At 41.4% G+C, this 1,097,138-nt stretch overlaps 10 protein-coding genes across 44 annotated transcripts; 7 read left to right on the top strand and 3 right to left on the bottom strand.

Annotated features, from left to right (window-relative positions):
- Positions 1-195,460: 195,460 nt before the first annotated feature.
- gorab (golgin, rab6-interacting) lies at positions 195,461-228,843 on the top strand. Of its 3 annotated transcripts, none has more exons than XM_078407566.1 (6): positions 195,461-195,639; positions 196,366-196,561; positions 219,858-220,224; positions 221,058-221,159; positions 221,782-221,922; positions 224,641-228,843. In XM_078407566.1, the coding sequence occupies exons 3-6, from the start codon at positions 220,025-220,027 to the stop codon at positions 225,026-225,028; spliced, it is 831 nt and encodes a 276-aa protein (XP_078263692.1). In that variant the 5' UTR covers positions 195,461-195,639; positions 196,366-196,561; positions 219,858-220,024; the 3' UTR covers positions 225,029-228,843. The 3 variants fall into 3 exon arrangements, with proteins under 3 accessions (XP_078263692.1, XP_078263691.1, XP_078263693.1); XM_078407567.1 differs by lacking the exon at positions 195,461-195,639 and adding an exon at positions 195,882-195,982; XM_078407565.1 differs by lacking the exon at positions 196,366-196,561.
- A 20,996-nt stretch (positions 228,844-249,839) lies between these two features.
- Positions 249,840-280,511, top strand: LOC144598133 (paired mesoderm homeobox protein 1-like). 2 transcript variants are annotated; one of them, XM_078408024.1, is made up of 5 exons: positions 249,840-249,887; positions 250,216-251,176; positions 255,460-255,635; positions 263,819-263,994; positions 279,740-280,511. In XM_078408024.1, exons 2-5 carry the CDS (start codon positions 250,927-250,929, stop codon positions 279,876-279,878), a joined length of 741 nt encoding a protein of 246 aa, XP_078264150.1. In that variant the 5' UTR covers positions 249,840-249,887; positions 250,216-250,926; the 3' UTR covers positions 279,879-280,511. The 2 variants fall into 2 exon arrangements, with proteins under 2 accessions (XP_078264150.1, XP_078264151.1); XM_078408025.1 differs by having other exon boundaries at positions 263,819-264,008; positions 279,740-279,839.
- An 85,517-nt stretch (positions 280,512-366,028) lies between these two features.
- Positions 366,029-733,125, top strand: pde4dip (phosphodiesterase 4D interacting protein). Of its 15 annotated transcripts, XM_078407559.1 has the most exons (50): positions 366,029-366,308; positions 394,203-394,252; positions 400,879-400,946; positions 521,636-521,746; positions 538,764-538,840; positions 567,596-567,719; positions 568,772-568,938; positions 570,411-570,570; positions 578,345-578,398; positions 603,225-603,362; positions 603,975-604,094; positions 605,203-605,295; positions 607,320-607,553; positions 608,203-608,361; positions 610,110-610,223; positions 611,640-611,777; positions 613,048-613,227; positions 614,249-614,440; positions 617,315-617,503; positions 618,256-618,361; positions 619,734-619,861; positions 622,289-622,405; positions 623,034-623,171; positions 624,047-624,159; positions 625,162-625,301; positions 628,063-628,113; positions 638,576-638,676; positions 640,148-640,359; positions 649,052-649,478; positions 653,365-653,551; positions 656,079-656,195; positions 660,911-661,448; positions 665,875-666,110; positions 666,761-666,812; positions 685,919-686,172; positions 691,276-691,410; positions 693,840-694,016; positions 701,887-702,132; positions 705,549-705,680; positions 706,922-707,044; positions 708,655-708,844; positions 713,135-713,256; positions 714,565-714,783; positions 715,256-715,372; positions 716,918-717,144; positions 717,975-718,118; positions 719,236-719,374; positions 723,171-723,217; positions 724,874-724,925; positions 727,025-733,125. In XM_078407559.1, exons 1-50 carry the CDS (start codon positions 366,178-366,180, stop codon positions 727,186-727,188), a joined length of 7,650 nt encoding a protein of 2,549 aa, XP_078263685.1. In that variant the 5' UTR covers positions 366,029-366,177; the 3' UTR covers positions 727,189-733,125. The 15 variants fall into 15 exon arrangements, with proteins under 15 accessions (XP_078263685.1, XP_078263688.1, XP_078263674.1 ...); XM_078407562.1 differs by lacking the exons at positions 366,029-366,308; positions 394,203-394,252; positions 400,879-400,946 and having other exon boundaries at positions 521,606-521,746; XM_078407546.1 differs by lacking the exons at positions 366,029-366,308; positions 394,203-394,252; positions 400,879-400,946; ... (4 more) ...; positions 570,411-570,570; positions 578,345-578,398 and adding exons at positions 596,920-597,505; positions 597,749-597,826; positions 597,913-599,111.
- Positions 729,348-757,593, bottom strand: LOC144597857 (5'-AMP-activated protein kinase subunit beta-2-like). Its single transcript, XM_078407564.1, has 8 exons — positions 757,465-757,593; positions 747,150-747,383; positions 745,860-746,026; positions 742,714-742,807; positions 742,010-742,124; positions 734,278-734,411; positions 733,386-733,454; positions 729,348-731,832 (listed from the first exon to the last, which is right to left on the bottom strand). The coding sequence occupies exons 2-8, from the start codon at positions 747,315-747,317 to the stop codon at positions 731,755-731,757; spliced, it is 825 nt and encodes a 274-aa protein (XP_078263690.1). The 5' UTR covers positions 747,318-747,383; positions 757,465-757,593; the 3' UTR covers positions 729,348-731,754.
- A 4,420-nt stretch (positions 757,594-762,013) lies between these two features.
- Positions 762,014-794,019, top strand: scyl3 (SCY1-like, kinase-like 3). 2 transcript variants are annotated; one of them, XM_078407545.1, is made up of 13 exons: positions 762,014-762,299; positions 765,740-765,925; positions 771,318-771,431; positions 771,586-771,642; positions 772,652-772,754; positions 775,772-775,877; positions 778,169-778,246; positions 780,427-780,566; positions 781,734-781,918; positions 785,583-785,751; positions 786,168-786,350; positions 787,675-788,429; positions 790,618-794,019. In XM_078407545.1, the coding sequence occupies exons 1-13, from the start codon at positions 762,135-762,137 to the stop codon at positions 790,669-790,671; spliced, it is 2,295 nt and encodes a 764-aa protein (XP_078263671.1). In that variant the 5' UTR covers positions 762,014-762,134; the 3' UTR covers positions 790,672-794,019. The 2 variants fall into 2 exon arrangements, with proteins under 2 accessions (XP_078263671.1, XP_078263670.1); XM_078407544.1 differs by having other exon boundaries at positions 775,766-775,877.
- Positions 794,020-795,907: 1,888 nt separating this feature from the next.
- firrm (fignl1 interacting regulator of recombination and mitosis) lies at positions 795,908-836,976 on the bottom strand. The gene is made up of 24 exons (XM_078408023.1): positions 836,546-836,976; positions 835,144-835,184; positions 833,630-833,718; positions 832,015-832,119; positions 830,438-830,578; positions 827,892-828,057; positions 827,700-827,784; positions 826,213-826,351; positions 824,436-824,525; positions 818,960-819,024; positions 818,063-818,211; positions 817,390-817,519; positions 813,799-813,985; positions 812,655-812,737; positions 812,351-812,402; positions 808,962-809,051; positions 805,742-805,927; positions 804,147-804,269; positions 803,007-803,102; positions 801,691-801,804; positions 800,890-800,994; positions 798,941-799,021; positions 797,070-797,192; positions 795,908-796,508 (listed from the first exon to the last, which is right to left on the bottom strand). Exons 1-24 carry the CDS (start codon positions 836,632-836,634, stop codon positions 796,308-796,310), a joined length of 2,730 nt encoding a protein of 909 aa, XP_078264149.1. The 5' UTR covers positions 836,635-836,976; the 3' UTR covers positions 795,908-796,307.
- A 4,232-nt stretch (positions 836,977-841,208) lies between these two features.
- Positions 841,209-869,963, top strand: usp1 (ubiquitin specific peptidase 1). 3 transcript variants are annotated; one of them, XM_078407540.1, is made up of 10 exons: positions 841,209-841,246; positions 842,162-842,268; positions 849,553-849,724; positions 853,763-853,892; positions 855,257-855,361; positions 856,256-856,425; positions 859,362-860,095; positions 862,915-863,073; positions 866,546-866,747; positions 867,545-869,962. In XM_078407540.1, exons 3-10 carry the CDS (start codon positions 849,561-849,563, stop codon positions 868,293-868,295), a joined length of 2,415 nt encoding a protein of 804 aa, XP_078263666.1. In that variant the 5' UTR covers positions 841,209-841,246; positions 842,162-842,268; positions 849,553-849,560; the 3' UTR covers positions 868,296-869,962. The 3 variants fall into 3 exon arrangements, with proteins under 3 accessions (XP_078263666.1, XP_078263668.1, XP_078263669.1); XM_078407542.1 differs by lacking the exon at positions 841,209-841,246 and adding an exon at positions 841,253-841,299; XM_078407543.1 differs by lacking the exons at positions 841,209-841,246; positions 842,162-842,268; positions 849,553-849,724 and having other exon boundaries at positions 853,812-853,892; positions 855,286-855,361; positions 867,545-869,963.
- dock7 (dedicator of cytokinesis 7) lies at positions 869,655-1,003,536 on the bottom strand. Of its 12 annotated transcripts, none has more exons than XM_078407527.1 (51): positions 1,003,388-1,003,536; positions 999,959-1,000,061; positions 988,095-988,270; positions 986,255-986,323; positions 986,032-986,161; positions 985,287-985,499; positions 978,133-978,218; positions 976,235-976,301; positions 974,067-974,216; positions 972,515-972,595; positions 972,063-972,228; positions 970,089-970,231; positions 969,855-969,948; positions 966,950-967,112; positions 948,335-948,452; positions 946,847-946,917; positions 943,302-943,440; positions 941,244-941,345; positions 940,222-940,308; positions 938,247-938,478; positions 936,558-936,722; positions 934,553-934,728; positions 929,649-929,738; positions 924,373-924,459; positions 923,403-923,498; positions 922,657-922,797; positions 922,048-922,161; positions 921,213-921,383; positions 920,010-920,149; positions 917,874-918,043; positions 913,139-913,293; positions 912,165-912,347; positions 911,635-911,770; positions 907,661-907,757; positions 906,455-906,472; positions 900,468-900,564; positions 897,135-897,269; positions 895,947-896,099; positions 895,669-895,827; positions 894,336-894,436; positions 891,348-891,540; positions 889,323-889,466; positions 887,065-887,196; positions 886,798-886,812; positions 876,218-876,343; positions 874,650-874,739; positions 874,045-874,281; positions 873,226-873,369; positions 872,628-872,734; positions 871,495-871,662; positions 869,655-870,978 (listed from the first exon to the last, which is right to left on the bottom strand). In XM_078407527.1, the coding sequence occupies exons 1-51, from the start codon at positions 1,003,423-1,003,425 to the stop codon at positions 870,936-870,938; spliced, it is 6,411 nt and encodes a 2,136-aa protein (XP_078263653.1). In that variant the 5' UTR covers positions 1,003,426-1,003,536; the 3' UTR covers positions 869,655-870,935. The 12 variants fall into 12 exon arrangements, with proteins under 12 accessions (XP_078263653.1, XP_078263655.1, XP_078263654.1 ...); XM_078407529.1 differs by having other exon boundaries at positions 929,658-929,738; XM_078407528.1 differs by lacking the exon at positions 886,798-886,812 and having other exon boundaries at positions 876,218-876,352.
- On the top strand, positions 954,361-956,574 carry angptl3 (angiopoietin-like 3). Its single transcript, XM_078407526.1, has 2 exons — positions 954,361-954,880; positions 956,399-956,574. The coding sequence occupies exons 1-2, from the start codon at positions 954,404-954,406 to the stop codon at positions 956,510-956,512; spliced, it is 591 nt and encodes a 196-aa protein (XP_078263652.1). The 5' UTR covers positions 954,361-954,403; the 3' UTR covers positions 956,513-956,574.
- Positions 1,003,537-1,003,867: 331 nt separating the features above from the next.
- Positions 1,003,868-1,072,662, top strand: atg4c (autophagy related 4C, cysteine peptidase). 4 transcript variants are annotated; one of them, XM_078408020.1, is made up of 11 exons: positions 1,003,868-1,003,885; positions 1,020,042-1,020,151; positions 1,028,005-1,028,088; positions 1,040,597-1,040,830; positions 1,041,136-1,041,484; positions 1,050,199-1,050,269; positions 1,053,520-1,053,665; positions 1,059,792-1,059,870; positions 1,064,982-1,065,058; positions 1,068,721-1,068,840; positions 1,072,331-1,072,662. In XM_078408020.1, exons 2-11 carry the CDS (start codon positions 1,020,076-1,020,078, stop codon positions 1,072,508-1,072,510), a joined length of 1,416 nt encoding a protein of 471 aa, XP_078264146.1. In that variant the 5' UTR covers positions 1,003,868-1,003,885; positions 1,020,042-1,020,075; the 3' UTR covers positions 1,072,511-1,072,662. The 4 variants fall into 4 exon arrangements, with proteins under 4 accessions (XP_078264146.1, XP_078264147.1, XP_078264145.1 ...); XM_078408021.1 differs by lacking the exon at positions 1,003,868-1,003,885 and adding an exon at positions 1,010,870-1,010,987; XM_078408019.1 differs by lacking the exon at positions 1,003,868-1,003,885 and adding an exon at positions 1,011,016-1,011,064.
- Positions 1,072,663-1,097,138: the final 24,476 nt, after the last annotated feature.

Genomic DNA, 1,097,138 nt, shown 5'->3' with positions numbered 1-1,097,138 from the left:
CTTTTGCAGCACACCAGTTGTGGTCAAATCAGGTAACCATGCTTTCAGTTCATTGTCCATGTTGTTCAGACCATCATAGGAACAGTGGTAAGGTCATCGGAACATTGAACAGTTTGTGCAATTAAACCTTTTAAATCATTTCCAGGAAGTCAGTAACAGATTAGGTCTGCAGAAACATTAGTCGTTCAGTTTAGCTAGATATTTTGTATTGATCTGAATCAGAATGAATGATTCACCAAACAGTCCTATCTACACCCCCCCCCCCCCCCCCCCCGTGTCCCCCATTGTTCTTGGCAGTCCCCCCTCACTGGGTCCCCCCTTTGTTCATGTCCCCCCTCCCTCGCTAGGTCTCCCCTTTGTTCACATCATCCTCTCCTCCCTTGCCGGTTCCCCCCCTGCTCTCTGATGGTCCTCCCTATTCTCCGACGGCCCCCCTCGCTCTGTAATGGGCCCCCTCGCTCACCAACAGCCCCCTCGCTCCCCAACGGCCCTCCTCGCTCTCCGACGGCCCCCCTTGCTCTTTGACAGCCCTCCCCGCTCTTCGACGGCCTAACTCCCTCTCCAACAGTCCCCCCCGCTCTTCGACGACCCGCATCACCAACAGATCCTGTCGACATCCGTGGTGGATGAGCCCGGCAGAAGAGAAAATAGAAAAAAAATAAGCACTAAACATAAACTGAAACTGTCAGACTTTAAACATAAACTTGACCAAGTTGGGCCCAAACCGCTCCTGCATTGGTACAGCACCCTCTCCCCCTCCCCTCCCTTAGAGGAGGTGCACATGAACCTATGTCTCACCTGGAAGGGCAGCTAGAGTCATTGGATGGATGTGAGGGAGGAAGTATAGGGACAGGTGTTACTTCAAATGTGCCCTCACCAATGTCATGTATAACTATTACATAACATCCCAATTTCAATATTTGATACTCTAATGTAGACCAATGTGCCAAAAGCCTTCTGGAACACCCTATCCACCTGTGACACCACTTTCAAAGAATTATGTATCTGCACTCCTAGATCCCTCTGCTCTACTACATTCACCAGAGTCCTACTAATCACTGTGAAAGTCCTGCCCTGGCCTTATCTGTATTAAACTCCATTAACCATTCCTCAGCCCACCTGCCCAAATGATCAAGATCCTGCTGCAATCTTTCAGAACCTCTTTGCTTTCTACGATGTCACCCACCCATAATATGAAATGAATATATGAAATTATATTTAAACCATCAGGTACGGTTGTGTCTAGGATAAATAGACAGTGGGACCTGATGCAGTCTTATCTCGTGGCTTGCTTCCTTCTCTTGGGACGTTCAGTGCATGACTTGATCCCACTGGATTTCCTTAATGATAAACTCTATTGACTTTCGAAGTGCAATAACAGTTCCATCCAAACAAAGACTGATCACCAAAATAGTTCAGGTCCTTCCACAGGAAGATTAATTTAATTACTCCACCTGTCACATGCCTGGATGAGCAGTTAATGGAAAGCAAGCTCCAAGAATGAACTGAGCATTATTATTATAACTGAGCATCAGTATTATGCAAAAGTCCTGCCTATTATGGAGTTATTCATGGGTTTACTGAATGAATTGTCTGTCAAGATTCATTAAATCATGAGCCAAACTTTGACCCTAAAATGACTTTAGGGGCACATCCAACAAGCTGCACATGTTCTGCTCTGAGCTGTTGTATCAATGTAAAGAAGGAAGAACCAGTTGTTTTTTACAACCCTCTCTAGGACAATGAAATTACAGATGTTCAGACAATTCATAATTCTTGAGAGACATAGAGGTGGGAGGAAAAATTGTGCTTGCCGATCGCAAATAAAATGCCCAATGTCGCAACTTCTGTTCTGGTAATGCTTCAAAACTCAGCAAAAAAAACAATTTATGAAAGGGGGTAGTCTTTTCACTAAGTTTCCAAAGTGTTTTACTAAGGAAAGGCAACTGGAAGAAACTTTCCTTACAATCATCATCATTCTCCCTCATTCCCAAAATAAATCGATAAGCAACAATGCGACACGTCCTGGGGTTATCTAAAAATAATTCTCAACTGTTCAAAAAATGAACCATCAATCATAGCGGTATTATAGGAAAAAACTGCAGCAATCTGACCAAAAGCTACATCAGATTTCATAAAGACGGGATGAAGAGCTCCAGCTGAGAAAGTCTTCTGTTAATTCAGCATGTGGCTTGGAGGGAGCTTCTTAAATTTCAACAGCTGCGTAAATGCTGAATCTCAGAGTCTCTTGTGTCATTTAAGTAGACAACTTTGATTTCAGATGTAATCAGCAAAATCCAACCACTGATAACATTACCATTCAATGTTGCAGAGCAAACTTTAATTTGATACTACAAAATATGTCTGATTACCCCAAATGCATTATACATGATGTGAAAATACCATGTGAACGTTTTCGTTCTTATTCCTTTCCCTGTATCCAGCTGACAGTAAGAAAGTGTAGGAAGGAACTTCTTTCCAGTGATGCTGCCTGTCCCGCTGAGTTACTCAAGCAGTAAGAAAGTGTAAACTGGTGTTCACTGGCTCATGATAATTGATCAGTTTCTATTATGAACTTCTTATGATGATCATTTATCCACCTCAATAGTTCAAAACCCACCCTAAATCCAATCGACTTCATGGCATCGACTTCAAATCGTTTCAACACACTGCTTCTGGTTCACATATAATTTTAAAAAATATATACTGCTTCTGGCTCACATATGGTTAATTTATAAAGCACAGTTGGTGTTCTGTTCTTGAAGATGCATATAGAACGAAAAAGGACAAGGTGAAAAACCCACAACTAGAAATTGGGGAAGAAGCAGGCAAAGTTAAAAGAATAGTGTGTCAATATTCTCACTTATTTAGTAATGTCAATACCCAAAGTTAGAATCTTGGTCAACAATTATTCCTTTTACTGAGACTGTGCTGCATTGTCAGAGGTTCCATCCCTTGGCTGATCCCTAAACTGCTTTCCTACTTGTCAATTGCAATTGCAGAAGTAGAAATTAAAGATGCCAAGAGCATTAGGTTCTTCCAGTGCCCGACAACATTCATCCCTCATCCAATTTCAACAGGAACAAATGAACTGATTATATATCATATAGCTGTTTATTAGATCCTGCTGTGCAAAGTAGCTGCAGATCTGGAATCACATTATTAAGAAAGTTTTAATGATTTCTAAAAACAAACATCTCCAAAACAACTCAATGCTGATTCAGAGTAAAATTATAACTATAATTCAAATTTCTTTTAACCACTGTACCAGAAACAATTTGGGATTTTATTGCAATTTATAATATGTGGAGTTCTGCTTAATCGTCATGCATTTAGTGAGATCTTGTAAATTACTCCTCAAGTTCAATCAGTGGGGAGGGGTGGATATGAGAATTACTCCTTAAAACAAGTTATGCTGAAATGCAGTTTTTGACTAAAACTATCAAGAGAATAATTTTCCCACTGTACATTTTGGAGTAAATGGGTGAATAAATGTTGATTTTGCTCTTGTTGTAGTGTGTTTTTGTATCTATATATAAATAGTTACTTCTACACACATTGTGTGTGAGAGAGAGAGAAAAAAAGAGAGAGAGGGAGGTTTGTGTAAAATGATTGATTCTTTAAGGCTTTGCGTCAACCCTTTGAGTATTCCATCATATCATGAGTAGTGTGATGGTTGCAACAGTTTTTTATAGGATGCATTTGCAGACATATATGCTGACATATATTTTCTGAGTTTCTCGTGTCTCATGTATAAGACAGTGCATTCTGCAATGGACTTTGTTGAGCATATATACATTGCACCAGCAACTAAGACAGCAAAGAATCCCAGCCATTAAAAGCATATATTGTTGAGGACATTGATGACTCCCATAAAATGGCATTGATAGGATGAATCTGTGAAGCTCTTGATTAATAACAGCACGACTGAGAGGCGGCCTTCAACAAGAGCGAAAAAGATTTTGCAAGCAAAATTGACTGGACAAAAAGACCAAATCTAACAGTTGTCAAAATGGTAGATAATGCACAAAGACAGGCCAATCACAGACTGCATCAGAAAATTTAGGAGTCATCATGAGGCACAGGAAGCCTGCAAGTTATACATTAAAAGAGGAGAAATATGTCTCCAATGAATAATATTACCACAACAGCTGGTGAGAATGAAAGTATTTGGAATGATGCCACACACAGATACAAGATGATGATCTGCTTGTTGAAATCAGCCCGGATACTTGTGTGATGTTGGCACACTTGTACTCAGTAAGACACTAACATCCATTTACACGAGTAGTAGAGAGGTCACAAAATCAATATAACCCAGACACCATCAACGATGTGGAAAGTTCAAGATCTGGAACCTGTAACCAAAGATCTAGAGAAATAATTAACAACTATATAGTTACTCTAAAGATTTGTCATGGTGGTATTGCAACTTCAGAGCATTTCTGAATCATGTGATGAGGTGAATGGATTGAGGTGAAGAGGGTAGTGTGAATTGTGAGGAAGATGCAAAAAAGCTGCAGGGTGACTTGGACAGGTTGTGTGAGTGGGCGGATACATGGCAGATGCAGTTTAATGTAGATAAGTGTGAGGTTATTCACTTTGGAAGTAAGAATAGAAAGGCAGATTATTATCTGAATGGTGTCAAGTTAGGAAGAGGGGATGTTCAACGAGATCTGGGTGTCCTAGTGCATCAGTCACTGAAAGGAAGCATGTGTTAGGTTCTGAGGCACACAGGAACTGGACTCAAACGCACGACTCACACACAAGAGTCAATTTGGAGAAAAAAAAGGCGTTCTTTAATTTCCAAATTAAAGAACACTGCGATACAAACAAAAACCCTAAACTTACTTAGCTACAAAAACATTAGTTACAAAAATACTTACTAGCTATACTACGCTTGACAAGAACTTGGCAACAAGGCGGGTAAGTCGTGGATCAATGACCGAGAGCACATGAATCACAAGACGAACTGGCACAGGACAAAGGGAGGCGTGGACTATATATACCTGAGGTAAGGGCCCACAGGTGGAAACAATCAAGGCGGGGCTGACAATTACAATGGCAGGAAGTCAAGGGACCTGAAATGAGATAAGAGGTAAGTTTCACCTTAAAACAGGAAGTGAGCACGAGACTTGACAAACCGCACTAAGGACAAGACGTGGACATGACAATCTAAACACAGAACATGACACAAGACTAACAGATATGACGGGACATTACAGCATGCAGGTACAGCAGGCAGTGAAGAAAGCCAATGGAATGTTGGCCTTCATAACAAGAGGAGTTGAGTATAGGAGCAAAGAGGTCCTTCTACAGTTGTACCGGGCCCTGGTGAGACCGCACCTGGAGTACTGTGTGCAGTTTTGGTCTCCAAATTTGAGGAAGGATATTCTTGCTATGGAGGGCGTGCAGCGTAGGTTCACTAGGTTAATTCCCGGAATGGCGGGACTGTCGTATGTTGAAAGGCTGGAGCAATTAGGCTTGTATACACTGGAATTTAGAAGGATGAGGGGGGATCTTATTGAAACATATAAGATAATTAGGGGATTGGACACATTAGAGGCAGGAAACATGTTCCCAATGTTGGGGGAGTCCAGAACAAGGGGCCACAGTTTAAGAATAAGGGGTAGGCCATTTAGAACGGAGATGAGGAAGAACTTTTTCAGTCAGAGAGTGGTGAAGGTGTGGAATTCTCTGCCTCAGAAGGCAGTGGAGGCCAGTTCGTTGGATGCTTTCAAGAGAGAGCTGGATAGAGCTCTTAAGGATAGCGGAGTGAGGGGGTATGGGGAGAAGGCAGGAACGGGGTACTGATTGAGAGTGATCAGCCATGATCGCATTGAATGGCGGTGCTGGCTCGAAGGGCTGAATGTTCTACTCCTGCACCTATTGTCTATTGTCTATTGAAAGGTGTTTCAAATGCTGATTTGTACTGCAGATAAGACACAAAAAGCTGGAGAAACTAAGCTGGTCAGACAGCATCTCTGGAATGAATGAATGAATGAATAAGTTTATTGGCCAAGTATGTGCATATACAAGGAATGTGCCTTGGTGCTCCGCTCACAAATGACAACACAAACATACAGTTAACAATTAAGAATAAAGCATAAACACATCAAAACAATAAGGATTCAACATTATGGTCTAAACATGTGAGTGAAAATAAACCAGAGCAAAAAGGAGACTACAGACTTTGGTCATTGAGTAGAACTACTACTCGTGGAAAAAAGCTGTTTTTATGTCTGGCTGTGGCTGCTTTGACAGTCCAGAGTCACCTTCCAGAAGGAAGTGCTTCAAAGATTTTGTGGCCAGGGTGAGAGGGGTCAGAGATGATCTTGCCCGCTCGCTTCCTGGCCCTTGCAGTGTACAGTTCGTCAATGGGGGGGAAGGTTGCAGCCAACAACCTTCTCAGCTGATCGAACGATCCGTTGCAGCCTCCGGATGTCGTCTTGGTGGCTGAGCCAAACTAGACCACGATGGAGAAGGTGAGGACGACTCATTGATAGTAGTATAGAATTGGACGATCATTGCCTGTGGCAGATTGTGTTTCCTCAGTTGCCGCAGGAAGTACATCCTCTATTGGGCCTCTTTGACTGTGGAGTCGATGGTGGCCCCCCATTTAAGGTCCCTGGAGATGATGGTTCCAAGGAACTTAAATGACTTCACAGATGTGACTGTGGTGTTGTTGATGGTGAGTGGGGGCAGGGGAGGGGAAGGTCTAGAATTAGTTACACTGTCTTAAGAGCATTGAGCTCCAGGTTGTTGCGATGGCACCAGGACGCCAGCTGTGTCACTTCCCATCTGTAGCCAGATTCCTCCCCATCATGGATCAGTCCAATCAGGGTAGTGTCATCCGCAAACTTGAGGAGCTTGACAGAGGAGTCTGTGGAGGTGCAGTCGTTGGTGTAGAGAAAGTAAAGGAGAGGGGAGAGAATGCAGTCTTGCGGTGCTCCTATGCTGAGGGTCCGCGGGTCCGAGATGTGCTTTCCCAGCCTCACATGCTGCTTTCTGTCTGTCAGGAAGTTGATGATCCAATGACAGAGGGGTTCAGGGAGAGTTTGGAGTATTGTAGCTCTGGCACAATGGTGTTAAATGCAGAGCTAAAGTCCACAGACAGAATCTTGGCATAGGTCCCCTTTCAGTCTAGGTGCTGGAGAATGAAGTGCAGGCCTAGGTTGACTGCATCATCCACCGATCTATTGGCCCTGTATGCAAACTGCAGAGGGTCCAGCAGAGGGTTTGTGATGTTTTTCAGCTGGGCCAGCACGTCTTTCAAAGGTCTTCATGACTACAGAGGTCAGTGTGACAGGCCTGTAGTCATTAAGACCAGTGATCCTTGTCTTTTTGGTTACAGGGACAATAGTGGAGACCTGCAGGCAGGGACAGTGCAGGTTTGCAGGGACTGGTTGAAAATGCCTGTGTCGATTGGCACCAGTTGTTCGGCAGAGAGCTCACCACTCTCTGTGTGAAGAAATGCTTTGTCATCTCGGTCCTAAAAGACTTCCCCCTTATCCTTAAGCTGTGACCCCTGGTTCTGGACTTCCCCAACATCGGGAACAATCTTCCCGCATCTAGCCTCTCCAACCCCTTAAGAATTTTATATGTTTCTATAAGATCCCCCCTCAGTCTTCTAAATTTCAGCGAGTATAAGCCTAGTCTATCCAGTCTTTCTTCATATGAAAGTCCTGCCATCCCAGGGATCAATCTGGTGAACCTTCTCTGTACTCCCTCTAAGGCTAGAATGTCTTTCCTCAGATTAGGAGACCAAAACTGTACACAATACTCCAGATGCGGTCTCACCAAGGCTCTGTACAACTGCAGCAGAACCTCCCTGCTCCTATACTCAAATCCTCTTGCTATGAATGCTAACATACCATTCGCTTTCTTCACTGCCTGCTGCACCTGCAAGCTTGCTTTCAATGACTGGTGCACCATGACACCCAGGTCACGTTGCATCACCCCTTTTCCTAATTGGCTGCCATTCAGGTAATACTCTGCTTTCCTGTTCTTGCCACCAAAGTGGATAACCTCACATTTATCCACATTATATTGCATCTGCCATGCATTTGCCCACTTGCCTTAGCTATCCAAGTCACTCTGCAGCCTCCTAGCATCCTCCTCGCATTTAACACTGCCACCCAGCTTCGTGTCATCCGCAAACTTAGAGATGTTGCATTCAATTCCCTCGTCCAAATCATTAATATATATTGTAAATAACTGGGGTCCCAGCACTGAGGCTTGCGGTACCCCACTAGTCACTGCCTGCCATTCCGAAAAGGACCCGTTTATTCCTACACTTTGCTTCCTGTCCGCCAACCAATTCTCTATCCACCTCAACATTGAACCCCCAATACCGTGTGCTTTAGGTTTGTACACCAATCTCCTATGTGGGACCTTGTCGAAGGCCTTCTGAAAGTCCAGATATATCACATCAACTGGTTCTCCCTTATCCACTCTACTAGTTACATCCTCGAAAAATTCTATAAGATTCGTCAGACATGATTTGCCTTTCATAAATCCATGCTGACTTTGTCCGATGATTTCACCACTTTCCAAATGTGATGCTATCACATCTTTAATAACTGACTCTAGCATTTTCCCCACTACCGATGTTAGGCTAACTGGTCTATAATTCCCTGTTTTCTCTCTTCCCTCCCTTTTTAAAAAGTGGGGTTACATTAGCTACCCTCCAATCCTCAGGAACTACTCCAGAATCTAAAGAGTTTTGAAAAATTATCACTAATGCATCCACTATTTCTGGGGCTACTTCCTTAAGCACTCTGGGATGCAGCCTATCTGGCCCTGGGGATTTATCGGCCTTTAATCCATTTAATTTACCTAACACCACTTCCCGACTAACCTGGATTACCCTTAGTTCCTCCATCTCATTAGACCCCCGGTCCCCTGCTATTTCCGGCAGATTGTTTATGTCTTCCTTAGTGAAGACAGAACCAAAGTAGTTGGTCAATTGGTCTGCCATCTCCTTGTTCCCTATGATCAATTCACCTGTTTCCGACTGCAAGGGACCTACATTTGTCTTAACTACTCTTTTTCACTTCACATACCTATAAAAGCTTTTGCAGTCAGTTTTTATGTTCCCTGCCAGTTTTCTCTCATAATCTATTTTCCCTTTCCTAATTAAGCCCCTTGTCCTCCTCTGCTGGACTCTGAATTTCTCCCAGTCCTCTGGCAGGCTGCTTTTTCTGGCTAATTTATATGCTTCATCTTTTGTTTTGATTGGGGCGGGGGGGGAGGGGATCCCAGGGTTATGTTTCTGTTTCTCGAACCTGCAGTAAAACTCATTCAGGTCGTTAGTCAGCTGACGATTGTCCAAGGTTTTCCTCTTGTAGCTGGTGATTTCTTGCAAGCCCTTCCAAACTGAAGAGGAGTCATTAGCTGAGAACTTGCTCCTCAGCTTCTCAGAGTACCTTTCCTTGGCAGCTCTGATTCCTCTTTTCAGCTTGTACTTGGCCTGTCTGTAGAGGTCAGTATCCCCGCTCCTGTAGGCCACTTCTTTTGACTGGCAGAGCTGCCTGAGTTCTGCTGTGAACCAGGGCTTGTTGTTGAACCAGATCCGGGTCTTCGTGGGAATGCAACTGTCCTTGCAAAAGCTGACATAGGATATCACAGTGTCTTTGCACTCATCGAGGCTTGTGGTTGCTTCCCTGAACACATTCCAATCAGTGCAGTCAAAGCAGGACTGTAGCTTTTCAAAGCCATCGCTTGTCCACCTTTTCGTTGTTCTGACCACAGGTTTAGCAGATTTTAGTTTCTGCCTGTAGGTCAGAATAAGGTAAACTAAACAATGATCGGCGAGACCCAGAGCTGCCCGAGGAACAGAGTGATATGCGTTCTTGATTGAAGTGTAGCAGTGATCAAGTGTCCTCTCCCCTCTGGTGGGGCAGGTAACATGAAGTCTGTACTTTGGGAGCTCACGACTGAGGTTGGCCTTGTTAAAGTCCCCCTGGAGAAAAGGAATAGGTGATATTTTGGGACAAAACACTTTTTGATCATCGTTGCTGGCTTTGATTTGTACTTTTGCCTTTCTTGGTTCTTTGTCCTATGTACCTTTTCAAATCTCTCATTTCCCTCTCCCCTGATGACTCTCCATCTGAAGAAGGGTCTCGACCCAAAACATCACTGATTCCTTTTCTCCAGAGATGTTGCCTGACCCGCTGAGTTACTCCAGCTTTTTGTGTCTATCTTCAGAGGAAAGCATTATGTTCGGGATGAAACTGATAACATTAAGAATGATCATATCAAAAGGGTTTAAAATAAGGAAACCACAATAGAATATGATGACTTTGCACAAATATCTGGAGTGCAAAAGGTCAGATAATACTTTTAACAAATAAATTTGAAGTACCTTCAAAAACAAGATAAACTAGCCAGATGTGGTATTGGATTGCCAGATGTCCTGTCTTGTTTATTCCACAAATAACAAGCTTCATTGTCAGCCACAGCTGCATATGTTTTCATTCTGTCACTTAAGATATTCTTAATTAGTTATGAAGTAAATGATAAAAGTTGGGCATTCCATAATGAATGTTGACAGAAAATTTGTCAATCTGTGATGCAGATTTTCAACTTTGATCACCGTAAAGCAGCAATCATAAACAAAGTAACTGTTCACTAAATCACTTCTGATGGGAGCACCATCAAACATCATCCTGGAGTAGACATTGTTCTGAGAAAAGCTTACAATTTTATCATCACACATGGAGACCTAAAGAAGTTATTCAAATGAACCATATTTTTGTCAAATTTTGTTCAGTCAAAAAGTTACAAAATAATTATAATGGCCTGGTTAAAAGAAGATAATGGAGCTTCCAATTACATGAAAGCTAATAAAGCTGATGCTGAAATTGTGAAACAAAAAACCATGTTAGAGCCATATGGCAGATCAGGTACCATTTGTCGAAAGAGAAACAGAGCTATTGCTTCACCTCTGATGGAAGGGTGAGGGTGCTTTGATCTGAAACATTTACTCTGTTTCTCTTTCCACATAATGCTTCCTGACCTGCTGAGCGTTTCCAGCGTTTTTTAAATTTGTGATGTGTCATGGTTTACTGAAAAATATGTAGATATCTTTATTATCCTAAAGAAATAACTGTAACTTCTGTTACCATCTGCAAATATTAACTCTACTGCTTGTAGACCTATTCCCTTTTGTAGACGTAACAGCTCAAGCCCTTTCCCATGTCTATTTTTAGAAAGGGACATTCCTTAAAATCTGGATGTTTCTTATTTCCTGCACCGGGCAATATCACCTTACTTTTCTCCACACATTCCATAGCTGTACAGCAAAAAACAAAACTCAAGAAACCATACCTTGTGAAAAAAAATCACTTACAAATAATGCATGTTTGCCATGTACATCCTCTTTTGGGATTTAATGTTTCTGTTTATTTAACATTCAGGTTTTGTTGCTGATGTTCTCCTAGCTTTGTACCAAATGGTTCAAAACTATGAAAGGTTGAAAGGTCTGTCTCTACATATTTCCTGTCTGGATCCAACTGCTGGATATTCACTGCAAATTTCATTACTTATCATTGTAACCACATCACCTCCTGCCTTTATCGCTGCTTTCAATTTGAATGAAGTCAACAGTTAGGAGACAGAAAAAAACAAACAGGTAAAATGATTAAGTGTCAGCATACCGGTAAATCAGGTGCAATGATGTGTCTACAGAAGGCTTTAACACCACAAAATGTTAGAAGAGGGAGGTGCACGAGTCCATCCTGATACAATTGAGTCAAAGCCAAACATCAGAGCATAGTCATGCAGCATGGAAACAGGCCCTTGGGTCAGACTCCTCCAAGCTTACCAAGATGCCCAATTTGCCTGCATTTGGCCCTGAATGACAATCATCTGGATAAATAAACAGCATCTGGTTGATAATTTCAGTGATCCTGCAGTGAAGTAAAGCATGTCAATAGAGCATCAAACACATAGTCCAATAAGATGCATTTCCTGTGAGATGAAAAAAAATATTTAGGAAGCATTGGCGTTCATTGCTTCATATCGGCCAATAACATGAAGATTGGCCCTCAGCCCAGCCCATTGATGCATTCATAAAGAACGTTCACCAACGCCTCTCCTTCCGCCGAAGTTTGAGGAGATTCAGCATGTCATCAAATACTCTATCAAACATCTCCAGGGGTATAATGAAGAGCTTACTGACTCATTGCATTTCAGCTTGGTTCAGTCATTTGAAACCAAAAGAATGAAGGGAACTGCAGAACATGGTGGAGATTATCTGGAGTATTGATTTCCTCACCATCAAAGGGATCTGAAAGATGATCCTTGCTACCCAAGATTTCTTATCAGAGAAAATTGCAGCTCAAAGTCAATAACATGGATACATTTGATGAAGGATTACATTGCAATGTGCATTATTTGAGGAGGTCTGTGTCAACTGTGTTTATTATATAATGCATCATCTCTTTGTGATTGGATGACACCGAACACACTCACCGTGATTCACAGAATTACATAAAGTTCCACTGTGAAACAAGGCTATTCAATCCAGTGGTAGAAAAAATCCAAATAATCCTATCCCACTGCCCTCTCTCCATGATTCTGCAAATATTTTATTTCTAGTACTTACCCAGTGAATTGAAGGATGTTTCTTTTTCTGTGAGACAGGATATTCTATCCAACTGTTATGCTTGATACAAAATCTAAATTAAGAGAATATTGCGACTGCAGAGAGTAAATCGTTAAATAAGATAAAGCATTTGAATATTACAGATCCTCCCCAGGTTACAGCAGGGTTCCATTTGTGAGAACTCTTCGTGGCACAAACAGTTCTTAAATCCAGAATAGCAGCTGCAAATTGAGTTCCCACACAACCGAAGATAACTGCAGCCACCAGAAACTCCATCCTGTCGCTCTCCCATACACTGGGTTGTATGTGTGAGCTGTACATTTGTTTGTAAGCTGAGGAAGACCTTTATTCCATTTGCACAGTGCCAGGCTGCAGTATCACATTGTATTTTATTGAAGAGTTTGGAATAGTATTATAAGGTTCAATTTACAAACCAACATCTAGATAAGTACCCTGGTTTCTGCTGTTCTCAACATAGTTCCTTGAAAAAGCTTTGTACCTTCTTGAAAGCCGAAGAAAAAGTATTGAAGACACTTGAAGACAAGTATTGAAGAAACAATTTTCTGCCACCGCCCTCTGCTTCCTGCCATCACACCAATTCTGTATATCCCTAGATCTCATGTGATTTAACCTTACAAAGCAGCCTACCATGTGGAACATTATCAAAGACCTTAATGAAGTCCATATAAACAATGTCTACAGCCCTGTCCTTATAAACCTTCTTTGTTACTTCTTCAAAAAACTCAAATGGAATTCATGTGACATGATCATCCCATGCACTAAAACCATGTTGACTATCCCTAATTAACGCCTGTCTTTTTAAATGCATGTGTCTGTAATCCCTCAGGATCTTCTCCTGTAATTTTCCTACCATACATGTTAGGTTTACTAGTCTATGGTTCCCAGGTTTATCTTTGCAGCCCTTCTTAAAGGCACAGCATTGGCCACCATCCAGTCTTCTGGCACCTCACCAATGTCTATCCTTGATTCATTTATCTCAGCCAGGACTTCTGAAATGTCTTCTCTGGCTTCCCAGTGTCCTTGGATATACTTGATCAGGCCTCAAAGATTTATCTATCCCTTAAATATACTTAGTTATTAACTGCACCACTTATCTCCCCACCTATTTGCCAAACAACCTCTCTTTATTGAATTCACCTATCACTTGCCAGCTTTTGGCCCACCCCTTTCAACCAACTGCCTCCCTTGACTCCATTTTCTTCAGTCCAGACCTGAAACGTCATCTATCCATTCTTATCTATGCAGCCTGACCAGTTGAATTCCTCCAGCGGTTTGTTTTTTGCTTGGATTCCATTGCTTTAGATGAAAATAAAATAAAATCTGAGGTTTTAAGATCTTATCATGTTACATGTTATTAAGACCATTGAAATGAGGGATGCCTGATTACAGTGCTTCAGGGGCAAAAGTCACCACTCGAATATTTGTACATCATTTTTTCAGTAAACCTCTAGTTATGCAGCTGCTAAATAACTTAATTTTGCTGAGGGTATAAAAATATTATCCCTTATCCTAATAAATGTTCGAGATCTAACAGCTCTGCATTTCCTTTGCCTGATTCCTGGCAACATAAAATAGATATCAACATTTGGATCACAAGATTGTTGGGTTTCTTCCCAACTTCCACTTCTCTTACAGAAGTAAACTGCCCCTGCTGAGTTTCTCCACCGGTTTGTCTTTTGCTCACAGATTCCAGCAACTGCAGATCCTTGTGTTTCCCTGATTTCACTTCCTTTATTGAACAATCTTGGGCAGATTTTGAAACAAATCAGCATCCTTAAAATTGGCATCAAGTCCCCCTACACACTAGGAATGCAGGAATTTCATGTTGTAGAATCCAAACAACAAACAGGCCAACCTAAATGGTAACAATCCAAATGTTTATTTTCATAAAAGTCTTTGCAAGTTTGCAAGAGTTCATTAATTTACACATGTTATCCCATTACTCAGAGCTTAAGCTATATCCTTCAACTGAAAATGTATTTTCTTCATTATGTTGACAATTCTTTTTAAATATTATTCAAGCAATGGAACACTTTCACACTTCAGAACCGAATCATTTTTAACAGCTTAAATATGCACATGATCAAACTCTGACATCCATCCATACCAATAAGTCCAAACAACAGTGCTGCATAGAAAATACAAACAGAACAAAATAACAAGAATTTACACTGTGATGCATACTTTCATGACACACAATTGTGTTATTTTCTATGATGCGTCCATTAATAAGCACAAGTTGAAATGTAATCCTTCTCAACACAGTCAACATTCGCAGGCATAACATTTGTGGAATTCGCTTAAAAAGAACAGAACAAAAGATGTAAAATGCAATTGAAAAAGAGGGACGCTTTCAATAAACTTACTTCAGCTAAAATGTCCAACATGGTGGTTTCAATTAACTACATATGATTATAATCTTAAATGACCAGCAGTGATTGGGCTCTATTTAGTGATTGTTGACAAATATTCAATCTTACTGAGGGAGATGAGTCAAATTACCACATGATGTCAACTCTGAAATTAAAGGAAGAAAAAAATATGAATTTACTTTAACGACAAGATCATATAAAACTAGATTTCAAGTTTAAAAAAACTGAACTGAACTCATTCCAGTCCTTTCAATCTATCTTTGTGCATTCTCTTTCAATTTTGACTCCCACTTTCTCTTTGTAACTCTATATCACTGCTAATTCATCTTTAAAATGTTACATCAATCGTGCCATATTGCTTGCCAAAAATAATTTATCTTGCATACTGTAAAGTTACCAACACAGAATGGGTTGACCACTGCCACATCAGTTGCAATCCTGCAAATACCTCCTATGCAGACATAAATGTGATGGATTATTTTGCTGTATTTGTCTATAAAGGTCATAGTTATTCCCAGATGGATAGATCATTAATCAAAATCCCTACACTTCAGACAATGTTATCTCTGGCTCACCATTCTTGGAATAAGACAATAACTGGTTATCTCACCCTGGGTGCACTGAGAGAAATAAGGGCTACCAAATCCCTCATCTTCATTTAAAAAGGTGGAGACATGAAGGGAGGCCAGCACAAAAGGCTAAAAATCATTTGGAAACTCCACAAACAAATTTTATGGCAGAAAACCAGTGATGTTGGTCTCTCGTCTAGTTTGCCACCAACTTAATAAAAGATCCAGTTTTACATTAAAGACGTGTCAACAATGGTGGGACATTTTGGATTACCAACTGAGTTTCCTCAGAAGTTTTTCTCACCACATCTGTGGCAGAAATATTGAATAAATTATGAAACTTGGTACATGATCTTCCACCAAAGATAAATCAGTCAAACTATCAGTCTACAGTCTATCCTGTTCAACATGGGAATAGCCAGTATTTGTAAAGACAGTGCCTCTAACTGGCTTTAATGCCTTTAACAAGGTTAGATTTTCCAGGCCATGGAACTATTCCTGACTTTGTGGATCATGTGTGTGAGAATCTAGGAAATATGATTCATGATCTCACTTATGGTTAGGCCAAAACCTCTCCACATATGAATTTTTGAATGGATATTATGCCAATGTCTTAAGCAAGTTAACTGATGAAGGGAATAGATTTAGATATCAGTTGGCTTGGTGTCTTCACATCTTTCCTAAATTGTAATGTCAGGAACTGAATACAATATTTCATTTATGACCAATCTGCCAGGATTTTACAAAATATTATATTTAGAATATAAATCCAGAAATTTAAATGATTAAATCAATAAAATCAGACATATTTAAAGCTCATACAGCTGGTGAATATTCATTGCATCATATCACTCCGAGGTGTTGAACTTCAAAGTACTATTATCTCCAAAGTGATTTGAATGAGAAAAAAAAGTGAGATTAGGTCAAACCATCGCTAACTATAGATTGGCCTTAAGAATCCTTAAATGGGGAGAGTGAGCTAGAGGGTTGTTAGAGGAAGCAATACCAGAATTAAGGGCCTTGGCAGCTGATAGAATGGTTAGCAAAGATGATATGATTACATGCAGCACTCTTGATGAATCTATTTTGAGGATGATTAGTTGGATGTGGATTAGGAAAAGCAATGCTTAACAAAGGCATTAAAGAAGGTTTCAGCAGCAAATTAGACGAGGCCAGAGCAGAATAAACTAATATTGTAAAGGGGGAAAGGTGGAAAAGGTCTCAGTGATTTCATGGATATGTGTTCCAAACTCATTAAGGAGCCAAATATGACAATGCCTAGGGCATCATAATATTAAGCTAAATTGTCCGACCTGCAAACCACTAAATGCTGGGAGGAACTGTAGATGCTGGTTTAAACCAAAGCAAGACACAAAAAGCTGGAGTAACTCAAGCAGCATCTCTGGAGAGGAATGGGTGACGTTTCGGGTCGAGACCCTTCTTCACACTAGTCAGGGGAAAGGGAAACGAGAAATATAGATGGTGATGTAGAGAGATAAAGAACAATGAATGAAAGATATGCAAAAAAGTAATGATGATAAAGGAATCAGGCCTCTGTTAGCTGCTTGTTGGGTGAAAACGAGAAGCTGGTGCGACTTGGATGGGGGAGGGATGGATGTGTCCTCTGTCCTAATCAAAATATTATCAAGTTATGCCCAGTCCTCCTTTCCCTTATACTCAATACCCTGGATAATGAAAGCAACAATCCCGTATGCCTTCTTCCTAATCCTCTCTACCTTCGCTATCACCATATCTTCCTACGTGACAAAGTTAACATTAGCCTGTATAACTTTACCTTTTTATTTTCTTTCTCATCAAGATATAGTCCAGTACCTGTTATCTTTTTAGTTAATGGCATAGAAATAAGTGTGTGTTGGTGAACGAGACAACGTTGAAAATGCGTGGTCCAATAGATAAAATATTGGCCTTTTGGGTCACAAAACTAATCTCAACTTTGAAGAATTGATTCAGTTTGTCTCGAGGTAATATTCTCACCTTAGGGTAGCATCTGTCACCAAATTTGCTGGGCATTGATTGTTGATTACTTCACGAGAAATCATCAGGATTGGGACAGATTAGATCCTGCTTTGGAGTTTTTTTTTAGAGGTACAGCAGGGAATTTACCAATTGCACAGTTTAGTTTAGTTTAGAGATACAGCGCGGAAACAGGCCCTTCGGCCCAGCGATCTCCGCACATTAACGCTACCCTACACACACTAGGGACAATTTTTACACATACACCAAGCCAATTAACCTACAAACGTGTACGTCTTTTGAGTGTGGGAGGAAACCAAAGATCTCGGAAAAACCCACACAGGTCACTGAGAGAACATACAAACTTCGAACAGACAGCACCCATAGTCGGGTTCGAACCCGGGTTTCCGGCGCTGCAAGCACTGTAAGGCAGCAACTCTGCCGCTGCGCCACCATGCCGAGTTGAATGTGCATGGAAATCGCATTTACACCTAACTAAATGAAGGTATTATAGAACAACACTGTCATATCCAATATCCTCATTTATCAATATCCTTAATATCCTCACATTCAGCAGCTTGTGGCCCACACATTACATGGATGTCTTGGGCTTGATATAAGTGCCCAATATTTCACTGTCATATGCTGCGTTTTTTTCCCCCAAATTGTGAACAAAATACAAGGGGAGCCAAATTAATGAGATGCAAGCATTGCCAATGACATGGATACTGAGTTCCATGCACTGTACAGTGAAGTCAACAAGGGTTCATCATGCATCATAACACTGTGGCCAAAACTGCAAGGAAAAGAGTTTATTAGTGCCAAGTCAAGGGATTCAGCCTGTTAGTTCGAGGACACCTCTGCTCATCCAGAATGTTAGACAAGCAGTCTGAGACATTAGTCATGGATTGGTTAAGAGATGCCTTGTTCATGGAAGTGCAAGATGTTAGCTGGACTATACCTCCTCCTACCCCTGCCTCTTGCAAGAACACCCTCTCATTCTCTCAATATCTTTACTCCACCGCATCTGCTCCCAAGATGAGGCTTTCCATTCTAGGACATCCGAGATGCCCTCTTTCTTTCGCAACCATGGTTTCTCCCTGGCTGTTGTAGATGGATCACTCACCCGTGTCTCCTCCATTTCCCGCAGTGCTGGTCTCGCTCCTTCTCCACTCAGATAGAATAAGGGTAGAGTTCCCCTGGTCCTTACCTTTCACTCCAACAGCCTATGTATCCAACACATAATTCTCTAACATTTCAGCCACCTTCAACATGATCCCACCATCAGTCACATCTTCCCATAACCACCTCTTTCTGCTTTTTGTATAGACCACTCTCCCACAACTACTTGGTTCACTCATCTCTTCCCATCCAAAACACCCACTCGCCAGGTACTTCCCCCTGCAATTGCAGCAGATGTTCGTGCAGCTCCTCCTCATATCCATCCAGGGACCCTGACAGCTCTTCCACGTGAGATAGGTTCACATGCACCTCTTCCAACCTCAGCTACTGTATTCAGTGCTCCCAATGTGGCCTCCTTTGCATCAGCAAGATCAAGTGTAGAGTAGGCGACCATTTCGCTGAACACTTGCATTTAGTCCAACAAGGCCTTCTGGGATCTCCTGTTTCTAACTATTTTAACTCCTTTTCACATTCCCATACTGACCTTTCTGTCCTGATCCTTCTCCATTGCCAGAGTGAGGCTGCACACAAACTGAAGGAACAGCACGTTATATGGGTAGCTTACAACCCAATAGTATGAACATTTAATTCTCCAGTTTTAGGTATACGTGCCCTTTCCTTCCCCACTCTCGTTCCTGTGCCCCTCTCAGGTGTGCACCCATTTCTCCCACCCTTCTTTCCCCTTCCCCCTGTACCCCTCCACATATATCTCTTCCTCTGGCTTCACTTTTCAATCCTCTCCTTATCTTACATCCTTTTGTCTCCTTTTCATCCCCAGCTTTTGTTCTCCCATTTGACAAATAAAACTTTCTGATCTGTATACTCCTGTCACTTGTCACTTCTCCCTTCCCTATTACAATCAGTATGAAGAAGGAACCCATCCCAAACCATCACTTATTCATGTCCTCCAGAGATGCTGCCTGATTTGCTGAGTTACTCCAGCACTTTGTGTGTTTTTTTTCACAATTAAAGTTTCTTGAGGAACACAAGCAAAGTCACTGCAGTTGATTTTCTGACCATAATTGGATAAATTCTAACAGAATAAGGTGATTGTGGTCTTCAAAATGAAGTAGGGCAAATAACTGAATAAAGAACAGAGAAAATGCTTGAAATTAATTAGCACATATTTGGTTCAATATTAAATACTAACGAATAATTAAGATTCAAAGTTTAGTGGATAGACACAAAGCTAATGTTGATATAAATAGAAGTCAAGTCCAAATTAACTTGGCATATTTGATTTTAAGCAGGACACTCCTTCCCATGTATTGGGTCTTCCATTCCTCAGTTAATCAGGACTGGATAATATTCCAATATATTAGAAGAATTAATTGAATGAATGGTAAATCAGGGGCCATGTGAACATTTTGCTTGGTTTCAACCTGGAGGACAGTTAAAATTGACTTTAATACATCCAGCTACTAAAGCAATATTGAGAGTTGGGACATGGGCCTAAGGTTGAGACATGAGCCTAATATCCACAATGTTGCTGGTGTTGCTCTTATTTTGGTGTTGTATAGTGCAAACAATTCATTTTCTGTTTGTTTACAAATGAATATATTCCCTTTGAAAATTTAGAAGCTACAAAGAGGAAGCTGAATGTTCACCTTGTTTGGTAACAACATTATCTTTTGACTTGGTCTCTTGCTCTGCATGTCAAATGATGAAAAGTATACTGATGAATAATGAGCTGTCTCTTGTGAGTTATCTTCTTTTCCTCTTGGGGGAGCAGTAATACACTGTTAGGATTATTCGAGTATTTTAAAACAAACCTTTCATTTTCCGTTCAACTATTTTTATTAATTCTTAATTAAAATATTGTGCATTAACCTAGTATTGTATTTCAGATTATTAAGAGCATAAAAGCACACAAGGAAGTCATATTGTTACCACACAGAGTGCAGATGTAACTCTAAATGCAGAGCTGCCATCTAATTATTGAAAGGGTATTTTTACTTTTGGCAACAAAATGAGGCAAGAAACAAAATTTTTGTTTTGAACAGTAATAAAAGCTAAATGTTAATTGAAGGAATTTGAGATGAAATCTCTGTATAGTTCTGGTAACCATGGTACAGGAGAGGATGGCAAGGACGACATAAAAATGTGAGCATGACTTGAACCTTGTAGCTGTGGGGAAAGATCAGAAAGCTCGCATTGTGTTCGTCAGAACATAAGAGCACAGGGAAGATGTAACTGAAGGTAGACACAAAATCCTGAAGTAACTCAGCGTGACAGGCAGAATCTCTGGAGAGAAGGAATGAGATGCTGCCTGTCCCGCTGCGTTACTCCAGCATTTTGTGTCTACCTTCGATTTAAACCAGCATCTGCAGTTCTTTCCTACACAAAGATGTAACTGAGGTGTGTAAAAGGTTTAATCACAGTATATAGGAAGGACCTATTTCCCTTAGAAGAAGGGTTAAAAACCAGAAGGGATACATTTAACCTAATTTTAGATAAATTAGAGGGGAGATGAAGAAAACATTATTCACTCAGAGAATAGTACGGATTTAGGATTCACTAAATTAAAGGACGCAAAGTGATCTTATAGAGGTATATAAATCATGAGGGGAATACATAGGGCGACTGCACAGACTACGGGCATCAAGAACCAGAGGTCATATGTTTAAGGTGCAAGGGAAAAGATTTAATAGGAACGTGAGGGGAAATGTTTTCACACAGAGGGTGGTGGATATATGGAACAAGCTGCCACGGGAGGTAGTTGAGGTACAAACTGTACTATTTAAAAGACACCTGGCCAAGTACATGTATAGGAATTATTTAGAGGAGTATCCAAACATGGACAGGTGGGATTAATGTAGATGGGGCATCTTGGTTGGCGTGGGCAGGTTAGGTTGAAGGGCCTGTTTCCATGCTGTATGTCTATGGTGATGGAGGCAGAAATCATCATCACCATTAACAAGATTTATAGATTTATAAGATTTATAGATTTATAAATGTAGGGTGTAGACCTAATGCTGGAGGTTGGGATTATGTTTGAAAGATGGGTTTCTGACATGCCTCTTGATATATCAGGTACTGGAGTCTTGCGGGGGATTTGCAAAGCAGCAGTGGGTGCTGTCTGTGTGGAGCTTGCATGTTCTTGCTCTGAGGAGGCGCTGTGAACTGTTTGCGTGCTACTGTATGTTTTCATTTTTTGTTTTCTATTGGAACCTAATTCAAATGTACAGCACTTTGGTCAACGTGGGTTGTTTTTAAATGTGCTATACAAATAAAATTGACTTGACTTGACTTGACTTGATCATGAGGATTCCTTCCACATGTCAGAGACGTGCTGGTCGATTAATTGGCCATCATAAATTATCCTTTAGTCTTGGCAAGCTGTTAAAGAATGAAAGGGAAATTGATGGGCGTGTGAGAAAGAGCAAGTTGTGGTGCTAGAGGAAATGAGGAGAGGGAATGAGTTTTTAGAGATTGTTTGGTAATTATCAATGTGGACCCTATGAGCCACGGTCTCATTCTGTGTGGTTACAAGCAAAAACTCACAGTATACCTCGTCTACTGCATCTGCTGTTCCAGGTGTTGACTCCTGTATATCGACGAGACCAAGCGCAGACTCGGCGATCGTTTAGCTGAACACCTCCGCTCAATACGCCTTAACCTATCTGATCTCCCGGTTGCTCAGCACTTAAACTCCCCCTCCTATTCCCAATCTGACCTTTCTGTCCTGGGATTCCTGCATTGTCAGGAGTGAGGCCCAGTGCAAATTGGAGGAACAGCACCTCATATATTGCTTTGTACCGCCCACTCCCCTGACATCAGTCTGAAGAAGGGTCTCGACCCAAAACGTCACCCATTCCTTCTCTCCAGAGATGCTGCCTGGCCCGCTGAGTTACTCCAACAGTTTGTGTCTACCTCACAAATCCAATTGTTTCTCTAAACCACTTATGTGGTAATACTAAACAAACAACCCCGATCAGGGTAAAATGTTTAGCCAGGACTGCATGGCAAGGTCCACCCTTTAATTTTGTCCTACCATTCCTTTTAGCTAATGTCCTCTAAACCAGGCAGCATTTCCTCTTCTGAACTCTCTCCAAAGCCCCCACGTTCTCCTTGTATTGGGGCAACCAGAACTGCACACCTTCTCCTCTCCAACCTCTTCAACAAACGAAATGATCACATCAGGCCCGGGGGATTTATCTACCTTAATACTCTTAAGAGACTCAGTTCACCTCCCATTTGATTTCAAAATGCCCTTGCATATTAGTATACCGCATATTAGTCTCACTGTCCTCCATGTCTTTCCCCTTGGTGAATACCAATGCAAAATACTTGTTTAATATCTCACCTACATCCTCTAACTCCAAGCATAAATTCCTTCCTTTATCATTGAGTGGCCTTATCCTCGCCCTAGTTACACTTGCGTTTTTAATGTAGGTATAAAAATCCTTGGTCTTTTCTTTAATCTAACTTGCCAATGACATTGGCCCTCTCAATTCCCTTCTTGAATTCTGACCTGCTTTCTTTATATTCTTCAAAGCCTCAAACTGATTTCATCTTCCTAAACTTTTCTTTTTTCTTTTTAACCAAATTTACAACCTCTCTTATCATCCAAGGTTCCTTTGTCTTGCCATCCAGGAGTCAAGGGAGTCAAGAGTCTAGAGTCAAGTCGTCAAGTGTGTTTAATTGTCATTTGTACTGAAATAGAACAATGAAATTCTTACTTGCAGCAGCACAACAGGTTTGTAAACACAGTGCTCAATAGATAACATAGTAAAGAAACAAAAGAAAAGATCAATAAATTTAAAAAACAATATAGCGCAAAACCAAAACAAAGTCCGAAGTCTCTAGTGTAACCAAGACAGTTCGTTGTTCAAAGTTTACTGGAGTTTGTAGTGTTCAATAGCCTTATGATTGTTGGGAAGAAGCTGTTCCTGAACCTGGAGGTCACAGTTTTCAGACTCCTATACCTTCGTCCCAACAGCAGGAGTGGAATGAGAGCATGGCCTGGGTGATATGGGTCCTTGATGATACTGGCTCCTTTTTTGAGGCAGCAACTCCTATACCTCTTTTCAATGGTGGGGAGGTCAATGTCCATCAGACAGTGTCCACCACTTTTTGTCATCTCCTACATTGCTGGGAGTTCAAGTTGTTGATCCAGGCCGCGATGCAACCTTTACTCTCTGCTGCACACCTGTAGAAGTTCAAGAGAGTATTCATCAACAATCTTTTCAATCTTCTAAGGAAGTAGAGGCATTGATTGGTTTTCTTTATGACTGCATCAATGTGCTGGGTCCAGGACAGATCTTCAGAGATAGGCATACCCAAGAACAAAGTTGTTGACTTTCTCCACCATCGACCAAGATGGAGTTGCAACTGTGTCGGGCTACACACTCATGGGTATATTGTCCCTCTTGCTCACTGGAACATGCCGTTCTGAACTCAGATTAGCTGGTCTTTAAATGACTCCTAATTATCAGATGTGAACTTTCCCAATTCACTCTGGATAACTCTTGTCTAATAATGTTGTAATTTGTCCTCCCCCAATTTAGTACTCTCCCCTAAGATCAGATTTATCTGTATTCAAAACGACCTTAAAACACCAGGAGTTGTGATCACTGTCCCCAAAATGTTCCACTGTAGTCATTCTATCTTTATTTACTCAAACAAACTTACTAATAGTTGAAACACCTGTATTAAAACTCTTGTTAACCTTTTCTGCTGGCAGATGTTGGTACAAATTTACTTCTGCCGCTACAATTTTCCATGCATGTCAGGGATTGAGTTTTGAAAAGGCAACCTGGAATGGAGTCAATGGAAAATCTCAGGTTTCTTTGAGGCTGATGCACCAGTGTTCTCTAATCCACAAGTGGATACATGTAGTGATTCTGCCCAGTCCAAGTCATCAATAGATCCACTCAATTCCTATCATTCTATTTGGTCAATAAAATAGTGACGAACAGTTGTATATTGTTATAATAATTTCTTCCGTGATTAGTACTTCTCCTGAGGATAGGGTTGTGTTGGAAAATGTTCTGTTTCAATGCAGCATTTGTGTTATGTTTGGTGTGTTTCCCATGCGAGAGTTCCACATCAATTATAGACATGTTGAACTTGTTAATTCATCATAAGGATTGTGTTTTGGCAGAACTGGTCACATAACAAATGTATGGGTGATGTCACTTTAAATGTACCAAACAACATCTGAAAAATGGCTGAACATACTCCTACGGTTTGCAATTGTGAAAATATTTCTTTCACGGATAGTCCACAGAGACTAAAAAGCTTCAGGCATTTCCTGCAGGTTAGAGCCAAGACAGTTAATATGGTTCTTGCCAGAGTCAAATCATTGGTGGTTATGCGATTTTTTTGCTTTGTTTTCCTGAAAGTCATGAGGCCAGATTGTGAAACTGCTGCTGAAATGGACAGAAATGTGCATATTTTTCCCAATGGCACATTGAAGAGGAAGGTTGGAAACGTACCCATCTCATCGTGCATCAATCTTTTTACGAACACCAAACCACTCAGCAAGTGAATGGATAGTTCTGCTGAATGTTAGTTCTTCTTCCTGCTGCGTGGGAGGTTTGGTGAAATTATTAATTCACCATCGGCTTGACATCACAATTGTTTAAGCTGGATCTAAGGTATTGATGATCCACAATACCTCCATTGACTCTCCCTTGTATCCAGTCCAGCAATCATTGTTATAATTGCCAGTACCTAATTTTGATTTTAACAGCTGAATTTCATGATGATTAAATGAAGTCTTCCTAATACATGCATGGATGGAAATTGCAATATTATGGCGAGTCCGAAACTTGTTGGTTGTAAGAGGAGTTTATTGCAGCCGCAATATTCGGATACAGAGTTAAACAACAAGGTAAAGGACAACCAATACAAACTTACTGTCTTCCTTGAAGACTTCGCCGAACTGACTCAATCGGGCGCCAAACGCGCACATGACATCGCTGGCCAATCAGCGATGTCGCTCTCTGGACCAATCCCTATGGTCACGTTCCCACGTGACCTCGCTGGCCAATCCGAGGGTTCGACGACCTGGACCATTCTCTATGGTCGCTACATGACCCCCCCCAGAACCCGAGGTGCGGAACCTAGCAGGGAGCCGGATTTCGCAACCATAACGAGTACGGAGAGGGACAGCCTGAACCACAGGAGCCGGAGGTTCCGGACTTGGCGGAACAGCCGGAACGAGAGGTTCTGGAGGAACTACCGGAACGGGGGGTCCTGGAGGGACTGCCGGAACGGGGGGTCCTGGAGGAACTGTCGGAACGGGGGGTCCCGTACTGAGCGGAACTAACGGAGGTCGGCCTCTCCTAGGGGTTTGACCGACCAGGACTGGTTGATCCGGGTCCAAATGGGCAGGTTTGAGCCGGGACACCGAGACGAGCTCACTCTTGCCGCACATGTCTAAGGTGAAGGTAGCCGTTCCCTTACGTAAAACCCGGAACGGCCCTTGATAGACCCTCTGCAACGGGGCGCGATGGGCATCTTGATGCTTCGTAACAAGAGGAGTTGAGTATAGGAGCAAAGAGGTCCTTCTACAGTTGTACCGGGCCCTGGTGAGACCGCACCTGGAGTACTGTGTGCAGTTTTGGTCTCCAAATTTGAGGAAGGATATTCTTGCTATGGAGGGCGTGCAGCGTAGGTTCACTAGGTTAATTCCCGGAATGGCGGGACTGTCGTATGTTGAAAGGCTGGAGCGATTGGGCTTGTATACACTGGAATTTAGAAGGATGAGGGGGGATCTTATTGAAACATATAAGATAATTAGGGGATTGGACACATTAGAGGCAGATAACATGTTCCCAATGTTAGGGGAGTCCAGAACAAGGGGCCACAGTTTGAGAATAAGGGGTAGGCCATTTAGAACGGAGATGAGGAAGAACTTTTTCAGTCAGAGGGTGGTGAAGGTGTGGAATTCTCTGCCTCAGAAGGCAGTGGAGGCCAGTTCGTTGGATGCTTTCAAGAGAGAGCTGGATAGAGCTCTTGAGGATAGCGGAGTGAGGGGGTATGGGGAGAAGGCAGGAAAGGGGTACTGATTGAGTGATCAGCCATGATCGCATTGAATGGCGGTGCTGGCTCGAAGGGCTGAATGGCCTACTCCTGCACCTATTGTCTATTGTCTATTGTCTATTGTCTATTGAAAAACAAACTCACAGTCCTTCAGGGAAGACGGTTCATGTACCATGGGACACCCATGACGTGAAGTCGGAACTGGAGCCAGGGAGCCCACCCGTTCCCGGAGAGATGCTAACACTGATGGGACTGTAGGCAGCAGGTCTGAAGGGTCCGGAAACAGATCTCCGGGTACTCGAAGTGTCGAGCCATATACTAGCTCTGCGGACGACGCACCGAGATCTGGCTTAGGAGCAGTCCGGATGCCCAAAAGAACCCAAGGGAGTTGGTCTACCCAGTCCAAGCCTTCAAGCCTTGCACTGAGGGACGCCTTAAGTTGGCGGTGGAACCTTTCTACGAGTCCATTTGCTTGGGGGTGATATGCAGTCGTGGGTTGTAACTTGGACCGGTACAGTTCTGCCAGCGCGGCCCAGAGGGACGAAGTGAACTGTGGCCCTCTGTCAGTGGTAATAACTGCCGGGACCCCGAAACGAGCTACCCAATGAAGGGCCAAAGTCCTAGCACAAGACGCTGACGAAATATCAAACAATGGGAAAGCCTCTGGCCACCGGGTGAACCGATCCACCACTGTGAGGAGGTGGGTGTAGCCCCGGGAGGAAGGCAAAGGCCCGACCAAATCCACGTGGATGTGGAAAAAACGAACAGCCGGGACCTCGAAATCCTGTACGGGGGGCTGGACGTGGCGCTGGACTTTAGCGGTCTGACAGGGCACGCAGGAACGTGCCCACCCCGCTACCTGTTTCCGCAGGCCATGCCAGACAAACCTCGCTGCTACCAAGGCAGAGGTGGAGCGGATGGACGGGTGCGCCAGCCCATGAATGGCATCGAAAACCCGGCGCTGAAGGGAGGGCGGTACTACCGGCCTGGGACGGGGAAGAGAAACATCGCACCAGACTTTCGTGCCCTCCGACCCACAAGCTACCTGGGCCAACTTCAATCCCGAAGTGGTGGACCGGTAAGCCGAAACGGTATCCGCTAGGAGCTGTGCCTCCGCAAGCTCCTTGGGATCCACTTCGCAGTCCACCGCCGAAATAGGGGGAAAAGCAGGTCTAGACAGGGCGTCAGCAACGGCATTAAGCTTACCCGCGACATGACGGACATCGGTGGTAAATTCGGAGATAGCGGTCAGGTGCCGCTGCTGGCGGGCCGACCATGGGTCAGACAATTTCAAAAAAGCAAATGTTAATGGCTTGTGGTCCGTAAATGCCACAAATGGGCGGCCCTCGAGGAAGTACCTGAAATGACGAACAGCTAAATAGAGAGCCAGAAGCTCTCGGTCAAATGCGCTATACTTCAGCTCGGCCGAATTTAGTTGCCGGCTGAAAAACGCTAAAGGCTGCCAACGGCCACCGACCTGCTGCTCCAGAACCCCGCCCACCGCCACGTCAGAGGCGTCAACCGTCAGGGCCATGGGGGCGGAGGGGCTCGGATGGACCAACATGGTGGCGTCTGCCAAAGCTGCCTTAGCTGCTGTAAAAGCCGACTCAGCGGTCGGGGACCACAACAACTCTACCGGATTCCCTGCAAGGCATTGGAAGAGTGGGCGCATGACTCGCGCAGCTGCCGGAACGAACCTATGGTAGAAATTAACCATGCCTACGAACTCCTGTAGCCCTTTTACTGTGGTGGGCCTAGGAAATGCCCGGATAGCCTCCACCTTTTCGGGCAAAGGGGAGGCGCCGGCAGGGGTAATTCTGTGCCCTAGAAAATCAAGAGCAGGAAGGCCGAATTGACATTTGGAGGGTTGGATTATGAGCCCGTGGTCTTGGAGCCGCTGGAACACGGTCCGCAAATGGGCCTGGTGTTCCTGCACGGAGGGGCTGGCTACCAGGATGTCGTCTAAATAAATAAACAAAAACGGTAAACCCCGGCCCACGCGGTCCATCAGTCGCTGGAAAGCCTGTGCCGCGTTCTTTAAACCGAAAGGCATACGCAACCATTCAAACAACCCGAACGGAGTAATTGTTGCAGTTTTCTGTATGTCCTCCGGTCGCACCGGAATCTGATGGTATCCTCGCACCAAATCGATTTTGGAAAACACCACCGCTCCTTCCAGCCCAGATGAAAAATCCTGTAGGTGCGGTATGGGGTAGCGATCAGCCGTGGTGACAGCATTGAGACGCCGATAATCGCCACATGGTCTCCACCCCCCAGATGCTTTGGAGACCATGTGTAACGGCGAGGCCCACGGGCTGTCAGACTGACGGACAATTCCCATTTCCTTCATTTTCCTGAACTCCGCCCTTGCCACCACCAGTTTGTCTGGCGGTAGTCTCCTGGCCCGAGCGAAAATGGGAGGGCCTTCGGTGCGGATGTGATGGACCACACCGTGCTTAGCCGAAGGCGTGTCAAAACGTTGGACGAGCAGCTCCGGAAACTCTGCCAGAATCGCAGCATACGAGTCGGGGGCCGCGACGACGGCCTGGACAGTAGGGCTGGGCGAGGAGGCGATTGTCGGAGCGACGTGCTCATCTTCGGCGGAGGGTCGGAGGTCGTTACCGTGGACATCAGGAACCAGTGAAAAAGCCCAGAGAAAATCTGCGCCCAGGATCGCTTGTTTGACGTCGGCTATGATGAATGGCCATTCGTACGTGCGGAGGCCTAACACAAGGGACATCTTCCGTGTACCGAAAGTGCGAATTGGGCTGCCATTAACCGCGATGAGGGTGGGACCTGTCTTACCCGATCTGGTTTCGAGGTCGGTCGGCGGCACTATGCTGACGATGGCTCCCGTGTCTACCAAAAATTCTGTGTCCGTGAATCGATCATGGACATAGAGGCGCCGGTTCTGGCCAATCGTAACTGCCCCTATGTACGATCGGCCGAGGCATTTCCCGCGAAGGTACAAGGCAAACGACAGTTGCGGGATTCGTTACCCCATCGTAGGTGATAATAGCACCAGCCGCGCTTGTGCGGATCTTTTTGGCGGGCTTTCTGAGAATTGGCGGGAGACATGGCGCCATCTTGCCGTCGCTGTGGCGTGGTCACTGATGTCGAGACTTTGTTGATCGAACCACTCGCCTTGTTTTTTGCCGCTATGAGCGCGTCCGCTTTCGCTGCATATGCTTCGGGGTCCTTAAAAGAACAATCCGTGAGCAGCAGTCGGACATCCTCGGGAAGTTTCTCGCGGAATGCCTGCTCGAACATAGGGCAATCCGTATGCTCACCGGCTAGCATCATCATTTTGGCCATGAGGACGGAAGGCAGTTGGTCTCCAAGATCCGGTAGGTGCAGAAGTTTTGCCGCACCACCATGCTTATTAAACCCGAAGGTTCGCAGTAATACTTTCTTCATGGCCTCGTACTTGTTTTCCGCAGGTGGATTCACGATGAACCGCATCACGCGCTTGGTTGTGTCCGGCGATAGAGCGCTGACGAGGTAGAAGTACTTCGTGGATTCGTCCGACACCTTCTTTATATGAAATTGAGCCTCGGCGTGGATAAACCAAGCTTGCGGTGCGTGCGTCCAAAACAACGGTAGATGAACGCCTGCCGCGCTTGACTCCGGTGTGCCCTGCTCGGTCATTGTCAACGAGGCGTCGGGTTCCTGCTCAGTCGGTGATCGTCCAGATCACGTCGGGGTCACCAATATGGCGAGTCCGAAACTTGTTGGTTGTAAGAGGAGTTTATTGCAGCCGCAATATTCGGATACAGAGTTAAACAACAAGGTAAAGGACAACCAATACAAACTTACTGTCTTCCTTGAAGACTTCGCCGAACTGACTCAATCGGGCGCCAAACGCGCACATGACATCGCTGGCCAATCAGCGATGTCGCTCTCTGGACCAATCCCTATGGTCGCGTTCCCACGTGACCTCGCTGGCCAATCCGAGGGTTCGACGACCTGGACCATTCTCTATGGTCGCTACAATATGACTTTTAAATGGCATTAAAGCAGTGCTGTAGGTCACCCAAATGCTGTCAGTGAACATCACAGATCTTCAAACCCAGGTTTGCAGATCAGCATAGTGAGTTTCCCTGTATAATGTTGCACTGAAGCTGGTTTCATTGAAGATTAATTACATGTTCTCCCAGCTGCCAGCAGTTAGCTCAGCAGGTCTCAAGCCCTCAAGAGAGTGATCGTGTCCCTGACCACCAAGAGCAAAGTAGTCAAGGTACACTTGTGAGATTGTGGTTGAGTTTGCATGTGGTCCCGTCCCGTGTGGGCAAAGAATGCAATTTGAATGTAAGCCCTCACTGAGAGTGCATGGCTAGAAAAACCTGATTGTTCTGTGTGTAAATATGAACCGTGTGTTTAAGACAAGTGATGTCGAAAATCTCACACCAGAATACTTCTATGTGCTATTCCATTGTTGACATAATCTGAGGAAGTCCAATACCAGAAAAAAAGGTGCTCGTGCAAACAAAAGTCTAATTGAAAAGTCAAAAGTCAAAACTCCTGACAAGGGCTAAGACGCTGAGAAATGTGTACAATATTCTGAAAACCCTGTGGAGGTAATTCGCAACTGCACAGCATTAGTTTTTCCTGGAGTTACGCAAACAGATTTCAAAGCCGCAACTCACTGCTTTAAGTTATTATTAAATCTTCTCAAATACTGGCTGGATCACAAATATTAAAATCATTTTAAGTGTGTGGCTGATGGCCTGATATTCAAAGTTCTGCTTTCAGATGTCACATATTGGCCCCAAATACAGCATCACTCGACACACAAACACCCTGCCAAGGTATTTTAAAACCTGCAATTTTATTTCTGTTTCTTCACTCAACTTGTAAAATGCAAATGGGTTTATTTTTACACAAGAATGCACACAGAAAGTGAGAAGCCAATTTGACACATAGTGTTTTTATAGCATGTATAACATTTGTAGACTGTTCCTGTTTCGGGGTTTCTAAACAAAACACTATGCCACTTGTAACAATACTGATAGTTGTATGAAATGTGATTGGCATTTTAATAAAAGATTTAATGGAGGCAATGTTGATTTCATGTGAAGGTGTATTAAATCTACAGCTGGCAGCCACTTCTGCCAATTTTCATACAAAGTTGTTTATGGAGGTCATTGTTTCAAAGTTTAAAAATCTTCCCTGCAGCTTACCTTGTTTAATCATATACCCATTTGTAGACAGACTCTTATAACACTTAAGAGTGAGAAGGTCAAGCAGATTGCCTTGACAGTCTCAGGCAGAGTAATTTGCCATATTATCTGCTGGATTAACCTCCATATTCCTCACAACATTTTTATTTTCTCATCTGTGATCACTTTCAGCAAACAAGCAATAATTGAGGCAATTTCAAATGTGTTCATTTATTTGTCATCCAATGTATCGACGCAACATAATGCAGACGGCCACATTGTGCCCACAATGGATAGTCAATGATTATTTTGGGCCCAATGAATATTTCTGGCATTAAGATTTAAATGTGTTTCTTAAATCTATTTTGATTTGAGAGAAACATTGAAGCACATGAACAGCATGTGAGATTTGTGTTTGTGGCAACATTAAAAGTGCCACATGGAGACGGAACAATAGCTAAATCATAGATAAAAAATGCATGCCCTGCAGCTTCTATTTTAACATATCTGTGGAGGGTAACGAGGACCAAAAAAATACTGTGGGAACCTTCCTCTCTCTGCTGGCTTTCATAATCCTTCAAGATGGTAAAATAGAGCCATGATGTCTCACTCACATAGTCTAAATTCTGATTCATTACCCACAAAAACAACATATTACCCTGTTATTAGCAGTTTTCCAGATGAGTCATGGATTTTTGGCAATGTTGGTTCCAGTTATAAAATGGAAGTTTCCAGTATTGGTGGATGTGAAGTGGATGTTCTATGAAAATTAATATAGAGAACAACTGAACCATAGGAAAGGTTCAATGGCAGGTATTTCCTGTCTTTTGAACTATGCATTCAAAAATCAATTTTCTCTGCAGGACTGAATATATAGCAAGGATTTAGGACAAAAGGGAATTGTTTGTTTTCCTATTTTTATGCCAACATGATTGGAGGGAAAGCAAATTTCCCTTCCACAGTTTGGAGCAAAGTGAGCCCATAAGATTTAAAACGTAGACTTTCTAATAGCTTTCCCCAAAGCTGCCAACTTTCCCCTTTGCTATTATCATGTCGGTAAAAGAAATATCTTTACTGTCACTAAACACATTGAATTGTTTCCATGGTCTGTGGTTTTAATTAATTGAATGGAAGTATGTAGACAGTGAAAGTTATAGTCATTTAATCAACTTACTGAGTAATTTAAAAACATTGGAGCTACATGAGCTGTAATAGGAAAATTGAAAGAACTCAGAAACTGACATATTTTAAACCTATTTTAAGTTTGGACGTTCTTTGTTTCTGGGCCAAATGTTATTCCCCAGAGATCAGGGAAGCAAAGATACAGAACAAGAATCCTGAACGTTTTCTAAAGCTGATTCCATTTATTTTGATTTTAAATCATCATCCTTGTTTTTAAAACCTTCCATGACCTCACCCTTCCCCACCTTTGGAGCCTCCTCCAGATCTACAGCCTTTTCCTCTCCAGCTCTGGTCCTCACATATCTCTGATTTCCTTCACTCCACCAGTGTGGGCTGTGGCTCCAGCAGCCTTGCTCAGAGTACTGAAAACACATCTCCTGCCCCCACCCCTGCCATAAGCTCTTTGTGCCCCTACCTCCCCTTCCTCCTCATAAAATACCTCGTAAGATACCTTGTCAACCAAGTTTTTAATGAACATTCCAAATTCCTTCATATTCAATACCATTTCTAACCTCCCATTCCTCTCCAAACTCTTTGAATGTACTGTAACCTTACAAATTTGAGGCATTCGTCCATTTATAAAATTCTGCTTAAATCCCTGGAATCAGGCTTCATTCTCCACCATAGTACTTAAGCTAACAGTTCAGAACACATTTCTGTTTCCTCATTAATTCAACGTATTTCGATTTTTGTAATGTTGCCCAACTCAGCCCATACCTCAACTCATCTGCTGCTGAAACTCTTATCATCTGTGTTTTTTTTTACCACAAGACAAATCTATTCAAACTGGAGGCCACTTTGGGTATAAAATTGAAATCCAGCTCAAAGTGATGCTGGCTAATCTTAACATAACCCAAGGACTATGGTGTTTTCTGCATCTAAACCTGACCCAACTCAGAAGCGTTCACAAAATAAGAAAGATGAGTAATACTGCACATACTTTGCATTTGAGAGGACACTTGCATTAACAGTAAGTAAATCACACCCCTACATGTTTAAAATAGTAAGTCAAACATACATGGTCCAATCCAATCACAACCCAATTGTTTCAATCGACCTGACCTGACCCTGACAAATGATAGTCCCATCACATTTGGCTGGCTTTCCTCACTTTACCCTCAGAAAATCTGAAGTCATCCAGAAGTTTGTTTCTGCCTTCGAACATACTTTCATTCACCAATCCTCCATTTGATGACTTGTAATGGGTTCTGATTAAGCAATGCCTCAGTTTTAAAATTCTCACCCTTTTTTACATATCCCTCTGTGCCCTTGCCGCTCAATACTTTTGAAAACTCCTCCATCACCTACAACAATTAGCGGTATCTATGCTTCTCCAGTTTTGGTCCCTTGGTCATTATCAAATCCAATCACTCCACCATTGCTCGGAGCGTATTCAGCTGCCAGGGCCTTAAACTGGGAATTTCCCCTCCTGAATTCTCCGTCTTTGTATAATTCTTTCCTTTTTTAATATTTAATATTCCTGAATTCTGACACTTTGATCATTTGCCCCAATTTCTCCTTTGGTGGTTCAGTCACGTTTTGTATGAAAACACTGATGTGAAGTGCCTTGGGACATTTTGCAAAATTAAAGGCAACTTCAAAATACAAGTTCCTGATTTATTCACTGATTTCACCTTTACTGGAACCACAGCTCTCCACATGGGTTTTATAATATGGAAGCACAAATTTGATTCCTTGTTAATCCAGGTGTGAATTTTTGTATGCCTCCTACTGTTCAAATCTACCTCTAGCAAGAATATATTTTTTCCAATGGTTTTATTAACTTACTTTTCCACTTTTAGTGATGGGTGGATCTGTAAACCCTAATCTCTCAGGTTTACTTCACCATTCAGCCATTTTTACCAATGTGTCTTTGCACTCCTTCTATTAAAATATACAACCTCACACTAAGCTAAATTAAATTGTATTTATCATCACACATCCTTTCTCTATATTTATTCATGTTGTCCTGTGCCTTATGGTCTGCATTACATTACTTTACTTTAGATGCAGAATGGAAACAGGCCCTCCAGCCCACTGTCCGCACCGACCAGCGGTCAACTCTGTACACTAGCAGTATCCTACACAGTAGGGACGATTTACAATTTACAAAAGTCAATTAACCTCCAAATCTGCACACCTTTGGACTGTGGGAGGAAGCCAGAACATTCGGAGAAAACCCGTGTTGTCACGGGAAGGACGTACAAACTCCGTACTGAAAGCACTTTGACATCAGGATCGAACCTGAACCCTAGAACTTATGAATGGACATTGTAAGCTGGAGGACCTGTTCCTGTGCTGTACTGTTCTATGTTCTATACGTTCCATGACAGACACCTGGAATCCCAGATGCAGAGCAAGAACAACTGCACCATCATCACTAAAACTAGGAGTTGAAACAGCAACACCAGAGCACCAACAGCCACGACGGAAGTTGTTGCTGCAGCACCAGCTGCAACAGCAGGAAGAGCAGCATCATCAAGAGCATGGCACCGGAGGCAGAAGTGTCACTAATAGTCCAAGCATTACAGGCACCAACAATGGCATCACTACACGCAACACCACCAGCATCAGACACAAGGCAAGCATCAATACCACCAGCAGTACTGTCAGAAGCAGCAGCAGCACCAGAAGCCTCCCTAGTGGCACAACCTGCAACAAAACCACAAGAACCAGCTTGTGGAGCGCCAGCACCTGCAGCTATTTTGAGACTGCAATTGAATAACAGGAAGAAAAGAGCAAAGTGATGCACCTTATAGGGTGCACTCCCAGTGACACTGTTTGAACTGATTCTTGCTTCATTGACATCCAAACAGCAGTGCTCGAATCACCAATTTCCAAAATCTTAACTCGATCAGCTACAAAAATATACTTGTTTCAAGAGCAGGACTCTGAGTCTATTTTAAACAACCTGTTCCACCTTTATTTTGCTTTATTAGGCCTTACATGCAGTAGTGTTACACCATTGAACATATACAGGATGTATTTTGGTCAAAAAGAACAAATTTTATTCATTTTGATGCTTCTTATTGAAAGTTGCACTTTCTTAAATTCTGGCTGTTTGAGACTGAGGCCAAAAATCTTGTGCTCGATAATCATGGGACCATTTTTTGCCAAACCAATTAATTTGTGGAACTCAAGTCATTTATTCTTCTTGAGCAAAGTGAGTTGTTACTGTAGCCAAGACGATACCAGGTTTTGCTCCAAAATGAATTCAATAGCCACTTTTAAGTCAACCACATTACCGTTTTGTTTTGAAGTACTTTTTCACCGCACATTGCCTCATTCCACTGATTAAAGCCAAGAGAATGATTGATGTGCAGCCACTCACAGCAACCTCAAAGTCAGCATCTGCAGTCTCTTGTGTATCAAAGTCATTTTCTTCATTTAGAAGCAATAAGAAACTGTATTTCTTTCATTTCTTGTATTTGCTATTTAAATGCCTTTTGAATCTTTCAGTCCTCAACATGTCATGGGAGAGAAATTCGTTCCCAGTTGGATGTGACAAACGTGCAATAAGGTGGCAGCTGTGTGTTGTGCTCCACTTCAAATGCTTGCTTCTAGTGGTTCATTGAACAAAATTGGCACCAGTAGAATTGTGCCTCTTGTTACAAAAATAGTTTGGTTATGATTTGGCCATAAGACACATCAGCCAAGCCTGTGTACTGAATCCTTAAGCTTTGCTAAAGGGCAACACTTGAATTTATGGTCATGTGTGGAGTTACAGGTATAATGAAAAATCGTGCTTGCATTACAGGCACATACGATCAAACAACACACAAAACAAATCACACATAAATCATACATAAATTACACACACAACTTCTAAAAGAAAAAAGACTGTCCAAACACAAGACATTGGTGCAAAAACATAATTAAGAGAGAGAAAAAAGCAAATTAAATGAGAAATAGGAGAAAGTTATTGAATATTATTCATCCCCTAAGGAAATTTTCTGGATGCAAAATTATATCTACAAGGCAACTCAGGACATATTTGCAGATGTAGTGATCTGTCTGAATCTTCCACAGAGCTTTCACTGAGACTGGTGAGCGGAGATGGAACTGAGTATTGCAAGCTTTACAGCCACTTATTTGGTTGGAGCTGGTAAAGGCCCAAACATTTAAAATTTAATATTTATACACTTCCCCCTCGCCACCTGTCTCCTGAAAGACTTATTTACTCAGATCCACTCCCCTAAACCTCCCCATATTGAAATCCAAAAAACATTTGCATCTGAACAAAAACAGCCTTTCAAGTAACGTGTTTAACTCTGGGAAGTATTCTTCTAAGGTTCAATGGATTGAGAAGACCACTGTGGGATCTGCAGATTTTTCCACAGAGAGGGCAGAAGATGCTTCACATGAGGTTTGGGAGCTGGTGTGCTCTTTCCACTATTTATGCTGGGCCTCTATGTGCTCACAATGCTTCGATTCAAAGTTCTCAATGTCTTCCAGAACGTACTTTCCCCACTTTGAAAGGCCATGAGCTATAGGTTGCTGGGGATGTTACTTTTCTTAAGTAAGCTATGGGAATATGCTTGAGTTTTTTCCTCTGTCCATCTGTTAAAATCATCCCATTAACAGAATGTCTGTTTCAGAAATCTAGTGTTGGGCATGTGAATTGGCTTGACTGATGAAGCCAATTGAGTGCAATTAAAGCCTTGATGTTGGGAATGTTGGCAGGGTGACTTTATTGACTTTGAATCACTTATCTTCCAATGTATTACATGGATTTTCTGCAGACTGCTTTGGTGATATTTCTCCAGTGCCTTAAGATGCCTACACAGATCATTCATGTCTCAGCAGAGTACAGGAGGGGAATGGACAGCATACCAAAGGTTTTGTGTTGGGTTTGAGCTTTTGATATTGGTATTGGTTTCTTATCGTCACAATTAGAAAATTAGAAAGAAATTTGCATTAGGCGAGAAAGAGTATTGGGTAGACTGATGGGACTGAAGGCTGATAAATTCCCACGGCCTAATGGTCTGCATCCCAGGGTACTCAAGGAGGTGGCTCTAGAAATCGTGGATGCATTGGTGATCATTTTCCAATGTTTAATAGATTCAGGATCAGTTCCTGTGGATTGGTGGGTAGGTAATGTTATCCTACTTTTCAGGAAAGGACCGAGAGAGAAAACAGGGAATTATAGACCAGTTAGCCTGACATCGGTGGTGGGGAATATGCTGGAGGCAATTATTAAAGAGGATATAACGGTGCATTTGGATAGCAGTAAAAGGATTGGTCCAAGTCAGCATGGATTTATGATGGGGAAATCCTGCTTGACTAATGTTCTGGAATTTTTTGAGGATGTGGCAAGTAAAATGGATGAAGGAGAGCCAGTGGATGTGGTGTATCTAGACTTTCAGAAAGCCTTTGATAAAGTGCGACACGGAAGGTTGATGCGCAAAATTAGAGCACATAGTATTGGGGATAGGGTGTTGACTTTTATATATATTCTTTTATTCGTCCCACACCGGGGAAATTTACAGTGTTACAGCAACAAAGTGGATAGCAAGAGAGCAAGAGATCATTCATTATAAATAAAAGATACATAAATTGTTGAATCGTCTTCAGAATGGCAGTCAGTGGCGAGTGGAGTGCCGCAAGGCTCGGTGCTGGGGCCTCAACTATTTACAATATATACGTTAATGATTAGGATGATGGAAGTAGAAGTAACACTAGCAAGTTTGCAGATGACACAGAGCTGGGTTGCAGTGTGAACTGCGAAGAGGATGTTAGGAGGTTGCAGGGTGACTTGAACAGGTTGAGTGAGTGGGCAGATGCATGGCAGATGCAGTATAATGTAGATAAATGTGAGGTTATCCACTTTGGCGGCAAAAACAAGGAGGCATTATTATCTCAATGGTGTCAGATTAGGTAAAGGGGAAATGCAGCAAGACCTGGGTGTCCTTGTACACCAGTCACTGAAAGTAAGCGTGCAGGTACAGTAGGCAGTGAAGAAAGCTAATGGCATGTTGGTCTTCATAATGAGAGGATTTGAGTAAAGGAGCAAAGAAGTCCTTCTGCAGATGTATAGGGCCCTGGTAAGACCACATCTGGAGTATTGTGTGTAGTTTTGGTCTCCTAATTTGAGGAAGGATGTCCTTGCTATTGAGGCAGTGCAGCGTAGGTTCACGAGGTTAATCACTGGGATGGTGGGACTGTCATATGAGGAAAGATTGGAAAGACTGGGGTTGTATTCACTGGAGTTTAGAAGGATGAGAGGGGATCTTATAGAGACATATAAAATTATAAGAGGACTGGACAAGCTAGATGCAGGAAAAATGTTCCAACTGGTGGGGGAGGCCAGAACCAGAGGCCACAGTCTAAGAATAAAGGGGAGGCCATTTAAAACTGAGGTGAGGAGAAACTTTTTCACCCAGAGAGCTGTGAATTTGTGGAATTCTCTGCCACAGAGGGCAGTGGCGGGCAATTCACTGGATGAATTTAAAAGAGAGTTAGATAGAGCTCTCAGGGCTAGTGGAACCAAGGGATATGGGGAGAAGGCTGGCACCGGTTACTGATTGTGGATGATCAGCCATGATCACAATGAATGGCGCTGATAGCTCGAAGGGCCAAATGGCCTTCTCCTACACCTATTTTCTGTCTATGTCTGTGTCATAAACATGGCAGGTGTTGGTGTGTTTTCTTGGTTGCGGGCAGGTGGGGAAAGCGTAGATGAGCCATCTTGGTCAGCATGGACAAGTTGGGCTGAAGGGATTGTTTCCATGCTGTATAACTCTATGACTCTGCTATCAAATATGGAGGGAACACTTTGAAGAATACTTGATGTGAATGCTATAGTTCATCCCACAGCGCTATGATCTGGTTCAGCCATGCCACCATCCACGACAGGCAAAAAGTTGTAAAAGACATATGCCGAGTGGACTGGTCTTCAGAAGAGACGGAAGCAGAATCAGTCATTGTACATGTCCTTCAATTGCATTACTAAAGTCTTCATCAAATGAAAGGATACTTTCAGGTCCAGACACTTAAACATCTGTTGGCTGCAATGATAAATATTTAGGCCAAAAAAAGCACCTAATGACTTTAAAGATGCTACTTCTTTTTCAGTCAGATGCTCAGTTTGAAGTTATTTTATCTTCTATTTCATTTCTGTTGTCAATACCTCAGACCCTACTTCAAGCAGAAAGGCTTTTAGAGGTTCATTTTATATTGTCATGCTTCAGTGCTCACACAGCAGCATGCTCTGGGCTCTCTATAGATCTTGCAGCTGGTTGCAGAGAGTTCAGCAATGTATTCCAGACTTCCAGGCCTGCGTTCTACAGTTGGGTATTTGAGGTTAAATTTTCATTACTTGCTGGGCTGATCAGCCAGACATACTTCACATCTGGCCCCAGCCATTGCTGGTGCATCCAGCACACCATTCATTTCTTGCTTACTGACTAATGTGGAACGCTAAACTTAGGTATGTTTTGTGTTTTTTTTAATTCACAGCCTAGTTGTAATTAGTTATCAGTAGTTTCTTACATTTTAAAATAGATTATCATTTACGTTTTTTGGTCATTGGATGGAGTGAGCAGAGTTCCTACAGAGGTCCATCAAGAAAGGACCCACTATGTTGTGTGCATGAAACAGGCCCATGAAATTTAGGGCAGCAAGAAAGCTAGCACACGCAGTAACTGCAGGATGCTGTCAGATATCAGATCGATCTCTCCCATTACTTTAGCTTACTTACTTTTCGTTAGAACTTCGGTACTTCAGTAAGTCTGTTGAGGAAGATCGAACACAACAACCTCCTGAAAATCACACAACCTTTCATTCATTAACATGGTTACCATTCATGACCACTTTGCCACAGAGCGCCTTTTAATGTTCCATCTAATGAACAATCAATCAATTAGTGCAGCTCAATAACGCAGAGGTAAAGTTGCTGCCTTAAGGCACCAGAGACCTGAGTTTTATCCTGACTATGGATGCTGCCAGTTTGTACATTCTCCCTGCGATCGCATGGGTTTTCTCCGGGTGCTCTGGTTTCCTACCACACTCCAAACACATACAGGTTTATAGGTTAACTGGCTTTGGTAAAATTGTAAATTGTCCCTATTGTGTAGTATAGTGTGTGTACGGGGTGATCGCTGGTCAGTGTGGATTCAGTGGGCCGAAAGGGTCTGCATTTGTACACGCTGTATTTACAAAGTCTGATGTTTAAAGTCTAATCAATCAACTCAAATTGTCCCTCACTTTTGATGCTTCACAATATATTTACATGTTGCTTGTCCATGTAGTTACATCTACACTGCTCCTTTTAAACAAAATATTCTCAGTGGATGGCTTAGGCGACAATGTCTATTTCCCTCACATTTCCTCCTTATCCTGAGAAGTTGGTGAATGACCAACATAATGATTTGGCCAGAAATTCTAGAGGGAGGTAAGAGTACACCACAATGTAGTGGATAAGGGTAACAAGTAGGGCATATGATGGAAACTGTTGAGTTTTGAAAGTCAATGCAGCAACTTCATGATCACTTTTACTAGTTTAATTTCAATCATGTCTTCTGCATAATTCATCTAGGCCTTTGATTACAGGCCATTAGCCAAACCATGAATGCAACCTACAGTTCATTTACTTCCAACAACATGGATTGCTGACATCTGCTTCTCTTCTTCCAGAGAAGGTTAAACATAACCACAAAGAACAAAACTCGGAGGAGAAGTGTTGAGTAATTAGTTGCCCTTCAGCTGCTTTGAGGAAACTAAAATAATGCTGCCTCGCATTGATGTTATTGAATCTTAGGGAGATACGCCGAATCATAGCCCCTCACGTCCCTGCCACACAAAAGTGGACTTCAGGCTAATCCTATTTCTACACTTTTGGCCCACAGCCCTGCAGTTATGGCGCAGGTTCTCGACCAATATTTTTTACATGCTGTTTCCAACATGCACGTTATTTATGCAGAAAAATATATAATTGGATGTATAAAGTAGATAGTTGTCCTCCTCAAAGTCATCGTGTCATGGTGCTTTTGAGGGCTTATCTTTCGTCACTATTTTGTTCAATGACAGACACTGGTTTGGTTGATTTCCGAAAGGGCTCTGTTCTCAGTAGGCTTCAAGGAAATAAACTTTCTAAATCCAGCCTCAATCTTCTTGTAAAACAAACACCTCCGGCTCAGAGTTGCAGACAACCACAACTTGCTGAGAGTAACTATTTGTTCTCAACTTCCTACTAAGTTTTCACCAATTAATTTAAATCTAAGTTCCCTCATTACTAACCACTCTATAAAGAGAAGTAACCTTTACCATTTACACTGTCTGGGCTTTTCATAACTTTATGCATCACTGTTAAATTTTCCATCAGCCGTCCTTGTTCCAAAGAAATCACACCAGTGTCTTCTCATAACTACTATTCTCCAGCCATGATAATGTCCCTTTAGATCAGCTCTGCATCTTTCCTGTAGGTGGTAGCCTATAGTTGTACTCAGTTCTCCATTTTAGTTTAGATATACAACATGGAAACACGCCCTTTGGCTGATGTTTCCTTTAAGATTGGTGATATGTGCTTTGTAGGTCAGAGATCGATCAAGAGTCACACTGAGATAGACTGGACTGTCACAGTGCTCCAATCTGACTCCATTACATATGATCTTCAACCTTCGATTTGCATACTTGTTTTTCAAGTGGAAGGCGCAGACTTGGGTTTTAGATGGATTTGGCTCTCAGGTGATTCTCTTTGTAGGATGAGGACAGGTTGACTAAAGCCTCACAGAGTAGCTTCTGCCTCAAGGAAGTCATCACTTTGGGTTGTAATACACAGGTCATCTGCATAAATGAAACTCCCGGTTTTGGGATGGATAGGCTGGTCGTTAACATAGATATTGAACAAGGTGGGTGCCAGGATACTTCCTTGAGAGAGGCCATTTTTCTGCCCTTGCCAGTGACTTTTCTTTCCTGACAGCTCGACAAAGAAGCGTCTGTTTTCGACCAGAGTCTTTACCAGGTTGGTTAGATGCAAGTTGTGTGTCAAATTAAGTACTTTGTGTCGCAGTCGCTGTTGGTTTACTGTATCATAGGCGGCTGAAAGATCAACAAAAACAGCGCCTGTGATAACACCTTTCTGAAAGCCATCCTCTCTCTATGTGTTGGGTGAGATTGAGAAGCTGACCGGTGGCCGGAACCCTGCCTGCTCCTTTATTAGGGATGGCTCGATCACCTGGCTGAGGCCAGTCAAGATGAGTCGCTCAAACAGCTTGTAGGTGTGTCAAAGAAGTGATATTGGCCTGTAGCTCTTTGTTGCTGAAGGATCTTTGCCTGGCTTCAGCAATGCTATGACACGTGCGTGACGGATGTGACATCTCCCCACTGTTTGGCAGTTGGTCCAAGGTGCTTGATCTGTTCATTCATGATGTTATCCAGACTTGCAGCTTTACCTATTTTGGCTGTGCAGATAGCAGCATCTAGTTCTTTCATTGTGAAAGGCTGACACGGTTGTGGGTTATCAGAGTTACCTTCATAGCACTGCTGGGGTTTCTGCTTTGTCACTGGTGAGTCAGTTTTTCCATTGAGTAGGAGTTGGTGTGCTACTTGATTAGCAGTAGGCCGGTCAGTATGGAGTGACTTGGTCTTTTTTGGGTCCTTGCCAATCTGATTGAGAGAGGCCCAAGCCTTCTTGCTGCTGTGTGTTATATCCACTGATTCAATCAGATCCTGCCAGGACTTGCACCGATCAAATGCGATAGCTGCAGTGAGCTTCCCCGGTGGCCATAGTATCAGCAGAAAAGGGGTCGGCTTCATACCTTTCCTTCTATAAGGCATATATGGCAGCAGAATCTGGGGAAAGGCCAGGTACTGTCATGAATTCATGCTGCCATGTATTCTTAAAAACATTAATTGTTTAATGCAAAATATACAACGGATTTCTGTTCTGCATTTCTATTGCTGAAACTTGGTGCCACCCTCTTCTTCTCAACTTCATTGTGTCTTACTCATTGTTTACAGATTAATCATGACAGGAGGAGTTGGCTGCGCCTAACGGCTGCAGCTCTCTGGCAGTCTGTTTGTCTTTTTTTTTTTTTTTTGTGTCGGTGTTGGTTGTTTCTGTTTTTGGCTGTGTATGTGTGGTGGGGGGGGGGTGGGGTGTGGGGGTGGGGGGTGGGGCGGGGGAAACCTTTCTTTTATTAGGTCTCTTCCCCGGGGCGCAGCTCGCTCGTGGGACCTTCCATCGCCCGGCGCGGCTCGGCTGCGGGACTTAACATCGCCGGCGCGGCTCAGCCGCGGGACGTTTCAGTGCCCGGCGCGGCTCGGCCGCGGGACGTTTCAGTGCCCGGCACGGCTCAGCCGCGGGACGTTTCAGTGCCCGGCGCGGCTTGGCCGCTGGACTTAACATCGCCAGAGCGGCTCGGCCGCGGGACGTTTCAGTGCCCGGTGCGGCTCGGCCGCTGGACTTAACATCGCCCGGTGCGGCCGCGGGATGTTTTGGTGCCCGGTGCGGCTCGGCCGCTGGACTTAACATCGCCCGGTGCGGCCGCGGGACGTTTCGGTGCCCGGTGCGGCTCAGCCGCTGGACTTAACATCGCCCGGTGCGGCCGCGGGACGTTTCGGTGCCCGGGGCGGCTCGGCCGCGGGGCCTTCCATCCTCTTGCGGGGGCTGTGCGTGTCGGTTGCCTCGGTAGGGGTCGAGCTGCCTGTCCGTGGGTGCGGGGGGAAGAGAGGGGAAGTTTTGTTGCCTCCATCACAGTGAGGGGGTGTTTGGAGTCACTGTGATGGATGTTTGTGTTGGGGTCGTGTGTCCTGTGTTCTTTTCTTTTTTGCTGTGTCTTGTGACTGCTGAAATTTCGTTCGGTATTTATACCGAATGACAATAAAGTTTTGTTATACTGTTATACTGTTATACTGTTATGACATGGTGAATGCATTCCTGTGGTCATTGGTCATACTTGCACCATACAACATGGGGTTTGTCATTAATTCTAGCTCCATTGTACCAACTACCACATTGTATTGTCAAAAACTCAATGCTAATTACTTTTTTATTTGATGGGATTTTATTTGATTTGATTATGTTGAGAGGAAATTGAAATACGAAAAGACTTAATATGCCTCACCTACATTTGAGGAGGTATTTTTGCAAAATCAAAGATATGCATTCACTGATACTGTGAAGTTTTATTTGCTAACTCTACCAGTAATTAGATATCACAAGGATAAACAAAGAAATTTCTGTCTTCCATATTGATTCCATTTTTAGTAGTGAGCTTTATGCTTGAAAATGGACAATTATTTCTTCATCATGTGAAGTTATTTTAGCATCTCAAAAATGTCAGGACTACCCCAGTGTATTGCGTTTTTAATCAGACTGGGTATTTTAGTCATTAATTTAATTTGTTTAAAACTTACCTGAAGCCCGATGTGGCTTGCCATATTTTTAAAGGTAAGAAAGTAATTCAGCACATTTTGAACCAGCCTTCATCAAGTAACAGTTTGGAGGCTGTCCTTGTAGTAAATATTAACGGGAGCAGCTTCCACATTCCTCAATCATTGACACCCACTGATACAGTGCATTCAGAAGGTATCACAAAATGCTGGAGTAACTCAGTGGGTCAGGCAGCATCTAGGAGAGAGGGAATGGGTGACGTTTCAGGTCGAGACCCTACCTCAGTCTGAGTTATTTTCCTACACACAGTGCATTCAGAAAGTATTTAGACCCCTTTTTCCACATTTTGCTGTTACAGCCTTATTTTAAAATAGATTAAATTCAATTTTTTTTATCATAAATCTGCGCACAATACCCCATAAAAACAAAGCGAAGACAGGGGTTGAGAAATTTTTGCAAAGTAATTAAAAAGAAATCACTGAAATATCACATTTACATAAGTATTCAGATCCTTTACTCAGTACTTTGTTGAGGTATCTTTGGCAGCGATTGCAGCCTCAAGTCTTCTTGGGTATGATGCTACAAGCTTGGCACACCTGTATTTGGGTAATTTCTCCCATTCTTCTCTGCAGATCCTCTCAAGCTCTTTCAGGTTGGATGGGGAGGGTCGATGCACAGCTATTTTCAGGTCCCTCTAGAGATGTTCAATCGGGTTCAAGTCCGGGCTCTGGCTGGGCCACAAGGACATTCACAGACTTGTCACGAAGCCACTCCTGCATTGTCTTGGCTGTGTGCTTAGAGTCATTGTCCTGTTGTCCTGTCCGCCCCAGTCTGAGGTCCAGCACGCTCTGAAGCAAATTTTCATCAAGGATCTCTCTGTACTTTCCCTTGATCCTGACTAGTCTCCCAGTTCCTGCCACTGAAAAGCATCCCCACAGCATGATGCTGCCACCACCATGCTTCACCATAGGTATGGTATTGGCCAGGTGATGAATGGTGCCGCTTGGCATTCAGGCCTAAGAGTTGCTTCCATCTGGCACTCTACCATAAAGGCCTGATTGCTGGAGTGCTGCAGATATAGTTGTCCTTCTGGAAGGTTCTACCATCTTCACAGAGGAATGCTGGAGCTCTGTCAGAGTGAACATCGTGATCTTGGTCACCTCCCTGACCAAGGCCCTTCTCCTTCGATTGCTCAGTTTGGCTGGGTGGCCAGCTCTATGAAAAGTCCTGGTGGTTCCAAAGTTCTTCCATTTAAGAATGACGGAGGCCACTGAACTCTCCGGGACCTGCAATGCTGTCAAAATTGTTTTATACCCTTCCCCAGATCCATGTCTCGATACAATCCTGTCTCGGAGGTCTACGGACAATTCCTTCGTCTTCATGGCTTGGTTTTTGCTCTGACATGCGCTATCAACTGTGGGACCTTATATGGACAGGTGCGTGCCTTTCCAAATCATGTCCAATCAATTTAATTTACCACTGGTGGACTCCAATAAAGTTGTAGAAACATCTCAATGATAATCAATGGAAACAGTATGCATATAAGCTCAATTTTGAGTGCCATAGCAAAGGGTCTGAATACTTATGTAAATGTGATATTTCAGATTTTTTTTAATTACTTTGCAAAAAATAGTAGACACCTGTTTTCACCTTTTTATTATGGGGCATTGTGTGTAGATTGATGATTAAAAAATGAATTTAATCCATTTCAAAATAAGGCTGTAACGTAGCAAAATGTGGAAAAAGTAAAAGGGTCTGAATACTTTCTGAATGCACTGTAGCTCAGGTTCAATCCCTTCGCTCATCTTTGCCAAGGCATGAACAGATACATTACAGTGTTGGAAATAGAAGAAATAAAAATCATTGTGCAGGGGTCCCCAATATTAATCCCCAGTGAACAAGCGAGGAAGTGCAAATTTACAAAAGAGAAGCTGAATATAATATAAAAATAGCAGATTGATACTTTAATTAACATTATACCTAACTTTCTTTTCAATTGCAGTGCATCTAAATAAAAATTGAGCAGCAGTGACAAACCCAATGGTGTCTGCTTTATTTACAAGATTAAAAGAGTTAATGTGCACCATTCACCCTGGAAGCAGACCTGGCTGGTATCTAGGCTTACAAGTATTACTTACATGGAGGGATGTGAGAGTTTAGAATCAAACCAAAGGACCGAAAACTAAAAGGAGAGAGCAGCTAATCAATCATTCTGGAAATATGGTTGAAATAATTACATTAATAAGTGAAGCAATCTTTTTATAATTACTTAAACACATTTTCAGACCCATTTGGGTCTTTATTTTAACAGGGTATAAAAATATAAACGTTGGCATGAGACTAACAGGGCACGTCACAGAAACCAGCAACATCTGCAGATTATTTCACACATGAAGGAAGAACATTGGCATTTCCGTGTTACTTGATCTTCTTCACTTTTGAAATTACACATGCAGATTTCCCTGGGTTTTGTGACATTCTATCCTTTTGTGTCTGGGCATTCCGTCTATAGACAACCCATTATGTTCTATTATTGTGTGATTGAAAAAACAAAGCATACTTTAGGCTGAATTCTAAGCAATCTATTTTTGGTATGTGAACCACAAATCCTTAACTTACTAATGTAATGATTTCACCCTGCACCTTTGAAGCATTACTTTGAGAGTGATATGTCCTGCAACAATGAAATTATCATGAATGTGAGTAACTGGACCACAGTTGTAATTTAGTGAGAAAATTGAGGCTATAATCAATAGTAACACATGCAATAACCGTCCAAATAATGGGATGTAGGAATGGCAGAGTCTATTTGCACCAATGTTAAGGATGCATTTTGAAAGTTCAAATACTTTGTAGCATCCACATTCTTTTCACTTCTAGTTTTATTATTTCCTTAAATGAAGATACCATTTCTTGCTGGAATACAATTCCCAGAGGACTAGTTTTGTATGCAACTCAGCTGTGTCACTATCCTTCATGTGTGATAACTGCGATAAGTACAAATATTAATTTTAAAGCTAATTAAAGATTGGTTATTATCACAAGTGGTTTGGAATACCAAGGAGAAGAAGCTGCTTCACCTTGAGAAATAAAGAACAGAAAATGCAGGAAATACAGCAAATCAAGCAGCATCTGCAGAGATTAAAGCAAAACAGAATATCTTCCTTCTCTGTTCAGATCCCCAAACATTTTTTCCTTTTGAAACAGATATTTTCTTGTAATTTTTTCAATATGGTATCTTTGTACTCTACTTGCACTTCTTTCAATATGGTATTCATTCAATGCTCATAATATGGGATCCTTTACAATGGTGAGACTAAACACAGATTAGACACGTGTTTTATGGAATCATTCTGTATAGTTTCAAGTGGGACTCTGGTCAGTTGAAAAGTCTCGGACTCACTTCCGCTTCGCTCTCTTGTGCTGTTCCAATGAAGTCTGATGAACATAATCTTGCCTTATTACAAGACACATAACTGGACTCTGGACCCAATGTTTTCATATAATTCATATTTAAGGAATTTTATTCAAATTTGCAACATTGCTTCCATAATCCTTTAGCAACTTCAGAAAATTGTTCTGCATTTTAATCTCCTGGGCCAAGATCACAAATTTTCAGCCAAGTAAAGTATATCAGTTAGTAGAGAATCATTCACATCTGAACAGCACTAAATTGTATCAGATCATCTAACTTTACAGTTGTAAATTTTGCATATATTTATCTCTTGATTTACAAATATTTTCTCCATTATATATGACTCTTTAAAATGTGCAATCTCGACTTATGAAACTTTATACAGTAACAAATAATTCTTAATGTTATAAGACAGAGGCAGATTGAACTAATATTGGCAACAAACAGTTATTGAAATCCTCGGCAAAGCTGTGCCAACAAAGAATAATATCCATGAGTATAACATCAGTGCTGAAATAGACGGCTGTTTACATAGAAGATTAACATAGCACTGATGGAACAAACTGTAGCATATCGATATAATTGATTATTGCCACATTTGGCTGTTGGAAATAGACCTCTCTTAGTTGTGGCAGAACATTACCACTTTATCAATGACAGATATGTTATAATGAAGAGAATAGAAAAACAGTTAAACGTTTGCTTAGAAGATCAGAAATAATAGCATGTATCTCTGAGTTTGATAATAATTCAGGAGAAAAGACATATTGATATGCAAAGACTCAAAACACCATAAAGGGTAATGGGTCCTCTGAAAGTAGCCATATATTTAAAGCCAACCTCTGTTGATTTGAACATATCAAGACCCAAACAAATGCACATAATATTCACCATATCAGGTGGACAGCAAGTGCAAATAAAGTGCTAGCAAAATATTTTTCAAAGGACCTAAAGAATAATCAGTGAGGATGATGACCTTTCTCCTAAACAAGCGCTTAATTCACGGTGTTCTTTATAAGATGATTTCCGCACATGTCTTCATCTTGAGGGAAGAGAACTCTCCACCAGCTTTCAAAGCAGTCAAAGATTATAGGTAGCTTTACATTGCACATCCGAGGGGATGCCTTGAATGACTACAAACATAAGGATATAGGATGATACACTGTTTAAAGAGGTGGTAGATGGGAAGACAGCCAGGAGTGCTCTGAAACATTTTGAATCTATTTATGACAAAGGCAGTGAATAAGAATGCGTGTCAGATGATGGAGTTGATAGTTTGATATTTATGGTGAAGGTCTAACTGTGGAGCAGTGATTGAGGAGTAAAGTGAATGAGTTTAAAACTCCACCTTGCCAAATTGTGAAATTGGACCCAATAAATCTGACTAATATTGAAAATTGAGAATGAAAGCTTCTAGATGGTCAGAAAAACTGAAATCTAGTTTAACATTAATTTGCAGGAAAGAAGCCTGACCACACTGGTCTGCAGTCCTCCACTATACTGCAAACTCATTGCCCTCTGAAGGAAATAACCCAGTTATAAAGAATAAAAATAACATTCATGGAAAGGCAATGTTTACAAGTCAGGACCCTTCTTCAGTCTTAAGTAGGGTCCTGACTTGAACCGTCACCTATCTATGTTCTTCAGAGATGCTGCCTGGCTCGCTGAGTTCCTCCAGCAGTTTGTGTTCTATGCAAGATTCTAACATTTGCAGATCCTTGTGCCTTCGTAAAAAATAAGCAACATGACTAATGTACTGCATGAGCCCATCTCAGGTTGGAGTCATATCTCACACCAAAGGAAAATGGCTCTAGTTGTTGGAAGTCAATCAACTCAGCCACAGGATATCACAGCAGCAGTTACTTAAGACAATGTCCAACGCTCAAACATCTGTTATCATTAATTTTTGTTTTAACATAGGATTAGAACTGGGGATGCTTGCCAATGACAGCGCGCTCAATTCTATTAGTAACTCCTCAGTCAAAGAATGAACGAATGAATGAATGAATAAGTTTATTGGCCAAGTATGTAGATACAAGGAATGTGCCTTGGTGCTCAGCTCACAAATGACGACACAAACATACAGTTAATAATTAAGAATAAAGCATAAACACATCAAAACAATAAGGATACACGGTCTAAACATGTGGGTGAGTTGAGCTTATAGGACTTGGTATTACAATCCCTACTGTAATCGGCACCTTCTTAATCTCTTGAGTGGGGGTAGGGGTAAAGACTTCATTGGGGTCATCAGGTGGGCACCCTCCTTCCTTGGTGTTTCGTTGATAGGCCCACGACACCTCCAGAGGGCTTAACAGTGATACCTGGTGTCCCAGGTGTGCCCCCCTCCATTTTTACCCCTGTTGCTGGTCATTTTGCAGCCCAGTTGGAGTCTTTCCTCTTCAGCCACAGCCAGTTGTTGCTTCGCTCGGCAGCCTCTGACAGCGACTTGACGGCTTGCCGGAAGGCCTGTCCTCGGACTCCCATCCCTTCAGGAGTCTGGTTGTTGACATGGCTACAAACCCTCCAGAACCAACCTCTACAGGGAGCACCTGGGCACGCCAGCCGCGTTGTTTTGCCTCGGCTGCTAAGTCTTAATACTTCAGGCATTTTCGTTCATGCGCTTCATCAACTGCAGCCTCCCAAGGCACAGTTAACTCCACGATGTACAGGGACTTCTGTGAGGTTGACCACAAGATCAGGCCCGGCCTGAGATTAGTTGTGATGATCTCTGGTGGAAATATGAGCTTCTGATCTAGATCAGCCTGCATTTTCCAGTCCCGGGCAGTGTCCAGGAAGGTCGGTTCCTTTCTTGCAAATGGCTTCTCTGGAAGTTGTCCTGCTCTTACAAAATGGGTGGTTTTCAAGAAACCAGCCGTTGGGGGAGGGAGGGCATTGGTGGTAGTTTTCCTACCTTCCAAGGTAATCGCCAGTTGTTGCAGGACCTGATTGTGCCTCCATGTGTAGCGGCCTTGTGAAAGACTGGTTTTGCAACCAGTGAGGATGTGCCTTAATGTTGCTGGGGTTTGGCAGAGAGAACATGATAGATCTTCTCTAAGCCACTGGTTCAGGTTCTTGGGTGTGGGAAGAACATCGTAGGTGGCTCTGATGATGAAGCTAACACGGCTTCCTTCCATCTCCCACAGATCCTTCCAGTTAAGCCTATGATGCTCTAGGTTTTCCCAGGTAGTCCACTGGCCCTGTTTGGACTGTGAGACTGCCTTTGCGCATCTCTCTGCCTCCTCTTGCTGATGGATCTCAGCAACTACCAGCTTTCTTCTCTGGATGGATGTTGCCTTGTGCCATGTGGGTCGACTTGTCCCGAGTCCAATCCCACCTCTTCCCTGCTGCACCTGTCCGACAATGTCTCTGTGGCTAAGAGCAGATTTTGCTTGCTGTACAGCCTCCGATGGGGTCCACTTCGTCCATGTGGGTGAAGATAAACCAGAGCAAAAAAGAGACTACAGACTTTGGTTATTGAGTAGAACTATCACTCGTGGGAAAAAAGCTGTTTTTATGTCTGGCTGTGGCTGCTTTGACAGTCCGGAGTCACCTTCCAGAGGGAAATGCTTTGAAGACTTTGTGGCCCGGGTGAGAGGGGTCAAAGATGATCTTGCCCGCTCGCTTCCTGGCCCTTGCAGTGTACAGTTCGTCAATGGGGGGAAGGTTGCAGCCAACAACCTTCACAGCTGTGCGACCGATCCGTTGCAGCCTCCGGATGTCGTGCTTGGTGGTTGAGCCAAACCAGACCATGATGGAGAAGGTGAGGACGGACTCATTGATAGTAGTATAGAATTGGACCATCATTGCCTGTGGCAGGTTGTGTTTCTTCAGTTGCCGCAGGAAGTACATCATCTGTTGGGCCTTTTTGACTGTGGGGTCGATGGTGGCCCCCCATTTAAGGTCCCTGGAGATGATGGTTCCAAGGAACTTAAACGACTCCACAGATGTAACTATGGTGTGGTTGATGGTGAGTGAGGGGAGGGGGATCTCTTTGAAAGTCTACAATTAGTTCCACTGTCTTGAGAGCATTGAGCTCCAGGTTGTTGCGATGGCACCAGGACGCCAGCTGTGTCACTTCCCATCTGTAGGCAGATTCCTCCCCATCCTGGATCAGTCCAATCAGGGTAGTGTCATCCGCAAACTTGAGGAGCTTGACAGAGGAGTCTGTGGAGGTCCAGTCATTGGTGTAGAGAGAGTAAAGGAGAGGGGAGAGTAAGCAGCCTTGTGGTGCTCCTATGCAGAGGGTCTGCGGGTCCGAGATGTCCATACTTGCACATAACAAGATTTAGACAATATTTAGCCTTGGAATGATGTGGAATTTAACATTCATGTCACCACAACAGTGTCAGACAATTGCCATCCCAATAATTAAGAACCCAATCATGTGTGTTTTACATTTAAAGGCAATGGTGCTATGAAATCCCCCACCACAACCAGGGGGGCACCATTAATTGTAAGCATGACTTACCCTAGAAAGACAGTGACTACAAGAATCAAAGGCTAGGCATAGGCTGGGCAAAGAACTGGCAGCTTGATATCCCAATGTACAGGTACTGCTGGCGAGTAGAGGTTGGGATAAAAGTGGAAGGAGAGTTGCTTTACTGATTAAGGAGAACCTCACAGCAATCATCCGAGATGACATTATTGATGGTTCATCCAGTTCCAAGAAGTTATGGGTAGAGCTGAGAAATAAAAAGGGCTGGATTACCTTGTTGGGAGAATACTATAGGCCCCCAAATAATCAATAGGATTTAGAACAACAAATGCGGCAGGAGATTGCAGGCAGCTGCAAAACTAACTGGATTGTCATAGTTGGGTATTTTAACTTTCCCAATGTCATCTGAGACTGCCATAATGCCAAGGGCTTAGATGGGGTGGAATTTGTCAAATGTGTTCAGGAAAGTTTCCTTAGCCATAATGTAGAATGTCCTACAAGGGAAAGAGCACCTACTGTACCTACTGTTAGTGAATTGGGAAGGGCAAGTGACTGAAGTATCGGTGAGCAAGACTTTTGGGACTAATGACAACAGTTCTATTAGCTTCACAATAGTTATGGATGAGGACAGGGCTGGTTCACAAGTTAAAGTTCTGAATTAGAGCAAGGCTAACTTAGGCAGGAAATTCCAAAAGTTGATTGGTGTAGGTTGTTATCAGGCAATGGGATCTCCGGAAAGTGGGATATTTTCAAAAGTGCGATGGTGAGAGTTCAAAGCATGCATGTTCCTGTGAGAGTGATGGGCAAGGTCATGGACTAGATATTTGCAGCTGAGATCAAGTGTAACCCTGGAGAAATTTAGGATATTGCTACTTAAGACAGAAATCAGGATGGCAAAAAGAAGGGGCAAGAAATAGCTCTGGCAGATAGGATTAAGGAGAATTCAAAAATATTTGAGTGGACCATTCAGGGAAAGAAGGTAACTAGAGGGAGAATAGGGCCCCTCAGAAACCAAAATGGTCATCTATGTGAAGAACCGCAAGAGATGAGCAAGGTCTTCCATGAGTTTTTCTCCTCTGTTTTTTCTGTGGACTTTAGCAATTCAAGAATCATCGAGAAAGGGCAATGAACAAGGTGTAAGCAATATTGGTCTTGCCATCAATATCCAGATCTTGGAGAATGACCAAATAAATAAAATCTAGTTAATCACATTCTGATGTAATTAATATCAAAGAACCACATCAATCAATCAATGTTTCGGATTATTTCACCAATATCTCTAAGTGTGTCCTATCCCACTTATAGGATTGACCTCGATCAAGTGGGAACATAGATTCCAAAAGTTCAAGACTTATGAGATATTTTTACAACTGTATCAAATTATAGATGTGCCTCTGCATCTGGAACCTCAAGTCTTGGCACACTACTTTTCCACTCCCATCAAATTACCCTCAGGTTAAGAGATGACCTTGGGTCAATGTCAATTGCAGAACAATACACCAGCAGCACATTAAAATGAGGCACCCGCCTGTCACATATCCACCTACTACTTTCAAAACTGTTATCTTTGTGCATTGTGGATTCAGTTTTCTAATGAAAAAAATCACAAAAATTATATATTAGGACAGATGTAATGGATGAGTTTTACGGATTTTTAAAAAATCGAGGTGTTATTTATGAAAATATACATTCATTGAAGCATCACAATTAAAATAAACATTTTCCATTTTGTCAGATTTCTTCTTGGTCATTTGAAGATTAATTGTATTATTACCGAATATTTACAACCACAATCTTGGATCCTTCACTGCTCAAAAGGTTGATCTGGGGATGAACTTTTATACATTTCCCAATTTTCGAATGCAATTACATTCTTGTGGTTCAATGGGAATTGTTTAGTCTGCAGATAATGCTGTTCTTCATTTTAAACCATGTGACTGGTTATTAACTTGCCACAAAAGTGACTTCCTGTGCCTTTGGTTGAAAACAATGTTCTTAAGAACTCATTCACTTTTAATTAACAAAATTAAACTTAAAGACCACAATGCCATACCACAATCTTATTCAAATGAGGCTCACAAAGTAGAAAAGCAGATAATACATTTGTTTACCCACATAATGGGAGGTTTGGATGTGACCCAAGACAGCAAGGGGATGGAATGGGATCCTGAATGAAGATGAGCGATACCTTGCTGGTAGGAAAAGCAAACAGGGACATGACCTTACCCCTCTGCCCCATGATAGATTCCTAGAATTTGAACCTTACCTGACAGAAACTGGCAAGACAAGAGTTAAAGAGGACCAGGTGACATAAACACCTTGAAACTAAGACTACTACTTTGGCTTCATCAACTTAGCAACCAGCTTGAAATCCACACTTAACCAGGAGGGTTCGAGACAAGGAAGTATTGAGGTCAGTCACTGAGGGTGTGCAATGTCTTAATCTACAGCTGTTTGTGATCACAGCAGCAAAGATTTTCTTTGTTCCATGCAACAATAGAATATGTGGCAAATTTATGAGAATCTGAATCCCTGCTTCCTGTGGGATGTGGGAAGCCATGAGTCAGTGCTGCCTGCTCTACAGGAGTACAGACTGCTGCCTTAGTTGTAGTTGCAAGCTGCTGCCTTAGTTGTAGTTGTGGAGCACTTCCAGATGCTGGCAACTAGGCTATGAGTTCTTGTATTGCTAGATCTGCCATTGCACGAATAGTCTGATAATCAGTAGGCCAAAGTAACAAGCTTCATGACAATTACAATGCTTCAACCTAAAACCACTGTGAGGTCTTCACCTATCCTTTTTCTCCAGCAGTAGAACAGTGCTGGTGTATCTTGAATGCTATGACTGATCAAATGATTGAATAAATGAACTTGTCTGGGGAAACCCTTAGATATAAACCTCTGCAGAGCATAACTTAATACAAAAGCAGTTCAGGTTTTAGCCTCCAGTGTGCAACAGAAATCAAAGATACATTCATGTTAAAAAAATATTTTCCTCTCTAGCTACCAGGTGTGACAAAAATTAGGTAGAAGTTGCCATTTTTATACTGTCACCTACAGATTGTTAGAAATTTATCCTCACAACAGTGGTCTTCTACTGCAAACTGGCCTTTAGAAATTGGTGGAAGAATAGATTATCGTCGTGTACACCTGGGTGCAATAAAATTCCTAGTTGCTAACAAGATTTTACATTTTGTAGGTGTGAGCTTCCATCTCTCCTTCCCCATATATTTTCAAGAGACAGATAACCTCTTCACATTAAGGAACGAGGGTGGCATTGCAGGAGTTGGCACTGCCAGTCCTGCCATATATTATCAAGGCATGTGCCGTGGTCAAACACAAATTTTAGCAATCACATAAAATTGAACATCACCTACTTTGATGTTGATTGATTCACTTTGCTTATCATAATTTTTGTGTTTTCATTTGTACAGAAAGGTCCATTAGCATTACTGAATAGTTTCAACAGCCTGTAGTTTATCTTTGGAACAACTGCTTCATCTGTCCCCAAATTAAACAAAAATTTTGTGGTAACTGTCCTTCACCATGACAAAAAATACCTGACCAGCTTACAGCAACATTAAAATGTAGAACATGACTTTAAATACCTTTCACCTTTTGGGATCCCTTGGTGTGCCTTCTTGGCAACAAACAAAGAATGCTTTTCATGGGATTTGGGCACACAAATAAATGAAAGATAATAGGCAGAACCCCTCCAGTTTGTCCAATACACCTATGTCTTCTGGTACATCACACCATCAAGGAAAACAAAAACCTTGAGAGTGGGGGCATCCAAACAATTTATCGCAGACCTCAAAATGGATTTATGAAAGGGAAATCATGCTTGACTAATGTTCTGGAATTTTTTGAGGATGTGACAAGTAAAATGGATGAAGGGGAGCCAGTGGATGTAGTGTAACTAGACTTTCAGAAAGCCTTTGATAAGGTCCCACACGGGAGATTGGTGAGCAAAATTAGAGCACATGGTATTAGGGGTAGGGTGTTGACATGGATAGACAATTGGTTGGCAAACAGGAAGCAAAGAGTAGGAGTAAACGGGTCCTTTTCAGAATGGCAGGCAGTGGCGAGTGGAGTGCCACAAGGCTCGGTGTTGGGGCCGCAACTGTTTACCATATATATTAATGATTTGGATGAGGGAATTAGAAGCAACACTAGCAAATTTGCAGATGACACAAAGCTGGGTGGCAGTGTGAACTGCGAAGAGGATGTTAGGAGGTTGCAGGGTGATCTGGACAGGTTGAATGAGTGGGCAGATGTGTGGCAAATGCAGTATAATATAGATAAATGTGAGGTTATCCACTTTGGTGGCAAAAACAAAGTGGCAGATTATTATCTCAATGGTGTCAGGTTAGGTAAGGTGGAAGTGCAGTGAGACCTGGGTATCCTTGAGCACCAGTCATTGAAAGTTGGCGTGCAGGTACAGCAGACAGTGAAGAAAGCTAATGGCATGTTGGCCTTAATAACGAGTGGATTTGAGTATAGGAGTAAAGAGGTTCTTCTGCAGTTGTATAGGGCCCTGGTAAGACCACATCTGGAGTATTGTGTGCAGTTTTGGTCTCCTAATTTGAGGAAGGACATCCTTGTAATTGAGGCAGTGCAGCGTAGGTTTACAAGATTGATCCCTGGGATGGCGAGACTGTCATATGAGGAAATATTGAAAAGATTAGGCTTGTATTCACTGGAGTTTAGAAGGATGAGAGGGGATCTTATAGAGACATATAAAATTATAAAAAAGGACTGGACAAGCTAGATGCAGGAAAAATGTTCCCAATGTTGGGCGAGTCCAGAACCAGGGGCCACAGTCTTAGAATAAAGGGGAGGCCATTTAAAACTGAGGTGAGAAGGAACTTTTTCACCCAGAGAATTTGTGGAATTCTCTGTCACAGAGGGCAGCGGAGACCAATTCACTGGATGGTTTTAAGAGAGAGTTAGATAGTCTAGGGGCTAGTGGAATCAAGGGAAATGGGGAGAAGGCAGGCACGGGTTATTGATTGTGGATGACCAGCCATGATCACAATGAATGGCGGTGTTGGCTCAAAGAGCTGAATGGCCTCCCCCTGCACCTATTTTCTATGTTTCTATGTTTCTAAAATTACTCATCCACAGAACACCAGATTGAATGGATTGTGAAACCAATAGATTGTGAAGCCAATATTATCAATCCAATAAAACTGTGTGGCTAATAGTGGTATGGTCATGTAAGTCAAATCCATTGTTATCATATCATCTCTGAGTCTGTGCCAGTTTTCATCTTCTATACGGCTCGGTGGAGCAGTGGAAGAGTTGCTGCCTTACAGTGCTTTCAGCGCCAGAGATGTGCATTCAATCCCGACTATGGGTGCTGTCTGTACGGAGTTTGTACGTTCTCCCAGTGACTGCCTGGGTTTTCTCAGAGATCTCAGGTTTCCTCCCCCATTCCAAAGACAAACATGTTTGTAGGTTAATTGGCTTGGTGTAAAATTGTCCCTAATGTGTGTATAGTGTCAATGTCCGGGGATCGCTGGACGGTGCAGACTTGGTGGGCTGAAGGGCCTGTTTCCGCGCTGTATCTCTAAACTAAACTAAACTAAATATCTGAAGAAGGGTCTCAACCCGCAACATCATCCATTCCTTCTCTCCAGAGATGCTGCCTGACCCGCTGAGTTACTCCAGCATTTTGTGTTTACCTAAACTAAACATCAGATGATTCCCAGTGTGAAGAAATCTGAGTAACTATTTGAGCACTCATGAAAGCCCAGCAAGGAACAGCTTCCACAGCCAGTCTAGTCAGAGAAGCATAGAACATTGTTGCCATCCCATCTTCAACCAATTTTGGTTTTCAGTATAGCATTACATTGGTAGTTTGCCATTCACTTGTCTGGATGTTTTCACCAACTCTACAATCTGCTGCACATTGCATGTATTTCATGTGTTAAGCTGCATTATCACACAACGTACTGTGGGTCCTGTTCAAATACGCACAGCCTACAGTAATACTGCAGCTGGATTCATTCTGAATCAAAGTCAAACTTTCACATAGTAAGGTTTTCCTTTGTTCTGGTGCCATTCAGATGGATTTTTAATGCAGCATTTGACTGAATGTAAAGGAGTCCCAGTATCAAAACTGTAGAATGCACAAGGGGAAAATGAACCTCTCATGGTTCTGCCTTCTGGAGAAGGAGCAATGTGGAAATGAGCCATGCAGACGGGGAAGATTGCAGCCCTTGGGGAAGGGGAAATAGGAAAGCCAAGGATCCCCCTCCTGTTTGCTATTACGGCTCATGTGGCCTGCGTCGCCACTCATTTCAAGCGCCTGCCAACGCTCGCAGTTTGATTGCACCCCTGAAAAACGAGCCTTGAGGAGTCAATTGAGCACGGTACTGGATGGTGAATCACATCACAGCAGGAGTCAGCATTGAGGAGGGAGAGCAAATAATTATGCAAAAAAAGTAAATGAAAAGGATTTTTTTAAACTCATATTGACTCCGTATATATGTAAATGTAAAAAAGGTGTTATATTGGACAGATATTAATTTGACAGATATGTAAGGTTTTTATGACTGCTGTGATATACTATCAGTAATCAAGGGTTAAAGTGTTTTTCAAAGTCACATGGTGTCAGAGAGCTGGCTCATGGTACAAACATGAGCCCCCCAACAGCCAAGGAAGAACATCTTGCTTACAGATGTGTCGGGACCGCAAATACTTCAAAGTGCCTCGGTCAAACCAGGAGAGAATTCCGGTGCCAATAGTAAATGTCCTGAACATGCTGAGTGGAAAATGTTAAGCTTTCAAAGATGGGTGTTCACACATACGCACACACACACGCGCACACACACGCGCACATGCACACGCACACACACACACAAACACACGCGCACACACACACACACCCCAAAAGGACACACTACATAAACATACCTGGATTCCAGTGCATATGCATGCAAACTCACAGAAGCACGAACACATACATGTACACACTTGCACATTGATGCATACAGTTGTATATAGATAGATAGAGAAAATCACGTCCATAGAAGTCATTTTAAAGAAATATATCTTAATCAAAAGATGCCATTTAGCAGTTGGTGAATTTTATATAGATATTTTATCCTGAAGTGGCACTATTTTCAACCTTTGTCAATCAGAAATATATTACTCCCAAATTTGACTTTGTATTGTGTTCTTATGTGATGACATGCCTCAAACAAATAGCAAATAGAAATGTACAATATACTAGCAAATTCACAAAGTATTCCACTTCTGAAATTTGGATTCATTGTCCAAGGATACATTTTTATCCATTCGATATAATCACATAAAGATGAGTGGTATTGCACTGGTCAATTTTCAATGCCATTGCTTCCAAGGCCAAAATAATGTGGTTCATTTATTATTTTTTAAAGTGTATGCCATAAATATGTAAATTAATCACCAGCATTCAGTCATACTGTTATAAAACCTCTACCTTATTAATTTGGAAAATGCAGTCTTCCTTCAACAAGCAAAGAGGGAAATTAAGGAAAGATGAATTATATGAACTATGGATGGATGAAGAACCCAATTCACTGAGGTACCAACTGCCATTGTGTTTATATCAATGGTGTCAATTTTACTTTAATCTGGCTGGTGAAAGTTGTGTGGGCGATGGGTTAAAACAAAGCAGAGGGGAAGACAAAGCACATTAAAGGGGAAGTCAACTGGTCCTTTATCATCTTCAATTATACTTTACATCCCATTTATAATGCTCATCACTTCCAGCCTAACCCATCTCAAGAAAACTCAAAACAGCACACTTCAAACTTTTGCAACTATTGGACATAGAATATTTTGCTGTGAAAAGATCAAATTCACATTTCTAATATTGAAGTCTGGCAAACATGTGATGAAATTTACCCGGTGGGGAAGCTCAGAGGAGTCTGAGTTGGCCTAACTCATAAGGTCTGGAACCCAATTGTGCCTTAAATCTGTCACACATTGGAATCCATTACTGCTGAGTATGGGGAATGCCTTCCTCACAGTATGCTAAAATATTATCTGGTCCACACATTGTTAAAAAAATCACACCAAGGAGCATAGCTCACTGACTGAATCACAAATTAAGCCAATTATTTTGGGATGGATTTCATTTAAATAAGTAAGAGTGGTATTGTTACTCATTTTCCTGACTAAAAATGCCAGCCAAATTGGATTTAATACCTCCCACTGTCTTACTCACAATACATGGTTACAGATGTCCCATCACTTTTTCTGTAAATATACATCTGATGTGAATCTTTCAACAGTGGGAATTTATTAAAAGTCAGGATGGAATCAGAGAATTTTGTAGCAAAGTATAATGGAGTTATGTTATATTACAAAATATTACAGTTGTGACAATCATCCTGTAGGGCCTCCTGAGAGCTTTAAGTTTATTCTGCGCATAGCTGTGTTTTATAGGTTCCAAGTTCAGTCCTAGCTCCGTGCTACGTTCGCTGACTTTAAGTAAGACTTTCTAGAGTTACCTAAAACACCTTGAATTAGAGCGGAGGTGAATCAGCCAGCTGGATACTTTTGAATGCTTTTAGCACTGCTTGCCACAAGTGTTTATTTGTAGACATTCCTGGATTGAAATGAGCCCCTATGGAAATACTTGCCTTTCATTGGTGAGTGCAGCTTTGGCCTCAGCAGCACCTGAAGCAACCTGAACAGGATAGCCATGACTGTTATCACCACCAAAAAGCAGGGAGGGGTCTTTGAAACAGACATTAATCCCACATCATTATATATGTAAAAGGCTAAACACCAAATTTAGGTGACGTTTTGAGTCAAGGCCCTTCTTCAGGCAGGACATCTCTTGAGAACTGTACAAGGGTCCTGACCTGAAACATCACCTATCCATGTTCTCCAGAGTTGTGTAGGAACAGCAGATGCTGGTTTACACCAAAGATAGACACAAAATGCTGTAGTAACTCAGCGGGTCAGGCAGCATCTAGTGGCCAGAGATCCTGGGAGGAACTGAAGGAAATTCACATTAGGCAGGAAATTGTGTTGGGTAGACTGATAGGACTGAAGGCTGTTAAATCCCCAGGGCCTGATAGTCTGCATCCCAGGGTACTTAAGGAGGTGGCTCTAGAAATCGTGGACGCATTGGTGATCATTTTCCAGTGGATTGGCGGGTAGCTAATGTTATCCCACTTTTTAAGAAAGGAGGGAGAGAGAAAACGGGAAATTATAGACCATGTAGTCTGACATCGGTGGTGGGGAAGATGCTGGAGTCAATTATAAAAGACGAAATTGCAGACCATTTCGATAGTAATAACAGAATCGTTCCGAGTCAGCATGGATTTACGAAGGGGAAATCATGCTTGACTAATCTTCTGGAATTTTTTGAGGATGTAACTAGGAAAATTGACAGGGGAGAGCCGGTGGATGTGGTGTACCTCGACTTTCAGAAAGCCTTCGACAAGGTCCCACATAGGAGATTAGTGGGCAAAATTAGAGCACATGGTATTGGGAGTAGGGTGCTGACATGGATAGAAAATTGGTTGACAGACAGAAAGCAAAGAGTGGGGATAAATGGGTCCCTTTCAGAATGGCAGGCAGTGACTAGTGAGGTACTGCAATGCTCAGTGCTGGGACCGCAGCAATTTACAATATACATTAATGACTTGGATGAAGGGATTAAAAGTAACATTAGCATATTTGCAGATGACACAAAGCTGGGTGGCAGTGTGAACTGTGAGGAAGATGCTATGAAGTTGCAGGGTGACCTGGACAGGTTGTGTGAGTAGGCGGATGCATGGCAGAAGCAGTTTAATGTGGATAAATGTGAAGTTATGCAATTTGGTGGGAAGAACAGGAAGGCAGATTATTATCTGAATGGTGTCAAGTTAGGAAAAGGGGAAGTAGAACGAGATCTGGGTTTACTAGTGCATCAGTCACTGAAAGGAAGCATGCAGGTACAGCAGGCAGTGAAGAAAGCCAATGTAATGTTGGCCTTCATAACAATGGGAGTTGAGTATAGGAGCAAAGAGGTCCTTCTGCAGTTGTACAGGGCCCTGGAGTATTGTGTGCAGTTTTGGTCTCCAAACCTGAGGAAGGACATTCATGCTATTGAAGGAGTGCAGCGTAGGTTCACAGGGTTAATTCCCAGAATGGCGGGACTGTCGTATGTTGATAGACTGGAGCGACTGGGCTTGTATACTCTGGAATTTAGAAGGATGAGAGGGGATCTTATTGAAACATATAAGATCATTAAGGGATTGGACACGCTAGAGGCAGGAAACATGTTCCCGATGTTGGGGGAGTCCCGAACCAGGGGCCACAGTTTAAGAATATGGGGTAGGCCATTCAGAACAGAGATGAGGAGGAACTTTTTCACTCAGAGAATTGTGAAGCTGAGGAATTCTCTGCCTTAGAAGGCAGTGGAGGCCAATTCTCTGGATGCTTTCAAGAGAGAGTTAGATAGAGCTCTTAATGATAGCAGAGTCAGGGGGTATGGGGAGAGAGCAGGAACAGGGTACTGATTATGCATGATCAACTATGAACATGGTGAAAAGCGGTGCTGGCTCGAAGGGCTGAATGGCCTACTCCTGCACCTATTGTCATTTTGGGTCAAGACCCTTCTCCAGAGATGCTGACTGACCTGTTGAGTTACTCCAGCATGTTGTGTCCTATTGTGTAAACCAGCACCTGCAGTTCTTTCTTTCTACTTAAAAGAATTTAATCGATCTTCAAGGTCGATCTTGTACCTTTGAGATACAGTGGCAATGGTTCCTAAATTGGATCATATTTTGATCCATAATACATCCAAAAGGAATTGTTTACTTATCATCTTATTCATAAAGAATTTAGCTTTCAATATTTTCCTGAAGTCATTCTTTGATAATTAATAATTAGAATTATATTGGTGTGTTTTCTGTTTATACTACAAGTACAACTGATTGCATGCTTAACCATGAGACTGAATTCTGTGGATTCAAGTCACTCTCCAGTGATATGATAATATTCGAAAGTTGGTTTCTAATGCTACACTGCTAAAGATGCCATTTCTCAAAGGACATGTTGGACCACACTCCCTTCTGTTTTCTCGAGTGGATGTGAGGGATTTCATAATACTAACTAAAAATAGGGATTTTCCCCAGTTTGCTGGCCAGTACTCCATTTTCTCAGCACCTCTCTCTTCCCTGAGCAAAGCATTTATGGAATTTTTACTTTTAATTTTGTCCACTTAATTACAACTATTATTATCTTCGATATGGTGTGCATAGTCTGTTTTCAAGGTAGTATCGGTGGTAGCATCAGTTATTCTGTCTTTCTAATGTTCATGTTCAACAAGCATGAAAAAGTCTGGATGTCCTGAACACTGATGCAATGATACATGCATGGACTCGGTAGAAAGTCTCACCGACAATGCATTTGAAAATGTTGTTCACAAAGGAATTCATGATACCCTTGCCAAGGAGGTGATGTCAATGTGGATCAAACCTGCGATATCACTTTGTAGTGGGAATAATTATTTTTCTCTGACTTTCTCCACTTCTTTCTGGTTTTTGTTAGTGCTTGAGTCACGTTTTCTTTGGCAACCTTTTCTTCTCCTCAGGCATTTTTGTATTTGCATTCCGATTTTAAAATACTACAGTATTTGGTATTCCTTGGCAATATCTCATCAAAGTACCAACCCTGTTTGTACAATCACCCTGATGTCTTATATTGTTCCTTTAAAGTCTAGCTGTACCGTAAAATTTGTATCACAGACATAACTTTGGATTCATATCAACATATTGTGATGAATGATTTAGGTGTTAAATCATTTCATGCTGATGGAATCATAAGTAAAAATTCACTCTGTTATAGAACTGAAACATAGGAGCAGAGTTCATTGCACATATGGTGCAAAATTGGACCTTTGGTGCATATAATGGAGGACAAAACTTTTACCTCTCAAAATCACACAGCACAGAAGGAGGCTTGTTCTGGCCCTTTGTAGATTATATAACCTTTGAAAATTTCCTGTTCAAGTAAATATCCATTTCACTTTTGAAGCTAAATCTCCTTTCTCTGTTGTACATTCCAGATCATTCCTGCGTAAAAATACCTCCCCCTGTTCTTTGGTGCTTTTGCCAATTATCATAAATCTGTCTTTTGTTTAGCAACCAGCCGTAGTGGAAATAATTTCTCATTTTTTATTCAATCAAAATCCTTCATAATCCTGAACACCTATATTAACTCTCCCTTGAAAATCTCCTTACAAGAAGAAGATTAATGCCTTTTTTCTCCAGTCTTTATTTTAAATGATGTTTCTCATCCTTACTCAAACCTTCTAAACTGTGAAATGTAGATCTGGATACAATTGTCCAGCAGGGATATAATTAGTAATTTACAAAGATATAGCAAAACTTTCTCATTCTTTATGAAGCAGAGTGCACATACTGCCAATCCAAAACAAATTAAAGAAATATATAATAATAATAATAATAATAATACATTTAATTTATATAGCGCTTTTCAGGAAACTCAAAGACGCTTTACAGAGCAAACAAGACATAAGAACAAACAAACAAACAAAAGATTTATCCAGACGGAGAAGCGGCGAACAAACAGCGCCAGCGTCCTCTCACGTCAAGGTCCGGCGTAAATGGTTGACAATAAACAATAAACAGTAAATGGTTGACAGTAAACAATAAAGAACACAAGACACACAATTACAATTTAACACAGACAACCATCAGTGATTGCTCCAGGCACACCCTCACTGTGATGGAAGGCAAAGAAAAGTCATCTCCTCCTCATTTTTCTCCCGCGGTCAGGCAGTCAAACTGCTGACTCGAGGCGATCAAGGCTCCCGACTTTTGAAACCCCCGCCGGGCGATGGAAGGCCCCAGGGCCGAGCCGAGCAGGCCGATGAAGGTCCTAAGCCCCCGCCAGGCGATGAAAAGTGCCGCGGCCGAGCCACGCAGGGCAATGAAGGTCCTGCGAGCGGGTCGATCGAGCCTCGCGATTCGGGGCGGTCGAAGCTGCTACGGCTGGAGCTCCCGAAAGCCAGTCGCCAGCCAGGGACCTGCAAACTCCCGATGTTGGGGCCGAAGCCTCCGAGATGGTAAGTCCAGGCCCTGCGACCGGAGTCTTCAATGTCGATCCCAGCTGGAGGCCGCCAACTCCACAGTGTTAGGCCGTAGCGCGAACGGAGATGCAACATGGAAAAAGGTCGCATCTCCGTTGAGGAGGAGATTTAGAAAAAAGGTTTCCCCCACCCCCCCACCACCCCCCACATATACACAGCTAAAAATAGGTCAATACATACATTTAAACGGTAACAAAAGACAAAGACAGAAAAAAGGCAGAGAGACTGCTGGTGAGTCGCAGCCGCAAGGCGCAGCCACATGATCTATGAAACAAGGAACAAACCACAGCACACACAAAGGAGTAAGCCACAGTTAGAAACATAGAAACATAGAAAATAGATGCAGGAGGAGGCCATTCGGCCCTTTGATCCAGCACCACCATTCATTGTGATCATGGCTGATCATCCACAATCAGTAACCTGTGCCCAACTTCTCCCCATATCCCTTGATTCCACTAGCCCCCAGAGCTTTATCTAACTCTCTCATAAATTCATCCAGTGATTTGGCCTCCACTGCCCTCTGTGGCAGAGAATTCCACAAATTCACTGCCTCAATAGCAAGGATGTCCTTCCTAAAATTAGGAGACCACAAATATACACAATACTCCAGATGTGGTCTTACCAGGGCCCTATACAACTGCAGAAGAACCTCTTTACTCCTACACTCAAATCCTCTCATTATGAAGGCCAACATGCCATTAGCTTTCTTCACTGCCTGCTGTACCTGCACGCCAACTTTCAGTGACTGGTGTACAAGGACACCCAGGTCTCGCTGCACTTCCCCCTTACCTAACCTGACAAAATTGGGATAATAATCTGCCTCCTTGTTTTTGCCGCCAAAGTGGTTAACCTCCCATTTATCTACATTATACTCCATCTTCCATGTATCTCCCCACTCACTCAACCAGTCCAGGTCACCCTGCAACCTCCTAACATCCTCTTCGCAGTTCACACTGCCACCCAGCTTTGTGTCATCTGCAAACTTGCTAGTGTTACTTCTAATTCCTTCATCCAAATCATTCATATATATGGTAAATAGTTGCGGCCCCAATGCCGAGCCTTGCGGCACTCCACTCGCCACTGCCTGCCATTCTGAAAAGGACCCGTTTACTCCTACTCTTTGCTTCCTGTCTGCCAACCAATTCCAGATAGACTACATCCACTGGCTCCCCTTCATCCATTTTACTTGTCACATCCTCAGAAAATTCCAAAAGATTAGTCAAGCATGATTTCCTTTTCAAAAATTCATGCTGACCTCGACTTATCCATTTACTGCTATCCAAATGCACCGTTATTACCTCTTTAATAATTGACTTCAGCATCTTCCCCACCACTGATGTCAGGCTAACTGGTCTGTAATTCCCCGCTTTCTCTCTCCCTCCTTTCTTGAACAGTGGGATAACATTACCTTTCCTCCATTCCACAGGAACTGATCCTGAATCTATTGAACATTGGAAAAAAATCACCAATGCGTCCACTATTTCTAGAGCCACCTCCCTGAGGACCCTGGGACGTAGACCATCAGGCCCTGGGAATTTATCAACCTTCAGTCCCATCAGTCTACCCAATACTATTTCTCGCCTAATGCAAATTTCTTTCAGTTCCTCTATCCTCCTAGATGCTCTGTCCTCTTGTACATCTGGGACTAATTTTCCTAACTAACCTAAAGGCATCATCTACATAATTTTAAATAATTTTGTAATGATCATTTTTCTAAATTGCAAATTAAATGCAAGTGTAATAAAAATTCAAAATGCAAGAAATACTCAGTGGGTCAGATAACATCTGCGGAGAGGGAAACAAACCTAATATTTCAGGTCAATGACATTTTAACAGATACATTTTAAAATAAATGAAATACTGCAGTTACAAACAAGATCACCTGCAGTGCTTCGAAGGTATCACAAAATGCTGGAGTAACTCAGCAGGTCAGGCAGCATCTAGGAGAGAATGGGTGACTTTTCGGGTCGAGACCCTTCTTCAGACTGAAGAAGGGTCTCAACCCGAAACGTCACCCATTCCCTCTCTCCTAGATGCTGCCTGACCTGCTGAGTTACTCCAGCATTTTGTGATACCTTCGATTTGTACCAGCATCTGCAGTTATTTTCATACACAACCTGCAGTGCTTGATTATCTTTGACCAGATAAAATCTTAAAACCAATAGAGTAACATCTTAAAACCAACAAAACCAACATCAAAATCAGCAGAATAACAGCAACTTTCAGAGAGAATAATCATCACAACGTGCCAACTAACAATTTTCTTCTTTCTCAAATTCCATTGTCAGTGCCCTATTTTTTTAATTCTTGTTTTGCTTCAGGTTTACTAGCCAGTCAATACATGATGTGCTAGTCCTTCCTATTTTCCATTTTCTTTCTTTCAACTTCCTCCTATACTGCTTATCCTGAAAATTTAATATCCCTTGAGCTTCTCTTGTTCTTTCACAGCAACTGTGGGAGTGGGGAGGGCACAAGGAAATGCTGGAAAAGACAGTGGATTCCCTACATTAATGTTTAGATTTATTATAGTCACGTGTATCGACGCAGAGTGAAAAGCTTTGAATTACATGCTATCCATATTACAATTAAGTCAAACTCAAGTATAATAGGTAGAAAATAATTTAAAAAGAGTAGAGCGTTTGTATTGGAGTGGACTCCAATATGAAGAAGGGTCTCAAGCCGAAACGTCACCCATTCCTTCTATCCAGAGATGCTACCTGTCCCGCTGAGTTACTCCAACATTTTGTGTCAAGAGCGTTTGTATTGATGAGACCAGCACGCAAAGAGTTGCCATGCTCTGGCGCCATAAGAAATGTTCACGGGAATTCATCTGACAAAATTTCAGCGGTCCTTTAGACAAAATTCAATTTAAAACAAGCTTCAAATACAGAAATGAAATTCATTGATCATTCCATCTGTGTATCAAAAAATACAGTATATAATTTGGCAAATTAAGTCAGTAAATTATAGTTTAAATTCTCTGGAATTCCAATCACATTAATTCCTGTGTAGTGTTTTTTTTCAATTGGATTCTGAGCCAAACATTTAACATCCTGAATCTTAAGACAAGTGTTTCATTGTTCACCTTAATAACGAATGAATATTGATTAATTTTCCATGACCTTTATATGTGGAAACCTAAGATCAAGGACAATATCCATGACTAAAAAGAAATGCATGATTTGAACCAAAACTTTGGAGGGAGAAATGGCACAGGGAAAGAGAAAGAAAGAAAAGGAGAGTATAATAGGTAAGAAAACAATTCTTCCAGCGAAACAAATAAACTTCACATGTTGACAAGTCAAATGGAATCCAGCAATAAAGATTCTCTCTGATGAAGATGAACACAAAATGCTGGAGTAACTCAGTGGGACAGGCAGCACCTCTGGAGAGAAGGAACGGGTGATATTTCAGGTTGAGACTCTTCTTCAGCCTTTGCTCTGGGGATGCTGCCTGTCCCACTGAGTTACTCCATTTTGTGTCTATCTTCAGTGTAAGCCAGCATCTGTAGTTTCTTCCTGCACATTCTCTCTATGATGTTTGGGTCTTGTCACATTTATCAGGTTTTGGCACGATAATGACCATTCTCATTTGAGGTATGTTAGAACCTAACCCAAGTAACTCAATATAAAAGTAGCATCATTCTCTTTCTCACAATGAAGCAACAGCTCTCATGTTAGGGCTGGGTTTCTGTCTCATCTCAATTTTGCTACCTTGCCAATGGATCATTCCTTTCTAGCCCTAAACTAGTTTGTGATTTTTTTCATTTCTCTTCGGCTGTTGATTGCACTAATTTTCTTTTCTCCACCCATGGTAACTTTATTCGAGTGAAAGTGAAATGAAACTGGGTAGGACAAGAATTAGGTATCACAAAATGCTGGAGTAACTCAGCGGGTCAGGCAGCATCTCTGGAGAGAAGGAATGGGTGACGTTTCGGGCCGAAACCCTTCTTCAGACTGAATTAGGACAAGAATTAAGTGTGTTTCAGTTAAACATATTCAATGCGAGAAAAATGTGGCTCATTCACTGTAAGCATCTTACTAAGTGTTAACTATGGCCAAAATTTAAATTATTTTTAGTTTCAGAGATACAGCATGGAAACAGGCTCTTCAGTCCACCGAGTCCACGGCAACCACCCATTCATACTAATTCAATGTTATCTCATTTTTCGCATCCACTCCCTGCACATTAGGGACAATTTACAGAGGCCAATTAACCTACAAATCCGCAAGTCCTTGGGATGTGGGAGAAAACCGGAACACCCAGAGGAAAGCCACATGGTTACAGGGAGAATGTGCAAACTCCACATGGGCAGCACCTGAGGTGTGGAGTGAACCCGGATCTCTGGTGCTGTAAAGCAGCAACTCTACCAGCTCCTTTTTAAAAAAGCACCATTGTAACAATTACAAGCAGGAAGCCTTTGTCACTGTGGGAAAGGCCCTTGAAACAGTAACTCTGGCTCTCTCTTCACAGATGCTGCTTGACTTAGGATTTCTAGCATTTTCTGTTTTTAATGTTTGGTTCTTGTTGCACAGAACAATCTTCAAACATTAAATATTAGCTAATATAAACACAAAATATATTCCATTCATAATACTAACAGGTTAATTAACAATTGTGACATGGTGCATGACCCAGCTAAATCTGTAGAGCAGATTCATAAAATAATGTGCCGATAGAATAGCAGGATAGCAGTTAGCAAAACCAATTCCACCTAATGGACCGCACCACATTCCTGTGACTATATTGTAAAATGTTTAAAAACATTTCCTTCTAAATAAAAAAAAATTTCAGACAAAATATTTTACATTTAAAGCAGAAAGTTGAGAAAGCGTACCTCTTAACAAATCTCCGTCTTAATCCAATGATAGAATAGACCTGTTTAAAACAGTGCAGGTAGAAATTACTGCTGGTGATATTATCACACTAATTCTTACCACATGTATCAAATTTCTTTCTCCCAACTTAATGGAAGCGCTAATCCATTTATTGTAACCTGGTTAATGGCTTCGTTAAAGTTGTGGAGAGGGAATTTAAGACAAGTGTTTTCAATGTTCATAACCGACATGAATTTCTACTCTTTAATTAAGCAACTGTAATTCAATTTGAATTCTAGACATTTTTATTTTTAAATTATTTACATTTTAAATTGGTGGAATTTATTATGGTATATTTCAGTGTAAATTCACAGCAGACCACATTTTCGATCTTGTCCTTGTCCAAAAATATCTCATAGTGCTGTCGGTCCTCTCAGGCACAATCATACCATATGTGAGCAATCACAAAAATTGCCGCACAATATTACCCTGAAGCTAAGTGGCAAAATGCATCGCATACCCATACTAGATGAAAATCCACCTCCATTATGCAGATTGATTGGCGCAGTGCTTTCAAATACAATTCTTTGAGCTCAAGGATCAAGATTTGATGTCGGCCCAGACTGCTGGATTTTCAGGTGCTCTAATAGTTGCCTTTAATTCCAGCTGAGACAGCTTGCTTTATGCTACACTCTGCTTGGTCTTTTTGTTAGTGCCAGCCTCTGTGGGTCAGCTAGGTTTTGTGCTGTGGACTGTGAACCAAGGCCACAGAAGTGTTCAAGTGGCAGCACCATAACTTTTAGGTTGAGCTTGTTGCCAAATATTTTATGTGGGTGTAAAATGCATTGGGTGTAAAAGCTAATGGATGGCGAATTATGGAACTGCATTCAAATGTAATAGAGTTATATAGTCATAGAGTGATATAGCATGGAAACAGGCCCTTTGGCCCAACTTGCCCACACCAGCCAACATGTCCCAGCTACACTCGTCCCACCTACCCCCTTTTGGCCCATATCACTCCAAACCTGTCTAACTGTCTCTGAAACATTGTGATAGTCCCTGCCTCAACTACCTCCTTTGGCAGCTTGTTCCATACACCCACCACCCTTTGTGTGAAAACGTTTTGCCTCAAATTCCTATTAAATCTTTTCTCCTTCACCATAAACCTATACTTCAGTGTCTGTTGGTTTTGAGGATTTGATTTTGGAATATTTTCTGGCAGCACGTAATTTAAAAAAATGTGCCATGGTAATTAAGAGTTGATGATTGAAAAGAAAATAATATCATACTGGTCTCAAAGGAAGAATTCCTCTTGGGTAAGATCTTAGGGAAGATCGCAGCAATTTTTAAGATGCTATTTTATCTGAATTTTGAATTTCTCACTACCCATGCAAGGTATTCAAACAAAAGATCCTTCCTTTGACCCAATTCAAAGTCCTCATCTATAAATTAGAAAATAAAGACCATACTCAAACATTTAGAAACAAGTAAACTATAATGCCATTTGAATGAATTTATGATTTTATTGGTTCACAGTTTGCTGAACATGACCTACCATCTGCTCTCATGCCCTCCATGGTTCAACATTTATCTGTTTACATCCGTGAGAGTGAACTTGCTTGCTGATAGTGTTCTCGATTTGATATGCCAAAGCCTTGAGTAATGTCACATAAGTGGGCTGGAATAAAATCCACCAACAAAACAGATGAGATATTTTTGATACATTTCTCATTCTTTTTAGTTAAATGACTTCAGAAACTAGTAATGAATAAAAAATCAAAAGATATTTTAATTAGCAAAAAAGAAATCACCCAAAACGTTTCTGTAATTAAAAACTATTGCAAACACAAAATTCCAACATATCTTATTCTTATCTTTCTTCCGCACAGCTAAAAAATATATGTTAAAATTAGTGGTCTTTCAGATTCTACACCAAATCTAATCTGGTGCAGGATTTATGAACTGAATCCCCAGCAAGATGGCTGGGGAATATCAGTAAGATTGTGCTTTCTCATTGCATTGCAATGCAGAGTCTAACTGTGGCACGCTGTGACAACTTCAACATCTGGAGCCTGTCAGCTAAATCAAGACTTTCATGTTTGGATGCACATGTGTCAAAGCCTCAATTTATTGGGGTAAGTGCAAGATTAGGTTAATTAACATTAAAAACTAAATCTACTGTCCAATTGTCACAATACTTCACATATTTCAGTGGTCAACAAAAATATAAAAGTTAGAATTAGATGTTATTTTTTGAAAGGTGCTTTTAACATCAGACCTTTCTTTACCAAAAGCAGACAATTGCTTGGCGTACTTAGAATTTTGAGCAATTGAATTTCATTAATACACAAAATTAAGTAGTTCCATATTACTCATTAAAATATAAATTGCATAATAAAAATAACCATGAGGACTGGAAATTTGCTACATTATTTTTCAATTTATTCTTATGCCTGCATTTTACTAAAATTATGAAATGATGGCATAAGCCCTTTGATGAGGAAACCTATGGTGGTTTATTTGTTTTTATTTGGCTACTTGGTTAACAAGGCTTATTCTGTGGTATGTCTGTTTTTCACAGGGCACTTAAGTAGGATTCGTTATTAGTTTGCCTATTTTTAACAAATTCCTCAATTAAGGTTTTCATTTATATTTAGCTGCAGAATAATATTGTATCCACAGAAATAATGTATGGAGGACAAATGTGTCACAGATTTAAGCTGATAATGTCCCCACTGCTAGGAAGAGGACACCATCTCATCCATTATGTTGAAGCTTGGCCTTTGGTACACGATCCAGATTTAAATCATATTTTTCTACTTTCCTTTTAGAAATTTGCAGCTCCAAATTACTTATGAGCAACTTTGATGGTTTTGCTTCAGGGTTCTTTTCAAATTGGGAACTGAAAGTTCAGTGACATTTCAGTAGAGCTATAGAGGGAAGAACTCTGAATAAAAAATAATTAAAAATGCTGGAGGAACTCAAGAGGCTAGGCAGCATCTGTGGAAGGAAATAGATAGACAGTGTTTTGTGTCAAGATCTTTCTTTAGATTGACGATGAAGGCTCCATCAGTCTGAAAAAGAGTCAGAACCATAAATGTCATCTGTCCATTTCCCTCCACAAATGTCTGGTCTTTTGAGTTCCTTCACCTCTTTCACAAAAAGGTTCTAAGGGGAGTTAGAGGCGCCCATGGCTGACAAGGGAAGTCAAGGACAGTATAAAAATAAAAGAGAAGACGAAAAACTTAGCAAAGATGAGCAGGAAGCCAGAGGATCGGGAAACTTTTAAAGAACAACAGAAAGTAACTAAAAAGGCAATATACGGTGAGAAAAGATGAAGTACGAAGGTAAGCTAGCCAGGAATATAAAGGAGGATAGTAAAAGCTTCTTCAGGTATGTGAAGAGGAAAACATTAGTTAAGACCAATGTGGGTCCTTTGAAGACAGAAACGGGTGAAGTTATTATGGGGAACAAGGAAATGGCACATGAGTTGAACAGATACTTCGGTTCTGTCTTCACTGAGAAAGACACAAACAATCTCCCGGAAGTACTAGGCGGCAGAGGATCTAGGGTGACGGAGGAACTGAAGGAAATCACATTAGTCAGGAAATGGAGTTCAGTGGACTGATGGGACTGAAGGCTGATAAATCCCCAGGGCCGAATAGTCTGCATCCCAGGGTACTCAAGGAGGTGGCTGTAAAAATCGTGGATGTATTGGTGATCATTTTTCAATGTTCTATAGATTCTGGATCAGTTCCTGTGGATTGGAGGGTAGCTAATGTTATCCCACTTTTTAAGAAAGGAGGGAGGGAAAAAACAGGGAATTATAGACCAGTTAGTCTGACATCGTGGTAGGGAAGATGCTGGAGTCAATTATTAAAGATGTAATAGCGGCACATTTGAATAGCAGTAACAGGATCGGTCCAAGTCAGCATGGATTATGAAGGCGAAATACTGCTTGACTAATCTTCTGGAATTGTTTGAGGATGTAACAAGTAAAATGGATGAAGGAGAGCCAGTGGATGCAGTGTGTATGGACTTTCAGAAAGCCTTTTCAGAAAGTCCCACACAGGAGATTAGTGGGCAAAATTAGAGCACATGAAATTGGGGGTAGGGTATTGACATAGATAGAAAATTGGTTGGCAGACAGGAAACAAAAAGTAGGAATTAACGGGTCTCTTTCAGAATGGAGGCAGTGACTAGTGAGGTGTCGCAAGGCTCGGTGCTGGGACCGCAGCTATTTGCAATATATATTAATGATTTAGATGAAGGAATTAAAAGTAACATTAGCAAATTTGCAGATGACACAAAGCTGGGTGGCAGGGTGAACTGTGAAGAGGATGCTATGAGGATGCAGGGTGACTTGGTTAGGTTGTGTGAGTGGGCAGATGCATGGCAGATGCAGTATAATGTGGATAAATGTGAGGTTATCTACTTTGGTGGCAAGAACAAAAAGGCAGATTATTATCTGAATGGTGCCGGATTAGGAAAAGGTGAAGTGCAAGGAGACCTGGGTGTCCTTGTACATCAGTCACTGAAAGTAAGCATGCTGGTACAGAAGGCAGTGAAGAAAGCTAATGGCATGTTGGCCTTCATAACAAGAGGATTTGAGTACAGGAGCAAAGAGGTCCTTCTGCAGTTGTACAGGTCCCTGGTGAGACCACACCTGGAGTATTGCGTGCAGTTTTGGTCTCCTAATTTGAGGAAGGACATTCTTGCTGTTGAGGGAGTGCAGCGTAGGTTCACAAGGTTACTTCCCGGAATGGTGGAATTGTCGTATAATGAAAGAATGGAACGACTGGGCTTGTATTCACTGGAATTTAAAAGGATGAGAGGGGATCTTATAGGAACATATAAAATTATTAAGGGATTGGACAGGCTAGATGCAGGAAACATGTTCCCGATGTTGGAGGAGTCCAGTACCAGGGGCCACAGTTTAAGAATAAGGGGTAGGCCATGTCGAACAGATGAGGAAAAACTTTTTCACCCGGAGAGTTATGAATTTGTGGAATTCTCTGCCTCAGAAGGCAGTGGATGCCAATTCACTAGATGCATTCAAAAGAGAGTTAGATAGAGCTCTTTGGGCTAGTGGAATCAAGGGATATGGGGAGGAGGCAGGAACTGATTGTGGATGATCAGCCATGATCACATTGAATGGCGGTGCCGGCTTGAAGGACCGAATGGCCTAATCCTGCACCTATTTTCTATGTTTCTATATTTGTATTTTGCTCAAGTTCCAGCAGTCTCTGCAGTCCCTCGTGATTCCAACTCCAGTTTGAAGCAACCCAAAATCAGCAAGTCTATTTACCTTTTTGGCAGTAAATCCAAGAACAAGTGAAAAACTTCCTGCATAGCCTTTTCAAAAAGGGTTGCAAAGTTCAACAATTAAGTGAAAATTGACAAATAAAATAGTTGCCAATGACCAATAATTGTGAGCTTCTTTGAAGATTTCCAGATTCGAGCAACCAATAAATCAAACACTATTCAGATGCAGCTAATAATAATAATAATATATTCCTTTATTTGTCCCACACCGGGGAAATTTGCAGTGTTACAGCAGCACAGTGGATAGCAAGAGATCATTCATTATAAATAAAAATAAAGACAAAGATAAATTGTCATCAATTTGCTGTGTATTCCTTAACTGTTACTGTTGACTCGTCTGCTGGGAGCAGCGCTGGTTGTGAAGTCTCACAGCAGCGGGAAGGAAGGACCTCCGATATCTCTCCTTCACACACTTGGGGTGAAGGAGTCTGTCACTGAAGGAGCTACTAAGTGCAGTGACAGTGTCCTGCATGGGGTGGCTGTCGTTGTCCAGCAGCGATGTTAACTTTGCCATCATCCTCCTCTCTCCCACCGCCTGTACTGAGTTGAGGGGGCAACCCAGGACAGATCTGGCCTTCCTGATCAGCTTGTCGAGTCTCTTCCCTTCCGCCGCTGAGATGCTGCTACTCCAGCAAACCACTCCATAGAAAATGGCTGATACAACCACAGTGTTGTAGAAGGTCCTTAGGAGTGCCCCCTGCACTCCAAAGGACATGAGTCTCCTCAGCAGATAAAGTCTGCTCTGGCCCTTTTTGTACAGTGCATTGATGTTTTCAGTCCAGTTAAGTTTATTGTTGAGGTAAACACCCAGGTACTTATAAGAGTCCACCCCCCCCGAAGTCCATTCCCTGGATGTTCACTGGTGTTGGGGGGACATGGCTACGCCGGTGGAAATCCACCACCATCTCCCTGGTTTTCCCAGCGTTGATCCAGAGGCGGTTCCACTGGCACCAGTCCACAAACTCCTTGACTAGTTCTCTGTATGCCGTCATCGTCGCCCGTGATGGGGCCGACGATGGCAGAGTCGTCAGAGAACTTTTGTAGATAGCAGTTTGCAGAGCTGTGCCTGAAGTCCGCAGTGTACAGGGTGAACAAGAATGGAGACCACCATGTGCTGCAGACCACCATGTCCGAGACATAGTACTTTGTCCTCACATACTGTGGTCGGTTGGTGAGGTAATCCAGAATCCAGGATGTGAGGTGGTGATCCACTCCTGTGCGCTACAGCTTGCTCCCCAGAAGCCCCAGCTGGTTGGTGTTGAATGCACTGGAGAAATCAAAAAACATGATTCTCATAGTGCTATCCGACTTCTCCAGGTGCAAAAGAGCTCTGTGCCGTAGGTAGATGATGGCGTCCTCCACCCCGATGCGAGTCTGGTAGGTGAACTGCAGTGGATCCATTGATGGTCTCACCAGTGGGCGGAGATGGGCGAGGACCAGACGCTCCAGTGTCTTCATCAAGTGTGATGTCAGTGCCACCGGCCTGTAGCTGTTGAGTTCCTTCGGTTGCGGCGTCTTTGGCACTACTTTTGTCATTCTGGAGTTTTGTTTGATTCTTACAAGCTTCTAGGCAATGGAGAATGCTCTGCTGGTTTGTCTTCTTATATCTAGTTCAAAGTAGTTCAAAGTTTTAAAAAAATCACTCGTGCTCTCTTAAGGTTAACCAAGCACCAGGGAGATGGTGGTGGATTTCCACAAGAAGTAACCCTATCTGTATAACTAGTGATGCCATCCTCATGGTCCATGCATTTCTAGTTTGATTCCTCTCTATTGACTAATAACTAGCTCATGAATCAAAGCAAAGGAAACCACCAGTAATAGCTGTCGGTGGTTCTAACTTACACATGAGCCACTGCAGGTAACCATGTTGAAGATTCATGTAACATTGCGCACCATAGTTTTATTGTTTGCTGAATCTCGTGATAAAGAGCTGTTGGTGCTACTAATTATATTCCCATATTTTTGTTTTTATTTTTCACCAAGCTCTTGTGTTTAATGCTCAGACAAAATTAATTGTAAATCCCTCCAAAGAACTAACGCATGTTGTTCCTTATTTTAGCACTGCAGTCAGTAAGCACCCTCTTAATATAATTACAAACAGAAGCAAGTAGTTGTCTCCCTTCATAAGAGAAGGATCATAGAGCTATTATATAATCATAATCATACTTTATTAGCCAAGTATGTTTTGCAACATACGAGGAATTTGTTTTGCCATACAATCACACCAATTAAAAGCAAGAGAACACGCAAAATACATTTTAACATAAACATCCACTACAGTGACTCCTCCACATTCCTCACTGTGATGCAAGGCGAAACAAAGTTCAATCTCTTCCCTTCTTTGTTCTCCCGCGGCCGAGGGCCTCGAGCCTTCCGTTGAAGGGATGATCTTGACTCCCATAGCCGGTGGCGTTTGGGCCCCTCGCATCGGGGCGATCAAGCTCCTGCATGGGGGAGGGGGGGATCTCAGCTCCCCCGTGCTGGGCGATCGGACCCCGGGTCCGGGCTACTCAAACCTCCTGTGACTTTCGAGCTTCACGACATCGGTCTCCACCCGAAACTGTGAGCTCCTCGATGGTGAAGCCTCAGGCCGCAGTTGGAGCATCGATCCCAACCAAGCAAGGGATCGCACGCTCTGATGGTAAGTCCATGGCCCCGCGGTAGGGTTCAAAGTCAGTCCTGAGCAAAGCCTCCAGCTCCATGATGTTAGGCTGCAGAGCAACCAGAGATACAATCCGGAAAACAATCCCATCTCCGGCAAAGTAAGAGATTGAAAAACAGTTTCCCCCGATCCCCTCACCCGTCCCCCACATAAAACAAATTAGAGAACATTAACGCAAACTTTTAAAACACACTAAAAATAACAAAAAGGAAGAAAAAACAGACAGGCTGTTGGCGAGGCTGCCATATTTTGCTTTCTCCATCAACGAGCACTCCCTTCAACCAACAATCTTATTGTCCTCTATATTTTAAACAAGTATATGAAATACTATGAAAACTAATTGTGAGAAATTAGTCCAAATGAAACCTAGCTATGGATCAAGTAACGTATTCATTCTTGAAATATGTCTGAAATATTAGTAAACAAACTGTGCAAAATTAACAGGGCTATAAAGTGCAAATTGGCAGGCATTTAATGCTAATATTAAAAATGCAAATTATTGGCATGCTTAAGTCTAGAAATTCCAGATACAGTTAATGCAAAATATCTCAATTTTGAGAGTTTTGTCTCAGCGGTCAGCAACAGATGTCTAGATGTTTGGTGCAGTAAAGAATATTCAATCAACACTGTGCAATTATCCACTACTAAGAGGTAATGGATTCGCAGTGACATGGTCTCTCCATGTCAACTGCAGAGGTGATTCCTGGCCAAATGTCAAACAGGACATGTTAGATTACCAGTATCACAAAAGGAAGGCTTCACATCTCTCCTGTCCAAAGGGACTTTAGCAAATATGAGCTCCCTTTTCTTTGTGTTCTTGTGTGTGTTGCTATGATTCTGTAGGAGCATGGTGGAAAGGGAATGCACAAACTAATTTTATATGTAAAAATATGCTACTTAACAATAAAATTGAAAATAAGGAATAACATTGAGATTTTGGATTGAATAAAAAAACTAAGGGAATCCAATCAGATGGGAAGAATGAACCACGACTACAAGTCACTTAAAGATCTAACTCAGTTACAGTTCAGACATAGCTATAAGTTAATTCAATACGTACCCAATTTTCCATTGAAAACAGATGCCAAACACAGCATTTAACTTAATGAGAGATGAAATATAAGCTTCCATTAAATGTATCAAGCTTAAATGGGTCACAGGTGTTCTTGTAAGCAATAGCTAATAGCCTAAAGCTAAATTACCTGTTATGAAAGTTAGGCACCATGTTTTGTAGGTGCAATTTCTGCTAGTTAACAAGTATACTTGCATTATTATTTTGTAAAATTGTGAGATATGCACCTTCGAGCATGCCTGAATGAACTGAATTTACCAGCAGATCTTTGTCTGTTCATTTTTTGTGCGAATGTGCTTTTGGAGTTCAGCATTCAGGCAGAACAAATAAATGAAGATATCTATGTCCTGCCCAGCTGTGGCATGGCACTTTAGGAATGATGTGAAGGCTTTATATAGCGTGCCGAAGACATTTATCTATGTGATTCCAGGGAGAAGAAACTTCAGTTACATTGAGTATGGAGAAGCTGGGTTTATTCGCATTGGAACAGAAATCATTAGGATATCTGATAAAGGTACTTAAAGCCATAAAGGGCATAAACTGGACAGGTATGGAGAAATCGTTCCCATTGATAGAGGAATCAAGAACGAAAAACAACAATGAAGATCATCGAGACCCTTCTCAACCCGAAACGTCACCCATTCCTTCTAACCTGAGATGTTGCCTGTCCCGCTGAGTTACTCCAGCATTTTGTGTCCATCTTCAGTGTAATCCAGCATCTGCAGTTCCTTCCTACACAATGAAGATAATTGGTAAAAGAGCAAAACAGATGCAAGGATGTGGTTAAACAGTGATTGCTTAGAGTCTGGAATTCACTAACAGGGATGGTAACAGTGGCAGATTCAATTGCAACTTTCAAAAGGGAGTAACTGAAAGGAAAGGATTTGCTAGAATATGGGAGTGGACAGATGGCTGGGGCTATCTGGAATGCTCGTACAAGGAGACGATGAAGAATTAATGGGCCAACTAGTCCGTTTCTGTGATTCATATTTTAATGGGAACATAGGAAGAGAAATGTGTAATTCACTAGGACAATGTGTTGGAGCAGATTCACTGCCAGTTCTCCTCGCCCCTTGAAATTTAGTATAATTGAGTTACAATTGGAACAGAATGCAACAAGGTAAAAGTATCTGAATCTAACTCTAAGAATAATTAAATAGTCCTTAACAAAGACAATGAAGAATTCATGTGGATACATTGTTTTTTGGACCAAAGTGTTGTAGAGTTTCAGTCAAACAGAATGGAAACCGGCCCCTCAGTCCATAATATCATGGTGTCCATCAAACATCTTTTTATACTAATCTCATACCAGTCCAATATTATTCGCCCACATTTCCATCAGATTATACTGCTGACATAAGGATGGTGGGTACATGGAATGTGTTGCCAGAGGAAGTAGTTGACATTTAAAAGACATCTGGATAGGTACATGGACAAGAGAGGTTCCAGGGGATATGGGCCAAACCCAGGTGAATGGGACTCTTAGATGGGACATCTTGGTTGTTATGGACCCGCCTGTGGGGCCAAAGAGCTTGTTTTCAAGTCATATGCCTCTATGACTAGGGCAAGGCAATTACAGTGGACAATCAAACTCACCAATCTGCATGTCTTTGGGATGTAGGCTGATACTTGAGCACCCAGAGAAATCCACGTCTTCAAAGGAGAAAGTGTAAACTCCACACTGACAGAACCAAAGGTCAGGCAGTGCAGTTTTCAGGCAACACCACTTCCATCTGTGTCACTGTGAGGCAAGAAGAGACTAGCAAACAGAATGAGAGAGAATATTAGTTATTTTACAAGCCAAGGTGCTCGGAATGGATCTACTGTAAATGGGAAAATAAATATGAGGTTTGGTCATCATTCTACACTAATGAAATCTACAGTCATTTGAAATGTCATGCCAGAAACAAAGGCTCAAAAAATTCTTCCCTATTGGCTAAATGGAAGTTAGTGTATGAAGTAGAACATTTCAAAAAATGTGATTTTGTGAAATGTGAATCCATCAACTATGCAACAAATGACGAATTAATTACAATGCAGTGGCACTTTTTTAATAAAAAATATTATTTTATTCATTTTTTGTGATGTGATTATTACTAGCCAGCATTTATTGAATATCCCTAATTACTCTTGAGCAGGAGGTGATGTGCTGACTTCTTGAACTGGTAAAATCCTTCTGATGAAGCTACGTCCACAATGTTGCTGGGCAGGGAATCCACAATCTAACTCAAGTGATGATGAAGGGATGCCAATATATTTGAAAGTCACGTTATTGTGCAATTTGTGTAGAAACATGCAGCTGATGGAATGTTTCTGTCCTTATTTATGAGGTGCTGTCAAAACAGCTTTGGTGAGTAACTGTGACATGTGGGTGTAACACACTGCAGTCAGGAGCAAATAGATGTTTAGAATGGGCTGAAAATAGACACAAAATGCTGGAGTAATTCAGTGGCTCAGGCAGCATCTCTGGTGAAACTGTTATAGAGAACAGAAGGTGACGTTGGAAATATCCACAGATAAGGCACTGTAAATGGACAGAGAACAACTGAGGTAAATTTGGCCTCCAAATTCCTGGCATTCTCTGGATTTCCAAATATTGTCTCTACCCTGGATAACTCTGGATGTAGGTCTCAACTGCTGTCTCTTTTCTATTTTCTATGTGCTTAAAGTAAAAAAAACTTTGATCAAGTGATAGCTGTTAACTCACCACTATTTTGCCTACGACTCGACTACTGTTTCTATGGTCCACCTAGCCATGTTCCCAGGTTAGAGAGAATAACAATGCAGACCTACAGGGAAATAAATAGGGAGGGAATCGGACTGGTTGGGTTGTTCTGCTGGGTGCCAGCTTGGACCTGGTGGGCCAAATGACCTCCTGTAACTAAGTAAGAATATTGTGCTTCAGGGTAAAACTACATTTCTCCATTGATTCGTGATGTTATGGTGATCTTCACTACTATGTTCGTACTGCCTTGAACTGACTCTATATATCTGTTGGATCTTCAGTTCTGTGGAAACACCTCCCACACTATGTCCTTCAATTATATATTTTGCAAGTTGCTTTGGGGACCTCACTTGCTCACCACAATGGTCTTCTCAATGCTTCAAGCAACCTCTACTCTAGAAGCAAAAATATTTTCTCACCATAAAATTCTGAATTTGTCTGGACATCTTCATACCGTCTCTTCTCTATTCCCAACTTCTAGGATATATGTATTCAATTTTTTTCCATGTATGTAAACAAACTATCATATTGTAAATCATTCTGTTTGAAAAGGGAATTATCATTGGACATAACAGTGATCTACAAAGGTAAATAATCATAGGGATGCCTCTGGTTGAACAATGGCTTGGCATTACCCTTGGTATGGCTTTAGACAAAAAGCACACTGCTATGATCAACTTAGTACCAAACCTCCAGTCAACATCTGGTCTGAGACTGTGGGAATGAAAGAAGGATGTGAGAATATAGTATATCTGCAGTATCACTAATGGCATGCAGATGTGTATGAGGGTGGTGCTGTCAGGGGAAACCCTTCACTGGATTTTCATAAAATCATTGCAAAGTTCATTTTTTGCATCTGCTGCATGCTTTGATATTGTTGTAAATAAATACTAAAGATTAGAAGCATGCCACCAGATTCTGAATTTTCCATTAATGCTGCATTGAAATGCTTTACTAATAATAGTGCTAAATAGTAATATATTAGAAACATATGGTGAAACAGCAACACGAAAATCACGTGTCATTTCTTCAGGAATTTTAATATAAATCAGAGTGTATGAAATCTCATTCAATAGTGTAAGGTCACAGGTTAATATAATAAGTCTTCAATAATCACTCCTTAAATCTAAAAGCAAATAGTTAAACCATATTGTAAGCTCAACCTTTTTGCCTTTAAAAGAGTTACCCTCAAGCAATATTTCGGTTGAGCAAAAGTAAAAAAGAACTTTGAAATATACAATGCTGAATGAGCTTGTTTGCAAAAATATCACCACAAAGTAGTTCCACAAACATAAAATGACGGGGAGGGCTTGATGCTGGACATTATTTATCTCTAGTTACTTTTCTACAGTGAAGCTGGATGACGTGGATTACCAGTCAACAGAAATAATAACTTGATTTAAAATATAGGTACTTGTAAGGTTAGCTATAAGGTTTCAAGTGTTTATTAAAAGAAAAACTTTTTTTTGAAAGGTGGTGGTATAAGGTAGTGTCACATCAACAGGTAATAAATAACTCTTTGTGGTGAGTAGGGAGAGTAACAAGGATGAAAATACAGCAAAATAATATATCAATACCTTTATCAGATGAATAAAGGTTTAAAATATTTTTGAAATAAGTATTCTCTTTGTCCATACCTAAACCTACAAACCCTCAGTTACTCAATAGCTCTTGGGCTGCACGTCTGCCTCTTTGCTAAAGCATTCCTGGATTAATTAGCAGGAATAAATAAGACAGATGATGGACATCCAGAATATGTCACCAGCTGCCCTGTGTCACTCATTCTGAGTTTCCTCATTAGTTGTGTAATGATTATGCTCTAAGTGTGTGAGAAAGAGCAACTACTGATATACCTTCCTCGCTGCAGCCAATTTCACTTTGTCCCACAGAATATGGTTTGTACGACTATTTTCTTGTTGGTATGCTCCATCGAAAGGCAAACTAAACCAAGAGAAAACATTAAATTCTACATTACTACAAAAATTCCAGGCTAAATTGCAGTAGGAGTTGAATTAGCTGATCTCAAACAGTACCGACAGTGGGGAATTGTAAATGGCCTCAGAGACCAAGAGTAAGGGGATTTCTCACTGCAGATCACAAGTCGGTTGATCACTGCTAAAATAGCAGTTATTCTGTTCTCCTGTGAGAATAGTGCTTGATTTCACCTTCCTCCATTCTTGAATAAGCTATTAACAATCTACTTACTTCTTAAATAACGTACATGAGGAATAGCCACTGGTGAGTTACTGGAAATCCCAGTGAAAATGCCTCCCACCCAGCAGCAATTTTGGCCTTTTGCACTGATCCGGCGTAAATCCATTTTGCTTGCTTTAATTTTCTAGCCTAAACTCTAAATTTCCATAAAGCATTGGTCAGAAGGTAAAGTGGTAATTATATTTCTCCCTAATGTTCTGCTGCACAGCAGTGGTAATTTTAGCAGACTATCCCTGCAGTACATACAGAAGAACCTTTGTTTCATCGAGACCCACACACGCTTAAAAATGACCTGTTAATACCTTTGCTTTTTCTTCTATTGAACAGTAGATGCACCACTAAATTGCCATTAAGGTCTTTATGATTGGCACAGGATCCCAATTAACATATAATCAGGCTTCCCAGCCAAGCAAAAACAGCAGGTTTAAACCTACTCTAGACAAGGGGCGACCTAGGTAATCTGCTCAGAGATTATTCAGGCCACTTTATGGTCTGCTGCTTAAAACAGCATCACAAACACCCCAAGATACACCGATCAGCCAAAACATTATGCCCACTGATAGGTGAAGTGAATGACATTGATTATTTTGTTACAATGGTACCTGTCAAGGGGTGGGATATATTAGGCAGCAAGTGAACAGTCAGTTCTTGAAGTTGATGTGTTGGATGCAGGAGAAATGGGCAGGAGTAAAGACCTGAGCGACTTTGATGAGGGCCAAATTGTTATGGCCAGACGACTGGGTCAGAGCATCTCTGAAATGGCAAGGCTTGTGGGGTGCTCCCGGTCAGCAGTGGTGAGTACCTACCAACAGTGGTCCGAGCAGGGACAAACCACAAACCAGCGACAGGGTGTTGGGTGTCCAAGGCTCATCGATGCGTGAGGGCAGTGATGGCACCAGGATGCACTGTAGGAAGATGACAAGCCAGTGGAGGGAGTGTGATGCTCTGGGCCATGTTCTGCTGGGAAACCCTGGGTCTGGCCATTCATGTGGATGTCAATTTGACATGTGTCACCTACCTAAACATCGTTGCAGACCAGGTACACCCCTTCATGGCAATAGTATTCCCTGATGGCAGTGGCCTCCTTCAGCAGGATAATGCGCCCTGCCACACTGCACACATTGTTCGGGAATGGTTTGAGGAACATGTTGAAGTGTTCACAGTGTTGCCCTGGCCTCCAAATTCTCCAGATCTCAATCCAATTGAGCATCTGTGGGATGTGCTGGATCGACAAGTCCGATCCACGGCGGCTCCACCTCGCAACTTACAGGACTTGAAGGATCTGCTGCAAATGTTTTGGTGCCAGATACCGCTGGACACCTTCAGGGGTCTTGTAGAGTCCATGCCTGAGCGGGTCTGCGCTGTTTTGGCAGCACACGGAGGACCAACAGCATATTAGGCAGGTGGTCATAATGTTTTGGCTGATCGGTGTATATATCTTACAATTTTCAATCCCTTTCTTGAACACATGTCTGATGTTTCATATCAGCAAATTCTGAACACGCAGCCATCATGAAATTTTCTCACACCTTGCATTTTAATGGCTTGATGTTGGTTATGACAGGGGGGGAAATGGAAAGAAAAAAGTATGCTCTTAAATAGGGACATAAAGAATGTGGTGACAAAATGAGGGCAAAGAAGAATACCAGTTTTGAACTGGAAATTTTGGAGCTGGAGGCTTTCCCCTCTGTGAACGAGTGGAAAATTGGAATTTATCTAGTTCTAAATAGAGTGCAGTTCCATGACCGGGGAACGTTGTGAAGGACAGACAGATATGAAAGGAGTCACATGTGATGAGGTGAAAAAATTGAAGTTCAAATCATATTTGTAATGCAGAAGTGGCAGTTTAGATTTTAGGTTTAAATCCACTCATTTGCTCATTTTCAAATGTTCTGAAATCAAAAAATATGAAGTATAAGAAGATATTAAATTAATTAAAGCACCTCATTTGAAATGTAAGGATTTCAGCAGATTTCGCAGATACTTTTCCACATAAACATACCATGTTTTGGCCATTAATACTTTAAATAGCTAATGTGTCTAATGGAGGTCTGCAGAGATTGAGTGAGAAAGATTTAGTGCTTGCTCATTAAAATCGTTAATAGTCAGCTACTGCTAAATTTTCAAATCGCATTGTTTTTTATTCATTCCAACAATGTGGGTGTCACAAAGTAAGCATTTAATGCTCATTAATAGTTTGCTTGAGAAGGCAGTAGCAATGAAAGTATTCCGACAATGCTAAATGGCAGTGATTTCAGGTATTTTAACCTACTGATGATGAAGGACAGCAAAGGACTCTTGGGTCACCGTCATGTTTGGTTTGGAGTGGAGCTCGCAGCTGGTAGGATCCATGTGCACCTGCTGCCCATGTCGTTCAAGTCACATCTTGTGAAGGGCTGTCAAAGAATACTTGGCAAACTACAGCTATGCTTTTCATTGATGGCGCACATTGCAGCTACAATGTGCGCATTTTGTCTTTTCATCTCTGGCCTTTGTTCAACCATTTGGCAATGGTGGGGTAGTGAATAGTTTAGCTTAAAGGATGCCGATCATGCTAGCTATTTTATGACAACCACATCAGACTTTCAGGTCTGGGTTTGCTGTAGAATGAACCAAGATACCTTGAGGAAGTAAGCTAAACTGACATGGAGATCACCACAGCCAAAAGGAACTGTTTTAAGGGCATTCAAGATAAGAATTTAAAGCCTATGAAGCAATACATTAGATACAAGGAGCTGCAGATATAGGTTTACAAAAAAATACAAAATTCTGGAGTAACTTCCCAGCGGTATGAACATTGACTTCTCTAACTTTAGGTAGTTCCTCTGTCCCTCTCTTCCCCTCCCCCTTCCCAGTTCTCCCACTGTCTTCCTGTCTCCACCTATATCCTTTCTTTGTCCTGCCCCCCCCTGACATCAGTCTGAAGAAGGGTCTCGACCCGAAACGTCACCCATTCCTTCTCTCCAGAGATGCTGCCTGACCCGCTGAGTTACACTAGCATTTTGTGATACCTTCAATGGATAGGCATCATCCTTGGAGAACAAGGCACGGCGATGTTTTGGGTCGAGGCCCTTCTTCAGATTGATTGTGGTGGGGAGGGAGAAATATGGAAGAGAGGTGTGTGCAGGACAAAGCCTGGCAAGTGATTGATAGATGCAGGTGAGGAGAGTTTTGGATTGCCAAATGGTTGAACAAAGGCCAGAGATGAAAAGACAAAATGTGATAGATGAGGAGAAAGAATAGAAGAGATGTGAAACATGAGGCCAGAGAGGGGAAAGGAGAAGAGAGGGAGGAAAAAATGGGTGTGGGGTGGGTGGGTGTTTGTAGGTAAGTTACCTAAAATTGAGAATTTGATTTTCATACCATTGAGTTATAATCCACCTAAGAGGACTATACAGTAGGTGCTGTTCTTTCAGTTTGTGTGTGGCCTCACTCTGGCAATGGAGGAGGCCAAAGAGAAAAAGGTCAGTATAAGAATGGGAAGGGGTGTTAAAATGGTTAGCAACTGGGAGAGCCGCAGGCCTTGGCGGACTGAACGCAAGTGTTGAGGGAAATGGGGACGCATGGTCTACACCTTATATCACCAATGAAAATGAGGCCACATTATGAGCATAAAATACAGTAGAAGGTGCATTTTAACCACTATCTCACCTGTAAAAACTGCTGAGGTCCCTGGATGGAAGCGAGCGAGAAGGGATAGGGACATCCCCTGAGGTTTCAGGGCAAAGTACCTGGGGATGGGGTGGTTTAGGTGGGAAGGGATGAATGAACCAAGGAGCTGCGGAGGGAGCAATCTTTGCAGAGGGGGGGGGGGAAGGGATGGAAATGGGAAGATGCAATTGGTGGTGAGATCACGTTGAAAGTGGCAGAAAATTTAGTGGATGATTTGTTGGATGCGGAGGCTGGTGGGATGAAAGGTGAGGATCAGGGGAACTCTATGCTTGTTCCGCTTGGGAGGAGGGGGAGTGAGAGCAGAACTACACGACATAGAGGAGACATGGGTGAGGGATCCTTATCACAACAAGGGGGAAACCACCTTTACGAAAGAAAGAGGACATCTCAGATGACCTAGAATGAAAAGCCTCATCTTGAGAGCAAATGTGGCAGAGACTGAGAAATTGAGATTAGGAGATGGTGTTTTTGGAAGAAGCAGGGTGGGAGAAGACATAGTCCAGATTACAATGGGAGTTGGTGGATTTATGGTGGTCGGCAGTCAATAGTTTGTCCCTGTGATGGAGACAAAGAGATCAAGAAAGGGGAGAGAGGAGTCAGCGATTATCCAAGTAAATTTGAGGGCAGGGTGGATGTTAGCGGTAAAGTTAATGAAATCAACACGTTTAACTAGATTTAACTAGGCAAGACGTTATTTAGGTTGCAAAAAGGGCAGCTCAGTAATTTTGGAGTGAAAATTTCTGTTCTTTTTTATGTTCCAAATAACCCCTCCAAGTATAGCAACCCAAATCAATTACATTTTTAATATCGACAGAGGTTTAGATATGAAAAAAAAGGAAAGGCAAGAAAAATAGCATGGAGACATTCTGGAGGATTTTGGCAACAGAAGGTTCATTAGATAAGAATGTGAGAAGTGGAACAGCACTGGCATCATTCAAGATGACTACAGCTGGATTGTATCTTACTTCTTGACTGAGGTGCCGAGCATGTGTGTCAATTGTGGGATTAGCACCAATTTTGTTTCCTTGTTGCTCTCACTTCGTGAGCAAATACAAAAATATTGTCAAAGACTTTGCAAAGCTCATGATATCAGTCTCAGAAGTCTGTTAAGGCTTTAGATAAATTCAAATTATACTCTATAAAATAGGGGATTTCTTTCTAAAACAAAGTTGCTTTGTGTTAAGTATTTACAAGACTGACAGTTAAATCTTACATCTGACTGCAATCAGTCAGCAGCATACTGCTGACAAGTAATTAAAAGTTGTTAAAATGTTCACTTCACTGGTGGGGCACTCTCAAATCAACACCATGCATTGCTAAACTGCTTATAGGAGTTCTTCCGAAGTATAAGATTAAAGTCAGCTACTATAACAGAAGGAGCTAATTTGTTTGAATATGAAAAGTTGGATTATTTAGCAAAAACCAAGCTCCTTGTTTTCTCATATGATCTCAATGGAGGCCACTTGAGAAAGGAACTCACCCATCTGATTATTAGAAGAAGGGAAGAATAACAATAGGGGAAAGAAAACAAAGTTCAAGTCAGCTTGAGTTTATTGTCATATGCACAAGCATGGAAAAGTACAGGTCCAAAGAAAAATCCTGCTTGCACCAGCATTACTAGCACAGAGACGGACAAACCGACACACAAAAACTATATATAAATTATATATAAATTACACATAACATTTCTGTGGGTCTATCAACAAAACCAAGGAAGGAGGGTGTTCACCTGATGACCCCAATTAAGTCTTTACCGCTACCCCCACTCAAGATATTAAGAAGGTGCCAATTATAGTAGGGATTGTAATATCAAGTCCTATAATCTCAACTAAAGGAAAGGAGACTGCAAACAAACAAGACATTAAGACAGAAACATGATTAGGAAAATAAAGTATGTGGTAATGCATGAGGTGGACCATGGTGCCATGTTGTTGAGGTAGGATTAGGGTTGTGCAGGATGGTTCAAGAATCTGATAGTTGCAGAAAAGTAGCTGTTCATGAATGTGCTGGTGTGGAACTTCAGGCCTCTGTCCCTTCTGCCAGAGGGTAACATTGAGAAGAGGCCATGGCCGGGATCCTTGATGATAGACACCGCCTTCTTGAGGCAGTGGCTCATGAAGATGCTTTTGATTGGGGGAGAGGTGCCTGAGATGGTCCAAGCTGAGCCCACCGCTCCCAGCAGCTTCTTGCTTGTAGACTGGAAAAAGGAAAAATAAGTGTTGGAAGCAAACAAGAAACACAATGATACTAGTAGAAACAAGAAACTGCAGATGCCGGTCTACAAAAAAAAGACACAAAGTGTTGGAATAAATCAGAGGACCAGGCAGCATCCCTGGAGAACATGGATCGGTGACATTTTCAGTTGGGACTCTTCCTCAAGGGAGGGGGATGAGAAGCTGGAAGAGAGAATGGGCAGGACAAAGCTTGGCAAGTTATAGGTTAATAGGTGAACAGAGGCGAAGGGGGTGGGGGTGGGGGGGGGGGGGAGGGGAGGCAGATAGTTGGGCAAAGGCCAGAGATGAAAAAAAAGAAGTGAAACAGATTAACTGCATTATGCCATGTTCAAGAAGGATACACAAGCATTGAGGAACGTAGAGGGAGGAAGCTATTTTGATGAATTTTTGAAGGAACTACACAATGGGGGTAACAAAATAATTGCTGGCCAGGTGAACAAGTTAACTTGAACAGCACGGTTACAATTTTTTCAGAACTGATGGAGCAGAAACAAAATTGGATGGTGTGGCTCGATGTCAAAACCATTGAAAAAATAAATGGTATCAAGTCCTGGTAATTTGGACAATAGCAAGCTACAGAACAATCTAATAATAATAATAATAATAATATTCATTTATTGTCGTTGCAACGAGTACAACGAAATTAAAAATAGCCAATCCTGACGGTGCGTAAAAACATATATGCAATAAATGCAAAACAAATAAATACAAATATATTAAATACAAAAGTTTTAACAGTGTGACCTAGTGCAGAAAGTAGTGTTCAGTTCTCGTATGGCCCTGGGGTAAAAACTGTTCTTAAGTCTGTTTGTCCGGGATTTGATCGACCTGAAACGTCGACCAGAGGGCAGAAGAACAAACCGGTGGCCGGGGTGGGATGGATCTTTTATTATTTTGCCTGCTCTACTGAGGCAGCGTAGGCTGAACAGGTGCTCCAGGGAGGGCAGTGAGCAGCCGATGATCTTCTGGGCCGTCGTGATGACCCTCTGAAGGGCCTTCCTGTCCTTTTCTGAGCAGCTGGCATACCATGTGGTTATACAGTATGCCAGCACACTCTCGATGGAGCAGCGATAGAAGGACATCATGAGCTTCTCCTGCAGGTTGGTCTTCCTGAGGATCCTCAGGAAGTGGAGTCTCTGCTGTGCCTTCTTCACTGTGGTGATGGTGTTGGTAGACCAGGTAAGATCCTCTGCGATGTGCGTACCCAGGAACCTGAAAGCGGGTACCCTTTCCACACAGACCCCATTGATGTAGAGTGGGTCGTGTTCTGCACTGGTTTTCCTGTAGTCTATTATAAGTTCCTTTGTTTTGGAGGAGTTCAGGACAAGATTGTTCACTGAACACCATGCTGCCAGCCTTTGGATTTCATCCATGTAGGCTGTCTCATCTCCTCCTGAGATGAGTCCAACCACAGTCGTGTCATCCGCGAACTTGATGATGGTGTTGGTGGGATGGGTGGGGTCGCAGTCGTGAGTGTAGAGGGAGTAAAGGATGGGGCTCAACACACAGTCCTGTGGTGAGCTGGTGCTCAGTGTAATGGTGGAGGAGAGGTGAGGGCCTATTTTGACGGTCTGGGGGCGGTTGGTCAGGAAGTCCTTGATCCATTGGCAGATGGTTTGGGAAAATCCAAGGTCAGAAAGTTTGGTGACCAGTCTGCTCGGGATGACCGTGTTAAAGGCAGAGCTGAAGTCTAGGAAGAGCATCCTCACATAGCTCCCCTGGTGTTCAAGGTGGGTCAGTGCAGTGTGAAGAGCAGTGGCGATGGCATCCCCTGTAGATCTATTTGCTCTGTAGGCAAACTGGTATGGGTCGAAGGTGGGTGGGAGGCTGGCTTTGATGTGCTGCAGGACCAGCCTCTCGAAGCACTTTGTGATGACCGGTGTGAGTGCTACCGGACGGTAGTCGTTAAGGCCGCTGATGACAGACTTTTTCGGCAGTGGGATGATTGTGGCGGACTTCAGGCAGGGAGGGATGGTGGATTTTAAAAGGGACAGGTTGAAGATTTTTGTGAAGACCTCAGAAAGCAGATGGCGGCGCGCACGGACGCAGCGGCTCACAGCTCTCCCTTTCGGTGCGTTTTATGTGTGTTATCTGTGTTATGTCTGTTAGTCAATTTTAGTCATGCAAACCAGGCAAATCAGGCAAATCCTACCTACAACCGAAAGGATCTTCTGATCATAGGATTCCAGTGCAATCGGGACCTTGTGCGCGAATTTCCACACCCGCGAAATATACCGGAAGAGATAGCCAGGACACCGGGCGCTCCGTGGATAGTTGTCGGCGCGAACAGGCGTCGCAGGCGGAGGAGAAACAGGAAGCAAAAGCGAGGATGCCGGTCCGGTATACTTGCCAAGCTAAAGAGACAGCCACACAAACCACCGCTACCCAGCATGTTTCTCACCAACGCCAGATCCATCATCAACAAAATGGACGAACTAAAACTACAGATATCAGCAAACAAACTCGTGGATGATTGTTGCATTCTCTTAGTAACAGAGACATGGCTTCATCCACTTATCCCAGATGGAGCCATTGAGCTAGCCGGGCGTACAGCGTTTCGTTGGGACAGAAACATCGACTCCGGTAAGAGCAAGGGGGGGGGGGTTATGCATTTACGTGCACAACAACTGGTGCACTAACATCCAAATCATAGATAGCCACTGTTCTCCTGATCTGGAGTCCCTAACAGTTAAATGCAGGCCTTTTTACCTTCCTCGCGAATTTACAGGGGTTATAGTAACAGCAGTCTACATCCCACCGAATGCTAACGCTAGCACAGCTTTAGGCTACCTGCTCGGTGCAATAAACTCACAACAGAGCACATATCCAGAAGCAGCCCACATCATAGCCGGGGACTTCAATCATGCAGACCTAAAGTCAGTTCTCCCGAAACTTGAACAACACATAAGATGTGCTACCAGGGGGAAAAACACACTAGACAAGGTCTATTTAAATATTAAGAAGGGTTTCAGGTCAGCACCACTACCACACCTGGGGCAGTCAGATCACCTGTCCATATTCCTAACTCCAGCATACACCCCACTCAGGAGGAAAGCTCCAGTCACCATAAAGACTGTTAAGACATGGCCTGAAGGAGCTTCCTCGCAGCTGCAGGATTGCTTCGAAAGGACCAACTGGGATATTTTTGAGGATCAGGACTTGGAGGAGTACACATCAACTGTACTTTGCTACATCCAAAACTGTGTTGACAATGTCACCGTCGACAAACGCATCCGGTTGTATCCCAATCAGAAACCCTGGATGACAAAGGATGTCAGGTCTCTCCTCAAGGACCGTAACACCGCCTTCAGGTCTAGTGATAGAGCTCTATACAGTGCTGCTAGAACCAACCTGAAGAGAGGCATCAAGGATGCCAAAGCATCCTACAAGAGGAAGATTGAGGACCACTTTACCAACAATGACCCACGGCGGGTATGGCAAGGCATCCAGCACATCACCAACTACAAGACCAGCAACCGCACGACTGCCGACGGCGACGCCTCGCTGGCAGAGGAACTTAACTGTTTCTTTGCTCGTTTCGAGGTGAAAGCTACAGTGGCAGACATAACACCCTCTCCAGCACCTGACAGCAACACCTTCACTGTGCAGGAGTATGATGTTAAGCGCGTGCTCAGAGCAGTGAATCCCAGGAAAGCTGCAGGCCCCGATGGTGTGACGGGCAGAGTGCTGAGGGAATGTGCAGACCAATTATCTGAGGTCTTCACAAAAATCTTCAACCTGTCCCTTTTAAAATCCACCATCCCTCCCTGCCTGAAATCCGCCACAATCATCCCACTGCCGAAAAAATCTGTCATCAGCGGCCTTAACGACTACCGTCCGGTAGCACTCACACCGGTCATCACAAAGTGCTTCGAGAGACTGGTCCTGCAGCGCATCAAAGCCAGCCTCCCACCCACCTTCGACCCACACCAGTTTGCCTACAGAGCAAATAGGTCTACAGGGGATGCCATCGACACTGCCCTTCACACTGCACTGACCCACCTTGAACACCAGGGGAGTTATGTGAGGATGCTCTTCCTCGACTTCAGCTCTGTCTTTAACACGGTCATCCCGAGCAGACTGGTCACCAAACTTTCCGACCTTGGATTTTCCCAAACCATCTGCCAATGGATCAAGGACTTCCTGACCAACCGCCCCCAGACCGTCAAAATAGGCCCTCACCTCTCCTCCACCATTACACTGAGCACCGCCTCACCACAGGGCTGTGTGTTGAGCCCCATCCTTTACTCCCTCTACACTCACGACTGCGCCCCCACCCATCCCACCAACACCATCATCAAGTTCGCGGATGACACGACTGTGGTTGGACTCATCTCAGGAGGAGATGAGACAGCCTATAGGGATGAAATCCAAAGGCTGGCAGCATGGTATTCAGTGAACAATCTGGTCCTGAACTCCTCCAAAACAAAGGAACTTAGAATTGACTTTAGAAAAACCAGTGTAGAATACGACCAAATCTACATCAATGGGGTCTGTGTGGAAAGGGTACCCGCTTTCAGGTTCCTGGGTACGCACATCGCAGAGGATCTTACCTGGTCTACCAACACCATCACCACAGTAAAGAAGGCACAGCAGAGACTCCACTTCCTGAGGATCCTCAGGAAAACCAACCTGCAGGAGAAGCTCATGTTGTCCTTCTATCGCTGCTCCATCGAGAGTGTGCTGGCATACTGTATAACCACATGGTATGCCAGCTGCTCAGAAAAGGACAGGAAGGCCCTTCAGAGGGTCATCACGACGGCCCAGAAGATCATTGGCTGCTCACTGCCCTCCCTGGAGCACCTGTTCAGCCTACGCTGCCTCAGTAGAGCAGGCAAAATAATAAAAGATCCATCCCACCCCGGCCACCGTCTGTTTGTTCATCTGCCCTCTGGTCGACGTTTCAGGTCGATCAAATCCCGAACAAACAGACTTAAGAACAGTTTTTACCCCAGGGCCATACGAGAACTGAACACTACCTTTGCACTAGGCAACACCGTTAAAAAATCTTGTACTTAATATAATTGTATTTATGTATTTATTTGTTTTTGCATTTATTGCATATATGTTTGTACGCACCGTCAGGATTGGCTATTTTTTAATTTCGTTGTACTCGTTGCAATGACAATAAATGAATATTATTATTATTATTATTATAATTGGTCTGCACATTCCCTCAGCACTCTTCCCGTCACACCATCGGGGCCTGCAGCTTTCCTGGGATTCACTGCTCTGAGCACGCGCTTAACATCATACTCCTGCACAGTGAAGGTGTTGCTGTCAGGTGCTGGAGAGGGTGTTATGTCTGCCACTGCAGCTTTCACCTCGAAACGAGCAAAGAAACAATTAAGTTCCTCTGCCAGCGAGGCGTCGCCGTCGGCAGTCGTGCGGTTGCTGGTCTTGTAGTTGGTGATGTGCTGGATGCCTTGCCATACCCGCCATGGGTCATTGTTGGTAAAGTGGTCCTCAATCTTCCTCTTGTAGGACGCTTTGGCATCCTTGATGCCTCTCTTCAGGTTGGCTCTAGCAGCACTGTATAGAGCTCTATCACTAGACCTGAAGGCGCTGTTACGGTCCTTGAGGAGAGACCTGACATCCTTTGTCATCCAGGGCTTCTGATTGGGATACAACCGGATGCGTTTGTCGACGGTGACATTGTCAACACAGTTTTGAATGTAGCAGAGTACAGTTGATGTATACTCCTCCAAGTCCTGATCCTCAAAAATATCCCAGTTGGTCCTTTCGAAGCAATCCTGCAGCTGCGAGGAAGCTCCTTCAGGCCATGTCTTAACAGTCTTTATGGTGACTGGAGCTTTCCTCCTGAGTGGGGTGTATGCAGGAGTTAAGAATATGGACAGGTGATCTGACTGCCCCAGGTGTGGTAGTGGTGCTGACCGGAAACCCTTCTTAATATTTGAATAAACCTTGTCTAGTGTGTTTTTACCCCTGGTAGCACATCTTATGTGTTGTTCAAATTTCGGGAGAACTGACTTGATTGAAGTCCCCGGCTATGATGTGGGCTGCTTCTGGATATGTGCTCTGTTGAGTTTATTGCACCAAGCAGGTAGCCGAAAGCTGTGCTAGCGTTAGCATTCGGTGGGATGTAGACTGCTGTTACTATAACCACTGTAAATTCACGAGGAAGGTAAAAAGGCCTGCATTTAACTGTCAGGAACTCCAGATCAGGAGAACAGTGGCTAACCATAATTTTGGTGTTAGTGCACCAGTTGTTGTGCACGTAAATGCATAACCCCCCCCCCCCCCCCCTTGCTCTTACCGGAGTCGATGTTTCTGTCCCAGCGAAACGCTGTACGCCCGGCTAGCTCAATGGCTCCGTCTGGGATAAGTGGATGAAGCCATGTCTCTGTTACTAAGAGAATACAACAGTCCTCAACGAGTTTGTTTGCTGATATCTGTAGTTTTAATTCGTCCATTTTGTTGATGATGGATCTGGCGTTGGTGAGAAACATGCTTGGTAGCGGTGTTTTGTGTGGCTGTCTCTTTAGCTTGGCAAGTATACCGGACCGGCATCCACGCTTTTGCTTCCTGTCTCTCCTCCGCCTGCGACGCCTGTTCACGCCGACAACTATCCACGGAGAGCCCGGTATCCTGGCTATCTCCTCCGGTATATTTCGTGGGTGTAGCAATTCGCTCGTAAGGTCCCGATTGCACTGGAATCCTATGATCAGAAGATCCTTGCGGTTGTAAGTAGGATTTGCCTGATTTGCATGACTAAAATTGACTAACAGACATAACACAGATAACACACATAAAAAGCACCGAAAGGGAGAGCTGTGAGCTGCTGCGTCTGTGCGCGCCGCCATCTTATCCTGTATCTGTATCACAATCTGCTCTTGTGAGACAACTCCATTATAAAAATAATGAAACTGCAGAGGCTAAGCACAAATTTAAAATAGTTACATTATGAGGGCATACACTACTTAAAAACTCTTACATATCCAAACAGGCTAGAAAATTTAAAAAGTACAATTGAGTTATTATAAGTTGATTCCTCCAAGTGAAGGTATTTATTCACAAAATGCTGGAGTAACTCAGCAGGTCAGGCAGCATCTCAACACTCGATTCCTCGCTGAAGTTCTCCAAGTGAAAATCTGAATCATATCTTCTCTATTCAAGATATTCCAGGCATGATTAATAGTTTCACCGTAAGTGAGATGGAAGTTTTAAACATATTAATGGGGCTATGAACAAAACAGATCTAAAGGATAGAGGTGATTACCTCAAAGAGATTAGTGAGTCATAAAAATTTGTTATCAGAATCCCATTTGGTACCAATGAAACAGACAAATGTTCTTTCTAAATTCAAGCAAGGGAAAATTTTTACCTGGAGCTGCCAAAATTTTACTTGACAATATAATTAGTCTCATGGAACTCAAATTTCACTGTACAATGTGAACTGACACTGTTCACTGTCACATGTGACAATAAATTGATCTTGAAATCTTGGAATTGTTGAAGCTCACATTGCTACTTATAGCCGTTTGAATAACACCCTTATTGAATTCAAAAATCACCACCCAAAAAATTGAGATGAGGAATAGAATTTGCTCTTACAAAATTTACATGACAAAAGTAAATAAATAAACACAATCTTTATTTTTTCAACTTGCATTTCTTGACACATGTCCAGATGACGCAGTTTCGCAATACAGAACATTGTAATGCAGGTGGCTTTCTCGGGATGCAATCCCCCTGTAACATGGTGTCGCCGATATTGGTTCTTTGAAAGAGATTTGCAATCTTGTCCCATTCTCCATAAAATAATTAGCAGTATCACAAATTGTCTTCGTTGAGGAAACAAAGCCTCAGTCCTGCACCTAAGATGGTGCTATCTTGTGGCAACAAGTCTTACTTTCATTCTGTATCGAATAATGGAACTACATTTTTATCAAGTAAAAGTTTTAACTGTCATATCGGAATCAAGTTAATATAGTTTAGAAGTAGAAAAACTGTTTGAGTCAATGTCCTTAACTTCAATGAAGAAGTGACAACCAAATGGATGATAACAGACCCTAACACATTTGTGACAAAGTTCTCAATAAATGGGTGCTAATTAACCTCAATACATTAAAGGTTCAGAGTAAATCTTAAATAGATAATTAATTAGTTAAAAGGTAGAAAGATAGAGACGTCATGTCGGATTGGGGTACTTTTTGGAAAAAAAGCAATTCAAAAATAGAAATTACTTTCTTCCATGAATGCCTTAGTAAGGTTATGTTGTAGCATTAAACTCCTGCTTCCAAATAATCATAGCACATTAGATCCATCTGACATTTCTGTAGAAATGGCGTGACTAAATCTATACTATATGATGAAAATACCCATCAGACAATTGCTGGAATATTATTGCCATAAATGTAAACAAATGTAAAAATCCTTAACATCAGCTGAGCCTTATATTACTGTCACTGACAAATTACAATAATATTCAGGTTAAGGCTCTAAACCTAATGCCAAATTAATGGCTTATACAGGAATCTGTAGTTATGAACAACATTAGACCTAACTTAGTCACGATCTTTTCTCTGCCACCTCATCACCCATTTCCTCTGTCACCCAGCTGTAGCCATTGACTATAGAGTTTCACAACCTTTTCATCATGTTTACCTAACGAGCTGGACAATGTGCCAAAAGGCTACTTGAGTTTGTGGAACTGGAACTGGGCTCAATATTAAGAACAATACAACATAGAGTCTATGACTCTGACTAACAAGATTTATTTGGAGAAATGGGCTGTCATTTCACAATAATATAGCACATTGTCAAAATTATCCCACTGTTCAGAAAAAGGGAGAAGAAAATGTGGAGGGATAATAAACTTTAGGCTAATTCTTTACAAGCTATCAGCACCGAAAAAGCTGACATCTCTAACGCATCAGGTACTTCAAGTTCCAATAAAAAGGAAAGCAGAGAAAAGAACAGTAATGAGCTTTAAATGTAAATAAATAACTTCAGTTTTTGTCAGCTCCCTTCTTAGTGCAAATGCTGACAAGGAAAGAGATACTTTATTCGCTGTCATCAAAATGCCACAGGTATACAGGAAAAACATAGTCGTTAAGTGCAAATGTGAAAGCTATCCAGGCCCCTAAGTTTGAAGGTAATCAGGTTCTTAATTACTGTTAGACATCCATTTAAAACAAACAGACTAAATGGCAACCTAATTCTCGTTGTTTTATATCCTATCAGCCTATTAATGGAACATATCGATGTCATACAATACATAAAGTATTAAGATGTGGATAGATGTTATTTATTTTCTTTGGTAACTACCCAATTCTCTCTATGTCAAATATAGCACCTCAATACATACTTATGATGCCCAAATCATTTGATCATAAATAAATCCATTCAGAGTATGTGCTGATTCTGGCAATATAACTTCGAAGTCAGTCATGAATTCGCTGTGGAAAAAAATAATTTATTTCTATAATCCCTCAACACCACCAAAAGTAACCCTGTCTTTCACCTCATTTGCTGTAGGTAATGATGTTATTTCATGAAAATTGACTTTCTTTTTTGCTTACAAAGTACTCAGTGCTCAGAAGTAATTCACTAGATCTAAAAAATGGAATACATGGAGGGCCTGTGAAGTTGCTGCTATAATGCAAAGTCCACCTTGCTATATATAAAAAGAATGAAATATTTACATTCGAAATAAATGTGACTACTGATGCAATATAAAAAACTGCCTGAGATCACAACAGCTAAAATATTTCAAAGGTAGACACAAAATGCTGGTTAAAAACTCAGCGGGTCAGGCAGCATCTCAGGAGAGAAGGAATGGGTAATGTTTTGGGTCGAGACCCTTCAGACTGATGTCAGGGGAGGGGGTGGGACAAAGATAGGATTAAGTCGAAGACAGGGAGACTAGTAGGAGAACAGGGAAGGGGGAGGGGATAGAGAGGGGAAGCAGCGACTACCTGAAGTGGGAGACGTCCATGTTCATACCGCTGAGGTGTAAACTGCCCAAGAGAAATATGTGGTGCTGTTTCTCCAATTTGCGCTGGCCCTCACTCTGACAATGGAGGAGGCCCAGGACAAAAAGGTCAGATTGGGAATGGGAGGGAGGAGGCCCAGGACAGAAAGGTCAGATTGGGAATGGGAGGGAGGAGGCCCAGGACAGAAAGGTCAGAAATATTTCCTCTGATTTGCATTTGGTACACTTGCAAAACTTAAACATAATTACTTTTCCATTAATAAAATGTCCATCAAACCTATTTCAGTTGCCTGCACACTTCTAAAATTCTTCTTCATTTTTCATCTGTTGCCACAAATCTTTTTCAACATGATCCCACCACCTTCAACAATGATCCCACCCCCAGTCACTTTCTCCCGCCCCATCTTTTGGCTTCTGTACATTGTCCTAGTGATCAGGATAGAAGTAGTGTATGGGTGATCATTGGTTGGCATGGACTCGATGGCCGAAATGACTGTTTCCATGCTGTATCTCTAAGTTAAACTAATTGCAGATAAATGTGAGGTTATTCACTTTGGCGGCAACAATAAGGAGGCAGATTATTATCTCAATGGTGCCAGATTAGGTAAAGGGGAAGTGCAACGAGGCCTTGGTGTCCTTGTACACCAGTCACTGAAAGTAAGTGTGCAAGTACACTAGGCAGTGAAGAAAGCTAATGGCATGTTGGCCTTCATAATGAGAGGATTTGAGTACAGGAGCAAAGAGGTCTTCCTGCAGTTGTATAGGGCCCTGGTGAGACCACATCTGGAGTATTGTGTGCAGTTTTGGTCTCCTAATTTGAGGAAGGAGGTCCTTGCTATTGAGGCAGTGCAGTGTAGGTTCACAAGGTTAATCCCTGGGATGGAGGAACTGTCATATGAGGAAAGATTGGAAAGACTAGGCTTGTATTCACTGGAGTTTAGAAGGATGAGAGGGGATCTTATAGAGACATATAAAATTATAAAAGGACTAGACAAGCTCGATGCAGGAAAAATGTTCCCAATGTTGGGGAAGTCCAGAACCTGGGGACACAGTCTAAGAATAAAGGGGAGGCCATTTAAAACTGAGGTGAGAAGTAACTTTTTCACCCAGAGAGTTGTGAATTTGTGGAATTCTCTGTCACAGAGGGCAGTGGAAGCCAAATCACCGGATGAATTTAAGAGAGAGTTAGATAGAGCTCTAGGGGCTAGTGGAATCAAGGGATATGGGGAGAAGGCAGGCATAGGTTATTGATTGTGGACGATCAGCCATGATCACAATGAATGGCGGTGCTGGCTCGAAGGGCCGAATGGCCACCTCCTGCACCTATTTTCTATGTTCTATGTTCTAAGTGATCTGCAGGAAGGGCTAATATCTTCAAAGATCCACACCACCCTGGCCACGCTCTCATCTCACTGCTACCATCAGGAAGAAGGTACAGGAGTCTGAGAAGTGTAAATCCAGGTATAAGAATATCTTCCTCACAGCAACCATCGGGCTCTTAAGCCACACTGCAGGATTTTACCTCTGTATCGATTTCTGTGGTCTTTATTTTGATTGCCCTATGTACTCTGGTTTTTCGCTATTACGGTCTGGTTACTGATTATTAATTTATTGCATTATTGATTATTGTATATTTATTAGTGTTTTATTGTGTTAATAGGCTGCAGCAAGTAAGAATTTAATTGCTCTGTTCCTGGTACATGTGCCAATTGAAGACTCTTGGCTTGATTTCATTCTTGACACTCTTGACTCTTGACTTTGGAACAAACTGGCATTCTCTTTCCATATAAGATGGCAACGTATCTCTCCCTCAGAAATGCAGAAAATGATTCATCTGTATTAAAACTTCAATTCTCTCGACTCAAGCTTTCTGACTCAGAAATGAAAGTGCTAATGCTGAGCCGAAGCTTAGGTACAGAAATGCTGTTGAGTCCTGATATTTCTCAAAATAGCCGGGGTTGGGACCTCTATGCTATGTAGTTGTGATCTACTCATTCTCAGATCATGCTACCATTCAAAGGCATAGAGGACCAGCAACATTGACCCTCTGCCTCTTCGCCTAGTGAATACAGGTGGACATGGAATGGGAACCGAAAGGATGGGCAATGGCCAAGATTCAATAATTCTCTTTGGGCTTCAAATGTGTCTATTTATTCACTGATGTGAAGAGGGTACAGAGGGTGAAAATTTTGCGAGTTTAGTTTAGTTTAGTTAAGAGATACAGCGCGGAAAAAAACTGCAGATGCTGGTTTAAATCGAAGGTAGATACAAAATGCTGGAGTAACTCAGGGGGTCAGGCAGCACCTCAGGAGAGCAGGAATGGGTGACGTTACGGGTCGAGACCCTGAAGAAGGGTCTCAACTGGAAATGTTACCCATTCCTTCTCTCCTGAGATGCTGCCTGACCCGCTGAGTTACTCCAGCATTTTGTGTCTACCGAGGGAAGGGTAAGGTTGGCTTATGCAAAACAGCACTCAGAAATAAAGTATTTTAGTTTTTTTTAAATCTTCAGTCTGAAGAAGGGTCTCGACCTGAAACGTCGCCCATTCCTTCTCTCCAGAGATGCTGCCTGTCCCGCTGAGCTACTCCACCATTTTGTGTCTACCTTCAATTTTAACCAGCATCTGTAGATTTTTTCCTACAGTGTCCTGGCCCACAGCACCCCACGGGCCTAATATGAGACAATTTATAGTTAATTTGAACAAAATTATTTATTCATATCATGTTATTAATGGCGTCAGTAATGATTACGTACCATGCCGCATGCAGCTCCCCCGACATGTCAACAACAGGGTTGCCAGATCGTGAGATGCCGATTTCACCAGACGGTTTGCAAGCATTTAGTGCGGGGCCCTCGAAAATGCAGGGCCCGTAGCATATGCTACTTTTGCTACTAGGTTAATCCGGCACCGCCAACCAGCGATTTTGTGATGTGAACCCTACGCTGCCCATATTTTTCATCAACTTGATCAAATTAGCCAATCAACTTTCAGTTTGTCATTTTTATAATTTATACCTTAACAATATTGTCCATTTGGTTTAAAAAGTCCTTTCCCAACAAAGATATGCCAACTCGAAATTTATTACTCAAAAGGAAAAAACCAACCAGGAAAATATGTTTTATTGAAACAGTGGTGAGTTTGATTTAACTGACTGGGAAGAAGCAATAGTTACTCTGGCAACCACCCTAAATCCATATGCGGGAAAGCACACTGGGAGGATATCTCCAGTTGTGTCAACCTACATATACCAACCATGACAGATGAAAAGTATACAAGTTTCAATGGAGCCACTGGAGAAAGCAATGTTGAATTTATCAGAGAAGCTGCTGTTAAATTATTTAGTTTGCTAAGAAGAGGGCCATAAAAATAATTGATATATATTTCCCACAACCCAAAAAGCACATTTTTTCTATCCATGTGGTTTATTGGTTTGACAATAGAAAATAGGTGCAGGAGTAGGCCTTTCGGCCCTTCGAGCCAGCACCACCATTCAATGTGATAGAAACATAGAAACATAGAAAATAGGTGCAGGAGTAGGCCATTCGGCCCTTCGAGCCTGCACCGCCATTCAATATGATCATGGCTGATCATCCAGCTCAGTAGCCTGTACCTGCCTTCTCTCCATACCCCCTGATCCCTTTAGCAAAAAGGGCCACATCTAACTCCCTCTTAAATATAGCCAATGAACTGGCCTCAACTACCTTCTGTGGCCGAGAATTCCACAGACTCACCACTCTCTGTGTGAAGAAATGTTTTCTCATCTCGGTCCTAAAAGACCTCCCCCTTATCCTTAAGCTGCGACCCCTGGTTCTGGACTCCCCCAACATCGGGAACAATCTTCCCGCATCTAGCCTCTCCAACCCCTTAAGAATTTTATATGTTTCTATAAGATCCCCCCTCAGTCTTCTAAATTCCAGCGAGTACAAGCCCAGTCTATCCAGTCTTTCCTCATATGTAAGTCCCGCCATCCCAGGGATTAATCTGGTGAACGTCTTTCCTCAGGTTAGGAGACCAAAACTGCACACAATACTCCAGGTGCGGTCTCACCAAGGCCCTGTACAACTGCAGCAGAACCTCCCTGTTCCTAAATGATCATGGCTGATCATTCTCAATCAGTACCCCGTTCCTGTCTTCTCCCCATACACCCTGACTCAGCTATCCTTAAGAGCTCTATCTAGCTCTCTCTTGAATGCATTTAGAGAATTGGCCTTCACTGCCTTCTGAGGCAGAGAATTCCACAGATTTACAACTCTCTGACTGAAAAAGTACAGTAGGCAAGAAGTGCTTTCCATCTTAATGAGTGGCATTAACCTGCTTTATGTAGATGGCAGCAGCGGCGGACAGAGGAGAGGATTGACGCCATTGAGCGGGTTATGGGCTCGTCACTTGCATCCTCGGATGCACTCTGCAGGTTCTATGGTTGTCTGGGGGAGGCACCCCATGCACAGAGAGTTGAATTTGGAATTAACAATTGATTGCTAAACTTTCCCTGTCGGTTCTGTGTGTGGTGGGCCAAACACTGTACTCACAGTCCTTTTTAAAGACAAAGCAACTAAATTTTGAACCTGTAATTTTCAACAAACCATCCAGTGACCTGATTGCTTCCATTTCTGATAACATGATATTCAGAGGTCAGAGAATATAACGACAATGTTCCAATTGCTACTGTATTTAGCTGAACAATCACTGATCAAGGCAATAGGTGAGATGAATAGCTTTGGAGGAATAGTTTTTCTTTCAAATAAAGTTCATCTGAACTTCATCAAAACATTCTGTTGTCTGAAGTAGAACTTTTTCCCACTGGCTGAAAGAAGTTGAGAAGGGGGGAAGGGGTGGGAAGACACGTGATGCCAAGAGGCATAAACCCAGAGGCTCAGAACAAATCTATGCACAGAAAGATTCTACAACAGATACAGGGAGTAAACATTTCACTCGGAGATTGCAATACTTTATTTGTGTTTCCTTCCCTTCTCTATTATTTGTATCTCTTTATTTGTGTAAAGAGTATTCTAATTTTTTACACAAAAGAATACAAAGGGAAGATTTTCAACTGAAACATGTTTTTACCTAAAATGGTGGTTCAGCAGTTGAAAATTAAAAGGAAAATTGCCTCCTCTTCCCATTAAAACTTAAAGTGCAATTCGTAGATGCACTTGTAAATATTTACCTGAAAATGACACAGGCTGCTTAAATATCCAAATTGATATGCTTTGCAAGCTGTTATCTCCCCATTTCTAAGATTTCAAGTACAAGAATGCAAAATTACCCCCAGAATAGTAATCATTCCAATTGGAAACTAGATTTTATTTCCCACAAATGAGGGCTGTAAGTATAACAATGGAATGGTCGGTGCTAAATAGACTCTTCCAAAAATGAGGGGCAACTCTCATTTGTATTGAATTGTCTATTATGGTAGCTACTGTGGTTCTTTAGTTTTTCATTGCCCAAGTGAGGAACAGTGCGACTGGCTCCTAACTCGGTGAGGGAATTTTCATAGAGAAGACCAAAAAATTGTGTTTCTGATGCTATTATAACACATTCCTTCAAGTAACTTTAATAACTAAAATAATTACATTTTCCATGATAATAATTGGCATAAATCAGGCTTTCCATGCAAAACACAATGTTCTATATGTTCTTCCACATTTTTGTACTGTCTCATTAGCACCAAACAGCATTCATATATTTACTGTCCACAGTAGGGCGGCACAGTAGCGCAGCGGTAGAGTTGCTGCTTTACAGCGAATGCAGTGCCGGAGACTCAGGTTCGATCCTGACTACGGGTGCTGCACTGTAAGGAGTTTGTACGTTCTCCCCGTGACCTGCGTGGGTTTTCTCCGAGATCTTCGGTTTCCTCCCACACTCCAAAGACGTACAGGTATGTAGGTTAATTGGCTGGGTAAATGTAAAAATTGTCCCTAGTGGGTGTAGGATAGTGTTAATGTACGGGGATCGCTGGGCGGCACGGACTTGGTGGGCCGAATAGGCCTGTTTCCGGCTGTAGATATATGATATGATGATGATATGATATGTAGACATCACAGATTGTGAACATGACAATGAGAATTAAAATATAATTTCCAATTATACTAATAAGTATTTTGAGGATGATTTTGCCAATCCATCCCCAATGGAAATAACTGCTGAGAAACTGCAGTCATTATTAGCAACAAATACCAATAAACACACATGTTAAATTGTATAGCATAGGGCTTCTAGTTCTCCTTCTTCTGATCTATAAAGTTCCAACATGCACATATTACCTTTCTTCTTTCGTACGTCAACTGCAACAATCAAAAGTGGCAATTGGTGCTTCAGAGTACCGTAGTTGACGCTTTGCTGCAAATTTTGCCAGTTCCGTAGAACTACCCTGGGTGGATGACGAGGACGTAAAGCAGCTCCCACCTCATGCACATATTACCATAATGCAGCAATTAAAAAATGACACTCCTGCATGAATTCATTTACATCTATCATACAACCTTCACTGAGATTATAGGCATGTATTCATTCCATTGAGGAGTTATTTTTAGATGTCAGCGACCTTCTTTAAAGCCTAATAAGCTTTAATATGTATCCAAAGCAAAAAGTTAAGGAATGAACAAAAATAAAGTTGTTATCTGATGTGAAGGCAAGGGAGATTAAAGGCAAAAGAGGTGATGCTGCAAAGCAACAGTAATGTTAGTATGAAAATAAAAGAAGTGGAAATGGATCCAGAAGCAATATAAATAGAATCAATAGAATGAAATTGCTAAGCTTAATGTTGAATGAAGGTTGAAAACTGCCTCGTCTAAAGAAGATGTGCTGTTCCTAAAGCTTGCGTTTAACTTTTTGGAAGGAGATTGAGGATAGAGATGAGAAATGGAGTGAGACAAAAAGTTAACATGATGAATGACTGGAACTCAAGGTCTATATTTTGAAGTGAATTAAGGTGCTTTACCGAGTGCCACAACTTATTCTCCCCATAGCAAAGGAGAGCACACCATGAGCAAAATTGCAAAACGCTAATTTGAAATAAATAAAAGGATATTACTGTTTCACATAGAAAGGTTATTTGGAAGAATAAATTAAAAGGATAACTTCCTTTTCAACCTCCTGTTGAAAAGGGAGCTGCCCTGGGGAGGATAGTGTTGGTTCAAGAACAGTTTCTTCCCCACTATTGTCAGACTTACACAGAACTAGCCATGCCTCTAGCCAACTTCTTCCAGTAAATTTATGAGACTGGCCTTTTCTCGACAATATGGAAAATTGATCTGGTGTGTTTCACCCACAAAAAGCAAAACAGATCTAATCAGATTAACAACCACACTGTCAGACTCTTCTCAACCATTTGCAAATTGATGGAATATTCTATCAACAGCAATATCAAGTGGAATTTGCCAACTGAGATCATATGTCCATTCTGTGTTTTGCAAGGTCCATTCTGTGTTTTGCAAGGATCACTTGCCTCCAGAACTCATCACAGCATTGTTCCAAACATGAACCAAGGAGCGAAATTCAAGCTGAGAGATTTAAGTGACATAAAGGCAAAATTGATTCAGTGTAGGCTCAAGAAGCATTAGTAAAACTTTTCATGAAAAGGCAACTTCTTAGAAAGTGAAGAATGCAACATCCATAGAGAAGATTGAAGACAACATTCAGGTGTGAATGAATAAATAGCAAATAGCATTAATATCACACAAATGCAATCTCAAACACAGAAATGTTGAACTGCCTGCTCCTATTATTCACTGGCATTACCTTTATCAGGATCCTAATATCAAAACTTTGGGGGGTCATCATTAATCAGAAACTCAATAGAACCAGCTACATATATGCCATGGCTACATTAGCAGGTCAGAATCCTTCAGCATGTAATTCACCTCCTGACGCCTCTTCATCTCTTCTGACTCACAAGCCGGTAGAATGATAATTTACTCATGCCCAGCCTGGATGAGTACATTCCAACAACACCCAAGTATCTCGTCACAATCAAGCGAAAGTATTTCTGCATGATTACTCTAAAGACGCGTGGGTGTACCAACTTCAAAATATATTGAAGTTACTGACCTAGGCTTTTCTAAAATCATTTCCCAATCTTTGAATCTCTACTGCCAAGAAGAGCAAGGGCAGCATGCATTTGGGAACAAACTCTCCTTCAAATCACACAGCATCATGGCTTCTTCAGAGCCACTGGGAATAAATCCTAGGATCCTCACGCAATGGTATTGTACCTTTACAATATGGAATTGTAACAGTTTAAGATAGTCCACCTAACAATGAACAATAGGTAGTATGTGCTTGGCTTCATTATCCAGAAAATTAACAAAATTATAAAGTGACCACTGTTATCAGGAACATGTTAGGTCACTAAACGTGCGTTTCTTCGTGGAACCTCTATTATATACTGAAATCTAGCATACTGAGAGCCACTACAAATCCCGACCACAATGGGGCATGGGGCTTTCTCCAATTTTCTGTTTGACCAGGACCCTATAAATATTAATCTGCTGGGATCGTCACTGGGATTAGTGAGCACACGAGGGAAGAGGACCTAAGTGAGCATAAGGAGCAGTGACCAAGCTATGAATAAAGCGTGAGCTTCCAGAGCAGTGTATACTCAAACCAAGGAAGAAGGTCTTCACAGGGACCAATGAGATGGTTTACAGAAAGTAAGATTTGGCAATAAGAGATAGCTTGATTATATAGTAAGGGATATTTAGGTTTAAGAACCCCCAGGAGGTTGACCACTATACAATAGAGTTCCAGATACAGTTTGAGGGTAAACATCAGAGGACGAAAACAACTATTTTCAACTTAAATAAAGGTGAAAAATGAAAAGATTTAAAGGGGACCACAAAGGCACACAGAGAATGGAGGGTATACAGATTCAGATTGGCTTATTGTTGTGTGCACCAGAGTACAATGAAATTCCTTGCTCACGTGAAACTCACACATAAACAGTACATGTACAAAACAATAAATGCTGTGACAAGTGGAAAATAGCAGAATGATGCAAGATTGGAGTGCAAAATCTGAGTAGTGGAACTGTACCTTGGTACACAGGACAATAATAAGCTAAACTAAAACTAGAAATATTGGAATAACCAAATAAAGTTAAGAATAAGAATGTGTGGCTGCACCTCTGGGAATGGGTGTGAAAGAGGCGATTGGTTCAGGAGTCGCATAGCAATGGGAAAGAGGCTGTACTTAAGTCTAGATATCTGGGTTTTCTAGCTCCTGTACCTTCCCCCAGAAGGCAGAAAAAAGAAACGGGAATGGCCAGGGTGACAGGCATCCTTGATGATGCTTCCATTCTTTCTGATGCATATGAAAGCAGCTACCAGCAGAAGTGGTATATATGAGTTCACTTACAACATCTATAAGACACTAAATCACTGGGCATAGCCCAGACCATCATAGCAACCAGCCTCCCTACCATTGACTCCATCTACACTCCACATGGCCTCAGAAAGGTCAACAGCATAATCAAGGACCCCAGTCACTCCCTCTTCTCCCCTCTCCCATCGGGCAAGAAATACAGAAATTTGTAAAACAAACACCTCCAGATTCAGGGACAGTTTCTTCCCAGCTGTTATCAGGCAACTGAACGGTCCTCTTATCAACTCAAGTGCAGTCCTGGTGCCCACCTATCTTATTGGAGACTTTTGAACTATCTTTAACTGGACTTCAGTGTTATATCTTACACTAAATGTTGTACTCTTTATCCTCTTCTGTGCACAGTAGGCAGCTTGATTGTTTTCATGTATAGCATTTTCTTTGACTGGATTGCAAGCAAACAAAAGCTTTTCACTGTACCTTGGTACACTTACCAATAATAAACAAAACATTTGGGCAGGTACATGGACAGGAAAGGTGTAGAGGAATATAGGGCAAATGCAGACAAATGAGGTTAGCTCAAAAAGACACTTTATCCATATGGACAAGTTGGGCTGAAGGGCCTGTTTCTGTGGCGTATAAGTGGTATGGTCGGAATTATTCAAGGTGGACTGGGAAAATAAGCTAAGAGATAGGTCAGTAGAAGAACAGTGGCAGATATTTTTTTTTAAACTGGTCTATAATGCTCAGAGAGTTTATTCAAATAAAAAAAAGGGAATTCCATGAGAAAGAACACAATCCATGGTTAACAAAGGTAGCAAAGGATAATGTTAAATGAAAAATACGGTCTACAAAATGACAAAGGTTAGAGGTAGCCTAGAGGACTGGCTGGTTTTTTTAGGATTCAGCCACCGCAGAAAAATAAAAAGCTCCTGAGAAGGGAGAAAATTAATTTTGAGCTTGCATGTAGTTTAAAAACAAACAGTAAAAGTTATTATGAATATATAAATGGGAAGAGGGTTGGCGAGGTAAATGTAGGGCCTCTAAGGAACAAGGCTGCTGTAGAAATAAAAACAAACAGTCTCATTTGCCTGCATTGGCCCGTACACCTCAATGGACTGCATGCAAGATTTTTGAGGAAATGGCTACAGAGATAGTGGAACCCTTGGTTGTAATTTTTCATCACTTGCTAAACTCCAGGAGGGTACTGGGAGATTGGAAAACAGCCAATAATGCTCCCTTGTTCAAAAAGGGAGATAAGCAGAAGAGGCCAGTTAGTTCAACAGAAATGATTGGCAAGATGCTAGAGTCAATAATCAGAGGAAATAGCTAGTTATTCAGGAAAGCTGAATATTATTAAACCTTGACAGCATGGCTTTGTGGAGGTAAGTCATGTGGGGGTGATTTACTTGAATTTCTTGAGGATGTAACAGGGACTTAATCAACAGGAACCCGTAGTTGCGGCATATTTAGATTTCCTAAAGAAGTTTGACAAGGGGGCACAAAGGAGGCTGGTGCATAAGTTAAAAGCCCAAGGAATTGGGAATGGATTGAAAACAGGCTGCCTCATATAAAACTGAGAGATGGAATAAATGGGTCCTCATTAGGCTGGAGGATTGTAACATGCAGAGTACCCCCATGAATGGTTCTTGGCCTTCAATTGTTTACCATTTACATTAATGGTTGCTTTGTTTCCCCATATTTTGTGCTTGTAAAAGTCTGCAAGCATGACCTGAGACCCAGGTCACCTTAAATCCTAGGCCATTTTCTCACTCTTCTCCTGGACTGTTCCAATGAAACATAGAAACATAGAATAGATAGATATGTGCAGGAGTCGGCCATTCGGCCCTTTGAGCCAGCACCGCTCTTCAATATGATCATGGCTGATCATCTAAAAAGCGTTCCCGCCTTTTCCCCATATCCCTTGATTCCTTTAGCCCTAAGCGTTAAATCCAACTCTCTCTTGAAAACATCCAATGAATTGGCCTCCACTGCCTTCTGTGGCAGATAATTCTACAGATACACAACTCTCTGGTTGAAGAAATGTGTCCTCATTTCAGTACTAAATGGCCTACCCCTTATTCTTAAACTGTGACCCCTGGTTCTGGACTCCCCCAACAGCGGGAACATTTTTCCTGCATCTAGTCTGTCCAATCCTTAAGAATGTTTCTATAAGATCCCCTAAGATCCCCTCTAATCCCCTCCCAATGAACCTCAAAATAAGCTCAAGAGACATCATTCACCTTTCAAATAGCAAAATAACCAAAGGCAATATGGGGTAAACTTTTTTTTCCCAAACAAATGGTTAGCATCTGGAAAGCATTGCCTTAAAAACTGGCATCAAATTCAATCATGGCTTTCAAAATAGAACTCGATCTGCACTTGAAAGGAAAGAATTGCAGGGCTACAAGGAATGGGCGGTGGAATGGGACCAGCTGCATTGTTCTTGCAGAGAGTTGATATAAAGTGTTGAGTCTTCTGAACTGCTTTGATTCCAGGCACATTATGGCCTTACAGACCCAACAATTTCAGATAGCTCTTTGATTATTTGCTTTTACACCTCTTCTCAGCTTATCCTTTGTTTCCCACAACCACCTCATTTAACCTGCATCATCACACATTTCGGTTTTAAGCCTTAACTGTCTTCTATTCTGTGAAAAGCCTTTTCTCCTGTTCTTTCCCATTTTCTTTCTCTTCATCTGTAACTTTTAACTGTTCTGATAAAGACTAATGGCTTGAAATGCTATCCGTTCCTCCTTTCATGGATCCTGCCTTAACTGCTGGGTATTTCCAGTATTTTATTTTTACTTCAGATTTCTTGCAACCGAAGTACAATGCTTTTGTGTTCAAGCTGTCACTGGATAAGCAGATGTGGTTCTCCATCAAAAGTTGCAAAGCTTTTGTGGGAGTCATTTGTAAGTACAGGCTTCTGACAAGTCAAAGTTATAGCTGTTTCTTGTTGTGGTATTCTTGATAAAAAAACATTTTCCAATTACTAAGTCATTCACCTCGTCCAAAGACAAATATTGCATCATTTTGTTTGAGATATCACTGTTGTCAACAATCCAATTGTAATTGCGAACAAAAAATGGAAATAATTTGTTGAGTCCAAGGCAGCTGCTGTTGCATATTAGAGAGTAGGTTCTTCTTAAAAATGTGTGTTAAGGATTCCTAGGGATTAGTATGATCTTAAGTGTGTAAGTACAGTCAAACACAGGCAAATGTTTTTCAAGTTCAGAGACAAATACTGCCCCACATGTTATAAAAGTGTCATGCACAAATAACATGGACTTTCATCTTGGATGTGAACAGCTGACCAATGGTCACTGTTGCAGCCCATGGGTCGGTAGTTACCTGCCTACCTCCCAGTTAACTACCTTCCTGTGCTAGGAATCTCTAACACACATTTTTAAGCTTTGTCTATGTTTGGCTGCATAACTAAACATTGAAACAGAAAAACAAATGAAAGCCCATGCAGTTTTCTATCCACACCAATTGCATTCATCTGTTAATTTAAACACACAAATACAGTTACTCAAAACAATGAATATAAATTTCAATTGAACAATTCAATTCAATATATCACAAATTAACATAGAAAATGCGGAGAGGGAATTGAATAATCTAAAATTGTCAAATAGTACAAAATAACTTTAATTTTATACATTGTACATATAATGCAACATAGGGCTCCAGAGCATTATTCTAAGTCAGTCTTCTTTTGAGGTTTCGACTCAGCATTTGACTCATGGTCAGTCAGTCTTGTTGTGCATGAAAAGTGGTGAGCACCTGTCCCACAAATCACATTAAAGGCACAAGTGTTATTTAAATTAGTTAATAGTCTTCTTAAGCTTTTGAAGCAAGATCCACTGAGGAGGTAGCCTTCGATCACAGTCTGCATCAGTGGAATCCAAAGAAAATCAGAAGATTAATCAAGATTCTGCAAGCATCGGCTGTAACCTTTACTAAGTAGGCCATTCCTTAACATGGGACCTCAGTTGAGAAAGCGTCAATACCTAAGGTAACACTTCCATTGTATTGAACATCTTGGTCAGAAGGTGCTGCAGTTCCAGATTTCTCTGCTTCTTGATAGGTATCCTCAGAAACAAACAAATTACAGTACCTCAATTAGAGAAGATTGGGAATATCTTCAATCTAACCTCAATCAGATGATTAATCTGAGGGTTCCTGAGGTCATTATATGGGCTAGATAATGTGCATTTCATTCATTCTTAATTTGCCTCATGTTTTAACCTTTGCTTTGATTTTTTCTCACTCATTTTTGGAGCATGGGGCTTTAATATCTAGTCCAATTCTCCTTGATTACTTGGAAGTGAACCATTTTCCTGAATAGCTGCTATTATAGAGTCATAAAATTACACAGCTTGGAAACAGGCATTTCCTTTTCCTGAAAAAGGGTCTCAATCTGAACGTCACCCATTCCTTCTCTCTAGAGATGCTGCCTGTCCCGCTGAGTTACTCCAGCCTTTTATATCTATCTTCGGTTTAAATCAACATCTGCAGTTCCTTCCTACACAGCCCGATGGCCCAACTCATCTATGCTGACCCAGATACTCATACTCGTCCCATTTGTCGACAGGAAAATTTCACATAGATTCCAGAATTGACACCACAACCATCGCCAACAGTCTGTCTGTCCTTTCTTCTTTTTGTTGTTTTTAGTATGTGTTAAAAGTATGCTTTAGTGTTCCTTGGTTTGTTTTATGTGGGGGGGTGGGGGGGAGGTAGTTGGGGGAAATTTGTTTTCAATCTCTGACCTCGACGGACATGCGATTTTTTTCCGTATTGTATCTCCGTCCCCACTGCGGCCTAACATCATGAAGTTGGCGACCTTTTCTGCAGACCCGGTGCTCCAAGCCGTGGGAGTCTGCGGGACTTTAACATCATAGAGCTTGCGATCCCTTTGCTGGGGATCGAAGCTCCAACCGCGGGGCCTGTGGACTTTAACATCGTGAAGCGATGTTAACGGTCTCTGGTAAGAAGAGGCCAACTCGGGAGCTCCATGCCACGGAGAGAGTTTCAACCGCCCCAATGCAGGAGTTTCGATCACCCGACGGGTGCTTCGATCGTCGGCTGCGGGGGCTTTGATCGCTCCAACTGCGGATGGTTTGACTGCTCCGACCGCGGGAGAACAAAGAGGAAGAAGACTGAACTTTATTGCCTGCCATCACAGTGAGGAATGTAGAATCCACTGTGATGGATGTTTATGTTAACTTTTATGTGGTTGTGTGTCTTGTTGCTTTTCACTTAGTATGGCTGTATGGTATCTCAAATTTCACTGTACCTTAATTAAACTGACCTTGAACAGATCCACAGAAAGAAAATCAGCAGATAACAAGGATTGAGTATATGAACATCATCAGCTGCCACACTCCTAATTACACAGTACTGAAATAAAGCATAGCAAAAATTAAAATAAATGTTTAAAAAATCTGATCTATTAAAATTAATAACGATAGAAATTGAATTGTTACAAACTTATGGATGTTTGGATCTATGGATAGTATATATCTGCAGTCTTGGATTGTAGCTTTATTAGGTTGCCAGATAATTTTTAGGTGTTCCTTGTCCTGTTTCTGTCGTCCTCACTTAACCAGAGTTGGAAGTCTCCATACATTGTGATGTATTCATTTGGGAAGTTAATGTCAAAAGGTATGATTTTGTGAATATGGTTATCTCAGATTAGTGTTTGACTAATCTGTGGGACAGTTCTGCTAGTTTAAACACCGGATATATCCATATATTATTGACCTGTTATACTTTTGGCACGTCTAAACCTGCTGCCAAGGTAAATGTCAATGTTTGTTATTGGCCCAGACTCTGTGGGAAGTGGCAAGCTATCCACATTCATCACAGTGCTTTAAAAAGTTGTACTAACCAGAGGGAACTTTCTGAAAGAGCAAACTTGATCCTCAGTGGCAAGCCCTTGCCTGGGGGCAGTACCTTTAAGACATGGGGGAGCCAGAACAAGCCACAAGACTGCCAAAAACAGCACTAGCTGCTGACCGAGCCACTTTCATTCAGCAAGTCTGAACAGGATGGTTGTTCCAACTGATTGTCCACCTGAGCTATGATTTCAAATAACTATACTCCCATGCAGGAATCCAAGAGGAATTTAATATCACATTACAGTGGTGAAAAGCTGTGAACAGCTGAAAACAACTTTTGGGAAGCTCCGTTACAATCGGTTACATGGGAAATGCAGGTCATTACAAAAGTAACAGTTGATAGTTCCTGCAAATCTGGCCGTTGATGTTTTGATGTAGCAGCACTATTGAATAGTCAATTTCAGAGGGCAATTAACAGTCAACCATATTGGTTTCAGTCTCGGTTTATACAAAGTCCAGATTGGATAAAGCCAAAAGATTTCATTCCTTAAAGGGAAATAGTGAAATTCATGAGTTTATTTCAATCCAAAAGTTTCAAAGTCATCATTACTGATGCTAATCTGTAATTTTAAGTTATTTCATTTAGTGAATTAAAATTCCCCAGCTATTGATTCAGATTTGAACCCTTCTTCCAGCCCCTTGTTCAGACCCCTGCAATGGGTACTCACATGAAACTCATTAACTGGCTTCCTGCAATTCCCTGTGCTGACTGATGCCTGTAACTGTAAACTTCGATGGCACAATTTCCTGTGAGGTGCAATGTGAACCATGCCCTCTTGTTGCAACTGTAAAAACTGAAAAAGGATTTTAAAATGTCATCAGTTGTAAAAAAATTAATGTGCGGATATCAAGAACCCGTTCAGATGTGAAGAAATTAATGTGGGGATATCAAGAATTAGAAGTGAAGGACATTGCAAGCCAGGAGCTTGGGAACACATTCAAACACATCCTTCTCATCCCTGTTGCTCCATATTCAGAGCCTTCAGGGACATCTTACAGAAGTCATATTTCAGTTTCTCTCAGCTACTCCCAACAGTAACTACATTCCCTACTTTATTTCTATCAACTGATAGAAAGGTGATAAATGTTGTAAAAAATGCTATGCCTAACTGTCTTCCTAGTTACAGTAATTCCGTGAGCATGCTGATACCTTATTGTCGCAACATGCTCGCCATTGAATGCATATTGCTTGCCACACTTAATGGGTCAAAGGACAAACTCATTACCATATCAAAAAAACATAACGGCTTATAAATTCACAAGCATTTAGAAAGCAGATGAATAGTTATCAAATTGTAGTGTGGTTCCACTTGGTGTGATGCTGTCCAAACTTAAACTGAAATGATCTTTTGATACACTGAATGGAAGCACATTTTAAAATTAAGCTAGTTATGTAATTATGTAAATAGTTACCTTAGCAATCTTACCAAATCAACAATTTACTTCCTAATGTGGTTCCATGTTGACTCTGACTCCCACCTCCGAACAGGTTACATATCTCTGCATATTGATCCTCAAAATCAGCCCCTCTATTTTACAGTATTTCATTTATTCAATTGCATGAGTTATTGTAACTTCAATGATTCAATATAGCTACTTCCCTCCAAAGAGGTAAAAGGCCAAGCAGCAACCTTTTAGAGTTCCTATGCTCTAAATCTCACTGCAAACACTTTGAAACTTTTCCGTAGCGTAAGGTGATAACCATGATAATGATGATAACCAGGAGACTGAAATGGTGCAAGGTCAGATCTCTGTAAGTCAGACTCAAACCATGCCATATTCTGGTAACAAGTGCTCTGTATCTAAATTGCAAAAATACACTCAAAGTATCTGTGTTAATATTGCATTTTACAATGCTGGGTTAAATTTCTCTCAAAAAATGAACAAACATTTAAAGAGGCGTTGAATGACTACATTATTATGTAGCTAAAATGGGACAAATCTGTAACAGTTAATTAGGGTACATGAAGCACAAAATATGTCATTAAGGCCACGATAATATAATCAACCAGATATTCACAGTATTTTTTAGAAATACTATCTGTGTTTAATTGTTTTCCTGAGATGTTGTAAAGAATTCATGAGGCTACAATCCTATGAATTGAATGTCTGTTTATGAGAATTGGAATTAAGGGCAGAATGACTATTTCTTCTTACTTTGGAGCGAGAGATAGGAAATAAACAAATCACAGAGTTCAGAACCTCTAAAAAGAAATGTATGCTGAAAACACACAACACACACAGCCCATCTATCAGCATATGAAGGAAAAAGAAAACAGAATGATAGCAAATAATATCATCACAGTGATGGCACTTGTTATCTGGGCTCTAAGATGATTGAGTTCAAGTGCTGGGGAAGGAGGTTTGAGCTGGTGATCATGAAGAAATCTCAATACAGTTCAACATCAAAATGGATGCTTCCCTTTTACTCTTTGTGCTATAGGTCGGAGTTTTGGAAAGAAGCTTTGGCAAGTTGCCGTAATGAAGGCTTTAGGATATCATGTTTTGTACTTGCAGTGCACTTGAAGTAGTGATTAGTTTGTCAATATGAATGATCACTTGGCTGACTGGTTTAGAGTTCCCTTAAGTTGTCATAGCTCTAATTATTAACTAAATGAAGAATATTCCTCAGTGGTGCAGACAAAATGTAGAAGTAAAGTACGGCAGGTGCTGGTTTACACGAAAGATAGACACAAAGTGCTGGAGTAATTCAGCGGGTCAGACAGCATCTCTGGTGAAAGGGATGGATGATGTTTAGGGTCAGGACCCTTGTACTCTTATGCCTTGAAAAAGTAGATGAGATGATTCAGGTAAACCACAATGTACCTATCCTGCTCTAGTAATTATTTCTTTCTGGTCCACTGAGCTTTTGATTAATGGAGATCTGCAGGATGATAACAGAAATAACATCACATCAAAAGGAAGCAAATGGATAATCGCTTACTGGAGATGGTTATTGCCGGCATTTTTCTGATACATTTATTGTTAGTCAACTATTAAACTAATCTTGGATATTCTCTGGTTCTTGATACCTGTGGCCACCATGTCAGGAACTACAAATGGAGGTGAATACCGTGCAACCATAGTATACAACTCAATTTCTCACCTCATGGTGAAACGTAGGTCACTGATGAATGAACAGATTCATCCCTTCAATTGCAAGCTACATATAACAGACACGCTAATGGTTTTATAGGGATATGAATAAATAACATGGTACTATGTTATCTAGATATTCGTGTGCCAAGGTTACTTGAATGCTTGGCATGGGTAGTGGCTGGTTCCAGTGTGCAATTGTTAATACATTAAGTCACTGTTTCTGTGTTAAATATAATTAGCCAGGGCAATGCTGAATGGATGGTAGATAGTTTCTATAATGGTGAAAACTAAAGGAAGGAGCCCATGTAGGATAATTTGCTACTTTTGGTTCAAAATGTTGATAAGAATTTCAAGCTCAGTTCTTCCATACAGTATGTTAGGCCCTGTTGCGGGTATGGATAATCATGGAGCCTTCTTTTCCCCTTAGTTGCTTGATTGTTGCCACAATTTTCTGAATATGAAATAGCAATAGTAATTTAGGAGAGTATAAATATATTGAAAAATGGATATTGAAGAAGCAAAATTACAATCCATTTTCTCAACCTGATAATAGGTTCCACTCCGGTGCCTCTGGAAAAATGGTTCTTTCTTTCCCAAAGGAACAGACTTTTAAATTGTTGAATTCACACAGGAAGTGTCACCAAAGAGCTGATTGAAATGTGCTCCATTATATGTAACTCCCACTTTATAACAGAAGGTTCAATTCAATGATATGAAAAGCTTGACTTTGTTCCAAACTATTTCCTCACGAGCTCATGTGTGCTTTGTAATTTGCAAGTTTTATTTGATCACAACGGTAAGAGGATTTTCCATCCATGTATTTACAATAACGGCTGCAATGCAAGTCACACCGTTTCATGGTTCAGGTTGATAGATTGGTTCTCCTAACTATACTCAGCTCCAATTATATCTCCATTTAATTTATTTTCTGTACAGAATATAACAACATTAAAGGTCAAAGTAAAGGTTGCACTATTTACAGGTCAGTTGGGGGCATGATTCTCTGTGAATTTGGAAGATAAAGAAGTTTATAAAATCATGTTGATAGTTTCAAACATAAACTGATGTCAGAAAACGTGTTGGATGAAAACTGAACACTATTTTCTCTACTTTATTATCATTCCACCAAACATACCAAAGTCCTGTTTCTCTTCAGGATTGCAAAGGCCCTCAAGAATAGGTTGAGAGAGCACAATGGCGCTATAATATTATCCATGCTGCAAGTTGCCTCAGAGAAAAACAGGAAATAAAAATAACAAAATCAAGATTTATTTTGTCAATGAATCTTTACAACATTAGACGCATTTGTTACAGGTATGTCAGGAAACTAAATAATCATTTGATTTTGACAATGCAACTGATTTACTAATGAATGTTTAGTAGAAAACTTTGTCATCCTGTGATTCGGTGAACTTTTGGCCATCAGTATCCCAATATTACATTCTTTTCATTACGGTCAATTATGTTGTTTAAATATTATCCCATAGAGCCCCCAAGTTTTCATAAATTTTTGTGACTTTTTGAGAGTGCCACAATATGATACAACAGCTTGGATTTTGAAATATCAGCAATTACCTGCATAACCAATAGGATTTCACTGAATAACTGGAAATAACTTCAGAATTTCTTTGCGAACTCCCTAAGTTGGAGTTAACTGTTGCATTTTAAAGTGCAATTGTAGCGACCATAGGGAGTGGTCCTGGGATGTCGAACCCTCAGATTGGCCAGCAAGGTCACGTGTGGGTGCGACCATAGGGATTGGTCCAGGGAGTGAGACCGCTGATTGGACAGCGTGGTCACATGCGGTTTTGGCGCCCAAAAGAGTCAGTTGGGAGACTTCTTCGAAGTAAACAGTTAGAATTAATGGTTGTCTCTAATCTCGTTAAGTAAACTTTGTGATCGAATATTGCTGTCGCAATAAACTTCTTCAACAAAGAACGAGCCTCCAGACTCGCCATATTGGTGACCCCGACGTGATCCAGCCGATCACCTACCATGAGTGAACAAGACGCCTCGTTTTTGGCTCCTACGCCCGGCACACCGGAGCTAAGCGCGGTCAGCGTTCACCTTCCGTCGTTTTGGGCACATCAACCACAATCTTGGTTCGTCCATACCGAAGCCCAGTTCCACTTAAGAAACATCTCAGCGGACGCGACAAAGTACTACTACCTCGTCAGCACTCTACCGCCGGAGACGACCGCGCGGGTGATGCGGTTCATCGTCAACCCTCCCGCAGAAGACAAGTACGAGGCAATGAAGGCGCTGTTGTTACGAACCTTCGGATTCAGTAGGCATGACCGAGCTAAGAAGCTTATGCACCTATCGGATCTCGGAGATCGGCTGCCGTCCGTTCTCATGGCTGAAATGTTAGCGCTAGCAGGTGAACACACGGATTGCCTCATGTTCGAGCAGGCATTCCGAGAGAAGCTTCCCGAAGATGTCAAACTCATGCTCACGGATTGTTCTTTTAAGGACCCCGTGGCATATGCAGAAAAAGCTGAAGCGCTCATGGCGTCCAAATCAAAAAAAAGTGATTCGATCAACAAGGTCTCGGCATCAGCGGCCGCGCCACAGCGGCACCAAGATGGCGCCGCGTCTCCCGCCATTTCTCCAAAAGCCCGCCAAAAGGATCCGCACAAGCGCGGCTGGTGCTATTACCATCTACGATGGGGTGGAGAATCCTGCAACTGCCGCTCACCTTGTACCTTCTCGGGAAAGGCCTCGGCCGATCGAACATAGAGGCGGTTGCGATTGGCCAGAACCGACGCCTCTAAGTCCGAGATCGATTCACGGACACGGAATTTTTGGTTGACACGGGAGCCATAGTCAGTATCGTACCGCCGACCGACCTCGCATCCAGATCGTGTAAGACAGGTCCTACCCTCATCGCGGTTAACGGCAGCCCCATCCGCACGTATGGTACGCGGACAATGTCCCTGGCTTTCGGCATCTGCACATACGAATGGGCATTCATTATCGCGGACGTCAGCCAGGCGATCCTAGACGCAGATTTCCTCTGGGCCTTTTCACTAATCCCCGATGTCCACGGTAACGACCTTCGACCCTCCACCAGCAGCGATGAGCCCGCCGCTCCGCCGGCCGCCACCCCGCCCAGCCCAACTGTCCAGGCCATCGTCGCGGCCCCAGACCCGTATGCTGAGGTCCTGGCGGAGTTTCCAGAGCTGCTCATCCAACGGTTCGACGCCCCTTCGGCCAGGCACGGCGTGGTCCACCACACCCGCACCGAGGGCCCCCCCATTTTCGCTCGGGCCAGGAGGTTACCGCCCGACAAGCTGGAGGTGGCACGGGCAGAATTCAGGAAAATGGAAGAAATGGGCATTGTCCGTCAGTCCGACAGCCCGTGGGCCTTGCCGTTGCATATGGTCTCCAAAGCATCTGGGGGGTGGAGACCATGCGGCGATTACCGGCGCCTCAATGCCGTCACCACGGCCGACCGCTACCCCATACCGCACCTCCGGGACTTCTCGTCTAGGCTGGAAGGTGCCGTGGTGTTCTCCAAGATCGATTTGGTGCGGGGCTACCACCAGATCCCTGTGCGTCCGGAGGACATTCCAAAGACTGCCACGATCACTCCGTTCGGGTTGTTCGAATGGTTGCGCATACCTTTCGGTTTAAAGAACGCGGCACAGGCTTTCCAGCGACTCATGGACCGTGTTGGTCGAGATTTGCCTTTTGTTTTCATTTATTTAGATGATATCCTGTTCGCCAGCACCTCGGAGCAGGAACACCTGGCCCACTTGCGGACTGTATTCCAGCGGCTCCAAGACCACGGTCTCATCATCCAACCCTCCAAGTGTCAATTTGGCCTTCCTTCTCTCGATTTCTTAGGGCAGAGAATCACCCATGCCGGCGCCACCCCTTTGCCCGAGAAGGTGGAGGCTATCCGTGCATTCCCGCGGCCCACCACAGTGGTCTGCAAGAGTTTGTGGGCATGGTGAACTTCTACCATAGGTTCGTCCCGGCAGCAGCACGGGTCATGCGCCCGCTCTTCCAGTGCCTCGCGGGTAGAGTTGGTATGGTCCCCGGCCGCGGAGTCGGCCTTTACAGCAGCTAAGGCGGCTTTGGCAGACGCCACCATGCTTGTCCACCCGAGCCCCTTCGCCCCCACGGCCCTGACGGTTGATGCGCCAGACGTGGCGGTGGGAGGGGTTTTGGAACAGCAGGTCGGTGGCCTTTGGCAGCCCTTGGCGTTTTTCAGCCGGCAACTGAGTTCGGCTGAGCTGAAATATAGCGCCTTTGACCGAGAGCTTCTAGCTCTCTACTTAGCTGTCCGTCACTTTAGGTATTTCCTAGAAGGCCGCCCGTTTGTGGCCTTTACGGACCATAAGCCGTTAACCTTTGCTTTTTCCAAATTGTCCGACCCATGGTCGGCCCGCCAGCAGCGGCACCTGACTGCCATTTAGATGATATCCTGGTCGCCAGCACCTCGGTCATGTCGCGGGTAAGCTTAATGCCGTTGCTGACGCCCTGTCTCGGCCTGCTGTTTCCCCTATTTCAGCGGTAGACTGCGAGGTGGATCCCCAGGAGCTTGCGGAGGCACAGCTCCTGGCGGACACCGCCTCGGCATACCAGTCCGCCACTTCAGGATTGAAGTTGGCTCAGGTGGCCTGCGGGCCGGCGGGCACAAAAGTCTTGTGTGATGTTTCCCTTACCCGTCCCAGGCCAGTGGTGCCGCCCTCCCTTCAGCGCCGGGTGTTTGATGCTATTCACGTGCTGGCGCACCCGTCCATCCGCTCCACCTCTGCCTTAGTAGCCGCTCGGTTTGTGTGGCATGGCCTGCGAAAGCAGGTAGCTGCTTGGGCCCGTTCCTACGTTCCCTGCCAGACCACTAAAGTTCAACGCCATGTCCAGCCCCCGGTACAAGAGTTTGCGGTCCCAGCGGTCCGTTTTTTCCATATTCATGTGGATTTAGTCAGACCTTTACCTTCCTCCCGGGGCTACACCTATCTGCTCACGGTGGTGGATCGGTTCACCCGGTGGCCAGAGGCTTTCCCATTGTCAGATACCTCCGCTGCCTCTTGTGCCAGGGCCCTGGCCCTCCATTGGGTGGCCCGCTTCGGGGTTCCGTCCGTTATTACCACCGACAGAGGGCCACAGTTCACCTCTACCCTCTGGGCCACGCTAGCAGAGGTGTACGGCTCCCGGTTGCAACACACCACGGCGTACCACCCTCAGGCTAATGGGCTCGTGGAGAGGTTCCACCGACAACTCAAGGCGGCCCTCAGTGCGAGGCTGGAGGGCCCGGACTGGGTAGACCAACTTCCCTGGGTCCTTTTGGGCATCCGGACCGCTCCTAAGCAGGATCTCGGTGCTTCGTCCGCGGAACTTGTATATGGCTCGCCACTTCGCGTGCCCGGAGATTTGCTGCCGGAGTCCTCTGGTCAGCTGCCTTCAGTTCCGTCGGTTTTAGCATCACTCCGGACACGCGTGGGTTCCCTGGTTCTGGTTCCTACTTCGCGTCATGGGTGTCTCATGGTGCATGAACCGCCTGCCTTGAAGGACTGTGAGTTTGTATTTCTGCGTAGGGATGCCCATCGTTCCCCATTGCAGAGGGTCTATGAAGGGCCATTCCGGGTTTTGCGTAAAGGGACGGTCACCTTCACCTTAGACGTGGGCGGCAGGAGTGAGCTCGTCTCGGTGTCCAGGCTTAAACTTGGCGGTGGGTAATCTGTTTTACAGTATATCATTGATCCAGGATGGAACTAATATATCATCTGAAGAAAAATAGATTAATGAAGGCAAGCCAGCACAGATTTGTTAAATGTATATAATGTTAAACAGTATGGTCGAAAATTTTGATGAGGTAATAGAGTATGTGGCTTTTGATAAACTGTTATCAGCAAAGTTGAAATGCATAGCATAAAAGAGCCCTTGAAAGTGTGGATACAAAGTTGTCTAATTGATAAATGACAGAGAGTTGTGGACAACAGTTGTTTTTCGGACTGGATGAAGATGAATAGTGATATTCCCCTGGGATTATTGTTGAAGTCATTGCTTTCTTTGATCACTGTTAATTACCTAGACTTGGGGGGAACAAACCACAATTTCTGAATTTGTGGATGTCACAAAGCTTGGCTGTATTGAGAACTGCACAGACGAGAATGATAAATAGCAGGAAGATGCAAGTTACAGACTGATTGACTGGACAGATGTGTGGCAGATGAAGTTTAATCTTGAGAAATGTGAGATGATATATTTTGATCGGAAGAATTAAGAGATACAATCTAGAACAAATGAGTAAAACGGGAAGTGCCGGAGTGACTCAGATCTGACAGCATCAGTGAAAGGAATGTATTGGCAATGTGCGGGTTGGGACCCTTCTGCAGTCTGAAGGAGGCCCCCAATCGGAACCTGCTGAGTTATTCCAGCATTTTGTGTTTTATTCAAGATTCCAGCATCCGCAGTTCCTTGTGTCACATGAAATAAAATATTCTTGAAAAGATGCAGGAGCTTAGAAACCTGGAGGTGTGAATGTACAGGTCATTGAAAGTAAATACACAAGTCTGAGCTTTATTAACAGAGGCATGGAGTATAAATCTAGGGAAATAATGAGAGTCATAGAGTCTTACAGCGTGGAAACAGGCCCTTCGGTGAAACTTGCCCATACCGTCCGACATGTCCTACCTACACTAGTCCCACCTGCCTGTATTTGGCCCATCTATATACTAAAACTCTCGTTTGTTTGCTTGTTCCTGAACTACAGCCAAAACAGTACACGATAGCGCAACAATTTTAGCCCCACCTTACTCATCATCGTCCCGTCGTCCTAAGGAAGAATTTTCATTGAAATCGCTGTTATATTTTTTAAGTTATTCACATTTTAAAGTTTAAAAAACCGCACTTGCGCAGTTGGGGCACCGTTGATCTGGTACTAACATAAGATGGGCGCCGCATCCGCACGTGCACAGAACAAATGTGTCCTCGCCTGCGCAGTTGGGGCCCGTTGAGCAGGGCTCGGCCGCTTGTCTCTTGGGGGCGGGAGAGCCAGACCTGGTGCCAGGGGAAGCAGCTGGAGCCTGGGCCTGGGCCTGGACGTGACTGGGTAACCGCGAGCCTGAGGTGGGCCAAGAGGAAAGGCGGCGGCAGCAGCAGCGGCAGTGAGGCCGGGCCTTGGTGGAGGTGGAGGCCGAGGCCTGGGCCTGGCGCTGGGCCTGGCGCTGAGCCTGGCCTCGTCTCCCCCGTCCCTCCTCTCCCCAGCCAGCTCAGCGCCTTCCCCATGTTGCCCAGAGTCCAGCGGCACAGCAACAGTGGGAGAGCTGCCGCCGTCTACCACTGAACATCCTCACACCGGGACGGGATAGGACTCTTCCTCCCTCCCCCCCCCACTCCACCAATGGCAACCGCCTGGGCCGGGAGGCGGGATGGAGGAGGGGAAGGGGTGGGGGGAGGAGGAAATGGAGGGAGGGGAGATGGAGGGGGGAGGATGGGGGTGGAGGGAGGGGGCGGAGAGGGGAGGAGGGAGTGGGGGAGGAGATGATGCTGCACCAATGCAGGAGAGGCAACCCTAGGGGGGGAGAGGGGGAGGGGGAAGAGGGAGATGGGGGAAGGTAGAGAGAGAGGGGGGGAGGGGGGAGGGAGGGGAAGAGGGGGGGAGGGGTCGAGGGAGAGGGAGGGGTGGGAGGGAGGGGGAGAGGGGAGTGGGGGAGGAGAGGGTGCTGCACCAGTGCAGCAGTGGTTTGGGCCCAACGGGTCCACTTGGTCTAGTATATTCCTCTAAACCTGTCCTATCCATGTACCTGTCTAAATATCTCATAAACATTGCTGAACCTTAATAAAATATTGATTCTGCCTCAGGTGGAATATTGCGCTTAAATCTATGTTGGCTCATTGTAGGATGGATGCAGAGCCATCAGTGAAGTTCCTGAGGAATTTACAAGAATGGTTCCAGGGATGAAGAAATACATTTACAAGGGTCGATGAGAGACGCTAGGACTATTTGCTTTGGAGATGGCTGAAGGGAGATCTAACAGAAGTAATGAGGGTCTGAACTGAGTGGATAGTGGGAGGCTGATCTTATTAATGGAGAAGCCAAGGACTTGAGGTTACAAATATAAGATAAAGGTCAAGAAAATTAACAATGACATGTGGATGAGCATTTGGTTACAATCTGGAATATATTATCTGCAGATATGGTGGATGAAAGTTCCATGGTGATCTTCAAAAGTGATTTGGATAAATATATACTGAGGAAAAAATTACAAGTCTTTGAAGAAGGGATTGAGATATGAAACTAATGTGTTGCTCTGGGACAGAGCTGCGGCAAACATTTTGGACTGAATATCCTTCTGTATTGTATGTATTCTGCGATTCTATAAATCCGTTGTTCTTTTTTTGTCCCATAATAGTAATAAGTAATCATGGATGCACCAAAAAACTTGACTTGTAAAGTCAAGACAACGGATCAGTAATGATAGGATTCTAAGTTTAATGTATCTGTTGGTCTCTAATTTGCATAGAATTTTATCAGAAAACAAAAATCTCGGTCCTTGTACTATGTGCAATATGTGTTTACCTCTAAGAATTAAAAAATGCAAGCAATAGATGTGGAAGCTGTGTGGATAAGCTGGGGGAAAATTCACAGCTGTGCGCTATATGCTTGGCTTAGGTAAAGAAGTTCGTGAGAGCTAATGATACTGTCAAAGTCTCAAAGAGAGCAGAGAACACAGCAACACTTGAAGAAGAGAGCATGGCGAGGAGAAGTGACTTTTTCCATTGAAATAAGTGCAGTGTTGGTAGTGTATTTGAGATGCACTGAAACCATTGTAGATATCCAAATACAGCCCATCTCAAGAGAAGTGTATGCCTTGCGACATCAGACAAGAATAATCTAGAGAGGAAAGTCAGATGTTGGCAATGCACACAATGGGGAATGCACCTGTGGGGCTGTGGGGCTTTGTGAAATTGCATGAGAATTCATAGAAAATGATTTGGAGCAGACAGTAATCTTGCCGTTTCTGAATAATGAACCGTTAAGAAGAATACAGATCATGGGAAAGGTTTGGTATCGATGAGACTTCTGTTTTTCATGAAGCTAACAAATGCAGTGAAAAGAAAAGGTCTGTGGTACAAAGGAAATGCAGTAAGAATAATGAGGTAAAATAGCATGTGGGTACATGAAGGCAAGAAAATGAAAACCACTCAGAAATTTTTTAATGATAAATTATTATTGTTACAATAATGTATATTGCCATATTGCAAATTGGATATAATTAAATTGAATAATTATGGAACAACATTTGTATTATGAGAGCCAAAGGTTGTAGTGCAATTTCAATCGACAACTAAAGAAACACTTAAAAGTCACTTTTGAACTTGACAAGTAGAAAATAATCTGTCTTGGGTAAAAAATGGTCTAGGGAAAAAGAACCATTTTTATATAACCTATTTGCAGTAATCAGACATCAATTACTCTTTAAAAAATACTGTGTATTTGCCTGTGTATCTGCCAATTCACTGCCTGTGACCACTGAAACTGACAATCGCTTCTATTGACACTTATCCAATGTCACTCCAATAAACAATGTTAACGCATAGCCTTCAGTATTTCTGGCTTGCACAAAATAATGTACAACTATTGTATTAAAAAGACCTTTACTTTTCAAATTGCTGCGAGGAAAAAATTATTTTGCGAGTCTTAAATTCTTTCAGATAGGGTTTGTGATACTTGGGAATATTTTGGGATTTATAATTGATGTACAAAAATGCCTGCAAAACTACTTTTGTGGCCATGTTTAGTTAATCGACCTTTCTGTCCTGGACCCCCAACTCTTTTGTGTCGGTGAGACCAAGTGTAGACAAGCAACTGTTTTGAGCTCAGACCTACTGGATCTCCTGGTTGCTAACCATTTTAATTCCCCTTTCCATTTCCACACTGACCTTTCTGTCATGGGCCTCCTCCATTGCCAGAGTGAGGCCACATGCAAATTGGAGGATAGCACCTCATATTCCGCATGGGTAGCTTACAACTCAATGGTATGAACACTGAATATTTGAATTCTCCAATTTTAGGTACCAACCTACAAACACCCCACCCACTAATTTTACCTCTCTCATCCTTTTTTCCCTCCTTCCCTTCCCTGTGCCCCCCCTCAATGTGTACCCATTTCTCCCTTTCCCCTTCCCATCCTCTCCCCGCCTCCTACTCACCTTCATAGAAAATAGGTGCAGGAGGAGGCCATTTGGCCCTTTCAGCCAGCTCGTGTGTCATATTTGACACATCTTCCATCTTTATCTCCTTATCACAGACTTTGAATCTTTTCATCTCTGGCCTTTGTCCAACCATCTGCCAATCAAACCACCCCTCCACCCCCCCTCCCCCCGACATCCCTCCTTATCTGCATCCATCTATGCTTTGTGTAGGAAGGAACTACAGATGCTGGTTTACACCGAAGAAAGACACAAAATGCTGGTGTAACTCAGCAGGACACGCAGAATTTTTGGATAGAAGGAATGCTCGGGTCGAGACCCTTCTTCAGACTGAAGAAATGTCTGAAGAAGGGTCTCGACCCAAAACGTCACCCATTCCTTCTATCCAGAGATGCTGCCTGTCCCACTGAGTTACTTCAGCATTTTGTGTCCATCTATGCCTTGCCAAGCTTTGTCCTGTCCCCACCTCTCTCCAGGTTTCTCCCCCCACCCCGTCCCCTCCTCCAACTACAATCAGTCTGAAGAAGGTCCCTAATCCAAAATCCACGTTCTCCAGAGATGCTGGCTGAGTAATTCCAGCACTTGTGCCATTTCTTTAGTTAAAAGAACTAATTTGTGCAAGATGTAAGATCTACTTTATGGGAAGAGTATTGCAGAAATCATTTAACATTTTATTGGCTTGAGGAGTACATACTGTTGAATCATTAAATCCAGTGCACATTGTTGTGTTGTAGTTGAGCCTAGTTAGGTTATGTTTAGCTAATTTTTTAATTGCTAATAACCGCTAACTTGAAAATTTTCATATTGTATAGAACAAGTTTTTTAAAATTACGCAACTAATGTCATGAGTTTATAATTTATTTAGGGGAAACAATATTGATCATATTTCATGTATAGCATGTAACTATATATGCCACCTGGTATGATGCTTAATACATTGTTACATCAATGACTGCAGTACGATTTGGGTGTTTTTCACCATTAATGTTGGAAGTTTTATTCTCCTTACTTTCTTTGTAAGCATCAAACAAAAGAAATTACAAATGCTACAGTCCCAATAATTTTTGTCGAACTTATCCAATAAAATATACAAATTATTCTAAATATCTCAATGCACTGGGACATTTTAAACATCCCCTTCATGTCTGTGCTTGAAATTAAAGGTGCATCACATTAGTGTGTTTACAGTGCCACAAGGAGAATCATGAAATATGCAGACAAATCACTGCAGGAAGTAACTTTGAAGATAATTCAAATAATTAGTGCTCATGTCAAATTAATCAAAAATAATTGTAATAAAATCCCTTCGGAGAATATTTATTTCCTCTGCTCATTTCAGACATCATATTGTTAGCTATTGCATATGTTGCCAGCTTTAAGTATTTTTTTCCAGCCAAGGAACAGTAATGAAATTGACTCCATATTGCTACTTTTTGATTTTAAGGCTTAATCCCATGGCAGTCCTCAACTAGGTAAAATAAATATATATCTTGATTTGAAATGACAACATCATGCTCTCATCTCATCTTTCCCAGCCCATTCAGTTGGAAAGAAGAAGATGCCATATCAGAAGTTTAGAGAAAGTCTGTTTTATTAACATTAGCCTGCAGAATATTCATACAACTTGGCCTGCCTACAGCGCCAATGCTGATTTGTCTACCTCTGCCCCAAAGAGCTTCATAGAATCTTATCTTCAGAGATGTTGTGTAGAGTGGGGCATTGTTCTGTGAAATCTTAAACATTGGTTGCCCAAGCACGTTACAAATGCGCACCACTTTTACTGGCATCTGGAATTCATGTACAAAACTGTCTAAAAAAGCTACAAGATTTATGTCCCAATGAAGAATTCAGCAGTTTAGCTGAGAATAATTGGATCACATATGGGAACAAGATGGACAGATTCACTTTTTATATTTAGCAATCATTGTTTGTTCCAGTAGATTAAAGAATATAAAAAACAAGATCCAAAAGGGTTGGGATAGTTCTGGCAGACAAGTCCTGAAAAATGATGTGCCATTTTTTTTTAATGTACCAGACAACTTGACTTCAGCAAACCATTCCATCAGATATTTCAAAGGCCCTTGGGGTTATACCATACCTGCATGGATTGGGTTTGAATTTCCCTTTGTCTTTTTCTACCACTATACTATTTGCATTTTCCCAAAGGGGGTAAATACGTTAATGCTCTACAGAATTCCAAATTATATCCCTTGATCTGTTGCTTTAGATTTTCATTCGTGATGTAACTGAATCCATGATTCTGCACTCATCACTGTGATAACGTCTCTCAAAGCACGAAACAAAGAAAAATGAGTTGCACAGATAGGAAAGCTGAAAAAGTCAATGCACATTTTAAGTAAACTAGGTTAGCATGTCGTAAGTAACTCTTTGATAGAAATGATTTCTACTATCAAATTAAAAATATGATAAAATAGAAAAAGATGACTGCTCTGCACTCAAAAAGTGATGCATTTCTATGACTATTATGATATCATATGGAGACATTGAAAAGTTTAAACAACTGTTTATATATTTGTGAATGGTAAACTTGGAGCAGTATAACATAGGGAAATCTTCAAAGGAGTTTAAAAAAAATTTGGCCAAGTTATTCAACTGCACAACACTGCTTTTTCAGCTTCATACAAACGAAAATTAATTATTGTCAGTGTGAAACTTGATAATGTCTATTTCTGGTACATTCCCTATGCAACACTCCTTTTCAAGCATTGAAGCTATTGGTAAGGGATGGTGGTTTATGTTGGTTCTTTTCCTTTTTTAAGATCTTGGGGGATTGCGGAATTTTGGGTTAGTGGGGAAATGCTTGGAACTTGAAGTGAAGAGAATGGAGCAAGGTTGGGTCGAGGACCCAGGCCTCAAGGAGTCACATCAACATTAGGTGGGTTAAGTGGGTGCTGATGTGGTGATTGTGTGTTGGTGGCGCGAGCCACAGAGTGTTGCATGTGTCTAGTGCCCTGGTATAAATCCAGATGCCGCTGGCAAGCATTTTTGTGAAAAAGGGAACCGAGTGCGTAAGCCTCCCCCTGCCAGTACATAACCTCTGCATCATCAAGACTCTCGCAGTGCCTCCTCGTGGCAACAGGGTAACTGGGGCCACCTTCAGTCCCAGGCTAAAATGCGTGGGGATCTCGGAGGAACTCTGGCCCACAGGGATGTGACGTGCAGGCCCACCTCACGTCCATCAACCAGGTCCCAATTATAGGCTAAATAGCACCCCGCAGCCTTGTGGGTAAGGCTCAGGAGAGCCAATGGCACTGGAGCTGGAGTCCCGAAAGATGGTCGCCTGATCCCTCGTGCGTCCGCCTTCCGGCAACTCCTGCAACCGAGTAGGCCCCAGACGTAGCAGCCACGCCGTTCTCTGGAATGAGCCTACCAGGTCAAGAGGTGAATACAGATGCTGGGCAAGTTTGTATTCCCATTTACCTGCCCAGGCTCAGCGGCCAAATCAAATGGAGAGGACACTTCATCCTTGCTGGGCACAGAGAGATGAAACCACAGATGAAAAATCCCCCTCTCCAAGCAGGACAATGCCAAGCCGCACCATCATCTCTTGCAGATGGACTGATGCCACTATGCAATATAGATGTGGTGATCAAGGGTAGTTGAGTGATATATTAAATTTAAGAATACTTGACAGTAACCCCCAACCCAGCATTATCATATGAAGATCTAGTTGTACCCAGTCAACCCATCCATATTCAACATAACTCCACCTTTGTTCAACCTTTTGGGTCTACGTTCACTTGCTTTCTCTTATCTATTTGATTATGCCCAGGAAATCTCCAAACAATGCCTTATTTTCTTCTACCTACTGCCAGTTATCATGTCTTTGCTTCCAGAATACTGCCTGGGCAAGCTAGGGTCAAAGGATTGCACTGATTTTAAGACAGGAACCATGTTGAGAAATGGAAATGCTGACAAATTGAAAATCTAAACTGATTACTGCAAACTTCTCACAAATCTATTTGTTAACATCCTTCTTACCAATTTTTCTCCAAAATCCTAGTAGACCACCTCTTCTAAATCTCTGCTTGCCCACTCAATTCAGGCCATCCAACTCCTTGTCCCTCAATTTATCAAACACTGAATTCCCATTGTCAGGGATAAATCTTTTCATGGTCTCATCCCTTCCTATAACGTGATTCAGCCTTGCAGATTCTTCAGACAATGTATCTCCACTTATAGAAAGGTGTAGGAAAATAACTGCAGATGCCAGTTCAAATCGAAGGTAGACACAAAATGCTGGAGTAACTCAGCGGGTCAGGCAGCATCTCAAGAGAGAAGGAATGGGTGACGTTTCGGGTCGAGACCCGTCTGAAGAAGGGTCTCGACCAGAAACGTCACCCATTCCTTCTTTTCTGAGATGCTGCCTGACCTGCTGAGTTACTCCAGCATTTTGTGTCTACCTCCAGTTATTGAAATGTCGCATTCCTACAAAACCGTTGTAACATTATTTTCCTTAATGCAAACATTTTTTCTCAACACATCGCATGTTATATGTGGACATATATTCGTATGGGATGATTTTCTCTCAAAGGTTAGGTCCCCCATGGAGCATAGCCTAAAGGCAAGGAAATTCTGATTGTATAGGAGACAGAAGGGAAATGTTGCTTTAATTAACTGGAAATGGATGTTGATAAACTAGTGTTGTACAAAATATCAATGGAAGAGATTATTTTGATCATTTCCAAAGCAAACCTCTTAAGTTGGTAGAGAGGTATAGAAGGTGTATGCTGTGCTTGCCTATATCAGTCGAGGAATTGAATATACAGTAAGAGAAGGAAGTTATGTTACAGCTTTATAGGACTTTGGTTAGGTGGCATTTGGAGTATTGTGTGCAGTTCTGGTCGCTCCATTACAGACTGGATATGGAAGCTTTGGAGAAGATGCAGTAGAGTTTACCAGAATGCTGCCTGGATCAGAGAGTATTAGCTAAAAGGAGAGGTTGGACCAAACAGGAATTGCTTTCTGGGAAGTGTTGGAGGTTGAGGGGAGAACTTAGCTTAATTCAATTTAGAGATACAGCATGGAAACAGGCCCTTCAGCCCATCGAGTCCATGCCGACCAGCGATCACCCGAAGGAAGTACATAAAATTATGAGAGTCATAGATAAAGGTGCACAGTCGGAACCTTTGCCACAGGTGGAAATGCCAAAGTCAAGAGCGAATGGCTTTAAGGTCAGGGCGGAAAGTTTAAAGGAGATGTTTTTTACTCAGGGAGCGGCAGCTGCCTGGAATGCATTTTCATGGGAGGTGGTGGAAGTAGATAAAATAGTGCCATTTAAGAGGTGTTATATTGATTTGCAAGGGATGGAGGAACGGGGATCAAATGCAGGCAGATGAGATTAGTTTAACTTGGCATCATGTTCAGCACAGACGTTGCAGGCTGAAGAGCCTGTTCCCTTGTGGTATTATTCCATGTGTTGCATACATTAAAATGACCTCCCACTGTGAACTGGCAGCTTACAATCATTGTCGTTAGGAAACTAATTCAGTTCTCCATATGCATTTTGTATTTATTTTTTCTCATATAAATTCTGTATGAGGGATTTATTATTCATATCTCAAAAGTTTTGGTAGCGATTTGCAAATTCTGTAATGGCACATTTCTGTTAACCAAACTGCCATAACAATACCCCACTTTCAGTTCTATCAGCGCCATATGAGATTCGTGTCCTGAAATTCCTTTTGTAACTATCTCTGCCTCTCCAACTCCCTCCGCTATTTGAAGACCCTTCTGATACTGTGTCTCTGTCGTCAAGCCTTCAGCCACCATTCGCATTATGCCTTGCTTCTACTCATTGAACATTCTCTCAATTACACCTCTGTGAAACAACTGAACGTTATTTTAAGTGGAAAATGGTCTATAAACTAAAATATTGCTGACTTCTAGGCAAAATTTCCTCTTGACAAATAAAGACAGTGTTTGAAATTTACTATTTCATAATGGTATCAGAAATAGTAAATTAATTCAAGATTCAATTGAATAATCTTATGGAGTGTAAAGCTTTATGGTTAGATAGATGAGACAAGAAAGGTCAAAATGGCCTTCATTCATTCTCTTATCACTACCTTGTGATGAGAGAAGTAATCTAGCTTATCCTTAATAATTTATTTCTTTTCCTGATGACAGATTGCATATGGGGTGTTGCATTTTATTTCTGGCTGATTTATTTCACATACCATCTTTCATCTTTAACATTGCAATGACCTACCTGTATGAACTTTCCTCAGCTTAGGAAAACTAGCTGCGGATAAATACTAAATGTCAGCCAAACAATTAATTGAAGCTAATTGAAATGTCACCTAAATTTAAAGACAACGTATCATTTCTTCATAGCTAATCCTTGCAGCACTGTAAACATTAAAATCTAATTATCAATACCACATGCCTAGAAATTAATGACGATAACGGAAGAAGATATGTTTGTCTGAAATGTCTCTGAAAATTATCTGAAGACAGTAAGTGAACCAATGCCCCAATAAAACTGTGGACAAAAGTACAAGGTGACGATAAGGCCACACTATATAGTTATGGTTGCCTTGTTGTACAAAAAATGTTGTTAAACTAGAAAGGGTGCAAAAAAGGTTTATGAGGATATTACCAGGTCTGAAGGGTTTGACCTATAAGGAAACTTTTTTTCCCTCAAGTTTAGGAAGCTGAGGGGTGACCTTAATAGGGTTTAGATAATCAGGACATAAGGTGAATATTCAGTCTTTTCCCTGGGGAGGTAAGTCTAAAACCAGATGCCGTAGGTTTAAAGAGAGAAAAGATTTAATATGAACTTTTTCACAGAGAGTGGTAGGTATAATGAACAAGCTGCCAGAGGAGGTAGCTGAGGCAGGTACTATAACCACATTTAAAAGACAGTTGCACAGGTACATGGATAGGAACGGTTTAGAATAATATGGACTAGGCACAGGTAATTGGAACGAGCTTGTTTAAGTATCTTGGTCGGCATGGACAAGTTGGGCTGAAGGGCCTATTACAATGCTCTTTGTTTAAAAAAAGTCACAAGTATATGTTAAATATGCATTCTCAAAAATTAACAGTGACAATGTCTCACTATAACAATAAAATATCTATTATCACAAGCCTGCACGGTTACCAATGCCTGGCCATCAACACCCAGTTCTCATTCATGTGTTGTATCTTCAGAATATCATTAGAAAATATACTATCTGGTTCAACATGATTCTCAGTTCTATTTCTTCCACTATCCACAAAGAACAATATCTAGAACTGGATGGTCAATAATTAACAGCAAATAAATATGGTAATGTTAAAATCATGTTCTCTTAAACTGCATTGTAAACTCCATTCCAATTTTACAAACTCCATTCCTTTCCCTAGCAAATGTTAGAAACAAATCCAAATATTTATCAAGCTTAGGTTCATTTTAATTTGAGTACAACTTTTCAATCACGTATCAATGCCACTGTTCAGACTCACTATTTTCACCTTTACTCAATTCCACCTCTACCTCATTTGAATAATTTAAAGTTTATATTATTTAAGGACAATCAGCTAATGCAGATTCACAAGATAAGGTGAGGGATGACCCAAACTTGAATGTAGAATCTCACATGGACAGCTGGGAGCTAGAAGAGTCAGTCTACAAGGATGATACCAGCCTTAAAATTATGCTGATAAAAATCAGGTTTTTAAAGTTAAGACTTGTGCTTATCACTTTTGATTTCCTGAGTGGGCCCTTTTAATCGAGTTCATTCTTCTCCACTTCAAGATCATAAATTCAACTAAACTACTTTAATGGCACAGTATCATCACTGTCTGATTTATGTTATTCTTGCATTCTTTCTACATGTAATGTCTCAAAATAAAACAGCCATTAGCTATGGCCTTCAGGAGAGCTACTAGATCAGTGACCCCAGCCTTTTTTTTAATAGTTCATCGTTGAATGGTATTACCAGAACTCCACTTTTGCTTTATAACTATTTGCATAGACCAGGACAATCTTTTGTATGTGTACTTACACATTCCGCTCATTTCTGTTGACTTACTTATTTTTGTAGTCAAGTTGTCATAGTTACAGAATTACAGTGGAAAGATGATCATATTTATAAGACTTTGGTTAGGCTGCATTTGGACTAGTGCATACAGTTCTGGTCATGGCATTACAGGAAGGATGTGGAGGCTTTAGAAAGAGTGCAGAAGTGGTTTACCAGAATGATGCCTGGATTACAGGGTGCTAACTATAAAGAGAGATTAGACAGGCTTGGAATGTTTTTTTCTGGAACGTCGGAGGTTGAGGGGACGATTACTGCGCTTACTATTCTATTTGCTATATTTAAATTTGGAGATGATAATGGGAGGATCAATTTTATACATTCCAAGTCAAAGGTTTGGTGAATGGAGCAATTTTAATGTACCTTTTGTCTCAGAAACTCCCTCATACCATAACTGGCTATGTAGTGTTGCAGTTACTCATCCCTAATAGATGGACCATATGCATCCGGTGACAGACTTTGATAAATTGTTTTTGTGCTGGTTGGCCTTCAGAAATTCAATATTTAACATCTCGAGTCACTGATTCAGAAAGTCCACACAATCTGTCTTACTCTGCTAACTGAAATTCCATCTGAACCCTATCAGGTGAAGACAGTGACCAGCGCAGGATTACAACTCCCATTAGCAGCGCTGCAGATGCAGACATTTCTTTCATCATTTGCCCCATTAACCTACATCACAAGCTGCAGAAAAGACAGGTATAGACAATAGACAATAAGTGCAGGAGGAGGCCATTCGGCCCTTCGAGCCAGCACCGCCATTCAATGTGATCATGACTGATCATTCCTGCCTTCTCCCCATACCACCTGACTCCGCGGCCCTTAAGAGCTCTATCTAGCTCTCTCTTGAATGCATTCAGAGAATTGGCCTCCACTAACTTCTGAGGCAGAGAATTCCACAGATTCACAACTCTCTGACTGAAAAAGTTTATCCTCATATCAGTTCTAAATGGCCTACCCGTTATTCTTAAACTGTGGCCCCTTGTTCTGGACTCCCCCAACATTGGGAACATTTTTCCTGCCTCTAACGTGTCCAACCCCTTAATAATCTTATGCGTTTCGGTATAAGATTACCTTCACAGGTATGAAGAATCTGTTGTTGAAAGTTTGGCATGGATGACCTGCAGACTGTTTACTAATCACCAGGATGTTGGGAGGCAGGTTGCTATGCAGTGCATGCAGAATTCAAACCAAGTATTGAACTGATATTAGTTTGCAAGAACTTCTGCCTTCGCCTGGTCCTCAGTGATCAGACAGTTGTTCACTTTAAGCATCTGGATACCAGTGTTGTCTGTCCGTCTAGATTTCACATATCTCCAAAAATCCTTGGGTTGCTCTCCCTCAAGAATGGAAGAAACATGTTATCTATGAGTACGCCTAATAGTACGAAGGTATCAACACCTTCGCTCAGTCCGCCTTAACCCACCCGATCTCCCGGTGGTTGAGCACTTCAACTCCACCTCCCACTCCCAGTCTGACCTTTCTGTCATGGGCCTCCTCCAGTGCCATAGTGAGGCCCACCGGAAATTGGAGGAACAGCACCTCATATTTCGCTTAGGCAGCTCGCAGCCCAGCGGTATGAACATTGACTTCTCCAACTTTAGTTAGTTCCTCTGTCCCTCTCTTCCCCTCCCCTTCCCAGTTCTCCCGCTATCTTCCTGTCTGAATAGTCCTGCCCCCTGACATCAGTCTGAAGAAGGATCTCGACCCGAAATGTCACCCATTCCTTCTCTCCTGAGATGCTGCCTGACCTGCTGAGTTACTCCAGCATTTTGTGATACCTTCGATTTGTATCAGCATCTGCAGTTATTTTCCTATACTCCTAATAGCACGATCGACTTGCTTTCGTACTCTAGTAAAATTCTTCAAGGCTACAATCAAAGAAATCCTCCCTCTGCCACATGCTAGAGTGCACAGAAATGAGATAAGATGATAAAACTGATTAATATGTGATTGAAGAGTTAGTTAAAGGGGGAGGGCTTCAGGTTTCTAGATCATTGGGATCTCTTTTAGAGCAGGAGCAATCTGTACAAAGTGAATTAGTTGCATCTGAACCGGAAGAGGTCTAATATCCTTGTAGGTAAGTTTGCCAATGCTACTCAGAAGAGAAACTAATAAGGTGGGGGGGGGAGTGCAGTGCAAAGAGCATATAGGATGGGATGCACAAGAAGTATGATAGAGTGTATGAGGCTCCTGCAGTTACTTTAATGCAAGAAGCCAAGCAGTTAAGACGACTAAGGTGAGAGCATGGCTCAGCACATGAGATTATGATATTGTTACAATCACAAATAAGTGGTTGAGGGAAGGGCGGGACTGACAGCTCAATGTTCCAGTGTACAGATTGGCCAGGTGTGACAGAAGGAGATGCAGAAAGGGAGGAGTGTTATACAACTTATCACGGGGAGTAATGCGGCAGTACTCAGGAATGATATCCTGGAGGGAGAGACCAATGAGGCTACATGGAAAGAACCTAGGAATAAGAAATGGGCAATCACTATCGCCTCCAATAAGCCATAGGTATTGGAAGAACATATAAGTAAGCAGATGACAGAAAGCTGTAAAAACAATAAGACTGTAGCAATACGAGACGTAAACTTTTCCAATACAGTAAATCCTCATTGTTATGGACCATAGAGGAGGGAATGGTGTCCATTTATGCCGATTGTCTGCTATAACCGTATGCAGTTGAAACAAAGAACTGCAGATGGTGATACACAAAAGGACACAAAGTGCTGGAGTAACTCTCTGGGTCAGGCAGCATCTCTGGAGAGCATGGATAGGTGACATTAGCACTTTTCATCAGACGCAGTTATTTCAGCACTTTGTGTCGTTTCACCTTAAAATTAGGCGGCAATGCCCCTGGTCTGCACCAATAAGCTCTTCTTCACCAACTGCCGTGGCTGTTGTTGCGGTTCACATTATTGTCCCTGCCAACAGCTCTTTTTTCAGGCCGCCATCACCAACAAAATGCGTTTAGTCAGTAGCGCTCCCTCCCCTCTCACCTGCTGCCACTTCATCCTGTCGGCCCTTCACTTTGTCTACTCCACCGCCACCTCCATCTCCTTCTCTCCTGCAGTTGCCGACATCTTCCAAGGTGGAGTAGGTCGGTGACTCTGGGGGAGAAGGAGTTGCTCAGGAAAGTATACCTCCCTCAGTGACGAAAGGGGAAATTCTATATGTGAAGGCACTAGATAAGAGTGAAGTTCACAATGAATACTTCTCAACAATATTCACTGTAGAGCAGAATGAGGAGCTGGACATTTAAGGGAGGATGCTGATATTATGACAGCATGTCAGTATGATGACGGAAGAAATGTTAGAAATATTAGAGAACATTAAGATGGATAAATCCTGAGGAAGATAAGGGAAGGAAAGGAAATGCTTGCTGGGGCTCTGAGGGAAATTGTTACATTTTTACCAGCCACAGGTGAGGTATCAGTTAAAAATATCTACTTATTCAAAAAGGGTAGGTGGGATAAGTCTCAAACCTAAAGGCCTGTGAACTACTCCAGTGGTAGGTTAGAGTTAATATTTAAATATGCTTAAACCACCTTCCTGAGGAACTTTGATCATGTAAACAGCTGAATATTTGACTCCCAGACTAATGATTGAGAGTCAGAGTAACCGGGGCTGTCCATCACTCAGAAGTGTTTACTTCATTGGAGTTAGTTCAAAGAACTTGCATGCTGAAATAAGATGTTAACATTTTAGAAGTGAGAAGAGGAAGAACAGCTGCCATGGTCCAACTCAGCATGATTGAATTGCACCACCCAGCTGGATGACCACAAAGTGGTACTGATTTGTACATGGAGTCATCCACAGTACAAACTACTCTCCAAGCTAAGCAGAAAGTAAGAAATAGCAAAAAAATCATTAAATGAAAGCAATGAAAGTTTTAATGACACTCTTCCATAGATGTTGTTGAAAATATTAAGTAATGATGCGTTTCTTCAAGCACTTCTGCTTTCTTTCCTATTTCAGATATTTTCAGGACTTCGTGCAGGTTCATATATGGGCATAATTGTGCATTTGGCTTTCTTAACATTTGCATCAGCCTTCATTCATATAAGATCGTGCTTATGCAGTACCAGCTATTGGGAGGTTGTCTGGGCTGCTAAAATTCCATTCTGGAAATTCTGGCATGAACTGCTCATGATTTTCCATTCTGGGACCCTTCCAACATATGCTCTCAGCAAGAAAGGCTCTCTATTAATAGTGCCAGGTCATAACATCAGCTCTAACAAGTCTTATGACAGCTTGTCTTCAGTAGTAGTGTTAGAAAAACACAGGGCAACTATGCGAAGCATAGGAGAAATTTCACCAGCTTAGTTGGCTGTTTTTCTTGTAGACCAAAATTGGGTAGGGTGTGGGGAGAAAGGATTAATTAAACAATTAAAGAAAAAGATGTATATTCACCCATGAACATACATGGGCTATGATTAGTTTCTACTTGAATGGATTCTACTTGAATGATTTGTTGGCACTGTTGGGCTCATTTTTTGTGATTTGAGAACCATACACAATTGCAATAGTTTCCAAGTATTATTGCACCGACATTCTGAAGGTTGGATCACTGAAGTTCAGTGGTTTGCTGGTTTATTTCTTCTTAAATTTGTTAATCTTGGTTCTTATTGTTTCAAAATCGTCACTCTGAAGATTTTTTGACATTTCTCTAAATCTCAGCACAAACATAAAGGGCTAAAAATCCAAAAGGTGCTTAAATGGAGCTGGATAAACTAGCTGTATCAATTTGTCCCAGTGTCATAGAACACTACAGCACAGGATCAGGCTCTTTGGTCCATAATGTCCGTACCAAACATGATACTTAGACCAACTTTTATCTGTCTACACATAATCCATATTCCTCCATTCCATGCACACCCATGTGTCTATCCAAAGGTCTTTTAAATGCCAAGTTGTATGGCTCCACCACCATCCCTGGCAGCACGTACTAGGCTCTCACTTTCTGTGTTTAAAAAACAACTTGCCCCACACATCTCCATTAAACTTTACCCATCTGATCTCAATGCTTTGGCCTCTAGTATTTGATATTTCCATCCTGGGGAATAGGATTGTCCACCCTATCTATGCCTCTCATAATTTTATATACTTCAATCAGGTCTCCCCACAACCTCCGGCGTTCCAGAAAAGATATTCCAAGTCTGTCCAACCTTTCCTTCTAGCTAAGACACACTAATCCAGGTCCCATTCTGGTAAACCTCCTCTGCACCCTTTCTAAAGCCTCCACACCGTTCCTGTAATGAAGCGATCAAAACTGCACACAATACTCCCAACGCGGCCTAACCAAAGTCATATGACACTGCATCACGGCTTCCTGACACTTATACCCAATGCCCTGACTAATGACCAATGAAGGCAAGTGTACCATATGCTTTCTTGACCAGTCTAGCTACTTGTGTTGCCAATTTCAGGGAGTTAAATTCTCAGACCCCAAGATCCCTCTGTACATTGACATACATGCCATTAAGGACTGTGCCATTAATTGTAATATTAATTTTCTTACATTGGCCTCTACAAGGAGTTGTGCCACTAATACGTATTTCCCATGACCATGTGTAAAGCGTGACAAATTTCAGTCATCCCAGACACCTGTTGAAGTTAACTGATGCTGATTTATGTCATGTTTGCACCTCTTAAAGAAGAGGTGGCTAATGAAGCAAACCAGCACTGAAAGTCAATGGAACGCATTGGTAACTACAGACACAGGAAAGTGCATCCAATTTTAATGATCTTCAGATCCTAGTAAAGGACGCAGAGCACTGAGAAGAAGGTCCTGCACACAAAGAACCCCAGGAATCGCCATTTTTTCTTTCATATTAGCAGCCCTTTGTTGCCTATACTTAACACCCAGCGTCCGTCGCTGTCCCCACCTTTCACTCCCCCATCTGACTCCATCTGCCCCTCCTCACTTGGCATCTCTTATCTCACCCCTCCTCCTCAACACTTTATACTGGCTACCTCCATTCTATTCTTTCAATCCAGATGAAGAGTCTCAGCCCAAAATGTCAACTCAATTTCTCTACACAAATGCTCCTGGACCCACTAAATTCCACCAGCAGTTTGTTTTTTGCTAATGTTTCAAAGATCATTGAGATTGATAGGATGCTTATTATCTAATTCTAATACCTTCTCATCCCATAATCCTTTCTGCATTGTAACATCCCAAGATTTTAACAATGTTCTTCTTACCCGGTCCCTCCCCTTATCATGACAATACACCTGTTCACATGTTTACAAGTTATAGGGGTAGAATTAGGCCATTCAGCCCATCGAGTCTACTCTGCCATTCAATCATGGTTGATTTATGTCTCCTAATCCCATTTTCCTGCCTTCTCCCCATAACCCTTGACACCTGTTCTAATCTAGAATTTGTCTATCTCTGCCTTAAAAATATCCACTGACTTGGCCTCCACAGCCCTCTGTGGTAATGTTCCACAGATTAACTACCCTCTGACCAAAGAAGTTCCTCATCACCTCCTTTCTAAAAGAGCGCCCTTTAATTCTGAGGCTATGACCTCTCGTCCTAGACTCTCCCACCAATGGAAACATCCTTTCCACATCCTATACAAATAAAATTGACTTGTCTTGACTTGACTCTATCTATGCCTTTCAATATTCTGTAAGTTCCAATAAGGTCCCCCCTCAACCTTCTAAACTCCAGTGAGTAGAGGCCCAGTGCCCAGTCAAATGCTCATCATAAGCTAACTCACTCATTCCTGGAATCATTCTTGTAAACCTCCTCTGGACCCTCTCCAGAGCCAGCACATCCTTCCTCAGATATGGGGCCCAAATTTGCTCACAGTACTCCAAATGCGGCATGACCAGCGCCTTATAGAGCCTCAGCATTACATCTCTGTTTTTGTATTCCAGTCCTCTTGATATAAATGCTAGCATTGAATTTGTCTTCTTTACTACCGATCTGAAGTCTGAACAGTCTGAACCTTTTTTCCAGAATGGAAATGTCAAAGATTAGACACCATAGCTGTAAGGTCAGAGGGACAAAGTTTAAAGGAGATGTGTAGGGAAGTTTTTTTACAGAGTGTGGTGGGCATCTGGAACATGCAACCAGGGGCAGTGAAGGAAGCAGATAAGATAATGATGTTTGAGAGGCTTTTATATTGGCATATGGATATGCAGGGAGTGGAGGGATGTGGATCATGTGCAAGCAGATGAGATTAGTTTATCTTGGCATCATGTTCAGAACAGGCACTGTGGCCGAAGAGCCTGTCCAGTGCTGTACTTTTCTATGTTCTATGTTCAAATGGCACCCTTGGACAATCTCTCCAAGATTCCCTCTCCACATATTGCTGTGATGCTCTCTTTAATCAGCAATGTGACTCCCCCTCCTCTTTTGCATCCCCCTCAGATGTGCCTTAAAGTTCTACATCACAAAATATGTTGGTGCCAATCCTGTCCTTCATTCAGCCATTTTTCTATGATTGCAGTAATATCATAATTCCATGTGCTGATCCATGTTTATACATGAGGGCGGCACGGTAGCGCAGCGGTAGAGTTGCTGCTTTACAGCGAATGCAGCGCCGGAGACTCAGGTTCGATCCTGACTACGGGTGCTGCACTGTAAGGAGTTTGTACGTTCTCCCCGTGACCTGCGTGGGTTTTCTCCGAGATCTTCGGTTTCCTCCCACACTCCAAAGACGTACAGGTTTGTAGGTTAATTGGCTGGGTAAATGTAAAAATTGTCCCTAGTGGGTGTAGGATAGTGTTAATGTACGGGGATCGCTGGGCGGCACGGACTTGGTGGGCCGAAAAGGCCTGTTTCCGGCTGTATATATATATATGATATGAGGCTACGTGCATTGACATAAATACAGTTGAGCCTACTGTTATCCCTCTTTCTTAAGCACCCGAACCCGCCTCTATCAGTTCTGCCGACTGGACTTGCTTGATTTATTTTCTACATTCAGGTCAATCTCCCCACCTGGCACAATGCTACAGCTACTGTGTGGCCAAGTATAGCGGCAACTCGATCTTGAAGATGGTACATCTGCTGTTGGCTAGATTCACAACAGTGGCAATATGAAATACAAGAAAAAGATCTAGAACCTTGTGTCAACAAAACAAAATAATTGACGTAATGAAGCAGGATGTGGGGAGAGGTGGATAGTGATCACAACCTTGTCCACATCAACGTTGCCACTGTAGAGATAGTCAAGTTTCTTTGCTTCCAAACCACAAACAACCTAGTCTGGTTCCTTTCTACTGATGCAACGATTAAGAAATCCCATCAGCATATTTACTGTCTGAGGTGCCTAAAAAAAATTGGCATGCCCACAAGGATTCTCTTGAACATCTACAGATGTGCCATTTTAAGTATTTGATGGGATGCATCTCGGCATGGTACGGCAACAGTTTTGCTCTTACTGCCTGCCCATAGAGAGTAGTTAACACAGCCCAGTCCATCATAGTCCGTCATTTCATACCATCCTTGTCCATCACATCAGGAAGTATCATCAGGGATGCCTGCCATTGCCTTTTGACTTTTACTCTCTTCTATCTTCTGGGAACAGATGCAGGAGCTTGAAAATCTCTATATCCCTACTTAAGAACAACAGCTTCCCCACGACTATCAAACTCCTGAACCAATCGCCTTTTTCACACTCACTTCCTGAAGTTGCAGCCACGTACTCTTACTTTTAATTCTACCTCATTCCATTGATGCACTTCAATGTTTTTGTCAGTAGTTCACCATTTTCTTTCCTTTGTTTTGATTTAATGAAAGATATAGCATAGAAACAGGTCCTTCATCCATGCAAAGAAACTTGACTATCTCTATCTCTATCCATGCTGAGCATCAATTATTCGTTCACACTAGTTTTACATTATCCTACTTTCTCATCCACTTCCTAGTCATGAGGGACAATTTACAGCAGCCAATTGACTTACACACCCGCACGTCTTTGAGATTTATGAAGAAACCGGAGCATCTGGAGTAAACCTATGCGGTCACAGAACATGCAAACTCCACACGGACAGTAGCCAAGGTCAGAATTGAACCCGGGTCTCTGGCGCTGTGAGGCAGGTCACTGTGCTGGCCTTATTAATGACAGAGTTTTGTTAAAGACAAAACATGTCAAAAGAAAGAAGGTAATCCATTTTTACAAAACTCTGATGCAGAGCATCAAATCGCTGGGATTTATCAGTTATCTGCATTATTAACTTCACTGACCAACACATTCATAGACAGGGCTTTTTGGAAGGGTCGTAAACCTCCTGGAACTGAAAAGTAGTCTTGCATTATGTCTCCTCAAAAATTTCTTTTTTAATAGTATAAACTGAAGGAAGTATACATTGAATTTTTCAATTCACAAGGCAAAAGGACACCATCTAACTGCTCCAGCAGTGGCATCAATACTATTGTTAAATTGGTCGATTGATGCGGTGGTTAGTACTGCAAAGCACATCTTTCATATTGAATATGTTGGCTCAAGCTGAAGTGCAACCGCCACCTTGTACTACAGTATCTTTTGTTGTGTAAAGGTCTTGGTACTGTTTGTACTTGTTTTATTACGGTTGGAGCATGGACTCCTGATCTGGTCTATAGAAGAGCTTCTTGAAGTGGAGGTGGATTTCATTTGATGGCAAACATGAATGGAAACCCTGACGGATTTAACTAGTGACTAAGTTCGGCCAATTCCTTGACTGGGGTCAACTATCTCATTGCCAATAAGAAAGCAAGCCTCAAAAGTTCTAATATAACAGTGGGCAATGCCATTACTCGCGAGACCATTAGAGAATCTTAAAATGTTGTTAGTTCTCTTAATTATGCTGGACAGCATCAGTTAATCTTCACAAAGAAAGAATCATCTCCGAAAATGTTATGCAAGTAGTCATAAAGTTAGTACAATCATGAAAAAGATTAATTCTGTTTGTCAAAGGCTACAGCTAATTTGTAAGATTGCTTCCTTTCTTTCACCATACATTTTTTCAATAATAAAAAAAGTGGCTTTTGCTGATTTTGTGAGTGCATGTGTCGATCTTGGTGTTGGTGCAGCTGTCATGGATCAGACTGAAACCTGTGACACAGCATTTAGCACAACAAAAAGGAAGGACTCAGAGTAATGGCCTTACATTAATAGTTTTTTCCTCCTATTTCTGAAAATATTACGAAACCCAAATAAACTGTACTTTGAAACCAAGATTACTGAAAATTTCATGCCATGTGCCTGCAGCAGATTAATTGTCCCAACAGTAGGCGCCTTGGTTTTTTTGCACTTCCCTCAAGGCACAGTCTGGCCTGCGCTGTTCAAACCACTACTTTAACTTTTCTTATTAATGTCTTAGCCATCCCCTCCCCCAGGTTTTCCCTTCCCCCAAGTAGAGTTGACCATTCAACATTTTTTTAAGTATAAATTACACCAGCTCTCCATTTCAGTCACCATATTAAACCAACATTTTATGGAACTACAAAGCAAGACTGAGAGATTGAAAATCTGTTGGCAATTGTTTCATTAAATCCATGGATACAAATAGAATGAGAATTAAAAGCAGTTCCTGATCCCTTACAGAAAAATACAGCTTTCATTTAGAAAGCAATCGAGTAATTACAATTAAACTTTTTCCATAAATCACACTGACATCCCTTCTTCATTTCTCGATATTTCACCTTGCTTTGAGTAATCCAACCCAATATTTGCTTCAGTGACCAAGAGAGTCAAATTTCAGTGTGAAAAGCTTGACATGTGTTCATGCCGAAATAGGGAGCCTCTTTAAAAGGAAACTGCATTTGGCAGGGTTTACTCATTTTTGATGAATTTCATCCCTGGTTGATTAGAATGAACGCAATATATGGTAATGTTGGTGGTATTAATAATATTTATGTGGCTATCATTACAAATGAAAACTTTTATATTTGGAAGAATATTTATGGGAGGATTGTTTGAAATTTGACAGTGAGTTGTGGAAAGTGTTATACCACAACAATCAACACTTAAAAAATGACCCATTCCTCTGAATGATCATCATCTTTGTAAGCAGTTTTTATAAGTGACTATCAGTGCCTTGTTATTTCATAAACATCCTTTGTTTTAGTTTTAGAGATACAGCTCGGAAACAGGCCATTCAGCCTACCGAGTCCACACCGACCAATAATCACCTGTATACTAGTTCTATGTTATCCCAGTTCCGTATCCTACACACTAGGGGCATTTTACAGAAGCCAATTAAACAACAAACCAGCACATCTTTAGGATGTTGGAGGAAACCAGAGCATCCACAGGGAACTCCACACATACAGCGTCCAAGGTCAGGATCAAACTCAGGCATCTTACGCTGTGTGGCAGCAACTCAACTGATACACTACTGTTCAGCCCTGTGTTCTATGTAAATATGAACTTTGCTATCATTTTCTTTACACGATACTCCAAGTATCATAAATACTTTATAACCTCATGCTTTATGAGAAAGAAATAATGCAAGGCTGTTCATACCACTCGTGCTAAAATGTTATCTAACGTGCTTAGGTGGTATTAATTATTCAGAGGCTCAAATTGTCTGATAAGGATGGCCGCAGTTCAAACTGGCACATACGAGGACCTTGATGTTAGCAACAGGAGCAGCTGCAACTGAAAAGGAGGAAGCACTAGTAGGTCGAGGTCTAGTAGTAGATGAGGACATGCAGCTGTAGTAACCACTGCCTGCTGCTCAGAGGCCTCAACATCAATAGAAAAGTGGCAGAGCGCAGGGCTGGGACAGCTATTTCCTCACAATATCAGAGTACTGGGTTTGATCCTGACCTTGGATGCTGTCAAGCTGGAGCACACTCATTCTCCCTGTAATCACATGGGTTTCTTCCAGGTACTCCAGTTTCTTCTGAGAATCTCAAATATGTGGGTTTGTAGGTTAATTAACTGTAAATTGCCCCCAGTGTGCACGGTGCATGAGAAAGTTGGATACCATGGAGCTAGTGTGAACAAGTGATCGATGGTCAAAATGGACTCCATCAGTCCAAGGGCTGTTTCCATGCTGCACCTTTCAATCAAACAAAAATAATAAAATGAGATGTTGTGGTGGTCCAAGCCACTTTGGTCTCGAACCGTCGTTCACCTCGCTCGCACACTCGCGTGGACCTGGCGTGATCTGGGCCAACCAATCAACGCCGATCTGGGTGGTCTGTTGGCAGTCTGCAGCGGACAATGGAGCTAGTCTTCACTTCACACACCTTGCCCTCTTGTACCAATTGTTGAGCTGTATCATTTAAATATTATTAAACGGAGTGTTTATACAACACGTGAACCTCAACAGTGGTGACCCCGACGATCCAAAACGGCCACGTTTGGATTTCATCATGCCTGGAGGAAACAACTCAGATCAGCAGAATGCAGTTTCACTCAAACTGCCCACCCTCTGGACATCACAGCCCCAAGTGTTGTTTGAACAAGCCAAAGCCCAATTCCACATCCGCCAGAATACTGCCGACGTCACCAAGTACCACTATGTGGTCAGTGCACTGGACCAGGACACTGCCGGGCGCCTGATCAATACCTTCACCAGCCACCAACCGACAACAAGTACGAAGGGGTCTAAATGCTCCTAAAGGACACTTTCGGTCTCAGCCGCCGCGACGGGGCAGCAATACTCCTGCACATGGATGGCCTAGGCGACCGCAAACCGTCCGTGCTCATGAACGAAATGCTCGCCCTCATGGATGGACACAAGACTTGCCTCCTTCTCAAACAGGTCTTCCTCGAGCAGATGTCTGAGGACATCTGCCTGCTCCTCACAGAAGACGATTTAACTGACCCCCGACGTCTGGCAGCCCGTGCGGGCGTGCTGTGGCAGGTCAATCGTCAGGGTGGAGCCACCATCAGTCGAGTGGCAGCCGTGCCTCAGCAGGTCATACGGGCGGTACCAGCCTCCACGGAAGGAGCGGCAGTGATGTCGGCCATGAACGGCGCTAGCAAGGATAAGTGGTGCTACTAGCACCAAAGGTGGGGCTCTGAGGCCCGCCAATGTCGACTACCTTGCACGCATCTGGGAAACGCCTCGGCCGGCCGTCGGTGGCAACTGCGGCCGGCCAAAAACATTGCTTCCTCTACACCTGGGATCGTCATTCAGGGCAGTATCTTCTCATTGACATGGGAGCAGAGGTCAGTGTTTTGCCTCCCTCGGGCACCAAAACTCGTTCCAGAAAGAAGGGGCCACCCCTGACCGCCACCAACAGCAGCAACATCAGAACGATCCCGCTCAACTTCAATTCCTGTCATTTCAAGTGGTCCTTTACCATTGCTGATGTCTCACAACCGCTGCTGGGCGCCGACTTCCTCTGGGCGCACTCCCTGCTGGTCGACGTGAAAGGACAATGTCTCGCTAATTCTGAGACGTTCGAGTGAAACGCCTTGCGCCACGCCAAATTGACTGCGCCCCACCTCGGCTCGGTGATCTTCTCCGACACTAAGTACGCCAGGATCTTGGCTGATTTCCCTGACATCATAACTCCACAGTTCACAACGGCCAGCCCCAAGCATGGGGTGAAGCACCATATTCCCACCACCGGACCGCCACTCCATGCATGCGCATGTAGGCTGCTCCCAGACAAGCTCCAACTGGCATGACATGCTTCCAGCACAACACAGGCAAGAGCAACCAGGTCGCAGATGCATTGTCCCACACCGCCATCAATGTCATCCACTCTCTGGCACCAGATGTCGACTACACGGCTGTGGCGGCCGCCCAGCGAGAGGACGAAGTGATGCTCGCCTACCGCACCGCCATCTAAGGCTTGCTGTTGGGGGATGTGCGATTCGGGCCCGCTGACACCACGCTCCTCTGCGACGTGTCTACCGGCCAGCTAAGACCCATCATTCCCGCTGCCTTGCGTCGCTGGATTTTCGACATGGTTAATGGCCTAGCTCACCCTTCCTTCTGGACAACAAAGGCGCTGATGGCAGCCAAGTTCATGTGGCACGGGTTGCGCAAATAAGTCGGCAACTGGGCCAGAGCGTGCATCCCAGTCAAACCTCCAAGATTCAGCGACACATCAAGGCGCCGCTGCAGAACTTCGCCCTGACACACCGCTATTTCGACCACATCCACGTCGACATCGTTGGACCACTGCCCCCATCTAGAGGTGTCACCCATCTCTTCACCATCATGGACAGATTCACGAGATGGCCGGAAGCCGTCCCGCAATCGGATACCTCCACTGCGACCTGTGCATGTGCCCTCACCACCCACTGGATCGCCTGCATTGGCGGGCCAGCAGACATCTCCTCTGACAGTGGTACGCAGTTCACCTCCAAGCTGTAGTCAGCAATGGCCCGGTTGCTTGGCACTAAGCTGAACCACACAACGGCCTACCACTCGCAAACAAACGGCCTAGTGGAACGTTTCACCGGCACATGAAGGCATCCCTCAATGCCATGGGTCATGCTAAGATTACGCACTGCCCCGAAGGAGGATCTGGCAACTTCCACGGCCGAGCTGGTGTACGGCGCCCCGCTTACGGTCCCAGGGTACTTCATCCCTGCAGCGTGTGGACATCAAGAACCACCCATGACCATGCTGACGCGCCTCCCTGAGAAGATGGACACGCTCTCTCCAGTCCCAACATCCCGAAACGGTCTCACAACCACGTACGTCCCACCCGACCTCCAGGACTGCCAGTATGTCTCCCTTTGCTAAGATTCCCACTGTACACCACTGCAAAAGCCTTAGAAGGGGCCCTTCAGAGTACTGCAAAACAACGTCACAACTTTCATCATCGACATGGGCTGTCTCCGTGGACCGTCTTAAGCCGGCACACTTGGACATTGGCCAATCAGTGCAGGTGGCACAACCCCGCCGTAGAGGGCATCCACCATCACGACCAAACCCACCCTCAACTCAACCAGTTGCAACCCCGAACACAGGAGATACGTACACAAGACCCTCTCATCCTTCTAAACTCCAATGAATACAAGCCTAGTCTTTTCAATCTTTCCTCATATGACAGTCCCGCCATCACAGGGATCAATCTCAAGAACCTACGCTGCACTACCTCAATTACAACGATGTCCTTCCTCAAATTAGGAGACCAAAACTGTACACAATACTCCAGATATGGTCTTACCAGGGCCCTATACAACTGCAGAAGAACCTCTTTACTCCTATACTGAAATCCTCTCGTTATGAAGGCCAACATGCCATTAGCTTTCTTCACTGCCCGCTGTACCTGCACACCTACTTTCAGTGACTGGTGTACAAGGACACCAAGGTCTCGCTGCACTTCCCCCTTACCTAACCTGACACCATTGAGATAATAATCTGCCTCCTTGTTTTTGCCGCCAAAGTGGATAACCTCACATTTATCTATATTATACTGCATCTGCCATGCATCTGCCCACTGACTCAACCTGTCCAGGTCACCCTGCAACCTCCTGACATCCTCTTCGCAGTTCACACTGCCACCCAGCTTTGTGTCATCCGCAAACTTGCTAGTGTTACTTCTAATTCCTTCATCCAAATCATTAATATATATGGTAAACAGTTGCGGTCCCGACACCGAGTCTTGCGGCACTCCATTCGCCACTGCCTGCCATTCTGAAAAGGACCCGTTTACTCCTACTCTTTGCTTCCTCTCTGCCAACCAATTCTCTATCCATGTCAACTCTCTACCCCCAACACCATGTGCACTAATTTTGCTCACCAATCTCCCATGTGGGACCTGATCAAAGGCTTTCTGAAAGTCTAGGTGCACTACATTCACTGGCTCCCCTTCATCCATTTTACTTGTCACATCCTCAAAAAATTCCAGAAGATTAGTTAAGCATGATTTCCCTTTCATAAATCCATGCTGATTTGGACTTACCCTTTTTCTGCTATCCAAATGCACCGTTATTACCACTTTAATAATTGACTCCAACATCTTCCCCACCACCGATGTCAGGCTAACTGGTCTGTAATTCCCTGTTTTCTCTCTCGCTCCTTTCTTGAAATGTGGGATAACATTAGCTATCCTCCAATCCACAGGAACTGATCCTGAATCTATTGAACATTGGAAAATGATTTCTAGAGCCACCTCCCTGAGTACCCTGGGATGCAGACCATCAGGCCCTGGGGATTTCTCAACCTTCAATCCCATCAGTCTACCCAATACAATTTCTCAACTAATGCAAATTTCTTTCAGTTCCTCTACCCCCCTAGATCTTCTGTCCTCTGGTACATCTGGGAGATTATTTATGTCTTCCTTAGTGAAGGCAGATCTGAAGTACCTGTTCAACTCTTCTGCCATTTCCTTGTTACCCATAATAATTTCACCCGTGTCACCTTCAAGGGACCCACATTTGACTTTGCTAATCTTTTTCTCTTAACATATCTAAAGAAGCTTTTACTGTCCTTCTTTATATTCTTGGCCAGCTTCCCCTCGTACTTCATCTTTTCAGCCCATATTGTCCGTTTTGTTACTTTCTGTTGTCCTATGAAAGTTTTCCAATCCTCTGGCTTCCTGCTCCTCTTTGCTGTGTTTTACATCTTTTCTTTTAGTTTTATTCCATCCCCAACTTCCCTTGTCAGCCACGTTTGCCTCCTACTCCCCTTAGAATCTTTCTTCCTCTTTGGAATGAAATTATCCTGCATCTTCTGGATTATGTCCAGAAATTCCTGCCATTGCTGTTCCACCTTCATTCCTACTAGGATCCCTTTCCAGTCGACCTTGGCCAGCTCCTCTCTCATGCCTTCATAGCCCCCTTTGTTCAACTGCAACACTGACACTTCCAATTTAAGCTTCTCCCTCTCAAATTGCAGATATAGCTTGGAGTGTCAACATGTTGTGAACCAATGACGATACGGATGGCTGTCAAAGTCACTGTTGCCAAGGTAGCAGCATGTTAAAACACAAGACAGGTAACTACCTTCTTCTTCACCACCACCATTAATTACCATCATTTTTTTCCAGCAATGATGATAGTCACATGGGTTTGCAATTCTAGCTCCTTTTTCACAGGTGCAGTATTCATCACTGTGCACTGAGATCCAGCCAACTGAGCTCTCTTTTCATACTCAAAACAAAGTCACAGGTTGGTTACTCAAGAAAAGAGGTTATCCACTGGTAGTATGGCCGATGACACCCCTGAGTTATCGGAGGAATATAGCCCCTGGGTGAAATAAAGATTGGTATATGAATAGCTGATGTGTAAATGAGCTAGGAGCTCATGTTCAATAAGTCCTTGTTGAAAGGACTTCAGGTGCCTGCACTGATCTCTGAATGTGCATGAATCACCAAAATAAAATGGGCAATGGGTTGCAAATAAATAATATTTATGCACCTCAAATACAGAGCATGCACGTATATTGAAACACCCCACTTATTTCATCAAGGAGGGAAGTCTTTCAGCTGGTTAGGTCTATGCCAGCTTCCAGCAAAGCAATCCAGTGGTTCCATTCCTCCTTCAACTGAAGCTCTGCAACCTATTCTCTTCCCACTGGCCATCCACTCTCCTTTATTTATTTTGCCACTTGGCCACACTAAACAGCAATTTACTGCAGACAGCTAGCCTGTGCAAACCCCACACAGACCAAAGCTGGGTGTCCTAGAGCTGGGAGGCAGCATACTAGACACATAGTGGTGCAGCTAGTTGATCTGCTGCCTTGTGTGCCAGAAATCCATGGTCAATCCTGACCTATGGTGCTATCTATATGGAGTTTGCACATTCTCCCTGTGACCCCATGAGTTTTCTCTGGGTGTTCTGATTTACTGCCACATTCCAAAGATAGAGCTATGTCGTTTGAACATTTATCTTTTTTGGTGTTGTTACATAAATAACACCTGCATTATGTACGTTTTGTGCTTCATCAGGTTATTTGGCTGGAGTAAAGCTAGGGCAGACTAGACCAACTACAAGATGAATTTATGTTACAAGTTTAGGATAGGAAAATAAGAATCATTAGACAAATTTCTGAATCCTCTCCCTATTTCTAAAGTAGTCCACGCCTTTATTCCTGCTATCAAAGTGCATGACCATAAATGTTTAAGAGCTGGACAGGATCAGTTTCATGTATCAGTATCATCAGTTTTATGTTTAAGAAACTATGAGATTTTCCTTTCATAGTTCAGAAAGACGAAATTACTTTATTTGTGTTGCACACTGGTTTAGGAATATTTTGCATTTATCAAGATGAAATATTAATAATGGAGATCAGAATACTTCCAATTTTGTGCATCCAATGTACCCCAAGTAGGATGTAATATTGTTAGGGTATACTTGACATCCTCTCACCATTCCAAGTTTTATCCAAATTTTTTATGCTTTAGGGTCAAGCTTACTAGAATTGGGTCAGTACTGCCAAACCAGAAGTAACTATACAAGGTAGATTATGAGCAGGATTAAACATTGATGTAGAACGAACTGCACTTTCCAATCCTTCCATTGCACAAAATTCTGCTCCATATACCATTGTTCAAAGTAACTAAATTTTATTGGATTTCTATATACCCAAGATTGTGGTTGCTTTCTTTCCTAAATATACTGTTATAACCAATATTAGTTTATCTGATTACAATGCATCTACTCTCACTATTGTTTCCCGAGATCACATTCAATCACGAGGCTTAAGATGATCAGATATTGATTTTTTGACATCCTACACTAAAGTAAAAATGTTGGCAAATTTTAATTGGGTAATGAGAGTTTCTCTGTGAAGAAAGTTGTAAAGCTCACATACAAATACTCTGCATGTTGCTATCAAGTCTTCAACTAAACAGAAAACTATCTTGGAAAAAGTATTTAATTATCTTTCTTTTTGTGGGAGTGTGACTTCAAATCCAGTAATACCACTTAACCCATGACATTCTTTTTCTGGAAAATACTGAATATTACTAGAAATCAACCCCTTACCTAAGAAAATAAATCTTCCACCATTCAGACATGATATGTGCAATCCTGTAGGAATAACAAAAACGATAACAGTTATTACATTGCTACCAGTTTTAACACCTGACCTTTGGCCTTAAGGCTACACAGATCAGGGGTTAATGTAAGACTAGGACTGGCGCCAGAAAGAACAGTTATCCCTGAGGGAGTCTGAGAATGTGATAAAATGAGCTATTTTGATGGGTTGCTGAATCTAGAAGTATTAAAAATAAAGAAAGGAAAAGGATATCAAACCTTTACTTAATGACTATAGAACAATGCAAGTACGTTTTTCATTAGCTGATTTGTACTAATAAGATTTTTTTATTCTATTAAAACACTGTCTAGAAAAAGCTGTTACAGCCTTTCTTACAAGACAGCATAAACTTTAGTGGAAAAAACAGCATAAATGTAAAGCTTTCAATTTCATTTTGAGCAGTGTTTTGTGGACTTTTCTCTATATGCAATCCTTTCAAAAGCTTTTGTTTGTTCCCACAGATAAAAAGCTAGAAAATATATCAGGCCACTCAAGGGATCCATGCAAATTACAAGTAGGGCCACAGAATTTGGACGGCACTTTAAGAGCAAGTGGCATAATTTCTAGTCCTTCAGCATGATTATGCACATTATTTCTTAGCAGATGAGGGCTGCCCAATGTCATAAAAGGAGGGTCAGTATCCAGCATGACCATCCTACTTCTCAGCTACTCAAGTGGACACCATGTCAAGAATCTAATATTTTGGGCACCGTCTCCAATATTCCCCACACTCCCAAATAAAATAAAATTCTCATATACAAAATACAGAGAGAGCCGGTGCAATGGAGATTCTACTGTTGTCTTTGTGGTAAACTGATTAAAAGTTCTGCTGTCCTGCTCCTTTAAGGGGCAGTCTTCCTTCCTTTGTGTCAAGTGCCAAGCAGTTTCACTATCGTACATACATGCTCCAATGTTATACTTGCAATGCAAAACATGCCATGCTATCCATGATGTTTAACACTCAAACTTGTGTCCATTCCTCCTGAAAATAGCCCAATCAATTGCTGGGAAAGGATCAATTTGATTTCCAATAAGGAAAAAATAACAATTTCTAGGTCACCTAGTCCTAATAATTTAATGCAAAATCCAATGCAATTTTCACTTTACAAATGAAACTGTTTCAATTATTTATTCAAAAGCTGAATAAAACTAAAATAATTAAAGTACTGATTAATATTCAGAAAAGTTATATTTCTATTTATTTGTCCAGAGGTACCAGCTATTGTTAAATTGGTAGCACACATACCACCAAACAACAAAACAGAATTTTCATGCTTATCACATTCCTGTTTGTGCAACTTAGGTGACAATATCACAATAGTTACTGCACATGAAATGTAATTTATTGACCATAAAAGGCTTGGGCCACCTTAAAGTTGTGAAGGGATTATATAAACGCAAATCATTTTCGCTGTTGATTTTAGATTAAAACAGGACTGTCTTTATAATGATTAGAAGGGCTGAACCAATAGTTCTATCATCAGAGATGAAGGACTATTTCTGCTTACAGTTGTAAAATGTTAGAGTAAATTCAGGATTTCTTTATGAATTCATTTCATCAGTCATTTCGTCATCATCTGCATTCTCAATGTATTGGAATTCTTTGAGGACGTCTCTGGAAGATTCTGTATGTCTGAAGAAGGGTCCTGACCTAAAACATCATCTGTCCATTTCCTCCACTTGTGCTGCCTGACCCGCTGACATCCTCTGGAACCTTGTCATTTGCTCAAGATTCCAGCATCCAGGGTACACAACAGATTTACAGGGATGTTGCCAGGACTAGAGGGTCTGAGCTTGAGGGAGAGGTTGAGTAGGCTGTGACTCTATTCCTTGGAGTACAGGACGATGAGGGATAATCTTATAGAGGTATATAAAACCATGAGAGAAATAGATTGGGCAGATGCACAGAGTCTCTTGCCCAGAGTAGGTGAATTGAGGACAAGAGGCCATAGGTTTAAGGTGAATGGGAAAAGATTTAATAGGAATCTGGGGGGCAACTTTTTCACACAAAGGCTGGTGGGGGTATGGAACAAGCTGCCAGAGGAGGTAGTTGAGGTAAGGACTATTCCAATGTTCAAGAAACAGTTAGACAGCTATATGGATAGGACAGGTTTGGAGGGATATGGGCCAAACACAGGCAGGTGGGACTAGTGTAGCTGGGACATGTTGGCCTGTGTGGGCAAGTTAGGCCGAAGAGCCTGTTTCCACGCTGTATCACTCTATCTGCAGTTTCTTTTGTCTCAGTGGAAAGGGGTACTGCATTGACATGCATTCGTTTTAATCCTCATTTTCTCTCGCTCTCATGATGACTGCCAGAGTCTCATAAATATCGTCCTATGTTTATCTCTACTCTCTATTATGAAATACCTTCTATTTCTGGGTAATTTGTTGATGTTTAACCCTTTCTGTTATTTCAGATTTCCACTTCACATAATAAAGAACATATGAAATAGGAGAGGCATAGACATTCGGTCACTGGCTCCACCAGCATGATTGCAGCTGATCTTCCATCTCCAGCGTTGTCTCAACATCCCTTGACTCTCATATCCTGTTGTAATTTGAATGACTTCAGTGACTGAGCCTCCACTGCCCTCTGTGGTAGGGAATTCTAAAGCTAAACCTTTATTTTGTATATTTATTATGATATCAATTGAGTAAAGCATTTACAAACCTGTTGTACTGCTGCAACGAAGAACCTCATTGTTCCATTTTGGTACAGATGACAATTAAACACTCTTGATTCTTCACTCTCAGTTTTAATAGAATTGTAATTTCTCTTGCAATCCATTGATGAACCACTTTTTATGTTGTGTTTGTGACTTATAGGAATATATGTTGCAAATCACTTTCAATTTCTCTACTGCTAACCTTTGCTTGTCCACCCTCTAGTGCAGTATCCCAAACTACCACAGGCCTCATGGCTTTGCTTTCCTTTATTTTGAATGAAGTCACAACTTAATATGAAATTATTGTCTTGGTCCCAGCGAACACTGCGGTGACACGGAAGGGGAGCTCCTGGCAGTGGCGCGGTGCCATGCAAGAGCAGACTCGGCAGCTGGCCGAGTTCAAGAATGAACCTGGCGGCCGAAGAGCACAAAGATCCGGTGGCCACCGAGAATTAAGACCCAGCAGGCCACCTGCGTTCACATGCAGTGGCAGGCATGATTCGCCGCTGCAAAGAAGGGCCCTGCTGTGTGCAGGAGGAAACTCAGAAGCTCCGAAGAAAGGAGAGTCAAGGAGAGAGCCGCTGGTGACAACGGACGCAAGGAGTGGACTCGTAGGAGAAGGACTGGTGCATTGCCTCCAATGCCTTCAAGTTCGGCTGCAAGAGGCCTTCCCCGGAACACAGAGGTACATGGGCGAGAAGAAGGATGTCAGGTCGCGAGCTTGCAGCAGCCTAGGGGTTACCTGAGCTTACCTGGATTGGGGGCACTCCAGTACTTGCAACATGTGGACCGGACTCTGGATGTTTCTTTGTCTTTGTAAACAGTGCCAAAATATGGTAACTGAGCATTTGTGGGTTGTGCAAAATAATTTCACTGCGCTGTGCATACATGGCAATAAAGAATCATCAAATCACATTATTGACACTCAAACATGATTAATCCATCATGTTGCACAGTGCTAGATCTAATATAGCTTGGTCCTTCATTAATTCCTCAACATACTAAACTGGAAATCCAAAAATTGCATTTTCTTGGAATTTGCTTGATTATATAAAGTTCCCATGATTACTGTATTATCCCTGTTACACTCACCTCCAAAACGTTCTTATTTATTCTGTTGTCTACAACTACAATTACTATTCTGAGGCCCATTAACGACGTCCACCAATTTTTACCGCAACTTATTCTTTCACCACGATCTGCCATCAAAATCCATTCTAATTACTGTACTGATGTCAGTCCGTGCAGATGGTGCAATCCTATTTCAATCTGCTTTACTGATTTTCTTAGTCGGAATGGACTGGATATTCCTGATTTCATATTTAAATATTCAGAATATAATCATCTAGAATATCCACAAGTCTGTGCTTGTCCTAAACGTTGACTAATTTACATTTATTTTACTAATATGGACTGCTGATACAATGTTTCATGTATATCTCTACTGCAGTGGCTTTGTCCATGTACATTTTCATCTATCTGGCCATTAACTAAATCATTCCAACGTTTTCTTCCAAATGGCGTTAAATGTATGTGGAGAGAATATTCCCTCCGAAATTAATAACTCCTTTGAACTTGCATAATCAATGCACAGTGGAAACACATTTTGAATTATTTTAAGGCAGAGTTAATATTTTGCTTGCTGAGCAAGGGAGGTGAAGGGTTATCAGGGATAGAGGGAACAAGATAAAATTGCAATCACATCAGCCATGATGAAGGTGTAAGCTTGACAGACTGAGTGTCTACTTCTGCTCCTACTTCATAGGAGCAGAATTAGCAGAACACAGATGTCCCTGTGTTCCTATGTTTATTTGGACTGAACTCGTTGATTAATGACGTATTTAACTTGCATGTTAAACTGTACTTCTTTAAAACTAATTCAACTTGTTCTCCACAAAGTACTTAAATTATATTTGAAATAACATGTGATACAAGCTTATTCCTAAAGTTCAGGATCAGATAGTTTATGAAATAGATTGGGTTAAAGAGATTACTGGTTATTCTGTGAGAATATCTGAAATGTTAAGAGGAGGATTAAATTCTTGCAATTTCCACTGACGAACCGTGGTAGTTGATTTAAGATTACAACATTAGTTTGAACTCAACACTGGAATCTTTGGGTAATTTTAACTTTGGCTGGCAGACGAAATGGTTTTGAAATTAAAACCCAATGTGATCTCACGTCTTGTGAATTAAATCATTAATGTCCACATTCCACATCTGAAAAGCAGAGCACCTCATCTTTAAAATGACCACCTCAAGACTCTCATCCAACAAACTTAAATCTCTTACATGTTCCTACCCTCCCAAGTGCTGTCCACTGCTCCCTTTGGCCAACAATCCCTCCCAGTCTTCTTTCTCTTGAAACTGGCATTCTGATTCATTTCCTATTTCTGGTAACCATTCCCAATTGTCATAACTATATTCATAAGTTAGATGGGTTAAGTTAAGTTTACACAAAATGCTAGAGTTACTCCAGCATTTTGTGTCTATCCTGGTGTAAACCAGCATCTGCAGTTCCGTCTACAAGTTAAGTTAACAGACAGGACAAGTTATAATGGGTAATAATATGACAATGAGTCCTGCTATTAAACACATGAAAATCTCAGCATCCCCAAGAAGAGTGGGTTGCTGCCCACAGATGTGTTCCCCTGCTCCCTCCCCGCCTCACTGTAAATGTAAAGGCTATTCCAGCTATCCAACAGCTACTAAGAATTCCCAAACCTTTTTTTAAATTATGCTCAACACGGGAAATTTGTTGTGACCGAAAATGATAGTCAACTTTTCATAAATAGACATTACAACACCAGTCAATACCAATACCAATTTGTGATGCCACATTTAAAATATTGCAAATAAATGGTGACCCCCAAGGTCGAGATCACTAATCAAGAAAATAGTTTGAACTCATCTCTTGGTGGATTTGGGTTGAGAACGTCCTAACACTCATCGATGTGAAACTCTTCATTAATCAGTTGCAATTTCCTTTTGGAACCCTCACTGGGCATACAGTATACTTCGGTGGTCAGAAAATCTACCTTCATTGGCCTAACACTCCAGGGTGAGAAGGGAATGCAATGCAGGTGGACTCTTCAAAAAGCTGAAGCCATTTAAATAAACATTAATGCTGATCATGAGCAACAGGAGGTTTCAGCAGTTAGTTGAGACCACAGATATTTCTGGTCAAATTTATTTAATTAGCTAAATTTAAATTCCCCTGCTGTGGTGATGGAATTTGAACTCCCATCTCTGGATCGCTAGTTAGTAAAAACCACTATGCTACCATACTCCTAATTATCCACATCTGTAATACATTGCTAAATTTTTCTCTTGACTCATGGCAGAGAGCCAGGTTCCTGAAGACATTCCCCAATATCCCACCCACAATGGCTACACATGAGGAAGCTTCAGACATAGTCCTGAAATCCTTCCTACTGCAGGCACCAGGCTGGCTGAAGTTTGTGATCTCTGCTAACCTGAGATGAGTGGTCTCTCAGGTCTCTAAATCACAAAAGGCAACTAACCTGCCTGGGCACAACTTAATTTCATATCATTTAGTGAATATTTTGGAAGAAAGTGTAAACTGAGAATTAAGTTTGCTATACGGCATAAAAGAAAATAATGATGCAAATAAATTCCTGGACATAGGGATATATGTTTTTGTGGTGAATCGCATTAATTAGGTTAAAAATGGATGGATTTCCAAGTTGAAATTATTTCTGCTTTATCTTTACTGGTATCATTGATAATCATGAAAAAAACCATTTCTGATCGATGCAGGGACTTTTCAGAAACCTTTGAACAAAAGGGTGAGACAGAATGAGATGAGAACAAAAAGTGTGAAGTGCTATTGGTACTTTAGCAAGTAATTCTTTTTTTCTGGAAGTTTGGCCTTACTCTCTTTGCTCAGGTAGCATAATGCTAGTTCTCCAGTTTCATTTCCTTCTCTTTTTACTTATTAGGGATGTCTGAAGTATGTCTTCTTATTTGAAGAGGGAAGAAATACCAATTATGCTGCCTGCACCGGAAAGCCTCTGACTCTTCCATATGTTCACATTCCTCAATAAATACAAAATAATAATATTCTTGCACATTCCTGTAGATAATTCTATGCTTAGACCCCAACATAAGAAGATCAAAAGTAGGAGTAAAATTCTGATTTAATCCATAAAATATTTATTTTTAAATCTGCACAACTGAAGAAATATCAACATTTAGTAGTTTTACAGAAAGCATCGTTCTCAACTTGATAACCGCTCTCAAAATACTTGCAGCAGATCCTAATATGATATCATTAAGTATTTGGGAGCAAAACTAGAGGGGAGAAGACAGAATGACTCACCACACCCATTTAAACCTACAAATTTTGCCAGGAAGGCTGTGTGCTTTTTGTTAAATTTAATTCAGGCATTGCTTTTATTCCAGCAACTCTCTAGAAATAATCTTTCAAAAGTAGATTAGATATTCAGGTGCATCGTGCTATTATTTAGTTATCCAAGATTGTAATACATCATCAAATCAATTGCTAAACTTGATTGGAAATAGCAGTTATTGAAAAGTGCCACTTTAAAATGCCCAGCTATTAAGTCAAACAACAGATAAACATGGTGTCATGCATGAAACCAAATTTTTGTGTGCATAACAACAGAAAAGATTGTAAGTTACTCCATGTGAACACATAAAGCCACACTTGTTGTGTGCCAATGCAAGTCTTCTAACATCACTGGAACAAACTGACTTGCCACCTTACAAAGCCATTTTAGCACATCTTTTCATGCACAAATAATTTTCTTAACCATTTTGTTTACTGCCTCAAAACTGTAACCCAGCCAAAATGTGTAGAAAAGAACTGCAGATGCTGGCTTAAATCAAAGGTAGAAGAAGGGTCTTGACCTGAAATGTCACCCATTAGTCTGAATAATGGTCTCGACCCGAAACGTCACCCATTCCTTCTCTCCAGAGATGCTGCTGTCCCGCTGAGTTACTCCAGCATTTTGTGTGTAACCCAGACAAGTTCCATTCATTGTCTGTATAATCAATGATTGAACATAACAGATTCTGTAATTGTCTGTTAGAGTCCAGACGATTACTCTAGGAAGTTGAGAATTGGATTGATTAATCTTCTTTATCCAATATAAAATATCAAAACAAATTAGAGTTTTGTGACAGCCAGTTTTCAATCCATGCTAACATATTTCTTCCAATATCTTGGACTCTTAATTTGTACACTAGCTTCATATGTGGCACTTTGTTAAAGGCCTTCTCAAAATTCAAAGACATTTCATCCACAGGTTCCCCTATATCAACTTATCTTCAATGATCAACTTATCATATCTTCAAAGATCGTATTCATAAATTATATCTAAATTAAGAGTCCAAGGTATGGAGAAAATCTGTTACAATGGATTAAAAAAGTAAAATTAAGGGTCACCACATTTATTGTTCCTAATGCACAAAATTAGACCACATCGATCAAGTGAAAATGTAGTTAAAAACATAATTTTTGAAGTTGTGGTTCCAGATGTGTCCAACTTTTATCGGTTTGATGAAAATTGTAATTCTATCTAACTCTTCACCTAAACATGTTCAATGGCTTGGAGTTCCTGTACTAGCATAGCAGGTACTGCTTGCACCAATGAAGATGGAATAGTCTGTCCATTGCAGTCCAAGTGTCCTTGTTAACAGCATTACTACTAAATAACCTAAATGACACAGAGAATGGAGTCTCATTTTTAAAAGTTAATTCTCAATCCTTCAAATTTTGATTAAGGTTGGATTTTTTTCAACTGTTAACTCTTTCTCTTGTAATTCAATCATTATCTCTGTAACTGTCCCGATTTAACTGTGAATTCAATAATCTGACTTCAGACTCTGCACTGCTCCTTTTTGATTCTTCAGTCTGACTGGATAAAGTTGCCAGCTCTGTTCGCTCAGGGCATAATCAGGGCAGAATACTGTCTTGATATCCAACTAACAGCAATGCCAAGAGTGAAACTTTTTTGGGGAGAAAATGCAAACATATTAAATAAGAACAATGTCACTTTGGGCAAAATTCTGCACAATGAACCAAGATAATACAGAACATAATTCATCATTCGACAATGTTTCGTTTAGATTATGTTGCAAGAATGCACAAATTGGTCAGATAATAATTTTAAGATCATTATCAAACCATTATAAAAGTCTAGTTAAGAGTGTGCACGTCATTTAAATAACACTTTCATCTCATGCCAAACCACCAAAAAACAATTTTTACCTTTTCCCAACTGCATCCCACCTGAATGTTGAGACATTAATCAATAACATAAAGCATTGCTCTGAGGCCTGTTCCTGGCGTACGTTGCTGAATTATGAAGTTTGAAAAACCTAACTCTTCAAACTTCTTCCCTTTGTTTGGAAATACCAATGATTCGGCAACTGGGTCACCGGGACGCACGTATCCTTTAAAGACACCACGCCTCATTCCTACACTTCCTCTACACTCACAAGGGGTCAGCCTTGTTCCGATGCTCATTTCAAGTACAGCAGGGCCTCATTTCACATGCTCTTTTTAAACTCAGCATTTCCCAAACTCCCTTTAAACATAATTTCCCATGCTCCCTTTAAACTCACCATTTCTTATGGTTGCATTAAACTCACAATTTCTAATGCATCCTTTAAACACAGCATTTCCCAATCTACTATTAAACTCATCATTTCACATGTTCCCTTTAAACTTGGCATTTATAAGGCTTCCTATAAACTCAGCATTTCCCAAACTCCCTTTAAACTTGCCATCCATTCCCACGCTCCCTCTAACCTACTAGGACCATGTTTTCCACACTCCCTTTAAACTCACCTGGTTCCATAGAAAATTTATCACACACTGGAAAGTTAATGTAATATCTAAAAAAGTGTATTGGTGTATTCAAAGGAGTAATATTCAATAGTCCAGAAAATCTGCCAGTCTGGCACAACTGAAGTCACAAGAATGATAGACTATAAGAGCTTTACAGCACCCAGATATTTATATAATGCTGAAATACTACTTTTTTGTACAATCCATAATTTCAGTACAAGAGAAGAAAAGCTGAACTGAGGGGGTGAGGGGGAAAGGGGGGGGAGGGGAAAATTTGAAACTCTCTTATGTTTTGATCACTGTATCTGAGGGGAGTTTTGAACTATGAAATTATTCATTTCATTATTCTACAAAACTAGCCTACTCCCTCATTGGTTCTACAATATTTTGATCTACATTTTATGACCTTATCCTCAAGGCCAACACATCAATTTGAGCCCCGGCATTCTTTCTCTCTCTCTCTCCCTCCCCCACCCAAGTCGCACTAGCTTCTCATTTTCACGCAACAAACAGCTACCAATGGCCTGTTTCATTTATCGTTGTTACTTTTTTGCATATGTTTTATTCATTGTTCTTTATCTCTTTACATCACCGTCTATATCTCTCGTTTCCCTTATCCCTAACCAGTCTGAAGAACGGTCTAGACCTGAAAAGTCAATCATTTCTTCTCTCCAGAGATGCTGCCTGTCCTGCTGAATTACTCCAGCTTTTTATGTCTATCTTCACATCAATTTGATTTGCCCTTTCTGCAGGAGCTGCACCGTGGCGCAGAGACAGAGTTGCTAGCTTACAGCGCCAGAAATCCGAATTTGATCCTGACTGCGGGTACTGTCTGTGCAGAGTTTGTATGTTCTTCACATGACCTGCTTTTAACGGGAGCTCCAGTTTCCTCCCACACTCCAATGATGTACAGGTTTGTAGGTTAATTGTCTTGGTAAAATTGTCCCGAGAGTGTGTAGGATAGTGTTAATGTGCGGGGATTGCTGGTCAGTGTGGGTTCAGTGGGCCAAAGGGCCTGTTGCCGTGCTTTATCTCTCAGCTAAACTAAACTACATGATAATTACAATTGCCCAGAGGATTTATGAGAAAATGCTTTTGCAGTTAAGAAGTGCAAATAACTGCTGATTCACAATGCAGCTTCTTAAGGATAGATTTAAGCAGTTAAGTACCTTCCTGAATCACCACATGTCCATGATTTTGATAAGACACAAAATACTGGAGTAACTCAGCAGGACAGGCAGCATCTCTGGATAGAAGGAATGGGTGACGTTTCAGGTCGAGACCTTTCTTCAGACTTTATGATTTTGATGTTGGTTTATGTTTGCTATTATGACAAATTAAAGTGAGGAACAATTATATTTGTTGCACCTTTAACTGTCGAATTTCTGTATTTTATACCGGAGCCTCAAGAGCCTCATCCGTCATGGAAACATATTAAAAAGAAGAAAACTAGCACATAAAACCACTTGCCAGGAACAAACATATATATTTTTTTGAAATTGACTATAAGCCTCCATTAACCTAAAATCTGGCAGACTGTTAATGCTTCATTTTTTTAATAAAACAAAACTGAATGAATAAAGGTCACCTAACAAATTGCTAATGGTCAAATCACAACATTAGTTGCGCAGTCTTAACAAGTTCAGCCTCAGGCATACTGCTCTTTTAAACAATAGTTAATTTTTTAAGAGATTACCTCATTTCATTGGATCTTAGACCAGTAGATTGGTTGAAACGTAAACACTCTTATGTCAGCCTGTCAAGACAGATCATGTTATAATTAGTGGAGAACAACAGCTCAAGGTTACACATCAGTTGGCTTATGATTGCTGTGTTATTATATTTATTCAATGGTTCTGTGTTGACATATGTAGCATGGTACATAGATAATTATGAATATGAATTAATATAGATCAGCTGTTCATGAAAGTATTTCATTTTGCAATAATTTCAATTTACTAAATATTTGGCATTCCAGTCTAAAGTGAACTTTGAGACTGATTAAGCTCTTATATTTCTGTGAGTTTTAATGACAAACATTAGTAATAGGAAAAAATTGCACGTGGTGGCCCAATGACAAGATGGGCATTTTCACGAAAAGTGTGACACAGATGCCAAAATTTGAAATTGCCATTTGGGTCAAATGCCTTATTTAGGTGAAAAGTACATAAGTTGAAGCTTTCAAAATCTAAATTCTTTTCACCGATAGCGGCCATTTGGATTTCCAAAATGTCTACCAAATTATGCACATAATCTGGTAGTACAAAACAATGCATTGACATAGAAACATAGAAAATAGGTGCAGGAAGAAGCCATTCGGCCCTTCGAGCCAGCACCGCCATTCATTCTGATCATGGCTGATCATCCACAATCAATAACCCGTGCCTGCCTTCTCCCCAATCCCTTGATTCCACTAGACCCTAGAGCTTTATTTAACTCTCTCTTAAATCCATCCAGTGATTTGGCCTCCACTGCCCTCTGTGGCAGAGAATTCCACAAATTCACAACTCTCTGGGTGAAAAAGTTCCTTCTCACCTCAGTTTTAAATGACCTCCCCTTTATTCTAAGACTCTGGCACCTGGTTCTGGACTCGCCCAACATTGGGAACATTTTTCCTGCATCTAGCTTGTCCAGTCCTTTTATAATGTTATATGTCTCTATAAGATCCCCTCTCATCCTTCTAAACTCCAGTGAATACAAGCCTAGTCTTTTCAATCTTTCCTCATTTTACGGACCCGCCATCACAGGGATCAATCTCGTGAAACTATGCTGCACGGCCTCAATTACAAGGATGTCCTTCCTCAAATTAGGAGACCAAAACTGTACACAATACTCCAGATGTGGTCTTACCAGGGCCCTATACAAATGCAGAGCCTCTTTACTCCTATATTGAAATCCTCTCGTTATAAAGGCCAACATGCCATTAGCTTTCTTCACTGTCTGCTGTACCTGCACACCAACTTTCAATGACTGAAAACAAGGACACCCAGGTCTCGCTGCACTTCCCCCTTACCTAACCTGACACCATTGAGATAATAATCTGCCTCCTTGTTTTTGCCGCCAAAGTGGATAACCTCACATTTATCTACATTATACAGCATCTACCACGCATCAGCCCACTCACTCAACCTATCCAGGTTACCTACAACCTCCTAACATCCTCTTCGCAGTTCACACTGCCACCCAGCTTTATGTCATCTGCAAACTTGCTAGTGTTACTTCTACTTCCTTTATCCAAATCATTAATATATATAGTAAACAGTTGCAGCCCCAACACCGAGCCTTGCGACACTCCACTCGCCACTGCCTGCCATTCTGAAAAGGACCCGTTTACTCCTACTCTTTGCTTCCTGTCTGCCAACCAATTCTCTATCCATATCAACACCCTACCCCCAATACCAAGTGCTTTAATTTTGCTCACCAATCTCCCGTGTGGGACCTTATCAAAGGCTTTCTGAAAGTCTAGATACTCTACATCCACTGGCTCCCCTTCATTCATTTTACTTGTCACATCCGCTTTCGGTATACAATCTGCTTTCTGTATTTCTGTAAGCCCTTTTATCTGATTAATTATATTTCGCATGGTTCAGTATATTTGATTAACACTTTATGAAATCAAAAGCAAAAATTTGCTGATTTCATTCATTGATCTAAAAAAAACCTTGATTAGATTTACCCAGAATGATGTAGCGTCAGTTATCGGAAACATATATTTTAAAATTCCTTTTTACAGTAATGTTGATATATTTAATGCTGCCTGGTACTTTTGCTCTGTGGCCAAAGCCCTTTCTTTCCAACCTAAAATTATGGGTAATAAAGATACCCTTAAGTCTTGATGGACTCATTCAAATGTGTAACTTCAGTTACCGTAATGTCAATTACCACTGAGTAACGTCAGTTACCAATTCTTTTTATTAAAAGAATTGGCTTCATCCTCTCACTTCATCCTCTCACTAGAGGGCAGCAATCACTTTCAAGGGGTGCAATTAGTGCCAGCCCTGAAGAAAGCATTGCCAGAGCTCTCCCAAGCACTCCACATTGGAAGGAGGCAATAATGCACACATTGTATGAATCTCCTCTTCAGCACCCTCCACAAGGCCCACAAGGTCTGCTTTATCTGGCGACACGATCAAGCTCATTGAGATTTTTTTTATGAGGGAGATGACATCAGCAGACAAGTTCCAGGAAGAAAAGATGTTATAACTGTGAGAAGTGAAGATGTAACCAAAGAAAAGAAGCAGATCAGACATCTGACATCATCAATCAGGGAGACCTTTGCTCTGTTCAAAGAAGAATATCCTGATGCCAGAGTTGGAAAGACTAAGTTCTGACCACAACATGTGCAACTGAGCAAAAAGTTGCCGCATAATATGTGCCTTTGTCTTTATCATGGAAATTTCTCAATGCCAATAAATGCCTTGAACAAAGTTGATGCTTCTGTTCCCATGTACAATCATCAGTTTGTAGACACCAAAATCTGTACTCCTGGATCCAAAAGCTGTAAGCTCATTGAGTGTGAACAATGCAAAGATGGTAATGGATTCAAAACTCGGTACCCCATGATGGTTGCTGTGATGACACTTTGGTGTGTGTGGAGAGCTGATGACCATGGTAGGCTCAACAAGTGTAAAGATGAAGGCACATCTCATGAACTACATCAGTACATTACTGAACTCGTTCCACAGTTCTTAGAGCATAGCTATGTTCAAAGATGCCAATCACAGGCCTGGGAAGAGATGAAAGACCTAGCAACATCTCCAATGTATGATCCGCTGCATACCCTCATTCAGGTAGATTTTGCAGAGAATTATACGTGCGTACAGTAAGATGAGATACAAAGCGCCCATTGGTGACAGACCATTGGCCCATATGGTCAGCATATTTATGTCCGCAGCATGGCATTCAGGATCTTTTTTCAGGTGTCATCATTTCTGACAACTTGGTACGCACAAAGGAGACAATTGTACCTTACATTGACAAGGTGCTTAAAGATCTTCCTGCTGAAGTGAGTCGAGTATCTATTTGGTCTGATGGTCGATCATCACAATTTAAAAAACGCTTCATGGCTGCAGCGTTAGTAGCACTTGCAGTAAAGCATGGGAAGAAGCTTGACTGGCATTTCTTTGCTACAAGCCACGGAAAGGGCATGACAGAAGAGGAGATTGCACACCGTGGAGAAACATTTGAACAAGTCTTTACAAATGCACCAAAAATCACTGGTTTGTCAAAGGTCCACCACATTGCTGTGACTGATGAAAAGGCAGCAACTAACTTCATCAGCCACTGTGGACAGGCAGCAGCCAGCTCCACTAGCCGGTGTGGAAAGGCAGCAACCAGGTCTATCAGCATCGATGTGTATTCATCAACATGGGAATCAGATTTTAAAGATGGTGACTGGGTGAAGGGGGAGTATGATGGTATATTCTATCCTTGGGAAGTGAGAAAGGTTGTGGGATCAGAGTATCAAGTATCTGTCATGGTACCAACTGGCAATTTTTGGAAGTGGCCCCAAAATGAAGATATTATCTTCTACCACAGACAAAATCATGAGAAAACTTCCAGCACCAACAGTAGTCAACGCACGTGGACACTTCTCTTTTAATAGCTCAATGTAAAACTATTATAGCTAGGCAAACATAACAAAATATGTTGTTCATTTCAAAGGTGCATTAAGCATCCTTGGAGTACTTGTTAAGAATTCAAGACAGTAAATTCATGAATGTCAATCTGTAACAGACATTTTATGTTTTAACATTGTTAAATACTGTGGTTGTTTTTGCATGTTTTTATCTTCTTACAACACAGAATTAAGTTCTAAGAAAATTGTATGGCTAAAGGCAAAAGGCAACATAACATCAGTTACGTAATGTCAGTTACCGACATGTTCGCATTAAAGTGGTAAAAACTTAAAATGAAAGTGGCTAAATGTCTTCTTATCTTGCACACCTGTACTCCATAACCCAATAATACTGCCACATAAAACTCATCGTTCCAACATTTCAGGGACATGAGTCATATGAAAATGATTCTGCACCTACTTTTTTTGTGTCCTTTCTGCGTAACGTCAGTTACCGACATGTTTTTACTCACTGCTCGAGAAGAAATATAGTTAGGGTGAAAAACTTACCACCCATTCCTTCAATATAAATAGCTCTTATAACCAACTGAGGAGATACCCCAATCATTCTTAATTACTTATCAACAATAGAATTAAGAAGGCAAAAATTGTGCATTTGTAACGTCAGTTAACGTGAAAATGCCCAGATGCACAAATTTAGTATTTTTATTCGGGAAATATTAATGAACTGCCAATAAACTGTTGGGCTCCACAAAGGAAGAAAGTTCTGCGTTCACACTCTGTTTTGTGTGTTAAGTACCAGGGGTCACAGCTTAAGGATAAGGGGGAAGTCTTTTAGGACCGAGATGAGAAAACATTTCTTCACACAGAGAGTGGTGAGTCTGTGGAATTCTCTGCCACAGAAGGTAGTTGAGGCCAGTTCATTGGCTATATTTAAGAGGGAGTTAGATGTGGCCCTTTTTGCTAAAGGGATCAGGGGGTATGGAGAGAAGGCAGGTACAGGCTACTGAGCTGAATGATCAGCCATGATCATATTGAATGGCAGTGCAGGCTCGAAGGGCTGAATGGCCTACTCCTGCACCTATTTTCTATGTTTCTATGTTTCTATCTCAACCAATGCCAAGGCACAATTGACCTCAAGTGCCATGGAATGTAGGCAGAAAGACATGCCAGTCTTCACATTCACTAACCAACAGGCCAATTCCTTGTATGTATACATACTTGGCTAATAAAATGTATTCAATGCAATTCAATTCAATTCAATAAAAAGTGCATAATCAAGGCAATTCAATCAAGTACAGCAATGGCAAGTGCCTAACATTATCTGTTAAAACTCATCAATGAAAAATGTCACTCAAACATTGACTATGCATGACCCATGAGGTTTGGAACCTCAAGGTGAGGCACTGTATTCTTACATTGGTTCTTATCACTGTTTACTGTTATATGCCATTGCTGATTGACTTCAATGCTGTTGAAGGTTGCTGTGTGCTTAAGGAAGTAAAGGTAAAATCTACATGAGTTGGCCATATTGTAAGACTTCAATAAAACTAATTTAGGCTCATCCTGGCCTATTTCCCTTACAGCTTTTTACCAATCATCAAAGTAGTGAGAAGAATGAGAGGGATTATCAACAATGTCATCAAATGTCATCCAGACCAATAATTTGCCTATTTTTGCCAGAAACCTACCAGAACTGAATGACAAGAAAAGTTATAGCATTTGACTGTTAGGTAGCCCTTACAAAAATGAGATAAAAAGATAAACCTCAGAAAGATCAGTCACAACGAAAAAATTGAATGATTGTTTGAGACTATACTTTACATCCAAAGAATATCAGTGTGGAAATTCCTCATGGTAAAACCCTCAGGCCTACCTTTTCCAAATGGCTTATTCTTTTTTTAAATAAGGGCAGAATAGTTGACTATTAACACTTTGGGAGTTAACTGATGGGAACCTTAATTGATCCATTGAAACTATGGCCACAATAACAGATTTTCAGAATCCAGGGACTTCCATGTGTGAAACATCTCCTGACTCCTCAAAGTGCCCCCTCTATATACAATGCAGATTAGAACTATGATAGAATATTCCTCTTTCACATGGATGGGAATAGCAAAGCAAATCAAAATTATTAGATGATTATAACATGGAAGAGCCATTTGGACTAGAAAGTGTACACTAGATCAAAGTAACAACAAACAAACAGTTTCCATCTCCCTAGCATTCTTACAATGTTTTTGCTTTTAGATCCTTAACCAATCTTTTGAGTGCGACAATTGAATTTGTCTCCACTACCTCCTCTGCCAATACATTCCAGACCCCAATCATTCACTCACCAAAAAAGTTTCCCCATGTCTCTTTTGGTTTTTTAGTCTATACGATACGATAGAACTTTATTTATCCCAAGAGCGAAATTAATTTGCCAACAATCATAAAAACACAAAATACATGACATACATGAAACCTTTCTATCACCTTCATTCTGTTCACTTGTGTTTGATTATTCTACTAATGAGATTTTGTTTCCATCTGTCTATACCATTAATGATTTTAAGTACCTCTAATAGAGATATTTGCAAGTTCCATTTGCAACTTCCTCTGTCCTGGTGGAGAACATTTCTGAGGCTTTATAGGGCACTGGTCAGACCACATTTGGAATATTGTCTGCAGTTTTTCGGCCCCCTATCTGAGGAAAGATGTGCTGGCATGGAGATGGTCCAAAGGAGGTTTACGAGAATCAATTAATGTATGTGAATCGTTTTATGGCTCTGAGCCTGTACTCACTGGAGTTTAGAAGGATCAGGGGGGAATCTCAAGATTACCTAGCCTCAGAATAAAAGGACGTACGTTTAGAAGAGGAGGAATTTCTTTTGCCAGACAGTGGTGAATCTGGAATTCATTGCCGACAGCGCTGAAGGCCAAGTCATTGGATATTTTTAAAGTGGATATTTATAGGTTCTTAAAGATAAACATAAAATGTTGGAATAACTCAGCGGGTCAGGCAGCTTCTCTGGAGAAAAGGTATGAATGAAGTTTTGGGTCGACACCCTCCTTCAGACACTGGAGTCTCGACAAAAAACTTCACCCATTCCTTTTCTCTAGAGATGTTGCCTGACCCGGAGTTACTCCATCATTTTGTGTCTATCATCTGTAAACTAGCATCTGCAGTTCTTTCCTGCACATAGGTTCTTGATTAGTAAGGGCATCAAAAGTTACAGTGAGAAAGCAGTAGAATGGGGTTGAGAGGGAAAAATTGATCAGCCATGATCGAATGGCAGAACAGACTCGATGGGCCAAATGGCCTATTTCGGTTCTTATGTCTTATGTTCTTATTTCAGGAGTTTGACATTTTCTCAACCAAACAGCTCGTCTAAATTGGGTCCTGCCACTGCTCTCCGTGCCTTCATTCTGTGTCACCCACACACTTAGGATAGGGAGTGATCTGGATCCAGGGTCACTACAATATCAATATCAGAGATTATAACATTTACAGAAACCCAGCCTATTGAGGAGCTTCAATCTTTGACGTTGCCTAACAAGATATAAGGATTTTACTGTCTGTGCAGAAGTGAATAAAGGCTGAAGGAACACAACCATCAGGATGACAGAACAATGGGATTTCTTTCAAATCATACTCCACTCTTGGAAGTTCAAATAGTTATCCAATGGGTGAACAGGCTTCACATTTAGTCACATTATGAAGTAAGCCCGGATCATATCTTGCTTTAGCTGAGAGAGAGACTGGTTTGCTTATTCTGTATATTCATAATATTTCAGAGGTGCTTGGGTGCTTTTTCTGTGGGATACCACCCTCATTTTGCTTTAAGATTCAAGTGTAATCTAATGTTAGCATCATCCTTATGATTTTTCTCTCCTCAATTCCAAGGTTTTGAACTTTTGGTCTCTACCTCTGTAATGAGAACTGTACTCAGTACACACACAATGTTCAGCCTGGAAGAATATAACATTTCAGCCTTTCCATAATGAGGCTTATATTTTACTGACCTGGCAATGTGGCTCAGAGTTCATTAAAAATGCAACAGAAGCAACTGATAATGTCTGTGCGGGATGAGTCTGTTTCTTTTCTCCCCTTTCAAGTCTGTCCACCTCCCCCAGTTTTGTCAGAAAGAAAGCCCAATAAAAAGGAACACTGCCCAGATACACAAACATAACCTCCAGTATGAAACCAATATATACATGATCAAAATGATCTGGTACTTCTCACACAATTCATAGAACCAAGAAATTCTTCAAAAAGGAATAGTCTATGAAGCAAAGTCATGAAATTGCTTCTGCACGATTAGCACAATTTTTATTTCGCTTCAATGCAAAATACAGCTTGGATCCATTTGCAAGCTATCTTCTCCTCAAATGAACCTATGATAGTTAAGCATTTTCCAAAGACGAACAGATTAGCTGTTGACCTTAATGGAAATAGAATACAGTTGACGTCATTCTTTTCTTCATTAAAATAAAGCAAGGGCATGGTGTGGAGGAACAGATAATTCTGCAGTTTCCATTCCTTTCATCAACTCAGGAATGCATAGAATGATAACAGGAGCTTCATTAGATGATAACAAGCACAAATCAGTCCATCTGTCCTCGATGTAACTTTTCTGTCACAGGGGCTAACTGCAGACTACACTACAACATCTCACACAAAAAAATAAACACCAACAGTTTCATTGCCGAAGAGTACCCATGCTTCTAATAACTACCATACTATGAGTGCCAGTTGTAAATAAAACATGGACTCTCATGTAGCAAAATAAATAAATGCAGAGTTTTTATATTTGTAATCTTGATTGGAATGAAAAGAAAACTATCAAGACTTAAATAACATTTCAATTTTACATGGGTTAATAAAGCCTAAAGGATGCAAAGGGTTTTCTCGGCTTCTGCTTTTGAAGGAGCCGAGAAGGTATTATGAAGCCAATACTAATTGTAGATTGCAGGAACGTAAACAGTTTATACATGAAAATTTGTCACTTCATAATGGGGGAAAAAAGGTGTGTCTCTTCTAAGTACAGTTATGCCTAGCTGTGAACTCACCTCTTCTGTGGCATGTCTTCCTATGCACTCTAGCAACCCGGCTTCATGAGACCTACCTCTGTGTTCCTCAATCCTATACCACTAAATAGTTGACCATATCTCACTACCTGAACCCATGTTAGTTGATTGATAAACACAAAATGTTGGAGTAACTCAGCAGGTCAGGCTGCTTCCCTTGAAACATGGATAGGTGACTTTTCAGGTCCGGCTGAAAAAGGGTTCCGACCCGAAATGTCACTGATCCATGTTTTCCAGGGATGCTGCCTGACCTGCAGAGTTACTCCAGCATTTGGTGTCTATCTTTGCTTTAAACAAGCATCTGCAGTTTAGTTTAGTTTAGTTTAGAGATACAGCGCGGAGACAGGCCCTTTGGCCCATCGAGTCCTCACTGACCAGCGATCCCCGCACACTAACATTATTCTACACATACTACGGACAATTTACATTTTATACCAAGCCAATGAACCTGTAAACCTGTATGCCTTTGGAATGTGGGAGGAAACTGAAGAACTTGGAGAAAACCCATGCAGTCACAAGGGGAACGTACAAACTCCGTACAGACAGCACCTGCAGTTGGATTCGAACCCAGGTCTCTGGCGCTGTAAGCGTTGCATGGCAGCAACTCTACCGCTGCACCACTGTGCCGCCGTGCCGTTCCTTGATATTATATTATATTTGCTATTATACAAATTGATTAACACCCCATTTCTTAGAATAAAATTGTGACCCTCCCTGTCCTTGCAAACTACCAAGCCAACTTTATCAAAAAGCACAAAAAAGTATTTGCCTGCATGAGGCATGACCCTGACAGCATTTAATTATGGACTGGTCAGTGGAAAGTACCATTTATACCACAAAATTGACAGGCAAAGGCCATCCCCAGCAAAAGAGTCTAACCACATACCATTGATATTCAATGGCATTTCTGTTCAGGCACACGATCAACAATGTGGAATTCACAAGTGATCAGAAATTCAAATCAGTATTTTTGTAGGCAAGCTACATAAATACTCTGGCTATAATAGCTGCACACAGGCTAAGTTTCCAGTGGCAAGTAGCATACTTCCTGACATGAAAGCTTTTTCACCATCTACGAAGCATAAATCAGGAATGGGATCAAATATTCTCCACCTCCTCAGTGAGTGCAGCTTCAATAATTCTGAAGGCACTTGATGCTAAGCCATTACTCCCTTTACCATTAGCGCAATGGCTGCAATGATTACCATCTATAAAATGTACTGCAATTACTAACCTAGGCTACTCTGCCACCACCTCCTGAACCCATTATTTCCATCACCATGAAAGGTAAAGCTACAAAGTCACTCATCATCCCGTCTTGGAAATATACTGTCATTCATTTTAATCACTGGGAATCATTCACAATCATGGGGAATAAAAAAAAAATTGTAAAAAACCTTTATTGTCACTACACAAAGTACAGCGAAATTAAAGCAGTCCAGATGATGCAATCACACACAGCAGACAGTACAAAGGATAAACCTTTATCCATAACAAGCTAAACCTAATCTACTGAATTAAACAAACTGACCTCTAATACAATATAGACAAAACAATTACAATACGGTCGAGGCAGTGTACAGTGCAATCAAGACAGCAAGTTATTGCACAGCAATGAGAGCTAACATATTGCAAGTGCCGTTTAAAAAATAAAAAATAATAAAAAATAAAAAAATAATTTAAAAAATAATGTAATTAAATATAAGGTGCGGTCGGTTGTAACATGTAATAAGTTTAGCAAATGTTAACAATATAAGTGCAGTAGAATGTAAACTTGTATTAAATTGAGGCTTATGTTTTCTGACAAGTAACTGACAGTGTTCCGATCAGTTCCGTTCCTTCCCTTCAGTTTTATGTGAGTGTCTGGCAGTGTTCAGCTCACGTATGACACTGGGGTAGAAACTGTTCTTGAGTCTATTAGTCCGTGATGTAATGGACCCGAACCGTCTACCAGAGGGCAGCAGTTGGAGCAGCTGATGACCAGGGTGGGAAGGATCCCTCAGGATGTTGGCTGCTCTGCTGAGGCAGCGGAGGGAGTAAAGTTCCTCTAGAGAGGGCAGTGGGCAACCAATGATTTTCTTTGCAGAGTTGATGACCCTCTGAAGGGCTTTCTTGTTTGCCTCTGAGCTGCTGGTGTACCACATAGAAATACAGTACGTCAGCACACTCTCGATGGTGCAACGGTAGAAAGTCACTAGCAGCTGCTCTTGCAGGTTGTTCTTCCTGAGGATCCTCAGAAAGTAGAGCCGCTGCTGTGCCTTTTTGACTGCCGCTATGGTGTTTGTGGTCCAGGAGAGATCCTCAGCAATATGCGTGCCCAGGAACTTGAAGGCAGGGACCCTTTCCACACAAACCCTGCTGATATGCAGTGGTGTGTAGCCCATATTGTGTCTTCGGAAGTCTATTATGAGTTCTTTTGTCTTGGAAGGATTCAGAGCCAGATTGTTTTCCGCACACCATCCTATCAGTTTTTGGACTTCATCTCTGTAGGCTGTCTCGTCATCTCCTGAGACGAGTCCAACCACAGTCGTGTCATCCGCAAACTTGATGATGGCGTTGGTAGGATGAGTGGGGGTGCAGTCATGGGTGTAAAGGGCGTAGAGAAGAGGGCTCAACACGCATCCTTGTGGGCAGCCGGTGCTGATTGTGAGAGTGGAGGATGTGTGAGGGCCTAATCTGACCATCTGGGGCCGATTGGTCAGGAAGTCCTTAATCCAGTTACAGATAGATTGGGAGAGTCCTAAATCAGTTAGTTTTAGAAACCAGTCTGTCCGTGATGACCGTGTTAAATGCTGAACTATAATCTATGAAGAGCATCCTCACGTAACTGCCCTGCCGCTCAAGATGGGTCAGTGCGGTGTGTAGGGCAGTAGTAATGGCGTCCTCTGTAGACCTGTTTGATCTGTAAGCGAATTGGTGTGGGTCGATAGTGGCTGAGAGGCTGGCTTTGATGTGCTGCTGGACCAGCTTCTCAAAGCACTTCATAATGACTGGGGTTAGTGCAACAGGACGGTAGTCGTTGAGATCACGGATGACTGGTTTCTTTGGCAGTGGGATTATTGTTGCGGATTTCAGGCAGGATGGGATGATGGCTTTGGACAGGGACAGGTTGAAGATCTTCGTGAAGACCACTGAGAGCTGGTCTGCACATTCTTTCAACACCCTTCCCGTCACTCCATCCGGGCCTGCAGCCTTCCTTGTGTTGACAGCCCTGAGCACACGCCTCACCTCATGCTCCTGTACCGTGAGCGTGTGGCTGTTGAAGGCAGGTGTAGATGGTGTAACTAACTTTGCCGCTCTCACCTCAAAGCGGGCAAAGAAGCCATTAAGTTCCTCTGCCATCGAGGCGTTTGCATCAGCGATCTTGTAGTTGCTGGTTTTGTAATTTGTGAGGTGCTGGATTCCCTGCCAAAGTCGTCGTGGGTCCTTGTGGGTGAAGTGGTCCTCAATCTCCTTTTTGTGTTTTCCTTTTGCTCGTTTGATGGCTCTCTTAAGGTTTGCTCTAGCCACGCTGTAGAGGGCTTTGTCCTTGGACCTAAAGGCAGCATTACGATCCTTTAAGATAGTTCTGACCTCCTTTGTCATCCAGGGTTTCTGGTTTGAGTGCACCCGGATGCATTTGTCGACAGTGACAATGTCAACACAGTTCTTAATGTAGCAGAGTACTGTTGATGTGTACTTCTCCAAATCCTGGTCCTCAAAAATGTCCCAATTAGTCCTTTCAAAGCAATCCTGAAGCTGCGAGGATGCTCCTTCAGGCCACATTTTAACCATTTTGATGGCAGGGGGGGCTTTCCTTCTTAAGGGGGTGTATGCTGGGGTTAGAAGTATGGATAGGTGGTCTGATTGTCCCAAGTGAGGTAGCGATGTTGTCCTGTAGCCACTCTTGATGTTTGAATAGGCTTTGTCCAAAGTATTTTTCCCTCTGGTTGCACATTTAATGTGTTGCTGAAATTTCGGGAGAACTGCTTTTAAGTCTGCGTGGTTGAAATCACCGGCTATAATATGGACAGCCTCGGGATAAGTCTTCTGTTGAGAGTTTATGGCGTTTAGTAGGTAGCCTTGAGCTGTGCTAGCATTAGCGTCCGGTGGAATGTAAACAGCTGTAACAGTTATAGCGGTAAACTCCCGAGGAAGGTAAAAGGGCCTGCATTTGACCGTTAGGTATTCCAGATCAGGAGAACAATGGCTGTCTACGATGTTGGTATTAGTACACCAGTCGTTGTGTACGTAGATGCAAACCCCACCGCCCTTGGTCTTACCAGAGTCTTTGTTTCTGTCCCAACGGAACGCTGTGCGGTCTGCTAGCTCCATGGCGGCATCGGGTGTGAGCGCGTTTAACCATGTCTCTGTTATTAGTAGGATGCAGCAGTCTTTTATGAGGTTGTTCGTGGAAATCTGTAGATGTAATTCGTCCATTTTGTTGATGATGGATCTGGCGTTAGTAAGAAATACGCTGGGAAGAGATGGTTTATGCGGTTGTTTCTTTAGTCTAGCAAGTAGACCCGACCGGCATCCCCGCTTTTGTTTCCTGTATCTCCTCCTCCTCCTCCTCCTTCGACGTTCGCCAAGGTCGAAAACAATCCACGGAGAGCCCGGTGTTCTGGCAATCTCCTCCGGTATGTTGTGTGATTGCAGAAATTCGCTTGTAATTCCTTGGTTGCTTCGTTGTCCTTTATTTAAAATATTTAAAATATCTGGTCGACTATAGCTGTAGCTGTAATTACAGCTGTAACTGTTATTCGCCCAACAGAACTCAACATTAACAAGTAGACAAAACAAACAAAACAAATAGCACCGAGCTGGAGAGCTTAAAGCCGCTGCATCTGAGCGCGCCGCCATACTTTGGAGACTAAAAAGTTACTGGAATCGTGAGTAAAATACAAAGTGCTAGTGAAACTCAGCGGGTCAAATAACATCTGTGGAGGGAAATGGACATACAACGTTTAGGTTGGAGCCTTCTTGGGGGGGAAAGCTGGGAGACAGAGATGGGGCAAAGTCTGGCAAGTGATAGGTGGATAAAGGTGATGGGGTGGGGGGGGGCAATGGATGAAGATTGTGACAAAGACTAGAGGCGATATGGAGACCAAAGGGTGTCAGATAAGGAGGGAAGATAAGTGAAACGTAAAGGTGGATGGGGCATTGTACCGCTGTAATACTGCAAAACTATATTTTGCACTGTGATATTTTTCTTTGTGCTCCACCTGCTGTACTTGTGTATGGCTTGATTGTACTCATGTATAGTATTATCTGATTTAATAGGATAACATGTAATCAAAAGCTTTTTACTACATCTCAGTACACCTATCAATAATAAATCAAACCAATACCAATAATTATGGCAAGCATTGGGTTACCTTAAAAAGGGCATGATCGGAACAAAATACAGGAAAATTTAGGATCAAATTTAAAGATGAAGTACATCCTCTATGACTAAATGCCTCAGCTAAATGTGACATTGTTTTCACTTAAGGAGCAGTCAAGGAAATGACTTAGTAGCTTAACATAGATTACGACACGGTACAGTGGCTACCAATTCTAGTAATAGGTTGAAAGGTAGGGCCCTGGGACTTGAGAAAACATTAACACCTGTTGCTTAAGAGCTACTTAATGGGAGGGAAAAACAAGTCCACACAGTATCTGGGATCCTTTCCATGAAGAATGAATTAACAATAAAAAAAAATTTAAAATGCAGCTCAAATCACTAGCAGCTAAACCACCATCAGGAGTGCCTACCACTCAATCTACTGCCCGGACTTTCGAAAATCTGACTACCCGGCTTGCTTTTTTATTCTGCGTACAGACAGAGACTGAAGAGCATATCACCAGTGAAGAGAACTACGATGTGTTGGTCAGAGAAGGCAGAAAAGCAGTCAAGAGACTGCTTTAAAATAAGTGGACAGAGCCATGCACAATGATTCATCAGTGGATCTAATGGCTATGTGACAGTTTCACCAACTTCAGAAAGAAATGCGAGAATGAGTGTGTACCTACAAAAACATTCCTCATCTTCTCCAACCCAAAGCCCTGGATGAACTTGAAGGATGCTCTAACAATGGCTTCAGGGACTGAGATCACAGCGTCAACAGGTGCTGTGGTAGCTCATGTAGATTTGTCATTGTTCTCTCTTTCAAAGCATGCATCAAAGTAATTGATTTGTCATTGATGATTGTGAGGTTTGTGATCTGCTGAGAGCTAGACTGTGATGTTTAAGTCACACGCATAGAAAAATTGGGTATGAACTTCTAAAGGCCACCACGAGCAGGAAATGTCATTGAACGCTAGGCAGCAGAGGCAGGGTTTGCATGCTATCACCTTCTACACAGCAAAACACATTCAAAGGGAGAACAATGGCACACCTACATGAGGCACCACAACTGATAACCCTGTAATCTCAGTCCTTGAGGCCGACGTCTTTTTTTTTTACGCTGTCATTCAAACAACACCTGGAAGGTGCCAAGGTAAAGATAAACGCCCGTGCCTCACTGATACGCCGCCTAGCCGGCACCACATGGGGAGCCACGACGAAGATACTGCGCATGTCCACAGTGGCCCTGGTGTTCTCAGCTGCCGAGTGCTGCGCTTTGGTCTGGTGCCGTAGCCCTCACGCTAAGAAGCTGGATGCTGCCCTCAACAGCGCCCTACGGACTGTCTCCGGATGCCTACGAGCTACCCCAATAAACCAACTGCCCGTCCTTGCCGGCATCGCCCCAGCCAACATCAGACGAGAAGCAGCCACGCTGGCCCTTGCTCGAAAGGCACAGACTAGTGATTTCCACCTTCTCCATCAGATCGTCACAGAGACACCACGACATGTGCGCCTCAAGTCACGGCGTCCCTTTGCCATGCAAGCCCACGAGCTGCTCTGTACAACACCGGTTGACACTTCCAAGGCCACCTGGGTCTAAGACGAAATGGAGAGACCAGTGGAAGTCAGCGGAACCATCTAGGCTACACCGCTACATCGGTGATCCCATGGACGTCCCTGGCCAGGACCTGCCCCGAAAGCAGTGGTAACCCTCAACCGCTTGAGGACAGGCGTCGGACACTATGGAGTCGCGATGAAGAGGTGGGGTCTCGTGGACAGTGCCTTCTGCGAGTGTGGGGACCCAACACAGACAGTGGAGCACATAGTCACCAGTTGCCCCAAATACCGGCCACCGAATGGTGAACGAGGTCTGATTGACCTGGACGATGACACATTGGCCTGGCTCGCCTCAACGGAGCTGTAGGTCTAAAAGACATATGACAGAAGAAGAAGAAGAAGAAGAGAACGATGTCAAAGTTCCAAGAGGGTGAATCCAACCAGAGCTTCAGGCTCAGAAAAAAATAACTGGCTCAATGGTAAAGATCTGTGTGCACCAACTGGCGGGAGCATTGAAGGACTTCTTCAACTTTTCACTTCTGAGGTTCCTATCTGCTTCAGAAGAACATCCATCATACTGGTGCCCGAGAGGAGCATGATGATCTTCTTTGAGTGCTTTGGAAGGTTAGTTGTGACATGAATCAATTCTTGCCTCAGAAATGACTTGAATGCGATTCAATTTGCAGATGCTATCTCACTGGTTTTCCACCATCTCAGCATTCAACACAACCATTCCTCCAAACTCTTCACAAAGCTCCAAGAACTGGGCCTCTGTATCCTTGGCTTCCTCATAGACAGATCACAATCTGTGCAAATTAGTAACAATATCCCCTGCTCACTGACCATCAACATAAGTTCAGGTTTAGGTTCACGTTTATTATTGTCACTGTGAGGTACAGTGAAAAGCTTTGTTTTGCATGCTATCCAATCAGATCAAATAACACTATATGTAAATACAATCTACCATTATTATTAGAGAACCCTTGAAAAACGGAGTTTAGTTGTAGCAAATGAAATCTGCTGTAGCTGAGGCATCCATTCATATCAGGAACAAAGCCTGAGCATTGGGCCAGAGAACAGCTGCCTCGTCTTACCAGTATCCCATTAGAAAGGCAACAGGAAGCAGCCTTGTGATACTCTTGCCACTTTAACAGGATGCAACCGAGCGACAGAAACATTTGTAGAAAATCATCTGATGAATTCTACTCCTTTTGTAGGTGAAGCACACACACGCAGACCAGGTAACAAACGGGTTCGGTTTTTACAGACATTCACAAGTAAAATAATACACAAAGATCACTCGAAATGATAACCAGTGTGTTTCTTGTGGACAAAAGTTACCAGCAGGCATATTTTTCCTGTTGGTGTCGATGGCGGATTGTTGAACTATAAGCTGCTTTAGTTGGTTAAGGGCTTGACCACCTAATTTAATTAATAAATGTTATTTTTTAAATTCCAGTAATTTTTTTGTAATATTCAAAATGTGAAAATCTAGTTTATAATTTTTTAGAGGTGCCAGCACACTGTGGATACTGATACAGTACTGTGCATTCCGTCATTGAAGGTAATCATGGCAGTACACCTCAAAGGAGGAGCCACTCTCAACATCTACATGAGGCGCTGCTTCAAGAAAGCTGCACCTATCACAAAGGATTCCCGCCAACCGCACAATACCTTTTCTTACTTCTACCATCTGATAGGAGGTACAGAGGCCTGAAGTCCCACACCAGCAGGTTCAGGAACAGCTACTTTCCTACAAAATCTGCTTCTTGAACTGACCTGCAAAATCCTAATCCTCAGCAATGGAACACGAGTGGCCATCTGTTGCATTATCAAGGATTTGTTTTCAAATTGTGTTTTGTACTAATATCTTGTTTTCTGCAGTTCTTTCCTTTTCATTGTCGTGAAGAATAATTTACATTTTTGTGTGTTGTCTGTGTCCATGTCTGTGTCCATGTGACTACAAGCAAGATATTTGTTGTACCTGTACCTCACTGTACTTGTGCATATGACAAAAATTCAACTTGGCCAGCTCCTCCCTCATGCCTTCATAGTCCCCTTTGTTCAACTGCAACACTGACACTCCGATTTAACCTTCTCCTTCTCAAATGGCAGATTAAAACTAATCATATTATGATCACTACCTCCAAGCGGTTCCTTTACCTCGAGTTCTCTTATCAAATCTGGTTCATAAATCCAGAATTGCTTTTACTCTGGTAGGCTCCATTACAAGCTGCTCTAAGGATCCATCTCGGAGGATATTTTATCTTAAAATATGTAAGATTATTAAGTGGTTGGACACGTTAGAGGCAGGAAACATGTTCCCAATATTGGGGAAGTCCAGAACCAGGGGCCACAGTTTAAGAATAAGGGGTAGGCCATTTAGAATGGAGATGAGGAAAAACTTTTTCAGTCAGAGAGTTGTAAATCTGAATTCTCTGCCTCAGCAGGCAGTGGAGGCCAATTCTCTGAATGCTTTCAAGAGAGATCTAGATAGAGCTCTTAAGGATAGCGGAGTCAGGGGGTATGGGGAGAAGGCAGGAACGGGGTACTGATTGAGAATGATCAGCCATGATCACATTGAATGGTGGTGTTGGCTCGAAGGGCCGAACGGCCTACTCCTGCACCTATTGTCTATTGTCTATTGTCTATTGACTTGACTTGGGAAAGAAAGTGTAAAACTATGCTTCATGCCACCTATCTATCCCCTGTTGTATCTCCCATTAGATTAACACGTGGTTTAGTACGTATAAGCAATGCAAAAAAAGGTTCAAGGACTGTGCATCAGGTGGTTACCTTCATTGGAAAAACAACTACAAAATTACATCTGAATGTTTTTCATAGCCTGGAGCTTTTAGTTCAAATTTTCACATATTAGAAACTGCTCATTTGGAGCTTTTGGTCTTCCTTCCTTATGCAAAATCATGCATTTTGCTAGTTAAACGTCACTCAGTCCTATTTGAAAAGTTACAGATGTTCAAATTAGTTTATTGTCATATACACTAGGGAGCAATAGAATTCCTCCACCTCATGAAGCTCATAGAGTGCACAGTACACATGGTAATCATTGAAACAACAATAAATACAACAGCTAATGCAAAATGGTGCAAAGATTGTAGTGCAATCTGAAGTAGGGCAAAAAAAATGTAAGTGCAATAAAAGGATAACCAAATGAGGTAATGCAGTAAGAGTACATAGCAGCACCTCCAGGAAGGGGATGTGAAATAGATGATTGGTTCAGTAGTCTGAGAGCAGTGAGGAAGAAGCTATTTTAAGTTTGGATGCCCAGACTTAAGCTTCTATATCTTCTCCCAGAGGTGGAAGAAAAATATGGGAATGGCCAGAGTGACAGACACCCTTGACAATACTTCCAGATTTCCTGATGCAATATACTGTGAAGATGGAGTAAATAGAAGGAAGTGACAAACATGTGATGAACTGGGCTGTATTCACCGTTCTCTGCGGGTTCAGATGGTCATAAACAGAGCAGTAGCCACGCTAGGCCAAGGTGCACCTCGTCAGAATACTTTCTGTAGTGTATCTATTGAAGTTCGAGAGAATTCTTGTGGACATGTTGAACCTTCTCAGATGCCTAAGAAAGTAAATATGCCAATGTGGCGGGCCGGGCCACTTTGGTCTCGAACCGTCGTTCATCGAGCTTGAGCACTCGCGAGGACCTGGCGAGATCTGGCCCAACCAATCAATGCCGAATTGGGAGGTCTGATAGCGGTGTGCAGCGGGCGATGGAACTAGTCTTCACCTCACAGTCAACACATTAACCCACACCTTGCCCTCTTGTACTAATTGTTGAGCTGTATCGTTTAAATATTAAACTGAGTGTTTATACAACACGTGAACCTCTACAGTGGTGACCCCGATGATCTAAAATGGCCTCTTTTGGATTTCATCATGCCTGGAGGAAACAACACAGATGAGTAGAATGCAGTTTTACTCAAACTGCCCACCTTCTGCACATCACGGCCCCAAGTGTGGTTTGAACAAGCCGAAGCCCAATTCCACATCCGCCAGATAGTTGCCAACGTCACCAAGTACTACTACGTGGTCAGTGCACTGGACCAGGACACCGCCAGGCACCTGATCAATTACCTTCGCCAGCCACCAGCCGACAACAAGTGCGAAGGGATCAGAACGCTCCTCAAGAACACTTTCGGTCTTAAGCGCCGTGACAGGGTGGCAAAACTCCTGCACATGACAACTCCAACAGATGTATTTTGAAACTATGGAAATCAGACTCTGCTCCTCAGTTTGAGACTTGGTTAAGAGAATTAATGGGCATATTACACGTAGAGAGGTTGAGATATGAATTGTCTGGCAACCTCAAAAGTTCTTCAACATATGGAACCCAGTGCTGCAGCATATTAAGGACAAGTAAAACTATCCCCTCAATGCCACATGCTTTTGTACCTTCTTTGAATCCAGCAGTGAAAATACTGAAATATTTGACTTGTGAAAATTACCTTGCCTCACTCATGTTTTTGTGCTTTGGTCTTTTTTGTCACATTGTAGTTATGTTTTTTTTAAATTTATTTTTATTTATTTATTTGTTTGTTTTTGTTTGTTTGTTTTCATGATTATGTAGGGAAGGGGAGGGTGGGGTTTACTGTTGTTGTTATATGCACTGTAATCAGTTAAATTAAAAATTAAAAAAATAAACATTAAAAAAAAAAAAACTCCTGCACATGGATGGCCTAGACGACCATAAACCATCCGTGCTCATGAACGAAATGCCCTGATGGATGGACAAAAGACCTGCCTCCTTTTCGAACAGGTCTTTCTCGAGCAGATGCCTGAGAACATCCACCTACTCCTCGCAGATGATGATTTCACCGACCCCCGATGGCTGGCAGTCCGTGCGGATGTGCTGTGGCAGGCCAAACAGCAGGGCCACCATCAGTCAGGTGGAGGCGGTGCCTCATCAGTCATACGGGCGGTCCCAGCCTCCACGGAAGGAGTGGTAATGACATCAGCCACGAACGGCGCCAGCAGGGACAAGTGGTGCTACTATCACCAAAGGTGGGGCTCCGAGGCCCGCCAATTCCGACCATCCTGCACGCATCTGGGAAACGCCTCGGCCGGCCGTCAATGGCAACTGCGGCCGGGCAAAAACATTGCTTCCTCTACACATGGGATTGTCATTTGGGCCGGCATTTTCTCGTTGACAAGGGAGCGGAGGTCAGTGTATTGCCCCCCTCGGGCACCGACACTCGTTCCGGAAAGAAGGGGCCTCCCCTGACTACCGCCAACAGCAGCAACGTCATAATGATCCCGCTCAACTTCAACTCCTGTCGCTTCAAGTGGACCTTTACCATTTCCGACATCTCACAACCATTGCTGGGCGCCGACTTCCACCGGGCGCACTCCCTGCTGGTCGACGTGAAAGGACAACGTCTCATTAATTTTGAGACGTTCGAGTCGATCGCTTTGCGTCATGCCAAATTGACTGCGCCCCACCTCGGCTCGGTGACTTTCTCTGACAACCAGTACGCCAGGATCTTGGCCAATTTCCCTGACATCATTACTCTCCAGTTCGCTACGGCCATCCCCAAGCATGGGGCGAAGCACCATATCCCCCCCAACAAGCTCCAACTGGCCAAGGACGAGTTCCACACGATGGAGGAAAAGGCCATAGTACGCCGCTCAGACAGCCCGTGGGCATCCCCGCTTCACATGGTCCCCAAAGCGTCTGGGGGCTGGAGACCTTGTGGGGACTACCGCTGTCTCAACGAGGTCACAACAGCCGACCGGTACCCCGTCCCTCACATCCAGGACTTCACGACAAACCTGGACGGTTCCAAGGTTTTTTCCAAGATCGACCTGGTACCATCAGATTCCGGTCCACCCAGATGACATCCCCAAGATGGCCCTCATCACCCCATTCGGGCTCTTTGATTTCCTGCGCATGCCGTTCGGCCTCAAGAACGCCGCCCAAGTTTTCCAACGGCTCATGGACACGGTGGGCCGCGGGCTGGACTTCGTGTCCATCTATCTCAACAATATCCTCGCCACCAGCCGCTCTCGCCAGGAACACCAGGCACACCTCCGGCAGCTCTGCCAGAGGCTCAACGAGCATGGCCTGGCCATTAACCTTGTCAAGTATCAGTTTGGCCTCACTTCCATCACCTTCCTCGGCCACCACATCAACCAGCACGGAGCAGTCCCGCTCCCAATCAAGGTCGAAGCCATTCGCAAGTTTGCCAAACCCTCTACTGTAAAGGGACTCCAAGGGTTTGTCGGCATGGTCAACTTCTACCACCGTTTCGTGCCAGCAGCCTCCAGGATCATGCAACTGCTGTTCAAGGCCCTGGCCATCAAGCCGAAAGAGCTCATTAGGGACGGCGCGGCCACAACTGTGGTCAACAACGCCAAGGAGGCGTTCGCAAAGGCAACCATGCTAGTACATCCATGGGCCAACGCACCAACATCTCTCATGGTCTGGCACAGCTGTGGGCGGAGTGCTGGAACAACTGATCGATGGTAGCTGGCAGCCCCTCGCCTTTTTCAGTCGTCACCTGAGACCTCCCCGAGCAGAAATACAGCGTTTCGACCGGGAGCTTCTCGCTCTCTACCTGGCCGTACGGCATTTCCGCTACTTCCTCGAGGGCAGGGATTTCACAGCTTTCACCGACGACAAGCCACTCACGTTTGGCTTTGCCAAAGTGTCTGATCCTTGGTCAGCCCGACAGCAGCGCCAGCTGACCTACATCTCAGAATGCACAACCTGCCGTCCAGCACATCGCAGGCAAGAGCAACCATGTCGCAGATGCGTTGTCCCGCACTGCCATCAATGCCATCCAAGCTTTGGCCCCAGGTGTCGAGAGGATGAAGTGATGCTCGCCTACCGCATCGCCATCTCAGACCTGCTGTTGGAGGATGTACAATTCAGACCCGCTGACAGCACACCCCTCTGCGACGTGTTTACCGGCCAGCCAAGACCCATCATCCCTGCTGCCTGGCGCCGCCGGATATTTGACATGGTTCATGGTCTAACTCACCCTTCCATCCGGACAACAAAGGCACTGATGGCAGCCAAGTTCATGTGGCACGGGTTGTGCAAACAGGTCGGCAACTGGGCCAGAGCGTGCATCCCCTGCCAAACCAAGATTCAGCTACACATCAAATCACCGCTGCAGAACTTCACCCTGACACACCGGCATTTCGACCACATCGAAGTCGACATCGTTGGACCGCTGCCCCCATCCAGAAGTGTCACCCACCTCTTCACCATCGTGGACAGATTCACGAGATGACCTGAAGCCGTCTCACTCTCGGATACCTCCACTGCGACGTGTGCACATGCCCTCACTGCCCACTGGATCGCCCGCTTTGGCGGGCATCTCCTCCAACAGAGGTGCGCGGTTCACCTCCGAGCTGTGGTCAGCAATGGCCCGGCTGCTTGGCACTAAGTTGAACCACACAACGGCCTACCACCCGCAAACAAACGGCCGAGTGGAACGTTTTCACCCGCACATGAAGGCATCCGTCAAGGCACGGCTCATGGGCCCGGACTGGATGGACGAATTGCCGTGGGTCATGCCAGGCATACACACTGCCCCGAAGGAGCACCTGGCAACTTCCTCAGCCGAGCTGGTGTACAGCGCCCCGCTTACCATCCCAGGGAACTTCATCCCGGTGGCGCGTGGACATCAAGAATCACCCACGACAATGCTGACATGCCTCCATGAGAAGGTGGGCATGCTCTGTCCAGTCCCAACGTCCCGACACGGTCTCACAACCACGTACGTCCCACCCGACCTCCAGGACTGCCAGTACTTCTTCCTTTGCCGAGATTCCCACCGTACACCAAGGCAAAAGCCTTGCAAGGGACCCTTCAGAGTACTGCAAAACGACGCCACGACTTTCATCATCGACATGGGCGGCAGACACGAGATTGTCTCCCTGGACCGTCTTATGCCGGCACACTTGGACATTGACCAACCAGCGCAGGTGACACAATCGCGCCGCAGAGGGCGTCCACCATCATGACCAACCCGCCCTCAACTCAACCAGCTGCAACCCCGAACACAGAAGACACGTACACAAGATCAGGCCGCTTCACACGACAGCCTAACTGCATCCACTACTCCGGTTCTGGGGGGGGGGTCATGTGGCGGGCCAAGCTACTTTGGCCTTGAACCGCCATTCGACAAGCTCGAGCACTCGCATGGACCTGGCGGGATCTGGGCCGACCAATCACAGCTGACCTGGGTGGTCTGTTGGCAGTGTGCAGCGGACGACAGAGCTAGTCTTCACCTCATAGTCAGCACGTTAACACACACCTTACCCTCTTGTTCTAATTGTTGAGCTGTATCGTTTAAATATTAAACTGAGTGTTTATACAACACGTGAACCTCAACACCAATATGCTTTCTTGATCAAAGTCTTTTATTGTCACACTAGACCAAGTGGACCCGTTGGGTCCAAACCTCTCCTGCATTGGTGCAGCACCCTCTCCACCCCTTCCCTTCACCCCTTTCCCCATCCCTCCCCTCCCCCTAACCCCCTCCCCATCACCTCCCCCCAACCCCCCTCCCCTTCACCTCTCCCTCCCTCCTCCCCTCCCTACCCCCTCCCCCCACCTCCCGCTCCACCCCTCCCCTCTCACCCCCTTCGGCCCAACCGTGGAGCTATTGCCGCGCGGGGAGCTTCTCCCGGGGCTGTGGGTGGGCGAGAGTGGACAGGGAGAAGGCACTGACCTCCTCCCCATTTCTCCTGCTGCGATCGGCGGGAGCAGCGGGGACGGCCATCTTGTTGTACCTTCTGCCACAGCCTCTACGGTGCGCTGCAGCATGGGGGGAAGGTCAAGCCAAGGGCACGCCGGGACGGGCGCCGGTCTTCCCGCTGGTCCTCCGGTGGGGGGGGAGCGCATTTATTAACGTTTATAAGGTAAATTATTTTTTGAAAGTAACAAAAGTGGATTTATTCACACCACAGGGGAATGGTGAGTAGGGTACAGTGATATGAGAATTACCATACAGCAATACCAACAAAAACAACAAGACACACAACTACATAAAATTTAACATAAACATCCACCACAGTAGATTCCCCACATTCCTCACTGAGATGGAAGGCAATAAAGTCGAATCCTCTTCCCTCATTTTTCTCCCACTGTCGATGCTCCTGCATTGGGGTGATCGAAGCTCCCGCAGCCGGCGGTCGAAGCCCCCGCGTCGGGGTGATCGAAGCACCCGCGTCGGGGTGATCGAAGCTCCTACGGCTTGGTGTTCCCGATGTCTGTCTCTGACCAGAGACCGCGAGCACCGCAGTTTGCAGTCCGCAGGCACCCGCGGTAGAGCTTAGAGGTCAAACCCTGGCAAAGGGATCGCGAGCTCCGCGATATTAAAGTCCCGCAGCTCCCGCGGTGGAGCTCTCTAAATCGTTCTCCAGCAAAGGCCGCCAACTCCTCGATGTTAGGCCGCAGAGATACAATACAGAGAAAAAGTTTCCCCCAACTCCCGTCCCCCACCCCAAACAAGCTAAAGAACACTAAAAACATACTTTTAACACATACTAAAAAAACAACGAAGAAGAAAGGGACAGACAGACTGTTAGCGAGGCAGCAATGCATCACAGTGAAGGGATCAGGTTAGATCTCTGGTGATATGGATGCAGAGCAAGTCAAAGCTGTTGACCATCTCAATAGCTCTGTAGATGAGGATAGGGTTGTGTTCGCCCCTCTGTCCCAGCCCCCACCCCTCCGGTTTCCTTAGTTCAACCACCAACTCCTTCCTCATGCTGACAAGAAGGACAAGGTTGTTCTGACACCATGGCACAATGTTCTCCTTCACTTTCCTGTACACCTTGTCATAATTGTCATTGATCTGGCTGACAACAATGGTACCATCGGTGAGTTAAAGATCAAGTTGGCGCTCCACTGAGCCACATAGTCACGGATGTACAGGGATAGTGGGGGATGAGCATGATGGAGCTAATGTTATGATCAATTCGACCCGACTGTACACATCTTTCAAATCTTAACTTAATCTTACAAGGAGACCAATTGATTTCAACATTCATATATCTCCAGGGTTTTTTACATTATTATTGTACTCCTACCCTTCAAGCATTCATTGCATAAAGAAATGCATTTTGGCATCAGATTTCAACTTTGCAGCGACTAAATGTAAAATTAGGTCAGTGAAAAAATTAGATTTAAATGGGATGAAAATAAGGAATGTTGAATATTTCAATTTGTAAATACGTGTACCCCACAAAATTCAGGAAATATTAAAGGACTTAAAACAGATGAAGCTTGTTCTATAAACACCAGAGCTCATAACAAAAATAAAAACCCAATGTCAGATGGTATTTATCCTCCAGCTCTGTGAAAGGGTAGAGATTTGTAAAGAATTTAAAACCACTGAGGGAGTTTTTAGTTAACAGGCCAATAAACCAATGTCCTTTCCTAAAAGAGCTGGCAACACAGCACATTATGAATCTTATACTGGAAACAACAAAGCAACAATTTGTCCCCTCCCTCTCTCCTTACACCACCCAAGGGAGTGTGAGGAGACACAACGTGCTGGAGTAACTCAGCAGGTTAGACAACATATCTGGAGAAAAAGGATAGGTGACGTTTCAGGCCGGGACCATTCATCAGAGATGCGGAGGTGGGACTGGAAGCAACAAAAGACCAGAACAAATCAGGGCCAGCAACAGATTATCTCAGGCAGGGTGGTTCCATGATATGCAAATTATTGGCATGGGGCAATGTGATCCCATGAGGGATACATTTTTGCAAACTGGGGAACTTGTTAACTGACTTTTAGTGGAGGGAGAGTGGGAAGCTGAGGGAGTGTACGTAAAAGTTACCTAAATATGAAAAATGCAACGTTCACACGGCTGGGTTGTAAGCTACCCAAATGAAATATGAGGTGCTGTTCCTTCAATTTGCATGAGACCTTACTCTGCCAATGGAGAATGAAGGAGGCCCAGAAAAGAAAGCTCAGTATGGTCACGGGAAAGGGATTTAAAATGGTTAGCAACTGGGAGATCCAGGCCTTGACGGACCAAGCATAACTGTTCAGCGAAACGGTCGCTGAGTCTACGCTTGGTCTACCGGATGTACAGGAGTGTGAAGAAGTGTCCAATCCAAAACATCGTCTTCCTATTCCCTCCAGAGATGCTGCCTGTCTCACTGAAGTCCCCCAACACTTTGTGTTTTGTTCGCAATTCACGGGCCAATGTGACCAGATATCTTAGCTCTAATCTGTCACTACATTTCATGCAATTATTCAGTTGCTTTTAATCGGCGAAATATATCACACAAAAATCAGTTTGTGTCTCTGAAATCCTAATGTGGCCTAAATATAAAGTATTGGGCGTAGCGGTAGAACTGCTGCCTTAAAGTGCCAATGATGCGTGTTCAATCCTGACTACGGGTGCTGTCTCTAGGGAGTTTGTACCTTCTCCCCGTGAGTTTTCTCCGAGTGCTCCAGTTTCCTCCCACACTCCAAAGAGGTACAGGTTTATAGGTCACTTGGCTTTGGTAAAATTGTAAATTGTCCCTAGTGTGTGTAGGATGGTGTCAGTGAATGGGGATCGATGGTCGGCGGGCCGAAGGGCCTGTGTCTGCGCTGCCTGTGTCTCTAAACTAAAACTAAACTCAGCGGGTCGAGCAGCATCTGTGGAGGGAGATGGACAGATGACGTTGGTCGAGTCACTTCTACACTCTTAGGCTTTTATCCTATTCAATTAAATGTCCTCAGCATTTAAAACAAAACAAAAACACACCTTTGCAAACTGTCAACTGACCTTCTGACACGTATAATTATTTTGGATAAACCGGGCAAAGTTTCCTGACAGTTCCTATAAAATGCACTCGGACCGGGCAGTGGTCAGGTGATCAGCGCCAACCGCCACGCTGGGTCACGTGCCTCTCCCGGCGCAGGAGGCGCGCGCACCACCAAGCAACCGCGCAGGCGTAGCAGATCCGGTGCCACGCACTCGTCGCCCGGCACACGCGTGCGCATTGCGTTGGCTCAGAGCCAGTAGGCCTCGGTGGAGCCTCAACACTCCACACCGTTGCACCGGCAGTTTTCCCCTCTTTAGAATTATTGTGTAGGAAATATGGCTGGTTGGGCAGGATTCTCTGACGAGGAGGTGACGCGAATAAAGCAGTTGAAAGGTAAAAATGTGCATTGAATGCGCGAGTTCGCTAATTTGTGAATGAGCATTGCTGACGTCCTTTAATGTTTCACCCATGGGCTTTCCAATTAATACACCTTCCTGGTCGTGAGTTGCTCCGAGAGAGAACGACGATTTCGGTTATATTGTCATCTTTCTCTTACCCCATAAAAATATAGTAGACTCATCGATGTTAAAGCTCCAATTGTTCGTCTCTCAGCGGATTGCCTCAAGAGGTAGAAGGGTCTAAGCGTCTAATGTTGGAAGGAAATAGTTATCACTTATTTCTGTAGTGCCATTCTTTCAGGATGCCCTGCACGATACGAATTACTCGATAGTCCAGGGTAATGGAAAGGGAATACCTCCGTAAATAATAGAAAACCCGGCTACCCATTTCAAGGGCGTCAAATATGTTGTACTTTTTTTTCAAATTCAGTCATATTTTAAAGTAGCACTTTTTTTTCCAGCTGCTCAAAGGTTCAGTTTTTAAAAAAGTCAAAATCACGTTTTTGTTTAAAATGGGTAAAAAACATTAGCACTACAGGATGGCGTATATGTAGATCTTATTTGTAAATACATTTGCGAGGTTTCTTTGGTCATGCTCATTTTTTTTAACCTGGAAGTATCGGTAGTACTTGGAGTATATCTCTGCCTCTTTTGGCAGCTGCTCAGCTTTTGACCACCTGAACTTGCAGAGTTCATCACAGCCTTGTTTTCTTCCTTCCAGTCCACCTTCACCATGTGATGCATCAGGAAGGTTGGAAGTATCATCAAGGATGCCTGCTATTCTGGACTTTCCCTTTTCTCTCTTTGGCAGATGATGCAGGAGTTTGAAAGTCTCTATCACACTTAAGAACAGCTTCTTCACCAGGGCTATCAGACTTCTGAAGCAATCACATCTTCCACACCTTCTTCCCAGAGAAGTAGCCACACGCTCTTACCATTAACTCTACCTTGTTTGATTATTCTGTTATTGAGCTATTTTTTTAGTATTTTTATTGCACTTCAATCTTGGCCTTCTGTTGCTTTGCATTAGCTGTTGTATTTATTATTGTATCTATCATTACCATCTACACTGTTTGCATGGTTCATAGAATATTGAACTTCATTGGTGTATATTAGTTTAGTTTAGAGATACACCATGGAAACAGACCCTTCAGCCTACCAAGTCCATGCCTATCAAAGATCACCTGTACATGAGTTCCATACACTAGACACAATTTACAGAAGCAAATTAACCTGCATGTCTTTAGAATGTGGGGGGAAACTGGAGCACCCAGAGAAAATCCAGGTAGTCATCTGGAGAACATATGAATTCCATACAGACAGCACCTGTAGTCAGGATTGAACCTGGGGCTCTGGTGCTGTGGTAACACAGCTTTTATGCCACTGTGACAATATATGACAATAAACTAAACATATTTGACATTACAATGCAATGTGTAAGCTGATAAGTTGAGTGAACTTTGCAGTTTGATGTCGTATTACTTGTAATATGTAGATGCATGTCAGGCAATTGATGCATATTAGAGATATACAGAGACCACCAATCTTTTGCTTGTGAATTCTCTTCTTGTTGTTAAGTTGTGTCAGTAACTTTGCTTTGCAGACGATCCTAATACTTTTGGTTGTGAAAATAATTTGAAAATTGGAAATTTAGTGTCATTAGGCCAAATGTTTTTTTTAAAATCTTGATTGATTCATTGATGTCCTTCACAAAAGGCCTTATAACATTTACCTCTGCGTTCCAGGTTCCAGATAATATGAATGATTTTTGTTGCCATGGAGTTGGATATTAAATTTAAAAGCTTCCAACTGTATTGTGCCTTTCATTAGCCCCAAAAAAGCCGAATGAAGTACTTGGTCACAGGTTTGCTAGTTGTCCATATCCTGATTTAAAAAAAAAAAAATTTTGGTTTAAATTAAAAGACAGCTTAAGATCACAGCAAAAAGATTCTGGCTCTGGCTGCATGTCACCTATGATAACAGGTATAACAGGTATAACAGAGCTTTATTTGTCGTTCGGTACCGAAGTACCGAACGAAACTACATAGCAGTCATAGAAAAAAAAAAGAACACAAGACACATAACCCCAACACAAACGTCCATCACAGTGACTCCAAACACCCCCTCACTGTGATGGAGGCAACGAAACTTCCCCTCTCTTCCCCACGCCCACGGACAGACAGCTCGTCCCCGACCGACCCGCACACTCCCCGCACCGGGCGCTGAAACGTCTCGCGGCCGAACCGGGCGATGAAAGGCCCGCGACCAAGCCTTGCGCAGCTAAGTCCCGCAGCCGAGCCGCACCAGCGGTGAAAAGTCCCGCAGCCGAGCCGCACCGGGCGGTGTTAAGTCCCGCAGCCGAGTTGCACCGGGTGGTGTTAAGCCCCGCAGCCGAGCTGCACCGGGCGGTGTTAAGCTCCGCAGCCGAGTTGCACCGGGCGATGTAAAGTCCCGCAGCCGAGTTGCACCGGGCGGTGTTAAGCCCCGCAGCCGAGCTGCACCGGGCGGTGTTAAGCCCCGCAGCCGAGCTGCACCGGGCGATGTAAGTCCAGCGGCCAAGCCGCACCGGGATGTAAAGTCCAGCGGCCGAGCCGCACCGGGGGATGTTAGGCCCCGCAGCTGAGCCGCACCCCGCGCCGTGAGGAAGAGAAAAGTTCCCCACACCCACACCCACCCCCCACACACCACCACCCCCTCCCACACATACACAACCAAAAATATATATATAAAATCATCCCAACACCGACACTCAACAAAAAAAAGACGGACAGACTGCTAGTAGATTAACCTGTAGATTAGTGTTTAAGTTCATGACCTTCTGTTAGGGGATGGGGGGAGGAGGATGGGGATGGGGGGGGGGGGAAGAAGGTGCTGCACCAATGGAGGAGAGGTTTGGGCCCAACGGGTCCACTTGTTCTAGTTTCTCTCTAATCCTACCAATCACTTAACTCTGTGCCCATTTTTTAAAAAAAAGAATCATAAAGGAGAAATAGGCTTTTCCTTTGCCTCATCTGATCCAAAAAGAAAAACTAGAGCATCTGAACTTCGTCATGTCTACAATATTCCAAGTTGGGCAATTGCCTAAAATCGATTCTGAACTTTCTAGAGTAATTGCATCACAGCCATTTTAAACCAATGGCTTAATTTTCGTTGAATCATGGAATTACTTTTTTTTTTTTAAATGGGTGATGTAGCATTTTCCCTCTTCTCCCCTTCCTAATTGAATCAATTACTCAAAATTGTAGATCTTGTGGCCTGTTCCTTGAACCAGCTGCAAATGAACAGCTTCCCTCTTATCTACCCAAATTAAGCCACTAGTGATTGTGTAAATGACCATCAAATTTCCACACAACTTTCATTGTTTTAAGGAGACCAACACAGATTCCCTAGTCTAACCTTGTTAAGTAATGATGAGAGAGGTTGTAAATATGGTCGAAAAAGAAAAGGCAGTATGCGCAAGGTCTAGGTATTTTAAATACTTGGGAGTCCGCATCACAGAGGATCTGACGTGGGCAACGCACATTGCCGCACTGGTGGGTAAGGCTAAGCAGCGCCTTTACCACCTTAGACAATTGAGGAAATTCAGAGTCTCTGAGGATCCTTCATTGCTTCTACTCTGGGGCTCTAGAGAGCATCCTGTCCGGCAACATTACAGTCTGGTTTGGGAACAGCTCTGCCCAGGACAGGATGGCCCTGCAGAGAGTAGTGCGTTCGGCAGAACGCACCATGGGAACTACACTCATCCCCCTGCAGGACCTATACATCAGGAGGTGCAGATCCAGAGCAAGCAAGATCATGAGGGACCCCTGCCACCCCAGTAATGGAATGTTCCAGATGCTACGATCAGGCAAACGCCTCCGCTGTCACGCTGCGAAAACGGAGAGGATGAGACGGAGCTTCTTCCCACAGGCCATCAGGACTGTCAACTTTTATAACCCCAGAGACTAATTTTTTGTCGACACTAATAGTAACTTATTAACTTTATTTATATGCTGTAACTGTAATTCTTTTTTGTGCACAACCCGCAGGCATTGCCACTTTCATTTCACTGCACATCGTGTATGTGACAAATAAATTTGACTTGACTTAGGAAGATAAAACCTAACAGGACCTTTGAGGAGTATAATGAAAGCAGGGAATTAGGAGAGCCAAAATGGGACATGAAATGTTCTTGGTAAATTGGATTAAAGAGAATCCCAACACATTTGATATCTATATCTATATATCTATCTATATATATATATATATCTATTATTATACTACTAAAACTCAGATCTTGTGTATGTATATATATCTGTATGTATCTACGTATTTCTGTGATTTTGCCAAAACGGTAAACCATAGCGCCACAACTTTTGTGCCACCTTAATCACTCTCACGGCCACTGCTTAGACCAAGTTTTATTTAAATCGGTCTTACATTCTTTAAGTTAGAGACATTTTAAAGTTTAAAAATCTAATTTCTAAAGACCTTTTTGCCAAGGGCTGCTATGCTTTTGACGTCGCCATAGGGCACGCTCGGCCTCTCTCCTCACTCGCACAAACAAGCTGGACGCCGTTAGCGGAGCTGCCCACCTGTATTCAGGGGCTCCCCTCTACCCTCACTCCTCCCGCTCTCTCACACCCGGGGGACACTCCTGAGCAGGAGGGAGATGGTTAGACTGATGGTCCACTCATCCTTCCCTTCCGTCCTTTCAACCCATGGCGTCCTCGAGTCCCCCCTCCCGCCCGGGCCCAGCGCCCTGCACCGTTACCGCACACAAGCGGGAAGCTTCTTCTCCTCCTCCTCCTCCTCCTTCAGCAGCCGCTTCCATCGATGGCGGCGTCGACGAGGATAGCTGCCACCGACGGCCCCGTCGCGACTTCAGAAAGATGGCTGCTCTCCTCCTCACTGTCCCCCCTCTAGTGTACATTAAAAACAAGAGGGTTAATAGGAAGAGGACAGGACAACTCAAGGTTAAAGGAGGGAATTTATACTTGGAGTCTGAGGATGTAGTCGACGTACTGATTGAGTTCATTGAATTGGTATTAACCAAGGAAAAGGACATGGTGGAAAGTGGGACCAATGTGGGATAAACTAATATCTGGGGGCATTTTGAGATCAAGAGTGTTGGGGTATCTTGAAGTGCATTATGGTGATTCCCATCAGCCTTTTCAGATCTATTCCAGATTATTGAAAGGCAAGAGATATCTTTGGATCCCCTTTAGCTACAGGTAACTTCCCTTTGTGAAGTACTGGAGAATGCCCAATGTTCCTTGGTTGAAGAAGAGAAATAAGGATAAACCAGGAAATTGTGGGCCAATGAGACTCGCATCAGTGGTCGGGAAGCTTTGGAGAGTATTCTTAGGGATAGGATTGGATGAGAATAGGCTAATTAGGGGTAATAAACATGATTTTGTGTGGGTCGAGTCATGACTTACAAACTTGATTGAGTTTTTTGAGGAGGTGACGAAGGTGATTGAGGGTAGGGCAGTGGATGCCCCGTACGTGGACTTTAGTATGGCATTCGACAAGGTCCCTCATGGTATCCTGATCAAGAAGATTAAGATGCTTGGGATCCATGGTGACTTGATAGTATGGATTCTGAACTGGATAACCCATAGAAAACGATAGTGGTAGAAGAGTTTTTGTCTGGCTGCTGGTCTGTGACCAGTGGAGTTCTATATATTTATAATGACGGGCGGAAATGTAGACGGGTTGGTTGGAAAGTTTGCCAAAGGCACAAAAGTTGGGTGGAGTTGCAGACAATGAAGAAGCTTGTCAAAGGATACAGCAGGATATAGATCAGTTCTTTAGGGTGGCATGATGCTGCAGCTGGTAGAGATGCTGCTTCATAGTGTCAGAGACCTGGGTTCAGACCTGACCTCTGGTGCAGCCTGTGTGGAGTTTGCACATTCTCGTGGGTTTCGTCCAGGTGCTCCTATTTCCTCCCACGGCCTAAAGACATGGAGGTTTGTAGGTTAGCTAGATTCTGTAAATTGCCCCGGTATGTAGGGAGTGAATGCGATAGTGAAATACCATAGAACAAGCGTGAATGGATGATCAGTGGTCAGAATGGACTCAGTGGGCTGAAGGGCCTGTAGCACTAAATTAAATAAAACTCAAAAGACAAAGATGGAAGATGGAGTTTAATCCAGGCAAGTGTGAAGTCTTCACCTTAGGAGATCGAATGTATGGGGAAAATACAGAGTTAATAGCAGGGCTGGTAAACAGCATTAATGTACAAATAAATTATGGGATCCAAGCCCATAGCTTCATGAAAGTAGTAACACAAGTAGATAGATTTGTAAAGATGATGTAAGACATGCTTGCCATCATCAGTTGAAACATTGAATATAAGAATCAGGAAGTCATGTTGCAGCTTTCTAAAACTATATAAGTCTGGCTACATGATCATCGGTGGACAGAGAGAGCAGAGCAGGGAACTGAGCGTGCCGCTTTGTGCCTCTGCTGATGTTCAACAAGGAGTTGTTGTTGCCAATGTTACATTGAGTCTACTCATAAGTCAAGGATCCAGTCGCATGCGTCGTAACCAATATGTTTTAAGCAATTCATCACAACAGACATGAATGCCACAGTTCTGTAGCTGTGGCTGTGAAAGCAATAGTATAAGTGCTCCCAGTTGTGATATCTTGAGCTCAGACACAAGTTATCTCACTGCTGACCAGAACATGACAGCACAGCTGTACTGTGTTTTTTCAATCATTTCCAATCCTCCCACCAAAGGTGGCGCTATTACAACTCCTTCCACTCTAATAAAAATATATATTTCCTTGTGGACATTTTGTTTTGAATATAACCAACGGTATGAAATTATTACAATCTTGTCTGATAGTTTACTTTTATATAACCTGAATAAAATGAGGGCATCATGCATATATGTTTCATATACAATGATATGTGCATTTCAGGAAATAACTTCACAAATTTAACCTAACCACTGGGTTTCTCCTTCTTTCTGGATATCTTCCCTGCAAAAGTTTCTGACTGTTTAGAACCACTTGGACTCATTTTGAATCGAGTCAAGCCTTCCTTTTGACCTACATTCATAGATTCCAGTCCATCAGTCAATTTTGTTTGTCTGTCAACCCCACGAACCTCCATTTTCAGGCTGAATCAAACTCTCACTAACTTGTGTACCTTCTTGTACCATTTCCGGTTCATCTTGTACCTGTACTTGAGTGGTAACCCAATTATCTGACTCGTCTAATTGGTCTGATTTCAATCCTTGTCTTTGCTTGCATAGGCATAACATGGTCAATGTGTACTTTTCTCACCTTTCCACTTCCAAACATCTTGACCAAGTATGTCCGTGGTCTGCACTTTCTCACTACTCTTCCAGGTAACCCCTTCACCCACTTGTGATGCTGCTTTTTCACCTTTACCTTCTGATTCAACTCAACACTCCTTTCCTTTACTCTACTTCCGTCATGATATGCTTTTTGTTTCTCCTGTTTCTCTTCGACTGTTTGAGCCAAGTTTGGTTTCAACAGTGAAAACCTTGTTCTGGGCTTTCTTTTCAAGAACAGTTCGGCTGGTGTTTGACCAGTAGTGGTGTGAGGTGTGTTTCGATATGTAATCAGAAAGTTAGCCAGTTTGTGAAACAAAGACAACTGTCTTTTTTTTAAATTTGGATCCAGCAGTTGTTTGACTAATGTACGCCTCACAATTTGCACTGTGCGTTCTGCTGCTCCATTGGAAGCGGGATTGTATGGAGCTACTCTAGTGTGTTTTGCAGCATTCCCTTTCATGAATTGTGCAAACTCTTGTGAACAGAATTGTGGTCCGTTATCAGACACAATTTCCTCTGGAAATCCATAGGACGCAAACAACTCTCGCAAAATGTCTATCGTTTTGCTGGATGTCGTTTTTTTCATCGAAAACACCTTAACCCACTTGGAGTGACTATCAATCACAATGAACAACAATTGTTGTCCATCTAATTGCAAAGTCAATGTGGAATCTTTGCCACACTCTAACCGGCCATTTCCATGGCTGTAGCGGTACTGTGGGTGGATTATTTCCAACGGCTTAACATGTACTACACTCTTTCACCGTTTGTTCTATGTCCTTATCTAGACCAGGCCACCATAGATAGCTTCTAGTTAGACTCTTTGTTAGACACATTCCCAAATGCTGATCATGAAGATCTTCTAGCAATTTTACTCCATATTTTTCAGGTATTATAACTCTCGCTCCCCACATGACACAACCTTGGTCTACTGAGAGTTCGTTCCTACGTACAAAGAATGGTTTCAGTTCTGCCTCTGAATTCTGCAATTTGTTTGGCCATCCATTTGTAATATCTTCCTGCACTCTTGACAAAAATCTGTCAGTGCCTTCCGAATGTCCCCTGATGTGATAGGTAACTCATCTACAATACAATACAATACAATATATCTTTATTGTCATTGTACCCAGGGGTACAACGAGATTGGGAATGCGCCTCCCATACGATGCAATAATTTAAGTAATTAACAGCAACCCAACAAAACGGTAAAGTGCAAGTTGATCTATGCGTTGTGAGAAGTAAAACAAGTTCTCTCTGTTTGGGGTAACCTCCGATTCCAAAGGTAATCTAGACATGGCATCAGCATTGCTGTGCTCTACTGCCTTACGATACTGAATATCATACTGGTATGCAGACAATATCAATGCCCATCTTTGCATTTTGGCTGCTGCCTGAGTTAGTGTGTGTGCTTTTGGATTTAGGATCACTGTCAGCGGCTGGTGATCTGTCTCGATTACAAGCCTTCTACCATACAACTAACGGCAAAAATCAATGCAAGAGCCTCTCGCTCTATTTGCGCGTAATTTCTCTCATTGGCATTGAGTGTTCTAGACGCAAATGCTATTGGCCTTTCCTCTCCATTTTCTAACACATGAGAGATCACAGCACCAACACCGTATGGTGAAGCATCACATGCTAATTCATTGGCTTATTGACATCGTAATGAACAAGCATTGAACTCTCTGCCAACTGAGCTTTACATGACTTGAAAGCTTGATCACATTTACGTGTCCACTTCCATGGTACACCTCTCATAAGCTCAATCAAGGGACAGATTTGGCACAAACTTCCCCTAATAATGCACAAATCCTAAAAAGGATCGGATCTCAGATATGTTTCTGGGACTGGGTGCATTTTTGATCGCATCAACTTTACCCTTGGTGGGGTGTAGACAATCCTTGTCTATCTTATGACCCAAGTACTCTACCGAGTTCTGAAAGAACTCACATTTCTGTGCCTTCACTCTTACACTGTGTGTTTCAAGTCGTTTGAGTACCACTTCCAACCTTTCACCATGTGTTTGCCTGTCAGGGGCTGAGATGAGGATGTCATCCAAGTAGCACACCACACCTTCAATTCCCTCTAGAATTTGTGTAATTATCCCTTGAAAGAATCCCTGGGGCTGATGATATACCAAATGGAAGCCTATTGAGCTGAAACAATCCCTAAATGCGTGTTAATAGTTAGCTTGGATTTAGATTCGTCATCTACACCTAACTGCAAGTAGACATTTGTCAAGTCCATTTTTGTGAAGACTTGGCCGTCTGTGAGGGTCCTAAACAAATCCTCTGCCGTTGGTAGGGTATCTGGTATGCTATCTTCAAGGACCTGGTTTACGGTCACCTTATAATCCCCACAAAGTCTAACACTACCATCAGGTTTAGGTACAACTACAATGGGTGTTGCCCATTCACTACTTTCTACCTTACTGATAATGTTCTCAACTTCAAGTCTTTTCAGTTCTTTCTCGACCTTGTCCTTAAGTGCATATGGCACAACCCGTGGTTTGTAATGCACTGGTGTCGAATCCTGCTTCATGCGTACTTTCGCCTTGTACCCCTTGATTGGCTCTCCCTGGTCGCTAAACACCTTCGGATGTTGCTTGATTACGTCCTCCGGACGCTTGAATTCTTCACGAACGAGGAATATCTTGTTCCAGTTGAGCTTCAAGATCTGCAGCCAATTCCGACCTAGCAACGCAGGTTTATCTCCCTTTACAACTACAAGGTGCAACTCCGCCTGTTGCTCCTTATACCTAACTGGTACATGTACGCATCCTAACACTGGAATCTTCTCTCCAGAGTAACCACGAAGCTCGATTCGCTTCGCTTCCAAAGGAATTTGACTCAGCTTCTCCCGATACACAAATTCTGGAATCACGCTCACAGATGCTCCTGTGTCGACCTCCATGCTAACATGAGCTCCATTCAACTGGACTTGCACGGACACATTCTTTGTCTTCCGGTTTACTAGCTCATTGCTGCAGATGGTGTATATATCGAGAAGCTCTTCCTCTGCCTGCAGTTGATCTACAGAATGCAGCTGACTTGTTGTTGAACCTTTTTTCTGCTTAGCCTTTCGACAAGCCTTCGCTAGGTGTTCCATCTTGTGACACGAATAACACTGCTTTGAAGAACGGACAAGACTGTGCTAGATGTGAGCCCAAACAGTGATAGCATGACTTTGCCGTCGTCTTGCTCCCCTTCCATGGATAACGATTCTCTGACGTCTTTGTCGACTTATCCGTCTTTAGTTTGCTGGACTGCAGCTTGTTCAACTGGACTGCAGCTTGTTGTCTAAAAGTTGTCCTGACTTTTCTAGAACCCCTTTCTGTCATATCCATTGACAAAGCAGTTTTACAAGCTGTTTCAAAAGTCAGGTCATACACCGTCATCGGCTTACTTCAGATCCGCTCACTTCTCAGTCCACACACGAAACGGTCTCTTAACGCCCGGTCTTGGAAATTTCCCAAATTACAATGAATTGATAACCTCACGATAAAATTACTAATATCCTCCTCTGGAAGTTGGCATCTCGTTCCAAAACGATAGCTTTCAGCTATTTCTCAGGGCTTATCATAATGTTCTGTTAACTTCTTCAGAATATCTTTCAAAGGCGTGTCCTTTGGTTTGGCTGGAGCTAATAAATTCTTTACTGTATCATAAACATCGGGACCCATTTCAGTGAGAAAAATTGCTCTTTTCCTAGTTTGAGTTGCTTCATTCAACTGTCTTGATTCTGCATTAGAAGCTTCTACTTCAGTGATGTTATTTACAGCAAAAAACATCTCTAAACGTTCGATGTATGCACTGAACGTTTCCCGGCTTTGCTGGAACTCACCCAATCTTCCTATATATCCACTGGGCACCGCCATTTTAGATTTTTTTTTTACAGTCTCACAGAATTCAACTTTGTGACCCGATTTCCAGCTTTCCTTGACACCAAAAGTTGTACAACCTTCTTCGTGCCTCTGTAGAATTCCTTATCTACACAAACAAGTAAAGCTGGGGAATCGACGATCGCACGCTCGTCGCCAATTTGTGATATCTTGAGCTCAGACACAGAATAAAAAGTTATCTCACTGCTGACCGGATTCAATCATTTACAATCCTCCAACCAAAGGTGGCGCTATTACACCAGTACCATTTTATTTTCTAACGAGAGCCAAAAGACACCGTTAAGTGATTTTAAAAAAAAGTTTCTGGTAACGTCAGTTGCAGAAGAAATGTGAGTGAAAACAATACAGATGCTCCTCACCTTAAGATGCTTCGACTTACGATATTTCGATTTTGCGATGGTGCAAACGGCAGCGAGCCGCAGCTTGCTTCCGGCCACGTGATCACGTGTATTCAATGCATTTCGACTTACAACATTTTCGGTTACCGTTGGGTTTCTTGGAATGTAACCCCATTGTTGGTTGAGAGCACCTGATAACCCTATTTAAGATATTTATTTTTCACTTGACCAGGCAGTTAACATTTCATTGAATGACATTGCAACAGTATTAACTGTACTGTACTAAAGTGTCATTGTTAAATATACTGCCATGACCTTTTGATTAATCCACAACCTTTTAACCCTAAAGGGAGAAATCACTGTTCAAATTGAATTGCAGGTTTCCAAAATAATTAACAATGTTGCAAGATATAACTGGTCTCCTAGGTCTGTATGGAGAAGTGCATGGATAGTTTTGAAGTAAAAAAAATTGTGGGGAGCGGGGTTTAAAGCTGTTTATTTGAACTGCATCTTTCCTGGACAATGCCGTGCTTTAAGGAGTCAACATAATTTGGAATTACAAATTAGTAAACTCTTAATTATATGTGTTATAATTGACGTAGATTACTGGAGCAGTATTCAGATGAAAAGGCCAACAACCAGAAAAAAAAGCTTCAACTGAAGAAGAGTCTGTGCAAATCCAATCTTTTGAACACTATAGAATAGGTTTATGCTTTTATGAGAGAAATACATTTGTTTCTAAAAGAGTTGACTTGTACAAAACCATGTCCTCGTTAGTAAGGATTAATAGTTAATGATACCTAGAGACTTCCTGTTCATGTGTTACTGCATGTTGAAAGTTTGGCATCAAATCATGGGAGGGGAGATTGGGTGCCAGTCTGTCTGTCTCCCATCTTGCTACCCGAGTTACAATTTCTTAAGGTCTTAGCGACATCATGGCTCTGCTGTATAATAAATAATAGAAAGGTAGTGTATCAAAATCAAGAAACTTAAGTGATGCCAGCCACTGTTTATCTTGATGCAAGCGGGTTTTGTTAAAATGCTTATAGTTTGACATAAGCATTATTCATTTAGACAAGTGTATTTTCAAAGGAGTCACCAGGCTGGCACATACTCCAAAACTGCCTCGATTATAAATCAGAAAAAAACAACCGTGCATTTTTGTTGATACTGTGTAGTACATTCACTTCATTTAACATTAAAGATGGGAAAACATAAGGTTGCTGCTGAGCTCTTTCCTGAAAAGTCATTTAAATGTTTAAAACATTTAAAACGGGGAATTCAGTCTTTATAGAATCACTAGATTGAATAAAGCAAACAAATTCTGAAAGTGTGCGACAAATCATTTCATTCAGTGGTTAAAAAATAATCACGGATATTTTCTAGTTTTGAGATCAATAATATTGTTTTGATTATTTTTAACAAAAGAATCTTGAATCCAAACAGAAAATGCTGAATACTTCAAGACAGGTGGCATCTTTGGAAAAAGAAACGGTTACCATTTAAATTCCAAGAATCTTTGTCAGAACTGGAAAGAGTTTTTAAAATAAGTAATTTGTAAGTTGCAGAGATGGAGGGAATGTTCAAAACAAATAGAATATCTGATAAGATGAGGACAGGTCAAATGAGTGCAGCAGTTAGAGGCTGATTATGCCTCCTTGCCCGATTTTGAAGCTGATAGCAGGTCACGCTATACCAATGGAGAGAGAAACATTGAGCCAAAATCACTGATGGATGAGAGGTAGGAATACAGGCAGGGCGTGTTTCCTCAAGTTGGAGAATTCATTTTTGAATCCAAAAGGTTGTAATATTCCTCCAAATTTAACTTAAATTTATATTACTATTTTAAAACACTTATGCCTCTTTTGCTTCAGTTTATATGAGGTCATGCAAAATTTTGGGGTTAGATTTATTTGCCAATTGTACATTCTTGATTTAATCTAGTTGCATTTTGAAACTGACCACTACTTTCCAAGTGGCTCACAGAACTGAAAATTGTGAAATGCTAAATTTCACCTTCATTGGGGCAATATTTACCTTGGTTAAATTCTGTACCAGCCAGTGCTCCTTAAACCATTTTTTTCTTGGCATCTGGTCATATGACATAAAGATTCACTTCAACTCTTATCCTAACTAACTCTTATCCAAACTCGACACAAAATGCTGGAGTAACTCAGCGGGACAGGCAGCATCTCTGGAAAGAAGGAATGGGTGACGCTTTGGGTCGAGACCCTTCTTCAGACTATCCTAATCCTTATCCTAACTTACTCTTATCCTAATTCAGTCATTCACAGAACTTCAAATTCCTTTCTTCTGGCTTATTTTTCTTCCACAAACTTGGAGCTTTCATAATATAGTAGTGCTGCAAATCCATCTTGCATCATGATGTACTTTCTTTTTGCCCTTGGTACTATAGATTCCAAATCTTGACACCCAAGGCAATTCCACATGCAAATCATTGCAAATATAAAGTAAGCACATGGATTTTGGCCAATCTGGAAGTTTAACATTTTAAGAATATTTTAAATTTTTACGTTGTTCAGTGGTTCAATTTTGATAACGTACCAACAAGAAATGTAAGTTCTAATTGCTTAACAGAAGCAGAAATCATCATTTCTTGCATCTGTGAAACATTGAGAAATGGACAAAGAAATCACCACACTACCTGTCAAAAGAGAATCGAAGCAAGAAGGCAGGAGATTATAAGGTAGCTAGAAAGATCTAGTTGAGGAAGTGAATGAAAATAAAATGTGAAATACACAAGTGTTTGGTGAATAGTTTCTGACAGGAGTAGCAGGGTGGAGATGAGTTGAAGGGTGTGCAATTGCATATTTGCAATTCAGACAATTCAACCCATCTGATGATTATGCATTGTATAAGCATCTGGTCATCTTTTGTTTGTCATCCTTGGTAGGGTTGTGCATATTTCTTCCTCCCTCAATCATTTCAATGAGGGGGGGGGGGGGGGGAGGTTCAAACCAACAGTATTTAATATATTTTGAGTATTACCACTGTAGGCAAAGAAAGATGAATACATCCATCTTGTCCAACAGCCTAAGAGATGAACTGATGTTTTGAAAGGTCTGTCTGAGTACACTTCCTGTGAAAATATGCCCTTGTGGATCTACTCCACTGATGAGAGAAGTGAGATAGTTACACATGCAGACATAGAAATATACAATTATTATTAATACATGGGCTAAATACATGACGAAGAATGGGTGCTAAATTGTTTCTGGGATTGTGGAGCAGTTATCCCCTTATTCTAACCCATTTTACCAAAGACTACATTTGTCAACAAACGGTTCCCACTTATTAACAAAATATTGCTGCTTTTTTGGCACTTTTATTTTTGTAAATGTGAAGTTTCTACAACAGATTCTTGTTTTTAAAAAAAACACCAATTGCATCTATTGCCGATGGTGGCGCTTTAGCAGAATGGTGTATAACTCAGCTCTCCAGACTAAATGTGTAAGAAGGAACTGCAGATGCTGGCTTAAACCGAAGAGAGACTCAAAAAGCTGGAGTAACTGCGGGATAGGCAGCATCTCTGGAGAGAAGGAATGGGTGACATTTCGGGTCGAGACCCTTCTTCAGAAAGTCTCGACCCGAAACGTCACCCATTCTTTCTTTTTAGAGATGCTGCCTGTCCCGCTGAGTCTCCAGCTTTTTGTGTCAATCTCTAGACCAAATGTTATGTTTCAGTAAACTTTACTTCCCTTCTTCCCAAAGTGCCCTAACTAAAAAATACGTTTACTAAATAAGGGATAATTGCAAGACTTTAGACCATGGGGTGCAAACCATATTTTAATATACTCTCTAATCTGTAAGTGAAGATCACATTTTCTTATGTTTTCCCTGTGCCATGACAGTAATTGCATTTTCCTTTGTGGCTGAGTTCAAAAAAGAAAATTAAGTCAAAATGTCAAGTGCAATGATGACATTCATTGTGCTTTTTGCATTGGGGAATAGAAGCTATGCTATTTTTTGAACAAATAAGGCACGGGGCAAAATTTGTCATCGGTGCCTTGCAAACTTTCCCTGAATTTCTGCTTCATGGTAGGACTAGAATTTCAGTTTATCTGGCCCTGATGTGTTGAACTGGCTTTCAAACTTTAACATAATTCATCATGCACCCTTTTTTTGCCATTGCTCACCCAGCAATAAAAGAATGGATTAATAATCAATGTCAAATTTTATTCATCTTGTTTGCTATTTCTTTGTGGAAACTATAATAATTTGCAACAATGGTATCCATAATCATGATGTTGCTCATAATTATTGAGTATCTCAGGTCAAACTTGTTGATTTGAAAAGAACATGCTCAGAAACATGTCCCACTCCCACCTCTTTTCCAGCTTTCTCCCCCCCCCCCCCCCCCCCCCTCTACTCTAATCAGTCTGTAGAGGGGTCCCGTCCTGAAACGCTATCTGTTTATTTCCTCCAAGGATGCTGGCTAACAGCTGAGTTCTTCAACATTGGTTTTAATATCAAGCTAAACCTTAAAAATAAATGTTTCATTCATGTTAATGACCTTGTAGCCCATTTACTCAAGTCAAAAGTTGTTATTAAATCTTATCAGATATTTCATTCTGATTTGGTGGCCAAACTAATTATCAAGAGAGCAGAAAAACTGTATTGAACTTTGGCACCAATGTTCTGAATTGAAGTTTCTGTCTGCTACAATTAGTTGCTCTTTGAAGACTTGTGTAGAATCAATGGTCACAATTGTTTTCATTGCCAGGTTGCAGCAAGTTGGGTTTTTTTAATTGCTTGTTCGTCTAATACAGGTAAATTGTAAAACTTAAAGAAATAAGTTCTCTTTCGAATGATTTTAGTCCAATAGGTTTACACTGTATCAGTGAGAAATTTGAAAGATCTAATCAAAATTGTTTGTGTCAATGAGGAGTCATCTCTTTATTAATTTTATTGGCTCCTAATCAACGATCGGTTGAACGCTTCAACAATCACTTTTTAGTTTCAGTGCTTCAAATTATGGAGTGACTTTATCTAGCAAGAAGTTACATTGCTTATTCTATTATTCCTATTTGGAAGTAATCAGCTTGATAGAGATCTTGTGTCATTGAGTCATACAGCGTGGAAACAGGCCTTTTGGCCCAACTTGCCCACACCAACCAACATGTCCCATCTACACTAGTCCCACCTGCCTGCTTTTGTCCATATCCCTCTAAACCTGTCCTATCCGTGTACCTGTCCAAATGCTTTTTAAACGTTGTGATAGTACTTCCCTCAACTACTTCCTCCAGCAGCTTGTTCCATTTATCTGCCACCCTTTATGTAAAAACTGAAGATTGCCCATTGGGTTCCTTTTAAATCTTTCCCCTTTCACCTTAAACCTATGTTCTTGATTTCCCCTACTCTGGGTAAACGATTGTGCATTTACTCTATGTATTCCTCTCATGATCTTATACATCTCTCGATAAGATCATCCTCCTGCGTTCCAAGGAGTAAAGTTCCAGCCTGCTCAACCTCAGTCCCTCGAGTCCTGGCAACATCCTTGTAAATCTTCTCTGCACCATTCCCAGCTTTATCCTCCTTATGTAATTGTACATTTGAGTTGAATCCTGATTTTAAGGACTTTAAGTTTGGTTCTTGAAAAGTTAAGATCAGTCATTGCACTACAATTGTTTGTGTTTTGAGTATGTGTGTACATAAAAATGTGTGTGTGTACTTGTGAGTATGTGTATATATACACACTGAACTTTTTTTCTCTTGTTTATCATATTGTTTATAGTGTACTATGTTTACATATTCTGTCCTGCTGTAGCAAGTAAGAATTTCATTGTTCTATCTGGGACATATGATAATAAAACACTCTTGACTCTTAAGGTATAACCTTGAGTCTCAATTGATCCATGTTGAATTGCGGTATCCCCATACAGTTTACGTCATTCAATTAATAGTTGCAATGATCACTTTAATTGGGACATCAAATGTCCAATCTACTTCAATGAGTGGAGTACTTTTTAGTTGGGGTAGTTCTGTAAGCTACATGTGCTGTGTGTCCATTTGCCATGTTATCTTAGACCTATTGATGGACAGTCCTGTTTCAACCACCAGATGTCATCAGTTGGCTTAGTTAACACTGTGTAATGATTTCCAAAAAATATCTGGTTGCACTCTTAATATTCCATCAGAAAATCTTCTGAGGATTGAGAGCTGAAATAAAATAGTTGATTCACCTACATCCAGAAAATCTCATTCAAGTGTTGTTTTGCTTTAAAAGATGGCTGATCATCAGTCCTTGATAATGCAACTTGTAAAATAAAGAGCAAGCAACAAATTTCATACCATTCTTATCCACCAGTTGCTAAGTAGATTAGCGACAGTCATACAATCTTGCAGGGTATTTACCAAGTAACCATTATTTATTTAAATTTTTCAGAACGCTTAAACATTTAAGATTATCTTCACTCCCCTAATCATCTTCAAAATAAGTAAAATTATTTTGCTCTTATTATAGGTATTTGGAACATTTCAGATGTGATTACTGCAATAACAATCTATTTTCACAGGTGGAAAGTGTTTCTTTTAAATATCCACTGTTGCCCAGGTATTTTAAATGTCATTTGCCAACTGTATCAGACATCTATACGAAAAGATGCTACTTGAATGTCAGACTTTGTGACTATATAGCAGGTGTTAATTGATTCAGCTTCCCCATACCCCTGCATGCAGAACTTACTGTTTAGTAGCAGTATATTAGTGATGACCAAGTAGGTCTTTGTTCCATTTCTACTCCCACCATTTATTCCAAACCTATGTCTACTATTTTAATGGAAAATGGATTTGCCTATTAAACTATTTTATGAGAGAGACTAACCTTCATTTCAGAAATGACAATTTAATTTTTATCACTGTTGTATCTACTGCACGATTTAGAACTAATAGACGTTGTATTTCTTTCTCATTTCCACATTGAACGGGGGAAATGTGCTCCTAGGTTTGGGATAGAGGAATAGCACCAGAATAGACAGGACTAGACTAAGAATATAAGGCTACGACTAGGTAAAAGCTCCACGATTAAGCAGCATCTGAGGAAAAAGAAATGCAGTTAGTGTTTCCAAGTGTTCTTATGAAGGGTGCGCGAGTGAAACATGAACTCGTATTAGAGGGGGTGAACGTTAATATGACAGAGACAAGGAGACTGCACAAGAAAATATAAGCTGCCAACATAACTGGGAATCCAAATGTGATCATATGGACATACAAGTAGTCAAAGGGGAATGCTTGGAGGAGTGGGACTATTAAAGTTAAAAATGGAAACTTGTACATGATCATTGAGGACATTGTTAAGATCCCAAATTAATGCTTTCCATTTATCTTCATAAGGGAAGCAAGTGCTTCCAAAGTAATAGTGAAGAACAAGATAGTTGAGGCACCGCATACTTTCAAGTTATTGTCATCTGTCATCTGGAGGAAAATAGATGAGGGCAAACTGTTTCACCAATTCAATAGAATTATTTGATGCCACAAAAAATAGAATTGATGAGGTTAATGTCGTCAGTGACGGACAGACAAGCGGTAGGCTTTTGATAAAGTGCCACATAAGTCTTAGCAGCAAAGTTGAATAAAAGCATGACTTTAAGCAGTTAAAGCATGACTATAAAGTTGATCAAGTAATAGAAACAAGATAGTCAATAGTAGTCAATAGTCGTTTATTTGTCACATACACATAAATGTGTAGTGAAATGAAACATTACCTGCAGTTAAACAATAAGACCAATAAGAATAATCAATAAAAATGCAATAACACATACAATCACAACTAACACCAAACAAAAAGAAACATCCATCACAGTGAGTCTCCTCCAGTCCCTCCTCACTGTGATGGAAGGCCAAAAATGTATTTTCTCTTCCCTGCCGTCTTGTCCTGCGGTCAGGCTGTTGGAGTTGCCACGTCGGGGCGGTCGGGGCTCCCGATATTGAAGCCCCCGCTGGGCGGTGAAAGGTCAACGGCCTATTCCAGGCCGCGCCGGACGGTGAAAGGTCCGTGGCGGGCCGACCCAAGCCCCGCGATTCGGGGCGGGCGAACACGCTGCCGCTGCCGGAGCTCCCGATGTCGGCCCCCATCCAGGGGTCTGCGGGCTTCCGACGTCCACGCGGCCCGCGCCGGAGCCTCCGGAGACGAGTCGCAGCCGCTCCCGCAGCATCCGCAGGCAGCCAGCGCCGCAGGTGGTGAGTCCGCGCCGCGGGCTCTGCGAACCAGAGCCCCAGGTGTTCCCAGGTGCATGGCCGGTGGTAGGCCGCAACGGGAACGGAGACACGACACAGAACAAAGGTCGCGTCTCCGTTCGGGAGAGAGAATTTTACAGTTCCCGTTCCCTCCCACCCCCCCCCCCCCAAACATAACATACAAACACTACACCATATTAAAACTACAATTCATACAAAAACAACAAAAAACACAAAAGACAGACGGACTGCAGGCAAGCCGCAGCTGCGACGGCAGCGCTGGCTCCTCCTCTCGCAGAGTCATGATGAATGGATGTTTTGTGGACTGGGGAAGGTGAAGAGCAGGATTTCAAACCCTCAAATATGAGGTCTTGGACATCTTCCTTTCAGAGCATGACCCCAGCATGGAACATCAGGCCATTGCCTCCAGGTGGTCACTGACCTCATTTCCTCAGGAGATCTTCCCAACAGTTCTACAGTCTGCATGCACTTCCTCCCCACAATCCATAGGCATGACCACCTCAATCACCTTACTCTTGTCACATTAAGCTTACTTGTTACGAGCTTGACTCCCTCCTTTCTTCCCTGGTTCTGTCCCTTACCACTTGTATCCATGACACCTCTGATGCCACCCACCATTTTGACAGTCTGGTCTGAATCAACTTCACTATGGACATCCAGCTCCTCCAGTACCCCACCTCCAAAACCCTCATTTACCACCTAAACTCATCCTAGCACCAAACAAAATTTCCTTCAGCTCCACTCACTTTCTTCAGATTATCACCATGTATACATACATTCTGTAAGAAAAAAGACAGCGAAAACAATATATCAGTGGAAAATACAATAAGAAACAAACCCATGGTAGTACAAGAGCCGCTCAGTAATATGTTGGTGAGGTGGAATTAGGATTGTACTGCATGGTTCAGACTGGAAAAAAGGGGTCCTGACCCAAACAGTTACTTGTGCATTCCCTCCACAGGTGCTGCCTGACCTGCTGGGTTGCTCCAGCACTTTGTTTCCATTCAAGAACCTTATATCATCATATCATATCATATCATATATCTACAGCCGGAAACAGGCCTTTTCGGCCCTCCAAGTTCGTGCCACCCAGTGATCCCCGTACATTAACACTATCCTACACCCACTAGGGACAATTTTTACATTTACCCAGCCAATTAACCTACATACCTGTACGTCTTTGGAGTGTGGGAGGAAACCGAAGATCTCGGAGAAAACCCACGCAGGTCACGGGGAGAACGTACAAACTCCTTACAGTGCAGCACCCGTAGTCAGGATCGAACCTGTGTCTCCGGCGCTGCATTCGCTGTAAAGCAGCAACTCTACCGCTGCGCTACCGTGCCGCCCTTATAGTTGTAGGAAAGTCAGTTTTCCTGAACCTGGTTGTGTATGACCACCTGCCGATTGGTAGCTGCGTGAACGGGCATGGCCAAAATGGTGGGAAACCTTGATAATTGATTATGCTGCCTTTAGGCAACTCCTCACACAGATGCTTTTGATGGTGTGTTGCTGTGATGGACTGGGCTGAGTCTACCACTCTCTTCAGCCTCTTAGGTCATGTGTCATGCCAGGGCATGATGCAACCAGTCAAGATACTTTCTATAGGACACCTGTACTTGATGACATGCCAAATCACTTTAATCACCTTCTTCATGATTACATCTATATGTTGGGCCCAGCACATGTCTTCCAAGATATTAGCACTCCAGAATTTGAACCTGCCAACTCTCCACTGCCGACCAACCAATGAAAATTGGTAGGTGGTCTCCAGACTTTCCCTTTCTGAAGTGAATGATTACTTCCTTGGTTTTGTGACATTGAGTGAGAGGTTGTTGTGGCACCACTCAACCAGGAGTTCTATCTCTCTCTTGTACGCTTCCTTCCTCAACTATTTTTCCAGAAAATAACTTGAAATTTGTGTTGCTGCCAAGTTCCATTCTACTATCACTTTCACATGTTCCTGATATGATTCTTCCCTCTCCGGATTTCTGTCTCCATCTCAGTGGGGAATAGGTTGCAATATCTATTACAAATCCCAGAGTGATCTTGATTATACTTCCTCCCATCCTGTTTCCTGGAAGGATTCCATTGCATTATCCAAATTTTTCCATCTCTGTTGTATCTGCCCTTGTGATTAAACTTCCCACACAGGTACCTCTGTTTGTTGCCTTTAAAAATAATTCCCAAAGCCATTGCTTATCTATTTCCCAAATCTTCAGTCTTGCCCCTCTATGCATTTTACTGAGAGCAAATCAAATAGCTTGCATATTTAATGATCATCTTTTGCAATTTGAATCAACATCAACAAGATGTCACCACCAGACACCTCCCCCCCCCCCCCCTTTTAGCATTCTGAAGGAACAGTTCTCATTGCAGCTCCCTAATGTGCTCTCCCATCTCCACCAACCACTCTCCTCCACATGGCAACTAAAAAGATTCAACACCTGCTCTTTTGCCTTGCTCCTTTGCACCATCCAAGGACCCAAATACCCCTTCCAGGTAAATTGATTCCTTTGCACTTCAAATTTTGTAATTGCATTTAATGCTGACAGTGTGATTGTCACTACATTGAAGATGCCAAACACAGGTCGACCCTGAGCTTCCAGTTGTCAGTTACTTCATTTCTTTTGCCCCACTTCCTTTCTGACCCATCCGTTGCCTCCCTCAGTGTTCCAACAAAGCCCAATGTAAGCTTGAGGAATAGCATCTCAGCACACTACAGCTTTCAAGACTGATTCAATAATTTCCAAAAACTAAACAGACTGGGTAATAATGCAAAAAATGTATCCACTTGTAATATATTAACTTAATCCCGTTTAACAGCCACTGTTTAATCTGGGCATTTCCACCATTCTTATTGTCTCGGTATCAGCTCCTACCTGCATTTCACAACTTTAGCCTATCCCTTTTTATTATCTCTAGATGCCCTTAATACTCGACCAATCATGTGGGCAACTCTGGCTTCGCCGTATCAGAGATATAATTCTCATTTTTCTATATTTCCGCAATACAAAACTAACTTGTTTTCTCACTTGCACAGTTTCAGCCTGAAAAATTAATCTGACTTGCTAACAAAATGTTCTATTTTAAAAAAATCTAAGATTATGTATGTACAGGGTTGTAAGTATAAGCATTTTAAACAAGGTCGTTGAGCTGCAGCCACAATTAACCATGTGGATTATGGTGTTGTGACAATAACAGAGACTTGGCTGGTATTGAACTGGCCTGGGCAGGCAGTTCTGCGAATTGTGGTCAGAGTGAGTGGAATGGAATGGAATATTTTATTGTCACATGTGACAAGGCACAGTGAAATTCTTTGCTTGCATACCCAATGTATGCAAATAGTCGCCACATACAGCGCTGACAAAGTTACAAAGTACCCCCCCCCACCGGTTCCTCCTTTGCTCTTCTCCCTCCCCACCTCCTGGGTTGCAGGTCGTTGATAGGGACTGGCTCTTTGATCTAATTGATCACAGAGTGCTCAGATCCTAGTCTGTCTCACACCTCCTACTGGATGTGATGTTGGCTCATCTCTCAGCTTGGCTACATTGCTCTCCCCAGCCTGTGTTAACAAGTTTTATGATCACTGGCTCCACTGTGGAAAAATAACCACCCAAACCTCTCCACATAGCTATGGAGCAAATCCTTGCTTAACCGTGCATGCAGGATATCGAGTCAGATTCGCAGTGCAGCAGCCTTCAGTAGTATACAATAACTCCTTTTGGTGCTGATTTTTTTTTTCGTTCCTGAGGACAGTCTGAGCAAGGTATGAATGTAGAGTGAATTAAAGGAGGAACCAATGTTCAACCCCCTTTAAAGCTCCCTTGGGGCCGGGGGCAGGCGAGGGGGGAGAGGAAAGGGGAGAGGGAGCCACTCACCAGGCGACAATCGCGGCGGGCAGCAGCAGAAGAGCTCTAGTCACCCCCCCCCCCCCATTTGCTGCCACTCCCATCACTCGGGCGGATCCCGCGCCCCCCTCTGAGGGGCAACCCTCCCCCAACTGCACACACATGGATCCGGTGGCCATCTTACGTAAGTATTAGATCAACGGGCCCCAACTGCGCAGGCGCAGACCCGTTTGTTCTGCGCATGCGTGGATCCAATGGCCATCTTACGTAAGTATAATATCAACGGGCCCCAACTGTGCAGGCCCAGTCGCGTTGGGTCCTCATTGTGATATCGAACGCGCAGACCCGTTGGGTTTTCATTGTGACGTCGAACACGGCTGACGGGCAGTGCAGGTGGAAAAGTGATTTATTAAAGTCTAAAAAGGTGATTTTTAAAGTTTAAAAAGTGAAAAAAAACAGGTCAGTGGTGAGTAAGGTGGGCCTAAAAGTGTCATGCTATTGTGTAGCGTTTTAGTAATGGATGGGTGAGTGATGGATGGGTGAGTGGATGGATGCTGTGTGAGTTTCTCTTTAGGTCACACAGCATGGAATCAATTTTTTATAAAATAATTAATTTTCCAGATCCTTTGGTCTCAGAAAAGCCAGAAAAACGTGGACGAGTACCATCAACAAACAAAAATCGTCAGCAACTCCAAAGGGAAAGGGCATTGAACCAACATAGTCGTAGAACAAATGGACGGAATGAAGTTCCTTTCATCCTTCCAGAACAACAACTGTCCAAAACAAAGATGAATCTTCCAAAAGCCACAGAGTTATCAGCATCTGAGCAGGATCCAAAGCCAAATGTAGAAGAGGCTAATAAACAATTAACTGCAACTGAAGAAAGCTGTAAGAAACAATCAGACACCCCTGGAGCCAAAGCATCATGTACATTTCAGGATTCTACAATTAAAGAGCTCTCAACAGAACAGATCAAGGGGGTGGAATTGTTAGTAAGTCTAGAACTAACTATTGGAAATGGTGCTTAATTATATATGCAGCTATCTTGGCAATGGTGAGATTCAATGCTTCTCACCCCTTTGGAAAGTAATCAGAAACATATGCCAATGAACCATATATATTCTGCTTAACTCTAATATAGGAACAGGAGTTGGCCTTCAGCCTCTTGAGCCTTTTCTACCATTCAGTTTGCCCACATATCATTATCTTTATTTTGTTTAAGTGGCCTTGGTTCCTTAAAATTTGTGCAAATTTATATAATCTCGGTTTTGGAATTCTGGATTAATCTATCCTGAAATGGGCCAATTCTACCATTCTTCATGTAAAGAAGTAGTCTTTGATTTTTGTCTTATGCAGCCTTGATCTAATATAAAGATTATTTCTCCCCCCTCCTCTGTGTTCTGAACTAACACTTGAGGAGCTATATACCCAAGCATATTCAGTCATAAATACCTGATTTAGATTGCCCCATAAGCTTCTCTATGCATGCAAATACACACCTGATGTTTGCAACCTGTGTCAGTGTTATTTAGATAATTTTAGTGGAAAATAGTACAAAAATGTTAAAGCATGGCCGACCAATTTGCAATAACGAAAAGGCCGGTAATAAAAGATAATGTCCACAAAGATGAAAGGGACATGCTGTTAAATCTTCCCTATACTGAAAGCAGTCATGTTTGCTATTTAAAATAAATGCTTGATCATGTGCAACTTCCTTGATTTTGTTACTGGTTCGAACAACTGGCTATCTTGTATTTATTGTTTTATAGTTACTCATATGGACCTCTATAATGTTAATTCACTATTATTGTTTACATGCAGGCGCGAGAGATCACGGCTAGAACAACTGCAACTAGAACAACGATTAATGGAAGAGAAGAATAAACGCAAGAAAGCACTTTTATCAAAGGCCATTGCAGAAAGGTGAGTAATATTATTGACTTATCCAGCCCTCATTAATTTTGGACTACATGCTTGCTGAATCAAAATCCAATAATGTTTCATGTACCAGTTTGATCTATTATGAAGATTGGATTCTAAAGCCCATCATTTATTTGTTCCATGGATGGCACTTAAATATTGTAGTTCATTGAATTCTCAGATCAACAAAGAAATAATATGTTGTCACTCTCAGTGGCCCCTATATTTGCACGGTTAAGATAAGCTGTACATCTGTCCATTCAGACAGTGTTGCAATTCATGAAGTGAAAGTTCTCATGAAGAATGAGCACCTGCCTATGGTACAGAAGGGAGATTACCAAATATGCATATAAGTAAAGGAGTCTGTATATAAGGGAAGGAGTCATTTCCTTCTGATGAGTGGATTGCAAAATGAAAACTAATATGTATTTTTTTATCTCATTTGATTTCATGTTGATCTTGGGTATATGTTAATAAATCTAAGAATTTTGAGCACTTGTTAAACTTTGACAATGTTTTAAAGTTTCTTAGGTTAAATTCAAATAGGTTATTTTTGAAAGATACCATGACAAGATATCAGTAGCTATATCCCCTATGCCTTCCTGACCATTTGTATTGATTCTAGGTCCAAGCGAACCATGGCAGAAACTGTGAAGCTAAAGCATATCCAAAAGGACCTTCAGTGTTTGGATGACTTGTTATCGAATGGCGTTAATGTTCTCCGGAATCGGATTGAACACTCCAGCTGGGAATATTTACTGGCTAAGTAAGAATATATATACATATACATTTTAAGTGACAAACCACTGCTAGTTTGATCATCCAGTAAGTTATAGTGCTGACCATTTCAGTTAATTGTAGGAAGTGTCATGGTATCAATAGTTAGCATTTATTTTACTTAAATTCTGAATAAAATTGTATCTTTAATTGATATCAGCTAATTATATTTCCCATGAACAATTTTCAGTTGTTTTCTTAGTACCAATATCAAAAAATAATTTTCAACTATTGTTGAATCTTGATTTTTGTGTTTTGCCAGAAAATTATGTCCAAATTCTATTGCATATTGTTTGAGTCACCCGAAACATGAACAAAATAAATATTTTATCCTGCAATGAGTATAGGTTACCAAAATGAATTACTATCTTAAGTGGATATTTGACAGAGGAGTCAGTTGCATGCTGAACTTTTTTTTAAAAAACGTCACAGTGGTAGAGTTGCTGCCTTACAGCACCAGAGACCCAAGCTCGATCCTGACAATGGGTGCTGTCTGTACAGAATTTGTGCGTTCTCCCTGTGACTGCATGGGTTTTCGCTGGGTGCTCTGGTTCCCTCCTACATTCCAAATACGTGCAGGTTTTAAATTAATTGCGTTTTGTAAATTGTCCCTGGTGTATTGGATAAAACTAGTGTACGGGTAATTGCTTGTCAGGGTGAACTTGTGGGCCGAAAAAACTGTTACCATGCTGTATCTCTACACTAAATTAAACAAATCTACTTAAAGCACTTTATACTTGGATTAGAACTTCTTTGAAATATGCTTGGAACAGTTATAATTTATTATGAGATTATTTGGGCTGGTTCTGCAGAAGAGTCTTGATAAAGTTTCCAGGCCAAGCACATGCTTTGTAATATTTGAGTATAAAAAATTGTTTAATTATAGACCTGGACAAGACCTGAATGATAACATTGGTCGGAACAACCAGATCGGTCAATTGTTTACAGCAAGTGAGGCTTAATTTTACTATGTGACCAACAACCATAATATTCCGGAATAAATATCATGACTTGACTAGTGGCAAATGAGACAATTTTCAGGCTTCTTCAACGACTGAAAATAAAATAAAACACTGCCCCTTACATAACAAGGAAATTACATAGAGAATCTCAGTGAAAGAACAAAATGGTGTGAGGTCAAATGATGCACCCTTTTATCCTACTTGACATTTATTTAAATAAAATCTTTTAACCAGCAAAAATCTGTCCCCACCATTTAGCCCTCGTCAGAGATTGATCTTTTGAATAAGTCAAGAATTGCAAGTACACTCAAATTTTCAGACATTATCTGGTATGTAACTGAGAAAATTAATTGGGCTTGTAGTGGATACTGGGTGCAGCTTTCCCCTGAAATTGAGGAAGAGATGTCCAGGAAGAGAATACTCAGACTTTGTGACAACAAAAGCAGCGTTGAAATTGGAAGCAAATGTGAGAATGATCCTAGTTTGGGGTGAATGTGCAGAATCAATACAATGGCCACTGGAAAATAAGTGAGAGAGGGGCCTTTTATGAAAAATGGGCATAACCTGATTCTAAAAGAGCTTCCACAGCATCAGAGGAAGTAAGTAGAGTCAAAAAAGTTGAACCTCACAGCAAGTTCAGATAATTAAAGAAAGGTGGTGGGCGAAGGATACAAGTTGGGTCTCTGCTCAAGGAGGAAATGATGGTCTCTGTCTATCCTGGTGGAGGAAGGGGTTGTAGCAGGTACATGAAGAAAATTAAGTAGTGTGAGCCAGAAAAATAGAAACTTAAAGCCAGAAGGGCCATGAATGTAAATGAAGAGAAAACGTGGTCTGAACAGATGTTGCCTGACCTGAGTTTTGTTTTTTTTCAAGTTTTGTTTAATTTCAGATTTCAAGAAAAGACAGTATTTGGCTTTTACTAGATTTTGAGAAACATCCACTGAAGCATATGTAACATATTACCACAATAGGTAGCATACGTAGTGAGGAAAAACTATGATTAGCATGTGAGAGGGAAAGGAACAGCAGGATATGAGAGGATGAAATATAAATGGCAGCAAAGAACATATGTACAGAAAGACCCTTTACTGTAAATTTTAGAAAGACCCTTTACTGTAGGTCTGACCACTATCCTTTTAAATGCTTTCAAATTATACTATTATAAGAACAATCATGCAAACATTGCATTTATAAAGTCAATAATCTTGGGATTAAAAGAAAGATTTGAGGGCTTAACAAGTTACAGTCTGTGTGTTTGTAATGTCTTTAATGACATTAAGGATTGTGTTGTCACATTTTTTAATAATGAGAGGTTTTGTTTATTGGGAAAGATTTTCAAAAACACAAATACCGATGTATTATGTATTGTCGCAAGTGATTCTAAGACAAGGCTGAGTTTCAGATCCTTCTGTATCATTAGAGAGCGCAAAATAATTTATTTGGACATTATTATTCCTCAATATTCTGCACAGTGATGGGCAGTCATTTGTACATCAGCTAATGGAACATGTTATGTTAAATTACTAGAGGCTCAGTGCCCTACAGGAGAGCTAAAAAATTATTCCCTATCAATTAAGATGATTTTCCTAAAACCCAAAGAGGAAGATTGGTTAGGGCTCATTGCAAAATAAATATTCACAGCCCCATTGCATTTCAATGCAACTGTTTTATTGCCTTCAGATGGTATTTCCACAATATTGCCTGAACAGGGAATCGAATGCATTTTGCTCATTATTTGTCCTCAGGAAGAGATATGATAAAGCAGAAGTGGAATATGTTGCAGCTAAGATGGATCTTCACAAGAAGATTGAACAGAAGGAGCAACTGACTGAACATCTGTGTGCCATAATCCAGCAGAATGAACTACGCAAAGCTAAGAAGTTGGAGGAACTGATGCAGCAATTGGAAATGGAGACAGATGAGGAACAGCTAGAACTGGAGATTGAAGAGGGAAATATGTTACAGAGTCAAGAAATAGCCAAGGCAACTGATCAGACAAGTGCAGGAACTGACAAATCATCACAGCAGAGTATTCAACAGGCGGACAGCAAGAATCAATCACTGAAACAAACTGAAACGGAAACAGAGAATGCTGTTACATGTGAAACAGACAGGAAAAATTCAAAAGACTAATTTAAAATTAAAGGATTTGAATTGCAGAATTCCAGAGAAGATTGAGACACTTATTTCTATAGCTTGAATATATGTGGTGGCATTCCAAAAACACAATTGGGAAAAATTGGTGCTGATTTTCATAATCTTGTCAATCTTTTGGGAAATTGAACCCAAATCGTTTATTTAACATTTTATCCAAATGTTGTATTTGATTATAATATCCTAAATTTACTAACGGTTCAATCTTTGAACAAAATTTTGGCTTTGGGGTGGAAAATAAATCATAATCCGTAATATCTTATCAGGGATATGGCTGAGAGGTGGTGCAGGGAGCAGGGATTTAGATTTCTAGACCACTGGGATCTCTTCTGGGGTAGGGGTGACCTGTACAAAAGGGACGGGTTACACCTTAACAGCAGGGGGACCAACATTCTGGCAGGCAGGTTTGCTAGTGCTACACGTGTGGGTTTAAACTAAATAGTGGGGAGGAAGGGGTTGACAAATTGGGAATATGCAGATGGAATTAAAGGGGAAGCGAATACAGGAGAAATTGCAAAGGACTCGAATAAATGGGAAGGAAAGTTCTAGATGGGATAAGAGAGTAAGGTCAAGGCCAATGGTGACCGTTGTGAGAGGGAAGGTGAATACTGAAGTTAAAGTGTTATATTTAAATGCGCGAAGTATAAAAAATAAAGTGGATGAGCTTGAGGCTCAGTTACACATTGGCAAGTATGATGTTGTGGGAATTACAGAGACATGGCTACAAGAGGAACTGAATATGGCTTGGAACTGAATATTCAGGGGTACACAATGTATAGAAAAGACAGACAGGTGGGCAGAGGGGGTGGGGTCGCTCTGTTGGGAAGGAATGATATTCACTCCCTTGCAAGGGGTGACATAGAATCAGGAGATGTAGAATCAGTATGGATAGAAATGAGGAATTGTAAGGGTAAAAAGCCCCTAATGGGAGTTATCTACAGGCCATCAAACAGCAGCCTCGACATAGGGTGCAAGTTGAATCAAGAGCTAAAATTGGCATGTCGCAGATGTAATGCTATGGTGGTTATGGGAGATTTCAACATGCAGGTAGACTGGGAAAATCAGGTTGGTACTGGACCCCAGGAAAGGGAGTTTGTGGAGTGCCACCGAGATGGATTCTTAAAACAGCTTGTACTGGAGCCTACCAGGGAGAAGGCAATTCTGGATTTAGTGTTGTGTAATGAACCTGATCTGATAAGGGAACTCAAGGTAAAAGAGCCATTAGGAGGCAGTGATCATACGTTTTACTCTACAAATTGAGAGGGAGAAGGGAAAATCGGAAGTGTCAGTATTGCAATACAGCAAAGTGGATCACAGAAGCATGAGGCAGGAGCTGGCCAGATTTGATTGGAAGGAGGCCCTAGCATGGAAGACGGTGGAACAGCAATGGCAGGTATTCCTGGGAATAATGCAAAAGTTGTAGGATCAATTTATCCCAAAGAGGAGGAAAGATTCTAAGGGGAGTAAGAGGCACCCGTGGCTGACAAGGGAAGTCAAGGACAGCATAAAAGTAAAAGAGAAGTATAACATAGCAAAGAACAGTGGGAAGCCAGAGGATTGGGACTCTTTTAAAGAGCAACAGAAGATAACTAAAAAGGCAATACGGGGAGAAAAGATGAGGTACGAGGGTAAGCTAGCCAATAATATAAAGGAGGATAGTAAAAGCTTTTTTAGGTATGTGAAGAGGAAAAAAATAGTCAAGGCAAATGTGGGTCCCTTGAAGACAGAAGCAGGGGAATTTATTATGGGGAACAAGGAAATGGTAGACGAGTTGAACCGGTACTTTGGATCTGGCTTCACTAAGGAAGATACAAACAATCTCCCAGATGTTCTAGTGGCCAGAGATCCTGGGGTGACGGAGGAACTGAAGGAAATTCACATTAGGCAGGAAATGGTGTTGGGTAGACTGATGGGACTGAAGGCTGATAAATCCCCAGAGCCTGATGGTCTGCATCCCAGGGTACTTAAGGAGGTGACTCCAGAAATCGTGGACGCATTGGTGATCATTTTCCAATGTTCTATAGATTCAGGATCAGTTCCTGTGGATTGGAGGGTAGCTAATGTTATCCCACTTTTTAAGAAAAGAGGGAGAGAGAAAACGGGAAATTATAGACCAGTTAATCTGATATCAGTGGTGGGGAAGATGCTGGAGTCAATTATAAAAGACGAAATTGCGGAGCATTTGGATAGCAGTAACAGGATCATTCCGAGTCAGCATGGATTTACGAAGGGGAAATCATGCTTGACTAATCTTCTGGAATTCTTTGAGGATGTAACTAGGAAAATTGACAGGGTAGAGTCGGTGGATGTGGTGTACCTTGACTTTCAGAAAGCCTTTGACAAGGTTCCACATAGGAGATTAGTGGGCAAAATTAGAGCACATGGTAGGGTACTGACATGGATAGAAAATTGGTTGAAAGACAGAAAGCGTGGGGATAAATGGGTCCCTTTCAGAATGGCAGGCAGTAACTAGTGGGGTACCGCAAGGCTCGGTGCTGGGACCGCAGCTATTTACAATATACATTAATGACTTGGATGAAGGGATTAAAAGTACCATTAGCAAATTTGTAGATGATACAAAGCTGGGTGGTAGTGTGAACTGTGAGGAAGATGCTATGAGGATGCAGGGTGACTTGGACAGGTTGTGTGAGTGGGCGGATGCATGGCAGATGCAGTTTAATGTGGATAAGTGTAAGGTTATCCACTTTGGTGGTAAGAATAGGAAGGCAGAGTATTATCTGAATGGTGTCAAGTTAGGAAAAGGGGACGTACAACGAGATCTGGGTGTCCTAGTGCATCAGTCACTGAAAGGATGCTTGCAGGTACAGCAGGCAGTGAAGAAAGCCAATGGAATGTTGGCCTTCATAACAAGAGAAGTTGAGTATAAGAGCAAAGAGGTCCTTCTGCAGTTGTACAGGGCCCTAGTGAGACCGCACCTGGAGTACTGTGTGCAGTTTTGGTCTCCAAATTTGAGGATGGATATTCTTGCTATTGAGGGCGTGCAGCATAGGTTTACTAGGTTAATTCCTGGAATGGCGGGACTGTCATATGTTAAAAGACTGGAGCGACTAGGCTTGTATACACTGGAATTTAGAAGGATGAGAGGGGATCTTATCGAAACATATAAGATTATTAAGGGGTTGGACACGTTAGAGGCAGGAAACATGTTCCCAATGTTGGGGGAGTCCAGAACCAGCGGCCACAGTTTAAGAATAAGGGGTAGGCCATTTAGAATGGAGATGAAGAAAACCTTTTTCAGTCGGAGAGTTGTAAATCTGTGGAATTCTCTGCCTCAGAAGGCAGTGGAGGCCAATTCTCTGGATGCATTCAAGAGAGAGCTAGATAGAGCCCTTAAGGATGGTGGAATCAGGCGCAGGCAGGAATGGGGTACTGATTGAGAATGATCAGCCATGATCACATTGAATGGTGGTGCTGGCTCGAAGGGCCGAATGGCCTACTCCTGCACCTATTGTCTATTGAGTGTGACCTGTAATTTTGGGCACTTTTACAAATTTTCATGCACTTGATAAATTATTTGATCTCACTACCTTTCTGTAAAATATGAAATGTGCAATATAGTTTACCCGATGAGTTTATCAAATGTAACAAGACAAATTATTGAGAATGGCTAGAGGATGTCTCAATTTTATGCAAATTTTACTCTAAAATGCAAAAATATACTCTTGTCATTTATCACTTTAATTGTATTATCTGTAACCAATTTCTAAGTTTGCATGCATTTTTCTTTATTTTTAATAATGTTTCTAGATTATGGTTTATAGAATTTATCAATATTAGCAACACAATGTAATTCTTGATTAATTGATTACTAGTTCTGTCAGTTTTATGGAAAATTTAATTTTAATTTGTTCATGTTTAAAAGTTTTACTACCAGTAGTGAATTATGTTTACAGACTTTGTAATACACTAAGACATGATCTTTACTGTGGGTGCCTTTTTTATAAAGTTCAACCATCGAAATGAAACAAATCAGAAAGGAGCAACAGTGAAGTAGGTATTTGAAAATAACATATTTTAGAGAACTTAGAAATACAAATTCTATCAATTCGATTCTACCAAAACATACAAAACGTCCCTAAATTTTGTTTAAAGCCTTTTAATTTGGTAATGCAGATAATTTATGATTTTGCATTATCACCTGTAATCGTTCTTTAATGCATAATGTCATATCATCAATTGTGGTAGCAGGTCGCTCTACCAAAATATATTAACTTGCATTTTGTTCCTCTACACTGCTTATTGGATCATTCCTTAGACTTAAATGGATGGCAGAACTATGCGGATGGTTGGAAATTGTGTACGTGACCAATTGCATTTATTTATGTTCTGAGCTTGCTCATTTAAGAACTTTATTTTTTGTATTATTGATTCAAAATTGTCCTGCAAATACAAATGAATGGTTCTGCAATTCTTGTAATCTAAAGTGTATATCGCTTTGATCCCAAAGTACAATTGCATGTTTTTGCCTTTTTGTTTTCCCAGATTAACTTGGTTTGGCATTTCCACGCTACAAATATTTGCACAATTATCCTTTGATAGTGGGAGATCACACTAAATCTAAACTTGGCTTTATCTGATATACGCACGTAAAATGTTTTTCAATTTTAATGTAAATCACCAGCCTAACCCTTGTTAGATCCTGAAGCTCCATTTGCCGGATTTAAGGACAAACGCCTTAAGTTCTGTAGAAGGAATCACTTTTGTGAAATTCAGAAAAATCATTTGCTTTGCATTCCACCAAAAACTTTTCAATTTTGGGCTTGAGTCAAGTACTCAGCTACTACATTTAGGAGTTATTTATCTTACTCTTCTCTCCTCTGCACTCTTTTCAAAGTTGTTATTTGTATTTACAATTGAAGATTGGAATAAAACAATCTCCAGATTGTCATTCCTGCCCTACAGAAGAAATGCTTATTTTCTGTCAGACAGCCCCTTTTCCTGGCACAGAGCAAGTATGAAACTAAATGGGCTTTATTTTAAAAGTAGGTCTACAGTGAGTAAAAAGTACATTGGATTTTGAGTTTCTCTAAATTTGTTTGCATTGGTGCCACACATTTCAGTGAATGCCTGTTGCAAATTTAATTTAATTATGTTCCAGGGGCTCACTTAATTATTCTTCGATTGTCATTCCAAGCCAATGACACTCTTCTAATTTCACCACATGGGATCTCTGAGAATGTTGCACACTTGTTTTACAATAGATTTTATTTAGTAACTTGTAATATTCTTAAATAATTGATTTTGCATGCTGATTTTTGATCCTTTGTCTCCATTTAAGGCATGTTGAAAATGGATGATGTTTTCTAGAACAACATGCCAAACTGTATTTTGACTTGGCACAAGGAGCGGAATATAATCCATATCTTCAGCTAACATTTCACAGTCAAAAGATCACAGATTTTTCTAAAATTGATTTTCATCTGCCATTGATTCATTATCCTTTTGAGCTGTAATAATAGCCAAAGCAATCAACAGTGGCCTTTTTTATCCTTGGCTTCCTCCTATTTCTCACCTATTATTTTTTGAGTATCTTCGCCAGAAGTGCTGCAGTGGTTCATGAAGATGGATAACCATCATACCTTGAGCACAGTTAGGGATGGGCTAAAAATACTGGCCTTGCCAGTGATGTAATAAGAAAACATTATCATCTGTGAACCAGAAGCATTAGCTTCTTAGATCTCCACCCCTCAGTATAATTTGACAACATTGCAGGATATCAAAAGTTCACTTTTATGCACTAAATTGAATTACTCAAATAATTTCCACGAATATTAACAGCCAAAGCAAGACCAGAATGAAATTTGTATGTACTTACCTAATCTTTTTACAAGCTGTTCTGCTCACCTGGCAGTAAGTGAAGTTTAAGTCTCAGGCAAGAAACAATTCTCTAGGAACAAATAGAGATAGTTTTACTGGAAATATTGTGTTCAGTACTATTGGTGAATGGACTGATCATTTTTTTAAAACATTGACTTAACCAGCCTATATGATACCGAAGGCTATGTACATAACATACAATTGTGAATGAATTAAATATAGGGATCATACACGCAATTAGCCCTTCAATATCCAATGTGAACCAAGCAATCATGGTTGATGATGTTGTCAAATGCAAAAAAATCTGCCTTGTTTTACTGTGAACAAGTGGGATAGCCCATACTGTCAAATTCAATCCACATGGCTTTACATAAATTGCACAGTGGGCTTTTCACACCAGTAAGTTATTTTGCCTTACTTCTTAACTATCCTTTAGCATTTCTAATTTCAACTCCAGGTTGGCCCTTTTCCTTTTTTTAAAAAGGTTTGTCCTCATCCATGTTCCAGTTTGCCCTTTTATCTCTTTCCACTCACAGGCCAAAATTCTCAAAGGACGGTTTAAAACAACTTTTCCAATTACCAAGATAAGCTTTTGATCATTGGTTGTTTAATCCCGAGAGAAAGATGCTTCTGTTTAGCCTATTAACCATAATTCTTCAAGCCAAGTTTACAAAAAACATTAAAATTAACCACAACATTTTCAAAAATCCTGAAATCTCCATGTCGTTCTCACACCTTGCCCTTCTAACTTGAACTTGTGAGTTTAATTTTATTTTTCTGTAGAGTTCAGTACATAAATAAAAATATGGAATGTGTGAAAGCTGGTTTGCCTCTCCCTCTCCCTGACTGTCTCCAGATCAATGACTCCATTCAGTAATCTGGAACATGGTCTTCTTGGCTCAATTAACTCATCAAGTCAGTCCCATATCAATTAAGAACAGGAGCAGGCTTCTCAGACCCTCAAGCTTGCTTTGCATTTCAGAAAATCAAGGCTGATTGGATTGTAACCTTAACTTCACATTCCTGTCCACCCATGGTAACCTTTTACCCACTTGTTTATCAAGATTTTTTTTACCTCTGCCTTCAAAATACTCAAAAGATTCTGCTTTGGATTTGGAAGAAAGTTCAAAAGACTCGTGACCTTAAGAGAGAAAAGATTACCTTAACTGGTCAACCCCTGATGTTTAAGCTTGTCTAGATTCGCCAAGAGAAAACATTCTCAGTACATCCATACAGAGCATCTTGTGGTTCAATCAAGATCTCTTCCCCCCTCCCCTTTGTTCTTCTAAACTATAATTTACTTGTGCTTTCCTTACGTCACCCACCAGCTGCTGTCTCAACTACATCCCTCCCACTCACCCACCTGGTTCCATCTGCCCATCATCTCTCCCCTCACCTGCCAGGCCCTACCTCACCTCTCCTCACCTGGCTCACTCCCTTCTGCACTGATACAGGGTCTTGACCCAAAACATTGACTACTACTCTCTCTGCACACATGCTGCCTGCACCCTTGAATTCTTCCAGTAGATTTTTTTGCTACAAATCTAGCCTGAGCAACCTTTCCTGAAAGAGGACCATCAGTCATGGCTGACCATGGGCGATGCATCCTAGTTGGCTGCTTGCTCCAAACCTCGGCTAGAGCAGCGTCGCTTGTGGCTGAAGAGACCAATGCGGGAGTGGCAGTCTCTGTCGCAAAGGTCACATTTGTGCGTGGTCTCTGGTCTGTTGGAGTTCCTGCGCTCCTTTCTGCGTGCCCGCTTGGCTGCTGCTGCTGCGTTCATCAGTTTCTCTTCCCCCATTTTGAGATGTTGGTTCAGGGTACCTCTCCACCTCATACGGTCAGCTGCAAGGCTTTCCCAGGACACCACATCGATGTCAAGCGCCTTCAAATCACTCTTGCAGACATCCTTGTAACGTAGCTGGGGGCGGACGATGGTTCTCCTCCCAGATGTTAGCTCTCCATAGAGGATGTCTTTTGGAATACGGCCATCCTCCATGCGGTGGACATGGCCCAGCCACCGCAGCCTGCACTGCCTGAGTAGAGTGTACATACTCGGAAGGCAAGCGCGAGATAGAATCTCGGCGTTGGACACTCTGTCTTGCCAGGATATACTCAGGATACGGCGGATGCTTCTAAGGTGGAAGGTGTGTCTTCTCTCCAGTCTGGCATATGTAGTCCATGCCTCACTGCCGTACAGCAGCGTGCTGTTGACACAGGCGTAGATGGCTATCTTTGTCTTCACTGTCAGCTTTGGATTGGTCCACACTGGAGTTGTGAGGCGAGCGAGAGTTGTAGCTGCCTTCCCGATCCTCTTGTCAATCTGTGTCCAAGGAGAGGTTGTCGGTGATGGTGGAGCCGAGATATGTGAACTGATGGACGGCATCGAGTTCGTGGTCGTCGATGGTGATGACAGGCGGTGCCTCTGTATCCTGCCCCAGGACATTCGTCTTCAGGCTGATGGTCAGCCCAAAGTCCTTGCAAGCCCGATAGAAGCAGTCCATCAGTGACTAGTTCCTGCTGGGTGTGGGACACAACTGCTGCGTTGATTACAGTTCCCTTTCCTGTACTATTCCTCTCCTTTGAATCTGCTGTCATCGACCTGGTCAAAAAATAAAGCAGTCTTTAAAACCTTCAACCTGCTGTCCCATCTTTGACATCTCCAAAGTTAATGAATTTGTTGGAATATCTCAAATTTACGACCATCTTGCACTAAGCCTCATGTATGAATCTCAATCAACTTCATGCCCATACTCCAAAAGCTAACTGGTCTTATTACAGTTATTAACAGCATTGTGACTTTATCAAAAATAATTATTGTGGGCCTATCTTCAATATTTGTTCGCACGATCCTAACATGCCTCGATTATTGGTTAATTTATTATTGTCACGTGTACTGAGGTACAGTGAAAAGCTTGTGTTTGCGTGCTATCCAGTCAAAGAAAAGAGTATACATGAATACAATCAGGCTGTTCACAGTGTGCGGATAAAGGAGAACATTTAGTGCAAGATATAATATTGAACCCATATAAAATTCAGTTAAAGATAGTTCGGAGGTTTTCAATGAGGAAGATGGGAGGTCAGGCCTGTAGTGCAGCTGATGGGAGAACAGTCAGTGCCCTAACAACAGCTGGGAAGAAACTGTCCCCGAATCTGGAGGTATGCATTTTCAAACTGCTCTACCTCTTGTCTGATGGAAGAGGGAGTGAGACTGGTCCTTATGTTGACGGCATTGACAAACCAATGTGAAGTGTTGATGTTGTGGGGATTACAGAGACGTGGCTGCAGAAGGATCAGGACTGGGAACTGAATGTTCAGGGTTATAAGTCCTGCAGAAAGGACAGGCAGGTGGGCAGAGGAGGTGGGGTAGCTCTGTTGGTGAGGGATGAAATTCAATCCCTTGCGAGGGGTGACATAGCGACTGACGATGTCGAGTCACTGTGGATAGAGTTGAATTGTAAAGATAAGAAGACACTAATGGGAGTTATCTACAGAGCCCCAAACAGTAGCCTGGATATAAGGGTGTAAGTTGCAGCAGGAGCTAAAATTGGCATGAAACAAAAGTAATGCCACAGTGGTTATGGGGGATTTCAATATGCAGGTAGACTGGAAAAATCAGGTTGGTTCTGGACCCCAAGAAAGGGAGTTTGTAGAGTGCCTCCGAGATTTATTCTTAGAGCAGCTTGTATTAGAGCCTACCAGAGAGAAAGCAATTCGGGATTTAGTGTTGTCCAAAGAACTAGATATAATAAGGGAACTCAAGGTAAAGGAACCGCTTGGAGGTAGTGACCATAATATGATTAGTTTTAATCTACAATTTGCGAGGGAGAAGGTTAAACCAGGAATGTCAGTGTTGCAGTTGAACAAAGGGGACGATGAAGCCATGAGAGAGGAGCTGGCCAAGGTTGAATGGAAAAGGATCCTAGTAGGAATGACGGTGGAACAGCAATGGGAGGAATTTTTGGGCATAATCCAGAAAATGCAGGATCATTTCATTACAAAGAGGAAAATTCTAAGGGGAATAAGAGGTGACCGTGGCTGACAAGGGAGGTTAGAGATGTAATAAAACTAAAAGAAAAGATGTATAACATAGCAAAGAGTAGCAGGAAGCCAGAGGATTGGGTAACTTTCAAAGGACAACAGGAGGTAGCAAAAAGGGCAATATGGGCTGAAAAGAAAGCTGGCCAAGAATATAAAGGACAGTAAAAGCTTCTTTAGGTATGTTAAGAGAAAAAGATTAGTAAAGACAAATGTGGGTCCCTTGAAGGCAGAAACAGGTGAAATTATACGGGTAAGAAGGAAATGGCGGAAGAGTTGAACAGGTACTTTGGATCTGTCTTCACTATGGAAGACACAAACAATCTCCCAGATGTACGAAAGGACAGAGGATCTAGGGAGACAGAGGAGCTGAAAGAAATTTACATTAGGCGAGAAATAGTATGGGTAGACTTTGGGACTGAAGGCCTGATGGTCTGCATCCCAGGGTACTCAAGGAGGTGGCTCTAGAAATCGTGGACGCATAGGTGATCATTTTCCAATGATCAATAGATTCAGGATCAGTTCCTGTGGATTGGAGGATAGCTAATGTTATCCCCACAAAAATGTTCCCAATTTTGGGGGAGTCCAGAACCAGGGGCCATTCTAAGAATAAAGGGGAGGCCATTTAAAACTGAAGTGAGAAGAAACCTTTTCACCCAGAGAGTTGTGAATTTGTGGAATTCTCTGCCACAGAAGGCAGTGGAGGCCAATTCACTGGATTAATTTAAAAGAGAGAGATCAAGCTCTAGGGGCTAGTGGGATCAAGGGATATGGGGAGAAGGTAGCCACAGGTTACTGATTGTGGATGATCAGCCATGATCACAATGAATGGTGGTGCTGGCTCGAAGGACCAAATGGCCTCCTCCTGCACCTATTTTCTATGTTTCAAAGTGTAAATGATGTCAATGGAAGAAAGGTTGGTTTGCATGATGGTCTGAGCTACGTCCACAACTCTCAACTTCTTGCAGTGTTGGATGCAGCTGTTTCCAAACCAGGTAGTGATGCATTCCGATAAAATGCTTTCTACAGGGCATCTGTAGACCATGTTCATGTTTCCATTCTTATCCATCCAGTCATATAATATCATTTTCAATGGCTTTATTTCCTGGCATTACTAACTGGTATCCTTCAAAGATCCATCCTTGACCTTTCTCTTCTTATTTCTCTCCAGTAATATTAGAAAACTGTGTACTTAATGAAACAGTTCTCTGAGACTGCCACCTTTCTAAACCCTGCAATTTATTAAATTGTCAGACTGCCACTTCATGCGCAGAAATTTCTGGACATTTTACATTTTCCAGGTATTTAGTTGGATGCAGAAATTTCATCCAACTTAAATACCTGGAAAAACAAAAATATCCTTGTTTCCTTTCACTAACACAGTATTGTAATCCCTAACCAGTTTTTGAGATTAAGTAGGTGAATCACCATATTAGTGCCACTTTTGATCCAGAGACATCATTGAACTGTGTATCCATAGGTATGATAGGACTGCCTAGTTTCACTTCTGTAATGTTACTTGATTACAGTCATTTTTGTTTAGTTTAGAGATACAGCATGCAAACAGGCCCTTTGGCCCATTGAGTTCACACCGCCCAGCGATCCCTGCACATTAACGCTATCCTACACTACGGACAATTTTTTACATTTACACCAATTGATCTACAAACCTGTACGTCTTTGGAGTGTGGGAGGAAACCCACGGGGAGAACATACAACTTAATGCAGACAAGCACCGGTGGCCAGGATCGAACCCGGTTCTCTGGTGCTGTAAGGCAGCAGCTTTACCACTGTGCCATCGTGCCATCCTACTGTTGAAACATTTACTGAGCATCATTACTTCTATTTGAAAGTTCACCTTTTTCCTTTCCATGAACTTGAAATCATCCAAAATGACACTGCTCATTTCTAACGCATTATGTTTGCCCATCCCCCTCTTCTTAATTACCGACATTGACTCTATTCAACCAATACTTTAAATTCTCACTTGTTTTCAAATCCTTCCATGGTCTCAACGTAACATGCTCAAGTCCTTATAGTCTCTCCAAGATATCTAAGCCTTTCTAATTCTGGGTTATCGATCACTGCGTTTACAGTAGCATTGGCAACCATGGTTCCAGAATCGGACATTGTTAAACTACACTGGAGTGATTAGTTTGACACCACTCCTAATTTAATTTCAAATATTTTCTTCCAGCAAAACTCTAAATAAAGGGACATCAACCCCACTTATAATATCATTATGTATATAGTACCTGGCAATGTCTGAATTATATGGTTCTTTCCTATTTGTTATTGAACCAAGAAGATACATGGAACTCAGCTATCTCCACTACGCTGTAATAAAATGCCTAGTAAACATTTGATGGGGAATACCAGTTTGTGACCAATTTGTGATATCTTTTACCATAAACTACTGTAAGATATTCATTCGTTTTGTGATGATCGGGGGTGTTCCGGAGGTAGGTATAATCTGTTAAAAAGTAAATATTAATGAGCAAGACTTTCCACAGGAAAATACGTCTTTGGCTAACGGTTAAGGCCAAGGAATAATCAATAGAAATCCTACCCACTGTGAAAAAAAACTTTTATCTCCAAAGCCACTGCTGCTATTTTTCTCTTCTGTAAATTTACTTCCTCAGTCAATGCTATTGAAATTAACAAAATTATAATAGTGCCATGTTTCCCTGCAATGTTACCAGAGCTGAGATCTATTAGTTACCCAGTTGTTTGCTCAGTTAGAGAACAACACACAACAGGTTTTCAAAGGAAGAGCCATACAGCATGGAAACAGGGCCTTTGGCACTACTTGTCTATGCCGACCAAGATGCCCGATCTAAACTAGGCCCATTTGCACACTCTTTGCCAATATCCCACTGTCTTTCCTATCATGTTGAAATGATCTACCAAAACCCTAAGCAATTCTCTAATAGTATAATGTAGGATATGATGAAACAGTGAACTAATGCAACTAGTTAGGGTATGGACATTACTGCAAAAAGAGGCTATTTGTACTGAAAAGGCAGTTATGGATCAGCTTTATACTGCAGAATGACTCGTACTGTGATTAAGAATTTATCATGTTGGTTGGAGATTGCAGTCACACATAATGTGAACCAGCTAAGAAAAACTTTGAGGAGCAGTAAGGATTTTATGCCAATTTAACAGTTGAAAATTATAACTGATTTGTACCTCAATCCAATCAGCTACGTGAGCCAACATCCATAACATTTTAGGGGCTGGAGTTCCAGATTTCTCCTACCGGTTGTTGTAAAGAGAAAGGAATTTCTGCCTACAATCCTGGATGGCAGACCTCACTAATAATTATTGGCCTGGTGGTTTCAAGATTTTCCAATAATATGAAAGGAAGGTGTGTGGCATTAACATGAATGAATGTTTGCGTGGGAGTTTATTGAGGGTTTAGAACCCTCTGAGTTGAGAGTTGATCATTTTTCCATTTTGGTAACTAGTAATTATTTTAAAGTTCCCTGCATATTATAGACACAGTTCACTTCATATTCCAAACCATTTCAGAACGAGTCCTTAACTAAAAGGCTCAAAAGAACACCCCCTACTGTATTTTTCATTTCACACACCATTCATCCTAGTGGCCTCTCTACACGAGGAAGTCCAATTATGTCAATGACTTGAGAATTTTATCAGGGTTATTGCAATGGGTTCAACACTACGGCGAATGGTAGTGACTCAGCCCAAATTTGGGTCCTTAAACGCTTCATGCTCGTGGTTTAATATTCATCAGCGAGGAGACCTCCAAACAACACTCCAAGCTGAATTTAAATTCGGATACTGTATTTGAAAAGACTGATAATATTTAGCCAGGTTAAAATAAAATCCTCTCTGTGAAATCGTTGTACGGAATTAATTGGGTTCATAGATAAAAGGATAAGAACACGACAAAAGTGGTCCTTTGTACGTCGCACCCCATCAGAACAAGGGGCAACTTCACATTTGCAATCTCGGGATCCGTCCCCTCTGCAGAGAAAAAGTAGCATGTTTACTCAATGAGCATCAGCATTGGTGTTCTGAAGCACGGTATTTAGCAAGTACTCCGTGTAGGCAAGGTTTTCCACTGCCACAACACATCAAAATCAGAATTTAAACGTATTTTTTTTCTCCATGACTCGCGCAGCATTTTTAAATTAAAGTTAATCTTTCCCATCTCAGCAATTAGAATCAGATCTGACAAATGCACAATCTGGAGCCACTGGTTTATAAGCAGCGCCAAGCCATATATTGCAGCGAAGTATCGTTTATCGTTTGCTGCTAAATTACGTTCGGTTGGTCCAAGGGATGCAAGAACCCTGTTGCACGTTATACCCTAAGTACCTCAGGTTAATGAGAATACAATACAACTCGTGGAACACGCAATTGGAGACGGGTGATTTTCTTTATTCTGGTCATTTCAAGATTAACAATATTGAATTGAAATATGTTTTATGTTGAGGAAACAATTGATCCAAACACTTGGCAAATAGCAAAAAATCAATTTTACTGCAGAATATAAAATTGGGAATTTCTAATCAAGCAGTTAGTTGTCACTGGTTATATTTGCAAATATGCGTTTTAAATAGTTAGGACAGAGCAACATTCGCGGGAGTGGGACTTCACGGTAATTCTAGGGTTGGTGCAATTTATCAATGAGTGGCTCCGAAATGCGCAGGTTAATCGGATTTGTCAAACCTTTCTCTCAAACACCCTTGCTGAGATTGAAATGGAACCTTTAATAGTTTCGCTCTTTTTTCGAAATCACAATTTACAAACCTAACGTAACATGTTTACACCCATGTCGTTGCCATGGTGGAAACCCTTGGGATGTTTACTGAATGCAGTACTGTTTAATTCAGCCCATCTAAGAGCTAATACTGGCCAGTTCTGGTTTTCAAAGATACTTCTAAGGCTAGCTCACGTTGTATTTAACTTGACGTAGGCGAATATATTTATCAAAGTACACAAATTTATTTTAACAACTTTCACAAAATAGTTAAGAAGTTTTCCATTCTTGCTCGCTTTATATAACAAGATCAGTGGAGTTGACATTCGTGATTGTTTGGAGTGCCATTTACTGGATATATCTAAAGTAAGCAATATACTTGTAAAAACGAAACAATACAGGCAAGTGCATAAGATGGAAGCTCGATTCAAAAGCTAGAGGATTATGTTTATCTCATTCGCCAATCAGAAGTGACGGCTATAAAGTGACGACTATAAAGAAACAAGGAACTGCGGATGCTGGTTAACAAAAGACACAAAGTGTCCGAGTAACTCAACGAATCGGGCAGCATCTCTGGAGAACATTGAGCGGTGATGTTTCTGGTCGGGATCCTTGTTCAGAATGATTCGGGCATCAGTCTGAAGAAGGGTCCCGACCCGAAACGTCACCTGTCCATGTTCTCCAGAGATTGTGCCTGACCCGCTGAGTTACTCCAGCACTATGTATTTTATTAGAGTTATGCAGTGGCCGGGTTAATCGACCAAATTATTCGATCAAAGTAAGGATCAATGGCCTTCCAAATATTCCGCTGCAGGTGTTGAATTGTATATCAAAGCTTTGAGCAGAATATCGAATTATACCATCAAGTTTGCTGCTCCACTGATGAGCAGACTTCGGCCCGAATGGACTGTGGAAAGTGAGTCGGTTTGTAGTGCAGATTGTCGATGTCGAACTGGCTTGGGTGACTTTTCCGGTGTGTCTCGGGTCTGCTGTACTCTTCAGGAATCTAGACAGAGTTACTGTACTTTAAATGTTTCAAACGCCCAGTCTGGCGCCCTCAAAACACTTAAATGTAATGCACTGAGAGAAGATCTGCGCTCAGATGTGAATGTATGTCCCAGAATTCAGAACAGTATCCTGACTGCGGTGACAGCAGTACGACACAATCCGGTTCTCCCAAGTCATATTGTGCAAGTCTCCCAAATCGATTCTGGATCAGTTAGGGTCGCATATTATTAGGCGCAGTATAAGCATAACCAAAACGAAGAGAGGGAGACGATTAATCCCTCGAGTCTAGAAAGACGTCTTTAACTGAATAATCTCCCAATTCACTGTTCTCAAGGGGCCCCATTGTAACAGTCTACGCAATGCCATTGGGTTACCATGGTTAAATAAATCAAATGCATGCGCTCTTCAAGTAAAGATCTCTGAAAGGGTCAAACAATCAGATTTAATCTAAACTGGTTGCTTCAAACACGTGGGAGAGACATTGCTGGTCTTAAATTTCTATCCACAGACGATAAACCCGCAAATCTTTTTTTTCCATAATGAGCAACATTCGGTGATGCGATGCACAACACAGCGAGTACATTAGTCAGGCCGGTTCACTTCTCCCGACAAAAAGAAAAATCTCTTTGGTACTTAAGACGATCGCCCGTTAAAAGTCTTTCTGATTTTTGTGGAGCCAGTCTTTCCAGACATGTTGGAACGGATTATGTAATCTGAGAAGTGGCTGGACAGTGAATTCAACCTTTCTTCTGGAAACGTTGCCTCCGGCAGTGCAAACGCATTTTAGTTTTTAACCATAGTGTACATGAACCTAATATTAAATAGCATTAAATCCCGCAGCTATTTTTAGAAAGAGTGGTGCGTTGTACTAAATTCATAAACTATTAATTCCGTACATTTGGCATTAATTATCTTTAACATTTCCCGTATTCCGTCGGTAGTAAATTACAAATTTACCTTTTAAATTTTTGTGAAGATAGAAATGAATTTTAATCTCTTTTTCTTCAGGGCGGAGCACGGACGATCATAAATGGCCCTCCGTAACCGGATTCCCCAAATTCCTGGTTCTTATCAATATGCAGTCAGATAAATGTCAAAGAAATTAAAGCTAGCATTTTGCCAAAAGAAAATTACTGTATGCGATTGGAAACATTTTGTTCCCAAGTCTGTCTTAAGGTTTGGCGGGTTAAAAAAAACTTTTATCTTACGGCATAAATCATTTTACATGGATGACGCTATCAATGTCTAATAATGAACTATTAAGAATGACGATATTGACTGGCAGCGGTGGAGACAGAGCAATCTTCAATTTGTGAAACGTGTTGCTATCTATATTAACAATCGGGCAAAGAAACATTGCACATATTGTGACACATGAAAACTAATAATTGGAAACAATTACAGGTCTTGTTCGTTTTTTTAAAATGTTTTGATAACCTGAGAATGTTTTAAAAAGAAGCCAATGTAAATACTTCATTCAAAAACTGAGTTTATGTGCCCATTTGTTTTCCTGATTTGTTATTAAAACTTTCTAAATCTATAATGAAAATTGCGCACTATCGTCCATATAGTAATGCCCGATTGTCATATTTCAGGTCAAATTAGATACTATTTGCCATGTGACATCTGTAAATAGAGGGTTGGTTAATTACTTAATTATTAACAAACTTTGATTTATATCACGATGCTATTCACCAACCGACATCGCCACTAATGCGACGTAACTTTAAAAATCAAAGGGCGTTTACTTCTGTTCCGAACGCCAAAACAATAGTTTTGGACATATAAAGAAGGTAAGATTAACTAGTTCAGATGTGTTTGTTAGTTCTGGGATTCTAGAAAAAGGTCTGAAGAAGGGTCTCGACCCGAAACGTCATCCATTCCTTCTCTCCGGAGATGCTGCCTGTCCCGCTGAGTTACTCCAGCTTTTTGTGTCTATCTTCTAGAAAAACTTAATATGCACGGCATTGATTAAAATCATATTAATTAATTATATGCCAGCAGTATTAAATAATTTTAAAATAGATCTAACCGCCATCATATCAAACAAATAGGTAATTTGAAAGTAACTACTATCAATTTGTTTTATACCCGTATCATATATGTAGGTGAATGCCTTTGCTTTTTTCAAGTGACTAATTAAAATTACTGCATCATTATCCCAGCATGTACACTGTTGATATATTCTACCAGGTCGTTTGAAACTTTACCACCGCAAGTAGAAATAGACAAATAATTCACAGCGTGGACAACTGAACAGCTAGTTTTTACATTATATTCGCTAAGCACAGGACAGGTGTTGATCAGATGACTGGGCTGGCTAGCTCGTAATACTTGTACGACGTTTCAGGTAGGAAATTAACTTTTGTGCAATTGTCATAATTTATTCAAATTTATATTTCAAATTGCTTTCTAATGTACTGCCACTGAAAGGGTTGGTTACTGTTAGCTGATTAGTGTGTGGGTGTTTACGTATATGTGTAAAAAGGTTTAACAGAACATGTGCTGTGCAGTAATAACTAATACATTTGCGCGTTATCTCTGCTTTGCAATTACACACGCACTCAGTTTAGACAACTAGCAGGATGTCCACTTATCCATTCATCTACCTGATATCTGATGTACACCACTTTTAATATAGCACAATACCACCAATTTTACGAAAATCATTCAATAAATATATTGCAATTAAATGAACGACCATAAATAAAGACAAAAGATGAAATCTAATCATATTTAGTCTCCATCGTCACTGTTATGTCCGTGTCGACAATGAGACCTGCGAACCCGGCAGCAACAACGATCGTTGGATGAGTTCAGATAATGAGTCGCAAGGACAGTGGAAAAAATGCTCTTCAGCAAGGACATAAAATGCGATGCCAACGATAGTGAAAAGGAGAGCTGTTTTCAATGATGGGATGTAGTTCTGCAGTGCGGACTGGATAATCCAGAAAAATGCACAATCATGTTATAATTAGTTTTCTTTTAAAAAAGTAAACTTTGAACAGGATTCATTGAGGATAGTTGACATCCTATTTTATCTGCATATCGTCCCCGGTGCTTGTCATCAACTGGTCTAGATTTCGATTTAATAACTGAGTTTAAGCAGCCTCGCTGAGGATCTGCCATTGATAACGGATACGCGGGCATTGACATAAACCAAGAACAATTCACCTAGAAAACAGTTAACAATGGCCTGTTTCTTTCCCGTCGTTACTTTTCAAAAAAATATTTCAATCTGCAGTTCTTTCCTACACAATGCAACTTCCTCCTCCACTCAACTCACGCTCAAATGTGTTCGGGGTTTGGAGAGTTTATACTTATTCCTGGTTTAATTGTGGATCTAACTTGTCTTTAATACCAATTATTTGGATGGCGACAATTGAAGTACTCGGATCATGTACCAGCATACAGCTGGTTCACATTCATCGTATATAGGTGTTTGATGCTCTGGGTATCACAGATACCAAATCTTCACATTAGCATTCTCCTCACATTCGTATTCTCTTTAAGAAGCAAAGCAATTATACTATGATCATTTGGAACGAGCCAAGTGCGTTTTAATAAATTCATTCGCATTTCGTAAATAAATGGTCTTAAATTGTATTCTAACAAACATTTCCGGAAATGTACCTGTTTAACTATATTTCAATACTTTAATATTTTATTCCACACTGCAGCGTGGTAACATTTTGTTCAACATTGCAACATATCACGACAAAGCGAATATGAGTTACACGGCAATCCTGCCTTGAAGATCCTAATTGTTTCTGTGAAGGGGTTACCTGTGATTCTATGAGCTGCTGCTGTTAATCCTCAGAGAAAGGACAAAAAAAACAGGATTGACCATTAGTCCAAAATTCGTATTTATCTAATAAGCAGAGTGTCATTAAAACGTAAGTTGGTTTTATTTACATTATCACAGTAACAACATTTGTTTCAGTTTCGCTCTGGAAGTCCTCATCCAAACCATCTCTTTAATTGACCCATTTTGTTAATTGGAGAAGTCCCGTAAAACAACGGCCTTTTAATTTTTGCCCATTCCTTGATTTAAAGAGACCATTTCAAATATCATTTGGGAACCAAACTGCACAACATGTCAGTTCCATTGCTGTTTTCCTTTTCAAATTGCACAAGTATATATGAACAGTTAAGGTCAGAAAATCAAGGTCAAGGTGCAGTTGTAGCGCCGGCTACGTTTGAAAATGTGTTCTCAATGTAAACCGAGAGGGAAAATGATTTTTACATTGTATGAGATATTTACCCAATACAATCAACCTTAAGAAGTACATACAACCCAATGGAATCAATCATCTCTCAAAGGCAAATGATTATTATTTGGAACAGAAACGCCACTTATTTTTAAAGATTAATCACTAATTTTACTCTGTGTCAGATCAAATATTCACTTCATTTATTGGCACGGACTTGTTTCTTAAATGGGCTCATTGAGAACTTCTGAAACAAACCAATATTTTGCAGATGTGGAATTGTGCTGACCATAATTTCATTTCAGCGCCAGTGGTGCCAATCCGTCTGCCGTAAGGCAGACTTTTTAACAAAGGGTTTTGGGGTGAGTCAAATCGTGGGAATTTACTCCCCCCCCCCCCCCCCCCCCCCCACCCACCTCTCCGCCCAACCACCAACCCCGCCGACCCCTTCTGGGAGAGGCCGCCGATATCGACCCAGATGCCAGATTGGAGCCAACCATAGTTTTATGAATAAAATTCTTGGCTGCATTTCCAATATATTTTTTGCTGTTTCCATTGGTAAAGGGATAGCAGTTTAGGAACCAACAACGAATAACTGAACTATTTTTTTTGGGGGGGGGGGGGGGGGGGGCAAAAAGACGGATTGCACCGACCGTTGACCTGAAATCCTGGCGGGATTTCATTTTTGTTGGGGCTGAGACGCATACTTGGAGCAACGTTTCTGTTGAAGTGCTGGGCAGTGACCTCTTGTGATTATTAAAGAGCCGTCTGACCGCCACTCTGTTCCGTTGCCCTCATTTATAATAAAATATGGTTTTAGTGGCACTCTATTCGTACCACTTATCTTAATTAGAGCTTGGTCTACACAAGGTTTTACTGGGATTGTGGGGGCGGGGTGATGCGGTGAATGAAGGGGGCACAGATACGGAATGCACTGTATATGTGTGTGAGGATTTATGTTGGACAGAATGGTACAGTGCATGCCACAAAGTAAGTGCAAAAATAATCCGTGGTTGCACGGTTAACATGTTGTTACCAGCAGTTAATCGATTAAAATTCAATGAATATCGGATGTTTTGTTTTAAAGCAGTTTAAACCTAGACTCCTGGTTGATTCCAGATGTACCGTCTTTTGAGAGTTTTGTTTTAGCTTCTGATCTCTTATCATCGGAAAATATAGCACACATTTCAGGACCTAGAATTGCACATATGCTATATGACCAAATATATGTCAAAAGCTCCGACGAAGGCGGTCGTACCAGAAACGTTAATTTCTCGATTCTCTTTGCAGATACTGGCACGCCTCCTGTCATTTCCTGCAATGTTCCTCTTTCCAGGTTTTCAACGTTTAAAAAAAAATTATGTTCTGTAACATTTTAGCATTAGCATTTCATGGATTCAGCAAACTAGTGCACGGGTCATGAAATAATGGAACACTGTGACCAGTTTCTGTCAAGGTAAATATAGCAATTGAAGGAGTGGCTAACATTTGAAAAAAAAATCAATTTCAGCGGTGTTTTGTTAATTCGACTACGGAAGGACATTGTGATTAGACACGGTGCAATCTGATTAGAAATGTAACATATATAGACCGGAAGGAATGTGGTAGATTGTGAAATAACATTCTTTGCGATATACCGTGCACAGTAAACTGGATCAAAACCTTAAAAAGCACTAGTTTTCCGCCAAATTTTGCTATTGGACGTGCACCAGCGAAATTGACAGCATTTGATGACCACGTGAATTCCATTCTGTTCTAGATTTAACACTAACAGAGCTTTGCAACAAATTGTAATGAATCTGCCCAATTCCATTAGGCGAAGTTTTAAATTGTAAATTATATTGAGGCTGGGGTTACAACCAAAAGGCATTAAAATCAATCGGATTTTAAAACCAAACTCGCAAAGGTTGTGTAAACTCACACGACTACATCAATTTTTACTTGGATTTATTTGATAATTTTATTATAAGCGCACATACGCTTTATATTTGTTCACTTGATGCCGCCAAACCGAAGCATAAAATTCACCTTGGTCAGTGTTTTTCGCTCCCAAGAGAAATAATGAAAAATGTCGAAAACAAACGAGGAAAAATGTCTCTGTATTTATCACCACAGCGCATTATCCGCTGTTCTGAAATATTCCCTGCATTTTGGTGATGCTTACATGTATTAAGCTTTGCCTTTCAATCGAAGATAGGTAAATAAAAGAAACAATCGGGTAACTACAATCTATGTTACATTACTCTATCGTATCTATATGTTAATTTTAAATTGAATCGATGTTTGCCCATGTTTTCCTTAACATTCTGAATGAACTCACTGCAGAATTCTTGGGGCAGCCTCGGAAATATAAAGATTAACATAAACATAAAGTCTGATGAAGGATCCCCGACCCGAAACGTCACCTATCCATGTTCTCTCGAGATGCTGCCTGACCTGCTGAGTTACTCCAGCACTTTGTGTCTTTGTTTCCATCGGAAACATAAAGACTTAAAAAAATATATATTGTTATAACAATTACCTCGATAAGACTTGGGGTAACTTTAATGTGTCTTGATGGCGTCTTTAATGTGTTTTGATGAACACCTGGCGTGAACGCGTTAGGTGACGAACCTTAAGACGATTGTTATTTTAATGAATCTCAAGAAAAATCACACATGGGTTATCCTATAACATGAAGTTATATATTGATGAATAGAGAATAATGTAGTATCAGAGCATTATTTGCTAAATCAAACAAAGGATAATAATTTGTCAGCAATGGACCATTCTGGCTCCACCTTTCCTTGATCATCGTTGCTTTTTGCATATCTTTCATTCATTTGTTCTATTTACCTTCTATATCTCTCGTTTTGTTTTCCCATGACTCTCAGTCTGAAGAAGGGTCTCGACCCGAAATGTCAGCTACTCTTTTCCTCCAGAGATGCTGCTTGACCCGCGGAGTTACTCCAGCGTTTTGTGTCTGTCATGGGATAACATTAACGGTTCTAGCATGGAAGTACCGCGGAAATAAACCATATATAGTGATACTATTCCCATTGTATGCTTTTTCTTTCTTGGAGGGAAGACGTCCAAACTAATACTTTATATCGGAAGGCTTAAATCATCTTTGGGATATTCTATCACCACCCTTTCAGCTAATGGGGCACATTTAGCACATGTCTGTAAGACAACTTCTAAATATCAGTGAAACAACTAGCCTGCATTTGGCTGCTTGTGAATTCTGATCAAGCATTTGGCTCCCCATATAAAGTGATCCCGGAATTGAAGGGTGGGACCTCAATGTCCAAGCTGCCAGCTGAATATCTAAAAACGAAGAAACGAGCTGAAAAAAATCAATCACATAAAAATATTTTATGTCTGCTATTAAGTCGAAGAATTTCCTCTCAAGTTTCCAGCATCTGCGACTATTTTTTTAACATTCATATTCCATAATTGGAAACATTTTAAAATACAAATATAACAAAAATGCAACCAGCCAGTGCGAGTGCAAACCAAATAGCGTTGGTTATTTTGACTGGTTAGCATCATTTGCGTTTCCACCGCTGCTTTGCCGGCGCTTCAAAAAAAAAAAACAGAGGGACTGGGTTTGGTGTATGGAGAACTTCAATAAAAGCTAATCTGACGGGGATCCTGTGGGCAGAGCATCAGATTGTATTCTAATAGATCCCGCCAACGACTAAACAAATCATTCTCAAAATTGCGGAATTATACCTCAAGCTACCAGTAAGTTAGGTGATTACTGCATACTGAGCGTGTTAAATTCTGATTCTATTTCAGAAGTGCTTTATTAGTCACATACACCGGATATGAGCCGGGACAATGAAATTGTTACTTCAGCAGATTTATATAATTCTATATTAGTTCTAAATTAAAAATAGTATCGTCGAACTTAGACATGTTCAACTTCATCTACCCAAAGTGGGTATGTGTTTGGGAGGGAAGGGATGATTCGTGGTACTTTAAGTGGGTCCCGCCGACGCACCCACGCCTGCAGAACGAGGCGTTTTGACATCTGGCAAATTTCTTCAAAATAAAGGTTATAACGCGATTTGAAAAATAAACACGCACGTCGGTTGGAGGAGCAATTAGACACCGTACAATATCAGGTTAATAAACTTCCTGGCGAGTTCATTTGACGTTTCCTTCCGCGACTATGAGTCCGGCTTTAACAAATAATGGGGAAAGGAGGGGGGGAGGGGAACGTTTTCGCCAAACAGATGTTGACAGAAGTCTCAATTCAATGATATTTGTAGATGAAAAAGACAGACATATACAGCACTGGCACCGAACTGGCCGCCCAAATCTAGGAAAAGGGTCTGGAGGGAAACTAATGATGAAAAAAAACGTCTACCCCGTCTCAGTTGCCTTAATTAAATGCATGGAAAGAACCGAGAGGCTCACATCTGGTTTCAATATGGTTCTCTTTGATGGCATCAAGTGTTCTTTTCCCATATCAGGCCGCTGCAAGTAAGCGCGGAGCCCAGACTCCTGCCATTTCCACACATGTCCTGTTGAGTCCTCTTACTGAAAGCTCACGCAATCTTCGGCATGAGAACAGAATATCACGGAATGCTGAGGGGAGGGGGAGGGGAATGATAACTTCAAAACTATATAACATCTTTCCAAAAAATTAATAAAAGCGAGAAAGGAACTGAATCTTTCACATGCTTGTTTTTGCTGGTAATGCGTTCAAACACACCGCGAAACACTCGCGGAAATCGCCAAACAGAACAAACAACTGAAAATGCCTATTCGTGAAAAAACTTCGGGCATTTCCCTCCCTCTCCCCCCCCCCCCCCCCCCCCCCCTCTTTCCTTCCCTCCCCTGATCCGTGTGGTTCTGATCGCTGCTGCACAAGTGAAACAAAAGCTAAATGCTGGTCGGGCTGGCTGCACACAGGCACGATCACTGGCTCTGTGTTGTTCGGACCCAGTGCCGGCAGGCGCAGGAGCCCAGGTCACGTTCAAACGCACCGGGCACGGTTTATTTGTCTGCTTGGTGATTGAAAATGTAAGTTAGGCACATTGGATTAACTTTTTTTGCCACAAAGTTGACTTGGCGTTGCTTGTGTAGGTGAGTACATGGCCTATGTAATATTTTCTTTCGCCTGAAGCAAGGAACTATTTATGGCCGTATGCAAAGGAAAAGCGGATTCTTTTTTTTTTTGAAGGGGAGGGGGAGGGGAAGGTGCTCCACGATTGGTATAAAACATGCAAATTAGTTCTTTAACCGCAATGCAAAACAAGTGTGGGTGAGTTGGCGGGATAGATAAACAAGCTGACTCTTTGAAGTATTTTCCTGGCTGTCAGTTTCTCTCTTTTTTTACTATATTTTTCAGATAATTACGTCTTCTAACGAATTACAAAGGGATCCGAGGCCAGATTACAAGAGAGCAAAGGTTTCATTTGCCCGCTCTAATCAAAGTGGTGGGAGTGCTGTGATGGAGAGGGGTCTGTAGAACGTCAGAGGCACAGAACACAGGGGCTTTGCCACGTAATTACAGGCCTGTATTACCAGAATCTCGTCTCCCTGGGGTCACCAATTTTAATTTATTCGGCGCAAAACAATCCCTGGACGGCACTCCGCTGGCTTTTGAAGTGCCAGAAAGGCCTTTTTTTCTGCAAGCCGAAGTATTGCACACTTCAGAGTTTCCCCCGCCTAGAGTCTTCCAACCAAACTATTTTACCCTCCTGTGTGTATCTCTCTTAAACCAGAGTAAGTTGAGAAACCTCACTTGTACATCTGCAAAACATCATTCTTGCTAAACTGATGTCACCTATGTGAGTCAAGAAGGAAGGACAACTTTTCTTCAAGTTCCTGACTATGTACTGCTGTTGCATTGGCGCCGGAGAAGTTACCGACTGTAAGGAAAGTTTGCTCATTTTTTTCCTTTTTTAACGTTTTGATTTTTTCCGGCGTGGGGTTCAAGTGTGTGGAGACCTATTCTGACCGCATTAGCCCCAACTGGAGGCGAAAGGTGCCGAGGTTCAGAAGATTAATAGAATTTGTATATATACATTTTGTTTTCAACAAAAATAGTACCAAAACCATGACCTCGAATTATTCCCACGTAATGGACAGGCAAGCGGCCTCTGTGCCCACTCGCTTGGAGAATACTATCACAGCCAGCATGGACAATTTACAGTCTAAAAAGAACTTCACGGTGAGTCACCTGCTGGATCTGGAAGAAGTGGGGGAGATGAATCTTCAGCAGGCCGACGAGGGTGTGAGCGAGGCGGGCAGGAAACTGCTCGAGTCCCCGGCGGTGACCAGCGGCAGTGACACTCCCCAACAAGAAAGTAAGTGTGAACAAAACATAAATAAAATAGGGGACAAGGGTTTACTAACGGGATTATCACTGTGGCGCAAAGAGTGATCATCGCATTAACACGTACGTGTAAATGTCGTGGAGCCGTTTGTTATTACGGAAGCTTGGAGATGTCGCTTGGCACAGTCCCGAGGCGCCTTTTATGAGGCAGATGGAGGTAAATGTTTTGCGGAGGGGGGCGGGTGAAGAAAAACACACTTAAAAGTTCCTTGTGCAAGATATTCCGTACTCTCGCCTGCTATTTACAGAATTTCCCTAATGCGAATATGTTGTGGGTGTAGTGGAAATGTTTAAAATAATCTGTATCGAGTTTCGCCCCCTTACACAGTGTGTTCTAACTAACTAGTGTTTCATACTGAAAAGAAGTACAGGTATGTAGGAAAATAGAAACGACTCATAAACTGAGAATTAACAGCCAATGTCAATAGTAACTTCAAGCAGTAATGTTACAATGCATTAATGTTACAATGCAATGTGAGTATTGGAGTAGGACAGTTTGGAGAGGTAGGTTGTTACGTTCTGGTGGACCACATTATACCAATGGAGAATATTTCAAGGTCATGTCTACGTGGATAACGCCATTAAATACAATTGATTTGGCAATTGTAAATTCAGAGTTGTGCCGTCCAACTATTTAGCAATGCGTCTGCCCCATTAGCAAAACCATATTGCTTTTGATCATTCATTATCTGAGAACATGTGTAGCCATTACAAGTGGACGTATTGAATTTGACAAAAGTGCTTTAAGTGTCCCCACAGACGATAACACTGGTAATGACAGCTAATCTGATTAGAAAGATAAATTGATTGGTCATGCATCAACGATAAAATACGATATCTTTGTTTTCAATGAATGTGAAGTTAAGGAAACATTTACTTCCAATTATCCACGGCAACAGGCTGGCCAAAACTCACTCTCTCCCTGTGCACAGAATAACTCCGATTTTTATCACTTTTTGAAGAGAAATAATTTCCACATCCAGTAACACATGATTGTTTTTGCATTTTCCGTCAGCGCCGAATATAAGGGAATGCGTGCTGGGACAGGGGGTAATATTTAAACTATCTACCCTAAATAGACGGAGGCCCAGATGAGCAAAAGAGGATCAATTGGTACATGATTTGACGTGGGACAGTCATTTTTATTTGCTTCAATTATATATTTCAAAAACAAAAGCCCCTGAAAATTCGATTCTCTTCCAGTGCTGGCACCAGTTTGCTAATAAAAGATAAGAGGAAAAGCGCGTAAATTCTTAGCTTCTTTCATCCTAGTGCAGTTAAGATAAAGATTGTTAGATGTTTTCCGCCTGCCTGTGGAACAGAGTGAGTTCGATGCTGCCTGATTGATGTGTGGTGTTCAGAATGTCTCTCTCTCTCCCCCCCCCCTCCCCTTTCCCTCCAGAGACCTCTACTGACCATTAGATACGGCTTATTGAGCCAGCCTGGCCTAAATTCATCAGCCCCCACCCCTTTACATTTCTCTGACAGCACAGCAGATGTGGATCGGCGCCGGCAATGTGCCCCTGACCGGAGATCTGCCTTGATCCCCTGGTCTGAGAATCTGCCCCGAGCAACACAACGAGTCTGACATTCTGAACAAGGCCCCGGGAAACGACTACTAACATTTTATAGTTTATAGTTGCGCCCGCTACATTTTAACAGTCCAATTATGGAACACATTGCTGGTTGAGACCATTTTGTGTTTATAACAAGCTTCGTAAGGCCAGGTATTAAGCCAAGGGAATATTTGAGGAGAGGAAAGGGAGTCCGTTCTATCAAGTTAGTACACGCTTTCAAATGAAGACCCATCCCTCCCAAAGCTCCCACGTTTAAAGGCCCAGAATTAACCGCTGGCCTCCAAGGGATGTGATATTAACGTACGCCGTTTAACCAAAGCAGCACAAGGTTGTTTTTTTGAAGAAGTGCCCTGCAGTGGTTCATCGCTAAGCAGCCAGTGTCACCCTAGGCACAGTGTGGGGGAGATGGTGGGTGCTCTCACCTCAACACATGGGATTATCCATTCAGCCGACACACTTCACACTTTTAAACATTTGCGGCAGCCAGACCAGACCGACTCGTCCGCAAGTCAGAAAGTTAACTGAGTAATAGCGAAGAGGAGTTATACAATTAATACAACCTGACACAATTTCTAGGGGTGTTAGAAACCTCGTTTGCTTTCCTTTTGAAGTAATAAAGAAGTGGAGTTGCATCTGTACAACGGACATCATGTGTTGTCAAAGGTTCGCGTGAGGTTGGCGGATAATCACAATACAGATAGAATGAGCCTCACTGCGGAAGTGTCGTTACATAACCTTTCACCGGTTGATTTTTTTTCCTGGTAGATTGGAAGGCAAGCAGTCAAGAAACACGGCGGTTATAAAGTTACAGCAAGAAAGTTGCTATTTATTCATCTGATTCGTAGTTTAAGTTATCGGTTACAGCTGTAAATAATTATTTAGTGTTTGACAATAAGAATGATTTCAGTGAAGGTCAGTAGGACTCCAGTGGATATATACGGAGATTATGAGTAAGGAGCAGCAGATGCTGGTTTAAACCGAAGATAGACACTCCACATCACCGTCCAAATCCCTCGTTTTCCTTATCCCTAACCAGTCTGAAGAAGGGTCTCGACCGAAACGTCACCCATTCCTTCTCTCCAGAGATGCTGCCCGTCCCGCTGAGTCACTCCAGCTTTTTGTGTCTATCTAGGGAGATTATGATTTGCTTAAGCTTTGATCTGAAGCATTTTCGGGCGGAATCAACTGTTCGTTAACAGTTGCGTGCAGCCGTCAACGAAATCATAAAATACAGATTGACTTGCGCAAGATTACAAACTTATTTACGCACCCTTATAAAACGGCACTGGAATGCAAGTTCGAATCTGGAGGAGGGTTGGAATACAACCCTATACCGCAACAGAAATAAATTGTCTTAAGAAATTCCTAAGTTGGAATGCACAACCCGCTGGCACTTCAAGCATTGTAACCATTTCTTCAATTAATATGAGAAACAGGCATCGATTAAACCAGGTGCATTATCCGACTCAGGCAAGTGGCTTTTTTTCTCAAATCAGCATTTACGACATCCACTGTTATAAAATTGCAATGCCATCAAAAGCAACTATTTTCCGCCCTAAATCTCAATTATCCATCATAAACGGGTGGCTATTTGTTAATGCAGTATAGTGCCCAGTCTATTGTATCACAACAGTTAACTCGTACTCGCATCCATCATATAATTATATTATTCTTCAGTATACAGTGTCAGATCATGGAAAAAGAATCTGGAATTGCTTGGAGACTCCTGCAGGAGAGATGATTTTCATTGTAGGGTAGGGTGGCCATTTCATTGCAGTTTTAGCCATTGTAAGAACTGCTCTTTATAGGACAAAGGAAAATATCTTAGCTAAATATTTCTCTATCCTCACGCAAGTTTCCTGTGCTAGGAAGTTCCCTGTCGTGTTTTCTGTTTCAATTTTCGCTCGGGAAACCTGTACTTCTTGGGACAATATTGATGCTTAGAACCGCTCATCCACTCATCAATCAAAGCCTGGGCCTGATTTTGGAAATGAGAAATAAAGATTTAAAAAATGGAAGATCAGCCCCAGGTATTCAGGGCCGAAATAATGTTGGGAAAACATGGAGCACACAGGCCCTATTTTATGACTCCTTTATGATTTATTTTTAAAAATAGGACTACAAAGGCGTTCGAAAAGCAACAGAAAAGATTCATCTGATAATCTGAAGTCATATCAAATAGCTACAAATGTAAAACACGCAGGGACACCAATGGAGAGAACGTGCTAGCCTGTTCCGCTGAATCACTCCAGGTTTTTGTGTCTATCTTCGGTTTAAACCAACAGTTCCTTCTTACACATGCTACATTTATTAAATAATTGTTCAAGATCAAATGGCCGTTTGGTTTGGATATTTGCCCTTCGCTTGGGGCGATCGACCAGTTTTGCAGACAATTCCAAGTGCGAAATTGAAATGTTTTATTTTGAAGTGATGTCTCTCCTTTCCTTCTCCATTTGAAACTTAGCAGTAGTTTTAACAGAATGATAGTCATTAACCTTCGAGGAGAGATATTTGACGGATAAGCGTGGCCATGAGACAGAGAGACAGGCTACAACCGAACTGCACAAATAGTGTGTTCTTCAGATCACTTGTACTCCAACTAGAGCATTCTTTCTCGTTTAATTCCGCAAGTGCTAACTGATTAAACGGTGCGTATAATTGTTTTTATGGAGTGTAGGTGATAAAATAAACACAGAGCAGAAGAAGAAGCGGAAGCAGAGGAGGAACAGGACCACATTCAACAGCAGCCAACTGCAGGCCCTGGAGAGGGTTTTCGAGCGGACGCATTACCCGGACGCATTTGTACGCGAGGATCTGGCTAGAAGAGTCAACCTCACGGAGGCCAGAGTCCAGGTAGCTTCTTTATATTCAGTTTCATATTTTGAGATCATTGCCTTTCCAGTGCGGTTTATTTTCATTTCTCCATGGTTTGTGTAAAGGATTAGAGAAAGCAAGTAGATAGATATTTTTTAAGCTATTTTTACAGGTTATATACTCTCTGCTGTTGCGCACATAGTTTTACCTGTGCGGCATATGATGTTTCCCCTAAACTACGAGCAGCCCGCCGCCCCCCCCCTTTTTCTTTTGCTTTCACTTCAATAAAGCACAAAATAAAGCAATATTGCCATCATAAACAGTCTGGATTAGGGCACTGAATTATTAGTGCACTTTTTAATGTACAATACGCATAAATGCTTAAACATTTTTATCATTAACCTACACAAGACCCAAACATGTATTGAGAGCCACAGAATTTATTTAACAATGCTTGTATACCTTGCTCAGCCTTGAATTCTACAAACATTTTCAATATCGATCCATTTCCAAATTCTAAAGTTCCAGTGTTTCATATATCTTATATAGTAAACAACCCAAAGACTAAAGGATATCTATAACTAGCGGCTCCTCATATTCTAGAGAATGATAGCAGATATGAAGTGGGATTCAGAATTTGTGTGACTGGAAATAGGCGCTTACTGACCTGCCTGTCAGGCAGGGTGTTCATTCCAAAAGAAAATACGCTGTAAGAATGGCAACGACAGATCTCAACCGCACGGACAGAATAGGAATGAATATATCATATTTGCGGTTCTCATATTATTATCACAATATTGTCCAACTTTTATTCAAAACATCGTTTCTCTGCGCCCGAGTCCCAGTTTATCAAACGCGACAATCGAAATAATTTGTGCATTGGTGTTAGATTTAAAACCCAATATACTGAAGAGTGGGATCATGGAGCAAGCAAATTCCTTTTCAACTTGAAGATACAGAACATTTTATTTTATTGTTTTGAGCGTATCGTCGTGATGAATGTGTTTCAGATGAATTTAGTTGCGCGCGGCAGTGCTTTTATTTGGGATCTCTCGTCTCACTGGTCAATGTAACACACGAACGAATTCATGGGCATTCATTGTCCGCTCGCACATTTCAATATTTTTGCTTTACCAGGCTTCCTGGTAAAATTGTTGTATTAGCCAATCAGTGTCACATAATGCAATGTTATGGAAAAACACTTCTGGTAAGTAAATGTTATGGGGCGACGCATGATAATGTATTGAAGACATAACCTCATTGCTGAATATGGATCTTGAACTGTAGAGGAGTTAATGTCCTGTTGCGAGCTTATAAACGAAACACGAAAGCCAGAACATTTAAAAAAATCTCCAGCATTACCTATTTCCACCCCGAGAATGGATGTAACGCACCAACGACCTACGAGCCCGTTGCAAATGGCAGTATATTAATAGCATGGCAGCAATAGATACATCTCTGCGTTGCAAGCAATCTGTAGGCAGATTGTTGTGATCGTTTTATTTAGTCCACGAGATCCACCATGTAATATTAAGATGTGAGGAAAGGAACTGCAGATGCTGGTTTACACCGAAGATAGACACAAAATGCTGGAGTAACTCAGCGGGACAGGCAGCGTCCCTGGAGAGAAGTAATAGACGAGACTTGGGTGCGGAATGAAATCCCCAACTCTCACAAATCCCAATGTAAGAAAACAGGGGAAGCTTCACACCTTAAGCAAGTGTGTCTTCAAACTGAGAACCAAAATCTCCTAATCACAAGGACTCCAAATCAATAATTGTGCGTAAACCAGAAAATGAAATAATGGTATCAGTATATTATTCTTCAATCCTCCCGTTCTCCAATGCGGATCCAATGTACCACGTGTAGGAAGGAACTGCAGATGCTGTATAAACCGAAGATAAGACACAAAATGCTGGAGTAACTCAGCAGGACAGGCAGTATCTCTGGAGAAAGAGAATGGGTGACGTTTGGTGTCAAGACCCTTCTTCAGACTAGTCAGGGGAAAGGGAAACGAGAGATGTAGACAGTGATGGAGAGAGATATAGAACAAATGAATGATGCGGTGGCGAGTCTGGGTTAAAACGTGATCGTAAAGTCGGAGAGCAGGCGGAATCACAGACATGTTCCTTGGGAGAGACCAGTTATGTTAGAATGTCCACAGTCCTTGTATTGTGACGGCCTGTGGGTATTTCTCGATATTTTGAGAATATGCCTTATTAGCAGGTCGGGGAGGAAGTCTAGGACCATCTCTGTTCTACCACGCAGGTGGGAGGGGAACGTATGTTCCCAGGATGACACAAAAAGCTGTAGTAACTCAGCGGGACAGGCAGCATCTCTGGAAAGAAGGAATGGGTGACGTTTCGGGTCGAGACCCTTCTTCAGATTAGTCTGGGGAAAGGGAAACGAGAGAGGTCTGAAGGAAGGTCTCGACCCGAAACCACCAATTCCTTCCCTCCAGAGATGCTGCCTGACCCGCTGAGTTACTCCAGCTTTTTGTGTCTATCTTCGGTTTAAACCAGCATCTACAGTTCCTTTCCGACACATTACGTGGGTATTGGGCTCATATAAACATTCACATTTCACTATTTTCAAACTCAGCAGGAAAGATAGAAGACATCATCCTCCACTTTTATTACCATGCTATCGGACAAACACTTTAAAACGTTCAGGTGAAGCCCTTACAAATGCCAGCCGGTTCGCACGATAGCCTCCGCACTCTCGCTGTACCATCAAACGTTATTCTACGAATTAAAATTCCTTCCTTCCAATTTTTATTTCCATCCCGGAAATGTTAGATCAATCATTTGTTTAAACAACTAAGTTCTTTAGGTAGAGTTGTGAAGTTTTTATATAGGTCAGCAAGGTCATTCAAAATGGTCTGACAACTCGTCAACTTCTAAATGGGCCCTTTTAATCTGGAAATTGTTCTAACAGTGTATCTAGAAATGATTAGCAAAATATTGTATTTTTGTTAAATCCCATGGGTGTTTAAAAAAACGGCACTAATTAGATTCCTTCTTCCAAGAATTATTATTCAACATAAAAAAATAAAGATCGTGCAGTTTGGTTTCGTTTCAAGTGGAGCCGTCCACTATCTTCTAGTAAGCAGGAAGGATGTCGTGAAAAATGAGTAATGTGGATATTGAGGGTTGGTTTTCCGATTGTTTACAGCAGAAGCAACAGTCCGTGTTGGGCAGCATTAATGACATTGTGCCGCCCATAAAATACGATACCTGCCATAAGTCTCGCTGGCAGGTATCGCATTTCTTCACTTTTCTTCACTTAAAACCCGAGCGATATTGTTTGTCAAGATTTGTAACGCTGGGGTTCAGTCCCCAACACACAGTCCCCAATTCAGTTCCCCAACTGTCCTGGCACGTCGCCCCAGTCTGTGAAAGAGATGTCTTTTACGTGGCATGTCGTTGTCAGGTAAGCTCTTCATTGGGCAACGAACTCGTTTAGATGTAGGTGTAGGAAGGAACTACAGATGTTGGTTTAAAGCGAAGAAAGACACAAAAAGCTGGAGTAACTCAGCGGGTCAGACAGCATCTCTGGAGAAAATGATTAGATGACGTTTCGGATACGAAGGGCCTCGACCCGAAACGTCATCTAATCTTTTTCTCCAGAGGTGCCGCCCGACCCGCGGAGTTACTCCAGCTTTTTATGTCTTTCTGACGTTTGTTTAGATGTATACAGGAGAGGAAAGGCACTGCAGATGCTGGAATCATGGGCAAACACAAAGTACTGGAGGAATTCAGTGGGTCAGGCAGCATCTGGGGAAGGAATGGACAGGCGACGTTTCGCCCAGACCCTTCTTCAGGCTCAATACTTAGATGTATCCCGAAACTCTTTTCCAATTAAACAAAACTTCCAACAAAATACTCTAATGGTTAAACCACCAAGCGAGTTTAAGATATAAATTTGAATCCCAGTGTATCTACTTGAGGAACCCAATGGTATGGAATGGTCACACTCATAAACTATTGAAACCTTTACTAGTTGAGAAGATAGATGTACAACTAGTCTATTCGTTCCGCCTGCACAGAACCTACTCCTAAGGTTTGATGATGGTACAACAGTGTGTGTGTGTGTGTGGGGGGGGGGGGGGGGGGGGGGGGTCGCTAAAGTCCCAAATCAAAGTAACATTTCAAAAATACAACTTTAATGTTGTCCCCCAAAATATACGCTCTGTAACTCTTGTCTCCTGAGATTGCATAATCAAAGCCATTTTCTCCCGATCAAATGACGATCCCCAAATGGCTCCCCACAACGCTTTACTCGGGCTATGCCCCGTTATAGAATGTAATGAGCGATACATATTTTGGCCTGGGAAGAAACTGAGCCACAAATAAACCGCTGGAGGAACTCAGCGGACCAGACAGCATCTGCAAGGGGTTGAAGCTGAGACATGATCTGTGTAGGATCATGTGTCTCCCTGATTACATTTTATCTCTGTTTGCTTTGTTGTCATCTTCTCCTAGCTAACAACGATCTATTCTAAACTGCCCTTGAGCTGCATCTCTTTTGATGTCTCGTTTTGACACCTTACCTTTCCTTATCGCTGTGTCTTCCTCTCCCCTGACTTTCAGTGAAGAAGGGTCTCGACCCTGTTTTGGGGTAAGGGGGAATTGTACAAAAGGGACGGATTGTACCTTAACATGTGGGGGACCAGCATTCTGGCAGGCAGGTTTCCCACTGCAACACGGGTGGTTTAAAACTAAATAGGGAGGGGGGGGGGGGGTCAAATGATCCCAGTCAAGGATGGAGTTAAAGGGAAAGAGAGTGAAGGGATAGTTAATGACCCCAGAATTAATGGGAAAGAAAGCTCACAAAGGGATAGGAGAGTATGGCCAAGTGAAATAGGAATCGATGTGAAAGGTGAGATGAGTAAGGAATTAAAACTATTGTATATGAATGCGCAAAGTATAAGATGTAAAGTAGATGTGCTTGAGGCTCAGTTAGAGGTTTGTAGATATGACATTGTGGCGATTACAGAGACGTGGCTGCAGGAGGATCGGGCCTGGGAACTTAATATTCTGGGTTATACATCCCATAGAAAGGACAGGCAGGTGGGCAGAGGAGGTGGGGTAGCTCTGTTGGTGAGGAACAAAATTCAGTCCCTTGCGAGGGTGACATAGGGTCTGATGAGGTAGAGTCACTGTGGATAGAATTGAGGAATTGTAAAGGTAAGAAGACACTAATTGGAGTTATCTACAGACCCCCAAATATAGCCCGGATGTAGGGTGTAAGTTGCAGCAGGAGTTAAAGCTGTAACAAAGGTAATGCCACTGTGGTGATGGGGGATTTCAATATGCAAGTAGACTGGGAAAATCATATTGGTTCTGGACCCCAAGAAAGAGAGTTTGTGGAGTGCCTCCAAGATGGATTCTTAGAGCTTGTAATGGAGCCTACCAGAGAAAAGGCAATTCTGGATTTAGTGTTGTCCAATGAACCGGATTTGACAAGAGAACTCGAGGTAAAAAAAACCGCTTGGAGGTAGTGATCATAATATGATTAGTTTTAATCTGCAATTTGAAAGGGAAAAGGTTAAATCAGAAGTGTCAGTGTTGCAGTTGAACAAAGAGGACTATGAAGGCATGAGAGAGGAGCTGGCCAAGGTCGACTGGAAAGGGATCCTAGCAGGAATGACGGTGGAACTGACGGCAGGAATTTCTGGGCATAATCCGGAAGATGCAGGATCATTTCATTCCAAAGCGGAAGAAAGATTCTAAGGGGAGTAAGAGGCAACCGTGGCTGACAGGGGAAGTTAGGGATGGAATAAAACTCAAAGAAAAGATGTTTTACACAGTGAAGAGTAGCAGGAAGCCAGAGGATTGGGAAACTTTCAAAGGACAACAGAAGGTAACAAAACTGGCAATATGGGCTGAAAAGATGAAGTACGAGGGGAAGCTGGCCAAGAATATTAAGAAGGACAGTAAAAGTTTCTTTAGATATGTTAAGAGAAAAAAATTAGCAAAGACAAATGTGGGTCCATTGAAGGCACACACAGGTGAAATTATTATGGGTAACAAGGAAATGGCAGAAGAGTTGAACAGGTACTTTGGATCTGTCTTCACTAAGGAAGACACAAACAATCTCCCAGATGTACTAGAGGACAGAGGATCTAGGGGGATAGAGGAACTGAAAGAAATTTACATTAGGCGAGAAATAGTATTGGGTAGACTGATGGGGCTGACGGTTGATATATCCCCAGGGCCTGATGGTCTGCATCCCAGGATACTCAGGGAGGTGGCTCAAGAAATAGTTAACGCTTTGATGATCATTTTCCAATGTTCAATAGATTCAGGATCAGTTCCTGTGGATTGGAGGATAGCTAATGTTATCCCACTTTTCAAGAAAGGAGCAAGAGAGAAAACGGGGAATTACAAACCAGTTAGCCTGACATCGGTGGTGGGGAAGATGCTGGAGTCAATTATTAAAGAGGTAATAACGGTGCATTTGGATAGCAGTAAAAGGATAAGTACAAGTCAGCATGGATTTATGAAAGGGAAATCATGCTTGACTAATCTTCTGGAATTTTTTGAGGATGTGACAAGTAAAATGGATGAAGGGGAGCCAGTGGATGTAGTGTATCTAGACTTTCAGAAAGCCTTTGATAAGGTCCCACACACGAGATTGGTGAGCAAAATTAGAGCACATGGTATTGGGGGTAGGGTGTTGACACGGATAGAGAATTGGTTGGCAGACAGGAAGCAAAGAGTAGGAGTAAACGGGTCCTTTTCAGAATGGCAGGCAGTGGCGCAAGGCTCGGTGTTGGGGTTGCAACTATTTACCATATATATTAATGATTTGGATGAAGGAATTAGAAGTAACACTAGCAAGTTTGCAGATGACACAAAGCTGGGTGGCAGTGTGAACTCCGAAGAGGATGTTAGGAGGTTGCAGGGTGACCTGGACAGGTTGAGTGAGTGGGCAGATGCATGGCAGGTGCAGTATAATGTAGATAAATGTGAGGTTATCCACTTTGGCGGCAAAAACAAGGAGGCAGATTATTATCTCAATGGTCTTCAGTCTGAAGAAGGGTCTCGACCCGAAACGTCACCCATTCCTTCTCTCCCGAAATGCTGCCTGACCTGCTGAGTTACTCCAGCATTTTATGAATAAATACCTTCGATTTGTACCAGCATCTGCAGTTATCTTCTTATATTATCTCAATGGTGTCAGGTTAGGTAAGGGGGAAGTGCAGCGATACCTGGGTGTCCTTGTACACCAGTCACTGAAAGTTGGCGTGCAGGTACAGCAGGCAGTGAAGAAAGTTAATGGCATGTTGGCCTTCATAACGAGAGGATTTCAGTATAGGAGTGAAGAGGTTCTTCTACAGTTTTATGTCTCCTGGTGAGACCACATCTGGAGTATTGTGTACAGTTTTTGTCTCCTAATTTGAGGAAGGACATCCTTGTAATTGAGGCAGTGCAGCGTAGGTTCACGAGATTGATCCCTGGGATGGCGGGACTGCCGTATGAGGAAAGATTGAAAATATTAGGCTTGTATTCACTGGAGTTTAGAAGAACCAGAGGAGATCTTATAGAGACATATAAAATTATAAAAGGACTGGACAAGCTAGATGCAGGAAACATGTTCCCAATGTTGGAGGAGTACAGAATCAGGGGCCACAGTCTTCGAATAAAGGGGAGGCCATTTAAAACTGAGGTGAGAAGCAACTTTTTCACTCAGAGAGTTGTGAATTTGTGGAATTCTCTGCCACACAGGGCAGTGGAGGCCAAATCACTGGATGGATTTAAGAGTTAAATAGAGCTCTGGGGGCTAGTGGAATCAATGGATATAGGGAGAATTTGGGCACAGGTTACTGATTGTGGATGAACAGCCATGATCACAACGAATGGTGGTGCTGGCTCGAAGGGCCGAATGACCTCCTTCACCTATTTTCTATGTTTCTATGTTTCTATGACCCGAAACGTCACCGATCCCTTCTGTCCAGAGATGATGCCTATCCCGCTGAGTTACTCCAGCATGTTGTGTCTATCTGAGACATGGCCTGTCCATCGCTTCCACTAACGCTGCCGGAGCCGCTGAGTCCCTCCAGCACTTTTGTGTTTTTTGATGTCACTAAATATTCCAGCATCTGCAGCCTTTTGAGTCTCCCAGAAAATGGCCTCATCTGTTTTGGTCAAAATTGGAATGGATAATGACGTTTAAACGCAATGGATTTATTTTTGTTTGTTCTCCCTCTTCCCCAGGTTTGGTTTCAAAACAGAAGGGCGAAATTCCGTCGAAATGAGAGGGCCTTACTGGCCAGTAAAAATGCGTCCATCCTCAAGTCATTCAGCGGAGAGGCGGTGGAGCAGCCGATGGCACCGCGCCCAGCGCCAAGAGCCCAGGATTACCTGTCCTGGGGAACGACATCTCCATATGGGTAATCTCTTATTGGTAATATAGATATATATTGTCTGGAAATTGCCTTTGCATAGTCACAGCCAATCTGACTGCAGCCTCCAAGACTCCGATTTAACTGCCCCTACATGGCGCTGTATTTCACATCGTCAATACGTGTAAACAATTGGATGCTGTAACCCCCGATTCCAGATCATGCAGTCTGGTATTAACTCCGCGCTGAGAACAATTCAAATATGACCATCAATTTCTCTCCAAGCATAACTAAAATTTAACCACCCAAACCCACGAACACTTATCCTGGTTTAGTCCTTTGGTTAATGCAGAGCATGGATGTGATATGTCAACTACTTAACTGCAGTGATATATGGAGGCGGTCCACACAGAATAGTGGAAATGTGTGGTAGCAGCATCAAATTTATAGAGGTGATTGGATTTCAAATATGCTTCCGTTGGCAAGCCTTTTGGATCTTCCCTATAAACTTAAAGGTGTTGTAGAAATAAAAGGTGCTTAAAGTGTTTTCTTGGGCAAGCGCAAGCATCACAAGGAACAAATAATTCAATAGATTTATATAATTAGATAATTACCTACAGGCCAGGGACTGGTGAATATCAGAGAAGTGTGTGCTCATTCTCAATACGGTGGCAATGATCCATTGGAGATTTTGTTGTGACTTGTACATTCAGACTGAGATATGGTTCTGAACATTTTCATAATCTAAGGGAAATTTGACAGGAAGTTTAAGTTAAATCCAGGGTAGAGCCCATCCAGCATTTCCCTAATCCCAACTGTCCTCAATAAAGGTCCCAACGTGACCAAAGAAATGTGCACCTGTGCTATTATCTGTCTTTGTCAGAAAAATGTCTAGATAGCCGGTACTCTTTGCTTCAGATCATCAGGACACAAAGTAATAAACATTTCAGTAGGCATGTTTCTCGGCAGCAAAACATCAATGTCCCCATGGCAATTTATAATGGAAGGAAAACAAAGCTAGCACTTTGGCAGCAGACTGTTAGCAGTGGTAAATAAGGAACTAAATTATGAACAAGGAACTCATTTCCCATTTGGTTAAGGAACAAAATGTTAACCAATGTGCAGCATTATTCAATAGATTTAGGAAGGTATATAAAACATTAAAATATTTCATGAATTAAATGTTTATACATGAAATCTCAAATGTAACTCACTGGCATGAACTAGTATATAACTTTTACTGTACTTAATACTGAAATAGCGCATATTGATTAGGGTACATTAAAAAGACATAAGCAGGATATTGAGAGTATTCTCCTGAGGATGCTAAATGTTCTTTGGAGAATAAGTATTCAAAATCCATATTCAAATTTAACTCCACCTGGTGCATTTGACTCTATTGAAATACAGGTGATCCTAATGCCAATGTTCATTCTCTAAGCATGATACTTTATTACAATTTTCAAATTTAATTATTTAAAATCAAAGGAAGCCATTCCCCATTGCACTTAATGCGAAGAATAATATTTTTTCCAAGCACCACCACAAGAGTAAATAATGTTATTGCACTTTCAATCAATTCCACTCACTACACCATACATACATGATTAAATATTATAATTATAACTATATTGCCTTTCCATCATTCAAGAGACTGAACTTAAAACAATAATTACTGGCTATTAATTATAGATCCAGATTGTGAGAGTACTTTTTCTGTTGTAAATTAATCTGTAATTAGATGGTTAATTTTTTGATGGTTCATCTCATACTCACCAGGAACCAGCTGTGACTTGTTAAAAGTTTGCTCTTTGTTAATTAGTGGATTCAGGAAAGAGATCTTTCAGTACTGTGTTCTTCATAGCAATCATAGCAATGGATTTTAACCTGGTGGATGTAAATAGAAGGCAGCTTAAGTATTGTGTAATTTGAAATTCAGTGCTAGGTCATATCGAATGGATAGGTTTTATCTGATATTGTTGGTACCATGCTTTATTCATAGTATAAATAATGAATTTATTCTAAACTATGAATAAATGTGAAGTATAGAATAACTATACTATATAGTATATAGTATATTATGGCTTTTAATTTGCTATCAGTTTCATGTTTAAGGCTAAATGAAGATAAGTAATGCTTTTTAGGGGGAATGTCAGATAATGGTAAATATTATACATTGATACAACCTCTCACTTCCCTCACTATGATCTGTTTTATATTTAACGCTGACACTAAGAGGTAGCAAGGCAACAATTTTTTTTTACAAGATATCATGAAACTATACTCTAGTGATTTCATCAGTTAAGAGGGCTGGGTACCGCCACACCTTTTTCTAGCAACTATTTAATGTAAGTGGGCATCATGACATTACATGGAGAAGTTTTATTCAAACATCTATCCCTCTGCTGAAAGAAGAACAAATGGGATAAGTAGCACGTAGGCAGAACTCCATTATATTAATTATAATTCTGACAATTCAGCATTGTATTTGGAAATGGATATTCACTATACCTTTTAGTACAAAATGTTACGTTGAAAATACAATGGAGATGATTTTGATTTGGAAGACGAACAATGTAGATTGAAGCAGACAGCTTAGTGGATAAACAACAGGACTGAAATAGTGTATGGGAAGGTTAATTTAACTTGCAACCGGTTGGAAGCTGATACATTTATTGACCTATTACACAACCTGTAAAATCTATTCAATTCAATTCTATTCAATGGTTTGAATATTGTGTGCAAAAAGATCAAAATACAGACACAGCAGAACCTTACCAGTCATACTTTTCAACATTTGCTCCCACTTTTTAAAAACTGTGTAACAGAAACCATCAATGATTGAGATGAATATTATCAACATTAACAGCCAATAGCTCAATAATTTTCACACAGAGGTCAATTTCTATATCAACCTGTGCCAGCTGTCACACTAAACAGCTGAGTAGAAAATAGGGTTGTTTCAATATATGGCAATAAATATAATCATGGAATCCAGGTTAACTGATTGGATTGAATATTTTTCAATGTTACTGTGAAAATTAATAATTACAAACCTACCAGGAAATAATGCTAAGAGTTAAGAGAACAATACTGTTAACAAGATTGCCAAAATAAACTCACTTGGTGACCACATTATTTCTATTTGCGTGATGGAGTTCCTCGTACAACTGTCCTCCACTTTACCCTCTTGCTTTACCACGTCCAGTTCAGACTTCAAGCAGTTAACCGAGACACATTGCTCAGTTCTAAAGAGTGGAAAATACTAGCTAATCTTTCTTACAATTAATTGTCCACACCCCTTTGAACAACCTAGCCACTCTTATTTGAAAATCCATTGGATACAAGGGAAGACATTATTTTTTAATGTACTTACATCGCTACATATATAATATATATATATTATATATATATATATATGTTTTTACACAGCGAATCTTGAGGGCCTGGAACGCAGCACCAGGGGTGGTGATGGAGGCATATTCGATAGTTAAAGAGGCTTTTAGATAGGTATATGGAAGTGCAAGGAATAGAGGGATATGGATCATGTACAGGCAGAGGAGATCAGTTTAACTTGCCAACATGTTCGGCACAACTTAGTGTTCTAAGTTTATACCTGCCCAACAATCTTAAGATTCTCCACAGTTCCCAGTAGCTTACCTTTTACTGTGTATTTCCTCTGTGAATGCATTACTTCACAGTTAAATGGTTTAATTTAATTTGCCATTTTCCTACCCACTTTAGCCTATTGATATTGCCCTGCAGTATGGAGCTTTGTCCTTCAGTTTCAACCATAAACCTAAGTTGGCATTTTCTACAAATGGTTTAATGACGTCCTTTATTTTTATGTCTAAACCATTGATACATATATATCACAATGAGCCCAGGTACCCCCGTAGTAAATAGCCTTGCAGTCAGCAATGGTTAGAATAGACTTTGCTTTCTATCACTCAGGCACTTTGAATCCAGCTTGTCACTTTGCCTTGCATCCAATGGATTTTCATTTTGAGGTCAATCTGACCTTGCTAAAATCTACATACTGTATATTACTCCCACACCACTGGCTCAGCAACACATAATGGATAAGCTTGGTCCGTAGACACAGTCTCCCTCCCTTTGTGCAATAATTGCAGCATGGCTGAAATTGATATCAAACACCGAGAAGGTGTATGGAATACAATACTGCACCCTATCAGATTGCAAGAGTCAAATAATTGTATAGTTACCGTCCCATGAGCTTTATAAATTTTAGAGCCAGTTCTCAGGGAACATAGTTAATCCCATGTAGCTCCTTATATTAGAGCAACAACTTGCACTAATGTAACAACTTTAATGTAGAAGCATATTTTGTGGCACTTTTAAATACGTTAATATGATAAAATTAATTTCAGATCATTATTTTTTAATTTTTTATTAAAAAAATTATCTACATTGCATTTCAATTTTCTTTCATCTATGTATCCAGTTTTGTTCTGTTAACCCACATACGCTAAGAATTTGGCAGGTGGGAATACCTTCCACCCATGGTCTTTTCTTCATACATCCATGATGTTCCCAAGCTTGATATTACCTAATCGGCGGCAAAGTGGCGCAGTGGTAAAGTTGCCAGAGGCCCGGGTGCTGTCTGTGTGGAGTTTGTACGTTGTCCCCTTGACCACAAGGGTTTTCCATGGGTGCTCAGGTTTCCTCCCACACTCCAAACATGTATAGGTTTGTAGGTTAATTAGGCTTTGGTAAAAATGGTAAATTGTCCATAGTGTGTAGGATAATGTATGGAGATCCCTGGTCGGCATGGACCTGGTGGGCCGAAGGGCCTGTTCCCACGCAGTATCTCTAAACCAAACTAATCTAAACACTATTTTTGGATTTCTCAACTCATTTGTTGACTTGGAATATGAGCCTTGGACCAACGTCTTCAAGCATTTATATGATTGGCACAAAGTCCTAATAATATAGCATTTCGCTAACATTTTTAAATATAGAGGGGGAAAAAGGTCATGGTTTAAGAACCAATTTTCAGATATTATTTTATAATTAATGTGCACGACATTAATCTATATAACCAGCCTATCCGCGGCCAATTTACATATGCAAATTACTTACCGAATCAGCTCATTATTCAAACACCACCTCCCAGTGGGAATCTATTTCTACTAATGAGGTTCACCTCATTTTCACACGTCGGATAAAATTCCTGCTTCGAGAATTTTACCAATAGGATTAGTAAATACAAATTGGGATGGAGTGGGAAAAAAATCACATTTATTATGGCTTAGTCCAAGGTTTTTTTTTATGGTGCACAAAATTCCATCAGTTTTTGTTACAGATGGTTAGCAACCCAAGAGTAAATCATTCAGATTTCCCAAAACTAGTAGAAATTGATTATTCATGTTTAGTTTATTGTCACGTGTACCAAGGTACAGTGAAAAGCTTTTGTTGCTTGTTAACCAGTCAACAGAAAGACAAGACATGATTACAATGATTCAGTTGCCTGATAACAGCTGAGAAGAAACTGTGCCAGAATCTGGTGGTGTGCGTTTTCACACTTCTGTACCTTTTGGAGAGGGAGTGGCCAGGGCGCGACTCATCCTATGATTAATTCAACAAGAGAGAGGGGGGAAATGTGCACTTCAAGTACTAGGGGTGTCCTTGTAGTCCTTGAAGCCCACAATGCATAAAACATTTTTTTAAATGATTCTGCATTCTTGCATCCTACATACTGACAATACGACTTCCTTGCTCGTTCCTCTCCTCACATGAACTCATGAACAGTACATAATTCTTCATCAAAAGAAACTGGAGAGTTAGATCTGGAGCAGGGTCCTACCAGCCAGCTGATACAAATCTGACATATAATTTCTCTCCTTGTAAACAAATATTGGCCTCCATCCGGCTCATCCTTACTGGTGTGATAAAAGTTTATTAAGTGCCATCTCATATGATCCAACAGAGCATTTTGTTTGAATTAATTCATTTTATTTTAAAGTTGTATTTTGGTCCCTATTTGCTTTCTCTTTATTACTGTCCACATTGTCTCCTCCTTTCCTCAGAAGTGGCTGTTTTCTTTTGTGACATTTACACTCACCTCATTGTATACTACCCCCATTCTACAAAATCATCCACCCTTTAAGGAGACACAAGAGACTGCAGATGCTGAAATCTTGAGAAAAACACAAAGTGCTGGAGGTATTCAGCGGGTCAGGCGGCATCTGTGGAGGGATTATAACCTGTCCATCCCCTCCACAGATGCTCTCTGATCCATTGGGTTCTCCCAGCACTTTGCATTTTCCATTCTTTGAGCTTCTTCTGTGCTGGAAACCCCTTTTGCAATCTCTGTCTCTAACGTGAGAAGTTAAGAAATTTGGCTGGTGATTAATCATAATCACAGAAAAACTGAAGAAAAATTGACCATTTCAGAATGAATCCACTATACACAAAATATCAATCTGCAGTGCACCCATGGGCACAAAGTACAATTTATCTTTCACATTGAAGAAACTATCAGAACTGGGAAATGGAGAAAATTAGGGGGATTTGAAGCGCAGAGAGGGGAGGAGAAGCATGGACAAGACAAGGGGAATATTTCCAACAGGGTGAGGCCAGAATTGCAGTGGGAATCATTTGTTAATGAAGTAACTTCATTCATAGATTACTGAGGACAGTTAGCGAGAGTGAACATGAACAAAAAGTGACATGGAAGCTATGAACTAATATTTATATGGAGCGGGAGAATATGAACATAGGAATGTAAAACGTGCAAAATGCAGAGTTGTTAGAAATGCCCAGTAGATCAGGCAGTGCTAAAGATGAAAAATAATTCTGAGCTAATCTTGCAGATGACTGACCCAAAGAAGAACTGGACAGTTTTCATGCAGGGAAGGCAAGTTATCTGGTTTATAATTCCATAGTGAGTCCAGAAGATTGCACCATGCCCTGACTTAAAATGAGTTCTGTTTCTCAAGCTTGCAATGTGCCTCGTTATGACAATGCAATAGATCACAGGCCAATCAGAGTGGGAATGAAATGGGGAATTAAACTGGGTGTCAACAACAAGCATGTTCTTCACTGTGCTTCAACTCTCCTGAACTCGTAACTCACTATATAATGGTGCCTCCATTAATCTTTGATTGCCATGCTCCACCATTAGGTCCTTCTTTATTTTACTCTCTAACTATTCATACATCTGTTCCACACAGCAATAGTTATAATGGATGGACTGAAAAATATTAGAAAAAGTTGTGCTTATTGTAAGAATTAACAATTCATTATAGGCATTAATTAGGTACATAAGTGCTACCTAATTAATTAATTCAGCTGTTAATTAATTAATCGGGTAGCATTTTTATAAGCTCCCATTTTATGCCTATCTTATCGAAAGTTGAAATATAGATCTCAATTTTAACATTTTAGAAAATGCAGTATTTAGGAGGGAACTTTGCTATTGTAATGGTAATGTTAATATATAAAGTCTTCCCACAGTTATTTCAGCATTAAGAAAGGAATGATATGCATTTAGAGAAACTCCCTGAACTGGCTAACACAACTTTCCAGAAACAATTATTCAGTTATTTTTATTTTATTTTCACATATTTTCCTTTTAATCATTTTTTGCAATACATTCTTTCCCTTAACTTCTGTGCAATCATGTCATGTTGCTTTCGATTCACTAATCATTAGTGGTGTTTTTTTCACTGTGCTGGTGAAAGGTCTTGGACAATAAGCAATGATACATGAACATGGTTCATTCTGACATGATCCACTCTGAAGCTTGCATCACATTCTATCTGTGATCAACCAGCTCTGCTCTAATTCCTTTTGAGTTCCCAACATATGTGAAGGTACATGGATAGAAAAGAGAGGGATATGGGCCAAACAAAGGCAAACAGATCTGCTCAGATAGACAGCATGGATGAGTTGGGCTGAAGGGCCTGTTTCCGTGCTGTATAACACTATGATTCTAACCGTCATTGTGAATGGCTGGTCAAATTTGCCAACTGGGGGCCAGCACAGTTTAATCAGATCCGATCCTTAAATATTTAGAAAGTGTGATGGGCATCACCAAAAAACTAACCACAACAACAATGGCCTACTTGTGTAGCTTCAGTGATTAGCCCTTGAAACACTGGCTATTTTGGGTAAACTAGATGAGGCTATTTTAAACTTTGCAATTTATATAGCTGATTGTTAAATATGTGCAGACTGTAGATGCGGCAATAACTTGATTTTTATTGTTTGATGTTACGATAGGCATTGTGTTTATCCACCGAGATACAGCAGAGATGTGAAAATGTAAATGTTCCTCTATAAATGATTAGTAGTGCAGGGCAGAGTTGTAATATGTGCATTAATAACGACCTATAATCCCGTTGATGAAGGGTGTTGACCCGAAGCGTCACCTATTCCTTTTCGACAGCGATGCTGCTTGACCCGCTGAGTTACTCCAGCGTTTTGTGTCTATCACCTATAATTCTTTCTCAGCATCTCAACAAAAATCTTTTCACTGTACCTCGGTGCACATGATAATAAACTAAACTAAAACATGCTCATTACAATGTATTCAATCCATAGTCAGACCATCTGCAATGTAGAGTAATTTGAAAAAGTAATATTTGTACTATTGCCAATCCACTGCCACTGGGGGTTGTCTTAACCTTGTTATTTTTGTGCCCCACAATTTATGATTTTAATGACAAAAGATCCCTTTCCTCCTGTCTGTACAGACTGTATTAGTAATTATTACGCACAGGCCTTATTTTTTCCCTCTCCTGTTTTCTAACCAGAGAAAAATAAATACTTTGGAATGCCCACTATTTCGGGGGAACCTGCTGTGGGATATAATTGTTCCCAAAATTACTTGCAACTCACATCCCATTGCGTGGATTAGGCACAACATGCTTAAGGACATGCAGTCTTGGAGTTTTTCCAAATTTTAAAGTGCCGTGAAAGATATTTAACAAAACATAAAATATACTGGATAATGCAGCAAGGATTTAAAAAAAACCTATTTGAAAATTTCAGAAGAACATCTGCCATTAGAAAATGTTAAAATATGTTACTTAAGTCATTACAACAGGGCACATGGAAAATTAAGATAATCAGGCAAATTCAACAAGGTTTTGTCAGAGGGAAATTGTGTTTGACCAATTTATTGGAGTACTTTTAAAAAGTAAACTGCTACGGGTAAAGGGGAAACAGTGAATGTATTGCACTTAGGTTTTCAGAAGGCTTTTGATGAAGTGCTGCATCGAAAGTTATTGCAGAATATAAGAGCTCTTGTTTCGAATCTTACGTATAAAACAGGCTGCTTAACGAGAAACAGAGTAGGGAAATATGTTATTTCTCGTCGACAACATGTGATGTGTAGCATGCCTCAGAAATCGCTCCTGGCATTTCAACTTTTTACAATTTAATAACTAATTTGAATGAAGGCGGAGTTGCTAAATTTATTGAAGCCATAAAAATAGGTAAATATTATTTGTGAAGAATTCGTAAGGAGGTTACAAAGGTATTTTGATCAATTAGGTGAGGGGGTAAAGATCCAAGGAATATATTTTAATGTTGGTAGATGTGAAATTATCCTTTTTGGCAGGAAACTAAATGCATATTATCTGTATGATAAAAGATCACCAAAAGGTAAAGGAAAATGTTGTGCATGTTTTGCAAAAGGCTAGAATACAGATACAGCAAGTAATTAAGAACGCTAATGTTGCTCTTTATTGTCATCAGAATTGAATGCAAAAGTACTTTTTTACTTATGTTATACAGAGCATTAATGAAACTACATCTCAGGCACTGTTTACTTAGATTAGGATGGATGACTATACACTGGACAGGGAAGGATTATTGGACTGACTCCCAAAATGGACACGTTGTCATATGAGGCCAGGTTAGGCTTGAATATGCTGGAGAGGTAACTTGATAAAGTATGCAAGTTCATGAAGCTGTTTTGCAGGTTAGAGAGGATAGTTCCTCTTGTGGGAGAATCTAGAATTAGGAGATGCTGGCTAAAATAAGCACTTGCCCATTTCAGATAGAAATGACGCTAAAGGGTTTTCTCTTCAAAATCTTGAGTCTTTGCAACTTTCTGTCAAATAGCAGTAGAATCAGTCTTTGAATATGTTAAGGCATAAGTAGATAGATTCCTGATAGGCAAGGGGTGGAAAATTATTGGAGGAATGTGGGAACATGGAATTGAGGTTAAATTCAGCATCAGAATGCTGGAGCAAGCTTGAGGAGCCAATTGTATGTCCATGCTCATCAGAAAAATTATTTATTTCTCTTTACCGCTAAAATACTGGGTGGAATTTCACATTGATTTTAAACAATTGTAATTTTAGGACTTCCACACGTGCTGTTCAAAATGTGCAAGCTCCTCATAATGATTGGGGGCAGGAATCAACAGATGTGTTGTACTGTATAAACATTTATAAGCATGTCAAAAACATATGTTCATTAATTATTTTTGACTATGGATTTATAACTAAAAATTAAGCAAAAAATTTCACCCTAAGGCATCCACTTCCAAATAATAATCTTGCCAACTATGCTCCTTGAATTTTGGCTTCCAACAGCACAATTAAATATATGCACAGGAGAAAAGGAATGTAACTTAAAAACACTAGATGTCTCTCACATTTGAACTGTTTACACAAGGACATGTACAGTTTTGCAATTATACTATCAGAATACATTGGTTTAAGAATGGAATTTCACAGGGAAGTCAACCAGTCTGAATAGAATCTATCCTAGATTTCTGCAGGGACCTTGAGAGCTACAAGTCCATCCCTTAAACAGGAAAAATATTGGAAATCATTTATCGGGGCAAAATAAACTGCTAAGTTAGAAATGTTTGAAATAAAGCCACAACATATCTGACTAAGTGGATGGAATTCTTTAAGGTATTGTGTTAAGGCTGGTGAAGGTGCTGAGATAGATAATACGATGATACATACATACAGGATATTGACCAAGCTTTACCGAGACTAACAATGAAGACTGAAAGCATATGTGATTAAGAGCAACATGATGTTATTGAGATATAATTTGCATCAGAGACAGAAAGCAGGGGATGGTATTGGAAGAAGAATACTTTTACACTGGGAGGTGGCTTGCAGTAATGTTTCCTACAATGTTTTAGGTCCATTGCTCTTCTTCATCTTAGAAACCTAGACTTGGGAGTAGAAGGCAATGGTTGAAGATGATGCACAAATTATGATGACTGTTGTTCACTTCTGGATGATGTAAAAGTGATGAACTGGGCAGAAGCTTGGTAGAAGAAGCTTAATGTGGCAAGGTGGTAAAGACTTATTTAGGAGGAATAACTTGGGAAGAAGATAATAAACAATAAATGGCATGGTTTAGAAAAATAAATATGAAGTCAAACAATATGCACAAATTTGTAAAGGTGATAGGAGAGGTTAATGTAATTTCAAAAGTATACAGACTGCTTAATGTAGAGGCATAGTACATAAAAGCTAAGAGATCATTGATTTATAAACCATTGGTGAGATCTCAGCTGGAGCATTGTGTCAATTTTGGGCAGCACACTTAAGAAAATATATAATATATAATATATAATAAATAGGTTTATTAAAACACTACCAAGATGAGGAACTTCAATTATGAGAAAAAGTTGCAAAACCTACAAAATTTGTGTTGTATCAGAGAAGGTTAAGATTAGATTTTATTGAGACTTTCAATATGATGTAAAGTTTTTTAAGATAAACTATTTTCTCTGCTGGGTGAATCAATTGCCAGAGTTCATAGATTATAAACCTTTGGCAGAAAACGAGACAAGGAAACTTCTTGTCTTTGAGATCTTCAATGCTCAGCATGATGAGGTAGTGGAAGTTGATTCAGTTAATGATTTTAAGATGGTTGAACAAGTTCCTGAGGATGAGGAACTGCAGGCCCACATTAAAAGCAAAAATGTGAATTGAAGCATGACTGTTATTTCAAAGAGCTGGCACAGCAAGAGGCCCAAATATCTTCCTTCTTTATAGTAAGAGTCCATGGTTCTCTGAGATAGGATTATCCCAGCAACCATAAATGTAGTGGACACTTTCTATTGAAGTTTAGACTCTATAGTTTCAATTAGATCTTGTTTGTGTGTAGAATAGTGACTGATGATCGGAACATTAATGCACCCACACATAGGCAAACACAGACATGGGCGGGCACATGAGTCTGTGATTTTAATTCTATTGCTGTGCTACGCAATCTGAAATGTATTTATTCACTTGAGACTGGTTATTAATTTGGAGTGATTGCCTTGTCAATTAACTGATGTCAATAGAACATTATACCAGTACATCAAGGGTAATTTCCACATTTTCTGTGCACAACCTTTCTAAACAGACTGTATACACTTGAGGATCAACATTATCCTTCAGCTAGTCTCTTTGGCCGTACATCCTATTGGACTCCATAAATCCCATCCACAATTCCTCTGTACACAATAGGTATGTATCAATCACATTAATATACACTGTACCCATAATACCTTGATGTAAAGAGCACGAACCAGTAACACGCAACAGTTATTATTTTACAGAACTGTAGTTGAGGTTTGTCAGAGAGCATGTAACAACAGGGTTCAACTCATGCCTGTCTGTTTACCTCTGTGTTTTCCTCTGTCTCTGTCTGCCTCAGAAACACATGCACACAAATGATTACAACAAAATACATATGTTGTACTATCCTCTTATTGTCGAATATAGTTAATACCTACAATTGCTCCTTGAGTAAATAAAGCAAATATTTATTCAAATGAAAAAGTAACAATTGAGAACAAAAATTTGTTATTCCAAACTAAAGACATAGGGAAAGTATCATGGTATCTATGTAATATCTAGGTCCTCCATAATTTATGTATACCTATGATCAAATTATGTGCATTCCTGATTATTTTCACTAGCTGATAATATAAATTATTAAATTCCTAAGCACATATGTTCATTGTTAGCCATTGTGTCAACCTGTCAATCTATATTGTTTCTGAGTTGTGATGAAGTCATGAAAGTGTAGTGATTTAGATTTAGGATAGGGTTTCAATTGAAAGTAAAGAATGTATGCAAAGATTATGTTTTGGACAACAATGCTATTATTTAAAAGGTTTATAAATCAGTAAAAAGTTGTGCTATTGCACGAGTTAAGAGCATTGTTTGTGGTTGTTATTTCAATTCTGTGGTTTCTGTTGTTTTCTTGTATTGAAATATGCCCTATTAGGACTGGTGGATCTCAGTTTCAGTGCTGATAAGTACATTAGTACCTAAGACATTTAGCTCTTAGAATCTGCTCTGCTGTTCATCAAGATCATGGTTGATCTTCTCCTTCTGTCTGATCTTCCCACACAATCCCTCTAACCTTTGACTCCCTCAGAAATAATACTCAATCAATCTCTATATTTGAATGAACTCAGTGACTCAGTCATCACAATCTTCCAGGATAGAGAATTCCAAAGATTTACTATCCTGAGTGAAGAAACTTCCCAACTTCTCAGACATATGTTTTCCTTCAGTTCAGTCCTAAATAGCATATCCTTTAGTCTGAGACTGTGACCCCTGGTTTTAGGCTCCTCAATCAGGCCAAACATGCTCGCCACATTTATTACACTGTGTAAGATGCAAGAACTTTGTAAGTTCCAAAGACTTCACCAGGTCTAGATTACTCATTGTCTTCTCACATAGCAAACAGGCCATCACAGGAACCATTGCATTGAACCCTCACTGCACTCCCTCAATGGAAAATGTATATTTGCTAGGTAAGGAGACCAAAATTGTACCCAATATTCTATGTACAGTCTCATCCTAGCCCTGGGGAATTGCAATATATCTTTTTACTCTGTTACTCAAATACTCGCTCAGTAAAAGCCAACATACCATTTACCGTCCTAATTGCTGACTGTAATTGCATGTTGCATTTAAGTGGTTTGCATGGAAGGATACATAGTACCCTTTGAATATCAGTATTACTCAGATTTGCATGATTCAAACACTATTCTTCTTTTCTTTCTTTTGCACCAAAGTAAATAATTCCATATTTTCCTACATTATATTCCACATGCCATGATCTTGCCCATTCACTCAATCTGTCTATTCCTCCTTATTGAACAAAAGAGTGAGGTGATGCATGTTAAATTATGTTAGTAAAAGAGCAACCAGCTCTTTTTAAATTAGACACTTACTCACAATCTGATGATAGTGAGCCTGCATTGTTCTTCAATGCAATTTGACACATGAATGTAGGATACTGCTTTATTTAAGCATGGGATAGGCAAAGGTTGAGACTTTCGATAGTAAAAATAAAGCAAAAAAGAATCAAAACAAGGAAGCTTGAAACAGATTATCCAAAATAAATTCATCAGCCCTGCTGTGCTTCCTAGAGAAATCAACTTGGTGATTGGTTCCACGAGATCCAAAGCTTTTCTGTTTTCTGTTATTCTCCTCAAGAAAGTTCTGATCTAAGAGGGGGAAAATGTTACTGCATACACACCTGATGCCTGCATCATTTTCTCACAGTGATTTAACATGAGAACAGGTTTCCTGCTCTTACAATATACCCAAAATACTGGAGTAACTCAGCGGGACAGGCAGCATCTCTGGAGTCAAGGAATAGGTGATGTTTCGGGTTGAGACCCTTCATCAGACCCATCTGATGAAGGGTCTCGACCCAAAATGTCATCTATTCTTTGTCTCCAGAAATGCTGCCTTTCCCGCTGAGTTGCTCCAGTATTCTGTGTCTATCTTCTGTGTAAACCAGCATCTGCAGTTCCTTCTTACACATTTTCCCTGCTCTTAAGTTGTTTTGAGTTCCTAGCATTTGGACGAGTACATGAATGGAGATATATGGGTCACATTTAGGCAAACGGTGCTAACTCAGATAGACATTTTGATCAGTAATGGGTGAGTCAGACCATTGGGACTGACTAAAAATTGACATTTTGCATAAAAAGATTGATTTGAGTGTCATGTGAAATAATTGGATAATTGGATAAAGTCGAACAACTGTAAATGCAAGCAGAGGCACAGCATGTGGCAAATTGGTTATCATTTAAATGGCATCAGACTCACACATATTAATCCCACTTAGTGCTTTCCATTTTGAAATACGATGGGATGAGGGTATTATAGACTCCAACATGTTTTGACCCCCCCTCATAAAACTGGATGTTGAGTCAGCAACATTCCTATGTGCATTTTTGCAATTTTTGCATCAGTAAGCAGTTATCTAGTCCCAGGGCTTACTATAGTCCAACAAAAGTGATCTATGCTAAATACTTCTTGATCATGCATGTGCCACCACATCTTTTTGCTGTCCTAGGAATTCTACAATCTCTCTCAAATGCTTCCTCTTGCCCTCAGTTGCGTGCATTGTAAACATAATTCTCTCATTCTATGTAGGCATCTGATTGGGGTCTAAATGAACACGCAACTACTCCGAGGCATGTTTATTCATGAGTACAGATTCAGACCGATATTTTATTGCATCAAAATGCACTGAATTTAAAAGGAGCAATTTGTCTTGCCACATGATTGCATTTGCTTTGTCATTAAAAATTATGAATATAATTAAACCTCCATTTTACACAATGAAAGTTTTTCTTGAAATAGATCCTGATAATATTGAATACCACTTGTAATTTACCTCTGTAATTTGCCTCTGTAAATAAGGAAAACCTACTGATCTAGAAACATGTTGAAAATGTCCATGGTAACAATGACAATGCAATAGGTATTATTTCAAGGCATGGGTTTTGTTGCTCGCTCGCCAACATTGTGTGTTTGTCCTGCAGTGCAATGGCCAGCTACTCTTCCAACTGTGCTACCACTAGCCCGACTCAAGGAATGAATATGGCCAACAGTATTGCAAACCTTCGCCTCAAGGCCAAAGAGTACAGCTTACAAAGAAATCAGGTGCCCACTGTGAACTGAGTGCCCCTTATGGACTATAGCAACCAGAGGTCCGTACATTCTCGGCAAACAGACATCATCAGAATCAGGTTGCAAAGAAGGGACAAGAATGAATACTACACACATCAAGGTTATCCCAAAGCAACAGGCTAATTAAACACACTGACGCGCACAAATACTTCACCTGTATAGAGCCAGAATTGCTGACGCGTTACATCCCTGTGGATCTTTAAGTAAAGGCAAAAGTAAGTATATATTCCAGTTTTGTCAAATAATTGTTTTCCAACCCAGATTTAATATACTGGGACACAATTTTTCAAACTTTGGCTAGACCAATTACAAGATTTTTTTGATGTATGTTTTTAAGGGACTTTTAATGAGTCCCCAACTGAGTGTTGCATTAAAGTTATATTGTATTGTTTCTATACAGATTTTACATTTTGTATCCATGACAAGGTTATTGTTAGCAATGCATTTTTTTTCTATAGAAAAGCTTGGTAAGGCTATTTTTTTGTTGACCAATCATTTTCTTTCACGATAAGGCAAATCTGATTTCCTATTCTCCCCATGTCTGTACCATTTACCAATTCTGAAAGGAAAAATGGTTCTTTTGTGCACAATAAACAAGCATTCAAAGACGTGGATTTATATCTGACTAGAAATACTTCAATAAATTATTATGAAAATATTACTGGTGCAAAATGGGTCTTTTTCTAAATAATTTTGTTGATTATTTTGTTCCAACAATGCTCTATGCATAAAAGTCAGTTAGGTAAGGATCAATGGGCATTAATGTTTATAATGCTCAGTTAGGTGGAAGGCATGTAGGTTCTGGACTGAAATTGAATGCTGTTTTAAATATTTTGTAGCGTGTCTCTTAATTCGAGTGTCGAATATTATCATGTGACAGGAGTAGAATTAGGCCACTTGGCCCATCGTCTATTCTGCCATTCAATTATGGCTGATCTATCCCTCCCTCCTAACCTCCATTCTCCTGGCTTCTCCCCATAACCTCTGACACCCATACTAATCAAGAATCTATCTATCTCTGCCTTAAATTATCTACTGACTTTGCCTCCACAGCCTTCTATGGCAAAGAATTCTACAGGTTCACCACCTTCTGACTAAAGAAATTCCTCCTCCTCTCCTTCCTGAAATAATGTCCTTTAATTCTGAGGCTACAACCTCTAGTCCTAGACTCTCCCACTAGTGGAAAAATCCTCTCCACATCCACTCTATCCAAGCCTTTCACTATTCTGTATGTTTCAATGAGGTCTCCCCTCATTCTTCTAAACTCCAGTGAATATAGGCCCAGTGCCGTCAAATGCTCATCATATGTTAACCTACTCATTCCTGGATCATTCTTGTAAACCTCTTCTGGACCCAGTCCAGAGCAAGCACACCCTTCCTCAGATATGGTGCCCAAAATTGCTCACAATATCCTCAAATTATAGGACTAGTGATCACAAATGAGCGAGAGCACTTCCATCCAATATCTTCTACTGCCCCAGAATACTTTCTCCTCACTCCACCCCACTTCAGACCAGTCGGAAATACTGTTGCCTGGCAAGATATTTCAATGAAATCATAGGCAAACCCACAGCATCCTGCTGATCTCCCAGGGAAAGATTTAATAGGAATCTGAGGGGCACCTTATTCACACAGAGAGTAATGGGTATATGGAACGAGCTGTAGAGGAAGCAGTTGAGGCAGGTACAACAACAACATTTAAAAGACATTTGGACAAGTAAATGGATGAGAAAGGTTTCGAGGGTTATAAGCCAAACATGGGCAAATGGTTTTAGATTGGATGGGACATCTTGGTTGACATATACGAGTAGGCCTATTTCCAGGCTGTATGACTCTATGCCTGAAATGCTCATTTGTATGTTTGGGGTGTACAGAAATTGGGCAAACTTGGGGAGGACCTGTAATGCAAGGGTATACACCCAGATACAGAAAAATACAACATTTGAGTGGTTTGTGCAGAATTGAGAATACTTGATATTTATGAACTCCATGGGAGACAGAAAAAACAAAAATGCGTATTTTCTCTGTTGGCTTCTGTAAAATTTCCCTGGTGTGTAGGGAGAGGATGTGAAATTAGGATAAATAGAACTAATGTGAATGGATGGAAACAGGCCCTTCAGCCCTCCAAGTCCGCACCAAGTCCGATGGTGCGGACTTGGAGGGCTGAAGGGCCTGTTTCCATACTGTATCTCTAAACTAGACTCAGCAGATCAGGCACCATATGCGGACAATGAAATGAATGAATGAATGAATGAATGAATGAATGAATGAATGGATAAGTTTATTGGCCAAGTATGTGCATATACAAGGAATGTGCCTTGGTGCTCCGCTCACAAATGGCAACATAAACATACAGTTAACAATTAAGAATAAAGCATAACCACATCAAAACAATAAGGATACAACATTACGGTCTAAACATGTGGGTGAAAATAAACCAGAGCAAAAAAGAGACTACAGACTTTGGTTATTGAGTAGAACTATCACTCGTGGAACAAAGCTGTTTTTAAGTCTGGTTGTGGCTGCTTTGACAGTCCGGAGTCGCCTTCCAGAGGGAAGTGCTTCAAAGAGTTTGTGGCCAGGGTGAGAGGGGTCAGAGATGATCTTGCCCGCTCGCTTCCTGGCCCTTGCAGTGTTAAGCTAATCCACCTAAGCTAACGTTAGAGGTGGATGATCCTATATCAGCATTGGCCAATGATGACACAGCTGGTAAGTCCAGTTATCTGGAATTGTTCAATTTAATACTAAATCCTGAAGGCTACAAGAATTATTTGGGTCCCCAGAATGTGGGAAAGGATGAGAGAAGATCCTTCCTGCTGAAGCAGCAATTGACTTGCAGGTTTTTCCAATCTCATGTCTTACATTTAGTGCTCATGATGTGGTTTCCACTAAAATGCTTTGTACAACAGCTTCATTTAGTCTGAACCATGTGTACTTTTTCAATGCCATGATTTTCTGTTTTCTTGACCAACACATATCTCTGCATCAACAAAACAGATTGAAGTTCCTATCTTGTTGCAGATTATGGAGTTTTGCTGTGTGGAAAGTGATTGCAGAGTTTTAAAGCATTATCACAGGTATTATTCTGCAAAATAGCTTTGGGAGTCTGTATCAGTGTCTGATATTTTTAACCTTATTTTCTATCTTCCTTTTGCTTTCCATGGATCTATATTGCAGTATCTGACTCCTTTTCCTTCTTTCCTATTCCCTGACACTTACTGTATCTTGGACACTTTTACTTCTTTTGCACCTCTGACTTCCTATTCCTTTCTCCATGCATCTCACTTTTACACCCCTCTCTTCCCTCTGCTCCTTTATCGCACTCTCTCTGCTCAAATGCCGCTCCAAGTGGTCGAGCGCAGGGAACACACACAGACTGCAGTGGCATGGAGCGGCGCAGCAGCGGTAGTGGACATCGAAACATCATCTAGCCAGGACAACCCCGCAACTCTGACCCAGTGCCACTGCCAGGATAATGGGTCTTTATAGCCAAGTTAAGACTAACACATTAAATAAAATTGGAGTTAAAAGGTACAAGGTGGCACCTAAAACATAGCGACTCTTGTATACTGACTCAGTGTGATCTAGTATCTTATGCTCTTATACCCAGTATGATTGTGCACAATGCATAGTAGGATTGTCACTGAACTGTATGCAAAAAACAAATGTCACTGTACTTAAGCACAATGAAGTATAATTGAACCATTGAATCAAATACCTGTCCTGTGCAGTTGATTTTAATATTCATCCTCTATTCAAACATTTTCCGTGTATTTCAAAATATTTTTCCCTACCTTATGTATTCTCCCCATTTTCCCCTTGTTTTGAGAGCCTCCACACTACAATCCCTCAGCCCGCTCTCTACCCTCGTGTCCCATCCCTCCAAACCTCCCCTGCAGGTCACTGACAGATTGATCACTGACAGATTCAAGTGGAGAATAGGTTTGTGAGCTGCCAGCTTAGCAAAGGCACAGCTTCAGAACAGTGGTATTTCAATATTATCTCACATTGAATGGACTTGTGAGTATTCATTTTCATCAAATGGAAACAACAGTCTCCAGGACAGAACAATAGGAACATCCATCCACGCTCCACGAACAATGCGGAGCGATGTTTTTCTGAGCAGCAGCAATGAAGAGGCCAGTCTATCAGTGGATGGATGGAGAGGTCAGACCGACAATGGGTGAATGGAAATGTCAGATCGATATTGGGTGGATGGAGAGGACAGTCCAATAGTGGATGAATTGAGAGTCAGTCCAACAGTGCAGGGCTGAAGAAGTCAGATCAACAGTGGTGGATAGTGGGATTTAGTGACAACTTGGTGATTCAAATGTAGCCTCAGATGATGGTATGCCCCACAGTCTGGGAATACTTGGTCTGTGAACGTGCATCCCATATGTAAGTTGCAATCACCAGCCCCCACAACCAACTTTTGTAGCCACTTCAAAATAAATCCCAGAAAATCAATTTATACATCAAAGGTAAGTCTAAGCTCGGTTAAATGGTTACATTTCTACTTCTGAATCAGAAGGCTGTGGATTGAAGTACAATTTCAAGCCTGATACCACGCAAACACTGCTTTAAACAAAATCCCAGGCATAAGTTTAAAATAGATAGAGAGTTCTCCCAAAGTCAATTTTATAATTATCCTTGAAATAGGATTACCACAGTGGATATTTGGTTGTTTTCACATTGTTGTTTGTGGGATCTTGCTGTGAGGAAATTAGCCACATGTTTCCTCATGTTGCAACAGTGGCTGCACTACACAAGTACTTCACTGGATCAAAAATACTTTGGGACATATTGAGGCTATTTATCACTTCATTTCGAGGATGGACATATGCCTGGCAAAGTTGGAACTCATGGCCCAGACCTAAATGATATTAATGGCTTGTTAGGTTTTTCACCGAAATTAAGTTCAGTTAAGGATCAGCCACAAGGATGATCTACAACACAAACAGACATGAATAGGTAAATATGGTAAACTACTTTCCATGAAGGACATTAACAACTTCTTTTATCTTTTATTCCAAAGTTATTTAATTGCTTGAATTAAATTTGTCAGGTAGCAAGACGGGATTTGAACATGTATCTAAGCTTCTGGATAGCCGAGGATACAAACACAGCCATTCTGGATACAAACACAGTAAAAACTCTTCCAGTTGGGGTCAAGTTTTTAGCGTTTTTAATTGAGATTTTTTTTGTGTTTTATTGTGTAAAAAAAATCTGTTGATTTTAATTATTAAACATCTTCAGTCAGTGAGGTGAATAAACTCTGAATCTCCATGTGCAATTAAGTTGGAATAACACATCAATATTAAAATTTGCATTTCAATAAAATCTATTCAATTCATTACTTGTAACATGTCTTGACATTCTTTTCTTACATAACTGCTTCTCCAATGCCTTTAAATATTTTAAATACATACAGGATAATAAATCATTTAAAATATATACATCCGGTTGTAAGTATAATGAGCAGAGTTGAAATGTTGATGTCCACTTTGAAGATTAAGAAAATTCATGAAAAACATTATGGCAAGTCATGGCAGACACTATAAGTTAGACATTGGTGCTTTTTCTTTCCACTTATTGATGACAGATTTGAGAGGAGCAGTACACTGTTTACAGAAGCCACTACAAGGAAGCAGAAGTGCTATAACATCGGGATTTATGTTGAGTAGAGCAATGGAGCTCTAGTCTTTTGCATGGAGAGCAAGATTTACAATTCAAATACTTCTGAAGACCACTCACAAGAAATGTGTTTTATTTGAACCATACACAGATAGGTGCAGATATGTTTAGACCAATGCCACAATACTCTCTACAATGCCTTCAGCATCTCCCCACTGCTCCGCTCACTGCTCCCTTGCTGCTTCCCTCACTGGCCCATTACTGAGTTACTCGCTGTCCCCAAAATGGTCAACTTGCCATATTCCATGTGGAAGAATGATTCCAGGAATGAGTGGGTTGGCATATGATGAGCGTTTAACAGCACTGGGCTGGAGTTTAGAAGGTTTAAGGGAGACCTCATTGAAACTTATAGAATAATGAAAGGCATAGATGGAGTGGATGTGGAAAGGATGTTTCCACTGGTGGGAGAGTCTAGGACGAGAGGTCATTGCCTCAGAATTAAAGGGTGCTCTTTTAGAAAGGAGGTGTGGAGGAACTTCTTCAGTCAGAGGGTAGTTAATCTGTGGAACTCATTGCTACAGAGGGCTGTGGAGGTCCAGTCAGTGGATAATTTTAAGGCAGAGATAGACAAATTCTTGATTAGAATGGGTGACAAAGGTTATGGGGAGAAGACAGGAAAATGGGATTAGGAGGCAGAGACCAGCCATGATTGAATGGCGGAGTAGACTCAATGGGCCAAATAGCCTAATTCTACTCTGATAACTTGTGAACTCCTTCCTATCTTGTCTGAGCTGTAAACACCACTACCACTATTTTACTTCACGTAGGGAATGGAAAGATATAGACCATTTGCAGGCAGATGTGCAATTTAAATTGGCACCAACACCATGATGCTGCCTGACCCGTTGAGTTACTCCACTTTGTGTCCTTTTTTGAAATAATCTTGGTTACGCTGCATTTGGAGCATTGTGTGTAGTCCTGGTCACCACATTACAGGTAGGACTTGAACAGGGTGCAGAGGAAGTTTAGAGGAAATTAGCTGTAAGGAGAGGTTGGACTCACTTGGATTGAAGGGAGACCTGATAGAAATTTATAAAATGATGAGAGTTAGACAGTTAGAATGTATTTTCCAGGGTGGCAATCTCAAATACTCAAATGCATAGCTTTCAGGTGAGAGGAGGAAGGTTCAAAGGTGATGTACAGGGCTAGTTTTTTTTCATAGAGTGCTTGGAACAGGCTGCCAGAGGTGGTGGTGGAAGTAGAGATGATAGTGGCCTTTAAGAGATTTTTAGATAGACACATCATCACTTCATACTTTGCTTCATAATTGTTTTCACTTGTGGACCTGGACAGTGAGTGTTGGCTGGGTATTTGAAAGTGTCCACTAACCCATATCTAGATTTCATCCAGAATCCCTGAATGCACCTTTCATCGAGATATTGATTGGGAACAGTATGTTCTGAATCTTTTCACTACAAACATTCCTATCCTTTTTATAACAAGCAATTACGTATCAGTGAACTATTTCTTCGTGATATTACAAAAGCAATAGCTTTACTGATATGATTAAACATTCCTGTATTGGTCATTTTATGTTTTGTGGGCGACCCGATGTTTACTGTATACCGTGTTATAAACAATTTCCTGGGTGTCCTTGTACATCAGTCACAGAAAGTAAGCAAGCAGGTACAGCAGGCAGTGAAGAAAGCTAACGAAAGCTAACGAAAGCTGGCCTTCATAACGAGAGGATTTGAGTGTTGGAGCAAAGAGGTCTTTCTGCAGTTGTACAGGGCCCTGGTGCGGCAACACCTGGAGTATTGTGTGCAGTTTTGGTCTCCTAATTTGAGGAAAGACATTCTTGCTATTGAGGGAGTGCAGCGTAGGTTCACTAGGTTAATTCCCGGGATAGCGGGACTGTCCCATAATGAAAGAATGGAACGACTGTGCTTGTATGCACTGGAATTTAGAAGGATGAGGGGGATCTTATAGAAACATATAAAATTATTAAGGGATTGATCACACTAGATGCAGGAAACATGTTCCCGATATCATATCATATCATATCATATATATACAGCCGGAAACAGGCCTTTTCGGCCCTCCAAGTCCGTGCCGCCCAGTGATCCCCGCACATTAACACTATCCTACACCCACTAGGGACAATTTTCACAATTACCCAGCCAATTAACCTACATACCTGTACGTCTTTGGAGTGTGGGAGGAAACCGAAGATCTTGGAGAAAACCCACGCAGGTCACGGGGAGAACGTACAAACTCCTTACAGTGCAGCACCCGTAGTCAGGATCGAACCTGAGTCTCCGGCGCTGCATCTCAGGCAGCATCTCTACCGCTGCGCTACCGTGCCGATGTTGGGGGAGACCAGAACCAGGGGCCACAGTTTAAGAATAAGGGGTAGGCCATTTAGAACTGAGATGAGAAAAACTTTTTCACCCAGAGAGTTGTAAATTTGTGGAATTCACTGCCTCAGAAGGCAGAGAATTCTAGGGCAGGGGTAGAGTTGCTGCCTTACAGCGAATGCAGTGCCGGAGACCCAGGTTCGATCCCGACTACAGGTGCTGTCTGTACGGAGTTTGTACGTTCTCCCCGTGACCTGCATGGGTTTTCTCTGAGATCTTCGGTTTCCTCCCACATTCCAAAGACGTACAGGTATGTAGGCTAATTGGCTTGGTAAATGTAAAAAAATTGTCCCCAGTGGGTGTAGGATAGTGTTAATGTGCAGGGATCGCTGGTCGGCACAGACCCAGAGGGCCGAGAGAGCCTGTTTCTGCGCTGTATCTCTAAACTAAACTAAAGGCAGTGGAAGCTGACTCACTGGATGCATTCAAAGGAGAGTTAGATAGAGCTCTTAGGACTAGTGGAATCAAGCGGTATGGGGAGAAGGCAGGAACTGATTGTGGATGTTCAGCCATGATCACATTGAATGGTGGTGCTGGGTCGAAGGGCTGAATGGCCTACTCCTGCACCTATTTTCTATGTATCTATAATATAGTACTTGATGACTTGCAGAAGTAGCAATGGGGATTGTCGGTGTTGTGGATGCCATCTTCCAAAATTCAATAGATTCAAGAATGTTCCTACTGATAGGCAGTAAATGTCAACCCATCATTTAAAAGTGAGGAAAAAAATTATAGTTAACCTGACTTCAGTAGGAAGGACTAAGAGAATGATTACAGTACCTAAGGAGGCCACTATCCCCATTGTGTCTATGCTGGCTCTCTACCAGAGCAAATTAATAGCTCGACTCCCTGCTCTTTTCTCCATAGCCATGCATTGTTTTCCTCCCCAGCATTCACTTCGAGAGGACTAGAATATAAAAGCTGAGATGTAATGCTGAGACTTTATCGAGCACTGGTCAGCCCGTGTTTGGAGTATTGTGTGGTTTTGAGCGAGGTCCAGATGAGGTTTACATGAATGATCCTAGGGATGATTGGGTTAATGTATGATAAGTGTTTGATGGCTCTGGGCCTGCACTTGGCAATTTTAGTGGGATGAGGGAGGATCTCATAGAAACATAGAAACAGAAAATAGGTGCAGGAGGAGGCCATTTGGCCCTTTGAGCCAGCACCGCCATTCATTGTAGTATAAGAAAATAACTGCAGATGCTGGTACAAATCGAAGGTATTTATTCACAAAATGCTGGAGCAACTCAGCAGGTCAGGCAGCATCTTGGGAGAGAAGGAATGGGTGACGTTTCGGATCGAGACCCTTCTTCAGACTGCAAGCTGCCCAGGCGAAATATGAGGTGCTGTTCCTCCAATTTCCGGTGGGCCTCACTATGGCACTGGAGGAAGCCCATGACAGAAAGGTCAGACTGGGAATGGGAGGGAGAGTTGAAGTGCTCGGCCACTGGGAAATCAGTTTGGTCAATGCGGACCGAGCGCAGGTGTTGAGCGGAGCGATCGCCGAGCCTGCGCTTGGTTTCGCCGATGTTAACATCTAGTTCACAAAATGCTGGAGTAACTCAGCAGGTCAGGCAGCATCTTGGGAGAGAAGGAATGGGTGACGGGGGGCGGGACAAAGGAAGGATATAGGTGGAGACAGGAAGATAGAGGGAGATCTGGGAAGGAGGAGGTTCATTGTGATCATGGCTGATCATCTACAATCAGTAACCTGTACCTGCCTTCTCCCCATATCCCTTGATTCCACTAGCCCCCAGAGCTCTATCTAACTCTCTTTTAAATTCATCCAGTGAATTGGCCTCCACTGCCTTCTGTGGCAGAGAATTCCACAAATTCACAACCCTCTGAGTGAAAAAGTTTCTTCTCACCTCAGTTTTAAATGGCCTCCCCTTTATTCTTAGACTGTGTCCCCTGGTTCTGGACTCCCCCAACATTGGGAACATTTTTCCTGCATCTAACTTGTCTAGTCCTTTTATAATTGTATACGTCTCTATAAGATCCCCTCTCATCCTTCTAAACTCCAGTGAATACAAGCCTAGTCTTTCCAATCTTTCCTCATGTCAGTCCCTCTATCCCAAGGATTAACCTTGTGAACCTATGCTGCACTGCCTCAATAGCAAGGACGTCCCTCCTCAAATCTCATTGAAACTTTTCACATAATGAAAGGCCTGGATAGAGTAGATGTGGAGACGATGTTTCCACACGTGGGAGAGTCTAGCACCAGAGGGCACAGCCTCAGAATTAGAGGATGTACCTTTAGAAAGGAGATGAGGAGGAATTTCTTTAGCTTGAGAGTTATGAATCTGTGTAATTCATTGCCACAGATGGTTGTCGAGGCCAAGTCTTATGATATTTTTAAAGCTGAAATAGACAGATTCTTGATTAGTGGGGGTGTCAAAGGCTATGGGGAGAAGGCAGGAGAATGGGGTTGAGAGTAAAAGATAAATCAGCCATGATTGAAAGGTGGAACAGATTTGATGTGCCAAATGGCTTAATTCTGCTCCTATGACTTATGAACATGAACATCCATGCAAGTTTAAGTTTTTGTCTTTAATAACCCCTCCTTTCTCCATGTACTATATTTTTACTATTTGTATGTCCATAGAACACTTTTGCCTTCTCATTTATACTGAAACTCAGTAAATACCAACAGGAATTGGCAGAGCCAAAGCAGATTAAGAAAGGGGAGACCATGTTTGCCAAGTCTACTGAGGTTTTTGAGTTATAACTAGGACAATTGATAACAGCGAACCAGTTGACAGAGCTGACAGAGTGGGTTCAAGGAAAATGTTTCTCCTGGTTGAGGAGTCTAGAATTAAGGGTCACGATTTAGGAAATAAGGGTAGGCAAAATTTGGGAATGACATGGTGAGAATTGTCTTCACTAAGAGGGTGACGTGTCCGTGGAATACCCTTCTCTAAAGGATGTGGAGGCTCAGATGTGTTCATTCAGCATGGATTAGAAGATTTCTGGGCATCAAGGGGATCAAGGATTATTGAAACAGAAGTGACAAATGCGCTGCGGAGAGGATCAGCTGTGATCTTTATGAATGGAGAGCAGGTGCAGAGGGCAATAGACAATAGACCATAGACAATAGGTGCAGGAGTAGGCCATTCGGCCCTTTGAGCCAGCACCGCATTCAATGTGATCATGGCTGATCATCCATAATCAGTACCCCGTTCCTGCCCTCTCCCCATACCCCCTGACTCCGCTATCATTAAGAGCTCTATCTAACTCTATCTTGAACGCATCCAGAGAATTGGCCTCCACCACCTTCTGAGGCAGAGAATTCCACAGATTTACAACTCTCTGACTGAAAAAGCTTTTCCTCATCTCCATTCTAAATGGCTTACCCCTTATTCTTAAACTGTGGCCCCTGGTTCTGGAGTCCCCCAACGTTGGGAACATGTTTCCTGCCTCTCGCGTGTCTAATCCCTTAATAATCTAATATGTTTCAATAAGATCCCCTCTCATCCTTCTAAATTCCAGTGCATACAAGCCTAGTCGCTCCAGTCTTTCAACATACGACAGTCCCGCCATTCCGCAAATTAACCTAGTGAACTCTTAGCGGCACTCCCTCAATAGCAAGAATGTCCTTCCTCAAATTTGGAGACCAAAACTGCACACAGTACTCCAGGTGTGGTCTCACTAGGGCCCTGTACAACTGCAGAAGGACCTCTTTGATTCTATACTCAACTCCTCTTGTCATGAAGGCCAACATGCCATTAGTTTTCTTCACTGCCTGCTGTACCTTCATGCTTACTTTCAGTGGCTAATGAACAAGGACATCCAGATCTCTTTGTACTTCCCCTTTTCCTAACTTGACACAATTCAGATAATAATCTGCCTTCCTGTTCTTACCACCAAAGTGGATAACCTCACATTTATCCGCATTAAACTGCATCTGCCATGCATCTGCCCACTCACACAACGTGTCCATGTCACCCTGCATCTTCATAGCATCCTCCTCACAGTTCACACTGCCACCCAGCTTTGTGTCATCTGCAAATTTGCTAATGTTACTTTTAATCCCTTCATCTAAGTCGTTAATGTATATTGTAAATAGCTGCGGTCCCAGCACCGAACCTTGCGGTACCCCGCTAGTCACTGCTTTCCATTCTGAAAGGGACCTGTTAATCCCTACTCTTTGTTTCCTGTCTGCCAACCAATTTTCTATCCATGTCAGTACCCAATACCATGTGCTCTGATTTTCCCACTAATCTCCTATGTGGGACCTTATCAAAGGCTTTCTGAAAATCCAGGTACACTACATCCACTGGCTCTCCCTTGTCCATTTTCCTAGTTACTTCCTCAAAAAATTCCAGAAGATTAGTCAAGCATGATTTCCCCTTCGTAAATCCATGCAGACTCGGAACGATCCTGTTACTGCTATCCAAATGTTCCGCAATTTCTTCTTTTATAATTGACTCCAGCATCTTTCCCACCACTGATGTCAGGCTAACTGGTCTATAATTTCCCGTTTTCTCTCTCCCTCCTTTCTTAAAAGGATGACGTGTAGGAAAGAACTGCAGAGGCTGGTTTAAATCGAAGGTAGACACAAAATGCTGGAGTAACTCAGCGGGTCAGGCAGCAGCTCTGGAGAGAAGGAATGGGTGACGTTTCAGGTTGAGACCCTTCTTCAGACAAGATGACGTCTTCTGTTTCTAATTCTCTTGTTCCTATCTGACCAAGGAACCTATTTTTGCTGAGTGACATGATCTGCACAAAACTGTGAGGGATTGCATTAAGGAAAGAGCTAAAAATGAAAGGGAACAATATTTTACAAGTCCTTGATGGAAGGAGTAATATATATGAGTAATACTTTCTCTCAATAATATACTGTATCATACTCCTTTTAAACTACTAAATTACTAATGAAATCAGGAACTGAATCACGATATTTTCATGAATCTCATACCTGATTCAACAATAAACCTAACTCAATGTTCGAAGCTCTGCTATGCAACGGTTGTTCGGCATGCTGGTATTCACCTGTTTGAAAGGTAAGTCTAAAGGTAATCAATGATGCCCATCCGTCATCCTTGCCAAACAATTCATAATATCCATGAACTTTACCTCTTCTCTGGACATTTCTTCCTTTTCCTTGCTGGATCCTTCATTGAAGTCATGATTTTATTGTTTGACCAGAACTTCCTCCAGATTTGCAATGGATATTCGATTGATAGCCGCAGCAGGAGAGCCATTTCCATCCCTGGTGTTGTGGTCTTTTCTCAGAGGACCATAAATAACCCATCCCAACAAGGTTTTCATGGCGTACAGTCCATCTCCTTGGCTGTTGACCAGCTCCCAAAGTTCCAATACCTTAGAACCATTAGTTCCGATGGGCAGATCAATGCCAGAGTCTATTTCAGAAATCTTGACATCCTTCAAGTAAGGCCATTGCTTCAGGTCTTCTTGTCTGGGAATGTTTGATTGTGAAACAGGAATGGTCTTATTGGTAAACACATCGGATAGTTGAACAAAACCATTGCTGTCCAGACCAGATATTTCCAAACCTGAAATAACACGACTGGTTACATACAGACTTCTCTTGAATTATGGTACGCAGGACAATCCTCTTCTTTGGTCCTGAAATCTTCAGCCTTTTTACCAGGCTTTTGGTGCAGAAGGTGGACGAACTTCCATTATCCAAAAATGCTTATGTTTGCAACACTGCACTCCCATTGTGGCTCTTTACTTGCACTGGTACAATGGAGAAGATGCTGGCTTCTTCACTGGCCCCGATATGTCCACACATTTGAGATGGTAGAGCAGCATCCTTGCGCTTGCCATTTCCTTGTCCTTTTGTTCAATATGAACTATGTTAGGATGATCTTCTTGCACCTGTGCTTCTACAGGTTCTGTAGTCGTTGCCAAACTGCTTTTGGCTGTTTACGGCTTTTCTCTTGCCTTAGCAAAGGTAGGGCCTTTGACAGTTCTTCCTTTCAAATAAAAATTCATCCCACCAGCTGCTGTTGAGCTGTATCTTAATTTCCTAACCTCAAGCACATTGAGTCTTGGCTTGGCTGCTGCTATCACAGCATCTAGTTCCAATCCTTCCTTCTGGTTCTTCCTATCGAGCTCCATTCTCTTCCGTTCTTCCAATTGCAATTGTCTTCCCTTCCTGTCGAACTCCTCTTCCAATTGTTCAATTGCCAATTCTTTGGTTTTCAATTGTTAATTTCGTTTCTTCTGTTTTTCCTCCTTTCTCTTTTCCTGTACCTCAATCTCATGCCTGTCTTCCAAGATGGCAGCCTGTTCTGCGAGAACGCCCAGGTCTGCCTTAGCCTCCATACGAGCAGAGTGCATCCAAGATGCACGAGATGAAGAACGAGATTTGAAGATCAATTTACAGTTTGAGACATTTGAAGCACTGCCTTTAGGTCCAATGATATCTAAGTTTACACAACTCTGTTGTGTAGCACTCTCAGCAATGGAGTGTGTAGTTTGATGACTATCCTTAATACCTTGTGTAAACCCGATAAAAGTTTCCACTGTTTGGTGAATCCACTGATTTTGCTTTTCGAGCTCATCTTCGGGCAGTGGTAACTTTGCCAGTGCTTCCTTGATTAATTGAATCAGGTTAGATTGTACTTCATTTACATTTTCACCTGATTCCACGTTCTCTTTCATAATTTCTATTAACTTGGTAGCTTGTTTGTATCTTGAGTTTTTCTGTTTTTCATCTTCTTCAATCTCATGCTGGAATTTCAGGGAATCAACTGTTGTACTTCGTGGTCCGGTACCTGTTGTATCTTTATTGTGACTCTGGACGGACCACGAGTGCACATGTTTAAGATGTTATCATGGTGGAGCTTAACTCCAGGCTGTTTATTCCAAGGCCGCCTGGATCCAGAGTGACCCCTAATCACACCCATCACTTATATACACAGCCATACAAAGTAGTTCTTGGATACACAAAGTAGTCCCAGCAATATCACAACATCCCCCTTGTCTTATATATTACAACATCCCCCTTGTCCTATATAAAATTGTTTTCTTTACCATTCGAGGGCTAAAATATATTTAACAAACAAAACCAAAACACCATTGTTTTTTGCAAACAAAACCAATAACACAACTAAACACAATTAAACACAATTGCTTTTTTTCGCCATCATGGTGGTCACTCCTCTGCGGAATTTCACTCATCTCCGGGTGGTCACTCATCTCCGGGTGGTCACTCATCTCCGGGTGGTCACTCATCTCCGGGTGGTCACTCACTCTGTGTGGTCACTCACTCTGTGTGGTCACTCCACAGATATATACATTTATACAAAAGCATCAAATATAATACATTAAGCTTTCATTACACAGATCACTACACAGGTCATTAAACACAAAATATTCATTTTGTTCCATATCTTCCCCTCAAGAAGACGTGCTGTGTAGATCAAACGTAGTGTAGGCTCTAGATGCTCCACCACCATGATTTGCCTGCCACTGCTGGCCTCCCACTGCTGGGCTGGCACTGCTGGCCTCCCACTGCTGGGCTGGCACTGCTGGGCTCCCACTGCTGGGCTGACACTGCTGGGCTCCCACTGCTGGGCTCCCACTACTGGGTTGGCACTGCTGGGCTCCCACTGCTGGGTTGGCACTGCTGGGCTCCCACTGCTGGGCTCCCACTACTGGGTTGGCACTGCTGGGCTGGCACTGCTGGGCTCCCACTGCTGGGCTGACACTGCTGTAATCGCGGTGCGATCGCGCCTCCGCTCCAGTGCGCTCTGGCCCCGCCCACAGGTGCTCCCCGGCAGCTGTCGCTCAACTTTTCGAACGCGCTGCCGCTGGCCCCGCCCACAGGTGCTCCCGGCAACTGCCGCGCAATTCCAACGCGCTGCCGCTGCCTCGGGCCCAGGGCCGTCCCGACTCTACGGTTGACGCGCCTGGGTGAGTATTTAGTGCCTCGGCCTTACCGGCCGCCGCACCTCCGCGGGTGGTCGGTCCCTCCGGTCGCCGACCCCCTCCGGTCGCCGCACACCTCTATGGGTGTCAGACCCCCCGGTCGCCGCACACCTCCGTGGGTGTCGGTCTTACCGGTCGCCGCACACCTCCGTGGGTGTCGGTCTTCCCCGGTCACCGCACACCTCCGTGGGTGTCGGGTCTCCCGGTCTTTCCGGTCACCGCACACCTCCGTGGGTGTCGGGTCTCCCGGTCGCCGCACACCTCCGTGGGTGTCGGGTCTCCCGGTCGCCGCACACCTCCGTGGGTGTCGGTCTCCTCCGGGGCTCTCCCGGTCGCCGCACACCTCCATGGGTGTCGGTCTTCCCCGGTCACCGCACACCTCCGTGGGTGTCGGGTCTCCCGGTCTCCTCCGGTTGCCGCACACCTCCATGGGTGTCGGTCTTCCCCGGTCACCGCACATCTCCGTGTGTGTCGGGTCTCCCGGTCTTTCCCGGTCACCGCACATCTCCGTGTGTGTCGGGTCTCCCGGTCTTTCCCGGTCACCGCACACCTCCGTGGGTGTCGGGTCTCCCGGTCGCCGCACACCTCCGTGGGTGTCGGTCTTCCCCGGTCACCGCACAACTCCGCGGGTGTCGGGTCTCCCGGTCGCCTCCGGTCTCTCCCCCGCGAAGCAGTCGCAGGCTCCCAATCTCGGGCCTGCACAGGTGCTGGGGCGCGATGTGGGCCTTCACACACCGCCCTCAGCAGCTTGCAGTGTCACGTCGGCAGCTTGCCGCTGACTACTGCGCAGATAAGTATACCTACATATATTGGCCCCTTACCGAGCGGGAAACTTTTTTCGTTCTTCAGGGCTCTATCTTTTCTTCCTGTTAACCTTTGTGCTGGGTTCCTGTTTGTTAACCTTCTTTTTTGTTTGTTTTTACACACTTGTTAACTTTTTTTCTTAGGGGTTTTCTTGTTTTCCTTTTCTAGGCGAAACACCCAAACCGCTGCCACCATGTTGTTCTTCGTGGTCCGGTACTTGTTGTACCTTTGTTGTGACTCTGGAAGGACCACGGTACACATGTTTAAGATGTTATCATGGTGGAGCTTAACTCCAGGCTGTTTATTCCAAGGCCGCCTGGATCCAGAGTGACCCCTAATCACACCCATCACTTATATACACAGCCATACAAAGTAGTTCTTGGATACACAAAGTAGTCCCAGCAATATCACAACATCAACCACCTCCAAGACGTGAGAACTTTGAAGATTCACTTATTGAAGAAAAATCGTTGTCCCTTTGGGAATCCATTCGGGTTTCTCTACCTGCTGACCGAACATCAGATTTACGTAGAAGCATACCTGTACGCCAATATACCTTTAAGATGTATTGATGCACAGCCATATCTTTGGAATTCAAAACAAGCTGATAACTTGCGGTGCACAAGGTCATTTCTTTGTTCTCAACATTTTTCAGTCGTAGTTTTCTTATACTACTTCTGAAAAACAGCTTTCCAAAAAAGCTTACTGCAATTAACAGGCTTTCTTATAAAGCAACTTAACGCAGATATCGATTCCGTTGGCTACAAAGCCTAGCGCCAAATGATCTATCTGGTTTCAATCGCTACAAAGCTTCAGTCTCTATACAAGAGCTAATTATCTTCAAATAACTCTAAGAGACAGATTTATGTTTTGCTCACCGAGGATAGTTCCTTATCTATTCACACTGGCTGAGAAAACTCTTGCAATAAATCCCCCAGGACAGTTAAGCTCTTATACTTCGTCGAACACGAAGGCAAGTTCTGGCTTACGTTCCTGCAGAGTAGATTCAAACGGTTTGCTCCAACTATGGTAGATTTACGATGAATCTACGATGTCACGATTTAGATTTTTACAATGTAACGGCTAGATTCTAGTCTTCCTTATAAAGATCCAAAAAAGCTCACCGTATGACGTAGAAACGGGAGCAGATACCTTCCACACATAACAACAGAGAGATCTCCACGACGTAGTAGTTAGTCGTTTATATGAAGTTGCAATAAAATATATTGACATATCTCTGGTCATTTACTTATTTATGACTTGTTGCTAACTTGTGGTAAAAATCTAATATCCTATCGTCGTTCCTACATGACTTATATGACTTACTAAAATCTTATTATTTTAGCAGGCTTCTGTAATTAAGATTCTTCTTGCCGACCTTAATGTCAGCAGCTTGGCCCATCCACACGCACACACGCCCACTAAAGCATTAGGTAAGAGTTAGGCAAGTTATACTAATGATCTGGTCCCGCCCATGGCACCTCCCTGTGGTATACGTAGGCATAATATTAACCTCTTAGTGTCCAAAAATACAGCAGGATACAAAGTAATATAATAATATGCAAAATAACACATAAACGTAAAATGGCTCCTACACTGATTATAATTACTCCACCATTAATAATTAAGTTAAAAGCACTAATCAACACTGATCCATCACAGTGTGGAATGCATGCCATTTGTGTTTCAAATGAAGAAAGTCATGATACACCTCCATTAACAAGAGATCGCAATAAAATAGCAACAACAACCTGAACAAAGACCTGACCAGTGACCCATTGAATCCAACATCTGGACTAGATATTCTATTCCACAGATGGAGAGCTTTGTGCTGGATATAAACTGGACAGGTAAGACGTGGCCACATTTTACATTGAATTAAACGCAAATTATTTCCTGATCATTTACATATCAGTCCACATGCTTACAATCAAAATTCAATCCTGTCGTTAGTTGCAATGAGGTGAAGGACATGTCATGTGACATAGAAAATTATGTAAAAAATCACATGATAATTTCATTGCACTGGCCAAAATACAAGGAGAAGTAAATTCAGTAAATGCATGAATGTGTAACAAAAATTTCTCAATTACCACCCTCCATCAGCAGGCCAAACATGTTCCTACGTTAAGTGATTCCTTCTTTTAACTCCATTGACATCCTCAAAGTCAAAGATGTAGCTGTGAGAACTCGCACGGCTCTTTGTAGGATTTGTGGAACAATCTTGTTCCGATCCAACAGGATACCCTTCCTTCACCTTCACTTCCATACATTGATTGCTCTTCTGTCCCATACACAGAACACATTTGCAGCCAGTTACCGCTCTGCTCTTACTTTTACATCGTCTATATTTGACTATTACCGTTCTTGATGTATCTATCCTCATTTCAGGGGATAGGCCAGTGAACAATTTCCTTGACAGGTCCACAGACTCCCACAGTTATCATGACTACACTACTTCTCTCTCACTTCCATTTTGTTCTCCCAATTTCTCCAGTTCCATCATATCTACTCTGATGATGACTCATTCCACAGCAGTATTTCTGATGTCCTCCTTTAATCTTCAAAGAGAAGAGTTTAGGAAAGAACTCAGAATTTAGGCCAAGGAAGCTGAACATGATTTAACTTTATCCCTGAGGCATTTCCTGTTTGATATTGATGGCATTTACAAGACTTTTAATAGACAAGTAAAATACAGAGAAGTGAATGCATTTCTCTGGCTGAACTTGTAAGCAGTTTGTCCTGAGGGAAAGAACATTATCCATGATTTTCCAGCCACCGAAAGTTAATAGCAGCACAATTATGAGCACCTTTTTTATTTCCTGATGAGTGCTTCGAAGAAACAAAACAGTGTCTCAAACAGTATCTCAAACTCGAAAAGTATAAGCCTCACTGAGGAGACAATGTTATTTGCATTTGTATCCAAGAAAGCTACAATAAATGTTACATTGAACAAAACAAATTATGGCATTTTAAATATCTCAATATTATAACTTAAATTAATTGAAATAAAGATTTCATTGCAGAAATATACTGTCAAAATACTGAAATGGCCTTATACTGTAATAGATGTAAATAGATTGCTACAGGTTTAAAAATCAACTGAGCAGTGCCTTTTCTTCAATCTAATGTCATTGTTTGGACATTTCCTTGCATTACACATATAAAAGGTCTGGTGTAAAAGGCCTTTGAAATGCAAGGTCCTGGCTATTTTTGGAGCGGTCTGTTCAATAGCACTGGTTATAGAAACAGACAGAATGAGTCCATTGAGGTTTTATGCTAAGTTTTGTTTTGAATGGATTTGGCAGCTGGTAATCCAAACAGGACACAGTTATTACATGAGACGTGAAAGGTTTCTTCAGCAAATGGACCAGCTGAATTTGGGAACCCTGCCCAGAAGAAACCAACACTGTAGCAATGACACTAATCAATGAATTTTGACTCCAAACATCTCTGTTATGGTTAAAATTGTATGACTTACCCTTTAACTGCAAATTTTGCAGCATTTTCCTCACATGACTTAAAGATTCATTGTAGATATACAACACGAAAACAGGCACTTTGGCCCACTGACCCCACCCATTCACCCTAGTTCTATGTTATCCCACTTTCTCATCCACTCCCTACACATTAGAGTTAATTTTACGTAGTGACAAGTTAACTACAAACCCACATGTCTTTCGGATGTAGGAGGAAACCGGGACACCCTGAGGAAATCCACTTGGTTACAGGGAGAATGTGTAAACTCCTCACAGACAGCACCTGAGGTCAGGATGGAACCCAGGTCTCGGGCGTAGTGAGGCAGCAGCTCTACTACTGCCCCATTGTGCGGCCCTCTAAAACAGAACTGCATTCCTTGCATTTATTGCGCTGCATGAAGAAAAATATTACAGACATCTTAAATATGCCACTTTCTAGTCTAACTGGACCACCCTTGTTCTAGACTCTCAGTGTAAAGTGAAGCGATTGTTTCACATTTATTATATATGTATATTTAACTATTATACACTCCTTCTACACCCATCGCAAATGTCTTTCTAGGTTCAGCCTTTCAATTTAATTTTATAGTCCAGTCTTTATGCACATTGGTGGATTCTCCAACAAGCCTGAGAAAAAGCAGGAGTAAGCTGTTCCAATCCTGATCCACCATTCAAATAACAACATTGCTAAATCTTCTACATCATCTCCACTTGCCATTCCTGTCGCTATACCCCTTGATTCCCTCATGCAATGGCAGATGAACTCTTCTAGGGCTATTATTTTCATAATAAAGTCAAGCAACAAGCATTAAACGAGTCAGTTAGAGTTTTGTAAGGGAATTTCTCAAATTAGAAGACAAATATCAGAAGAACAAGACAGAAATTCCCAGAAATATATTTTTGTTTTACAACCATAGCAATTCAACGTCTAAAGCATGAAGCAGGGCCGTGCACTTTCTTTGTAACTAAACAAATGGGCGAATATACACCTTATGTAAAACTGCACATGCAAAAAAAAGTTTAGTCCATGTTTAATTCAGAGACTGGGATTCAATCTACTTGATCTCCCGGTGGCTCAGCACTTCAACTCCCCCTCCCATTCCCAATCTGACCTTTCTGTCCTGGGCCTCCTCCATTTTCAGTGAGGTCCAGCGCAAATTGGAGGAACAGCACCTCGTATTTCGCTTGGGTAGTTTACACCCCAGCGGTATGAACATTGATTGCTCCCACTTCAGATAGTCCCTGCTTTCCCTCTCTATCCCCTCCCCCTTCCCAGTTCTCTCACTAGTCTTCCTGTCTCCAACTACATTCTATCTTTGTCCCGCCTCCTCCCCTGACATCAGTCTGAAGAAGGGTCTCGACCTGAAACGTCACCCATTCCTTCTCTCCCGAGATGCTGCCTGACCCCTGAGTTACTCCAGCATTTTGTGTCTATATTTAATTGGTTAAGTGCTCTTAATAGAAATTTCACAGCATATTGGAAAGGTATTACATGATTTACATTATTAAAGAAAATTAGGAAAAGTAGAATTTAAGCTCTTATTCAAGAATTACCCAGAAAATTGTCCATTATTTTTGTACCTCAGTTTTGAATCAATATCTAATTGTAATTAAGTCTGCTCCATCTAAAAGAGAACATCTCATACTTGACTTTGTAATTTCTTTTGCATCCTACAACTTGTCAGTCAGACTATTGGTTTGCTCTTATATCACTTACTTTAATATGGTCTTTTCCTATGCTTTTCCTCTGCCTTTTCTGCATCTAGAAACATGCTGGGATCACCTAGAACCGTGGGCTTAGGACTAGCCAACAGAACAATACGCAATCCCACTCTAATTTATTTCAGTTTTATGTTAAATGATTATTGAACAAAATATTTAGTTCCATAAAAATAATTTATTGCTTGTAATGCTCGTTGTATTATGTTATGGATATGAAGAGTGTTATGTAAATTCATTTTGATTCTTTCAATTTTATAACTTCTTAACTTGAAAGTTTGCCATTAAATGAAGACATATTGGCTGGATGTTGTTGGGAATAATCAGATTTTGACTATAGCCAGACCAAGCAAATTAAAATGAAATAAAAGCTGCGTCACAATGTCCAAATAACCAGTTGCCAGACTTAAGGATTAATTCAAATTTGATAGTTCACAATAATAATTTACTTTGGATGGAAATATATTGAATTAATTGCCAAGATGATGTTAATAAGAAAATCATATTCCCAACTGGTTTCATGCTTAATGGACATAGTCCTTGATTTGGTCATAAAATTATATTTAAAATAGATAGCAATAAACTGGATAGGTAAGAAATATTTTTTTTCATAGCAACTTATTTCTAACTTGCATGTAAACTTCCGCTAGATGGAAAGCAGTGGGGAGAAATATATCATATGATCTCAAGAACACAATTATAACTCAGAGTCCCATGAAAAAACCCATTTTACTTATTCAATCAAAGAAACCCACTGGCTCTAATTACAACAGAGAGCGAGATGAAGAAAGTAATGTGTGCAAAACAAATAATGTGTTCTTTGGAAGAAAGAAAGCAATGGGAAACAAAGAAATGGCGGATAAACTGAATATATTTTTTGTGTCAGTCTTCATATCAACCTTAAAAGAATGGAAAAATATTTTTTGTAATCTAGTGTTAACTTGCATTTCTTCTGGAAATAGAAAAGGCATATATAAAATGGTAATGTCACAGTGGTCATGGGAGATTTCAATGTGCAAGTCAACTGGGAAATTTAGGTTGGCACTGGATTCCAAGAGAAGGAATTTGTAAAGTGCCTATGGGATGGCATCTTAGAACAGCTTGTGGTCAAGCTCACTAGGGAAAATGCACTTCTGGATTTGGTGTTGTGTAATGAACTAGACTTGATTATAGAGCTTAAGGTGAAGGAACCCCTAGGCGGTAGTGATCACAATATGAAAGATTTCAACCCAAGTTTGAGAGTGAGATGCTGAAATTGGATGTATCGGCATTACTGTTGAGCAAAGGTAGCTACAGAACCATGAGGGAGGAACTGGCTAAAGTTGATTGGAAGGGAATCTTAACAGGTGTGATGGGGGAGCAGCAATGGCAGGAGTTGAGAGTAATTTGGAAGATGCAGGATCTTATCATCCCAAAGAGGAAGAAACATGCTGCATACTAAGAAGAGAATGAAGCTACGGTGGCTGACAAAGGAAGTCAAAGACAGCATAAAAGCAAAAGAGAAGGTATATTATACGGCAATGAAACAGATGGCTGTAGAGATTGTGAAGACATTATTAGTGATCTTTCACTGGAGTCAGTAATGTTCTAGAGGACTGGAAAATCACAAATGTATCTCCACTGTTTAAAAAGGGAGTGAGGCAAAAGAAAGGATATTATAGACCTGTTAGTCCATTTGACACTCTCATGCTGTCTCGACCCTTGTTGAGGGTGCTGGAATAATTCAGCAGGTCAGGCAGCATCCCTGGAGAATGTGGATCGGTAACATTCAGGCTGGGATCCTTTTTCAGATCAAAGAGTGGTCCCAACCCGGAACATCACCTATCCATGTTCTCCAGCAACGCTGCCTGCCCTGCTGAGTTACTCCAGCACTTTGTGTCCTTTTATGTAAACCCGCATTTGCAGTTCCTTGTTTGTTCATCATTGTTGAGGTCAGTTATGTATATCGAGCTGTGTCTTTCTGTCAGCTGTTTAGATGCCCATCACCATTCACAATGAAATGTGGTAGAATTACAGATCTTTGATCTGTTTCATTGGTTATGGGATCATTTAGCAATACATCTACAACAGCTGGAGACACAAGGAACTACAGATGCTGGAATCTTGGGGGGCATGGTGGCGCAGTGGTAGAGTTGCTGTCTTACAGCGCCAGAGACCCAGGTTCGATCCTGACTACGGCTGTTTCTCTGTACGGAGTTTGTATGTCTATCAAGTGGGAAACACCTTGAGGTCGTTTATATTACAATTAAATTCTCTGAGATGTTCGGTTTCCTCCCACAATCCAAAGACGTACAGGTTTTTAGGTTAATTGGCTCAGTATAAATGTAAATTGTCCCTAGTGTGTGTAGGATCTCTGTGGGGGGATCTCTGGTCGGTGCCAATTCGGTGGGCCAAAGGGCCTCTTTCCGCGTTGTATCTCTAAACTTAACTAAACTAAACACAAAGTGCGGAATAACTCAACTCAAGTAACTCTCTGGAGGAGATGCTGCCTAACCCACTAAGTTACTCTAGCATTTTGTGTTCATCTACAGCAGATGATTGATGAGGACAAGGTTATCAGTTTATTCTTGTTGGTTCGTTCACCAATTATTGAAAGACCAACCTCACTGTTGTACCCTTCAGGCTGATCATCTCATTTAGAGATGGTGCTATGGTGCATATTGGGTATTGAAATTCTCCATTTGTAGGACATTTTGTGCCTCAGCTACTTTCAGTGTTTCTTGTAGAGTAGAACTGATTCATCTGCTGAGAGAGATAACAGTATGTGGCAATTAGGAAGTAATTTTTTTGCCATTCTTTCACATGAAGCCAAGAGACTTCATTGGTTCCAGAGTAAACGATTAAAAAAAACACAGATCTTTGAAAGCAGAACAAATTGAAGGAACTTTTATCCGGGCCAAAGCAATGTTTTACAGAAGAATGTGTACAGAAGAAAAAAGATATGCTAACCAAACACAGAGCATTGTGTTCAACCATCAACACCTCAATGTAAAGACCAAGCCAAGCCATTAAAGGAGGTGCAGAGGAGAATTATTAGAATGGCACTTGAAACCAGAAGGCTTTGGTTACATAAACAGAAGCTAGAGTTCTCCTTAGGGCAGATAAGTTTATTGAGAAATTTACTGTGTTCAAAATAATGAAAGGATCTGCTGATCTCAAAGGATCAGATTTACTGTTTCTATTAAAGTTTGAGGGTTGGAACCATGAGACACGGAAGAAGGATGAGGAAACAAAAGGAAAGAATAGGTACAGTGGTTAATGTAATCGTGCACAAGCTTCAGTCATTGTTAACCTATATCTTTTTCTATATTCCAAATCATTTTATTTTAGTTTAAGGTATCTAAACCTTTTCTCACAATCAAGAAGAAATGGAACTTTATAGCCAGAGCCGAAACAATTTCCCTTTGTACTTTCAGCAACTTTGAATAAATCCACCTTCCCCTGGGATCTTTGGGCACTGCAACTTTTTCCATGTCCTCTTTATCCATTTTTATCCTTTCCAATTTCTCAACCATTTCTTCCTTGACCATGACATTGGCAACATCCAATAAAACAGATACCAAATCTGCTTCTGCAAATCATTCAGGTCACGAATCAAATTATTCAACTGCCTATCACATTTACATTTATAAAAATGTTTTGGATTTCCAATTATGTAAAATAATGTAGCTGACTCATTTACCTCTTTCTACCTTTTCATTGTTTATTTTGTTTTCAGTTTATCCTTGTACGTTTTGAATTTAACTTGATTTTCTACTTCATTATGATCCATGCAATTATTTATTTCTCCTCGGAAGATGTATTTATTCTACATTTATACCATTCTTTTTTTGAAGCCCTCCTGTTTTTCAGTTCTACTCAATGATGATTAATGCTGATCATTTTTCTCATTCCAATTCACCAGGGCCTTTTCACTTCTAGACAACCTGAAATTAATCCTTTTACAGTAGAGTATATAAGGTGGACAAGAAAAACACAATTTTAAAATATTGATTTGATTTCTCCTTGACATTACTTTAGCCAGAGGATGGTGAATCTGTGTTTTTAAAGCGGAGATTCTTAATTAGTAAGGGCATCAAAGGTTGTGGTGAGAAGGCAGGAGAATGTGGTTGAGAGGGAAAAATAGATCAACCATGGTCGAATGGCAGAGCTAATTTGATGGACCGAATGGCCTAAATCTTCTCCTATGTCTAATGGTCTAAATCAGGGATCTCCAAACTATCGCCCGCGGGCCATATCCAGCCTGCCACAAGATTTTATCTTGCCCGCAGCAAGCTCCTAGGGGGTGGGGACTGGAGGCAGAAGCTGCCGGCGAAGGTTCACCGGAGAGCAGATCGGCACCGACCCAGAGCCGGGACAAGGCGATAAATCGCAGCGCCCCCTTGCAAACAACAAACTCAAGGAAACTTCCCTCCTCGCCGCCGCCACCACAGCTCACCCCGGGGAGAGATACAGGGAGGATAGAGAGAGAGAGGGGGGAGAGTTGGGGTAGAGGGAGCAGCAGGTGAGAGCGGGAGCGCGGGGAGAAGGAGGGAGCAGCCCCCGCAAGTAGTGGCGCTCCTTCACCCTACAAAATGGCGGCACTGCCCTAGCAGCTGCCGCTCACCTGCGGTCCATTTGTCTTTGTGTTTTTTGTTGTTTTTGTTGTCTTAGTTGTAGTTGTGATGTGGTGTTTTTGTGTCTGTGTACTATGTGTGTATGTGGGGGGGAGGGGGAAACTAACACTGTAAATATGTGTCCCTTCTGAACGGAGACCCGACCTTTGTTTTCTGGGCCGTGTCTCCGTTCCTGCTGCGGCCTACCATCGGCCCAACTCCTGGAGCTGTCGGCCTCCATCGGACTTACCATCCAAGTCCGCGGATCGGACTTACCATCACCGGAGCCGGCCGTCTTCAGAGGCTGCGGGAGCGGCTGCGACTCGCATTAGGTTCGGGCCGCGTGGATGCCGACATCGGGAGCTCCGGCAGCGGCAGCGTGTTCGCACGCCCCGGATCGCGGGGCTTGTGTTGCGGACATTTCACCGTCCGGCGCGGCCTAGGATGGCCGCGGGATATTTCTCTGCTGGGCGGGGGTTTCAATGTCGGGAGCCACGACCGCCCCGACGTGCAGCAACAGCGGCAGCAGCGTGTTCGCCCGCCCCGGATCGGACTTATCATCGGCGGAGCCGGCCGTCTTCGGAGGCTGCGGGAGCGGCTACGACGCGACGCGCCTTGGGCTTGGCCCGCTGTGGACCGTCCGGTGCGGCCTGCAACCACAACAACCTGGCTGCGGGCGAGGACAGCGGGAGAAGGGAAATACATTGTGGCCTTCCATCACAGTGAGGAGAGGACTGGAGGAGACTCACTGTGATGGATGTTTCTTTGATGGATGTTTCTTTTTTGTGTGTTTTTGGGGTTGGGTGGTTTGAGTGCCTGTTTGATGCTTTTATTGTTGGACTGTGTTTTTGGGGGTTTTGGGGTGTGTGATTTGAATGCCTATTTAATGCTTCTATTGTTGGACTGTGTTTTGGGGGGTTTTTGGGGTTGGGTAATTTGGGTGCCTGTTTAGTGCTTTTATTGTTGGACTGTGGGTGATTGAATTAACATTTTGTTCAAGATGGCCGCGCCGTTGTGTTTGGCTGCCTGCCACTGTATGTTTCTTTTTTTTTTTTTTCCTAGTCAGATGTGCAGCACTTTGGTCAACGTGGGTTGTTTTTAAATGTGCTATACAAATAAATTGACTTGACTTGACTTGACTTCACCGGACCCTCTGACACCCTCCCCTTCCCCGCGCTCCCGCTACCCCGACTCTCTCCCCCCCCCCGACTCTCTACCCCGCCACTCTCTCTCCCCCGACTCTCTACCCCGCCACTCTCTCTCTCCACCCTCTCTCTCTCCCCCTACTCGCTCTCCCCCCACTCTCTCTCCCCCACTCTCTCTCCCCCCACTCTCTCTCCCCCACTCTCTCTCCCCAATCTCTCTCCCCCACTCTCTCTCCTCCCCAATCTTCCCCCTCTCTCTCTCCCCCTCACTCTCTCTCCCCAATCTCTCTCCCCCACTCTCCCCCCTCCCACTCTCCCCCCTCCCACTCTCTCCCCCCCACTCTCCCTCCCCCCACTCTCTCTCCTCCCCAATCTCTCTCCCCCCACTCTCTCTCCCCCCTACTCTCTCTCCCCCACTCTCCCCCCCACTCTCTCCCCCCACTCTCTCTCCTCCCCCACTCTCTCTCCCCTACTCTCTCCTCCCACTCTCCATCCCCCCCACTCTCTCTCCTCCCCCAATCTCTCTCCTCCCACACTCTCTCCCCCCCACTCTCCATCCCCCCCACTCTCTCTCCTCCCCAATCTCTCTCCTCCCCTCCCACACTCTCTCCCCCCCCACTCTCTCCCCCCTCCCACTCTCTCTCCCCCCCACTGTCTCTCCCCCCCACTCTCTCTCCCACAACTCTCTCTCTCCCCCACCACTCTCTACCCCTCTCTCTCGCCCCCATTGGTGGTCACTGCATTTTTTCTCTTTTATAAATAATTGTATACTTACAGTATATGTATATATTCCAATATTTCAAGCTCTTTTTAAAAGTTGAACATTATTTATTTGTTGCCATATAAACCTAATGTAAACTAACCTAATCTAAGCTAACCTGGTTTAACCTTTCCTAATCTAATCTAACGTAACCTCATCTAAACATTTTTGAGTTAATTAAATTTATAAAACTCAGACTTCTTTATTTTTTCCTACTGCCCGCAAAAATGTGCCAAATATATAATGTGGCCCTCATGCTGAAAAGTTTGGAGGCCCCTGGTCTAAATAAAGACTCTAAACATTTCTGTGGTTATTGTTTCCTAAATTCTTCCTCCACCAACCGAACACTTTTCATTCTATAGCATCAAATCTCGTACTTCCTTTACCATTACATTGGCAGCAATGCTAAACACACTGCTAAACATACTAATCAAGAAGGTATCAAGAAGACATTAATTTCAGCAACTATTCACCCTCTTTCCACTTATATTCCCCAAGTATGTTTGAATAAATCAAATCTCCCATTATTACCACTCTAATTCATTTGCTACATTCAGCAATCTGTCTGAAAACGTCTTTCCTCACTTTTCTTTACTTAGGTGCCTAGAATTTTGTGAGGAAAATATAATGGCTCCTCTTTTGTTCTGACTGAATAGATTCTGTTTTTAAATCAAAGTGCATCACCCTTTTTCGTGTGTGATACCACCATCGCTTCTTTTCTTTCTCCCATCTTTTCTGAATATATTGTGACCATTTTTGTGACCTGTTTTTTTCCTTTGTTTGAGCTGGATCTTTATTGTGGCTGCTCTATCATAATCTTACGTTGCTATTTCAGCCGGCAGCTCACCAAATTTATTTCCCATGTGCAATACATTTGCACATGTGCATGCCAGTCTTTTCGTCAGTATCATATTTTGCTGCTTGTTGTCCCAGGTACAGAGTCTATGGTATCACTGAAAGGAAAATGAAATACTTGAACAATGTACAAAAACCATGGGAGTGACATTAGTCTTAGACTGCATCAAATTGGAGCTGACCTTGGCACAATTTAAGACTTTTCAGAAATATTTGTACTTGAGAAGCAATTGACTCAAAACGAGGAAGCAAATTAAGGTGTTGCAATAGTTTCCCACAGGTCCACTCAAATTTAATTGCAATATAAACGACCTCAAGGTGTTTCCCACTTGATAGGCAGCCAATTCAAAGGCTGTCTGGCCGAGGGCTAGAAATACGCTGGGAAGCAGTTAGCAGGTAGGCCAGACAGTGCAGGGATGGTGTGATGTTGGGCTGGGCTGGGCGGGGTGGTGCAGGGATGGGGTGATGTTGGGCTGGGCGGGGTGGTGCTGGGCGGGGTGGTGCTGGGCGGGGTGGTGCAGGGCGGGGTGGTGCTGGGCGGGGTGGTGCTGGGCGGGGTGATGTTGGGCGGGGTGATGTTGGGCGGGGCGGTGTTGGGCGGGGCGGTGTTGGGCGGGGCGGTGTTGGGCGGGGTGATGCTGGGCGGGGCGCTGTTGGGCGGGGTGGTGCTGGGGGGGCGGTGCTGGGTGGGGCGGTGCTGGGCGGGGCGGTGCTGGGCGGGGTTATGCTGGGCGGGGTGGTGTTGGGCGGGGCGGTGTTGGGCGGTGCTGGGCGGGGCAATGCTGGGCGGGGCGGTGTTGGGCGGGGTTGTGCTGGGTGGTGTGGCGTTGGGCGGGGCGGTGCTGGGCGGGGTGGTGCTGGGCGGGGCGCTGTTGGGCGGGGCGGTGCTGGGCGGGGCGGTGCTGGGCTGGGCGCTGCTGGGCGGGGCGGTGCTGGGCGGGGCGGTGCTGGGCGGGGCGGTGCTGGGCGGGGCGGTGCTGGGCGGGGCGGTGCTGGGCGGGGCGGTGCTGGGCGGGGCGGTGCTGGGCGGGGCGGTGCTGGGCGGGGCGGTGCTGGGCGGGGCGGTGCTGGGCGAGAGGGTTACTGCAGGGACATCACTAGCAAGATTTGTTATCACTATTATGTGGTATGGAAAGGTTGGTTACCATAAATGTGAGTGTCCATCTTTCAATCACTGCGGGTGACAGAGAGCTGGAGAGAACATCAGGTGAGTGAGAGGATGATCAGTCATGGAGTATATAAAAAGGAAATTTGGGCATGAGACAGAGGCTTTTACATCTCTCCCCAGTCCATGAGCATTGCAGTATGACATTTACCTTAAGGATCTAGCTCCTTGTGTCCTTTCATTTTATCAAGGATGGGAGATCTCAGTTAATTCCAATTTATAAATAAAACACTTGGTAAGGTGTGTTGGTGTTAAGACTTTTTATATTTAAACCCCAACCCATCAACCTGCATTCTTCTCCACTACCACTGAATTTTAAAATTACCTTCACGATTATCAAAGTCTCAAATGATGATGGAGACTCAAAATTGTTCTAGCAAATTTCAGCAGAAGAATTTTAACTAGTTTCAAATAGAGTGCATTACAATGCAGGGTCTCTTGCTGGGTCCCAATCTGAAGCATCGACCATCCATCTGCCTTCACAGATGCTGCTTGACCTGCTGGGTTTCACCAGTACAGATTTTCTACTCCATTATCCAGCATCTCCACTCTCTTGGGCCTCCCTGGCACATTACAATGTGGTGTGCTCACTGTTTCTGTGTAAATTGCAGTAAAGAGAATTTACTGTGTGCTGTAGTCCCATTGTCAGGGCTGTTCTTGAAAGTTCTGGAAGATCAGCCATGATCATGTTGAATGGCAGTGCTGGCTCGAAAGACTGAATGGCCTACACCTGCACCTATGTTTCTATGAGCTGGTACTGTTGTGTTTGAGGACGTTGATGAACCCCAAGCCGTGGAAAATGAAAAACTTTCAGCAAATAAAGTTTATGCTTTAATTAGGATCATGCTTCAATCAAGATCTCTCAAAAAAGGAATGTGAGTGGAACTGCCTGTTGGAATATTATACTTGGAGTGATGATGTGTTTATCTGGGCTCCACTGTTACTCAACACACCATTTGTTTTATACATTGAAAGGAGATATCAGGATTTTCTTAAAACCTTTCCTGCTCACATGGTCCTGGAAGACTGGTCGAAAAAGTGACAGCTCTCAGGATCCAAGGAAGAGTGGCTCCAAATTAGATCCAAATTTGGTTTCATGGAGGGAAGCTAAGGGTGAATGTTGATAAGTATGGAAATTGCAATGTTAGCATTTATTTAAAGAGGACTAGAGTATAAAAATAGGGATGTAATGCAGAGTCTTTATTAGGCACTGGGCAGACCGCATTTGGAGCATTGTGAGCAGTTTTGGGCCCCATATCTGAGGAAGGATGTGCTGGCGTTGGAGAGCGTCAGGAGGAGGTTTACGAGAATGATCCCGGGATGATTGGGTTAATGTATGATGAGCCTATGAAGGCACTGGGCCTGTACTCGCTGGAGTTTAGAAGGATGAGGTGGGGACCACATTGAAACTTAGCAACTAGTGAAAGGCCTGGTTAGAGTGGATGCAGAGTGGACAAGTTGAGCCGAAGGGCCTGTTTCCACGCTCTATTACTCTAGGACTCCATGACACTATGACTATCAAAATAAAAAAGACCTATTTCCTTTAGCAGGAACCATGGGCATAAATGTAAAATAATTGGTGGATGGAACAGAGGGCAGATGAGTAGTGCTGTGGGAGAAAGCTCCAGATATTTTCACAGGGGTTTGAAACACACTGCCTGTGAAGGAAGCACAAACTTCATCACATATAAACATGTGTGGATGTTTACTTGAGGATCCATGGCATACAGAGCTACTGACCAATATCTGGAAGGTAGGATTACCTGGGTAGTTCTTTTTTGAATGGGACAGCTGTGATGGGCTAAATGGCTTCTTTCTATCTCTTCAGTATTCTACGACTATACTGGATATTATTCGCATTTAACTTTAAACATAGAAGTGTAGCAAGTTGTTTTATATGGAAGAATTATATGCGCTCTCCTCAGTTAGGGTACACCATATTGGTACATAAATAAACAGTCTAAAATAAGTGCTTAACCAGAGTTTGAAAGAAGCACAAAGACTTTTTACAGATATAGCAAATGTGGGATGAGCACAAAATGATATATGGGTGCAATATTTGGAATTTGAGGATTATATTTTTGCAATGTTAAAGCAGTTCTTTGACAAAGACTCCAAAGAGGTCAGTAGCATCTTCTTGGGGGAAAGCTGTATACCCTCACCCCACCAGACTTGGCATCTTTAATTGTTTCTTTCCATCTTATTATTGGATAAGAAGGGTGGGCACTAATGGCATGGGTGGCAAACTCCTATTTGGAGAGTTCACCTAGACGTGCAAAGGAAGATCACGACTGGCAAATTACACCATGGTGTGTACTACTGCAGAATATGGGGGATTATGTGCTCAGGACTCAAAATGTACAAGCGTTCTGACAATATAATTATTTTTCCACATAGCTTACAATTCTGGTGGAAATAGCATATCTCTCATTCTCCTTTTGTGTGCACAATGAATGCATATACAAACCAGGCAGTCTGCATTTGAAATACACTTCAATTGCATCTTCTCATCATTTCAATCAGAGCAAGAATTACAAACACAAATACATCCCCAGATCTAAAGAGTGATCAAAGGAGATTGATTGCAAATATTCAGTGGGAACTTAGAATAAACGAGTGAAGCAGTTAAATTCTTTCAAGAATGGAATTTAGCTGTTAAACTAGCAGAGTAGGGGAAAAGAAAAGTGGTAAAGAAATTACAAAAAGATTTCTAAAACAATGAAATGTAAATGGGTCTATGCACCTAATTCCAATCATATCAACCCCTCTACTGTCTCCATCTATACCACGCTGCCTTGGAGAGGCAGCCAACATAACCAATGGCAATTTACACCCTGGTCCTGCCCTCGTCTCACCTCCCCCTTTTAGCAAAAGATACAAAAATCTAAAAGCATATGCCACCAAATTCAGGATGAGCTTCTTCTCCACTGTTACCACACTACTAAACTGTTCTCCCATGAGATTGAGAGGACACCTAATAGAAGTATATAAAATTATGAGAGGCAGAGAGAGACAGCAGACAATCAGAACCTTTCTCCCAGGGAGGAAATGCCAAATACTACAGGGCATAGTTTTAAGGTATGAGTGGCAAAGTTTAAAGGAGATGGACAGGGCAAGTGTTTTACCCAGAGGGTGCTGGGTGCCTGGAACATGCTGCCAAGGGCGGTGTTAGATATTGTGGTGTTTAAGAGCTTTTATATGAATTTAGATGAATTTAAAAGAGAGTTAGATAGAGGTCTAGGGGCTAGTGGAATCAAGGGATATGGGGAGAAGGCAGGCACAGGTTACTGATTGTAGATGATCAGCCGTGATCGCAATGAATGGCGGTGCTGGCTCGAAGGGCCAAATGGCCTCCTCCTGCACCTACTTTCTATGTTTCTATATATAGGCACATGGAATGCAGGGACTGCAGGGATATGGATACAAGCAGACAAGATTAGATTATCTTGACATCACGTTCAGCACAGATATTGTGGGCAAAAGGACCTGTTCCTGTGCTGTTCTGTCTATGGCCACCACAGTAATTTTCTCCATGTCAAAAAACATTTAATCGGCAAAACCTGCCTCTTTGGGCGTACACTGCAAACACTTTGGAAGTTAGATCAATGGAATTGCTGCAATCTCCTTGCCTTTAAATGCTCCCATGTTGCTCTCTATTCCTCCAGCATGTTGCTTTCCTCTTTGGCTCACTCTAGCAGGAATTGGCAATTGTCCTTTGAGGCTGTCCTGCTATTTGGGCAGCTCTGTATTGTAGCCTGCTCTATTGCATCAATGCATTGCGCTGTCTCTCTAAAAATCTGTCGACTTCAATAAATAATGGGCAAATAAATTACATTGTGCATTTCGTGCTAGAATGCGGATGAATTTCAAGGCAAATTTTTGAAATATTACTTGAAGGATTAGCATTGGCCACTGATGATAAAAGTCTTGCTTTTTCAAAAAAATAGTGTCATGGGTTCATTTGAGAGATCAGATTGACTCCAAAAGTGCAGCTATCCCTCAGAACGTCACTGGTGTGAAAGCATAGGTATTTGTGCTCAAGTCCTAGAAAGAGAATGGAACCCACAATATTCAGGCTAGGTATGAAAATATCTCTATGAAAGGCTTATGAAGCCAAAGATCATGCAAATAAATAGCAACACCTCATAGCCACACCTGATAGATGTGCACATCTATAAATTTGATACACAATGCCCATAGACCCACCCACATAAAGCACAAACCAAACAACATATTCCAAAATATATATTTAGGTTATCCTGCAGATGAAGAAGTAGTATAAATAGCAAGAATAAATTACAGATTCCATTGACTTGGTTGGGCAATCAGAAGCAATAATGAGGTAAACTGTTAAAATCAGGGTCAGACATTTTGCACATCACATTAAATATTCCATGTTGCCCACACACATACTAGCACGAACAATGAAAATGTGACATCTTTTCCATTGTTTCAGTGCTCTATTAGGAGATGTTCTTTCCTGTAAATAATATGGTTAATCTGAAAACCAGAACAATGGAAATGTAGTAAAATAGTTGAATTTCAGTTAAGAATGAGGACACTACATATTGAAAGCAATATGCCAGACATCCACATCTGCTGTGCTAATAGGGGTGTAGTTGCAAAAGTCAAAGTCACAACAAACCATATGAAACATGTTCATTTTCCAAAAAATATATAATGGTTGCAATATGGATCAGCGTTTTCATCACTATGTTGATGTGGTCTGATTCACATTGACCAGGAAGGTGCTAGGTTGAATCGTTTGTTAGCTGGTGAATGATCTAGTTTCCCCAGGTTGGAGAAATGGGAGAATAAGAGAGGGATCTACACTCAAGTCACCAAAATCTACCTGTTCGGACTTCTGTAAGAATGGTGGCCTCTGATGTAAAGTATCTTACTGACACAAACTGCATTATAATTGCCAAACTGTCATAATATATTGCACGGAAACAGGCCATTTGGCCCAACTTGTCCATGCTGGGAAATTGCCTACTCCTGCTAGTCTAAAATATATTTAGATGAGATATCACAATATCACTGATGAAACCATGGTCTGGCAAGAGTTGGAATCCTGAGGGGGAAAAGTACACAATTTACAAAAAGGTAAAAGAAAAATCTGCAAGAGTTTCACTTCATTTAAACTTGAAATTCAAGCACATGAGATTCTACAGACTTTGCCCATCTGGCGAGAACATTAGATGCCGATGGCATTTTGACAAACACATAAAAGTCCAGTAAGACACAGGACATCGTTTATATGATTAACTGTGTTGGTAGCTGGCTTTCTCGCAAATAAAACACTGCACAGTTTGTTCAAAACTAAAAAGCTGACTTCCTACAGGACTCTGCCACTTCAATATTGTGATATGCAATACATCTGAGCACTGATGGTGATCCACTGTGGGGCCAGGAGGAATGCAATGCATTTCCTTTTGTGCACTCACTGCCAACCAGGCTCCAGTTGTTCCATGTGGCTCATTCCCGCAGGAGTTTCCTGAGCGATCAGTATTGGGTAATTAACCAAATATGGCAAAACATGAAGTGGCAGCTAAGAAGAATGGAATTAGTGAGTTTATACCGACCAACATAACATAAATTTAAAGATTAAATCCACCAACAGGTGTGGTCAGTCCTATCTGAGAAAATTTATGTTGAAAATAGAAACATAGGTGTAGGAGGAGGCCATTTGGCCCTTTGAGCCAGCACCACCATTCATTGAGATCTTGGTTGATCATCTACAATCAGTAACCTGTGCCTGCCTTCTCCCCATATACCTTGATTCCACTAGCCCCTAGTATTCTATCTTAAGGGCCTGTCCCACTTACTCGATTTTAAGGCGATTGCCGGCGACTAGGCTGTTGCCGACAGTTCACCGGGGTATCGCGGGCATGATCGTAAGGAGTCTTCCAAAAATCGTAGTGGATCTCAGCGTGTCGCTGAGAAATCATCCGGTTTGAAATTTCTCGGCGACTGCTAGCTTGTCGGCAGGTATCGTTGCTTATTGCGGGCGCTGTTGCATGCTGTCCCCAGGTTTGATAGGCTCTCTTAGATGCATTTAGAAGAACATAATATTAAAATAAGTAAAGTCATTTCAAAATACCATAAAATGCTTGTGTTTAACCAATTTATTTATCGTCAGGACATTTGACAGGTAGATTGGAGGCGACAATTTGACGGTTAGGTAAGCGTGGGAATTTTTGCGATGTTTATGGCCATCAGCCATTACATTTAAAGTGGGCTCCCAACCCAGAAACTAGATATGCATTTCCCATACATTTTCAAAGAATGAGTACACACTTTTCACAAAAATCCACTTAACCACTTTTTAAATCATTTTTTTTAATACTGCTATTAGTAAACTGGAAGTGAATCCAGTTTATGCCTTGTTACCGTGAAGCTTGGTTTTTAAGTAACCCATACAAGATGTTTTATTTCAAAACTCTCAAGTACTTACCGACTTGTCAGTGATTTCAGCGAAATTTAGGACACCGGAGAAGCATTGACAGCGTGGGAATTTCGTGATGTTTCCGAAGACAGTGTAATCTTGACCCTACTCGGCATTGTCATGGTCCTTGTCGTCGGGTAAAAGAAAATTTTGGCGATCTGCTACGACTTTAACAGTCGCCGGCAGTCGCCCAAAAAATCGCCTAAGTGGGACAGGCTTTTAACTCTCTTTTAAATTCATCCAATGAATTGGCCTCCACTGCTTTCTGTGGCAGAGAATTCCACAGATTCACAACTCTCTGGGTGAAAAAGTTTCTTCTCAACTCAGTTTTAAATGGCCTCACCTTTATTCTTAGACTGTGTACCCTGGTTCTGGACTCCCCCAACATTGGGAACATTTTTCCTCCATCTAGCTTGTCTAGTTCTTTTATGATTTTATACGTCTCTATAAGATCCCCTCTCATCCATCTAAACTCCAGTGAATACAAGCCTAGTCTTTCCAATACAAGCCCAGTCTTTCCAATTTCTTACATTTCTCGGAATTTAATTGGGATTGGCTAAATCACATTTGCGTGAAGGGAAAGGATCAAATATGCATATCCTGTAGTGTAAATCTCTGATCATATTGTGTAAATTATTAAAAGGTTTAAAAAGAGAAATATAGTCCTTTATATGTGAATGAATTTTATTCAGTATTCCCACAGATTAAATCTACATGTTTATTAGCCCCCAAAATTAATGTATTAATCATGGTTAATTCTCCACACATCTGATGTTACTGTTACCACTACTTGGTAAAAGATTACATTCTGTAGATTATGCTGTAAATATACTATATCTGTTCATTTTTTTCTAAATTGTTTCTTTGAGTCCTGGCATTTTGAGGATTACAATAATTTTTCCATCTTCAAGATGGATTTTTTTTCCAAGAGTCAAGAGTATTTCATTGTCATATGCACCAGAAGGAGAACGATGAAATTCTTACGAGCTGCAGCTTTTTCGGAACATTAATGCAACAACACAACAAGTACGTACATAGCAAGCCATATTACAATAAATTATCAATAATACTCAGTAACTGCTCTGGATCTTTAATAATATTAGCTGCCTTGCTGAGCCAGCACCTCTTGAAGATTCTTTGGATGGTGGGGAGGTCAATATTCATGACGGACCAGGCAATGCCCACCACTTTCTGCAGCCTCCTTCCTTCTTGGGTGTTCAAGTTACTGAACCAGGCCGCCATGCAACCAGTCAGTATGCTCTCCACCTTACACCTAGAGATGCTCGATAGAGTATTCACAGCATGCTGAATCTCAGGCCTCTGAAGAGGTGGATGTGCTGATGAGCTTCCTTTGTGATTGCATCAAAGTGCTGGACCCAGGATCTGCAGAGATGTGCACGCCCAGAAACATGAAGCTGTTGACTCTCACCACCACCACTCCGCTAATAATGACATGTTCATGGACCCTCTGCTTTCCCTTCATGGTCAACAGGTAGTTCCTTGGTCTTGCTTATGGTGAGAACAAGAATGTTGTTCAATACGGTCAGAAGCATTTCCAAGACAACTATGGAATAGTTAGATGCTGAGATCTTGCAACTCTTTCCCAACATTGTTCTTGAATCCTAACTAGAGATAAATACTGTGCAGTGTGGCAAACTTCCCTCTTCCCACACTGGGTTGTTCTGGTGACCAGTTAAGAGTTCAGGGCATTCTGATATAGCAGACAAATAAATTAATTTATCTCATTACTCTGTATTGTATTTCAAATTTAGATTCTGGAAACCTAAATGGTAACTCAATGCATTTTCCACTATCTGTTTTGACAACATTCCTTATGCATAAGTCATAAATAAGATGTAAGTTGCTCCAACAATTGGTTGACAACGTGCTGCTTTGAAAGAGCCTGCAGGATTTTGAGAAGGAATTCATATTTATGCTGGAAAATTGTGCAAATGTATTGAAATGTCTCTCAGGTCTTATTGGCTGCCCCAATGCATTATCAAAGCTGATGCATGAAAAATAGTCACCTAGGCTAGTGTTTTGCAAAAATGTACCACAACACAACAAAGTAGGAGAGAAGCAAAGATGAAGCACAAATCATTTACTCTATCACAGGTCAAAGCTTTCCATGAAGGTTGTAAATGAATGTGACTATAACATGAAGGGAGTTTCTCCAATGTGTCATTGCTGCACCTTCCTGAAAGAAAGTGAAAAATACATATTTAAAGCCTCTTTCAATATAGATGTGCCTACTAAATTGTATACCATTTTGAATCTCCACTGATGTTATCTGATGGGTCTAGTTACCATCATCTCAAATCATTTCAATCTTCAGCTGTTCGTGTTCGGATTGAGTAAAGTGGGTCTCCAATTGCTAAGTCCATTGAGCATGTGTCAAACCTAACCTCAATGTTATCTAAATGGAGTTGCAAGGAGGCATCAGGGCTTAGATTGTCTGGGATCTTCCACAATGGTTTATATTTCCTTTGTTTTCATTTTCCTTCATTGCTGCTGGATCTAAATCTTGAAATTCCCTGTATGGCAATGTATGGGTAAGACTTTGTCACATGGACTGCCATGGCTCAAGATCATCACTACCACCCTATCTGAACAATTATGCTCAGGTCATAAATATCCACAACACACACTAACCAAGAATTAATTTAAAAATGAAGGAATATGTTTCCTGAATGTGAGATTTAAATAAAAGTATCCACAAGCAATCCCTCTCCTGGGTGATTAGATCCTGTCAAACGCTCATCTTTAACAACAGCACAGATTGTTACAGAACGACAGCAAAATATCTCTGGGATGTTTTTATGTGATTTTGTCATGTTCTAGTTCTTGTGATTTGGATTTAAGATCCTCGTTCAGTTACCTTGACCTTATATACTATGTATTCAACAACATTGCCTAAACAAATTCAGTATAGTGCCATTAGTGCTATGTAATCAATTGTAGAAATGTGAAAAAAATGGCCATTGTTGAAATGCTGATCTCAGGAGGCCAATTACAACAGACAGGTTGGGGACAGTGCTGACTTCAGCATGCCATATGGAAAAGGCATTGTTGAGTGGCAAGGTCTGTTTCCGCAGTAAATGAAGAAAACAGTCAGGATTCAATACAAGTTGCTCTCTGATGACCCCTAATGGCTGTTGTTGATTTTTGACACCTGGGTGATGGTCTAGTTGAGAATCAAGTGATCAGAAGACCATCATAATGGTCAGGATGCCCTTATGACTTTGCTCACCTTGTCTCCTTAATTTGGTCAGCAAGCTAGGAGATGTGACAACCAGATGAGGGCGTAAGCGTGGACTGAGATGGCCACTAACAAATTAAGTCTGGGCAGTGGAAGAGGGGAGTATCCCAGGATAGAAGGGAAACATTGGGATGACTTTTGTGAATCCTGGGTCATCTGCAAAACTATTTCAACACTTGGCTCTTTGGTTCATTTATCAATGAAAATGACTGGAGCTTGTAGTCCTTGAAAAGGGAGCATGTTTTGGACACAGGACTGTGATGACTGAGGTGGCTGCATCACCGGTGTTAAGGATTGATAAGATTACTAACCCAGACTTGAGGGTCTTTGCATAGTTAAAAGCCAGTTAAGGCAGTGAAAGTTGACTACGGGGCTTGCTTTAACCTTTAAATACTGTAAAGATTCCTATTTAAAATGTGTTATAAATATGCCACATACTTCTTTAAACTCCAGTTTAGTTTCACTTCTGTCAGAAAATTAAATATGTTAGAAAGAATGAGTTGCACCTGGTTCAGAACATGACCTTTCCCTTCATTGGAAACTTATACTGTTTCTTGACATAGATTGCACGAAACAATGAATGGATATTTGCTTAGAAAATAAACACCACACTTGCATTCTTTCATACATTCTTTTATAAGATTGTGCTCAGTATTTGACAGTATGTAAAACTGGTCCTGGCCTACAGAGTAATGACTGAAGTAAACAACAGATCTGGAACAGGTTGAAGTTCCTCGTTACTTCTTGTGCACAGTGTGAGTTTCCCGAAAACGGAGACTTAGCCTTCAAAAAGGAATTAGGTTTTTGCATGACTTCAGCTGACACAGCAATAATGTGAAAATCCTCTTTAAAATAAATCTCCACCCGAACTTTTGGCAGCACGACATGAGTCTGCAGACAGATAATTGACCCTTTAGGTTCATCTGCACTGCAAAGGTGGAAAGCTCCACCCTGTGGCCAGTCTATGAATGGAGAAATCTCATGGCAATGACAGCAGGTAAGTTTCAGCCTGGGATAGTTGGTTCAGTTGTTCATTTATCAGTGAAAATGATTGGAGCCTGTAGTCCTTGAAAAAGGAGAATGTTTTGGACCACCAACAGCGATCATAGTTAGTTGACTATCAATAATGAGAAGCAAGTCAAAATTACCCAGTTAACCAATGAATATACGGATCTTCGATTTTCAAAAACATTTGTCCATATTTGATAGCTACTTTCTGTAGTCTTATATTTGTTAATAGTGGAGGCAGTTAACGAGTTCAATTTAAAAAGATCAAAGAAAATATTAACTTGATTTCTAGTGCTTAGAAGGCCTATTGTGAGGAAAATCTTGACAATTCCTTTGGACTTGAACACAAGGAGTGCGATCTATATCTTTCTCTAATGCAGAGTGAGCCCACTACACTGTCCTCTGATACGATACGATACAATGGAACTTTATTTATCCCAGGAGAGAAATTAATCTGCCAACAGTCAGTAAACACAGGATACATGAAACATTAAATTAAAGTGACGAGTGGAAAGGATTGGGGATGTGCAAAGGTCGAGGGGGAGGGAGGGGAGTCAGTCCACCCCTCGACAGAAGGGGGAGGAGTTGTATAGTTTAATAGCGACAGGAAAGAAGGATCTCCTGTGGCGTTCTATTCTGCATCTCGGCGGAACCAGTCTGTTGCTGAAGGTGCTCCTCATGCAGTGAATGTCATCCCAGTTCACATTTACAGCAGAAAAACGCTCCGTATGATTATTCTGCAATGCAGAAAATGCCCTCTATAGTTATATTGTAATGAGAAGAGATCCGGCACAATGTAGAGACCTCTGTACCATCCTGTAATGACATAAGGACCCTCTAAACCAAATAATGCCCGAATGTAAAATAAATGATCGCAGCACTTCACAGTAGTGTAATTATGCACAAGTTGACATGCTGTTGAATTACATATTGGGAGTAGTACCAAAAAAGCCTGGTCAAAGAAATAGATTTAAGGGAACATCTTTAAGGAATTTTCTGAATAGAAAATTCTCATGGTGATGTGGCACAGAATGAAGGGGAGAGTAGAATCAGGGGTGTTCAGATGGTGGGTGTTTGTCAGAATGCAGGTGATTATTGACAAAGAGAGAGTAAAGTAATGAAGGGATTAAATAAAGAGATGCAGAATTTTAAAATGGAGGGGATATGTGTGAATGTTCTACAATTTCCCTGTGCTACAGAGAGTGCCTTGCACATTTCTTGCATGACACATATGATCCAAATACATTCATTTCCATGTAGTCCAGAAGGTATTTTACATTAATATTTGGAACAGCATCCTTCGTCATGAGGTAATTATTATAGCTAACTCCTCATTACTCTGGATAGTGTCAAACTAGCAGAAGATATAGCGACATCCAACATGGAATGCATGGAGCTGAAAATAAATAAACCACCTCAAAAACTGCATGACTCTTGGATAGAGCTAAACAAAGTTCAAGGCTCCTTGGGTCCATAGAGGTTGTAGAAAGGAACTTATAATCTTTAAGTGCCGAACAGGGCTCTTACACTTTCCATCTGTCCAGGAAAATGTGTGATAACAATAGACAATAGACAATAGGTGCAGGAGTAGGCCATTCAGCCCTTCGAGCCAGCACCGCCATTCAATGCGATCATGGCTGATCACTCTCAATCAGTACCCCGTTCCTGCCTTCTCCCCATACCCCCTCACTCCGCTATCCTTAAGAGCTCTATCCAGCTCTCTCGTGATGTTTTAGGATATACTAGACCAAGTGGCCCCGTTGGGCCCAAACCTCTCCTGCATTGGTGCAGCACCCTCTCCTCCCCCACTCCCTCCCCCCCTTCCCTTCCCCTCACCCCCTCCCTCCGTTCCACCCCTCTCCTCCATCCCCTCTTCCAACCCCACTTCCAACCGCTCCGTCCCCACCCCCCACACCCACCTCCCCCCTCCCTCCCCCCTTCCCCTCCTTCCCCCTCCCCCTCCTTCCCCCTTTCCCCCTCACCTTGCCCTGCTCACCCCTTCCCCCCCCTGCTCTCCCTCTCCCCCCTCTCCCCCTCCTAGGGTTGCCTCACCTCCATTGGTGCAGCACCTTCTCCTCCCCCACTCACACTCGCCTCCTCCCCCACACCCTCACACCTATCCCCCACTCCCCCTTCCCCTCTCCCTCCCTCCTCCACCCCCTCCCCTCCTCTCTCCTACACCCTCCCCTCCTCCCCCATCCCCCTCACCCCCTCCAACCTCCCCAATCCTCCCCATCCCTCCCACTCCCTCCTTCCCCATCACCCTCCCACTCCCCCTCCTTCCTCCCTCTCCCAAGCCCTCCTCTTCCCTTCCCTCTCCTTCTCCCCTTCCCCTCCTCCCCACTGCCCTACCCTCCCTCCCCCACCCCCCTCCCCTCTCCACCCCCCCTCCCCCCTCCACCTCCCCCTTCCTCCTCCCTCCTTTCCCCCCTCACCATCGCCCTGCACCCCCTCCCCCTTTTCCCTCCCCTCCCCCCCAGGGTTGCCTCTCCTACATTGGTGCAGCACCCTCCTCCCCCACTTACCCCTTGCCTCCTTCCCCCCCTCCCTCCCTCCCTCTCCCCCCTCCTCCTAGTGTTGCCTCCTCCATTGGTGCTGCACCCTCTCCTCCCTCACTCCCCCCTACCCTCCCCCCACTCCATCCCTCCTCCCACCTCCCTCCGTCCTTTCCCTCCCTCCCCTCCTCCTCCTCTCCCCTCCCCCTTCCCCTCCCTCCTCACCCCTCCGTCCCCCTCCTCCCCTCCTCGGACCCCAACGGGCCCCAACTGCGCACATGCAGATGCGGCAGTCATCTTACATAAGTATCAGATCAACAGGTCCCCAACTGTGCATGCGCGTTTTTAAAAAACTTGTAAAATGTGAATAACTTCAAAAATATAACACCGATTTTAATGAAACTTCTTCCATTAGCACCAAAGGGACGGTGAATAAGTTGGGTCTAAAATTGTTGCGCTATCGTGTACCGTTTTGGCTGTAGTTCAGGAACAAACAAGCGATAGTTTTAGTATATAGATTAATCATTTTTTCAGATAAAGGGAAAGAGTTGCTTTAAATTAGTGAGATCGCAAGCAAAATGCATTCACAGAAGTTAAAAGAGAGACACTGAGACCAACTAGAGCTGAATATTAATGTTAATTCTTTAATGCTATTTTCTCTTTGGACTATTAAAAATAAAGAATACCATGACCTCTTTAAACAATTAATTATCACCACGCCTTCTCCCACTCTGGTTTCCAATGGTTGTGAACAGGGAAAGATTTTTTTTTTAAAAAAGGCAAGCAGCCAAGTTCAGCAAAAGCTGCCAAATTAATCAAGTTTTAAAATCAAAATGATTAATATCTAGCTTTGACTTGCTAAGTGTTTCCTTGGTCTGCTTTTGAAGATCTTAGAGAAGTATACATGCAAAAGAAATGAATATTAAGAACTGATTATAGAGGAAATACCATTCATATACTTCTGGACAGGACATACAGTTTGACATTGATGAACTTTTAAGCACTCGCTGCTCAGACCACAGCTGGTATAGATAATACCACCGAACTCAGAGAATAGTTAAGACTAGACCATCCTCACACAGTGGTTAAGGAGTAAAAAGCCAACTGAATTGTCTGCTCCCAAGCATGGCATGCTGAGCTCCCCAGGCACAAGTCACTTAAGGGCCTGTCCCACTTTAGGCGATTTTTAAGGCGACTGCCGGCGACTAGGCTGTCGCCGACAGTTCGCCGGGTATCGCGGGCATGATCGTGAGGAGTCTTCCGAGAATCGTAGTGGATCTTAGCGCATCGCTGAGAAATCATACGGTTTGAAATTTCTCAGCGACAGCTGGCTTGTCGGCAGGTATCGTTGCTTATTGCGGGCGCTGTCGCCTGCTTTCCCCAGGTTTGATAGGTTCTCTTAGATGCATTTAGAAGCACATAATATTAAAATAAGTAAAGTCATTTCAAAATACCATAAAATGCTTGTGTTTAACCAATTTATTTACCGTCAGGACATTTGACAGGTAGATTGGAGGCGACAGTTTGACGGTCAGGTAAGCATGGGAATTTTCGCGATGTTTATGGCCATCGGCCATTATATTTAAAGTGGGCTCCAAACCCAGATATGCAACCCAGAAACCAGATATGCATCTCCCTTACATTTTCAAAGAATGCCCACACACTTTTCACAAAAATCCACTTAACCACTTTTAAAATTATTTTTTTATACAGCTATTAGTAATCTGGAAGTAAATCCATTTTTTTTCCTTGTTACAGTGAAGCTTGGTTTTCAAGTAACCCAGGCAAGATGTTTTATTTGAAAACTCTCAAGTACTTACCGACTTGTCAGTGATTTCAGCGAAAATTAGGACGCCGGAGAAGCATTGACAGCGTGGGAATTTTTGCGATGTTTATGGCCATCAACCATTACATTTAAAGTGGGATCCAAACCCAGATATGCAACTCAGAAACCAGATATGCATCTCCCTTACATTTTCAAAGAATGCCCACACAGTTTTCACAAAAATCCACTTAACCACTTTTACAATTAATGTTTTTAATACAGCTATTAGTAAACTGGAAGTAAATTTACAACTATTTACGATGTACATTAATGATTTGGATGATGGAATTAGAAGTAACACTAGCAAGTTTGCGGATGGCACAAAGTTGGGTGACAGTGTGAACTGCAAAGAGGATATTAGGAGGTTGCAGGGTGACTTGGATAGGTTGAGTGAGTGGGCAGATGCATGGCAGATGCAGTGTAATGTAGATAGATGTGAGGTTATCCACTTTGGCAGCAAAAAAAAGGAGGCAGATTATTATCTCAATGGTGTCAGATTAGGTAAAGGGGAAGTGCAACTAGACCTTGGTGTCCTTGTACACCAGTCACTGAAAGTAAGCGTGCAGTTACAGCAGGCAGTGAAGAAAGCTAATGGCATGTTGGCCTTCATAACGAGAGAATTTGAGTATAGGAGAAAAGCGGTCCTTCTCCAGTTTTATAGGGCCCTGGTGAGACCATATCTGGAGTATTGTGTGCAGTTTTGGTATCCTAATTTGAGGAAGGACGTCCTTGCTATTAAGACAGTGGAGTGTAGGTTGACGAGGTTAATCCCTGGGATGGAGGGACTGTCCTATGAGGAAAGATTGGAAAGACTGAGCTTGTATTCACTGGAGTTTAGAAGGAGGGGAGGGGATCTTCTAGAGACGTATACAATTATAAAAGGACTGGACAAGCTAGAGGCAGGAAAAATGTTCCCAATGTTGGGGGAGTCAGAACCAGGGGACAGTCTAAGAATAAAGGGGAGGCCATTTAAAATTGAAGTGAGAAGAAACTTTTTCACCCAGAGAGTTGTGAATTTGTGGAATTCTCTGCCTCAGAAGGCAGCGGAGGCCAATTCACTGGATGAATTTAAAAGAGAGTTAGATAGAGCTCTAGGGGCTAGTGGAATCAAGGGATATGGGGAGAAGGCAGGCTTGCGGATGATCAGCCATGATCGCAATGAATGGCGGTGCTGGCTCGAATGGCCAAATGGCCTCCTCCTGCACCTATTTTCTATGTTTCTATGGGCCTTACACATGACATCCAAGGTGCCATCTATTGGGCTGCCCCTGCTGTATCACATTGACCTCCAAACTAATGATCCACAACAAAATCCTTTAAAACTTTGACTTTATCATGATTAATGGCAGATATTGATGATGAAATTCACCAATTTCTGTAATGTGTCAACATAACCTTTGGTCGTTAAGTAAAACGTTACTTGAAAATCAAGACCTCAGATAAAAAACTACTGGGTAGGTGATCAATGCTCACATATATGCCTCTAAGACTCAGATTACATGTAGTTGGCATTGAAGGTGCTGGAAAAATTCCAAAAATACTGCGTCCTCAGAATCCTCCAAATAAGGATATGAGAACTAACTTCAGTGTCTTTCCTAGGGTAATGACCAAAAACTGAGGCTTAGTTATATTGTTGGCTACATTGGGCTGATCACATCATTTACAGGCTTCTAAACACCATATTCCAAACTCTGGTTTAGGAGATTACCAGTGGACAAGGAAAAGATATTCTAGAATATTTTCAGAGCTCCCTTGAGGAAATGCAACATCTGCATTGATTCCTGGAAACCTCTGATCCATGACTGCTCAAAGTGGAGAAGGGGAGTTTGGTTTAGTATGTAGAACTTTCAGGTTGTGTATCAGGAATACCCAGAAGTGTCGTGTAAGGAGTGGAGCACACCACCTCACAAATTACCTATCCACATCCCTGCAGTCGTCATCTGCCCCATCTGAAGAAGAGCCTCTGGTTCCCACATTGGCCTGATAAGCCACCACATAACTCACAAAACTAGAGTGAAAGCAAGTGGGATTACTTAAGACGAAAACAAGGGAACATGCTCTTCTACCTGAAACATTAACTCTGTTACCACAGACACTACCTATCTTGCAATTTCCAGCATTTTTTATTTTCATTGTAGAACAACGAAGGTTAGTCAGGAGTGCACTGGAACAGTAAAGTCGATGTAGCAGAGACGTTGATGATGATTTTCAACAGAAGGGAAACTGAGGCAGATGTGAGGTCAGAGAAAGATGTAAATAAATTATTATGTGATGCCAAGGGTTTATGGTCTGAAATTTATCTCACATCTGCATATGGTAACAAGATTGCAAAGAATTTTAGACAGTTACCAGGGACAGGAACAGAGTTTGGGAACAGTTTGTGACCAGGATCAAGGAACTTGGCTTTGGTCTTTCTAAAACTTATTTTAATGACATTTATATTTATCCTGACCCAAAACATCATTCCTCCATTCCCTCCACAGATGCTCACAGATCCACAGAAGTTCCTCCAGCATTTTGTTTTTTGCTCAAGATTTCTGTAGCTTCTTTGGTCTTTGTCCATATTAATCCAGTACAGGATGTTGGACAAGCAGTCAGACAGCTTAGGGGCAATGGGCGGGCTGGGGTAGCGGAAATCTGGTGGTATTTAAAGGTAGAAATAGAAACAGAAGCTGGTAACTCTCAATGAGCCAGACAGCATCTGTGGAAAGTGAAACAGAGCTAAGCTTTCAAATCGAAGACTCATCACATAACTAGAAAAGGTGAGGTAGAGCTGATTGTTACCAAAATTGAAAACAGAGGCTATGTTTACAAATGAATGGCAGAGACTTGGCATATGAATGGGAAAAAAGACAAAATCAGGGATGGGCTCAAAATGATACCAAGGTTAATGAATGGGGAAGTGGTGAGGATAACCAAAAGGAGAATATTTGTTTTTAATTGAATTTTAATTTTAATTTTAAAAGAAAATACAGTTAACTGCATGTGAATGGAAAATTGTGTCGAGACATTTGACAAAAGCTGTGCATGGATCATAAAGTCCAAGCAACCATAGATTATGTGTAGGAAAGAACTGCAGGTAATGGTTTAAATTGAAGGTAGACACAAAATGCTGGAGTAACTCAGTAGGACATGCGGCATCTCTGGAGAGAAGGAATGGGTGATGCTTCGGGTCGAGACCCTTCTTCAGACTGAACATCAGTCTGAAGAAGGGTCTCGTCCTTCCAACCATAGATTATGTTTGTCACAATCACACATGCTGTCATTTGGGATTATGATGCAAACTCTTTTAGTGCCAATTCTGTAAACCTGATTGGAATCTTTCAGTTCTGGAAATGACTGACTCAAATATTCAAACACTTTCTGAGATACAAAAGATTTTAGATGTGCAATAGTTGGCAAGAATGGAGGTAATCTGAGAGAGGTGATGAGGATGATGCAGAGAATACATAACATGCAGTGGATGGGGATTAAGAAACTGTGCATGGCAATAGGCAGAATGATTAAGTCTTCATGCAAACTGTACCAACAAAAACTTGGTGAACAAAACTCCAGGACTGGGCTTCTGATGCAGTGACATTTTCAAAAGGGGTAGGGAAGGAAAATGGTGAGGTGAGCAAATGTTGCCAATGGATTTAGTTGAGTGTGGATGACCAGGATATAGGTTATGATTGGCATTGTCTGGATTTTGCGATCAATGAGGATGGGTACAGTGACTGGCATTGGACTTTGCTTTGAACAGAACGTAGATGAATCACTCCTGCAACTTACAAATTCACATAGATTGAAGTGTATTTTTAAAATGTGCATTTTTTCATGAAGGTCCAGTTTTCCTGAACCCAGCCAGTATGACCCAACCTAATTGAATACTTCAGTACAAGCTGTATTTAGTGTGTCCACAAGGCGGCACCATAAATGCATGTAGTAACCCTCTTTGTCTCCTGTATATCCTTGCGCAAGTGTTGCTATTATGACGTTTGTGAGTGTTTATCATCAATAATCAAATAATAATACTCCTACATATAACCTGTGTTCAGCCTAACTTTTCTTATGGCACTTTCCAATTTCAGTTTGTTGTTATGAAATAACTTCTATCGTATTTTTCTACGATAATTAATTTATTTAGTTTATTTTAGACGTACAGTGCGGAAACAAGTCCTTTGGCCACTGAGTTGCGCCGACCAGCTATCACTCCCATACACTACACACTGAGACAATTTACAATTTTTACCAAAGCCGATTAACCTACAAACCTGTACGTCTTTGGAGTGTGGGAGGAAATGGAGCACCCGGAGAAAACCCATGTGGTCACAGGGAGAACGTACACACTCCACACAGACAGCACCACACAGGTTCCAACCTGGGTCTCTGGCATTGTAAGGCAGCAACTCTACAGCTGCGCTACAGACTAGTTACTTTCTTTCTATATCATCTATTGTTCTATGCATTCCTGTGAGGAGCCAGCTGGCCTTCATCCATGACCTCTTATGTAGGTACTCTTGAAACTGGGCTGTTAAAATGGAACCAATCGAGATCATCTTGCAACATAACATGAAGCACACTTACTCTGATCGAAATTTTGTAAGTTTAGTAATCCAATGATTTAGTAGAGACAATACAATAATTTGCACTTTGCTGGCACTATAAACCAGTCAAAAGCTAGGACGATAAAATTGGTATGTTGAACAGATTTTTAAGACTGGAGTCATTCCAAGGTAGATAGGTTTAGGGAGCTACTTACAATTTTTAAAGTATTTTCAGGATATCATAGCTTTTGCAAGACCATTATCTTTAAGAAATTACCTTTCAAGCACTTATTTTCCATCGATGATGTATTGATGAAATCTTCAGCCAAGGATTTTTCCAGGCATGGTTGTTGGCTAAACACACGGTTGGAAATAGACAATAGACAATAGGTGCAGGAGTAGGCCATTCAGCCCTTCGAGCCAGCACCGCCATTCAATGCGATCATGGCTGATCACTTTCAATCAGTACCCCGTTCCTGCCTTCTCCCCATACCCCCTCACTCCACTATCCTTAAGAGCTCTATCCAGCTCTCTCTTGAAAGCATCCAACGAACTGGCCTCCACTGCCTTCTGAGGCAGAGAATTCCACACCTTCACCACTCTCTGACTGAAAAAGTTCTTCCTCATCTCCGTTCTAAATGGCCTACCCCTTATTCTTAAACTGTGGCCCCTTGTTCTGGACTCCCCCAACATTGGGAACATGTTTCCTGCCTCTAATGTGTCCAATCCCCTAATTATCTTATATGTTTCAATAAGATCCCCCCTCATCCTTCTAAATTCCAGTGTATACAAGCCCAATCGCTCCAGCCTTTCAACATATGCCTGTCCCGCCATTCCGGGAATTAACCTAGTGAACCTACGCTGCACGCCCTCCATAGCAAGAATATCCTTCCTCAAATTTGGAGACCAAAACTGCACACAGTACTCTAGGTGCGGTCTCACCAGGGCCCGGTACAACTGTAGAAGGACCTCTTTGCTCCTATACTCAACTCCTCTTGTTACGAAGGCCAACATTCCATTGGCTTTCTTCACTGCCTGCTGTACCTGCATGCTTCCTTTCATTGACTGATGCACTAGGACACCCAGATCTCGTTGAACTCCCCCTCCTCCTAACTTGACACCATTCAGATAATAATCTGCCTTTCTATTCTTACTTCCAAAGTGAATAACCTCACACTTATCTACATTAAACTGCATCTGCCATGTATCCGCCCACTCACACAACCTGTCCAAGTCACCCTGCAGCCTTATTGCATCTTCCTCACAATTCACACTACCCCCCAGCTTAGTATCATCTGCAAATTTGCTAATGGTACTTTTAATCCCTTCGTCTAAGTCATTAATGTATATCGTAAATAGCTGGGGTCCCAGCACCGAACCTTGCGGTACCCCACTGGTCACTGCCTGCCATTCCGAAAGGGACCCATTTATCCCCACTCTTTGCTTTCTGTCTGTCAACCAATTTTCTATCCATGTCAGTACCCTACCCCCAATACCATGTGCCCTAATTTTGCCCACTAATCTCCTATGTGGGACCTTGTCGAAGGCTTTCTGAAAGTCGAGGTACACCACATCCACTGACTCTCCCCTGTCAATTTTCCTAGTTACATCCTCAAAAAATTCCAGTAGATTTGTCAAGCATGATTTCCCCTTCGTAAATCCATGCTGACTCGGAATGATCCTGTTACTGCTATCCAAATGCTCAGCAATTTCGTCTTTTATAATTGACTCCAGCATCTTCCCCACCACTGATGTCAGACTAACTGGTCTATAATTACCCGTTTTCTCTCTCCCTCCTTTCTTAAAAAGTGGGATAACATTTGCTATCCTCCAATCCACAGGAACTGATCCTGAATCTATAGAACATTGAAAAATCCCACATAGGAGATTAGTGATCTCCAATGCTTCCACTATTTCTAGAGCCACCTCCTTAAGTACCCTGGGATGCAGACCACCAGGCCCTGGGGATTTATCAGCCTTCAGTCATATCAGTCTACCCAAAACCATTTCCTGCCTAATGTGGATTTCCTTCAGTTCCTCCATCACCCTAGGTTATCCGGCTCCTAGAACATTTGGGAGATTGTGTGTATCTTCCTCAGTGAAGACAGATCCAAAGTAACGGTTTAACTCGTCTGCCATTTCTTTGTTCCCCATAATAAATTCCCCTGCTTCTGTCTTCAAGGGACCCACATTTGCCTTGACTATTTTTTTCTCTTCACGTACCTAAAAAAACCTTTGCTATCCTCCTTTATATTATTGGCTAGTTTACTCTCGTACCTCATCTTTTCTCCCCGTATTGCCTTTTTTGTTAACTTTTGTTGCTCTTTAAAAGAGTCCCAATCCTCTGTCTTCCCACTCTTCTTTGCTATGTTATACTTCCTCTCCTTAATTTTTATGCTGTCCCTGACTTCCCTTGTCAGCCACAGGTGTCTCTTACTCCCCTTAGAGTCTTTCCACCTCTTTGGAATAAATTGATCCTGCAACCTCTGCATTATTCCCCTCTCTAACTCAGGCATTTTCAGGCCAGTTATTGATTTGCACTTTGACAAAGATCAGCTGACTCAGCATGCAAGGGAACTCAAAGCTGGTTTATGGTTCAACAAATAAGCATGAACCTATCAACCATGCACTGGACTGTTAAAATCTTGATTTTTGACCAACAGGGTAAAGTTTGCAATCATTTTTTTCAAAATCTATGAATTCTGTGAATCTGTGATGGAATCTATAGTTGATGGGAACGTGTGGAGATAATGGGAATAGTGTTAATGGCCGATTGGTGGTGTTAATGGCCGATTGGTGGTCTTATGTGGACTCTTTGGGCCAAAGGGCCTATTTGCCAGCTGTATGACTCAGAATCCAAAGAGATTTTATGTACATTAAGGGAAAAGGTGTAGCCAAGAGAATAAGGCCCCTCAGAAACCAAAGCAGTATGGAGCCGCAAGAGATGGGCAAGGTCCACGATGAGTATTCCTCCTGATTGTACCATGGAGAAATGGGCGGCACAATGGGTCACCGTAAGGCAGCAACAGTAGAGTTGCTGCCTTACGGTGACCCAGATTTGATCCTGACCATGGGTGCCCACAGTCTTTATGGAGTTTGTACGTTCTCCCCATAACCGCGTGGGTTTTCCCCGGGTGCTCCGGTTTCCTCCCACACTCCAAAGATGTACAGGTTTGTAAGTTAATTGGCTTCAGTAAGGATTGTAAATTGTCCCTAGTGTATAAGATCGTGCTAGTGTATGAGGATTGCTAGTCTGTGTGGATTCCAAGAGCCGAAGGGTTTGTGTCCGTGCTGTATCTCTTAACTAAACTATACTAAATTAAAACAACATGGGAATGTGGGATAGTTAATGGAGATGTCTTGAGGACAGTTCGTATTACAATCGAGGAAGTGCTGGGTGTCCTAAGACCGTATGAAGGTAGATAAAGCTCCCCGTCCTGATCGGATTTATCTGAGGATAGTGTGGGAAGCTCGAGAAGAAATTGCAGGAGCCCTATCTGAGTTACATGAATCATCATTAGACAAGGGTGAGATGCTGGATGACTGGATGATGGTTAATGTTGTGCATTAATTTTAGAAGAGGGGCTTACTATCCCAAAATGCATTATTTCACACTTGTCAGGATTAAATTCCATCGCTCTGCCCAACTTTCCAATTTATTTATGGGCTGTAACCTCAGACTGTCTTTCTCACTGAGTGCAACACCATTGATTTTCATGTCATCTGCAAATTTACCTGTCATGCCGCCTATATTCACATCTAAGTTGTTAATATGTCACAAATAGCAAACGTCCCAGCACCAATCTCTGTCTATTTGTATCTGTATCTGATATTGCTTATGGTCATCGATTTTCCCCTATTGTTTCCCCTTTTTTCCTCTTCTAAATAATTTATATATAATTTGTTTTGCCTGAATCTCTGTGCCTGTGATGTTACGTGCACCTCACCGTACACATGACAAGAAACTCAACTTGACTTAACTTGAGATACTAAGTTAGAAGTCGTGAATTAGTTGAACCTAAAAGAAACTTATCCCTGGAATTATAGAACAATGTTTTGTTGAAAATATTTTACACCATATATCCTTTAGAATATCCTATAATCAAAAAAATATATGTAACCTCAATTTGAATAAGAATGCAAATGGAAGAAATATTTTTAAACATTTTTGTGCACTTTTTCCCATTAAGGAAAGATTCACAAGAGTGTTACCAGGACTGGAGGGCTTGAGTTACAAGGAGAGAGTGGATGGGCTGGTGCTTTTGTCCCTGGAACCTAGGTTGAGCGGTGATCTTGTAGAAAATCATGAGGGGCAACGAGAAGGTGAATGGTCACAGTTTGTTTCTCAGTAAAGAAGATTAAAACTAGAGGGCATAGGTTTAAGGTGAGAGGGGAAATATTTAAAGGGCACAACATTTTTACAGAGAGGGTGGTGGATATATGGAACGAGCTGCCAGAGGAAATGGTTGGTGCAGGCACAACTAGAACATTCGAAAGACATGTACTTACAAATAGGAAAGATTTGGAAGGAAATTGCAGGAAAATAGAACAAGCTCAGATTGGCAATTTGGTTGGCATGGATCTATTGTGTCAATGGGATTGTTTTGATGTGTTTTACATTTGGAAAGATTTATGATTTCTAATCGTATATTTGTGATAAAAGTATCCGTAGACATAGATCTGAACTGAGGTCAATCCCATTTTCAAAATCATTATGGAGTCAAATTTCTCTAAAGATTTGTTGCATTAAATACTAGCTTATTACACTATTTCAGCAATAAATTGCATGAAAACAGCAATGATTCAGACTCAAATGTAAATTGGAAGACAAATTACAATAAGGTGTGAACTTGAAATCAGTATTAATAATTACCATTAAGTTGCTGTGCGTTCAAGAAACAATTATCAGGAAGGAAAAGGCATTCTCACAAAAAAAGCTTAGCATTGAGGCTGTCATGTTCAGTTGGAACGGAGAGAAATTGCTACTTTAACACAAAGCACATCTGCCCACACAAATGACTCAGATGGATGTGAAGAGTGCCAAGACATTATGTTCACAACATAAGGAATTCTCCCAGTATTCTGCAAAACATTCTTGTATCAACTATCTATCTATATATTACTAAAACTCGGTTTGTTTATGTGTTTAGATATCACAAAATGCTGGAGTAACTCAGCGGGTTAGGCAGCATCTCTGGAGAGAAGGAATGGGTGACGTTTCGGGTCGAGACTCTTCTTCAGACTGAAGAAGGTTTATGTGTTTATGTGTTTATGTGTGTACCGTCCCCTCTACACAACCAAAACGGTACACTATAGCGCAACAATCTTAGGCCCACCTTACTCACCATTGTCCTGGGGACCCTTTAAAACAAGTTTCATTCAAATTGGTGTTGTATTTTTAAAGTTAGAGAGATTTTAAAGTTTAAAAATTACCTTTTAAAACGATTTCATTATGATCTTCAGCGTGTGACGTCACAATGGGACCCGCATGAGTGCGAGCCAATGAGGGAGGGGGGCCTGGGAGCCGTGGCCAATAAACTGACTTTAACAAATGCGCTCCCCCCCCCCCCGCATGCCTCGTGCCTGATCTTCCTCCTGCGGCTAGAAGGCAAGGTGCGTCGCTCCCTCTCCCCTTTCCTCTCCCCCCTCGCCCACACCCGGCCCCGGGGGAGACTCCAAGCAGTAGGCAGATGGTCATCATCCCTGTTTTCTCATCATTCGCCTCTGTCTCCTCCAGCACCCGCTTCAACCGATGGCGTCGTCGAGTCCCCGCTCCCGCCCGGGCCCAGCTGCCCGCACCATCACCGGAATACAACCCCCACGGGGCAGCTTCTTCTCTTCCTCCTCCCGCGTCTCTTCCAGTGGCCGCTTCAACCGACCGCTTCAACCGACGGCGTCATCGACGACTCCACAAAAATGGCATCCGGTCTCCTTCTTCTCCTCCTCCTCCCGCTCCGCCATCTTGTGCGCACCTCCCGCCGCCACGCTGCCCGCCGTGAGGTGTAGTCCCAGCTCCCGCCGTGCCCCAGCCCCCACCGCTCGCCGGCGATCAGCACTGCACGCTCGGGCCACAGGTAAGTGGCTTTCGCCGCCAATGTGTCCACGCTTCGGTTGGGATGCTGCCCCCATCACGGCCCCGGGGGACGCTCCACGCTCGCTAACGGGTGCACGGATTGGTTGGTTTGATGGGCAAGTGGAGAAGGGAGGGGGAGTGGAGGGGGAGTGCGGAGTGGGGGGGGAGTGCGGAGTGGGGGGGGAGGGGGATGGGGGGAGTGGAGGGGTAGGGGCAGTGGATGAGGAAGGGGAGGTGGAGAGTGGTGGAGGTGGGGGGAGTGCAGGCGGAGCTGGGGAATGGGGAGGGGGGACAGGGTGGTAGGTGGGGTGACGGGGACGAGAGAGGGGGAGCGGGGTGGGGATAGGGGAGTGGGGGGGAGTAGGGGTGGGAGAGGAAGGGGAAGTGGGTGAGGGGGGAGGGGGATGGAGAGGTGAGGAGGGGAAGGAGTGGGTGAGTGGGGGGTGGGAGGGGGATGGAGAGGGTCATAAGAATATAAAATATATTGTATCTTTCAAAATATATATTAATATCTTGCAGGGGAGGGCGATATGGGGGGTCTGAGTGATGCCCGGGTTGAGGGACAGGAGGGGGTGTTGGTGGGGGATAGTGTTGGTGGGGGGTGGGGGGGAGTGGGGGGATGTGAGGGGGGTGGGGGGAGGGGAGTGGGAGGGAGGGGAGTGGGGAGGGGGTTGAGGGGAGGGGGAAGTGGGGGTGGAGTAGGGAGGGATGGAGTGGGTGAGTGGGGGCGGGAGGGGGGATAAGGGGGATTGAGTGGGGGGAGTGTGAGGGTGCTGGACCAATACAGGAGAGGCTTTGGGTCCACGGCTCGCTCTGGTTGCAGTGTTGGCGCCACGGGACCGAGGTGAGTGGCATCCTCTCCCCTTCCCTGCCCCCTTTGACGAGGAATGGGCCCAATGGGTCCACTTGGTCTAGTAATCACTAAAAGTGGATTAACTGACCACATTGCCGTTCGTGAATTTTGGGATTAGCAAGAATCAATGCTTATGATTCTATTATTGCTGCTGTGTATAATAATAATAATAATAATATATTTATTTTATATAGCGCCTTAACACATGCACAAAGTGCTTTACAAATACAATTAACATAGAAACAAACAGACAAACAGACAAACTATCCTGACGGAAAAGCGGCGAATAATCAACGCCAGCGTCCTCTCACGTCAGGGTCCGGCAGTAGACATTAAAGAACACAAGACACACAGATACAATTTTTTACACAAAACAGCCATCACAGTGATTGCTCTAGGCATACCCTCACTGTGATGGAAGGCAAAGTCTTATCTCCTCCTCGTTCTTCTCCCGTGGCGCCACGAGGCGATCGAGGCTCCCAACCCCTTGAAGCCCCCACCGGGCGATGGAAAGTCCCAGGGTCGAGCCGAGCAGGCCGAAGAAAGTCCTGAGCCCCCACCGGGCGATGGAAAATGCCGCGGCCGAGCCACGCAGGGCGATGAGAGTCCTGAGCCCCCACCGGGCGATGTAAAGTGCCGCGGCCAGGCCACGCAGGGTGATGAAGGGCCTGCGGGCGGGTTGATCGTGCCTCGTGCTTCGGGGCGGTCGAAGCTGCTACGGCTGGAGCTCCCAAAAGCCGGTCGCCAGCCAGGGACCTGCGAACTCCCGATGTTGCGGTCTGCAGGGCCCACGGCCGAAGCCTCCGAGATGGTAAGTCCAGGCCCTGCGACCGGAGTCTTCAAGGTCGATCCCAGCTGGAGGCCGCCGACTCCACGATGTTAGGCCGTTGCGCGAACGGAGATACGACACGGTAAAGGTCGCATCTCCGTTGAGGAGGAGATTTTAAAAAAGGTTTCCCCCAACCCCCCCACCACCCCCCTACATACACAGAATTAAAAATAAAACAAAACGTACATTTAACATCAACAATGACAAAAAAACACAAAAAAAAAACGGAGAGACTGCCGGTGAGCCGCAGCTGCAGAACACAGCCACGCCCCAAAAGTATGTCTTTGTAATGCAAGCAATCATTCTTCAAAATCACTTGATCTGAGTGGTGTTTTGGAATATTTATAATTGTTGTGATAAGGTGATTATATAAGGGCATTTTTATTAGTTTTGTTCTTAACGGGAAAATCATAGAATCAAATAAGATGAGAAATCATGCAATGCTTCTGCTGAATTGTGATATTATAAATAACTTGTTTTTCATATGAACCACAATCTATCTTAACACAATTGTTTTGTAGCTATCATGTTGGCTTTGGTGTGGTAAGCAGATTGAATGCACTGATGCCAAATGGATATGTGAGACTACATCCCATAAACTGCAAATATGCAGAAAGTACCAATTAAAGTAACTATTATAAAAAGCATGGAGAGCAAAGATGTCCAAAATGAATCCACTTATTTATGAGGAATGGAATCAAAGTGGAGAAAGATGAATTGATTTGTGTGTGACTTTCCTAATGATTATACTTTGCAACCTAAAAATCACAATATTCCACCAATGCAACCCCGTTGAGAAGGAAAATACGTCTAAAGATTAGAACTGGTTGTCTCTTTTGTAGGTTTCACAGGATCCTGCACAACAGTGCTTTTTTGTAGATAAAAAGGTGTTGGTATGCATATCAATTAAAAATTAAGCAATGCTTATCAACAATTTTATCCATTGATATGCCTCCTATAGAGTATAAAATCAACACCTGGTAAAAATTAATCATATTATTAAAATAATATACACCAAAAAATTTACCAAATTGAGTTTTTATGATAGAAAATTTCAAATTTTGTTGCCATTGAAAGCAATCTCACAATTTTGTTCCTTGCTGTTGGTGTCTATAGCAGATCATCGTTCTGAAAGTAACCATGAATTAACAATCTCATGGAGTCAAAGAGCGGCAGAGGTGGGCCAACTAATCTGACGAAAAGAAGTGCAGACCAATTTTCATCAGGAGTGACTGATTCCTGTAATTTTGTACAAAAGCATTTGGATCAAATGGGTGGCCATTTCATAGTGTTGTGGCGGGCCGAGCCACTTTCGTATCGAACCGTTGTTTGTCGGGCTCAAACTCTCACGTGGACCGAATGTGATCTGGGCCGACCAATCACGCGGTCAGGGGGGCGGGCTGTCGTGTGCCAGGAGAAGAAAGGATTTGGCAGATGGAATTTGAACTTGGGCACGCGCGGGTGAGCGACTGGGGCTGTATTCAGTTAACGATTAAACAGAGTGTTTACACAACGCGTGGACCTCTACAGTGTCACTCGGTTTTCCTTGAAAACTTGAATGAAAGTTTTTAGCATTTGATTTGCTTTGTTCAAATCCATGTTCTGGTCTTACATTTCCATACTTGCATGTGGATATGTCTTTTTGGTTTTGCAAAAGATACTCTTTGCCTTTGTCCAATATTTTGCACCAGCATTTTGTTGTTTTCCCAAACTGCTGAAACAAAAACTGGTTGCCACCCATCCTGTAGGTATTTAACCAATTTTTAACAGCTAGACCTCCAACAAGTTTGCGCACATTTGCAGTTCTCTGCTGTTTTTCAGAGAAGCATATATAGTACATATAACTTGTCAATGAATACTTTAACTCTGTTCATTCCAGATGTTTCTTTTACTGTGTCAGCCACTAACAGTTCTAATCTAATTTAGCGCAGTGCCAAATTATTACAGATGGAATTTTTCTCTCAGTAGCTTCTCAAGTCCACTTCTACATTCTAGTATAATGGCTGCACTGGCACACGCAACACAAACTAAATTACTTTTCAAGCAGTCCTCTGTCATACCATAAGACTGAAGCCATTTGAGTATTGAATCAAAAATTCCTCTTGTGGTTACATTTTCAAGTTCAACCAAGTCTAAAAATGAATTCACTGGCAAGTTCATTCCACTCTCTACCACACAAGTAAGAACATAAACAACCAGGGTACATTCGTTGCTTAGAGTTCTGACTCATCAATTATCAACAAAATTGTGCGTTTTGACCAGATCATTTCTTTAGACAATTTCGCTCTCATTTCGTCACTAATGTGACTCATGATGTTGATTCACGAATTAGTCGTATGAAAAACGTAGCCCATTTCGATTATGTTTAGTTCTTATAAATTAGTCTCAGATTCAAAATTATGGAAGCTTTGGTTTTCTCTTGCCACTTTATATGTGGTATGGAATATTTTTACTATTTTATTTTGTCGTGAGATTCCGCCCTGAAAAAGCACCATCTGACTTCTGCACCAACTTCCTCAGTTTTATGACTCATGGATTCCTCGTGGTCAAATATTTTCTTACGTAAAGATATTCATTGTTGCCTCTGAATTTCGCCAAAGTAGGTCATCATATTGTTGGGCCACTCTTTAGAAATCTTCATTCCTATTTTTGTCTCTGCTCTCAAAGTTCCAGCCTCCAGCTTCTTATTGCATATTGCTTATTGCTTACTGTATTCATGAGATAGATATAGGTCTTAGGGCTAACGGAATCAAGGGATATGGGGAGAAAGCAGGAACGGGGTACTGATCTTGGATGATCAGCCATAATCATATTGAATGGCGGTGCTGGCTCGAAGGGCCGAATGGCCTACTCCTGCACCTATTTTCGATGTTTCTTTATTTCTATGATAACCAATCGTAGTTGCTACGATAGTTATCTTTCTGATCCATAGTCCGGCAGGTAGAACGGTCTTCTTTTTCGCTGGATAAAATTGGAATATTGGCCCATTGTAATGTCCCGTCATATCTGTTAGTCTTGTGTCATGTTCTGTGTTTAGATTCCCATGTCACGTCATGTCCACGTCTTGTCCTTAATGCGGTTTGTCAAGTCTCGTGCTCACTTCCTGTTTTAAGGTGAAACTTACCTCTTATCCCATTTCAGGTCCCTTGACTTCCTGCCATTGTAATTGTCAGCCCCGCCTTGATTGTTTCCACCTGTGTGCCCTTACCTCATGTATATATAGTCCACGCCTCCCTTTGTCCTGTGCCAGTTCGTCTTGTGATTCATATGCTCTCGGTCATTGTTTCCAAGCTCTTGTCAAGCGTAGTATAGTTAGTGAGTATCCTAGTAAGTATTTTTGTAACTAATGTTTTTGTAGCTAAGTAAGTTTAGGGTTTTGGTTTGTATCGCAGTGTTCTTTAATTTGGAAATTAAAGAATGCCTTTTTTTCTCCAAATTGACTCTTGTGTGTGAGTCGTGCGTTTGAGTCCAGTTCCTGTGTGCCTCAGAACCTAACACCCATGATGTTGATGCCTCTTCAACACAGGATGAAATAAGAACAGAAGCCTATTTCTGTTAATTCCATTTCTGTAGCCTGAGTACATTCCCTAATTTCTTCTCTTGTCCATGCTTTTTTAGTTTCTGGAGGCGGCCCTTCGCATGAAAAGTAACTCGTCATTTTGTTTTCATCCATCTCCAGCATTGGGGACACTTGTAATGTCACAATTGAACTCTAAGTCTAAACAAATGAATGTTTTAGTTCATTAGCTTACGTTATCCATTAGCTAAGGATGATTAATAAAAATACGTGTCACGTTGCCGGAAAACATATAGTGGAATTGTCCTGGGCCCAGCACATCGATGCAATCACAAACAAACCTCAGGATTGAGGGGATTCAGTATGTCACCAATTACTCTGTGAATTTCTAGTTACATGGTAGAAAGCATGCTAACTGGTTGCATCATGACCTGGTTTGGTAACTGAACTCCCCACTCTTGAAGGGATCTCAAAGAGGCACTGCCTCAAAAAGACAGCAAATATCAACAAAGATTCATACCACCCTGGCTACGCTCTCATCACGCTACTATGATCGGGAAGTACATATAGGAGCCTGAAAACAGTAGCCTGGAGGTTCATGTCAGCTTCTTCCCAGTGATCATCAGGCTCTTAAACACTGCACAATACTAACTATTACCTCAGCAACTATGATCTTCTATGGACTTTGTTTTTCGTAGCATTAAGGACTTCAGTTTTTACACTATTATGGTCTGTTTACCTAGTATTACTGATTGTGATAGGTAACTGTTTGTATTATTGATTTTTATATATTTATATGTTATTACACTAATAGACCCGTTAAGATGCAACAAGTAAGAATTTCATTGTTCCATTGCCTGTACATATGAAAATTAAATACTCTTGACTCACGTATGGTTTGATTGTAATCATGTGTGGATGGTCTACCTGGATAGCAAGCAAAAAAAATTATTGTACCTCGGTATGTTTGATAACTATAAACCAATACCAACACCAAACCATCTATCCTGTTCACCCTTCTGAAACCTGCTCTTTATATCTTTATATAAACCTCCTTATATCTTTTGCCCTTCTGTTCCTCTCACCTTTCAATCCAAATCCTCTCCTACTCACACAACCATTTAACTAGCTCATCCACTGTCTCTTGCTTATATTCCCTGCATTCCCTTTATCTCATTTTTGCTTGTCCCTCTCTTTATATCAGTTACCTGGCCTTCTCTCATCTCTCTCTCTTGTTTGCACCCTTTCATCCTTCTGATTCTTTCATCCTTCTTTCCTTTGTCATCCTCTTGATCTCCCACCAATTTCTCTTGCTGCCTCTCTAAATCTCAATCCAGCTCTCTTGTCCACCTCAGTCACACTCCCACCTCTCTTGCCCTTGCTTCTCAAATCCATTTTTCTCTCTCACTTCCCTTAGCTTCTCAACTTTACACACGCATTAATAGTTAATTGTTAATTGTTCACTGTATGTTCGTGTTGTTACTTGCGAGCGGAGCACCAAGGCTCATTCCTTGTATGTGTACATACTTGGCCAATAAACTAATTCGTTCATTCATTCATTCATTCATTTGTTCATTCATTCATACCCCTCTCCTCCTCACTCTCACACCATTTCTCAGGCTTCCTGTGCCTGTGCCACTTTGTCTCCACCTCACAACACTCCTATGTTCTCTTCCATTCTCTCCACGTACTATTTTCTCTGTTCTTGCATCCCCTTACATGTCCTAGCAGCTGCTGGAACTGAAATCTGATCTTTGGCTAAGGTCATTTTGGCAGCAATCAATCTGACAGATTTAAACAAGATGGTTATTAGTGAGGGACAGGGTGACAGTACAGCTTAGATCTTTGGAAGGCAGACACAAAATGCTGGAGTAACTCAGTGGGGCAGGCAGCATTTCTGGAGAGAAGGAATGGGTGACGTTTTGGGTCGAGACTCTTCTTCAGACATCTTTGGATCTATGGATTTTTTTCACATCCATGGCTAATGAACAGTCCTTCAATGTCACAGATCATTGCTGCCCATCAAAGGGGAGGGAGCATTGCTGGGGTGACACTAAATTGGCCTGACACCTTCCATAGTCAATGTGGCACTTTGCATAATCAATGTTCAGAACTGGATGGAACATAAGGCTCTTCAAGGTGTCTCACTGCTCAACAGTGCTCAAGGATGGAAGGGTAATGGTTGAGGATGTTTTCAGATCAAAAGTGCCTTTGCTGGAGAATTTCATCTGCAGTTCACAGCCTTCTTGCCTGCACTGCTATTCAGTACAAAGAAATAAATGGAACATTTATTTTTCATGTTTACCTCTAATGTGCATCATTAATACATTAAAATTATTAATATTAATTTAGGCTAGTTAATTGACAGCAGTGAAGCAGAAGTCTTTTACTCAAGATTTTATACTAAATCCCATTGTTTCTAAGGGACGCTGCAGTTAACCAAATTAACATTTCTCTTGTTATACCATTGACATGGTACAGGATAAATGACCAAAATTTGGACATAAATATTTGAATTTATATTTTCTTCCTCACTTCATTGCTGCCATTTTTTCTTATCTTTATTTTTGTACATGGTGTGTTCTTTTGTACTTTCTGTTTTCCTCACTTCCCCTGGGTTTCCTATCTATTGAGGTGAAGTTGTACCTTGTCACATGCATCTCTTCTTTCAATAAGTAATGTATCCATCCTCTACTGATTATTGGACAATTCATTCCCCTAATTAAAATAACTCCATAAAATCTGTCTTGTGAGAAATTATGACTGTATCCAGTTTTTGCTGGGTTTGCTCAATAGTGGAATCCCAATAGAGATGGGAACAATGAAGTATTCAAAGAATCACTTCACGTATGAATCAGGGTCAAAACTCCTTTGCAGCAGTGAGCTTGAGAAGTGGTTGAGGCGCTAATTAATGGTGAGAAAGACGGAAGTATATTTTCCCCAGTGCAGGAATGTCAAAGCTTTCTGTCTTAAGTTATTTGGCTGCATAGTTAAGAATCTCATGGGTCGCATGTGTTTAGTCAATCTCCTTGCTATGTTGCCTGCATCACAGGATTGTGAGAGAATAGGTTAAAGTTTAGGATTTAACCACAATCAAGAGAACAACACTGAGGCAGCTGTTGAGTCAATAGATAATTTAAACAGAGCAAATCCAAAGATAAGAATTAGAAACATAAATAGAATTTTATTATCTCCGCCTATTTTGGTAGATTGCTTTATATCAGCCACCATATCTATTTGTTGTACTCAACATCACTGGGTAACTTGACATTTCTAAGAAACATTGAATTTGTAATGCCCTATGTAAAACTCAAAACTTGAGTAACAAGTCAGAGATAAACAAAACTATGTGTTATGTGCAAAAGCATCATGCACAATATAAAGGTTATTTGAAAAATGCATATATAATTATTCTGAATCAGCAATGGGGAATACAAGGCTTTGTGGTCATTAACTATTTGCCATTTCCAAGCACCCAAGCATTCCAAGCAAGGCGTGCATTAATTGCTGACCTCTGATTGCCATTCAAGGAGTTACAGGCAAGCTGCCTCCTTCAATCACTGTTGTCTGGTTATATTTTGATGGTACCCGACTAATGAGTCGAGATGGAATGACAAGAAGAGGTTGGATTTTGTGGACTGCATAAGGCCAGTCTATTTTCTATATTGAAGGGCAGATGCAAATCTGTATGTGGACTGGAATAAAGTGGATAGATGCAAGACTAGACTTGGAGCATGTCTTCATTATTATGGGTTAGATATTGCCAGGATCCACAGTCTTTATTGCATCCAACAAAAACAACTTTCTTCTGCCTTTGGAGTAAATTGAATCGTTTGACAATTGTCTTCTTTCCCAGTCAAAAGGAGGCTGAAAATAAATGACGGGTGGACAAAAAACAACTGGGTCCATTTTCCCGTGTTCTCGCGAAGATTACCGGGTTCACTATAAAATTTATATTTTAGTTTGGTTTAGTTTAGGGATACAATGTGGAAACAGGCCCTTTGTCCCACCGAGTCTACACCGGCCAACAATCACCTGTACAATAGTTCTATCCGACACACAAGGGGCAATTTACAGAAGCCAATTAATCTACAAACTTACATGTCTTTGGAATGTGGGAAAGCACCCGGAGAAAACATGTGCGATCACAGAGAGAACATGCAAACTCCATAAAGACAACACCCATAGTCAGGATTGAACCCATAACTCTGGCGCTGCACCTGCTGTGCTGCCCTGCTGTGTTACTTTGCCACCCTAATTATGTAATATTGTGCATTATTTAGTAAAATCTAAAAAAAAACGTGAATTAGAAGAGTGCCAGTGTGCTATTAAGAGTAACATCCAATATTATGAAAAATCTGTTATTGACACCATCAAAGTCCCAGGAGAACCAAATTATTGGAGATTTTCCAATACAACTGGGAGAAAAATGTTCTTCATAATAGCTTTTATTTCTACGTAAAGAGACACTGTTGAGATTGGGAGATATGAGTGTGGCCAAGTAAGTGAGCAAGTAAATGAGTTGGCAGATGGAATGTAACATGAGAAAATGTGTGGTTATCCATTTGGAAGGAAGAATGAAAAACATTCTTATTTAAAAGCTGTGGTACACATGGGAACTGAGGAATCCATGTTGTGAAATGCAAAGAGCGTGCAAGACAGTAAGTGATTAAGATTGCTAATGCAATGTTGTCTTTATGCAACATTTGATGCAACTTTACAAGGTCTTGGTGAGAATGTACCTGGAAGACTGTGTACAGATTTGCTCTTCATATTTATGAAAGGATATACTTGCATCAGAAGAAGTACTACAAGATTCAGAAGTACAAAAGTTATTATGATTTAATCACGTGTCACAACAAAATTCTAATCATGAAAATTGATAATGTTAACATTTGTGTCTGAACTTTTAACTTCATGCTTCATTACTTTATTGATGAGTTTTGAATCCTGGCATCAAGTCATGGTGTTCCCCTTATCCAAAACCTGCAAACTATGCAACTCTTGGCGACAACAGTTCAACGATCAGCTGTCACTTAAACTACTGGACCATTGTGGGGCTGAACTGACTAAGATCTTGAAATGCAAGTCTCTACTGTCTGAATTCTTTTTCCCAGTTCTCTTTGCAGTTAGATCTGGATGCTGCTCACTATGAAGAACGGTGTAAGTTGGTATAGGGCAAAGCCATGTCACTGCTCCTGCAGAGGGGAGACATGTTCCTGCTTAGACACAAAGTGCTGGAGTAACTCAGCAGGACAGGCAGCATCTATCCTGCTGTAGCGCGTCGATAAAGGCAAGGAGCCAGGTATTTCGGGAAGGTATATTTATTGGTTCGTGGGTCTCAGACGGGTCTAGTCTGCCGGAATGGCTTGGCGCCCAAACCTTGTCCTTATATTCCTGAGTCCAGGACCGCCTCCCGGGACTGGTCCATTCCCGTGCCGAGGGGTCGGTAGTAGTATGGCCCGACCTTTGGGAGCCGCCACAGTACCCCCCCCCAGATCCGGAGGCACGAACTCCCCGGGCACCGTGAGCGGTGACACGTAGACGAGCTCCGCTGAGGATGAAGCCAGGTCTTCCTTGGGGGCAGTCCGGATGCCCAGCAAAACCCATGGTAGCTCGTCCATCCAGTCGGGGCCGGCGAGTCGCGCCTTCAGCGCTGCCTTCAGCTGCCGGTGGAACCTCTCCACCAAGCCGTTTGCCTGCGGGTGATAGGCCGTGGTGTGGTGCAGCCGCACGCCCAACAGGTGGGCCATGGCCGACCACAGCTCGGAGGTGAACTGTGGCCCCCGGTCCGATGAGATGACCACCGGCACACCAAAGCGAGCAATCCAGTGCGCGGCCAACGCACGAGCGCATGTGGCTGTAGACGTATCAGCCAGTGGTATGGCCTCCGGCCACCGCGTGAAGCGGTCCACCACCGTGAAGAGGTGGGTGATGCCCCGGGACGGCGGGAGCGGGCCCACAATGTCCACGTGCAGGTGGTCGAAACGGCGGCAGGGTAGACCGATCCCTTGGAGTGGCGCCCGGACGTGGCGTTGAATTTTTGACGTCTGGCACGGAATGCAGGTGCGGGCCCATTGGCCAACCTGCTTGCGCAGACCATGCCACATGAACCGTGCAGCTACCAATGAGATCGTTGCCCGGATGGATGGGTGAGCCAGCCCGTGGACCACGTCGAAAACCCTCCTGCGCCACGCGGCCGGGACGATGGGGCGCGGCTGACCTGCCGACACATTGCAAAGTATCGTCGTCGCACCAGGGCCGAGGGGAACATCCTCAAGGCGGAGGCCAGAGATGGCAGTCCGGTAGGCGGGCATCTCCCCGTCCGTTAGTTGGGCCTCCGCCAGGGCAGAATAATCAATGCCGGGTGCCACTTCTAACACGGCATTGATGGCGGGGCGAGACAATGCGTCGGCCACCCGGTTTTTCCTTCCCCTCGATAAAGCGGATGGAGGTGGTAAATTCTGATATGTAGGCCAACTGGCGCTGCTGTCGGGCGGACCATGGGTCGGAGACCTTTGCCAGGGCGAAAGTGAGCGGCTTGTGGTCCGTGTAAGCGGTGAACGGGCGGCCCTCCAGAAAATAGCGGAAGTGACGAACGGCCAGGTACAGGGCGAGGAGCTCGCGGTCGAAAGCGCTGTACTTCTTCTGGGCGTTGTCGAGGTGCCGGCTGAAGAAGGCCAGGGGGCGCCAACCCCCGTCCGTGAGTTGCTCCAGTACGGCACCAACCGCCAACTCTGAGGCGTCCACCGTAAGGGCTGTCGGGGCATCCTCCCGTGGGTGAACAAGCAGCACAGCCCGAGCCAGGGCCTCCTTCGCGCCGTCAAAGGCTGTCACGGCCTCGTCGGTCCACACGACGGTCTTACGCTTGCCCGCCAGCAGCTCGTATAGCGGCCGCATGATGTGGGCCGCGGATGGCAGGAACCGGTGATAAAATGCCACCATGCCGACGAACTCCTGCAGGCCACGCACCGAGGATGGACGGGGAAACCGGCGGATGGCGTCTACTTTGTCCGGCAGGGGAACCGCTCCTTGCGAGGACACACGGTGGCCGAGAAAGTCGATTGTGGCCACGCCAAAGCGGCACTTGGCGAGGTTTATGGCCAACCCGTGTTCGCTGAGCCGCTGGAAAAGCTGCCGGAGGTGGGCACAGTGCTCCTGCCGCGAGCGGCTGGCTACCAACATGTCGTCAAGGTAGACAAATAGGAAATCCAGCCCGCGACAGAAGGCTGCGTGTATCATCACGTCGAGGTCACCAATGTAGCGCGTCGATAAAGGCAAGGAGCCAGGTATTTCGGGAAGGTATATTTATTGGTTCGTGGGTCTCAGACGGGTCTAGTCTGCCGGAATGGCTTGGCGCCCAAACCTTGTCCTTATATTCCTGAGTCCAGGACCGCCTCCCGGGACTGGTCCATTCCCGTGCCGAGGGGTCGGTAGTAGTATGGCCCGACCTTTGGGAGCCGCCACACTGCTGAGTTACTCCAGCACTTTGTGTCTATCATTGGTTTAAACCAGCATCTGCAGTTCCTTCCCACACATGTTCCTGCTTGTTCTTCTCATGCATGGCATCTGTGGACTCGTGCAAGACAGCTGACATGCAGTCGCTCCCTGTCATGCAGGACAACTAGGTGCACACCACAGTACGGCTTTTCGCCTGGAGAGATGCGTTCTTCTTATGGGTTGTACCCCTGTATCTACTGAAAGCAGTAGATAGCTCTGCGAATAGCATCTCACTGTACAATAAGAGCAGTGATCTCCTCATAGTGGTTCCTCCATCAAACTGCTCTCTAGTGGTATATTGCCGTAATTTTACAGTGTTAAGCTGTTCCTACATGTCAAACATTTGGCCAAACTCCAGACCCCTAATATCACCATACATCCCTCCTGCACTCTGAACCCCCATTTCAAATCACAGGATTTGCAAAGAATTATATACTGGATTATTGGCAGTTTACTGCATTGACCTCCAAAAATACCATGCTAAGCAGAATAATCCACCAATTTATCTTCTTAAATGGGTATATATTGCATTTTACCTTACAATTTGTTTCTTATCCATTCTGAATTCCAACTGTTTAGAATTTGACTCTTAATCTTTTATCAACAATCTTTGTATAAAACTTGATACACTGTCCAGTTGAGTACTTCAAGAATCAAGGAATCAAGAAATTCTAAAAGATAGGGTTTTCTCCTATTTGGATTTATTTTAACGAGAATATTGAAGCGAAAATCAAGATTGTTTTCTGATTGCCAATACTATTATTTTACATAGAAATGGGCAGCACAGTGGTGCAGTTGGTAGTGCTTTTGCCTTACAGAGCCAGAGACCCAGATTTGATCCTGACCTTGGGTGTTGTCTGTGTGGTATTTGCATCTTCTCCCTGTGACATGTGGGTTTTCTCTGGGTGCTCCAGTTTCCCCCCACATCCCAAAGATACGTGTGTTTGAAGGTTAATTGGGTTTTGTAAATTGCTCCTCGTGTCTAGGGAATAGGTGCGAAAAGTGAGATGTCATAGAACTAATGTGAGCGGGTGAACAGCGGTCGATGTGGACTTGGTGGGTCAAAGGGCAGTTTCCAAACCATCTCTGAAAAAAAGAACTAACGGGACAATGAGTACTTTGTCCATTTTGCTTTTCCTCAAATAAGTGTAGACCTTTCACCTGTTTCCAATTCTACTTATACCTCCCCATTTTCTAATGATTCAAACTACTTCATGAATTTAGTACAGCTGAATATTTTAATAGAAATTGGTCTGCAAATGTTTGGATGAGACATTTAGCTATTACCCAAAATCCTGAGAGAGACCTCGCTGTTGAACAATGTAAATCTAAAAAGATTAGGTACTTACCAAACCTGTTGGCAGAGAAAAGACCTGCAACAACTTGATCTTGTGTTGCAAAATAATAGATCCTGTCAACAAGTCAGGAGGGTGAGTTCAGACTAGTATCAATGTGTTCTATATCAAATATCGAGGGAGGATCTCCAATGCTCACAATTGCTGGAAGAATTGCCAATGTTCGCCTTCAATGTACATTCCGATACGATACGTTACGATACGATATGATAGCTTAATTTACCCCAGGAGGGAAATTAATCTGCCAGCAGTCATAAAACATAAGCTATCTGCACATGAAATATGAAATTAAAGTGACGGGTGGAAAGTATCGGGGATGCGCAAAGATTTGGGGAGGGGGATGGGGGGGTGGAGTGGGTAGGCGAGTCAGTCTACCCCACGACAGAAGGGGGAGGAATTGTACAGTTTGATCTCCTGTGGCGTTCTGTACTGCATCTTGGTGGAACCAGTCTGTTACTGAAGGTACACCTCAGGTTGACCACTGTCATGGAGGGGGTGAGCAGTATGAGGAGCATCCTCCCCTCCAAGAGCACCTACCATGAATCTAACTCCACCCCCAGGACGGAGCCAGCCTTCCTGATGAGTTTGTTAATCATGTTGGCGTCTGCAACCTTCACCCTGCTGCGCCTGAACACGACAGCGAAGAAGATGGCACTGGCTACCACCGATTGGTAGAACATCTGCAGCATCTTGCTGCAGACGTTGAAGGAGCGGAGCCTTCTCAAAAAGTACAGCCGGCTCTGTTCCTCCTTCGACAGGGCCACAATGAAGTTATTGCAAATAATATTCCATTTTCTGTCCACCCAAAATAATTTCTGAGTTTTGAAATTGTTTTTAATAAGGCAGGTACAGGTTACTGAGCTGGATGATCAGCCATGATCATATTGAATGGCGGTGCAGGCTCGAAGGGCCGAATGGCCTACTCCTGCACCTATTTTCTATGTTTCTATGTTTCTATCTTTGCAAGACAGGGCTTGATTAGACATTCATGGCGCAATCTGTAAAAACTACAGAGCATAATTCTATTACATGAGATGATTCTATTACACACCCTGATATGTAAAAAGCTTGTGCCTGTCCCAACTTGTACCGCGAATCAGGAATTAACACTTGACATTGGCTGCATTCACTTGCTTGTTGTTGTAGTAGATTTCTTTATCCAAACCCAACTAGTATCTGTACTAATACTTAGATGAAATTAGCCAAAACAAAAATTAGTGTTAGAATATAGAATTCACAGTTCTATTTGAGTAATTTCATCATCATAAAACAGGTAACATTAAACTGGATGTACCTTAAAATTTTCATTTGAAATCAGTCTTTTCCTCCCGACAATCCATATCTTTGGACTAGATTTATTTTGGTAACTTTCCTCTAATAACACAAATATAATTAAATTAGAGCACAGATTTAATGTTGTGATGCACAGCTGATTATTTTACATTATTTTGAAGGTGACATTTAACTCAGTTAGTTATATGCATGGTATCTAAGTTAATGAGACATTGAGTTCGTAAATTCATAAGTCATGGGAGCAGAATTAGGCCATTTGGCCGATCGAGTCCACTCCACCATTCAATCAATAGACAATAGACGATAGATAAATAACTTACAGGAGTAAGCCATTTGGTCCTTCGAGCCAGCACCGCCATTCAATGTGATCTTGACACAATCAGTACCCCGTTCCTGCCTTCTCCCCATACCCCCTCACTCCGCTCTCTTTAAGAGCTCTATCTAGCTCTCTCTTGAAAGCATCCAGAGAATTGGCCTCCACTGCCTTCTGAGGCAGGGAATTCCACAGATTTACAATCCATAGACATCTATCTTTCCCGCTCAACCCCATTCACCTGCCTTCTCCCCATAACCCTTGACATCCTTTCTAATCTACAAGCTGTCAATCCCCACCTTAAAAAAAAACCCAATGACTTAGCCTCCACAGTCATCTGTGGCAATGAATTCCACAAATTCACCACCCTCCGATTAAAGAAATTCTTCCTCACCTTTCTAAAAGCCTTATTCTGAGGCTATGCCCTCTGGTCCTAGACTCTCCTACTTGTGGAAACATCCTCTCCGCATCCACTCTATCCAGGCCATTCACTATTCGGTAAGTTTCAATGAAGTCCCCCTTCATCTTTCCTATCTTCAGCGAGTATAGGCCCAGTGTCGTCAAACGCTCATCATAGATTAACCCAATCATCCCCTGGATCATTCTCGTAAACCCCCTCTGGATCCTCACCAATGCCAGCACTTCCTTCCACAGATATAGGGCCCAAAACTGCTCACAATACTTGGTGTGATCTGACCAATTCCTTATAAAGCCTCAGCATTACATCCCTGTTTTTATGCTCTAGTTCTCTCAAAATAAATGCCAACATTGCCTTTGCCTTCCTTACTATCGATTTAACTTGCAAATGAACCTTTTGGGAATCCTGCACCAGCACTCCCAAGTCTCTTTGTACTTCTGATTTCTGAATCCTCCACCCATTTAGAAAATAGTCTGCTCTTTTATTCCTATTACCAAATGCATGACTCCACTCTTTGCTGTGCTGTATTCCATCTTCCACATCTTAGCCCACTCTCCCAAACTGTCTAAATCCTTCTGCAGAGTCCCTGGTTTCTCCGCACTACCTGCCCCTCCACCTATCTTCGTATCATCTGCAAATACAACGTGAAGAGTAGCGCGCCCAGCACCAACTCCTGCGGATCACCACTTGTCACTGGCAGCCAACCAGATAAAGCCCCCTTCATTTTGCCTTCTGCCATTCAGCCAACTTTCTATCCATGCTAATATCTTCCCTCTAATACCATGGGCTCTCATCTTCCTCTCATTTTCCATCAGCCTCATATGTGGCACCTTATCAAAAGCCTTCTGAAAATCCAGATAAAGAACATCCACTGATTCTCCTTTGTCTATCCTGCTATTTACTTCCTCAAAAAATCTCACCAGATTTGTCAGGCAAGATATCCCCTTTAGTAACAGCTTACATTAAGATGAATTGTTTAACTAGGTCCACCATCCCATGAAGTTTCACATAAATAAGATGCCAATCAAGAAACTCATAGATAGGTGGGGCAAGTATGGTCAAGCCCAAAATATGAATGAAGAGTTGGATTTTGAGGAATTTTTTTAAAGTATAAATTTGTGTTTTGAGAAGAGGCTTCCGGCTTATGAAGTTTGATAACTGAAGGGCCCAACTCCAAAGTAGTGTGAAAAGCAAAGAAGAGTTTGGCACAGAGATAGAGAATAGAGAAAATTATTAACATTTAAGATGAGGTTAGCAAATTTGATAAAATTTAAAAATGACTGTATAAATCTATTAATCAATTATTTAAAATAGGGTAATCAAAAACTTCTTAGATCTTAAACTGTGTAAACGTCTTTCCCTTTTAAAAATGGTCAAGGGAAAATGAAGCAACTTCTCACTATATTGCTTCCACAAATAACCTTGACTTTAAAAACAGTCTCCAGTTGAAACTAAATCACTGACTTGGATTGTGTTTACTTTTGAAGTTATCAGTCAACTGTATGGTTATCGCAAAAACTACAAACCCCGGACCTGACGCCTTGTAGCCATCAACACATCGAGTAACCCCGGCATTCCCACTCTCTCTATCCCTCCCCACCCAAGTCGCACCAGCTTCTTGCTTTCACCCAACAAACAGCTTGCAATGGCCTGCTTTCTTTATCATCGTTACTTTTTTGCATATCTTTCATTCATTGTCTCTTATCTCTCTACTCATCGTCTTTATCTCTCATTTCCCTTTTCCCTAACTAGTCTGAAGAAGGGTCTTGACTTGAAACGTTACCCATTCCTTCTCTCCAGAGATGCTGCCTGTTCCGCTGAGTTACTCCAGCTTTTTCTGTCTACCTTTGATTTAAACCAGCATCTGCAGTTCCTTCCTACGCAAACACATTCTCGTGGCAAGCGGGCAAAATAAAGGCTATAACATATTATACACTGATGTGGAATACAATGCCAGAATATCTTAACTAGGTCCATGCAATAAATTGCTTTCTGAAGTGCAGATGCAGTTGCAACATAGGAACATTTTAACGAAATATAACACTTCTTATCTCTCCAATCCATCAACACTTCTCTGGGGTTGGAAACATATTAAAAAACATTATAAGGAAAATAGAATTGTATTGTCATGCAGCTCAATTACAGGTGCTGAATGATTATCTATTTGAATATTTCTTTAAAATTACTAACCCTTGGATAAAACTGCTTTGACTCTAGTTGGATCTGAGATTAAATGTTTACGCAAGTATGCACATAAGGAACACCTAGTTTATACCCATTAAAATGAATCCATTAACATTCTTCATCAAATTCTGCCTCCAAAGAATGGTGGATTGTTCATTGTATTTCAATATTTTCCAAGTGGTCGTTTTATATTGGAAATTGAGGAACAAAGCCTCTGGGAATATCTAAAAAATTGAAAAGGTTTAGGGACCATGCTATTAGTTAAATAACCAGATGGTCAGACGTTGGAACTGTATCCCATGAGTCAGCTAATGCTTGAAGCAGTTTTGACTGGAATATGATGAATTCAAACTGCAGGCTTGCTTATCTTTCCGATTCACTTATCTCCATTGCAGGTTTCCATCTGTTCGTTTTCTCTCTATTTTTCTAGGTCTGGACTGAGACATGAAACATGCGTAGACTATCTTCTCCAGGTGTACAGTAGAGAACATACTGACTAGTTGCATCGCGGCCTGGTTCGGCAACTCGAACGCCCAGGAACAAAGGAAACAAAGAGTGGTAGACACACGTTCTTACCTCCCCATCATCAATAGACAATAGACAATAGGTGCAGGAGTAGGCCATTCGAGCCAGCACCACCATTCAATGTGATCATGGCTGATCATTCTCAATCAGTACCCCCTTCCTGCCTTCTCCCCATACCCCCTGACTCCGCTATCCTTAAGAGCTCTATCTAGTGCTCTCTTGAAAGCATTCAGAGAATTGGCCTCCACTGCCTTCTGAGGCAGAGAATTCCACAGATTTACAACATTCTGACTGAAAAAGTTTTTCCTCATCTCCGTTCTAAATGGCCTACCCCTTATTCTTAAACTGTGGCCCCTGGTTCTGGACTCCCCCAACATTGGGAACATGTTTCCTGCCTCTAACGTGTCCAACCCCTTAATAATCTTATATATTTCAATAAGATCCCCTGTCATCCTTCTAAATTCGAGTGTATACAAGCCTAGTCACTCCAGTCTTTCAACATACGACAGTCCCGCCATTCTGGGAATTACCCCAGTGAACCTACGCTGCATGCCCTCAATAGCAAGAATATCCTTCCTTAAATTTGGAGACCAAAACTGCACACAGTACTCCAGGTGCGGTCTCACTAGGGCCCTGTACAACTGCAGAAGGACTTCTTTGCTCCTATACTCAACTTCTCTTGTTATGAAGGCCAACATTCCATTGGCTTCCTTTACTGCCTGCATGCTTCCTTTCAGTGACTGATGCACTAGGACACCCAGATCTCGTTGTACGTCCCCTTTTCCTAACTTGACACCATTCAGATAATAATCTGCCTTCCTATTCTTACCACAAAAGTGGATAACCTCACACTTATCCACATTAAACTGCATCTGCCATACATCCGCCCACTCACACAACCTGTCCAAGTCACCCAGCAACCTCATAGCATCTTCCTCACAGTTCACACTGCCGCCCAGCTTTGTGTCATCTGCAAATTTGCTAATGGTACTTTTAATCCCTTCATCCAAGTCATTAATGTATATTGTAAATAGCTGCGGTCCCAGCACCGAGCCTTGCGGTACCCCACTAGTCACTGCCTGCCATTCTGAAAGGGACCCATTTATCCCCACTCTTTGCTTTCTGTCTGCTAATCAGGGGCCACAGTTTAAGAATAAGGGGTAGGCCATTTTGAACGGAGATGAGGAAAAACATTTTCAGTCAGAGAGTTGTAAATCTGTGGAATTCTGCTATGTTATACTCTTCTCTTTTATTTTTATGCTGTCCTTGATTTCTCTTGTCAGCCACGGGTGCCTCTTACTCCCCTTAAAATCTTTCCACCTCTTTGGGATGAATTGATCTTGCAACTTCTGTATTATTCCCAGGAATGCCTGCCATTGTTGTTCCACTGTCTTCCCTGCTAGGGTCTCCTTCCAGTCAAATCTGGCCAGCTCCTGCCTCATGCCTCTGTAATCCCCTTTGCTATACTGTAATACTGACACTTCCGATTTTCCCTTCTCCCTCTAAATTTGGAGATTAAAACTTATCATATTATGATCACTGCCTCCGAATAGCTCTTTTACCCTGAGTTCCCTTATCAAATTAGGTTCATTACACAACACTAAATCCAGAATTGCCTTCTCCCTGGTAGCCTCAGCATTGTTGTCTTTATTTAATGTCGCTTGATCTCTTCTTGAAAGCATTCACATTCCTTGGTATGTTTTTTTAATTTTTAGGAGGGTGTGCTGCTTGGATTCATTATGTACAATAATTTCAGTATGCAGAATATTTGCAATCTAATCTGCAGTGTGAAATGTACTTTCAGAAGTAACTCGCAGGAATCAACATGAACCCCAGGCAACATTTCAGGTCAGAACCTGTCCATTCCCTCCACAGGTTCTGCCTGATTCACAGTTGCTTCAGCACTGTGTGATTTGCTCAAGATTCCAGCAATTGTATTAATTACAGTACTTTGCTTCGACAATTAAGTCATTAGTTGTTTAGTCATCAAATCTAGTCACATGCAACTTATAAAAAAGCCTGTAAGGAACTTAGATGTGTGTTGTTGGACAATAAAATGATCAAACTTTTAAAAACATTGTTTATTATGGTTTTCATGAGTACTATTTTTATAAAACTGTTGTGCTGTTGCAACTAAGAATTGAATTGTTTCGTTTCGGGGCTTTTGACAATAAAATATTTTTGACTCTTGACTTGTGATGAGACAGTCATCATGGCCAAAGTGAAGGATTTAAGGCAAACTAGGTATCCAAGTACAATTTTTTTGCAACAAAAAATAGGACATACCATTGATTGTAAACAACTACTGTAACTTTTAGGATTGTGTCTTGTGACAGGGCATGGATAGTTTTGTATGACTGGGACATTGTGGCCGTGGTGGAAATCTAGCTAAGAGAGGGACAGGACTGGTAGCTTAATGTTCCAAGGTATGGATGCTGTAGGCAAGATAGAGGCGGGGTTAAAAGAGGAGGGGGTGGTGTTTTGATTAAGAGAATGTAATGGCAGTAGTCCTCAATGACATTTCTGACGGTTTGTCCTGTATGGTTGTACGGGTAGGACAAAGAAATGAAAAGGGAATGATCATCTTGTTTGTGTGTATTACAGGACTCCAAATAGTCAACTGGAATTAGAAGGACAAACATGCAGGGTATTTGCAAGCATCTGCAAGACTAATAGGGTTATCACAGTGGGGGATATTAATTTTCACAATATAGACTGGGACCGTCAAGGTGCCTAGGGCTTAGATAAGGTGGAATTTGTCCAATGTGTTCAGGAAAAGTTTCTCAGGCAATATCTAGAGGGGATTATACAATGAAGGGGGCAAATGGAGGGGGAAAATGTTCATTTACTATAAGGAAATTGGGACGGGCAGTTCATAAATTCAGTTTTGTTTTTTTTTTGTTTTTTTTTGTCATTGTCGTTGTTAAATGTACGTTTTGTTTTATTTTTAATTCTGTGTATGTAGGGGGGTGGCGGGGGGGTTGGGGGAAACCTTTTTTTCAAATCTCCTCCTCAACGGAGATGCGACCTTTACCGTGTCGTATCTCCGTTCGCGCTACGGCCTAACATCGTGGAGTCGGCGGCCTCCAGCTGGGATCGACCTCAAAGACTCCGGTCGCAGGGCCTGGACTTACCATCTCGGAGGCTTCGGCCGTGGGCCCTGCAGACCGCAACATCGGGAGCTCGCAGGTCCCTGGCTGGCAACCGGCTTTTGGGAGCTCCAGCCGTAGCAGCTTCGACCGCCCCGAAGCGCGAGGTACGATCGACCCGCCCGCAGGCCCTTCATCGCCCTGCGTGGCTCGGCCGCAGCACTTTACATCGCCCGGTGGGGGCTCAGGACTTTCATCGGCCTGCTCGGCTCGGCTCGGCTCGGCCCTGGGACTTTCCATCGCCCGGTGGGGGCTTCAAAAAGTTGGGAGCCTCGATCACCTCGTGGCACCACGGGAGACGAATGAGGAGGAGATAAGACTTTGCCTTCCATCACAGTGAGGGTATGCCTAGAGCAATCACTGTGATGGCTGTTTTGTGTAAAAAATTATATCTGTGTGTCTTGTGCTTTTTAATGTCTACTGCCGGACCCTGACGTGAGAGGACGCTGGCGTTGAGTATTCGCCGCTTTTCCGTCAGGATAGTTTGTCTGTTTGTTTCTATGTTAATTGTTTTTGTAAAGCGCTTTGAGCATGTGATAAGGCGCTATATAAAATAAATGGATTATTATTATTATTATTATAAAGTGGCAGTTTTTTAGGACCAGTGACCATAGTTCTATTAGCTTTAAAATAATTATGTATATAAAAAAAGAGCAGGCCCAAAGTTAAAATTCTGAATTGGGTCAAAGCCAACTTTAATGGTATTAGACAGGAACTCACTCAAGTTGATCGGAATAGATTGTTTGCAGGCAAAGGAATGTTCTAAAAGTGAGATACTTTAAAAAGTGTGATGACAAGAGTTCAGGGCATGCATGTGCCTGTTAGAGCGAAGGGCAAGGCAGGTGGGAGTAAGGAAGCCTGGATGACGAGATAAATTAAGGCTCTGGTTAGAAAAAAAGGAGGCATGGGCCAGGTATAGGCGATCGAGTGTTTCTCTGGAGGTGTTTTGGGGATACTTAAGAAGGAAATCAGAGTGGCAAAAAGGGGCATGAAATATCTCTGGCAGATAATATTAAGGATAATCCAAAGAGATTTTAATAAATACATTAAGGCAAAGAGGATAGCTAGAAAGAGATAGGCCCCTTCAGAAACCACGGTGATTATCCTTGTGTAAAGCCATCAGAGATGGGCAGGGTCCTTAATGAGTATTTCTCCTCTGTTTTTACCAGGGAGAAAGACATGAAGACTGGGAACTCAAGACAGTTAATGGAGATGTCTTGAGTACAGTCCATGTCATTGTGGGGGAGATGCTAGACATCCTAAGGCATATGAAGATAGATAAATCCAAGCACACTGTGAGGCTCGAGATGAAATTGCAGGAGCTCTGGCGGAGATATATGAATCATCGTCATTAGACATGGGTGAGGAGCCGGATGATTGAAGGGTGGCTAATGTTGTGCTTTTATTTTAAAAGGGCTGCATGGAAAAGCCTGGGAACTATAAACCAGTGAGCCTAACATCTGTGGTATACAATTTACTGGAAAGGATTCTGAGGGATAACATATAAGTGCATTTGGATAGACAGGGACTGTTCAGGGTTAGTCAGCATGGTTTTGTGTGTGGGAGATTGTGTCTACAATCTGATTTGAGTTATTTGAAGTAATCAAAAAGGTTGACGAGGGCAAAGCCATAGACATTGTCTATATGGACTTCAGCAAGGCATTTGATAAAGTTTCAAATGGTCAGCTGCACTCAAAGATAGATCAAATGGGATCCATGGAGAGTTAGCTGAAAGGATAGAGAATAGGCTTCATGGAAAGAAGCAGAGGGTGATGGTGGAAGTTTGTTTTTTGGACTGGAGGCCTGTGTCTCTAGGACCATTGCTGTTTGTGGTTTTTATCAACAATTTAGATGAGAATGTACTTGGCAGTTTGGTAAGTTTGCAGAAAACACTGAAGTGGGTGGTATCATAGAGAGTGAAGATGGTTATCAAAAATTACAGCAGGATCTTTATCAGTAGGGCACGTAGGTTGAGGAATGGCTACTGGAGTTTAATGCAGAAAAGTGTGAGATGTATAAAGTCATGAGGGGAATGAACAGGGTGAATGCACCGTCTTTTACTCAAAGCACAGGGATCAAGAACCAGGGAACATACAGTAGGTCTAAGGAAAGAACGGTAGATTTAATAGAAACCTGCGGGGCAAGTCTTTTCACACAGAGGGAGATGGGTATATGGAACAAGCTGCCAGAGGAGGAAGTTGAGGCAGGTACTATAACAACATTTAAATGACATTTAGAAAGGTACATGGATAGACAATAGACAATAGACAATAGGTGCAGGAGTAGGCCATTCAGCCCTTCGAGCCAGCACCGCCATTCAATGCGATCATGGCTGATCACTCTCAATCAGTACCCCGTTCCTGCCTTCTCCCCATACCCCCTCACTCCGCTATCCTTAAGAGCTCTATCCAGCTCTCTCTTGAAAGCATCCAACGAACTGGCCTCCACTGCCTTCTGAGGCAGAGAATTCCACACCTTCACCACTCTCTGACTGAAAAAGTTCTTCCTCATCTCCGTTCTAAATGGCCTACCCCTTATTCTTAAACTGTGGCCCCTTGTTCTGGACTCCCCCAACATTGGGAACATGTTTCCTGCCTCTAATGTGTCCAATCCCCTAATTATCTTATATGTTTCAATAAGATCCCCCCCTCATCCTTCTAAATTCCAGTGTATACAAGCCCAATCGCTCCAGCCTTTCAACATACGACAGTCCCGCCATTCCGGGAATTAATCTAGTGAACCTACGCTGCACGCCCTCCATAGCAAGAATATCCTTCCTCAAATTTGGAGACCAAAACTGCACACAGTACTCCAGGTGCGGTCTCACCAGGGCCCGGTACAACTGTAGAAGGACCTCTTTGCTCCTATACTCAACTCCTCTTGTTACGAAGGCCAACATTCCATTGGCTTTCTTCACTGCCTGCTGTACCTGCATGCTTCCTTTCAGTGACTGATGCACTAGGACACCCAGATCTCGTTGAACATCCCCTCTTCCTAACTTGACACCATTCAGATAATAATCTGCCTTTCTATTCTTACTTCCAAAGTGAATAACCTCACACTTATCTACATTAAACTGCATCTGCCATGTATCCGCCCACTCACACAACCTGTCCAAGTCACCCTGCAGCCTTATTGCATCTTCCTCACAATTCACACTACCCCCCAGCTTAGTATCATCTGCAAATTTGCTAATGGTACTTTTAATCCCTTCATCTAAGTCATTAATGTATATCGTAAATAGCTGGGGTCCCAGCACCGAACCATGCGGTACCCCACTGGTCACTGCCTGCCATTCCGAAAGGGACCCATTTATCCCCACTCTTTGCTTTCTGTCTGTCAACCAATTTTCTATCCATGTCAGTACCCTACCCCCAATACCATGTGCTCTAATTTTGCCCACTAATCTCCTATGTGGGACCTTGTCGAAGGCTTTCTGAAAGTCGAGGTACACCACATCCACTGACTCTCCCCTGTCAATTTTCCTCAAAAAATTCCAGTAGATTTGTCAAGCATGATTTCCCCTTCGTAAATCCATGCTGACTCGGAATGATCCTGTTACTGCTATCCAAATGCTCAGCAATTTCGTCTTTTATAATTGACTCCAGCATCTTCCCCACCACTGATGTCAGACTAACTGGTCTATAATTACCCGTTTTCTCTCTCCCTCCTTTCTTAAAAAGTGGGATAACATTTGCTATCCTCCAATCCACAGGAACTGATCCTGAATCTATAGAACATTGAAAAATGATCTCCAATGCTTCCACTATTTCTAGAGCCACCTCCTTAAGTACCCTGGGATGCAGACCATCAGGCCCTGGATAGGAAACGTTTCGAGCATTATGGGGCAAACGTAGCGAGGTGGGACTAACATAGATGGGGCATCCTGGTCGTCATGGACAAGTTGGACTGAAAGACCTGTTTCTGTGCTGTATGATTCTAAGATCATGACCAACTCTTCTCTGGCTGCAACACAGGCACTCTTCAAAAGGCTCAGAATAAACTACACAATATGAGTTTCTTATGTTTCATGTAAAGACTATACACACTGCAATAGATTTTATTGAAGGTTAATAGGCCCATTGAGCTTTGTTAATAAGCTAAAATAGTTCAAATAAGTACCTGCTTATGATCTGTTGTTTACTTTGAAATGTTATGCTCAACATGGGCATTTTGGCAGCAGATCGTTTTTTTATTAGAAAAGGAAAAAGTGAGTTGCAATAACATGGCTTTGTGAACAAGGTGTGAGTGTAATGGAAATACTTTAGTGTCTGGTGCATTTCCTGATAATTAAACATAAAGGAAATAGGGTTGAGGGTTCATTTGAAAACTATAAGTTCTTATAAGTGCTTAAATTGCCCTTATATTTGTAGGCAAGTGAGAGAATTTGTATGGGGTGGGTGTTCAGACTGGATGGAAATGTAAGGAAAATAATATAATAATAAGTATTAGTGTATTTGGTCTTAGTGGGAGGCGAGTTGAAGAGCCTGTTTCTGTGCTATGGATAAAGTCTATATTATAATTATCCAATATAAACTTGGATAGTTTATATAATCTAAATGAACTACATCTATTTATCCTTCACCTAAATAGATGTGGTTTATTTGGATTATGAGTTGGCATTCAATGGGGTTTCACATAAAATGTAAATACACAGGAGCACATGGGTTTAGAGTAATATATGAACATGGACAGGTGTTTGGCTAACTTAACAGAAAACAAGGAGTCATGATAAATGCATCACTTTTGGATTGGCAATTAGGAATAAATGGGATGACACGGGGATCAATGGTGGATTTTCAACAATATACGGTCCATACTAATTACTTGAATGAGAAAATGGAGTGCAATTAGTCAGAATTGCTGATGATACAAATATAGGTGAGTTAACAATTTGTGCGAATGATATCAATAGGTTCTAATGATATCAACATGTGGGCAAAATGTTGGAATTTTGATGGTTGGATGGAATTTACTATGGGGATATGTAGGAGTATCCATTCTGAAAAAAGAACGAAAAAGCAAATTATCATTGGAAAAGAGTGAAACAACAGACGGCAAAATGTAAACCTGAGGGTCTGACGACGTGAAGCACGAAGGCGTGGCTCGTGCATTGCAGCAAGTGGTTAGGAATGATGGAATGTTGGTCTTTATTTTGAGGGGTACGTAGTGTAGAAGTAGGGATCTTCTGATGCAACTTTATTGGGCAATGCAGGACTGCTCTTGGACTACTTGACTGCATATAGTTTAGGTCACTTGCTATATTTAAAGTAATGTATTGTATGGATTGTTAATTCCCAGGATGGTTGGCATATAAAGAGAGTTTAAGTAGGCTGGAACTACTCTGGAAATATGATTAAAAAATCTAGTGCAGTTTGGAAAAAATGAGATTTTTTTTTTTTTAATTGAAAAAAATGCTCAGTGGGATCTGACAAATTGGATGCCGGGTGACTTTTATTGATGGTGCGTCTGCAACTGAGAATCACAGTTATAGAGTAAAGGGTCACCCATTTATGACAGAGATGAGGAGGTCTATTTTCTCTTAGAGCATCCTGACTTTGGAATTCTCCACTTGAATAGATTGGGTGCCACTCAAATAGGTCGAGTCCACAAATCAGACATGGCCTGCAGTGAGTGGCACAGAGCAGCAGTGAAGGATATCAACACATTGCCTGGCCAGCCAACCCCTGCAACTCCAACCCAGTGGCGCTGCCAGGACCACGAGCCTTAATGGCCAAGATAAGATTCTAGCATTTTCTACAACTCTGAACTTGAAGGGTGCCAGGTGGCACTGGAAGTGTGGCAACTTTATTCAAGGCAGAGATTCAACCAAATGACAATGGACTCAAGGGAGCACGAGTATGTGGAGCAGGTTTGAAGCCCCAGTGGCCTATTCCAGTTTCTGATTCCGTTTCTTATAGGGGGGAGTGGCGGAGCGGGGGAAGGGAGGGAGGGAGGGCGCTGCACCAATGCAGGAGTGGTTTGGGCCTAACAGGTCCAATTGGTCTGGTATCAATTAAAAATTAATCTAAATGCATCAACATTTTCATCAATATACCCCTCCCCTTTGTTATGATTTTGTGACCAATCAACTAATTTAGGAAATAACTAAAATGTATAAAATCCACACGTTAAAAATGTGAACAAAAACTAATTCGTAACTTATTAGACGTGTTCGTACGCTGTACTGGCCCATACAAACACTGCCTGCCATGACTAAAGGAAATTTCATCGCTCCACAAAAGGACACAAATTGCTGGAGTAACTCGGTGGATCAGGTAGCATCTCTGGAGAACATGGATAGGTTTCGGGTCGAGACCCTTCCCTTTCAAAACATCTCAGCAGCAAGTCCTCCTCCAGAATTTCTTCCTGGTATAACACACCATTTCCAACCTTTCACATAGGTGTCACTTCTCCCTCACAGGGCTTGATTATTACTCCTTAAAGAGCAATTGCACTAAATAATAAAAGCGTTACTTATTGAGGCAGAAAAGACGAAATTGCTGAGCATTTGGATAGCAGTAACGGGATCATTCCGAGTCAGCATGGATTTACGAAGGGGAAATCATGCTTGACAAATCTACTGGAATTTTTTGAGGATGTAACTAGGAAAATTGACAGGGGAGAGTCAGTGGATGTGGTGTACCTCGACTTTCAGAAAGCCTTCGACAAGGTCCCACATAGGAGATTAGTGGGCAAAATTAGGGCACATGGTATTGGGGGTAGGGTACTGACATGGATAGAAAATTGGTTGACAGACAGAAAGCAAAGAGTGGGGATAAATGGGGCCCTTTCGGAATGGCAGGCAGTGACCAGTGGGGTACCGCAAGGTTCGGTGCTGGGACCCCAGCTATTTACAATATACTTTAATGACTTAGACGAAGGGATTAAAAGTACCATTAGCAAATTTGCAGATGATACTAAGCTGGGGGGTAGTGTGAATTGTGAGGAAGATGCAATAAGGCTGCAGGGTGACTTGGACAGGTTGTGTGAGTGGGCGGATACATGGCAGATGCAGTTTAATGTAGATAAGTGTGAGGTTATTCACTTTGGAAGTAAGAATAGAAAGGCAGATTATTATCTGAATGGTGTCAAGTTAGGAGGAGGGGGAGTTCAACGAGATCTGGGTGTCCTAGTGCATCAGTCAATGAAAGGAAGCATGCAGGTACAGCAGGCAGTGAAGAAAGCCAATGGAATGTTGGCCTTCGTAACAAGAGGAGTTGAGTATAGGAGCAAAGAGGTCCTTCTACAGTTGTACCGGGCCCTGGTGAGACCGCACCTGGAGTACTGTGTGCAGTTTTGGTCTCCGAATTTGAGGAAGGATATTCTTGCTATGGAGGGCGTGCAGCGTAGGTTCACTAGGTTAATTCCCGGAATGGCGGGACTGTCGTATGTTGAAAGGCTGGAGCGATTAGGCTTGTATACACTGGAATTTAGAAGGATGAGGGGGGATCTTATTGAAACATATAAGATAATTAGGGGATTGGACACATTAGAGGCAGGAAACATGTTCCCAATGTTGGGGGAGTCCAGAACAGTTTAAGAATAAGGGGTAGGCCATTTAGAACGGAGATGAGGAAGAACTTTTTCAGTCAGAGAGTGGTGAAGGTGTGGAATTCTCTGCCTCAGAAGGCAGTGGAGGCCAGTTCGTTGGATGCTTTCAAGAGAGAGCTGGATAGAGCTCTTAAGGATAGCGGAGTGAGGGGGTATGGGGAGAAGGCAGGAACGGGGTACTGATTGAGAGTGATCAGCCATGATCGCATTGAATGGCGGTGCTGGCTCGAAGGGCTGAATGGCCTACTCCTGCACCTATTGTCTATTGTCTATTGTCTAAAACCAACTATTTCAAATGTTCACACTTCAAGGGACTATGAAGGTATACTTGAAGGGACTATGTAAATAAATTAATTTGTTTGCAAGCTGGACCGTGTAATATTCTGATTGTTATGTTGTGTGTTAGTTGCTGATGGCCAGGTGTCCCTGAGTTTTGGTGGGTGTTGGGCTGAACTTCCTAAAGGGCGGAGAGTGAGGGGGTGTTCCATTGCTTACCTGCCCGCCGCATGCGGGGACACGCAGACAGCTGTGGCTATCGGGCGGGCAGAACGAAGCCCGGGGAGCTTGCGCCTGTGCGTGTACGCGCCTCGCTCATGACAGCTGCACACTCTCTCACACACACAAACCGTGCCCCCCAGCTCCTCCACCAGCGCCCAGCCATGCATATTCCCCACCGCGACCTCCACCAATGGTCCCAGATGGATTAACACATCTCCGTTCTCCGGATGCCGCAAGAACATATTCCACGCTGACAGCCCGGGGTCGGGGAATGGATTGGGCTTGGAAAGAGGATGAAACTTGGAAACGCAACGTGGAAAGGTAAGCACCTCTCTTTAAAAAACAAAACAACGCATCGGCGGAGAAGTCCTTTTGAACGTTGCCTCCACCCAGCCTCCGGCGATTGATGGTCATTGGAATGATGACCATGCTTCATGTGGTTCCAGTTTGTAGGTTGTGATTTCGGCAGCGGTCCAAGGGCTTTGCTGCAGTCCCTGGCTGTTCATTCCTGTGGTAGAATTTCCCCCCTTCTCTCTTTCTGGGAGGTTGCATGCGGTAGTCTCCGATTAGTCTTGCTTTTGATTACCCTGCGTTCTAAAGCCTCCGGGCAATAAAAAAACAACAATAAGCACATGCACGGTACAATTTCCCCATGTAACTCTGTCAGGTTGTACATTTAAGTCTACATGTGCCTTCGTTCCTCAGAATTTAATGGAAGCGCTGGAGGGAATCATAATTGATTAATTTATAATGGAAAGTATTAAAGGTCATTTCAAAGTTGAACATTTGAAATAGTTGGTATACTACTTCAATAAGTAATATTTAGTATAACTACCCTGATTACTTGATTAATTTATTACTTGATTAGTAATAATCAAACCTCATGAAGGAAAAGTGACACCTCCCTGAAAGGTTGGAATGGTGTTTTATACCAGGAAGAAAATCTGGAGGAGCACTTCCTACAGAGATATTTTTCCTTACATTTACCCAGTTCATTCTCAAGGACCAAAACACAGGGCAGAACAAGTGTTGGTTTTAATCTTCAGATGTAATTTTATAGGAGAATTTAAGACTATAAATACACAAAGATGTTATATAATTTACCATAATATATGGCTTGAATGTATGTGTACAATTTACCCAGAAACCTAGATGAAAAAACTATTTCTATGTTATTGCCAAGGTTCTATGTTACACTACCAAGGTAAAAAGAGGAAGAGAGATAAGTGTAAACCATGGCTGAAGGAGGAAAGGCAAGATGATGTCGGGAAATGGTCATAATTTTGACATCATGGGAATAGCAATCTGGAAGATTACGTCTTGATTTTAGCACTAATGTAGCATTAGTTGTAATAAAACAGCTGTTCTTCTCAACCTTTGACTCCACTGGATACTTTAGTGACAAACATGTTTACTCTGGTGTTGATATTGTATTTGATGTGGATTGGTTGGTTCAGCTGAGCACAATTGCTGGATTGATTTGATTTGATTTGGCTTGTGCTTTAAAATGTCCCTGTAGTACTTAAGACCATTGTCCCACATAATTTATCTTCATTTTATGAATCTAGTTATAATGGAAGACAAACAAAATTGTTACTTGTAGAAGCATTTTGGTATGAGTGCAATGATAATATTCCATCCATAAGTTAGGTTATTTGGCTGAATTACTTCCTCTGATTAATCACTTAAGCGTCTGACATTACCATTGATTTTGTCCTTAATGCTGATTCTCTCCGTTAACCACAGAAAATGTAACGAGGACACTGAATGTAACAGAGTTGCAGAAATATGGATGCAATGCATAAAACATATTTTGTTCTGTTACCATTACAAAGATAGCAAGCTGATTTAACCTGAATATGTTTAGAAGGATTACTTTATGCTTTCTTTCTTTGTTTTTTTATAAAGGAGCCTTAAAGCAACTCATCCCAAAATGGCTTAATGATGCAATAAGAATTTGAAATAATATTCCATATTGAAGCTTCTGATAACTTCACCCTTAAATGGTCTTTCAAAAGAACTTATTTGTATCACATCATATTCATTTCAAAGTTTAAAAAAAACTTTTTGAATGCATTTCCACAAGTTTGTTTGAATATTTCCTGGTTGGAAGTTCCAGCCAAAGAAATTTGATGGGGTTGATTTTTAATTTCCTAACACAACATAAATCTAGCATTTTAGATTGTGTGTCCATTAATGATACCAATCAGTTTTCATTTCTATTCAAATTAATAGAATGACTCAGGTTTTATTGAAAACATGGGATATTCAGCACAATCAGTACGCAATGGCCTTTTTATAATCCACATGAACAGAATTCATTAGTCACTGGTTTTAATGTCATATGAAACTAAATCCTCAATCAGTGTACAGTTGCTCATAGAAATCAATAATTTGGAAACGAAGCAGAAAATAAAGATTAAATGCCAAAGTATTCTTTATATAACAAAGCTCGCTTTCTGAAAACATGATGCGATGGATATTTTTAAATAATTATTTCTGCAGTTTAAAATTTGTCCTTTCATTCATCCAACTCTCTTCCTTTCACAGTTTTTGCCATTTGAGTTTCAGCTGCAAATTTGAAATTACTCACTTTCCCAAATGACAAATAGGCAGTGTCAATAGAACCACTCACACAACACAGCCTTAGAGATCTGAGCTATTCATCGGTAAACATTGTGAGAATATCTTTCCCCGAACCAGTTCTAAAAAGCTTTTTGCTCAACTCCATGCCTTTGAAATTCAGTTTCTTAGTAGCTTTGCAAAGTATTTTCTTGTATCCACCCAGTGCAATTGTCCTGGCTACCTTATCTATTATGAACCCAAAAGTCTTGTCTCTATCAAAAAACTCTTTATAATTCTGAATTTGTGGAGGTTCTGGGTATGTTTATGCAATCCTATGATTTAGCACTCTATGGGCTGCTGTCATTTTGGGGAAGAATCATCATTGTAGTCTCTTCAAAACTATGCTTCTTGAGTGAAAACAGTGAATACTCGGTGGGTCAGGAGAGACAAACAAAGTTAACGTTTCAGATCAAAGACTTAGCATCAACTCTGTTATTTTAAATGGAGCATCATTTTTGAATGTAAAGCTTTCATGTTTGAATGTAAGCTTTCATGCTTATTTTTATTAGCCTTGGATTTTTATATCTATACCCAAGTGATTTATGTACAGGGATGCACACATCGAATAGTTTCTCCAGTTTTTAATCTTCCCCCGTGAAAAAAATGTTTTAATTGACCTTTATCAGATTTTTATCTTCCCCAGATCAAAAATGGATTACTCCACATTTTTAAGAGATTGATCTCCATCTGGTGTGGTTTCATTCATTTACTTAACCTTTCAGCGTCTCTCTATATCTTTTGGTCTCTAACCATTGAACTTATTCCCAACAAATTCCTCGTAGGTTGCAAAACATACTTGGCTAATAAAGTAGAAACATAGAAAATAGGTGCAGGCGGAGGCCATTCGGCCCTTCGAACCAGCACCGCCATTCATTCTGATCATGGCTGATCATCCACAATCAATAACCCGTGCCTGCCTTCTCCCCATATCCCTTGATTCCACTAGCCCCTAGAGTCTATCTAACTCTCTCTTAAATCCATCCAGTGATTTGGCCTCCACTGCCCTCTGAGGCAGAGAATTCCACAAATTCACAACTCTGGGTGAAAAAGTTCCTTCTCACCTCAGTTTTAATTGGCCTCCCCTTTATTCTAAGGCTGTGGCCCCTGGATCTGGACTCGCCCAACATTGGGAACATTTTTCCTGCATCTAGCTTGTCCAGTCCTTTTATAATTTTATATGTCTCTATAAGATCCCCTCTCATCCTTCTAAACTCCAGTGAATACAAGCCTAGTCTTTTCAATCTTTCCTTGTATGGCAGTCCTGCCATCCCAGGGATCAATCTCGTGAACCTACACTGCACTGCCTCAATTACAAGGATGTCCTTCCTCAAATTAGGAGAACAAAACTGTACACAATACTTCAGATTTGGTCTTACTGGGGCCCTATACAACTGCAGAAGAACCTCTTTACTCTTTAGTACTATTATGATTATGACATGGTGCTTGGTGTCTGGAATTTAGGAAATGCAGTTCTGTTTTGGCTTGATTTACAGTGCCCTCCATAATGTTTGGGACAAAGACCCATCATTTATTTATTTGCCTCTGTACTCCACAATTTGAGATTTGTAATAGAAAAAAATCACATGTGGTTAAAGTGCACATTGTCAGATTTTAATAAAGGGTATTTTTATACATTTTGGTTTCACCATGTAGAAATCACAGCAGTGTTTATACATAGTCCCCCCATTTCAGGGCACCATAATGTTTGGACACAGCAATGTCATGTAAATGAAAGTAGTCATTTTGTTGCATATTCTTTGCATGCAATAACTGCTTGTAGTCTGCAATTCATGGACATCACCAGTTATCTTCTCTGGTGATGCTCTGCCAGGCCTATATTGTGGCCACCTTTAGCTTGTTCTTGTTTTGGGGCTAGTCCCCTACAGTTTTCTATTCAGCATATAAAAGGCATGCTCAATTGGGTTCAAATTTGGTGATTGACTTGGCCACTCAACAATTAACCATTTTTTTTGCTTTGAAAAACTCCTTTGTTGCTTTAGCAGTATGTTTGGGATCATTGTCTTGCTGTAGAATGAACCGCCAGCCAATGAGTTTTGAGGCATTTGTTTGAACTTGAGCAGATAGGATGTGTCTATTATGCGACTACCATCAGCAGTTGTATCATCAATGAAGATAAGTGAACCAGTACCTTCAGCAGACATACATGCCCAGGCCTTAACCCCCCCACCACCGTGTTTCACAAATGAGGTGGTATGCTTTGGATCTTGGGCAGTTCCATCTCTCCTCCATACTTTGCTCTTGCCATCACTCTGATACAAGTTAATCTTCGTCTCATCTGTCCACAAGACCTTTTTCCAGAACTGTGGTTGCTCTTTTAAGTACTTCTTTGCAAACTAACCTGGCCATCCTATTTTTGCGGCTAACCAGTGGTTTGCATCTTGCAGTGTAGCCTCTGTATTTCTGTTCATGAAATCCTCTTCGGACAGTAGTCATTGACAAATCTACACCTGACTCCTGAAGAGTGTTTCTGATCTGTCGGACAGGTGTTTGGGGATTTTTCTTTATGCTAGGGAGAATTCTTCTGTCATCAGCTGTGGAGGTCTTCCTTGGCCTGCCAGTCCCTTTGCGATTAGTAAGCTCACCAGTGCTCTCTTTCTTCTTAATGATGTTCCAAACAGTTGATTTTGGTAAGCCTAAGGTTTGGCTGATGTCTCTAACAGTTTTATTCTTGTTTCTCAGTCTCATAATGGCTTCTTTGACTTTCATTGGCACAACTTTGGTCCTCATGTTGATAAACAACAATAAAAGTTTCCAAAGGTGATGGAAGAACTGGAGGAAAGATTAGGTGCTGAGAGTTCTCTTATACCTATTATATTAAAGAGGCATTTAAACACACCTGAGTAATCACAAACACCTGTGAAGCCATGTGTCCCAAACATTGTGGTGCCCTGAAATGGGGGGACTACGTATAAAAACAGCTGTAATTTCAACATGGTGAAACCAAAATGTATAAAAATGACCTATATTAAAAATCTGACAATGTGCATTTTAACCACATGTGATTTTTTTTCTATTACAAATCTCAAATTGTGGAGTACAGAGGCAAATAAATAAATGATGGGTCTTTGTCCCAAACATTATGGAGAGCACTGTAAGTCATTGTTATATATGTTTACAACCTGACAGCCCAGTACTGATTTGTAGTACTATCAATCAGACAGTGTCAGGGATTGGGGTGACCTTTATTCTGAGGGGTATAAAGAGAGATCTGAGAGATCAGCCATGATCGCATTGAATGGCGGTGCTGGCTCGAAGGGCTGAATGGCCTACTCCTGCGTCTATTGTCTATTGTCTATTGATTGTTAATTTTTATTCAGTTTCCCTTTTACCAATGGTATTTCATCCATTTCCAAAGTATTTTATTTACTTTCAATCTGCATTAACTATTTTAAGTGCATCTATCTCTGATGGACCCATGTTCTCTTTTACGATTTTATGAACGTATTTCCAAAATAATTAATATTGCTAGCAAGTTTTATTTTGATATTCTCTTTGTGTGCCTCTTATACTTATTTAATATATTTTGTTGATTAAGTATATACATTTAAATCTGCCTGGAGGATTTCCAATTTTTTTTCCATTTGTATAATCCTTTCTATTTAAACTGATGCTGTCCCTTACTGCATTGTTTTAGACAATAGGTGCAGGAGGAGGCCATTCGGCCCTTCGAGCCAGCACCGCCATTCAATGTGATCATGGCTGATCATTCTCAATCAGTACCCAGTTCCTGCCTTCTCCCCATACCCCCTGACTCCGCTATCCTTAAGAGCTCTATCCAGCTCTCTCAACCAGTTTTGAGCCTGGTTGCTCATGGAGTTTCTCCTTTTGGGTAACATAATAGAAGATTTTGTATAATATCAAATATTTATTTGATGGGAATGTGTTGGAGGTGATGAAAATGTTGGAGGATGATGTGCTGGATGCAGAGGCTAGTGGAGTGAAAGGTGAGGACCAGGGGAACTCTATCCGTGTTACATCTGGGAAGAGGGTGAGCATGAACAGTACTATGGGACACGGAGGGAAGTACGGAGGTACAGTGGTAGAGTTGCTGCCTTCCAGCGCTTGCAACACTGGATTTCTGGGTTCAATCCCGACTACTGGTGCTGTCTGTATGGAGTTTGGACGTTCTCCCTGTGACCACGTGGGTTTTCTCCGAGATCTTTGATTTTCTCCCACATTCCAAAGATGTACAGATATGTAGGTAAATTGGCTTGGTATAAGTGTAAATTGTCCCTAGTATGTATAGGATAGTGTTAACGTGTGGGAATCATTGGTTGGTGCGGACTCGGTGGGCCGAATGACCTGTTTCCGCATTGTTTCTCCAAGCTAAACTAAACAGGATATGCAGGTGAGTGATCCACCTATGACAGCAGGAGGCAAATTACATTTACTAAAGATAGAGGACATCTTGAATATCCTAGAATGGAAAACCTTATCTTGAGAGAACATGTGGAGCAGATGGAGATATTGAGTGTAGGGGATTGTCTTTGCAAGAGGCAGGGTTGCAGGAGACATAGTCCAGATAACTGTGGGTGAAGGCATGTTTGTAGTAGACTTATTGTAGATTCTTTGACATTTCCGCCACCTTGAACATGATCCTACCATGAGTCACATCTTCCCAGCCCCACCCCTTAACACTTTCCACAGAGACCACTATCTCCATAACTCCTTGGTCCACTCATCGTTTCCCACACACCACCCCTTCCCTGCAATAGCTGGAGATGTAACACCTGTCTCCGTGCCTCCTCACATCCATGCAGGGACCCCAGCAGACCTTCCAGGTGAGAAGGAGGCTCACGTTCATCTCCTCTCACGTTATCTGCTGCATTCGATGTTCCCATTGCAATCTCCCTTACATCAGCACGACCAACGGTAGACTCCGTGACCATTTCACCAAGCACTTAAATTCTGTCCTCCAAGGCCAGCTGGACTTCCCTGTTGTTAACCATTTTAATTCCCCTTCACATTCCCATACTGACCTTTCCTTCCTGGGTCTGAAGAAGGGTCTCGACCCGAAACGTCACCCATTCCTTCTCTCCTGAGATGCTGCCTGACCTGCTGAGTTACTCCAGCATTTTGTGAATAAATACCTTTCTGTCTTGGGCCTCTGTTGCCAGAGTGAGGCCACATGCAAACTGGAGGAACAGCACCTCCTATTCCATTTGAGTAGTTTACAATCTAACAGTATGAAACTTGAATTATCAATGGACTATTTAAGTGCCTAACCTACAAACAACCTCTTCCTCTCCTGCTTTCACCCCCACTACAATCAGTCTGAAGAAGGGTCTTGACCGGGAATGTCACCTATCCACATTCTCCAGAGATACTGCCTGACTTACTGAATTACCCTAGCACTTTGTGTTTTACATTTCTAAATTAAGACATTATCTTGTGTACTTTATTAATAAAAAGGATGGAGGGAGTATTATTGTAAGGGCTGACATTAAACATGTCAATTTCCATTGTTACACAAATTACTTAATTTGCATTAATTAGAGTAATTGGGATGACATTGCTAAATCTGCTTTAATCATTAATAGTAATTAAGGTGAGGGGAAAAGATTTAATTGGAACCTGAGGGGCAACTTTTTTCCCCACAGAGTGTGGTGGGTATATGAACGAACTGTCAGAGGAGGTATTTGTAGCAGGGACTATACCAAGATTTCATTGACATTTAGACAGGTACATGGATAGCAAAGGTTTAGAGGGATCATATCCAAATGCAGGCAGGTGGGACTAGTGTAGATGGGGCATCTTGGTTGGCATGGGCAAGTTGGGCTAAAGGACCTGCTTCTGTGACTCAGATCTGAAAATAAATTCTTGTAAAAAGTGTCCTGTAATATATGTACATACTCTTTTTAATAATCAATAAATAAGAGGTATGAGTTGTCACAACAGATTTTGATTTTAAAATTTATCTCACAAGGGAAAGCAGTATTTTCACTATTTTAACATTTCATGCAGCAGCAATCAAAATATATAAAACAATCAGTTGCATAGCATCACTAGCATTCCCATATTTACAGATATTACATTAAACAGGGGAAAAAGGTTGGAATTGGATCCTTCCAAGGAAATAAAATATATCTTTTTTTATGATTAGCGGCTTTCCTTTCTCATTGGTCACAACTGAAAGACATGAAGGAAAAGCATCATAACTGTTTTTCGATGCAATAAGTGAGAAATCAACAAATTGACTCAAGATTCATTCATTTATGGAAGGTACTAAGCGGTTTAAGAGAGAATGTGCTCAGGCAGATAAATAATTCAAAAATGGTGGCCAATTAAGCAGCATCTGGGCTTCCTTCCTGAAGGTACTATTACCAAGATAGGATTTCATAGATCCCATTAGCCAAGTGAGTACTCATTCAGTGCAAGTGAATATTATCAGACAATTCAGCTGTGGGCAGCATTGATTTTGAGCAATCCTGTTATTGTTCAACATGCTTTCCAGTGGGGAGGGGTTCATTGAAACATACTTTGAAATTCTGTAGTTTTCACAGAATGCTGGAGTAACTCAGCAGGTCGGGCAGGATCTCTGGAGAGAAGAATTTTAATCCATTTCTTAACATAGAACAGAGGGATCAGTCCTTGTGCTCTTAACTGATGAAATCAAGTTAACAATGCTGTTGAAAGACCATCCCAATGATCTCCTCAGCTGTATATGTTCAGTATTTTAGTGCCTTTCTGAGTTGATGCCTTCAAGGAAGGATTTTTTATACCATTGATAAATAGGAAGCGTTTATAAGGATTTTAACTTTGTCATCCCCCATTGATTTTCTGTATCTTGTCTTTTTGTAGTAGTTAGACTGTGTGTAATATGCTATGGGAATGTATGGTAATAATTCCCTGCACTATCATTGACCCCAGCCCTCCACTGTGTGGGGCGGCATAATGGCACAGAGCCGCTGCCTTACAGTGGCAGCTACTCTGATTTAATCCTGACTACCCCCGATGTTGGTATGGAGTTTGTACGTTCTCCCTGTGACTGTGTAGGTTTTCTCCAGGTGCTCTGGTTTCCTCCCACCTTCCAAAGGCGTGCAGGCTTTTAGGTTTATTGGTTTCTGTAAATTTTCCCTGCTGCATAGGATGCTAAACTGGGATAACATAGAACTAATGCACTGGTGATCATTGGTCAGCGCAGACTTGATGGGATGAAGGGCATGTTTCCACGCCTTATCTCTAACTAAACTAAATCTCCCACACCCTCCCTCCTCACTCACAGATTAGACTTTGTATTTTAGCACATGCTATATCAAAACTACATTATCAGAGTAGTACACATTTGGTCACATTTTCATTCCAATTGTGAAAGGTAAATCTCCATCAGACTCGGTGTAATTGACTCTCATTCTAATTACTAGGATGTTCTCTTGAATTGACTCCGATTCAAGTTCTCTTAAACCAAAATGCACAAAGCAATCTTACGTTCTGATACAGATGATACCTCAAGAAAATTTGAGTGATTTAAAAAAAAATTAATTGGGCAATTGAAGAAATCTCCTCATGTTGGTAATTCAGATAGTGAACGCTATGTTGCACCTGAAAAGTATCTCAAAACCCTTCACATACTCCCGGCAAGCAGTGTGCGGAACACTCGTGGCAAGCAAGCCTGGCTCATTGCCGCGGTCCCCTGCCATGGACAAATGATGGAGGACTTGCCCGATAGACCTGGCTCGCCCACCGCCGACTCTGAATCAGCCACGATCCACTGGCGTTGACGGGAACCACACAGCAGAGAGCAAGGAGGGACCAAGTGTGAGGTGGACCAGCGAGAGCAATGGGGAGGACCCAGCATGGTAGGGTCGCCAAGAACTAAAGGGGGGCTAGTGGAGGGTTGCCGAGATTGAAGGGTGAACTGGTCGGAGGGGGGAGGGGGGGGAACAGCTGCCACGTGCGGCGGCAGGCAGTAGACGGGACTTTTCAGTACTTTTGTAACTTTGTTGGAGCCAACACGAAATGACATTTGTGTACTGCCTAGGTTGTCTGCAAAACAAAGCATTTCACTATACCTAGGTGTCCTAGGTACTGTATATGTGACAATAAAGTATCATTCATTCATTATTCATAAGATAGATAACAGATTTGGTAAAAGATCATTGACTTGAAATCTCTTTTTTTAATTCTATCATCAGACGTTGCTTACCACCAGGGTAGTTTCACCAAAGTATTTGATTATCTATATATATATATATATATATATATATATAAGGGGAGGGGAGGAGCGGTGGAGGAGGGGAGGGTTACGAAAGTATGATACTTTCTGTTATCTCTTAGCAGGTTATGCAGTATCAATGGAAAGTCTATTTGAATAACATTTTAGGCATTGATTCCCATGTTTGTAAAGTTGTCACTACTGAAACAATGTATTTGTTCATTCCATGGATGTTGCCTGACCTGCTATTTTTTTCCAATGTATCTTTTCCATATCTTTTATTAAATTTCTAGCACCTGCATTTTTTTCGCTTTACTCCACTGTTTCATCCTGTACTTTGCTTAGATTATATTCTTACATTATGCACGCAAGCCAGCAGAAAGGCAAGAAGATCCTCAACAAACAGGATGAAAGTGAAATAATTCTACCATCATTGTAACATTTAATGAGCAGGGGTGTCTAAAGAATTTGAGAAGATTATTGATATTTATTACTAACTTCAGCATTTTAGTCATCAGATAAAAAGGGGGAAAAAAACTGATATTGATGTGAGTATAGAATTACCAAGTCAGGAGAAAGTGATACTGCTTTTTCTGACCCTCAAATCCACACAGGCTTTTCTTGTATCCTCAATGACATCATTTTCCAGACAACACTTAAATAGCATGTTACTGCCAGAGCTTTGTAGAAAGACGCACATAAAAGAAACAATTCCTCCTTGCAAAATGTCTCATGTAGATTCCATGTGGCAGTAATCTGAAGAATGTTTACCTATATACCTCTGTCCACGGTTCATTTTAATTAGAGGGGTAGTTTTAAATATGTCTGTATAGTGAGTTCAACAATAAGTTGTGTAGGAAAACAACTGCAGATGCTGGTATAAATCGAATGTATCACAAAATGCTGGAGTAACTCAGCAGGTCACTTCAGTCTGAAGAAGGGTCTCAACCCAAAACGTCACCCATTCCCTCTCTCCTAGATGCTGCCTGACCTGCCGAGTTACTCCAGCATTTTGTGATATCAACAATAAGTTGGGGCTTTTTTTATGATTATTTTTGATATTCCTGATGGAAACCTGAGATCAAGGATGCTGCCAAGGGTTAAGCCCCCTAAGAGTCAATAGTCAATAGTCAATTTATTTGTCACATACACATAAATGTGCAGTGAAATGAAACTGCAAAATCACTTTACCAATTTTCTTTGTGAATGAATCCTGACTTATGTTTACCATTCGATTATTTCCTTTGTTAATTTTTAAGTGGCCCAGATAAGTAAAGAACATTCAGGTTGCATATTCCCTGCTGAGATATTGTTCTGGATCACAATCCCTTCCAGGGAGGGGTTTTGATGTCTTATTTTGTAGCCATGAATTCTTGATGTGTTCTGACTTGTCAAAAGGTTGCGAGTATCCCACATGCTGTATAATAGCCAATAAGAAAATGAAAAGAATAATGACTAAACCTGGCCCCTCGACCACTCACTTTATAAACAAAGTTTAAATTTGATTTTTTTAATAAAAGACTCAAAGTGCTGGAGTAACTCAGTGGATCAGGCAACATCTATGGTGAACATGGATGAGTGACGTTTCGGGTTGTTATCCTTAAAGCATGGAATTTGGTAGAGATCCATTCAAGCAAATAGAGCTGCTGCCTCACAGCACCAGAGAACTGGGTTCGATCTTGATCTCGAGCGCTGCCTGTGTGAGTTTGCACGTTCTCCCTATGACAGCGTGGGTTTCCTTCGGGTGCTCTGGTTTCCTTCCACTTTCCAAAAGCATGTGGGTTTGTAGGTTAAATGTCCTCTATAAATTGCCCCTAGTGTATAGGGAGTGAATGAGAAAGTAGGATACATAGAACTCGTGTGAATGGGTGATCGATGGTCAGTGTAGATGCGGTCAAGTCAATTTTATTTGTACCCACATTGACCAAAGTGCTGCACATCCGATTAGGAAAAAAAAGAAAAGAAACATACAATGTGGGCTGAAGGGCCTTTTTCCAAGCTGCATTCTCTAATCTAAACTAAACTAATGGGACTGTTGTTGCTGTGAGCTCAGACAGAAATGCTGCAAGACAAGTCATAGTATATCACAGTTGATGATACTCATGTAAAATATAATTACTTTCTGTTTTACCTCTGTTTAGCTAGGCAGGTATGTGCATTTAGGTTCACTGAAGTAGCAGAATAAATATTAAGCTTTTGCGGTGACAATCTTTGCTGAGGCTGGAAGGGCTAAATTAATCGCCTCATTGAAGTAGCCCATCTCCAACATAAGAATGAGAATGTTATGAATGACTTTCTAAATTAACCTTGGGCCAACAATAGACTTTGAGTGGAAATGAAGGATTGCTGGTCAGCATCAATACGTAATGTGTAGTCTAGCGTAGGTGAAAACTGTGCCCTCAGCACTATCGTCAGCAGCTATTTAATAGCAGTGGGATGCAAGGACATTTTTTGCAAACAGCACATGGGGCAGTATGTCATTGCTAAACAAACAAATTAAGGCTGGTTCCAATTAGATCATTTTTAAAGCAATTGAGGTTTTCTAAAGCGGTTAGCGAAGCTCCACATTGGTGTGATATTGCCCAACCAAATAATAATAGGATTAGGATAATGTAAATGTTTAAAACATACCTTGGTCTGTTTTCTGTGGGCAATAATTATGACCAATTCCGAGTTCTGTTACTTTGATCTGTTACTGCCATTTTGAAAAACTCTTGAACCCTTTTATTTATATGTGAATGTTGTTAATTTTATGTTATGTTTCTCAATTTCATGACGTCACAGTTGTAGCTATTTTTTTTATTGAGCTGTAAATAAGCCACAATAATCATGAAAAATATTTAATCTGTCATTGATTAAAATGGTAAAGAAGGATGGACTGAATTTTTCAATATGTTGTCTTTGGATCAGAGTTTTGAACACGTACTCAAAGTGCATCCATTTAGGTCTCCTACTGTTGCAATCTGTTGCATGTGTTTGATAGATTTGATAAGAGAACGAGGTAAAGAAGCCGCTTGGAGGTAGTGATCATAATATGATTAGTTTTAATCTGCAATTTGAGAGGGAGAAGGTTAAATCGGAAGTGTCAGTGTTGCAGTTGAACAAAGGGGACTATGAAGACATGAGAGAGGAGCTGGCCAAGGTTGGCTGGAAAGGGATCCTAGCAGGAATGATGGTGGAACAGCAATGGCAGGAATTTCTGGGCATGATCCGGAAGATGCAGGATCATTTCATTCCAAAGCGGAAGAAAGATTCTAAGGGGAGTAGGAGGCAACTGTGGCTGACAAGGGGTGAGGGATGGAATAAAACTAAAAGAAAAGATGTATAACACAGCAAAGAGTAGCAGGAAGCCAGAGGATTGGGAAACTTTCAAAGGACAACAGAATACAATACAATACAATATATCTTTATTGTCATTGAACAGGGGTACAACGAGTTTGGAAATGCGCCTCCCATACGATGCAATAAATTAATTAGCTAGTCAGTATTAATTTAAACAACCCAATGAAACAAATGAGAACAGTTTTAAAACAGAATAAAGTGCAAGTAGATCTGTGCCGGTTCACTGTGCGATGTGACCATCCGGCTCAGCAGGACCGGTTCATAGCAGCTATGGCCCTGGGGATGAAGCTGTTCCTGAGTCTGGAGGTGTGGGCGTAGAAGGCCTTGTATCGTCTGCCTGATGGTAGAAGTTCGAACAGACTGTTGCAGGGGTGTGAAGACGGGCAATATGGGCTGAAAAGATGAAGTACGAGGGGAAGCTAGCCAAGAATATAAAGGACAGTAAAAGCTTCTTTAGATATGTTAAGAGAAAAAGATTAGCAAAGACAAATGTGGGTCCCCTGAAGGCAGACGCGGGTGAAATTATTATGGGTAACAAGGAAATGGCAGAAGTTGAACAGCTACTTTGGATCTGTCTTCACTAAGGAAGACACAAACAATCTCCCAGATGTACTAGAGGACAGAGGATCTAGGGGGATAGAGGAACTGAATGTGCATTAGGCGAGAAATAGTATTGGGTAGGCTGATGGGACTGAAGGTTGATAAATCCCCAGGGTCTGATGGTCTGCATCCCAGGGTACTCAGGGAGGTGGCTCTAGAAATAGTGGACGCATTAGTGATCATTTTCCAATGTTCAATAGATTCAGGATCAGTTCCTGTGGATTGGAGGATAGCTAATGTTATCCCACTTTTCCAGAAAGGAGCGAGCGAGAAAATGGGGAATTACAGACCAGTTAGCCTGACATCAGTGGTGGGAAAGATGCTGGAGTCAATTATTAAAGAGGTAATAACGATGCATTTGGATAGCAGTAAAAGGATAAGTCCAAGTCAGCATGGATTTATGAAGGGGAAGTCATGCTTGACTAATCTGGAATATTTTGAGGATGTGACAAGTAAAATGGATGAAGGGGAGCCAGTGGATGTAGTGTATCTGGACTTTCAGAAAGCCTTTGATAAGGTCCCAAACGGGAGATTGGTGAGCAAAATTAGAGCACATGGTATTGGGGGTAGGGTGTTGACATGGATAGAGAATTGGATGGCAGACAGGAAGCAAAGAACAGGAGTAAACAGGTCCTTTTCAGAATGGCAGGCAGTGGTGAGTGGAGTGCCGCAAGGCTCGGTGTTGGTGCCGCAACTAGTCACCATATATATTAATGATTTGGGGGAAGGAATTAGAAGTAACACTAGCAAGTTTGCAGATGACACAAAGCTGGGTGGCAGTGTGAACTGCGAAGAGGATGTTAGGAGGTTACAGTATAATGTAGATAAATGTGAGGTTATCCACTTTGGCGGCAAAAACAAGGAGGCAGATTGTTATCTCAATGGTGTCAGGTTAGGTAAGGGGGAAATGCAGCGAGACCTGTGTGTCCTTGAACACCAGTCACTGAAAGTTGGCGTGCAGGTACAGCAGGCAGTGAAGAAAGCTAATGGCATGTTGACCTTCATAACGAGAGGATATCAGTATAGGAGTAAAGAGGTTCTTCTGCAGTTGTAAGACCACATCTGGAGTATTGTGTACAGTTTTGGTCTCCTAATTTGAGGAAGGACATACTTGTAATTGAGGCAGTGTAGCGTAGGTTCACGAGATTGATCCCTGGGATGGCGGGACAGTCATATGAGGGAAGATTGAAAAGACTAGGCTTGTATTCACTGGGGTTTAGAAGGATGAGAGGGGATCTTATAGAAACATATAAAATTATAAAAAGGACTGGACAAGCTATATGCAGGAAAAATGTTCCCAATGTTGGAGGAGTCCAGAACCAGGGGCCACAGTCTTAGAATAAAGGGGAGGCCATTTAAAACTGAGGTGAGAAGGAACTTTTTCACCCAGAGAGTTGTGAATTTGTGGAATTCTCTGCCACAGAGGGCAGTGGGGGCCAAATCACTGGATGGATTTAAGAGAGAGTTAGATAGAGCTCTAGCGACTAGTAGAATCAAGGGATATGGGGAGAAGGCAGGCACGGGTTACTGATTGTGGATGATCAGCCATGATCACAATGAATGCTGGCTCGAAGGGCCGAATGGCCTCCTCCTGCACCTATTTTCTATGTTTCTATGTGTTTCACAGGGTTATTATTGTAGACAGAAAGAGGTAGAGAGTCTGATACAAATAGGAAGGTAATTCCAGAGTTTAGGGCTTAGGCAGTTGAAAATATGTCTATCAGAAGTGAAACAATTAAATTTGGAGGTGATTATAAAAGTTTAGAATTGGAGGCATTTTGGAATCTCAGAGAATTATGGAGCTGGAGGAAATAGCAGAGATTGGGAGGGGTGAGAGACAATGAGAAAGCAAGGATAAGACATTTGAGATCAAGGAATTGCTTATGTAGGGCTCCATGTGGATTAGCAAGCACAAGATTGACAGTAAATCAGGCGAGTTGTGTGTTAGGACACAGGCTTCAAACTTTTATCGGACTTAAAGTCAGAGAGTAGAAAGGAGAGGCCAGCCAGTTAGAATAATTGAGTGAAAATGTTATGCATTCCTTTGATCCTATGTCATCTGTCTCACTGGAATCTAAATCCCTTTGTCCTCGTCTCCTGGATCATTTATCACCCTTGGAGTAATTATTTTTAAATTAGAGTGTTAAAATGAATTCTTACTATAACATTTATGTATCATTGCAATGAGTGGTTGGCAAATACAATTCCTTATTCAGTGTATCTAAATGTGCAATTTAAGATTTTATGTACCTCAATGAGCTTACTTCTCTCTAAGTAAACCATCAACTGCCTGTCAGTTCTGCCTTCCAGGTATTTGAACCCTTGAAATAAGGATCTGCCAAACCTATTATAACTTTCTCTTAAAGGTTTTGCAGTGATGGAGATGGTACCAAAGCTTGAAGCTTTCTGTCCTTGCCAGTAAAACGTCCTTCCTTCACCTTTTCTCAGTCCTGACTGTCGATATTAATCAATGAGAGAGAAAAAAAAGGCTTTTCATTCAGTGCGCTGAATTGTTATTTAGTTTCATTTAAAGCGCTTTAAAAGAGACTTTTTAAACTTGGTTGGCAATTAGAAATATCACTGCCTTCCATCACAGGAAGAGGAGTGATATAGGGGAGTCGCTGTGGTGGATGTTCATGTTAAACATTTATTTGAGTGTCTTGTTGCTCTTTATTGGTATGACTGTGGTAAATCAAATTCCTTGTGTGTTGCAAAACATACTTGGCTAATAAATTACTATTATGATTATGAGTGCAGAGTGGGAATTTCAGTTCAGTTCTAAAGGTTAAAACAAAATATTTGGTTAGGACAGATAACTTGTGCTCTGCTCCTCATTTGGGCCAGTTCTCTTTTGCAGGAAAATTAAAAAAAACCATAGGAAGTCTTGCCTGGGGACAATAGCAAACTGGAAACTCAGGAAAGCAGAGTCTACATTTAATGGTTCATTCAGTTTAATAGTTGCCAAATCAGTGGCAATTTGAGACTGAATTTACGACTTACACTGGTGGTAAACAGATTACAAAATTTCCTCAGAAGTGCTAAAATTTCAAAAAGATATTCTAGCTCTGAGGAACTCTGTTTATTTCAATGAGCACCTATGCAAATCTGTACTGAAAAATAAACATTTAGTTATTTTATTTTGGGTGCTTCCAATAGAACCCTAATCTAATTTACTAGAGAAGATTTAATTGTCTGAAAATGAACTTCCATTCATTATACTTTGCAATATTATAATAATGAATTATGTTACATTGCATTTTAAACCTTTTATTATATTTTGACTTTCCTTGCCAGAAGCAATGTGAGCACTTTATCTAATTGCTTCCTGTGCATGCTGACTCGAAGGCACACTGCAGTTTTACAGAGGCCAAAGGAGAATTAAAAGCTGCATTGCCAGACATTTAAACCTGGTACATACATCTTGGATAATACATTCTTAAAAACACATTCTTATTTCTCTCGGGCATGTCGAAGAGGGTGAAGACATTATTAACTAGGTAGATTGTGTGGTATGTTCCTTTGTTTGAAGATCATTAGTGAGCTAGGGAGCGTTTAAAGCAGTGTTCCTATTTTTCTGAGTCATTTGCAATGAACTTTGTTAGGATTTGAACTCGTAACCTCCAACTCTATAACACTGAATCTATTTCAAAAATAATTTATTCACTGACAATTATTTCAGATCACCCCTAATTTAAGTTTATCCTATTTTCGCTCATCATCTCAAGATATATATATTTTAACACAATTCACATGATATATTAGTGACTTCCTCCCTCACTATATTCCAGTGGTCTCTGAATCCAAATTTAGGAACAACTCGGATTTGTTAATTCAGTACAGATCAGGAGTCACTAATTTGCCTATGGGCACATATAACCTTGGTAGAAAGAATATATACACATTTAATATTTTATTGTTCAAGAATGTTTATTTGTCATATATACCAGATACATACAGGAACAATGAAATTCTTATATGCTAACGTGCCTGAAAAAGTATATATCTATATTCTTCACAGTGAATTACATTTGGAAGGCTAGAAGTATCTTCAAGGATACCTGCCACTCTGGCCATTCCCTTTTCTCCACTATCTTCTATGAGAAGACACAGGACTTTGAAAGCGTAGACATCCCGACTTGCTTTTTCCATACTGCTTTCAGACTGCTGATTCAATCACCTATTTTACAGTTGCTTTTCATGTGTTATCACTTATTCCTACTCTTAAATCTACCTCATTCGGTTATTTCATAGTGCATTTTGGTATTCTTTTTGCACTACTTCTTCGCACCATTTCTGCTGTTTTAGACGTCATATTTATTGTTGTATTTATTATACTGCTTACCCTATGAACTTTGTATTTGATTGCACCCTGGTGTATATGGGAATAAACACACCTGAATCTGATCAAGCAGTATTTAAATAGCAATACAGAGAGCAAATATAAGAGACGTTAAATGCTGCATAACAGAGTCTTTCCCATTGTTTCCAACCATTTTTTAATGATCAGAGAGGGATGAGGGATGAAGCACATAGATACAAGCAGATGGGCCGTCTATTGTAATGTCTTTAAAACACAATTTACATTTCTTGCAGTCTTTAAACAAATAGGCCTGGCGGCGCAGTGGTAGAGTTGCTGCCTTATAGCGCTTGCAACGCCAGAGACCCGGGTTAGATCCTGGCTATGGATGTTGTCTGTATGGAGTTTGTACGTTCTCCCCGTGACCTGTGTGGGTTTTCTCCGAGATCTTCGGTTTCCTCCCACACTCCAAAGACGTACAGGTCTTTAGGTTAATTGGCTTGGTATAAGTGTAAGTTGTCCCTGGTGTGTGGGGATCATTGGTCGGTGCGGACAGGTCGTTGGGCCGTAGGTCCTTTTTCCGCACTGTATCTCTAAACTATACTAAACTAAAGGCTCTCTACCCCACACTCTTTAACCTTTGAAACCAACAGTGTCCTCATGAATGGCCCATGTTTTAGAAAAAACATTGAGGAGATACAAAGGTACCCTGCAGAATTTAGGTGGTGTGAGTAAATACAATTGGAACCTTAACAAGTCAGGACTACTTTTAGAAGAATAATAATGGAGGAAGGGATGAAATGGGAACTTTCTAGTCATTGAAAGAAACAGTTCAAACAGACATTTAAGATCAAGTCAAAGCGATTTATCCAGAATCTGGCCCTTGACTCCTGTTCCACTCATGCATTGTGTCCATGGCGATTGGGTTCCCTTCCTGCTGCCAGTATAGTTTGCGATGTGGGGTGATACTATAAGAGACAGTTTTGCCATAGTTGTGGAACTAAGGTTTTTCCTGTGACCTGCACATGCCATTAGAAGCTTTTTCCAGTACTTCATGTTGATGGTTAGAAGACAACTGCATGCTTGTAAAAAATCAAGCAAGGTGACAATCCCATGCCGATGCTGTTTGTGCAGGCCAATTGGTGAGAGTCTATGGCTCTTACAAAGTCATAGATGATGAATGATATTCTCTACCCAGTTTGCAGATTGTGCAGAGAGTTAATAGGATCAAAGGTATTCACAAAATGAGACTTCTCCCATTTGTATGTACGATTAAATAGTATGAAAATAATCAATTGTATTTCGCTATCAACATTCAAATAGGGCTCCAGTTATAGATTTTTTATATGCACTACATATAATTTGTCAAATCTTCCAAGGTTTTCCAGGCTAGTATGGAGAGAATTTTGCAAGCAGTAGATCATTGCTTTTGTTACTATGGTAATATGTTGGCTACGATGAGTGCAGAAGAGGAAAATCTGCTGATCACAGAGGCAGCATTCAGTGCGTTATGCGAGCTGACGATGAAGTTGAAGCAAAGCAAACCACATTGGTATATTGAGAATCAATGCACCTTGGCTTGGTCAATGCCAATGGCATTCAAATAGAGAAGGAAAGAAATAGATGGTATTACTAGTATGCCTAAGCATAAGAATATAGCAGAGCTAAGATTACTCCTATACATGGTGAAGTATTATGTGCAATTTATTTCAGATCTTCTGACAGAACTCACATCATTGCATTACTTGTTTGCAGATGAGGAAAGCATAGAGGGATTGAGATGTTCTTGTGGCATGACAGATTTTTAAAATTCCAAGTCGGTACAGCAAGTGGTTAAGAAGGCCAAGAATTTATTGGGCGTTATTGCAGGAGAGTTAGAGTTTAGAAATGGGGAAGTACTTTTAGAATTGTAGAGAGTATTGGTGAGGCAACGCGTATCACTGTAAAAGGTCCACAGCAGATGCCATCTTCTTGGCCCTACATTCCTTCTTGGACTATCTGGATAACAGGGCATATAAGTCAGACTCCAATTTATTGACTATAGCTCCACCTTCAACACAATAATTCCCAACCAAACTCATCTCCAAGCTCCTGGATCTAGCTCTCATATCTCTCATCTGCATCTGGAGCCTTGACTTTCTAACCCATAGACCGCAATGTAAGAGTAGGCTACAGAGCATCCTCCATGATAATTCTCAACACCGATCTCCCACAAGGTACCTTCTCAAATGTTTACTATACTCAATGATTCAATGATATTGCTTGTGTCCACATGACTGTGCAGCCAAAATTTGTTCCAACTCCTTAAAGGTTTGTATTGACACCACTGAGGTGGGCTGGATCTCGAACAATAAGGTGGAGTACAGGAAAGAGTTAGAGAGCTTCTAACGTTGTGTCAAGACACCAACCTCTCCATCAATGTCAGAAAAATGAAGGAACTGGTCATCAACTTCAGGAAGCTTTTTTTTTGTTCAGGCATTTAAAACTAATGTGATAGGAACTTTTTCTCATGAGGTTTGTAAATATCTAGAATTCTCTATCCTGAAGGATTGTTGAGGTGAAATCATTGTGGGAATTTAAAGAAGTCGTAGGTACATTTTGAATTATTGGGGAATTGGGGGAGATAAGGAACAGGCACAGAAAAGGAGATGAGGTCTGTGGCAGACCAGCCATGATCATTTTGAATGGTGAGGCAGGTTTGACGGAATCCTATTCCTGTGTTTTAAATGTGTATCAAAAATTATAGCAGGATCTTCATCAGTTGGGCAAGTGGGCTGAGGAATGGAGTTAAGTGCAGTTTAATGCAGTTGAGCGTGATGTGTTGCATTTTGGGATTTCAAACCAGGGCAGGACCTGCACGGTGAATGGCATAGCTCTGGGGAGTGTTGTAGAACAGAGGGATCTAAGAGTGAAGGTACATGGATTCTCAAATGTTCCGTCACAGGTTGATAGGTGGTCAAGAAGGATTTTGGTCTTCATCAGTCAGGGCCTTGGGTAGAGAAGTTAGGATGCTATTTTGCAGTTGTATAGGACATGGTAAGGTCACATTTGGATTAATATGTTCAATTTTGGGCATCCTGCTATAAGAAACAAGTTGTTAAGCTGGAAAGAGTGCAGAGAAGATTTACGAGAATGTTGCCAATACCTGAGACCCTGAGTTATAGGGAGAGACTGGGGAGGCCAGCTTTATTCCTCCATGCAGGAGGATGAGGGGTGATCTTATAGAGGTGTACAAAATCATGAGAGAAATAGATCGGGTCATTGCACACCAATTTCCATCCTGCTCTTAAATATACCTGGACTATCTCCGACATCTCCCTACCGTTTCTGGATCTCATCATCTCCATCACAGGAGACAGACTAGTAACTGACATCTACTACAAACCCCTTGCAACCACAGGAGATGTAACACCTGGGCCAAACCTCTTCCCTCACCTCCATCCAGTGACCCCAGCAGTCCTTCCAGGTGAGACAGAGGTTCACGTGCAGCTCCTCTAACATTATCTACTGCATCTAGTATTCACAATGTGGCTTCCTGGAAATTGGCGCGACCAAGCGTGAACACGGCAACTGTTTTGCTGAACTCTTAATTAAGAAATTATCGTTTCTTAATTATATACTCTTGTTATGGAGAAAATTGGACATCAAGTTGCAAAGGCCCAGCTGCGAAGGGTTAAAGAATAAAATCAGGTAGCCGTAGCCAGATCTGCCCTGTGTGGGTGCCTTGTTATTGAAACACATTGTAGAAAGGAAGTTGAGTAATGTAACCATTAAATTTGTCAGGAAGTATAAGTGAAATTTACAACATGGTAAATCATAATTGCTATGAAACGACCACTGTTGCAAAGAAAATTTATTTTGTATGAATGAAACGTCATCTTGTGGAAACTCTTAAGTTTTAATGTCTTCCTTAAACTTTTTTTTAAAGTTTCACTTTGTCTGAGGCCACCTCCAGTTCCATAATCTGACATGGTGTGGACTAAGTACCAGAAGATTACTAGCCAAAATTGTATTATGCTCTGCATCTGTATTATGCATATGCTCTGTATTATGTTCGGCACGGTGGCGCAGCGGTAGAGTTGCTGCCTTACAGCGAATGCAGCGCCGGAGACTCAGTTTGTATGTTCTCCCCGTGACCTGCGTGGGTTTTCTCCGAGATCTTCGGTTTCCTCCCACACTCCAAAGACGTACAGGTAAGTAGGTTAATTGGCTGGGCAAATGTAAAAATTGTCCCTAGTGGGTGTAGGATAGTGTCAGTGTGCGGGGATCGCTGGACGGTGCGGACAAGGTGGGCCGAAGGGCCTGTTTCTGCGCTGTATCTCTAAATCTAAAAATCTAAATCTAAAAATGGTTTATTGGCAGAATAATTCATTAGAATACAATGAAAAGTTCTGAGTACTGTTATAGTAACATATAGTACTGTTATAGTACTGTTATAGTAATCTTTGATGCTGATCCTAATCACTTTGTGAAATAGAAATAAACCCAATGTAGAAGTGAGATATAGTAGGCATCAGAAATTTGGAAAACAAAGGATGTTGATACCACACAGCTGATCAGTCAGTGTCTGTGCACTGAGAGACTTCATTAATTTGGTTGCTCTCTCCACAATTGTTTAACCACCAAGTATTGCTTGTATTTTTTGATGGCTTGGAAATACATAGCAGTGCTTATATTTATGTTAATTTTACTCAGAATTTCGCAAGCCCTCATTCCAGAAGGCTGAATTATCTGTTTGGTCTCATTTACACAAATGATTCATGACTGCAGAGTATAATGCTGAAAGTATCGAAAATTTGTAACTGACAAATACAGAAAACAAACCTCTCCCAAAAGCAGCCGAAGACTGAAACTTTTTAAGAAAACTGACGGAACGGTAAGCTATGGTCTTTGAACTAATTGCCTTCAATAGACAATAGGCAATAGACAATAGGTGCAGGAGTAGGCTATTTGGCCCTTTGAGCCAGCACCACCATTCAATGTGATCATGGCTGATCATTCTCAATCAGTACCCCGTTCCTGCCTTCTCCCCATACCCCCTGACTTCGCTATCCTTAAGAGCTCTATCTAGCTCTCTCTTGAATGCATTCAGAGAATTGGCCTCCACTGCCTTCTGAGGCAGAGAATTCCACAGATTTACAACTCTCTGACTGAAAAAGTTTTTTCTCATCTCCGTTCTAAATGGCCTACCCCTTATTCTTAAACTGTGGCCCCTGGTTCTGGACTCCCCCAACATTGGGAACATGTTTCCTGCCTCTAACGTGTCCAACCCCTTAATAATCTTATATGTTTCGATAAGATCCCCTCTCATCCTTCTGAATTCCAGTGTATACAAGCCCAGTCCCTCCCGTCTTTCAACATATGACATTCCCGCTATTCCGGGAATTGACCTAGTAAATCTACGCTGCATGCCCTCAATAGCAAGAATATCCTTCCTCAAATTTGGAGACCAAAACTGCACACAGTACTCCAGGTGCGGTCTCACTAGGGCCCTGTACAACTGCAGAAGGACCTCTTTGCTCCTATACTCAACTCTTCTTGTTATCCTCAGGATACTATTAACTATATTTGGAACTGTGTTGTTGTCTTCAGATTTTGCATTTGCTTCATGAGTGCACAGAAAACAGAGATGGCCAGAAAATTATCTTATTGCAATGGCACTATAACTATTCACATAAGGTATCAGTGAAATAGTTAACTAGTTAGTTGGTGCACCTTGCGAGCCAGGGGTGGCTTTGGAAGCCGGGGCTGTAAGTGGAGGTGAGGCGGAGAGAGCTGGTGTGGTGTCAGCAGGTCCATCCTATAGCCGAAATCCGTTATAAAGGGGTGCGCTAAATTGTGGGTTTACTGTATATCAAAAAACAACTGGCACCATACTTAGGAAAATATATGTCTATCCCTTTCAAGTTGGAAAAACATCCTTTTACAATTCTGCTTATTTCCTTCATAAATTCAGTTTTATATTCAAGCAACTATTCCCTTTTCTGTATGAGGTTCAATTTTGGGAACAATTATGTAGAATATTATTTTAAAATCCACACAAATCAACTGCGTTTTACTTGTCCACTCCTTCTGTTTACTCATCAAAGAACGTGCGTAGGAATTACTCTTAATGATATTTTATCCCTCTGTAAAAACTGTCTTCCGTGAAAGAATGCGCTATTAAAAGCATGATGGGCTGTATTTTCCTGAGAAACACCAGCACCTAAATGTGGAACTGTAAGCATTCATTCTAAGTGTCAGGAAAGCTGCAGGCTTCCATTCTCAAGGGCAATAAAGTGTAGGATTTCCTGATAAATGTTTGATGATATCCCCCACTGCACTTTCATGTTGACCTTGTCCAAGTCGAGTTTGGTTTATTGTCACATGCACAAGTAGGGCGAGGTACAGTTATAATAAAAATCTTGCCAGACACAGAGTGACTGTTTCCTGCAAGTTTGCAGCAGTTTTGCAAGGGAATCTGCCTACTGATCTTATTCCTGGTGCAGGTTTTGTAGCTTCATTCATTTGAAGGAAAGGAACATCTGCAAAGGAGGGCTTCAAGTTTCAATTTATTTATCCCTTTTAAATTGGGTTTTATTGAATATAGTTAAGCTATTTTGTATTGTCCTTTAATGTGACTTTATTTAAGTTTAAAACTAGCTTTAATTGGTCAGTTTTCACTTGATAATCCATTCAAAATGAATTCACACTTAATGGATAAATTGGCAATGAATATGTGCCATTCAATGCTTCCAGGAAATTCTAAGCAATCCTTTCAATCTGCTAATTGAAAGAATCACCTGCTTGGACCAATATTTGGACCAATATTTGACTCATTAATATACTTACAATACACATGCCCTATGAGTATAAATGAACCAAAATATTGCTGTATTTAAAATGACAGCAAAGATTGTCGCAAGTTGGATTCCTCCACTACCAGAACTTTGAACGGAGGTTTTTTTTTTAGATAAACTACCAACGTTTAAGGTGAAGTAAAACTCCTTTTTAGTTATTGCTAATAGAATGGCTGCAGCAAATAAGAGACTGCCCAAACTCAGTCCAAATATTGAAGATATTGTGCAGTTGTCTTCCATTATAAATATTGCAGCTTGGTAGTGAAAGCTTCTTGGTGGCTCTACACTTCCATCCCCCACAAGGATGGTCTTGAAGCCCTCCGTTTCTTCCTCGACCGTAGAACCAGCCAATCCCCATCGACCAACACTCTCCTTCGCCTAGCAGAGCTGGTTCTTACCCTCAACAACTTCTCCTTTGACTCCTCCCACTTCCTCCAAACCAGAGGCGTAGCTATGGGCACTCGCATGGGCCCTAGCTACGCCTGCCTCTTTGTCGGGTACGTCGAACAATCCCTGTTCCAGACGTACACTGGCCCCATCCCCGAACTCTACCTCCGCTACATCGACGACTGCATTGGTGCTACCTCTTGCACCCATGCAGAACTCACCGACTTCATACACTTCACCTCCAATTTCCATCCTGCCCTTAAATATACCTGGACTATCTCTGACATCTCCCTCCCGTTTCTGGACCTCACCATCTCCATCACAGGAGAAAAACTAGTGACGGAAATTTACTACAAGCCCACCGACTCGCACAGCTATCTGGACTACACTTCTTCCCACCCGGTCCCCTGCAAAAAGTCTATCCCCTACTCCCAATTCCTCCGTCTACGCCGCATCTGCGCCCGGGATGAGGTGTTTCAGACTAGGGCTTCCGAGATGTCCTCGTTTTTCAGAAAACGGGGCTTCCCCTCCTCCATTATAGATGAGGCTCTCACTAGGGTCTCTTCTACATCCCGCAGCTCCGCTCTTGCTCCCCCTCCACCCACTCGCAACAAGGACAGGATCCCCCTCGTCCTCACCTTCCACCCCACCCGCCAGCGGATCCAACATATCATCCACCAACATTTCCGTCACCTACAACAGGACCCCACCACTGGCCATATCTTCCCATCCCCTCCCCTCTCTGCGTTCCGCAGAGACCGTTCCCTCCGCAACTCCCTGGTCCACTCGTCCCTTCCTACCCAAACCACCCTAACCCCGGGCACTTTCCCTTGCAACCGCACGAGATGCAACACCTGTCCCTTTACCTCCCCCCTCAACTCCATCAAAGGACCCAAACAGTCTTTCCAGGTGAGACAGAGGTTCACCTGCACCTCCTCCAACCTCATCTATTGCATCCGCTGCTCTAGATGTCAACTTATTTATATCGGCGAAACCAAGCGCAGGCTTGGTGATCGCTTCGCTGAACACCTGCGCTCGGTCCGCATTAATGCAACTGATCTCCCGGTGGCCCAGCACTTTAACTCCCCCTCCCATTCCCAGTCTGACCTCTCTGTCATGGGCCTCCTCCAGTGCCATAGTGAGGCCCGCCGGAAATTGGAGGAGCAGCACCTCATATTTCGCCTGGGCAGTTTGCGGCCCGGTGGTATGAACGTTGACTTCTCCAACTTCAGATAGCTCCTCTGTCCCTCCCTTCCCCTCCTCCTTCCCAGATCTCTCTCTATCTTCCTGTCTCCACCTATATCCTTCCTTTGTCCCACCCCCGACATCAGTCTGAAGAAGGGTCTCGACCCGAAACGTCACCCATTCCTTCTCTCCCGAGATGCTGCCTGACCTGCTGAGTTACTCCAACATTTTGTGAATAAATCGATTTGTACCAGCATCTGCAGTTATTTTCTTATGCTTCTTGGTGGCAATGTTGGCTGGTAGTTAACTCTGATGATTATTGAAAACGTTTTGCTGTGTTGTTCAGGGAACGATGAATAACAGTTTTATTATTTATTCATAGTGTGTCCTATAGGTTTTGTACTGTGTACAAGTGTAAATGTACCTTTGAAAATTGAATGTACCATGAGAAATTACTTTTGATTTTTGAGGGAGATACTGTCTTCAATAAAGTGTCCTGGTGACTGGAACAAAAATAGCTTACAAGCATTGTAAAAAGTCACAAGAACTTTACCATGACTTTTAACTTATTTATAATATAATGTAGGAAGAAACTTGGTATCTGCACCATGAGTGTATTTAACACAGCTATTTTTTATTGGATTGTTAAACAATTACATTTTGGTTTCAGTAAATAAATTGGTCCATGTACTTTAAAGTAAAACCAGGCCACCTGCTTAAAGAAATGGACGATAAGGCCACTTAATACTTTCTTTATGTTGCAGGGATTACCCCAATGAAGACAACAACGTACCTACTAAAAGTCCTGCAACAAGTAAGTAGATATTGCTTGTGTTCCAAGAAAGATTTCATTGATGAGCTGCTGCTCCTTGACTACCCATTTGAATTGCTAAAATCAGCCAATAGTGCAACCGCATGAGGATAAATATCCCTTTAAATGTTCTGAGCTTGGAACCTCATCATTTGGATGCGAGGGAAAGAAAATTATCCAAGGTGTAAATCTACATTTCTATCTCCTGTTATTTTGTCCAACAATATAAAGTTAAAATTGTCCCCTTGAGAGTTATCAACATTACATAAAAATATAATTAAATAAAATGGTGGTTGCTTACATCTATATCCAGTGCAAGGATTCAGCATAATTCAGGAAAAGCTGATGATAAACTAAATATATCATCAAATATGGCAAATTAAACATCAAAATAATTGATTTCAGGAAATAAAATATGTTAGTTTGCATTCATAGTGTGTTGATATATTGCAGTGGACACAATATTGGTATTGGTTTACATTTTCCACATGTACAGAGATACTTTGAAAAATTTCTGTTTGCATGCCATTCAATCAAATCAGGCTTACATCATGAGTACAATCATGTCAAACAACAGGTAGTACAAAGAGAAAAATGACCAGAGTGCAGATTATAGTGATACAGTGTTATTGTGTTACAATTACAGACAAAGTGCAGATAATAAGGTGTTGGGAGATCAGACTACATTCTTAGCTTAAGAAAGGTCCATTCAGCAGTCTGATGACAATGGGGAGGAAGCTGTCCCTGAATCTGGTGGTATGTGCTGTCAAACTTTTGATTCTTCTATCCAACAGGAGGGAGAAGATGAAGGAATGACAGGGTGCAAATAACCCTTGATTACTTTAGCTGCCAAAATTACCAAGGCAGCGTGATGTGTGTAGATGGAGGTGCCAGTTTGTGTGATGGACTGGGCTACATCCGCAACTCTGCAATTTTTGCGGTCTTGGGCAGAGCAGTTGCTAAATCAAGCTGTGATGTATCCCAATAGCATGCAGGATAGCATGCAGGATGTATTGCAACTTGCAGATGTATTGCAACATGCAGGATGTATTGCGACTAGGGTTGCCAACTGTCCCATATCAGACGGGACATCCCGTATTTTGGGCTAAATTGGTTTGACCTGTATGGGACCGCCCTTGTCCCATATTAGGCTTGGGGGCTCTGTAGGCCTCGACACTGTAGGCCTCGACACTGTAGGCCTCGACACTGTAGGCCTCGACGCTGTAGGCCTCGACGCTGTAGGCCTCGTCGCTGTAGGCCTCGACGCTGTAGGCCTCGACGCTGTAGGCCTCGACGCTGTAGGCCCCGACGCTGTAGGTTCCGACAATTTAGGTCCTGACACTCTAAGTTTCTGACATTTTAGCTCTGGACTGTCTAGTTGCGGAGGCCCGGGCGCCGCCTAATGGAGGTTGCATAGCAACCCACCTCCCGGCCCGGGCAGTCGCCATTTGTGGAGTGGGAGCACGTGGCCGCTGGCTGGGTGAGGTCACATGGGGCACGGGGCGGTGACGTCACCTTGTCCCGTATTTAGGAGTGAGATAGTTGGCAACCCTAATTGCAACATGCCGAATGTAGTGCAGAATGCGGGATGTAGTGCAGGATGTAGTGCAACATGCAGGATATATCATAACATGCAGGGTGTATCGCAACATGCAGGATGTAGTGCATATAAAATGCAGGATATATTGCAACATGCAGGAAATATCGCAACATGCAGGATGTAGTGCAACATGCAGGATATATTGCAACAAGTCGCACAGCTCTATCACTGGAAAGATCAAGAGCAACAATGTCATGGAGGAATACTCTCATATTACAATCACCTATTCACCACCCAACATTTTTTTTGGAGTCAGTGCAAGCCCCATTGGAAAATTCTTGGCTGTGTCCCTCTGTGCATCCTATAAACTCAGCTAGAAGAAACTGAATCCAGAGGCGAGGACTGCTCTCTTCAGCCTCATCATTTTGCGGAGCCTGCCCCAGCTGGCAGCAGACATTCACCTGAGTGCGTTAGAGGAAGTTCAGAAAATCCCAAACTACATGGAGGACCAAAAATTCTAATTTAAAAAAAAATTGGTTTATGGGATCTGAGTGTTTCTGGCAATCCTGCATTTATTACCAATTTGTAATTACATTTGAGAAATGGCAGTACACTGTTGCTATGCTGTGGGAGTACCTTCACTTGTCCTCTTGCAGAGAGTGTTGCAAGACTCAGACTCGGTGACAATGAAGGAACAGTGATATATTTCCAAGTCAGGCAGGCGTGTAAATTGAAGGGGAGCAAGAGGAAAGAGTGTTTAACTGTCATATGTATCAGGAACAAACGGTGATATTCTTACTTGCTGCAGCTTTACAGGTACCTTAATGCAACCACACAACAATTAAAAATACGATAAACAATAATACAATTTATGATCAATTTACATTAGCTAATCAGACCATAATAGTGCAAGCCGTAGGATGTGGAATGATCTATACAAATTCCATAGTGTAGGAACATAACTGCAGATCCTGGTACAAATCGAAGGTATCACAAAATGCTAGAGTAACTCAGCAGGTCAGTTAGCATCTAAGAGAGAGGGAATGCAGGGTCTCGACCCGAAACATCACCCATTCCCTCTCTCCTAGATGCTGCCTGACCTGCTGAGTTACTCCAGCATTTTGTGATATATACAAATTCCATAGTAGTTTGTTGCTGTGGTAGGATTATGATTGAGATTGTAAAGTGTGGCTCTAAAGCCTGATTGTTGATGGGAAGAAGCTGTTATTGAACCTGGACATAGCAGTTCTTGGACTTGTGTACCTTCTTCCTGATAATAGCAGCAAAATGAGAGCATGGCTAGTGTGCTGTGGATCTTTGATATTGGCTGCCTTCTTAAGGCAGTGTTTCCTGGTGCTTCCCTTCAATGGTGGGGAGGTCAATACCGGTGATGGGCCAGGCAATGTCTACCACTTTCCACAGCCTCCTTCCATCTGAGGCATTTGGGTTACTGAACCATGCTATGATGCAACAAACAGGTATTGTTCTTCACACCTGAAGCCCATTTTTGTGCTTGCAAATTTGTGCTGTGAGAGAGGTCTAGACAAGTAGATGATGTGCCAGTGATAGGGGCAATGCATGTTCAGGTGGCAGATTGGGTACTAATCAAACAGGTTGATGTGCCCTGATTTGTAACAAATTTCTTGAGCATCATTGGAGTCAATGTAACAGGTCTAATGAAAACGCCTGTTTTCTCTCTATCACCTGGGAACTGAGTGTTTTACCAACACAATGATGTTGTGGCCATTACGGAGACTTGGTTGTGAGAAGGACAGGGCTGCAGCTCAATGTTCCAGGGCTTCAATGTTATGGATGTCTAAAAGAGGGAGGTATAAGTGGAGTAGTTGCTCTACTAATCGGGGAGAATGTCAAGTCAGCACTCTCGACCATATTGAAGGGTACATCCACTGAGGCAATATGCCTACTTTACCCACTTAAATCTCGGATAAAGCAACTTTCGAATAAGTATCCTCTGACAAAAGCTTATAAGAAGCAGTATCCGGGAAGGCAGCAATGGTCAACATGAAATATTTAAAAATTATATTTACTTAGAAATTAGGGTTATGGAACGCATGGAGAAAAGCAGGGAGAGTGAATTTTAAAAGTATTTACACAATGGAGCAGACTGAAAGCCCTACACCTTTTCCTATGAATTTTCGCATTCTGCAGGAGGTGGAAAATTATTGAAAGAAAACAGTAAGTTGCACAATCTGATAATAATTTTAATAAAATAGGTTCATAAAATTGTGCTCTGTTAGCAACTTGTATAAAACCAGTATATTGGTCATTTGGGAATAATAAATATTTTATGTCATTTATTTTAGTGATCGCAGGAGGATAAATACTTAACATTTTAGAAATAATAACTGATATAAGTCAAGTCAATTTATTTTGTATAGCACATTTAAAAACAACCCACGTTGACCAAAGTGCTGTACATCTGACCAGGAAAAAAAAGAAACATACAGTGGCAAGACTGAACATTGCAATCTGGATACTGTACCCTTTTTTTTAAGCGAGCAATTATTTTTACAAATTTGGTATGGCATATTGACTATACATATTTGTCTTCAGCACTATTACATTGTGGCAATTCTGAATTGTGAAATTCCATTGTAATAAAGAGCTACATTAATACAATATGTGGAAATCACAGTGAACACGAAGCAGTATAATTATTTTACAGCTTCAGTTCTTGAATGAAACTTAAACACAAGGAAATGCAATTGCTAGTTTACAAAAAAAGACACAAAGTGCTGGAATAACTCAGTGGTCAAGCAGCATCTCTGGAGGACATTGACTGACGATATTTCAGGTTGGGGCCTTTCTTCACACTGCTTGTAGTAGGGGGGAGAAAGTTGTAACATGGCCGGAATGAGGAGAGGTATGAGTAGAGCTGGTGCCTGGGCTCAGTACGGTAGAGGTCAGCCTGACTGGTTTACCATGGCACATCCCTTGTTGGCTTGAATCCTTGTCTGCCTCCAGACCGGGTGCTCCATTGACTCTCCCCGAACCAGACATGCTCCCGATTGCCCGAAGATGGATGCTTCACCGCCGGATCGCGCCACGTGCCTGATCAGCACTTGTATAAGACCCATGACGCCATCGCCATTGGAAGACACAGCACCAACACACACAGCCTCCCCACTACTCAAAGGCCAGGCCTACCGACTCCGCTGCTGACTCTCACATCTTCCCTGGCCACTCCCAGGCTGGGGCCACTGACTTTGCGTGTATTTACCAGCTCCCAAGCCATTAGTATTCTGTTAGAGGAACTTAAGGTTAACTAACTATGCCATTCCAAATGCAACTTCTCCATTTTGAGTGGTCATGGGAAAAGGATTCCCATGGCAGTGAAGATGTTTGGAGGTTTGGAGACCATTCTTAAATCATTGCCTCTGTCCACCTGCTAATGTCTTGACGTAGGGGAGCTTGGAGTACAGTGTCTACTTCAGGAGTCTGGTGCTGGACATAGGAATGACGTGGCCTGTCCATCAGAGTTGGATCACTGAAATTAGAATGGCTCTGCAGGCTTGTTGGTCTTGGGGAAGATGTTGCCATTGGTTCACAATCATGACAATGGATTTGGAGGATTTTGTGGAGGCATTATAGGTGATATATCTCCCGTACTTTGAGGTTACTGCTGATGACCAGCCATATTTCATTCATGACAGGGATCACTCTTAGTCTTCAAGTACTCATTTCCTCCTCTCAACTTCAACAGCCAGCATGATGCACCATGTAATCACTTATTTGCAGATTCATTCTTGCTCCTTTTGAGTTCATTTTATCCTCACCCATTTACTTCTTAATTCACTAAATGTTATCCCTATCTTTGTGACATTTTCGTTTCGATATCCTCACCTCCTTAAACTTGATTTGCAGACATTTATTTTCCCATGTGTCAGTGATGTTTGTCTCTGCAATTGTGAATCATCTTGCAAAATTTCATGTTATTAACACTTGTCATTCGAGCAGACTTACAGCTGTGCCTGGAATTGTTGTTATCTGAAAGTCTCCTCCAGACGATTACTTTAAAAAAAAAGATTTTTTTTGTGATTTCCCTTTTAACCATCTTTATCCTAGTTTGTACTGAACTATATGTCATTAATCTTCTGAAAGGAATCAGCAAACCAAATTGAGGCTGCTGTTCTTGCTCAAGATATCAGGAGTCGGTGGAACCAATGATCTGAAAATATTGTGAAAAAATTGGATTTTATGTCTGGAACCATTGCATGACAATGCTGAGAACTATATTCTGCACTCTATCTTTCCATTTACTCTGCCTATTGTCCTTGAGTTTGACTTGATTGTAAATATGTACAGTATTATCTGATTTTGATTGGATCGTATGCACAACAAAAATTTTCACTCTACCTTTTTACACATGACCATAATAAACCTGAACCTAAACTGAACCATGACACAAAATTGACGTTGATGCGAAGAACAAAAAACTGTTGGAGGAACTCAGTGGGTAATCTGTGAAAACTTGTCTGTCCAAATTCCTCCAGAGATGTCACCTGACCCAGATGCTGGAATTCTGAGCAAAAAAACAAACTGCTGGAAGATTTGAGTGGGTCAGGCAACATCTCTGGAGGCAAATAGGAAGACAATGTTTTACAGGTGACCCACTAAGTTCCTCCAGCAGTTTGTTTTTTGCTCAAAATTCCTGCAACAGCATCTCAAATGTCTCCCCTGATGTCATGATATATATTAAAGGAATTCTACGTTTTCATTCCATTGTGAAATTGCAAAATGTCAGATGTGTAAAATATGGTGTATTCCGAACACTTGACCTGGGCTATAAGTTAAAGGTCTATCTGAGTATCTCCATAATATATTACATTTCTTGCCACAGTAAGAATATAATTCAGTACTTACATAGCCTATACACAGTAGTGCTTTAGCTTTGGATGGTTTATCAGGTTATTTCAGAATTTTTGTTTTTAAAATAATATTTATATTGCATCTATACAATTTGTCTTCTTGTAGTACTAATTAGTGCTTTGGTTAACATGTTTCAATATTTTGCACTGTGCAGTTCATTTCAGTTTCAAGTGCATGCATCTTGTGTTTTTCTTCTCAGCTCTTCTGAGAGAAACAAAGGAGACAGGCCTCCCTTTGCAGACACACACACTAAGAGAATTTGGAAAGGTAGGTTGACTTCAACTTTCATCAAATAATGCAGGAAGGTTTTTGTCTTGGCTTAGCATCCTTCTGCAAAAATGTAGAATTAGTGCATTTGGAAAACTGAAACCTTTTCACCTCTAAGCCTCTCCCTTAGTTTTTTTAGAGACAATACATCTTTCACTACCTTCATCCTTAGGTTGCATTTTTATAGAACTCCAGATTTGCACCATACCCCACAAATTACCTTTGATGCTCCTTGCAGTCAACAAGTGATGGTCTCTAAACAACAATTAAGTTATTGATTCTTAATATAATGAAACTGAGAATTAAACTAGGTATGCAGGAAAGAACTGCAGATGCTGGTTTAAATCGAAGGTAGAAACAAAATGCTGAAGTAACTCAGCGGGTCAGGCAGCATCTCTGGAGAGAAGGAATGGGTGACGTTTCGGGTCAAGACCCTTCTTCTTAAACGAAATGAAACTTCTTAATTAAACTAGGTAGATGTGTTTCTGGGGATAATTTTGATTTTTGGTAAGTGCAATTTGGATAATTTCAATCTACTCATCTCATCAGTGCTCCTTTATCACACTCAAGGAAGATAATGGACTTCTTTAAAATATAACAAAGGGGTGCCCCTTTCTCCAAATGCTCATTTTAATGGAAGCAAAATGCTGGATACTGCACATCTGAAACAAACAAAAGAAAAAAATCTGAAACACTCAGTAGGCCAGGCAGCATCCATGGAAGTTTAAACAGATTCAACTTTTCAGGATACTGGCTCTTCATCAGTACTGGAAAAGTACGAAAACAAGCATGTTTTAAGTTGGGGGTGGGGTGGAGAGGTGGAAAGAACAAGGAGAATATCTGTCACCAGATGGAGACCAAGATTGTCCAAGTAGTGTAATTATTTTCAGTGCCCTCTAGTTAGTACATAACAGGCAATTAGAATGAGAAAAAGAACTAAAGAACATGTTGACATCATGAGATGCATTACTGAAATTCTGAAACAAAAGAGAATGCTTTAAATACCCAGTAGATCACAGCACTGATGGAGGGGGAGGGAGAGAAAAAAAACAAGTCAGTGCCATAAATGGAGACACAAATGTTTGGAGATGCTGGAATCATGAACAAAAGACAAAGTGCTGGAGAAACTCAGGGGGTCAAGCAGCATTTATGATCAGTCTGAAGAAAAGTTCTGACCTGCAAAGTGTCTGTTCAATTCATTCCACAGATGTTGCCTGACCTGCTGAGTTCCTCCAGCACTTTGTGTTTTTTACTCAGTGCCTCAAATGGACGGCTTTATGGACTGGCCAGTTCTGATACAAGCAGAGAAGACTAGTTACCTGAAATAGTTCTATTTGACATTGAGTCCCAAGGGCCACAATGTCCAAAATGTCTATCATTTTAACAGAGTAGGTGGTCCAAAACAGAGGTCTGAACAGGACCACAATGGAAGTTCAAGACTCGCACTTAGTGTGAGACTTGAACTGTTACTACTTTAAGTGGAAGTCTTGATAAATTGTTATGAGAAGTCTGAACCAGGGAGTTGTAGAAAGAATGGTCCCTTTAGAATACTTTAAAACATTGAGCATGGGGGTGGGGGGGGGGGGGTGGCTGGTGGTGTGAGGGGTGGAAGATGTGCCCGGTGGTGGAACCTTGTTAAAGATGATGGAAATTACCAAAGATGATGCATTGAAAGAAGAGGCTGATGGGGTGGAAAGTGAGGACAAGGGAAACTCCATCCCAATGCTTGTTCTGGGTGGGTGGGAACAGAAGTGCAGGAAGTAGAGGATTGCAGTTGAAAGCCCTTTCAATGGTTAAGACCATTAGAGGCCATGGTTAAGGAAGATATCTAAGGCATTGGTGTGCAAAGTCTCATCATCAGCAAACACAACAGCAAGAAACTAGGAGAATGGAATTAAGTCCTTTCCGGAATGAGGATGAGTGAAGATTTTGTTGAAGAACCTGTGGAGCCTGTGGACTTGTACTGGTTAGTAATGTATATTGGTAGCTAACCTATCCCCTGAGGTGGAGTCATACATGGACCATAGAAATTGGCAGAAAAGGTAATAAAATGAATTGCTAAATGCATTCCTGTTAAATCCCCATTGGCAATATTTTAACTGTCATTAATCCATTAAAAAGCGCAGACAGAGTTTAACAAGAGTGAACTAATATGTTCACTAAAGTTTAGTGCACAGAGGAAATGAAATCACATAGAATGTTACATACAGTTGATGAGCCCTCCTCATACCAGGAACCATTCTTCATTTAAAGCTTTAAAACAAACACATATCCTGCTACCACTGTTAAATCTGGTCACTGCTAGACACAAACTGATGGAAATTCTCAATCTTTGAACAGGTCATTTGGTGGACTCCCAAATTGTACCCATTTCTTAAAAACAGATCTGCAAATCTATTTAATCCATACATTAAGGATAACCAAGTTGTTGTCTCTGGACAACACACCATTGAACCTCGGTGTACATGCCTCGTCAGTGGATTGTGAGGCATTTAATTTATCCATTAAGTGGGAAACCACCTGAAAAAAAATAGTGTATGTATTGGCACAATAACTTTGTTTTGTTTTAACCATATCTGGTCAACACAACTGAGGAAGGATATTTTGACTTGTGAATCTTGTTGGGATTATTTACTTGATTGACACTAAGGTTGGGAGGACTTGGTATGTGAAGACGGAATCTGGGATTTCCCTTCTTGGAACACTGATGATTAAAGATTTAACATATGGCTTTGGTACGGTAAAGTGGAAGAAACATTCTCCTGATTGTAAAGCTGGTAACTGAGGGATACAGATTTGGTGAGGGGAGGAAGCATTGCTTGAAGAGGCCATGAGAGCAGATTCAACAATAATAGCGACAACTATATCTTATCAGTGGAATCAGGGGATATGGGGAGAAGGCAGGCACAGGTTACTGATTGTGGATGATTAGCCATGATCACAATGAATGGTGGGGGGAGGGGGGAGTGGGGTGGAGAAGAGGAGGGGGAGGGGGGAGTGGGGGGGGAGAGGGGAGGGGAGAGGGGAGGGGCAGTGGGGGAGGAGAGGGTGCTGCTTCAATGCGGGGGAAATTTGGGCCCAACGGGTCCACTTGGTCTATGACCTCTAAAACTAATGACTTCCGTTTATGCTGTGTTGTTCTGATTCTTTCATCTCTTCCTAACTCTACAATACATAATGCTTTTCTTTTAATTTCTCACTGCTAGTTCTCACACTGTAACAGATTTGATAGTGTAACAAACAACCTGACTAACTAAAAAACTGGTAGATCTAAAAGGGAATTTTGAGAATGTGGAAATTACTACTGAAAGGACTGGTGCAATTGAATAGCTTAGATACATTTAAGGGAAACCTAGTTATGAATATGAAGGCAAAATAAGCTTTGAGTCAGGTGAATTGTTGGAAGGAGACTTATATGAACATCAAATACTAGTATACGGCTATGGGACCTAGTGGCCTGTCTGCATCATGAAAATACAAGGCAATTCTGTTTAACATGTAAATTTCCAATAGTCCTGTGGTTGAAACATTAATTCTTATTTTTTTATATAGGCTTACAATGAATGCTTCTTTAAAACAATAAAAGGTAATGGAAATTACTTGAGGATTTTGAACATGGTCTGTGCAGAAGATTGTTGCAATTTGGAATAATAGTGAATAATATAAAACAGATGTAATTCAGGTTTCTTTGACCAAAAGTATATACTTGCTGAGAGTTCTATTAATAACTACCATTTTTCAACAAAAAAAAAAATCTCCATTATTAACCTGACACCATCAAAAGGCTCAAAGTAATGGAAGAGCAAATGAAAGCATATGCTATAACTGTTCCTGGCTCTTGGGAGAAAGCAAATGGTAAAAGTTTTTGAAGTTGCTGAGTCAAGGCATAGCCTGAGGTAAAGCAAAGCAAGCAAGCAACTGGATGCTCAGTGATGATAAGTCAAGTCAAGTCAAATTTATTTGTCACATACACATACACGATGTGCAGTGAAATGAAAGTGGCAATGCCTGCGGGTTGTGCACAAAAAGAATTACAGTTACAGCATATAAATAAAGTTAATAAGTTACTATTATTGTCGACAAAAAATTTAGTCTCTGGGGTTATAAAAGTTGACAGTCCTGATGGCCTGTGGGAAGAAGCTCCGTCTCATCCTCTCCGTTTTCACAGCGTGACAGCGGAGGCGTTTGCCTGATCGTAGCATCTGGAACAGTCCGTTACTGGGGTGGCAGGGGTCCCTCATGATCTTGCTTGCTCTGGATCTGCACCTCCTGATGTATAGGTCCTGCAGGGGGACGAGTGTAGTTCCCATGGTGCGTTCTGCCGAACGCACTACTCTCTGCAGGGCTATCCTGTCCTGGGCAGAGCTGTTCCCAAACCAGACTGTAATGTTGCCGGACAGGATGCTCTCTACAGCCCCAGAGTTATCTGTTATCTGTTATCTTTCCAAATACTTGGGCTTTCTCATTTTTTGTCCCAACAACCAACACCAAATATATTTGGAAGAAAGTTACATACCTTGTGTCAGCCATTTCCCACCTCATCCAAGTTACCTTTCTTCATGCATTAATTTAGACTTTAAGTGGAGCTACCATGAAGCATATAAACCCTGAGCTCAGCCCTGATTCCAGCCATTTTTGCACATTCATTTTCTAGAACGAATCACAAATAAGTGACCAAGAGAGAGAGAAACAGAATTTCTTTTCTTTTCTTAATGCTCTTCCCACAGCAGATACACAGAAGCATGAGTAGACAAGCCAAATTAATCTTCCAGGCAGTGCCAATTAACGAGCAATTTAAACCAACAATAAACTTTAGACTTTCTGATAAACACCAAAGTAAATATTATCTAGTTCCAGGAGATTTTCTGTACCATTGCATATTACTCCTATTAGTACTCCAATACTCTTTTATTTAACATAGTGTATGATAGTGTATGATAAATATGATACATTTTCCATTTCCGGTGAGTTTAAAGAGTGGAAAATGTACAAGCATTCCAGACCCGGGCACAAGCCACAAACCTTCCCATGCTCCTGACTGACTCCTGGTGTTCAGGACCCTAATCCTGCCTCAGTCCACATACCCAGCCCACAGTCCAGGACCCCAACTCTGACTGAACATTCCCATTTTCACTCGGAACCCTTGGTTCACAATACAACAGTCCAATGAGTGAACCAGATGCCAAATATTCAGATGCCAGTTCATGGAGTTTACTGTATAACCAAAATAATTGAGAATCTACAACTTGTACTAGAATCTACAACTTTGTACTAGAATTTAAAAGTGAAAGAATATGATATTGAAATGGGTAAATTGTATAATTCAACTTGTTGGTGGTAGAAGTGACATTGAATGCAAGTATAAATATTTATAGAAGAAGTTCATTAATGTCAAGGCGGATATTTTTAAAACTGGAAAGAAGAGATGTGGCAAGGTGGTGGCGTGCTGGTCACATACAAAAACAAATCATATGTAACCAAAAATGTTTGAATTGAAGACAATTAATAAAGTAAAAATAGGCAGCTAACGCTAAGAAACTAAGGCATCCATTCGAACAGTTTCAAAGGATAATAGGGAAAAGAATGTAGACCGTGAAAAATACTGTTTCAGATATATGGGATCTGTCAAAAGTATACCGTACTACTGATTGATGTTAAAGCATTGGCCAGGGGAACTGTAGGGATATGGTGGAAGTATTAATTGAATACTTTACAATGATCAGGGCCTCCATTTGCAACTCGCTTCTGGACTTGTTGACTGGCAGACCTCAGTTAGTTAGAATTGGTCATAACATTTCTTCCAGCCTGACCCTCAGTACTGGTGCCCCTCAAGATTGTGTGCTGAGTCCATGACTTCCTGTATATCCATGACTGTGTGTGCCCCTCAAGGTTGTGTGCTGAGTCCATGGCTTCCTGTATACCCATGACTGTGTGGCCAAGTACAATGCCAATTCTATTCTTAAGCTGGCCGATGATATCACTGTTGGCTGCTGGATCTACAACAACGATGAGATGACGTTCAGGAAAAATGGTGAGAATTTTGTGTCATGATGATAACCTAGCCCTCAAAATGAAAGATAAGCTTGTTCCCCACTACTATCCAACTCCTGAACCAATTAACACTTTCACACCCTATTCCTGGAAATGCTGCCACTCTAACTCTAGCTCATTGTAGTTCTGTTATAACACTTTCATATTCTTTAGCTCAACTTGTTCTTTTGCATGACAATGTTGCAATATTCTGCTGTTTTGCACTTGAATTTATTATTACTATCTGATACTGTTTACTCTGTGAGTTTAATGTAAAGTAGGAATTCTGTTGCAGCCTGGTGTATATGATAATATCTATATCTAATCTATTTCTGTGTGTGACTCCTCAAATTGCCCTGTGCAGAAGCATCGACATAGAAAATAGAGGCAAGAATAGGCTATACAGCCTTTTGAACTCTGACATTTAATATAATCATGGCTAATCGATCTCCAACTCAATCCATATCTTGATGTCTTTTGAGGCTGAAAACGCCTCTTGCCTTCTTTAATGCCAAATCCCACAGATTCATCAATCTCTGAGAGAAGATGTTACTTCTCACTTCAACTTCACCTAAACTTCTTGTCCTGAAATCTGAGACGGTAAGTCCTCATTCTGGTTGGAGAAAACATGCTTCCTCGGTCCATTCCTAGCCCTGTCAGAATTAGTTTTAATTAGATCCCCTCCTGTTTCTCCAAACACTCATGAACACATATATAATCAACTTAATCTCTCCTCATACGACAGTTTCACCATGCCAGTGATCAGACCAGCGAACAAACCTTCACTAATCTCCCAGCATTGGTTGAAGCATCTGATATGAACTGCGCCAAATTAACCTCCCATAAATAAACACGCCCAATGGTTGTAGTTGGAAGTAGCAATTGTAGATGGCTTGATGGTAATCATGTATAGACTTTCCGCTGCCCCAAAAAAGTTTTTCACTGTACCTTGGTACACGTAACAATAAACTAAATTAAAAAAATAAACGTAGGTCTACATGCAAGATAATGTATATATTTAAATGTGATTTTAAAGTATTCTTTGAAATTGTTGTAATTAATAATTACAACATTAATAGTATTAAATAGTATTAAATAGTATTAAAATTAATAATACTATTTTTCCGTTGGTAAGAGCATTTGAATGATGTTGAAATTCACAGATGTTCAATCTCCTTAACATTTAGTAATCCTGGGATGGGGTTTAACTGGTTCTGAGAGCACTTTGTTATGGTTTTGAAAATTCTGCAGTTGTTGCAGAAGTATAGCTCTTCAAGTTCAGATTTGTGCATTTATATTTCAAATCTGGAATTTTCCATATTGGAAATGTTTGCATATAGGGTAAATCCATTTTTTTGATATTTAGAGATTTTAGCTGCTGTACTGAGGAATGAATGGCAATCAGTGGCTTTTGAGAAACATGTTCAGGATTGCCACCAAGTGGACGGATCCTGCAAATTCATGCAGCCTTATTTCAAGTGTTTTTAATAAGGGGTTACATAGAATAACATAGCTTTTGTAAGAGGTTTAATTTTAATTCGGGCCTCAGTTTGCTAAATGAATTAATTATATTGCAATGCCACCTACTGTGTTTACAAGTGACAGGATATAATCTATATGGACTTCCATCTTGAGTATGAGCTGCTAAACTTAATTTTTAATCAAGAGAGTTATTAATGGAAAAACTAACCATGGAAATGTGCAGAAAATATTCATAATCAACATAGTAAAATTAAGACCCCAAGCACAAAATTGAAATCAGAAATTAATAATAATGAAAGCATGTTTTGTTTTTAGTTTTATGTGAATTCCATTTTATGACTTGCAGAAATGTTTCAAACCATTCCTTTGCAGCAGATATTAAAATCTGATATTTGTATTGTAAACAAATCTAACAACCTAAAATGACATGGTTGTAGCATGGAATGTTAGTCGGGTACCAAAAGCACTCGCCACCCTTCTTTGTCCTATTCTTTACCTGCACCTTAATCACGAAAATCAACTAATTATTTTCACGATAGGAGAGCTGCACTGACCCCCAACATTGTATTAAAGGTTTACATCTATGGCAAATAACTCAGCTGTTCTTTCTCACCTGAAAGCTCTTTTATATGATTAAGAGGTACATTGCAAAATTTCAAGTCTGGACATGAAAGAAAACACATACAAATTTACCTCTGCAGCCGGTTTATTTTTTTTTACCAGTTGAGCATAACAGTATGGCAATGACTGCACAGCAGTCCTTCAATATATTACGCCAGTTCGTATAATGGAAATTTGCCCTTAGAGTTCAGAAATCACTGGCAACAGAAAATGAGATGCAGAATAAATTTTTGATCTGATGGAATTTAAGCGAGAAAGAAATCACTACCGTAGCACAAAATGCATTAGAAACAGCAAATTTTGTTAATTTTTGTTATCGCTTTTGGTTTCCAGTAAATAGCAAATCAAGTTGTTTTCTAGGATCGCAATACCTCCATAGCACGGGCATTTATTCTAGTTAGAATTTCAAGTCAGGAGTATTATTCAGAAATTTGAGACAATGGGATTGAAAGAATGTTTAAAAGTTAATTGTACTATCACCAGTCACATTTTCCCACATTGGTAAACCATTCCAATAGCATCGATAACAAGGTTTCGTGTGCTGCTTTAGAGTTGGATATCTCTTGAATCACAGAAGGGAATTTAAGAAGAGTGGCCAAAACATTTTGTCACAGGTGTTGATTTTGAGATGATTTTCACATTATGTAATAGTGGCATATTAAGACATAGGGAATAAATGAGAGACGATTAGAAGATAGGATCGTGAGTAGGCCACTCAGTCCATTGCGGTTGAAATTGTGAGTCAACAAAATGCCGACAGGTCTTCTATCTCAGTACTTTCTTCCATTGACCCCATATACTTTGATTTTCATAGTATTTAAAAATCTACTTGTATCTAACTTGGCTATACTCTATCACTGAATTTCACAGGCCTCTTGAGTAGAGAATTTAAAAAAATGACTATCCTCTTCTTCTCTCCATACCCTGAATTTCAAATCCCTTATTTTCACTGATATTTTGAATATTTAGTCACATCGCACCAACTCCATATATATCCTGTCATTCCATTTGAATTTTGTATGTGCCACTGAGATCACTGTTCATTCTTCTAAACCAACAGTATAAGCCCATTCTGCTTATGACAAACTCACCATCCTAGGGATCAGTCTGATGGCCCTCTCCCAATCGTGAGTATATCCATAGGTAGGGAATCCATATTAATACATAATACTTAAAACAAAATCTCAACTGGTCTCTTATATAATTGGAACATATTGCCTCTTGCAGTCAAATTATCATGTAATAAAGGCCAACATACTTTCCTAATACCTTGCAGTTCAATGATTCATAAACACCCTGTCCAGAGGCAATGGATCAGAAGTGTTATAGGGCTGCAGGGCATGTCAGAGAAAGGTTGGACTGAGGCCATAGATGCACAAGGGTGGAAGTGAACAATTTGAATTTAATAAGCCAGAAAATTGGCAGCCATGTAGATGAGTGAACAAGCGGAACCACATGCAGGATAAGATGGTTGTAGGAGAGCTTAAAACATCTTGAATTTATGCATGATAGAGAGGTTAGTTGCAAACCTCTGAGGAGAGTAATCGGATCTCATAACGCGGTAGGTATAAAAGTTTACATCTTGAGGGGAGCTGAGATTGGAAATTTGTGGAAGTAAAAGTAACTGACTTGGTGATGCAATTCTTTCTAATCAGTTCATGATTGAACATCATGAGATGGAGCAGATGGTGGCCAGAGCGGGATGGAGGCAATTACAGAGAGCAGAGATGTCTTCAATAATCTACTGTTAAGATAGGAGGAAGTTATGACTTGATGCCAGACAATAATGACTTGATGCCAGATAAGGCATCAAGGCGTTTGCTAGTTAGTGTTTAATTAATGGGCGTGTGAAGTTTAATCATTGCCAATTGAACCTTATATTCCAGGAAGGTTACAGATTTGGATCCCAACAATGTGATCTGTTACCTGAATTTGCTGTATGCCTCAGTTACACAGGGTTAAGGGTGTATGTTTCAATGGAATTAGTATATAGGAACATAAAAAAATAAGTGGTTAAGGCCAAGTTTCCGGTTGTGACAGAGAACAGTACAGGGGTCTAGGTAATTCACAATTTAAATTAATAACTCAGCTAAAACTCAATCATTCCTCACAGGACAACCACCTTAGTCTTGAAGTGAAGTCAGTGAATCTACATAGCACTGATTCCAAGGTGGGGTCATCCTCTTTAGGTACAGAGATTAAACCTGTACAAAATTCCAAGAGGTCTGACCAAAATCTCAGAAAGACACCCTTGGTTGTGTGCTTCAAACCCCATACACTAAAGGCCAAATCATCATTAGCTTTTCTAATTGCATATACAGTGCCCTCCATAATGTTTGGGACAAAGACCCATCATTTATTTATTTGCCTCTGTACTCCATAATTTGATATTTGTAATAGAAAAATTCACATGTGGTTAAAGTGCTCATTGTCAGATTTTATTAAAGGGTATTTTTACACATTTTGGTTTCATGTAGAGATTACAGCAGTGTTTACACATAGACCCCCTATTTCAGGGCACCATAGTTTGGGACACATGGCTTCACAGATGTTTGTAATTGCTCAGGTGTGTTTAAATGCCTCTTTAATGCAGGTATAAGAGAACACTCAGCACCTAGCCTTTCCTCCAGTCTTACCATCACCTTTGGAAACTTTTATTGCTGTTTATCAACATGAGGACCAAAGTTGTGCCAATGAAAGTCAAATAAGCCATTATGAGACTGAGAAGCAAGAATAAAACTGTTAGGGACATTAGCCAAACCATAGGCTTACCAAAATCAACTGTTTGGAACATCATTAAGAAGAAAGAGAGCACTGGTGAGCTTACTAATCGCAAAGGGACTAGCAGGCCAAGGAAGACCTCCACAGCTGATGACAGAAGAATTTTCTCTAATTCTTCAAACACCTGTCAAACAGATCAGAAACACTCTTCAGGAGTCAGATGTGGATTTATCAATGACCACTGTCCACAGAAGACTTCATGAACAGAAATACAGAGATTACACTGCAAGATGTAAACCACTGGTTAGCCGCCAAAATCGAATGGGCAGGTTACAGTTTGCCAAGAAGTACTAAAAAGAGCAACCACAGTTCTGGTAAAAAGTCTTAAGATGAAGATTAACTTATATCAGAGTGATGGTAAGAGAAAAGTATGGAGGAGAGAAGGAACTGCCCAAGATCCAAAGCATACCACCTCATCTGTGAAACACGGTGGTGGGGGTGTTATGGCCTGGGTATGTATGGCTGCTGATGGTACTGGCTCACTTATCTTCTTTGATGATACAACTGCTGATGATAGTAGCATAATGAATTCTGAAGTGTACAGACACATCCTATCTGCTCAAGTTCAAACAAATGCCTCAAAACTCATTGGCCGACGGATCATTCTACAGCAAGTCAATGATTCCAAACATACTGCTAAAGCAACAAAAGAGTTTTTCAAAGCTAAAAAATTATCAATTCTTGAGTGGCCAAGTCAATCACCCGATCTGAACCCAATTGAGCATGCCTTTTATATGCTGAAGAGAAAACTGAAGGGGAATTGCCCCCAAAATGAGCATAAGCTAAAGATGGCTGCAATACAGAGCATCACCAGAGAAGACATCCAGCAACTAGTGATGTCCATGAATCGCAAACTTCAAGCAGCCATTGCATGCAAAGGATATGCAACAAAATACTAAACATGACTTCTTTCATTTACATGACGTCGCTGTGTCCCAAACATTATGGTGCCCTGAAATGGGGGGACTATGTATAAACACTGCTGTGATTTTTACATGGTGAAACCAAAATGTATAAAAATACCCTTTAATAAAATCTGACAATGTGCACTTTAACCACATGTGATTTTTTTCTATTACAAATCTCAAATTGTGGAGTACAGAGGCAAATAAATAAATGATGGGTCTTTGTCCTAAACATTATGGAGGGCACTGTAATACCCGCAGATTTCTGCATTCAGTGCATGGCGTTCCCTCCATGCACAAATATTGACTACTTTCTCCTCATTCTGTTTTTCTTCTTACCAAAGATGCTGTGGGGTGGCACAGTAGCACACCGAGCAAAACTGCTGCCCCTCTTGTTCAGCAGCTTGGGCTCAAGGTTGACCTCTGCTGCTGTCTGTGTGGCGATTGCACATTCTGAGAGTTTGTGTTACCTTCAGATGCTCCAGTTTGCTTCCACGTCCCAAAGACTTACAGATTGATAGGTTAATTGGCCACTGTAAATTGCCTTGAGTGCGTAGGTAAGTGGTAGAAAATGAGAGAATTGATGAAAATCTGAGGAGAATAAAGTAGGTTAGTGTAGGATTAGTATAAATGGTTATTTAATACTTGGCACAAAGGGCTCCAGAGGGCCTGCTTTCATGCTGTGAGTCTACAACTCTGTTCTTCGCATCACATATTTCTACATGCTTCATCTGCCATGCTCTTGTCACTAGACAATGGACAATAGACAATAGGTGCAGGAGTAGGCACTTAATCTGTCTTAATCTGTCTATACCTCTTTGCAGAAGATTTGTGACCTCTGCACAACTCCTTTTCCCACTTCGCTTTTGTCAGAATAGTATGTTTTTTAGCTAATTTATAACTTTAAATGTGATTAACTGAGGGCCCAGAACAGAACTCTGTAACACCCTAAAAATGCTCATTGATTCCTGTTCTATTTTTTCTTGTTAACCAATACTCTCTCCGTGCCACTGTTTCTAACTCCATTGAATTTGTAGTAGACTTCCCTGTTGTATCTTATCAAGTGCTCCTTGAGAATCTAGATATATAACTTCACTGGTTCTCTCAAGCTGCGGATCCCATCCCTGCTTATCAATGCTTATAATTTTAAAAAGACTCGTGGATTTATCAAAAAGATTTTCCTTTTATAGAAACTTGATTTCTCTGGTTAATCATATTAGGATTTTCCATGTGCTCAGTGGTGCATTCCAAGCAGCGTGTGTAATGGATGAGGTTAGAATTCTGCGTGGTCATAATTGTTTCCCCATTATAATCTAAACACGAATTTCTTGAGCAGACTGAGAAGCTAACTGTCCATGTGAAATACATCTCACCACCACCCAGTGTCTTCTAGACTTTAAACCTGTAGAGCTTTAAATATATTTCATGGGAAATTTCAGACAAACTTTTATTTTTGGAGGCTGAAGGGTTCAGTTCTATTTTCCAGACGTTTGCTGACTTGGAGCCGTCGGCTACCTTCGGATACAGTTCGGATGGAGTTGCCCTTTAAAGTCTGAGTGACTTCGTAAAATGACTAATCATCCTTGCAGAAAAACAGATGCCTCAAAAATGCTTCTAAATGTCATAATTGATGAGAGCTTGCCTGACTTTACCAACTCTTTATTTTCATTTGATTCCTCTATCTCAAACAGTAATTAATAACAATCAGCTGTGTGCTGGGTTGTGAGCCATTTGCATGGTTGCATCAGGCACAAAGTACTTGCCTAATCTGTTGCCCAAATGCACTGTGGGGCCTACTTTGAGCATTGTTCAGAGAGAGGTTAGCTGAAATCCAGAGGTAATAAGAGTTTATGCAAATAATCTGGCTATTACTTTTGCTTTGATGCTTGGGCTTTCAGGATGTATTTTGAAAGAGGGAGTCTCACTGACAGAACAAAATGTGTGACAGTAATGTTACATTGGGTGTAATTAGCTTTCGTGATAGGAATCACAGAATTGCAGGGATTTCTGTGCAGAATAAGGCCAGAATAATGCACTAAGCTCCCCTCTCGCACGATGATTTAATCGTGTTGTTAGCTGAGAATTTTACCCCCATGATAAAAGGCCATAACAACATTTTGCTTTTCCTCCCATGACTGATACTTCTGGACATTAGCTTTTCTATTATTCCTATCCGATTTTCTGAAGGTGAAGGTATGCATTTTGGTATGCTTCAATACTTCACCCATGTGGTAATCTTCAATGTGCAAGTTTGACCATAAATATTAGAAAGATATTATTCCATGAGCATGGTGGATCACAACTGGGTATCTCTTCACTGATGAGGATAGAAACATAGGAAAATAGGTGCAGGAGTAGGCCATTCACCCCTTCGAGCCAGCACCACCATTCAATATGATCATGACTGATCATCTAAAATCAGTACCCCGTTCCTGCCTTTTCCCCATATCCCTTGATTCCTTTGGCCCAAGAGCTAAATCTAACTCTCTCTTGAAAACATCCAGTGAATTGGCCTCCACTGCCTTCTGTGGCAGAGAATTCCACAGATTCACAACTCTCTGGGTGAAGAAATATTTCCTCATCTCAGTCCTAAATGGCCTACCCCTTATTCTTAAACTGTGACCCCTGGTTCTGGACTCCCCCAACATCGGGAACATTTTTCCTGCATCTAGCCTGTCCAATTCTTTAAGAATGTTATAAGTTTCTATAAGTTCTATAAGGATCTAGAATAGAAGCCCAATGTGCTTTTGGCTTACCCCCACCATCTTCATTGTCCCTGGCAAAAAGCACTTAACATGTCACAAACCTTGCTGGTCTGTTTGCTTTGCTTTCATATTAGAGAATATGCACTTAATTTAGCTATTGGAGCAATAAAGACCTTCCTGATATTTCATTGTCGGAACTCATTTTCACTATTTGAGTGTGAGGAGTAAACTGAGGAGTGAATTAGAGGACTAAACTGATTTTCTTGTTGAAGCAGACACAAGAGACTGCAGATGCTGGAATCAATAAGTTCAATAAAAAATTATTATAAAGCCTCACAGTGGGATGTATTGTCCATTTCTAATTGTCCCAGAACTGAGAAGGCAAGTTCAATATGAACCACACGTTGCTTGACTAATTAGGGATAGCAGATTTCCCGCCCTGGAATACATTAACCAAGGTCACTGCCACAAGAATTAGCTCTAATAACATTTTTGATTTATTTAGATACTTGAAATTAGATTTCCCTGATAGAATGGTGAAATCTTAATGTATGTTTTTTAATAATTTTTATAAAGGATTGTAATGATAATGGATTTATATGCTTCAGATGGATGGTGGGATAAAAAATAGACTTCCCAGAAATTAAACAAGTGCTTATTATGAAATACTGGGCTTTGGCATACACTAGTGTTACATACTGTTCCCACGGGAACTGGTCAACATATTCAGTTATTTATTTGTTAATTTGTGGTAAATGAAGCATGTAAAAGCATTTCCAACTCTCTTTGGATGAAGAGCTGAGCTCCTGGGCATTTATTTTACTTGTGTTATATCACTACAAGAGCACAAAGAATGAGGGTGATGGTCGACGGGTTTCCTTCATTCAATTTTGCTGATAAAACATGATATGATCATTACAATGTAATTCTTTAAATTATGTTAGTGCAGACATGAGGAGCTATTTCCTAATGGGAAAAGTCAGAGGTCTTGGATTTCATGCATGGAAGGATTTGTGTTTATTCCATTTTGGATGCAATTTGGGGATGTTCAGAAGGGAATTGGATTTGGAATAGTTCTTAAAAATGCCCTAAATTGAAACACAAGTTGGTGGAAATTGGGCTCCGTGAATGGAGCCCATTACTGCACTTGCCATTTGGTCTTTCACAGTGAATGTTTCCTTGTTACTGATGGAATGATGCAGCAGATCCCCCCTCCGTTTAGAAGACTGAGGGGGGATCTTATAGAAACATATAAAATTCTTAAGGGGTTGGAGAGGCTAGATGCGGGAAGATTGTTCCCGATGTTGGGGAAGTCCAGAACCAGGGGTCACAGCTTAAGGATAAGGGGGAAGTCTTTTAGGACCGAGATGAGAAAACATTTCTTCACACAGAGAGTGGTGAGTCTGTGGAATTCTCTGCCACAGAAGGTAGTTGAGGCCAGTTCATTGGCTATATTTAAGAGGGAGTTAGATGTGGCCCTTGTGGCTAAAGGGATCAGGGGTATGGAGAGAAGGCAGGTACAGGTTACTGAGCTGGATGATCAGCCATGATCATATTGAATGGCGGTGCAGGCTCGAAGGGCCGAATGGCCTACTCCTGCACCTATTTTCTATGTTTCTATGAATGCCAATGATTACATAAAGCACACCGAGTGTAAGCTACATTTAATTATGGGCGTTATCAGGGTGAAAATCAGTTCAGTTTAGTTTATTGTCACATGTACTGAGGTATAGTGAAAAGCTTTTGTTGCATCCTATCCAGTCAGTGGAAAGACAATACATGATTACAACAATCAACAAGGAGGTGAGTAGGAGAAACTCCTGGAGAATGTGTCAGAATACAGTTACCCAGAATCTGCTGCATCATTCCATCAGTAACAAGGAAGCATCCCTGAAGTACGTGAACTGTGGATGCCTCTGGCAGTCGGAACACCGAATACCCCAATGCATTTTAAAAGTCCAGCACAACTGCTTCTTCGAGATGAGAGTCATTTATCTCAGTACTTTTGTGAGTGGAGCTAAATTGCTGACTAATATTTGTTCAAATTTTCTTTTGTGAGGGATCCAGGCCTCAGTTGCCATCTATAATTTTGCCCTGGTCTACTTTTGCTGTTTATGCCCTGACAAAACTACTGATTCCCCATTGGATTCCACTGAGAGTCAGGACTGAAGGAACTTCACATTGGCTGGTCCTATCTTAGTCTTGCCTCTTCTTAGGCAACAGACTTGGAAGGAAAAGATGAATAAGTCATTGTTCAAACAAGCAGCAGACATCCCAAACCTATTCAAGACCTGACATCCCAATTCCATCCCTTCATCATAGTCATGCTGCTATTACAGATTTCACACCTCTTAATCTGAAAACCATCCAACAAAATGTGTATTTCACTGCCAGTTATGTGTTTTTAATGTATTTTTTATAAATAGGTGTAGCAATAAATTCCTGGCTAAACTTATTGTATAGCTTTCTCATATTCTGCCATATTCACATTGATACAAAATAATTGATCATAAAAATGACAGATTAATTGCAGAGTAACAGGCAGTTTGAGATGAAGCTCACTTATTCCCAAAGACACAAAGGTACACTAATAGATTTGCACATGAAGGGCACAAAAGGCTCCTATTGCTGGCATTAAAGTAAACTTGAGCTGCCTTCCATGACTTATTTTATCAGACAGAATTTTGATTCCATTCTACGACCCACTAAATCCTCTTTGCCTTAGCAGAGCCACACCACACTAACTATTCTTTTAGATTTTAACTGGCAAACCAATTTATTGAACAAAATAAACAAGCAAATAAATACTAAAGACTTGACATCCATTCAGTAATTTGATGTATCCATGTATAGTTTATAACTCCGATAAATAAATCAAACTTATTGCCCCTGCCTCATGAAGAGCTATTTGCTCCCTAATCTGAATGCATTTTTTTCTATACAACACCTCCCTTCCCTATGTCTTATGCTCAGGCTTGGCAGCAAGGGAGTTTGGATTTCCTTTACCACTACCTCAGAATGCGTCCAGAAAAGTGAGAAACATGGATGCACATGGCATTGTTTCCCAAAACTGTCTGTAATGGCTCTGCTCTGAAACTAATCCCCTGCCACCAATTGTCAGTCTCCATGGAAGAAGGGAATGAGGAGTGATTGGTAGTGTGTGTGTGTTTGTAAACTTTTGATCTTGATTCTTAATTGACTACTTTAAAAAAATCATGAGAATTTTAACAAAACAAATTTTGACATAAGATCAACTGCCTCTCTAAACCACAAATCTTCTTTAAATTCTATAGTGAGAGTTTATGCTTAGACCATTTAGTTTATTTGGAAGGGTGACATAGATAATTTGTGACTATGGTAACTGTATACACCACATGACCATGTTCCCTCTTGCTGAAGATAGACAAAATGCTATTGGCCAAACTGCTGAATTAACTGAAATGTTAACCACTCTAGGTGGCTATTTTATTGCTGCTGTTTTAGATATATTTCTTTTGGGAGGGGGTCCAAGATAATACTCCATAATACCCCCCCCCCCCCTTTGTTTTTCAACCCGAGTTTTATTGTCTGCTGCTAAACTGTTGGATTAATCCACATCCTTCATTATTGCTCCCTTTGTCATTACAATTCTCATTATCTGGAAATGTTTTACCATATTTACAGCTTCCTCTGGGAGAACAGAAGAGTTCATCACTGATTAGAGCAGTAGTTTATTCTGTTCTCAAGAGAGCCAGGGCAGAGCAGGTCAGGTAACAGTTTCCTGGACAGGCTATTAAGAAGCTGCTGTGTTTCCTCCAACTCCATATTCACTACCTCCAACTCCATATTATCTTCTATTGATTTATTTATTTTTCTGTAGGTCGTTGAAGGAGACATCAGTTTCTGCAATTCATCTTTGACAAAATTACTTGATTTTTGGTTCAGAATTTTTGCTTTTGTCAAAGGTGATTTAATTACTTGGGATAATCAAATTGGGCACAATCTTTCGAGGCGACCGCCTTTAATTTTAATTGGTTTCTATCTTGTACTCTCAAAATCAAACTAAAGCAAATGCTGATGATCAAATTAAAAGAAAAAATGCTGGAAAGCTCAGACACTATTTCTGAAAGATTGAACTGGTTAATGTTTTTAGTCAGAATCCTTTTGTTAGAAGCTTGAGATGTAACATTTTTAAACAAGTACAAAGACAGGAAAATGTTCGTGGGGGAAGCTGACAAAAAGGGAAAGTCACTGATGGAAAACAGCAGAATAAATGACAAGATGGCAATGGTGGGAATGTGGCATGAAGAAGTAAAGGTGAATCAAGAAGAACTGTAATGTGGAATCATTGCCAAAAACTAAGATACAAATGCTGGAGTAACTCAGCGGGTTAGGCAGCATCTCTGGAGAACATGGATAGATGACATTTTGGGTCTTGACACTTCTTCATCCCTGTGTCTCTCTTAACGAAGGAAACAGATGGAATCCTTCGTGACTGCCTTTAATCGGTGGACTAATCCATATTTAAGGTCTCTGTGGCCAACCTAAATAGGTATGGCATTGCTGTAAGTACATGGAGAACTGTGCCAAAGAAGGCAATATGAGTGTTCCCCAACTGGGAACCATGGATTAACTGAGGTGCACTCCTGGTTGAAGTCCAAGTCTGAGGCGTTCAAGACAATTGATTCCAAGTGGTACAAGAAATCTATATTTGACTTTTGCAAAGCTATCAAAGACGCCAAGAAGGAATTCTGAGCCAACCCAGAATCTCAGCATAACCATATGGACACTCATGGACTGTGGCAAGGCTTCTATGGGCAACAAGAAGTTGGGCAGCATTGCTGGCAACAATGCATCCCTCCCCAATGAGAGTGGATTCTATGCTCACTTGGAACAGTGGTTCGGTGGAATTACGCCACTCATCCCGACAGCCTTGGGTACACCGGTACCTGCGGTCATCGTTACAGATGTCAGATTCCTAAGAGTGAAACTGCGAACTGGCCTGGATGGAGTTCTCAGCCATGTTTAGTTTAGTTTAGTTTAGTGATATAGCATGTAACCAGACCCTTCGGCCCACCGAGTTGCACCGACCAGAGATCCCTGTACACCAGCACGATCCTACACACTAGGGACAATTTACGATTTTATTAAAGCAAATTAACCTGCAAACCTGTAGGTCTTTGGAGTGAGAGGAAACTGGATAACCCATGGAAAACCCAAATCGTCACACGGACAAGGTACAAACTCTGTACAGTCAGCACCTGAGATCAGAATCGAACCTGGGTCTCTGGCGCTGTAAGGCAGCATCTCTACCACTGTGCCACTGTGCTGCCCCAGAACCATGGGGCCCCAGGGCCCAGAGCCTCCATGGGCCAGCTGACAGCAATATTCACGGATGTATTTAACCTCTCCCTATTCCATTCTAGGACATATTGAACCTCTCCCTATCCCATTCTGGGGATTCCACCTGCTTTACGGGCAAGCCTCAACCTGCTGACAAAGTAAAGCAAGATAACGTATATAAAAGATTACCATCCAGTGGCCCTGATATTATCATGAAGTGCTTCAAGTGGCTGGTCATGGCACACATCATCTCCAGCCACCCACACAGCCTTAATCCACTGCAATTCCCCTGTTGTTGCCACTGATCCATGGCAGACATTATCTTTCTGGCTCTGCACATCACTGGACCATCCGGATAATAAGGACATATCCGTCAGACTCCTATTTATTGACTATCCATCCACCTTCAGCACCATAATTCCATACAAACAGGTTTCCAAACATCTAAGTCTCATCAACCCCAACTGCACTGGGTTTTCAAGTTCCTGACCTATAAATAACAAAGATAGAGACAAGACAGTCTCCACAGTAATTATCAACACTGGTGCCCGGCAACGATGTGCTCATCGCCCCATATTGTACTCCCAATACACTCAGTGACTGTGCGACCAATTTCGGCTCTAACTCCATTTCTAAGTTGGCAGATGACACATCCATAGTTGGCTGGATTTCAAACAATGATGAGACAGAGTATAGGAAGCATATAGAGAGTTTAGTTATATGATAGCAAGCCTACAAACTCCCCCATTGTCAACAAAACAAAGGAACTAATCATTGACTTCATGAAATAGGGTGGTGTACACGGTGCAGTCAGCATCAATGGTGCTGAAGTGGTGGTGGTTGAGAGCTACAAGTTGCTCAGTGTAAATATCAACAATAATTTGGCCTGGTCCAAGCATATTGAATACCTTACTTCCCCAGAAGACTAAATACATTTGGCATGTATCCAATGACTCTCACCAATTTCTACGGATACATCAGGGAAAGCATCCTATCGGGCTGCCTCATGACTTGGTTTGTCTATTGCTCTACCCAAGATGGCAAAAAATTGCAGAGTCTATCATGCAAACCAGTTTTCCCCTCCAACCGACTCCATCTACACTTCAAGCTGCTTAGGGAAAGCAGCCACTATATTCAAGGACCTTTCACACCACAGTTATTCTCTCTTCTCTCTTCTCCCCTCTACTGCCAAGCATTAGAACAAAAGATACAGAAGATACAAAAGTTTGAAAGCGTTAGAATTCAATTAATCAACCATTAGAATGACGAACAGCTTCTTCTCTGCTGTTATTTGATTACGGAATGGACCTCTCATAATCTAAGGGTGTAGTCCTTCTCTTCCAATTTACCTCCTTTGCACTTTTTGTTTATCTGCACTCTGGTTAATTTTCTCTTTGCACTACCTGTTGTAGTTGTGCAAGGCTTGACTGTACTTGTGTATGATATGATTTGACTGGATAGCACACGACAACGTTTTTCGCTGTATCTCAGTACGTGGCAATAATAAACCAATACAACACCAAATTAATGCTTGTTTATGACCTATTGAACAGTGGTCAGTCTCGAGATTTATAAGTACATCATGTAGTCCAGAAGACTGTTAGAAGTATCAGAGTGAAATTGTGAAGCAACAATTTATTGGAAGCTCACATACAAAGCATTAAGAGATGTTCCGCAGGGCGATCGCCCAATTTGTTTGTGATCGCCCAATTGCAGAAATGATTACATTGTTATCTATGAAACGGATATTCTAAATTTTAAGAACAATAAATAATAAATTACTGTTTAAACTGGAATAAGTATCTGACATTTAATAGTGGGAATGGAAGAAGTAAAAATGCAGGTGTTACATGCTTATTCCTATATACTTGCAGGAGAGGCACCAGGAAGGTCATAATTATTAATGGTGATTGTTGTATTGAGCAGGATGTTGCTAAGTGAACATATCCTTTGCAGCACCTTCCTTTGTAAGCACGTACATGATGAACCATCGCCCATACCACTTTCACCACCTTCCTCTGCATCCTACAGGGCCCCAGATTATTTTAGCCGGAGCAGCAAATTACTTGAAGTTCATTTCACTTCACACACGGGACCATATATGAAATGGTGCCAGAAAAAGCACTTTCATAGGACAGTTTATGGCAGGTAGTTGCGGGTCATTCAAATGAAATTGGCTAAATCTGGATTAATAGTGATGTAGATAGTAGAGATGTGAATTAGAGGTGATTAAGATCTGGAGGTCTGAGTAGAGGAAAAGTTGATGGAATTTTTTTTTGCACTCCATATCTATCCAGCCCCTTTCCATTCTCTATTCATAATTATAAAACTTTCTGTTTTTATAATTATGTCACACATTACATTACCAGCTTCCCCTTGACTAGTCCCCCTACCTTGGCACCCAATCTAATGCAACATTGTTCATAAGGTCGTAAGGAATAGGAGTAGAATTAGGCCATTCAGCCCATCGTCTACTCCGCAATTCAATCATGGCTGATCTATTTCTCCCTCCTAGCCCCTTTCTCTTGCCTTCTCCCCATAACCTCTGACACCCGTACTAATCAAGAATCTATCTATCTCTGCCTTAAAAATATCCACAACATTTACTCTGATATAGGAAAGGGGGGATTGGAGTTGTTATCACTATGGTGAATGTGTATATTGACCATTGTATGATAATGTCTTGCATCCAGCAGCTACTTGTCTAGCATCCAAACCATCCACAGAGGTCCAACTCTGTGCACCATTAGTGTAGTACGGGGTTCCGTTAACACATGGAATTTGTAATCACTACCAGACAAGTTCCTTGAGACAGATCTCACTGTTGGTTTTGAACACCATGCCAATGAATGGGCCTTACTGAGTAGGTTCTGGATCGGGTAAGACCAATGTTCAGCCATCCTTCACTGTTAGGATCTTGGCAACAACCAAAACAGCAGTTTTGTGATTTATAGTTGAAGATTGCCCTCTAACTAAGTTTAGTTTTGATTGCCAGCATTGTTCTTGACCACTGATGGTACAATAGCATGCCTTAGCTATTTCATCCACTTTAACTAACAATGTTAGAAGTTACTTCCCCTTTCAAGGTTGCAGATTGTCTTTAAGTAATATCCCAGATGCTCAATTTCCCACTATTTCAGTCCCATCAAACCACTACAAATGGACAGCTATTTCCACAATGGTTGGGTGCCTCTTCAAAGCTTTCTATGCCCATGTGAAAAGACAGACAGTATGCATCACTTTTAGCATAATTGAATCGAGAGAGATGAGATAACATATTGTCCAGACTCAGATATTGTGAAGCTGTGAAATCCTATACTTGTGCCCCCGGGGAATTACTCTGCTAAGATTTACATGTAGCAGATTTACGTCTGTTGCAAGACAATAATTGTTCTCTTATGTGAAGAATGAATTCTGCTCCATGTCAAAAGAGTCTCTCTAGATATCCCAGGCAATTAAAAACATTACATTAAAAACATTAAACGAGGTCTCCCTTGTAATGAAATAGTATCCTACTTGGATGCAGAGCATCCATGGATGTGGATTATAATTAGGATTGCCTAAATAGGAAACTTATGCATCTGTGCTAACAGAAGGTGACTAGTGAAGCACAATTTGCATCTTGCAGCTTTGGAGAGGGAGGAGATAGAGGGAGTAATAATGTAAAAATGATACTCACAGATTGGTTACAGAACAGAAGGGAGCACTCAGCCCATCGAATTCATACTATCTCAACCAGTCTTATTTATCTGTCCTCTCACCATAGTCCTACATTCGTTTTTTCCTTTCAGTTACATACCAAGTACCCTTCTGACCATTACAGTTGAATCTACCTCTCCTGTTCACCTTAGCAGTGCATTCCTGGCCCTAATCATCTAGTGTGTATTTTCTTCCCCTCATGTCACATTTGGATATTTTTTGGAAATTACTTCCCTTCATTCTTTGAACAGTTTCTATTTCTTTTTAATTTTTTTGTCAATCCCTTCTTGATTTTAAATACCTGTATCAGATCTCCTCACAAGCACCTCTGTTTGAAGAAATGCCGACCCAGCTTCTCCAGTCTATCCACATCACTGAAGTCTCTATTTCCCATAAACATTTTAGTAAATCACTTCTGTAACCTTACCAAAGCCTTCACATCTTTCGTATAGTGTAGCACCCAGAAAAGGACACATTATTTCAGTTGAGGTCAAACCAGTGTTTTGTAAAGGTTTGTCAAGACTTATTTTACCCATTATGGGTCCTGGCCTTCCCACATCAAAGGGAATCTACAGGCCCTGCCTCAAAAAGGCAGCGAGTAAAATCATGGACCCACACCACCCTGGCTTCATCCTCATTTCACTTCTGCTATCGGGAAGAAAGTATAGGAGTCTGATATCCATGACTTCTAGGTTCAGAAACATCTTCTTCCGAAGAACCATAAACTAACAGGCTATTGAATACTACAAACACCAATTAAACTTTGAACTATAAATTGTCTTGGTTGCACTAAGGACTTAAGGGTTTGGACTTTGCACTACATTGGCTTTTTTTATTTATTGAACTTCATTTTTTTTGTTTGCTTATTTTGATATCTATTGAGTACTGTGTTTACAAACCTGTTGTGTTGCTGCAAATCAGAATGGCATTGATCCATTTCAACATATATGACAATAAAACACTCTTGACTCTTGAATCCCACATAGCAGAATTCATCAGATGTAACTAAACAAGGTTCTCAAGCAGGTTCCTCTCTTTGGGTAAAACATCATTATTCCAATTTTAGACTCTGCTGCTAGACTCTATCTTGAGTCATGTGTGCATATGGTCAATGTAGACCAGTAAGCAGATTCAGGACTTTAGCATTTGTGTGTTTTAATGTGAAAGTCTCAAGCTTAGTATCAGTTCCCAAAAGAATTGACTTAATTTCTATGTAAAGTGTGTGTGGGTTGCAGAAAATTGTCTGTCAAACTTTCTTCCATTATGAATAAGCCCAGAAATTCCAAAGCTTATCCAGTCACTGAAGTTATTGAATGGATTAAGAATTAAACAATTCAGTATTGGAGTAAGGAAAAACATTCAAAGTCAACAAATATGCGATCTTTGTTAATCTTTGAATTCTGGTTTCACTCCTTTTCCTACACCATTGACAAAGTTTTTATCAGCAGTCAATGATAATGCTGTTCCCTTACTATCTTTCTTGATAGGTGATACTATCAACATTTTCTATGCTATATTGTATTTTCAAACACGTAGCGACTTTGAAATATTTTTTCCCAATAGATTATGGCTGATCTTCTACTTCAAATCCATTCTCTTGCTTGGTCCACCTGCTCTTTGATAGCACCTGAACCCAAAAAGCTATTGATATTAGCCTTGAATGTACTGGGTAAAAGTCCACAGGTTGGCGAATTAAAGATTCACCAGCCTAATAGTGCAGAAATTTCTCCCTACCTTGATGGTTTCTCCTGAATTGTCAATTGCCATTTTTCTTTTAGAGACTGTTTCCCCTAAGTTTAGATTCTTCAGGCAACGGATGGAGCCTCTCAGCATTTACCTTCTCAAAACACTCAAAATCTTGCTTTTCAAGATTGCCCCATATTTGTCTTAATATCAGAGAATTATGGCCTTTTCTACCCAAATCTATTTTTATAAAGGAACCTCATCCCAGGAAACAATGTAGTGAATTTATACTGGATTGCCCTCAAAGCGAGTATATTTTTACTTGTATATGGAGACATACAGGTAAGTATTCCAGATTTAATCCTATTAAATTCCTGTACAGTTTAGGCAAGCTATCATTACTCTTTCACTCATTAACAATATACAAGTTTCCTTCCTACCCGCATGTTAACTTTCTTTCCTTCTCACAAATACCTAAATCCTTTAGTAATTATTTAAATAATTTAGTAATATTTCCTTTCACTCAATTTTTGCCTAGCTTTGTAGAATCCAGATATACTGCATTCATTGTTTTCCCCAGCCATCACCCTTATCGACCCTGCTAATTACATTTACAAACACTATATTAGATTTGTGATACTCAATTTTCCTTTCAGCAAACCTTGTTGACTTTGAAATATCTAATTCCGATTTTCTGCATGTCTTGCCATAATTTCTTTGATAACAGATTCCAACTTTGTTCCCAGAAATTGATGTCAGGCTAACTGGTCTGTAATTCCTTATTTTCTTGAATTTCAGTATTACATTTATTACCGATCCACTGGAACCATTCCAGAAACTAAGAACTTTTGAAAGATTATTCCTAATACATCCATTCTCCCTTAGAACCCCAGACAATTCCCTAGACCAGTGAAATAGCTTTTGATCCTATAATTACTCCAATATAGTTTCTGTACAACATTAATTAATTTCAGTTCCACGCTTTCATTATACCCTCGGTTCATTACTTCTGGTACGAATTTCTACTGAGAAAATGATTCAGTCATTTCCTTATTCATAGATTACATAAATGATTTGAATGAATAAGCATTGGAAGGTTTGCTGCTGATACAGATCCAGCTAGGAAAGTGAGCAGTGAGAAACATACACCAATCAGCTAAAACATTATGACCTGATGAGCCAAAACATTATGACCACCTGCCTAATATGCTGTTGGTCCTCTGTGTGCAGTCCCATACGCAACAGGGTGCGATGCACTGTGTATTGTGACACATTCCTCCCGAGACCACCATTAAAATTTTCTGTGACGTGCCACAGTAGACCTTCTGTCGGTTCGGACCAGACGGGATAACTTTCGTTGCCCTCGCGCATCGATGAGCCTTGGGCGCCCAACACCCTGTCGCCGGTTTGTGGTTTGTCCCTCCTCGGAACACTGTTGGTAGGTGCTCACCACTGCTGACTGGGAGCACCCCACAAGCCTTGCCGTTCCAGTCATCTGGCCATAACAATATGGCCCTTGTCAAAGTCGCTCAGGTCTTTGCTCCTGCCCATTTCTCCTGCATCCAACACATCAACTTCAAGAACTGACTGTTCACTTGCTGCCTAATATATCCCACCCCTTGATAGGTGCCATTGTAACAAGATAATCAATGTTATTCACTTCGCCTGTCAGTGGTCATAATGTTTTGGCTGATCGGTGTACAAAGGATCTCGAGGAGGAGACGGGCAGAATTAGCACACGGACAACAAGAGGCCAAACGTGAGAGAAAAAAATGTCAATGTGTACTTTAGTATGAATAGAAAATCAGAAACTGGTAAACATTTGCACAGAAAGATTGATTGCTAATTCAAGCAGGAAGATACACCAGGCATTTAGGAAGGCATCTGGTATGTTATCCGCTTTCAAATAATTTGGATTACTAACATAATAAAGTCTTAAGATTGTGCAGGGTTTTGGTGAGGCCATCATTTGGAGTAAACTTTAAGAATACGACTTTGGCCTTGTATCTGCAGAAATTATTTTTTGGGACAGGAGATTGTACATGTTTGTGATATTTCCTGCCATCCTTCTTTTCCTGCTCACAGATTAGCACAGAAAATGTTTTTGGTTTGATGCTATTGTTGGATTCAGACAGATTTCTTTATCCAGCTTTCAGGATTCCCAAATTGGAATGTGCAATTCATAGCAGAAGGAAAGTTTGGTTCATAGATTGTTTTTGAATAACCTCTTGCAGAATCATAATGTGACAGGAGATTTTGTTTAATAGATCAGGAATATGTTGAAGTACCATTTTACTGGTGCAATAGCCAATGCAATTTCAATATCTTTGACCTTTTCAAGTAAACTCCATGGTCTAATGCCAAAAGTCCGAAGGAATCGAAATATTGTTCTTTACCCCCTCTTTACCAGTGTGTAACTAGAAAGGAATGGAAGAGTGGATGTTGATTTTAACAATAGGGGAAGTAGAGTGTTTTGTTTAATACTATGAGGTACTATTTTTTATTTTTGTGTGTGTTAATGATCCCTAAATGAACTATAAATTGGGAAAGAAAATTGAGATGTTAAAGCCTCAAGTGTGAAGTTATCCACTCCAGTAGGATAAATGGAAAGGCAGAGTATTATTTAAATGAAGGAGGAAAAGAGTGTGTTGACCTTCATTTATAGTATTACAAAAGGTTTTGAGTATAGACACAAGGATGCTTTTCTGCAATAATCTGAGTGAGATCATACCTTGATATTGTGTGCAATTTTGAATTTGTTATTGAAGAAAGTTTGAACTTGCCAAAGAGAGAGTACAATGAAGGTTTGACTGATTCGTGGGTTGGCACGACTCTCATATAAGAAAAAAACTGACTAGATCACTACTCACAAGAGTTTACAAAAAGAGGGATACTATTTAAACATACAAAACTCTTGCAGGGCTAGACAGACTGGATACAAGGACGTTTCTTCCAATGGGAGAGTCTAAATGAAGAGTGTCACAGTTTTGGGAAATAGGATAAGACATTTGAGACTGAGTTGAGGAGAAATGTCTTTAATCAGAGATTGATGAACTTGTAGAATTCTCTGCCACAGAACGTTGTGGAAGCCAAGATGATGAATATATTTAAAAGACAGGTACATAGATTTCTTGTCCTAAAAGGCATTAAGGACTATGGGGAGAGGGCGTTTGATGGCACTTACTCGCCATCACTCACCTTACTCGCTAGAGTTTAGAAGGATGAGGGGGGACCTCATTGAAACTTGCCAAATAGTGAAAGGCTCGATTAGAGTGGATTTGGAGAGGATGTTTCCACTAGTGGGAGCGTCTTGGACCAGAGGTCATAGCCTCAGAATTAAAGGATGTTCCTTTAGGAAGGAGATGAGGAGGAATTTCTTTAGTGAAAGGGTGGTGAATCTGTGGAACTCTTTGCCACAGAAGGCTGTGGTGGCTGTTAATGGATATTTTTAAAGTAGAGATAGATAAATTCGTGATTAGTACAGGTGTCAAGGGTTATGGGGAGAAGGCAGGAGAATGGGGTTAGGAGGAAGAGATAGATCAGCCATGATTGCATGGCAGATTAGACCTAATTCTGCTCCTATTACTTATGACCTTATGACTTTAAGAGAGCAAAAAAATGAGCTTATGACTGAAGATCAACTATTGAGAGGCAGCGCAGCCTCAAGGGGCCAAACAGCCTCTTCCTGTTCCCATTTTCTATTCTTCTGTTTCTAACAAATATTAGTGGTAACTGTTTTCCTTAACTTTCTGCATTTCTGCACTGTACTTCATCTAACTTTGTCAACATATTCATTTCTGGTCATAGTACATTTGAGTTATTCAGTCCTACTACTGCTTGGGCTATTATGGTCTACTTCTACCTATACTTTGAGAATGTTGTTTCCCCTAAATTGGATTTATCAATGATTCTCATGCTTGTGGCTACTTGTTCTGCCACCCCCCTTCCAGTAAAAATGTATTCTCCATATCTACTCAGTGATAATTATTTTATAACCTGAAAACCCTCAATCGGGCCATTCCTCAATCTTTTTGAGAGAAAAGAGCCCCAGTTCTAATATTAAATTTCCTCCTAAAACGTAACCATGCTTATAATGAGTTTCAGTCAAAAATGACAGCAAGGCTGTATTATATGTCAGCAGTTTCATTCTGAACAAGTAACTCTGCTAAACCTTGAAATAAAATACATTGCAAGCTACCTGACAATGTTTAAATTAATCTGCGGTATATGAAAAAGCTCAGACTAAATCAGAATAATTGTGGAATACGCCTAAACAAAATTAGACCTTCATGAAAAAAAAATCAAACGAGAAATTACAATGAAATAAATGTCATTTTAATGGTATTCTGAACATTTGATACCCAGATTCATATCTGGAGAATTTTGCTATTTCAAAACTGGCAACAGTGAATGGAAAACTTCCTTGGCAGAGTGCTGGCAGCCTGCAGAGATGGCCCCAAGGCGGTGCCTTCATGTAATTGGTACCATAGCAAACACATCTGGAAACAATTAAGTCAGAGTTTTGCTAGCAGAATAATGCAGATGCATGGCTCAGCCCCAGAGCACAGAGCCCAGTTTGTTTGTGTAAAAAAGAACACAAGCCATGGGATTCCAATAATTAACCATAAATTTTTACTTTCAACTTTTGACTGACATTGACCATGTTTTGTCCAATTGCCTTGGCGGAGGCAGTTCTTGCCTCTGGATTTTGAAAGTATGTGTGACATGTAGAGGCTGCGTTAACCTTGAGAGACGGAGAGAATTAGATGGGCTCAGAGAGGGGTCTGGGCGGAACTTTATGAAATGAAATGGATTCTGAGTCATTTCAAACTAAGCTGTCCAAGTTGGGAATCAGTTAAGTTTCAGCAAAATTGAAAATTACTGAGAGAAAGGAACCAGGCAATGGGGTAAAGGAATTACAAAATCAGTGGTTTAATTTAGCTTTGGGTTCCAAGTGGGTTGACTTTCATGGTTCATTCATTGCCTGCAATAAAAGCAGTTGTTATTACGGGTATAAACCTGAAACTAACAAAAACTAATTGTATGAGCATTTGTGTAAAGCCTAACATTTTCCTACTGGAGATAAATACTGGTATTGGTTTATTATTGTCACTTGTAGCAAAATGCATCGAAAATCTTTGTTTTGTATGCTGTCCAGACAAATTCTACCATACATGAGTACAATCAAACCATACAGAAGTACAACTAGGTAATGCAAAAAAAAGGAAACAGTGTGCAGAATATAGTATTACAGCTACAGGGAAAGTGAAGGTTAAAAAGTACAAGTGAGGTAAATTGGGAAATCAAGACTACATCTTTAGCTAATGAAATGTCCTTTCAATAGTCTTATAAACTAGGGGAAGAAACTGTTCCTGAATCTGGTGGTCTTGCTTTAAAGTTTTTGTATGTTATGTTTTTGTTTATTATCGTCACGTGCACCGAGACACAGCGAAAGCTTTTGTTTGCGTGCTATCCAGTTAATTCAGAAAACACTAAAAATGAATACAAACAGGCCAAATGCTAGTACAACAGATAGAGTGATGATACAAAACACCAGAGTGCAGAATATAATTCCTCAGCATTGCAGTATTTCCATGCAGAGAATAAGTCCAATGTCCACAATTAGGTAGATTGGAAAATTGGAACTGTATCCTAACTTATCTAGACCATTAGGACAATTTAGAATTCTGATATCAAAGGGGAAGAAGCTGCTCCTGAGTCTGGTGGTGCGAGCTTTTAAGCTTTTGTATCTTCTGCATGATAGGTGTCAAAGGTTTCAAAGATCTTTTATTGTCACATGTGCCAATTAAGGTACAGTAATATGAGAATTACCATACAGTCATACGGTAGTAGGGTGAAGAAGGGATGACCAGAGTGGGAAAGGTCCTTGATTATGTTGGATGTTTTTCTGAGGAAGAGTGGAGTTAAGTAGAGTCAATGTTGGGGAGTCTGATCTATGTGATGGACTGGGCCACATCCACACTGGAATTCTGGAATTTTGTGTGGTCTTGGGCAGGGCTGTTGCCAAAGCAAACTATGATGCAACCTGACAGTATGCTTTCTATGGTGCATCTGTCAAAGTTGGTTAAAGTTGGTGGAGGCATGCCAAACTACCTCAGTCTCCTGAGGAAGGTGAGACATAGGTGTGCTCCTTTAGATAGAGCTTCAATGAGGTTGGTCCAGGACAGGTTGTTGGGTATATTTGCGCCTAGGAACGAAGTTCCCAACCATCTTTACTTTGGTACCGTTGATACTGATTGGAGCATGTACTCCACCACACTTCCTGAAGTTGATAACTAACACTGTTGGCGTGGCTGACTGCTTAATGGGACGAAGGAGTGGAAAGAATGACCTGTGTGTATATGGTCCTTGATTATTTGCCTGCTTTCCTGAGCAGCATGAAATGTGGATGGAGTTGTTGGGGTGAGGCACAAGAGACTGCAATGCCTGATGGGGGAGACACTGGTTGGTATATCCATAACTCTCTGCAATTTCTTGCAATCTTTGGTAGAGCAGTTGCCAAGCCAAGTTGTGATATTATCTGATGGGATGTTTTCTACTGTGCACCTGCAGAAATTGGTAAAACTTATTGGTGACATACTGAATTTCCTTAGTCTTCTGAGGAACTAGTTGTGCTTTCTTGGGCACAGCACAATGTGTTTAAGACAAATTCTTAATACTCCTTAGTCTGTTCTCAAATTCAAAATGGAGCGATGTGTAATTTTATGGATATACAAATACCCATATTTGAGTTTTGATAGGGTTTAGATAGTAATGTTACATATTTAACCTTTTCCTCCTTTCATTCTGAGAATATAATTATATGAACATAATTATGATTAAATGGTTTTTGGAAAAGGGCAAATCTTATATTCTTGAAAAAAATTAAATGCAATGTTTCTAATCAATTTATGTGATAATAATAATAATGCATTACATTTATATAGCGCTTTTCAAACACTCAAAGACGCTTTACAGGGATTTCTAGAACATAGAGAAGTGAATAAATAGATAAATAAGTAGATCAATGAAAAATGCGGAAGTAAATAATATGCATTTCTTCAGAAAGTTATCGACTAAAAGGATTAGTTGCATACTTTAACTTAATCGTCATTGGATTTTTATGAGGTGTCCTGTGACCTAATTACAAAACATTTAATCCCCTTTCACCAAATTTTACTTAACTATTATTGCCAAACAATTATAATACACTTTCCCTAAATACCAGTTTCAAAATGTTGAACAGGTTAATGAATAATGGGAAAAGCTGAGCAGTTTTAAAATGCTAAAGCTCTCAGTAACTCAGCATGGATAGAAGATCCTTTGGCAGGGCTTTTTTTTAAACTGGGTGTGTACTGTTCATGGAAACATTTATTGAGAAAGTCATAAAATATAAATCAAACTGGGACTGAAAATCTGTGAGATCTTCTGAAGTCTGGGTTCAAGCCCTATCTCGAAATTGGGATAATCATAAGTGGATTCTCAGGTTAAGATTCCATACCTTCAGACATGTTCATAATTGCCAAGGGCCAGCAATGCAACTGAATACAAATTGGTCCTCAACTGCCGACTTTCATCAAAGAGAGCTTATCGTAAGAAATGTGGGGGGGGGGGGGATCACACTAAATGACAGTTGTTTTTATTTGAAGTTAAATAATAGTGTAAATTTTAGTTGGTGCGTTCTATCCTGCCTGTGATCTGTACTTTTCTCTGTTTTGTTGTTTGGGATGTTGTGAAGAGGGAAATGCTGTCCATGCCAGGAATGAGTTTTCCCACAATGACAAACTCTGTTGATGATACAGAGCTGTAATTACTGGTGAACCACAAGGACCTGAACTAGTGCTTCGGTTATTCACCATTTATATTAACAACTTGGATGAAGAGAATGAGTCCAAGTTTGTTGATAATACAAGGGTAGACAAGAAAGTTAATTGTAAGCAGCACACACAATGTCTGTAAGGCAAAACAGATGTTTAGAATTGTGAGGTAATGTTTGATATAAAATGGAAAAATAAACAGATTTTTTTCATGTTGTGAGACTAGTAATAAATAATTGTATTCCGAGAGATTGTGATGTTCACGCTGAATAAATATTGCATAAACATCCAAATACAACAAATGCTGAGGATAACAAATGGAATATTGGGAAGAGGGATGCATTACAAAAGTAGAAACTTTTATCTGCAATAGCGCAGAGCTTTGTTGAGACCACCCTGAGGTACTGTGTATCATTTTGGTCTCTTTACTTAAGGAATAATATACTTGGACCAATGCAAAGAAAGCTTGCTAGATTGATTCCTGGGTTGAAAGGGACAGATAGAGTAGAGTGAGAGTATATCTTTTTGAGTTTTGAATAATGAGATGTGATCTTAATAAATTGGCAAAGTGTATTATAATTGTTTTGCAAAGTGGCAAATAAATTAAATAAAACAAGAATAGAAAGAATGCAGAGTTCTCTGAAGTTTGTTGGTCGAGGTGATGTGGGGGCAAAGGTAAGGGTGGGGGACATTGTTGCCAGTTTTACATACAAAGGTGAAAGTTTTCACGTTGAGATATCGAGAGATTAGAAATCTACATAGATCAGTATAGAATGATGGGTGAGTACGACTTGATATAACACAAGCAACAGTGATTTAGATGAGATTTCTGAAAAAGGGTCTCGACCTGAAAGGTCACCTATTAATTTCTCCAGAGATGTTGCCTAACCCGCTGAGTTACACTAGCTTTTTGTGTCTATCAATGATTTAGATGAGCTGTACATTACCACTACCTATGTAATAAATATTACATAGTAATTATGCAGAGGGATAAACATCATGGTTGAACCAAAGTTTTGGCTTTATTCTATTTAAATCTAATGTATAACTTTGAAAAACCAGACACAGAAGTCTGGAAGGCTCCAGTTTCAGAATTTTGTATCCAGCCATGTTGGCAGCATCGTAACATGATTGAAGTTTCTCCAGTAAAATATAAATTGATACCTGCACTGCCAAAATATCAGTAAGCCTCTTTGGGTGGTAATTTAAACTGAGAGAAAAATTCTGCTTTCACTAAATTCAACATGTATGTACAAGTGAAAAAAGTTTGGTCAGAGACTAGTTAACATCTGCTACTTTTGTCAAACAGATTATTGGGTTCGGCATTGAGGGAAGGAATGTGTTTCTCATAAAAAGCAGAAAGAGTAAAAGTGGAACCCCCAAACCGACATTTATCTTGGGGATATGAGGACCTGGCTTTGCACAAAAAAGGCACAAAATACTGGAGTAACTCAGCGGTTCAGGTAGCACCTCTGGAGACATGGATAGGTGACATCACGGGTCAGTATGCTTCTTCAGACTTGTGTTTCGGGTTCAGACTATGAGTCTGAAGAAGAGTCCTGACCCAAAACATTACCTATCCATGTTCTCCAGAGATGCTACCTGATATCTTGCTACTTTTGCAAAGCATTAAATTGCCTACTCTGTTAGAATGTGATCATAATTTTAAGAAAGTAAGACTATCCTTGCATTAAAAATTATATTACCAACCTTCATTAAAATTAATCTGATACAATAAACACTTTTTATTTCCCTAATGTCGTTTACAGTTGCAGGCAAGTGAGGGGTGCAAAGTTTAAAGGAGATGTACGGGGCACGTTTTTTTTACACGGAGGGTAACGGAGGCCTGGAACATGCTGCCAGAGCTGGAGGCAGATCTGGTGGGATTTAGAGGCTTATGGAGAGGCAGAAGGATATGCAGGGAATGGGTCAAATACTGGCAGAGGAGATTCATGTATTTTGGCATCGTGTTCAGTGGAGACATTGGGGGCTGTAGAGCTTGTTTCTGTGCTGTATTTTTCTATGGACTAGATTCAATGTAAAGCATATCTACATACAGAATAAAGTTCCCTCACTCTGGCACAACAGCTTTGCCTGTCCTAACTTCAGAACTTCAATATGTATGTATTACTTTGGAGATTTTTCACATTCCACAAGTTATTCTTTACTTCCATACATGTTGTGGAACAAACAGGTTTCAAGGATTTGGATTAATGATGGTGAAAGAACATTTCAAGGTTTCAAAAAAACTAAATTTGTTAAAGTATACAAAAATACAGTAAGAGTAAAGGATTAAATAAATCACAAGTCTTGCACCCTTCTGCTCGTTGGGTCTTCACTGATACAAGCAGCACCTGGTCGCAAGGAAGCTCACGCCTTTCTTCTGCACATTGGGGACTCCTGGCCTAGAGAACTCCACCCAGCACCTTTCTGGATCCTGGTCCCAGGGAAAGTGCAGTGAACTCATTCACAGTATGCACTTGTACACTCATTGAGACTGCTTCTTCCCTAATCTGCAAACAACAGTCAACTATGTTTTTGAAACTAGGCATCCTCCTTAGTGATGGGAACAAGGGGTTATTTATTTCATCAGTTGAGCTAATCTGACATCTTTGGAAGAAATGTTTTTCTTATTTTACCACCATTTGTCCTTGCAGCTGTGTGATCTGAAGCCTCGTGAGATACCAGTTGTTTCAAGTGAGCCCAATTATTTTCCAAAGCATCTAATAATTGTTTTTCTTAATGAGCCTGCTCACTCGACACAGGGGCAATGGCTCCATTTTAGCTGAAAATCCTCTTGTAACACTTACATTGCAATTCGAATGCAAATTGTTGCTGGATTTGGAGTAGTGTTGCTCTTTGTTTGCCCATAAGAACTGGGTTTAGAATAACAAAGCCATTTCATTTTTAACCTTTGCAACCTAAAAGAAATAGCTGTGATTACATCATTGTGGCTAAACCTGAATCTAAAATCTGAAGGTGAAAGAGCAAAAACATAGTGCCACTCAATTCCTTATAGAGGGGGAAGTGGGGTAAATTTGAAACATATGGTATGTTTTATAATTTTCTTTTAACATATTTGTAAATTCCAGACTTAGTTCTGTTCTTATTGCTGTGGAATTAAGGACTAGTTTTGAAAAGTAGATCATTCTAGATAAGATTTAATCTACTTACTACAGGTTTAATATATTTATTTTGGCAACTGGCTATTGTAAGAATAGCTATTTTGGTTTAAATGCCATATTCTGCATTTTTGTTTATATTCTTGCAACTTTTGATGTTCTTTGTTGGCTAGTATGACCCCATGCTGTGGTGGGTACTTTTTTTTAAACAAATTTCAAATCAATATTCTCTCTACATTGATGCTGCTCCTTTGAATGCCTTACTTTTAAAGGTATATCATGTGATAGTTTAATCCAAGGTTATGTTGGGATAAACCATTTGCAAAACTTTAATTAAAAGATAATAAATTCTCAAATGGAAAGTAATACAGTAGTCACAAAATGAAGGAAATGTGTTTTTCTTTAAAATTAAATGTCATCTCTCGGTATGTTGTGGATTAGAGTCACTCATACAACAACAGAATGAGCCCTTCAGCCCACTGGATCCATGCTAGCCATTGAATATCAATCTGTACTAATCTCCTGTCTAAGCATTTAATTCATAGCCATCTATGCCATCATTTCAAGCGGTCATCAAAATACTTAATGAATGTTGTTAGTGTATCTGTCTCCACCAACACTTCAGGTAGATTTTTCCAGATTTCAACTAATATCCTGGTGAAAAAATATTCCGCATACTATCTTTAAAAATCTTGTATCCCTTACCTTAAAATTATGCCCTCTGTCTCTACTAAAGGAAAAAGTGCCTCTCTAATTACACCAACTATGCCCTTCATAATTTTGTACTCCTCTTTCACCTCCTATTTCACATCTTGCCTTTGTAATTATCTTCACACTTTTGCCATTCACCCTTCTACACCTGCATCCTAGTTGCAAGAGAAAGGGTGGGGCAAAAACCTTCTACACCTAACACTTGAAGGTTTTGGCCCCACTTTTTCTGTTGCAACTCTTTACCAGCTTTCTCCCACAGCGAAATGTTATTTGTCCTTTCCCTCCACATATGCAGATGACACAAAGCTGGGTGGCAGTGTGAACTGCGAAGAGGATGTTAGGAGGTTGCAAGACGACCTGGGCAGGTTGAGTGAGTGCGCAGATGCATGGCAGATGCAGTATAATGTAGATAGATGTGAGATTATCCACTTTGGCGGCAAAAAGAAGGAGGCAGATTATTATTTCAATGGTGTCAGGTTAGGAAAGGGGGAGGTGCAGCGAGACCTGGGTGTCCTTGTACATCAGTCACTGAAAGTTGGCGTGCAGGTTCAGCAGGCAGTGAAGAAAGCTAATGGCATGTTGGCCTTCATAACGAGAGGATTTCAGTACAGGAGTGAAGAGGTTCTTCTGCAGTTGTATAATTGGTTCCACTGATTTTCAGATGTAAGGCAACAGCAGAAAAGTACAACCCATTCATCACCAGTTATAGCAATTCATTTCCTTGTCTATTCTTCAGAAGTAGAATGTAAATGCTGGCCTTTTTAAATGTTCATTCCATATCTGCTACCTTAATTTATACAGATTGTAAAATAATCACACCCTGCTGTTTAAGTTTATGGTCATCTGTATTTCCAAGTGCACTTGACAACATAATGGTAATTGAAAATAAGGACTAATAAAAACTGCTCAACTTTTGGAAGTGTAAAGCCAGGCCACGCTACTGTTTTTACAAATGGTCTCCACAGCTGGGCAGTTTGCAGAAATTAAATACAGTCATACTGTTGTGGTTGTCATTTTAATATCTGCATTTAAATCCCATTAATGGCCTATTTCTGTTACCGCAGAATTGTTATAGCAGTTTGTTATAGCAGTTTCCAGCAAATAATTGCACCATCTTTAGACCGATCAAAAGTATATTTCAACCAACAGGAGACAGCAGGACATTAATGAGAGTATTCAGACATAAAAGCATTCTAAATTTAGTTGGGGAACAAGATGTAGAGGTAGTGTTCATGCTGGCATCCATAAAGCTGCATAGGTGTCCCACTTCATTCATGTCTCAGAGAATTACTAAGCTGCAATAATGAAAGTGTACCTTCTTGAAAATGTATTGCCATTTTGCATCTGCTACACAATGAAATGTCTGCTGTGATCCTAAATATTTTTTCACCACAAACCCCAGTCCAGTAACTGGTGTGTAGTATCATCATTGCAAATCTTTTCATAATCTTCCTCACAGCTATATGCCTCCAATGTGCTTCCAGCTGCAGTGATGTTGATGTACAGGATGAGTGGTAACCTGTTCAACCTCCATAATTTCCATTGCAGAATCAAGATCAGCTCACGAATTATAATATGCAGATAATGTTTACATAAATACCCTCTTGAGATGAAGCGTCACGTCATTGTAGACTTGGAGTCAAAGTTAAGCCTTGCATTAAACTTCTGAAAGACATTGGTCTTTTGCCAGGCAACAGAACACTAACTCCTAATATTTAAGAAGCTCAGTGAGACCATGGAAAATGTGGATCCCTTTGGGAACAAACTCTCAGCAAAGGCAGATCTCAATGATAAAATTCACCACAATCTCCACTGCTCCAGATGGCTGAAAAAAGGATATTCAAAAACACAACTTCAAATCTGCCATCAGGCTCATGATCTTCCGAGCAACGGCAATCCCTGCCCTCCTACGATTCCTATGGAGTTGTGGATTATCTACAATAGACTCCGCAAAGCACTGGAAGAAAACCACCAAAGTTTCCTAGTGAAAGCATAAAATATTAATTGGAAATACAGGCAATCCAATGCTAGCCACGTCTCCCAAGCCATTGCCCCCAACATCAATTACACCAATTCCAGTGTGCAGACCACATCATCTGATATCAGACTCCTGAAACAATTACTCTACTCAAGGATCCACCATGGGAAAAAATTACCAAGAGGACAGAGAAACTAATTCGGGGGCATTCTCAAAGTCCATGAAAAATTGTTACACGCTCACCATTCAAGGGAATTTCTAGCCTCTGACCACTCCAAAGAGGAGGAGAAGGATTCAGGAAGCTCTTCAAGTTTCCACGATTGGAGTGTGCAGAGCCCATGCATAATCAGCAGAAGAGCACATGGTTCACAACTACCCACTCACTTACCTCAGCAAACACCATCTGTGCCCTACCTGTGGCAGAGACTGTGCATCCTGCATGAAACTCTTCAGTTACCTCACAACCCACAGAACTAGAGCTGAAGCAAATCATCCTTCACTCCAAGCGACAACCTAAGAAGTGTGTATGTGTTTGTGTATGGAGTCTTCGATACCAAAAACAAAGTCAACTATGTATATGAAGAATGTAAAAAACTTTGAGCCAGGATCAAAATCTGTTTCTAGCACTTAGTCTGAAGAAGGGTCTCGACCCGAAACGTCACCCATTCCTTCTCTCCCGAGATGCTGCCTGACCCACTGAGTTACTCCAGCATTTTGCGTCTACCTTCTAGCACTTAGATATCAGTCAAAAATCTCTGAAAGTGTTTCGGCATGTATTAAAATGTCAAGAAGGTGTTAAGACGTTTTACTATATTGTAAATATATTTTAATTTTACATTGAATCTAATTTGGTTCTTCTTACTGCGCCTTATACTTTTAGAACTAATTAATCAAGATGACAGGGAGGAATCATGAGACAGAGGACTGTCTGTGGAAGAAGTGGTATTACCTGTGTTTTCTATACTTTTACAAGGGAGGAAATAAATTAGGCCCATAATTGTGTCGTGTGATGCAGTGATGATTGATTTTTGATTTTTGACCTAAGAAATTTAATCATTACTCAAAGTTGGAAACTTAATGCGGGATGAAATTTGTTATTCTATTTGGGCAGCTGTGTATGTTAAACTTCTGAATATATGGATGCAGCCAGTCTGTTGCTGCATAGCAAATGACTTCTCTTATTTTCATTGTTAAGTGCAAGTCCTGCACAGGGCACTTGTGCAGTAACAGGTCTTCACGTGAACTGTGCAACCCATTTTGGAGTAATTAAATGGGAACCTGTCGGAATTATGGAATCCAATGTGGGATCCACCTCCAGATATGTTGCTTCTAAAAGAAAGGGGAGAGGGGTGAGGGGGAGAGGGGAAGGAGAGGGTGCTGCACCAATGCAGGAGAGGTTTGGGCCCAACGGATCCACTTGGTCTAGTAAACCCTAAACCTCTCTGCAATCCCCACAACAAACCAGTTTTCTCAACTTGGTCTGAGAAATGGGTAAGGTATGTAGGGCTTATTTTAATGCAACCATGGACCTCATTTGACATGTTTAATATATCTTTCCAGGGAGTCCAGAACAAGGGGCCACAGTTTAAGAATAAGGGGTAGGCCATTTAGAACGGAGATGAGGAAGAACTTTTTCAGTCAGAGAGTGGTGAAGGTGTGGAATTCTCTGCCTCAGAAGGCAGTGGAGGCCAGTTCGTTGGATGCTTTCAAGAGAGAGCTGGATAGAGCTCTTAAGGATAGCGGAGTGAGGGGGTATGGGGAGAAGGCAGGAACGGGGTACTGATTGAGAGTGATCAGCCATGATCGCATTGAATGGCGGTGCTGGCTCGAAGGGCTGAATGGCCTACTCCTGCACCTATTGTCTATTGTCTATTGTCTATTGTTTCCAGACATAGAAACCAGACTATGCCTTGAGTGTGTGACTTATCTTTCTGCATCTGCTGCAGTGGCCCTGCTGTCCAAAGCCATTCCATTCCAAAACATATGGGTCCTGTGCCCTTTCTATTACATCAAGGCTAAGTTTATAAAATTTAAATGGTGCCAACATTTAAGTAAATGTTAATTAATGCAAAAAAAAGAATGATAATTGGCCTAATACCTGGCCTGTGCTTCACAGTCGGTAAAATAATTGGACTCTCCATTGAAATGATTGGACATTATTCCTGAGCCAGGTCAAAACAGGTGCAGATCCAGGAAGCAGATTCCAAACAGCAACGCTGAGGATTTGTAGCACATTGCATCTGTCACTGGAGTCCATTAGACTGCAGATGCAGACAGTGACAGGAAAAAATTAAAAATCTGTAGTTAAGGAATTTGAAATAAAAAGAAAAATGTTCAGCAGGTCAGGCAACATCTGTGGAAAAAAAAATAGATTAATATTTCAGGTCAATGATTGATGGATGGATGATGGATCATTGACCTGAAATGTTGACTCTGTTTCTCTATAGATGCTGACTGACTTGCTGTGTGTTTCCTGCATTTTCTCCTTTTATTTTACATGTGTGGGCAGTGTACATTCCATTGTATCAAATCACAAGTGACCTCCTTAGAATCTTGCATGCCTCACTTTTTAAAAGTTCCTTGTAAACAAAGCCACTAAAATCTTAGTTATTCACAGCTGGACTCTATCACAACCAACTGTGGTAAAATCAATTTATCAATAACTCTTTGAACAAATTTGTACGTTTCTGATATTTTAATGCTTATGGTTAAATATGCATTTTTGTTTCTAAACATGAGCCTATCCCAGAATATATTTAAATGGGAATATCCTAAATACATGTTTTAAACATATTTATTCATAAACTGTGGAAATAGTATTATTTGTGGAGAAACTTGGATACTGTCTGATTCACCTCTCCCCCATTGCGGTCATTGGACTTTTCCCCTGGAAATGGTGTGCTACAATGGTTAAAATACAATATTTGGTATCTCTGCTCTACCTATTGTACCTGTGTTTGGTTTCATTTTATTTATATATATTATCTAATTTGAATGGATAGCATGCAAAGCAAAGCTTTTCACTGTATGTGACAATAATAACCCTAACTTAAACTTAAAGAAGGTGCTCCAAACAAGCTTCTCAGTTATAAAATGGCTTGGAAATATTTCTTATTCAATGCAAAGTGTTGCCATGTAAATATAGACTTAGCATGTTAACCCCTGAATATTCAGGGCTATTTACTGCTTTCACTCGGCACAGATGTTTGCCATCACAGAACAGCTGGTAAATTAATTTCTGTTTAAATTGGTCATTGTAAACAGAGGAGAGCGTAGCAGGTCAGAACATTCCTTAGATGGGCGTTCATTTAACTATTACTGCTGCATGTGTTTCCTCCTTGTATGCTAAAATAGCAGAGGGGCAAAAACAAAAGGTGCCACTGGTACATAGCGAAGAGCATGAAATTCTTGAGGTTCAGAAGGCTGCAGTGTTTTTGAGTTGCTGTGGGATTCAGCACAGGAAATTTTGCATGGTGGAACAAGCATTTATTCAACTCAAGACTGACATCTGGAGCACATCTGAAGGAATTCTTGAGCTATCCTGGACTTTCATCCTATAAAAACCTATGCAATATGCTCTATTTAGGAATAAGCAGAGTTCTCTGGGTAAATGCAATTGTTTTCACAGGTTGCCTTTACAATGGTGACTTTTGAACAGCAAAGAACAAATTTGGAATATAATGGACATGTTATTCGTCAAATTTTGTTTGCTCGCTCCTTCATCCAGAACAACATGACTCTGTTCACTTTTGTTTTCCTTTCACTGATGCAGTCTTTGAGATACCAGCTCTGGTCTCAAGCATTTAAACTCTACTGCTGCAATTTTTTATGGGAGCAACAACAAGATCTGAAGGCTTATTTAATTGCTGTCCTGCTACACTTCTGCAGGTGGATTTGGAACCCCAAGGATTTCAGCCCCAAAAGTCCAAAAAGAAGGAAGATAAACTTGTAACCTCAAGACTTTGATCACATTCCATGAAATACATTTGCAGTATAGCAACTTGTGATGTAGTTGAATGTGAGAATCAATATCCTTAAGGTAATACTCGTGAACAGATTTAGCATACATGATCAGATAAAAATGCTTTTAGTGATGTTGGTTTAACAATAATGGTTGGGACATTAGTAAATATACTTTCCTCTTCAAAGTTGTTATTTGTAATTGTTTGCTTTTATTTAAGTTTAGCATGTCTTATATAACACAGCATCTCCATCTATGCAAGTTATAGATGAAAGGTTCAGTCTATATTGTATGGAAAGGTTTCTGGGGTAGAACTGGAATCATAATTGTTTGAATTAGTATTGAATCATGCCGATAAACCAACATTAAACCTTGGACAGATTTATTAAATAGTAAGTGCTGAATCATAAAAAAATTATATAAAGTAGAACTTTTCCCCTGTTCTGTGCTGGGTTTGCAGAAGCATGCATAACGTTTCCGGGTTTAGGATATGAAAATCTGCAATGCTTGGTATGGAAACCACCAAGTTATGATACTAATTCAGAATTGGTAGGATGGATAAAATAAAGTTCAACTGAGAGCTGTATCTCAAATTGAGCTCAACAACAAATGGACGACCAAATGTTTAAAACAAAAAAAAATCGATTTAAATATCTGAAAACCATTTTAGCCTGAAAATGGTTATTATCCATAATTGAAAACTTATGGGAAAAATAGTTTGAATTCCACAGCTTACAAAAGGGTTGAATTCCTGGAATTTCAAAATGCATAATGGTATTTGAGTACTACCTTTGAATCTATCTCCTGTCACTCTCTTCCCCAGACTCCAAGCCTTTTGCGACTGATTTGCCCTCCGGTCACTGAGCTGGGAATAACTCTTTGAGTGCAAGAGAAGACCTGTTCTATTTCCATATGATGATTCATCTCAAAAGCATTAACCTAACAGGGTATACCACTACCATCACAGACCTCATCAGTAGGTGTGTACTGTATTCAGTAGGAATACACACGAAAGATCCACATTGGTCAGCATGGACCAGTTAAGATTATGTCGACTCTTGGACCAGCTTGGCCAAAGTTCTGCATTGCATTATTCTATGACTATCAGCAATGCAAGAACAATGTCAGGTGACATTAAAAAATGAAATAGAGCAATTATTTTCAGCATATTTCCTTCAAATCAATTTCCAAATGAAATGGGATATTTCACTTTCTTCCATCTGACTGCTGCTGGTATCAAGCAGCATCACACAGGATTTGCCTAGTCATTGAAGACCATGGGTCGACTGTAATCATGTATTGTCTTTCCGCTGACTAGATAGCATGCAACAAAAGATTTTCACTGTCCCTTGGTGCATGTGACAATAAACTGAACTGAACTATTTATGTTTGTTGGAGCACAAAGAATTATATATTCCTCTGCACAGTTATTTGTTATTGCTAAAAATAGCTTCAAAAAATTGAAAATACAACGGTAAAGGGTTAAGAGTGACATTGCAAAGATTTATAAATGGATATTCATAAATCAAATAATGATTGTATTTTATTCATTCCTGGAATGTGTATATTGTTGGTTTGTTTTCATGCATTTCCCATCCGAGTTGCCATTGAGAAGGAGATAACGATCAGTCTGACTGTGTGGTGTGTGATTTCTTGCAATACTGTTAGGTTTCCCTTGATCCCCATCGACTTCAATTCTGCTCTGGCTCTTTGATGTCATACTTGATCATATAAAATGTTTTGTTCAAAGGCAATTACCTTCATCTTGCCTTCAAATTCAGGTCGATGGGTGAGGGTTATAACAATGTCTGGAGCCAAATAGTCGTGCCAACACCCAAACTGAGCTTCAGTCACAGGTCATTGGTGGGTTCCACTTGATTGCTCTTCACAGTGATATTTTCCTACACAGTGCTGATGATGAAGAGCAGACTACGGGACAGAAATGGGACTTGATTTTTTTAAGTTCAAAGCAGAGGATTTCTGGACAGTTTTCCACATTGTTGGGTAATACCACTTGTGAATATATTAGAACAGTGTAGCTAGACTTCCAACAAACAGATCTTCAGCACTGCAGTTGATGCTTTTTTATTGCTGTGTAAAGGCTTTATGTTGGTGATGATTTCTGCAGACATACACATATTAACATGTATGACAAATACAGTTTAAGAGCAGTGCAATGCTACAGCTAGTAGTGCTGCTGCCTCACCGTGCCTGACAGAGATGCTCTTCCGTTAGGTTTGCATGTTTTCCGTGTGATTCTGTGGGTTTCATTTGGGTGTTTTGGTTTCCCCGGGTTCTGAAGATTTGCATGTTGTTAGTTTAATTTCCCCTAGTATGTAGAAGAGTAGTAGAATCTGGGGTGAGGCAGAAGAGTTAATGGGAATGTGGAGAGAATTACGTTGGCTTAGCAGAGAAATGGGTATTTAATGATCGGCATAGTCCTGCGGGGTGGGGGGGGCAAAGGGCTTGTTTCTGTGCTGTGTCTCTCTATGACTCTGTTAATATTCTCTTATGAATTCCATCTGTTTATCATCATAATGAAGGTTTTAAAGGATATGTATTAGCCAACAGTATTGGACAACATGCTTTCAACTTACTTCAGCCCCCAAAAGAAGGGGGGACCTTACTGTAATTTATTTTTATTCAAAATCTAATATTGTGTATTTTTAAAACTTCTTGGAGCAAGGAACAATCAATATCAATCAATCAATATATCTTTATTGTCATTGTACAAGTACAACGAGATTAAGAATGCCACTTCCACATCGATGCTATAAAATAAATAAAACACAGCAAAAACAAAAAAACAACAAAAAGAAGGGAGAAGAAAAAGAAACAAGGTAAAGTCCAAATAGGTTCATGCAGGGTCAGTTGTGCCAGATGACCATGGGGGCAGAGACAGATCATGGGGGGCACACAGCAGGTCCGATTCAGAGCAGCTATAGCTCTAAGAATAAAGCTGTTTCTTAGTCATAAGGTGCGGGCGTAGAAGGCCTTGTAACGTCTGCCAGATGGAAGTAGTTCAAAGAGACGGTGGCATGGGTGTGTGGAGTCCTTGTAGATGCTGGTGGCTTTCCTGAGGCAGCGTGCATTGTAGATGTCCTCCAGGGCTGGTAGCTGTATCCCAATGATCCTCTGCGCTCTGCAGACGACCCGCTGAAGAGCTCTCCTATCCGCTGCCGTGCAGCTGAGATACCACACAGATGCCGTATGTTTGTATGCTCTCTGTGGTGCAGCGGTAGAAGGTCATCAGCAACTGTTGGGGCAGACCAGCCTTTTTCAGCATCCTCAGGAAAAACAGCCGTAGCTGTGCTTTCTTGACCGGCGCAGCGGTGTTAGTGGACCATGTGAGGTCCTCTGAAATATGTGTGCCCAGAAACCTGAAGCTGGACACTCTCTCCACTCTGTCCCCGTTGATGAAGACTGGAGCGTATTCCAGTAGGAACAGACTGCTTGTTATTGGCTTCTACCATTTAAACTATTGATGTTCAGAATTGAAGCCTACTTTAATGATAAAATATAAAGGCAATAAGGCGACAATGTAACCCACACATTATGGCAGTTCAGGTAACAGAAACTCACCCAGATGAAATCGACAAATCATTTCAAATAAATTGGAACATGGAATAAAAAGTCACTCTTATGGAATTTATGTGAGAAAAAGTAACTAAACACTAAATGGAAGTAAATAACAAGTTTTATCAATTTTTGCCAAGGGTGCACTTTACAGAAAATCACGATATGGACAGTTTTCCCATAACGCAACCCCTCTATGGCACTGTGTAATACTGTAATGTTTTTTATCCAAAATAAAATTGAAAATGTTATAAAGCATATTAATGATAACCTTACAGTATTTCAGAAGCTCCCAATAGCAGATCTGCTGGGTTCAGATGAAGGGTCACTAACATTTTCCAATATTCACATTTATTGTTATCTGTACGTTTTAAAATTATGAAGTATTTTCATCTCAAAGGAAAATTCGGGGTTCCATTCAACATGTGTTTAATACATCGAATCCTTAGCAAACTAATTCTTGGCAGCTCTCTGGTTTATTGTTTTACAATCTTGCAGCTGTAAAAACAAGATTCAAAGTCAGTGTTTGGTCCTTTTCTTGGTGCTAGTGGTAGCTAGAGCCAGAGATATCTGTGACGATTGGTTGCTGTTTAAACATATGAAATGGCCTCCAGACATCATATTAGGGTGCCAGTAAGGAAGTTCTTGATATTTCATGATGCAGTCCAGGTTCTGGCAGTTATGGTTCAGTGATAATGCAAAGTTCAAGTGATTTGCCACAATGCAAATTTCAACACTGGCCATGTGACTTTTATTTAAGATATTTGCTGCAATTCCATTTATTATTCTTAGCTACAAAAAAAAATCCTATACACGTTCTAGCTTGAAATGTTCTTGTTTATTAATAGTAGAAAAAAGAGTACTGTACTGAAGAAAATAGATAGAAATAAGAATTAAGGAAGAGCGATCTGATCAGTGAGTACATGACATTTTTGTCATTATGACATTTTTGAAACCAGGTTATTACTAACTTTCCAAAAGGTAGTGATATAGAGAAGTGTTGGTTTTAATTTTTCAATATTGATTAGATTAATTAATGGTTCTATGGGTTGAAAAACAGCTAATTCTCTTTCATTCAAAAAGAGAGGGAGACAGAATGCATGGCCAAATTGCCTTAGCATCTGCTGTAACTCATTTTAGAAACTACAGTTGAGGATGTTCTATATAATTAGTCAAAATCAACATGGTTTTATGAAAATGAAATCATGTTGATCAATTTAATTTAGGTCTTTAAGTAAGATAGTTAAGGATAAAGGAGAACCATGAAGGAAATTGTATTATGCTTGAATTTCCAGAAGGGTTTTCATGAGGTGTCATATCAAAAATTATGAAAGAAAGTAAAAAATCATATTTTCAGTGGCTACATGTTATTGTAGATAGAAGATTTTCTGGCTAATAGGGAGGTATAGATGATCTTTTTTCTGGTTGACGGACAGTGGGGTCTGTGCCAAGGCCTCAGAACTTTACAGATTAAGAGTCAAGAATGTTTAATTGTCATGTGCATTGGCATAGAACAATGAAATTCTTGCTGCAGCTCTACAGGGCAATTAATGCAATAAAACACAAATAGACAATAGACAATAAACAATAGGTGCAGGAGTAGGCCATTCAGCCCTTCGAGCCAGCACCGCCATTCAATGCGATCATGGCTGATCACTCTCAATCAGTTCCCCGTTCCTGCCTTCTCCCCATACCCCCTCACTCCGCTATCCTTAAGAGCTCTATCCAGCTCTCTCTTGAAAGCATCCAACGAACTGGCCTCCACTGCCTTCTGAGGCAGAGAATTCCACACCTTCACCACTCTCTGACTGAAAAAGTTCTTCCTCATCTCCGTTCTAAATGGCCTACCCCTTATTCTTAAACTGTGGCCCCTTGTTCTGGACTCCCCCAACATTGGGAACATGTTTCCTGCCTCTAATGTATCCAATCCCCTAATTATCTTATATGTTTCAATAAGATCCCCCCTCATCCTTCTAAATTCCAGTGTATACAAGCCTAATTGCTCCAGCCTTTCAACATACGACAGTCCCGCCATTCCGGGAATTAACCTAATGAACCTACGCTGCACGCCCTCAATAGCAAGAATATCCTTCCTCAAATTTGGAGACCAAAACTGCACACAGTACTCCAGGTGCGGTCTCACCAGGGCCCGGTACAACTGTAGAAGGACCTCTTTGCTCCTATACTCAACTCCTCTTGTTATGAAGGCCAACATTCCATTGGCTTTCTTCACTGCCTGCTGTACCTGCATGCTTCCTTTCAGTGACTGATGCACTAGGACACCCAGATCTCGTTGAACATCCCCTCTTCCTAACTTGACACCATTCAGATAATAATCTGCCTTTCTATTCTTACTTCCAAAGTGAATAACCTCACACTTATCTACATTAAACTGCATCTGCCATGTATCCGCCCATTCACACAACCTGTCCAAGTCACCCTGCAGCCTTATTGCATCTTCCTCACAATTCACACTACCCCCCCAGCTTAGTATCATCTGCAAATTTGCTAATGGTACTTTTAATCCCTTCATCTAAGTCATTAATGTATATCGTAAATAGCTGGGGTCCCAGCACCGAACCTTGCGGTACCCCACTGGTCACTGCCTGCCATTCAGAAAGGGACCCATTTATCCCCACTCTTTGCTTTCTGTCTGTCAACCAATTTTCTATCCATGTCAGTACCCTACCCCCAATACAATGTGCTCTAATTTTGCCCACTAATTTTGCCTTTTTAGTTAACTTTTGTTGCTCTTTAAAATAGTCCCAATCCTCTGTCTTCCCACTCTTCTTTGCTATGTTATACTTCCTCTCCTTAATTTTTATGCTGTCCTTGACTTCCCTTGTCAGCCACCGGTGTCTCTTACTCCCCTTAGAGTCTTTCCGCCTCTTTGGGATAAATTGATCCTGCAACCTCTGCATTATTCCCAGGAATACCTGCCATTGCTGTTCTACCGTCTTCCCTGCTAGGGCCTCCTTCCAGTCAATTTTGGCCAGCTCCTGCCTCATGCCTCTGTAATCCCCTTTGCTATACTGTAATACTGACACTTCCGATTTTCCCTTCTGCCTTTCCATTTGCAGAGTAAAACTTATCATGTTGTGATCACTGCCTCCTAATGGCTCTTTTACCCCTAGTCCCCTTATCAGATCAGGATCATTACACAACACTAAATCCAGAATTGCCTTCTCCCTGGTAGGCTCCAGTACAAGCTGTTCTAAGAATCCATCTCGAAGGCACTGTACAAACTCTCTTTCCTGGGGTCCATTTCCAACCTGATTTTCCCAGTCTACCTGCATTTTGAAATAAAAATACAATAATCAATAAGGCGATAAATGAATTATCATTAATATAAGGTAACCAGTAGTAGTGCAAGTAGTGCAAGTCCATAGTAGATCATTGTTGCTGAGATAGGGTTGTGGTTAGTGTTATGCAGTGGTCAAAAGCTTGATGGTTGCTGCCAAGAAGCTGTTCTTGAACCCAGAGGTCACAGTTTTCAGGCTCCTGTAACTTCTTACCTGTGCGTAGTGACAAGACGAGAGTGTGGCCGAAATGGTGGTGGTTAATGATATTAGCTGCTTTCATGATGGACCGGGCAATATTTACCACTTTCTGCAGCCTCCGTCGTTCCTGGGATTCAGGTTCCCAAAGCAGGCCTGTAGTATCTGTACCTATGGAGGTTCGATAAAATATTTAGCGACATACTGAATCTCCTCAATCTTCTGTGGAAATTGAGGCATTGATGAGATTAATGAGATTCTTTGATTAGATGTTCAATATGGTGTGCCCAGGACAGATCTTCAGAGATATGCACACCCAGGGATTTGAAGCTGTTGTCACTCTCCACTGCTATCACATCGATCAAAACAAGGTCAGCTTTGGGGTCTTGCTAACTTGGAGAGCAAGGTTGCTGTTTGAGCACCATTCAATCAGATTATCAATCTCCCGCATGTACTCTGACTCATTGTTACCCATTATTCATCCAATAATGGAGGTATCGTCAGAAAATGTAAAGATGACGTTGGAGCTACATGGGTTTAGAGAGAGCAAAGCAGTAGAATAAATTACTTGGATGAAATGCGAAGGTTGCTAAATTTGCTGAGACAGGGAAGTAAAGCAGGAATTGGAGCAATCGAGTAATTCGTTACAATGTAAGCTAAGCCAGATTTGAATAATATATTTTTCTTTCGCAGGCCATCTCCTGCTCATTGTGTATCACTCGGGGGAGCTGGCATATCAAAGAATTTGAGCTCCTGAGCTTTGATGTGTTCATACCTTGCATAAAGGACGAGGGTTCTGCTTGTTGGAGGTCACTCATTCCAAACCAAGAATGCTGCTGTTGGAATTTCGATGAACAATGTTTTAGGCCCAACCATCTTCAGCTGTTTTGTCACTAATCTTCCTTCCATCATAAGGTCAGAAGTGGGGATGTTCTCTGATGACAGCGTAACGTTACATTCCATTCGCATTCCCTTGAGACTGCACGTGGCGATACCCAAACAACATTCAGACATGAGCAGATAAACATCAAATAACATTTGCACCACACAAATCTCCAGCAAGACAGAGTCGAACCTCCTATGCTTGATGTAGTATTATCATCACTGACTCACCACCACCAATATTCTGAGGGTCATTGTTAAAAAGAAACAAGATTCAGAAAAATCTTTCTTCCAGGCATGCTGCAGGCTTTCACATTTAATATCAGATTCTAAACTTTAGTTAACTCACTTTTCTATAATAATTGTATCTCATCAGGAGATATTCCCTTTGTTCAACTTATCCATTCTCCACCTTCTCTGCAGTTGAAACAAAATTGTATTCTCACTTTCCCTAATCTAACAAAGGGTCTTGGCATGAAATGTTGCCTGACTCAATGAGTGTTTATGGCACTTTCCATTTTTTTAAATTTCAGATTTCCAAGATCTGCTTTGTTTTTTTTTAAATTTTCAAGCCGTGTGGCTTTCACCTGAAACAGCAATGGAACAACCAGGAAGGCCTCAAGACCTTTTTGTTGGTTACTTTGAACACTTTCTTCCACATATACCCTGGCACCATTCCTCAACTCCATCCACTTCGCTCTAAATTGGGGTATGAGACAAAGGTTCACCAGATGTGTCAGGGCTTGTACGCCATCACTTCCTACAAGACAAAACCAGGGGGCAGCTCAAGTGACAGTAAGGCATCACTCCCAGACGAGCTCAATGCGTTCTACTCACACTTCGACAGGGAGAACACTGATGCGTCTTCTTGGCCTCACATAACTTCCGATATTATTGTAATCTCAGTCGCTGAGATTACAATAATATCAGTGAACCCTCTGAAAGCGTCTGTATTTGATGGTGCACCTGGTCGTGTTCTCAAAACGTGCATGAACCAGCTGGCTGGAGTTTTTGCGCACATCTTCAACCTCTTATTACTGAGGTCTGAGGTTCCCAGCTGCTTTAAAAAGGCATTAATAATACTGATGCCAGGAAGAGTAAGGTGACATGCCTCAATGACTACCGATCGGTGACATTAACATCTGTGGTGATGGGGTAATTTGAGAGATTGGTTATGGCCCATATTAACTCTTACTGTAGCAAGAAATTGAATCCACTACAATTTGCCTACTGCCACAATAGATCAATGGAAGATGCAATCTCACTGGCCCCACACAGCATTTTGTGATACCTTCGATTTGTACCAGCATCTGCAGTTATTTTCCTACATTTGCTTCTCTTCCAACCTCATCTATTGCACTCGGTGCTCCCAAATTGGCCTCCTTAACATTAAAGCGACCAAATGTAAACATGGTGATCGTTTCACCGAACACTTGAATGCTGTCCACCAAGGACTGCTAAAGCTCCTGCTTACTAATCATTTTAACTCTACTCCCATTCCCATACTGGCATTTCTACGTGTAGGAGAGAACTGCAAATGCTGGTTTAAATCGAAGATAGACACGAAGTGCTGGAATAACTCAGCGGGACAGGCAGCATCTCTGGAGAGAAGGAATGGGTGACGTTTTGGGTCAAGATCCTTCTGAAGAAGACCCTTCTCTTCAGAGATGCTGCCTTCCCGCTGAGTTACTCCAGCATTTTGTGTCTATCTGGCATTTCTATCCTTGGCCTCTTCCATTCCAGCTTTTTTCCACTCAGTCTGAAGAAGGGTCCCAACCCAAAGCGTTGTCTGACCATTCCCTGTATGATATTGCCTGACCACTGAGATCCTCTAGCACTTTGTACTTTTGCTGATATAATCCTCCTTCAGACAGTCATGCAGGGTACATAGGTTCAAACAACAAGAACATTAGCAATGACTTGAATTGATGTACCACTCAGCAGAGAAAAAATCTCACCTCATCGGTCTGATCAGATGAATTAAAATAAAGTTAATAAAAAATAAAAAATGCTGGAAATATTCAGCAAATAGCGATATCTGTGGAGACAAAAAAAAATGTTTGATAACCTTTCCTCAGAATTGGCAAGTAGTGCCATCATTTCCTATTGTTCTTCCATATTTCCCGCAACTCCAGTTTCTGCATTACAAATGATTTATTTTGAGGGAGGGAAAGCAAAGGGTTACATTGCAGTCGCTTATAAGGCATTTTAATGGAAGAGAGATTGAGAACCAAAGAGGTTTAACTAGAAATTAACTGGAAGTCTGAACAAAGTCTAGGAATTTAAGAGTCTGCAGAAAATAACAGTGGAGAAGACCATAGTCATGAAGAGATTTACACAAAATCTGGAATTTGTGACAGGTAATACCATTGTGACAAATTTATGGCATTGACATTTATAAGGTCATAGGTGATAGGAGTAGAATTAGACCATCCAAAGACATACAGGTATGTAGGTTAATTGACTGGGTAAATGTAAAAATTGTCCCTAGTGGGTGTAGGATAGTGTTAATGTACGGGGATCGCTGGGCGGCGCGGACTTGGTGGGCCGAAAAGGCCTGTTTCCGCGCTGTATATATATGATATGATATGATATGATTCGGCCTATCAAGTCTACTCCGCCATTCAATCATGGCTGATCTATCTCTCCCTCCTAACCCCATTCTTCTGCCTTCTCCCCATTACCGCTGACACCTGTATCAATCACAAATCTATCTATCACTGCCTTAAAAATATCCACTGACGGCCTCCACAGCCTTCGGTGGCAAAGTATTATCATCCATCCAGAAGAAATCGGGGAACATTACATGGGCTCAGTAAGAATACTACTGACACAGAGGTTGTAAAGGGTATAAGGAAAGTGATGGAAAGGTAATTAGAATATCAGCTGCACAAAGGTGATCTCCACATCTATAAATGATGTCAAGTTAGGGAAATTGGGAGATTGCTTAACAATATCAGGGAGGTTTAACTAATACTGGAACTGCTCTAGTTAAGACTGATATCAGAGGTCGGCTGTAAAAAGGAGTCTTACTGTGCTGGGCAATAGGAAGAACGAGGATGATCTTGACAAACAAGTTAATGCCACAGAAAAATCAAGGAAGGTGAAGAGGATATTGAAAAATGGTGACTGGTGTGCTTTCTGGATTTAGTGTCATTCAGGAAGTAATAACTAACGTGGAGATTAAGGAGACCTAGGGATAGAGATGAGATACCAAAAAAGGTTTAATCATTGGTCTGTGGGTAAGATGCTTGTGAATGTGACAAAACATTCAAGAACGTTGAGAATAAAACGAAAGGACTGATATTGAAAATAATGAGGCAGTTTGCAAAGGCAGAAGGTTAAGTGAATGGATTAGTTAAGAGGAAGAGTTAGTCCAGACTATTTGGGGATTTTTAAGAATGTTATCACTATTGCTGGCCATTGATGGCATATCCTGGAATTTACAGCCTCAGACTGTTTCTGCAAGAATTTTAATTTACATGATAGTTGCATTTTTTTAAAATATGCAAACGCAACTTTGTGTACTCCATGTAGTGTAAGAAAATGCAGGAGATGCAACACCTGTCCCTTTACCTCCCCCCTCAACTCCATCCAAGGACCCAAACAGTCTGTCCAGGTGAGACAGAGGTTCACCTGCACCTCCTCCAACCTCATCTATTGTATCTGCTGCTCTAGATGTCAACTTCTTTACATCGGCGAAACCAAATGCAGGCTCGGCGATCGTTTCGCTCAACACCTTCGCTCAGTCCGCCTTAACCAACCTGATCTCCCGGTGGCTGAGCACTTCAACTCCCCCTCCCACTCCCAGTCTGACCTTTCTGTCATGGGCCTCCTCCAGCGCCATAGTGAGGCCCACCGGAAATTGGAGGAACAGCACCTCATATTTCGCTTGGGCAGCTTGCAGCCCAATGGTATGAACATTGACTTCTCCAACTTTAGATAGTTCCTCTGTCCCTTTCTTCCCCTCCCCCTTCCCAGTTCTCCCTCTATCTTCCTGTCTCTACCTATATCCTTCATTTGTCCCACCCCCCTGACATCAGTCTGAAGAAGGGTCTCGACCCGAAACGTCACCCATTCCTTCTCTCCTGAGATGCTGCCTGACCTGCTGAGTTACTCCAGCATTTTGTGAAATAAATACCTTCCTTGTGTACTCCATAGTGATTGAGACTTCACCAAATTCTTCAGCATCAACAAGTAATTATACATGACTTTTGGTTCTCTCATTACTACTTTTTTCTACTATTTACTACTTTTTAATGAAATTCAATTCCTTGCGTCATTTTCATGTGTACATCTTGATTAACGGATGCAAATTCCACAATGGAAAATGTCAGTGACTTGTTTAAAAGCCACCATTCAGCATCTTCCCATGGCTCCTGTTGTTACTCTTTGGGAAGAGTAACAACAGGAGGTACGGTAAACCCGATGCATAATGGCTTTTAAACAAGTCACCGACATTTTCACTGTGAAATTTGTATGCGTTTATGTAGCAGTGAAGGGAAAGGTCACAAATTATACTTTAGGGGTTGACCATGAGCATTTAATTTTCAAGAAAAATGCAGTGTAGCATAGAATCCAGTGGACTTGACAAGTTTCAGTCTTTTTGAGCTTATAACCTCTTTTAACCTGTATCTCAATTTTAACATCAATGTGATTATACATATACTGAAAGTACCCCAGTGTTTTTCTTTTACTTCCTGCAAGCAATGACTCATGCTTGGGTACTTTCTATAGGCTCCATTGTTGCTTCAAGCCCTCTCTCTTGGGGCCATTTTACATTTTGAATCTATCCAGTGTGTTGACAGCCCATTTGACCATAGGGAGCATCGTCGCTGATCCGAAACCTGTCCATGACCATCGTTTCCACACACACAATTTTCAGCAGAAATTATTGTCAGGATTTTCAATTGCAAGCCATATACCTGAGTAAACTTGCACAAAAAACCTGATTGAAAATGACAATATGAGACCCATGAGATGGCCGTATTACTTCAGTAAATTCTTTCATCCCATCTAGCTGTATATTATGCATGTTTTTTAATCTCCATTATTGCCTTTTTCTTTATTCTTGTTTGTCTTCATGGGCTATTTTGTGATATTTTAAAATTACACTTATTTCATTTGTTGACAATTGAACACAATGATTTTTGGATATCAATTTTATCTTGGGAAGACTTTCCTACACAGGTGACTTTTCTATCATTTTCTGTCCCTGGCGTCATGGTGGTGCAGCGGTAGAGTTACTGCCTTACAGTGCAGGAGACCCGGGTTCAATCCTGACTATAGGTATTATAGACAATAGACAAAAGGTGCAGGAGTAGGCCATTCGGCCCTTCGAGCCAACACCACCATTCAATGTGATCATGGCTGTACATAGTTTGTAGGTTCTCCCCATGACCTGTGTGGGTTTTCTCTGAGATCTTCAGTTTCCTCCCACGCTCCAAAGATCTACAGGTTTGTAGGTTAATTGGTTTGGTGTAAAGCTTGGTATGAATGTAAATTGTCCCTATTGTGTATAGGATAGTTTTAATGTGTGGGGATTGCTGGTCAGCGCGGACTTGGTGGGTGGAAGGACTTGTTTCCATACTGAATATCTAAAAAAAAATTAAGTAGCCCTTTCAGTACAGTCATGTACAATACACAATGGAAGTGAAAATGAAGTAATTTGACATTGACCTTGGATTGAATTTAGGAATATTTCAGTCTTTTTAACTCCTGGCTCTTAGAAACCTAAGCTAACAAATACTTCACCCTGCATACGAGGAAATATCCTCTTCATTTGGGAATATGTGGAATTTATTTTCAAAGGACTATAGTAAAAATATATAAAAGATATAATCATATATCCCAGATAGCATGTGTAAAATGACTGGCTCAAGACTGTTCAAAATAAAGAAGGAATATTTGGAATGACATTGAAAATCTATTCCAGAGAAGCAAAGGGAAGGCCAAAAAAAATGGCAGATAGATGGAAGCACCTCCCAAACTACCCTCCACCAGGGCCATCAGGTGCTGCCTCCCTCGCTGGTTGCTAAGCTGCAGGTACTGCCTCCCTTCCCTGCTAAACTGCAGGTGCCACAATAGCCACATCAGCAACTGCAGAATCCACAGAACTGAAGTGGAAGCAAGCCATCTGCAATTCTGAGTGTCTGTCTGCTATTATATAATTTAAATATTTTCATTGTACAGAATATACACTGTGGAACGTCATCAACGGGAGACCATTATTCTAGGAACAACACAGTGACTACCTGTCCAATCACCCATCTAATTTCTCAATCCCCAATTCTTTCTCCAACCTCTGGATTGGATGGCAATCCAACCTCTGGATTGGATTCCCTGTGGATGGGAAGTTATCACTACGTTCTGAAATATCTGATACTTTACTACCTTTTGATAGCTAAGGAATACAGCCATTAGTCACAGTGTCTTGTCTTGTTTTGAGGGCACCTTACTTCTATGTAATACTGGGATTAAAATCTAATAATATACAGAGGCTTGTTTTGCAACATAGAGTCATAGTGTCATTCAGCATGGAAACAGGCCCTTTGGTCCAACTTTCCCACACTGACCAACATGTCCCATCTCCACTTGTCCCATCTGTCTGCATTTGGTCCATATCCCTCTAAACCTGTCATATCCATGTACCTGTCTAAACATTGATTTACTTGCCTCAACTACCTCCTCCGGCCCCTCAATCCAGACCCCCTCCACCCTTTGTCATCATGGAGTCTAACATGATTTGATTCATTGGATTACTTTGCATAGCCTTGTTTATATATGAAATGTTGTTTAAAAAAACATATTTACAGACTCTCCTTGGCCAGGTGTCAAAATGCTAGACATCAGCAGAACAACTTTTACTTTAATAGCTGTATGGCAGCTTTGGTCTGTAAATTAAATGCCCCTGAGTAATCAGTTTATGCTCTGCAGTTTTCTCATCAAGGCCCAAGTTAAAAGTTAATTATTTTCATATGTTGTACTTGCCATATCCTCTGGTGTTTGACGGAAAGTGAAAACACTTAAATTAATAAATAAACTGTTTTGATATTTGGGCTGGAAATCGCGTGTATAGGCAAATGATTGGCAGGGTGCCAGGGGTCAGAGATGGGGTTTTAGGTCAAGCATTTGCTTTTTTTTACACTTAAATTGTTATTCTGCGTGTCTAGCTCAGAGTCTGAACAAAATATTTCCCAGCACATTTCCTGCCAAAGCTCCCAAGTTTGATAGGGATAAAGTTTTATGAGTTTATTTTTTATATTTTCTCTCCCTTTAGGAGCTGATAGCCCTGCTGTCACCACCTGCTCTCTATTTCCTCCAATAAAAGGCATTCCCCGATAAACCCTCCCTCCACAATAAAAAGTACCAGTTTCTCTATCCCCTTCCATTTCTGATGCACTGGCATCACATTTCAGCATTGTGACTCTTTTACCAATCCGGAGATGAGACAAATTATTCAGGTTGCCTCAGTCTTGATCTAGCTGACTCAGTGACTTTCAAATTCAGTACCAGTCCCACTTCTCAGCCCCCGCATGCCCTCACTTCCCTCGCCAACCTCTGGGCAGGTTTGTAAGCCCCGATGAATGGAAAGAAGCTGGAATTAATTAACAATGCAAGGTAGAAATAGAGATATTTTTTTCATTGTCATGCATGGAAATCATCAAAATCTATAAACATCTGCACTCTGATATGGGGTAGATATTTTCAAATGCATGCGATTTTTCTAAAAGTACTGCATGGAATTCTACATCATGCAGTCGTTCTGCTCCATAATATGTATTGATGTGAGAATTCACTCGGCTTCATAAAAACAAACTTATTGTTGTTTAGCTCTCCATTCAAATGCAATGACCTATATGAATGTGAAATAAACTTCCCAAAGTTTATCAAGTCATGCTGAATCTTAAGTAATCTTTTAGAGCTAACTTAAATATTAGAAATATAGAATCTCCCTCCTTCAGATTTTGAATTATTGTCAGAGACATAAATCCTAAAATGATTCTCTTTGATTCTTTCTGCACTTCAACATAGACTTTGAGACTTTGTCTTGAGTTGAAATTCTCCTTGTGTGTTACAGTCCATGTAATTGGGGGGTAAGAGGAATTCATGACCTCTTCATGATTAATTTCAACATGTGCATGCACTCCAGAATCTTCTTAGACATCTTGAGGGAATTAATTTCAGGGTGTCATTAGGTATGTATTTCGATTGATGGGGTACATCATTGAATGATGATAGAAGTCTATAAAATAATGTGGGGCTTAGATAGAGTAGACAGTTAGAATCTTTATCCCAGGGTGGAAATGTCAAAGACTAGTGCAATAGGTTTAAGGTGAGAGGAGCAAAGTTTAAATGAGATATGCAGGGTAGATTTTTTACAAGGAAGGTGGTGGGTGCCTGAATGCGGTGCCATGCATGATGGTGGAAGCAGATACTATTGTGGCATTTAAGAGGCTTTTAGATAATCAAGAAAGGAATGGAGGTGCGGATTAGTTTATCTTGGCATCAGGTTCAGCATAGATATTTGGGGCCGAAGGGTCTGTTCCTGTGCTGTACTGTTCTTGTTTTTATTCTTGATTGGGGAAGAACAAACAATGGGCATCAGACAAAGAGAAACTGAGATCTCAGAAGATTCCTCTCATTTAATATTTCAGTATGTTCAGCAGTTCATGGCAATTATACGATTATCATTTGCATTCATACGAACTTCTGTGCAAAGATAATCAATGTTAAAGTTCATTGAAAATTTTGCAGATGCTTGTACATTGTGCATGTTGAAAGGTATCATGTTCCCTAGGCAATATTGATATTTTATGAAAGAATTCATAAGGTACAAAAAATATATATCATTGAAGACACAGCACATCCGTGGCTGAGAAGAGAAAAGAATGTTAAATCCAAGGAAGAGGCTCATAAGGTTACTAGAAATAGCGGTAGGATCCACGAATGACAGCATTTTAGAACTCAGCAAAGAAGAACCAAGAAATTGATATAGAAATGCCAGATAAAAAATGAGTGCAGTCCCAGCAAAAAATATAAAAAAGGACTGTAAGTGGTTTGACAGGCACTTTGAAAGGAAAAGTCTAATAAAGGGCAAGAGTGGCCCCCTTACAGACAGAAACAGGAGAATTTATTATAGGGAGTAAGGAAATGGCCAAGGAATTAACCAATTACTCTGCATCTGTCTTCACGAAAGCGGGCATTCAAAAGCTGCCAGATATGTGAGAGAATAAAAGGTCTGGTTGGAATGAGGAATTTATGGAACTAAGCATTAGTCAAAAATTAGCACCAGAATAGTTGGTAAGTTTGAAAGCCAATAAATCTCTTGGACCTGATAATTTACAACCCAAAGCATTGAAAGCTGTGACTTGAGAAATGGAATTTGCTCCAGTTTTCATCTTCCATTGTTCCACAGTTTCTGGAATTGTTAACTTGTTTGAAGGGTGGAAGATGTGACCCCACAACTAAAGGGGAAAGAGTGAAAACAAGGAACTATTGACTCATTAGCCTAACATTAGTGGGGGAAAATCCTAGAATTTATTATGATGTAATAGTAGAATGACTTGTGAAGGATGATGGGATTAAGAAGATTCGTTTCCGTGGACCCTTATGGGACCAGTGACCACTGTTTGATTAGGTTTAAGATAGTCATGGATAGGGGCAGACAGAACCCATGAGTTGTAATGCCAAATTGGGTAAGACCAACTTTGAGCACATGAGAGAGGGACTCGCTCAAGTGATTGGATAGCTTGTTTGAAGGAAAAAATACGTCAGGAAAGTGAGATGCTGAAATTTACAAATAGTCATTGAATCCAGGAGAGGTGCTGGATGTCTGGACGGTGGCAAATGTTATGCCTCTATTTAAGAAGGGCTGTAGGAAAAAGGCAAGGAACTATACTTAACATCCGTAGTTGGAATGTTACCAGAGAGTATTCTGAGAGATACGATATACATGCATTTAGATGGACAAAGACTGATTAGGGAGAATCAGCATCGTTTTGTACATGGGAGGCCATGTCTCATGAATCTGATTGAGTTTTTTGAAGCTGTGACCAAAAAGGTTGCTGAGGGAACAGCTGTAGATGTTGTATATATGGGCTTCAACAAGACATTTGACAAGGTTCCAAATGTAGGCTACTCTGGAAGGTTAGATCGCATGGGATCCAAGAAGAGATTATTAATTGGCTTCATGGAAGGAAGCAGAGGGTGATGGTGAAAGGTTGCTTCTCGGAATGGAGGCCTGTGACTAGTGGTGTGCCTCAGGGATCGGTGCTGGGCCCATTACTGTCTGTCACCTATATCTATGATTTGGATGAGAACATATACGGCAAGATAAGCAAGTTAGCAGATAACACAAAAGTGGGTGTTATTGCAAATAGTGAAGATGGATGTCAAAAATTGCAGCAGGATCTTGATCGGTTGGCCAGGTGGGCTGAGGAATGGTTGATGGAATTTAATACAGAGAAATGTGAGGAGTTGCATTTTGGAAAGTTTAACATGGGCAGGATCTACACAGTGAATGGTTGGGCTCTGGGGAGTGTTGTAGAGCAGAGGGATTTATAAGTGTAGATACGTAGTTCCTTAAAGATGGTGTCACAGGTAGACAAGGTGGTCAAAAAGGCTTTTGGCACATTGGCGATCAGTCAGAGTATTGAGTATAAAAGTTGGGAGGTCATGTTGCAGATATGTGACATTGTTACGCCACATTTAGAGTATTGTGTTCATTTCTGGGCACTGTGTTATAGGAAATATGTTGTTTAGTTGGGAAGGGTGCAGAGAAGATTTACGAGGATGTTACCAGGGCTCCTTTTTTCCCCAACATAACCTCCTCTTATTTCAACAAGTGCCCCTGGTCCCAGACATGTCAGCCATGTGAAACATTCTCTCTGTATCTTGCCTGTCAGGCCCTTTAAAATGTTTTAATTTCAAATGAATATCTTTCTAAATTCTAGACAATACAGCCATGCTCTTCTCAATCTCTCCTCCAGCAAACCTGCTATCCATGGAACCAGTCTAGTGAATATTTCCTGTGAAAAGTATATCCTTTCTTGGGGAACAAGATCAAAACTATGCAATACTTCAGGTGCAGTCTTACCAAGGCCTAATAAAACTGCAATAAACTATGTGGGGGGAAAAAGACACCAAGTGCTGCAGTAACTCAGCGGGTCATCACTGGAGAACATGGACATTTTGAGTCTGAAGAAGGGCCCCGACCTGAAACGTCACTTCTCCTTGTTCTCCAGAGATGATGCCTGACCCACTGAGCTATTCCAGGACTTTGTATGTTTTTTGTAAACAAGCATCCGCATTTGCCTATGTTGCTGGAGGCTATATGGGACTGAGATAGGGAGAAATGTCCTCACTCAGGGGGTAGTAAATGTTTGGAATTCTCCACTCCAGAGGGCTGTGGAGGCGCAGCTGCTATGATCATTCAAAACTGAGATCGATAGATTATGAAAACTGGGGGGGGGAGGGGTGAATGGGGATGGTGTGAAGTGGTCGTGTGGTGAGAGAACGTGTAATCTCAATGACTGGTGGAGCAGGCTCAAAGTGTCGAGTGACCAACTGCTGCTTGTGTTTACTATGTTCTAAGTGACAGGTGACCAATAGTAAGTTGGCCAAATTACAGTAATGCTGTTCGTCAAGCAGTCAATGTGATACATTTTGTATGTTTCAGAGAGGTGATAAGACCATTAATAAATGTAGATCTTTCTTTAGCTGTTCTTAAGTTGTGCAAAATGTGCTTGGATAATAAATATAAATGGGGCTTCTTAACAAGTTATTTTAAGGTTGCTGAGGCTGCCTACTGCGGAGCCAATGAGAACCACGCAATTAATTTGCTGCTATAAATGCAATTTCTCTTTCATTCATTTTTATTTTGTATTTCATTATTTGGTGTAGATACTGTTCTCCAGTTGCCAAGGAGTTAAACCAAAAATATGCAATTGCAGAACTAGATGAAGCCAAAAATCCTTTGACATGTGTGTGTGAGTGAGAGAGGGTAGAAATTGTTGTGGTCAGGAATAGCAAATGCTATTTTGCACATCACCACCATCTGGATATGTTATGTTCCAAGCCCATCCCCCAGGGTAATATATCTGGACAGTTAAAGCAAAAATGAAATCCTGAGAGGGACAGAATCTGACATATCAAAGGCATTTAATAGATCAGCAGAGACCCCACCCTACAAAAAAATATTACTTTAAACCGGATTTAACAGTTTAACCAACCAGCCATTATAATGTCCCAGGTTCAATTCTAATCATTCCAAAAAATAATTTATTTTCCAAAAGGTTTATACAGATGAATATTGTGTGGAAATCAAGCCCAGCTTTTGCCTTCTAGTAAAACATTGCTTTTTGGGTGTATGCCGCACCAAATGGACCCAAGAATGTTTTCCAAAATGTAGTCTTTGCAGACATTCAAACCACAGAGCTAATAAAAAATATAGCTAGCTCTATATATCGATGCACAAGCCAGTTCCGACAGCTCTTTTGGTGAGCCCAGCAGGAATAGTAAATTGAACAAATTCCCTCAAAGTAATTGGTATGCTAAGGTATGTGCAGATAGTAGATTTCAATGTATATAATAAGAGGGAAATGGTGCCATTTCATGAAAATAATGAAGAACATTTTGCAATGCCTGCAGAAGAACTATTTTAATTTCACAAGTGTGAGATCCTCCTGTTGCCTGTACTGATTTTCTAAAGCAAAAAAACAGCAAATTCTGGAAATTTGAAATATAGAAAAGGGGAGTCCTGTTCTTGCTTTGGCTGGGATGGAAGGCGGCGAGAGCAAGTGTGCAAATAGAGGAGGTGTGGTTGAGAATCCTGTCAACTATAATGCAGAGGAAGATACAGTTAGAGGAAAAATGAAGTAATCACAGAACAATTGGAAGGTTTTGTCATATGAATAGGTACAATTCCTCGACGGAGATGCGACTTTTCCCGTGTCATGTCACCGTCTGCATTGCGGCCTAACATTGTGGAGCTGATGGCCTCTTGCTGGGACATCGGGAGCTCCAACTGCGGGAGCCTGTGGGACTTAACATCGTGAGCTGGCGGTCCCTTTGCCAGGGATCGACCCTGGAAGCTCCAACTGCTGGGGCCTGTGGACTTTAACAATGAGGAGCTCACGGTCTCTGGTTAGAGACCGACTTCAGGAGCTCCAAGCCGCAGGAGCATCGATCGCCTCGACGCAGGAACTTCGATTGCCCCGATGCGGGAGCTTCGATTGCCCCGACACGGGGGCTTCGATCGTCGGCTGCAGGAGCTTCAATCGACTGCGGATGGTTCGACCCCCGATTACAGGAGAAAAAGAGGAAAAAAGGAAAAGATATATCTGCTGATCTATTAAAAAGGACATTATTGCCTTCCATCACAATGGGGAATGTGGAGGAGCTGCTGAGGTGGATGTTAATGTCAATTATTTATGTAGTCGTGTGTCTTGTTGCTTTTTTGGTATGACTATGGCAAATCAAATTCCTCGTATGTTGCAAAACATACTTGGCTAGTAAATTATGATTATGATTATGATTATTATGATGTTAGAGAAGCTGGGAAAATGGAATGGGAATCTTAAATATCCCCCGAGATGATAAGACAAGGAAAGAGTTAGATATGAAAGTGTGAGCATAATGGAAATAGACAGCGTAAGTCCTGAAATGTTCAAGTTCTATTCAGTGCAGGAAGCAGCCCGATATAATCTTCAATGTATCAGAAGCAATGAAGGAAGTGTGGAATAAGACTGAAAAGGACTATTCTTTGTATCCCACAATGAAATAGGCATAACTTGCTTTTATGCCAGTTCTCATAGCTGTAACTTTGATTTGGAAAAATGGAGTGGAGTTAAAGGAGATGTTGTTCAAAATAAGACCTTGAGCAACTGATAGTGGGACTGGAAGAAACTGGTTGGGCCTCATTTGAAGGAAGAAGTAAAAAGTACTCAGGTCATCCCGATGTGGGATGGAGTTGTAAAAGCAATGGATATTAATGGTGAAGATGAAGGATTTCTCTGCCATGCCAAAGGTTGTGGGGAGACCTGATAGAACTATGTAAAATTATGAGAAGCATAGATAGGATAATCAGAACCTTTTTCCCAGGATGGAAAAAAATCAAATGCTAGAGGGCATAGTTTTAAGGTGAGAGGGGCAAAGTTTAAAGGAGATGTGCAGGGCACGTTTATTTTACCTAGAGGATGTTGAGTGTCTAAAACATGCTACCGGGGTGGCGGTTGAGGCAGATACGATCGTGTCATTTAAGAGTCTTTTGGATAGTCATATTGATAAGCAAGGAATGGAGAGATATGTATTGTGTGCAGGCATATAAGAGTTGGTTTTCGCATCATGTTCGGCACAGACTTAGTGGGCCGAAGGGCCTGTTTTTGTGCTGTACATTTCTATGAGGGAACTAGTAAATATATTAGAGATAAGCCCTAAATTCACGACATTTTAGTGACTGTGACAAACATCAAATGCTTAAAGATTCAATAATATGCAGATTTACCTATGCACAATATGTGGATTTCTTTTCGTGCATTGGGGCATTAATAGGCTCTTAAGATACCAATAATTCCCTAATGACATTTCCCACTGGGATTCACCATCTTATAACCATCTTAATTAGGAGTACTCTGTGTTTGGACAAATGTTGAGGATTTATAGGCAGAGCAATTCAGATTCCATCTTTACTAAGCAGTATTCTTGTATTTAACTGTTGCATTGGGGATTAGATTTTGCATGCTGTCCAGCAAGCTGCACTTCCATTTTCTGGCTAACTTTCACAGGCACACATTCAAGGGAATAAAGGTCATTGTTTTTCTCAACTTAAGCAGCTTACTGAAGTTGATTGAAGGGTACAGGCTTGAACGGGTTTAGAATCAGTGGATCTTTTTTTCCTTTATTTCATCTCTTTCTCTCCTTGTCTCTCTTTTTCTCTCTCTCTCACATGCACACACATGCATGCAGATTCAGTGTTTTAAAATAGCATAGTTTCTCTGTTTAAAACAAAAGTCAATATAGACTTTTCCCAAATAAAGTTTCAGATATTCATCTTTAGCTTTTATCAGGTAATTTGGAATTATTGAGAGGAAACCGCTAAAAACCAAAGAAGGATGTCCCAGCTGCTATCAAATCTTACAAAGTTGAGTATGGAGCAATACCTAGACTACACCACCGAAACTCATAGAGGGGTATGACTTGATCATCATGGACAAGTTGGGCCAAAGAGCCTATTTAAAAAAATATATATATTTTAAATTAGCTAATAATGGATGGGATTCAGTTTAATTTTGGCCTGTCATTTCCACAAATACCTACTGAGATTAGAATAACCAACATTATTTTCCTCACAGGGGAAAAGATTGAGATGAGAGTTAATTGAGGTTTTGAAAGCAAGAAGAGTTTTGATAAAATAAATAAATAGGAATTGTCTCTAGTGGCAGATCAGCCAGTAACTGAAGAATTTTATATTTAAGGGAATTGGCAAAAAAACATTGAGGTTAAGAGAGCAACAAAATAGACTATTGGAAAAACTCAGTAGGTCAGGCAGCATCTGTGGAGGCAAAGTGATGGTCAATATTTCGGGTCGGGACCCTGCTGCCTGACGTGTTCAGTCTGTTCTTTGCTGTAGATTCCAGCATCTGCAGTCTCTTGTTTCTCCATGAGGCGAAGATAATTCCTTTTACACAGTTGATATGATCTGGAATGCACCACATGAACAGGAAGTGGAAGCAGATTTAAGATCAACTTTAAAAAAAGAATCAGATAAATATTTGAAGGGAAACAATTGCGTGTCTACAGAGGAAATACAAGGGATTATGAGTAAATGAACAGAGACACTGCAGGTTAAAAAAAGACATAGAACATGGAAACAGGCTCTTCGACCCAACTTGTCCATGCTACCGAGAAGCCCCATCTAAGCTAGTCCCATTTGACTGTATTGCTCTAAACCTTACACGCACCTGTCCAAATGTCTTTTAAATGCTGTTATAGTATCTACCTCACCTACCTCATTGGCAGCTCATTCCATATACCCACTACCCTCTCAGTGAAAAAGCTGCCCTTTAGGTTTGTATCTTTCATCTTAAATCTATGTCCTCTTGTTTTTGATTCCCCTACCCTAAGTTAAAACAAATCTGTGCATTCACCCTATCTATTCCCTTTATGATTTTGTATATCTCTATAAGATCACCCTGCAGCCTCCTGTGCTCCAAGGAATAAAGCCCTAACCTGACCAATCTCTCTCTATAGCTCAAACCCTCATGTTCTGGTTACATCCTCGTTATTCTTCTCTGCACTCTTCCCAGCTTAATGACATCCTTCCTATAACAGGGTCACCAAAACTGAACACAATATTCCAAATGCGACTTCACCAACATCTTATATAACTAACATAACATCCCATCTTCTATATTCAATATGCTGACTGATGAAGGCCAATGTACTAATAGCATACTTGACCACCCTATCTATCTATGATGCCACTTTTGGGGATCTGTGTACCTGCACTCCTAGATCTTTCTCCTCTACAACACTCCCCAGGGTCCTGCCATTCACTGTGAAGTTTCTGCTCTGGTTTGTCTTCCCAAAATTCTGGAAGATTAGATATCATGGGGTCCAAGGAGGGATAGCTAACAGGATACAGGATTGGCTTCACAGTAGTAAGCAAAGGGCACTGGTGAAAGGTTTCATCTATATCAACAATTTGGATGAGAATGTACAAGGCATAATTTGTAAGCTTGCAGATGACACTAAAATATTTGGTATAATTGACAGTGAATAGACAATAGGTGCAGGAGTAGGCCATTCGGCCCTTCGAGCCAGCACCGCCATTCAATGTGATCATGGCTGATCATTCTCAATCAGTACCCCGTTCCTGCTTTCTCCCCATACCCCCTGACTCCGCTATCCTTAAGAGCTCTATCTAGCTCTCTCTTGAATGTATTCAGAGAATTGGCCCCCAATGCCCTCTGAGGCAGAGAATTCCACAGATTCACAACTCTCTGACTGAAAAAGTTTTTCCTCATCTCTGTTCTAAATGGCCTACCCCTTATTCTTAAACTGTGGCCCCTGGTTCTGGACTCCCCCAACATTGGGAACATGTTTCCTGCCTCTAATGTGTCCAACCCCTTAATAATCTTATACGTTTCGATAAGATCCCCTCTCATCCTTCTAAATTCCAGTGTATACAAGCCTAGTCGCTCCAGTCTTTCAACATATGACAGTCCCGCCATTCCGGGAATTAACCTAGTAAACCTACGCTGCACGCCCTCAATAGCAAGAATATCCTTCCTCAAATTTGGAGACCAAAACTGCACACAGTACTCCAGGTGCGGTCGCACTAGGGCCCTGTACAACTGCAGAAGAACCTCTTTGCTCCTATACTCAACTCCTCTTGTTATGAAGGCCAACATTCCATTGGCTTTCTTCACTGCCTGCTGTACCTGCATGCTTCCTTTCAGTGACTGATGCACTAGGACACCCAGATCACGTTGGACGTCCCCTTTTCCTAACTTGACACCATTCAGATAATAATCTGCCTTCCTATTCTTACCACCAAAGTGGATAACCTCACACTTATCCACATTAAACTGCATCTGCCAAGCATCCGCCCACTCACACAACCTGTCCAAGTCACCCTGCAACCTCATAGCATCTTCCTCACAGTTCACACTGCCACCCAGCTTTGTATCATCTGCAAATTTGCTAATGGTACTTTTAATCCCTTCATCCAAGTCATTGATGTATATTGTAAATAGCTGCGGTCCCAACACCGAGCCTTGCGGTACCCCACTAGTCACTGCCTCCCATTCTGAAATGGTTATCAGGAATTATAGCGAGAACTTGATCAGGAATGACAAATGGAGTTTAATTCAAATAAGTGTGAGGTACTACATTTTGCGAAGTCAGATCAGACAAGTCCTTCGTAGTGAACCGTAAGGCCTTGGGAAGTGCTTTTGTGCAGAGGGATCTAGATGTATAAGTGCATTCTTCCCTGAAAGTGGCATCAGGTATATAAGGTAATGAAGAAGGCTTTTAGCACACTGGCCTTCCTTAGTCAGGGAATTTAGCAAAGGCGATTGAACATTATGTTACATTTGTATCAGATGTTGGTGAAGCCGCACTTGGAGTGTTATGTTCAGCTTTGGTCACTTGCTATAGAAAGATGCCATTAAACGGGAAAGAGTGTGGAGGATGTTGCCAGGGCTCATGGGTCTCCGGTATAGGGAGAGGGGGGCAGGCTAGGATTTTATTCCTTGGTGGGCAGGAGGCTGAGTGGTGATCTTACAGAGGTTGTTTAAAATCATGAGGGGCATAGTCTTTTTCTCAGAGTAGGGAAATCAAGAACCAGAGGGCGTTTTAAAATCAGAGGGCAAAGACGTAATAGAAACCGGAGGGGCAGCTTTTTCACACAGAGGGTAGTACATTTATGGAACGAAGTGCCAGAGGAAGTAGTTGAGGCAGGTACAATAGCGACACCAGTTTCAAGGTCAGTAAGATACATTTGGACAAGTACATCGATAGGAAAGGTTTAGAAGATCATAGATCAAACACAGGTAAAGATGGGGCATCTTAATTGGCATGGATGAGTTGACCTGTTTCCAGGCTGTACGACTCTACTGCTAACCTAAGAATGACAAAGCAGCATCATACATAAGAGGAAAATGCTTTCCGGTTATAGTAAAAAACACCGGGTGGCACCGTCAGCAATGGCAGCCTCGCCTACAGTCTGTCTACCTTTTCGTCTTTTTTGTTATTTTTAGTGTGTTTAAAAAGTATGCATTAATGTTCTCTGGTGTGTTTTATGTGGGGGGTGGGGGGTGGGGTGGTCGGGGGAAATTGTTTTTTCAATCTCTTACCTTGTCGGAGATGCGATTTTTTTCTGGATCATATCTCCAGTCGCTCTGCGGCCTAACATCATGGAGCAGGAGGCCTTGCTCGAGACTGACATTGAGCCCCACCGCGGGGCGTGGACTTACCATCGGAACCTGCAATCACTTGCCTGGGATCAACGCTCCAACCACAGCCTGCGGATTTCAACACCGAGAAGCTTGCAGTCTCGGGTAGAGACTGATGTCAGGAAGCTCCAAGCCGCAGGAGGTTCGACCAGCCCTGACTTAGGAGTCCGATCGCCCAGCGCGGGGAGCTGAGATCCCCCTCGATGCGGGAGCTTGATCGCCCCGATGCTGAAGGCTCCATCTCCGGTTGCAGGAGCCAAGATCACCCCGACAACGGAAGGTTCGATTGTCCCGACCGCGGGAGAACAATGAAGGGAAGAAGATTGAACTTTTTACCTTCCATCACAGTGAGGAATGTGGGGGAGTCGCTGTGGTGGATGTTCATGTTAAAAATTTATTTGGGTGTCTTGTTGCTCTTTATTGGTATGACTGTACGGCAATCTGAATTTCACTGTAGCTTAACTGGTACATGTGACAATAAACTGACCTTGAAACCCTGACCTTGAAACCCTGACCTTGAAACCCTGACCTTGAAACTGGTATATTGATGAAGTAATTTTATTGGGTAAGGCTGGGACTAAATTTTTGGCTCAACATTTGGAAAGAAACATTTGATTTGGTAACCCACAGGAACTTATTTTGTTCGGAACTGAACTTGTTTGGGAAATCAACTCATTTGGTAACACATTTCAGCTTTGCACAATTGGTAATCTGGCATAAATTTCACTTTGAATTCTGATAGTTCTGATGAATACCTTAACATGTATGACCCACCACAATGAGACTGTATTTTAGAGCACACCGTCTTGCGTTTGTGGCAAAAAAACATCCTATTCACAATGTTTTTAAGACTGCTGAGTTCTCCCAATGTTTCAGTGGCATTACATGATTTTCAGATTTTCTAGTCATTCTAGTTTGGACACATGTTGGGCCCTTCATACAAATACCAAAAATTCAAACATCATTGTATTTTTGCACCAAATATCCAAGCCAGATAAGAAGCCATGAATCAAGGTAACCAAAGGCAGAGTCACAGAAGTTTGAAGGAGAATTTTAAGAAAGGAAAAAAGGTATAGAAAAGGAACTGCAGAGTAGACCTGATCAACTGAAGACACACCCACAAGAATGCAAAGTAGAATATATACATTTAGTGCACAAATCTGTGAATGAGGGAATTAGGGGGGGTATTGTATGAGATAAAAACATAATTATTTTTCTCTGCTTTTCTGGTATATAATGCCATGTTTATGTGAACCAATCAAGAATTCACTCCAGGTACACCAAAATCAAATCATGAAAATCAAAGCATTTCTAGAATGATGGCTAATGGATGAAGCCTTGTTGGTAAAGTTATTAGTTCATTATAATTTGCACCTGTCTGTGATTTAAATATCAAAAAATTACAGATAATGATTTTTACTTATTAATCTGGTGCATTGAGAAATCACTTTTTATCACATGTATCATATCTTAGCTATACGTGACTCCTGACTCAATCGACCCAGAAACAAGAGCCCCTGTGGTGGGCTAGTCTGAAAGATGAAATCGTAGGGGATGCAGAGCTAGCCAACTGAATTCAAAATTGACTTGGTGGAGGAGTCAGAGGGTGGTACTGGAGGGTGTTTTTTCTGATTGGAGGCCTATGACCAGCTTTACGCCACTGCGTGCACTTTTACTTGACACCTGTATTAATGATTTGGATGACAATGTAGTTAGTAAATTTGCGGATTACACCAAAATTGGTGATATGGTGAACAGTGAGGAAGGCTCTCAGTTTGCAAAAGTATTTGAATCAACTAGGGAGGTGGTCCAAGGAATGGCAAATGGAATTTAACTTATTTCTTTCTTTCGTATGTCAACTACAACAATCAAAAGTGGCAATTGGTGCTTCAGAGTATCGTAGTTGACACTTTGCTGCAAATTTTGCCAGTTCCGTAGAACTACCCAGGGTGGACGTAAGGCAACTCTCACCCCGGACTTTAACTGTGACAAGTCTTCTTATCGAGTCCACATCACAAGATTAGAAATTGTTCAGCCAGAGCTGAACACACTTCTCGGCATCTGCATATAATGGCGTCTTGTGCTTCTTGTGCTGCTTGTGCGTAGTGGTGGAAAGATTGGTGGAAACAGGGCCGCAATGTGAACGCTCTTTCCTTCACCCCACTGTGACAAGTGTGAGGTGATGCATTTTGGCAAGTCAAACCAAGACAGGACTTAGCAGTACAGATACACAGTTGCCCAGAAAGTGGCAACAAAGGTAGACAGGGTGGTGAGGAAGGCATTGACATGCTTTCCTTCATCAGTAAGAGTATTGAGTTCAGGAAATGATGCAGCCGAAGAAGACATTGGTGAGACCACATTTGAGATATTGTGTAAAGTTCTCAATCCCTAGGAAAGATGTCATTAAGCTGGAAAGGGCGTTTCTAGGATGTAACTAGGACTCAAGAGCTTAGCTTATAACGAGAGGCTCTGACTTTTTTCCCAGGTGTTTGGGAGGCTGAAGGGTGACTTTATAAAAGTATACAAAATCATGAGAGGCATGGATCAGGTGAATGGGCACTGTCCTTTTCCCACTCTGGTGCAGTCCAGAACTTGTGGGCATAGATTTGTGAGAGGGGAATGATGGGGAAAGAAACCTGAGAGGCAATGTCTTCCTGCATATATGGAACAAGCATTTAGATGACTACATGGATAGGAAAGGTTGGGAGGGGTATGGGCCAAATGCAGGCAAATGGGACTAGCTCAGTTATAAAACCTGATCAGCTTTGGACAAAGGGCTGTTTCCAAACTGTTTGACTCCATGATTCTGAACATAGGTTACATGGACATAAAGGAGCAGGGCCATGAAGCATTTGAACATTATCACAAGAATTATTATGCTTTCAAACCAAGAGCCAATGCATTAAGTAGGAGTAGTGAATGAACTTGGTTCAATTTAGAATATGGCCAATATTCTATGAAGAAGCCTAATGTCAAATTTCCCTGCAGGAAAGTTTGTTAACGCTTACAACTCTGTCAAGACTTGATGGGAATACTTCAGAATAATTATTAAATATTTTACTTACCTTCCTGACATCAGAGGTGTGGTCTCACTGTTCTATGGAACCCTGAATGTGGCTGCTAACTGCAGACAGCCCACTTCCTTTCAACATCTCTCACTTCTGGTAATAAAACAAATAGCCCAGTGTGAAGTCATGCCTCTCAAGGTGCTAACTCCAATTATAAATGAAGCACAGTTTCTCTGGGTACAGTGTGCTCAGCATCAGCTGCGTACCAGAAACTGGGTCATATTGAACTTCTGCCTCCGTAAATGATATTATACTCCCTGACTCGGTCATACTTCGGGGAGTTTTTAAGTAATAAAGAACTTGAATAGTGACAGATTTGATTTATAACACAATGAATTCATTTAGTTTTAGCCTGCCACATCACTCAATTTAGAAACTCGCTAATGTGTCTCACAAGGTCCTTTACCTAGATGGTGTTCCAAATGTAAACAGGATACATAGAATTAAGAAAGCTGAATTAAAATTGTAATTAACTAGCTGCAGTTTACATTTTTGACATCGAAGGGTCTGTTTATATTTGTCTCACAACAGCTGGGCTAGGAGGAGAAATTGCACACACATTTACAGTTATGGAGAGACCTTCTGCCCTTGCTGTCAGTCATAGCTAACGAGGTATGGCATTCCATAACATATCTGACACGGACAGAGCTATAATGTCGACCTGGCTAAATTATGATTGACAGAGATCAAAGTTATGAATTATAAAGGCAGGCGAAACAAAATATCACTAAGAACACTAAAAATAATAACATTCTAAGATTTGACAAAATTTAACACATGCCGAGCAGTACAGAACGCCACTGGAGATCCTTTTTCCCTGTGGCTATCAAACTGCACAATTCCTCCTCCTTCTGTCGTGGGGTAGACTGACTCCCCTTCCCCTCCCCAATCTTTGCACATCCCCAATCCTGGACTTTCCACTCGTCACTTTAATTTCATATTTCATGTATCTAGTTGTGTTTTATGACTGTTGGTGGACCAATTTCCCTCCTGGGATAAATAAAGTTCCATCTAATCGAATCAATCTGAAAAACAGAAATCTCAAACTAGCATTGTTCGGAATGGATCTAAACTGGGTTGTTTTTGTAATTTGAATATAGTTATAATTTTGGTGATTCATTTTAGGAAATGTAGCATTGTGGTATTTCATGAAACGAATATCGTGCAAGTTCAAAGTCCTGATAATGCAGCTCTAAACATTGCTAACTCTCATCCATGGGTTGTACTTTCTTTCACTGTTCACTGTGTTTACATAATAGCCTTCAAACTTCCTTTGAAGGCTATTATGTTTTGATAAGATCTGAAAATTGAGAAATTGATGCACCTCTAAGGTCTCAGCTCTGTACTTGGAAGGGGTGTGAAACCCATTCTATGTGGTCTCTAATTTTAATAATCACAGGCTGTGCTGTGATCATTAAATTGTCTAATTAACTGGGAATTGGTAACCAACGATTTTGTTTATATTATCCATTGCAAAATTGGGTCAAATGGTTCCAACATGTATTGTATCTTTAAGAACAGAGCGTACCACATAATATAAATTTGATACTTTTAAGCACCAGGCACTGCTATTCGTTGAGAGTTACTGTACAGTATTCAATAAAGTTCTGTTTATGGCTCGAACTCAGTTTATTTGCCTATGTGGGCAGTAACATAAGTTAACTTACAGGTCATATATTAACAGAAGGTGGGATGTTGCTGCTTGAGGGAGTTGGTGACAATGATCTTGTCTGAAGAAATAGAGAATGGGGTTCCCTCAGCAAAGCAGCGATGATATGCAGCATTTGTGGGATTCAATTGTGTTTGGGGCCTCAGAGGCATGAGTGTACTCAACCATTCACCCGTTATACCGAGCAAGTGGAAATTTCACTAGGAATGAACGATATTGTCAAAGTCCCAGAGCACAGAACAGAGAATCATGGCAGTACACAAGAAGAGGAAAGCAGTATTGATGCCAGTGGTAGGGCTGGAGACAAATGAAATGTTACATATATTCAACGAAATTAGGAGCAGAAGTAGGCCACACTGCTCCCAGGTCTGCTCAGCCATTCAATAAAGTCATGCCTGAACAGATTGCAGCATCAACTCTGTGTACCTGCCTGCTCCCAGTAAGATGCCACCCCTTGTTTACCACAATCTAACTCTGCCTTCAAAATATTAAAAGATTCAGTTTCTGCCAGTCTTTGAGAAAGAGACCTCCAAAGACTTTCAACTTTCTGAGAGAAAACATTTGGCTTTCTCTCCATCTCTCGCTAGTTTCTCTCACAAGAGAAAATATTGTGTCCACATTCAGCCTGTCAAGCCAGACTGCTTGGGATCTTAAATGTTTCATTCAAGTCCCCTCTCATTCTCATAAACTTCAAGGGGAACACACCTTTCCCAAACAGCTGTTCCTTAAAAGACAGCCTGCCCTGACTAGTAAAACTTATTTGAACTATCTCCAAACATTTCTATCTTTTCCTTAATAAATCAATCAATATTGAATGGAGTATTCCCATAAATCCATAGTGCCAGTAAACTCACTAATGTAAGTTAATGAAGGGAATCACTTGGGAAATGAATTCAAAAGTACGGACATTATGAGATATTTGAAACTTTTGAAGTTAATTTCTTAAGCAACTCCCTTCATCAACTCATGTTAGTGAGTTTACTAGCATAATGAACTGCAGATCTGGTCTCACATGAGCACATAGTGAAAATTTTGAAGGGACATTTTAGTCTGGTGTTGTGGAAATTTTTGAAAATCCTCTAAGTTTTGCTCACGCAGCCAGGAACCAGAGAAAACTATTGGGTAAGTACATGGTCAGTCTGAAGACACAACTAATAAGGTGCAATTTCCAGATTTTTTTAGATTAGGTGTCTCAAGATTACCTGGTGTTTGTGCAGGTGAATGAGGTATTTCAAACAAAGTTGTTCAATACTTTTGAAGGAACGTATAGAATAGCAACCAGCATGGAGAGAGCACTTAAAACATTTCAAGCAGTTTCAGAGCATGATTTCAAGGAGCAGAGAGGAAACAAGCCCACAGAAATGCTAATGGTATGTTTGTCTTCTTTAAGTCACATGAATGCCACATGTGCTTTCAGCAGAAAACATGTCCAAAACATGGCTGGGCCTAATGCCATCTATATATTAAAACTCTCGTTTGTTTGTTTGTTTGTTTCTGAACTACAACCAAAACTGTACACAATAGCATGAGAATTTCAGGCCCACCTTACTCACCATCATCCCTTTGGTGCTAATGGAAGAAGCTTCATTGAAATTGGTGTTATATTTTTAAAGTTATTCACATTTTAAAGTTTAAATCTATCTCATAGGGAGGGAGGGAGGGAGGGAGGGGGGAGGGGGGAGGATGGAGGATAAGGGGGGGTTGGAGTGGGGGAGGGGAAGGGGGGAGGGGAGGGGGGGGGGGGGAGAGGGTGCTGCACGAATGCAGGAGAGGTTTGGGCCCAATGGGTCCACTTGGTCTAGTATGGAAACTAAAGGCTTTGTCATGGATGTTATAAAAGAATAGTTTTCTAAGATGACAGATTACCATGTTCAATTTTGGAGATTTAGGCATTGCTTCCTTGGTCAGCAATAGTTTTCCATTCTTAATTGCTCATTGCTCCTTATTGAAGCCGTCCAATCCTTTGGTGAAGGTATACACGTGCTGATGGAGGAAAATGACAGAATTAGGCCAAGCGATGGTGAAAGATTAGCAATATGTTTCCAGATCAAGATGGTGTGCAAGTTAAAGTGGAACCTATTCTCATATGCCAGCTGTCTTTACATTCTTTATTACAGAAGTGCAGGCCTGAGATGTACTGTTGGAATAGCCAATAACAAGTACTGCAATGCATTTTTGTAGATGGTAAACGTGGCAGCCAGATTCAGGTGATCGAGGGGTGGAGCAACAAAGCCAACTGCTTTTTCCTCAGTAGTGTCAAGCTTCTTGTTGGAACAGCACTCATCCAGTCAAGTGGAAAATGGTCCAACATGGATATTTAGAAATATGTAGAACTAGCACGGATTTATGAAACTAAAATCCTGCTTAGCAAACCGACCTTGATGTTTTGAAGGTGGAACCGGTGGAATAGATAAGTGAGAACCTATATCTGCAATGCATTTTGGCTTTTGGAAGGGGTTTGATAAAAAAGACCCATTTGTGCTCCAACTTACTCAGGGATTCTTTTTAAACCTTTGACATTGGTGATTTGAAAATTCAGAAAATGGTGGATATTCTCAGTTAGTCTGGTGATATCTGTGGAGAGAGAAACTGATCATTTTAGATATTATAGTGTAAGAAAATAACTGCAGATGCTGGTACAAATCGAAAGTATTTATTCACAAAATGCTGGAGTAACTCAGCAGGTCAGGCAGCATCTCAGGAGAGAAGGAATGGGTGACGTTTCGGGTCGAGACCCTTCTTCAGACTGATGTCAAGGGGGCGGGACAAAGGAAGGATATAGGTGGAGACAGGAAGATAGAGGGAGAACTGGGAAGGGGAAGAGAGGGACAGAGGAACTATCTAAAGTTGGAGAAGTCAATGTTCATACCGCTGGGCTGCAAGCTGCCCAAGTGGAATATGAGGTGCTGTTCCTCCAATTTCCGGTGGGCCTCACTATGGCACTGGAGGAGACCCATGACAGAAAGGTCAGACTGGGAGTGGGAGGGGGAGTTGAAGTGCTCAGCCACCGGGAGATCAGGTTGGTTAAGGCGAACTGAGCGAAGGTGTTGAGGTATTATAACCTTTCATCATAAGTTGGAAAAGTTAACAGTTCTATGGCTTTTACGTGAAGGGTAAAGGGGAAGACAATGAGAATAACAGCGAAAGTCTATGATAGGGTAGAATGCATGAGACATTGACCAACAAAAATGGTGATGAGACCAGGTGAAAGAGTTGATCATAGCATTTTTAAATAAGGAGAACATGAATAAAAATTGAAATTACCAGAAAACTATTGCCAGTTGTATATTTTTATTCTTTATTTTGTTTCAGAATTCTAGTATCTGTGATGTTTTGATTCTAGTTATTCTGATGGGAGCCTGAATATTAGACATGTGATTAAAACTCTTTGAATCACAAATAGGCTAAACTAAACACTGAAAGCAAATAAAAGTGGGGAAAAAATGGGAGGAATAAGTGCTTAACCTTCATAACACTTCAATCCATTATTATTGCAACTAATTTAGTTTAGTTTAGTTTAGTTTAGAGGTACAGGCGGAAACAGGCCCTTCGGCCCACCGAGTCCGCGCTGACCAGCAACCCCCACACATTAACACCATCCTACACACACCAGGGACAATTTACACGTACACCAATACAATTTACCTACATACCTGTACGTCTTTGGAGTGTGGGAGGAAACCGAAGATCTCGGAGAAAACCCTTGCAGATCACGGGTAGAACGTACAAACTCCGTACAGACAGCACCCGTAGCAGGGATCAAACCCGGCTCTCCAGCACTGCAAGCGCTGTAAGGTAGCAACTCTACTGCTGCGCCACTGTGCCATCCTCACCGTGCCGCCATAATTTAGCCACTGGCATTTCCACCATCTTTCTGCGGTCTCTACTCACTTCAGACCACTCTAATGATTTTTACATTTCACAATTCTGTGCAGATTTTGAGTTGAAGTCATAAAGTCATAGAGTGATGCAGTGTGGAAATAGGCCCTTCGGCCCAACTTGTCCACACCAGCCAACATGTCCCAGCTACACTAGTCCCACCGAGTCCATATCCCTCCAAATCTGTCCTATCCATGTACCTGTCTAACATGCTTCTTAAATGTTGGGATAGTCCCTGTTCAACTACCTCCTCTGACAGCTTGTTCCATACATCCACCACCCTTTGTGTGAAAAAGTTACCCCTCAGATCCCATTAAATCTTTTCCCCTTCACCTTAAACCAAAATCTTTTCCCCTTCACCTTAAACCAAAGTCCTCTGATCTACTCTGAGCAAGAGATTCTGTGCATCAACCCGATCTATTACTCTCATTATCTTATACACCTCTATAAGATCACCCCTCATCCTCCTGCGCTCAGCCTACTCAACCTCTGCCTATAGCTCAGACACTCTAGTCCTGGCAACATCCTCATAACCTTTCTTTGTACCCTTTCCAGCTTGACAACAAGCAGTCAAGTTGTCAAGGTAGATCCTGCTTCCAAGCAACATCGTGCTTTGATAGATTTTCCTATAAGTCATCGACTTTGCATAATTTAATTGTAATACCTTAATCGTCAATACGAGTTCAAGTGAGACCACATCAATAAAAAAATAGTAAAAATATAGACGACCATTTCACAGTCCCAATTAGACCTAAGAATGCTCCTTTGTGTGTTTTGAGGTAATGACTGGTTTTATTTAGTGCATTGAAAATTTATAACCATTTGAGCAATGATTTGAAGTATTTGAAGTAAAAGTTGAATCTTATTTCTGTGCAAAAAGCTGGATATGCAATTTGATTCACAGGATAGTTTTTGGATCAGGATTTCACCTACACCAGGTTTTCAGTTTTTTCTTCCAAAAAGATTTGGTTACTACAATAAAAAGTTGTCTTCCTCCATTGGATTATGTTCAAGAAACGGATTAAACCATGGCATTATTATATTGGCCTTTAAAGTCACATTCATGTTATGACTGAAACAAAAGTGTTTTTTTGTTTCTACATCAATCCAAACATTCCATGCTGCTTCACTGAAATTAGCACTACCACTCCTGTGATTGCAACCCACATCTTGCTGAGTTCCTTTTACCATCTCATCCAAACCAATTTCTTTCTCTGAGCCAATGTGTGTAAATTGAATGTTTTTTACTGTATCAACATAGCAAGACAGGGCAGAGCTGCAGTTAGACAAATTTCAAGATTTAACATTAGACAGACTCCTCTTGGAAATCAAGGGAGCCCATAGGAAGTGTACTGTTACCTTTCTCCAGAGAAAACCTCATATTGATAGCATTACACAGAATTGATTATGGACATTTTTGTGGTAGAGAGAAATTAAAACTGCCTGTTCATGTTTAATCAAGGCATAATGCCATGTTGTGTTTAAAGAATTCCCCAACGTTGATTACGATTTAATCCAGAGGAGTATCAGATTAAAGAATGTCAGTCCAGCAGTGTTTTTGTCAATTCCCTCAGAGCTTCATTCATGGTTTTGATTTAATTCCTCTCAATAGGAAACAGGTTGAGGAAATGCCTGTCTTCATAATGTTTGTGTGTTTGACGTTAAGTTTGCACTAATCGGCATAGAGTTTTAATGTGTGCTTGTGTTATTGGGTGAGCTCAACAGTGTACTGTTCTGCTCAAAGTGGCCACAAAAACTAGCACCTTTGTTAGCTTAATGTACTGTACTTCGCAAAACTCTTCCAAATGAATATACTTTCAATTAGTTTAATTTTAATTGGATTCCAGCCAGGTGCAAGTGAACCATGTCAACTTCATTTGTATTTTAAGAAAAAATATGCATTTGAATCCCTCGAGGGTGGGCAGAAGCATGGACCAGATCCTTTAAATCTAATGAAATACAGAGTTCGAGCTAAACAAAGTCTAACTGTTATTGTGTGACTGCTTTCTTCCCGAAGTTACTGGATCATAATAACTGACGGGTACTATGTTGGATCATCATAATTTTAATTGAAATTTCCTCAAGGTTTGAAGCTAATTGCAATAATCATAAAATCAAAGTGTCTCACATTGCAAGGCTCAACAGCAAAATAAAACAAAATTGGGATGTAGTTATTTTATCAATGTAATGCAAAAACATGTGCTTAGGAGTCCGCTCAATTGGGTGCTATCAATTTTCACATTGTTTAGTAAATCACCTTTACTGCCTCTTCACTGCACTGGCTCTCAGACATGCATTTGGAAAAATAACAATTAATTTGGTCAGCAGTTTCAGGGCTATTATGTTTCAGAATATTGAGGTCTTAAAATAAATGTGAAGGATGTTGTGAATTAATTCATATTTATTTTTGTCTTTCTGACAATTCTCCACTTCTTCCAACTATTTTATTTCATTTGTTTAACACCTTTGCTAAAACATCAGAGGGGAATGTCAGTAGAGTGTAGTCCATGCAGGTATCCCTTTTAATGCACACAACCTTTTCAAGGTCATTGCAATTTATCCCGTTTCCATCATCGGATTCATCTGATTACAGTAGACAGCACCACTGAATATGGGTATGGAATAGGTGACATCAGGTCTGAAGAAGGGTCGTGACTCAAATATCACCTATTCCTTTTCTCCAGAGATGCTGTCTGACCTATTCAGCTTTTTGTGTCTATCTTCCTTTTGTAAGATATGTTGTGGGTACACAATACATTTGTTAGAGTGTGTAGACAAAATCGTGCAATGATCCATTTGTGAAACCATGCATACAAACAGTGGGTGGGCTACGTTAGAGCGAAGGTCGGGAGGGTTTGTCCGAGAATTGGGCGTGGAGTTGGTCAGGCAGTTGAAGAGAGACTGGTACATGGGACTGGGTATTTAAGGGATGTTTGAGATTAAAATATAAAAATAAACTGGTAGGAATCTACAGGAAGCTGCCAGATCTCAAAGTGGGTGCACGTTGAAGAAAAGGTTGGAAGCAACCGCTCCAATGCCTTCCCAGAGTGAATTAGCTGGAATTCTTTCCAGGCTGGAAAATTAAGGATTCCTGCTAGTTCATAATTGTAATTGCAATTAATTTATTAGCCAAGTATGTAAAGACATACAAAGAACTTGACTTGCCATACAGTCATACCAAAAAAGCAACAAGACACGCAACTAAAACATAGCACAAAAAGTAAGGAAATTTGTGTTTGGTAGATTATTTCTTTGTTGTAACAATGCTTCTTGGCAATAAATCTTATACCTTTGGAAAGCCTGTTTATTTCCCTTTTAAATGGTGCCACATTTGTAAGGCACATGCATTTGTGGGATGAGCAGCAGAGCTGAGTATATGGGTTGCGCCCATGAAAAATTTGCCAAATCTTCTCTGCCAATGCCAAACAGCTTATTCTGCTGTTGCTATTGACTCTTGTTTTGAGCTTCTGGTACCCCCAGGTGCTGACAATCAGGTGCCTGCTCCAAGTAGGTGTCTGCTCCAAGAATCGGCATGCCACGTTTGACTGATCTGGATAGGGCCCGTGCGATAGGGCAACTTCAAGCTGGTGTTCCGCAAAACCAAGTTGCGGCATTATTTGGAGTGAGCCCTAGTACCAAAGTGAAGGCCAAGTTCCATATAACGGGGGATGTCAGAGACAGGCCGCGAAGTGGGCGTCCCAAGAAGAAGACACCCGAAGAAGACCGTTTCCTCACCCTGTCAGCACTTAGGAACCGTAGGCTGTCTTCTACAGATTTGCAGTCGTTTGCAGGACGATATGGCCGACGGCTCTCTGCCCAGACAATTTGGAACAGACTGCACGCAGCCGATCTCCGGTCTCATAGGGCTGCCAGGAGGCCTGCCATGACTGCCCTTCACCGTCAGGCCCGCTGGTGTCGGCAACACGTGCACTGGAACCTGAATATGTGGAGGAACGTTATGTTCAGCGATGAGTCCAGATTCTGCCTACGGCAGTTGGATCATAGGGTCAAAGTGTGGAGAAGACGCGGAGAACGCTATACTGATTGCTGCACCGATAGAGTAACATCTTTTGGTGGAGGCAGTGTGATGGTGTGGGGCGGCATCTCCCTCACTGGAAAAACGAGGCTTGTCATCATTGGAGGCAATCTCAACGCAGAGAGATATCGATATGAGATTCTGCAACCAGTGGCAATCCCATATCTCCACAGTCTGGGACCGAACTCTATCCTCCAAGATGACAATGCTCGCCCCACAGAGCAGGGTTTCTCAGAGACTACCTCCAGAATTTGGGAGTGGAGAGGATGGAATGGCCTGCCAGCAGTCATGACCTCAACCCCATTGAACACTTGTGGGATCAGCTTGGGCGTGCTGTTCGTGCCAGAGTGACCAACACAACCACGTTGGATGACTTGCGACAAATGCTGGTTGAAGAATGGGATGCCATCCCACAACAGTGTGTGACCAGGCTGGTGACCAGCATGAGGAGGAGGTGCCAGGCTGTTGTGGCTGTGTATGGTTCTTCCACACGCTACTGAGGCTCCTGTTTATTAAATGAATAAATTGTTAAATTGCCAATATGTCTTGTTTCTTCAGACTTCAATCATCCAATCCACCAAACAACACCGAACAAGAGTCAATGGCAGAATAAGCTGTTTGGCATTGGCAGAGAAATTTGGCAGATTTTTCATGGGCGCAACCCACATACTCAGCTCTGCTGCTCATCCCACAAATGCATGTTCCTTACAAATGTGGCACCATTTAAAAGGAAAATAAACAGGCTTTCCAACGGTATAAGATTTATTGCCAAGAAGCATTGTTACAACAAAGAAATAATCTACCAAACACAAATGTCCTTACTTTTTGTGCTATGTTTACATAAAAATGAACACAAACATCCACCACTGCGCACTGTGATGGAAGGCGATAACGTATTATCTTCTTTCCTCCTTTTCTCCCGGGGTCGGGGCAGTCGAACCATCCGCAGTTGGGGCGATCGAAGCTCCAGCTGCCGGCGATCGAAGCAGGGCAATTGAAGCTCCCGCGATCAGGGCGGTCGAAGCTCCTGCGGCTTGGAGTTCCTGTAATGTGTGTAGGAAGGAACTGCAGATGCTGGTTTAAACTGATGATAGACACAAAATGCTGGAGTAACTCAGCGGGACAGGTGGCAAGAGGGAATGGGTCTGGAAAGAAGGAATGGGTCCGAAGAAGGGTCTCCACCCGAAACGTCACCCATTCCTTCTCTCCAGAGATGCTGCCTATCCCGCTGAGTTACTCCAGCATTTTATGTCTAGCTTCAGTTCACAATGTGTGTTCTGTTTGTGTGTGTGTGTGTCTGTCCGTGTGCTCTTGTGCATCATTTGGCTTCTTGCTGTTATGGTTACCAGTTTTTTCCATTCAATTTTTCCACATTTATAATGGAAAATACCTACATAACACTCACTTGGCAGAATCTGATAATTGGAATACCATCAAAGTGCTTTCTAGAAATGCTTACTCTGCCATTTTACTGTAATTTTTCTACTATTCAAATTAAAAGAATAAGTTCCATACCACAATAACATGATTATATTTATCAATTAATGACATTGCTCACATTGTTAAATGACTGCATTTCCCTCTGCTAAAAATGTTTGCTTTTAGTGTTGCATTTTATGATCAGATTGATGATGCTGTGAGAAGATATTTTCACCTGAGAAACAAGTGTCAGAGAAATGGAGGGGGAATATTGTCTTCTTTGGAGCCCAAAGTTATATTTGATGCACCATTAATTAGGTCCATAAATAAGCACGTAACATGTAAGGGAAAGTTCAAATATCTAAATCATATCCTATGCCATTATGAGTGAAATATTAAATTACGTGGGAATAATGTGCAGTGAAGGCACGAATGGCAAGCAATGAATGGCCCAACTAGCTACTCCTAAATGGACAAATATTTATGCCTTTCACTGTCTGTTCCGAACATCTGGGATTCCAGGAGCAACAGCATTTATATAAAGATGGAACAAAGCTGAGAGAGGAACAGTCAGTAAAATAAAAGAGAGGAGAAGAATTGGAAACTGATTTGATTGTGAGATTCTTCACCACATGTTAGAATTGGCATAGAGTCCATTGTCAAACGTGAAAGGAAAGGGGATAAGTATATGGAAAAAAAAAGAAATTATCTTGGAGTTATAGTAGAGAGTACCAGTGTTAGCGGCTGAAGGCCCTTTGTGTGATATATTCCCAGTATCTCTCAGGGTTGATCTCTTGATTCTTGGAACATTCCGCACAGCTGGGGAGAATAATTCCAGAATGACAACAAAATGGGAAATCCAACAACAGAAATAGAGTGAAAGCAGAAAATGCTGGAAGTACTTAGCAGGTCAACAGAAAACAAAATTGAAATCACATTTCCTGGCACGACTCCAGGATTTGGCATTATACAAGGTGAGAGCAGAAACTAAATGCTGCGGAAAATAGAGCCAGTCTTGAGTTTGTTGAACCCACTGGTTACATAAGTTCATACATTCATAAGTGGTAGGAGCAGAATTAGGCCATTCAGCCCACCAAGTCTACTCTGCTATTCAACCTTGGCAGATCTACCTTTCCCTCTCAACCCTATTCTCCTGCTTTCTCCCCATAACCCCTGACACCCATACTAATCAAGAATCTATCAATCTCTGCCTTCAAAATATCCATTGACTTGGCCACCAGAGCCTTTTGTATGTCTGTAAAGCTGTATCTCTCATAGATTCAACACCCTCTGACTAAAGAAATTCCTTCTCATCTCCTTACCAAAGATACATCCTTTTATTCTGAGGTTATGGCCTCGGGTCCTCGACTCTCCCAAAAATGAAAACATCCTCTCGACATTCACTCTATCCAGGCCTTTCACTGTTCGGTAAGTTTCAATGTACATTCCACGACCATTATGAAAACAAACATAATAGTGAGTAAAGAACAACTGAAACAAGTCACTGAGATATTTCCACAACCTCAAAATGGTAGCTAATATTATCAAAGACCCACACCATCCTGGTCATGCTCTTATCTTGCTGCTACCATCAGGAAGGAGGTCCAGGTACCTGAAAACTGTGCCCTCTGGCTTCAAGAACAGCTTCTTCGCAGCAATCCCCAGGCTCTTGAACCACACTGCACAAACCTGAGCACAACACTACCTCAACAACAGCATGCAAAATACTTTGTTATGCGCTTCGATTTTGCACTGTCACGGTCTGGTTACCTGATTTTATTGATTATTGCATATATATTTGTTCTGGTGTTGCATTAATGGGCCTGTAAAGTTGCAATAAGTAAACATTTTATTATTCAGTTACTGGTTCATATGACAATTAAACATTCCTGACTTCTAGAAAACAAAAGCTGTCCCTAATTGACTGGTTTCATGTTGTAGCTATATTGCTGCCTATTAGATCAGTAGCGCAGCGGTAGAGTTGCTGCTTTACAGCGAATGCAGCGCCGGAGACTCAGGTTCGATCCTGACTACAGGTGCTGCACTGTAAGGAGTTTGTACGTTCTCCCCGTGACCTGCGTGGGTTTTCTCCGAGATCTTCGGTTTCCTCCCACACTCCAAAGACGTACAGGTATGTAGGTTAATTGGCTGGGTAAATGTAAAAATTGTCCCTAGTGGGTGTAGGATAGTGTTAATGTACGGGGATCGCTGGGCGGCACGGACTTGGTGGGCCGAAAAGGCCTGTTTCCGGCTGTATATATATGATATGATGATATATGATAATTGAGAAGAGGATACATAAAAATGTAAACCATGGTTTTAAGCTTTTAATATAGCTTTGGAGGCTAATGTTCACATTTTGCTCTCATGGAGCATAGCTTCATCGAAACAACTTCAGGAAACAGCATCGTAGAGCACTACCCAAAATATCCATTAATCTAATTACCCATAGAATTTCCCTAAAGGTCATTTTATAGGATTAAACTTGTATTTTAGTAATTTTTAAGTTTTAGGAAAATGGAATGTTGAATGTTAATGGGTGGCATTATTAAAACTACCTTGACAAAATACAGGATATTTCATGAGGAAATTATGAAATACTACTTATGTTCCCATGAGTATGGATAATCCAGTAACCCCAAAGAAAGTTAGATATTCATCTTTTCAAGTGATAATAAAAACCATATTTCCTGATCATCTGAGAAATGCACTTTTTGGACCATAGAGGAACTTGTGAGGAAGGCCTTGAAATGCAACTTTATAGAATGGAATTGTTAATGTCGTCCAAGGGGAGCTAAATGATATTTTCACAATCAATGCTGGCCATCTATACACAGAACTCTTTGGAATTCTGTATCCCAAAGAATTGTGAAAGTGTCGTCATTGAATATATTAGTGAAGGAGATTGACAGGTATTAGAACTGCAAGGGAGTGAAGGGGTATAGGGAGACAGTGGAAAAGTGGTATTGAGGACAAGACTGCATGAACCATGATCTTACTGAATGGCAGAGCAAGCTAGGGACCGAAGAGCCTGCTCCAGCTCCTATGTCAGATGGTCTTATGTTTATGATGTAATATTGGGACAACAGCATTCTTTTATAATTATTACAAAAAAAATTGCAATAGACACAATAAACTGTGTATGTTACTAACATAAAGATAGAATTTAGTGAAAGTCTGGTGCTGATTAGAATGCCTTGGGCTATGGCTGACTGCCATGTAAGAAGATTTGTTAGCCAAAACCGTGAACTCCAAAATGATCCACACTCTGACAAATCTATACATTTAGGATACTGATGGTTTACATACATATAATTCAAGTGTTTTGCTTAATGGAAAACATTATTCACAAGATGTACACACCATGGCAACTGGGCTACAGTCCAATCTTAATCCACCCTCTATGGAACAAAAAAAGGCCTTTAATAGGGAAGAATGGAAAACAGACAAAGCAATGATTTTAAAAAATCCATTGTGGGCAGCAGATCTTTTTACAATAAAGTCTGGTGAGAACAGCAGATCTTTGTTTTAAAGAAAGAAGCATAACTAGTATACAAGATAGAATTGAGATTGTCCAGATGAGAAAGAAATTAAAAATGATTAAAAAAACAATGGAATAGTATTGTAAATGTATTTTTAACGTGATAGTGGAGAATACCTGAAGGCTGTGGTAATCATTGCAAAATAATCGTGTCTTTAGTAAACAATAAGAGGAATACCAGAGAGACTGATGTGGGATGAGAAAAATAGGAATCAGGTAGATTAAGAAAACAATTTGGTCATGAAGATCAATTTTTTTGATGACAGATGATTTTTCAGATCTATTAAAAAATAACATGATGGACAAAGATGGTTTTCTCACAAAATTATTTCTCAGTCCCTCTCACCCTCTTTCATGCAACCTTCACACAGCATGCTCCCTTCCTGCTTCAATACACACTCCCCATTCTCTCCCCTATTTTAAGTTTTTCTTACCATACAAACAGTGTTGTCAATCTCACATCTCTTGATACCTCCCCTGAGGTCCAATCCGCCTAACGCTCCAAAACCAAGAAACCTTGAGAGCAGTTTTCAGTTGGTCGCTTCATATTACCTGGAGTTGGTGGAATGATTCTTCCCAATCCCATTACTATGTGGGGATCCCTGAACTTTGTCCAAAAATTTTTGTAGGGCTACCCGACAGTGGCAGAGTGCAGGCTTCTTGAGTGTTGCACGTGAGATGGAGGATCCTGTCCATTCTTGTCTGACAATGGGGACAGATTCATCTTCGTTCTGGAGGAGTAACTCACACCCCAACCATCACAGAGATTAAAACCATTACTCATTGTGCCTTGACACTAAGAGCATGTTACTCAAACAAATAGATTAAAAAGCACTTTTGGGCATGACAAGTTTCTACGGCTAGTAATCCAGTAGTTGACGAACTGAAAATTATTATTTTTTAAATCAACTATTGCTACTTTTAATAAGATAAAGAAATTGTTTACATTTTGAGTCTCAAGTGGGTATTCTATTCAAAGAAATACAATTTCTAATTGTGCTGAGGAGAAAATAAATTTTAAACAACACATATATTTGGAAGCGCTGTTAATGTGGGGCTTTTGTGGAAATCAAAAAACGGCAGATGTTGGAAGTCTTTAAACAAAATTAGAAAATGCTGGAATTACACAACGGGCGGGCCAGACTGCATCCGGGGGAAGAGAAACAGAGATCGTTTTATGTCAATGACCCTTCTTTTATACTGGCAAAAAGTCCACAACCTGAAATGTTTATTTTCGCACAGTCATTCCCTGAGTTGCTGTGAATTTCCACCATTTTTGTTTTCATTTTTTGGTACTTTTGTGGTAATGCTTTGCCATTTATTACTTTTTGGTTCTGCTTGGTAAAATAAAGGGCTATTTCAGCCCGTGAAGAATACTTTTATAATTAATGCAAAGCTATAAACATTCTGCTCTTGCAGAAAATTTCTAATTGTAGTTTGGCACTTATCGTATATTAAATGTTTATTTTCAAACCTTAAGTGATATTCGATGTATTGATATGACAGCCACAATCTAATTCAGATATATCTAAGATTGTATATTTATAAAAACCTTACATACTAGTTTATTTTATTGCTCTTTGGTTTGATACCAGTTTAGTTCTGACTTATTCCACGTGTCGGTGGCATTTTGCGTTTATCGTAGGAAAATAACTGCAGATGCTGGTACAAATCGAAGGTATCACAAAATGCTGGAGTAACTCAGCAGGTCAGGCAGCATCTCAGGAGAGAGGAATGGATCGAGACCTTCATATTGCGTTTATTTGTTATTTTGCATATTACTATTTTACTTTGAATCATGCTGTATTTTTGGACACTAAGAGATTAATACTATGCTTACGTATATGGACTGGGTGGAGCCAGATGACCTGCCAGCTCTGATGTAATGCTTCAGTTCATGAGAAGAACCTGCTGATTGAAGATTGGCAAGAAAGATTTTTAACTATAAGTGCCTACTAAAATAATAAGATTTTGGTGACCAAAGAAAATACAAGAAGTGCCTACTGGATATAAGGTCTGATATTTCGTATTAGTCACAAAAGAACCACGGTAGGATATTAGATCCTTATCAAGATAATCAATAACAAGTTAATGACAAGAGATATGCCAATATGTTTTATTGCAACTTAAAATAAACGACTAACTAACTGAATCGTCGTGGAGATCTCTTTGCTGTTGGTTATTTGCGTCAAGAAGATGTCATTCCACTATCCTTCGTCAACGGTAGCTTTGGGGCTTGATAAGAAAGATGAGAAGAAGCTGGCCGTAATATCGTGAACATCTACCTTAGCTGGGGTGATCAGCTTGAATTTACTCTTCAGGAGCATTCAGCCAGAACTTGCCTTCGTTAGCGACGGTGTGAGAGCTTAACTGACCTGGAGGGATTTATTGCTAAAGTTTCTCAACCGCAGGATAGAACCAGCTATCCTCAGTGACTGAAACATAAATCTGTCTCTAGAGTGATTTGAAGTTTATCAGCTCGCAAAGAGACTGAAGTTGTGTGGCGATGGAAACTAGAAGGATTGTTTGTCGCTAAAACTTGAAGATAAGAAATCGATATCTGTGTTAAATTGGTTTATAAGTAAGACTGTTAATTGCAGTAAGCCTTTTTGCAAAACTGTTTTCCGTAACTAGTACTGAAAAGTTTGGAATGCAAGCCACAAAGAGATAACCTTGAAAGAGGCTGGTTATCAGTCTTGTTTGGCATTCCATTGAAGATGAGAACACAGCTGCGCGTCTTCAAGAAGGATAGCATGTCTGTAACTAAATCTGATGTTTAGTCACAAGACGGCGATATCGGTGCAAGGCCTAAAGTGGAGAAAAGAGCCACTAAACTTCCATCTATAGGTCTGAATTTAGCCTATGAAAAAAAGAAGAAAAATAAATGGAAACAAGCTAACAGGTTAATGGAAAGCACTAATGAACTAACGAAATCAGCTGAAGAGGTACAAGAGGCACGATTCAACATGATTCAATTTAACCACCACAAGGACAAAATCAATGAAGAATATGGAGCATTGAGGCTATTACAACCATCTGCAGGAGAACGTGAAAGCCAAGACAAATGGATGCGCCAGGTAAGGGACGCTCTCGATGAATTTGATCGGGAAGTTGATGCGTGGATATAAGAAGTTGGACATGGGACAACACTCCCCTACGTCGAGGGCGCCTCATGCCAGGGTGGTGTAGACGTAGACTCCATCAGACCTGAAGATAGTGCTTCAAATATCGAAACTCTAAAGTGAACATCAAATCTTGTGCATCTTCGACGCGCTCTGCTCGTTAGGAGGCTGAGGTCGAACTGGCTGTTCTTGCAGGGCAAGCTGCATTCTTAAAACAGAGGCATGAGATTGAGGCACAGCAATTAGAAATGGAAGAAGAACGGAAGAGAAGTCAATTAGAGATGGAAGAAGAACCGAAGAGAAGACAATTGGCAATGGAAGAAGAACAGAAGAGAAGCCAATTAGAGAAGGAAGAACAGAAGAGAAGACAATTGGCAATATAGAGCGAATGGAAGAAAAGGAATAATCAATTGAGAAGAGAGAAAGAACGATTGGAACTAGAGACTGAAATAGCAACAGCCAAGAAAAAACTCAGTGTACTTGGTGCTCTGAAATCAAGAAGCAGCTCGATAGTATCTGATAGGAGGAGTTCTTATCTGGATAAAGAAGCTGCTCAAAGCCAATTGCCAGCTAAACTGGGACCATCTGCACCTAGATACTGGCATGGTCAGGAGCACCAGGTTGTTAGACCGAAACAAACAACTTCAAGACCATATGCTAAAGCTAATGATACGACACATCTAACTCAACACCCTCCTCAAGGGGCCAGAGCAAGGCCTCATGAACAAAGAGCTGAGCAAGGGCATGCTCGTATTAAACCCCCTGGACATTATGATGGAGGCCGAAGTGATGTGTATTATATATGGCACGGGCAAAATGAAATTGTCTTTCTTCTGGCTAAACAAAATCTTTCATCCACTCTACCACCAAGAGACATTCCTGTGTATGATGGTGGTCCTTTGCAGTATCAACTTTTTATCAAGGCATTTGAAAGAGGAGTAGAAAGAAAGACTGATGATGACAGTGACCGTTGTCATTTCCTGGAACAATATACAAAAGGACAAGCGAGAAACTTAGTCAGCAGCTGTCAATACTTACCTTCAGGCCACAGTTAACAGGAGGCAAGGAAGCTGCTTAAAGAGCATTTTGGCAATGAGCAGAAGATTGTCACTGCTTATATTACCAAGGCATTGACCTGGCCAGTTTTCAAGCCAGATGACATGAAAGCATTACAAGAGTTCTCACTATTCCTTAAAGGTTGTTACAATGCAGTGGAACAGCTCAACTATATGTATGAAATGAATGTCCCCTCTAATATGAAGACCGTCGTTCTAAAACTGCCTTATAAGCTCAGGGAAAGGTGGAGCGATCAGACATATGTGATTCAGGGAAGCACAAACCGTCCACCTGGATTTCCCGACATGGTAAACTTCATAGAGGTAGAACTGAAGATACTATCAGATTTACTGTATGGGAATATTGAGGAGGCAAAAACAGCAGCAACTGTTAAAGGCCCTACCTTCACTAAGCCAAGAGAAAGGCCAAAAATGGCTAGAATCAGTTTTGCTATGAATACAGGACCTGTTGTAGCACAGGCGCAAGAAAATCTGACAACAAAAGGAAAGAAAGCTGACGTACCTATCGCCAAGCAGCAGGACCCTTATCTGTTCTGTAATAGAAGGGGGTCACCATTTGGAGAAGTGTTGGCAGATCAAAAGGTTAGAGTATAAAGGATGGATTTCTTAAAGGAGAAGAGAATCTGTTTTGGATGTTTAAAAATAGGTCACATGACCAGAAGCTGCAAGAGCCGTTTTGACTTGTGTTGTTGCAAACATACGCATTTTTGGATAATGGAAGTTTGTCTACCTTCTTCATCGAAAGCCTGATAAGAAGGCTGAAGAGTTCAGGACCAAAGAAGAGGATTCTCCTGCGCACCATAAATCAAGAGAAGTCTGTAACCAATCGTATTATTTCAGTTTTGGAAATATCTGGTCTGGACAACAATGATTTTGTTCAACTATCTGATGTGTTTACCAGTAAGACCATTCCTATTTCACAGTTAAACATTCCCAGACAAGAAGACCTGAAGCAATGGCCTTACTTGAAGGATGTCAGGATTTCTGAAATAGATTCTGGCATTGACCTACTCATCGGAACTAATGTTTCTAAGGTATTGGAACTTTGGGAACTGGTCAACAGCCACGGAGATGGACCGTACGCCATGAAAACCTTGTTGGGATGGGTTATTTATGGTCCTCTGATAAAAGACCATGACAGCAGGGATGGAAATGGCTCTCCTCCTGCGGCTATCAATCGAATGGCCATTGTGAATCTGGAGGAACTTCTGGTCAAACAATACAATCACGACTTCAATTAAGGATCCAGCAAGGAAAAGGAAGAAATGTCCAGTTCATAGATATTATGAATTGTTCAGCAAGGATGACAGATGGACATTATTGTCTAGACTTCCCTTTTAAGCAGGAGAATACCAGCATGCCGAACAACTGTTGCACAGCAGAGCAGCTTATCCAGAGCTTGAAACGTAAGTTTAATAAGAATGAGAAGTTTTGTAATGAATATACATCTTTCCTCACAGAAATGATTGATAATGGTTATGCTGAAAGGTTACCAATGGACCAGCTGAATCAAAGTGATGGAAAACTCTGATACATCCCTCATCACGGGGTGTATCACTCGAAGAAAGGAACTATAAGAGGTCTTTGACTGTGCAGCAGTCTTTAAGGGGACATCACTTAACTGCCAATGACTGCATGGTCCAGACCTAACTAACTCACTCATAGGAGTTCTCATCAGATTCAGACAAGAGCCGGTTGCTTTGATGATGGATATTAAAGCAATGTTTCATTAGGTCAAGTATCAGAAGAGCATATTGACTATCTGCGATTTCTGTGGTGGCCCAATGGTGGTGTGCAGCAAAATCTTGTTGAAAACCAGATGAAAGTACATATTTTCGGAGCCGTGCCATCACCAAGTTGTGCAAACTTTGCATTGAGAAAGATTGCTGAGGATAACGGAGCATACCTTTCACAAGAGGTGATAAAAACAGTAAAGGACAACTTCTACGAGAATGATTGTTTAAAATCCATGCCTTCGGAACAGGAAGCAATTCAGATGGTAAAAGACCTGACTGACTTCTGCCAAATGGGAGGATTTACGCTACCAAAATGGATCAGTAATATCAGTATTAACATCCATTCCTCAAGCAAGTAGAACTGAAGAGATCAAGGAGTTGGACTTGGACCAGGACAATCTGCCGATGGAAAGAGCACTTGGATTGCGCTGGTGTGTTGAAACAGATGTGTTCAAGTTCAAATTGCTGTACAGGAACGACCGTGCAACGGACGTGGCATCTTGTTTGTAGTCGGCTCTATCTACGATCCTTTAGGATTCCAAGCACCATTTACTCTGCCAGCCAAGCTGATTATGCAGGAATTCTGCAAGGAGAAACTCGGGTGGGATGACAACATACCCCAAACTTTTTCTCAGCGATGGACAGGATGGCTAACAGATCTCAACAAGATTGCGGAGTTTAAAGTGGACCGGTATATGAAGCCCACAAACTTTGGTCAAATCAGATATGCACAGCTGCACCACTTCTCAGACGCAAGCGAAAGTGGCTACGGTACTGTTTCATATCTAAGACTGGAAAACGTTAGTAAAGAAGTGCATATTGCATTTATAATGGGAAAGGCCATTGTGGCGCCATTAGAACAGATGACAATCGCCAGGATGGAGCTTACAGCTGCAGTCTTAGCTGTCAGAGTTGATGTAATGCTGCCAAAAGAATTACAGCTTCAACTGGACAAATCGGTCTTCTGGACCGATTGCACAACGGTGCTTAAGTACATCAACAACGAAACCAAACGTTTGAAGCAAACAGAATCTCTTTTGTAAGGGATGTTATTGACATATCAGAATGGAGATATGTTGGCACAAAGGAAAATCCTGCAGGTGAAGCATCAAAAGGACTGACAGCAGACGGCTTCTTAAGCTGGAAGTGAAGAAGACTGAAGAAGATTCTGTCTAATGGGCAGTATAATGGAGGCTGTACCAGACGCGCAAGGTTTTGTGCTTACAGTTCGGCTCCAGACCAGAGCAACATCTTGGAAAGACCGATAACCAAGTGTGCTACTGGAAGCTGATACCTGAGTACAGCAAGGACTGGTGGTTTAAAGATTGAAGAATCACTATAGTAGATTAGATGCATATCTATAGTGCATGGTTTTTTGATTAGGAATGACGTTTTTATGGCTCCTTTTAATATTAGTAATTGTTGCATTACACACTTATAACAATTAGGGGCCGGTGTGTAGGAGCCATTTTGCTTTTATTAGTTATTTTGCATATTATTATATTACTTTGTATCCTGCTGTATTTTTGGACACTAAGACGTTAATACAATGCTTACGTATATGGATTGGGTGGAGCCAGATGAGCGGCCAGCTCCGATGTAATGCTTCAGTTCACGAGAAGAACGTGCCGATAGAAAATTGGCAAGAAGGATTTTTAACTATACGAGCCTACTAAAACAATAAGATTTTGGTGGCCAAAGAAAATACAAGAAGTGCCTACTGGATATAAGGTCTAATAGTTCGTATTCGTCACAAAAGAACCACGGTAGGATATTAGATCCTTATCAAGCTAATCAATAGCAAGTTAATGACAAGAGATATACCAATATGTTTTATTGCAACTTCAAAAAACGATTAACTAAATGAATCGTCGTGGAGATCTCTTTGCTGTTGGTTATTTGCGTCAAGAAGGTGTCGTTCCACGATCCTTCGTCAATGGCAGCTTTGGGGCTTGATAAGAAAGACGAGAAGCTGGCCGTAATACTGCGCAAAACAAATATTTTAAATATAGGAGACACAAGGAACTGCAGGTGGTGATTTACAAAAAAAAAGACATGAAATGACTCATGCTGGCAATACAGGAGACCCAGGACAGAAAGCTCAATATGGAAATGGGAATTGGAGTTAAAATGGTTATCAACTGGAAGTTCCAGCAGACCCTGGCGGTCCGAGCTCGTGTTTAGCGAAATGGAAACCTAGTCCACATTTGACTCTTCAAGATGGCAACGGATGCAGGAAAAGAACGATGCCAGTGAGCGGGCTAGGGGTTTACCACAACACAGAGGTTGAGCAATGGCCGTTGGTGGCGAAGGACAGCAGAGTGGCACGCCCTAGGTCTTGAAGAAACCAGGGGCTTAAGTAGATCGGCCGAGACCATGGAGCAGATGCTGCCTGCAGTGGCATGGAGAGACTTGAGACTTTCCTAGTGAGGGATGAAGGTATAAAGGGAATGGACATCCATGGTAAAGATGAGGCAACGGGGGCCTAGTAATTGAAAGATATTGAAGAGTTGAAAAGTGTGTGAGGTGTCTCAGTTGGTGGTTAGAAGGGGCTGGTAAAGGGGGGATAGGGTGGAATCAAGGTATTTGGAGATGAATTCTCTGGGTAGGAGCAGGAAGAAACAATGGATCTGCCAGTCCTGTTTGTGAGTTTTGGAAAGGAGATAGAAGTGTGCACTGCGGGGCTGAGGAACTATATAAAACATAGCACAAAAAGTAAGGACATTTGTGTTTGGTAGATTATTTCTTTGTTGTAACAATGCTTCTTGGCAATAAATCTTATACCGTTGGAAAGCCTGTTTATTTCCCTTTTAAATGGTGCCACATTTGTAAGGAACATGCATTTGTGGGATGAGCAGCAGAGCTGAGTATATGGGTTGCGCCCATGAAAAAATTGCCTAATCTTCTCTGCCAATGCCAAACAGCTTATTCTGCTGTTGCTATTGACTCTTGTTTTGAGCTTCTGGTACCCCCAGGTGCTGACAATCAGGTGCCTGATTGCCACCTGATTGGCAGCATCTGTGAGCATGGGCCCTGCTACAGTGGTCAGTAGGTGTCTGCTCCAAGAATCGGCATGCCACGTTTGACTGATCTGGATAGGGCCCGTGCGATAGGGCAACTTCAAGCTGGTGTTCCGCAAAACCAAGTTGCGGCATTATTTGGAGTGAGCCCTAGTACCATCTCCAAAGTGAAGGCCAAGTTCCATATAACGGGGGATGTCTGAGACAGGCCGCGAAGTGGGCGTCCCAAGAAGACGACACCCGAAGAAGACCGTTTCCTCACCCTGTCAGCACTTAGGAACCGTAGGCTGTCTTCTACAGATTTGCAGTCAAGGTTTGCAGGACGATATGGCCGACGGCTCTCTGCCCAGACAATTTGGAACAGACTGCACGCAGCCGATCTCCGGTCTCATAGGGCTGCCAGGAGGCCTGCCATGACTGCCCTTCACCGTCAGGCCCATTTGCGCTGGTGTTGGCAACACGTGCACTGGAACCTGAACATGTGGAGGAACGTTATGTTCAGCGATGAGTCCAGATTCTGCCTACGGCAGTTGGATCATAGGGTCAAAGTGTGGAGAAGACGCGGAGAACGCTATGCTGATTGCTGCACCGATAGAGTAACATCTTTTGGTGGAGGCAGTGTGATGGTGTGGGGCGGCATCTCCCTCACTGGAAAAACGAGGCTTGTCATCATTGGAGGCAATCTCAATGCAGAGAGATATCGAGATGAGATTCTGCAACCGGTGGCAATCCCATATCTCCACAGTCTGGGACCGAACTCTATCCTCCAAGATGACAATGCTCGCCCCCACAGAGCAGGGTTTCTCAGAGACTACCTCCAGAATTTGGGAGTGGAGAGGATGGAATGGCCTGCCAGCAGTCATGACCTCAACCCCATTGAACACTTGTGGGATCAGCTTGGGCGTGCTGTTCGTGCCAGAGTGACCAACACAACCACGTTGGATGACTTGCGACAAATGCTGGTTGAAGAATGGGATGCCATCCCACAACAGTGTGTGACCAGGCTGGTGACCAGCATGAGGAAGAGGTGCCAGGCTGTTGTGGCTGTGTATGGTTCTTCCACACGCTACTGAGGCTCCTGTTTATTAAATGAATAAATGGTTAAATTGCCAATATGTCTTGTTTCTTCAGACTTCAATCATCCAATCCACCAAACAACACCGAACAAGAGTCAATGGCAGAATAAGCTGTTTGGCATTGGCAGAGAAGATTTGGCAGATTTTTCATGGGCGCAACCCACATACTCAGCTCTGCTGCTCATCCCACAAATGCATGTTCCTTACAAATGTGGCACCATTTAAAAGGGAAATAAACAGGCTTTCCAACGGTATAAGATTTATTGCCAAGAAGCATTGTTACAACAAAGAAATAATCTACCAAACACAAATTTCCTTACTTTTTGTGCTATGTTTATATAGTTTTAAACATAGGGTCTTATTTGTCTACGATTTTATCTGCCTTTTTCATATGTCATTGACCACTCTATGGGGAATACTTTGTTTCCACTCTGATTCAGAGGATTGCTAACTCTGTGAGTTTCTTTCATGTGTCAATTGCACATCAGCTACAACGGGGACTTGACAGAATGAGACCTTGGTCCAGTGCAAGAAGTTCTAAGACTCAACCCTGGGTTGATAAATCATGTCCCTGTGGTGATGCACAGGGTGCAATGCATGTTCAACGATGTGGTCATAGTAACTATTTCCATTCTGGTCTTTTTCAGACTTTGTGAGCACATTAATAGTAATTTAGTAGTCGGTAAGTTGAGAGCAGCACAAAATAGCCCAAATGCTGAAATTTGCTGAACAAGCAATACTTCTGTGTGCTTTGAGCTAAATTTAATTACTGCAGTCTGTTTCATTTTTGGTGGTTAACCACAGCAGAAAACTCAGAAGTAGCTGGCCCATGATTGTCTGCAACTCCACTGTTTTTCCAGCATTCAAGCTTGAGAACACTGGGCTGGCTCCCAGACTCCTGCCAAAAACCATCTTCCTTTTCATTGCTGTATAAGGTTTCCAGATGTTATAATTGCTGATTTTTAAAGAAAGCCTCATTTAAAAAAAATAATAATTTCAGAATATTCGGCTTGGCACATCAGAGACTTTAGTTTCATGTTGTGAGCCAGACTGTTCACAATTTGTCTTATTCACCAACCCTATATTCTTTCCATCACCTTAGTTCCACTTCGATAATATCGAGTATTTTAATCTTAATCTTTTTCTACCGAGTCTGTCAACCTTACCTCTATTTCAATATTATTGTGGGTGGCCTACAACTTCTGTACTTAAGCTCATCCAAAACTGTTGCTCAAATTCATCTAAATTTATCCCCAAGTTCACTGGGCATTATAAATTTCTCGTCCAGAATTATGTGGAATTTAAGGAATTTAATTCAATTCTTCCATTGGAATCTCTGCATTATCTCATCCTTCCCGATCTCTGCAAGTGTTCCCAATTCTGTATTTTCAGGCAATTCATTTTTTTCAGTTCTGCCACCTTCTGCTTTCTCAACTATGCCTTCCACAGTTCCCCCATCCTCCACACCTTCCCATCCATCTAAAATGGTCAGACCAAAGTCTTGGCATTACCAACCTCTGGAATACCCATCTATACATCTGCCTCTGCACCTCCCTTTTATCTTTTAAGACCCCCAATAACTCCTACATCTGATAGAGCTTTTGGAACTGATGTTGCCACATTACAATTGACGAATTAAAAAACTTGTGACTTTTCCTTATTAATCTAAAGAATCGCAGTACATTTGCACATATACTTTATCTGAAATAGTTGAAGAGAAGAAATGTTTTTGGTTGTGGATTTGCTAGAATTACACAAAAACTATTTGTTCAAAATACTTGAAAGAACTTATGCGTACTGATGTACATTTTCATGGGCAGCAGTAAAACCTCTTGAAACCCAATCTTTTCGGGTTAGCCCAAAGTGCAACAATTTCTCCAAAAGGCTACTTTCTATAGTATAAACTTGCAGTGTGGGAATTATATTTTACGAGTTTATAAGTGAAACCATTTTATATCTTAGAGTCTAGAAATAAGGAACTGCAGATGCTGGTTATAAAAAATTGACACAAAGTGCTCAGCGGGTTAGGCAGCATCTATAGAGAACATGGATAGGTGATGTATCGAGTCACAACCCTTCTTCAGGCTGATTGTAGGGGATGAGAAAGCTATAAGAGAGGCGCAGGACAAAGCCTGGCAGGCAATAGGTGGAAACAGGTGGGTTGTTGATAGGCAGATGGTTGGACAAAGGCCAGAGTAAAAAGGATTGATGTTGCGAATTGTGAAGCTTAAGAGGGAACGCAGGTTGTACCTGTATTCATCCATTACCTACTAGACTTTGCCCTGCCCTTCCTCTCTTCCAGTTCTCCCCATCCCCTCCCTTACAATCAGCCTGAAGAAGAGTCCTGACTGCAAAACATTACCTATCCATGTTCAACAGAGATGCTGCCTGACCCGCTGAATTACTCCAGCACCTTGTGTCCATTTTATATCTTGTTCTTTTATAGGCCTATTGCATATATCTTTTATCCTATATTTATAATGTTATTGCCTATTATTTCTAATCATTTTTAGGTTTTTTCTTTTCATCTATAGAGTTGAACTCATAAGCCAATGAAATCTTGCTGAATTTAGTAGATTCTGTAGTGAAATACAACGTGGCACATTCTGCAGCTACTAGATTGAAACAGGAAGCTGCAAGACAATATTTACCATCAGAATGATAATGTTGGTGAACTTGTATTTTTCTTATTAACTACTCATTTGTAAGAGTGTACCACTCTTGCAAAATGTCATTATTTTAACATAGAAACATAGAAAATAGGTGCAGGAGGAGGCCATTCGGCCCTTCGAGCCAGCACCGCCATGCATTGTGATCATGGCTGATCATCCACAATCAGTAACCCGTGCCCGCCTTCTCCCCATATCCCTTGATTCCGCTAGCCCCTAGAGCTCTATCTAACTCTCTTTTAAATTCATCCAGTGAATTGACCTCTACTGCCTTCTGTGGCAGAGAATTCCACAAATTCACAACTCTCTGGGTGAAAAAGTTCCTTCTCACCTCAGTTTTAAATGGCCTCCCCTTTATTCTAAGACTGTGGCCCCTGGTTCTGGACTCGCCCAACATTGGGAACAATTTTCCTGCACCTAGTTTGTCCAGTCTTTTATCATTTTATATGTCTCTATAAGATCTCCTCTCACCCTTCTAAACTCCAGTGAATACAAGCCTAGTCTTTTCAATCTTTCCTCGTATGACAGTCCCGCCATCCCAGGGATCAATCTCGTGAACCTACGCTGCACTGCCTCAATTACAAGGATGTCCTTCCTCAAATTAGGAGACCAAAACTGAACACAATACTCCAGATGTGGTCTTACCAGGACCCTATACAACTACAGAAGAACCTCTTTACTCCTAATATTGAAATCCTCTTGTTATGAAGGCCAACATGCCATTAGCTTTCTTCACTGCCTGCTGTACCTGCACGCCAACTTTCAGTGACTGGTGTACAAGGACACCCAGGTCTCGCTGCACTTCCCCCTTACCTAACCAGACACCATTTTCCATGTCCTCCTAGTTTGCTGTATTAATTAAGTCATAAGATGTAACCATCAACATTTCTAACACATCCTGACTGATGTTATAGTTGGTAGAGTAGAAAATAATCTTGAGTGGACTGCGCTGTTTAACTGAATGAATTTGATTTGTTTGATTGGAACAAAAGACGTACAGGTATGTAGGTTAATTGGCTGGGTAAATGTAAAAATTGTCCCTAGTGGGTGTAGGATAGTGTTAATGTACGGGGATCGCTGGGTGGCACGGACTTGGAGGGCCGAAAAGGCCTGTTTCCGGCTGTATATATATGATATGATATGATATGATAAAATGGCCTACATTATTAAGTTTCCATTCAAAAATCTGCACCACAGAGTTGTATAAACCTTGTTACTCTGTAAAGGCCAGGTGGCTTATTTCTGCTTACTGCAATGTTAAGTTGACATCATTTTCACACAGTCAGATGATTTAATTTCCCTGTCCTCAGACGTTTTCCAATTTCCTTTCCTAATGATGTTGTTTAGCTTATTATCATCACATGTACCGAGGTACAGTAAAAAGCTTTTGTTTCTGTGCTATCCAGTCAAAGAAAAGATTATACATGAATACAATGAAACACAGATAAAAGAGAAAGGGTACAACATTTACTGCAAGATAGAACATTGAAGTCAGATAAGGCCCGATTAAAGATAGTTCAAAGTCTCCATCGAAGTAGATGGAAGGTTAGGACCATATTCTAACTGATGAGAGGGCTGTTCAGTTGCCTGATTACAGCTGAGAAGAAACTGTTCCCAAATCTGGAGCATGTGTTTTCAGATTTCTGTACCTCTTGCCTAATAGGAGAGGGGAAAAGAGGGATTGACCAGGGTGAGACTGGTCCTTGATAATGCTGGTGGCTTTACTGAGGCAGTGTGAAGTGTAGATGGAGTCAATGGAAGGGAGGCTGGTTTGTGTGATGGTCTAGGCTACATCTACAATGCAATTTCTTGCAGTCTTGGATGGAGCTGAGTTCCAAACCAGGTTGTGATTCATCCCGATAAGAAGCTTTTTGCGGCACATCTTAGAAGTTGGTGAGGGTTATTGGGGACGTGCCAAACTTCCTAAGCCTTCTAAGGAAGTTGAGGCGTTGGTGTGCTCTCTTGGCCCTTGCTTCGATGTGGGCGGTCCAGGACAAATTGCTGGTGATCTTTATTCCTAGGAACTTGAAGCTTTTGACCATCTTTACTTTGGTGCCATCAATGTAGACAGCAGTGTGTGTACTGCGTTGCTTTCTGAAGATGATCACAACCTTCTTTGCCCTGCTGACATTGTGTGAGAGGTTGTTATCTTGGTACCAAATTACAGGATTCTCGATCTCCTTTCTATACTCCATCTCATCATTGTGTGTGGGAAAGAACTGCAGATGCTGCTTTAAATTGAAGGTAGACACAGAATGCTGGAGTAACTCAGCAGGACAGGCAGCATCTTTGGAGAGAAGGAATGGGTGACGTCTGAAGAAGGGTCTCGACCCGAAACATCACCCATTCCTTTTCTCCACGGATGCTGCCTGTCCCGCTGAGTTACTCCAGCATTTTGTGTCTACCTCTGTTGGCCATGTAGTTGAGGATCCAGTTGCAGAAGGGAATGCTGACACAAGGATCGACAAATATGGAGATGAGCTTGGTTGGGACAATGATATTGAAAGCAGAGCTAAAGTTGATGAATAGGAGCCTGGCGGATGTGTCCTTCTTATCCAGGTGTTCCAGGGAAGAATGTAGGGCCAGGAAGATCAACCCTTTGTGTCAGTAGGTGGTGCAGTGGATTAAGGCTGCTTGGTAGGCTGGAGTTAATGCGTTCTGTAACCAGGTTCTCAAAGCACTTCATGATGGTGGATGTCAAGGCCACTGAACAATAGGCACGATATCTTGCTTTCCTTTGGCACCAGGATGATAATGGTCTTCTTAAAGCAAGTTGGTACATCAGAATGGAATTGGGAGAGATTAAAGATGTCTGTGAACACTCTGGCTAGTTAGTCTGCACGGTTCCTAAGGATGCGGCCAGGAATCCATCTGGCCCATTTGGTTCTGTGGGTTCACCCTCAGGAAGGCCGATCTAACTTCTGCAACAGTGACCATGGAACAGACACACTCAAATCTGTTGGGACAGATGTCATCACCCTGTTAAGCAATCATAGACTACATTAAATTCATCAGGGCACTATTGCCATTGATGTTGCTTGACTTTGCTCTTTGCTCTTGTTGACCTCTTGTTTCACCCATTGCTGCACAAGGCGATAGAACTGGAAGAAGCCAATATTTTAACGCGTTATATCAATTCTAGATGTTGGGAATTGGGAGTCCGTGGAGGTGTGAAAATATGACTGGGAATTTTAATTTTTTTACTTAACTGGAATCCAGAGTTGATCAGCAACCATGGAATGATGGATGACGAGGACTTGTCATGAATTAGATAATTGGCAACAGAAGGTGATTAGCCAGAGGTTCATTAGCTTAGTCAAATTTAGAGGCAAACAAAAAAGTGGGTGAGAATTTTAACCAAAAGGCGATGCAGGCTGATGTTACACAGATGGGAATGACCTGTCGTAGTCATATGCAGATATCCAGTTAGAAGCCCACAGTGGAAAGAAACAAAAGAGTACATGATCTGGTTAAATCTCAGGCAATTGCCAAAGAGTGGCTGCAGTCAATGGCTGGAAAACAAGGGGTTTGTGTTGAAAACTAAAAGATGGATAAAATTAAGAAACTCAGGTCAACCATTGACCCGACTCTAATTGTCCCTGCATGTGTTGGATGCTGTCCATCAGTCCCATTTGCACTTCCACATCTCTGACTGTACTTTCTGTTCAGTGCTATAACAGTCCATTCCCTGAGCTTCCCTCTCTACATCTGACACATATGGGGATTAGCATTTTCATTGGTTGCTACCTTCTGCAGGAACGTGATACTGTGTCCAATATGCCCGACCTTGTGACCCATAACTTTAGTTTACTTTAGGGATACAGCATGGAAACAGGCCCTTCAGCCCACCGAGTCCACATCGACCATTAATCACCCGCATGCTAGTTCTATGTTATCCTACTTTCGCATCCTGCACACTAGGGGCAATTTGCACAAGCCAATTAACCTACAAACCTGCACATCTTTGGAATGTGGGAGAAAACCAGAGCACCCAGAGAAACCCCACGTGGTCACGGAGAACGTACAAACTCCACACAGGCAGCACCTGTAGTCAGGATCGAACCCAGGTCTCTGGCACAGTTAGTTTAGTTTAGTTTAGAGATACAGTGCAGAAACAGGCCCTTCGGCCCACCGGCTTTACCACGATCAGCGATCCACGCATATTAACACTATCCGACACACACTAAGGACAATTTTTACATTTACCAAGCCAATTAAATCACATACCTGTACGTCTTTGGATTGTGGGAGGAAACCGGAGATCTCAGAGAAAACCCACGCAGGTCACAGGGAGAACGTAAAGATTCCGTACAAACAGCACCCGTAGTTGGGATCGAACCCTGATCTCCGGCGCTGCATTCGCCGTAAGGCAGCATCTCTATTGCTGCGCCACTGTGCAGCCCTTATAAGGGACCTGACCATCTTGAATGAGGATAAGTGGCTCCTTTAATGCCCATAGAAAGGCTTCCTTCTGGACGTTTGCATTGCCATGAACCACTGAACCTCCACTGAATCTACTCTGTAGTTTCTACATAGCTCAGCCTTGACAATCACTCAATCATTACAGTCTCTACAGGCTTGTTCCCTTCTTGCACATGGAATTGTGCCCTGACCAAAACTGCCTCATGTTTTAAATGGTATATTTGTCCTAGTTGCAATCCTCCTCACTCTCTCAAATATTATGTTCACCATATTAAACAATTTTACCTGAATGTTCACAACAAAATTCTGTGCACAAAGCAATCCTTCTATGCCTGACATGAAAATTCCACATATTTGCCTTTGTCTCCAGCCTGTTCGTTAATTGATTCCTCGGTCCCCTGGTTGCACAAGCTATATTTGTAGCTCTGAAAATTATCTGGCAGCATTGGGTTAAAAAGTATCTCGTATGAGCCCACGTCAGTAATTCATGGCCCTTATCGACTCACTAACATTTCATGTGTCTTGCGGCCTGTCATCAGAACTAATTTCACCTTTCTCCTCTCCATGGCACCACATTTTCTAACCTTCCCAAAACCCAAGGATATAATTTGCCTTTTGGAACATTTCTACTTGTTCCAGATACAGGGCGAATGAGTCCATGTATACTCCTTGATATAAATTCATTATTATTTCTGCCTGCCATTGACATGCTGAAATTAGAGAACCCACATTTTCCTTGTTGCCCTGTTGTTTACTGCACTCCTGTGGAAATCTTGTTGGGTGCAGGATTGCTGGGAGAAAGATTGAGACGTGTTGGAATGATGACATGTCCTTGCGTCTGCACAGTACCTGTACCTGTGTGGACCCATTGGCTAAGATGAAGGCTTGCATGCTATTATGTAGCAGATATAAGATAGATAAGAACTTCTGCAGGGAACCAAATTTGAGAAGGCTGCTCCACAGTACCTCTCGAACGACCCATTGTACAGCAATTCTACCTACAGCCGCCAATTTTTACCTCCAGAACTGGGTGAAGGTTCAGGATTCCAGAGAGAAGGTGTAAATCCCAAAGTTTTATGCAATTGATTACATTGCCATAAGTTCAGAGGCCCATTGATTCCATTTGGCATGAATATCCGCAGATAGAAAAGTATGTACAAGATTAATTTATTTTCTTAGTTAAATGAGTTGATTTAAATATATTTGTTGTTCTCTGGTGAGTTTGTTTTAAAAATAATTAAATGATTTTTTATAAAACTGTTACAGTGTTTTTAATAGGTTTTGAAGTTTGCAGACGTCAGGCACATTCAGATGTTCAATCCTCTTGACAGCAATGATAATTAGTAAGTCTGGGTAGGATCTGAACTGATATTCAAAGCATTTCTGTAGGAAAAAAAATTACAGGTTTAAATTGAAGGTAGACACAAAATGCTGGAGTGACTCAGCGGGTCAGGCAGCATCTCGGGAGAGAAGGAATGGGTGACGTTTTGTGTCGAGACCCTTCTTCAGGCTGATGAAAGCATTTCTGTTGGGTGTTGATGAGGCCTGCAAGTTTTGATTGGATTTACTGTCCATTGCACGGGGACTTGTTAATCTATTAGCAGTTGGCTTCCTGGAGCAGTATTGCCCCCATTGACAAGCTCCAGGTAAATCAAGACTTTGAAATCTGGTGACTAGAGATTGGGGCAGCTTACAAGAACGTGGAAGGTTTGGGTCAATGAAAGGAGATGAGAGCATGAAATTCATGTTCCACATTCCTCTGCAGTTAGTTTTGCTGATTTCTGGGATTGTTTTCACGAGGTTATTTAAGGGTTGGACAAGCTCCAGCTGCCTCTGACCTTGCTGAAGTTTATGATTAGTTACATGTTTTAGGAGAGCCACTAAGCTCACCAAGATGTTGGAGCAGCATTTCATTATCAACTTGTGTTCTAAAATCAGAGAACGTTTACTTCCCACAGGACATCTGTTACTGTTAACCAGTGCTCCCTTCCATTTATGATGATCAACACTGTGGTCCAGCTGGGGAAAATGAGAAAAGCTTGGTAGGAAGAACAAAAGCTGATAATTGACCTTTCATATTTAGGTTTCTTTGCACCTCCATGCCCTGTGCAACTCAATGAAAATTGTTCTAAGGTCCAGGAGTGGCCATGATTATTTTTTTAAGTGCTCCAGCTCTGTTTTATAGAAGGGATAGAAACGTGGATGGGCTAAAGAATGAGATGGACTGTCCTGAGGTCATAGGAAAAATGAGTCTTGATTTCCAATCACTGAGGATTTAGGCAAAAGAACATATGAGATATGATGCAGTAATTTTAATGACAGCTACACCATTGAAGATATTTATGAATCAGGAGCATATATTTAGACTGAAATCACTAAGGTCATCATGCATAATTTTCAGCATGCAATAACAGCACTTAGTATGATTTGCATTTTTTTTAAACTGTTACAGGATATCATGAAGGTCATAAATTGCATTTGCTATTCTCCATTGAATTTCTAGTGTATAATTTACTGTACTAAGTATTGCATTATAAAATTTACCCTTATATCGTGATATGTATAGTGATGTATCAAAGACTTTGACGTTAATAGAGCAAGCATTTGGCCTTGGCCCAATGATATTTAAAGCTTCCAATTGTGTCCAGAAAAAAACCTGTTTACTTTTGAACAGGAAGGGTTATAGAGCTTTATTGGAAAGAATGATGGAAAAAGTGCTGTCCATTGAGACTTTGTGTAATTATCATGGAAGCTAACTTTGGAATATGCCATTGGCTCATGTTCACCATCCACCACCTCTGGATCAAATGATGTGATTAGTATCACATTGCAATAGTTTTGGAAATTCCACTGCTTCTGAAGCACGTCTGTGTGCACATTTCGCCCTTGAGCATCACTAGAGGGAAGGAATTAACATTGCACTTTTACCTCCAACTCCAAACTTTCTGTTATAGACAATAGACAATAGGTGCAGGAGGAGGCCATTCGGCCCTTCGAGCCAGCACCACCATTCAATGTGATCATGGCTGATCATTTTCAATCAGTACCCCGTTCCTGCCTTCTTCCCATACCCCCTGACTTCGCTATCCTTAAGAGCTCTATCTAGCTCTCTCTTGAATGCATTCAGAGAATTGGCCTCCACTGCCTTCTGAGGCAGAGAATTCCACAGATTCACAACTCTCTGACTGAAAAAGTTTTTCCTCATCTCAGTTCTAAATGGCCTACCCCTTATTCTTAAACTGTGGCCCCTTGTTCTGGACTCCCCCAACATTGGGAACATGTTTCCTGGCTTCTGAACGGTGCTTCCACAAGTTTGGGTACTGTTCAATTCACCTCTACCCCAATCTGGAGATTTGACTTTATCAAAGGGACTGATGGGCTACAATGTGTGTAAGAAAATAACTGCAGATGCTGGTACAAATCGAAGGCATTTATTCACAAAATGCTGGAGTAACTCAGCAGGTCAGGCAGCATCTCAGGAGAGAAGGAATGGGCGACGTTTCGGGTCGAGACCCTTCTTCAGACTGATATCAGGGGGGCGGGACAAAGGAAGGATATAGGTGGAGACAGGAAAACAGTGGGAGATCTGGGAAGGGGGAGGGGGAAAGAGGAACAGAGGAACTATCTAAAGTTGGAGAAGTCAATGCTCATACCACTGGGCTGCAAGCTCCAGCTGCCTCTGACCTTGCACCTGACCTGAATATGAGGTGCTGTTCCTCCAATTTCCGGTGGGACTCACTATGGCACTGGAGGAGGCCTATGACAGAAAGGTCAGACTGGGAATGGGAGGGGGAGTTGAAATGCTCAGCCACCGGGAGATCAGATTGTTTAACGCGGACTGAGCGCAGGTGTTGAGCGAAGGGATCGCCGAGCCTGCGTTTGGTTTCGCCTGTATTTCGCCATATTTCGCCTGGGCAGCTTGCAGCCCAGTGACATGAACATTGACTTCTCCAACTTTAGCTAGTTCCTCTGCCCCTCTTTTCCCCTCCCCCTTCCCAGATCTTCCACTGTCTTCCTGTCTCCACCTATATCCTTCCTTTGTCCTGCCCCCTGACATCAGTCTGAAGAAGGGTCTTGACCCGAAACGTCACCCATTCCTTCTCTCCTGAGATGCTGCCTGACCTGCTGAGTTACTCCAGCATTTTGTGAATAAATACCTTCGATGGGCGACAATGCATCATTGTAGAGAATATGCTTCTCTGTACTGAGAAGTATATTCTGCACTCTCTATTCTCCCCTTTGTTCTCTCTATTGTACTTGAGTTTGAATTGATTGTGGTTATATATGGTGTATCTAATCTGTTTGGACAGGATGTAAAACCAAGCTTTCTATTGTACCTTATGTACATTATTGTACATTATGTGATCATAATAAACCGAAACCTAAACCTGATATAAACATTATTTCAGTCAAATAAATCCACAAATTTCTGTTGTGGTGTAGTATGCAGCGGCTTTTCATTATTTACATTTTACAGTTTTTAAGTTTTTTTTTAATAAACTAATATTTTACTACTCATTAAAATTACACTTAGCAAAATTCTGTTTATGGAAACAGGCTTGGCTGTGAGTTGATCAGCTTTAAACTTTAGAGATACAGTGCGGAAATAGGCCCTTAGGCCCACCAAGTCCGCGCCGACCAGCAATCAGCCTAGGGACAATTTACATTATTTTTACTGAAGCCAATTAACCTACAATCCTGTACGTTTTTGGAGTGTGGGAAGAAACCGAAGCATCTGAAGAAAACCCACGTGATCACAGGGAGAACGTACAAACTCTGTACAGATAGAACCCGAGGTCAGGATCGAACCTGGGTCTCTGGCGTTGTATGGCAGCAACTCTACCGTTGTGCCACTATGCCGCCCTGAGGCTTGAATTTGAATGTGATACAGGTTGATTTGATCAAGGCACATCAAGAAACATTCTCTCACATCTGGGAAACATTCTCTCACATCTGGGATAAAACTAAATAGTGGGGGAGGGGGTGCGTCAAATGGGATAGACAAGGATGGAGTTAAAGGGAAAGAGAGTATAGGAAAAGTTAAGAAAGACCCTAGAATTAACGGGACAGAAAGCTCACGAAGGGATAGGAGAGAATGGCCAAGTGTAATAGGAATCGATGTGAAAGATGAGATGAGCAATTGATTAAAAGTATTACATATGAATGCGCGAGGTATAAGAAGTAAAGTGGTGAGCTTGAGGCTCAGTTAGAGATTGGTAGATATGACATTGTGGGGATTACAGGGACTTGGCTGCAGGAGGATCAGGACTGGGAACTGAATATTCAGGTCCTATAGAAAGGACAGGTAGGTGGGCAGAAGAGGTGGGGTAGCTCTATTGGTGAGGGATGAAATTCAGTCCCTTGCGAGGGGTGACATAGGGACTGACTGTGGATAGAGTTGAGGAATTGTAAAGGTAAGAAGGCACTAATGGGAGTTATCTACAGGCCCCCAAACAGTAGCCCGGATATAGGGTGTAGGTTGCCGCAGGCGTTAAAATTGGCATGTAACAAAGGTAATGTCACTGTGGTTATGGGGGATTTCAATATGCAGGTAGACTGGGAAAATCAGGTTGGTTCTGTACCCCAAGAAAGGGAGTTTGTAGAGTGCCTCCGAGATGGATTTTTAGAGCAGCTTGTACTGGAGCCGACCAGAGAAAAGGCAATTCTGGATTTAGTGTTGTCCACTGAACCAGATTTAATAAGGGAACTCAAGGTAAAGGAACCACTTAGTGGTAGTGACCATAATATGAGTAGTTTTAATCAGCAATTTGAGAGGGAGAAGGTTAAATCAGAAGTGTCAGTGTTGCAGTTGAACAAAGGGGACTATGAAGGCATGAGAGTGGAGCTGGCCAAGATCGACTGGAAAAGGATCCTAACAGGAATGACGGTGGAACAGCAATGGCAGGAATTTCTGGACATAATCCAGAAGATGCAGGATCATTTCATTCCAAAGACAAAGAAAGATTCCAAGGAGAGTAAGAGGCAACCGTGGCTGACAAGGGAAGTTAGGGATGGAATAAAACGAAAAGAAAAGATGTATAACATAGCAAAGAGTAGCGGGAAGCCAGAGGATTGGGTAACCTTCAAAGAACAACAGAAGGTAGCAAAAAGAGCAATATTGGCTGAAAAGATGAATTACAAGGGAAAGCTGGCCAAGAATATTAAGAAGGACAGTAAAAGCTTCTTTTGGTATGTTAAGAGAAAAAGGTTAGTAAAGACAAATGTGGGTCCCTTGAAGGCAGAAACGGGTGAAATGGGTAGATCGATGGGACTGAAGGGCCTGATGGTCTGCATCCCAGGGTACGCAAGGAGGTGGCTCTAGAAATTGTGGACGCATTGGTGATCATTTTCCAATGTTCAATAGATTCAGGATCAGTTCCTGTGGATTGGAGGGTAGCTCATGTTTTCCCACTTTTCAAGAAAGGAGCGAGAGAGAAAATGGGGAATTGTAGATGGTCAGTTAGCCTGACATCAGTGGTGGGGAAGATGCTGGAGTGAATTATTAAAGTGGTAATAATGGTGCATTTGGATAGCAGTAAAAGGATTGGTCCAAGTCAGCATGGATTTATGAAGGGGAAATCCTGCATGACTAATCTTCTGGAATTTTTTGAGGATATGACAAGTAAAATGGATGAAGGAGAGCCAGTGGATGTAGTGTATCTAGACTTTCAGAAAGCCTTTGAAAAGGTCCCACATGAGAGATTGGTGAGAAAAATTAGAGCGCATGGTTTTGGGGGTAGGGTATTGACACGGATAGAGAATTGGTTGGCAGACAGGAAGCAAAGAGTAGGAATAAACGGGTCCTTTTCAGAATGGCAGGCAGTGGCGAGTGGAATGCCGCAACGTTCAGTGCTGGGGCCGCAAATATTTACAATATATATTCATGATTTGGATGATGGAATTAGAAGTAACACTAGCAAGTTTGCAGATGACACAAAGCTGGGTGGCAGTGTGAACTGCGAAGAGGTTATTAGGAGGTTGCAGGGTGACTTGGACAGGTTGAGTGAGTGGGCAAATACATGGCAGATGCAGTATAATGTAGATAAATGTGAGGTTATCCAGTTTGGCGGCAAAAACAAAGAGGCAGATTATTATCTCAATGGTGTCAGTTTAGGTGAAGGGGAAGTGGAATGAGACCTGGGTGTCCTTGTACACCAGTGACTGAAAGTAAGCATGCAGATGCAGCAGGCAGTGAAGAAAGGATGTCCTTGCTATTGAGGCAGTGCAGCGTAGGTTCACGAGGTTAATCCCTGGGATGGCAGGACTGTCATTTGAGGAAAGATTGGAAAGACTGGACTTGTATTCACTGGAGTTTAGAAGGATGAGAGGGGATCTTATAGAAACATATAAAATGTAGAAGGACTGGACAATAGGGGGCGTGGCTGCGTTCTGCAGCTGCGACTCACCGGCAGTCTTTTTTGTTGTTTTTGTCTTTGTTATCGTTTAAATGTTTCTTTTCATTTATTTTTAACTCTGTATATGTGGGGGGTGGTGGGGGGGTGGGGGAAACCATTTTTCTAATCTCCTCCTCAACGGAGATGCAACCTTTTTCCATGTCGTATCTCCGTTCGCGCTACGGCCTAACACCGTGGAGTCGGCGTCCTCCAGCTGGGATCGACTTTGAAGACTCCGGTCGCAGGGCCTGGACTTACCATCTCGGAGGCTTCGGCCGTGGGCCCTGCAGACCGCAACATCGGGAGTTCGCAGGTCCCTGGCTGGCGACCGGCTTTCGGGAGCTCCAGCCGTAGCAGCTTCGACCGCCCCAAAGCGCGAGGTTTGATTGACCCGCTCGCAGGACCTTCATCGCCCTGCGTGACCTGGCCGTGGCACTTTCCATCGCCCGGTGGGGGCTCAGGACCTTCATCGGCCTGCTCGGCTCGGCCCTGGGACTTTCCATCGCCCGGTGGGGGCTTCAAAAGTCGGGAGCCTCGATCGCCTCGTGGCACCACGGGAGAAGAATGAGGAGGAGATAAGACTTTTCTTTGCCTTCCATCACAGTGAGGGTGTGCCTGGAGCAATCACTGTGATGGCTGTTTGTGTTAAAAATTGTAATTGTGTGTCTTGTGTTCTTTATTGTCTACTGCCGGACCCTGACGTGAGAGGACGCTGCGCTATTTGTTCGCCGCTTCTTCGTCAGGACAGTTCGTTTGTTTTTATGTCTTGACTGTTTTTGTAAAGCGTCTTTGAGCATTTGGAAAAGCGCTATAAAAAATAAATGTTTATTATTATTATTATTATTATTATTATTATTATAAGATAGATGCAGGAAAAATGTTCCAATGTTGGGGGAGTCCAAAACCAGGGGCCACAGTCTAAGAATAAAGGGGAGGCCATTTAAAACTGAGGTGAGAAGAAACCTTTTCACCTAGAGAGTTGTGAATATGTGGAATTCTCTGCCACAGAAGGCAGTGGAGGCCAATTCACTGGATGAATTTAAAAGAGAGTTAGATAGAGCTCTAGGTGCTAGTGGAATCAAAGGATATGGGGAGAAGGCAGGCACAGGTTACTGATTGTGGATGATCAGCCATGATCACAATGAATGGTTCGAAGGGCCTATTTTCTATGTTTTAAATGGGGTCCTACCACAGAATCAAGCTATTTAACAGTATGACAAAACTGGCATTTCTTCTCCATTGGCACTAAAGTACCAATATCAATCCTTGTACCGTACGGAATTCAAATGGAAATATTATCCTGAAGCCTCATAGATGTAATGAAAGTTTTTGCATTATATCTAAGGAATGATTGTTTAATAATAATAGTGTCAATAATTGTGATCTGCTTTCCATAATAAGCATCCATCACCTTGACCAACTAAATATTCTGTTTGAAATTAATGTGAAAATTGCTGTTCTATAGTTTCAGCGCCAAGAAAGTTTGCAAGATTTTTGGTTATGAAGAAACTGTGTGGTAATTGTGTTTGGTTACGCTCTAGGGGTTATTTTTTAACCTCTCAGTAAGTATATACTCAAGTGAGGAGGCCTATGTTCCAGGCTAATATCATCTAGTTTAATAATTTTAAACCCACATTTTACATTCTAGATCGGGGCAGGTGTATAATATTCCACATTGATAATTTCTTCATTTAATTCAATTGTTAAAAGTTAATTCCAAACAGAGGCCACACAAAAAGAGAAAAATAAAGAAATTAGTGCAGAAATAGTATTAGGTTTCTTATCTTCCAGTGATAAGTTACAGAGTGTTACTCTCCAACCTTGAAGTGACTTTGTAAACGCGAACTTGTTCTAATGTCATGCCAATGTTTTATTTATATACTGCTTAATCTTTGGAATATAATTAGCTGTTGGAAATAGACTTATGTCAATTTACTCATAAATCTTTCAGCTCACTCTTTTCAGGCTATTTTTACGATGTCATTGTACAACAGTGTTTCCTGACTAGATATTTATGCTTACCATTGATAGTATTTATTCAATACCAGGTTATTGAGAGCTCATGAGAGAACATGTATGAGATATCAACCTTTATTACAATGCCCTAGAGCTATGGTTTTAGTTTGGCCAACTACAGCAGTAGAATTGCATGGATATAAGGGGATATAAAGTCAAGTCAAGTCAAATTTATTTGTCACATACACATACTCGATGTGCAGTGAAATGAAAGTGGCAATGCCTGCGGGTTGTGCACAAAAAGAATTACAGTTACAGCATATAAATAAAGTTAATAAGTTACTAAACATAGCACAAAAAGTGTCGACAAAAATTTAGTCTCTGGGGTTATCAAAGTTGACAGTCCTGATGGCCTGTGGGAAGAAGCTCCGTCTCATCCTCTCCGTTTTCACAGCGTGACAGCGGAGGCGTTTGCCTGACCGTAGCATCTGGAACAGTCCGTTACTGGGGTGGCAGGGGTCCCTCATGATCTTGCTTGCTCTGGATCTGCACCTCCTGATGTATAGGTCCTGCAGGGGGATGAGTGTAGTTCCCATGGTGCGTTCTGCCGAACGCACTACTCTCTGCAGGGCCATCCTGTCCTGGGCAGAGCTGTTCCCAAACCAGACTGTAATGTTGCCGGACAGGATGCTCTCTACAGCCCCAGAGTAGAAGCAATGAAGGATCTTCAGCGACACTCTGAATTTCCTCAGTTGTCTAAGGTGGTAAAGGCGCTGCTTAGCCTTACCCACCAGTGCGGCAATGTGCGTTGCCCACGTCAGATCCTCTGCGATGCGGACTCCCAAGTATTTGAAACTGCTCACCCTATCCACAATAGACCCATTTATCTCCAGTGGCGTGTACGTCCTTGGATGTTTAGCCCTTCTGAAGTCCACAATCAGCTCCTTTGTTTTAGTGACATTCAAGAGGAGGCTATTGTCCTGACACCAGAGTGCCAGATCAGCCACCTCCTCCCGGTAGGCCTTCTCATCGTTGTTGGAGATCCGGCCCACCACCACAGTGTCATCAGCAAACTTGATGATGGAGTTTGAGCTGAACCTGGCCCTACAGTCATGTGTGTACAGGGAGTACAGTAGGGGGCTAAGGACGCAGCCCTGGGGGGATCCTATGTTCAGGGTGAGGGAGCTAGATGTGTGTTCCCCCATCCTGACCACTTGGGGCCTGGCAGTGAGAAAGTCCAGGACCCAGGCACACAGAGGGGTGCTAAGCCCCAGTTCCAGCAGCTTTTCAACCAGTAAACAAAGTTTCAGTGACGTCAATAGAACCAAATATTACATGTGGGAAGGAACTGCAGGTGCTGTTTTTTACCGAAGATAGACACAAAGTGCTGAAGTAACTCAGCGGGTCAGGCAGCATCTCTGGGAAAAAGTATGGGTGACGTTTCAGGCCGGAACCCTTCATCAGACTGAATGATTAATGGAAAAAATTAAGATCAAGCAAGGTAATGACAAAACGACCTGGCTGCATGTGCTGTTTCAATCAAGATCAATAATTAGGTTTAAATACATCAGCTACCCAAGGCATGAAGCAAAGTGCATCAACTCTCTTAACTCGGGATATTGTTAACCCTGAATGTAATCTCCAGCTTGTTATTGGCAAACATACTGCAATTCATGGATGTGGAAATCAGGAATGGCCTAAACCACATATTGCAGCAAGCAAACACTATTTCATGGAATAATTCCAGCCTTCCAGATGCAGTGCACCATGGAGGTGGACTGTGTTTAAACAAGTGACAAGCTTGAGATGGAGTGTCCTGTGTTCACCACTCTCTGCAGGTTCAGGCAGCCAAGAGCAGAGCAGTTGCCATATCAAGCTGAGATGCATCCATTAGAACATTTTCAATAGGACATCTGTAGAAGTTTTCCTATAATATAGTGCCTAAAGCTGAACATAATACTCTAAATGTGGCCTCACCAACGTCTTACATAACTGCAACATGACCTCCCAACTTCTATACTCTATACTCTGACTGATGAAGGCCAATGTGCCAAAAGCCTTTTTGACCACCCTATGTACCTGTGATGCTACTTTCAAGGAACTATGTACCTGCACTCCTAGATCCCTCTCATCTACAACATTCCCCAGATCCCCACCATTCACTGTGTTAAAGGCTTGTAACCCATGATTATGAAAGGATTTGGTTACAAAGGGATAAAAGTATTTCAATTATGCTCAACCTTGGTAAGACTACCTAGAGTAATGAGATCAGCAAATGTGTATCTGAGAAATGATGTAATAAAAATGAACTACAGATGCTGGTTTACACCAAAGATAGACACAAAATGATGGAGTAACTCAAAAGGCCAGGCTGCATCTTTGGAGAAAACGGATAGGTGAAAATGGAAAGGATGTATTTCAAATAGATTTACAAAATTGGTTCCATGGACAATGGGTTTGCTGTATGAAGAGAGGTTGAGTAGACTGGGATAAAAACAGAAAATGCTGGAAACGCTCAGCTTAGGCAACATCTGTGGAAAATGAACCACTTGCTGAGTGTAAAAGAAAGAAAGTAGTTCTCATCACCCCTTAGAAAATTCTTAAATGGCGTGATGGGTTAGATGAAGGGTAGATGTTTCACCTGTCTGGGTAATCTCAGACAAGGGGAACAGTTTAACAAGGGTAGACTGTTCAGGTACGGGACGAGGAGAGATTTCTTCACTCAAAAGGGTGAACCTTAAGAATTTATTGCCATGGAGGCTTGTAGAGATTCAGTTGTTGAGTTCATTTGAAGCAGAAATTGACAGGTTTCTGGAGATCAAGGGATATGACAACAGTACTGCAAAATGGAGCTGAGGTAGAAAAACACCCATGATCTTGAATGGTGGAGCAGGCTTGAAGGACCAGATGATCTACCCCTTCTACAATTTATTTTATTTTTTTACAATCACATTGGTATTTCCGTGTTTAGATTGCGTGACAAATACTGGGATGAATCTGGGTATTGAGATGTTTTTTATGTGCTGTTGAAAAGCAATATTTATTACATACACCTCGAATTTCCACAGGAACTCTTCACTAGCAGAATGACTGAATTGCTGGAGAAACTGCTGAGCTTTAAAAGACCACCTTAATGTGCAAATAGAAAGGGTTCTCAGGAGCAAATACTGTAGTATGCCATTCTTAAATATTTCAGAAGCTTTTATTGGAGTATTGTACAGCTGCTCAGTGCCCCAATGATTTCTATTTTAGACAGTTTGGGTGGGAATTTGTTTTGATCTGGTTAAAATAGAACCTTGAGCTCTAAGGTTCCAGTCTATGTCAATGTAGTTACAACATAACACATCACAAAAATAGAAGTTGAGAGAGATGGAAGGTGGTGTCATATAGTGGACCAGGTAGATCTTAATGTTATTCTCATTTTAGCAGAAATATTTACAATTTGCCAACTGATGCACATTTAAAAAATAGAAATGAAATTAAAATAATTGGGAGTCAGAAGAAAACTGTCTTTGAACTCTTTCCTACCATTGAAGAAGTTGATTGTGGTCTTAGAGGCTGATCATCTCTGCCCAGGACAGCTTTCCAGACTATTAATGTTCAGGTTTTACATGAAAAGTTGCAAGTGACTCTCAGACCATGTCTGTGGCCAACAACAGAATCCAAACACATCCTTCCAAACTCTCTGTGACATAAATTATGCCAAATTCCCTACCATCAAAACCTGGTAATCACCATTGCCAGAAACTTAACTTGACCAGTCGGTGAACTTTTGTAAGTTTGTTGGTGCCAGAAACGTGGCGACTCTTATGTACTGCCTAGGTGAGATCTGCTGTATGGTTTTAATAATAATAATAATAATATATTCCTTTATTCGTCCCACACCGGGGAAATTTACAGCAGCAAAGTGGATAGCAAGAGAGCAAGAGATCATTCATTATAAATAAAAGATACATAAATTGTCATCAGTTTTCTGTGTGTTCTTAGCTGTTATTGTTGGCTCGTCTGCTGGGAGCAGTGCTGGTTGTGCAGTCTCACAGCAGCGGGAAGGAAGGACCTCCTATATCTCTCTCCTTCACGCACTTGGGGTGAAGGAGTCTGTCACTGAAGGAGCTACTCAGTGCAGTGACAGTGTCCTGCATGGGGTGGGAGTCGTTGTCCAGCAGCGATGTTAATTTTGCCATTATCCCCCTCTCTCCCACCACCTGCACTGAGTCGAGGGGGCAACCCAGGACAGAGCTGGTCTTCCTGACCAGCTTGTCGAGTCTCTTCCCTACCGCCGCTGAGATGCTGCTGCTCCAGCAGACCACTCCATAGAAAATGGCCGGTTTTCCCCGCGTTGATCCGGAGGCAGTTCCGCTCCTTGATCAGTTCTCTGTACGCCTTGTCCTCGTCGCCCGTGATGAGGCCGACGATGGCAGTCGTCAGAGAACTTCTGTAGATAGGAGTCTGCAGAGCTGTGCCTGAAGTCCGCAGTGTACAGGGTGAACAAGAATGGAGCTAGAACCGTTCCCTGGGGAACCCCAGTGCTGCAGACCACCCTGTCCGAGACCAGGTCCTCTGTCCTCACATACTGTGGTCGGTTGGTGAGGTAGTCCAGAATCCAGGATGTGAGGTGGTGATCCACTCCTGTGCGCTCCAGCTTGCCCCGCAGAAGCCCCGGCTGGATGGTGTTGAATGCACTGGAGAAATCAAAGAACATGATTCTCACAGTGCTATCAGACTTCTCCAGGTGTGAAAGAGCTCTGTGCCGTAGGTAGACGATGGCGTCCTCCACCCCGATGCGAGTCTGGTAGGCGAACTGCAGAGGATCCATTGATGGTCTCACCAGGGGGCAGGCTGTACCTAGGTACATGTGACAATAAAGTATCATTGGAAGTATCATTGAAGGTGAGGCAGGAAAGATTGATAGGAACCTGAGGGGCAATCTTTTCACACAGGCTGGAGGATATACAGAACATGCTGCCAGAGGATGTGGTTGAGGCAGGTACAATAACAACATTTAAAAGACATAGGTACATTGATAGGAAAGATTCAGAGGGATATGGTGCCAACTATTGGTATTAGGGACTAACTTCAATGAGACATCTTCATCAGTGTGGATGAGTTGTGTCAAAGGTTCAGTTTTCCGTGTGGTATGACACCGTGACTCCAAGACAGTATCAAAGACTAGCAATTCTCTGAGAAAAAAAATGGTACAGCGCAAGTTCAAATGGGTAACTCCCTAGTTCTATATTCTCCCATGGGACGTGCTGTCACATTTATCAAGGATGACTTACTTCATGCTGCTAATATGCAACATGTGAGCCAAAAACAGTGTGAAACTGGCAGAGAAATAAGTGAATTGAATTGAATACATTTTATTAGCCAAGTATGTATACATACAAGGAATTTGCCTTGGTGCTTTGCTCGCAAGTAACAACACATACAGTAAACAATTACTGTAAACAATTACTGTGCGGCACGGTGGCGCAGCGGTAGAGTTGCTGCCTTACAGCGAATGCAGCGCCGGAGACTCAGGTTCGATCCTGACTACGGGTGCTGTCTGTACGGAGTTTGTACTTTCTCCCCGTGACCTGCGTGGGTTTTCTCTGAGATCTTCGGTTTCCTCCCACACTCCAAAGACGTACAGGTATGTAGGTTAATTGACTGGGTAAATGTAAAAAAATTGTCCCTAGTGTGTGTAGGATAGTGTTAATGTGCGGGGATCGCTGGGCGGTGCGGACTTGGTGGGCCGCAAAGGCCTGTTTCCGCGCTGTATCTGAAATATGAAATGAAAATAATATGAAAATTAAGAATAAAACATATCACATTAAAACATTAAGAATAAAACATAGTTGAAACATGTGAATGAAATAAAATAGTAGAGCAAAAGGAGGCTACAGACTTTTGGTTATTGAGTAGAGCTACTGCTCGTGGAACAAAAGTTGGCTGTGTTGGCTTCGACAGTCCGGAGTCGTCTTCCAGAGAGAAGTGCTCCAAAGAGGTTGTGGCCAGGGTGAGAGGGGTCAGAGATGATCTTTCCCATTTGCTTCCTGGCCTTTGCAGTGTACAGTGTGAAGCGTATTGGCCTGATGTAGTGCAAGAGAGTTTAGTGGAGGAAAATAAGATTAAGAGCAGGATTTCTGTTCTAAACATTGTTACATTAATAAATGGATAATATTGATGGTATTCCAGTCATACCATCACATGCACGTAAACTATATAATTAATCTATACAAACTGTAATTTCAGTCCGACAGTTTAGAGATAGTTGCCAACTGTTCCACTATAACACATTTGTGTTGTAAACATTGTATATTCAAACATATAGTAAAATGAAAAATATAAATGCATCATATAGGATGATTTTTTTATAATTGTTTAAAATCGATTTGAAATGAAGCAACTATTTGTTCATGAAATAGGATGTGTATTAAATTTTGGACAGGTGGTGAGGTTTATCTACCACTATGGGTTATTGCGAAAATTTACTCTGCAATTGTAACATTTGTTCAAACTGAAATACAGCTCGGAAGGCAGGAGGAGACTAGCTGGCACCCGTCAATATGTAACTAATAAGGTGATGTGAAGTTAGTCAGAGACTCTCAGTAGCAATGAGATCAATTTACATCACTTGTGTCACTTGTCATGCAGTATACTGGTCAGTTCAAGATGCCAGGCATACCTCTGCGAGATAAAAAAAGACTCTCAGCTTTCCCTCTACTCTAACATTGGCACACTGTGTGCTGAGTTAGTCTGTGCAACTTTCACAATGATTCAATGGTTTTACTCCTAGGCGGTTTTGAAATGTTACTGCACTGAGTGAGGTGGGGGGGCATTTGCCCCCCACTGTATCACCTGCCATGTCTAACGGTTACCGTACTCTTTCCCAGCATCTAAATGACTTGAAAAAAGAAAATTTCAGCCTCAAACTCCGGATCTATTTCCTGGAGGAGAGAATACAGCGGAAATACGATGACAGCAGCGAGGACATCCACAAAAGGGTAGGAGACTTTCCCACTTTGTTTGGTCAATGTATTGAAAATATATTCTCTGCAATAAATGCATTATTTCTAACCTAATATATTGGAAATGAACAAGCAGTACAAGGAAGGTTCAAATGTCAATATTCATGCTCTTTTTATTATTATTATTTTTTATCTCAACCGTGCTACCACAAAAAAAAAGCATAAGTCACTGACTGCCCCATATATCGGGGGCATGCTACTCCTCATTAATATGCAATGTAATAGCCAAATAGTGTGTGAGGATATCGGAGAAATATGTGAAGCACATCAAACTAAGATAGTACAGGAAAGTTTAGAAGAAAATTGAAAGGACATGGTGTAACCTTTGTTATCAATGGCTTATTAATGCTGGAAGGGATACTAGTGTCATGACATGACTACAATGCAGATACGAGAATAAATTTGGAATGTAATTATCCCTAAGCACACCTCAATTTCAGCCCTACAGTTGCCAGAATATAGTTGCCAGAATAGATAGTGCATTATCTCAGTTATCTGCAGTATCCTTATGAGAGTCAGGTTAAATGATTGCATGAAACCACCAGGAATCAATGCAGGGTTTACATTCAATTTAAACATATTCTGGCCCACAAATCAAAGGAGAGCCTTGTTACCTGGAGATCTGAATCTGATAGGATTCCAAAGAGATATCCATGTTTAGTTTAGTTTAGTTTAGAGATACAGCGCGGAAACAGGCCCTTCGGCCCACCGGGTCCGTGCCGACCAGCGATTCCCACACATTAACACTATCCGACACCCACTAGGGACGATTTTTACATTTACCAAGCCAATTTACCTACATACCTGTACGTCTTTGGAGTCCGTTGGTATTTGTTAATTTGCTGTATTTCAGTTATTAGCACATTTGAATAATATCTCAGTTTTAAAATGGGACAACAAACAGACTTATATTTGTTCATCTTGGTGACTAGATTAGATAATGTAAATGCCAACGAGAGAATATCTGTGGTTGATTTTAATGCTGCACAAAAGAAACTGGCAGTGAACAGGTAGATATGCCTGCCAAAATTTGGTCCATATTGCCACTAGACCTTTCCTATCCATGTACTTGTCCAAATATTCTTTGAATATTGTTAAATTATCTGCCCCAACTATCTCCTCTGGCCACCCGTTCTGTATATCCACCACCTTCTGTGAGAAAATTGCCCCTCAGCTTCCTATTAAATCTTTCCCTCTCACCTTAAACCTATGTCCTTGGGTTCTTGATTCCCCATCTCTGGGTAAAGGATTCTGTGCATTCAACCTATCTATTCCCCTCATGACCTTATGGAATCCTAAAAGATCACCCCACAAACACCTGTGCTCCAAGGAATGTAGTCAAAGCCTGCCCAACCTATACCTCTCCCTATAGCTCAGGCCCTCAAGTCCCGGCAACATCCTCGTAAATCTTCACTCCATTCTTTCCAGCTTAACAACATCCTTCCTATAGCAGGTGACCAAAATTGAGCACAATGCCCTAGCTTCACCAATGTCTTATACAACTATAACATAACATCCCAACTTCCATACTCAATATCCTGTCTGATGACCACCCTGTCTACCTGTGATGAAAATTTCAGGGAACTATGCACCTGTACTCCTTGATCCCTCTACGCTATACATTTCTCCAGGACCCTGTCATTCACTGTGAAGGTCCAACCCTGGTTTGACTTCCCAATATGCAACATCTTGCACTTACATGCATAAAGTCTATCAACCATTATTCCACTCACGTGCCCAGCTGATCAAGATCCTGCTATAATTTTTGATAACCTTTGCTGTTTACAATGCCACCCACATTAGCGCTATCTGCAAACTTATTATTTCTAGGAATATTAAACTTGGAATCCAATTTTATGTTGAGTTTGGCTATTTGTCCACTTTCAGTGGTGGTCTGCTGGTGTATTTGTCAGCTTATTGGTTTCCTGCCTACGATACAATCAGCTAACAGCCGGCTAATTAACGTTCATGTTTCATGTGCATTCCTGCAATTCCCAGTGGTGTTGAAGTGGGCAGACATGTAATCCCTAGGTTGAGATGGAATTAATGCAAATTGTATCAAATTCCATGCAGGCTGTGAACATTTTGGAGACATTTTAAAATGAGCAGGACTAATTATTTTCCGGGGCTACTTAGATCTCATCATGATTAAATTTAATAAATCTCTTTAGTGTACTGTAAAATTGCCCACCTATAATAATAATAATAATAATAATAATAATAATATTCATTTATTGTCATTGCAACGAGTACAACGAAATTAAAAAAATAGCCAATCCTGACGGTGCGTACAAACATATATGCAATAAATGCAAAAACAAATAAATACATAAATACAATTAAATACAATTATATTAAGTACAAGATTTTTTAACGGTGTTGCCTAGTGCAAAGGTAGTGTTCAGTTCTCGTATGGCCCTGGGGTAAAAACTGTTCTTAAGTCTGTTTGTTCGGGATTTGATCGACCTGAAACGTCGACCAGAGGGCAGATGAACAAACAGACGGTGGCCGGGGTGGGATGGATCTTTTATTATTTTGCCTGCTCTACTGAGGCAGCGTAGGCTGAACAGGTGCTCCAGGATCATAATGAGCACATTCAAATGAGGAACATATATTTTCAATCCAATGCTGTCAACATTTTAACACCCATGAGCAGGCTGAACCTTCTGAGGAAGAGAAGCTGTAAAGCATTTACATTTTTTACCTTTAAAAGTGAAGAACTCTGTTTTGGTTTCATTTCCTCCTGTCATCTAATGCCCTATCATGGAGTCCCTCTTGAGAATCTCTTTCTCACACTTGTCCAGATACCATTTTTCACATTGCCAGCAGCGGCTGCCTAAAAAGCAGGTACAAAGTAAAAGAGCATCTTGGTATTGTTGTCTATTAGTTAAAAACGACTATGATTTTGAGTCAGAAACCAACACCTGTACTCTCATGAAAAGCTAAAATCTCCTGTCTACTTGCGTACAGGCTTCATTAGAACAGAACCAAAGAAATCTAAGCACACTATTTTGAGAGAATAAATAAAAATTATTACAGTTGGTACATAGAACATAGAAGATTACAGCACAGGAATAGGCTCTTTGGCCCATAGTTTCTGTGTCAAACATGATGCCGTTAAACTAATCTCTGCTGCTTGCATGATACATATTCCTCCATTCCCTGCATATCCATGTGCCTGAACACAATACTCTAAAAGCCTGTTATATGTCACTATCATATCTGTTTCTACCACTGCCCTTTGCACCCAACACTCTGTAAAAAAACCCTACCCTGCACATTTCCTTTAAACTTTGCATTTCTGATGTTATAGCTACGCCCTCTAGTCTTTGACATATCCACTCTTGGAAAAGGTTCTGACTGTCTACCCTATCTAAGGAATCACAAAATGCTGGAGTAACTCAGCAGGTCAGGCAGCATCTCAGGAGAGAAGGAATGGGTGACGTTTCGGGTCAAGACCCTTCTTCAGACTGAAGAAGGGTCTCGACCCGAAACGTCACCCATTCCTTCTCTCCTGAGATGCTGCCTGACCTGCTAAATTACTCCAGCATTTTGTGATACCGTCGATTTGTACCAGCATCTGCAGTTATTTTCCTAGTCTACCCTATCTATGTCTCCCATGGTACACAATAGGTCTTATCCATATTTTATGGGTTATAAATTGACTGCTTGCACATTCAACAGTGAAAGACTTAACTAGCTGAAGATATTTTGTGTTGGTAAAGGGACCACATGTTGCTTTCAACGGGAGAAGGAGGCATAAACGAATCAAAACTGCTTTTGGTATATTGTTTTAATTTGTTGTTTTATATTTTGGTGTTGCAAGCCAACAATTCAAATGTTGTTAGAATTAGTTCCAATGAAAGTAAAATCCATTGCAATTTCTTTTTTTTAAATTGTGCCTCATGAATGCTGTGAAACCAAATGGTGCATTTTTATGGGGTATAAATCAGACATCTTGACTGTCTTCACCACCATTATTTCCAAGGGAACATGAATGAGTTAGTGATGTGAACACGTGTGATGTTTAGGCATGCAATGTGAATAAAGGCTTAGTTCGATCAGCGTATGTTTGAGCTTTATTTGGCCTATATTTGTTGAGAAAATAATTCAGGCTGACACACTAGTGTAATATTTTGATGAGGAGTTAAACCAAAGTTCTGCCTGCCTTGTAAGTGCTTGTGAATAAAGAGAGCAATGAAAGCAGTTTAACATATTCTTACCTTATATTAGCTTTTAACAATTTAGAAGGAGGGCTATCAGATCCATAAGTCATACAGCTATGCAGTACAGAAATAGGCCCTTCAACCCAAATGATGAAAGAATGGATCGACTGGGCTTATATTCACTGGAATTTAGACGGATGAGAGGGGATCTAATAGAAACATTTAAAATTCTTAAGGGATTGGACAAGTTGCAGGGAAAATGTTCCCGGTGTTGGGGGAGTCCAGAACCAGGGGTCACAGTGTAAGAATAACGGGTAGGCCATTTTGGACTGAGATGAGGAAAAACTATTTCACCCAGAGAGTTGTGAATCTGTGGAATTCTCTGCCACAGAAGGCAATGGAGACCAATTCACGTTGTTTTTAAGAGAGAGTTAGATTTAGCTCTTAGGGCTAATGGAATCAAGGGATATGGGGAGAAAGCAGGAACGGGGTACTGATTTTGGATGATCACCCATGATCATATTGAATGGCGGTGCTGGCTCGAGGGGCTGAATGGCCTACTCCTGCACCTATTTACTATGTTTCTACATTTCAAATTGCCTATTCCAATCAAGCTGCCCAGCCAAGCTTTTCCCCTTTGCCCGTGCCTGGCCCATATTCCTCCAAACTTTCCCATTCCACGTGCCTGTCCAAGTGTCCTTTAAATATTGTAATTGTACCCACCACTACTGCTTCCTCTTGCAGTTCATTCCAAACACGTACCATCCTCTTTGTGAGAAAGTTGCTCTACAGGTCCCTTTTAAATCTTTCCTCTCTCACCCTAAACATAAGTTTATGCTCCTCGACTCTGGGGAAAACTGTGGGATATTCACCTTAACTTTTTTGTACTCTTTCCAATCTAATGATATATTTCCTACAACAGGACATCAAGAACTGTACAGAGTACTTCAAATGTGGTCTTACCAAAGTTTTACCTGCTGTACCATAATGTCCCAATTCCTGTACTCAGTACCCTGACCAATGGTGTCGAGCATGGAAAACACTTGTCCACCAGTGTGGTCACATTCATGGAACTGGTCCCTGCACCCCCAGGTCTCTGTTCTACGACACTCCCCAGCACCTTACCATTTGCTGTGTAAGTCCTGCCCTGGTTTCTGTTCCCAAAGTGCAACACCTCACATTTTTTTTAAAAATCCATCTGGCATTCCTCATCCCATTGGCCCAGTTGATCAAGATCCTGTTGTAATCTTAGATAACCTTCTTCATTGTTGACCATCCAACCAATTTTAGTATCATCTGTAAAGAATAAGCATGCACCAACATTGGTGATACAAATAGAGAACAACACAGATCCCTGGGGCACATCACACATTACAGGCCTCCAGTCTAAAAAATAACCCCTTACCACCATTCACTGTGTCCCACCTTCTAGCCAATTTTGGCTAGTTCACCCTTGATCCCATGTCATCTAACCTCACAAGCTTTACCTTGTTAAAGGCCTTGCTAAAGTCCATGTAGACAACGTCTACTGCACTGCCCTCATTAATCTTCATGGTCAACTCTTCAAAAAATTCATGAGACATGATTGAACAAGCACAAAGCCCTGTTGATTATCCCTAATCAGTGCTGACGTTCCAAATGGACGTAGATCCTATCTCTCAGAATCCCCTCCAATAAATTACTCACCATTGTTAGGCTGATCGGTCTGTAGTTCCCAGGGTTTTCCTTCCAACCATTATTAAGTAGAAACGTAACTTTAGACACACTCCAGTTTTCCAGGACCCCACCCATGAGTATGGGAGGAATATCTCTGTTGGGTGTCCCATAATTTCATCCCTGGCTTCCCACAATTCCGTAGGATATGCCTGAGCAGGTCCTAGGGATTTATTTATTTTTATGTGTCTATACTGGCTCTTAGGGAAGCAATCCCATTGGCATATTTTCCCATTTCAATAGACAATAGACAATAGACAATAGGTGCAGGAGTAGGCCATTCAGCCCTTCGAGCCAGCACCGCCATTCAATGCGATCATGGCTGATCACTCTCAATCAGTACCCCGTTCCTGCCTTCTCCCCATACCCCCTCACTCCGCTATCCTTAAGAGCTCTATCCAGCTCTCTCTTGAAAGCATCCAACGAACTGGCCTCCACTGCCTTCTGAGGCAGAGAATTCCACACCTTCACCACTCTCTGACTGAAAAAGTTCTTCCTCATCTCCGTTCCCTGCAACTTACTTTCAAGAGTTGAGCGTTTTATTGTCACATGTCCTGAAACAGAACAATTAAACTCTTAATTGCAGCTGCAGCATAACATATGTGTAAACAGAGCACTCAATAAATATAATAAGCAACAAAAAAGAAGTTCAATAAATAAAAAAATATAGTGCAAAAACAAAACAAAGTCCAAAGTCCCTAGAGCAACATAAGCAGTTCATAGTTCGGAGTTTCGTTGGAGTTCGTAGTATTCAATAGTCTCATGGTTGTTGTGAAGAAGCTGTTCCTGAAATTGGACGTTACAGTTTTCAGACACCTACACCTTCTTCCTGATGGCAGGAGTAAAATAAGTGCGTTGCCTGAGGGGTATGGGTCCCTGATGATGCCGGCTGCCTTTATGAGACATCGTCTCTTATAGATCCTTTCCCTGATGTGGAGGCCAGTACCCGTGATGGATAGAGCAGTGTTCAGCCATTCTTGTAATCTCCTTCGATCCTGGGCATTTGAGTTGCTGACCAGGCCACGATGCAACCAGTCAATATGCTCTCTATCGTATTTCTAACTGTAGAAATTAAAGAGAGTATTCATCTACATACCGAATCTCCTCAATTTTCTAAGGAAATAGAGGTGCTGATGGGATTCATTTATGATTGCATCAACACTAGCCATTTAACCTACCAGTGTGTCTTTGGAATATGGGTGAAAATTGAAGCTGCTGGAATAAACCCACTCATACACAGGGAGAATGTGCGTATTCTGCACCAAATAGCGCCTGAGGTCAACATCGAACTCGGATGTCTGGAGCTGTGAGCTAGCAGCTCAAACTATTGCGTACTGAAATGCTCATATCATAACAACTTTACTTTAAATTTGTTCTGGATGTGCAACCACTGACACCATATGAATAGATGTAACAGCTAAATTCATATATATATTCATATCATGGTCCCACATTTTTCCAAAGACCAGTTAGGCTAGAATATACACAATGGTCAGACTAGGAAGACTTATAGAATGGATGTACATGCCCAAGATCCCAGAGGCAACAATGCAAGTGAATAAGGTACAAGAAATATTTGCTTTCACTAGCCAGGGTATAGAATATAAGAGTGGTTACGGTACAACTATCTTAAGCAGGAATAAGCTACAGTTGAAGTAGTGTGTGCAGTTTTGATGTACTATATAAAACAGGACTAAGTTACAGTTGCAACACAGTGTGCAGTGTCATAGAGGGATGTAATTGCACCTGGAGAAAGTATGAATAATATTCATCACTCAGATATTGACCTGGATAGACCATTACAGCCATGAGGAGCGATTGGATAGGCTAGGCTTGCTTTCCTTGGAGTAATAATCTGATTGAGGTACACAGAATTATGAAGAGCACAGTGGGTAGATAGTGAACATCTATGACCAAAGAACATGGGTTTAATGTAATGGGCAGGAGATTTAGAGGGGATTTAAGGGAGACTTTTTTTCACCCAGAGAGTGTTTGAAACTTAGAACTCGCTGCCTCCGCGATGGATAGAGAGACTCTGACAACATTCAAGGAGTATTTAGATGAGCACTGGAAAATACTATGATTTTGAAGGCACGGACCGATTGCTGGGAAATGGGATTAATTTAGATGGGTGCTTCATGGCTGGCACAAAGCTGATGGGCTGTAGACCAGTTTTTGTGACCCTGACAGTCCGTTAATGCTGAGGTTGGTTGAGTAGACAGTGTGGGCGTGCTGTTCTTACAATCTCATTTGTTATTTGGGCTTCTAATCATCCTACTTAAAGAAAATGCACTAATTCCTGATCCCATTTACCGTAAACTACTACTTCAATCTTTGATTCAGTGCTTGAGGTAAAGGGCATTAACCCTACATTCAACCCTACACTCTCTTCATTAATATGTTACCCAGTGATACAAGAAGTTAGTGTAACAATGTTCATCACCACAGAACTACTGAGTATCTCGACCCGAAACGTCACCCATTCCTTCTCTCCAGAGATGCTGGCTGTCCCACTGAGTTACTCCAGCTTTTTGTGTCTATCTTTTGTACATCTCAGAGACTGTCATTTTCCCACACTCGTTACTAGGGTTAGCAGAGGCGGAGCTAATCTAGATGCGATCTGTGCATTTCATAGTGACTGCAATGAATAACTTGTGCAAATAATCTGCACCATCTTTTGAGAATAAAAATTAATGGGGTCAGTTCATGATAGGCTGGGCAGAAGGAAACTAGCATATCTTACTGAAATTGTCTTCAGAAACCTTCTACATACATTTCATTAACTAGCCTTTAATCTTATTTCCACATCCCCCCACCCCCCCACCCCAAGTCTACATTTTATTTTCTCCTACTCAGTGTCCATACTTTTCCTCATTAAGAACTGAGAGGTATTTCGGTTACATGAGCAGTGTGATACCATTACCAGCTATTTTAAATGTGCCTAGGTAGACAACCAGGCAAAGGGTCTCACATCACTTCTCCTTTGAACAGGCCACTGGGTGATGCATGTGCAGCCAAATAAAAAGACTGCGATAATAAATTAAAGGACTCTATCTGAAATTGTAGTTTATACTGTGATACACTGTTATTTAAAAATTCCCTGTTAAAATGTTTCCTACTCTTCAAAACCACCAGTAAATCTTGTAAACATATGAAAAATTAAAATGCCAAGGGTGAATCATGTTCATTAATAGCTGGACTCGTGCTGGAGTATTGCTCTGACTTAATTGCCAAGCTGGGAAAAATCAGGATGGCAAACTCAAGTGTCAGCTGAGCATGTGATTCTTAAATGTTTGGTTGGAGAGGAAAGGCTATCCTGAGATATAATTTTCAGTTATATTTTAACATAGCACTCTGGTGACAAATAAAAAGCAAATTATATTTTTAATCCACTTCACTAACTTAATGCTTTTTACACATCACGTTCTCAAAACAGTGTTGTGGCTTAATCGACAGATACACCTCGGGCTTCATTATATGGCTGAGGTGTACTCTGAAAGGTTCTCAATCTGATTGCAGCTTTTTGTTGATTTTGTTGATCTATGGTAGGAGAGAGGTACTATTGGACTCAGTGCCCCCTCAATTTGGGAGGAGACAAAGTCCTGCCAGATGTAGGTGGATAGAGGTGAAAGGGTGGAAGATTGGCAGAAGGGTGGAGTAAGTGACAAAGTCTCAAGATGACAACGAGTCAAAAGGGTGTCGGATAAGGAAAGAAGAGGAGGAGTGGAATGTAAAGCTGGAGGGAGGCATATGGGTGAAAGGAGAGCGGGGGGCAGGATAGAGTGAAATGTCAGACTCGAGGACAAGAGATTAGTGTACTAGGGAAGGGAAAGGAGCAAGGGGCCGGAGGATGGGAGAGTAGGAGAAATGGGTGCGCACTGGGATAGTGGAAGGGGATGTACGGGAAAGAGAGATGGGGTAGGGAGGGTTACAATTAGAAAATTCGATATTCATATCAATGTGTAGTAAACTACCCAAGCGGAATATGAAGTGTTGTTCTTCCAGTTTGTGTGTGACTTTACTCTTGTAATGGAGGAGGCCAAGGACAGAAAGGTCGGCATGAGAATGGAAAGGGGAGTTGAAATAATTAGCAACCAGGAGATCCAGCAGGCCTTGGTGGACAGAACGCAAGTGTTCGATGAAAAGGTAATCTAGGCTAAACCTGATCTCGCTGACGTAAAAGAGACCACATCGGGAGCACCAAATGCAGCAGGCGAGGTTTGAAGAGGTGAATGCGAAGCTCTGCCTCACTGGGAAGTAATGTTGCAGGGGTCCCTGGATTGAGGTGAGGGAGGAGATGTAGTGGCAGGTGTTACATCTCCTGTGGTTGCAGTGGAAAGTACCTGAGGAGGGGGGCAAAAAAAATCATATTTCAGTTTAAGTCTATGATTTCAGATGGAACAAGAAAATGGCAAGATAAATAAAAATCGACAATATGAAAGGGGCTAACAGATGAAAAAAGAATTGCCTCTTCTACAGAGTATTCCCTCTTAAACACTCCCTACCAGCTGGATAGGAAGAATGATAAATGTGGCAACAGGTTCATTACTGACCTGCAAAATCTGTCTCACGTACTTGGAAGCTGCCAACCAATGAGAGAATTCTGCAACATATTTATTCCAGGTTGGATTTATTCTCAGAACTGTTGCTGAGGAAACATCAAACCTAAATATAGAAACTGTTGCTGCTGTCAATTCATGCAACAAATTTCCTATCAGAGTTTAATCGTTCAATGTTTCTCACTCCTCAGAAATAATTAAGGAGAGTGTAAATAAATTCAGGAGTTACATCAGACCATCGTTTGAATATAGATTCTATCTCTGATTTTTAAAATTCAAAGTGTTGAATGAACCAGTAATTCAATTTAGCTGATAGAATTAAAACAGCAACATTAAATATTTTGCAAAAAGTTACATCCATTATAATTGAAGTCAACTGCTTGGAAGATCAATGCATTAATTTTATACTAGACCAAGTTGGGTCCAAACCACTCCTGCATTGGTGCAGCACCCTCTCCTACCCCACTCCCCCTCCCCTCCCCTCTCCTCTCCCCCCAACTCCCCCTTCCCCTCTCCCCCCTCCCTCCTCCCCCTCTCCCTGCTCTCTCGCCCCCTTCTTCCTCCTGCCCTCCCCTCCCTCCCTCCCTCCCTCCCTCCCTCCCTCCCTCCCTCCCTCCCTCCCTCCCTCCCTCCCTCCCTCCCTCCCTCCCTCCCTCCCTCCCTCCCTCCCTCCCTCCCTCCCTCCCTCCCTCCCTCCCTCCCTCCCTCCCTCCCTCCCTCCCTCCCTCCCTCCCTCCCTCCTTCCTTCCCCCCTCCTCCCTCCCCCCTCACTTACTCCTTCCCTCCCCTTCCCCCTCCCTCCCCCTCCCCTCTACCCTCTACCCCCTCCCCCTCCCCCCCAGAGTTGCCTCGCCTGCATTTGTACAGCAGCCTCTTCCCCACTCTCCTCTCCCTCCCTCCGTCCCCACCCTCCTCCACCCTCTCCCTCCCCACCCCCACCCACCCCCTCCCTCCTCCCTTCCTCCCCTTCCCCATCCACCGCCCTCCCCCTCTCCATCCCCTCCACCCTTCTCCCTCCCTCCCTCCCTCCCTCCCTCCCCTTCCCCTCTCCCCCCTCCCCCCTAGGGTTGCCTCTCCTGCATTATTGGTGCAGCACCCACGCCTCCCCCTCCCCTCTCCCTCCCTCCCCCCCCCACACTTCACCCCCTCCCTCCCCCACCCTCCCTCCTCCACCCCCTCCCTCCCCTCCCTCCCTCTCCCCCCCCTCTCCACCCTCCCCCCCTCCCCCTTCCCTCCTGGGAGCAACCTGCAGTTGCCGTAGCAACCCACCTCCCAGCATGGAGCGGGGGTTTGGGGGGGGGGGAAGGGGGGGAGTTCTGTGCTGTCCCAGTGCGGGGATGTTCAGTGGTAGATGGCGGCGGCTCCCCCACTGTTGCTGAGCCGTTGGACTTTGGGTGGCGTGGGGAAGGCGCTGAGCCAGCCGGGGAGAGGAGGGGGGATGGGGGTGCCGAGGGCAGGCCTAGCGCCAGGCCTCGGCCTCCACCTACGCCCGGCCTCACCGCCGCTGCTGCTGCTGCTGCTGCCACCTTTCCCCTTGGCCCACCTCAGGCTCGCGGGCCCCCAAGAGACAGGCGGCCGATCCCTGCTCATCGGGCCCCAACTGTGCAGGCGCGGAAGCGTTTGTTCTGTGCATGCATGGATGCGGCGGCCATCTTACGTAAATATCAGATCAAGTCAAGTCAAGTCAATTTTATTTGTACAGCACATTTAAAAACAACCCACGTTGACCAAAGTGCTGTACATCAATTTAGGTACTAAGTACGAACATACAATGGCACACAAACATAACAGCACATACATAAACAGTTCACAACACCCCATCAGAGGGCCTCAAACGCTAGAAATAGGTTTTGAGCCTGGACTTAAAGGAGTCGATGGAGGGGGCAGTTCTGATGGGGAGAGGGATGCTGTTCCACAGTCTCGGAGCTGCAACAGCAAAAGCGCGGTCACCCCTGAGCTTAAGCCTAGACCGCGGGATAGTCAGTAGCCTGAAGTCGGCCGACCTGAGGGACCTGGAGATAGAGTGGTGAGTTAGAAGATTTTTGATATAGGTGGGGGCAAGCCCGTTTAGGGCTTTGTATGGGAATTGGAAGAGCTTGAAGTTGATTCTGTACCGTACTGGGAGCCAGTGGAGAGAGGCCAGAATCGGGGTGATGTGGTCCCTTTTACGGGTACCCGTCAGGAGTCTCGCTGCAGCATTTTGGATCAATTGCAGGCGGGACAGGGATGATTGGCTGATCCCAGTGTATAGGGAGTTGCAGTAGTCTAGGCGGGAGGAAATGAATGCGTGGATGATTTTTTCAATGTCGTCAAATTGGAGGAATAGTTTGATTTTAGCTATGGTACGAAGCTGAAAGAAGCTGGCTTTTACCACAGCGTTGACTTGCTTGTCAAACTTTAATGCAGAGTCAAATATCACGCCAAGTTTTTTAACATGCGGTTTGACTAGGGAGGATAGGCTTCCAAGGCTGCCTGTTATCGTTTTGATGGAGTCGGGGGTCAACAGATCAACAGAGCCCTAACTGTGCATGCGCGTTTTTTTAAACTTTAAAATGTGAATAACTTTTTAAATATAACACCGATTTCAATTAAACTACTGCCATAGGACCACCGGACGACGGTGAGTAAGGTGGGCCTAAAATTGTTACGCTCTTCTGTACCGTTTTGGCTGTAGTTCAGGAACAAGCGAACAAACGAGAGTTTTAGTATATAGATTCTGCTGTAATATGATATTGAACTTTACCCTCCCCTATTTTTATTTGCTTGATAGAGTTTAATATGCATCATGCTGCCTTAATCTGAGAAGCAGCAGCAGTCTGAGAATGGTGGCTTAGGCTGTCCTGCATCTTTATGGGGAAGTAGCGAATAGTTTGAATAACAAAGACATAAGACTTTTCTGCATGGTCGGTTTTAAATCTACTGCTTATTAAAATGAGCAATTATTCTAATTTAACAAAAAATATTCAATTGGTGGCTTTCCTAAAATATGGCAAAGTGAGTTAGTCCAGTGAGTTTGCATGTGGGATATGTAGGTGGTTAATGAATAAAGTGATTTCAACAGGAATGGCAAGAGCCACTTCCAATGGGTTTGCAAAAGATCATAAATCTTCAATATCAACCAATATACAAGGAGATTCTGTGACTAATCTCAGGGTTCCTAAAAATTCTGCAGAACCTACATACTATTTTTTGCAGAACATCCATCAAGCTATGACATGAGATTGGAATTTAAGCGTCTTGCCTGTCTTGGGCATGTCGTGATCATTATTTACCTGGAAAGGAAAATAAAAACTGAAATTAGTGATAAGAACTTCTACGACTGACTTGAACAGCTTACACTGTCACCTCAGGATGATCTAGCTGCACACCAATCTGTGATTTCACCCACAATAACTATCACTGGATTTCATGAAAGGAAACCTGTAGTTGTATTTTCAGAGTTCAACAAACTCTGCCATAGCAATCTTTCACCCCACTAGTCTCCATAACCAACACGTTATACTTTAGCGCTTCCACCTGCTCCAATATGATCCCACCTTCAGCCACATCTTCTACTCTCCCATCTTTCTACTTTTTGCAGGGAACATTCTGTGACTCCCTGGTCCATTAATATCTTCCCATCCACCCCACCCCATCCCCTAGCACTTTCCCCTGCAACCATGTGAGGTGCAATTCTTGTTCCTACACTTCCTGCCTCACCACTATCCAGGGACTGAAACAGCTGTTGCAGGAGTGGCAAGAATTCCATGTGCACCTTCTTGAACCTCGAATTTTTGCATTCAGTACTCGTGATGCAGTCTCCTCTACATTGATGAGACAAAACATAAACAAGACAAACATTTTGCAGAGTATGAACTCTGTCTGCATTGGCCAACTTGAGTTTCTGCTTGCACGTCATTTTCAACTTCCTTTCCCATTCTCACATTGGCCTTTCTGTCCTCGCTCGGCCTTCTCCACTGCAAGGGTGAACAGATATTCGAAGAACAAGAACAAATCAGTAGCTTGCAGCCGAGTGGTATGAACATTGACTATTCGAATTTCACGTTGCCCTCTCCCTATGTGTTCCTTTCTCATTCCCACCACCGATCCAGAGTCTCTCTCCCTTTATTCACCTTTCCCATCCCTGTCTCCTACCACCTCCCCCCCCCCCCTATGCTACCTATCACCGTCCCTCACATGGTGCTATCAGTGCATCACTGACATACCTATTTACCTGCATCTCTTCTCCCTTGGGTCATCTTTCCTATCTCCTCCCCCATCTGATTCCATTTGTCATCATCTTCCCCTTACCTGCCTTCATCTATTACCCACCAGCTTGCCTCTGTCTGCACTCCACCACTTCCCTCCCCGTGTGGCTCCATCTGCACATCGATGGTTTTAAATGTAGGACATGATAACGAAGAAAGAAAATTGGTTTTCTCTTCAGCTATGTCTTTATTTTGTCCCTTCACAATTTTCTGTGATCTGAGCAGATCCCTATTGTCCAATATCTTCAAAACTTATAAAATACCATATACAGTGCCCTCCATAATGTTTGGGACATTATCATTTATTTATTTGCCTCTGTACTCCACAATTTGCGATTTGTAATAGAAAAAAATCAAGTGGTTAAAGTGCACATTGTCAGATTTTAATAAAAGCCATTTTTATACATTTTGGTTTCACCATGTACAAAAAATACAGCAAAATTATGTGTTTATATATAGTCCCCCCATTTCAGGGCACCATAATGTTTGGGACACATGGCTTCACAGGTGTTTGTAATTGCGCAGGTATAGGATTAATTGCCTCCTTAATGCAGTATAAGAGAGCTCTCAGCACCTCGTCTTTCCTCCAGTCTTTCCATCACCTTTGGAAACTTTTATTGCTGTTTTTCAACATGAGGACCAAGGTTGTGTCAATGAAAGTCAAAGAAGTCATTATGAGACTGAGAAACAAGAATAAAACTGTTAGAGACATCAGCCAAACCTTAGGTTTACCAAAATCAATTGTTTGAAACATCATTAAGAAGAAAGAGAGCACTGGTGAGCTTTCTAATTGCAAAGGGACTGGCAGGCCAAGGAAGACCTCCACAGCTGATGACAGAAGAATTTGCTCTATAATAAAGAAAAATCCCCAGTCCGGCAGATCAGAAACACTCTTCGGGAGTCATGTCCGGATTTGTCAATGACCACTGTCCACCGAAGACGTCATGAACAGAAAGAGGCTACACTGCAAGATGCAAAGCACTGGTTAGCCACAAAAATAGGATGTCCAGGTTACAGTTTGCCAAGAAGTTCTCAAAAGAGCAACCACAGTTCTGGAAAAAGGTCTTGTGGACAGATGAGACGAAGATTAACATATCAGACTGATGGCATGAACAAAGTATGGAGGAGAGAAGGAACTGCCCAAGATCCAAAGCATACCACATCATCTGTGAAACACGGTGGTGGGGGTGTTATGGCCTGGGCATGTATGGCTGCTGAAGGTACTGTCTCACTTATCTTCATTGATGACACAACTGCTGATGATAGTAGCATATTGAATTCTGAAGTGTATAGACACATCCTATCTGTTCAAGTTCAAACAAATGCCTCAAAACTCATTGGCCGGCAGTTCATTCTACAGCAAGACAATGATCCCAAACATACTGTTAAAGCAACAAAGGAGTTTTTCAAAGCTAAAAAATGGTCAATTCTTGAGTGGCCGTCAATCCGATCTGAACCCAATTGAGCATGCCTTTTATATGCTGAAGAGAAAACTGAAGGGGACTAGCCACCAAAACAAGCACAAGCTGAAGATGGCTGCAATACAGGCCTGGCAGAGCATCACCAGAGAAGACTCCCAGCAACTGGTGATGTCCATGAATCGCAGACTTCAAACAGTCATTGCATGCAAAGGATATGCAACAAAATACTAAACATGACTACTTTCGTTTACATGACATTGCTGTGTCCCAAACATTATGGTGCCCTGAAATGGGGGGACTATGTAAACACTGCTCTAATTTCTACATGGTGAAACCAAAATATATAAAAATGGCCTTTAATAAAATCTGACAATGTGCATTTTAACCACATGTGATTTTTTCCATTACAAATCACAAATTGTGGAGTACAGAGGCAAATAAATAAATGATGGGTCTTTGTCCCAAACATTATGGAGGGCACTGTAAAACTCTCAACTTCCCATTTCATTTTAAAAAACTCAGTCAGGTCAATCAAGCATGATTTGCTTCCAACAAATTGGTGTTGATTCTGATTAACACATGCATGTCCAAGTGAGAATTAATTTTGTCCTTAAGAATCATTTTGCGTAGCTATATTACCAGTTTATCCTTTTAACAATATGAGAAAAAATAAATAATCTGGTATTTTGTCCCTTTGCTTTTTTGAGACACTATAATGTGTAAATTTGTTACCAAATTTATAAAATGACTGAAATAACTGCATTCCAAAGGCACCTGCTTGGTTGTAAAGACATTTGGGTCAGTTAAGTCATAAAGGTTGCAAGATAAATGCAACTCCTTTTGTCTTTCTTAAATTATCAAAACTTACCAAATAATTTGCCTTTCAGAACATCGAGCTCAAAGTTGAAGTGGAGAGCCTGAAACGAGAATTGAATGGAAAAACTGGGCTACTTGAAAAAGCCTCGTAAGTCACAATTTTTATTTCCACCTAAATCATTATGCATGCCTTAAACTTTGCAGTCAATGTAAAGTAGTTCTGTCACAATTTTCACCAAGGTTATATATGTTTGAAAGCAGCTGAAAAATTGTGGAATAAAAGTGCAATGTTTTTTCTATGTTCAAAAAAATACACCACAGTATATAAATTATATACTCTACATTCTTGGTGATATGAATAATGAGATTGTGCTGCCGCGTACCAGATGACCATTTGATTCTGCCCATCAGAGACTGTGCCAAAATTCTAGTGTGTCCCATTGGGTGTTGTAGCAGGGCATGCCACTGAGTGTTGCACAGTCATGTGGCTGCAAACCTCCATATATATCTGTGGACAACTGACCAGGCTCTCTGCATTAATGCCATTCATATTGGGATAGGGGTAGGGAGGACCCTGGGTGTCACGTTGGCAACGCATTAACTGGAAAGAGGTAGGAAAGGGTGATTCTGTAGTTCTTGGTGATGTTCATGGACTTCATTGAAATTACTGAGACTGGGGTAACTCAGAGGGTTGGAGGATTACTTTTGTGGATGGGGAAGGGGTTAGGAACTCTCGAATGGGAGTAGTCAGTGAGTGGGTGGAGGAGTCAGACCCCCTCAGGATCTGGCCATAATTGTTCTTGAGCCACATTTGTGAATTATTGCAGTCATCTGGTGAAGGTACTTGCACTTTACTGGTGCATTGAGTGTTCCAAAAGTTTGACCCTGGAAATGTGAAAGTCCGGTGATATATTTCCAAATTATGTAGTGCACATCTGCAATGGGATGCTGCAGAAGGTGATGTTCCTGTGCAACTACTGTCCTTATCCTAAGTGGTGATAAAGGTCATGAGTTTGTGAGTGGCTGTCAAAATAGCCGGAACAAGTGCAGGCAAATGTTCTCATTTGGATTAATGAACTAGTCAATGATCACTTGGAACATGGCATCCAAATGTGTGCACATGCAGACTTTATCTGCACAGAATAGTTTGTTGACTGAGGTTGGAGCTTGATTCTGGAGTGGAGACATGGTAAATTGAACAGTTTCCTATTTGTCCTGTAGACTGGCTCCACTCCAGCAGGAAGCTTGTTCATTCTGTGTCCCGTAGGATTTCATTAATGGGTTAGCTGGTGAGATCAAGAACTTAATCAGATCCATCTGGATTTTATTTCACTTGGAAGCATTCTTTAAAGATAGCTATCGCCTCATTTTCTCACCTCCAATCACAATTTATAATACACAGTGTGAGACTGACTGCTGGATTACATGCTGGAATTCAGTGCTGCAATTGTTTAGATATTACTTAAATGGGTCGGCTTGCTGTAAGAACAACTCCAGCTCACACCAAGAATGTCCAGCTGTCCCACTGCACATTTAAACCGCAGAAACTTGCTTGAGGCTGATAGTTTTAACATTAGTTCCAATTAATTTGGCTAAGGTTACTACTATTGTCCAGCTGAGTACAACTCCTTCCATTGACAACTGAATTTTAAACATTATGAGAATCTGAATGGGTATCTGGATTCTTCTGCTCAGGTCTTTCACATTTTCTCAAACACCAGGGTTGACACTCCAGAGTTACACTCTTTCGAGATAACTTATGATGAGCATTTGAAGGCACTGGGCCTATATTCGCTGGAGTTTAGAAGAATGAGGGGGGACCTCATTGAAATGTGCATAATAGTGAAAGGCCTGGATAGAGTGGATGTGGAGAGGATGTTTCTACTAGTGGGAGAGTCTAGGACTAGAGGTCCTCAGAATTAAAGGACATTCTTTAAAGAAGGAAATGAGGAGGAATTTCTTTAATCAGAGGGTGGTGAATCTGTGGAGGCAAACTCAGTGGATATAATTAAGGCAGAAATAGATAGATTCTTAATTCAAGATTCAAGATTCAAGATTCAAGATTCAAGATATCTTTATTTGTCATCCAAAAAACAAGTTTTTTGGACGAAATTTCGTCACCCACAGTCCAACAATAAGAGCAATAAAATAAGCAAATTACACAACCCCAACCAACACAAAACCCCCCAAAAAGAAACATCCATCACAGTGAGTCTCCTCCAGTCCCCTCCTCACTGTGATGGAAGGCTAGAATGTCTTTTCTCTTCCCCTGCCGTCTTCTCCTGCGGTCAGGCTGTTGTCGTTGCCATGTTCCAGGCTGCGCCGGACGGTGAAATGTCCGCAACGGGCCGACCCAAGCCCCGCTGCAAGGCGGGGCGGTCGGGGCTCCCGACATTGAAGCCCCCGCCGAGCAGAGAAAATTCCGTGGCCTATTTCAGGCCGCGCCGGACGGTGTAATGTCCGCGGCGGGCCGACCCAAACCCCGCGATCCGGGGCGGGCGAACACGCTGCCGCTGCCGGAGCTCCCGATGTCGGCATCCACGCGGCCCGAGCCTAAGGCGAGTCGCAGCCGCTCCCGCAGCCTCCGAGAACGGCCGGCTCCGCTGATGGTGAGTCTGGTCCGCGGGCTCTGCGAACCAGAGCCCTGAAGGCCGCCAGCTCCAGGAGTTTGGCCGATGGTAGGCCGCAGCAGGAACGGAGACCCGACCTAGAAAACAAAGGTCGGGTCTCCGTTCAGAAGGGACAAATATACAATTTTACAGTTCCTCCCTCCCCCCCACACACACACATAGTACACAAACACAAAAACACGACATCACATTTACAATTAAGACAAAATCCCCCAACAAAAACACAAAGACAAACGGACTGCAGGTAAGCCGCAGCTGCTAGGGCAGCGCCGCCATTAGTATGGGTGTCAGAGGTTATGGGGAGAAGGCAGGATAATGGGGTTAGGAGGGGGGGCAGATCAGCCATGACTGAATGGCGGAGTAAACTTGATGGACCGAATAGCCTAATTCCACTCCTATCACTTATGATCTTATGAAACATAGCTGGTATGAGATTGCTTGCTTCCTTCCAGGCACAGTCTCCAGAACTTCATTTGCAACCTTACTTTGAGGCAAGGTAGAAATGTTGCATTTTTTGAAATATTTTAATTTGCTGGTGCAGCAATATTGTGCAGAGACCAGTTTCAATTACCAGACTCCTTATTGAGAAAACTCAGTTTAGCAGCATGTGGAAACAGTGGGTGACACTCTATAACGATAGCATGCTTTGTATATGCTGAGAAATCTCACGGGCTGCAGAATCATGAGTAATCGATCTATCATCTGCATATAAATATTTCTGAATGTACAAGATTAATATTTTGTTATTAAAAATGTCAGGCACCATCTGGTGGATTGGATAAACTGTAAACCTGCATATTACCCAGATACGACACATTCTTTAAAATTAATTACAATGGAAAAAATAACCTGTATTTTGCAATAGGAAAAATTGTGAAGCTTTCAGCAAGCAGGGTATTACAGTACTTAATCACTTGTTACCCAATACACAAAGCTAGAAAAGGTTAGGACTTTTCCATTCAAGTGTCATTAATTATTTTCATTATTGGAAATTATTTTAAATTATTTTTAATTGCTTTTTCTTCCGCTTTTTTACCTCTTTTAATCCCATCTTTCTCTTCTTTTCTATATTTCTATTTCTGGACATGATTTTACTTTGAAGAAGTAAAATCTACACACTTCAATCTACACACTCAAATGCAGGCTCTGTACATCTCAGAAAGCAGTTTAGTTGAAGAAATACTTTTTGCTTCACTTCTTCATACAGCTTCCTGAAGAGGGGACTACAATACTTTTGCATTAATTGTCACAGAAAATTTTACAAAGTCTATGAATGGTTGTAAGCTTAACTAATGGTTTGAGGAGCTACTATCATATATTTGATCTTGAAATTAATCTTTAGAAAATATTCATTACATTTCTATCACTTTGAGTTTTCAATTCCAACTTCAATTCCTTGTATATGCACATACTTGGCCAATAAACGTATTCATTCATTCATTCAAAACTTTAACATAACATAACTATGGCATGTTCCGACATGGCACATTAGTCGGCTGAATGATAGACACAAAAACACTGTACCAAGAGTGTCCAGACCAAACAGTGCATATCTGCCCAGCCAAGGTTGCGCATAAGAACATCTATCGCAAGAAGAAAATGACTCACCCATCATCAAGCATGACTACTTGGAACTAAATTAACCTACCAAAGAAAGATTGGCATTTTGTTTTGAAAGTAACTTCACGATCAGGTGTTTAATTTTCTGACATTGTTTCATCTCCAAATGGATTGAATGGGCAAAATCATCTCGTAACATAAGCACTCTGTAAAAGGATGTATTTGGCTTTTGCACCCTCTTGTGGAACTGTAGAGTGCAGTACAGTTCAGGGCTATTCCTCTCTTTAATACAAATGTAGGTTTTACAGAAAAATGCATGTTATGGTCATTTTAAACTATGGTCTAAGTTACAGAAGCTTATAAATAGTATAGGTAGTAACTACACTGGACCCAATGCAGGTATTACTTCTTTCCCCTCGCATTTTATCATCAATATAAATTTTAGATTGTCAGCCTCGTAATGCACAATCCTTCTTTGGTGAGTCTGGTAATGTTTTAATCAATAATTTTTTTAAGGATTCGGCCAAGAAGTATGCTGCAGGGGGATGGAACTCCAGTTGAAACTGAGTAATGATCCATAGGAGCTAATCAAGAACCATGCTGTAACTCTAAAACTAAAACTAAAGGGTGCAGTGGTAGTGTTGCCACCCAACAGCGCCAGAAACCTGGGTTCGATCTGTCTGTACAGAATTTGCACATTCTCTCTGTGACGACGTGGGTTTTCTCTGGGTGCTCCAGTTTCCTCCCACATTCCAAGGACACGTGGGTTTGTAGATCAATTGGCTTCTGTAAATTGTCCCTATTCTGTAGGATAGAACTAGTGTTTAGGTGATTGCAGGTCAGCGCGGACTCGATGGGCCTGTTTCTACGCTGTATCTCTAAACTAAACAAAACTAAACTAATGCCCACTCCTGTTGGGAGGTGCAGAGAGCATGCTGCTGCATTATAGGCACTCAAGGTCCACTTCTCCATTCAGTAAGATCATGGCTGATCTGCTCTTTGGCGTCAATTCTGCATTCTTTCCTGATCCTTTGTGTAGCTCTAAACTAAAGTAAAGCATTGCTGCGCCACTGTGCTGCCCCAAATTGTTCCAGAGTTAAGTCCCTCATCCTAGATTTCCCTGCTCGGGAAACTTGCTATCAATATTCAACCTATCATGAGATCACATCCCATTCTTCTAAGCTCCAGGAAGCGAGGACCTAACTGCCCGAAGCGATAACAACAACAACAACAACAGAGTAAGAAATTACACAATAATTTGCTAACTAACTTCGAGCATTGCACATCACCCTAACTTACATAACAATTGCTGCAGACTGACCACCTGCAGCCTGGCCAAATCCTGCGCAAGTCCTGTGTCATCATCCTCTGATGGGACGGTGTTCCCAATCTAGTGTACATGCGCACACCTATGGCGTTCCTGGCCGTAAGATGCCAGCGCGCATTCGCAGAAGTTTCAGGACGGTTCACCAGCCTCCGCATTATTTCCTTTTTAGAAAAACTTTTTATCTCAGCAATCAATCTGGTGAACTTTTTGCTTCATCAGCCCCAAGGCAAGTATAATTTTCCGTAGATAACTAGACCAATATTATACAGAATACTCAAGAAATAGTTTCACAAAAGGCAAAGTAGTACAAAAGCTAGAAATCTGGAGTAAAAATGTGAAAAACTGGAAAAACTGGAAATACTCAGCAGGTCAGGCAGCATATAGAGATCAGATTGGTTCTTGATTCCCCTATTCAGGGTAAAAGACTGTGCAGTTACCTTATCTATTACTCTCATGATCTTCAAAGGTTTTAAAGGTCTTTTATTGTTACGTGTACCAAATAAGGTACAGTGATATTCGTATCACCAAACAGCCATACTAAAAAAAGCAACAAGACACACGACTACGTAAAAGTTAACATAAACATCCACCCCAGCGGATTCCACAATGCTCACTGTGATAGAAGGCAATAAAGTCCATTCTTCTTCCTCTTTATTCTCCCGCGGTTGGGGCGATCGAAGGCCCCGCATTGGGGCAATCGAAGCTATCGTGTCAGGGCGATCGAAGCTCCCATGTCGGGACAGTCGAAGCTCCCGCGTCGGGATGGTCAACGTTCCTGTGGCTTGGAGCTCCCGAAGTCGGTCTCTAACCAGGGACCGCAAGCTCCACGATGTTAAAGTCCGCAGTGCGGACGGAGATACGATATGGAAAAAATCGCATCTCCATCGAGGTATGAGATTTAAAAAAAGATTCCCCCCACCCCCCACATAAAACAAGCTAAAGAACTCCAAAACATACATTCAATGTATACTATAAGACAACAAAGGAAGGGCCAGACAGACTGTTGGCGAGGCAGCCATTCTATAAGGCATCTATAAGATTATTTCACACCCTCCCACGCTCCAAGGAATAAAATCCTAGCCTGCTCAACCTCTCCATATAGCTCAAGCCCCCGAGTCCTGGCAATATCCTCGTAAATCCTCTGTGCACCCTTTCCAGCTTAGTAACATTTTTTTCATTATAGGGTGACCAAAACTGAATGTGATACTTTAGATTTGGCCTCACCAATGTCTTGTACAACTGTAACATGACCTCCCAATGTCTAAACTCAATACTCTGTCTGATGAAGGCCAATGTGCCAAAAGCCTTCTTGACCACCCTATCTATCTGTGATACCACTTTCAAGGAACTATGCAACTGCTTTCCTAGATCCCTCTGCTCTACAATACTCCCCAGAGCCCTGGCAGTCACTGTATAGGTCCTGCCCTGGTTAGACTTCCCAAAACGCAGCACCTCCATCAACCATTCCTCAGCCCAGCTGCCCTACCGATCAAGATCCTGCTGCAATTTTTGAGAGGCATCTTCACTATCTACAATACCCCCACTTTAGTATCATCTTCAATCTTATGAATCATGTCTGGAATGTTCTCATCCAAATAATTGATTTTGATGACAAGTGCCAATTGGCTCAACACCAAACCCTGAGGCACACCACGAGTCACAGATCTCCAGTCAGAAAAACAACATTCCACCATCACACTCTGCTTCCTTCCATGAAGCCAATTTTCTATCCAGTCGGCTATCTCTCCTTGGTTCGCATGCGATCTAACCGTCCAGACCTTGTCAAATGCTTTGCTGACATCCATATGTACAACATCTACAGCTTGCCCTCATCAACCTTTATGCTCCATTGAAAACTATGTCCAGCCTGCCCCAAATTCTTTGGGCAGTTTCCCTGGCACGAGTGTTGGGGAATAGCTGTTACCCTGCTTCACGCAGGATACAGTAAGAAGTACAGAAGAATAACAGAATTGGGGGAACAGAAATTGTGAATGGTCTTTGGCAAGCTGAGGACTTCCATATATATGCGTGTACATGTGGGAATCTCAATCTTGGTGGCATTTATATGGAAAATGCGGGTAGTTCCAGTTGGAATTACTGCCATTTCCCTGCTATTGTCTTATAAACATCATAACCAAACTTAATCTTTCTCATTGGCAACTATCTGAATCTGAACCAGATTGTTTGCAACCCACATGCTCCAAGATAAACATTTGCCTACATATCTGTAATGTAATTTAAACTACCTTTTTACCTCTGTAATATCACCTAACTTTCTTTACTTTAGGTTACCTACTAAATACTTGTGCTTTTCTTACCTCTTGACTATTCTAACAAACTGCTGCCTAACCTCTCTTGTCCTACCTCTATGGAATTCAAAGGTTTCAAAGGTCTGTTTATTGTCAAGTGCACCAATTAAGGTACAGTGAAACTCAGTTCATCCAAAGCTCTGCTACCTGTGTCCTAACTCGTTAGTCCTGTTCCTGCTGACCCATCAAAGTAGAAGTTACTGTCACTATTTTCAGCCAGCCTGTAAAGTGAATCACAGTTGCATAAATATTTGTTTTGTGTCAGTCAAAGAGCCATTGGGTTTAGTTATTGATACTCTTCTGAAACTGGATACTGAATTCTCCCAAATTTTTCTACCCCTTTCCTGAAGCAGCTGACTCTTGGTTGGTTTCTATTTCATGACCGCCAGTACTAGACTCAGCTGCATATATTTTATACATGAAGTGCTGCAACAAATGTCATCAGGCTATTCAATCATCAGCATTGCCAAACTTGATCCTGCACACTATGACCCCTGTAACAACACAGCAGCTAATATCAGCTAACAAACATGGACGATGGAATAAACTTACTGCTCTGGGCTCTGCATTTACTCCCTAAACCTCCAAGTGTCTTTTATTTTTAGGAGCAAAGTGGGCATTAAGGAGATGGACATAGTTTGTAAAATCTAAACTCCGAAAATTTAAAATTTAACACTGGTGTAACACATGGTAAAAGTAGCCTTCTCCTTTCACAGGTAGGCATCATCATTCATCAAGCTTGGACATGCTTGTTATAAAAACATTAGTCTTTTTTCTTAATGAATGATTGACAAATTCATGTTGACGAACCATTGGCTGAATAATCCTTCTGGTGCTCTGGCCATTCTTAACCTTAGCTTTGTGCTAAAGGATAGGGAAATAAATACACCGATCAGCCAAAACATTATGACCTGATGAGCCAAAACATTATGACCACCTGCCTAATATGCTGTTGGTCCTCTATGTGCAGACCCATACGCAGCAGGGTGTGATGCATTGTGTATTGTGACACATTCCTCCTGTGACCACCATTAAAATTTTCTGTGACTTGTGCCACATTAGACCTTCTGTCGGTTCGGACCAGACGAGATAGCCTCTGTTGCCCTCATGCATCGATGTGCCTTGGGCGCCCAACACCCTGTCGCCAGTTTGCGTTTTGTCCCTCCTCGGACCACTGTCGTTAGGTACTCACCACTGCAGACCGGGAGCACCCCACAAGCCCTGCCATTTCAGAGATGCTCTGACCCAGTCGTCTGGCCATAACAATTTGGCCCTTGCCAAAGTTGCTCAAGTCTTTACTCTTGCCCATTTCTACTGCATCCAACACATCAACTTCAAGAACTGACTGTTCACTTGCTGCCTAATATATCCCACCCCTTGACAGGTGCCAATGTAACAAGATAATCAATGTTATTCACTTTGCCTGTCAGTGGTCATAATGTTTTGGCTGATCGGTGTATATTTTGCTTATTACAGGAGGAAACAGATTTTGAAGGCACAGGTTTGGAACGTAATGTTGTGGTAAATTGCACAAGTCAGGAGAATATCACTGGAGCAGTTTTTCCAGATACTTTAAAAGTTTTCCCTATATATTTATATGTTTATATGTGTATTTTTTCAATACTGGAGAGATTTTGAGGAACAGGTTTTTACACCAATACCATGTTCTTAACAAAAATCTACCCACCATGTGAAACCTTATAAATAACACATATAAATTAGATAACTTCAAGACAGAAAGTCAAAAACTTTTTTCATGACAGACAAATTTTCATCATTTTACCACCATTTTGGACACCAAAAATGTGACATAAAAACTTTGCCACATTTAGTCATGAATATTTCATTCATGAATTAACTTCATATGGCCCCTCATAGATATACGTTTGATAATGATCTAGGGAAATATCTTCATCAATACCCAGGAGAAAAATAGAGTAACACCTTTGGAAACTTTTATTGCTGTTTATCAACGAGGACCAAAGTTGTGCCAATGAAATTTGCCTTTACTTACAAATGAAGCCAAAGATACAATGTATTGTAACATATGTTTTTCTTACGTAACGCACGTTGCAGTGTCCACTCAGATGGATGCAGTATTCTACTACATGATCGGGTGAATGAAGTGGAAACGGTGTTTGCAATTTTATTGTTCCATGTGGTATTCATAAACATAGAAAGGAATAAGAAATACGTGCACTTACTGTGCCACCCAGGTCCCTGGTGGACACCACGTCACAACCATTACACAAAATGTATTTGTGTATTCTGATGCCATTTTCGGAAACTTGCCTTCAATATGCTATCTTTTCTTATATTTTGTGTTGATACTATGTTAGTCATGAACCCAATAAAGTGCTTCTCAACCTTTTTGAAGGAATTTGAAATCTGACCCCTACGTGACATTATTCTGTGCTAGTATTGTAAAAATACACATATATAAGTTTCCACTCTATATTTAGCAGGCCAAGGCAGATAAATTGGAGCAAAGCATGGTTTCTAATTATAGAAAATGTAGAGTTTTAAGTAACTTCTACTATCATTCCCCTTCTCCCTTCCCCCTTCCTCCACCCTAGTTGTTTAACTAGTTCCTTAGTTTACAACAATATATCGCTCTGATCACACTTCCCCGTCCAACAATTAGCCTACGAGGGAACCACCCTGCCTGAGGTCAGCTGTTGCCAGCCCTGATTTGTCCTGGTCTATTCTCCCCTCCAGTTGTCGTCCCTCCCCCCCCACTTTCTGTATGAAGAAGGGTACCGACCTGAAATATCACCTATCCATTTTCTCCAGAGATGTTGCCTGACCTGCTGAGATACTCCAGGGCTTTGTGTCGAACCATTTCTAATTGGTTAGAAAGAGAGAGAATTGTATCATAAAGCCAGCAAATGACATCCTGAAGAAGGCATTAAAATGAACCCTCATTTTAACGGACCCCTTTATGACAGATTTTGGTTATGGTGGGCAGACCTGCCAACGCCACCCCAGCTCGCACCATTTCCACAGCCCTGGCTGCTGACGCTACCCCTGTGCTCGCAAGGTGTACAAGCGAGCCCTTCTACATCCTCCACACGGTCCTGTTGATACAGCTGTTAGGGACAGCACGTTCTTCAGTCCGCCGCCACCTACAGGACATGCTTGGTCACCACGGGGCTCCCTCCCCTCTCACCAGCTGCTACTTTCTGTTGGCCATCGTTTTGGCCACTCGCCGCCGCCTCCTCCTTTTCCCACCGTTTTGTCCACTCTTCTGCTCCCTCCTACACCTCCGCCTCCTTCTCCCATCGCTCGTCCACTCAGAGGGCGCCCCATGGTGACCGAGCAGGTCCTGTTGGCAGCAGCAGCCCAAAGAAAGTGCGTCCTGTTGGTGGCTACAACGTCAGCCACAACAACAGCTACGTCAACCGGTGAAGAATGGCTCGCTGGGGCAGACGAGCAGCATCAGCGCCTAGTTTTAAAGTGAAACGACACAAAGTGCTGGAGTAACTCTAGAGACTGAATCAGTCCGAAGAAGGGTCATGAAGTCACCTTTCCATTTTCTCCAGAGATGCTGCCTGACCCGCTGAGTTACTCCTGCACCTTGTGTTCTTTTGTATATTAACCATCACCTGCAGTTCTTTGTTTCAACTACATACAATGATAATACCTTACTTGGTTTTAGCAGCCAATCTGTAATAACGGACACTATTTTCATGGTCCTTTATAACAAGGGTTCACTGTTCCCAGTTCTTTATACACGTCCAAGAGGTGGGATACATTTGATACATTCAAGAGGTGGGATCATTTGATACATTCGTAATGGAGGGAAGATTAGAAACAGATTATTGCAGTTTTGTAGATTTTTAAGAACTACTTCATTATTAATTGAATTATTCGTGGAATCTGGGAGACCAGCCTGAAGGAACAGTCATTATGTGAGACTAAGCTAACTCAAGAAAAGTGTTTACAGACATGGAATGCGTCTGACTAGCTGGCCAACTTATAGAAGTACATGGAGAGAAAGCAAGAAGATAGAGAACTACCAGGGTTGCTTAAATGGCGCTAATATTGAGGCATAACATGAAAATACCATCTTGTTCTGGATGAGGAGATGCATGTGGGTAGTACATTTACCAAGACTTATTTCAGTGTATGGTTCGCATGGTGATGATAAATATAACTGATGATACAATTCATGATAAATTATCAATAGTGCCAACTATTGATAACAGGTGGAGACCCCGAGGCCAAAATTCCTGGAGTTTGGAGATGAGCTTTCTGGGTGTTATGGTAATGAAACATAAGGTGTAGTCTATGAATAGCATCCTATATAGGTGCTCTTATTATCAAAGTGGTCTAGAGATTAATGTAATGCAAGGGAGATAGCATCCTCCATAGTCCTATTTGTCCAGTTAGCAAATTGCATAGGATCTGTTTTGTCCGAGAGACTGGCACTGATGTGCACCATTTTCAATCTTTCAAAGCACTTCATTATGGTTGATATTTGAGCTACCATGTAGTAGGCATCGAGACAGATCACGGCTGATGATAGGCTGGTCCAGAAGATTGTGACATGGGTCAGATTGCCACAATGCATTTTTGCTTTATCATAGAAGGTAGTGGTGGAGGGGTATTTCTCGAACTGGATGTCCATGACCAGTGCTATTCATCAAGATTCAGTGCTGGAATTTCACTTATTTGTGATAGAGGAGCTGAATGAAAATGTGGGTGGTTTAATTAGTACATTTACAGGTGACTTGAGAATTGATGGAATTGCAGATAGTGAGCAAGATTGTCAACTGATGCAGCAGAATAAAGATCAGTTGGAAATTTGGGTGGATAAGTGACAGGTGGAATTTAATCTATGCATCATTATCTCTGAGGCAGCACTAACTACGTTTGTGCCATCTGTTCATATTGGTCACTTCCCCGTCACAGACATTCTCATTGTTTTCTCCAATCCTACCCTCTCAGCAACTTGTTGGGGGGAGGGAGGAAAAATGTGTGGGGGGAGTTGGGGGAGTGTATTTTAGTATAGAAAGGGCCAGAAATGATCAGTATGAAAGAAAGCCACATTGAAATTGCTGCATGGCATGTAAGCTCATTCATTTAATAAAGTTTTGTTGTTGATAGGTTGAATAATTGACTTTTTATTATACCTGTGAGAGTGACTGAGAGAGATGCTGACACGAAACTAACTTCACTACAAGTTTAACCATGCTATCAATCAGCTTGCTCGGTGTAATGTACTGTGTTCTGTACATTTGAACTTTCTGCCCTTTTCTGTCTTTTCCTCTTCATTATTCGGACATTTTCTAGTGAGCTCTAAATATTGTAACTGTTTTAAAACATTTGTATCCTTTTCTACCCCATCTGGAGTACAGATGGGGCAGAAAAATCCCCAGACTACATATGGAGTATTGTGTGCAGTTTTGGTCTCCCAATTTGAGGAAGGACATCATTGCTATTGAGGCAGTACAGCGTAGGTTCACGAGATTAATCCCCGGGATGGCGGGACTGTCATATGAGGAAAGATTGGAAAGACTGGGCTTGTATTCACTGGAATTTAAAAGGGGATCTTATAGAAACATATAAAATTTTAAAAGGTCTGGGTAAGCTAGATGTAGCAAAAATGTTCCAATGTTGGGGGAGTCCAGAACCAGGGGTCACAGTCTTAAGAAAAAAGGGGAGGCCAGTTAAAACTGAGATGAGAAAAAACTTTTTCACCCAGAGAGTTGTGAATTTGTTGAATTCTCTGCCGCAGAAGGCAGTAGAGGCCAATTCACTGGATGAATTTAAAAGAGAGTTAGATAGAGCTCTAGGGGCTAGCGGAATCAAGAGATATGGGGAGAAGGCAGGCACGGGTTACTGATTGTGGATGATCACAATGAATGGCGGTGGTGGCTCGAAGGGCCAAATGGCCTCTTCCTACACCTATTTTCTATGTTTTACCCCCAAGTCTTTCTCTCAAGAAGCCTTTTGCTTCATAATTCCACAGGTTTCAGAACTATTGAACAGCTTGCCTAAGTGTTGATTCACATATTAAGCTTGGCAATAAACCCTACGTTACTGAGTTGGTTTATTTTGGGACTTGTCTAAAATGACAGTGCGCAGTGTCCTTAACACTCGGCTGTTCAGCTGCAAAGTTGTTGCAGTTGAATAGGATCATGCCTTGACCCAATTTCCACTTCCAGAAATACAAAGAAAATAAACCTTCCCTTCTCCACTTAACACATTCCTGATGTCCTTGGGTACTCTTCATGCTTGCCTCTGTATCCTCCAGGGGCAGTAATATCTTGGTTTTCTAGATGGGCGGAAATGTAAACTCATTTCATTACTTATTGCTTTCACCAAAGAGATTAATCTGTGGATTTACTAAATCTCTGGCTGTTAAAACTTAACACCTGAAAAAATAACCTCAATCAACACTAAATGTTTAAAAAATATCTGAGGCATTCAAAAGAGAACATTCTAAAGTTTGATGTAAATAAACTGAAAGAGTACAACTTAAGGAAGAGTTTCCTTTGTGGAAAAATGGTGAACAAATCATTTTGGTAAAGTTGGTGCACAGTCTATAATTTGCCGCTGATCCAGAAGTCAGGAGTAACGATACTTCAAGGAAAACCATTCTCATCATGAATTCCTTTTTTACAATTCTGTAAAAAAATCTTGCCTCATCGTTAAAAATCACAAATATTTCTGGAAGGCCTGGTTTTATCCAGGAAATTTATATTCCTAACCATTCATTGTGAAAAGCTGGTACTTTTTTTTATGAGCATAAGACTCCCATAATAACATCAACATTAGTACAAATGCCAGCATTGTTCTGTAGCATTATCTTTAACCTCATAGGTATGAAAAATGATATGTAATTTAGTTGCAGACAACCAGATCTCCCTGACGCTGTTTCCCCCAAAGCCAAGTTATTTAAAAGTGCATTCCCTGTACTTACTGAGATTTGTTTTCTCAAATATAGATTCATGCATGTGCCTTGACTGCATTGTTTATGGAGGTCATGGTTAATGTCACTTTCAAATTCCTGACCTCAAGATTATTCCGGGCTGCTGCTGCCCATGTCTGCCTCATTTTAGAGGTTTTTTTTTGCTTAATCCTGGATAAGGGAGATTACCGAACCTCTACACTTAGGGGCAGAAATATTCCCAACTGTCTACCTAAAGGTTCAGGCAGAAAGGACCTGGGGATTTTCTAAACTCGTGGCTTCAAATTCCAGGCATTTTTTGACCACACTAATGCAAGATTGTTCTCACAGTGGTATAACATCGTTGAAGCACTAACATAATTTCCTCTGGTTGAGAGAAAATTACCGGGCAGACAGAGAAAATGATTTCAAGAATATGCAGCAACCTCACCGACTCAGGAATCTCAGGCCCACATTTGCTCAAATTGGAGAAGTAGCATTTGGGATGGTAGTGATATTGGTTTATTATTGTCACATGCACTGAGGTAGATTTTAGTTTGGTTTAGAGATTCAGCACGGAAACAGGTCCTTCGGTCCACAGAGTCCACACAGACTAACGATCTGCGCAGATTAACACTACCCTACACACACTATGGACAATTTTACATTTACACCAAGCCAATAAGCTTACAAACCTATATGTCTTTGGAGTGTGGGAGGAAACCGAAGATCTTGGAGATAACCTACAGAGGTCACAAGGAGAACGGACAAACACTGCACAACAAGTACCATAGTCAGGATCGAACCTGGGTCTCTGGCTCTACCGCTATGCTACCATGCCACCCACTAAGGTAGAGGTACAGTGCAAACATTTGTTTACCAGCGCAAAATTTTGTTACCCAGTCAAATTATGCTATACATTAGTTCAATTGAGTCAATGCAGATTTACAACCAGTAGTACAAAGAGAACAATACCAGTGTGCAGAATATAGTGTTACAGATTCATAGCAATACAATTACAGCGAAAGTGCAGGTAAAAACATTGCAAGGGCCACATTGAGGTATGTTGGGAGATCGGAGCTTATGAGAGGATGGTTCAGTAGTATGATAACTGTGGCAAAGAATCTGTTTCTGAATCTGGTGGTATTTGCTTTCAAGCTTTTGTATCTTCTGCCTGGCGGGAGAGGGAAGAAGAGGAAATAACCAGGGTATAAATGGTCCTTGATTATGCTGGCTGCCTTACCAAGGCAGTGTGAAGTACAGATGGAGTCAATGGGGAGGAGGCTATTGCACGACTCTGCTATTTCTTGAGGTCGGGCAGAGCTGTTGTGATGCATCTCAATAGGATGCTTCTATGGTGCATCTGTAGAACTTGGGATGGGTTTTTGGCAACGTGCTGAATTGCCTTACACTTCTGAGGAAGTAGACGTGCTGGTGCGCTTTCTCAGCCATAGCTTCAATGAGGTCGGTCCAGGACAAACTATTGGCAATGGTATTGAGAACTGCAAGGCCAAGAACAGAGAAGCCACCCTTATGTGAGGAAGGGGCAGACCTCTTCACAAGCTATTCACCTCCTATCTCATCTGTAGAAGAATCCTACACTGGTTTCATCACCCTCAGAATTCAGAACACACAAACCAGAATGAAAGCAAATCATTCTTGATCATGAGAAGAAAACCTCTTTTTCAAATAACATTGCTCTCTCCAGTAGGATGACCATTGCTTTTATTGTGTTGAGTCCTTTTAATGCCTGGCTGCTGAGGCCACATCTGCAAGGCTAAATGTCATCATGTGTGTGAAGTTGCAATGAATTAGCCACAAACTGAAAGTGACAACGTGCAGTATTGCATGAGAAACCTGACAACATTGTATTGGGAACTTGGCAAAAGATCACAATCTTCATCTGGCTTATGCAAACAACACTAGGGTGTAACATTATAAAAAGGTTGTAAAACAATTTCTAGGTCTCCCTGACCCACTGAGTTACTCCAGATTTTTGCTTCTTATCTCCTGTAATTCTTGGGTTGTTTGTAAAAGACACGAAGTTTAATTTTATTTTTCTATTTATTCATTTTTTAGGTTCAGGACATCACTGGCAGAGCCAGTAATGATTGCCAATCCTTAATTGCCCTTGAGCTGAGTGTCTTTCCAAGCCATCTGAGAGGGCATGTAAGAGTCAACTAAATAAGCCCCAAAATTGGGTAAAGGGATTGCGATGCGCAATTGACCTAAACCCATTGATTCCAATCCTGCCATCAGGTACACTTGATGCTGACAATTATTTTAAATCATTGAAATACACTGCCCAGGCTAACCTTAAACTGTTCAGTAGCTGCACATTCCAACATGAGGTTTAATATCCTGACTAGCTCCACTTAAAGCCCAGTGCCCTTTTAAAAGGGAAGATACGTTATGGTTACAACTTTCAGATGCTCCATTCTGAATTTTTACTTTTCCTCTCTTGCCTTCACTATGTCCATTTTAAGGGAAAGATTTATGATTAATATCCACTTCAAGCCTACTACTGGACAGTTACCTTGATTATATTTCATTCCATCGTGCTCCTGTAATGACTCCATCCATTTCCCTGTTTCTCTGTCTACATCACATTGTTCTAACGATTACGTTCCACGCCAGCGCTCTATATATATATATATATATATATATATATATATATATATATATATATATATATACTAGCAAAGAGGGCCCGTTGGGCCCGTCCCCACACCCCCCATTTTCTCCTCCCCCTTCCCCACTCTTACTCTCCCCACACCATGGATTGAGGTTTGGAGAAGGGAATTGGGGAAGAAAGGGGGGGAGGGGGAGGAGAGATGGGGGTGGCGAGGTGTGGAGGGGGGAGGGAGCTTGGGGGGAGAGAGGGGGGGTGAGGGGTGGAGTTGAGGATGGAGTGAGGCCTCCCCCTTCCCCACTCTTACTCTCCCCACACCATGGATTGAGGTTTGGAGAAGGGAATGGGGGAAGAAAGGGGGGGAGGGTGAGGAGAGATGGGGGGCGAGGTGTGGAGGGGGGAGGGAGCTTGGGGGGAGAGAGGGGGGGTGAGGGGTGGAGTTGAGGATGGAGTGAGGGTGGAGAGGGGAGGGAGGGGGACCTCCCCTTTTCCCAGTCAGCTCTAGCTCATCTCACAGGGGTATTGTGACGTCATACACTGAAGGCCTTCAATAAAAGGCTTTGAAAAAAAACGTTTTATCTTTTAAACCTCTTTAACTTAAACAATATACGACCGAATTAAATAAAAATACCATTTTCTAGTAGCTATCTGCGTTGTGATTAAGGTGGTGCAAAATTTGTGGCGCTACGGTTTACCGTTTTTCCGACATCAGCCGACATCAGTGAAATATATATACATACAAGATCTGAGTTTTAATAGTATATAGATAGATACCTTGTAGTATAAGAAAATAACTGCAGATGCTGGTACAAAAGGTATATATATAGATTTATTCACAAAATGCTGGAGTAACTGAGCAGGTCAGGCAACATCTCGGGAGAGAAGGAATGGGTGACGTTTCGGGTCGAGAAGTCTGAAGAAGGGTCTCGACCCGAAACGTCACCCATTCCTTCTCTCCCGAGATGCTGCCTGACCTGCTGAGTTACTCCAGCATTTTGTGAATAAATCTATATATATACCTTTCTCCTCAATTGTTTCACCTCACTTTCATTAACGGCACTTTCAACTGTTTCTATGCCACTTATATTTTCATCCTCTTTCCTTGCACCCAGAAAACAAAAATGGACTTCCTTTTCTATTTCAACACAATTGTGATTTGTGACACCTTTAAGGTGATGCCACTGTCAAAAATATCATCTCCTCCTCTTTCAGCATTCCTTACACAACACTTTGGTCACTTTCGTCACCCTGTTATAGGAAAGATGTTGTTAAGCTGGAAAGGGTGCAGAGAGGATTTACGAGGATGTTGCCAGAACTTGAGGGCCTGAACTATAGGGAGAGATTAAGCAGGCTGGGATTTTATTCCTTCGAGCACAGGAGGATGGGGTGATCTTATAGAGAGGTAAGATCATGAGAGCAATCGATTGGGTAAATTCTTTTTGGGTAGAGTCGTTTACCCAAAGTAGACTAATCAAGAATCATAGGTTCAAAGTGAGGGAGGAAAGATTTAATAGGAACCCGAGGGGCACATTTTTTACACAAAGGGTGGTAGGTACATGCAAAAGCTGCATGGGATATGGGCCAAATGCAGGCAGGTGGGACTAGTGTAGATGGGACATGTTGGACGGCATGGACCGAAGGGCCTGTATCCACGCTGCATGACTCATTAACTGATTGACTCTGATCTCAACCAATACATATTCCCCTCTCATGGTACATTATCATATGACAGCAGGAGAGGCAACCCTGGCCATTTCAACCTCGCCTCCCAACCAGGCAGCAAACATTTATTTCAGATAGACCAGCAATATACTTGCACTTTTACCTTTTTGGTGATCGTGATGTGTCTGCTCTGCATTGGGGAAGCCAAATGCAAAACGTATGACCACTTTGCAGAGCACCACCATTCATCCAAAAGGGTAACCCTGTTTCCATTTCCCTGCACATTTTGACTTCTATGACTATGACCTCCTATAATGGTCCAACAAAACTCAGCATAAGCTTAAGGAGCAGTACTTGATCTTCTGACATGGCACTTTACAGCCTTCAGGACATGACATTGCATTTAACAATTTCAATCTCTGATATCAAACCTTTTTTTTTCATTCTAACCTTCAAATATTCAGATTTCATTCATCTCCCAATTGTATTTTCTCTCTCAATTCTTCAGCACCCTCTTTCAGATGCACCACACTGACCACCAGCACCTGTGTTGATCATTCTCTCCTGGTGTCCACTGAATCACAGACCTTCTCATTTGTTTTTTCCATTTCTCCCACATCTCTCTGGAACTGAAACCATGTTTTGCTTCTATCTTCCTGAAAGCCAATTTCTCATGAAAGCCAATCAACTTGGAACATTAATTCTGTTTCTCTCTCCACAGAAGCTGTCTGCTCCGCTGAGTATTTCCAGCAGTTTTGGTTTCTATTTCAGAGAGAGTCAAATTTCCATGTTTGTTTTGAACTAAATTATAGTATTCAGCCAGGCAGCGAAAATGGAGACAAGGCACATCTAAGAAAGTACTAACTTCTAATAAGACATAGATTAGAGTTCTTCTCCTAGTGGCCATGCAGAAACAACCTACTGGGAAGGGGAAATCAGGTGAGAACACACTCATTTCCTTTGGCTGGACAACTACAAATGGTGCCATTTACGCTATTTATGCAGATGATTTGCCTCCCCTCACTGAACCTATTGGCCTGAAAATCTTCAACAGACTAATTTACACAAATCAAGTGAAAATTCTTGATTTGGGGAGTCCTTGGCCTTGGTCCCTTTTGCTTCCATGAACGTTCAGGGTAGGCATGCTTAGGCCATGCCCCATAATAAGACCACTGCAAACTCCAATACCAGGCTAGGTAGAGTGCAAGGCCTCTCTCCATGAGGCACCTGTAGCCATTTTATCAGAATTTCACACGTCTGCTAGAATAACTGAACAGTTTCAAAGCCTCTGCTCTTTGACCATTTACAGATGTCAACAAAGACCTATTTGTTAAAGATTTATTTTTATAGATAAGGATTCCAGTCTTTGAAGTCATTTGGAATTCCTGATATTCTTGCGAGTATCTAACATTTAATTACAAACAGATCCTGAGATAGACATGGGTTCTTTGTACAGCCAGGCAGTTATCATCACTAATATGTATTACTAGATCTTGAAAATGTTGTTTGTCCTCCTAACAGCTGGTTTATTAGGAAGACTGAACAGTACATTGTCGCCACTATTAATCCCCTCCAGCAAATTGTTCCATTCTGAACTCCTGATGTGTGTTTCTATATATAGCATTGTACAGCATCAGATGAGCGAGATTATATTATACAGATTCCTGGCAGATGAAACCTGATATAACCAGCTGCTTCCTCGCTAAAATCAATGTCAAATGTCAGAACGGTTTTAATATTTTTTTCAGAAGGCTTAAAGCAAACTTAAACATTCTTCATAATTGACATAGACAATTCATCTTCCATTATTGTATGTGAAGCAATCTCCATCTATTTCTTACAGAATACAGAGGAGCTCTACACTTCCGTCAGCTTTGATTTAATATTTCTTCTGCAAGGTGGAATACAGCTTTTCCGATTAATACCCTGCTTTTCACTCTTCCTTTTTTTAAAGCGCACATGATTGCTTTCTGTTTTTGAATGCTAGCCATTCATCAGGAAGAGTATTCAAATCTGCTCTGGGTTTATTCCCTAAAGTCAGCACAGATACATTCCACCAGAGTCACTAGATAGCAATCAGGAACAGGCATCCTGGCTGATATTTCCTTTCCCTCAGGCAAGTGGTGCTAAGGCCATCTAGAATAAACTGATCTAAATAGCATGCCAGTAAATTGGGATTGGGAACACTGGAACAGGAATTGGCCAATTTAGCCCTTGGGCCTGTCCTGCTGCCTTTCATTGAGATCGTGGCTGATCTATACCATGGCAATTCACCCATCCGCCTTGTCTGGTTAAAATCTATAAATTTAATATAATTCATTGAGATTGACTACTTTAGGAACTAGGTTCTTTTAACGCTGTAAATAAACTAACAAAGAAATAATGACAATTGATTTATGCTGGCATTTAAATTATGCCTTGGCTTGTAAATTGGACAAAATAATCTGATTTTATTTAAATCCGACTCTTGTCCATACTTTATTAGACAGATGTATTTTTTTCTGACTCATACTGATTTGGAAAGAATGCCATTTGCAGATGTCACAGAATAGAAACCATCTGTGGGCAGAAGCAGAATGTTTGTATAATGGAAGACTGGCTCGGGGAACATTTGGATCAAACACAGACAATCAGCAGAGTGCATTTAACAAGTTGATTTCCCCATTCACTGATCCATGTCGATCAAATTCTGAAAATAGTGGTTGCGCTCCTTTAATCAGTTATTTTTTTAGCATTTCATCTATTTTCATCTTCTATCTTTTGTTCTTTTAACTTGCATATGGAGAGTTTCTTTTTGCGAGGAACATTGTAAGGTGAAGAAGTGTCTCGACCCAAAACGTCACCCATTCCTTCTCTCTAGATGGCTGTCTCTATGTCTCTATGCTGTCTTCTTCTCTCTATGCTGCCTGTCCCGCTGAGTTCCTCCAGCATTTTGTGTCTATCACTGGAAGATGGGAGCCAGTTTTGCTAATCAGCAGCGCTGGTGGGGCAGCATTGGGCAGATAACAGTTTTTCATCCCACTAAATCCTTCCTTTGACCACTTTGTCGATATTTGGCAAAAGACATCTATCCCATTGAAAACTTTTATCATTTCTGTTGATAGGGGAGTGAAAGGATATACTCAGGGTGAATCCTCAGTAGAATTTCCCCCAGGCCTTTAACATAAGGGGATGGAAATCTCTCTTTAATTGACACTCTTCAGTAGAAGTGCACTAATTTATAATTTATATAGAAGTGCACTAATCTGATCTCTATAGGAGCGGCTATCACAGCCTGCTGCAAATCATCTCGGGAAACTTCATAGCATTCAAGCTACAGCTTAGAATGAGGGGTCATTTACAGTAACCTTTGACGGAAGCAAGTGAATGCCATTGATGCTTGTTTATAAATTACTTGACAGAGGAAAGGGCAGCAGGAAGAGTACAAGGATTATAGGGATAGTTCAGTGAGGGATGCAGTAAGGTTAGTGATAAGAATGAGAGTTAATCGGAAGTAAAATACAGAAGATGAAAGTTTAGAGGTTAAAATAACACGAGTTGAAGGTAGGAGTTAAAGAGAAGAGAAAGAGTGTCATGAAAGCACAAACAAAGACATGAGGGACAGTAAAAAACAGCAAGGTAAACTCGATAGAGACAGGTGGAGATCATATTCTCCTGTTAAATGCCTGATGCTGTTTACTGCTTATATAATTTCTGTGCTAATTAACAAGTGAATCACTCTCTTTGGATGGGCAAGGTCTGACAAAGTAAGATTATTTTGCCCTTGCCCTTTGTGTTATTTTTGGTTTGCTGGAGCATTATAATTCAATCTGCTTTATTCATGTTTACAAGTATCTTTCACCTTTCCTGGTTGCAGAGTCAGCTGGCAGTACAGCTGCACAGGGTGTATGTTACCATAAATGGTTCTGGTGTAGAATGTTCCTGCGGGTGATCATACAAACTCCCCATCGGTTGACACACCTGCTTTTCCTTTTGCACTGCTGATGACCAAGTAACCTGAGCTCCAATAATGCTGCTGCAGCAAAGCCTCAGTGATTTACATTAACATTTAGAAACGTTGAAGTTTGAGCTTTTCATTTACCTTCCGAGGTGCATGCTTTTTGTAACTCTGTGCCATTTGTTAACTCTGTTTCTCTTTCCAAAGATGCTGCCTAAATGATTGAATGTCTTCAATATTTGCAGATTTCCATCTTCCAACTTCCAGCTTTTTCCATTAGAATTTTCTTTTTTTTCCAATTCTTATTGCTGTCCATTGTGAATTGCCCAGCATATTCCTGTATTATATGTTTCTGCATATGTTCCTATCACATTATGGGTGCTACCCATTTTCCTATCTGTGTGGTCCCACAGCAGTGTGGTGAACTGAGACAGCTTCTGCAGAAACGCTAATCAAAACATGGCATTGTTCCACGTCAGGAATGCTGCAACTAAGCTTTCACTACACATATTTATTTTCTACATTTGACTTGAATGTTGAATTGTCAAAGATGCACATGTACCTTCAACAAGGCAACATTCAGGCCTGGCATTCACTTTCATGCACAAAGTGAAAATTGCAGTTCTCCATGTCTATAGTGTAACACCAGACCTGTTCCTTTATTTTGCAAGTTATTTGTAATGATTTTGTAAAATATACTTATTAAACAAAAATTCAGAAATATGCAGTGAACAACATTCAGGCCAACATTTTCATAGCTAGACCTGTCACTTCCATTACTTAACGATAGACTGTCATCAGATATCATTCACAAACATTGATCGAGGGAATAGTTCTTGGGCTTTATCTTAAATTTCAGCTAATTTAAAGGATTTAGTAATTTCTTGTCAATCTCTTGTTACTGCTGCAATCAGCCAAGAACAGAATGCAGAAAAAAGCCAAAGTCGTTATTTATTTTATGACAATTTTCAAACATTTCCTGTTTGTCGTTTTTATATTTTCATCAGTATTAATGACGAAAAAACAATGAGAATGGGAATTGAAATATATATTTATGTATGAAGTCTTAAAGTCCCTTCAATCATCTATAAAGTGAATGCAATCTTTCTCAAAAATAAATGCCCATTTCAGACGATTGCAGTCATCTGAAGACTTGCTCACATTTCATGACTCATGTTTTAGCATTGTAGATCCACTGAGAATCCTTACAATCTTGTAATCTGTTTAGCCAGTTTCATTTACTGTCAAATCTATTGACCATGTGTCGTTCATGACTAACCTGGAACACCTAACATTGTATAAGAGATTTACAATTTTCAGTTCATTTTCATTTTTATTTCCATTATCTTCTATAGGTGAAAGATGAAAATGCAATACTAAATTACACTATATCTGTCTTTCTGGTTTATTCTGAATTTAAATATAATAATTGTACATTTTCTCTAATCCTGGTTTGCTTGATCTGTGTCAATTTATTGTTAACAGCATTCTTATCTGTCTGTCTTAATATGAGAGCCAATAAATTTCTCCTGGTGTATTTTTTAATACTTCCAGGAATTGAATCAGGATTTTTTTCATATAATTTCTGGAAAAATACAAAACAAAACATCATGGATTGTAGCTGATGAAGTAACAGCAAACTCACCATACACCCATGAAAATTCATGTTAAATTGGCAGTAAGACAATGAGAAGGATTTTCCAGTAAAATGCCAGCAACCTTCTGTGGCACTATTGGCATTGAACTAAATGTCAGATTTGAATACTTGCTACAAACATGCCCAAGCTTCATCCTAAACTTCTTCATAGGTAGTCACTGACATTTTGCTGACTGCACTCCACCATAGGACACTTCATGGATTCGAGTGATGTCCTATAATTCCACAACATTCACGCTGGCCACCAAACTTGTGCTAGTTTAAACTTTCCTCAGGCTATTTCACATTTCTGGCCCTACCATGTGAAGCCACTGGCATAGTGTGAAGTATGCCATAGGACTTTGCAACAAGGTTGGAGCCAGCATGGCTGAGGAATGCGCTGCAGAAAGATTTGCTGAAGATGAGTGAATGGCAAACACAAGATAGTTCACCATTGCCTGGGAATTCTGAGTAGGAAGGTGATGTGCTCCAAATAAAGGAACATATTCTGATGTTGGGTACTTCACATGCTAGGTAACCTACACCTGCACCTGCACAAGGTTAGCTACACCTGACCTCCAGGTCAGTTTAATGGAGGCATACTCTGACATCAGAATAATTGATGAGTATCAATGCTTTTCAGAAGTTACCAAGAATTCCTGTTTGGGAAAGTGCAATCTGATTCTTTTTCATGTAATATTCTGGTTTATTCATAATCAGCTTTAATAATTGAACCATTTCCAATGGCACAAAAATAAATTGACGACTTGATTTTTGTTAAATTGTTTGCAAATCAGCAAACTCTAGAATTCTAGGACCCAACAACCTCGGAATGCAGACTCCTTTCAAAGGATATAGGGATATATTGGAAGACAATGAGATTGTAAAAGATAGGAGAGAATATGCAAGCAAACATCTGAATTATGTGTATTAAATGGATTGTACTGAGGCTTTTGCAGTGAACAAGTTCTTTTGTGTGAGGGGTGGGGGTGGAATTGTGCTCAGAGTATATTTATAGCTTTGGAGATAGATAAGATTTTTGAACAAAAGCATAACGCATGCCGTGGACAATTGACCTGGACAGCATAACTGCTCAAAATGTGACAAAAAAATGTCACATGTGAGAATCTTCATTCAGAGAAAAAATGTAAGGATCGAATTAGATGTAATTTATGATCTTACAACCCAATAAAAATGAAACTAAGCATGCTACATTCAGAGAACTGATTGACAGCCTATAAAATGTTAAAGAGAAACAGAATAAATGTTTCAAGTCAGAGACCCAGATCTGAAAGTTTAACACCAGGGGTTCAGTGCTGCCGGAGCTCACTGGAGCGCCACTCCGGCACCTCTGCAAAAAAATGCAAAATAAACAGCAGGGAATTTTAAATAGCGGGGAATTTAACAGCAGCCGCCCCGGCAACAGTGACAGCTCCGGCACCTAAAAAATTAGCACTACAACACTGGTTAACACTGTTGTCCTTTCCACAGCTGCTGCCTGATCTGCTGAATATTTCCAGCATTTTTCTCAGGGCCTTTCAGTTGGCTGGATGAAATGATTTCTTCAGTTTTTATTCATTCAGAAGCTGTCAGAATTCTCAAATGATATGGCTCAATGAATTAGTAGAACAGATTACAATGAGAGTCATCATAGAGTCCATAGAGCCAAACAGAAGGAAACAGGCCCTTCGGTCCAACTCGTTCATGGCGACCAAGATGCCCCTTTTAAGCTAGTCTCATTTGTCTATTCCTGGCCCATATCCCTCTAAAGCCTTCCCCATCCATGTACCTACCAAATGTCTTTTGAATGTTGTTATTGTTACTGCCTCAACTACTTCATCAGACAGTTTATTTCACTATCATCAGGTTTCTATTTAGAAAGTAGCCGGAGCACCAGAGACTTCAGGGCAGATGACATTCCTCCACTGAATTTCTGCTCAAAGCGGGCATAGAAATCATTGGGTTAATTGGGGTAGACCCGTTGTTGCTACGATCCTGCATGCCTTTGCTTTGTAGAATGTTATAGAATGCAAGCCCTTCCACAATCTACAGGTATCCTTGTCATTGCCTTGAGACTCCAGCTTAGTCTCTATAGCTCTGCACAAGTTGTAGATAGATTTCTTCTACCACTTGGGATCATTTGACCTCAATAATGTAGACTTGGACTTCACATGGGTGTGGTCCTCGTGGTTCATCCATGTTTTCTGGAGCTAAACAGCATAGAAACAGGTCCTTTGGCTCACCTTGCCCATGCCAACCATTCTGGGCGTCCCATTTGGCTCCATTTGCCCACATTCCTTTAAACCCTTCCGATCCATATATCTGTCCAAGTGTCCTTTGAAAGTTGTAATTGTATCTGTTTCTGTAGCATCCTCTGGCAGCTCAGTCTAGATACGGACTACCCTCTGAATGAAAATGTTACCCCTGAGGACTCTCATAAAACTCTCCCTTCTCACCTTATGCCCATGCTCTCTAGTTTTAGAAACCTCTATCCCGGGTAAACAACTATGCTCCAAAGAAAACAGTTCCCGATCTATCAACCCTCTCCCTTGAGCTCCCTTTTAGATTGAGAGTTTTGAGTTTTGAGGCATTTTATCCAAATGAAACAACATTGAAAAGTATTTATCTGTTGCTAACCTCTATGATACTGAATGAATTGCAAGCCTACACAAACTTTCAAATGAAACACAGTGTTTACAAGTTAGATTTTACTGCAACTAAACTTATTTGTGACCCAAATATGTCACCGACAACAATGGTCATCTGTGGTTAGAAGCATGGTCAGCCAGAGTATTGGAACAAGCCCTCTATAAACAATTTAAGTTTGTTTTCAGCATTTTCCTTTACTGAGATAATCTGTCATCAAACCATGTGCAACTGAGGCAGAAGGAATTTTAGAAATCCACTGAGAGTATGTACTTCAGTATTGCATCCACAGCCATATGCTTCTCTGGTCACACCACTGTGCTTTATTAATAGTTAATGACAGCTGCAGACTCCACTGAGTGTGCAACAGGAACCTGTCAACAGTCCTAACTACATTTGCAGCAAAACATGACTTTCTTCTGAGTGCAGGCTAATGAGAAGATGAAAAAGATTGTGGAAAAGTATAGAACCATGCAAAGTTTGAATGATGATGTTTTGCAGTGTTAGCTGGAGAAAATGTTCAGTATGGCTTCCATGCTTGTACACAGTTATAAACATCAATATTATTTGCAAAAATGTGGAGAAGATAGTAATGATTATAAAGGCTCTGGAGAATTGTGTTCAAACTGCTGCTTTTCAGGTGCTGAGATGGTTTTCTCAAGGTCAGTTTACTAAAACATTTTTGATATTACTGCTACAATCTATGGCAGACTAGGAAAAAACAACAGTCTGGGTACTAACACATAATATTAATGGTCCTCTGATGCTTTGCAGTTTGTCATTGCTATCCGTTCAGGAATTTACTTCACCACATGCTAATTTGTCCTCCAACGTGTTTCTGAAGAGTGATTTTCCATTCTACTTTTTGCATTTGTACACATACAGATAACAAAAGGGTATAATTATTGACTATTAATGAGGCTGTGTTTTTAGAGGATCTCAACATGCATGAAATTACCTACCATGGGTTGTTGCACAGTTTAGCTGTCCCATTCTCTGGAGCAGAAATTGAACTCAAGTCAACAGAAGACCAGGCATGTTATATGAAAATAAAACATTGAAGAAGATCAATTATTCTTCTGTCCAAGAGACTCCCACTGCTGAAAGAAAGTATGCATTGGATAAAAAGTTTCCACTATCCATAATATTGAAGATGCTACCTATGAGAATTGTAAATCTGAATGAATAGGAATCCCAGCAAATTGCTACATTCTAAGCTTGTGAACAACCTCTTGAACAATATTAATGGCCATTATATTAACTTTATTGATTTAACAAAAGAATCACAATCTAAGTAATAAACCAAACATTAGCGGGATGCATTGATGTTTCTTTCCTACAAAAATGTTGATAAGAAGTAAGGAAAGAAATAGAAATGGAAGTTCCATTTATCGATAAAACATTTGTCTATTGCCAATCACCGTCTATATCTCTCATTTCCCTTTCCCCTGACTAGTCTGAAGGGTTTCGACCCGAAACGTCACCCATTTCTTCTCTCCAGAGATGCTGCCTGTCCTGCTGCATTTCTCTAACATTTTGTGTCTATCTTCGGTTTAAACCAGCATCTGCAGTTCCTTTCTGAGCATTTTATGTAATAAGTCTGTCCATCGATCCCTATCCTTTAATATGAGAATAAATTGTAATTTTCCTCTCATTTTGTGCTTTTCAGGAAAGCAGTAGAAAAATTGAACAACCAAAATGAGGCTGGGATCCACCAGAAATATGAACATAAGCACCAGGAGACTGAGCATGAGCAAGCTATATTGCAAAATAAGATTCAGCTTCTGCAAGAGGTGAGGAAAGATCTGGAAGCACCATTGCCTCAGTCCATGGTGTCCTTCATTATCACTACCATGTGGATCAGAACTTTATATAACACCACAAGCAGATGAGAAGATTCAATTAATCATCGTATCATTCATCCGGCAGGCAAATGCATTTCTCTCATTTTTGAAAGTAGTTACAATAACGAACCCCCTTATTCATTTTTAAGAATTATGTACATTTATGTTGAATATCTTCATTAAGTCGGAAGATTACAAGATTAGTTCTCTGATCGATTATTTTCCCTCAGCCACATTCCAGAGTGAAGCACCATGCAGAAGTATAGTTTCCCCTCTACAAAGTGATGTCCCCTTTTCAAATACCCTTGATAGAGAGACAGGACTGTGTACATACTGACACAGTAGTAAACATGACATGCATGAAAATAAATTGTTTTTGGTTTGATCTTAGTTTTATTCCTCGGTTAAGTATGTCTGCATTTTCAATGGAAAATTGAGATCAGTTTAAAGGCAGAAGTAGAAATAAATCATGGATGTCATTTATGCCATTATGTGAAGGAATTTTAATTTGTGAATGTATAATCCTTCACTTTCTTATTTCCTTTGCTTCTGTTGGATATACATTATTCATATTATTAATGTGACTGCAGAGTTTAATACGGGAATTTCATTGTGATGCACACATTTTGCATTGGCACCATGACAATGTACATCCCGAGGCTCAAGGAACTGCAGATGATGGAATCTTGCATAGAACACAAAGCTGTCGTAACCCAGTGGGTAAGGCAGCATTTTTGGAGGGCATGGATTGGCGATGTTTCAAAGATGACCTGAAAGTCTGCCTATCGATGCCCTCCAGAGGTGCTGCCTGACCCGCGGAGTTACTCCAGCACTGTGTTTTAATGTACATCCCTATAGCTTTTTGTGAAGGTAGCAACCAAAACAGGAAAAGATTCTACCCTGATTGAGACAAATGTGAATCTCTAACTTATTTGAGATTTGTAAATTCAAAAACAAAACTTGAAGGAAGCTAAAATGTCCATCTGTGTTGTTCCAAACAGGAAGCCCGATTTGCCAAGAATGAAGTGGAAAAGTTGACTGCTATTGTGCAGACTGAGAAACAAAGATCTCTTGAACTGGAGAAGAAACTGAATGACTGCAGTTTGGGAAACCAGGAGAAGCTAAAAGTGTGGGAAAATAATGAAAACATTTTAATGGAAAAGGAGAGGTAATGCAGGAAACATATATTGAATTATTATAGAAATAAAAGCACTGGTTTGGATGGGTGATGCATGAATCTGAAAGAGTTTTTGCTGCTCCTTTTCTCTCCAAATTTACCACAAAACACATATTTCCCCTCTGCTTGTTCATTTTCCTAAATGTTATTGCTTAATCAAGACCAACTTTCCTGGATGAAACTGAAACAAAGTGAGTTGTTGAATGTTCTAGCAAATCTCTAGGACCCCAAAGCATTATTTAAAGATAATCAGGGAGTTATCCTCGTGTCATGAACAATATTTAGTTCTTAACCTAACGGCACAGTGGCACAACAGTAGAGTTGCTGCCTTACAGCACCAAAGACCCGGGTTCGATCTTGACCACTGGTCTGTGTGCACGGGGTTTGCACGTTCTCTCTGTGACTGCATGGGTTTCAATAGACAATAGACAATAGGTGCAGGAGTAGGCCATTCAGCCCTTCGAGCCAGCACCGCCATTCAATGCGATCATGGCTGATCACTCTCAATCAGTACCCCGTTCCTGCCTTCTCCCCATACCCCCTCACTCCGCTATCCTCTTGGTGCTCCAGTTTCCTCCCACATCCCAAGGACGTGCAGGTTTGTAGGTTAATTGGCTTCTGTAAATTGTCCTCGTGTGTAGGACTAGAACCAGTGTATGGGGGTGACCGCTGGTTGGCGCGGACTCCGTGGACCAAAGGGCCTTTTTCCACACTGTATCTCTAAAACTTAACAAATTAATGCATTAAAGCTAAAAGATGGTTGTTTCGTTTTGGAATTTCCAAATGGTTTAAAATAGATATTAATTTTGCCCAGGAAAATCAGTAACTGTAATCCACATGTATTTCAATGTGTTAAATAGTATTAAAAAAATCATTGTGATAATGCTGTACATAAATTCAAGTATTGTGCTATTTTTGTCACATGCAAATAGTTTCCATAATTTTTATACAATGTCCATAGTCAAAAATGATCAACAGAACTTCTACAAATATCTTTAATTATAGCTGTAATTTTGTTGATATTCAAAAATCTTAAAAGTCAAATCATGATTTCTTGTATTTGTGTTGAGTAACTAAACTTAATAGTCCACTGCAATGTTTTAAATGCAAGTACAAAAACATTAGACGGATGTTTTTCTTAACAATATTTAAGTAATTTTTATTCTGGTACAAAATCTTCCCAAAAATAGGACATCTCAGTGGTGCTGCATATTTAGATTTACTATATTCATTGGATCTATTGAGTCACAGTGCAACAGCAGTTTACTTTTTTGGCCTGCAAAGGCATTTAATATTAATGCAATCCAACACAAGAGTGCAGTATTCTACCACTGAAGGCAATGATATCCCCTTAGGGTGGTTAACTGTATACACCTGCATTTCATTTTGATTAAATACTTTATACTTTAGCCTGTATACTTTTCTTCAGGAATTTCAAACTAAATATTTTTATGATCTTCCAGAATGATCGATCACCTGACCCAAGCACTAAGATATAAAGATATTCAGAAAGGTAATTTAAATGATGAAAATCAGAAAGTGATGGATAAACTTGTCAGATGTCTGGAGCTCCATGTAGAAGAATTAGATGACACTCCATGTCAGAAAGAAAATGAAGTTGAAGTAAGTGTTGGTTTAAATAACAAAAAAGTCAATGTTATAATTTCATCACATATCCATGGCCAATTGGTGTTACATCTATGATAATTGCTTTAAATCTGATTTTATTAAATGTATGTATTCACACCACATAATCCTCAAGGGGAGTAAAGGGAGGGAAGTGTCAGAGATAGTCCAAGTACATTTGAGGATTTGAGGACAGGATGGAAGTTAATAGTAAAGTTGATGAAATCATTGAGTTCTCCATGGGTGCCAGAGGCAGTCCTAATGCAATCAATGATGCACCAGAGAAAGAGTTGCTGAATGGTGCCAGGGTACATTTGGAACAGAGTGTTCTAAACACGAAAATCATGCTAAGTACAGTATCGCATATACTTTCTTAAATAGACCTCCAGAACAAGGGGTCACAGTTTTAGGACCGAGATGAGAACGTTTTTTTTCACACAGAGAGTGGTGAATCTGTGGAATTCTCTGCCACAGAAGGTAGTTGAGGCCAGTTTATTGGCTATATTTAAGAGGGAGTTAGATGTGGCCCTTGTGGCTAAAGGGATCAGGGGGTATGGAGAGAAGGCAGGTACGGGATACTGAGTTGGATGATCAGCCATGATCATATTGAATGGTGGTGCAGGCTCGAAGGGCCGAATGGCCTACTCCTGCACCTATTTTCTATGTTTCTATGTTTCTAGAACACCATCACAGAGTTGGGAGCTGTAGGAACTCAGTTAAAAAAAAATATCTCCCTATCTTGGATCCAAATATAAAAGGCATTTTAAAAAATCAGCAGCGCTACAGTTTGAGAATTTATATAAAAAGCAAAATAGTTTAAAACATGTTTGGCCTAAATGGTTGAGTTTAATCAGGACTGACTCCTAGCAGGTAAAAATAAAATGTTGCAAAATTTTGTTCATTTGGAGAAAACAATAATTTGTTTCCTATGGGAAAACAATTGATGGCTTGGAAAGGATAGAGAAGTCAGCGCTTTCAGGCAAGTAGTAGTTGTGATGTTTGCAGTTTGATTTATTGCCTAGGTTGGTTTGGCTGTTAACTTTATATGAGGTACCAATATCTAAGGTGAAAAAGGTTGAGAGATTGGTTCATTCATATATTAGGAAATAGTTAGGTTCCTAAAGGGCCTGTCCCACTTAGGCGATTTTAAGGCGACTACCGGCGACTAGGCTGTCGCTGACAGTTCGCCGAGGTGTTGCGGGCATGATCGTGAGGAGTCTTCCAAGAATCGTAGTGGATCTCAGCACATCGCTGAGAAATCATCCGGAGTGAAATTTCTCGGCGACAGCTGGCTTGTCGCCAGGTATCGTTGCTTATTGCGGACGCTGTCGCATGCTGTCCCCAGGTTTGCTAGTTTCTCTTAGATGCATTTAGAAGCACATAATATTAAAATAAGTAGTCATTTCAAGATACCATAAAATACTTGTGTTTAACCAATTTATTTACCGTCAGGACATTTGACAGGTAGATTGGAGGCGACAGTTTGATGGTCAGGTAAGCGTGGGAATTTTCGCGATGTTTATGGCCATCAGCGATCACATTTAAAGTAGGCTCCCAACCCAGATATGCAACCCAGAACCCAGTACATTTTCAAAGAATGCCCACACAGTTTTCACAAAAATCCATTTAACCACTTTTAAAATTAAATTTCTTAATACTGCCATTAGTAAACTGAAAGTCAATCCAGTTTATGCCTTGTTACCGTGAAGCTTGGTTTTTAAGTAACCCATACAAGATGTTATAGTTCAAAACTCTCAAATACTTACCGACTTGTCAGTGATTTCAGCAAAAATTAGGACACCGGAGAAGCATTGACAGCGTGGGAATTTTGCGATGTTTCCGAAGACGCTGTAATCTCGACCCTACTCGGGATTGTCGTGTTCATTGTCGTCGAGTAAAAGAAAATTTTGGCGATCTGCTACGACTTTGACAGTTGCCGGCAGTCGCCTAAAAAATTGCCTAAGTTGGACAGGCCCTTTAATGTCTTAGTAATGTGGCTTTGTAAGGGAAAGGTATTCTCATTGTCTAGCCTAACAGAGGAGTTTATGTGCATTAAGGTGAGGTTAGAGTTGCAATTATCCTGGAGCAAGGATACCTTAGTTAGTAATCTGGTGCCAAATGTAAGTAGAGGGAGAAAGTAGAGGCAATACAGAAAGCGCAGGCAGCTCTGAGGCATATATACATCGTTGGTAGGGTGCAGCAAGGGAAAGGAGGCTTAGGGCTTAGCACAGAGAAACCAGTGTGGAATAAGGCATGGCCAACAGAGAGGACGAAATTAGTTGTGGGGCAGGTACGTCGTCAGGTGGAAGTTGTGAGATGTATATGCGCTGAAAACTAGATTAAGCAGAGGCAGTGGATGAATTGGAAAATGTAGAGAAAAGGAGGTTTAATTGGTGGGACCTGTGATGCATGGAGGCGTGTCATGTAAATTTCCCTATAGGAGCTATTTATGATGTGCTACTATCACGGTAGAACCAATCTGTGTTCAGAGGTGGCAAAGTTAAGGCATATTTTGTCTGGATGTGAGACTAGTCAAGGTCGGTATACTTGGCAACATAACCAGGTCTTGAAGTGTATAGCTGCAGCAATTGAGAGGAGGAGAGCACAGGTGAATTCAGTATGCAATGGGACTGAGTGTAGCTATTCATTTTGTCCATGAGGGAGAAAAAGTTAGAGGAGAAAAGTTTTCTGACAGGCATGAGTTAGGTCAACCAAGGGGAGTTGAAGATTGGGTCATGCAGGTACATTTTGGGAGGAAAGCTTGTTGTTCAGCAGGAAATAATTATTACCAGTTTGAGCCCAGATATAGTGTTATGGTCAGTTAGTCAGCAGATAATGTATTTTGTAGCACTTTGAAGAACTCAGTGGATGAAGATTATAAAAATAAAAAACTTATTTTTTCCAAATACACAGGACGTGATGTTAAAAACCCAAAATGCCAAATGTGGTGATGGGAGGCTTATGCACTCATCTATGCTCCTCCGATGTTGAGAAAGGCTGGGCAGACACGTCATTGGGGTTATCAAGTGGGCATCTACTTTCATTGATGTTTCACTGATTGGGCCCATGACGTCTCCAGTAGGCTCAGCGGTGCGTTCTGGTGTCCCAGAACCACCCCCTCTGCATCTGCCTAGCTGGCTTATTTGGGAGACCAAATGGGGTCTTTCCTCTTCAGCCAGAGCCACTGGCTACTCCGCTCTGCCACCCTGATGTTTCCTTGATGGCCTGGCGTAGGGCTTGTCCGCTGATCCCCAGGTCCTTCATCAGTAGATGTTGCCACAAATCCTCGACATCCAACTTCTACCGGGCAGATCTTTGCTCTTCAGCCCCGCTGTTCTGCCTCCGCTGCAAGCTCTGTATATCGCAGTTTTTCTTTCGAAGGCTTCCTGCACAGCATCCTCCCAAGGGACTGTGAGCTCCACAAAATACACCATGTGCTGAGAGTTGGACCAGAGGACAAGATCAGGCCTCAAGTTGGTGATGGCTTTCTCTGATGGAACTGTAAGTCGTTGGTCCACATCCACCAGCATCTGCCAATCCCGGGCTGCCTCCAGCTGTCCAAACCTGGTCCTTGGTGGAATTTTCTGTTGCCTTTGTTCCCCCTCCCGAACAAAGGCAATTGGCATAACTGGGTTGGTTGTTCTGGGCAGCAGGGCATTGTTGGTTGTTCTCTTGCTTTCCAGAGTCGCTGCCAGGCATTTGAGCACTTGATTATGTCCCCAGGTGTAACGTCCTTGGGAGAGGCTCACTTTACACCCAGTGAGGATGTGCTTAAGCGTGGCTGGTGTTGAACACAGGGGGCATTATGGATCTGCGCCCAGCCATTGGTTGAGATTTTTTGGGCTAGGAAGGACATCATAGGTTGCCCGAATGAGGAAACGTATCCTGCTCGCATCCATCTCCCACATGTCCTTCCAGCTGATCTTCCTCTTTTCCACACTCTCCCATCTCATCCATTGGCCCTGTTTAGCTTGCGACACAGCCTTGGCACACCTACTCGACTCCTCCTGTTGGCGAACTTCGGCCGCGACCAACTTCCGGCGCTCCAGTGAGGATGCCTTATTCCAGCAAGGTCGCTTTCCGCCAAGCCCCAAGCCAAGATATGTAGCTTTGGCAACAGAAGTTGAGCAGCAAGGATGGAGAGCCAGAGTATGTCCAGTAGAGGTGGGTTGTAGAGGCTTCATGGTGCGATCAATCACAGAGCTAGGAATTTGTTGGGAGAGTTTGAGTCAGGCCATATACAGTGCATTCAGAAAGTATTCAGACCCCTTCACATTTTCCACATTTTGCTACCTTATTTTAAAATGGATTAAATTCATTTTTTAATCATCAATCTACACACAATACCCCATAATTAAAAAGCGAAAAAAGGTGTTTAGAAATTTTTGCAAAGTAATTAAAAAGAAATAACTGAAATATCACATTTACATAAGTATTCAGACACTTTGCTATGACACTCAAAATTGAGCTTATGTTCATCCTGTTTCCATTGATTATCCTTGAGATGTTTCTACAACTCGATTGGAGTCCACCAGTGGTAAATTAAATTGACTGGACATGATTTGGAAAGGCACACACCTGTCTATATAAGGTCCCACATTTGACACTGCATGTCAGAGCAAAAATCAAGCCATGAAGATGAAGGAATTGTCCGTAGACCTCCGAGACAGGATTGTGTCGAGACACGGATCTGGGGAAGGGTGTAAAACAATTTCTGCAGCATTGCAGGTCCCAAAGGGCACAGTGGCCTCCGTCATTCTTAAATGGAAGAACTTTGGAACCACCAGGACTCTTTATAGAGCTGGCCGCACGGCCAAACTGAGCAATCAGGGGAGAAGGGCCTTGGTCAGGGAGGTGACCAAGAGCCCGATGGTCACTCCGACAGAGCTCCAGAGTTCCTCTGTGAAGATGGGAGAACCTTCCAGAAGAACAACTATATCTGCAGCACTCCACGAATCAGGCCTTTATGGTAGAGTGGACGGACGGAAGCCAGACGGAAGCCACTCCTCAGTAAAAGGCACATGACATCCCGCTTGGAGTTTGCCAAAAGGCACCTAAAGGATTCTCAGACCATGAGAAACAAGATTCTCTGGTCTGATGAAACCAAGATTGAACTCTTTGTCCTGAATGCCAAGCGGCACCGCTCATCACCTGGCCAATGCCATGCCTACGGTGAATCGTAGTGGTGGCAGCATCATGCAGTGGGGATGTTTTTCAGCAGCAGGAACTGGGAGACAATTCAGGATCGAGAGAAAGATGAACGGAGCAAAGTACAGAGAGATCCTTGATGAAAACCTGCTCCAGGGCATTCTAGACCTCAGACTGGGGCGGAGGTTCATCTTCCAACAGGACAACGACCCTAAGCATACAGCCAAGACAACGCAGGAGTGGCTTTGTGACAAGTCTGTGAATGTTCTTGAGTGGCCCAGCCAGAGCCTGGACTTGAACCCGATCGAACATCTCTGGAGCGACCTGAACATAGCTGTGCATCGACGCTCCCCATCCAACCTGACAGAGCTTGAGAGGATCTGCAGAGAAGAATGGGAGAAATTACCCAAATACAGGTGTGCCAAGCTTGTAGCGTCATACCCAACCAATTGTCTGTAATCGCTGCCAAAGGTGCCTCAACAAAGTACTGAGGAAAGGGTCTGAATACTTATGTACTTGTGATATTTCAGTCATTTATTTTTAATTACTTTGCAAAAATTTCTAAACACCTGTTTTCGCTTTTTTATTATGGGGTATTGTGTGTAGATTGATGATAAAAAAATGAATTTAATCCATTTTAAAATAAGACAGTGTCTTCATTTAAAACAGCAAAATGTGGAAAATTGAAGGGGTCTGAATACTTTCTGAATGCACTGTAAGAGATGTCATAGGCAGCATAGCAAGCAGTAGGTGGATTTGGTGGAGACGAAACAGTGTTAGTTGGGGGAAGGAAGGAAATGGTAAGACTCAGTAAGTGTATTTCTTCCGGCTTTGTATGTAAGGTTGATATTAGTGGTGCTACAATTGTTTGATGGAGGGTTAGGATAAGTGTAAGATGGGACTTGGGTGCTTAGTATTTATCTGGGTATTGAACCAATTGTCTGTGGTTTCATTTACTTAGTAGATATGTACATAGTGAGTAGTGCATACTGGTAGCAAAGGTGGTGAAAGCAGGTATTGAGCTAGATGCCAGAACTGTTGAGCCTTCCTGAGGTGTCATGGGCCTAACTCACTGAAACACCAGTGAAGAGAGATACTGGCATCTACACGCCTAATTTTTGTTCCACGTTACATAACAATGCCTAACTGTGTAAAGGCATTTTAGATTCTCACATGGCATTAGGATTGGGTTTCTAGGTTAATCATTTAGCTTGTGTGTTTGTTAGCATGTAGATAGCTTATTACTGAATATGAAGTTAGTTATTGTGTACAGGTTGTTTAGATACGATTTTGACAATGGGCTTGGTTTTCTTAATTGAGCACTTATCCTGGTGTTATAGCACTAGCACTTTGTGTTTTAATAATAATGAACATGGAGTAGAGATGGCATTTCCTATATTCCAAATACGTATTGTATTGTATTGTATTGTTGTCCCCAAATTCCAGTTGAACAGATATCATAGGAATGAAAAAAAAGAGGAAGTCCTAAAATGATTATTTTGGCCAAGGATTTATAAAGATCTAAAGTATTGTAATGACTGTCCAAAATATTATTTGCAATATTACGTGTGGTTTAAATTCCAAAAGAGATTCTGAACAATCAGGAAACTCAATTTTTCGTACAAGGTAAAGGGAGACAATCGAGCATTACTAACAATTTTCAAACTCCACCGATCATTGTATAACATCCTCGGACTGATGGGGTAATATTTCAGTAAAGTGGTGGAAGTATTTAGCAAAGTAAATAGTAGAAAGTGTCTCACCTTGTTACTATGCATAATGTTTGCAATTTAAAATGTTCCTCAGACCCTTATTCATCATTCTAGCTTCATTAAATGACCATCCTTAAATTTTCCTGAAAATGAGGAAAGTGTGATGACATTCCTTAATTAATTGAACAACAGGGAGAGAAACAAGTAAGCAAAAATGCAAGAAAATTCTGAAAAAGAAATTCACCAGGATGTTGAGCAAAAGACAAAAGGCTGGATGAACTCAGCGGATCAGGCATCATCTTTGGTGATGTTTCAGGTCTTGACCCTTCTTGTTCTCTAAAGATGCTGGCTGACTTACTCAGTTCATCAGCCTTTTGTTTCCCCTCAAGTTTTCCCCTCAAGATTCCTAAGTCACCAGGATGTTTCCTGGATTGGAGGACTTTAGTCATGGGAGAAATTGGATAGGCTGGATTTGAATGAAGGTGTCTGAGGTGTGGCCTGATATGAGTTTATATGATTAAGAGCGGTACAGATAGGTCAAGGTCTTTTGCCCATGGTAGGGGTATCAAAACAAGAGGATGTACATTTAAGGTGAGAGGAAGATGTTTTAAGGAAATCTGAAAGGTAAGTTCTTTACAGAAAGTAGGTCAACATCTGGATTGCGCTGCCCGAAGAGGTGATGCAATTTGGTACAATTTGATACAACATTTAAAGAACCATCTAGGCAGTCACTTAAATTGGAAAAGCATATTTCCAAAAGGAGTCCTAATGCAGGCAAGTTGAATTAGTATCGATGGGCAAAAAGGTTGGCATGGACATGGTGGGCGGAAGGGTCTGTGCTGTACAACTCTATGGCACTATAACCAAACTAATTCAGCCCCACATTAAACAATTGGTTCTCTATATGTTAGAAATTGCAAGATGAACTGGACAGTGAAAAGTTGCGAACACAGGAAGAAATGCAGGTAGGACTACATTTTTTTATAACATTAACAATGTGAATATGCTCTGAATATGCGATGGCTCTGCATTGGTATAAGTGGGTGGTTTGCAGATAGTGAAGATGGTTGTGAAAAATTGCAGCCGGATCTTGATCAAGTGGACTGAGGGATGGTTGATGGAATTTAATGCAACAAATGTGAGGTGTTGCATTTTGGGGAGTCTGGGTTCTGGGTAGTGTTGTAGAGCGCAGAGGTCAAGGAGTGCAAGTGCATAGTTCCCTGAAGGTAGATCGAGTGGTCAAAAAGGCTTTTTGGCACGTTAGCCTTCATCAGCCAGAGTATTGAGAATAGAAGTTGGGAGGTCATGTTGCAGTTGTATAAAGCATTGGTGAGGCCACATTTAGAGTATTGTGTTCAGTTCTAGGCATCGTGTTATAGGAAAGATGTTGTTAAGCTGGAAAGGGTACAGAGAAAATTTACAAGGATGTTGCCAGGACTAGAGGGTCTGAGCTATATGCAGAGGTTGAGTAGGCTGGGACTCTATTCCTTGGAGCACAGGAGGATGAGGGGTGATCTTATAAAGGTGTATAAGATCATAAGGCGAATAGATTGGGTAGATGCCCAGAGTCTCTTGCCCAGAGTAGGTGAATCGAGGAACAGAGGACATAGGTTTAAGGTGAAGAGGAAAAGATTTATTAGGAATCTGAGGGGTAATTTTTTCACACAAAGGGTGGTGGATGTATAGAACAAGCTGCCAGAGGAGATAGTTGAGGCAGGGACTATCCCAACATTTACAGAACAGTTAGACAGGTACATGGATAGGACAGGCTTGGAGGGATATGGAACAAGTGCTGGCAGGTGGGATTAGTGTAGCTGGGACATGTTGGTCAGTGTGGGCAAGTTGGGCCAAAGAGCCTGTTTCCACACTGTACCACTCTATGACTATGACTCTATCAGATTTAATGTATTTATGTTGATACTAGATTTGATTTGCATTGGTGGTGCTCAATTTATGTAACATTTATAAGTTCATTGACACAATGCTATTTGATTCTACTTCTTGTTAACCACCAAGATCACCAAGTCCCAAAATAAAAATAGAACTTGCTGGAAACACACAATTCAGGCAGCAACTATGTAAGAGAAACAGAATTAACATTTCAAGTCAAAACCTCTTCATCAGAACTGGGAAAGTGAAGAAACAAGTTATAGGTTGCAGAGTGGTGTGGTCGGGATGGATAGAACAAAGCGAATATCAATGACAGGGCGAGACAGGCCCTTCCATATTAATAGTCACCTGGTCAATGATTATTGAGGGCAGCCTGAGAAAGAGGAAACAGATGACACAGACCATCCTGAACAATAAATCAATGATTCATTTGCACATCTTCCAAACAAGTGTGTGCACTTATTGCTCATGATGTAGACTTCTCTGCAAATGCAGATTGTGTGACCATTTAGCAAAGCACCTGCACAATGCACTAGGCACCTGTACTCAGGACACTCCATCAGGCCTGGATAGAGTGGATGTGGAGAGGATATTTCCACTAGTGGGAGAGTCTAGGACCAGAGCCCATAGCCTCAGAATAAAAAGACATACCTGGAGAAAGGAGATTCTTTAGTCAGATGGTGGTGAATCTGTTGAAATCATTGCCGCAAAAGGCTGTGGAGGCCAAGTCTAAAGTATATTTTTAAGGTGGAGATTGCCAGATTCTTGCTTAATAGAGGTAGCAGGGGTTATGGAGAGAAGGCAGAAGAAAGGGGTTGAGAAGGAAAGATAGATCAGCCATGATTGAATGGTGGAGTAGACTTGATGGGCCAAATGGCCTAATTCTGCTCCTAGAACTAATTCAGTCAACATGGGCAACCCTGATTTTACACTAGTCTATCACTTTGATTCCTGTTTCCAATCCCACTCTGACCCATCTTTCTGTGGCTGTCCATACCATTCCAACATGGCCCAAAGTAAGCTGGCAGTACCTTATCTTCCACTTTTGCAGCGTTCAGTTCTCAATATCAAATGCATCAAGGAGGCCATTCGGCCCTTCGAGCCAGCACCGCCATTCAATGTGATCATGGCTGATCATTCTCAATCAGTACCCCGTTCCTGCCTTCTCCCCATACCCCCTGACTCCGCTATCCTTAAGAGCTCTATCTAGCTCTCTCTTGAATGCATTCAGAGAATTGGCCTCCACTGCCTTCTGAGGCAGAGAATTCCACAGATTTACAACTCTCTGACTGAAAAAGGTTTTCCTCATCTCAGTTCTAAATGGCCTACTTAAACTGTGGCCCCTTGTTCTGGACTCCCCTAACATTGGGAACATGTTTCCTGCCTCTAACATGTCCAACCCCTTAATAATCTTATACGTTTCGATAAGATCTCCTCTCAACCCTCATCAGGTAGCCCACTTTTTCTGTGTGTGTCAGAATTGGCCAATTTTGCTGTGAGGTTATCTGTCTATACAGTTAATTCAATTTCTCTCTCTCCTTATCTGTACACTGCCTGAAGTGCTGACATTTCCAATGATCTCCTCTTGTTTTCTGTTCAGCCGTAGCGCTGTGACATTTCACAGTTTTGAAGATGACATTTCTATTATTTATAGCATAGCAGAGGTCTGATGTGCTGTTGTCAAAACTGTAATGCAACTTTGTGTACAAGGGAAGGGAAAATCATCTGCGACCTGATGAATCTAAGTTGCAGCCATTTCATCAAACAAATCTTGCAAGGCAAAATATTTAAATTTTGCACTGTCTTATGAAGCAGAAAGTAAGAGGTACGTTGAGGTACACAACTGAAGATGTGTCTGAATGGTAGCAACATTACCTAGTGGTCACCCCCAAGAACAACACCAGTCAATTGTAGTGCAAACCTTAGGGATTGTAACATCTAGTCCTACTAATCAATCTAACTAATATGTTAACAATGGAGAATTGAGGGATATACTTTATTTATTGATAATTAATTAAAATAAAATACAAAGATAGCTCAGTAATAATTTTCTTACCTCTCAATCCAAGTCGTATTTCACTTATTGAACACAGTCAATGGGAGTACTTATTGGGAGCATGCTTCATGTTTCATGTGAGTACTCTAGTGTTGTTTCACTACTGATGGATGATATAATTCAGACCAGGTCCTTCATTAGTCTGAATAAGGATCTCGACCTGAAACGTCACCCATTCCTTTTCTCGAGAGATGCTGCCTGTCCCACTGTCCCAGCATTTTGTGTCTACCTTCAATCTTTTACATTTGTTTGAAAAAAAAAATTCTTACAGCATAATTTCGAAGAGAGCTTGGGGATTCTCCTAGTGCTTTGACCATATTTTTACCTAAGTTTAAAAAACTATTTACAAAGGAAAACAAACTTACTAGTTATTTATCTCAGGCAAAAACGCCAGGGCTATTGCAAGGATAACTGTCAGAATAAACAATCAGAAAAACATTGAAATAATTGTTTCAGAGGTTGTAGCATCTTTTAAGCATATGTGTAATTCATTATATATATTACGTAGGATGATACTTAATTGGTGTGAAATATTTTTTGTACATTTCACTGATCTGAATGTGATATGTGGACTAGTTGGATATTAATTTCATTAAAATTACTACCGAACATCCTTCAAATAACTGACAAATGAATGGAGTTCTAGGTGTCAAGCAATATATTAGTTATAAGGTGAATGTTGCCAAGGAGACTAAGAGGAGATCTTTGTGTCCTTGGCAGCTTTAACAATGTGGTGCTCCTTCAATATTGCACAGAAGTGTGGATGAAAATTGTATGTGAGTTAAGAATGCTGCCAATACACCAAACTAAAACTATATATCCAAATGTGCACATATAATGTTGAACTGCTTCCACAAAATAGGGGTAATGCCATATGGGGAATTTTTATTTAATTTAAAAGTAGTTTACTGATTAAAGGTTTAAAAATGTAGTCTATTCTTTTTGTGGAACAACTTAACTGAATCTTGAAAGGGAAAGCATATGAAATGAATGTTAAATGCAAGTGCGTACAAGCTAATCCTGAGCCAGAGATGTTTTTTTAATATTGGAAGCTACTAATGACTGTGGTGCTGATCAATGTGAATGATTTCCCATGAGGACATTGCTTTACTGTTCAAGAAACTCTTGGTATTCTACTAATTAAACACAAATATTCCCCTTTTTATGAAAAAAGTCTTGTCTATCCAAATTTAGCTGAGAAATATGACCAGATATTTCATATTCTCTTTTCAAAGTGATGCATCTGCATTATCTTTGCAGAATGACATATCTTCAAATCTAGCCCTTAATATTTAGCTGCTGGTTTCATCAATCTCAGTGGGGTTAACAAATGCTGATATTCAGGGACTGCTGCCTCTTTAAGGCCACTGGCCATTAGTCCTGTACTGACCCCCTGGTGTCTACTGCAGAACTATTGATACACTGCTTGCAGTATTGGGACCCTTTGGTAGTCCGATTCTTAACAGGAGCTCAGTGTCCCATTTACCTTCTAGCTAAAAAAACTTGTTGAGTACAAAATGACTGCTAAACTGTTACACGTAATATTCATTGTAGTTCATTTATTGCATAGTAACATTTTCCAACCGACACAAAAATTGTCCTCATATCTCTTTAAGCCTCCAAAGTGATTGATTTGAAATTTACGAGACAAAAAAATAGTTGAATTCAAATAAGTGTGAGGGTTTGCAATTGGGGAAGTCAAACCATGGCATGACCTTCACAGCGAATGGTAGGGCTCTGGAGAGCATTGTAGAGCAGAGGGATCTAGGAGAATAATTACATAGTTCCCTGAAAGTGGTGTTGCAGATAGATAGGGTGATGAAAACAGCGTTTTTCATGTCGCCCTTCTTCGGTTAGGAAATAGAGTATAGAAGTTGGGATGTTATGTTACAATGTACAAGATACAGGTGAAGCCTCACTCGGAGTACTGTGTTCTGTTTTGGTCACACTGCTATAAGAAAGATGCCATGAGGCTGGAACTAATGCAGAGAAGATTTATGCCAGGACTCTGAGGCTTGATCTAAAGTGAAAGATTGGGCAAAATAGGACGTTATTCCTTGGAGCACAGGAAGTTGAAGGGTATTATATTAAAGTTGTATAATATAATGAGGGGAATAGATAGAGTGAATGCACAGATTATTTTTTCCAGGGGATGGGAATGAAAAACTAGAGGACATAGGTTTAAGGTGAGAAGGGAAAGATATAATAGAAACCTGAGGGGCAACATTTTCCACACAGGGTGGTCAGTGTATGGAACGAGCTGGCAGGTACAGTAACAACATTTAAAATACATTTGGACAGGTACATGGATAGCAAAGGTCTAGAGGGATACATGCCAAATGTGGCTAAATGGGACTAGCTTAGATGAGGCATTTTGGTCAGCATGGATGAGTTGGGAAGAAGGGCCTGTTTCCATGCTGTATGACTCTATGACTCTAAAATTAACAAGCTATTATTTGCATTGAAAATTAATCGGAGGCCAGTGATGCAGAAGCAACTCTTTTCATACTTTAAAGAAAACTGCTTGCTTTTCCCACTCGGTTTAACCTTCAGGCTTTTTTTGTCAACGATTTTGATTAAATTGAAATTGACTTGAAAAAATGTTAAAGTGAAGTAATAAAATTTGGAATGACAAATGGTATCTGGTCCATTTATTAGTCTTGTTTGAGTAAGCCTATTCATTTAAATTTTTTGCTGTCCTAATTTAATCTCTCTTGAGTCTGAATTTACAGGAGTTTAATGAAAATAGTGCATACACTCATATCTGGAATCAGAAGACGGCTATTCAGCCCATTCTGTTCATGTCAGCTTGTGATAGAGCAATCGCCCTTCGGTTCATTCTTCAATTATCGCTCCGTGGAACTGAAAATTACGTTGAGTGACTGCATTGACTGTTCGCCATATGGATTCCTGGGAAGCAGGTTTGATGCACAAGATTAAACAGACTGGACCTACACTTTCATGAGTTTAGAAAAATGAGAGGTGCTCTTAATAAACCATACAAAAGGATCTTGACAAGAGTATCACTCCCATGGCTGGAGTGTCTGGAATCAGGTGTCAAAGTTTCAAAATAAGGGATCAGCCATTCTATACAGAGATGATGTTTATTCACATGCCACAATATGTCAGGCTACAGAACTGTGTCTTGGACATGGTAGTGAGCAACACAGGGGCCCCACAGGGGATGGTCCTCTCTCCCTTCCTGTTCACCATCTACACCTCGGACTTCAGATATAACTCGGACTCTGCAACCTGCAGAGGTTTTCAGATGACTCTGCAATTGTGGGCTGCATCAGTGGGGGGGGGGGAGTTGAGTGCAGAGGTGTCGTCAATGACTTTGTTGAGTGCTGTGGGCTGAATCATGTGCAGCTCAACAAGACTAAGGAGTTAATGGTGGACTTTAGGAGGAGAGGAACACCCCTGTCCCCTGTCTCCATCAATGGTGTGGATGTGCAGTTTACCAGGGAGTACAAATATCTTGGAATCTGGACAGTGTATGATGGAATACCTTGACAGTAAACTGGACTGGTCCAAGAACGCTGATGCCCTGAACAAGAAAAGGACAGAGCCAGCTGTTCTTTCTGAGAATGCTCCTTCAACGTCTGCAGTAAGATGCTGCAGATGTTCTACAAATTGGTGGTAGTCAGTGCCATCTTCCTGCCAAGTGCTGGGGCAGCAGGGCAAAGGTCGCATACATGAATAGGATCAACAAACTCATCAGAAGGCTGGCTCCATCTTGGAGGTGGAGTTGGATTCATGGGAGGTGGTCTTGGAGCGGAGGATGCTCCTCAAACTGCGGAGTATCCTTGACAATACAACTCACCCGCTCCATGACACACTGGTCAACCCAAGGAGTACCCTCAGCAACAGACTGGCTCCACCAAGATGCAGGACCGAACGCCACAGGAGATCCTTCTTCCCTGTGGCTATCAAACTGTACAACTCCTCCCCCTTCTGTCTGAGACTGACTCCCTTCCCCCCCCCCCCCCCTCCCCAATCTGTGCACTTCCCCAATCCTTTCCACTCATCACTTTAATTTCATGTTTCATATTTCATGTATTTTGTGTTTTTATTGCTGTTGGCAGATCAATTTCCCTCCTGGGATAAATATTCTATAGTATCGTATCGTATTTGTATGCTGGCCTGCACCCTGAATTTGACTCCTATATCTTCTTCCTAATGGTAGGAGTGAAACAAGAGCATGGCCAGGGTGGTGCTTGCTGCCTTTGATGATGCTGGCTGCCTTTTTGAGGCAGGGTCTCCTATACATCCCTTCGATGGTGGGGAGGTCATTAACCATGATGGACCAGGCAGTGTCCACTACTTTTTGTAATCTTTTAAAGAAAGGGGAAAAGAGATCAGTTAGCTTAACCTTAGTAAAGGGAAAATGATAGAATTTATCTTTAAGGAGGTGGTAACAGCACATTTGGAAAATAATAATAGGATTCAGCATTCTTAACATTCAATTAAGGAAGGAATCATGTTTTACATATCAGTTGCAGTTATTGGAGTTGTAACCAGCAGAATAGATAAGGGTGAACCAGTTGGTGTGATGCCCATAGATTTTCAGAAGGGCTTCGATAAATTACCAGTGGAGATTATTATCAAAATTAGAGTTCATAGTATTGGATGTGAAATACCAAGGTAGATTGAGATTGGGTTAATGCACTGGGGGTATAAAGTAGGAATAAACGGACCATTTTCAGACTGGGGTGCCACAGGGCCAAGAGCTGGGGTTACAACTGTTCACACCTACATGAGTGATTTGGATAAGGGCACCAAATGTAATATATTCAAGTTTGCTGATGGCACCAAGCTAGTTAGAAGTGTGGGCTCTGAAAAGTGAATTTAACTACCATCAAGTCACTTTTGTATCCAGTTAGTTAGCCCACCCTGGATTCCATGTGATGCAACTTTCTGGACCAGCCTACCAAATGGGATCTTGTCAAAGGCCTTGTAGACAACATCAAATTCATGACACATGATTTTCCGCACACTCGGCCCAATCTGAAAGTCAAGAAATACGTGTAGGTTTCAGGGGTTGTGGATAACGTCAAACAAATGATAGATGTAATGATTTGAAAAATGAGTGAAATGACTCATTTTGGCAAGAAGAATAGGTGAGATGTTGTAAAGAAAACAGTACGGAAAAATAGGCACAGGAGGAGGCATTTGGCTGTTCAAACCTGATCCACCATTCTATACTATCATGGGCTAATCCTTTAATTCAATACCATATTCCTGCTCTCTCCCCATACATCTTGGTGACTTTTCGGTCCATTTAAATGCTAAATATATTCAGTAACCTAGCCTCTACAGACCCCAAGAGGAGTAAATTCAACAGGTTCACCACCCTCTGAGTGAAGACATATATCCTCACCTTAATCTAAATGTCTTGCCTCTTGTGAACCCACATTTTAGGTATCCCAGAGAGGGGAAGCATCCTCATTGCATCCAGTTAGTCTAACCCTTTAATAATTCTGTATGTTTCAATTAAATCCCCTTTCAATCTTCTAGATGGTTTTGAAACAAACTTAATCCACCAAACCTTTCATCATAAAGCAGTCTTTCCATCCCAGAGTCAGCCTGAAAAACTTACGATTCAATATCTCAATGACAAATACATCCTTTCTTAGCTGAGAAAACCCAAACTGCAGACAGTGTACTATATCTTACCTAGTAATGTGGCTAAATAATTGTGGCTGGCTCTGTCCTGGGGGCGGAGTTGGATTCATGGGAGGTGGTCTTCGAGGGGAGGATACTCCTCAAACTGCAAAGCATCCTGGACAATACAGCTCAATCCCTTCATGACACGCTGGTCAACCTGAGGAGCACCTTCAGCAACAGGCTGGTTCCACCTAGATGCAGGACAGAATACCACAGGAGATCCTTCTTCCCTGTGGCTATCAAACTGTACAACACCTCCCCCTTCTGTTGTGGAGTAGACTGAGACTGACTCCCCTCTCCCCTCCCCAATCTTTGCACATCTCAAATCCTTTCCACTCGTCACTTTCATTTCATGCTTCATGTATTTTGTGTATTTTTATGACTGTTGGCAGATCAATTTCCCTTCTGGGATAAGTAAACTTCTATCGTATCTTATCATATCGTATATCCCTGTTCATGTATTCTCATCCAGTTGCTATGCAGACTATATTTTTTTGCTTTCCTAACTGATTGCTATATCTGCATGTTTGTTTTTTCAGTAATCAGTGTACAATGACACCTATGCCTGCTGGCACATCAGCATTTACCAATCTACTATTTAAATACAAAAGTGAACATAATATTTATCCAGTTATGCTGGATCACCCATGATTTTTGCCCAATTCTTAATCCCTCTAACATGCCTGAAAGACTATCCCTTTACTGTCTGCTACCTGAAAAAGACTAATTTGATCCTAGAAAAACAAAGTGATGGAGTCATTCAGCGGGTCAGGCAGCATCTTTGAAGGACATAGATAGGTGATGTTTTGGATTGGGACTCTTCTTCAGACTGATCATGGTAATGGCTGAGAAAGTTGGAAAAGACAAAGCCTGATAAGAGGCAGATGGATACAGGTGAGGGGGGTTTTGATAGACAGATGGGTGAACAAAGGCTAGAGATGAAAAGGACCCAAAAGGGTACAAGATAAGAGGAGTGTGCTCTAACTCCATTTACAAGTTTGCAGATGACACCATACTAGTGGCCTGAATCTCAAACAATGATGACACACAGTATAGGAAGGAGATAGTCAGCTTAGTAACATAAGGTCATGAAAAAAACCTTTAGCTCAATGTCAGCAAAATGAAGTTGCTGGTTCTAGACCTTAGGAAGCCTGGAGTGGAGTGGACTACACACCTCAAACTGGATCAATGGTGTTGAAATGGATACGCTTCAAGTTTCACGTGTAAATACACCAACAATTTGTCCTGGTCCTTTAATGTTATGGCCAAAAAATCAAAATTCTACTTCCTCAGGAGACAAAGAAAATTTGGTATGTCTCCGATGACTTTTATTATTTTTCTACAGATGAGAAAGTATCCTATGAGGATGCTTCACAGCTCGGCATGGCAAAGGCTGTGAATGCAGCCCAATCCATCACGCAAACCAATGTCACCCCCTTCGATTCCATCCATACTTCATCCTGCCTTGGGAAAGCAGCCAAACATAATCAAGGGCCACTCACACATTCTCTCTTCTCTCCACTCCTGTCAGGCAACGGATACAAAAGCTTGAAACTAGACACAACTAGATTCAAGCACAGCTTCTTCCCTGCTGATATGTTTAAGGATAAATTCCCAATCATTCTATCTACATCGTTACACCCCCTGCACTTTTTTTTCACCTGCACTTTACAGTTCTGTATATTCTGCTCTCTGTTTATTTTCTCTTTTTCACTATCTGATGTATGCATGTACGATATGATTTACCTGGATTGCACGCAACACAAAAGTTTTTCACTGTACCTTGGTTAACGTGACAATAATAGACCAATACCAATATAGTCTATAGGGATTTAACAGCTTTTAGTACCGATAAATTCTCTAGCACAATTTTCCCACATAGTAATTTCTTTTAAGATTTTTGGAACATTTTAGAATATTTTAGAAAGCTGCTTATGCCCTTGTCCATAAAACTAAATCCAAAATAGTTGTTTAATTGCTCTGCCATTCACTGTTCCCCATTATGAATCCTTCCTTAGGTGAACTAACATAGGGGATGTTCTTCTCAAAGCAGATGTTTAAAATCATAACTAATTTTGAAAAAGATAAATTGCATCCAATGGTTCAGAAGTCAATTTCTGTTGGTTGATGATAACAAAGAGCAAAGATTTAATCTAAATGGTCAATGAACCAAAGGTTACACAACAAACAATATTTGTACAGTGAGTTGTTATCTGGACTGCATTAACTGAAAGAGTAATGGAAGCAGATTTAATAATAAATTTCAAAAGAGATCCTTCAATATGGTCATCATACTTTTCAAAACATCGTGCTGATACATTGCATCAACAAAGGACTCAAAGCTGTGCCGTTTGGTTTAGTTACTGTGACTACTGCAGTATCACTTTAGCTACAGTTGTCCCGTGGTAGTTTCACCTATAGTTCACACCTCACTAAACTGTTTATTTATTCATTTTTAGAATTTGCCAAGATTTATTGCTAATTGAGAAGGTGGAGGCAAGCTGCTTTTTTGAATAGATATAGTTTTTTTGGTATTGCTGTTGGTTTGTTATTGTCAAGTGTAACAGGAAACAGTGAAAAGCTTTTTTTGTGTGCTATCCAGGCAAATGATGACGCAAGGACAGTAGGTAATGCAGGTAGAAAAATACTAGAGTACAGAATATAGGCTGCAACAATATGGCATTAGTTACAAAGAAAAAGTCCAAAAGTCGTGATAAGATTTGTTGGAAGATCAGGACTACACTCCATCTTGTGGGAGAACCATTCAGTAGTCTGATAACAGTGAGGGAGAAGCTGTTCCTGAATCTGTTGGTATGTGCTTTCAAGCTTTTGTGTCTTCTGCTCGATGGGAGAAGGAAAAAGAGGGAATGACTGAGGTGAAAAAGTTATTGATTATGTCAGCTGCTTTCGCAAGGCAGCGTGAATTGTAGATGGAGTCAATAGAGGGTGGTTGGACTGTATGTACTGGCCTACATCCACAACTCTGCAATTTCTTGCTGTCTTGGGCCGAGCTGTTGCCAAAATAAGCTCTAGTGCCCCATGATAGAGTGCTTTCAATGGTTCATCTGTAGAAGTTGATAAAAGTTGTTGGAGAAGTTGGGGCCTTTCGTGAGGTGACACGGCCGTGGTACACGCCTGGATGGTTCATCAGTCGGCGTGCCCTCTCCTAAAGGCTCAGCAGTCGAGGGAACCGGGAACCCACCCAAAGGCTGATCTGGGCCCGCATATTGGCTCGTTGGGGGGGCGAAACCCGCCCGAAGGATCGTCGGACGCGTAACTAGGGGCCCGCCCGAAGGCTTGTCGGTCCGCGTAACCGGGCGGGAGCTGTAGACGTCGGGTGCTAGGAGTGGGCCGATAGGAGGGTGAACCGGGTAATGCTTCAAGTTAGGCTGGAGGAGGCGCTCCCAACACAAAGATAGCCAGATGAAGAGAGGGACGTTGGTTCGAGGGATCTGCTCCAGTACTCTGAGCGCGCAGGTGGACCAGACTTTGGACTTTGAATAATGGTGCCAAAAATGGCAGTACCGGCATGTGTAATACATGCAAACTGAATTTCACTTTGCAGTTGCATACATGACATATTAATCACTATTGAACTAATGACACATGCAAACTTCCTTCGTCATTTGAAAATCTATTCATTCTCCATTTCCAATTCAGCACCAATAATGGTGATTGGAACATCTACTCCACTGCTTCCTGAATTCAATAATTAGTTCCTTTGTCTTGCTGACACTGAGGGGGAGACTGTTGTCTTGACACCATGTTACCAACCTCTCTATCTCCCTCCTGTACACTATCTCATAATTGTTTATGTTCTGGCCTATTGTAGTGTGTGCCATCTGCAAACCTGTAAATGGAGTTTGAAACAGATTTTGGCCACACAGTCATGCAGAGACTTGGATACGTAGGTTACGCCGATGATGCAGGGTTATAACAATGCCGAGAGATTTTTATCTCGAAACTAGACCAAGTGGACCCATTGGGACCAAACCTCTCCTGCATTGGTGCAGTGCTCTCTCCTCCTCCCCCTTCCCCTCTCCCCCTCCTCCCCCTCTCCCCCCTCCTCCCCCCCTCCCATCTACCACTCCCCTCCCTCCCCCTCACCCTCCCTCCCCCTCACCCTCCCTCCCACTCCATCCCCCTCAACCTCCCTTATTCTCCCTCCCCCCTTCCTCCCTAGGAGATAGATTTAAACTTAACATGTGAATAACTTTAAAAATATAACACCGATTTCAATGACACCTCTTCCATTAGCACCAAAGGGACGACGGTGAGTAAGGTGGGCCTAAAATTGTTGCGCTATTGTGTACTGTTTTGGCTGTAGTTCAGGTATAAAGAAAGAAACAAACAAAAGAGAGTTTTATTATATAGATTAGTCTGCACAATAGAAAGATCATGGTCGCACAAACAAAAATTGTATTATTGCAGCATTAATAAATTTCAATCATGTCCATGGAAAATTTAATGTAGTCAATTATATCATGTGGTCTTCTGGTGTGAAATGTTTGTGTATGCCAGCATAGTTTTGCTCGTATCCACCAGAATTGTAATGAGAATAGTAGTGCAACACCCAAAATTCATCTCTGGTAGGATTTTCAATCTCATCGTTCCAGGAACACAACTTAAATTGTTTAATCAGAAGAATCAACTTTTTAATAACACTTGCAAATTAAAATTGAATATTATGTAAAAGGTAAAATATATATCTTTCCTGTTTGGGCTGAACTGTCTGCCGATCAAATCTCAAATATGCAGACTGGAATCCCCGTTTTCACACTTCCAAGGTTCTGCTCAAAATAAAGTGGCCTTTAGTTTAGTTTAAAGAAACAGAGCGGAAACAGGCCCTTCGGCCCACTGGGTCCTCGCCGACCAACGATCCCCGCTCAGTGCTGGGACCCCAGTTATTTACAATATATATTAATGATTTGGACGAGGGAATTGAATGCAACATCTCCAAGTTTGCGGATGACACGAAGCTGGGGGGCAGTGTTAGCTGTGAGGAGGATGCTAGGAGGCTGCAACGTGACTTGGATAGGTTAGGTGAGTGGGCAAAGGCATGGCAAATGCAGTATAATGTGGATAAATGTGAGGTCATCCACTTTGGTGGCAAGAACAGGAAAGCAGACTATTACCTGAATGGTGGCCGATTAGGAGAAAGGGAGATGCAACGAGACCTGGGTGTCGTGGTACACCAGTCATTGAAAGTAGGCCTGCAGGTGCAGCAGGCAGTGAAGAAAGCGAATGGTATGCTGGCATTCATAGCGAGGGGATTTGAGTATAGGAGCAGGGAGGTTCTGCTGCAGTTGTACAGGGCATTGTTGAGACCACACCTGGAGTATTGCGTACAGTTTTCCTAATCTGAGGAAAGACATTCTTGCCATAGAGGGAGTACAGAGAAGGTTCACCAGATTGATTCCTGGGATGGCAGGACTTTCATATGAAGAAAGACTGGATAGACTCGGCTTGTACTCGCTGGAATTTAGAGGATTGAGAGGGGATCTTATAGAAACTTACAAAATTCTTAAGAGGTTGGACAGGCTAGATGAAGGAAGATTGTTCCCGATGTTGGGGAAGTCCAGAACAAGGGGTCACAGTTTAAGGATAAGGGGGAAGTCTTTTAGGACCGAGATGAGAAAGTTTTTTTTCACACAGAGAGTGGTGAATCTGTGGAATTCTCTGCCACAGAAGGTAGTTGAGGCCAGTTCATTGGCTATATTTAAGAGGGAGTTAGATGTGGCCCTTGTGGCTAAAGGGATCAGGGGGTATGGAGAGAAGGCAGGTACGGGATACTGAGTTGGATGATCAGCCATGATCATATTGAATGGCGGTGCAGGCTCGAAGGGCCGAATGGCCCACTCCTGCACCTATTTTCTATGTTTCTATGTTTCTATGTAAAGAAGTGAATTTAGTCTGGGTGTTTTGGATTTGGCTTGAGCATGTTCGGTACAGACCCTCAGTGGTGTTCAAAGGCAGCTTAGCCACAGGCACCGGCACCTGAACCTGAAACTGCTCAGTGTCTCTTGTGAGAGCGTTATCGTCGCTTGACCCAAGTCCAGTATCCTGGTGATCGGTGTCAGTGTCACATGGATCTAGCAGTGCTGGTTGATCTGGCTGTGCTGGGGCAGGCTCAACTACAGGCAAAATGTGGCTGCGATTCCTCCTGTATAACTTTCCTTCTGAGTGGATAAGGTGAATGAATGAATGAATGAATGAATGAATGAATAAGTTTATTGGCCAAGTATGCATTTACAAGGAATGTGCTTTGGTGCTCCACTCACAAATGACAACACATACAGTTAACAATTAAGAATGAAGCATAACCACATCAAAACAATAAGGATTATAACATTACGGTCTAAACATGTGGGTGAAAATAAACCAGAGCAAAAAAGTGCCTACAGACTTTGGTTATTGAGTAGAACTATCACTCGTGGAAAAAAAGCTGTTTTTATGTCTGACTGTTGCTGCTTTGACAGTCCGGAGTCCTGGACTCCGGTAAGACCTGGGATCCTGGCAGATTTCCTTTACCATGCCCAACTGGTTGTAAACTTATGGGGTCTGTAACCTGACAACCTGTCCTTCCATCAAAGGCTGAAGTGGCCGGCTTGACTGGTCATAGCACCTCTTCTGCATGCAGGCAAATTGGGCATGGCTCATTCAGTAGGATGTTCACCAGTTACGCCCCACTGAAGATGATCAGATGTCACGTCAAATTCGAACTGAATACAGCGATCTTTTCGCTGAAGAGCTTGGAAAGCTGCCTGTAACCTATTCCATGACACTTGACCCGGATGTGAGACCCGTTGTTCGTCCTGCACATCGCATTCCTGTGGCTATGAAGGACGGGGTCAAAGCGGAGCCAGACAGAATGCAGGAATTGGGTGTCATCACTCCGGTGTCTGAGACAACCAATTGGGTGTCATCACTCCGGTGTCTGAGACAACCAATTGGGTGTCATCCATGGTTGCCATCAACAAGAAGAACAAACAGCAAATCAGAATATGTATCAATCCAAGAGATCTGAACACGGCTTTGAAAAGGCCACATCACCCTATGCATATGGTGGAAGAAGTGGCTGCACACATGTCAAATGCAACGGTGTTTTCTGTCTTGGATGCCAAGAACTTCTTTTGGCAGATTCCACTTGACCACGTGTCTTCGATGCTAACAACTTTGAGCACTTCTGACACCATGTATGAAGTTGCAAGAATAACAAGTTATTAACTTCAAGCTAAGTTCAATGAGTACGAGGATGCAAGGTTACAGACCAAATTGAGAATGATCAGCCATGATCACATTGAATGGCGGTGCTGGCTCGAAGGGCCGAATGGCCTCTTCCTGCACCTATTGTCTATTGTCTATTGTCTAGAGCAAGCTGCAGCTCCTGAACAAGATGACCCCCCCGGGTAACACGCATGCATGCGCAAGATAACATCTTGCGGGAACGGCATCTGTTAAAACTCAACATGGACTGTGAATACAGTAACTGATCTACAGAAGGTATTAATGTAGAATTACTGGGCTGAAGGGGCTGTTTCCACACTGTATCTCTCTACTATTCTAACTGGCGCTAAGGAATGTCACAATTTTTGTAAGGCTTTTCAAAATTGTGTTAGGAAGATTGCTACTCTTATGTTAACACCAAAAGATGGTTCAGGTGAATTTCTCGGCCTTTACTTTTCGGTCAAAACTTAAGACTTAAATGTCTGCCCTATCTGCATTCTCAGTTGGATATAAAATTAGCACATATTGCCACTCAAGTAAGAACAGATGAGTTAGCCTGGCCAATGTTTCTTGTTTCAACTAACAGAACTAAAACTAGAAAGGACACAAAGAGCTGGGGTAACTCAGCGGGTCAGGCAGCATCTCTAGAGAACAATGGATAGGTGACGTTTGGACAAGGACGCTTCTTGTCTCAAAAGGGGTGCCAACCTGAAACGTCACCTATCCATATTCCCTAGAGATGCCGCCTGACCCGCTGAGTTACTCGAGCACTCTGTGTCCTTTTGTGTATTAACCAGCATCTGCACTTCCTTATTTTTACTTCTAGATTTTTATTTATTTAAAATCGTTGAAAACATTAGCGACGCAGTGGTGCTGGTTCCCGACGGGCACAGTGACGGACGCACCACGCCTCTCTGTCCTCCATACAGCTGGCAACCTCCTCCTTTGTCTCTACATATGCGTCTTCCATCAACGTCTCCAGCATCGTCTTCTTTGGTCGTTCCGTGTTCTGTGTTCCGTCTTCCATGGGTGGGTTCCCACAGCACAACCTTGTTTGCTGGTATTTCTGGATGGCGGTGGCAATGACCAGCGAGCCTCATCCTTCTCGACCTGATCTTCTCGGTCAGAGGTGGAATCTCCCCATAGAGCTGGGCGTTGGTGGTGTGGTCCCTCCAACTGACATTTTGAACTTTTCTGAGCATTCAGGTGTAGATACCATTGAGAGATATGGACAGTGCTCGAGTGAGAGTCCATGCCTCACACACGTACAATAATATTGTCTCTACAGTCGCATGGAAGAATCTCAGTTGGAGACCCTTAGACATCCGAGACATCCATATTTTCCCCATGTTATTGAGGGCTTTCCATGCGAGCGTTTTCCGGACCTTAATGTCATTCTGCGAGCACTACATCCTCGCTCCCAGGTGTTCGAAATCCTCATGGGGGTTTTACAGGGAGACATGCTGGCACCCTTTCTCTTTGTCACTGTCCTTGATTATGCAATGAAGCAGAATCGGGCCGGTCAACTTGTCAAACCTCGACTTCGCTGATGACAACGTTCTGCTGTCAGACCAAATTGGGGAGGCACAGGAGCTGCTCGACTGGGTCGAGACGGAGTACGGGAAAATGGGCCTCCACCTCAAAGCCAAGACAACGGAGTACATGGCGTTTAACGGTGGTAACCAGGAGCCTCTTTGGACCAATGGTGGTGCATCTCTCAAGAAAGTGGAGGACTTCAAGTACCTTTACTTCTAGAACTAAAACTATTCAGTGTCTTTGGTGCCATTGGTGGGTAGACTCCTGCCTTGTGCAGAATCTCTGCTCTGTTTTATTTGTAATGATTGCATTTTTGGCTGCAAAGAATGTTAAAGGGTGCTAAAGTCGTTGAAAAACATATATATTTTTCGTGCTGAGCTTAGCCAGTTAAATACACAATGGACTGGTAGACATTTTTTTTCCTACTCCTCCAAATACACAATATTTACTTCTACCAAAGGTACTTATCTGAATCTGGTAGGATTTAGTTTTTTTTAAATCAAACGTAGGATTAAGAAAATAAATCTGGCGTTCAATGCAGTCTCGGCTTTTGTGGGGGGGGGGGGGGGGGGGCTGAGAGAATAAGACGTTCAGTTGTATTTTTAAAACGATTGCAGTGTGAATTGTTGGGGATTTTCCTACAATGCGCGCCAAAAACGCGAGGTGGATTTTCTGGGTCAGTGCTGGTTAAAACTGGTGGTCTAATTCGCGATGAGTAGAAAGGGATTGCTGTACAAAGTGTATTGCTGCGTCTAAGGTGCTGTTCGGGAGGCAGAGAGGCGCTACATGGAAGCTGGCGCAGTAAATACATGGTGATTGCTAGTCGCGGCTGCTGCTGCTGGGAAGGGAGCTCTACCACTGCCCAGACGGGTGCCAATCAAGGTCACTCCTTTCCTCAAAGAGGATTTCTGAATCTTCAACGTCGTTTGAGACCACCGGGAATTGAATGTATGTGTATTTGTGTGAGCGTTCACTTGGCACCGAGGCGTGTGACGCCCGTGTTGAGTTTTAAAGCGAGTAGATGAGGCGGGCACTCCCCCACAACAAAGTTGTTTGGTCCCAGGTCCCTGGAAGCCGGAGTCGCTCTCGGCTACATTGTTGCCACATCACTGCCGGGTTAGCAGTTGCAACAGTGGCCTCCCCTCTTGCAGAGGCGGGCATTGAACACAGGAAACACACCTAGCGGGACCTGACATCGGCATGGAGAATCCCCGACAGTCTGCCCCGTTACTCGGCGGCAGCGGCTTTGTTGGGGCGGTGCCTCTGGTCTGATGATCCCTCTCCCTCCCTCCATCTCTCTCTCTCTCTCTCTCTCTCTGTGAAGACGAGGAACACACAACAGCGGTCACATCGTCTGGTCTCCCTCGGGTCGTGACATGGCTAGAATTACCGGGGCAGAAGAGGAGCAATTTATCCAGTGTTTATCCACCGGGCAAGGAAACTCTCCCGAACAAGACGGACTACTGTGCATTTCGCGTCCCCGTTGTTTTCTCTATTGATCGTGATGTTACTGCCTGGCTGATTTGAATCCCGAATATTCCCAAAATTCAAAAACCCGGAGGGTTGGGGCGAAAACAGAAATCACGGAAATCCCCCGAGCACAGATTGCTTTTTAATTCACCCGGAATTACATTTAATATATTAGGAATCGTTTTACGGAGAATATATAAAAGAACATGTTAGCGAGTTATAAGAGGTGCTGATTTATAATTTATATTTAATTGCAGTATTTATGTTTAAAAGAAGATTTTTAAAGCCGTGATATTTGTATGGAGATGTAATTCATTCTACACCGGAGATGATTCCAGATCACGCCCACACCACGATTTATCTGAACTGGTGCCAGAAAGAGAACCATTCATCGAACTGAATTACAGACCAAAATTAAAAATAAATGTAGGGATTTGTAGCTTAAATTCCTCCTGTCTTATTATTTCAGACTTGACATCGGAATCATTAATTTATCAATGGTACAAACTAGTTGACTTTATGACTTATTGAGAAAACTGGACAAAAGGTAAAACTTTACATTGTAGGATAAATTAAGATTGCAACGTTTATTTGTTTTAATCTTGACTTTGTGTACTTCATCACTTTGTGCAGTCATCTCCAGAGTGGGCACCAGAATGAAGGAAGTTTGCAGGATTTGTGCCCGGGAGCTGTATGGTAACCAGAGACGATGGATCTTCCACACAGCTTCCAAACTGAATCTACAGGTCATTCTATCCCATGTCTTGGGCAAAGAGGTATCCCGAGATGGGAAGGCAGAGTTTGCTTGCAGCAAGTGTGCTTTCATGTTGGACCGTGTCTATAGGTTTGATACAGTAATTGCAAGGATTGAGGCCCTGTCCATTGAACGTTTACAGAAGCTACTTGTGGAAAAGGATCGGATCAAGCACTGCATTGCCAGCCTTTATCGTAAAACCAATGAAGAACCGAGCACCGATGCCAAAGGGGAGGACATTGCAGTGGATATTTCGGACCTACCTGATGTACGATACCATGCTATGCTGCAGGATGATTTTGTCTATTCAGGATATGAATCTTGGACAGAACATGGGGAGGAAGCTGTGGAAACTCACAGCTGTCAGACTTCGGAGACTTCCACCGTCAAATCCCGGAAATGCCGCAGCTGCTCAGCATTGCGTGTGAATGATGCGGACTATGAGGCAGTTTGCAAGGTTCCTCGAAAGCTAACAAAGACTGCTCCTTATGATCCTTCTGCCAGGTGTGGAAGTAGTGCTATTGGCAGTGTAACTGCTGAGGAAGGACTTGCAATGCCAGTCATTCACGAAACTATGTCAATGGGCCCATGTGAATCTAGAACTTCTGTCTATGCTGACTCTCTGGATAAAATGTCTCCAGCCTCTTCTGTGGAATCTCTCGGAACAGCAGGAGAGTCCTGTCCTGCATCCAGTAGACAAGCAACACAAGGAGAAAAAAGTGCTAAAGATGACAAAAGTCCCAAATCAGACTTCTCTGATGGTCAAGTCCTAAATCCTTCATTGCATGCTCAAAAGCTGGACTATGTACTCAGCTTAGTGAGCAATGTTGAATACAGACCAATACAGAGCCCAAAAGGCAGCAAGTTACCAATTCCTGTTAAGACAACTCCCTCGGGCTCTCAGTCAAGTGGTAGTTTGGGGGATGGGATTTTCAGATCTCATCTGCAAAACAGTAGTATTGAATTAATCAGTAGATTCACAGAAGCTCCCAGGATGCACCTGAGCCTCGATGATATGGCAGATCTTGAAGACCTTCTACAGGACGTACTTGATGAATATATTCCAATTCGTACGCAGGTACTTGAATAATGATTGTTTAGGGTGTTTTGTTTTTTTTCAGTTGTCTCCGTGCACCTCAACTATTTTGCAGGAGTCAAAATAAGCTTGTATTTCCGGACACATTTTTTAATTGCCGTGTGGTTATTCTTTTCACCAGTCCACTAAGCCCCCCCTCCATACTACTTTTCCCATTCAATTTAAATGATGCATATCATAAACAATTCAGAGTGAAATAGTGAAGGTTTCATGACATTATACTTCTGTGCTGTGTTATAAATAAAAACCTGTTCCATGTTCATCTGATCTAGTGAAAGATTCTAATCCACACAGATAAATGGATGGATGGCACTGTCTGGGCAAGTTTCAGTATTCTAAGAATCCCTTCAATGTTTTTATTTGGTTACATTGTAATCTTCCTCCGTATGCTTGGATTTCACGTGGAGTCTTCAGATCGAATAATATAAGGGAATAAATGTGGGTTGTGGAGCAAATTAAGTGTCCTACATCCTGTTTTATTCCCAAGGACTTGGCACATTATTTTAAAATATATATAATAGATCAGTATCCAATCTGACATAAATAAAATTGTACTTCGGTCATGTTAGTACTTTTTATTTTTATATTCTGGAGTGTGAATGCAGCAAGTAATGTCAGAGAATTAGCAGGCTGGCTTTCCAAACAAAGCTGTGAAGTTCATGGAATGCAACTGCATGGCGGCTAAAATTCTGGCCTCTTACAAACTGCTCTCTCCATGTAGCAAAGTACAACATCCCATATCAGTCCCTTTTTGCATATCAGTGCCAATCTTCTACTGGAGACACTTGCCCTCTTGGAAATGGATTGAGATGCTCCAAACTCATTTCATACTTCCTGATGATTGGCTTTGATTAGAACCCAAGAATCAATGTTAGGCAAAGTCTAATTCATCGTGATGTGTGGGCATGCCTGAAATGTTGTGTTTTTCCAGCATTTTCTGCTTTTGTGTTATTCTTATCATATCATCATATCATATATATACAGCGCGGAAACAGGCCTTTTCGGCCCACCAAGTCCGCGCCGCCCAGCGATCCCCGCACATTAACACTATCCTACACCCACTAGGGACAATTTTTACATTTACCCAGCCAATTAACCTACATACGTGCTATTGTTCTGAATGGAAAAATAGTGAACGAGGCACATCAAAGATCAAAACTCTGGAGAACTGTATGATTCAATACACCAACAGCCAAGCCAGTAATATTAAGCCAAGTCATCAAGCAAACATTTTTTTTTCAGAACGTTGACTTTCTGAGTTTTTACAGCTATTTCTAAAATGAGAAACAGAATAAGCAAAGCTGCTTTTATTGCCCTTGCATAATTGTGTGATGCCTGTCTCTTTCCAATGTTTGTAGAGGGGTCTTCATAGCTATTGGAAAGCACTTGCTGTTTGAGATAAATTACAGACATTTATGTGCTCTTACAGATTGAATAAAATAATCTAGTTTCAATAACCTATGGCTGACCTATTTTACAGACATGTCTGTTTATTAAAGAGCACAACACCTAGTCTGGGAGTTTGTAGTGACATAGCTGCCCCCAGGTCGAAGAGATGAATTATACGAATTTCACGAGGCATTTGATCTTTTGAAATTTGTGCACTGATATTTTTGTCTTTTATCATTCCTCTTTTTGGTTATTCAGAGGAAATGGAAATCCCCTCTATATGCCAATCCTGCTGGCTCAATCAGCGCTGAATAGCTGTGGATTAACTGGTTATAACAAGGGGAGGTGAAAGAAAAACACTTGTGGAGAAAAAATATAAATGCACAAACTTTCCTGTAACTGAAAGATGCTGATAAGAGGTTTTGGACATAGAGACTTAAATTATCATCTGTTGGGTATTTTCTGCTCTCCAAAATTGCAGTTCTTTCAATCAAACCTGTGTTACAACTGCTGTAATATAAACTACATCTATTGCCTGAAGAAAGGTCTCGACCTGAAACGTCACCCATTCCTTCTATCCAGAGGTGCTGCCTGTCCCGCTGAGCTACTCCAGCATTTTGTGTCTATCTTCGGTTTAAACCAGCATCTGCATTTCCTTCCTACACAATACTTCTATGGGAATTGATTTTGTTATTAAAATGTGTTATGGCTGGTTCAGTGAGATTTCTGAAAAGAGAACAGTCTAATTACCACAACTGCCGTTATTCAATTTCCAAGTCAAATTCTCAATCTTAACCTGTTGTTTCCCTTATGTGACTGAATTGCAGGTTGTGATCATGCTGGCATGAAAAATGGCAAGAGGATAGCAATAACTAGGGCTTTTAACAACTTTACCATTGTCAGGGTCCATTTCTTTGCTGGCATTTTTGTGTGCAAGAAGTGAGAAAATACAAGACTGCTTGATTGAAAATAGACTAATATTCACAAACTGTTGGGACTTTTCCATCTTGCAGCGGTAAGCAGTAAAGACAATTTACATATACTATGGATATAGGGTTGCACAGTAGCGCAGCGATAGACTTGCTGCCTTACAGCGCCAGAGACCCGGGTTCGATCCTGACTACGGGTGCTCTCTGTACGGAGTTTATACATTCTCCCTGTAAAAGAGAGTTAGATAGAGCTTCAGGGGCTAGCGGAATCAAGGGATATGGGGAGAAGCCTGGCACGGGTTACTGATTGTGGATGATCAGCCATGATCACAATGAATGGCGGTGCTGGCTTGAAGGGCCAAATGGCCTCCTCCACCTATTTTTCTATGTAACCTTGTGGGTTTTCTCCAGGTGCTCTGATTTCCTCCCACGCTCCAAAGATTTGTAGGTTAATTGTAGGTAAGTGGGTAGGATAGTGTTATTGTACGGGTGATCACCGGTCGGCACAGACTCGGTGGGCCAAAGGGACTGTTTCTGTACTGTGTCTTTTAGATCTAAAGTAAAGTTCTCACCTGCTGAACACTCAAATCTCCTATATTTTTCCCCCTGTATACCCATGCCCTCTTATAGTGTACTCCATAACACTTGTACAATGTACCATATACTGCCTTTTCACCCAGAAAATGACCTCCACAAAGTGTTACGGATGCTGGTTTTTATTTGGTTTATATAGAAAAACCCGTTTGCTTATAAAAATCATCAGCTGTTAATAATCTTCACCTGGGTGATGGCCAAAGAGTTGCAATTTCTCTCAGGAACAAAAGTGGGGCTAAAGCGAGGTAACATGGGCACTGCAATTGAATATTACATTTGAAACAGTTTCTGTTCTCATGGGTGACAACGTTTTGGGTTGAGTTTCCAGGGATGGCTGTTACTGAGTCATATGGCTAGTCTGTTGGAAGTAGGGTGTGGTAATGGAAAACAGGTCAGCTGGTGTGCATGTACTATTCTGCTCATTCCATTTCAAGTAGTATAGCTACACTGCTACATGCCAGATATTTTTGGTTTTTAGCAAAAAATATTGCTGATAACTTTTATACTTAATTAGATCAGTCATTTGCCTTGCAGCCCTTATTTACTTGCTAACCGAGTAATGAGAAAAGTAACACAATGTTTTTAACTTAAATGAGATTGTATTTCCAAAACACTTTGTAAATGTGGTCATGCTTATTTATCAGCCACTCATGATATTAATTTGACACACTGTGCTGTCACATTGGACATTGAATAAATGTAACCTTGCATGATACTGAACCATTGATTCCTACCCATACTGAATTGTGTTTTCCTGCACCTTTAAATACAGTCTGTAACATAGCAATGTGCAAAGAAGTTGCAGCAATTCATACGGGGGTGGGACTCTTGCAAATTTCCACATTTTTGTGCTAGATTGAAATACCCAAGCTTTCTCTTTTCCTGCATTACATTTTAAATAAATTATTCTCTACTGATATCCAAACAGGGATATCAGCTAGACAGTTGAATCCAAGTTGGTGTTTTCAGCACAGATTTTTTTTTACGTATTATATTGAGTTTTCTTTGAATTCCCTGATTTTGTTTTTTTTTCTTCGACAGCCAAGGTAGATCTTGATAAATAATGAAATTGTTTATTACCAAATGGAGCTTTGCACTGAACAGGCCGACTGAACGGATTGCATTGCTTTGTCATAGTGTTGAAGTATTTAGCCAATTAAAGGTTTGATCATTTAATTTCCAGAATCTAATTGGGGAACAGCAGCAGCAATTGAACCAGTATGAGTCGGCGGCTGGTCAGTGTGTCGACGAGTTACGGAAAGCCCAGGTCCAAGTGCATGGGTTGCAGGAGAGAATTCAAGATTTGGAATCTGCTAACAAGGTGAGATGGCATATTATGAGGAGTAGTGGATGTTTGTGGTATGAATGGCATGCAGATGCAAATTGTTCATTGACCAGTTCTGCTGTTGCTGCTGATTTTGAAGGGAAAACTTGTGAGGCAACATGTAAGCTGTTATCATTTTCATTTGGCGTTGGCTTATCATTATAATCTGTCCTAAAACTATATTTTCCAGTATAACCTGCAAGCATGTTATGTGTTAACCTCTGTAATCAGGTGCCAAATGACTGGTAGATTTTATGATCCATGTGGTGTATCACAATTTTATCATCTCTGGATGATAAAATGGAATGTTCTGTTACCTCTTCTTTGAGTTAGGCAAACACCAAATTAAACAACTAGAGTCGGATGGTATAAGTGAGCAAAGGGCATCCATATAATCTTGAATTCTTGATCTAAATTGAAAGCTATTAAGGGTTTGTTGTTTCACTTTGTAAAAAACACTGCCAAATTTCCTATTAATCGGGGATAGGGAGGTTATTGGTATATATCGTTCCTGTGAAGAGTAAAAATAACCAATGCAGTCCAGGTAATTATACACTTAAATGGTATACTTTTAACAAGCATGTAATAGTTCCTGCTTCATTTTCCCAGATGCTGCAGGAGAATCTAAATGAAATGGAAAGTGAACTGAAGGCAATGCAGAGTATGTCACAGAAGCAAGAACGTGACCAGCTGGGGCTGAGTGAGGCATTGAAAAACAAAGACAAAGAGGTAAATATCGCCACAGGTGGAAAAACATCACCAACTGAAAACATCACCGACATCAAAACTGAACCAACTGGAAGAATCGTGAAAAATTATGAAAATTGCAAATTAATCGGGTTCAATTGTTTATAAAATGCTCTTTGAAAATTTCAAATAGAATCTGCTTTAACCATCCTGTCAGTAGTTGGTTGTAGATTGTAATTTTCCTCTTTTCTGGAGAGGAGGGTATGATTCCTCACTTCTTGTTCCTTGCCAATTATTTTAATTCTATGTCCTCTGGTCAGTGGCACACTTATTACGTGTTTAGTTTTGTTTAGAGATACAGCGTGGAACCAGGCCCTTCGGCCCACCGAGTCCACGCAAACCAGCGATCCTTGCACACTAACACTATCCTACACACACTAGGGACAATTTACAATTTTACCAAGCCAATTAACCTACAAACCTGTACATCTTTGGAGTGCAGGAGGAACCGGAGATCCCAGAGAAAAGCCACACAGGTCACGGGGAGAATGTACAAACACCGTACAGAGCACTCGTAGTCCGGATTAAACCCGGGTCTCTGGCACTATAAGGTAGCAACTCTATTGCTGCATCACTGCGCTGCTGTGTTGCTATATCAAAATTCCTCTATTAGTATCCATTTACCCATTAGTATCCATTTCTAGGAATTGTGTAATTGTGTGTAAAAAAAAAAAACCAGATCCTAATGCAGTCTTGTTGACCTTGAGCATACTGGAACAGAATCTTAATACGACTACTTTTCAAGCTTGTTCACCAATCTCAACATCCATCCAGCATTGATGCCTCATACTGAACAGGTAATGTAATACTTCTGAATAAATCCTGGAAAAACAAAAGATGAATAGGAAGAGCAATTGTTTCCAAATGGGGGGAAAAGTATAAGCAAAATTGCAGATATATTGGGAAGATTTTCTAACTTTGCCTCTTTGTGGGGAAATCACTTCTGTGCTCCAACACCAGAAGCAGCAATCAGTGAAAGTTACTTTGTTAATGACTTTCAATAAGAGCCTGTGCCATGTGGATCTTTTTATTGGTGGCAATATTTATAGTGAGTTTTGTGACCTTGATATTCCAGTCTTTCACTCTTTAGATCCAGGAGCTTTATCATGTGGTTGATGGTCAGAATGAAACAGAAGCCAAGCTAACCGAGATGATTTACAGAAATCAGCTTGAAAATCTGAAGGTAAACGGCAAATAAAATTACAATATAAATAACAGCATTGAATTATATATTGTACTGCAAATGTTTTTTTTTATTCGTGTTCCTACTTATGCCCTTAAACTCCAAAAACTCTTTAAAATTCAATTATCTTGGCTAAAGCTTTTTCCCCTTTATCCTAATGTGCAGCACAATTGATTCCTTGTCTCAGGTGAGAAACGGCATTGCCAGAGTTCTCATTCGTGATAACTGCATTTTATTGACGGTTGTTCCCTGGATCTCCGCATGGATCACCATGGATTGCTAAATTTATTTTTATTATGGAAGGTTGTTTTTTCTAATATATTCATTTTGGGGGAGCTGGATGTTGATGGCAAGGTCAGCATCTTTTGCCCATCCTTTTTTTGGAAGAGGGCGGTGAGCTTTCTTCTTGAACAACTACAGTGCGTCTGGTGAAGGTATTCCCACTGTGCTGTTGAGAAGGCAGTTTCATGAGTCAAAGCAGATGATGGAAACATTCAATATCGTCAGTGGAATGAGAAACATAATGTTTCAAGTCAAAGACCTTTTGTCAGAACTGGGAAAGAGAGAAGACAAGTTAGTTTTAGTTGCGCAGAGGCTTGGGGACAGATGGATAGGATGCGAGGAATATCATTGGGTGAGACCAGGATTGCTGAGGGGATAAGGTGTCCAGTTAGTAGGTTGATGAGAACATTTGGAGTATGATCAAATGAATGCACAAGCTCCAAAAGACTAGTTAGAGAGCACAAATAAACATTAACATTACAAAATGCAGTGCTCTGGACTTTACTCAGCAGGTTAAGCTCTGCTGATTGAAAGGGGAAAACGTGAGCTGGTATTGTAAATGCACGATTTTGTAGATTAAATTATTGCTTTGAATCCAACTAGAGAAAGTGAGTTACAACTAATTCCACCATAACATATTTCCAACCTGCGAATTGTTTATAAATCTATTGATGTATTGGGAACACTTTATATTATGCAGACCACAATGGTGTAATGGAATTGGGAAAAACAATCTAAATCTGTGCTTTGAAAGCATCTGCAGGCAGTTCTTCTATAACTTGACTTTCTATGACATTGTTTCTTAGGAAAGTAACTATCCTGTTGTAGCAGAACTACCTATACTTGCATTTGTAGAATTTGAAAGCTGCAATGTACTTAGACAACAGTGAGAAGCAAGTCCATAAGCTTCCTTCCTGCCTCCTTGACTCAATTTCCAACTTGTCCGTAATAATGCTGACCTTCTGATTGTTTTCAACCATTTTCTGCTTTTTATTTCAGATCTCCAGCAGCTGCAGTTTTTTAAAATTTAATTTATCAGTGTATTCCAAGATTTAGACCCATTAATGATGAATGATTGGTATCCAACGTTGTGGAGAATGCAGGTGGTGGTGTTCACCTGTACCTGTAGCCTTGAGGTCATGGATTTGGGAGTGTTGCCACAGTAGCCTAGGAAGTAACTACTAGACATGTTGTAGATAGTGAAAACTGCAGCCGCTCTACATCAGTGGCAAAGTGAACGAGTGTTTACCAATCAAGTGAGCTGGTTTATCATGGACAGGGTCAAGTTTCTAGGGAATTGTTGGAGATTTTGCTTTAAAATAATAAAGCGGCTCAGATATAAATGCAGTCTAGTCCAATGAGACCACCTGTTCTTCAATGGAGAGTGAGGGGGAAACAGTACTGTTTCATACCTTATCTCCACAAAGGACCTTCCAATTGTGCAGAATTCCTTTAATTATTTCATTGAGATGTGACTGGATTGAAAAAGGCCACTATCAGAATGGCTAGGCTGATGGAAAAAGAGATTGATGCGTAGCTAAGTGTCTGATGACTTTGATCTGATGGTGGAGGAAATAAATTCAGAGAGTGAAATCTTTACACTGTTTTGAAATGAAAAATAATCATGTAAATAAAAATCCTATTAATTCAAATGATGTAAAATACATGGTTGTTCGTGTGTGTGTTCTCAATTCCTCATTCTAATTTCCTCCACACACCCTTGTGTTTCCTCTGGATTACAGTGTTGTTCATCCTGTCAGACGGCTGATGGACAGTTGACATCACACGCACAACAGGCTGAGCTGCTGCAACTTCAGAGTACCTCCTTTTCCAATCAGTTGGAACTACAGCGAAGCATACGGCTAGTACGCCAGAAAGACTATGAGTTGGCTGAAGTCAGACGGAGGAAAGAGCTGATGGAGACTGATCTGCAAGAAATGCAGCAGCAAGAGGAGGCGACCATCAAACACAATCAAGTGAGTGCGTTGCATTTTATTTTAATGACATCTTGTTTTATTTTTCCTAAGGGTGCATTTTCCCAGCAGGTAACATAATTAGATTTTTTTTTTGTCCAGTTTGGTTTCATTTTGCTTTTCACTAAGTTGTGGCATGTCTATATTTTGGAGTGGAGGCATCTGGTGTCAAGAGTCTGCATCACTGGAGCAGAAATTGCATTACTTTGACTAGCCTTAGGAAACGGTCTATTCTGCCTCATCCGCAACTCAGTATAAAAGTATGTTGTTCGCTCTGTAATCTTTTCCATCGACTGCATGAAAACCTCAGGCCTGCCAGACTGGTTGCATGTTTCTGCCAAGTTCTGGTGGCAACTAATATTTGGACTGTCTGAAGTAAACAAAAAAAGCTTTCACATGGCTGGATTTGAAGTTAGGTGCTTGGTAGGAAAACTCTTATTAACAGACTGTATTGTCAAGTCTGCATTTGTTCATTAAAAATTGGTGCTGATGCAGATAATCTGCTGTGTAATTTTTCAGGATCTACAATATGGTAAAGTTAGTTGTCCTGCAGCATATAAAATAAGATGCATTGCACAGCTTGTTTGATGGGCAGCTGATGCAGCAACTCATTTTGTTTCTGTTAACCTTGGCTATTTCCTGTTTATTTTAGGAGCTGCGCAGTGCACTGCGACAGGTACGACAGGAGCAGCTAGAAAAGGAGCAGCTCTACCAAGCCTTGGACAGAGAGCATCAACGTGAAGTCCACGTCCAAGAGGAGAACATCCAGTGTCTGAAAGATAGATTATGTGACAAAGAGCACTTCCTACAGGTACAAAGAACTACTTAATGCTTGCAACAGCACAATCCAGTTACACTCTGGTTTAATAAAGGTTCCAGTTGATTTTCAATCATTTCCCCAGGATGTTTTCCCATACCTCCCATTTCTTTGACCAAATGACTTTCCTGATCATTAGGGTTCCAAGCCTCACCAGCCAGTTCTTATTTTATTGCTATACAGGTTGCGACAGTTGCAGGCAAGTCCAAAATTAATTGTTCATCCTTACGTTATGAGGGCTGTGCAGATCATTGTATTATAATGAAAGATAGAGAAACTAAAACTTCTCCCTATATTACATTCCCATGTTCCATTGAGAACATTGTTCTGTTCCATTGAGAATATAATATAGGGTAACATTTCAAAGTGGTATTGAAGAGGATACCGAATGAATTTGGCTGAACATTAAAGATTCTATCTGCATCTGTAAACAAAATTTGGAAGTTTCTCTTACTTTGTACCGTAACATAAACTTCACTGAGGATTTTAACTGGAAATGGATTTTACTTGAACCTTGGGGGGGGGGGGGGTTGAAATTTTGGAGAAAGTTGTTGCAAGTACAATGCATTGGGAATTTTTGACAGATGTCAATGTGAAAGTTTTTTAATAAATATATGTCTAAAAATGTGCTTTGGTGTTTGCATAGAGTAGATATCATAGGTTAATGTGGGCAGCAAATTTGATTTCATTATCATTGAAGGTGCTATCATATTGTTTTTAAATATATTATTTTTTTGGGATGTGAACGTCATTGGCAAAGCCATTATTTGTTAATCATTGAGTAGGTGGTGGCGAGTCATGGTTGAAGTCCTTCTGGTTAAGGTTTCCACAGTAATGTTGGATAAAGAGTTTCAGGAATAAGTGAGGCTAATCACAAATTGGAGGAACAGCATCTCGTATTTCGCTTGGGCAGCATAAAACCCAGTGCTATGAATATTGATTTCTCCAACTTCAAGTAAACTCTGCACCCTCTCTCTCCATCCTTCCCCCGCCCAAGTCGCACCAGGCTCCCGTTAGTAAACAGCTAACAATGACCTGTTTTCTTTACTATTGTTACTTTTTTGCATATCTTTCATTCATTTGTTTCACATCTCTCTACATCACTGTCTATATCTCTCGTTTCCCTTTTCCCTGACTTGTCTGAAGAAGAGTCCCAGCCCAAAACGTCACCCATTCCTTCTCTCCAGAGATGCTGCCTGACCCGCTGAGTTACTCCACCATTTTGGGTCTATCTTCAGTTTAAACCAGCATCCGCAGTTCCTACCGACACATTTCAGGAATAAACCCATTGACAAAGACCAAATGACAATGGAGTCACTCTGATCAATATGGATAACTACCCAGCCTCTAATCCATTTTTATAGCTACTGTATTTATGTGACTAATTCAGGTCTTTTGATCAGCAGTAACATCAGGATGTTGATGGGGAGATACTTGAATGATACCTGAAACAGATTAACTGGTGAATAAAAGTCAGATTTTCTGTTTCTGGCTCCAGTCCTTAAGGTTTGAATGAGGTTTCAAGATGAGTAGGAAACTATTGAAGACTACTATGCAGTATCAGGTTGCATCGCAATTTGAAAAATGCAGCTCGCTGCTTTACAATGAACCATTCACTAGCAACAGACTAATGAAAGTTTCCAATTTGGCAACTTGGCCTAGAACGAGCTTGGTACTTAAAATGAAAGGATATTGCAACAAAGCAATCTTTGTAACTTGCATTTCTCTTTGTTTGTTCACAGCAATATATTGAACTCTTTGAATACCAGCAGAACGATGAGCAAAGTGCAGAAGGAAAAGATATTCTGGTTGATAAACTCTGGGAGCATATCAAAGAGAGAGATAAAGCCTTGGAGGTACTTCAGAGTGTCTTTCTTCATATTCACTTCAGCTTAATGCACAAATGATTATGCTGTGCATCTTGTAATTGTGTCATAGTCAATTATTATTCCATTAAACTTATTAAAGGTGAAACTAAAACAAAGTTCATGAGGACTACTTTTGGGAATTGTAATATTTTGAAATGAACGTTGCCTGTGGAGACTAAATTTTTGTGGAGGTTCATTGGATAGTCAATAAATGTTATGCTGGAGGGAAGGAGAGTGAACTTGATATGATAGACTATGTTTTAACCAATCTTTTGTCACAACATTCAGTTATTTGGACAAATTGTATTTTTCCACTGTTGTTTTTTAGAGTGTAAATAGATTCTTTTTGTGAAGGGAGCCGGCCAGGCAGTTCTTTATAGTATATATAATTAACTTAGACATAAAGGTAGTCAGGTTGGTTAGTAAGTTTGCAGATTGCGCCAAAGTTGTTAGGATGGCAGACCTTGAGGAAGGCTGTCAAAGTATCCAGTGGGATATAGATCAGCTATATTAATGGGCAGAGAAATGGCAGAAGCATTTAACCTGAGCAAGTGGGAGGTGTTGCACTTTAGAAAATCAAATGTAAGAGGAACATTTGAGACAATTAATGGGGAAACTCGGGATCCAAGTCCATAACTCCTTGTTACAACACAAGTAGATAGAGTGGTATAGAAGGCATATGCTATGCTTGCCTTCGTTGGTTAGGGCATTGAGCATAACAGTAAGGAAGCCATGATAGAGCCTTATAGGACTTTGGTTAGGCCGCATTTGGAGTATTGTGTTCATTTCTGATCGTCTCAATACAGGAAGGATGTGGAAGCTTTGGACAGGGTGCGGAGAAGATTGACCAGAATGATGCCTGGATTAGGGGCTATTGGCTACAAGGAGAGATTGGACAGACTTGGATTGGTTTCTCTGGATCACAGGAGGTTGAGGGGTGAATCAAGCAAAATATATAAATTATGGGAGGCACAGATAGGATAGACAGAACATTTTTCTCAAAATGCAAATTGCAATTACTAGCAGGTAAAGTTGCAAAGTTTAAAGTAAATGTGTGGGGTTGTTTTTTTGTTTTTACACAGGGTGGCGAGTACCTGGAATGCGTTGACGGGGGGTGGGGGGGGAGGTGATAGCGGCATCTAAGAGACGTTTGGCACATGAATATGCAGAGCATGGAGGGATATGGTTTATATACAGGTAGATGGGAGTTGGTCTTGGCATCACATTCATCACAGACATTGTGGGCTGATTAGTCTGTTCCTGTGCTGTATTGTTCTCTCTGTGGAGGGCGAAGAGGAGGGTAGATTCCAGAGTTCAGGATATATTCAAGTTTGGAATTTTTCAAAAATTACAAGAGTCTGGCTATTTTTAAGGACCAGAATCTAATTTTCAGTTATTTTCCAGAGAGCCATTGAAGAAAAGTTCAGCTCATTGGATGAAAAAGAAAGTGAAATCCAGCAACTGCACCTGGCTCTGCGTGAAAAAGACAGAGATCTGGAGAGGTTCCGTCACATCTTCTCCAATAATGAGGAAACAATCAATGTAAGTGAACACTGGATTTACAAATATTGATATATCAAAAATAAGTAAATGTACAATGAGAGCACTTAGAAAGAAATAGATTTTGCTTGATTTGATTCCATGCATGGTTTCATTGTAACTTTCCTGTATCAGGTTTGTTTTACCTCAGAATTATGATCTATCCTTCCTTAAATGTTAAAAGATTACTGCTAAAGGTAAATCAATTCAGTCTTGCTGTCGGCTTTGAGCTGAAATGTTTAAATCACTTAAGGAGTTAAGTAAACTTGCAGTCAAAGGTACACAAATATTCCCTTTTATTTCATTGCTAAAATATGGTCTCAGAGTTCTGTGTTAACTAGATTATTTTCTAGTGTTTTATAGCCAGAAGCTACTGACAGTATGATCTGCCCATCTAGCAATGAAAGATTGCAAATAAATCAGTTACAGTAAGAAATGGCTGAAAGAGTTGAGCTATACATTATTTTAACAAGAAAGGGTCTTGCACACAAATCGAGCCTTCTGCTCTGCTTCTGCATAGATTTTAGAACTGTGGAAATACATTTTTGAGATGGTAGTTACAGAGGCATATGGACGATTTAATGCATAATCTCATAATCTCCAGAGAGAAGGAATGGGTGACGTTTCGGGTCAAGGCCCTTCTTCAGACCAAATGAAACAGTGTTGGCCATTGAGGCTATGCTGAAACTGATGTTTATTTTGGTCCATGATAATTTCAAAAATGAGCTATTGTTTAAGGCTTGGAGGTTGGCGAGGGGAGGAGGGAAGGAATTGAGTGGTGGTTGTATTAAATAGTTGAGGAATTTATAGTTCCTTAAAATTTAGAGCATCGATTCTAGTGCTGTATTGTAAACTCAGCAATTATGAAGAATGGAGAATGTGCTGCCTGTGAAAAACCAGATGCTTGATACTAAATCCACAAGAGGATCTTGAAATGATTGGCTATGCATTGTTGTCATACAATCCGTGAAGAGAAATATATTCTGCTTGACAGGGGCAGTAATTATGTTTAAAAAAATCCTTGTCTACAAAGAGGATGGATGAGAGAGTAGAACAATGTTCATTTAAAACAATACAGTTAACTTTGAAGCAGTTTGTTGCAAATCTTGATTATTTCTACAAACCAATTCCTTTAGCAGATTGAGATTCTTTCTCGTCTTAATGGCAGAATACTAGACTCTTAAATGTGTTGGGTTTTATGGAAGATGTTATTTTTTAAAAACTTAATGGGTTTCAACTCAGTTGCTAATTCTTTTTCCCCTCTGACTTTCAGAGCCTCGATAGCCTTGTGAAAGAGAAGGACCTGGAGGCCAAGCAACAGGGAACAGCGTGCAAGAATCTGCAATGGCTAAAACAGGAGGTGGAAGAAAAGCTTGGCAGTTCTCTGAAGGAAAAAGATGATGTCAACAGCCAGCTGCAGGCAGCTTTGCAGAATCGCAAAAAGGAGGTAGAGGTAGGAAATTTGCAAGGCCTTGTCAAGAAAAGTCAACTTGAGGCAAACCCTGTTCACCGTGATGTTGAACAAAATTTCTGAAAGTTTAGTTTTGCATAGGAAATAAAAAAAGGTTTCGCAATTTTGCACATACCAAGCAATTTTGTTTTGCCTGAATAGTTGGTAGGATGAATATTAGGATGAATACCTGTACTCCAAAGACGTACAGGTATGTAGGTTAATTGGCTGGGTAAATGTAAAAATTGTCCCTAGTGGGTGTAGGATAGTGTTAATGTACGGGGATCACTGGGCGGCACGGACTTGGAGGGCCGAAAAGGCCTGTTTCCGGCTGTATATATATGATATGATGATATGATATGATTATATTCATAATAGTCTTAAGTCTATATATTGGACTTCTTGTGCACCTTAGCTCCAAGAAGAGCAGATCCTCCATGTGTCTTTGTTGTGTTCAGACCTGCTTTCATTATGAAAGTCAGACTGTGATCTTCTTGCCGCAACCACCACCTCGTCCCCTACATTGCCCAGATCACCTCAGCCATCTGAACTGTCGTCAGGAAAATAAAATAGCACTCAGACTTCAGAATCTGTTTCTTGGTTGGTTCTTTAAATAATCATCTTTAATTTTAACACGTTTCTCTGCAGATGTTTCTGGTCATTCAGTACCTGTCACATTGCCATTCCTGTGGGATAGTAAATGATATGAATATGACAGCTTATCACCGATGTTTGAACCAAGCATCTGGGAAGCCTTTTCTTTTGGGAACACTAATTAATATGTGCTTATTTAATGCAGTAGATTAGTTTCAAATGAACAGGCTGATGAATATGTGAAAATAATGTGCACAGAACATCACCCAAGTGTGCCAAATGCAGATGATCATCAAGCCATAGTGCAGAGTGTTGGGACATTTACTAATTGTAATTCACACAAGTGGGATCATTTGGGGTTGTGTGTCTCTCAGGAACAAGTTTGCGCTCAATTCCTGTCCACACTCTTGATCTAAATTCTTCTTGGTAGGACCTGACTGCAGTGTTGATGAACAAAGTTTCCGGACCCAAAGAGATTGTGGAGCAACTAAGGCTGCAGCTGCAGCTGAAGGAGCAAATGCTGCAGGAGATACTCACTGACAGATGCAAGGTGGCAACTCATCACGAGCAAGAGGTAACACAGCTGCTGCGGACTATCAACACCCATGAACAGCAGGCCAAGGTAATGCACAAGGTTGATGCACTATTCCTGTGAGGTCCAATTCCCTTACAGCAAAAGATCCATGCCATCTGCTCTGCATGTATCGCAACCTTCTGAACTAACATACACTTGTTCCTTGTTTCGCTCTTCTCTTAAATAATCCATTGTGTCTGGGAACCATTGCCTTTCAGAAACAATTTTTCAAATGGAGATTTAAGTTCTTTTAAACCACAGCCCAATCCTATGCATGCTTTTTTTAACCATTATAAAAATTGTAATGATCAACATTATTAGTGCATATGACAATTAAACACTCTTGACTGTAAGTACTATTGTACTTCTATCTTGGAAGCGTATTATTTTCTGAAATAATGTCATGTGAAATAATATGCATGCCTCGTGAATTTGACTGAATTTTTTGAAGAAGTAACCAAGAAAGTCGATGAGGGCAGTAGATGTAGTCCTTTTGAACTTGAACAGGGTTTTTAGGTTCTACAAGGTAAGTTACTGTGGGAGGTTAGATTGCATACAGTTGGGGAGAGCTAACTAATTGGATGTGTAACTGAATAGATGGTAGGAAGCACAGGCTGATGGTGGAAGGTTACTATTCAGACTGGAGGCCCGTGATAGGTGGTTCAGGTCCGTGCTGATAACATTGTTTGTTTTCTATATCAATAAGGCGTGGTTAGTAAGTTTGCAGATGACACAAATGGGTCATAAGACCTTATTTTCACATAGACTTGCAGTCATTGAAAAATGCCTTTTCTGGTAAATAAAGATGACGATAATAATTCCTTTTCACTCATTGCAAAAACTATATTTGTGTAGTTGGTAAACATGGGAGCAAATTGAAAAGCAACATAATTGGATGCAAATATTTTTTAAATAGGGCAGATTTCGTATGGATGGAATGAGGAGCTCCACTCGGGTCAAGATTCAGACAATAGGAGAAATATAATTGCCTTGAATCTTTAATTTAAATGTTTCTCAGTCTAATTAACTGGATAATGGGCATAAGTATCTGAGTTAGACAATAAACAATAGGTGCAGGAGTAGGCCATTCGGCCCTTTGAGCCAGCACCACCATTCAATGTGATCATGGCTGATCATTCTCAATCAATACCCCGTTCCTGCCTTCTCCCATTACCCCCTGACTCCGCTATCCTTAAGAGCTCTATCTAGCTCTCTCTTGAATGCATTCAGAGAATTGGCCTCCACTGCCTTCTGAGGCAGTGAATTCCACAGATTTACAACTCTCAGACTGAAAAAGTTTTTCCTCATCTCCGTTCTAAATGGCCTACCCGTTATTCTTAAACTGTGGCCCCTGGTTCTGGACTCCCCCAACATTGGGAACATGTTTCCTGCCTCGAACGTGTCCAACCCCTTAATAATCTTATATGTTTCGATAAGATCCCCTCTCATCCTTCTAAATTCCAGTGTACACAAGCCTAGCCGCTCCAGTCTTTCAGTTAGTCCCATCTACCTACATTTGGCCTATATCCTGCTGAACCTTTTCTATTCAGGTACCTGTCCAAATGTCTTTTGATCATTTTAATTGTATCCACATCTCCAACGTCCTCTGGCAGCTAGTTCCATGTACCCATAACCCGCTGTGTGGAAACATTTATCCCTCAAATCCTTTGGACCTCAGACTACCGTGTGGGATCTTGTCAGAGGCGTTGCTAAAGTCCATGTACAGAATATCTACTGCTCAACCTGATTAATCACCTCTTCAAAAACTCAAATTTGTGAGACGTAATTTCTCACACATAAAGGCATGCTTACTCGCTAATCATTCCTTGTCTTGCCGAAAGCAGGTAGATCCTGACTCACAAATCCTCTCCAGTAATTTTACCACCACTGATGTTGGGCTAATCGGCCTGTAGTTCCTTGGCTTGTCGTTCCAGCCCTTCTTAAATAAAGGCATAGTATCCTCCAGTCTTCCAGTACCTCATCCAGTACCTTCACTGGTTCTTTATTAATCATTGAACCATGATGTAGATATCTCTACTAAGGACCATGCAATATCTTGGACCCAACTTCCCACAATGTCTTAGTGTACACATAGTTGGATCCCAGAGATTCATCCACTTTAATATGCTTTGACTAACAGCTCCTCCTCTTTTGTAATGTGGATATGTTCCAGTACATCCCTTTTCATTTCCTTAATTTCTGGGTTTCCATGACCTACTCCACAGTAAATATAAATGAGAAATATTCACTTTGCATTTTACCCATCTCCTGTAGCTCCTCACATAGATGACCACATTGATCCTTAAAGGGACCTGTTCTCTCTCTAGTTACTTTTTTGTTCTTAATGAACATAGAATATCTGGGATTCTTACCTTTTTGAGGGTGTCATTTGTTATTTAAACCCAGTAGGTAGCTGAACTGCAAGATGCACTTAATGTACTGTATTAATGAGTACAAGCTAAAAAAATATAATTGGGGTAAACATATTTGTACAATTAGTTAATCTAAACTGAGCAGGTCGGAACAAGTGAGTCCAACATTGCTTTTATTGTTGTTACTGTAGGTATCCATAAAGACAGTGAGATAACTGATGGTTCGGGCAGAGACATTAAAACTGGCTCTGTGCTTCAGCTTAGAAAGTTCTATGGTGAATTACAATGTCAATTGGCAGAGAGTATTTCCTCTTTGGGTTGTATTAAATAAGTAAGATGTTGAATCATACTTGGTGGCCTATTTTAGTGGATGTTCCAATCTATATTGGCTCAACAGTGCAGCTTTATTTTAGTATTACAGTCAGTAGAAAAATGTTCAAATAAACTTGAAGCAGCTATGAGGGTTAGTATGTGAGCCAAGTTGCATCACATAATTTGCCATTGTCTTTACAACATTTAATTTGCAGCATGTTTTCTTTCAATTAATCAGAATTCAGCTGAGAGGTTAGCTTGCACTCTAGCGGAGAAGAAATGCGAACTTCAGGCCTTGCGTCGCCAGCTCATGGAGAAGGATCGGGTAATAGCAAAATTCACCAAGTCAGATATTTCTGCACCTGAGCTGTCAATGGAAATAGCCCACCTCAAAGAACTTCTTCAGAAAAAGGATCAACTAATTCATGTAAGTTCTTGAAGTTTGATGGATCAACAAATGCAACCAACGGTGTGCTGAATTCTGCAGCCTTGTGCAGCGGAACTCCCCTTTCTTCATGTCTTCCATTTCTTAAGTATAAAAGTTCATTCCACTAAAAGCACAAATGTACCTGCAGTGCAAGGTGTTGCCCAATGCAGCCCATGTCACCTGTAACAACAGACTTAACTGTCTGTAAACTGTGAGTGTGTGTGTGTGCTTTTTTTGGGATTGTAGGCAAGGCTGGTATTTATTGCCAACAAGTCTGGCAAATCCTTTGCCCCCCCCCCCCAGGATAAATATTGGCTTTAACTACTCTCTGTGTGCTCCCGAATGGCCATGAGAAAATAAAATCCTTTAGCACAGAAACTGGCCTTTCAGCCCACCTTGTATGTGCTGATTGTAATGCCTTTCCATTTGCCCACAAGGCCAATGTACCTCTTATGGTCCCTTATTCAAGTACCAGTCCAAATGTCAATTAACCATTATAAATGTATCTGCCTCTGCCACCTGATGTGGCAGATATTATCCCAGTGAATGGAGTTGTTTTTAAACGGTTGATCTGAGCCTTTTCATAGAGAATGATCTATGATACGGACCAACATGTACCATCTGCACTAGGTTCCACTTGCCTGCATTTGGCCCATATCCCTCTAAACCTATCCTATCCATGTACCTGTCTTAAATGTTTTGAATGTTGTGATAGTACCTGTGAACATGCTCTTTTTCTTTGACATGTTCAGGAATTGGTGCTGGATGACCACAGCAAGAATGAGTACACCCTCCAGCCTGAGAAGATGGAAGCTTCTGAACCCACTGACACCCAACAGAATGTAAATGAAAATGAAGGTGTGTGAAATTAAGCGGTATTCATTGATTAATACACTGAAAAGTCGGCTGAAATTCTCAGGATCTATCTTGTTGGGTTTGAACAATGATTGTTGATGGTGGCAAAAACAAGCAAAATCCATACAACATGTCATCTAGTCAAATTCAGTATAAAGATGAATTGGAATTAAGTTAGAATAGAGGAATTAAATTGAATATAGTTGCTTATGTGACTTCTATAAGTGATGAATGTAGATTATGGGAACTATCTCAATGGTGCAGATGGATCTGCTCAATTTAACCTTAAAGAGATAGACAATAGGTGCAGGAGTAGGTCATTCGGCCCTTCGAACCAGCACCACCATTCAATGTGATCATGGCTGATCATTCTCAACCAGTCCCCCGTTCCTACCTTCTCCCCATACCCCCCTGACTCTGCTATCCTTAAGAGCTCTATCTAGCTCTCTCTTGAATGCATTCAGAGAATTGACCTCCACTGCCTTCTGAGGCAGAGAATTCCACAGATTTACAACTCTCTGACTGAAAACGTTTTTCCTAATTTCCGTTCTAAATGGCCTACCCCTTATTCTTAAACTGTGGCCCCTGGTTCTGGACTCCCCCAACATTGGGAACATGTTTCCTGCCTCTAACGTGTCCAACCCCTTAATAATCTTATATGTTTCGCTAACATCCCCGCTCATCCTTCTAAATTCCAGTGTATACAAGCCTAGTCGCTCCAGTCTTTCAACATACGACAGTCCTGCCATTCTGGGAAGTAACCTAGTAAACCTACGCTGCACGCCCTCAATAGCAAGAATATCCTTCCTCAAATTTGGAGACCAAAACTCCACACAGTACTCCAGGTGCGGTCTCACTAGGGCCCTGTACAACTGCAGAAGGACCTCTTTGCTCCTCTACTCAACTCCTCTTGTTATGAAGGCCAACATTCCATTGGCTTTCTTCACTGCCTGCTGGACCTGCATGCTTCCTTTCAGTGACTGATGCACTAGGACACCCAGATCTCGTTGTACGTCCTCTTTTCCTAACTTGACACCATTCAGATAATAATCTGCCTTCCTATTCTCACCACCAAAGTGAAGGCAGATCTGATTTATAAGATCTGGCACCTCATTAATAAGTCAGAAAATTGCTTACCTCATCAGCTGACAAATTGAATGTAACTTTCTAGCAGGTTCTGTGTTTAGATAGAGTCTGATTACTGGAAGATAATACAAGTAATAAAAGCTTCTTCCATCTGCCAGCACAGAACCAGCTGGAAATGACATCTTTATGTGTAGAAAGGTACATGCTCATTGTAGGTTTAATGCTTCAGAAGACTGCTTCTGATGTGATATGCACAGCGTAAATTAAAATTTCTTTGCTCGGTTGAAAGCACTCCAGACGGCTTTGGATGCAGAAGAAGCAATGGCTGAGTCAGATCAGGAAGACGTCAGGCAGGCTGAGCTGGAACTGAAAAAAGAGGAACTGCAGCTTGCTTTAAGGAAAGAGAAAGAGACCCGGGTGAGTGATAAAACTAGCATGAATGTAGACAGCAAAGTAGTCTGAGACCAATGTACCCAGCTGTGGTGTGGGGCACCATTTAAAGATTTCACCAGGTCATTTAGGTTCAGGATTTCTGATGTAACTATGATAGTGTAAGGGATTTCTCAACTTTAGGAAGGGAATGGAGAACAATACAAGTTGGAGCTCTAAATGTTTGGTGCTATGGTGAAGTAAACTGCAGTTAATATCTCTGCTGTCGCCATGAATCTGTGGAATTCTCTGCCACAGAAGGCAGTGGAGGCCAATTCACTGGATGTTTTCAAGAGAGAGTTAGATTTAGCTCTTAGGGCCAAAGGAATCAAGGGATATGGAGAAAAGCAAGAACGGGGTACTGATTTTGGATGATCAGCCATGATCATATTGAATGGCGGTGCTGGCTCAAAGGGCCGAATGGCCTACTCCTGCATCTATTTTCTATGTTTCAATGAGACCATGAAAATTACTGAGTTTTCCCACTCAAGCTCACTATTCATTAATCTCAGAGTTAGATTTAACTCTGACATCTCTGCGGTGGTACAGTATTTGATGTCAAATTGAGGGTAGTTGGTGTCTTAAATAAATTTAGGAAGAAACCTGATGTGGACATAATAGATTAGGAAAAGTAAAGCTTATTTTTTAGATAAAACTAGACCGTGGACCCGTTGGGTCCATTCCTCATAGAGGGGGAACAGGGAAGGGGAAAGGGTGTGACTGAGTGAGCCCTGGACCCAAAGCCTCTCCTGTATTGGTGTAGCACCCTCAATTCCCCCCCCTCACTCAATCCCCCCCTCCTCCCCCCACTGACCCACTCCATCCTCCCCTACCCCACCCCCACTTGTCCCTCCCCTGCCCCCACCCCCACTCCCCCAGCCCTGCCTCCACCCCCATTCCCACCCCTATTCCCCCCTCCCCTCAACCCCACTCGCCCTCACCTCCCCACCCCCACCCCCCCTTTCTCCTCCCCACCCCCACTCTCCCCTCCTCCCCACCCCTACTCTCCCCTCCTCCCCACCCCCACTCTCCCCTCCTCCCCACCCCACTCTCTCCTGCCCCCCACTGTCCCCCTTCCCCCCCACCCCCACTCTCTTCCCCCACCCCCACTGTCCCCTTTCCCCCACCCCCTCCTCCCCACTCTCCCCAACCCTCTCCCCAATCCACTCTCCCCCCCGACCCCCACCCCCACTCTCTCCTCCCTCAACCCCCCACCCTCCCCTCCACCCACTCGGCCTCCATGCCCACTCCCCTCCGTGGAGCCGTTGGTGGAGAAAGGCACTTACCAGTGCCCATGCGTTGAACCCTACTGCCGACGTGCGAGTCTCGGCCGGGCGAGAGGCGTGAGAGGGGCGAGGGACCGACTGAGCCCGGGCGGCTGCACTGGCGGTGGCCATCTTGTTTTGGCGAGTGAGAGCAAATGAAGTGGAACGTCGCCCATTGTGATGTCATACGCTGAGTACTTTCAGGAAATGGGTTAGAAAGTGAATTTTTAAACTTTAAAATGTCTCTAGCTTTAAAAATGTAGCTTCAATTTCAGTGAGAGTTGTTAGACTTATGCCCAGGATAATGGTGAGTAACGTGGGCCAAAAATTGTGGCGCTATGGTGTACCGTTTTGGCTGTGCGAACAACCAGAAATGGTGGACACATACATACAAACAAACACAGAGTTTTCGTAATGGATGGATGGATGGATGGATGGATGGATGGATGGATGGATGGATGGACGATAAGGAACTTGCAGTACATGACATAAACACTGAGCTAAAATCTGACAGTCATTCAGATGATTGAACACATAACTACAAAGAAATATATGAAAGGAATTCAACCTAAGTCATATTTTTCCTTAGAACTTAGTAAAATTGTCAAAAAACAGTTGTAGGAAAAAGGTTGGATATAATTCATGAGACGATAGGAATGAAGAGCCTTGAGGAAAACCCATGGAAGGTATTTGCAGAATTCCTGACCAGCAGATCTTGTAAAGCACGTTAAACTATGCTATATGTTCTTTTTATTGAAATCAGACTGACTTTCCCATCCCAGAATTATGTCATTCCTTCTCAGACTTTGAAAGCTACAGCTCTTTTGGTTTCAAGTTGTAATTTCTTGATTTAAATTTGGTCCTTTTTATCCTACTTACCATCAGCATTGATGTGAATAAGTTTTCTGCATGAGTTATGAATATGCATCTAAATTGCATGTTTGCAACAAGATTGATTTATAAATGTTGGTAATTGCCAATGATCATCTGTTATTGGGGAACATAGTTTTAGATTGAAGACAAGGAGAAACTATCTTCTGAGCCTTTAAGTTATTTTAAATATGATGTCACCATTGCTTTGATGAGTGACTCCTTTTTCCTATGTAATTGACTTGAACATCTAAATGTGGGTTATATTTTATCTTCGTAGCTTGAGCTGGCCACACTACAGTCTGCCTTCTCCTGCCAGCAGCAAGAATTCCAATGTCAAGCAGTGGAGATTGAAGCACTTTCAAACATGATTCATGACAAGGAACAGCAAATTCAGGTTGGTTTTAATATAATCAGTGGTTGAATTGTTCTGGGAAAGATAATATGTTAGAAAGAGCAGTCTACTTTTTCATATTGTGTATAAAAATAACTGCAGATGCTGGTACAAATCGAAAGTATCACAAAATGCTGGAGTAACCGCAGGTCAGGTAGCATCTAGGAGAGAGGGAATGGGTGACGTTTCGGGTCGAGACCCTTCTTCAGACTTCAGTCTGAAGAAGGGTCTCGACCCGAAACGTCACCCATTCCCTCTCTCCCAGATGCTGCCTAACCTGCTGAGTTACTCCAGCATTTTGTGATACTTTCGAGTCTACTTTTTCAGGTTGATATGCTTTGTGGATTACCAATTTTTGTGCTGAAGTGGGGAAGGTTTTGTGAAATAACCATGGTTGTAGGAAGTGGGACCAAATATTTTTTTGTTTAATGACAGTTCAGTAGATGAGACATTTTAGAGCTACACATCATGGTGTGACTTTTAAAGATTGCTAAAATAATTTGTATTGTTGATGCCATGTTCTGTTCCGAACCAGATATAATTATAAAATTCTAGGTTTGGTGATGCTTTAGATTTGACAATTGAATTCCGGCTTAACAATGATGTTCTTGATGATTTTCTTGCACCACAGGATCTGCAGATACAGTTGGCACAGCTAAGGGAGTCTCCAGAAGTGGAGAAGTGCACACAAGAGCTCCTAATATTGAGGGAGCAAGTGAAAACCGTGGAATTAACTGCGCCAAGTAGTGCAGGGAAAAAACACCATCAGGTTTGTGTGTTAAATTACTCCCTATTTTCATAAGTGTGCGTAAACATTTGGCTCGTTAGTCTTAAATATGCTGAGCTCCAGCAAATTAAACCTTGAGGCAGCAAAGAATATTTTCCTTGGGTTATTTAAGTGGTTACTGGATTAAATCAAGTTATCTAGGAAGCTAGTTAACTTGATTTAAAAGCTTGTAGTTGGGGGCGAGAAAACTGTACATGTAACAGATGATCAAGGGACTAACTAACTGAAACTGAATCAGAGCAAGTACATTAAAACCAAAATCTTAAGACACTGTTTAAAATTCTACAAATTAATAAGGTGCTAATAAGGCAACTTTCCCAAGTACTGAATGTAGTGAAGCTGAAAAGTTTAGAGTAATGAAGGAGAATAAAAATGCGAATCAACTTTAGTTGTGTTTAAGAATGTTGCATTTTTTTTAAGAGGTCAAAAAAATAAACTAAAATCAAATTGAATTAATAAGTGATATATTTAAAGCCTTTGGGAATTGATTGGTTATGGTTTTTTTTGTAATTCTCCCAATTTCTCTCTGACTGAAGACCTCCACTTCTTAAGGAACAGTCTATGTGTATTAAATATCTTGTAGTTATGCTGACTGTTTATCATTTGTGTCTACTTATTATTCTCAGCAGATTTTCACATCCCTACTTCTCATGGGGATTTCCTAGCTAGTGATAGGGAATAGGTAAATATTTCCCTTTCCAACCCACAAATTCAAAGACAAATTTGACTATCAATTGATTTGGGGCTGCAGCGGAAATGTATGTCTAAAAATGAACATCAACATAATAAAGGGCCATTTCACTCTCTGCAGTAATAAGAATACTGAGATTCTTACAGTTTCTGATATCTATTGGCAGCTGGTCTGTGCTCTTGAAGAACAATTCTTGGAGCAGTCAAGATTAAGCGAAGCACTTCGAGCTGAAAGACAACTCTACAATACCCTTGTTAAATTCCACAATCAACCAGATGGGTAAGATTTTGTGCAGCCTGTCAGACTGTGTCAGTATATAAAATTACATTACACTTAACATCTAGCGAGAATTACTCATTAATTTTAGGTGATTTAATTGGACTCTATAACATTTCCAAAAGTAAAGATTTTTTTCTGTATATTTCATCATTGAATATTAAAATGTGTAATTGTTAAAATAGCAAAGTTGTAAGTCATTGATTAGTAACACATACAACATCAGAAGAAAATTCTAGTTATACTTCTTGTCTGGTCCAAAGTTGATTGTAATCCATTTGAAAAAGAGAAATTGTATAAATCTATTGGAACAAGATATTTGCTTGGAATAACTGGTACAATGACCTGGATTTTTATTTACACCACATCCAACATGAATATAGATGGTGATATGTGACGATTGAGAATAGTTTGTATTACATGGTATTAGCTGTGTTGTCACATACACTAACAAAGAATTTTATTAATTCAACATTGTACAAGTTGAAAGGTACACCTTTGCTTGACCATAAATACACACAACAATCTTATTTAATACTGCTTCCATTTGATGTCATCTGCCATTTTATTTTAGCGCAAAGATTTATCTAGAGTTCAAAATTTTGTTAACCTGATTTCCCAATCTAGTATGGATTCATATTTTCATTAACTGCGAACTATCTTTTGACCGTGCCAGTTATTAAGACATGTCCTTTTTGTTTCATAATCTCCTCCATGTTCATCAGCAACAATTCAGTTTTGATTACTCCTAATTCAAAACTGTCTTTTCCTCCACTCCCTTTCTCAAGATCAGTTTCTGTGATAATTCTTAAGCCGAAAGGTCATTTCAGTTAAGGTACGTCACGCTGTGTGGTTTGGGAAATGGAAGTGTTAGAATATGGTTACTCCAACAATGTCTTGTGGTTGCTGTGGGAGAGCACATGCATCTGTTGTCCTTTCAGCAGGTATTGTCTTCAGTAGTTTGATTTAGTTCATTTTTGTCTCCAAATTCACATGTCTATATAGCGCCAGCAGAGAAAAGACACTGCAGACGGAGCTTTTGGCTGTGCAGGCACTCCGTGGACAACTGGAAGAGGCCCTCGGGACGACCCAGGAGCAGATTGTCAGGATGCAGAAGGAGTTCGAGATGCCTGCAGATTCTGGAGGTGGGAGAAGTCTGCAAGAGCATGTGGCCGGCTCTGCTGAGGTGTCTCGTGCCCACACCACATAGTGTGCAGTGGAAAGTGTGCTGGGGGTTACCCTGAAAACTTTGCTAACAGGAAATGCCTGCCTAATGCAAATGGGGGGGTTTTACTGTTTACTAACTAAATGTGTGCAATGTTAACCAACCTGGATTCATAAAATCACGATTGTATCTATATGTTAATAGTTCTCCTTGTCTTATAAATATCATGACCCAGAATGTATTACATGCAACCATGAGAGGATAAAAAGTCATTCCATTTTAAGTTATTGCTTTTTCCCTGTTTATGTTGAACAAATAAAAACATCATCTCGATTTCTTTGCACATTTCCCATTTTGAATGCATGAACCAACCTTCCATGATCGATTAAGCAATTTTACAATTAAGTTATAATGACATATACATTTAATATGTATATATTCAATAGCTTGATTGAAAATATCTGAAAATTGCACCCATAATAGTTTGGGTTGCAATTGTTCATGTAAATTTTCATATATTTATAATGTTACTTTTTCTAAAAGTAGATTATTGTCACCTTTGTTTGTGTTGTGGAACATTTCATTTCTGTTAATATGATTAGTAAAGGCGGCCATAAACTTGTGTCCAAGATATTACTCAGGAAAATGCCAGGAAAAAAGTTGCATTGTTACAACATCTTGCTGAACATTTTAGGAAGGGTTGGGCTTTATCCAGGGTTTTAATTTGCACCATCAAAATTGAAAGTTTACTATGTGAGACGCACAGAACTCACACTCTATACCCAATTTACCGCAGGAGACGTGAGATTGGATAACAGAGTTTGAATACTTGATTGCTAGCATTAATAATAAAGTTGGCATCTTCATGCTGTTGTTTCAGTAGTCCGTGCTGGGCATGATTAAGTTAGAAACTGATGTAAACTTTGTGACTAATGTGAAATTGGAAAACATTCACAGTTTATTACCTGGTTGAGACACAAGGAACTGCAGATGCTGGCTTACAACAAAAAAACAAAGTGCTGGAGTAACAGTCTGAAGAAGGATCCTGATACGAAACTATCTACCCGTATCCTCCAGAGATGCTGCCTGGCATTTTGTTTTAGAAAGATAGAAACATAGAAAATAGGTGCAGGAGGAGGCCATTCGGCCCTTCGAGCCATTACCGCCATTCATTGTGATCATGGCTGATCATCCACAATCAGTAACCAGTGCCCAACTTCTCCCCATATCCCTTGATTCCACTAGCCCCCAGAGCTCTATCCAACTCTCTCTTAAATTCATCCAGTGATTTGGCCTCCACTGCCCTCTGTGGCAGAGAATTCCACATATTCACAACTCTCTGGGTGAAAAAGTTCCTTCTCATCTCAGTTTTAAATGGCCTCCCCTTTATTCTAAGACTGTGGACCCTGGTTCTGGATTTCCTCAACATTGGGAACATTTTTCCTGCATCTAGCTTGTCCAGTCCTTTTAGAATTTTATATGTCTCTATAAGATCACCTCTCATCCTTCTAAACTCCAGTGAATACAAGCCTAGTCTTTTCAATCTTTCCTCATATGACAGTCCCGCCATCCCAGGGATCAATCTCGTGAACCTACGCTGCACTGCCTCAATTACAAGGATGTCCTTCCTCAAATTAGGAGACCAAATCTGTACACAATACTCCAGATGTGGTCTTACCAGGGCCCTATACAACTGCAGAAGAACCTCTTTACTCCTATACTGAAATCCTCTCGTTATGAAGGCCAACATGCCATTAGCTTTCTTCACTGCCTGCTGTACCTGCACACCAACTTTCAGTGACTGGTGTACAAGGACACCCAGGTCTCGCTGCACTTCCCCCTTACCTAACCTGACACCATTGAGATAACAATCTGCCTCCTTGTTTTTGCCGTCAAAGTGAATAACCTCACATTTATCTACATTATTATACTGCATCTGCCATGCATCTGCCCACTCACTCAACCTGTCCAGATCACCCTGCAACCTCCTAACATCCTCTTCACTGCCACCCAGCTTTGTGTTATCTGCAAACTTGCTGGTGTTACTTCTAATTCCTTCTGTACTGTACAACCATGAGTTAGAAATTCTCTGTCAATGGTAAGCAGATACTCGATCAGTATTGTTGGATACTGATAACCAGCATATTGTTTGGCAGTGTTTTCATTACTAAGTTAGTAGTTGACTTCATACCTTATTTTACGCATTATAATTTCCTCCTTACTCCACTGATCTGATGTGATCGTTCATTTTTGTCTTGCTTTCTGTAGCACTTCCAAGAAAATAGTATAAACCCGTATTTACAGGGACATCATCTGTGTTGGGGAATAAAACCTTTTCAATAATCTACAAGCAACTAATAACTATTAAGTTGTTAGAACACATTGATATGTCTCTATAAATAATGGCCCAAGACATCTATTTCAATTCAAATCAAAATATTTTTGAAGGCATTGTCACCTATCAGGGTTTGGTGTCCCAAAGTCTGCACCTTCCAGACATTCAACCGTTGTAGTCATCATTGAAATGCAAGTGTTTAATGCTGGTGAGCTACACAATCTCTTGAGGCATTCTTGCTAGCAAGTGTCAAGATTGAGTGATTTAAGGTCAATTTTGTATGAGCATCTCGTCACCCTAGACCCCGTATTGGTCAAAAGAAGATGGCCTTTACCATTCTTTATCTCCTGAATGTGTGCAGTTCAGTTCCTTCTAGTATTTAATTTCTCTTGTTTTCTCCCACTAGCGCAAGAAGATCAATTAAGGGAGCTAGGTCATCCCGTGATCCATTACAAAAGTAACTATCCATTTTTGAATAGAGGTCTATTAATGTGGTAGAGATCATTTGCAATTTATTTGAATGCTAGGATCTCCAGGATGAGTAAAGAACAGCAGTTTTATCCACACAGCAGGGTGGAGGTAAAGAGAGAAAAGGAGATAACATAAAGGATTCAAGTACCTCATTGTTTTTTCACAGATGAACACTGAAACCATTTGTAACTTACCTTAGCCACCACAAATAAATGTTGGTATCAAAGTGAATATGCACTTTGAAATAAAGCAAAATGGGAGATTCAAGAGGCTGGATGCTGGTAAATGGAGCAAAATACAAATTGCTAGAAGAATTTAGCAGATTAAGCAGCATTTGCAGAGGCAAAGAGATGATCAATGTTTCAAATCAATAAGCTGCATCGGGGCTGAGAGTATAGAGGGAAGTTGGCCAGAATATTGGGACAGACTGATAGATGAAAACATAAGTACATAAAACACTTCTTGGATGGGCAAGGGGTAAGAAGGGCAGAGACAAGGGTTGTTGGTGGAACCAGATGAGGGAGGGCTGATGAGCAGATGGGCCCAGGTATGGAAGGGATAGGAAAGGTAATCCAAGAGAGAAGAGACCCGTGATGAGCAGATGAAATCAAGTTCCAAGCAATAAAGGAAACAGTAACTTTTGATTGAATCAGGCATGTTCTGCTTAGAGAGTCTGATGAAACCTAGAATGCAAAACACACAAAGAACATGCAAAGAGTTTTCTTGATAAGTGTTTTAAAAAATAGATTTTAATTGAAGTGGAAATCCCATTTGAACTTAAGGTAGCTATTTCTCAAAGTAAATATTACCTTGTTTATTTTTTGGGCCAAAATTTCCTATGTCAGCTCACATTAATAAGGTTTACACTCTTACAATGAAATTAATTTTTCTTGTGCCTTTGGGCAATACCAAACAAAGGAAAAATGAAAAGGTGAATACATAACTTTCATCCATAATTTAAAGATTTCAAATGTAGATAAAAACAGAAAATGCTGAAAATACTCAACAGGTCAGGCCGCATTAGTGCGAAGAAAAACATTTCAGGTCAAAGGCCCTTTGTCAGAATCATTGTCACATCTGTATATTACACAGGCTAGAGTGTTAATTTTCCAGCCGACAATGCAAAATGAAGCAAACCAGGAGGCAATGTTTAGAAACTGCTCACTTGGTTCTGATCAATGATCTTTGACCTGAAATTTGGCTGTTCCCACAGATGTGGCACTTTACGTGATTTCAGATTTACACCATTTAGTTTGTTTTTATTTTCACTGGATGTATAGCTAAGCCTCTTTTTTTAAAATATATTCCATGGCACAATTGAAGTGGGTGAGCATTCTACTTTCCTGGAATCATGCCAATTACCTCAATGGTAGAAATTGCTTGATACAAGTGAACAAACGAGTATGTTCTCAATTCAATAAAATGACCTGGAAGCTCTGCAATTTGAGATGTAGCAGACTGCACCTAATTACTTGCTTCCACCTACCTAAATCTTATGAAAGAGTGGGACCGAGGGCTGGGTGCAGTGTTGATGAGAGCTTCATTTATCTCAACCCAATTATCCCCGTGAGCTAAAGTTCATATTCAATTTTCTGCATACAAGGAAAGATATTGTTACTTCATAATGGGTGTCTTCTGATAGAAAGGATCATTTTAGTGAACTCCTGATATTCTATAATGTTTTAGTTAGGTTCTTATGTGGCTCCTGTTCAAAAAAAAAATTGACACAGTTATAAAGCCTGAATGAGAGTTCTGTATAATTGTAATGCAGCACTGATCATTTGGATCAGCCTCTGCTTGATTAATTTGTATTTAAGATTGGAACTGGGAGGAAGTTGCCTCAATACCCAGCATTCTACACAATGTGAATTGGACATCTTGTTTTAAGATCTGGTTTAATTTTTGTTGATTGTTCTGATATACCGAATGGTTGATTTGATTCATCTTTTGCACGCTAACTAAGTTAAAAACTGAAAAAGCAGGCAGGATATGTAGAGGGAGAAACAGAGTTGTTTCATATAAATCCTTTTGTTTCAGTTTTTTTTAAACAACCATTTTTATATTTCTTATCTCCCCTGTACTCCTAAAATTAGATTGATCTCATAAGGAGTTTGGTATTGATTCTTGAACGTGAAAAAAATCAGTTTACCAAAGTTGCAAGCTGTAAATATTTATGCATACGTATGATTGATCATCTAAAACATTAACATTTTCGTCCCAGATGCTGGCTGGCAAATTATTTCCAGTATTCTGTGTATATATCAGACACCCAAAGTCCTCAGTTTGCTTTTGTACTAATACTGAGTGAATTGCCATGTGAGCATCACTAGTCAGCCGTATTGCTGTTAAAGAGTTGTGATTCTGTCTTCATTTTTACCTGCTCATACGCATGCCTTTTGATTAACCAGTGTGCAAAGCATGAGTCTGTTCAATTAGCCGTTGATCTTGTTTGTTTAAGCTGAGCTTCACATTGATGGGACTTTAGTCTGATGAGCATTACACATAATTAGATTCTGAATCACAATTATAGAGTCATGAATACCAGAGGAAAAAAGGACATTGGTCCCAACTTCATGCAGGTCCTCAGTTGGTTGTTGAACAAAAAACCTTCCCATCAAATTTAACTTGTTAAATAATGGGAGAAACATTTTTTTCCCTTCCAAAATCCCGACTTAGCTGCCATAGCTGTATTTCACAGGTCACATATTCAACAGCACCATGATTGCCGTGGCGCCAATGTTATCATAATATAATTCACTACATTGGTTTTCCAGTCAAGGTTGCTGGAATCATAAGAGGGCACGATTTAGAACTTAAAAGTAAATCCTTTTGTTTTGCTCATTTTAAACCAACCAGTTATATATTTCTTATCTCCTCTGTGCTCCTAAAATTAGATTAAACTGGTAAGCAATCTGGTGTTGATCCTTTAACGTGAGAAAGATCAGTTCACCAAAGTTGCAAGCTGAAATATTTATGCATGTGAATCATTTAATTCTTAATATCTTAATATACCTCAACCTTCAAAGAACACTGTGATAAACTTAATATTTTTTTAAGTATGTTTAGGGGGGTTGGAAGGAGTCCAAATTGAGATGAGATGCATGCTGCATGTTAGACTAAATAGCCTTTTCTCATTCTAGATTGCCTTTATCTGCCCTCATTTTAACATTGGAAGACGTATCAACATTTCTTCTTATCCCAAGTATTGCAACTTTTCCTCAAACAGAATCAATTACATGTTGTATCACTTTTCCTTAATGAGAAAAAAGTGCTAAAGTCTTCAGTCCAGCACATCATTGATTGTACCATCTGCTGCTAAGCCTTAGATGGTTGCCCTGGAAAAAAAGTTATTTTGAGAAATAAAATAAAATAGATGGTAATAAATTACATTATAATCTTCAAAGTCATGAATGGGAGCCCAGAAGACTAACTGGAATTTATGTGGAGCTTCTATATTTTCGTTAGGAATGCAAGAACCACAGCTGCATCCCTCCAATTTGCATAAAATCTATGTTGTATGCCAGCCTGGACTTGACAAGCTGTGTCAAGCTACTGTGTAATCACTGGTTTTTAAGAATGTTAGAAAGAAATATGCTAAGGCTATTTATCCTATTGAACCTCATACTTCCTCAGAGATAAACTCTTTATGTATCCATGTAAAGGTCCAGCAAATGCATACAATTAAGCATTCAAATGGAAATATGTATCCTAGGACCTATTGCAAATAGTAAAAATGCATACGTTATTACTCACATTTTTTGGCTATCCAGCAGTATACCTTTGAAGATTGTGTCAGCCATACTAACTGATAATGAAGATAGACCCTTAGAACCAATTCCTGGCAGAACCTTCACAATGAATGATAGAGATCTAGAGAATGTTGTAGAACAGAGGACCTTGGAGTAGACGTGCATATTGCCCTGAAAGTGGTATCGTAGGTGGACAGGGTGGTGAAGAAGGCTGTTGGTATGCTGGCATTCATTAGTCAGTGGATTGAGTATAGAATTTGGGATTATATGTTGCAATTGTACAAGACTTTGGTGAGGCTGCACTGGGTATATTGTGTTCAGTTTTGATCACCCTTCTATCGGAAGGATGTCGCAAGGACTTGAAGGACTCAGTAATATGGAGAGATTGGGCAGCCTTGGTCTTTATTCCTTGGTGCGTAGGAGATTGAAGGGTGATTTTTAAAAGAGATGTATAAAATCATGTGGGACATTGAAAGGTCTTTTTCCCATGGTTGGGGAATCAACAACTAGAGGGCATAGGTTTAAGGTGAGGGGAAAGATTTAATAGGAATCCGAGGAGGAACTTTAACATGGACACTGGTACATATTTGGAACAAGATGCTAAAGAAAGTGGTTGAGTCAGATACAACTACAACATTTGAAAAACATTTAGACCGGTATGTGAATAGAAAAGGTTGAGAAGGATATGGATTAAGCCTGGGAAAATGGGACTAACTTAGATGGGCATCTTGGTCGGCCAGGATGGGTTGTGCGGAAGGGCTTGTTTCCATGAATGACTACCTAGTGCAGTATCCCGCTAATAGCTAGTGTCAAGCAAACTTATGGAAAAGTAGCCAGAGGTCTTGGAACCTTACTTAAGCTGTTAATGCTTTTGGTTGGGGTGGGCATAGGAAGGGAGAGGATGAATTGGGTGTGAAAGCTTGAAGTGAAAAGAGGTTGATATCTGGCCACTGTTCTGCAAACTAGAAATGTACAACGGGTAAACAAAACACTGTTTCCTTTCTTACTGATATTAGGTTAAAGAAAACATTTCAAAAGACTGGAGGTAGACTCCGCATCTCGGGAGAGAAGGTATGGGTGACATTTCGGGTCGAGACCCTTCTTCAGACTGATCAGTCCTCTCCCAAGATGCTGCCTGACCCGCTGAGTTACTCCAGCATTTTGTGTCTACCTTCGATTTAAACCTGCATCTGCAGGTTTGTTTCCTTTCAAAAGACTGGAGTAGGGAAATAACTTGCCTGGTCACCCTACTGATTTGAGAATGGTATCCAGTTTAGAGAACTAACTAGACCAAGTGGACCCGTTGGGCCCAAACCTCTCCTGCATTGGTGCAGCACCATCTCCCATTCTCCCCCTCCCTCTGCCCCCTCCCCTCCCCTCCCCCCTCTTTCCTCCTCTCTCCCCTCACCCCCACTCTCTCCTCCTCCCTCTCCCCCCTCCACCCCCTCTCCCCCCTCCATCCCCTCTCCCCACTCCATCCCCTTTATCCGCCTTCCCTCCCTCCCCCCTCCCTCCCAAGGAGATAGATTTAAACATTAAAATGTGAATAACTTTCAAAATATAACAACAAAACCTCTTCCAATAGCACCAAAGGGACGACGGTGAGTAAGGTGGGCCTGAAATTGTCGCGCTGTCGTGTACCATTTTGGCTGTAGTTCAGGAACAAACAAACAAACAAATGAGATTTTTAGTATATAGATTAGAACAGTGGCCATCCTACATTCCTTGATGAATGCAGCAACTACAATGCATGTGTGCATGAAACAATTAGTGGTTTTGGCAAAGAAAAGACAAATGTGTGATCAATATTATAAGCCTGTGGAGTTTTTGTATTTTGAACTATGGCATGCAGTTCAAAAATCAATAAGAATGCTGGTAAATGTTCCTACAACTAACCCGGACTGTGTGCAATAGGAATGTGCTTTTGTTTTCCCCTGATTCGTTCTTTGTTTGCATGCACTAATGGATTGTGATGATAGGGCAATTTCTAGTCCATAATAAAATATCATCTTAAAATACTTCAAACCAAATTCTTCTGTGTGCAACAGGAACAATATTTGATCCCAGGATTAGGAAATGCCATTTACTTAATAGTTTTAAGGCACTCCAAAAACTAATTTGTTTAGTGTTAAACATGAAAGTTGCTAATTCCATTTTAGTTCTTGCTGCTTGCATTCTGGTTATATTTGTCAATTACGATGTGCTTAGGGAAGGAGGTGGTGAAAGAGTGGGCAAATTTAGTGCAGTGCAGTGGGAAAGAATCAGCCAGGTTTTCTTTCAAATGTCCAGCGCTCTCTATTGGAAAAATGCTAATGCACAGCGTTAAATGAGATAAGATTAGATTTAGCTCAATCTTCCCTTTTGCAAACAGCTTGCAAAGACACATGTTCCTATTTTATTTGGTTCGAGAGGGACTGCAGGCTATCAGACGTCCCTGAGTATGAATCTGTTTCTTCCAGATGACAGGAAGAACATTGAATCTGATTCCTGCAGTTCCCATAATGCTAAACCCTGGATTTTGTTTCAGTGAATAAAGCAAAATAATCAGCAACCTTATGGCACAGACTTCCCCTTCCACAATGTTGGTTGCTGTCAGGCCTTGGTCCGAGGTGATCTATGGCATTCAATAACAATTATGTCAATAATATTTAAGTATTTACATAGATGGAAAACCTGGCAGTAGAAGGTATTGTAAACATGTTACAGAATCCAAAATAATTTCTGGGCCATACACATGAGAATGAGTGCAAAGATGAAATATTTTTTGATGGAAAAAAAATCATAACCCAGAGAACTTTAAAATATTTATGACAAAATGCTTGTACGCAGATCTCGTTTCTAGGTCTAGAGATGTTGTTGAGTTGCAATTGTAGCTTGTGGTTAGTAAAAAGTCACTTGTACCTCCTGCAACATTGTGCTACAGCAATTGCCAAAAAAATCTTCTCTGTGGAAGAATAAAGAACCATCGACACAGAATTTTGAATTCCTCTGTTAATCTCAGAGATTTGCTGTCAACTCTGTGGTATAACAATGGTGACTCCTAATGGTTTTGCCTGAATCCTGTTTGCGCAAAACTGACCCAGAAGTGAAGCATTCCAAAATAAATGAATTATTACGCTGTGTGAATGTGGCATGCATGACAGACATGTGTTGTAGACTAATAGACTTACAGAACAAAACAGACAGGAAACTGAAGTGTCATTATTGCAAGCTATAGCAACTGGCCTCTTCCCCCAATCATCCCATAATCCCGCATGCTCGTTGTACGGTACAAATTAAAACAAAGCTTATTTCCTGTGGGTTTCATGTTCACTTGAAAATTAATGTGTGGTAAGGATTAAAACTCAGCTAGTCAGATGTGTTTGAAGACGGAGAACACTGCTCCTTGATCACACTGAGAATCAGAAACTATATGAATGATAACAGCCAAGTCTGTTTTGTAAACTGGGGATGGTGGAGGAGAGAGGTTAAATTACCATTGTAATCTAATAATATGGTGATTGAAACTTGAGTCCCACCATAACTGCTGTGGAATTTACATTCAGTTAAAAGTTGGAATGTGAAACAACACCAACCAGATCTAGTTCAGTAATGTACTGCATAAGACTCCACATGAGACTCTGACATAGCCCAGCAAACTATTCAGTTGTAGAGGGCTTTACAGCACCTTCTCAATGAGCATTTGAAGATGGGCAGTGAATACTAATATTGCCACTGATGACCTAAAAATAAAACAATAAAAAGAAAAACATCTAAAACAGTTTCATGATGAGCATTCCCAATTGGTGATGCTAAATGAAAAGAACACACATGGAAAATATATGCTTAAATAAACAGCTGTCTAACTCATGAAGTCTTCAGCTAGTTATCTATAAGTTGTCAACTACAGGCAGGACTTTAATTATTTTCCTCTTCAATTTCCTACCCTTTTCTAAGACCAGAGTTGTTCAGGGAGAAACCACCGGCTGTTAAGTTAATTTTATAAATAGGCCCAATTTAAGGTTGCTAACTGTCCAGGGTTGTTTTGGACTCTACAGGAATTAGAGATTAAGCCAAACACCACTCCCAGCAATCTAGGAGACATAAAGGGAAGAAAAGGATTGGGAAAAAAAATTATAGGAGGTTTTTTTTAATATCTATTATTTAAGTGCATGTTTCTTTAAATCAGTTTTCAAAATATTGGACATGGGACAGAAAGGATGTTCAAACGACAACAAGAAAAAAAAGTCAGAAAGAAAGGGAGCAGTCTGAAGAAGAGTTCTGACCCAAAAAGTTACCTGTCCATATATTTCAGGGATGCTGCCTGACCCACTAACTCACTGACTCACTCCAGCATTTTGTGTCCTTTTTTTAAAGATAAAAAAGTTAATTGAATAACATGAAATCTGTTGCTAATCTGCCTGTTGTTGGTAGGTAGTGAGCCAACGTGTGATATCCGACCATTGAGCAGGCTAATGAGCCAATGTGTGACATCTGACCATTGGCAGGTTTTGGATTATTGGGAGTTGGAGGCAGAAGATCGTGTGTTGGAATCTCCACAAATATGTTTGAACTGGTTTTGGAACCAATGCCTAGAATGTCAGTCTCACCAGTATATTAATTTGTGCATTCAAGTGCTTGCAACAGTAACAGGGTATTGATGAGCAGCAATATATTTCCAATTCTGAATCACATAAGACTGGATGGTACACTTGCAGATGTCACTATTACCGTGCGCCCTCTACCCCATTCCACTAGGTTGTGGAACTGTCAGGCTAGGAGATTAATGATGATTTTTTGGTAAATTGTTCTGGTACATTTTGTGGATGATATCACATTCATTGGTAGAAAATATGATGGGGATGTTTATTGGTCCGTCTGTGAGAAAGATTAAATATCACATCACATGTAAGGTTTTATTCTTATGTTTTGCTGTAGTTGTTTGGTTTAATTAAGTGGCTCCTGGGGGCATTTTTGGAAGGCAGTTAACAATCAAGCAGACTGGTGTGGTGCTGGAATCATAAAGACCACAACAAGGGAAGGGCAGATTGAAGAAGGGTCTCGACCGATACGTCACCTATTCCTGTTCTTCAGAAATGCTATCTGACCCGCTAAATTACTCTGGCTGTTTGTTCAATTTATACCAGCATCTGCAGTTCCTTCCTACATAAAGGGCTGATTAACTTTCATGAACCAAATGGATCTTTAATGATAACCAGTGCTTTTGTAGTTACCATTACCTACCCTTTTCTAAGACCAGCTTATTTTAAATTCCAAATTTATTTAATAAAATTAAGTTTCCCAGCCAGTGTAGTGAGATTTGAATTAATGTGTTGGATCTCTACTAATCCAGTAACTTAACCATTATGGTATGGGTCTGAGTAAATAAGATCCTCATTGAATAAAAGTACATGTTCCTAACATACTTACATCAGAAACCCTGCATCCACTGTTAATGGAAACCTTTGATACTAATTTGCTTGTAAACCAGGTTTATGTACATTAGTGCAAATACCTGGTATAATTGTTTATTCCCAATTACATTGAATGTCTTTGGTGTAGATACCTGACATTGCAGTGATTATGCAGATAATGATAGAATTGTGAGAATCAATTCCACCTGGGAAAACTATTTAAATTTTGAATAGTGGAATACTTGTGCAAATACATTCCAGAGTGCCTCTGGTTTTGCTGAATATTTTCTTGCCGCATTAGCTTCTAAAAGCTCAGCATCCACCACAGTGCATAAATTCCAAATTTATGAAGTTTGCTGAAGCAGCATGTTCGAACCTCAGCTTGAATGCCTTCCTCGGACTTTTGGATAATATTGTCTGCAGTGAAAGCCATTAAACTGTTGTGATCTAGCAACTGGTATTCATTTTAAACAAGCAACTTGGGAATAAAATCCTCTAGTATCTATTGCAACATGATTCATTCTGTTGCTGTACATCTATATATACTTAAGCACTAATAAGTGACGTTCACAAATAGGTCTCCATATTAATAGGCGACACCCGTCTTTTAAATATGCTTTGTACTCTTGTTGGCACTTAAACCACACTCGTCTGTGATTTGATGAGCAAAGTTAGAGAAAAGCAGATGAAGTCGGCTGAACTGAACTGGAACTGATCTATCACTTGCTCAGCATCTGGTTAGAATGCAGTTCAATTAGAGGTTCCAGGAATGTAACAGTAGCAACTTTCAACTTGCAAATGAATAGCATTATAACATAATATTATAACGTTCAAAACATTATAACTCAGCCGAGATTTCATTTGCCTGTGAATGTGGCATTGATCGTTTTAATCAATAGCATGAAACAGGGGAAATGAATAGAACATTTTTAGTATTTAAATCTCCAGAAAAGGTAAATACCACCATTTCAGAACATACATCTTCAATTGAAACATAGAAAATAGGTGCAGGAGTAGGCCATTCGGCCCTTCGAACCAGCACCACCATTCAATTTGATCATGGCTGATCATCCAAAATCAGTACCCCGTTCTGGCTTTTTCCCCATATCCCTTGATTCCATTAGCCCTAAGAGCCAAGAGTGAGAAAGTAAGTTCTTTTAACAAGGTAATAGTTGGTCAAGATAATATTTTAAAGCAATTTTCATGTTTATTAATTTATTATGTTCATTTTAAACAGGAAGAGATAATGGACATAAGCATTCTTTTATATGTTCATGACAAGTATCTGCCTTGAATTCTCTTGCAGAGAACTACAGTGAGAAAGCCGAGGGTGATGGGAGCACTCAGTGTACACATACCATCCAATTGTTGAATGAACATCCAGAAGTTGTGGAGCAAAACCATCAGGTAACATCAAAGGCTGCAGTGGAATCTCAGTAGCACAATCTGGGGGGGGGGGGAATGTTTTAATTTGTGACCAAGGTTCAAAAAATATAAAAATTGTTTGCAGAAGCTGTAAATCTAAAATAAAAGCAGAATACTGGAAACACTTGGTAAATCAGGCAACGTCGGTGGAGAGAGAGAGTTATCATTTGAGGTGAATGACCTTTCATCATAAACCCTTAACTTCTGTTGTAGGAGGCATTGACCAGAAACTGTTTCCTTCTCCACAGATGATGCATGATGTGTTGAGTATTTCCAAAATTCATTGTTTGCATAGCAAAGGGAAATAATATATGTCCAGAAAAACCCTAGAAATGGCGGAGTCTCAATATAATTTGGGTGGGTTGAGGTGCAGCCATCGGGAATATGGAGAGAATCAATTCCATTCCCATGGTTTTTATTCATATTTACTGATAAAGAAAAGTGATGAAACCGCAAATGAATGCAAGCTTAAAATGTTTAACAGTTTTAAATACAAAATTTTGCTTCAGCATTGGGTGAAAAATTAAATAATTCAAGGTGGAAAAAAAGTCAGCACTAAAAAGCAGTGAGTCCCACAAGTACATGAAGAATTATAAATTGATATTCCACATCTTCATATTCAGGTCGTTAAGGACGGTGCAGTGGCGCAGCAGAGGTGTTGCTGCTTTACAGTGCCAGATTCTCTGGTTCAATCCTGACTACGGGTGCTGTCTGTACGGAGTTTGGGAGAGTGGTAGTGTGTGGGGGTTGCTGGTCCGTGCGGACTCAGTGGGCCGAACGGCCTGTTTCCGTGTTGTTTCTCCAAACTAAACTAAACTACTGTGTTCAAATATCATTTTATGGTTTGAATTATTTGTTATTGCCATTTTTTCCAATTAAGTGCTTAAGAACATTATGTTTTGTCAGCTCTTTTTAATGTTATACAGTGCTAACTTGTGATATATTCAGTTTGATCAGGTGGACTTTTTTTTCTTTGTTTCTTGTCTCTCTTCATTTCCTGAATAGTCATTGATTTCCCATTGACGCATGCTTCCGTTGTTGCATTCCATTAAGTTGCAACCCATTCTTTGGGTATGGCTCTCAGTACTTGACCATGAGGGATTTGCAACTAAACTGAGAGTTATATCACACAATATTCACAGTTGTAGAATTCCAGTGGAAATAGCTGGACCACATCATGACCACAAATCTTAGCAATTTTCTCTTTCTCTAACTAATGCATCTTCACTGCACACATATCTAAAGTTGTTACATATTTTCATCATACACAAGGAAAGAAAGAGGCTGGTAATATTCATGGCCCACAAGAATATTAAAGTTGAGAGAGGATATTTAAGCAAGTAGAATAAAGATGTGTTATGTATCAGTTTCGTAGATTAGCTGCTCTCTTCGGTCCATTCATATTGTGACAAGTAATTTCTCCAGTAGCAAATGAATCTTTTTGTCTTTACAGAGATCCATCAATGATTCTGGATTTAGAAGTCAGATTGGAGAAACTGACACCAGCAACTTGTCTCACAATTCGTTGGTCATCAGCACAGAAGCAGTGGACAGTTTTGAGAAGATGAAACTTGACATGCAGAGACTGAGGGAAGAAAATAAACTGATGGAAGACAAGCTTGTGGAGCTGAAGTCACAGATTGACTCATCAGTGCCTCATATGGAGTAAATATTTAGTTTATTATATGTAGATGCTCAGGTCAAATATTTCTAAGACAGAAAATATTCGACTTGTTAGCCAGTGATTCAGACACATTGTGAGTTAAGATGTTATTGTCCCTGTCCCTTCTCCAGCAGCATGATTTCATATTCATAGACCTTGGAATAGCTTCCACGAGCCCACTCAATATTTCCAGTTGGCAGAACTAAGAGTTAAAAATGACCCGTTAAAAAATAATTAGACCAAAGGTATCTTCTCCTGCACCCCACATCCAAGTTTATCCGATCAATTCCCAAGGAATTGTGATTACCTTCAACAAAATGCCCTCCCACTGAAATGTCAGTCACCTTTCCATGCCTGTTTCCCAGTACATGGTCCAAAATGGTTCCTCCTCCAGTTGGATAATCCACACACTGTTCCAGGAAACCCACCTGGATGCACCTAACAAATTCTGCCCTCAAAGCCTCTTGCACTAAGGAGGCCCAAGTCAATAGACAATAGACAATAGACAATAGACAATAGGTGCAGGAGTAGGCCATTCAGCCCTTCGAGCCAGCACCGCCATTCAATGCGATCATGGCTGATCACTCTCAATCAGTACCCCGTTCCTGCCTTCTCCCCATACCCCCTCACTCCGCTATCCTTAAGAGCTCTATCCAGCTCTCTCTTGAAAGCATCCAACGAACTGGCCTCCACTGCCTTCTGAGGCAGAGAATTCCACACCTTCACCACCCTCTGACTGAAAAAGTTCTTCCTCATCTCCGTTCTAAATGGCCTACCCCTTATTCTCAAACTGTGGCCCCTTGTTCTGGACTCCCCCAACATTGGGAACATGTTATCTGCCTCTAATGTGTCCAATCCCCTAATTATCTTATATGTTTCAATAAGATCCCCCCTCATCCTTCTAAATTCCAGTGTATACAAGCCCAATCGCTCCAGCCTTTCAACATACGACAGTCCCGCCATTCCGGGAATTAACCTAGTGAACCTACGCTGCACGCCCTCCATAGCAAGAATATCCTTCCTCAAATTTGGAGACCAAAACTGCACACAGTACTCCAGGTGCGGTCTCACCAGGGCCCGGTACAACTGTAGAAGGACCTCTTTGCTCCTATACTCAACTCCTCTTGTTACGAAGGCCAACATTCCATTGGCTTTCTTCACTGCCTGCTGAACCTGCATGCTTCCTTTCATTGACTGATGCACTAGGACACCCAGATCTCGTTGAACTCCCCCTCCTCCTAACTTGACACCATTCAGATAATAATCTGCCTTTCTATTCTTACTTCCAAAGTGAATAACCTCACACTTACCTACATTAAACTGCATCTGCCATGTATCCGCCCACTCACACAACCTGTCCAAGTCACCCTGCAGCCTTATTGCATCTTCCTCACAATTCACACTACCCCCCAACTTAGTATCATCTGCAAATTTGCTAATGGTACTTTTAATCCCTTCGTCTAAGTCATTAATGTATATCGTAAATAGCTGGGGTCCCAGCACCGAACCTTGCGGTACCCCACTGGTCACTGCCTGCCATTCCGAAAGGGACCCATTTATCCCCACTCTTTGCTTTCTGTCTGTCAACCAATTTTCTATCCATGTCAGTACCCTACCCCCAATACCATGTGCCCTAATTTTGCCCACTAATCTCCTATGTGGGACCTTGTCGAAGGCTTTCTGAAAGTCGAGGTACACCACATCCACTGACTCTCCCTTGTCAATTTTCCTAGTTACATCCTCAAAAAATTCCAGTAGATTTGTCAAGCATGATTTCCCCTTCGTAAATCCATGCTGACTCGGAATGATCCCGTTACTGCTATCCAAATGCTCAGCAATTTCGTCTTTTATAATTGACTCCAGCATCTTCCCCACCACTGATGTCAGACTAACTGGTCTATAATTACCCGTTTTCTCTCTCCCTCCTTTCTTAAAAAGTGGGATAACATTTGCTATCCTCCAATCCACAGGAACTGATCCTGAATCTATAGAACATTGAAAAATGATCTCCAATGCTTCCACTATTTCTAGAGCCACCTCCTTAAGTACTCTGGGATGCAGACCATCAGGCCCTGGGGATTTATCAGCCTTCAGTCCCATCAGTCTACCCAAAACCATTTCCTGCCTAATGTGGATTTCCTTCAGTTCCTCCATCACCCTAGGTTCTCCGGCCCCTAGAACATTTGGGAGATTGTGTGTATCTTCCTCAGTGAAGACAGATCCAAAGTAACGGTTTAACTCGTCTGCCATTTCTTTGTTCCCCATAATAAATTCCCCTGCTTCTGTCTTCAAGGGACCCACATTTGCCTTGACTATTTTTTTCCTCTTCACGTACCTAAAAAAACTTTTGCTATCCTCCTTTATATTATTGGCTAGTTTACCCTCGTACCTCATCTTTTCTCCCCGTATTGCCTTTTTAGTTAACTTTTGTTGCTCTTTAAAAGAGTCCCAATCCTCTGTCTTCCCACTCTTCTTTGCTATGTTATACTTCCTCTCCTTAATTTTTATGCTGTCCCTGACTTCCCTCGTCAGCCACAGGTGTCTCTTACTCCCCTTAGAGTCTTTCCACCTCTTTGGAATAAATTGATCCTGCAACCTCTGCATTATTCCCAGGAATACCTGCCATTGCTGTTCTACCGTCTTCCCTGCTAGGGCCTCCTTCCAATCAATTTTGGCCAGCTCCTGCCTCATGCCTCTGTAATCCCCTTTGCTATACTGTAATACCGACACTTCCGATTTTCCCTTCTGCCTTTCCATTTGCAGAGTAAAATTGAAGTTAAAGTCCACCAAATACATCAATACTGTTGCTGTTACATCTTTCTATAATCTGTCTACATATGTGTTCCTCTATCTCTGACTGGCTATTGGGAGGTCTATAATATAATCCCATCAGACTGAATGCCCCTTTCTTTCTCTGGCGCTGTACCCATATTGCCTCAATGGATGAATTTTCTGTTGATGAACTGTCCATTCTGAGTGCAGCTGTGACATGCTTTCAGATTAGTATTGCAAATCCTCCACCTCTTTTAGTTCCATCTCCATCACATCTGAAACTTTGAAACCCTGGAATGTTGAGCTGCCAGTCCTGTCCCTCCCGCAACCAAGTCTCTGTAATGACCACAACATCATAGTACCTTGCACTCATCCAGGCTGTAGGTTCATCCACTTTACCTATAATACTTGCATTGTAATAAACACACTTTGTCTCATCAGGCTCACCTGTTCCTGCTTGCCCTCCCTTTGACACTTACTTGTCATAAACTTTGTCTTCCCATCAGTTCCCGTCAGAACCTCCACTTGCTGATCTGCCACCTTAATTTAAACCCACTCATGCAACGGATATTATGAGGATATCATAAGATATTTCCACAAAATGCTGGAGTAACTCAGCAGGTCAGGCAGCATCTCGGGAGAGAAGGAATGGGTGACGTTTCGGGTCGAGGCCCTTCTTCAGACTGATATTTCCAGGCTGAAATTGACTGTTCAAAGACCGGCCCATTTGATTAAATTGAGTATCCAATTCCATAACTTTCCAAACACCAATATTGTCTCCTCACCTCAACCAATCTGCTACTGAACTGATTTAAGCATTTTCATCTTTTCCCTAAATCATTAACAATGAAATATGCAATTTGAAATATCAGGAGCACATGTCTTATTTTTACATAGATACATAGACAATAGGTGCAGGAGTTGGCCATTCGTCCCTTCGAGCCAGCACCGCCATTAAATGTGATAATGGCTGATCATCCACAATCAGTACCCCATTCCTGCCTTCTCCCCATACCCCTCAATTCTGCTAGCCCGAAGAGCTCTATCTAACTCACTTTTGAATGCATCAAATGAATCGGCCTCCACTGCCTTCTGAGGCAGAGAATTCCACAAATTCACAACTCTCTATGTGAAAAAGTGTTTCCTCATCTCAGTTCTAAATGGCCTACCCCTTATTCTTAAACTGTGGCCCCTGGTTCTAGACTACCCCAACATCGGGAACATATTTCCTGCGCCTAGCATGTCCAATCCCTAAATAATTTTATACGTCTCTATAAGATCCCCTCTCATAGAATACAAGCTTAGTCTTTCCAATCTTTCCTCATATGACAGTTCCTCCATCCCAGGGATTAACCTCGTGAACCTACGCTGCACTGCTTCAATAGCAAGGACATCCTTAAATTAAGAGACCAAAGCTGCACACAATACTCCAGATGTGGTCTCACCAGGGCACTATACAACTGCAGAAGGACCTCTTTGCTCCTATACTCTGGGGGCGTGGCTGTGTTCTGCAGCTGCGGCTCACCGGCAGTCTCTCTGTCTTTTTTTTGTTTTTTTGTCTATTGTCATCGTTTAATGTACGTTTTGTTCTATTTTTAACTCTGTGTATGTGGGGGGGGGGTGGGGGAAACCTTTTTTCTAATCTTCTCCTCAACGGAGATGCGACCTTTACCGTGTCGTATCTCCGTTCGCGCTACGGCCTAACATCATGGAGTCGGCGGCCTCCAGCTGGGATCGACCTTGAAGACTCCGGTCGCAGGGCCTGGACATACCATCTCGGAGGCTTCGGCCGTGGGCCCTGCAGACCGCAACATCGGGAGCTCGCAGGTCCCTGGCTGGCGACCGGTTTTTGGGGGCTCCAGCCGTAGCAGCTTCGACCGCCCCGAAGCGCGAGGTACGATCGACCCGCTCGCAGGCCCTTCATCGCCCTGCGTGGCTCGGCCGCGGCACTTTCCATCGCCCGGTGGGGGCTCAGGACCTTCATCGGCCTGCTCGGCTCGGCTCGGCCCTGGGACTTTCCATCGCCCGGTGGGGGCTCAGGACCTTCATCGGCCTGCTCGGCTCGGCCCTGGGACTTTCCATCGCCCGGTGGGGGCTTCAAAAAGTTGGGAGCCTCGATCACCTCGTGGCACCACGGGAGAAGAATGAGGAGGAGATAAGACTTTTCTTTGCCTTCCATCACAGTGAGGGTGTGCCTAGAGCAATCACTGTGATGGCTGTTTGTGTTAAAATTGTATCTGTGTGTCCTGTGCTTTTTGTTGTCTACTGCCGGACCCTGACGTGAGAGGACACTGGCGCTGTTTATTCGCCGCTTCTCCGTTAGGATAGTTTGTCTGTTTGTTTTTATGTTATGATTGTCTTTGTAAAGCGCTTTGAGCTTCTGGTAAGGCGCTATATAAAATAAATGCTTATTATTATTATTATTATTATACTCAAATCCTCTCGTTATGAAGACCAACATGCCATTAGCTTTCTTCACTGCCTGCTGTACCTGCACAGTTACTTTCAGTGACAGGTGTACAAGGACTCCAAGGTCTCGTTGCACTTCCCCTTTACCTAATTTGACACCATTGAAATAATAATCTGCCTCTTTGTTTTTGCCGCCAAAGTGGATAACTTCACTTTTATCTACATTATACTGCATATGCCATGCATCTGCCCATTCACTCAACCTGTCCAAGTCACCCTGCAACTTCCTAACATCCGCTTCGCAGTTCTCACTGCCACCCAGCTTTGTGTCATCTGCAAACCTGCTAGTGTTACTTCCAATTCCATCATCCAAATCATTAATATTTATTGTAAATAGTTGTGGCCCCAGCACCGAGCCTTGCGGCGCTCCACTCTCCACTGCCTGCCATTCTGACAGGGACCCGTTTATTCCTAATCTTTGCTTCCTGTCTGCCAACCAATTCACTATCCATGTGGATTCCAGAAGATTAGTCAAGCAGGATTTCCCCTTCATAAATCCATGTTGACTTGGACCAATCCTTTTACTGCTATCCAAATGTGCCGTTATTGCCTCTTTAATAATTGACTCCAGCATCTTCCCCACCGCTGATGTCAGGCTAACTGGTCTATAATTCCCCGTTTTCTCTCTCGCTCCTTTCTTGAAAAGTGGGACTACCTTCCAATCCACAGGAACTGATCCTGAATCTATTGAACATTGGAAAATGATCAACAATGCGCCACGATTTCTAGAGCCACCTCCTTAAGTACCCTGGGATCCAGACCATCTGGCCCTGGGAATTTATCAGCCTTCAGTCCCATCAGTCTACCCAATACTAATTCTCGCCTAATGCAAATTTCTTTCAGTTCCACTGTCTCCTTAGATCCTCTGTCCTCTAGTACATCTGGGAGATTGTTTGTGTCTTCCTTAGTGAATACAGATCCGAAGTACTTGTTCAACTCTTCTGCCATTTCCTTGTTACCCATAATAATTTCACCCGTTTCTGCCTTCAAGGGACCCACATTTGGCTTTACTAATCTTTTTCTCTTAACATACCTAAATAAGCTTTTACTGTCCTTTATAATCTTGGCCACCTTCGTTTCGTACCTCATTTTTTCACCCCTTATTGCCCTTTATGCTATCTTCTGTTGTCCTTTGAAAGTTGCCCAATCCTCTGGCTTCTCGCTACTCTTTGCTGTGTTATACATCTATTCTGTTAGTTTTATACCATCTCTAACTTCCCTTGTCAGCCACGGTAGCCCCTTACTCCCCTTAGAATCGTTCTTCCTCTTTGGAATGTAATGATCTTGCATTTTCTGGATTATGTCCAGAAATTCCTGCCATTGCTGTTCCACCGTCATTCCTGCTAGGATCCTTTTCCATTTGACCTTGGCCAGCTCCTCTCTCATGCCTTCATAGTCCCCTTTGTTCAACTGCAACACTGACATTCCTGGTTTAACCTTCTCCCTCGCAAATTTTAGATTAAAACTAATCATATTATGGTCACTACCTCCAAGCGGTTCCTTTACCTTGAGTTCCCTTACTAAAGCTGGTTTATTGGACAACAGTAAATCCAGAATTGCCTTCTCTCTGGTAGGCTCTAGTACAAGCTGCTCAAAGAATCGATCTCAGAGGCACTCGACAAACTCCCTTTCTTGGGGTCCAGAACCAACCTGATTTTCCCAGTCTACCTGCATGTTGAAATCCCCCATAACCACAGTGGCATTACCTTTGTTACATGCCAATTTTAACTCCTGCAACTTACACCCTATTTCCAGGCTACTGTTTGGGGGTCTGCAGATAACTCCCATTAGTGTCTTCTTACCTTTACAATTGCTCAACTCTATTCACAGTGACTCTACATCGTCAGTCCCTTTGTCACCCCTCGCAAGGGAATGATTTTCTTCCCTCACCAACAAAGCTACCCCATCACCTCCTCCCACCTGCCTGTCCTTTCTATAGGACGTATAACCCTGAATATTCAGTTCCCAGTCCTGATCCTTCTGCAGCCACATCTCTGTAATCCCCACAATGTCATATCTACCAATCTCTAACTGAGCTTCAAGTTCATCCACTTTACTTCTTATACTTCGCGCATTCAGATATAGTACTTTTAATCCTTTGCTCATCTCACCTTTCACATCGATTCCTATTACTCTTGGCCATTCTCTCCTATTCCATGATCTTTCTGTCCCGTTAATTCTGGGGTCTTTCTTAACTTTTCCTACACTCTCTTTCCCTTTAATTCCATCCTTGTCTATCCCATTTGAAACAACCCCCCACTATTTAGTTTAAAACCACCCGTGTAGCAGTGGCAAACCTGCCTGCCAGAATGCGGGTCCCCCGCCTGTTGAGGTGCAACCCATCCCTTTTGTACAATTCGCCCTTACTTGTACAATTCACCCTTCTCCTGCATCTGTGATACTGCAAATGTTTGCTCATAATTTTACTATCAATAGACCACAAGTATTAAGACTATTAATCATTGTCGTCAATCATTTATATAAGCACATAAAAACGAGACCCTCCAGCCTACACTGCCACTGAATAAGATAAAGGATGATATGATCCTGGCTTTTTACTGTATGCATATTTGTGGAGATCTTGACGTTCTAAGTTACATCTGGTAGTATTGATAAACACCAGCATTTTGTATGACATTTACTTACATTTCCCAAGTCATTGGGAAGTGAACCATTGTGCTCAATGAGTATTAAATAAATGTTCTATACCATGGACTATTCATTAAATAATGTAAGTTTAGAAGTTTAGAACTCAGAACTAATTCCTTAGTTTCCATGTACTACGATGCCTCTCATTTCTATATCTAATCACGTTAATGGATCATCTAATTAACCAATTAAATAAACTGGACTGGGCCAATTTATTTGTAAGGAGGAGGTATGGGGGAGGGGTTTGGTGAGTGACTCATCTAAAGACAATAGGTCAGCTGATCAATTAAATGAACTAGATATACAGAAGGAAAAACAGATGTTTGTGAGGACACTAAATTGATCATCCAGCATTTGAGGAGAAACAGTTTCCGATGATGATCTTTCCAGAATAAGGTATGGTATTGTTAAGTTGCAAACTGCCTCTGTGAACCAATATCTGTTTTCAATGTACTGAATAACTGTTAGCCCATTGCCAGGTCCATCTGACCGTGTAGCAATTTGCATTTCCATGGTGTATTTAGCGAATGAATCAAGGTGTTTCACAAACCTGGTGACTGACAGAAGGTGGGAACACGGTTTATGATTTGTCAGACCAATTCCAACAAAACCTTTGAATGTGTGGATTGTTGATTATCTGCAGTATCAGGGAGATGTCATAGGGAGGGGTAGATATTTGTTGACGTTCATGATTATCATAGTCTTTAATGTATTTTAAATGGTATTAAAGTAAAAAAGATTGAAAATAGGTACATTAAACACTGATGATGGCATTCATTTTAATCTACCTTCATTCATTGATAGGCCATTACGTAATCAGACTTTGGAGAATGCGGAACAAAACAACAGCGCGGAAGAGTGTCTTGCGTTGCAGGGACAGGGGACAGAAGCAAAGAAGGACAGCCTTGATGTATGGGGCCTCAGAGAGGAGATCATAAAGCTAACCGTGACATTACAAAACTCGGAAACAATTATCAGTCTCCTGAAAGAACAGCTGGAGCTCAACTCTTCCCAGACTGGAGAAAAACATTTCAATCCAGAGCTCATTGTCAATATGGCCAAAGAAATTGAACGACTAAAGTTTGAGTTCGGCATAACTCAGCACTTGAAGGCAGCCATGCATCCGTGTGACCGTGGGACAAAACGGGCCAGACCCCATTCACTCGACCTTGGAACTATGTTGTCACAGGGTAAAAATGAGACCCCAAACGTCACTGATGCTGGTCAGCAGGTTAGTGTGAATAAACCTTCTGACCTGTGCAATTACTTCAACAATTTAGCAAAGAAATGAATATCTTACAGTAATATTTTAACTTGCATCTCCACTTCTTAAAATGAATTTACTAAACATTAAAGTCATATGTGTTTATGTGCATGCATGCACACTGCATGTGCATATATTGTCCACTTTGATTTCATGGTGTTTGTTGGAAGGAGTATTGATTCATCTCAGTGTCTGCGCATGCTGAAAATAATGTGGACGAAAAGCTTGAGGCTGCTTTTATTCATTAGCTTTTGTGATCAGTTAGGCATTCACACTAGTAAGTTGATAAGATCCTCTGTTCTAGTAGTTGAGTCGGATAGGACCGTTTCCTTTCACATTTGATCATTCATGAAAATATTGAAAGAACATTTTTCCATTTTTTGAAATATTATCCCCAAACGTATGTTTTACAGGTAGTTCTAATGTTTCCATAGCATGAATTGGATGTAACATGAATGATGAATTAGGGAGCAGAATTTGCATTATGGGGGCTAAATTGGGTATAATGCAGGAAATAGAGAACAACTTAAAAGTTATTTTGGAAAGTGACATGCAAGGAAAAGCCATCTTGGATTTAAAAAGTGTAGGGGGAAAAACTGTTTCCATGTAACGTCCCCATAGTAATCAGATGACACTGTCTCTAAAGAGCACAGTTGCCACTTTAACTGCTGGTGCCCCTTCATAGAAACATAGAAAATAGGTGCAGGAGGAGGCCATTCGGCCCTTCGAGCCAGCACCGCCATTCATTATGATCATGGCTGATCATCCACAATCAGTAACCCGTGCCTGCCTTCTCCCCATTTCCCTTGATTCCACTAGCCCCTAGAGCTCTATCAAACTCTCTCTTAAATCCATCCAGTGATTTGGCCTCAACTGCTCTCTGTGGTAGAGAATTCCACAAATTCACAACTCACCTCAGTTTTAAATGGCCTCCCCTTTATTCTAAGACTGTGGCCCCTGGTTCTGGACTCCCCCAACATTGGGAACATTTTTCCTGCATCTAGATTGTCCAGTCCTTTTATAATTTTATATGTCTCTATAAGATCCCCTCTCATCCTTCTAAACTCTGGTGAATACAAGCATAGTCTTTTCAATCTTTCCTCATATGACAGTTCCACCATCCCAGGGATCAATCTCGTGAACCTACGCTGCACTGCCTAAATTACAAGGATGTCCTTCCTCAAATTAGGAGACCAAAACTGTACACAATACTCCAGATGTGGTCTTACCAGGGCCCTATACAACTGCAGAAAAACCTCTTTACTTCTATACTGAAATCCTCTCGTTATGAAGGCCAACATGCCATTAGCTTTATTCACAAAATGCTGGAGTAACTCAGCAGGTCAGGCAGCATCTCGGGAGAGAAGGAATGGGTGACGTTTTGGGTCGAGACCCTTCTCGACCCGAAACGTCACCCATTCCTTCTCTCCCGAGATGCTGCCTGACCTGCTGAGTTACTCCAGCATTTTGTGAATAAATCGATTTGTACCAGCATCTGCAATTATTTTCTTATATGCCATTAGCTTTCTTCACTGCCTGCTGTACCTGCACGCCAACTTTCAGTGACTGGTGTACAAGGACACCCAGGTCTCGCTGCACTTCCCCCTTACCTAACCTAACACCATTGCGATAATAATCTGCCTCCTTGTTTTTGCCGCCAAAGTGGATAACCTCACATTTATCCACATTATACTGCATCTGCCATGCATCTGCCCACTCACTCAACCTGTCCAGGTCACCCTGCAACCTCCTAACATCCTCTTCGCAGTTCACACTGCCACCCAGCTTTGTGTCATCTGCAAACTTGCTAGTGTTACTTCTAATTCCTTCATCCAAATCATTAATATATATGGTGAATAGTTGCGGCCCCAACACCGAGCCTTGCGGCACTCCACTCGCCACTGCCTGCCATTCTGAAAAGGACCCGTTTACTCCTACTCTTTGATGCCTGTCTGCCAACCAATTCTCTATCCATGTTAACACTCTACCCCCAAAAACCATGTGCTCTAATTTTGCTCACCAATCTCCCATGTGGGACCTTATCAAAGGCTTTCTGAAAGTCTAGATACACTACATCCACTGGCTCCCCTTCATCCATTTTACTTGTCACATCCTCAAAAAATTCCATTCAAATTGACAATTGACACATGTACCCTTTTAATCAAAGTAACATACAGCCTTTTGTATTTTTTAGCTTGCAGTCACAAAATAAATACAGAAAGTGCTGGGAAACTCAACAGGTCAAACATTTGTTTGATTTTCAATAGGAGAACAAGTGGGGGAGACATGTGTAGTATGATGGAAATGTATGTGTCATCATATTGATCTGTGTATATGTTGTCAATGGTAAGGTTGTGGGACCTGCTTGGGAGCCCAGACTTGTGCAAGAAAATAAGATAAAATGGGCTAGCATGATATAAATAAAGAAAGTGAAAAATGTTAGAAATTCATGGCAAGACAAGCAGCATCTTTTTAAAGACCAACAGTTAATATTTCAGACGAGGGACCCGACATCAGGCCTGAGAGATGGAGAAACATGTTATTCTAGAGAAAAGAAGATGGGTCAACGCATTCTGAAATTTATTTGCATTTGTGATGTATTATCTTTCTAATGAAAATAACATCTTCTACACAATGCTTTATAACGTATGCATCACAAAGAAGTCAATGCAATATGCATGGCTTGTTAATCATTGTCATGTGTCTGAGGATTAAGATTTGATTCAAAATACAAGTTTAGAGCGTTTTTTTCCTTATGTGGATGATTCCCAACTTTTGTGCGCTGAATTTCCTTAAACTGTTGTGCTGTAACATAGACATGGGTAGTTTTTAAATTGACACTTTTAATAATAACCTGCCATAACTTTGGGTGCTTTCATACCCTGACACCAATTTGTCCCTTTCCTCATCTCCTTATTTCCCTGTACCCCTGCATCCATTCTTTATCACATCCATCAGCTCCCCAATAATTACGTTTGGCCATTAACCTATTTTAAAGGCTAATTTACAGTGAGTGATTATCCTTCAAACATATCTTTGCAATGTGGGACAAAACCAGAGCAGCTGAGGGTAACCAGGTGGTATCAGAAAATATATTTCAACTCCACACAGACAGCACCCAAAGGCAAAACTAAACCTGGGAGTTTAAAGTTATGATGCACTTACTGTGTACTGTCCAAACCAATCCAATACAGGTTTTTTTTAAATTTTGTGATCAGTTTAAGTGTCACATGGCAAGTAACAGTCACAAGGGACGTGAATCTGTAGTTCTATTAATAAACAAAAGTTACTTAATTTCTAACTAGCATCTCATTTTCAGCATTCTGTTGATCTGAGGATTTTGCAAATGGCTTGGTATAAACATTAGTGTCCCCATATTTGGTAAGTGCATTTGTTCTCCTTCCAGAGTGCCTTGCAGACTTGGCACATTTTTGGGCTCGACCTGGATCTATGCTAAGTTGGCTCATCTCCCTGACAGCAATGATGGTTCATTTGGTTTATGGCTAGAGTGTTGAAAAAACAATTATGCTTTCAGACGAAATGTGTAGGAAGGAACTGCAGATGCTGGTTTAAACCGAAGCTAAACGGAAAGGGTCGAGACATCACCCATTCTTTGTCTCCAGAGATGCTGCCTGTCCCGCTGAGTTACTCCAGCATTTTGTGGCTATTATGCTTTCAGAGTTCCCTTGACATCTTTTCACAATTAACAAGAAAACTGCACAAAATATATTGGTAACTGATTTTACTGTATCCCTAAAATGCACTTCTACCTATTGATTGCTATAAAATACTCTTATGTGGCTTCTTCTCTGTAATTTCTCTTTAACTTTTCTCCTTTTGTGTTACTGTCTAGGTTGGATTCATTTTGCAAGATGTCAGTCTGTGGCATCATGGGGTGCTTGGACAGCAATCCAACCAGTTTGAAACCAAGCTGGCTAAGTATAGACAACAGAACAAGGAATTACAGGAGAAACTCGTGGTGACCGAGGCAACTGTAAAGGCCCAGGATAACCAGTTGCAGCAGTACAAAGACCTACTCGGTATGTATCATCTCAGCTTATCAAGAGCCAGAACAAAGTCCTTGTGTATTGGGCGAACATGGTTATCTGCCATTGTCTTTTGTTGTGTTGTGCATTAACACATTGGCCTCAACCTCAACCTTAATATAATGGCCCACTTGTTCCTCAGAAGTAATTGGATGGTTGGGGAAAGCGGGACGGTAGCGCAGCGGTAGAGTTGCTGCTTTACAGCGAATGCAGCGCCGGAGACTCAGGTTCGATCCTGACTACGGGTGCTGTACTGTAAGGAGTTTGTACGTTCTCCCCGTGACCTGCGTGGGTTTTCTCCGAGATCTTCGGTTTCCTCCCACACTCCAAAGACGTACAGGTATGTAGGTTAATTGGCTGGGTAAATGTAAAAATTGTCCCTAGTGGGTGTAGGATAGTGTTAATGTACGGGGATCGCTGGGCGGCACGGACTTGGAGGGCCGAAAAGGCCTGTTTCCGGCTGTATATATATGATATGATATGATATGATGACTCAGGAGTGGATTTTCCTTTTGCAGGTGTTCATAAATCTTTTGGCCCTGTGAGGAAAGGCATTAATTGTAAATGGTTGGTCAATTTCCTGTTGATTACAATCAACTTCTTAGATAACATTTAGCTCTGTTTTATAACAACTCCTCAACGCACTTTTCTTCCAACAGTCACAAACTCCTGGTTATCTTGGAAGCCAGTTCCTTCTCGTGCAGTGCTAGCATTCATTATTGCCAAAGGGATGCATCTTGCATTCCTTGTTTCACATTTTCAGTACACCTGCCTATTTGTGGGCATCTTGTGGGTCACGTTCAAAAGTTATGGTGAATCTGGGTGCATCCTAGGTTCTGCTTCCCTTTAATCTCAGTACTTGCTAGCAAAGTCAAAGCAATGTCCCACTGGAGGGTCCAATTTCCCTCAGATTTATAATCAAAATAGAAACTAAACCAAAACGTATCCTTAACATTTAATACCCAAACTGTCCAATTTTACATTTACAGTTAAAAAAAGTCATATAGCATGGATATAGGTGCTACAGCTCAACTCGCCCATGCTGACCAAGTTTCTCCATCTAAGTTAGTCCCATTTGCCTGGATTTGGTCCATATACATCTGAATCTTTCCTATCCATGTGCCTTTTAAATGTTATTGTATCTGGCTCAATTACTTCCTCGGGCAGCTCATTCCATATACCCACCACCTGCTGAGTGAAAAACTCGGGTTCCTATTAAATCTTTCTCCTCTCACCAGAAACCTACATCCGCTTCTTCTTGATTTTCCTACACTGGGTAAAAGACTATGTGCTTACACCCTATCAATTCCTCTCATGATTTTATTCACCTCTATAAGATCAGCCCTTAGCCTTCTGCACTCCAAGGAATAATGTTCTAGCTGCCCCAATCTCTCTCTATAACGTGGGCCCTCAAGGCCTGGCAACATCCTCATAAAGCTTCCCTGCAGTCTTTCTAGTTTAATGACATCCTTCCTATAGTAGAGTGTGCAAAACTGAACACAATGATCCAAATGCGGCCTCACCAACATCTTGTACAACTGTATCATAATGTGCCAACGTCCACACTCAATACTTTGACTGATGAAGGCTAATGTACCAAAAGCCTCCTTGACCACCCTATCTACTGTGAGAGCACTCTCAGGAAACTGTGTAACTGTATACATGTACTATGAGATACCTCTGCTCTACAACCTCCCTAGGACCCTACCATTCATGTGAAGGTTCTGCCCCAGTTTGACTTCCCAATATGCAACATCTCACAGTTTGTCTGCATTAAACTCCATTAGCCATTCTTCATCACACTTACCCGGCTTATCAAGATCTTGCTGTAATTTTTGATAGCCATCTTCACCGTCTACAATCTAGTTTAATGTAATCTGCAAACTTACGAATCATGCCTTGCACATTTTTATCTAAATCGTTGATATACCTTCTTTTGAACAGTTCTGATTCAAAATAATTGAGGCGCGAACCTAAACTTTAAAAAAATCTTTGAAACCGCAAAAACAACTTGGGAAACATAGCATTCTATTTCAAAAAGACATTAGTGCTGCCACTTCTAGTCCATAATATGGATTAAGATAGAGAAACTAATTGGAACAATCAACATGGATTTATACAGATAAATGTACGAGACCCTTAATTTTTTGGGAAGTGGCTTGAATGTTCAAATGGAACCTTGTAGCCCATTTGACAGTGTCCCATGAGGGACTTCTTGCAATAAGTGAGACACATTATTAATCGGGTATCCAACTGATGTGCAAGTGGCAAGGTATTGGTAGGATATCAGCAGCTTAGTTGATGACTTGTAAATGTGATGACGGGTTTATCTGTATTTCTTCTGCATAATTGACTAACAGAATACTGGGATGACAAGCTACTGAGGAATAATACTTGTTATTCTATTTCATAGGTTATTTAAATTCGAAGGTAATGGGGGGAAACATACAGATCTGAATTTTGCTGCTTGCCTATGGCTTTTAGTTCTTACCTCTTATTGTGATGTTTGTACATTCCCCAGCTGAATCATCAGTGGAGCAGGACAATAAACAGGTGCAAGTGGACTTGCAAGACCTTGGTTATGAAACTTGCGGAAGAAGTGAAAATGAAGCTGAAAGAGAAGAGGCCAGTAGTCCAGGTAAAGACAGGAGCATCTCTGTGATGGAGACTCTAGTCTACTTCATGTGAATGTAGCATTGTGCTAAGTAGTTCCAGCATAAAGGATGATCTGCAAAGGGAGACCCAGAAGCTTGGTAGGTTATCCTTCCTAGCTTTCTCCAATGTGTTACAGTACCCAAGAGTGGAAATTTGAGTTCACATTTTGTTTGTAAATGGAGAGCTGATACTTACTAATAGGACCTGTTGAATTGGGACTCTGCTCGACCCAATATAATTGGATCATCATCTTCCTCGTCAGCAGGCCTCAATCACAATAAATTGCTAATAGCACTTCCTCCTTGTTGACCATCAATGTTCGTCCACTATATGACAGAGCTCAAAAACAAGAAAGGTGTCATTGCTATAATAGGATTTATTATCTGCCTCCCAATAGCCAGCGGAGCTAGACGAACAGATATTCAGATAGATTGCGGAAAACTGCAAAAGCAACGGGGCTGTTGTAATGGGCAACTTTAACTCCCCCAGTATTGATTGGGACATCCTCAGTGAAAAAATCTTAGATGGGGCAGAATTTGTAAGGTGTATCCAAGAGAATTTCCTGAAACACTATGTGCTTCGTCCAACTTAAGGAGGGATCATACTGGACCTTGTATTAGGAGACAAGCCTGGCCAGGTAACTGGTGTATTCAAGAGCATTTTGGGAACAGTGATCACAACTCCAACAGTCTCATTAAGATAGCTATAAATAAGGATCAGTCTGCACCTTGGGGGAAGATACTAAACTGGGGTTAGGCAGATTACAGCGTTATTAAGCACCCTCTAGCCACTCTGAGTTGCCCCAGCCTTTTGTGTCTTTTTTTTGTATCTGCAGCTCCTTGTATCTACTATTTGATAAAGTCCCTCATGGTAGACTGATTTAGATAATGATGCACGGGATCCCCAGTGATTTGAACTGGCTTACTCATGGAGGACATAGGGTTGTGGTGGAAAGGTGTTATCTGGCTGGAGGTCTGTGACCAGTGAAGATCCAGAGGGATCTGTGCTGGGACCTCTGTGGTTTGTGATATATATATATATAAACGATTGGATGCAAATGTAGATGTATTGATTAGTAAATGTGCACAAAACACCAAAATTGGTGGAGTTGCGAACAGTGAGGAACGCTGTCAAAGAATACATTTGGATATAGATCAGCTACAGAATTGGGCGGAGAAATGACAGATGAAGTTTGATCTGAGCAGTTTAAAAGACATTTGGACAGGTATAGGGATAGGGGCCAAATTGGATCAAATCAGACTAGCTTAGAGCCACGTTGAGCCAATAGACCTGTTGCTGTGCTCCATACCTCTAAAGATATCATTTATTGTCTTTATCAACTTGTGGCTACTTTCCTGGAGCTTTGGACCTGGACCACAAGATCCCTCTGTTCATCAGGGTTGTGAAGGGTCCTGCCATTAACTCTGTACTTTCCTTAAAGCTATGCCCTTTAATTTTAAACTCCCCCAGTCTCAACAAAAGATTCTGACTATCTACCCTATCCATGCTCTCATATTGTTGTGAGCTCTTTTTGCCTAACAGTGTTGTTATGAAATACCACTACACAGTTTTCATTGAACACGATTCTATTCAAGGGCTGTGTGATGCACAGCTACTATTACATAGCTACATGACCCAGGTGCATTCCCGATCTCAGGTGCTCTCTATGAAATGTTTTGCACATTCTTCCTGTGACCACTCAGGCTTTCTCTGGGTGCTCAGTTTTCCTCCCACATTGCAAATTCACACTATTAGGTTAATTGGTTATAGTATAGTGGGGAGTTAATGGGTATATGAGAGAGAATAGGTTACATGGAAGTAAATAGGGGAATGGGATTACTTTAACAGCTGGGATGGATGCAAAGTGTCGAATGGCCTTCTTCCATGTTGTAACAAAAAATGAATATTACTTAGTCAAGCTAATTACAGCTACAGTGGGTTAAATGTAATAAAAGAGAAATAGAATAAATCTGGATAGATATTTACAGGGAGATGGGGAGATGAAGTAGTGTGGAATTTGGATGTCTTGAAGATTTTAACAACAGCATCTTAACAAAATGGGGAGGGGGATTAGTTAGTCAGTTTCAGTCAGTTTAATTTATTGTCACGTATACCGAGGTACAGTGAAAAGCTTTTGTTGCGTGCTATCCAGGCAGTAGAAAGACAATACATGATTAGTTATAAGCTATAATATCTAAATGACCTCGGGTCATTCCACGACATCATCCCTACCACAAGCAATCCTTTATGACATGACCCCACCTCTCTCACATCAGAAGACAAACAGGGAACATTTCAGTCATGGCATTTTAAAAGAAAGTTATAGCAAAGCTTGGTATTTCAAACATTAATTTTCTGAACATTGCCAAAAATAATTAGTTCCTGTGGTGTATAAATGGACATTCTCTGCACTGGACATAATACCATCCGGTTGTCCTCGAATGCAGAGTGTATTCAGAGAACAATCTGAGGTATTTTGCAACAAAGTAAGTGATTCAAACAATGAATTAATGATCTGATAATGTGGTTGTATTTATGAACAATCTTGCTATGTTCTCCTTGATAAGGGGTGTTTCATTAATAATAACTACATAGGTTTGATTAGATGAAGCTTGGAAGGTGCAACGGTGTGGATAATGGGGGAAAAATAGCCAAGGTTCCTGATTAAACCAGATTTGCACAAATTCTGACAACCTGAACCACATCTCACCAAATGACTGGCAAAATAAATAGGCTGTCAAAAGGCAGTGGAAAAGAAAAAAAAATCTCTGGTAATTAGGAGAAAGGAGAGAGACCACAATCAGAGGAGAACCCATGATAGGCTGTGGAAGGGTCTCGACCCAAAACGTCACCCATTCCTTCTCTCCAGAGATGCTGCCTGTCCCGCTGAGTTACCCCAGCTTTTTGTGTCTATCTTTGTTTAAACCAGCATCCGCAGTTCCTTCCGACACATAGGCTGTGCAATGGCTGGTGAAACTGAAAGCTTCCCTAAGGAATGGGGACCTATTTTTTTTAGATGGAGGACATTAGGTCAAGCAAATTTGTTTCAGAGAGATGGGATATATTATTGATAAGTTTAAATTCAGGCAAACATAGTGTAGCTGGGATTGTGAAGTAAATTTAACTGAGACAACCCACCCAGACTTGATCTGAAGCTGACCCAGCAATTCCACTGCCAATAAAATGTCCAGAAATCCGTACCCAGATATTATTACCATGGCTTTTCCTGCCAGCCAGGCTATGAACTCAGACAGCAAGAAGTGGAAGAATTACAGATAATATTAAAGCCCTACCTTTAAATTCTTCTTGCTATATTTTCTCCACGTTTCCATGCTTTCCAGGGGACATAATTGGGGTGACCACATTATGTAAATATAGATGATCATGCAAATGATTACAAGTCAGTAAAATGCTAATCCCATGTGGGGCCTGACAATACCTTAATTGAATTGGGAAAGGATAGGAAAAAGATAAATAAAGCAAAACTATCTTATTGTAGAGTTTTATATTTCTTTCTTTCAAAATGTTAGATAATATTAACCCAATAAACAAATGATCCCTTTAGTTTTAGTGATCACTGTTTTATAGTCGACATTGACTACATTTACAGGTTGATCTTGTGCTGCCTCCTTCAGATTCCTGGCAAATAGGCCTCATCCGAGCTGCATCAATCAAGGCATTAACGTGTTGAATTCACTGAAATTGATTGTTTGGAAAATTGTTTTTGCTGCACAACAATTCCTGGCAAATAGGCCTCATCCGTGCTGCACTGTGCCCACAGCACAGCACAGTGCAGCACTGTGCCCACAGCACAGTGGTGCAGCAGTAGATTTGCTGCCTTACAGTTTGAATCCTGACTATGAATGCTGCCTGTACAGAGTTTGTACATTCTTCCTGTGACGCATGGGTTATCTCCGAGTGTTCTGGTTTCCTCCCACACTCCAAGGATGTACAGGTTTGCCGGTTAATTGGCTTCTGTAAAATTGTAAATTGTCCCTAGTGTAGGGAAAGTGCCAGTGTACCGGGTGATCGCTGGTCAGCATGGACTCGGTGGGCCGAAGGGCCTGTTTCCACGCTGTATCTCTAAAGTCTAATGTCTAAACTCCATTAAATGCCTTTTTTTTAAAAACACAATTATAGAGTGATACAGTGTGGAAACAAACCTTGTCCCAGCTGCACTAGTCCCACCTGCCCGCGTTTGGTCCAATGATGGTGAAGATCTGTTAGTGGATAAAATAATTTTTGCACAATTTTATATCATACAGTTATATATAACATTTTTGTTTCACTACGCAAACACTGATGGATTTTTAATATATAATTGAAAGATTTTGTAAAAGCTATTTAATAACTCAGAAGTGCTGGAAAAGTCAATGGTTATCACAACCTACATAGGGCACAAAACTAAGTTTATATTAATGTACCATGCTTGTTGAGCTGTGAAATTTCTGTTTTATAGCCAAAATATTGAGTAAGGGAAAGATTAAACTGTTATGTTCAAGTAACACCACAGATATTGAAGCCTGCATACACACATGCAGACTCAGACTCAGGCACACAGTCTCGTGGGCAAAATAATCAAGAGATATCTAAGGCATGTAGCAGTTCAAAGAAGAGTAAATAAAAATAATTATAGCAAAGAGGAATTAACTGTACGCAAGAAAAACATAAACTAACTCGTATTATTTCCTAATGCAGACTACGGTGAAGTTGATTTGCAAGAACAATTGTACCCATCCTCAAAGGAGAAAATGGCCCAGCAAAACTCTACCCTAGGGAAACTACGCTCCTCTGCCTCCCACCCTGTCTTTTCCCTTCCACAGTCAATGAAGTCCTGCCTGAGGAAGGAGCTTACTTTTGAAAATGATGGAAAGTTTAGTGACATTGCCATGTTGCACCAACATGTCGATGACCTCAAAACGCAACTGACTGAATCTGACAAGGTCATCCGGAGCCTGCAGTCTCAAATCCGCTCCTTCTCAGAGACTAGTGATTATGCCTCCAGCCTAGAGAGACTGCAGAATATTGCACAAGGTGATGTATTTGAAGCAATGCAGCTTGATGAGCAGGAAGATGATGACGAGGCCTGGCAGTCTGATGGAGGTGACCATTGCCAACCAACGATGCGGTCCAACACAGAAATAAAGAAGCTCATTCACAGAGTTACCAGTCTAGAATCACAGCTCAAGAGTGTGAAAATGGCAGGTCCTTCGGCTAAAATTGCCTCCTGGTCAGGGTAAATATAGAATATCATTCTTTTATTGACCGTTTTTTCCCCCCTTTTCCTTTTAAAATGGTGCTTCTCACTTGAAACACACGCTGAATATGTTTTTTTTAAATTGATTACCTCATCACCACTTATTTTAAGACCATCTTTAAGATACTTTTCAATCCACAAGATTCTATTAGTAACGTTGAATAACCAGCCATTCTATTCTTGTGACGTTGTTAGAGAGAGGATAATTCAGAACACTGGAAGAAATCCTTACTGAACCTTGAAGTGGTTGATGAATTTCAAAACAGAAAGTTAGTTTTAAGCGACATTTGTAATTTGTCACCCCAACACTATATGGTGACAAATTACATGTACTTTAATGTGTGTTTCTAAAGCGTGAATTGGATATAACGCAGGCTGATAAATAAGAGAATACTGTAGGGACATTGGGATTGGTTGGAAGGGTTCGAACCCTCGGATTGGCCAGCGAGGTCACGAGGTGGGTTAGCGTGGTAGATTCGTCAGTCTAGCGTTGGACCCCTTTTAGGTAAGACGTTAAGTAGTAGTCTAGGGCTTTGAGTGTTGCGAATTGTCACGGGGTTTTTAGAGCTGTATAATAAACTTTGACTGCAGCATCCATCGCTATCGGACTCACTACATTGGTGACCCCGAACGTGATCCGAAGATCACAAGAGCATGTCGCAGGTAGGAGCAAACAGTGGACAGCAGAGCGCCAGCGGCGTTCACCTACCCTCGTTCTGGGACCATCAGCCGCACCTGTTGTTCGTACAGGCATCGACCCAGTTCCACCTCAAGAAGGTGGAGGAAGACCAAGAGAAGTTCCACCTGCTGGTAAGCTGCCTACAGCCCGAGGTGGCCGTGCGGGTGGGACGGTACTTGACCAACCCTCCCCAAAACCGAGAAGTACGAGGGGCTCAAGAGGCTCCTGCTGAGGACTTTTGGCTGTAGCCAGAACCAGCGGGCTCTGAAGCTCCTACCGGAGCTGGGGGATCGGCTGCCGTCGGTTTTGATGACGGAGATGCTAACCTTGATTGGCGACCATCAGCCGTGTATGATGTTCGAAGCGGCATTCCCCCTTGCATATGGTCTCTAAAGCATCTGGGGGGTGGAGACCATGTGGGGATTATCGGCGTCTTAACGCTGCAACCCGGACTGACCGCTATCCGATCCCTCACATACAGGACTTCTCAGCCAGCCTCGAGGGGGCTACGGTTTTTTCAAAAATCGATTTGGTGCGGGGATATCATCAGATCCCTGTCCACCCACCGGACATTCCCAAGACGGCTACAATTACCCCATTTGGTTTATTTGAGTGGTTGCGCATGCCGTTCGGTCTCAAAAACGCGGCTCAGGCATTCCAACGTCTCATGGACCATGTGGGTCGCAGATTGTCTTTTGTATTTATTTATCTCGATGACATTCTGGTTGCCAGTCGTTCAGTCCCAGAGCACCTGATCCACCTTCGCACTGTGTTCCAGAGGCTGCAAGACCACGGCCTGATCCTCCACCCGTCCAAATGCCTATTCGGCCTGTCCGCGGTGGATTTCCTGAGTCACCGGGTCACATCGGCCGGTGCCACTCCTTTGCCCGCTAAGGTGGACGCCGTCCTAACCTTTCCCTGCCCTACCACCATCAAGGGCTTGCAGGAATTCGTGGGCATGGTGAATTTTTATCACCGGTTTGTGCCTGCGGCAGCTCGGATCATGCGCCCCCTTTTTCAATGCCTTGCGGGTAACCCCGCTGAGTTGGTTTGGTCCGCAGCTGCAGAGGCGGCTTTTGCCGCAGTTAAACAGGCCCTTGCCAACGCCACCATGCTCGTGCACCCCCGCTCCTCTGCCCCCACGGCCCTGACGGTGGATGCCTCAGATGTGGCGGTGGGTGGGGTTTTGGAGCAGCAGGTCAACGGTCACTGGCAGCCTCTGGCATTTTTCAGCCGGCAGCTCGCAAAACCTGAGCTGAAATACAGTGCCTTTGACAGGGAGCTCCTGGCCCTCTATTTAGCAGTTCGCCATTTCCGATATTTTTTTGGAGGGCCGCTCTTTTGTTGCCTACACGGATCACAAACCCCTCACGTTTGCTTTTTCGAAGGTTTCTGATCCGTGGTCGGCCCGCTAGCAAAGGCGTCCACCCTCATTTCTGAGTTCACCACCGATGTTCGCCACATCGCGGGTAAGCTTAACGCCGTGGCTGACGCCCTGTCCCGGCCGGCCACTTCCTCTGTTGCTGCGGTGGGGGGCAAGGTGGATTTCCAGGAGCTAGCGGAGGCTCAGCGCCTGGAAGGAACTGCCTCAGCGTACGCCTCCGCAGCCTCGGGGTTGCGGTTGGAACAGGTGGCGTGTGGCCCCACAGGTACCACACTTTGGTGCAACGTTTCCCTTCCTCGCCCGGTGGTGCCGACCGCCCTGCGGCGTAAGGTTTTTGAGGCCATTCATGGCCTGCACACCCGTCCATCCGGGCGACCTCGGCCATGGTGGCCGCCCGTTTTGTCTGGCACGGCCTGCGGAAGCAGGTGGCCGCTTGGGCCCGCGCCTGCGTCCCGTGCCAGACCTCCAAGGTCCACCGCCACGTCCAGCCCCCGTACCAACTTTTGTGGTTCCCCCCGTCCGTTTTTACCACATCCATGTGGATTTGGTTGGTCCATTGCCCTACTCTAGGGGCTATACTCATCTATTAACGGTGGTCGACCGTTTTACTCGTTGGCCGGAGGCTCTTCTGTTGTCGGACACCTCGGAGGCCTCCTGTGCACGGGCCCTGGTGCTACATTGGGTTGCCCATTTCGGCGTCCCGGCTATCATCACTACCGACCAGGGCGCCCAATTCACCTCGTCCCTCTGGGCGGCGCTTGCGCAGCTGTATGAGTCCCGCTTGCAGCAGAGCACCGCCTACCATCCCCAAGCTAACGGGATGGTAGAGCGTTTCCATCGACAGCTGAAGGCGTCCCTCTGTGCCCGCCTGACCGGCCCTGACTGGGCCGACCAGCTCCCCTGGGTCCTCCTTGGTATTCGCACGGCCCCTAAGGCTGATCTGGGTACCTCCTCGGTGGAACTTGTCTACGGTTCACCCCTGCGGGTGCCGGGTGACATTATTCCCTTGTCCTCCCCCTTGCCGTCGTCCGTCCCGTCGGTTTTGGCTTCTCTCCGGGCGCGGGTAGGTTGCCTGGCCCCAGTCCCAGCCTCCAGTCACGGAAGTACAGCAGTGCACGTGCCGGAGAACTTGCAGGATTGCGAGTTCGTTTTCCTCCGGCGGGACTCCCATCGCCCCCCTCTACAGCCGGTCTACCAGCGCCCGTTCCGGGTGCTGAAAAGGGGGACGGTTACCTTTACGTTACAGGTGGGAACCCGTCAGGAGCTCGTTTCTGTCTCCCGGCTCAAACCGGCCCACTTGGACCAGGACCGTCCCGTGCTGGTGGCCCAACCTCCTCGCCAGGGCCGACCTCTGGCCGGCACACCTGTTTCCCCAGCTGTGTCCCTTCCCTCACCCCTCGTGCCTCCACCGCCCTCGGTTGGGTTCACTCTGCCTTTTCTAGCTACGCCCCCATCGCCTACATCGGCGGGCTCCACCTTCCCTCCCCCTCCAAAGGAGTCCCCATCGTCTCCATCGGCGGGGCCCTTCCCGCCTCCTGCCACGCTGGCGGTACCGGCCTCCCCTCTTCGTACGTGTTCGGGTCGGGCGGTCCGGGCGGTATCGAGGGTTCTGGGGGGGGTCATGTAGGGACATAGGGATTGGTTGGAAGGGTTCGAACCCTCGGATTGGCCAGCGAGGTCACGAGGTGGGTTAGCGCGGTAGATTCGTCAGTCTAGCGTTGGACCCCTTTTAGGTAAGACGTTAAGTAGTAGTCTAGAGCTTTGAGTGTTGCGAATTGTCACGGGGTTTTTAGAGCTGTATAATAAACTTTGACTGCAGCATCCATCGCTATCGGACTCACTACAATACTATCCTTTGAGCAGGCCAAATTGGTAATAATGTGGTTTTTATTGGGAACTAGAGAACTAATTAAAAGTTTGTTTGCAAATTGACAAGCAGAAAAAAGAAAGCATTTTAATTAAACGATATATCATGGGGTCGTGTTATTTCTAGCTTTCAGTGACAAAATTAAACTTCTAAGTATTACAAAGACCCTTTTCTTAAAAATCCTGCAGAAAAATAATGTTGTTACTGCGAGCCTGAAACTCTCTAGTTCCTAATTCCCTTTTGCCCCAATAACACATTTGGGGAATATCTACAAACAAAATAGGAAATCAGCTGTCGTGTTATAACAGAACTATCTGTAATATCTTGGTACTACACTAAAACGTCACCATAGATTTGTATGCTGAAATAGGGTTGATTCTATAGCTACTGGACACCCCTTCACTACATCGCTACGTTATTTCCATCTGATCTTTTTTCTTTTTTTCTCATTATTCAATTCTGCTTTGAATTCCAGGAAATACGACTGTTTGATCCAGATCCAGGCTCGAGAGCTCTCCCACCTCCGTCAGAAGATGCGCGAGGGCAGAGGCATCTGCCACCTACTGAAACAACACCTGGGAGATACCACAAAGTCCTTTGAGGAGTTGCTCAGAGCAAATGATATTGATTACTATATGGGGCAGAGCTTCCGTGATCAACTGGCACATGGAAGCCAACTGGCAGAGAAGATCACTCATAAACTGACTGGTCGTAAGTTGTTTTTTAGTTGCCTTGAATTGTTTAATTACACCATTGTGTGTTGCGTTGTCACATAGTTGTCATGCTCCTTTTGGTTGGAAAATCTTCCTTCAACTGCTGCATTGGTGCAGCTGGTAGCCCTACTGACTCATTGCACCAGATGATCCTGATCTCATGAGCTGTCTGTGTTGAGTTTGCACGATCTCCCATTTGACTACATGAGTTTCCTTCGGGCGCTCTGGTTTCCTCCCACATCTCAAAGCGATGCAGTTTCCATGCTATAGCTCTGAACGAAACTAAACCCGTATGCCTATATGATTAAACGAATTGCCAGGTACATAACATGTAGCTATGAACAGTAGCTATGAACCCAAACTACTGGCACCATTTTTGTGTTCTCCAATTTCTGATTGTGTCTGATCAGTAACATTAAAGTAAGTGTAAATGGAGGGAAATGAAGGTGCACTGGAGTGATGGCCATACTGTCCTCTTTATTCTTTTGAGCTTTCACTGAGCCAGGGATACAGTCTTCCTTTTGCTTAAATGATAAACCTATATTTCTTTAATTTGTTTTTGAACATTTTACATAATTGGTAATTAAAACAGGTTTCAATGATCTTTCTTTTCAACGTTGTAATGTATTCTCTCTGTATGTACTACAGGAGTCCCTTTGGATAGCAGCAGCAAAGGAGACCAGGAGCTATTTGTTGCCAGGTAAGGCACTGGAGAAATGGACAAAGTTCATCAGGTGGTCAAATGATCTTAGTATAAGAACACTGTTATGCTAACATTCAGCTACTTAATCCCTTTGTCTGAGGTCCTACTTGCACATTTTTATCTCTACTTTGAAAGAAGGAACTTCAATGCAAGACAAACACATTAAACATTCATATCCTGTCATCCTATTATCCTGTGTTATAATGCCACGGTCACATTATTTGCAAGATATTATTATCTGCTCAAGACATTTGACGATAATCATGGCACCATTTTATGTGTTCTCTGATTTCTGATTGTGTCTGACCAGCAGCAACAAAGGAAGAGTAAATGGAGGGAAATTAAGGTGCAATTGGAACCACTGTTCCCATCCATATAGACTTGCATTGGAATCCTACAAACTTATGTAGATTCAGCTCTGCAGAATATCTTCAAACATCGTCCTTGCACATCTAGTGCAGTGCTGATTGGAATTTCAGAACCAACATGTACGATGATAATGTTTTTAGAAAGCATTATTTAAAGAAATTGCAGTGCAATTGATATAATTTTTGTGAATTTGAGAAGGAGCTCGATGTGGATTTTTTAAAAAGTTTGTTAGAAAACTGCAGGCCTTACTGTATGAGAGGACATGATAGAAGCAAACAAAAATTGAATTAACTGATGTTTCTATAGCTACTGGACACCTCTTCACTACATTGGTGCATTACTTTCCATCTGATCTTTTTTCTTGCACCTGAAACTGCTATTAAATCTAATGTTCTTGCATGTCAAGTTCTAACTTCAGCATTGGGCCTTTTTCTATATGGCACAAAAATTGCAGCTGCACAAAACATTGGTCAGTCCACACTTGGAGTATTGTGTACAGTTCTGATCACCACCCTACAGGAAGGATGTGGTGGCAATGGAAGAAGATGTTCACTGGAATGAATATTGCCTGGAATGGAGGGCTTTACTTGTAAAGGAAGATTGAATATAGGAGGCCGAAGAATGACCTTACAAAAGTTTATAAAGTTATGAGGAGCATAGATAGGGTAGTTATATATATATTTCTTAGGGTGGGGGAGTCTAAAACGCAAGGTTTAAGGCGAGAGGGGAGAAACTTAAAAGGATAGCTGAAGGACAACTTTATCACAGAGTGGTGGTTTTATGTAATGAGCTGCTCGAGGAAGTAGTAAAGGGAGACAGAATGACAGCACTATAAAGGGGATTTGGACAGGTATTTGGACTGTTGCTGACCTGTTACAGCAGAGATAGGCATCAAATTAGCGAGTTGGGGAAAGGGCTCATTTCTGTGCTGCACAAATCCATGACTCAGTGGTGAAATAAACAGACCACCAATGCTTAAAGGCACCAACTGGATGCTGCCACTCAAATGGTGATGTAAAGTTTATTTTATTTATTAGGCTCTAAACTAAAATTGCAGCCTACTGCAAAAAAATCTTTGGCTAAGAAACAGTAAATCTGAGCTTATTTAGGGAGGCGGGATAAAAGACTGCAGGGGCTTTGACAAAGATCTTTGCATCTCCTCTAGCTACAGGTAAGGTCCAAAAGGAGTGTAGTTTAACCAGTGTTGTTCCTTTGTTTAATAAGGGCAGCAGAGACGATCCAGAATATGATGAACCTCGTATCAGTGGTAGGGAAGCTAATGGAGAGGTTCCTTCATGATAGGGTTTATTTCTATTTGGAAGAGAATGCAATAATTAAGGACAATCAACATGGCTTTGTCAGCGACAGGTCACGTCTTACAGACTGGATTATGTTTTGAATTGGTGAAGAGGAATTGGTGATTGACGAGGGTAGGGCAGTAAATGTTGTCTACATGGATTTTAGTAAGGCATTTGTTAAAGTCCCATGTAGTAGGCTGATCCAGAAGATTAAGATGCATGGGATCCACTCTAACCTGGTAGTTTGGATTCCAAACTATCTTACCCATAGAAGACAGAGGGTAATTGTGGAAGGTTGTTATCCTGGCTGGAGGTCTGTGATCAGTGGTGTTCCATAGGGATCTGTGCTGGCACCTCTGTTGTTTGTGATATATCTAAATGATGTGGGCATAAATGTAGATGTGTTGGTAAATAAGTTAGCAGATGACACAAAACTGAAGGAGTTGCAGACACTGAGGAAGGCTGTCAAAGGATACCATGGGATTTCGATCAGTTACAGAAGTGGGCAGAGAACTGGCAGATGGATTTTAATTTGAACAAGTGTAAGATTTTGCACTTTAGGAGATCAAATGTAAAATATACAGTTAATGGCAAGACAAAGAATGTGTATGGTATGCTTGCTTTCATCAGTCAGGGCATTGAGTATAAGAGACAGGGAATCATATTACATCTTCATAAAACTTTGGTTAGGCTGCTTTTGAAGTATTCTGTGCAATTCTGGTCACCCCATTACAGAAAGGAAGTGGAGACTTTGGAGAGGTTGCAGAAGAGATTTACCAGAATGCTGTCTGGATTAGAGGGTATTAGTTATAAGGAGAAAAACTTGGATGTCTCTTGTCTGGAGGATCAGGTTTGAAGGGAGACCTGATAAAAGTATCTAAAATTATAAGAGACATAGATAGGGTAGACAGAATCTTTTTCTCGGGGTGGAAATGTCTAAGAATAGAAAACATGGCTTGAAGGTGCGAGAGGCAAAATTTAAGGGAAATGTGCAGGGAAAATGTCTTACAAAGAGAGAGGTGGGTGCCTGGAACATGCTGCCCAGGGTGGTGGTGGAAGCAGATACAGTAGCGGTGTTTAAGAGGCTTTTGCATAGACACATGGATATGCAGGGATATGAAGAGGAGATGAACTTGGCATCCTGTTCGGCACAGACCAAAATGGCCTGTTCCTGTGCTGTATTGCGTTATGTTCTATGATCAGCATTTAGCTAAGGATTACTTACCTGTTGATAAACAAAAAGAATGCACAATAGAAGAGCAAGCTAATGATAAGCATTAAAAAAAACCAAATTATTACTGCTTCTTTGGATATACATAAAGGGAAAGATTACCTGGTTAATATGCCCCTCACAGACTACACGAGGAAAAATTATATTGGTAAATCTGGAAATGTCAAACAAATATTTGATGTTTTTTTACAAATTAAGAGAGACAACTCCTCCCAGACACGGTGGAGGTTTACTGGTCTCGAGTGAATAACTGATTTTTTTAAATGAGTGGTATTGAAAGGCAATGTGTGGGACCATATGCTCTGCAGGTTGTTTTTGAGAGAGGTGGAAATGGAGATAAATGAAGGTAATTTTCCCAATGTTCTATTCATTATAGAATGACTTCCATAGATCCATAGGTGACAATCATATTTAAGAAAGCAGGGAGAAAGACACTGAACTGTAGATCAGTTTAGTTGGTCAGGCTTTAGTAGTAAATTAAAAACTGAACTATTCTTCAGGAAGAGGTGAAAGTGTACATGAAAAATAACAAGTCGTAGAGTCAACTATCGGACTGACAAGTCCATGCTGACCTTCAAACATCTATTTGCATTGGTCATATTGGTCATATTTTATTCTTGGCACATTTTCATCAACTCCTGTCTCAACTGCACCCGTTTATCCCCAATTCTGCTGCTCACGTTAAGAATAGTTGCAATTTATGGTGGCCAATTAACCCACATACTTTATGGGGGGGGGCTGGGGTCGGGGAGGAAACTTGGGTATCTAGAACAGACTCATGTGACCACAGGGAGAACATTCAAAGTACACAGACAGCACCAGAAGTCCGAATTGAACCTGATGCATTGTGATACTTTGCCGCCTCCTATTTGTACCTGAGGAAGGTGAACATGGATTTATGAAATCCATTTAACAATTTTGTTTTCAGATTGTAACTAGCAGAATAGATATGATGAACCAGATAACCTGAACTACTGAACTTTTAGAAGTCCTTCACTAAGGTGCAATGTTAAAAATATTTAACAAAATTAGACTGCACATTATAGTGGATAATACACTGGAATGGATTAAGGATTAGTTAGTGGACTGAAAAAAAAGAGTAGGAATGTGATTAAAGAAAGCAACGATCCAGCAGCCAGGTATTAGAGGTGGAGTTTATCATTAACAGGTAGATGGTATTGAAATAAGACAAAATAGAAACTGCTCTGCAAAGCTACTGAACATTTCCTGATTTATTTGAGATGCACCAGAGAACATTGCACCCTGACCATTTAAATTATGCTCCATATGAAAGTCATCCTTGGAGAGTGGGAAGCCGCAGTCAACCATGCAGGAGTGAGACACATGAGAGGTAGAGAAATAGAATATGGAGATATCCAGGTGGACATGGACACTTGCAGGAGGGAAAAAGGAAGGAAGAGACATATGGCAACAGAAGTAGAGAGACTGAAACAAACTGGGAATATGTATACCCGCAAAAGACAGAAAAATAGGGGAAAAGAAGATAGAAACCGATGCGTGGTCTTGAGTGATTCTTCTTTTAGCACCATTAGATGTTAAAATCCTTGTAATGTATATGGAATATCATGGCATATTGCCCTCTTTCGTGTCTGCATTTTCCTAAATGTAGGATGAATTCCAACAAGCATGAATTTTTAAGCAGTTCCCCAGAAGTAAATTTAAAAACTCGGTGCAGACAGGGGAGCAGGTGCTGTGCGTCTCTCTCTGTCTCTAGTTAGCCAATTTTCCCATGCTATATTTATAATATCTCTTTTATCTTATTTCTCTTTTATCCTATTTTCCAAAATGACCTCATGCCCCTTTTATGTCCTCATGATTTCCTTCTTTATGCCATTCAATTCCCTGTATTCCACCAGGGATATTGTTGATTCCAGCTATCTATACCTGACCAATATCATCTCCTTTTTCCTGACCAGAACCTCAATTTCTTTTGTTATCCGGGGTTCCTTATTCCTTTTCCTTCACTGTAACAGGAACATGCATGCCATAAACTCCTACTATCTCACCTTTGAAAGTATCCCACTTTCCAGTAGCCCCTTTGCCCGCCATCAACGTACTCAGTTCCCCCTTTGCAAGCTTCTGTCTAATAACATCAAAGTTGGCCCTGCCCCAATTTGGAACTAAGTTGTGGACCAGCCATGTCCTTATCCATAACTGTTTTAAAGCTATTAGAACAGTGGTCGCTGAACAAACTTATGTGGTCCTTGATTAAGTGAATCGCATTGTAAAAGTACTTTGACTGATTCAGTAAATTTAAATATGGATCACAGTAGTTCTGATTTAAACATTATTTAAACATGTATGCCCATTTTCTGTCAAAAGCCTTGAATGACTAGTTTAACAGTTTTCACGGAATGTGGTGATGAATTTGTCCACCTTGACAATCCATTAGGAAATATTCTGCACTATACTTTATAAGATAGGGAACTAAATTAAATTAATGAATAAGTTAGAGAAGCAGATACTAAAATAAGGACATTAATCAGTAAGCTACTCAAGAGTGTTTAAATGTCATATGCACCAGAACTGGAACAACGACATTCTTATTTACTGCAGTTTTTCAGGCATATTGAACACAATAATACTCAGTAACAAGGTGTGAAATCACCTTGAACATTCAGCATGAGCCAGAAGGTACTGCACAAATTAAACACAAATATTTTGGGTAGAAAATAACTGTAGGATGACAAGGCAAAAGCATTATGATTCCTGCACTGGAGCCTCAAACAGATGCTCGACAAATGTGGCAGGACTTGCATGCCAGCACTTCCTACAAGATAAAACTGAATAGCTCAAGTGACAGCGATGCATCATTCCCAGATGAACTCAATGCGTTCTACTCACGTTTTGAGATCACAGGATCTCGGTCTCTGAGGCCGAGGTCAGAAAATACTTCTTGATGGTGAACCCTCGAAAAGGGTTTGGCTCTGATAGTGTACCTGACCACGTTCTCAAAATCTGTGCAGGAGTTTTGGCTGGAGTTTTTGTAGACATCTTCAACCTCTCACTACTACGGTCTGAGGATCCCACCTGCTTTAGATGGACATCCATAATACCACTGCCCAAGAAAAGCAAGGTGACATGCCTCATTGATTGCTGACCAGTGGCACTAATGTCCATTCTGATGGAGCGCTTTGAAAGATTTGTTGTAAAGCAACTCGTGTCTCAATAATAACTTGGACTAGCAACAATTCACCCACTGCCACAACAGATCGACAGTGGATACAATCTCGCTGACTCTCCAGTTTGCATTGGGCCATTTGGAAAATAGGAACATAAATGTAAAGCCATTGTTCATGACTACAACTTGACCGTTAACACCATCATTTTTTCTAAACTCATTGTTAAACTCAGGGAACTGAGTCTATACTGCTCCCTAAGCAACTGGATCCCCGACTTCCTCACCGACAGATCACAATCAGTATGAATTGGAAATGGCATGTTCACTAACACGATCTTTAAATCTGGCAAATATACTGTACCACCATTGTTAGACAAATAGCAGGTAACAGTAACTCAGAGTACAGGAGAGGTACTGATTGGGTGGTGCCAGAGCAACACTCCTGCTCTCAACATTATCAACAACAAGGAGTTAGAGTTGATTGTTGACTTTAGGAATGGAAAGCTGAGGGACCAGGCACCTGTCTTCACAGAGAGGCAGAGACAGAAAGAGTCAACTGCTTCAAGCTCCTAGGCATACACATCGGTGATGATCTGTCCTGGGTCCAGCACATTGATGCAACCACTAAGAAAGCTCTACTTCCTCAGAGGTTTGAGGAGATTCAGCATGGGAATGGTGAAGGGTACACTGACTAGTTGCTTTACTGGCTCAGTAATTTGAAAGCTCAAGAATGAAGGAGGCTGCAGTGGATATCGCCCAGTGCATCTTGGGAGTGGCCTCCTCAACATTGAAGGGATCTACAGGAAGCACTACCTCACAAAGGCAGCTAATATTATCAAAGACCCATTCCACGCTTGTCAGGCTCTCGTCTCACTACTGCCAGGGAGCCTGAAAATCATTACCTCCACGTTCAAGAACAATTTCCTCCCATAAATTAACAGGTTCTTGAACAACCTTTACCACAACCTTACCTCAGCGTTAAACTACGATGGACTTTGTAGTAATATGGTTGATCTACATTACTTTGGTTGTTGCACGATCGTGGTCTGATTTACGTGGAATAACTGATCATTTAATGTATATTTACTTTTGTTGCCTGTAAAGCTGTAACAAGTAAGAATTTCATTGTACCAGTTCAACTCCAGTGCATATGATCAATAAACTCACTTGAAATCTTAAATATTACAAGTTTTAAATGCAGTATTATTTTAATTTTTATTTTTATCCATCAGAATTCTGTTCCTTTTTTGTTGGAAAGAGCAATGTAAAGAGCAATTGTAAAGAGTCAATGTCATAGGGGAGTGGATCTTTTGCACAAAACTACCAGTTTTTGAAAAAAGCCTAAAAGAGCTCCCTCTTTCCATGCAGAACTCTATGATTTCATTAACTTTGCCATTAACTTCCACCCTGCCCTCAAATTCATTAGTACTATCTCTGAAACCTCTCTCCCCTATCTTGTTCTCTGTCTGCATAATAGGGGACAAACAATCGACTGACATATACCACAAACTTACCAACTCCCACCATTATCTGGACTACACCTCCTCTCATCCTGCTTCTTGCAAGAATGCCAACCCCGAATCTAAGTTTCTCTATCTCCACCATATCTGCTCCCAAGATGAAGCTTTCTACACTGGGACATCTGATGTCCTCTTTTGTTAGTAAACATGGTTTTCGTCCTGCTGTTGTGGATGGATCCCCCCCCCCCATAAACATTTATTTGTTTTCGCTTAGTCTTAACTCAATAATGATTGTTAATGGCTAATCCCAATGCCCCAGGCCACTTTTTTTAAAAATAAAAAAAATTCAGTGTTTATTTTTAGAGCTGACCAAGTTATCCTTTCATCTCGGGAATAAATTGGTTTAGAACTTCCCACTCTCAGGTATTGAACAGTCTGCTGCAGGGCATTACAGTTTGATTTCAGAGCAAAGAAATGTCCAATCACTTGTATTGAATTCTGTTAGCATTGATGGAATTTCATTGTTACCACAGGATTTCCTGCAGACATCTTTTTGTGGTGTACACATGGGCTTTCTGTTGACCCTTCTATTAAACTCCAAGTGAAAAGGAAGGTTTCAGCTTTTGCTAACCAGGCAGCAACATGTCAGAACTGATTGACTACCATTTATAGAGCCGTTCAGATTTTTATTCCATTGATTAATAGGCCAAATTAGTTTATGTTGTCACCAATGTCACTGAGATTTGTAGTACAATGAGAACGAGCTGTTTGCTTTTTAAACCTACTGATGATCGTACTCAGCCTTCTTAATCTGTAGGACAAATAGAAAGTGTGTGTCGGACAGCGTGCAATGTATTGTCCACATTAATTTTAAATTTGTTGGTGTTTCCTTGGATCTTTTGACCTTCCAGAGCTCTGCAAAGAAGATAATCCTGTGAACAAATGTCTTGGTGAAGGCATAGCAGAAATGCTAGCAGGCACAGAGTTGACTCTTCTAAAATCTGCAGAGAAAGATGAAGATACTTGCAGGGAATTTGCCTCTGCCAGAGCAATCACATATAGAGGAGCAGTGGCCTTAAAGGGATACAAAAAGCTTTGCAATCTACACCATTTCCTATGACCCTCATTGGTGAAACTTGTAGAGCCCTGCACAACCTTGCTGTCAATCATAAATGTAATTTTAATCTTTCAGTTCCTGTTCATACTTTGAAGAGTTCATTTAAATCCAGAATCTTACTAACTCCAGGGGATAAAATCAACTTTCAATAATCTTTTATAGTAACTTAAAATTTGAAGTTCAGATATTATTCGAGACAATGTGCATGCACTTCCTTCTCAAGTGTGATGCACAGAACTTAATGCATAACTGCCAGACATGGCCTAAGCAGCAACGTGTGTAGAAAAAAAATGACTTCTGGACCCTTGGCGCGAGGTCGTGCGTGGCAGATCGCTGATATAGAGGTTGAAGAGCATGGGGGCCAGTACTGAGCCTTGGGGGACTCCGTTTCTTAGGCGTCGCAGTCGGCTAGATCCGCCATTCCGATTTTGCCTCACATTTTTCCGCAAAACAGTCGGTAATTGCAATTTGTCAATTCGGCCGCTAGAGGTCGCTAGGGGTTTGGCAAGAAATCCCCCGCACCCTGGAAGTCTCCCCGAAAATGTGGCACCTAGGCTGGGCAACGCAGCCAATCTCTAACTCATCTGGACTTCCATGGCCGATTGGTGGGTTGAATTTGCAACCTGCGGCTGGGGCTCTGGAACTCCAGCCCAGCTGGAGCTAGCACATCTATCCCCATAGCCAACTTCCTTGGCCAGCTGGATAAACTAGCAACGCTCTGGAACCAAGAGTGCCAGAAAATCAGTGATGGAACTATAATGAGTAAATGTTAAATTTAAGTGCAAGATTATATAACTATATTAATTAATTAAGACGGAGTTAAAATATGAAACACAGCAGAAAAGCCAATTACCACCTTTTTGGGCTGATTATCAATTAATGTGCAAATTTACTTCAACAAGTACATCCGTTTGCTTAATCGAGTCGCGTATATCAACTCTTTCTTCATAACTTAGTCATACATTTTATGACTATTGTTCTTTTATTCAATACCAAGAGAATTGGGATGTGTAAGGAAAAAGCAAAATAGAAAAGACAAAACAAAACAATTTTTTCTTTGTGTTGCAAAAAGTATCTCTGTTCAATAACCTTTCTATAAATAGCAGAGTATACTCATGATAGGCCTGACATTGTACATGTAGTCCAAGAACTACAGACTGTTGTAAATAATAGTCGTTTTTCACACATGAATGTAGCGCAATGCATATGCGCATTTGGCGTGCATACTTTTTTTTGCTGAAAAGTTGCATTACGCGCCATATTATGAATTTTGACGTAAAATTCTGAATTTTGCACATCAAAATTATGAATTTGTAAAATCAAATGTTGGGAGGTCTGCTTATCCTACTTACTTTACATTTAGTTACAAGCAGAATTCCTTATTTGGAATCCCACATTTCATCTTTGTGGGAACCTGATCTCTCTGAACCACTTTCTTAAATAATTCCCATATCATAGATCAAATAACTGATCCCAGTCCATTTTTGCTAATCCACTCACCAAATAAAATTGATTTTATCCCAGCATAAAACTTTTACCCCTTTTTGATTTTCGTCCTATTTCACAACTATATTAACTATAATACATCCTGCACCAATGTTCTCCCACTGATATCCCTTTCACATAACTAGTGATTCCTTAAAACTGAAACTGGAATTGCACCCTCCATTCGTGCCCCCTCCCCCCCCCCCCCCCCCCCCAACTCTTGTTGATCTTGTTTTATAAAAAGGATGTCTTAAATGTAGGGCTGAAATTCTGCATCCTCCACATCCTTAACACTGGTTATTATCCCTCCTAATGTAAGGGTTATTGGAACTTCATCAGTGTTTTATTTATGATTTTGTTCCTCAAAAGTTTCATCGTATAAATTCCTCTAATTCAGGTTCCACATCCTTAGCATTGAAATTACTCTGTCCAAATTCTGAGTTTATTTTCTTCAGAAATGTCTTCCCTTTTTAAATGGTTTCTCCGAAGCATTTGAAGCATTCATCCTCTTTTCTGCCTGTTTTTAATTGGCCATCTTCATGGCTCTGATCTATGTGGAAGATCCAACAAATTTGAATGCAGGCCACATATCTCCAGGAAAAGTTAATCTACTTGCTCCCATGAAACCAGGTTTTGTCTGCAAGCTGTTTCTACCTATCTCTTATTGGTTCATTGTTTCTTTTGACCTCCCGACCTGCTCTGTATTATCCGATGGCTTTCTGGGCATGAAACCATGGATGAGCCACACCCTTTCCAAATTAACAAAAAAATGACTGATATCATTATTTCTGGCCCTCACCATAATTTCCATGTTGTATTAATGCCACTTAATTTATTGACGAGGCCCGATGTTAATTGGAAGAACAGCACCTCATACTTCACTTGAGCGGTTTACAACCCAGCGGTATGAATATTGACTTCTCTAACTTCAAGTAGTTTGACTGTCTGCCTGATTAAATGTTATCTTTGTATGCCTCATTGTCACCTTCCCCTAGCTCACAACGATCTATTCTACGTTTTCCTTGATCTTCGTTTCCTTTGAACCCCTTTGTCAGGGGTTAAGGGGAGAAGGCAGGAGAATGGGGTTAGGAGGGTGGGATAGATCAGCCATGATTGAATGGTGGTGTAGACTTGATGGGCCAAATGGCCTAATTCTACTCCTATCACTTTGATCTCTCGTTTTCACATCTTACCCTTCCACATCGCTGTGTCACCCTCTCCCCTGATTCTCACTCTGAAGAAGGGTCTCGAGCCAAAACGTCACCCTGTACAGAGATGCTGCCTGTCCCGCTGAGTTACGCCAGCATTTTATGTCTATCTTTGGTGTAAATCAGCATCTACAGTTTCTTCCTACACCAGTCAATATATTGTTCACTCCAGTTCTTCTACAACGTAATGCTCATTCTCTTTCTAATTATTTATTGTAGTGGAACTGAAAGTTACAAAGTTGTGTTCGTTTTCTTGAGTTCCATTTAATTCTTGTCAACATTTAAATGGTAAATCTGCCCCAAATAAACATGAAACACATGTTTCACTATTGATGAGTAGCTAATGTAAGTACCTTTCAGACTAAATGTCACAATCAATAGCGTTGCTATCATTTGTACTCTGAAACCATTTTTATTTTTCTCTGAGTTTCTTTGGGACTGGATCTGGTCATTAAATTTGAGGCAGATCTTTTTATTTTTTTATATGTTATTGCCTTGGGCAAATAACCACAAATGTCATAGGATTGGATTATTTTCAATAATTCTGTGCTTGAACAGATTATCCTGCGAGGAGCAGGGAGTTCGTCTGTTGAGAGTCTAACCGTCTGTGGTACATCTGCACTTTGTTAAATTGATAGGGCAGCTGCTAACCACTGACTGTTAAATTTTACCTTAATTTATGCTATTCAGTTGTTTATTTACGTAAAACCTAGTTATAGGTCAGCAGTATTTGAGCAATGCTCCAGATTTTGCTATTGGGCAAATCAGTTGATCTTTAATCTTATTTTTTTCTGGCAGTGCGTTGATTTGCTTTGACATTGAGTTGCAGGGAGGGAAGGCAGTGGGGAGGAGCAAGGATACTTGAACAGTTTATTCTGGACACTCGCAGGGACGAGAGAGCAGCACAGGAAATAGGTGCTTTTCTCTGTGTCAAACTGTCACCATTGACTTGCCCACTGTCATGTTGCTACCAGGTATTCACGATCGTGATTCCTGCTGACGTAATGATTAATGATTGCACTTTCCTAGATCTTGATTTCCTGTGCTTTCCTTAAAGTAAAGGAAACTCTCAATGCACTGATCATTGACTGTGGCACTTAGATTCTCCTGGCGGGGAGATGGCTCCTCTGTGGCTGGCCATGCTGTCAAAGAACAGCCCGATCTACCGAGAATCCCTCTTCTCCTTCTCCATGAGTAGTGCCCGTAACCTGGAGAAGGACATGATCTTGCTCCGCAAACAGATGGAGAAGGAGAGAAGCCTGCTTCATGGGCAGCTGAGAAACTTAAAACGGCAGCAACTGATCCTGGCTGCAAGCACCAAGGAGGAACTTGACAAGTAAGAGTTGCACTGTATGAATGAGACAATAAAGGAACCCTGTCCAGTGATAGAGAGACCTCAACTAGTTAACTCTTCATTTAAGGATTTGTCAATAAGCAAGTCTCGAAACCATTAGTAACTGTGCAGGTTTGCAAGCATGTGTAAGCTTATGAGAAGCTGGAAGAAGGGGAAATTGTAAATAGGTATTTCACAGCCAGTGTAAGATTTTATCAATGAATGAAAATGTCTTAAGTTCATTTTTTGCGAGAAAGAATGGTGAGAATTTATTGTGAGCTTTAGGTACTGAGGATCATTGTGGAATATGTGGATCTCTTTCAATGGTGATATATGAAGTAGCTTATTGAGTTCAACAGGCTACACAGTTACTGTTCATACTTAGATTAATACAACACATATGTTTAATGTAAATAGTTCATGTCCATAGGTTATTGCCATTGATCTGCAGTTTAATTTGTTTTCTATATTTATATTTATTGCACATTCAGTTTGATAAACTGGCTGAGTACAGAACAATACAGCATCAATAAATATAGATTTAGATTGTCAATAGAGATAACAATAGAGCTTCTGTGTATCTTGACATCCACTGAATATACAGTAGGTTTTATATTTCTAATTTAATGCATATACGTTTATATGCTATATATTGAGAATTTGTGTCTCAGCTACAGTTGCTGTTCATCCCATTTTCAGTATATATGATTATTATGTATATAGATTAACATAATCTTATTATGTACAGACTACTAGAAGCAATACATGCAACTTACTACAGTGTAATACAAAATATATATTTAAATTCATGCACCCCCTGTATTCAGTTTACAGTACTCTCTTATCACTGTCTATATCTGCAGTTAATACAAATTAGTGCAATTGTTGTATTTATAAATTAATTTACTTGAACTGTAGAATGTTTATTGCATGTGTTATAGGTAAACAAAATTGGTAATGATTGCATATGCAAGCTAAATAAATCAGTACACAGAGGCCGATTCTGTCACTATACATACAGGGTAAAATAGAAGATCCGTTCATCGGATATAACAGTCAATGTGGGAGTCATTATAATTCATATAGGTACAGGTTAGTATAGTCAATATTTATCCAGGCCAATACTGTCACAATTCCTGTGCAAAGAAATTAACTGCAATACAGAATTCAGTTAATATGTAAATTGATCAAATTACTGTGCATTTCTCTGTGTTTTTATGTCAGTGCAGCAACATTGACAGGTTAATGCAGCGCGGGATTGGACTTTGTAAAAAAAAGTGACAGTTGCAGTACTTGGATGTTTGGAACTGTTTACTGTGCATGTAGATGTCGGACTTTTAGTTCGGCTGTTTGATGAAACTGGGATTAGTGGATTCCTCATGGAGTCCAACAAGAGAACAGAAGCTTTCTCAGATGTCAATAGGTCTGCCGGGACAGTTCTGTTTATGAATTTTAGGTAGGTGGTAAAATCGGGCCATGCGGGGCTGGGGAACTATAAGTTTGGAGGCATTAGAGGGAAGATCGCCGGAAATGGTGAGGTCCTTGATGGTGCTGATGATAAAGGTCTGGCGTTTGTCGGTGGGGTCATCAGCACCATCACGGACCTCACCATTTCCGGCGATCTACCCTCTAATGCCTCCAAACTTAATTCCCCAGCCCCGCACGGCCTGATTTTACCTCCTACCTAAAATTCATAAACAGAACTGTCCCGGCAGACCCATTATCTCTGCCTGCTCATGTCCTACCGAAATTATTTCCACCTACCTCGACTCCATCCTATCTCCCCATGTCAAATCCCTCCCCACCTACGTCCAAGACACCTCACACACTCTCGTCTCCTCGATAACTTCCGGTTTCCAGGCCCCCACTCCCTCATCTTTACCATGGATGTCCAGTCACTCTACACTTCCATCCCCCACAAGGATGGTCTCAAAGCCCTCCGTTTCTTCCTCGACCGTAGAACCAGCCAATCCCCATCTACTAACATTCTCCTCTGCCTAGCAGAGCTGGTTCTTACCCTTAACAACTTCTCCTTTGACTCCTCCCACTTCCTCCAAACCAGAGGCGTAGCTATGGGCACTCGCATGGGCCCTAGCTATGCCTGCCTCTTTGTCGGGTACGTCGATCAATCCCAGTTCTGGACATACACTGGCCCCATCCCCGAACTCTACCTCCGCTACATCGACGACTGCATTGGTGCTACCTCTTGTACTCATGCAGAACTCACTGACTTCATACACTTCACATCCAATTTCCATCCTGCCCTTAAATATACTTGGACTATCTCCGACATCTCCCTCCCGTTTCTGGACCTCACCATCTCCATCACAGGAGACAGACTAGTGACTGACATTTACTATAAACCCACTGACTCGCACAGCTATCTGGACTACACTTCTTCCCACCCTGTCTCCTGCAAAAAGTCTATCCCCTACTCCCAATTCCTCCGTCTATGCCGCATCTGCGCCCGGGATGATGTGTTTCACACTAGGGCATCAGAGATGTCCTCATTCTTCAGGAAACGGGGCTTCCCCTCTTCCATTATAGATGAGGCTCTCACTAGGGTCTCTTCTGCATCCCGCAGCTCCGCTCTTGCTCCCCCTCCCCCCATTCGTAACAAGGACAGAATCCCCCTCGTTCTCACCTTCCACCCCAAGAGCCAGCGTAATCAACAAATCATCCGCCAACATTTCCGTCACCTACAACGGGACCCCACCACTGGCCACATCTTCCCATCCCCTCCCCTTTCTGCATTCCGCAGAGACCGCTCCCTCCGTAACTCCCTGGTCCACTCGTCCCTTCCTACCCAAACCACCCCATCCCCGGGCACTTTCCCTTGCAACCGCAGGAGATGCAACACCTGTCCCTTTACCTCCCCCCTCAACTCCATCCAAGGACCCAAACAGTCTTTCCAGGTGAGACAGAGGTTCACCTGCACCACCTCCAACCTCATCTATTGCATCCGCTGCTCTAGATGTCAACTTCTTTACATCGGCGAAACCAAATGCAGGCTCGGCGATCGTTTGACTCAACACCTTCGCTCAGTCCACCTTAACCAACCTGATCTCCCGGTGGCTGAGCACTTCAACTCCCCCTCCCACTCCCAGTCTGACCTTTCTGTCATGGGCCTCCTCCAGTGCCATAGTGAGGCCCACTGGAAATTGGAGGAACAGCACCTCATATTTCGCTTGGGCAGCCTGCAGCCCAGCGGTATGAACATTGACTTCTCCAACTTTAAATAGTTCCTCTGTCCCTCTCTTCCCCTCCCCTTTCCCAGTTCTCCCTCTATCTTCCTGTCTCCACCTATATCCTTCCTTTGTCCCGCCCCCCTGACATCAGTCTGAAGAAGGGTCTCGACCCGAAACGTCACCCATTCCTTCTCTCCTGAGATGCTGCCTGACCTGCTGAGTTACTCCAGCATTTTGTGAATAAATACCGTCGATTTGTACCAGCATTTGCAGTTATTTTCTTACCCATTGTGTGTATGCATGGCATTGCATGCAGTATATAATAGGATAATACAATTGCTGTATGGAGCTCTGCTGACATATACATTTTGGGTACTGATTACAGGAAACAAAATATATTGAGTCCACAGATCATTTCAGATCCCGTGGCAGGATTAAGATCATAAGGTCATAAGGAATTAGAATTAGGCCATTCGGCCCATCACGTCTACTCTGCAATTCACTCATGGTTGATCTATCTCTCCTTCCTAACCTCATTCTCCTGCCTTGTCCCCGTAACCGACACCCGTACTAATCAAGAATCTATTTTTTTCCGCCTTAAAAATACTTGGCCTCCACAGCCTTTCAGTGGCAATCATTATGGCAGCTTTTTGCATGAAGGTCTTCTCCTATATGGTTCTATATTTATTGTATTATTGTGTGGTGCCACTGAAATACATTATCTACTGTGGCTCAGTTTATAATTATGTGAAGTCAATGACACGTTGTTAATTGGTATCTGCACATACTAAAAAAGTATTGAAAATTATGTTGTCTGGCTTGAGGATAATGGGTTTGTTTTCCTACTCTTTAATAACAAGTATAAAATGTCCATACAAATATTCCATGTTACTAGAATAGTGTGGATTTTGTCTGTGATACATCATATCTGAGAGAGCTTGAGGCTATATTTCTGACATGGAAAATCACGTTATACTTTTGTAGTGATACCTTAAAAATCACACAGTATATCAAAAGATAAAAGGTGGACAATGTAACATATTAACTTGTCCCAGAGAATGGTTTCTACCTAAGGTGGGCTACTAGAAATGGAATCGGAATCAATGGTAGCATTTAAATCATGATTTGGGGAACTGATCCAAACAAACATCTTGGAAATTCAAGAGACCGTAGATGATGGAATCTTGTGCAAAGAGCTGGAGGAAGTTGGCAGGTCAGGTAGGCAGCATCTGTGGAAGGAATGGATAGTCCCTACTTCAGACTGATAGTGTGCGGGTGGTTAAGAATGTAGTAAAAGAGCGGTAAAGGAGGGGAAACACCTGGAGGATACAGGTGAGTGGGGGTGATTGGCAAATGGGTAGAGTTAGTGACAAAGGCTAGACGTAAAACGAGAGGATGCCACATGAGGAGCACTGAATGCAATAGATAAGATTGGAAGAGGTGCACATGAACCTCTGTCTCACCCGGAAGGGCTGCTGGTGTCCAAAAATGGAAGTGAAAGAGGAAGTGTAGGGACAGGTGTTACATCTCCTGTGGTTGCAGAGGAAATGCCTGGGGATGCGGATTGTGTGGGAAGGGATGAGCAAACCAAGAAGTGGCAGAGGATGGTCTCTACGAAAGTGAAAGAGGTGGGGATGGGAAGGTATGACTGTCGGCGGGGTAACGTTGAAGGTGGCGGGAATGTCAGAGAATGAAAAAAACAAATATCTTGCTCCATGAAGCCGCTACAGGCATGAAGGGCCATGTTACATACTGTGCTTTACAATTCAATGTAAATAAAAATCACCCATTGTTTATGAATGACAGAAATGTTGTAGCACAGAAGGCTCTTTGACCCATTTCCATGCTGACTCAATGCAAGAACAATGCAGCTACTTCCACTCCCCTACCATCTCCCCTACCATCTCCCCCACCATCTCCCCCACCATCTCCCCCACCATCTCCCCCCACCATCTCCCCCCACCATCTCCCCCCACCATCTCCCCCCACCATTACATGTTTACCTTTTGATGACCATGATTGAATTTACCTCTATTACTTATTCTAGCAATGGACTCTACTCGCTGGGAACAAGTTATATTCAGCTGTTCTGTGCAGACCCTTCTTAATCTTAAATACCAATATCTTACTCAACTTCTCCTGTTCCAAGGAGAACAATCCATATTTCTCTCATCTATTCATGGAACTAAGATCATATTCCAGTATTCATTCCAGTAAATCTCTTATACATCCTTTCTATGACATATGCATTTTTGGGTCCAATTATATTTTTGTTGTGATTCAACCAGCATTTTGTAAAGGTTCATCGTGATGTCATAGAGTCATAGAATTATAGAGTGATACAGTGTGGAAACAGGTCCTTCAGCCCAACTTGCCCATACTGGCCAACATGTCCCAACTACACTAGTCCCACCTGCCTGCGTTTGGTCCATATCCCTCCAAATCTGTCCTATCCATGTACCTGTCTGTTTCTTAAACATTGGGATATTCCCAGCCCCAACCACCTCCTCTGGCAGCTTGTTCCATACACCCACTATCCTTTGTGTGATAAAGTTACCCCTCAGATTCCCATTAAACCTTTTCCCCTTCACCTTGAACCTATGTCCCCTGGTCCTCGATTCCCCCACTCTGGGCAAGAGACTCTGTGCATCTACCCGATTTATTTCTCTCATGATTTTATACACTTCTATAAGCTCACCCGTCGTCATCCTGTGCTCCATGGAATAGAGACCCAGCCTACTCAACCACTCCCAATAGCTCAGACCCTCTAGTCCTGGCAACATTTTCGAAAAATCTTCTCTGAACCCTTTCAAGCTTGACAAATCTTTCCCATGTCCTTGCTCCTTTACTCAGCACCCCTATTCGTAAGACCCTGGGTCTTGTATACTTTTCTTAAATCGCTTTCTTAACTTCCTCTGTCCATTTCAATTATTTATGCACAGCTCTCTCTATACTGCTGTAACTATTTTAGGACAGATTGTGCCATCCAATTTATATTACTTATATTTGTTTTTTATTATCAAAATATAATCTATCGCTTTCTTGCATTAAATTTCATTGGCCTTTTTATCACACATTCCACCAGCCTATCTATATTCTGTTAGTCAATTACCATTCTTCTCATAGCTTTGAGGTTTTCAAAGTAAATCTACCCATATTTTATGAAAACAATTCCGGCGACTAATGTACATAGAGTGCTGGAAGGAAATTAGCTACAAACTCTCTGACAGGTTGATGATATAATATCCCTTGTCGTATTAACTTATTCACAGACTGAACAAAGAACTTGAGCAGAAAAACAAGCTAATTGAATCCCTAAGCTGCAAACTACAGAGCCGGGCAGACACTCCGACCAACAGCCACGATCTCTCGGAGTCTGAGCAATCTGACAAAGGATCGTTTGTATCGGATGGGCAAGAGTCAACCAACGACGACCTGGATGCTTATTGTTATGAAGTTGACCTGAGCAGTGAGTACTCGCACGATGATCAACAGAGCGCGGAGTTGGAAGCACAAGCCACAACAGGTAGGGTTACATTTAAAGCTCGGCCAGCCTTAAGCACAGGAAGGGCAAAGGAGCATAATTACATGTATTCAAATGAAATCAGTGTTGGTTGTAGTTGCAACATTTGTGTCGAGACATAGCAGTCACATTGAAATAAGAATGCGAACTAATATCTTCAGTCATGGTGTAAGTAGAGCAAGTCTCTACCTCGTCTTTCATGTGAACAAATTCATATCCAGCCTCACTCCGATGAAACAGTCCTCGGTAATCTCTTGTGAGGAATTTACAATGGGGTATAATTGCACAATGCCAAACTGGCCTTCGTGTAGGTAACCCCTTGGAATAGTAGAAACAACAAGAAATGTGGAAGCAGAATGGGTTATGCGAGGACAACATGGGCAGCTGATTATGTTTACATATATTGCATATTCTGTGTGGTATGCTATCTTCAGGATCCGCAATGAGCATTTAGATAGGTAACCTGCTTACTTAATTAGTGACAGCATTTCACATCTTTAATAGAAACATAGAAACATAGAAAATAGGTGCAGGAGGAGGCCATTCGGCCCTTCGAGCCAGCACCACCATTCATTGTGATCGTGGCTGTTGGTCCACAATCAATAACCCATGCCTGCCTTCTCCCCATATCCTTTGATTCCATTAGCCCCTAGAGCTCTATCTAACTCTCTCTTAAATCCACCCAGTGATTTGGCTTCCACTGCCCTCTGTGGCAGAGAATTCCACAAATTCACAACTCTCTGGATGAAAAAGTTCCTTCTCACCTCAGTTTTAAATGGCCTCCCCTTTATTCTAAGACTGTGGCCCCTGGTTCTGGACTCGCCCAACATTGGGAACATTTTTCGTGCATCTAGCTTGTCCAGTCCTTTTATAATTTTATATGTTTCTATAAGATCCCCTCTCATCCTTCTAAACTCCAGTGAATACAAGCCTAGTCTTTTCAATCTTTCCTCGTATGACAGTCCCGCCATCCCAGGGATCAATCTAGTGAACCTACGCTGTGTGTAAAAGGTCTCTCAAATTTTAATATCAATGCTAATACCATGAATAAATTGCTGTTGTTTGTATATCCTGGGAATATCCTCATTAAGAAGGCACATCAGTAAGTCACTGGGGCAGCAAACCTTCACTGCTTGTAAAAAAGAGTTGAGGTGCACTGAATTTTCTGCGAACATTCCATTGTCTGACATTTTTCCTTAGAGATAGAGATATTAAACTAAAAACACTTTGATAATGGTAAATCTGGACCTTGTGGGAAGATACTAAATTGGAGTTAAACAAATTACAGCATTATTAAGCAGCAGCTCAGGAGAATAAATTGGGAGCAGTTGTTATTGAGCAAGTCCACACCTGAAGTCCATGCCTGACTGGGAGTCATTTAATAGCCAGCTGATCAGAGTCCAAGACCAACATGGTCTTGGTAAGGAGGAAGAGTAAGGATGGCAAGGTAAGGGACCCTTGGATGATCAAAGTGGTTGTGAATTTAGCCAAAGTGTGGATGTAAGATGAAACCAGACTGAGACTTTGAGGAATATAAAGCAAGCAAGAAAGAACTCAAGCAGGCAATTGGAAGGACCAAAAGAGGCCATGAAAAGTAATTGGTGAGTCATAGTAAAGAAAGTCCAAAGGCTTTTTATATGTACATTAAAAACAGGGATAACCAGGGAGAAGGTAGGACCGCACAAGGATAAAGGAGGGAATTTATGCCTGGAGTCAGAGGATGTGGGCAATGTACTATACAAGTACTTTGCATCTATATTCACCAAGGAGAAGGACATGGAGGATAGTGGGATCAGTGTGTTGAATACTAATATGCAAGGCAATTTGAGACCAAGGAGGCGGTTTTGAGTTTCTTAAGGAGCTTTAATGGGGATAAATTCCCAGGGCCTGATGGGAGATATCCTGGGTTATTGAGAGAGGCAAGAGAGGAGATCACAGTGCCCTTGACAAAGATCTTTGTATCTATAGTCATAGGCGAGGTCCCGGAGGACTGGAGTATAGCCAATGTTTTTCCTTTGTTTAAAAAGGGAAGGAGAGATAATCCAGGAAATTATAGGTCAGTCAGTCTCACGTCAATGGTAGGGAAGCTATTGGAGAGGATTCATTGGGGTAGAATTTTCTCTATTTTGGAAGAGGATGGCCTAATTAGAGACAGTCGGCGTGTCTTTGAGGTCTGTGATCAGTGCATTTCCGCAAGATTGATGCTAGGACAGTTGGTGTTTGAATATACATAATTGACTTGGATGTAAACGTAGATAGGTTCATTCGGAGGTTTGCCCTCGAAAATAAAACTGGTGAAGTTGCTAACAGTGAGGATGGCTGTCAAAGTGTGCAGCAGGATATAGATTTGCCACAAAAATGGACAAAGAAATGGCAGATAGAGTTTAATCAGAGCAAGGGTGAGGAGTTGCACTTTGGGAAATTGAATGTATGGGGAAAGTATACAATTAATGGCGTGACACTTATCGACATTGATATACAAAGGGATCTAGGCTGTCAAAGTCCATAGCTCTTTGAATGTGGCAACACATATATATCTACTTGGAGTGAGTGCTAAAGAAAGCATATGGTCTGCTTGCTTTTGTCGGCCGGGGCATTGAGTATATGAGTCAGGTAATTATGTTGCAGCTTTATAGAATTTTGGTTAGCCACATTTGAAGTATTGTGTACGGTTCTGGTTGAATAATGTGCGGTTCTGGTTGGATTGTTTTCTCCGCAGTGTCAGAGGTTGAGAAGAAACCTGATAGAAGTATATAAAATTATGAGAGGCATAAGCAGGTAGACAGTCAGCGCTTTTTCCCCAGGTGGAAAGGTTAAAGACAGAAGGGCATAGCTTTAAGTTGTGAGGCAAGGTTTAAAGGAGATGTGTGGGGCAAGTATGTTACACAGAGAGTGGTGGGTGCCTAAAATGCGTTGCAAGGGACGGTGGTAGAGGCAGATAAGATAGTGATATTTAAGAGATTTTTTGATAGGCACATCAATTTGCAGGGAATGGAGTAATATGGATGACATGCAGACAGAGGAGATTAGTTTACCTTGGCATCATGTTCAGAAAGGACATTGTGAGCTTAACGGCCTCTTCATAAATTCATAAGTGTTAAGAGCAGAATTCGGCCATTCGGTCCATCAAGTCTACTCCGCCATTCAATCATGGCTGATCTCTCTCTCCTTCCAAACCCCATTCACCTGCCTTTTCCCCATAACCCCTGACGCCCATACTAATCAAAAATGTATCTATCTTTGCCTTAAAAATATCCATTGACTTTGCCTCCACAGCCTTCTGCAGCAATGAATTCCACAGATTCACCACCCTCTGACTACAGAATAATTTCCCCATCTCCTTCCTAAAGGAACGTCCTTTAATTCTGAGGCTATGACCTCTGGTCCTAGATTCTCCCACAAGTGGAAACATCCTCTCCACATCCAGTCCATCTTCCGGTGCTGTACTGTTTTATGTTCTGTGTTCGATGCTCAATGCGTTTTCATTTTGTTTTAGTGGATACAGAAGACACCAGGATTTAGAAAACCTGCATTTCTTCAACAGTTTCCTGGCAGTATTTATGCTTTAACCAGCACCACTTCTGGTTTATATCAGATGTGCTACTGCTTAATGGCTGCTGGATTACTATATAAATAAAGCACACTTCGCAAATAAATTAAAAATGTATCTCAGCAAAGTGTAACAATGTCTATTTATGACTTTTACCAATTATAAATTGGACCTCATTTATGAAAATAAATATTCTGTCACAAAGCAGACTATACGGGACAGTTTTTACTCACTAATGAGCAAGCCAGAAGAAATCACTCGGGTATCCAGATGGTCTCATACAGTTGCCGTGTTATTCTCGCTAACTATTGTTGCTCATTCTGTGTGCATTGCTCATTCTGTCCTTTTAACATCACAGAGTGCTTTTGTGATATCATAGGATGACTATATGACCCCACAGTGATCTTGTAGCCTCATCACCACCGTTGATCTTAAATATCTCAATTCATTTCATCTGATTCATTAAACAGAATTATACTGATATATATTACCCCTTCATTTAGTAATCTAGTTATAATTTGACACTCTACATGTGTAGAGATTTAGTACATATAACGAAAATTGCTACCTTTTTTTGGTTACTCTGAAGGGCCCAAGTCAGAATGCTATCTATAAAGTACTGTCAGAATCATTTTATGAGGATGACCAATTAATTCAATTATATCAAATCTCAAATGTTTTACTGAACTGTAAAATTGGGGAAGGGGAATGGGGGTTTGTCTCACATAATCTATAGGCAAAACAGTCACGTTTCTCATTATCATGAGTTTGTTAGCTATGGGCAGTGCTTCCTTTGTGACAGTATGCACTGATACGGCGAACCGGCATCTCTAAAAGGTTAAGCATCCTTATTTCGTCTTCCAGCCACATGACATATATGTTTATATAAGGTGCATACCAGCACGTTTTTGTCTACAAAAAAAAGCACTGGCATGGGTCAATTGGAAGTCAGGAAGGAATTTGGTTTGAACACATAAATTCTTAGCTGACATTTCATTGAAGAAGTGCTGCATTGTTGTCCATGGCTGAGAAGCTAACAGAAGGACAATCTGCTTTCTTGGGTGGACTTGCTTCCATGGACTTCCATGGTGTTACTTTGAGAAATAACCAGGGCATTTTCTCCAGTGAGCTGGTCAATATTTATCCATCATACAGTGTTAGCAAAAAATAGGTTTTCTTGCCATTATCGCATTGCTCAAAGAGGCAGCTATTTTATATTCAGGAACTGCACTGCCAAAATATTTCATTGGCACTAAAGCCCTTTGAGCTATTATAAATCGGACAGTGATAACTTTAAATTGACGATCCCTCATCACTGGCCTCTCAACCAGAGAAACTATTATTTGGATACATTCATATATTGGAATCAGGTGCCAAGACCCTGAAAATAAGGTGACGAGCCATCCCTTGAACTGCTACAGTTCTTCTGGTGGAAGTGCCCTTATAGTGGATATTATGTTCAAAAATTTACATGTTGACTTTGTTTTAGTTTCATGTCTTTTGTATAAGTTTGTGACTTTTTGACATCTCATTACATTAACAATTACTCTCATCAGATGATCAAAATCATTATGAAAATTCATCCCAACATTCATCTCTTGCATCTGCCTCTTCATGTGAAAGTCAACCAAAGGATAATTCAAACATCTCACTCTCTCAACAACCCTGTGATACTGCTAAGACACAAAAAGGTACAGTTAGAAATCGATCAATGTTTAGAGCTTTAATTGGGGCTTTAAAACGAGTGTTGACACTTTAAGTAAATAGTGAGAGTGAGGTTTTGAACTTCCTCCCTTTAATTCAGGTAATGTTTTCAGTACAGTCATGGTTACATTTGCTAGATTATTATAATTTGTTGTCACACTCACGACTTGATACCCTTTTTTGCTCAGGGTATCTAATGTTAAATCCAACATTTAAATGCTGTGTGTATCAAGGTAGATGTAGAAGATGCAAAGTGGGTACAATGCTGCCTTCCACGCATTGTCATGCTCATCAAAAAGTAGATGACGGTTTAAGGAGTAAAACTTCTGTAGAGATTCACCAAATTATCCATCTGGGTGAAAGATCCCTGAAAACACCAAGTAAATTATGTCAATATAAAGTTACAGAGGAAAGTAGAGATCATCTGTAGAAATTGATGTGCTTCTCACATATAGAGAGACAATAGATAAATACAGGGAAACCCAAACTTTTGGAATTGGTTAGCCATTTTCAGTGTGCCCAGATCATTTGTGGTTGGAGGGGCAGTAGATATGAGTCAAATTATTTGATATAGAAACATAGAAACATAGAAAATAGGTGCAGGAGGAGGCCATTCGAGCCAGCACCGCCATTCATTGTGATCATGGCTGATCATCCCCAATCAGTAACCCGTGCCTGCCTTCTCCCTATATCCCTTGATTCCACTAGCCCCAAGAGCTCTATCTAACTCTCTCTTAAATCCATCCAGTGATTTGGCCTCCACTGCCCTCTGTGGCAGATAATTCCACAAATTCACAACTCTCTGGGTGAAAAAGTTCCTTCTCACCTCAGTTTTAAATGGCCTCCCCTTTATTCTAAGACTGTGGCCCCTGGTTGTGGACTCGCCCAACATTGGGAACATTTTTCCTGCATCTAGCTTGTCCAGTCTTTTTATAATTTTATATGTCTCTATAAGATCCCCTCTCATCCTTCTAAACTCCAGTGAATACAAGCCTAGTCGTTTCAATCTTTCCTCATATGACAGTCCCGCCATCCCAGGGATCAATCTCGTGAACCTACGCTGCACTGCCTCAATTACAAGGATGTCCTTCCTCAAATTAGGAGACCAAAACTGTACACAATACTCCAGATGTGGTCTTACCAGGGCCCTCTTTACTCCTATACTGAAATCCTCTCGTTTCTATTGTTTCTGATCAATCCCACCTGACTGAATTTGTTTTCATCTAAGACCCATCGTTGATAATGCGGAGACAACACATGCAACTTTGCTAATATCTCCTAACTTCAAGTAACCTGCTCGCGAGCAGATTTACAGATAAGTGAATGCACATAACTACAGGTCTACCACTGATTTTCTGGCACTCTTGGCTCCAGAGCCTTTCTGGATTATCCATTTTGCCGGACCAACAGTGGTCATGGCCTCCAAGCGGAGTTCAATGGTAATGAAATGGTGCCCCTAGATGAGCCGAGATACTGTCCTGCAAAGTCGGCCATGGTAGTTGGCTATGGGAACAGATCAGCCGGCTCTGGCCAGGCTGGAGTTCCATAGCCCCGGCTGCAGGTGGCAAATTCAACCTGCCGATTGGCTGTGGACGTCAGCTATGAGAAAGGATCTATCGGCTCCAGCCGGGCCGGGGTTCCAGAGCCCTGGACGCAGGGAGAATATTTGACCGGCTGATCAACGTGGTTGATGAGGTCAATATCAACCGCCTCACCCGGCCTAGGCTCCACATTTTCTGGGAGACTTTTGGGGGGGGGATTTCAAGTGCGCTCTCATGATTTTGTCCAGATCAAAAGACCATAAGTTGCTGGAAAATCAGTGGTGGACGTACATCCAAAGAAGCTTCATGGATCCAAGAACAGACGATTTGCTTTCTGTGTTTAATCCTTTTGACACTTGTATTGTACAGTTGGTCCAGTACACCTGTCCAACATAAACCAAGAGTGCAGATCAGGAAAATAAAGATGCAAAGCTCTATATTGATTATTGCTACCTTTGCTTCGTCTTGATGCCTTTTGATGCCTTTGCTTCAAGTCTTTGGGCTAAGGAGGAGAAAATCAATCCAGGATTACCTCACCACTAATTCCCATTGTAATAGGATTGCATTTAGAAGTAGAATGATGAAATAACATCCATTGACAGTCACGATCTTGATCTCAATGGGAATGAGCATTTCAGTGAAACATCAAAGAATTGGGAATATACCAAACGTACCTGAGCAACAGTCAGATCATTTAGGGCTTGGAACAGCAGAAAAAAGTAATTCACAAATGTAGTAATCTGGGTCTATTCATGTACAGTAGGAGCAGGTTTAATAAGTGTTTCCACATTTACTGTGTTTTATGTTGAAATTTGTGTTTATTTCTATAAAACCTTTCATTTTATTTCTATTTTGATTCTGCTGTCCACCTTTAGGTTTCTATTCCAGCAGTGTGCCACCAAGCCCTCATGCCTGTCAGGCTTCATGTTGTGCTGGCTTCCCTTCTCAGTTTGGAAGCAAGCCCTTTGGGCCAGCTTACCTGACACCATCAACATTTTCACTGGCCGAGGTCCAACAAGAACTTCACATGTTACAAAGACAGCTGGGAGAAAGTGAGAATTTTACCTGATATTCTGCTTGGATACCACCAATAGAGCATGTGCAAAGCAGCATGATGTGGAGTGGTGGAGGTTTAATCGGGGCACAAAAAATATTTGAGCTTTAATTGTCTATTCTAATTCATTTGTTTTCTTTACTCATGATTAAGTGTGAACTTTTTATTCTAAATAATATTCAATTTCAGAGGCTCAGCCACTACTCTGCGCTGTTAGCTTATCATACCTGCAATTGGTGTAATAATACCAAGGTTAGCCTCAACATGAAATATAGATCAGCTTAAGAAAAGGTTTGCAATCATGGTCAATTCTTGCTGAAATTGTGTCTGTGTGGATGTCAGTTGAGAACAAAATGATAATTAACCATGATGCCTTAAGTACACACGTGGCCTGTGTCAAAAATGCTCTCATTCATATTTACACCTATTACTGCTCCCTTTGTAAAAATAACAACAATGTTTTAAAATGTAACCAGGTCTAGAAGATTTTAACAGTTTAAGTGGTCTTTGCAGTTTCACTGTTGGTACTTGAATTTGTAGAGTCGTCAAAGGTTGTAAAAAAATATCACCCTTGTCCAGATTCAACAATCATTCTCATGTTGGACCAGGTTGGCTCTTCTGAACAGTTGAGGATTCACTTCAGAAACATTTTTAATCTCACATTCTTTGAGCTTTTTCCAGTTTATCATCTGCTGGGATAAAGTGGTCTACTAGAACTTTTCTGGTTCTCTCAACGGCTCTTAGAAGATTAATATCGCACTATTATCCCTGTATCCCATCTTCTTACTTCAGACTTGTAAAGATGTCTCACGCATAAACTCGAACATGCAAACTGAGCTTCTTCATCTTGCAGCTTGTATTATGTTGCTTACAATTATCTTTCTTTTAAAATTTGGCTGAAAAATTATATTTTACTGCCAGTAAAATTTAAATTTAGTTTTTTTGGAGATTTTGGAGCATCTTCATAAGATAGTTTAGCGTGGCATCAACCACAGCGATTTTGTTTAGATTATCTGTATGCATCATCATCGTTGTAGTGAGATTCATGCACATCCTGAAATTTTGGTTCATCGGTATTACTGCAGATGTGTATCCTTCTGGAGTGCAACATTGGTCCATCAGTTTCTAGTAGTGGTACAAGCTGTTATTTCATGCCTATTTGGCCTATTTCTTCAATGCCTTCTATAAATTAAAAGGGATCTTTCCGCTTTCCCATTTGAAGCTGGGTGATAAGGGAAAGTGAAATTGTATATTATTCCGTTGTTCTAAATAAATTGTTCATCAAAAACAATCTAAGCTATGGACCAGTGTCTGATGCCACATCCAGAATTGTGCCTGGCAAAGATTCCTCTATGATAAATTTTGCAGTAATATTTGATCCCACAGTCATTACTTCCAATTAATTTGAATATTGTTGATTAATACTAAAATGGTGTCTCCCTTTTTTAGAACTATGTGTATGGATTCACAGGAATGGTGCTGTAGACCATTTCCATGCCTGCAGTGGTGCTTAACGAGTTGTGTTTGCAGTCCTGCCATACTACAGTATCTATCTACCAAATCTCCTGTCTTTCCCAATGCCCGGCCAATAGACAAATCCTCTAGCTCAATGTTTTCACATTTCCTCAACACAACTGATTTGCATTGAATTCTAGGATAAATATGCTTCGCAGTTCCTTTAACGTCTCTTTATCACCATTTATATATTCTTTAGTAGACAGTTAAAAGTATCTGCAATTAAACCGTTTCAAGTCGGTAGCGCAGCGGTAGAGTTGCTGCTTTACAGCGAATGCAGCGCCGGAGACTCAGGTTCGATCCTGACTACGGGTGCTGCACTGTAAGGAGTTTGTACGTTCTCCCCGTGACCTGCGTGGGTTGTCTCTGAGATCTTTGGTTTCCTCCCACACTCCAAAGACGTACAGGTATGTAGGTTAATTGGCTGGGTAAATGTAAAAATTGTCGCTAGTGGGTGTAGGATAGTGTTAATGTACGGGGATCGCTGGGCGGCACGGACTTGGTGGGCCGAAAAGGCCTGTTTCCGGCTGTATATATATGATATGATATATGATTTAGATCTGTGTCTGAATCTTTTCATCTACTCAATATGTGTTCATATACTAGCTTCAAAAGTCAGGTCTTTAATAAATCAGGCTATTTCCAATGCCAAGCCAGAAAATTCATCCATTACTACCAGTGATATTTAAATTTTGTTTTCATTGGAGCAGCTTCATGAGATAGAGTAGTGTGTCGCCAACCACAGTGATTCATTTAGATGGTCTATGTGCATTATCATCATTGTGGTGAGGCAAAGAAATGACCTTGCCTTTCTATTCTTGATATGGGCATCATGAAACAAGACTTTTTTAAATTATCTTCTTTAATAGTTGATGAAATGGAGTTAATGCTGTGGCAACAGAAGGTAGAAATCTGAAGTATTGGATTGGATCATAGTATTGGATCATACCTAGAAATATTGAGAACTCAATAACTGTTACCATTATTTTAAGTTCGAGGTTCATTTGATGTTCTCTTTAACTGGCAGCAGACCATTTTCATCAATTTGGGGATATAAATCATTGATTTATTTCTGAACAAAGGCATATTTCCTTTTCAAACTTGACATTATGTTAATTATGACTTTGAAACACTCAAGTAGCCAAAGATTTCTGTCCGCTGTGGTGACTGCAGTTAGCATGTCATGCTAATTGCTCACCCATGCCCCCACCTAGTCACCTTGAATATTTTGGTGATGAATCTACCCGCGTAGAGGAACATTGTATATGAGTGCAACCATTTCTGAGTATTCAGATAGTATTGACTTTTTACATCTGTACAAGGCATTGGTGTGACAATGGTCAGTGCAGAGCTTAGTATTGCGGCATGTAAATTTTGAGATGTAAGCAGAAGGCCTTTCTATAAGGACTATTTTATAAACTATACGATTGTCTTATCGCCCTTGATAACTACTTTGATAACTATGGCACATTCCACAAAATGAATGGACAAAATCCATGACCGTTATATTCAAGGGCAATCCAGCACTCTGGATTTATGCAGATCCTAATAATGTGGACAATGAACAACCTCCTCCACCCATATCTCAAGAATCATTCGCCCATTATCAAGGCCTTTACTAAGTTTGACCAGTCTAGAGTTTGAACAAATTATATTGGCAAGAGATTTAATATGTATGAGAGATACTGTAATACCCAGTCAGATTTAAAATTTATCTGAACATTGTTTCAGAAGCTCCTTTAAACATAGTTTATGCTAAATATGTTTTTCCAATCCAACTGCAACTTCAGTCATTCTGTCTGAAGCTGAGGGAAAATGGACTAAAATTGGTAGCTTTCCTTTTGCCTGCTATGAAGGACTCTATATGTTCTATTTGTCCTAATGTCCTCAACTTTAGTGTGATTCATGGTGTTGCATTATTAAACTTTTTTTCTCATTCCATGATGGGGGTAGTCAATGGTTGTGTCAATTTCATATTATTGTCTCGTTGGCAACCTTTCATTTTGAAATAGCTGCTTTTACATTGCCACTAGTGACGTAGATGCTATTTAAAATAATTTTACTGCATTACTAATCCTCCGCTGTCTTGGTAAACTTTCTGTGGTTTTCCTCTCTAATTATTACCCACTGCTTGATCGTCACCACTTTGGTTTCCATTGCTATATTTACCCCTCCGTATAGAGGATATGAGTCTTTGTTGTACAACTGAAACATCTTACTGCTTTGACCTGATATCTTTGTACTGAAGGATTCCAGTTGCAACAGAAGCAGAATTATTAACCAGACCCAATTATCAGGCAATTTACACAAGTGACCAATTATCAGGTGATTTACACAAATTCCCAATTGTCATTCCAACAATGAGGGAATATCAATGTTGCTCCTGCTGTTGCTCCATTACCTTTTTGAGCCAGCTGAAATTCCCTTTTGTTTCCAGAGACTATTACTAAAGATAGCTACCTTGCATTCCTATTTGAATATTAGATCCACTTTGTTCCCTCAACAGTAACTTAAACTGAGCATGCCCAGTATTCTGAGGATACTCCACACACAAGCGCTGCCACATATTTTGTAGAATGTCTATTCTCACAAACTGTCTTTCTTATACTCTAAGTGCGGGTTTTAAACTTACAGCCTTCCACAATTTCCAGTGTGGGGCTGAATTGATTTTGCAGCTATTGTTACCCTTTCTTCAGTTAAGATTGCCTATATTGCATACATCTGGCCCTTTATCTACTAACAAGTTCTATGTGCTGCATTTAATGTGGCTCACTTAAAATATTTTTGCTCTTTTGGTCATTCTACCGAAAAACTGTTTCCTCCTGAGATTGTAGTGGATCTTGTATTTATTTATTACTAACAAGGTTACCAATAAAACCAGTCATGGAGGTGTGCACTAACAGGTTGTACTGTTTTCCACTTTAACAGTTGACTGGCTTGTGTTATTTGCAAAACATTTTGAAAACACTTTTTTTCTTTGTATTCAAGTCTGTAGCTCAGATTTGTTGTAATCTGTCATGGGTTTTTCATACTCGCTCTACCAACACAAACCTTTAGTTACTTGACATCTTTGATGACTTTTTAACTTTTGCTCTTCCACCCTGCTTGCTGGTGTTGAGTACTCAGTAAGTTCTTAACCTCTAATGATTGAATTAACATTTTGTTCAAGATGGCCGCGCCGTTGTGTTTGGCTGCCTGCCACTGTATGTTTCTTTTTTTCCCTAGTCAGATGTGCAGCACTTTGGTCAACGTGGGTTGTTTTTAAATGTGCTATACAAATAAATTGACTTGACTTGACTTGACTCTAATGAAGTTGACTGCAGAGTTTCCAGATTAGTACTTGTGAGATATGTTTAAACAAGGGTTTTTTCAAATGTTTTCCTAAGACACTGCTTGTGCACAGAATTTCGCTTGATGCAATAGATGAGAAACATTGCCACACTTATTGACACACTGCAAAAGTTGAAAAAATTGCTGTATTGCTGCTGCGTTCAGTGAGATAGCCAGGACAGCCTGTGTCACTTGAACATAAGTAACATGGGATCATGGTTATAACTTGCAACAGGCGAGAGAAAAATTTGGTGTAAAAATAACATGGTACATTGAACATTCCCATGCACTCAGTGAAGAGCCACTTGCAAAGTAAGAGTAACTCTGAGTGACAACATTATTTTCAAATCAAGACAGACAGGAAGCAAAAAGTAGGAATAAACGGATCCTTTTCAGAATGGCAGGCAGTGACTAGTGGGGTACCGCAAGGCTCAGTGCAATATATATTAATGATTTGGACGAGGGAATTGAATGCAACATCTCCAAGTTTGCGGATGACACGAAGCTGGGGGGCAGTGATAGCTGTGAGGAGGATGCTAGGAGGCTGCAACGTGACTTGGATAGGTTAGGTGAGTGGGCAAATGCATGGCAGATGCAGTATAATGTGGATAAATGTGAGGTTATCCACTTTGGTGGCAAGAACAGGAAAGCAGACTATTACCTAAATGGTGGCCGATTAGGAGAAGGGGAGATCATGGGTGTTGTGGTACACCAGTTATTGAAAGTAGGCATGCAGGTGCAGCAGGCAGTGAAGAAAGCGAATGGTATGTTGGCATTCATAGCGAGGGGATTTGAGTATAGGAGCAGGGAGGTTCTGCTGCAGTTGTACAGGGCATTGGTGAGACCACACCTGGAGTATTGCGTACAGTTTTGGTCTCCTAATCTGAGGAAAGACATTCTTGCCATAGAGAGAGTACAGAGAAGGTTCACCAGATTGATTCCTGGGATGGCAGGACTTTCATATGAAGAAAGACTGGATAGACTCGGCTTGTACGCGCTGGAATTTAGAAGATTGAGGGGGGATCTTATGGAAACTTACAAAATTCTTAAGGGGTTGGACAGGCTAGATGCAGGAAGATTGTTCTCGATGTTGGGGAAGTCCAGAACAAGGGGTCACTGTTTAAGGATAAGGGGAAGTCTTTTAGGACCGAGATGAGAAAGTTTTTTTTCACATAGAGAGTGGTGAATCTGTGGAATTCTCTGCCACAGAAGGTAGTTGAGGCCAGTTCATTGGCTATATTTAAGAGGGAGTTAGATGTGGCCCTTGTGGCTAAAGGGATCAGAGGGTATGGAGAGAATGCAGGTACGGGATACTGAGTTGGATGATCAGCCATGATCATATTGAATGGCGGTGCAGGCTCGAAGGGCCGAATGGCCTACTCCTGCACCTATTTTCTATGTTTCTATGTTTCTAAGACGAGTTTACTGTCACATGCGCAAGTAGTTCAAAGTGTGTGCAGGTCTTCAGCAGATAATGAGTTTACCTTGAGAGACACATGAGATGTAACACAATGTCTGAATGTTGTACAGCAAATTTTAAAGGAAATAAGATGACTTACTAGAAACAAGGAAGGGCAGATGCTGGTTTACAAGATATACACAAAGTGTTGCAGTAACTCAGCGGGTCAGGAAGCATCTGTGGAGAACATGCAGAGGTGTTATAGGTCTGGACCCTTCTTCAGGCTGATTGTGGTGGGGGGGAGGAAGAAAACTGGAAGAGAGGCAGACTGGCATGTGATAGGTAGATACAAGAGAGGTTTATGTCACAAACTAAAGAACATAGTTTTGAGGACTGATAGCTATGATAGGAACATTTAAGAAGCTTTTAAATAGGCATGAGGAAATGTAGAGAATAGCAGGATATGGATCACGTGCAGGCATATTAATTTAACTTGACATGTCTGTACTGTGCTATATTTAAATGTTCAAAATGAACTTATAGAGGTGTATAACTTCATGAGGGGAAGAAATAGGGTGAATGCGTAGTCTTTTACCCAGAGTAGGGGAATCAAGACCAGAGGACAAAGAGGAACAAGAATGTAATTGAGGCAGGTACTATGACAGCATTTAAAAGACACTTGGAAGGTACATTGATAGTAAAGATTTACGGGCCAAATGTGGGCAAATGGGACCAGCTTACATAGGGCATCTTGGTAGGTATGCACGAGTTGGGCCGAGAAGCCTGTTTCCATGCTCTGTGACTCTATGATTCTATATCCTGTATAGGGGAAAAAAGAGCTATGCTTATGATTTTTACCATTCTTAGGTCTGAATATCAACAATATTAATGCAACGGAAAATTAATTGCGTAAAAGCATGGAAAGATGATCTTTCATCCAGTGTGACATGACTGTTCAATAAAAAATGCTTTAGTGTTGAAGATGCAATTCACTGCTTCTAATCCTTCACTGCATGCTTTGAATGCACCATTTGGTTCTAAAAGCTCAGCATGATATACACAGTGCTTTTAACACAAAGTGGTTGATCAGTGACGCTTGCTTGCACAATCAATGTACCCATTCACCTTTGGCACATCTTAACAATTTAACACCAATAAGGAAGTGATCCATTAATGTTCTGCAATTCGCCAATAGAATGGTTATTACAGTGTATTGGATGATGTTGCAGAATGTATTTGTTAAAAGGCCATCATTGCTGCCCTTGAAAGTGGGTGAAGAGCAATGGAAGAGTGATTATTATAACATGAGAATTAAATAAAATGGTTCCCTAAGAAGTGAATGAATCCCTACTTTATGGAAATCCCTCTGTTTGACTCTTTTACAGTTTAAACCCAATAGTATTGACACCAATGGCATAAAGTGACTCCTCAATTAGCTTCACTATTGGATAAGTAGAATATTGGAAAGCTGTTCATTCTGCATCTTCAGTGCAACTTGATTGTTTCAAGCTCTGATTTTACCCTTAAGTGGTCCTCTGTGTCTCCTGGAATGAAAACTAAATAATTGTTGTTTCTTTTTTCCTCACCCAACTGACATTCCCTCCATTGAAAACCACTCCTGCAGACATGACCATCTCAGGAACCAGCCCAGGTGTGTCTTCACATTTAGAAGAAGCTGGCTGTGCATCTCAACCACAGAATACTCTTCGGCACCAGTTGAATGCTGCCAACAATCTGCAGGAGAACTTGACAACCTCCAATGTTTCTAATACTGCAATATGGGGAGCAGCTAATCAATCAGTGAGAATGAGTACAGTGGGCGATGTCTCCTCTGGATCATCGGGGTACCAGTCAGGGGTAAACATGGCAGGTAAGAAACATCTTTGAGTCTGGTAACTGAAAATAATCTGCACGGGCTGTAAGTTAATGGTTGCCAGCAAGAAAATGATAATAGACAATAGACAATAGGTGCAGGAGGAGGCCATTCGGCCCATCGAGCCAGCACCGCCATTCAATGTGATCATGGGTGATCATTCACAATCAGTACCCCGTTCCTGCCTTCTCCCCACACCCCCTGACGCCGCTATCCTTAAGAGCTCTATCTAGCTCTCTCTTGAATGCATTCAGAGAATTGGCCTCCACCGCCTTCTGAGGCAGAGAATTCCACAGATTCACAACTCTCTGACTGAAAAAGTTTTTCCTCATCTCCGTTCTAATGCCCTACCCCTTATTCTTAAACTGTGGCCCCTGGTTCTGGACTCCCCCAACATTGGGAACATGTTTCCTGCCTCTAACGTGTCCAACCCCTTAATAATCAAAGGAAGATCTGCATTGATCACAGTAAAATTAATTACTGCCTTTCTAAATTGTAAATTCGTCTATTTGATTGGGTTGAAAATGGTAATACCTGTGACTACAAGCACTGTGGGAGAGAAGGAAATAAATGAATCAGGATTAAATCAAAACAAAGTTGATGAACATGCTTGTATGTGAGTACTAGTAAGGCATGGGGCTTAAGGAATGATGCTTGAATTCATGGATCATGAACTCTGAACCCCAGCTATTAAAACCAGGAAAGTCAAACTACTCATTGATTATTTTATTTCTCACTCGCTGCCCTGTAAGTTTAGAAAGTCTGCTTTATTTAAAATGCTAAATGTTGAATGATCCTAATCAGAAAACCTTTATCCAAATCTCCAGTTTGAATGATTTGCACCATAAAGGGAACATTTCTTTACATTTTTCCTGCGTTTTCATTGACTCAACTACCCATGAAAAATAAAATAATTCTATTTATTGCCTGCAGTAGATCTTGCCACCCTGAGCCTGATGATAAGTCTGTGCCATAAAATAGCTTTTTTTTTTTTCTTTAATTGTAATAATGTCAGAGAAAATGACAACAAACTATATTTTGCACAAAATCTGAGGAAAATCTCCACTCAGAAACTCAATTGAACTGAATGTGTGTTTTCTGTCACTTTCCACAACCCATTCTTCCCACTGCCCGTCCATTTCCCCAGCCAGCATCCATACACCCACACATTTGATCCTGGATTAATGTTATGTATATGTTCAATGCAAAAGATCACATATCACTGTTTGAAGATAAAAAGTGAGTTTTTAGAGTATCGTGGTCAATATACTAATTTTCTTGCCAACAACACTAAACAAATGAATAATTTATTGGCAGTTTGCAGGGTCTTACTGCGTTCAAATTGATGTTTCTGTGTTTCTATAATTAGGATTTTTTAATGTTCTATGTTCATCTTTCTGGTGCCTTCAGTGGTCGATATTGGTTAAGCTCATCAGGTTTGATGTTAAATCATATTGATTATTCAATTATATTTTATTCCACCGTGTAAATAAATCTTTGATTGGCCAAAAGCAAGAAATCTGCTCAATTTTTCCTAATTTTCCAGGATCTATTGTTATGTAACGATGTGGTGCTTTGCAAAATTATATAAACTAATTGGATAGCTATATCTGTGTTACTGCACCTGTATTTACACAAAGGTAATTTAAGATTAAATGAGGGAATGGTGTCTTGTGTGTAAGTCCTTTCATTGCCACTCCTACATCATTAACCTTTTCATTGTTTGAACCTAGCAGCCAGGTCCTTACCTATTCAGCCCGGCCTTCTTGAATTTATTGAACTGTCTCCACCCGCTCTCCTGTGATGTGGCAACTATTTTGTTACATCAATTTGAATGCCTTATACGACTTACTATGTTAAATCTCTCATGAATGTGCATTATGTGTAGGAAAATAACTGCAGATGCTGGTACAAATCGAAGGTATCACAAAATGCTGGAGTAACTCAGCAGGTCAAGCAGCATCTAGGAGAGAAGGAATGGGTGACGTTTCGAGACCCTTCTTCAGACTGATGTCAGGGGGGCGGGACAAAGAAAGGATATAGGTGGAGACAGGAAGACAGTGGAAGAACTGGGAAGGGGGAGGGGAAGAGAGGGACAGAGGAACTATCTAAAGTTAGAGAAGTCAATGTTCATACCGCTGGGCTGTAAGCTGCCCAAGCGAAATATGAGGTGCTGTTCCTCCAATTCCCGGTGGGCCTCACCATGACACTGGAGGAGGCCCATGACAGAAAGGTCAGACTGGGAGTGGGCGGGGGAGTTGAATTGCTCAGCCACCGGGAGATCAGGTTGGTTAAGGCGGACTGAGCGAAGGTCATCTGGAAAGACTGTTTGGGTCCTTGGATCGAGTTGAGGGGGGAGGTAAAGGGACAGGTGTTTCATCTGCGGATGAGGCTCTCACTAGGGCCTCCTCTATATCCCGCTCTTGCTCTCCCTCCCCCCATTCGTAACAAGGACAGAATCCCCTTCGTTCTCACCTTCCACCCCATCAGCCAGCGTATCCAACAAATCATCCTCCAAAATTTCCGTCACCTCCAAAGGGATCCCACTACTGGCCACATCTTCCCATCTCCTCCCCTTTCTGCGTTCCGCAGAGACCATTCCCTCCGTAACTCCATGGTCCACTCATCCCTTCCTACCCAAACCACCCCCTCCCCAGGCACTTTCCTCTGCTACCGCAGGAGATGCAACACTTGTCCCTTTACCTCCCCCCTCGACTCCATTCAAGGACCCAAACAGCCTTTCTAGGTGAGACAGAAGTTCACCTGCACCTCCTCCAACCTCATCTATGGTGTCCGCTGTTCTAGATGTCAACTTCTCTACATCAGCGAGACCAAACGCAGGCTCAGCAATCATTTCGCTCAACACCTTCGCTCAGTCCGCCTTAACCAACCTGATCTCCCGGTGGCTGAGCACTTCAACTCCCCCTCCCACTCCCAGTCTGTCCCACCCCCCTCTGAAGAAGGGTCTCGACTCGAAACGTCACCCATTCCTTCTCTTCTAGATGTTGCCTGATCTGCTGAGTTACTCCAGCATTTTGTGATACCTTCGATGAGTGTGCATTATGGTCACGATCATAAGTATTAAAATATTAATAGCATTGTACATAGAAAGTACAGAGTAAAGTTAGACAACTGTTACTCTCCACAAAAAAACAATTAAAAACATATAGAGTAAATTGGTAGCACATGATCCTTTATTTTAGAAAGTAGTTTTGAATAGTAAGTTTCTTGCTGGGCATTCTTCAGTGTTTAATGAGTTCAGGAGTAATGGAGAACGGAAAAGAAAAGTTATTAAAATTAAATTTGATCCAATCATTCTTGATGTTTACATAAAACCATGCAAATATTGCAAAGTGGTTTTTTTAATGAAATGGGAACTATATTATCATAACTGTCTACACATTTTCATGCAGGTACAGAGTTGTTGGATGTGCATTTTCGGGAAATTCGCACCATGCGTCAGCGTCTGGAGGAATCCATCCGTGCAAATGACCAACTCCGGGAGCAGCTTGAAATGCGCCTGGCAACTGCGGCCAAAGAGAACGGTGAGACACTCTCAGCATCCAGGCACCTTGTTTAGCTTTGTCACTTGTGTTCTTGATGTTTAGAGGAAATGCTGAAATTTAGCAACAGGTTTGATGAAATATGTGAGACAACAGTACTACCATGCTGCGTAGGAAGGAACTGCAGATGCTGGCTTAAACCGAAGATAGACACAAATGGTGAGCGGCACGGTGGCGCAGCAGTAGAGTTGCTGCCTTACAGCGAATGTAGCGCCGGAGACTCAGGTTCGATCCTGACCACAGGCGCCGTCTGTACGGAGTTTGTACGTTCTCCCCGTGACCTGCGTGGGTTTTCTCCGAGATCTTCGGTTTCCTCCTACACTCCAAAGATGTACAGGTATGTAGGTTAATTGGCTGGGCAAATGTAAAAATTGGAACAGCGGATACAATAGAAGAGGTTGGAGGAAGTGCAGGTGAACCTCTGTCTCACCTGAAAATACTGTTTGTATCCGCAGTTCCAGATGTCAACTTCTCTATATCGGCGAGACCAAACGCAGGCTCAGCGATCGTTTCGCTTAACATCTTCGCTCAGTGCGTCTTAACCAACCTGATCTCCCGGTGGCTGAGCACTTCAACTCCCCCTCCCACTCCCACTCTGACCTTTCTGTCATGGGCCTCCTCCAGTGCCATAGTGAGGCCCACCGGAAATTGGAGAAACAGCACCTCATATTTCGCTTGGGCAGCTTACAGCCCAGCGGCATGAACATTGACTTCTCTAACTTCAGATAGTTCCTCTGTCCCTCTCTTCTCCCCCCCCCCCCTTTCCCAGTTCTCCCACTGTCTTCCTGTCTCCACCTATATCCTTTCTTTGTCCCGCCCCCCTGACATCAGTCTGAAGAAGGGTCTCGACACGAAACGTCACCCATTCCTTCTCTCCTAGATGCTGCCTGACCTGCTGAGTTACTCCAGTATTTTGTGATACCTTCGATTTGTACCAGCATCTGCAGTTATTTTCCTACACATGTTGTATTGCAAGGTAAACTCCTGTTCTTTCCTTCTATCTCTCTCATTTCAACCTCTGACACTGTGAATTCATAATTTGCACATTTCAGTGTAAATAAATATGTACGGCAAATAGAACCTCCTCAGTGCCTTAAGGTTGATAATTGGTATTGATTGAGAGGCTACTAATTTCAGATACAGGTGAACTCAATTCCTTGATGAAGATCTTTCACTTCTGATCTTTTCAGTATCTTATCTCGTCGCCTCTTATTTTCTTGTAGCTGTTGTACCCACTAACATCTATATCCAAGGATTAGAAACAATGACTCAGTTGTCAGACGAGAACCAAATGCTGAAGGATGAGATCCTAACTCTCCAGGGCCGGCTCACTCAAGTGTCCAGAGGTGAGACCCTGACTAGCGACTTAAGACCCTCTTTAGATGACAAATGAAGAGTCGCTAATTTACAGAAAGTGCGACAGAAAATGTTTTCATTTTGTCTTCCTTCGTTCTTTAAAACATAACACATATGTGGATTTGTTTTAAGCATTCATAAGAAAAATGGGCAGATTCCCATTTTAACAAATCAATGAAAGACACAAGTTTGATGAATGAAGAAACTGGGAGATAATGGTTGTCAGTTTGTCCTAAATAATAATGGGCTAGATGTTGGGCAAAATTTTCCTAATAACCCTTACCTGTCATACTTTTATTTTGATGCTTTTCTGTATTTCAAGAATTTATTGACTGTTGAATGCACTGTTGCTGATTGTGCCATATTGTACATTGTAAAACTACATCTGTTTTTCTTTACCAAGCCATTTTAAGAAGTGAAAGCAGAAAGTTGTGCCATCTGTCTTTTAAGAATGAAGACAGATGGCATCTGTGGAAAGAGAAACAATTAATATTTCAGTTTTGGGAACCTTCATCTAGCCTGCTGATTGTTTCCAGCAGTTTCTTTTTTTTAATTTCCAGATTTCCAGTTTTGTTTAATTTTCAATCTTAGGAAGTGTTGTTACCTGATCCTCCACAGACAACAGTGTGATTACAAACACTAACTTCCCTTACCCTTAAGGAAGCTGGATAACTTCTAAATGATCAAATTTGGCTGTTCGGGGAACCACTGCCTCCAGCACAGATCTTGACACAAGATCTTCTCAGCTGCTTATTGTCTCCACCAGCATTGACCTGCACTGCTTAGATAGTTTGAACAAATGAATCAACATTGTACACCATTTTAGCAACTAACCAAACTGAATTCCATAATAGGATAGTTTAATGTAAGGTATACCTTTCCAGCTCTCCACCTAGTTCTTTTCGTTTCAGAAGATAGACACAAAGTGTTGGATTAACTCAGCAGGTCAGGCAGCATCTCTGGAGAAAAATGATGGGTGAAGTTTCGGATCGGGACCCTTCTTCAGACTCAAGAAAGGAATCTGAAGAAGGGTCCCGACTTGAAACGTCACCCATCCTTTTTCTCCAGAGATGCTGTCTGACCTGTTGAGTTACTCCAGCACTTTGTGTCTATCTTCAGTATATATCTGAAGTTCCTATCTACACACTCTTCTTTCCACTTTTCTTTCAAGCTTAATTCATTTGCCAATCATTTGGTCAAACCTAATCTGTTTTTCATCGGCTCGTTGAAAGTCTTGTTGGAATGCAAAATAAACCATGTGTTGGAAATCTGAAATAAGAAACTGAGAATGCCGGAAATACTCTGCTGATTGGGCAAATCCTGTGGAGCGAAAAACAGTTCCAGATGAAAGGTGATTCATCTGGAAACATTGAATCGACTCCTTCTCCACAAACGTTGCCTTACCTGCTGAGTATTTCCAGATTTTCTGTTTTTACTTTGAAGCTTGTTGGAATGCTTTTCCTCCCCTTACTCCATCAAAGTAAGCCATTTTATTATTTTACGAAGGTAACATTTATTTTAACTAAAACATTTAAATAAAAGTTTAGCTACTAAAAATAATTATGTTTGTTCTGAAACGTGTTTTATTTGACCTCTGTAGAACAAGCTAAAGAGGTGGAACAAATGAGAGAGACCCTTTTAAACTCCAGGACTAGATATAAGCACTTGGAGACTGAGCTGAATCACTGGCGGGAAGAGAACAAAAGGTTGCAAGCTGATATCCGGGAAAGACAGCAGGAAACACTGCAACTGAGGGAGGAGCAGCAATGCAGCCAAAACAAAAACAACAGGTGCTGACACTGATGTTTTATGTTGTTCTGATTTATTGACAGGCTAAAGTTGTCCATTCATCTTGCCAAATGTGGATCTGGATTCACTGGAGCATCTATTCGAATGAAATGAGTTGCTCAGTAAACATCTAACATATATACATATATATATATATACATACATATATATACATACATATATATATTTAGCTTTGAGCTTGGTTTTCTTAGTTGAGCACTTATCCTGGTGTTATAGCACAAGTACTTTGTGTTTTAATTTTAATCAGATGCAAAGACTGGCTTCAGCTGCATAGAATATTACAGATAGGTGATGCGATTATAAAACTAATTTCATCCCTGGAAAATGGATTTCAATTCTGCAGTGATTGGTGTGAATTCTTTTGCAGCAAAGGTTGAGGGTCCGATTGTAAGGGCCGATTCGGCTTAATCTCTTCTTGTATGACAATCCCACCAACCAAGGGATAAATTTGGTAACCTGCACTGCTTGTTCTGATTTGCAAGTAAAATTTACCTAAGATTGAGAAACCAGACCTGAAAATATTTAAAATAATGTCTCACCAGGGCAAGACATTCCTACTCTTGTAAAAAGGCCAGATACCAAAGATAAACACAAAATGCTGGAGTAACTCAGCAGGACAGGCAGCATCTCTGGAGAGAAAGAATGGGTGATGTTTCAGGTCTGAACTTCAGTCTGAAGAAAGATCTCGACCCGAAATATCACCCATTCCTTCTCTCCAGAGATGCTGCCTGTCCCACTGAGTTACTCCTGCATTTTGTGTCTATCTTCGGTTTAAACCAGCATCTGCAGTTCCTTCCTACACACAAGGCCAGATGCCAGTCGTTTGTTGTACCTAATTGTTAAATTTAAGTATGCCAGGTATAAGGATATCTAGGTCCTTACAAATGTTTTAAATGTTTAAACCCTCAGCATCTAAAAATTGCCTCTGCATTTCTGTTTTCTACCAAAAATGCATGACCTCACATTGTTCCACCTTACATTCTATCTACCTAGTCCTCACTCATTTAGTTGACCTATCTACATCCCCTGAAGCCTCTCCTATCTCAACAGTTAAAGGAACTAAAGTCCTCTGCTAATCTTTTCTTTTTTACATCTATATACTAAAACTCTTGTCTGTTTGTTTGTTTGTTCCTGAACTACAGGCAATACGGTACACGATAGCCTAACAATTTTAGGCCCACCTTACTCACCGTCGTCCCTTTGGTGCTAATGGAAGATATTTAATTGAAATCGGTTATATTTTTTAAGTTATTCACATTTTAAAGTTTAAATCTATCTCCTAGGGAGGGAGGGGGAGGAGGGAGGATAAGGGGGGTTGAGGGGGATGGAGTAGAGGGGGAGGGGGTGGAGGGAGGAGGGTAGGAGGGAGGGGGTGGGGTGAGGGAGGGAGGGGTTGGGGGAGGGGGGAGGGGAGGGTGCTGCACCAATGCAGGAGAGGTTTGGGCCCAATGGGTCCACTTGGTCTAGTATCAATAGAAGCTCTTACAATCTCTTAATGTTTCTCACTAATCACTTGTGTATTCTACTTTCCTTTACCTGATCGATGCCTTGATCCTCATAACTGAATTTTTAAATGTTCCCAATCCTCAGGCCTACTGTTTTATTTTGGAAACATTATATACTTTTATTTTAATCTAATACATAGACCACTTTTCATTTCTTTTGGCTAAAAAGGTTTTAAATTCAGCTCACCAGGACATTGCTCCTGATCCAAATCATATGAGCCCGTCTCAATGGAACTGCTCCCATTATTCCTATTGCTCATGAACTGAAACTCATTTTTATGGTTCCAATCTTTGACCCATGCTTTCAGTTCTTACATTGTATTTACCCTTTGAAATGGCTCAGTTAGTGTTCAGAGATTATTACTTTTGTGGTTATGCTTTTTAATTTGGATCCTATGTGTTTGTATTAACACTACAGAGAAAACAATCAAGTTGTCCAAACACTCCTTATAGTTATTACCCTCTGGCAAATCTCTTCTGCACTCTCTTCAAAGTCACTACATCCTCCCTGTAATAGTTTGACCAGAACTGCACACAATACCCCAAATGTAGCCAAACTAAAGTTTTATAAAGCTGCAACATGACTTCTTATACTCAGTGCCCTGACTGATAAAGGCAGACATAATACTGTAGGTCAGCACTTCTACATATCTACTTGTGTTGCTACTTTCAGAGGGTTCAGGACATGTATCCAAAATCTGTATCTCAATGCTGTTAAGGGTCTTGCCATTAACTGTATACTTTCTCCTTACATTTGACTTCCTAAAGTGCAACACTTTACACTTGTCCAAATTAAACTTCATCTGTCATTTTCTTCCCATATTTGTCACTGATATGTATCATGCTCTATCCTTGGACCACATTCTTCATTGTCTGCAAATCCACTAATCTTCAGCAGAATCTCTGTTATTGCCCCTTCAATGCCCTAGCCTCCACTGCCCCCAAATATGGATGTAACTAGGAAAAGAGGGTGTAACTAGGAAAATTGACAGGGGAGAGCCGGTGGATGTGGTGTACCTCGACTTTCAGAAAGCCTTCGACAAGGTCCCACATAGGAGATTGGTGGGCAAAATTAGAGCACATGGTATTGGAGGTAGGGTACTGACATGGATAGAAAGTTGGTTGACAGACAGAAAGCAAAGAGTGGGGGATAAATGGGTCCCTTTCAGAATGGCAGGCAGTGACTAGTGGGGTACCGCAAGGCTCGGTGCTGGGACCGCAGCTATTTACAATATACATCAATGACTTGGATGAAGGGATTAAAAGTACCATTAGCAAATTTGCCGATGATACAAAGCTAGGTGGCAGTGTGAACTGTGAGGAAGATGCTATGAGGTTGCAGGGTGACTTGGACAGGTTGTGTGATTGGGCGGATGCATGGCAGATGCAGTTTAATGTAGATAAGTGTGAAATTATCCACTTTGGAGGTAAGAATAGGAAGGCAGATTATTATCTGAATGGTGTCAAGTTAGGAAAAGGGGACGTACAACGTGATCTGGGTGTCTTAGTGCATCAGTCACTGAAAGGAAGCATGCAGGTACAGCAGGCAGTGAAGAAAGCCAATGGAATGTTGGCCTTCATAACAAGAGGAGTTGAGTATAGGAGCAAAGAGGTCCTTCTGCAGTTGTACAGGGCCCTAGTGAGACCGCACCTGGAGTACTGTGTGCAGTTTTGGTCTCCAAATTTGAGGAAGGATATTCTTGCTATTGAGGGCGTGCAGCGTAGGTTTACTAGGTTAATTCCCGGAATGGCGGGACTGTCATATGTTGAAAGACTGGAGCGACTAGGTTTGTATACACTGGAATTTAGAAGGATGAGAGGGGATCTTATCGAAACGTATAAAATTATTAAGGGGTTGGACACGTTAGAGGCAGGAAACATGTTCCCAATGTTGGGGGAGTCCAGAACCAGGGGCCACAGTTTAAGAATAAGGGGTAGGCCATTTAGAACAGAGATGAGGAAAAACGTTTTTAGTCAGAGAGTTGTGAATCTGTGGAATTCTCTGCCTCATAGGGCAGTGGAAGCCAATTCTCTGAATACATTCAAGAGAGAGCTAGATAGAGCTCTTAAGGATAGCGGAGTCAGGGGTATGGGGAGAAGGCAGGAACGGGGTACTGATTGAGAATGATCAGCCATGATCACATTGAATGGCGGTGCTGGCTCGAAGGGCTGAATGGCCTTCTCCTGCACCTATTTTCTATTGTCTATTGTCTAAATAGAGCCTTTCAGTGCTAACTGCTGTGAAAGAGAAATAAATATGCCATTTTAAGTTTATTATGTATCACATGGTGGTATTCCAAGATGGGCTGCATCATACGACTCAGAATGGTAGCATGACATTGCATCATTAAAGCCTCTTAAGTGGCAGTGTTTCTATCATATTTGCCAAATTGCCAATTTAAGGTTATCAATGTTGTGAAAGGGATGCTCAATGAAAAGCCAGATGTCACAGGCTGAATCAGTAATTTATTTAAACATAGGAAGGGAATGTTTGTCTTTGCCTGTAGAAACAAGGAACTGCAGATGCCGGTTTACAAAAGAAGACACGAGGGGCTGGAGTACGATACCTATCCGTGTTCTCCAGAGATGTTGCGTGACCCACTGAGTTACTCCAGCACTTTGTGTCTTTTTTCTTTTTGCTTTTCAAACAAACTAGGAAAATTATTTATAAATAATATTGCTGCAGACCAGCAGAAACCATCCCCCATCTGAAAGTCAACATTTGTACTCCTTGTTCTTTCATGTTTGCTATCTCCATCTGCACAGGCTGTTGCAGGAGATGACTATGGTTCAACAGCAGCTGAAAGAAAGCCACCAGCTGACTCAGTCCCTCAAGTCAGAGATTGAAGTGTATGAGAGGATGTATGAAAAAAAGAAAACTTTCCCAGGTAGGAACTGCTTCATCCCAATGTTATAAAAGACCTTATATTTCTTGAGCTCTACCTGTATTTTAATCTATCCTGAAAAAAACCCAATGATGGAGATAATTCTGAATTCCTCAATACAGTTTTGGAAATTGTGAATAGAAATTTATTTTGGCTAATAACGCTAATCTGGCAATGTGATTTGGCAATGTATTGAACAACTAGCTTGATAATTAACTCAATTGATGTCAATTGAATACGGTATCAGGTGCTTCCATCTACTATATTTCTGTCTCTGTGTTATGTGTAACCACTGGGTTTATTTTGTATATTGATACAACAATTAATTATAATTAAACTGATAGATACTTATGTCTTGCAAACATCAATATGCTCCTTGGACTCAATGTACTCAATTGAGCACAAGATCAAAATATTTATTTTCTGGGCTTCCTGTGATTTCTATCAGCAGCATATTTTTTTACACTCCAGTCCAAAATGACATTCATTAAAACTGAACCAAAGAAATATATGAAAATGTAAATAAGACACAAAATGCTGGAGTAACTCAGCGGGACAGGCAGCATCTCTGGTGAGAAGGAATGGGGAGATGAAAGATAGATAGAAAATGTAAGTGCAGAAAATACCAATCTAGGCTGGCAAGATCTCCGTGTGTACAGAGTTCGCATACCTTTCTCTAAGATTGCACATGGTTCCTCTGGGTTCCCTGGCTTCTTCCCCCAGACCAAAGCAACACTGGTAGGTAAACTATCCCTTAATCCCAAACAGTTGCAAAATATTGTTTCACCTTCAAGAACAAATATGAGGCTTTCACAAAGTGCTGGTGTTTTTAAACTGTACTCGCGTCCTTACAGAAACCTCCATGACACTCCTGTCACACCTTGCTTTATACCAGGAAGGCCTCTATGGCCTGCTAGAGCAGAGAATATGTTCTACCACACCTGTCCCAGTTCCTCTGATCTCCTTCTTATTATTATTGCAGAATCTATTCATTCAGCAGCAGCAGTGTCCGAAAGCTGAAAGAATGTTGCTTTTAAGAGCTGACTGAAGAAATCAGACTTTGAGTCTAAATGTCAGTGCCTGAACAACTGGTCAATAGAGAATAGCTGATATGAACACGTGGTATTACGCTGTTCTTTTCAATCGAAGATCTTAATTTTTTATAGGACTTTCGCAAACAGCATTGTGACCCTACATGCTGTTTTAATGTCCTTACCAGGAACCAAAGCAATCTCTTGGCCGAGATGTAGAGAAATAAATCAGGTGTAAGTTCACAAGTTTTAAAAGTAACCATGTTTTTCCCCTTCTCAGTTTATCCTGGAAGTGTTCAGCCCCATGCCTTCGACATCAGCGACTTCCTGATGGAAATCAGAGGCCTTCGGATTCAACTGGAGCACAGTATCCACACCAATAGCTGCCTACGGAGGCAGCTGAAGGAACAGATGGATGAAAACCGACCAGCTAGCCTCAACATCAACCATTTGACCCCATCAGCCAGTGAACATAGCATCAGTAAACAGCTCTTCCTGGGTGAGAGTAGCAGAAATACAGAAAGGTTTTCCCATTCCAAAATCCTCCATATCCAAAATCCCTTTAAATTGAGTGCAAGTCTGTTCATTTTCCAATTTCTGTTTGCAATTCATCACAAAGACATAAAATAGTCTGTACTTAACATGATTGCGTTCTAAGCAACATTAGGCCTATTGCAAGGAACACATTTGTGAAGCCGATACTCTTACTATGTTTGCTTTCCGTGGAAAAATCAAATAGCAAATTTTCAATTAGTCTAGTTATGTTTTATGGGGCCTTATTTGCTTGCAGGTGAGAAACACGAAACAAATCTTATGATGCTTCACTATCTCAGCATCATTGTTTTAAGATAATTCATAAGGAAATTTCTTCTTAATTGAGTTGATAAATAATGTAGGGTTATTGGTGATACTATTCTGGAAAAATTAGTTTCATGGTTTTTCAGATGTTTACTTTGTAATACATTTTGCAGATTGTGTTCCTTCACCACCGGTTCGAGACACTGGTTTGTTTTCACCTTTCCAAACAAACCCCAAGGCAGCATCCTCTGTGGCAGATTTTAATATGGAAGACACATCACAGCGGAATGGTAGGTTTATAGCGTTGTCTGTAAATTCTTTGATATCCTTAATGTGTTTGTTTCCCTGTGTTTTGTTTAGTTTATTGTCACGTGTACCGAGGTACACTGAAAAGCTTTTGTTGCGTGCTAACCAGTCATCGGAAAGACAATACATGATTACAATTGAGCCATTCACAGTGTACAGATATACATGATAAAGTGAATCATGTGTAGTGCAAGATAAAGCCAATAAAGTCTGATCATAGAAAGTCTGAGGGTCTCCAATGAGGTAGATAGTTCAGGACAGCTCTCTGTAGTAGGATGTTTCAGTTACCTGATAACTGCTGGGAAGAAACTGTGCCTGAATGTAGACTTGTGCGTTTTCATACTTCTATATCTTTTGCCCGATGCGAGAGGGAAGAGGTAGTGGCCAGAGTGCGACTCATCCGTGATTATGCTAGTGGCCTTGCCAAGGCAACGTGAGGTGTCAATGGAAGGGAGGTTGGTTTGTGTGATGGTCTGGGCTGCATCCACAATTCTCTGCATATAACTTATCTGTCTCCTTACCTGTCAAATGTTTGTTTATTGAATGCATTTAATCTTGTCCAATAATTGCATCTGTTTGCCTTTGGCCTTTATAACTACCTTTGGTTAAAATTTTAGTGTGATTTGTATATGTGGTGAATCTGTCACTTTAGATCTTGGTGCTGTATCTGTGGTAAATCTATCCCATTGGTTTTAGTTTTACTCGGGTAACTTGATACCATGGTCAGAAATTAGTTGACATGATTTTTGTTCAATCAGCACGTAGTAAGTGTAAGACTACAAAGCCTGATGTAAGATAAAGTTCTAAGGAATGACTGGCCAAGTGGGAAGAGTAGCAGCAAAGGGGTAATTCTGGAGGCAAAGATTAGATTCGCCTTGAGTATGGAAGATCATGGATAATCCAGGAATAACTTCTAAATTGGGTTAAAACTAGCTTTGCTAGGCTGAAAGATATGATATAACCAATGTGAACTAGAAACTGTGCTCAAAGGTCAATCAGTGTCAGAGCATTTTATAAAAATGTTAAAATTAAGTTGATCTGTAAATCTCTATTGTGGAGATGTTGGCCACAATTTCCCCAATTTGGAAACACGGTTAGCTACAAGAATAAAATACTGTAGATTTACTGATCATCTCTACTTTAACATATTTTAACACTTGTTAAAAACTAAAATGGTTCAGTGCTGTCTGTAAAAAGTTGCTGCTGCTTTTCTATTACAACATTAGTGGAATCTGGCCCCAAAAGCATTAACAACATCCAATGCCAAAATACATTACAGACTCATAGGGAGGTGAATGTTGCATTTCCTACCAATATCCTAGCCTTGTTATCTGTGAAGACAGGAATATTGATAGTCCACTAAAGATTCAAAATTCTTCTATATATAACTTTAAATGACTTGGTTACAATGCAGATGACATTTCTCTGTTGTCTAGTGGACGTAAATAGTAACCAAAGTGGATTGCAGAATTATTCTTCCTTGGTGTTTCAACTGATTCAATGTGCTGTTTACATTCCTTTTATTTTAGATGGTTATCTCAGTGATTCCATGAGCCAAATCTCCTGTTCCCTGACAGACGATGAGCTTCCGGAGAGTTTATTCGCTAAGAAAAATGGATTTCATGTGATTGGACACATTGATAACTATAATGCCCTACAGCAGCAGATTATGGAGGGCAGAATGTTGGTTCAAAGGATGGAATCTATTGTCCAATCCTGTGTTAACGCTGCCTTTCTCGAAATTGATGGATCCAAGGTAACAGTGGGAAAACAAGAAATCACTTTAGCACATTGCTGTCCAATGTCTTTTTCTCCAGAGATGCTGCCTGACCCGTTGAGTTAATCGAGTGCTTTGTGTCTATCTTCGATATAACCAAGCATCTGTAGTTCCTTCCTACACACTTTTTGTCCAATAGATGGGACTCCCAAAGCATCAATATAATTATGCATTGGGGACATTTGAATAATAAATTTTAATTGAAAGCTGCATACTTGCCTCATCTGTGAAGATTATTTCATATGTCCATAATTAATAAAAAATGTAGCCTAATAAGCTGCTATATTGGAATCTGCAAACCAATACTTTTAAGGCAGAGATAGATAGATTCTTGATTAGTACGGGTGTCAGGGGTCATGGGGAGAAGGCCAGGAGAATGAGATTAAAACGGAAAGATAGTTCAGCCATGATTAAATGACAGAGTAGACTTGATGGGCCGAATGGCCTACTTCTGCTCCTATCACTTATGAACTTATGAACAATAAAAGAAATGCTGCCGTGCAATTAAACCTTTGGAGAAAAGCTGGGCAATACTTTGGTTGGGCACAAAACTGGCAATTATGTGAAGTAGAGACTAAGAGGATTTGCTATTTTACAGAGCTTAATGCTTCCTGTCCTTCAGGATGGAAGAACATCAAATGGTGGTTTACACGTTTGTATAACCCAGTCGTGTACCACTTTTTAATGTTCCTATAATTTTATAAGGAAGGGGTTTAAATGTATGGTCTGGTTGTAATTTAGAACAGATTTACGTGTAGGAAAAGGAAAGCCCAAAATGTTATCCTTTATTTGTGGATTTGCCTGTGTAGGATTTAGATCATCAGACGGTCAAGCAGCTCTTCTCCAATACCAATACTCTGCGCCAGATCTTGGATGAAACCTGCTCATTGCTAAAAATGTTCCGGAGAACTGCTCTGCCAAATGCAGATGGTGATGTGCTGAACAATCAAAAGGTAAGATCCTTAACAAGTCTGATACAAATATTATACAGTAGAACAAATACAGGTCCTCCTCAACTTACGATGGGGTTGTGTTACGAGAAACCTATCGGAAACCGAAAGTATCGTAAGTCGAAATGCATTTAATACACCAGATCACGTGGCCGGAAGCGAGAAATTAGAATAGTTGATCAATACATGGTGTGTTTTATGTGAGCTAAGTAAGCTTCTGCCTACCAGTAGGCTTCCTTTTTCCCTAGTTAGATTTAAGAGTGTATTGTCGTATGTCCCAGACTAAACAATGAAATTCTTACTTGCAGCAGCGCAACAGAAGATGTGAACATCGTACTCTGTAAACAATATAATAAACTAGTGTAAACCAGCATCTGTAGTTCCTTCCTACATACATGCACACGCATGCGCACATGCACAGGTGCACGCGCACACAGAGCACACACACGCAGGCGCAAACACGCACACACACATACACACAAATAAAAACAAACAAACAATAATAAGAGCGTTGCTAAATACTGTGTCAGAAAGGCCTTAAACGGAACGGAATATACACTCTAAGGACCAAGTTGTATACATATGGAGTATGACCATTATCTCTGTGCCAGAAGGGTTTAGAATCAAGTCCCTCTCCAGACACTTGAGCACAAAATACAATGTGATGATCCATGCAGAATTAAGGAAGAACTTCACTCTCGGTGGTGCTCTTTCTTGGAGCAAATATTAGGTCACGGTTGTCTGCTCTCTCTGGTGGCCATAACAAATTCATTGGCACAATGGGTGACTTCCCAAAGTCCAGCGTAGAGTTTATCCAAAACTAAGATAACTAAAACAAATGATCTGATTATTATCACTTGCTTTTTGTTAGGGCTTTTGTGCAGATTTTGTATGATCTTCTTTACTAAATGTACTACAGTAACTACACTTCAGAAGTATTTAATTGGCTATAAGTGTATTGGGATGTACTGAGACTTTGAAAGATAGCATCTCAAAATATATATTTTTGTTATTTTCAATGAGTAATCAGCCTGTAATTAAAGTGGAAGTACAGTATTTTAGCGTGTTATGGCACTGATGCAGATACCCTCCTGGGATAAATTTCTCATGGTTTTTGCAGGAGCAGTCAATGAAAGAAGAGATTTGCAGATTGAAGAATAAAATAACAGAGCAGGAGAACCTGTTGCAGAATGCCATCAGTCGCCTGAGGGCTACTAACCAAGTGAAGGAAGGAATGGAGCAGTTCATTGTCAGCCAACGTACGTGGAATCAACACAGAATCATGCCCCATACCATACAGATACCCAAATGGAAACCACACACTGCGGGTTGTACAGAAGTGACATTTAGTACCGTTAGCATATCTGCCAGCTATTTTGCTGTTGAGGCAAAGTGGGCTGAGAATCAGCCATGTGGACATGTGCGAGATGATCCTTCCTTTGAACTTAGAAATACCAAATTAGTGATATACCATGGAATCTGCGCTGGGTCCGCTGTTGTTCAGTATGTTTATTAACAGTTTGAATGTGAACGTAGGTGGCATGGTCAGGGTTAGTTTGCAGATGACACTAAAATTGGCAGTATAGTGGACAGCGAAAGTGGCTTATCTACGATTTAGATCAACTGAGCCAATGTGCCTAGGCGTGGCAGATGGAGAGTTTAATTCAGATAAATATAAGATATTGCATTTTGGTAAGACTAACCAGGGCAGGTTTAAACAGTAAATAACAAGGCCTTGTGTACTAGGGCATAACAGAGAGGCATCGGAGTTGAGGTATCGGGGAGATATTAAACAATTTCTTTTCTTCAGTATTTACCGAGGAGAAGGATATTGAATTATGTGAGGTAAGCGAAACAAGTAGAGTAGTGATGGAAATTAGGAGGATTAAAGAAGAGGAGGTACGGACACTTTTGAAGAATATAAAAGTGGATAAGTCTCCAGGTCCTGATAGGATATTCCCTAGGACATTGAGGGAAGTTAGTGCAGAAATAGCAGGGGCTATGACGGAAATATTTCAAACGTCATTAGAAACAGGGATGGTGCCGGAAGATTGGCGCATTGCGCATGTTGTGCCGTTGTTTAAAAAAGGTTCTAAAAGTAAACCTAGCAATTATAGACCTATTAGTTTGACGTCTGTGGTGGGAAAATTAATGGAAAAGATACTTAGGGACAATATATATAATTATTTGGATAATCAAGGCCTGATTAGAAACAGTCAACATGGATTTGTGCCTGGAAGGTCATGTTTGACTAATCTTCTTGAATTTTTTGAAGAGGTTACCAGGGAAATTGATAAGGGCAAGGCTGTGGATGTTGTCTATATGGACTTCAGTAAGGCATTTGACAAGGTTCCACATGGAAGGTTGATTAAGAAGGTTAAATCGTTGGGTATTAATAGTGAGGTTGCAAGATGGATTCAACAATGGCTGAATGGGAGATACCAGAGGGTAACGGTTGACAATTGTATGTCAGGTTGGAGGCCAGTGTCTAGTGGAGTGCCCCAAGGATCTGTGTTGGGTCCACTGTTGTTTGTCATTTACATTAATGATCTGGATGATGGTGTGGCAAATTGGATTAGTAAATATGCAGATGATACTAAGATAGGTGGAGTAGTTGATAGTGAGGTAGATTTTCAAAGTCTACAGAGAGACTTGGGCCTTTTGGAAGGGTGGGCTGAAAGATGGCAGATGGAGTTTAATGCTGATAAGTGTGAGGTGCTGCATTTTGGTAGGACAAATCAAAATAGGACGTACAGGGTAAATGGTAGGGAATTGAGGAATGCAGTGGAACAGAGGGATCTGGGAATAACTGTGCATTGTTCCCTGAAGGTGGAATCTCATGTGGATAGGGTGGTGAAGAAGGCGTTTGGTATGCTTGCCTTTACAAATCAGAGCATCGAGTATAGAAGTTGGGATGTAATGTTGAAATTGTACAGGGCATTGGTGAGGCCGAATCTGGAGTATGGTGTGCAGTTCTGGTCGCCAAATTATAGGAAGGATGTCGACAAAATGGAGAGGGTACAGAGGAGATTTACTAGAATGTTGCCTGGGTTTCAGCACTTAGGCTACAGAGAGAGGTTGAACAGGTTGGGTCTTTATTCTTTGGAGCGTAGAAGGTTGAGGGGGGACTTGATAGAGGTTTTTAAAATTTTGAGAGGGACGGACAGAGTTGACGTGGGTAGGCTTTTCCCTTTGAGAGTGGGGAAGATTCCAACAAGGGGACATAGCTTCAGAATTGAGGGACAAAGGTTTAGGGGTAACATGAGGGGGAATTTCTTTACTCAGAGGGTTGTGGCTGTATGGAATGGACTTCCGGTGGAAGTGGTGGAGGCTGGCTCGATTTTATTATTTAAGAGTAAATTGGATAGGTATATGGATAGGAGGGGATTGGAGGGTTATGGTCTGAGTGCAGGTAGATGAGACTAGGTCAGGGAGAATGGTCGGCGTGGACTGGTAGGGCCGGACAGGCCTGTTTCCATGCTGTAGTTGTTATATGTTATATGTTATATATGATTCCATGCAAATGACAGGGTGGTGAAGAAGGCGTTTGGTACACCTGCCTTCTTTGGACAGGGGACATCATATTCAAGCTGTACAAGACTTTGGTATGGCCACATTTTAAATATTGTGTGCATTTCCGGTTGCCCTGCTAGAGGAAGAATGTCATTAAACTGGAAAGAAGGCTACAATGATTTATAAGGATGTTACGAGGCTGGAGGGTGTGATATACAAGGGGACGCTATATGGGCTGGGTCTTTTATCCCTGGAGTGTAGGAAGCTGATGGATTGCTGAAGTTTATAAAATAATAAGGGGCCCAGATATGGTGAATAGCCAGTCTTCTCCTCAAGGTAGAGGAGCCTAAAACTAGAGGTCATAGTTTTTAAATGAGAGGGGAAAGATTTATAAGGGACCTTGGGGGCAGTTGTTTCACACATGGCATGGTGTGTACATGGAACAGGTAGAGGAAGGACTACAACATTTAAAAGGCACTTGGACAGGCACATGGGTAGGAAAGGTTTGGAGGAATATGGGGAGATGCGGGCAACTAGGAGTAGCTCGGTTAGAGAACGTAGTCATGGTGGATGAATTGGGTTGAAGAGCATTTTCTGTGCTGTGTAGCTGTATGGCTGAATCATTCAGGTAAGTCCTATTAGCATATTCCTTCTGGACCAAGTGGTGCAAGAGTGTTTCATCTCGGTAAAGTAGGTTTTCTTGTAAACCTAATTCCATCTCCCTAATCTTATTCCATCATTTGTCCATAACTGAACCATGATTTCCTTCATGTTCTCCCCAAATTCTCTCTAACACTGAAGCTCAATCTCTCGCTCTTCTCTTCTCATCACCAACCACATACCCCCACACCCTCTAATCCAGGTATCCAAAATTTACATAATCCTTGGCTGTATTCTTGAAAGGTCCAAGTATTATATAGATCGCCAGGGCAGGGTTCCATATGTGAAATCTTTTGGAATTTAGACTCCATGCAATGTAGGGAAAGCAACCATTACACAACCCTTCTACAGCACCATCCACTCACTACTCCCTGCCACTTCTCCGGGATAACTCTCCAGGATACCATAGCCTCATATTCTGGAAATTTGTTGCCTTATATTTCAGACAAGAATATTTCACTATTATCTTCCCAGGGAATAAATTGAGTGAAGGTCTTCTACTGAATAATTTCTTCTAAATGAACAATAATAGTTCATTTAACCCTTCCATCAGCTTCAATAATTGTAAAAAACATTGTCTTTAGACTTTAGAGAGTCTTTGTCATATTTAATATTAAGTATTTTATGCAGACTTGTATTACTGGAGGTTGTCTCTCTTTGCTGGGTTAACTAATATAAACTGGGAAAGCAAAAGGTGAAACAGATGTGCTCTTCTTTCCACTCACCCTGAGAAAATCAGTCACAGTCTCTGCCCCGATCTGCAACCACTGATTCCTGCCAGAAAGTGACGACAAGCAGTAGCTTTATCTGTTACTTGGTTTTCTGGTGCACTGTGTCCTTGAAGATATCGCATCTGACAATAGCAATACTTTTGTTTTTCAGTCACAAGGACACATGATGTACTAAAAAAAGCAAGGAATAATTTGGAGGTAGGCTTTGATGAGAACTGTGAACTTAGTAACAATTAAGGCGCAAATGCAAACAATATTGCCTTTTTCTCATATATATTTTATTAAGCATCAATACTTTTATTGGCATAACTCTTTTATTGAATAGACTGTATCTTTGACTCAAATATTATTAACAAAAAATGGTACTCGGTAATCCAGTAAATTTGAAGGGTTTACTTATTATCAGGCTGAAATTGAAACAGCCATATGTACTCTTTCAGTGACATTTGTTTTACTAGTAACCTAGAAGGCCAGATTAATAATCCAGATATCTGAGTTCAAATCCCACCATTGCAGCTATGGAATTTAAATTTAGTTAATTATATGGACGTTTTTTTTAAAAAGTAATCTTTTTTTGTGGTCATTAATGACCATAAAACCACTGAATTGTCAAAAAAAAACCCATCTGGTTCATTAATGTCCATAAGTGAGGAATTCCTCCACCAATCATGCCCATTCTAGCCACACAGGGCCCCACTTCCTCAGCAAATTGGTTGTCTTTCCATTGTCCTCTGAAATTGCCTAGAAAGCCATTCAATACGGGATGGCAAATACATGGTGGCCTTGCCTGATCCTGAAAAATGTGTTCTTCATCCTGGTTTGGAAAACCATCATTTATGCCTATCTCCAAGATTCAAGGCTGCTGCATAATGGTATTGCAGTCTTGACCTGCAGCAACAAATCTGCACGTTAACAGCTCGTGCTAGTAATTCGTCTCCGAATAAGTCCCCTCTTTTATTTAGCACACTTCATACTCCAACTGACAGGGCACACGGGAGATTCATACGTTCTGTTAACCATCCATTGGGTGATAATCTTGGCCAACAATGACTTCTCTTCCTTCTGATCTATTTTGTTTTTCCTTCCCAACCCAATAATAACCTTGCATTTGCCTTTTATAATAGACCATAAAAACAGAACAGTTCACTTGCATGGACCAATCATAAGAGAATTGAGGATGCCACGCTGCTTTAGGAGAAGAATTGACTTCCAACATTTAACTTGTACAGCACTTGGCAGGAAAAGGAATTCCGATTTAATCATGAGACTCCACTGGGCCTTTGCTCGCGGCTTTTTATTTCTTTCCAATCGAAATGATTAACAGCTAATAAACCTTTAGGGCCCTGGGATTTATATGATCTAGTATGTTTTTCAAGTGTTTAATTTTAAAGTCCTTTAAATTGTATAAGTTAAAAAATTCTTAGTATCAGTTGCTGCTCTGATCTCTGCTAATGAAGGGCTACATTTCCTCGATTCCATGAATCACAATAGTGGGATTTCAATCGGATTGGCCACTGTTCATAGCTATCCAGTGACATGTTAACAATGTGTAGAACAGTATCAGGATCATCGTACATAAGACTCTCTGTAACCTGGGGGTAAAAGCCTCTCCATAAACACTGCACATTCTCGTATTTTAACAAAGGATCTGTTGGTGAAGCATTAAATGATTTCTAGTCCTCAAAGGATATTACCCTAGCTTAAGTCAAGAGGGGCATATCACTTGAAAGGTTAGGAATGAGAGATTGACCTTGCTCAATCAGACTGGAGATAGATGATCGTATAAAGCTACTGCTTCTCCTTTCTGACTTTCTTTTCCCTGTGTGCCTTTGTTTCTTTTGTGAGTCCATTCAGATGAATGATTGCACAATTTCTGGTGCTAAAACTTCCCAAAATGACAACAAAGGTTGGTAATAATGCTTTATTATTGTTAGCATGTGCTATGAGCGATCAGATAGCTTCTGTCTCTTTGTGGACTGTTAACACTGCTACCTGTAAAATCGTTGCATGTGTCAGGTATGTTGCCTGCCATTTTCTCATTTACATCTAACTGTTTTCATGCTGCTCCACATGAAAGTGTAAGGTGCTTATCAATGCTTGAAAAGGCTTCTTATGGATAATCTCAGTTATCTAGAAATGATTATAGTCGATTAGGTGAAACAGGTTACACAATAACTTTTTATGGTGGTCTGAATCTCAAATACACACTATTGTAGATATATATCCCTGATACTACAGTATCATAGGGGTGTGGCTGGAAGCCCAAGGACATGGGCCATGAACCAGCAGAGCATTGGCCTACTCCTAATCAATGTCCACATTACAATTTCCACAAGGATGTTCTTTTAGGAAGGAGATGAGGAGAAATTTATTTAGTCAGAGGGTAGTGAATCTGTGGAATTCTTTGCCACAGAAGGCTGTAGAGGCCGTCATTTGAAATTTTAAGGCAGAGTTAGATAGATTTTTGATTAGTACAGATGTCAGAGATTATGAGGTGAAGGCAGGAGAATGTGGTTAGGAGGGAGAGATAGATCAGCCATGATTGAATGGCAGAGTAGACTTGATGGGCTGAATGGCCTAATTCTATTATCGCTTATGACCTTTCGATTGCTATTTAAACTTCCATAATCCACAAAGAACTAGTTAAATCGCAATTTATGTTGTTACTGGAAAGAGCAACAAGATAAACCCCAGATTTGATGGTAGATTTGAGCTATAGATTTCAACCATTCAGCCAATGGCATTCAGTGAACTGATGATCCTAGACCTACATATTGTGTTCCCTAAAACTCTGCAGTTATCTAAATCTGAGATCGACAAAGGACCATACGTGTATTTACATTGTCCAGTGCTTTTAATGCTGTGAAATATCTCAAGGTATTCCACAAGAGCAATATCAATCACGACACTGATGCATTTAGGACAGGTGGCAGGTTTTAGCATTTATCTTAATGGTGCTGAGCACATTTTAGGAGGGAAATTTCAGAGTAGGCAAGGTCATTTAGCCCATCGTGTCCTTGATGAGTAATCCAATCAGGCTTATTTCACTTCTCATTCCACGACGCACTGCTGTTGTTTTCCTTTAAAATATTTATCCAACTCCCTGCTGGAAGTTAATACTGAATCTTTTCCTACCACCCTTTTTATTGGTGTACTCCAAATCATAACATCTCAAAGCAACTACAAAGAAAATCTTTCTCCCCTCATTCCTGGTTATTTTGCAAATTTCCTAAATCTGTTAATTAGTTACCTATCTGACTATAAGAAACAGCTTTTTCTTATTAATTCTCTGAAGCTTCTCTGAATTTTAGCTTTAGAGGGCTTCTCTCATAATGAAAGTTCTTCATCACAGATACTATTTCAGGAAATCTTCTTTGCACACTTTACTGGGTAATAATATGTGGTACCCAGAAATATGGAGAATACACCAACTAAACTGTCTTTTCCTTGAAATGTTAGCTAAAACAGCTTCAGATTGATAATGCTGTTTTGTGACTGAAACGTTTCCTAGTCTGAATGATAAATTTGCAATGACTGAATCTATGTTAGCCCATTGCCCAACTGTCCACTATTGTTAATGTTTGTACAGCCGGAAGAGAGTGCCTCTCAAATTGGCATTTTGGGCCAGTCCCATTCACCTACATTTGAGTCATATCCCTCTAACCCATATATCTGATAGTATTTATATTTCATGCAAAAGGAAGTTAAAATACATATTCTTATAAATTTACTACTATCAGTTAATTAAAAACTGCAGCATATGATTTTCCTCAACTTTATTTAGTTGTGTTTTTGAACTTTAGAGACCGTCAAAGAGATTGAGAAACTGTGAAGTTCAGAAAGTTGTCTTTGGCACAATCACTCATTATATCAGCACAATTTTTACATGTTGAATCATTCCTTTCTCGTCAGTACATTCCTGTTTTATCTATTTTGTGTTTTCATATTTTACATTGCTTCTCCATGTCTAAGGTAATTATTTTGTTCGACCTGATTAATTTTCAGCAGAAATCTCAACACTTGGTTACATCCGTCCCAGAGATTGGAACTTCATGAATCAGATGTATCCTGAAGCTGAAACACGAAGCCTGGGTCAAAATTCACTGCCTGGGAAGATTAAAGGAAATGGCCCCAACCTGGCGCGAGTCGGACACATTGCAAACTACTGAAGTAGTACTTCCCATTCTCTCTCAAAAAGAAAGCTAAACAATGATCTTGGAATCTTATTCTACCAAAATAACTTGGGACAAGGAGAAGTAAATTTATTCTTTTGTGCCTCCAGAAAGAATTATTCTGCATAATCTAAATCTAATGGTGGCTCCCTGATGATCCTACATAAAACAAAAATTCAGCCAACATTCATTGTTTTACCTATAAATCTGAAGCGGGAAGTCTTGTTTGTTGTGGGTCAAAATACATTTACCGTAAGATGCTGATGTTTTTTGCCCCTAGCAGTTTTAGAGACTCATTTGAAATGCAATATTAAACTTATAAAGCTCAGTGTGAGATTTGCATGTAACGTTTAATCATGCTGGTTCAACACCTAAGAAAAACTCTTAATGTCAAGAGCTGCATTGAGTTGGTATATATTAACATGGATGTATTTATTATGAAAAAAAACACCAGTTCCAGAAAATGCTTTGAGCCCAATGATAGCTTTGGTGAATAGTGTCCTGCAATTTGAATGTGTAATTTATAACAGAAAGATATATCCTGGCCATAACTGGAAAAATAGAGCTGTACAACATTTAAGACAGGATAGAATGTTCACTAAGCATAAACAAAAAAAAATGGGTATGTGCAATAAATTTGCCACTGATGCCAAAGCTGTAACATTAGTTTGGCCAAACACTGGAATAAGATAAAAGCGATCTTATAAACCTCAACAACATGATCTAGCATCATGACATTTCTGAGTTTTTATTCAAAAACACAGCGTGGTGGGTGAGAGTACGGTGCAGAGTTAAGACAATGCTGGTGACTCTGTATTTACTATTGTACACTTATTAGAAATACGTAGTGGATAACTTTTGTAGCACTAGCATTTTTTTTGTGTGAGCTGTATATGATGGCAAATCTATGGTGTTAAGAAAAGGTTGTAGTTTATATGGAATTGTTTGCTGCTTGTTATAAATAGCTAATACATCTGCACATGCAACTAGTGTGTACATATTACAAAACTACATTGAACAGATGTATGGTTTGTTAGCTGTATTCATATGTGTTACTGATGTGCCATTGTTCTAATTATTATGAAGAACATTTTTGTTTCCCCACTGAACTGAAGAATTTTCCCCATTAAGAATCATAATTGTCAAATCAGTTCTTATAATTGATTTCCTGGGAACTCAGATTAAATCTGTTTTACCAAAGGCATAAAGATAATTGGTGATAACTGATAATTGGCACAACTGCATTGAAGCATGTTTTTAAGGTGCAAACAATTAACATAAAGGTTACTAAAAATCATATGATGCAGTATGTGCCCTTACAGCATTGTTGTACACTGTATAAAGCGTATATACTGATCAATATTTAGTGTTTGTCCTTCACACTGTATATATTTTCCCAGTGTATATACATTCAGTAATATGGTGGATTGTAGCATGTATGTATAGTTCAATCCTGGGAAGTAAAGATCGTTGTTCCTGGATTGTTTTAAGAAAGCTGTTCTGCGAAAATGAAATTTGTGAAGTTGTTTATTTGACATCTGAAAGAATAGTTTGCTTTCTCTGTTCAACAAATTTAAAAAAACATTGAATACTCAATGGCTGTTTAACTTCTGTAATGTTTCTGTAGTTTAAGAACATGAACAGTACAGCACGGGAACAAGCCTTTTGGCCCTTGATGTCTGAGCCGAACATGCATTGATGTTTCCTTTTAAAAAATAATTAGGCAAGCAAACCCAATGTTTTACAAATTACATGCTGGCTCTTTAGTCGTCTCAAATATTTCAAGGTGTTCAGTCAGTCAAGCCCTAATTACAGCTCCTAATTAATTTATTCTAACAGGTGCTACAAGCTGATCTTTAATGCTTTGACCTCTCCTTCTCACTATTCTTTAATTCACACTTAATTTTCAAAATAAAAGAATTGTTCCCAAGTCAGGAAACTGAAGACAACAGCACATTTCCAGTCTCAGCATTATCAGGTTGACCTCTACCTTAAAGCAGGTGTGAAAATCTGCAAAATTCTTTTGAGATTAACGAGAACTGAGTAATTTGGACACCCAAAATATAGGTTATCTATTTAGGGCCTATGCTGATGGAGAGGGTGGGAATGCAAAGAGAGATCAGATGGTAGGTTAATGCACTACGAAACGCATTTTCAATCAGCTGAGATATTTTATTTGTATTAAAATCTCATAATACACACATATGTATACATTAAAAACTTCACACTTCAGTAGTCTCTATAAATGAATAAATATTCATGCTATTTCACAAACATGTAAACCTATACCTTTTTCTACTCAGCAGAGATCAAGAGGGAGAAAACATTTGGCATCCAATCATAAAATTGTGCAGATCATCAATATAAGGCTTCTGTATTGCACAAAATAATCACACAGGCCTAGGAAAATCATTTTACTGTGCCTTCCCTGGAATGTCACTTTGAAACAATAAGGAAACTGCTGTCAAAAGAGAAATGGATGTAGGATGATTTTTTTGCATAATATGCCAGAAGTATCAAATGTATAAATTTGCCTTGTACTTCAGTACTATAGTGCTCCATTCCTCCTGTTAGAATATGGCAGCGGATTACAAAAATACTTGTACGCTGGCTGCCATTTGTCAAGTCAAGTCAATCCAATTATTAGTTCATTCATCAGTTGTAGAAGAACGCCACACTCTGATCGTAAAATGTACAACGTTCAAACAAGGAAGTTCTTTCAGATCTGTCCACTTAGACTTCAGAGTTTATTTTAAGTGATGATTAATATTAAATGTTTTTCAGGAACACTTGCATTCTAAACAGGAATGACTGCTGGCATTTCTACAAAAATAAATTTGAAGCAGTAGGTCTATGTTGCCACTTACTTTTACTGTAAACAGCATCACAATCCAATCAGTATGGCCTGAAGAACTTCCAAAATATAAATAAAATTAGTTCCAATGTTCCCCACTGACCTCAATCACGTTCTGTAGATATGATGTTCTTCTATTCCCTCAGCTGCTCTTTCTGTGCCACAAAATCAGGTCACACATGCAAAGTGGAGAACAACCTTTGGTAAATATTATTGACATTTCAGCATTATAGTCATTGCATATTATGATGCCATTCAGCACTCCCTGCCTGCCCTTTGAGAGAGTTATCCTTTGAATCCTAGCCCCTTTCCTTTTACCCCAATAATTTATTCCCTTTTTTTAAAAGTTACTATTGAACCTGCTTCCATTACAACTGCTCGATAAAAAGAAATGTTTCCACACCACCTCAATTTTTTATTGCCTTGAACCTGTTCCCCATGGTTACCAATTCATCTGCCACGTTACTGAACATAGTTTTTCCTTTACTTACTCCATTAAATCTATTCATGATTTTTCATGTCCAGATCAAAACTCTTCCTAATCATCTTTGCTCCAAGGACAACAGTCCCTGATTCCCCATTCTTTTAAAGTATCTGAAGTCTCCCATTCACTGATAACACTGGTAAATTTCTTCCATACCTTCACTTAATCCCTAGAATATTCTTTCTAGTTTGCTGCCCAGAACATGCTACACCGGATGAGGCCGAATCAATGTTTCAACATACATTCATTTATTTGGTTTTGAACTCTATGCCTTCAATATAAACACCGTTTCCCTTATACTTAAAATTAAATTAAAACAGGTCTCAGAAATTCCATCAGCTTTCTCTGTTCTTTCACTCTTTTTCAAAATTGTATGATTTGTTTGTCATTGCCTCTACCATCAAAATGCATCACTTCAGTGTTAAATTATCTGCCCATTTCACAGGTCGAACCCCTCTTGGTTTGTAACTCTCCTCCTTAATTAACTATAAAATAAACCACATCTACCTGCAAACAAGTTCTTGATCTAAGTATTTTATAATATTTTAACTCTAATGACACAGACTGCAAATTATTGTGTTTGTTGGTTTGTTAACAATATTGCAAATATATTTGCCAATTCAGATGAGATCCGTTACCTGAAGCACTTCACAGCTTGCAAACCAATACAATGAATAACGTCCCTTCTGGAAACATTAATATTTAAAAATCTACATCAAATGAGTAGGCACACAGATATAAAGCAGAATCTGTGTGTTTAAAAACACCTCAATGCAAAAGCAGAATTTCCTTACACGTAGGAAACATGAAGAAGTTTCAATCCAATCCAAACCAAACCCAAACAATTAGGTTTATTAAAATAGACTGGATCACATCTCCAAGTAAAATGCAATATTTATTAAATACCAAATAGTCTATTTTAAGGTATATAAATATAAAATCTTTTGAACTCCAACTGTAAACTTTTCCTGGTGTAACAGCTCATCATGACCGAGATGATCTCTTGATTTACAAATGCAATCTACATTGACAAACTGCATTGTCATAACTGATGCAATAAAATTCAGTGTTGAACATGTACCTCAATCTGGTAAAGTGCTTGTAGCGATTATGTAGAAGGCAATCAACACAACTGCTAAAGTCCAAATGAAGCTCCATCACTGAACAGCCAACTAACATGGGCATTTGTTTACCATTCTGGCATGCTGGTTACAGAGATAAAAGATCAGATTGGCTTGTACAATAAAGTAGTAACATATTTCTTCTTATATCGATGTGTAGCACTGAGAACCATCACTCCATCCTAGGACAGAAAAACATGGTGAAAATGCAATAACAAAGTAATTAATACATGGTTGTTCTTGCATTGGAACAATAAATGAATTAAAACAGTAAAAAAGTCTTTAAAAGTGCACTTCTCAGTACATTTGACTTATTTGGACATCAGGAAATTGAAAACCCGCAGGATTATCAAATTAGAGGTCCAGTAGCTTTGGAAACCAAAGATGACATTAGGATACAGTGGTGCATTTTTAAACTTTCCTACAATTATTGTCAAACATCACAAATCTTGGAACTAGAAAGATAAAGCATAATAAGTTAAGAAGACATTAATATCCTGGTGAAAAGAAAATGGCTCACGTAACGAATGGCATAATCTTATTTCATTCTTCCCCACCACAAAAAGAGGAAATATTCAATTCTACACTAACCCTCAAGGCAATGCCATCAATCCCATTCCCCCATTTATTTCACTGTATCCCCCATATGCCATTATCTCAGCCCCAATTCTCCTGCCACTTACTATATTTGGGGTAATTTACAGTAGCCCATCAATCAGCACACCTTTGGGATATAGGAGGAAACTAGAGCATTTGGAGAAAGCATGCAAGTTTAGCCATGACAACTCTCTAATCTAAGGTTTGTGGGAGCTTGCAATGTGTATCGTGAGTGCGGTATTTTTTACACGTGCCCTCCAAAAAATGTGCTTCATTGGCTGCCAAACTTTTACAGCATCCCATGATCATGAATATTGGTCCATAAATTCAAGTAGGTCTTCCAAAGTTAAGGATGAATCATTAGATGAAAGCAATAAAAGCTAAAAACAGCCACTTTCAAATATCGCAACTGAGCTGACACTCGACGTGAAGAAATTATTAGAGAATGTGCAGAAGTCATGAAAACAATTGTAAATCAAAGTTATATAATACAATTGTGCATCATCCTGGTCTTCACAAACAAGGTGGTCAAAGGCTCTAATATTTTGACACCAAGAGGCTTGGCCAATTGCCTTTGGCCAATACCTGGAGTCTGCAAATATACTAAATCAGAAATATATTCATCTTCAAAAGACACAATCTGCAACTTCTAAATGTATAATTTCCGAACACAGTAACTATCTTGACATATCACATTGTTGTTCGGTACTCAGACATGAAGGCAGCACATCCTAATTAAAATTCATTCCAAATTGATCTGGATCTTCAGGATGACCTGGAATCATTTGGATCTACAGGAGGATCTAATAATCTCACTTTAAACTTCCATGTTGCATGGCATCATGCACAGGACAGTGAGAGTTGGAAAACAACTTCCATCAGTGGATTATGTGATTAATGGAATAAAGTATTTTCATAAACATCAGCTTGGTATAATTAACCTCCATTAATTGTTTTTAATAACTAGCTAAGTATCCTGTCTTAAAATCTCTCCAGTTTTTTTTTGCACTCTGCACAAAGTTAGTAGTGAACAGTTAATTAATAGTTGTGATGCATTTAAAATAGCTGGAAAATAGGCACATTTCCACAGAGATTATACTTCATTCAGAATAAAATTTGACAACGTTAACAAACTTACTTTTATAGAAAGTGCATAGAGATGATTCAGCATTACGTGGTTTGGTTCAGGGAGTAAAGCAGGATCACACTGGACAAAGAAAATCGAGCAATTGGTTACGAGGACTGATTTACAGCCCATTTTCATTGTTTTAACAAGATTAATACATGGGTTGAACCCAAAAATATGGAACATGATTTCCGCAGATTTCTAAACATTGCATACACAGAAACGTAGAAAATAGGTGCAGGAGGAGGCCATTCGGCCCTTCGAGCCAGCATCGCCATTCATTGTGATCATGGCTGATCATCCACAATCAGTAACCTGTGCCCAACTTCTCCCTATATCCCTTGATTCCACGAGCCCCCACATGATTTGGCCTCCACTGCCCTCTGTGGCAGAGAATTCCACAAATTCACAACTCTCTGGGTGAAAAAGTTCCTTCTCACCTCAGTTTTAAATAGCCTCCCCTTTATTCTAAGACTGTGGCCCTTGGTTCTGGACTCGCCCAACCTTGGGAACATTTTTCCTGCTCCAAGGATTAGAGTCTCGTGACAAATTTTAGTTTTAGAGATACAGTGTGGAAACATGCCCTTCAATCCACCAAGTCCACTGATTACCCTTTAGCATTGATTAGCTCTATATTATATCACCTTTGCATCCACTCCCTACACACTAGGAGCAATTTACAGATCTTTTAGGCAATGAACCTACAAACATGCACATCTTTGGGATGTGAGAGAAAAACTGGAGTTCCGGGGGAGGGAACGCATGTGTTCACCGGGAGAACGTGCAAACTCCACACATACAGCACCCGAGGTCAAGATTGAACCCTGATCTCTGCACTGGAGGCAGCAGCTCTACAGCTGCACCACTGTGCCGCTCTTTAGATTACACTTATTTAACGACTTACCGAAATGTGTGTGTCCTTGTTCAGAATGACTTGGAGCAGATGAGGAGGTAAAATAGGAGGTGCCTTAAAGCGTTCTTCAGGCCTTAACTCATACATCTCCTGATGGTATGGTCCAGGAGGGGAGCTTGACAAATCTGAAACAAACAGCATATTCTGTCAACACAATATAACTAATCTATCAAAAAAAAAATAATGCACACAATGGATCCCAAAACAGGATCATTCCATGCACTCCAGGTGTGCAATGGAGGGCACATCTGGAGCAGATGAATTTTGCTCCATTCTACAAATCCGTGACTACATTCTGTCCTACCAGATAGATAGAGTCACAGTACAGTGGCAAAGAGACAGGAAGGAGCAGCTCTGTGGACACAGCCAACATACTATCTGATTCCACTGTTTTAGTAAAAAAATTGCAAAGTATTGGCAGAATACTTGGAAAGTAGTAATTGGACTGGGCAAAGTCAGCATGATTTATGTAAGGTAAGAAAATAACTGCAGGTGCTGGCACAAATCAAAGGTATTTATTTCACAAAATGCTGGAGTAACTCAGCAGGTCAGGTAGCATCTCAGGAGAGAAGGAATGGGTGACGTTTTGGGTCGAGACCCTTCTTCAGACTGATGTCAGGTGGGCGGGACAAAGGAAGGATATAGGTGGAGACAGGAAGATAGAGGGCAAACTAGGAAGGGGGAGGGGAAGAGAGGGACAGGGGAACTATCTAAAGTTGGAGAAGTCAATGTTCATACCGCTGGGCTGCAAGCTGCCCAAGCGAAATATGAGGTGCAGTTCCTCCAATTTCCGGTGGGCCGCACTATGGCACTGGAGGAGACCCATGACAGAAAGGTCAGACTGGGAGTGGGAGGGGGAGTTGAAGTGCTCAGCCACCGGGAGATCAGGTTGGTTGAGGCGGTCTGAGCGAAGGTGTTGAGCGTAACGATCGCCGAGCCTGCGCTTGGTTTTGCCGGTGCAAATAAGTTGACATCTAGAGCAGCGGATACAATAGATGAGGTTGGAGGAGGTGCAGGTGAACTCGCCTGGAAAGACTGTTTGGGTCCTTGGATGGAGTTCAGGGGGAGGTAAAGGGACAGGTGTTGCATCTCCTGCGGTTGCACGGGAAAGTGCCCGGTGATGGGGTGGTTTGGGTAAGAAGGGATGAGTGGACCAAAGAGTTATGGAGGGAACGGTCTCTGCGGACCACAGAAAGGGGAGGAGATGGGAAGATGTGGCCAGTAGTGGGGTCCCGTTGGAGGTGACGGAAATGTTGGAGGATGATTAGTAAGGGATATTGTGCCAAACAAATAATAGAATTTTGAGTATGTAATTATAGAGAACTGGTGTGCTTGGTGTATTTGGATATTCAAAAGGCTTTTGATGATAATCCAATTAAGAAGCTTGTGTGTAAAATTAAACAACGTACTGTAATATACTGGCATGGATTAAGAATTGGTTGAAAACAAAAAATAAAGAGTAAAAATAAAAAGGTATTTTTCCAGGTGGTAGAGGTGTCTATGGGAACACTGCAGGGATCAGTGCTTTGGCCCAAGTCATTTATAATAAATGTTAATAAATTTGATAACAGAACCAAATGTAACATTTCTAAGATTACAAACAACTCAAATCTTGTAGGTGGGAGGGGAGGGTGCTGTGTGAGATCTGCAGAGGATGTAAAGATGTTCCACTTTGATTTTGACATTGTGTATGAGTGGGCAAATGTATGGTAGATGCAGTTTAACCTGGATAATTGTGTGGTTATCCACCTTGGTTTTAATACAACAAATGCAGATTATCTAAATAGCGATTGATTAGGAAAAGAGAAGGTGTGATGATACCTGGATGTCCTTGTAAGCCAGTCACTGAAAGCAAACCTGCATTTACAAAGCCAAATGGTATGATTTGAGCACAGGAGCAAGGATGTCTTATGGCAGCTTAAGGCCCCATCTGGAGTTGTGTACACTGGTTTGTTCTCCTTATCTGAGGAATAAGATTCCAGCCACAGAGGTGGAGGAACAGAGGGTTACTAGTCCAATTCGTCAGAGACAGGAGTATGAGAAAAGATGGGTCTGTTAGGTCTACTCATGCACCGTGTCAAAATCATATTGGAACATCTTTACAGCCTATGTACATCTCACACAGACACCTCCCCTCAACAAGATTTGTGTTGTTCCTAAACTTGAAAATGTTACATTTGGTTCGATTATCACATTTATTAACACAAGAGTATGGGGAAAAAAAGAGGGATTGTGTAAAAACATGTAAAATTCTAACAAGACTTAACAGAACATAGGGAGGAAGTTCTTGGTGGCTGGAGAATCCAGAACCAAGGGCCAGAAATTCAGAAATAGGGTATGCCAATTAGAATCAGGATCCGGAGAAATGTATTCATCCACATGACGATTCTCCTCTGTAATTCTCTACACAGAAGGCAGTGGAGACCAAGTTATTAAATATATTCAAGAAGGAGGTCAATATATTTAATAGTGCCTCAGGAATCAAAAGATGTGGACTGAAGGTTGAAAATGGGTACTGACTGGTTGATCAGTCATATCTGTGTTAGCTGCAGATTAGGCCAAGAGTGTTAAATAGCCTATTCTATGTCCTACTGTTTATACTTCTTTGTTAACACTGGGATACATATTTGTTATACAATTATTAACCATATTTATGGGAGTCAATGAAGCAGGATTTTTGATTTATTTATCCTCTTCTTAACCAAGAGCTGCTGAGGCCAATTTGAGCTGTCCAGTTATTGCCATGACCAAGATATCAGCCAAAACATTATGACCACTGACAGGTGAAGTGAATAACATTGGTTAACATAGAAACATAGAAAATAGGTGCTGGAGGAGGCCATTTGGCCCTTTGAGCCAGCACCGCCATTCATTGTGATCATGGCTGATCATCTACAATCAGTAACCTGTGCCTGCTTTCACGCCATATTCTTTGATTCCACTAACCCCTGGAGCTCTATCTAACTCTCTTTTAAATTGATCCAGTGAATTGGCCTCCACTGCCCCCTATGGCAGAGGATTTCACAAATTCACAACTCTCTGGGTGAAAATATTTCTTCTCATCTCAGTTTTAAATGGCCTCCCCTTTATTCTTAGACTGTGTCCCCTGGTTCTGGACTCCCCCAACATTGGGAACATTTTTCCTGCACCTAGCTTGTCTAATCCTTTAATAATTTTATACGTCTCTATAAAATCCCCTCTCATCCTTCTAAACTCCAGTGAATACAAGCCTAGTCTTTTCAATCCTTCCTCATATGATAGTTCCGCCATCCCAGCGATCAATCTCGTGAACCTACTGCCTCAATTCTCTATCTACTACTACACTGCCTCAATTACAAGGATGTCCTTCCTCAAATTAGGAGACCAAAACTGTACACAATACTCCAGATGTGGTCTTACCAGGACCCTATACAACCGCAGAAGAACCTCTTTACTCCTATACTGAAATCCTCTCATTATGAAGGCCAACACGCCATTAGCTTTCTTCACTGCCTGTTGTACCTGCACGCTTACTTTCAGTTACTGGTGTACAAGGGCATCAAGGTCTCGTTACACTTCCCCTTTCCCGAATCTAACACCATTGAGATAATAATCTGCCTCCTATCCAAATGCACCGTTATTACCTCTTTAATAATTGAGTCCAGCATCTTCCCCACCACCGATGTCAAGCTAACTGGTCAATAATTCCCCTTTTTCTCTCTCGTTCCTTTCTTGAAAAGTGGGATAACATTAGCTACCCTCCAATCTACAGAAACGAATCCTGAATCCATTGAACATTGGAAAATGATCACGCTATTTCCTTGTTACCCATAATAATTTCACCCGTTTCTGCCTTCAAGGGACCCACATTTGTCTTTACTAATCTTTTTTTCTCAACATACCGAAATAAGCTTTTACTGTCCTTCTTTATATTCTTGGCCAGCTTCGCTTCGTACCTCATCTTTTCACCCCATATTGACCTTTTTGCTATCTTCTGTTGTTCTTTGAATGTTGCCCACTCCTCTGGCTTCCCGCTGCTCTTTGCTATCATATATAGGGCGGCACGGTAGCGCAGCGGTAGAGTTGCTGCTTTACAGCGAATGCAGCGCCGGAGACTCAGGTTCGATCCTGACTACGGGTGCTGCACTGTAAGGAGTTTGTACGTTCTCCCCGTGACCTGCGTGGGTTTTCTCCGAGATCTTCGGTTTCCTCCCACACTCCAAAGACGTACAGGTATGTAGGTTAATTGGCTGGGTAAATGTAAAAATTGTCCCTAGTGGGTGTAGGATAGTGTTAATGTTCGGGGATCGCTGGGCGGCACGGACTTGGAGGGCCGAAAAGGCCTGTTTCCGGCTAATTTTTTTATGATATGATATGATATGATATATATCTTTTCTTTTAGTTTTATTCCATTCCTAACTTCCCTTGTCAGCCACAGTTGCCTCTTACTCCCCTTAGAATCTTTCTTCCTCTTTGGAATGAAATGATCCTGCATCTTCTGGATTATGCCCAGAAATTCCTGCCATTGCTGTTCCACCGTCATTTCTGCTAGGATCCCTTTCCATTCGACCTTGGCCAGCTCCTCTCTCATGCCTTCATAGTCCCCTTTGTTCAACTGCAACACTGACATTCCTGGTTTAACCTTCTCCCTCTCAAATTGCAGATTAAAACTAATCATATGAAGGTCACTACCTCCAACCTGTTCCTTTACCTCGAGTTCCCTTTATTAAATCTGGTTCATTGGACAACACTAAATCCAGAATTGCCTTCTTTCTGGTAGGCTCCAGTACAAGCTGCTTGTTATCTTGTTACAATGGCACCTGACTAGGGGTTGGATATATTAGGCAGCAAGTGAACAGTCAGTTCTTGAAGTTGATGTGTTGGATGTAGGAGAAATGGGCAGGAGTAAAGACCTGAGCGACATTGACAAGAACTAAATTGTTATGGCCAGATGACTGGGTCAAAGCATCTCTGAAACGGCAAGGCTTGTGGGGTGCTCTCAGTCAGCAGTGGAGAGTACCTTCCGATAGTGGTCCGAGGAGGGACAAACCACAAACCGGAGACAGGGTGTTGGGCGCCCAAGGCTCATCGATACGCGAGAGCAATGAAGGCTATCCTGTCTGGTCCGGACCGACTGTGGGAAGACGACAAGCCAGTGGAGGGAGTGTGATGCTCTGGGCAATGTTCTCCTGGGAAATCCTGGGTCCGGTCATTCATGTGGACGTCAATTTGACATGTGTCACCTACCTAAGCATTGTTGCAGACCTGGTACACCCCTTCATGGCAATGGTATTCCCTGATGACAGTGGCCTCTTTCAGCAGGATAATGCGCCCTGCCACACTGCACACATTGTTCGGGAATGGTTTGAGGAACATGATGAAATGTTCACGGTGTTGCCCTGGCCTCCAAATTCTCCAGATCTCAATCCGATTAAGCATCTGTGGGATGTGCTGGATCGACAAGTCCGATCCACGGTGGCTCCACCTCGCAACTTACAGGACTTGAAGGATCTGCTGCTAATGTTTTGGTGCCAGCTACCACAGGACACCTTCAGGGGCCTTGTAGAGTCCATGCCTTGGCGGCTCGGCACTGTTTTGGCAGCACATGGAGGACCAACAGCATATTAGGCAGGTGGTCATAATGTTTTGGCTGATCTATGTATATTGCCGAAGACTTTTTTCACTGTGTGGATCACTTTGCATAAAGGTATATCTTCATTGTCACAGAAACTCAAAATAATCAGTTCAATAGGTTACTGGGAGATATACATTCAAGACCGAGTGTGTTTTTCTTCAATAATACTCTAAACGACATCAAAACGCATTGTTTGCATTGGTCTTTTCTGTGGCTGTTCTCCCAGCTATTGCTACTGTTGTTCAGATTTCAAACAGATTGCATTTCCATAAACTGATGCAATGGTATCCAGCTAGCATTCCTAGTAAGTACTACAACTCAGATTGTATGGAATTCTTGAAAAGCAAGGGCTTCACTAGAAAAGTTTATGAGTCGCTTCAACATCAAAATATAGGCACTGGATTCTCAGATTCAGTACCTCAATAAAATGGGTACCTTAACATGCTTGCTGCACATTATACACCATATATCAATCATGACTCACACGTAGCACTCAAACTTTGATATGAAGCTCGAGGGTTTAAGTCCCACTCTGGAGCCTTAAGTACAAATCTCTCCGTTGACACTGATGCACAAACTGAAGCGATGTGTACTCTATGAATTCAATCTTTCTGTCAAAATGTTTCTATGAGGTACTGTGTGCCCTCCGTAGTAGTATTTTAAAAGAGCACGAGAGTTCACATAGTTTCTTAAACAATATTTATCTCACAAACAATGGTTAAAATAGCTTATCCAATTATTATCTCACTGGGCTAATATTTTGTCGAGATCAACCTGGCTCTACCAGCAGATATGCCCATAATCAGGCTATTCCAGAATGATGACTATATTGTAGTTTGTAGAGCACCTGCATTTCACTAGTGGGCTCTTCATGAACCTCCATAAATTTCCTAGTTCTCATTTAATGAATTGATTCACTTCAGTACTTAATTTTTTTTAAAGTTTTTTGCATAACTTCAAATGACGCTATAATCTTTGCATCATCCTGCTATTTTGCATTGATTGTTTGTATGAGTTTTATATCTCTATATTACCGTCTACTGTTTACTCTATGAGCTTCATGTGAACATGGAATTTCATTCCACCCTGGCGTATATGAAAATAACTAATCTGAATAAATGGCAAGAAATTAGATGCCAGAATTACTATTATTATTTCAAACAGATCCTGATCGATCATAAATGGTTTTGAATGTCAAAAACATTCACAGATAATTAATTTAAACAGCAGGTTTGACAGGTGATCCTATGGACACGACCTCAAAACCATCCTGTCGGTGCAGCCAGTCAATTGTGCTCAGCGATGCTCTGTGCTACCCTTGGCCTGGAGGTGCTAGAAGCTGAAACCCCCACTGAAAGACCATGCCCTGAACCACACCCGAAAATTATGACATGGTGGAGAATCAGCGCTGTTGCTGTTATACTGGGCTGATTGGGTGCCTTTCCGACGTGACAATAATAGATAATAGACAATAGGTGCAGGAGTAGGCCATTCGGCCCTTCAAGCCAGCACCGCCATTCAATGTGATCATGGCTGATCATTCTCAATCAGTACCCCGTTCCTGCTTTCTGCCCATACCCCCTGACTCCGCTATCCTTAAGAGCTCTATCTAGCTCTCTCTTGAATGTATTCAGAGAATTGGCCTCCACTGCCCTCTGAGGCAGAGAATTCCACAGATTCACAACTCTCTGACTAAAAACGTTTTTCCTCATCTCTGTTCTAAATGGCCTACCCCTTATTCTTAAACTGTGGCCCCTGGTTCTGGACTCCCCCAACATTGGGAACATGTTTCCTGCCTCTAACATGTCCAACCCCTTAATAATCTTATACGTTTCGATAAGATCCCCTCTCATCCTTCTCATCCAATATAATGACTATATTGAAAAACTCTTTGCTAATGAATATAATGAATTATATAATGAACATGTCTTGACTGAAAAATAATGAACATTAATTTATTTGGCAGGCTTAAATGCAATTTCACACACATCTTTATCTGCCAGAAGGAGAGCACCATTATCAATTCTTTATAGATGGGAAAATTTAGAAATGTTAATAAGTTGACATGAGGTTGTCATATTGACTGATTGTACTGTCTGCACACCTTACCTGAGGTATCAGAACACTGTAGTGAGTCCAGTTTAAGGGCATCAAACACCTCAAAGTCAGATTTCTTCACCTGAATTACATTATTAATTGTTCCAAGCTGGCTGGTTGCCACTGGCTGGGAGAAAAAAATAGAAACATTTAGAGAAAGAGAATACTGTAAAGTTTTATAATTAAAGTAAATTTACATGCAATAGGTCCTCTCAGCATTTTATAAAGATTGCCTTTTATTAGATTTTATTTAATGAGTACCATTTCCACTAGTTTTTCCTCCATTTATTTCATACATAATTTATATATAGTTTCCCAAGTATAAGATTATAATATCGGAGACCATTTAGTCTATCATGACTTCTATGCTTACACATTTCAATTGTAACTTAAAGATATTCCACATTATCATAAGACCATTGGAAAGTTTTCCTAAATGCATCTTCATTTAATTTGTAATATTCCAAAAGAAACCAATATTCAAATTCATCAATGTTTACTGTCTTTATTTTTTATTAAATCTTCCTAACCTCCCATGTTGCAATAGAAAAAGATTCAGTTTTTAAAATCCTTCTGCAATTGGCAAGAAATTATCCCAATCTACAATGAAAGATACAATATAAATAAATTTTAGTATATTCATTTCCCCCTAACCAGGTTACAGATTCAGGATTTTTAAAGATCAAAGTTTTAATTAAAAATCAAAAATCACTTACCTCTGAAATATCATGAACCCACTGCCCATCTACAAAGAACTTATATTGGTGTTCTCCTTCTGGCAGGTCAAGGATAGCAACAAAGTCATTATGGCTGTTGAAAGATAGAAATCTTAATTGGTATTATTAAAAATGTGATTATCAAAACACAATTAATTTTATTTCAATCTTCTCTTTTACCCTTCCGTTCTGTGTTCAGGTAAAGCTTAGTACTCCCAGAATCCAGTTACAAGCAAATAGACAACCTATGGCTCAGAATGGGTAATTTTCTTCAAGTTCTACATTCACACTGCAGCTGGAAATGCAAGATAGCCTCATTACCAAAATGTGAGGCTGTGAATTATACTGACACATTCAAGAAATTCTACTACAAATAATGCACAGTGTTTCTTGAAAATACCGTTTACTCGTGTTAAGTGGGAAGTACAATGTTCCAAAGATGTCCACCCTTTCCAGTGATTAAAACTTGATCTTGTTCTGCAATTATCTAAAATAGTGTGTTAATGGATGAATAAAGCACACATATGATGGAGCATTCACTGGAAATATTACAGTTTGTCCACCACGTCCAGCAAACTTTCCTAATCAATAGGAATGAACATGCATGCGGTCCAAATATAACTGACTGAATAAAATTCATCTGAGCTATAAAATATAAAGATATTGGGAACCAAGTAATTTGAGGTGCCAAAAACATGTAGTTGAGACTGATCAATTTTAAGATAAGATTTTAGATTCCTCAGATTCCAGCATTAATATGCATAGTTCCCATTAATTCGTAGGTTTTTATAGCTCCTGTAATTATTCCTCTTTACTATAACATGAAACAAGGTGTCTATTCTTGTGAACTAATACAAATTATAACTGATGCTGTACTTTTGCCTCTAGCCATTCAAATGTGCAAAAGCTATTATCCATAAAAATGATTTCAAAGAGACCACTACAACCCCAGAATAAGCAATGGTGCATTAAAATGGAATAGTCTTTTTAGGGGGACACCCTTTGAAGGTACAAGCCAAAAGCCAAGTTTGGATCATCTTGCAGTAGGAAACTAATACATATTGAACACAGAACAGTATAGCGCAGGAACTCGCCCTTCGGTTGACAATGTCCATGCCAAACATGATGCCTTGTTAAACCAATCACCTCTGCCTGCACATGATCCTTCCATTCCTTGCATATCCATGTGTCTATCTAAAAGCCTCTTAAACACCACTATCATATCTGCCTCCACCACAACCCATGGCAACGCATTCCATTCTTGTAAAAAAACACAACACACCCTGCACATCTCCTTTAAACTTTACTTCTCTCAACCTAAAGCTTTGCTCTCTAGTCTTTGACATTTCTACCCTGGGGAAAAAGGTTGTGAACCCTACCTCTACCTCTCATAATTTTATAAACTTCTATTAGGTCTATCCTCAACCAACATTGCATAATAAACAATTGAAGATTGCCCAACTGTTCCTAATAGCTAATACAGCCTATTCCAGGCAGCATTCTGCACCCTCTCCAAAGCTTCCATATCCTTCCTATTATGAGGTGGTTAGAATTGCATATAATACTCCAAATGAGGGTTATGAGTCCTATAAAGCTACATCATGACATATTGACCTTTATGCTCAAGGACACAAAGTGCTGGAGTTACTCAGCAAGTCAGGCAGCGTCTCTGGAGAACGTGGATAGGTGACGTTAAGGATCGGGACCCTTCTTCAGCAGGACTCTTAAACTCAATGCCCCAACAGGTGAAGACAAGCATACCATACACCTTCTTCTATCTTCTTGTGTTAACATTTTCAGAGATCTATGGACTTGGACTCCAAGATCCCTCTGTACATCAATGCTGTTAAGGGTCACACCTCACATTTGCTTGGCTTTAGCTCCATCTGCAATTTTTCTGCCCATTTGCACAGCTCCTCTATATTCAGCTATATACTTTGACAGTCTTTCTCACCGTCTGTAACTCCACCAACTTTGGTGTCGTCTAACCAACATTTACATCCAAGTTGTGATTTAAGTGATATTGACTTAAGAAAACAATCCAATTTTATCCTGAAAACTGACGGAATGTCACCCCTTTCATGTGGACATTTACATTAGAATATCAACTTATCTTCAATTGAAAAACAGTAGATCTTAGGATGATTTTTTTTTTTTTAAACACTGGAAATCTGAAATAAAAAAACAGAAAATGCAGGAAAAACTCAGCAGGTCAATGCAGGATTTTTGTAGACAGAAAAATGAAAGAGAGAAAATTGTTTCTCTCTCCATTTACTGCTGCCGGACCTGCTGAGTTTTTTCCAGCATTTTCTGTTTTTTAATTTTAGGATACCACAGCATGTTCTGTTTTTAAATTTTAGGATAATGCTTATGCAACGTTAAACCTTGTGACCTAGAATTTCAAACTGACTGCTATACAACAAACTATTTGGTCCGTTCACCACAAATATAATAAATGTCCATCACAAATAAAGAACCCTGTTTTGAGGCAGTAGGCTAGGAATTGTATGAAAGTCCATTCACATATTCAAGCTTCAGTGTCCATCTTGATGAGGTTCTTGCTGAAACACCAGAACAACCATTAAAATTATCATTTGAATAGTTATGGATGTACCCCATTTTGACTATGAACACATTGGCAATAGTGGCAAAGGGAAATGTTATCACTCATCTTGCCACTACAAAAGTACATTTTGGCACCTGATATCTATTTAAAAAGCACTATAGCCTATACAAAAAAAATAGCATAGTATTTTTGACAAATACTAATAAATAACCTAAAATTAACTGAACAAGCAGGAATCCTTATCAAAACTCAACACTAAAATGCTATGAAAATCTTATAATAAGCAGAGCCGCTATGAAAGCCTTGGGCTTCACGTGGTTTGAATGCTGGCATCTTCCACCCACCATTGTAGACTTAGATATTAGGGGGGTTATTCCTGGGAGATAAAGTAAAGGAACTCTGAAAATTGAAACTCAGTGCATGGGTTTTTTGTTAGATTCTTGAAGAAACAAATCTGGCTTCCCCAAACTACAATGAAGTCCAACAGAGATTGGATATGGAAATATTCCCTTCTGGTATTCTGGTATGGTTTTGTAACAAATGGATTTTCAGCTACTTGTAAACAACACCAAAAGTGTACCTTTTTATAAGTGGAATCTTGGTTTTCCAATTGTTGAAGGATCCAGAAATGAATACATCTTTTCCTCCACCATTCCAACGGATGGTCGTGGGGCGAGCTTGCTTAGAAAACTTTACAGACTCATCTACATCAGATTGCCAGGATGCAATTTCTTTATCAGTGAGAGGCTAAAATATAGAAGCACAAGAGTATAGGTAAGACTGGAGAACATATAAAATATGAGTAGGGGTAGGCCATTTCAAGCTTGACCCTTCAAGCTTTAAAAAGATTGTGGCTGATCGGACTATAATCTCAACGCCACATTCCTGTCATCCCTTGTAACCTTAATTACCTTGCATATCAAATACCAATCCACCCTTGTCTCAAAAACTACTTAAGGACTCTCCTTCTGCCATGCTTTGAGAAAGGGCTCTGAAGTGGCTATTTGAGAGAAAAAATGGGCAATCCCTAATTTTTAAACTGTAACCCTGACCTTTAGAATCTCCTGCGGGAGGAACTATGCTTACCATATCCAACCGATATAAGATCCAGAGAGGCCTGATGTTTTAACCTTTGGTAAATGCAAGTGCAAGTAGTATCAACAGAAAAAAACAGCAGCAGGAATAATTTTGTCTACCCTACCATTCAATATCATGGTTGATCCTCTACAATTTCCCTTCTATAATCCCCTGATTTTCCTATTATCCAGAAATCTATTGATCTTGTTTTTGAATATAATTATGGCCGAGCCTCCATAACTCTCTAAGACAGAGATCTCCCAAAGGTTCACCATCTGAATGAAGAATTTCCCCCTTATTTCAGTGCTTACAAAGCTACCTCTTATTTTAAGACTGTGGGGGCTTTGTTCTAGACCCTCAGACAGCATCTAACCCATCAAACTCTCTCAGAACAGTAAACAGCATTTAATAACAGAATTGCCACATTGTAAAGAGTTGTAGTATTGCTTTCAAATTTGCTTTAGGTGAACTGGGATGGAATGTCAGCAATCAAGGAGAACATTTACTCAAGAAGGAAGATTGTCTAATTGTGTATAGTAAGTGACATAAACCCGTACAGCCAAAGTGATAAAATAAATTAGTCAGTCAGGTACTAACATCAGCAATTTTAAAGAGAGTGTTAAGCACTGAGACAAGAATATTGCTTGGGGTCTCTAAAGATAATTGAGTCACACCTGAATCTTGATGGTAAAGAGCAGTTATTTCAGAAATCCCAACTAAACAGCTGTTCTTAAATGGAGGGAATCTATATATCTGTTAAACTCGAAACAAGCAGCACAGATTCATACTGCACCTTGGAGTCTTGTGTATGAAAGATGTTGGGATCATCTGAGCTATCCACCATAATCTTCGGCCGCTCATTCTCCTTTGATGACTGAGATATTCCTATGTTGTCAGCACGCTGGGTCTTGTGGCCTCCATGGCGATCTGCTCCCATACGATCACTGCTGGTGTTCCCCATTGTCTTATGGTATTGATACTATTGCTCCAATATTACAACAGCACAGCTCGACAAGCACGTTCCTGTCTGGATATTTTTAAAAGATGTGTTTGTTAATAGGAAACATTCTACTCTTAACAAAGAACACCAACGACACCTAATCTACAGAAACTAAACAGTGAGTTACTCTAGTATTTTGTGTCTATCTTTGCAGATTTTATCTAATTAGTTTAGACCCCCAGATACATTTCCTGAAAGAAGTATTTTACATCATGGTCCAGACTTTATTTCCTATTCCATATTTAGGCTTTGCAAAACATTTCTAATATTTCAAAACCCAATGTACAAACAGCAAGAAGAGGAAAAAAATTAAGCTCTCCAACAATGATTTATTGTGTAAATCTACCTAATAGCAGAATTGAACTGCACAAAGTTTACAAGGAGATTACCTGTCTGCTGGTGGGTCAACAGATATATCTCATCGTGATACTTCACATTTTATGACTCTATGGTGCAGGCATTCGGAATTTTATTGACTGCAGCAATAAATAATTAAAAATACCTATTCAAATTAGTACCTGACATCAACTAATTAGAAAATGTCTAAATATCTGCAGAGATAGACACGAAATGCTGGAGTAACTCAGCGGATCTCTGGAGAATATGGATAGGTGACGTTTTGGGTCGGACCTACAGCAAGATCGTTACAGAAGATACCAGAAGAGAGAAGGTGGGTGACGATGATGGAGGGAAGGAAGCTTGAAGTACAGGAGACCCCAGAGAATGTACCCTTGAAAACAGGTTCACCCTCTTGGAAGCTGTTGGGACAGAAGACACTGCCAGTCTGAGCGGCGGACAGGTCTGCAGGTCAAAATGTGGCGCTGAAGCAAAGCCGAAGAGACAGACATCAGGCAGAGCTGTGGTAGTAGGGGACTCCACGGCGAGAGGTACTGCCATGGGTTTCTGCGGCAACAGGTGGGATTCAAGGATGGTGTGTTGCCTCCCTGATGCCAGGATCCAGGACGTCATGGACCGATTGCAGGGCATCCTCAAGGGTGAAGGTGAGCAGCCGGAAGTGGTAGTGCATGTTGGCACAAAGAACGTCGGGAAGAAGTGGAAAGAGATTCTGCAGCGTGACTTTAGAGAGCTCGGAAGAAGGCTGAAAAGCAGGGTGAACCTCCAGGGTAGCTATCTCCGGTTTGCTTCCAGTTCCTTATGCTGGTGAGGGGAGGAACAGGGAGATACGGGATTTGAATGTGTGGCTGAGGAGCTGGTGCAGAGGGCAGGGATTTAGATTCTTAGACCACTAGGATCTGTTTTGGGGTAAGGGTGAATTGTACAAAAGGGACGGGTTGCACCTTAACAGGTGGGGGACCAGCATTCTGGCAGGCAGGTTTGCCACAGCTACACAGGTGGTTTTAAACTAAATAGTGGGGGGGAGTGTTTCAAATGGGATAGACAAGGATGGAGTTAAAGGAAAAGAGAGTATAGGAAAAGTTAAGAAAGACACCAAAATTAACGGGGCAGAAAGCTCATGAAGGGATAGGAGAGTATGGCCGTGAAATAGGAATCTATGTGAAAGGTGGGGTGAGTTATGGATTAAAAGTATTATATATGAATGCACGAAGTATAAGAAGTAAAGTGGATGAGCTTGACGCTCAGTTAGAGATTGGTAGATATGACATTGTGGGGATTACAGAGACATGGCTGCAGGAGGATCGGGACTGGGAACTGAATATTCGGGGCTATACATCCTATAGAAAGGACAAGCAGGTGGGCAGAGGAGGTGGGGTAGCTCTGTTGGTGAGGGATGAAATTCAGTCCCTTGCGAGGGGTGACATAGGAACTGATGATATAGAGTCGATGTGGACAGAATTGAGGAATTGTAAAGGTAAGAAGACACTAATGGGAGTTATCTAGAGGCCCCCAAACAGTAGCCTGGATATAGGGTGCAAGTTGCAGCAACAGTTAAAATTGGCATGTAACAAAGTTAATGCCACAAAATGCTGGAGTAACTCAGCAGGTCAGGCAGCATCTAGGAGAGAGGGAATGGGTGATGTTTCGGGTCGAGACCCTTCTTCAGACTCAAGAAGGGTCTCGACCCGAAATGTCACCCATTCCCTCTCTCCTAGATGCTGCTTGACCTGCTGAGTTACTCCAGCATTTTGTGATACCTTCGATTTGTACCAGCATCTGCAGTTATTTTCCTACAAAGTTAATGCCACAGTGGTTATGGGAGATTTCAATATGCAGGTAGACTGGGAAAATCAGGTTGGTTCTGGACTCCAAGAAAGGGAGTTTGTAGAGTGCCTCTGAGATGGACTCTTAGAATAGCTTGTCCTGGAGCCTACCGGAGAGAAGGCAATTCTGGATTTAATGTTGTCCAATGAACCAGATTTAATAAGGGAACTCGAGGTAAAGGAACTGCTAGGAGGTCGTGATCATAATATGATAAGTTTTAATCTGCAATTTGAAAGGGAGAAGGTTAAATTGCAGTTGAATGAAGGCATGAGAGAGGAGCTCAAGGTCGACTGGAAAGGGATCCTAGCAGGAATGACGGTGGAACAGCAATGGCAGGAATTTCTGGGCATAATCCAGAAGATGCAGGATCATTTCATTCCAAAGAGGAAGAAAGATTCTAAGGGGAGTAAGAGGCAACCATGGCTGACAAGGGAAGTTAGGAATGGAATAAAACTAAAAGAAAAGGTTCTTTCTAAAAGAAACATAGCAAAGAGTAGTGGGAAGCCAGAGGATTGAAAACTTTCAAAGGACAACAGAAGGTAACAAAAAGGGCAATACAGGCTGAAAAGATGAAGTACGAGGGTAAGCTGGCCAAGAATATAAAGAAGGATAGTCAAAGCTTCTTTAGGTATGTTAAGAGAAAAAGATTAGTAAAGACAAATGTGGGTCCCTTGAAGGCAGAAACAGGTGAAATTATTATGTGGAACAAGGAAATGGCAGAAGAGTTGAACAGGTACTTTGGTACTGTCTTCCTTAGTGAAGACAGAACCAACCTCCCAGATGTACTAGAGGACAGAGGATCTCGGGAGACGGAGGAATTGAAAGAAATTAGCATCAGGCGAGAAATAGTATTGGGTCGACTGATGGGACTGAAGGCTGATAAATCTCCAGGGCCTGATGCTAATTTAAGAGACAGTTAAATAGAGCTCTAGGGGCTAGCTAGCGGAATCAAGGGATATGGGGAGAAGGAAGGCACGGGTTACTGATTGTGAATGATCACAATGAATGCCAGTCTGAAGAAGGGTCTCGACCCGAAACGTCACCCATTCCCTCTCTCCTAGATGCTGCCTGACCTGCTGAGTTACTCCAGCATTTTGTGATACAATGAATGGTGGTGCTGGTTGAAAGGGCCAAATGGCCTCCTGCATCTATTTTCTATGTTTCTATGTAAATCCAACCAGAAAACTACTAAACCGTAAATCGCTCAAATGAAACACAAGAGAATTCATTGGATGAAATAAAAAGCACACCTAAAAATACAGGTGCTGAACTTTACTAGTTCTTTGCACATGGCTGAGAGCAGGGGGAGTGTCTTTGACATTTTCGTAACAGAGCTAATGTCATTAAGACCTTTTACTTAATTTTGCCGATTTTGAAGGATTTGCTTATCAGAGATCAGATCATTTGTGTAATGCTGCAATCAGGTCTGAGGGAACAGCTATCACACAAGATGGAATTAACTGAAATGTGCAGCTGTGCAAAGCTGCGGACCTATCTAAAATTAGCCGAGAAATGTTGGATGACCAACAGAAGGAAGTACATACATCGGGCTGCAAGTCAATGTTCTGAACAAGGAAGTAGATGAGTAGCTGGAAAGAAATGTCCAGCATATGGAAACAGAGTACACGACGTGAATTGGAAAATCATTTCTACAAATAGGGCATGATGATGAGGATATGGAAAGTCCTTGGAATTGACAAAAAGGGATGTGCAGGAATGAAGGGAGGGCTCAATTCAGAGAATTGATTGAGTACAATGTACCTGGTACCAAAGGAGGTCAATTCAGTGAGAGGAACACTCAATAGAATATCTGTGCCTAGATTTTGGTGAAAGAGTATTTGTTGATATTTCAATGACTCAAGAGCAACATGTCCTACTTAATGTTCAGGATGGTGCAGTTAAAACCAACTAGTGCTACTGATGTGCTATTTGACCATATTGAATGAAAGCTTAAAAACTAAAAGATGCTGGAAATCTGAAATAAAAACAAAATGTTGTGAATACTCAGCAGGTAAAGCAGCATCGGTAAAAGAGATGCAGTTACTATTTCAGGTCCAGGAACCTTGATCAAAATACTGACCACACTGAAGCTACGCTTTTAGAAGGTGGAAAGCTTTCACATTCTAGATTTCTTTGATGTGCATTTTATCATAGCAGACCTGAAAAATGGCACAAACATACTTGGAGGTAGTTACAGTCCAGTAGGTGGGAATTGTAAAAGGTACACAACAGGACCATAAAGATTGTTCCAATGTAAACAAGCACAGATGAATACCCAGGTGTTATTCACAAAACATGGAAGCCTGATGTGTAAAATGGAGGAAGCCAAAAGGAGACAGGCACACTCCTGCAACAGAGATGCCAAATAGCTGCGACTTAGAATTGGAAGCATAGTGAGAATGAAACCCGCTTCAGACTAGCAATAGGCAGTGCAGAAGACTATGATAACTGGGCAAACTTCACATGCCAGATGTTGAAGTTATGTCTGAGGGAGGCACCCAATATTGTAGGTCCAGATCTAAAGAAACAATCCACAAGTATCTGTTAAAGGGCACAAGAACTGTACTGTTATACGTTATGCAGCATGCCGCTAACTGCTTTGTGCTTTCTTGCAAAAGCTTTAAGAGGCTGGCTCTAGAGATAAAGCAACAACTTGGATTAAAAATGCAATTTTGCATAACATAAATTATTTTCTACACAAATATATCTGTTCATGTGTTAAAGTTACTGATTATCCTTTAGTTTCCTATTGAGTGAGTAAGATACTGAAACATCTCCTTTGTAGCTCACTTTTCTAATCTTTGTATCATCAACAAACTTGGATACATTACTATTTTATTATTCTGCTCTCACAGAAATCATATTATTAATCTGCAAAAATATCTAACATGCTTCGTTTCATCATGCTAGTTAGCCAAATTATGCAGTTACATACTATGTGATTCAGCAGAGCACTATGGTCTTTTGCAAAATCACCTGCTGCAGAGGTGATCACCATATGGTGGCTTCCTGCATCTTGCACATCAACATCAAGTAGGCACAGTTCTTGTCCTTATCTGAACCATAGGGAGAAGATGGTGGAGGACCTTTCAACAAAGAGCTCTCTGGTCAAACTCTAATGATTCAATTGTTTTTCTCTTTAGTTCCAGCAAGTAGACTGATTGGCAAGACATGGGTTGTGAGAAAGTCATGATTGCAAGCAGACCTGGATAACATTCAGACCTGAACTGATATCACATGTAACATTCACTCCATTAAGTGACATGTACAAACCATCAGAAGCTTAAAAGCGCACACCACCAGACTCAGGAAAGCCTCTTCCCCTCTGTTATTATGCTTCTGAACGGTTCTTCCATAAACTAGGGTACTGCCCAATTCACATCAAACCCAATGCGGACATTGGACTCTGTACATGGAACTGATACACTATAATGTTGAGAACTATATTCCACACTGTATTTTTCCATTATTTAATAGAATCTATCTATTGTGCTTGAGTTTGACTTGATTGTATTTATGTATAGTTTATCTGATCTGTCTGGATCGCATGCAGAACAAAACTTTTAACTATACCTCAGTACATGTGACAACATTGCTATTTCCCTCGGGTGATGCTTCCCCAATCTTGTCAATTTATTACAGTGTTTTAACATGGTATCTAGAATGAACTTCACTGCAGTCAGAACCCACGTGCTATCAAATTGAGCGTACATAGGAAGCATTCAGCCCTTCACTGCAGCTTTCAGGCATTGCGTTTACGCTGGACTTCAGTAACTTGTTTTCTTATCATTCTGCTGCTATGCAAGCTACCACATCAGATGCCACATGATTGGCAAGTGCTTGCTTCTGTTCCCATGCTGCAAAGTATAGGCTACAGGTCCATGCAAAGACATGCAAGATTAGAGCCAGACTCAACTAAATTCCTCTATTGGTGGGTGGGGAGGAAGATGCTGGAAGGAGACAATAAAGTAACTAAATATTTCCGAACTGCTGATGATCATGGAGGCTCGAGCACTCCCAATTTTAACAGTAGGAAATTAAGGCTGATCCATGGCAGGATATCAGCAGAAAATCAACAGTGTACACATAATAATGACATTCTTAATCCAAGGACACAGACATGGAATTTTATGAGTGATGATATCATTTCAATTATTGCTAAACTTGGAAACATAAAAACATAGAAACATAGAAAATAGGTGCAGGAGGAGGCCATTCGAGCCAGCACCATCATTCATTGTGATCATGGCTGATCATCCACAATCAGTAACCTGTGCCTGCCTTCTCCCCAAATCCCTTGATTCCACAAGCCCTTAGAGCTCTATCTAACTCTCTTTTAAATTCATCCAGTGAATTGGCCTCCACTGCCTTCTGTGGCAGAGAATTCAACAAATTCACAACACTCTGGGTGAAAATGTTTCTTCTCACATCAGTTTTAAATGGCCTCCTCTTTATTTTTAGACTGTGGCCCCTGGTTCTGGACTCCCCCAACATTGGGAACATTTTTCCTGCATCTAGCTTGTCCAGTCCTTTTATAATTTATACGCCTCTATAAGATCCCCTCTCATCCTTCTAAACCCCAGTGAATACAAGCCCAGTCTTTCCAATCTTTCCTCATATGACAGTCCCTCTATCGCAGGGATTAACCTCGTGAACCTACGCTGTACTGCCTCAAGAGCAAGGACGTCCTTCCTCAAATTAGGAGACCAAAACTGCACACAATTCTCCAGATGTGATCTCACCAGAGCCCTATACAACTGCAGAAGGACCCCCTTGCTCCTAGACCCAAATCCTCTCGTTATGAAGGCCAACATGCCATTAGCTTTCTTCACTGCCTGCTGTACCTGCACGCTTACTTTCAGTGACTGGTGTACAAGGACACCAAGGTCTCGTTGTACTTCCCCTTTACCTAATCTGACACCAGTGTGATAATAATCTGCCTCCTTGTTTTTGCCGCCAAAGTGGATAACCTTACATTTATCTACATTATACTGTATATGCCATGCATCTGCCCACTCACTCAACCTGTCCAAGTCACCCTGCTACCACCTAACATCCTCTTCGCAGTTCACATTGCCACCCAGCTTTGTGTCATCTGCAAACCTTCTCCTCTGTTAGATTGTGTTGAGGGTTTCTGGTGTTATCCACTCCTTGTGCTTTTGGGACCTTCTCCCTAGGGCCTCCTCACAGATTGAGCTCCAAGCAGCTTTTAGGTGTTCCCACTCATTTATTGTCCATCCTTCCTTCCTCTCAGCTGTAGCTCTGCAATTTCCCTTGAGAGGATATCCTTGAATTTCTTCACCACTTGAGCACTGCTGAGGTACTCAGTGTTGTATTTCGCTCTTTGGCTTTTGGCCCAGTGGTGGTCTGAGGCTGCATCTGCTCCTCTTCTTGTTCTGATATTTTCCATGGTCCTTCTGAACTTTTTACAGATACAAATATGGACAATTTGATTTTCTGTGACATGATCTGGTGACACCCATGTTGTTTTGTGGATTGTTTTATGGGGGAATACACTTCCCCCAATCACTAGGTTATTGTTAACACAGGTCTCAGCAAACAGCCATTTTCATTCATTTTCCCCACTCCATGTTTTCCTATTGCTGCCTCATATCCCTCGTTTTGGTCTCCAATCTTGGCATTGAAGTCACCCATCAGGATAATGAGATCTCTGGCTCCAATACTACCAAGTAGATGGTTCAAGCTGTCATAGAACCTGTCTTTGTCCTCCTCCTCTGCATCGTTGGTGGGTGCATAACATTGGATTACGTGGGCTTTCACTTTCTTGGTGTTGGTTTTGAAGGTTGTGGAGATGACGCAAGAGCTGATGGGTTTCCATGCTGTTAGAGCCTTTCTAGTGTCCTTCGTCATTGTTATGGCCACTCCCTCTGTATGTTTCTCATCTTCCTTTCCGGAGTAGATAATGGACTGTCCACTGGCCAATTTGATCTCCCCTGACTGTGTCCATCTTGTTTCTGCCAAGCCCAGGGCTGAGAGATTGTAGCACAACATTTTGTTGGCAACAGTGGCAGCCTTGCCTGCCTGGAACATGGTTCGGATGTTCCATGTCCCCACAAGGATGGATTTCTTTGGCGTCAGAAGGTGTGTCAACTTCCCAGCGCCCTTGCAGGTTTGGCTGGGAAACGTCATGTTCCCCGTCGCTGGGGCACCTTCCTCAACCAAGTGTGTAATTTGGTTTTCATTCGTCAAAGTTTCTGTAATTCACACTTTTTTCCAGGGTGGGGTAGTTAACCCCACGCCCAATCCCCAACTTGGAGGACCAGGGACTCCTTCGTCTGCCTCCTCACCCATGACCTGTCTGGTTTGATATAAAACCCCATCCGGCATAGCTCACAGGATCACTGGAGTACGCAAGCCTCTCCACCACATCAAGGTTGCAGTCCAGGAGAAGTAAAGATAGCGGAGTCAAGGGATATGGGGAGAAGGCAGGAATGGGGTACTGATTGTGAATGATCAGCCATGATCACATTGAATGGCAGTGCTGGCTCGAAGGGCCGAATGGCCTACTCCTGCACCTATTGTCTATTGTCTATATATTTGTATTAGTTCTCTCATTAACCTCTGTCATTCCAGAGAAAACAAACTAAGTCTGTCCAACCACTCTTTGTAGCTAATACCCTCTAATCTAAGCATCATTCTGGCAAACCTCCTCAGCACCCAATGAAGGCAAGCAGACCATCTGCCTTCTTCTACCCACTCTATCTATCCGTGTTGTCACTTTCAGGGAGCTATGGACTTGGACCCCAAGCCTGCACGTCTTTTTAGGTGAATCTAGCTGGTGAATCTAGCTGTTCAATTCATTAAAATAAACAGATACAACTACATGGGAGATTTTTTTAAAGTTATAGCTTTTGCATTTTAATTAAAAAATTAACAGCATTTAAAAAAAAATGAACGTCTTTATTATTGATGTCAGATACGCAAGTAGTAACACTGTTTGACATCTTAGTGACCCCAGTGCACAGCTGAGCCAGACGCCAAAGATTGGCGATTAGCATATTGCTCAGAGCAACAATTAGATGGGAGCTGACTTCACTGCGGAGATTTGAACAGCAGTCCCTGCTCAAAATAGTAGAATTGGAAGAGAGGCATGTCAAGTTGGATGTATATAGTTTCTTTCACTAAAATAACCATAGTGGAAAATTTGGAAATGCCTTTACTACACTCATCCAGCCATGGATGGTCTCAACCCCATAAGAAACGGTGCTTTCCGTTATGTTTGTCCCTCCTTTCTCTGCAACTTTAAACTGATTACCCACTTTTCCCAGCCCTGATGAAAGGTAATTGACCTGAAATGTTAACCGTCACTCTACAAATGCAGTAGGAAGGAACTGCAGATGCTGGTTTAAACCGAAGCTTCTTTGCCAGACTTGCTGAATATTTCCTGTGTTTTATGTTTATTTACATGTACGTTTTGTTTTCTTATGCTTATTTGAATAAAGGGGATCCAGGTAGTCAGAAGATTAGTGTTGTTTCCTAATGCATCAACAATTACAGGAGCGACCACAAACTAATATAAAAGTTCACATCATCACAATTTTGTGGTTGAAATGTACAAGTTATATGAATAACGTACAGGTACAAAAACATGAGGGTGAATTCCCATTAAACGGAAAATGAGTGTCGGCGTCAGGTACTGCTTCCCATACACGTGTGAGACCACCAGCTTCACACTTCTGTTAAAATGCCCAAAACGTACACAACCATAAAGCGAGGCCTCCCCAACGCCAGGGCTAAATTTAGATCCAACAACCACCACCATCTTCTCCCCCGTCCCTTTTGGATCTAAAATAGAAATGACAGCCACGCACAGTAGGAGCAGGTCACACGCAGGGTGCCCTGACAGCGGCGGGCGAGCGGCTGGTTGGTAGGTAAGTAAGTAGGTGGGTAAGTAGGTGGGTGTTACCTGGAGTGTTGCCGGCTGACCTGTTGCTGATCACCTCACCGCCCAAACGTCAACGCTTTGCATCGCGCGCGCGCCCGAGCCCGGCTCGCTGGAGTGCGCGCGCCCGACTCTCCGGAGAGTGAGTGTGAGTGCGCGCGCCCGAGCCCGGCTCGCTGGAGTGCGCGCGCCCGAGCCCCGGCTCTCCGGAGAGTGAGTGTGAGTGCGCGCGCCCGAGCCCGGCTCACTGGAGCGGTTGTGTGTGTGTGCGCGCGCGCGCTCGGCGCATCCTCTCTCTCCCTTCCTTGCGCTCATGCAGACTCAGCACCAAGCCAACTGTTTATCACGGATCCGGACAGGTGGCTTGCTGACATTTCCATTTTGTACAAGGGAAACATTGCAGTATTTGAATTTTTTTTAAAAAAATCTATAAAGCTAGAATTACTGGGTAGGTCGCACAACATATGCCGAAAGATAAACGGCCTCTCAATAGAAGTTCTGTTGGATATTTCCAAAATGTTCCATTATCACTTAGAAATACCAGCGTTGCCGTATTTGAAGTGCAATTTCATATTTCCGTTTTACATTTCCTCTTGGCTCATCCTCGGTTTTGTTCCATACCATCTCGGTTGGGTTGCACCAAGATTCGATCGATTAATCATCCCTTTAAACTTTAAATCCCCCATCCCGATTACACACCTCTTGTTACGCTCCCTCCAACATTTTGTGCATCTTGATTCACTTTTCACTTCTCCCGTAGTATCGGAGCTGCTTTACGTCCTCGTCGTCCACCCTGGGTAGTTCTACAGAACTGGCAAAATTTGCAGCGAAGCGTCAACTACGGTACTCTGAAGCACCAATTGCCACTTTTGATTGTTGTAGTTGACATACGAAAGAAGAAGTATCGTTTACCTGAAACGTTAACTTTTATTTTGCTCGCTGCATTCCCAGCCACTACTGCTTTCATTACAGATTTCCAAATTTCGTAGTATTTAGCCTTTGCAAGCTCAAATATAAAGGCAGCATCCAATATATTTACTAATAAGTTTTTATTCAACACTGCATATTCACCTGTAAATAAGCCTCTGTTTAATAACAATTTTGATACTATTTCATCCTCTGTGAAATTGCCGATATATAAAGTATTATCCGTGTATAGTGGACATATTTCGTTATTTGTAACCTCCTTAAGACCAACACTAAAATGGAAAAATCCACCTGTAAAGATTTACCTCTGTCCCAGTATTAATATACTCTTGGACTACTTTATTTAAAAAGATTTATTTGTATTAGTAGCAAATATGAATGATGCAAGCATTACCTTTATATGCAACAACAGCCATAGTTCATGCTGAGTGTTTAAAAATACAATTTTGTATCAAGATACATGTACTATATTTGGGTTACTAAAATGTATCAATCAAGACATAAAAATTTACAAATGTTGCCTGTTATTTATTAATATTATATCTGGTTTCAGAAAGGTCCACATATTAAAATTTCAAAATTAACTATTAAAATTAAAATGTTGAAAACTATCCTAGAATTAGATTCTGATGTATCAAAGAGAAAGCTACACAACTGATGTGTTTTGACCAAGATTTGCCTTTTTTTCAATTAATGTAATTGTAAACTGTCCTTGAGCATGGTTATTAAACTTTCCATTAAAGTCATACCTACAATTTTGCATAGAAATATTTTAACTTAATATGTTAATATTAACGCTGTGTCACCCATATTAATAGTGGCACCCTGAATAGGGGTGGCACAGTGGTGCAGCTGGTAGAGCTGCTGCCTCACAGTGCCAGAGACCCAGGTTCGATCCTGACTTGGGGTGCTGTCTGTGTGGAGTTTGCACGTTTGCCTGTGATTAAATGGGTTTCCTCCGAGTGCTCTGGTTTCCACCTGCATCCAAAAAATGTGCGGTTTGTAGATTAATCGACCTCTGTAAAACTTTTCCTTGTGTGTCGGGAGTGGATGTAAAAGTTGAAATATAGAACTTGTGCGAATGGGTGACCAATGGCCAGCATGGATTTGGTGGGCCAAATGACTTGTTTCCATGCTGTATCTCTAAACTAATAACTGATACTTTCAATATTTCATATGGTATATTTCATATATGGGAAATAGTGTATTCTCCAGATGAATCTGAGCTAGAATTATGAAGATGATTGGATAAAGGAACACATATGCATCTCAGAATGATTTAATGTTTTTTGCTCTTGGGCTTTAATTTTTTTAATTCTATGTAAGTTATTTTTATTTCAATCATAGAAGAACCTGTTACCTTTCTAAAATCAAGATGTCAGGTAAAGTAAATACATGCAGTATTACCAGTATGATGAGTTGATGCGCAAAACTACTTTGTCAAGCAAACTTACAAGATGCAATTACTGATAATTAGAACCAGGTCCAACTCAATATAGATATACAACTGGAATGTTGCCACCTAACTGAGCAATTGCAGTTTTTTCTACCTTTCACTTTTTCTTGTTATTATTTTATTGAAATGAAGTAACAGATTAATTTACCTTCCTCTAAATTCCAATTGCCACAGTTGAATGTTCTTTGCTCCCACATCTTTACCGATTGAAATGGTCCTTTTGGGTATTCTCAATTATTTAACGCTTTCCCCTTTTTCCTATTAATTGAACTGTTCACAGTTAAAGCTACTACAGCTCCAGCAACCCAAATTCAATCCTGACCTCTGGTCTTGTCTGTATAGTATCCCTGTGAGGACATGGGTTTCCTGCAGGTGTTATAATTTCTTCCCATGTCCCAAAGACGTGCATAGTAATATGCTACTGTGTTACCCCTAGTACATAGGTAGCAGAATATGGGGGCGTGGGGGAAATTGGTGGGAACAGGGAGAATAAAATAAGAGTAAATGGGTGTTTGTTGATTAGTGGGTTGAAGGGTCTGATTCCATGTTATATGATAAACAGAATAACAGATAAGATGCAAAATATAAACAGCTGGAAGAACTCAGCAGTTTGAGCAGCATCTGTGGAGCAAAGAGATGCCAACATTTCAGATTGGAACCGTGCATTAGAACTGAATGTGTAAAGGGAAGTGAAACAAAGACTGGAAAGTGACACATGGATCCAGATGAGGGGTGGAGACCTTGGTGAGGGGTGGGTGGTGGATGGAGGATAGATGAAGCCAGAAGAGATGGAGGCAGAAGCTGTAAGGTGATATGTGGAATCAGATTTGGGAGGAGGGAGTGATGGCCAGGTAGAGCTGTGAGGAATAAGGTAGAGACAGAGGCTGAAAGGTGACAGGTGGATCCAGATCATGGTTAGGGGGTTTGTTGGACAGCTGTAGTTGTGAGGGGGAATGGTAAGGTCAGAGTCTGGTAGTTGTTAGGTGGTAAGGAAGGGATGATGAGCAGATGAAACCAAGCGTGGGAGGGGATAGGAATGATAAGCCAACAAGAGTCGCAGGTATGTGGGTGATGGATGGGTGCTACCAGGCGTGATAAGTCCAGGTATTTGGGATGGGGGGAGATTTGGAAAAGTTGAATAAAGAGTGAGAGATCCTGGAACTGAGGGGGAGTGGGTAAAGAATGCAGGATACGTGAAACCAATGTTCATATATTTGGGCTGGGGCGACCCAGGTGAAATTGGAGGAGTTGCTCTAGTTTGCGTTTGGCCCCACAGTGGCAGTGAAGAAGGCAGGTGGATGTGGTAATGGGAGTTGAGATGACATGCAGCCGGAAATGGAAAGGTGAAATCTTGGGAGTGTAGATGTGAACGTGGATAGAATTAAAAATAGGATGAATTTAGGATTAGTATATTCGGGTGGTTGATGGTCTATGCGGATTTGGTGGGCCAAAAGACCTGTTTCCAAACTGCATGTCCATGACCCAAAAAGAGACATGTAAAAAGCGCAAACCACAGAGTGCTGGAGGAACTCATTGGGTCAGGAACATCTATGGAGGGAATAGACAGGCGACGTTTCGGGTCTGGACTCTTCTCAGACTCCGCTTTCTTGTGTCTCATAGAAATGACAAAAACGCATTAATATTTGATCCTGGCCCTTGGTGAGAGATCAAACAACTAGTTTTGGATTGGGTCCCGACCCGAAACGTCGTCTGTCCATTCCCTCCACAGATGCTGCGTGATTGCTGAGTTCCTCCAGCACTTTGTGTTTTGTCCAATATTCCAGCGTCAGCGTCAGAGTCTCAGTTTCAGACATTGGTCCTTTGAGGGAGATGTAATCAGGCCTCCGCCATTCCAATTGAGGTGATGCTCCACTGACAGCACCGGTGCCGGGTTCAGCCGAGCCGATCCTAGCTGATCTGATCCGGGCCGGGCTGAGCTAGACTGAGCCGGGCTGAACTAGACTGAGCGGGGCTGATCTGGTCCGGGCTGAACTAGACTGAGCCGGGCTGATCCGCGCCGGGCTGAGCTAGACTGAGCCGGGCCAGGCTGATCTGGGTCGAGCTGAGCTATACTGAGCCGGACTGGGCTGAGCTATACCGAGCCGGGCTGAGCTGTCTGATCCGGGCCCCTCACCCCGTTGACGTCTCCCTGCGGCCGGTTGCCGGGGCGCCGCGTGTGTTTCCGGGTTAGCCGGATGCCCGGCATTATTGTTCGGTGACCGGAGTGGAGAAGGCACCGAGTGAGATTAGCACCAACTCCCGGGGTCGGGAGGCTGTCTGCCCTCCCTCCCGCCTGTCCGGCCGGGCGGCCATGGGGGCGGAGAGCAGCGCGGCTAGGAGCTGCCGTATGGAGGGGCCGCCTGTCACCCTGCCCGGTGGTCTCAGCGTTTACAGGGCGACGCTGGAGGAGGAACAACTGGTGTCCGTTTTCGTGTACCAGCGGGGCAATGAGGAAGCCGTCAACAAGGCCGCCAAGGTGAGCAGAGCCCGGGCCGGGCCGGGCCGGTGTAAGGAGAGGCTGCTCTGGTTGGAAGCTCAATCACACAGGGCCAGTACATGTGTTTACTGTAGGGAGCTTGGCTGCAGTAGCCAGGAGTCAGTCGAGTCAATTTGAGTTTATTGTCAAAACATCAAACCGTATAGCACAGATAGAAACATGGAACAGCTGGTGCAGGTTTACGGTTTAAAAAAAAGACCCAAAGTGCTGGAATAACTCTGGGTCAGGCAACGTCCTTGGAGAACACAGATAGGTGACGTTTCGGGTCGGGACCCTTCTGAGTTTGAAAAAGGATCTGAAAACAAAACGTCACCCATTCAGTTCTTCAGATAATCTGTCCAACCCGCTGAGTTACTCCAGCAGTTTGTATCTCCTCTACCTGTAGGTGATTCATATCCCTCCTTTCCTTATGTATCCATGTCCTTTCTAAAAACTTCCTAAATGCCACTACTGGATCTACCACCACTCCTAGTCCAGGTACTTACCACAATGTGTAAAAACAAAAAATTACCCTACACATTTCATTTAAACTTTGCACCTCTAACCTTGAAGCTATGCTCACTGGTCCTTGACATGTCAACCGTGGGGGTGGGGTGGGGTGGGGTGGGGGGGGGGGGGGGGGGGGAATTCTGACTGTCCTATCTATCACTCTAATAATTTTATATACTTCTATCAGGTATCCCATCAATCTCTGAATGTTCCTGAAAAAAACAATCCAAGTTTGTACAACCTCTCCTTACAGTTAATCCAGGCAGAATTCTGGTAAATCTCTTCTGCACCCTCTCCAAAGCTTCCTCATCTCTCCTGCAATGGGTGACTAGAACCGCAGACAATACTGCAAATACGGCCTAACCAAAGTCCTACAAAGCTGCATCATGACTCTCATACTCATTGCCTTGATCAATGAAGGCAAGCATATCAATGCCTTCTTTACCATTTTACCACTTCTTTATCTGCTTGAATTGCCACTTTAGGGGAACTTCAGACCAAACCCAAGATTTCTTTGCACATCAATGGGGTTCAGGGACCTACCATTAATTGCATATTTTCTTCTTGTGTACATATACGCTGAGGTAAAGGCACAATGTAAAGGAGAGACAAGAAACTAGATGCTGGAATTTCGAGCAAAGAAAGTGCTGGAGAAACACAGCGGGTCAGGTAACATCTATGGATGGGATAGGCAGATGACGTTTTCAGTCGGGACACTGAAAATTATTGAGGTTTGATACATACCCACTGACTACACCACCTCCCATCTTGTTCATTGCAAGGGCTTTGTCCCTTGTTCTCACTTTCTCCATCGCAGGTGCATCTATTCCCACGATGAGGTTTTCCACTCAAGGACATCCGAGATGTCCTTTTTTCAGAAGATGTTCCCTTCCCCCCCCCCCTCCCCATTATAGAAGCATAGAAAATAGGTGCAGGAGTAAGTCATTCGGTCCTTCGAGCCAGCACCGCCATTCAATATGATCATAGCTGATCATCCAAAATCAGTACCCCGTTCCTGCTTTCTCCCCGTATCCCTTGATTCCATTAGATGGATATTAGATCGATAGATGGAACCCTCACCCCTATCTCCTCTGTATCCCACAGTTCTTGTCTCGCTCTCCCACAGACTGAATAAGGATAGAGTTTCCCAGGCCCTCACCTTTCGCCTCACCAGCCTCCACATGCAACACATTCTCCGACATTTGCCCAACTTTCAACGTGATCCCACCATCAGTCACATCTTCCTGTCACTACTCCTTTCTTATTTCTTTGGAGACTATTCGCTCCACAATTCAATGGTTCACTCATCCCTACCCAACTCAACCCACTCTACCCCATGCAATTTTCCCTGCAAGCACAGAAGATGCAACTCTTCAGTCCCTAAACTCTTCTCTCACTTCTATATAAGGACCCCAGCAGCCCTTCTAGATGGGACAGAAGTTCACATGAATCTCTTCCAACTATGTCTAGTGCATTTGGTGCTCCCAATGTTGCCTCCTTTACATCGGCGGCAAGACCAAGCGTACACTAAACAACCGTTTTGCCGAATATTTGCGCTTGGTCTGCCAAGGATCTTCCGGTTGCTAGACATTTTAATTCCCCTTGTCACGGTGACCGAGCATGTCCTGTCGATGGCAGTGGTGACCTGAAGAAAGCGGTGCCGGCAAGGGGCTACAACATTGAGCTACTAGAACAGCCATGTCAACCGGACCATGCAGCAGCAGCTGCTGAAGAAGGGCTTTCCGGTGCAGACCAGTGGCATCGGTGCCTAGTTTTAAGGTGAATCTACACACACTGCTGGTGTAATTGTGCAGACTGAATCAGTCTGAAGAAGGGTCCCAACACCATCTATCCATGTTCTCCAGAGATACTGCCTGACCCGCTGAGTTTCTCCAGCAAATTTTGTGGGTTTTTTTGTATTAACCATCACCTGGAGTTCTTTGTTTCGCTTCGCTCATCACTCATTGCATTTTGCCAGCCATATACAAATTAATTTATGGCTATAGTTTTGTGGTCTACACACCAAAATTGGTGCTGGAAGACAAAATATTTATGAAATGTCTTGAGCTTATGAATAGTGGTATATGAAAGGTATGTAAATTCCAGCTTGAGTAGTTAAAACAGTGTCCATTTATTTTGCGACAGCCAAAGCACCATTAGATATGTTGCTGCAAATAACATGCTGTGCTTGAAGCGTCTGCCAAGTTGGCCTTTGTTAACCATCCCCTGAGTTGAGCAGTTTAAATTGGTCAATCAGTGATAGGAGAGCTAAGTTTTGCAGGAATAGTCATGTAACAATGAATACAGCTGGTTGAACAATGGCTTATTGCAGTTGGTTCTGATCATATAAGCAAAATATATTTCCTTCATTTTTCTTTGCATTATTTTCTTTTTCATCATGTAATTGCTTCACTTTGAGAGGAAGGGACTGCCTATGTTATAAAAATAAACCATCACAACAACAACATGAATAGGTGACACTTCAGATCAGGACCCTTTTTCAGACTATTTGCAAGGAGGGGGCTGGGACCTGCATTCCTTTCTCCAGCTTCACAATTTATAACTTTTCTATGCTCAAGCTTCACAATTTGCAACCTTTTGTCATTTTATCGTTGGGCAGCAGTAGAGTTGCTGCCATGCAGTGCTAGACCCCCAGGCTCAAACCTGACCACGGGTGCTGTCTGTCTGGTGTTTATACATTCAACCCGTGACCTGCGTGGTTTGTAGGTTAATTGGCTTGATAAAATTGTAAATTGTCCCGTGTGCGTAGGATAGTGTTAGTGTGCGGGGATTGCTGGTCGGTGCGGACTCGGTGGGCTGAAGAGCCTGTTTGACTTTTTTCCGAACTGCTTTTTTAAATTATGCTAGTAAATTGGGCTGACTACTTTTGAGATTTATTAAAATGGGGCTTATCATAAACATTGTTTCAGCACCTGAAAACCTTGCGTCACCCATGTCTGCTGAGGTTCTTATCGAGTACCGTTGAAGTTGATGGAATCCACCTCGTTACTGAGCATGTGCAGCCATTGCATATGGTCCTGGAAGATGTCTCAGCAGATGAGATCTGTGCTGGAATTTTTGACATCCTCCAAGCACTTATCTTCCTGCATGACAGGGTAAGTATGAGAAAGATCTCGAGGAAAGCAGTTGTTGAATTCAGTAGAGTCAATGCAACAATGTTTGTGCTAAGCCATCTTTATTTGCAATATAGAATGGTGTTTATTAGTCATGTAGGTCAGGAAATAGAATCCGCTTGAGTGGAAGCAAGACATAGAAAATGACAAAAACTACTGAGATTAGTTAATGGCTCCCAAAAAGGATTGAATAGCTTGATTAAAGAATAAGAAGAGTTGGTTTGAATTATCAGTATTTTGCTTTTCTTGCAAATTGGAAAGATTAAATTAGTAAATGTAGTTTGGAGAGCCCGTTGGAGTATTATTTCATCGAACCAAGCAGGGGATAGGCTATTTTAGATCGTGACTTGTGTAAGAGAAAGCTTTGATTAGCAACCTCACAGTAATAGATTATCTGGTCGGAAATGAGTGTATTACAGGAATTTGTATTCAGTTTAGAATTAATGTACTTGAGTTTAGTTTAGAGATACAGCAGGGAAACAGGCCCTTCGGCCCACTGGGTCCATACCGACCAGCGATCCCCGCATATTAACACTATCCTGCTCCACACAATGGGACAATTTTTACATTTACCAAGCCAGTTTACCTACATACCTGTACGTCTTTGGAATGTGGGAGGAAACCGAAGATCTCGGAGAAAACCCACGCAGGTCATGGGGAGAACGTACAAACTCTATACAGACAGCACCCTTAGTCGGGATCGAACCCGGGTCTCCGGCACTGCATTCACTGTAAGCCAGCAACTCTACTGCTGTGCCGCCCAAAGTTCAACACATACAATCCTTAAAGCCAGTTACGGTACAATGGAAAATGTAAATTTAATGATTTGCTGTTAGTTGCAAACAATTAAAGAAATAATTATCACAGAATATGCATTACATGGAGAGACTTAACTCTGTAGGAAAGGTATTCCACCAGGATGAAATAATAAAATGAGAGACCATTGGATTAAAAATGTTGTCAATAGTATCATCATCATATCATCATATCATCATCATATATATACAGCCGGAAATAGGCCTTTTCGGCCCTCCAAGTCCGTGCCGCCCAGTGATCCCCGTACATTAACACTATCCTACACCCACTAGGGACAATTTTTACATTTACCCAGCCAATTAACCTACATACCTGTACGTCTTTGGAGTGTGGGAGGAAACCGAAGATCTCGGAGTAAACCCACGCAGGTCACGGGGAGAACGTACAAACTCCTTACAGTGCAGCACCCGTAGTCAGGATCGAACCCGAGTCTCCGGCGCTGCATTCGCTGTAAAGCAGCAACTCTACCGCTGCGCTACCGTGCCGCCCTAAATAGTGTTGAAAATTTGGGAAAGTATTGGAGATTACCAAACATGTCTAAAACTTTACAGGGAATTGAGAATGTGGGCAAAACTAACAGGAAATATTTATAAAGAAAGATAAGGATTTCTATAGATCTGTAATAAAAGTACGTATTTGGGGTGTGCAGGAGAAATTATAATAGGAAGATAAAGAAATGGCTGAATCAGCGGAAGCCGCAACACATAAATAGTGGGAGTACAAGAATTTGATAAGAGTGAGGAACTTGAAACTGTGTAAAAATAATAGGAGAAACAGGGACTAAAAGTTGTCAAATTCCTTCTATTGTACAACCTACATTAATCATTTTTTACTGATTAACTTATCTTTCCAGTTAAGTTGCTGTTTTGTTCACGATGCTACTGTTGTTAAGCTGCATAGTATCACTCTGTGAATTCCCCTCGATTTAGAGGGAAATTCTTCTCTCTGATATTTCGGTCTTTTATGAAGACTTTCTTCCCTCATCCACTTGCAGCTTCATTTAGAATGTCTTGATATTTAACCAGAAATATTCTATCCCATTTTCACAGTGCTCAGTCTTTTTTTTTCAATTTTGATGCTGCAACCGTTCATATTATAAGCAATATTTTCTTGCAAATAAATATTTTTGCTTCTGCCATATTTTCAATCCCTTCATATTAAATAGCCTATATATACAGATACTGTATTATACAATCCAACATGAGTTATTTGTCCTTGATATCTTGAATTAGTTGATCTTGTGTATGCCTTGATTGGTCTCATAGTTACTGTAGAGTAAAGCTCTTCCTGCTCCTGATTATTGCCACTAAATCAATTGCATGTGCAGATTTGGATTGAATGTGCATCAGATTTGGTCCAATGTTACTGAACAGCATTCCCTTTCCCTTTAAGCTCATGTGAAGGACAAACTCCAGGGAGATAGTAAAAAGGAGAAAATGCAAAGGGCAAATTATGCCTTGCACAACAGTAGGCATCTTTAGAGTTGCTGTTTACAAAGGTGGATAGCAGATGGAGAGCTACCAAAAACGCATTCCTTGTTGAAGGCAGTAAGCTTTTAACTAACTGCAGTGTCTCGTACAGTAATGTACTAAAAATCATAATCACAGCATACACTCAATTGTTGTGTAAATTCTAATATTTGCCACTTCCTCTTTAAAAGTACGGTCAATTCTTGTTAATCCCACACAATCTGTAACACTTTATATATGTCAGTTTATCGAATTTTACAATCTGAGGTAACTGACTTATGTCCGTGAATCTGTCCGTGACAAGTATCTGATATTTTATAAAAATATACTTGCTGAAGAGTGACGTCGTGCTTTCTACAAGAATCGCATGGCTACCTTGTAGGCACATCTGAAGTCTTTTAACCACGTATTTGAAATGTTGCTGCTGACTCAACTGTTCACAGACAGGCATCTAATTGGTAACACTCCCGGTGGGTGTATATGTATTTCCAAAACACACTCTCCCAAAGACGATATCAGGAGAGTGTTGATTTTAAAAGGCACTCGCACAGCTGTTTTATTTTTGTCTGAGCAACATTAGGATGAGATTATAGAAACCTTGTGGACATTAATAGAAATTCGCCTCGGTGCAGATAGACAACAGAGACCAAACATTTACATCTAGGTCCAGTTCACGCTGCCTCCTGCAAAGTGTTGTGTATGAGGGAGGGTTTGAAAAATCCTTTAAAAACTTTACCTGACACACACTGGCGATAACCCTAGATGATCATTTGTGAATTTATGACAAGGTTGGTGGAGGGAATTTTGTTATTTTTACCCTGGGCAAATGGGTTCCAGGAGGAGAATGAACAGATTTACTGATTTCAGATCACACTACCATAATAAAGGAATCTTGACAGAACATGGAGTGAAGAGTGGGAATAGTTAGCCAAATCATCATCATGATTCCATAAAAATATCCTTCACCATCATTAACATATATTGTCCACCTGACTCTTGGCTAAACGATTTAATTATAATACTAAATGAATATTTTTGAAAAAATGGCAGTGTCGGACAATGAATTGTCGAATTAATGAGTATCCCATAGCTATCTAGACTACACTTCTTCCCGCAAAGACTCTATCCCCTATTCCCAATTCCTCCGTCTACGCCGCATCTGCGCCCAGGATGAGGTGTTCCATACCAGGTCATCGGAGATGTCCTCATTCTTTAGGGTACATAATCCTCCGACATTTTCACCACCTCCAACAGGATCCCACTACGAGCCGCATTTTCCCATCTCCACCCCTTTCTGCTCTCCGCAGAGACCGTTCCCTCCGCAACTCCCTGGCCAACTCGTCCCTTCCTACCTGAACCACCCCCTCCCCAGGTACTTTCTCCTGCAACCACAGGAGGTGCAACACCTGTCCCTATACCTCCACCCTCTTTCTAAGGACCCCAATAGTCTTCAGGTGAGGCAGAGGTTCACTTGCACCTCCTCCAACCTCATCTACTATATCCGCTGTTCTGGGTGTGGAGTCCTGTATATCGGCGAGACCAAGAGCAGGCTCGGCGATTGTTTCGCTGAACACCTCGGCTCAGTCTGCCTAAACCTACCTGATTTCCCAGTTGCTCAATGCTTTAACACCCCCTCCCATTCCCACACTGACCTTTCTGTCCTGGGGCCTCCTCCATCGTCAGAGTGAGAGGCCCAGCGCAAATTGGAGAAACCGCACCACATATTTCGCTTGGGTTGCGTACACCCCAGCGGCATGAAATATCTACACACAAATTAGTGTCCAGATAGTGAATATTCTGGAAGATTAATGAAAATTGACTGTAATAAACCCACAGAGAATAAGTGTTTGCACATGTAAAATTCTACAATGAGTTAATACATTGTGTCTAACCCTGTACTGTTTGCACAAAACTTGGCATAGGGCTAGCAATTCTAGCTGTTACAGTAACCACAGTTATATGTTGTATTTGCCATGTTATTGGATACTATGAACTCATTGTAACAAATCACTATTTTAGTTACTTCCAAAGTCCCCTCATCTTTGCTTTTGTTTTCGTATGCCTTGCATTTCATTTTCCACTCTGACTTCCTGGAGACTCTGGACTTCTTTCCTACTGTTCCTTTTGAAGTAATTTTCTGACACCTCTTCAGAATCGTTTTCAAGACTTCAAATTCTGCTAGACAAAAAGTGCTGGAGTGACTCAGCGGGTCAGGCAGCATCTCTAGAGAGAAGGAATGGGTGACATTTCGGGTTGAGATTCTGCTATGTTTGCTGTACTCTGGCTATACTGTATGGGCCTGACATTATGAAATCCATAACTATTGTGTATTCCCTTTTATACAGTACATCCTTTAAAATTTGGAACACACTCTGTTTATTAATGCATTTGTCCCTCAACACTGCAAACTCCATCTGTACTTGGCTTGGGCAGTTCAGTCGTCACCTAAGCAACAGGTCTTGTATATTTGAGCCATTCTCTGACAGTGCACAGTCCCATCTTCTCCATTTATTGTCTGCCAGATTAATTTATACTACTTCACTACAAGTAGTTGTAGTACTTGTGGTGCAAGTACTATGTTGAGCCTTTTGCTTTTCACCTTCTTTAAGCATTACAGATTCTTGTAGTGGCACAGTTATTTGTGAACTATTGTTCTCAATGGATTCTTAACCCCTTCTCTGAATTATTGTTTGTTTGGGACTAATGCTCTTTACAATGAATGTTTGCTGGATTCCCCTATGCATGTCACCCGATCCTTTGACAATTGCAGCACCATGGATCTAGGAAAATGTAAACCTGATGCCTCATATTTTTTACTATGCATGTTTTGATGTGAGATTGCTGTTGGTTAAGATTTTTGCTTTTCAGAGTTTTATTAAAAGCCTCAAATGATCATCAGCAATTTGTAACGGGAGGGGTGCACAGAGACATAAAGGACAGAGTGTGGCGCGTACTTTGCAAAATTTAGTTATAGTGTTGCTGCCCCATCACTGAAAATCTTTTGCAAAGAAGGACATTTGAGTTAATGTCCTGATTTTTGTTTGTTGCGGCTAAAATGTGTACGGGCACTTTGTTCTTTTGTATTACAGGGGAAACTGAGCCACAATAATATATGTGTTTCTTCGGTGTTCGTGAGCGAGGATGGTCACTGGAAGCTGGGAGGAATGGAGATGATGTGTCATTTCTCTCAGGCATCATCTCAGGTGAGATTGTTGAGCCTAATCTTCTTTCCTTTGTAAAATTTCCACTTGGCTTCTGCAAACTCTTTATGGAGTAGAATGAATTGTAGTTTGCAGAATTCATCTGAGTTCTTTAATTTTGCGATTTAAAAAAAATCTCTGCTGTTTTCTCTTGCAGTTCCTGTCGAGTATCAAGTCATTGAGAGATTTGAGTGGAATTGCTCCAGAGGAACAGGTCTGTCTATCGTGTGGAATACAGATAAGAAGGGTTTAAAACAGAAAATGCGGGAAACACTCGGATGCCATCCTTGGCAAGAAAAACAGGTTACATTTCAGATTGAAGAATGTTTCCTCCATTTTCTGTTTGGGATTTCTTGCAGGATTGTTTCTAATATCATTATAATGCTTTTTTTTTATAAGCTTTAAATAATCTGGAAATGCATAAGTATAAATTCTCCATGTAATGTAGCTAGATTTAAGCTATGTTTCTCATCAGTAGCTACGATTCTTGAGTGGCTGTTCAGCAACTTAATCAGTATTTTGCCTGAGCTAATAAAAAGAAACTTGTGTATTCACTGCTAGTCTAAAACACAAGCAGAAAATTCCAGAATTCAGCAGGTTGGGAAGCATTTATAGAGAAAACAGTGATTTTAGCTTGGGACCAAGTTTGTTGTTGTTCAAAACAGGTCTGTTGTTTTTCTTCATTGCAATATTGCAGATATTTGCCATATAAAATTTCTTCCGGGTTAGTTACTTGGGGCTTTGGGAAAACAATTTGTGCAACTCTTGAATATTGCCACGTGAAGTACTTGAGTTGATGTCACAAGTATTTTTTTTGTTGTGCTGAATATAACGGTATAGGACATAATAAGGCACTTTGCAAACTGACCTTACCCAAACTGACCTGACCCCTCTCACCCTGGCCACAAACTCTTCAAAGCACTTCCCTCTGGAAGGCGACTCCGGACTGTCAAAGCAGCCACAGCCAGACATAAAAACACCTTTTTTTTTCCACGAGTGATAGTTCTACTCAATATCCAAAGTCTGTAGTCTCTTTTTTGCCCTGGTTTATTTTCATCCACATGTTTAGACTATAATGGTGTATCCTTATTGTTTTGATGTGTTTATGCTTTATTCTTAAATGTTAACTATGCTTGTGTTGTCATTTGTGAGTGGCAAACCAAGGCACATTCCTTGTACATGCACATACTTGGCCAATAAACTTATTCATTCATTCATTTTAGTCCTCAGGTTTTCAGTTTCTTCCTGAATCGCATGGACATGCACGAGATGGTTACTCATTTGGGACGATGATTACAAAACTCCTTCCTTTGCTTAATGAAATGGGTAAGCATTTTCCTGCTGGATATTTCAGTGTCCATACACAATGTTCCTAATTACTATATACTATCAGGCAAATTAATTTATTCCAGTAGTTATATTAATTGTTTCATTTTTATTGTTGATGTTTTTGTCACTTTTTTGTAATTATTTCAGGAAAGTTATATTTTAAATCATTTGGTTGTTTATACACGTATGATATCATTGTCAAAAAAGGAAGTAGACAATAGACAATAGACAATAGGTGCAGGAGTAGGCCATTCAGCCCTTCGAGCCAGCACCGCCATTCAATGCGATCATGGCTGATCACTCTCAATCAGTACCCCGTTCCTGCCTTCTCCCGATACCCCCTCACTCCGCTATCCTTAAGAGCTCTATCCAGCTCTCTCTTGAAAGCATCCAACGAACTGGCCTCCACTGCCTTCTGAGGCAGAGAATTCCACACCTTCACCACTCTCTGACTGAAAAAGTTCTTCCTCATCTCCGTTCTAAATGGCCTACCCCTTATTCTTAAACTGTGGCCCCTTGTTCTGGACTCCCCCAACATTGGGAACATGTTTCCTGCCTCTAATGTGTCCAATCCCCTAATTATCTTATACGTTTCAATAAGATCCCCCCTCATCCTTCTAAATTCCAGTGTATACAAGCCCAATCGCTCCAGCCTTTCAACATACGACAGTCCCGCCATTCCAGGAATTAACCTAGTGAACCTACGCTGCACGCCCTCCATAGCAAGAATATCCTTCCTCAAATTTGGAGACCAAAACTGCACACAGTACTCCAGGTGCGGTCTCACCAGGGCCCGGTACAACTGTAGAAGGACCTCTTTGCTCCTATACTCAACTCCTCTGGCGAGGAGAACGTAAAAGCAATAGACTCTGCAGAATAGACTGGATTTAGGCAGTGATTTCACAAAATGCCTAATACTATCATATGAACTTGCATTTGTATAGTATCATTCATAGAAACATAGAAAATAGGTGCAGGAGTAGGCCATTCGGCCCTTCGAGCCTGCACCGCCATTCAATATGATCATGGCTGATCATCCAACTCAGTATCCCGTACCTGCCTTCTCTCCATACCCCCTGATCCCTTTAGCCACAAGGGCCACATCTAACTCTCTCTTAAATATAGCCAATGAACTGGCCTCAACTACTTTCTGTGGCAGAGAATTCCACAGATTCACCACACTCTGTGTGAAAAAAAACGTTCTCATCTCGGTCCTAAAAGACTTCCCCCTTATCCTTAAACTGTGACCCCTTGTTCTGGACTTCCCCAACATCGGGAACAATCTTCCTGCATCTAGCCTGTCCAACCCCTTAAGAATTTTGTAAGTTTCTATAAGATCCCCCCTCAATCTTCTAAATTCCAGCGAGTACAAGCCGAGTCTATCCAGTCTTTCTTCATATGAAAGTCCTGCCATCCCAGGAATCAATCTGGTGAACCTTCTCTGTACTCCCTCTATGGCAAGAATGTCTTTCCTCAGATTAGGAGACCAAAACTGTACGCAATACTCCAGGTGTGGTCTCACCAATGCCCTGTACAACTGCAGCAGAACCTCCCTGCTCCTATACTCAAATCCCCTCGCTATGAATGCCAACATACCATTCGCTTTCTTCACTGCCTGCTGCACCTGCATGCCTACTTTCAATGACTGGTGCACCACGACACCCAGGTCTCGCTGCATCTCCCCTTCTCCTAATCGGCCACCATTCAGGTAATAGTCTGCTTTCCTGTTCTTGCCACCAAAGTGGATAACCTCACATTTATCCACATTATACTGCATCTGCCATGCATTTGCCCACTCACCTAACTTATCCAAGTCATGTTGCAGCCTCCTGGCATCCTCCTCACAGCTAACACTGAGATGCTTTGGATCAATTTACAATAAATAGTCAATGATGACGATGTTGTATTTTAAATATGGGGAACTGAGTAACTTAGTGAAGTGGAAAGGCTTTTTTCTGAAGGAAGCGGGACACCTCACTATGGCAAATTGATTTAGAGAATATGTTCCAAATGAAGTTAACCTGTCATCCAGAATCTGAGGAATCTAGTGAGGATTGGAATGCTGAACTGAGGAAATTCATTTATGGACACTGACTTCTAGCTCAGCCTTCAAGACGCATTGCCAGGGCCTATGCATTGCACCACATGGCCCAAATGATGGTCTTATTTTATGTAAATATTGTGGGGGTATTTACCTGTATGTTATGACTTCAGGATCAGTAATGCTATGAATCAATGCTCTGGGTTTGTTAAGTTGGGTACCACTAAAGAAAGTGAATTATGAAAAGATCAAAGAATTTGACTTTGGGAAGTTAGTCTCCTTGTTGGATACTTGGTTGAAAAGAAAATGAGTGCTAAACTGTCAAGAGCCAGTTTGAAACATTAGCTTTTTCAATGGGAACATGCTGAAATTATAAACAGAATGTTTGGCTCGTATACTGCAAAATTCCATGATTGATGATTCAATAAAGAACATTCGTGGTCAGTTGCGTAAGCCGCAATAAAAAGACTTGGGAGAAGAATTACCTAAATATTTATATGGAAGTTTTCATGTTCTCTATATCTCCCAACCAAAATGATGTAATTTTGAAATGTAGTCAGTATTGTAAAGTTACACACATTTCAGCTAATATCCGTGCAGCAATATCAAAGAAGGAATGGTGTAATGATGCAATGAGTAATTTTAGTTGATCATTACAAGATAAATATTGAGTAACACATTAACTGATCATGACATTAAATACTGACATTTTATGGAATTGGATGAAACTTTTAAAAATGTAGTATCAAAATACCTTACCCAGCAAACATTTAGATTTAATGTTAAATCTTGTGCTTTGTCTGAGAATGTAAAAACTAAACTGCCAATGTCCTTTAATGCAAAATATCAATTTGTAACAATTCACTGTTTTATGTTTGGAAATTCTTTCCATTAACCTTTGTGTATTACAGGGCAGAGACATTTTTGTACTCAGTGATGGTTCAGGGTTAATTTGTTTGTTCTCAAGTTGCAGAACATGTACTAGCAAAATTCCAGGAAACCTTAAATGCTACTCTTCTTAACCCAGACCCTATGCAACGGCCATCTTTACAAAGCTTATTATCTCATGAATTTTTCAGGTAAGTAGAAACATCCTTAGAGCACTTGTGTACAATGTTGCCAAGCATTAAATAATTTACTTGTTAAATTAAGCAAAAAATAATTAGAAAATAACTTGTGTTTGTGCTACATGAAATTCAACTGGAAAGTTTAATCATAAGCATGTACATGTCCACTATTGTGCAGCTGATTGGCTAGGATTGTTGTATATATGCAGAAATCAAAGTATGCACAGTTAATAAGATCTTGTGTGAGAGAATCCTATAAACTTTTTGGTTGTAAAATGCCAAAATATAATTATTTATTTATGATTCAGATGGTGTATTTTAACTGCCATAATTAGAGAATGTAGGTTAATTGGCTGGGTAAATGTAAAAAAAAAAATTGTCCCTAGTGGGTGTAGGATAGTGTTAATGTACGGGGATCACTGGGCGGCACGGACTTGGTGGGCCGAAAAGGCCTGTTTCCGGCTGTATATATATGATATGATATGATATGAGAAGAACAAAGTAACCATGTCATAAAGATTGCACAAAGTTTACAATGATTATTTACAATAGTGTGTAGTGGCATCACAGATAATACAATTTTCATTTGTTCAGCATATACAGATACATTATTTTTCTATTTTTGGCGAATTTGAGATGGCTATGGAGTAGACTTTATAAGAATATGCACACTGCTTATGACTGAGTAAATACATTTCTGATTTCTATCACTTTAACATGTAAGTAGGTTTCTTAATAATTGCACTTAGTAGAGTCAAGAATTGGACATTCAAATTTAGAGAAATGGTTGTAATAATTATCTGTGATGTGACTAAACATTTCCAAAATACACACTTGAAATGACTATAACAGTATATAACAGTATAACAGAGCTTTATTTGTCGTTCGGCACCGAAGTACCGAACGAAACTACATAGCAGTCATAGAAAAAAAGAACACAAGACACACGGTAGCGCAGCGGTAGAGTTGCTGCTTTACAGCGAATGCAGCGCCGGAGACTCAGGTTCGATCCTGACTACGGGTGCTGCACTGTAAGGAGTTTGTACGTTCTCCCCGTGACCTGCGTGGGATTACTCCGAGATCTTCGGTTTCCTCCCACACTCCAAAGACGTACAGGTATGTAGGTTAATTGGCTGGGTAAAATGTAAAAAATTGTCCCTAGTGGGTGTAGGATAGTGTTAATGTACGGGGATCACTGGGCGGCACGGACTTGGAGGGCCGAAAAGGCCTGTTTCCGGCTGTATATATATGATATGATATGATATGATAACCCCAACACAAACGTCCATCACAGTGACTCCAAACACCCCCTCACTGTGATGGAGGCAACAAAACTTCCACTCTCTTCCCCACGCCCACGGACAGACAGCTCGTCCCCGACCGACCCGCACAGTCCCCGCACCGGGCGCTGAAACGTCCCGCGGCCGAACCGGACGATGAAAGGCCCGCGACCAAGCCTTGCGCAGCTAAGTCCAGTGGCCGAGCCGCACCGGGCGATGTAAAGTCCCGTGGTCGAGCCGCACCGGGCGATGTTAAGTCCAGTGGCCGAGCCGCACCGGGCGATGTTAAGTCCCGTGGTCGAGCCGCACCGGGCGATGTTAAGTCCCGTGGTCGAGCCGCACTGGGCGATGTTAAGTCCCGCAGCCGAGCCGCACCAGCGATGTTAAGTCCCGCAGCCGAGCTGCACCGGGCGATGTTAAGTCCCGCAGTCGAGCCGCACCAGCGATGTAAAGTCCCGCGGCCGAGCTGCACCGGGCACTGTTAAGTCCAGCCGCCGAGCCGCACCGGGCGATGTAAAGTCCAGCGGCCAAGCCGCACCGGGCGATGTTAGGCCCCGCAGCCGAGCCGCACCCCGCGCCGTGAGGAAGAGAAAAGTTTCCCCCCCCCCCCACACCACCACCCCCTCCCACACATACACAACCAAAAAAATATATAAAAACCATCCCAACACCGACACACAACAACAAAAAAAAAGGAAAAAAGACGAATAGACTGCTAGTGAGCCGCTGCCGTTAGGCGCCGCCACTTCCGGATGGAATTAATGAAAACAGAATACGTTTGCACATGAATGCATTTCACTTTGTAAAATGGGAGAATATTTATTCTTAGTCCTATGCAATATGTACAAAGATGTATTTTATGTGATGGCATCTTTTATAATTGGACAAAAGTTAGGTAGTTGCATGTTAAGTAATGGTGAATGTAGATGAAAAATGGATCTCTTCAAGAGCATTTTATAGGCAAACATTCAAATAGTTCACACTTTTTTGGCTAATAAATGCTGCCCCTCATATAATCACCAGGAATGACTTCTTGGACGTTGTAAATTTTTTACAAAGTTTGACCCTGAAAACAGAGGAAGAAAAGAATGAGTTTTTCAAGTAGGTATTCTATTTTGTCATGAATACTGTTTAAAAAAAAAAAATAGAGCTGGACATAAAAATCATAAGTTTCTCATTTCTGTTGTTGTTTAGCAGCTACATTAGATACCAGTTATGGGTATTATTATCGTGTGTACTGAGATACAGTGAAAAAATGTATTTTGCGTGCTATCCAGTTAAAGGTACAATCAAGCCATACATTAATACAACAGGAAGTGCAAGGAGAAAACTAATCAGTGAAGAATATAAAGTTGTAGCATTATGGCTCCAGAGAAAGTGCAGATAACAAAGAAAAAGTGTAAGGACTGCAATGAGATAGGTTGTGAAATTGGGATTACAACCTTATTTTACCAGAGATCCATTCAATATTTTAACAATGGGGAAGAAACTCTTTCTGAATCAATAGACAATAGGTGCAGAAATAGGCCTCCTCGAGCCAGCATTGCCATTCAATGTGATCATGGCTGATCATCCACAATCAGTACCCCATTGGTACATCTGGTGGTACATACTTTTAATCTTTTGTATCTTATTGTCAATGGGATAGGGATAGAGGAGAAGAGTGAATGACCCTGGTGTAACTGGTCCTTGATTATGTTGTCTTTTTCAGGGTAGTGTGGAGTGTAGGATGATTGGGGGTTGGGGGGGTGGGGGTGGGGGGGGGGGAGAGCAAGTTTGTGTAATGGTCTATATTGCATATCCAACTCTGCAACTTTTTGACTTTTTGCAGTCTTGGGCAGAGTATTAGCCAAATTATGATGCATCCAGGCACAATGCTTTTTACAGTCCATCTGTAGAAATTGGTAAGAGTTGTTAGAGACATGCTGAATTTCCTTAGCCTTCTGAGGAAGTGGACCAGGACATATTATTGGTGATATTTATGTTGGGCATGGGAATGTTTTATGTTATTCCAATAGCCACTGCAACTGACCAAAGAGCAAACACAAGTATTCATTGTCTGAGCATAACTAGCAGTACATTTATGCACTCTGCCTCCAGGGAAATTTAAAACCTCAATTACAACCTGTTCATAGTTTAGTGTAGAGATACAGTGCGGTAGCAGGCCCTTCAACCCACCGAGTCCGCACCGACCAGTGATCACCCTATATTAACACTATCCTACACACATCAGGGACAATTTACACTTATCCCAAGCCAATTAACCTACAAACCTGTACGTCTTTGGAGTGTGGGAGGAAACCAAAGATCTCGGAGAAAACCCATGCGGTCACAGGAAGAACGTACAGCCTCCAAACGGACAGCACCCGTTGTCGGGATTGAACCCGGGTTTCCGACGCTGCAAGGCAGCAACTTATACCGTTGCGCCACCGTGCTTGTATTATCTTGTTGGTTAGAATATTGATAACTTGTAGTAAATATTAAAATTACATTGCTGGTGAAATAGGCTTCCTTTATCCAAGGGGGAAGATCAGTTGATTTTAGAACATGACATCTGAACAAGTCTTTGAATTTAGAAAGGAATTTGTCTTCAACCATCCTGCGTTTGCATGAGTCTATCAGCAACAAATCGTGAATACTAAAATAGTTTCGAACTACAGCTTTCAATTTCTTTAAAGCAGATAGTTCATACTTATTTGTCATGTAAAATTAATCATAACTTGGGGAAGTCGTTCCTCTATTGTGATAGATAGAAATCTTGATGACACAAATTGGTCAAAGATTGCCTTTTTGCTTTTCACCTTTATATCTGCCTGAGCTTGGGTTTTATCTGATCATGGCTGCGACTGATCAGAAAAATGATTATGAATGGAACACCTAAAATTAACATTACTTTAACCATTGCACGATTTGGGTGACATGAAGATTCACTGTCACCATCGTGACATTTTTTAATTTCTATTCTGCGGCTTTATTTTCGTAAACAGCCAATTTAGTTTTTTTTTAAAATAATGCTGTATGGGGGCAAATTTGCTGCTATGTATTATACACTCAGGAAATTGGATAGAAATTACCCATGTTTCTCACTCGAGCTGCGGGAATGAAATTTCCGCCTGACATCAGACTTGGCAAGATTTCACGCACCACTCAATTTGCAATTCAATGTGCTTTGTGAAGGATTTCACGTGCAGCTGCATATCCATCCCATTGTCATAATTGCCTTGAAGCTAATGTTTGAGCATGAGGAAAATGTTATATTGCTTCTCCGTTGTTTATAACAGGTTCCTCTTGGATCGAGTCCAGGCCTTGCCTGAAAGTCTTATGGCCTCTCGTCTAGTGCCACAATTGCTAACTCCACTGGTGTTCGCAGAACCAGTGGCGATCAAAAACTTTCTTCCTCATCTACTCAGGCCAAAGACAGGTATGTTCAACATTTGTCTTCTGGTCGAAAGTTGCATAATCACAAAAACCATATGCACATAACTTTATGATATCTTTATGAATTTTATATAATGCATCAACACCTTTTAGGTTTTGTATATCATGGACTGTTACATTTAATGAAACCAATTAATACTAATCTTTATAATGTGATTTGCATTTGTGGGGAAAATGAACAGTACCATGTTGTAGAGCCAATAAGGTGGACTAACATCAACATGGTTGTCATTTTTTTTAGTAAATGATTTGACTGGCTATGTATTTCCTACATTTAGGAGTTTCCTTCCTTCTGACTTTGGTTCAGAGCACAGGATTAAAGGTTACCTTTTAAAGCAGCCCCCTACTGTCATTAACTGGACTTTTAATTGTTATATATAGTAGCTGTTATTATTTACCTAGAAAGAGAAAATGTTTTATCAAATTTTAGAAGCTGTACTAAAATTTTGTATTGATGGGAAATAGCTTTGGTTGAAACTCACTTCTACATTAATGGATGAAGCTCTCTAGCTTTTGGCCAGCTATAAGCGTTCTAAAGGAGACATTTTAAGTTCCTGTTAAGTATGGGTTCAAAGTGATTAACTATCTAAAAAAAGGATGGTAACTTTAATTAGTAGGAAAGAATTGCAGATGCTGGTTTAAATTGAAGGTAGACACAAAATTATGGAGTAACTCAGCGGGTCAGGCAGCATCTCTGGAGAGAAGGAATGGGTAACGTTTTGGGTCGAGACCCTTCTTCAGACTGATGTCAGGGGAGGGGGCATAACTTTGATTAGGGTTAGTGCATACTTTTGGAGTATGTGCATCAGGTTGCAATAAATTGGACCTGGAAATTCATAGTGTAACTATTTGATGGCCAAGGTGTTCATTGCCAAAACCAAGAAATGTTAATGTGATCTGCACATGCGAGGGGAAATGAGTAGTAAATGCTTGTATGATGTTACAAAATGGTAGCTTAACATCTGAACAGCATTCACACATCTTGCTGAACAGGAACTTTCATCAATACAAAATGTGTTTTTGGGTTAGTTTTTGCATACCAAGTGTAAAATAGTAAATAGTCAATAGTCGTTTATTTGTCACATACACATATGTAGACTGTTTTAAAAATGCAGGTGTGTAACAAGTTATTTGAATTGCATTATTGTAGATGCATCTGGTGATGAATTCAATTGCCTTCTGTCACCCAATGTCTTTCGAGAGCATGTGATCCCTATTCTATTGAAACTCTATAGCATACGGGAAGAGCACGTGCGAATGGTGCTGTTGGCTCACCTCAACACTTATGCAGCTCTTTTTTCACTGGAAGACCTACAGGACATCATTCTTCCACAGGTGGTTAAAAGTTAAGATATTCATTTGTGCTGGAGAAAAATGAATGGCAAATGATTGATAATTGGTTTTAGACATTGTGCTGGTCAGTTATAAATTTTCTCATTATGAATGCATGAATGAATGAATAAGTTTATTGGCCAAGTATGTGCATATACAAGGAATGCTCTGCTCACAAATGACAACACAAACATACAGTTAACAATTAAGAATAAAGCATAAACACATCAAAACAATAAGGATACAACATTACGGTCTAAACATGTGGGTGAAAATATACCAGAGCAAAAAAGAGACTACAGACTTTGGTTATTGAGTAGAACTACTACTTGTGGTAAAAAGTTTTTATGTCTGGCTGTGGCTGCTGTGACAGTCCGGAGTCGCCTTCCAGAGGGAAGTGCTTTGAAGAGTTTGTGGCCAGGGTGAGAGGGGTCAGAGATGATCTTGCCCGCTCACTTCCTGACCCTTGCAGTTCGTCAATGGGGGGAAGGTTGCAGCCAACAACCTTCTCAGCTGAGCGAACGATCCTTTGCAGCCCCCGAATTTCCTTCTGCGAGTTTTGTAATACTTTTAATACAGTAGAAAGCAATTTATGAATTAGAATGAAAACTTTCTTAAGTACCAAGTCCTTGCACATCCTCAATCTTCAGCACGTTTGCGTGAATGAGTTGCTTGCCTCCTACAGATAATATAGGCTTTGAAACCCTACTGAAAATCCAAATACACCACATCCACCAGTTTTGCCTCATCTACTCAATCACAATTTAGAGCCATACAGCACAGTAACAGGCCCTTTAGTCCAACTGCCTCAACAACATTCTCTCGCAGCTCATTGCATGTACCCACCATTCTCTGTGTTGAAATGCTGCCCCTCGAGTTTCTATTAAATCTTTTGCCTCTCATCTTAAACCTCTCCTCTGGTTCTTGATTGCCCTAACCTGGCTAGAAGACTCTATGCATTCACCCTATCAATTCCCTTCATGATTTTATACATTGTTTAGTTTAATTTATTGTTGTCACGAGTACCGAGGTACAATATATATCTATAAACTCACCCCTTAGCCTCTTGCGCTCCCAGAAATAAAGGCCTAGGCTGCCCAACCTCCCACTATAAATAGGCCCTTGAATCCTAGTCCTAGCAACACCCTCATAAATCTTCTCTACACTCAATCCGACTCAATGACATCCTTCCTACAGCAAGGTGACCAAAACCAAACATGATACTCCAAATGTGGGCTCGCCAATGCCTTGTACAACTAAGATAATGTCCCAACTTCTATACTCAGTACCCTGATTTAAAAAGGTCAGTGTACCAAAAGTCTTCTTTACTACCCTATTTACCTGTAACGCCACTGTCTGGGAACTCTGTACCTGAATGTATGTTTACTCTTAATCATGTTGTTTTCTCTGTGCTTTGATGTCTTAATATGTATCATAAATTCTGTTTATCCCCAACTACAAATGTCAAAATAACATTTAACACTTCTGTGCCTTAACTTTCTCTCCTGACTCAGTGGTGATGTCACATCTGTTACTTTCTATTCTGCAGGTATTGCTTAAAAATCTTGATTTTTGGAAAGTTATAACCCAAGCATCCACTATTTCCATCATCTTCAATTCAGAACTCGATCATCAGGCCCACAAATTTCCACATAGCATAGGTTGTCACATGGCAGAGTTCCCCTGCCATACCTTTATGTATGAAATACAAATTTATTAGAAAATACTCAGCATTTACTGGGTATTTGCTATTTGTGTTCCACTGACATCATGCTTTCTGATGAATTCCAATGTTGAGTTGCTCCTACTGATCACTTGCTTATCATTGCTGTCTGCTCGCTAGAGTCCACACTTTGTGCTCTGCTCAAATCAGCATCTGTAATGCACTCTATATTTGTCCCCTTAGTAACCTTAGTAACTTATCTAAACCATCAGTTATGATAAAATAATATCAGCAGGAATGTATTTGTTTATTATGTAGTACTTTATTTCTTCATGTGTAAATTTGCCAGGTTTGATAAATTTGACTTGTACAGTGCCCTCAATAATATTTGGGACAAAGACCCATCATTTATTTATTTGCCTCTACTCCAAATTTGAGATTTGTAATAGAAAAAAAAATCACATGTGGTTAAAGTGCACATTGTCAGGTTTCATTAAAGGGTATTTTTATACATTTTGGTTTCACCATGTAGAAATTACAGTTGTGTTTATAACTAGTCCCCCCATTTCAGGGCACCATAATGTTTGGGACACATGGATTCACAGGTGTTTGTAATTGCTCAGGTGTGTTTAAATGCCTCCTTAATGCAGGTATAAGAGAGCTCTCAGCACCTATTCTTTCCTCCAGTCTTTCCGTCACCTTTGGAGACTTTTATTGCTATTTATCAACATGAGGACCAAAGTTGTGCCAATGAAAGTCAAATAAGCCATTATGAGACTGAGAAAGAAGAATGAAACTGTTAGAGACATCAGCCAAACCCTGGGCTTACCAAAACCAACTGTGTGGAACATCATTAAGCAGAAAGAGAGCACTGGTGAGCTTACTAATCGCAAAGGGACTGGCAGGCCAAGGAAGACCTCCACATCTGATGACAGAAAAAATCTCTAATAAAGAAAAACCACCAAACTCCTGTCGAACAGATCAGAAACACTCTTCAGGAGTCAGGTGTGGATTTGACAATGACCACTGTCCGCGGAAGACTTCCTGAACAGAAATACAGAGGCTACATTGCAAGATGCAAATCACTGGTTTGCCACAAAAATAGGATGGGCAATTTACAGTTTGCCAAGAAGTACTTAAAAGAGCAACCACAGTTCTGGAAAAAAGTCTTGTGGGCAAATGAGACAAAGATTAACTTATATCAGAGTGATGGCAAGAGCAAAGTATGGATGAGAGAAGATCCAAAGCATATCACCTCATCTGGTGGTGTGGGTGTTATGGCCTGGGCATGTATGGCTGCTGAAGGTACTGGCTCACTTATCTTCATTGATGATACAACTGCTGATGGTGATTGCATAATGAATTCTGAAGTGTATAGACACATCCTATCTGCTCAAGTTCAAACAAATGCCTCAAAGCTCATTTGCCGGCGGTTCATTCTACAGCAAGACAATGATCCCAAACATACTGCTAAAGCAACAAAGGAGTTTTTCAAAGCTAAAAAAGGTCTGAACCCAATTGAGGATGCCTTTTAAATGCTGAAGAGAAAACTGAAGGGGAGTACCTCCCAAAACAAGCATAAGCTAAAGATGGCTGCAATACAGGCCTGGCAGAGCATCACCAGAGAAGACATCCAGCAACTGGTGATGTCCATGAATCGCAGAATTCAAGCAGTCATTGCATGCAAAGGATATGCAACAAAATACTCAACATGACTACTTTCATTTACATGACATTGCTGTGTCCCAAACATTATGGTGCCCTGAAATGGGGAGACTATGTATAAACACTGCTGTAATTTCTACATGGTGAAATCAAAATGTATAAAAATGGTCTTTATTAAAACCTGACAATGTGCACTTTAACGACATGTTTTTTTTCTATTACAAATCAAACATTATGGAGTACAGAGGCAAATAAATAAATGATGGGACTTTGTCCCAAACATTATGGAGGGCACAGTATTTTTTAGGAAGACACTGAATCCACATTTTCTCTTTTTAGATATTGCTAGGACTTAGAGATACCAGTAACACACTGGTATCAGGATCACTTTCAAGTCTAGCAGTACTGGTGCCACTTCTAGGAGCTGAGGTAGTAGTTGGAGGTGAAAGAGCAAAGATCTTCAAACGTGCAACACCAAACTTCAAATCAACTGAGATCACCCCTGAAGGTAAGACAAAAATAATTGCTGACTGACTTGATGGCAACTATTTGAAAATAGTTTACCTAAGATAGTAATAAAGCAGAAAATGTTGTAAACATTTTCAGCATCTGTGGAAAGTATGGTAGCTAATATATTATTTCAATTCTGGGACCCTTTACTATCCCAGATGTGTTAATTATTTCCCTTTCTACCAGTTGCCTGTTTCCTGCAATGTTTGTTATTATTTTAGATTTTCAGCATCTTTTCATTTTCTGCTTAAGATTGTGTTGAGAATTGGGATAACAAGAGTGCAGTTTTTCTTGAATGGGAATATTTTTTGAGCAATCTGAAATTGTTAAATGATGTCTTTATTCTCATAATTGAGATGTGATTATTCTTGCACAGGCTGAACTTTGATTTGTAGTCTTGTTTTTCTATTCAAGGGTCTCCTGCACATGTCGTTAACAGTAATGAACATCTCAGTTCTTTGGCTGTAAACAATTCTTTCAAACTGCTTTCAAATAACACTGAACCTGAGAAGAAGCTCATAAGTGGGACGGAGAAAGCAAAAGTAAACCTAATTCAAAATTCCCAGCCCCCAAGGTTTCAAATACTGACAAAACAAGGTAACCTTTTGGAAAATACTGCAAAAGTGAGATTTTTGCACACTAAAATTTGGCAGAAAAATAATTTTATTTGTTCAGGCAATTCCAGCAATTGTTGCCAACCTTTAATTGCCTGTCAATTGAAAATGCATTTAAGAGTTAACCAAAGATGGCGTGGAATCTTATTAGATACCAGATTTGGTTAGGTCAATGAATATCCTTTCCTGAGAGACACTTGTAAACCAAATTGTTTGCTATTGAAATGTATTACTGAGATGAGCTTTTTAAAATTAGATTCAATTACTGGAATTTAAATTCCTGTGTTGCCATGATGAAATTTGAACCTGCTGCGTCTTTTCATACTATACAGGATGAAGCTACTTAGACTACAGCAATCCTGGCCCTCAGCATTCCCCGTTAGCCTCATTCCACTTGGTATAGGGGGAATGAGACTGATGGGAAGGTCATCCGTTAGTGGCATTCCCATCAGTAATGTGTTCTTTTCGATTAATCCATCGACCCCCAGTTCTCTTGCACAATGGGCAATTAACATAGCAAGTCTTTTGATTATTTTGGTCGGTATGGGTGGACTGGGGGATGAAAGATGGAGAGGGTGTACAATTATTTAACTCTGCTGGTGCTGTGTGACAGCATCTCTCTGACTCCCTTGCTCTTGTGTGTCTCTGGGTCAGTCTATTTGGCCCGAGCTAATAGTACAGCACCTTGATTGCTATCATTCCTTTTGAGTGCATGTGAGCATGATCTGGTTGAGAGATTAAATTTTCTGTGAATGGATTTTCATTAAATATTTATTATATTTGGGATTTGTCACACAATGAAGGCATTGAGAGTCACTAAAACTGAAAATCAGCGTTTGTGCTTTACCTGTTGCAGGAATGGTTTTGATTCTTTGTTATAAACATTGAAATATACAAATTTAAGATTTTCATTTGCTGTAAGTGCATTTTCTAAAGACAATCCTTCTAGCTAGGTAGGAAATAAGATGCATAACAAAGATATACATTTCATTAAAAAATATACATTTAATATAATCACACATCTGATGCAGTAATTTCCTGAGTGGCAAATTGATTTCAGTTTCTTCCCATTTTCCAAAGTTCACAATGTTATTATAGTGGGAACAATGAACATATATGTCAAATTTTAGTAGTTTAATTTTGTTTTCCCTTTTACTCGCCTGATTTACCCATGCCTATCTGTTACATGTATTTAAATTGTTTTTGTTTATTACTGACACAGAACCAAATTTAATGCCAAGTTTTGATACCGTTAGTAACTTAAATATTTTAGTAATTTGAATATTTTTTCTTTATGAACTTTGTAGCGCAGTATAAAGGACAAACAGCCATAATGTCTATGAATGGTATTCATGGAAATGATATTTTGGGCGTTGACAGCACACACAAATCAATACTGACACACACATCTGCTGGCGATTGGCCAGATTGGAGCAAATCGGACAATGAAATTCTGCTTGAGCCTAAAAAGGATTGCATCCTTGCAGGAAACAACAAATTTGGGGATATTACAGTTAATGATGAACCATGGGATGACTTTCAAACTGATGAAAATGCTCAGTGTAATACAACAACACAACAGGCAGTTAAACCACATGTATCTCTTTTTGAGAATAAGCCTCAATCTAAGGGCATGAAGCTTTCTACACCACTGAAAACGCACACGGAGATGTCTTGTGAAAGTTGGAAGAATAATAACTGCAACCAGCAGAAAATGTCAGTAAAGGAAACTAGGAAAACAAATTCTATTGCACAGACGTCCTCCAGGCAGAAAACCTCGATAAAGAAAACATCTTTGAATGATGAACTTGGAGAGGAATTCACAATTAGTGTCAAGAAAAGACCACAGAGAGACCCTGAACTAGATCTCTTTGCTGATATGATACCAGACATTAAACTCTCATCCAGAGGCTTGTTAGTGCCAACACAGGGAACAGAATCAGTTGATTCTGCCAAAGAAACTGAAGTAGCTTCAAGGGGAACAGAGAAGACGTTGACTGCAAGAGACAATTCACAAACTTTAGTACTTGCATCAAAGTTTGCTGCAACAGACACTATTGAGGTAAGTTGCTTATTATGAAATCCGCTGGCATGCTATCAATAGCTTGTACTTTTTACAACGGTATATTGTCCTGTAATGGATGATACTTCCCAGAACACGCTGGGATATGCAGGTGGGAATGTGAGATCTTAGGTGCTTTCCCACGAAATCAAAGACGTTAACAGTGCATGTGTTTACAAGACATAATGGCAAAAGTGCCTTTTTTTGACCAAGGTGGAGAATATAAAGGCAAGAAGCGAATTTTGCCACACATTACTAACTACAATTGTGGTCACTGGGAGAACATGATCACATGATGCGGCACGTTAGCGCAGCGGTAGAGTTGCTGCTTTACAGCGAATGCTGCGCCGGAGTCTCAGGTTCGATCCTGACTACGGGTGCTGTACTGTAAGGAGTTTGTACGTTCTCCCCGTGACCTGCGTGGGTTTTCTCCGAGATCTTCGGTTTCCTCCCACACTCCAAAGACGTACAGGTATGTCGGTTAATTGGCTGGGTAAATGTAAAAATTGTCCCTAGTGGGTGTAGGATAGTGTTAATGTACGGGGATCGCTGGGCGGCACGGACTTGGTGGGCCGAAAAGGCCTGTTTCCGGCTGTATATATATGATATGATATGAGAGATGATGAAGGGAGGTTTAATGTGGATGTGTGCAGACACAAATTCTGGTTATGAATAGCTTAACTGGGTTTTTTAAAATAAGATATGTGGCTGAGAGAATATTTAATACAGGATGTATTGATTGAGAGATGCAGCAGCGTGAACAGGTAGGACTGATTTCTCTTTGTTAATGATGAGGAGACATCAATTATAAGTAATTGGTAGGCAGATTAAAGGATACATTGTTTTTTTCACCCAAAGAATGATGGCAGGTCTGGAACACCCTAACTGAGTGCAGTGGCGACAGAAATATACTACACATTTAGAACTTTTGGATGAATACTGCTGTAACCTACTAGGAAAATAGAATTGGCCCAAGTAGTACTTTTCCTAGCCATGGACACAATGGGTGAATCTATGCCATAGATATTGTAACACCACACACTATCCAAATCATTCAAAGGCACGGCATTTCTTTTCACTGCTATGCTGATGACGCGCAGCTTTATCTCCCCCTGAAATCCAACAACCGGTCAAATTTAATCAGCCTCATGCACTGCCTTGAGGACATAAAATGTTGGATGGCACAGAACTTCCTTCAGTTAAACGAGAGCAAGTCTGAGGTCATCCTATTCGCCCCCCCTGACTCCATCAAAACGACAACAGGCAACCTTGGAAGCCTATCCACCCTAGTCAAACCTCATGTCAAAAACCTTGGTGTGATATTTGACTCCGCTTTTAAGTTTGACAAGCAAGTCAACTGTGGTAAAAGCCAGTTTCTTCCAGATTTGTACCATAGCTAAAATCAAACCATTCCTCCAATTTGACAATCTAGAAAAAATCATCCACGCATTTATTTCCTCCCGCCTGGACTACTGCAACTCCCTATACACTGGGATCAGCCAATCATCCCTGTCCCGCCTGCAATTGGTCCAAAACGCCGCAGCAAGACTCCTGACTGGTACCCGTAAAAGGGACCAAATCACCCCGATTCTGGCCTCTTTCCAATGGCTCCCAGTACGGCACAGAATCGATTTCAAGCTCCTATTTGCATACAAAGCCCTAAACGGGCTTCCCCCCCCCCCCCATATCAAAAATCTTCTAACCCACCACTCAAACTACAGGTCCCTCAAGTCGGCCGACTTGGGGCTACTGACTGTCCCACAGTCTAGGATTAAGCTCAGGGGTGACCGCGCTTTTGCGGTTGCAGCTCCTAGACTGTGGAACAGCATCCCACTCCCCATCAGAACTGCCCCCTCCATCGATTCCTTTAAGTGCAGGCTCAAAACCTACTTTTATTCCCTAGCGTTTGAGGCCCTCTGAGGGGGTGCTGTAAACTATTCATGTCTGTGTTGTTAGGTTTGTATGCTATTGTATGTTCCTTTTTAGTACCTGCACTGATGTACAGCACTTTGGTCAACGTGGGTTGTTTAAATGTGCTATACAAATAAAATTGACTTGACTTGACTATCCAATAATCTGCATTTGTGGATTTCTTACTACTTTAACCTTTTACTGTAAACAGATTCCCCTTGGACAGTGTAAGAGATGATAGTAACTTTGCAGTAATCTGCCATTCATTCTTTTGCAGATGGAAACTGAAGGTTGGGATGATGATCTGAACTGGGAGGACAATACTTGGTAACAGAATCATCTTCCCAGCTGAAGATCGTATTTGGATACAGAAATCTCCCTTCCCTGTCCTAATATCTTTTGATCGCACCTTTAAGACAATTGCCAATCAGCTGGGCTTATGTTCCGTGCCGTAAACATCCATTGCAGCTTACTGGAATTTGAATATACCTAGAAACATTAAAATATCTAGAGAGCAATGTGCAACTATGCAGCAGCATCTGCTGTCTGCTTAGTGTTTACTGTGATAAGTTACCTTAGAGATGTTTACAAGTACCTGAAATGCTTTATTTAGATATTGACTCTTGTGATTATGTTTTATTTAAATATTATATGGGAGGGATGAAGAAAATGTTCAGGTACTTTCTGTGTGGCCTATATTTCCATCTGCAGAAAATTCTAATCAATTGACCCAGTTCTGTCCAATGTTCAGTTCTGAACTCGTGTGAAGTAGTGATAAGTACAATTTATTGTACATCTGCATTTCAGGATAAATATACCATTAAGCTGGAACCCATCCCACTTGATGTGGGAATAAAAGAGAAATTCCCTGGAGGAGTTTCTCATTCAGATGTCACATTGGTTAGAGTTGATATGAAGGTGAAGCCACTATTGCTAGATACCAAACCAGGAGGTCTGTGAAAAGTTATTTCTCTTAACCCCATCCCCTCCCCAAAACCCCCCAGCCTTAACAACATATTCGCCAACGTGGAGCAAAACCTGCATTAGGAACTCCACATTATTACAACTGTTATTGAAAATATTTGAAATCTAGTTCATGTAAAATGAATGTTTTAAAGTTGCAATGTAAGCAAGTTCAAGCTCACGTTTCAGAATAGAAATTTAAATGTTGAAAGATAAAATTTTAATCATGGTGTTGCAGCAAGGCCAAAACTCCCACCAGCAAACATCACTAATGTAATGCAGAAATAAATCCTGTGGTAATACAATCCACAGTCAAAATTGAAATCATAAAAGCACATGTCCTTCTGGACATCAGGACGCTGCCAGATACCTACAGATTTTTAAATGTTTACTCAAGGCCCATTTACATGCTTAAATGCCAAATAGAAATTGTAACTAAATCAAGGGCTTAACCTGCTTCCCATTTTTCATATTAGAATGCTGACAAATTGGAGATCTTAATTAAACTTTATTTTATAATTGCAGTTATTTAATTTGGTTGATTTACACTGAGCAAATAAATTGTTCCAAATGAAGATTGTGTATTTTCTGTGTATGGATTGTGAAAGGACAAATTATTGACTGAAGTTAAGATAAAAATTAGTTTCTCTGTCAATATACCTGCATATTAGAAAGGGATATTTTTAAACTGTTCCTACAAGCCTGCTTTATGGCATTTCTACCGTCACTTTTTGGCTGCTGGACTTGGGAATCTAATACTCGGGCCTAAGAAATGGGCATTGAAATCTACTGGTAATGGATCTATAACAATTATTAATGGAACAAGGTAAACATTGGTCTTTCATTTCCAGTATTGTAGTACCACTCTAGATAATGTTAGATTGGAACCTCTTGATGGGTGGATAATAAATGAATGTGAATGGACTGAAAACAGTTCCAATTTCCACAGATTATCTCATTATAGGCAAGATATTTGCTAAGTAAAAACTAAATAATAATGAGTGATGAAGTGAAAAGGTTTACTTTTAATAACAAATTAAATACAATAAACCCTCATTATAGCTGACCAGGTGGGGTGGGGAAGAATGGTGTCTGTTATTGCTGATAGTTTGTTATAACCAAGTTAGGTAGTATCATTTCATGTAGTTGAAACAAAGAACTGCAGATGATGGTTAATACACAAGAGACACAAAGTGCTGGAGTAACTCTGAGTAACCTTCAGACTGATTCAGTGCTGAGTTACTCCAGCACTTTGTGTCGTTTTACTGGTTTGCACTAGCGAACCCTTCTGCACCGGTTCACACGGTGGCTGTTGTGGCTCACGTCGTAGCCCCTGGGAACAGCACTTTCTTCATGCCGCTGTCAACAACAAGACATGCTCAGTCACTGTGGGGCTCCCTCCCCTCTTATCAGCTGTCACTTCCATGGTGGAGTATGTTGGAGACTCCGGGGGAGGGGCCGGTCAGAATGATCACGGTGATCAAGGTATCCTGTCGTTTTAAGCAGCCCAAAGAAAGCACTGTCCGCAGGGTTACAATGTGAGCCACAACAACAGCCATGTCACTGGACCATGCGGTAGGTGAAGGGCTTGTTAGTGCACCTTGAGTCGGGTGGGGTCGGATGCCAGGATTCTAAACGTCCAGGGAGACGGTGCGAGCCAGGGGTGGGTAGGCAGGTCCATCCGCTATATCTGAAATTTGTTATGAAGAGAACTGTTAAAATGAGGGTTTACTGTACTTGAAACTGGAATAAATCTATGCCTTAATATAAAGGTTGGGTTGTGGTCCAGTTTGGATTTCCAGAAAACCAAATGAGTGCTTTTGCTATTCCTTTATTTCCCCATGCAAACTGAATAAGAACCTTGCTTTGAGTTTAAGGAATTTAAAAACAGTATGGGACCAAAATGCTCAAATTTATCGCACCATTTAATTTCATTGTTTAATCAAAAGTTTTGGTAATATCCAAATCTACGCAGACTTAATTTAGGAAAATAGCACTCAAAAGAAATTATGCTAATTTCTAGTTTATTTGCAATACTGAACAAATTGTCATCAAATTCTGAACTACTAGAAGATAGTGAATACTGAGGCCTGATTTCTGTTCATGAATAACTATCATCATTCTATTTCATCCTTTGTCCTTTTTAAATTGTTATTTGAATCATTGACTGTACTTTCGAACACAATTTTGGTCTGATTTTGCAATTAGGTAACTACTTCTGTTTAATTCTAATGTACTGGAATTAAAGTCTAAGGACATAGGCTGTTTTAATGTTACATCACAGAAGCATATTGAAAAATACTGCCTCTGGAATTGCACATCCAAAATATAATTTAACATATATATATATATGTGTGTGTATGACCTAGTTCATGAACATCAAAATTTGATCTAATAAATATCAAATGCAACACATTAAGCAGAAAGTTGTTTCCAAGGTGATCTGATTCTTAAAATCTATAACTGCATTTATTAATATTCAGTACTGATAGCTTGCACAACTAAAATACCTAAACATTAGACACAATTAGTGGTCGTCTTAAATGCAAAAGTCATTTGGAGAGATACCTTTCCTTGCAATATATCAAATTAGACTATTTTCAGATTATTCAAAGTCAATTGATTCTTTCTTGAATTCTACAAATTTGAGCCCCAGGCTGAAACTACTATTATAAAAAATGATTTTTGTAAAATTTAGCATGTTCAAATGTATATTATTGTACAATTAAAGATCCTTTTAAAAAAAAAAGATACACTTAACATTCGATCTATAGATTGTTTTCTATTTCATTGTGGAACATTCTACATTTCCATTTAATTTTCTTTTCGTAATGGATTGATTTACGTAAGGAGAATAGAAAGAACTAGTGCACCCTCGTCTCTCCTCTTTAATTGACTCACTACAGAAGTATACACAATGCGATTCTTTGGTTGTGACCCTTTGAGGTATTTGCATCAGTGGATGGTCTGACTCGAGCTTATATTCTTCTGGTCAAAATGTTTAAACACTCTTGGGGAATTGAATGCAACTGTGATTGTTTATGATCTTGCATCCTGAGGCTGGATGATCATCTTGAGTACTACACAGGCAAACGATTAAATCACTGTACAATGCCTAGCTACAGTGCCCTCCATAATGTTTGGGACAAAGACCCATCATTTATTTATTTGCCTCTGTGCTCCACAATTTGAGATTTGTAATAGAATAGAATCACATGGTTAAAGTGCACATTGTCAGATTGTATTAAAAGCCATTTTTATACATTTTGGTTTCACCATGTAGAAATTACAGTTGTGTTTATACGTAGTCCCCCCATGTCAGGGCTCCATAATGTTTGGGACACATGGCTTCACAGGCATTTGTAATTACTCAAGTGTGTTTAATTGCCTCCTTAATGCAGGTATAAGAGAGCTCTCAGCACCTTGTCTTTCCTCCAGTCTTTCCATCACCTTTGGAAACTTTTATTGCTGTTTATCAACATAAGGAGCAAAGTTGTGCCGATGAAAGTCAAAGAATCCATTATGAGACTGAGAAACGAGAATAACCTGTTAGAGACATCAGCCAAACCTTAGGCTGTTTGGAACATCATTAAGTAGAAAGAGAGCACTGGTGAACTTACTGATCACAAAGGGACTGGCAGGCCAAGGAAGACCTTCAGAGCTGATGACAGAAGAATTCTCTCTATAATGAAGAAAAATCCCCAAACACCTGTCCGACAGATCAGAATCACTCTTCAGGACTCAGGCGTGGATTTGTCACTGACCGCTCTGCAGAAGACTTCATGAACAGAAATACAGAGGCTACACTGCAAGCTGCAAAAATAGGATGTCCAGGTCAGTTTGCCAAGAAGTACTTAAAAGGGCAACCACAGTTCTGGAAAAAGGTCTTGTAGACAGATGAGACGAAGATTAACTTATATCAGTGATGGCAAGAGCAAAGTATGGAGGGGAGAAGGAACTGCCCAAGATCCAAGGCATACCACATCATCTGTGAAACACGGTGATGGGGGTGTTATGGCCTGGGTATGTATGGCTGCTGAAGGTACTGACTCACTTATCTTCATTGATGATACAACTGCTGATGATAGTAGCATAATGAAGTGTATAGACACATCCTATCTGCTCAAGTTCAAACAAATGCCTCAAAACTCATTGGCCGGCAGTTCATTCTACAGCAAGACAATGATCCCAAACATACTGCTAATGTAACAAAGGAGTTTTTCAAAGCTAAAAAATGGTAAATTCTTGAGTGGCCAAGTCAATCACCTGATCTGAACCCAATTGAACATGCCTTTTATATGCTGAAGAGAAAACTGAAGGGGACTAGCCCCCAAAACAAGCATAAGCTAAAGATGGCTGCAATACAGGCCTGGCAGAGCATCACCAGAGAAGACATCCAGCAACTGGTGATGTCCATGAATCGTGGACTTCAAGCAGTCATTGCATGCAAAGGATATGCAACAAAATACTAAACATGACTACTTTCATTTACATAACAATGCTGTGTCCCAAACATTATGGTGCCCTGAAATGGGTAATTTCTACACGTTGAAACCAAAATGTATAAAAATGGCCTTCATTAAATCTGACAATGTGCACTTTAACCATGTGTGATGTTTTCTATTACAAATCTCAAATTGCGGAATACAGAGGCAAATAAATAAATGATGGGTCTTTGTCCCAAACATTAAGGAGGGCACTGTACCTTAAGACAAGTGTGACCATAAAACATGAGATTTGCTGTATGATTTATTTTCCTCAAACTACTGTTGTAGAAAAGCAAACCAAAAAGTCTTGTTATGGTAAAATGTTGTTAGTATTAGCAATATACTGCAAATTATTCCTCCTCTTATTTTCACGCGATTAACTCCGTGCATTCTGTGTGAACTCTGCATTCTTTCTTCTCTGAAAGCTGGTTAAAAAACAAGTTAATTGACATAAGGAGAACTGACAAGAGCTATGGACCACACGTTCCTTCTGTGGTGGAGGAATGTTGCAATTTATTCAAATTTTCATAGATTCTTGCTTGCTGCTATTCAAAGCAATAATCGTTTCCTGCAAGGCTTGTAAACGGACTGTTACCCAGTATGGCATCGGTTCCTGTTTTAACAAATTCTGCAATGTTTTAAAAGCATTTTCTGCTGTTTCCAAGGCTGTCTCATACTGCTCCTCACATGGTTCCTGTCGGGCACGCTTAGCAGATGGCTGAAAATTAAAATAAAAGTTTAAGCTTTGTGCAACAGTTAAATAGGTGACAGTTCGCAAACAAAAATCAAATACTGAAGGAACTCAATGGGTCAGGCTACACCTGTAGGTGGGAATGGACGGACTACATTTTGAATCAGGATTCTTCCTCACACTGAAGGCTGTGACCCAAGTTCCTCCAGCTTAAGTGTTTTGCTTAAGATTCCAGCATCTGCAGTTCGTGTCTCCAGGTGACAGTTCTCTCTGCTGCTACAGCAATTAACCTCTTGAGCTTTGAACAACTATGTTATCGGTGCTTTCCCATAATTGCAGGTATAAATATTGACAAGAAAACATGCTCTATAGTTCTAAATAGCACTAATTTCATTGAGGGCCACAGAAACATAATTTTGCAAGTACGAAATGGATTCAGGTGCTTGCTGCAAAAGCCCATTTACCAAACCTTTTACAAATATACAAGAAAAATTGAAAGAAGAGATTCCGTCCGCTGTGAACGTGTGGATGGAGGGGGGGAGAAGAGAGAGAGAAAATATTTTAATCAATTGAGGTTTGAAACTATACCTGCATTGCAGTGTCATTCATGGCACATTGGCTTAGACTACTAAAATGTGCCTCGAGAACAGTATTTTCTTGTTTCATCCTCTCTATTCGTAATTCCTTGAACTCAACAGTTGTGATTGCCTGCTTCAGGGGAGAAAAAAAACACATTGAGTGTTCTATGGGACTAGGCATTTTTCTCGTTTTCCAGAAAGCTAAAGACAGATTATACTGGCCAATCTTGATTTTTAAGAAATTAACTAAATCTTGTTTGACTGCTACAGTTATGTTTGCTCGAGCGTTCTGTTCCAATTTTTCATTTAAATTGGAACTTCACCAAAAATTTCTCAATCCAATTGAAGTTCAACCTCCAATTCAAAGGCAACAGGATTCAAATTATGCAGGCAGGATACTTCAACCCAGATTCATCATTTTTATTCTGACGCCAGCTACATTCTGAAATGAGTACCAGTATGTTGAATTGTTTAAAATGTGGATTCAAATGAGCTGGCTACCAAATTTATATTTAAAAAATCTTGGTAACCCATAAACTGAAAGAATGGAAGAACATGGATCAAAATCAAAGCAATATGTCCTTACAGCATTGTCAGTTCTGTGAAAAAAGTTCTGGATAGCTGTAAATTCTATTGCTGTTTTTAAGCCAGGAATGATCTTGAGTATTATTTGTCAGAACAGATCTCGTGTCTCAAAACTTGGCAGCAGAAGCAGAATGGATACCATTATCTGGAAACTCAACTTGGCTCTTCCCATAACCTACTTTTTACAATCAAGCTAGGGGAACAACTCTGGCGCATGGGCAATGACATCAAGAGTAACCACACATATAAATACCAACCTGAAGCTGCTAAAATGGAGAATATGCAAGCTAAATTGCATGCAAGAGCTAAGCATTTACACAATCAAGAGATCAGATCAAAGATCTGTACTCCTGCCGCATCAATTCATGAAAGGCAGTGGACAAACGGAACAGCCCAATGAATACAGTCAACACTAACAGAGCCCAGCTTGTGGAATGGTAACAATCATGTTCAACAAATGAGTGAATGTCCCATCTGTTTCCTCCTGCAATTGTCACCCTCACCAAAGTAATTCTTCAGCCAACTTCAGTCATTCCTACATGACTTATGAATTTATGGAAAGGAATTAGTTTTGACAAAATCTATTGGAAGTTTCTGAAGATATACCTGGTAGAAACTAAACCAGTGGATATGTATTAGATTTTCAGAAGGGCTCGGATAAGTTTGCAGAATTAATGTATGTGTAAAGAAAATTGGTTGGGAGAGGAAACAAATTTGGAATAATTGGGCTTTTCACGGTGGTAGAGGCATTGCAGGGATCACTGCTTGGATTCCTGCTTTCATACTATATCATATGAAGTCTGCAGATGACAATACTGTGATAGGCCAGATCACAGTGTCAGGACAACAACCTTTCCCTCAATGTCAGCAAGCCAAATGAGCTAGTTATCGACTTCAGGAAAACACAGCGAAGTACATGCATTAAATAGCATCAATGGTGCCGAAGTAGAACTATACTGGTGTCTGTTTAACGTTGCTGGGTCTAAATTCTAGAACTCCTTGTCAAACAGCATTATTGGAGTACATACACCAGAAAGACTGCGATGGTTTAAAATGGCACACTCCCATTTTAAAGATCAATGCAGATGGGCAATAAATGCTGAACTTGCCAGAGATAACTATAAACAGCTAATTTAAATATTTCATCTTTTAGCCTTTTGAAGCATTTGCTAATTTTTAAAAAATCAGTTTCCCAGAATAACATCACCAAGACCAATGAAGCAATTTTATAATGATGCAAATTTTAAAGAAAGAAATTAGGCTATTTGTTCCATCATCAATTTTAATTTATCATACCTTATTCAGGAAGCTTATAACTTTGCTCTTTGTATTCCCCGACGCTAGACTCCGTGGAACCACTTCCTCATGGCAAGTCTCCTGAAAGAAAGGCCTTGTTACTTATTCTTCATCTTTGCTAAAGGTTCAAAAACAATTTTAAAAAATAAAAGAAAAACCATGTACGTACTTGTTTATATTCAATTGATTTACAATTAGATTACAAGTTCCAGAAGTGTAATTTTTCACGGAATGACTGAAAGATTAATTGTGCTAAGCAGTAGGGAACTCTTTAGTCCATCTTGTTGATTATCTCTTCAATGTAATTCATGGTACATTGAAATTAATTATATTTGAACAACTTTTAAGGTATAGCTGGAAGATGGGATTTGTTCAAATTTCAAAATTTGAATTGGTGAGGTGCTGGCCATTTTACAGATAAATTAATAACTGGCAGGGCTCCTAGATCATGACTTGATATATTTACACCTATTTGACTGAAAATTTGCTCAACCTGGCAGGAGGAGGAAATAGGCCAAAAGATGCAAGTTAAAGGATGATACAGACAAGGACGTTTGCCATGTCTCCAACAACTCTTACAAATGCACTATAAACATTTTATCAGGATGGATCACTGCTTGTTTTGGCAACAGTTCTGCCCAAGACCACAAAAATAGCAGAATTGTGGATGTAGCCCAGCTCATCACACAAACCATCCTCCCTACCATCGACTCCATCTACACTTCATGCTGCCTCGGGAAAGCAGCCAACATAATAATTGATCCCTGGGATGGCGGGACTGTCATATGAGGAAAGATTGAAAAGACTAGGCTTGTATTCACTGGAGTTTAGAAGGATGAGACGGGATCTTATAGAAACATATAAAATTATAAAAGGACTGGACACGCTAGATGCAGGAAAAATGTTCCCAATGTTGGGTGAGTCCAGAACCAGGGGCCATAGTCTTAGAATAAAGGGGAGGCCATTTAAAACTGAGGTGAGAAGAAACTTTTTCACCCAGAGAGTTATGAATTTGTGGAATTCTCTGCCACAGAGGGCAGTGGAGGCCAAATCACTGGATGGATTTAAGAGAGAGTTAGATAGAGCTCTAGGGGCTAGTGGAATCAAGGGATATGGGGAGAAGGCAGGCACGGGTTATTGATTGTGGACGATCAGCCATGATCACAATGAATGGCGGTGCTGGCTCGAAGGGCCGAATGGCCTCATCCTGCACCTATTTTCTGTGTTTCTATAATCAATGACCATTTTCACTCCAGCCATTGCCTGTTCCCCCTAGCGTGCAGAAGATACAAAAGTGTGAAAGCACGTACAACCAGATCCAGGAACAGCTTCTCCGCTATTACCAGACTATTAAATAACTTCCATTAGTTAAGGTGCAGTCCCAATCTTCCAACCCACACAATGTGGACATTGCACTTCTTTTTTTAATACTGATTTTCTCAGTAACTATAATGTTATATTCTGCACTCTTACTATTTCTATTTGCACTACCTGTTGTACTTGCATATGGCTTAAATGTGTAGTTTATAGAGTGCATGGAAATGGGCCCTGCAGCCCACTGATTCAATGCTGAACATCGATCACCCTTTTACACTAGTTCTATATTATCCCACTTTCAAATCCACTCCCTATACACTAGGTGCTATTTACAGAGGACAATTAACCTACAAATCTGCAATGCCTTTGAGATGTGGGAGGAAACTGGAGTATGCAGAGGAAATCTGCTTGATCACCGGGAGAATGTGCAAACTCCACAGACAGGACATGAAGTTAGGATCAAACCCAAGTCTCTAGTGTTGTGAGGAGGCAGCTCTACCAGCTGCACCACTGTGCTGCCCTCACTCGCATAGAGTATGATTTGGCCGGATAGCGTGCAAACAAAGCTTTTCACTGTCTCAATACATGTGACAATAATAAACCAATACCAATATATAAAGATCAATTGTCACCTCAGCAAACCGTGTAAATTCTTGCAATGCATGCTGAAGAATTATCCAGGACTGGTCAGCCAGAAGTAAACCAAAGAGACAAGGTAGCTTTGGAAGTACCGTACCCTGCAATGGAAATGAAACACGGCTCTGAATTCCTATTTATTTAAAAATCCGAACGTAATTAAAAACCCTTTTTTGACAGCTGGTTTATTCCATTAGTTACCTTTGACCTCAAATGTTTCAAGATACACTAGTACTCTCACTATGCTTAACGATCTTCATTAACAATGAAGAACTCTAGGGCTTTACTGAGGTTGCAAAATATGCCTGACATAACTACTTCTTTCCATACAGGATAAGAATCTTGAATTCCTGTGAGAATGGCACGATGCAAATTTACATAAATTTAACCCATGGACAGGACCTCAAGATTTGAGACTTGGTTGGCACTTATGGACTGCTCGGTTTCACAGGACAGCCTCAATAGCAAGGACTGGAGGATGGTTGGACTCACATGGCCATAGAGGTGTGGCTGTAGGAATAATGAAGGGAGCAAACACAAGAACTGGGCCAGACCTGGCCCAAAGGCACAGTACTTTCCCAGGGTTACCCATGGCTGATTCTGGTTGCAGCTGCCTTCGGAGTACCGAAGGTTACAACAGGGCATGATAAAAAGTGCTCTATTTTATTGTAATTACAGTTTTCACCCTGTGGAATGAAAATTACATTAAAAGTTGCAGACCAAATGAAATGTAAATCACATGTTTTATCAATATAGTCTAGATTTTTTAATAAAATATACAGTGGAAGTCAGGGTACCTGAACATCTGGCGATATGACAGTTGTCCCCAGGGATCCCAAAAATTCCAGTGCAGCAAGACGAACATGATCAGGAGGATTTAGGGGTAGAAGGAAACTGAGAAACAATACCACCTATTGCACAAATAAGATTAATTGTTATCGTAAGGGAATCACACAGCAGTTTCTGCTTATCAGACCAAGAAACCAAAGAATATCACATGTGTATGTCTAATTGCTGCATCCATTTTGTCAATAATCACCTAATCGCTTCCTAATATGCATCATTCTGCATATAAATGGAGAACTGATGGAATGTTGATTCTAACAGTCAATGTGACGCACTCGGTCACCTTCTTCACCTCATTAGCGCTGGGCTTGGAATGGTGATGGGCTCCTTGTTGCTTTGTTATTAAGAGTACCCCTGCATTATAATACATCATGTAACAGAAATTTGCCCTTACAGAATTCACATATCAGTACCCAAAAAGGAGATACTGAATAAAAATTTACTCTGACAGCATTTATGTGAAAAGAGTTTGCAAATGTAATTAAAAAATCCAAAATTTCCATCATCCTCCGAGACAAACCGGACACTCTTCAAAACCTTTTATTGCAACATAAAATAAAATGATGTTCAACTCTTCCCAACCATGTTCAACAATCAATTCAACTCCCATTTCCATCCAAAGTTCTGAAGCACATCAATATCTCATAAATGTCCTCCAATATAAGCGCATCGTGACCAAAGCTTACAAGCTGAATTTCTATGACACTAATAAAAGGGACATCTGATTGTAATGAAACTATGATTTGCAGTCTCCCCTTATCTTCCTTGATCTTTCCACCAACATCAATACTGTGTACTTCTAACAAAAACAATATTTTATTCTTGCAAACACTGCACATTCAGGCTTGCTGAACATACTTCATAGCCACATCTGATCCATTTTACCAAAACATGTTTCATCTTTCATGTCACCAAAACCTGAATGTACATTCTTATTAATTTATGGCTGGACTTCTGAAGATCATTCCTACTAATACTATCACAGAAAGCTGCATTAATTAAAATGCTGCAGCCCACGGTAAAATCACATTAACAGTCCACATAGTGACTACCAATGTTTCTGGTGTCCCTTAATTAAATTAAAGCATTTCGCTTCCCTTCAAATTAATTCTTTGCAATTTCCATGCCGTCTTTCAGCTTTCTATAGCAGCATTCGGCTTGAACTTCTCCAACATCATGTAGTCATTCCAACAAACTCAAATTTACATTAGAAAAATATGGGAACCATTCGAGGAATCAAAATAAGTTCACCCATAACCAGCATTACCTGAGCAATTAATGTGGCACCTGCAACACGAATCAGGCTTGCAACAAGAGAAAGGACCAGGGCCATTGTCTGCTGAACACAGTGCTGGCTTAACACCTATATGAACAACAGAAAAAGTATATTCAAAAGGAAACAAAATATGAAATATATTTTAGTAGGAAGTAATCATGCTGGCTAATAGGGTTATCAGTTATATGTAACTCAGGAACTCTTGCTTGCCTATATTAAGAAACAAAAGCCTAAAATTAAGGTTAAATGTGGACATATCTGATAATCCGCTCCTTTTCTGGATTCATTATTAGGTGATATACGAATGACGCTTGCCCTGAGTATATGCTAGGGAGAGTTGGTGTAGGAATAGTAACCCTCATTCATTTGAATGGGATCATGGAAGTGTGGAAAATGTGGGGTTTTTTCATCTTACTATATTTTCACTTTTCTAACTGCATGAAAGTGTTCCAATGCATTCAATTAAATTTAAAAACAGTTCAATCTACTTTAACATTTTTAAATGTCCTGACTTACAGATATTTAAAAACTATTAAAGTAGTGACTTCTCACAAAACAGTCCCCACTCCATCTCAACAGGTCCCATGATGTGTGTGAGAGAGTCCTGACATGGTTCTGACTAGGAAATAAAGGCACCACTGAATATTCAGGACAAAAACAAGTACTGGAGCAGAATTTCTCTCCAGAAAAAGTCAAGTCAAGTCAAGTCAATTTATTTGTATAGCACATTTAAAAACAACCCACGTAAGACATTGTGAATTGAAGCATTTAGACATTTCACCAAATAATTTTAGATGAAATTTATGAAATACAGGAAATCTGTTCCAGTTTCGCCCCCTAGTTGTAAAAAAAAATACTGATCTATTGATATTACTCGTGACATTTTAAATGATTTAATGGTGCAAGTACATATGCAGCCAGCATGATTATAGCATTAAGGCAGTCTAATTAAATCATGGCTAGGCTGTATTTTGGACCAGAGGGTTAGAATTTTAATTGATTACAGCACTTAGCTGTGCTTGTTGTTTCTATGCCACCCTGAACACATAATTAGTGCAAGTGATACAGCGTAGCATGTATATTAACAATGCTTATAGGATAAAATCTCGGAAACGTGTTGAATCTGCTCACCTGCTCCACAGTGAGGAATGTCCATATCTGGCAGAGTGTTTCTGTGATTGCCAGCTGCAACTCTGGGGTCAAGCCTTCCCCTTGGGCATGACATACAGCCAACAAAGCAGCAAGTGCAACATTCTGACAAAAACAAAATGCTTAATCTCTTAATTAAAGAGTTACGGTCATAGAAGTACAGAAACGGGCCGCTCAGCCCACTGTATCCATGCTGAGCACCAAGCACCATCTACATAATCCCATATTTCCATCAGCTCCTCCTGCCGCATTCCCATTGCCATCCTCTACAATAGAGATTTGCAATAGTGAATTAGTCATCTAACAGCATGGCTTCGGTATGTGGGAAGAAACCGGAGGGCCTGGTGAAAACCCATTGGAACGCAGAAGAGCATGCAAACTTCACACGGATGAGACCAAGCATAGGTGTCTGGAGTTCCAAGGTGGCAATGCTAACTCCTCTGGTGACCCTTAAAAACATTTTTATTATGCTTTTAATTAGTGATTTTAAAGATGAAAAATTACATGCCAGTGATATGATCAGAGGAACAGACAAAAAGCATCGCAAGAAAGATGAGCAGGCGGTGGTGGATTATTTGTTTGAGCGGTTAACGATAGGACTTAATCTGGGATAGTCAAATTTGCCACAAATAATAATTTTAACAGAACTTCCTTTGGCCTGTGTTTGGTGACCTTCAACAGAGGATTAGCAAAAGACCCTAGTCATCAGATTGCGGCCCCCTTCCTCTGTACCACACCGTCCTTATCAACGTGGTCCGGGAACCTGGCTCCAAACACGCTAATGTGCAAATTAAAGTGTAGAGGCCACCTCAACTCAAGCAGCCACTCAAAGTAAGGCTTTGACAGCTTGGTTGCATCAGTACACCTAAACAATTTTGAACGCTTGTGAGACAAGTTTTTTTGATTTTTAATTGTAAAATTAAAAACATTTCAAAGACTTAAAACAATTAAATCAAAGGCTCTGCCTGCCTTTCTCACAGCTGTTACTTTCCCTCATTCATTTTAATGGGCAACTATGGGTGCACCAGGTTCAGAAGGTAGATTTCTCAGCCAGAAAACTAGGAAATCTGCTGAAGTTGGTAGACTCCATGGGAAGTCAGGTGTCTTGGGGTTGAAATTCTGCTGAGCTAAAGACAATGCTACATCGATAGTTTAGAAGTTGCCTAGTCACTTAGCTGAAAATCCAATTTGTTTGCATTTGTACTTTTGATCTGCTAGTATGATTGCACTCTGTCGAATATTTGACCTGAAATTCAAAAAGGTTCTTTTTTAAAAATCAATAAACGTGCTTTGTGAAAATGGTACTTTCTTCCTAAGTTATTGGAAACATGACTGTTAATGCAGGAATCCTATCAGTATGTAATCAATAGTTAGTCAACCAATTCCAATTTAATATTTTATAATGATAAGTATAGGGGGACAACAATGACACAAGGTAAAAATGGTATCGTCATGAAAAATAGGTAAAGTCCATGGATATATGCTTGTAGTGACTAAGTATTATTTTTTGTATAAGTATAATAATTTACGAGGTGTGTTGTTATATGGTGGCAGGTTAGATAGATAGTACATCTTACCACATGTTCCAATTCTCCCAAGGAACGTTTGCTGCTTTGCCATCTCCTGCACTGGTCAATTGCTGTCCTGATAATATCAGAAGTAATAGGTCTTTGAAGCTCAGGGGCTAGAGCTTTAATACTAACTTGACGCCATAGCAATAAATTGCTCGCCTCCTTTGGAGAAAATTTCTTCACAAATATAACCTGTAATATAAGGAATATAAGGAAATATAAAGGAATATGATAACTCAAAATGAAAATTCATTTTCATTACAACCATAATGTTTCTTTCTGGAAATCCTCACGGATGTTGCAATTGTTGACAGTCATGGGATGTTAAGTCTCTAGCACAGACCAGAAATTAATTTTTAACTCAGAACTTTTCCAATTTATTTTTCCAAAATAACATTTTCCCTGATCTCTTAAATTGGAAAAGTTCTAAATGTAACATGGCAGTTTGCATGTTACATTTTGATAATAATTTCAAAATGCTTTTCCTTTTCTTGTCATTATTTCCTCAATGTGAATATATCATATTTCTGTGAAATTCATTTTTTTCTCCATTATAACTACTTCTCATGACAGTCTCTATGGTGTTAATCAAATGAACATTTAACCATAAGGTTCATCGCAGTCGAGCAGCATTCACATACTTACAAGACTGTATTGGAGAAAAGCAGACAGAGTACTTCCTCTGCTTCCCGAACAAGATAGTATAATCTTAAAATTAGAGTTGTGTTATTTATGACTAAAATTAGGAAGCAATCTTTCCTCTCATCGATTGATGGAGATGAGGAATTAAATCTTCAAACAAACATGTTGTAGAAACAGTCAATTAACATTTTGAAAAACATGACCAGTATTTTTTTTTTTGTCAGGCAAGAGGATACAAACAAGGAGAAGAGATTACTGTAAACAGAATTGACCAAAAGCATGGTGGAGACGGTTCTGCACCCTCCTCTGCAAATGGATCCTTGATTTCCTGACCCATAGACCACAATCAGTACGAATAGGTGACAAAACATCCTCCAAGATAATTCTCAATACTGGTGCCTGCAAGGATACATTCTCAGCTCCTTACAATATTGCCTAGAGACTCACGACTGTGTGGCCAAATTCTGCTCTGGCTTTTGCAGACGACACTACCATGGCAGGCTCTATCCCAAACAACGAGATAGAGTGAAGAAATGAGATAATGAGCTAAATAGCATGGTGTCAAAGACAACAACCTCTCTTTCAATATCAACAAAACAAAGGACCTACCATCAAATTCAGGAATCTAAATGCCCCAGTCTCCAAAGGTGCTGAGGTGGAGATGGTTAACAGCTTCAAGTTCAATTTGCCCTGGTCCAACCACATTGATGCTACAGCCGAAATTTGGCAAGTCTCCAATGATTCTTACCAATTTCTACAGATGCTCCTTAGAAAGCATCTTATCAAGATACACCATTCCCTTGGTTTGGCAACTGTTCTGCCCAAGACTGCAAGAAATTGCAGAGTAGCTGCAAGGAATTGCAGAGAATTGCAAAGAGTTCCCCATTTCCCCACCTCCGTCAGGTGGAAGATACAAAAGCTTGAAAGCATACACTATCAGATTCAAGAACAGCTTCTTCCCAGCTGACTTTGCTCTTGGGCAGACCTCCAATATGTTAGGAATGTATTTCCCATCTATCCGCTTATGTCATTGCAGTCATTTTTTTAAAAACCTTTTCTTTGTAGCTGCAACACTATATTCTGCACTCTGTTTTCTTTCTCTTTTTGCACTGCCTCTTGTACTCATGTATGGTTGGCTTGTAATCATGTATAATGATTTACCTGGATAGCAAGCAAAACACTGTATCTTGATGCACATGACAATTAGCCAGTACAAATAATCGACTGACTACTACAAACTCTCCAACTGCCAGTTACCTGGACTGCATCTCCCACCCTGCCTCTTGCAAAGATGCTATCCCAACTCTCAATTTCTCCGTTTCCGTATTTGCATCCAAATGAAGATTTCTGAAGAAGGGTCTCGACCAGAAACGTCACCTATTCCTTTTCCCCAGTGTTGCTGTCTGACCTGCTGAGTTACTGCAGATTTTTGTATCTATTTTCCATTCTAGGATATCAGAGATGTCCACTTTCTTTAGTAAAACATGTTTTTCGCTCCCCGCTGTCATAGATGGATACCTCACCCGCTTCTCCTGTGTCCCATGGTTAAGGTCTTGCTCCCCTTCGCCCCAAGTGGAACAAGGATATTCCCCTGGTCCTCACCTTTCAACCCGCCAGCCTCCGCATCTAAACATTATTGACATTTCCATCAACTCCAACATTAGCCCACCACCAGTCACATCTTCCCATCTCCACCCCTTTCTGCTTTCCACAGCGACTGCCCACTCCGAAACTCTTTAATTAACTCATCAGTTCGTACCCAAACCATTCCCTCCCCAGGTACTTTCTCCTGCAACCACTGGAGGTGTCCCTTATCCCTCACTTCCACCCAGGGACCACAGCAATCCTTTGGGGTGAGACAGAGGTTCATGTGCACCTCCTCTAACTTCATCTACTGCATCCGGAGTTCCTGATGTAGCCTCCTGAACATCAGCGAGCAAAGCATGGGCTCGGTGACACTTGCACTCGGTTCGCCAAGGACCACTGGATATCACGTTGGCTACTAATTATAAATTCTCTTCCCGTTCCCATACTTACCTTTCTGTCCTGGGCCTCCTCCATTGCCAGAGTAAGGCCCAAACTGGGGGCACAGCACCCCGTATTCCGCGTGGGCAGTTTACAACCCAACAGTATGAACTCTTATGCTGGACTGATACCAATGTAGAATCTTGGCACATGCAAAAACTTTTACAAGCTCTTGGATAGACATCTATAACCTCTCTACAAGTAACAGTTTCAGGTTCAGCTTATTAACAGTAGTGCAATAATTATTCTGCAACCACAAGATGGCAACAATAAAAAAAATATGCCATCTTGGTAATATCACAGATGGAACTGCACATTACTTGCATAGATTTTGAGTGGTCAGTCAGGTTCACCTTTTAAATATTAAACTGATTCTGATAGTAAAAGCCACACTTTCTGTACAAATATTTAGCTCATTTTGAGTCAAATATTGGATTACTCTACTCAGTATAACTGTTATAAGCTCACTTTCATGTTACCCTAGTGAAATAAATGAAGACTTTTGCTCAAACTGCCCAAATTAAATATCATTTTGATTTCTGGCATCCAAGAGACTAACCTGATGCTCCACTGCCATGAGGAAAAACAAACGCCGCAAGAGTGAAGACAAATGGAACAGCTGGAAACAGTCGCCACAACAAGACTTCACCTGAAAATTAAGATACAATGTTAAAAAAGAAAAAATGCAGTAAACCAGAATAAGATTCTTCAAAAGTGATAATTTATTTCCAGTTTTCAATACACATCAATACACGGCTGAACCATCAATCTAAAACAAATAGCGATCCAACATAGCCCAAGGACAGCTATGAAAACATTAGGGGTTGAACGAGAGAGACAGTGACTGAGCGAGGGGCAGAGGGATTCAAGATTCAAGATTCAAGATATCTTTATTTGTCATCCAAAAAACAAGTTTTTTGGACGAAATTTCGTCACCCACAGTCCAACAATAAGAGCAATAAAATAAGCAAATTACACAACCCCAACCAACACAAAACCCCCCAAAAAGAAACATCCATCACAGTGAGTCTCCTCCAGTCCCCTCCTCACTGTGATGGAAGGCCAGAATGTCTTTTTCTCTTCCCCTGCCGTCTTCTCCTGCGGTCAGGCTGTTGTCGTTGCCATGTTCCAGGCTGCGCCGGACGGTGAAATGTCCGCAACGGGCCGACCCAAGCCCCGCTGCAAGTCGGGGCGGTCGGGGCTCCCGACATTGAAGCCCCCGCCGAGCAGAGAAAATTCCGTGGCCTATTTCAGGCCGCGCCGGACGGTGAAATATCCGCGGCGGGCCGACCCAAGCCCCGCGATCCGGGGCGGGCGAACACGCTGCCGCTGCCGGAGCTCCCGATGTCGGCATCCACGCGGCCCGAGCCTAAGGCGAGTCGCAGCCGCTCCCGCAGCCTCCGAGAACGGCCGGCTCCGCTGATGGTGAGTCTGGTCCACGGGCTCTGCGAACCAGAGCCCTGGAGGCCGCCAGCTCCAGGAGTTGGGCCGATGGTAGGCCGCAGCAGGAACGGAGACACGGCCCAGAACACAAAGGTCGGGTCTCCGTTCGGAAGGGACACATATTTACAATGTTACAGTTCCCCCCCTCCCCCCCACATAGTACAAAAACACAAAAACACCACATCACAACTACAATTAAGACATCAAAAACAACAAAAACACAAAGACAAATGGACTGCAGGTAAGCCGCAGCTGCTAGGGCAGCGCCGCCATCTTCAGTATGTGCATGGCAAACAGAAAAGGTTCTGAAAGAAATTTAAATTGTCTTAATAGAATCAAATATTGTGTGTTAGCACTGCCTCGCTGAGAATTTTGTCCAATAGATTTACTGTTGTTCACCAGAGTTGTTCTGCAGATTTGTTTTTAAGTCACTTAATTACTCTGCACATTAAGTCGTTTTATTTTAGATCTTGGAGAGTAAATAGCAGAATGACCTGGTTGTATCAAATAGCTTGATACAAGTTTTTAGGAGATAGAGTATCTTCTAGAAATAGTTGTAGAAATTTGTAGAATTGTAGAAAGTTGTAGAAATAGTTCTAGAAATAGATAAATTCAACAAATGAAGACTTAAGTTAGTGCAAATAAAAATCTGTCACTATTTTATGTTGAGGAGAAAATTAAATGTCTATAAATTGATTTATTTTTGTTGATACAAAGAATGTCCTTTAACACAACCTACAAGTCTAAAAAAGAAAAATAATGCATATGCTGAAAAACTGAAGAATAAAAATAATGCTGAAAATACACACGTCAGGCAGCGTCAGATGAGAGAATAGACATACAAGAATGAAAAAAGAATATGAATATGATACAGAAAAGGGGAGAAGAAATAGAACGAAGAAGATCTACATATTATTAGCTTGCACATTCCAGGCTTTTACTTTTAATAATTATTTCCAACTTCTTATATTTGGAAGATATGTCATGTGTTTTAGTGGGTACCATTGTGTATGAATACATGCCTTTAAATTATCATGCATCTCTTTCTTAGCCTAATCCAAAGTTTTCAGGCAATATAGTCAAGGTCATATGTATTTGGTTCAAGTTATCAGTAGACCGACTTGGGTAGAGGATGTTTCAAACAGTTTATACTCCCTCACTCAAGTAATGCCAGTTAATATATAAAATTAAACCCTATTTTATCAGTCAACGGAATCTGACTTGAGTTTTATATTTTTTTTAACCAATTATTGTGATTAATGTAAAAGCCTCCAACATCTATTGATCCGATGAAGATGAAATATCAATCATTGATCAACAACAGATAGAACATGCAGTATCACTTAGCAAATTTCTCTAACCTAGATAAAGTAATCAACTACGCTGATGTGAGCAAAAGTATAAACAAACACTTCCACCTATGTGAGCTCAAAGCTGCACTGAATCCAAACTTAGATATGCATTTACCTGCAGCATTTTCAGAAAAGCAACAAAGACATTTTTTTGGCCATTAAAAAAAATACTTTTTGTCTTTATAAGGGAAGAAAATTTGAGGGAACTGAAAATCAACCAAATATTTTACATGAATATAAATTGATATAAAGTTATTTTCACGTGGAAATTCCCCAGTATTCTTCATTCAACCACCTTGCCATTTCAATCAATTAAAAAGGAACAATAGCAGGCTGGCGTTTATTCCACATCCCTGAATGCTCCTAGAAAGTGCTGCTGAGCTATCTTCTGAACCGTTATGGTTCTGGTGAAGGTTCACCTTGAATGCTGTTGGGATAGATATTCCAAGATTTAGATCCAGTCAGATTGAAGGATCGGTGATATTTTCCAAGTCAAGGTGATGTGCAACTTTGCAGGGAACCTGCAGGTTGTAGTGACCTTGGTGGTGGAGGTCACAGGTTTGAGAGGTACTATTGGCGCAACCTAGACATGTAACCACAGTGCATTTTGTAATTTATACACACTGCAGCTATTGTGACACTAGTAGTAGAGGAATGAATGTGCAGAGTGATGACGGAATGCCAATAAAGTTGGTTGTTTTATCCAAGATGGTGTCACACTTGTAAAGTGCTTCTGGACCTGCAACTATCCAGGAGAGAAAGTATTCCTTCTAACTTTGTGCCTCGTGGATGGTGGAGAGGCTTTGAGGTGTCAATAAGTGTGTCAGTTGCCTCAGATATGCGGTCCAGTTGAGTTTCACGTCAGTGGTCAATCCCAGGATATAGATCATGAGGAACCCAGCAAAGTAAAGCCTTTGAAGGCTAAGTGGTTGGATGCTCTCTTGATGGAGATTGTTAGTCATTTATCAGCCCAGGATCAAAGAATATATAGAATTTGCTGTATGAAGGCTCGGGCTGCTTCATTTACTAAAGAATGTAATTGAACAACACAATCATCAGCAAACAACCTTATTGTATTGCGATATATATTTTGCAAATAGTACTCAGCAGCACACCACTTTGAATGATATTTTAACATAGTTTGTTGGCTTACCAGGTCAGCTATGAGGGAGACGTGATGAGCACAAAGTTCAGCACTTCCATACCTGCAAGTGAAAAAAAAATGATACCCCAAACACAAATAATCCAAAATTGTTGCAATTCATTAATTTCTCAACAAAATGTTATACCCTAAGACAGTTAAATGAAACTATTTAACTTTGATAGATGGCCCAGATGATTCAAATTCATGGCAACTTGCCAACAGATTTAAAAAAAAATCTTTGTTAAAAGTAGATAGAAGGGATTTGTGTAGCTTACCAATCTGGTTATAATTTCATTTGCTATTCAGTACCTACCGTGCAAGAAAGCACCAAGTATCTGAAGCCAACAGAGCAGTTAATACGTAAGGACTAAGCACAGCATCCAATAAGGAGCATTCCTGAAACAAAAAATGAGATTAGTAATATACTGAAATGTATTTTAAAAACTTCAAATTAATAGAAACTTGCTTTTGTAGAACACCTTATACAAACTCAGGATGTGTACTCACAACCTAAAAATTATTGGAAGTACAATCACAGTGAAACACAACAACCAAATGGCACACTGAAGGAAGGTCCCATGCATGATTGTAAAATAATGACCAAATAAGCTGTTTTTTGAGATTGGTTAGGGCATGAAGATTGATCAGAACAGATTCTTCCTTGCTTCCTTAAAGCTGTGCCACAAAATCTTTTATGTTCACCTGAGAGGGTGCATAGGGCATCTTTCATTTGACAAAAAGCAACTCATTCAGGGTGCATAACTGTATGGAGGACAATGTCAATCTAGGCTATGTGTTCAATTCTGTGGAGTAAAAGACTTTTTAAAAAAAAGTTTAATTGCAGATTTTTAACAGAATTTAAATTTCATAGCTACCGTTGGGATTTGAACTTGCAACCTTGTCAATATTGTGTCTTTGTGTCCTGTTGTTAGGTTACAATACCCTCTACATCCTGCATCATTTTTTTGCAGGGACAAGAAGCAAAAAGAAAAAAAATGGCGCCACAAGAATCTGCAGATGTTGGAATCTTGAGCAAAAAAAACAAGACTGGAAGAATTCTTAGTCACAAGCAGCCTGTTCACTTGTTTTTTAAGTATGAAGAAAACATTTCAGAGTTAATAAATATTCTGCAGTTCATAAAACACTTTTCCTTTGTTTCAGAAATCATTAAGAATTTGCTTTTTAAAATCTGAATATTTAAAATACCTTTTAAAGGAATGTTGATGTGTACAGTACTTTTAATTATCACTATTCTCTGATATGCTTTATAAAATATAACTCCATCATCATAAAAAAGCAATAGATTAAGTAGGCATGAATACTCATCATTTATGGTTTGCAAGCTAATGTCAGTGGAAGCATTTTTTTGATGGAGGGGCTAAATGCAAAGAAAGAAAGTTCCTCTTCAAAACAGTTTAAAGACTGGAACATTTATTTAAGGCAAAACTTAAACTCACCAACTCTGTAAAATAAGAAGCCGAAATGGACGTGATAAAAGAACATAAATGAGTGCATACATATTCATATAAACTGACACTTTGCTGGGCCTGTCCCTTACTCATCACGCCTGGTAACTGTGCTGGCAAAGAAAGTTCTGCATGACACCGCTTGAAGTTAAGAAACAATGCATGGAGCAACGGTAACCTGGAATCAAAGGAAAAGATAAAAGATTAGGTGCCAATTTTGTCTTCCTCAGTCACATTTCCAATTCTTATTCTTTCCCGTTCTGTGTTCTGTTAGCCTATCGCTGCTGAAACCAGTTATTGGAGCTGCTCAGGGGGCATGTAATTATCAGAAAAGTTAAAAACTACAGCTTCATATTGGGTTCATTGCAGTTCTGGAAGTACATGTGCCTGACGTACAAATCACATGTATGTGTTGGCATTTCAATTCAGGCATTTCTATGTTAGTGAAGATTAGTATTTGTTTATTTCAAGGAAATCGAGAATTAGGTCCATCAAGTTGCTGCTGGCTGTGAGAGATCCATGGATCAGGAGGCAACAAGACCAACAAGATGTCTTGGTCACTATCAAAGTAATACAAGAAGGATGTCTTATTTATCATCAATTTTCTTACAATTCCTGTGTGAAAAAGGCACTGTTAAAATTGCAAACTCAAAAGTAAGCCATATGGAATGGACATCCTGATCAAGGATATGCTCTGAAGACAAGTCAAGAGTTGAGTGTGATTTATTGTTATGTGCACCGGGAATAGAATATTGAAATTCTTTCTTGCTGCAGCTTTATGGGGGCAATAACACATTATGACAATATACAATAATCAATAAAATATATTGTAAAAAATACTAGTTAATCACACTTTAATAGTGCAAACTAATGTACAAAGTGCTGTCTAAACAAAGTCCATGGTAGATCGTTGCAGAGATAGGGCTGTGGTTTGAGTTGTGCAATGTGGTTCAAGAACTGGTTCATCCTACTTCTTGTGATTTTCTAGGCCAATGTTTATTTCGGTAGCTTGATTAACTATACAAATCAGATACATTGATCTTCAATAATCTCATGCAAAATTCTCTGTGGTAATTCAAGTTCACCTCAAATTATTTTAACATTGGTTAGTTAAAAAACTACTTTAACCTAGCCATTAAAATAAAAAAATATAGTTGTTAAGGGTAACAGCAACTAAATGAATACATCCCTTCTGTATGTTCCCTGGAAAAGGACTTAGAATCTCATGAATTCAGGGAAGAGAACAACATTATCCTCAAACATGTACACGATGAAAAAGATGGCTGCTGCAGGCATGAAGCACATCATGATGGATTTGTTCCTGAAGCCTGACCTGACATTTCCTAGGATGTTGTGAGAAGCAAGGAAAAAACTGCTGGGACCCTAGTAGAGATTATTGTACCTTCACTAGCCACAGATGAGGTACTAGAGGCCAGCCAATGTGGTACCTTTATTTCTGATGGGCTGCAAGGACAATCCAGGGGACTGCAGGCAAGTGAACCAAACATAGGTCATGGAAAAGTTGCTGGGGGGGGCTTGAGAAATAAGACTGATTAATGATAGTCAGTATGGCATCGTGTGTGGGAAATCTGATCAGAGTTTTATGAAAATGTGACCAAGAGAATTTATGGGAGCAGAGCAGTTGACATTGTTTACATGGACTTCAGCAAGACCAATCACAAGCTAGGCTGCTTCAGAAGGTGACAATACATGAGATCTTGGGTGATCTAACCCATTGAATACAAAACTGACTGGTTTTAGGAAGCAAAACGTGTTAGTGGAGAGTTGTTGTTCAGTTTGGAGGTTTAGAAACATAGAAAACGGGTGCAGGAGTTGGCCACTCGGCCCTTCAAGCCAGCACCATCATTCAATATGATCATGGCTGATCATCCAAAATCAATACCCGTTCCTGCTTTCTCCCCATATCCCTTGATTCCATTAGCCCTAAGAGCTATATCTAACTCTCTCTTGAAAACATCCAGCGAATTGGCCTCCACTGCCTTCTGTGTCAGAGAATTCTACAGATTCACAACTCTCTGGGTGAAAAAGTTTTTCCTCGTCTCAGTCCTAAATTACCGACCCCTTATTCTTACACTGTGATCCCTGGTTCTGGACTCCCCCAGTGTCAAGTATGTGGCCCATAGCGCTAGGTCCCCTGTTGTTTGTTATATACATATTAATGATTTGCATGAGAATCCAGATGGCATGATTATAAAGTCTGCAGATAACACCAAGTTTGGTGGTGTGGTGGATACTGCAAAAGGTTGTCTAAGATTACAATGGAATATTAATAAACTGAGAAAGTGGGCAGAGGAATGGCAGACAAAATTTAACTCAGACAAGCGCGAAAAGATGCATTTCGGGAAACTAAACCAGGGCAGAACACACCTTATAAATGGCAAAGCCCCTAGGGAGTGCTGTTAAACAGAGAGACTTTGGGAGACGTTCAAATTCCCTAAAAGTATCGACACACAGGTAGACTGGTTGATGAAGACAGAAAGCAAGCATGCCTTAGGACATCATGATATAGCTGCATAAAATATTATTTTAAGACCACACTTGGATTACTGTTTGATGTTCTGGTCGCTGTGCTACAGGAAGGATGTGATTATGCTAGAGAGTGCAGAATGCTGGATTGTTTGAATTACAAGAAGAGATGGATCAACTTGTACAGTTTTTCTTGAAACAAAGGAGGCTGAGGGGTGATCTTATAGAATTTATAAAATCACAATGGGCATAGATACAGTAGATAGTCTCTTTCCGAGGGTATGGGAGTGTAAAACTGGAGATCAAAGATTTAGGGTGAGAGCCCCTGAGGGGCAGAGAATTTTCCCCAGAGAATACTGGGTATATGGAACAAGCTGTCTGAGGATACAGTAAAGGGGGGTAGAATTATAAATTAAGTCATTTTGACAGGTATATTTATAGGAATTATTTTGAGGCCCATGGACCAAACGAAGACAAATGGGACGGTAATATCGGCAACTTGGTCATCATGAACGAATTGGGCCCAAAAGTCTGTTTTTGTGCTCTAAGTAAATGCTCACCAACATAAATTTAATTAGTACTGTTAATGACATGTCAGTAGCCTTCTTTTACTGGAAATTCCCAAGCACAGAAGTCACCAACTAATCATGGCCAGTCAGTTTTACACATAATATGCTTTCCATTCAGCAGCGTGGTTTCAATTCAGGCTCCAATTTAAAACAGTATTGGTGCGACTCAGCAGGTCAGGCAGCATCTTTGGAGGACATAAATAGGTCATGTTTCAGATCGGGACCCTTCTGGATCCTACTAATCAGCACTGTGTTCTATGCACGGTCCCAGCAACCGGTATTTCCAATTTTAAATGTTGGTAATTAGAGCAAATGTTGAATGAGGAGCCGCAAATCCAATATCACCAACTTAACACATTCATCCATTGAGTTACCAAAGGATGTGCAGTCTATTCATGAAAAGCAGCATCCAATATGATGTTTGATATATCAATTAATGAAGCATTGTAGAAAGTATGCAAGCACTATTTCTTGATGTGCCAAATGTGTTTCCAGTTGATATTGTCTGTGTAGAAGGAGACCTCACCTAGTCATTTCTTCTGAAATCTGGTTACCAGAACACCAGAGGCTTTGAACCACTTCGGACTGCGAGAGAAGCTTGTCCATGATGTTAAGTAATAATAAACATTGTGGAAAGGCCAGCTCTGAACAGAAATCTTAACATAAAAGAAAATACAGATTTAGCAAAATGTCATCTATAAAATAATAGATGGCTGAGACAAATACAATAAACCATAGTGCAAACTTCACAGTACTACCAAACTGCTGTTTGAACCTGATAAAACTGCAGCTGACCCACTGATTTCAAAGGGGATAAACTGCATTCAGAAGTAACTTTCCTTTTATTTGATCTAATTCAATTAACAAATGCAATTACAGTAAACCGTTGCTTTAACTGACCCCTTTCATAACGAATTTTGGTTACAGCGGATGGACCTATTGATGTCACCCCTGGTTCACACCTCCACCCCATCCGCTTATAACCCCGGTTTCCAACACCAGCCAGCCTTTCGTCACCCACTGCACTGTCCGGTTGATGCTGCTGTTGTTGTGGCTCATGTTGTAGCCCCTAAGTCAGCACTTTCTTCGGGCTGCCGTGACAGACAGGATGCGCTTGGTCACCATGGGGCTGCCTCCCTTTCCATCAGCTGTTCCTTCTACCTACTGGCCAATCTAGAACTAAAACTCTTTGAACTCACCCAGATTATCTTGTAACACCATCTCCATAAAGGGCCTGTAGGACAACAACTGTGAGACAAGAGCATCCAGTGCAACTGGAACGATGCAGGCAATCTGGTCATAAGATCCATCAGGTAAAATTGGTGCATTTATGCTAGGAGGGAATTTACTGCAAAAATAAATTAAAAGTTAACCTACTCTCATACATGCAGAAGTTACCTCTTAAATTTATATCTTCACCTTTCTTTTTTTTTAAAGTTATTTTCTTCCATTCTTACAAACAACTGTTGGAAAAATGTTTGTTCCTAGATTATTCCAATGTAATGAAACTACTACTGGAATAATTTTAGATTTAGATTTTTTAGATTTAGAGATACAGCGCGGAAACAGGCCCTTCGGCCCACCGGGTCCGCGCCGCCCAGCGAGCCCCGCACATTAACACTATCCTACACACACTTGGGACAATTTTTACATTGTCCCTATTTTTACATAATACCTAGTTTGATTTGCCCACCTAAAAGAGAAAAAAATATCAGTTTTCCCTCAAATACCAAGACCAGATTAACGGAATGAAAGAATATCAGAATTCCTAAACAGTTATCACAATTTACACAATGCAAGTTATTGCAACTTTAAGATTGAATGGGTGTCATAAGTGTATGCTCAGAGAGAACATGTGAAGATTCGCTCCATGAAGAAATAGCCTTCTTACATTCATTTTGTGCTTGCATTGCCATCATACATCAAGTCACGTCAATATTTACAGGGAAAGAGGAAACAAAAGAAAGAAAAACACAACCGATTCCATTTCAGATCAAATGATCCTCAAAGCAAGTATATTATCTAATTACCATAAATGCATTTTGAAGAAATTAGATTGTGAGTCAGATTTGCTGCTGCTGAATGTGAAGGCTTACCAGTACATTTGAAGATAAAAGTGGTGCAATAAACGACAAGATGTTGAGAGGAAATCAGTGAATTCCTAAAATTGAGAATGAAACAAATCAGAAGATGATTTATGCTATTTTCATATTATAAATTAAAGTACAAGTTAGAGTTGGTTGAATGAAGACCGTATGCATTTTTCTTTAACCATCATGCAACCAACTTTATTATTTTCTATTCATAGAAACATAGAAAATAGGTGCAGGAGGAGGCCATTCAGCCCTTTGAGCCAGCACCGCCATTCATTGTGATCATGGCTGATCATCCACAATCAATAACTTGTGCCTGCCTTCTCCCCATATCCCTTTATTCCACTAGCCCCTAGAGCTTTATCTAACTCTCTCTTAAATCCTTCCAGTGATTTGGCCTCCACTGCCCTCTGTGGCCGAGAATGCCACAAATTCGACAAAAAGTAATGAATGCTGTATGTGAATATGCTTTTTAATTTGGTTTGCTCTTTTTTTTGCATAATTTCAGAAAATACAAGGATAGCACTCCCTGAATCATCATAAACGACTTGTCATTAATAGGTTTAGGTTTATTATTGTCACATGTACCAAGTACAATGAAAAAAAATATTTTGCATGCTATCCAATTAAATCAGATGATACTAAACATAAGTACAATCTAGCCAAACGCAAGTACAAGTGAAGGGAAAGATATAGAATGTAGAATATATATCTCAGTATTATCGCGCAATAGTTCGAGAGACAAAGTCCAATGTTTGCAATGAGGTAGAGGAGAATCAAACTGTATCCTAGCTTCTGAAAGGACCATTCAGACGCCTGATAACAGAGGAGAATAAGCTCTTTCTGAAACTGGTGGAACACGCTTTCAAGCATCTGTACCTTCTGCCCAATAAAAGCAGAGAGAAGGTGGAACGACCAGGCTGGGACAGGTCTTTGATTATGTTGGCTGCTTTCCTGTGACAGCATGAAGTATAGATGGACAATGGTGGGGGAGGAGCAGGCTCTGTGCAATGGACTGGGCGAAATCCACAACTCTCTGCAATTTCTTGTGGTCTCAAACCAAACTGTGATACAACCCAACATTATGCTTTCTCTGGTGCATCTGTAGAAGTTTGAGAGAGTCTTTGGAGACATGCCGATTTTCCTCAGTCTCCTGAGGAAGTGGAGGCATTACTGCGCCTCCTTGGCTGTCGTTTCAATGTGATTGGTCCATGACAGATCGTTGGTAATATTTATGCTGATGAACTAGAAGCACTCAACCATTTCCACTTTGGCACTATTGATTTATTCACAAAATGCTGGAGTAACTCAGCAGGTCAGGCAGCATCTCGGGAGAGAAGGAATGGGTGACGTTTCGGGTCGAGACCCTTCTTCGCACTGATGTCGGGGGTGGGACAAAGGAAGGATATAGGTGGAGACAGGAAGATAGAGGGAGATCTGGGAAGGAGGAGGGGAAGGGAGGGACAGAGGAGCTATCTGAAGTTGGAGAAGTCGACGTTCATACCACCGGGCCGCAAACTGCCCAGGCGAAATATGAGGTGCTGCTCCTCCAATTTCCGGCGGGCCTCACTATGGCACTGGAGGAGGCCCATGACAGAGAGGTCAGACTGGGAATGGGAGGGGGAGTTAAAGTGCTGGGCCACCGGGAGATCAGTTGCGTTAATGCGGACCGAGCGCAGGTGTTCAGCGAAGCGATCGACGAGCCTGCGCTTGGTTTCGCCGATATAAATAAGTTGCATCTAGAGCAGCGGATGCAATAGATGAGGTTGGAGGAGGTGCAGGTGAACCTCTGTCTCACCTGGAAAGACTGTTTGGGTCCTTTGATGGAGTTGAGGGGGGAGGTAAAGGGACAGGTGTTGCATCTCATGCGGTTGCAAGGGAAAGTGCCCGGGGTTAGGGTGGTTTGGGTAGGAAGGGACGAGTGGACCAGGGAGTTGCGGAGGGAACGGTCTCTGCGGAACGCAGAGAGGGGAGGGGATGGGAAGATATGGCCAGTGGTGGGGTCCTGTTGTAGGTGACGGAAATGTTGGTGGATGATATGTTGGATCCGCTGGCTGGTGGGGTGGAAGGTGAGAACGAGGGGGATCCTGTCCTTGTTGCGAGTGGGGGGAGGGGGAGCAAGAGCGGAGCTGCGGGATGTAGAAGAGACCCTAGTGAGAGCCTCATCTATAATGGAGGGGAAGCCCCGTTTTCTGAAAAACGAGGACATCTCGAAAGCCCTAGTCTGAAACACCTCATCCTGGGCGCAGATGCGGCGTAGACGGAGGAATTGGGAGTAGGGGATAGACTTTTTGCAGGGGACCGGGTGGGAAGAAGTGTAGTCCAGATAGCTGTGCGAGTCGGTGGGCTTGTAGTAAATGTCCGTCACTAGTTTTTCTCCTGTGATGGAGATGGTGAGGTCCAGAAACGGGAGGGAGATGTCCGAGATAGTCCAGGTATATTTAAGGGCAGGATGGAAATTGGAGGTGAAGTGTATGAAGTCAGCGAGTTCTGCATGGGTGCAAGAGGTAGCACCAATGCAGTCGTCGATGTAGCGAAGGTAGAGTTCGGGGATGGGGCCAGTGTACGTCTGGAACAGGGATTGTTCGACGTACCCGACAAAGAGGCAGGCGTAGCAAGGGCCCATGCGAGTGCCCATAGCTACGCCTCTGGTTTGGAGGAAGTGGGAGGAGTCAAAGGAGAAGTTGTTGAGGGTAAGAACCAGCTCTGCTAGGCGGAGGAGAGTGTTGGTCGATGGGGATTGGCTGGTTCTACGGTCGAGGAAGAAACGGAGGGCTTCGAGACCATCCTTGTGGGGGATGGAAGTGTAGAGTGACTGGACATCCATGGTGAAAATGAGGGAGTGGGGGCCTGGGAACCGGAAGTTATCCAGGAGATGGAGAGCGTGTGAGGTGTCTTGGACGTAGGTGGGGAGGGATTTAACCAGGGGGGATAGGATGGAGTCGAGGTAGGTAGAGATAAGTTCGGTGGGGCATGAGCAGGCAGAGACAATGGGTCTGCCGGGACAGTTGTGTTTGTGGATTTTGGGTAGGAGGTAGAATCGGGCCGTGCGGGGCTGGGGAACTATGAGATTGGAGGCACTGAGGGGTAGATCGCCGGAGTTGGTGAGGTCGGTGATGGTGCTGCTGATGAAGGTCTGGTGTTTATCGGTGGGGTCATGGTCCAGGGATAGGTAGGAAGAGGTGTCTGATAGTTGTCGTCTGGCCTCGGTGCGGTAGAGGTCAGCACGCGAGACTACCACAGCCCTTCCCTTGTCAGCGGGTTTAATTATTAAGTCCGGGTTGTTGCGGAGTGAGTGGAGGGCTGCACGTTCAGGAGGGGAGAGGTTGGAGTTAGTCAGGGGAGTGGAAAATTTGAGGCGGCTGATGTCACGCCGGCAGTTTGAGATAAAAAGTTCTAGTGAGGGTAGTAGGCCATACTGGGGGGTAAAAGTGGAGGGGGTCCGTTGGAGACGGGGAAGGGGTCATCAGTGCGGGGTCGGGACTCATTGCCATGGTAAAAGGCTCGGAGGCGGAGGCGGCGGAAGAAGAGCTCCACGTCATGGCGGACGCGGAACTCGTTGATGTGGGGGCGGAGGGGAACAAAGGTAAGGCCTCTGCTGAGGACCGACCGTTCGGTGTCTGAAAGGGGGAGGTCAGGGGGGATGGTGAACACCCGGCAATGGTGGGGGTTGGGGTCGGATGGAGGCAGGTGGAGGGGATGTATGGTGGGGGGGTGGTGGGTTAGCTGGGCAGAGGGGGGCATGAGGACCGATGTGGGGAGTACTGGGGGTCAACTGGCTGGAGGGGGAAGGGGGAGACCCAGTGGAACCCCTGCTGCAGTTACCTGTAGTAAGGGGTGGGCAGTAGGACCCAGCAGTGCTGAGGGGCTCTGCCTGGTGGGGGCTGTGGGCCCAGCGCAGTGTGTGTGGGCCAGGTGGAGCTGCAGCCTGTTGTTGGTCCCGGGTACAGCGACGGCTGTGACCTGTTGCTGGGCGGTGGAGCGGCGCGGGTCAGCACGGTCGCTGGGGGAGGCCCGCGGGGACCTGGAGTCCGGGTAAGTGGCGGTCGGCTCGGTCAGCGGATGGCCGGGGAGGGCGTGGGCGGCGGTGAAGGGGTCGGGAAGGTCGGCGGCAGCGGTCGGGAAGGACGTGGGCGCAGCGGCGGTGCAGAGGCCTTGCTCGTCGGCGGCAACGGCCCCGGGGAGGTGGTGGAGGTCGGCGGCGGCAGCCTCAGGTGAGCCTATTGATGCTGATTGGGGCATGTGCTCCACAACTCTTCCTGAAGCCAATAACTAGCTTGTACATCTTGCCTGCACTGAGGGAGAGGTTGCGGTCCTGACCCCATGTTACTAAGTTCTCTATTGCCTTCCTGCAAACCGTCTCATCATTGTTCATAATCCAGCCCACCACAGTGGTGTCACCTGCAAACTTGTAGATGGAGTTAAAGCCGAATTTGTTCACACAGTCGTGAGTGTATAGAGAGTATAGTAAGGGACTGAAAACGCATCCTTGTGGGGCATTAGTATTGAAAATTATTGTGGAGAAGGTGTTACAACCTATCCTCGCTGATTGTGGTCTGTGGATCAGAAAATCAAGGATCCAGAGGCAAGAGGGGTACTGACTCTGAGGTCCAGGGATTGGAGACGAGTTTGGATGGGATTATGGTGTGGATGGTGGAGCTACAGTTGATAAATAAGAATCCGATATTGTCAAGCTGAACCAGAGATGAGCTTAGGGCCAAGGAGATCTGCTGTAGACCTGTTGAAATGGTAGGCAAACCGCAGAAGATCCAAGCTATCTGGAAGGCTGTAGTCAAGGTGTATCATCACCAGTCTCTCGAATCACTTCATGATGGTGGATGTCAGAGCAACTGGCCGGTAGTCATTAAAGCACACAACCTTAGTTTTCTTTGGCACCGGATGACAGTGGTCTTCGTAATGCAGATGGGAACCTCAGAATGGAGTAGTGAGATGTTAAAGTTGTCTGTGAATACCTCTGCCAGTTGGTCTGTTCAGTACCCAAAGATGTTTCGGGACTCCATCCGAGCCAGTTGCTTTCTGCGGATTCACACTCAGGAAGGTCAATCTTACATTTTCCTCATAATTGTTGATACAGGTGTACCAGAGACAGAGGGGGCCTGTGACAATCCTCCATCAACCTTTTATTCAAAGCAAGCATAGAATGCATTGAGCTAATTGGGGAAGGACCCGTCATTGCCATTGATGCTGCCAGCCTTTGCTTTGTAGCCTGTTATAGCATGCATCTGCCCTGCATCTACTACATATAATCCCATTAAAGGGATTTTGGAGAGGAATTGGGTTGAAGAGGGTGTGGAATGAATAAGTCCCAACAATGCAATTGTTTAAATAAACTTTTGAGAAATGTATTGCTCTTGCCATAGAAAAATGTTACGTTTTTCTCAAAATTGATCATCAATGAATGTTTGAATCTTTATATTGATAAAATTTTATAGCAGTTGATAATAATATATTATATTACCTTTACATAATGTACAAGTGTGTTGGTAAAAAAGCGGCACAGCTTCAAGGTCTTCTGGAAGAGTTTGCAGTCTACACTGTTGGTGTTTCCCTGGAAGAAATGCATATGCTCAATAAAACGTAAACCATAATCCTTTTAGATCAACTCACTTAAGGTCATGTGTTGAAACTAAAACTATTACAAATTTAAGAACAGTGTCATGTTAAAGAATATCTCAGCAGCAGTTTACCAACATATTTTAAGTTATCTCATGGAACGTAAATCTTTTGGGAACAAATTAGGTGTGCTAATGAAACAATTTCATAAACAGTGTGGACACAGAAAGCAAAGGACACTAGAAATCGTTTGAAGTTAGGATGTGCTGATATAGCATTGTAGTTGCATCCTAAGAAACCTCGTGTTGTAGAAAATAGAGTAAAAAACAATTGTATCATTGGGGAAAAGAGGGTTGGGGCGAATTTCAGACATGTAATAACAAAGATCCCCCCCCATTGATCATCCGTTCACATTAGTTCTATGCTATCCCAATTTCTTATCCACTCCCTACACAATAAAAACAATTTACAGAAGCCAATTAGGCTATAAATCTGCACATCTTTGTGATGTGGGGGGAAACTGAAGCACCCAGAGGAAACCCAGTCACAGAGAGAATGTGCAAATTCCAAATAGATAGCACCCAAAGACAGGATCGAAGCCAGGTCTCTGGCATGTGAGGCAGCAGCTCTGTCAGCTGCATCACTGTGTTGACATTGTTATTTTAGTTTACTCAGAGATACAGGATGGAAACAGGCCCATTGGCTCACAGAATACATGGTGACCATCGATCACCCATTCACAGTAGTTCTATGTTGTCTCACTTTCTCATCCACTCCCTGCACACTAGGGGCAATTTACAGAGGCCAATTAACCTACAAACTCCACACAGACAGTACCCGATGTCAGGATCGAACCCGGAGCTCTGGCACTGTGGGGCAGCGACTCTACCAGCTGGGGCACTGTGCGGAACTACGTACAATAAAGACTGACACTGTAGATGTATCCAAGATGAATCAATCAAGTGCAATAGATTGATAGATAGGAGCATTGATAAAAGAAGCTAGTTTTAATCAAGGTACAATTTAAACAATAAGGAAGAAGATAAAACAGTTCCCAGGATTGATTATTAAATACATCTGCTACAAAGTTTGCATTAGTGATTAAGTTAGCTTCCTACGATGCAAGCTCAATGGTAAATTATTTGTAGTACTTTGCTAAGATAGCTTGGTACATTTGAACAGAATTTCAGAAAATACAAAGACAGCCATTCTAAATCTTCATTAATGACTGGTCATTAAAGATAATGTGCTGATGCTATGCAGCACTGAGTACACATGTCCTAACAGAAATATATATATTTGCCTCTGGCAAAAAGATGGTGAATAAAGACAGCCAGGACTTTAACAATAATATGGTCAGTCAGCATTTGAGCACAACCACAAACATGAATTATCACGTCATTAATTCATTATATGCATCTGAACACACATCAGTAACTTCAAAAAACACATTTAAAAAAATATATTTAGTTTATTGTGTCTGCTGGTTCAGGCAGCAGCTGATAAACCTTTGACATTACCCTATCCCCATCCCATTAACGTTCACCTGGATAAAGTAGGTTCTCAGCTGTCCTACTTCAGAAAAGATAACTGTGAATTGAGCAGCTGATAATGACTGTTGTGCTCAGTCAAATGTCAGACATTATACAAGATTTATATTTTAAAAAAGAATTCATAGTTACCACTACTGCTGACTGGTTCATTTGTTCAGCTAAATGCAAGCATGAATTGAACGAATAGAGAATGTCTTCACAAAGACCAGCAACAAGTCCGTCATGTGGCAGCTTAGTCTCAAGCAATGCCCGGTGCTTCACACTTATTCTAAAATAAAATGCCAGACTATTACAAACAAGATCTGATTGATAACTAGTTTTCTACAAAAATCAACAGTGTAAGAGTTTTTTAATTTTCACGAAAGGCTGCTGCACTTTTATTTATTTACAGCCCCCTCGTGGGATAGTTGTGCTGCCTTTCATTATATACTAAAATAGATTTTGTTAAATTCACACTTTTTTCGCCCCTTCTTCATCAAGAATAGCTAGAATTGGATTACCAAAGAATTCTCTTTGTAAAATAACCTAAAATACAAAGAGGTTATCCACTTTGGCGGCAAAAATAAGGAGTCGGATTATTATCTCAATGGTGTCAGATTAGGTAAAGGGGAAGTGCAACGAGACCTTGGTGTCCTTGTACACCAGTCACTGAAAGTAAGCGTGCAGGTACAGCAGACAGTGAAGAAAGCAAATGACATGTTGGCCTTCATAACGAGAGGATTTGAGTACAGGAGCAAAGAAGTCCTTCTGCAGTTGTATAGGGCCCTGGTGACACCACATCTGGAGTATTGTGTGCAGTTTTGGCCTCCTAATTTGAGGAAGGGCGTCCTTGCTATTGAGGCAGTGCTGCAATGGTTCACGAGGTTAATCCCTGGGATGGAGGGACTGTCATATGAGGAAAGATTGGAAAGACTGGGCTTGTAGTCACTGGAGTTTAGAAGGATGAGAGAGGATCTTATAGAGACTTATAAAATTATAAAAGAACTAGACAAGCTAGATGCAGGAAAAATGTTCCTAATGTTGGGGGAGTCCAGAAGGCAGTGGAGGCCAATTCACTGGATGAATTTAAAAGAGAGTTAGATAGAGCTCGAGGGGCTCGTGGAATCAAGGGATATGGGGAGAAGGCAGGCACAGGTTACTGATTGTAGATGATCAGCCATGTTCACAATGAATGGCGGTGCTGCCTCGAAGGGCTGAATGGCCTCCTCCTGCACCTATTTTCTATGTTTCTACTAACATAAATTTCCTGGATGTACAGAAAATTAGGAGCCAAAGAAAATCATTTGGCGCAACGGTAGAGTTGCTGCTTTACAGCGAATGCAGCGCCGGAGACTCAGGTTCGATCCTGACGGGTGCTGTACTGTAAGGAGTTTGTACGTTCTCCCCGTGACCTGCGTGGGTTTTCTCCGAGATCTTCGGTTTCCTCCCACACTCCAAAGACGTACAGGTATGTAGGTTAATTTGACTGGGTAAATGTAAAAATTGTCCCTAGTGTGTGTAGGATAGTGTTAATGTGCGGGGATCGCTGGGCGGCGCGGACTTGGTGGGCCGAAAAGGCCTGTTTCCGCGCTGTATCTGAAATATGAAAAATATGAAAAAATATAATCTGTACTTACTTAATAATGAACTTCCATGTGTTAGCATGTAGAGCATGATCCATCTTTGAAATGACTGAACAAATTTCCAAAACACTGTGAACCACTTGAAAATGGGAGATAGTTTGAAATAAGCAATTACAAAATAAATTATAAAATTAACTTATAGAAGTAACAGACTTTAAATTTTAAAATAGGATATTCTGAACGGACCTGTCACCATAGATGCAATATCTTCATCAGTGCTGGTTGCCGATTCCAAAACTACACGATCCAACAATTCCATAAATTGTTTTTGAAGGGAATAAGCTTCCTTAAATAAAGACTGCAATATGTCTGCAACCAAGTGCAAGTGACCACTGTACAAGGTCTCACTCTCCTAAATACAGATTAAAAAATGTTGTCATCAGTGAACAATCTCTGGGTAGGGCAATAATTTGTTAACTTAAAGGAATATCGTTAATATGAATTCATGATGCCCATTTCAGAATTTGTTTTACACTCAGAAGGTTAGCCCAAAGGCAGAAACTCAGCTTAGATTACAAACTGCTCTGTTATTTAGTTATTTACACACTTGAACAAGTCATGTTGAACAGCGATAGAAATGCACAAGATTTACAACAGAACTATTCTATTGTCTTCCTATTAATTCATCTGTAAAGTAATTATGCTGATCTGAAAATGGAAAGGTAAAGCAAGTAAGAATAATATGAAAAGGGAAAATACATGTTTTACATGGAAGCTTTTATGCTGTAAGGGAATATTTGCTTCATACAAGATATAATTAGCACTTCACTCAACTTCCATTAAGCAACAGGTGGTGCAGGTAAACAAGGAATGCAAAAAGCTGGAGTAACTCAGCAGGACAGGCAGCATCTCTGGAGCGAAGGAATGGATGACGTTTTGGGTTGAGCCCCTTCTTCAGACTGCAGATGCTGGTTTACCATAAAAGAGACATGGTGTTTACATAATTTAGCAGGTCAGGCAGTATATCTGGAGAACATAAAATAGGCAATGTTTCAAGTCAGGACCCTTCTCAGAATGATTGTAGTGGAGGGAGAAAACTGGAAGAGAGATGGGGGTAGGACAATACCTGGCAAGTGATAGGTGGATACAGGTGATATGTTTTTTTTATTGGCAAATGGTTGGATAAAGGCCAGAGAAGAAAAGACAAGAAGTATGGGATAAGGAGATAAGGATAGAAGAGGCGTGAAATATGAAGCCGGAGGAAGGAATATAGGTGGAAGGAGATGGGTGGACGGGGGAAGGGAAAAATTATTGTGCATTTAGGTGAGACACAGGGAAGAGAGCAGGAGAAAAAGAAAAGGGAGGTGTGGTTACCTAAAATTGGAAAATTCAATGTTCATGCACTGGGTTGTAAACTAACCAAGAGGAATAGGAGGTGCTGCTCCTCCAATTTATGTGGCCGCACTCTGGCAATGGAGGCAGCCCAGGAAAGAAAGGTCAGTATGAGAATGGGAAAAGGAATTAAAATGGTTAGCAACCAGAAGATCCAGCAGGCCTTGGCAAACCGATGCAAATGTTCAGCGAAACGATCACCTAGTCTACATTTGGTCTCAGCAAGGTGATGCAGGCAGTTTTGGACGAGTGAGATTAATTTGCAAGGTTCTTTTATATGATACCAGGTTTTGGAAAAATGGTCAACAACTCATTGGGAATGAGTTCAAGAAATCAGGAGATCCATTTCTCACAGCAATTGAACTTGAAAAGAGCATAACAGGAAGTAGAAATTAAACTCAGGATTTTGAAAAAAAAAGCAGTTAATTGCCCAGGGGAAGATTTGGTAAAGAAGGATGATCTTCCTGTTTCAGAGATAAAACTCAAGCTTCTGACACATTGTTCCATGGTCAATGTCATCACTTTTACATTAATGTCAGAAAATCAAACTCTTCAAATATCATAGCTTCAAAATCTTGACTGATGGTTTTTCTGCAATAATGAAAAGGTGCTGCACTAAAGTGGCCTTACACCAGATAAAAGGCTAAACTCTGAACAAAATTCAGGGCAGATCTCCCACCATGTAGCTCAACATATCTCTTGATTTAAAATTGGCAAATTGATGCTGTTCCAAGCATTACATCTTCACATCTGAGATTACAGATTGATTGGAATGTCTGAAAAAGAGTGACTGGGATGTGACAATATAGTGGTTAAGTTAAGTTACTTGAATGGCAGAGTTCTAGACTATTGATCAAAAGATAAAAGTTCAAATTCAGTCGCAGCAGTGGGATAAGTTAAATTCAAGTAATTGAGTAAATGTGGAATTCTAAAGAAGATAGTCAACAGTGACCATAAAACCACTGGATTGTTGCAAAAACTCGACTAGTTCACATGCTTAGTGTAGGAAATCTGTCATTCTGACTTGATTTGGCTTTGATTTGACTCCAGGCTCATCTGAGCACTTAAAGGTGAGAGGGATGGACAATAGTGATGTTTATATTACACATGGGCAATTTGTGTAACAAGAAGTGCAAATCTTTCTTTGTAGTTCTGGTCTCACTAGAGATGCATAGGTTTTGCCATTATGTTCCAATATTACGCAAGATTTTAGACATTTGCTTTTCAAAACTTTTTGAAAAACTAAATCCTCCCCAGGAGGGGAAAATGAATTTTTTAAAAACACAACAGGAATGTTACTGTTATCGGTTCAAGAACTCCAAAGACTGCTTTTTTAAATAGGGAATGACTGCAAGAGAAAGGCAAACATTTACAACAAGAAAGCTTTTCATCTATCTCACCTTGCAGTGACAAAAGGTATTCTTGAGGATGTGAATAACAGCCAAAGATAGTGAATGGATATTTTTCAAAGCTAGAGCCTCCTCAAATTTGCACATATGATTCACAAGGTTCATCAGAATCTCCAAAATCTGGATCTGAGACTGTACAAGATGCAACAGAAATTATGTGAACAGTTTGCTGAAGATACTGCACAAATGTTGATAGATCACAAAACTTCTAAAACCAGTGTGGTCACAAACTTTGGTTTCAAATGCCTTTCAGAGTATACACATAGCAGGTAGAATATGTCGTTTAGTCAGAATGCAATCCTGATTTGCTGCCAACACTGCTAAACAGCTAAGGTCTACAGTTCAAATCATCTTCAGCAGGAAGAGAGCCCCAGCAACCCTTTTCTCCATGCAATCCACACTACTAAATAGATCATTAACTAGAGCTGTGGTTAGATACAAAACTAAAACCTATTCTGACCATTGAAAACCTGAATGGAGACGGAATATTTGTAATTTTTATCTTCAATTTTTGTCGCCAATGTAATCGCTAACATGCTGTAGGTCTGACTGAGGATGAAACATCAAATATTGATCAAGAACAGGATGCAAGCAGTAATATTAAACAAATCTTCCAGACCTGGATAAAGTACTGAGCCACACAGGCATGGTCTGATTGTTTTGTCAGAATATACACCCAATACATTATCATCGAATCCTATTGAGCATGTGGTCAGATAATCAGTTTGATCATCAGGTACATTCAAGTTAGTTGCTGATTAATTTTGACTGGCTGCCATTATAATTGTACAAGTGTTTGCTCATTTTGTTATGAAAAAGAGAAATCTTGTAAAGTCTACAGGGGATGATATACCATGCAATGTAGAACTTTGTCTTGACTTCAAGATTTCATACAATCCAGTTGTTCGTGTTTCCCTGCAGCATGATTGGGAGTATTTGCAGAGAATATACTGAGCAGGAAAAAGTTGCTAGAGCCAAATGGAGTAAGTCAAGGAGGTCATATTTCAACATGGCACCCCATAGATCCAGTATATTCAGTATGCAATTTTCCTGCCTGATCCTTAGCAGCTATCTCTCCCTCCTAAGCCCATTCTCTTGCCTCTCCCCTTAACCTCTGACACCTGTACAGTCTGCCAGGATGTTAGGCTGAAGGGGATGTTACTGTACTGCAAGTACAGACTGCCTCCACATTGCGGCCACTCTGATAACGGAAATTTGCCCTTACAGATCACTACCCAAAGATTTCACAAAATTTATGTGGAAAAAAGGCGACATTTTTCTTCTGGGAATTCATGAAAGGAAGGGCGAATATGGACCGTTATTTTGGAATGTAATCCCTTTGTTATGAGAGGGGTTGTCTGCACTTGTTTTCCACCTTTTATTACTTTACGTTGCCTAGCCCACCTCTTTAATTTTAATCCCAATTTAACTGACAAAACTAAATGTCATTTTCTCAAAATGTAGATAAGGTCATGCAGCACAACTCCTTCTAAATCTACACTGACTGTTGTTAACAAAGATTTAATTATATGAATATAATAAAGAACTTGCAATCGAAAAGATCCTACCTGTATAGAGTTTCTCAGTGCTGCCTGCAAGCCTGTGTTCTGACTGGACAACCCTCCTGTGTGTTGTGTTACCTCATTTGCAAGCTCATCAAACAATGTCATTGCCTGGCATGAGGAAAAGCATAATAGACTTTCAACTAGAAAATGTTGGTTAATGAAAGCAAGAATTATTAAAACATTCAAAAATCATTAAAGGATGACACTAGCACTCTGCTTAACACTGCTACTCAGAGCATTAATTAATTACAGCTCTTGGTCCTCCCATTCATAGATATGTAACCCGTTCCACTTTTGAAAAGACGTCAAGTTATGCTGGAATATGAATATTCCAGAAATCCGGCGTGAACCTCTGCCCTTCACATTCGTGCACTGGGAAACTGGGAGTCGATGAACTGGCGTGAACTGTCTGCCTCCCTTGACTGCATGATACAATCTCAGGAATATAGTGCAAATCCCTGCCCCTCTTCTAGCACTCCCCCAGCAATGAATTGCACTTGGCTCAGTGTGGAGATACTGCCAGTGAAGAACAGTATGGTTGCTTGGGTCCAGCGTGAAGCTGCTCAGCATCAAGTTGTGAGTCTTAGGCTGATCAGGCCAACCATCTGGAAAATTAACTTAATGTATATGCAGCATAAAAGAGAAGCATAGGAAAATAACTGCAGATGCTGCTACAAATCGAAGATATCACAAAATGCTGGAGTAACTCAGCAGGTCAGGCAGCATCTAGGAGAGGGAATGGGTGATGTTTAACGTCAAGTCTGAAGAAGGGTCTCGACCCGAAACGTCACCCATTCCCTCTCTCCTAGATGCTGCCTGACCTGCTGAGTTACTCCAGCATTTTGTGATACCTTCGATAAAAGAGAAGCAAGTCCCCAAGTCTTAAGCATAAATTAGAAGAAATGTTTATTGGACAATGATAAATGTGAACATAGTTGATTTAATGACTGGCACGAGGGTGTTGTGATCCCTGAAATAAAGATTGTATGCAAAAACAATCCAGAATAGAGAAACAGTAAAGAGGGGTAAAAAATAAAAAGACTGAAATATCTTTGAGATGTAACCACTAAAGGGTTCCACATCCCGACTGCTGAGTCTTTTATTAAATGCTGGAATAGTACTAAGTGTCCTATTTAACAACCGTGAGCATTAAAGCAATTTTTCTATTAAACTGTTGACTAGTCTTTGAATCAATTGAGGTACAGTACACTGCTGAGATCTTGTCAGTGATTGTACCATTATTCATTAAATGTAATACACAATGTATTAAAGGAAATTAAAACAATTGTCTGACCTCTCGAAAAACAGTTCAAGTTAACTTGATGCATGGCGGGAGCAGGAATCACCAGCTGAGAAAAGTGCCGGAGTTCCCTCTCCTGATCGCCTGCCAGCAATCCAGCTAAGAAGCACTGGCATGGACGTTAGTAGAAAATGAGAGCAAACTTTGTGAAAGGCTTTATCAGATCAGATCAATTGGCGGCTACTTGACACGCACAGAATAGTATACCAGTAATAAGTCCACTTCCACTAAGAAGATCCAAAGAAAATCACAAAGTATTCCATATTTTAAAAGTGAAGATAAGAAATAAAATACATAGAAACTACTAAATGTACATACCTTGGGCAACACTTGAGAGGCAAATGTTTGTTCTATCTCAGAAAGCCTGATATGGGGCAAGAACTTGTCTACAAGAATCTTCAATGATCCTTTAAATAATATTAAGTGATTTAGTTTCATAGTTAACAAACTTTATGTTCTGCTTTAATTCACACGTACATTTTTCATCACTTTGCTGCATTTAGTTCCAACACGTCTATTGCAAAATAAATCGAAAGGAAAGAGAACACATCAAACAAATCACCTAAAAAGTGCAATAAACCAGATTTTACCGTTGGACTAAATGAAAAGCACAAATATTTGCCTTCATATTAGGAGAATAAAAATGTGGGCAAGAATAGCACATCACTTCAACCTAACTTTAAAAATACTAAATGAAACCAAAAGAATCTCAGCAGGAAACATGTTCATATATTTAATTCAATGTTAAAATTATGTCACAAAAACAATATAACAAAGAGAGGAATAGTTGGATTTAGAATCATAGCATAATGAAGAAGAAAATCAGATTAAGAGAGCAATAAACCAAAAAGTAAAATTAATTCCCAACAATATTTTAAGTCTGAAGGAACAAGACTCTATTCCTGGAAAAGTAAAATTTTAAGTTTAGTGCTATTTACCTTTCTCACAGCAGTAAAGTTCACTTATAATTGAATGAACAATTCTTAACTATTTCTGGTTTATATCATGGGTATGTACCAAATGTTCCCACCACATTTTTTTAAATGCTAAGTCTACTGATAAGGTATCGATGTAGAATGTCTTTGAGGAACAAGATAATGTTCTGATTTCCATGTTCATACTGCACATTGACCCTAGAGGTTGCTGTCCAACTAGCTCAGTAATGAGTTGTTACTGCAACAACAAAATTCTGGACCATTAAAGTAGTAAATATACTTTTCAAAATATATCTAGTACATTATACCCCACATAAAATTTATTTTAAAATAGAGCTGAAATACAATTTTTAAAGGGCAATTGATCTCTTTGAAATGGAAGATTTTTTCCCCCAATTTTGGGTGCAGATTACTTTTATGGAACCAAATGACCAACAATCCCTAAAACCAGGAACTAGTCTCCATGAGCTTATAAATAGTTCTCTGAGGAGTACAATATTTTGGAAGCTGTTCATTAAGTGCTGAATAATTTCATGGGTGGCTCACGGATTTAACTAGTGAACTTACTTTCAAGTCTCAAATTCTCTCAACCATCAAGTCATTGTTTATTCCTACTCTGCCCACCGATTTCATGGAAAAACAGAGTACCAATCAAACTCATTCACAAGGCACATGTATCACATTGATTAAATTGTTTGTTAGAATTAGCAAAGTTGCAAAAACTTTAAGAAAATTAATACACAATCAAGGGATGGGGAAGTAGTTCATTGTGAAAGTTGTTAGATATATTTAATGTTTAAATGTAAAGTAATTATCAATTATTATTTTATTTCTAAGGTTCATATGATAATTAGTGTGAAGAAGCAAAGACGACTGGTGTATTTAGTTATTACTTACGTAATAGTTTGCTACCACTCTCGCTACATTGGCATATACTGTAAATATTGTTAAGGAGATTATTACCATTGAAAATTAGATCATTGAAATATAGGAATTTATCGCAAACTGCATCATTTAAAAACATTAGTGATGTTCAGGAAGCTTGATTATCTTTGCTCTGTAGAATAAGCATCTAAAGTGACTCTAAGTGACGCTACATTTTTACCAGCCTACTAAAAGAAAAGAGTATATCTAATTGACTTGCAACTGAATGAAACGCAACTCCAGTGATATCATGATGGAATTATAATGTGCAGAGGATTAGTCTCTGATCATTGATGGCTTCTCCTACAATCTACTATTCACTCTTCCTTATCCTGTCCTTTATTGTCAATTAAGATAACACATATAGCCACATCACCACCACTTCAAACACCAGAACTCTGTTGTCAGCCTATCGTTTCATTTGAAATCCTTTTATTTTCGAGAAATGATTTTTGCTTAAAAATTCCCAGAATGCAGATAACTGAAGCAATCATACTCCAAGGATGCCTGTGCACAAACATAATTATAAAAGTAGGGTGCACAGCAGGGTTCAATGTACATCTTGCAGTCAGGCTTGCACATTTTCACCTAGACCAGGTCCAGCAACACTCCCAAACCCATTCCCACCATCAACTTCCTCCACCCGAGCATCACTATCAGTGTTACTATCACCCACGGCCCCAATCCCAGATTGAGGCAAAACATTGCAGACTAAGCATCTAATTTAATCTATTCCCAAGTTTCCAACCTCAAAGGATCTCCATTATATAAAACACATCAACCTTCACTTCCAAAACTTCCACTCTTCCATCAGATCTGCTGCTTAAAACTTCATACCCTATTTTATCCACTTAGATGATCCTTGCCAACTTTTCTGACACTGTTGGCTATATAATTTCTTGTACATTCAGCCATCGTCCCATCCTTACTGGCCTACTTCAGCTTCCATCCCACAAAGCCACAAACTTAAAATACCCATTCTTCTGTTTAAAATTACATCACGGCTTCTTGTTACCGTGCAAATCTATGCTATTGCATAGGTCAAGATGTTGATGAAACCGTATTATCCATATAACTAATTGCCTAACACGTTATTTTCATTGTAAATACATTGTCACATATTGTCTTAGTATACTAACTTCCCTAACTTCAGTCAGAAGGTCCCGAAAAGAAATGTCACCTGTCCATTCCCTCCACAGATGCAGCCTGACCGTCTGAGTTACTCCAGCACATCGTGCTTTGCTCAAGATTCCAGCACCTGCAGTTTCTTGTGTCTCCAACTTCACTATCGTGTTTGTTAATCTTGTCATCCTAATCAGCCTTATAAAATCAAATCCGAAATATGAAATTTCAAGTAAAACAGTGAAAGGATATGATAAGTTCAGGCAAAGCTGTTTTCAGCATTTTCCTGCACATCTCCTCGTTCCACTGGCAAACTTCGTCTATTGTAGAATTCTGGGACATTCTAAAAACTCCTCAGTTTGAAAATTCTCGAGTTTCTTTTTTTAAATGTAGAAAATATGTTCTGAGCGGTGGCTCAGAAATTAAACCCGATTTAGCGGCACAGGGCCTGCTCCTGACCTGGACTCAACAGAACCAGACGGTTACACCAAATTGTGTTCTCCGCCAGTTTCTGGGGAGTTACCCTGCTATCAAATTCAACATGATCTGCCCTTTTTTTAACTGCTCATTCGGAAGATTCTGTCGGCTGTGTGCGTGTGGCTACAATGTGCTTGGTCCATCCCTCGGATCCAACAAACTCTTTTAACAGCCCCAATTCCCTCCTCGACAGTCAAATGTTTCCACCCGCCAGCCTTCGCGACAATGCCACCGGCAGTCGAAAGAAGCCGACTGCGCATGTCAATAGTGCGCCTGGGCAAATGCCTCTGCACTGCGCATGTGCGCACGCCAACAGTCGATGCGCCTGGGCAAATCCCCCTACACTGCGCATGTGCGCACGCCAACAGTCGATGCGCCTGGGCAAATTCTTCTGCACTGCATACATCGAAGGCTTTCGTCGATGAGTTTGTTTTGTGGATAAGGTGACTCGGGAAATTGTTAAAAAGGAAATAAGAAACGTACACGTTGCTCTGGAGTTTTAGCCACTCCTAAAGGCCGAATTCGGAGGAAGCAAGAGCAAGGAAGTTATGAGGACTGAAGGAACTGCAGATGCTGGTTTACAAAAAAAGACACAAAGTGCTGGAGTTCTTCATTCAGAATGCTTATTGTGTGCCATACTCTTGGAGAAGAGAATAATATATGTGTTGCCACATGTTTCCAGGATTTGGGATGAAAAGAGTAAAGACTGCTATTATCTACGAGTCATGTAATTTAATTAAGTGGACTTTCAACCAAAGACCACAAGTGTCACCTGCAGTTGCAACAAATGCTACATGGATAATTCGGGTTCTGAAAAGATATCGGAAACAGAACCCTGCCATAACCTGAGGCAGGGGTGGGGGCACCACCTGTACCTTGGTTTAAAATACAGAAAAACACTGACCTGTTGAGGTTGGCAACAACATATTGGAAAGATGACTAAGTTAATAATGTGTTGTAGCAAGTGAGGCCAGTGGGAATTGAAGACTTGTACAGATGGGACAAGAGATAGCCTTTTGGAAGGGCAGGGTGTAGCTTGTGAGGTGCTGCACTTCTGTTGTTTACACGGGGCTTGGTGCTCAATGCTATCCAAACACCCCACCGACACTCCCCATTTTGACTGGTCATGAGCCAGAGTGTACACTTTGGATCTCTTTACCTATGACAGGATATAGCTACCATATAAGGGACACAGTGAATGTTCATCAGATTGTTTCCAGGCTGGTGGACTGCAGTATGAAGCGAGATTAAGTCAACTAGGTTTATATTCACCAGATCTTGGATAGACTAAGATGATCCGATTGAAACTTGCAAAATGTTGACATGGCTGGACAGACAAAACGTGCAGAGGATGTTTGCCCTGGCTGGGAGAGTCTGAAATGAGAGTTCATGGTTTCAGGTTACACAGCAAGAATTTGGACTGCTTAAGAATTTGTTCACAGAAGGAGCTGTGAACCTGTGAAATGCACTGTCATGAAGGGCTGTCGAAGTGAAGTCATAATATTATTAAGAAAAAATAATTCTAGATGCAAAAGGAATAAAGAGGGATAGGGGAGTGTAGGAATATGATATTTATGTAAATGACCAGCCATGATTTCATTGAATGGTGAAGTTGGCTCAAATGGCCTCCTCTGCTTCTATTTTCCATGGTTCTGTGTAAGCATCTAATACTCCATACCAATTATTTCAAAGTATGTCAGGAAATTAGAGGATATAAATGGAAACAAATGAAAGATTATTTTTAAATATTTTACTACATATTGTAAAGTAAATTTTGATATTCTGATTTTTGAGAGGTTTTGTGCAGGAACAGGCTCCAAACTAATCATCTTTCATTTTATAGTCTTACATTATAATAATTATGACGCTGCATAATTTACATTTATATTTAAAATCCCACAAACATTCCATTTGTCATGAAAAAAGATTCCCCAAGGAATCCAATACCAACATCTTTCTCAAATGAGTTGAATGGACTATAGTTTTTATATACTATTATCTTTATGTCCACCCACCTTCTAAACAACCATCATGCATTAGAAACATTACAGTATTCTTAAATCTTAAAGTAGTAATTGCATCACCTGATTTTAATTTCAGTTTTCTCCATAAGCATCAAACTCAAATTGTCTTGCTTCTTTGTTTGAAATGTGTGGAAAGAACTATAATTTGTATTATTTAAAAACTTGAGTGATTAAGAACTTTGCCCACTAGCTCTGCATTTTGGAATTAATTGCAGTATGCAATTTTTGGTGTTACACAGTCGGTGGACAAGGCTCTGTATTATTCATTGCATCATTACTATTTTCTGTCCTTAAGCAATGAATGAATATGAAAAGAAACATAATGTAAAATATTAAATTGACGTGCAGAACCCACCCCTATTCAATCCCAAAATCTAATTTGTTCTGTGTTCAACACGCAAAAGGGAGAAACGGCAGCAAATAAAAATCAACAGATGGATTCTAGAGACCACTCGACCAATTGGACCCAAAGTGGGGCCCAAACCTCTCCAGCATTGGTGCAGCACCCTCTCCTCCCTCATTCCCCCCCCCCCCCCAGGTTCACTATGACATCTATAGGGAGAGACTTCTCATTTATGGTTTGGAGTTGAGAAATGCAACGTGGTCCTTCTTCTGACATCATCGCCAAAAACAATAATAATGCACGTGCCTTGTTTGCTACTGTCGACAGGCTAACAAACCCTCCTGTGTCAGTAGCCTCTGGACTTCTATCCGCCAGGGCCTGCAATGAATTTGCCTCCTTCACTGACAAAATTCAGAAAATTAGACAAGCAGTCAGTGCCTCCATATCAGGTAGAGGATGTGTGTCGTCCTTGTGTCGACGTAAAACCAATTCAAATGCCGTGACACAATTTTGTGCGATCAACCAAAAAAACCTGGAGGACGTTATACAACATCTGAAATCTTCCTGCTGCCTTGATATTCTGCCAACAGGCTTTTTCAAAAATGTTTCAAATTATTTGGCCTCAGGTCTTCTACAAATTGTAAACACTTCTCTTCTCTCAGTTGTCTTCCCACAGGCCCTGAATAAAATCATTGAAAAATCCCTCTCTCCCCTCTCCCTCCCCTCCCACCCCATAGACATTCAGTGACACCAAAAGGAGCACCAGAAATCATTACATTGTGAATAAAATAATTATGAACACATGTCAAGATATTTTTTCATTCTATATCAGTGTAATAAAATGTAATGCATACATACACTGATACAGAAGTGCTAGCTTTAGACATGAATAATGTACATTACTGCCATAGTTTAGTTTTGAATGTAATATATAATTAGTTGGTCAAATAACATAGGCACTTTCTTGTTTTTTTGTGATTTATGGATATTTCAAATGTAAATATCTCATAACGACATTTGTGGGTTAGCAGTATATTGCACAAACCCCCTTCATTCAAAAATGAACTTCACAAACAAGGATAACACTTTTTATTTCTGTCATTCATGATAAAGATTTACATCATTTTGTGTACGAGATATACAGGGTTGCACTGTTTCGCATATCAGCTAACCAATGAAAAGATCAGGTTCTTATTTATACCAGCTCTTCACCTCCTTTTTCTCCAGAGATGCTGCCTGGCCCAGTGATTTACTCCACCACTGTGTCTATTTGAATTGGATTTATACCTCTGTACCACGTCAGGCAGCATTGTTCATTTTAGTGGCTGTCAAGGGTTTTTAACTAATCAATTCACCAATTCAAAATTTCATGGCTCTAAGTATAAAGTTAAATGTCTTTTCAATTATATTGTGGATACAGTAGAGTTCTATTGTTTGCAAATACCTAATTTCTGCTTCCATGCATTTTTAAAATAAAACAAAAAGAGATACAGCTCTTGGACGTGAAATTAAAATTAAAATTAACAGAAAAAGCAAAGAACAGTTCATTAAATATGATCAATTGGCCTGATACAGACAGAGTGGATCTCTTGTACAAATATTCAATCAGTAAGTAACATCCAAAGTTTAAAGATCACCAAGCAGCAACTCTTCAAGAAATAGTTATAAATGTCAACTATCAACTTATCCAAGCAGTTGAACAAAAATAATTGTTTGCAAACATTTTATATACGAATAAATCGCAGAGAGTTGTGAATACTGCCCAGTCTAGCGCACAGAGTCTGCTTACTAAAATGGCACTGAAATTTACCCATGAACTACTCCGGTTATTAGAGTCGAGTGGTCCATCTTGCTCCTCTAGTATCTTTGGTCCCGTCCACGATGGACCCCTCATCGTTCACTGATGTACATCCTGTGAAGATTTATATTGGTCTCGCAAAACATCAAACGGCCATAACAGTCCGTTTAAAAAAAAACTAATTTTATATTCCAGTTAATTGCCCATCGGAATTGTAATTTAAAAAATGAAGTCAATTAGTGAAAGGGTTCTGTGCAGTCGGCTCGTCGGGTCCTGATGCGAGAAAGGGCGCCAAGCTCCGTTGCTAAGAAGGTGAGCGAGCGATTCCGCGCCGCGCCGGGGCTGTAGACCGGGGCTGGGACAGGGTCTGTAGACTGGCGCAGGGGTCGGGGGTCTGTAGACCGTCGTCAGGGGGGGGTCTGTAGACTGGCGCTGGGGTCGGTAGACTGGGAACCGGGGGACTACAGTCGGGGGTCTATGGACTGGGGGTCGGGGGTCTGTGGACTGCGGTTCGGGAGTCTAGGGGTTCGGGGGTCTGTGTACTGGCGGTCGGTGTACTGGCGGTCGGGGGTCTGTGGACTGGCGGTCGGGGGTCTGTGGACTGGCGGTCGGGGGGTCTGTGGACTGGGGGGTCTGGACTGCGGTTCGGGAGTTTGGGGGTCTGTGGACGGGTTCGGGGGTGTGGACTGGCGGTCGGGGGTCTGTAGACTGGCGCTGGGGTCGGGGTCTGTGGAGGGGCTCTGGGGTCTCTGTACACCCTCCCTGCCGCGGACCTTCGAGATTCCAACAAGATGGGCGAGTGACGCTGGGCGAGTGATGTACCTACAAGGGTTGTCCACCGGTTTCTGGCTGAGAGGCAACAAAACTAAGTGCGCGGGACAGAAAGTGAGGGAGTGGGAAGGTGGCGGGCATAAGAAATATCTTTGCGTCTTTAGGCCTAGGGTCATCCCAAAGCGTGTTTACGGACGATGAAGTTCTTTTGAAGTCTTGTCACTGTTATAAGGAGAGAAGGGATTAAAATTTTGGAGAGAAGGGATTAAAATTTTGGAGAGAAGGGATTAAAATTAATCCCTCATTTATAATGTGAAATACTTATTGAGAGAGATTGTCATATATAAACTGTCCCCGGTTACGAATGGGTTCCGTTTTACAGACATCCATAAGTTGATTTTTGTCCATAAATCGAAAAATACACAATCGCTCAATATGGTAACCATATCTCCACAGTATTGTAATGTATAACATCAAAAGCAACAAGAAAAGACTGTTAAGAAAGAACAATTAATAAAAGTGGCGGAGAGGGGAAACCAATTCTGCCATTCATAGGAACAAACGTAAGTACATCCGAACTGTTTTAGAATTTAATATTATGGGTGTGTGTATGGCTGTCCTTAAGTCAGGTGTTCGTAACCTGGCGATGGCCTGAGTAGATTGAATACATTCTAGTTTGCAAATAGAGTGCATGGAAGCTTCCCATTCAAACTGCAAGATATAAATGTTTTGGTCTATTTGGATATGCTTAAGATTTACAGTGAGTGTGATGTTGAAGTATTCTTCATCTGAAGCAACAATTATGAATAATTGTGTATAACAGGTATAACAGAGCTTTATTTGTCGTTCGGTACCGAAGTACCGAACAAAACTACATAGCAGTCATAGAAGAAAAAAAAGAACACAAGACACATAACCCCAACACAAACGTCCATCACAGTGACTCCAAACACCCCCTCACTGTGATGGAGGCAACAAAACTTCCCCTCTCTTCCCCACGCCCACGGACAGACAGCTCGTCCCCGACCGACCCGCACAGTCCCCGCACCGGGCGCTGAAACGTCTCGCGGCCGAACCGGGTGATGAAAGGCCCGCGACCAAGCCTTGCGCAGCTAAGTCCCGCAGCCGAGCCGCACCAGCGGTGAAAAGTCCCGCAGCCGAGCCGCACCGGGCGGTGTTAAGTCCCGCAGCCGAGCCGCACCAGCGGTGAAAAGTCCCGCAGCCGAGCCGCACCGGGCGGTGTTAAGTCCCGCAGCCGAGTTGCACCGGGCGGTGTTAAGCCCCGCAGCCGAGCTGCACCGGGCGGTGTTAAGCCCCGCAGCCGAGCTGCACCGGGCGATGTAAAGTCCCGCAGCCAAGTTGCACCGGGCGGTGTTAAGCCCCGCAGCCGAGCTGCACCGGGCGATGTAAGTCCAGCGGCCAAGCCGCACCGGGATGTAAAGTCCAGCGGCCAAGCCGCACCGGGATGTAAAGTCCAGCGGCCAAGCCGCACCGGGATGTAAAGTCCAGCGGCCGAGCCGCACCGGTAAAGTCCAGCGGCCGAGCCGCACCGGGGGATGTTAGGCCCCGCAGCTGAGCCGCACCCCGCGCCGTGAGGAAGAGAAAAGTTCCCCACACCCACCCACCCACACCCACCCACACCCACCCCCCACACACCACCACCCCCTCCCACACATACACAACCAAAAAAATATATATAAAAATCATCCCAACACCGACACTCAACAAAAAAAAGACGGACAGACTGCTAGTCAGCCGCTGGAGTTACTCAGCAGGTCAGGCAGCATCTCTGGATAATGTGGATGGGTGACATTCTGGTTTGTGACCCACCTTGAGACTGAAAGTAGAGGGCGGGGGGGGACTGGAGGTAAGAAAAGCAATAGATGACCGAGGAAGGGTGGAAAGCCCATAATGGGGAAGTGGGGTAGAGGTGATAACGAAGGGATACAAGGAGGCAATCAGTGAAACTAGTAAAACGACTAGAGGGGGTGGGGAGGGAATGCAGGGGTTACTTGAAATAAATGAAATCAACATTCATACCGATGGATTGTAAGCTGCACAACCCAGTGGTATAATTGTTGATTTCTCTCATTTCAAGTAACCCCTGCATTCCTTCCATTCCCCCCCATCATCCTATTAGTTCCACTGTCTGCTCCTTTCCTTGCATCCCACCTCTTTCCCCAGCCAACAATAGGCTATTGTGAGCTCCATCCTTCCTTGGTCATCTGTTATTGGCCCTGCTTTGTTCTGGTCTTGTCGGATCTCCAGTTCCCTCGTCTGAAGAAGGGTCCCAACTCAAAATGTCATCATTTCTTGACCCACTGAATTACTCCGGCACTTCGTGAATAATTGTGTTCAGCTTGATTTGACATTCCTGTGCCAAAAGATTACATTATCTAACTTGTTTAAAGGGCTTTTGCAACTATAAATCAGATATCACTGTTCTCAAATTTAGAATCTTCCAAGTAATAACAAACTCTTCCTGTTCCTGCTCAATGTGCTGCTTTCTGTGGCATTATCTTAAGCAAAGTGGTCATCTCCACATGTTTTTTGATGACAACCATCACTGTTTTGACCCTTTTGTCTTTTTGTTTTGCTGTTTTACTATTTGTTGAATATCCATCCCGATGAGCCTCAAGATATTCTAGTTACTTTAGCAAGAAGACTAAAGTAATTCCCTGATCTTTCCAGCCATTTTTTATTTTGCAAGCTGTTTTAAATGGTTTGACCCTGCATTTTCCCATTTCCACTAAAACCCTAATTTGGGTATTCCCTCCCTCTTTTCTCTTTTGTTCTTTGGGGCTTTCCTGTGACAATTTGTGCTGGCCTCTTGTTGATGTGCTGACCTATTTTGAGTATCACGTCAGTTGTACTGGTATAGTGTATTTGTTGGTATTTCTGTTGAGCCCTTCTGTATGTAAATATGAGGTACTACTGCAAAATAGTATACCTCTAACTTTAGTTAGGCTCAAAATAATTTGGCATAGATGGTACAGATATAGGGCATTTAGTCAAGCCAATCCATGTATGTGTTTCTGCTCCATTTGGGCTGTCTCCTGTGTTTCCTCATCTTATCAACATAACTTTATATTACCTTCCTTCTTTCTTTTTCAGCCTATCCAGCTTGCATCAGCCTCTATGGTTGCTAGTTCCACATTCTTGCCACTCTTCGGGCAAAGATGATTCTTCTGAAGTCCCCATTAGATTTCATAGCATATTTCTTTTATCAATGGGTTCTCTTATGCTCATAATTGGAAATATTGCTCTTTGTATCCACAACTTTCATAATTTCAAAGATCTCTATTAGATCAATGTCTTCTCAAGAGAAAAGAAACATTGTTCTTCATGATATGTATATCCTTTCATTTCTGTTAGCAATGATAAACATATCTAGCCCGTCCGAATTTGGCGGAAAGTTTCCGCTTTCTTATTTCATTTCTGCCATTCTGATTTGGCCTCATTTTTCTGCAAAACAGTTGGTAATTGCAATTTGTCAATTCGGCCACTAGAGGTCGCTAGGGGTTCTGCGAGAAATCCCCCATGCCCTGGAAGTCTCCCCGAAAATGTGCTCTTAAATATACTTGGACCATCTCCAACATCTCCCTACCTTTTCTGGATCTCACCATTTCCATCACAGGAGACAGACTAGTGACCGACATCTACTACAAACTACTGACTCCCACAGCTATCTTGACTACACTTCTTCCCACCCTGATTCCTGTAAAAAGTCAATCCCCATCTCCCAATTCCTCCTCCTACGCCGCATCTGCGACCAGGATGAGGTGTTCCACACTAAGGCATCAGAGATGTCCTCATTCTTTAGGAAACGGGACTTCCCCTCTTCCATTATAGATGAAACTCTCACTAGGGCCACCTCTATATCCCGCAGCTCCGCTCTTGCTTCCCCCTCTCCCCATTCGTAACAAGAATAGAGTCCCCCTTGTCCTCACCTTCCATCCCATCAGCCAGCATATACAACAAATTATCCTCCAACATTTCCGTCACCTCCAACGGGATCCCACTACTGGCCATGTCCTGTCTCCTCCCCATACCGCTTTCCACAGAGACCGTTCCCTCTGTAACTCCCTGGTCCACTCGTCCCTTCCCACCCAAACCACCCCCTCCCCAGGTACTTTCCCCTGCAACCACAGGAGATGCAACACCTGTCCCTTCACCTCTCCTCTCAACCCCATCCAAGGACCCAAACAGTCTTTCCAGGTGAGGTTCACCTGCACCTCCTCCAACCTCATCTATTGCATCCGCTGCTCTAGATGTCAACTTATTTACATCGGTGAGACCAAACGCAGGCTCGGCGATCGTTTCGCTTAACACCTTCGCTCAGTCCGCCTTAACCAACCGTACACCCCAACGGTATGAACATTGATTTCTCTAACATTAGATAGCTCCTCTGTCCCTCTCTTCCCCTCCCCCCTTCCAGTTCTCCCACTGTCTTCCTGTCTCCAACTACATCCTTTCTTTGTCCCGCCCCCTCCCCTGACATCAGTCTGAAGAAGGGTCTCGACCCGAAACGTCACCCATTCCTTCTCTCCTGAGATGCTGCCTGACCCGCTGAGTTATTCCAGCATTTTGTGATATCTTTAAAAAAACTCAATCAAATTCACATGACATGAAACCATGCCGACTATCCCTAATCAATCCCTGTCTTTCCAAATTCATTTATTTCTTGCACCTCAGAATCCTTTCCCACCCCTCCCAACCCTTCCGAACTTGGCTGAAAGTTTCCGCTTTCTTATTTAATTTACGCCATTCCGATTTTGTCTCACATTTTTCCGCAAAACAGTCGGTAATTGCAATTTGTCAATTCGACCACAAGAGGTCGCTAGGGGTTCCACGAGAAATCCCCCCGCCCTGGAAGTCTCCCTGAAAATGTGGCGCTTAGGCTGGGCAAGGCAGCCAATCTCGACCTCATCTGGACTTCCATGGCCGATCGGTGGGTTGAATTTGCAACCTGCGGCCGGGGCTCTGGAACTCCAGCCCAGCTGGAGCCAGCACATCTATCCCCATGACCGATTTCCTTGGCCGGCTGGATAAACCAGCTCTGGAACCAAGAGTGCCATAAAATCAGTGGGGGAACTGCAATGAGTAAATATTAAATTTAAGTGCAAGATTATATAACTATATTAATTAAGACGGGGTTAAAATATAAAACGCAGCAGTAAAGCCAATACCACCTTTTTGGGCTGATTAGCAATTAATGTGCGAATTTACTTCAAGTACTTCCGTATGCTTAGTCAAGTCGCATATATCAACTCATTCTTCATAACTTAGTCATACATTTTATGACCATTGTTCTTTTATTCAATACCAAGAGAATTGGTATGTGAAAGGAAAAAGCAAAATAGAAAAAACAAAACAAAACAAATTTGCTTTGTATTGCAAAAAGTATCTCTGTTCAATAACCTTTCTATAAATAGCAGAATATACTCGTGATAGGCCTGACATTGTACATGTAGTCCAATAACTACAGACTGTTGCAAATAATAGTCATTTTTCACACATGAATGTAGCGCAACGCGTATGCGCATTTGGCGTTGACACCTTTTTTTTGCTAAAAAGTTGCATTACGCGCCATATTATGAATTTTGGTGTAAAATTATGAATTTTGGACATCAAAATTATGAATGTGTAAAATCAAATGTTGGGAGGTCTGCATTTCAGAAAGAATAGCATTCCTTTTCTAAATAATTTCTGCGGCCATCCATTGCATCTTCATCCTATTTGTACAGATACCAACACAAACTGTGCCCAGTATTCCAAGTGTAGCTTAACATAGATTTAATGCAGATAGACTAAGTGGACCCGTTGGGCCCAAACCTCTCCCGCATTGGTGCAGCACCCTCTGCTCCCCTCTCTCCCTCCTACCTCCCCTCCCCATCCTCCTCCCCTCCACTCCATCCCCCTCAAACCCCCGTATCCTCCACCCACTCCCTCCCTCCTAGGAGATAGTTTTAAAATTTAAAATGTGAATAACTTTAAAAATCTAACCAATTTCAATTAAACTTCTTCCATTAGCACCAAAGGGACGGCGGTGAGTAAGCTAGGCCTTAAATTGGCACACTATCATATACCGTTTTGGCTATAGTTCAGGAACAAACAAACAAACGAGCATTTTAGTATTTAGATGTAGTGTAACTTCTATACTTTTCAATCATGTCCTCTGTAAATAAACCCTTTTTTGGCATTTCTAACTGATGGTGTAACCTATTTTTCCGTTCCACAGCCGTATTAATGTCCTTTTGAAATTTGTTGTATTTATGATCCTTATTGACCTTCCACCCCTCCAACCCTCCCCAAATAAAATACTAGGTTTCCATAGATTTAGAAATAATATTATTGTTAAAATAATTAATATAAATTATGAACTGCATTAGACCCAGCACTGATATTTGTGCAACATTTCTACCCATCATCATGCATTGTGAATAGCTAACTCTGACCTCCACATTGTTTTTAGTTTGAAGCCAACTAGCAATCATTTCTAACTTTGGTATTGAATCCTAACTTTGCATTCTCTGACCTTATTCATTCATTTATTATTGGGTCCCAAATCCTTGCTGCTTTGAAATTCTATGTAAATTACACCCATTGAATTGTCTATTTCCCATTACCTCTTCAAATAATTCAAAAAGGTTCTTCAAACCTGGCCTGACCTTTTGCAATCCATTCTTGCTAATCCATGCATTCATATATTAATTGTTTCTGGATGATTTTCTATTTTGCTTTAGTAAGAAATTCATTATTTTTCCCAGCACTTTGAATTGTCTGATCTATAATTCCCTGAAATATTCTTTCCTCATTCTTGTATTATTTTAGCTAGCTACCGATGATCATCTGTCATTAAACCTTTTCTAATGTATTAATACATGTGCATGTAATACCTCTTGTTCCCTAAATTATAACGCTTGTAGATGCAGTCAATCCCAACTGGTATTTTTATGCGCCTTGCATTTTATCCATGTTTTAATGTATCCATTTTTTTCTACATTAGATGCTCTCATGCTATTACCATCATACCATCGTTACCATCATTGTGTTCACCTGTCATATTGTCCCTTTGTGGAATATTAAATATATAACAAGCAAAATAGTAATAGCACATTATTGTTTTAGTTCGTATGATGTTTTAAACTTCTCAAAATCTGAACAATTTATACAGTGTAGTTAAACTTAAAATCGTTGATTCGTTAAATTTTCATCTGTTAAGAGCTCATTCTAATAAAACATTCATCGTGAAATAGTTGAAATCGCATGATCATTTCTGACAAATCGTATAATTTAAGTAAATCTCAATTTATTTTTTTCATACAGCCAAAAATGAAACTTTCTACTTCAAAGACTGCTGTGGCAAATACCTTATGCAGTTAGTGAGCATAATTAGAAACATATGTAAATGCCAGTTGTCAATTATAAAGACAACTGTCACAATGCTTAGTGATGTCACAAAGTAACATCAACTGAATTTTCATAAAACAATAAATAATGATTTATTTTCAGTTGAAATTCTCCAAGCAAAATGGTCTTTTACTGTACTTCATACCTGTGATCATAGCTGCCAATATTCTTGTTCCTTTTTCCTATTATTTGTGATGGGATCTGCATATTTGGCATGGCAAGAGGTTGGAATCAGGATTCTCGTAAATTCAACAGATATTGTTTGTCTATTGATAGTTTAATTTAAATGTGACATTTATTTTCACAAGGCAACTGAATGAAGATTTATAACAAGTTTTAAATAGTACATAATACACTAAATCTATATGCTAAATAATCTGTTATGTCATTGCTCATATTAATTTTAATCCACAAACTTTGTTTCTGTTTTCCAGCGAAGAGGATGCCTGGGCTTGTCCAGAATGAGTGTAATGGAAGAGGGAGTCCTACCAAAAGAAAACGTCTTTCCCTTAAGTTCTTTCAGAAAAAGGAAGCCAAACGAGCACTGGATTTTACCGAGAAGCAAGAAAATGAGCACAATGCTTTAGAGCCAAAAAGGCTTGATAAGTATGATGCATAATTTACTGCACCCAAAAAAATTTCAGACTAAAATTTGTAGTAGTGATATATTCATGTTTTATTTTAATTGAGTTTGAGGAAAATTTGATATACATTGAATAAAGGACAGAAGGCTTCATCATAAATATGCCGTGATATGTTAGACATGCTGTAATAATACAAAAACTTCACAGAATTTTTTGAAGCTGTTTGGCTGGAAGCTTTGAAGCTGATACTGTTCCTGGAATATCAGCACCTTATCAGTGTAGATGGTCTTTGGAATCATCAAATAGAAACGCGATGGTAAAGAAAGAGACTATTTGGCTCTGTGAATTCCTGCCTGTCCCATGTCACCACCATTTTCTCAGCCTTGCAAGTTATTTTCTCTCAAATTGATTCTGCTAGATTGACTCTTTCCAACACACTTGCAGGCAGTGTGCTACAGATTGTAATCATTCTGTTTTCTTAAAAATCCACTTGTTCCTAAATGTTATTCAGCACTTTGCATCTATATCCTCTGTTTTTTTAAAAATATCTGCTACTGAAAACAGCTCCTCTTTGTTTATCTTGCATGCCATGATTTTGTGTACTGCTGTTAACCCTGGGAGGTTGAGCACCTTTCAACCCCAAGGAGGACAGCTCAGCTTCTCCAGTCTAACGTTGTAGCTGACCCTCAGATGAACCATTCCATAGGATCTTCACATTCTTCCTGAAGTGAATGCACTGCTCCAGTTGTGATATAATCATTCATCAATACTCCCCTTATTTTGTTCACAGGAAAGATGTAATGGATTGAATGAAAGTAGACAGAAAGATTATTCCCAATAGCATAGCTAATTCTTTTCTTTCAGATACCTATCCAGCTCCCTTTTATAAACCAGTCAAATTTGTGCCTCTACTATCCCTGACAATGCATTTCATATCCCGAACACTCACTATATAGCCTTAAAGAAAACATTGTTTATTTTTCCATTCATTTTTCTATGTTTTTTAATATTTGACAGCTCTGCCATTGGGAACACTTTATCTCTATCTACTCTGACTTTGCTCTTTACGACTTAATATGCTTCCGTCAGATTCCCTCACAACCAAGAAGATCAAACCCAGTTTCTTCTGTCTATCCACAGAATTAAGACCGTGCCAACTGGAATCATTTAAATAAATCCCTTCTACACTCGTGTTCAACCCATTACATATTTCCAAGGTTATGGCACCCATTGCTGGACAGAATACTCGACGTGGCCCAATTTTTTTATTTTTATCACCAATAATTACGTTAGTCTTGTTTTTCACATCCATGTGTTTTATTAACTACTCTTAAACTGTCTTGCTGCTTTTAAAGTACCATGCAAGTATGCCTCCAGGTCTCCAAGTTCTAACCTTTCAGAATTAATGTTTTAAAATTATTTCTTGTAGTTCACACTGCCACCTTTCTTCCTATAAAACAACTTCACATTTTCAAGCATTACATTTTGTCTGGCCTTTGTGTCCCAAGTCATTAATAAAAACAGATGGTTCTTGTAGCAAGTCACATGGGACTCTTATGTATTTCCCTCCAGTCAGAATTAGTCTTTTAGTTTAGTTCAGTTTAGAGATAGAGTGGAAACAGTCCCTTCGGCCCACCGAGTCTGCACCGACCATCGATCCCTGCACATTAACACCACCCTACACACATCAGGAACAATTTATTTACATTTACACCAAGCCAATTAACCTACAAACTTGTATGTCTTTGGAGTGTGGGAAGAAACTGAAGATCTCAGAGCGAACCCACGCAGGTGACGGAAAGAACGTGCAAACTCGGTACAGACCCGTAGTTGGGATCGAATCTGGCGCTGTAAGGCAGTAGCTCTGCTGTTGAATCGCCATGGGTCTATTTTCCTGTAATGTACAAATGTTCTTGTCGCTGAGGCCAATTTTATCCCTCAGTCTTTGATTGTGACAAGCCCAATTAAGTAACATCTTATCATATGCCTTTTGCAGTGCATACACGCCATCTACATTTCCTTAATTGACCCTCTTTTCATGAAAAATCTCATCAAATTAGTTGGGCACCATTTGCCTTTAACAGTTCAGCCCTGGCTTTTTGAACATTAATCCACAGTTGGATCCACAAGTGCTAATTCTGTCTCTGTACTTTACCTATCACTGAGATTAAACTGATTGATCTATAGTTACTGGGTCTATCCTTGAAGCCACATTTTGTAACAAGAGTGTAACATTTGCAATTTTCCGGTCCTTGGGCATCACCTCTGATTTTGGATTCCCTTTTCTGTTTGCTTCTAGCCTTTTCTCATCCTGTCTCTTTTGTTCTTATTTCATTTTTAACTTCTACTCTTGAACTTATCGTCCAAGTTCTCACTTGTTAACCACCTGGCAACTGTCTTTATTAACCCTGGTGTATTTACACTCTGATCAACCAGGAAGATAGAGAACCTTGCATTTACCACACTTCCCAGTTTGATGTTATTTGCAATTAGAAATGTTGATCTACACACAGATGTTTAATTTTTCAAAATATATACAATAAATAGTGGTCTGAGCACTGGTTCTTGAGATCTCTACTGACTACAATCCTCCAATTGTAGGAAAAACACACTACAAAATTTAATTATGACTCCAATTATTCTGGCAGTTTTTTTTGTCAGTGATGTCGGTAATGCTTTTATTTTATTACCCACATCTGCTAACCAGTCTTTATCAGTTTCTGAAAATCCATATAGATGAAATGCCCTTCATTCGCTTCTACTAGCAGTCATGACCCCCACCCGAAGGCTCGTCAATCGGCGGGACTGGTAGCCCGCCTGAAAGCTCATCTGTCGGCGGGACCGGGAACTTGCCCGAAGGCTTGACGGTTGATGGGTCCTGGATCCCACCCGAAGGTTAGACAGCCGGTAGGCTGTAACCGGGAGGGAGCTGAAGAAGTCGGACGAGAGGAGCATGGAGTAGGAGGGTGAACCGGGGTAATGCCTCCAGCGTCCCCGGGACACAAAGTTGGCCGGGCGAGGAAAGGATAGGGACGATGGTTCGCAGGAACTGCTCCAGTACATCAAGCGCGAGGGCTGACCGGACTTCGAATAATGGCGCCAAAAATGGCTGCTCCCGCATGTGCAATATATGCAAAATGAATTTCACTGTGCAATTGCATATGTAACAAATAAAACATATTGTAACATTCCATTACTTATCTGCTAGTTTATTTACTCAAATATTTGTTCACAAAGCAAAATTTGAAGGAATTGTTTGATTTATTTTCAAAGAATATTTGTTTTAAATATCTGCGTTTTTTAATGCTTCACATTATTTTCATAATTAAAAAAATCGATTTCCATTCATGAACAAAATAGAGCAAATCTAACAGATGAGACAAGTGTGCAACGCAAGAACTTTGTATAAATTTGACTTTAAATCTGGGAGAATGACTGGGAGAGAAAGACAGCGCATGAACAAATGGGAGAATCAGTTCTGATTGAACATTGCCTCTTGTAATAAAAAAAACTTAATCAGGTGAATGGTTAATAAATGACAGATTTTTGTTATTAAACGTCATAGCGGAAAGTATAATTTCTCTTCCTATGATCTGTAAACAATTCACTTTTCAATAGTTCAGGTGTATGTTACCTGGCAATAAAGAAATAACTGGTTATATTTTCAAAACAACATTACTCATTCTCAAAAACAGCGTTACTCATTTTAAATTACATAAATGATCTCCTTAAATGAAGGAAATTTTAAAGTATTTTCTGTGTCATGTTGAAAACATTTGGGTAGCAGAATAGTAATTTTCAGGTAATGTAGTAGCTTTCAGATAATGCAGCTTATTTACAGTGATCAACCCACATGTGAACTTTTGTTTCCAGTTCTTTTGCCAGTTTATTGATTTTATCTTCTCTCTATTGCACCTAGCTTATTTACATTCAGAGTAATTTATTTTAATGTGATCTGATTTTGCTCAACTATTGTAATATCTTTTGAACCTTTTCAAAATTGATTACCTGTTTGGTAACCTGGTGTATTTTTCCTTCCCCATCTGCTCATTTAAAATAGATGTGACAAGAACATTTCTGGAGCCCAACTGGTATCTTCTGCAGTTGATTGTGAAAAGAGGGAGGAGCTTCTACCTTTTGTGGGCCTGAACAATTTGGGAAATACATGTTACCTCAATAGTGTTCTTCAGGTAAAATAGTCTGATCTTGGTAATGCAAATTCTTGGAACTGTTCATTAGAAGTAGTTAAGTTGTATTTGTCTCTTTCTGATTTTTGTAACAAATTAAGGGCACTGATTCTGAAATATTGTTTAGTTGGTACTTTTTAATTTGAATATGGAAGTTTTAAGTCGTTCTTTTAAATATAAATTGACGAGCCTCCAACTTGATAATTATCTTAATTTATAAACTTATGCTAGTTTCAAAAATATACTTACAATGTAAAAAAACTATCAGATCTCTATCAATATTCAATACTGATATGGATTAGGTTAAAATGGTCTGATTTAATTCTGAAACAGAACTTTGGTAATCAAATTGAGTGCCCATGGTTTAAATTCTTTAATTGACTCTTGCTCTATGTGGGAATAAATGCACATTTCTCCTTGTAAGCTGCTGCTTTTCAAGCAATTTGGTGTTCTGAGGTGCTGTGGGACACAAATGTAATGAGCAGAGAAAAAGATCGGTAATTTAATCAGTTCTATTGATTACTTAGGATAAATGGCGCAGAAACAGAAATGGCTATTCATCCCAACCAGTCTATTTGCACCCCACTCAAGCCTCTTCCTGTCTTTCTTCGTCAAACCAGTGTTGGATGACTTCGCACTTAGAAAGTAGAAACCTTCCTTCATAATAATGTTTCCATTTTGAGTATTCCCTTGACCACATGTGTGACAAAAAAACTCCAAACCCAGTAAGCAGTATAATTTCTCGATTTATCAATGAGAAAATGAAAGGCCACATTTGTAAAGTTATTCCGAAAGAAATTAAACTCGGGGAGGGCATGGTGAGTGGATATCAGTTTGAAAGTAAGCTTAAACCATGGTTAGAATTTGCCATAGCTTTGGTTCAAATGATAGTACTTTCCTCCTAGGAGGATGTGAAATATCCCAGGAAACTTTAAAGAAAAGAAGGATAGTTAAACAGGAATGTTCGTAATCAAAAAAGTGGTTAACCATTTTTTGTTTAAGTTCATATTGGCGGCCGTGTCCTTGTATAACAGTTATTACATTTCACTGTAAAGCAATTGTGGATGTTCTGAGAACCTAATGCAGATCTTTCCTTATTGAAACAGTTGATAAACTATTTAATAATAAATTATAAATCATAATTGTTGATTCAAAGAGCATTTTTAATGCCACAAGACGTGGACAAGTTGGCTGATGATAAAAGGCTGACAAACAAAATATCTGTTGTGCCATAATAAAGCCTGATTCCATTTAACAGTTCATAATGAGTGATTTTATGCTGATAAATGTCCATTTGTAAATTCAGACTAATGTCTTAGTTTGTATAGATTTGTTTAAATTGTTTAATTTGTTTAATAACTATCTAGGTGTTGTATTATTGCCCTGGATTTAAAAGTAGGATGGAATTTATGTATGACATCACCAAGAAACAGGAGATACCGAAGGGGGATGAGGACTCCAAAACAGACCAGGTAATTTAGAATGTAAAAACCTGCATGTTATCTGTGTAAAATGTTATGCATTTATAGGGGCATTATAATTTGCTGCTAGGTTTGTATCTAAAATAGCTTTGTTCACTCGTGTTAGTATTATAATCATATTGTCCACTGGCAATGCTAAAAATAGACTTGGTTTGAGTATTCCAGCAAAGTAAAACTCATCAAAGTCAGTAAACAAGCACAAAGCATGATGCCTTTTTACTTTTAAAAATAACTTGAATATGTTATATTAACACTAGAACAACATGAGTTAATCTTAGTCAAGTAACATAGAAACATAGAAAATAGGTGCAGGGGGAGGCCATTTGACCCTTCAAGCCAGCACCGTCATTCATTCTGATCATGGCTGATCATCTACAATCAGTAACCTGTGCCTGCCTTCTCCACATATCCCTTGATTCCACTAGCCCCTCGAGCTCTATCTAACTCTCTTTTAAATTCATCCAGTGAATTGGCCTCCACTGCCTTCTGTGGCAGAGAATTCCACAAATTCACAACTCTCTGGGTGAAATAGTTTCTTCTCACCGTTTTAAATGGCCTCCCCTTTGTTCTTACATTGTGTTCCCTGGTTCTGGACTCTCCCAACATTGGGAACATTTTTCCTGCATCTAGCTTGTCTAGTCCTTTTATGATTTTATATGTCTCTATAAGACCCCCTCTCATCCTTCTAAACTCCAGTGAATACACGCCTAGTCTTTCCAATCTTTCCTCGTATGACAGTCCCTCCATCCCAGGGATTAACCTCGTGAACCCACGCTGCACTGCCTCAATGGCAAGGATGTCCTGACAGTTCCAAATTTAAATTTGAAGCTAACTAAATTTATATAAAATGTACACTACTGATCTGTGAATGCTTCTATGCTATAGGATGAAACAAATGGCCGAGAACAATTGCCAATTTGTCTAGAGCTGATCTGCAACTTGCATAGCTTGATTATATCTATGGAACAGATACGGTCCAGCTATCTTCTGAATGCCGAGAATTACACAGAAGGGGAACTAGCTATTCAGCCTAAGAGACTGATGGGCACATTGAGGTAATGTAACAATAAATGCCACAGTAAATTGTTAATAATGTGTGGAAGGAGAATTGCAGAAGTTAGAATGTTCTTTCACAACCATTGAGTACTTTACCTTTCATTAATTTTTTTTAATACCAGAATCGTGTCAAGATCATAAAATATGAATATTTATTCATGCACAGGTAGACATTTTGAACTAAGCAAGTTTGTCATATACACAAGTATACAGAGTTACAGATACCATGAAAATCTTGCTTGCAGCAGTATCATTGGCAGATAGATTCAGGCAACACATATGTAAATTAATGATAAATTATCCAAATTCTACAATGGGGGACAGTGGGGGAGAGAAAGGTCTGCAAAAATAAAAGACATTAGCGCTAAAAATGTGGAAAAATAGTCCATTAGAGTACGAGGCATTCCTTTGCTGAGGTAGAATTAAAACTGGGTCAATAACCTAATGATTGTAGGAAAGTAGCTGCTCTTGACCTGGTGGTGCAGAACTTCAGATTGTTGTACTTTCTTTCCGGTGACAGAGTGAGAAGAGACCATGGCCCGGCTTCCACAGTTCCATGATGAAAAATGAGTTTTCATAAGGCAGTGTCTGAATGCAGATGCTTTTGGTGTTGGGGATGTCTGTCCATGTTGGACAGGGCATGGTCAGCCACTCTCTAAAGTCTTGCATCCCTGTACATTGGAATGTTTGGATGTATACCTCTTGCTTTTCCTATTCTTACTGTATGCCACTTATCGTAAAGACGATGAATAGAAAATCACAATGTAACTCCATGTGCATGCTTCAGACATTTAGTAGCTTAAAGGTATCCATTCTTCGTGAGCCTAAAAATTTGCCGGTTGTCCTTTTCCATTAGTTTCTGCTTGAATTGCACTGCAGGTTACTTGATATCAGAAATAGATAGGAAACTAAGATTGTCATTCTGCAGTCTGAAAAGTTCAAGTAATTTTTGCGCTGTTTGTACAGCTCCTGAAACTAATTGAATCATTCATTATCTCACTGTATTTGAACTTGGATTCATCATTGTCACTTACTTGGGATAAATGTTGCAGAAACAGAAATGACTATTCAGCAGAAGAGTACAAATACATTACCTCCCTAACAATGGCATCACAGGTAGACAGGGTTGTAAAGAAGGTGTCTGGCATGCAGGCCTTCAGTCGGGGTACTGAGCACAGAAATTGGGACACTAGTTGCAGTTGTACAAGACAAGTGCAAGTTGTACAAGACAAGTGAGGCTGCATTTATAGTATTGTATGCAGTTTTGGTTACTCTGCTGTAGGAAAGATGTCATTAAGCTGGAAAGAATGCAAAGTAGATTTTCTAGAGGTGCTTGAGTTATACCCTGAAAGGAGCCTGAGTTTTAGACAGGCTTGGATTCTATTTCTTGGTGTGTAGGAGATTGAGGGCTGGCCTTGGAAGGTGGTGCCTCGATATGGTGAATGCACACCACATCTTTTTCCAGGATAGGGTAATCAAAAACTAGAGGGTATAGATATACGGTGAGATGGGAAAGGTTATGCAATTTCCTCACACAAATGATGATAATGAGCTAATGGGGAAAGTGGTTGAGGAAGGTATGATATTTAAAAGATTCCCTTCAGCCTCCACAATGCTCCAGAAAAAAACAATCCAAGTTTGTCCAACCTCTTCTTGTAGCTATCTGGACTACACTTCTCACCCTGCCTCCTGTAAAGAGTCTATACCCTACTCCCAATTCCTCTATCTACGCCGCATCTGCCCAGGACGCATGTGGTGTTCCATAATTGAATATCCGAGATGTCCTCATTCTTTAGGGATCAGGGGTTCCCCTCTCCCATCATAGATGAGGCCCTCACACGGGTCTCCTCGGTATCCCGCAGCTCTGCTCTTGCTCCCCCTCCCTCCAGTCGCAACATGGACAGAGTCCCCGTAGCCCTCACCTTTCACCTCATCAGCCTTCGCATACAGCATATGATCCTCCGACATTTTCGCCACTTCCAGTGGGATCCCAGGACTAGTCACATCTTCCCATCTCCACTGCTTTTCGCAGAAACCGTACCCTCCGCAACTCCTTGATTTACACATCCCTTCCCACCCAAACCACCCCCTCCCAGGTACATTCCCCTACAATTGCAGGAGATGCAACACCTGTCCCTATCCCTCCTCCCTCATCTCTGTCCAAGGACCCTGAGAGGTTCATTTGCGCCACTTCCAACCTCATCTACTGTATCCGCTGTTCCAGGTGTGGACTCCTATCTATTGGTGAGCCCAAAAACAGACTCGGCGATCGTTTCGCTGAACACCTCCGCTCAGTCCACTTAGGCCTATGTGATTTCCTGGTTGCGAAACACTTTATCTCCCCCTCCCATTCCCATGTTGACCTTACTGTACTGGGCCTCCTTCAATGTCAGTGTGGCCAAATGCAAATTGGAGGAACAGCGTCTCATATTTCGCTCGGGTTGCTTACAACCCAGCGGTATGAATATTGATTTCTCTACCTTCAAGTAACCCTTGCTTTCCCTCTCTCTCCTACCTCCCCCACCCTAGTTCTCCAACTAGCTTCACGGTCCTAATTAATTTTATGCCTTGTTTTTCCTCTCTCTCCTTTCCTAACGCCAACAATAAACATTCTTCTTCAATTAACACATTTCCTTCCTCATCGTCTGCTTTGATCTAACGTTTTCACACCTTACTTTCTCTCTATACCCTTCATATCACTAGCTTCCCTCTCCCCTGACTCTGTTTGAAGTAGGGTCTTGATCCTTCTTTCCAGAGATGTTGCCTGCCCTGCTGAGTTACTCCAACATTTTGTGTCTATCTTCCATATAAGATTATAATTGCACTTGCAATGTGTTAACAATATATCCAAGTTCAGTATAAAGAATGAATTGACATTTGAATAAACTAATGCACAGTCCAAAATAATGATATATACTTTCCACATGTCTTTTAGAGAGCTGAATCCAATGTATGATGGATATCTCCAGCATGATGCACAGGAAGTTTTGCAGTGCATTTTAGGATATATCCTAGAAGCTTGCCAGTTATTAAAGAGTCGCACATCTACTGAAGAAAATATCAATCCTGAAACAAGTATGGAGAATAAAACGAACAGGCCCATTGAAATCTCCAGCATAAAAAATATTGTTGTACAAGCCAACCATGAAATGCCTGATCGAAAGAAAGAGGAAATACTCAAGAAAAACGGAAAAAGAAAAAGTGATACACAAACAGGCAATGCCATGAAAAGAGCTAAGTTGCCAAAGGATCCAAAAAACATAGAAGGGAAACGACAGACACGTGGGAAGAGGAAACCTTCAGGTGACGACATTGTGCAAGAACCTGACACTGATATTAAGCGTGTATCTGAAAATGGCATTGCTTGCATAGTTGCTGAGAGAAAAAAACGACTTGGGTTAAGATGGCTAAAACCTACATTGAACCAGCCAAGTATACTTTCAAAATTCTGTAGTCTTGGAAAATCAGGATCAAATGTCTGCATGAAAGACCCACGTAATGTAGATGCAAATGGACATCAGCCAAATTTTAGCAAAAATGTAAATGGAGACTGTTTGACAGATTTCAACTGTTCTTCCACAAGCTGTGCAAACCAGCATGTTAAAGAAATTGCCAGTAAGAAAAATCAAGATTTGTGTGAAATTGAAGACATGAGCAGAAGTAAAACAGGTTAGTGAATCTATAAGATGCATTGAGTTTTTTGAGCAAAGGGAGGATGCAGAATATCAGGATTCACTCATTATCTCAATTGGCATCTCACAATGCCAGTTGTAAGACTTTTTTCTAATCTTGGTATGATATAATTCTACAAAGACGTAAACGCAAATAAGATCTGGGAAAAAGAAAAGCGAAGAGATGCAGCCAAGTTGTTGAAAGTCATGTCAGAAAGACGAGAAATGAAATTGTCCCTGAATCTGCGTGGTATGCGTTTTTGCACTTCTGTACCTCTTGCCTGATGGGAGAGAGGAGAAGAGGGTCCAAGGTGAGGCTCATCGTTGAATATACTGGTGGCCTTGCTGAGGCAGCGTGAAGTGTAGATGGAGTCAATGGAAGGGAGGTTGGTTTGCGTGATGGTCTGGGTTGCGTCCACAAGCTGCAATTCGGCGGAGCACACGGCCTAGGTCAGAGCCTGCAGCTGATAGAGCACGTGGCTTATGGAGCTTGGGACGGCGGAGCCCACGGCCGAGGTTGGAGCCCGCACACTGCGAGTTGACTGAGCCATGCGGCTGCGCCAGTGCCACGGAAATGTACGGGGAGGACCCGGCAGCGATAGTGGAGAGGTCTGTGTGGCGGTCAATGGGGGCACCAACCGACGGACGAGGACGGACCACGTGCAGTGAGGAAGCCGCTGCCGAGGGAAGGAACAAAGGAGAACACGACGTGGGGGGCCACCATGTGGGAGTGAAGAACATGGGATCCGGCATGGGGGAACTGCCTTGACGGGGGAAGGGGAGGACAAAGGGGGACCTGGCACGGATATTGTGTATACTTTGTAGCTTAAGTCAACGACCATATTGGCGACTTTTGCATACCTTGGGTACGCAAGCAAAGAATTTCACTGTTGTCACGTGTAACAAAGTATTTATTCAATTTCTTGCGGTCTTGGGTGGAGCTGTTCACAAACCATGCTGTGATGCACCGCGATAAAATGCTTTCTATAGCGCCTTTAGAAGTTGGTGAGAGCTGTTGGTGAAATGCTGAACTTTTAAGCCTTCTAGGGATGTAGAGGCATCAGTGCGACTTATGGGTCACGTTCCATAAACCCTTGTGGAAGTCAGTTTTTATGCGTCGGAATCAACAATAAACACATTGTCGGTAGAATGGATATTTTAATAGAATGGAAGATTGGTGACTCCCAATATATATCTTATATGGGAGAATGAGGAAGTAGGGTTGAAATGTATAAAACCAAACGTGAAGAGTATTCTTCACCAAACTATACCAATCCAAAGGGTCTGCAAATTGCTCAGCACAAGTGATAGGAAGTCATTGACAAAATCAGCATTTGGCAATTTTATGCTAGATCAACAGATAACTTCTCCAAACTGTGAAAGATGACAGATCTGCCGCTACAACCAACACATTCACAGAATTCTCATGACCATACTGACCAGCAGTCTACAGCTTAGATTGGATTTAAACACGATCACATTGCCTGTGATCAAGCATCTCTATTTGATCTTATTTTCAGAACCAGTTGCTACAAAAGAAACAGTGAGGAGTGTATTGCTTTTACATGATGAATGAGCTGTTCAATAGGTTTCAGACAAATTCTAAGCAAAGTCAACATGCAACTCAGTGTTTAGCGAGCACAGCATCAATTATTGATGCTTATGTAACAGATTGGTTACAGTTTCTGCCACGTCGGAAGCTTTTGGCATTTGCCATAGAGGCTGTACTTGTGTCTCCAGTGCCAATTAACTGAACAATGGCTTTTGAAATTAGCAGACAGCTCCTTGTGCAGCCATGATTCGGTAAAATCCTTTACGAAACCCAGAGCAGATCAGCTCCTGTAAGTGGAACAGCGCACAGCTAGAATGGTGCCTGTCAGCATAATTTGCATGAAAAATTGTACGATATGCTAATGTCACTCGTGGGCTTTGGGGTTGATTGCCTATGCTAACTCACTTATACAATGTGAGAGAAGACATATATTTTGGCACAACTCAGAAATTCAGAAGTGGGCTTAAAGAATTGTTTACCTAAGTGCGAGTTTATGTAGGTTGCATATTGCGTAAGTCAGGAAGTGCCCATATTTTAACGTACTTACTCCCTTATTTGAACAACTGCATTTCACACTCCAGATAATAACACTTAACTGTACAATTCAATCACTTTTCACCATTTGTATAATGGCAATATCAAGGAACAAAAAAAATCTCAATCATTGGGGAATGTCTAATTGTGGCTGTCAGCAGAACGTGAGAAATTTTGAAATGTAATGCTTCTGTGTTTCCGGATCATAAAAATAATTCAAAGCTACATATGTGTAGACGTGTAGGTTAATTGGCTGGGTAAATGTAAAAAAAATTGTCCCTAGTGGGTGTAGGATAGTGTTAATGTACGGGGATCACTGGGCGGCACGGACTTGGTGGGCCGAAAAGGCCTGTTTCCGGCTGTATATATGATATGAGCTTTATTTCTGCAGTTTTTCATTCAATTTTTGTGATTTGTACGTGACATACAGGAGTAGCCTAATTGCTGTTACTGTATGTTACAAGATTTATATGCAGTAATTAGTGAATAGTATAGAAATGTTACCTGTACAGTAAGTAGTACAATACTTATCAATAGTTCCTACCATTCACAATGCCTCAGCAGAGGTTTGGCTTGTTGATATATTTTCCAAAGCATAAAAGAGACAAGTGGGCAAGAAACTTAGCTTTGTAACTTCAGGGACACTTGCAAAAATGTCAACTCTTGGCTCCTTATCACAGGATTCTTTTTATATAACACATGGTATTAACACTTCTTTTTTGTTTGTTTAGAATTGTCTGGCTTTGAACTGATGGATGCAATGTTCCAAGGACAGTTAGTTTTAAGGACACGATGCTTGGAGTGTGAATGTTACTCTGAACGAAGAGAGAATTTCCAAGACATCAGTGTACCTGTTCAAGAGAATGACTCCAAGGAGAAGGGCTCTGAGAGTAAGTTATTTAATTACTTCATTTGTATTTAGTAAATGCAGTGCATAATTTTTAGTGTAGTGGAACATTATTTTAATGCTGTAAAAGCAAAATACCACAAGAGCAAGAAATCTGAATCATCAAATGCTGGAAATAGCTTATCAGGAAAAAAATATTGATTGCCCTGCTCGATACTTTATTTGTTATACTTTTGTGTTACTTTTGCATTTGGTTAGGTTGGGGAAAGCTTTTAAAAATTGCAGAGGAGAATGATACATCCATGAAATTACCTCTTCTCAAATATCAAATGTGGTTGGGCTACATTTGAATACACTATTCAGTTCTGAATAAACCCAGTAACTACTGACCTGGCAATTAAATGCTGGTGATGGGGAATTATTCTAAGCAATGATCAGGGATAGAATTAACAATCACTTGGAGAAGCATAGATTGATTAGAGAAGGTGTGCATCAATTTGTTTAAAAATAAATTCGGTCCAACTAATTTGAAAGTATTTGGATGGAGTAACAGAAGGAGTCAAAGATATGGTGGAATACAGTAGAACTCTGATATCTGATACACTTGGGACTTTGCAAGCATGTGAAGTTTCCGCAGATTTCCACGTTTTTAAAATCCATTTCCGCGCCTTTTGCATGGTTTCCGCGTTTTTTACTTTGCCAAACAAACGGAGAAATCGATCGAAAAAAGAAAGGAAAAAAAAAACGATGTGTAGGCTTGTAATGAACACTAGGGTTCCGCGAGAAATCCCTCCCGCGTGCCCTGGAAGTCCCTGAAAATGTGGCACCTAGGCTGGGCAAGGCAGCCAATCTTGACCTCATCGGGACTTCCACGGCCGATCAGTGGGTTGAATTTGCAACCTGCGGCTGAGGCTAGCATATCTATCCCCATAGCCGACTTCCTTGGCCTGCTGGATGAACCAGCAAAGCTTTGGAACCAAGAGTGCCAGAAAATCAGTGGTGGAACTGTAATGAGTAAATATTAAATTTAAGTGCAAGATTATATAACTAAGTTAATTAAGACAGGGTTAAAATATAAAACACAGCAGAAAAGCCAAATACCACCTTTTTGGGCTGATTATTAATTAATGTGCGAATTTACTTCAAAATGATATAAGTGTCCAGTGACATTTTCACATTATTTTGTAATGTCTGTTTTTTAGAAACATAGAGAATAGGTGCAGGAGGAGGCCCTTCGAGCCAGCACCACCATTCATTGTGATCATGGCTGATCATCCACAATCAGTAACCCGTGCCTGCCTTCTCCCCATATCCCTTGATTCCACTAGCCCATGGAGCTCTATCTAACTCTCTCTTAAATCCATCTAGTGATTTGGCCTCCACAGCCCTCTGTGGCAGAGAATTCCACAAATTCACAACTCTCTGGGTGAAAAAGTTGCTTCTCACCTCAGTTTTAAATGGCCTCCCCTTTATTCTAAGACTGTGGCCCCTGGTTCTGGACTCGCCCAACATTGGGAACATTTTTCCTGCATCTAGCTTGTCCAGTCCTTTTATAATTTTATGTGTCTCTATAAGATCCCCTCTCAGCCTTCTAAACTCCAGTGAATACAAGCCTAGTCTTTTCAATCTTTCCTTATATTACAGTCCAGCCCTCCCAGGGATCAATCTCGTGAACCTACGCTGCACTGCTTCAATTACAAGGTTGTCCTTCCTCAAATTAGGAGACCAAAACTGTGCACAATACTCCAGATGTGGCCCTATACAACTACAGAAGAACCTCTTTACTCCTATACTGAAATCCTTATTATGAAGGCCTACATGCCATTAGCTTTCTTCACTGCCTGCTGTACCTGCACGCCAACTTTCAGTGACTGGTGTACAAGGACACCCAGGTCTCGCTGCACTTCCCCCTTACCTAACCTGACACCATTGAGATAATAATCTGCCTCTTTTTTTTTGCCGCCAAAGTGGATAACCTCGCATTTATCTATATTATACTGCATCTGCCCACTCACTCAACCTGTCCAGGTCACCCTGCAACCTCCTAACATCCTCTTCGCAGTTCACACTGACACCCAGCTTTGTATCATCCGCAAACCTGCTAGTGTTACTTCTAATTCCTTCATCCAAATCTTTAATATATATGGCAAACAGTTGCGGCCCCAACACCGAGCCTTGCGGCACTCCACTCGCCACTGCCTGCCATTCTGAAAAGGATCCATTTACTCCTACTTTTTACTTCCTGTCTGCCACCCAATTTTCTATCCATGTCAACACCCTACCCCCAATACCATGTGCTCTAATTTTGCTCACCAATCTCTCGTGTGGGACCTTATCAAAGGCTTTCTGAAAGTCTAGATACACTACATCCACTGGCTCCCCTTCATCCATTTTACTTGTCACATCCTCAAAAAATTCTGGAAGATTAGTCAAGTATGATTTCCCTTTCATAAATCCATGCTGACTTGGATTTATCCTTTTACTGCTATCCAAATGCACCGTTAATACCTCTTTAATAATTGACTCCAGCATCTTCCCCACCACCGATGTCAGGCTAACTGGTCTGTAATTCCCCGTTTTCTCTCTCGCTCCTTTCTTGAAAAGTGGGATAACATTAGCTATCCTCCAAGCCACAGGAACTGATCCTGAATCTATTGAACGTTGGAAAATGATCACCAATGTGTCCACTATTTCTAGTGCCACCTCCCTGAGTACCCTGGGATGCTGACCATCAGGCCCTGGGGACTTATCAACCTTCAGTCCCATCAGTCTACCCAATACTATTTCTCGCCTAATGCAAATTTCTTTCAGTTCCTCTACCCCTCTAGATCCTCTGTCCTCTAGTACATCTGGGAAATTGTTTGTTTCTTCCTTAGTGAAGACAGATCTGAAGTACCTGTTCAACTCTTCTGCCATTTCCTTGTTACCCATAATAATTTCACCCGTGTCTGCCTTCAAGGGACCCACATTTGACTTTGCTTTGAAATGCGCTAAAAGAGGCTTGAAACTGGCAATTTTGTGTGTAAATTTTCGAACATTTTCTTCTTTTTTTTTTTGAAAAGCGCTCGGCTCTTTTCCCATGCCTGACTTTGGCGCCACCCAGGCCGATTTCTAATTATTAGGGCAGTTATAGAAAAAACATCCAATACAGTATTCAGGTGACTTGAAAGAGAGCACAGCAAACATCACCTGGTGAGCCAGAAGCTGATCCATTCAGATTTCTTGTCTAATATCGGAATATTGGAGTTTTACTGTCAATAAATTTTCAAACATTATTTGATACTGTCATGGAATGGCCTTGTCATCAAGTTTGAAACCCATGGAATAAAAGAGGCTGTAAAGTGAATTTTGGCTAATGAGCAGGTAGCCATTGTGATGAAAGTATATGGTCTGGGAAGAGTGCAGCGGTGATCCCCATGGTTCAGTACTGGGAGTACTGCATTTCTTAACAAATTGCTTTAAGGCACGAAATTACAAGAAAAAAATGGAATAACTTGTAATTAATTTTCTTCCAGTATCACCCGAACCAAAGATGGAGATAAAAACACTGAAGTGGGCAATATCGCAGTTTGCTTCAGTGGAAAGAATAGTTGGTGAAGACAAATATTTCTGTGAGAACTGTCATCATTACACAGAAGCTGAACGCAGCTTGTTGTTTGACAAGATGCCAGAGGTTGTGACTATCCATTTAAAGTGCTTTGCAGCATGTAACTCAGAGTAAGTATGAAAATCACTGATTTGAATTTTATAGAACCTGAGGTTTATTTTTCTCCCATCTGCTTTGCTTTGCTCCTTGTATGAGATTTTACCATTATACTTTTTAATAGTGAAAATTAGGGGGAGAGAAACTCCACATACCTGTATATATTTAAAAAAAAGAAAACTAACAATTGAAAAAGTGTTTCCTGTCCACACTGTTTTTATTAATTTTTTTCTGGATTCGGGCACTGCTGATGAGGTCAGCATTTACTATCCATTCTAGTTGCACTTTAAGTTGGTGGTAAGCTGCCTTCATGCACCATTGCCTTTCTTCTGATAAGGGTATTCCCACAAAGTGTTCCAGGATTTTGACGCAGAGACATTGAATGGGTCCAAGTCAAGACGGTGCATAACATGGAAGGGAAACTGCAGGTAGTGGCTTTCCATGCGTCTTGCTACCCTTGTCCTCCTCGATGGTAGAGATTTTGGGTTTGGGATATGTCCATTTCATTTTGTAGGTGGAATGCACTGCAGCCATTGTGCTGCTATAGAAGAGAATGATGAGTGGGGTTGGAGCGATTCATGGAACGATTCGTTAATTCCTTTTAATACCATTGTAGATGGCTACAAAATGAGGCATCTGCAATGGCCTGAATCCACAAGAGAAACTTTGATTTTCACGAAATGTGGAAAACCCTAAAATTGCAATTAGCTTCACGCAGTTATAATTGCAAATCGCAGTTGATTCATCTTTCATTGCTGATGCAAAATTCAAGCCTACGTCATTGCCATAAATGGTCTCTTATTATTTTTAGGTTGGAACCTTACGGCAATCTCTCAAAAGTGAATACTCCATTGCTGACGCCTCTTACACTTTCGCTGGAAGAATGGAGTACTAAAGAGGCCAATGACAACTATGAGCTGTTTGCAGTAGTCATGCATAATGGGGTGAGTATTAGTAGTGGTCATTACACGGCCTACATAAAAATGCCATATTTTGGCAGTCAAGAGATGCACAAAGAAGAATCTGCACCAAACTGTGTACATGGTGTGAAACAGGAATCACTTGGTGAGGAAGAGGCAAAGAATACTGTTTGTTCACATGAATATGATGATGGTGAGGTATCGGTTAAATTAAAAGGAAACCTCCAAACAGCATCTGGTAAAACTACAAAGAAGAATGCAGAAAGTGTTGGGCTCTTAGGTGGACAAAAACACATGTCCAGCTTTTATCTGAATGCCTCCAAGAACAAGAATAACCCTGAAAAACCTGGATTTGCATTAAATGAAAATGACAACTATGAAGACATACAACATTGTTTCCTCAACAACCAAAGCAGTTTTACCAGTCAGCATGGAGTATTTAAAACTGAGGGGGACACTTCAGAAAATGTATTTCCTCAAAGTTGCTCTAGTCTGCAGGAATATGAAGGAAAATGGATGTTGTTTGATGATGCTGAGGTAAAGCTTACAGACGAGCACGATTTTCTCAGCTCACTTTCTCCATCATCTTCTTGCACATCAACTCCATATCTATTGTTTTATAAGAAAGTGGCAAATGCATAAAAATGCACCTTTAAAGGATACTATAATTTTACCATGGGGAATCTTTCATTGCTTGTTCTATAATATAGAGGACTATTTAAACTTTGCAGTGAAGCTTCATGAACAATCAAGTATAATCAAAACAGCCTGATTAAATAAGCCTCCAAATATAAAAAGATTGTAGGCTCTAAATTTATTACCAGTTAATGAAAATTAACATAAATACTGTATTCACACGTTGTGTGCAAATTGTACATCCCTTGTCTCCTTCGGAGATGGTCTTGAATTTACAACTGTACTCCATCCTAATTTGTTCAGCTGGTTAAATTTAAGTGATTTAAAATCACCACAGCTATGTGTAAAACACCTGCCGTATTTATAAAACTGCCCTGCAGTCCATAATAATAAAAATCTAAAGAATCTCTTTTAGAAGATTGGAAGATGGTAGAAGCCAGAGTTTGATCTCAACCCCCTCCCTTACCCCTAACATTAAGAATATCTTGAGGCACCTGCTATGCTACTCAGTCTCAATATCAAAGCCCAGATATTAAAGTTAAATGTGATTTACTGCCAAGCATTTGGTCCTTGATCTTGCTATGTTGGCAAAGATCAACTCTGAACAAACTGCCTATGTAAAGTCTGAATTAATCTATTTAGCTCTAATCTTGGGACCTTTTGCTGAGTTATCATTCTTAATAAAACTACACATTTAAGAGTATAATGTTTTGCTCTTAATTAAAACATCGATGTAGACATATCAAACATTTATCATTTATTTGCCATACAAGATGGTGATTGTAGATGCTTCATATCCTAAAAGTGACCTGTCCGTTGATTACCTTAGAAATTTCTACATTTGACAATATGTGCAAGGAATCTGGAATATTGTCACATTCTATTTTCTTAAGCATTGTATTATAGATATTAGTAATGTAAATATAAAACTTTGTACAGAATTACTTGAGTTTAATTATACAACCGGTGTCTAGTTTAAGGCATTCTAGAAGCTGTCCTTATTAGTTCACATCCAATTTGTAAATGCACTTAAAGGTTGTACATATACTGCACTTGCCTTTTAATAACATTTATTTGAGTTGATAAGCCTGCATGCTCATGTCTATATTATGTCTTTGGTCTTTTTTTTACATTTCTCATAAGTGATACATTTAGTGTAATGTGGAGATTAAACAAGATCTGCACTGAACTAAGTGGGTATCAGTAAACCACAGCAGCTTTACTGCCATAGAAACTAAAGGTGTTTTGCAAATGTTCATTTAGCACCACAATTAAAAAAGAAAGCCATTACCACAAATATGGTATAGTGTTTTTTTTTCTTTAATATTGGCAATTTTATCTTCACTTGAATATTTTAGTGAATTGTATGATTTCAATATTGTAGTAGATAAATACTGTTGTGACAGGACTGTGCTATCATGAACTGTTTTCATTGAGTTGGTGTGGGCAGAACACCATTTACTTCCGATTTGAAGCTAACTAACCCTGAATACAACTTATTGTAGCATAAGCAACTATGTTCAACCTTTTCCTTCCCCCCACTTCTAATAAAAACAAAGGCAAAATCATATGTGCATTGTTGTAAATAACCACTTTAATATTTTCATTAACTCCTTTTAAGAGTACAATTCCATGCAAACTATCTCTGAGGGCTAGTGGAATCAAGGGATATGGGGAGAAGTTGGGCACAGGTTACTGATTATGGATGATCATAATGAATGGCGTCCTCCTGCACCTATCTTTCTATCTCAGTTTGAATGCGAGCAGTCGTTCCAATCAAACCTGAATCCTGTTACCAATTTTTTTTCATATTACTATTCCTAAAAGGAATCATTGTAAAATGTGCAGGAACATTCATATGCATATTTCTCACTTCTAAAGGAATGCACAGTTGCAAGAAATTGCTGTTATTTCTCATTTTACTGTGGCATTAATATCAGTGCAGTCTTGTGTTCAGGTTGAGTAGCATATTAAGTGAGTAAATTTATTTATTTTACATTAATCCAAAACTTAAAAACACCAATCAAGCATTAGATATACTTTTATTTAAAATATTCCTATCTAGATTATGCTAAGCGTGTTTGGTCTTATCTCTGTCACGCAGATGCTCTCTCAGTAATCTAACGCTTATATAGAAATGAACCAACTGGAGGAAAACAAACCAATGTACCAGATTTTTAGTAATTACAATATTTAATCGTACCTTTTTTAAAAAATAAATGCCAATCACACACCAACTGTTCAAAAGATCTTGTTCAAACTTGATAAATAGTACATCAGCTAACATTAAGAACTTTTAATACATAATGGTAGATAAATAATGACAGTGAATCTGAACAACTGCAAATGCTTGTGACAAAACTAACAAAAGCACAATACTGAGACTGCAATTGAATGTAACCGTGGGAATATTAAAATAATTACAAGTACCATCAATACTGACATTTATCCTTGTTTTTGCACTTAAGGAAATGTAGTTTATCTAAAATATCCCCACATGTAGTTGTATTAAAAAAATTGAGGTATGAATTTGTTTTTAAATTTTTAATTATCGTTTCATTACCATGTTTGTTGGGCGATGATGAAATGGATAGCTTTTTATTGTATTCCTTCACATGCAACTGGATAAATGTCAAGTCCGCCTTTTCAGATGTCTATTTTTCGAAGGCTCAGACGACTGAAAGAATCCCTGCAACCACAACATGAATGAATCAATTAATGTTTTTATTTGCACATTGTAGAAATTTGAGACCAACTCCTCAAGGATATGATTGATGATAAACATCACTTAGGTTTTATGGCAAGCTGTTCACTGATGTATTATACCCCAGTTAATGCCTGCCTTCACCCAGGATCTTTAAATGTACATTGCCAAGGGAGCTTGTAATGTTATAACGACAATTTAGGAGATTTTACATCTTTTTTGAACTCTGGTTTAATAGCTCATGAGGTAGTGGACGATGATGCATTGAACAGTGCTTTTGCACATCAGGTCCCATAAGGAGAACAGAATCCTAATCAACTGGCATAATATGGTGCTTTTTAATTAATGTGCAACTGAAGATTTACCATTCTTACCGTTTTGTTTCCTGAAGACTTATTGGGCAGTGTGAACATCTGAACAAAAAATTCATATTAAGCAGACACCAAGCCAGTCTCATGAACAAAAGCAAAGTCATTGGTGAATATATGAATTATAACCTACCTATGGCAACTGATTGGTAGCACTGGTTTATAAAGTTGGGGAATTTTCCTGTTTATCAAAGGTTGGAGAGCTTCTTTGAGACGGTGATAGTTCCGTTCGAGCTCTCGTTGATATTCTTTCTGGTCAGGACCTATTAAACTCTTATTCTTCCGCAATGCATCTTCACATCTTAATAAAAAAAAATTACAGTCAATCAACATCCCCACAACTACTAAACAGGAAATATGTTTCAAGCTGCTTGGTGTTGTCACAAGACTTAATCTTAGCAGTAATTTAAGTAAGTCATGCCAGTGTTTGAATGCTCCCTGCATGTTAGTAATTGACAACACAAATTTAGCTAAAAAATAGGAAATAAAGGTTTGGATGGATAAGATGTTGGACCACAAGTTGATCTTAAATGGCTCTGACTAATTCTGCTTTTTTTGACGAGAGAATATGTTATTTCAACATACTAATTATTATTTATCAGCATAGTTGAAGGACAATGTTCAGTCTAGAAATACAACCCACATGACGATTATTCAAAAGATATGGAAGTGATGTGATGACTGTGCAGGGCCCTTATAATAATCTATTATGAAATAAAATACACTTGCATTATACACACAATTACAATGCAAATATATAGAACATTAAGATGCATATTTTGAAGATAGTGCCAATCTGCCTGTTACATGCTTATTACAACATATTGTGTTTATCTTGTAAAGACGGTGTAAAGATGTGCAAATGCAATTTATTTAATTAATTAATTTACCTTATTTTGTCTTACCCTCAGCTGTATAATGGTGTATTTATTACATGAGCCATCAGAGGATTTTGGTCTGAACCTTGAGAAATAATGTCATATTAGTATAGACTTTTGTCACGCAGCTTTAAGACAATTTCTGATTCAGACGTTTGCAGGCTGAAGTGAAGAGGGCTCCAAGAAGTCTCAATGGAGCATAAGGAATGGCTTGCAGCAGTTAGGCAGCTAATGAAAGGGAACACTGCCACCTAAGGCTTTCTTCCTGAGTTGTATGAGCAAATCTGGCACTCGACATGATCAATGGCAATTCCAGATAGCTGAGATTTCAGTTCCATCTAAACACTGGCATGAATGTCTTCAATATAGAAAGTATAAGAAATCTTACTTTTTGGTGAAGTCTTTGAAGCACAAGCGTAACTTGTTGTGGTGTCGGAATAGCTTAGGATCATTGGGAATTTCAGACAAAAATACTTGAGCAACTTCTAAAGGTCCCTGTGCAGAAAGATTAAATGTTACAGAAACAATTACTTAGCTTTAATGACCATCAACAACTTTTAAAGCAGGACGGAGGCAATATACCGGGAACCTACTGTTCATGTTTGAGCATTGAGTGAGAAAAATAAATCTCTAGTTGACTATAGTAATATTAAATTAATATAAGAACAAATATCAGAAGTAGCATTATACCTATAAGTTGTTCCTAACAATGCAACAAAATCAGAACAATTGCAAACATCTTAACTTTTTTTACATAAAATACCTTTCAACAATCAAATTTAAAAGGAATAACACATTTTCTTGACCAATAAATGTTTTTGTTGCCAAATGGGTATGATAATCTTGTGATGACATTTTCAGTATCATCAACCTCTTCATTCTTTTATCATTAGTGCCAATTTCCAAAAAGTAACATTAGTAAATCAATAAAACTAAATTTCATGTGGTATTGGATTTTTTTTCCTCTGGTAGATTTGAAGCCATACTTGATTAACTGTTGTTCCCACTGAGCCCTGTAACACCATCTGAAGCATTTTAGGATCAGCTGGATCTTGATGTGTTGCAAAAGCCAACTCTTGAGTTTTTTTCTGCATGTCTTCTATTGCCACTTCGATTGGTGTTAAAGTGACCTGTAGATAGAGTTTAATCTTGCTTAATCATCATTTCCATTAAATTCAGTTACATTTCTCAAGGTGGACACAAAAAGCTGGAATCACTCAGCGGGACAGGCAGCATCTCTGGAGAGACGGAATGGGTGACGTTTCGAGTCGAGACTGTCTGAAGAAGGGTCTCAACCTGAAACATCACCCATTCCTTCTCTCCAGAGATGCTGCCTGTCCCGCTGAGTTACTCCAGCTTTTTGTGTCTATCTTCGGTTTAAACCAGCATCTGCAGTTCCTTCTTATACGTTTGTCAATGAGTAGGACGAGAAATAAAATTAAAGACTAGTCCCTCCTAATATTTGTGTTAATATATCAGTAGTTTCAGAACTGTAGTCATCTATTTTACCTCTTGGCTGCAATTAGTGCACAATCTATGAAGAAAATGTTACCCTGAAAGGAATAGCCACACTTCCTAAAATAATTCACATTTTTAAAATTTAGATATAGGTTTCCACAATATTAAAAAGTGAATACTGTTGAAATGGTTTACATAACATTACAATGAAAGATGGACTAGAGATCACAAAACATTACCATTCTTGTATTAATTGAAAATCAAGCTCCAGAACATACTATTTTCTGTTCATTTTGAATTTCATCAAATGTAACAGTAAATGCCGAATCATGAAATCATTTCCTCACCTCCTCTTTGTGGATGACATTGATCCTGGTTTTAATGTAAGGGAACGCATGTGACACTGTCAGGATCGTTTTGCGTTTGAACTGTTCGTGAAGATCGCCATGTGCTCGGCCATCTATCGTGAATGGCGTACAATACATGAAACGTCTCAGATTATAGTTTTTGTCAAAGTAAGTAATCCTATCCTTCATTTCATAGGTGTCAAAATATGGTTCCACGTAAGTTATCTGAATGTATGCCTGTAAAAATAATTTATAGAACATCTGAATGAGCACAAATTACGTTTAGATTTGTTAGCATTTAGGTTTAGTTGTATTGTACTGAGGTTCAGTGAAAAGCTTGTTTTGCATGCTATCCAATCAGTTCAGATAATACTATGCATAAATGCAATCGTCGAATACAAATCAAGTCAAACTCAAGTACAACAGGTAGAGCAAAGTGCAAGATACAAAGTGCAGAATATGGTTCTTAGCATTGTAGCACTCCAGTTCCAGATAAAACCTAATATCTGCAATGTGGTAGAGGTGAATCAGACAGAACCCTAGTTTATGGAAGAATCTTTCAGAAACCTGTATTACACCATACAGACATATTCATATGTTCTTACCCTATTAGGATCCAATTTGCATTTGTCCACTGGATTAGAGTCTTTGATAACTTCCACAACATCCTCACCAAAACGTTCCCCATAAAATGCCTAAATCAAAAGAAAATGCATTTGTTATTCATGTATGGGGTACAGGATTCTTTTGTGAAAATGCTATCAAGTAGGTGAAGAAGTGTTGCTATGTACTTGCAGTACCTATTATGATACCAGGTGGCACTGTAACTGCCTTTCCAACATGAGTAGGTGCATCTGCTGTTGAACTAATGTGATGAATTTACCTGCTTAGAAAATAAGTTATCCTACAGTCATGAGCAATGTCACTATTGGATAACAAATTTTGATCTGTCCCTTTGAATGTAATCACCATATTCTGAAGCAAGCAACCTTCAGTGTAAATTAAGACTGGTTTCACTTTTTTGAAATATATTTTACCTAGTTTAAGTATTTCAGACATCCTTCTGACATTTTTTTTCTTATTTCTTTGGAGGACCCCAATCTGCTGGCTGTATATACATACTAGAGATCATATATATATATATATATATACCAAACAATATGCAATAGTATATTTTGTCCTCAACAGCCAATTAAAACACGCAAAGGGGAGTCTGGTGGCATCTGTGGCAGGAAATGGATTAGATGTTTCGGGTCAGGATCCTACATCTAGACTTTTCATTTCTCTGACTTGTGTTCCTCCATGTGCTCTCCTATTTTGTTCCAGGTACCAGTCTCGTGCATCCAAATCAAGCAAATGAGTAAATCATCCTTAGACTGACATATCTGGCCAGCAAGCGGTTGATTTCTCTGCTCAATTAGTCGCACGCTGTAATCTGATGGTCTGTGATCTGTTCTTGCACAATTCTACATTTATCGTGTACAGTCGAACCATAACTTTGCTACTGCCTATATGTCTAGGCCAGGAAAACAGGAGGTTCCCACGAATATGCTCAGCTCTTCTCTCAAGAATGCACCAATGTTGTAGCCTGACATTTGTCTCCTGAAAATTGTCTCTTCTGTTTTTTACTCCAGATTCCAGTCTCATGCATTCATATCAAGTAACTGAGCAAATCCCCCTCATCTGTTCTGTTAATTGATTCCTCTCCTACAACTTTGGGCTGTTTTACTTTAACCCCCAAAAAATTCAAAACAGCTGCTGCAGTCTATATTCTTCCCTCCACCAGCTTCTGTCCCAACTCTACCTGATAACATTCAGTTTTTTCCCTTTGGGTGGCAACCCACTGTGTCAATCTCCTTGGCCTTCAGGTTTCTTTATCACCTCTCCTCCTCTGGTCTTCTACAATGTTCAGTCTTTTCTTGATATCTTTCAGGAAAGGTGGCAGCTTTCCTTTGCCACCTCCTCCCAGCCACCAACTATTTTCACTTTCATTGTCTCTTGCCTCTAATCAGATAGGATCCAGGGATTTATCTGTTCTTGGTTCCTCATCTACAAATCACTGTCAGTTGACATGGTTTTTGTTAAACAGAAAAAAAATCTGATAACAAAGGATTCAAATTGGCCATTTTTGTGGACGGAAGGTCAATATTATCCCATCATTATCTTAGCATACCTCAAGCCGATGAGAGATCTCAGCCAGTTTTGTAATGGCTGGTTCTTTGTAAACAAATTCTTGTTCATCCAGGTCGCCAAACCTGGACCCATAAAAGCCAACACGGAAGTAGGTACCAAACATCCTCTTTCCATCCTATAGAGGGAGTAATTTGTATAATTATGTTGGAGTAACCAGATAACATCCAAAACAAGCAAAGATTCTTACTTTATTAAAACATGTAATGAGAAATGCCCATCAAGCTCATTGCCTCCAGTTTATGCGTATTTTGCCGCATCTATTCAAACATTAATCAAACTTACCATCTCAATATTCTTTCATTTGCAAAATGAAAACTGAATTGTTTTTCCATTTAATCACAACTTCCCACAGCAGTTTCTTTTTAAGTTTAACACATCATTCATTTTAATTATTTATTGCTTTTTAACCACGATGATCTATCATAATGTGGATCGTTTTCCTGCTCTAAGGTATTTTCTGTCCATTCCGGCAAGGGGAAGCACAACCACCATTACCAACCTTACTTTGTAAAACATGTAGGACATAAAGAAGTGTAAAGAATGAGAATTTCCCAATCTTCACATAAAACACTTAGGATAGATTTTACAATACCCCTCAATATTCTTAACTCTCCAGTAAGAATTTATCTGGCACTCTAATAGGCAGATGGCCACATTTTCATTCTGCCTTCCATTGATACAGTGTTTTGTAGGTATTTATATTTCCACATTTTCCTACTTAAAGTCTTTTAAAGATTTAAGTGGGTGAAATCATGTGAATTCTTATCACTAAAATGCCATTTTATACTTTAAATGTAGGAGCTCTATTACAAATCAGATTTAATCCCTACAAAACCTTATTTTTCTGGACTGGGAGTGCTGGGGAGTTTTAGTGTAGTTGGTTGTTGCCATTATTGACATAAACTCGTTCAATACAGATCAGATTCAAGACCTTTCCTTGTCTACAATCACAAAAAATCCAAGGCAGCTTTTCAGTATTATAATGGTCTAAATGATCAAAGCCTGAAGTGACTACACAATTCTTCTGTTAATTCATGACAAGGGGGTTGTCCCAAGATAACTGTAATGTGGAAAGATATTTAAGAATTTGATCCTGGAGGATTAGGAAGATTGTGCTGGATACTGGTGTGCAAGCCCCACAATTCCAATGTGCAAAGACTGGATGTTTCAGAATCTCTGAAAGTAATACTTCAATAAGTCCACTATTCCCTCAATAACATTTATAACAAATACATTAACACAAGTAACAATTCTGAGCACATTTGGGAAGGGGAAAGGAATGATAAAAAATAATTCACACCAACATGTATTGAGAACATATTGTTAATCGTCAACAAAAATTTTTGAAATGTTGATGATTACTTTGATTGCATGTGATGGATGCAATTAGGAATAGATTGACAATTAAAATAAACGTTTTATAATCATAAATTATTTTTGCCTGTTTATATGGTTTATGCTGTCATTTCTAGGTGTCAGTTATAGAAGCCTTTGATGCATTCTACTTGTCCAAAATATTCAAATTGCAACTTTTAACATGTAAATAATATCTCTCATACAGTGGAAAGGAAGGACGGACTTTTACCAGACACACAGATTCTAGATAAATGTTACTGGATTAGAAAATTAATTAAGGATTTTGCTTTCACCAGGAAGTCTGAGAATCAGTGTCTGCACAGATGGTAGAGGCAGAAATATATCTCACATGAGGCACTTGGATGAGTACATGAGCAGCATAAACACATGAGGTGCTGGACCCACAGAAGGGAATGGGTTTAGGCTAAATAGGTTTCTTTTCCCGAGTCAGAATGAAGTAATTGGGAACACCAACCTTAACTTTCCACAATTCTATCAAGGGCACAATGTGAAGATCAGAGGGTGGCACGGTGCTAGAGTTGCTGCTTTACAGCGCCAGACACCCGGGTTTGATCCCGACTACGGGTGCTGTCTATATGGAGTTTGTACGTTCACCCTGTGATCTCTTCTTCTTCTTCTTAAGCCCTTGGCTCCTCTAGGGAACATAGGCCATTGAGAAATGTCCTCCACCTCACTCGGTTGTTGGCGGTTCTTTCGAGATCTCCCCAGTTGAGCCCACTCCCAGACATTTCTGGCTGGACACCTCTTCTCCAGCTGTTCCTGTGGTGACCTCTTTTCCTTTTTCCTTGGGGGTTCCATTCCAGGGCTTGTCGGATGATGTTTGTGGCAGGTTTTCTGAGGGTGTGTCCAATCCAACTCCATTTTCTTCTTCGAATTTGTAAGTCAATGGAATCCTGGCTTGTTCTTTTCCACAGGTTCACATCGCTTACTTTATCACTCCTCCAGAGGTTTAATATTCTCCGGAGGCAGGTCTTAATGAATGTTTGCAGCCTGTTTGTTGTGTGTTTTGTTGTTTTCCATGTCTCTGATCCATACAGCATTACCTGCTTCACATTTGAATTAAAGATGCATATTTTGGTGTTGATTGAGATGTATTTTGAGCTCCAGATCTTCCTGAGCATGTTAAACACCACCCTAGCCTTATTGATTCTGTTTTTTATGTCTGCATCTGCCCCTCCGGTGGTGTCCACAACACTGCCTAGGTATGTGAATGTTTCTACCTCCTCCAGGGCAGTGCTGTGCATGAGGATAGGGTTGCTGGTTTTGGAGCGGATCTTCATCACCTGGGTCTTTGCTGTATTGGGTGTAAGACCAAGTTTTGTTGCAACTTGTAAGAGTCTGTCCGTCTTCTGCATTTGTATCTGTGTGTGAAAGGAGAACTGTCTTCTGCAAAGTCAAGGTCATCTAGCTGCTCCCACATTGTCCGCTGAATTCCATTTATTTTCCCTTCAGTTGTTTCCATCATGACCCAGTCAATTGCCAGGAGGAACAGGAATGGTGACAGTAGACATCCCTGCTTGACGCCCATCTTGACACTAAAGCTCTGGGAGAGTTGGCCAACATGCATAACTTTGCATGAGGTTCCATCATACGAGTTCTTGATTAAATTTATGATCTTGGTGGGAATTCCATAGTGGTCCATTAGGCGCCATAGTGTTGTCCTGTCGATGAAGTTGATGTACAGGGACGTGTTCCATTCAATAGACTGTTCAATGATGATGCGTAGTGTTGCTATGTGGTCTGCATGAGCGATCCTTCCTGAATCCTGCTTGCTGGTCCCGTAGCCTCTCGTCTACAGCTTCCTGAAGACGGTTGAGGATGACCCGGTTGAGAATTTTACTGGGTACAGAAAGTAGGGAGATCCCTCGGTAGTTGTTACATTTCCTTAGGTCACCTTTTTTTGGCAGTTTCACAATGTATCCTCTGCCCATTCTGTGGGTGTCTTTTCCTCCTCCCAAATTCTCCCAAAGAAGCCGTAGAGCATGTCTGTTGATGAGTCTATATCTACTTTAAGGGCTTCACACCCCCTGTGACAGTCTGAAGAAAGGTCTCGACCTGAAACGTCACCCATTCCTTCTCTCCAGAAATGCTGCCTGTCCTGCTGAGTTACTCCAGCATTTTGTGTCTACCTCCCTGTGACCTCTCCAGGTGCTCCGGTTTCCTCCCTCATTCCAAAGACGACAGGTTTGTAGGCTAATTGGAAATTGTCCCTGGAGTGTAGTAGGATAGTGCTAGTGTACGGGGTGAATGTTGGTCGGCATGGACTCGGTGTAATGAAAGGCCTTTTTCCACACTATCTCTAAAATCTAAAGAGATGGTACACTGGATCGATCTGCATTAATTTGGTTGATATTTTTCCCAGAAAGGTTCCATTCCACAGCATTAACCAGCAGCATTTTGTACGTCAATATGTGGCACTCTTTCAATGGTGAATCATTTATGCCATTTGGGAGGCCAACGTGTAGGTCGTTGCCCATCTCTGCTCCTGCCCTGTTTGGTAGTTTTTAAGACCTATATCTATGACAATATAACCCACTAGCTTAATTTGATAATATTGTGGAGTGGGAAAATAGCATTTGCCTTCCCTAGCTGTACTAGTATATTTGCATTTCTACATGTATATATTATTTTGTTTGTTTTGTTGTATGTAACTGAAGCACAATGAACCATTTCCTATATATTTGCAACACATGGAAAGTGTACAAGTAAAACAAAGACATGGAAGATAACAACAGAAAAAGCAACAATGATCAGCCACAAACTAACATCAGCATGATCGCATTGAATGGCGGTGCTGGCTCGAAGGGCTGAATGGCCTACTCCTGCACCTATTGTCTATTGTCTATAATTACGTTCTTTAAGATTGTAGACTAAGTGCAACATGCAGGAGACAAAGCCGAGGTGATTTAACATAAATTCATGCAATATTCACTCCCAATTGCTACTTATAAGGCATTACTTTAGAAAAAAATCCCCGTTATTTTTCTACATTAATGTGTTTGATAGATCCACATTTAAATATGACCATGTGTATTTACCTTACAGTTAAGTAATATGTGAAATAAAGAATAAGGTTGATAAATGAACTTTTAAGCAGATTGTTTATGTGCACAGAGATCATCAGGAAAAAGCTAGACTACATTGAATTGGACTTGAAGATAGACACAAACTGCTGGAGTAACTCAGCAGGACCGGCAGCATCTCTGGAGAGAAAGAATAGGTCGAGACTTCTTCAGGCTGAGAATCAGGGGAGAGGGAAACTAGAGACATGGAGGGCACGGTGTGAAAACAACAGATAAAAGCAGACCATCAAGGAAATGTAGAATGGTTCATTGTTGACTGAGGGGAAGGTGACAACAGGGCATACACACAATAAAATTAGTCAGGAGGACAGTGAAACTAGTCGGAGAACTAGGGTGGGGGAAGGGTGGAGAGAGAGGGAAAGCATTGGACCTGTCTTGAAAATAGGTCCTGGAAAGTATCGTATCGAAATAGGAATACAGGATATGCATTCTGCGTGATGGGATTTAACATGACGTCCTTCAGGGAGATGCTCTGGAGCCTCAAATTTTTCACCATACTTAAGGATGATTATATTCATCATCAGTAAAAACAACAATAAGTGATGTAAGTATTACAGAAACATAGCTGGTTGAGGGGCAAAACTTTAGCATAGACCTTTTTCACAACCAAGCAATAAATAGAATATATAATGAGCAAAGAGAACTGGAAGATCAACCATAAATCATTAAAACCAAGTTAATAAAATTGCAACCAAGTTACAAGATTAGGGGATGGTCATTTTAAGGTGCAAAAGAATTTCTTCTCATGGTGGTAATCGCTGGAATTTCTCTACCCTGGAAGGTTATAGAGGCCAACTAATTAGGGGTACTGAAAGAGGGAATTTGAAAGATCAAGAAATTGAGGGCGAACGGAAAGTGGCACAGATGAGATGAGACCTGGGTAGTTAATCAGCCATGATCATATTGACTGGAGAACAGGCTCGAGGGGCTGGGTGGCCTATTGTTGCTCTATCAAGTAGCTTTTATTTCAAAGGAGTTTGAAAATAAAGAAAAGGAAGTTATATTACATTTCTGTAGAGTTTTGGTTAGATCCCAATCGAAAACATTTTTTTTTTGTGCACCGCTTGTCCCATTGTCAGGAGGGGCACCACAAATCCACCAGAATGATCATATATTTAGGTTCAGTTATGAAAGTGACTTGCACACACAAACTTAACTTGTATTCCTGTGAGTTTGCAGAAGGACTGATGGGGTTGTAATCTGAATAAGATGTTTAATGATTCTTATTATGTAACCAAATTTAGTACCACCCACGTAACACAAATGTTCCAAACGACTGATGAAAGAACAACTTGACCATCTATTTTTTGGTGGTTTCGGTTGATAGAAATCTTGGGACTCCAAATGATGAATTCTTGACCATGTTGTCAACTATGTCAATCTGATCTCATGCAACTAAACCTCTTTTATGATCATGTATATAGTATTTAGAAAATTACTTCTCAAAGAGAATCTTAGTTTGGGGCCCTCACAAGGCAAACACCATCCCAGGGAGAAATTGATCACATAATGGAATAGTTTCCTGCTTCTCTTGTAACATTTCCTTGGAACACCAGAATCCACAAGCTTTAATTAAGATATTAGACAGTGGAGGCCATTTTTCTCATGTTCCTCCAAGGAGCAGTTATTCTTCCCATGCCAAAGGGACATTTGAGGTCTCTGCTCCCCATACGGGGCCTTGTGATTGAGAGTTTACTGTGAGATGGAGTGCCTGCTTCTGTGATGGCTAAAGGCAAAGTATGGCATGTCTAGAAGCTGTTCCCATTCTTAGCTGAATATCCTCTGAATCCAGTATGCTGCTGATTTGAGAGAAAGCAGTCTTTCAGCTAGGCACCAGCTCCTTTCAGGTCAGAAGAATGAATAGTCATAAGTGATAGGAGTAGAATTAGGCCATTCGGCCCATCAGGTTTACTCCGCCATTCAATCATTGCTGATTTATCTCTCCCTCCTAACCCCATTCTCCTGCCTTCCCCCCATAACCTCTGACATCTGTACTAATCAAAAATCTATATCTCTGCCTTAAAAATATCCACTGACTTGGCCTCTACAGCCTTCTGTGGTAAAGAATTCCACAGATTCACCACCCTCTGACTAAAGAAATTTCTCATCTCCTTCCGAAAAGAACATCCTTTAATTCTAAGGCTATGAGCTCTAGTCCTAGACTCTCCCAACAGTGGAAACGTCCTCTCCACATCCACTCTATCCAAGCCTTTCACGATTATGTATGTTTCAATGAGGTCCCGCCTCATTCATCTAAACTCCAGCGTGTACAGGCCCAGTGCCGACAAACGCTCGACATAGGCTAACCTACTCATTCATAGTGACAGATAGCAAATAAAAAGATTCTACTAGCAAGTCAGTCCCATTCAGCATTGAGTCAATTGATCAGGGAACATCATCGCAGTTTCATAGCTTTCTGGACAACAGCCAGAGGAATGACTAACCACTTGCCTTTTCTCAGATGGGACTCTGCTGGGGAGCTGGGGTGCAAGGAGAAACTGCACAGTCTTTTAAATGACATGACTCTGCAAACAAAGCTTTGCTTCATTCATTTTTTGACAACATATATTGCGTACTAACATACACCAGCTAGCACTCAGCTGGAAGATCAGGCTTGAGAATTCACAATAGTTATGCTGTCTTGAGACTCATGATTCACTCATTATCCAATTAAAATGTAGCAAATTTAGAATATTTACGAGATGACCCAAGCTTGCAGAAAGTTAAATATTGATCTAACAATATCAACTGTTTGAGCTTTGCCATCTCCTCTAGAATCATCTATTTGCGGCACGGTGGCGCCGTGGTAGAGTTGCAGCCTTACAGCGCTTGCAGCGCCATAGACTACGGGTTCCCAACTACGGGTTCTGTCTGTACGGAGTTTGTACTTTCTCCCCATGACAGCATGGGTTTTCTCCAAGATCTTCAGTTTCCTCCCACACTCCAAAGACATACAGATTTGTAGGTTAATTGGCTTGATGTAAATTGTCCCTCGTGTGTGTAGGATAGTGTTGCGGAAATCATTGGTTGGTGCGGACACAGTGGGCCGAAGGGCCTGTTTCCGTGCTGTATCTCTAAACTAAACTAAACTAAATCTTGTGAGGTAGCGTAACTCAAGGTATCAACCCTTTTTAACCGGACATGAACTGGTTGAAGTACCTCAGTAATCTACAACCTTCTCTTTTGGGGAAAACCTTCCCTTATACAAGTCTATGATATGTTTACATATCAAGGCACCAACGATATAATAGTTCTCCATTATGAGGGAAATGCAGCTCACATACATATGGACCTCCAAAAGATGTCCAATGAATTGATGTGTAATAACGTGCTTATCATCAAGATTGAAGGCAATGGGATAAAATAAACCATCATATTATGAATAGAAAATTGGTTAAAGAAAATAATTAAAGTGAAAGGCTTTTCAGACTGAAGGGAAGTGTACTATATAGCATACAATAGAGGTCAGTTCTAGATCACTGATATTCTTAATGTATATTAATCATCTGGACTTGGGTATACAGAGCATTAATTTTAACGTTTTCAGATGACATAAGACGTGTAGTGAACTCTGAGGAGGACAGTAACATAGATTGAAACTCTCCGGTCTGGCACTCTTGGGACCTGACTACAGACCTGCTGGACTATAGAAATTGCCCCTGATAATCTTCCTCTGTGCAAGACAACTGTTATAATGTTAATTTTAGGTACAGATGTTCTGAGAACTCTGTAACCCGAGGTTTCCGTAGGTCGGAAACACTGTCAGGTGAGATCGCTCTTGGTTGAGACAGCAAAGGTTAATTAGCTGCAGACCAGTTAATTTTAGGTCTTAGTTAGAAATACTTAATTAGTACAGATCTGTACTCTAGATTCAAAACATGCTGGAACATGGGAATTGCCAGACCAAAAGTTTCAACCTGCGGAGTTCATGAGATATAGAAATGCAGGGGGAAAATGGACAGATAGCGACTGAAGTTCACGGCTGGGAAATGTGAAATTATACGTTTATGAAGAATGAGAAGAGGCACTATAAACTTGAGGGCAGAAATAAAAAGGAACAGAGAGATCTGGGACATACCATCACTGTTCATTGAATGGTCAAGTCAAGTTTATTTGTCACATACACATACACGATGTGCAGTGAAATGAAAGTGGCAATGCCTGCGGATTGTGCACAAAAAATAATTACAGTTAGAGTAGGTAGAGTAGGTTGAGAAACTACGGAGGTTCCTGGGCTTCATAAAGAGAGACATAGAATACACGAATAAGGAAATCATGATCTTTTATAAACATTGGTTTGGTCATATTTGGAGCATTCTATATGGTTCTGGCCCCTGTTTAAGGAACAATGTAACAGGCTTTTTAGTGGGCAAGGTAAAGATTTAGTGAAATGATTCCAGTAAAGGGGCATTTGTTGTTTGGATATAATGGAGAAGCTGGTCCTGTTCTCCAAAGAATTGGAGGTTGCCCCAAAATCTGAAAGAGATATTTTTAGTCAGCCAGCTAGATAGAGACAGAATCAAGAACCAGAAAATCTAACTGAACCAAAGACGTACAGGTATGTAGGTTAATTGGCTGGGTAAAATGTAAAAATTGTCCCTAGTGGGTGTAGGATAGTGTTAATGTACGGGGATCGCTGGGCGGCACGGACTTGGAGGGCCGAAAAGGCCTGTTTCCGGCTGTATATATATGATGATGATGATGAGATGCGAGGAAAAGCCTTTTAACACAGTGACTGGGTAAAATTGGGAGTGCACTGCCTGGGAAGGGAGGTTCAGAGCAGAATAGAATAAGTGTATGAAAGGAAAGAACTTAGGGCTGTGGGGAGAGAGTGGGGTAGTGCTCCTACATAATGACTGTGTGGATATGATACACGAAACGGCTTCCTTCTAAAAGTAAGAATTTAATTGCTCTATCTGGCACATATGACAATAAAACACTCTTGACTATACTATACGTCTTCTGTGATAACTGGATATTAGAGCTTTGTGGTAACTGTCAGAATTTTGCCTCAGTTGAATTTATTAGAGTGAACGAGTAGCTGTTGCAGTAATCAACATAAACAGGAGAGGATTTGGCAAAACCGATGGCCCTGGATAGGTTTGTTGGCCTCACTTTTTGCTCTACTAAAGTTAGATAACTACAGATAAAAAAAGGTTTTGGGAGTGAATATTGATGAATGATTTGAATATTTATTCACATAAAGCACCATCTTCATTCTAACAAAATGAATACAGGTGTGTGGGATGCAATACCTAATGCAATACAGGAAAATAAAATAAAAAGTGTTGAATGAGAGCAAATTTAATTTCTTTCCCCCAACAAGGACTGCTCAGTGATTGCATCAGCTATTGCAATAGATCAACAAAGTGCAAAACTTACCACAATAGTAAAGTAATAAAAGTGGGAAGAAGGGGCCACCACCAGGGCGAGCAAAAAAGGAGAGAGGGGAGAAAACATAAATTATTTTAAACAGGGCGGGGATTTTTGAAACAAAAATAGCAATAAATTCCAGCAATAAAAGTAAATTAAAAAGACAACATCAATCAAACTCACTCAAACAGCACAGCAGAGCAGGCAGCATCTGTATAAGAGGGTTAACATGTTCACACCACAAGATAAGTGATAAAGATGTAAAGGAAGCTAACAGTGATCACAATTGGACAGGCAAACAGGCTAGTAAGGTACTTTACCATGCAATGTTGCGATGTGTGACTCGTGAATAATGAACGCAAATAATTGCATTGAAGAAAAAATGTATAAATCAGAACTAGAAAAAATAAAAACTTTACTGCCAATAGCAGTGAGAGGCAATAAGATGTCTGTGAAACAAAAAATAAATAAAAGCCAGTGATGATGGAAGTGACTCATTCACAGGACTCTTCATTAGTGAGAAAATGTTTATTTGACACGCACTATCTGTGAGATCTGTTCATTTGAAAGCATTTCATATGACCTCAGCAAAAGAATTTACAATTCTGAGATCAAAAGAAATGACGTCATAACAGAATCCCCACAGGCAGCACACACACGGGCAAAGCATTCGCACGAGTCTCAGAATAAACATTAGTGCTACAACATCAACTGAAGTGATACCTACCTCCCAGCCAGTACTCTGTGTAACAGAAAGTAGTCATGTCAAATCGTCACGTAACAGATAACAAGTTCCAATAAAATTAGGATTAGCATGCACGTTCAATTTAAACCTACACTTCCACATACACGGTTCCAAATACGGAATTCTTACAGGAAAACTGATTTACAGTCAATACTTTTCCTAAGAACTTACCTATATCAAATATTTTCAATTATATTTTTTCCAAAACATCTGAATTTACATTTAGCCAAAGACTGTAAGGTTAATTACCTGATGAACTATTTTGCTGAATGCATCTTGGAGTCTGCCATGAATAGCCGCCAGTTTCTTTGCATCACGATTAGCCTCATGGATTGGAATTAGAACTTTGTAAACTTCATTAACTGCCTCGTACATTCCAGCCTGTTATTTGAAAGTCCAAAATGATTAACAATAGCAAGAGAAAAATGATCCTCATATAATATGCAACATCCTTACTCAAGGTAAGTTATGAATCCACAGAAAACAATAATCATTCGGGAATGTTTTCTTTTACAACCTTAACCAGCTTCTTCCTGCATTATTTCTCTGTGTCTGTTGCTGTCACTGTTTTGAACTGTGTAACATCAAACACAGCTCAGTTACATATAGCCCATGGTACCCCCCCCCCCCCCCCCTCAACAGTATCCAAATCTGTTTTGAAGGGGAATGGCCACAGGGTCCTGCATTCTCTGTCTACTCCTTTTCCTCACGGTCACCCACTACATTCTTCTTGTACCTTAGGTGTGACCGCCTCGCCATAACTCCTATCTGTGAAGCTCTCATTCTCCCATATGATCCTGAGGTCATCCAGCTGCAGCTCGAGTTCCCCAACACATCTTTAAGGAGCTGCAACTGGACACACTTCCCACAGGTGTAGTCAGTGACACCAGCAGTTTCTCTGACTTCCCACATCCTGCAGGTGGAACATTGCACCTGCCATCACTACGGCACTAAAACCAAGAGGGAAAAAAAGCACAACAATCACATACAAGAAACCTCCCGTCTCCCGCTGCTCAGACTCCTCGCCAACGCCACACTTACCCTCAACCCAACACTAGCGGCTCTTGAGCCAAAGCTCACCCCTTCCCCTCAACACAGCAGGTAAGATGGACTATCATAATGATAAAGGGAAGATCCACCAAAGAAAAGTGAAAATGTAATCCAATTTTAGGTTGTTATATACTTGTCAAGGGAAGAATAAATTGGACAACACTCTCATCATTTTTCTTTTTGCTTTCAAATGGATTTGTTAACCAACTGAAGGGACATAACAAAATATTCCCTGCCATGAGCCAGTCAGAACTTGTTTGATGCCGCATATAAATGATGTAAAGGCAACAGAGAGCTCTACAGATTGGGAGAGAGGAAATTGAATTATGTGCTCCACACTTTGTAACAGAGCAAGTTTATATACAAATACTGTTGCCAGGCTAAATATGCTACCTAACACACAAGTTTTCTTTTAAAAGTTCTGTTGCCAAAATAAAATTTCATGAAGGGAACTCAACAGTATATATGTAGAAACAAGGAACTGCCGTTACTGGTTAATACACAAAAGGACAAAAAGTGCTGGAGTATCTCAATGGGTCAGGCTGCATCTCTGGAGAACATGGAAAGCGTATATGTGTTCCATGTGTTCTGAGACCTGAACTAACGTCCCTTAAGCTACTGGACACTTAATGCAACAACTCATATCGGTGAAATGCCAGCAATGTTATTCTGTGGCACTTGATGGCTCCTACCATGAGAGCACTACTATCAAATGTTCACCTTGTTTTTATCCAATATTACTACTGATCAGTCACAATGCACCTAATAGCTTCCTATTTTATATTCCGGAGTCCAAGAACAAACTCTTCTAGAATCATCCACACGTAGAACTCAAGAATCAGAATACAGATCGAGGAAATGAACATGAAGAATTCTTCCCAACTGGACACACATCATGGTATCGGACAAATTCATCTAAAGGTCATGCTGAAGCACTTTGCAAGTAGATAAATAAGAAAAACACATGCATGCTAATGTGCTTATGCACACACATCCCTGAAACATTATCTTTATCACAGTAGAAGATTAAAAATGTGACATCAGAAGAGACCCTTCAGATAGATCATCAAGCCACTGCTTTGCCAGACTATGTTCACTATACCCAATAAGGACTCTACTTATTCACAAAATGCTGGAGTAACTCAGCAGGTCAGGCAGCATCTCCCGAGATGTTGCCTGACCTGCTGAGTTACTCCAGCATTTTGTGAATAAATCGATTTGTACCAGCATCTGCAGTTATTTTCTTACAAGGACTCAACTCATTTAAGGACTTAACTCATTTAAGCACAGTATGTTCAAATAATAGATTTATCTGCAAAAATTGTAAGTAAAACAGTACAGTCATTCACTATTTTGTATCTCATTCTCATGTAACTTGGTCTGATGCCCTTCATGGATAGCATTCCACCCACCAAGACAGCAACACAAGGCAGCTAAGAAACTGGAACAACATATACCATTGAAAACAGATCGGCGGCTTGCTCCATCAATCCCACAAGACCAGCTTCTGTAAAATACTTCCCAGAGCAGATCCCTTCCTCATCTGGTGAAAGGACATCATCAGAAACTGCAGACTCCTCCAAAACATTGAAAGAGATGTTCTGGAAGGAAACAGAGCAAGATACAAACTCAGATGATTGCAATGACAAAAACACGTTTTGCCATATGCCCACACCGGCCAACATGTACCTGTCTAAATGTTTCTTAAACATTAGAATCGTCTCTGCCTCAACTACCTCCTCTGGCAGCTCATTCCATACAGCTACCACTTTTTGCGTGAAAAAGTTGCCCCTCGGGTTCCTTTTAAATCTTTCCCCCCCACCTTAAACCTGTCCTCTGGTTCTCGATTCCCCGACTCTGGGCAAGAGACTGTTAGTCTACTTGATCTATTCCTCTCATGATTTTATACACCTCTATAAGACCCTCATCCCTCTTCCTCCTGCACTCCAAGGAATAGAGTCCTAGCCTGCTCAACCTCTCCCAAAAGCTCAGGTCTTGCCTAATGCCGACAAGTAAAACAGCACTAAGTAACAACTATCGATAAGGTTTGCTTTTCAAAAGTTTCAAACATATTGAATCAGGAAGGCCAGTTTGAGAAAGTAGATTTGGTCTAAATATGTACACTCACCAGAGGGAAGAATAGTGAGTAGGCGGGAAGGGGGGGGGGGGGGGCAGGGAGTCAGAATAGAGGAAGTGGACAGGGTAAGTGGAGGGGGTAGGTTGATGAGCATAAGGAAGAGGTGGAGAAGAAGAAAGGACGTGGGTAAAATGGGGATGGAGTGGAAAGAAAGGTGTACTTAGAAAATCCTGTGTAGATCAGGAGAGAGAGGGGATACCTACAATTGGAGAGTACAATGTTCACCAATGGGTTGCAGGCCACCCAAGAGGAATATGAGGTGTTCTTCCAGTTTGCTTGTGGCCTCATCCTGGCAATGGAGACAGCCCAGGGCAGACAGGTTAGGGGACGAGAAGTGATGTGGCTTGCAAACAGGAGCTCCAGCTAGCAGAAAGAGTGCAGGTGTTTGGTGAAGCAATCATCTGATCCACATTTGATCTTACCAATGGAGGAGAGACCATATCAAGAAAACAAATTGCATCAGACAAGATTGGAGGAGGTGCATGGCAACCGCTATCTCACCTGGAAGGACTGATTGGAGGTGAAGGATGATGTGTCGGGATTTTTTTGGCATCTCCTGAGGTTGCAAGGAAAAGTGCCTGGGGAAGAGGAAGGGTGGGTAGGAAGGGTTTAGCAAACCAAGGAGACACATAGAGAATGGTCTCTGCAGAAAGCAGAAAGGGTAGGGGAGGGGAAGATGTGACTGGTGGTGGAATCACATTAAATCTCGCAAAAATGTCAGTGAATAACATTTTGGATGCAGAGGCAGATAGGGTGAAAGGTAAGGGCAAGGGGAGCTCTATCCCATTTCTGTCTGGGGAAATTGCAGGTGAGAACAGAGCTGTGGGAAACAGAGGAGGTACATGGATGAAGCTGCCACCAGTGGCTCCACCAGTCAACGCAGTTGTGCTCTTGCCCCCACTCTGTCCAGGAACATAAATTAAACTGGCTGTGATTAGAAAACACACAGCAAAACATACAGACAAAGAGAGAGTTAATATTCTAGGTCAATTATTTTTCATCAGAACAGTTATCAACCTGGGTATAGTTCTACTTCCAAACAAAGGCTTTAAATGTAGGTAATATTTCTCCATCTGACCCAAGGTCACAGCATCACAACACTATAAAGGGAATGATCCTGATCTGAAGGTAAAGGGGCATTTCTGTAATAAACATCAAACAAAAAAATCAAAACGGTCATTTGGCCAATTACTGTGCCAGCGCTTGCTCCCGACAGGAACTTCCTTTCATCCTACTTCATCTCACCCTATCAGTACATCCTTTCATTCTCTTTATGGGATGGAACTTAAAGTTCAATTATACTGGATGATTTTATGCAGATGTGAAAAAATGAATCCAATCTCACCTGGAATGTCACACATCCAACTGGGAGATACTTGCGATCTTCCAACATACTTAGGTATTCTGCTACAAGTGCTGCTGAATGCACCAGGCACTGCGCTGCTTCAGCACGGTTGCTCTTCTCCGAGTGCTTTCCAGCCATGTTTTGGAGCCATGTTAGACGCAGATCTGGTGAAGTCTGGTACCCTTTAGCAATTCTAACAGATGAAAAATGAAAAACACGTATCAATCACCGATAAGCATGCAGGCTCAAATCAAAATAACCCAAGCATACCATTTATTTTTTGTTTTCTTCTTCTCTTCCTTTCTCCCATCTCCAAATCTTCATCTTTCCGCTCCTGAAAGTATTGATGGGTGCTGTCGAACTCTTAGGCATTTTTCTGAGTCTAAATAACATTTCAACCAGGTTCTGGCTCGAAGGGCCGAATGGGCTACTCCTGCACGTATTGTCTATTGAAAGGAAGTATGATCTAATCCACAGTGGCCATCAAGGGTCACTTGTTAGCTAGAAGCTATACGGATTCAACCTTTTTTTTCACGCTACATGGCATCTTAATGGGTGCTCTTGCTGAGATTAGACTAGGCAGTGAATCTTGAAATTCTAGTTCCATGATTCAATAATATTCTAGATGATGGATTTAAATAAGTTTATAAGTAAGTCTCCACCCTAGTTATATTTACATTATTTAATATATTACTGAATTCAGCCAAATAACTGGTTTCCCAGAGATTCTGTTTTATGGCCATTTTAATGTAAGTAAATTGTTCTACACACTTGGTCCATACTTCTAAACTAACACTCGGTCTCAATTTCCTTTACTGGATATTTTATTATTCATTACAATGTACCAAAATGAAAGTGGGAAAGTAAGTGGAAAGGATTCTGAGGTAAAAGATATAAATGCATTTGGAACGACAGGGATTGATTAGGGATAATCGGCATGGTTTTATGTCAAGTGAATTTGATTGAGTTTTTTGAAGAAGTAACCAAGAAGATTAATGAGGGCAGGGTCATAGATGTAGTCTTTCTGGAGTTCAGTAAGCCCACTGATAATGTTTTGCATGGCAGGCTGCCCTGGAAGGTTAGATCACTTGGGATTCAGAGCGAGCTAGCTAAATGGACGCAGAATTGGTCTCATGGAAGGAAGTAGAGGATGGTGGTGGAGCCCATTGCTGATCTATATCAATGATTTGGATGACAATATACAAGGCATGATTAGTAAGTTTGCAGAAGACAGTAAAATAGGCGGTAGACAGTGAAGGTGGTCATCAAGAATTACAACGCAATCTTGTGGAACTGGGCATGTGGGCTAAGGAATGGCAAATGGAGTTTAATTCAGATCAGTGTGAGGTGTTGCATTTTGAGATGTTGAACCACAGTAGGACCTTCATGGTGAATGGTAGGGCCCTGAGGAGTGTTGTAGAGCAGAAGGATCTTGGAAAATAAAGCCATAATTTCCTGAAAGTGGCATCGTAGGTAGAAAGAGATGATAAAGAAGGCTTGTGGCACACTAACATTTATCAGTCAGGGAATTAAGTATAAAAGCTGGGAAGTTATGTTACAGTTGCTCGTGAGGTTGGTGAGCCGTGCTTGAAGTATTGTGTTCAGTTTTGGTCACCATGTTATAGGAAGGTTATCATTAAACTGGATAGGCTGCAAAGAAGATTAACAGGGATGTTGCCAGAACTTGAGGGGCTGAGCTATAGGGGAGAGGTTGGGAAGGCTGTGACTTTGCAGAGTGTTGGAGGTTGAGGGGCGATCTTACAGAGATGTATAAAATCATGAGAGAAATAAATAAGATGAATGAATAGGTTTTTTTTTAGGGTAGAGAAATCACAAACTAGAAAGCATTCGTTTAAGGAAAGATTTGTAAGGAACCAGAGGGGCAATTATTTCACAGTGGGAGGTAGAATATTGAATGAGCTACCAGAGGAAGTAGATGAGGCAGATACAATAACAACATTTAAAGTCTATGAATGTATTATTTGCAGCACAGAATAATTATGTGTTTAAAACTGCATGATAACTGACACATGGTCTGGCAGGAGATGCCATCCATACTGGTCTGCTTGCCTCTCCAGTCAGATGAATAGTAAAAGTGTAAGAAGGAACTGCAGATGCTGGTTTACACCGAAGACACACAGAATACTGGAGTAACTCAGCGGGACAAGCAGCATCTCTGGAGGGAAGGAATGGGTGATGTTCCGGGCCGAGACCCTTCGATGAATGATAAGTTTTGGCTCGTGGATGTGAACAATTAAAATCAGCTAAGTTAAACTATATCCCTCTTTTCTGATATTTCATTGCTCACAAATTTGGTTTTGTAACAATTGTTCAAGTGTTTTGTTCTAAATGGGCTATTCCTGTCAGAGTCAAGCTTGAGGAAACGTGTTACTGGTCTACCAAATATTATTCAGGATGCAAATGGAAATTTCTCACACGGATTCTTAGATTTTTCAGATATTCATAACTAAGTATGATTGCTGCATTTTGGAAGTCTGCAGACTTTTTTGTTAGCTAAGTTGCCGAACTTACATATTTTATGTGGGAAGCCCAAGAAGATGCCTCTCCCATGCATATTCCTACCACTCGCTTCACTGTTGAAGGCTAAGCAATCCTCCACCAACTTTCAAACAACTGCACAATTAAATCAGAGGCATAACAAAAGGAACTCGGGGTGTAGGGCAAGCTGGATTCTGAGAGCCAGTTAAATCTCAGGGAAGGCAACGATATTGTTGAAAACTCCCAGCTAGGTTCCTGGTCTGGATTTCTATCTAATGATTCCTGCTCTGATGTCATGATGAATGAGTACAGCATGAATATCTGTTAGCAATTTAATGTCTGAGTGAGGAACCAGGACTATTACTGCCCCTGTGACTTCATGAATTGGAGCCTTGAGAAAAGCAGAGGCTAGCGGAATAAATTAAGAGGAAAGGTAGAAAGCATCCTATGTCATTCATTTGACAGCTGCTGAACATTTGCAAGACGTACCTGTACATGAGATCAATGAGCATTTCTGGATCTTCTTGGTGTTCTTTCATTTTCACAGTGTCGGAGAGGATCATGTGGAGATTGAAAACCAGGTCCTGCACCTATAACAGAATTAGCACAATAATAATGAACAGCGGGGAAATGTGAAATATTTACTCCAACCATGAAGAATACCCAAACAGTTTTTGAACCATTTTTCAGGCAATATTCAAAAACATGCCCAAGAAGAAAAATTAGAACACAGAGAATTATAATTTAACCAAAAATATTATGCAAAGTCAAATCAAAGGTCCGTTTTAATAATACTATACAATAAAACAAACAAATGACTTCGCTAATAAATCAATCACAGATACGCATTCTTAAAATGCGCAAGAAGACAAATGTCCTGAGTTTCAGAGAGTGCTGCCTACAACAACTCACTTCCTTCTGACAAGCTTTCTACAGCAGACTTTCAGTGAATTAGTCTTCCTTTGATTAAAAACTTAATTCTGGTCCAGGTAACTGTTTCCATACTCCCATATCGTTTACTTCTCTTCCCTAAAGTGCAAATTCATGCTTCCAAAATAGAACGGGCTTTTACTTATGAATTTGTTATCCAACAAAGTCCTTCTGACTCCAGTTAGAAGCATTTTATAAATGATGAGGAAAATATTTTGATATAAGTGTGATTAGGTTTAAGCTTGTAGCAATTTTGCTGAATTAGGTGGCAGGTTTGTGTTCTATTCCAGACACAAGCACATAATCCATGTTGGCATTCCAGTAAGGTACCAACGATGTTCTACACTGTAGGAGGTGCCATTTTCAGGTAAGAAAGGGCGACATTGTGATGCTGCTAGTGGAACTACTGCCTCACAGCCTCCAGCAACCCAGGTTCAATCCTGACCTCAGCTGCTGTCTGCTTGGAGTTTGCCAGTTCTCCATGTGGATTTTATCTGATGCTTGTCTCTCCCACAAAACAGACAGGTTAATTAACCACTGTAAATTGCCTAGGGAGAATAAAATGGGATTAGAGTAGAGTTGGTATGAATGGGTGCTTGGCGATTAGCATTAACTCTGTGGGCTGAAAGGCCTATTTCCATTCTATATGTCCAAGTTTAATCAAGCATCTATCTATCTGCTCTTGCAGGTAGATTTAAAATATATAATTGCTCTATTTGTAATTAAGCTGGGAGTTCGCCAATTGTCCTGGCCAATATTTATTCTTTAGCCAAATGTCACCAAAAACAAATAATCTGGACATATATCCCACAGATGTATCTGATTTAGCGGTGCTGAATTTACTGCAAAGGACTTTGTGAAATCCCGTAGTCTTATTATGCAAATAAAATACCTGGTCAGGAAAGGTCGTTTCTCTCAATTCCAGATCCTCCTCGGCATATGTCAGTATTGTCTTTAAAGACCTTCTCAGGAATTCTTCATTAAAATTCTGGGATGTTCCAACCAGCGAGGAAAGGGACATAGTTACTTGCATCTTCACCCGTGCAAAATTCTGAGAGCAAAAACAACAATTACCTAATGTTCCTACTCAGACTGGATTTTTAACAACAATTAGAAAGTACAACGTCTGAAGAGGTTAAGCAAAGTTCAAATGGTGTTGAAAACTCTTACATTTCCAATCTCAAAGTTTTGCCTCATGAGGAGGTAAAGTGATGCACTGGCATGTGCTCGGATCGTGCCAATACTGCTGCTGCAATGTCGTAGGAGCCTTAAGCAAAGATCAGCACATTGTTCAGTTTCTTCTTCGAAAAGAAGTTCAGGAAACTGTAACAAAGGGGATAAATCAAATTAATCAACTTAAATTCCTTGTTTTTTGTTTTTTGAAAGAAACGATGCATATTTTCTCCAGTTCAATAAAGGTCAACAAGTACTCTCGCTATTACTTATTGAATGTGACTTTAACTTCATAGTCATTAGAAGTATAAGCATATTTTAAACCTGGAGAGTCACAGACAATTCATATGAAGAATAGGTTTCTACCATACCTACGCTAATGGTATTAGTTAAGTACTGCAGTCACCTGAATGTCGTCTTTTCACAATGTTTCTAACAGTCGTCTTTCGGTGTTGGTGCATTGCCAACTTATTGAGACTGGATTTTCGAGTGCATAATTTTAAATAATCAAATATATTTAGCTTTTCTAAATTCATCGCTCAGCAATATCCTGTGCTGTCAAGGTAAATTATTAATGGTAACATAAAAACAGGTAAAATTATTAATGGTAAAATAAAAACAGAAAAACACAGTTTAAAGAGATCAGTAGGTGATTGGTGCTTTGCTCTTTTTTCTCAAGAGAAAGAAACTGATTGGATTCTTTCTCTTATATGTAATAGTGTGATATCTGGATGGTATGAAATTATTTTCAAACCTTTATCAAATAAATTGATTGGACTGGCATACATTCCACCATACAATATTGAAGAATCACACCAATAATCTTTTATATTACCAAAATGGAGAATCTAAGCTGGTAATTGGAGCAATGTTTCATTCTTTTAGGTCATTGCTTCAAGTATACAGTGTCTGCTGCATCTTGTACCAGATCCATTGTGAAGCTCAACACAGAAACCCCAAACCAAGTCTGCAAGGAAGAGTAGGGTTTACATTTTACTCTTCTTCTCTCCTTATCTGGCATCCTTTTATCACCTTTTCATCTCTAGTCTTTGCCACTTACTCCATCTGCCAATGAAGCCTCCCTCACCGATATCTACCTATCACTTGCGAGGCTTTGTCTTGCCCCCACTTTTCTTTTTCAGCACAATAGTCCTGCACGTTTATCTGCAATAATTCAACACCTACTTTGGATACCAAGGCTCTCTGAGTCGCAAAACAATGCTGCAGGTAAAGCGCACTCTGGTTACAGGCCATAGTGTGAAGAAGAACCTTCAGGACTCCTCCAAGCACACTCTCCTTAGACTCTGTCACTGAAACAGTCTGTAGAAAGAGAAAATAAAGATTACATTCACAGTTTTAAAAATCTGATATTCAACAAAAGTTTTTTTTAGTGTTGTAGTGCCATAGTCAGAGCTGTAGAGCATGGGTTCAGGCCCTTCGTCTTACCTTGTCCATGCTTACCAAGTTGGCATATTGAGCTAGTCCCATTTGCCTGCATTTGGTCTATGGCTCTCTAAACCCTTCCTTTCCATGCAGTGTATATTTGTCTAACTCTCTCTTGAAAGCATCCAGAGAATTGGCCTCCACTGCCTTCTGAGGCAGAGAATTCCACAGTTGCACAAGAACTGCAGCTGCTGGTTTACACCAAAGATAGACACAAAATGCTAGAGCAACTCAGTGGGGCAGGCAGCATCTCTGGAGAGAAGGAATGGGTGACGTTTTGAGTTGAGACCCTTCTCAGTATTGTGTTCAGGTGCTGAGGGATAATCTTATAGAGGTGTACAAGATAATAAGGGGAATAGATAGAGTTAACACACAAGAGTCTTTTGCCCAGAGTAGAAGAATCAAGAACCAGAGGACATAGGAATAAGGTGACGCGGGAAGGATTTAATAGAAACCCAAGGGGCAACATTTTCACACAGAGGGTGATAGGTGTATGGAACGGGCTGCCAAAGGGGGTAGTTGAGACAGGTAATGTAATCATATTTAAAATACATTTGGACTAGTATCTTGGTCAGCATGAGCAATCTGGACCGACGGGCCTGTTTGCATACTGTATGACTCCATGTCTCATAGTTGGTCAACTTCAGATCTATTAAGCATCAATGATGTAAAATAAATTAAATCTCAAAAACGCATTCCCACACCACCATGTGACCAATCACATCTTTTACATATATTTATGCTTTTTTGAAGCACTTCTTTTTAAAGAATTCTATTTCCATTTGCCAATTCTAAGGAAATGTTACATTTTGGAAAAATAGCGAGAGATATACCAATTTACACAAATGAAAAAACGAGCCTTTCAACCTCTTAATGCAGCCTGAATTTGTAAAAAGATCTCAAGGTGGAAGACACTGTGATCTAGATTATATTTCATCTAGGTTAGTGTGGAAATAGGAAAGGTTGTTGAAATGATGCCAAAAAACTCAAATGTGCTGCAGATTGTGAAGGTCTTTCTTTGTTCCAGCAACCCAGGTTCAGTTCTCTTGCTGTTTGTATGCAATTTCAATGTTCCGCCTGTAACTGCATGAGTTTCTTCTGGGGGTTGTAGTTTCTTCCCACATCCCAAAGACATGCTGGTTGTTTGGTAAATTGGCTAAACTATTCCCAGTGTGGATGGCTGTTGGGAAGAGTCAGAATGGGGAAAATGTTAATGGGCATATCAGGAAGAGCAGGTCACATGCAAATAAGTGAGGGAATAGGGTCGATGGGATTCATCTGAAATCCATCACAGACTCACTAATTTGCATTAGGCGAGAAATAGTATTGGATGGACTGATGGGACTGAAGGCTGATAAATCCCCAGGGCCTGATGGTCTACATTCCAGGGTACTCAAGGAGGTGGCTCTAGAAATCGCAGACGCATTGGCAATCATTTTCCAACGTTCAATAGATCAGGATCAGTTCCTGGGGATTGGAGGGTAGCTAATGTTATCCCACTTTCCAAGAAAGGAGCGAGAGAGAAAACAGGGAATTATAGACCAGTTAGCCTGACATCGGTGGTGGGGAAGATGCTGGAGTCAATTATTAAAGAGGGAATAACGGCGCATCTGAATAGCAGTAAAAGGATTGGTCCAAGTCAGCATGGATTTATGAAGGGGAAATCCTGCTTGACTAATCTTCTGGAATTTTTTTGAGGATGTGACAAGTAAAATGGATGAAGGAGAGCCAGGGGATGTAGTGTATCTAGACTTTCAGAAAGCCTTTGATAAGGTCCCACACGGGAGGTTGGTGAGTAAACTTAGAGCACATGGTATTGAGGGTAGAGTATTGATATGGATAGAGAATTGGTTGGCAGACAGGAAGCAAAGAGAAGGAATAAACGGGTCCTTTTCAGAATGGCAGGCAGTGGAGAGTGGAGCGCCGCAAGGCTCAGTGCTGGAGCCGCAACTATTTACAATATATATTAATGATTTGGATGATGGAATTAGAAGTAACACTAGCAAGTTTGCAGATGACACACAGCTGGTTGGCAGTGTGAACTGCGAAGAGGATGTTAGGAGGTTGCAGGGTGACTTGGACAGGTTGAGTGAGTGGGCAGATGCATGGCAGATGCAGTATAATGTAGATAAATGTGAGGTTATCCACTTTGGCGGCAAGAAACAAGGAGGCAAATTATTATCTCAATGGTGTCAGATTAGGTAATGGGGAAGTGCAACGAGACCTTGGTGTCATTGTACACTCGTCACTGAAAGTAAGCGTGCAGGTGCAGCAGGCAGTGGAGAAAGCTAATGGCATATTGGCCTTCATAACGAGAGGATTTGAGTATAGGAGCAAAGAGGTCCTTCTGCAGTTGTATGGGGCTCTAGTGAGACCACATCTGGAGTATTGTGTGCAGTTTTGGTCTCCTAATTTGAGGAAGGAAGTCCTTGCTATTGAGGCAGTGCAACGTAGGTTCATGAGGTTAATCCCTGGGATGGAGGGACTGTCATATGAGGAAAGATTGGAAAGACTGGGCTTGTATTCACTGGAGTTTAGAAGGATGAGAGGGGATCTTATAGAGACACATAAAATTATAAAAGGACTGGACAAGCTAGATGCAGGAAAAATGTTACCAATGTTGGGGGGGTCCAGGCCAGGGGCCACAGTCTAAGAATAAAGGTGAGGCCATTTAAAACTGAAGTGAGAAGAAACGTTTTCACCCAGAGAATTGTGAATTTGTGGAATTCTTTGCCACAGAAGGCAGTGGAGGCCAATTCACTGGATGAATTTAAAAGAGTTAGATAGAGCTTTAGGGGCTAGTGGAATCAAAGGATATGGGGAGAAGGCAGGCCTGTGTGCATGATCAGCCATGATCACAATGAATGGCGGTGCTGGCTTGAAGGGCCAAATGGCCTCCTCCTGCACCTATTTTCTATGTTTCTATGACTCAATGGGCCAAGTGGCCTTCTCCTATCTCATACAGCCAAATGAACAAAGTGAAAATAGGTGTCTTCAGCAGAACATTGCCAACTCTATCATTGGTACTTCCCTGTACCTTTGGATTTGCTCGTACCTAAATTCTTCTTCTCTTACCTGAACAACTATTTCCAATGTATCCAAAATAATAAGGTTTGCTTCTGTTGCGAGGTTACCATCAATCAGTGCTTCATGTTCCAACTCTGCCCTTGATCTGCCATATAGAAATATAGAGTCAGAAATTGTTCAGACTTTTGCTTGGTGTCCTAAAATGTCATGAATTCAGCCATAATTTGCAGGCTCGTTTGATCTAAAGGATTATCATGTTGTGTGCTTTGAATTTAGTCTTTGTGAGCTAGAAATTCATTATAATGTAAAACTAATATTTGAAATCTATATATTTTGGTTAGCCTTCAGTTTTCTTCCTTATGAGTACTTGGTGTTTCTGTTTCCAGATGAATTGATTCCAAAAACAGCAGACTCCAATGCCTCCCTAGATTTTGAGCATCCAGTGGTAGGCCTGGAAGCCAAACTGTTTCCATCATTTTATCTCTCAGAAAATCTGCATAATTCTGTGGTAAATGATTTGAAATACAAAATGTTGGGTAATGTTTACCCCTAGGGATGCTAAAAAAATGTTTTACATACTTACGGCTTCCCCCATTGGAATTTGTTAAACAATAACCTTGCTGACCTATACAGTTGAGTTTCACAAATTGCAAGTGACTACACACTGGGAGGGCTGAAAAGTAGTACAATAACTCATACAGTCAAGTAAAAGTTCTACCCAAGTCACTAGAAAGTGGGGAGGGGAAAACATGTTAAAATATAACAATTTGGAAAGAAAGTAATATTTTCTACACTGGTGGGTAGTCCACTCCTGAAATACAGCCAACAGATACTTTCATGTATTTATAACTTGATTAATCATGTGACACAAGAGTTAGGTCTTTTGCACTTTTACTGCAACTATGTTAAATATATAATTGAATATTTAACCTTTTTTATGGCAATCATTTCTATTGCCTTTAAATCAAATTAACTGCCACAATAATGTGGAATTTCCAATAGTGATCAAGGATAAAATGAAGCCAAGAATGTAAATAGCTGTGTGATTGAGCCATGAATGTGGTGGACTGTATATTTAAAGGTGCATATAGATATACATCTGAAAGATCGAGGAATTGAGGATTATGGGGAACTGGCAGAAGAGTTGAGGCCAGCTAAGATCAGCCATCATCACACTGAATGATGGAACAGGCCCAAGGAGCTTGATGGCTTATTCCTGCTTCTATTTTCTTGTGTTCTTGTTAAGGGACAGAGTAGGTTTACAATTTAACGACAGCAAAATAAAATGCAAATCTGGTTTTAAATAAAGACAAGATCCTTAGGTGGAGCAAGAATTGAACAATTAATGGAAATGGCGAGTTCCCCATGGATTTCTGCACCCAAATGCAGCAATGTCCATAAGAGGAACAAACAAAGTAAGGTATCGGCTCAGAGTAAATTAAACATTAATCAATATTGAAACCATCCTCTGCACTGGAGAACTGAAAGCAGATGATCTCCCCTTCCACAATTCCCTGGGATTATATGTAAAGTGCACACTGGCGAGATCAGCTTCATGAAGGGACAATTAATCATTTATAAAAACTGTTACAGCAAAGAAACCTAACAAAAAAACACCAAAATATCAATGGCATGTTGGTGACTCCAAAAGTCAACATAAATGGGTCAGCTTGAAATGTATTCTACTAAAAGATCCTTGCAGCAATCTTCATCTGACGATAGTCTAAAGTGATAATTTAATTATTGGGATGACAAAAAATGGATTAAGTACAAAAGGGAAAGAGGAGACAGGGAGAGAGGAAGAACCATTCTCACCAAAAGGTGTAATATAACCTTAAAACATACTTTAAAAAATGTGCACAAACCACAGGTAACAAATTTGTAGGAAGACAGATGTCTTTTAAAATGTGAGAGTAAAAAAAGGGGCAAAGCGTGGAGAAAGATGAAATGAACTCAAGAAAAAGATGCAGAGGAAAATGGATGGATAAAATGAGATGGTAAAGATTCATTAGAAGATAGAAAAAAACCCACCCAGTTTTCATTTGTAAGATTTAGGCATAGCATACCATGTTTGAATTAGAATGCAAAATTGCCAGTCATGTATTGTGATTACATGCCTTTGAAACCATCTAAATGAAAGTAATGTAATAACTTAATATATGAAATGCTACTGTTGTACGTGTCTCTTATTACATGTAATACCTTCAATATGAAACTGCAAAAGATTGTTAAATCTCACATTTTGCATTTCATTATTCATGCTGCAATCTCTCTGTAAATTTTGTTTTAGTGCTTTAATCTTCAAGCCACATGCAGACCAGCAGAGGCACCAGTACAAGCAGAGTTCTTCCACAGCTCTCAATGCCCAGGTGGTGTGCTTAGCAAGCATTCTACTCAGCATTCAATTAAACGTACAGAAATAGCAATTGCACCAGTAGATTCAATAGGTCAAATTGGTTACAGATGAGTTGAATGACTTTTAAATGACTTTTTTATTTGCTAACTGTCTGAAAATACTACAAGAAACATTTGCTAATTATTATTTGGGCTAAACCCCAGTGAAGTAAAGATAGGTTAGTGGCCAAGAAAGCATGAAGCCAAATATTGGACATATGTTGGAGAACTTGTATCTCATTCACAGTATACATCAGCTGTCATACATTCAAACCTATTTATTAAGATGCAAATTACTGTGTGTTGCTGCTTTCTGGAATCATTAAGTAACCCGATAGTGATCCAATATCTACTTCACCAGTCCCTCATTTAAGCAGATGTTTCTAAAATAAAATCACTGTGGGGTGGGGGGGTTAATGTTACTAACATTATCATTAGTAATAGTTGCCTCCAGATATAAATCACCACTCGCAACAAGCATAAATTACCTTTTTTTTCTAACAGCAAAAGTAACCTCTCATGCCACAATGTAAATTAGCCACAGTGTGACTTGCATCATTTTGATCAACTGCGACATTTGCTCCTCTAATACCAAATTCACCCAGCAATAAAAATAGGAGGAATGTGGAACAATAGGAGCTGGGTCATACGAGAATAAATTGCAGTGGCCGTGCTGAATGCTCTTAATGCTAAGGTGCTATTTAACCACTGCTGTATTAAAAAATCCTGGAAACTTAAGTCAATGGGAATCCACTGGATATAAACATATCGAGCATTAAGAAAAAAAATTGTGGTCATTGGAGGCCAGTTCCCGCAAACCTAGAATATCAGAGTCGGAAACCATCCTGACATTGTCTTGAACCCAATCATCTTGTGCCAATCATCAATAACTTGCCTTCGTCATAAAGTCATAATTCAGGGGAATCTTCAGTTCCATTCACAACTCTTCAAAAAACGATGAGATCCCTGGGCTTATGAAGTCGGCCTGGATAACTTTTAGGGAAGGGCTGATCGGTGGAAAGTTACCTTCATTCCACATAAGTTCATGCAAGGAGCATCCGTCATGAGGGTGCAGTTAATTTCCTCTGATATTCAACAGCACTCCGCCACTGCCACCACCCCCCTCCTTCTGCATCAACAACACTTTGAGGGGTACTGAGCTTGGGGTCATCATAACTATACCAGCCACACAAATCCTGAGGCTCCAAGCAAAGATCAAAAGCTGGGTATCCTAAACTGAATGATTAATCTTCTGAGCTTTTCCATCACATGGCAGTCAGGTTGATGGAATACTCTCCTTTTGCCTGGATGAGTGCTGCTCCAACACACAAGAAACATAGCACATTCCAGGCCTGCTTAACTTGTATTCCAGCTTCCAAGAAAAAAAGTTCCTCCTTAAACCGTGATTAGCACACAATGGCAGGAGTATGGATCAATTGCATGGCAGGAACTCACCAATATCTCTTCAATAGCAATGCTCAAATCCACAAAATTAAGTGCCTGGAAGGGCAAGGACAACAGTATCACACCTGTAATGATCCGATGATATGAAAGTTTATTCCTGGTCCTTTACCAAAAAAATAGTGGACCTTTCTACCTATCACCACTTTATCTTCAATCCAGAAATCAGATATGCAGCTGATCACTGTCCTCTCAAAGGCAATTAGATGTGGGAAATAAATGTGGGCTTTGCCAGCTACACACATCTTTAACAAAAAGCTAGAAATTGCCACTAAAAGATCAACTATTTTCAAACTAAAAATAACAAAAATGCATGAACAGAAAATGATGGTAATGCTGGCAGCATCTGTGGAAAGACAAACACGAGATAACACTTCAGGTTCAAGCTCTTTTGTCAGATCTGAGAAAGAGAGAAAAACAAGTTAGTTTTAAGTTGCAACAATGGTAGGAGGGATGAATATGGTAAAGAGAATATCTCACAAAGGGTGAGGCAGTTAGAGGACACCTGACTGATAGGTTATAAAGACAATTAGAGAGAGATAATATGGTTCAGTCCTATCTCGCTCAAACCACTCTCAAAAGCAGACCAACTAAATAATCAGTATAACAGAGCAGGTACATTAAATTTATTTCCATTCTCTGATTACGGTTCCTGTCTACATTGACCAATCAATAATTCTATCTACAACTTAATCCCACAGCAGCAGTGGCCTCACCCTATCTGAGATGTTCCCTGTGTCCTTTCCATCTGACCCCAACTTTTTTTGCAAATTTAACTTATTTTCTCTCTTTCCTATTGCTGACGAAGGTCCTTCAACCTGAAAGCTTAACACTATCTCCCAACAGAATCTGCTTGATCGATGATGTTTCCATCATTTTCTGTTTTGGTTTTAGGCTAACTATATTACTTTGTGTAGGAAGGAACTGCAGATACCCAACTAAAGATAGACACAAAAAGCTGGAGTAACTCAGCAGAACAGGCAGCATCTCTGGAGAGAAGGAATGGGTGACGTTTCGGGTCGAGACCCTTCTTCAGACTTTTGTTCCAATTGCATGCATGAGTAAGTGTGCTTGAATTACAACAGGCAGCATTACAGAACGGCAAGGAGCAATTTGCAACCTTACTGATTCATTGGATGTGTTCCTTCAGGGCCAGCAGGGAGAGATATAGTAGCATCGAAGAGGGACCTCTTTTTTTGGGACTTTATTGCTGGCATAAAGGAGTAGATATGCCCTTTTGTTTGGCTCTCGGTGTTGCATTGGAAAATATGAAGAATAATTCAGAATAAGCCCTTCTAAAAATTTGAAGTCACAATTTCGGAATAATATTATCCAGAAAATATTGTTTTTGTTCTGTTACTTCATATTGTGCATCTTCCCTTATTTTTTTTAACTCAATTCCATCTTTTCTGTTCCTGGTTCTTGCTGGCTTTAATTTCTAAAATGTGTCAGAGATCCTCCCCTCAGTATTTCATCCAGCAGTACTTCCTTTACATTAGAGCTCATCAGCTAGTATTATGAGACTATTTGACCATGGAGCCAAGATCTCTGTCCATGAGCAAATCCATTACTTCTGACTGGATGGTGTTCAGAGTGGATGGAAATCTTAGCACTGCCTCTGCTAAAACTGACTTTGTAAAGTAAATGACAGGGGTTAGAAAATGTCTTGATCAGCATGCAGCCCCGTCAAAATGGCCATGCACTACATTGTTGTTTTGTATCCAATATCTGGCAAGAGGCGTCACCTGTATTTAATATATCCAGCTGGGCTGGTCAAACTTCTGCACATCACTGGGTTTTAAATGGAGTGTGATTTGAAGAAGGAGATGAAACATCAAAACAGCAAAGTTATTTACCTGGATAAAACTGAAAAATACAAGTCCAGCATTTGCAACTAAAATTAATATTTTTAAAAGATGGTGGCTAATTTATAAAGTGTTCCTTCTGGCATTTAGCAGGATCATTCCACTTTTTAATGTAATATACAGAAATAATTTTTGCTATTGATCTCAGGGCACAATAATTATTCACTCACACACAAACACACACTATATACTATATCAAGCAGATGTGTGCACCGAACAGAACTCAATCTCAGCCCAGATGTAAATCAATGTTTTAATTTTTTCACCAATGTTATGCAGAAGCGGGGATGGAAGCAGCAGCCAGTGTTACCATACCTGACAGATTTCTGGCTTCTTTAACAAACAGCACATGTGAAGAAATAATTACAGCTGTGGATTAGGATATAAGCAGTGAGAGAGAATAAGAGCAAACTTAACAACCAAGAATGCTACACCAGGAACACACCTAGCAACTCAGCCAGCACAAGTGCTTAAAGTCACTAACTCTGTTGTACTGAGCCAGGCAGACTGGGAAGGTCCCATATTCTATCCTTGGCCTTAATGAACCAAGGAATCAAGGATTGTAGACACTTAAGAGAGTTGCACTTCAGCAATCAATGCTTTTAAAAGAGGGGAAAACATAAAGGGTTATAATGTTTATTGGATGTTTTATCCCATAAAATTAGACTATTTCTGGGAAAAAAGAAAACACAATAGGCTGCGGATGCTGAAATCTGGAGAAACAAACAATTTGCTGGAAGAAATCAGGACTGATACAGCTTTCGACCTAAAACATCAACCAATTCCTTCCCCCTACAGATGCTGCTCAATCTGCTGAGTTCCTCCAGCAGATTGTTTTTTATCTGAAAAAAGACCTGATTTAACGCTCAAATATAATTACGCCGGTGCTTTTATCCAGATTTCGCATCACACCTCAACCTTTTACAAAAATCTAAACCAGAGTTTGGACGGCTGTATGACCAGAATCTAATTCTTCCCTGATATCATGTAAATGGGTGCTCATTATGCCAGCTCGGTCTGGTGGCAGTAAAAAGGAGTGAGTTTATTATAAAACATCCTTTTTTGTTTTGCTCATTCAGAATAGTTGCAGGATTCCCGACATCAAATCTCCTCCAAATAACGAGCACCTCTACACAAGTACATTGAAAATATTCATAGTTTGCATCAAAATGCATCTTCAAGTTTCAGCAGAAAACAGAACCATTTCTCACCTAGTGTGTGTTCAAATCAAATGACCTTTTAGTCAACAAGGGACGGACAGGTGCTTCTTCACCAGACAGACCCAATGCCTCTATGCAATGCAATTTAGACTGTCTCTGGAATGCACTGCTGACTCACATCATTAAGTAATTGGAGTCAATGCTCCCATCCAGCAGCCAACAGCCATCAACAGAAATAAATGGTATTGGAGGAACAATGTTTTATATACTGTGGATCCATCCTGATTCTCCATTTTCACAATCTATTATGGCAACAGATTGTTCCATCTTATTTATAATAACCTCATTATACTTAACGCACTTATCAAGTTTTTCACTGTTCTGGCGCCAATGGGTCATATCTTTTCTCCACCTCAGATTTTCTTGGCTTCCAAATGCACTGCCAGATGGACTTCGCTCTGCATGTGAAGCATAAATTATTAAAGTAACATTATAAGTGGTATGTGAAGGGACAGGACAAACAATAGAAAGTATTTACTTAAAGATTTTAATTACCAATTTAAATATGCATGCATCACCATTTTGTAAACAAGATTTTAAAAGTATAAATAGGTAAGCAGGTTAATAGGTTACAGTAAATCACCCTCCATGTAGGTTAATGATTAGAAGAATCAAAATGGAGTTAATGGACATTAGTAAGACAGAATTAGCTTCAGGGAGAGAGGGAAATCAAGAGAGAGGAATTGAGGCACATAGGATTTTCCCCCAGATGTTGGGAAGGACATAAAGGAACAAAGGGCCTCCTCATCATTGAGAAGTCAGTCAGATCTTTTCCCAAGGGTGGAAATGTCCACCACCAGAGGGCATGGCTATAAGGTGAGAAGGGGAAAGTTTAATGGAGATGTGTGGAGCATGTGAAGACAGATATGCCAGTAGGGGGGTGGGGGGGATATCCCAGGGTTATGTTTCTGTTTCTTCAACCTGCAGTAGAACTTGTTCAGGTCATTGGTCAGCTGACAGTTGTCCAAGGAGTGGGGTTTTTTCCTCTTGTAGCTGGTGATTTCTTGCAAGCCCTTCCAAACTGAAGAGTCATTAACTGAGAACTTGCTCCTCAGCTTCTCGGAGTACCTTTCCTTGGCAGCTCTGATTCCTCTTCTCAGCTTGTACTTGGCCTGCCTGTAGAGGTCTGCATCCCCGCTCCTGTAGGCCTCAACTTTCGACTGGCAGAGCTGTCTTGAGTTCTGCTGTAAACCAGGGCTTGCCTTTGTTGAACCAGATCCGGGTCTTAGTGGGAATGCAACTGTCCTTGCAACAACTGACAGAGGATGTCACAATGTCACACGGTGTACTCATCGAGGCTTGTGGTTGCTTCCCTGAACACATTCCAAACAGTGCAGTCAAAGCAGGACTGTAGCTTTTCAATGCCCTCGCTTGTCCACCTTTTCGTTGTTCTGACCACAGGTTTAGCAGATTTTAGTTTCTGCCTGTAGGTCAGAATAAGGTGAGCTAAACAATGATCAGAGAGACCCAGAGCCGCCCGAGGAACAGAGCGATATGCGTTCTTGATTGAAGTGTAACAGTGATCGAGTGTTCTCTCCCCTCTGGTGGGGCAGGTAACATGAAGTCTGTTCTTAGGGAGCACTCAACTGAGGTTAGCCTTGTTAAAGTCCCCCAAAACTGACCATGGAAATCACTCTCTACCCTCAACACCTGGTCAGCGAGTTGCGTTTGCGCCTCACGTACGCAGACTTGGGGGGGGGGGGGGGGTGTAATCTTCAGCGAGAATAAAATAGGTAAATTCCCTCAGAGAATAAAAGGGTCTGCAGTTCATAAAGAAAGTTTCTAGATTGGGGGAACAGAAGTTAGACATTGCTGCACCAGTCGTGGTTAGTATAGAAGCATATTCCACCCCCTCTTGTTTTTCCCACTGCCTCTGCTTCACCATCCGCTCTGTGTAGTTGAAAGCCAGCCAGTTGCAGCACGCTGTCCGGGGTCGACTCACACAGCCAGGTCTTGGTGAAGCCCGAGAGAAGTCCTTGTTTGTGTGGCGCAGGAGTTGCAGTTCGTCCACAGTGTTGTTGAGAATGTAGATTTACAAGGAATATACTCGGGAGCGGTGTGCGTAATCCTTGTCGCTGGAGTCGGGTGGTGCGCCAGAGCGCCTCCCACGGGTCCTCCTCTGTCTCAAGACTTTGAACACAGCCACAGCCCCCCCGGCATGTATGTCCAGCGAGTGAGAGAAATCCGGAACGATGTTTGGAGGCACCATATGTCTGATGTTAATGAGTACCTCTCTCATGAAGAAGGGTCTCGACCCGAAACGTCACCCATTCCTTCTCTCCTGAGATGCTGCCTGACCTGCTGAGTTACTCCACCATTTTGTGAATACCGTCGATTTGTACCAGCATCTGCAGTTATTTTCCTATATTATATATACCTCTCTCATGAAAGTGATCTTTGTGAGATTTTCACAGACAACACAAACGAACAAACACATACAAAACAGCAAGGAGCAGTACACTGTGGCAGCCATCGTAAGCGCCATCCGGAACATTATGGGCTGAATGGTGCCCCGGATTCCTATGATTATGTAAAATATTTCAAAATTTGATAAGATTTTGAAGGAAACGTAATTGTAAATAAAGTTTTGATAGTTTAGCTTAGAAACATAGAAACATAGGAAATAGGTGCAGGAGGAGGCCATTCGGCCCTTCGAGCCAGCATTGCCATTCATTGTGATCATGGCTGATCATCCACAATCAGTAACCTGTGCCCAACCTCTCTCCATATCCCTTGATTCCACCAGCCCCCAGAGCTCTATCTAACTCTCTCTTAAATTCATCCAGTGATTTGGCCTCCACTGCCCTCTGTGGCAGAGAATTCCACAAATTCACAACTCTCTGGGTGGCAAAAAGGTTCCTTCTCACCTCAGTTTTAAATGGCCTCCCCTTTATTCTAAGACTGTGGCCCCTGGTTCTGAACTCGCCCAACATTGGGAACATTTTTCCTGCATTTAGCCTGTCCAGTCCTTTTATAATTTTATATGTCTCTATAAGATCCCCTCTCATCCTTCTAAACTCCAGTGAATACAAGCCTAATCTTTTCAATCTTTCCTCACATAACAGTCCCGCCATCCCAGGGATCAATCTTTCGTGAACCTACGCTGCACTGCCTCAATTACAAGGATGTCCTTCCTCAAATTAGGAGACCAAAATTGTACACAATACTCCAGATGTGGTCTCACCAGGGCCCTATACAACTGCAGAAGAACCTCTTTACTCCTATACTGAAATCCTCTCGTTATGAAGGCCAACATACCAGTAGCTTTCTTCACTGCCTGCTGTACCTGCACGCCAATTTTCAGTGACTGGTGTACAAGAACACCCAGGTCTCGCTGCACTTCCCCCTTACCTATCCTGACACCATTGACATAATAATCTGCCTCTTTGTTTTTGCCACCAAAGTGGATAACCTCACATTTATCTATATTATACTGCATCTGCCATGCATCTGCTCACTCACTCAACCTGTGCAGGTCACCCTGCAACCTAACATCCTCTTCACAGTTCACACTGCCACCCAGCTTTATGTCATCTGCAACTTCACATGTCACATGTATATATTCCAACCTTTATTTCACCTGTAAAATGTTTACAAAATTAATTTAAAAATATGCTTTTTTCCCTCGTGTTCATTTTAATTCAGTTTATTTAGAAATACACCATGAAAACAGGCCCTTCGGCCCACCGAGTCCACGTTGACCATCAATTACCCATTCACACTAATTCTATGTTATCCCATTCCCTGCAAACTAGAAGCAATTTACAGAGGCCAATTAACCAAACCTGCACATCTTTGGATGTGGGAAGAAATTGGAGCACCCAGAGGAAACCCACGTGATCACAGGGAGAATGTGCAAACTCCACACAGACAGCACCCGAGGTCAGGATCGAACCGGGTGTCCGGCGATGTGAGGCAGCAGTTTGACCAGATGCGCCACTGTGCCATCCTGTCTTGCTGCCTGTGAAAATTGCTTGTTCTTGGGAGAGGAAAAAAAAAATTTGGTTGAAGAAATTAATTTAAAAAAATTGTGAAATGCAATGACAATCTGGATTGAACCAACTATTTTGTAGTTATTTATATTAAGAATACATGGTAAAAGTGCATGGTAGAACAAATACTTGGTATGAAATATTGAATCGTGGTTACATATCGTAGGTATAAACACCAGTTCATCTAGAGTCCATGTGAAATGAGAAGTGTCCGGAGAAAGGTGCCAACAGTTGGAATGGGGTCTGACAAACATGGTGGTACAGGTGAACAGACTTAAAGTACCTAATTGGCCTCTGCTACGCCGAACCATTTCCTGACGAGCTCCAATGCTTCCTAGAATCGCTTCTTCAAGTTTTGCTTTCATGTCTTTTGATTTTTTGAATGTGAGACTGTTCATTCGCTCAAAGGTCTTCTTGCCCTGTTCCGATTTGACACAAAATAGGCAGCTCAGTAACTTTTGAAACTGGTGTATGTGACTATTGTGGTACTATTTTATGTCCAGTGTGTAATTCGCTTCAGATTTGCAATATTTTATCTTCAAGACGGCATTCGGGTTAGGGTTTGCGAACAGGGACAATAACGTTCAGAGGGCATTTAACTACAGAGTGCATTTAAACAGTTCAATTCAATCATCTTCTGACAAATATACACATGTAGCAAAGTGCATTAAATAGGAGTAAACTAGGGATCATGGCTTTTCATTAACATTCTGTCACAGAGAAATATAGTCAATTTGTTATTACTGTTTCATGGTTAAATGTTGAATCTTGCATTAGCAAAATCGGGAAGTTTAGTGATTTGGGGGCTCATACCTTGTACTCATAGCAGGACACACAAAGATACATCAAGTCCAATAAGCGGTTTAGTTGAAGGACAGAGAGATCCGCAAACCATTTCTGCAAAATCACATCATCTGCATTTTTCAAAACCCAGAGAAGACAAATCAGCAAGCTGCGGCTTGATTCTGCAGAGAAGGTAGTACACGGCCGTCCACTCTAAAACAAATCACAGTTAAAACTTGGTTATTTGAATTCTAACTTTCTGCCATAAAGCAATGACTAAGATTCTGATACTGGTGCATATTTACTTTTATTCATGGGCCATTCTGTCATTATTTCATCAGATACACAGGTAATCAATATTTTCCCGTCTGTGAGGGATTGGCTTCTCTGCACTTTTTCCTTTAAATTGGAAGGTCATTTGTTCCATCCAATTCAAGAACCCAGCACATAATCCAGGTTAATATTAGAGTGCAATGGAGAGTGAGTGTTTGAGTCAAGATGCTCTATTGAATTGAATGCTAAACTGCATAACTGTCCACTGACCCCCACCCCCTCGTTCCTCGTGAACATAAAAGATCCAATGATACTCTCAGATGAGTCCCTTCAACGTCCTGGGGAAAATCAATTTACGTCCTTAAAACAGATGATTTGATTACTCATCTTACTGCTGATTATGCAGCTTTATTTTACTCTGCAAATCAGCTGCCGCATTCCCTCACTGCAACACTCCAAAGATGTTCAATAGGCTGCAAAGAGCTTCAGCATGCCTTGAGGTCAGGAAAGGTGTTACAAATACATTGTCCTCCAAATTACACTTCCTTCACTGCATTAAAATTCATCATTGCTGCATCATCTTCTCTGATTCTTTCAAAATTGTGGTATCTAAAATCTTGTAAACGTTACTTAACCACTAACAATTGACCTATCCCATTTTCTCTTTTATTCTCTCTCTACGAGCCGTAGCCTCTATTTGGACCCTCTCGTAATAAAGTCAATTGCATTACCCCAGATGTCAGCAAGAAACTGCTCGGCCGAGAAAGCTGAGGGACGGATGCTCCTGCGATTGCCATTGCGACAGTTTGATTGATCATACTGCTGCTCTCCGTCTCATAATCATCTGCAGATGCAACGTTAGGACGACCTCGCAGATTTTGGGATTCTTGAGAGAGGGCAGGCAGAGCAGGGGAAATTAGGAAAAATAATATCTTACATGATGCTTGAAACATTATCAACAAAGTCATTCTCAAAAAAAAGATGCTTATTTAATGGTTTATATATTCTGAGATAGTTGATATACTTTTATAACCCAAAAGATAGTTCAGTTTTTGTGAAAGGTCTGCAATTACTTCTTTTGGTAAAGTACATGTGCTCTATAGATGCATGGTTAGTTTCCTACAAAGCCAGGTTGGTGGCTGGTTGCCTGACATCAGACCAATTCACCAGCCAAACACAGAAACGTTTCTGTGATCAAATCCTTTTCAAGCACATGTTTCTTTGTAGATATTGCCAGGTTACACAATATACAAGTACATTAACAAGAATTGGTTATCTGTTCATCTACCAGCAACATTTTTCACATTTTCATGTTCAAAGTATAATGTTTGATATCACAAATAAAAACAGAAAACACTAGAAATACTCAGTAGGGTAGGCAGCATCTGTGGAGAGGGGAAAATTGGGTTAACATTGCCGCATGACATTCTTTCAGCAGAAGTGGATCTTTTTATTAAAATAAAAGAGCTTAGAGATCTCAGTGGTGGGAACAAACAATTTCGAATTTATTGCTAGATAAGATTATCAAGGATTAAATGTACAATGCTTCCCTCTTATAATGGACATCAATTTTAGCTTTGGGAGTGTACCTTGGAAGTGTGGCCAGTGTAATATTTTTAATTTTACACAGGCATGTGAGTGAGGTAAAAAAAAAAGAGGAAAAGAGCCGAGGGCTTGCACGAGATGTACAGTGAGGGTCAAAAAATTGGAAAATTTATACACAAAATTACCAGTTTCAAGCCTCTTTTATTGCATTTCAAAGTAAAAGCGGACATTACAAAATAATGTGAATATGTCACTGTATACTAATTGGCGGCGCTGCGCAGCAACTGCGGCTCACCTGCAGTCCATTTGTCTTTTGTGTTTTTTGTTGTTTTTTGTCTTAATTGGAGTGTTTGGATGTGATGTAGTGTTTTTTTGTAGTTGTGTGCTATGTGTGGGGGGGGGGGGGAACTATAAAAAATTGTCTCTTCTGTACGGAAACACAACCTTTTTTCTGGGTGGTGTCTCCGTTCACGCTGCGGCCTACCATCGGCCAAACTGGGACCACCTGGGGCTCTGGTTTGCAGAGCCCGCGGACCGGACATACCATCTGCGGAGCTGGCTGTCTTCGGAGGCTGTGGTGGCGCTGCGAGTGCGGCTGCGACTCACCTTCGGAGGCTTCGGCCGCAGGCTGCGGGCCGCGTGGACGTCGGAAGCCCGCAGGTCCCTGGGTGGGGTCCGACCTCGGGAGCTCCGCCAGCGGCAGCGTCTTCGCCCACCCCGAATCGCGGGGCTTGGGTTGGCCCGCTGCAGACCTTTCACCGTCTGGCGCGGCCTGGAATAGGCCGCGGGATTTTCTACGCCCGGCGGGGGCTTCAATGTCGGGAGCCCCGACCACCCCGACGTGGCAATTTCAACAGCCTGACCGCAGGAGAAGACGGCAGGGAAGAGAAAGACATTCTGGCATTCTGACATTCCACTGTGAGGAGGTGACTGGAGGAGACTCACTGTGATGGATGTTTTTTTTGTTTTATGTTAGTTTTGTGATTGTGTGTTATTGCTTGTTTTTATTGCTTCTTATTGTTGGACTGTGGTTAACGGAATTTCATCCAAAAACATCTTTTTGGATGACAATAAAGGCTATTCTGATTCTGATTTTTATTGTTTTAATTAATTTAATCATATAATCTTGCACTTAAATTTAATATTTACTCATTACTGCTCCACCACTGATTTTCTGGCACTCTTGGTTCCAGACCTTTGCTGGTTTATCCAGACGGCCAAGGAAGTCGGCTATGGGGATAGATGTGCTGGCTCCAGCTGGGCTGGAGTTCCAGAGCCCCGGCCGCAGGTTGCAAATTCAACCCACCGAACGGCCGTGGAAGTCCCGATGAGGTCGAGATTGGCTGCCTTGCTCAGCCTAGGTGCCACATTTTCGGGGACACTTCCAGGGCGCGGGGGATTTCTCACAGAACCCCTAGCAACCTCTAGCGGAACCCTAGTGTTCATTACAAGTCTATACATCGTTTCTTTTCTTTTTTTTTAATTTCTCCATTGGTTAATGCGATTTTGGCAAAGTGAAAAACGCAGAAATCATGCAAAAAGCGCAGAAAATTGATTTTTAAAACACGGAAATCCGCGGAAACTTCACATGCCTGTTTACATCAGTGTTTCGAGCCAATTCATGGGCAATCTCAAGATAACTATCAATGAGGCTGAGACTGTCCCACAACTAATTTAATCTCTCATAGATATAAAATTACTTTTGTTTTAGTCCAGGTGGGATTTGGATCTGGAGAATCCAGATGTCTAAGGATCATTTGCAAAAGGAATAAGAACCAGAGAGAATGGGAGATGAACAGGAAGGAACACAGGAAATAAATGAGTACAAAAATCAAACTAGAAAAATGTAGCAGGAACAACTGAAAAACGTATCTCACATAAAAAAGGAGTGAAAATCAAACAGAAAGAGATAGAACAGGAAAGTGGTACAGCAAGAATTCACAAATTGCCTATAAAAAGAGAAAGTCTAGATTTTTCTTTGAAGATATTGCCAGTTTACACAATATACAACAGGTACTTTGTAGACATTTAAATACTACCAGCCACAATACAGGTGCAAAATTTCCAGCCTACCCAGAGCATGAGATCGTTTGTAAGTAACCAATGACTGACTCTTTTTCTCAAATACATCAGTACAGTCAATATTTATGTTATGATGAAACTTTAGATATGTTAAAGACTGATTTTTTAAATAAAGCTTTAGATATGTTAAGGGACTGAATTAGACACTATGATGGGGAAGACTTATTTTGACTACATGTGTTTGGTTGGAATTATCCCCTTTCTTATCTATATCCATCTTTTGATTTTCCCATATACACAAACTTTCGTTCAACTCCTGATTCAGGAACAGTTTCTTCCCAGCTGTTATCAGGCAACTGAACCATGTTCTCAGCAGCAAGAGCACGATCCTAAAGATAGAGAACTATCTTTAATTGGATTTTATCTTGCACTAAATAATATACCCTTTATCCTATCCCTATACACTGGGGACAACTTAATCAAAATCATGTATTGCCTTCTTGTTGACTGGGTAACACGCAACAAAACATCATTTCACTTTATCTTGATATGTGTGCAAATAATAAACTGAACTAAGTATCCTGCTCCTTTGTTCTGCTAATTTAGCATCTACTTGTAGCAGTTTTCATGCTCATAACACTTTCTGATCTACCTTTCTCCTTAGAGTAGGAAGTGGCTTGAGTAAATTTCATGATTTCAAATGAAAGTTATGTTCAAGAATATATGTTTGTAATAAAATGTATTTCAATAGAATATTTTTTGAATGAATTTTCAGAATGAGATATCCTTAATGTTGCAAATCAACTTTTCCAAAAAAGTTTGTTGAGAATGGAAAAAAGTGCCCAGTTGCAAACTATTTCCAAAGATGCTCACAAAACCCGAGTGCTTCACCAGGTGTGCCTTGACAATGCAGTACAACAAGCTGTTGACCAGGGGAAGTATCTTAATCAAGCCTGATGGCCTCAGGAGCACCATGGATAATGATCTTAAATGAGACCAAATAACAGCTAATTACACGTACAACTGCATTAATAATTGCAATTGTTAGCAAAATCTGTTAAAGTGAACACTTTGATGAGAACGCAATCCCTTGTTCAATTAAAGGATTTGAAAAATACCATCCCGCTTTTCTATCCTAGCCCCCTCCATTGCCAGAATGATGCCGCCGCCACTCGCCACCCCCCCCCCCCCCTCCCCTCCCCTCCCCCCTCCCCCCCTCCAACCTTTTCTCCAAAAACCTACCCTGTACCCAATCCGGTCCATTTTTCCCCATTAACCCTACCACACCCCTTTCCTCTCTTCCCGCGTCCCCTTCCACTGACATCCCTTACTCTGGCTTCACGTTTCATTCCTTCTTTCTCCTTCTTACACCCTTTTGGCTCCTTTACATCTCTAGCCTTTGTCCACCCACCTAATCAAAACCTCCCCTCACCTGTATCAACTTATGACTTGTCAGGTTTTGACCCGCCTCCACCTCGTTTCCATCTTTCTCCATCCTACTACAATCACTTTAAAGAATGCCCACCCAAAAGGTCACCTCTCCATGTCCTCCAGAGATTCCGTCTGACCTGCTGAGTTACTCTAACACTCTGTTGCATTTTTTTGTAAACTGTCACCTGCAGTTCCTTGTGCCTCCACAGCAAAAAGCTTTTCTTATAGAACAAGTATTTAGAGTCGGAAATGCATTGCATCTTAAAAGGAGCTGGCCGAATATTTGAAAGTAAAAAAATTGCAGAATAGTAGGGAAGATCAGTAGACCAGCTGGATTGCTCTTAATAGACTCATTCCGTGGGCCAAGGAATTGAAGCAATCCTTCCATGTTGTTTCTGTCATTCTGACATCTCCCTATTCTTTATACTAAAGAAGTTATAAAGTGCTGTAGCAAATTGATTAAATTACCTGTGAAGTCATACAGCTGCGGTACAGTCTCCATAATGATGCCAATGAGTGGTAAGTATAACATCGCCACACGAGCTTTCACGTCTGGGTCAGCGTACCGAGGATCTGAATCATGACTCGACAGCAAGTTGTGAACAACACTGACGACCTTCTTATGTAATCCAAACAAGCTGTAAAATGTTAGATTATTGGTAAAGATTATCCAAACTACACCAACCTCATTAAAGAGACAGATTTGTTGTCGAGACAGTTACTGAGGCAGGTTTGCTTTAGGACAAAAATATTAACACGTTATCCTCTTAAAATCACTTGAAAAATAAATCACAGTTGTAACCCACCATTTTGGTTTATTCTTTTCCTGTTCTCATCTTTTTCTTTAAAGGTGCATCAATAACATTGGGACAACTCTGAATGTAGCAGACAGATGGAGAAATATTATTGGTTAATGCTGAATAGTCTAATGTCGCTTTTAAGGACCTCTTAATAACGTATTTCGGTTGTGGAGGACCCAGGCATCTGTTCATGATGGAGGTTGGCAGGCTGCCTGCAGTGCTGCGTCGGGAGAGAGCAGGCAGTAAAACACTCTTGAAGAGCGTTGCATTGGTCAAGGGTTTGCAGTGGCTGCAACGAAGCAAGATCCTGGGGTGTTGGATGCAGATACAGCACCCATCACTGCACCTTCGGCGTCCTGGCAACGCATGCCTCAGTAACCTGGTAAGAGCACGAGGCTCCCATTGCATCCCCCTCCCCACCGCCCAAAGAGCTGGCGTCACGTGGCGTGCTTCCGATTGTGAGATCGGAGAGAGCGAGCAAAATGAAAGTGGTGGGAATCCCAGGCCATACCTGTTGCACTGCGTGATGGGTCGGGGGCACTGCGGCTCCCAGGCCTGTGAATTCCCCCATGATTAACCCATTAACCCCCCCCCCCCCCCCCAGCGAAGCATTTCCTCCCACCCAGCCTTGGGTTAAACGAGTTGATATTTACCCCCTTCACTCAGTTATAGGGGACAATCGGAGATAGCGGACACCATTCCCCCTCCATACGGTCCGTTATAACATGGGGTTAACTGTTTTCCCATATTTAAAATCCACCCCCATCTAGTTAAGCAATACAGCCCATTGGAATTAGATTCAGTTCTAAAATCCCTTTTGTGCCGTTCACAATTTTGGTGAAATTGCCGAGTGAACAGAAGAGGAAAGTAGTTGTCTAGAAATTCACCCTGGTCAGCATTGAAAGAAAATGCTATGGTAGGTCTCATGCCTTGGATCTTGATTCAGAAACTGGTAGTTTCAGGAAAGAAGTATTGAGTATAGAAATTGGGAGGTCATGTTGCAGTTGTATAAGATGTTGGTGAGACCGTATTTAGATTATTGTGTTCAGTTCTGGGCACCATGTTATAGGAAAGATATTGTCAAGCTTGAAAAGATTTACAAGGATGTTGCTAGGTCCAGAGGGTGTGAGCTATAGGAAGGGGTTGAGTAGGCTGGGTCTCTATTCCATGGAGCACAGGAGGATGAGGGGAGATCTTATATATAAAATCACGATAGGAATAGTTTGGGTAGATGCACAGTCTTTTGCCCAGAGTTGGGGAATCGAGGACCAGAGGACAGGTTCAAGGTGAAGGGGAAAAGATTTAATACGAATCCGAGCGGTAGCTTTTTCTCATAAAGGGTGGTGGGTGTATGGAACAAGCTGCCAGAGGAGGTAGTTGAAGCTGGGACGATCCCATCGTTTAAGAAACAGTTGGACAGGTACATGGATAGGACAGGTTTGGAGGGACATGTACCAAGCGCAGGCAAGTGGGACTAGTATAGCTGGGACATTGTTGGCTGCTGTGGGCGAGTTGGGCCAAAAGGCCTGTTTCCACACTGTGTCACTATGACTATGACTAAGTAGAACATACAGTCACGACAAGACAGTACTTTTGGCACTAGGAAATGAGGATGAACTTCAAGACAAATGAAGACTCCATATAAATCATAAACTAATATGCTGTCAGAGCACGAGATTTGCTAATAATGCAGAAATAAAATTGTACACTACTTCCCCACTGCTCCGGAGAAGAATACTTTCTTTGACATGTAACAGCAACCTGTGTGCAAAGATGCTATGAACATGCACATTTTCCAACTTACCTCTCTGCCTCTGGGTCTAGAATAAGTGCTAACTCAGTGAGCACAAGGCCTGCTGGGTAATGCTGCTGGCGGAATGGGACTGACAACTCAAACATATTTGCGATCTTCTGGTCTTGGACAATTGTAGAAAACCCAGAGCTCTAGAGAATTCAACACAATAGAATAAATTACAACATGCAAATCAACCCCACCCAATTATCTGTCCTTGTTCCTACATACATTTATTTTCACTTTCTCAACATCATCCTTTTTTAAAATATAATAGATTTGAGTCCATTGCCTCTCAAACCCAAGTGTACAACAGTTTCTCTTGTCACCTATTGAAACATCGTTCATCTAATTATGTCCATTTCCCTCAAATCCAGTCCATTCATTTGTAAGATGCATTGTTTCTTCCTAACCTTTCCCATTATTTCATAATTTAGAACATCTCTCACAAATTATCGCTGTAATATTTCCTGAGGAAAAAAATATTTATTCTTTTCTTTTTTATTTGCTTATACTAGACAGCAACCTAACAAATCCATCTTTCACCCAATTTCCTCAACAGAAGGGTAAATTGCAAAAAAGACACACCTCAACCATGATTTTAACTACATTTTATAGGAATTATCCATTACATCCTCTGATCCATATTTTTTTTCTCACATTTACTCATAAATACCAGGTATTGATTACATTTCTAATACCTTATCCATGTTAAATATCCCTTCTAACAATTTGCAAACCCAATTCCAAACTTCCCTGCTCTTCTAAATCATCCACCATATAGTTAACCCACTTTTACCACTTTTAGTTAATTTCTAAATTTACAACCTCAATTTAAGCACATTGATTTCAAAAAACTCTTTGTCATCTAAGCATTTTATTGGCTTCTCATTAAAAGTTCCTAAAGTATCTTTGCAAATCCAAAGCCTACCGCCCTTAACCTTACTGATATATTCGCAGTGGTCTCACAACAGAATCCTGTGAGACATCATAAAATATTTCCAACCATTCTGATGCACTGCTCTTAGCTTCAGATTTGTTTCCTCCCTCCCAATATTTTTTCAATCCACTTTGCCAACTTACCATTAATTCCACATCCCTAATCTTTCTGAGTAATCTTATTCAATAATCTTATCCAACTATCTCCTGTCTGCTGCCTTGGCCAATACTTGTTTTGTTTTAAGTTTCAAATCAATACGCAATAAAGATTTCTACCTGACTAGTTGCAGAAGAAACGGAGGGGGATGGAGAGGATGGAGGCGTGAGGAGGCTGCATGGTAAATTCAGTGTGACGTAATGTTCGTGACTACAAACGATCCGCAGAAAGTCTAATCTCAGTGATACAAGCATACTTGATGTCTGCAATGCATAAAGCTTTGAGGAAACCTGCACAAAACAGATAAACAGCAGATACAATTTTTATAAAGACATGGAAATCATTGAAAAATGGCAAAGTCAATCAATACATATGTACAATTAAAATAAATAATTTATTTGACATATCAGTCACTATGAATATATTTTCCTGTCATGGTGGACTTGGTTGTGTGTGTTGTCAGCCATGATTTGCCAACAGTGGTAATATTTCATGGAGTCATTTTCAAAGGGGAATGTTTGATTTATTATAATGCAATTTCTTTCTTTCTGCTAATCTACATAAGTGACACTTAAAATTCATGTTAAGATTACTCCTTTTTTTCAAGTGATGACTTATGTCAATAATTATTTAATAACAAGACAGCTATTCCCTGGGCAATTTGATTTTTTTCATCTGTATTTTTAATTTATAGTTTTCTGTTTAGAAAGACGAAGGAAGTTTATGGGTGGTTGAACACTAAAATTTCTAATTTCATTCAGTGGGGTCAACATGAACAAGTCAAATGGAACCAAGGTTAACTGCTGTTGTACTTGATGTCGTTTGGTTTTTGTGGAACAAGGAACAAATCTGGATTTTTTTTTTACATGTATGGCTTGGTATCACACTTGCAACTAACTTTATCTTTGTACTATGGGACAGAGACAAAAGATAAGTAATCATCATTTTCAATACCTGCTTCCAATAGGTTTTGATGAGAGAAAAGACAAAGCCACGATCCATCACAGAAAACAGGTCGTTGAGAAAAAATGCAAGACTGGTGTTTAATCTCTCAATCAGTTCTACATCCTAAAAACAAAGGACTAATTAGTTGCACCATCAGCATCCTTCTGCAAATCTTAATTTAGTACATAATACAGAATGAATACAGCAAAAACCTGTCACTGGAATTCAGCACTGGAAAGAGAAAATTTATCTTTTCATTTTGCCCCACTCTTAGAACTGGTGTTATGGCTGGATTATCTGTTATTCCTCCTCTTTTCCCACTATTTTTCCAAAATTTCCCTCCTTTTCTGAAAGCACTTTCGTGCCTGCTCAACCATGAAAAGCTGCATGACTAATCATAGCCAAACTCCAATTATGTTTTTGCCTTACATTCACCCAACTACCTGCAGGATAGCAATCAGAAACAGAAATCATATTTTGTTTCTCCTCTTCTTAGCCTGTAAATAACCAACTGATGATCTGACTGAGGTCAGTTAAGGCAGCAAAGATCAATGATCAAATTTGATTCTATCACATCAAGCAACTGAAAATTGAAATAAGAATGAATTCAGTCCTTACCTTTTGAAACCTTGTAACAATATCCCCTGTGATCATGCTGACCAGTGCAGCAATATCATCCGTGAATCTTTCTGGAAATCGAGCTTTTCTCAGGATGTCAAGTTTATCAGAAATATATAAATGGTGCACCATGCTTTTCACCTGTTCAATCAACAACACATTAAAACAGCATTAACCCAGAGAAGTATAAGTGATTTTAAAAGAAGAATGAGGAAGAGGTATTTCTGCCAATTGTGATTTTAAAAGAAGAATGAGGAAGAGGTATTTCTGCCAATTGAGACTGTGGTCTTGGATAAGAATGTCGAGGATCCAATTGCAGAGGGATGCGCAGAGACCCAGTTCTATGACCTTGGTAACCAGCTTGGAGGGATGATGGTATTGAACGCCGAGTGTAGTCTATAAACAACAGCCTGACATAAGTGTTTTTATTGTCCAAGTGGTCCAGTGCGGAGTGGAGAGCCAGTTAGATCCCATCCTCCGTTGAACTGTTGTGAAGGTAGGCAAAATGTAGTGGGTCGAGTTTCTTGCTGAGGTTGGATTTGATAAAAACATGAAGGCGGCTTACAAATGAGAACATTCTGGTTAAGGTAAGGGAAAGAGTCATAGGTTCATTCAAGTTTCAGATAGCTTTAAAATCCAGAACAACATCCTTGTTTATTTCAATTGAGAATGAACTCTTCAATAATTGTCAATAGATTTGGGGGTTTTCAGTTTCAGAGATCTTGTCTGGCCACTATTTTACTCACCATTAATTCAAAGAAGAACCAAGCTTGATGGATGGCAGATTCACGCACACTCCCACTGCTCACAACCCATTGTAGGGCCAGTTCCTCATGCAATAGCTGTGTCACACAAGTCACACAACACAGTAAGCATTAAAACTTATTCCAACATAACACTTTTAAAATAAAGAATAAGGCATTAATGCTGCCAGATCTCAACCATTTACAAATAGATGGTGACTATTATTTGAGTTTTTCCTGGTTTAACATTTTGGGAAGAAATGTCTATGTTTGTATATGTACTATATCCAGAATCTATTTGTAAAATATTCAATTATTAAGTTGTAGCTTTATCAGAGAAAAAGGGGATACCACAAAATTTTATAATCAATATTCATGCTTGAAAGAAGAAGTGGGTTAAGGTAGGAGGGAATTCCATTATAAATTGTAATCCCACATTGCAGAGAATATTTAATTATTACTAATTTTATACACATTTTGATCGTCCTTACCACAAATTTAAATCGCTCGGGAATCAAATGTATCAGCCACTGCTGTAGCTGTGAAAGTTCAATGGAACGTCATAGAAATTTTGTCGCTGTTATTAATTAATTGTGTCCTACAAATGTCTATTTGTTCAGGATATGTCCCAATATTAATAACAAGCACTAATGTGGGATTATTTAAATGGATATCAGTCTAATTCATCTTTTTCTCTGCAATTCTGCATGAACTGAATCAAACTACTTCAAGTTGGTTGATTTTTGTAACACCTGTGCATTCCAATTAGGTATTGAGTAACACATAAACTGGGTACGATCAATGTAGCCCACAGATTCTGCAACCAATTCTCCCACAAAGCCTAACTTGATCTGGTCTGAGTTGCAATCTCCTAAATCTGAGAAAGTAGAGCTGGAGGTTATATTTGAGACTTCGTGAAATATATTTATGCAACATTTCCTTATGTGGCCCACACAACAGTACCATCCACTACCTTCTTAGTTGGTAATCGTCCTGTTAACGTTTGTAAGAAACTTGTACTCTCGGTATGCGATGACATGCGATTACTTCGATCCATGGCCTATGGAATGGAATGAATGTTGGTAACAGATTTGTGATGGAAGAGGTGGCACAAATGAATGTATTAATTTAAACACACAAGAGTTGGAAGCATAGAATGGCTGCAATCAAATAACACACAAAAGAAAATGATTGTAATTTCTCGTCCATAAGATGGGTTATACTTTTACTATTCCTGAAACTGAAAATGACAGCAGATCAAGGGGATGATTTGTGCATTAAGTCCTTACAATTGTTTTGCACAAGAATGTTTTTAATTGAAAATGTTAATTATTTCTTATGGGGATGGAAAGTTAAGAGTACATTTTCATAAATTTTCCACCAATATACAACTAAACATTAATTCATCGTGTTCCTCGCATTTACTGGATTGATGATAAAATGTACCTTCCCATCATACTTGTAAAGTAAAAATCTCTCCCTGATACTTAATGATAATTTTCTGGATACATTTTAATAACCTCAACTGCAAACTTAAATCCCTTGATAAATTATATCTCTCCTCCCTACTTATAAAGTAAACACCGTCAAAGTCATAAAGTTATAAAGTCAAGCCGATTCATTTTACTGTTGGTTCAATTAGATTCTGTAAGCAGTTCTTCTTAAAAAGAAAAATATGTATATTCAGAATTTTTCCTTATCTGTCATCTCTAATCCCATTTGCTCACCATCAAATCTTCAAGATTTTGTTTTTTCCCCCAATATTTCTACAGTAGCAAAAACACAGCGGATACTAAAAATCTGAAATAAATTCAGGAAATGCTGGAAATACTCAGCAGGTCAGGCAAAATCCACAGAGAAACACATTTAATTCTTTAAGTTGATGAATTTTTTGTCAGAACTTAAAATGAAAGAAAACAAGCCAGTCTTATGATGCAGAGAAGGAGTAGCATTGGAGAGAACAAAGGGAATGCCAGTGAAAGGGAAGATTCAAGAGAATTAAGGGGACCCAAATTCAGCTCACATCATATCAAGGAGAGGATGGTGCATGCTTGTTAATCTTGTCCGATCTGTCTGGAAGACGTATATGTTGAGGGAGGATGTTGCAGAAATAAGTCGCAGAATCAGAGACCAGGATAAATCGTAGAGGAAGAAAGGTCTCAACCCGAAACGTCACCCATTCCTTCTCTCCAGAGATGCTGCCTGCCCCCCTGAGTTACTCCATTTTGTGCCTGTATTTTAAGGGAGCTCCATGCCAAAGAAGTGACAGAAAAATCATTTGCCGAACACAGCACCTACTGGCAATGTGCAATAAAAAAAATGTTGGAAAACCTCAGCAGCTCCGTAGCATGTGTGGAGTGAGAAAACCAAAATTAACGTTATAGCTGTTCAGTGTGAATTCAATAGCAAATCTAGAAGATTGCAATGTGGCAACATTGAAGATGCTATTCCTCAAGCTTGCATTGGCTATCAATATAACAACGCAGGAGGCATAGATGGACCAGAGCTAAAATGGGATGGAGAATTAAAGTGGCACGCAACAATAAATTCTGAGTTGCTCTACTGGGCTGAACTAGATGTTACATCCATCCTTTTATCTCTTCTCTTCCTTCCATCCAGTCAATCCAAACTGACCTTCCAGGCAAAGCAGCGATTCACTTGCAGTTCTTTCAGCCATGTGCACTCGATTCGCTGCACATATGATCTCCACTACACTGGAGAAACCAAACGCTGTTGGGTGATTGCTTTGCAGAGCACTAGTTAGTCAGCTGGGGACTAAACTAAGCTCCCTCTTGCCTGCCATCTTAACTCTTCATCCCACTCCCACTCTGACCCATCCGTCTTCCTGCACTGTTGACTTGATATACACAGAGTAAGGTTGAGGAATAGGACCTCATCTTCCATCTGGTCATATTACTGTCTTCTAGACTCAATATCAAACTCAATGACTTCAGTGAACTCACTTTCTGCTGTAGGTAATCTGTAATATAAGCTGTTTTCTCTCTCCATAACCATCATCTAACCTGCTGAGCACTTCCCACAACTCTGTCTTTCTCATCTGATTCTCCCTCTCTAACTGCATCGCCCTGTCAAAGATATGCCCTTTATTCTCATCTCTTCCTCACCCTCTGCAACTTAAAGCAAACTTATTTTCTCTTTTTCACCTAAACCTACCTGATCCTCCGCTCAGTCCACCTAAACCTACCTGATCTCTCGGTTGCTCAGCACTTTAACTACCCCACCCATTCCCAATCTGACCTTTCTGTCCTGGGCCTCCTCCATTGTCAGAGTGAGGCCCAGTGCAAATTGGAGGAACCGCACCTCATATTTCACTTGGGTAGCTTGCACCCCAGCGGTATGAACACTGACTTCTCTAACTTAAAGTAGCTCTTGCTTTCCCTCTCTCTCTATCCCCTCCCTCTTCCCAGTTCTCCCACCAGTCTTACTGTCTCTGACTACATATTATCTCTGTCCCGCCCACTCCCCTGACACCAGTCTGGAGAAGGGTCTCAACCCGAAACGTCACCCATTCCTTCTCTCCAGAGATGCTGCCTGCCTCGCTGAGTTATTCCAGCATTTCGTGTCTACATTCTCTTTTCCAAGTTCATAAGATCATGTGATAGGAGCAGAATTAGGCCATTCGTCCCATCAAGTTTACTCCACCATTCAATCATGGCTGATCTATCTCTCCTTCCTAACCCCATTCTCCTGCCTTGTCCCCATAACCTCTGACACCCGTACTAATCCAGAAATTCTGAGAGAACTAATCAAGAAGTTCTGACAAAGGTCTTCAACCTGAAACATTAACTTTCTCTTTCAAAGATGCTGCCCAAGCTCTTGATTGGTTCCAGCGTTTTCAGGGTTTTTTCCCCTGTAAACTTTTCAGGATCCGGATTCCCTTGGTCGCTATCTTATCACAAACATCTGCATTTGTTCTCTTCATCTTTCCCCATTCTCCACAAATTAGGACAGGTTTGCGTTCTCATATTTCCAGTTCCGATGAAAAGTTATCTGAGATATTAACCGTTTCTCTCTCCACGAATGTTGCCTAACCTACTAAGCATTTCCATCATTTTCTGCATCACTATCCATAACTTACAAAATTTTCTCTTCCTCCTAAATACCTTAATCCAAACCAGAAGTTCAAAACTAATGTTTTTGCCTGCTCAGTCTTTTCTTCTTCTCAGCAGGAACATCATTTTCAGAAAGTCATTTTATGTTTTGCAGAATCAGCATGATTTTGTCATATCAAGTTTTTTTTGCACATATAACTGGTACATTAGACAACGGGAACTGCTGCATCTAACATTTGTGCATTTTCAAAGACATTTGTCTTTACACGCGAGGAAGAATATTGGTATTATGGATAATTGGATTGATGATTGATTAATAGATAGGCAAAACAGAGTAGAAATTGTTCAGTTGATTGTAAGTTGTGATATTCTTAGAGGGTTAGCAAAGAGGAAGTTTCCACTGGTTCAACCTGAGTCAAGGATTCGGGGTAAGGAGGGGGCTATTTAGAACTGAGATGAATTGCACCAGGGGTCATTCAGGGGCATGAATTGTTGCCATTAACTACTATAAGGGCAACTGATGCTCAGTCATATTCAAGCCTGACATTATGAGATTTCTGGATGCAAACGGAATCAAAAGATATGGAGAGAAAGTAGAAATGTAATCCCATTGAATGGTAAATGAGGCTTAACAGGTTAAATGGCCTCCTTTTGTTCCTATTCCTGAAATCATTATGTCCTGTGATCTTCATGGTTTTGAAACCCAAGGTTAGTACCATCAAATCATTAAATTCAATTTTATTTATTCTGATCCTCTTTAAGGATTCCCAATGAAAACTATGTAAAACGATTTTCTTTGCTTATGAATAATTATCTGGATGCTTTTCTAAATACTGTTCAAATAATCAATGAAGATAAGTTTAAAATGTGAAATAACCGTGCAACCAATCCTGAAATTTTTTATTTTACACATGAACTTCCAGGGTCATTTGGTACTGAGGTATTTTTTACCACAATTCCTAAGAACTGGTTTAATCGTGGAAAAGTGCTTTTTAATGACTATATAACACACACAATGATCAGACTCTGAATTTTATAAATTAATAAAATGAACATGGAAAGTAACTTAAGGGATTCAGTTTTTATTTTCACAACCTTCTTGACTATCCATTCTCTCTCTGTTAAAGCAATGTCCAGTTCTCACATATCAAGTGGTCGAGCCACATAAGAGATTGGGGATGTAGACATACAACCCACACTCCCTCCCACTATATCTTTTCATCTTTAGCTCCATTCCAAGTTCACATGTAGCCTCAATTGATGAAAAAAACAGGCAAATTGCAGACACTATTTGACCAAGGCCGACAAGCAATGTTTTTCTGAAATTATTTTTGTTAGTGCTATAAGTATTTTCGAAACTGGAGAAGAGGTATATTTTTAAACACTGCAGTCGTAATACACTTCAATACAAAGATGCTGGATATTGTGATAAAATAAATCATGTCATTTCTGTGACTTTTTCTTTAATGATGGTAATGGATGACAAATGTATATGCTGCATAAGCCATAGTTTAATATCCTTCAGTTGAAATAATGTAACCATACAATTACTCTGTTCTTTCAAGCTTGCATTATGTAAGGTGATTACACTTTGAGCTGCACATTTCTACACTGGAGTAATGGTGATCGCTTTTATCACTAGTGTGGCAACATTTAGAAAAAAATCAATTAATTCCAACAAGAGTGTTGCACTCCATTAAACAGAGTTAGTTTTGAGATCACTTTCCTGACACCCACCGGTATAAATACAGTAAATAAGTTGAGAGGCATTAGCAACGTCGGAACTTTCAGCATTTTGAACAGCTTTTGAATGACCAAAAATAAATTATTTTACTAAATATACAATGAATCATAACTTATTCCACAATTCATTTATGATTGTTACTCAACCTATAACCATAAATTCATAACTATGAAAATACATATATTTGAAACACATGCCATGATGTCTTGATGCACTATGTATTTCATGCATTTTTATTGCATGCACAGGCACTTAAGCATAAAGCTATGGAAAATGGACAAAAAAATGTAATCAGACGCAAGCACTATTGAAACGCAAAGGTATTGTTCAAAGTACACAAAATAATCAAGTAATGAAATGGAAGGAAGTTTAAAAAAAAAATCAAGCTGCAAAATAATATCCTAAAAAAGACGTATTAGCATCTGAAACCACCTGCATTACTTCAGTGCTTGATCTGGGGGGGCTTCTCCAAGGGACAGTTGGGCCACCGGCATTAACCCAGGAATTGGAACGATCTAGTCCCTGAGCGGGTGAACGAAGCAAAGGGAAAAGCAAATCTTTAAGTATTTAGCTGGATATTCCCTAAATTCCTCCAAAAGCATGCAATTTACAAGGAAATTAACTTTGAAGAAGTCCATCGTAGATTAACCAGAGTAAAGATATATCTTTCTCCCACCCTTGTCATTAATTACTCAAGTTTTTCATTGTCTCTGTATCTCACCGCACTTGTGCATACGACAATAAACCAGACTTGACTTGACCATTTCTGGCGTATGATTCTACAAAAAAAGGGAAATCCTCCAGTTTACACACACACCCCCTTTATTTTGACCAGGGAAGTTAAAGGGAGTACAGTGCGAGATCAACAAAGCAGAATAACATATATGATCCTGCTCTGATGTCCATGCATATACACTTTTCAGTTTGGACCACTGATAATAATCAGCAGGAATGCACTGATTTTGACCCTCTTCCCCACAAAAAGTGACAAAAGGTTAATTAAATTTAACAAGAAGGAAATTCAGTACAGAATACCAATCAAATTTTCCAGATCTACATGCCCTGAAACTAGCCAACTGCTAACTACCTGACCCACTAGCGTAGATGTTTTCCAGATCTACATGCCCTGAAACTAGCCAACTGCTAACTACCTGACCCACTAGCGTAGATGTAAGAGAACTTCATAATTGAAATAAGCAGAAGAATGGACATTGGAACCAGTTCCGGGAGAGGTGGGACCAGTACAAACAGGACGATCTGCACCTGAGCTGGAATGGAACCAATGTCCTAGGGGGAGTGTTTGCTAGTGCTGCCGGGGAGGATTTAAACTAATGTGGCAGGGGGGTGGGAGCAGGAGCAGAGAGACAGAGGGGTGTAAAATGAGGGTAGAAGCAACAGGTAGCAAGGTGAAAAGTAAAAGTGGCAGGCAGACAAATCCAGGGCAAAAATCAAAAAGGGCCACTTTTCAACATAATTGTATAAGGGGTAAGAGAGTTGTAAAAGCAAGCCTGAAGGCTTTGTGTCTCAATGCAAGGAGTATACGTAATAAGGTGGATTAATTAAATGTGGAGATAGTTATTAATGATTATGATATAGTTGGGATTACGGAGACATGGCTCCAGGGTGACCAAGGCTGGGAGCTCAACATCCAGGGATATTCTATATTCAGGCGGGATAGACAGAAAGAAAAAGGAGGTGGGGTAGCGTTACTGGTTAGAGAGGAGATTAAAGCAGTGGAAAGGAAGGACATTAGCTTGGAGGAAGTGGAATCGGTATGGGTAGAGCTACGAAACACTAAGGGGCAGAAAACGCTAGTGGGAGTTGTGTACAGGTCACCTAACAGCAGTAGTGAGGTTGGGGATGGCATCAAGCAGGAAATTAGAGATGCGTGCACTAAAGGTGCAGCAGTTATAATAGGTGACTTCAATCTACATATAGATTGGGTGAACCAAACTGGCAGGGGTGCTGAGGAAGAGGATTTCTTGGAATGTTTGAGAGATGGTTTTCTAAACCAACATGTCGAGGAACCAACGAGAGAACAGGCCATTCTAGACTGGGTATTGAGTAATGAGGAAGGGTTAGTTAGCAGTCTTGTTGTGCGAGGCCCCTTGGGCAAGAGTGATCATAATATGGTAGAGTTCTTCATTAGGATGGAGAGTGACAAAGTCAATACAGAAACAAGTGTTCTGAACTTAAAGAAAGGTAACTTTGAGGGTATGAGGCGTGAATTGTCCAAGATAGACTAGCGATTGATGCTGAAAGGGTTGACGGTGGACATGCAATGGAAGGCATTTAAAGGTCGCATGGATGAACTACAACAAGTGTTCATCCCAGTTTGGCAAAAGAACAAACCAGGAAAGGTAGTGCATCCGTGGCTAACAAGGGAAATCAAGGATAGTATTAAAACAAAAGATGAAGCATACAGATTAGCCAGAAAAAGTAGCATACCAGAGGACTGGGAGAAATTCAGAGTCCAGCAGAGGAGGACAAAGGGCTTAATTAGGAAAGGGAAAATAGATTATGAGGGAAACTGGCAAGGAACATAAAAACTGACTGCAAAAGCTTTTATAGATGTGTCAAGAGAAAAGGATTAGTTAAGACAAATGTAGGTCCCTTGCAGTCGGAAACAAGTGAATTGATCATAGGGAACAAGGAGATAGCAGACCAATTGAACAAATACTTTGGTTCTGTCTTCACTAAGGAAGACATAAACCGTCTGCCGGAAATAGCGGGGGACCGGGGGTCTAATGAGATGGAGGAACTGAGGGAAATCCAGGTTAGTCGGGAAGTGGTGTTAGGTAAATTAAATGGATTAAAGGCAGATAAATCCCCAGGGCCAGATAGGCTGCATCCCAGAGTGCTTAAGGAAGTAGCCTCAGAAATAGTGGATGCATTAGTGATAATTTTTCAAAACTCTTTACATTGTGGAGTAGTTCCTGAGGACTGGAGGGTAGCTAATGTAACCCCACTTTTTAAAAAGGGAGGGAGAGAGAAAACGGGGAATTATAGACCAGTTAGCCTAACCTCGGTAGTGGGGAAAATGCTAGAGTCAGTTATTAAAGATATGATAGCATCACATTTGGAAAGTGGTGAAATCATCGGACAAAGTCAGCATGGATTTACCAAAGGCAAATCATGTCTGACGAATCTTATAGAATTTTTCGAGGATGTAACTAGTAGAGTGGATAAGGGAGAACCAGTCGATGTGTTATATCTGGACTTTCAGAAGGCCTTCGACAAGGTCCCACATAGGAGATTGGTGTACAAACTTAAAGCACACGGTATTGAGGGTTCAGTGTTGAGGTGGATAGAAAATTGGTTGGCGGACAGGAAGCAAAGAGTAGGAATAAACGGGTCCTTTTCGGAATGGCAGGCAGTGACTAGTGGGGTACCGCAAGGCTCAGTGCTGGGACCCCAGTTATTTACAGTGTATATTAACGATTTGGACGAGGGAATTGAATGCAACATCTCTAAGTTTGCGGATGACACGAAGCTGGGTGGCAGTGTTAGCTGCGAGGAGGATGCTAGGAGGCTGCAGAGTGACTTGGATAGATTAGGCGAGTGGGCAAATGCATGGCAGATGCAATATAGTGTGGATAAATGTGAGGTTATCCACTTTGGCGGCAAGAACAGGAAAGCAGAGTATTACCTGAATGGTGACCGATTGGGAGAAGGGGAGATGCAACGTGACCTGGGTGTCATGGTGCACCAGTCATTGAAAGCAAGCATGCAGGTGCAGCAGGCAGTGAAGAAATCGAATGGTATGTTGGCATTCATAGCAAGAGGATTTGAGTTTAGGAGCAGGGAGGTTCTGCTGCAGTTGTACAGGGCCTTGGTGAGACCGCACCTGGAGTATTGTGTGCAGTTTTGGTCTCCTAACCTGAGGAAAGACGTTCTTGCCTTAGAGGGAGTACAGAGAAGGTTCACCAGATTGATCCCTGGGATGGCGGAACTTTCATATGAGGAAAGACTGGATAGACTGGGCTTGTACTCGCTGGAATTTAGAAGACTGAGGGGGGATCTTATAGAAACATATAAAATTCTTAAGGGGTTGGAGAGGCTAGATGCGGGAAGATTGTTCCCGATGTTGGGGGAGTCCAGAACCAGCTTAAGGATAAGGGGGAAGTCTTTTAGGACCGAGATGAGAAAACATTTCTTCACACAAAGAGTGGTGAGTCTGTGGAATTCTCTGCCACAGAAGGTAGTTGAGGCCAGTTCATTGGCTATATTTAAGAGGGAGTTAGATGTGGCCCTTTTTGCTAAAGGGATCAGGGGGTATGGAGAGAAGGCAGGTACAGGCTACTGAGCTGGATGATCAGCCATGATCATATTGAATGGCGGTGCAGGCTCGAAGGGCCGAATGGCCTACTCCTGCACCTATTTTCTATGTTTCTATGAAATAGCAAAACACAACAGGAGCACCAGAAAAATGATTTTTTTTTGCAAAGCCTTTTAAGTATTTAAACATCTCCATTAAGTTAGATTAATACTGCAGATGGTTTTAACCATAGTTAAGAAGGTTAAAAATGCAAAATATATTTACTTAATCCAAATTTTGTAATTAGGGAGAACAGAAAAGTATGTCAAATACAAATTACTATTCATGGTGGAAATACAAGATAAAACAGAAAATGCTGGAAATACACAACAAATCAGGCAGCACTAACAGAGCTAACATTTCATGTTGATCTCCTCCCTATCACACATCTCCCTTTCATCTTCTCTGCAACTTAAATCTTGTTTCATTTTTATATTTTTTCCCCCAGATCGGATGGGAGTTTGTTGACCTGAATGATTAAGTCTGTCCCAAAGATGGACACAAAATGGTGGAGTAACTCAGCGGGACAGGCAGCATCACTGGAGAGAAGGATTTTGGTGAAATTTCGCGTCGAGACCATTCTTAAGCGGGTGTAAACCAGCATCTGCAATTCTTTCCAATGCATAACACTGAAGAAAGGTCTCGATCTAAAACGTCACCCTTTCCTTCTCTCCAGGGGCTGCCTGCCCCGCTAAGTTATTCCAATATTTTGTGTCTATCTTCAATGTAAACCAGCATCTGCAGTTCCTTCCGACACCTTAAGTCTGTCCCAATCTCTCCACAGGTGCTGCTTGACCTATTGAGTATTTCCAGAATTACAGGATACAGAATTAAATATCCACGATATTTAAAAGGGTAACTTTATTGCCAACACACCTTCTAACTATTAATTTACTTTTACCACACTGGAAAGAACTCATCAAGTGAAATAATAATGAACTAATTCATTTTCAACACTACAAAATGTTTAACTCCTCTTAATACTTATCAATGTCTATGGAGAGAAAGAAACTATTACCTTGCTGCCAATAATTGTCCTTACTTCATCATCTGGTGAGGCTGGAGTACCTGAGATGTCCGGGTTGCTGTTGCTGAGACTCCTGGACCGACTGAGGCTCAGGCTGGCCAGCCTTGCTGCTGAACGGGCCATTGTAGCGTAATGCATAGATCCCCCCAACATACAGCCACCAGGCCCTGCCACAAGGATTCAAACATGAGCAATGTGTACAGATGCAAGCCCTGCCTAAATTCAGATGAACTGCAAGGTGGATTATTTAAATAGGCACATCAATATGCAGGGATACGGTTCACATGTAGGCAGAAAAAAATAATTTAACTTGGCATCATGTTCGGCAGAGACAGTGTGGGCCAAAGGCCTGTTCCTGGGCTGTACTGTTCTATGTTTTTTTTGCAACAAAGGTAAATATTTTGTGTGCTTCCTAATTACTTGCTTATTTACATGCTAACTTTCAGTGATTTGTTTACAAGGCCACCAGGTCCTTCCTTACACAAACGATTTTCAATCTCTCATCACTTGAAAATACTCTATTTTTTCAAATGGTACATTTTTCTATATACATTTTACACATTTCACACTTTTTTGTATTATATTTTATCTTCCATGCCTTTGCCTCCTCACTTATCTCATTTGCGGCCTCTTTGCATCCTCCCACCAAACAGCTTTGTATTATCAGCACATTAGGATATATTGCACCTTGTCCCTTAATCCAAATCATTGATATAGATGGTAAACAAAACAATTTCTAACATTGGTTCCTGTATCAGTTATAACTTTCAATTTATTCTGCCACTGTTTTCTGTCTATTAACCAATCCCCAATCCATATCAATATATTAATCCTAATGTTATTATATTAACCCTAATGGTATGTTATTAAAGGCCTTCTGAAAATCCATATACATATCAACTAGTTCATCCTTGTTTACTCTGTAAAAAATAAACTTCAAAATTAAGCCTGCAATTAGAAAAACAACCCTTCACAACTACCCTATGACTTCTTTCTCCAAGGCAATTTTGAATCCAATTGGCCAACTCACCTTAGATTCCATGCACTCTAACTGTACAGACTAGCCGACCATGAAGGACTTTGTCAAAGGCCTCGATAAAGTCCATATGGACAATGCCCACTGCCCTGCTCTCGTCAATCCTCTTGGCGACTTCTTCAAAAATATCTTATCAGCTTTGCGAGACTTGAATTCCCACGCATAAAGCCATACTTACTATCGCTAATCAGCCCGTGCCTATCTAAATGCTGGTAGATCCCGTCTCTAAGAAGCCCCTCAAATAACCTTTGCACCATTTACATCAGATTCATTAGCCTATAGTTCCCTCGCTTGTCCTTGCTGGGCTTCTTAAATAACAGTCCAACATTAGCCAACCTGCAGTCTTCCAGAACTTCACCCCTGGCTAAAGATGATGCAAATATCTCTGCAAGGGCCTCTGCAACTTCCTCCCTAGTTCCCACAATATCCGTGATGGTCTAGTGATAGGACCCTCTATATGTTGATTAAGGAAGCTTTCTTGGACACATTTAACAAGTTCCACGCAATCACAACCCTTTACACAGTCAATGTTAGAGATGTCGAAATCAATATTCACTCTGCAGAACCTTACTCCTTTCCCAACCCATGTTGTTCGTAAAGATGTACACAACGACTTCTGGCTGCTCACCCTCCAACTTGAGAATGTTCTGCAACTGCTCCTAAACTTCATGGACTCTGGCACCATGAAAATGAACATTCCATGCTTGTTTCTAGATTCTGGCAAAATCTATTTACAGTGGATGCCATTGTCTTAAAAGACGGTTATGCCATGTTTACATGACAATGGTGCACCATTCTGCCGTTTTGCATTGTCATTGTATTAATCTTTACTGTATATATGCTGTTTACTCTTTGAGCTTCATGTGAGCAAGGAATTTCATTGTAGACGGGTGTATATTTTAATAAACTAATCTGAATTTAAGTCGCGGAATTTGAAGAAAGAGAGATTTTACTCTTGACCTGGCGACGCCGGGGTTGACTCTGTGCTTGGAAGACGGAAAACATAGTAAATGTAGGATGCCAACAAATTGTTTCTGCCGTGCTGGTCCTGGCTGGTTTCTAAATTCTTGTGCAATCTGTTCACAATGGATGTCATTGCCTCAAAAGATGGTTGTCCCATGTTTACTGAAAGAAAAAAATTGGCATACAATAGTTTACAATCACTAAGTTGCAATTTAATCTTTAGTTTGTCAGGCAAAGTCAGGGAGGGAGTGGAATAGAGAAATAAAGTGGTTGACACAGGGACCTCTGTCTCCCTTGCAGTGAACTTGTCCTTCTTCCAATCTCATGTTCTGTACTCAGTGTTCACAATGTGATCTCCTCCACAGTGGAGAAACTAAACACTCTTTGGGTAACTACTCTGCAAGGCACCTGTTGCCCACCATTATAATTCTGCATCCCATGCTCACTCTGATCTGCCTGTGGCCTCCTGCAGTGACGTCCAATGTAAGCAGGAACAGTATCTCGGTTTCCAACTGAGTACATTATAGGCTTTGGACCCAATGATGATTCTATAATTCATATAACTTGCTTTCTCCATCTGTATCAAAATGGGCCATTTGTGTTTTGTTATTCATTTGTAACATTAGCTCACCTTTTCTCCCCCAACTGACCTGCTGGGTGCATCCTACGGCTCTGCATTTCATATCTTTTTGTCTACCGTTGTCTCTATTCCCACTCTCTAATGCCCTCATCTCAGATTTTGTTCCTTGTTTTTCCCTCTTGAACTGCCTCCATTACCCATTGACCAAATTACCTCTACATCTTGTCCCAATAGCAACCGTTTCTTGTACTATCAAAGATATTCTCATGTTTCCCTTCCCCACCTTCTCTGTAATTTAGAAGTGAATAAGCATGATCCATGCTTCAGATCTTTGTTGTGTTATCTGATGATCCATCACAAAGAAGATATTTCTATCTCCATACACAGGCTGCCTCTGGCCCCTTTAAACCTCTAATGTATTTTAGGTTATCCACTGACACAACTATTCCAATTACATTATGGCTTATCTTATACCTTCCCTAAATGCATTATGAACTTTAATCTCTTTCACCCAAACCACACCATGCTCCAGAAATATTTTTTAATTTGTCCATATAAATTTCCCTACTTGTAATAAGCTTTTTGACATTTGTCCTGCAGGCACTGGTTTGTGTTGATGCCCACACACAAACACTTCATGCCAGAGGCTTTAATGGTATCCAATCTTGAATATTAGGTATTAACGAGCTATTAGAATAACATCCATTCAAACATAAGCACATGCCCCTCCCATCAGTGGTGTTTGTTTTGTGACCAAAACAGAAGTCCAAAACATTTATCCTTCTGCTTGCCTTATTCCAACTGTAGTAAACCTAATACTGATATGGCCAGGATATCTAAGCCAGTGTACAACTAGGATCAAATCTATTCTATGCATTTGGGAGTTTTGTGCACTGCCGACAAATATTCATGGTTAAATAAGAAAATACATTTGCCTTCTAAGACAGTTGAATCATGTATTCAGCATTTTTGCCAATAATGTGTCCTCCAGACCTATTCAACACTTAAAGCAGAGTTTTCTGTAAATTCACTCTGTACTAGTAAACAGAAGGGTAAACTCACAATTAACCCTCAATAAGAATCCAAACAAACATAAATGGACATACCAATCTGTCCGGCAATTACTGGAGGCCTCACAATCAACAAGGCAAGCTTGTCAAGTAGTTGATGGAGGAATCGAACCACCGATTCCAGTTGAGCTGAACTCAACGATGCTATACTGCTCTTCAACTCATTCTCCAAGTCAATCTCCAGAATTCTTAGATCTCCAATCCGCACAGGAAAAGAATGCTCCTCCAGGGCATGGACCAGAGAAAAGAACTTGTCAAGGGAGGAATCCTGCAACAGACAATAAATTCATATATATATATTTTTTAAGTTAGTCCTTTAAAATAAAATATCTCTAATATTTCAGCTTTTGTGGAAACAAGAAACTCCAGATGCTGGTTTACCAAGGAAAGTTACAAAATGAAAGAGTGATTCAGCAGGTCAGGTAGCATCTCTGGAGAACATGGATAGGTGACATTTCAGGTCTGGTCCCTTCATTAAACTGATTGAAGGGATGGTGTGAAAAAAAGCAAGAAGAGTGAACTGGCAAGAGGACCAAGCATGGCAGGTCATAGGTGAACACAAGCAAGGTTTTTTTTAGCTGTTATTCTTTGCTCAATCCTGTGTGTTCAGTGAGTGATACAAATCCAATACAATTTTTCCAAGATTAAGATCCGACTAAGAATTTTTCGCGAACCATTGATTGCCAACAAAAGAAAGCCAAACCACATTTCTGTTAAAATAATAGTGCCATCTTCCCCCCTCCTCCCCCCCAGCCAAAGGTCAACTGGATCAGCCATACAAATTGCTATAGATGCTTAATCCAGTTACAAACTCAGCATTCTATCGCTAATAGCTTCTTCTGCCTCGTCAAACCTTCCCTTTCACTTGCAAGGTACAAATCAAGAGTATAATGACTCAATGAGTACAGCTGCATCTACATTCAAGAAGCTTGATTCAGGCCAGGACAATGTAAACAACTTAAACGGCATCACATCCACCAGTTAAAACGTTCACTGTACCAGTAATGTACCAGCAGTGCATTGCGAAGTGAGTTCCTCCACAATACCTCTCAAACCCACAATGCCCACTACCCGCCAAGATTAGGGCAAAGACAAATACAAAAAGCTGGAGTAAATCAGCATCTCTGGAGATAAGGAATAGGTGACGTTTCAGGTTGAGACCCTTCTTCAGACTGAGAGTCAGGGGAAAGGGGAATTGGGGGGGGGGAACCACCCTTTCCCAGATCTTTATTCACAAAGTGCTGGAGTAACTCAGCAGGTCGGGCAGCATCTCGGGAGAGAAGGAATTCCTTCTCTCCCGAGATGCTGCCCGACCTGCTGAGTTACTCCAGCACTTTGTGAATAAATACCTTCGATTTGTACCAGCATCTGCAGTTATTTTCTTATACTTTCCCAGATCTTGGTCACTATAATCCTTACACGGATATATATTGCTCATCCTTCATTCCCACGGAGTCAGTATCCCAGTGGTCAAACCAAACAGCAATGACAGAGAGGCTTCATGGTGTAGGACCGTACATGGTGTAGGTTCCAGAAATGGGGTGAACTAAGGAGGAACAAAAACACTGACCTGGCCAGTAATACACATATGCTGAAAGTGAGAAATAGACAAACTTGGTGGATCGATGTTACATGGAGTCTCTGATCTGATGGACTAACACATGTTCATCTAATCACTTTCTGGACATGTTTTTGTATCTTTGTGTTTTTGGTAAGAACTCCATAAACCACAGGCAATTCTGGATACTCTGTCAAAAGTTTATCTCCAAAGTAAACAAAATGTGCCTCACTTCTTATTTTCCATGCACCCATGTACAGAAAATAATATTATCTTTTTTTTTCATTACCTCTGACGATATCACCTTTAATGAGACTCCTCTGGTCCAAAATAAATTATATGAGATGAAACATAAATCATTTAGGCATAACTCGATCCTTGGGGCACAATGCAGAACATGGAAAGAATCTCACTTTACAATTAAGTGCAAATCAAATTCAGTTTTGTTCTCACCTGGGTGTGAATGGAAGATACAGCAACCACCTCCACATTGAATACACCCTTATGATTATCCACCCATTTCATTCCAGGCAATGGTACCTAAAAAAGTTGCAAACTCTTACATATTAATACATCTAACATGAATCCGAATGGCTCATTTGTCAAATACAATATTCATCTATATACTAAAACTCTCGTTTGTTTGTTCCTGAATTACAGCCAAAACGGTACACGATAGCGTGACAATTTTGGCCCATCTTAAGCACCATCGTCCCTTTGGTGCTAATAGAAGTTTAATTGAAATCGTTGTTATATTTTTTAAAGTTTAAATCTATCTCCTAGGGAGGGAGGGGGGGAGAGAGGGAGGGGGGAAGAGGGAGGGTAAGAGGGGTTGAGGGGGTGGAGTGGGGGGGAGAGGAAGGGGGGAGGGCAGGGGGGGAGGGCAGGAGGGGGGAGGGGGAGGGAGGAGAGGGGGAGAGAGGGGGAAGAGGCGGGGAGAGGGGGAGGGAAGAGAGGGAAGGAGAGGGGGCGAGGGGGAGAGGGAAGGAGGGAGGGTGGAAGGAGGGAGGGTGGAGGGTGGAAGGGGGGAGTGGGGGTGAGAGGGGAGGGGGAGGGGGAGGGGGGGAGGAAAGGGTGCCGCACCATTGCAGGAGAGGTTTGGGACCAACTGTTCCACTTGGTCTAGTGTTTCATAAAGTTTAAACTTCAATTAAAAAGTTAACACACAGATGGAATTTATTTTCAACCAGTGACTATGAGAGGGCCAATGGGGAGGGGGTGTGGGAGGGAGGAGGGGGAGGAGGGGAGCGGGAGGGGAGGAGGAGAGGGGGGAGGGGAAGGGAGGGGGAGGAGGGAGGGTGGAGGAGGGAGGGGGAGGGGAGAGGGAGGGGGCTCCCCAAGATGAAAGGACAAACAACCCAAGAACTGTATCTCCTTGTTTCCCTTTAAACTCCATGTTTATCGAACAGCAAATCTGAGCAAATGTGGTGCAGAGAGAATATAATCTAAATTAAGTATTAATTAAAGTAACTTACTTCTGGAGATAAAACTGAATAAGACTGTGGAGGCTTCTCAAGTGACACAGGAAGGCATAACTGACCAGTTTTCAGGCGACCATTCTGCAGCATTGGAATCCACTGAAATGGAGGGAAGAATAAGGAAAGATTACTGCCAACCTGTGTCTGGGCACAATTGTTTTTTTATGAGAGAAAGTGAGAATCTAAGTTATTTGCATGAACTATATTGCCCTGGGGAAACAGCTGGGACATCTGCGGCTCACTTCAGTAAACTGACGGAATGGAAAATGCACGAACTGAGAGAAATATGTTTCGATATCCCACATCTGCGGAAGGGTGTGGAAAGAATGAAGGGAATTTCTGTGATGGGGTGCAGACCAATAATGTAGCAGCATAATTACATTAAAAAACAGCAGAGACAGAATTTTAAATATAAAAAAAACAAATTTAAACAGGAAGGTACAGCAACATCTGTCAAAAGAGAAAAAAGGGTGGAGACCTGAAATTATTAAAATCAAAATTGAGTCTAGGGAGTTGCAAAATTTCCAAATGAAAAATGTGATGCTGCTCCCAATCTTACATTGGAATAATATAGGTTTGGAGCAGGTGTGACAGGCCAATGAAAGCTCTCATACTCTTGTGGACTGAATGGAGGTGTCTCCCAATCACCGTTTGGTTTTCACAGTGTGGAGGAGACCGTGTTGCAAGCACCAAATGCAATACACTGGGCGTGACATGAATTACCGCTTTATCAAGAAGAACTGTGTGGTTCACTGGATGGTGAGATAGAGGTAAAACGGTATATGTTGCATCTCCCGTGGTTGCCTGCATAACTGCAAAGCGAAGTGATTCAAGGAGATGGAAGAGCCAAAGAGGGACTCATTGGAAGCTTAAGGGGATGGAAGGAAAAAAAGTCTGGTGTTGAAATCCTGTAGAAGGTGATAGATTTATGGAGGGTAATCCACTTAATGTGGAGGCTGGCAGGGTGGAAGTTGAGGGCGAGGAAATCCTACACTTGTTCTGGCCGGGGCCAGCGTGGTGAGAACAGAACAGGGTAAATAGAGACACGGTAAGGACTCTGGCAAAGGGAAAGTCACAATGAAAGAAATGGATGATGCCTTAAAGGAAGTGTGGAGCAGATAAGAGTCATAGAGTAATACAGGGTGGAAACAGACCCTTGGGTCCAACTTGCCCACACCAACGGAGATGTAGAAACTGGGGGAATTCTAGAGGTGTAGAAACTGGGAGAATGAAAGGGAATTCTTAAAGGAAGCCGGTTGGAAAAATTTGTAAAGAAATATATGTGTTCATTTATTCCTTTAATGACAAAACAAAATGATCATGTCAGGCCAAAGAAAGTAGTTGAAAAACATTTAAATATCAACTCAATGGATTAGTGTTAAAGCTCTAAACTGCAGTCCTAAAATCTATGGAAAACCTCCTGGTTCTTCACCTTCCATCCCACACTCAATCGCAGCTGAGAGGCTGCCCATGCCATTATACGAGGTCTCAGTGACCCGGCTGGATGGCTGCCCACGCATGGACACCGGGTCCGGATGGGTTAGGTTCAATTGCAACAGCCACACATCATTTCTTGGCAATCGAATAGCTTGATTACACTCATTCCCCAAACTCACACACAATATAACATGACGGAACTTTTAAAGGCTCAGGGCATTGAGTAGAGAATTGGTGCGTCTTTTTGTTTAAAGATGCAGCATGGAAACAGACGCATTGGCCCACCAAGTCCACGATGACTATCGATCACCCGTCCACATTGGCTTTATGTTATCCCACTTTCTCATCCGCTCCCCACACATTAGGGGCAATTTACGGAGGCCAATTGCAAACCTACACATCTTTGGAGGGAATCCTCACGGTCACAGGGAGAATGCGAGAACTCCACATGGACAGCACCCGAGGTCAAGATTGAACGTTGGTCTCTGGTGGTGTGAGGCAGCAGTTCTGTCGGCTCTAATTTGCATAGGACATGTTCATTTCCTATATTCTCACTTTGAACATGTCATGATCACCACCGATAGACCAGAACAACAAAGTCAGAAAGTTAGATCATACCGTGTACCCGACTGGAGTTTCTAAGGGCGTGTTCTGCTTCTGCTGACAGCTGACGTGGTAGAAGGTAAAGAGCAAGTGATGGTGATCAGTCAGATAAGCAGGAAGTTTTATTTTAATCTCTTCATGAAAATCAGGGGATCTAACAAAATAAAAATACATGTAAAATACCACTCACTCACATTTAATACAATGTGAAAGATTATTAACCTACGGCAGTAAGCTTCACAATGGTTCCATTATTGTGTCAGTCCACACTTTCTCACAAGATATCTATGTGTAAATATCGTTGCCAAGTCTATTTTGGGTTAGTTTATCCCAGCTAGGCCCAAAAATGTATTATGCAGACCCAGGTTGGAAGTCAAAAGTTAGCATTACTGTTATGTTGTTCCTTGGAAAGTACACTTGTATTCACAAAAACAAGATAAGATTTGGCTGTGGAATCTTCCACATCTCTGCCAGCTGCGTATCACGAAAAGTTACACATCAAAATAACTAGTTATCTAAGCTGTTAAAAGTTTTTCACGATCTTCGACCTTTATCATAAATTAAACACTTCAGGAGGGAAGGAGAGAGAATTGCAAAAATAAATGCACCAAATGCTTTAAGTATTTAATTGTATGCGCACCATTTTTGCACACTCTTGAGCATTGATATACAATTCAAGTTTTACAAAGCAATGCAATGTTGTACTATCGTTATTCTGTCCAAGAGCCTGTTTTCCAAATACTGATGTAACAGAGCTTGCATATTACCAATTTGCAAACCTTCTCTCCACAATGGCACAGCGGTAGAGTTGCAACCTTACAGCAACAGAGACCCGGGTTCGATCCAAACCACGGGTGCTGTCAGTACGGAGTTTGTACGTTCTCCCTGGGACCACATGGGTTTAATCCAGTGCTCTGGTTTCTTCTCACACTTCAAAGATGTGCAGGTTTGTAGGTTAATTTGCTTCGGTAAAATTGTAAATTATCCCTCGTGTGTAGGACAGTGCCAGTGTATGGCGTGATCACTGGTTGGCGCGGACACAGTGGGCCGAAGGGCCTGTTTCTGCACTGTATCTCTAAAGTTTAAAGTAAAGCCAAACCATATCTTGTTTACATGAATACAATTGTACTTTCCAAGAAACTAAAAACTTATTCTGCACATTGGTGAGGCTGCATTTAGAGTAATGTCTTCAATTTTGGTCACCCTGCTATGGAAAGACTTTTGTTAAGGTAGAGCGCAAAGAATATTTACAAATCACCAAGATTTGAGGGCCTAAGGTATAGGGAGTGGTTGTGCAGGCTAGGACTTTATTCCTTGGAGCGCAGGGGGCCGAGGGGTGATCTTATAGAGGTGTACAAAATCATGAAGAAAAAAGATAGGGTGAATGCACAAAGTCTTTTACCTAGAGTAGGGGAATCAAGAACCAGAGGACATAGGTTTAATGTGAGAGGGGAAAGTTTTAATCAGAACCTGAGGGGTAATGTTTCACACACAGGGTGATGGGTATATTGAATAAGCTGTGCGGAGGTAGTTTAAGCAGTTACATTTAAAACATTAAAAAAGTCATTTAAAAGACACCTGGACAGGTATATGCATAGAAAAGGTTTAAACAGATATGGGCCAAAAGCAAGCAGGTGGGACTTTGTTGCTGGGACACGGGCAAGTGGAAGGAAGGACTTGTTTCCGTGCTGTATGATTCCTAAGGTTTCCATTAACGGATGCAGAATTGAAGAAACCATGCAAACATTTCTCAGAGTTTATTGAGAGCAGGGGAAGCCTCACGTTAAAGCACACTTCCAGAAATGGAACCTCTTTAAAAAAAAAAGAAACGAGCAGTCTATGTATTAGCATTTTGCAAAGATATATGGTCATGAAAAATTGGATAGAGAAGCTAAATGATTTCATCATCATTTGAACTCTAAAGCATGACATGTCATTGACCGCAGTTACATAAATCTCATTCACTTTCTGGTGGGCTGAAAGTACTGCTGATGAAATCTACAGAGGGTCACTTCACTGGTCAGCAATTTCACAGCCATGCCTACTCAATAACTGGTGCTTAAGTTTTGCCATTAACCATTTCTGAATATTTCAAACTGAAGGTAAAATAATTTCATAACTTTAATAAGTTTCCATAATTATATTTCACCCTTGATGACTATCATCAGAACGTTAGATTCCACGATATGAAGTAATTTACTGTTTTATGATACACTTTTGCGGGTCTTTATCAATGGGTTTACATGAAGCATCAACAAGCACGAAGGATGTAACAACGAAGTCCAATATTGACTTTGTCTAATATCCAGCCAATTGCATTTTTCAGCAGAGGTCAGCTATAAGGGGCGTAAACCTCGGCTGATTTTTTTCAACCATAGGCCAGAGTCTCATGAAAAAGGAATGGGTCAGGCACCATGTGCAGAGAGAATAAACAGGCAACGTTTTGGGTCAGGACCCTTCTTCAGACTGATTCCTCATGGCCAGGTGGTCATGACCAGGTGGTCATGACCAGTTCAAATATTTCGACCGTCTCCTGACCAATCATAGTGTAAATATACAAGATTTTACTGTGGTGTCACTTAGGTTCAAGAACAAAAGTGTGAACGAAATGAAGCTATCTAAATTAACACTTTCAGATTTTGGGAGGTCTTATGTAGCACTGGAAATAATTTCATACACTGAAGTAAACACACATTTTTAACTATTTTAGATAGCATAAAAATATGGTCAACCACAGAAGAAACACCCACAGTTTACCCTACAGAAAGACGAAATCTAACTTTGTTTGACTCAGACATGACAATGAAAAAATTGGGAAGAGGCCCATTTTGAACAACAATTCAAAATTGGGAAGAGACCCATTTTGAACAACATTTTGAACAACAATCTACTTCACCGTGCACTACAAAGAAACACAACAACAAAAAATGTAAAAAGAAATGTTGGATAAAATCCCAGCAAGTTAGAAAGTATCTGTGAAGAGAAAAATATATACAAGATTTTACTGTGGTGTCACTTAGGTTCAAGAACAAAAGCTGTCATTTCAGGGTGACGACTTTTATTAGATCCAGGTAAAAGCATAACTCAAAGCATTGTTTAAGATGGAGTGAAGTAGAAAACAAAGAGTTTTTTGTTTTCTAAAACATAGTGATAGCTGGATAGCTGGGGACCTAGAAAGACAAAATGCTGCAAGTGGAGGTGATGCAGGCTAGGAAAGAGTATTGAAGGCTGGTTAATAGTCAATAATAATGAACAAGAAAAAAACCAAATTTTCATAAAGACCTTTCTGGTTCACTAATATCCTTCAGTGAGGGAAATCTGTCCTTGTTCCCAGTGCCCTATTTGTGAATCCAGACTCGCTAATGTTGATTCCTCACTGTCTCTTCATTTCATGAGCAGATAGTAATGGACAGTAACTGATGGTCTTATAAGTGGTGTCCACGTTTTGGGAATAGCTTTTTTTTTAAAACAATCTCTCTAAATCACTCACTTCTTTACCAAGTATAAACCAAAAGAATATATATACTCTGACTGTTACTAAGACAAAAATATTTACTTACCTGTTGTGATAAATAACTGCAGTATATGACTCTTTTGTAAATTCTGCACAACTTGACTTTCCAAAAATGGCCTAAAATGGATAAAAGTAATTTTCATGAAGATTTATTCATTAGTTTAGTGCTCTTGCTCAAGCCAATCCATCACTCCATCATTCAAACCAGCCCATACCCCCCCACCCTCCCACCACTGACTCCATTTGTATTTTACGTTGTCTCGGGAAAGCAACCAACAATATCATGGACTGCTCACACTCCAATCATTCACTCTTCTCCCCTCTTCCATCAGGCAGAATATACAAAAGCTTGAAAACATGTACCACCAGATTCAAGAACAGCTTCTTCTCTGCTGTTATTAGATTCTTGAACGGAATTCCCAAATGCTAAGGGTGTATTTTTTAATCTGCACTTTCTCTGTAACTGTAAAATTATATTCTGCATTATATTTATTTCTTCTTTTGCACTACTGTTGTCCTAATGTACGGTATAATTGTAATTATGTATAATTCCATCTGCCTGGATAGCACACAAGGTTTTTGATTGTATCTCGGTACACATGACAATAATGAACCAATACCAACTTTAGAAATGATCATGTGAATGAACAAGGTACTTGCTACAATGTTTAGACAGGTGCATACTTGGCAATGCTGTTCCTGTAGACATAAAAGATGCCACTAAGCTATTAACCTCACTTAAATTGAGCTGAGATATACCGCAAGAATCTTCTGAAGGAACATACTTGCCAGGAGGTAAATCCAATGGGAGGGAATGCCTTGAAATTGAGCAGACATTTTTTAAACCCATTTATCACTGGTGTTAACAAAAAAGGAAAGTGGTTGGAGGACTTTGGCAGGTCAAGCTGCATCTTTGGAGGGAAATGGACATCAATATTTTGGGTAAAGTTCCTTCATTTTGACTGAAATAGAGGGGAACTAGCTGTTATGAAGAAGTTAGCAAGAGAAGGGGGGGGGGCGGGATCCACTGGAAGCAGTGTGTGGGGAAGGATGGAAAAAGGAACAGCGTGATGCGGACGGTGGGTAAGGTAGGAGATGAGAGTGTGAGAGAGGACTAAAGCAGATAGGAAGAGAGAGACAGAGGGGGTTTGCGTTATCTTTGGGGTTATTTAGAACAAATTCTGAGAACTTGCTTTCTCATGAGATCTCTTTGATACAAGGAGCTGCTGATAAGAAAGGTAGTGAAAGATGAAGTGTCAGTTGTCTTCCTTTGGTGGAAAGAGGGGAGAGCTAAGTGTGCAATGTTTACATTTCCCACAACCACGTTCCTTGTAACATTCCTTGATGGCACTCAACATCCAAATCTAAATTCATACCATCTTCAGTCTTCCTCTTTAAATTCCCAAGTCTGGTATCACCTAACCTCTCTTGGTGAACTTACTTTACTGCCACTTCACTTTTTAGAGTTTAATGATGTAATGGAAGATTAAACTGCACCAATTTTTTACAATTAAACAATGATAATGTGTTTTACCTGCATTGCATTGTTCTGATCTTCCCCAGCCATAAACTGGACTTTCACAGTAATGTTTCGAGCTGAGCCTTGACGATTTGCAAAATTAAGACTCTGTGGATACACATACAGCAAATTCCTAGGGAATTAAACAGAGTGAATGAGATAGAAGGCATAGTGTAACAATAGAAAATACAGAGGTTTATGTATCAGTAACTAACCATGATGTTGGTATGAACTTCAAATGAGCAAGGACAGAAATTTCAATTCTATTTCAGCTTTTGTTAAATAGCTGTAAGCTATCAGATCCAATTTGGTGCTAATGGAAGAGGTTTCATTGAAATCGGTGTTATATTTTTAGTTATTCACATTTTAAAGTTTAAATCTATCTCCTAGGGAGGGAGTGGGGTGGAGGGGAGGGGGGGGAGGGAGGATAAGGGGGGTTGAGGGGGATGGAGTGGGGGGGGAGGGGAGGGGGTGGAGGGGGAGGGGGAGGAGGGGGAAGGGGAGGGGGAGAGGAAGGGGGAAGGGAGGGGGAGGAGGGAGGGGGAAGGGGGAGGGGAGGGAGGGGGGTAGGAGGGGTGGGGGGACAGGGGAGTGGGGGTGGGGGAGGAGAGGGTGCTGCACCAACGCAGGAGAGGTTTGGGCCCTAGTTGTACTTAAAGCTTAAATTCTAAGTACCCCAAAATAAAGTCCTTCAAAATACAGGCTAAAATTCATGACCAGCAATGCCTGCATTTTATGAAAAACAAGAAAAATTGCAGCTGCTTGAAATCTGAAAAATGCTGGAAACACTCAGCAGGTCAGGCAGTATCTGCGGAAAGAGAAACAGTTAATATTTCAGCTGTGCGACCCTTTAAAGAGTTTTTGAAAATTCCTGGACCCGAGACGTTAACTCTTTCTCTGTCCACAGATGCCGCCAGATCCGCTGAATGGATGAGTTTCACAATTCCTTTGAGCCCTCAAATATTCCAACTTTGCTGATGCTTTCTCAATAGTTGAAAGTGACAAGTGGGGAGAACTAGATGACTAATGTCAGTAAAGCAGTCGTATAATCTTTTCATTCCAGCCTCAAGTATACCTATGAAACATTGATGAACACTTGCAACAGTCCCATAGAGATGTTAATGGATAAAAATAGCCGTGTTAAAAAAAAAACCTTTCCGCACAATATTAAAAAAAACATATAGAACATAAATTTGTTCATTGCCAGCATTTCATTGAGAATGAAATTCAGTCACATTATCTAAGTTACAAATAGCACACAATTAGCATCTTCCACATCACTTGTAACACTGATGGCTGCAGTTTCACATACTTCCCACGTATGGCATGGTGACATCAATATCTGTGCTGTCACATTGAGCCATGTACATGTACTTGAACGATAGCATAAGCCGTGCACAAGAAATCAGGTGTGAACAGCAGGAAGAAGCCCATCATCTGCAATATGTGAAAGGATTTAAATTAAACATAGGATTAGTTTGGGAAGGGAGCTTGTTCAGGTCAGCCAAGCAGCATCTTCTCATTGTTTTTAATGCTGAAAGCTTCTAAATTTTTATTTTTAAAACGAGTAGTCATGGTTCCTCCTGGTCTCCTGCACAATCTAAACAAAAGGGGAAGGTCACAGCTATGCCAACTGGTCAGGGGAGGAAGAAGGAAAACCCACCTTCCAACAAATTTTAAGGTAGGGCTTGGTCACTTGACTTTGGTCACAAAGTCAAAACTATCTTGAACTGGAATGAAATTGCCATTCCTCATTCATGAAGTTTGTGCTGCCCACTTGGAGCACTCTTTCAATAGAGCTCCACTGTTTCAGCAAGGTACCTCCTCAACATCTTCAATGGCAAGTGGGGATATTGACTAACTGGGTCTCGTTGACCTCCACAATCCAAGTACTACGATCAAAGACTCCCAAAATCCATAATGAAACAAACCCTAATGTTCAATGTTGCCAACAGTCCTGTTGTTGATTAAATTAATGTCTGTTTGAGTAGAAATCATGAATCCAAGGATCTATCAGTCGGTTTGCCAAACATTCATTTTCATCCAAATAAGAACATGAACACACAGTTTAATGATTCCTTTGTGCATCTCATTACTGCAGATTTTCAGTATGCCTTTACCTGCAACTGCTTCCACTCAGTGTGGCTCAGTGGCTGCAACCAGCTAGCAGGATAGTTTCTTGCCACAGAGGATGCTGCAGATGTTTACTAAGGACAATCTCAAGCAGGTCTGGGCTTAGATGGTCTGACTTCAGACGAGGCCGTTTCATCCCCAGTGCAGCACTCTGGGATAGATGGACATCCAGGCAGTGGAAAGGGTAATATCGTAAGGCTGAGTTGCCTGCTACCAGCCTGAGAGAGAGCAATAGATTCACACATGTAGTAGGAGTGCAAGTGCGGGAGTAGTGGTAGATGTATGGAGGTGCAACTGCTTACATGAATGTTACGTTAGGTATGAAGAGTAACTGCTGGGGATTGTTGTTTAGAAAGTGTCAACAGAAAGGTGCAGAGAGTAGTGCATGAATCTTTTGGATGGGAATTGCAAAAGCGTTCACTGATTTTGACTGCATGTATGGGATTATTAAGCTTCCTGTAGCATGGCATTCTGGTCCGAGGAAAATCAGTCCAAGCATTAACCTTTGTGGCAGTCTCCTCCCATTGTCCATCCCCACGTAAACAAGCAAGCACACACTCTCTCAGCATCACTCTCTTCAAAGATTTGCAGGGGAAGTGATGAAAAGCAGTGTCAAAATTCCAGAGTCTGAGTAGATAGTATTAAGCCGAGTGCAGCCATAGCTATCCAATGATATTCAGCAGTAATTTCTGGCAGTGAAGAGCTTCACTTCAAAAGATGCCAGTAAGACCTCAATCAATTAATGTTATGATAAACTGGTCCATGTAATTTCTGTTATTGAGGATCATTTGCAATACAATGTAATTAGTGCTGACTGAACACTTAAAATCATTGGATAAATCATTTTAGGAACTCAAAGCGTCAACATCACCCATTGTCCTAATATACCTGTTAGGGAATACATTTCATCAGGACACGGGGAATTAATCCACCATTCAGCGCTCCAAGACTTCCAATACCTCTTTTTTTTCTAGAATTCTAATATCTCTTTGTTCCTCTATTCTACTTAGATTCTTATTTCTGAGCAATTTGACTACTTTTCTTGCCAAAATGTAATACAGTATAACTCTGCTAATCCATCAAATTTGGGACTTTGGTGCTGCCTGACAGGCATATTTTCCAGACGACTGACTCTTATTCTAATTAATGCTCCAATACACCTTTAACTCACAATTTTCCAAAGAATCCAGTATATTTAAAGGAAGCTCAGGGACTGGGCCCTTGTGAGTTTCAAGAGAACACAGGACTTGGACTAAAAGAGTTTCAAGGGAGACAGCAGAAACTGCAAGTGGTAGAATCTTGAGCAAAGCACAAAGTTTAGTTTAGTTTAGAGACACAGCATGGAAACAGGCTCTTCGGCCCAACGTGTCTGCGCCGACCAATGTTCACCCATACACCAGTTCCATGTTATCCCAATTTTGCATCCCTGACATTCTACAAACTCTGTGCAGACAGCACATGTAGTCAGGATCGAAACCAGTTCTCTGACACTGTAAGGCAGCAACTCTACCACTGCACCGCCCTTAATGCTGGAGGAATTCAGCTGTCAGGCAGCATCTGTGGAGGGAATGGACAGACGGCGTTTCGCGTTGGGAGCCTGCTTCAGACTGAGACGAAACGTCAGTCCATTTCCTCCACAGATGCTGCCTGACCCTCTGAGTTCCTCCAGCACTTTGAGTTTCTGGAGACCACAGATATGGGAGCCCTGTGTATTATAGGAGGGTGCATGTCCTGTGGCTCAAAAGAGTTTAAAGGGAGCATGGAATCCAAGGTCCCAACATATTGAAGAAAATGTGAACAACCCAAATTTCCAATCAATCACATAGCAGAATATTAGAGTTTTACCGAGCCAGATCTCTGTTGGAACTTATCTGATTAACATCATTTTCAATTCTCTTGGTCATGATGCGGCAGCCTGCTGAAATCGTCTACTACTCTATTCTTGCTCTGTCCAGGAGGTACGGGGTTAACAGCAGAGCTGTGGTATATAAATGATGTGCAGCCAAAAGCTCTATCCACTATGGTGGAACTGAGCCCAGTTAAGGAAAAACGGATGACATTTCAAAGAAACAAAGGAATGATGTACAGTGCATTCAGAAAGTATTCAGACCCCTTCACATTTTCCAAATTTTGCTATCTTACAGCCTTATTTTAAAATGGATTAAATTAATTTTATTTATCAACAATCTACACACAATACCCCATAATAAAAAAGCGAAAACTGGTATTTAGAAATTTTTGCAAATTTTTGCTAATTAAAAATAAATAACTGAAATATCACATTTACATAAGTATTCAGACCCTTTGCTATGACACTCAAAATTGAGCTTATGTTCATTCTGTTTCCATTGATTATCCTTGAGATGTTTCTACAACTTGATTGGAGCCCACCAGTGGTAAACTAAATTGATTGGACATGATTTGGAAAGGCACACACCTGCCTATACAAGGTCCCACAGTTGACAATGCATGTCAGAGCAGAAACCAAGCCATAAAGACGAAGGAATTGTCCGTAGACCTCCGGGACAGGATTGTGCCGAGACACAGATCTGGGGAAGGGTATAAAACAATTTCTGCAGCATTGCAGGTCCCAAAGAGCACAGTGGCCTCCGTCATTCTTAAAAATAAAAACGTTGGAACCACCAGGATTCTTCATAGGGCTGCCCGGCCAAACTGAGCAATCGGGGGAGAAGGGCCTTGGTCAGGGAGGTGACCAAGAACCCGATGGTCACTCTGACAGAGCTCCAGAGTTCCTCTGTGAAGATGGGAGTACCTTCCAGAAGGACAACTATATCTGTAGCACTCCACCAATCACGCCTTTATGGTAGAGTGGCCAGACGGAAGCTACTCCTCAGTAAAAGGCACATGACAGCCCGCTTGGAGTTTTCCAAAAGGCACCTAAAGGACTCTCAGACCATTAGAAACAAGATTCTCTGGTCTGCTGAAACCAAGATTGAACTCTTTGGCCTAAATTCCAAGAGGCACCGCTCATCACCTGGGCAATACCGTACCTACGGTGAAGCATGGTGGTGGCAGCATCATGCTGTGGGGATGTTTTTCAGCGGCAGGAACTGGGAGACTAGTCAGGATCGAGGGAAAGATGAACGGAGCAAAGTACAGAGAGATCCTTGATGAAAACCTGCCCCAGAGCGTTCTGGACCTCAGACTGGGACAGAGGTTCACCTTCCAACAGGACAACGACCCTAAGCACACAGCCAAGACAACGCAGGAGTGGCTTTGTGACATGTCTGTGAATGTCCTTGAGTGGCCCAGCCAGAGACCGGACTTGAACCCGATCGAACATCTTTGGAAGGACCTGAAAGTAACTGTGCATCGACACTCCCCATCTAACCTGACAGAGCTTGAGAGGATCTGCAGAGAAGAATGGGAGAAATTACCCAAATACAGGTGTGCCAAGTTTGTAGCGTCATACCCAAGAAGACTTGAGGCTGTAATCGCTGCCAAAGGTGCCTCAACAAAGTACTGAGTAAAGCGTCCAAATACTTATGTAAATGTGATATTTCAGTTATTTCTTTGCAAAAATTTCTAAACGCCTGTTTTCGCTTTTTTATTATGGAGTATTGTGTGTAGATTGATGATTAAAAAAAAGAATTTAATCCATTTTAAAATAAGGCTGTAGCGTAACAAAATGTGGAAAAAGTGAAGGGGTCTGAATACTTTCTGAATGCACTGTACATGTGGGGTGAAAGAAACATCAAAACTCAGACTAAAACATATTAGTTTTTAACTAAGTAACAATCATAATGTTTGCTCAGTTTTGCACTGTTTACACATGTTGACTTTACTGGTGGTTCTTCCCCATGATGTCACAACACCAGTTCAAGATGAGCCTGTTTAATCATCAACTTGAGGAATGAAATGGTCAATAAAGGCAGGTACAAAAAGTACTTTGCTGGAAGGGCCAGTAACACAAATACTGACAGAACGAAAATGTATTTTACAGCATTCCTCATTTTATCACTGTCCAGTTACTCTGTCCAGATGCAAGTTGACTATTCTGGTTCAAAACCTTCTTCTGGGGTTGCAATGCTGGATGATGTGAGGATTTTAGCCAATGGGCTGCTTCAGTTGGGACATGGTGTGAAAGACTTTGTCCAGAAAACTAAAGATCAAGTGAAGGAAATATTTGAAAAAATAAGCATTTTTGACAGATCCTTCACTGAACTCTCAAAGGAAACCAACGGGATCAAACTTGATGAGCAGAAGCTGAAAAACCACACTGCAATTCTGCAAGCTAAAAATGATGAGCTGAAAATTATATCGCTTGATATCAGAGAAAAATTAAATGGCATCGTGGAGAATCAAACTGTTCTAGAAATAAAAGTCGAAGGTCTAGAAGACAAATTATACAAACTGAATGAAATCAAATCAGAAATATTGGAGATAAAGAAGATCCCATCTCTAAAAGTAGGTACATTTTTATGTAGAAATTATGGGATAGTATGGTCTGGATCTTGTGTTACAGAGACCAGAAAGGGCCTGGGAATGAATATTTCTCTCTGCACTTAGCCATCTCAGTCAAGTGGGAATACTAATGCTCTCCGTGCCCTTGAGCCAAGAAACGACCTTCCACAATCCCATTTCGAGATCCCTGTTGGAAAGGTAATTTGTGGATATTAGCTGCAGTAAGTTGGCTATAACCCATATGGTCAAGTGGCATGGTAGCACTATCTAAATCCACATTTGAAAGAATCGTCACTTGCGTGACTTGCTGGAAGTTAAACAACATACAATACCGCAGTAACCCAGCAGAAAAATGGAGGGGATAGATCACTAAGAATGCAAGATTCCATTATGCCAATCCAGCTGTGAAATATTGAGAGCTTCAGTTTAATTTTGTATTTAATTTCTCACCAGCAAAAGTATAAAACACTATTAATGTGGGCGCTAAGATCAATACAAGAATAACAACGTGCACACAAGAATAACAATTTTGTTTTTAAATTAATGGTTTTCGAGTTTTTTCCATTAGACAAACTCCGTACTGTCATGACGGATATATGGGCTTGTGTTGAAAATCACAAATACTGACCTCTGTCATGTCTCATGTGGTGCGGCTTAATTACTGCGTTCTTTAGAGCAGCTCACAAGTATTGCTTAGAGAATAGCAATGTTTAGCTGCAGCTTAGCAGGTTAAATTACACTGTACTATATTTGTATCTACTGCGAGAAATAAGTGTGTTCAGAAACCTGTGATGAGTTATTGAGAAGCTTGAGGTGCATGCAAATAGTTAATGGCTTTCCATATGTAGTATTGCAGAATGCATTATTGTGTAAATGCCTTACACTACGTGCTACACTCATCATGTGAAAGAATCCATGCAAAATATGATAGAGAAACATTTCACAGTAAAAACTGTTTTGTGCTGGAAAGGGCACGTTAAAACAGTAAGGTTTGGTGGACAATAAACATTTAATTGTGGACCGCCCATAGTTAAATCCTATGTTAAAGTTTACTCTCATTAAGCGTTGTCAGGGTCAGTCAGGTCAGGGTATTGGGAAAATGGGGGATGGGATTTGCGAAATTGCAATTGGATCTTGAGAAAGGTATCCGGCATTATTTGGGATAATAAGAGATTCCATCTATAACGGCGGGCGCCCAAAGGAGACCTGCGTAGAGGGCAAATACAAAATTTGAAGGAGTCCAACCTGAAGGTTCTCTTCCACCACTGAGTTTAATTGTGCACATCTGAGCACTTCCTTTCAATCAAGCACCATATGCACAGAGTATCCTAAAGCATTTGACAACCTTCATAAACTTTTATTGCCATGTTCACATCAACATTGCACCGTACCATAGCAATGACGACCTACAAATTAAATTTAGTTATTCGTTACAAATGTTAAAATGGTCATTGGGAAGTCTGGCACAGAAATTTACTGTTATTTACTTTGAATATTATTTCATCCATTTTGTTCCACTAGGTTCTTATTGAAGAACAAAACAAAAATATCAAAAGCTTGATCAACACTTTACATAATCAACAGAGTCACCTGGACAAGCAAAAGCTTCAAATACAGAAACTGGATGAAAAGTAGCTGCTTTTTCCGAGTCATTTTCTTTCAAACAAATAAAATTCTAAAACTGTTGTGTCACATAATCCATTTAGGAGCTTGATGAACTGAGCAGAACTATCAAAACACCGATTGTAAGGACCGTTTCACACCAATAGCCAGGTTCAACCTTACAATAAAGTTTATGTGGTATCTTGATTGATAATTTCCCTTGCAAATATATACAGATCAGCAACACCCTATGTCTAAGGATATGTGATGATACAGGGAATTACAACTGTTCTCAGCATCTGTTTATTTCATATGGAAATAAAATCAAGATTACAAATTCTGCACCCCATCTTCAGACAGTCAAAATTCACAGACAAGACTCACACATGTCTAATCTGTGTTGAAATGGACAAGAACAAAGTGTGGTGGTCAGTTAAGCCAGAAATAATGCAAACTACAAAGAATGTGCTGAAAACAGAACTAAGCTTAAAACATGAAGTTGTGAAAGCAAAGCACTGCTTGGGCAAATTACCTTCTTCGGGGATGTAATGATAGGTAAATTGTTGTGGTGTGAACAGCACCATTCAGAAAATATTGAAATAAAATCCAGAAGACTCGAGTGAAATAAAGTGAGAAAACATTACCAACAAAAAAAACAGGACAAATCAGAGCCAGCAACAGATGAGGAGGTACAGGAGGTAAAGAGGTTTGTTGGGCAATTGTTGGCGAGAGACAGATGTGATCTCAAGAGGGATACATAGTTGTGAACTGTGGAACCGGTTAACGGACTTTTAGTGGAGGAAGAAAGGGTAGGAAGGGGATTTATAGAAATTACTTAATATTGGAGAATTCAACATTCATACCACTGGGTTGTAAGCGACCCAAGCTGAACACCTTTGTTCAGTCCGCCTTGGCCTACCAGCTGCCAAACACTTTAACTCCCCTTCCCATTCCCACACTGACCTTTCCTGTCCTGAGCCTCCTTCACTGTCAGAGTGAGCCCAAACACAAATTGGAGGAACAGCGCCTCATATTTTGCTTGGTGGCTTACAACTCAGTAGTATAAATATTGATTTCTCTAAATTCAAGTAACCCTTACATCCCCTCTCTCCATCCCTCCTCCACCCTAGTCATTTTACTAGTTTGTCTGTCGTCCTGCTGAGTTTCACTGTGTTTGTATCTCTTGTTATCACCTTCTCCACAGCCATCAATGGACCATGTGGGCTCCACCTTTCCTTGGTCATTGTTGCTGGGTTTGATTTGTCTTTTTGCATACTGTTCATTCATTTTCTCTATGTACATTTTCATATGTCTCGTTTCCCTCTCCTCTGACTCTCAGTCTGAAGAAGGGTCTAAACTCAAAGCGTCACCTATTCCTTTTCTCCTGAGATGCTGCCTGACCCGCTGAGTTACTCCAGCTTTTTCCATTCCTCTGACAATGGAGGAGGCCCAGGACAGAAAAGCCAGTATGGGAATGGGAAGGGGAGTTAAAATGGTTAGCAACTAGGAGATTCAGTAGCCCTTAGTGGGCCATCGACCATTTGCTTCGTCTCACCAATGTACAGGACCCCCTATTGGCCTGTCTATCCTGGGCCTCCTCCTTTTCCAGAGTGAGGCCACATGCAAATTGGAAGAACAGCACCTCATGTTTCGCTTGGATAGCTTACAACCCAGCAGTATGAATGTTGAATTCTCCAACTTCAGGAAACTTGTACAATCACCTCTCTCCACCCACCCCTATTTCCCTCATGTTCCAGTTTCTCTCCCCACTCCCTCCCCAACTGCAATCAGTCTGACGAAGATTCCCGACCTGAAACATCACCTATTCCTTTTCTCCAGAGATGCTATCTGACCTGCTGAGTTACACCAGCCTTTTGTCTGTCTTCAGTAGAAATCTTATGTGGTCCTATAAATATCTTTGAGCCAACATTTTGTGCAGTTTTTCAATTTTTTATGCTCAATGCTTCTCCTTATGGAGGAGCTACTGTTAGGTTTTTACATTTGGTTCTTACAGTCATCCAGCAAAGATTTAATGGATCAGGCAGATTTGACCAGCTTTGGCAAGCCTATATAAATGGCTTTGATTCACTGGAAGATAAGAAGATTATCTCAACATCTCTGGAAAAATCTTCAGTAAATTATATCCAAGTCAATTTGAGAGGGATTGTTATGATAGAGTAGAGTTGGGAGTTGCTGAGATGCTGGTTGAGTTAGATTAATATACATCAAATTGTTCTTGGTCATTCCCATGGAAACAAGTGTGTATATGCATCAATGAATATTATAGAAATTGGGCAGAATCATTTTTTGTTCACAGAAAGACCTGCTAACACTGACTAACCATACACCCAAAAAAATCAGAATTTGGTAAGATATCAAAATTGCAGTCTCCAGAGGGATAACATCTTCGCAAAAGGAATTCAGAAAACTAAATTGAATAAAATGGTCTCAAAATTTATTACTCAAATACTGATTATTTTCAACGTATGAAATGTATGAAATGCAATTCAATGGATCCAAAAACCGCCCCAATCAATGAACCATTCCGGCTTCCTGCTGAGCTACTATACCCCTTGACTCCTCCTGTAATCAAGGGGCACAGTAGCACAGTACACTAAGATTGGAAGGGGTACCATATCATTACTGTGAGTCAGGCAGAGATACAGCAGCACTGTTCAGTCAGTCAGGTAGGTGTACAGCAGCACACTATACAAAGTTAGGCAGGAGTACCATAGTACACTACAGATTGTCAAGGAGGGGTACAGAAGCAAAGTACACTGTGTCAGGCATATTACAGTGAATCAAGCAATGACTCAACCAGTGAATTCTGGTTTGGAGCTCCTACCAGATTGACATTCTTTTTGTGTTTGGTGCACATTAGATGTCAGAAGGTCACTTTCTGAACTGTCTGAACTTTCACAACCACGTGTCTCCTTTGTTTTAAGCTGTTTTTCGAGAAGGACTCTTTCCAGCATGTGTTAAGAGACCAAACCAGCATCATCTGACCCTGTTTCCCCAACTCTCAATCTCTGAAAGCCAACTCGGCTAACTCAGCAGAGATGATCAAACAGCTTCTGGTTCTGTAACCAATGTGCCCACAAAAAAAACTGAACTATCAGGAGCTTTCAAAGTTCTGCCCAGAGTTTGAACTTTCGGTCATGTACCTCTTTCCGCAAGTTCCATTTAAAAAAACGAGCCAATCATATCAAGTAAGCTTTATCTGACCTCAATAACCATCAGTCAATTTTTAATCCTAAAACCTCAAATGATAATGAAAGCAAACATTACGGTCCTATTACATTACCCTCCGTCAAACTTACTGATCCTGCATGTTCTTTACATACCTTAGCAATGATATGGTGATTACATCAATAAAATAGGTGCATAGTAGGTTTATAGTGCATTCACAAAAATACTAAAAGCATTCTAAACAAGGTTGGTGATCTACAAGTGCAGCTATTCACATGAGATTCTGGTGTCACATTAACAGAGGCCATACTAAAAAAAGATAGGTTTGCGTCTAAATCTAACCTAGAAACAAGTGGTTAAATAATCATAAAACACAGGAAGGGAAGAACGAAGCAGAGACTCTACAGTCTCTAAAGACAGTACTAATAGTATTGTATCTCTGGAGAGAGTTGACATCCTGAAATGATCAAGAACAGAATCTATATGTTGTTGAGACATAAAAAGCTAGAGGTGCAATGACCCTACTGGGACTGCTCGAAGATATTTATTCACAAAATGCTGGAGTAACTCAGCAGGTCAGGCAGCATCTGAGGAGAGAAGTCAAGTCAAGTCAAGTCAATTTTATTTGTATAGCACATTTAAAAACAACCCACGTTGACCAAAGTGCTGTACATCTGATTAGGTACTAAGGGGAAAAAAAAGAAACATACAGCAGCACGCAAACAGTTCACAGCGCCTCCTCAATGAGCCTCAAACGCTAGGGAGTAGAAATAGGTTTTGAGCCTGGACTTAAAGGAGTCGATGGAGGAATGGGCTACCCGAAATGTCGCCCATTCCTTCTCTCCGGAGATGCCGCCTGACCTGCTGAGTTACTCCAGCATTTTGTGAATAAATACCTTCGATTTGTACCAGCATCTGCAGTTATTTTCTTACACTACTGGGTCTGCTCTATAGGTTGCCATATACAAGGAACTAAGGGTAATGGCAGAGAGGTGCTAACTTTACGCAAGAGTGATAATGATGACTTAACTATCCAAATATAGACCTGGATAATATGAAAGGCAAAGAGAGAGGTTTCTGAGGGTGACTTCAAGTCTCTTCACCAATATGTTTTTAGTCCATTGCTATACCTAGTTCTGGAATAGAGCCAGGAAAGAGGTAACAAGTATTGGGAACATTTGGCTGAAAATACCCGAAGATATAAAGCAGTGCATCTTATAGAGACATATAAAATTATAAAAGGACTGGACAAGCTAGATGCAGGAAAAATGTTCCCAATGTTGGGCAAGGCCAGAACCAGGGGCCACAGTCTTAGAATAAAGGGGAGGCCATTTAAAACTGAGGTGAGAAGGAACTTTTTTCACCCAGAGTTGTGAATTTGTGGAATTCTCTGCCAGAGAGTGCAGTGGAGGCCAAATCACTGGATGAATTTAAGAGAGAGTTAGATAGAGCTCTGAGGGCTTGTTGAATCAAGGGATATGGGGAGAAGTTGGGTACAGGTTACTGATTGTGGATGATCGGCCATGATCACAATGAATGGCGGTGCTGGCTCGAAGGGCCGAATGGCCTCCTCCTGCACCTATATTCTATGTTTCTAGTACAGAAAAGGATACAGACTGATCCAAGATAAAATCAGTCAGAGAAGGCCCAATTTCAAAGAGATGAAATCAGATACATATCAGGTAAACTAGAATCAAAGGCTTACAAGCAGAAATGTCATTAAACAACGAGAAGCCTTTAAGATTAAGATTTTCAGCTATCGTCTAGGTACACTCCATGATGGTGGAAAGCAGAGAAATTACAAGCAGTGCTTCCTGGATAAGCAAGCAGATAGAGAGTAATAGAGTGCAGAAAAAAAACCCATGGCTGTTAACATAATTGAAAACAATCGTCACCTATCCATATTCTCCAGAGCTGCCTGACCTGTTGAGTCACTCCAGCACATTGTGTCTTTTTTGTAAACCAACACGTGCAGTTCTTTGTTTCAGCATGTATAGTTAACTGTACAGAAATGTTGGATATTGAGGACTAATGAGGCAAGTCTTGTTGATGAGGTATACTGGACTCTCAAAAAGCTTCCTATGAAATGCCCCAGCAGCATTGTCAGTAAACTGGTTCAACAACAGGAAACAGGGAGTAGCAGTGAAAGGTTGCTTTTTGAACTGTAAGCAAGTGGAATACTTCAAAGGTAAGTACCAGGACTATTGTTCATCTTAATATACAAGGTGAAGGGGAAAAGATTTAATCGGAATCTGAGGGGTAACCTTTTCACACAAAGGGTGGTGGGTGTATGGAATAAGCTGCCAGATGAGGTAGTTGAGGCTGGGACTATCTCAACTGTTAAGAAAGTTAGACAGGTACATGGATAAGACAGGTTTGGAGGGATATGGACCAAGTGCAGGCAGGTGGGACCAGTGTAGCTGGGATATGTTGGCCGGTGTGGGCAAGTTGAGCCAAAGGGCCTGTTTCCACACTGTATTACTCAATGACTATACACTAATGAGTTGGATCAAGTATAATTTTACAAAGTACAAATCTGCAGATAAATCAAAACCTTCGGAGGCATAGTAATTTTTTAAAGAACAAAAGAGACTTCAAAAGTATCTAAATCCTCTGGTGAAATTGAAAAACAGACGGCAGATGAAATTTGAAGTGTAACATTTTGGTGAGAAGAATGTGAGGAGGCAAAGTTATAAAAGGGGCAAAAGAACAGATAGCTATGAAACTATATGTGCACAGTTAGTTGATAATGGACGACCAGGATGAGAAAGTGGTTAAAAATCATTTAGGATAATGGGCTTCATGATTTTCATTATAGCACCTCTCCATCCGGTGACCTGTACCATCAAGGACAAGTGCATCTGGAGCAAGGGAACACCAATAGCTGTGAGGAGATCTGAAATAAGTATTTAAAATTATGAACAGAGCAGTTAAAGAGAAAAATTTCCGTTGGTGGAAAGGTGAAGACCAGGGTACAAATAATGAAAGTGATTAGTTAAAAATAGAAATGACATGAGAAACATTTTTTTTTGTTTTACACAGAGAGTGGTTAGAGTCTGGAATTCTGGAATAGAGTCTACAAGGTTTGCAGTTGGGAGCAGATTCAACCGTACCATTCAAAAAGGTACCTGCTATGGGAAGAGGGCAGGAAAGGGACCAGATGGCATAGACTCTACAAGACAAATATCCTTCCTCCAAGCTGTAATTATTCTGCAATTCTGTCAGAGATCTTGGTACCATTCAGCCAAAGGGAGCATTTCGTTTTCTCTCTGTTTTCACTGAATAATACAGTACAATAGCACAGGTACCTCAAGCGATAAAGTAAGATAGTAAAAAGAGGGAGAGAGAAAGAGAGGACAAACAAACAAGCAAGCATAGACTTATAAAAGCCAGGTCTATTGAAAGGACATCACAGTTAAAAAGTTAAGCTCAAATTTATATTCACGAGTACTTTTGAGAATGAGTCAGTGGAGAACAATCTTACCCTGAAATGCTACATCTTTGCCCTCATTGGACAGGCAAGAGTAATTAATTTCCTTTCTTTGGTACCCAAAATGAAATCAGGTAAGTTAGCAAGACTAAGGATGGAACCTATGATCATCCAGAGTTCAAATAACTATTACATTTTAATTTGGTCTCCACAGAAATACAATGCTGTGTTAGGCTTTGGCTATGATTTCTACTCAGGTCACCATTTATCAAAATGAGAAAGTGGGCCACTTGGACATGTGGAGCTTGGTTGAGTGGAATCAAAGCTGATCTGGGCCTTAAGTTCCACTTCAAGCATGTACTAATTCACTTTTATAATTGTTTTTATTCTCAAATTCTTCTTCAATGTTGTTTAAAGCTGGCAGCATAGGAACAGATGCATATGATACATAAATTCTGGTTCAGACTGGAAAAGGTGCACCATACGATATGTCAAGGATATTACAGCCTGCACATTGAATTAGAAGACTAGAAAAGTGGCAGGCATTTCATAAAGTATACCTTCAGTCTGCAAGAAAGGGAGATAGATTACACTGTCTGGTAACCTCCTGGGAAATCTCTTCAATACAATGACTGAAAAGACAGGAATGAAATTCTCTACCAAGGACAGAGACAACAGCATGAGAAATGACACCGACTATGCTTAAAGTTATTCAGGTAAATCTAATGAAATAAAGCCTTAACTATCATTTCCCATGACAATGGATTCAAATACAAAATTAAAAAATAGGTGATAGAAGAAAGGACATCATGGTTTTCATCTGAAACGTAATTAAATTATGAAAGAGGGTAGCTGTAAAAGACAAAGAAAGCAGCCAGTAATTGAGATCCAATATACATTACAAAAGGATTTTCAGAAAGATGAAGATTAAGAGTTCTGATGAGGTAATGAATAAAATGCATTTAAGAGAAATGGAAATAGAACTTGGCTGTTGGGTGTAAAAGAATGTCCCTGTGCTGCAACATGCTCATTCAGTCAGACAGCACCTTCTAGAATTTAGATCTAGCAACCATGAAAAAAAAGATATGTTTCCAATCCAGGATAATGTGTGAATTAAAGAGGAACCTATCGATTATGGCTCCCATATGTCTGATCTGATCGAAGGTTGACACAAAAACCTGGAGTAACTCAGCGGGTCAGGCAGCATCTCTGGAGAGAAGGAATGGGTGACGTTTCGGGTCGAGACCCTTCTTCAGACCTGATCCTCCTGCTTGATAGCAGGGACAGAAGATACGCAAAGTTCAATCGGAATCGTTCTGGCAAGTAACCACAATGTTTTCTTTCTTCACCAATTGAAGTCACAGTGTTTCAGTGGTTTCAGGATATGACTGTTTAGTTGGATGGGGATGGATACAAATGGATGGGGATGGATACAAATGGATGGGGATGGATACAAATGGATGGGGATGGATACAAATGGATGGGGATGCACATCAAGCCGACCACTATTTTCTGGACGATGTTGTACATCTCAAGTTTTGCTGAAGTTACAGTCATCCAGTTAAGTGAAAGAGTGTTTATTCACACACCTGACCATGTTTAGAAACCCTAGAGGTGAAACATTTAATGAAAGGTGCCCAAATTCGAAATTGTTCCTGTGGCTGAAATATTTATGTGGCTGATTCAGCTGAGTTTCTGGTGACCCCAGGATGTTGATGATAATGGAATCTATGGTAGTCTTCCCCAAAACATCAAGGTTGAGTCATTACCTTATCTTCTAGGATTATTGCCAAGCACTTGTGTGGTGCAAATGTTAAATGCCATTATCTAACCAATGCCAAAATAATGTTAGTGCTGTAAAGACTTTGAGCTTCTAGTCCAGCGTTTCTCAACCAGGGTTCTGCTGGAGGTCGCTAGGGGTTCCGAGAGAAATATTGATAAATAGGCTAATCATATGTAAAAGCATTTTTCAGTCATTTTTATGTTTAATTTCATGTTCGTAATTTTATTAAACACATACGGCATATTCTTGGAAAATTCATGGATATTATAATAAAGTCTTCAACCTTTGTTGGCTGAATACAAAGCAGCTCTCCGGTATCAATCATGAACTCAATAATATCATTTAAAAGTATATAATCATAGGGAATATATTTAGCGACGTCTATATAGCACGAATGTGAAATGGCCTTTAGTGGTCAGTGGACACGAGCTGTATTCGTGTATCATCAAGTGACTCACTTGAGTACAGACACATGCACAGTCTCCATCAGTCCTGTCTGTTCTACCTGTTGTTTTCTCTCTCTCTCTCTCTCTTTCTCTTTCTCTCTCTCCTCCAAGGTTAGTTCTTCTGTTTGCCTTAATTTGCTTCAGTTTTATTTGTTTATGTGTTATTTATCAAGTTATTTATCTTCTTTTTTACATTTTTTGCTTTTTTGTTTTACAGAAATGTTTAAATGCGTGTTGGTTATTTATGTTTATTTTTTGTGTTTACAGATATGGTTGATTTTTTTTTGTGTGAATGAAAACCTCCTTATGAGGTCTCTTGAACAAGCAATTTGATTTCAGTTGTTTTTTTTGCACTGTCAATAAACTTGAGAAAAACGCAAGTTATTTTTAATTTTGATTGAAAAAAATCTTCCAAAATTAGTTCCATTGTAAATGAGGTTTTTTTTCCTTACATCTGCAGAGATACTGATTCCGAATAATTACATTAATGTCTGATAAATTAAACTAGAATAAAGATATATTCCTGGCTCGGAATACATCCATTGAACTGAATGCCTTTTTACTCATATAATTAGTTATATTATTTGTTTGACCCTTTATCTAATTTTCATGGTAAGTCATGTTCAGGTTTCCCTTAAATTAGTAGAAATAATACCATCTTGACCTAGTTAAGCGCTTTCCCAAGGTGCCTCGACAGAGTGATCATAGTGAATATAATGTTGCTAATTTCATAAAAATTGATGTTTACATGTAATGTAAAACCTTGAAAGACAAGATACCACTAACTCTTTTAAACTTTCACGGAATAACGCAAAAGTGGGACAGATTGAAGAAAACCTACCAAAGGAAGGTAACAATGCAGCGGGATAATAGAATGAGAAACATTATCTCCCGAAAATCCAATCTCATTAATTCTAATCTTCATTGACAAATTCTCACAGTGTTCTCACAAAAACAAATCCCCAAATCCTGATGGCAAACTGATATTCAAATCTTCATCTGCTTTATCCAAATCTGCATAGATATACAAGTCACTGTATTGGCACTGGTCACACAACAGTTTATTGACAAATTTAGGTGCAAGATGATGAGATAGCTTTTGATCCTAATTTTACTCTGGCATTTTGATTTAGCTATATTTCCAGTACTTCATTGGTTATTTTCATGCAGCAAATACAGATAGAATAACATATTTCTGCTGCCTGCAGACCAATCAGGTTAACCATACCAATCACAAAAGAGAAGCCTTTGACAGGAACTACTCTAGTCTCAAATGTTCCATATTCAATTTATTAATGACAGCAAGTGAACAAATGTTCAATAACATAGACACAAAATGCTGGAGTAACTCAGTGGGACAGGTAGCATCTCTGGAGAAGGAATGGGTGACGTTTCATGTTCAGACCCTTCTTCAGACCGTTCTAATGCTGCCTGTCCCGCTGAGTTACTCCAGCATTTTGTGCCTATCTTCGGTTTAAACCAGCACCTGCAGTACCTTCCTACACAAATGTTCAATCAGAATTGACTGAGATGCAGCTCTGCTCAATGTCCATATCTATTTTCCCCAAATAATTATTTGCACACGGAACAAGTTATGATACTGTATAGTGTATTAATCTCACCTGTAGGTGGTGTAAGGAACATAGACATCCCTCGATGGAAACTCCAGGATATCTCTAGTTGGTCTGACTCGAGTGTCAGGATAGGGTTTGACCTGCAGTATCTCAGGCGTGAGGCAATAATGGGGATTTTCTGGAGCTGGAGAAATATCGATTTTGAGTTGGGCTGCATACAGAAAATAAAAATGAAACATTAAGAGATGCTCTTTCAGGGAAGAGAGAACTTCAAAAAGTTTAAATACTATTACATTTCAGAATTTTTAGGGTTTATTTTTCAGACGTTAGAGCTGCAAATTCTGGAATTTTGAAACAATAAATCAGTGTTTAAAAATGTTGGTACATTTCATCATAGCTAAGTGGAGGGCTCCGGAGAGTGATACATCTCTCAAGAAGGATCTTGACCCGAAACGTCACCCATTCCTTCTCTCCAGAGATGCTGCCCATCCCGCTGAATTGCTCCAGCTTTTTGTCTATCTTCGATATAACTCAGTATGTCAGTCCAGTCCAGTTAATCTCTGGCCTTTGTTTCAACCATCTGCCTATCAAAACTCCCCTCATGTGCATCCAACTATTACCTGCCATGCTTTGTCCTGCCTCTCCTCTCTCCCAGCCTTCCTCCTCATGCCTACAATCAGTCTGAAGAAAGGTTCTGACCCGAAACTTCATCTATCCATGTTCTCCAGCACCCGCTGAATTACTCCAGCACTTTGTATCCCAGTGATACAATGATTATTCAGTCATTTTTGTGAATTTTAAGAACCAGGCAGAAAGAAGGATCGATTTGGCAAACTATGAGTAGGAAAGGGGGAAGTTGATCTGCCTTTGAATGTTGGGAACATTTGAAAATAAGGTTAATGTTGAAGATCGCATGAAAATCTAGCCCTTCAACTGCTGACAGATCCTGATTGTGCATTTCCAGTATTTTCTAGGTTTAGGAGTATTTTTTAGGAATGAAAGAAAATACACTATCTACAATTACTAGAAATCACCTAACTCTTACAGCACAGTTGGAGGCCATTAGGTTCATCGGGACAATGCCAGCTGCTAGAAGGACAATTCCTTGGTCCCATTCCTCTGTTTGATGCTCTGTCAATTATTCTTTCTATCCAATTCTTTATTGAAGGCACCACTTGAATTGTTTCCACCATAACTACAGACAGCGAATTCCAGATGATGACTCTGTCTGATTAAAAGGTCAACCTCGTATCACTCTTGTGCCTTGTGCGCAAGATTTTAAATCTGTTACCCTTGGCCCACAAGCCATCTGCTAATGAAAGCAAAATCCCTCTATTTATCTGATCTAAACAAGTCATTATCTTGGGCACTTCCAGCAAATCTCCTTTCAATCTTTTTTTGCTCCAAGAAGAATAATCCCAGTTTCTCCATTTTGAAATTAATCTGATCACAAGAGCCATTCAAATCCTTGCTGCATACCTCAGTATAAGATCCATCCTGCAATCCAAACTTTTTTGCCAGGTACTTCACCGTGTTTAACATTAGACTTGATTTATGCAATAAATATCTACATGATTGATAACAAGGAAACTTCCATATCTCTTTTTTTTTGTCTGTAGAATATGGATATCGCTGGAAGAGTAACTACAAATTTACATTTAAATAATTAAATGAAAAATTCTTATTACTAATAGCATTTATACCAATTCTCAATTGCCCTTCAGAAGACCTGTTTGAACCACTGCAGCCTTTCAGGTGAAGATATTCTCACATTATTCTTACATAGGAAACTCCAGGACTTAGACAATGCAATAAAGGAGCACTAAATATTTCAAAGTCCAGATGATGTTGGAGGGGAACCTGAAGCTTCAGGTGTTCCCTTGTCACGTTTGCGGACATGTAGTGGATTTGAGCGCATTGTGGGAGCAGCCAACGAGTACAACGCATTTTGTAAGTGGTCCACAATACAGCCACTGCATTAGTGGTGGAAGGAATGAATGTGCAGGGTGGTTGGATGGTATCTAACTCTTTGAGATCCAACGCACTTAGGCAAGCATAAAGCACTCAATAATAATCTTGTATTGATGCGATATCACTCACTGCACGATACCCAACCTACTGACCTGTTCTTTTAGCCACCACATCTTTGTGGGTGAGTTGAGTTTCTGGTCAGTGGCAACCCTTGAGTGTTCATGCAGGGGGATTTGGGAACAATAATGCCTTTGAATTATGATCATAAGCTGGGTGCCCGGCTGATTTTCTCTGACCACTGAGACCAAATATTATGCTTCAACCATTCCATCTGTGGAGATAAGCTAACTTAGACAATAGACAATAGGTGCAGGAGTAGGCCATTCAGCCCTTCGAGCCAGCACCGCCATTCAATGCGATCATGGCTGATCACTCTCAATCAGTACCCCGTTCCTGCCTTCTCCCCATACCCCCTCACTCCGCTATCCTTAAGAGCTCTATCCAGCTCTCTCTTGAAGGCATCCAACGAACTGGCCTCCACTGCCTTCTGAGGCAGAGAATTCCACACCTTCACCACTCTCTGACTGAAAAAGTTCTTCCTCATCTCCGTTCTAAATGGCCTACCCCTTATTCTTAAACTGTGGCCCCTTGTTCTGGACTCCCCCAACATTGGGAACATGTTTCCTGCCTCTAATGTGTCCAATCCCCTAATTATCTTATATGTTTCAATAAGATCCCCCCCTCATCCTTCTAAATTCCAGTGTATACAAGCCTAATTGCTCCAGCCTTTCAACATACGACAGTCCCGCCTTTCCGGGAATTAACCTAGTGAACCTACGCTGCACGCCCTCAATAGCAAGAATGTCTTAGGATAGAGGCTTTACCATGAAATTTTCCACGTCAGCATGTACAGTCCCATACACAGTAGTCCTTTCACCCACATTTCAGCTACTGTCAGAAGCAAGAGAGAAGAACAACTTACCTGTGATTGGTCTTAGTCTTCTCAAAACAGATGAAGGTCTTCTCATGTCAGCAAGGAATTTATACAAATCTTCATCACTAAGACGATCTCCCTCCTAGACATTAGCATGAGGTGAAAGAGAAGCAAAGAAGGGAGTGAAAGATGTATGTTGTATTTATGGATAAATTACTGACTGCTTTTATATCAGATGGCCTTATCACCTTTTATGTATGATGTGAAACTATGTCAGGATACCTGTTTGAAGAAGTTTGTGACCGTCAGTGTAGCAGGCCTGAAGCTCGAAAGGTTGCATGGTTCGTCCCCAGTTGACATTCGTTCAAGAGAGCGTCTCCCGACCAGTCCAGAATTCCTTCTTTCCGACCAAGAACCTTTCCGCTCTATCGGGAAATTACGTCACATAATTAAGAAAATCCTCAGTGTCACAGAAAGCCCCTTCCCGCAAATACTGCAACATAACTTCACAAGTTGTATCCAATTTCCTCCCCCAAGCCTTAAACTTTGAACATCCCTCCAAAATCACACATGCTATTTCCACCATTCTCAATCTCATAATTCCTTCTGACATTGCAGTTCAGCAATAACTGCTGCATTAGTCCTTTAAAATAGTCATTGTATTCCATTACAAGAACTTAACCAGTGATTTCCACAGAGTAAAAACTTTTTGTTTAAATTCACCTGTTGCCTACTAATACTAATCCATCAAACAACAGTCAGTCTTTTTCCCCAAGGCGGGAATGTAAAATACAAAAAGGCATAGCTTTAAGGTCAGTTGTGGAAAGTCTAAAATTGAATTTCACCGAGACAGGAATGTGCTGCACACGGAAGTGGTGGAAACAGATATAACAGCGATGTTTAAGCGGCATTTAGACGGACACAAACAGGCAACAAACATGAATGTAGACCACGTGCAGGTAGATGGGCAGTGTAAATTGGCATGATGGTCAGCACCAACATAGTGGGCTGAAAGGCCTGTTCTTGTGTCACACTGTTCTATATTCTAAAGCTCTGACAGCAACAGCAGAATGTGGGAACGAGAAAACCAAAAATCTGCAGATGCAGGAAAATTGAAATGTAACAGAAAAGTTTGGAAATACTCGGCTGGTCAGGCAGAATCAATGGAAAGTGAAGAAAAGTTAACATTAAAACACAAATAAAATCAGGGAGATGACTGGCATGTTAGGCCTTGCCAGTTCACAGGAAAAAATGAACAATTATAACAGATGAACGACCAACAGTAGAAATGGTCAGCAAGAACGTGAGCTTTTGTACAGTTTTGGTCTCCTAATTTGAGAAAGGACATCCTTGTAATTGAAGCAATGCAGCGAAGGTTCACAAGATTGATCCCAGGGATGGCGGGACTGTCAAATGAGGAAAGATTGAAAAGACTAGGCTTGTATTCACTGGAGTTTAGAAGGATGAGAGGGGATCTTATACATATAAAATTATAAAAGGACTGGACAAGCTAGATGCAGGAAAAATGTTCCCAATGTTGGGGGAGTCCAGAACCAGGGGCCACAGTCTTAGAATAAAGGGGAGGCCATTTAAAAACTGAGGTGAGAAGGAACTTTTTCACCCAGAGAGTTGCGAATTTGTGGAATTCTCTGCCACAGAGGGCAGTGGAGGCCAAATCACTGGATGAATTTAAGAGATAGATAGAGCTCTGGGGCTAGTGGAATCAAGGGATATGGGGAGAAGTTGGGCAAAGGTTACTGATTGTGGATGATCAGCCATGATCACAATGAATGGCGGTGCTGGCTCAAAGGGCCGAATGGCCTCCTCCTGCGCCTATTTTCTATGTTTCTATAAATAGCTTTTAAATTCAACATTGAACCTGGAAGGCTACCACATGCCCAATAGTAAGATTAGGTATTATTTCTCAAGCTTACATTGGGCCTTGTTATGACAGTGCACAAGGCCAGAGATGGACGAGTCAGGAGTGAGATAGAGAATTAAAATGGTAAGCAACAGGAAGGTTGGGATCACCCCCACGATTGAAAACAGATGCTCCACAAAGCAGTCACCTAATTCTCTATCTCACTCCTGACTCGTCCATCTCTGGCCTTGTGTTCTCTGCTTTGGTTTCTCCAAAGCAGAGAACACCACAAAGTGAGCAGGGAATACCATTCTCTAGACTGAATCGTTGCTTCGCTTGGATGAACTGTTTGGAATAGAAAGTTATTCAAGAAAATTCAGTTAAATGTGTGTCACCTCCTGCTCCAATCTCCGAATCTGTACCGTCTCGCTCCAGGCTTCCTGCACTGTTAACAATGTTCATTAGATGTATGGCAGTCCAAGCAAAAGGCATGCGGTACTTTCCCAGTCTATGACAGAACTGCTCTGCTTGGCTCTTCAGCTTCTCCAACTTTTCCTTGTTCTGTAAGACATTAAAAAATATATATCATTAGGGGCAACTGAAGTTCTGTCACCGAAGCAATCATCTAGTTCCACATCGTTCTTAAACTTGCGAGTTAGAAACTCAGCTAGGGCATTCTACCCTTTACTGCCACGTAAATAATACCCTATGCAAGCTTATTAAAAGCAAATCAGAATTATAACATTTCAATTACAATTTAGAAATTACTTATTAGTTTTCTGTTGGAGTCATTGCTTGGTAAATATTAATTCCTAACATTCCTAAAATATTTCAGAAAGACTGTTACTTTGGCTGTTTCTGACTCCTTGAAGATCATGTAGGGTTCTGCACATTCACCAATGTCTCCTTGTTGTAGAACTTTTTCCAACTGAAAAATGAAACAAAATCATTTATAACAGCAGGTCGCATGTTCTCTTCAATTATAAACTCGGGCTTGTAAAAGTTTCAGAATTCACATTAGAGTGCACGAGATGGCTTTAGTAAACCCAGCCTGACACTGTTTGTCATCAAAACTTAAGTTTATGCACTATCTTCAACATAAATATAAATTGCCTTTCACTGAGGGATGACTCAAATGGAAATAAATCTAAAGCTAAAGACTGGTGGCTGAATGCTTATCCAAAAAGTGAATTTAAAGAAGCATCTTGAAAGATGTGAAGAGGCGAGAAAGTGTTACGTGAATAATGCCTGACGAGAGATCTTTGACAGGATATTGCACACACCTATGATGAATGAGATCATCAAAATTGTTTTTGCGAATGGAATCTGTAATTGAGTATGACTGCTCTGTATAAACATCTGTAGTACAGTCCTAACCTGTAGGTGAGAAACAGAAAGTTTCCTGACCAAATGTAGTTAAGCAAGGCGCCCATCTCTTCTTTGGGTGATACATCAGGCCTTTGACTAGATCTGGAAATGCATAGATACAAGAAGCTTCCCTGCATGTGGGTGATTTCACCAGCTTCTGTTCGATCTCAATGTCAGTCTGCAGATGAATCTGCCATCTCCGACCAGTTTGAACTGGCCATGAGGGCCAAAATCAATTGCAGCAAAGTCGCATTCTTCAGCAGCTAGTGCAACCAATTTGTTACCTTCACTGTCAGATCCGATTACCTGAAGGTGTTGCTCCAGAGGGGCTGGAGCATGCACCATGACCAGGGTGGAGCATATTGTTAAGGTAAAGAAAAAAACAATTTACCAGCAACGGCAATCACTGTCAATCAGGGGAAAGAACCTGGTCAGCAACGCTTGATCTTGCTGAACCTGGCACAGGTGTGGTCTATACCCAACAAATGTCCTGTGGCAATCACAGCAGTTTCTCCTTGATTTTGAGCTCATAAATTCAATGATCTTGTTGCTTGAATATATTTTATACATATATTGCATGGAGTGTATGGGGAAAGACCCTTTCCCCACATTATTCAAGTAAATTAAAAAAAGACCAATTAAAGCTATATTTAATTGTGCAGAGCAAGCTCGCTGGGTGATAATTTGGCACATTTCATTCCAGTATTCTCCAAATGACTTGAATATTCATATACAAGTTTTGGGTAACAGGGCAGTAAGAAATACCAATCAATGTTTAACATTAACGCTGCTTCAATAAATACAAGTTGTTTTGTTGCTCCTCCCCTCTCCTTCTGAATTTCCAATAACTTTGGCCACGAAGCAAAGGTAACAAAAACCATGCTGTTCTCCCACCCCCATGGCCCATTACCCCATAATCAGTGTCCAGGTTCACATTTGAAGCAGGATAAATGGAAAACAAACACGACTGCATCTTACCACAGTGTTGGAGAGCTGCAGAAAGGAAGAAAATAATTTAAAACATTTCTTACCTTTATAACTAAAAAAACATCCTGACATGGATAAGTGATTGAAAAGATTGCTGATCGGGCTAACGTTGAAATAGCTGCAGGAGGAACATGAGGACGAAGCATGCCTTTAATTTGCTCAGAATTCAAATCAAAGAAGAAGTTTTCAGAAATCTGGGGAATAGAAAACATATTTGGTATAAAGTAGAAAAATTAAAGACCTGGTTTTTAAAAACTTACGAAATATTCAATGGAGCGCTGGTATTTGCATTAGCTCCATGCCACCCTCTAGAGATGCACACATGAAATTTCAGTTAATAGGGAACAACGCAAAATGAAGTGGATAAGATAAACAAAATTATTAAAAGTAACAGCACCACAATTAGAAAAAGGAAACATTACATTTCATGGAAAAGGGAGTTTAACATTTGCAAATTCTTGTGCCCTTAAAAAAAATGACCATTAGTATTACTATCAAAGATGCCTTAGTCATTTTTTAAATAGATTGGAGGCATTGGGGAGATCCTACAAATTCACCCTGGAGTAATCCTCATGTCACTTGCTATCTTTGATCATAAAAATATAACAATTACAAATATTAAATTAACAAATTTAATATTAATAACTCCAAAGACGTACAGGTATGTAGGTTAATTGGCTGGGCAAATGTAAAAATTGTCCCTAGTGGGTGTAGGATAGTGTTAATGTACAGGGATCGCTGGGCGGCACGGACTTGGAGGGCCGAAAAGGCCTGTTTCCGGCTGTATATATATGATATATGATATGATATAAATGACCCCGCAACAACGTTCATTTACAGAAAGGAATTCGAACATTCCGCATCTTTTGCATGTCGATGTTTATTTTCCTATCTTCACCTCTAAAAACACCTTAATTGCCCTATAAAGGTTCCACATTTAGATTATACTAGACGACCCGTGGACCCGTTGGGGTCCCGTTGGTCCCGGGTGGTCAGCAGCAGGAGAGCGGCCGCAAGGCGCTGCCTCATGTCCATCCTGCCGGCGGTCATCTTCTTTGACCTTCTCTCTTCCGCCGCGCTACAACACGTGAGGAAGGTCCGGCGTGGGGCACGCCGGGACGGGCACCTGTCCTGCCAGCGCTGCTGTGTAGGCGCGCCGCCGCCGGGCCCAGCAGCCCTCCCCCAACTGCGCACGCGCGGATACTGGGCCCGGTCACCCTCCTCCAACTGCGCAGGCGCGGCTGCTGGGCCATGTCGTCCTGCTGGCGGCCATCTTCTGTGACCTTCTCTCTTCCGCCACGCTGCACCATGGGAGGCAGGTCAGGCACTGGGCACGCCGGGACGAGCGCCGGTCCTCCCGGCGCTGCTGCCTCGCCGCCACCGAGCCAGAAAACCCTCCCCCAACTGCACACACGCGGATACGCGTTGGGTTCCTGTTGTGACGCAAGATGAACACGGAAGTATTAGATGAAAATGGCGATGTTTATTTTATGGGGAATGTGTCCGAAATACAGCCAAAACGGTACACGAGAGTTCAACAATTTGAACAAAACTTGATACTGCACACCGCAGGCGAATGGTGGGTATGGTGGCCCTAAAATTGTTGCGCTGCCGTGTATCGTTTTGGCTGTATTTCGGGAACATATATGCTCAAGCAAAAATAGTCGCTAACCTATGGGTACTTTAAGTCGTGTCCTATCCCAGTCATTTACATTGCAACAATCAGATCACACAAAAAATACAGCAAGGAGAATCTGAAACCCATCATACAAACCAAACTGTATCAAAACAGAGGCAGCATTGTAACTGGCCCATGAGAAAATTCTGTTGCGAACTGTATTCGCTTAACATGTGATGAGCAAAATAACATTATTCAAATAATCTATTTTACAAATCCACAGACACTTTGGTTGGTTATGGTGCTGTCCAAAGTTGGTTATGCACTGCAGCGCAGGAGGCTGAGCTGAGCAGTGCAGAAATATTCCACATTTGAATACTTAATTGGTTGATCTCAAGCAAGACAGTACTTCGGATAGGAAGAAGAAAATTCAAACCAATTTTCTGCTCTTAATTCTTGTCCAGCATTAAATCCAAATTTGACAAAAGGTTCCTGTTTATATTTAATAGAACACAAGTTTCATTAACTTGTTAAGTGTCCATAGAGAGAAAGAGAATAAAAAATCAAGGGCCAAAAAATATTTACAGTACCAACCTTTTTCTTTTCTTTCACGTCATACAAGGCCAAGCTTGCAAAAATTGGCTCAATTTCAATTTCAAACCTATAAAGACAAGAATTTTGTAGTCAAATTGTGTAAACATAGAGATTAGCAGCAAGCCTCTTGCATCTGTTCAACCATTCAAGCCAACCATGGTCCATTCACTCAATGTAATATTCTTGCTCCACCTCTTATCTCTTGATGCTTTTTGTGTCCTGAAATCTACCATCTTAAATACATTCAACCATTTGCCCCCCTCCCTCTTCTGACAGAAAATTCCACAAGGTCAGCCCTCCTCCCCACCCCCTTCAAATGAAGAAATCTCTCTTCAGATTTCTCTTCATTTCAGTTCTAAATGTCTTTTTGTTGTACCAACATGGCAACCCCTGGTTCTAGACACTCCCAACTGCCACCCCACCCGCATCCCAACCAAAGAAAAAATCCTTCCTGGATCCAGTTTACCCCTCCATCAGAAATTAACATCAATGCGATCCCTTCGCAACCTTCTAAACTCGTGAATTCAGGCCTAGTTACGTCAAACATTTCTCATTTTGTTATACCATCTTCAGAATCGGTCCGATGAACCTTCTCTGCATTCGCTTTAATGGCAGGTATATCACTCTTTAGGTATGGAGACCAGAATTTCACACAATACTCTCGCTGTGGTTGCACAGTATTATTATAGATAAACACTCCAGTATTATTGTAGATAAACACCCCACATATTTTGAGTTTCCAAAGCCTAACCAGGGCAGAACCTTTACAGTGCTGGGGAGTAATATAGAGCAGAGGGATCGAGGAGTATAGTTACATAGTTCCCTGAAAATTGTGTCACAGGTAGATACGGTGGAAAAGAGGACTTTTGGTACATTGGCCTTCATCAGTCAGGGGATGCCTGTAGAAGCTGGGACATTATGGTGCAGACTTTGGTGAGGCCGCATTTGGAGTATTGTGTTCACATTTGGTCACCTTGGAAGGATGTCATTAAGAAGGAAGGACTGCACAGGAGATTTACAAATCTCTGTTGCCAGAACCAGAGGACCTGATCTATAGGGAGAGGTCGGGCAAGCTAGAAATTTAACCCTTAGAGCGCAAGAGGCTAATGGGTGATCTTATAGAGGTATATTAAATCATGGGGAATTGACAGGGTGAATGCACAGAGTCTTTCACCTACAGTATGCAAATCAAGGAACAGAGAACTTAAGTTGAAGGTGAGAGGGAAAGATTTAATAGAAACCTAAGGGGCAACTTTATCACTGCGTGGTGAGTATGTGGAAAAAACTGCCAAAGGAGGTAGTTGAGGCAGATACCAAAACAGCATTTAAAGGACACTTGAACAAGTACATGGATAGGAAAGGTTTAGAGGGATATGGGCCAAATGCAGGTAAATGGAACTAGCTTAGATGGGGTATCTTAGTCAGCATTGATGAGTTGGGCTAAGGGGCCTCTTTCCCTGCTGTGTGGCTCTATGTCAATCAATTTTCAAACTATGCATGCATATTATCCCCAATCCTGTAAGTCTTTATTTTCCACATGTGGAATTCCTTACATGGGACTTTATCAAAGGCCTACTGCAAATTTAAATAATCTATATCCTTTCTTTCCAATTTATTTATTCAACAGTTACATCCCAACTCCAGTTAGTTTGTCAAACATGATTTTCCATTCGTAAATTCATGTTGGCTTTGTTTAATCCCCTTGAAATCTTCTGAGGATCCTGTTATCACATCCTTCATAACAGACTCCAGATAATGTTAGGCTAACTGGCCTATACCACCTGTTTTCTCGTTCCCTCCTTTATGAGATAGTGGGGATTACATTTGCCATCATCCAATCTGCAATATAATTTAAGCATACCAAATACAATTTATTTTTTAAAGAAAAACATACATACTTCAATGATAAGCATTTTACAAGGAGCCTTTGACCAAAATGTTCCCTGGGAACGTCTGGAACACTGTGCCTTTCTATTGGTTCATCCTGCAATTAATATGACACAAAGCAGAGAAGTTAGTTCAAAAGTCAAGGAAACACCAATGAACATTTAATACTGGCCTTTATCTCCCAAGAATGGGAAATAAAATGTCTAACTTTTACACAAGTCACAGTCATCACTGCATGATTCTGGATACCCACCCCAAAGAAAAATTTGTTGTGATATTGAGCCAAACATGCAGATGAGTAACTCATTTCTAGACAGGATAGCTTCTGGGCTACTACAATTAGCCTTTAGACTTTAGAGATACAGCATGGAAATAAGCCCTTTGGCCCACTGACTCTGCACTAACCAGCAATCACCTGCACACTGGCACTACCCTACACACTAGGGAGAATGTACAGAAGCCAATTAAACTACAAACGTCTGTATCTTTGGACTCGGGGAGGAAACCAGAGCACCCGGAGGAAACCCACACAGTCACAGGGAGAATGTACAAACTCTGTGCAGACAGCATCTGTAGTCAAGATCAAACCTGGGTCTCTGGTGCTGTAAGGCAGCAACATACTGCTGTGCCACTGACCCTTGTTCTTCATTTTGCAGCAAGGGAAATCAGACAGAACTCAAACTTCTGAGAACTGAAGATGAGCTCTGCCAGAAAGTACCACATGGGTGTTGGATGAAGACGGATCTAGGAAAGTACCAATACCCTTCAGTATTAAATAGTCTGAGATATATGGAGCAAGCTCCTGCATGAAGTATGGCAATCAGAACAGTGGGGCATTGAAATCTGTGAACAGTCCTCCAGTAGAATCATCTTCAAAAAGTAAAAAAGAAAATTGGAGAAGTTAGGGTGGGAGGTGTACGTGTGTGTGTGTGTGTGGAGGGGGGGGGTGTAATGCATTGTAAAATGCTTATCATTGAAGTATGTATGTTTTTCTTTTAAAAATAAGGGGGGGGGGGAGGGCAGTGCGAGTCAAAGGAGACGTTGGAAAAAAGTTATTTAAAAGCAATCTATAAGTTCATAAGATAAGTTTCTCGCAAAGTGGTAAGTATAAATGAAAAGACTGGGTGAAGCCCTGTTCCTGTTCTTGTATTTTTCTGGGAATAGAGAAATGAAAGTACTCAGTAGAACCCATGGACTGACAACACTAGAATAAGAAAAATATGCATAGTCATTCAAAATGAAAACTTTCTTATTACTGGTTTCAAACCGCTGTCCACACAAACTGCCACCAAATAGCATCAAATCCAGAAACTATTTTGCAGGAAAAGCAATCTAATCACAACCTAAGCTTTGGATAGCATATGTCTTCAGCTAACTGAACAGCACAGAACATTATATGAAACAAAAATAGACAATAGACAAAATGGAAAGGGCTTCATCATATTTGTCCTAGTCAATTTACACATACATTAAGCATTTTATAGCAACAATAAGTACATTTTATAGCATAGGAAAGGGCCCTTCGGCCCACAATGTGCCAAACACGAAATAGTTCAACTAATCACAGCTGCCTGTACATGATTTATATCCCTCTGTTCTTCACTTCCATATGCCTATCTAAAAATCTCTTAACCTCCATCATCGTACCTCCATCACCATCCCGGCAATGCGTTCCACGCAAAGATAATAGAGCGGAACAAGATGGACCACTCCGTTGAAATCGCAAATACTGAAGTGTAGTACGCAACAGAGCGGAACGTCTGCCATTTTAGGAAGCAAAACCCGCCGTTCGTTATGCCTCTCGCAGTGTAATCAGTGTTGTGGGGGAACAGTATGTGTGATGATACCATTAAAATGCAGAATATATCTCATCTATCAATTCACATTTTTTTGTCACTTTTCTTTTAAAATGTTTTTCCCCTTAATTTCTCTGATTTTATTCTTTCTTACTGTTTCTGCCCATTTCCCTCCCATCCTTCCTCCCCAGCCCCCTCTTTTGTGCAGTTTCCCTTGTATTGCTCTAACACATACTCTGCACAAATTTAACTTATATATGTGTGTGTATATATATATATATATATATATATATGTATATATATGTGTTTGCATGTCTGTGTGTGTGTTTGTGTGTGAGAGGCAAGATAGAGATAAATAGATCTCAAAGTTCCTTCTCATGGATCAGAAGCAACTTTGATTTAAAGCAATGCTCTATTTCTCTCTTCATCTTATTTTTCACATGATGTATATGAACCATAAAGGCGATTCGACCTTTATGGTTTATGTTTATGCATATGCATACGCACATACATATATCTCTCGTTTCTTTCTTGTGATTTCCTCTAATTATTTGTTTAGCAACCTTTTTCTTTCAATCTCTCTCTATCATCAGTCATGCACACACTTCTCAGCACAGGGTTCTCCCTATCATGATTACTGTTCTCTCACATACATTTCATTAGGGCCTACCCATACACATTCGCAATCAGTGACATCAAACCTATTTCCAGAAATCCTAATACTGTGAATAACTATGAACACGTCAAGATATTTTTTCATTCTTTTCATTCTATATTAGTGGAACATACCTACTGTAGGAGCCATTTTGCAGTTATTAGTTATTTTTGCTTATTAATATCACTACCTTGTATTCTGCTGTAGTTTGGACACTATAGAGTTAATACAATGCTTACGTAGGGGCTGGGCGGAGCCAGAGTACGGGCAGTTGGGTACGTGCTGGCAGAGTGTGTGAGCTGGGAGGTGCTGACAGAGGGTCAGCTAGAAGCTCCGCCAAAAGATTTATCAGCCATGATGTAATCGCCTGTAAGTTTTATTAACTAGAAGATTAATACAAACTGTGTCGAAGTTATATCTGGCAATTCGTAACGATCGCATAGACTGTGGTAAGATATGGAATTCTACCTAGCAATTAATAACCAGTCGATGACAAGAGATATGCCAATATGCTTATTGCACCTTCAAATAAAGAAGACTAACTATTAAACGTCTGGGAGGATCTCTGTTATTAGTTGTTTGAGTTATTACGCTTATCGCTGACCCGGTCTATGCAAGTGGCAGCTTGGGAGCTAATTGAGATAGACGAGAAGCTGGCCGCTACACCTACACTGATACAGAAGTGCTAGCTTTAGACATGAATAATGTACATTGCTACCATGGTTTAGTTTTGAATTTAACATATAATTGAGAGGGTCGGTGCAATATAGTGCTAACCCTCACGTTTGTGAAAAATTAGTTACATGCATTAACACGATCCTTACCCACTACCCTACAACCTGTAAAAATTTCATATTTAAATCCAACCGATAAGATGGTCAAATAACATAGGCACCTTCTTGTTTTTTTTGTGATTTATGGATTTTTCAAATGTGAATGTCTCATAACGACACATTTGTGGGTTAGCAGTATATTGCACCAACCCCCTCAATTTTAAATCATTAAAAAATGAATTTCATAAACAAGGATAACACTTTTTTTTAATGTCATTCATGGTAAGATTTACATCATTTTGTGTGCGAGATATACAGGGTTTCACTGTTTCGCTTATCAGCTAACCAATGAAAATATCAGGTCCTGATTTATACCAGCTCTTCACCTTCCCCTCACCCCCCCCCCCCCCCCCCCCTTTGTCTGAAGAAGGGTCCCAACCTGCAACATCACCCAACCTTTTTCTCCAAAGATGCTGCCTGACCCGGTGATTTACTCCAACACTGTGTCGATTTGAATTGGATTCATGCTTCTGTACCACGTCAGGCAGCATTGGTCATTTTAGTGGCTGACAAGGGTTTTTAACTAATCAATTCACCAATTCAAATTTTCTTGGCTCTAAGTATAAAATTAAATGTCTTTTCAATTATATTATGGATGCAGTAGAGTTCTATTGTTTGCAAATGCCTAATCTCTGCTTGCATGACTTTTTAAAATGTAGGACAAACAAAAAACGAGATACAGCTCGTGGAGGAGAAATTAAAATTAACAGAGAAAGCAAAAAACAGTTCATTAAATATGATTAATTGGCCTGATGCAGACAGGGTCGATCTCTAGTACAAATATTCAATCAGTAACATCCAAAGTTTAAAGATCACAAAGCAACAACTCTTCAAGAAATAGTTATGTCAACTGTCAACTTATCCAAGAAGTTGAACAAAAATAATTGTTTGCAAACATTTTATATACGAAGAAACCGCAGCAAAGTTGTGAACACTGCCCAGTCTAGCACACAGTCTGCTTTCTAAAATGACGCTGAAATTTACCCATGACCTACTATGGTTTTTAGGGTGGAGTCGTCTATCTTGCTCCTCAATTATCCTTGGTTCCAGGCCTTCACTGCTCTCTGTGCAAAAACGTTGCCCCGCACATACTCATAATTTAGTGGCCAAGCATGTTTTGCAACATACGAGGCATTTATTTAGCCATACAGTCATACCAATAAAAAGCAACAAAACACACAAAATACATTTTAACATAAACATCCACTCCTCCACATTCTTCACTGTGATGGAAGGTGAAAAAAAAGTTCAAACTTCTTCCCTTGTTTGTTCTCCCGCGGTCGGGGGCCTCAAGCCGTCCGTTAACAGAACGATCTTGGCTCTCGTAGCCGGCGGTCGGGCCCTCCGTGTCGGGGCGATCAACCTCCCGCATCGGGGGGAATCTCAGCTCCCCCGTGCTGAGCGATCAGACCCCAGGTCGAGGCTGATCGAACCTTCTGCGACTTTGGAGCTTCCCAACATCTCCATTAAACTTCCCTCTCTCACCTTATAAGCTACGCCCTCTAGTGTTGGACATTTCCAATCTGGGGAAAAAGGTCTGAATGTCTACCATATCGATGCCTCTCATAATTCTACATTCAGTACGCTCCATAATGCTTGGGGCAAATGCCCATCATTTATTTGTCTCTGTACTCCACAATTTGAGATTTGTAATAGAAAAAATCACATGTGGTTAAAGTGCACATTGTCAGATTTTAATATATTTTGGTTTCACCGTGTAGAAATTACAGCAGTGTTTATACGTAGTCCCCCCCCCCCCCACCCCCCCATTTCAGGGCACCATAATATTTGGGACACAGCAATGTCATGTAAATGAAAGTAGTCATGTTTAGTATTTGGTTGCATATCCTTTGCATGCAATGACTGCTTGAAGTCTGCGATTCATGGACATCACCAGTTGCTGGGTGTCTTCTCTGGTGATAGCCTGCCAGGCCTGTATTGCAGCCATCTTTAGCTTATGCTTGTTTTGGGGGCTAGTCCCCTTCAGTTTTCTCTTCAGCATATAAAAGGCATGCTCAATTGGGTTCAGATCGGGTGATTGACTTAGCCACTCAAGAAATGACAATTTTTTAGCTTTGAAAAACCCCTTTGTTGCTTTAGCAATATGTTTGGGATCATTGTCTTGCTGCAGAATGAACTGCCGGCCAATGAGTTTTGAGGCATTTGTTTGAACTTGAGCAGATAGGATGTGTCTATACATTTCAGAATTCATTATGCCACTACCATCAGCAGTTGTATCATCAAGTGAGCCAGTACCTTCAGCAGCAATACATGCCCAGGCTATAACACCCCCACCAGCGTGTTTCACAGATGAGGTAATATGCTTTGGATCTTGGGCAGTTCCTTCTCACCTCCATACTTTGCTCTTCCCATCACTCTGGTATGTTAATCTTCATCTCATCTGTCCACAAGACCTTTTTCCAGAACTGTGGTTGCTCTTCTAACTACTTCTGTGCAAACTATAACCTGGCCAAGCTATTTTTGCGGCTAACCAGTGGTTTGCATCTTGCAGTGTAGCCTCTGTATTTCTGTTCATGAAGTCTTCTGCGAACAGTGGTCATTGACATATCCACATCTGACTCCTGAAGAGTGTTTCTGATCTGTCGGTCAGGTGTTTGGGGATTTTTCTTTATTATAGAGAGAATTCTTCTGTCATCAGTTGTGGAGGTCTTCCTTGGCCTACCAGTCCCTTTGCGATTAGTAAGCTCACCAGTGCTATCTTTCTTCTTAATGATGTTCCAAACAGTTGATTTTGGTAAGCCTAAGGTTTGGCTAATGTCTCCAACAGTTTTATTCTTGTTTCTCAGTCTCACAATGGCTTCTTTGACTTTCATTGGCACAACTTTGGTCCTCGTGTTGATAAACAGCAATAAAAGATTCCAAATGTGATGGAAAGACTGGAGGAAAGACTTGGTGCTGAGAGCTCTCTTATACCTGCATTAAGGAGGCAATTAAACACATCTGAGCAATTACAAACTCCTGTGAAGCCATGTGTCTCAAACATTATGGTGCCCTGAAATGAGGGGACTATGTATAAACACAGCTGTAATTTCTACATGGTGAAACCAAAATGTAAAAAAATGGTCTTTAATAAAATCTGACAATGTGCACTTTAACCACATGTGATTTTTTATATTACAAATCAAATTGTGGAGTACAGAGACAAATAAATAAATGATGGGTCTTTGTCCCAAACATTATGGAGGGACTGTACTTCTATCAGGTCTCCCCTCTACCTCCAATATTCCAGAGAAAACAATCAAAGTCTATCCAACTGCTCCCTGTAGCTCCAAGTGCGGCCTAACCAAACTTAGAGAGCTGCATCCTGAATTCCTGACTCTTATATTCAATGTCCCTGCAATGAAGGCAAACATACCAAATGTCTTCTTTACCACCCTATCTACTTGTGCAGCCACCTTTAGTGAGCTATGAACTTGGAATCCAAGATCCCTCTGCATATCAATGCTGTAAAAGGTATTGTCATTAACTGAATTAATTATACTTTATTAACTGTATATTCTCCCCTTACATTCAACCTCCCAAAGTGCAACACCTCACACTTGCTCAGGTTAAACTCCATCTGTCATTTCTCCACCCAACTCTGCAGCTGACCTACATCCCGCTGTATCTTCAGACAGCGTTCCTCACTGTCTGCAGCTCCCCTGATTTTGGTGTTGTCAACTAAAGCAATCTCAGAGTAGAGTATCTCCTATTGCACCAGTAGGACAATTTTCATTTCCGATACCTGCAATTGTGTGGTTTTTGAAAGTAGTTGCCATCAATTAATACCAAACTTAAGTTATCTATAAAGTCATACATTATGTAACTCTGCAAAGAACACAATATGTAAGTGCTCCACGAAACACAATTAATTTTCCAACCTCATCTGGTGCAGGATAAAGTGCAAATAGCTCCCTGTGTCGATTTCCCTTCCTCTGTTCTTCATTCTGTTGGTCTATTTCTTCAATAGGAGATCGATCTAGTAGATTTGGAAGGACAGCATCAGGAAGCGAGTTTTTGAGATCAAAAATACTGCAGGCCCAGCTACCTCTAGGAGTATCATCTATTGATACAGAACGCCGTTTCAAATCATCCTGCAATCAGAGAGCCGTTTGTTAAATTCCATGCTCCAAATTTTTGCTTTAAAATAAAAGTAATTGAATGTCGATTCGTTTGTTTCCAAATGAGGCGACAACTCGAGCAAGTCATGGTGAGAGTACATTTGGGAAGTTAGAAATATTTAAAGAGGTATCATGTAATAACATTTCTAATCACATAAAATCATCAAATTCTGCATTGATTATAGCCTGTGCATTAATCCTTGGAATTGATCATTCCACATGACCATTTGATTACATAAAATGACTTGGATTTATATAGTGCTATAACAATTTCAAGATGTCACAAAGCACTTTGCAGCCAATTAAGTACTTTGTTGTGTTGACATTATTGGAATGTATGAAATATGATCAATTTGTCCATAATAGTTTCCCATAAAGAAGAATGGGATAATAATCAGAGATTTAATTTTATTGATCTCGATATTGAACAATATGCCAACAATTCATACTGGGTTTTGTATCTAGTTATAACTTTGTAAATACATTCAATGAAATGGCTCCTCACCTGATCGTCCTGGTAACTGTTGGTGTCTGGCATTTCATCCGATTCAAAGATCTGCTTTGGCAAACCTTTCTGCCTTTCCTTCTGTTTGTCAAGTGTGTTGGGATTAAATCCTGTGCTGAGTTTGTGATACCTGTTTATGTGAATGTTTAAAAATTACGTTACAATAAAACTTCACTAAACAAATAGAACAAAATCTAGTGAAAATATACTACCTAAAGCTTACTTGCGATTCACAATGGCCCAGTCCTCAGTGTAGGTCCGCACACAGTCCCTGACATGAGGGTCCATGTCACTGAAAATAAGAATGAAAATAACAATAATAAAAATGTTGAGGGGGATGGAGGGGGGTAAGGGGAAGTGGGGAGTGTAGGGGAGGGGGAAGGGGAGGAGGGTAGGAGAGGGTGCTGCACCAATGCAGGAGAGATTTGGGCCCAACGGGTCCACTTGGTCTAGTACTAAATTACTAAAACTCTGTTTGTTTGTGTGTATGTGTCCACCATAACTTTTTTGGTTAGCACAGCCAAAACGGTACACCAGAGTGCCACAATTTTTGGCCCACATTACTCACCAGTGCCCCCCCCCCCCTCGAACCTTTAACTGATGCGCTCCCACACCCCCCCCCCCCAAATCCCCGTGCAATGACGCTCGTCCCGCCATGCCTCGCGCCTGACATTCCTCAGATCGGGCAGCGCTGACCGCCGGGAGGTGCAGTCGCCTCACCCGCTCTGAGGGGGGGAGGGGCACAGAGGCACCCGCCCGACTGACGGGAGTGCCGTGCTCAGTGCCTTCCTCTCCCCTTTCCTCGCCCACCTAGCACGGAGGAGTTTTAAGCAGCGTTGTCGGGCCCGCAGGAGGGGGGTTTGAGTGGTTGGAGGGGAGGGGAGTGGGGGTAGGGGGGAATAGGGGTGGGGAGGGGGAAATGGGGGTGGAGGCAGGACTGGGGGCAGTGGGGGTAGGGGCAAGTGGGGGTGGGGGCAGTGGAGGGGCAAGTGGGGGTGGGTAGGGGGAATGGAGTGGGTCAGTGGGGGGAGGAGGGGGGATAAGGGGGATTGAGTGGGGGGGGTGAGGGTGCTACAATACAGGCGAGGCTTTGGGTCTCAGCACAAGTTTGCATTTCCAATCCAATTGAATTTCCAATCCAAAAGGCACAATTTCTGAGTTATGAGTTTCAAGGTTATGAAAAATTCTCACAAATTAATCTGCAATTTCCTCATTAATTTTGTCTTGGAGTCATACAGCATGGAAACAGACCTTTCGGCCCAACTTGCCCAAGCCGATCAAGTAGCTCTGTCTCCATTTGTCTCACCTACCTGCATTTGGCCCTATCCTTCTAAACATTGCAAGAAAAATGAGCTGCAGATGCTGGTTTATACCAAAGATACACACAAAATGCTGGAGTAACTCAGCGGGTCAGGAAACATCTCTGGAGAACATGGATGGGTGACATTTGGATTGGGCCCCACATCAGAACCTTTCCTATCAATGTATCTGTCCAAATGTCTTTTAAATGTTGATAGTACCTGCCTCAACTACCTCTGGCAGCTCATTCCATATTCCCACCACCCTTTGTGTGAAAAAGTTGCCCCTCAGGTTCCTATTAAATCTTTCCCTTCTCACCTTAAACCTATATCCTCTGGATCTTAATTCCCCTATTCCCCAATTTCTTTCATAACTCAAGTCATCCTTGCCCTTTGTTAAGTCATCATGTGATTAGTTATGTTTTTTAAATGCAAACATTGTGCTGATGATTTGTACTCCAAATAACAGATAAATGCAACAAGAATTTCAAACAAAAATATCCAAGTTAAACTTGATCAAATACTCGACTCTCACACTGCATTCCTTCACCTAAACCACAGCAAGAAAGAGAATACAGAAGTTGATTTTTTTACAAAATAGTGCAAATACATCAGAATTGCCTTCACTTAATATTTCAAACAGTGACTCTCCATTAAATCCAGTTTTAGCTGTCATATATTCACATAATTATTCCGTGCATACAATAATTTATTTTTTGCTTACATCTGATCAAACTTTCAGCAAAGGTAGAATGAAGTTCTTACCTTTCTTCAGGTACTGCTTGTACTAGTGTTCGACATTCTCTCGGGCTGTAGATAACTTCAACGTCATCTGGTGGAAATTCCAGCAAGTCCCTTAAGGGACCTGGATCAATTATGGGAGGGTGCATTATCACATAATCTTCAAAATCCACTGGATCCACTGCCTCAGTTAACGGAACCTGGAAATGACACATTAATAATGGTAGATATTGTCTGAAAGATCCCCATTTTAAACTTGAACTAATTAATCTACATTTTGTTTTGATTGTATGATCAAGGAACAGCTCTATAGTTTTCACTCCTTTGCTAAATGTGTTGATCAAACAGGAGTACAAGCTCAATCATTTTCTACAATTTAGATCATAGTTGATCTGTGTCTCTACTGCTGTTTGCCTCCCATCACACCCCCAACCAAACCTTATCTGATGAGGCTCTCACAAGGGTCTGTGATACCTTATCAAATAAAAATCAGTTTATCAAATAATCAACCTGCTAAATTTCAGACTCTAAATGGCAGACCCATTGTTTCTGCCTGTTCATGTCCCACCAATTTCCAACTACCTCAACTCCATCCTATCCCCCCTGGTCCAATCCCTCCCTACCTATATCCAAGACACCTCACGTGCTCTCCGTCTACTCAATAACTTCCGCTTTCCAGGCCCCCACTCCATCATCTTTACTATGGATGTCCAGTCACTCTACACCTCCATCCCCCACCATGAGAGTCTTAAAGCCCTCCATTTCTTCCTCGACCGCAGAACCAGCCAATTTCCACCTACCAATACTCTCCTCCGCCTAGCATAACTGGTTCTTACCCTCAACAACTTCTCCTTTGACTCCTCCCACTTCCTCCAAATCCAAAGGTTAGCCATGGGTACTCACATGGGCCCTAGCTATTCCCGCCTCTTTGTAGGGTACGTCGAACAATCCCTGTTCCAGGCGTACACTGGCCCCATCCCCGAACTCTACCTCTGCTACATTGATGACTGTATTGGTGCTACCTCTTGTACCCATGTAGAACTCACTGACTTCATCAATTTCACCACTAATTTCCATCCTGCACTTAAATATACTTGGACCATCTCCGACATCTCCCTCCCATTTCTGGATCTCACCATCTCCATCACAAGAGACAGACCAGTGACATAACCTACTGACTCCCATAGCTATCTTGACTACACTTCTTCCCACCCTGTTTCCTGTAAAAACTCTACCCCCTACTCCAAATTCCTCTGTCTATGCCGCATCAGCGCCCAGGATGAGGTATTCCATATTCGGGCATCAGAGATGTCCTCATTCTTTAGGAAACGGGGGTTCCCCTCTTCCATTATAGATGAGGCTCTCACAAGGGTCTCCTCAATATCCCGCAGCTCCGCTCCTGTTCCCCCTCCCTCCATTCGTAACAAGGATAGAGTCCCCCTTGTCCTCACCTTCCACCCCATCAGCCATAGCATACAACAAATTATCCTTCAACATTTCCGCCACCTCTAATGGGATCACACTACTGGCCACATCTTCCCATCTCCACTCCTTTCTGCTTTCGGCAGAGACCGTTCCCTCCATAACTCCCTGGTCCACTCGGCCCTTCCCACCCAAACCACCCGCTCCCCACCCAAATCACCCCCTCCCCAGGTACTTTCCCCAGCAACTGCAGAAGATGCAACACCTGTCCCTTCACCTCCCCCCTCGATTCCATCCAAGGACCCAAACAGTCTTTCCAGGTGAGGCAGAGGTTCACCTGCACCTCCTCCAACCTCATCTATTGTATCCGTTGTTCCAGATGTCAACTTCTCTACATCGGCGAGACCAAGCGCAGTCTCGCCGATCATTTCACTCAACACCTCTGCCCAGTCCGCCTTAACCAACCTGATCTCCCGGTGGCTCAGCACTTCAACTCCCCCTCCCATACCCAATCTGACCTTTCTGTACGGCCCTCCTCCATTGTCAGCGTGAGGCCCAGCACAAATTGGAGGAACAGCACCTCATATTTTGCTTGGGTAGTTTACACCCCAGCGGTATGAACATTGACTTCTCTAACTTCAGGTAGCCCCTGCTTTCCCTCTCTGTCCCCTCCCCCTTCTCAGTTATCCCACTAGTCACCCTGTCTCCTACTACATCTTATCTTTGTCCTGCCCCCTCCCCTGACACCAGTCTGAAGAAGGTATCACAAAATGCTGGAGTAACTCAGCAGGTCAGGCAGCATCTAGGAGGGAATGGGTGACATTTCGGGTCGAGACCCTTCTGCAGACTGATGTCAGGGGGGCGGGACAAAGAAAGGATATAGATGGAGACAGGAAGACAGTGAGAGAACTGGGAAGGGGAAGGAGGGGGAGGAGGGGAAAAGAGAGAGACAGAGGAACTATCTAAAGTTGGAGAAGTCAATGTTCACACTGTTGGGCTGCAAGCTGCCCAAGCGAAATATGAGGTGCTGTTCCTCCAATTTCCAGTAGGCCTCACTTTGGCATTGGAGGAGGCTTATGACAGAAAGGTCAGACTGGGAGTGGGAGGGGGAGTTGAAGTGCTCAGCCACCGAGAGATCAGGTTGGTTAAGGCGGACTGAGCAAAGGTGTTGTGCGAAACGATCGCCGAGCCTGCGTTTGGTCTCGCCGATGTAGAGAGGTTGACATCTAGAGCAGCGGATACAATAGATGAGGTTGGAGGAGGTGCAGGTGAACCTCTGTCTCACCTGGAAAGACTGTTTGGGTCCTTGGATGGAGTTGAGGGGGGAGGTAAAGGGACAGGTATTGCATCTCCTGCGGTTGCAGGGGAAAGTGCCCGGGGAGGGGGTGGTTTGGGTAGGAAGGGACGAGTGGACCAGGGGGTTACGGAGGGAACGGTCTCTGCGGAACGCAGAAAGGGGAGGAGATGGGAAGACGTGGCCATTAGTGGGGTCCCGTTCGAGGTGACGGAAATGTTGGAGGATGATTTGTTGGATACGCTGGCTGATGGGGTGGAAGGTGAGGACAAGGGGGATTCTGTCCTTGTTATGAATGGGGGGAGGGGGAGCAAGAGCAGAGCTGCGGGATATAGAGGATGCCCGAGTGAGAGCCTCATCTATAATGGGAGAGGGGAAGCCCCGTTTCCTGAAGAATGAGGACATCACTGATGCCCTAGTGTGGAACACCTCATCCCGGGCGCAGGTGCGGCGTAGACGGAGGAATTGGGACTAGGGGATAGACTTTTTGCGGGAGTCAGGGTGGGAAGAGGTGTAGTCCAGATAGCTGTGGGAGTCAGCGACCCGAAACATCATCCATTCCTTCTCTCCCAAGATGCTGCCTGACCCGCTGAGTTACTCCAGCAGTTTGGTCTACCTGCTAAATTTCACTGCCCTTACTCGCATAAGAATGGGCACTTGAGCAAAGTATTGGTGGAAACGTTCCCAAGATTGAGTGAAAGGTGGAATGTGCTAAAAACTGGTTATTAAAAAAGCTAATTTGACAATACCTGCCAAAAGAGTCATAAATTGCATTCCTGCAAGACAGAGCTAAACCTCCTCAGGCAATTCAGCTGGGTACTAAGAAATAAAATTTGACATAGCCACAGAGAGAGATATCAGAGCAGGTAGTTGTAAATTTAGTCAGAAAGATAGGCTTTCAGAATCATCATAAAGGAGGAAAAAATGAGGCCTGGAGATGGAACAATAAACCTTAGGCTTGGATAAGGATTGAATTTACTGGTGGAATTAAAATCAGTGAAATACAAAAGGCCAAAATTGAAGACATGCAAAGATCTTGGAGGGCTCCATGGATGGAAGAAGTTACAGTTGATGAGGAAAGCAAGATCATGGAGAGAGTTGAATGTTAGAATCAGGAGGTTTCTGAATTATTAGCCAATGCAGACAGTTTAAACATACACCGATGAGCCAAAACATTATGACCACTGACAGATGAAGTGAATAACATTGATTATCTTGTTACAATGGCACCTGTCATGGGGTGGGATATATTAGGCAGCAAGTGAACAGTCAATTCTTGAAGTTGATGTGTTGGGTGCAGGGAAATGGGCAGGAGTAAAGACCTGAGCGACTTTGACAAGGGCCAAATTGTTATGGCCAGATGACTGGGTCAGAGCATGTCTGAAATGGCAAGGCTTGTGGGGTGCTGCTAAAGGATCTGCTGCTAATGTTTTGGTGTCAGATACCACAGGACACCGTCAGGGGTCTTGTAAAGCTCATGCCTCGGCGAGTCGGCGCTGTTTTGGCGGCACACGGAGGACCAACAGCATATTAGGCAGGTGGTCATAATGTTTTGACTCATCAGTGAATAACTGTAGAGCGTAAGAGTGATGGGGGAAAGTGGACTTTGTAAGAATTAAGATATTGTTAGCAAAATTACAGTTCACATTTATGGAGGTTACCGGAAGGGAGGCTTTCCAGAATTCTGGAACAGCCAAGGTTGGAGATAACAATGACATACATAGGAGAGTTCCCAGATGCAGACAAACTGAGGCAGTGGCCAAGATGAAGGCGCATAGAAAAAATACCTAACCAGAAAAACCCTCAGAAAACATATACATTTGCAGATCTGTGTAACAGCCCTTCAAGTTTGATTTTCTATACAGTAAGATCTTGCTGATCTTGGCCTCAACTCTATTTTCTTGCCTCATATCCAAAAGCCATAAGATGAAAACATTCTAAAGAAGTTCCTCTTCATCTCAATCTTTATTGGATCGGTCCTATACCTCACTGTGCAGAGGAAGCACACACAAGCCTGCACAAGTTCTAATATACTTCAGCAAGATCAGTGTGCATTCTTCTTATCTCCAGAGAATACAAGCTTGATTTGCTTAATCTTTTCTCATAAAATAACCCCTTTGTCCTGGAATCAATCCAGTGAAACTTATTTTTGCTGTCTCCATGTATATCCAGTACAAATTAGAGAAAAGTGGTGCACAATACTCTTCGAGTCATACAGCATGGAAACAGATCCTTCAGCCCAAGCCCTCCATGTTGACCAAGATGACCATCGAAGCTAGTCCCTTTTTTTTGGTGTTAGACCCATATCCCTTCAAACCTATCCTAACTATGTAACTGTTCAAATGTCCATGAAATGTTTTTATTAAATCTGCCTCAACCACTTTCTATGGCAGCTCATTACCCTCTGCGTAGAAAAGTTACCACCAAGGTTCTCATTAATCATTCCCCTTTCACCTTAAACCTATGCCCTCTGGTTCTTCATTCCCCAACTCCAGAAAAAAGCCTTCACCCTATCTATGCCACTCATGATTTCATTCACCTCTATAAGATCACTTCTCAGGCACGCAAGCTCCAACCTCTCCCTATAATTTAGTCCCTCGTCTTTTTTACATATCACAGGCATCTGGGAAGAAAAGATACAAGACCAATATGCCTTTTTGAAAACTGCTACCAGTTCCTAAATGGATCTATAATGCGTAGTATTAAAGCAGAGAATAGTCGAGGCATGCAGGTCAGGCAGCATCTATGAAGAGAGATACACAGTTAATGCTTTAGGTTAGTAACAGTTCATCAGAACTAAGAAATTTCAGAAATCAAACATGTTGATTTTAAATTTCTCGGTTCAGATGGAAGATCATTCACCTGAAACTCTAACCCTGTTTCTCATTCCCCAGTTGGTGCCAGGACCATTGCCATATCCCCCCACTCTGTTTCATTTCAAATTTTCAGCATCAGCAGTTTTTGCTTTATGATTTATTCATCCCCTGGGTACATTTGAAACAGGAATGCTGCCTTCAAAGCTCCTTGGTGAGAAAAGGGAAAAAAAATGTTACTATTCAGTGACCTCTGCTGGAAAGTAATGCTGCTGACATTCACTGTGCAATTTCACGTAAAAAAATGATACCTGGATGAAGAAAACAGCGGGCGGCACAGTGGCGCAGCGGTAGAGTTGCTGCCTTACAGCGCCAGAGACCCGATCTTAACTACCAGTGCTTGGCTGTACAGAGTTTGATTCTGAACCTGCATGGGTTTTCCCTGGGAGCTCTGGTTTCCTCCCACACACCAAAGACGTAGGTTTGTAGGCAAATTGGATTGGTAAAATTGTAAATTGTCCCTAGTGTGTGTAGGATACTGTTAATGTCTGGGGATCGATGGTCAGCGGGGACTCGGTGGGCCGAAGGGCCTGTTTCCGCGCTGTATCTCTAAATGTGGCTTCAAGTAAAGAAATGCAGCAAATCAGATTTAGAACCAAACTATAGTGAAGGAAATTGGTATTGGTTTATTATTGTCACATGTAACGAGACAAGGCGAAAGTCTTTTGTTTGTGTGCTACCAAATCAAATCAAATCATACTATATGCGAGTCTAATCACGCCATACACATGTACCACCAGTAGTGCAAACAGGAAAATACTAGAGTGCGGAATATAGCATATAGCTTTACAGTTACAGAAAACATGTCCAAGATATCCAATAAGGTTGGTCATAAGATTGAGATGACGCCCTAGTTTATGGGAGGACAATTCAAGAGTCTGATAACAGCAGAGAAGAAGCCGTTCCTGAATCGAGCAGTACGTGCTTTCAAGCTTTTGTATCTTCTGCCCGACGTGAGAAGAGGGAATGACAAGTGTAAATGGTTCATGATAATGTTGGCTGCTTTCGCAAGGCAGCATGAACTGTAGATGGAATTGATGGTAGTTGGGTTGGTCTGTGTCATAGACTGGGCTACATCCACAACTCTGCAATTGCTGTTGTTAAACCGAGCCGTAATGTATCCCAATGGGAAGTGTTCTATGGTGCATCTGTAGATGTTTGATACTCATTTTAGACATGCCAAACCTCTGAACTATTCTGAGGATGTAGAGGTGTTGGCATGTTTTGGCCTCAGTTTCAATGTGGTTGGTCCAGGACGTAGCTAGTGATATTTACACTGAGGAACTCAAAGCTCTCGACCACTTTGGCAACCTTGACACTCATTGAGGCATGTCCTCCACCTTGCTTCTTGAAGTCATCTTGCTGACATTGAGAGAGAGGCTGTTGTCTTGACACCATCTTACCAACTCCCTATTTCTACTTGAATTCTGACTTTTCATTATTTGAGATCTGGCTCACTAGTGACGTTATCCCCAAACTTGTAAATGGATGTAGAGCAGAATTTAGCTGCACAGTCGTGAGTATATAGGGAATATAGTAAGGGATTGAGAATGCATTCTTGCAAGGCACCAGTGTTGAGAATTATGTGGAGGAAATCTTTTGCCTATTCTCACTGATTGTGGTCTATGCGTCAGGAAGTCAAGGAACCAGCGGCAAAGGGGGGTGCTGACACCTAGAGCCAGGAGTTTGGAAATGACTGATATAAGTACTTTATTTAAATTACAGATCAACACTTATCAAAGAACAAATCTAAATAGTTTTGCGGCAGCTAAAAGTCCTGTGAGTGCAAGGAGACAAAATACATTCCAGTCTTGATGTAACTTTGCCAAATGCTTAGAAATCATTGTGGTGACAAATCATTTCAGGAAATGCCCAAACATGTGGATTTAGATGGACACAGCTTTGAGCAAAAAGGGATGGAATGCAAGATTAAATGTGGACTTACGCATCAACCTCAACCAAGGTTGTTCCATCCCTCCTTACTGATGAGTAAACATGAAGTCATGGTTCCACTTCCTTAATCTCCAACCCCACCCCCCCCCCCCCCCCCAAAAAAATCGATATCACACTGAATTCCAGCATATTTAACTGGAGGTAGCTGCATCATTCATGGCTGGTTTGTGAGAAGCCAGGCCAAGAGGTGCTACAATTAGTTTTGCTGACTTGGATTATGACAGAAATTAAAGCAGAAAGCTTGACTTTAGTTCCTACACTGAATCATCGTCCTCTATCTCCTGTTCAGAAGCAGCGACCTGGACTCCATGAGACAACAACTAACTTTACTGACTTGTAAATGTGCCAATTTGAAAAAAACTGTGATTTAGGTGAAGCTTTGGAGAATCGACCTGTTAAGAAGATCATCTCTGAACCCTCATCTCCTTGAGACTTTCCCTTTACACCCTCCAATCTCAGAAATCTCAATGAATGAATGAATGAATGAATGAATAAATGAATGAAAGAATAAGTTTATTGGCCAAGTATGTGCATATACAAGGAATGTGCCTAGGTGCTCCGCTCACAAATGACAACACAAACATACAGTTAAAAATTCAGAATAAAGCATAACCACATCAAAACATTAAGGATACAACATTACAACCTTCATATTGTCCATTTCTAACTTCTTTTCAAGATGAGGACTGGGGGGCTCAGTCCTGTTGCAACTGGGGGAAGGGGGAGCAAGAGAAGAGCTGTGGGGTAATGTGGAGACACGTGCAAGGGCTGCATCTATATACTAAACTCTCGTTTGTTTCATTGTTTGTTCCTGAACTACAGCCAAAAGGTACACGATAGCGTGACAATTTTAGGCCCACCTTACTCACCGTCGTCCCTTTGGTGCTAATAGAAGAAGTTTAATTGAAATCTGTGTTATATTAAAAAATGTATTCACATTTTAAAGTTAAAATCTATCTCCTAGGGAACACTCAGCAATCCAGGTGGATTACTTAGGCATCCGGCGCAGCGGTAGAGTTGAAACTATGCTCAAGCACAAAGCAAATACTGTCCATCTCATTCTCCATTTATTTCCCTGTAACCTATTTTCACTCCTGCTTGCCCATTAACCTCCTGCTGATTCTTGTGATACCCTCCTAATCTAGTAGTCGACAGCCAATTAACCAGTCAACTAGGACGTTATCCGAATGTAGGGGGTATCGAGGCAGCCGGGGAAAACCCACTAGTCGCAGAGTGAATGTGCAAACTCTGCAAAAACAGCACCAGAGGTCAGGATCAAACCCTGGAGTTTTTAAGGCAGTAGCACTGTCAGCTATGCGACCACCATCTCTTGTTATCATTTCTGTCTTTGGTTTATACTTACTATATTTATTAACCTTTTCCAGTTCTGATGAGGTTCATTGACCTTAATTTTTAAACATTGTTTCTCCCTCCAAATGCTATTTTTTGTTTAAATCAGATGCCTTGCTTTTATCTTCATTTCCTTTATTGCTGACTCTTAAATTTAAGGAAAGTGGTTTAGTGCACAAGTAAAATGTGGAAACATTTTGTTCACATCCTCAAGTATTTAAACAAAACTAAAGTGATTCCACTAAAAAGAAATTGCAGACATTTTTAAGAAGCCAAATGCCGTGAAAAACAAATCAGATGCACTACAATTTATAGCTGATAGAATAAGTGTGAACTCCAGGGACTTATTTGAGCTGCTAATTGTCAATGTAATTATTTCAATATTTCTTTCACATATTCAAACACTAATTCTACCAGAATCATGAATAGTTACTGTGCGAGTGCATCACACACACACACACAGTATAATTCATTGTTTTCATTTCAGATTCAAGGAGTAATATGGAGAGCTTCTGTTCTTGCTCTACAGAAGTGGCATTTATATAAATCAGTACCAGCCAGTATAATTCTGAGACAGGATTGAATCTTGCTTCATGTCAAATTTGTTATATCAGGGATAATATATATTCCATAATTCACAGCAACATCCACTATTGAAGCAAGAAAATGAATGTAATTCAACAACTTTTATATTTTTACACAGAAAACACTTGTGGGTGCACTTGGCAAGGGAAAGATCATGTTTAGTCATGAAGTTATCTACATCTGGTACCGTCAGTCATATTCTCAGCTCAACTTGAAGAACAGCAATGGCAAAATATCAGCATATTTTTGTCATTATCAGGAAAAGACATAATCAGACTGCGTGCAGCTGGTTTTGGGAGAAACCTGCATCACAGATTAATGCACCGAGCAATACTGATTTTAGCATTGCTGTTTTAGATGCACATGGCACAATAGATGTTTGTTCTACCTGCCCATTTAATATCAAGAACATTAGTGGGATTACAGAACAGCAATTTCATGCCACTTAATACACAAATTACATATGTAAAAACTGTTGAACATGGAACAATTTCCTAAATTATCCAGAGCAATGGAATTCCAATGCTTGTAGGATCTTTTGGTTCTCCCCAACATCTCTATTGCAGCTGAACTACGAAGCACACCGAGACACCAACACATCCATTATCCTCCCAGAACCACAACATGACTACAAGTATCTATTTGTGTGCAGTTGAAAAAAAATCCTCTGTTAGTTGGCACAGAAAACAAGAAATATTTTTAAATCACAATAAAAAGCAATATAGATCCTTGCAATATATTTGTCTTAATTTTAATTAAGCCAGGCAAAGGTTTTCCTCTGTTTATCACATTCATAATGATGTGGCTGGCAGCTTATCAAATCATATTACATCTTATGTGGCCAATTTCTCAATGTACAAATGATTTCGTTTATGCTTGAGATCCCAGCCGACTATAACTAAAAGCAAATTTATTTTAAACAGATATTAACTTTTTTTTAAACTCAGGAACTTCAATAGATTATCAGGAATCATCCTTCAATCATGGATTACAATAAAGTCACTTTTTTATTTTCTCTATGACCATATATTTCATACTTTTTACAATTGTGATTTATTCCATAGCTTTGTTGTACTTTTAAATCCCAATTCTATCTATTTCAGTTTTTAGAATCTTAATTTATGAAAAACTAAAACCATTAATTGCATGTTGCCAAAAAAATCAAAAAGAATTTTTATTTAAAAAATGTTCAAACTCCATGGTCAAATTGAGAGATTTTACACAAGGGAATGAAATGTTTTACGTTGCACACCCACATTAAACATGAAAGTCTTGAGGTTGAATTGATTGCATGCATTTAAAATTCCCTTGAGACTATTGATCTATCCTCAAGTCTCATCATTTTAGCCCTGCTTCTCTGCTTATAATGACTACTTCCTCTACCAAAATTACATTATTACATTAAGATAAATAACTGGAACATGCAGGAAAAAACATAACCCAGTTATCTACAACTGTTTAACACAATTAAGTCACCAATTCATTAAAGAAGAAACAGAATATTTTGGAAACACACGGCTGTTACTTAGCATTCTGAATCGAGACAAAACAGATTTACACATCCTTCTTCAGAACAGTTAAAAAGACTTGATTAAAATTTTGTTCCTTTCATTTTTCATACAGAGCAGAGACAGATGTATGCCATGATAGTCATCCAAAATTCATCTTGGCTTCTCCACTGTAGAGATGACACCATAAGCAATAGATACAACAGTCAATGTTATTTATCTCCTAATACTGACAAAGGTATGAATTTTAAGCATTCTTTTTATTCCACGTGGTGATTGGCCTCACTTTTCCTTCCATCATCGCTGTTTTATTTCCAATATTACATTTTACACTTTCCTCATTTTAGTCATTGTTTATTTGGTTCTTGAAACTGTGACTATTTCTATTAAATACAATCCACTTATTCACAAATCCAGAATCAAACACCCAGCTGTAATTTTTGCTTAATGATGAAAAAACATCAGTTTCTATGGGGGAACTGATTAATTACTGTGTCATTCTTTGCGTAATCTCCCTTAGCGAGCCATGTAGTTATCTCCATGATCAAAAACATTAAGGGGAATAATTCTTACATTATAATAAATGCTATCCTTCGCCTTCCTCCTCTTAAGATTTAATCACATTCCAGGTATTGTCAAAAGGGATTGGCTGGTATTTCTATTGAACAAGTTGCATTTTAACGTGGAAAATTTGGTAAAGCCAGGCAATGGGCTATTTGACTGAAGATGCTGTTACAAACCAAACCCAATCACAACACTACATTCAAGGGCAGTCCTGCTCACTTCCACTCTTGTATAATCTTTGGGTCATCCTCCAAGAAATGTTGAATTTAGTAAAGAATGTCTTATCAAACCAAAAACCATCAATTCCCAATGTTCTAATATATTTTTTAATGAACTTACTGAATGGTGGGAAACGTTTGCCCCCACGTTGAGGTTTTTGAGCAGCTGTGGAGAGCTGCCATACTGACCAGAGATTTGCTTCCTTACTTCAGCTGCCACAGTCCTGGAGAAAAATTGAAAAAAGTATTTTACTTCAATTTTGTGTTAACAAGCACAGGTGGTGCAACAGAACATTATAATGTAATTCAGGAAGACCTTCTTCTTCTCTGTTATCAGGCATACTTGGGCCGTGTGTATAGATTTTTTTTAATTTTATTTTTTTAGAGATACAGCGTGGAAACAGGCCCTTCGGCCCACCGGGACCGCGCCGCCCAGCGATCCCCGCACATTAACACTATCCTACATACCCTAGGGACAATTTTTACATTTGCCCAGCCAATTAACCTACATACCTGTACGTCTTTGGAGTGTGGGAGGAAACCGAAGATCTCGGAGAAACCCCACGTAGGTCACGGGGAGAACGTACAAACTCCGTACAGACGGCGCCCATAGTCAGGATCGAACCTGAGTCTCCGGCGCTGCACTCGCTATAAGGCAGCAACTCTACCGCTGCGCAGACTTTTAAAGTCTTATAAAACAAGACTTTTCAAAATATTTATCTGTTTCATGTCAGGGAATGAATAGTGAAATTTGCAAATAATGCTCTGAACAAGATCAAAATGGATTGGAACACTGAACAATTCTTTCAGTTGCATATGAGCTAATGTAAGCAAAATCTTTATAAATAATGTTTTAACAATGAGATTAATACCATTCAGATTTAAATAAACGGTGTTTTTCAACAACACTTTTTTAATCAATCAATTGGTGGTGGGACAGACCAAATAGTTCATGGCAAAATACTATTGTACAGCAAAAGGCATCAATTTAGCAGTAAGCACGATCTATTGAAAGATCAAAAAACAGCAACTTTTCCCTTGTAAAGCCTTGTAATTTCTCCAGGAAACAAAATCATGAAATACATAGATACATAGACAATAGGTGCAGGAGTAGGCCATTTGGCCCTTCAAGCCAACACCACCGTTCAATGTGATTATGGCTGATCATCTACAATCAGTTCCACATTCCTGCCTTCTCCCCCTGCCTCTTGATTCCGCTAGCCCTAAGAGCTCTTTTGAATGCATCCAGTGAATCGGCCACCACTGCCTTCTAATGCAGAGAATTCCATAAATTCACAACTCTCTGTGTGAAAATGTTTTCCCTCATCTCAGTTCTAAATGGCCTACCCCTTATTCTTAAACTGTGGCCCCTGGTTCTAGACTCCCCCAACATCGTAGATAACTGCATCTAAAAATGTGCTTAAAATCAGTTTGTCAATTAGTATTCACCTAGTTTAATTGAAATCATCTATGCCTGGCTATTCCATTATATCACAATGCAGCCAAAATAATACTACTATATTATTATCTGAAGACGGGTCTCGACCCGAAACGTCACCCATTCCTTCTCTCCCGAGATGCTGCCTGACCTGCTGAGTTACTCCAGCATTTTGTGAATAAATCGATTTGTACCAGAATCTGCAGTTACTTTCTTATACTACTATATTATTTCGCAATTTTGGATAACCAAGTTGTTTAGTGTTGTTGGGTTTTGCCATTCATCCATATGCCTCGGGGAACAAAAGAAGGACACTGAGTGGGGGTTGATAAAATGACATCCAGTAACTGGAGAAGACACAATATGTTTTTTTAAATCTTATTTAGTTGAAATTCTGATTTTATTGATAGAATTATCAAAACTAAAGGTGCTAAATTAAATTAAACTTTCTGAACTTTAAAATTTAAAAGTTGACATTGCATTTGTTACAGTACAGCCCAATGATATGAGAATTGCACCAACAGCAAAATTAGAACTGCCCTTAAAATTGAAGTGCCACAAGATGAAAACCAGGATGTGTCAAAATAAAACCGCACCACAACTGGGCAATTCAAGTTTCAAGTAACATATTTTGGGGCTCTTGAGTTCTTTTCAGTTTCCATAAAGGAAATCCACCAGCCACAAAGAGGTCAAAATCTAAATGACTTCTAACACGGGAATAAGTGAAATAGTACTGAAGTTCAATTCCTCCGTACCGCACACAATAAAATGCTGTGTTTGTCCTGATTACATTTACATCACTTTTAAGAGTTACTTTGAAACAGTCAATTCAAATTGAAGTCCATTTTAAATTTTTTTATCTATTATAACTTCTATTGTTGATAGATCATATTTTCAGGGGGAAAAAACATCACAAATGGTATAATCCAAAATTTAAAGAAGGTTTTACGACATATTTCTAGTTGGAAATTGTGTGGTTTGAAAATATATTAAAAACGTTATTTATATTCATGTGTAGTTACAACTGGTAAACCATATATGGCTCTGAAACAATTTTTTCTCAACCGAATGGAAAATATTTTTTAATTTTATGTAATCTTAGCAGACTACAAAATCTGGATCAAACATGAAAGCGTATCCCAAAGTAAACCTAACAAATCCAACTAGCATTCCATTTCTTAAAATAACTCTAATTAAGAGATTGTATCTGCGGATTGCATTCTGAACTTCAAACATTCTTAATAGTTCACAGTATCAAGAAAATTGCGGACCAGGAGTCGGCAATTCTGCGCATGGAGTGAGTAAATGTATGAATATGTCTCATTTCAACAATTACATTTTCTACTTTCAAATTTATGGTCCACAAATGGTACTCGCCAGAGAACACAGTATTTACAATATATAGCTGTCAATCTAATTTAATATAAAATTAGCACCATTTAACATCTTTCAATCTCATATAAAAAGATGCCGCTGAGATTACACTGTATTCGTCGGTTTACTTTCCCTCAGTATCATACAACACTGCATTTAGACTGCACATAAGTTATGTCAAAATTATTTATTCGTGGGTGTGGGAATGTCGTTTGCAGACGGAACTAAACTTTTATTTGAATTAACATTTCGTTGCATTTAATATGCAATCTGGAATAGATAATGTAAATGCGATCAGCTGCACGGCTCGGGCACTGCGCTTTCTCCGGAGTACACGATCCCACTCCGCATAACAGCTGGGATTGTCGCTGTTGCATGGAATGGCATTTGGAAACTCTTTGTACGGATAATTGCAATCACTTTGTCATTCTGTGCAGCCTCACGGATTGTTTTTTATTTTTTTTTAAATATCTGCCCGGTAATGTTGCTCTATTGATTGCAGGCTTTGCAGACTGCTCCTCCGCTGCAATGTAATGTAATGCAATGCTCTTCACCGCTACATGGGATCTGTCTTCCCCGCTGCCGGCGGGGCTACAAAGCGGGGTCAGGCCGAGCCGGGCAGGGCAGGGCAGGGCCGGGCTGAGCTGGTGAGGCGGCCAAGCCTCTCCGACCAGTCGGTCGCTAACTGCTCACGGTGAGCCACGGTTCTGCCAAGCAGACGGGAGGAAAAAGCTTTACCTGCTGATTTTTTGAGCGAAGGCGCGTCGCTCGGCCATTTGTACCGAGAGAGAGGGGGAAAAAAGTGTAGACAGGGCGGTGGCGCAAAACCGAGCCCCCGACCGTAAAACACCGGAGAGTGCGACTACCGTAATATACCGGAGAGAGGGGAGGGAGGGGGCTTCCCCGTAATGCACTGAGAAAGGGGTCAATACCGTAATACACCAGAGCGAGGGGCTTCCGCAGTAACACACGGAGAGGGGCTCAATTACCACAATACACCAGAGAGAGGGGGCTTACACCGTAATACACAGAGAGATGGAGACTATAACTGTAATACACGGAGGGGGGAGTCAATTACCGTAATCCACCGGAGGAAAAGGAGCTTCTACTCCAGCACACCGTACTACTACTCTGTCACCTTAATACGTTGACTAAAAGATAGAAGGTGAAACAATCCGTACTCTGGTCTCACTTTTATAAACTAGAACGTCTAATTTGCCCCCAACACATCAGAAGGTAAGAGCCTTATGTCTCCCGGATGCCAAACAGTTTAACTCTCCTACCCACCACGCCCACACTGACCTTTCTGTCCGCGGCCGCCCCCATTGTCAGAGTGAGGACAATAGACAATAGGTGCAGGAGTAGGTCACCCTATGATCTCTGGCCACTAGAACATCTGGGAGATTGTTTGTATCTTTCTTAGTGAAGGCAGATCCAAAGTACCAAACGCAAATTGGAAGAACAGTACCTCATATTTAGCCCGGGCAGCTCACAACCCAGTGGTATGAATATTGATTTCTCTAACTTAAAGAACCCTTGCATTCCCCCACCCAAGTCGTCTTGTTGAGTCTCATTGTCTGTAACTTATTTTCTCCTAGCCCACAGCAATCAATGTCCTTTATCCTCGTTATGTTTTTGCATATCTTTCATTCATTTGTTCTATATCTCTCGTTTCCCTTTCCCCTGACTCTCAGTCTGAAGAAGGGTCTCGACCCACACATCACCAGGGCCGGATTAAGCTAGTGCGGGGCCTGTAGCTAGGGTTGCCAACTCCCTCACTCCCAAATACGGGACAAGGTGACGTCACTGCGCTGCCCCACGTGACCTCACCCAGCCAGCGGTCACGAGTTCCCGCTCCACCAATGGCAACCGCCTGGGCTAGGAGGTGGGTTGCTATGCAACCTCCGTTAGGCAGCACCCAGGCCTACACTGTCCAGAGGTTAGGGTTGCCAACTGTCCCGTATTAGCCAGGACATCCTGTATTTTGGGCTCAATTGACTGGGCCAGTATGGGACCGTCCTTGTTCCGTATTAGGCCTGGGGAGCGCTGTAGGCCCGGACACTGTAGGCGCAGACAGTGTAGATAGCAAAAAACTGCAGATGTTGGTTAAAATCTATGCCTACCTTCTGGAGGTTGGAACAGTGTAGGCCCGGGCGCCGCCTTACGGAGGTTCCGTAGCGACCCGCTTCCCGGCCGAGGCAGCCGCCATTGGTGGAGCGGGAGCACATGGCCGCTGGCTGGATGAGGTCACCTTTTCCCATATTTGGGAGTGCTATAGCTGGCACTCTTACTAGAGGTAGACACTAAATGCTGGAGTAACTCAGCGGGTCAGGCAGCATCTCGGGAGAGAAGGAATGGGTGACGTTTCAGGTCGAGACCCTTCTGGGGACTCGACCCGAAACGTCACCCATCTTCTGCAGGACCTCCATGAGGCAGGCAGCGAGGACTTCGCCATGGATGACGAGAGCGATGAAAGTATCCACAAACTGAAGGAGAAGGGAAAGAAGAGGAAGGGGCAAGGCCCTCGATCCAGGCTGTGAGAAGACTACGACTACGTGCAGCAAGACGGCGATGAGCCTGGCCCTCAACACTCAGTGGAGGGGTGGATCCTGTTTGTGACCAGGGTCCACCGAGGAGGACATCCATGACAAGTTTGCCTCCGAGATGGATTCTTAGAGCAGCTTGTCCTGGAGTCTACCAGAGAGAAGGCAATTCTGGATTTAATGTTGTCCAATGAACCAGATTTAACAAGGGAACTCAAGGTAAAGGAACCGCTTGGAGGTAGTGACCATAATACGATTTGTTTTAATCTAAAATTTGAGAGGGAGAGGTTAAACCAGGAATGTCAGTGTTGCAGTTGAACAAAGGGGACTATGAAGGCATGAGGGAGGAGCTGGCCAAGGTCGAATGGAAAGGGATCCTAGCAGGAATGACGGTGGAACAGCAATGGCAGGAATTTCTGGGCATAATCCAGAAGATGCAGGATCATTTCATTCCAAAGAGGAAGAAAGATTCTAAAGGGAGTAAGAGGCAACCGTGGCTGACAAGGGAAGTTAGAGATGCAATAAAACTAAAAGAAAAAATGTATAAAATAGCAAAGAGTAGTGGGAAGCCAGAGGAGAGGGCAACTTTCAAAGAACAGCATAAGATAGCAAAATGGGCAATACGGGCTGAAAAGATGAGGTACGAAGTGAAGCTGCCCAAGAATATAAAGAAGGACAGTAAAAGCTTCTTTAGGTATTTTAAGAGAAAACGATTAGTAAAGACAAATGTGGGTCCCTTGAAGGCAGAACCAGGTGAAATTATTATGGGTAACAAGGAAATGGCGGAAGAGTTGAACAGGTACTTCGGATCTGTCTTCACTAAGGAAGACACAAACAATCTCCCAGATGTTCTAGAGGACAGAGGATCGAGGGAGGCAGAGGAGGTGGCTCAAGAAATCATAGACGCATTGGCGATCATTTTCCAATGTTCAATAGATTCTGGATCAGTTCCTGTGGATTGGAGGGTAGCTAATGTTATCCCACTTTCAAGAAAGGAGCGAGAAAAAAAACGGGGAATTATAGACCAGTTAGCCTGACATCGGTGGTGGGGAAGATGCTGGAGTCAATTATTAAAGAGGTAATAACGGCGCATTTGGAGAGCGGTAAAAGGATTGGTCCAAGTCAGCATGGATTTATGAAGGGGAAATCCTGCTTGACTAATCTTCTGGACTTTTTTGAGGATGTGACAAGTGAAATGGATGAAGGAGAGCCAGTGAATATAGTGTATCTAGACTTTCAGAAAACCTTTGATAAGGTACCACACGGGAGGTTGATGAGCAAAATTAGAGCACATGGTATTGGGGGTAGGGTATTGACATGGATAGAGAATTGGTTGGCAGACAGGAAGCAAAGAGTAGGAATAAACAGGTCCTTTACAGAATGGCAGGCAGTGGAGAGTGGAGTGCTGCAAGACTCAATGCTGGGGCAGCAACTATTTACAATATATATTAATGATTTGGATGATGGAATTAAAAGTAACACTAGCAAGTTTGCGGCTTACACAAAGCTGGGTGGCAGTGTGAACTGTGAAGGGGATGTTAAGAGGTTTCCAGGATGACTTGGAGAGGTTGAGTGAATGGGCAGATGCATGGCAGATGCAGTATAATGTGGATAAATGTAAGGTTATCCACTTTGGCGGCAAAAATAAGGAGGCAGATTATTATCTCAATGGTGCCAGATTAGGTAAAGGGGAAGTGCAACAAGACCTTGGTTTCCTTGTACACCAGTCACTGAAAGTAACGTGCAATTACAGCAGGCAGTGAAGAAAGCTAATGGCATGTTGGCCTTCACAATGAGAGGATTTGAGTACAGGAGCAAAGAAGTCCTTTTACAGTTGTATAGGGCCTTGGTGAGACCACACCTGGAGTATTGTGTGCAGTTTTGGTCTCCTAATTTGAGGAAGGACGTCCTTGCTATTGAGGCAGTGCAGGGTAAGTTCATGAGGTTAATCCCTGGGTTGGAGGGACTGTCATATGAGGAAAGATTGGAAAGACTAGAGCTTGTATTCACTGGATTTAGAAGGATGAGAGGGGATCTTATAGAGACGTATAAAATCATAAAAGGACTAGACAGTAGATGCAGGAAAAATGTTCCCAATGTTGGGGAAGTCCAGAAACAGGGGACACAGTCTATGAATAAAGGTGAGGCCATTTAAAACTGAGGTGAGAAGAAAATTTTTCACTCAGAGAGTTGTGAATTTGTGGAACTATCTGCCACAGAAGGCAGTGGAGGCAAATTCACTGGATGAATTTAAAAGAGAGTTAGATAGAGCTCTAGTGGCTAGTGGAACCAAGGGATATGGTGAGAAGGCAGGCACAGGTTACTGATTGTAAATGACCAGCCATGATCACAATGAATGATGGTGCTGGCTCGAAGGGCCAAATGGCCTCCTCCTGCACCTATTTTCTGTGTTCATATGTTTGCCGAGTACAGTGAGATCAAGAACCTGCACCTCAACCTGGACCGGTGCACCAGCTACCTCAAGGGCTATGTGACCAAGGCTACAAGGAGGCGCAGGTGGCCATTGAACTGGTCGGAGCTGGCCAGGCAGCCCATCAACGTGGAGTGGGGCTTCGTCAGGGGAGCCCCTAGGAGCAAGAGGTGGAGTGGCCGCAGGAGAAGCCAGAGCTGGCCGGACCGGAAGTGTCACTGAGCCGGGATGCAGTGCGGCGCGACCAGTGGGACGGAGCGACTCGCACAGCGCCGGGGACCGACTCGTGCCCGCAGATCTTCGTGCCCAAACTGAGTTACAGGAGCCGTTTAATCTCAGTCAGGACTGTCTTGGCACTGGGGAGAGAGTGGGGAGGGAAGGGTAAGGTTGGCTTGTGCAAAAGAACGCTCAGAAATATAGTATTTTCATTTTTTTTTTAAATCTTCAGTCTGAAGAAGCATTTAGTGTGGGGCCCTTGAAAATGCGGGGCCCGTAGCATGTGCTACTTTTGCTACTAGGTTAATCCGGCAGTGCACATCACGTATTCCTTTTCTCCAGAGATGCTGTCTGACCCGCTGAGTTACTCCAGCTTTTTATGGAGTAATGTGATAGCCGAGGAGAGTCATGTAGAATGGAAGTTACCAACCTAAGTACCAGAAAGGAATGTTGCTCAAAGGACGTATTTTCAATGTGTAATCTATATACTAAAACTCTCGTTTGTTTGTTTGTTCCTGAACTACAGCCAGAACAGTACATGATAGCGCAACAATTCTAGGCCCACCTTACTCAGTGTCATCCCTTTGGTGCTAATGGAAGAAGTTTCATTGAAATCGGTGTTATATTTTTAACATTCACATTTTAAAGTTTAAATCTATCTCCTAGGGAGGGAGTGAGTGAGTGAGGGGGGAGGAGGGAGGATAAGGGGGTTTGAGGGGGAAGGGGGAGGGAGGAGGGAAGGGGGAGGGAGTGGGAGGGAGGGAGTGGGAGATGGGGGGATGGGGTGCTGCACCAATGCAGGAGAGGTTTGGGCCCAATGGGTCCACTTGGTCTTGTTGCTATTAAAATGAAGGAGAAGCAGCAGTGCCTTTGTGCACACAAATGTGGTTTGCTGATGTTATATGAGAGGCGTTTTGGTCTTCTCCAACAATGCTATGATGTATTTTACTGCCACATGGGGGACCAGATGTATTTCACCCATCCTATCCAACATGGGAATACAACCCACAGTGCAGCATTTCCTCAGTATTGTGCTGGTGATTTTGTGCTGGGTCCTGCGTACTCTGAAAGTCAACTTGGATTCACCGTGTCATTTTCTAAATCCAATTAAAATAAGAAAACCAGAGCTGGCAGGTGGCAATTATTGTGATGTTTACTAATGATTGAACAGCTTTTAGTTCTATTCACAACTCTTCAGATAATGAAGCAGACTCCTCATAAATGTTGCAAGACTGTGACAATAACCAAGCTTGAGCTGGTCAGTGGAAAATAACATTCATTCCAAATTAGTGTATTGGTTTATTATTGTCGAATGTATATACAGTGAAAAACCTTTTTTGTGCTATCCAGGTAAATCGTGCAATACATCAGTACAATCAAACCAAACACGAGTACAAAAAGCACCAAGTGCTGGAGTAACTCAATGGTCAGGCAGCATCTGGAGAAAATGTATGGACAATGTTTCAAGTCAGGACCCTTCTTCAGACTGTAGGAAAGAACTGCAGATGCTGGTTTGAATCGAAAGTAGACGCAAAATGCAGGAGTAACTCAGCGGGACAGGTAGCATCTCTGGAGAGAAGGAATGGGTGACGTTTCGGATCGAGATCCTTCTTCAGACTGATTGTATTAGGTGAAGAAAGCTGAAAGAGAGGTGGGGTGGGGAAAAGCCACCAAGTGATGGATGGATGTGGGGGAGGTTGATTGGCAAATGAATGGACAAAGGCCAGAGATGAAAAAAAGGAGACAAAGTCTGTGAGATAAGGATAGAAGAGGCATGAACTGAGGCCATAGGGTGGAAGCGGAAGGAGAAAAGGGGGTAGTGTGGTGGGAGGTGGGCGTGCATCCAGGTGGGGAAAAGGAAGAGAGCAGGGGTCAGGTGGAAACAACATGGGGGGGGTTGTTGATGGTTAGTTACAAAAAATAGAAGAATTTTGTGCTCCTATCATTTAATTTTTTCTCAATCTTTCTTATTGCAGTGTTGCATTTCACCTAGACATGATTACCTGTGCAGTGCAGCGAATCTATGGAACCTATGGGAAACTGTTGGATGTGGTGGCCACACTCCAGAGCCAAGGTCATCTGAATCTCAGTAGTCAAGCAACAGTGGACAGTTGATACATGCTTGGGCCTGCTTTGAGATTAAGTTCCAAGACATTTGTTGCCTCGTTCACTGAAGCAAAAAGGAGATTGCCATTACACATGTTAGGCCAATAAGACCGAGGTCCCTGCCCAATTAGCTGTGCTGCACCACACTGTCCTTTGACAATAAAGGTTCATGACAAAACTCTTACAAAAAGTAGACAACTTCCAGCACCCTCTCCTCTCCCCCTCCCTCACACCCACCCCCCCTCCCCTCCCTCCCTCCCTCCCTCCGCTCCCTCCCCCCGCTCCCTCCCCCTCCCTCCCCCCCTCTCCCTCCCTCCCCCCTCTCCCTCCCTCCCCCCTCTCCCTCCCTCCCCCCTCTCCCTCCCTCCCCCCTCTCCCCTCTCCCTCCCTCCTCTCCCCTCTCCCCTTGACAGCATGTGGAATCTTTATAAAAGTGTGTGGTATTTGATCCACTCATGAAATGCATATTATATTAATTCGTTATGTTATACATTTAAATTGTACAAACTTAATTTATGTAATGTATGATGCAGTTACACATGTAGATTATTTATATTATGCTGAAACGCAGTATATGAACTGCCTTCAATGTGTCTACGTCATAATTATTCCTATTGTTAAGTATATGATCCATTTACAATTAATTAAATCTCTATATTGCTAATCCCTATTAAAAAGCGTGTAATCCCACAATAATTTGAGCAAATGAAATGACATTACTAATCCCTATTGGATACACTATACCTAGATCGTGTGTGCGCCATCTGTTTGATTCTCATTTGCAAAGTGAGCAAGATTATTAATTGAAATATGGCATATTACAAACAACGGGATCTATACAGTATTGTTAATTGCTTTAATGCAATGATTTGAAAGCATTCGGGATCTCAAATTCCTGTTAAATGTGCTATGCATGCATGCAGCATTATACATGCCCCCGTGTTTGAGGCGGCTGCTTTCCGACACGTTGCACGTTGCTCAGTCTTCCGCCAGCAACACCATTTTAGAGGAGGAGCGTGAGCCCGGAAGCGGGGCTCCCACTGTAAGTGTACAGAAAAAAAACTTCAAAATAGAGAGTAAATTATAACGTGACATGCGAACGTAAAATTAAATCGCCAGGTGAAAGTGTGTGCAGATTGCGTTCGGGGTGGGTGGGGGTTGGAGGGAGCCGTGGTTAAGCCGTCTAACGGGTTATTGCAGTTGACGCAGGTATCTGCTGTGGTCTGGGTGGTTTTGCACCGTGGATGCAAAGGTGCAGCAACTACAGGTATTTGCACCGACGCTTTAGCTCACCCTGACTGCATCGCTCGCTTCTGACAGCAATTTCAATTTTTTTAAATAATAAGATCTCTTACCTTTTACTGTGCTGTGATACTGAATGCGGTCAAAATCGGGTGCACCTTGGTCGTTTGTGCCTCTCTGAAGTGGAAAAACTGCTGGGTAGGTAAACTGGATGGCGGAAAGTTTAAACCCAAACTAACTTGGTGACACTTCAGAGAGGTAGTTCATAATTTTTCCGCTGTTATTGTATTGACTGCTAGAAATGTAAGACAAATGTAAGACAAAACCAAAACCAAAACTATATTTTGTGCTCTCGCCAAGAATTGAACTTATTTCGCAAGTTGATTCAAATGACGAAAAGATCCGTGTAATTGTATTAAAAGGCGCAGATGTAAGTGCAAAATGAATTTTAGTTCTAAAATTGAACATTTTGTCTTTTTTGTAAAACAATTCACTTTAAAACGTTGACCCAATCTTCTCCTTGTATTGATTGTATCACTATTTTATTGACATTGTCATTGCATAATTTATCAATTTCCTTTGTGTTTGATTTTGAACTGTTTAGGAGATGTCTTAAAATGTGTTCCTAACTATTTTTGAGACATACCCCAGTAATAATAATACTTGATATTCAACTTATGGTTATGTAACTGAAATAAGGAAGTGTAAGTTAATTTCAGTTGCTGTCTTAGAAACCATTTTTAAAATCCACATTTCCTCAGCCATGCAGCTGTGGCATAAACAAAGGACTCCCAAGAAAGAACATGTAGAGAAAATGAGCATTCTGATGAAATAAATCTTAGTTTCATTTCTATAAAATATTCAAGACTTCATCCTTGGCAATAACAGTCAGATTTATTACTTATTGTTACTTGTTCTCTAAATTGGATCCGTGTTCAAACTCTTTAAAAAGGCAGTTTAAAACAAATATTGGAACTGGAGTCACATTAGCCAAATCGGGAATGGCAGATCTTTTTTGTTCTTAAGTGCACAGGTAAACCAGATGAGGTTTTTCTCCAGTAATCAAAAGGGTTGGTTTCAATATCTAAATTTATGAATTTAGAAATAGATACGGTTATTAGTTTAATTTTTTGTTTTTGTATCCAAAGTGTTCAGGCCTTGCAGTATGACTTAAACTTGTAAATCAGGTTGTCTTGAGTTTTTGTGTACCCATGCAATGGCATAAGTAGTCCTGTACATCAGATGAAACGGTAAATTGATGCCTCTACTCATTAGTCTCTGAATTGTCAACAATCCTGTTCTGTGTAGATAAATGGATTCCATGTTAACTGAGAATGACTTGCCTCCATACCAGTTTTTGGGGATTCTGAAGTGCCTATTGAAGTCAACACTCTTCTTAGGCCCCCTCGGTCATGGCTGACCATGGGTGATGCATCCTAGTTGGCTGCTTGCTCCACACCTTGGCTAGAGCAGCGTTGCTTGTGGCTGAAGAGACCAATGCGGGAGTGGCAGTCTCTGTCGCAAAGGTCACATTTGTGTGTGGACTCTGGTTTGCTGAAGTTGTGGCGCTCCTTTCTGCGGGCCCGCTTTTCTGCCGCTGCATTCATCGGTTTCTCTTCCCCCGTTTTGAGATGGTGGTTCAGGGTACCTCTCCACCTCATATGGTCAGATGCAAGGCTCTCCCAGGACTCCACTTCGATGTTGAGCGCCTTCAAATCTCTCTTGCAGACATCCTTGTAACGTAGCTGGGGGCGGCCAATGGTTCTCCTCCCAGATATTAGCTCTCCATAGAGGATGTCTTTTGGAATACGGCCATCCTCCATGCGGTGGACATGGCGCAGCCTACGCTGCCTGAGTAGAGTGTACATAATCGGAAGGCCAGCGCGAGGCAGAATCTCAGCGTTGGACACTCTGTCTTGCCAGGATGTACCCATGATACGGCGGATGCTTCTAAGGTGGAAGGTGTTGAGTCTTCTCTCCAGTCTGGCATATGTAGTCCATGTCTCTGCCGTACAGCAGCGTGCTGTTGACACAGGCATTGTAGACTGTTGTTTTTGTCTTCACTGTCAGCTTTGGATTGGTCCACACTTGAGTTGTGAAGCGAGCGAGATTTGTAGCTGCCTTCCCGATCCTCTTGTCAATCTCTGTGTCCAAAGAGAGGTTGTCGGTGATGGTGGAGCCGAGGTACGTGAACTGATGGATGGCATCGAGTTTGTAGTCGTCGATGGTGATGACAGGCAGCGCCTCTGTATCCTGCCCCAGGATGTTCGTCTTCTTCAGGCTGATGGTCAGCCCAAAGTCCTTGCAAGCCCGATAGAAGTGGTCCATCAGTGACTGTAGTTCCTGCTGGGTGTGGGACACAACTGCTGCGTCATCGGCGAACAACATGTCTCTGATGAGAGCTTCACGTACTTTTGTCGTGGCTCGAAGGCGGGTGAGGTTGAAGAGCTTGCCGTCTGATCTAGTACGCAGGTAGATCCCCTCTGTTGCGGTGCCGAAGGCATGTTTCAGGAGCAGAGCAAAGAAAATCCCAATGAGTGTGGGAGCGAGGACGCAGCCTTGTTTGACGCCACTCAACACTAGTCAACACTAGACTCAAAGTATTGTGTGGATGGGCCAAGTGTTAGCTGATGGATTGGACTGGTGGCTAATTTATGAGCTGATCATTCCACTTGCATATCTAGGATCCAGGGATGTAATGCTGAGGCTTTATAAGGCAGGAGTCAGACCTCATTTTGAGTATTGTGAGCAGTTTTGAGCCCTATAGCTGAGGAACAATGTGCTAGCGTTGGAGAGGATCCAGTGGTGGTTTACGAGAATGATCCCAGGAATGATTGGGTTAACATATGATGAGCGTTTGGGCCTGCACTCACTGAAGTTTGGAAGGATCAGGGGAGACCTCATGGAAGCTTACTGAATAGTTAAAGGCCTGGATAGAGTGAATGTGGAGAGGATGTTTCTAGTAGTAGGAGAGTCTAGGACCAGAGCCTCAGAATAAAAGGACATGCCTTTAGAAAGGCGATGAGGAGGAATTTCGTTCGTCAGAGGGTGGTGAATCTGTGGAATTCATTGCCATAGACAGCTGTGGAGACCATCAATGGATATTTTTGAGGTGGAGGTTGACAGATTCCTGATTAGTAAGGGTGTCTGGGGTTATGGGTATCATCATATCATCATATCATATCATATATATACAGCCGGAAACAGGCCTTTTCGGCCCTCCAAGTCCGTGCCGCCCAGCGATCCCCGTACACTAACACTATCCTACACCCACTAGGGACAATTTTTACATTTACCCAGCCAATTAACCTACAGGAGAATGGGGTTGAGAGGGAAAGATAGATCGGCCATTATTGAATGGTAGAGTAGACTTGATGGGCCGAATGGTCTAATTGTACTCCTATCGCTTATGACCTTATGTGTTCCCAGTGTCTAAAAGTCTCAATACTGTCCTAAATGCTCTTTCTCAATTTGAGGTGTCATTGGGCCTCAGATTCCATGGAGATGTTTCGATTGTTACATTTCTTCAATGTTGCATATTCTTCAACCTCATCATTTGTCTGGTTCTCATGAAACAGCTTGGAAAAGTTTCTGGTATTGGATACTGTATATGACTGACATGGCCTGGTTAAAGTAACTTAGTGTAACTAGAATCTCAACCCTGTAAATATTGGCCTGGGAGAGAAAAATTGTTGGTTTGTTCGTCCTTCATGTAAATTGAGAGGATTTTGCAGACCGTTATTGTTGGTATTTTTTCCATGCCTTGAGCAGCCTGAGGTATTAAGTGGATATCTCAGAATTATATAAGTTACTGCTGCTCAATAGAGTGTAAGTTGTTTTGCTTAGTCCTGAGTTCTCATAAAATGCTCTCTTCAATCAGCCAAAGACTGTTGCTGCTACCGTTCATGTCTGCCTTTACTGAACGATGGCTTCCAAGAAATGGGAAGTATTCAATGTTGTCTGGGGTTTGCTCCATGAATCTTAATTGTTGGGCATTATGATAGAGCAGGAAATGGATGATGGAGGGCCCAGCCTTGTGGGTATTCTGTGTAAGGCGTAGCCTCTCATTTTTAGGAAAATAATTGACAATACCCGAGCACTTGGTCTCTTGCGCATGCACAAATAAAAGCAATGTCTACATATTACAACTTTGTCTGCACATTGCAGTGTTGAGCCATGTTCACAGTGGTGTATACAAATTACTTTTTTTAATGCAAGCTAAATGGGAAAAAAACCTACTTGTTAAAAGTTCTATTTGTCACAAATTTTGGAAGAAAGTTTACAAACGAACTTGCTTTTGTTAATTGTGACAATTAAAAGCAAATTATGTTTTTTTTAAAGAAGAATTGTTAGGAAAAGAAATTCCATAGCATTAAATTCAGGTGCTCTTATCTGTTGTTTGTCTTTCAAACTCATATTTAATGTGGTTTAGCTAGTAATCCCTAGATGTTAATACTATTTATGAAGATTATGATTTTTTTAAATTAAAAAAATTTTAGGCAAAAAACGCTGTACGGGGAAATAATCAATGTGTACAATTTCCAAGTAAACCTTTTGTTATAGTGGACTTTACGGGGGCAGGGGGGAATGATATCTGTTATTTGCCGATTGTTTGTTATAACCGAGTAAGGTATTATCGTTGTATGAAGTTGAAACATAGAACTGCAGATGATGGTTAATACACGAAAGGACACAAAGAGCTGGAGTCTTTCAGCGGGCCAGGCAGCATCGCTGGAGAACATAGATCAGTGACATCAGGACAACTTCTTCAGACTAACTCAGTTTGCTGAGGTACACCAGCATTTTATGTCATTTCACCTTAAAACTAGGCACCAATGCCGATGGACTGCACCAGCGAGCCCTTCTTCACTAGGTGCTGCATGGTCGGATGACATGGCTGTTGTAGCAGATAATGGTGTAGCCCCTGGGGACAGCGCTTTCTTGATGTCGCTGCCAATGGCAAGACGCGCTTGGTCACCAAGGGGCTCCCTCTCCTCTCGCCTGCTGCCACTTCCAAGGTTCAGTATAATGGCAATTCAGAGGGAGAAGGGGGAGGAAATGGCAGTGGAGGAGAGGGGATAGAGGCTCAGTGGACAGAGCAAAGGGAGAAGGAGGTAGCAGCGGATAAAGCAGGTGAGAGGGGAGGGGGGCCCCACAGCGTCCGAGCACGTCCTGTTAGTGGCGGCGGCCTGAAGAAAGCGTTGTCCCCAGGGGCTAAAAATGAGCCTCAGCAATAGCCGCTTCAACTGGACCATGCAGTGGGTGAAGAAGGGCTCACTGGTGCAACTTGCGAGCAGGTGGGGGGAGTTCAGAAGCCTCAGAAGTCAGAGCTCAGTCCTGAAGACCTGAGAGTAGAGCAGGGGGGAGCCACTGGCAACGACAGACACAAGGAATGGACCGGTAGGAGAGGGACCAGGGTATTGCCTCCAGCACCTGCGAGGTCGGTCGGCGTAGGAGGCGCCCGCCCCCAGGACACACATGCGGTCGGGTGATGAGCGGGATATCGAGGGTAAAACAGGAGGCCTTGTAGCAGCCTGGGGCTCACCTGGAACGGGTTCCAGTACATCGAGAGCCAGGACCGGATTCTGGACTTTTTGTAAATGGTGCCAAAATATGGCAACTCGTGCATGTGTGCAATGCAAAAAGAATTTCGCTGTGCAGTGCACACGTGACAATAAAGCACCATTGAGATTGAAACAAGTAGCACAGAAAACAATAAGTTTTAAAGCCTTTACCTTTGAGATCCTGCAAGTGTGAGTTACATTAGGAGACATAAGAAACTGCAGATGCTGAAATCTTGAGCAAAACACAAAGTGCTGAAGTAACTCTGGGTCAGGCAGCATCTGTGGAGGGAATGGCATACAATGATTTGGGTCGGGACCCATTTTCAGCAATTTGCTTGCGTTACAATAGGAGATCAACTCGGTTCCAATGTCAATCTGTAGTACTGTAATCAATCTGTTCAACAATTTTATCTGGAAAGATAGAATTATAACTCGAGCCTTATACCTGATCGACTTTTTTTCTAGATAATCCTGCATTTGCTTACTAACTTGCATATATTTCCATTTACGAATGCATGTAAATGTATTCAGATAACAAAAACTTTATTCGATGGATTTCTTATAGATTTCTCAGTTGGTGGTTCAGAAAATACAAAAATTGGTAATGCAACGTTTATGTATTCATTGCCTGTATGCAAAAAAACGATGATTTTCTACCGTTTAAGAAACATTGCTCACAATGTTAAGAACAATCTGGTCCTGAACTCCTCCAAAACAAAGGAACTTATAATTGACTTTAGAAAAACCAGTGGAGATTACGACCCACTCTACATCAATGGGGTCTGTGTGGAAAGGGTACCAGCTTTCAGGTTCCTGGGTACGCACATCGCAGAGGATCTTACCTGGTCTACCAACACCATCACCACAGTAAAGAAGGCACAGCAGAGACTCCACTTCCTGAGGATCCTCAGGAAAACCAACCTGCAGGAGAAGCTCATGTTGTCCTTCTATCGCTGCTCCATCGAGAGTGTGCTGGCATACTGTATAACCACATGGTATGCCAGCTGCTCAGAAAAGGACAGGAAGGCCCTTCAGAGGGTCATCACGACGGCCCAGAAGATCATCGGCTGCCCACTGCCCTCCCTGGAGCACCTGTTCAGCCTACGCTGCCTCAGTAGAGCAGGCAAAATAATAAAAGATCCATCCCACCCCGGCCACCGTCTGTTTGTTCATCTGCCCTCTGGTCGACGTTTCAGGTCGATCAAATCCCGAACAAACAGACTTAAGAACAGTTTTTACCCCAGGGCCATACGAGAACTGAACACTACCTTTGCACTAGGCAACACCGTTAAAAAATCTTGTACCTAATATAATTGTATTTAATTGTATTTATGTATTTATTTGTTTTTGCATTTATTGCATATATGTTTGTACGCACCGTCAGGATTGGCTATTTTTTAATTTCGTTGTACTCGTTGCAATGACAATAAATGAATATTATTATTATTATTATTATGTGAGGTGGTTTATAAGTTTTTTCATCTTGCTCAAATTGAATATGTTTTGCTTTGGGCACATTATTCATAAGCTTGCTCAATATAATTTCTGATCTCTGGTATAGATTTTGAACCAACCAAATAAATAGAATAAAATATTACAGCAGAATTTCACAAGAACCGCACAATCTTTGTTAATGTTGTTTAAAAATCTGCAGAATGAGTGGTGCAGGAATTGGAAAATGTGCATTTTCTATCCGATACATTTACACATTCTTTCTACATGTACAGTTCCCCAAATCACGATAAGTCTGGGCACCAGTTTGTGGGCCAGGACTGCTAGATGTTACTATTTTCGGCATGCACAAGTCATGAGTTATTTAAATTCATGCTACCCGTCCCAACATGAACGTAATGCCACATTTTCGCTTTCACTAAAGTTTCCTTTTTTTCACTTCTGTAAAATAATCTGACTCTACCCTTGCTTCAGCTCATCTGTGAAACGCTGCTTTGACTATTTCAGCACACTCCTACACACATCCTTCATAAACTTGAGGTCATCCAAAACTCTTTTATCAAGTTCTAATTTGTGCTACCCCAGTGCTTGTTGGTTTTCATGTTGTACATTTTGGTCACTAAATTAAGCCTCACACTGACAGCATGGATGATTTTTCTATTTAACATTGATGCTGTTTTTGCTTGGGATTGTTTGGTGGTATTTCATTTGTTAGTAAATAAACAAATAGGTAAATCGTTTGTACTTTGCCAAATAAAACTGACTTTTGAACATTTTTTAAATGAAAATAGAAACACCAAAAAGGAAGAGAAATGTCTAGCTAGTGGCACTATCTACTTGAAAATGGATATATGATGCATGTTTCTGAGAATTTGTTGCCAAAATATCATTCTAATGGTAATAAAATATAATTAAATGTGAGAGAAAATAAATATTAAAATGATAGTAGGAGCAAAAAGAAAGCCAAGCCTAAAGTTCAAAATTGTTTCGATCCACTTTATGATTTGGATTTTTGAAGTTTTCACTTGTGTGTACAGTTAATATTGCAAAAAAAATTGGCCTGATTGTCTAGTTGGGTAAATGTCCGTCCACCCTTTACAGATAGGTTGTGACCTCCATGTGCATTGCTCGGCTTTCAGAACTCCCAACTGTTGGTAACAGGTTGTCAACGTGAGTGTAGGAAGGAACTGCAGATGCTGGTTTACACCAAAGATAGACACGAAATGCTGGAGTAACTCTCTGGGACAGGCAGCAGATAGAAGGAATTGGTGATGTTTCGGGTCTTGTCTGAAGAAGGGTCTCGACCCGAAACGTCACCCATTCCTTCTATCCAGAGATGCTGCCTGTCCCGCTGAGTTACTTGAGGATTTTGTGTCGTTCTTCGGTTGTCAACATGATGTAGGTACAAAGTCACAAACCCAATATCCCTATTCAAAGCTGACCAATCTGCCCAGCATCTTGCTGGGAATGATGGCAAGTATGGTCAGTATGGCATGGGTTCGATAATTAACCCCATAAAGCTCTTCAGACACTTTTGGATAATTTCATTTCTGTAATAGAGTTTACTGAAATGGTAGAATATTTATGTTGGGGTGAAAAAAATCAATCAAAATAGCTTAACAGTGAAGTTGTATCAATTGGATGTTGGTATAGATAGATGATGATCAGTCTTTTGGATTTTAGTAATTCATTTTGAAAGGTGTGTTTTAGTCTTTCATCCATTACAGTGATGTCTTCTGAGTTGAAATAGATCCTTTATCAATTTTAATATTAAGTTGCTAATCACAATTTTATCTGTTTTCTCCCCTGTTTGATATATGTCCTGTATTGGAATAAAGTTTTAATTCATGAAAGAAATGCTGAAGGCTGAAAATGAAAGATAGTGATCCTGATGAAGTTGATAAACTGAAGACAAAGTTTATGTCCGCATGGCACAATGTGAAATATGGTAGGTGATATTTACGTATACATACCGTAGAGATTAGGGGATTAGAGATCCTAGGGTGACGAAGGAACTAAAGGAAATTCACATTAGGCAGGAAATGGCGTTGGGTAGATTGATGGGACTGAAGGCTGATAAATCCCCAGGGCCTGATGGTCTGCATTCCAGGGTACTTAAGGACGTGGCTCTAGAAATCGTGGACGCATTGATGATCATTTTCCAATGTTCTACAGATTTAGGATTGATGGGTAGCTAATGTTATCCCACTTGTTAAGAAAGGAGGGAAGAGAAAACCTAGAAATTATAGACCAGTTAGTCTGTCATCGGTGGTGGGGAAGATGCTGGAGTCAATTATAAAAGAAGAAATTGCAGAGCATTTAGTTAACAGTAACAGGATCGTTCCGAGTCAGCATGGATTTACGAAGGGGAAATTATGCTTGACTAATCTTCTGGAATTTGTTGAGGATGTAACTAGGAAAATGGGCAGGAGAGAGCCAGTGACAATAGACAATAGGTGCAGGAGTCGGCCCTTCGTGCCAGCACCACCATTCAATGTGATGGGAGCAGGAGCAGAGAGACAGAGGGGTGTAAAATGAGGGTAGAAGCAACAGGTAGCAAGGTGAAAAGTAAAAGTGGTAGGCAGACAAATCCAGGGCAAAAATCAAAAAGGGCCACTTTTCAACATAATTGTATAAGTGGTAAGAGAGTTGTAAAAACAAGCCTGAAGGCTTTGTGTCTCAATGCAAGGAGTATACGTAATAAGGTGGATGAATTAAATGTGGAGATAGTTATTAATGATTATGATATAGTTGGGATTACGGAGACATGGCTCCAGGGTGACCAAGGCTGGGAGCTCAACATCCAGGGATATTCTATATTCAGGCGGGATAGACAGAAAGGAAAAGGAGGTGGGGTAGCGTTACTGGTTAGAGAGGAGATTAAAGCAGTGGAAAGGAAGGACATTAGCTTGGAGGAAGTGGAATCGATATGGGTAGAGCTACGAAACACTAAGGGGCAGAAAACGCTTGTGGGAGTTGTGTACAGGCCACCTAACAGCAGTAGTGAGGTTGGGGATGGCATCAAGCAGGAAATTAGAAATGCATGCACTAAAGGTGCAGCAGTTATAATGGGTGACTTCAATCTACATATAGATTGGGTGAACCAAACTGGCAGGGGTGCTGAGGAAGAGGATTTCTTGGAATGTTTGAGAGATGGTTTTCTAAACCAACATGTCGAGGAACCAACGAGAGAACAGGCCATTCTAGACTGGGTATTGAGTAATGAGGAAGGGTTAGTTAGCAGTCTTGTTGTGCGAGGCCCCTTGGGCAAGAGTGATCATAATATGGTAGAGTTCTTCATTAGGATGGAGAGTGACAAAGTCGATACAGAAACAAGTGTTCTGAACTTAAAGAAAGGTAACTTTGAGGGTATGAGGCGTGAATTGTCCAAGATAGACTAGCGATTGATGCTGAAAGGGTTGACGGTGGACATGCAATGGAAGGCATTTAAAGGTCGCATGGATGAACTACAACAAGTGTTCATCCCAGTTTGGCAAAAGAACAAACCAGGAAAGGTAGTGCATCCGTGGCTAACAAGGGAAATCAAGGATAGTATTAAAACAAAAGATGAAGCATACAGATTAGCCAGAAAAAGTAGCATACCAGAGGACTGGGAGAAATTCAGAGTCCAGCAGAGGAGGACAAAGGGCTTAATTAGGAAAGGGAAAATAGACTATGAGAGAAAACTGGCTAGGAACATAAAAACAGACTGCAAAAGCTTTTATAGATATGTCAAGAGAAAAAGATTAGTTAAGGCAAATGTAGGTCCCTTGCAGTCGGAAACTGGTGAATTGATCATAGGGAACAAGGAGATGGCAGACCAATTGAACAAATACTTTGGTTCTGTCTTCACTAAGGAAGACATAAACCGTCTGCCGGAAATAGCGGGGGACCGGTGGTCTAATGAGATGGAGGAACTGAGGGAAATCCAGGTTAGTCGGGAAGTGGTGTTAGGTAAATTAAATGGATTAAAGGCAGATAAATCCCCAGGGCCAGATAGGCTGCATCCCAGAGTGCTTAAGGAAGTAGCCTCAGAAATAGTGGATGCATTAGTGATAATTTTTCAAAACTCTTTAGATTCTGGAGTAGTTCCTGAGGACTGGAGGGTAGCTAATGTAACCCCACTTTTTAAAAAGGGAAGGAGGGAGAAAACGGGGAATTATAGACCAGTTAGCCTAACATCGGTAGTGGGGAAAATGCTAGTGTCAGTTATTAAAGATGTGATAGCATCACATTTGGAAAGTGGTGAAATCATCGGACAAAGTCAGCATGGATTTACCAAAGGCAAATCATGTCTGACGAATCTTATAGAATTTTTCGAGGATGTAACTAGTAGAGTGGATAAGGGAGAACCAGTCGATGTGTTATATCTGGACTTTCAGAAGGCCTTCGACAAGGTCCCACATAGGAGATTGGTGTACAAACTTAAAGCACACGGTATTGAGGGTTCAGTTTTGAGGTGGATAGAAAATTGGTTGGCGGACAGGAAGCAAAGAGTAGGAATAAACGGGTCCTTTTCGGAATGGCAGGCAGTGACTAGTGGGGTACCGCAAGGCTCAGTGCTGGGACCCCAGTTATTTACAGTGTATATTAATGATTTGGACGAGGGAATTGAATGCAATATCTCTAAGTTTGCGGATGACACGAAGCTGCGTGGCAGTGTTAGCTGCGAGGGGGATGCTAGGAGGCTGCAGAGTGACTTGGATAGATTAGGCGAGTGGGCAAATGCATGGCAGATGCAATATAATGTGGATAAATGTGAGGTTATCCACTTTGGCGGCAAGAACAGGAAAGCAGAGTATTACCTGAATGGTGACCAATTGGGAGAAGGGGAGATGCAACGTGACCTGGGTGTCATGGTGCACCAGTCATTGAAAGCAAGCATGCAGGTGCAGCAGGCAGTGAAGAAAGCGAATGATATGTTGGCATTCATAGCAAGAGGATTTGAGTTTAGGAGCAGGGAGGTTCTGCTGCAGTTGTACAGGGCTTTGGTGAGACCGCACCTGGAGTATTGTGTGCGGTTTTGGTCTCCTAACCTGAGGAAAGACGTTCTTGCCTTAGAGGGAGTACAGAGAAGGTTCACCAGATTAATCCCTGGGATGGCGGGACTTGCATATGAGGAAAGACTGGATAGACTGGGCTTGTACTCGCTGGAATTTAGAAGACTGAGGGGGGATCTTATAGAAACATATAAAATTCTTAAGGGGTTGGAGAGGCTAGATGCGGGAAGATTGTTCCCGATGTTGGGGGAGTCCAGAACCAGGGGTCATAGCTTAAGGATAAGGGGGAAGTCTTTTAGGACCGAGATGAGAAAACATTTCTTCACACAGAGAGTGGTGAGTCTGTGGAATTCTCTGCCACAGAAGGTAGTTGAGGCCAGTTCATTGGCTATATTTAAGAGGGAGTTAGATGTGGCCCTTTTTGCTAAAGGGATCAGGGGGTATGGAGAGAAGGCAGGTACAGGCTACTGAGCTGGATGATCAGCCATGATCATATTGAATGGCGGTGCAGGCTCGAAGGGCCAAATGGCCTACTCCTGCGCCTATTTTCTATGTTTCTATGTTTCTATCATGGCTGATCATTCTCAATCAGTACCCTGTTCCTGCCTTCCCCCTGACTCCCCTATCCTTAAGAGCTCTATCTAGCTCTCTTTTGAATGCATTCAGAGAATTGGCCTCCACTGCCTTCTGAGGCAGAGAGTTCCACAGATTTACAACTCTCTGACCGAAAAAGTTAGCATGTCAGGATGTAGGGTACCTGGATTTTCAGAAAGCCTTCGACAAGGTACCACATAGGAGATTAGTGGGCAATATTAGAGCACATGGTATTGGGGGTAGGGTACTGACATGGATAGAAAATTGGTTGGCAGACAAGAAACGGAGAGTAGGGATAAATTTGTTCCCTTTCAGAATGGCAGGCAGTGACTAGTGGGGGTCCGCAAGGCTCGGTGCTGGGACCGCAGCTATATACAATATACATTAATGACTTGGATGAAGGGATTAAAAGTAACATTAGCAAATTTGCAGATGACACAAAACTGGGTGGCAGTGTGAACTGAAGATGCTATGAGATTGCAGGATGACTTGGATAGGTTGTGTGAGTGGGCAGATGCATAGCAGATGCCGTTTAATGTGGATAAATGTGAGGTTATCCACTTTGGTGGTAAGAGCAGGAAGGCAGATTATTATCTGAATGATGTCAAGTTAGGAAAAGGGGAAGTACAACGAGATCTGGGTGTCCTAGTTCATCAGTCACTGAAAGGAGGCATGCGGGTACAGCAGGCAGTGAAGAAAGCCAATGGAATGTTGGCCTTCGTAACAAGAGGAGTTGAGTATAGGAGCAATGAGGTCCTTCTGCAGTTGTACAGGGCCCTAGTGAGGCCACACCTGGAGTATGGTGTGCAGTTTTGGTCTCCAAACCTGAGGAAGGACATTCTTGCTATTGAGGGAGTGCAGCGTAGGTTCACAATATTAATTCCAGGAATGGCAGGACTGTCGTGCTTTGAAAGACTGGAACGATTGAGCTTGTATACTCTGGAATTTAGAAGGATCAGTGGGGATCTTATTGAAACATATATGATTATTAAGGGATTGGACACGCTAGAGGCAGGAAATATGTTCCCGAGGTTGGGGGAGTCCCGAACTAGGGGCCACAGTTTAAGAATATGGGGTAGGCCATTTAGAACGGAGATGAGGAAAAACTTTTTCACTCTGAGTTGTGAAGCTGTGGAATTCTCTGCCTCAGAAGGCAGTGAAGGCCAATTCTCTGGATGCTTTCAATAGAGAGTTAGATAGAGCTCTTAATGATAGCGGAGTCAAGGGATATGGGGAGAAGGCAGTAAAGAGATATGGGGAGAACGGGGTACTGATTGAGAATGATCAGCCATGATCACGGTGAATGGCGGTGCTGGCTCGAAGCGGCGAATGGCCTACTCCTGCACCTATTGTCTATTAAATTTTAAAGCAAGTTCATCTTGAAGTATACAGACCAATTCCAACAAATACTTGGATAAACATATGGCATCAGGTTTGATCCTTAAAATTTGCTAGATTTGGTGTTAGCTGGATAGTAGTGGATTGTACTGTTGGTCTCTATACCTCTTAGTTTTGGAAAGGAAACATTGGCCAGAATTCCCCTTCTGACGCTTTAGGAAATTTTGCATGGTAGAATGGATTGAGATTGACTGTGACATTTCCTACGATTAAATCAGCTAATCAAGCACAGTCCAGTTCCCTTGGAAACACGTCTAGGAAGCTAGAAACTCTAATGAAACCAGATTCCATCACAACTGACTACAACTGTATGAAGTTTGTATGTTCTTACTGTGACTGCATGGGTGTTCTCCGGTTTCCTCCCGCGTTCCAAAGACGTGCAGGTTTGTAGGTTTATTGGCCTCTGTAAATTGTCCCTAGTGTTAGGATAAAACCTGTGTACGTGTGATCGCTGGCCGGTGTGGACTTGGTGGGCTGAAGGGCCTGTTTCCACACCATCTCTAAAACAAACCTTAATGAGAGAGAGAATAAAATGTTGAGCAGGAACAACATCAATAAAGGAAGCAATGGCATACGGGTTATTAGAGTCATAGAGTCCTACAGCACAGAAAGAGGCCCTTCGGCCCATCGTGTCCGCGCCGCCCGTTACCAAACACAGTCTAATTTTAATCCCATTTTCCCGCATTTGGACCGTAGCCCTGAATGTTGTAGCATTTCAAGTGCCCATCCAAATGCCTCTTAAATGTTGTGAGTGTTCCCGCCTCCACCACCACCCCAGGCAGTGAGTTCCAGACTCCAACCACCCTCTGGGTGAAAAAGTTCTTTCTCACATCCCCCCGAAACCTCCCTCTCCTTACCCTGTATCTATGTCCCCTCGTTGTTGAACCTTCCACCAGTGGAAGAAGTTCCCCGCCATCTACCTTATCTATGCCCCTCATGATCTTGTACACCTCGATCATGTCCCCTCTCAGCCTTCTCTGCTCCAGGGAAAACAACCCCAGTCTGCTCAGTCTCTCCTCATAGCCGAGGCCCTTCATCCCTGGCAGCATCCTAGTGAATCTCCTCTGCACCCTCTCCAAAGCTATCACATCCTTTCTATAATGTGGTGACCAGAACTGTACACAATACTCCAGCTGTGGCCTCACCAGTGTTCTGTACAATTCCATCATTACCCCCTACTTTTATATTCGATGCCCCGGCTAATGAAGGCCAATAACCCATATGCCTTTTTGACCACCCTGTCCACCTGTCCTGCTGCCTTCAAGGACTTGTGTACCTGTACTCCAAGGTCCCTCTCTACCCCTGTCTTCCCTAGGGTCCTTCCATTCATGGTGTATTCCCTCTCCAAGTTATTTCTGCCAAAGTGCATCACCTCGCACTTTTCAGGATTAAATTCCATCTGCCACTGCTCCGCCCATCTGACCATCCCATCTATATCCCATCTATTATTGAAAAGATCTCTTCCAGTGCCAGCTCAGTGATAATAACATTTTCCCTGGAATGAATGTATGACTTTAAATCCTGCTTCAAGAAAAGATTGCAATAAAGTACTGAATGAGTGCAATATTTTTGTTGGGTGCTCTTTTGGAAGAATTAGGAGTGTTTTATAGTCATCTGTACCAGAACAGAAAAGGAGGTCTTGGCTGCTTGAGTGCTCATGAAAGATTTGCATGGAATTATTCCATTTTGCAAGATTCAGGTTAACTGTCGGTTCTAGAGCTTGGAGGGCAAGTCTTCAGTATTATAGCTGGGATATTGACCGGCCCCATTGCTGCCTGTGATAGTGGAGTTCTCAGGAGAATGCTGTGATGGATCATCTTTTGACCGTGCTTAAGCCTCTCAATCTGAGCCTTGCTGAGGTGTTCAGAATCGCATGGTTTTATACTTCTTTCCTCCCCAGGGCATGAGTCAGTAAACAGATGAAGCAGATTTAAGAAAATTTGCAAAAAAGATGCCATGAATTAAGGAATTGTTATGCAGAGTTATTATCAGGAGCAGAGACAGATTTAATGACAACTTTCAAAAAGTAATTGCATCAATATTTTCATGGGAAAGCATTTGCATGGAAATAAGACCAATTGGATAGTTTGTTCAAATTTGACAGGAAAATCTTGGTTTTAAATGTTGATATGAAAATATAGCATTAATAAAAATCCAGAGTGAAATATTTAACCGAAGATTGCCACACAAATGTAGTTTTTGAAGGGCCTTTGCAGAATAACGTGATGTGGAGGTCTTCAAGCTTCTAATGCCAAATTTAGTGTTTTGCATTAATTGTCTGAAGTATCAAATGCCTCTCACAGACCAAGAATGGAAACCTGTGCTGTGTGATTGAAAACCATGTCAGGCTGCACAATTATAAATAGCCATTGGAAATAATGGGCAAATATTTTCTCGGTAAATGCTCTTTTCGACAAGTGATTCAACTTGGTAGCTTTGCATCAGCTTATTCATTTTAATGACATCTAATGAATGGCGATGGTGCTTACACAAAATTGATTTCTCTAACTTATCCCATCCCAGAAAAAAAGTCAATTTGTTGCACTCATGCCCCATCATCCCTCTCCCAACTAATGCGACCCCAACCCCTTTTGGCCCCCCCCCCCCCCAATTGTATTCATGAAATCCCGAACGCTGACACTGCAGGTTTTTGCCATTGGCAGTGTAAACAAAATTGAAACAATGAGCTTCTGTATTTTTTGTCTGTGCAGCCTTTTCTAAATCTCTGTGGAAATAATGGGAAATTCCCCATGAAGGACTTTGTAGTGTTGCTTGCTAATAAATACCCTTCTGTCTTCCATCCCTTCAGGCTGGGTTCTCAGAATCAAAACAAAATTTAGTAGAAATTCGCCTGTCTTTTTGCTGGGAAAATGCTATCATTTCAAGTCAGAGGGTAAGTATAAATGCTTGTTGTTGATTTTAAATAATTGACTCTTTTCATGAATGCCTGGTAAGGAGAGGAGCTTGAAGTTGATGGGGGTTACACATTCTTTTAGTTTTGGGGCTGTGTTTGAAATAACAGATTTCGGGTCGAGACCCTTCTTCAGAGGGGTCGAGACCCGAAACGTCACCCATCCCTTCTCTCCAGAGATGCTGCCTGTCCCGCTGAGTTACTCCAGCTTTTTGTGTCTATCTTTCTTTAAAATAAAACAGAAATAAGCTGGGACACTATTCCATGAAGCGAAGGAGGATGAGGGGTGATCGTAGAGGTGTACAAAATCATGAGAAGAATTGATCTGGTAGATGCACATAGTTTCTTGCCTTTGAGTAGGGGAATCGAGGACCAAAGGATATGAGTTTAATGTGAGAGGAAAAAGATTTAATAGGAATCTGAGGTGCAACTTTTCCACGCAAAGGGTAGTGGGTGTATGGAACGAGCTAGTTGAGGTAGTTGAGGCAGGGATTATCACAACGTTTAAGAAACTATTAGACAGGTACATGAATAGGATGGATTTAGAGGGATATGGGCCAAACGCAGGCAGGTGGGACTAGTGTAGTTGGGCCAAAGGGCCTGTTTCCACGCTGTTTGGCTCTGAGATAATACTGGAAACGCTCAGAGGGCTGATCATCCCCTAAAATTAAAAAATGGCATTGCCAGCATAAATTTTCTGAGAACCAGGCTCCACCTAACTTTCATTTTCAATCTCTTTCTTTGTTAATTGAGTCCTTCATCTTTTTGTTTTTATACGTTGTTAATTTTCATTTCAACTTCCTAGACTGAATACCTATGTCTGTTACGGATTTCATCTTGGGCAGTCCCTAAGGATTGTGGTAGACTGGCTTCCACTTCATTTCAATGGATTCTTTTTTGGGACTGTGCCAATGTGGGACTTGCAGTCTCTGATGAAAGAAATGCTGGGTGGGTGGGCAGTTCTGGAGCTGGTATCATTGGTATACTGGACTTATGTGTTCCCAATGAATGGTTTTGGGTTCTCAGAGTCCTCCTGAATGTTATTCCTCTTGAGTGATTATGGACCATGGATATTACACTTTTCCAAGGAGGCTTTGAAAATATATTTAATCATTTCCAATTGGTATTGGTTTATTATTGACATGTGTACTGAGGTAAAGTGAAAATAAGTTTTGCATGCTATCTAGGTAAATCATACCGTACATGAGTATATCAGGTTGTGCAAAAGAGAAAATAAACAGTGCAGAATATAGTGTTACAACTACTGAGAAAACTTAGATGATTACGGCAAAGGCCGCTACTCGGTAGATTGGAAATTCATCCCAAGCATATCAGATGTCTGCTTCAGAGTCTGATAACCATGGGTAAGAAGCTTTTGTCTCTTCATGCTTTTGTTTCTTCTGCCTGATGGGAGAGGGAAAAAGAGAAAATGGCCAGGCAGTGTAAAAGATAGATAAGAGTTGATTGGGGAGGGTGGAGTAATGGCGAGGTTGGTTTGCCTGATGGACTGGGCTGTGTTCACAACTCACTGCAACCTATTGCAGTCTTGGGCAGAACAGTTGCCATAAACAAGTTTTGATGCATCAGGATAGGATGCTTTCATATCATATCATATATATCTACAGCCGGAAACAGGCCTTTTCGGCCCTCCAAGTCCGTGCCGCCCAGTGATCCCCGTACATTAACACGATCCTACACCCACTAGGGACAATTTTTACATTTACCCAGCCAATTAACCTACATACCTGTACGTCTTTGGAGTGTGGGAGGAAACCGAAGATCTCGGAGAAAACCCACGCAGGTCACGGGGAGAACGTACAAACTCCTTACAGTGCAGCACCCGTAGTCAGGATCGAACCTGTGTCTCCGGCGCTGCATTCGCTGTAAAGCAGCAACTCTACCGCTGCGCTACCGTGCCGCTTTTCTATGTTGCATCTGTAGGAATTGGCAAGAGTCATTGGAGACATGCTAAATTTCCTTTTCCTTCTGAGGAAATAGACCATTGATGTAAGTTTTTGGTTGAAATGTCAATGTAGTTTGACCAGGATGAATTTCATCTTGGAACTTGAAGCTCTTGACCACTTTGACTTCAGCACCATTGGTACAGACTGGGGTGTGCACTTGGGGGAGTGGTTGTTGTCTCTTCTAAGCTATTTCTCTTCTTCCTATATTCTCTTTCGAGTCACCGTTTGAGATCTGGCCCACTGCGATGGTGTCATCTGCAAACTTCTGATTAAAGTTAGAGCAAAATTTAGCTAAACAATTGAGAATGTATGGGAAGAATCATAGGGAGTTTAAAAAAAACCCAGCCTTGCAGGACACTGCTGTTGAAAATCATCATGGAGGATATTTTGTCACCTTTACTGATTGTGGTTTATGGGTCAAGGAGTAAAGGTACCAGTTGCAAAGGGGATGCTGACTCCGGAGTCATGATTCAAATCAAGAGTGTTTTATTGTCATATGTCTCAGACAGAATAACAAAATTCTTACTTGCAGCAGCACAATAGAATATATGTAAACATAGTACTCTGTAAGCAATATAATACATAAGTAAAAAAAGGTCTGTGTGTGGATAAAAAATTTTTTAAAAATAAATAAATATATATATATACTCACACGTGGACATTACAGTTAGACACAAAATGCTGGAGTAACTCAGCGGGACAGGCAGCATCTCTGGAGAGAAGGAATGGGTGACATTTTGAGTCGAGACCCTCCTTCAGACGTTTCAAGCCAAAACATCACCCATTCCTTCTCTCCAGAGATGCTACCTGTCCCGCTGAATTACTCCAGCATTTTGTGTCTACCTTCGATTTAAACCAGCATCTGCAGTTCTTTCCTGGACATTACAGTTTTCAGGCTCCCATATCTTCTTCCCGATGGCAGGAATGAAATGACTGTGGCGAAGGTGGTGTAGGTGTCTGATAATGCTGGCTGTCTTTTTGTGGCAGTGTCTTACAAATCCCTTTGATGGTGGGGAGGTCAGTACCCTTGATGTGCTCATCACTTTTGGAAGGCGTCTTCATTCCTTGGCGTTTAAGTTGCCAAACCAGGCCCTGAATAAACCAGTCATTATGCTCTCTACTGTACACCTCTAGAAGTTCAAGAGAATCATTTGACATACCAAATCTCCACGATCTTCTTGGAAAGTAGAGGCATTGATGGGTTTTCTTTATAATTGTATCAATGCGCTGGCTCCAGGAAAGATCTTCAGAAGTATGGACGCCCAGGAATTTGAAGCTTTTGACTCCTCCATCATCCCGTCGATATAGACAAGTTTGTGGGTATTTATCCTTCCACTTCCAAAAGTCCACAATTGGTTCCTTGGTCTAACTGACATTAAGAGCCAGGTTGTTGTACTGGCACCATTTGGTCAGTCGATCGATCTCACTTTTATACTCTGACTCATCATCATCTGTAATTCGTCCAACGATGGTGGTGTTGTTGGTGAACCTGGAGATGGGTCCCATTCCCTCTGCTTATCCTTTTTCCCTTTATGTACGTAAAATATCTTGGGATTATCCTTAACGCTATCAGCCCTTAGCTATCTCCTATTCCCTTTGATCCAAATTTGTTCAACCTCATACTCTCTAATTCTGGCAGCATCCTGATAAACCTCTTCTGCACTCTCTCCAGAGTGTCCACATCTTTCCTGTAATAGGGCAATCAGTTATTTAAAACTTTTGTCTAAATTATTCAGAATTATTGTTTAGACATAGCCAAGGAAAAAAATAATGTTTCTAGGGCGGCACGGTAGCGCAGCGGTAGAGTTGCTGCTTTACAGCGAATGCAGCGCCGGAGACGCAGGTTCGATCCTGACTACGGGTGCTGCACTGTAAGGAGTTTGTACGTTCTCCCCGTGACCTGCGTGGGTTTTCTCCGAGATCTTCGGTTTCCTCCCACACTCCAAAGACGTACAGGTATGTAGGTTAATTGGCTGGGTAAATGTAAAAATTGTCCCTAGTGGGTGTAGGATAGTGTTAATGTACGGGGATCACTGGGCGGCACGGACTTGGAGGGCCGAAAAGGCCTGTTTCCGGCTGTAGATATATGATATGATGATATGATACTCCAGAATATATATTTTAAAACAAAGCACCCCAAAAGTGCAGGATTCCTTTTTACCCCAGTGGATCTTGAACACCTTTTCTTTTAATATGGTGATTTTGTGCATCTTCATCTTAAAATCAATGTCATTTCAACCTACCCAGATGAAACAATGAGCAATTGTTCATTCAGAGAACTACTAAAAAAATCTTGTAATCGATAATGCACAAGATAACTTTCACAGTAATGCAGTGCCCTTTACTTGTCACTTGATGTCAGTGCTACCAACGTTTAGTTGGATTGTTTTGTTGTGCTATCCAGTTCTTGCCACTGAGTGGCACTGTAGGAAATAAATTGCACCAAATATCCACAGCACTACCCAGTTCCGAGTACTCAATATTACATTATCACCTTTGATATCCAGTGTAACAAGAATGTGTTGGATAGATTGGTAATTTGTGGAGGAGAAAAATAAAAAAATTCTTGGTGTATAAAGGTATAACAGAATGACTTTTCATTGGGTGCTTTAGTTTAAAAAGATCTGGAGCTTGTAAGAAAACTGGAAACGCAATCTGCAGATGCTGAAATATTGAGAAAACAATGCTGGAGGAACAAAGTGTCAGGCAGATGGAATGGAATGGTTATGTTTTGAATCGGGGCCCTTCTTCAATTAATCAGATCAGTCAATCATGATCAGAAACATCAGCTGTCCATTCCCTCCAGAGATGCTGCTTGACCCACTAAGTTCCTCCAGCACTTTGTGTTTTGTTTAGGAAAACTGGAACCTGAATTATCGAGTAAGAGAGGTAAAAGTCACTGATTCAGAAAATCTATGGAATAAGCATTTCAAATTTGTATCATAGAGCTATGGGGCAGATAGATATTGGATAGAGGGGAAAAAAAATCGCCATTCCAAACAGCATGTATCTTTACTTATTGTGGTAATTTGTGATGGAAATGCAGCAAACCATCTTCCGGTCATTCTTGCTCTTTGAAGAGATTTCAGGGGACTGAGGAATTGAAATGTAGAAAAAACGAAAAATAAACCTATCAATCCAATTTCAGTCATGGGGAAACTCTTGGAGATGACAATCCAAGGAAAAAATAATTCTCACTTGGCAGATTTTATTGTGCTTTCATCAGGAAATTCAGAAGGTTGAGCGTGATGTGATAGATCACTATACAGTGTTCAAAAGGCCGAGTCTACCATTCTCTGCACCCTTTGTGTTCCTTAGCATTGGAATAGACATAACAGGATGCAATTTGGATACTTTCTACAGCGCATCTGCAGTGTATTTGGTGACAAATCTCTTTCTAAACTGCTTTTTTAAAAAGTGGAGACACTGGTGTACTGTCTTTGAGATTGCATCTCTGTGCAGGTCGTCTAAGATGTTACAGTCCAGCCATTTGATACTGCTAACTCTTTCCACCAGGAACCCATCAAGGAAAACTGATGTGTCATTTCCCAAGTTCTCCTTTCTGAAGTCAATGATTAATTCATTGTTCATAGTTCTGTTGATGTTGAGCGAATGGTTGCAGCATCATTCAAACTGGTCTTCTATCTCTCTCCTGTGAGCTGACTCATCACCGCCAGTGAATTGACCACCAATGGTGGTGTCGTCAGCAAATTTATGGATGGCATTGGAGCTGTGCCTAGCCATGCTGTCATGAGTGTAAAGAAAGTGGAGCAGGAGGATAAGTCTGTAACCTTGAGGCGCTCGTGTATTGGTGGTCATTGAAGAGGAGACATTATCAATCTGCACTGCTTGGATTTATCCCAACTGCTGTGATAGAGGTACTCCAGTACTAGATACACACGAACCACATTGTTCTTGATCACTTACAACACAGGCGTTCAATTTGATAAGGTGGATACTTCATTCCATATCTCAATTAGGTTCATTATTGCCCTAATAATTTCCAAACAATTTTATTTGGCAGTAATTGGAAGTTGAGAGAAACCGTCGGTTTCCTTGGCTACCACATCTCCAGTATGTTTCTTCAGTTCGAGGAACTTCAGTTTCAGGTTGGTGAGTTAGAATCCCTTGGAAGTTGAGGTGCTTCAGTGAGGAAGAAAGTTACCTGAGCATTTTATTCTAGGAGGCCATCACATATCCTAGATTAATTTTTGTACTTTTGGTCAGTCAAAAGGTAAAGGATGATGTGACTACAGGGGAGATGGGTATGAAAATTAATTTGTAAGGTTGCAGTCTTGTCTGCTCTTACAGTTGTCCAACAATTTTGGGATAGATGTTTTTGATGCTGGAATCTTGTTGAAAGTAGTGAAAATTCATAGGAGAATTACAGATTGAATAAGAAGGCCAATGGGATTGCAAGTAGAGAGAAAGTGGGAACCTGCTATTTTTCTGGTTGAAAGTCATGATTAAGGAAATGTAATCAAAGGTTAAGGGATAGCTTATCTTATCATGCATGACAATATAATTCTTCATCATATTTCCAATCCAAATGACAACATTAGAGTTGTGAACATAAGATTTAATGGATGAATGTCTATAAAATGTGAAATTATGTTACTATTTCTGTTAGCTTCAAAAATGGTTCCTGTGTGGCGGTCCCTGGGTATCAGGCCACTCCTCGGGTCAGCCCCCTCGTCACTTGACGGACAGGCTTAAGGGGTTAAGAGTCAGCCCGTTGGGGGGTGTAGTTTATCCCGAGGTGGACTTCGCTGTGAGTAGAAGCTCGCAGCCAAATAAAGACCTTTACTAAACCTGCCTGGCGTCCAGCCTTTTCTCTGGCCTCCGCCAGGCCACTACATTGGTGCCACTGGACATTACATCGGACCGGGGGCCGCAGTTTACTTCGGAACTGTGGTCGGCCATGGCCAGGCCACTACACCTGCTTGGGAGTCCGCCTACACCACACTACGGCGTACCATCCACAGGTGAACGGTTTGGTGGAACGTTTTCACACGCCAGCTGAAGGCTGCCCTGGAGGCTCGGCTCACGGACCCAGACTGGGTGGACGCCCTGCCGTGGGTTTTGCTGGGGATCTGCACCACACCCAAAGAGGACTTGGCCTCCTCCTCCGCCGAGTTGGTGTATGGGGCCCCTTTGACGGTCCCCGGGGAGTTCATCCCACCGGCACAGGGTCAAGTGGAGCAGCCTTCGGACACCCTGCAATGTCTTCGGCAGACGGTGGGCAGGCTGGCACCTGTGCCCATGTCGTGTCATGGGACCTTCCATCTGGAGGACTGCCAGTTTGTTTTCCTGCGCAGGGACGCTCATCGGTCACCTCTCCAGCAGCCGTACGAAGGCCCCTTCCGGGTCCTGCAACATGGCTCGGCCACATTTGTCCTGGACATGGGGGGGTCGCAGTGAAGCCGGCACACGTGGACATTGATCGGCCTGTGCCGGTTGCGCAGCCCCGCCCGCGAGGTCGCCCTCCGTCCATGTTACCCCCACCAGTGTCTGCTACATCCCCTCCACCTGTCGGTCGGTCGCCGGTCCCTGCGCCGGGCGTGGTGCGCACCCGAGCTGGACGCCTCGTGCGCCCTCCTGTCCGCTTTGTACCTCCGGTTCTTGGGGGGGGTCCTGTGGCGGTCCCTGGGTATCAGGCCACTCCTTGGGTCAGCCCCCTCATCACTTGACGGACAGACTTAAGGGGTTAAGAGTCAGCCCGTTGGGGGGGGTGTGGTTTATCCCGAGGTGGACTTTGCTGTGAGTAGAAGCTCACAGCCAAATAAAGACCTTTACTAAACCTGCCTGGCGTCCAGCCTTTTCTCTGGCCTCCGCCAGGCCACTACACCTGCTTCCAATTAAGACCTCACATAATTAATATTTTATATATTTCATGTTCTATCAAGCAATGATTTTATTTGTTTTCCGCTTTATTGATGACTATATTGAAGAAGAGCATTATTGGAGATGCCATTTTTCAGAGCAGTGGCAACACTTTAAAAGTGATTGTAGTGATTGCGGGACAGGCAGCATCTCTGGAGAGAAGGAATGGGTGATGTTTTGGGTCAGACCCTTCTTCAGAAGTGATTCTTTGGTTATGAAGCATATTGCTGTGCCTTGTGTGCACAAAGTGCTGAATAGTGCATTTTATCTTTCAGTTGTTCGTGTGCTTTGAGAGTTCATCGCTGTACCGGGAAGGAAAGTATTGGCAAATTGCTGTGCTCCAATTTCTGCCTGAAAAGAAATATAATCTTTAAAATAAATGCTACTAAAGAATGGGAGGGATAAACTTGTTTGCCTGCAAATTGCTTTTGTGGTGTCAATAATGGTCATCAATCATCTGTATCTTGAGGCATGTTCATCACATGTTACAGGGTCTGCAAACATAAGCAAAGCCCCTAACAACAATGGAGCACTTTTCATACTGAGAAAACATCCAGTGCTGAGGGATTTTTCTAGTATTGACAGACTGCCAGATTGCAGTCTTTCATTAAAGGATGTCAGAGCTCAAGGCTCCTGCCCTTCAGTGGTCCCTAGAACCCTCTGTGTCTTGTACTGAATGAAGGCAACCTTTAGTAAGTCTATACTTTGGGAGTACTTCAGGATAAGAACTGCATGAGGAAGGAGCTGAAGCGAAAATGTCAAAAAATGAAAATGTTTTGAGTGCCAGGGTATTCCTTGGTTATTCCCTGGTCAATTTTACTGGATGTGAAACACTACCACTATCGCTAGCTTTTTTTTTCCATTTGTGTACCTTTTAAGACAATCGTGAGAAAATATGGAATGAGAAATAGTGCTTCAGCATTGCTTTTTCGCAAAGCATGCGCAAGATACTTAGCCTCCTTTTAAGGTACTTAAAGGCCAGAGATAAAAAAGATAAAAATTGTGAGATAACGATAGAAGAAGAGTGAATTGTGAAACAGGAGGAAAAAATATAAGTGAAGGGGGAAGGTGGGACACAGGGTAAAAGGGGGATGGGAGATGAGAGAGTGGTTTAGTAGGTTAGTTATCGAAAAATGGAGAATTAATTGTTCATAAAATTAAATTGTGAGTTAACCAAGCGGAATATGTTCCTGTCCTTCAATTTGCCTGTGACCTCACTCTGGAAATGGAGGAGGCCCAGGAGAGAGATGTTAGTATGTGGAGTGAGTTGAAATGGTTAGCAACTGGGCGATCCAACAGGCTTTGCGGACCGAACACGGGTGTTTGATGAAAAACGTCGCCTAATCTACCCTCTGCTGATGTAAAGGAGACCACATCGGGAGCATTGAATGCAGTAGATGTGTTTAGAGGAGGTTTGTGTGAACCTCTGGAAAGACTTGTGAGGTCCTTGAATGGATGTGGGGGAGGAGGTTTCGGGACAAGTGATACATCTCTCGCGTTTGTAGTGGAAAGTACGTGGAGAGGGGGTGGTTTGGGTGGGAAGGCATGAGTGAACTAAGGAGTTGCTGAGGAAGCGGACTATGCGGAAGATGGAAAGGGTTTGGGATGGGCAGATGTGACAGGTGGGATCATGTTAGTGGCAAAAATATCAGAATAATGTGTTGAATACAGTTATTGAGTGATGCTGCGTGGAAACATGCCATTCAGCCCAACTTGGCCACACCGGCCAACATGTCCCAGCTACACTAGTCCCACCAGCCCATGTTTAGTCCATATCCCTCCAAACCTGTCCTATCCATGTACATGTCTAACTGTTTCGTAAACATTGGGATAGTCCCTGCCTCAACTACCTCCTCTGGCTGTTTGTTTCATACACCCACCACCCTTTGTATGAAAAGGTTACGCCCTCATATTCCCGTTATATCTTTCCCCTTCACCTTAAACCTATGTCCTCTAGTCCTCAATTCACTTACTCTGAGCAAGAGACTCTGTGCATCTACCCGATCTATTCCTCTCATGATTTTATACACCTCTTTATGATCACCTCTCATCATCCTGCGCTCCAAGGAATAGAGTCCCAGCTTTTGCCCTGCGAATGCGGAGGCTGGTGAGGTGATAGGTAATGACCAGGGGAACCTTATTCCATCTGAGGGAAAGTGAGCAAGAGCAGGACTGAGGGGCACAGATGAGACACTGGGGGGGTGGGGGCAACCACATTTACTAAAGAGGACATCTCGGATGTCGTAGAATGAAACGCCTCATCTTGGGAGCATATGTGGTGGAGACTGAGGAATTGAGAGAAAGGGATAGCAATTTGCAAGCACTAGGGTGGAACAAAGTGACGTCCAGATAACAGAGTCGGTGAGTTTGCAGTAAACATCAGTCGATAGACTGTCCCCAGTGATGGGGTCAGAGAGATCAAGGGAGGGGAAAGAGGTGTTGGAGATAATCCATGTCAATTAGAAGGCAGAGTGTAAGTTAGTGGTAAAGTTAATTAAATCAGTAAGTTCCGCCTGGGTGCTGGAGTCAACCCAAATTTACATAGAAAATAGGTGCAGGAGGTGGCCATTTGGCCCTTCGAGCCAGCACTGCCAAATGCAATTGATGATGTAGCAAAGAGTAGCGGGAAGCCAGAGGATTTGGCAACTTTCAAAGGACAACAGAAGGTAGAAAAAAGGGCGATACGGGCTGAAAAGATGAGATACAAAGCGAAGCTGGCCAAGAATATAAAGAAGGACAGTAAAAGCTTCTTTAGGTATGTTAAGAGAAAAAGATTAGTAAAGACTATTTGGAGAGCGGTAAAAGTATTGGTCCAAGTCAGCATGGATTTATGAAGGGGAAATCCTGCTTGACTAATCTTCTGGATTTTTTTGAGGATGTGACAAGTAAAATGGATGAAAGAGAGTCAGTGGATGTAGTGTATCTAGACTTTCAGAAAGCCATTGATAAGGTCCCACACGGGAGGTTGGTGAGCAAAATTAGAGCACATGGTATTGGGGGTAGGGTATTGACATGGGTAGAGAATTGGTTGGCAGACAGGAAACAAAGAGTAGGAATAAACGGGTCCTTTTCAGAATGGCAGGCAGTGGCGAGTGGAGTGCCGCAAGGCTCGGTGCTGGGGCCGCAACTAAATTTATTTACAATATACATTAATGATTTGGATGATGGAATTAGAAGTAATGCTAGCAAGTTTGCAGATGACACAATGTTGGGTGGCAGTGTAAACTGCACAAAGGATGTTTGTAGGTTGCAGGGTGACTTGGACAGGTTGAGTGAGTGGGCTGATGCATGGCAGATGCAGTATAATGTAGATAAATGTGAGGTTATCCACTTTGGCGGCAAAAATCAGGAGGCAGATTATTATCTCAATGGTGTCAGATTAGGTAAAGGGGGAGTGCAACGAGACCTTGGTGCCCTTCTACACCAGTCACTGAAAGTAAGCGTGCAGGTACAGCAGGCAGTGAAGAAAGCTGGCCTTCATAACGAGAGGATTTGAGTAGAGGAGCAAAGAGATCCTTCTGCAGTTGTGTAGAGCCCTGGTGAGAACGCAGTTGTGTGCAGTTTTGGTCTCCTAATTTGAGGAAGGACGTCCTTGCTATTGAGGCAGTGTAGCGTTGGTTCACGAGGTTAATCCCTGGGATGGAGGTACTGTCATATGAGGAAAGATTGGAAAGACTGGGCTTGTATTCACTGGAGTTTAGAAGGATGAGAAGGAATCTTATAGAGACGTATAAAATTATAAAAGGACTGGACAAGCTAGATGCAGGTAAAATGTTCCCAATGTTGGGGGAGTCCAAAACCAGGGGACACAGTCTAAGAATAAAGGGGACGTCTTTTAAAACTGAGGTGAGAAGAAACTTTTTCACCCAGAGTTGTGAATTTGTGGAATTCTCTGCCACAGAAGGCAGTGGATGCCAATTCACTGGATGAATTTAAAAGAAAGTTAGATAGAGCTCTTGGGGCTAGTGGAATCAAGGGATATGGGGAGAAAACAGGCACAAGTTACTGATTGTAGATGATCAGCCATGATCACAATGAATGGCGGTGCTGGCTCGAAGAACCAAATGGCCTCCTCCTGCACCTATTTTCTATGTCTATGTAGACTTGGGGGATGGTGCCAATGTACATTTGTAACAAGGACTGTTCAACATAACCAACAAAAAGTTAGGCATAGTTGGGGCCTGTGTGAGTGACCATGACTACACCCTAACTTGAAGAAAGTGAGAGGAGTAAAAAGAGAAGTTGCAAGTGAGAATAAGTTCCGCCAGGTGGAGGAGAGTGTTGGTAGAGGGAAACTGATTGGGTCTCTGTTCAGGAAGAGCTGGTGGGCCTTGAGACCTTCCACATGGCTGTTGGAGGTGTAAAGGGAAAGGGAAAGATAAGGCAATGGGGTTTTAGGAATTGAAAGTTGTTGAAGGGTGTGTGAAGTATTTCTGTGATATCCTACATTACTTTGTTACATACCAAAACACTTTCTAATTAATAAGCAGTTTTGAAGTGTGGTCATTGTTGTAATGATCTCTCCTTGTTGGTTCTCCATGGAATAGAACAAATTGCCTTTTCTATTACTGTCAGGTTATTGTAACAAAACGTCAAAGCGATTGATTTTTAATGTTTATATTTTGCTACTTTTCATTTTCCAGGAACGGATGAGAGTGCACCAAGCTGCATGGGTGCAGTTACAAACACTAAACTGGTTTCAAATAATGTGCATCAATTCCGGAAGGACTTCATCAGTAGGATTTGGCTCACATACCGCCGTGAATTCCCACAGTTAAAAGGATGCACACTCACAACAGATTGTGGCTGGGGCTGCACACTCAGGTCTGGCCAAATGTTGTTAGCACAAAGTCTTCTGCTCCATTTTCTTGGTCGAGGTGAGTGTGTTGTTTCGATGAGAAACTGCATTAGACTTTGCAATGCAGTTTTAGTAACATATTAAAATGCTCACTGTCTGTATGCAATTGATTATACAGATCAACAGTATACCTAGCTTGATCACTATTTGTACCATGTTAGCTGATTTGAAAGGGAGTGATAATAAGATGACAACATGGGGAGGAATTGGTCATTAGAATGTTGCGAGTCTCCTGAAATTACATGTCTTTTATGACAACATTATGGTCAAGGTAAGGTTTTTCTGTTTAAAAAATATATATAATTGACCTATTTCCTTTTGCAGATTGGGTCTGGGCAGATGTGCCACAAATGGTTCCCATGAAATCTGAATTCTTCAAGTCGAACATATCAGAATCTGATGATGATGATGAAGGTTTTACCTTTCTGCCACCTTTGGAAAACTCACTTCAGGACATAAGTCAACAACTCGACTTGTCAATTGATGGAAAGCTATCTTTAAATACAGTCGATGCAACAAGCGAGGATGAGAAGATGCATCGGACCATAGTCTCTTGGTTAGGGGACAGTGCAGCAACAACATTTGGAATACATAAACTGATAGAGTTGGGTGAAAACTCTGGCAAGCGAGCTGGGGATTGGTATGGCCCATCTGTAGTGGCACACATTTTAAGGTGAGTGGATTTTACAGGCTTTCTATTGATAAACTCGGTGTGATACAGCTTCCAGGGCTTAAAAATGTAGGAGTATTAAATAATTTGGAGGATAAAGTTCAAATAGCCAACTGTATTATGAATATTAATTTTGCACATTGTGGTTTGGCATGAAGCAGGGAGCCTTTAAATTATGCACTTGGTTTAAATCACAGATGGAAGTTCAGAGTAGTTATTGTGATGAGGCTTAAAACCAAAAGATAAAATATAACCAAAATGTTTTTTTTACACTAATTATTTTGGGTACCTTTCTTTTGGCTAGATAACTGGCACAGAGTTGACACATGCCTTGCTGAATGATGCCTGATTTATCTCTTGTGATTATACACCTGCAGTAGCTGAATATAATTGTGTTCAAACATGCACTCTTTTCTGCCTGAAACTGCAGTTCAGTTTCCATAATGCATTTTATGCGCTGAACATTTTTGTATATGAAATAACTTTATTGTAATCGCATGCAAAATTTGTTTTAATGCAATAGAAATGTGGAGGAAATCTGCATTGATCTTTGCTGCACATCATTGGTCGTAGGCCCACAATCTGAAAAACAATTCTCCATTCCCATCCTCTGACTCATAGAGCTATGCCAGTTTTACATCCAATTTGCCAGCTCTCCCTCGATCACATGTATTCTAACCTTCCGGACCAGCCTAACGGCTGCGGCTCTCTGGCAGTCTGTTGTCTTTTTTTCTTTTTTTTTGTTTGTGTCGGTGTTGGGATGGTTTTTGTTTCTGTTTTTGGCTGTGTATGTGTGGTGGGGGTGTGTGGTGGGGGTGTGGGGTGGGGTGGGGGGGTGGGGCGGGGGGAAACCTTTATTTTATTAGGTCTCTTCCCCGGGGCGCGGCTCGGCTGCGGGCCTTAACATTGCCGGCGCAGCTCGGCTGCGGGACGCTTCAGTGCCCGGTGCGGCTCGGCTGCGGGCCTTAACATTGCCGGCGCAGCTCGGCTGCGGGACGTTTCAGTGCCCGGTGCGGCTCGGCTGCGGGCCTTAACATTGCCGGCGCAGCTCGGCTGCGGGACGTTTCAGTGCCCGGTGCGGCTCGGCTGCGGGCCTTAACATTGCCGGCGCAGCTCGGCCGCGGGACGTTTCAGTGCCCGGTGCGGCTCGGCCGCTGGACTTAACATCGCCCGGTGTGGCTGCGGGACGTTTCAGTGCCCGGTGCGGCTCGGCCGCGGGACGTTTCAGTGCCCGGTGCGGCTTGGCCGCTGGACTTAACATCGCCCGGTGTGGCCGCGGGACGTTTCAGTGCCCGGTGCGGCTCGGCCGCGGGACGTTTCAATGCCCGGTGCGGCTTGGCCGCTGGACTTAACATCGCCCGGTGTGGCCGCGGGACGTTTCAGTGCCCGGTGCGGCTTGGCCGCTGGACTTAACATCGTCAGCGCTGTTCGGCCGCGGGACGTTTCAGTGCCCGGTGCGGCTCGGCCGTTGGACTTAACATCGCCCGGTGTGGCCGCGGGACGTTTCGGTGCCCGGGGCGGCTCGGCCGGGGGGCCTTCCATCCCCTTGCGGGGGCTGTGCGTGTCGTTTGCCTCGGTAGGGGTCGAGCTGCCTGTCCGTGGGTGCGGGGGGAAGAGAGGGGAAGTTTTGTTGCCTCCATCACAGTGAGGGGGTGTTTGGAGTCACTGTGATGGATGTTTGTGTTGGGGTCGGGTGTCCTGTGTTCTTTTCTTTTTTGCTGTATTTTGTGTGACTGCTGAAATTTCGCTCGGTGTTGTGCCGAGTGACAATAAAGTGTTGTTATGTTATGTTATGTACTGGGGCAAATTTAAGTAAAATTGTCACAACAGAGTGGCTGTTATGATGGAGGTTGTAGAACCAGTAGCTATTGTTGAAGTAAACTTTGCAAGCTGTGGAGCTGAATACTTTAAATGGTATTTGCTATAGGTGGATGGATATGCAGTTCAATGTTGGGAGGACTGATTGAGTAACTAACCTTCTAAAATGCTACTTATTTTGTACAATACAGAACAATTCTGTAATTTATTCTCTCTAGGAATTCCATCAACTCCCATGTGCTTCTTTTGGAAGTTATCTATATTAGGGCGTATTTTACAGTGATGGGTTAATCTTTCAGCAAGTCCTTGGGATGGAGGAAGAATCCAGGGAAACCTCTGTATCCATGGGGAGTTTGTGTAAACTTCATAATCTGCTCCCAGGTCCCATGGGCTGTGACACAGCTACATTAACTGCTGCACCACTATTGTGTTCTTTTTTTATCTTTGAAATCTGCTGATTCTTATTGAGAATCCACCTTTAATTGCCTGCACAGCCTCCCAGTTCTTCGATGATAGCTCTATTCTGCGCACATTCCTTGGCATGAATAATCAAAGGTGGGGTACTTTGAAATGATGATGCCTTCATGGTCAGGAGAGATTCTAAGTCTTATTAGAATGGCACAATGGTGCTTTCTCGTGGTTAGAGTGACCCGGTTCTATCCTAACCTAATGTGGAAGTATGCATATTCCCCCTGAACACTGTGGTTTCCTCCCACACTACAAAGATGGGCTGGCTGATAGGTACTGATTGTGAATGATCAGCCATGATCACGTTGAATGGCGTTGCTGGCTCGAAGGGCCGAATGGCCTACTCCTGCATCTATTGTCTATAATTAGCTACTGTAAATTACTCCTCCTGTAGTTGAGTGGGGTGTTAATGGCTATGAGGGAGAATAGTTATTGGGCAATGTGGGAGAATGGAAATTAATTGGACTGCTTTGAGAGCTGGTATAGACTTGATGGACCAAATGCTACTGTTGTAAGAAAAGATGATAACACGAGTATGCTGCCAGTGTTGTTTCATTATGAATAGATTGGATGAATGCAGCCCAGGACTGTGGAATTGTTTTTGATCAAATACAGTGGTGACTTGCTCGGAAATATGTAAATGAAATAGTGGAACAGCCAAGGAAGCTTCCTTGAGGAATATCTATGCAGATATTTTCAATCGGCAATATTGTCTTCTAATTATTGTAACGAACTGTGTGCCTGGTGTGACTCCAGTTGCTATGCAGTTTTCTTTTCAACTAAGGCCTAGTTGAATGTACGTTTGATCCAGAAGGCATCTGCTCTCTCTTTCATTCATGTATATTTAAGTTCGTACCAAATCTTTGACTTCTAGAACAAGTGGTTCAGCGGGTTATTGGTCATTATGTGTCGCTTAATGGTATGTGATGGTTCCAACACTTTTTGATTAGGAAGAGAGTGATAATTGTTCATTGTTAGATTTATCTTGGGATTTTATTTTGCGTGGTAAGACATATCTGGGCAACTTTCCAAATTGTTGGCTAGATACCAGCATCAAAGATGTATTGCAACAGCTTGCTTGGGATGAAGGGTCATTTAATTCTGATGCGCTGGCCTGTACGAGTAGAGCCAAGATGTTATCAAGCCTACAACCTTTGCTGTAAAAATGGGCCATTGTAATTATGAATAATTAACCCTATGTATGCATCCTTAACAGTAGATCTGGTTTCTATTTCAAGCACCACCCACCCGGTGCTTAAAATATGTCCTCATTTCTGTTACTACCTTCTTGCAGCCGTTCCGCCCCACCTCCCTCCCTCCCTCCGAACATCTTTTGCTAATGTGAAGAGTGGTACGACAATTGTGGTGCACGTGACCAAGTTGAGTTCATAGAAATATAAAATTTAGTTGTCATCTTCAAAGATGATTGGTTGCAGTCATTGATGTCTTGCTTCCATTCCAGTTAGTGGCAGCTAAAGACCATTGTGCACGACTTGCACACTGTAGTGATACTTATGGGAAAGGCATATGGGTTGTTTAGAATGTTGTACAGTTGTATAACTCTTGCCCTTATCAATGCTTCTCCTCTATTCTGTGTGGTCACAGGCCATGGTCTCCCGTGAGTCAGTACGGATGTTACATTTTTGTTCATTTTTTTATTTGTGTTTTTGTATCTTGGCACGGCCAGCATTTATTGCCCATCACTAATTCCCTTTGAGAAGGTAGTATAAGAAAATAATTGCAGATGCTGGTACAAATCAAAGGTATTTATTCACAAAATGCTGGAGTAACTCAGCAGGTCAGGCAGCATCTCCGGAGAGAAGGAATGGGCGACGTTTCGGGTCGAGACCCTTCTTCAGACTCGGTCTAAATAAATACCCTTTGAGAAGGTGATAATGATCCATCATCTTGAACCATTGAAATCCTGTGGTGTTGTTTTGAGTGCCTGCATTTATATCCAATGATAATGAAAGACCAGTTTTATGTTTCCAAAAAGGGATGTGCAACTTGGAGGGTAACCTGCTGGTGGTGGCATTGCCATGCCCCTGCCTCTCTTGCTTATCTTGGTGGTAGAAGTCATGGGCGTGGGAGTTGCTGTTGTAATAGTGTGGCAAGTAACTGCAATGATATTTTTGTATGTTTTTTTCTGCTGCTAATTTCAACAACAGCAGACAGAATGAATGTTTAGGATGATGGATGGTGTAGTAACTAAGTGGACCATTTGTGCTATGTGATGTCAAGCTCCTTGAGCTGTCGGAGCTGCTTTCACCCAGATGAGTTGATTTATGCTATTTAGATGGTGGGAAGGCTTTGGAATGTTAGGAGGAGAGTCATTTGTTGCAGTATACCCAGTTCTTAACCTCCTTTTACAGTATTCAGGCTATTGATTGGGTTGAATTTCTCCTACGATTGTAGCAACTTGTTGCTATTAATACCATTGAACGTCAAGGTTAGGTGGTTAGCCTCTTGTTAGAGATGGTCATCGCCTGGCACTTTGTATCTTGAATATTATATGCCACTTACCAGCCGATGCAGAAATGTTGTGTTAGTCTTGTTGCATGTATGCATGGACTGTTTCCATGTTTGAGGAGTTGCAAATGAATTGACAATATCCACTTCTGATCTTGTGAGATGGAAGGCCAGTCACTGATGAATCAGAGGAACATCGTACAGCTCTTGCACTGAAAACTGCTGCAATGATGTATGGGGCTAGAATGATTGACTTCCATCATCTACAATCATCTTTATGCAAGGTTTGTCTCCAGCCATGAGAGCAGTTTCTGCTCGATGTAAATGGATACAAGTTTTACAAGGACTTCTTTATGCTGCAGTCAGTCAAATGCCACCTTGATATCTCCTCAATTCTGAAATTTGTCAGATTGGTCATCGTTAGAACCAAGGTCTGGAGCTCAATGGTCTTGATGAGGACCGAACTGGATATCAGTGAACAGGCTTTTGGAGAGTAATTGTCACCTAGCAGCACTGTTGATGACCCTTCCATTACTCTGCTGATGGTTGAGTGCAGACTGATTAGATGGTACTTGAAAGAATCCGATATAATCTAACATCCAGATAGTTTGGCCTTTGGTTCACCAAGAAGAATGAATGATAAACGGGTTGGAGTGACAGTTCGAACAGCATCTGATAGTCCAGAAAATCTGCCAATCTGATACCATCAAAGTCACAATGCTGTCAGATAATTGAAGTTTTACTGCAATTAGTCAAATTGGATGGCCTGCTTTTTGGTGAACATTATGTACTAGGCAATTTTGCAAATTATTGGAAATGTCAACATTGTAACAACACTGTTGTGGCGGCTCCCAAGGGTAGGGCCATACTACTACCGACCCCTCGGCACGGGAATGGACCAGTCCCGGGAGGCGGTCCTGGACTCAGGGATATAAGGACAAGGTTTGGGCGCCAAGCCATTCCGGCAGACTAGACCCGTCTGAGATCCACGATACAATAAATATACCTTCCCGAAATACCTGGCTCCTTGCCTTTATCAACACGCTACATTGGTGACCTCGACGGTCCATTCATTAGGATGGACAGAAAAGCAGAATCCGACCGCCCGTCCGGCTCGCAGGCCGACCAGGCCCCAGCTGTCGACGCGGTAGGAATCAAGCTCCCGACCTTCTGGACCACCCGGGCTCGCGTTTGGTTTTACCAAGCGGAGGCCCAGTTCTAGCTGCAGGGCATCACAGTGGATAACACCCGGTTTTTCCACCTGGTGGGAGCCCTTGACCAGGACACGGCCGAAGAGGTAACGGAGTTCCTCCAGGACCCACCGGCCGACGGTAAATATAAAGCCCTTAAGGAGCTGCTGCTCCAAACCTACGGGCTAACCCGAATGGAGCGGGCCGAAAGGCTCCTCCACATGCCAGGCCTCGGTGACCGGCGCCCATCTAGCCTCCTGAAGGAGATGGTCGCGCTGCTCGACGGGCACAGACCGTGCCTGATGTTTGAATATACTTACCTGCACCTGCTGCCGGCCGACATTCGCCTGCAGCTCACCGACGCCTCCTTTGCAGACACCCGGGCCCTCGGCAGGCGCGCGGACGCGCTGTGGGCGGCGCGCCGTGATGACGTCAGTGCGCTAAACGTCACTCGAGAAGCGCCCAATTTTCTCCGGTCGGGCGGGGGAGCTGTGGAAGGAGTGACAGCTACGTCCCGGAGGCCTGCGAGATCGCCCCCGGTGGCCATTGCGGGTCGTGCACCTGCAGTCCCACACCAGCAGGCTCCAGCCAGCACCAGCAAGAGGTACTGGTGTTATTACCACCAGCGCTGGGGTGCGGCAGCCCGACAATGCCGCCAGCCGTGCACATTTCCGGAAAACGCCCGGGCCGGCTACCAATAGTCCCTGCGGTGGCCGGCTAGATTCACCGCCTCTTCGCCTGGGATCGGCGGTCCGGGAGCCGCTTCCTCGTGGATACCGGGGCGGAGCTGAGCGTCCTGCCCCCTTCGCCGCTGGACATTCGTTCTGGGAAGCGGGGGCCCATCCTCACCGCGGCAAATGGGAGCATTATCCAGACATATGGCGTCCGCACGGTCCACATCGTTTTCGGCGCCAGTCATTTTACGTGGCTGTTTACGATCGCCGACGTCTCCCAGCCGTTGCTCGGGGCCGACTTTCTGCGGGCTCATTCTCTCCTCGTGGACGTCAGGCAGCAGCGCTTGGTCCACTCCGCCACGATGGAGCCCATCGCGTTGCGGCTGAATGACCCCATTATACGCCCGCTGTCGTCCGTGGACTCCCATTTCTGCCGCCGTTTCGACCACCTGCACGTGGACATTGTGGGCCCGCTCCCGCCGTCCCGGGGCATCACCCACCTCTTCACGGTGGTGGACCGCTTCACGCGGTGGCCGGAGGCCATACCACTGGCTGATACGTCTACAGCCACATGCGCTCGTGCGTTGGCCGCGCACTGGATTGCTCGCTTTGGTGTGCCGGTGGTCATCTCATCGGACCGGGGGCCACAGTTCACCTCCGAGCTGTGGTCGGCCATGGCCCACCTGTTGGGCGTGCGGCTGCACCACACCACGGCCTATCACCCGCAGGCAAACGGCTTGGTGGAGAGGTTCCACCGGCAGCGCTGAAAGCGCGACTCGCCGGCCCCGACTGGATGGACGAGCTACCATGGGTTTTGCTGGGCATCCGGACTGCCCCCAAGGAAGACCTGGCTTCATCCTCAGCGGAGCTCGTCTACGGGTCTCCGCTCACGGTGCCCGGGGAGTTCGTGCCCTCGTTGCCGGGGCGAGAGGAACCGCCCTCATCCACCCTACATCGCCTCTGAGAGCGAGTTGGCAAGCTCGCACCCGTGCCGACGTCCCGCCATGGGACATTCCGCCCTTACGTGCCATCGGCCCTCCAGGACTGCGCCTTTGTGTTCCTGCGCCGTGACGCCCACCAGGCGCCACTCCAGAGGCCGTATGAAGGCCCGTACCGGGTGCTGGAGCACGGGCAGACAACCTTTGTTTTGGACATGGGGGGCCGGCCGGAGGCCGTGTCAATTGACCGCCTGAAGCCGGCCCACTTAGACATCGACCAACCGGTGCGGGTGGCCCAGCCTCGGCCACGAGGTCGCCCCCCTTTGCGGGTCCCACCGCCTGTCTCTCCAACTGTGCCTCCGCCGGCCCCTCTGTCGACCGATTACCGTACGCGGTCCGGTCGGGTTGTGCGACCACCAGTGCGTTTCGTGCCTCCGGATCTGGGGGGGGGTATTGTGGCGGCTCCCAAGGGTAGGGCCATACTACTACCGACCCCTCGGCACGGGAATGGACCAGTCCCGGGAGGCGGTCCTGGACTCAGGGATATAAGGACAAGGTTTGGGCGCCAAGCCATTCCGGCAGACTAGACCCGTCTGAGATCCACGATACAATAAATATACCTTCCCGAAATACCTGGCTCCTTGCCTTTATCAACACGCTACACTGTACAGATTCTGTCACATTTTTCAGTTGTGTCTTAAATGATGGGGAAACTTTGAGTCGGGACCTGTGTCACATGATACAGAATATCCTTGCATTTAGGTGAGTATCATGGTATTCTTTAGGATGTTACACTAGGATTTGGTGGTGGAAATATCGTTGAATTTCAAGGTTAGATGGTTTATCTGTTTTTAAAAGGCGCAATGTTTGGCCCTTCACCATGATATAAGTTGGAGTCCCCATGCTGTCTTGGGAAGCACGAGTGTGCATTATATTTACCAACAGTGTTAATTTTAAGTACAATGGAAAAAAAAGTTTAACATTTTAAAGAAAGTTATTCAAAATGGCGCTGAAGTGCAGAATATTGATTGGTTGTCCTTAAACTTTTCTTCAGTTTAAAAAATCAGCTGTTTCAGTTTTTTTAGAAATAAAGTCAGTCCAATTTGATTAACACTGATTCGATGGTGAATGTCTAAACCTATTTAAATTCATTTTGTTAGGAGAGCAGTGGAAGATGCAGTGGAGCCCGAGCTACAAGGAATAACAGTTTATGTTGCTCAGGACTGTACGGGTGAGTGCCATGGTATGGTAATGAGGAAAGCTGGCTGGGCATTTTGCCCAGTTCTGCCAGTCATTTGAAATTGATGATGCCAGGCAGCATTTAACATTATTGAACATAACTCGTGTTTGATTTATTAAGAGTCAATGCTCTTGTGTTTTACCGGAGCATAATTTTAATCCTTTTTGTTCACTGCTGTCAATTTGGAATGAAGATCAAGGTGGTTGTGGCGGCATATTTATTCCTGTATAAACAATGTCATTGTTTTAGTAAACCACAACTCCCACTTTCACTTTGTATAAATACCGAAAAAGGTTGAACTGTGCAATGGGTAAGGCAGCATCTGAATTAGAAAGAAAAAGATGGGTTAACATTTTAGAGATATGGGATTGAAGAGCACAAGATTACGACAGCACAAGAATACAAATGTAATAACATATTTTGCAAAAAGACAAGACTTTATGTATTTGTCTGTAGGTTTATGGATTTATATACAATATCTCCATCTTAGAAAGATGGTGCAAAGGGTATTAAGCTTCAAAATGTCAATTTAGTCAGGCATATAAAACATGAGAAAAGCGACGGCCTTGATTTTAATCTGTCCTGCCAGACAACCGGTAGGTGCGTTTAGGTCATATTCTCAAAATCTCTCAGTCTGAGCCGCTTTATTTATTTATTTATTTGCTTCTGTGGAGCATGAAGCAGTGTGTGCTGTGAATTGAGCCTCTGATACCTGCTTGCCTTTTCCAGCTAAGGTTTGGGTATCATCTTGAGGTTTATATCACCTTGTGATCTTTTATCATCTTTTATTTATTTGCTAATTGATTGCACTTGTCTTGGTCTCTTTATAAATGTCAGGAAAGACATTTTATATTAATTTGAAGTTAATTATTTTGCTTATTGAATGGAATGAATAGGGATGGACTGTGATGTGTCATGGTATGTTGTGTGAAGTTATTTAATGTTTTAATAGTGTATTCTGAAACATTTGAAAATAGAAGTTTTAAAATGTTCACATAATTTGTGTAGTATTTGAGAGATAAGCCTTATTTCCTGAATCATGGCTTAAAGTCCTCCTTGAGGGATGAAAATTTGATTCTGTTGCATGAAAATGCCCAATGTGAACTGTGTCCAATCTCAACACAAACTAGAGTACAAAACCAAATTTAGTTTAAAATTAGAACCGGGAAATCCATTGGCCCAGTTTTGGTTGTCTTAATTTTGCTACATGACTCTCCTAACACTGTTTTAAAAAAAGCTGTTGAAAGATTGTAAAGTTCATTCATGCCCATTTGAAAAATATGTTATTGGTTTTGTAACCAAGGCTCATTAATGAATACAAACAGCGCTCTTCCACCCACTGGGGTTTGGATGCACGCTGCATGATGACAAGGATCTGGTTGATTGCTATTGATGGTTGGAGCAGGGAGGGTGCAGAATAGTATGTGCAACAGCTGCGATCTCTGTTCAGGGACACTTCTGGCAGGAAATTGTCTGGGTCTTGTCTATAAGGACATGAGTGCACTCTCTGAATGCTTCCACTCTGGGGAACCTTGCAATGCAGTCAAAAATTTTGAATGCTTGTAAATAATGGGTAAGTAAACAATGTGGGTGGAGCACACTTGCTGCCAACTCTTGGGATGGGAAATAGACCAGAGACTATACTATGAGAGCAGAGCGAGAACATGCTTAAGCTTTAAAGTCACAGACATTAGTGAGGACCAGCTCGTGGAAGGGTTTCCTGTGTGAACATTCTCTTAAGAGACATGTGGGTAAGAGGATTGCTCCTGGCTATGCATAGGTAGATCATGTTGCTGGGTGTTTTCCCTTCTCTCTCCTCCTCCCCTATAGCTTTTTCCTTTTCTTTTTGCATTTGTTGAACTTTGAGTAGCTTATTCATTTGCAAAACTCTGAGGCATACAGCACAGAAAGGGGGCTTTTCGCCTGACTTGTCCATGCTGACCTTGCACCTTAGTTGCCTTGCACTAAACGTTATTTCCTTATCATGTATCTATAAACTGTAAATGGATCAATTGTAAACATTTATTGCCTTTCTGCTGACTGGTTAGCACGCAACAAAAAGCTTTTCACTATCTGACACATGACAATAAACTAAACTTAAACTAAATGTTGTTATTGTACCAGTTTCAACTACCTCCTCTGGCAGCTCACTCCATATAGCCATCACCCTCTGTATGATAAGGTTGCCCCTAGGGTTCCTACAAAATCCTCCCCCTCTCACCTTAAACCGATGTCCTCTGGTTCCTGATTTGCCTACTCAGGGTAAAAAAAAACATTCACTCCCTCTATTCCCATTGTGATCTTGTTCACCTCTATAAGATCATCCCTCAGCTACCTGCCCTCCAACAAATAAAGTCCGAGTCTGCCCATCCTCTTCCTACAGCTCTAGCCTTCATGTCCTGGCAACATCCTCTTAAAATTTCTCTACACTCTTTTGCACTTGATGACATCCTTCCAACAGATGTTAGACTCACTGCCTATAGTTGTCAGGCTTTTCTTTGCAGCCCTTCTAAAATAAAGGTACAATATTAGCCACCCTCCAGTCTATTGACACCTCACCCTTAATGATAATTCAGATATCTCAGCCAGGGCGCTTGCAATTTATTTTCTAGCTACCCACAATGTCTTTGTATATATTTGGTCAGACCGGGGAGATTTGTCTACCTGCATGCACTCGAGGACGTTTAGCAGCTCCTCTACCATAATATGGACCATCCGCAATATGGACTGTCCCAAGTTCCCCAGTCTTCATGTCTTTCTCCACAGTAAGAACATAGGAGAAATACTCATTGAGTATTTTGCCTGCGGAAGCAAATAACCCCTGCGGCTCCACACAGAGATGACACTTTGGTTCCTGAGGGGCCCTATTTTCTCTCTAGTCACTCAATTTCCCTTAAATTATGCTATCTGTGTTTGTAATTTATCCATTTTTAAAAGATTAAATAATGTTTCTACATTAACAGAATATGAAGAATAATGTCATATCTGAAGTCATTTAGTTGAATCGATATTTTTCAATTCGTGAGAAACCTAGTGAGAGCCAAATTGAACTAAATATGGGCACAAAAGTTTGATTTCCAATTGGCTGGGGAAGGCAAGAAATGAAGGATGCATTTTCAAGGGAATACAGCATGTTGCCTTAATTTTTAAATTGAACATAAAGTAGGTGCAGGAAAGCAGAAGAATATATTTGTAATTTTTTTAAGAACAAACTATAACTAATGTGTTACACTCTTTTTAGTTTATATTGCTGATGTAATGGAAAAACATTTACAAACCCATGAACATGGAATGCCAAGTTCATCAGAAAGAAATGCTGTTGTTATCCTAATACCGGTGAGACTTGGTGGGGAGAAGGTCAACCCTGAATACAAAGAGATTGTAAAGGTAACGGTGATAGAAAATCTTTCCATCATATTTAGATGATTCTTTGCTGCTTCGTTGTAACTTTTTCATTTTAGTCTCAAATCCTATAATATTGACCAGGGTCATCTTAAATTACCAATGGTGAGGAAATTCTACATATTTTAAAACAATTTTTGATTTATACTGATGTTGTGGTTCCAGTAAGGCTCATCCTTAACCAAAGAAGTAGAAACATTGGCTTCCTGCTGCTAATTATTCTTGAGTAAATTCTGCCAAGTACTACATTTGTATTTAAGATTGATGAGATCCAGATTTGTTTTGGTTGTGATGCACTCCATTGTTACAAAGGCCTCAATGAAAAGTATTTGTATTTGGGGGAGGTGTCCTGAAACCTATCTACTTCTATATTAACCTTAATAATGTCATTAAACGTAGAACAGCGCAGCAAAGGAACAGGCCCTTCAGCCCACAATGTCTGTGCCAAACATGGTAGCAAGATCATCTTTTTTCTACCTGCACAAAATCCATATCCCTCCATTTCTCTGCATGTCCTTATGCCTATCCAAAAGCCTCTTAAATGCCACTATTGTATCTACCACAACCACCAACAATGGCAGCATGTTCCAGGCACTCAAAACCCTGTGCCCCGTACATCTCCTTTAAATTTGCCCTTCTCACTTAAACCTATGCCCTCTAGTTTGATGTTTCCATGCTGGGGAAAAAAAGGATTCTGACTGTCTACCCTATATATGCCTCATAATTTTATATACCTATCATGTCTCCCCGCAGCCATTGGCGTTCCAGAGAAAACAATCCAAGTATGTCCAACCAAAGGCTTGCCTTAGCTAACTTGTATCTAATGCCCTCTACTCCAGACATGGGAAGCAGTTTTGTTTGGGATTGGGGTGCTCAAAAGTGCAAGGTGACTAATGATGCTTTTGAATGGTTATGACTAGGGAGTGGAATAATGGAGTTTTTCTGAAGTGTCTGAAAATTTTTATTCATCACTGAAAATTGATCTATGAACTGCCTCTGCTAGGTCACATCCTCATTTTGTACGATTTAGTACAGAGATTTGCGTATTTGTGACTTACAAATTAGACTTTTTCTCACAACCCATAATGAAAAATTAGAACTTTCTAACAATTTGGAACATGGAGCCATTTTGATTTTGCTGTTTAACTTGCAAGAATTTATTTTTTGTGGGGGGAGGGTAATTTTTCATGTTTTGAATAGTTAATTATTTTAATCCATCTTTTGTGCAAACAGTAATTCAAGTCGGGCTTTGAATTGTCTGCTGCATTGCTTATAAGTACTGATCCAAGAACAATCACTGCTTAAATCTCGTCTGGACCGGAGAGCCCAAATAGATTTTCATTTTTTGTTTGGTAATTTTCTGACCACTAGAACAGTAATATTTTGACAAAAACTGATCAGTGGAGATTGAGCAGATGGAAGTCCAATGAACATAGCAAGTTACCTTAACCTTCCAATTATTGAACTTCTTGCACTAGGTCAGTTTAATGACCTTTAGTTATTCTACATTTATGAACATATCAAATTGCAGAGACTATCAGAGGAAATAATTGTTTTAAAAGTTATATCTCTACAAAATAAATACCAAGTCTGCAGGGCTTTTTTTTACAAAAGCAGCTTTCTATTTTGCTATTTTAAGTGTTAGATTTAATTTCATTGTTCGCAAACACTTAATATCTATTGTTTAATCTTCACGTTAGTGCTTGACTTGATCATATAGAAAATGTGAGTCTGGTTCTCGATACAAATATTGTCTTGTACATTTATATTTTCTAGCTTCTATCCCATCCATGCATGCTTTTTTTTTTCCTACTCTAAACCTGCTGGGAGTGAAGCAAACAGGTTGAACTATGACAGTGTGAATAAGAAAACTGTCCGTTTGTCTCAGTAAAGTAATCAAGACTCGTCGTTTGTATTCTAGTGAACTCGAGTCAGCCTAATGTTCAGTGCTGGAGTAACTCAGCAGATCAGGCAGCAACTCTGGAGGACATGGCTCCAAAACGTCACTGATCCACCTCCAGAGATGCTGCTTGACCCACAGAGTTACTCCAGCACTTTATGTTCTATGCAAGATTCCAGTATCTGCAGTTCCTTGTGTCTTTCAAGACACCCGAGTTGGGCTTGCCTATATTCAGTCAATTGACTTCCTCATGAAGCAACTTGTTATGTAGACTGACTTTTCCCCCCCTGTCCCCACCCATTCCCCTCCGGTTGAAAGCTTTCTCAAAACAGCCTGCAGACACCTGCTTTGCTCATCTATTTACTCAGCTGAGCTTTTTTGAATAGATGGTGAAAGAGAAACAGCATGGAAAATGCTGACTAGCAACTACCCATTACACTAATCTTATTAACCATAAAAAAAAAATCTTCCCACACTAATCAATTACTCACAGATACCACAACTTACCCACACACCAGGGGGCAACTTGCACATCTTTGGGAATCAGAATATGCAGAGGAAACCCACATGGTCACAGAGAACATGCAAGCTCCTCACACACAGTACTTGAGGTCAGGACTGAACACAATTTCTAGCATTATGAAGCTACAGTTCTACTAGCTGTGCCACATGCAACTCTGCTCTGTAGACTGAATATTTGTTTATTTGAATTTTCACTGAAATTACTTGTAGCATTTAAAAAAAAATCATTACAACATCATTGAATGATGTTATAATAGAATGTTGTTTTGAGGATGTGTTAAAAGCCTCCTAAACCATGTAATAAATTACCCATGCCTTTGGCCTTGAATTTATCCACATGATAAGTTTTTATTGCACTTCACTTAACAAATGAAAAGAGTGCTAACTAAGCATGCTTAGCAGGACAGGTAATAAATACCTTGAATGTTTCCAGAGTCAAGGCTGTTCAGTCATTTAAACAAACTGTTTTTATGTTCTTTATAGAGATTTTACAATGAAAGACAAAGTTAACAGCCAATTAAATACTTGTGTGTTTGTGGCCATTAAACACTGTTTGGAATTTATAAATACCGAAGTTAAAAACTCACTCCTGTTTTCTTTTAAATAGCAATCACCTTTATGGTTCAATAGAATGCATAATATCTCAGGAAATTAATCAACCTTGCAGATTACCAGAGTCTCAGGTTCTTAAATTAGGCAACATCATTCAGAATGATAGAATTGGCCACGGTTACACAGACACATTGCTGGTGCAGACATTAGTTCAGGATATAATCAGGTTTAGCCATGGTTGTGTTTTGAAGTCTTTTTATTGTCACTGTTTAGTCTAATTTATATTTTGTGTGTTGTCTAAGTCTATACCTGTGATGCTGCTGCAAGCAAGATTTTCATTGAACCTGTATCTATTGTACTTGTGCATAGGGTAATGAAGGTAGACACAAAATGCTGGAGTAACTCAGCGGGTCAGGCAGCATCTCGGGAGAGAAGGAATGGGTGATGTTTCGGTTCGAGACCCTTCTTCAGACTGATGTCAAGGGAGGGGGCGGGACAAAGATAGAATCTAGTCGGAACTGCTTGTAGTGAACTGCTGACTGTCTTTATTTTCATTGTGATTATTGTCTGGTTAGGTTATTAAAGGTGGGAGCAGTTTATATATATATATATATATATATATATATATATATATATATATATATATATATAAACTTTAGATAGTTCCTCTGTCCCTCCCTTCACCTCCTTCTTCCCAGATCTCCCTCTATCTTCCTGTCTCCACCTATATCCTTCCTTTGTCCCGCCCCCCTGACATCAGTCTGAAGAAGGGTCTCGACCCAAAACGTCACCCATTCCTTCTCTCCCGAGATGCTGCCTGACCTGCTGAGTTACTCCAGCATTTTGTGAATAAATCGATTTGTACCAGCATCTGCAGTTATCTTCTTATATTATATATAATATATATGTACTATAGCAGAAACGTGCCTTACTTTCTTTATATTTAAAGTGCCTTGCTGTTGATGTGCCGTGTTATATTATGTTATTTTATGTTATGTTAAATGTTTTTGTATGCTATTTGATAAAGCAATAAAAATAATATATTTTTTTAAAGAATGTTGTCGGAGACAGGAAGACTAGTGGGAGAACTGGGAAGGGGGAGGGGATAGAGAGGGAAAGCAGGGATTATCTGAAGTTAGAGAAGTCAATGTTCATACCGCTGGGATGTAAACTACCCAAGCAAAATATGAGGTGCTGTACCTCCAATTTGCGCTGGGGCTCACTCTGACAATGGAGGAAGCCCAGGACAGAAAGGTCAGATTGGGAGGGGGAGTTGAAGTGCTGAGCCACCGGGAGATCAAGTAGGTTTAGACGGACTGAGTGGAGGTGTTCAACGAAATAATCGCCGAGCCTGCACTAGGTCTCGCCGATGTAGAGAGGTTGACAAAGGACAACAGAAGGTAACAAAACGGGCAATACGGGCTGAAAAGATGAAGTACGAGGGGAAGCTGGCCAAGAATATAAAGAAGGACAGTAAAAGCTTCTTTAGATATATTAAAATAAAAAGAGTAGCAAAGTCAAATGTGGGTCCCTTGAAGGCAGACACGGGTGAAATTATAATGGGTAACAAATGGCAGAGGAGTTGAACAGGTACTTCGGATCTGTCTTCACTAAGAAAGACACAAACAATCTCCCAGATGTACTAGAGTACAGAGGATCTAGGGGGGTAGAGGAACTCAAAGAAATTTGCATTAGTCGAGAAATAGTATTGGGTAGACTGATGGAACTGAAGGTTGATAAATCCCCAGGGCCTGATTGTCTGCATCCCAGGGTACTCAGGGAGGTGGCTCTAGAAATATGGACGCATTGGTGATCATTTTCCAATGTTCAATAGATTCAGGATCAGTTCCTGTGGATTGGAGGATAGCTAATGTTATCCCACTTTTCAAAAAAGGAGCGAGAGAAAAAACGGGGAATTACAGACCAGTTAGCCTGACATCGGTGGTGGGGAAGATGCTGGAGTCAATTATTAAAGAGGTAATAACGGCGCATTTGGATTGCAGTAAAAGGATAAGTCCAAGTCAGCATGGATTTATGAAAGAGAAATCATGCTTGACTAATCTTCTGGAATTTTTTGAGGATGTGACAAGTAAAATGGATGAAGGGGAGCCAGTGGATGTAGTGTATCTTGACTTTCAGAAAGCCTTTGATAAGGTCCCACACAGGAGATTGGTGAGCAAAATTAGAGCACATGGTATTGGGGGTAGGGTGCTGACATAGATAGAGAATTGGTTGGCAGACAGGAAGCAAAGAGTAGGAGTAAACGGGTCCTTTTCAGAATGGCAGGCAGTGGCGAGTGGAGTGCCGCAAGGCTCGGTGTTGGGGCCACAACTGTTTACCATATATATTAATGATTTGGATGAAGAAATTAGAAGTAACACTAGCAAGTTTGCGGATGACACAAAGCTGGGTGTCAGTGTGGACTGCGAAGAGGATGTTAGGAGGTTGCAGGGTGACCTGGACAGGTTGAGTGAGTGGGCAGATGCATGGCAGATGCAGTATAATATAGATAAATGTGAGGTTATCCACTTTGGCGGCAAAAACAAGGAGGCAGATTATTATCTCAATGGTGTCAGGTTAAGTAAGGGGGAAGTGCAGCGAGACCTGGGTGTCCTTGTACACCAGTCACTGAAAGTTGGCGTGCAGGTACAGCAGGCAATGAAAAAAGCAAATGCATGTTGGCCTTCATAACGAGAGGATTTCAGTATAGGTGTAAAGAGGTTCTTCTGTAACAAATATAATTTTAATGGATGACTGCCAGAATTCACCCCATTACAGCATAATTAGGATCTTTGAGAGACAAAATCAGGAAAGAAGTATTATTTCACTACACCCTAATTTCTTCACAATCTTTTGTCACTCCATCAATGGAGATTAAAATCAAAAGAAATATGAAAAGACTTGCCATTTTGCTATCACTGGTTATACATTTCCTGTACAATCATTACCAATGTTTTGTATTCTCCACAGCTTTATTGTCAATTTTTTATGACTTGTACCATAAATCTATTGTAAACCAAATGCAAAATAATTGTGGGGGTTGAATATTGTTTTCCAATTTAGAAAAGATATGATTGTAGAGTTGTCATTAAAAAAAAAAGTAGAACATGTTTTAACACAGTTCCTTTTTTAAATAGGGTGTATTGAGTCTTGAGTTCTGTGTTGGAATTATTGGTGGAAAGCCAAAGCAATCTTTCTACTTTGTCGGATTTCAAGGTTTGTATATTTTGCAATTGGTGTGGATTTTTTTTTCTCCAATGACCACCAATGTAATTATGTATGTTGCCCTTCGATTTGGTTGCAAATTGTAATATATTACAATGTTATCAGTGATGGAAGCATTGAGATATTATTGTCCAAAAATCTGTAAGGAAATATGGCAGCCTTTCTAAGGTTAAATAATGGAACATTGAACAATACTGTCTTGGGCCCTCCAGCTCACAATGTTGTGCTGAATGTGTTGCCAAGTTAGACTAATTTCTTCTGTCTGCATTTGTTCCATATTCCTCCATTCCCTGTCGAGCCATGATCCTATCTAAATGACCCTTAAATGCCACTATCATTTCTGCTTCCATCACCACTCCTGAAAGCACGATGCAGGCATTCACCACTCTGTGTTTTAAAAATAAACTTGCCCTGTCCATCTCCTTTAAACTTCTGCCCTCTTGCCTTAAAGCTATGTTCTCTCATATTGGGCGTTTCCATCCCTGTAAAAAGGTTAAAAGGTTCTGACTGTCGACCCTACAATATCCCTTTCATAATTTGATGGTTCGAACAGGTCTCCCCTTATTCTTTAATATTTTGGAGAAAACAATCCAAGTTGGCACAAGCACTCCTTGTGGCTAATACCCAATACCCAATAGCATCATGGTAAACCTCTTCAGGTTTCATGGTAAACCCTGTCCAAATCCTTCTGCATTTACATCCAAACCTTTTACATATGTCACAGACAACAGGGGTCCCACATCCTTCCTGTACTGGGGTGACTGGAAAAAAAGTTGCAACATGACTTACTAACTCTTAAAAGCAATGCCCTGATCAATGAATCTGTCCTGTGGTATGCTTTGACAGTTTTCTTCAGTGCCCACAACTCCACCAAATGTTGTGCCACCTGCAAATTTACTAATCAACTTATCTATACTTTTGTCTGCCCATTGATATACACCACAAAATAATGAGCACATATTGTTGTGGAATTACTATTTAAAGAAAACTTTAAGGACATTAACAATAATACTTGCATTTCTTCAAAAATCATGCAATATTTTAAGTTTATTTAAAGAGAGGTTAGGGCCTTCAAATTAAGATCTCATCTGAAAACACTTTTATGAATATTGCCTCAATATTACATTGGATGATTGGCCTTTTTTGTACAAAATTGATATGGGACTTGAACCTGGAAGTCCTGGCTTGGAGGCAAAATACTCCAAGTAAGCAAGTGTAAATAAACCTCTCTTTATAGCTAATGGCCTCTAATCCAGGCATCGTTCTGGTAAATATCTTCTGCACCCCCTGTGAAGCCACATCCTTCCTTAAAGGGGCAACCAGAACTTCACATAATACTCCAAATGCGGCCTAACCAAAGTCCTATAAAGCTGCAACATGACTTCCTGACTCGTATGCAATGCCCCAACCGATGAAGACAAGCGTACCATACACCTCCTTTACCACTCTATCCACTTGTGTTGCCACTTTCAGAGAGCTAAGGCCCTGAACCTCAAGATCCCTCAACACCAATCCTGTTAAGGGTCTTGCCATTAATTTTATACCTTTCCCTAACATTTCACCTGCCAAAGTGCAACACCTCACATTTGCATGGATTAAACTACATCTGCCATTTCTCCATTCATTTCTGCAACTGATCTATATCCTACTGTATACTTTGACAACCTTGCTACCTCTCTGCAACTCCATCAATTTTGGAGTTGTCTGTAAAGTTACTAACCAACCCATTTACATTTATGTTCAAGCCGTTTATATGTATCACAAACAAAGGATCCAGTATAGATACCTATGGCTAGAGAAGATACAAAGATCTTCGTAAAGATCACTGCAATACCTTCTTGCCTCCCTCTGTAACCTGGGATAGATCCCATCAGGCGCTATGATTATTAGTCCCAGCACATTAGTATTCCCTCCATAGATCTCACTGTCCTCCATGTCCTTCTCCTTGGTGAATACAGATGCAAAGTTCTTGTTTAGTACTGTATATACCCTTGTGACTCCAAGAATAAATTCCCTTTATCCTTTAGCAGTCCTACCTCCTCCCTGGTTACTCTCTTGTTTTTAATGTACTTGTAAAGAAAACTTTGGGATCTCCTTTATTCCCAAAGAAGCGGATTCTTCTTTTCTTATTTAAGAAAATAGTACATTCTAGAACGAGAGAGAAAGAATGAATGATTACTGAAGATGATCCTGGGAACTGCATCTGGAGAAGAATTGAGTGAACACTGATTTGCCAGAGTGAAACCAGGGCTCCAATAGTTATAGAATCTGAGTTCATTTCCCAAATTATACAGAGTTAAAGTGTAATTTGTTTTTGGACTTTGAAAGGAATTAATAATAAGATGCAAAAAAAAATCTCCACAGATGGAAGCGTACAGGAGAGCGGGGAATTAGAACCATGCTGTTTTGAAGAGAAATTAAGATTTTCTTAATGCAAAATGTGAAACACTGCCAACAAAAAGCAATGGATTCATAAGTTTGTCTGAAAATGTATATATTTTGCCAGATAATGTTTTAAAAGAATACACCCGCAAAAATCTCATTCTGACAAAGTTGAATAAATCTGCCTGAAATTTCACAAGGTAATTGGTAAGGTCCCATGCAAATGGATAGTTATTGAAATTGATGCTGATGGAATTAAGGAGTCATTTGCAGCATGGATAGGAACTTGTCTTGAAGATAAAAAGCAGACTTTTTCAGACAGGAGGATCATGATCTCTGGTGTTCAATAGTAATCGGTGGTGAGACCACTTTTGTTTTTATATATTAATGACTTGTCTCTTAATGACTGTGCATGCAGAGTAACATTTCTGAGTTTCGGAATAAAGCAAAGCTTGGAGGTGTGATGAAGAATCTTCATAGTGATTAGCCATGTGAAGTTGCGGGAGAGCTGGGCAAATATGGCAGATGGAACCAAGTACAGAGGATTGTGAAATGAAGAGAATTGTGAAGTGACAAACTTTGACGGAAATAATAAAACAGTAACTGTAGACTGTTTTTAAATTTATCTCTGTAAAACACTGAACAGACCAGAGGTGTCTGGTACAGATCACCCTTGGTTAGTAAACATTCACATGAAGTTCCTTCACTACAATGAATGGTTTTACTTAATCTGACAGTTTATTTAACTTCACTCACTACAACAATGGACAGGAAACACTACTTGGGTCCAATCGCAATTCACACAATATTAGCCTTCTGCGTTTTGCAACTCCACTGAGTAAATATTCAGTAGCAGCGATGAAACTAGCTAAACTGACCTTAGCAGGTATTTACTGGCAGGTATTAGCAGGTATTCACTGGCTTCGCTAGTTAACTAGGTCCAACTGGACTAAATGAGCTCACACCGCACCTCAATGGCACTGTTTAATCTTACCTTCTAAATGTAACATTTTATTTTAATAAACTCAGTTTTGCTCCAGGTTATTAGAAATCTGGAGTTTTCCTGTCGCGAATAAAATAATGGAAAGCTAACTCCTGCTTCATGAATTCTTGCAGAATAAAAAGTGTTTTTAAAGAATGTGAACCCTTTGTAATTAAGGGAGTGTGCATACACTTCTTGATAACTTAACTTCAGGTACATTTGCTGGAAATGGGAAGATTCATTCATTTCCTGAGTAGGAAAATGGAGTTATGTTTTAATGTAACTACGCAGCCCACTGATGCTGTTGTTAGAATGTGGAGAAGATGCAAAGAACATTTTGCTGGAATGATTCCAGGGGTGAAAAATTCAGTTACGAGCTTTTAAAGATAATGAATAAAGCAAGCCCTTCAGCCCACTGTGTCCATGCTGACCCTTAATTGCCTGCTAACACTAGTTCTGTTATTCCATTTTTGCATCCTACACACTAGGAAAAATTTACAAAGGCCAGTAAACCTACAAATAGCTTGGACGGGAGTTGGCGGACTTGTCCTTGGAGCAGAAAAGTTCGAAAAAAAACTTTGAAAGAGAGCTATAAAATAATGACTGGTGCAGAATGTAAACAGGGAAGCTATTCCCAAAAGGAATATGATTTGAGGACTTAAAATCTGGGGCAAAAGAAACAAAAAGCATATGAAGAAAGTTTTTTTTAATTCGGAGTGATATGGATGTTGAACTCGCTACTGATAGGGATGGGTCAGAAAAAAATCAATTGATGCTTTCAAAAGGGATTTGGCACTTGACAAAGTATATAATACATAGTGTTGTGGTGAAAGATTGGGGAATGGTACTGACAGGATTGCTGTACAGAGAGCTGACGTAAACACTTTGCTGTTTAGCCACTTATGCTGTAACAATTCTTTGGTTCTCTTACTGATGATTTGTATTCTTCAATTGTATTAATTAAAAGTTGGCCAATGGATATTGAATTATATTGAAGTTGCACTTTTACACACATCATTTAGCTCAGCCAGCTGAACTAGTTCAAACGATCCTTTCCTTCCCCCACTTTGCCTTTTGAAATGGTCTGTGCTTAATTTCTTATGGTGATTGTAATCAACAGACTTCATTCTGATAAACATCATCATTTGCTTTCACTTTTTCCTGAATGCTTTGCATTTAGTCTGCTGCATATATTCACTTATTCTAGATTCTCTCTTCCCCTCCAGATGTCCAATTCTGTATGGTGGCTCCATAAGTATTATAAAGCAGCAGCTACACATTCTACTGTTTCTGAAACTGAGATCTGTTGATTGTGGTCCTAAAATTGTAATGTATTAACTGTTGCCTTTAGTTGAGTCACCAGACTCTTTACATTTGTCACCTGAGGCAGATCTTGCTCTTTCTTTACATCCCTGTGTATATGATATTTTTGCCATATGACGAGTTCTTCTTTTGTACTGCGTGGAACATTGAGACTTATTGACAGATCATACAATTAAATTGTCTATTATTTTTGATTGCGTTTTGCAAAATTTTAAATAATATTGGTAATTGCTTGTGTGAAACAAATGGTTTGCTCAAAGTGTGGGTAGACCGTTCATAACGTCTGAAAGACTGCAGACAAACTGTGTTTTTAAGGTGATGTATAGGTATCATGCACTCATTGCACATTTTGAAGGAATGAAATTTGAAGAACAGGTCTGATTAGGGGTTTTGAATTTCTTTTTTGTCCTTCAAGATGACAGTTTGATTTACATGGATCCTCATTACTGCCAATCAGTCGTGGATGTCAGCTTGGAGGATTTCCCACTCGAGGTGAAGTTTTGTTTCTGTAAAACACTAACTTTATCCTTCTCCTTTTGGCTGTAAATTAAAATGATTTAGTTTGTTGGAAGGGGCACGTTACATCTAATAAAAACACATTTAATCGTATTTAAAACTTGTTAGTAATATAGAAGTTGACAGAGCCTTTAAGCTTTTATGCTTTCCTTTTTGTTAAATTTATGAGGGTTACTCGTGAATGTCTGGCATATGTTTCAACGTTACAATGTACATACAAATCCAATTAAGACTATTTTAAATTCAAACTTCATAGAACATTTGTAGACCAAGAGATTATGTCAAAACAATGCATGTAAACCAACCAGGTTGTGGTTTGAGATTGGCTCTCATTTTGCACATTTTAAATTTCTAGGTTACACTTGAAGCTTGTTATGTATAGTTGTGGCCCTAATATATATTTACAAAATTAAGTAGGTGTAGTCAGGGCCGGATTAACATAGTAGCAAAAGTAGCATTTGCTATGGGCCCCGCACTTTTGAGGGCCCCTCGCTAAATGCTTGAAATCGGCATCCCTAAATGCTTGAAATCGGCAGGGACGCTGTGTTGCGCACGCCGCTCCTCAACCGCCGTGGTTTGAATCTATTGGCGGGGCTGCGCAGACCAATGGGCAACCGGCGTGTCACCGCTCCGCAGGTGGTGGCCGCCCGGGCTGGGAGGCGGGTTGCCGTGCGGCCTCCGTTTGGGGGCTCCTGGAGGTCGCAACAAGGTGTGGTGGTGGTCAGCAAGGTCTTGAAATCCCGGGTTTGGATGTGCGGCTTTGGGCTGACTCGGTGTGGAGTTTGGCAGAAATGCCGCGGGGAAAAGGCTCAGCGGTCAGAAAGAGAAACAGAGTTAATGTTTCGAGTTGGCGACCGGTCGTCATTCCCAAATCACTTTAAGTCGGACGGTGGAGCATTGTGACTCCTTGTATAAAGGTCAGAAGGTGGTTGCTAAAGTACGTGGGGATCTCTGCAGAGTCTGGGCAGGAAATACATCACACCCTTGCATTGGGTGGCGATTGCAGCGATGGTGTGTGCGGCCAGCGCCTGCTCCATGTGTACGGTGGCGCTGGAGACACCAAGGGCAGCTCTCTCGGTGTTGGTGGCACCGGCTGCACACCATGTTCCCATTGGGGTGGCTCGGCCCCCTGGTGGCCGGTGCCTCCTTCACTTGCGAGCCGGGCTCGCCCGCTTCCACCGGCATCGTGTGCAGGTTTGCTAGGTACGCTGCGTTCTGGGGAAGGGAAAGGAATCTTCCCACCCAACCAAACCTGCCCTCCAGGACAGCAGAGTCCGGCTCGGTTTGCCGGCTGCCGCAGGGAATTGAGCCGGACTGTCAATGGGGAACCTGCGATTGGTGTCGGGGAATGGCTCGGTTTCTGACTATTTTTAGTGGATTGGACAAATTCCCGCAGGTTTGGGCAGTTTGACTGGATTGTGGGCCGCTGCGTGACTTGGAGGCACTGATTTAATGTTGCTCCCTCAAAGGGAGCGGCATTGAATCGGTGCTTCCGGATCGGGAGGGGTGGGGGGGGGGCGGGCTGCCCCGATGGGAACATGGTGTGCAGCGCAGCCGGCGTTGTTGACACTGGGAGAGCTGCCCTTGGTGTCTCCAGTGTCATTGTATGTATGGAGCTGGCGCTGGCCGCACTCACTCGCACTGCGGTCGCTGCCCACTGCAAGGGCGTGATGTGTTTCCTGCCCATACTCTGCAGAAATCCTCGCAGCACTTCTATTGAATTTTGCACCGGGTTGGCCCAAGCCTGTGCATTTGAACCCTGGATTTTGGGACCTCGCTGATTGTTGCTGCATTTTGTTGCGATTTCTGGGAGCCCCTAACATACGTTGCGTAGCAACCCGCCTCCCGGCCTGGGCGGCCGCCATTGGTGAAGCAGGGGCACGTGGCTGCTGGCTGGGTGAGGTCACCTTGTCCCGTATTTATAACACATGCTACTAGCTTAATCCGGCCCTGGGTGTAGTGGTGATACAATGGTTTAGATTTAGATTAGTTTACGGCGCGGAAATAGGCCCTTTGGCCCACCGAGTCCGCACCGAACAGTGATCCCCACACGTTAACACTATCCTACACACACTAGGGGCAATTCACACTTATACCAAGCCAATTAACCTACAAACCTGTATGTCTTTATAGTGTTGGTGGAAACCAAAGATCTCGGGGAAAACCCACGTGGTCACGGGGAGAACATACAAACTCCGTAACAGACAGCACCCGTAGTTGGGATCTAGATAGTTCAGAGAAACAGGATGAAGGTAGAAGTTGGAGTATGAAACGGACCCACAGGCATAAAAGGACCTTCGATAAGGAAACATCCATGACAATACACAGGCAGGGAGAATATAACACACCCTGTAGTAGGAAACCCTGTCATTCTCGTGTTAGATGCCTGGCCGAACCCACGAGATGGCTTTGTAGGGACTACAGGAGAATAAGTAGGAGAAAGAAGAAAAGGAGAGGCAGTATGTGCAGAAGGAGATGCGTCAGTAGAAAAGGACAACAAAGGGGAAAAAAGAGTTGCATGTGAATACCTTTTTATATTTTATATAGTCATGATCACAATGAGTTTAGTTACCTGATTGGTGACTAGGAAGCCTGGACTCGTACTTAATATAGGTATGGAGTTTAAATTCAGTTAACAGCATGGAATTTTTAAAAAAAATCAAAGTAATGATGACTATGAATCTATTAGATTGTTGAAGCTGATAATTAATGGTAGAAGTTAGAAAGTGATAAAACAAAGTAATGTAAAATGCCAACAAATTCAAATGTGTATGCATACCGAACAGGTCAGGCTGTGCTAATGGAGAGAAAAAAGCGCATGTGAATGAGTTGCTGCAATAATGACCAGTTCGAATGTAGACAGAGAAAGCAGATTACTGGTAGTTGAAGAATTTGATATTGAATCTGGAAGATGCCCAGATGGGATATGAGATGCTGTTTGTTAAGCTTGCATTGGGTAGGGGGGGCCACAGACAGATAGATCAAAGAGGCATTAGGATGGAGGGCCCCTGGTATCCTGCAGAGACACAACATGTGCCCTCTCACCTCTTCCATTTCCAAAGTCCAGAGATCAAAAAGTCCTTCCAGTTGAAGTAGTTACACTTCTTCCAGTCCAGAGTACTGCATTCGATATACACAGTATTGGAGAAACAACATAGATTGGGCTACAGCTTTACAGAGCACCCACATTAAAGTGCTTGACAATGGACATCTCTGGGAGTGTGTTTAATGGTGGGGAAATGTTTGATCTGATTCCATGCATCTTATCCAGAAAAGCCATGCCAATTTTGCAATTGGTGCAATTTCTTCAGGAATTTACCAGGTGACTTACTCTGGCGACCATCAATTTTGCATTATGTGATTTAATTTATAGGCAAGTGCATCCAACTAACTCTGTGCCTTTTTATTTTCCATTGATTACCACGCATTACAACTTTATTTGATTGCATGAAACAGTTTTGGAATTAATTATATAATTAAAATTATTACGGGGTAAGTTTTCCCTAATAGAAACGTAGGTGTTTAAGGAAAGAAAAGTTGATGTTATATACAATTGTGTTTATTTTAGTTAGTGAATTAATGGAGCAGGCAGTGTTTTTTGCGGAAGGGCTAATTGTGCTATTTTGTTTTACTTTTAGTCTTATCATTGTCCATCTCCGAAACAAATGCCATTTGGCAAAATGGATCCCAGCTGCACCATAGGACTTTATGCTTCCAGCCAATATTATTTTGAACAAATCATAGATGAAGTAACAAAGGTAAGTGGTAGGAATTATTGATGGTGTAGGTTGGGAGCAATCACTGGGTAAATTGTTCTTCCCTGTTTGTCGTGAAATGTATTAAACTATTAGTACAATAAGTAAATACTCTAAATTAATATGGAAATGCTAATTTGGTGTGGCATCAAACCACAATTCTTGGATGCTCTGAGTTAATTGAGATTTGCTGCACTAATGCTAAGCAGTAGAAAAATAATCCAAGATTCCAACATTGATACTGGAGAATAGACTTCAATTTTTACGCATTATTTCTTCAGTATAAAACTAAAGTAACCATACATATGAACCTTAAGCTTAGTTGAACTGCAGATATTCACACTTTATTGGTTAATGATGGAGGAACAAGAAATATAATTGTCAATGGTGTATATTTTACTTGCAGAGTACTGTATTGAAAAGACAATAGCTAATTATTTTCTTGGTTAGCTGCCGGAAGCAAAAGGGGAAAAGTGGAGATGCCCCAATTGTTTTTTAGTTTCATTTGAATTCTTAGGATTGGAAGTGAGAAAGCTACCAAGCCTGTCATTGTTTTTTGATTGGACGTGCCATCTTCCCGACCTGGCCTTCAGTCCTTCCTTTTCCATAAAATCCGTTCCTGAGAATATTCACATTATTCGTTCAAAAGGCTTCTGTGATTTCATATACACTTCTATTGTGTTTTTGGAACACAAGTTCTGCCTCGCTTCCCTTTTTCATAACATACCTGTTTTTTTAATCCATAAATGCAATGAGCAAATTGCCTAGGTGAATCTTGTCAATTCCTTTCAAAACCTTAAACTTAATTAACTCACCACCTCAAGTTCAACTAATTTTGTGTACCATACACAAGCTATATTGCAAGCAATTTGGTGATGACTGCATGCATAATTTAAAAAAAACATTCCTGTCAATGAGAAGTCCAGTATTAAATAAACTTTTTTATTAGCATTGTTCATTTATTTGATAATCTGTGTTTCTCAAATAGTTATCAAATATTGTCACCAGTAGGTGGCAATATTGAAAGTAAAATAGATCTAAGCTTGGCAAATCACTTTCATTAATACTCGGACTTAAATGAACCTTTACATTGTGTGCAGTTCTGATAGATTATTTAATTCATGGCACACATTAAAGTTGGTTTGAATTGGGGGAGGAAATGATTCTATTAATGCATGAAAATGTGCTTAACTGTAAGGAAATTTAATTTATCTTAAATTCTATTCTGTGTAAAAATTACAATTACCATTTTAAATGTAAAAACTATTGATTTAACAGATGTAAACCTATCCTTTGTTTAAATATAGTCACTACATTAGCAAACTCTTGATTAGGTAGTCTTTGTATTGCATATTACTCAGATCTTTATTGACCTCATTTCCTTGGGTGATGTACCCATCACAACCTCCAGCCACAGACCAATTCTACACAGTCCAGTTCTACCCCTTCCAAAGATCTATAAACAAGACTGTTCTGTGGAGCCATTGATTCAGCTTGCCCTTGCCCCCTGAATCTCCTTCTTCCTAACTTGACTCTATTCTTTCTTCCATCAATCAGTCCCTTCCCATATACATCCATGACATCTCCAATACCATCCATTAAACGATTTCTGGTTTCCTGATTGCAGCTGGCTCATTTCCTCAGTCCCTCCATCCCATACCACAATGGTCTGGGGGACCCAGACCCTTCAACAGAAGCCTAATAAGTCATTCGCCACATCACTCTGCCTGCCCGAACTCATTCTTCCATTGAACAATTTATCTTTCAACTCTACTTGATTTCTCCAGGTCGAAGATGTAACTATGGGAACTTCTTGGACTCAACCTATGCCTGCTTCTTTATTAAATACATGGAATGGTTCGTGTTTCAGTCCAATTCGGTTCACCTCCATCAACTTTTTTTCTTTTACATTCATAACTATTGCAGCTTCATGTCCTTGTATAGGACTGATATTTAATTACTTTCACTGGCAATTTCTAACTTACTCTCACATGGTCCATTTCTGGGTACTCCTTGTCTTGACATCTCTCTTCATTTTGGGAAAGGTTAGTTACCAATACCCATTATGAGCCCACTGACTCGCACAGCTGTCTTGCCTACATTCACGTTTTTTTTTGTTGTGGCTAAGTTCCATTCTTTTTTTTTCCAATTGTATCTACTCTTCTGACAAGACTTTCCATGCCAGTTCCTTGTAAGATGTTTTCCGTGTTCCTTAAACATGTTTTCACTCCACCATGGTTATAGCTCTCAACCATGTCTCCTCAATTTCCTGCACTGCTGCTCCCATTTCATCTACTTCAAGCCAGATTCCAGATCAGGTTCCTCGATCGCACACTCAACCCCCACCAGGATCATCCATAAATCCTGTTGCCTCTGGTCGGATTCCACGACTCATTGTATCTTCTCATTCTCCTCCTCTGTTCTCAACATTCTGATGGTACTGTTCCATCTGTGCCTCCAGTCCTACTCTTGCATCTCCACCATCGACTACCATCCCTTGGCACATTCTAATATAACTGAAAAATGCAACACTTGCTACTTTACCATATCCCTTCCCACTCTCCAGGAACCCAAACAGTCTTCCCGATGAAACAGAAATTAATTTGCATATCCTCCAGTTTAGCATATTGAATTGGGTTCTATTGCAACCATGGCCCCTACAATGGAGAAACCAAGTACAGATTGAGGGACCACATTTCCAACTTCTGCATTGCAATGCACAAGCTTGGACATCAGGAATGCACTGGCCCATACACTGCAGCTTGCTTGTGGCTCCACAGAACTGCTGACTAGAGAACAGCATGATCCGGCCCATTGAAGTTAAAAAAAAAATGTAGGCACATTAAATAAATGCCTGAGAGGAATTGAGAATCTCTTCATTCATTTATAGTTTTATCAGTGGTCTTGTGCAGCATTATATGTATAATTTCACATTTCTGCAATTTTACCTTTCATCATTGATCTGGGACTTGGTTAGAATGTCTGCTTGAAGTATTGTTAAAATGTAATAACTGGCATCCCCAGTACTATTACTAATGGTCTCTGATGTGATACTGAATTACACAAACCTGGAAGGTTCCTGGTTTAGTCACTGTTCTATATTGAATGTACTCATTTTAACTAGGACTGTGGTAAGGCTTGCTCTTGTATTGTAATATGAAGCAGGATTTCCTGTTTCATATCATTAATTAGGTGTTCCTGCTCCCCGTTAATCTGAATTCTACTGAAAACTGCATTTGCAAAGATTGAGTGTGAAAAGGATTGTGCATTATTATAGCCTGGTGATAAAATCATATCTCTGGGTCAAGGCATACACAAACATTAATAGTTTTGTTGCAACTACTAATGCACAGCCAGTCTGGAGATGGGGGAGAGAATGAGCGATAACTTAATATTGAACTCATAAGGGGTAGTTATAAGGTTTTTATAAAATAATCAGTTTAAAAATGTAAATCTAATTCTGCAAAGTATTTAATTTCTATTTCAATTTTAGGTTTTGAACTCTCCTTCCATGGAGAATTATCCAATCTTTACCTTTTCAAAGGGGCATGCTAAAGATTATGAAGTTGATAAACATTGCACAATGAAAACTGAATCAGCAGTACAGGTCTCTGGAACTCGGAGGAGGAGGAAAGCAGAGAGGTTGAGTAATGAGGAATTTGTTTTGTTGTAACAATTTCACAGTAACTACAATAGTTTCCTGTCATTGGTGGTAGAAACTATGGGTGTCTCTTTATAATTAATGGATAATCTGTGATTAGATGGCTTGATGTTATTGATTTAAAATTTTGCACAAGTATATATTTCACTGTATATAAAAATGTAATCTTCAGTGTCATTTTTATAATTTTCTCTAAATAAAAGTATGTAAATACTAGAGTTTTTCCACAGCCTAACATTTTTTTCTCTTTGATTTTCTTCATGCATCTTCATCTTTCTAAGTTAAATTACAGCTATTTGAGATCTTTAAAAAAAAATGATCAAGGCACATTGTGATGGAATTAATAAATAAATCAGTCATCGTGCACCAGAGATTATGCAGTTATCCAACCTCACTCTGAACAAACTGCCTTATATTTATTTAGTCTCCCCTTGACCTTGCTGGTGTGGTCATAAAATTATAACTGATACGTATTTTACCTCCATTCACCTGCCTTTCCCTTTTATCTCTTAAAACAGTCTAAAATCAGTCTCTGAATAAAGTTAATAATCGATTGTCATGTGTGTCAGTTCCTAATTTCTACCACCATTGCATTGAGTAAAATCACAATGAAAATAAGAAAATGATGAACATACTGAATAACTACTCAGCATCAGTGAATAGGCTCTCTCCCGTTTCTCAACTGCGCACAGACTTGTATGTAGCCCATGGCTGCAAGAAAATCATTTTATCGCCCTTAAAATTTCCCTTTAACTTCTCAAATTCATTCAAATTATCTTCTAAATTCTAAGGAATAAAACCCCAATTCCAGTACATGCCTATTTGCCCTACCCTGCTTATCATGTTTCCAAGGAAGTAATTTGCCTTCAATTTTTGAACTTCAACATTAACTGAAAATAAGGAGATACCTTCAATCAAAGTCAAAACAGGGAAAAATGGCAAAACAAAACTGAGCTTATTTATTTGAATCAGGCAGCATTTGTAGCATGCTGGGTGAATTAAAGCACATATATAAATAAGTGGATATGATCTTGTAGCCTCTTGACTCCATCTACACTTCACGCTGCCTCGGAAATGCAGCCAGCATAATCAAAGACGTCCCGGTCGCTCATTCCTCCTTTTCCCTCCATTGATTTGTTTGAGGAAATCCTGTGTAATCTATCCAAGTAGAAACAAGGAACTGAAGATGCTGGTTTATTATTTTTTTTATAAGACTTCAAGTGCTTGAGTAACTCAGCACGTCAGGCAGCAAGTCTGAAGAAGGGTCCTGACCTGAAATAAGGTCATGAAATAAGATATGAACAGAGTTAGGCCATTCGGCCCATCGAGTCTACTCTGCCATTCAATCATAGAAACATAGAAACATAGAAAATAGGTGCAGGAGTAGACCATTCGGCCCTTCGAGCCTGCACCGCCATTCAATATGATCATGGCTGATCATCCAGCTCATACCCCCTGATCCCTTTAGCAAAAAGGGCCACATCTAACTCCCTCTTAAATATAGCCAATGAACTGGCCTCAACTACCTTCTGTGGCAGAGAATTCCACAGACTCACCACTCTCTGTGTGAAGAAATGTTTTCTCATCTCGGTCCTAAAAGACTTCCCCCTTATCCTTAAGCTGTGACCCCTGGTTCTAGACTCCCCCAACATCGGGAACAATCTTCCCGCATCTAGCCTCTCCAACCCCTTAAGAATTTTATATGTTTCTATAAGATCCCCCCTCAGTCTTCTAAATTCCAGCGAGTACAAGCCCAGTCTATCCAGTCTTTCCTCATATGCAAGTCCCGCCATCCCAGGGATTAATCTGGTGAACCTTCTCTGTACTCCCTCTAAGGCAAGAACGTCTTTCCTCAGGTTAGGAGACCAAAACTGCACATAATACTCCAGGTGCGGTCTCACCAAGGCCCTGTACAACTGCAGCAGAACCTCCCTGCTCCTAAACTCAAATCCTCTTGCTATGAATGCCAACATACCATTCGCTTTCTTCACTGCCTGCTGCACCTGCATGCTTGCTTTCAATGACTGGTGCACCATGACACCCAGGTCACGTTGCATCTCCCCTTCTCCCAATCGGTCACCATTCAGGTAATACTCTGCTTTCCTGTTCTTGCCGCCAAAGTGGATAACCTCACATTTATCCACATTATATTGCATCTGCCATGCATTTGCCCACTCGCCTAATCTATCCAAGTCACTCTGCAGCCTCCTAGCATCCTCCTCGCAGCTAACACTGCCACCCAGCTTCGTGTCATCCGCAAACTTAGAGATGTTGCATTCAATTCCCTCGTCCAAATCATTAATATACACTGTAAATAACTGGGGTCCCAGCACTGAGCCTTGCGGTACCCCACTAGTCACTGCCTGCCATTCTGAAAAGGACCCGTTTATTCCTACTCTTTGCTTCCTGTCCGCCAACCAATTTTCTATCCACCTCAAAACTGAACCCTCAATACTGTGTGCTTTAAGTTTGTACACCAATCTCCTATGTGGGACCTTGTCGAAGGCCTTCTGAAAGTCCAGATATAACACATCGACTGGTTCTCCCTTATCCACTCTACTAGTTACATCCTCGAAAAATTCTATAAGATTCGTCAGACATGATTTGCCTTTGGTAAATCCATGCTGACTTTGTCCGATGATTTCACCACTTTCCAAATGTGATACTATCACATCTTTAATAACTGACTCTTAGCATTTTCCCCACTACCGATGTTAGGCTAACTGGTCTATAATTCCCCGTTTTCTCTCTCCCTCCCTTTTTAAAAAGTGGGGTTACATTAGCTACCCTCCAGTCCTCAGGAACTACTCCAGAATCTAAAGAGTTTTGAAAAATTATCACTAATGCATCCACTATTTCTGAGGCTACTTCCTTAAGCACTCTGGGATGCAGCCTATCTGTCCCTGGGAATTTATCTGCCTTTAATCCATTTAATTCACCTAACACCACTTCCCGACTAACCTGGTTTCCCTCAGTTCCTCCATCTCATTAGACCACCGGTCCCCCGCTATTTCCGGCAGACGGTTTATGTCCTTAGTGAAGACAGAACCAAAGTATTTGTTCAATTGGTCTGCCATCCCCTTGTTCCCTATGATAAATTCACCTGTTTCCGTCTGCAAGGGACCTACATTTGCCTTAACTAATCTTTTTCTCTTGACATATCTATAAAAGCTTTTGCAGTCTGTTTTTATGTTCCTTGCCAGTTTTCCCTCATAGTCTATTTTCCCTTTCCTAATTAAGCCCTTTGTCCTCCTCTGCTGGACTCTGAATTTCTCCCAGTCCTCTGGTATGCTACTTTTTCTGGCTAATCTGTATGCTTCATCTTTTGTTTTAATACTATCCTTGATTTCCCTTGTTAGCCACGGATGCACTACCTTTCCTGGTTTGTTCTTTTGCCAAACTGGGATGAACACTTGTTGTAGTTCATCCATGCGACCTTTAAATGCCTTCCATTGCATGTCCACTGTCAACCCTTTCAGCATCAATCGCCAGTCTATCTTGGACAATTCACGCTTCATACCCTCAAAGTTACCTTTCTTTAAGTTCAGAACACTTGTTTCTGAATCGACTTTGTCACTCTCCATCCTAATGAAGAACTCTACCATATTATGATCACTCTTGCCCAAGGGGCCTCGCACAACAATACTGCTAACTAACCCTTCCTCATTACTCAATACCCAGTCTAGAATGGCCTGTTCTCTCGTTGGTTCCTCGACATGTTGGTTTAGAAAACCATCTCTCAAACATTCCAAGAAATCCTCTTCCTCAGCACCCCTGCCAGTTTGGTTCACCCAATCTATATGTAGATTGAAGTCACCCATTATAACTGCTGCACCTTTAGTGCATGCATTTCTAATTTCCTGCTTGATGCCATCCCCAACCTCACTACTGCTGTTAGGTGGCCTGTACACAACTCCCACTAGCGTTTTCTGCCCCTTAGTGTTTCGTAGCTCTACCCATATTGATTCCACTTCCTCCAAGCTAATGTCCTTCCTTTCCACTGCTTTAATCTCCTCTCTAACCAGTAACGCTACCCCACCTCCTTTTCCTTTCTGTCTATCCCACCTGAATATAGAATATCCCTGGATGTTGAGCTCCCAGCCTTGGTCACCCTGGAGCCATGTCTCCGTAATCCCAACTATATCATAATCATTAATAACTACACATTTAATTCATCCACCTTATTACGTATACTCCTTGCTGATCTATCTCGCCCTCCTAACCCCATTCTTCTGCCTTCTCTCCATAACCCCTGACACCTGGTCTGAATACCCAGTCTGAAACTGTCTTCTTTATTCACATAGACAAATTTTGAATTAACTGCAAATTTCTTTGTTATAGCACTTACATTTAAGTCTTAAACTTTGAAATACACTCAGGAAGTGAAAGTGCCTTGATTTACTTAATCCAATAAATAAGTGCCAACTTTTTTGTTTTTATCCTTTATTCTGAGCACACTACTAATTAGAAGTGCATCACGTTTAACGGTCACCTGCTGAGTTAGTTCAGCACTTTGTGTTATTTTTTTGTAATTTATCCAAGTTTGCGAATGATACAAAGCCAAGCAGTAATATGGCTGCCTTGTTCCTGCAGAGGATCTGGGATGTAGAGATAGGTTAAGGAAATTGTAAAGGACACGGCAGATATAATTTAATGTGGAGATCTGTGAGGTTATTTACTTTGGTGGGAAAAGATAAGTATTTTTTAAATCGTGAGCTACTAAAAGGTGCTGGTATTTAGAGAGATCTGGGTGCCATCGTACATGAATCACTAAAAGTAAACCTGCAAATATAGCAAGTAATTAGGTAATGATATATTGTTTTTTGTAAGTGGATTTGAGTGTAGGATTAGCGATGTCTTGCTCCAATTATGCAGACCCCTGTTGAGACACATTGACTCTTATTGTGTACATGTCTGTTTTCCATATCAAAGGGATGATGTAGTTGCAATGGAGGGAGAGCAATGAAGGTTCATGAATTGATGGTGAGCTTATGGTATCAGGAGAGACTCAGCAGACTGAACAAAAAATTCTTGAATTTAAAAGAATGAAAGGCGATCTTGCTAAAGCATACAAATTTCTTACAACTGTCAGAATAAATGCTGAATTGAAGTTTGGTCGTTGAGATCAGGAGCTGCAGTCTCAATTATGAGTCAGCTATTTGTAACAGATGAGAAGAAATGTCTTCACCTAGAGGGTAGTAAATCTTTGGAATTCTCTATCCAAGTAGACTGTAGGCTCAGTGATTATGTATTTTCAATATTGAGATCCAGAGGTTTTTAAATTTTAAGGGAATCTTATGATTCTGAATCATTGGGGTTTGCTGAAGAGCAAGGTCAAAAAAGGATGGGTATGCTGGAGGTTTAGTTCTTGTGAGGACTGGTGTAAAAAAAGAGTGAACATGGGACAATCCCCATATCTGGATGGACTAAATGTGCTACTATATTTGCCGTTCATCTGATTAGTTCACAAGTGTGTTATCATAATGGTGATTCTAATCTCTTAAAACCTCCAGCCATGCCTTCCTATTATCAATGGCAGTCTATTTCCTCTGCCAGCAGAGAACAGTGTTTCCCTTTAAGTCCACATAGTTCTAATAATTATTTCAAATGAGAGGCATCCCTTGAGCATCATTATCTAATTCTCACTTGTATTCTCCCCAGAATATATGAAATGTCATATTTGCAATGTCTAACAAAACTTGTGTGTTGTTATTACTGTACAGACAAACTTGTAACGAAACTCAGAAATAATGCAGTTGCAGGAATTCAAAGCCACTAACTGACATATGCACAAACCTCTGGACTTCCTTTGTACAGTCAGAATCAACCTTCCACTCCTCATCACTCTCTGTGCTACTACTTAAAATTCAGCTATATGAATGAAAATCAAAGCCACAATTGGTGGAAATCTAAAAAATAAACAGAAAATACCAGAAACACCCAGCAGGTAAAGAAGCATCCATGGATGTGAGTTAACATTACAGGTGGAAGAAGCTTGACCACTTTGTATTGAAAAAGTGGTGTTGGCCATTCTTAAACCATTGTCATCTTTGGGATGATTGTAATTGCATAATCAGTTTAGACAGAGATTTTAAGAAGTAGAGTGTCAAAAGGAACTGAAACATGCATTTCTAAATGGATATGGTGTGTGAAGCTGTTGTTTCAGTTATCCTACTCCATGGTTGAGATTGCAAGCAGGACAGCTGCTGTTAAAGTAACCTGAGATAATTGTTGTGATGTATTCCGCACTTTATACGCACTTCAGCCTCATTGCACTGTAGATGGAACTGGTGGATATTGTAACCTGTGTCAGGATGCTGATCGGCAAAATATTCTGCCTGCATCTTGATGAGTACCCTACAGAAGTCATATCTTGGTTAATATTAAGCTTCATGATGCTTTACGTGAAGTTCTGTGTATGGTGAGGAAAAATAAAGATCTGGAAGGGTGCCAATGAAACAATACCTACCCTTTGTTGATAGAGCTCATTCAGCTGGGCTTCCGGACAATTGTGACTGAATATATCTATGGTGTACAAACTTGATGAAAGGTTTAGCATTTAAAGATTTTTGGAGGTTATCTTGTCTTTACTCGTTTGAGGTAGTAAGATTTGACATTAATATGGATGAAATGTAGCCTTCATCTCTATATAAATTAACAGCACCACTCTTGACTTTGAGGGAAAGTCAGCACAAACATCTTCAACCAACTAATTGATTAGAACATCTCTTTAAGGTGCTCCTGCTCTGATACCCTAAAGGTGATTCGATTGGCCTTGAGGTATCATCATTTTCCTCTAAAGCAGGTATAACTTTAAGCTGTCATTGACCTTGCCCAAGCTGCACTTCCTTGATGCTGTGCTCAACCAATGTTGAGATCAGCTATTCAAAAATGAAGCTCTTGTTGTCCACATCCAAATCAATGATTTGATAGTCAAGTCAAGTCAATTTTATTTGTATAGCACATTTAAAAACAACCCACATTGACCAAAGTGCTGTACATCAGTGCAGGTACTAAAAAAAGAACATACAATGGCACATAAACATAACAACACATACATAAACAGTTTATAGCACCCCCTCAGAGGGCCTCAAACGCTAGGGAGTAGAAATAGGCTTTGAGCCTGGACTTAAAGGAGTCGATGGAGGGGGCAGTTCTGATGGGGAGAGGGATGCTGTTCCACAGTCTAGGTGCTGCAACCGCAAAAGCGCGGTCACCCGATAGAGTCTGATGCTCAACGTTTGTGGCAGAACTCAAATGGAACAAGTGATAGGTTAGTAAATGCTAAGTAGTATTTGGGGGAATTAATGTGCCACAATTAGTTCAAGACTGCTGGTTTTCTCTAGATTAGTCAGAAAATGTTAAAACTTGATTTGTCAGCAGCTGTATGAGCCGCAGAGGCAGGGGCTGGTAGGGTGGTGAGTGGACTGACTGGCAAGAAAACCAGCATGAAAATCATTGAGAGAACTCAGCCCATTGAGTGAAGGTGTTAAAATACAAGAGTATTATTTCCATCAGTTAAGCATAAACGAATATATTCATTAATGTTTTTATTTTCATAGAACAACCCATAGCAAACAGTGACAGGAAGAGATGAAGTACATGATAGTATGATAACACTTTATGGCAGTGAATATGATGTCCATATTTGGCAGAATTGAGGAAAAAAAAGCATCAAACAGAAGTATCCTCTATGTGCTATGATCCTTCACATTGTCACTGCCTTCTACAATCCTCACTAGTCTGCAGATCGACCACCACTGTGGCTCCTAAGGGAAGTTGAATTGCTGTTTCAGGGCTAGTTGCTTCACCCTGAGCTGAACACTTCTGGTCGGACTCACTAAACTCCCTACACCCTCAAACAGGGTCACCTAGGTGTCCCATCTGGCTGAGTAGGATGGCTTGGAGCTCGAGTGGTGAGCGATTAATAACATGACCTCTTTTCAGCACTGAGGATTCGTGCAGTGTTTAGGCATTCCTTACATGCACAGAAATTGCTTGACCTTGGCCAAACATCACTCCTTTTCAGGCATTCAATAAGTATGTTGCACGTTGAAAATAAATGAAGTATACAGACCAAACGTCAAAGTAAATTTTTGCCTCATTTACGATGACACCTTTTGATGTGCAGAAGATTTCTGATAAATTTTAGTCAGCAACTAGTCCAAGTGGACCTGTTGGGCCCAATCCTCGTTGGGTTCCCATTGTGACATGGGAAAATCGTGTTTGTTCTTTAAAATAAATGGCATTTTTTTCTTAAAAATAAAATAAATCTTATCTGGAATGTTTTTGCTTTGTATGGTTAAAATCCTCTCTTGGAGATCCTCGAGACTGTGTTGTCATAGCAGCAGCGTCAGCTCGACTGCGACGGCAGTTGCTTTGAGCGGGAAGAAATCGCTCTCCCCATGTGGGACCCGGACCAATCGGGCGTCGACGGGAGGTTGCAGCCAATCATTCGACCTGATGTGGGGACCCAGGCCAATCGGGCGTCGAGCCGGAGGTTGTAGCCAATCAATGGACCCCACGTGGGGGTAAGCGGCAGGAGCAAATTAGGACGCGCCAATCAGAGTGGGGAGCAGTGGCGCTCCCCCCATGTGGGACCCGGGCCAATTGGGCGTCGAGCATGAGGTCGGAGCTGAAGACAACATGGCAACCCTCCCCGAACTGCGCACGTGCCAGAGCTGAACACAAAATGGTCACCCTCCGCAGACGCGCGGAAGCGGCAGCCATCCGTTGGACCCAAAGCTCTCCTGCATTGGTGTAACACCCTCCCCTCCCCCACTTCCACTGCCCACTCACCCACTCCATCCCTCCCCCCCTCATTCCATTCCCCCTACTTCTCCCCCCACTCACCCACTCCATCCTCCCCCCACTCACACTCCATCCCCCTCCACTCACCCACTCCATTCCCCCCCACTCACCCACTCCATTCCCCCTCCCCCCTCACCTCCCCTCCCCCCCCCACTCCCTTCCCCTCTCCCATTCCACCCCTCGTCTCATCCAGCGTCTCCTCCATCACCCGCTTCCACCGACGGCGTTGTCGACGACTCCAACAAAAATGGCGGCGGCTCTCCTCCCGCTCCGCCATTTTGTGCGCACCTCCTGCAGCCGCGCTGCCCGCTGGGAAGTGTAGCCCCAGCGCACCAGACAATCATTGGACTACAACCCCACTGCATGCACACAATATTACATTTTATATTCTTACATTATTATATTTTAAGTATTATTATTGTATTATATCATTATTTTTATTATTACCGTGTGTGTGTGCGGTGGGGTTGCGGGTGAAGGCGACTGGTCCCAACTGCACAGGCGCGGACTCGGACTTCCCATTGTGACAGCTAAAGGGAGAAAAAAGTGATTTTTGAAACTTTAAAAAGATATTTTGAAAGATCAAAAAGTGATTAAAAAAAATAAAAAAATTATTCCAACCCCAGGACAATGGTGAGTAAGGTGGGCCTAAAATTGGCGCACTATCGTGTACTGTTTTGGCTGAGTTCAGCCCAAATATATTAATATACACACACAGAGTTTTAGTAATATAAAGTGTAGAAAATAATATCGATATTAACATTCAACACATCTACAGCCATCCACTTTCCCTGCCCTCTTCATTCACTTTCTTGTTTTGGAACTATCAAATGGTGATAACTCTAAATAAAGCTTTCATTTTGTAGCAAGTTCTTCATTGCCACCAAAAGGCATGTTTGGCCATTTATTGCATGTTGCTATGAAGTCCGCCCCAGCTTATGAACACCTGACTTGAGTACAGCCCATACGTACAAAAGTGAGAGAGATTTGTCGGCTATTGCAGGGCTGCAAGCATCTTCTGCTGTGGGAACTCCGTTGATGACTGCATTTTCAACTTGCAAACTGTTTGAAATCTGAATGGAATCTAGTCATTTAAAAAAGGTAAATTATTAGGTCGACTATTATCCTTAATACAAGAATAGACAACTTAGCAATTTTAGTGCAAAAAGGGTCACTTCATTTGCACTGGGAAATTTTGTTATGCAGGCTCTTTTTGAAAATCATCTCTCTATACAGGAGTACTTTTATACTGTGATGCCAGTGCCTGCCTCCTCTGCTCCACTGAGGGATGATCCATAGGAGCTAATCTAGAACAATACTGGATCTCTAAAACTAAAGGATGCAATGGTAGAGTTGCTGCCATACAGCACCAGAAACCCGAGTTAGATCTGTCTGCACGGAGTTTGTACGTTCTCTCTGTGACTAACGGGTTTTCTCCGAGTGCTTCAGTTTCCTCCCACATTCCAGACGTGCAGGCTTGTAAATTAATTGTCTTCTGTAAATTGTCCCTAGTGTGCAGGATAGAATGGGATAGGATAGAACTATAGTGTATGGGTTATTGTTGGTCGGCGATGACTCGGTGTGCCGAAGGGCCTGTTTCCACGTTGTATCTCTAAACTAAACTAAAACTAAAGAATGTTGCCCCGTTAACCTTGTTTTCTTCTTTTCCTGCCAAGTGTACTGGTCACTCAAAAAATTCAAGCAGGTTCATAAGACAAAACCAAACGTTTACAAATCCATGTGTAGGAAAGAACTGCAGATGCTGGTTTAAATCAAAGGTAGACACAAAATGCTGGAGTAACTCAGGCAGCATCTCTGGAGAGAATGAATGGGTGTCGAAGACCCTTCTTCAAACTTTACAAATCCATGTTGCCCTTCTCTGATCAAGTGAAAATATTCAGTTTGTATCGCTGTCTTTTATCGCTGACTAGTAGACAGTCTACAGTCCAATGGTTTCCACCCCCCAACCCTACCTACGTTTTCATACAACAGAATGTTGTGGGCAATTTTCGTATGTAATACCACCATTAAACATTCTTTAATGGCTTCATGTAACCACTCTCTTAATAAAATTGTTATTTATTTTGACTTGCCTTCCAGGTTTATTTTCTCACTCTCCATTTGTAGCTTTGAATTTTTTGTTACCTGTTGTTGGTCTCTGCTCTCAATTGCCAGGATCCTTATCATTAATCCACCTCTTCTTTAATTTTACCACATTTACCATTCATTGAAAGGATGGAAAATATCCTGTAACTCTTTCAGAAATAAGCTTTGTTCAAAATATATTCAGAAATGAAATCAATTTAGTACAAGATGGATTCTAGCTCTTCTCTTATTGATTAAACTAGTTCCCTACTCACATTCGAAGAGCGTTCATTCTTACCAATGCAATCATCCAGTGTTGCTCCACTTCCATGTTCATTGAAACCAATGTGGCAAAATAAATGCCACTATGTTATTGAATGCAGGAGGAGCCAAATTGCCCATGGTTTTGTACTTTTTGTATTTCCTCTTTGAAGCACCGTTATTGATACTCTTCAGGGGCCTCAATCACAGACCTTAAAATCTGAGTCCATTTCTTTCAACCTCACTTTTATCTCTTAAACTTGCTTTCATATTTTGGCGCTTGTTATACCCTTTTGTCTGTGAAACTCAGTGGGTAGTACTTTGAGGACTCTATACAAATGCACGTTGTTTGTTATTCTGATCTGAAATGTCACAAAGGTCACATTGGGTACTGTAATTTCAAAAGGTGAGAATGTAAACTATATTTCTCATACATCAACCACTAAAAAGGTGCAAATATTGTTTAAGATTCCTTTTGCTATTATTAGTTGCATTTTTCAAAAAATGCATGACTGTTGATCATTATTCTGCCTATGACATTGAAGTCACCTGTTACTTTCTAGTGGATTAAAAATGGAGGCAACACGCACCCATTTTTTCTTGTTAGTTTTGCCTTAATTTAAATTGAGTTTTAGAAATCATGTTATTGAGTGATCTAACTAGCTATAGATTTAAGACATTGTTTTGTAGATTGGTTTGTAATTTTGGATGAAGTTTAATTGAAGAAAGGATATAATTTATTTTTCGATCAGCGAAACACTGAGGCATTCATTAGATGCATAAATATGAATTGTGTCAGTATATCCTTGTTTATATCAGATAAATTTCAATTTTTTTTTTCCACTGCGGATTTGTCTGCGGAACATATACTTTCCATGCTCAATTTTTCAGCAAGAATCACTGGATGTTAAAGGTAAGGCATCCTCTACATTTTTAGGATTTAGATGCCAATTACAATTTTGTTTTATTTGATGAAATCAATACAATAACCAAGGAATCAGAGTTTCCTGTGACACTGCCATGAAGTAGGTTTTCCCAGTCATGTCCTGTTCTCCTCCCATCACCACCACCTTGCATCCAATAGATTATGCTTCCAGAGGTGATAAGTTAATGTGAAGACATGGAATTATTCAATGAAACAAGGCATGACATACTATTTCAAAAGTAAGGATTGGAAGCAATATGGAGATTTATTGACTGGTGTGGGAATAATTTTGAAAGAAAATCATTTACAAGTGTAGAAAAAAATTGCAAACATTTATCAAAATGACAGCCGTGCAATTTATAATAGATTTTCGTGAAATATGTGTGCATATGATTGTATTTTGTTTTGAAGGGATAACTAGCTCTTTGTGATCATTGTTAAGAAGGGGGCATTTTCCATCTTACGAACTCGATGTCAAAAGGAAATGCTTCAAGTTAATTTACAGCATGGTTTAGATCTAAATTCCCTTTACTTTGTTTTTTGAAGCAGTGGCAAAGTGTACCCTCACTTATATGCAGGATACATTTCTGCTCCATTAAGCATTCCCACATCAGATATGGAAAGATGTTTTTTTCCCTTTGCCCTGTTCTTGTGGATTTTAGTGCCAAATGCAATGATAACCACTAAGTACCTAACAGGAATGATTACTCATTCTCCTTGTGCAATTGGACATAGTGAGTGTCCTTGGCTATTTACCTAACCTGTGAGATAAAAGGCAGGGATTGGAGGATATGTCCACAGTCCATTCTTTTCTTCACCAACTGTCCACTTGCATATAATTTTTCACCATGCAGCATGAGCAACAACTTGTACCAAGAATGCTTGCTGAACTTCCACTTTTAAATGCAGAGTTCCCAGGAACAATTGTTGCTTTGCCCCTGCTGTCCTGGGAAAACGAACTAAGTCAAAGCAGGCTGGAGATTGAACCCAAGTGTAAAACACCCATGGAAATGTTTACTAGCAATCAACGACATTAGTTTGCAGTGAACAGATTTTAATATTGATGTCGGGAGAATGCATTTTATCACAGAAGCAATGTGTAAAAGATAGTCAGTTATTTCAACTTGTAGTTGTATGCGAAGCAACTGTGGGAAACACCCCACAGTAAAATATGTTTTTAAGATTGTGTTCTGTTGGCAGTGTCGACAATACTATGTTGTCATGCTAAATACAAATTCTTGTAGTAATGGGTCAATGGCCTAAGTTTCTCCATCTGTATTTGAGAACCTATTGAATTGATGGTAAACAAGAGAACAGAAGGATAATTCATTGTGAGCCTCTTGGTAACAGAATAAAAATGGTTGGTATGAAGCAATGAAAGAATAATTTTTAATTTAATTGTCCAACCATGAACATTTTGTAATCGGTCAGAGGGGTACAGTTATGTCCTTTTTGGAAATGGCATTGGAGAGTTTCACTAGCATTGTAAATGCAAAAACATGACCGCATGTTCTGAGGATTTTTTGTTTAAGTTTTTACATGAAAGGGTGCTTGTACTGGGACGCTTTTCTCTGAGGGGATATACTGTTCTGTGTGTATTTACAGAGAGGTATGAATATTTGATTAAATGAGTCATGGTCTCTGGAGAAATTTAATAACTATGGCATACACAGCACACTCCTTTCACAGTTAACACAGCTGCCAATAATGTCAGTGACATTCAGACCTTACAAATCTAATATATTCTGTGGAGTAAATTCCTGGTTACAAAGAGATCTATAAAGTGACACTATTCAGATATCAGTTTTGAACTATTATCAGACCAATTTACTGTGTCGAATTTGTAAAGATTTATTTCCTACGGAAATGAGTAGCCATGGGAAAGAATCAGCGGCTTACATCGTGGGCACATGACACTGGAGGCTACATAACTTGACTAATTTTGCTTAAGAAACTCATGATAGAAAAAATGTTTGTATGAACAATACAATGGAAGTAATTTTTAGTAGAAGGTTGATTGAATAAAGCAAAAGTTTGTCATTAATGAAAACTATTTCTTCTGCTTTCATGTTCCAAGGAAGCTTGAGCCTTTAGCACCTTTGCCCAAGGTTTTCATGCACAAGACTACATTAAGAGTGTTGGCCAACTGCTCCCTGGGGTGGAAGAATCATAGTCAAATCTGATCACCCTGCATCTCGACACTCACACTTCTCAGCTGAGATTACTCAGGCATGGGTTATTGATTGTGGACGATCAGCCATGATCACAATGAATGGCGGTGCTGGCTCGAAGGGTCGAATGGCCTCCTCCTGTACCTATTTTCTATGTTTCTATGCATGCTTTAGGTTGGAATGTAAAGGAGTTTTTCTGCCTCCCTATTCTCAACTAAAAAGTTAAGACTAGTTTTCTTTCCTCCTGCAGTCTCCAACTGTTTCTGTTTAATGGAGATTTTAAAACTCAAAAGAAAAAAGAGAAAACAAGAGAGAGATGAAAAGTAAATTAGATTTGTCTATTTTAAAAAAGTACTACTGTAATTAGTTCCTGAGTAAACTTAGAAGTTTTGTAAGATAAGTAAGTTGTGGAAACTACAATTACCACATCTTTGATATTAATACTGTCAACAATAATTGTTTTTTTTAATACCACTTGGTCATGTATTGGTTTCAAAGTTAGGTCTCAGATTTTGAAGGCCAGAAATGCACTTCAAATATACCCAGGGCCCTCTCATAGTGGTCTAGCGACAGGCCATCGGGGATTTAGTGAGGAAGCAGTATTGGTGAGTCAGTAACATTGATTTAAGTAATGACAGCGGCAGGGTGGGAGGCAGGGGTCAAGGAATTTAGCAGCTTTGAGGACTTTAGAAACTGGCAACTGAATCAATTTGTTCTAGTGTACCAAACACAAGAAACTAGCAGGAGAGGGAACCCTGCAGAATTTTTCATCTTGACTGCATGGGATTTTAAAGGCTATTTAAAATAATATTAGTGCCATGCCAGCTAAGATCAAATTGTTGCGCAATGATTGAAAACAAATTTGGGGCTTGCTTGTTTATAAAGTTCAATAATGTTCCAGGTTTATTTCATGACATGTTACACAGGAACACTGGTCTGGGCAGAGGAATGTTATATACAGAGATTTAAGGGCCTGTCCCACTTTAGGCGATTTTAAGGCGACTGCCGGCGACTAGGCTGTCGCCGACAGTTCGCCGGGTGTCGTGGGCATGATCATGAGGAGTCTTCCAAGAATCGTAGTGGATCTCAGCGCGTCGCAGAGAAATCATCCGGAGTTAAATTTCTCGGCTGTCCCCCGGTTTGCTAGGTTCTCTTAGATGCATTTAGAAGCACATTATATTAAAATAAGTAAAGTCATTTCAAAATACCATAAAATGCTTGTGTTTAACCAATTTATTTACCATCAGGACATTTGACAGGTAGATTGGAGGAGACAGTTTGACGATCAGGTAAGCGTGGGAATTTTCGCGATGTTTATGGCCATCAGCCATTACATTTAAAGTGGGCTCCCAACCCAGATATGCAATCCAGAAACCAGATATGCATCTCCCGTACATTTTCAAAGAATGCCCACACACTTTTCACAAAAATCCACTTAACCATTTAAAAAAAAATTGTTTTAATACAGCTATTAGTAAACTAAGTAAATCCAGTTTATGCCTTGTTACAGTGAAGCTTGGTTTTTAAGTAACCCATACAAGATGTTATAGTCAAAACTCTCAAGTACTTACCGACTTGTCAGTGATTTCAGCGAACATTAGGACGCCGGAGAAGCATTGACAGCGTGGAAATTTTGCGATGTTTCCAAAGACGCTGTAATCTCGACCTGACTCGGCATTGTCGTGGTCATTGTCGTCGGGTAAAAGAAAAGTTTGGCGGTCTGCTACAACTTTGACAGTCGCCTTAAAATCGCCTAAAGTGGGACAGGCCCTTTAAACTCATGCTTATCAGCTCATCTACTAAATTAATATAAATAGTGTCATCCATTTTAATTACTAAAAGATATAGATATCTAAGATTTTATTTTGGACAAGTAAAGACAGCAACAGGTGATGGCTTTGTGTTTATCAGTACAAGGATCTCGTCCACGAGTCAACGTGTTGGCAGTCAAAGTGAAACAAGAACAAAATGGTGCGAATGGAAAGTATCTTAATCATCATCTGTTAGAAAAGAGGACCAATACTTTGTGAGATACTCGATTTAAATGGAGACACAAGGAAGTGCAGATGCTGGTTTACAAAAAAAAAGTGTTGGAGTAACTTGGTGGTTCTGGCAGCATCTCTGGAGGACATAGATAGGCTAGATAGAGCTCTTAAGGATAGCAGAGTCAGGGGGTATGGGGAGAAGGCAGGAACGGGGTACTGATTGAGAATGATCAGCCATGATCACATTGAATGGCGGTGCTGGCTCGAAGGGCCGAATGGCCACCTCCTGCACCTATTGTCTATTGTCAATAACATTTTGAGATTATCTGAGGAAGGATCCCAACCCAAATCGTCGCCTATCCATTTCTTCCAGAGAAGCTGTTTGACCCACTGCGTTACTCCAGCACTTTTTCTTCATTTGATTTAAATGCTACTTATTATGTACAAAAATATTTAACTGTGACAATCGCTTAAGTAGCATCTTAACCACCAAACTAAACATTCATTCCCTCTGCTAACAATGCACAGTGTCTTCAGTATGTGCAATGTACAAGATGCACTGTAGTGTATTACCTAAATCATTTGACAACAACCTCTACCACCAAAGAGGACACGGGCTTTGGGCACATTGAAACACCACTGCCTGCATGTTCCCTCCAAGTTGCACAAATAACAATATTCATTAAAATAACAAGAAACAGAATCAAGAGTAGGCCATTCAGCCCATCATTCCTTGATTTCCTTAATAAATAAAAGTCTATCGTTCTATCATTCTCCATTTTGAATAAACCAAGTGCCTGAGCTTCCACTAGAAGGACTGCAGATCTTCAAGAAAAAGTGTCTCATTACCACCTTCTCAAGGGCAGTTAGGGATGAACTACACCAGCAATGCTCAGATCTTAAACAATGGGAAAAATGTGTTTAATTGGCCAATAACACCTCTTGATAAAGATAAGCTTCATCTATCTGAAACATCACAGAATAAGTGAGTGGAAGAATTTCTTGCCTCTGTCCACATTTAGCACACAAGTAATTAATAGTTTGTTATAGGGTTGCAATAAACATTATGGTAACTCATTGGCAGTCAGTTGTAATTGTGATCATGAATCAGCTCAATTGATAATCACAGTGAGCAAAGCACCATCAACTTAATGTTTTAATCCAACCGTTTGTTGAGCATCAATGGTTTATATTAAAAGCAAAAAGGATCATGTTTCATGTGTAGAGAGCTTAACATGAGCAATTTTATCTTTTGATATGTTCACAACATTTTGTTTTTCTAAAGAAATATATTAATATGCTGAGGGTAAATTACAACCATTTTCATGATACATGTAATCATGAGAGGCTCATGTTTAAGTAAGAAATATAAAATAGAACTGATTTGTGAGGGGCTAAATACACACTTAAACTGGAATTTGTTAATATTTTGGCCTCTCCCATTGACAACAAATTTAAATATTAATGTTACACCAGTACAGAAATGTTACAATATATAAATGGCAACAAACATCCTATTCTTATCATTGAGGTACTGTTTCTAGGGGGGCTTTTAATAGTTTTTTGTGTCATCTTACCTAAAGGCATCAAGGATGAAAAAGGTCTTTAATGATAGCAAATTGTCAGCCTATTATACACCTGCTTGGTTCTGTTTTCTGTTGAAATAAACAAAAAAATAAAATGAGGCAGAATGTATATGGGGTGACTGATTTATTATAGCCTGTTTTGTGCTTTCGTCAAAGATAAATATCATCCCCTATGACTCTTGCTGATGTACTGTTCTGCAGATGGTGATAGCCTCTGGTGATTCATCCAAATAGTTGCTTATTGTGTGTGACCCAAGGCAGTGGGTTTTGTCTAGATTTTGAATCTTGTGGCAGGGCACTATTAAACCCAATTCCGTGCTTCTCAGATGTACATCGTCTCACTGCAAAAGGTTTCTGGACGGCAATCGGAAGGAAAACCCTGTTTGATTTTTACTTGCCTATGACACTGAAGACAACTGTTGGCAGGCAGATGAAATCTCAGCACAAACCAGGGTGGGTGGGTGGTTAAATCAATATAAAGTGCCGGGAACACTCAGCAAATCAGGCTGCATCAATAGAGAGAGAAGCAGAACTGATGTTTCAAGACAATGACCCAACTTAATTGATGGATAAATGGAAGTAGTGAGATTAAGACAATTAACCAGTGTCCCTACAAATTTAGAGGTAGCAAGCTATGCTCTCAATTTTTGTTATATACACCGATCAACTAAAACATTATGACCTGATGAGCCAAAACATTATGACCACCTGCCTAATATGCTGTTGGTCCTCCGTGAGTGGCCCCATACGCAGCAGGGTGCGATGCACTGTGTATTGTGACACATTCCTCCCGTGACCACCATTAAAATTTTCTGTGACTTGTGCCACAGTAGACCTTCTGTCGGTTCGGACCAGACGGGATAGCCTTCGTTGCCCTCGCGCATCGATGAGCCTTGGGCGCCCAACACCCTGTCACCGGTTTGTCCCTCCTCGGACCACTGTTGGTAGGTACTCACTACTGCTGACCGGGAGCACCCCACAAGCCTTGCCGATTCAGAGATGCTCTGACCCAGTGGTCTGGCCATAACAATTTGGACCTTGTCAAAGTCAGTTAGGTCTTTACTCCTGCCCATTTCTCCTGCATCCAACACATCAACTTCAAGAACTGACAGTTCACTTGCTGCCTAATATATCTCGCCCCTTGTCAGGTGCCACTGTAACATGATAATCAATGTTATTCACTTCGCCTGTCAGTGGTCATAATGTTTTGGCTGATCGGTGTATATCAAGTACTAGTTAAAGTAGCTAGAGATTGTGAAAATCCAGTTAACTGAGGAAATGGCAACTCAAATGAACTGTAAATGAAACTCAAACAAATAAAAGTAGAATAAAAAACAAATAAACTCAGCAGAGGAAGCAAGGAACTGCAGATGCTCATTAATACAAAAAAGGGCACAAAGTGCTGGAGTAACTCAGCAAGCCAGGCGGGACCTTGATCAGAACTCAACGAAAGATCCCAGACCTGAAGCATCAATTGTTTTTCTTTCCACAGATACTGTCTGGCCTGCTGGGAATTTTCAGCATTTTGTGCTTATCAACTTAAATCAATTGTTAGAAACGATACAATGTTATAAACGTAGATTTGTAAAGGCATTTAATCAAATTCTACATGGATATTATTTATGCTGCAAACTGGGTATTCAGGGCAAAACTTGGGATATGGATGAGAAATTGGATGAAGGATGAAAAACAATGTAAGAGTTGATGACCAACCTGAGGAGTGGGCAGAGGCAGCACTGACAAAAGTGCCCTGCTAGGAGAAGTGCTGCACTTCCTCATTCACAATTCATTTGATTTTAGAAACTCAGATTTCTCCAAATTTGGAGAAGGGGAAGTCAAATTGGAAGCAGTCTTCCCAGAAACTGCAGAATGTGACTAATTATGTGAGTGGATGATGGAAATTGAAGTTTCATAGAAATAGCATTAAGATTTATGCATTGGAAGGAGGAATGGAGAGCAAATATAATCTGTATGTTGTACTGAAATAGCTGAGAATGAGGTTAAAGACACTTGGGAATCAATGCTATGCAGGAATCAACAAAGTCAACAGAATACTGAACTTCCACATTATCATACAAATCAAAATACGTTGCAATCAATCAGCAGAGAGCTTACCTTGAACACCATGTCCATTTCTGATCAGATCATACCTTGAGCACATGAGCTCTATAAACAGTCTAGTTAGGTCATACTTAAGATCAGTTATTGAGACCCAAAGCATGCTTCTAAGCATGGGGAAGAGTGCAGAAAAGGACTGAGGTTCATCTCTGGGTCTTGATTCTACATGTTTCAATGAAGCGATATGTCTGTCGTGCTTATTGACATGTCATCTTGTCAATCTTAATGGAAGAACGTCAATGGTCATTGGTGCTTTATTATCACACATGCAAACACACCGTAATTTTGTTTTTACATACACTTCAGTAAAGTATTGTCATATCTAAACACAATCCCTGATTGGCAAAGTGTACTGAAGTAATCCACTGAGACCACATGCAAGAGGCACCAAGTTTTGGCACCATTTTCAGTCCGTTAACAGGCAACAGCAGTCCTGATCTACTATCTACCTCGTTGGAACCCCTTGGACTATCTTTAATCAGGCTCTACTGGACTTTATCTTCCACCAAATGTAATTCCCTTTATCATGTATCTGTACATTGGATGGCTTGATTTCATGTATAATCTTTCCGCTGACTGGCTAGTAGGCAACAAAAGCTTTTCACTGTACCTTGGTACACATGACAATAGACTAAACTAAAGTCCAGTCCACACTCTAAGTCTTATGAGTGGCGCCCGATCCAGGCAAGCCCCAGGCTGCTGCAGGGTCAGCCGTCACCCTCCTTGGACGTCTGGATCATCCAATGAACCGATGTCCGTCTCCTCACCCGTCCACCTTTGTGTCCCAGAGCCGACCTTGAGGGCGAGGAAAGCCAGACCCCATTCACGCTCCTATCTGCCTTGCTCCTCGCATCCACTGTCGCCAGCTCCCTTCTCTCCGGTCTCTGGTCTCCGGGGGATGAGCAGGGGCCACCTGTGCCAGCTTTCTCCTACAGGCCATTAGTCTTGAGCGCCCAGCTGCGCGGCCCACCAGGTCTTGTGCCAATCAAGATATGTGTGGAGCAGGGAAGTTAGCAGAATTGGCTGGCAGTAAAACATGTAAAAGTCGGAACATAAAGGGAATTGTGGTAGCACAATTGTGGTGAATATCAAAAGGGGAAGTCATGATCTCCTTGTAAGCCATTGAGAATGCTTTGCTGTTCTTTTTGATTCACCTGAAATTCAAACACAGACAAACAGTCAAAACTTTCTATTGAGCCTCTGACATAGTGTTGCTTACAGAGTCATTTTAGGCTGAAGTATCAACAACTTAATCAGTTTATGACTTTTAAATGACTTTAGCTACTTTCCACCCCTCTGTCATTGGGTCCTCGTTGACGGCATAATTCATCATCATTACAATCATGAAAACTAAGACTTTGGCAGGGTTGAGGGAACACTTTCAATGATGACTTTAAATGCTGTTAGGGTGAAAAACACAGCCTATATCGGGTGCCTCAACTGTGTATAGTAAGGAATGGTAGCCTTTATAACCTAGAAGAAAAGTGTGTTTAAATTTTAAGGAAACACAAGATGGTTTAAAAAATATTCATCTAGAACAGGAACTGGAGCAAAAATGTGCAGATTCTGGAAATCTGAAACAAACAGGTCAAACAGCAGTGGGGAGATTACCAGGGTCAATGTTTCAAGATATTGACTCAGTTTCTCTCCCCATTCATGCTGCTTGAAGTCCTGAGTGCTTCTAATATTATCTGCTTTTATTATTAATGTGGAGGAAATGTTAGCAAAAATAAGATGCTGATCCTCATATTGGGGCAAATGAATAAATACTTGATCCAAGGGATAGTTTTTAAGGAGTATGACTCAATGAAAATCTTAAAGGAGTGGCACAGTGGCGCAGCGATAGAATTGCTGCCTTATAGCGCCAGAGATCCGGGTTCAATCCTGACTACGGCGCTGTCTGTATGGACTTTGTACATTCTCTGGTGAGGTGAGGACATTTGCTGATGATTGCAGAGTTTTAATTCCATTCACTGTTGCTCAGCAAGTGAATGGGTCCATGCTTGCATGCAGCCAGACTTAGATGACATTCAAGCAAGGGATGATATGTGGTCAGTACAATTTGTTCCACAGAAGTGCCAGGCCATAACCATCTCCAACAAGATAGAATCTAACTATCTTCCCTTGACATTCAACATCATTACCATTACTGTGTCCCCTCCCCCCCATTCCCCCACCATCAACCCGATTCTCAACTGGACCAAATATGAACATGTCAGAGGCTGCATAGCCTACTGTAAGTAACTCCCATGAGTAATTCGCTCATGATGTAAAGGACACATATGAGGAGCATGAAAGAATACTCTCCACCTGGTTGATTAGCACCAACATTTAGGAAGCTTGATACCATTCAGGCCAAAGCAGCCTGGTAGATTGGCCTCCATCACCAATGCGCAGTGGCTACATTATGTGACATTTACAAATGCACTGCGTTTTACACAGGCAGACTCCCAAATCGATGACTTTCATCACAAGGAGGACAACAGGTGTATTGGAGCACCATGAGCCTGTTTTCTACTCCAAATCACATACCATCCGACATTGGAAGAATATTGTTATCCCTTCATCATTGCTGTGTTTGAATCCTGTTCCTCCCTACCCAACAGCACTATAAGAGTGACTTCACCAGCAGAACTGCAATGGTTTATAACCATCTTCCCAAGAGTAATTAAGAGGGGGGATTTATGTTGGCCTTATCCTGGAAAATGATTTTTTTTTTTTAAACATAGTTAATTCTTACTGCTTATATCCCTCAAAGAAATGGGGCACATGTCTGAGAATATGAAGGATATTTTGGCATCAATGAAACTAAAGCATATGGGAAGTCACTTACCTCAGCATAACATGGGAGATGCTTAAAACATAGAGCAGTACAGCACAGATACAGGCCCTTCGGCCCACTCAGGGAGATTTAAGCTAATCTCTGCCTGCATGTGATCCACATCCCTCCATTTCCTGCATTTTCATGTACCGATCTAAAACCCTAAAAATCTTTTAAATGTCCCTATCATATCTGCCTCCACCACCCCTGGCACTGCATTCCAGGCACCCACCACTCTGTTTAAGAAACTTGTCCCGCATATCTCCTTTAAACCTTGCCTCTTTCGACTTAAAGCTATGCCTTTGGTCTTTGACTTTTCCACCCTGAGAAAAAAAGTTTTGTCAACCCTATTTATTCCTCTCATAATTTTATATACTTCTATCTGGTGTTACCTCAACCTGGCACATTCCAAAGAAAACAATCCAAATTTGTCCAACCTCCCATTATAGCTATTATCCTCTAATCCAGGGGGCATACCAAAATGCTACCTGGATTAGAGGGCGTTAGCTATCGAGATTGGACAAACTTGAATTGTTTTCTCTGGAACATACCAGGTTGAGGTAACAACGTCTCCAAAGCCTTCACATCCTTCCTGTAATATGGTGACCAGAACAGCATAAGATACTCCAAATGTGGCCTAACCATAGTCTTCAATGCTATTGATGATTTAATAAATAGTACGTATATATTCCCTGTTCTAATTTACTTAAAAAGGTGAATCCGCTGCGTTGTTGCTGAAAACAGCAGCGAGCTCAAAAGAAAGCTGCCTTTTGTTCACGAGAGCATTTTATTTACTTTGATATCAGATTACAAACATAAACCATGTTGATTAATTCATCCCTTCATTTCTAGGGACGTTGATAAAAGTCAGTGAATTTGTCTAATTTCTTGCACCTGTTTAAATTTTTATTACAAAGGATGAACAAATCCCACAGTAACATTTTATAGAGCTTATTTCTGTAATACGCACCAATGCCCTGCAGCAATTTACTTTGTTTTCTAGGCCCTGTCCTGGGTGAAGCTGTTCAACTTGTGTACAGATGGGTCTCTGACAGGACTACAGCTGTTCCCTAATTGTCCATTAAGTGTTCTATTGATTGTATGATTCAAACTACATGTGTCTTTCAACGAAGAGCTCTCATGTAAAGTGGCAGAAACATTCCGGGCAGGATGACAGAGTCAGTCCAAAGCTAAAATGTGAACTGCCAGTTTCAATAGAAGGGATCCTGCAGTGAACAGCGAAGCCCGCAGTAAAACAAAGCTTTGTTTGACTGATGAAATTTTTATCTTCCTAAACATTAAAAATTAAAGCAATTCAACGCAGAGTAGCTGCATTTTTTTAATCCTTTTAAATATTTTCCTGTAAAAAGTAAATCTGCATGTATGAAAAATTCTTCACAGGTTTTTTTTTCACTGTGAATTTTGGGCTAATTAGATAATAGAAACATGGAATTATAGAACTTTTCAGCACATGAGGTGCTCATACATCTTGTTGGGTCCCCTGCCACCTAAAGAAAAGGATCTACTTAGGTTAATCCCATACACAGTTCTCTGTAGGTTAGTTCTAGGGAACTGAATGTTTTCCTCATTGCAGGTTAACATAGAAACATAGAAAATAGGTGCAGGAGGAGGCCATTTGGCCCTTCGAGCCAGCACCGCCATTCATTGTGATCATGGCTGATCATCCACAATCAGTAACCCATGCCTGCCTTCTCCCCATATCCCTTGATTCTGCTAGCCCTTGGAGCTCTATTTAACTCTCTTTTAAATTCATCCAGTGAATTGGCCTCTACTGCCTTCTGTGGCAGAGAATTACACAAATTCACAACTCTCTGGGTGAAAAGGTTTTTTCTCATCTTAGTTTTAAATGGCCTCCC

The sequence above is a fragment of the Rhinoraja longicauda genome, chromosome 11, assembly GCF_053455715.1.
Source record: "Rhinoraja longicauda isolate Sanriku21f chromosome 11, sRhiLon1.1, whole genome shotgun sequence".
In the NCBI taxonomy this organism is placed as follows: domain Eukaryota; kingdom Metazoa; phylum Chordata; class Chondrichthyes; order Rajiformes; family Arhynchobatidae; genus Rhinoraja; species Rhinoraja longicauda.
This window is presented reverse-complemented; position numbering and strand designations above follow the sequence as displayed.

Excerpts from the sequence above, each read along its gene's own strand:
- angptl3 (XM_078407526.1), top strand. The coding sequence starts at position 954,404 with ATGTATTTTACAGCATTCCTCATTTTATCACTGTCCAGTTACTCTGTC. Across the intron at positions 954,881-956,398 it reads AGAAGATCCCATCTCTAAAA|GTTCTTATTGAAGAACAAAA; the intron begins GTAGGTACATTT and ends TTGTTCCACTAG.
- gorab (XM_078407565.1), top strand. The coding sequence starts at position 195,582 with ATGGCTGGTTGGGCAGGATTCTCTGACGAGGAGGTGACGCGAATAAAG. Across the intron at positions 220,225-221,057 it reads CAGATCAAGGGGGTGGAATT|GCGCGAGAGATCACGGCTAG; the intron begins GTTAGTAAGTCT and ends GTTTACATGCAG. Across the intron at positions 221,923-224,640 it reads TGGGAATATTTACTGGCTAA|GAAGAGATATGATAAAGCAG; the intron begins GTAAGAATATAT and ends ATTTGTCCTCAG.
- pde4dip (XM_078407548.1), top strand. The coding sequence starts at position 597,936 with ATGAAGGAAGTTTGCAGGATTTGTGCCCGGGAGCTGTATGGTAACCAG. Across the intron at positions 691,411-693,839 it reads TACTGCTAAGACACAAAAAG|GTTTCTATTCCAGCAGTGTG; the intron begins GTACAGTTAGAA and ends GTCCACCTTTAG. Across the intron at positions 705,681-706,921 it reads AACTGCGGCCAAAGAGAACG|CTGTTGTACCCACTAACATC; the intron begins GTGAGACACTCT and ends ATTTTCTTGTAG.
- dock7 (XM_078407527.1), bottom strand. The coding sequence starts at position 1,003,425 with ATGGCCGAGCGACGCGCCTTCGCTCAAAAAATCAGCAG. Across the intron at positions 940,309-941,243 it reads ATTCAGTTTTATCTCCAGAA|GTACCATTGCCTGGAATGAA; the intron begins GTAAGTTACTTT and ends CAACTTTTTTAG. Across the intron at positions 934,729-936,557 it reads GTCAACCCCGGCGTCGCCAG|GGCCTGGTGGCTGTATGTTG; the intron begins GTCAAGAGTAAA and ends TCCTTGTGGCAG.
- firrm (XM_078408023.1), bottom strand. The coding sequence starts at position 836,634 with ATGTCCCAGAATTCTACAATAGACGAAGTTTGCCAGTGGAACGAGGAG. Across the intron at positions 828,058-830,437 it reads ATACCTTTTGTCACTGCAAG|GAGAGTGAGACCTTGTACAG; the intron begins GTGAGATAGATG and ends ATCTGTATTTAG. Across the intron at positions 797,193-798,940 it reads TTATAAGCTTCCTGAATAAG|CAGGCAATCACAACTGTTGA; the intron begins GTATGATAAATT and ends TCTCCCCTGAAG.
- LOC144597857 (XM_078407564.1), bottom strand. The coding sequence starts at position 747,317 with ATGGGGAACACCAGCAGTGATCGTATGGGAGCAGATCGCCATGGAGGC. Across the intron at positions 742,125-742,713 it reads GGGTTCATGATATTTCAGAG|CCAGTGGCAACCAGCCAGCT; the intron begins GTAAGTGATTTT and ends TTTTTCTCCCAG. Across the intron at positions 733,455-734,277 it reads ACAAGGACACACACATTTCG|TGTGATCCTGCTTTACTCCC; the intron begins GTAAGTCGTTAA and ends TTCTTTGTCCAG.
- LOC144598133 (XM_078408024.1), top strand. The coding sequence starts at position 250,927 with ATGACCTCGAATTATTCCCACGTAATGGACAGGCAAGCGGCCTCTGTG. Across the intron at positions 251,177-255,459 it reads TGACACTCCCCAACAAGAAA|GTGATAAAATAAACACAGAG; the intron begins GTAAGTGTGAAC and ends TATGGAGTGTAG. Across the intron at positions 263,995-279,739 it reads GGAACGACATCTCCATATGG|TGCAATGGCCAGCTACTCTT; the intron begins GTAATCTCTTAT and ends TTTGTCCTGCAG.
- scyl3 (XM_078407544.1), top strand. The coding sequence starts at position 762,135 with ATGGGGGCGGAGAGCAGCGCGGCTAGGAGCTGCCGTATGGAGGGGCCG. Across the intron at positions 780,567-781,733 it reads TCTACTCAGGCCAAAGACAG|ATGCATCTGGTGATGAATTC; the intron begins GTATGTTCAACA and ends GCATTATTGTAG. Across the intron at positions 788,430-790,617 it reads CTGCAACAGACACTATTGAG|ATGGAAACTGAAGGTTGGGA; the intron begins GTAAGTTGCTTA and ends ATTCTTTTGCAG.
- usp1 (XM_078407540.1), top strand. The coding sequence starts at position 849,561 with ATGCCTGGGCTTGTCCAGAATGAGTGTAATGGAAGAGGGAGTCCTACC. Across the intron at positions 853,893-855,256 it reads ACCTCAATAGTGTTCTTCAG|GTGTTGTATTATTGCCCTGG; the intron begins GTAAAATAGTCT and ends ATAACTATCTAG. Across the intron at positions 866,748-867,544 it reads TTTGCAGCATGTAACTCAGA|GTTGGAACCTTACGGCAATC; the intron begins GTAAGTATGAAA and ends TATTATTTTTAG.
- atg4c (XM_078408020.1), top strand. The coding sequence starts at position 1,020,076 with ATGAAAGATAGTGATCCTGATGAAGTTGATAAACTGAAGACAAAGTTT. Across the intron at positions 1,028,089-1,040,596 it reads CTATCATTTCAAGTCAGAGG|GAACGGATGAGAGTGCACCA; the intron begins GTAAGTATAAAT and ends TTCATTTTCCAG. Across the intron at positions 1,065,059-1,068,720 it reads TGGAGGATTTCCCACTCGAG|TCTTATCATTGTCCATCTCC; the intron begins GTGAAGTTTTGT and ends TTTTACTTTTAG.